This window comes from Pezoporus occidentalis, unplaced genomic scaffold (genome assembly GCF_034315485.1).
Source record: "Pezoporus occidentalis ecotype Australia unplaced genomic scaffold, CSIRO_AGI_Poc_V1 ctg35, whole genome shotgun sequence".
Classification (NCBI taxonomy): Eukaryota; Metazoa; Chordata; class Aves; order Psittaciformes; family Psittacidae; genus Pezoporus; species Pezoporus occidentalis.
In genome coordinates, this window is record NW_026915483.1 from 5329671 (window position 1) to 6436800 (window position 1107130).

Below are 1107130 nucleotides of genomic sequence, written 5' to 3' on the forward strand. Positions count from 1 at the left end.
GCTTCACCTTTCATCCTACTGGGGACCATCAAATGCAAAGCTGGATTGGATTTGGCAGATCACATTATACATGGGGAAGTGAGAAATAATGCTGTATCACAATTGATTCTCCCAAAGGCACCAGCCAACCTCTGATATTTTGATACTGAGGCGATAAATAATTTCCATATTCAGTAAGCTGAGAAGTTTTTCTCAGTATGCAAATGAGGTTTATTTAAAGCACCATTTTATATTGCTTACAATTAGATTGATCTGGATGGCTGCAGGAGGAGTTTCGTCTTGGGAGCAGAGGTAAGTCCTTCATGCAACATAGGCTTGCCTTTGAGCTAAACCAGATTTGCTTGCTGGGCTTGTCATGGCTGGACAAGAGATATGCCAGAGAGGAGCCTATAAGTGATCCGCAGTTTTATGCCTTGGATACCACAATTATTGTACTTGGTTGTAAATATTTGGGCAGACACTGAAATCAACAGGTCATGCCAAAGGTCTGAGCGAGCCTCTAAACCAACCACAACAGATGGAGGGAACTTCCCAAGCACCAACCCCCTGAGCAGATTGCATTTGGACTGGGTATGCAATTTCCTGACTTCTCATTTATTTTGACAACAGAATTGAAAGTCAACCAACACAGTCAGGTCCACCAATCTTGTAGCTGAACATAACAAGAGGATAACAAGAATGCCCAGAAAGTGAGTAATGAATTTGACAAAAGGGAGATCTTGACCCTAATGTCCTTAAAAAAGAAACTGGTCACCATCTTTATCAGGATCTACATTTCCTTCATAATACCAATACTAACTGAATAGACAAAGTTCAAAATGATTGTGCACCAGTCCACATTCACTGCATGCTAGATACAGCTGAATTTCTCCACTGCCTTCTCCTAAACCTCAGGAGAAGGCTTTGGCCAACCCAGCAGGTTCCAGCCCACTCCATGATTTGGTGAAAACCCTCTGAGACATTTCTGATGGGCTGTATCAGAGACAGAGCAAGAAGCAGGGGAGAGACAGAGTTGGAAGGAATGTAAATAGCACAAACAAAATAAGTGGAAGCTTGTGCAGTGGCGCTGTGCCCTGCTCTCCCACCAGCACTTCTCACCCTGGGACCCAGGAGAGCCCTCAGACAGGGACTTTAGGATGTGCTGTACAAGCCTCAGAGGATGAATTAGCAATGAACAGAAGTCTTTCCTCCAAACAGTTCCTTCCTTTCTCACTTGCAGGGATAAAACAGTCTCTGGTAGCACAGCACTGGGAATATACAGCAGACCACCCCCTTTCCTGGCACACAGCCCCCCTCAACCAGCCCCGGCTGCTCTCCAAGAGATGTTCCCTCAGCATTCCTTTTTGCTGGCTCACTGTTCACTTGTGCTCACCCGGGAAGACAAGGTTTATTATTCTGAATCATTCTCACTGCTGCTGCTCTACTGCAGGCCCCGCTGTGAGCAGCACTAACGTGCCCCTTTCCAGTTTGCACACCATGTGAAAGCAGTTTAAAGGAAATTTAGTCCCATGGAGAGAGCCAGCACTAGGTTGATGCATCTTGCAACCTCTAATTCATTGAGTTATACGCAGCCTTTACACACAGAGATGGATTTGGCTCTCTGACTACATTTGCATTCACCACTATTGCAAGCCTTGTGATATCTTTAAGGAAAAGCCTGCCCTTCCCCAGCCAGCTTCACATTGCACTTTCAATGAAGGTGTCTGAGGCATTGGAGAACAGCCCATGGATTCATCACGTTTGCACATGTTTGCTGCACCTGCTGCTGGACATCTCCAGTGGTCCTGCACTGTCATATGGTTGTGCCAGTTTTAAACTTCCTTCTTAAGGCTCCACTTTCAAGCTAGAAGTCTCCTTCTTTATTTAACTTTATTACTTGCTTCTTTCTGTCTCTCTCCAGCTGTGCCTGGTTAAGAATCTCTGCTAACATAAATGGGCACATTGATATATTTTTGGTGCTATTCCTCTCACTTGGATCTGGAGAAAGTTTGATCTCCTGAAGAAAACTCAGTCGAGAAAGTTTTAAATCCCCCTATAGGGAGATTTGCTCTGCTTTTTATAGAGAACTACTGCCTGTCAAGAAGGTATTCCTAGAAGTGGTCTATAAACCAGAGACCCTTGATTCTTTATGCACTAACATAAAAACCCACATTCATTTGTACATCAGCCACTGCATGTGCCTCAGCAAGTACTGGAGGGGTCAGTGATCTGTACCAAATCAGCCATACGGGCTGCTGTGGCATAGCAGAGCCACCAAGAACCAGCCTCCTCTGATCCTCATCCCTCCTTCTTTAGCAAAAGAAAATGGTACCTAAAAGTTCAGTGCCCATCTTTAACACTGTTATAGGAAATTACATTTATGAAGTAAGTACCTTACCAATAGAAGACCCCTTCTCCATATCCCAAGCAAAGCACTCCAAATTCAATGTTGCCATCTACTTGTCCTCTGGAGAAAACGTGGGAGCAACAGAGCAGTCTATAAAATGAAGCCTGTCCTCCACCCAGGGGGCTCAGCCCCTTCCCAGAACTTCAGCTTCAACTGAACATGAAGGAAAAGAGAGCAGAAAATGAGTCACTCACAAGTTTTTCCTCCTTAAGGCTGTTACAGACATGATAAGCCTTTTTTTGTTGCTGTTGTTTGTAAGTGCTGCCTAGAGTTTAATAAATGCTCATATGTATTATTAATCTGGAATACTAACTCCAAATCTTGTAATAAAATGACTCAAGCATTTCAAGCCATCTCAGAGGCTTGCAAAATCCTTACAAGTTACTAATTAAGCTACATTGGAACTGTTCAGGAAATTTTACACTCAGGTTTCATCTTCTCTTTAAAAAGGGCAGACTACAAATTTATGCAACATAAAATGGAAGCTAATGAATTTGAAGCATATTCAGTATGGAGCATGCATCTAATAAGTGGGAATAATAACATTAACAGTGCTTTGAGATAATAGGCTATTTAAATTCGTATTTGTGGAAGCCATAGGCTAATTCTCAGTGATCTACAGTTTAGATGCCGTTTCCTTGAGCGTACAATCCAGAATACCTAGGGATACAAATTTTCAAGTGGAAGAAACCTCATGCCATTATCCCAGGTTGTGACACCCAGCAAAGAGGCCCTCAGATAGCACACTGTGCTGGAGATCTTGAGTGTGGAAACATCATATGGATTTGGAGGCTTGCTTTGTGCTAGAGGAGACATCCACCATTTGGTCTCCTTAGGGCTAGGGCTTGCCCCTAATCTGCTTAACCAGCAAATAAGAGATGCCCCTGTCCAGGTAGAAACACTCCACCCTGGTAAGAGCCAGTGCCCAGACCATGCTTAATGGCTGTCACAATCAAATTCTACAAAGTAAATAAATGAACTTATTAACAACACATCTGGCACTTTGGGGCTTTATGTAATGATTTTTTGCATGTTGGAGTATCTGGAGCTCTCACCAGTGGTTACAGCATTCCCCGTCTGCATGACAGGAATCCAGCCCTATTTATTTCCGCAACTGGAAGATAAGTTTTGTAAGGATAAATACTACAACTTAGCAGGGCTTAAGTTCTGGTGTCCAGCCAATTCATAAACCCTTATAAAGCCTCTTCTTTTCCTCCATACATGGCTGAAACGGTACTGGCATGTGATGAAAACAGTGAATCCCTTCCCTAAGCCAGCCAACACAAATCATTTAATTCCTGGTCTGCCAATGGCTGCATTCTAGCATTGTCTCACCAGACCTGGAGCTGAATGAAATTTGGACAGCCGTTATTATGGCTGTGCAACACCACATCCTGGCTTTTGATCTCCAGCACTGGCGCAAATCAGGTCCTCAGGGACCAGAAGTCCCTTGGGGTAGCTGTAGCCCACATCAAACACTGCTGGGAAGCATAGATCCAGCCTTTAGTATTTATATCATGTTTCCAGTTGTCTGCAGTGTTACAATGCCAATGATTTATTCATTTATTTGTTTCACCCTTTGCATACAGTTTGTGACACAGAGAGCAAGCAAGATGCAATCATGCTGTAGCTACATGTACTAAAGGTTTTTGGGAGCCCTACCATGTGTTTAGCTGGGCAAGTGATGGCCCCCTGGCCTCCAAGAGCACCCAGGAAAGCACTAGCACCACTCCGCAGGTCCACAAGACACAGCAAAAGTTGACATAAGGCAAAGTAAGGAAGGAGTCCCTCTAAAAGCAGCACCCCAGAGGTGGGAAGGGCAAGAGAGATTCAGACAAGCGAAAGTGGAAAGTACCACAATTAGCTCTGTGATGAAATTCAGGAATTCCCTGGGACTTTTTTCAATGGACTGATGGGAATTGTTAAAACATGAAGTCTTTAAGAAGTTAAGACAAGTCAAGTCTTGCAATGCTCCTGCCCCTTGGACTGCAGTCTAACACTGGAAGAGGAGATTAGCTTGATACATGCATCATTTCACCCTATTTACACCAAAAGGACACCAAGCCTTTTTCTCAGAGCAGAAACAGATCCTATGGACAATGTTCTTTTTCAGAAAGCCTCCCATCAAAGCCCTGCCCAAGAAGCTGTGAGTGTGATGTGCACTTGTGCCCCTTCTCCAACCTCTGTCCCTCTCTGGGACCACAGCCTCTGGTCAAGCCTCCGAGCTGCTCGATGCTCCACTATCCCCACTGTGCCTGAGCAGTACGTACACTTGCACAGAGGACCAATGTGGTTACTTGGCCCTGAGTGATGTGTTTGCACTGCGGGAAGCTGGTGAGTCTGAGAGCATGTCTAGAAGTTGTCACGAGTATAGGTTTTAATAAGGGCTGGGGCTCTGTTTGGGTTCAATACTCAATTCATAACAGCTGGCCATACCTCTCACAGCAGGGGAGGGTATAAAACACTGCCAGAGACTTCTGGGTATCTCAGAGCTCCAGTGGCACTTGCTGGGTGTCTGGTCACTACTCGGATACAGGTGTACAGCATGAGTTACTCTGTGGTACCTGACCCACAGGGAGAGCTGCACACTGCTCCAGGCACATGCTTCACAACACACACATCAGTGCAGTAATTCGCTTACATTGATACTCTTCCTGATGCTGTTCATATAACCTCTAATTCTTTGCAGATGATGGAAAGCTTCTCTATATCCAGAAGGATCAAGTGGTGTCAGGCAGCTTAGCAAAGCTCCTCAGCACAACAGAGGAGACTTATGCAGCTCTAACCTCACGCAGCCCCTCTGGAAGAATGCCAGACAGAGTTTTGTTCTTGCAGTAATCCTCACACCGGCTGCTTACACAAACACGGAATGAACCAACCCAGAGCTTCTCAAAGTTACAGTTTTAAATTTAATTCTTTGGACAAGACCTGAATCATCTCAGTGCTCTTTTGTCTTGTCTTAATTTTAATTCTGATCAATGATTTTCATAACTAAGATTTACAGCTCTCATACATTCCATCCTCAGTTTCCAGCAGGTCACTGGCTTTGCTCTGCCATCTTTGTTTGTGTTTAGCATCGACTAAACTTTCTCTGTACCCTTCCTCTGGCTCTCTAACCTGGCAATGAACCTTCCTGGGTCATTTGTGGGCAAAATGGGAATGATCATGGACCGCAGGTTGGATATGGGTTGGGCACAGTATTTAGCCTTGAAGTGAAGCCAGGAGCAAAGGTTATTGCTGTGATAGTAGCAAGTCAGAATAAAAATAGGCCACACTTAATTCTACCAATTTATGTGCTATACTGTGGATAAATGTATAAAGCTTGACCAAGTCAAGGGGCTCTTTATCCAAGGCAGGAACTCTGTTACAATTAAAAGCCCTTACACACTTAATGAAGAATTCACCAACGTAACTTCCACAAGCATCCCCAAGATACTGCTGTGCCTGTGATCAATTAGCATTGTTATTGTCATGGTGCAATAATCTTCTTTATTAGTTTTCTGTTTAAAATTCAAATGAGGAGATGAGGTGTATTAGATAATGCACACACTCAGACAAGGAACAAATACGTTGCTTGTGCGCAAAACATGTATCAGAAAGTACAAGCAGTCTTTGAGCAGATGTGTTAATGGACACAGACCCTGTGCTGTAACCAATTACTTCGTCATTAATAAGGAAAACCGAGTTACACATCCCAGTAATGTAAAAGGGAGAACAGAAAGTTCATTAAAGATAAGCCTGAGATGGAGCAGCAGCACTTTTACCTACTTTTCTGGGTGCCCACCACAGCACAGTATTCTCTTGCAGTACCAAACCTCGCACATCCTCTATCAGCCTTCCCCTGGGAACATCACCCCTCTGATTGAAGCTTTCAAAGACTTCTTTCATGTGGTGACTGGAAGGCTGCGAAAACCTGGTGCTTTTCCTCTCCCTCCAGAAAGTCTGAAAAATAGAAGTAATAAGCTCAGAAAAAGGGTCTTTCCAAGCTACCCAGCATTCTGCTCACACTGGGCACCTGGGGACGACATAAGGGACAAAACTGGTTTCCACAAAATTTGGAGGATGCTGGACAGCATCTTTCTATCACCTGTCCTGCACTGTGCATGACCACAGTGCCGGCAACAGCAGGGAGTTGAATATGATGCAGCAGCCACCTCTGTCTGCTCTGAATTGAGGACAGCTTATGATGAGCAGAACCAAGTTGTCATGAGCAAACAACCTTCAGATTTTGACTGAACAGCACCAGTGCTGGCCCTAGAGCATTTCATTGCTGAAATTTCTGTGCAAAACCCTGATACTGACAACAAGCTGACAGATGAACACCTTGAAGCTTGTCTTAGCTCTGAGGAAAGCAATAAATTAATGATGTAGGAAACCCCCAAGCCCCTGAGTGCTTTAAAAGCGAATAGTGAAATTTAAAATCAATGGAAAGCCTGGCAGAAAGGCAGCACAGGGGCTGGTGTGCAGAAGGGACGTGCAGCTATTGTTCAGCTGGGGTAAGCTGCCAGCATGCTGGATCCTATAAGCCAATTTTACTTAATAATCCTACTAATATGGAATGACACTGGTTGTAATCCTTCAGTGATTACAGCGTGGACCAATGCCTCGGCATCTCTGGGAGGATTTAAGAGAGTACAGCATCTGGAAAGCTATAGCCAGACTTTTCCTGTCAATTGGAAGGGAAGAGAATATCAAGGCACAGAGGAGAAGAAGCTGCTGCATTCTCATCTATATTTCTATCTGGAGATATGAAAGAAGGCAAAGTTGGAGATTCCTCACTGTGCTATCTGCCAAATGCTTCTGCAAAGTAGAGGCCAAAACCAGAGAAGGAGTAAAAGGGGGATATGCACAACAGCATGCAGCAAGCAGAGAGCGTGGCACAGCATGGGAGAAGTATTTGAAGAAAACTAGTCCACAAAAATCAGGGACCACATTTGTGGTTCAATAAATAACAAAGAGAGAAGACAATATCTGCAGTCAGGGTGGTTGTGAGCAGAGCACTTTAACTCTCTCTGCTTTCACAAAGCGTCCCCCAGAGATGAGCCACTGGTGAGCAAAAGGAACCTATTGAAAGGGCTTCCTCATGATCTACCTTGTCTCCCTGGGGATACAGAATCATAGAATGGTTGGGATTGGAAGGATCATCTAGTCCAAGCCGCTTGCAGTGAGTAGTGACTTCTTCAACTTAGACGAGGCTGCTCAGATCCCCATTCAACCTGACCTTGAGCGTTACCAGGGGTAGGGCATTTACCACCTCTCTGGGCAACCTGTTCCAGTGTTCCAACACCCTCATCCTAAAAAAAATTTCTTCCTTATATCTCACTTGAATTTCCCCTTTTTTAGTTTCAAACCATTAACCCTTGTCCTGTTGCAACAGGCCCTGCTAAAATGTTTGTCCCACCTTTCTTACAAGCACACCTTAAGTACTGAAAGACCACAGCGAGGTCTCCCCAGAGCTTTATCTTCTCTAGGCTAAACAATTCCAAGGATCTCTCAAGCACCATTTCAGGATCTCTTGTCCACACTGCAGAGTTTGCCTTACCACCAGATGCCCGACAGCTTTCACTGAAGAAGACTTCAGATAACATCATATCCCAGAGAAATCCACATCCTGCTGTGCAAGGAAACACCAGGCAAAACCCAGCTTATCTGTAAATTGCTACCAAGAGTTTAAATTACTGCTAATTCATTTGAACTGTCACTTGTACAATATTTTCAATGACTGTCGCCAGCCTGGGAAGTGAGAAACTGGAGCACAGTGAGGAGGTTTCACAGGCTAGTGAATCACTGCGGGGGGTGTTAGTAAATTATCAGCTGTATATTCAGAACAGCTGGAACAACTCCAAGAGCCGAGGACAGATGCAAAATTGTTGGAAGGATTGATTCAACATCCTCACCAGCAGCCTCGTGGAAGCAATGCGGGCCAGGAGGCCTGAGGAACAGCTGGCCAGAGTGGACTTGCTGAATTATTATGGCAAAATTAGATAAAAAACACAGAGGAAATGACTGCAGCCCCTTACAGCAAGGCAAGAGGCTTTCCATGCAGGACCAGCTGGAGGACTCAAAGAGATTGCTCTCTCCCGACAGTAATCACTAAATTAGTCAAATTCAGCCGGTGAAAATGTTTCATTATGAACAGATGGAAGTTCAGAGTTTAACTCCCTGCTTTGTGTGAGGGTATTCAAAGCGGCTGGTAATCCCTCTGGCTCAGTGGAGAAGAGGTCCAGACAACAGAGTGCTGGGATGGTGGGGAGCTGGCTACAGCTGGGAGCTGCCCAAAGCTCAAGGCAGCTGCAAGAGGGGCAAAAGTGAGGCAAAAGCTTCACACCACCACCAATAAAAGTGCCTACATTGCTTTTCCCAGGTGAATTGCCTCCAATTCTTCTCTTTAGCAGTATTTTCTCTTCTTGCTCCAGCTGGCCATTCCCACAGGTGACACATGTCCTAGCTGGCTGACACCACTTGCCTAAGCTGCTGGCATGCCAAGGTGGTCTTCTGAAGGCAGAACATCAAAGAAGGGTGGCTGTCTTTTGGACTTTTATCTTTCATGAGACTCAAGACGGGGGGAAATGTCTTCAAAGTAAGTTCAAACAAAAGGCAAAGGGTAGTGCAGAGCCATCTTTGCTGAGGGTGAGTGCACAATGCTGCACTCCTGGAAATGCCAAAATGATCAAGCTGATGGCTCTCCACACCCTGCATCCTAGTTCTAAAGCAACACTTCTTCACAAGGCAGCAGCCTCCTAGATTAGAGTAAACAGTAAAAATCAGAGAAAAATCTTCCTATGCCTCAGATGATTAGAGGATGTTGCATAGCTTGAATCACAAGGGTTTACATTTACATCACAGTCTGTTTGTACGGAGCCTTGTAACTGTTCACTTGTTTTTTGAATATTACGACGCACTTGGCATAAAATGCCTCTTGGGCAGCATCAGGTTTTTTCCAGACATAGTTGTGTTGTACCTCTGAAGGCACCCAAGGCTGCGGAAGCAGCAATGTGCCCTGGAGAGGCACCCAATAGGCTGGTAGGATGCTGCTCGAAGCCTAAAGCAAACCCAGAGATGCCTGTCTGCTGAGAAATGAATATTGCCCCTTATGAAAATCACTTGAAATTTCTTCTCTTTCAGTAAATGAACGTGTTCCTGGCAATATGAAGCATTTCATCTCATATGACCTCTTTCTCCATGTTCTTCACTTTGTGAGCTGTCCCTCATCATTCAGCATTTCTCCTAATATAGACTCTCTCCCCCCATCACCAGTACTCTGGGATGAATCATAAGTCATATTTGCAATTGTGAACCCACATGCCAACCTACATCTGGAGAGATGACTCTTTTCAATAGCCTTAAATCTGCAGCTCACTTTGTCAGGATGAAGTTTTACAGGTTGTTTTCCCTTTCTCTGAACAAAGAAGCTTTGAAAGAACCAGTGTTCAGAAATGCTGCCTTGTTCATTCTTCCTGTGTAGGCAGTTTCCATGAACTTTGCTTATCCTCATATTATATTGATAAGGAGACCAGGAATGACTGAGCAATAGCAACTTTATGAGTTTCTTGCAACAAATTTGAAATTAACTCAAAAACTAAGGAAATTTCTGCAAGGAGAAAGAAGAAAAGTAAACTGTAGCAACCACAGATTGAATCTTTTTGCCCATCTAACCAGAACCATGCATGATAAGAAGTTCAGGAAACATGCTTGTTCTGTCATAGACCTCTGTATTCACAGTTCAAAGACTTCAGCTGAAGGAAAACCCCACTTTCAGCCTAACTGAAGCATTTTCATAGCTTGGACCACAGCAGGGAAAGGGCAGCTCCAGGACCTCCTCCCACCTGCTAGGTATTTGGTAAAATCCCAAGTGAACTTGAACAACACCCAGAGGAGGTGGCAAACGTCGCAGGTATGAGGATGTAATGACCACATTTTGGTTAATGACTGTGTTTCAGTTAACTGGATTGTACTCATCCAGAAGCATAAGTCATCTTGGGGACAGTGTCTATGAGCCATAATGGCTGTGGTATTCTCAGCAGACTGCATAGAGAGGGAAACACACACTAACTAACAGACCACTAATTTCAAACCTTCCTAAAACCACTGGTTAATGTTTGCAAATGGGAGCGCTAATGGCAGTGCGGGAAGGGGCAGCTTCCAGAAACATCCCCAGTGACATCCCCATGTGTGACTCACAGCGTGCTGGTCCCCCTGCTGCTCAAGCAGTTCTAAAAGTGCTGGTGCCTCTCACTGCTTATTTCCCTTTTCCTTGTCTGACTGAGAAAGGGAAATGATTTGCATTGAGAGGTATGTCTTCTGCTCTTCCACTCTGCAACCTTAGACCTGATCCTCTGCCAAATCAGTTTGTATAATTGTATACATAAAAATACAGACCAAATGCAACACTGCTGCAAAAAAAAAAAACCAAGCAAAATCATTCAAAATCATTGAGCAAAATAAGAAACAATGCAGAGCCTGGGCTGAAAAGCAGAAAGCTCTGGAGAACCCTTCACTGTGTGATGCCACTAGGACAACAGGTCCCCCTTAGCCAGAAGGAGCTGCCACATTTTAGCCCTGTAAGATACAAATCTGCTTTTTTTTTTGTCTTGACTGAAACAACTTAAAAGCTCTCAACAGCTTTAAAGCTTTTAAGAGAAAGAAACATGGGAAGCTATTCACTGCAAAGCACAGATGCTCCTGGCCCACTGAACAGTACACAAGGTATTCCTGCCGCAGCCCTCAGTGTCATCCACCTCCAGGGACACATGCCATGGCCCAGTCAAGGATTTCTGGGGATAAGTGTATTGATGACAAATGTATAAATGCAAAGTGCACCTAGAATGCTGTGGAGGAGCTCTGAGGTGGCTGCTCCACCTCCAGGCAGCTGGGTGCTGGGGAACACCTGGGAAAATATGCTCAGGAAAACAGACAATAACTCATTTACTTCATTAATTCATTAGAAAATATTCATTATAATAATGTGCTTCAGAGGCACCGCCCATCCCTGCCCTCCTGCCCCTGCATCCACAAAGGGCAAACCTAGTTTGAGCATGCTTTTATACTCCAAGCAAGCACAAAGAGGAGTCAAAACTAAATCCCCTCACTGGGGATTTCCACCAGACGTGTACATCAGCTGCTTTGGATGAGGGGGATACAGATGTGCAGACATGCACATTCTTGGCGGGGGGGGTTAATCATCCCAAAAGACGGTTTTTGCACACATACTGTATTCTTGGCATTGTTTCTGCCTTTTAAGTATTCCCCTAGAGCGCTTCTAAACAATGAATTTTGCACCTTCCCTCCCCGAAGATGATGTGCTTTTATACCTGAAAACATTTAAGTGGGATTTTTGACTTGGCATCTTTGTTCGCATTGTTAAGCAGATCAAGCTACAGTACTTTGGAGAAAAAAAAGAGAAGAGAAACAACGTTGTTTTGTCTGGTAACATGATTGATAGACAAGTTTCAATTATTGTATCTTTAACTAACTGGGAAGCACTGTCAGAAGACAGGCTGCTGAAAGATGGGTTACTTCCCAGCTCAGCGCAGTTCCCACGGAAAAAGTATACAAGGATGCTCTCTGGTGGCAGTTGTAAGGCAGGGCTCTGCTCTGCCCACAGCACTTTCAGTTCTTTTTATGGACCAAGTGACAGGGTGAAACCTTGTTGTTAAAATACTAAATATCTATATATAAATAAAATAATCACTAATTGGCTTGATTTATTTTGCTTTAAAAAATATTATCTCTGGAGGTGCTTTCATTATCCTCAAGTGCATGGGCAACTGAAGGGTTTGGTTTTACACATTCTAAAGAAACCATGCGCTTTACCTGGGGCCCTGCTGGGGACAGGGATGTCGTGTGCTCCTGGCAGAGGACACTTAGACCCAACAAGGGCACAGCACATGCCTCACCAGGCCCAGAACCTTTTTGCTGGCCAAGTGGTTTGTGTCACTTTGATTCCCGTGCTTAAGGCTCCAAAATGAACCAAATTCATGCCTGGAAACGGAGGTCAGTGATGGAAGTTAAAGTGATGTTTAGAAGGGACAGCAGGTTCCCACAGCTGAGGTTTGCTCTGACAGCAGAGTGCAAAAACACAAGCATGAACCCCAGTTTACTGGCAATGATTAATTTTTGCCTGGGTATGAACACACTTTTGATGCTGTTTCAGTGCTGTCATCAGTATCTTTTCTGTTGATTTTTCTGAATATCTTCCACATCAGCCCATTTGCTTCCCTGTCCTGGTGAGGAGCTCTTCTGCCTATGACAGTCCCTGGGGAGATGCTTCAGAGCAGATCTGCAAGACCCTGCCCTGGAGAGTATCCTCAGGAAATAACCTCCATTAGGCAAAGACTGGCATCTGCTAAACCTCTTCCCCTTCCCTCACCAGCCTTAACCCCTGACTAAGCAGAATTGCAGGATCTCCATGCCCTCACACCTGTCCTTCACATGCAGGCGAGCCTACTACAGGCATGCATTAGAGACCAAAAGCATCTTAATCATCCACCCTGCTGAAAACACATTTGCAGAGCTTTAATTGATTAACAGACAGTCCTTGCCAGCAAATGAGCGTTTGGCTCCAGGGAGCTCTTGCTTCCTTGTTTTTAAACAGTGCAAAGTGGGAAAATGGAAGGAATAAGCAGTGAAAGCTCTAGGGACCAGCAAGATGGGAGGGTTGGTGGGAGGAAGGCAGAGTTCCTTGTGCTGACCTTATTACTGCAAGGGAAATGGAGGCCAAGTGGTAGCAGAGCAAAACACTGCAGGGAACAAGGAGGAATTAAACCATTTGAAACCCCAGATCCTAAGCTCAACTTCAAGCCATGGGGGCCAATGGTAGTAACACTCTGAGGAACTTTAAAGTAGCTAAGGCAGTGCTAAAATTGCCTAAACCCCACTGATGTGTTCATCTCTGGTGACACAGAAGGAACAAGTGATACCCCATGTCAGCCAGGCACAGCTTTGCACACCATTTACCAGCACTGCTTCAACCAGGCTGTATGTGCCTGTGGCCTGGGAGAGAGCAGGGCCACACAACAGCTTCTCATCCCTTCTTCCAACCATCCTTGGTCCAGGAGGGTTGGCCTGATTTTAAAACCCCTTGTAAACCTGAGAAAGGCACAGTTCATGGGGAAAATGGCTACAGCCGAATGGCCAGAACACCAGTGGCAGGTACCACCATCAGTGAATAGAGTCCATTGATGAACTATTGGTCCTCTGATGGACCTGGCTCTGCTGCAGGCCCCTAATCATCAGGATAGCAGCTGCTTGGAGAAAAGCAGGACTGCCGGTCCCCTGATGAAGCTGGTGTGCAGGGAGATGCTCACAGGCCTCACTACACCCCCAAATCCCTGTAATTAAACTAATGCAATTAAAAGCTGGCACAAAACCTGAGTGTCCCTGGCAGTGCAGGCAGCCAGGTGCATGCCCTCACCACGCTCTGCCTGGGGCAGGCTTTGCTGCAGGGTCGTTGTCGCCCCACTGCACCCTGGGTCCCACACTGAGGCTGAGCCATTCCCAAGCAGCTCCAGGAGAGGACAGCCTCTCTGTAACCAGCCTCACCGCCGCCTCCGAGCTTTCACCCACCGCAGCCCAGCACAAAGCACCACGCTTACACGAACCATTAAGCTTGTGCAAACTGTCAATCCCTGTTTCAGCAGGGGAAGGAAAGCAGTTTAACAGGGTGGCTGCAGCTAGACAGCATCCAGCTGCCGGCGCACACAGCACATGGGAATTCATTTTAAGCCGGTATTCACAGCGCTCCTTCCTCTCCCCTCCAGAGCGCACGGCTTCTTCCTCCAAGTGCCTGTGGTGGCTCCCCCCCGGGCTCTGCATACCTGCCTGGGATGGGCTCTTTGCCTATCTAGACTGATACTTTTCAGGTCTCAGGCTCAATCCTAGTGAGCCAGTGTACTCTGTCACATGCAGACCTCTCCGCTCTAGGAGCAGCACCTCAATAAACCTCTTGACAAAAAAAATCCTGCTCCTGGAAACCTCTCCAGTACAAAACCAGTGCTGGCCAAGGCTACTTCTAGAAAGCAGGTTTCATCAGACGGGCAGAATACTTTTGGGACAGAAAAAGGGCTACTAGATACAATCACTGACTGCTTTTATAAATCAGATGGTGCAGGAATACTGTGCTTGCTGTATTTTCTTGCAGTCTTGAAATCCAGATTATAACAGAAAATGAGAGAAGTTGCCCATCTGGGTACAAAATCCATACCATCAGGCTCAGAAGCTCATTTACTCCATGCAGCCCAAAAGGGAGATGCAATATGCTGCAGCATTGGGAATCTGGGGCAGTATCCAATAGTAGGAAGCCTCACATCAGATTCCAAAACACCGTGAACCTCAGCCAAATCAAATTACTCCAGTCGCTGAATATATCATTTTCCACCTTAAGTGGAACAGCCTGCCTGCCCCTTAACGTGCTGCAGCCTCGTACCAACACGGCGCTGAGCGCGCTAATAGAGATGTCTTTCCCAGGGCTGTCATGGCCGCCCACCCGCTGTTTGATGACTTTACACACGTGTGGCAGGTAGTAATGTCACTGACAGCTTCTCCCTGGCACCCAGTTTTTATTCATACCAACACCTTCTCTGTCTTTGCCATTCCAGGGGAAGCGCTGTGCTCACTGCTGAGCCTCAGCCCGCTTCCGCTCTCACATTGTTGCTTATCTTTGCTGAGAAGTTGGACTTAATTTTCTGCTGCTTCATGATGCCAATCTATACCTCAGCTGCAAAGGCTAAAACCCAGATCATGACAGGGCAAGATCATAACAAGCTGGCAGCAGAAGAAATATACACAGTGTCAAATCCCTCGCAAAAGCACCAACAAGTCTCCTGACAGAGGATGTATCAGATATTAAACTAATACTACACTCAGGCTGAGTCAAAAGCCAAAGAGAAGCAATCCCAAAGGGGAAAACAACATCCTGAACCTTTGCCTGCCCGCTTCCGCACTAAGCTGATTTTGACTCAGATTCTTTTTGAGTATTAATGCTGTGAGGACTGGCGTTGTCCCTGTTGTGCTGTCATTTCAGCTTTCTGCAAAACCTCTGCTTCCACTGTGCTGGGGCACAGTGGGACCCCCGCTCACACAGCCCCCTCCTGCTTCTCAGTTAGAGCAATGCCAAGGAGGTGGCGACAAATGCATGTCTGAGAAGGAAAGCCAGCTCAAGCAAAGGCTAGAAGCATGAGGGAGCAGAGTATTCCCTTCCCATTAGAGAGGTTTTCCCTCTAATGCTTTTGCTCATATCCAATATTCAAACTATTGGGGACTCTATCAAAATGGCTGTCTTCTATATTGCTGTTTCTAAAGACTAATAATAGAAGTTATTAGACTATAGAGAGTCTCAAATGATCACTGAGAAGAGTTAGTAGAAGTGGAGAAGCAGTATGAAATAAAGCAGGCAGCAATCCAGCAGCATGAAAAGCTATAGCACTTAACTAAGAATAATTAGCTGTAAAAATACAAGACACAAAATGAGTGCTTAGGCAGCAGCCCTGCAGAAGAAGACTTGGAAATAACAACATGAGGCAGGAATGCCCTGGTTTTGGAAAAGAAGAAATAAAAAAAGCCAGTATCCTAACAGGAGATATTTCCAGGGGTAATACTAATAGGGACTAGTAAGTGCCCAGGGTGGGAATGGGCAGGAGGAGCTGAGATGGAAGGGAGCAAGGATATGGAGCACAGTGCTTGCTCCATGGGGATGTGCATAGGGAATGAGCAGAATTCAGTTTAGGAGAGGAAAAGCCTCAGGGAAGAGATGGTAAAAGTCTCAAGATCCATAAAAGGCTGCTTCAGAAAGGGATGGTGTTCATTTTCTCTACTGCTGAGAAGGAGGTAGGGCTTGAACTGCAGCAGTAGAGATACATTTAAAGACATTTAGGGGGAAAAAATATCTCTCACTGACTTTCAAAGGCTGATTGAACTCTCTCCTTCCTGAGAAGGCAGGGTAATGCACGGGAGAGCTGGAACCAGTAAGCCTTCCCATTCTATGTTAGCTCTGGCTTCCCCCTGCTTTGGGCTAACAGAGAAAGCAAGCTGAGTTCATAGCAGCAAACCCAAGCCCTGGGCCCCAGTTCAGCCAGATAATTAAGCGAGTGTTTAGACGTCTAAGCAGTCCTGCTGGCTACTGCCCCAGCATTTCGGGAAATGAAGTCATTGTTTTGCTTCCACCAATATCCCCCATAACCGTGAGACCCGGGAGATGGCACATGGAGGTGAAACTCTCCCATCACTGGCCCTGTGAGCCCATGGAGGTGGTTTTTCGGGTGAAGCTCAGCTCTCGCTGCTTGCAGACAGAGCCTAGACATAGTGAAATACTACCAACTTCCATTTGTGTTTTAGAAAGCACGATGATGTTAATTAGTGTTCAAATTAAGCAGTAAGATAGAAGTGGGCATATAATGGACCACTAATAAATGCCTGGAGTATGTTGAGAGATGAAGGTCTTAGGGAAGAGTGATTTTAATCACCAGGAGTATATTAATGATGGCCCATAGACTGCCTTATTGCTGTTCCAACATGCTGGAATGCCGAGTATTCCCATTAAAACACCCACTAAAAATCTATTAGTGAAGCCATGTTCTGCTCATCTCTGCTCTCTGTTTGATCTAATTAACGCCACTGAGGGGGCTCAAGCCCCACTCCAAACACCAGCCTTGGTTCAGAAAGCCTGCCCAGCCTGGGTAGAACTGGGTGGTGGCTCTGGGGAGATGGCTGGGGCTCTTTGGGTACCCACCACATCACTGTGAACACCAACATCACAACTGAGAGCCAAAAAAGCCCACGCATCCCTGCCTGCATGGGGAGCATGCAGAGTGCCCGGCGCTAAGCTGGACATGATTGATTACACAATGGCATCGGTTAAAATAATTGTATTTTTCATTTCTATGTAGATGAATTACTTCTCCAAAAAAGCCATTTGTGCTTAATGCCATTTGTCTGCAGTACGGTGCTAATCAACTGCAAAGACGTTTTTGTGCTGAGATTGATTGACTCCATGTAAATAGGTGGAACCTTTAATTAAAACACAAGCGTAGACGCAGTGTCTCCGCACGCTGACAACGTGTGGCACAGACCACTTAAGGGACTGATTCTATTTTAATCTACCTTGGCATAAATCAGGAGAAAGACCCAGTTCAGCAAAGCACTTAGCACATGTTTAAGTCCATCATATTCAGCAAAGTAGTCAAGCATGAGCTGAACTGCAGCAAAGGCAAACGATATCGCAGAAAGATGACAGTGCTTGTTGAAAGGACATGGCTTGTGTGTGACAAGGTGATTCATTTACCAGATTCCTCCTGCATCAAGAAATACAATAAGTTTCTGGCTTTGGAGGAAAACTGCCAGGGTTCACAAAACCCTGTTGGGTGACAGTTAACCCACCAAAGAGGATTGCAATAAAAGCCTTAAGGAGGTTAAGCAACAAGAAATCAGCTGGCTGGCTAAATGGCAGAGCTGGTTTCCACATGATGGGGTTTTCAGGGCACCCTGGCTTTGCACCATGAGATGGGTATTCACCTGCACCCAACTTGGCCACTTCTGGGGATCAGCACCATCTAATGCCTTGCCTGCTCCTGCCTGAAAGCACTTGGCTTGGCCAGCTGCCTATACAGTCTTGCACTGAAGGTAAACAGGTTTTTTGCTCTGTAACATCTAATTTCCAGGACTTTTCCAGGAGCTGCTGCTTTCTGATGAGCTGGGCAAGCAAAAGCGATGGAAACCCTTACACTTTAACTCCAGCACAGGAGAAAAAGGACCTTAAACAACACAGCCACCACTTCTATGGCAAAGGAAGTAGACGGATGCCAAGATCCCTATGGCCAAGGACACACTGCAGCTCCTTCCTGTGATGGGAATAACTCCCCAGCTCAGCTGGGACTCTTATAAAGCCAGTCATACCAAAGGACATTTTAGCCTTTGCATCCCATGCATGGGGAGTTTGTGCTGGTGGGATAAGCTGAAACAAAGGATTAAAACCAGCATGAAAATACTATTTTTCCTTCAGGTTAGCAAAATAACAACATTAAATTCAGTCTACTAGTTCCAGGCTTGGAAAAGAGAACTCCAGGACATGATGACACACGAACAGCAAGAGGAATTTCTTATTCATTTCTGCTTCTATCACTAGAACAAACCCAGCCTCGCATTTGCCAGCTAGCTGATGGCAGCAAACAGGTCTGAAAAATGGACTTCCTTGCCTTCCCTCAAGCTTTGCATCAGGTTGCACCCAGTGCTGGAGGTCGGCACCCCTGGGAGCAGCCACCCCTTCCCATGCCTCAGCAATGCAGCAGCTCACCCTTGCCAGGCTTAGCGATGGATAACATAGATGAAGCAATGGATTGCATCAATGCAATGCCAAGCGTGACCGGGAGAGGTTGTAATGTGAAGTACTAGAGGAGGAACAGCCAAAAAGCAACTTTTGCTGGTCTGACCTGAGCTACTGGGATTGAGACAAGAACTAAAATGGCTTTTGACAACTCAAAACCACTGAATTCCTTTCCAAAATGTATTATTATTGCTTTCAGTTGCTTGAGAATTATTTTCTGTTACTGAATGACACAAACAGTTGCAGTGGTACAGTACAGCAGGTCACCTAATATTGTCAGGACACTTTATTTCCATGTCATATTATGATGATTTCCTTCTGATTACTGTGTTTCTAAAATCCATTATTAGCAGCTGCAGCTCAATACCAGCTAAATATACCATAGTGTTTTCTAGAGTGAAGTACTTCTCCTTTGCATCGTAGTGAAGCAATTTGACACTTTGAATAAAATAAGCATTAATTATAACAATTGATGGAGCAAACCTAGAAAGATGATACCAGCCTGACAAAAGCGTGTTAACTTGGCCTACCCAGATGGAAGTGGTCGCAGAGAAGATATCAGAGAAGATTGTCACTATGGCTGTTGTAGGAATCCTGACTTGTACCTAAGAGGAACAGGAGGAGAGGGCTCTGGTTTACTTTGAAACCACCTTTTCTAGACAGCTAAACATACTGGCTGCCACATGGAAGTAGCCATAGGGAAACTCTTCTGCAGAAGGAGGTGTGAAGGCTTCCTGCCAGTAGGAAGGAAATGGGATGGAAAGGATCTGGGTGAGTTACATTTGAAAACACTGACTCCTGTATTGTTAGCTTTCACAAAATGTTCAGATATTTGTTTTCCAGGATCTCACCAGCTCTATTAGCGACAAGTAACTTATTTACCAGGGAAGTTTATGAATAAATAGCTTATTTTCTCAATGATCCCTTAATGCTTTGTAGCTGACAGTAAGCAGTGCAGCTCTGCTCTCGATTCGCAGCAGGCAGTTTTAGGAAGAGGTGGAAGAAGAAACAGCTAAAAGCACAAATTATTGGAAACTCTTTCTCCTCCTTTCCTGACACAGGGAGAAGTATCTCATATGCTCTAATTACAGCTTTCCCTCTACCACTGCATTATTTTTGTCCGAGACTCAGCTGCACATGGACTGTATGATCTGAGACTGCAGAACCACATATGTACAGTGACTAAAAGGCTGAGATTGCTGCAGGGAGATGGGTCAGTGCCTACAAATGAGACCAACACAAGTGAGTGGTGCAACAGAGCTCACTTTAGCAGCACTTAGCTGCTCCTCGTTGCAGGCTGTGCTGCTGAGAATCCGCACACAAGAACTCCTGGAAAATGCTAATAGTAACTTTTTAAAGGAATCACATGTTTTCTAATTGCAAGTTTCCACTGAGCCTGCTGGCCTTGAGGACTCATGCCACTGCCAGGTTAACTAGCTCATCACTGCCCAGGCACTCACACAGTGAATGGGTGCCAGAGTCCCTGCTGTCACTTCTGAAAAGCCTTCAACTTCTGTACGTTCTGCTGAGCTACAAACTAGCTGCAGAGCTGACCTTGACCGAGACTAATACAAGTGCAGTAAAATACCATCATCATGCATACAGGCTTACTGCCTGTAGTATCATCTTCTTCACCTTTCATGAATGAGGAGCAATTTATTGGGTATGACCTGGAAACTGAAGTACAAACGACACTGCTCAGTGAGGGCTGCGGGTTTCCTCTCGAGTGACTGATGCAAAGCTACAGCGAATCCAGCTCCCAGGAACAGTCTTTTTCCTAAAGAGATTTGACAAGCACAGTTTACCCCCTGTCAGGAAATTAAAAAAGACAGACTTTCCCTGTGAAAGCAGAAAGCCCTACATGCAGACCACATGCAGTGTCCTGTGTTTTTTGGTGAGTGTCCCTTGCCCATGGTTCATTGGTGAAACACCATAGATAGGCACAGTGTTCCCAACAGTCTGATGACTTTGGATGTAAGAAAAGACTACATTTTGCAGGGGAGAAGATAACACTCCTATCTCAACCATACTGATTTAAATCTCACTGCAAGTCACCTATTTAAAGCCTCCATTGAAAGAGCTGGAGATCCTGAGGGTAGCATCCCAGGAAGGGATACCACAACCTTAGCAGATAGATAGCAAGAAATTCTCAGTTCCTGCAAAGGTAACATTGAACAGAGAAACACGTGATGAGCTTATTCCTTGCACCCTTAATTGATACTACCTTCTTTATGAAACAGACCACATGAACATTGAAGTTTAGGGTTCTCATCCTACAAAAGGACTAGAGTAGCAACAGATAAACCCAGCTTTCATGAAGACTGCAGCCCAAAAGTGTCTTTTGTAAATTTGTTTATGTTCAAACCTTGAACAAAATCAAGATGACTTTTGCCTGGGATACTTTTAGGGGTCACTTGCTTCCAAAGGTTGTGTGTAGTTTTGTAAATCTCCAGTGTCTGTCACAGCGATGTGACTCCCACCCTTCTTGTTATTAACAGCAGAAAATTTCCATCTATATATTATGAAAAGCAACATGCATTTAAGGCATCATGCAGCTGTTGGTATGTGCCCTACACCTGGGCTTAGGTGCATTGCAGGCAAGGAACGGGCCCCAAGGAACAGGGATGAGAACCTTGAGCTCGCTCACTCCCTGGTCACAGAATCACGCTCAGATCCAGAACCAAATCCTTTTGTTCTTAGTATCATTACTTCAGGCAGAGCCACAAATCCTTCTTCTCCCTATATTTATCAAGGACCTCTGAACTTGAACCCCCCATATTTGTTCAGCTTTCCCATGTGGAGGGCAGAAGCACAGTGCAGCAGCCGGAGGAGCAATCCTGCTCTCAGCAAAAAGATGCTCTCACCCGATGTCTCGATTCCCTTTCGCATCCAGCTTTACTTGCACTCTCACCCGCCAGCTTTATTATTTTTCACTCCCAGCTTGGAAATGTTCAGATCCACCCCAAGAGGTGGCCGCACTTCATTTGCCAGCCAATTGTGTATGAAGCCCATGTAAACTAATATGCTTTGGTGAGCATTTGGAGGGAAGGGCATAAAACATGATTATGTATATCCTTCCTCAGCGTATCCACCATCTGCCAGAAGCTCCCGGCTAAGAGAGCAGGAAAGGAAGGGATTGACCAGCAACATCCTCTCCCTCAGTCCTTAAGAAGAGCCATAGGAAGGGGCTGGAGAGCTGCGTGTGCCGGCAGCCAGCACCCAGTCACTGCAGGGCACAACTGCCTGTGCTGCATCATTGCTGCTTAAACTGTTAGCAAGAGCCTGCAGCAGCGGAGATTTCCCAGCTGCCAGGTCGGATGGAGCGCAGCCAGAGGCGCTCGCAGGGTGACCAGTACCAGCCAGCACCACCTCCTGGCACGACTCCCTCTCCCTGCTGAGTGTGGCTGCAGTGCCATGCAGGACCACATGTCAGCAGGCTGTATATTTAAATACAGAGAAGACACCCACAGGGCACCAACACCATTCCTGCCCCAGTATTATCTACACCTGCCCTGTTATCCCTCCTGGCACAGTGAGGTCGACGGATGCGCTGTCTGGGAAATGAGCTTCCTGAAACAGTGGGAGTAGTTACCATGGAAATAAAGAAGGGCTTCTCGTCCCAACTCCACCAAAATATTGATTTGCCTCCCAGTGTTTCACAAGCCACTTATTAACAACAGCAATAACAGCAGCAAAGCTGGAGAGATGCTGGGGCACAACTAACAAATTGGGTTTGGAAAGAACTACCAGGGATCACTGTGTCTCTGCTGGAGAAGTCCCCGATGAGCAGGACAAGCCCATGAATTGCCTGAGGATTTCAGCTCACATCCTGCATGCAGACATGCAGGTACAAAAGCATGCTTCCCCATCCAAAGCCTTGAGCAGATTTGTTCAGTGACATCCCAGGTTACATCCCTGAGCAGGCTGCAGTTTGCCCCTGGTCTTTGAGGATCCAGAGCACATCAAGGTAAACTGAATTGCTGCATATTGCCTGGGCTGGTGCTCTGCTTTTGATCCTAAATACATATCCAGCTCTCTCCTAGCTGCTGGCAACCAACACCCTTCCGTCTGGGGCAGCATGTGAAGGAATGTTCACAGCTGAGTCCTGGCCAGCTTATAGCCAAGTGAGGACCTTATCAGATGCTTAAACCACATCCCCTGAGCTAGACAGGGATACAAAAGTTGCTTTCTTATAACCAACCCACTTCTGAAATTAGTAAGAGGGCCAGCAAAACAAAGGAAAACAGAACTAGAAAGACGGTGGAGGCTGTTTTTTTTTCCTGAGGGGGACCTCTAAGAGCATCCTGAACACACCAAGGCTGCACCAAGCTCTTAGCATGGCATCAGCTCCAACCCTTCACAAACTGAGCACCTCGCCTCATCCTGCACTGTGCTCCACCTCTTGTGGTTTGGAACAAGCATCATGCTAAAACACCATTGAAACCCTTTAGGCTTTTCAGAGGGCAGAAAGCATCAGAAACATGGAACAAACAGCTAATGAGAGATGCTTAGACCCAGAAAGCCTGTGAGGCACCTGTGTAGCACTGAGGCCCCTGCCTGTCCTCAGAGATCTGGGCATGACAGCTGATTGGAAGCTGGTTGGAAATGGGTTGAACCTGAGCCCTTTTACTCACATTGCTGTATCATTAAGGATATTGGGCAAATCCTTTCCTGGGGAAGTAAACATCAAAGGTGCTGATCTTCCTTACTTCCTATTCCCTGCCTGCTGCTCTTATGTAAGGCTGAGAGGGAAGGGCCTGGAGCAGCCCTGGCAGTGGGGATGGGCAGATCTCAGCCATCTGCATGCAACGCATTAGGACTGCAGGGATTTATGTTAAGAGAGCCACTCTCGAGTACATTGGTCACCTGGAATTAGTAAAATAGAGTCCTGAATAAAAGATACCAAATGCAGGCTTTCTTTGAAAAGATCATATTGGGGGAAAATGCAATAAAGAGAGTATTTTTTGCATTAGTGTGTCCTGTCCAGATGGGAAGAGCAGCTTAGCTGCCCTGTACCAACAGTGCTTGGGGTGACTTTTTCTACACCCAGGTTACACATGCTGCAGCAATTTGGGCAGTCAGCCTGTCATTAACATGCATATCTAGGAGTGTCGTGTCTCATCAAAACTGCCTAGGACATATTTTAGCACATCAGAGCTTAGAATTGAAGATGCTTACACAGAAATACACAGATGGGTATCGGTGCAAGATGGAAACACTTCAAAATATATGTGGTGCTTGCAGCAAACTTTGCCTTGCTGATCCTTCCCTCCTTGGAAGAGCTTGCAAAAGTCCTTGAGGGAATCCAGACTATATTGTGTTTGTGGGAGGGATATGGGATGCAATTAAAGCATAAAGTCATCTCTTCACTGAGGAACGGGCTTTTTGGTTTTTGCACAACCTTGCCCCAGAAGCACAAGTGCTGCTGGTCACAGGTGGGGTTGCAGCATGCTCTGGAGCTGCTCAGTGTTATTTCTTGGCTATCTGCAAATGCCAGCCTGCCAAGCTGCATTTAAAATACAATTGTCCCTAGAATCACTGTGTGTAAATCACTGTCTGGGTCTGCCCCCTCGTATGGCAGCCAGCTGAAAGGAGTGTCCAGATGAAATAAAAGAGGTGCAAACAAAAGCAGGTAGGAGGAGGAGCTCACAGTCACCCCCTGCCCATCGCAGCCTGTGTGCTAAAAGCAGCCCAGCCTCATCTACAAAAGCCTGGGGGGAAGCGAGCAGCTGAGCTGTAAGTAGAGGTAAATGAATCCTTGAGGGAATCAGTCCAACAACCACTAGCTCCAAGGGGCTGGAAAGCAGCCCAGGAGGGTGGCAGATCCCACGCTCGCTCCAAGAGCACACATGCTCTTATGGCCCCGGAGAAAGTTTAATTTGCTGCAACTGTTTCAACAAACCCAAAGCCTGGTAATGCTGTTACACACTGAAATCGCTTAGCGTGAAAGCCTGCGGAGCAGAAACGCCGTGGGCACGGATGAGCCCCTCAGTGCTCATCAGGCACCCGGCCTCGGCACCTGGGCTTTGTGAGAAGCAAAAGAAGCCTCCAGAAACACCAAACCACCCCAGAGCACTCACAAAATATGTTGTGTCAAAGCAGGCTCTTAATTTAGTAGTGGGGGCTGAAGGGGTAAGAGGAGATGCAGAAACTCCATGTAACATCCTGGAATGTGCTTAAAGGGGTTAGTGAAGGACTGATGCTGAATTTATTTGTAGTCCAAAGAATGAGGTATTCAAGAGGACAAAGAGGCACTTTTTGCCACAGCCAAGTCCTCTGACACTGGGGCCTGAGCACCCTGCATGAAGTTTCTTTACACCCACTCCTCATCACCATCACCTCATCACTACAAACAGACGTATCCACACCACTGAGAAAATAGGTTTTGGCTGACAGGACCCCTAGAGCTTCTCTCTTCCCTTCACCTCCTACAGCCACGGGGCTGCTTTACCCAGCCAAACCACCCAAGCCAGAGCAGGTTTCTCCTGCTGATGTTTTCCATCTGGTTCCTGCCTGACATGTGAAGCTCCCCAGTTTGTATCTTCATGAATAATAACTCTTCTCCCTCCAGTGTCAGGCCCTGCTTGGACACAGGGTTAATTCTTGACACGCTTCTCTGCTGTCTGTTCTGGACATGGCTGCAGTCATCTGGACCAATTTAAATCACACTTGCTGTTCACTCTGACTAGGAAAAGATGCTTGTGCAGGGGTGGAAAAGTGTGAGGACAATACAGGGATCAGGTGCTGTGGGGTTAGTTCTGGAAAGGGTGATTCCTTTATTTTAAGGATCCTCAGAATCAAGAGGAATTGATGTCAAGAAATTTAACACTATCTGCAGCTGCAAGGCCGGATTCTGATCATGAATATATTGGAGATGCTAACATTGACAGTGTGATGGAGAGGGCTTTGCTGAAGCTGTAAGGAAGATATGTCCCTGACTGGAGCTTGAACCAGTTCTAGCTCCAATGGCAAACGCAGGTGATTCCTGCAGGGACCAAAACTCACTGGAGGGAAAGTAATGCAAATCCTTGGGCAGGAAAACAGGACTGGGCTCGTGCTGCTGGGGGAAGCTTGGTCTGCAAGCAGTTCCATGCTCTGGGAAGCTGGCAGGCAGCGGGTCAGGCTGCACAGGAACTGCAGGGAGAATCAAACTGGAGGAAGACAAGCACGGGGCTCCCATCTGGCAAAGGGTAAGAACTGATAGCATGGGAAGAGCAGTCACCTTTGAGGAGGGAACAGAAATACAAAGGAGCAGTTTACCACAGAAACTCACTACCTTTATGTTAGCTTAATATCCAGCTTGCACAGACTGGTGAGAAGGAGAGAGAGCTCCCAGCTTCCAGGCATTGACCATGGCTATTTAATTCCCCATGATCAGCAGCCAAGCAAACTCCTAACAACACAGCACTAAGCCATCAACCCTCAGCTATGACGCAGCCATGTTTTGGCCGTAGCTATGGCAAGACACGACTGCAGTTTGGCAGGACAGCCAGCAATACCCCTACTCATGTCGGCACAGGTTTAATGTTAAACACCACACACTTGTTCTGGCTTACATGGGACTTCTGCACCTTTCCCTGCCCAAGCTGCACCGGCTCCTGCTCTTGTTCTCCACCTCTGAGATGTTACCATAGACCTGCTATTGAAGCTGATTAATCCACACTGGCTCAGTATGCCAGACCTCCAGCAGAAACACTGGGATCCTGTGCCATGGCACGGGGCCCAGCCCAGGGCTGCTGTGGCTGCTCATCCCTCATCACTCCTAGCCCTGGCAGCAGTGAAAATTCCCAGGGCGAACAGGCATGAAGAACAGAAAAGAACTGGGATCTCTTACACCAGCCTTGCTATCAAGATCCTGGTGTATCACAGCTCCAGCTAAAAGGTTTCATTGGAGTAGGACTTCTTGAAGGGGCCAGAGATTCTTCAGCAGCCCCCGCACCATCCCCATCATCCATCTCTTTCCCTTCTCCCTGCGTCACATCCTCACCCAAGCTGATTCAGCCATGGTGAATCACACTGAGAACTGCTTCGAGCTAAAAATAACCCCGGGGGGGGGGGGGCGTTCTTGAGATGTTATTTTAAGATGCACACTTCCCCCACCCAGGTCACCACACAGCCCCCCCAAGCACTCACACCAGCACTGGTGAAAGGACCACCTTCACCTTTACAGCAGCCACTGGGGAGGGCTCATCACAACCTAAAGTGAAGTTCAGCATTCAGAGACCTGCCAGAGCTTCAGCTTGCAGCACTAGTTATCTGAATTTGGTGCAGGCTTTGGTGCACACCTTGCTTACAGGGTGGTGCAGGCAGCATAGTGCAAACCCACAGCATCAGGGACAGCCAGGTAACCGGTCCTCTCAAACCCTAGCACTGTGCCAGGGATGTGTGTCAACACATACTCTGTTTGTTTCTGCACTTTGCTTCTTTTTCAGTTGGCAAAGCTGCTATCTCAATAGAGAGCAGCTTCAGCCAAGAAAAATAAGCATTACCTTACATTCCCAGGCTTGTTCATCATTATCATGATGCTCTGCTCTAACTGGGAGGCCGCATTATGCATCATGCTGCCTACTTTCAAATAATAAGCTACATGTGTAAATAGGCTCTGCTACTTCGAGTTGAATAGCTAACAAATGAGCAAACAGAAACTCCACAGCCCACCACGCTTTTGTTTAACTGACGCAATGGATGCCTTTCTGCATCCCAAAGGTGATACATCCATCACACTCACAGCCTGAGCAGCTTCTGCATCACTGTCAACATCCACACGCACTCGCTCTGGCTGCAGCCAGCACGCACATTGCTGAGGGTCAGGCTGGCACTGCTGGCTTGTCTGCTGGTCTCAGACCTAAAATTGATGTGATACTCACTGCCACTACATCATCATTATCACAGTTGCTGTGGAGGTTGGAGATGGATTCAGCTGTGTGAGGTACACCTCCTCACACTGGGCAGGAAGGGTAGGGTGTCAGGAGGGTGTTTAATCTGAGCAGGGGTCCTATGGGACACCCTTGCTCCAGATTACACCATTGCAGTGTTCACATAATGAGTCCATATGAATTTCTAAGTACTCTCCTGCTGTACAGCTTTCCCACTCTACTAAACCCTCTGCAAATCATGTTTCCTTCATCACAGCTTCACCTCCTTTTGTATTCCTCAATTTTCTTCCATAGTCTGTATTATTATCTATTGCAGGAAGAGTTATTTAAGAACCTTTGGACTATAATGGGCTTGGCATTACAGGAAAATAAAGCAGCTCTCCAGGAAACTTGCGCTGATATCAGCCTTCCCATTTACACTGTGATGCATCACACTGTGCTCTAATGTCTCACTAATCTGCAGCTCAATCTGCTGTTAAACGGGCTCATGATGCAGAAGCTCCTCACTAAGGTTGCTTGATATTCATCTGTTGATTGAATCATTTGCTTCTTGAGATTTGCAAATGCGCCAAAGAGCCAGAAGCTCTTTTTCTTCCAGAAAAGTTAATTGGATCAGCATCCTGCACTGGCAGGAGGTACCCGGCTCCTGCCCAGACATCCGCTGACTCCAGCAACGTGGAGAGGCCAGCCAGCAGGGATGGGGCCTGGGACCGAAGCCTCTGCAAGGTCCAGATTCCCCAAGCAATCATTTTCTGCAGGAACCAGACACCCTGATTTCTTGCAGAAGCCTTAAGTTTCCCATGCAGACGTGTGAATTGCTCTGCTCCAGCAAGGCAGAGCCCTGCCCCAGAGCTTCAGCCTCACCACAGCATGGTGGCAAGGCTTGCCACCATCAAACCTTGCTTCCATCAGACATTCCCTGTAAGAGATTTACCTCTCCATACTTCCACCTTTCGCATTTTTGAGAGCTAATCATTACCAGCAGCCTCTTTCAACACGCCCCACATGTCTATTTGCAGTTACAACTTCTTCATTGTAAATGAAGTCCCTTCTTCAGCAGCATTTGATTTTAGTTATTTTTCAGTGCTCTGACATACGACACACCACTTTCTATCTTCCTCAAAAATTAAGCAGTTAGTGGAATTGTCAAAGAATCAGTTAATGACATTTGTATAAGGTTTCCAACCAACTGAGGTCCCAAGCAAGGACATATCAGGTACCAGGGCTGCATCTCTGTGATTATCTGGCTGTAAATAACACCTCAGAATATATGGTTTATTGTGGTGATAACATACATTTTGTAGGTTACATAAATTGGAGCAATCCTGCTGACAGAGGAAAAATAGTGGTGTGTGATGGTTTCCTCTGGTTGCTAGGAAATAGAGTTAGTGCTCGGATCCTTACATGCCTCGGTGCACACTTGTGACAGATGATAGATTCAGCACATGTGTGGAGCCCAGCCTGTTAGCAAGCCCTGACTGAGGGAAAAGCAGCAACACAGTGACAGCAAGATCCATTTAAAAAAAATATATGCATTTTTCATTAAGAGAACTGCATTTGTTTGCCCAAGGCATCTGAGAAAATGTAAGCAAAGAATAAAGTTAGATCTAAAGAGACAGGTGGTCCATGCAGGCAAACCCAGAGTGGCCACACAGATGCACAAGGCGGTCTGTGTTAAAGATTTTAACACCCGCCCTACTTAATGTGAATGAGCTGTGAGGTTTCAGAATGGTCTTTTATATCACTACAAAGCTCACGCAGCCTAAAGGGCCAAAGCCAGTCTCTGCCCTGTGGTCTCCTCCTCACCAGTGGCTTACTACAGCTGTGAGGCAGGTCCCTTTCTCCTCCCCTTGTGACATGCGGGTATAGTCTCTTGCATCAAGAAGCTCAGCTTGGCTCCTGCTTCTGTAAATATTTGCTAAAGCAAATTGCAGTTTGTTCTATTGGTCTCATGCTCCAACTTGCTCAAAATAACACGGCACTTGGTCAAAGAATATGGAAAGTGGACAGGTAGCGCAACCAGGGAGCACTTTTATATGGGGGGGGTGTATACTTCTTCATCTGCTTTTTAAAAAAAATACATACATATAAATGTATTTATATATGCACACACACACACACAGAGACACTGTTGGGTCAGCTAATCTATCACCCTCCCTCAGGGCAGGCACAGCTCTACCAACCCATCCCTGGGTGCACTTCTAACCTGCTTTTAATTACAGCAAAGCTGAATTATAAAGACAATGTTAAACCACACAGCTTAAAAATAAATAGTTGGCATGATTACAGCTATGCCCTGTCCACAAACAGGATATTTCATACACAGCCAAGGGAGCTGATCTATCTTCTTGTATCGTTATTATTGCTTTTGTTAGTGTTGCCCCATCAGAACCGCACAGTGCCAGCAGCCCGCTCTACAGATGCTGTACTGGCCAGCTTGAACCTACTTTTCAGAGTGATTAAATTCTCCCAAGATTGTTCCTACAGTAAGCTGGTCTCTCTGTGTTGCCCTCTCCAAAGCAAACTGGACATCCTCTGCCAAGTTCAGCACAGCAAGTTCAGAGGAAATAAGAAAGGGGCTGGAGGTCACAGACTGCTTGGTTCCTATAATTAACTATCTGGCACAGATTGATGATCTCTAAGAAAACTGCACTGTGAATGGGACACAGCAGCTAAAGGCTGTGCTTGGGATGGACTCAAAGGACAGTTAAACACTTTCTTCCAAAGTGTTTCTGCAGCTCACCACCACTAGCATGGGTGTAGGATCTCCTGAGCTTGGTGTCTGACGAAGAGAAGAACCTATGGTCTCATCAGGACTCAGTCCTGTGCCAGCCAGGGTTGTCACTCCAGGAGGCAGAACCTCACTTCTATAGCCTGATAAAAAGGGTAATTTGATCCCAGTGGCACAAAACACTCCCCTAAACCTTTGAAAGTCCTGATAATCCTTGATTTACCCTCAAATCTTGACATTCTCCTAAAGAATGAAGGGTACATTGTCTACTGAGTGCCTCTACACTTAATGAGGTCATTAAGACATATTAGGGTGTACAGAAGAACATTCTCTCCTGGCTTTGGCAAGTGAAGATCAGGGCTTTTGTCTCTCTTAATCCAGGTCCTCCTCATCTTCTGCTTTGCCGCTCATGGCCCCAACACTGCAGTGCCTTGAGTTTGTCCCTGCTTGTTCACATAGATGGCCATTGCTTTGCTTCAACATCAGCAGGAAGTTCCTTGCACCGACTTTGACAGAGTGCTTTTGGCATTACACCTTCAGGTGTTTCCAAAGAGCGCACTATACTTTTTCCTTCATGGCTAGAAGGTAAAGTGTTTCATGGATCCATATATTTACCTTGAGGGTCTAACCCAGATGTATATCTTGGGGTCTATCAGCTGATACAGGTATTTAATATTTTAAAAGCAGAAATCTGTTTCCACAGAAAGCACAGTTGGTTTGTGTATCAACCCAGCAGCCTTAAACTCTTGAGTGAAGAAAGGTCACTTCCTTTAACACAGAAGGAAGCAAGGATCTGACTCATGCCCAGCATCAGGACAGGAGGACAATGCAGATCCACGTTTCTGGCCTGTCTTCATCTCCCATCACAATCATATGGGAAAGGGAATATGCTTAAATAGCTGGGGGCTCGAAGCAAGCGCTTGCTTTCAGCAAAAGTGAGACATACCATTTCCCCAGGATGCAATATTAAAGAAGAAAACCTTTGCCAATGTTATGCTTTATAATGCAATGATTTTCATAACAGCCCAACATGGTTCATCAGCATGTGATCTGGCATGAGATCAGCTTTCCCTTAAACCATCCGAATGGGCTGTGGGAGGTGGGGGAGAGAACAGACACAGTATCTGGTTGGGTTTTCATATGCAATCTTTGCAGCAGCCTCAGTGCATCTCAACCCACACAGACTTACACCTTGCTCAGAACAAAACTGGGCTGCAGCATCCTGTTCCTGCCTCAGGCCAGAACTGGGCAATCTCGCTCACCTTAGCACACCACTTGTGAGCTGGAGTGCACCTCCCTAGCAAGTCTGGTACCCCCACATTAATAGGATTTGTTTTGTTTTCAGCTATAAGCTTGTCCCTAGGAGCTTATCTCCATTTACAACCACAGTGGTTAAACAACTACCTACCATCTCCTGAAAATGCAAGTTAGCAGTTATTTGATCACTTAAGAAAGAAGAGAATGGCAGCACCCCGGCACACAGACCCCCCAACATATACAAGCAGCTGCATTGCCAGCTCCCCCTGGTGAAGCCTCTCTAGAGCTGTCACACCAGTGTCTTCTCTTAGGTCACTTAGGATGCTCTTACGCACCAAATAAAGGAAATACTTTATCTACTCTTTCTTTTAAAAAAAAAAAATAAAGAAATTCAGCTCATTTCAGTGATGTGATTAACAGAGCAACCTGCAAACTGTGTCTGTGACATTAATGGATGCTGTGGTAAGGTGTGAAATATGGGTGAGAGAACAGGGAGCAGGTTGTGTCCCCAGTGCAAACCCTTCTGCAGCTCTACCTGGAGCAGTGCCCCTTGCTGTGTCTGGGGGAGCCACCAGCACAACAGCCCCTACTCACACACACAATCTTTCACCACTTCTGCTTTTGCACTGGGACCGTGTTTTGGGAGGTGGGAAAGGAGAACCAGCTGCAGGACTTCCCAGAATTAAACCCTTGCTCCTTGCCATGGTGCAGGATTATTTATAACCCAGATGTGGTCCCTGCCTTGTTTGGAACTTGTACCAGTGAGGAAGGGCAGCACCTGAAGGTATAAGCTCCAGGGAGAATCATACTCAGGAGCAAGGCTAAGGGGGGGCTTGAGTAAAGAACTGACCTTCTAAACCTCATCCTTGACTTTACAAGAGCTGGAGCATGTTATGCAGCACAGTTTGGCATGCAGCCCCATGAAGGCTTGAGCAACTGGGAAACAGCATTCCCCAGGGGAACAAGGAGCTTTAACTTTTGTAGCACAGCAAGAATGCAAACGCAGGATCTTGAGGGAATAAGAAAGATAAGTTATGTCATTTCATCGCTGTTCTTGGAACGAAGACAAAAAAGCAGAAGAAAACAAAACAGAGCACCCCCTGGGATCCATAAAGAGGAAACTAAAAATACAATAACTAGGCTGGATCATTATTTTCTGCAGATGACATATTGCAGCTCATGTTATATAGTTGCATTCTTATTGTCATGAAGGATAAAAATTTTGGCACGAAGTAAATAAAGGCAAAAAACTAAATTTCTGCCATACCACAAACTAATACACACTGGTGAAGAGCCATGTACTAAAAACACAAGCCAGAAATTCCAGTCCTGCAGGACAGGAGAGGAGGAGAGCACCAGCTTTCCTTGCCAACGGCAGGCAAAGGGTTAAGCAAAGGTGTAATTCATCATGTTAGCTTAAACATCAGGAGAAGCCAGGAGAATTACAAGATCACAAAACAACTGCAAAGCGTGTAAAGATAATCATAAAACCCAGGGAAATAATACGTGCTAATAAATGCTCAGGAGATTATGCTAAAACACCTTCTGGTTTTATAATCAAGCAGCAAGAGGAGCTGGGTACCCCTCCTGCAGCATGGGACACCATGGCCTGCATTGTGATTTACACACAGAAAGGGCTCCCAGAGGAATCTGCGGATAAAGCAGAAGAGTGGAAAGACAAGTAATATTAAAAATAAATTCAGGGAAGGCAGAAAGCCGGGATCCTTCATGCAGTTTTAAAGGCGCTACAGCATATCACAACCAGCAGCCAACAGGGATGGAAACCTCTCTTTTAGAGTTGCTTGGCACCAGGCGTGAAGTCTTCCCTCTTGGGGAGGAACATATACATTAGCACGTTGTGACAAGATGTAACTACCCCACTGGCTTTCCCAGAAAACAGGGGTCACAGAGCCAGTCTCTGCTCAGAACTGGGGAATTTTTCCTCATTTTCTTCCTGACTCTGCTAAGTCATCTTGTAGCAAAGCCTCTCCTGGCATAACTGCTGTTCTTTTAACTCTCGAAACCCCACAATGTGACTGGAAAGGTTATGAATTTGGGGGTGTTTTGGTCCATAAGGCTTAAAACCTGTTCCTCCTCCTTCACATCTATACTCCAGGAGGATGTGGGTAGGTTGGGATAGAGCTGGAAGGATGTTCAGGGCAGCTGGCTGGTCCCCTGCCTCATCCTGCTCTGGAGCCAGGTAGCATAGGTTTCACATGGGCTTTTGAGAGACCATCTGAACAGCTCAGAAAATGTAACCTCTTAAAACCTGATCTTTTAGCATCACTGAATGGTAAAACAGACTCAGGAGGTTTAGTTACACTGGCAAAATGCCACACTGAGCAGAGGTTAAAAGCACTGGTTAAAAAGTTTAAAAGGTTAAAAAGGTTAAACCCCTCCTTATTCCTGAACATGAGGGTTTGTAGTACATCCAGAAAATGCCTGTTCAGGTTGGTTTGGTTTTTTTCCTAGTTCAAACAGCTCTGAGCAAATGAGCCCCTACCAAAACCATCACACTGCCAGGTATGACAAGAGCATATTGATGTACAGCTCAAATGTAGCTGCGCACCACACAAAACACAGGGCTGCAGCTGCCCCAGACTCATAGGTCATCTCCAACAGCAACACAGCCATGATGCACAACCTGCATGTGAGCACTGCCCAGGTAATCGAACCACACAGGACATGGCAACCATAGCTCTGCCATGGAACACCTCGGATTTGTGTGTGTGTGTACACAGGCAGCTGGCCCAGTGAGTTTTGGATATACCAGCACCGCAAAAGGCAAGTTCAGCTGCTTACCCAAATGCGAAGGAATAAACCCATAAAATCACCTTTTTCTCTGCATTCTGGTGGTTTTAAACTTTGCTTTGCCTGAAACATGTTCTGTAAACAAGGTGCATGGCTAAATAGACATGAAACCCATTTCTTTGATTTCCCTGAGCACTGTGGGTGCAGTGGTAATAACTTCCATGGGAGATGGGGACTCACAGAACACATTCCCCTGATGGAATTCCAAAGGAAAACCCATCCTCAAATGTTTTTCCCATCTCGGAACATGCGGTTAGACCCCTGTGATGAGGACAGCTCACAGACCCATCAGCAGGCTCCATCCAGCCCACAGCTCCATCCTGGGAACACTGCACAAAACATCCCCTTCTGCGGACTAAGGAAAATAACCCCAAGTTACAAAATGCCTTACAACTACACCTTCATCTTAGCAAGAAATGGAGTACCATCAAATACTGATGGCATATATTCATCTTTATTCAAGGATAACCCTTTAAGCAAAGGTTTTCAGCACAGTTTGGTGGAAAAGAGCAAGGGGAAAGGAAATGATGAAGAAAAGCAGCTGATCAACTGCTTAAAGTAGCTCCTGTTTCTAGCTGCCTTCTCCTGCACATTCGAACCAGCCCTTGTACACCTCTGAATCCTGGGCTTTAGGAAGATACATGTACTACACCTTAGCAGGCTCCAAACAGTCAAGTTTAATCTGGTAAATAATGAATAAAAAAATAAATCCAAAACCCAACAGAGCTGAGTCTTTGCATTGAATCTAATACCTGGATAAATCCCTATGGAGCACCACGGGAAAAAAAAAGCAAAGCAAAATGTGTATAAAGTCATCTAATATAAGCCATTCCCCCTTTATCCCTTCATTTCGTAGCAGAAACACAGTGACTATTCACAATGCAGAGTATCTCAGATGAAGTAAATACTGCTACATCCATCCTTCATTGGAAAAACATGGACCCGCAATTTTCACAGGAGTTCATTTCCAGCACTACAGCCCCATCCTGCCTTGGAAGTCATTTCTTTCCTTAATTATACCGATAAAATAAAGACTTGCTCCTTCCATAATTAAAAAGGACACCATTGATAGATATCTATTTCTGGCCAATGATCTCACTTTGTGTATGCAGGAAAATTTCCAGAGGGTTCCAAAGACAGGAAAAAAAAGGTACCCACCCCCCCCCCCAAATTATTCCCAGACTTCTCCAGCCTGAATGTATTTATTAGCAATAATGATTGCGGCTTTATGCGAGCAGATGGGCAGTCCCTGAGAGGATGATTTGTTTCCCCTCTTTTCTTACTTCATGATGTATTTTATGATTTCAGCAGGTCAGTGGCTGCCATGTGTTTCTTTCTAATCTGCGAGCGCTTTGCGTTTGCCTCATTCTTGGCAGCCATCGTATTTACCAAAGAGATCAGACACGGACAGATGATGGCAGAGATCCAGGCTCCTTGAGAGTTCAGCGCTTGGATGTTGGCAGCAAATAAAGATAAATGGGTTGCTGTTGTTGGTTCAAACTTACAGGGGCTTTTTCCCTTATTGTATTTCAGTTTATGTGTGCATATATATGTACATATATATAGAGATGCGTGTGTGTGCTCACACACGTGTTTTTAAAATCTCTTTGTAATACCCTCGACCAGCTAGAGTACAGATGATCTGTTATACAAAGAACAATAGATGTCAACTAGATTACTACCCCCTCCTTTTATTTTTCTTTTTTTCCTTTCCTTTCTTTTTGTCCCCATCTTGTTTTATAGGCCTGGTTTGTTATAAATCCTCTATGCCCATTAACCTCTGAACCACACTGATGATACCTCTTCTGAGCTAAATTGCCTGTATTTCCAGATGTTTGTTTGTTCACTTAGAGGTCTATTGGCAGCAAGAGGGGGAGGACAGCCTATTGCTGAATAGGTCTCATGGATTATAAATGCAAATTCTTTCTCTCCTTGTAAGACAATGCTCTGAGACCTGTAGCAAATGGACAGCTCTAGTTTATAAGCTCACAGGTGGAACCCAATAGTAGAAAGTTAATCACACCGAAACCAAAAATATCCCAACAGCATAGTGGGAACGCTGGATCCATCCCCATAGCTGTGTCCTAAGCAGCAAAACCTCTGTGCCAACTGAGACAAGGAGGCACAAAAATACAAAATGTAATCAGTTCTAAGTAATGTTAAGTTTGATGGCTTTGTAATGGAAAATAACTGCGGTGCTTGGAGGTAGTTGACATAGTTTCAGGCCCTCAGGGCCTCAATACAAAGGGTGTGAGAAAAGCAGAATAGAAGGACAGGACCTGGGATGGGGAGTATCCCGGACTAGCAGATGTCCAGGATGAGAGCAGTTTAACTGATAAGTAGAAGGCCAGGATGATTGCTATGTCTGTAATGTTAATTAAGCTTGTTGGGAAAAGTAAACGACCCTTAAAGACCACCACATTTTGTATGCATGCCGGAAACCTTTCGGAAAATGATGTAATATGCTCAGTAACCATGTAAGGATGACCTGTATAGCAATCCGGGGACACACGTTAGGAGGAGCTATCCCCCATGTCTCCCGGCGCCGCAATAAAGAATACATGCTTGCCAACCTGAAACTCTGTTGGCAAGTTTGTTCCTGGAGTTTTCTCCGAATCACAATACATGAGGTCACCTGCTGTCACCACACTCTTGCTGCAGCACTAGTGGCGGCTGGCTGAGCATGCTCCCCTGCAGAGCCAGGAATGGGAACACATCCCCCAGGCCAGACAGAAACCGGGACACCCTCCTGATCTAGGGGCACCACCAGAGATGGAGCTGGCCCTATGCAGCAATGGGAAAACTGCAGGTCTGGTCAGTACTGGAACTTTTGCTCAAGGCTATGTCCCGGGAGCAAGCAGCCTGCTCTTTCCTTGGGGATGCAAAGCTACCTGCAAGGATGCAGCATGCAGCACTGCCACCCTCTGCCCCTGCCCAGGACCCCATTGGCTAGGCACAGCCTGCTGCCAGGCTCCTTGGGAATCTCTGCCCTGGCTTTCCCTGCTGCCCACACTTGTGAAGTTATTTTAAATCCTCTGATTTTTCTTCTACCAGAATGAATAATGCCTTGGCACGCATTAGTTGGTTGGCTCTTTTTTAAAAATGAGCAAAATATTTTGTACGGCACAATACAATTGAGATGCAGCATTAGGTGTAAATTTGCTTCCCTATAGCACAGTATGCCTCTGCTTAACCACAGGCTTGGTGCGAGCTACGGGCTTTGTCCTTTGGGTAGCTTTGCACAGAGCTGGGCCACCAAAGGTAAGACTCCTGTAGCTGCCAGTAGCTCCAAACAGCCTCCAAAAGGACCCACCATATAGTTTCTTAGTAAACATGTCCTTAGCACTTCCAGGAGGCATTTCAGCTCATTGGAAACATGCTGAACAGCATTTCCAGTATCCTGACTTTAAAATAAAATTTTGGAAGCAGTAAGCATGCTGGCATTCCCAATGCAGACCTCCTGCCTTCGTTACTGTTATATATATTTAAACTTATCGTTCCAAAATAACATTTTCCTTCCATCCATCATTACACCATTTAAGCACAGCTTCCATCTGATCCATTCTTCAGCCAATTCCTCAGTCTTTCCCTCTTGCTGTGGGTGTGCATCACTGACCACTGCGGGTGGTGCAGGAGCAGCTCCCAGGCTTTGCACTGAGAACATCCTCCACCAGCCACCCGTGGCTTGTGGAGACTATTCCCAGGTTTCTGCCCTGCCTCCTGGTTCTCTCTGTTCCCTAGGAACAGGTCTGAAAAAGCCTTCCAGGTGGGCTACACATGAATAATGCGGGAACTGCTGCCTACAGTTTGTCACACCCTGCTCTGACTCATATCAGGGCTTTCCAGCTGATTTCCATGTCCTGGTTATAGCTCATGGCTCCTCTGGACTGACCAGCTGGCCAAAGCCAAAAGCTGTCATAAAGAGCATGGATTACATGCACCACATACGTGCATACAACTGCATACCTGCTTCTCTATGCAGTTGAAGCAGTAGCACACATGAACATCTTGCCAGCAAGGAATTAAACACTCTGCGATAGGTTTTGCATAGCAGAGGGTAGGAAGCTACAGCAATCCATATTTTTTCAGATCATTCATGTTTTTCCTGCTCTCAGTAACAACTCCCAATTTCCATGGCAACCCTTGCATGCTTCAGTACGTGGTACTTTTTGCTTATGTGGAGCACTGTTCCCACATACTGGGATGACCAAGCTCCCCAAACAGCCAACAGAAAGCTCCCAACACAAACACTTCACCATCTCCATCCTCTGTCCTGGCCATGCATCTGCACGTTTCCCAGTGCCTGGGAGAGAGAGGTATCACCAGGATATACACTACTGTCTGTTCCCCATCCAAGAGCTCATTTTAAACTTGGCCGCAGTTTCTATTTTAATCCCACACAGACATTTTTGGAAACACTTACTAAACCATTAACACATTTATATGAAAGGAAAGATGGTGATTAGCATTTCCCCCCCCATCATTTCTTTTTGTGTCAATTTTTTGGCTCGTGTGCTGCAGCAGAACGTGGTTACAGCCATGCATACAATTCTAGCGGGTGTGAATTCCTTCACAGCATAAATGTAATTTACCTCTGCCTCCCTTTGTTTCTCCTCCATTTCTATACATACTATTTCACCAACACTCCTGTGGCTGTCACAAGCTTGGTCACAAGCTTTACCCAAAATGCACCAAAGCCAAAATGAGAACTTCATCTGTGTTCAGTGTAGGTTTTTAACAGTCCTGTGTTAATGGTTTATTAAGACAGACAGTTGATTTGCCTGGTCTGGCCCTTATGTATCTCCTTTCTACACCTATTGAGATGTTTTCATAAGTAAGAATCATTTCCAATGTAAAGAAGGAGCAATTAGTACATTTGTTTACTTTACTGTAATTCATACCACAGCACCAGCAGTCTCTGATGGCCAAAACACAGAATGAATTATCCTGAACTATCTTTAATTTCTCCCGTATGATGGGTCAGATGAAAATCAAGGCTGCTGTGGGATCTCTGACCACACAAGATCATATGTGCAATGATGCAGCCAGCAAATTTGTGCAAAGGAGAGGGCTGGAGAGTGGTGTTTAAGTGCAGCAGCTCAGAGCTGGAGAGGTAACCCAGCCACAGAGCTCCAACAGAGCCCCAACAGAGCCTGATTCCTGGGTAGAAAGTTATTCTGACTTAATTTCCAGTTGCATTTCTTTCTTGACTGCACTGAAATCTCCTTCAACACTTCCAAATAGAGGAGCTGCATTCATTGTGGAGATGATACCCATGACTAGGGGATTGCAGGCATAGACAAGGTACTACATCTGAGGACCACAGAGGAGGGTACGACATGAGATACTGCCCAAAACAAGAGTGCCAAAACAAGTGAGGAGGCAAGAGTCCTGTAATTGGGAGGTGTTTTTATGGCAGGAGAACAAGAGTCCTATAACTGGTGTTTTTACGGCAGGAGAACAGTGCAGATGACTTGCTCTCTATAGTTAGTCAAGGAAAAAAGCCCAAAGCAAGTGAATTTTTGGAGTAAAGACAACTCTGAACATATCCTAGATCCACACTGGCTGGGCCTCAGAAGCCACATTTATCACTTGTGAATTTAGAAGAATGAAATTATGTAGCTTACAGGTAGGGTTTGGCTTTCTTTTGGTTTTGAAGGCACTTCTAATTTCCCAGCACTGGCCATTAGATTCTGGATTCCTGACAACAGGCTTGCTTCACTTAGCTGCCCTTCATGGCCTCTTTAAAGGTCCCCCATGTCCTGCTGGACATGGGTCTAGAACAGCCTCACACTTCTGCTTCCACAGCAAAAGCTCAGCTTTTCTTAGAATTCCCACTGTAACTCCCAGGCCAGCTAACAAAAAAGAAACAAACATCTAAGAAAAGATCATCTACCCACATCTCTTGACATCACCGCTTGCCTGAGATGTTGTGACACTGGTATTCACTCTTAGCATAGAAAAGAAATACCCTGAATAGCAAATGGCATCATCCACATAAAGCACTGAGCTGGCGAAAGTAAAGGCTGGTTTGACAGAGCTGAATTGAACCAGGTGCACCCAGCAAAACCCCATGCTCAGCCATAGGGCAGATAGCCAGATTTGAGCATGTGAAGGTTCAGGTGGTGGTCTTTCCATCTTGCATTTTTGATTCAATGCATCCAGGCTGCCTACTTTCTCCGCTGGCAGAGTCTTCACAGCCTCCAGACAAGGCATCAACTGCAAACCTGCTCTTCCTGGCTTTAGATTTACCTCTGGACAGAGCCCCTTCAGGACAAAAGCCATGGGTAGCCAAGAATTTTATCTGCCAGTGATTTCCAGGAGAGACACATCACACTCAAGTGCATCACAGATGTTTGTGCAAACAAAACCCTAACCCTGACATGGAAGCGCCATCAGAATAGCTTCTTAAAACCCTGAGACATCTTTTTGGCATCCAATTTCCCCCCTGAATTTGATGCATATCAACAAGATAGTGGGAAAAGCCTATTTCCTCTATTTTTTTCATGAAAGAATCTAATTTAATCATTGCTGAGACAGCAGAGTCATTGGTACAGAGAGCTGAGAAGCACAGCAGGGAGGGAGAGTACCACTCTCCTTACGGGCCTGCACAGGGCAGAGCAGAAAACCAATATATTGATTAAAAACTCCAGGCCTTTCCCTTGACTTGTAGCAACTACAAGAATAAATGAAAGCCAACTCATTTTGTAAAAAGCAGCTCTCAACATCTCTCATTTGCTTCTGGCCCTGGAGGCCCTGGATTCCTACTTGCATCTTTTGAAAAACCATTCCCATGCTTTTATATTGGGCACGACATTACTTCCCACCTTCTTTGAAGGCTGTTCCTTGACACCGGGTGAAATCTTATAAATGCCAGCAATCCTTAGAGCTGCACTGGCAAGGAAGGACCATTCCATAAGCTGAACTTCAAGGAAGAGGTACAAGGCTAAGGACCACACAAGAAATTGGGGAGGCTGGAGGGAGGGTGTTTGGTGTTTGAGAGACAGGCCAGCTAGTGCACTGTAGATCAACTCTTTCTACATGACAGTCAGTAAGGTAGCCAGCAAACATTACTGCAGACATGGCTGACAAAACCATCATAACACGTTTTGTAGAAAGAAAGGAGTCATGGGAGTTTACACTGGCATTCAGACAAAGAAATATGGGGAGATGGGTCTGTATGGCGTCCACACACATGTAAGAGTCCAGATCACAGAGAGAAATCTCATGAGGTTGAGGACAAAGAGAGAGGTTGGACTTCAGAGGTGGAAGTCCTCGGCATGTTACCACCAGCTACAGGTGGTCACCACATGAGCAAGGAAAAACATGCCTGCGAGTGAAGCGATGACAGGACTACAGTCACGAGCAATTTTCCCTAAGATGCATTTAGGCATCTGCTCCAAATTAATATTGTTTTACTTAAAATGAGCATTTTGGAGTTAGACTAGATAAGTAGCTGCACCCAAGCATGAGGAGAGACGTTGGTAAGCAGACATGAGGACAGTTGGCAAGTTGGGTAGTCAGTCCCATCACTGAGATAAGTACCAGAGCACATCCTCAACTGTGTCAGGCGACAATGAAGAGCAGCAATGGCTCAGATGAGCAGTACAGGATACAGTCACTGAAACAAAATGCTGAGTAGTGAGGACTTGCAGTTTAATAACTGTGATAAAGAGGATGAAAATTGTTGGTCTGCTTCAGCTAGAAACTGTGAAAGCTGGGGTTTTATAAAGGCAGGAGTCCTCTGTTTTTATGGCAGAACAGTACAGATGACTTGTTCTCTACAGTTACAAGATTTTTGCCAACTCCACCTGGCTGGGAAGGGGCCATGAACTGGTGTACTCAGCCCTCGTTTAACCTCAATGTTCCACAATATCTGAGTTGATTTTTAAAGCCCTATATAAAAAAGTCCAAATTAATAACCACGCCATTCAGACTCACATAGTACTCAAATACAACCAATAACATGCAGATGAATGAACTAGACTCTACATGAGAGAACAGGTTCAAAGGCTGAGTGGTAAGATATACACAAACACCTAATAAATATGACAAAAAACCCATTACGACCAAGAGCTGACCTTGACCTTGAGGCTGAGGAAGCCAAAGGAAGCCACTCATGAGGCTGAGGCAAAAGGAAAGTAGAAGCAGGCAAAGAGTTTCTGAGGACCAGCAGCGAACAACAACTGAGGCAGTCGAGGCAGGGCAGTGCTACAGCTTGTCCTCAACAACCAAAGCAGGTTTGCACCTCTACAAGCACCAATTCAGAAGTGACTGCCCTTGTCAGCCAGCAGTACTCCATCCCAGTGGGTGAGAGAGGTTAAGCCTAAACCTTTGGTCAAAGACAGAGGTTCAGCCTTATGAAAACCAACACAAAGGGATGGGTTTAGGCACACAGAAACAGTTGCTTCGGCACTAACTCACTCACAGCAGTAACATGCCCTCCAAAATCCAGCTTAACCATCTGCAGTGCCTGACTGTCCCAGTGTCTGGAAATGTCTGGTCATATTGCTCACCACTGTGCACTTAAGGGAGGATGACTCTGGAAATCACACCCTTCAAAACCCAACTCTACAAGCACACATAGAGCCAGTAACTTCCAGCAGCCAATAAACAACAGCTCTTGAGTAGTCCCCTACTGTCAGTTTAATTTCTTCAGCCTGAACCACAGGGCACAGATGACAGTCCCAGCCTGCTCTTTTACAGAGTCCAGAGCACATGCTTTTCACATACATGTTCAAGTTCAGGTTTCCTTTTCTTTTCTTAAAGACACTTAATTCCTTCAGTGCTTGGGTTCCAGGATCTTAATAGCTTTAGCTCTGTTTTTCCCTCTCTTGCTCTGCATCTAATACTTCAGCTCATAAATCTTTGCAAGCACACAGCATAAAAACAGATAAGGAAAGCTGTATAGCCATAAAACATGCTGGAAAGAACCAACATAAACCCCACCCAATATAGGGATTATAACCAACAGAAGAAGAGGCAGAGAAAGTCAGATAAAGTGGTGCTGTCAAAGTTTAAGTAAGTCTCAGAAAAGGTATTGTACGATAACTTAATTAAGCTACAGTAGATCCTAATCAGCAGTTATGATTCTGCTGATAGAAGAGCTCCAGAAGAGATGAATACAACACAGACTAAGTTTGGGATGTTTCTTTGTGAATATGGTGCTGTACTAATGGCTGAGGGTTCCTCCCTCCCCACCCCATCCCACCTCCCACATCCTTGTACACCACCCCTCTACCAGGGACACAGATTTGGAAGGGGTCTTTTGGACCTATCTCCTTTAAGGAGAACCTAAATGCCCAACCCATTAACCAACCTTGCGTGCAGTATGCATACAAAACCACACATGGCATTGCCTTCTGCATCTGTGCAATGATGGCCACAATTAACAACTATTTCACTCCATAGGTTTAGTCCTTTTCCTCTGGGTAATTATGATCTCTCTTCCTCTCCCCAGCACTCATTTCAGATCCTCATGGGCAATGTGCACTCATCTGATTTCACATTTATCTCAGTTCTAGTTGTTTGACACATTTCAAGCAAGCTCTGCTGAAAAAACACCACAAAGCCAAAACCTCCTTCTCGTTAATAACATTCACATCACCCCCTTCTTGGCTTCTTTAACATGCTGCTTTTATTTGGTCTAATTGCAACTCTCAGCATGATTAATCACAACATTTTTGTGGGGAGCTGGGGAATTTGATAGCCCTGTCCTCATATGGATCTGATCACATTCATGCTGAGAGTCCAGGCATGCTTCCTGCGATCTAAATGTAAAAGCTTAGTATCAGATGATCCTTCTTGTCTAGTACAAACTAATTACTAGTGCTGCTATATTCACCTATGTCCCAAACATGGACTGAAGACTGAAGCTAGTTCATGTGGTTCCACCCTGGGAGATAAATTTTGCCTCTTACAAAGGTCTGTATTATGGTACATAGGCGCTCCTTTACCTAATTTCACCTCTGGACCTAGACCATTTACCAGGTAGAATCACAGACTCACACAGATTGGAAAAGACCTTTAAAATCATCAAGTCCAACTGTAAGATCATCGAGTCCAACTGTAAAAGGTTAGCAGGGATGCTGGAAGTTTTAAGAACTAAAATTACACCCAGGATACCCTTAATCCAAGGAGCCAAAACCCTCTGTGTGAAACTGAAGATGGTAAGAAGCACTATGGAAAGCAAGCTCAGAATGAATCTGTGGTAAATTCTCACATGGAGAAAGATAAGTATCAAAGAAACCTCTTCAAACCCAAGCTTGATTACAGCTTAAAAATAAAAAAAAAAAAAATATAATTTTTCAGTGCTACTGCTGAAAAGTTCTTAAATCAGTGATCTTGAATAGCATCTTTTTTCTCATAGAAGGTAGTGCAAACCTCCCATTGATTCTAAAGAAACACAAAGAGCCTCAGTGTACATTTCTGAAGCATCATCTGGAGGTCATACTTTAATATTTAAAGACAACACAACCTCACTTCCCACTGTACTAGTAACAGCAGTGTGACTGCAGTCAGTTAGCTTGTCCAGCACAGGCTGAATCTTTCCCAGTTAACTGGTGATGTTTTACCCACTCTTTACCTGCCAAGACTCCCCTTCCCCCCTCCCAAAACAGCTGGAGAAAGGGCCCAGGCTGTTTCCCAGGGGTGGATGTTCCTCCCCCATTTACTCCCTCCAAGGCAGGCTGTCAGACCAGAATAAAACCACAGGGACAGCACCAAGCATCTCCTACTCACTGCTCTCCCGGGCTGTATATTCTCCACATCATTTGCTTTACAAAGCCCTTTAATTAAACGGTAAAGGCCCACTGATTATCACCTACTCAGAAAACACCATTTGAAATAAGGGCATTAACTACAGGCTCCTACTCCATACACCCGGGAGTTTCATCTTTTTCCTGATGATCTCCTACAAGTGCTATTCCCCTTTTGGTGCTTCACCAGATGTTACCACTTCTACACTGAAAGGCTGAGAAAGCAAAGAGCTAAACACGGGATTCAGCATGGTGTGTGAAGGGGAAAGGGGCCTTTTGGCAGGAGGCAGGAGATCAAATCAGATCAGGTACCCCACATTGCTATGCCAGTGGCTGCGTGTGTGGAGGGGTGACTGGCACAGCATGGGCAGGGAGCTGTGATGTGTGGCACTGTTGTGGCACATGAGGGGCTGCAGCCAGCATGAAATCTGCATTTGACACCAATCCCAGTGCTGAAGAGACAGGAACTGTGCAGAAAGCAGTCCCACATTCCCATGCAAGCATGTATGAAGCTGGCTGGGTACCCACTTACTATACCCACCCTTGCTCCAGTGAGCAGTAGCTGATGGGGTGATACCCGCACAACTGCACCATCAGAAGGTGACAAGTATGCAATAATTGGATGTGATGATCCTAAAATCCTCCACCTAAAATCTCTGGTTGTTTATTGGGAATTTCTCACACAAGCACATCTGCAACTCTTTGTAGCCCTGACAACAGGCTGCATGTGAAATGGTATCTCCAGGTTTAAGATACTCAGTAACAAGCCCCAAAATAAGGTGGAAATACAAGCTCTGTAAAGCCCTGCAGAGCACAGGATAACCCTGCCAAAACCAACACCTCACAATTTCTCACTTATCTCGGCTGGTCTCCACACCAATGCCTTTTCCAGGTGCCCAGCTCCCAGACTCCCCCCACCAATGCTTGAGCAAGGTTGGACTGTAACAACAAACAGCCCTGAAAAAGCTTTGTTTTGTTTGTGGTTTTGAGTTATTTGAGAACAAAAGACTCTCCTCTGCTCTATAGTAAAAAACCAACAACCAAACCACAACTCTCTCATCTCCCCCCAAAAACCCCACCTAACATTCTAAAATACTGTTAAATTGCATTTACACAGGTACATGCTGTCATGATCTTGACCATTACTTGGAGAAAGACAGAACCTGTAGGAAAAGCCTTTGTCACTTCTACTGAAATAAGTTCAAAATAACCACAAATAAGATAACCAACATTATCTCGCTACAAAGAATAAAAGGATCTGTAACTTTACCTCCCTAGCCTGTAATTTATTACCTAACCATACCCTTTCTCCAAGTTCCCCATTTAGATCTGCCAGGTATAAGAGATGGCATGAGCCATCCCGTGTTGATACAAGGCAATCAGGACAGCTTAATGGACATTTTTGTGTTCACATAGAGCAGTTGCAGGTCGATGTCTGCACAAGCTCATCTCAGCCATGCTGTCCCTGTTATTCATGGCACTGAACACACTTGGAGTGAAGGAGGAATAAAATCAGCCAGTTCTGGGGCCTTTTTCCTGCTATGTTATGCTACGCACTGTCAGAAAGTCTATCAAAGTACACATCTGAGCAGCCCATTTTGGCCTTTAGTGTTGCTTAATATAGACTTCTAAGGAGTATCTTCCATTCAGACATGGCTAACTTGAGATCACAGCATGAACATTAAACACAGACAGCTTTGAAACACAGTGGTATGCACAGTGAAGCAGCAGAGCTCAGACCAACATAGGTCCTCATCAAGCTGGAGAGATTTGCCAAGCAGGTCCCTTGTCAGCAGCCTCTCTCTGTCCCCAAAGGACTCCTTTGCCCTGCAAGGGGCAGGAAAATACCTGCAAGTTCACAACACGTCCTTGTTCCTGCTACACACATTACACCCCTTTCTGCTGATTTTTCTCCCCTCTAGTCACTCAGCCAAGCACATTCTCAGGCAAGTTGTGACTGGAAAGGAGCACAGAAGCAGCAGCAGAAGGTACAGCCTTTATAGCACACCAATGGCAAATTCAGTAACGGGAGAAATCACTAGGTATGCACTGCACGCTGCACTTTATACAACCAAAACATCTTCCTTCCATCAGGAACCATTCTTCCCTGGATAAACACTGGGCCAGAACAGATATAGATTACTGAGAGGATATCCTCATGGATGACAGCACACAACCATACACTGAATTTAGCCTTCTTTTCTTCAGCTCAGCGTAACAAGAACCCAGACAAAGCAAAACACCCTACACATCCTTCCTCCCCACCAGCATCCAGCCCACGGGGCTTCTGGCAGAGTTTGGATTAAAAAGCACATGAGCAGCCCCCTTGTTTCTCATTGATAGAGCTGCACACTTTGTGCAAGCTGCATCGGACATGGCTGCCTACAAGCAGCAAGGTTGCTCAGCAAGGGGAGAACTGTGAAGGGAGCAGAGTTCACCTGGCCCTCTTGGCACAATCTGCATGGACGTTTCCATCTCATATCATACCATCTAACCTGGCACACTGCAAGGAATTTTGGGTTGTGCTGCTTACAAATAGAAGAAATTTCCAAGATAAAAGGAGTGCTCACACCAAACTTGTCTGATTTTTATGCACAGAAACATTACTAAGCAGCAAAACCACAGTGAACTCACATCAGTTTGGTTCAGCAATTTAGTTGGAGCCCTACGGGAGCTTGTATTATTTGCTCCATCCTGGCATGTGTTCAGACCATTCATTCACTGCCCACGCTGCCGGGCCCTGACTCACCTCCCCAGTTCTTCTCTTCCTGGTGAGTTCAAAAGATGTTGCATCTTCCCAGGGGATTAGCACATCAAGCAGTCATCTCCATCCAGGATTCTAGTCTTATCAGTAGCCTGTTTCCTGAAAAATGGGAAAGAACAGAAAAAAACCCACCCAAACAGATCAGCAAACTATGATCTGCTTGTTCTCTGTTCTCCTTAAAATATTAAGTAGACATTGACATACCGTAGTACTTGCTGCATGAAACATGCTGCTATAGGGGATAACTGGGACATTACAACGGGCTATGAATCAACTCAATGCTGAGGTTTCAAGTCCTTTTGCTAGGCAAAAGTGAAATATGCTCCCTCACAACCAAGTGACCATTTCAGTATTTTTTCCAGTTATCTCCAGAACATTTATTAGGTTAGGAGGTTTTATTTATGGACTCTGAATCTTTGCTGTTTCCCAGCAAAGAGGTTATTATCTATTTAATGTTCCTTTTGTTCTTCTGGACATTTGCATTTATTTATTCTGATTCATTGCTGCACAGGTATGAGGCTCCAACTACTCATCGTTTTAAATACACTCACAACACATACATCTTTGACATTTAAAACATCTTTCCTCTAATAGCCTCCCTAGAGCCAGAGTATCTCCATCCCAGGTGAAACCCATGCATCCTAGGATCAAACCTGCTTATGACAGCTAACACTAAATTTTCAAAGGACTCATGCAACCCTATGCAAGTGTGCTTCATAGTTTTGGACATTTATGAGAAAATCAGAGCTTGTTACAACTGATTTAGTTGATAAGGATTCATAGATAGGGATCATTTCTCCAGTGCCTTAATACCGGGATGTTATTTACCCTCCAAATTAGCCCATTCAAAGCTGGCCTTGCTAGCAGGGAAATTTCACCTACATGTCTGCCTCTGCCCATTGGCAAGATTAAATGTGTGCCCCCAAGTGATTTGAATTTAGGACCAAAAGCAGAAAATGTTTGCCTGTACCCAAGCCACCAAATTTGTATGCAAGTTTCAGGTTAAATGATCTGTTTAACATTGATGAAACCAAACCCCAAGCTGCAGGCTAGGGATCTGAACCGTGCTGCAGTACCAGGGCCTGAGAAACAGAGAGCCCACTGTGCTTCTGCCAGAAACAAAATGAGCATGAAGCAAGTTTCCAGTGGAAACCAAGCATGAAGAGTGTCTCCACCCCAAAATACTGGATTTCAGCTTTGGCTGGACTCAGACGAATGTGTAATGTTACTCAGAGCATCAGCCACCAATCTTACAGTGCTCAGTAGCAGCTTTCCTTTTAACAGGGGTGATGGCTGCATGTACATGCCTGTGTCTTATGCCCAGGCTTTCTTAGGTGCTGCATGTACTGCATATTTTAAATTGTATGGATATTTTTAATGCCTCTCAATTAGAAAATATCTGGAACCAGATAATACATGAGCAAAGGCATCATATACAACATGGGATTTGCAAGTTTTGGTGGAACTTGGATATAAACTCTGGGGACCTTTGAAATCAAAGTTGGTTGAATCGGTTAATGCAAGTAATGGATTTGGTGTGGCCCTGTAAAACAGTTGGAAAGTCAATGCATCAGGCTGGTTTTGAGGTGGGTTTTTAACCCCAAGCACAACTGCTTGTGGTTCAACAGATGGCCATTTGGCGAAGCATTGGCCCATTTCAGATTGAGCACAGGCACAATCTTCTCACTGGACATTTTAAGTTTGCCGCAGTGGTGGTGTCTGAATAGAAACTGCCGTTGCTTTAATTTCTGTACTAACAGCACAAAGCATCACCACACTGCATGAGGAACTGCCGGTAATGCCACCGGCACCACAGTGACACAGAGCTAACCATGAGCAATTGGGACACTAAAGGAGCAGAGTATTCAGCAGAGGTATATTAAACCTTAGCCATCATCCCATTTCACAGACAAACACATCTCCTGCTTTTCAGGCTTTCTCCAAGAGCTCTTACTATCTCCACCAGCGTACAGGGCATCCACTTTAAACAAAGTAATCTTTAGCTGTGATGATATCAGCTCTGCCTTTGTGAAATCCAAATTCTGCTTTTGAAGACAGCAAGGAAGGGAAACATGAAGATACCATCCTGAATGATACTCTACAACCACTCTTTTTCCCCCACCTTATCTCATTTCACATATATAAAGAGCCACAGACAAGACATCTCTGAAACTAGACACAAGAACATGCTGCATCACCTCAAAATCAGTGGCCAGTTTTTGTTTAGGCAGCGCCAAGTTTTAATTTGTGCAAAACCTGAACCCAGGGGGCTGGAGACCACTTCTTGCACTAAGGACCAGGAGGATCTGCTGAGAAGCTTTAGCTTCTGGTGATGGCTTTGGGATGGGTGCACAGCCCACAAGTCAAATCAGGAAAGCACTGCTGGTCCTGAAGCATCTCCTGAGCAGGGACCTCACAACCATCTTTCTGACAAAACCATACAACAGGCATAAAAACCCTTCACTTGAAAAAGAAGGGGGGAAAAAAACCTCAGTACAAACACAGAGGATCTACTTTTGAACCCATTTAACAGAAAAGTAGCTTTCACAACATAAATAACATGGCTTTAGACAGAGCTGTGTACAGAAGGATGGGACTGAGGTTGCCGGAGATGCAGGTGGTGAGGAGAGTGCCTGCAAATGAATGAGCTGATCTCCATGTTCAACGTTTCTCCAATCATTTTCATATTAGCATATCTCTAAGTGCATATAATTTTCACATCAAAGAGTAATTTTTTAGGTATTTAAAAGGAAAAAAGAAAGAAAAAATCCTCAGATTGAAGTCGAGAATAATTTCTTTGCTGAAGTCTTTCAAGCAGCTCCTCTCTATGGCATGACAGAAAAATTACAGAGGAGACAAGCGTTTAGAAAACTCTTGCCTGGAATTCAGATTATTCTTCAAGCATACAGTAAAAAAGGTTCAGTCAAACTGCAACAGAACGTGTAAAGGAAGCCCTGGTAGCACCATCCACCCAGAATCTTAACTGAGGAGTAACCTGCATCTTCTGCTTCTGGCTTAGGGGCTGAAGTCATCAGCCTTCAGGAGCTTGTGGTGGGAAGAGGAAATTGAAGATGAGCCTGAGCCCTTTTTCTCTCCCACTGGTCCTTCCTGGTTGGGGTGCGAGAGAACAGCTGTGAGCATCTCTCTCTATTTTCCTCTACATTGCTCATCCTCTGCTCTGCTTTCTACAAAGCCCTTTTGTTCCTCTGTGCCTGGACCAGAGCAGCAGGGACAAGTGCCAGGCGCTTCTCTACAGCCCTAACCAGGTCCTTGCAGGGGCCCATTTATTCCCTCCTGCCTCTTGAAGCAGCTCATGAGGCCAGCCTTTGGTGCTCTGTTCCAACAATCTCAGGAACTGGGCTTAGGCAGGAGCTCTCCTTTAATGAGATTTTATTAAAAGACTGTATTACAAATAGCCACTTAAGCAAGTGAACCTTTGGAGCCTTTAGTCCATGATGTCAGTACTGTGGCTAGAGGTTTCTTGAGAGTATTAAACCTGATGCTAATATAGGGCTGTTCTATATGACAGCTATAAAACTGCTTAAGCATACCAGGCAGGAGGCCAGCAGGGCTTTTTGTTGCCTATCAGGGCTTGGCTAAAGGTCTCCTGCAACAAGACAGGAGGAAGGAGGGTGCTAGGTTGGGATTCAGCTCTCCCTCACCTTCCTTGCAAGGGTGGAAAATCCCCCAAGACTGGAAAAATCCACATAGCAAAAGGTACACAGCAAAGACTTGTCTGCACCTATGTCTCCTTTGCTTGGTTAAATTATCCACCTTTGTGCCCAGCATGTGGGGCTCCATCTGGAGCAAGGAGGCCCCCAAAGCAGTACTGCATTACCACCCATAAGTGATACCCCACACCACCTCTCCCTCCACATCCCAACTTGCAGCCATGAGCAGCGGCTATAGCAATACCCAACAACTACCCTAAGCCAAGTGAGTTTGTTCACACATCCGATAGCACCATTTAGACAAGCCTGGCTTTTAGCTCTGCCCTCCCCTGCTCTCAGGGAGCAGGTTTGCCAACCTTCCTTCTTCACACATGCGTCCCCAGGGCTACGCGTGTCCACCAGCAGCTGCCTGCCCGCAGCAAACCCTCTTGTTTGCAAATCACACCCAAGATACACAAGGAATGCGAACAGTGTTTGCCAACAGTAACTGATACTAAAACTAACAGTAGAACTGGTTTGACCCACCTGTCAGCTGGGGAACGATAAGCGGAGGGCATAATAACATGCATTAATCACGTCCTAATCTGCAGTTTTCCACCAATAGGTGGCACCAGCAATTTTTGGATACGCTACAACATGGTACATCTGTTCCCTTGCCACAAGGCATCCAGCCCAGAAGATGGATGGACCATCTATTGCAATAGCAGCATTCAGCCCCTCTCTTTTCTGTTTGAGTTAGGGAAAGGTTAAAACTCCTGTAAACCAGTTTTTCCTTCCTCAAACTTATTTTCAGGAGTGAACCTAACCTGAGTAAGCCTTTCAGGGAACATGGGTCTGGAAGCTATATGCAAATAGATCAAACAATTTATTTAAAATGGAAGCACAGACTGAGCCTCCAAGAAGGCAAACAGCAAGCACACAGTTTAACACAGCAAAAAACAAAGCTTCTTGTAACCAAGCCTGGTCACTCATGTGAAAACATCTATGTTACAGTCTAACACAATTTCAGCACATCATATAAATATATTACCTTGATTAGGGCATCCTACAGGAGAAAACACCAAACCACACACATGCCCAAGATAGACATGCTCAATCCTCATGCACACAATAAAGGAAAAGCAACCCATTCTAGATCAAACTGAGCCTGCAGCCAGCACAGCTCCACACGGAAAACCCCTCAGAACCAAGACGAGGCTAGAAACAGCCCAACAAGCGAACTCCCATCAGCCATCCCAAACCCAGTACAGGTGCATGGCATCTAGCAGCCTCAGCTTACAACTCCACACAGCTGAATTCAGCCTGTATAAATTATTAAAGAGTCTGCAGAACATTACACAGTTCATGTAGTTAATGATTATAGTTCAGTGTCTAGGTCAGATATAATTAGATGTTACATTAAAATAGCTTCACAGAGCCATTTATTCTGATTTAATTACTTAAAATGATAATATAATGAGCACTGCTTTCAAAGAAAAAAGAAATCTTTTAATGAGCTCATTTTAAGTTAATATAAGGCAAATTAATCATTTAACAAAATGTGGTAAAAGACAAGTTCATATTTTAAGATATGTTTTGCCTGTGTCAAGGAGGTTAGTTTATTGTCATGGTGGGAGATACACGAATGGGTGGCTCTTGAAACAACACCACATCCCAAATACCGTATATCTGGAACGTCTTTAAACCATGTTTTCTTCCTTCCCCAGATATACCTGTTACATGAAAGCCCTTTGAAATACAACCTGGGCTGCAGATTTATGACTATCAAACTGCGTCTTTATTCCAATGTGAAACAGAGCAATAGCCATGCAAAGCAGTTACCCGAAGTAGGTGAGCTTGTGATGAAGGGTTAATTGTGGTTTGGTTCATTAATCATTCATTTGCTGGCTCAGAAAATTAGCTTTCACTTGTTTGTTTGCTCAAGAAGTGATAAGCCCATTCCCTCGCTAGCTCATCTATTTTCTTCCCTTTGCATTGTTTTAGAGATTTTAATCCTTTCCAATTTTTGTAATCAGTCATTTCGGTCTTTTAGCAGGAACATTTCCAAGCAAGCAGCAATTATTGGAGTGAAAGCAAGAAACTCTCTGCAGGGAAGGCAGCAGGCTCTGGTTCATAACCCTGCCAGAAACCGCATCCCTCTTCTTGTCGCCCCACATGGCAGCTTATGCAGGAACCAAGCAGAGGTGTCCCCTCTTCAGAGTCAGAGATACCCCATTTCTAAGGCAGACAGGACTCCCTGCACTTGCACAGGCATTTGAATAAACATTTATATTGTGTTGAAAAGCAAGTCAAGACATACTGAGAGGTTTGCAAGTCATCTCTCAGCCACCACTTCTTATCCTTTTCTATCCTAACCTGAAACCTCAGCCTCACTAAGTAAGGAGTGAAAAGCCTAGAGGTATTTGTGGAGGAGGTAAAGGAGGGTCCTACTCCCAAACCTGTATTTTTTCCCTCTGCATAAAGGATAAATCAAAACCAACAACACAAACCTCTCTCGATAAGAGGTTTGCAAACATTTCCATGCAAAACACATGGTCTTTCAGCTCAGGCATCACTTGGATACCCTGGTGAGAGAGTCGAGACTGACTGTCAAACAGCAACTGCACTACTGCCACTAGGAACATAAATAATTTGGGGCTACATGTTTCTTTCTTAATGTATCATCTCTGTTCCCAATTAGGTAAAGCCAATGGCTTTCAGCTGCCATGCTTCCTCAGCAGCAGAGACAGGAGCAGGAGTTTGGTGCTATGACAACACTGTGGGTGCCACCTCTCTCACAGGTGGTACAGGCAGCCTTCGGGTGCACCCACCCATCAACTCTCACCCCATCCCTCCCAATTACTGGGGCTTGGGTAGACCAGGACTGGGATAAGCAGGATGTGAGCAGCCAAATGCAACCTCAAATGCCGCTCGCTGCTTCCTCCCCTTTCCTAGTCCGCAATATGGATTTTGAAGAAAAACACAACATCTCTGAGCCACAAGGCCCCAGCGTGAGTCTCATGTCACACAGCCATTAATAAGGCTTTGCAGACAAATCTGACTGCAGTGATAATAGGCTTAAACAATTAAAAAAATATTAAAAAGTCCTGTGATGGAGCATTTTTCTTCACTATTCATTGTAATGATTTTCTAGATGCAGCTCATTTTATAGCATGCAGGCAGCAGTGTTCCAGAGCTAATCAGGCCACATGTTTTCACTTTTTGAAAAGAAAACTAATTAAAAAGAAATGAAAAATGGAAAAAGAAAGAAGGAAAGAAGGTTTGCAAGGAGGATTGGGAGGTTTGGGTCGGAGAGGAGTGGTGAAGGAATCCTTCAGGAATGTATACATTCACTCTGCTCGGCTCTGCGTTTTGTTTTCAGAATTGTTTCTGGCAGAAACCTAAAGAAAAATACGAACCAGATGTGCAAGGAAATAGTTTGTTCATCAGAAAGAAAAGAATAGCTCTCTGTCTGCCAAGAGATTTTTAGCCTTTACGTTTTACCAAGGTGATGTTAAAAATACTTTTCAGTGATGGCTTCTCCTTCAGCAACGCCAGGGGCAGCCCGGCTATGGGGAGAGCATCTCTGGCCATGGGGATGCACAAGGAGAGCAATTGCTCATGGAGGAGGTCTGCAGACCTCAGGTGCCTTGAGGTCTGGAGCACGCAGTGGCAGGCCCTGTTGTGCAATCAGTGTGTCTGGCTGCAGAGACCCCATGGTCCCAGTGCTGCTGAGCTGGTGCTGACGGGCAGGCAGCCAGCACGTCGGGCAGGTAGCTGGCAGGCAGCTGCAGCAGTTGCATTAGGGTTTTTCCAACCACTCCCAATGATTTAACGTGCCGGGGGCTCAATCCTGAGCCATGGCCTCACGGCGCTACGTGCTGCACAGAGACCAGCTCTCCCTGAAGCTGGTTTAGGGACCGACCAGCTGGGGAGACCCCGAGAGTCCAGCAGGCAGAGGGATCCCCAGCCCAGTGCTGCCCGCAAATGCAGTGATGGGTCAGGCAGCTTGGCATGGAGCTGCAGCAAGTTCTTCATTGCTTGGGGCAGCCTGGAGGGAAGAAAGGGTTGGAAAGTCTCATCTGAGAGCACCCATTGTCAGAAGGGAGGTGGGAAGCACCCAGGAGCACCCTGTATGCTCCTTTGCAGGAGGGGTGAGTGTTTAACTGCTTTCTCTTTCATTGCCCCCTCTCCTTCATTTGCCACAAGAAGCAAATCCCCTCCAGCAAGAGGACACTGCTGCTTTCTGCTCAGGGATGCTGACACTGCCTGTGCTGGCGTCAGGCAGGCTGATGACTGCTCTTTCAGCCCTGCCCTGGCCCTGACTCACCCCACACCATTGGGATGATTCCCCAGTGCCCATGTCCACCTCCCTGGGCATCCACAGCAGGCAGGGTGAAAACACACACAGCATCTCTGCTGACAGAGATCTTCCCCTGCCTGTGCTGGAACACATGGGAAAGGTCCCAGGAGCGGGTCAGCAGCTTAAGCACAGCATCTTCATGGAGGAGTGAGGAGGGAAGGAACTGAAGACCAAACGGTGGGGAGAAGAAATAGAACCAAACTATTCCCTCTGACCCAAAATACTGACTTCTGATGAACTAGCCACAAGCAAGAGAGAAGGTGTTGAAGTGCCTCCATGCCTCATGGGGGCTGGAGCTGTGCCTGAAGTCCAGCTCCCCTCCCGGGCTGTGTGCTCTGTGTCCCTGTGGGAGAAAGGGGTCCCACCACACTGGGTGACCTGTGTGAATACACCCCGTGTTCCCACACTGTCGCCTGTGCATGCTGCAGGGGTGCAGCTGCCTCTCCAGCCTGTCAGGGCCCCTGCAAGCATGCCCAGTGCTTGCAGCGAGGTCAGCAGCTTGGGAAGAGAGTTCAAGTGGAAATTAATGAGGACAGGAAGAGGGCAAGAGCGAGCAGCCAGGGAACTTTAATCTCATTAAATACACCTCAAGGCTTAATTTTGCTAAGAGGAGTCTTTTTCTTCCCTTTAGCCTTGCTCCAGCCTCCCTGCACCAGGAACAGGCTTCAAGGGGGCTTGTCTCTGCTTCAGGCAGGTCAGAAACCTCTCTGATCCCTGGATTTGAAAAGGGAAAATAAAAGATGCTATGAGCTGGTTTTCACCTGATTTACCTGATTTTCAGGGAGCCGCATCAGGCCCAATGAACAGGCTTTCTGACAAGGCTCTCCAGCGGCAGTAGCAGGCAGTGGGTCTTCCCTAGGTGTTTGTTGCCCAGAGTAGATGAATTTCTGTCTCTCAACAGCTTTTAATTCCAAGAAAAAAAGTTTCCCAAGGTTTCACAATTAAAACTAAGGAAACCCAAGGCCTTACTACAGTAGTGTTACAGGATCTTTGTTTTCTGGCCAGCTCCGCTTAAAGACAAACAAATGCTGCAATCTCTGAAGCTGGCTCAGTGAATTGGCTTAGTCCTCATAGGCACTAGCTAGTACAGAAATCAAGAAGTTCAGTTTTCTGCACTGCAAAATGACAGCTTCATCTGTTTGAAAGCCAGCAGCATCAGCTTCCCAGGTCTGTCACAATCCCCCATAAATCTCAAAAGCTCAGTTTTATTTCACAAGTGTCTAAAGCAGCTGAGATTTCACACGGGACACCCAGAAGAGAAGTTTAACAGTGCATGTTTCATGGTGATTGGCAAATTATCAGGTCATTGCTCCAACTTCCACAAACATCATCAGCCAACAGCAATAAAAATACAGGTTTTGGTCTCAGGAGCCTTCAAACTGTTTTCCAGAGTTTGACTTCATGACAAGATGCTCACTACAACACTACAGAAGCACTGAGATGCTTAATTAGAATAACACAGATGCAGTTCAGTTTCTAAGTCAATCAGAACAATAAATATGGAACCACCAGATTTCTGAAAGAATTACTCAAACTTTTTGCTTGCTTTGTGTTTCAAATACAATTTTTCTATTTTATCAATAAGTAACCCTGATGAGTCACATTCCTTCTTAGGCAGAGCAGCATCTCTTCAGCTTACCTGGGATTTGCCTTATTCAACAGTCTCAGCACTAGGAAACTCCAGCATCCACATTTCTTTCAGCTCCCCCACCTGACAGGGGAACCAGCATGTGTACAGGGTGGATATCTCCAACCTCAACATTTCCCTGACAGCGATATCAAGAAAACACTCCAGGGGTTTTGTTAATAGAGAGGAACTTCAAACACCCTTTATTCCTGGATTTAAGCAGGCTGTAATCCTATAGGGCTGATTTTTCTCTCACTGGTGAGAACAGATACCAACGAGTTGTTTCCTGAAACACTCACAACTCCTACTGATGATTTTTTTCTTTCCCTTGCTTGAAAACCTTTAAGTTCCTTAGAATAACCAGCTGCCAGGCTCTCCCTGTCGTTTCTCCCCCAGCTTTAGGGAGGCTGCTGACTGTGCTGGAGGTGATGGGGCACAAGCCTGCCCCATGCCCCCTGATCCTGTGGGAGCTGGGGCTCATTGTGCCACATCATCTGCATCCATCTAGCCAGCAACAAGAGCTGTTTTGCCCCCAAAATCACTGCTTGGTGCAGCCCATCTGCTAGGGGAGCTTCAGATGACGAGCATACTCCTTTCCCTGCTTGGCGGTTTGTTCCAGTCTCTCTGGCCTATGCAATCTGGCCTTAACCAGGGCTTTGCCCTGCCTGCTCCTGCCCTGCTGCCTATGCTGCCTTGGTCTCCTGGGGCTGAGCAGCATCGCCAAGGGGATATAGGGTTGTGATTATGCACTGCAATTCCCTGCTCATGTGGGCTGGCAGAAAATTACTGCTCAGCCAGAGAGGAAAATAACATCTTATTTACTGTCTCTCCTGGGACTTGTCTGAGGTCTGAGCAAGTGCTGGCTCACAGGCTGCGGAGGAGAGGTGCCGAGATGCAAAACCCAGCTGCAAGCATCATCACATGCTCCTCACCTCGGCTTTGCTGGAGCCCCGCACCAGCCCCTGTACTGGCATTGGTACCCATGCCAGCAACAGCACCCCCTGTTCCTCCTAGCTATCCCTGAGGGCAGGCTGGCAGAGGATGGGGACCTCCTGCTTTCAGACACTGCAGGCAGACAAAGGCAGTTTGCTGTGACCAGCGGGTGACTGCCCCTCTGCAGGCAGCAGATGTGGGGCTGGTTTAGCAAACACACTCAGGGAGTTGGGGTGCACTGGCCAGGGGCAGGCAAGGCCCCTCTGCGTGCTTCTGCCCCACAGTGCAGCCACGATAGCCAGGAGTTTTGATAAAGGATGCTGCCTCCCCATTTCACTTTCCTGCTGAAAACATCTGGTCTGCTTGGCACCTATGCTGCAGCAAATATAGCAGAGCATCTTGCTCATGGGCACAGTGCCACCATGACAGATGGGTACGAGCACAGGCAGCCAAGAGACCTTGTATCAGCATCAAGTGTGTTTGCTAAGGGCAGGATTCGCAGCCAGAAATGTCAAAATGGCTGAGTTTCCATGCCTATAGATAACAGGGAGGCGAGACTGTGCTGAACTGGCTCTGGGCAGGATTAACTCTGAAATGAGGGGGGAAAGCTAATTTCTGTGGCTGCGGAGCATAGGTTTCTGGTCGCGTGGAGCTGGATTAGCTTCTGGCTCAGGGATGCTCCTGCTGCCTTGTCCCATTTCCAGGCGAGAAAGCCCACAGATCATCCCGGAGCTGGCGGGACACCATTATGGGCGAGAAACCCATAATCCCACAGCCGGGAGGAACATGGGCAACAAATTCATCTTTGCAAAATGGGTTGAGACCTGCTCTCAATTAACCTCAGGTCAGTGTGACAGGCACGGGGAGGTGCCAGCGTGTCCCTGCTGTGCACACCCTGGCAGCCCCGGGCAGAGCTATGCCTGGCTTCAGCGGGATGACTGCTGCCTTCGTTTTCCATCGGGGAAAGAGCAAAGGACTAATTGCACTAATTAGCGTTGCCCTCATTTTGCAGTGATTTCAGGGGCTAGGCAGAGCGCTGAGCCTCATGGTGGGATGGGAAATGAGGAGGGAGTGAGGAGCAGCAGATGTTCAGCAGCAGAGGTGTGGGATGCGCTCCACAGCCATGCCCATGATCACCCTGGGTGGCTGGGTGAGAGCAGATGCTGGGTGGGTCTGACAGCAGAAGCCATGGGTGCACGACCGAACATCCTTCATCCCTGCAGCCACTGCTGCCTGAGGCTTCCTCTGCACCCCGCCAGCCACCACGACCCTTCCTCCATCGGCATTAGGAGAGAGAATGGAGCAGCGCTGGGCAAAGAAAGACCGAGCTGCCTGTGCCATGCACCCCGCTGTGCACAGCTTGCCCTCCGCCGCCCGGCTCCTTGTCTCCGCTGGCTGTAATGAGCCCTCTCTGACAAGTGATTGACTCGGCCATTATATTCCTGGGTGATCAGAGAAACAAACACACTCCATATAAAAATCTCAGCTTTCTAATCCTGAAGGCACTTCCTGTGGGAAAACTTGGCTGGTTGCTCAGAGCGAGATGGAGCAGCATGGGACAAGCTATTCAGAGAGGTTGGGAGAAATTAGGAGCAGGGCAGCAATGTTTTTTCTCCCTGCATTGTTATAGCCTGCCTCGCTCTTTCTTCAGCTGGTACTTGAAGCAAAAAGTAACACAACACACACCCTGAATGGGAGAGGAAGGAGAGCTGGCAGGAACCAGCATGTCTGCACTTGTTTTACATTTTTATATTTATTATAATGCTCTGGAAGTCTCTTGCATTCCCGCAGCCTTTGGAACAGCACTGAAATGAGTTACACGTTGGGAAACGCTCCATTTCCAGCAGCTCTGGACAAACATGTCTCCTGAAGGGACCAGCAAGGATGGGCACAGGAGTAAGATATCTGTGCTTAACCCCATCTGTGAAATGTCCATATTCTTCAGTCTGAGCCATTCTTACAGAGGCAGGAGTCAGCCTCAAGCTGGCCTCGAGCAGACCATGAGGGTGCTGGAACCAGGGTGTCTGAGCACCTTTGAGCACGTATGAAACACTCCACATGCACAGATGCCCTTTCCTCCTCTCCCACAGGCTGGGCAAGTTGTATCTTCCCCAGTGTGAGCAGCTCTTCCAGACACAAAGTCAAGTGCCTGCCTTGGGACAGGAGAGCTGGGAGAGGCACAGCTCTGCCAGGTAGATGGAGAGGAGGGCACTTGGAACAGGAGGGCTCTGATGGGCCACATCCAGATCCCACTGGAGTCAGTCAGAGCCTTTGCATGTTGGGCCAAAGCCAAAACCCCATAGAAGTTCATGGGTATCTTTCTTTGGGGGTTTATGGGGTCTTCTGGTTAAGCTTTTCGCTGAACCTAAACCAGGCTTGGTATCATTATTGCTGCTATCCATCCACCTTCCGAAAACACTTCAGCTTTTGCTGTCTCGTCATCCTCTGCCTTTATAACCTAGGGTTGGCAGGATAGGAAAGAAAAAACCCCAAAGATATTACTTTAATGCAGGATATTAAACCTCCAGGTTCTGAGCTTACAAGGAGAAGGATTTATGGTTTCTTGCCGTCACCTTTCTGACTCCTAAGAGGCAGCTACATCTGCCAGGGAAACAGCCCTGTTTTAAATACTGGGTACCCAGGACTGCAGGGATCACCCTGTTACTAGACCCCATTTCCAGCGAGGGGCAAGCAGCCAGTTAATAGATATTTGGGGTTTTACCCACAAAGCATCCACTGTCTCCAGTAGCTCTGACAATCTCCAGTACACAGTTGATATTGGAAATATCATAAAGAAAGTACTTAAATACTGAAAAAAACCCAAAAGAGAAGAGCTGGAGACTGCTGGCAGTGCCCTGACCCTCTCAGACCACAGCAAACCCCAGTGAGGAAGGCAAATGCCCAGACAGGCCAGTTTTGGAAGAAAAGTGCCACCAGCTTCCAAACCTTCCTATAAGCCCAAGCAGGACACCAAGGCACAGGATATACCCTTACTAAATCAGGAGTAAACATGCTGCTCAGCACTGGTCTTTAGCTATTGTCAATCCTCAGTGCTTTAGGGAAAAGCAGAAAAAAATCTTTCTAAACTAAAAGATAAGGAAAGAAAAATTACAGCTATCCTTTCTTCAGGTAAGCAGCAAAGGATGCAGATCCCAGAAAGCAAATGCAGTACAAACCACTACCCACTCATCACCTTCAAGCCCTTCTATAGATGCTTCAGATCACCTTTTATCTGAGGACAACTCATGCCACTGTGGGAGATGGTGGCAGGCATTGAGCATCCTCAGCCTTCACCTGTGCTCTCTGAGGATGCAGGGGAGTGCAGCCACATTCAGTGCTGCTGCCAATGGCATAGCCTCAGGTGGGCTTTGCTTGCTGGTTGCAGCAACCCGTGCAAGCAAGTATGGAACTTCCTTAAGGGAGAGGCAAGGGGAACCTCAGGGCTCCTAATTTCATCTCATCCTTTAAAATTTCTCTGTATGCTCACACGCTGGGTCACTGCCTTTGCACTGAATCCATTTCCAGGTAAGAGGGGGGTTTGAGCATGGTTTTAAAGCTCAGCTAACAGCATCTCCAGCCACCAGCAATTGCAAAGAGGCAACAGGATCAAAAACTGTACCTCTTCATGCCCCTCTGTGGTGGATGTGTGGATGGTACATGTCTTGTATGTCCACCACGTACACCAAAGGAAAGCTATGGAAGGGGCACAGATTCCCTAGTTCTTTCCAGAAAATGCATGGACTTCTGTCAGCATCCCTCTGTGGAGGCTGCATTCTGCACTGCAAAGGAGTAGGGAGAGGAGAGCTGCTTGTGTTTTGAATAAAGGAGATCTAGAGAGAGGCTTTGAGATTAAAACAGGCATTTAAAAATGAAAAAGTTTCATTAAAGCCTAAATGCTTTTCTCCTGCCCCGCTTCCCCATCAGAGAAGGGATGGGCTAAAAGTCACCAGGCAGCACGGGGACAAGGACAGAGCTGGTGGCTCCTTCCCTGCAGTGATGTTCAAGGAGCCCATTGTCCCTGCCAAGGCACAGGCTGCTCCTTTCATCCCCTGGGCACTCGCACCGCAGACCTCCAAAATCTGGCGGTGTTTTCTTGTCCAGCTGCTTGGAAACCACCCAGCACTGCAGCCAGAGGCACAGGCTGCTGCCAGCTGGAGCAGGCAGAGCCCAGGCTGGCATCAGTACTGGAGGAGCTGGCTTTGGCCGCTGCCTGCAGCAGGGCTGGCTGGGACATAGAAACATTTTTGTTCAGTTGTGCTGAATGGGACTGGTGCGTAGCAGAGCACGAGTGAGGAAAGCAGCTGGAAACCGAAGCAATGCAATGATGTGAAACCCACTGTGAAAATACCTCTTCCTCCTCCAAAAAAAAAAAAGCTATTTAGGAAGAAATCCAAAGTGAACCCAAGGCAAGGAGTGATGGCACAGGTGAAAAAAAGGAAATAAAAGAGCAGGAACTTGCTTAGGCAGCTGAGAAGGAGAGAATAGGGTGGAGTCTGTGCAAATACTGAATGAGGAAGGAACAGGAACAGGGTAAAATTGCCCATATCCGAGTGATACGGTTGCTCAAAACCCTCTAATTTGCCATAGTCACATTTACAACCCCCCACATCTGCTATTTGGAATGTAAATCCAATGCTGATGCTAACAGTACCTGGCAGCTTTGCAGATACAAGAGCAAACAACAGAGCCTGGCTGCAGGTACAAGGGGAAACTCACCTTTCACCCCTTGTATTGGGGAAAAACTGCAGTCCTGAGGGACCAGACAACTGAATATTCCCTAAATAAAAGCAGCTGGTCTATAAACACCCTGCAGCTCCAGACGGCTGCCAAAACACACTGTGAGTATCATGAAGTCTCATAAAATACATGAAGTATGTATCCGATACCCAAGTTCTACAATGAGGACACAGACATCCTTTATCCCCCTGCAATTACCTTCACATGGCTCTGTCTTATTCATGCACTCTGTAGTCTCCAGACTTTGGAGATTTACCTCTTACATTGACTTTATTCTTTATTCTTTTCAGTTGTGAGTATTACAGCTTCTGAGATAAAAAGAGGTTGGGAAGAAAGAGAACCCCTTATCTGTGAGGAATGAACAAGAGGAATAAGAGAGCACAAAAAAAAAATCACAGAATTTCTCTGCACACCTTCGCATTCTTTATTTTCCACAAGATGAAATGAAAGTGGTAAATCAAAAAACCCTGGTCCAGGACATAATTCCACAAACCATCAGGAAAAGACTAAATCTGTGGTGCTCATGGACCCAGCAAATTAGGAGCATCCAGCAAAGACCTCGAATTTATTGCTGATTACCAAAGTAGACCCAAACATGCTACTGTTAAAAAATTAACGAGAAAGAGACCTGGAAGTGGCTAGAATCCCTCCAGCTCAGTGAAGAAGGAAACTAACTAAAGGCTTCCTTCTGGTGCTAGTAATTAGAAGGACTTTTGAGGCCTGAGGGGGAGATTAGGTTGTTTACAGTTTTGCCTTTATCAAATAAATTAAGGTCTATCTGAAGCCAGCAGAGATTCCCCAGGAAGGCCTTGTCTCCTGCTGCCCAGGTTCTCTGCGCTCTGTGGCAGCACGAGTGACTCTTAGACCGATACAGAAAATGGCATTAAAAGGGTAAAAAGGGAAATAGGCTGAATTACCCCAAGAAAAAAGGCCACTATCAATATAACAGCAGCCAAAGCCTCTACCAATGCCATGCCTTCAAGTGAGAGCAGCATCATTACTGTGTCTTCAATGGGAACCTCACCCTGGATGAAATAATAACACTGCCAACAGCCTGCTAATGGCCTGGAAAGAGGGAGAGGTAGAAACTGCATTGCCTGTTGTAATTTTCCCCTCCAGGTTCTGGAGGTTTGTCCTGTTTTGTCCTAAATGACTCAATATGGGACTTCGGTAAGACAGGCCCTAGGTGAGCTTTTCCCCAATGATGACAATTAATGCCATCTAAAGGGCTGCCCAAAAAGGGTCTTTCTGTAAAAGCTCTTTCTCCAGCTAACCTCTCCTCCAATTTAGTACTTTACATCTGAAATTTTGAAGCCAATTTTCTTTTTACTGAGGCTTTAATGAAAGGAGCAAATTACTTATAATGGCAGTTGTTACTCTGGAAAGAGGCAAGTGAAGCTCTTAGGACTTTTGCCCTGGACCTCATGGCACTGCTCTGCACTGCAACAAAGACATGCTCACAGTTTTCACTCCAGCAGCCCATTTTTTCCACACAAATTAACACAATTACAGAAAGGCTCTTCCCTGCCCATGGCATGGAGACTGCTGGGGCACCCTGGTGAGCAGGAGATGCATGGGAGGGTCTCACACAGCCCCACATGGTCTGCAAACATGAGGTCTGTGGCCAAGCCAAGGGTGGTCCTTGAAAGCAGGCACCCATCAGTTCCAATCATTGGGTTTTGCCTTCTTATTACGAGGTCCTCCTGTAGCAATGCCTCATTCCCTGCGATGGGGCACTTCTGAGTGCCAAGTGCAGTCCTGCTCCATCTTACTGCCCCACTGCTTAACACAGGTGCTAGCACAGTGAGTGTCTTTGCAGCTCTGGACCCCAGGCTGTCCAAGGTGACTCATTTAATCCATTATCAGCTTCTAAAACTAAGGCCTTTGGGGACAGGGGCAGCTGAGAGCAGAACACACATTACTTGACTGTGGGGAGGCAACAAATGCTCCTGGGCTCACTCAGCAGAAGTGCCTGAGCCTCTGGAGGTGTATGGTGACCGCACAAACACTTCAGCTACTGTGAAAAGTTGGATTATTGTTCATAAGTTGCTCTGTCTGAGCACTGCCTGAGTCCTGAGAGGAGTGACCAGATCCTGAGCATCAGTTTTCTCTCTGTCATCAGAAGCAGCAGCACGAGACCCCAGCAAAAAAAACTAGACAGAAAAGGAACCCAAAACTGTAACATTATTAACTTCTGAGTTGCATAACAATCTGTGTATCTTATTAGTTGAGAACTGAGAGTAGGGTGAATATTATTTGGGTTAAATTACATATGTAAGTGAAAAAAACTCCAGTGACTTAGAAGAGGGGTCTGAGAAGTGAGAGGCACAGAGGTAGGAAACGACTTATTGCTTCACAGTAAAGCTTTTAAATAAAAGAGAAAGAGGTGGGGGGAGAAGGAGAGAAAAGAGCAGCAGGAGCCATCTAACAAAGCAGATTCTACCCAAATTGCCAGCGAGGGGCCCACAAGTCATGAGAGGGGAAAAAAACTCCAGCAGCCCCAAAGATGTTGTGAGAGCTGGGGAAAACCCTTTGCAGAGTAGGAACAGCCTTCCCTACCACTGGGGGTTTTGCTTCATTTCCTCTGTTCTGCAAATCACCATCTATTCACAAACACACATGCTTTTCCAAAGGATGGTATTTTGCAAAGGCAGCCCTCACCCAGCGGGTTGGGCTGCTGCTGTCCCCAGCAGCTGGTGTTGTACAGCCTGCATTCCCTTCTGCGCTGAAGTAACTCCAGGGCAGCTGCACTCATCGCCCTCCTCCATGGTTTTTCCCTTCAGACCAGCTTATACCGAACAAATCCTTAGAGCAGAGACAGCATCTTGTCTGAACAGCACATCCGTTTTATGAACAAGGCTTTGACTAAGCCAATGAGCAAATGCTTCTTGAAAAATCCCCCAAGTTGCTCCTCACTCAGCTCAAACCAGCAGGTTGCTTCGAAGCTCACTCCATAACCCGCTGCATCCTCTGTGCTTGCAGACAGCATGCAGCTATTGCTCTAACAGATCTATTACTTTACAAATGTGTTAAATAAATAACTTGTCACTTCATTGAGCACTGCCTCAATTTACCAGCCAGTCAAAGTGGGCAGTAGAATCTGACCTATAAATTCCTCTTCTTTTGCTGGTGACTGAAAATCACTGTGACTCAATGCTGACTGCTTCAGTGCTATCAGAAGCCGCATTACCCACAAAAGAGAGCTCCCAGCCAGAGGACCAGCCTCCACAGGGCAATGCTGCAAGAAGACACTTTAAAGCTGTATCCATTCTTCTCTTTCAAGGAGCGATTTATGGTGGAGCTCAATTCCACAAGATTGATGGACAAAAGGGCTGGATCAGCTACTGCATAGTCAGAGGTGAAAGCCTGGATCCATCAAGGTCAGTGGCAAAACCCATTGACTTCAATGGGGGCAAGAATTCAGCCTGGCTCTGCACTTCGCTGGATGCTCTTTTACATGAAAACCTTGTGTCACAGCTAGACGGATGTTAACTTCAGCTTCTTCAGCACATGCCTACAGTGACCCACTAACCAAGGTGCTTCAAATACTCTAGGCTTGGAGTTCACAGACATGTGCACACAAACGCACACCCCCTTTTCCAAAGGATTTCAAATCTTGCAGGTTTGCAGGAAAACTCAGTATATGAAAATAAAGGAGTGTAAATTATCCCAGCCTCGAGGCAGCATCCCTTCCTGCCAATGAGCGCTGTAGGTTTTATGTGTTAGTTTAGTCCAGTGATTAATAAAACATTTGGTACTTAATGGGTACTTGTGCGCTCTCCTGGATGCAGAGGTTGATGTCTCCTCTCAAATATATGCTTGGTGCCTAAGTGGCACTCAGGACTTTGTGCAAGGAGCTGTACACACATGGCTGAAGGAGGATCACCCTCACATCTTACATCATTGATACAGGACATCAAGAGTGCAGACACTGCTGTGAAGCTAAGCCAGGTGGGGTTTGAACGAGCTGCTGCAGGTTCTAGAAGCAGCCTGGTTACAAGACAGAGACAGCTCAGCCCAGGCTGGCATGGCTGGACAGTGCCTGTCACCCAGCCCTGTGAGCCATTCCCACACCAAGGACCAAGCAGCAAAACCCCAAGTTAATGGGCACTTTGCTGGAGAAGTACCCAATTGCAGTGCTACCCACCTGAACCTTTTTATTGACCCTATGGCTTCCAGCTCTGCTTCCCCTGTGTAAGCATTCATCAGCCCCACACTTATCTGCATCCTGGCCAGTGCTTACTTGGCATTTTTAAGATGTCAGTGGAAGAAACATCACACACATGTGCTTTAGCATCACTGTATGTCAGAAACTCAAGGTCCACAAATACGCTTCCTCCTTCCCCTGCACTTTTTTATGCATTTTACCAAGTAAGCAGTTTTGCACTTAAATTTTCCTTCTCAAACATTCTTTTTTCAGCTAATCTTAATACTCAGGAGCGATGCAAGTCAGGCAGCACAGGAGAGTGAGGTTTTCTCCTTCCAGAGGAGATAGCGTGTTCCACACCAGCAGGCATGCTCGCTAGATGCCCCTGGGATAACTGCCACAGAAAAGCCCCTGGAGATAGCCTGCAGAGCAGTGAGCATTTTTTCCTCTCACTGTCCCACTAAGCCTGTGCTGACGGACAAGGTAACTGCTTCACCATTCCCAGTCTCTCTGAGCCATCCCTGTGTGAGCAGAAGCATCATGTTCAGGTTTTACAGGATGCCCAGGCAAGGGCAGCTCCAGCACACGAAATCAGGTCCAGTTCCCCACCAGCTGAGAGAAGGGCAGCAGGAGGCAAGAAGCCAGTGAAGAAGAAACACGTTGGCTTTTAAAGACCCGCAGGGTTCCCTGGACGCCTCCAGCTGGGCCCTGCAGTGATGCTTTCTGGCCATGCCAAATCAATGGTCTGACCCTGTCTTCTGCAGGGACCTGCTCCTCATTGGCACCCCAAGAACTGGTCAAGCTGTGCCTACTGGTAGCAAAGCCATTTCAGGTGGCTTCAGAGGCTGTTAGTTTGCAGTCACTGAAGTTTTTTAGAGCTTAGGGCTAAAGCAAATGAGGGGGCTGGGGGGCACTCCCAGGCTATGGCTCTTCAGACAGGGCTTCATCTTCCCACTCCTGTAAAAGGGAAAGGTCAGGTGGATAGCCTTGCTAGCTCTGAAATAAAGCACCCTCCATTCAGGTGCGAGTTCAAACTACATTTTCTAATGTACCCCCGGAGATTTTTGCTCTGTTGTTGCTGTGCAAAAGGCTTTGTAATGGAAAGGAGATGTAATCTGTTATTGGTTACTGCATTGTTAAAAAAATAAGAATAAAATTAAGTCAGTCTTTGAAGGCTAGGGTAAGACATTGTAAGAAACTCTTAAGTTTCACAGTAACTCTTTAAAAAGACTTTACTGCTGTTCCCTTTCCCCAGTACAAATCTCACTGCCAAAATTTTACTCTTGTGCTGGTTTATATCTCATTGTTTTATTCTGTACCTGTCCACTGCAGTCCCCATGATTAGACTGTCCCCTGTATCCCAAGCTTTTTTCATCATCTACGTTTTTCCCTCTGTCACCTGCCGGTACTTCCTTCCCCTTGCATCTGTCTGGAGCCACATCTTTTTGCTCCTCAGGTATAAACTAACTTTGGTTACCAGATGGGGTTCTCTTTATCAACTTTCCATCAAAAGAAACCCTGAAACCACAAAACACACATGTGTGGGAAAAGAACTCTGTACTTGGCTTAAAAACTCTAGTTTGCTCTAGTTTGGAGACATTTAAAATTATTTGGGGCAAGGACCTTATGTCCCACACCATGGTGTTACATGACATGGTTTTAGTGCTTTAGAATAGTGAAATGGTGAAGACAAGAGGATGGAATACCAAACCAAGCCAGTTCTGATTCATTTTTGTAGGCAGGAGGAGGGACTGAAAGAAGGAGTCAGAGCAAGATAGCATCTGCCCACAGATACCTGCAGAAGTGATTCTGCATGCTGGAAGGAGGGAGCATCTACAGCAAGTGCCGGGGGCTTCCTAAAATGAGCTGCGGGAGCCGTGCCTCATAGGGCATGGAAAAGGTCAGATCCACCATACGTGGACATGTGGGGCCAGGGATGATCAGCTCAGCACCACAGCCACCAGCCTGGTGCTCTGCCCTTTCCAGGTTGCACATTGCTTGCATTTTATGGACTGCATTTTTACAAGCAACCCAATATTAAACCCAAGGATCTTGGTAAAATGTGTGTATTAGGGTTCACATCATAAAAAGTACATGGGATATGCAATACAATCATGCTAATAGTGTTGGAACCTTACCTTTTGGCATCCTTTATTGTTTTTGCATCCTTTCGTTATTTTAACTGCAAATCTAAGTCTGCTTTAAGATCTAAGTGGTATTTTAACAGAGGTTTTCTCTTGCATCTTGTACAATTAGGCTTCTCAACAGTGTTTTGGGATAAGGGTGCATTGGAGATCAAAGCCCTGCAGCTACATTTTCCCTCATCACCTGGAGGACCACAAAACGAAACTATGCAGATGTAGATTAGTTTACAGAAACCTCATTTAAGGTGAAAAATCCTGTTAGCTGTAATTACTAGATTCTTAACAGATGTTGTGCTGGAGCCAGCAGCTCCACACTATGGCATCTATTGTGGAAGAACAGTATTTAGTCACGAGACATTTCTTTCACAGCACACTAAGATGCTTGAACCCCAAGGAAAAGAAGAAAATAATTTCATTTAATACATTTTAAAACAACCTTGAACCTGGAGCCGTTTGGAACAGGCTTGTCACTGAAGTGTCTGACTATAGAGCTGTCAAACACGTCCCTGCCTTCCTGTGGCTGAGAAACCTGGCTCTGGCTGGGGAAGCCAGAGTGGGAACACTGTGAGTCACAGCCAGAACATCCCCTCCCTCTGCTCAGGCAGCCGCAGGGCTGCCCAGAGGAGCGAGCTGCAGGGCAGGGACAGATTGAAACACAGGCACAGCTCTTGACAAGCTGCGACTCGTGTATCCCAGTGTGCCAGCTGCAACTGAGCACTGGCAGCAGCTTCTGCAAGTGCCAGACGGGAGCAACTGGGATGCTGTGATTTCAGAGAAATACCTGGTCTGAAGATGTTGATTAAAAAATAAATTAATTGGGCCAGTTTCTGACCAGAATAATTAAACCACATCAGAATAATGATTTTTTTTTGTAATGGGGCCATGCTTTCCCAGTCACTCCAGACAACACAGAGATTCTAGAAATGAAGAAATTCCCAAATGCTGCAGATGGAAAAATACTCCTGAGGAGCACAACCTTAGCTCTGAAACACAGAGTGCTGGAGCTGGGCACTTCTGCAAATCCTTCCGTTGTGGATGCACCAGCAGCGGTAATGCCATGTGCCATCTATTAGTGGTTGCACCTTTCTCTACATGGTCCAACCCTTTGGATGTCCAGACCATCTCTGCAGCCAAATTCACAAGCTGCCTTTGCTGCAGAGCCGCGCTCTGTCTTGCTGGCATGGCACCGAGACACAGAGCCCTTCCTACGCTCAATGCCCGACAAGCAGCACTCCCTTTTCAGGTCTCATAAATCACAGTGTCAGGCAGCTTTTACAGTCTAATTGAGCCCGGAGTCCTTCGATAATAAGCTCTTAAGAAGTGGGGGCAAGAAAGTATTTCATAAACCCGAGCTCAGCAGGGTTCTCACCCTTGCCAAGGACTGCTACCCCCAAGGCACTTTTTGTTGAGCACACCCAGCAAAACAACCATCATAGGCCAGCAGTGATTAAGTGTCAGGTAAGTGTGTCAGGTAACTACATGCAGAGAAAACTGTGCTCACTCATAGTGAGAAAATAAGTCATCCAAAGGCCAGAGAGATAAGGCAAATCCTGCTCTGGATGTCTTCTTAACTCTCATGTCTCTGGTTTGTGGAAATGAAACATTACAGCCTGTTAACTCCCCAAAGTCTGGGAAAAGATGGGATCTTACCCCTCAGCAGAAAAGGGACTTTACAAGAGGAAGATTACAAGACTAGAGCTACCTGATCTGAGTTTGAAGTTCTGCCTCGAGGATGGCTGGAGTAGGTGACCTCCTGATCTCCTCCATGTTCCATTCTGGTGTGATTCCACGGGTGGGGGAGAGGAAGGGGAAGAACACATCTTCACCTGTGTCGTGGTGACAGTGTTCGCCTTTAGCCACATACCCATTCCCAGCCAGACTTGAAGGAATGGGTTCAACAGACCGACTACCCAATATATCCCTAGTTAAATCAGCCACAGAAATGACTGATCCAAGGCAAAATGACCTCTTCATTTTCTCTTCCAAGGAGGACCAGCTTCACCTCCCATCCGTCAGAAGTCATCACGTTTACCCAGATTACCTTGCTCTCAGATATGTTCATTAAGCTTTTTACTTAGATAAGAATGATTAGACCCCTCTAGTTTTCACAGACTTCAGATCAGTTCTGGTATTCTGTGCACTTTTAAGCATAAGTAACTTCCAGTTTAAAATCACGGACTCTGAAGCTCAGCCGTTGATAATTGATTGACAAATATGACAAAACAGAATCAATAACCTCTCAGCACCTTCCAAAGAGATCTCAGTAGATGCTCACCTTGGCAAAGAGATGTTGGCACAGAGACCATAATCCTGGGTGATCCTGAGTTGCTTGCACAAATCAGGACGGGCATCATTTTAAGTTTAAGGACCCCTTCTAAGGACCTTCAGGATCTTGTATTTAGGAGAAAAGGTGAGGGAAGAATGAACAGAGCAATTGTTTGCAAGCATGCAAGTGTTGAAGTAAGAAATCAGAGGTGCTAGGTTTAAAATGAACCACACTTTTAAATACTCAACCAGTTAACAATTAACTTTGCTTCAAGCAGTCTATTAATTAGTCCATGAATGGCTTCTTTCATCCTCTGTTTTTAAAAGATTTCTCAATTCCAGCATCTTAATTATTTGCCTTCCTATTGAATCATCTCAGTGTAGACAAAAATCTTTCTCAAGTAGCAATAATTTTTCTCTTCTCTTTTTCTTCTGCAGCATGTATGGTTTTTGTCTTTCACTGTTCCTTACCAAGAGTGAATACTTACTAGGAGTTTTAGACATGAATTTAGGAAATTCAGAATTACTGGGACATTTATATATAAGCATGGGTACGTGAAATAGCAAAATATTTCCTTTATCACGTGTATACATTTTGGAGGTAAATCTCTTTAATATTTGACCATTTGCCTGTGAAAATCAGCAGCACTCCTGCAGATGAAGAGTGCTGCAAAGATGCACTGAAACAACATGGGCATGCCACTATCATGGACAAGTTGGGAAGTGTCACTTGCACCCTGATCATTCTTTCCTTGACATCAGCTCAACACCAGAAGGCAAGAAAAACATTCAGGTTCTGCAATTAAGTCATTCTCCCTCCTCTTGATGGCTTACCAGCTGTAACAGGTACCTCAGGGTGCTGAGGGCTGAGCTAGCCTTGTGCCAGCACCGCAGGATGCTTTACATGGGCTAGACTCCCAAAAATCAGATCCTTCCACTGACTTCAGTGAAGTCAATGTACAAGAGAAGCCTCCGGCCAAACCTCTCCAAACCCACCAAGCATTGGCTGGCAAGGAAAGCTCAAGTCAGCAGATCTGCTCCCATTCCTGAGAGATCAACCTTGTAAGTTCGTGCACATTGAGGAGCGGTAACATCGATGCCACTTCTGAGACAGATTTAAGGTTGGCATTGGGCCCAGGGATTTTGCAATTCTTTTCTGTTCTGTACAAAGTACTGCCTTGAAACATGTTCCCTCAATAGATATTTACATTTTGTTCTTATTCCAACATTAAGTACAACTACTTTGCAAGGAATACATCCCCCACTCTGCTTCCTACCATCTTTCCTCTTCCTGCATGCACAGTCCCCACATTACTCAGAGCTCTGGGTAAAGCTCTTTTCCATGCTAAATATGCATCCAACCACTGTTAATGAGCTTTGGCCAGCTCGCAAGGAGTTTTGACAGGCCTGTTGAAATGGTGCCAAGCAGAGATGAATGTTTGGCTTGGACCAGCACAATGCTCTGTTTGTCTCATTGTTGCATTGGAAGTGTTAGCAAACTAATGTGACAGGATGGAGACGCATACAACTGAAAAATGACTGAAAATGTAATTCCATGTCAGCAGTGACTCCTGAAGGATTACTTGTCTCCAGTGACTTTCAGGGAACTTTTCTTTACAGACTCAATATAAAGACAGGTCTGTGTGCTTGGGGAAAGTGATCAATTAGTTTTAAACCTAGATGTGAGGAGCTGCACTCTGCTCTCACTTCCTAAGATTTACTTTTCAATCAACAAGGAATTCTACCACAATTAGTTTTATTTTTTTCCCTTTCCAAAAACCCATGTATTTGGCTGCTTGCACAGCCCTATAAGGGCTTGAACTCTGCTCCCTGTAGTGTGGATGGACTCCAGCAAACCCTGTAAGTGGGGACCCTCTAAGTCTGCAGGTATAGGAACTGAAGGATGAGGCAAATGATGTTCAACCCCAACCAGTACCAGCATTTCAAAAGCAGAGTGATGGATGATTCACCATGGACTATTATAGAGTTAGGCAGAGTATAAGGAGTGAAGAATAATCCATACCACATACCTTTTCACCTTCTGGCACTCTACTGTGTAGATACCTATAAGGCTGGAGACTAAACCACTATGTTTAGTAGCCCTTTGGGGATCTAGCCCTTTATTTTTTCTTCTGGGGTCTTTTTTTTTGTTTGTTAGCTTTGGATCTGATCTTCATTCTTCTTTCTGCAGCGACATTATCCCCTTCACATCATATGAAGAATTTTATCTTTAAAAAAGCAAAAGCAGAGTTATAATCAGACTCACATTGTTCTTTCCCATTAGAAAGCCAGGGTCACACAGGAATCCATTTAAACTTACCTCATCCTCTTTGTCCTTTGTCCTAAACTTACTTTGTCCTCTCCAGACTGTGGGCTTCCCAAGTCAGCGCTGGGCTTGTATGTTTAGCTGTACGCTGGTCTTTTGGTTATAGAACAGATATAGGAGTCTGTTGACCAACAGCAAACACCTGCGGAGCTGCACGTATCCGGCAGCTTCACCCACTTACAAGATACACTTCGTTTTTGTTACACAATAAAATGATTTTTCTTAAGTGTTTGCATTAAATATATTTGCAGAAATGTGACCTTAATGGCAGGGCCCCAATTCCCCACCTAGAAAACATCTCTCCCATCCTTCAGGCTGTCAAGTTTTGGTTCACATGATAATAGGGCAGGGAGGGTTTGTTGGCTTTTCAACAGACATGTAGACTTCTAGAGATGCAGATATAAACTTAGGGAGACTTAAAAAGGTACCTAACTCCTACTGAAAGTCAAAAGGAGCTAAGAATCTTATTCAGGCTTCTTTGTAAATCCTAAAAAAGAAATTTGTCCACTGCTTTTGAGTCTTATAAACCTCTGTAAACCTGGACCATGGCTGTAGATTATGTTGTTAATGTGTAATAAAGGTGGATACCACCCCCAGAATTACAAATTCTATATGCTGAAGAAATACTCAGCTTCAATGCACATTTTATAGTTTGCTTCTTTTGTTTATATAGCTAGCATTGCACTGATACTATAGCTGTTTAGCTAAAGTCAATGTACTGGAGGCAGAAAAGAGATAAACCGTGAACATTTATAGTATTCATATATGTATATATATAAAGTCTATATTATTGGTGCAATAGTATAAAAACCAAAGCTCATTATGAAAATCATGTAAAATACTCTGTAGCTAAAGCCTGGCTTTGCAAGTTGTTTTATATCTGTGTTTTCACCTGCTTGCATGTCAGAAAGAGACAAGCTGATGCTAAATACATCCAGTTTGTTGAGGTTTCATTTGGCTCTTCATGTCACTGAAAGATTTACCAAAAACTTGAGTCTTATCTTGTCAGGGGTTATTATTTTCTTATTCACATGACAGTTTACTAGGAACAGAAAGTGTAAGTATGTATTTCACTCAGGCAAATGGCTAGGATCCTTGTCCAAAGCTCTCAGAGGGACTGACAGGGTCAGCAGGTTGTCATTTGAAGGATTCCATGTGCAGATGTTATCAGCTGCATCTCTTTGGGTATGATGACTTGATTGCTGCACGTTCTGCTCATGCAGGGACCAGCACAAAGGGGATCCACTATAACCCCACCAGAAAGGACTACAAACTTGGCAAAACATTCTGTGAAAAGTCTTGTTTCCATTTTGCAAACCTCTGGTCCACTTATGTGGAGCTTTTCCATGCTGTCCTAATGAAAACTGGTTCCCAGGAGCCACGTGTTGCTGCTGAAATCTGGGGCTTTGGTAAACATAGGAAGAAATTGATATTGCATGAAAAAGATAGTGATGGAAAATGTTAACAACACTGATTGTTTAGGCTTTCTTCCCCTTTTCAAAATGAAACACTTTTTAAATCAGACTTTTTTCACTGGGATCTTTGTGAGCACGTTTTTTCACCTGGTTCCAATCAGACACTCTTGCAACACAAACAAAGAGCAAGAGCATCCTGCAAGGGAGCAGGCGAGAGCAGGCTCCCAGCGCAGCAAGTCTTGCTTGTCCCAAATTCCCCACCAAATCCTGTGGCTTATCACAAAGGAGCCCAGAATAAACATGACTCAATACACAGCATAAACTTTCCAAGGCACAGAGCAGCTTGGAGGAGTGGTAACAAAAGGCCTCCCCTCCAGAGTGGTGGTTTGGTGGCTGGAAGGCAGCGAAACCTCTTTCTCCCTGCTGATGGTTTACCGGATTTACACCAAACAAGATGGCAATGGAGGTCCAGTCCTGCTGAAGAAATGTCTCCTTCAGAAGAAGCTCAGAAAATACAATTGAAGCATAGCACTGGGAGGTCTGAGCAGGGATGAAGAGCACCAGCAATACCCCTGAACCATCAGGGGATTTGTTGAAACGTGGAGGTGACCCAGCCAGAAGGACTGTAGTACAAGCTGTGGAGAAGAGCAAAGCAACCATCCGTGGAGCAGTGCCACCCATGGGGATGGGCACTGGGCTGCCTCTGCCTGTCCCACTGCAGATCTCCATGCCCCAGCTGCCGAACACCCACCCCTGCTGCACCCCTCTGCAGCTCCTCAAAGGGAGGGGGCATGAAAACAAACCCTGAAAGTCCAATATCCATCAATGGTAAAACCCCCAAACCCCTCCTGGCATAGTCCATGACCAGGGGAAGCCTGAATCCATGGAGGGAAAGAGCAAAGTTTAGGTAAACTTTGTCCCTCCCAGCTGCGTTGAATTCCAGCACTTGGGACCCCAGACACCATTCCTGTGCAGCTCTGCTGTCCTCTCCATCAGCTTATCAAACTCTGTCTTGAAACAGTCTTGGCCTTGAACAGATTTGTTGAACAGCCTCATATGAAGATCAAGGAATAAAGATGAGGAAAGGCAAAATTAGATTAATGGTGTAGATAGTGTTTGAGTATAACTAATGCCAGATAGCCAGAGGGCAACATGTCAACAATTTAATAGGGCACAAGGTAAAATAATGTTTTCAAAACAAGCACTTCATTGGTTGCTTCCCCTTTGAATCAGATAAAGTGTATCACTACAGAGAGATTTGCTTTGATCTGTTCCGCACCAGAAGGTCAAGGGTGTCTATTCAGAGCTTGTGAGTAATAAGAATTAAATGACTTAGATCACTGGATACGTCTCTGAGCTCTCAGCATCCCCCAGATGTGGGGCCAGCTCTGGGGCAGGGAGCTGAGCCTGTGTCCCCATCTGGCAGCTGAACGGGGTGCTGGCTCTGAGCCTGGGCTGCTTGTGCCACCCCCAGAGCTCCCACAGGAGCACCTTTTGCTGCTCATTGAGAGTCACACATGAGTGGCAGCTCAGGAACAGCGCTGTCTGGCAGAGACATCAACCCCAGCTCACCTACACACTCCCATCAGTTTAAGCTAATGAGCAGGAAGGTGTATGAACCTGTCACGACATCCCTCAGGGCTGAGGAGGGATCTGAACCTCAGGTTTTCTGCACCGACGTTTGTGCAGAAAGCATTTCTAATCCTGGGAAGCCAAGGCAGCACCTACCTCCATGAAGGATTTATCCTGCACAAATTCATTCACATTTAGTTCTAGGCATAACCAGGTATTTATGAAACCTCATCACTGTGAGGATGATTTAACCTGAAAGCAGTTTTCCCACTCATTCTGCTGGTAACAAGCCCAAGCTCTGCCATTCCAATGGGTGAGAAAGATGCTTGTGGGGCACAGCACTCCCCTCCCTTGCAAAAGGAAAGACAAGGTGGGAGATGGAGGTAAATCCTAAGAGGAAAGATTAAAACAGAGCATCACATGTGTTTCTCATGGTTGCAGTACACAGCACTGCAGCATGCCATGGTATTTCACTGCCTATCTCTGCTCTTCCAACTGTAACATTTCAGTAGAGGATTAGCCCATCCAGCGCACACCTGGCAAAGGAGATGCCACACAAATCACCTCCAGAAGGTCCACACACAGAAGATGCCATCTCCCAACGCAGGAGACGATGGCATCAGGCTTGTTCTTGGTAGGGGCACTGTGCAGTAGTCTCAGCACTCTCCCAAAGCAAGGGTATGGAACTTAAGAGCAAGATCAGGTTAAGAGCAAGAGTGGGTTAAGAACCCTTGCAAGCACCACCCGCATGAACACGCACAGCTACACAGGAGTGCTGCAAGAACCCTGTGCACCTCATGCACTGTGCTGCTGGGGCTGCAGCAGCTGCCAGAGCATCACAGGGGCCTCAGGGGACTGCCTGGGAATGAAGGCAATAATAGGGCTCGTTTATCTTCGGGCTGTCACCCTGATAGCACACTGCTGGTGTGGCACTCACACCCGCTGTGTAGCTGCTGTGCTCACTGGCTGCTGGTACCCAATGGGAAAGAGCAGCTGGCACAGGGTCCCTCTGCACGGTTCCCTGTGGATCGAATGGCTCTTGAGGAATTGTAACCTTGCCTCACTTCAAAATGTTGGCAGCTTTTTGTCACTTTATGTTTTTTTTATGTTTTTATGCTCCTGAAGAGAGAAACAGGTTCTATGTATTCCTGTTGAGGAGACACCCTTCACCAACTCACAGGCATTTCTTCTCATTCACTACTAATTTACCTCAGACACACAGTTAGCCATCTCTTTGGGCATGCAGGATTGCTCTCCTATCGCACACTCAGCTTTCCCTTCCAAATTGCCTGGCAGTCATCCCAAATGATCTACCTGCTACAGCCAGTGCTCCTGCATCCCTTTGGTGCTCAACAGAGGCTTCTCCCAGGAACCAGCTGTCCCACATCATCTCCCAAAAGTCCAGGGCTTTGTCTGGCATTTGCCTGGGCAAATGGAGCCATGGCTGGGACGAACCTTCACTCACTCATGATGCTCCTCCAGGAGCTTGTCAAAGCGACAGGTTTTGCATCTGTTAATCAGCTCCTCTGTCTCCAACGGGCACTGAGGAGCACTTTGCTCTCGCAGGCTGTCACATCTCAATTAGCTCTGTACCTCTGGTTGGGGAGTATGTGATAAGAGGTCACAGGGTCTCCACAGCCTTGTAGCTTTAGCATGGAAAGGTTAATACCTCTGCAGCGCCCAGAGCCACCCCTTCCCTGCAAGTGACTGGCCCTAGATCAGGGATATGGAGCACAAGGACCCCTAAGAGGAAGGCAGAGGCCTCTCCTCATCATGATCACCCAATCAGAAAGGCAGTTTGAGAGAGGCAACACTCAGCAGAGACCTGCTTGGACCATGTTTAACAACAGCCCTTAACTGCAGCCGTGTTAATGATGCTGAAGACAGGCAGGTCTAAACCTTGCTCCTCCACAGACTTTAGTGTTTTCTGCAGAGCTGCCTGACAAAGAGCCCCTACTCTAGAGACCAGCATTTAAAAGAAAAGCAAATAGCACAAGGACCTATAAATTCTCCACCTCCCACTGCTGGAGCAGCCCCAATTGCTCATCCAGCAGCAGCTTGATTCAGCTCTCTGCTCATCCCTCCTGCAGCCCAGGCAAAGAGAGAGCAATGTGCTACCCTTCCTCACCCCTGCCTTCCTGCCCAGCAAAAATGGGGCTGCATCCTATCCACTCTGCAGCGCTCAACACAGAAGCGTACCTGTGGCATAGGTGTTGTTTGTAGTGTTCTGGGGTATCCTTTAACAGTTCAGCTTTTGATGCACAGTGTTTGGTGCAAGTGGTTTGCAAAGGTGGAAGTTGAGTGGCTCAACAAGCCAAGCAGGCCTACCAGTGGCTACGGGCTTGGCTTGGCTGCACTGGGGAGGAGCCATCACTGTATTGGCAGGAGCCCGTGACGAGGTGCATTGCAGGGTGTGCGAAGCACCAGTATGAGACCACTTTCAGTGAGGCATCTGCCAGAGGTGCCACATTTTACATCGCATGTGCTGGCACAGACCAGACAGGACAGGACTAAGCCAAATGCCCACATCCACCCCATGCCAGCGAGGACAGGACAGGTCCCATCCGCACCCACCTCACCCCAAGGTGCATGGTACAAGGGAGAAGAGCCAGGGCAGCTTTTTTCCTCCCACAAAGCAGCCAAGGAGCAGATGGAGGGGAAAATCCCTCCTCTCAATTCCTGCTAGACTAACATTTTACCTGTGAAATTGAGGTAGGAGGCTTCTAAATGACTTGTAGGTGGATCTGGTTCTAGAAACATTTCTGGTTTGCAACAAGTCTTTGCTGCTTGAAAGAGGTGGATGTAACAGCAAACAAGGAAATGGTTAACTGCAGCCTTGGGTTTGTGCTTGCTTTCCTCAAGCTGGTGAAATGCAGAGATTCAGGGCACACAGTCACAAATTAACCATTAAAGCAAATGCCCCTTTCATGTGTTTCAAGGGTGGGTTTTCTTTAAAGCTTTCATCCTGGCAGAGATGTTTGAGGCGCTAAAAATAGGCAGCAAAGTCACGTGCAAACCTCCGGATGTGAGAAATCACATAAAAGATACGAGCGCGAGTCCCTGTTTCCTTGGAAATAATAGTAGTAGTAGTTCTTGAACATGAGGTTGTACTGGTGAGATCTGAAACTGGCTTGCTGTTCTCTGCAGCCCTCTGTGAGCAGCCAGGGCAGGGTAAAACCCAGGTACCAAGAGAATAAACTGCTCTGGTGCACAGCATTGTGCAAGAAAAACCCTCCCTTGTGGAGGTTTGGAGATTGAGATGATGCCAGAGGTTTCCATATATGCAGGATCAGCCCTGGAGCTACTGCACAGAGAGGATGGGATGCTCGGGCAGAGAGGATGGCACAAAACCCTCCAGACCTCTGGAGAAAGGTGAAATTTTGATGGAAGGTTTCACTTTGGGATGAACCCAAAGGAAATCCCTCAATCCCTGCACCCTGTAACTTCAGGTCTGGACTTAAACTCAGATCTTTGGCTGGCGCTGGATGAAAGGGCTGGATCCAGGCCTGGGGCTTGGACACCTCTGGGGAGATTTCGGATGCAGAGCAAAGCCTGTGGCACGAGCCATCCCTGGTGGGAGTGTGAGCTCAGTGACAGCAGTAAAGGGCACTCACCCATCCGCACGGAAAGTGCTTATAGTTAAAATTTAACATCCCCAGGCTGAGCACTTGAAGTCATTGAACACACTTAACTCCAGCTGATCCCCGGGGGCATGGGCGATGCGGAGCAGCGTTAAGAGGAACACGGGACCTGCAAGGTGAGACAGCTGGTTCCCTGCAGCCACCTCCAGTCATAAGGAGCTGCCTCCCAGGGTACAGCAGTGCCATCGCAGCAAACTACGGCTCCAGATCCTGAACTCATGGTGCCTCCTGCTCCGTATTCCCTTCCTACATTGCCAGTTGAGCCGTACACTACCTCCTATAAATCCTTACTAAATGAGCACAGGCATTTAATTGATTTCAGAAAGACTTACTGCTTTGCCTGTAGAGATTCTGCATGGGAAGCATGGGTCAAGGCCATTATTCAGATCCCAAAGCCAAATGCTCAAATGCTCACCAGTCAGTAAATGCCAGAATTAAGGTTTCATAATCTGTCCTGCTGAGTCAAAACTTTGTGCTACAAGACAGAAGTACTTAAATTATCCACCTAATCAGTTCCCAATGCAAAGCTTGTTATTGGGCATCACTGTTACTCACCTATAGACACAAGAGCATATATGGCTAAAATCCTTTCACTGATGCAATTGCAAAAGAGCCAGTAGACAGCTGCCAAATTTTTCAGCTGGAAATTTTGCTCCCCTGGGCCAGAAAAATGTCAGTCTCTCCCTCACTCCTCCTCTCTTTTCCTGTTGCTGCCATCACAGCCATCATCACATCTCCCATTCCTTTACCAGAAAACAAGGACAAAAGAAAGATGAGCAGGGAAGGGCCCAGCCATGCATCCACTATGGGTTTCACATGAGGATCCATACCTGCAGGACTGTGGATCCATCATACCTGAATTTCAGTTGGCCAGACACCCACCCTTACTAACATCTAAGGTTATTCCTTTGAATGCCCATGCAGGCAGCACCCAGCACTGAGCAGGGATGGCAGACAGGATGCTGTAGAATCCTCTCACCTGAATTCTATAGCTCCTCATAAAGACCTCAAAATCAGCCACGAGCACTGAAATAATCATCAAGCCTGATGCTCCAGCGGCCCACCCCAGCCTGTCTGTCTCTCTGTTTGCCAGATGCCTACGTGAGGTTTTGTTCTGGATGACCAGAAACCAAATTAGGCTGCATCCAAAGAGACAGAGCAACGTTGCTAGGCAATTACGTCTGGCTCAAAGAAGCTGACAGTCACAGTGAGTTACTGATCTGTGCAGGATGTGGCAATAAGGTTATCTAATTCTGCATATGCGACTTGTGCGTGTTTGTGCTAAATACGACTCCAGCCTTTCAGGTCAAGAAGACTTCACTTCAGCTCAACTTTAAAACCGATGGAGGCTGGGGGTGGGATGGGGATGCCGGCAAGGCCATTGAGCAGCGCCCACAAGGAGAAACCAATTGTAAAACAACAAAGGCTCCAAAACCAGATATCAGTCCTGGGTTAAAAAAAGAAAGATAGAAAAAAAGGACCTCCACCTTTGATGTAAGGTGAATTGTTTTTCTGGCAGGGAAAATGGCTTTTCTTCCACCCGGGGCAGTGTTATTTGAACACTTCACTCTGCCTAACAGCAGATACCACCCATGACCTACGATGGGCTGTTGTGGTGCTCCTAACGGCTGGTCATCCTCACCTGGCTGCACTAATGCTGCAGCTCATGGTGGCAGGACAGCCACGTCCCTGTCCCCAGCACTGTGGGCAGGCACTGGGAGATGCTACCGGTTAATTAGCACTTACTCATTAGGGCTAGTGCCAGAGGCATTTGTGGAGAACAGCAAGGAAATGAATGCGACTGCAGGAGCAGTCAGGGCTGGAAGGGAAGAAGGCAGGAGGGGACCCAGCTGGGGGATTTCAGCTGGGATTCAGGGAGCACCCCTTTGAATTCTGCCTTTTGCTAATAAAACAATACTATCCAAACAACTGAACCTTGAGGCTTTGACAAACACACTTGTTTTAGATCAGGCTACACAAAACTTCACCCTTGAATCCAGCTGGTACCAGGCACAGAAGCCAAGCAGAAGGCAGCTGTTAGGGGAGACAACTGAGTAAAGGGCATTAAAATGAACCCTTTGTCAAGCTGTGATGCAGCGAAACCTCGAGCACAAGCTTACCTGCAGGCATGCAAACTGCCTTGGTTTCAGCGGCAGGGCTGGTGTTTTCAATCCCCTGCGGACTATGGAGACATGGATTCCACGGGCTGGGGATGAATCAGGACTTGATTTGCCCTTACCACAACTATTGGTGTGTGATTTCAGAGCTGAGGCTGCTAACAGCCACTTATGGTGATGGGACTGAAGCAAGCAGCCTCAGCTCTGAAATCACACACCAATAGTTGTGGTAAGGGCAAATCAAGTCCTGATTCATCATATCCCACTCTATGGGGCACATGCAACTTCCTCAGAGACCCCAGCTGAAAAGGCAGGAAAATATGCATGTACACATATATATTTTAAACAACACACCTCATTTCATGCACTTTTTGGGTGGAGAAATTTGGACACCAATACCTAGGAGAAAAAGAGGCAAAGCACTGCCTTTGCACCATCTGAAAGGATAAAACATGTTCCTTTGCCAAGACAGCCTAAGACCAAGCTCTCCAGCACCCCACCAGCAAAGCAAGCATGTCCATACAGCACTAAAGCAGTCGTGAGAGCTTTCTGCTCCAAACCTCAGGCTGAACGACAGAGACCTCCAACTGCTGAGGAAGCAGGAATGTGCTGCTCGCTGCCTTGCAGGATCTTGGCTTATAACAGCAATTGGCGCAGAGTCATCCTTATCAGCTAGCACATTAATCTTAATTAACGGATCGACAGCAACAGTTCCTCCCTAAGGCTCCCCTGAGCATTCACAGCCTTTGCTGTGCTGCTGCTCCAGGATTAGCGCTGTTCCCACAGTGGGGAAAGAGGCCAAATCCTGCATAGAACTGGGGCAGCTCCACTGGCTCCAGCCCTCCAACCACCCTCCCAAGAGGCCTGGCTGTACCCAGATGGGAGCCTAGAAGCATGTCCCGTTGTAGCTGGGACCAGAACCAGGACATTCCCTCTATCCCAGTGCCACAGGTCCTGGTTTTGGCTGTGATGCAGGGGATCCACTGTCCACACACTGCCCCACCTCCTGTGCCAGGGACAGATCCCAGGGAGGAAGGGTTTACCCATGTTTGTGTGTTTCTTGAAATGAAGATTTTTTAATTGTTTTCAAAAGAGCAAAACCAAACTAGATGATCTGTGAAGATGCAGTAAGAGCACCCTAAATCAAACTCAAACAGCATGGCTCCTCTTGCCTTCTGCTCTCTGCTGCTTTCAGGGCTGGAAAATCAGTGCTGACTGTCCCGGGATCGATTCACACTTGTGCCTAGAGCTCATCATCTCATCACACATGAATAGCACTAATGGCTGAGAGCTCCAGAGAGGGGGGACCCAGGCTTGCATGGGACCATGGATCCCACATCCCTGCCAGCAGCTGGAGTCAGGGGGTACGTGTGGTCCCCTGAGCTGGGGCCACAGGGCAGCGCAGCTCCATGAAAGCCTAAGTCCAAATGGACAAAGGATCTAACTGGCTGCATACAAGTGAAAAGAAGCAATGAAATGGTTGAGGCTGTGTTGCAGGTGAGAAAAGTTAACAACCCCTAGCTGCTACAGTGTGAGTTTAGGGCACAGTCGCTCTTCCCAAGTAATTAAAAGGCATGGGGACAGCATCTATTATACCTTGTCTGAGGAGTGCGAGGTCAGATGCAAAGCCAGGAGAGCTCAGACCTGTCAGTGCTCAGAAAAGAATGTTATTTTCACTGGGAAAACAAACCCATAGAAGAGAACCATAAAAAACTCCAGTTCCCTTGTCCAGATCAGCAAACCCCATCAGCTCTGCCCAGACTGGCACCATAGCTGAAAGAAGTGGTAAAGCAGCACATTTCCTGAAGCAGCAGGAAAAGTTACCCCCATTTTCCAAAGGCTGGGCCCCAGCTGCCTGGGGTTGGATGCTGGCACACACGGCCACAGCAGTGACCTTGGAGGACCAAAATCATGACTGTAGCCATCAGCAGACTGAGCCTCCTCAATAAACACTGTTAATTTACTAACGAAGGTGTTCCCATTGCCCTCCCTTTGGCTTTCACTTCATTAAACCCTTGTTTGTGGCAGTGGCCTGGACTGGGGACGTGTTGCTTACCAAGGGCACCCAGAGGGTTAATTCTGCCTCCTTGCTTCTGGGCATGGGACTGGTGCCAAGCCTGGGGTGTCCTGAGTATGTCCCATGTAAGCGGCCAGGGTTGCTCACAACACTGGGAGTTAGGCAAGGCTATGGAGACACAGGCAGAGGAGGCAGTTTCATTGGAAGGTAACTCAGACCTTGCCATACTGCTTTCAACTCCTCATTATTCCCCTTTTCTTCTTGGCAGCCCAAGGCAGGGCTGAGAAACCGGAGCCAGAAGCACACTTTATGGCACACTGCTTTGGCTCAACACTCAAAACACAGACAGAAGGTACAACATGGGGGCAGAGACTCCAGACTTGCAGCACGGTTCCTGTGGGTTAGGAGAGGATAAACCAAGAGGGTTAAGTTGTAGGCTTAGACCCAAGATTAAGTTACATCATCAAAATGAGCTGGCATGGACAAGTGGAGTTGCGGAGCCCCCCTCTGCCCAGTGCAAACTGGTGGTGACGGGCAACAATGTGCTCCTGCATCCCCGTGGCAGGCTGGGAGCACAGCCCTGACTGCCTTCTGCACCCAAGTCCTTGAACAAGGAAGCCTTTGTAGTTCACTTACACCCATTGTTATACTAAATAAACACGCATTAACTCTTATGACAATTTCACAGCCAAACAAGGATTTCATTTTCTTAAAGCCACAATGTCACAGCACAGCTGCGATCCTGAACTTCAGCTTCTCTGCTGGCACAGATGCCACCAGAAAACAGCCTGCTTTTCAGAAGTGCCTTTCAAGGGGTGCTCAGTGTTTGCAAAAGTTAGACCATCCCATCAGAGCAATGAGGTTAACTGCAGGCATTGACTTCGGAAAGCACTGACCTAAGAGGTTTTCCAACATAGTGGGGAGAAAGCAACCCAGCTCAGCTGAAACACCAAGGCTTTAAAAATTAGTTGCTGTTCATGTGCAGTAGCTCTTGGTATTGAAAACACTGTAAAAGTTTTACTGTGCTGACTTAGGGTGCATGTAAAGAACCTAGCTTGTCTTGACAGACCATAAAGGAACTTTTATGACCTATTGGGTCAATGATTTGCAAAGACGGATTTATGCCACCGTCCATGCTGGGATGCCCTGCTGGAGGAGGAACACACCAAAATAGGGTAAAGGCCTGAGAGGAGGACCCTCTATGGTCTGGCTGGGTAAACAACGTGTATATCCAGCGTGACTATGTGTATCAGCATACCTGTTTGTTATACAGGCTGTGTTAACTCAGAAGGGCACGGGATTATGTGCTGAGTGGATTTAACTGATTGACCTTTATTATTTTGGGGTCACTAGCAAAGCTTTAGAAGATAAGAAAAAACAACTTACCCATGCATCAGCTCAGTTCTCCCTCAGGGCTATAGCTTTGGAAACCCAGGCTGAATTCCTGGTGTTGCAATTGCTTTATCTCCCATTGCAAGATGTCAGGAAAACATTGGCTTCACTGGTCCAAGGTTCAGTCTCAACACACTCCTGGAGCAATTAAAGGAAGACGAGGCCCTGACTCAGTGAAATAATATCATCTTGGAATGATGCCACAAGGTCTGGTCAGGACAGATGAAATGATGCAAAGGGAAACCCTGCCATGCCAGCAGCCTCATATCAACGTCAGGGCTCATTTACCTTTATAGAGCACCAGCATCCATGGATGCTCACAAAGACAGTACGCGGCAGCTACGAGCAAAGTGATACTGAAATCCAAATACATAGTCAAACTCCAGCCTTAGCGACTGGTGAGGGGCCTGCCAAGGTGACCAAAGCTGCCCTGGAAAAGGGATTAAACACCCAGACTAACCTCCTGGAGCATGGATGGCCACACAGCCACTGCTCTCCCTACCTAGCACAGCTCGTGTCACCCCTGGTCCCCTCTGTGGTTTTCACCTGACCCTCAGTGTCCCACATTCATCACTGGTATTGGAGCCATCCCCAGGGATGGGCAGTAACCAGGGCAGGGACACAGCAACTGACCCCGTCCCTGCCCTGGGCTGTCCTGCACAGAGTGCACTCAGCCCCTGCCAGCGATCCCTCAGGGCAGCCAAGGAGGGAGCAAAACGATGCCCCACAGATGCAGACCCTTGAGGAGCTGCGCTCCAGAGCCTGGTGCCTGCAGGAGGGAGACGGCAGCCTGGGAAGATCAAACACTTCAAACGTTGCTCTCCGGAGCACCGGTGTGGGCTGAAAGGAAATCTGTAAGTGCCGGAGGCTGGAGAGCTCTTCCCGCCAGGCTCTCACAGCCCTCCCTGAGGCAATGTCTGCAGGGTCTCTGAGGATGAGGAGCTCCTTCAGCCTCAGCTCACCGAGGTGCGTGCTGCCGTGGGGATGCTCATGGTCAAACATATAACACTGATCAGGGCCCCTCAAGCATCCCCAAGGAGCAGCACTCCTCCTCCTCCAGCTCCCACCCCCAGCCACACAGGCAGCATCATTGGCACCGGGGTGGCTGCACTCTGCAGACTTTCTTCCCCCCCGAGCCCTTTTCCTTCAGTCCTCAACATCCAGATGGATCAAACCAGCAACCAACTGAAATGGTTTCTTTGGCAACAATAATGAAAGATCAGAAAAAATTTTGCTTTCTGTCTCATGCGACTTCAGCAGCCCAGGTAACACAGACCGGGGAGCGGAGAAACTGCAAGCATCTGCCTTGAATTACTGCCTGTGATAGGAATCAGACATGCACTCCAGCGTGTCTGCTGCACGTTTATTTATTTATTTGGGGGCTGATTGATTTAAAGACTCCCTATTGCCCGAGCAGCAGCATGACACAATAATTCACTTGATCTCTGATTTATATTTCATGTTCAAGCAGGATGCTTCTGCCCAGCACAAAAAGAAGCTGTATATGGCAATACCATGCTCAGCAGCTTCAGGGAACCTGGGCATGTACAGAAGTAAAAAGCAAGGCTGCAGAAGGGAGTAAGCACAAGATAAAAGCCCTGTTAACCCTGCATGGCCAGGTTCACAAACTACAAGAGAGACTCATGGATCCCGGTCCCTATTTCTGCACTCTCACGATGCTCAGTCCCAGGTTGTGTTTTCCAGCCAGGGTCCATCCCACCTCATCTTCTGCCCAAACCACTCCCCTCATCCCGTGGCTCCAGCAGTGATGCAGGGGACAGCTATGTCCAGCCCTGAGCTCTCCAGCATTTTTGGGGTGTTATGCTGGAAGGCTTCAAGCAGGAGAGCACAAAAGAGCTAAGGTATCCCTACAACACCCACACTTCCGGCCCTGGTGCACCATAGGTCTCCAATTTGACTCTATGCTAACTATCCCAGCAGCTGGCTGCAGCCAGTGAGGTCCCTCTGCACTTCTGTCTCCCACAAAGAAAGGGATCAAAGCACTCCCCACCACACTGCAAAGGCGAGCAGGGTCCTGGGAAGGGCAATAGAAGAGGATGCTGGGGGTGAGCATCAACCAGAGATCTTCCATCTCCTCTCTGCCAGCATCACCCTTACCCTGTAGCCCCCCTCTGGGTACCTGTGGCTCCAAGCAGAGAGACAGGAGCCCATCAACCCCACAAGAGAAAGGGCCAGCAGTGACCCCCTACCATGCTGCATCACCCACAGGGTGACAGGGGCTCCAGGGACTGCTAGGTGCTTTGCTACCACACTGGCAGTATCAGAAATAAGTGTAAGCTATTTCGAACATTTTTTCTCTTTTTTGCAGAAATCGCTGCACAGAGCAGAGTTAAGATCTGCTTTTCTCTGCTCTGCTTCCCACTTGGAAATACCTTCTAGAATTTAAGGCGGATAAAAATAGTAGCATTCAATGGGAATAGAAATGAGCTCTTCAGAAAGTACCATAATCACACAGAGCTGGAGCCCAGGCCCTCAGCTGCTGTGAGCAGTGCAGTTGATCTCCTTCAAAGTATTGTTGAATGAGGTCTTAGCCTTATAATTTAAGGGGATGAAGTCCTTCCTAAGGTTGTCAAGATTTGGACTTCCCAGATCTATTATTTTATATTAACTTCTCCTGGACAGCCTAATTAGACCAGGGGGCAAGGGCTGTTCCCTCCTTCCCCCCCATTACCCAGGGCCCTTTCTTCTCCCATAAGAGATTTTATTTGTACTGCACAAAAGATTTACCAACGGCCTTTATAGCTCTCCCTGCACTAAATCACACTCCTAATAGATAGCCTGAGGTAAGAGCACCACTGTTTATTATTTTTCTTAAGTTCATTGAATGGCATGGTTACACGCACACAGAGCTGGCAGCCTGAGCTCTGCCTCCCCCTCCTCCCCACACAGTTTTAAGACTCCTAAGTGGCATTACTTACACTGGCCCAAATCACAAGACACGGCTTGTGAAAGCCTCAGCAGGAGCATCTCAAGGTCCAAACACTCATGACAAGCCAGGGGTGGCTGGAGCAGACAGGCAGCCTCCCCTGCTTATCTTCTGCTTCAGGGGGGGATATTCAGAGTGGTGTCACCAGCTCCAGTCTCCATCCCTGCAGGAACAGATGAGCTCTGTCTCTGCCAGTGACTTGGAAATCATCCAAATACAAAGGTTAAGTACAAAAGTCCCCACCATTTATCCTAGTCCAGGTGTTAAAAGTATTGTTAGCACCCGATAAAGGTGGAGAAAAAACAAAACATAACCAAAATCTCTTCCCAACACCCCTCCCCACCCCCCCACCCCCCAGCAAACAAAACAACACCTCACTTAAATCCAGAGATATCTGAGATCTGCTCCATCATCCCAGCTTTCAGGAAAGCCAACACCCTTGTAACAAACCCAGCTTTCAGGAGAACCTGTTAAGCACCAGAAGAGTCATTAATTCACTACAAACAAGATGGGTTGGGAAAACATCTCCTGTTGTCCAGCAGGGCAAGGTGCAGATCCCTTTCTTGCACAGAGATGTAACTCCTAACCCAGAACATAATACAATAGTCAACACATCAGAAAGAACAACTCCAGTGGCTCATTACATCTCTCCCAAGACTAGGAGTGAGACCAGGGCTCTAAGGGCAGCCTGTTCTGCTCCTTCCAGCTCCTTTTCCTCAGCTGCTGTATGGATCTGGGGAGGAAAGGGGCCACTCACCTGTAGTTCTTCAAATCAGAACCTTCTCTCCACTGGTTACAGCTTTCTGAGTGACAGGCAGAGCACAGTGAACCCATTACACCCAGATCAGGAAAATCACATCACTATAAGAGTGCATATGGGCTCGTCACTGCCTTCTCTCCATCCATGCACGCTCTCCAGCCAGTCCTGAACCCCTGCCTTGCATGGGGCACATCACACATCAGGTACCACAGCCTGCTTGTCCCCCCTCCACTCTATGGGTAAAGAAAAAGCAGAGTCACCTCCAAGTAGTTGTAACTCATCTCCTTTACTCAATCTTTTGAATGATGAAGACTTTGGATACATAAATCTTCAGGATCTGTAATTTTACACAGAAAGAAAATGATGATTGGCATCTCTAATAGGACTTGCAAGAGGACAGATGGGCCCATAGGGGTCTAAAAGCAGAGCTGGTCCTGCTTGGTAAGATAAACTGATGCAGGAAACAAGAGCAAAGGTCGACAAGGCTGTTGGTGAGGGGTGGCCAGCGGGGACATCCACCCCAGCCTGCTCCATGATTGCTGGAGCAACACAGCAGCGTGGAGCCACTGAGCTCAGGCTCCTCTCCCACTGCTTCAGAAGGCAGCTCGCTCATGCGGCAAAGGCCCGGGGAGTGTCAGACCCTCCTGAGAGCGGTGGGAAGCTGGAGGCAGCCAATACAGACAGCAGCAGGGGCTGAGTCAGAGCCACACGCCTGCACACAATTCCCCAAACCTGGCACCCCCCAGCCCCGCCGTGCACCCCGCCTCTCCTGCCTCCCCGCTGGCTTTCTCCCCCTCTCAGTGTCATCACAATTCGGGAGCATTTGCAGTCAGGGGAGTTTCCCATCACTCATTTTTCCCTGTGCCATTGTACTGCAGTGACTCCCAATTAGATCGCTGTCAGAGGCTGTCACAAACCCATCACGCCCTGCGCTGCAGCAACAATTCAACCCCCCAGGAATCACCATATTCCTTTTCCAGGGAGTGTTTCCGCAACTCCAGGCCACATTTTCCTTCCTTAACTTCACACCAACAAAACTTCGGTTGAATAAGGAGAACAATAGAAGCAGCTAAATACATTTCCATCCTCTCTGTCTCCTAGTAGCAAGCACAAATCCTGGGTTTGTAGGGATGCTGCCAGGCTTTTCGCTGGCTCTCTGCTGTCGGGTCTGTTAATGTCTGGATGCAGCCCTCGCCCTTGGCCAAAGGCTCAACCTCTTACAAAGGCTGCTCAGAGAGATTTGGAGATTGCAGAGGTTTCTCTTTGCTGGGAATGACAGGCACATGAGCATGTGGGAAATGCCAAAAGATGCAATTAGTTTCCTCCTGGGCAGAGGCACCCGCTAGGCTTCTCCATCCAGATTCTATGAGCCTCTCCTAACAGCCATTGGGAGGCTCCAGGCTGATGGACGTTTCTTTAAATCTTGGGAAAAATCTGGATGTATAAATTGGACCTCCCAGCAAGTAGCATCAGCCTTGAGCCCTAACCAGGTCCCTCATGCTGCTCCATAGTTTTGTCTCTCTTGGATCAGAAAGAAATGAGTTTAATGGAATGCTACATTTTTGTTGCCCTCTTATTATTTTTATAAACCCCATTGGTAAGTAAAGCATATGAACAGAAGGAGACAGCTTACTTGCTGCTGAAGCCAGTTTGCAAAGTAAAACAGTCATAAGCCACCTAAAAGGGGTGGGAGGGATTGTTGGCCCTATTTATACTTGGCTTATGCAGTGATTCCTTGAAAGTCAACAAGTGACTAAACCCCTATAAGAGAGCTTTTGACCAGTCATGTACTTAACTTCTATCATGTCTTTAGCCTGTCGAATAGTTTATCTCTACAACCTATGCAAAATCTAACATACATTTATTTCAGATTATGTATTATGTGTTATATAGATTTATATATATTTACATACAGATTATATATATTACATAGATCATATATATTAGGTAGGTATTAGTTTCTGGATGAAGATAGAATTAAAAACTCATTGGCTTTCCTGCTTCATTACACTACTCTGAGCTTTAATCCCCCCCTAAAATACACATATAAACATGGAAAACTTCTCTTGCCAATGCCACCCCAAACTTCCCAGGTAACATGAATTACACAGCCCCAACAGCACAGTTTGAGATGGAATAAAAATCAGCTTTATTCATTCCCATTTTCCTTACCTGGGCAACCATGTGTTTCTGCAGCATGCCAGCTCCCTCCTGCTCACGGGGATATATACCCAAAGTCAGCTTTTTCCCAGCACTTGAGAGCAATTTAGAGCAGCTTAAACACTTCAGACCTCCAAACTCCAACTCCAGCCAGCCCCAGTAGCTGCGGCCAATTAATATTTCCTAAAAGCTGTTGATGGGCTGTTATCAAGTGTGTATTACACTGGGAATTTCACGGTATTTGAGTGAACGCTATCAGTGTTACAGGCTTTGAATGCCTCCGTCTCACCTGCTGGCAGGAGGAAAGGAGAATTGTCAAAGCAGGGAGGCAGAGCAACGGGGATTCTCACAGTGTAACTTCTGAGTAGTTACCATGCGCTTACAAGCGGTTCTCAGAATGGTTTTGGAGAAAAGGCGATGCGGGTGCTGGAACAGCCCCTCAGGTATGTTGGAAGAGTCTTGACAGCTCCTAACGCTGAAAAACAAGAAGCTGGAAAAAATTAGTACCATTAGAAAGTCCTGAAATCTTCAGGATCCTGGAAATAGTAAATAACCCCGGTGGAGAGCGATTTCTCTCTCCTCTTTTTTCCTTTCCTATGGAGACAGAGGAGAACAAAGAACTGCTTGTTTCATGATTCCTCATCTAGGAAGCATAACTGGCTCGTGCCTTCTGTGTTTCCTGTGCAGCCAAGGCTGCCAGATCATTCACTGCTCTGTGAGGAGCAATCCCTGTTTGAGGAGCAAGAGGGGACTTGAGGCAAGCACTGTGACATTTGCAGTACAAGACCTGAAGACCTGGCTGCAGTAAAACACTGTTTTCCAGCTTCAATATGAATATGAGGTGGAGACCAGAATTAGGTATGGAGTGCCCTTCACTGTTACAGGCTTCCATACTATGAAGGTTTTCCAAGTGGGATAATTGCACTGGCCTGGTTTGAAATGGTTCAATTAGGAATTTCTGAAGGAGCCTTCTGATGTTATTGGTGATTTCAGCTTTGTCTCTGCTGAGACACCTAAATAAGCAATGAGGAACACTGCAGAAGCTGCTGACATCCTTCCCATTAGACAGGTTCAGCTGGGATCAGCATCGGCCTCAACCCTGTCTGGAAAAGGGCTCTTGTACAAATACCAAGCAATCAGCCATCATAAGGTGGAAACCAGCAAATGACAAGCAAGACTTACACATCTAAATACCCAGAAACAAACAGCCGAGAAGGGCAGAAAGAGCTGACATTTCCCTGTCCTTATTACAACTACAAAAGCCATGAAGGAATCAGGGGTGCAAATCGCAGCTATTCTTCCTCCTTCCAGATCCTGCTGGCTTTCCATGATCAGGACACATTGGCTCCTAGTACTCCCTATGAAAGGTTTCAAGCCGCCCTCAGGCTCTGCGCTGAAGTCTGCACAGGCACGGCATCCATCCCATGAAACCCAGATGGCCAGGGAGCCCTGGGAGAGGATTCAAGAAAACAGCAAATACATTAAATGCAATCTCTATCATGCTTGTGTAGTTCATTTCTGTTTTTGGTAGCACAAAGGGAAAGCCGCAGAGGGAAAAGAGATGAAACTAATTCATGTGGGGAGACCTATATACCAGGGGTTTAGGGGTTTTGTTTGGGATTGTTTTGTTGGGTTTTCAGTTTGTGACGTTCCACAGCTCTGCTCTCTTTAAAACACGTTATCCTCAGGTTTACAGTTAAACAACCAAATGAATGGGGCTGCAGCAGTCCATCCAACACGCAGCAAGGCAAGAAACTTGCCTGAAGCCAAACGTACGTACCCTGGAGGAAGCCACACTCAAACCTGCCCCCACAGCAGCGCTTCGCCTTCACACCTCCCCTTCTGCAGTAAGGGGCACCCAGTTTCCCAGGCAGGTTTTGGGGGTTGTTTGGGGTTTTTGTTCATGTAAACAAGGAAAGACAGGCAACAGCTCTGCAGCCACCAATGCAGTTTCTTCTTCATGTAGCTGCCTCCATGAGGCAGGAAGGAGTTTGCCTATAGTTGGGGCACTTTGCTGACTCAGCACGGCACTCAGCAGTCACATTCCCATGGGAACATCCGACATGTCCTTTGCAGGCGACTTTTTGCTTTGACCCCTGCAAACTCCCATTCGATGCAATAAAACACCGCTGGACATACACAGCTAATCACGAGAGGGCTGCGTGGCTGGCAGGTAAGGAACAGGCACAGCCCTGCCGTGGGTTCCTACAGCTCCTGCCAGACTGAAGGGTGGGAGCGTCTGCTTATTTTAATTGCCCCCAAATTGCTGTGTGAAGGAGGCATGCTCAGATTTAAACAGATGTAGTTTAAAGAATTAGGTGACAGAAGCCTCATGGAGGAGGGGGTTTTCTTCTCTCTCAGGTGAGTGGGTGACGATTTTTATAACATCTCCAACTCTTAAAACATGTGACTGTTTGGGCCAGAAAATAAGTTTACAAAGTCCTAAGGAGCCATGAGCTTGATCTCCCCACCCCCAGCTGCTTCTGTGCTACCTGTAAGTAAACCTAAACCTTTCAGCACAACACCTAAGTCCAATACATACCTTGAAGCGGCCCTGGGTACCCTTATCCCTGCAGTCTCCAACCTCCTTCCACCACAGCAGGGTCAATTCTTCAGGTCCAGAGCTGAGCAAAGCTCTCAGCTCATGTGGCTCCAAGGCAAGTCAATACCAGGAGATCAGCCAACCAAAGTCTCAGGGAAATGGTGACTGGGAAGGCTTGGCAGGTACCAGCACTGCCATGGAATGCCATTTGCTGGCTCCATTCAATGCTCCTCCTTGCAATGGAGGAGGTGGATGCTGATGAAGCCACCTCCTCTGCTTCCCACAGCTCTCACTACTTTGCCCACCTTTTGCAGGTTGAGGACAGGGACTGTACACTCTCCAAGGCAAGGGCTGTTTCTCTACTCTCTTGCCCAGCGTGCCAAGCAAGTGCTTTTCAGTTCTGTAGAACAACCACTACCTTTCCTGTTTCTTCTTATTCTTGGCACAAAGGATTTTGAATCGCTTCCAACTGAGGTTAAAAGCATTTAAGAGTCTGTTTGCACAGTGCCTTTTTTTCAAGTGACCTCTAGTTGTAACACACACTTCCCCCAGCATACACAAAAACACCCGGACGGCTCGTAGCTTAGAACTGTCCTCAGATTCCTAAGAAAAACCTCTAGAGTAAGTTTTTCTCTCCTTTGAATTTTACCTATTGCTTGGTTTTCAAACTTTGTATTTGAAGATATGCCACACATGCCCCGTCCTGGATGGGGGCAGAAACTAAGAACTAGACAGAGCGCAGTAATTCACATCACCTTGTTTCCAAGGCAGAACACCAAAATACTGCTTGCAAAACATATTTTAATGCTATAATATTAGGCTCTCAATTAAACTTTATTAATTTTACCCATGGGAGTTTGTTAGCACAAGCCGAAGGAACTCCCAAGGGCTCTCACTAAAATCCTCTGCACTAAGCCTCGTCGTTTCTGCAGCTACAGAAAAGGGGGAAATGCATACTTCAAAGCACCAGAGCCCAAATTCTGCAGACACACGCGCAGTAAAGTTTCAATTCATTGTTAGTCCCAAGGAACAACACGGATTTACTCACTGGACTGAAGCTTCCTACAGGCACAACCCTGTTTGCAGAAGTGAAGTGCTCGAGCGGCGGCTCACGAACAAGATGTACAGACGGCTCCAAGAATGGGACTCTGCTTTTTCTGGATCCTGGCATCTCCCAAAAAAGAGAGCTTTCAGATTTAATTAAATTTTACTATTTTATTTGTGAAAAAACTACAAGCAGAATTCATAAATAGACGTTTCTATTTAAAGCAGGAAAATGATAAAGTGGCTTCTAATAACAGTCGTGCACATGCCAGTAACAGGAATATATTAACATCTTTTATTTGCTAGACAAAGAGCAGTGTCCAATATAAATTTCCCAAAAACATTTAAGACCTGTGAATTTCTGACCAGTTCACAAAACCACCATTGACACTTTAGCATGAAGATTAAAACAAACCTAACAGGACTGTCAGCTCTAAAGACTTTACAGAGCGGAAAAACTTTCAAGAGCGTTATACAAGCTGTCTTTCTGGGCAAATGAAAAATATAGCTCATATAATACATTAACATAAAAATCCACAAGATAAGATTATGTTTTGACATACTTAAACAAGCATTCTATATTTGTCTCCAACAAACAAAGCTAAGGAAATAATGTAACCATCTTTACACAGTAAATTAAGGTTACAAGTCATACACAAGAACAGAACTGCTTGCGCATTAAAAACTGTTCAGCTCCATTGTCATACTCTAAATGTTGGCTCTTAAAACCATTCGGTTACATACAAGCAAAGGTTATCATATAGTCAGCAATTAATAAATTTTCAATAATTTAAGTGTACGGTAGAGCTTAAAAAAGTAGACTGAGAATGATCTTGGTAAGGCAGGTGAAAACATCTCAGTGGAAATAAAGTCACAGAAGCTGCTGCCGATTGTTTTGATCTGTCCAATTTGAAACAAGCAAAGTGTTCCAATTAAAATAAATAGCCTGGTGGTGTAAAACGCTGTCATTTTCCCTTTGCAGAACTACATCAAACTGAGCAAGTCAGGCAAGCTGTGTTGGTGTCTGTGTGTGTGTGTCTGTGTAAGAGTTGAAACTTTGCAAACGTAACACTGTGCTTTACTTACCTGCTTTCTGTGCCACTGAACACCACGAATCTGTCCTTCCCCTATGCTAGTGTTTTGGTTGGTTTGGTTCTTAAGCACGTTCCCCACCAACAGTGGGATAACGCAGAGGGAATCCCACCCATGGACACATGTCGTTGGGATGCTAACTTCAGAAATTAAGTGTAAAAGCAAACACTATCTGTCAAATCCACAACACAACAGCTACGGATGAGGCTGGGGAGGTTCAATGCTTAGCTAGCAATTTCTACTGAACGCAGAATTACAGGTCACTTGTTCCAAAGAAATTTTCCCACTTATTTATAATAAGCTGCTTTATCAAGGAGGCACACCCAAAGAGATAGATGTTACCGACTTTACCGATAGCCATGAGTAGCTGGTTACGGCCTTAAAGCTTTTTCAACTGATCTACAGGTCCATTTTCACTTGAAAAAGAAGCCATTTCCTGGTACACACAACGCTTTATTTTGTTTTTGCACAAAATCCCAGATTCAGTGAAGAAGGCGAGCACATAGTTTGACTTGAAGCACCAGAATTAGCCCCGCCTGAAGCCAGAGGGACTCACCACTGGCTCACACTCTTCGCTGGATCATGGCCGAGATGCACGCAAGCCTAATTGATAATGGATCATTTATAAAGCAGTGCAAAATATACAAGTTCGGGGGCATCTTCAAAAAATCTCTCTTAAAAAATTATTCCAATACATTTCAGTAAAATAAATAAATATGGCTGACCAGTTTACCCTCCCTGAGACCCTTAAAGGAATAGTAAAAACTGGAAAAGGAATGTCTTTGCAATATCCCACTAATGTTAAATTGTGGATTGAGAAAGTCATAGTATTTAAAACTATGTATAATAAATTGTCTTGATGCTCATAGGAAGCATCTGGTTTCCTTTGGTTCTTTTAATACTTTAAAAATGCTTAAAAAGGTAAAGACAGCCTATACTGTGAATATAAGCAAAATTAAGTTGGGGTGCCCACGTTAAAGTTTCAGAGTAAAACCACTGCTGCAAAGGCACTGCTACTGCACATACCTTGGAGCTGGGGTTGTAACAGATCCCTACTCACACATTTCTGTCGCCAGTGTGAAAGGAACCTATGTCTGCTACTCAAAACCACACAGATTTTAAAAGAAATCTTAAATCAGTTGCCTCCACAAAGAGAAATTACTCTTGCTAAGCAAGTAATTCACAATATAACAAGCTGGCACAAAGTTGTCGAAATGTGGCCCTCTTTCATCATGCCCAAAAGTTATGCATTTGATGTCAAATGAAGCCATAGCCTCTGCACCTGAAATTACTGCAAAGCACCCTGGGGCCACTAAATAAAGACGAAAAGCCAAAAAGGTTTGGGATTTGTTGTTCTGTTTCACCTCTTCAGCCTAGTGTTTTAGCAGGATAATGCATGGAAGGTAAACTGTAAAGCAACATTAACAGGCCAAGAAAAGAAATTACAGTCTGAATAGCTTTAGAGCAAGAACGAAGGAGATGCTGGTAATGAGCATGAGCCACACGTGTCACTCACTTGCCAGCATGAAAGTTTTTCCCTACTTTTGCTCCCATCACAGGAGACTGAGAAGTGTCCAAACGCTGACAAGCCCAGCATCATCACTGGAGGAGATTCTGTTCAGAAACCACTCTTGAAACAGAGATGGATTTCAAGAAGAGCCACCCCAACAGCACAGATGGGACAGACGAGGACTGACCCACATGCCACGGGCTGGAATGAGCACCAGCTTGCTCCCTCAACCTGCAATCACTCCCAGCCCTACGGCTCCCTGCTGCCTTCTAACCCAAAGCAAACCACTCCAGTTCTAAAGTTATCTTGGTCACTGATGCAGATGGACTAAATTTATTAAATCTAAGAACACCAAACATTTGTGGGATTGGCTATGCACAAGAGTGATAGTCATGTTACTAAAACAATGACTCTGTGCCATGCCAGCACCACTCCGGTTGCGAATGCTTATGCTCCAGCTGGACATGAACTTGCACATCACCAATCTGAATTACCCTCAGGGAAATACAAGCTACCTGGAGTAATCGTTTCTCATTTCAGATCCCAAGCTATAAAAATCAAAACCTTGTGTCCAGTACATTTTAGACATTGCTTAGGGAAGAAACGGGGAAGGAACAATAGAGAGAACAGGTCCCATCCAGATTCAAACCTTCAGGAACGCTTTTCACCTAAGACCAGTTCCGTTTCAGTTTCAGTACTTTCACAGAAGGGGACTGTCCCAGATCTTGAACTGTTCAAAAATGATTTTTTTTTTTCACTTCACAGTGTTTCAAGCACCAGCGTTTCCATGTATTGGTTTCAAATAACCCTTTATATATATTTATTTATATATATATTTATATATAATTTATATCAAAACTGATAGTACACAGTATAACTGGAAGAAGAACTGAACTTAAAAAGGATATGTTGAAAGAGGATGGAGTTTGTGAATGCAATAAATAAAGCCCCCTTCCCTCCCCACCCGCTCCCTACCCCAAAACAAAAAGTTGTAATGTTCATGGAAAATTGTGCACAGCAGATATTATAAAAAAGTAGGTTCAGGAGCACATCCAATTATAAATGATTGTTAGGAAAATCATATAAAACAATGGAATACATAAAAGTGTCAAGAGTAATCGTCAGGGTGAGAAATTCCTTGGTGTCCAGATGCCCACGGCAAGCAGAAGTTATCCTGGTTGCATCAGTAAGAGGTCGATGTCCGAGTGTGTGTGTTCAAGCACAGAAGAGGCTCTCCAGGATCTGAACAGCATGGGCAGGTGGAGTGTTTGAATTTCATACCCTGAATTCATAGTTTCCACAACTGCATGTGCAATTTTCAGAAAGATTCATCGTTGACTGCTGACATGTCCCCCTTTGGCGTGGAGGAACGGGACGAGCCCTTGTCTGTGCTCTCAGAGCCCGAGCTGCTCTGATTCTGTTGTTCTGATCCTGCACTGGAGGTCACTGTAGAAGACGACGTGGAAGAAGAGCGAGTCTTTTCTTTAAAGTCTGTGATAATTACTGTGACATTCCCCACTGTGACTGCCAGCTGCTGTGCGGTACTTCTGTCCACATTTTTCAGTCTGGGTCTACAAGAAATGAGAAAACATTTATAAAGCAGATAAAAATAAGCGAGAAGGGAAAACTTTATTAGGAAAAGGATTTGACAACAAACTCCATGTGACTTTCCCTATGGTTGCCCGCACAGATGGCAGTAACTGGGAGAGCCCAAGCAGCAGTGAATGCTGCACAGCAGAAGATGAAGGTTTGACCTGCTTCCCTGTGATAGCCTGGGTTACGAGGGCTGCAGCAGCATGCTCAGCCCCAGAGGAAAGACCTGTCTTGCAAACAGTGTCTGCTGTGGACTTATTCCTAATCCAAGTCTGCCAGAAAGGAGGACACTACAGCAGAGCCAAGCGGACAGGAGCCAGACAGACCAAAGGATCTTCTCCCCAAGGGGCAGATGAAAGCATTCTCTTATCTAAATTCACCATCTCATCATGTGCCCTGATGTTATGAGACAAGGCTGTGACTCTGCAATACAAAACCACATGAAAGCATTTGACCACGGTTCTTTCATTCCCATATTGGAACTCTGCAGCTGCAAACAACACAGGCACTGGGACAACTTGGCTTCTCTTTCAACTGCTTTGAGCTTATACAAATCAGATGCCCAATCAGCCTATGTATAAAATTGCTCTAAATGTTCCCTCTGGAACTGAGGCTATTGTAAATAAAACCCAGAATGTGCAACAGTGTTTCTTGCAGCTAGCGTTTTTGGTTAGGGGAAAGGATGGGGGGATCAAAGCCACCAGAACACACCACACTGGTATTTATTACTCAAGATTATCTCAGTAATTTGCATGCTGTGCTATCATTCAATTAGTAATGCAGTTAATAAGGGCCTAGACTCTAGGAAGCTGACAGTCACGCACATTTCAGAGGCTGGTCCAAAGCTTTAATACAACAGATTTTGGACACTCCTCCAGCTACCAGAGAATTCCAAGTCAGCTGCAGCAACTGCTGCAATTTACAGCTTTTGCTCCTAATTAAAGGTCAGGCTGAAGCAGTGGAATATTCCCAAAAGGGAAATTAAAATGGAGAGTCTTTATACATCACTGAAAAGTAGCTTGCCGAGAACTGCCTTATTTCCCAGGGATGGAGGGAAGGTTAGTTTACTTTGGGATCAAGCTCCAGCTTTTAAACCAATCCGTCTTTCCTCCTGCTTGTCTGCAGCACATTAGGCTAGTGCGATCAAAACAAAAAAAAAGAGGAAATTTGACAAACTTGGTATTCGCCATGCACACTCAATGGTCTGCAGGGGTAAGTTAACAAGGGGAAAGTCCTTAAGTAGTCATTATCCAAGTGGCATTCTAGAACTGGACAGATTAAAGTATTAAGACTGGATGTATGGCTTCAAAAATAGAACAACTGCACCTCTGCAAACTTCCTTACCAAAAATGACGTTATTGCACCACAAACAGTATTTGCATACCTAGCTTAGGAGGCTGGTTCAATTTTTAACAAGTACTAGAGGAAAAGCCTTTTGAATAGATAGAAAATACAATTCAAATTATCACTGCACTGGGGTAACTGTCAGTAAAACCTCCTACTTAAAACAGCCCCTTGGTTCAGTGACCAGCCTTTTCAGACCCACAGCTGAGCTTAGTGAATTCCCGCAGCAGTGAGACACACACACCCACATATATGCGTCGGGCATACGCACTTGCAGGCGCTGGCAAACTCAACACATAACCACAGGCTAGATGAAATGATGTCACCTTGTTTGTGGGTAACAAGAAAGGCCAGATAAATCAGCATGTTTTGGGGTTTCCGTCAGCTTTCAGATAGCATCTCTGCAGATGCAGGCTGCCCCCAAAGCATCGGTAGCAAACACAGCAGCAAGCGTTCCCGGAAGCATAGTACGCATACGTATTTTCCTCCCTAAGCCCCAAGTTCCTCTAGGAAACCCAGTTCTTCCTGTAATTTGCCTGGGTCATTTGTTTTCTCTTGTACTCAGAAACAGTTGAAAAAATGCTGGCCCAGATACCGGAACAGACCTTTCTTCCTCCACCTTTCAACAGGGCTGAACAGGCACATGAACTCCCACTACTGCTTGTCAAAAGCCAGTGCCAACAGTGGTATTCAGGGGACAAAAAAAGGAAGACTAAAATGAGTTCATATGGCCTAAGCTGCATTCTGCCCAGAAAAGCTCCTGCTACCAGCAGCCTTTGAGATAAGCCATGCACCAAGCACCTGAATGAAACTGCCCATGCATCTTTAAAGGCCAAGACAAAGTCACATGAAAGGACTCTGTGGAAGCAGGGCTGAGGTGCAGGATATCTCTACTGCTCACGAACATATTCTCAATGTCAGTTTTAGAACTGAGCTCTCCAACCATTGCTGCAGCCAGTTTTAGGGGTCTCCCCTGTGCAAAGAGCTGATGAAGCACAGATGGAAACCTAGTCTCTCTTCAGCACATGCATACTATTTTTGTTTCCTATAGAAGGCAAAGGGATGGCCCCATTCACATTATTCTGCAATATTAAACACCCTGATGTTTTATGTTTATAGCTAAAAGGATTTATGGCCAAATAAGAAAGGTGTTTCAAAACCACGAATATGAAAGTGTACAAGAAGTCATGGAACAGACCAAGATATTTTGTCAGAAACAATCCAATAAGTTCAAAAAGGACTTCTTAGAAATCCAGGGATCCTTAAAAGCCAATTTACAAAAACAGTTAAGAAATCTGGGCATGAAAAAAATCTGAACATGTAAGTTGTATAAAAACCAGATCCTTTAAAAAGACAGAACTTCTGAAGGCAGTGAACTGCAAGAAAAGTTCCACTAAACTAAATGCTTAAAGACTGTTTAACAACAGAAGGAGATGATGTATCCCTTAAAAACATCCAGCTAGACCTGATATTATTAAGGATTAATTAGGAATGACAGAAGCTTGCTACAAAGCATGGACTAAAAGACTCTGCAGTAGACAGAGTGACTCCTTCAAAGAGTAAAAACAATTATTTGTTGTAATCTATCAATTTAATATTATGTCATCAGTCAAGTGCATCAAGTCTCCTACATCTTAAGTCTGAAAATAAGTACCATTCCAAACAGAATGGGGAAAAATAAATCACTGCAATAAAGCCGTATTTCTCTAATCAAATGAGGAATGGACACTTTGATCTTTGGGGGCTGAGGAAGAGTTAACAGCAGTCCCTGCAAACAGCTCAGTCTTCTAGCAGAGCAAATCTCACATGCCCTCACTACATTCAAGTCAGTTACTGTGTAAAGGATATTTACTCTTATTAAAGATTTTCATGCTATTATTTAGAAACTTTCAAGACAACAGTTTTCTGCAGTCATGTCTTGCCAACCTTGATGCTAATAGCAGCATGAACCAGATTTCCCATGCGCTTTACAACTGTCTGCAGCTAATACTGCTTCAGTTCATGTGGCTTCACTGTAAAATACTTATTACAGCATGTTTTAAAAAGATGCAATTCTTCTATAGCCCACATAGGCAAAGTGCCCTGTTGAATTCTGCCTCTTAGAGCTCTCCAAGTTCAGTAATATAAAAACTGCTCCTTGATGCTGAATTTTTAAGAAATAAAGCACAAGGCGTCACTTAAAGAAAACAAGCAGAGAGTATTGGTACAGGAAAGACTAGGAAGAAACCTTTCTCCACAGACAGCTACTCACTTGAAACCTAGATAAAGGCAAAACCAACCATTCACGCTTTTTGTTGGTACCAAGATTCTAGCAAAGCTGTTCATGAAGGTTTTTAATCCAATATACTTGGAAAATTAATTACAGTGACTGAATTGCAGATAAAGAAGTTAAAAAAGTGACCTTTGTTACTGCTATCAAGTGATGATAAGAATGTTACACACCACTACAAATACTGGTTAATGTTTTTCCACTCGCTGTGTTTTATACCAAAAGCATTACTGCCCAATTGACAATATGATTACTATAGCAGAGAAATGAAAACTGAGTGGACAACAGAGTAAGTATTTCAAATGCCTGAATCTGTCCTCACCAGCAGAGTGTCTGAGTGCTTGTACACTGAGACGGCTCATAGCCACTGATGGTCTTGCCATACTAAACCAATGCCCTGTGGGTTAGATGGTACTCTGTCCATCAAAAAAAAACAAACAAAACCACATTGTTTGCTATTTAACACAGCTGTCAGATACCAAGAGCTTAACTATAAAGTTACCTTGAAGTGTGATTTGAGTCGCTGGTCTTTGTTGTAGTATTCCCAGACTGTATGCTGTTCGCTTCGCTAGGAGGATCTTTCACAATGTCTGACTTTGGTCTGTAAAATTGGAAGGAAGACAGAGAGTATGACATTAGTTGTACTACATGATTAATCAATGCACAATGCTACTGAAACCACATCATGTTTAATAGGGTACCCTTCAAACTTACTTAGTCTTCTTGTTAGCGTTCTTCTTTGTAACACTTGGACTAATTTCCTTCTCTTTGTCAGGTTTTTCTTTGTCTTGTTTTTCCACTTTCTCCTTCTTCTCCTTCTTAGGTGGTGGTGGGGTTGCATATTGCTGGGCAACTTGCTGTGCCACCAACTGAGAGTTTATTCTAGGTTTTCTATAATGACAATAAAAAGATAGATCTACAGTCAGTTTTACACAATAAAAATCACTTCACCAAGAGCAGTACGAAGATTTATTTCAACAACCAAATGGATGCTCTTATTTAATGTGAAATACTACTGCTGCTACCAAACACGATACAAATTTTAAAATTAAGAAACACTCCAAATTGCTGTTTCACATCAGTTTTTGGCCTCATTAAACATTCTTAAGTGTAATGCTCCCTTTCTTCCATCCATGTCATGGAATCACAGTCAACTGTAGGGGACAATATTGAAAAAGTAGCTTTCAAGAAGTTTGCCAGCTGCATGCTGTGGGTACACTTCAAGAGAAGAACACAGAATGATAAAAGTAAGTTTCCCAATAAACAGTCTCCTGCATATTTTCAATTTAATTTTTCAAATGAGCTTCTGGTTACCCAAAGCAGCCAATCTTGCACAAATAACAAAGAGCAAGAGAAGGTAACTGAGAGGACTTTGTCCCAAGGACCACGACCGAAGCTCCCTGACAGGAGGACAGAAGACAAGTGGGCATTCATGGTTCCATGGGGCTACAGCTGTGCCAGGCTCCGACACACCATCTTTACACTATTGTCTGCGGTTCCCAATGGTGTTCGGAAAAAACACATGGGCAAACTGTTTTTCAAAGACTATTTCCATTTCAAATTATGATTTACACAAAAAAGTAGCCTTGCAAGTAACCAATAGCTTGGTTATTGGTCCTCACATGTCTTGTAGAAATTGGTACCTTCGTCCCTCCTGCATTCCTCATCCAAACTGTAATATCCTCTCAGCGTAACAGCTTAAGACCTCTTCCTCCTGGCCTGGCATATCACAAAGCCATTTATACTTTGAACACTCAGACTACCGCGATCGACCCAACCTCTTTAACATGGCAGAAAGATCTATGCTCCCTATGTCCACACAGCTTGCAGGGGCGGGGGGGAAGAACAGGTTATTGACTCCATTAGTTGTCCATTATGAGCCGAATACTAATTGCAATAGTTGTTTAAGCACATCCATAGCCATTATCTTGGTCATAAATACGATTCAAGTATTTCACATCAGCCTACAACAGATTGCCAAGGAAAACAGCACACAAGTATCATTAAGTCACAACTGGCACACAGAAACCCAAGGGTTTCTGCTGTATAGCTCTGTACCTGCATCCGTTTTTTACTAGAAACATCTAGAGAGACTTTAATAAGCTTAGTGAATTCATGTGATAAAGAAAAAAAGTACAAAACACTAATTGCTCATATCTGCATTCAAGGATGATACAGACAATGGAACACTCAGAGAAGTTCTACTCCCTGTCACAGGAAGGTACAAGTAACTAATAAACCTCTTGACACTGGTTTTCTGTATAATGGTAACAAGATGTGCTTACTGAAGCCAGATATACCCAAATATTTAATTTCATTTCAGAACCACAGCTTATTATAAACTATGCAACAGGTTGTAATCAGGCCTGTGACCTGTCTCAATACCACTGGCACTTGGATTTTTCACCCAACACAGAAACTGTAACTAATTTTATGCTACAAGCTGCATTCACTTCTGAGGAAAGATTACCTGATCTTCAGCCTTAAGTAACTATGATGCTGAAACATTTTGCAGATTGTATCAAGCAGTTACCTGTTCCACAGAACAGAGAAGATATTCAGCATCCTTGCATTTGAAGTCCCATATATAGCAATTTCTGTCTGTAAGACTGAGAATAAACACGTCAGAAGAAGCGTTTTGGTTACACGGAAAAGATTTTCAGATTGATGCAACCACACCAAAAGCTGACAACAGTAGCTTGTGTCAAGCAACCTGCTAACCACCTACTCAAGAAAAAAAGGAAAAAGAAGAGATAAAGTATCAAGAAATCTTCAAAGAGAGGGCAGATACCATCTCCCTGTGTGATTATACATGATTAACATCACTGCTTGAAGCTGCCACTTCTGCTCAGACTTAGTTATTTGCTGTTTACACAGCCAGCTAAGCCAGAAACCCAAGCCATTCATGGGAAATCCCACTTCAAGAATTTGAGAGCACCTTCAAAGATTTTCTACTTTGCACAACTGATGTGCCTGCTTGTGATGTTATTCCTAAGGCTTACATCCAATCTCTGCAGTGACAGAGCTGCCGCTCCTGTTGCGGGAGTGCTGCACTGCTTGAGTGAAGGTACAAATTTTAAAATGGTAACTTCAACTAAAATAAACAAATAATAAAAAATAATACATAAATAAATCACACTGCATGTCCCCAGAGAAGGCTGGAATCCAAAAAAGACCAGCCCTGAAGTGCTCCTGCAGAGACACTTCGCCCCATGCTCTTCCGCTCCTTATTTGTGACAGCACAGTACATTTATTAAGTTTTATCACATTCTGGCCAGCCATTCACATAACTAGCATAACTTCTCCAAACACCATTATTTGCATACTCCTGCTTACATGCCAGGATGGCTCCCTGGTAAGGGCAAACCCCAAACTGAAAGGGAAGAGAGCAGGCAGCAGCATGCGCAGACAAGGGACCTGCAGGAAGGGGCATCAGGCCTGCTGATGGGGTTTCTCCTGCCACACCAAGGAAGGAAGCAGGAAGGTGCTGAGACTCCTGTCAACGCCAAGCATGTTTCAACATCTACTAGAACAGTTTTATTTATTTATTTTAAATAACGCAAATAACCCATTCACTTTCCAATTCCTAATTTGGCCATTTCACACACTAGCAGCAAGGCTAGGAAGGTTAAAAAACAGGTAGGTTAAGCAACTGGCATACTAATAGTAATAATAATAGGAGTAATAAAATCCTTCAAATAAGGCACATGCTGCCACTACAGCCAGAATACACTGGTTACAAACCCTTTACAAAAAAGCCAAGCAAAGCAAGTAGAGCAGCACATTTTTAACTAAAGCAAACTATAACCATAGTAACCATAATCAAGTAAAGTAGCTGCAATATCCAAAACTTGCTCCCAGTTTCCATGCTTACCAAAAAAACACTTCAAGGGCAAACACTAATCTAACCCAACACCCCTAGCAAAGACCACAGAATTACAGTATGGTTTGGGTTGGAAGGGACCTTCAGATCACCCAGCTCCAACACCCTGACACAGGCAGAGATACCCTTCCATAGACCAAGTTGCTCCCAGCCCCGTCCAACCTGCCCTTGAACACTGCCAGGGATGGGGCAGCCACAGCTTCTCTGGGCACCCTGTGCCAGTGCCTCAGCACCCTCACAGGGAAGAGCTCCCTAATATCTAACCTAAATATCCCCTCTCTCAGATTAAAGCCATTCCCCGCTTTTTCCTATCACTATGTGCTCTTACAAATGTAAAATCACAGATACTCTGCAGTGGATACTAGTCATTTTCCCCAGCAGAATCTGAACATGGAAGAAGAAAGAAGTATCAGTGGAGAGAAACAAGACTCATTCTCAGTTGGGCTACAATTCAACATGCTCTCCCTTCTACTGCAGAATTCAGAGTCAAAAACTGAACAGAAAGTTAAAAGCATTTCTGTATTTTTATTGTAAGAATAAACAGCTGCAGAAACAAGTATTAACCATGTTTCATCCCCAGATCGGCTTATCAGCTTGCTTTCCGTGACATTAAATGGTTCATACAAACAAAGAATACATCTAAGTGAGAAAAATCAAACCCCAACTCAGCCTCTTCCAAACTTTCTAACCACTATTTGCACTGAAGAAGTATATTGTCATTTAGTAGAAGGTTTAAAGTATCAACATTACACAAAAATCTCAGCTAACAAGTCTCAACTTCCAAAAACATACTTAGTATTACACGTGGTTCTTGTACTCCTAAGCAGACCCCAAATACTTGAGCAAGTATCTGAGATACTTCTACCTGAAGGAACATTAAGATAAAGTTGTGTTTTGATCAATTTTCCCCTAATTTAAGCAACAGTCTGGGTAAAGACTCAACCATTATGACCCAACACTGACATGACAAATATATGAACATTATCTTCTTTTTTTCAACCCCTTTAAAACTAAGAGCGATTAAACTGCTTTAAACTGTGCTTTCAAAGTTAACTTCAGCCAGATAAACTGCTTCACACTAGTTAAACATAGTTTACATCACAGAAGCAGGTATTTGCTCAACAATTCACAATCTTTGCAGCAAGGACATACTAAGGCACAAAGAGATGAAATACATTGTCTATTCTGAGCATAGCTTTGGCACATTGGTATTTACCATCAACTATCATAGATGATGCACACAAATATTCTTTACTACCTTTCAGTAACAGACCTGCACAGAAATACAATGCCTGCAAATACTATACCCTCAGATTGTCATAGGGACATTTGGCTCATAGGAAGTGAAATAAATGCAAGCCTTTTCCCGAAGGGCTCACTGCCTATGTTACTGTGCTCTTGAAATTAAAAAAAAATTAAAAACCAAAACCCCAAAAAGCAACAACAAAAACACAACTGTAGTTTTAAGGTTCTGGCAAGCATCTCACAGTGTTTTACTACTTGCATTTTTTTTCTCTCTATCTCAAAGCTTTCTTTAAAGCCCCTTTCGGGACCAATTCCAGAGCGCTACTGCCCAGGAATTCTGCTGCTCCACTCGTAACCCCTGCAAACGGGCTGAGGAGCAGAGCAGCACAAATCACCGCACAACCAACACACGGTAGTTACTCAGACCTGGATTTCAACAGGGATATAGGAGGATAAGCTGCACCATATTTTTATGTGACCCTAATTTCTGTATATGTTTGGGATTTACCTGGTCCTTCTGCCTTGCGTAAAGGCAAACCACCCACCTCCTGTGGACACAGTGAGGCAGAGACAGCAGCTGGCTTTATACCCACAGCAACACAGAGACACTGAGGAACCCCGGCAATCCCCAGAAATGTGGATCTAATTACAAATGCTGCTGCTTCCTTACAACTATGTTATCAGAAGAATGAAAGTGGCATCGAGTGGGATTTCAGAGTCAAAAGCCTCGTGTAACGTGAAGTACTGAGGATTTGGATAATTTCATGCTGTTCGGGCTTTGATGCAAGAGGCGATACCAGCAGACCTCTGCATGGCTTGCCATTTCTTTGAGAAGTGTTTTATACACTGTGCAGTGTGAAGTGCATGGTTATTTTAATAATCCCAGTCACACACCAATATATCTTTGCTCAAAGAAGAACAAGAAAACAAGACTAAAGGAATTTTCATGCGTTTTTATGAAATAGTGCTACATCAATAATACAATCAGCATACTTTCTGAGTGATATTGTAAAGCAAGGTTAGAAACTAACCCATGAACATTAACATCTCCTTAAAAGAGTTTTACATTCAGAAGAACCAAAGCTTTAGCGTAATTAAACCCCAACCATGACCAGGTGAGCACTCATTCTTGCATGCATATTTTCCAGATCATTTGTGATGGCCACACAGTCCTTTTTAGCAATGAGAATGAATGAACAAACCGTCCTTGGTGTACAACTGCAGAGCAGTATGGAAGCTGTTTGCATTTATCTGAGAAGTTTTCTGCACAGTAGAAGACCACAAAGCAATGCTAAAACAATAAAAGACAACTAGATAGATACAAACAGCAAGAAATAGTGACTGAGCAGTATCTTGTTGAAAGAATTTTCTTTGAATGTGCTAATGCTGTGTTTTTAATTAAAAATACAGATGTTTAAAAATACAGAAATTAACCCAAGGAACATCTACTTCTGAGCTGGCACAGCAATGTGTTTTAAAGGCTCTTGAGTGTTAAGTCTGAACATTTTGGACAAAAAGGTGAAAGTAACAGCTTCACACAAACAAAACTATCACCCACCACAAAATAAACTAAGTACATTTAAGAATGTATGGCCACCTCCAGAAAGCTTCCAACAAACTGTTCAACATCCTCCTTGACCATTCAACCACTCTCTCCTACCTCACCGAAAGAGCCAAGAATAAGCAAAGCAGAGATAAAGAAGCCTCAGCTTTGCGATAACTATTGCTGGCCACAACAACAAACCTTGAGTTGTTCAGACTTCAGAAGAAGAGCTATTTTCAACTCTGTTTGTCCACCAGAAGTTTTTAGACTTCAGGTCATGGCTCAGTTTGAACACCGTCCACAGTACTTAGGTTTTAAACTTTAGAGTTCAGAATTATCTGCAGTACTTAACATTTAGTGGTCTCACAAAGCTGCCAGCTCCCTGCTTTTTAGGGTGAATAACTTTCCCATTCTTAATTTGGTTAAATGAAATGCAAGCTGTCACCTCCATATATACCACACGTTTTGCTGGAAAGTGGCTAGTCACTGCCTCTGTGTCCCTAACAGGGTAGCTGAAGCTTTTTGAATGGTGCCTGTAGAAAGAATACTCAATTTTTACTTGTGACAGCAGCCTCAGCATTGCCTATTTTTAATTATTTGGGCATACTTACAAATCAAAGCCTATAAATCAGGGTTTTATTCCCAGAGTTGCCACTGCACAGATTTTGCAGCTCATGTTTCCATTTTTGGGTTTTTTTTTCCTTAGTGAAAATATGCTAAAAATCACAAAGCCAGTACTAAGAGAGTCTTAGAATTGATCTATGAAACTATTTCAGTACAACTGCTCAATAGCACAATGTAATAGATATTTCAATACTTCCACAGTTCTTTTTTAAAATACATTGTTTCATATAATCCCATTGCAAACAGTGTAAAGTTAGGGCCATAGGATGTTTTTGGAAGCAGTTTGACCAGAATTTTGCCATCCTGAAACTGAGTAGTCACATAATTCCTCAAAACACCCATTCCAATACAGTACAGAACTGGAAACTGCAAATACCATTTGCAGATGCTACCACAAATCCAAAGGTGAAAGCAAATCAGGACCATTCACCTCCTGTCAAATTAAGTACGACACATTTTCCAGAGTACAGGGCTAGTTGGGAATTCGCTGGAAAATTCTCAGTGGAGAAGCACCACTGATTGCAGTTCTGCAAGTACACAGAACTTGCACAAAACTTTGGTTTATTTTGGTTTTTCGGGTTGGGGTTGGTTTGTCTTGTTGTTTAAAGGGAAGTTGACAAATCAGTCTGGGCTTTCTGGTTATGAAGAATCACTGATCGACTACAAACCTGGGCGTTCTCCATCTAGTCTCACGGGCTCTGCTTACCATACTGCCCTAGGTCTTTGTCCTTCCCTACAACACAACCCTATGAAAATAATTAATTCAAAAAGATATGTCCAACAGTGTATGATGCACATTTTGGACTACAGGTTTATTCTGATACATCTCTGTGGTGGGTTCATGATACCAAGGAGTATAAGACTTTGCAGCAAACAAAAGTTCCCGCACACTCTGGAGGAGGAAGAGCCATAGCTACAAGGACTCGTGCAAAACAGCACTTCTCAAGAGCAACAACCCTTCCCTTTTGCAGCTACTTAATTTGAAATCACAAGATGGGAAAAAGAAGAATTAAGCACAAGGCCACCTCTGATAAGACAGTGTGGATGGAAAATAGCAGTGATGGTGAATAACAATGCTGAGTATCAGCTATTGGAAGAGAGCTTGATGTTTACTTAACCACTAATTCCATAAAATTTAACTTACTGTGTCTGCATGAAGCAAAACAGAAGTCATGCCAAAGTTCTGGAGGACATACTGCTCTGTTTCTCCTTTTAGAGCAAGAACCTGCCTGAAAGCTCTCACAGCACTGGCAGTCTTGCTCTTCATCTGTAGCACCTACCTAAGCTGTAACAGGAGATAATTTCATATCTCATCTGCAGAAGCTAACGAGTGCCAATGAAAGCTCAAAGGGTGTCCAGCAGATGCTCACCCTGCAGCTGCTTTCTCTGCCTAGTCTGAATCAGTGGAAGAGGCCTGCTCCAATGATGGCAACTGCTCCCTGACAGTCTCTGCTCCATCCCTGGAGCTGCAGGAGATCACTGTGCCTGTCTGTGCTTGCTGTGTGATGCTGATCTGCACAGCGACCCATCAGCAGGCACTGCAGGAGCCTGTGGGTATGTATATAATATCTAAATAAAGGTAAAATTGTGAAGAACTGGCAAAACACCATATTTACCATATTTTAAGCATATTTTGTCTTGTTTGATGGGGATGCAGGACTGCCCAAATAATCACAATTTCATAAAGTTTACAAACGTAAAACTTCTGATTCATGAGCATGTACAAAATCTAAGACAAAAGTACATAGCAGAATGAGTTTTTCAGCTGCTTTCTTGTTCCAGTATTTCACATGAAAAATAATTTTCTATTAAGTTTTTAAATGGCCCATTTAAAAAATAAACAAATTAAGAAAAAAGGGCACAATACATCTCTCTTGTTCAAAACAAAATTTGTAATATGTAACAGATTAAAATGGCATCAGCTCCCAACTGCAATACCACCCTAAATTCCAGCTGAATTAAAGCAATTTTACAACTCCTCTTCTTGCTCTCAGCCTAAGCATTTGCTTACCACAAGTAGCAGTTAGGCCCACAGCAAAGCATTCAGCAAAAAGCAGTGCTTCCTACCCATTTATTGGGTTTGTTGGGAAGAAGTTCTACAGCAGGAGAAAAACTGTATTAATCTATACAAAATCCACAACCAAGTGCTTATGAAATGGGGATGCAACCATAAATGTAAAAAAAAAAAGATGGCCTTGAGATTACTAAGTAATTTTTCTTAGGTGTGCAATTTTTTCCAGTGTAAATAATTTTAGTCCCATGTTGCAAGTGCTGCACAAGCTTCATGTCTATAGACTTATTGCAACTGCCCTCATCATGCTATTGACCCATTCACTGATCCACTCGGAGCTTCAGTTTAATCCATCACTGAAAATTCAAACCAGTGCTTCAGCAGGTTGTAAACATGCTGTGCAACTGCTTCTGGTGTTCTCATCTACAGACACACCTTACTGCAAAATACCAAATGTTCCATGATTTACAAGGGCTTGCAAAATTGTTATGGAAAATTCACTGATCTCAGTACAAAATTTACTTGCCTACTACCACCAGAATGATGATAAAACTAAGGCCATTTTACTTGCTTGTCAAAAATAAGCTGCTCTCACTAGCAAAAATTCCAAAACAGTTCATAAAGCTGGCAGCAACCAAGATGTGCATAATATAACAGATTTAAAACAAAATCAATTACTTAACTACTTCTTCCTATTTGACTGTTTATTAAGCTATGTATAATCCTGAGGAAAGCAAAGAGGCTCAAAACTTCCTGTTGAGTAAGAAGGTGCAGTTGGCAGCATGAGGGTATAAATGAGTCTGATGGAAATTTAACACGTAGATTCCCCAAAGCAACTGCTCATGGTTATTATAAACTAAAATAACAAACATCTGAAGAAAACTTTTAGCAGCTGTAACTAAAGCTAAAAACTAGGAACACTAGACTTGATGTTAAAGACGTGCTTTATCGCTGCTGCTAATAAGTATCTTTCCATTCTTGAGTAGTAACAGAAATTGTCAAGCTGGACTAAAGGATGATGTATATGTGACATGTGAGCATCTGCCTTCAGGTTTTAGGATACTTAAGCTTCACCCTTTAAAAAACACAGGAGAGACACCAAATTTGGAAAATGAGCAATAAAAAGAAAAGATGCTGAGAAAAGGAGCTCCCTACTGAAAGGGTCAGTTAAATGCTGAAACTGATCACCTCCCCAAAAGATTGTACTAAAACAAAAGTAGAATACATTTCCAAAAGCATCCTTCTTAAAAGGATGTTATTCGATAAGCACGAAGAAAATCTGTACTCTTACAGCAAGATGACTTACAAAAGCATTTGTTAGCATGAACAAGGATCTCCAAATCTGAGTATGTATCAACATATGCCTAATAATGTGGCATGGCATATACAGCACCACTGCTAAATAAGCCTATCAATTACTAGTTTTAAGAGAGAATTTAATATGGCCCAATGTCTGCAAAAAATCCACCAAAAGTCAATTCAGTCTAACACACACCCCACACCCGCCCCCCCCCCCCCCATTGTACAGCTACAGCTGAATGGGATTTTAAGATCTTGAAGTTGCACATCAATATCACTGGTTCAGATCTGTGTTTTGACAACACATTTCCAACATCCATAACTTGCTAGCAAATGGAAGGTTAACTTTAACTTTGAAGCAAGATGAACTTCTATAAACTTGCATGCTTAGGCTCCAATTTTTAAGTCAGCTCTGATGCAGACAGATCAAGAGTCACTGTTCTGCCATCACTGTCATCTTGTCAAATACTGTTCTGAACTCAGAACTTACAGGACTGAAACAGCCTACAAACCTTCAAGCGATGGTCACTAGCAAGAACTACATGACAGGGTTTCCAATCACTACAGCATAATGCTTAAACTTGCACACAACTTACTCTTTGAGAGGGGCAGATAACCTCAACACCTGACATGCATAGAGAGGCGTAACAGCTTTGCTTAAAAAAATAACCTAAAAAGCTTCTACTGCCAAACTCTTGCAGAGTCCCCTGGCAATGCAGGGGTGGGCTGGTTTATCAGAGTAAAATTTCACTGAGCTTGCATGGCACTGGAACACTGTACACTTCTCTATCACGTAACAACCAGGCTACATTCACATAGAAGCAAAATGAGAAACTACCGTTTCTACAACAGATGCTGAATAGACTCAATAGGCTCTAAATCTCTAGGGATGCCATTAATAATAAAAGTAATTAAAAAAATAATAAGGCGGCAAATTGAGCAAGGCAGTAATTTTCATTCAGCTACATCAGACACTGCAGGCTTTACCTAAATGAGACACACTGAGTTTTCTCAGCAAGCAAAACCTCCTTTTTATTAAAAAAAGGGACATCAATGATAGGATTTCCTTTCATATGAAACAACATTTCAAGAGTCCTTGAACAACCAGGAGTGTAGCTTTGCCAGCAAAGCTCCAGCCTGCAGCAGCTATGCAACTTAAGAGGTTCCATCAGGGCTGCTGCAATGTGGAGGGGACACTACTAAAGCAGCAGCACAAGGAACTGGTACCCACTGGTACTGGGAAGAAGTACCCTACCTACTCCTTCACATGCTGTTCCCAGCACAATCTAGTGTGAAATACTCACTGTCAGTGCTTTAAGAGGAAACCCAACCGCTCAGAAACCAGTCTGCTTTTCTAAACACAGCAAGAAATAAGAGACACTCTGAAGGATGATGAGGCAAGGCAGACATGCCTTTTCAAGAGGCCACCATGTGCTCAGAGGAGCAACTTTTCCCCCCATTGTGTCCTCTGAACACAATCTGGTAAAGGAACACAGATGCACAATTCGGGGTGTTCGGCTCCATCTGACACCACACACAGCAACCCAGGCAAACCAGAGTTAAGCACTGGGCTGTTATCAACAGCTGCTGTTCAAGTACTGTGGAAACAAGACAGCCCAACAGCACAGAAACTTTTGCTTTCAACATTATTATTCCTGGGCGTGAGGAACTGACCCAGATGGTTTCAAAATTTGCCAGGAAACAAATATTACAATACCCAATTCGGAAGCTCTTTCTTCCCCTAACTAGAAAGCCTTAAAAGAAACCTATTTAGTAAACTGTTAGTTCCCTACTTGGAGTGCAGTGTGAGTTACCCATGTGTGCCTAGCACACTGTAGGATAGGGAAACTAAACTACCTTTATAAGCAAAACTAGCAGAGCACTATCCTACGTAACAAAGAGCCAGGAATACTTAATTAAAACAACAGAAACATTTCTGAGTCCTCTGCAAATCAAATCCTGATCTGCAGATAACAATGATTACTTGTCCAGACAAAACTATCATTTTTCAGGAAAGTTCATTTTATTGTCTTCTTGAGTGTCCTACCACAGTTACCATCCAGATGACTACTAGTCTGCAGCTTTGCATACTCTCACATGGCACATATTTGTACACATACAGACACACATGAACATATACAACCACTATATCCTGAATTGCCATCATTCTGCTACAAGCGCCAAGGAGGGAAAACAAGCAAATTGAGTTAAAGGTTAATTTTATTTTCCTTATTTCCTCAGAACAGTTCTAGTGCTCCATCCTAAAGGAGTGGTTAGGTCTACTGAAAACTACCGCTTACACTGTGAACCTCTGCCAGCTGCAAATCACCCCAACTGCCCTGGCACCATCATTTACAGTCATTTTCCATTTAAAGAGCCCCACATCAGCGCCAGCATAGCCCTTCATTACCCATCCCACTTAATACCCACAATCTCTCCACAGCTCACTCGCTCGGTCTCCACTGACCAAGCAGCACATGGAGACCGATGTGCGGATTATTGGGATTCCTAATGCCTTTTCTCCCCGCTGGCTGAGCGCTGAGCACTTGGCAGCCTGCCTGACCCGCAACACGTGTGGGTTTGTCAGCCTAATGCACTGTGTCATCTGGAGAATCTCAGGACGAAGCAGGACCCAACAGCGTCCACATAGCAACGGCCGACGGATCCCAAAACTTCCAGCTACTACACTTCACTGGTGGAAAAAGTACAGAAGTGAGTCTGGGTGTTTGCCACTGCTTGTCTCCCAAGAGGCAAATATATGAGGTAAGAGCAAAAACCATTCAGCACGATACTCTGAGCAAAGGCTGGAGAGTCAACATGGGGTTTTTCTGTACAAAACATCCATCCTCACTTGCCCGTAGTCCTGCAATGACTCTAAATCTGCACGTCAAGATTCTGGATTTGAGTGGCTTTTTTTTTAACCCACCTCCTGTTAACTAAATAATGGCAGTGAAGATTTAGAGATACGGGCTCAAAAATGAGTTATCACCAAGACAGTTGTCACTCTTCAGTATAAGAGGTTGCTATTAAATTGTACTTATGCCTGGCATTTAGATACGGCAGAAAGAACTGGGGCTTGGGCATTTTTCTATGTAAAGAGACATTTTCAGGTGTGAGGCAACACATCAGCTCTGTAAATCCCACTGTAAAGTCTTACAGGATGAATATACAAAAGGAAATACCACACAATGCGCAAATAGCAAATAAATGCAAATTTAACAGCATGCCTAACTAAAAAGTGTAATGAAAGTGAAACTTCTTTGTAGATTAATGAAATACAGAAGCCAGCAGAGATATTACTTGGAAATGGAAGAAAAAAAACCACACAAAATACAGCCAAAGTTTCACTTCCTCTATACAACAAAATACAACAGAGCTCAAGCACAGCACATGGCACATCCTCTACAGCCTCCTCAGACAGCACATCAAAGATTTTCTACTTTATATCTGATGTCAGATTACAGATTTTTTGTGAATTATCTGAGAAGATAAAGATTACCAATTATGTAACTCAATACAAAGATTTTTAGACAACATTATTGTAGACCTATTTTTCTGTTAACAAACTTACAACAATTATTTTATAACAGCAAACACAGTTAACGGAACTACTAAAGGAAAGTCTTAAAAACCACTACTAAGCAGTCCTGCTGTGCTGGGTTTGGTTCTGAGAGCGTATCCCCCAGCTCTCAGCATCACAATATCCAGGCACCAGTCCCAGGTGTATTTATCAAGACACCTTAGTTCAGTTTATTTCCATTTAGCTACAAATATACACTGACAAACAGTGAGTTGCTCCAGGATGACTGCAGCATAAGAAAACAAATGAAGTTTTTCTGAGCCTCAGGACTACACCACACTGACAATACCCATCTACCAGATTACAGAAATCACTTGCTTTTGGAGATTTACAAAAATGACTTTGTGACATTACTGTGTTATGTTGCTTCCTCTAATTTCTTCCTGGATTTGTGCAGCTAATTGCTTATCAACAGCATTTCCAAGTTATAGCAAGCTAAAAACAGAACCTTGTTCTTAGACAAGAAAAGAACAGAACTCAAACCCAATTGTGGAAAACAGTGTGGACCAAACTGAGCAACCACTTCCTAAGGAGCTCACACCCTTGCTGTGCACCAAAACCAGGAAGTACAAATAGCAAAAGCCTTCCACATGAGACAGCCCTGTCTGCTCCTACCACTGGCTTTTCAATTCCACCTATTCCCCTCACCAGCTCCCAATTCAGCCACAAAGCCAGCCAGCTTGACACCAGTGCAGTGGCAGCTCCAGTGGTCATGGTGAACAGCAGCAATGAAGGTTGCGAGCACTGATGCCCCAGCACAACTATTTGCAGCCTGACCTGAAACCCCAAAAATCTATTTAACATCTTTAAAGACTGAGTGGTAACTTAGAAAAACACATAGGCTTAAGTTCACTACCTGAAACCGATCACTTTGACTAGAAAACTTAGGTGTACGCAAGGTAGGAAAGACTGAAGCAACCACCTTAATGCTGCAATAACTGCTCCCTTTTCAAATAAGTTTTCTCAGATGAAACTGAAAGCAGTCAAATAACAGAAAAACACAAGAGAGATTACCATCGTGGCATACAAACAACAGCAGAAAAGCTTTTGTGTGCCTTCTTTTAACAAAAGAAAGTCTAACTTTGAAACAGCTGCTTCACTGCCATGAGCCCACGCCCCGAGGCAGGGGCTAGGTTAGGTTTTGTTTCTGTTTATTTCACCATTTCCCTGTTTATTCAGCTTCTTTCCTCTCTCAGTGGCAGTCAGGGCAGCACAGGGCAAGTGGCTTCATCCAAAACCAATAAGCAGTCCTGGACCCCAACAGACGCTCTGTGGTGCTCTTCAAAACTCAGGTACCCATGGTCCTTCTGAACTTGGACAAAGCTTCAAGTCTTTTCTACAGGAAAACACAGCAAATCACCTCAGAGCTTGCTTGAAAAAAATCCTATTTCCCCAAGTGTCACATTAAGGTGAAAGAAGGTAATGAAGGTAAAAAGGGAAAAGCCAATGAAGTTACACAGTCTTAAGCTCCATGTAGCTTAAATGCTACTTACACAACTGTTAACCAGCACGGGTTGGAAAGGAAGTCTGCTCCTTCTGCAAAGGCTGCAGACACTCCCCAGAGATGCTCGTATGGTGACCAAATGCTTGGGAAACATCAAACTTCTCTGGTTACAGACAAACACACTTCAGTGGTGTTTCAGACAATCCACCGTACACTGAAGTTTAACCTCGGTGATACCAGTTCTACCAACTTCAAGTGAACTACTTTTGCCTGAGGCAGGCAAAGGATTTACTGAGGGCTGAAGGAAGAGTAAAACACAAACCTTTTATACACACATTTGTAGCAGGAAATTTGGATCCTGAACATCATTTGCAAACAAAGTATGCTCATTCTGACACCAACAGTAGAGCTCCTCTACAGGGATTTCCAGGGACAGATGGCATTTTGACAGAGCACAAGTCATGCTCTACTTTCTCTGGGAACAGTGTGCTTGCATTAAGGTGTAAAATCAGGTCTATTGTTCTCCTAATCTCAGCTACACCTTGCCAGCAAAAAAAAAGGTACGTGACTGCAGTGTGTGTAAAGCACCACAGAACTTGTGATACTGTAATGTGGCTAACAGTTGAGTGCTGGATATAACATCTGACATCAGGACAGGCCTTCAAAGCCCCAAACTGACCACTGCAGAGACTGTGTTTGTTTCCAATGATGCTAGTCATGGTGGCTGTAGCCAGAGTACAGGTGAGCAGTCACAGTGGCTGGCTGGGTACATCCAACACTCAGCAGGCTGTAGTTCACGGTTGTGTTTTATGCAGCAAAACAACACAGTAATTGTCACATGGGACAAAACAAGCTGCAAGGACCTGATGGTCAGGGATGCAGCATTGACTGAAATAGGAATCACACTGGCAGGAGGGCATATGGATCCTGTGCTCCTCTGCCTTCTGCATCACCAAGAAGAGACTCCCAAAGTATTTGATAAAGAAGTCACTAAGAGAAGGTGTTTCCCAGAAAAGCAGATTTTTAATTCAAACAGATGTTCTCTCCTGAAGACTGCCATTTCAATGACTGACATGTAGTGACATGAAATACCTGATAAGCTTATAAAAAGAAACTTGAATCATCAAGTCTAATGAAGCTGGCCCACTAGCAAGCAGCAGACAAATCATGCCCACACACAGTGCCCACTGCAAAACCCAGCCCCAGGCCTTTCACAAAGTATTTCTTTACTAGTTCAAAACAATACAACCACTACAGCAGCTTCACAGGCACACTCACGGGGCACTTTCGTAAGACAGGCTCCAACAACAAAATCCTCTTTCATAGTTTTGGGATTTTTTTTGTATCAGCAAGAACTTCAGGTCATTTACTCCCCTTTGGTTCATTCACAGGAGAAAATCATTCTCGTAACAGTTTTTGTCAGAATTTTACAGACCAGCAAAGTTCTCTGTGCAGTTAAACTATTTTAATCCTATATGCACACACCCTCCACACCATACACAGGTGCACAAACAACTTGCCTGGGTTACAAGTCCTCAGTGATGAGTAAACCTTTTGATGCTGCAATACCTGTAACTGCATTTCACAGAAAGCAGCAGCAACAATACTACTAGTGTCATGAAGGTCTGCAGTTTTAAGTTCAACAGTTTCTGCTGGAAAACGTAAGCTTAGTCTAAACCAACACAGTAGTTAACAAAACAGACCATCAGACCTGCAAGCCTGCTTTCAGGGCAGCCATGCAAAACTGGACCAAACTGGACCAACTAAACACTTCACAGGTTACTGAAATCACAGCATCTCTGAAATTCCTTCAGCCTGGACAAGACATCTTTACAACACCTGGACTCTTTTTTTACTTACCTGAACCTCTCCACCTTTCACAAGGGTTAGGAGCAGCCCAACCATTACACAGGTCCCAGCAGGTAAGGACTATCCCTGATGCCTGGGGACAGAGGTGATGGCAGAATACTGGTAGGCAAACACTCCTGCTAAAGACAGTGGAAAAAGACTAGCACCTGCCTACCCACTGAAGTACATGAATGATTCCTTTCCTTACTCAGGGAGGTAGAGACAAGAGGTATGGGTCTTCTCATGCCTCAGATGTGAGTTTAAAGCCCTCTTGGTTGGCAGCAACACACAGAGAAAAAGTCACCAGCTGTGACAATTAACAGCTTCATTTTAAGTCTCTTTTGTTCAAGTGAGTAAACTCTTCTACTCGGACATTCAACATGAAACAACCCTATCTGAACTGAACACATATATTCAAGACACACAGCTAAAACCTGAATGCAAAACCTGTAAGGTACCTCATGCTGGGAAGCAGCCACAGTGCATTTTAAGGTGGTGGGGTCTGAGCCTCCCAATCCTGCAAAGGTGCAGAGGGGATGAGGGCTCCAGTGTCCTCCAACCCCAGCAATACTCCACTGAATCAACTCCTGCTTTTTTAAAAACCAGATTCTCAGGGAAAGTCAAAACCAAGATGATGCACTGGCCTGCAGAGGAAAAGGAGAGCTGTCTACAAAATGAGTTAGTTCAGAACATGTACAGACATGTGCACAAAGACCTAGAACCTAGTGTAAGCAGTAAATCCTTAAATAAGACGTTGTAAAGCAAGGTATGCATAGATTTCACCCAAGATGCCGTTTACTAGAAATATTCCAGGAAAAATGTACTTTGATTTAATAGACCTATGTTGATTTTATCCAAAACACAACCTTTCCACTCAATCACCACTTCTCACAATCAGACGCACAGTGGGAACTGAATTTTTGTGTAGAAACAGGTGTGAACATTCCTTGGACCTGTGCTCAGCTCTGCCTTACCTCTGTTACAAACAGAATACAACCTTCATTAAACCTCTCTTCATTAAAACATCTCAGTTGTGGGATTTATTTTGTGCCACTTGCTGCCTGAATTTAAAAAGAAAATTAATTTATTCTATAATGCACTTACACAGAGGCTGAGAGGAGACCGCTTGCATAACAAGTATTATGCAATTTCCCAAATAAATAATACCCTTGTAGGGGGGAGATCACAAAGTCCCAAAGATTTTCAAGGCTGCAGATTTGGCTTCTAAAGCAAAGAGTCTGTAAAAATCACATGCCATCCCAAATCTTCCTGCTAAGTACTGACATTGCATCAACACCTGGAGATCCCATCAGGAACAGTGCCCTACTGTGTATTAAGAAAAGACAACGTGGCAAACGTGCAAAATATCCCTACAGTACTGTCTCTAAAGAAGGTAAAGAGGTTGACACACCAGCTAGAAAAAACAAATACAACACAACACAAACCAGCATGGATGCAGTCACACTTACAAAGCTGTGCTTTGGTTTGGGTAGCATCTAGCCCTAAGATGGTTTTATTAGATCAGTAAATAAACCCCAAACCCCACCAAAAAAACAAATGCATCTTTATGAGCCATCTTCAGCCCGAGGTACTTTGCCAGCCCAAATACAGTCGTGGAACATCTCATGTGGAAAACCTAAGAAATACCATGCAACTAGGTGAACATCACAAAGATGTTTAAAAAACAGCCCCCACACTAAAACAATCACTAAAGTCACAAATGGTCCAAGTAACCCATGGAGAGAAAACCCAGAAGAAATGAAGCCCAGCTGGCGGCACTGGGGAAAACAAAAGGGGATCTGGCAACAGACCCCAGTGCCCACGAGCCCCTACCTTCAAATTCTGACAAATAACTTTGCCAGGCCTGTAAAAAATTTTGCTTCTCCTCAATTTCTTGTTGCATCTGTGATTTGGCCTTTCCCCTCCACTGGTTTCTCTCTTCTCCACTCAGACCCCAGCACATAGTGCTGGTGGCCCCAGTGTGCTCCAGCTCTCATCAGCCAACACTGACACAAACTCTGTTCTCAAAGAGGAAAGTCCACATGCACCAACCCCTGCTCCAGCCAGGAATCTCAAACCCCCACCCACTGCACAACTGCAGCCTTGTATTTGCATAGGAAACAGGCAGAAAGTGAAAAAGTGATTCAGTAAGTAAAAACTATATTAACTTATATTCTTTTTCATTGGCAATGGAAGAGGTCCACTGCAAGTTTCAGTTATCCGAGTCCTGGGATATTTTCACCAACAGCTTCAACTGGGTATCAGGGAGCAAAACTGAGAGATCAAGTTTTGCAAAGGCAGCATCCATTCTGCCAGAAACTAGACATAAAATTACTTTCACAACTGAGCTAATCAGCCACGTTCCAAACATAAGCTGCATTTATCTCCTCAGAACAGCAGACTTTTCTCCTAATTATCTCAGGTCAATGGCAGTGAACACTGAGCAAACTGACACTCCAGGAAGCAATGTAGATACAAAGCTGCAGGGGAGGCAGCCTTACATTTGCTTAGCAGTAGTATCACATTTTAATGTAAAGTTTCTCTTTTTAGGCATGACAATTACTTTCTAATTAATCCCCAATCAATACATTTGATAAGGCAAGAAACTGAAATACCAAGTTCTGGACCAGCATAATTCTCCTGTTTCCAGAGAATTATTTAGGTTGGAAAAGACCCTTAAAGATCATCAAGTCCAATCATAAACCTAACACTGCCAAGTCACCACTATAAGCACCACATCTACACCACCTAGAATTGGTTTTAAATGTTGGAGTGTAAGCATTTAAGACAACTGAAGCATTCAGTCAGCCAAGGGAATAATGGTTACATTAATTTTTTAATCAAACTCACCCAGAATTTTGATCACTGTCTCTGTGTGCTTAAGATATTCACAGAAGTTAATATAAACAACTTGAAAGCACTACACCTCCAGCTCAATACCTACAAGACAGAAGGTCTCAGGTGCACAGCCTCATCTGCTTCTTTGCTGAATGAGTCAGTTTTTCTAGACAGGTTTGAGCTTGTCACAAAACAGAAACTACTTTGGAAATCTCAGTAAGCATTTCAGCTTCCCTAAAAACACAAGTGGTTATGGGCTGACAGAGTTTTACTAGTACTGTGCAACAGAAAGGTCTTGTGCGATTTCCCTGAAACTTCTGTTCAAAAATGCAACAACATGGATTATCCTCATGAGGTGAAGAGTTATTTCATGTAGCATCAATAATTATGATGCAATTGAAGACTTCTGCAATTGCAGAAGCAAAGAATAGCTCCAACAAGCCTAAGGCGAGAAGGTGCTTGGGTCCTGATGAGAAAGACATCAGAGATAAAATAAAGGTGGAAGGGGGAAAGGGGCAAAAAGGTGCTTCCACATCTCTTGATGGAAGCAACACAACATCCATAAACCTGCCCTGACCATAATGATCCCAGGAAGAAAAGCATCATCCTTTAAATACATGGTGGTCCTTAGGTGACACAGGATGGCATAGGGCTGCGCTTCTTTCCAAGTTACATTCTAGTTCCCTAAGCTCGTTGGTGATATTATGTAAGCATTAATCACACCGCTGTTCAGCACACTTCTAACTGCAATGATTCGAACTGCTTCCAGTAGCTCACTAATCCAAAGTACAATCTCCTTGACAGCAACTGACAGATCTGGAGTATTCAGATATAGCTGAAAGGAAAAAAAAAATAAAAAAATCAAACCCCTCGTCTGTCCGCTTTAAAAACAGCCAATATTCCTGCTGACCAGACCCACAGCTCAGTCAAGGGCTGGGACACACTGTCGATGGGATTCCAAGCCTCATGTTAAATGCACTAAGCAGGTTGCTCAGACCCCATGAACAGCTGATAAGGAGCAGCCCAGGCATACAGACTGGTGAAACAGAGTGGGTAAAATACAGTGAAATTAAGTGGCGTGCCAGCAAGGCAGCAAGCTGCTGGGATCAGCACCCCGATGCAGTGCTATCTCAGGGTTCTCCCACCCTTCCAGCAGCACAGCTGGACCCCAGCTGGGTGCTTGCTCCACTACTCAAAAAGGTGACCCCCCAAAGGCTGGCTGTGCTCACACCCCAAAGCCCAACATCTACCCATCTAGGACCAGCTGGGTGGCTCCAAGAAGCCACTGGAATCACACCGTGCTAACACAGCAAAGGAAGATTTCTTCCCAAAAGCCATCTTGAGATTATAAGAACAACAGAAAATTGGATCTCTCTCACATCTTTGTCATCACAGATACCAAAAGGTTTCAGTCATCACATGCCAGACTCAGCAGACCCCTTCCTCAGACAGGGCTCTGCCTTTGCCCTTCCCATCCAACTCTGCTAGCATGGATCTTCCTTGCAAGCTCCAACACAATTCTACATGCATTATTTATCCCTCTTGCTAAGTCATGCAGTGGGTTAATTACTTAACTATTGTAATATTTTGCAATGGCTGTACTCTATTATTCTAATTGATTTTTATGGGATTCCTTTTGGCGCATCTTTTGAGCAGAAGAGCATGTTTTTCTGGAGTATAAAAGCTACGTTTGACATTTGTTTTTAGCTTAAGAGCTGGATGTCAAAAGTGAATTTTTATGAGAATATCAGTGTATTCTTAATTAAAACAATGTTGATACATTACTCAGATATTTGCCGTTTCTGTTAACCACTGAGACATGTTTTTTCACAAATCTAATGAAATATAAAAATAGTTATTAACTATTTGTGTTAATCACAAAGTTTTTTCTTCCCAATTGGATGTTGTTTTCCTTCTAAGACTTCAGTTAGCATGACTACCAAACATTTGAAAGGTGAGAGATCTGCAACATCTTTGCTTAAAAACTAAAAGCTTAAGTCAAAACACATTTGCATGTCTTGCTTACCACCACATCAAATTTTGCTAAGATAAATGCACAGCTTAGAGACTCACAGAATTGCTACAGTAAGATACTAAATAAAATCAGCCCTTTCCATATAATCAACATGATATAAGCTACACACAGAGCAGCCGAATTAAACAATTTTTTATGTCTCCCTATCCCCAGGATATTCTTCAGGCTATGCATGAAGCAAGATGTACTTGCTACATGAAACAGTTTTGTGAAGCGATGAATAGGATTTCAAAAAACACAACAGACCCAGTGGCTCAAAACTGGTAAGAAAACTTTTTCTGCCTGGAGCCAGAAATTCTTCCAGGAGGAACCTTGCTTTAAAAGCTGCTAATAACACTCTGAACTAGAGCAGGGAGGAAAAGCAGCAAGGTGCTGATAATCAACCCCTGTTACCTGCTAGTAATCTGCTGGCTATATAAACAAAGGCATGGACACAGCTTCACAGAGAAGGAATATAATCTTTTTGAGCACATCAGTATATGAGGACTAGCATATTTGTACACTAACATCAAACCCAAGAACTTTATACAGTTGGCAGTACAAAGGCTAAACTTTAGGACAGATGAGACTGAGAACTACAGCCCTAAAAAACAGCCCTAAATAATTTGGCAAATATGTTGGGCTTTCTGGGTGTTTTGTTTGTTTCTGCTTAAATGACATTTAAGGTCACCATCAGTGATCCAACTCTGGATCCAAAGTTTTATCAGCCTCAGCCCCTGTTCAAACCTCAGAGGCTCCAGGACAATCAAGAGCAACAAGCTGTCTGAGGAGTCCTTTGCTTCCACAAACACACACCAAGTTCTTCCCCGGAGTCTCATTTAGGACTTACAATTTATTTCTCAATTCTTTCTTATCTATTAAAAACATCTCACTAGGAAAAAAACAAGTCTTGGAACAACGCAAGATCACAGAAGATGACTTCGTTAAGTTTCATGTCAACTTTTTCCCTTTCTTCTCAATGCATCAGTCTTGGAGGCCTGATCCAGCCCTTTCAGCTGACGACAAAGTGCTGCACTGATTTCTGAGAACTCTGGACACCACTGGGAAAAATCAATGCAAGTAATAAAAAGGTCACGTTCTCCACAAGTATCAGCTATGTGTCAAATCAAGACAGATTTGCAAACGCTAGCACACTCCAAAATAAAGCAACCAACTGTTATTAAACTGATTTCTTAGCACGGCATCTATATTCCCACACCCATGACTAAGTAAACCTGTTCCTTACATTATATGCCTTCATGGGAAGAAAAAAAACACCATCCATGCTTGTGACAGGCTTTTAAAAACAAGTGTGTGTAGTACATAACTGTGCAATTTCATAGCTTTTAATTCAGAGTGCTAGTGGGAAAGTCAGTCTGGCTTACAATGCAAAAACAAAATGGCAAGAGGGGGGAAAAACTCAAGAGCTGTAAATAAAACCCAACTAGTGCCAGGTGTCATCCCTCACTCTTCCTGCACATTTGGAAAACCCTGAGAACTGGCACAGAACTGTAACAGGTACCATATTACAGAGCTTTTTCCATTACTTACACAATGTGCCTGGTTGTTGGAAGAAGTAATGCCTCTCCAGGCACGAGTGGTGAGACTGTCCTCACACTGTTATAAACGCACAGTCTGAACATGAAGGTGTGATCTCCCAAGCACTTACAGAGGAGATATGCACCTTAAAAGGCATGATGTTCCAACCACCCTTTCCATTGTTGATTTTTCTATCAACTGGTTAAATTGTGATTGGAAAAAAATGTCATTATTCTCATATGGCAGGAAAGCTTTTGTTTATGATACATCTTTCACTATCACTTCTTTGCTGGTTGAATAATAGTAACTCTCAAAAGAGCAGTGTAAATTCCAGCACACAACTGTATGTTCCCAGCCAATGCAACCAGGGAGCCTCAACAAACCCTTCATGGGTCTGAACTTCTGAATGCAAATGTGTGATCCCAGTGTGCAGAGGTGATGTGAAACTGTCACTAAGTCATTTAATGAACCTCAGAATTTCACAGTTAGAGCTCTGGTATTACGTACCATCCCTGTGGATAGCCCCATAGTCCTATGGACACTAACAATGCTTGTCTCAGATGCATTACATCTTCTTCACCTCAGAAGTTAAGCAACTTACAACTAACTTGAGTCACTTCCGGTAATAAGTACTTCTAATTAATGACTTTTAATTGCTGCCAGAGTACTGTATTCCCACACCCATGGTTAAACATGTTCCCAACTCTGCTAGCCCACATCAAATTGTGCAACTCTTAGCAATCCCATGCCTTTAGTAGCCATACAGCACACAGCTCTGCATTCCTCTGGTGCTTTAGGAGCGAACACATCGCTGTACATGACAGTGAAATGAAGTGCACAAAGTCTACCCCCCACACTTTTCCAGCAGTTATCATTTGCTTTCTTGCTGCTTTTGCTCTTAAGTGATTTTATATACAGTTCAGAGATAGGAAGATAAACATTGGTTTAAATCTGATTTCACGTGTAGTTTTTGAGAAGACATTTCAGAACTTCAAAGTATTTTCCAATGATTTGTTCCTATAAGCCATATGTAGTAGAGACTACATTTGTTGCTACATTTGCTTTACAGACAGGTAAACCTATGCATGTGAGTAACCTCACCGCACAGAGTCCGTGACTTACAGCAAGTTAAAAGGGTGGAGGGAAGGAAAGTCCCCACACCAAGCAGTGCCCCAGCTCACAGTACTGGTGAGTATATAAGAAATACCCACCAGCCATGCAGAGTAACACTTCTCTGCCAATATTTATAGTTTCATTGTGTGTCACATGGGAATTAAACATCTCTGGACACCAAGATACCGCTTACACAAGGTTTGCAGCCCTGTATCCTGTAACAGGAGTGCTCCTGCCCACCCCTAAGCCCATGCTCATTCCCAGTGGGACCACAGCAACACCACCTCTGCAGAGAGGCAAGAGCCCAGGAAGGAGGAAAGCAGCCATCGAGGAAAAGCCACTTGCAGGTTAACTCATTCTCCCTGAGCAAAGCTGGATGATGACCACCACCTCCTTAGATGAGCACACCAAGCTACCTTTAACTGCTGCCATGTCAGAGCACACCACCCAGCCATCCCTCAGACAAGCCACCCACCATCACTGCCGTGTGCTTTCCCTTTTGCTTTGACAGAAACCCAGTGCCATCAGATGCTATTAAGAGTAACTTCTGCAACCCACTGGCTTCACTTTCCACACTCCTCTGATTAAGACACACCATCCTTCGAATCCCACATGGGCACTGGGCAGCTGCCAGTCTTTCCTACACAAGTCAAGCTACTTATGTGTAAAAACAATAAAACACACAATTCCCCCAAAGTAATTCACCATTTTTATGACAAGCACTTTTATGGGATACAGGTTTACAAACTGGTGTACCAGGGCTATACTGGAAGCATTTCCTAGAGATCGTTAAATATTTTTGTTAAATTGATCCATACCCACAACTGCTACAGATAACAAATGAAAATGGGTTTGTTTCTCCGTAAGACACCTGTAATAACTGAGCAATAGCAGCAAACAGGCACAAACCAGAGCTCCCTCGCCCTATTAGCATTACAGAGGAAAGCCTCCCCTTCTGCTGCTAATGATGTGCTCTACCCTGTATCCCCAGGAGACAAATGACTGCACTGGCTGATTGACTCCATCACAGGGCCATCATCCATCAATGTATTGCCTCTCTTATTGAAATCTCATCTCGGGAAGAGAAAGTGCTCAGTACCACTTCTGAAAAAACAGTAAAGCACTTTCAGAATAAGAGCTCCAACATACATAATTGGAGCCAAATGTTTCAGCAGAAGCACACGTTTCCAACAACTTGAACATACAGGCATGCTTCGTGTAACCAGGACAAGTAAGACCTATGTCCTTCTGCTAATCTAGATGGGTTTTGTAATTTTTTATATTAAACAAGGGAATTAAACACTTGCCATATACATAGATTTATCAAATTAAAACATGGACAGCGAACACAACCACAGAGATTAAAAAATGGAAACTCGAGAATATTTAGCTAGCTGATTTGCGAAAGGGTGAATTCCAGCCTCTTTTACACAGGCTCAAATCATACTAACATCACACTACCCCTACTGACACCTGAAATAGAAGGAAAAGAAAATATAAATCATTCCACGTACTTACTTAGTACATAGATTAAAAAAATAAAAGGCAGTAATCCTATTCAATAAAGAAGTACCCCTTAACATTAAAAAAAAAATGCTGCACATTTGGGACTGGGCACAGGGGGTAACCCACGCTCAATGCTTACCACGTTCTGAGCAACTTCACAACATCGCTGAAGTCACCAAATCCTAGTACTTCTGCATCCTCTGTCCACCTCCCCAGCTCAACCATGTGAAGTTTCACATGAATTAGCTGGACAGAGTTCCATGTGCATAAAAATCATAATCTGAAGTATTTTTCCTGAACTAAATGATCAGTCTCATGTCTGTACTCAACAATACAGATCTGAAGGAGGCAGCTTTATCTCAGGCAAGATATTTTGTCTCACTTAGCACCTCTGCATGTTGCAAGCAATGCATTGTAACTTTGAAATCCTGAAGAAGAATCTGGTTCAGAAAACACGTCTAAAACTTTTATTCCTTGTTTAGCCCTAAACAGAATTCAAAACCAACTTGTTTTGCTTTCATTTTATTTAAAGACAACCAGCAAGGGACGATCCCAAAACTAAAGTTTCTAGAACTCCTGAACATAGAATCACAGGATGTTTTGGGTTGGAAGGGACCTTAAAGCTCATCCAGTTCCAATCCCCTGCCATGGGCAGGGACACCTTCCACTAGAGCAGCTTGCTCCAAGCCCTGTCCAACCTGGCCTTGAACACTGGCAGGGATGGGGCAGCCACAGCTTCTCTGGGCAGCCTGTGTCAGTGACTCACCATCTAAACAGTAAATAATTTCTTCCCCAGTACCTGATCTAAATCAACCCTCTTTCAGTTTAAAGCCATTCCCCCTTGTCCTGTTACTACAGGACCTTGTGAAAAGTCCCTCTCCAGGTTTCTCGAAGGCCCCCCCAGGTACCTTAAGGCTGCTCTAAGATCACCCTGGAGACTCTTCTCCAGGCTGAACAACCCCAGCTTTCTCAGTCTGTCACCTTTGTAGCCTCCTTTGGACTCGCTCTAACAGCTTCACATCCTCCTTATGTTGGGGGCCCAGAGCTGGACACGAGAGTGCAAGTGGGGTCTCAGGAGAGTGAAGCAGAGAGGGACAATCTCCTCCCTCAATCTTCTGGTCATGCTCCTTTTGTTGCAGCCCGACACAGATGGTTTCTGGGCTGCAAGCGTACACTGCTGGGTCACGCCGAGCTTCTCATCAACCAAGTCCTTCTTCCTCAGGGCTGCTCTTAATCCATTCTCTGCTCAGCCTGTATTTGTGCTTCATACTGCCCTGACCCATGTGCAGGACACCTTGCACTTGGCCTTTTTGACCTTCATGAGGTTTGCGCTGGCCTACCTCTCCAGCCTGTCAAGGTCTCTCTGGATCCCATCCCATCCCTCCAGCATGTCAACCACACCGCAAAGCTTGGTGTCTCAACAAACTTGCTGAGGGTACACTCACTCCCGCTATCCATGTTGCCATGCCCATATTCCTATCTAAATTGTAAATATGGAAGCTTGCACCACCATATAGTAACTGATGTAAAACATGTACCATGCTTACCCAACTATGGAACATTTCAGCTCTCAGCAAATTGCCATAAAATGTATGTTTCAAAATGTTTATCAGTCAAAGTTAAAAATCAATTCGACTGTTGATTCTGCAGTGAAGAATATCATTACAAATTTTTAGTACTTTGATCCTTGTATCATAGGGGGTTACTACAGGAGACCAGCATCTCAAATAAGGCCATATACAGCTCAAAATCAAGTCTTCTGGTTTCACAATTCATACTTGAGATCCCTGCAACCCCCTCTTCGCATATATTTCCAGTGCTATTCAACAGAATATTGGCTGTGGGTGTACTTTCAACTGTCAGAAACACAGGCAGCATTTCAATAATAAAATACTATCAAAACAACGCCCAGCTTTAGCCAGTTTGGTTTGGTTTTGTTATTATTTTGTCGGGGTTTTTGATTTTAGAAATGAGTGGAGATTCACCCGACTAAAGATTCAGAGTTATCGAACATCCAAACAAAACTTCATCAAGCCAGCAAAAAGAAGTGATGCTTTGCCCTCTCATTTATATTTGAGCCACTCAGAATTACAATCTTTCCCATGTTAAACAGGCAGTGAATTTGTTGATGTACCAATTAGCATCTGCTACAAAGAACATGTTCCTAATTAATTGCTGGCTTATGGGAAGAGTAGTGTTAAAGATTTGGTTGGACCTCCAGATGTACCAAAAAAGCGAAAGGAGCTCTGGTTGATGTAAAGAAAATCTGTCTGCACAAAAAGCTATGTATTTAGCATGTGTCAGCTCTAAGAGGAACTCCATAAATGTAATGGAGGTATTTCCATATTATTTCTACAGTATAGTGTAATGCTGGACATCTGCTTAGGGTAACATGTACAGGTTACTCAGTATTTGTGGTCTGCTTTTTTTTGCCATGTCCTTAATAAACAGAAGTAGCAATAACAATAATTTGCCCTTACCAGTCTGAAACATGCACACTTAAATAAATACAAACCCTCCTGTAAGACTCCTTCCCTCTGTGAATGTTCAGACTTTTACCTTGTGAAGGAGGTTACTGCAAAAAGAGATACCAAGTACAGCTGCCAGACACAGTCACAGCGAGTTTGTATGAATCTTATTTCAGGTCAGAACTCTGCATTACGAAACTCCAGCACACCTCGCGAGTGACCTACATTACGGGACTGGAACCCACTGACCTACAGAACCACCCAAAATCCCACAAAATAGGTCAGTGGGTTTCCTTGTAAGAAGAATTACATAGACAAGGAGAAAAGCACACAATAAAGGACAATCAGAGCGCAGGAGCAAGCACTCTGCAAGCACACTTGCCCTGCTGTTGTGCTCCTGCACGCCGACAGGACTCCCCAGAAATGCCATGAACTCTGGTGTTTCTCACCAAGGGACTGTGGAAGGACATGTCTGCTCACAGAAGGATGCGTTCAAGCCCAATGGAGCAGGAAGAAAAGGAGCAGCACCACAGCAAGGAACAGCAAGCCTACCAACAAGAAAGCCATTTCATTCACTTCGCCAGTGCAAAGCAGGTCTCACAGCAGCCAGAGTACAAGGAACACCTCATTCATGATCAGTAGCAAACCAGCCTGGAGTTATGGCAGGGGTGGCCAAGCTGCAGCACAAAAGCTGGATGTATCCAGCCAAAACAATCCATCTAGCCCACAGAATATTTCTTGACTCCCCATCCCTCATGAGTCTTTGGTCCCATGCATTTTGGCAGGAGCCATGGGTGGCCCCAGAGAACTACATTTTGCATCCACCACTTCCCTCCTCTCTACTACTCTAAGCAACACTGCATGCTTTATTTTCATTTCATGCAAGGTTCTACTTGCTAGACAAAGCCACATCAGGGTGCAAAGGCAGCAGCCCTTCCACAGCCAGCTGATGGGATCATGAAACAATCAGGGCAATTAAGAAAGGCATTCAGAGAAAAGTCACTCTGCATTCCTCTGCCTACCAGTTCCCCACAAGGACCTGCCGAGAGCAAGGGGTCAGTATCCCAGTGGACACAACGTCTGGTCACGGCAATAATAGAAAGCTGCATGCCCTCTCCTCCTACATGCACATACATACTTTGGTTTAGATTCCTATCTCCCAAAAAAGCAGTCTACGGAGGAAGAGAAATATGAATAATATCCACACTGCATATTACCAGTGATAAACATGCTCCATGTCACAGCTTATCTGTTAGATTTTTATACAGTCTCCAAGAGAAATCAAAGATTAATATTAAACCCTACCACCCACAATTACTTAAATGGGTAATCTACATAAAAATAACAACACACCTTACCCACGCTAAAGATTTTACCATTTATTTTAACAAAAAAAAATCATAGAATCATAGAATCAACTAGGTTGGAAAAGACCTTTAAGATCATCAAGTCCAACCATTACCCAGGATCTTTTTTTACCTAATAAAAAAGCACCCTAACAGGTAGAGGCATTATTCCTTTATAGGACCTTCAGGAACACAATGTGGTAGAAGCAAAGCAAGTGACAGTACCCACCACACTACCTACTGTGTTTGTCACCTACTGCATTTCAAGTACCCGAACCTGACAACCATAGCAAAGCAGTATTGCCTTGGTGCTGCATGCTAATGCTGAGGATCCTCCCTGCTGAGAATGGTTTCCCAGAGGTGCTGAGACCCAAGAGAAATCCTGGGGTGATGGTAATGAGATCATTAATACCAGAGCCAAACACCAGCAAAGAGCAAATCAGGACACAACTCTCTTTCAAACAGCCAGAGTACAAGACACAGATCCTATGCCAAGCTAATGCTTGCATCAGGATGACAGATAACAGCTGATCTGAAGCTGAAGAACTTCATCTCCTCAGATGGAGTCTCACAGACTATGCTAGTTAAAAGGCAAGCATAGCATGAATCTCTACCAGCAGTCAGTTTATATTGATCTAGTCAAAGGATCAATACTCTAAGCCACATGGCCAAGACACCCAGGGTTCCAGCAACACAAGTTATGAAGTCAAATTTAGTATATTGTCAAACCACAGTCACGGAATTCAGGGCTTGCTGCGAGCCATCAGCATTGTCTGCTTGTAAAATGTTAGGTTTGCAAGAGGTTCCTCTTGCCCTGCCAGGTTTGCCCAGCAAAAGTACTCCTCCATCTACAGATTCAGACTGCAACAGGTGATTTACTTTTAGGGAGTGCTGGTATGAGACAAGAGAGGTCTCAAGAACTACTTGTATGTGGGCAAACATTTTGCATATAGGTATCATGTATTCTAGCACTCAGAACTATCTAGGCAGAAATATGCTGCTCCCATCCATCACCCAAGGGAACACATCCTCAGGACGTGGAAGGCTCCATGGAGAACTGGCACAGCTCCAGGCTGGGACAGACAATGTTTTGCTCCACCTGATCCAAGAGCCATTTAACTTCGGCGATCAATGGGAAAAATATGGATGATTTAAACACATATATGAATGGCCAATTAGTAAAACGAATATCCCAGAGTAAAGTCACCAATGTCCCCTCGACAACAGCTTTCTCCAGATGAGTCACATACTCCATTTTTATAGAAAATAACCCACTTAAAGGCCAGCTATGATGCTGAATAACAACCCCCCTGCTTAATGCAGGTGAAAGCTATCCAACTTGAAAGAACTGAATGAAACCACTTTGCTTTCAACCTACACCACAGATACACATTTTCAGAACAGTCCTGCAAATACATGGCAAATCAGCAGCGCATATGTTAGCTGTACAGAGATCAGGAGCCTGATTTGTCATTCTAGGAATAGCAGGACTATCTGGTGTCTATTCTGGTCAGCCCAGCCTGGATGCAGAACAAGAGGATACTTTTCAATGGTGACATGGAGAGTAGATTACATCCTTCAAGGTGCTAGCTTATATCCTTCAAACATGCAAAGGAACTTTCTGGAGAACTGAAGGAGAACAACATCTGAGACAACTATCCCACACAAGAGAAAATATATCTTTTTAATTATGATGAATAGTTTCAGCTCTGCCTGCCCTCAAAAATAAGGGTAGCAAAAGAGTGAAGCACTACTGACATATGCTACATGAGCACTCCACAATGAAACCTATGTTCAAATCACTTGATCCAAACTCCTAACCATGCACTTTAAGCATACAGCTATTAGCAACAAATACAACAGAAATGCTTATTAAGTGCATGCCTTGCAGAGGACATACATGCTACACCTTGTTAATTTTGGGCTGCAGCATCCCACTGTTTTGTTCATTTGCACATGAGACATCCAGTTTCTGCTCTCACACCTTCCACTGACATTTTTTAGTGCATTCCTCTGTAATCAAGGCACATTCATGATAGAGGATGTGAAGTTCAGACAAGGAAAGCACTTATCCTAAAGTTGAGAAAAATTAACATCACAGAAGCTCCACCACACCACACTGCTTGCCATCTATCCAGAAGGAAAGCTTCAGATAATAGAAACTACCTCTGTGAAATCAAGAGTGAGGGGGAAATATTCTTCTTTACAATGATGTCTGAAAGCAACCCCATGCAGAAACACTCTGCATGGCTGTGCCTGGGAGGAGAGAGGAAGCTACAGGGTGTACAGGAACACAACATATGTAAACCATTGGAGAACCAAAGGGAAAGAGAAGCAAGAATACCATTTAAAAAAAAAAAAAAAAAAAACAAAAAACACAACAAATGAAAACAGGGAGCCATCTCCTGCCCTCAGACAGGAATGCACAGCTCCCGGTAACCAGAAATACGAGGCCAAATTCTGCCCTCACATTCCTAGGAAATCCAAAGCAAACTTTCATTCCGTGTTTGAAGACGTAAAGGATACTGGAAGGAACACGCATCTGTGAAGCAAGCTTCCTGGTAGAAGTTTTAATTCAAGCCTTCTCGTGTGTGCAGGAGCTGGTAGGGCCACATAAGAGCAAACCACCTGAAGAGCTGCAGGACTCAAGTGGAAGTGGTGGCCAGCACCAGCTGCCTGCACTGCTACACCAACACAAAAACCTCTGGGAAAGAATAAGAGTATTGTACAGTGTAGCAAGCACATCACCATTGCTCATTCCCAAGCTAGCCAGTTACATCACCTTTCTTGCCCAACTGAATGCTGTGTTGAACACAGCTTATATCTTTGCCATAATCCCCACAAAAGGAAAACCATAGAAAAGCACAACATACTTGCCCTAAAGAGAGTGCGGTAAGTTTAACCATAAAATTACAAGAATAAAGTTGAGGAAAGGGAGTTAAGTGACATATTGTAACAAACACAGTATTCAACAAGTACTACAGGTTTAACATAATCTTTGCACCACAGCTCCCAATTCTCTTGAGATGGAATTGACCTAATTTTTATTTAAAAGCAAACTGAAGTATTTATAAACAGTCCTTTGAAAACGTATTCAGGTGCAATTTAACTGTTTAACATCTATTGTGATTTTGACTTGGCAGGTCAACTCCAAAGCTCACGTGTTTGAAGCTTCTTTATGAGATCCTAGGGAAAAAGGATAGCTGGATCTGACAAAGTAAAACTTCTAACTGCTGCCAGCCAACCCTCCTACACACAAACAGATTATATCGAGTCTGAAAAAATACACACAGTGTGAATTAGCCAACGTCCTAACTAGCTCTCAAATCAGAGAATATTTATCAGCCAAAGTAAACTCTACAGCAAATAAATGGCTTCACAGTGGAGGGGTGAGGGGAGTAGGTCGTATCATATCTTAATAAAAAACTAGGCATACTGTAATTGCACACAGTAATTTGATGAAAACCAGTTGCCCCACCATGTCTATGTCTGTCTTTCACTACTTTGTTAAGCTTTTTAAAGAGGAAGTTTGATAGATTTCTGATAAGTGTTACTGAAGTAAGCCTAAATGAAGCACAGCTTTTAAATGTGGAAAAGTGTCATCAACTTGTCAAATTGCAACTTAAAAGTCAAGCTCAACAAACACCTTATATTTCAAGTAATAAATTATCAATCATAACTCGTTAAGTATCTTTACATCAGTCATTTAGCTAAAAAATTCTGACGAATTTCCCCAGCACCGACTTGTACGTCACATACTGTAAGACTCAGAGCAATAGATACCACAAAGAACTCTGACCTCCCAGGTCTTCTCAACACACGACAGTCCCTCACAATGCTCAATCACTCCTGCTTTCAGTTATATTTATTCATAAATTATACAAATATGCAAGACGACATGATGGTCCATTGAATATTTTAAATACTTTCTCAAATTCTCCAAACAAAGGCAATTTAAAAAGCGGCAAATATGAATAGAAAGCTGATGAATTAAATGAATTAAAATTAGAAGCTATTCATAAGGGTCCATTAAAAGCTAAAGAGAAGTACAATGTTCTAGACCAAAGGATCACATCTGCAAGTAAGGCTCTTAACCTGAAATCATCAACTGCTATCCCTCTTAATGGCCCTTTACAGACAAAACATCCTACTACCTCAACAAACAGTTTGAAAATTACCATTAATAAAAAGTAAAGGCATAGGAGAGAAAGCTGCTCAAAAAGCTCTCAAAATGAACATCAGCATGGTGGCCAAATGAAAATGACTGAATCTGCTACAAGATACAACCCATATGGGCTCCTACATCTCATTAAGGCTCTCCTACAAACACCCATGCACATGCTTGACACCACGCTGTGAGAGCTCGCCGTGACTGCAAGGCTACGCGCTGTAGTAGCACACACAGTTAAAGACCAGGCAACTGCAGGATCAATGTGTTTCACCTGAGCACACAGGGAAGCCAAGGAAACAGAAACCCACAGAAATCAAGCGTGCTGTGAAGGTTTAGTTGCATGACAACAATACTGAACAAAACAAGTGAAGAATCAGCTCTAGATGAGTACAGAACACTACTGTCCCAAAAGCTCGACCTTATTCAATGTTACAACCATGCAATTTAAAATGCTTAAGTTCAAGACCTCTGTTTAATCTGTAAAAAGCAGAGATACTTGTAACCAACACGCATCCTAAAAATACAGAGTAAAGGGCTACAGTGCTCTCTGTTGCTGCAACTCGAGAGTTTCAGCGGACCAAAAGCATGCTCTCCATTAACAATGTAGGCACTTCACATTGTCTAAAGCACAGTGTGAACAATAACCAACCAAACACGCTTTCACCTCCTTTGTCAGTCACATCAAGACAGCTAAGTCATGCAAACAGCCTGCTGATGAGAGCATCTCAATACACCACTGCACTCAAAGGAGGGAAATGATGCCTTTCACAATGGAAAAGACTACTTCCTTGGCAGAGCAATGGAATTCAAATATACAAGGTACAACAGGAGCAAAATCAGAAGTCATCAAAAGTAGAACAAAGCAGAAAAAGAAAGAATAAGCAGAGCACCTCATGCCTGTTTTAGCGCCAACTGGTATTTCCAGGCAAACTTTCTGAACCCACTAACTGCGAGAGTGCGAGTTGGGGGGGGGGTGTATTTAGATTAAATTAATTAAATTACTGTACACCAGCTTCACCATCTCACAAAGACTTCCACAGTTACCCAGTGCAAGGCAATGAGGGAGACCCAACAGCTAAAGCTTTCAGAAATCCGCACCATTCCCACACCGAGCATAAAGCCGATCCCTTTCAGATGACAAAAGACACTGAGAGATCAACATCTCGGGAAGGGAGTTGTTCACATAGCATCAGCCGTTTCCTTTCTCATCCCCTAATTCTCAGTCATTTCTACTCCTGTAGAAAACACAGGTAAATCTCCACCCAGACCACAGAAGACCATGTGCCCCAAACCACGGTCAGAATGTTTTTGGCTGGCTGAGGATCTCCAAAACGTCCTCAGTACATGAGCAACAAAAAACGCACAGAACAACAAAAAGATTCAGGTCGCTGACACATCCACAGAACATGTCTTCCAGTTCCAATTAAATGCTTGAAAGAGAATTTTTAAGATCCACAAGCTTTTGAACGGGGACAGAAGGGGCCGTACCGGGGGAAGGGGGGATGCAACCAGCCGATATCCAGGGAACACGGGGGAAAAAAATCAACAAGTCGGCGCAGCCCAGCATGGAGCAAAAGCCGCGTCGGAAGGTGCGGACGTACCTTGTGGAGGTGCCTTTCCTGACATCGCAGATACTGCACTTGAAGGCTTCGGCGCTGTTCCTGAAGGTGCACACGCTACAATCCCAAAAGCCTTCGTCGGCTGCAGGTTTGGCTTGCCTTTTCGGCCTTGAGGAGGGGGAGGGATAGGGGAAGCGCGTGTGTACGTGTGTGTTTGGGGAGGAGGAGAGAGGCGGCGGAGGGAGGAGGGAGAGGAGGAGGAGAGAAAGAAAACACACACATGAGAAACCATGTTACAGAGCCCCGAAACCCAGCGCCCGCTCTCACCGCCGCTCCCCCCGCCCCGCGCCGGGGAACAGCCGACAAACACCTACCGGGGCCGGCGCCCGGAGAGGTGCGGTGCGGCCCCGCGCTCCGCCCCCGGCCCCGCGCCGCGGGAGGGCCCAGCCGAGCCGGGCCGAACCCAGCCGGGTCGGGCCGGGCGCGTCCCCCTGCGCCCCCTACACCGCGGCGGGGGCCGCCCCCCTCCCCTCGGAAAGAGGGTGGGAGAGTTTGAAGGCTGGGAGGCGCGTTCCCTCCTCCACCTTGTTAAACCTCCCTTTGTCTGGGAGCAGCGAGTGCGCGGAGCGGGAGTGCGAGCGAGCGGAGCCGCCATGGCTGCTCTCGCACCACACCAGCCCTGGTACCGGCGGCAGGCAGGGAAACACCGGCACTGCTCCTCCCGCTGCCCTTCCACGTTCCCTCCATCTTAGGAGCCTCCTTCGCTCCCTCCCCGCCCGAAGCACATCCCCCCCCCCCCCCCTCCGCCCCGACCCCCCGCGTACCTGCCCGGCTGGCGCGGGCTCACCGCCCCCCTCCCAGCGTTCCCTCCATCTTAGGGAGCCCCTCGCCGCCCCCCCCGCGGCGGAGCACACGCACGGAACTGCCAGCCACGGGCCTACCCACCGCCATCCCCTCCCGCTGCGCCAGCGCCGAGCCGGGCCGGGCCCGCCGTCGCCGCTGGGGCAGGGTGCGGAGCGGCCAGGGGCGGCCCCCGCCGCGCTCCCTCCATCTTAGGTGCCTCTCCCCGCGCCCCCCGCGCCCCCGCTCACCTGGTCGGGCTCTTCTTGTCGCCCATGACCATGGATCGGGGCCGCCCCTGCCCTGCGCACAAAGAAAGAGGCGAGGGGGAGGGGGACGGGGCTGCCTCCGTCCAGCAGGCTCCGGCTGCTCCTCACCCCCGCGCCGCCGCTCCTGCCGCTGCCAGGCTCCGCTCCAGACTAGCAGCGCAGCCCGGCGCCCTCCCTCCTCCTCCCTTCTCTCCCTCCCCGCGCCGCGCCGCTCCGGCGGGCGGAGCTCACCGCCGCACCGCGGCCAATGGGGGCGGCCCCGCCGCCAGCCCCGGCGGGGAGGAGAGTGGGGAGCGCCCCCCGCGCCGCGCCGCCCCCGGCCAGGAGCCCCTTCGGGCCGCCTCCCGCCCTCTTTCTCCTCAGCGCCGCAGGCGCTGCCCCCCGCAGGGGTACCCCATCGCAGCGGGAGGGCTGGCTCCTCTCAGCCGGCGGTGGCGGGTGGCCCCTTCCTTTCCCCTCCCTTCCCCCTCGGAGGGCTTGTCGCCTGCCCGTCCCCGGGGCAGCGAGGCCGAAGCCAGGGGTGCCGCCGGGGCCTGCTGTGGGCGGGAGCCCGTCAGGGCAGAGCGCGGCCGTGCGGCCCCGTCCTGCCCGCGTGAGGGGCGGCAGGTACCGGTGGGGGACGCGCGGGCCCGCTCCGTGCGGGGCTGGGCGGCCAAACCCCTGCCTCGCCCCGCTGAGCCGCTGCGGTCGCAGTCACCCGGCAGGGCTGGGCGGGCAGGAGAGAGCTCCTGCTCCGCGCCCTTTCCTCGGGCACGGGCCCGCTGCGCCGCCACGGAAACCTCGGCTGCCACCTTTGTGAATCTCCTTAACGCTCTGGGTCAGGTCACCAACCCGAGCGGAGCCGAGGGCGTTTAGATAGCGCGGCCGAGGTCTTCCAGGTCAATCCCTCCATGATCTTTGAATTCCACCGAAAGCACAAGCCGTGGTTCTGCAAAACTCCCGAGGTGGCAAAAAGTGGTGTGTCCCAGAAAACGACAGTCCTGCCCCAAGTTTCCCCTCTGGCTCTTTAGGTCTGTGGAAACACTGGCATGGTGGGCTGGGTGTCAACGTGCCAAGGACGAGCCCTTACTGTCTTTGCTGAGCCTCTTTCCAAGCAGGGCTGGTTCCTCAGCAGCAGCTGCAGGAGGAGATGGGAGCAATGAACAGCCGAGGAAGGACGGGTAGTGAGTGATGAGTAAAGACAGAAGAAGAGGGTTCCACCACTCCTAGCTGCACGAGCACTAGCCTTGCAGGGCAGACATTTTTGCACCGTGCTTTCCCAGTTTCTCACTGGTAACTAAGCCAAGCTAACAGCTCCCACCAGTGAAGAGCAAACTTCAACACAAGGCAAAAAACAGCACAGGCAGGAGGGATGTCTGTGGGCTGCACAGGGCTGTGCCTGAGAGTGTGGCGAGCAGGGCTGCAGACTGAGGGTGAAGACAGACTGAACCAAGTTAACCAATGGCTGAATATAAGGCAAAAATACCTAAACATCAAACCTATTTTAGTGGCTTATGGCAGGATACAGTCCTAGTGTAGCAGGAGGCAAGCATAACCATGTCTTGCGCTTTATATCTTCAGTGATCTGGACTCACTCACAAGCCACAGAGGTTTTTTCCCTTCTGCCAATGCCCATTATAACAGTAAAATCTTGCTGACAGAGTCACCTCCCAGTACTTGATAGCTGCATGTAATCCACTCACCCTACCCAGCCCTCTCATCCCCATACAGGTAATTTAACCCTTGCTGGCACCTCCGCCAACAACTTTAACTGCGATTTGCACAGATGAAGACTTCCGATAACTTCTTGCTACGCCACACAAGTTCCCGAACAATCCAGCGAGAAACAGACATACTCCAAGGGCAGAGTTAAGGTTGTGCAGTTATCACATGTAGGAAGTGTCATTTTCCCATTGCATCTGCTGTTTTCCAAACATTTTTGCTCTTTTAGATTACAGCAGTAACGTTTGCTTGGGAATCTGTGTGGGAACAGTAGCTCAGCAGTGCTCAAGGGGTCTGGTAAGCACAGAGTCCTGTTGTGCAATCGCTACCAGAACTTCATGGCAATAATGCTTATGGGGACAGCAAGAACACTGATTTTGGGAACAAGGTCAGCAGAGAAACTGAGAAGAAGCACAGAAAGGCAGAAAGTGCTGAAATTTTGGCTTGGGGGGAGATCCAGGCGCAGTCTGACTCCCATTTTCTGCCACAGCTGCTTCTCTCAGCTCCCCATTGCTACATTCAGCAGAACAACAGCCACCACAGGCACAGAGTAAGTTATTGTAGAAACATTAGGGAGCTACAACCCAGTTTAGAAAGCAATTTTTCTGCTCAAAAAAAGTTTCTGAGTTAGTTTTCTTTCCAAAATCTTACTATATCCTTTATTATCAATTCCCCTGGAAACCTTCTTTCCTCAGCAAATAAAGCCTTCAAAGTCACTTGGCAACCTAAGTATGGTGGGACTTCATGTGATCACGTACACGCAATGGAAGGTGATCATTCCCAGTTTGTTAAACACACTTCAGAACTGCAGCTGGGTGTCTTTGCCTTCATGGATGGCTCCTGCGAGGAGCGCAATGGTGGGCTCACACATTGATCCAGGTGGAGCTTTTGGGATGCTGTGTCCTGCATGCAGCACTTCCCTGCTGAGCCCTCCAGACACTGACTCACCAAGACAGGAACCATGGGCAGAAATCAGGGCTGTAAATACAGTCAAACTAAATGGCAAATGCCTTGGTGTGGTATTTCTTTCACACTGCGGTGTTAGCACAGTGAGCTGTTCTGCTGGCCTCAAAATTCACAGAGGTGGCATGGGCAGTATACTCCACTGAGAATTTAGGGATTTTTAATGGAGTTTGGGGTCTCTTGTGCTCACAAGCTAGCCTTGGACAAGTCAGTACCTTTTCTCATTAACTCCAGATGTCTGGATTTGAAAAGTGAAAGAAGCCAATTTCTAGGCTCACACCTGAATCTATGGCACAAATTTTCAAACCAGACTCATTCCAACTAAATATTTTGGACTCCACAATGCTGTTCAGCTGGTGGTAAATCCCCCTGAAGAAATTCCCACCCTTGCCTCCAGAAGATACCACTTTCTCATCGGTGCTAACTGTGTGCAACTCCGTGTTTGAGAGCACTCTCAACTGCAAGAGGATCCTGTTAACACACTTCTCTCCACCTCTCTCCTTCCCCCACCATGTGTATTTTAAATGACAAAAGGCTTATAAAGAGACACTGCAGATGCTTCCAGACTGTGACAAGAGTCATGGCACTGGGACAGGCATGCTCAGAGCAGCTGGGAGAGCAGGGCACAAACCTCTCAGGCCAACCTGGCTGCCACAGCCTATGCTGGGAGCTTATGCACAAACGCCTTTTTTGGCTTTGGCTGTACATGAGTACGTCCTTCATGTCAAGTATGGAGAAATTGGGATGAAACGGATTACCCTTCTGCACCATCTCAGCACCTCATCTTTCTCGCCTAAACCATCCCTTGCCCTAGCAGCCTCATAGCCGCTCCTGCTTCCTTGCTTCATCCCTGAAAACAGGAGACAGTCCAAACTGACATTCCGTACCCTCCACAGAGCTGCTGCCCAAGGGTGCTCAGAGGCACACTCCAAGCTAAGCACCCCTGTTAGTAGCCTCTTCAGCACCGTGAGACCTCTGAAACTTGGCATGCCAAGAGCACAGAGGTAATTCCCTGTGCCCGGACCATCGGTATAAATGAATTGAAAAGCAAACTGGGACACTACACATGCAGCCAAAGTCAGTATTTGTGCATAAAGTTCAATGCCAAATATAAATATTAACTTGAGTTCCTCAGCCCCTTTGGTGACTGTGGTAAATCTGCATTTTTGTAATTCTGCATCAGATGTGCGTAACTTCTCAGAAGTGACTGCTGCCCAGAACAGCCCAGACTGTAACCCCTAGTAAATGACTTTTCTGTGGATTTAGTAAGGAGTTTCTTACATAGGAGTTGGAATAGGGCTCAGGACACAGGTCTCTCTATTAGTTTAGCCAGAGCTAAAAGGATCAGAAGTGATGATGCTGCTCTCTGGGGCAGGGAAGTTGTTTATCACCACACAATTAGCACCTTTTAGTTGAAGTGGGTGGCAAGGGAAATTAGCAATTGAGGGTAGAAATGGTGAACCAGCTACACTAAAGCACCTAAAAGCCAGCATTCATTTCACTGTGTCCTGAAGGGGATTAAATGTGTTTGGCCTTCCCAGGTTTCCAGGAGGAAGAGAATATCAAGGAGTGGAAGAAAAAGGAGCTGTGTGAAAGCCAGTGGACTTCATGCAAAGTAGCATAATGCTTGCCACGCCATAAGAGCATCCTTAGCAAGGGAAGCAGGAGCCTGTGCTCCGAAACCTGGAAGTCTTCACCACAAAACAAAACACCAAACCAGAAAACATGCATTGGCAAGAGACACTGGTGGCCAACTGCAACCTCTCCTGCTCTTAAAGCGCAGCATTAAATGCCATCAACTTCAGGTGCTGCTGCCAGAGAGGAGTCAGGGAGAAACTACTCTTGGAATTCTCACATAACGCTTGATAGCATCTTTGAAAATGCAGCCCTGGCTTTGTTTGCAAGCTTTTGGGGGAAAGCATTGTGCTAGGGATTGTGTAAACACAGAACTGGCTGATGGATGGCCCTGGTGCTCCACAGAGATTTATGCATGTTTCGGCAGAATGTACTGAATTAGCAAGCATCTCAGATTAATACAGGGGCACTGAGAGACTTTACTGATAATCATGGGAGAGCAAGATAAGGAAGAGTTACCACACAGTGTTCCATTTTCCAGACATCAATAAAGACTCAGATGTGCGATATTTTTAGCTGTGCTGGGAGCACAGGCATGGCAAAGTTGGCAAGGGATGAAGCAAGGAGAACCATGAAGCTGGAAGATCATTGGTAGAGCTTCTCAAAAAATAGCCTTGGGGTGAACATTACTTGGTATTTTCCTTAGTGACCACATTAGGAAAAGAAGGGATTGTTCTCATAACCTGAAGATGAGAAGCAGAATGTCACATTGGAAGAAGATAATAACTTTGAAAGAGACCAAAATGGAAATAGGATGAAATACAATTTAGGCAGCTGGGTGCCTGTAATAAAACTTTCTGACTCAGAGCAGAAGCTCATTGGTATGGCACACACAAGGGAGAAGACCTGTCTCAGGTATTTGCGTGCCGGTGGTGTGACTTTGCTCCTGAAAAGGTCAATGTTAAGTAAAGGGTATCAGAAAAAGTACCAACGAATAGAGACAGGGAAGCACATAATAAGATTGAACAGTGTACAGACGAGATCTTGTTGGAGCTATCATTCTCCAGACAATTCTCCAGTTGAAGACAAAAATTGCATTCAAGCTGGGAGAAGCGTGGAGAAGAGATTCTAGATGGTATGGGGAATTTAAAGCCTATTTTATGAGAGAAGTCTCTGCAAACTCAACTTGCTCAGCCTAGGGAAACAAAGGCTGGGACCACTCTGGAAAATACAGTGGGGAAGGAAGCAGCACAGCAATAAAGGAGCTAGTAGACAAGAATGAAGAGCACAACTGATCCATGCTGGACATGTAGGCTGGAAACTAGACATCTGTTTCTAACCTTCAGAGGAGCAAGGAGCAGAAACAGCTTTGCAATGGGAGGAGCAAAGGCACTCAATGTAAAGACAGACCTTGATCACTTATGGATGGAATCACACAGCAGAGTGGCTCACATGGTCCCTCCCAGCCTTATGATCCCTCTGAGCAAAGACCCCGTTGCTGTCATCAGAGTCCTGGCTCTCACTCCTCACCCACACCAGCTAATCTCATCTGACTTGTTTCCAGGTTTTGTGCCTAGAAATGGGTTTCTCAAACACCCAGGGGGTTCTGATTTGCTTCTAAATTTGGTATATGTTTCTTTTTCCTCCCAGAAAAGTTAAAACTCCCTCTATTCAGCAAAATAAGGGTATTTTTTTAAGTTTTCTTTCTTTCTCTCTCTCTTTTTTTTTTTATATTATCTATTTATAGATAGTCTTTCATGGGTTCTTTGGAAAGTAGTTTTAGAACTGAATTAACAAGTGATCAAATGCCGACTATCAGGAACTTCAAACAGCAAGCCAAAAACTTTCTATCAGGAGCAGCCTGCTGAAGAACAACTTAGTAGAAAAAGGATCTGAAAGATGAGGAGCAGTATGCAAGCAACAGCCAGTGCCAAGAATCTCCAGGGTCTGCAAACCCTTAAAATGCCAGACAGACAGAAATAGAAAACAGCCTGAAAAGGTAGAGAGGCATAAAAAACTCTGTGTGCAACAGCCTGAAATATAAAACTCAGAAGAGCAGCAAAGAAAGCCAACAAAAACTAGAGGCTCTAGCTAAGCATCCTGCATGCTGTATTCTACAGATAGCAAAGGCTGTGCAATTTAAATCTGTAATCCCTTCCCAAGCAAAGAGGCTTTTGCAATAGCGCAATCTGGATGTCACCAGCATATGAATAGGCATCTTGGGACTGCTCTGGAGAAGAGAGGTCAAAGTTTAGTGATGTATGTAGTTGTCTCCCTAATGGGTCTTATTGATTATTATCCATAGAAACAAGCAACGTCTCCAAATCTGCCTCCCCTTTTGTGCTAGATGCTGGCAACCAAGAAAAAGCAGGATCTTGATCTTCCAGCTCCAGGCAGATTGTAGAACATTGAAGCAACAAGGAAAGACACAAAGTTGCTGAATAGAGTAATGAAACACAGCAAGTGGAAAACGGTAAACAGATCTGTGTAACATCTGCATAGTGATAATACGTGGGAGTACAGTGTTAAAAAATAGTATCTAATAAAATAAATTAAAAAAAAATAGGATAATATAAGAGGGGGAGAAGACGAAGTCAACATTGCAATTCAACCGCCCAAGTAAATTATGCAGTGTGGAGGGGCTGAAAAGCCTCAGTACAGATAAAGCCACACTTGTCCAACTGCAGGTATTCCAGCAAGGTGTCTTAAATACTGCAGTGAAAATCATTATGTCTGTAATACAAAATGGTGGTAACAGGTTGGTATCTTCACAGCACAAGCACAGTTCTGTTGTGGCAACTTCAACAGGAGAGCAAAAATAGAAAAAGCACGAGAAGGAATGGACCTAAAGTACCAATGCTACTTTTTTCCCATTCTAGTGAGCACTTCTGTGGCAGCCAGCCAGGCCATGAGAGCAGAGCCACCTCAGGTAGGGCACTGGGAACACCCTTTAGTGAAGCCTAAGCTGGTAAATAAGGAAGGGTAAGGATGATTATTAGACCTCTTCAAACTTCCTGAGTTTGCAAGATAGAGTCAGAGGGAGCAGGCTTACTCTCGAGACTTTGGTACTTCCACTTCTGGCTGCTGCTAGAAACTGGATGCAGAAAAAACCCACAACCAACCAAAAAAATACCAAACAATCCTGTTTACAACATTTCAGAATCTCAGAAGTCATCTCATTTGGGTTCAGGGCTAGGAACTGTCTCCTGTCAGGAAACCATTAGGGCTGCCCTACTGATGATGTGCTGCTTGAGATCTGACTTCTCTGTCTACCCTCATCCTCACCCATCTCACAGCTCACAGGCTGAAAAGGGGCAGAGGATGTTGGCAATGCTGCTGGGCTTCCCTGGTCAGCAACAGCCACTTCCCACTGGTGCCAGATGCCAGTTCCTGGGCTGTTCCTCACACACCCACTGTGTTATGCAGAAATACAGGACGTAGAGGAGCATCCCAGCAAGAGCTCTGTGCGCACACTTCTGCTGCCTTGTAGCAAATGCTCCATGCAGGGCAGGGGTGAAGCAAGGCTTGCTGCCTAAAGGGAGGACCACATAGCTGACTCCTGCTCCTGGCTTTGTGGGATGTGCAGTTTGCTGGTACAGGTTATATAAACCTAGTTATCTACCCACACATCCTCACGCTGAAAAAGATGGGTCTGCACACCTGAAAAGGAAGAAAAGCATATCAGTATAAAGCCATGTATAGACCTTGTCATCATTATAGAGGCCATAGCACAAACCAGACTGGCAGTAACTGCATTTACTCCAGTGGAACTGTAACAAGATGATCCCAGTCCCTGCCATTAATGTCACTGTTCAGTACACATCTATGTCATAGAACAGCAACAAGTCTGCCACACACTTGATTTGCTTACAGGTAGAGCAAATCTGGCTTGCTCTGGGCTGTGTGAAGGGACAAGCTCCAAGCAATCAGAGATGCTGTGCTCTGTGCAGCTGGTATTAGGATCACTGGCATCTGGTGGGAGTGCAGCTATTCAGGACTCACCAAAACAACAACAAAAAAGCCTCTTTTCTGCTAGAGTACAGCTGAATTCCCTTCTTCCCATTCCCTTAACAGATGTCAGAAAAAAGCATGAATGGCTGCAGCTCTGTGCTTGACTCGCAGCTTTCACACTTGCTGCCAAGCTGGCCTACTGCTTCTCAACCCAGTTCTGGAAGGTGTTGCTTCTTGAAAAGAAAAATAGAAAGGGAAAAAGTATCCTTAAACACTTAATAGTAAACTTCTTCAAAAGAAAACTTGCTTCAAGCCAAAAAACATTTGCCAAGTTTCAACTAAATGTGAATTTTCATGATGCTGTAATAAACACCTCAATATGGGGTTTCAAAATGAGAATGCTGAGACAACTTTGCTCCAAGCAGTTCACAAACATATATATAATATATAGCTTCTTTTGGTTTTGGGGTTTTTTATAAAGAAAAATCAAACTACCCCAAGGAGTCATTTTATGGTGCTACAGTTATATATACATATATATAAAAAAAACAAACCAATACAGAGAAAGCAAAATGAAAAGCCACATTTTCATCTGTTGCCCATCATTCTCAGTTAAACAGGAATGTGTAAGCAGGAGGAGGACTCTCTCCCCAGAGCCAGAATCATAGGTCAGGATGCTATTGCAGCAGATTAACCTGAGAGCATTATGGGAAGGAAGCATTTCCAGGAGAGAGAAGTGATCTACCACAGAAATGCTCTTCTAGACCCTACCTGGCCATTTTACCTTGTCCAGACTCCAGCCAGGGTTCCCATGGACTCTGTTACATGCAGTGGTGATTTCTGAGCCCAATGCTGCCGTCCCCAGCACCACACCAAGTGGTGCCTGCTCCGGCTGTAGGCATCAGAAGGGCCCTGACAAGGTTCTCCAGCAGCAAATAGCGATGGCATGAGCCATTAAACATTCCTAGGACTGGAAGAGTCTAAATTCTTGACTACTCATATGTTGAATGCCTTTTCCTATGCTTAGGCTGGTGCATAAGCACCAGCTTTCCCGAGAAAGCAGAGCTCTGGGTACAAAGCATGAGCACATCAATCTTTCCTCAGGGCCAGGTCTGGCTGCTTGTTTTGCAGACAGCTGCCAATTTGTTTTGGAATGTACAAAAAAGCCCTTCAATCCAATTTAGGCATTAAGGGGAAAAAACCTGAGTACCGTATGGTAGCTTTGTAGCCCCAGAGGCATTTACAGGTCCTGAGGGGACAGCAGTGCTGCCATCCCTGGTTCAAAACTAGTGTCACGATGCCAGCTACAGCATCCCTGAAGAGACAAGCAGTGGGACTCTGCTGCCAGTGGGACTCTGCTGCCAGCGGGCCTTAGGCTGGTCTTAATTGTAGCCAGCTCCCTCATGCCATCACACACAGGACACACTGTGAAGGCTGCAGCAAGAGAACAACCTGCGTTTCTGCAGGGGAAGAGACCGTGCTTAGGATGGCAGCCACAACTTAGCTAAGCTTGTCCAAATAAGGGGCAGGGGAAAGCTACTTACATTGTTTCCCCAGCCTTGGAGCAATATGCTTCCCTAGGATCAATTGCTGTGTTCAGAGCTAAAATTAATCTTACACAAGGAGAATGAATTAAAAAAGTGAAGAGTTTCCTGCATTCATTCTGCTAAGAGCTTCCTTTTCTACTTCCAACTGGCCACCTTGCTTTCATTCAAGGAAAGCCCGAGTGAGACTGTAAAACCATTTCCAGGTGGTTTTGGTTAAAGCAAACAAAGAGCTATGAATTGTGTCAGAGCCTGGTTTCAGGCATGGCAGAAGGTGGAGGGTTAGCCAGAAAGAGCGAACCACCGCTGCTGACATACAGCCACTGGCCTAATTAGGTGGAATAGCTATTAGCAATTCCACCTAATTAGATAATTAGATTAATTATCTAATTAACTGAGATTGTTGTTAGACAAAGGCAGGTAGAGCTTCAGAGGTGATAAGAAAGATACCAGGGCAAGGTTACTCTGTGATTTATATTGATTTCTTTAACAGTTCAAGAACTCCCAAGGTTCCCACATTTATTTACCCTCTCACTCCCCCAGGGTGGTTTTAAAGTGATTAAAGCAGGGGAGGGGGAGGGCTGTTTCTTTTAAATAGAGTAAAAAAAGAAAATTTCTCTTTAAGTTCCTCCATACCACTGAAAACTCAGGACTTGGCAGAGAGGAGAAACCAGACTGGGCAGGGGGATGCCCTGGGGACAAGGACTGCCTCTGTCCCCCCACTTCTTGTGCTTGGATTTAGCTGTGCATCCTCCCCACAGACCTTTTTGGCTACTCAGCTTGTTTGTCTCTGGGGACAGGGACAACGTGAACTAATGATGCACCAACACCAAACAGTAGCTGTGGTGCGGACAGATTTTTCTACATCGCTTGTTCTTTGCTTGCAGTGCTGGTGGGAACCACAAGCCAATTAAGGAGGCCTCATTGTGGTAGATGTGGCGTAAAAGTAGCATTAGAGCATCCTGCCCCAGAGACCCAGCAGTCCTAAATACCCATGGGCTAGCACAAGGCAGGCTTGCAAGTTTAATAAGCTAAGTCCTCCTCACTCAGGCATGAAGCTAATATTATGCTAGGCAGGCGTTGGTAGAGGAGGCACAGCCGGAGCCTCTGGCTTCCACTATTTCAGCCACCTGCTTTGAATTGCACCACGATAGAGTCAGGCCCACAGATTTCAGGATGGCATGCAACCAGACTGATTCTGCCCTTCCCATCCTACATCTATTGTTAGATCTCTCAAGGAGTTTGACCCACTTTGGGAGTTTCTGGTGTTTTTTCACATTCCATTTGTCCTGTCTGACTAACGCTTCATGCTCATGTGTCACAGCCCTGGCTCTGCTCCCTGTGGTGGATGCTCGGATCACTGGAAAAAGATCCAGCTGCTGTATCCCACTGTGTTTAGAGCTTCTAAGCTCTGAGCGGATCCAAGCTGCTACCCACACTGGGAACTGAGGCATCCTCTCCACGTGCCAGCTCCACTTGGCACCCTCCCTTCTTACCAAGCTTTTCTTCTCCATCCAGCCACTGAATTCAAACCTTAGAGGCTTTGCACACTGGCTCACACCAAATACAGAAGCTTTGCAGAGTACAACACAGTTTTTGGAGAGGCCCATAACAGGTGCAATCTCAGGTGGACTCTTCCCTGAGTTTTGAAGCTTGACTGGTCTCTGGTCACGTTGCAGAGCACAACAGCATTTAGAGGTCTGGTGAGTAGGTGTCCTCAGCATGGGGCCATATGGCAGAAGAAAATGGTTTACACACCTTGTCAAGAGCTGCAAGGTCACTTATGCTTTGTCTTCTCTAGCTCTGGTTGGTCCTACAGCTAAAGCAGCTCCTTCCCACTTCAAATGCCTCACCATCGCTTCCCCTAGCTTCTCCTGTGCACCTCCGAGGTTTATCTTTTGTACGCCCTGATATCGCTCAACTCCTTCATTCAGCCTTAATACCTGTGTATAATAATAGCTTAGTAACTTTATAATAGCTTCAGCCTGTCTTCTGGGAGGTACAGAAATAAACCTGTCTTTCCTAGTTGCAAAGTCTGCTTTAACAGATCCATTATTGGTCAAACCAAAATCATTACAACTCTTAGCACCCATTGCCCCTGCTCTGGTGAGTGTGCCTTGGCATCCCTCTCAACAAGATGCTCCACCCAGGCTTTAGCAGCATCCCATGGAAGAGCTGCAGAGTATGATGCCGGTGCCTTGGGTACCATGTGGGCTGGGCATGATGTACCCTACCAGCTGTGGGGTATCGGACTCCTTCTCTCCAGTCTGCACGCATCCATGTCGCAGAGTGATCTCAGCCAGAACTTGCTCTTTCCTAACACAACATTTATGTCTCCAAGGGAGCTAAAGGGTTGCAAGCACAGACCAAGCACATAGCTGCAAGCAGCCGTCCATCTGTTAAGAGTATTGGAGCAAGTGACTTTCAAAGCCAACATACACTTTTTCACAGAGTTTTTCCACTGTAGAGAACATCACAAAAATTTCTATTTTGTTGTGTCATAATACTTGTAGCTAAGAGAGATTTTTATCATTCCAAACAAACCCTGAAACTCGTCCCAGGCCTTGGGGTGGGAGCTCTCTTCAACCAGGTTCAGGACGTGCTGCCCAGGGAGGAGATGGGTCCCCAACAACCCCAGGAGCCACCTCACCTCTGAAAATACTTCCCCCAACAGTTCTGGCGTCTTTGGAAACCTGTCACCAGCACACTGAAGCTGTCCCACATTAGCCAGCAGGGTGGAGGGAGACCACAGGCCAAGAAGAATGAATTTAAATTATGCCCAGCAGCAGATTTTTAATCCCTATCGCAAAATCTGGTTGTTCTGCTACTGTTTTCATCTGGTTCAACAAGTTTGCAGGAATTGGACTGCAAGAAGTCACGCAACTTAACTTAAAGCTGGAGGCTGATCATCCACAGAATCTGGCAGCGTTAACGTGCTGATCACATTTGGTGCTAAAGGGCCCAGGTGGACAGTTATTTCATTCTGGGGGCTTGGAAATGAAACAGAACATCTCAGAGCAGCCCCAGAGGACAGTAAAGCAGGGAACGGTGCACAGGCAGCGCATTGACGCTCCTCAGTGTAAATATCAATTTTCACACTGTGGTCAGGTTCTGTAAGTGTGGGGAATTGGTGTGGCAACGGGATTTTAAACGAGGTCTGGTTGCGATTAATTCCTTTTTAGGCAGCTCCTTTAAATGTCTTGATTCCTTCAGATCACTCAGTAATTATGAGACTAAAGCAAACTGTAAGGCACCGCAATGAACACGTGCATGAAACTATCCAAGGCTGGAAAACAAAGCTATTGCTGAGAACGATTGAAACAGCACAAAAACATGGAACTTACCCAAAATGGAGAATATATTGGAATGGGTAAGAAATATCATATTGTAATTAATGCTGCACAGGACACTACAGCAGAACGGAGCCTACCTATGAAAGAGCATTGCAATGCCAGAGCAAAACCTATGGCTGAGCCTGGCCACCACGGTGCAGCTTGTGCTGGGCTGCTCCTGGCCACGCTGACTTTCATCAGGGATCACCCATCCCAGGCAAGGGGAGGTAGGAAGCAGCAGTGGCCCCGACAGGGCGAGATAAAGCAGAAGTCTGCAAATAAACTGAAATCAGCCACTCGAGTTCCTGCTCTTACATCATCCATCCTCTTGTTTCTATCCCTGCAGCAGAGAAGATTCCCTGCCCAGAAGGCATCCTGGCCGCTGCCTGAGTGCGCTGGGAAAATGGAGAGTTTGCCTTGCAGGGGAAGCGAACGCCTTCCTCCAGCCGATCTCCATCGCTCCTTATCTGCCCACAGCTGCTCGCAATCTGTCCCCGCAGATAAGGAAGGCAGTGCTCCCCGTCCTTCCAGTTCCTCCAGCCGGTGAGGTCTGGCAGCTCCGTGTTTTCTGGAGCTGGGGACCGCAGCGCCGCGTGGCAGAGGAGCGTGTGGCCAAGTCCCACGGCTCTGGCTGGGAGGTGCCGCGGTGTGGCAGGCAGCCACGGGGATGGCAGGCACGGCAAAGCCGGCACACAGGCTCAGCACACATCTGCTCTGACCCCACAGCCCACCCCATGCTCAGGAGGGTGGCAAGGGCAGGGGCTGGTCTGGATCCCTCCCAGACCCATCCCTCCTTTTCATTCCTCCCCAGCTGTAGCAGTAACTCGGTACCTTCCTTTCTTCCAGCTTAGTACAGCTCTGTCAAGAGAATCCTCATTTAAAAGGTCCAAATTCATCCCAGGTGTCCACACAGAGGCTTAACCAGAGGGACGCTTGGGATGGATTTAGCCCATTACACAGCGTGTTAATCATATTACTGCAGAAACCTGACACAGTTCCCAAAGCACAAGCTGATGAATCCTCCCGGAGCCCGACGGGCCTTGGAGCTTCGTTCCAGCTTGCCAGAGGTTCTTTTATTCATTAATCATATTTGCTTAATAACCCTCTATCTCTCCAGCGAAGGGAACTGCCAGGCTCACATAAGGTAATTGTGGGATGGCTCTTCTGGAGAGCTGGAAGTACCGGCATTTTCAGCTGGTGCATGTGGCACAGCTCCGTGGTAATTTCCTTCCCCGTCCTCAGCCACAAGGGCACGGGGAGGGATGTGAAGCTCTGCGGATGCTACGGACCCTTCTGACAGCGCTTCCTCCTCAATCTGGCAGCAAAGTTTATGACAGTGAATTTATGATGTTCTGGGTCTGAGCAGCCTCCTGATTGACAAGCCCACGCGCAGCAGCAGCATGTTTAGTGCAGGTAATTACTGATTATGTCAAGGAAAAAATGCAGAGAAGATCCTGCACGCAGCCTCTTAATTGTACCTGTTCCCTTCACTAAAAGTTTTGATAGGTGCAATCCATCAAATCTGCTTTATGCAACTTTGCAGTGGTTGACTAAAGACCAGTTTTATTGCCGTAGAAATCAGTGGGAGCAGCACTGTTGGAAGCAGAAGATCCATTGCTGTTTCCCACCTCCTGTATCAGCTCCCAGCATGCAAGAGGAAGGTGCTGACTCCCGAGCCTGCTTCTCTCTGCTGCTCATTCACTCCATGTGGTGTCTACTGTTGCTGTCCCAGGAGTACTTTTTGCTCTTGTAGTCTATTAAAGCCTCTGAGATTAGCACTCGTGTTGTTACAGCATGGGGTCTCACTTTGTAGCTGAGGTTCAGGAACTTCCCTTTGATTAGCCTTGTTGAGAATCAAGCTTTTCAAATACCCTGTGATTGTATCACTGAAAATCTCTAACTGGCACTTTTTCCAAACTCTCTGCTGTTTGTGTGACATTTATCAATCAGCCCAGGATTCTTTATCCCGTTTCATCACCTGGGTGTCAAGAGTAAGGCAGAGTGATACACCAGGACAATCCACAATGTATTTTTATGAGATCAGGGAAAAAGGATTCCCAGCTAGCAAACCCTCTGGCCACAATGTGGAAAAAGTGGTATATTTGATTGCTCATTCCCATTCAGTATTGCTCACCTAACCCACAATTCGCTTGCACCCCAACAGACGACGAGGCACCATTTCTGGAAGGGCTGGGGGCTTGGAGGGGCCGAGCAGCACCCATGGGGATGTGGGAACATCTGGCAGCCGCTGTTTCCTCTCTCTTCCTCCTCCCAGGCAAGGAGCAGTTTCACATCAGCAGCCTCATGGATGCAGTTAAACTGCAGCCTGGGCCAGTTTTAAATCAACCCCAGATGGACCATCTCCTCCTTTCAGGGGGCTGGTAAATCTGTTTCAAGTGCCACCGACCTCAGAGGAGCTGGGTAAGACTGGCAAAATGCAGCTTTTACCTGGCATGCTGCAAGCACTGCAACCTACTTGTTAACCCTCATGAAATGGACAATGAACTGCATTCATTTCCAGTTTAGAGATGGAAAAATGAGAGAGGACAGGCAACTAGGGATACCCAGGGAGCTCCCATGAGGGATGCTACTCACGGCACGGCACAGCACTACTCCGCTCCTCCCCCTTGGCTCATCCCACCGGAGCAGCACACCCTGCTCCGACAGAAAGCAGAAATGATGCTGACGGAGTACGACGGGAATGTCAGTGCTCTTCCCATCAGTGGCACACGGAGACCAGGGAAAGCATATGTGTCTGGAGCTGTGACACTCTTCTCTGTGAAGTGCATTACCTGAGTCCCCATTCTGGAAACAGAAAATCAGGGACCTGCTGACACATCCTTATGGTGGGGAAGAACTTAGGAAATTCAATTGAAAGGCTTTTAAAAAGCAAAGGGAAAGCACACTCCCTCCTAAGACAAGGAGACTAAAAAGTGCCTCAGCTATTGGGAACAGCTATAAATACAGGCAGGCTGGTTCTGGTGGAGTCATGATATCATTTAGTAACATTGCTGGCAGGCTAATTGCATAGTTTAAAAGCAAACTTAATAAGTAGTAACTATGAAAATGCTAGTTCTGAAGTTACAAGACTATAAGAAAGACTAGTCTATGCTGCATGTTAATGGTTGAATCAACATATTAGAGCAATAATCTGCACTTGGTCTAGCTGTATAAACCTGCTCAATATTTCAGCAGTGAGATATTTTTGCCTTGGCTCTCACAGAGTAAAATACACTCATTTATTTCCCTGAAATACCATATTATGATGGATGCAACTGCCAAGCTATAGCTAATGGATGTAACATGATGGAAAACATCATTATTTAGGTGTGGGAAATTGTTCTTTAGGAATCCAGTGTCTGCAGCAAACCTGCACTCCCTGAACCTCAATTCCACAACACATTTCAGATGTGGATTTTAAGTGACTGTTTCTAATTAGTGTATCACAGAGCCCTGTCAAAATACCTTTTGGTGAATGGCAATAATGTGCACACAAGATTCTAAATTGCATCTAGAGAGCGGCTGTGGAACTTGATGCCTGGCTGAGCAGCAAGAAGACAAACGTGGTGACCAGCCCAGTTCTCATGGGTGCTGCTGTCCCTGTGGCACTCATCCCCCTGCTCATCACCCTCTTTCAGTGAAGGTGCCTGGGGAGATGATGCAGCTGACAGCACGGATCATGCTGGTACCACTACAGCTGCCAGAGGCTGCTCCCAAGGGTTCTGCATCTCCCAAGGGCTGTGCTTCTCCTGTCTACTGCAGCACGGGTACCTGAGGGCCACGCTGTGGGAACGAGATGCCTGGCACTGCTCAGCGTTGTTCCCAGCTGCACAGGGAGATTGTAGGCTCCCTGATGACACATGGCACAGGAGGAGGGCTTTTTCTGCTGTTTCCTGCAGGAAAATGAAAAGGGGGGATGAAGTCATGTGAATGCTGGGTACAGCAATGTGCCCAAGCAGCAAATTCATCCTTGGTTTGGGATTTCCCTTGCTATCCAGATGGATGGAATTGGCCTGGTATAATGCCTGGAGAGAGCTGCCCTCTGCCCATCAGGTCTCAGGAATCAGCCTGCTCTGAGCTTCCTTTACCCATTTATTCATAGCCCAGCACTGACTTGCTGTAAGACCCCATCACACCACCCAACCCCAGTAACACAGGCCAGAGCCCAGCAGCCCCAGTCCAAACACACTTACTTGCAGCTTACACAGCACTTCCTTGTCACAGAGGAAACCCCTCTCTGCTCCCTCAGCAAAGGCACGAGTATAAACATTTGCAGCTGTCTCACATCAGCCACAGAGATGTGTACTTCAGGTGTTTGATAAATGTTCCTTGCTTTCTGTTAATGCTTCTGCTGAGTATCAAAAGAGGCATTAAACCTGCCTCTCCAGCCTTAGCAGAGGCACTCCTGAAGGTTTTGGCTGTGCTAAAATAACACACTTTGCTACTTCAGTGCTCATTGTGCTCCTGGAGGTGTATAGTTGAATCCAGTCTGTTGAAGGGATGGGTTTCTGAGCATTTCATGGGTGCCTTAGCCAGTTTTGAGAGGTGCACAGCATCCAAAGGCTGGGTGCTTTGGGATGCTGTCAAATCATCCCTGTGCTCAAGCGGAAGGGAAACTCCAGCTGTAGTTATGTGGACTGAGCCCTTCTGATCGCTCAGGCCTGGCTGCCATCAGAGCGACCACCAGATCTGGCTGTTACCAACACTGTTAGCTTTGAAAGGGCACTAGCAACACTATTTCTCATTAGCTGATTGGGAAATTAATGAAACAACTTGTACAAAACCTCCAGTAGCTGTGTGACTGTCACCATCATGTGTAGAATCCTCTCTTCCTCCTCCAAATAGCCCTGGGAAGCTGGTCTACCCAAAGCCTCAATGACCACAGTGCAAAAGAAATGAAGCAGCAAATAATTGTTGATGTAGAATCCCAATTCTTCGATCACTACCACTATTTCTAGCACTCACTAGATGTTTTTGAGCACTTGGCGTAGTCCTGACTGTTGGAGGAAAATAGACCATGCTGGATCCACCAGCCTGAGAGAGGAGAGGCTGTTGCAGCTCCGTGCCCTCACAAGGCAAACACACACATTACAGGGTGTGTATATATATACATATGGACGTGGCTGGCCACACTAATCACAGACAGGCACTCAGGACACCCACACAGCAGCAATGGCCTCATCCTGCTCCTCTCTGTGGTTGGACAGGGTGGAAGTCCACTAGTTAACAATACATGTGTATGGGGCGGGTCATAGATCTCTTCTCCTGCCCGCAGCACACCCAGTCCCAGCACAAACCTCGCTGGGGAAGCTGTCACACTGGAGCTGGCTGAATACAAGGGCTCAATCAGCTCACAAACCACCGCATACGGCTCCTTGAGTTTTCCTCATTAGATCTGGTACCTGTTGCAGAGCCAGGCTGGAAAGGGAATTGAATTAAGCTGTTTAATGGTGAGAGCAAAGCTGCCAGGAGGAGGAGAGCCCTGCCGCAGCCACCCCCCCCCTGCTAAACAGAGAAAACCACCCTGAAGGCAATGGGAAGCCACGGACACCTCCCATGGGTGCAGCATCCACATGGAGCCAGCCCCTGCAAATGACCGTGGTGATGGGGTCCCTGTGCCGAATGAATGGGGACACTGGCTCCGAGCAGTGGGCAGCACACGGGTCGGGCATTGTTCCTGCCATGCTCTTTGCAAGGAGGGTTTGCCTGCCTGAGCTGCTGAGCAGCTGCTGTGGGTTTTGTTTGGCTTTCTTTTCCTCTCCCTCTTAGCTGGGAGCTCATTGTGCATTTCCAACAGCAACCGTGTGACCCAGGTGATAATTCAGTTGCCACTCGCCCTGGCACCGGCACAATTTGGACACGTTTCAGACACCTGGCATCACACAAAGAAGGGAGGGAGACAAAGGGGATCGATACCCTCTGTCCCAAAGGCAAACAAACCTCATCGATTAACTCCAGCGGGCAGAGATTTGCAGAAAGGATCTGGGCTCCAGCAGGTCTCACAGAGACAAATTCCTCCATCGGTTTCTCTCCTTAGGGAGGTGGTTTGGTATCTCTCTTCTCTCAGGAGAGCTGTGGGGTGAGCCCCCATTTACTCCCTTTCTCAGATGACTGAGGATAAACCCTCCAGGAGCACACACTGGGGCATGAGGACCCAGAAACACACCAGCTCCCCTGGGATCACTCCTCAGAGGAGACGAATACTATGTACCAACCACGTTTCTTTGCTGCAGCCTAAATATGAACAATGCAGTTAAAAGGTTTGGAGACAGGTATGCAGAAGGAGAAGCAATCCGTGCCTGTAACTGCCAATGATTCATTTCAGCTCCAAAGCACCCTCTGTTTGAAGCAGCTGAGCGGCTGCTGGGATGCACACGCAGCTCCCATGGCTGCGGTCCAGGACCACAGGCTGGGTCCTGCTTCTGTGAGAGTGGGCCTTGGTCCCGTGGTCTTTACCCACACATTGTCCTGGGGCTCAGTTCAGTCTCAGACTCCTCCCTTCACCCCCTTTTCCCATGGCCCCTCCCAGCATTTCCTGCAATTCATGACCATGGAGGTCAGGATTTAATGCTTCTCTCTGAACTGACCACTGAATTCCCCTCTATGTGTTGGAGGTGCTGACCTTCCCCTGGCATGGCTCAGTGGGACACCCCGGCCAGGCAATGAGCAACACTCCCCAAACCCTGCCTCAGCACCTACCCATAAACACGTCACACCCCTCTGTGAGGGGGACACTGCTTTGCAGGGCAAGATCCCATCCTCACCAGAACCCATGTGTGCTCTGAGCCTGCATGTGATACAGCCACATAAATGATGAACAGCCCCTATACAGAACCACCATGCAGGGAAGGCACCCCAAAAGGCTTTCTGGGAGCACCCCAAAAGGTACTGGGTGGGAGGGTTTGGGGAATACAGTGGCTGCTAACTGTGGCTCCCAAGAGCCAGTTTTGCACCAGCAGTGCAGCTGGCAGCCTCCTGCTGCTCTTGGGAGGTCCCTGGGAGGCTTCCCTGAAGAGCCTCTGTGCTTCTGCTGCCTTTCCCTCTCCTCTCCCTTCACCCTTACACTGTTCTTCTGGCTGCCCAGCTTGATACTCAGCCAGCGAGGACATAAGGCACTGATAAAAGGAGAGAGGCTTTTATTTATTATTCAGCCATCTCTAGGGTTTCGGTGCCACAATGCATTACCCTACTGTCCATATACATTATTTATTTCCTGGTTCAACACAGGTAAATCTAAAGTGAATGTGAAACATATTTGAAGTCCATACACAAAAGACTAATCCAGCCCAAGATGAAATCCCTCCTCTGCTCAGAACCTGGACTGGAGATGAAATCCTGCTCCTGCTGAACTCAAAAAGAGTCTTCAATAGTGGATTTCAAGGGCTCAAAACCTTAACAGATGTCTGAAGGAGGAATGTTCCTGGGTGCAGACATTCGCTCCCAGGCAGCCCACCTGCACCCTCCTGTTCTGGGGCAGGGCTGCCCTCACCACTCTAACACCAATGACTGTGAGCTCTGAGGCAGCAGTGACACCAGTGCCATGAAACCAGAACACCTTGGGATCTTGCTGCTTCTTTTCTATTATTATTATTTGGCATCAAGTGTTGGAAGGGAAGCAAATTCAGGAACCGGAGATGTTCCCGAGCCCTTGGGTCACAGCCTTACTGCCATCTGCAAAGGAAGCAATTGGATTTCACCTCAACCCCAGTGAATCCCAGGCCAGAGCTGGCGACCATCCCTGCAGAGCTGCCATGCTTTCACCTCCCTAGGCTGGCCAGGACTGACACCAGCTCTGGTCACTAGTTCCTGTGGACACCAGTTCTTTAGAGAACAATGGGATTTCTTTGGATAACAATGGGATTTCTTTGGATAACTTGTTTTTCCAGGAAGGAGGGAGAGGAATTTGATCCTCCACACCTCGGTCCTGAGAGGGGCACTAGAAAAAGATCAGCTGAGATTATTCGGGCTTTTACGTTCTGATGAAAGCTGGCCCTGGTGGGAGTTACCTTGCAGAGGAAACGCTCCTGCTTTTGTGGACCCTCCTGCACAGGACTGACAAACTCAGCCTTCAGCAATGTGCTTTGCCATCCCTAGACATACATACAGGGATGATGAAGGGGAGCTCCTCAGTGCAGCTGGCTTCCCTCCTCACCTTCTCCCACCCTGCTGTCCCACCAGGCCCCACAGGAAGTGCTATTAATGTGTGCCATTTAGAGAACACTTAACCCGCATTCCCCACCCTCCTCCTGAGAGGTCAATGAGCCTCTTACCTGAGCCAGGGGGCTTTTTCCATGCAGGTGGAGCTCCCCAGGCAAAGTCCCTGCCAGGTCCCCTCCAGGGATCCCACCTCTGTGTTTAGCCTTGTCCCTGCCCCTGCCTCCTTGCTCCAGGACTGGGTTTTGAATTCAGGCTTCAGCTTTGCCTAGAGGAGATAGGATGAGAGGAAATGGCCCCACAGATGCTTGCACTGGGCATGAGCATCACCGGACCTCCCTCAGTCCCCTCCTGCTGGGGCCAGCTCAGAGGAGAGATACCCCTCACATGGTGTCTAGCATCAGGCAGGAGTCAGCAGCTAGCCCCCAAACCCCGTGTCCCTCTCCACGCCTCTGAGGCTGTTCAGCCAGGGCTTGCTAAAGAAGCACGGCAGAAGAGAGATTTGCTGGATACCTTGGTCCTCACTCCTCCTTGCTCTGAAGAGCGTGTTCAGGAGAGGACCCTGCCTATGCCTGTGACAGAGCATCACCGTGTCCAAGACCAGTGTCCCTCCCAGCAGCCAGCTCCAGGGGGTGAAACCCTCCTCAGATATGCAAGCTCCCCTAATCATAAGTGTTGATACAATGATTACCGTGTTTGTTATGTTAAATTCCACTACTTAAACAAGCAGTGCCCTTAAGCATGGTGTTTGGGAGCCCATGTCAATATTAGCTTGTGATCAGATAAGATGGAGGGGGTGAAGGCGTCCTCCTCTCCTATGTGCCTTCACCTTAGCTTTCAAACCTTCTTTGATCACTTCCCACAATTGTCTTGCCATCAGAAAAGGAGTGTGGCTCTTTACCAATAACATTTTCTTTGATGTAATATCACTACATTTTCTGCTAATAAAATGGCCTCGATTCAGCCCAGCCCCGAGGAAAGCCCATAAATATTGTTTTTCCCCTCTTAAGAGCATGCTCAAGTCCCTCCAACAGCAAGGGAAGGTGCACACATGCCGCGACGCTTTGCCAGACATGGGGAGGATTCATCATATGCTGCAATTTAACCATGCACTTAAGTGATTTTCTTTTAACTGCCTGTAAATACCATAGCTTCTCATCACTGGACCTATTTTTTAACGACTGGTGCTTAGCTACATTGAAGTTTAAAACCCCATGGAAAAAAAAAATAAAAAATCAAGCTCTACTTCAGCACATGGCTAACACAAAAGAAACATTTCTCGTCCATATGGAGAACATACCGGCTGAACTCAGCTAGGAAGCGACCTTTATCTTTGCTCATGAGATGAGACCAATTAAACCGGCGGTGGCGATGCTGCCGGTGAGTTATCGCTCTCCTTCCTCAGGCAGATAAAGGTCAGGCGTGATGCTCGCGGCTGGCTCTGCTACCTGTTGCCCTGCAGATGCCCACAGGCTGCTGCTCTTTGCATGGACTAATTTTCAGCTAATTGGGAGATTTTGGACACCCCCAACCTCGACGGGGATGTTGGGGAGAGGGTCTTCGGGTGCATATTTATATATATACATATATATACACACACACTGTGGCACCATCCATGGCAGAGCTTCAGACTGAGCAGCCAGCCTGAACTAACCCCTCCTGCAACCCCCGGGGTTTCTCCTCCCCACACCAGCCCCATCCCACCATGGGGCACGGCTGGGGACCACAGGGCATGTGGTGACCTTGGAGCTGTATATCACTGCAGCTGGGTATCACAATAGGGGCACAGGGCAGTCGCCTCCCCCAGGGGATGAATTACAGAGCAATAAACCACGCTCATCTCAGCAGGAGGGTTTTATACCCACCATCAATCAGGAGGCACAAACAGCTCCATTCCCAGCAGGACTGGCAGAAAGCGAGGCAGAAATGGGTGCGCAGGGATCCTGGGGATTTATGGGGCGGTCCTGACCAGGGTGGGGGAGCTGGGCACCTTGGCACCCCCCAGTCCCAGTGCCCATGCCAACGATAGCAACTCTCTTATTACCCATCCAGCCTCTCTGGGAAGGGACCAGGCAGGGATGATGGCTGTGGCCGCGGTGTCCCCACTGCTGGTTGCCATGGGTCTTATCTAAGCCACTCACTTAAGAATAGGTGCCAACAAGCCTGGCAGCTCCCAGGCTGGGGCTCCTGGAGGTTATACCCCTGTGCCCAACACTGCCTGGTTTAAACATGTAAATCACACAGTAAAACCTCAAACCTGCCCTGAGGAGCACAGACATATCAGGAGCTGGGTCTGGAGTCTGGAAGCTGTCAGCAGCATATCCACAGCAGAGGTGTTGCAGGCAGTTTTGCCAGCACCTGGCTCCCTGCTCATCCCTTTGATCTCTAATTGATGAAAGAGCAAACAAACCCCAAAACCATCCTCCTTGCAGAGATTTTGGAGGAAGGGAGTTGAAGATGTGTGTCTGGGGCTTGCAAACCGTACAGCAGTCATTAGATACCTAAGTGCCTTTGCTGAATGTGGCCCTAAACATCTGCTTTCCCATTATTTACAATTAGGAGAAGGAGCAAGATCCAAGCCAGCACATCCAAATGTCGGTATCCTGAGCACAAACACCTGGGCAGAGATAATATCTCTCACCTGATACCTGCTCTCTGGTGAATTTACATTTTCCTCATAAGTTTGTTTCATCAGTGGAGGGGAGCTGCTTTCCAAGCATCCTGAGCAGCCCACTGCCACGTCTCTGGGCAGTCGGCTATGAACCAACCTTCTTGTCAAGACCGTAACCAAGACGAAAAGGCAATAACACTGCAGACCCTGCTTCATTCTTCAAGAGGAAACCTCAGATTCAAGCAGCAGAAAGACCGCAAACCTGTTTTGTTGTGGTGCAAAGGGTAAAATGAGTCACATCCCAACCTTGACCCCTCCTGGGGATGTTCCCCCTGCATTTCTTTGGGCAGAAGAGCTGCCTCTCACCCCCAAGTAAGCAGCAGAGCACCACCTCTCCTCCCAGACCTCAGCCAGAGGCTCAGGCCATCCTTCTGGCCAGAGCCTGCTCCCCCTGCACTGGCAGCAGGAACCCATCTCCTTGGGATCCCAACAGCATTTGTCTTTCTGCAGGAGATACTTCAAGGACATGAATAATAAAGGATAACGACAGAACAAAGTGCTGTTCATGTATTTATGTACGGTCTTTTCCCTGGCTCCAGTGAGCTCCTATAAAGACATCGGTTTTAATGAGCGTTTTGTTGTTACCCTGACGTCGCAGGGTCTTACATCTTTTCCTTGGTAGGCTATGAAAGTTTTCCTTGCTGATGTATAGATGTTTTTACAAGCTAAAAATAGGATTATCTTTTAACCAATCAAATCTGTCTGGGATTATGTATTCAGAGAGTGTGATATAGAGACATGGAATAAAGGTTTAATGAATCACAAAATTGAATTCTTTAGGGGCTGGTAGCATTTTTCTGAGTAAAACAACAACTTAATGTCCTATGTGTTGTACTTTACAAACTGGGACCTAAACTTATCTTGCACAAAGGAAATTATAGAGGCAATCATGGGAGGTCTTTTATTAGTATTTGTTCACTCCCCAGCACAGAGTAGAATATGAATTGATTGTCAAAGATTTTTTAAGTGCCTTTGATTGAAGAGATGATCTCTGATAAGCTGCTGGAGGAAAATAGAAGCCAACAGCTGCTCCATTTAACATCACTTAGCCTCCAGTTCTGGCAGTTTGCTAAATAACTATTTTACATTCATAAACACATCTCTGTGTCGCAGCCACACTTGCACACACCTCCCTGTTCCTGCAGAGCACCGTGTGATGCCAGCTATTCTGTGATGCTGCCAGGGAAGTTAAGTTGCGATGCTGAAAACATGCACAGGTCCTTCCCCCTCTTACCAGCCTGGATGCTGACATGTATAAACACCCAACGCTGACAGGGTTATACCCCTTCTTAAAGAGGGCAAGAGATCATCATTCATGTTTTAGAGCTGTGGAAAGAAAACAAGCCATTTGTTGTTCAGGGCATTGTTTCTAGCAGACAATTAAGACATAAATACTGAATCTTTGCTGTTAATAAATTCTGGTGGGGTTGCTGATCCCTGGATAACTGTGCCATGCTTCCCCCATGCATAATCCCCTTGCAGCGTACGACACCAAGTCACTGCCAGACCCATTCCGTAACGCTGGTAGCTGTTTATTTCCGTAGCTGTTTATTTCCATAACCCACCTTAGCCCACACCACACAAATTGTCTTTATTTTAACACCAGCACTGCCCATCTGCTTCCCAGGCTGCACAATGGCTCAGAGCCCTGAGGTGCCTGGCTCCAGTGGGAGGGGACTGCCACCAGCTCTGTGCCTGGATTTTGCCTCCCCACCCTGCCAAACTGGGACAGATGTGGACGCAAGCTGCCCCAACATGTGTATGGATGCCAGGGAAAGAGGCAGCACAGGTCTTCATTGCTAGTGCTCATGGAGGGCAGGTTGAGGTCTGCTTCCGCCAGGGAGCATCCCCTAGCCAGCCCATTTCCTGCTGCCATCTCCAGGATGCTGCAGCTATAAAATGCATCTAAATGATCTCCAGTTCATCAAACAGTGCCAAATGCATGGGTGCACACCTGCAACACCTACTACCTTTGCATGCAAGAGCAGCCCTGTGTGAGTGAGCACAGCTATAGATAAAAGCCTCTCAGATGGTGCTTTGCAGCGGTAGGTCACAGGCAAACCCCATCCCAGTCCCATGACACACAGTTGCCTCATGCACAAGGTCACTCCACAGATGTGGGAGCAGGACCGGAGCAGTGGTGTAGGGCAGTAAAGCCTGACCCAACAGGAATTAATGTCCCACATCTCCCCTGCAAGCAGTGCCCTGAGCGTCGAACACGAATCCCTCAGTGCAGTTTTATTGCTCAGTTCAAGGTGCAGCTGGGAGATGCTGTCCAACATGGCTGTGCTTTCCTCCTCCTCCCTCCTTCCTAGGAGGAATATCAAGTTGCTGGCTGCTGCTAGCACCTTCCCTGCCTGAGCACTCCCCTGCCAGACTCACAGCCCTTCCACACATGTTGCAGCCTGGTCTATTGGCAGCCTGTGCCTGATGCTATCCTGGAAAAGCTTTGGGAATCTCACAGGCTCTGCACTCAGCACGAGCAAAGCCTTTTCCAAAGGAAATACTAAAAGGGTCACACAAGACAAAGCTAAAAGGGCTTGTAATTATTTCGAGTTGGGCAGGAGCTAAATTAGCCAAGCAGAGTCATTACCTGGCTCAGATCTTCACTGCAAGGCTCCAAGAGGTTGCACATCTCCTCAAGCTAAAGAGACGGTCAATTTGGAGGCTTGATTTAGTTCAGGAAACCTTCAGTCTCCCAAACAAAGCAGCTGCAAACCTTTGGCCCTGCAGAGAGACTACCCCAGGGCTGCTGTAGCAGAGAGGAGCTGATGCTGAGAAGCTAAAACTTACTCCACACCACCCTGACCTGGCCATGTTTTGCAGAGGGTTTTGTGCCCTCTGATCTCTCCTGCAGCCAGATGACCTCTCTGGGGCAGGGGAAGCAGAGCAACTGACAAACTCTGGGGTGCAGCAGCCTTGGAAGGGACCTTGCAGGCTGCCTCACTCCCCCACCCCAGGGCGCTGTGTCTTAGAGAATGAGTGGGAAGAATGGTGGCTTTTGGACATGGCTCCTGATGAAGCACTCGCCAAAGCGGAACTGACTCCTGTGTTCTGCTGCAGGGCTTTCTGCTGGGAAGCATCCCTTGGACCATGCCTGGGATTGCAGGATCAGAGAAGGCCACGCAAAAGATGCCAGCTCAGGTCTGTGGGAGAGCATCATGCTCAGACACTGCTGGGAATGTTGCTGTGAAGGGAGCAGCAGCATGGACAGGGGTCTGACCTGACTGCTGAGGTTCCTGGCCAGGAGCAGCAGTGGCAGGGATAGGTAGGGAGGCAGGAGTGGGACAGAGCTGTTCACTGAGGTCAGGTCTGCTCTTACTGTGTCTTCCTATAAAAGACAGGGAAAGGAGCTGTATTCATACCATGGATAAGTGCGAACTTATTGGACAGATGGAGGGGAGACTGAGGCAGCACTTTCTGCAACGCAAATAGCTCTCAAGGTGCCAGAGGAGAATCACTTCAGTGCTCTGGCCCTGACATACTACCTCTCTCAGCGATGACCCCAGGCAATGAACCTGTGTGTTGCTGGAGGCCAGCCCTGCTGCTCATGGAGGCACCACACCAGGGTCCAGGGGTGCCAGCATGGTGGCTGTGGGACACCCTGCCAGCTCTGCCGCCTGGCAGCCTGACCATCGGAGATCCAGTCTCCTCCTGAGGCCCCAAAACACAGACACAAACCTGGCAGAATTCAGCTGCAAGAGACATTTTCACCCCAGTTGATGCCATAAACATTAACCCAAACAAACCCTCCTGCACCGCGCCACGCAGGGAGCGCTGCCTGCACAACACGCATGTGGAGGTGCAGGCTGGCTCTCGGAGCACTGTAGTTATAGCAACAGGCACTGCCGCTGATCTGCAGCAGTTATGCAACTCCGGGCTGCACCTTGAGAAGTGCAACTCCCTCCATGAAGCCTCCGAGCAGCAACAGTGACCAAAAACCCATGGGCTATGGGCAAGGGGTGCAGCTCTCACGCATGGCATGAGCCCATTGCTGCAACAAGCCTGCTTTGGGCGCTCTCAGAGCTCCCCAGCCACATTTGCACCATCATCCATGGGTACAGACCCATAACGAAGCAAGCTGCTGTGCCTCCTTTGTTTGCACTGCCCCCAAAGTGTTCCATCAACATTATGCAGAACCAACACAGATGCCTACTGCTGCCCGTGGAAGTAAAGATCCCTGGTACCCAGCATGTGTGAAGTCAGCGAGGCACACCAGTGTCTTTAAATGACAGTTTACTGATTTTGTCTTCTTCACAACATGCAGCCAGGCTAAAGAGAAGTTCTCTTGCCTACAGCTCAGACATCCTGCTGGAAAATCAATAGTCATTTGGTGATACTCTGGCATTCAGCTCGCTGCATTGCAATGCCTTGGGAGGGGCAGCTCTGATTTGCCAGTCTCCAGAGTTAAGCGAAAACCAGCAAGGGTCAGGCTGGCCTTGGGCCAGTTTTGGGTGGTTTGAGCAGCACAGCCTGATAAATCCATCTGAAACTTCAGGAGCCTCATTTTGTGCCTGTCCAAGGGATTGTCCCAGCTCATCAGATGGCTGGAAAGGTCCCTTGGGGCTCCCCATGTCCTCCCCCAGCAGTGCAGCGCACACCTCACTGATCCTAAAAGTCCTGAAACTCAGGGTGCACACCTCATAGCAGGCTCATGAGAGCCTTGACAGGTTTATATGTCAGATTCATATGAAACACATCCCAGCCTACACCAGCAACAGGTATCACCAGCTGGCCCCAGTGTGGAGCATGGATACGCTGAGCATCTGCAGCAGGGGAGCAGGCATAGAGCAACCAACCTGGAGCACACTCAGACCTGCTCCCAGCCTGCTTCTGTAAGACGACACAGCATGACAGGTTACTTCAGCTTAGCTCATTTACCTGCAGAAACAGAACAGGAAATACAAAATTCAGTGCTAGAAATGGGATCGCTCCTTCATGGTTCGGAACTCACCCGGGTTTCTGAGTTTGGACCAGACTAAAGCAATGCTTTAGGGAGCAATGAAAGGTGGGGGCATGCCAAGCACCAGCTGCAGTTTAAAACAGTCAGGAGCCTTAAAATAGATATGAGCAACTTTGAACCACGAAACCAAAAGCTGGTGGCATCTTTGTTTAATGAAGAAGAGGAATTGCTCTTTTCTGTGAATTCAGGACTGCACCAGCAGGGCTGGATTTCAGCAGGTTTCAAAGGGCAGCAGACATATTATTTTTAAATGATAAATAAAATGTAATAGCCCGACCCCAGGAACGCAATCGTCTGCTTTCAATGAACTCCTGTTTCTTTCATTCTTCTCCATCAGCGCAGATATATGAACTGCCACAGATCCCTGCCACCTCCCCATCTGCGTGCATTACAGCCTGAAGCACAGGACCTGCTCTGGGTTACAACCTGACCGGGAAGCAAATCTCTCCCGGAGAGCAGGAGGAGAAGGACATGACTCCTTCCCCAGGGCGCTGTCTGTGATAAGAAGAGAATTAAGACCTCCAATCTATTTCTAATGGAGAGGTTACAAGAGAGCATTTTGGAAGCAATTGAAAGGTTGGTAAAGGGGCTTAGCCAGGAAATGTATGGAGTCTCATTACCTTTTATCTTCTGAGCACATAAAGTTTGCAGAATCTCTGTTTAGGTTAGCAGGAAACCTCTGCAAGAATTATATATGCTGCCCGCATGCTTATCGAGGGAGAAAGAGCTGTGCTCTATCAGCCAGCTGTGGGGCTCGGTGGAGATAAAGACATCCCCCTGCCCAGCAGTGACTTGGGATAAATCATCCTGTCCTCATGCTGCCATTATGCCTAACCCCTGCTTGGCCCCTTCCAATCGTCACACAATTTAGCTGCAAGAGCCAGCAGGAAGGACCGTGGCTGGGTCTTTTTCAACTCTCCTAGTGCTCTCCCCACAGTGTGGGAAAGAAAAGGGTGCTTAATTTACAGTTCAGCTTTAAATGCTCTGTTCTACAGAGCTTATGGAGACCACAGCTTAAACACACACCTACCTGGGTACCAGAACAAACAGTGCTTGGATCCGCTTGGTTTTTAGGCTGGATCCCAGGGCTGGAGTCTGAGGGATGCCCAGGGACCTGGCACCAGCTGGGCAATACCCTTTCATTCTGCAGACAACACTCACCAGCTTCATTTGTGTCACCATCTCTTTGTGCCTTCAACCCTGGCTGCCTGTCAGGTCCCATTGGAGGCCAGCATGTGCTGCTGCCCCACCACACCACCAGACACAAACCCCATTGTAACAGTTGCTCTGTGACGTGCATTTCAACCCCAACACCTTTCACAGCCCCAGACCTCTGTGGGTGCAGAAAACTACACACTACACAGGCCACAGCTCACGTCTGCCATACTGTTACTGCAAAAAGGCTTTGCTATGGCCTAGAGCACCTTGGCACTGGCAGCAGGGCTGGGATTGCAGTCTGTGTGGCTGCAGCCCATCGGCAGACTGGCCAGGCTGCTGTCAGAGCAGCCCAGGTTTCATGTGGATGACTTCACCGCCAGCACTTAGGGACCATCACGGCTGTGGAGGCAGCACAGAAATGTCCTCAGGTGCGAGAAGTTGGTGCAAATCTCAGGTTATGCATAAAGAGAGAGACAGCTGCTGCCTGCAGCGCTTACAAGTCCAGAGCATGGGCAGTGGATGGTGCCAAGGGGATGCAGAGCTGCCACGGCTACCCAGGGAAATCTGTCCCTTCCAATTGGTTCAGCGATCATTACAAGGCACGCTATATGCAAGAGACTGAAATGGAGCTGGCTGGCCATAGATATATAGTGTAAAGCCTGTAATATTTGCTGTCAGCCAATGCCACCAAGTCATGAAAAGTAGTGATGCATATAACTAAAATCCCAGAAGACTCATTGTTTCATGTAAGCACCATATTTACACCCAGAAAATAAAACCGTGTGTGTGAAAGAGAACAAATTAAAATTCAATTTCATCTGTACCAAATAGATGCTGGCATCAGTGGGAAGATGTTAGAGACATATTGGTGTGTGCATAACTCCTTGGTGAACTTTTATGGGCCAATTGATAACAAATATTCTCATGAGAGCCATGCACATTATTTCTAGAGCTCCAGTATTTTACTAGCAAGTCAGTGCAGAGATGTGTGATTTACACAATGAAAGCAGAGGACTACCTCAACATGGGCAGCACAAGCACGAGAGCTCCATGGGGAATTCTCCCCTAAAATCAATACACAACATGTCTGTTTGGCCTGCGGAAAGATGACAACCTAAGGTGAGATTTATGTGGATCTCTCCTGTTAGAAAAGTACCAGACACTTTTAACAGCAACGTTCTCAAGCAGGACAGAATCCAGCGTGATGGAGAAAATAAAATTCACGGTAGTCCTTCATCTCTTCCTGCTATTGTCTTCAATGCCTGCAGCAGAGCAATTTCCTCCAACTCTTCACGCGTTCACAAAAGCAGACATGAAATTCCAGATGAAATATATTCACCTGTGTCTTCTTCCCAGATGGGTGGCACTGGGTTGAATTCTTGCAGAGAAGCAAATTGCTCCAGTAAGGTCAGTGCTCTTTGCCCACTGTGATGCCCATCCTCGCACAGCACTAAGCAATGGTTAGCTGGTCCATGCTGCATGCTGACACAGTCACGTTCAAGGCTCCTGACACAGGAGGATCTCAATGCACTTTCTGAATAGCAGTGAAGTGCCAGCTCACTGCCCTGGTCTGACTGTAGCTCTCATGGAAATCAATCGCAAGGGTTCCTCATGGGACACAGGATGCTGCTTGAGGCAGATCATAGGTCTTCGGTCACGATCTGCTGAAGAGATGGAAGTTGTGGTGTTTAAAATGAGAACTGCATGCACTAGTTCTGTCTCTTGGAGTTCAGGGGTAAAACTTGAGCTGAGAAGACTCTGGTTCTGCCTGCTTCAGGCCAGGGTGGCACACAGAGCTCACAAGTAGTGCTTGTGCAGCCGCAGTCACTGCTCTGCAGCACCTCCAGTGCACGTGCTGTGTGCCCAAAGCCCTCCCTTACCTCTGTGCTCTCAAGGGACCACAAACTGAATTAGAAGTGATTTTCTTCTGACATTGGTTTTCTGAGCTCACCCACTGGTGCAGTTTCTGATTTGTTTCAATTCACAAGTCCTGCCTGTGTGGAGGAGAGCTCATTTTGTTTATTAGTGTCGTTTACATAGAAAAGAGTATTCAAAACCAAGCCTGGAGCAGCACAGGAAATTCACCCCGACCCTTGGAAATCAGCTGCTCAAATGATAACAGCATTTTTGCATTTTGCTACACCTGTGCTGCCTGCCCTGCCCCGCTGACTCAGGCAAATCACAGGAGCCCATGACCCCAGGGATGCTTTTCTATGTGATTCACCTCCCCATTCACCATAGGAGCAGTGGAGCTCAAGCTCTTCACCTCAGGCACGAAGAGGTCTGCAAGCACAACCTCTCACCCCTGTGATTACAGAGGAGATAAGTCACAGCTCTTTGTGCGGTGAAGGCTGTGAGGGGGAAGAGTTCTGCTAGGAAATACCGGTGCTCAGAATTCACCTGGGGGGGTTTAATTTACTTATGTACCTTTGCATTAACTCCTGTCACAGCTCGGCCAATTGAATTTTGCACAAATTTATAACAAAACGATCCAAGCTAGTTAAAAACAAAATCCTGAGGGTTTTATTTCTTCCATCCCAGGAACAGGTAAGTATTTTCTTCAGCCAGGAGGAGTTTCATGGGCTGCAGGAGGAGGCAAGTTAAGACTGTCTATCCAAGCCTTGCATTGCAAATGCCCATCACTGTTGTTGTGCTCTCCTCAGAGAGGGATCCTGACTCCTTTGCTCCTGTGGGACAGAGGCACCCAGCCAGAGGTGCCTTGAGAAGAAGCACAGGACGAGTCTCTAAGAAGAATCTGCTGACCATGACGACTTCATTACTTGTAGCCTGCACAGTACTGGTCACTGTAATCAACTTCACTGTGGTTTAGCCTACTCAGCAGCTTTGTCTGTGCTCATCTGTATGTACTAACACACATAACTGGTTTACTAAAGTCTAACCCAGCTACAGAATAAACAAAAATCCAATAGTAATACTGAGGTCTAATTAAAGACAAAAGCCTGTTGCTGTCTTTCTGGATTAAACTGTCTTCATTTTACTTTACGAGTTCGTACTCAGGTAAATCAGCCCACCGATGGTTTTTAGGCATGTAAAGGACTCCAAGGAAGGAATTGGAACCTCAGTGAGACACCTTTGGTTGATACAACCAAAGTGCTGCTCAGGCAGGTTCAGGTAAATGAGCATTTAATTTTGCTGATTGCATCCTTGGTGCATTGATCACATCTTACATCCAAAAGGCATTTCCCATGGCTGCTGAGGACCTTACCATTGCTTCCTACCAGTCAGCAGGGCTTTCGTCATGAGGGTCAATCCAGCAGTGATGTTTTGATTTCTTTAATGTTTTCAACAGCAGTAATAGCTGCTGCATCGCTCAGCCAGAGACACCAAATCTAGCACCTGGGGGGAGACAGTGCTGGTTATAGCTTGCAAGACCTTGGGGACCGCAGCCTTAGCAGACCCTGTTTGCCTGTGTGCGTGACAGAGCTGAACGTCTGCGATCTGATACCATTTGGGTCTACCGGATCTGAGTAGATTTTGCAGGTCCATACGCAAAGGTCGTACCAAGCAGATCAGACATAGAGGATTTCCAGGCTGACGGGTGGGTTTGAAATCAGCTGCCATCACTTTCTCAGCTTCAGCTTGGCTCCACAACATCGTATTCTCTTCTCTGACCTCCCATTCCTTTGTTCAAATGGCAAAAGTAGCTTCTCAGAGTGCCAAACTGGACCCAAACTGCGAGAAGAGGCAAGGATGTGACGAGACTTGCAAAGTGCTGCAGTGAACAGAGCCTCAGCTCTCTGCAGCGCTCTTAGTGGTAACAGCACCGAATGGATTTGCATCAGTTGCTTCCAACACGATGAGCCTACGCTGTCTTGTGGGATTGGGGGTTTTCTCTGGCTTCTCAAACTACAACAAACACACATAAAAACATATCCTAGTCAATAATTCATTATATTGAGATGGCAGCATAATTAAGTTACCAGAGGGCTTTGGGCAAATATCTGGTAGCATAAGGTGCTACGTGCTTTTGGCACGAGCTTTATTTAAACACATTGGATCAATTTGAATCAATCTGACATGTACACACTTCAGGGCATGGCTAGTTTCAGATCAATTAAACCCCTTATGACTTCATGATTAGAAACCTGAGGTTATAAAACATTAATATAAAATCACAGTTTATAAAGTAAAGAGAAACAACAAAAAAAATCCCAGTGTAATGCTTCATGAAGATCACAGGAGCCATTATATAAGCTTCATTAAACAAACAAGGTAAGGGCAATTAGGCTGTAAATTGAGTACAGTAGTTAAAAAGAAGACAAACTACCATTCGGATGTGATGGCCACTTAACCAGAAATAAGGAAGTTTGGATAACCAGTTACCTTCTGCACAATATCAAACAAACCCACAATTGATGTCTTCATGAGACGAGTGTCTGAGCAAAACCTTCACCCATAGAAGCTGATGCAGCAAATGGCTGCAGGACAGGCGACACAAAGAGATTGATTTGCAGTTTGCCTGGAAAGAGAAAACCACACTGAGCAACAAGGTACATACAGGTCCTGCGCAAATAGACACACTGTGCCCTAAGCTAGGACTCCGCAGAGTACGTGGGCAGGTGCTTGGGCACTCTCCTCTGTGGTGAACACATACGCAGGGGCTCACCTGGAAGGTGGACAGGACTGAAATGTGCACTTCAGCTCCTCCCTGATGAGAAATGAGCTAAAGATGAGGGCTTGAGAGCATTTCTTGGGAAGGTCTGCCAGTAGATTTTACCTTCTCATGCATTTAGTGCAGGAATTGCCAAGTTCAAAAGTGCCACCCCCCTGCTGAGCCCATTTTCAGTAACAAAACTCCCAGGCAAACTAAATCCTTCCAATGAGCATTCAATCTGCAAAAGGAGCATGATGATCTTGCTGCGCCTTTGGCTTTTTTATTACCCAGGGAGATCAGAATCACCCTCAGCACCGCTGCATCTGGGGCACTCAGGCCAGCACACCTTTCAAATGCTGTGACTGATCCTATGAGCGATTCTCCTTCAGAAACAGAGAGAACGCTTTTGCATGTGCTTTTATCTGACCTACCCAATAAATACGTGTTAATGCAATGAAGTGTCCAGTACCAGAAAAAACTGCTAGGGATGGGAAAATGTACGGGTCTTTCCACCAGTTCCCTCTCTCACACACAGGGCACTCATCGCTTCCCGTGGTACTCAGACACGTGTGCCGAAGGGCAGGGTCCAAAGTCCATGAAGTTAGCAGAAAAACTTGGCTTCAGCAGGTTTTGCACTGGGCCTGGAGCATGCAGGAAATTGCCTTTGCTCTTTGTTTTAATGCAGCTGAAGCACGGGACAGCCACACACAGCTTTTGTAGCTCAGTCTTTGCTCACAGCCAAATGGATGCTCATTTCAAGATGCAGAGCGCTTTTGAAATAAAAATGTAAAGCATAGAACTGGGTGATCGTAACTGATGCCAGGCACAGAGCTGCCACAGGAAACCCATGTGGAACAGTGTGCCCAGTCCCAGCAGCCACAGGAGTAAGAGACAATCCCCTCACAGCGCAGCCCGGCTGGGAAATACAGGACATTCTCACACACCCCAGCTCCTGCATCCTCCTCTCATCACCTTCCTCCCTGGAGACACCCCACCGCCTGCCCAGGCTCCCACAGCCCGGTGTTGGATGCCTGTCTGTCTGTCCGTCACCAGATGGTTTCACTTCACACGTACAGGCATCCGGTCCCCTCCTTCCTTCTCTTCCAGGGTTGCCGTGGCAGGGGGGAACAGGGACTGTTACATCCACCCAGCCATCAGCTCCTGCATTTGCTGGCCAGAGCATGTCTGCAGCAAACACGACCTGTTTCAAAGCCAAGCAGCCAGCCTGGCCTGGAGAACAAGCCTTCCTAACCTCATAACAACATCCTGATGGCTCAGCAAATAGGTATCAAGATTCATGAGGCTTGAAATAAAACCCAAATCTGCCACTTTGAACTTCTTGGCAACTGGTTCAGAGCCTTTGAAGCTGCATCCTGGTCCCACCTCCCTCCCGGCTCAAACACAGTGCGCCTTCCATCAGATGGCCAGCACATTGGGGGCAGCAGCAGCACCCCGGCAGCATCGCAGTCCAGGCATTGCCTCTGAAGGGAGATTCACGGGGAAGGTTGAGGGGAATTAATAAGCAGAAAGAAAGGATGAGTTGTCAGGCCCCCAGGATCAGACCCTAAAGGTATCTGAGTCAGGCCCCCACAGTGATGACTTTAGTTTAGGGCACGGGGAGGTTTAACTGTCTGGCTGAGGCTCAGATGGTTCCCTGGTGGGTTTGGTTTTGGTTTTCAAGGGTGGGATGAATCGCTCTTCCACATTTTCTCCTCTGCCTGGAAGGGTGAGAAACAGCTAAAACCAGGAGAAACCCCGGAATTTGGTGATGTTTCCCGTGGCTTTACTGCAAATGCCAGAAACCATCTGACCCCTGGGGAAAGGGCTTCGTATGCAGAGGAGAAAAGCCAGTTCTGTCACAAGAGCTGTGAGGACACGGTGGCCGGGTGATGCTCTCCAGCCCTCTCCACCTCCCTGCAGAGCACAAGGCAACAAGTCAGAGTCAGGGGGGTTCCTGGGACCCCTGTACCTGACTGTGCCACCACAGGGGTCCTAAAGAGGGAGCAAGATGGGAAGAGAAGATGGAAAGAGAGTGTTTTATGAGCTGGTATATGGCAACTTGCCATGGACACCTGGATGCTGGGGGGGAGCCAGCACAATGCTCCTGCATTTATTAGGGGACCCGCTGGCTTACCAGGAAATTACACAACAGTTGAATACTTTATACATGGAATGAGTGTATGAAGGAGCTGTTCGAGGTTTTTCCATAGAGGAACCATTCTGAGATGCTGTGAGCAGGAGCTGGCCCCATAATGCAGTGTGGCTGGGTGGGATAGTGCAGGGCTTGGTGGCACAATGCCTCTGTATTGCCAACCATGGGGAGAAAGAGCACAGTGCGCAGACACAAGGAGCCATAAAACAGGAGATCTCTCCCTGAAGCCTTCAAACAAATGTAAAAGAGCAAATCCCAACAGGCACATGAGAGCAGGGCTGCAGCACAGGCTGCAAACCCACATCGGGTTTTAATCTGTGAGTGTGGACACTGCTGGACAGAAAACTAAACAGGGCAAATCCCACAAGGAATAAATGCTTGTCCCAGGTCTGGGCCAGGCTGGGGAACCGACACATCCCAACTGGGGCTCCCTGTGCTGGCTCCCCTGCCCCACTATCCCCTCAGGATATGGGACCAGATGCCAGCGCTGCTTCTCAGGTCACCTTTAATTTTGCCTGGATGCAAATCCAGCTGTGGCTCAGCCTGGCCTCATGCAACAGGCAGGATCTCAAGGCTGCCAGGGTGGTAACTGCCAGCACAGCAACTAATGAGCAATCCCTGCCAGGTAAGGAGTGACTCGGGCACACACCCTGGGCTAACAGGTGCCAAAGCCAACACAGATAAATGACAAAGAACAAACCTTGAGTCCCAAACTAGAAATAAAACAGTGTGCTGAACAGAAAGGTCACAGTAGTGGCTGACCAGAAAAGTCATTGAGGCTATCGCAGATAAACAAAGAAAGGAGGAAAAAGATCCCCACACTTTCTCATGGCAGTGGGAGGCAGACTGGTGTCAGGCACAGCCACAGTCATCTGCAGGGACAGGGAGGAGAGGGTGGCTGTTTCTGATCAGGTAGGAAAACTGAGGAACCCCTACGGCCAGGATGGCTCCTACCTGTGAGCTCTCCAAAGAGCACATTGAAGTTGTCTGCCAACACAAACTGACAAGGTTGCCCACGGCAGGGTGCACACAGCGGTTATCAGGTAACAGCAGCCATAGTGCACATCCCAATGAGAAGCAGCAGAAAATGAGTCTTCCGTGGCAGGCGTAACTGTCAACACAGCATTTGCATTGCATCGATTGCCTCTGCAGAGAATGGGGACAGCCTCTCTGTTGACCTTTACAGGGAAGACACCCAGCGTCTGCAGGCTTTCCGCTGCAGAGCACAAGCGCTCTGCTTGCCTGTTACCATCAAAAAGAGGAGGTGTCTCACTGCCCCTGCCGCGAGGGCACAGGAATCACATCCTGACAGTACCAGTTTGCCCTTGGCTTTGCCCAGAAATCACTGCGCAGCTGCACAAGCACTTCTCTCAGCACCAGAAGGCTGTGCTTCTGCTCCTTTGCCTTTGCCTTTGAAGGCAAGGTTGTGGAAGATACTCAACACTCAACAGCACCCTGCCCTCAGCCACCTCTAATCCTGGACAGCACAGGCACGCACGGTCCAGCGGGCAGTAGATCATGTACAACTGCTGCAGTGTCACCAGTGAGGATGTGGCAAGCAGCAGCTACAGCCACTCACCCATGAAATGTAAATTTAATGCAACTATTTGCAATGTAAAGTGCTTTGAGCTTTGAAAAATACGCTATTATTTGTGCCTTTTATTGGGAGAGGGGGGAGAAATATATTCAGAAACAGTCTCTTGTGCATGTTCACTTCTTTCTGCATCCAGAGTTATGGAGTTTATATTGAAATTTAGCAGCTGTGGGATACGCAGACCAACAGTGCCATCACCACTAAATCATCTCTTATTTAGCTAATGCCCTTCATCGCTTGCACTCTCCTGCAAAAGCTACATATGGAATAGAAAACGACCTGCTGGGCTTACAGCAAACTGGTCAAAAGCATTCCTCCTTCATTCAGCTCCTCCAAAAGACACTGTCCCAGCAACACCAACAATGTGCTTATAAATATTTCAGGACTAGTGGGTTTATTTTCCCAAGGGCCTTTTTCGTTTGTTTTCATTCACCTTTCCAAAATAATCCAACTCAAAACAGTGAAATCAATAGCAAAAGAATACGTGTTAAAGTTAAAGAACATCTAAGCCACTACTATGACGTTACTATTACAGTAATCTATTTAAATTTATTGTAAAGACTTTGTAACTTTCTACTCACACTACCCATTAAGGAGCTGTCTCTTTATAATTGCACATCTGTATTTATTAACAAAGACAAGGGAAAAAAAGGCTCTCAAATACTTCCAAATAACATGGAATGGGTTTTGCCATCTCCTGGCTTTCAAATTCATCTTTTTCCCACTTTAAGTCAACATTGAAAATTATAAATGTCGCAGCCAAGGAATTAGAGCCACTGGTAACTCAGAAATTAATAGACTGGGGAGGAAGCAGTTGAGAAAAAAAAACAGGTTTTGTTAGAAGTAATGCAAAGAAACTTCATTATGAATGTTACATATATAACATCTATGTAATGTGGATACTCTGTATCCACAGACTCAAGAGGAAACCCCTCCAGTAAATCCCTGCAGAGAAAGGTCTAAGCGGAGCTCTCACATGGAATCGTTCAGGCTGGAAAAGACCTTTAAGACCATCGAGTCCAGTCATAAACCTAACGCTGCCACGTCCACCACTAAACCGTGTCCCTAAGCGGCACATCTATTTGCTATGGGCTATTAACGCTCATGCAATCAATTAGAGAGAGCAGGAGAGAAGCGATAACTTCTTTCCTCCTCTAAATCATTCCCAAGCATCTGGCCACCTCCTTGGTCTTCAGTGAAAAGACTCGAGGCTGGCACAGGGCAGTTAACCTGCTCTACATCCATGGCCGGTAACAGAGCTTCTTCCAGAAGAACTGGGCACATCATCCCACCTCTTGCAGGCAATGTGACATCCCTTGTTTGTGCTGAGATTTAACAAGTAACTATTACAAGCTAGTTACATCTTTATAAACCCCCCCAAAGAAGAATATACGTTTGCCAGTGAAGCCAAATCATGAAAGGCATGACCTACAAGACAGCACAACTGCTTGCTGATGCGTTTCCTTTCTTTGGTTCAAAATCAATTCACTGTTTCCATTTTATTGTTTAAACTGCAGGTCAAAGACTTGTTTTGTTCTAGAAAATGTGAGTGACTGCCTGGCCAGGCTAAACCTGGTGACAAGATTTGTCAATGGAGGTGACAAGTGCCTCATCATCCTCAGATACTTGGTAAGGAATGCAGAACTTAATCTTTCACTAAGTCAGGTGTGTTAAATGCTGTAGCAGAGTAGCTGGTGTGCCAGTATGAGAGCAGATGCACTTCATCTCAGGGTGACACCACCTCCCATCAGAAACTGTGGAGGGTGGCTGCAGGGGACATTGATCAAAAAGCCCAGCAGGGACCCCCCATGACCCCCATCCCTCACCCAGGTGAGTTGCAGGGTTTACCTACTGGGATCAACCTGTTACTGCAGGAAGTTGAAGATTGATGATGGTGAGCAAGATTTTCATCACTCAGTGAGATAACAAGAGGCAGAGACAAATACTTCTGTAGGCTGCAAGGCTGGAAGGAGTGGTCTTCCCTCATGGTTCATTAGCTTTACAGAAAGCTTCATCTGCTGTCATTAAGTGCTACACTAATGGGACTGGGTGGTTTTCCAGGGATTTGACTCCAGGAGACACAGCAAAACTTGTATCAAGCAATTCTGTAAGACACAGAAGTGTCTTAGTGATGTATTAGTGATGACTAATATAAAAAAAAATGGGTAAAGAAAGAAATGCTGGCTAATAAAAGCCATAAGGGTGGTTCTGTCATCAATTTGCTATACCACAAAGGACAGACAGCAATAGGAGGGAAGGTGACCTGGAGCAGAGGTGTCCCAAAGCCTTATTGCAAGCTCTGCTTCTAGCAGGGGAAAACAAGCCGCATAGCACCGCGTGCACCAGAGGATTAGCATGGAAGACTTAATCATTTTCTGACTGACATCAGTGTGAATCAGGAGTGCCCATGGAATGCCAGTGGAGTTACTAGGGCAAAGCCTAAAGTAGCAACTAAGCAGCAGAGATACACACCCCAGCAAGTCAGACTGCACTGGGTATGAGGGCATCAGCCACATGTCCCCTCCCTGGGTGCAGACGGGACATATTTGCTTCTGCTGAAGGCTTGGGCAAAGCAGGCTGGGCTCAGGAGAAGCCTGCTCATGGTGTACCCCAGTACTGCTCCCAGTGCCTTCCAGTGGACCCATCATGTGTAGAGACTGGAGGATCCAGACATCCAGCACTCACATAAGAGCTTTCATGTTGTCCCCAAGTAGGACCACAGGCACCAGGCTCAGCCTCAGCTGTGGGGACTCAGGGCTCATTACATCCATCATCGCCTGCACAAGCTTCTGCCACTTTCATGCATGCCTTTCCTTCTCATTTAGCAAACACAGTAGAAAGGGTTAAAACCTAAAGCCATTTATAATAATTATTCTGAAGGTTGTCTAAAGATAATGTAGAAAATAACACTGGATTTGGGGGAAAAAAAATCTCTTTTAGCTTTAATAAAAGCATTTCAAAGCACTGGAGGCTTATTTATAGGGTGTGTAAATGTAACTGGAGGGGAGGCAGAGTAAAAGGAGTTCAAAGGGTGCCTGTGAAAAGAAAAAGCCCACTGTGTTACTGACACCACTTCCTGCTTTCTCACACTCAACAACCTTCTTTAAACAAACTGGAGGAAACAACAGCAACAACAAAACAAAAAAAAAGCTACAGAGAGCTATTTGAGATTAAATAATACTTTTTGACAGCTGGTAGGAAAAGGACTGGTCCTGCATTCATGCTTACAATAGCGTGCTGCTCCATACCCTTACTTGCATTGTAGAAGCATCTGAAAGCCCAGAGGGAGCTGCAAGATGGGGACAACAGAAGGATGGTGCTGTGGGAATTGTTGATCCCTGACCTGCACATCAACAGGCTGAGGTGCTAGCAAGGAGCTCCCATGAGGTTCTCCCTTGTTCTGTAACCCTCCAGCATCACTTACGGCTCATACCTGGGGTATTTGTGTAGGACAAGTGATTCTCACCTCCTCGGTTTCCACCAGTCTCCAGCTTGTGAGGATCCCAGCTATTTAGGTATGCAGCTCTGGTCTCCCCACCACAGGCACTGGACTTTGGTGGGAGACAGCACCAGCTGCTGGGGGCTGCCCACACAGCCTCTGATCAGGATGTGTGGGAGAAGCTTTCCTGGCAGACAGACAGCTCTAGGCAAAAATAAAACCATGTGGTGCCTTCATGTCCTCAGGGCGGCGGAGCATCCGTGGGTTGAACAGGGCAGAGAGGGAGGCTGAGGTCTGCCCTGCAGCTCCCAGCTTCTCCAAGGAGCAGCATCATCTTGCAGCTCATGCTCCTTGGCCATGTCTAGCCCTCAGGAAAGCCACCCTTATACACACCAACAGAAAACCCTCAGCTTTTCCCTTCAGCAGGCTCACCCACTAGTCCATCCATAGCACTATCCTTGCAGGTTGTTTCCACACCCAGCACCTCACACCTTTGTTTGGCCTGTCTGGGGAACAGCCACATTATCCTGCACTGGCTCATGAGGATAGTCTTGCCCAGTCTTGGGTTTCCCATTCAACACTCTTTAGCATCCCACCCCACTGCCCCCTGCACGTACTGGTACCCTGGTCAGAGATGCAGTGACACACATGTTCTGACCTACTCATATACCCATGAAAGAACAAATGAACCCCTTGAGAACAGTAAGAAGCACAGAATTAAGAGCTGCTAAACCAGGTCACACACAGCACCTTACAGAACAAAGCAGAAGTTAAGGACATGCAATTTTGCCGTGTTAACGCTGCGATTTTGTGCATTACAGAAGCCATCAGCAAGCAAGGAGGAGAGACACCAGCTGGCTGGGCATCTCCTGCAGGAGAAACTGCAGCTTCCGCAGGTCTTTGCACATGCAGAGAAGCTGCTCTGCAGGCAGTGCCACAGAATGGGATTATAGCACTTCTGCGTCAGGCCCTCTCCTGTAACTGCAGCTCGTTAGATGTGCACGCAGTGGTCCTGAGCAGTTCAAGCATGTGATGGAAAAGGAAAAGAAAATCCCTGGCAGGTGGCTTGAAAACTATTTGAGAGAACATGCACTAAGAAAAGTCTGCAAATGCATGAGCATATCAGAGGTGTGTATTCAGCTGGCAAGAAGCCTGTGTGTGGTTGTAAGAAGTGTTCTCCATGCTTGCAGTGAGGAAAAAAACATGATGGAGGAGGAAGAGATAGTTAAATTCCATGCAAGAACCAGCGCAGGGAGAGGGGCACACTAGGATAAGGACACAGAATTACATCTCTCCCATTCATCCAGATCCAAGAGGGAAAGAGAGGCAGCGGCCCTTCTGTATTCCGAGGTCCCACCTGGAAACCTGCAGCAGCTCCCCAGAGGTGACCTTCCTGTTTCAAGCAACTTGCACCGAACGTTAATGAATCCAAGAGGATTACAGGACATGAAAGCTTCACAAACACATACCCTTTAAAATGTCTTCTCCTCTTCATGTTTTGCTATTCCTTTAAAAAGGAGAATCAAAACACATTACACATTAGATTACTAAATGAACAGAAAGCCTGGGGGCCTGGGAGCCCATGTTCCAAATGAGGAAATGGCAGCCATCGAGGCCAGCCAGGACCAGTCCCTTAGCCCCAGGCTTTCCTAATGAGCACTAACAACACAGCCAGGGCATACAACAGCACCTCAGTTTTGGGGGCTGGATCTCAGCCCCCATCTTGCATGGTTTGGGGAAGAGGCACCTTTGAGCAGTGGGGGAGGAGAGTTTGCAATGCACTTCACTGAGCTCAGGGATGAGTGATGCTGGGTGAAAACAACAGCTACAAAGGCACTTTCCTGTTCTGAAAAATCAGCATGCTGCAGGAAAGCCATTGGTTCAGCTGGCTGCTTCCCTTCTGTTTCAGGAGAGCCAGCCAGCGTGTCAGATATTCATTCATTTTGGGTTAACTATCTTTTCCATTTCTGAACAGCTCCAATTTCCTTGATGTCTCGGGGAATGGTTTATGAGGAAATAGAGCCTTGAGGGTGGACAGATGGAGAAAAATCTCCCTTCTCACCAAATTGATCACTATAATCTTTCAGCTGCTCAGCGCAGACCCGGGCTGCTGGCATTTGGAGGTGACACAGCTCTACCTGCAGAGCAGCCTGCCTGGTGCCGTTCGCTCCCTGCCCGGACCCAGACCTGGGAGGAGGATGGAGGGCACAAACCCAAACCATTTCACAGGACAGAAGGAAGACAAAAGGAGATGGGGCGGGTTCAGATCTGCTCCAGCACTGAGCAGCCCCAGGGCTTGCCCACAGACAAGGCTCGCACTTATTTAATTGCTGTCCTTGCCCCCTCCCTCTGCTTCCACTATTCTGTGGCATAAAGGAGCTTCACAACACTGCTGCTTGATAACAAGAGGAAGAGAAACCCACCATCCTTGTTATGAAGCGCTTGTACAATATCCATGCCACAGGCTGTAACTGAAACTGCCATGGTGCTGGCAGGGAGACATTGTGAGACCTCCAGCGCTGGCAGAGCTGAAGGGTGGGCTAAATAAACAGCTGCTGGGAATGATTTTGACACAGATCAACCTGCCTGAGGGCTGGAAAATGGACCTTGAAAGGTCTGTTCCCTTCCCATTTTCTCTGATCCGATGACTTAACAGGTACGGTTTTCTCTCCCCAGTCCTGGAAAGTTCCGGGGATGCTGAAAATGCGACCAGCTCAAGCTGGCCACAGATGTTCTGGTGGTAGGAACCATCTTCCCTCGAAGGGCAGCCTTGGTTAGCCAGCATTGAGCAAAATAAGAATGCAAGAAGGAACAACGATGAGGCACAAGATTCAGCCAGGTCTGTAGGGAAGACACCTCAGCCTTACACAGATGTAATTCAAATGCCTGCACTTGGTACCCAGGGAAGAGCCGTGGTGACTCATTTGACCATCACCTTTCTGGTCCTGAGACAGTTTCGCAATCCTCCTCCTCCCCTGGGGCTCACTTTTCAGTTCAGGCTTGAGGAGCAGCCCCAGCACAGCCGGTTACCCCCACTCACTCAGCAGCCAGTGCCCAGGGCAGCAGGACATTAACCTGGCCATGGGGATGTTTCTGGCCAAGGTACCCATCGTCAAAAGGTGGTACAGACCTGGGGTGAAAGTGTTCATAGGAGACCTGCCAGTAAAGCACACCATGCAGCTGACACAAGCCCCTGAGCAAACACCCATCAGAGCCTTCCCCACAGCTCACCTCAACCATGCCCTTCTCTCCTTTGGCTCCAGTCACTCCTGTGACTCTCAATTAACATTTAAGATCCCATTGAATAGCTGCTGATTTATTTCATTTCTTGGGCCAGTAATTTATGGAAATATATTCTTAAAAATCAAACAAAATGCACTTTACTAATAAATGGGCCATTCTCTGACATTTTGCAGTGTAAACGAGCATTTGTGCCCAGTGGCATGTTGTCCCATGACTGAACCCCTATAAAGGGCTTCAGAATTATCTATTAGCCAAGCTCATTAGTTGAAATATCATTAAAATAAATTATATTTCTCTACACATAGGCCCCAAAGTGAATACCACTCTCAGTGATTACAGGTCAAACACTCATTTACTCTAAGGACTCTTTGCACTGAAATTAGAAAGGGCATTAAAATTACTTTACACAACTGCAGTGGTACAGAAGAATCCTGCTACAGGAATTGATCAGCCCTTGCCTCATTGCTTAGTTTAAAATCATTAACATTGAAGATGCAGAATTTATGACAGATTTTCTTTTCCATAAGGACCAACAGTTTTCCTGCTGGTTCTGCAAACATTAAAAAGGTCTTTACCTTAATTGTACTGCTCTTTGGGTTTATTCATGCATCCCTTTAACCTGATTAGAGACCCACTTCAGAGGAGCACTAAGTTGGGTTTATATTGGTGTAGCTCAATTTCTCCTGTCTCTGGTTTGAGGGCGGGGGTGGTTTGATAGTTTTCATTATTCAGATTAAACAAAAGTAGCTCCATCTCCATACAAACTGCACAAACTCAATCAGGCTGATTTAAACCACCCCCTCATTGCCAGGGCTGCTTTACTGCCCTCTGCTAAGCCCTTGTGCCACTGCTGCACAGTAACTCCTCGCATGTCCCGCTGTGCTCTGACACTTGTCTCCAGCAACAGCTCTCACTGTGGTCTTCACTATTGTCCCAGCCCTTTCCCCAAGCCAAGATGTGGCAACGAGCTCACCGGTGGCCCACAAAGTGCCCTCCTCACACAGCAAAGGGCAGAAACAAGGCACGTGTACAGGGATACCTGGAGGTGATACAGCAACAGGCAATATGCTTTCAAACCCGAGCCTGCATAACTGCACCTCCCATCTGAATGCTTACCCCGCAAACCAACTGGTTTTGAAGAGCAGAGATATAGCTATTGATTGATGCTTTCATTGTTGGCTTTGCTGAGCCTACGCTGCCAAAAGGGAGCTTTTCCTCCTATTTCTTGTCATACCTCATCACCAACAAGTCATTTCCAGAACTCTAAATAGTTGCATTTGTTTAGAACATGGAAGTTAATAGAATGCAGTGGCATCACTCACAACATAGCTGGAGTGCATGTAGCTGCAGAGAGGTCACACAGCCCTTGTTGTGCTCTACTCGACCCCTCTGCTATGGGTGGTTGATAGAAGAGAGAACTCCTCTAGGGTGGCTCCAACGTCCCTGACTAAATTTGCAGAACTAATAGTTACTGATGAATAATATCGTCAAGGCAGACTGAACACGGCCACCCACAAAGTCATTTTCACAGCAGGCTCCTAACAGACTGAAGCAATGAGAACCTATGGCCAGGTGCTTCTATGTCTCGAAAGAAAACCCTCCCAAAACACCACAGCAACTGAATTTATACCTTCAAGCAGGTATTCGCACACCAGACCTGCAGCTGCTGTAACTGCAAACACAAATTAGACAGCAGGCAGCTCCAGAGTCTGGATCTCAGTCATCTCTGGAGTGAAAAGTACATGTTATTACAGAAGCAAGTTGTATGTTGCTATTCTCAAAGCATCACATGAGTTGTATTTTCCTTGTTAGCAGCACCTTGAGAACATTACTGCCAATGTAACAGAAATCCAGCATTAAGGTCCCCCTGTTAGGGCTATGACAGATTGCATGGAGAAACAATGCAGTGATTGAGGACCTGGACTAATCACGCCAATTGATATAAATTACCATGTCAGCTATATCGCTGCCACAGCCTGCAGGTTTACACCTCATTAAGCTTCCAAGTGCCAAATGAATCAACAGGGTTCAACAGAACCATTCTTAATTAATTGTTGTAGCAACAGGGAGAAAGTAACGGAAAAAGAGAATCAGAACTCGCAGGGAACACTGAACACGGGCGGGTTTGCCCAAACTGAAACTGCGTCTCTGATTTAGCATTTGAGATTAAAGACACCCACGTACTAATCTCAGCCAACAAATGACTGCCAGGGGCTGCTTTTGGACTAGGGTGGAGTGAAAATACAGGCTGGCAGCTTGGAGAAGTTTTTCATCGGGCTCTTCAGTTTGTTTTGCATAGCTCGCCAGCCCCCAGCGTCTTGCTGCCTGTGAAGTCTCCAGGTTTGGATTTCCCACCCCACCCGCTGCTGGGCACCTCGGCATCTCCCGGCGCTGATGGAATTTGCAGTTCAGCAGCTTAGTTTTAAGCCTGAGCAGAACGTGTCCATTTTTTCCTGTCCACATTCCGCAAAGCAAGATGCAAACTTACCAGTGAGGGAAGGGGCCAGGAAAGCTGTGGTCTCACCTCTGGCAGAGCTCCCAGCCTCTTGCTCTATTGAATCTGCTATGCCAGGTTGCTGTAAGGAATCGAGGCTGAGCTCAGGAGAAAAAACAGCAGCAGCCACAACCAAGTTGGAAAAGGACTCTGCAGCTGAAAGGACGGCCTTGTCCTCACAGGAAGCTCTCCTCCAGGACATGGCAGTGCCAGGTCTCATCAAAGCCTGGTAGACCTGTTAGCTTAGAGCTGGTCATAGAAAACACAAGTGCAGCCCATGGGACTGCAGCATTTCCTGTGGCTGAACATAGAACCAGCCTCACAGACACCGTGCTGTAACACCTTCTCGTTGCATCTTCTGGGTGGATTAAACACAGCCCCCGTGCTCCATCCCAGGCTGCAAACCCACACCGTGCCTGCTTGCAGAGCCCCATGGCTCCAAGCACGAGCAGCCCGGGCTGGCAGAAGGCAACATCCAGCTCACTATAGCAGAGTTACACCATCACACCAGCATGCTCATGGACCAAATCCAGCCAGGACTCCAGCGTGTGTGGCTCGTGCTCTCCAGGGGAGTTTTGTGTATCTTCTTCTGCCTGACCTCACGCATGCATTACACCAGCTTAAAACCTCCCTGGAGTTCACATCTGCTTACCACACAGCTTGTAATTGCTTGTGTAATGCAATGGTCAGTTTAGCACTCAAACCACACTTCCAGTGTTGAATGCCTACAGGTACTTACATTTTCCCTGCCGCTGTCATTCATCCAGCCCACTTTCCCTAATCTATACTTCCAATATTTGTATCACAGTGGGGTTTTGACAGCTACAGCTTGTAGCTGTCAGTTTTTCTCCAGCTTTCAGGCCCAGTTAAACTACAGCATTCAGTTATGTTGTATCATTGATTAACTTGTAATTTAAGTAAGTAAAATACAAGTTTAAGACAAAAATAGAATCTGAACACAGATTTCATCTCTTTCATGCTTATAACTGGGAGCACTGCAGCACAGCAAGGAAGTGTTGCTATGTCCATTTCAAGGGAAGCAGATGCCATCAGGTGCCTGTGGCCACTCTAGAGAATGGCAGCAGAGTAATGAGCCCAAATTACCTGTCTCCTATCCCGCATCCTCTCCTCCTCAGCCCCTTTTTCCTTCTTTTGTACCTGGGCTTGGATCCAGTGGAAATACCGGGGCTGTATTAAAACTCAGGGCTCTATTAAAATAACAGCCAGGAAAACCTGATACTGCAACTCCAGGCCTTTTTGCAGGACCTGGTTAGGGAGAGGCCCCTGGTGAAAGCGGATGTCAATCCCTCAGCAGCAGCAGGCAACACACTCGCAGCTCAGGGCTGCCAGCACAATGCCTGCTGCATTCCCATGCACGCAAGCACGTGCAGCAAGGTCTGTCTCACATTAATAATGCAAATATCTTCCCATGACTTGCCAAAATCCAGCTGATTCTCTTAAAGGACTGGGGCTTCACCTGCTTCCTCAGATTAATTTGACTCTTACCTCCTACCACCCTAATACATCATCATTCTCTTTAGTTTATCTTTTTCCCCATATAAATCTATACTAAATTAATACAGCTAATGACTCGTTAAGCAAAAAACGATCTTAAACTGTATTTCTAAGCCTCATAATTCCTGTTCTAGTAACTATTGGTATTAAAAAAATAACAACTGCAGCTTGGTTTTGATGAAGTTGGGGCCAAAAATAGTTTATGTTATAAATATTTCGTTCTCTTACATTTATTACCGCAATTGGCATGCTAACATTTCCATGTTTGTTTTATTTTAAGGGATTTAAGGTGCATATCAGAGAATTAACAATCCAAACAGAATAGCAGTAATAGGAATAGGCTCCCAAGACCATTTATAAACAGCTAATTGCGAAAGAGCCTCCGCTAATAGCATTCTGCAGCGAGACAGAGGAGCCCAGCTCTGGAAGGCAGGTTCTTGTGTGGAAAGTCACTTCACACCTCAATTACAGCTTCTGCCAGCCACTTCAGATCTGAAGTAGGGATGCTTTCTCTGGTGAGAGGATACCATTAGTGTAAGAAGCAGTTAGCACCAAGGCTGCAAACTGAGCAGCACCTGGGGAAATCACCTCGGAGGGGAACCCCTCTGACTTGATTTTAGCCGCTTTGGAAAGCAAATTGATTAACACATGTGTGCACACACACGCACACACACACAGAGGCTTCCTTTGCTGCCTGCGCTTACACGTTCATTGACACCCGATCAGCTGTGCAGTTAACAACAACAGCACAATTTAGGACTCTTTATTAGGGTCATTAAGAGCACGGATTAAGGCTGCACAAGCTTACTACTTCTGCAACACAGAATAGATTCAGGAAAGACGTATAGTTGTAATTATTCATAACTTAAATCCCTGCGGATTTGAGAGCATAATCACATTAGCATCAGTATCTTCTTGGAATAAAGATTCTTCCCAACGTTTAGAACTGTTGCACTCACTCTCAGAGGCTGTACATATCTTTCACTACCGTGGCCAATGAAGTCTGCTGTCAGACATCTGAAGACAAAAGGCAACTTTCCACCGGCGCCCCACGCCAAATCCTTGCCTAATATTTCAGAGCAGGGATGAATGACCGGAGCACTGCCAGGCACCTCGGTCCGGTTTCATAGCTCTCCTACATGATCCTCACACAACTCCGACTTTCGATACAGCCTGGTGTGTCACTGCCGATGGAGCCGTGGTCATTCCCCACACGGTGCCACAGCAATCCTTCCAGGCACGCTGTTTCTGCTCCTGTGCCTTTGCCTCTGCTGTTCCTCAGATGTTGCTTTGCAGGCCTGAGCAGGGCACAGGTATTGCAGAAGGGAAAGCAAAGCGTTATAACTTACATCAGGTCTTGGGGAGAGGCAGTTTCAGCTCACTCCTTCGTCCCAGCTATAGGGACCAGGCACAGAGCAGTCACTCACGACAGGTATAAAGCAGCGTGGGAAACTAACTGGAAGGATGGACCAAAACTCTCACCTTTCTAATCCTGTCTTAGTTATGTGATCATTCCAGAGAATTCCTAAATTAATGTCAGGATTTGCAGCTCCTGAGTAATGTGCCAGGTACAGCAAAGTTACGATACAGCCCATGGAAACAAACCTGCACAGATGCACACTGTAACTCCTCGCAGCACTGTTCCAACTGTTAAGGCAATTTAAAACCCAGAAGGATACACACCACAACTTCAACTTAATGATAGTCTCCTGCCTTCCAAATGCATTATTTCCAGGACGTTACAGCCCCTGTGCATCAGTCCTTACAATGGCACACAACATGTCCTGGCCATCTTTTATTCCTCGGGTATTTTCCAGTTGGACTAACAAACAAACTGATCTGATGAGTTACCTGCTTCCAGCTGTTAGCAGCCTAGCAGAAATCAGCAGGGGAGTGAGCAACACGTTACCCTATTGATCCATCAGCAATCCTCAGGGTGGGAAAGGGAGGAGCAGCTGGAGAGGCTGCTTGTCCAGGACAGCAAACACTGAGTCGCACTGACAGCTTGTCCTTATGCTCTGCCTGTTACTCCCAGCTCTGTCTCTGACAGTCCTGAGCGACTTCTTCCTAAACCCACAGAACAAAGTATTGCCCTTTCTTTTTGGCATATCATCACTGAAACCCTGATTTGCAGGCTCAGGTGCTTTGACCTTGTCTGCTTTTACACTTCTACATTCAGATCTTTAAATTAATCACCTAATTCCAGGTAACTGCTTTTAAATCCAGCCGAATGGGGCATGAATCTTGCTGAATGAGAAATGCAGGTCTCTGTAGTGAAATAGATTAAGAACTGATACACTCCCCATTTTGTTTCAAGACTCCAGTTGCAATTGCCTGCTCTAATTTGAGATGGGAAGTCTCGCTATAGGGTAATTAAGCACTTGAGGAGCTCAGGAGAGCTGCCTGCCAGCACCTGGCAGTGGGATTCCCCTTCCAGAGGCACCTGCACTAAATGGTAATTCCTCCCCTCCATTTCCCACTTCACTCTCCAACGCTTCTCCCAGCGGCCCGCAGGAACAGATGGAGCAATCACCCTCCTCCTCTCCACAGTATGGACCCCTGCTGCTACCCAGCGCCTTATGCAGTTGTAATACACATAATTAGGCAAATCAATGGACAATGCAGCATATTAGAGGAGTTACATCAAGGCACAACACAAATCCCAATTTATTTACTACAGGAAATGGGATATTTTTACACAGTTGTCAAAAATTGGGGGCACAAGATGAGAAGTAATCACAGCCCTCGCAGGTAGGGTGCTGCAATCAGGTCACTACCTGGACTGTGTAGAGCACAGTTGAGGGGAGTTTGTTCTCATCTTGATGTGCAGTTGATTTATGCCTTAAACGTCTCATTACCATTTATGAGTTGTACTCCCAAATCTCTCACACGTCCATAATTAGAGAGAACGATGTTTACTGCCACTCACCCTACCGCTGCCTCCAGACTGAAAAGCGCAACTGCAGGTTGCAAAACACTTGTTGCATGCAGCATCCCTCCCTGCCCTTCATGGAAAGCCAAAGCTCGCATGGCAGAGGCCGAGCACACACAGCTGCTGTCTCCTGACAAAACTGGCTGCTGAACTTCCTCCTCCTGTTGCTCCACAGGCACAGATTTGTTTAAGGTCAATGCTGGCCCTGTGCTCTCTACACAGCAGCTTCTCTCCTCTGCTCCTTCACCTCCTGCAGCTCCCACCCCGTGAAAGGAGATGGTGCAGACTCACCACATCCAAGAGGCAGAATAGAGGTGTGAGAAGTAAAACAGACTGACATAAAGAGCAAGCGTGCTGCAGACACATGCCCTGTGAACAGGCAAAGCGACAACAGGAGTGATGTACAGAGGTACACTGGGAGCAGCTCAGCACATGAGAAGCGGGGTTCTGTGCTCAGAGTGGGGCTGTGCACAGGGAGAGCAATTCAGTGATGAGAATGAGAGAGGCTATTAAATTTCTGGGCTCTTCAAAGAAGGTGTTCTGCCTGCCAAGAGGAAACCCCAGGGATCTGTTTCCAGTGCTAGAAGCAGTCTTGCACACACACACAGTGGGTTTTATCCTCATTTCTTGACTCGAAGCAAGGCTATGCCTGGGGATAGCCAGACATCAGGGTCTATCCAAAAGACAGCCACTGAAGCATTGCTCAAGTAGCGTGAGGCCTCACAGACCCCGCTGGGCAGAGGGCTAAGGGGTCTGCTTTACAGAGGTATCAATACACAGTGGGACAGGGAGCCAAGCCTTCACACGTGCTTTTGTTGTATTTTGTAAGAGGTTTCTGGCATCCGCTTTTGGCCAGGTTTCTTTAATTTTCAGGGATTTAGAGGAGCAGTGACTCCAGCTGGTGGGGCTGAGAACCACAGCTCCCAAAGCACTGATGGCCTGCAGTCAGACACTCTGCTACTGACACACAGAGAGGTATTGAAGGATACATCACAAACAGTAGATTTGCTCAGCCCAGGTCAATAGCAGTTTCCATTGCCAGATCTGAGCTGATTCCCTTTCAATGTATTTCTGTCTTCCTTTTCCAAAGCCTGGACTTTCCTGAGCTAGGCCCGATACCTTTGTAAAACCAGGGAAAATGATTTGGAAGTCACTCAGAGCATCAACAGTAGAGAGAAGGACCAGCCACTGAGCTCCTGGGGTCACTGGTTAGTAAGGTTACCACCTTGCTCACCTGAAACCTTCTGTCCTTTTCCATGCAAATCACTACCCAGCACTACCCGAGTAAATGAAGCTTCTCCCACAGAGATGTTGGGGCAGAGCTGTCCTCCCCCATGGAGCTCTGCCAACATCTTAGTCCTCACCTAAAGGACACAGCTTTTGTTCTTGTCCTCAAGCATCCTCGAAATGCCGCCAACTGTGCTCAATTGTACTGCGGCTTTTGAATAGGAGAGAACATTTAATGCAATGCAAACCAACATTACCAAACGCATTTCAAGTATGATCTAAGTCAGGTCTCCATCTGCACTGTTTGTGGAAGTGGTACTGTCACCTCTCCAAAACCTAAGGATATAAAATACCCTGATTTATGGGTACCACAATACTACAAATTCGTTGTGTCAGTGCAAAATCATGCCTCACAAAATCATGCCCACATAATCACAGGCTGCAGCCCACTTACCACTAAAAAAAGAGGGAAACAGACCCGTGACAGGCCCAGAAAATACTTTAAAATTAGTGACTTGCTAACACAACTGACACCAATACCGTTTGTTTGTGTGCTATAGAGGTGTAAATATCAGCCATTGCCAAAGCCTTTAAGAAAAGCCTGGGAGCTCCCATTAGCTATTTCCTGGGTGCTGCACCCTGCTCACTGCAAAGACCCCCAGGGTGTGGAAACCAGATTTGCTCCACGTAAAAGCCCAAGTCCAACCACAGCAATTCCACATTCATTTTGCTCTCCCAGCTTATCTTCTCACAGTTTTGGAGTGCATTCTTGCTTATCTCAGAGACAAATGGCCTCCAAGGAGAGCTCTAAACAGCAGAGCTATTTATCTGTTTGACATGTGCTTCCCTGTTTGTTTTCTCCAGCCTTGAGACAGGAGGCTCAGGCTTTGACAATATTCAGCTGTGTCGATGGCAGAGGGCTGCCTGGCTCCTTCGCTCCAGTGCTGTGAATCAATTTCTTTGCCATATTTATCATTTACTGTAGTAAATCAAGGCTAATCGATGCTTTCTTCTTTTGATATAGAGCAAAGCCTCTGCAGACTTTTCAGAAAGCTGTTTGGAATTAGGAAAAGCTGGGGGGCTGTGGGAATATTTAATCAATTCATCACTGTTTTTTTCTTTGTGGAACATCCTGTGGGTCACCCTGTCCCTGTTGAAAAAAGGAGAAGACAATCAAACAGTTGTGTTTAGCTACTTCTGATTGTTTCCAGTTCTTAAAGCACTGTATGAACAAGTGACTCCCAAACACAAGTGCATCCACACTCTTTCTGAGACAACTCCTGGATGCAAGGGCCTCCCTCCCTCTGCACATGCATCATGTATTCCCCTCTGATCTGCCAAGCAGCAGAGTCAAGGTTTGAGGGCACCAGAATCACCTTTGTCCAGGGTTCTGTTACGCTTTGGCAGGTCAAGAGAGCAGGGCTGCTGCCGAGAGCACAAACAGGTCCTGCAGATCCCTCTCTGCCATCCTTGGCAGGAGCAGCACTCCAGGCAGCAGAGGATGGAGAACAGACCCCCCAGAACCTCGGGCATGAAGCCAGCTGCTGCCATTTACTCACCCAGGGTTACTTACCCTCTGTAAGGACAGCTCACAAACATCTCTGCAAGGATGTGGGGCTGGGAAAGAGACCTTACCTTCACCAGGGCCTGGGTAAGAGTGGAGATTGGTGCTGTCCCAGCGACAGCCTACTGCAGTAGAAGAGCGCCAGGACATTAACTGGAGCCATCTTCCCACTGCCACCTTAGCTGGCTTCAGGGGAGCTCCACACCACTGCCACAATGTAAGGTTGGGACAAAATGCTCTATTTAGGCCAAATCTCTAACATAAAGGTAACTGATTAATAACAAGACATTCAACAAACTGTATTTCCAGCTCTGCCTAATCTCTCCCCCAGAGCACTCCGTCCACCTCAGACAACCCACTTTCCCCTCCTCCAGCAAAATGCCGCAGCATTTCCCCCCTCAGGCTTAGCGCACATTCCAATTTATTTTCAGTAGGAATTTTGTCCAGACACTGCAATTCTGTTCCCTTCAAACTATTTACGATGACAAGCAATAAATGCCTTAAAACAAAGCATTGGCTGTGCTGCGAATAAGCTTGGGTGGATAAGGTGGGCAGGGGCACTAGAAACAGAGAACTGTAAAACCAACAGAACAGACGACACAAGTTCCACATGTATGAACCAATTTCCAGCCTGGAAAAACTGCGCAAGAACAAGTCCTATAGATTCATCCAAATAGCTGCTGTACATAAATTTGACTCACTTCTTACAGAACCCACAGGAGCTTAAAGGATTGAAGCATCAGGGGTGGTGGGGTTTGGGTGGGTATTTCCCCCCGCAAGTGGTTCATGGATTCAGCAAGCCTCGGTTTTGCCTAAACAAGGTTACAGAAGTAACCTTTTGGAAGCGTCTCTGTGCGCTCTTTTTGGGGAGGCAAAGCTTCTCTTTCACACAGACACTGCCCATCTGAGCACTCTGGGTGTGCAGGATAACGCAGCCACACATGAAATTCTTGTCACCCAGTATGGAAGAACTTCCCACCCCACCATTAAAACAGTCACATAAAATTGCTGTTGATTGGTGTGTAACTGTTCACATTCATTATCAGCTCCACAACCACTGCGCGTGGAGTTCTGCAAAAAGGCTACGCTGAACATCAACACTGGAGAAAAAGCAGAAGAAAGCTGGGAATGGGAATGGGCCCGAGAGTACAACACCCCACAGCACGCTTCCCCAAGTGCAGATGTGCAGAGGAAGAGCAGGGCAGCAGCAGAAGGAAAGACAGGACACTGCAGATTTGCGGGAAATGAGCAGGCACCAGGATGTTTTCAGAGGCAGAAATAGAGCTCAGTTATGCAGGGTATCAAAGGTGAAGACATCAGTGGCAACAAAGTTAACATCTGTGCGCATGTTCTCATCTGTGTGCATTTACTGTGGCATCACATTGTATGGACACTGAAGATACATACACCCAAACAATATTCACACAGACGGAAAAGGCTCACGAGTGGCATACAGAAAGCATGCTTCTAGGCACACAAATAGCAAAAATACTAACTAAAGATGTCCTCACTCCAGAAGAGGCAGCCAGGCCCTGCAAGTAAGAAAGTCTGTTGGAAAGAGCTCTCCTCAAGAGCCTGCCACAAAATGGGAGAGTGAGGAAAGAAGAAATAAAAAGTGCTCAAGAGCTGGGCTGTTACAAATACCTATCAATTTTCACAACATGTATTCCCTAACTCACACTATATAGTTTCTCCATCCCATGTTCACCTGAAGGAAGTTTCAGAGTTCACACCTGTAATCTGGGGACAGTGGGAGGAGGGTTACTTTTTCTTAAGCACATTTCTCCCCCTCTCTCAGGCATATGCTGCATAATTGCAGCTGCAGTGTAGGTTTTATTGCTACCATTTAGAAGAGTAAGTGCTCACTGACATGCAAGATGGGAAAGGTTCCTCCCCTGGGGAACAGAACACAGAGACTGATTAAGCAACCAGTGGGTATTTAAGAACATAAAAAATATTGGCAGATCAGGGCTGCAGCTCTCACTGAACAGGAGCCGGCGCAGGAACAGAGCGCACCTGCTGCTTTCCAGCAGGGTGTAGCATTGGTGAAGAATAAGTCTTTAAGCTTAGGATTTTTATACACTTTTTAATAGCAAAAAGGTTGAAAAGTAATTACATTTGCTGCTCCAGAGGCATGAATCAGGGGCTCTTGTTCTGTCAGGCAGGTGAAGCAAACCTGGTGGTCTATGTCCCATCCTGTCTCCCTCCCAAATCCTTTTGTAGAGACTGAGTAACAGCATGGAATTTGCAGCAGCCACCTGATTTCAAGAACTTATTTACAGTTAACAGAAATCAGCACAAAATATATTGACTGACTGGATTATTTTAACACTATAAAGACAAAAATGAGTTAGCCAAAGCTACATGAAACACTGGTAACACAGCTAGCTGTAGACAGCACTGGTATGCTTTCAGTCCTATACTCAATTGCTGTACCATGTTGTTTCTTCCATTTTGGCTAACATTACTGCGGTGATACCAAGAGTATACACAGAAAGAAACAAACAATTAGAATTCCTGGTTTTTGAGGAGCAATAGTAGAGTCCACACATGAAAACCTTTCAAAAACAAAACAGCGTAAAAGAATAAACACATGACAAAACTATTGAAATAATTGAAAAACTGCAGAAATATAAGCTATAACCCTTCTTATACTGATAAATTCCTTTATTTTGTACAAAAATTAGAAAATATACACTTAAAAATATTTTAACACTATTTAGACTTTTAAAGTTATAACCATTTTTTAAGAGCTATGAAGCAAAATATCATAAACAACTTCATACAAACATAATGAGGATATTTTTCAAGTAAATGCCAACAGCTAAAGATAACTAAAATGATGCTACAAATCATTTAAATTGTATTTGATTAGGACATCATTCTACTACCAAATAAGCTGAACAGAAACTGTTTCTAGAAGTTTACTGAAATTACACATTCCCACATGTAGAGCTCAAATGTGAGACTGAAAAATCTAACTATGAGGGTATCTATCATACAGTCATGTCAATTCTTTTCAAAGCAGCCTTGCCCTCCGAACTGTCAACACAACAAAGAAGAAAAATATCCGCTTCTTTCTGAAGCTCAAGATTGCCTTGGGAACACCTCATTATAGCAACGAGCTGCATTGCTAGTGGGTCACACTGCGCTCTAACACAGTCCTTTAGTCTTCATCTTCATTTGTGCCACAAAGAAAAAGCAATGGGTTTGTCTTTGAAGACACCTCTAAGTAATTTCCCTTCCCATCAGTATCTTCTGAAAGTCTGTCAGGTTCAGATACATGGCTTTCGTCTTGCTCCTGTAAAATGCAGCCTGGAGTAGCCGATCTTTCAGGCTGTTCTGAAAGTCTAATTGCAGTGTGCATTTGCTTTTCTAATTCCGCTATCAATTGTCCAGGAGGAGTTGTAGATCGCAAAGAAACCTTTGATTTTTCATCACTAACCTCAAATGTCGAAGTGTTTGTGCCCTGCCTTAATCCATTACAGTCAATAAGTGGAGCTGTCCTCTCTTCTTGAAGCGTGTCTTGTACAGAATTTATTTCCCCATCTTCACTGGTTGAGGACTCTGGCTCATCTGAATCAGAGCCTTCTGTCTCAGATGAAGTACTGCTTGATTCTTCAGAGTCACTTGTCTCAGAGGAAGGCAGCTGTTGCCTGGAAACTCTGCCAGCAGCTTTTAACATGCTCTCTTCCTCTTGTACCAGCACTGCTGCTGCTTCTAGCTCTTCTAGTTCAAATCCTATGTGGGACTTAGCGAGTGTGGTTTTCTGCAAGGACTCAGAGAGTGCAGCCAACTTTTTTGACCTTTAACAAAGAAGAAGATACTTTACAAACAGAAGAACTTTCCCATCTGATAATGAGAACACAAATCTTAAACATTCCTACTATTTTCTTGGTTTGCAGACAACTTTAAATTATAATTGTAAAAGTAGATGCTACAGAGGGGGGAGATCAAAAGTATTCATAATTACTATTATTTTGGGTAACCTTTTCCCACAAGGATAGCCAATAACCCACTGAAAGTCTATGGTGACACTTTCAGAAAAGATAGTGCTTCTTTGATGTTTCAGCAGTGCACAGTAAGGGAAAACAGACCTTTTCAGGAATGCTGATCGCAGCAAATCCTGCAGTATTTGGCTTGCTGGATTAAGTTTATATACACCAATAATGATTTTGGGTTATTACCCTTCCAGATATGTCTGTTAAATGCAGATGAACTGATAGAACATAACTGATCAGGTCCATCATGGAGATACATTCCCCTCCTTTCAAAGCCTGCTTGAAGCACCCCATGATAGCAGGAGATGTTTCAGTGCTGTCTGTAGATAATGCTTCACCTTTCATGTATAACTCAGCTTAAATATAATTCAATAGAAATATCAGGAGCATTTAGATAAACACCTCTGATACAGTAGGCACGCCACATCAGCTTCAGATCTTTGGTACAGCCAAACCCATTTCCTCAAGTGTTTTGAGGTCAACACATGCTTTACCAGAAATGCGCATCATGGATTTATAAATAGAGAGAACAAGAAGAGAGTGCCTTGAAATGGGGGGGAGGGACGGAGGGGAAGGGGAGGGGGTAAAGGGAAAAAGGGGTATAAAATAACAAACATACATCCTGTTTCTTGTTGTAGAGTTTTGCCTCAGACTATCAATCAACTTTTCACCACTTCCTGCAACAGCAGGTCTACTATAAATCCTGCAGTAACTGACTGGGTTTCATTTCCTCTGCCAAACCTGCTAACCTGCAAGGCATGACACACTGACACTGCAGCAAGTAGCTGATAATGTAATACATGACTCCTGCGAGGCAAAAGTTAAAGTGCTTGTTCTCTCAGCTGAACGATTTTAAAGATCTTTATATTCTATTTCCCAGGGGGCATAATTACTCAGTATAACATAGACACGTCATTTTTTTTTTCTCCTAAAGGAATTGTATTTAACAGCGGGGGAAGGGAAAGTCAATGCAGATTCTTTTTACAGAGACAGCATAACGTTTAACGCTAAACTTGGAATAAAACATACTAAAACTTCCTTAGTTCAACCCATAGACTTAGAAAACTAAGAAATAAGTAAGTGTTTACCAGAAGTAACTGAAGCAACAAAGAAAAATTTCTGTTTCTAGGATTTTTCAATCTGAAGCTAAAAATCAAATCACAACATCATCCCAGCAGCCTCCACTATAAACACGGATACCAAATCTGAGAAAGCTGCTTACTTCACACTGTTCCAGTTTTTGATGTTTGAGGATACATTTCCATTTTATTTTTGTCAAGAACTTGAAATTTTTCTTCAAAAGTTACAGAGAACTTGAGAAACTGCCAACCTAATTGGGAACACAGAAAGCATTCCCCCTGTTCCATACGTGAAAAGAAGCCAAGTGATAAACAGAAAGGTTCATGAAGCACTGCAGTAGGTGGTAACAAATTAAGAGGATTGCAGGGAAATTTGCTTCTTGAACACATTGGTGAGAAGCTGGTTTATACCCCAAGTCACACGTTAATATCCTTTTCATAAAGCATTTTGTGTTGCTTTTGAAACAGTTTGTTTCCTTCCTTCTAATTATACCTATGCATGCTCACTGGAGGGAAGGGATGTCATCCAGGGGGACACGGACAGGCTGGAGAGGTGGGCCAGTGTGAACTTCATGAAGCTCAACAACACCAAGTGCAATGTCCTGCATATGGGTCATGGCAATCCCAGGCACAAATACAGGATGGGGGGAGAATGGATTGAGAGCAGCCCTGAAGGAGGATTCTGGGGTGTTGGTTGATGAGAAAGAAGCTCAATATGACCTAGCAGTGTGTGTTTGCAGCCCAGAAACCAACCATCTCCTGGGCTGCATCGTAAGCAGCAGATTGAGGAAGGGGATTCTCCTCTACTCTGCTCTTGTGAGACCCCACCTGCAGTCCTGCATCCAGCTCTGGGGCCACAATGTAAGAAGGACATGGACCTGTGGGAGCAAGCCCAGAGGAGGCCATGAAGATGATAAGGGGGCTGAAGCAGCTCTGCTCTGGAGACAGGCTGAGAGTGCTGGGCTTGTTCAGCCTGGAAAAGACAAGGCTCCAGGGAGAACTTAGAGGAGCTCCAGTGCCTAAAGGGGCTGCAAGAAAGCTGGAGAGGGACATTTTTCAAGAGCCTGTAGGGACAGGATAAGGCAGAATGGCTTTAAACTGACAGAGGGGAGACTGAGATTAGATATTATGAAGAAATTCTTTACTATGAGGGTGCTGAGGCACTGGCACAGGTTGCCCAGAGAAGCTGTGGCTGCCCCATCCCTGGCAGTGTTCAAGGCCAGGTTGGATGGGGCTTGGAGCAGCCTGGTCTAGCGGAAGGTGTCCCTGCCAAGGGGAGGGGGTTGGAACCAGATGATTTCTAAAGTCTCTTCTAACCCAAACCATTCTGTGATGTTACGTGTGTGCATATGTCCCCTTCCCCTGTGAGAGTTAATAATATGAAAGTACAACCCTTTTTACTGTCCTACTGCTGGACTGTTCACAAGTACACAATGATCTTTAAAAGCTGAATGTGCCTTGTGACAGAGAACACTCTTTTGTACTCATTTTATATGTAGTTCATTGAGCTACTAACTGTAAGCACAACCATTTCCTCTAGCAATACCTCTCCAGCTCCAGCCACCTCAGTCTCACCTACCTATTTTACTACTGCCATTATAGATAGCAAATAAACTTTGAAAGTGCCGTTTGTCCTCTCGCCTCTCCTGTCATGTCCGTCACTTTGTTTACAAATCCTCTATGTATTTTTTTATTTTTCCCTATTTCTGCTGTTCTGATTTTTCATTAATATTTTTTCCTGCTAGATATTCTCAGTCCTTGAAATCACACCCTTAAAATCCTCTCCTCCTCTTTTACTGTTCTCTTATAATGCACTTAACATGTTAGATATAGAAACATGTCACATAACTGCATCAAGTATTAAGGAGATGTATGGCATCATGTACTTTCTGGCATTAATGAATACTTAACTGCGCTCCATTTTGCTTAATGCCTAGTGTTAAGGAAGAAAATATAGTGATAGACTGATTTGACTCAACACACATTATGTTACTAAATTAGATGTGGTCCTACTGACAGATGAAAGAATGGCCTCTCTAAAGCAGCAAGTGTTTTATCACTCTATACACAAATGGGTTTTTATCAATGAGTTCAAAGAGAAGAAGTGAAAAGGCTGGTGCCTGACAGATACAGACAGACACCAGTCCTACTGGGTAACTGTAAAACTGCAGAAGGAATTCTTAGCCTGAAACCCTTGGATTAATTCCTTTGGTGTGATCAAAATACACATCAAAACAATGACAATAACTGATTTCATAAACCGATTGTGGCTTCAAATTTCACGTTTAGTCCTTTTTCCACAAAGGTTTCGATAGAACTACTGAGAGAGGACATGCTTTTTATCCTTACAAAGGATTACAGGAAATGAAAAAAAAGACACTGATTAAACAGTCTGCTCTTCCCTTCTAACAATCACAGCACAAATGGATACTCTGCTTGGATGACTAAACGCCTGCAAAGGCCAACAATTCCATCTGCCCTCTTAAACTCCATAACTGCCTTACTTCAACTCTCTCACACAGTGGTTCCATGGAGCAGTGTGACTGCCAAAACCATGCACAAGAACACATACAGTCCACGAACTACCAACCAGCATGTTTCAGGACAGGGGAAGAGGGGCAGACTTTCTTTCTCTCTACACTGTCAATGCCCCAAAGAACATGTCAGGCTCAACCACAGTAGGAATCTTCTAATAAACAATTTTTAAAATAGAACATATTTTACTATTTTTCTTAGCTCTTAGCCACGCCAGGTATTTGACTGATACAGCATGAAAGTCTCCTTTTTGGTTACTCAGATTTCTTAGTAGGCTATGTGCTTCTTCCCAGCTTTCACTCTGGCCAGTAAGTCTCTACCAGAGCTCAACATTTCAGTACTAGAAACAAACTCAAAACCTCATGATCTTGAAAAATTTACACATAAAAGCAGAAAACCCCACTTCCCAACTTTAAAATCTATTAAAAGGGAAAAAAGGATTACTTGAAGAACATCTTGCTATCCCCACTTTTCCCATAACTAACAGAATTAGAATTAGCTAGCTGTCCTCCTTGCTTGGAAATACTTTCAACACAAGACTGGGGGTCTCTGAGCTAATGATTTCCTTAGCTGAAAGACAAGCAACAATTCAGGATACAAAAATGAGACACCAAAAATGAGATTTTGTGTATTAGAAAGCTGCAGTAAACAGGTCCTGCTGTTTCCAAAATCTTTTGAGGAGTGGTTTAGAGATTAGACAGCAAATACTTCAATTTTTCAAGTATGATTAATGGAACTGCATGATTATTTTCAGACATGCTCATTCAGTAGGCACATGTGTGGTAATGATATTGCGTTATTATGGTGCTAGTGTTCTTACATAAACATGCATAATAAGCTTTAAAGGTGCTATACATGATAATTATTAGTTATCACGGTATCAGTTGCTTAAGGAAAATGTTTAATTACAGGTTAAACTGAGCAGATGCATGTTTTGTTTAACGTATAACTTTGAGGAACAGATAGCAGCAGCATCTCAGGGCTTGCCCACGTAGTTTGGAATTTAGATTTTCAGACAGAACTCCGTGCCTAGGCACAGGAGAGAGTCCCTCCATGTGCTAGAAGAAGAAAAAAAAAAAATCTTGTTCCAGAAATCTCAGATTACAAAAGAGTAAAACTGGGGTTAAAAGAACAAATAATCACGAGATTTAGCAAATAAAGGGATACGGATAAAACAAGGGGAAAAAGAGGACTATGGCAACAGGAAAGGGAAATCGTTAGTTTTAAAGCAAAGCCCACGTGTGGCAGCATGAAAGGAAGTGATGGCAATAGGGGCTGACTGCAATGCTGAGACATAAGCAGCAGCCAGGGTGGGAGGAGAGCAGGACACAACTTCTCTGGTTCAAGATTAATGATTCTAAGAGCTTTGGTTCTACCTCCTGTTCCAAGGAATAAAGAAGGCACTAGAATTTGATGAATCAAGACAGCTCCAGAACACAGAGCTGTGAGAGAAAGGTCTCACAGAAGACACATTAGGGATTTGATTGTTTCCAAGGAAGATTTAGCATGAGCTGCAAGGGAAGACAAAAAAAATCAACCTAGCCACAGAAAGTAAAAAAATAAATGCAGGACTTGGGGATACATCCAGCCACACAAGCCACTTTCTTTCCAAATGTTAAAATAAGTAATCATGCTTCTGTATGCTATGTCCATCAGTCAACAACAGTACTACCAACCAAAAAGGTTTTAAGAAGGAGTGTTAATGGACTAGGCCTTTCCATCTGCCTTACATCCAATTCTCTTGCTTTAGCAGTTCAGTTATATTGAAAAAAGCAAACAAAACTCAAAGAGTACTTGAAAATATGGCAGTATTCTGTATGATTGGTGGCATTGCATACTCCATCACTGCATGGGAGTTACGTATGTAAAACACTGCATGCAGTATTTGCAAACATGGCAGGAGACAGCCAAATTGGCAGCACAGCCTTTCAAAGCAGGAGTCAGTAATATTTCACCATGGAATGAAAAATGATGTTTCTTGCACAGGCACAAGCTCTAGCTTGCTTTTGTTTTGTAAACAATAGGATTATTTCTACTGCCTCCTAAGTTTTCTGAAATACACAGTTTAAACTAGGCGTAAGACAGCAAAATACAACAGAACGTTCACATTATCTCCCCCTGCTCAATCACAATCAAGTCAGTGTACAGCATGCAAGTGCTGCCATGGCAGATTGAGCTGTTCTTGCCCAAGCACAACACAAAAGCAAGCATGGGAACCTGTATATCTAAATCATTGCTAACAGCTTTGGTTACCAGCCTGGTGTTTGAATGTGACCTAACTGGTCCTGGAACCAAGGTGAAGCCTAAGTAATTTTGGAGTCAACATCAGTCTTGTTATTTTATGCTGTTTGAATGTGGTTAGGGCTATTCACTATGTTATTATAATAATAATAAGGATGCTGGGGAGCGACTCTTCATTAGGGACTGTAGTGACAGGACAAGGGGTAATGGGTTAAAACTTAAATAGGGGAAGTTTAGATTGGATATAAGGAAGAAATTCTTTATTGTGAGGGTGGTGAGGCACTGGAATGGGTTGCCCAAGGAAGGTGCAAATGCTCCATCCCTGGCAGTGTTCAAGGCCAGGCTGGAAGAGGCCTTGGGTGATATGGTTTAGTGTGAGGTGTCCCTGCCCATGGCAGGGGGGTTGGAACTTGATGATCTTAAGGTCCTTTCCAACCCTAACTATTCTATGATTCTACAATGGAAATCAGTCCTCCATGCTAGCAGTGCTCTAACCTGGCTCTACAGGGCTGACAAGCCCTGTTTTAAGTGTAAACCACTTTAATTACCTTTATACCTTACAGGCAAGATAAACAAGTCTCATAGAAACAGTAGATGCTTCAAGTGCAGCCATGCCTTTGCAGTGTCATAGGTTCCACCAAATACGAAAATAGATCCGTCTCATTGTCAAGCAGCCATCTCCTGGTAGGAGTACAATTCCCTGAGATGCATTCAAATAGTGACTAGCCAGATGCTGTGCTAGTCAGGAGGGCTGATAAATATAAAAAGGGCAGCTATTCAACTTAGCTCCACTGAGCAAGAGGTCTTGACACACATAATCCAGCCAATAGTGAAGTTGTTGCATTAAGCAAAAGGCTTTTTGTCTGTGGGATCACAAGGTTTTCTCAACTGCCTTAATTTTATGTATTTACTGAATGAGAAGCTACCAAATTTAAGGAGAAAGCATCAGTCTATAATTAAATTACCTTTCTCAACAAGGCCTGACAAAACTCAGACTTATATGAGGCAGAGTTTCACAGACACCCTCTTCTTAGATAAATAGATAACAAGCAGTACAACCAGACAAGAGTGTAACCACTTTAAATGTGTTCCAAATAACATACCTGGCAGCACTGCTTACAATTTTCCACAACTATTCTTTTAGCCAGAGGTATCATAAGTATTAAGACAATTCCAGAGTTAATATCTGAGACATCACCAGATATTTTCCCTAAGTAGAACCTCAGCAGTTCAGATACAGAGAACATGTAAATTTAGTAGCTGCAAGACATTGAAATGACAGTTAAACTATAAGGGATAATGAAATCTTCTGCCTTGCCACAAGACTTGTTGGGGACAGGCTGCAGTAGGACATGGCTAATATTTCTGCGTGGACTGTCACTGGTGACCAAAAAGGGACCTGCAAAAGGGGCAGACTCTCCAGACCCTTCAGATCACCTTATTTTTCCCCTGCCCAGAGTGGTTCTTGCTGGATTCTATCCATCACTGTCTGGCCAAGCACAAGGGGTATCAAGAGACATTGTTCAGTGTTCAGACCGTTGATAATGCCAACATTAACTTCTCAAAGGAACTCTGTCATGATCTTGACAAAAATCAATAATCCTATGGCAGTAAGTCTACTACTTAAGCTCTCTCAAAGCAAAAGGCACAGCCAACCATGATACCAAAAGATAAAACATAAGCTCATACAAGAATGACATAGGTGACAAAGCATCAACTATTCTTAAATGTACTTGAGAGGACAATAAATTGCTCTTCCATCTAAAACCCTGATGTCCTCTCTAGTTCTGCACAGCTGCTTGAGCAACCAAACTGATGAGCTTTGGGGAAAGACTCCTTAAGTCAGCATTGTTGCCTCTTAGGCAACACTCTAAGTCACTGGAACAGCGTATTCTGACACTCAGACGTGGAGATAATGTGAGGGAAGACACAGATGCTCTCAAACTGCAATAATATAACTTCTGTCCTTTAAACCAACAGTAAGTAGTGTGCTTCCTTCAGAAAGGCACCTAACAAAGGCAAGCATCCCTCCACACTTGACATACAGCTTCAAACAGCTAGAAAGAAGAAAACAATACACTGATTGAATTCTTATGACATAGAATTGAATGGCAATTTGATTTTAATAAAATATTCAAGACTTGAAAAAGTCTAGGTTTGATCAACCCCAACTGGTAAAACACAGAAGCAACAATGGTGATGGCACTGAATGCAAAAGCAGACTTCATTAATGTAGAAACATCTGAAGTCAACATGCACACAAAAAAAAAGCACAAATGACTGAATAATGGAATTAGTTAAAAAAAGAAAAAAAAAAAGTATCTTCCAGTTCAGAAAAGAATCTTCACAAATGGACATTCAGCTGCAATAATGAGAAACCCATCACACTAAACACATCACCCATTTGACAAAAGTACTCTTTAGAAGTCATGGGTTACAAAAGAACATGAGCTTCAGAGTCTGCCTGGAGATAAGAGGCTAAGATTCAATTATACCTTTTAGCATGTGTTTTACAGGAGATGCTATATTTCACTATTTTCATTTCACTTTCAAGGTTACTCTTAAGGAGTGCTTCAAATTATACACTAGTCCATAACCTCTAACCATAGTGAAGTAGTTTTGAAAAAGCAAGCTCAGGATCAATGAACTAAAATGCTCCAAATTAAGTTCTGAAAGAAATGCACAACAGAAAGCCTTGGTGTTAACAGACAGTGACAACCACTTTGCCTATCTGCACACACTGTATTACAGACTACGCCAAGGAATGTAACCTCACACATTTTAGTGCAAAGTACCTCATGCACACCTTTATCCCAATTCCCCACAAGCTTAGGGAAACTTTTATTTCATCTGGCCTCTGGGAACAGTTATTCTCTATGGTGAAACATGGCTAAAACTTAACAAAGCGTAAGACTACTACCATGAAGGTTAAGACATGAGGTGGAAAAGAAAATACACATGGCACCTGAACCATAGGGCAACCCTTTCACTGAAAGAAAGGGCCCTCATTCAGAAGATCACAGATAATACTCTTTTATACCTATACAATGCACAGAAAATGCCAAAGGGTCATAAAGAACAGAAAAGTCTAAAACCTACTTGACATCCCTATTCAAAAAAGGCACCTCTAGCCACAAAGTTCATTATTCCATCAATCAAACAGAAAGATGAACATGCAACATTTACTAAGTCACTTTCCAGCCTTCATTAGCTCGTTAGCTCATCATAACCCTACCTGCCTTATGAGATCTGAAAGAATCACAGAATAGGAAGTACATTAACAGAGAGGAACACAAACAGCACCACTCAACAGTTTCACGTTTAGTTTATTATACATTTTTATAGTAAGTGGCAGAACCACTAACTAACTCTATTAAAATCTCATTAGCTCTGATCAATGAGTATGGAAGATAATATAAGAACAAAGCTGAATTTAATGTGTTAGTGAAGGAGAAACAGAACCATTTTCTTCAGGAGTCAGGTAACAATGGACCTAAACTTTAATTAATCTTCTACATTATCTGCAGCAAAAAAAGAGCCAGATGAGTGTAAACACAACAGAAATAACACAACATTTGTTCACATGATGTAGTACTAGATTAACCACTGTCCTCATAGGAAAGAAACACACACACCACTAATGTCTGCTTCATTTCTATACTTCCTTCTGAAAAGCCAGCTGCTAAAATAGTATGTGCTCAGTCTATTCAAGGCATTTGATGTAAATGCAGGTAAGAACTCATTCTTTCCACTTCTCAAGAGGATGGATTCTGTTTTTTAGCCTGAATAGCTCAGGTATATATAGGTTTATACTGTCGATGTCTATACTGTTAATTATTTCCTTTCTAACAACTCTTGGAAACCAGTCTACTTCAATCAAATTTAAGAGCAGCAAGAGTTTAAGAAAAGATCTTCAAATTCCTACATATTTGATGAAAATAAACAGATGTATAAATAATGACCCTCATAAGAAAAGACAAGCAGAACACAACTATCATGTATTGGCTCGCTAGGAAGCCATGACATACAAGCACTAAACATGATCAGTGCTAAAACCAGCTACTGATTATGACGCCCCTTGCCTGGTAGAGGTGTCAAACGATGTGGTGAAGAGATTAGGGCACAAGGCTTGGGTTTGTAGAAGTACATGCCATCTTTATTTGCTCGCTCCCTTGTAGACATCAGACAAAGTGTTAACACCACAAAAAATCTTTGTCTTAAACACAGGAAAACCACACTATAAAAAAAAAAAAAAAAAGAGTACTGAGTTCAGGAAGAAGTCAGGAAAATACATCTCCCTGTAAGCAAGATGCCACCACTTCAAATTGACAGCATTAGAAGAGCAGAAATCCAGTATAAAGAGACTATTTTTAACAAGAGAAACCCATCACTTATCTTCAGGTGACAAAAAGCAGTTCTGCGCCACAGGCTAATGTGGAAGAACCCAGTGGGTTTAAGGGGAACATAAGATGCTTTCATCTTGAAATTCTGGCTTTTAAAAGGCATTAAATGAATTCTGAAACTAAGAGAATGATATACTTACACTTCAATCCGACTTCCAGCCTTGTAAACATGAACTGCTATCTACATAGCTTAAAGTATTACAGTTTGTTAACCATGAATCAAATATAAAGCACAGCACCATCGTTTCAATTTAAGTGACTTCTTTTATGTTAATAAGTCTGAGTATTTCAAGTGACTTTCCCTCCATATTTATTCTGAAATTCCACATACTTCTTTCATACTGATCTAAATATTGCATGAATTGAACTTCACATTTATAAATATTTAAAAAAAAAGATGAAGCTTTCCAATATAACATCTTACTTTCATTACTTGGTCTTTTTGATAAGTTGAAACCAAACTTTTATAATCACGGATTGTAAAAGAAATCAAGTACAGCTTAGTTATGTAGCTGATCCTATGAAAATATTCATAAGAAAAAACAGACTTGGAATTAATGCTGGACTATAAGAAGAATCTGAATGTTATTTTTATGTTTTAGGAATACTTTAACTGAGCTTAGAAGTAGCTCAGTGTTGCCAAAATAGCTTCAGAAAGTTGCAGCCAGTCCAAACATTCAACAATGGCACTGCTTCCAAAGCCATATATGATAAATACAAATAATGAAAGATGACTAGATAACTCACCACAATAGAGACAGTGAGAAAGGAGCAGATTTTATAACATGATAGAAAGTATTGGCTATGTTACAGAAACTGAACACTGACAATTGTTCTACATTAGCCCTGTCTCCCTCAAATTTCTTAACTGCCATTACTTAGAACTTGGTCTTCGCCATTACTGCTGGTGATCCAGATGCAGCACTCTTAACACTGTAAATTATACAATTTGTATTACAATATGGGAATGAAAGGTACTCGCACAAAGCAGTGCAGAAAATGTGAATTTCAGTGTCAGGATAATGCTAGTAAATTCATATATTACAAAAATAACAACAAGGACAATGGACACATTAAAGGCACAATAACAAACACATTACTCCAACACGATCCTGCCCCTTTACAATGGAATTTAACCACCAAACAACAGAAGTCCTAGTCAGGCTGATGATAGTTTTAACTCCCAACACTGCTCCATTGCTTCTGACTGAGGCCCTTAACACTTAAAGGGAGAACACCACCTGTAGCCTCCTCACTCACAATCCATTTTCAACTCACACAACCCAAACATAACAAGACACTGTACCTGAGCATCCTGCAAACTCCTGGCGGGAAATCAGATTTTTGCAAGGGCATAAACTGAATGGCCTGTTCCCATCCTCTCACTCCACACCCTGCTGTGCCTGTGGGACACCCACTATCAGATACTCTAGTGGATGATCATGCCCCTTATGAATAACAGTAATTAATAGTAATAATAATAGCACCACCCCCCACTGAATTGGCTGCAGATCTGTCTTCCTGACCACAACAGGACAGCTTGCAGGCGATGGCCCAGTTCTTGCAAGGAGATGTTCCCAGGGAATAGTGGAAAGCAGACATTAGGCCACAGGCTAAGTTACCATCTCATTCCACGCTTGTTTCCTCTCTCATTCTACCTCTGTTCTGTCTTGAGATTCATGGGGCAATCACTGCAAGGGGTAGGTGGAAGAGACCAAGCAAGCTACTGACAAGGTTGGAAACAAAACAGGAAGACATTATCAGCCTGCAGATCAGTTTTCCACTTTGATCACAGCTGTACACTCCACTTGCTTAGAGAGGCAACAGCCACACAAGCTCATTCTTCCCCTAGTCAAAACAGAAGAGGAGTCAGCTGAGATGTGCTGACTGAAAAGCCATGACACAGATCACTGACCCTTCCGCAGCCGGAGAGGAACTGCCTCCCAACAACTTTGGAAAATCAAAGCAGTAGCCTGAGGGGGGGGAAAAAAATGGCTTTCTTCTTTGCCTTCTCTAGCCACAGCAAGGTGCACTCAGACACAGCCTGGAGGAATGGGAGCTATAGAAAAGCAACAGAATAAATAGGAAAAAAAAACAACAGAGGAAAGGAGAGGAAAGACATCAAAGGAAGCTGCAGCTAGCAGCTGGGAGGAGAGATTAAATCCCTTGTTAAAAATACATGTTTTACAGGGCTTGCTAAAACATATATAAAGGGGAACTTCTGCTATTACATCCACCTGTCTATCACCTTTTTCAGCCTTCAGGGCTAACAGTGTTTTGCTTTAAGCCTCTTAAGTCAGCGTATTACATTACTTGGGTATTGTTATTTACAAAGTCCTCTACATGCACCTACTGCTTTACAGACAATTGAAGTGACAGCTCAAGCCTTAAATAAGATGCAACATTTAATGAGAGGCATGCCAGCTCAGGATGACAGTAAACAAAAAGAAACTGTATTAAAAACATGCATCAAAACAATGAAACAGGAGACATACAATGTGCTTGCAAATTATTAGTTACTATTTTTAAATCAAAGAATGGAGATCTAAGGATTAAGAGCAGATGATTTGGGATGAAAATAATAAATCTGGGCACCAACAGCCTATGTACTGTTTGATAGACTGGTAAACCCTTATTTAAATTTTAAGGAAAATGACAGCATTTTCTCTTGTAAGACTAGAAAAGCCTGGTTTTAGTAGCATAATAAATGATACAGAATCTCAAATACTTTCTGCACCAGACCCATAGCTAGTGTTGGAACCACAAGGTGTTTTTTAGCAAGGCTATCTTGGTGGAAACAAATAAGACAGTACAGAACTACCCAACATTCAGGGGAGAATGAGCCACTTCGTAATTCCTTTTCACTAGGAAAACATAAAAACTTACTGCTGCCTGAATTTTTCCCGTTTCTGTTCAACTACATGGATCTTATTTGTAGTTCTTTTTGTTATACTAAACAATGGCTAAGAACTGAAATCTATATCCCATCATGTCTGCAGACAAGTCCAAGCCAATCTTTAACTTTCTTATCAATGAACTACTTAGTTCATTGGGTCTCTCGCTGTAACACAGGTCATTCAGACGTGTATATTCATGGAACCTTTCTTGCCCAGATTCTCTCATTTTTTCAACATCTTTTGGAACAGACACTAGAATTAGTCTGTGGTTTAACACAGTCTCAGAAATCACCTATTTTAAGTCATGCCACTTCCTTCTCCTAAATGATACTACTCTGCTTTTTCAGCTGAAGACTGCACTCACCTTCTTACCTCTTCAGAGATGAATAGGTGCTCAGATTCAAACCATTCCCAAGCATGGCTCAGCCTATTTTGCTAGAGCTGCTGCCCTCAACTGTCTTGTACTCTCCAATGTATAACTGTGGTCTACAACCTTTTATTGTGAATATGCCATCTTATACATGGCTGTATTAAAATGTACATTGCTCAGTTGCACATGTTGCCTGTGCAATTCATTTTCTACTCTTAACTAAATAAAATTTAGTATCACATTTTTTTATTTAAAAAGGCATATAACAATCTGTAAGAAAATATAGTAAAGATATTGGACTGTACTCACAGAGACTCTGAAAACAATGGATTATCTTAAGTTTATATAGCAACAAAAGCCTGCCTTTTTACAGGCTTTTTTCACACACCCCCCTTCCAATGTTTCCTAGAAACTGACATATTAGTAACTCCTACAGTGGTGTATGTAAACTCAAATATGCATAAAATGAACCTCAAAGAGAACATTTGAAGTGGCCACTCCCATTATTGGTAAAAGCTCAAAAATCAGCTGGGACATCTGAAAGTTAATACAGCACTGCAGGCTACCGAAGAAGTGAATGAAAAGCAAACCTAATGCAGCTTGATTTCTTAAGGCAGTAAGCAAACATACTGCTGCATGCTGAACTAGCTGCCAGCAGCAGTAATGCCAGTTTGCAAAGCCTGCTAAGAAGGAATTACAGTAATTACAGCAAGTCATCACAGGACAGTAAGGGTGAAGCAAGACAACCAGATAAAACACAGCTTTCTTGCTGTGTTTATGGAAAAAAACGTAATCACAAGTAGCACCATGATTTTCTGGTTTATCCCTTTTACCTGTGTGGCTCTTACAAAGATGAAACAGCAAAGGAAAGTGCCTTCAAATCAAAAATGTCCAGACACCAACAAATTAGTTTGCAGGGGGTGGGGCAGGGAATTAAGTGGCTCCAGTGTATCCACAATGGCAATACTATTGAAGCATAGTCAAAAATAGAATCCTCTAACTACAAGGCAGACTGAAACAAGGGATTTTGTGATGGTGGCAATGGGGTGCTTACACTATCTCGTAAGTAATAAAACTCGCTACATCAGAACATAATGCTGATGGCAAGGCTGCTTTCAAAGCAGTAAGGTGAAAGCAATTCAGCTTTCCTCTGCACTACCTGCTTTGAATACTGGAGTTTTTAATCCAACCTGACATTACCGCAGCCTCCACTAAGCCAAAGTTAACATGGGCAGCAGTGAAGGCAAAGTAAAACCTAGAGAGTTTTAACTGTAATAGAGAGTAGGGCACAGCTGACCATAAAACTAATACACATAAAATATAATACTACAAGAGGTATATTCTGCCTAAGGTCTCAAATGTATGAAGTGCTTTAAACATGCTGTACAATTCAGTTTAAACGCACTGAGCCAAGAAGCAGGGTTTTCATCCAGAACATATTACTGCTTATACCTTTGTTCTTCTGAATCTTGGATGCTGAAAATTAGCATATTCCTTGAGCATCTGACACCACTTTAAAGCACTGATTAATTTTCCTTATCTGTTAATACACTCCCTCCTCCCCCCATTACAGATTGAAAATTTAATAAACATGTTGGCAGTTCATCATTGAAAATCTTTTAGGATCATTTTGTTCATGCATCGTCCTATCTGAAACGAATGCTTTCATAGCAGAGGTGCAGTCGACAAGTTACTGTTCAGCCCTCATTTAGCAATACACTCCTGAGTTTCAAATGTTACATGGCAATGCCACAGAGTGAATAGGACTGCGTGAATATCAACCCTCCAAGCAGCAAAAAGATAAAAGTAAAAAATAAAAATCAACAGCCTGGTTTTGCTCTACTCAAGTATTTTGAGCTTTATAAAACCCTGAACCACTAAAGCCAACAAACATGCCAAGAAACAGCTGCAGAAATGGCACAATGAAAACAGCTTCTACACAGTTTGAAACACTTTGAAAAGTTTCCCAGGTCTTAGCAAATAATAACCATGGCAAATTTCTTCAGTTTGCAGACAGACGATCAGTTTCACAAATAATTTTAACATGCAACTGGAATATACGTTTAAATTCCATTTGCATTAATCTAAAGATTGTAATCTTTAAGCTTCCGTAAGCAAGTATGTTATATGCTACAAAATATTTTCCAAATGTAACAAAAGCTTAAGGTAATTCTTTCAGGAAGGCTATAATGCATAACCTGTTTTCAAATGCTTTTTGCCCTACAAGCAAGGACAGCATAGGATAAGGGCAAGCTGGTCATGTGTAACAAGGTACAAGGAAAATAAATAAGATGCTCTACAGAGTAGAGAACCTAATGCAAATTAGTAATAAACCCATATAGCTATGTAAATACTTACATGAACTGAAGAGAGGCTTTTGAAGATTCAGTGTGGTACAGTGTATTTAAATAGGCACTACCAGAGTCAAACTACCAGCCCTACTCTGCTGATCAAATGTATGCTTTAAGAAGTGTTAGAAGGCTGTCTCAGACATTGAAACATGATCCTTTTTGCAAACAGAAAGAGATGGTAACTTGTAAAATAAATGTTAAAAGTCAGACAAAGCCAAGAAAGAGGTCAGAATGAACATAAAGAAATCTTTCTTCTACCAAACTTTAACCAATGCAACAAACTATGATGCTGAAGGTTGCGTTCCTTACTCCTTTGCGCACTTTACGATCCAATGTGACACAGGCAGTAAAAATCCTAGATCTCAAAGATCTTATTTTCTTATTCTGAAAGACTTGGGCTCCTTAATACCTTTGCAGCATCAGGTCTTAACTCTTCAGGCCCACATTACACTATATTGATTAACACAGTAATTCAGAAAACATGGGGAAAAGGAAAGGGGGGCTGAACAATCACAGTCAACCTCATCACCTCAGTGGCATGCTGTGAATGTAATTAATCCTACATTTAGAGAACTTCACATCCTACACATAAAGCAGCAACTCCCTGCTGGCTTCAGACTAGGTAATTTTGTAACAAGGACTAGGTTTCAATTATAACAAAGAGATGAAAAGGAAAACAGACCTATGAACCTAGCCTATCTTTTAGGGTATGTTTCACCTGCAAATCAAGACAAGCAAACATAACACGCTTAGGAATATCTTCGCTTTAATTTAGTTAGTTCCAATAAAGACAGCAGCTTCTACAGAGACTGTAAATGCCACCAGGAATCCTGATTTTTCTTTAAAGTAAATAGTCCATGCTTGAACTGGCATGTTACACCTACAGTCACCCAAATTAGCAAGATTACATTTGTCTTAGGTTGTGGAGCACGTATACTTACACGTGTACACAGAGCACACATACACTAAACCAGTCTATATACCAATATAACAAATCAAGTTGCAGATACAGTTCCAAAGGGCTTACTGAGGCAGGTCATCTCTCTCGACATACAGATCACCTTTATTGTGCAAGTTGAAGCTACTAGGATACACAACACAAATAACTCTGTAATTTTTTGCAATAGAACAGATGAATAAGAGGTGAGCCGGTAAGTTAAAAAGTAAAAAACCAGTGATAATGAAAAATATAAACAAATTATGTGGGAACGTCTTACTCTCCTGCATTCCTAATACCCATAAATCTTTGAGAAGTATACAACTGTGTACTAACCCATTGGAAACTGCCAGGAACACTAACAGCTTCACCTCAAACCCAGGAACACAGAAGATATATATTAAGTAAAGTTACACATTTTAAACTACACGTTTTTAAATGTCAAGTAAAAATACTTAAAATCAGCACAGGTTTAATTGTTCTCTTATGCAAGGATGCACGACAGCATGCACTGAACTGCTTGCCTGAAGAAGGACACTAGGAAGTCAATCAGCCCTCCACCTAGCCACTCACGTTATGGCCATCAGGCATCAAGCAGCTCAGCTACCAGAAGGCACATATGTACAACAGTGGACAACAAAAAGCAACATGAACAGAGAATAGCACAAAAGGGGGTACAAAAAACTGGAGAAAGGCATCAGACTGCACAAAGGAACCTCAGCACAGCAAGAGTCAGTGGGTAAATGTCCGACTTCCAATAAAGAACACAACTCCTATGGGGTCACAGACATGTCAAGTCCCCTCCAGCAGAAGGGGAAAAGCTCTCCTGCAACAAACCCACACCCAGACTCCCCTGATCTTAGCAGCCCATATTGCAGCTATCAAGACAACCATGGTTTCCCCAAAACTCCTCCTCTCCCTCATCTCCTTCTGCTCAAAGTAAGGTGTGAAAGATGAAGAAAAGCTCAGACTTATAATACAAATTCAGTCAAACTTCTCCTTGGAGAGGCTGCCATATGTATAATAGGGGTTTGTAAAAGCTCTGACCTAAAAGAAAAAAAGGCATGCAAAGCAGACAAATTAAATTTAATTTTATTATGGAAATGAAAGTAATAACAGGAGTGACAGCAGGGTGGATGATAAGCTCACTTAGCAGGGGGATCAAATGAAGTGATGACATGTCATTATGACCTCAGGGGTTAAAGATGCAATTTTCCATCTGGCTGCATCTGGCTTTTCAACACAAATGTTGACACCACCTGCCGAGATTTACTACAAGCTGCCTTTGTCTCGCTTTTGTTACCCAGGTTAACATTTACTTCTCCCTCTTTTCTGGCAAGTTTTGCTGAGCAACATGCTCCCTTTTTTCAAAGCTTAATGAAAGTTGAAAGGATTTACATGCCTCTTTATAAAACAGATCAGATTATTAATAGTAACTTCACAAGCAGCTCCAAGAGAGATTCTAGAAACCTAGAAAGCTGGTGAAGTTAGCTTTACGATTATGAACAGGAAGATGAAATTTCAGCTATACTCAGCTAAAATCCTGCATTGTCTAAGACCTGTAGTACTTTTCACTTAGTAAGAGGTACCTGAATGAAATCATTTTGCTGAGGGGGGAAAAATAAATAGACTTAAAGCACTAGCTTCTACTCATACCCATACCCAAGTGACTATTAGCCACCTGCGTGTGTTTTATTCAGCTTAAGCATTTCCAATTCCAGGTACATTGTGCTTAAAATAAATCATCTTTTGCCAGCCCAGTGACACATTCACTTATTCATCTAACTTAGTCACAGCCAAACTATGATCTCAAACCAAATTTGTAATCAGCTACTGACACACTGTTGGCTACGCGGTTTATGTATTTAAAAGCCAGTACCTACCAGCAGCGTTCCTCTTTTGGACACTTCATCCGGAATAGGACTGTAGCTTTCCACCACTTGATACCTCCATTACCTTTTGCCTTCTTTTCTAAACCTACAGCTCCTAGACTTTGCCAGCGTAGGTGAGCTAAAAAGCTTGCTTCCAGCTGTTTTTAAAGTGATCGTATTCTTCACTAAAAAGGACCTACGGTCTGCTTTAACTGCTTAAGCAAAGAGGCCCCAACCTCCACTAGGACTTGGTTACATAACAGGGAAAGAGAGGAATCAAAAGAAAAACCCTCCAAAGGTTTTGAGAGTGCCCTGGAACTACCGCTAGGAGAGGAGGAAACTGAGACAAAGAAAGTTAATGAAGCTTGCAGGGAGCAAAGAATAGCTGAGACACAAGACAGAGACTGACCAGAGGTGCAAATAATGTCACTGAAAGACTACCACAAAAGTACCTATACACACCTTCACCTCCCAAACCTCTTTCTCCACAAAGGCAATTACCAGAGGGATGTTACAACCTTCTTCCCCTGGAACAAAAGCTGTACCACCCTCCTCTTCAGATGCCTTACTCACCTCGGGGAGCTGGGAACCCTTGTCCTTAATGGACAAGCCACGACCCATTTCTGTATCTCTTAGGGTATTTTCTGAATGACAAGAGAACTTGTTGTTACCTTCAACATAAGGGAAAAACCAAAGTGTTCCTGTTCACTTCACACATGCTTAACTCAAGCACATGCTTCACTGCTAAACAGAACAGGAATGACCTAAGCATATGCTTAAATGCTTTCCTGATTCAGACCCTAAAAATAGGAGAGGTTTCTGCAGTTCCTCTTGTTCTCCTAATGACAGACAACTATTGTGCCATGTCATTATGACAATAAGATTGCTTAATTGCCCTCTTTCCAGAAGCTGTCAGTTCTGCTTAACTGGTACATAATGTATGCGTCTGGGAGTAAATGTGTTAATGTATCAGTCACTTACATCTACCATACGTTTTCCTCTGCTGTATTTAAAGAAAGCCTTGTTTTTTATGACTGACTTGCTAGATACTATACACACTGATATGGGCAGCAGTAATTTACAGTCTTATGTGAAAGATGCACAAAATAACTTTCTCCTTCCCCACGTACTTTCTCAACTCCTGTATTTAAGGTGTGGCCAAGACCTCCTCAAAAATGACCGCGTAAAATGAACTGGCTATTCCTAATTGTTCCTGTAACCGATCAGGATGGACAAATGAAAATGTCTGGAAATGCCTGTTGTTGCTTTAGAATATTTTGTGTATTGGTTTCTGTAAGAACATAGACATCGAAAGCATACAAAGAATAGAAATCAGCAATATGTACAACATGTAATAAGCAGCTACGAACTGAAAGCCTTTAATTCTCTAAGAAGTACTGGTGGAGTCACACCTAAGCATAAAGCTTATGCAAGTTGGCTCAATTCTGTTTCATATCCCTCTTTCTGATCATGATTATTACCAAGTTCCCTCTATATTCCCTCACTGCTTCTTTTGTCTTGTGCACTTAAGTTATTTTTCCTCCTACAGTCTCTCATTAAATTGTGAGCTAGAATACAAAGGCTATATTTAAACGCTGTTTATGAGTCTGTACGTTGCTATATTAACAAATGCACCAATGGCATTTTTTGTTTGTATTAGTAATACCTTCCTTTTGAGAGAAATGTTACTTGCAACTCATACATGTACTTTTGAAAGCCTTCAGAGAAGGCTCCCGAAGACATAAAAAGGAAGAAAAAACTGTATGAAAAATAGAATAAGACTGGCAAGAAAAATATAAAGCTTAGTAAGACTTGAACATGCAGCGTCCTTTGTTCATTTAATCCATTTCTCCCTGCTTTCCTACCAATATTTCTGTTTTTAAATGATTAAAGCATGCCGATATTTCTAACCAGTCTGGCTGCAGGTTCCCAAGACTCTGGAAATAAACGAAGCCATGCTGGCTCCAGTTGATAGAACACAGGTGAGATGCAGAAGTGCTGAATAGGCACTTAGTCTGGAAGTGGCAGAGTCACTGTTTCCTCTCAAGTGAAGTGGAAGCCACAGCATACTGCCAGGGAGAGTGAGCTGGCAGCAAGTACAGGGATAAGAGTACACAGTGAACAGAGATCTGCAACACATTCTGCTGTTAATAATCAATTAGTACAACTGCTACAATCCATAAATCAACTGTTTCATACAGATGTAAATGGTTTGCACGTGTCCGACCGGGAACGGGAAGTTGTCATTTCTACTGGAAATCAAGATTTTAATCCCAAACTAGGAGTTGCTTCCAACCTTTTTCTTAATGCTACATGAGTGCCATACAAACATTTTTCTTCCCCCCCCCCAAAATTAAGATATTAATGAAAATTCACATTTTTATTTAAAATGCAATTCCTCCCTTCCTCCCCCAGTGGTGTCACTACATACAAAAATGCACTGAATTTCTTTGCTTACGTAGTAAGAACAGCTGGACAGCCAAGGTTACTAAATGAAAAGCACTGATCACATTTCCATTTATAGGAGATGGAATTTTACTGATACTTGTTCATAGATGTAGTATGCTAAAAACATTTCCCGCACCAATAGCTACCTAAGAACTTACTTAGCTTTTTGAATCCAGATGCAATAGTCTGTAATGAAGAGATCATTCAGGATATAGGCAGGGTCATTCTCCATAAAAATCTTGTGAATGTCCAGCAGACACTTCAAAACTGCGGCTTTTCCTGGAAACAGATTTTTAGTTTTGTAATTCACCAGAAATCATAGATAATCTTTACCACCTTCTCACCTTTGAGACTTTAATAACCATACTATCTACAAACATCTTGTACCTTTAAGTTGATTCACAGTCTCTGAGTGGTGGTAATAGGACTATACCCTTCAGTATCCACTTCTATGTGGATGTGGAGCCTCTGAATTCAGCAGGAATCTCTCCTCAAGACTAAAGTCTCAAGGCAGAGTCATGCATGTAATTCCCTGCAGCTGAAGCAGCCCCTTCCCCCAGCCTTTCCACTTCTGAGCTGTGCTGGCCTGAACTCCAGCACAGTCATACAGTTTGTGAAGAATGAGAAAACTTATTTTGCTACGTGCCTAACACAAACACCTGCCTTGGAAAGGAGCAAGGCTGGGAACACACAGCCTACAACAGGGTCAAGCACGCAGGAGCCACAGGAATCGTGTAAGTCAACATAAGTGATGCCATCAGCTAACATCTCACCATGGCTTTAAAGTAGCAGAACTCTTCCTGCTTCTGTTAGTTACAGAATAATTTGGCAAACTGAGCCCCCAGAAAGAAAAACTCACTTCAGGCTCAAGGTGGTAAGATTGGCTCTAGTTGTTAAATACAGTAAAAGATTAAAAACTTGCACGTTTTCTCATTCTACAACTGGAAACCTTTCCGTAGTCTGTTTGATTTTCCTCATATGCAAACATAGTTTATGAAGAAAGCAACTGACTGATGTAACTTCCAATTAGCTGGAATCTCCTCCCTTAGTTTTCTGATGAAAGTTGCTAAAGGGTTAAGTGCCGGAACACTAAACAAAAATAAATAATTCTTTTCACTGTTTAATGGGAGGGAAAAAAAACCCAAACCCCATTCAAATGAAAACAGCCGCTACTGCAAATGGAATCTAATAACCCTCTCGCAAGAGGCTGCCTCCTCCTAGGCTATGAAAACTGAGCACAGATGAACTTGGATTTTACAGCCTTTAGAAACAACAGAACTCCCCCTGCTGTTCAAGCATAAAATCTATTTGCTTACTTTCAAGCCTATAGACAGAGAATGAAAGTTAAAGGACGTGGATGGCAATAAGGAGTAAGGATGTGGAGAGTAAAAAGTCACCAACAGAACTGAAAAACCCACTGGTTTGGAAGAGACCAATTGAACAAATGTCAGGAAAAAGAATATAAAATCCCAAATGTAACTGATGAACTTTTGATTGTATCACCAGCACTGCCTGTCGAGCCATGCCTGTCAAACTTCACTGTTTTGAAAGAAAAGTGTGCTCTTTTAAAAATAAATTATATGTGGAATGAAAATTTTGCTAATTTTTTAAGGTTCTAGCTGTCAAGCTGCCAGCCCAACATCCTCTCCTGTTACTCACCTGCCAAGTAACAATGTAAATCAGTGACTAACGCACTAATTCTCAATGAAAAGTAGTCTAACTTCATAAATTAAAGGTTTGGATTACAGCAGCTTAATGGGCCTCTAATCAGAGAGGCTTCAAACCTAGCCAGACTTACTAAGGGAACCTTCTGTTCAAGGCAAACACACGAACTGTGGCAAACTACTACACTTCTGCTTTCAGAACATGCATCTTGTACACGCACCTTATAAACAAGACGTCCTCAGACAAAACTGCATTTAACTCCTTACCACAGGAATAAAAGAATCAGAGCTGAAAACCACTATTTAAGCCTAATGTAGGATATTCTCACACATAGATGATGATTCTTGGCATATTTCTGTGAAATTCCGTACCACAGGTTCTGTCTGGCTACCTACTTCAGTCTTCAGTAGACAGCTGGTCTTAACTTTAAGGCTGTGGCTATGTAGTCAGTAGTATTATTATTTAGATTGGCTTGAGTGCTTTTTCTTGCAGTCCTTTGCCTCCCTCTTTCCCACAGCTCTTTACCATGTGCCACTGCAACTACATGTGAAACCATACAGTGAATTGGGTCAGAAAACTTAAAACACACTAATACGTTTTGTCTTTTGCTGTGAAGATCTGTGTTAGAGGTAAAGGAGGTTAACAACCAACTGGCAATTGGAATATATTGCAAGATGGGATATCAACTCTAAGTATTAACCCATCATTTTTCTGAGACAAAGGTGGTTTTCTTTACCTGCCATTAAAAAAATCGTTGTACTCCTGCTGGAGAGAGGATGAGTTGCAATTTCAGAGGAAAAGAAGCAAAGAGGCTGATCAGACAAGGCAAGAATCATAGAAGTCAGAGCAGATCCGTGCAGATCACAGGATTCTTCTGGAGTTCATTGCTACAATAGCTGGTAAGTAACAACCCGCAACTTTAATTCTACAGTTGCAGAAATCCAGTCCTCTTTCCACAGACTACTTCACAAAAGGCTATAATAATAATTTGACTCCAGCTCTCTCTGCCATTTGATATAAATAACACACTGATTTTACATCATCATGAAATTCTACCAGCTTTCATACTGAATAATGGGAAGCAAAGGAAATTAATAGCTCCATCATTCTATTTTACAGCAAGTTATTTTTCCTGGAGACTTCCCTATGTTCTTCCATGTTTTCAAGAAGGAAGAGCATTTATCTAAAAAGAGAAAAATGAACTTTATTGTCTCAATAAAAAGAGAACAGCAGCATTCTTAAAACCAAGAGGAAAAGCACTCACTGACTTTTAAATGGAAATGTCCTGGTAATAACTTACCCCAGTGAAGCAATAGTACTGTTTTTAATAGGGAAATTGTACAATCTAAAAATCTTTTAGTATTAACTTCTGCATGGAAAGAAGCAAAGCAACTTTTATGTCACAGAAAAAAAGCGCAAATAAGTTCTCTTCATTACTGGCTCATGGACAATCACTTCAAAATCAGTATTACGTAATGGTTACAGTATCAGTAAATACAGACAGAACCAACCCACATCACTTATTACAGCTCTTTATAAAAAGGGTTCCAAGTATTTGCATAAAGACGTACCTGACAAAGCTCTGTTAGTCAGCTGTCAAATGCAGTATGCACACTGTGTTGCAAACAGCATTGTAGCTGGATGTACCACTGCATTTCTTTTCCTTTATTAATCCTATCCAAAGGACAGGTTAAGTACAGTAGATAACTGCTGAATTTTGAACACTATTGCTGAAATATTTTAAGTATTACATATCACTAAAATGGCCTATGAAAATATCTGCTGAAGACCTCAACATTCATCAGCTTAATGCATTCAATTTACAATTAACACTTTGGCAGGAAGTATTTATTCAAAATAAAGTGTTTCAACCACATGTAAGGATCCTTAATAGCTCAAAAATGCAGTATTCTGCACCTTGAAAGCAATCCACCAACACAGCTCTAAGATTTTTAAAGCCAAGTCACATAACTTGAGGCATAACAATTCAGTCCCATCAAAATTCTTTTGTACTTTAAAATAAATTAGTTTACTGTGCATATTATTATTAAAGCACTGTATTACCCTACGTCCCAGCTTCTGCTACCAACATCCTGAAAGAAACCTCAAGTCAAGATACGGCTTGCGTCAACTCAAACCAATTCTCCCTTTAAGGTAAACACCATCCTCCTGCATCTATACAAGGAGGAATAGCTTTGTGTTAGTATTTAATTGATTATCTGGTTTTTGAGTCATTTTTCATGTTCATCAGAAATATATTGCAATACAGTGCCAAACTGGGGAGGCATCATTTCCAGCAAACAAAGAGGGTTTTGTAAAAGAGGGTTTTGCAAAGGATTTTGTAAAAACAGAAATTCCTCAAAAGCATGGCTCAACTTCCGGTGAAGTTTGAAGGAAGAAACATCTAGACTGTTTCCCAATAAACCAGCACAGCACAGACACAGAACAAAGCCAAACCTGCTGCATTTCTTAATTTCATCCACTGCTTCTAAAGCATTTAAACCATCAGCTAAATAAAGCTGAATTTCTTCTAAAGCTTATGGCAGTGATTTTAGTGCAAATCACTGAAGCCAGAAAAAACAAGGCTAGCCTATCTCCTGTCCCACCAAAGAATGAGTGAGCATAAAAAAATACTCCTCCAGAGAAGACGGGGACTTTGCTGTTGGAGCAAGACCATCATGAGTGACACCAGGAGACCATGATGACAATCACTACTGGGCCACTGTGCTTTGGAAGCATAGGGTAAGGAAGCAACATCAGCCACACGTCCAGCGTAGGAGGATGAATGAGGAAACCTGACAGTGTTGTAGACGCCACCTCCCTCACCCAACTGCTGCAAGTATTTTGTTGTATCATTGAATGTTCACTCATCCATTCACTGTTTTCCATCGTAGCATTAAAAGAAATGCAAACAGCTTACCTCTCATGTACTCTCTTCTTCAGAAAAAGATCTAAAAGGCTGACAGCTCTGTATTTCTGTTTTGCTATCAGAATTTCATTTTTTTTCCACTTACGAACAGCAGTATAAGCCAGTGGAGATAAGTGAAGAGGGAGAGGTACATCTTCCCCTTCGAACTTCACTACCTGACTGTTACAATGTAAATGGTACTTTGAATCATCAATAGTTTTTGGCAGTTGTGTTTTGATTGCAGGGTTTTTTTCGTTTGCTTAAGTTTGTCTGGTTCGTTTGTTTTAATCCTGCAACTCAAAAGCATTGAAAACAAACTGAAGAGCTGGTTCTGAGTGATTCTGCTGTCCAAAAAGTAATACACATACCTAGCACTTAATGCTTTTATTTGAAAGTAGTAATAAATAGAAAAGTTGCAAGTCACTTTAACAACCCAAGATAAAACATGGCTGTGTACAACTGCACAACTGAAGCTGGAATAACCATAGATTTGAAAACCTGTTCTGTTACATGAAAGCTGTCTCAGATAAACAGGGAATATATAAATAAATGTCACTGCTGAAAGGATAATTTGCAGTCATTAAGGTGACAGCTCCACTTCTGAATGTGAAACAAAACAAAGCTACATAGTGTGTAGTCAGCTTCTTATTCTTCAGTTTTAAATTAAATTTCCATTATTATTTTTATTTATTTATTTTGCAATAGAATGGTTTTCATGGCATTCACTGCTTGGTTTTTTTTTAATGAAAACTCTACTCAGCTGTTACTTTCCTAGTAACAAGCAGAGAACTAAGATAACATATGCAGGTCAGATTTTGGCCTCTGCTTCTAAAAGAGAAAAATTATATAGGAAGTGCTAAAAGAACAAGTTTTTATGCTGATAAAAATGGATCTCTGCTCTTCCCAAACTACCACTGGACTTGCACAGAGTCATCTCAACCATTTTCCCTTATTCCTACAAGGAGCTATAACATTGAACATGAATTACAAATCCACCTCTTGCTCTTAAATGTGCGATTCTGTATTGCACATGCACAGAAAAGTTTAGGAATTACAAATGCTAATAGCTACCTTGAACAGGAAAAAGGAGAAGAGTTAATGGACTGGCTCAGTTAAACAACAAAAAAACAAAACCCACAAACCAAGAGAAGATCTAATTCTAGAAAAAGAGACCGGCAAAGAGAGCAGGAAGTCCACACGAGGGTAAGCTTTCTTTCTGTCAAAATCTCATCATCACTGACAAGGGTTAAATTAAAACAATATTTCTTCAAACATTAAGTTATGCAGAGAAGCTGCCCAGATTTGCAACTACAAAACCATGATGAGGAGACCTTAAGCAAACAGAACAGCTGGAATAAATGAAGACAATGATGCTTTAACAAACATCCCTTAGGAGACAAATCATGGAATTTATCAGAAATCCTTCCAATCTTTTTCAACACTGTTTCAGTCAGGTAATTAAAGAACACAAAGAACAGAAAACACAGTGATTGCTGCTATACCTGTAAGAGACCCTGCTTTGAAATAAAAACTTAAGACACCTTTAGAATAGGGTCTAAAAAATTTATAGCATCTAACCTACCATAATAAAAGCTTCATTAAAATGTTCTTGTCCAACAGAAAAAAATCTCTTTACAGACAAATACAGTATAGAGGAAAAATACTTTTAAGACCCTTTCACTAAAGCTTTACAAAACACGGTTCAACAATCTTGATTTCCCAAAATACAAGATTGGATCAAAGATTTTTCTAAAGATGATTAATGAAATTTATTTGTATCTTTCATTCATAGTATTTTCTGGCATGAATAATACAGCTGAGTTTACCCCACAAGTGCATGCATTATCTGCTGGCTAATAAATGAGTTACTTCAGGGGCTTTTCCCTGCTAAGGACACTAATTTTGTTCTCTCCCTAGCCCCATTTTCACAAAGCCACAAGATGTCCAGAAATGTCACTATCTATCAAGTGTGGGTGAAACTGGCCAAAGGATTAGAAGAAATCATTAGAAACCCCAGACATAAACCGAATGTGTCTATGCAGCATCACTTCCAATCCCTAAAAAACTTACCTAGTTGCAGTATCATGACTGTATCACTGAAGGCACATGTCACCAATTCAAAATGTCTGTATAGGGGATAGCACAGCACTCTTCTTCCGAAAGATACCAGGACATCATGAATGTTAGTGAATCTCTGTGTATATCAGTGAAAAATCTGAATTAGTCTGTGTGCTTTCCTATACAAAGGTCTTTGTTTGTTTGTTTTCCTTTAAGGAAAAATATCGTAGCAGAATAAGAGCACATTTGACTATGTTATTAATCTAAAAATGTGTATTTCAATAGCTATGGAAACCAACATGTTAAATAGAAACAAGACACTGCACATTTAGTTTGCACGGCAGGTTAACTGAAGTCCTATACATTTTAATGGTTTTGAACTAAAAAAAGAATTTAGAGAATGTTAGAATAAAACATCTAACTCAAGACTTTGCCATCCTTTAGATTAAAGCAATATATTACATCTGTCCCACATTATTACATATATTAAGGGGGAACTATAAAAAGCCTTTTAAGAATAAGGAAAAATTAAAACCACATGATATTAACAAAATACATGTGTACATGTAAGATCTTTAAAAATGATACATGGCTTCGTCTTTCGGGAAATTACAGATATGTGAGACAGGGATAAATATACCTGCTCAGGGAAAGCAGTTCACTGTCCTTCTTCACAAGTGAGGAAGACCTCAAATTTACTCAGGCCAGAGGCATTAACTTAAGAGAGTGATTTCCTTTCCAGCTTTCACTTTTCAAGACAAAATATTCCATTTATGAATGCAAATCAAAACACCTATTTCATCTCAAACTCTCAATTTATTCAAATTAATAAAAATGCTTTGCTGACAGCCAGCACTTTTTTTGCATTATAGAACTACCTCAACCCATTTTTCATTTTAATGGAGCACTGGTAAGCATTTAAATAATTTATGTTTTCTTATTTAATATTTAGACTCTAAGGTGTGTACATGTCACACACAGCAAAATGGCAGTCAGTTCAATCAAACCATAGCTGAGGCAATTTTGTTTACAGATTGATGAAAACACCCGCCTCTACATGGCTTGTAGAACAGATATAGTTATTAACAGCTTGGTGCCAGGAGACTGAATTTTCTGGGTGTGAAATATACTGTTGGCACAGACTGCACTAAGAACTTATATATTATAGGATAAGCACAAGCAAAAAGCTCCTTCACTATGTTCGGACATGGATATGAAAAGAATTCAGGATTCAAGACAGAACTTTCAATGGAAACAAATTAAAACAGATCTAGAAAACCATAGCACTGAATGTAACATTCGCCACTACAAGAAACCTTTGAAGGACTGAACCCAAAAAATCCTGTCAAATTTCACTTTTCATCCTGCAAACTGATACTGGGCTCAGTAATTTTAGGAATGAAGATGGGACAGTCCTTTCTAGCTTACTGCCATTGTAAGAAACAGTGGATTACAGAGCAGGTTAAGTCCCTTCCACTTCCAGGACCATAACAACTTAATGATACAGGCTTGTGTGCTTTCAGTAAACAATGTGAAAGTGCAAAGAACAGAACTTAGTTTGTTTCCTCTAGTCTATGTTGGTTTCAAAGGGCTAACAGCAGCTAAACAAATAGGGATGTGGCAATAATGCTGCAAAGAAGGGGGCAGTTAAAGCAACACACACGACCACCAACTGCAAGAAACCTGACACAAAAGTATTCAGCATTTGAAAGATCACACAATCATTAAACCCTGAGACAAAAGTTCTGCAACCACAGAACTGAAGTTTTCTTGCTACAAGAATATGGGATTTGGAATTCACCTTCTCCATGACAGGTGAGAAGAAAAAGAACCACCAGTCACCTTTTGATTGAGTTGTAAGAGCTTTTCCTATCATTGGTTTTCCATTTATGTCTGGGCTTCCCAGTTCTGCTCTCCCAACATATTCTGAAGCCACACGGCAGAACTGAGGAGAAGCCAGAAGGTGCCTCATTTTCAGGCAAGAAAAAGAGTGAGCTAGAAATGCAGAATAATGAACTAGGAAGGCTGAAGAAGAGTTCAGCAGCTGAAAAACCCAGAAGTGAACAATAAGCTGCTTTATCAGGGCCTGTCATCTTTAAAAGTTATTAAAACATGTATCTGAGGTAAGACTTACAGGACACACAAACACTAAGAAATTACATTCTCTGCTTTTTATGCCCTTTCTATTTTAACATGCTTTTGATGATTAAATAGGAAGGTATCTGTGACTTCTGATCAAGGAGCTAGGTAGCTCCATTTTGTTGCCCTAAGCATGGAGTTGCACATGCGTATGTGAAGATTAATTACAGTTACTTCCTAAATAAAGGTCAGAACTTATGAATCAAGCCCAGGAGCTCAGGACAGTGTGTAGACAAGCAGCTTTTCTGTAGTGCCTATCCTCAGCTTTTCCAGAATGGGCCAGAAGGTGGCCCATTCCCAGACAGATGAGAGATCATATGCCAGCCTGGGGAGGGTGGTAGTAGCTGGAAGCCCAGAAGTCACAATCTATTTCCCATAACATTTATTAAAAAGAGGACATATACTTAATTCATCTTCATACTGAAAGAGTAAGCTTTCCACAGAAGCAACATCCACTACCAAAACCAAATAATACAGCAAGCAGGTAATGCAAAACTGAAGTTTTAACTTACCTCCAGCCAGCACAATGTTGCACTCAGTTTCCTTATGTTCCAAGACGATTCAACCTGATTTTAAGAGGAGACCTTAAAACAAGTGTTATCTAATTCAACATTCAAGACTGCTGGCAAACTATTTAAGGTAACATTCTCGCAGCAATTTAAGAACCTTTGTGAGTATGAAGCAGCAATTATTTTATGTGCATTGAAATGGCCACAGGACAGCATTAAAAATTATATTGCAATGCAGATGTTAAATAACTGAATTGGTTTCCGTATTGGGAATATCTAGCCTATGCAGAAAGCCTTTTAAATACAAGAGCAACCACAGAAAAAACAGTTTTTCAGTGGAATTCTGTCCTTTTTCACCAAGCAACAAACTTGATTCAAGAAAGCTCAAGCTCAAACGCCTTGTTTCGTGAAAACAGCTCAAGACTCTGGCTTTCAAAGAGGCTACTAAAGCCAGCAGTACATGTAAAATGTCATTACAGATTCACAGTATTTGTGTGGTAGCGTGGTCTAGTGGGATGATTATGGCAAAAAGCCAGGAATGCCTGGCTCTAGTAAAGATTTGTATGGCCTGAAGATCTGGGAGCGGTGTGTATAAAAAAATAGAAGAGGAAAAAAGACTACAGTGTGTTTTCCACATATACCATGCAGTTATTGCAAAGGTCACTAAAGGATGGTACAATTGTGTTCCTCGCATATTTGTGGTTCTGTGCAACACTAACACACAATACAACCATCCCAGATTATCCTGTTGAATAAACAGGTCTGGACATTTCTGCCATTCTAAAATCCATGCCTCACATGCAAGACTGATTAAGACTGGTTTGGATTATATGTTCTAATATTTTGATTAAAAGCATTTGAGAAAACACTGTATTGGTTAATATCAGCAGAGGAGATGCCAGACACAAAACTGTATCTGGGAAGTGAGTCCATTTCAAAAAAGCAAGCTGTCCACAGCACAGCATGGAATCCATCCTAAACTTCCGCTCTTTTCTTAATTCTTAATATCCTGTACAAAGCCTGGGATACAGAACATAAAGTAAAGCTGGCTGCTGCTTGTGGAAGAGACAGGCAAACACCAGAATCCTGAAAATGGAAACATGCCTTCCTACCTCCCTGAGTGTTTGAACACCAGAAAAAGAATACTCTGCATTAGCATTTTATTATTTCTTTTATGTGTGTCAATTTTGAAAGTTTTAAATGCCTCACTCTGGTTTCCAGAATGCCCCAGGAAACACCTTTCATGCTCTGTGCATAAGCTTAAAACAAGGTACCCACTAAACAAAGTAACTCTTGGAAAAATCACTTTTTTAAAAGGCATACAATGGTAGGTAGCCTAACGCATAGGTTTAGTCTTACAGACAATGATTTCCCATACTCGTTCAGAATCCAAATCACTAGTGGTATTATTACACATACCTGTTTGTAATAATACCTATTATGTTGTAATTCTCTATTATGGAACTGTCCAAACCCCAGAAGGAAGAACCATCAATGCAGAAGAGTAATTATTTTGTGAATCTAAATTTACATAAATCAAGACATATCACAATATAACACAAATCAGAAACAAACAATTGTCTGGAGTCTCCTGCAACTGCAGTTCTCTTCTACAGCTAAAATGTTGCTCCAGAAGAGCAGAAGTCTTGAAATCATAATAATCCCCACATGCATTCCAATAGCTAGAAATGTAAAATCTTTCATTTTAACTTAATTACATATTTTTAATGCTTGGAAGTAAATTCACTTTAAAAGGTAAGTTTTCTAAATGACAGCAGAGGGTCCAGCAGTAACTTCCTGAAACTTTTGACTTACGTTCTTGTCTCCTTCGTTGACACGGACTTCATAGCAATAGGCCAGAAGGATATCAATTAAACCAAGATACACATGATGACGGCTTCTTTTATCCAGAAGGTAAGATTTATTTGTGAACTTTCTCAGCTGCTCTCTCTCTTCCTCAGAGAAGACAACTATAAAAAGTATAATTGATTATGAATTTAAAGCTGGCACATTCATTTTAATAGGTGGTAATGCTACTTAAACAGTCTCTTTAAAAAGAAGCATGTAACTAATCATGGGTCACTCATCATTCAAGAAGAAGCCTAAATCATTCTTACTTTCATTTTTAACTTTTATTAAACTCTGCCATGCTCCTTTCAAAGTCAAGTTCCAGCTCTGCAATGTGCTGCATGTACCCACCCCAAAAGTGCCAAGGATTTCTGTGGACATCTGGGTATCCTAGCAGAGATAAATGTATAATTCAAATCCAAGTAAACTTAAGTCCACATTGTATGGGATAAAAATAAGAAAACAGGATAAATATTTTCTTATTACAGAAAAGGGTAGGAGCTAAAGAAATAGGGAAAGTGAAAAAAAGAAAGGTACAGTTCTGCATTTCCAAGACTTATCAATTTTGACTCATGACCTAGACACGATTTACGAGCTTTGTTTATGCTGTATGATCACATCATTTCAGTGTCTGAAGAAAAAGAAAGTTCAAAATCCTAATCCCACCAATGTTGGTATGAAAGCTGTATCTCCTTCCAAAGACTTATGGTACACTATGTAAATGACTGCCATATTTTGCTTATCTTCAGTATTTAGAGTGGCTATATTGAGCCTACCCCAAGAATCTTGTCACCCAGTACTTCCTCTTTGAGATGCTTAAGGAAGACAACAGCAACACAGGAGGCATGTTGTGACAATGTATCAATCATAGAATCATAGAATCGTTAGGGTTGGAAAGGACCTTAACATCATCTAGTTCCAACCCCCTGCCATGGGCAGGGACACCCTACATTAAATCATATCACCCAGGGCCTCGTCCAAACTGGCCTTGAACACTGCCAGGGATGGAGCATTCACAACCTCCCTGGGCAACCCATTCCAGTGCCTCACCACCCTTACAGGAAAGAATTTCCTTCTTATATCCAACCTAAACTTCCCCTGTGTAAGTTTTAACCCATTACCCCTTGTCCTGTTACTACAGTCTCTAATGAAGAGTCCCTCTCCAGCATCCTTATAGGCCTCCTTCAGACACTGGAAGGCTGCTATGAGGTCTCCACGCAGCCACCTCTTCTCCAGGCTGAACAGGTCCAACTTTCTCAGCCTGTCTTCATACAGGAGGTGCTCCAGTCCCCTGATCATTCTCGTGGCCCTTCTCTGGACTTGTTCCAACAGTTCCATGTCCTTTTTATGTTGAGGACACCAGAACTGCACACAATTCTCCAGGTGAGGTCTCACAAGAGCAGAGTAGAGGGGCAGGATCACCTCCTTCAACCTGCTGGTCACGCTCCTTTTGATGCAGCCCAGGATACGGTTGGCTTTCTGGCCTGCAAGCACTCACTGAAGCTGGCTCATGTTCATTTTCTCATCAACCAGCACCCCCAAGTCCTTCTCCACAGGGCTGCTCTGAATCTCTTCTCTGTCCAACCTGTAGCTGTGCCTGGGATTGCTCCCACCCAGGTGTAGGACCTTGCACTTGGCATGGTTAAACTTCATGAGGTTGGCATCAGCCCACCTCACAAGCGTGTCAAGGTCCCTCTGGATGGCATTCCTTCTCTCCAGGGTATCAACCGAACCACACAGCTTGGTGTCATCAGAAAACTTGCTGAGGGCGCACTCAATCCCACTGTCCATGTCAGCGACAAAGATGTTGAATAAGACCGGTCCCAACACCGATCCCTGAGGGACACCACTCATTACTGGTCTCCAGCCGGACATGGAGCCATTGACCACAACTCTTTGCGTGCGGCCATCCAGCCAGTTCTTTATCCACTGAGTGGTCCACCCATCAAATTGATGTCTCTCCAATTTAGAGACAAGGATGTCGTGTGGGACAGTGTCAAATGCTTTGCACAAGTCCAGGTAGATGACATCAACTGCTGTACCCCTGTCCATCTGTTCTGTAGCCCCATCACAGAAGGCCACCAAATTGGTCAGGCAGGATTTCCCCTTAGTGAAGCCATGCTGGCTGTCACCAAGCACCTTGCTGTTTTTCACGTGCCTTAGCATGCCTTCCAGGAGAATCTGCTCCAAGATTTTGCCAGGCACAGAGGTGAGACTGACTGCTCTGTAATTCCCTGGGTCACCCATTTTCTCCTTCTTGAAAATGGGGGTTATATTTCCCTTTTTCCAGTCATCAGGAACTTCACCTGACTGCCATGATTTCTCAAATATGATGGCCAGTGGCTTCGCAACTTCATTTGCCAGCTCCTTCAGGACCCGCAGATAGACTTCATCAGGTCCCATGGACTTGTGCACGTTCAGGTTCTTAAGATGGTCTTGAACCAGATCCTCTCCTACAGTGGACGCAAGGTCTTCATTCTCACAGTCCCCGCATCTGCCTTCCAAGACTTGGGTGGTGCAGTCAGAGCCTTTGGCAGTGAAGACCAAAGCAAAGAAGTCATTCAGAACCTCAGCCTTCTCCAAATACTGTGTAGCCAGTTCTCCCAAGAGCTTCCTGAGGGGTCTTACATTCTCCCTAGTCTGTTTTTTATTTGCTATGTACCTGTAGAATCCCTTCCTGTTATCTTTAATACCCCTAGCCAAGTTTAATTCTAACTGGGCCTTAGCTTTCCTAACTTGGTCCCTAGCTTCCCGGACAACATCCCTGTACTCTTCCCATGCCACCTGTCCTTGCTTCCACTTATTATAAGCCTCTTTTTTCAATTGAATTTTCCTCAGGAGCTCCTTATCCATCCAAGGAGGTCTCCTGGCCCTCCTGCTGCACTTCCTTCTGGTTGGGATGCAACACTCCTGAGCTTGCAGCAGGCGATCCTTGAATATCAACCAACAGTCTTAGTCCCCCCTGACCTCTAGGGCTGCATCCCATGGAACCTTCCTAAGCAGGTTCCTGAAGAGGCCAAAGTCTGCTCTTTTGAAGTCCAGGGCAGTGAGCTTGCTGCACGCTCTTCTCACTGTCCTGAGGATCTCAAATTCGACCATCTCATGATTGCTGCATCCAAGGCTGCCCTGGAGAGTCACATTTCCAATGAGCCCTTCCCTGTTGGTGAGCACAAGGTCAAGCACGGCACCTCTCCTTGTCGGCTCCTCTATTACTTGCAGAAGGAAGTTGTCTTCTACACAATCGAGGAACCTCCTGGATTGCTTGTGCTGGGCCATACCGTCCTTCCAACAGGTGTCAGGGTGGTTGAAGTCCCCCATAAGAACAAGGGCCTGTGAGTGTGAGGCTTTTCCTATCTGTATATGGAGTGCTTCATCCACAGGTTCTCCTTGATCAGGCGGTCTGTAACAGATCCCCACAGTAATGTCTCCCATAGGGAGACATAGTATTTCTTTAGAAAGAGTAGCACAGACACAGATAGCTAGGATTGAATATTGCATGGTAACCTTCTGAAGAGTACTTGAAACACTTCAGAAAGGATGGCATAAGTGCCTTGAAATAACAGTAGAGATTAAGCAGATAACTGATGAGAAGCCAGCCCTGTACAAACTCACTTATCAAGAAGCCATTTAGTACAATTAAAACAGCCAGAAGCCAGAGGTAAGAGATTTTCAGCCAGGCTGCATGGAGCGCAGGCATTCCATGTCAGCAGGCTCTGATTCACTGAATAGGACAGATGTAGTGAGCACATTTTTGTCATGCCACAGAAGAAAGTTACAGGCAAAAGGTGACTTGACAGGAGACATGTTACTAGCCTGACAGCTGATGCTTTGCTGCATTGAGGAAGTCACACTCCATGATTTCTTCAAGCACCAGTAACATTAGAACCAGCTTGAGTTTACAATACCATGACTGAAGGAGATTTCTCTAAGGACAGGAACAAGCCTAAGACAGCACTCTTAACAGCAACTTAACTCGCTGAATTTTATTTATTCTAGGGACGAGGGGGCAAAACCAAAACCTTACAATTACTACTGATGTATCTCTTGAATTATACTTTATTACCCCTTGAGTCACTATGTTCTGGCACGCTTACCTGAGAGGCCAGAGAAAAGCTGTTTGCAAGATGTACAAACTTTAACATGTAAACCAATTAATGGTTAATACACTAAGCTGAGGATGTGATACTAAATATTAGTATGTTACTCACCCCAATAAAGCTAGACTGGGTGACAGCTGGGAAGGATCAGCCTTTGTGGTTCTGAGACTGATCCTTGAGTATTGCTGAGCCACCATCTTCCACCAGCTTCATCAGCATTTAAATCTTGACCTGATAACTCAACAATTACTGCCCCAGCCTGATCCCTGCTTTTCCAGTTTAGGCTTTTAAATGTTCCACATTGGTATTTACCTGTGGAATCCTTGAGCTACTAACAATCCTACCTGCAATTTGATTATTCCCGTTTTCCTGCAGACTGTCTCACAGCTCCTTCCCAACAGCATGAGCCAAGGTACACACAGCTGGGCACAACCCAGAATCCAGAGCCCTGGACCCCGGGACACAGCTAAATCCCCACAGGATTGTGGGATGTTACAGCATGGGTTACAGATGAAGAAAGGGTTACAACTCCTAGTAAACCAACATCCTTTTTACAGCCCTTGGTCATTTCTTTATCATAAGGATGATGATTGCATGCATGCTTATAGATATTTCTCCTCAAACATTGATCATCATTGTTTTACACAATCCATGTGCTCATGGATTCTGAGGCAGGGAGTCTGCCTTTAAGACATGCAGCTTCTTTACCCCAGGAGCTTTCTACAAACTTCCTAATTTTATTATGTGCTTTGAAACAAATGTCTGTGAAGCCAAAGGCACGTACATATGCACACACCTCATCTCCAGACAAAGTTATGAATTAGGCAAAACATTGTTGAACGTTTCTTCTTTATGAACTTTTAAAATGTTTCTATCAGCTTCACAAACATGAAATACTTGATTTAAATGTCTATGGAAAGTTCTTGTGAGCTAAACGTTTCTCTGGAGTCAAGCCAGTCTCCATTTATTTATAAGCTCCCACAAAAAGAAATTCCAACTTTTATATCATCTTGAGAAAGCCAATCTCTCCCACTTGCTATGATCTTGTACAAAGTGACAATTTAGCAAGACTACAGCAGTTCTGTTTTCCTGTTAATGCAATGTGGTTCAGTATTATCCCTTGTATCACAAATACAGATGATTAATCTATGTTCTATCAGCAATTTTTTTCCAAGTTCTTAAATCACATCGATTCTTCAATGAGTCACCTCTATCACTCACATTAGAATTACCCATAAAACCATACATGCAACGTTTTAGCACATTTGAAAAACAAAATCAAACCATTCCGTAAGTTGCTACAGTAGGGTGGGTTTAATAAGGTATCACAACAAGGTGTTTACAGTTAGCAGGTCCAACTGGAAATTAAAAAGACATTTCCAATTTCAGCCAGCTTCCAGTAGAAAACCCTCTCCTGGAATACAAGACAAGTTATTATACAAACATATGCAAGTGGCACTTCCACCCTCAAGAAAAGCACAAAAGAGGAGGTGAAACTGAAGCTAAAGATGCGAAAGAAATTCTGAGAGGTGAACAGCCAGAAGTTTGTTAGCAAAGACTACTACAGCAGATCAGAGTCATAACACTTAAAATCACTTCTGATGACTACAGTAATGAAGAAGTTTGTTAGAAAGATGGAAATTTTCAAGTTTTACTAACAAGTATTGGCTAAATTCCCTAAAAACCACACTGTAAAGGAATACATAAATATGATCCATTAATTCCTTATAAACAGAAAGCAAAACAACTGCAAGTGAAGTTTACCAAACATAGGAGATAAAATTTTCTTCCTCTAGAATGCAAACTTTCTGAAGCATCTAACATATACAACTGGACCATAAACACAGAAACTGAAAGTTACTGGAAGGCAACATCAAGATGTAGACTAGACAGCTCCAAAGGTAAATGTTACAAGATGTTCATTAACTCAATGCAAAGTGCTTGGTATTCTAAATAAAATTTCTCTCTCTGGAGAAAACACTTCAATTTTACAAATAGGTATCTATCCATTCCTTAAAGTTTTTAATAGTAAATTATCCAGGCCTGAAACTCATTATTAACATGCCAAAACCACCACCTACTTTGTTTTCCCAATTCAAAAATACAAGTACATACCATAAAACTAACAAGTAAAACTGCATTTTCTGCTATATTAATTAAGCCTGTTCATTTTCGTACACTTGTGTTACCAATGCTTTAACAGTATCTGTACAACAATATCAGTCTAGTGCAAAGCAGCATCTGCTGCTACTTATCAACTACTGAATTTGCAAGTTCTCCTCAAGATTTATTTTTAAATGTTTTGTACATTTGTCAGTGCCAAAATCATGCTCCTTCTAGCCACAGTATAACTGTGTATTAACATATGCATGTCTAAAGGAACCAAATTAATCTCACATCCAGAATTCCTGATAGATGATACAGCAGAGATTAGCCTTACTTTTTAATCATCTCTTCCACTTACTCTAAACTAGCCATTCCTCACGTTAAATGTATTTCAAATTGCCCTTCAGTAACCCAACTGTCAATGAAGTACAGTTTAATCTTTAAAGGGGAAGATGAGGTCTGACAGCCAGAGGGTGTTTTGTTATGGTCTTGCTGATGTTTTACCCTGCTGATAACATCACTTAAATCAAGACAGCATAAGATCCGTATCTCAAGACTACTATGACACTTATGGTTTGAAATGTGTTAGAGGCACTTAGATAAAATGTGCTATCTGGACAGATAGCTGACTTAGTGGTCAGACTCAGAAAATTACAGCAAAGTATAGGTCAGGAAGGAGCCAGGATAATCAGCTGGTCCATCCTTCTGGTGAAAGCAGAGCCTTGGCTTATGGTCCTGTCAAGCCAAGTTGTGAATTCCAGAGCTACCTCAAAGGAAAATAACTGAGCAGAACTACCATCCTCTTACATTAAAAGAAGAAAGGCAGCACTACTCTGATGAGAAAGACACCCACAGGCTTTGTTCAGGATCAGCATTTCCCACAGTGCTGGATACTGCCCTAAAAAAACCCACTTGGTAACAATACTGTGAACTTCAGTAACTGAACTAATGAAGCCAAATCTTCTACTGATTTGTGTCTGGATTTGTTGCTAACTGGTAAGATGTGAAAGGTTGCTGACACTTTCCACAGTGCTGACATGCCAATAACATCTTTCCTGCATGGACAGTATCCAAAAAGATGGCACTGAAGATCCAATAAATGCACTCTTCCCCTTGTACACGGGCCATTTTTTTTAGAACCTGCAGGAAGTGGCCATCTTTAGAATTACCGAATCATAGAATCAACTAGGCTGGAAAAGAACTTTATGATCATCAAGTCCAAACATTAACCCAGGACCTACAAGAACTCTGTCAAGGAGACTGTGATCAGACGAGCCTCAGTTCTTCAGGAAGTGAGCCAAAAGCCCTAACAACATGAGACTGTCCTCCTCTGAACAACCATATTTGCTCTAAACTATGATCAGTCAAATCCGATTTGTTCATCCCTCCCCTTCCTTTACAATCCTTCTGTTCAAAGTTTTGCTTTTTTACCTTTTCTTTCCCTAATTCTCAAATCAACATTTACAGCATATTTCCTCCATACCAATTCTGGTGCTCTTTCTTCAGCCATTCTCCACAAACTCACTGGACTTGAACAGTCTTTCCTGGATCTTGCAAGTTCCCTTATACTAATTTTTGTTATTCTTCCTTAACAAATCTGCAGTGCCTATAAACCGTATCAAAACCATACATCCTTCTTTCTTCCATGTCTTATTGTTCTTGCCTTTTAAAATCTGAGATACTTTACAACAGAGACCGATCATTTGTCCTACCATATGACATATGGTATGTTAAGAATTTTGCAGGAATAAACAGCAATCTTTCCTCACATGAACAATGCTTGCTCTGCAAAGGCCCAGAAGACTGAGTAAAACAAGTAAACAGAACAATTGCAGAAATCTGGTGATTCATCTTAAACTTATGAATCTACAACTAATGGTTTATCTTTGAGCAGAGCTCTCCTGAAAGGCAGATCTTTCAAAAAGAAGTTCCTTCCCTATCTACAAAGAAATCAGAAAGACAGAATGGTCACTGGTAAGTATGACAGGTCGCTGTAAACAAAATAAAATATCCTTGGAACACACAGATGCAACATTAAATACATGTTAGCCTGAGCCTTTGAAGATCCTTGTGCTGCCTAAAAAGGAGTTTTTACAGTTATGCAATTCAAAATAGAATAAAAATTAACTTTTCATTAAGTTGAATGCGACTGTTAGAAAACACAAAACCTTTCATCTGCAATCTGTAGAAGCAAGACTGTAACATAAACTTCAGCAGCAATAGAAAGCAAGGGCTTTCCAACAGTTTTCTTCCCTCATGGGAAGAAAGGCTGTGTAATTAGTTAAGCTAGACATTATAAGCGTGAACAAAATCTGGGCCTTTCAGCTTTAGAAAACATCCACTCCAAAAATGGTATTTTGCTACAAACATGATGGTGAAACCTGCTCTCGTATTTCCTCTGGTTCCTCAGCCACACTGCAATGGCAATACTCTCAGCTGCTGGGTGGCTAGTAAGCCGGGGGACTGGGGGGGATACACAGAAACCCCACAAAGGGCAAGAAGAGATGATACACAGCAAAAGGTAAAAAAGGACAAAAGAAAGAACACATAGGACAATAAAAGAAACTTTAAAAAGACAAAATATACCACACACACACAAGCTGGGAGAAAAGTAAACAGGTTAAATAAAAATAGATTCAAGGCAAAGACAGAAGAGAACGGAAGCCTTTAAATGCTAATGAGAAGAAATGAGCCAAAAAGGAAAAAAATCTGGTAATGAGACATTCAAAAACCTGATGATGAAAAAATAAGAGAGAGAATAATCAGGGCTGAAAGTAAGAACAGTATCAACCAAACAAAACATGCAGTTAATTGTAATGCCATGGGAGAAAAAGCAATCTGTATTTCTAATTGCTCCTTGTAGCCAAAGGCATTATAAAGACAAAAGTAATCAAGTTTTTGATTCCAAGGAGCCAATGAAGATAAAAAACCAAAAGGACATCAATATAAATTAGCCTAAGGAAGAAACAAAACAAAAATACTCTTGGTTCAGGGTTTCTGAATGAGAAAACTTACTTTTAAAGAACCTGGTAATTTGTGTCACTTTTCCACACTAACCTCACATTTCCACATAGTAACTTGAGAAGTCAGCTCCCAGTAACATTCTTAATTCCACAGACACTGTGTAGGTGGGACCTGTCCGAATGGCAGCAGTAACAAAGCACAGAAAACAGGGACTCTAAAGGTACCAAGTGTCAAATTTTAGTCCCAATACCCTAATACTGTGGTAGCCTCAATGATGCTTTAACATTGCCATTCCTAACTTTTTGTCTTACCAGTTATTTAACTTCAGTTAACAACCCTTTAAAAGATACAGCATTTCATGTTGGAGGGCAGCAGGCGTCCCCAGTACGAGATGCTGCACATCTGACAGCTATTTCCATCTTATCTCTCAGTTTTTGTTTTCGTGGACTGGCTTCCGGAAGCACACAACCTTCCTGCACACAGGACAGACAATGTTTCTGCAAGCTGGCTGTATTACACCTATCACAACTTGTACACCTTTTAAACATCCCAATATCTGACATTTCTTTACAGGCTATATGCTTGGAAGTCCTCATCACGAAAGACAATGGAAATGGCCTAATTTCAGATGCTTTCCTGAACAGAAAACATGAATTTGCAACTCAGGAAGAGGAAGAAATCTGGGTACTCTTCATTTTATGCCTTTTTTCCAGAAGAAATAAAATGAAACTGCGTGACGGTTTGAATCCCTCCTTCTTATGCCCTTAAACTGGTTCAGAAGCAAACAGGGATACACATATACACAGGCTCAAAGAATTACCACACACCATGAAACATACTGCAATGCACGTTTCTGCCCCTAGAGCTTCTTTGCTCAAGTACCCTTTGGCTTTTCGTAGTTAAGCACCAGTATTCAAAGGCTTCTTACTACAAGCACACTCTAATGCCAATGACAGCCTCTTTATCCTTCCAGCTGTAGAGCATACCTTCCCTTAATGCAGACTTCTCCCCAGTTCTAGTGGAAATAACATTTCTCAAGTAGTAAAGAAGGCCCTTCACTCAGCATGGTCCTTTTTGCTTTTATGTGCCTTTTTCATGCCACTTCCACTTACTAAGCATGCATACAGGAATACGTGTTAATGCAGATACACAGTCGAACTGCATTCGACTGGTAAGAATTCCTGAATCTGTAACTCAGATTAGCCAGACCATCCCAATGATTGGATAAAGCATAAAAGCAATACAAAACCACAGGTAACTCACCCTATTGATAGTCAGACTCCAGGTCCAAGAACCCAGACCTACCTTTTGCCCTTTTGCATTCCATTCGTAAGAAACTTTCAAGTAGAACCTGTACTCCCTCTCATGGTGGCTGCTTTCACCACAACTCACTCAGGTTTAAGAACCTCCACTGGTTTCAGATTCCCATTCTGCCCTTTGCCATCCCCATCTGCTGTTGCCATTCAAACACCCTTAGCAAAACTGAGGTCTTTTTAAGGAAAAGGGTGTGTTGTTGTCATTAACATAACCCAGATGGCCTCTCATGTTGCTTAAATTTCTTCAAGATACACTTAAACTACATGAGCCACTTCGTTCAGCCATAGGAAGGTCACACTAAATTCTTTTGATCATTCCTATTAAATGCATCTGTTAAAACAACTGTTTTAGAGAAAGATGATCCTTTATGTAGCTCCATTTTCTGCATAACTTTCATTAGCTTGCCAGGCTTTGAGTAGTTTGTCTGTTGCTGTTGTCCCTAAAACCCAGTAACGTTTGTATTTTTTCTTCAGAATTTCAGTTTGGACTAAAAACATCCTTTATCAATAATATCATCCAGCAGCTCTTCCTTTTCATTATAGTCCTCAACACAGGCAAACATTAGCAGTGTTTCATTTACTCAGGAGTAAATAGATGAAAACAAACAGAAGAACCCCTCATTATTCTATTCTCAAGCCTCTTGTACCTTTGTACAAGGCTTTTTAAATCAAATGCTTGTGGTGGATATAATTTACAATTTCTGGCTTTAGATGCTGAAAAGAGACCGGTAATGAAGATAGATTACATTCACGATGAAGTACACAACACTTACACAGATTCCATTGTTCTGGAGGAAATGTGAAGGTACAGGTATTATTAGTGCACTAATATTTGCTAAGAACCTCTGGTGAAGGGATTATCATTATCTACTTCAGTAATGTCAGATTTTCCTACTACACAGGAAATGAACAAAGGACAATAAAAGAATATGCATAATAGTAACTTGTAATGCTCTCTGCAATCACTGTGTACAGACAGGTAACCTGTAATGCTACAAGGTCATCTACTAAACCTGAAACCATTCCTTTTAGTTTCCAAAAGGACATAACGATTTTCCTTTGAAAAAAAGTCTCCAAGACCCATAAAAATTATCAGTAGAGTAATAAATGCCACGAGCATGTGCGCTACTGTGTCAATAAAACAAAACACCCTACAGAAGACATGCTCATCAGAGCTAAAGGGCTGACATTAGTACAATCTTCAACAGCTGACTCTTGCAAAACTTGCTGTAAAGTGTCTGCACCTTATTTGGAATTGGGCACAAAACCCAGTTTTGGCTATTTTTTCCTTTGAAAATACAAGTAAGAACGGGAGAACAGTTACTTGAAAAATCTGAAAAAAGAGGAACTAAGTACCAGCAACAAAGGACCCATTTTCTAGCTGTTACAATCACTAAACAAAGATAGGTTTGATTTGATTTCAATTATTATGACTTACTGACATTTGTATCTCCTTTGAAATTTTAAAGATTGCAGCAAACCCTTGAAAGGGAACTTTTTCTTCATCCATACCTGAAATTCTGAAACAGCCTTTATGAACAATTAACTCCAAAATTTGCTCTGTAGATGAAAGAGATCACACGCTACACTAGGCAACTAACAGATAAAATGCTTAAGATGCAATGACTACTTTATAATATATTGTTAATTACACACACACAAGTGTCTCAAAGATTTCAGTATAAAGCTGTCCCTCAGAGAATCTATTTTTTTACTGGAGGACAGAAGTAACAGAACACTCCTTTATGAAGAATGGTTAAGACCAAAAATTGTAGGGTTAAAAACATATTTTTTCCCTTAAGAACAATAACCTAAAAGATAACATGGCATCACAGCAATTATCATTCAAGCAACAAGTGCGTATATATATATACATATATATATTCTCACCAATTCTATGAGTGTCCTGATCCTGATGACTTTCCCCCTTCAAGGCTGTCATTTTTTTATGAGCATCAACCCACCATGGTTTGTACTTCAGAACATGCTGAACAGCTTCATCTTCAAAAAAATCAGCACTGGGGGGGGGGAAAGAAGAACGAAAACAAACACCAAAACCAGTCATATGCTATTCCAATTTACAGTGTACGTGGGTATATTTTAATGCATACATAGAATACACCTGACTTGGCTGTAGGCTACTTTTCATACATTAGAAATAATTTCTGACACAAAAGCAGAAGATAATCATTATTAAAATAAAAATTAAAACAATATTCTCCTATCTTACAATATCCCTTCCTTACTTTCTCTACCTTTCCTGAGCCACCCAGAAACCTGGGAAATTGATGAGCTGGCAGCATGACATGAAGGTGAACAAACCTGACTTCTTCTGGGTGTTAAAGGAAGACGTTCCAAAGAGAAGAATTCGCAGACAGTGTCACTGGCAGCAAATTGCATTTTATTGGGAAGCACTAAAAACTTTGGGTACTTTTGCATATACTTTGGGAAAGGGTATGCAGCTCAAGGGCAAAGATACAGTAGGGATGGACTTCTAGGGAAACAAGGGCCTGCCTAGTACAGCAAGGTGGAAAAAGAAGAGTTGTACATTAATTCTGGAAGACAGATTTACCTCCACCTCAGCAAAAAGCCACTGTGGTAAAAGTCTCAATATAGTAATTCTGGGAGGACTTATACCAAGTGATTCAAGTTCTAAGCCTCCTCTTATTTTAGCTTTTTCTTCACAACAAGCAATTGTATAAATATTGAGAACTAAAAAAAAAATGCAGGAAAATTCATAATACCTTCCTAATCATCACACAAAACCTGTCCAGTCTACTGAACAGACACAATCTGCTTTACTCTCACACTGACAGGTTTTTGTTGCCTTCCTTCAGTATCTTTATGAAGTAACTTAAAGAGATCAGCAAGCGTGCATTTTACTGAAAGGCAACAAAACATTTGTTTGCCAGTTTCTCCCTGATCTGTCCTCAGGATACACAAGAAAACATTTTTTGTTGAAGAAGGACTGGTATCATCTGAAGCAACCAAAACACAGCCATTAAACTGAATGTTTGCAGCTCATTTACCAAGCCAGAACACAGGATCTAAAATGGAAACTCACAATTACTGTCAGTTGCGTCACATTATAGGTTAGGAACTACTTCAGTTCTAAGTGAAATGTTCTTCCAAGTGATGGCTCAAGAAGGCTTTTCTATGTGCTACAGAAACACACGGGAAAAATACCAAGCTTGCAAAGATAACTTCTGAAGAAACTCAAAGTGCGTTAAGCCTCCCTCTCACCAACAAAACACAAGTACTAATTCTCCCTACCAGGGACTATGCTCTTTTTCCACCAAATCAATCTTGCAGGAGTCACAATATATTAATAGAGCTCACGGCTTCACTTTAGTTTACTTATCTGGAAGTCTCTGAACCCAACTTGACCTGAAATACTCAAACTTGAAAGGCATGAAGAATCACTTCCACCTTCATGTTCACAGGATGAAGCAGAAAGAAACACGAAGTCTTGGTTTGGAACTTTTCCTCATTCTGCTGTAAAGCTATAATTTTTTAATCTTAATCATTTTTGAAAAGAAAAAGTGAATATTTCAATTGAGGTACTTCTACTTGACAAGGTGAAGTAAATCAATACTCACAGGTAATGATCAGGCTCAAACTTGGCAGCCTCAGCTGCCAGACGTTTCCTCCTACGCTCATCTACAGGAGTTTGATCTGGATCCTTAATGTCAATAACGTCACTGAGTTCATCCTGAAAATGCAACAAAAATTATAGGACCAGGCCACATGTATCACATACAAGGTTTATTCAGTAAGATTTTAGGAAGAATGCTTATCAGCATTACTACACTGAAATCCCTAGATGCTCTTCAATCTCCCTTTCACATCTTCCAAATTCATGCTCCTTTGTGCAAATAAAACATCAAAATTCCAAAGAAATTCAATTACTTGAAGCTCCTTAGAATTCAGGATATTATGAAGTCTATTCAGGCTGTTTTATCATAAGGCAGCGGGTTACTCTGCATTATGATCAAATCTGCAATGTTTAACAAAAGCACACAACCACAGACATGGTAAAACTCATAGATACTGTTTTTGTGACTTTTGAGATTACTCTCAGAGTCTGAAGTGGCCATACATTAATTAATGGGCAACTGTAGTAACATTTAGGCATCATTATGTAGTGGCACATTAAAGCTGATAGAAAATGTACTTCTTCACAAATTTCATTGTAATAAACTAGTGTACACATCCTAATAGCATGTAAATACATTCTCCATAAACAGCAATCCTTCTGCTCCAAACTCTGATAATTCTACAATTCATGCAGTAAGTAGAGTTACATAATTAAGCTGCTCTAAGGAATTACAACTTAAATTGCTTAACACATAAGAGTAAAGTAACTGCATTTCAAAGCTCCTATCTTAACAATTAATCTGCAAAAGCAAATTGCAATGCATCAGCATAACCCTCATAAATCCCACAGATATCAGGTGGACAGACAGCCTGAAGAGTGCACACTTCAAAAGTTACTGTCTGGTAAGAAGAGTCTAACATAAAAATGAGAAAATCACCACGAATTTCACAATGATAAAAAATTTTACTGCAACAACCACACAGATTAGCCAGCTTTCATTTGGTTGTTGGTTTGGGTTTTGATTTCTCTTTAAGTTAAAAAATAATTAAAATTCATGGCATCTGAAATACACTGTACATTAATGTTAAGAGTTTGAAGTCAGAACAGAAGACAGTACCAAATATAATGCAAAAGTGTTAAAGCAGACTGTTAACAGCCTGCAGACTGTTTGCAGCTTGTCAGAACTCTTCACCTGGCACGTGGCCTACTTCATAGAGGCCTTTTCCCATGCCTTCACAGGCCAGCTGAGCCATGCTGGTGATGGCAGCACACTTCCAGAGCCTGATTTTACTAAGGGCCCTATTCAGCCCTTCAGTGCTGAAATTACTGCAGAGACAGATCAGCCTCTTGACCCTGCTATACAATTCACTCAATCTTGACCACCCCCTATTTCCACAGGAACAAGGATTTGTCTGTACTACTACATGCAAAAGCAGAGTATTCTCAGTAACAGAATGGGATAATGGAAAGCAGTTACTTAATGATTCCCTTCTGTGCACAGAACAAGCCTGGAAGACTGCCCAATACCCAGTACTTTTATGATAGGAAAAGGCAAAAATGCATCTACCTGCAGCCGCTGGAACACCCCTGACCGCAAGTTCCCAAAGCCGTAACAGTACTGTAGTGGTAGACTGCTTTCTGCACTGTCTTTGTGAGGGGTCTGCTCTATTTCCCAGTCAAATTCTTCTTCCTCCTCCTCAGACAACTCAGCAGAGGCAGCTATATGTATTGCATAGTCAGAGAAGGAAAAATCATTGCACAGAAAATACCTATGTTTTAATAGAAAGTCAAACACTGGTAATACAATAAACCTTCTTCATCTTACTGCACCTCCTAAGAAATCTTATACAACACTGGGTCACACAGACAGATGCTAATATCAATAATCCATAGGTTCTGCTTCAAATTCTCCAACTTACAAAAATGAAAACCAGGAACACTAAAGTTTTTAACTATATGCCTTCAAAGACTGAAATAATTGCTGCCTTGATTTCAGCAAGATCAAAACTTGATGCTGAGACAACACTAACCAGAAGCAAAGCCATGTTATCAACAATTGAAGAAAAGCATAAGAAAATTAACCACAAATAAACATTTTTGTCTTAAATCATAGAATCATAGAATCATTTTTGTCTTAAATACTGATGTTAAAGTCGTCCACTAGAACCTGAATTAGCCTCTACCATTTGAGCTACAGGTCCAGTTGTGCTAGTGTGTAGAAAGCAGAAAACTCAACTGTGTGTGGCGGATACAGCCACTAGAGGGGTACAACGATCTACAGAGGATCAGCATAAACTAAGCACATTTTGGAAAAATGTAAATATAACTAATAAGACACGTGTATCACATGCAATACTTTTGTTTCTATATTTACCCATACTTTCAGATCCATTCACAGCCTTCTTGTACCTTGGACAAGACACTAACAAATACTGTAGTTTTCTACATGTATCGCTATGTAGTTCTATAACTATTTCATTATGTACATGTATAAATAGGATTGTTTCGTCATACCTATTTCTTCTACTAAAGGTTTTGCTGATCTTGATTTCTTTGGTGCTAAAAGAGATGTCAGCATGTCCAGTCCCTCAAAATACTGTCCAGGAATCTCCTTAGGTAATTGAATTGTAAAAGCTCCTTAAAAGAAAGTCAGAATATAGTTACTGCATGAAAATATCCAAAACAAACAAAAATGTGCATTTTCTTTTAATGAAAGACTCACAGAAACCAGGACATACGCATTTTATTATGCATCAATTTCTGTGCATGTTTTTAACCTGAGTTCACAAGTTTCACAAAACCCAAGTATTTTAATGATAGAATATGAGACAGAATATTTAACGAGTTGTGGTCTTTTGACTCACTTTTATATAAACCAAACCAACAAAATACAAGCTTCATTTTATTTTTAATCCTTCCACCATCAATCAAGCAATCAACAGATCACAGGAAACTATATTCAGCAATTCATTGTCCTAGTCAAGCATGTAATAAAGACTTCGCAAGCAGCAAACTATAAGTTTTATTGGTAGGTTTCACCAATTTTCACCTAATTCCAGAAGTTGTGTGTTTTATTCCAAAAATACCTTCCACCTTGAAGTGTGGAGAAAGGCTAATGCCTTCTCTCTCAAAACATAGCCAAGGGACTGCCTCAGGATTACCTCATTTCTACTCAGCATTACCCGACTTCTTTGCAGATTTACTAACAATCTTAGTACAGCAATATGCCTGTCCCCACCAGGGCTTGAAGAGGATGTGTACACAATTATTTCATTATTAAGACAGTTCTGGACACATCCTCTGAGCTTAAGGATGGCCTGAGTACACACAAGAAAGTATGAAAAAAATCTTATTCAAGTTAAGTAACATAGGAAAAACTTTACCTTTATTTACATTGTTGTGTATTTCACTAGAGTACTATGTAATTCCAGTGCAACATATAAATTATTGGAGAGTTAGTAGCATTTTTATTGACATATATAGTAATAACATTAATGAATACCTTTGTCTGTATTATAAGATGCTTTTTCTCTGCCATCTTCTACAATTCTTCCAGGAAGCGTCAACCTACAAGCAAAAATGAGATGCCTCATTGAATGCCTCACTAAATCTACAACTTAATGTCTCAGCCTATAAAAACATAAGGCATATTCCAAAAGTAGCACGAAGGACTTAGCTACATGACTCCTTTCAACAGTAATGGAAGTCACGTAGATAAATCCCCATTTACTTCAAAATCCATTTCCCTAAATATTGGCACAAGAGATCAGCATCTGAGATGAGATTTGTGACTCCTGGCTCCCGGCCTGGGTGAGGTTACAACCACCACAGAGATGACACCCTTTGCATTTATATGCAGCACTTGGAAGATACTACAATTTAAAAACTATAAGCTAACCCACAGTGACAGGATATGAGAACTCTCAAGAGCTCCTGTTTTGCTTATTAAGAATAACTAAGTCACTCATTCTACCAGTCCACTAAAATCGCTTGTGGTCTACTAATGTTTAAAGCGGAAGCATGCCCAAGAATACAGGATACAGAAAATAAGAAAGGTTAATAGCTTGTCATGCCAAAGGTTCTCTTAACACTCTCACACCAAGACTGCCTCTTCTTCCTTTTCTACAGAATATTGGGGACTCTTCTATCTAAAGAGAAGATACAGCTGGAAGCTCACTTCCTACTGCCTCCACTCACATGGCTTTTCTCTTATGTTATTAAGAGTGCATCAAAATCCATTCTTCATCAAATATACCATGTCTCACTCTCAAGAGGCAAAATACACATTTGTTCTACACATCTTGCATCCAGAATTGTCTTCCCATTTGACAATCATAGAATTACAGAACAGTTTGGATTGGAAAGGACCTTAAGATCATCTAGTTCCAACCCCCTGCCATGGGCAGGGATGTCTCACACTAGACTATGTAGCCCAAGGCTTTGTCCAGCCTGGCCTTGAACACTGCCAGGGATGGAGTATTTATCACTTCTTTGGGCAACCTATTCCAGTGCCTCACTGCACTTACAGTAAAGGAACTTCTATTCTTTAATAATCATCATCATCATCATCTATTAATATTTAATCTATTAAAATACTAATCTTTAATAATAATCTATTGTAAAATAAATTTAGAGGAGTATTCCTTTAAACTCCCTTTAACGTAATTTAATGCCTAACAATGAAGTGCCCAGATCCATAAAAACAATCCTTTGCACAAAACGGGCTGTCTGTAGTTGACAGTGTAAAAGCTGCAGATGAGGAATGTTCTGAAGGGGCCAAAATGAAGTTCTTTCTCTACTGAATATATTTACTTAATAAAGTTCAATTTTTGTTTAAATCCTTCCACTACTTACCTAAGGAAGTATGGCTTAGCATAAAATTTAAAATCTTCCCCTTCAAAATACACATCAAACTCTGAAGCTCTGGCATAAGGCACTTTGATTACTATTGTAAGAAAGTCAGGATCCTGGGTCAGTTCAAAAGCTGGAGTTATCATCATGAATCCAGCAGGAAAAGCTGCGTGGCCCTATCAAAACAGAAAAACAAAGAAAGATCACTGTAGTTTCCAACTTACCAGAGCAAACGGTATCTCTTCAAAATTCTCTAAGAGGAACATTTCAGATTCTAACAAAAGTATCTTCCATGTGCTGAAGAAGAAAACACAACAGCAGCAACAAAACAAAAGTTATCAAGAATGTGAAGGTACCACCTCTGTGCTTCTTAAAAAAATAACTGAATGTAAAGGAACGCAAACATTTGGAGCACAGGAAAGCACCTATTATGCTCTGTTTAAAACCCACTAAAGTCAGTCCTGGAACTTGTCAGCTTTTTGTAGCTGTGGTTTATAACTATGTTTAAATCTTTACAGTTCATTAGTGAACTGATCACAAATCTCTATTAGAAAATACTGAAAAATGGTAATACTTCCAAAAAATTAGGCTGTATTTCATAATGCATATACCTATCAACCAGAACACAAGCAAAAGATCGAGTACACCCCAAACAGATTATATGGGCACGCGCACTAATGATACTGCTATATTCAATGCATAATGGGATAGCACACAGTAATTCAAAGATGCTCCTTTGCAGCACATTCATGACACAACAGCTTAAACATGAGCAGCTGACACACTCAGGATGTCCAGCATGAGCATGCTTATATTTTGATCAGTTTGTAGGCGTTCCACAAATCTGAAGAAGCATCCTAAAAAACTCGCATGCCTTCCTGTCCTGGGTTCAGCAGTAGCAGTCATTTTGTCCCCTTCCTAGTAGCTGGTGCAATGCTGTGGGTTTGACTTTCAGCCTGGGAACAGCACTGATAACACCAATGTTTTTAGTTGCTGCTCAGTACCGTTTACTCTGACCAAGGACTTTGTGAGTCTCATGCTCTGCCAGGGAGGAGGGGAAGCTGGAAGGAAGCAGAGACAGGACACCTGACCCAAACTAGCCAAAGAGGTATTCCATACCACAGGACGGCATGCCCAGGATGTAGAACTGGGGGCAGTTACCTGGAAGGGTTAGATCACTGCTTGGGTCAGGCTGGGTATCAGTTGGCAGGTGGTGAGCGGCTGTATTCTCTTCCCTTGTTATTTCCCTTATTATTATTACTGGTGGTAGCAGCAGTGGTTTGTGTTATACCTTAGTTACTGGACTGCTCTTGTCTCAGCCCATGGGAGTTACATTCTTTCGATTCTCCTCCCCATCCCTCTGGGAGTGGGGGGGAGGAAGGGCGAGGACTGAACAAGCGGCTGCGTGGCTGAGTTGCTGACGGGGCTTAAACCATGACATTTCCAAAGATTCAGTGGAAGAAAATATACCACAGTAGCAGTAATGGAATTAAATTCCATAGAGGATACCTGCCACCTCCTTCACCAAGTGTTTTTTTAAGGACAGTTCATGATTAGCATCCATCAGAACCATACTTATGTATGTACATGGGCATGTGTATATATTTAGCATGAGAGAAGGGACTTACACAGTACCACTCACCTGATATACAGCTTGTCTGACCCTTCAATAGTTTCTAAATGCAAGGCAATTCCCCAGGTTTAGCTTAGATTTCAGCTGGGGGGAGAGGAGGGAAGAAGGGGACTTAAACAGAATCACACATCTTTGAAAACTGCAAATTACCTTTTTCAGACAAAAATATTTTCTCCAAAAAATGCAAAATAAAACTTATCTGGGAAAGAGCAAGTTGTCACTGACTTTCACAGTTATCTTTATTAAACATATCCCCATTCGGACAACTTCATGAGAGCTAAATTAACAGATTACACTTTTTTCCCCTACCTCACTTGACAAGGATGAAAAATAAATGAACTCCAGTTTCACCATATCGCTTGATTCCAGGGCACTTGATTCCCACCCTTTCCAGGCTGAGAAGCTGCCATGTGTTTACTGAGTTGTAACTAGATAGGAGACACCTGGCCTGAAAAACACCCAATACACACTTCTGTGTACCTTCTTCTCTATGCAAACACCACGCACTGTCCAATGAGAAAGGATAGATAACAAACCCCCATTTATACCCCTCAAGGATGATGTGCCAGCCCGCATGTTTATATTGCAACAGCCGTTCCCACCTCCCAGCACTGCCACACCTTCGGCATCCCCTAACGACCTCAAACTAATCGGGAAGCTCCCGCACAAATCCCAGATATTTCACAGACCTCATTTTAGGAACCACGCAATACCACAACATTCAATCCCCAGCAGCACTTCCCACAACCGAAAATCAAGGTATCAAAAAACAATGGAGCTTCTCAACCTTTTACTGGAGAAAAGTAAGAGCAAGTAGAACTAAAAAAGTATTTCTGTTGCAGCCAGGAAAAGGGACAAACTGCTTTTCCCTCAGAGCACCACGGTAAGGCACAATGTGGCACCGCTCCCGGTCAAACGCCGGCTCCCCAGCCGCACCGGGGGTACACAAAGGGAACCCCGCCAGCCGTACCCCAAACGACCCCGGGTCGAGCGGAGAAGCCGCTCAAGCCAAGGTGACGCGGTGAGGGAAGGGATGAGCCGGGCTCGCCACCAGCAGACCCGCACCACGGCTGAGGGCCGCGAACCGCCGCCACCCGCCGAGTCCCTGAGAGCGGGGAAAGGCTCCGAGACCACCGCTGCCGGCGGGAACACGGCTCCACTCAAACCACGTCCCCGCCGTTACTCACCACGCCGGCGCCATTCCGCTCCCTTCACCGCGCAGGCGCAAGGAGCACCGGCGGCGCGGGAGCCAGCTCGCTCCGCCCCGAGGGATGCCCCGGCCCGGCCTCCTCCTGTCTCACAAACCGCCCCTCTTGCTGCTGCCCGCCTGCGGGGGAGAGCGAAAACGGAAGGGTGGAACCGGCGAGTGGGCGGTCAATGGCATGGGGGCCGGCTGAGGGAGCACCTCCCACCCCTCGGGGTTGGCCGTACGTCGCGTTCCCTCCCTGTCTGCTGCTGGCCGGGGAGCCGCTGGCCAGGGTGACCCGTTCCTTCCCTTCTCTCCCCGGCTGGCTTTGTGTTTGAACAAAAGTGAGGGTTTGGTGGGCTTGTTCCTGCTTCAAGGGAAATCCAGTGATCTCAAGAGATAAAAGTAGTATTTGATCAGATCCTAATCCTCAACTCCCACCAAAATGCTATTCAGAGGATGGGGTGCTGCAGTCTGAAGATCGCTTCCATAGCCTCTGTGCTTCCCACACACACACACTTTGTGATAGCTGCAGTAGGCATCAGACACGGTCAAATACTGCTTAAACGTAACAGGCTGTGGAAAGTTGATGGTGTTATCTCACAGCTCAAAATATAAGAAATGCTTGTATATGTAAATAAAGGATCCAGTGAGAGCAAATGCGGCTGGAGAGGAGAGAATGAAGTTAGTAACTGAGTAAATACAAGTAGGTTTGGACCTAATATAATTTAAATTGATGTGGTAAGGATAAAATGATTTCAACAACCAAAATACATTGAAGTGGAGGGCTGCAGAAATAGAGGAAACAGAAGAGTGGCCCCAGGAGCACTGCTGGAATAGTAATTCTCGATTATGTAAGTCTCTTCTAAGACAGCAGATAAAAGCGAACAAGATTGACAATGTGAATAGAGGGTGATCCTGATGAATCAAAAGAAAAATGGCATTAAGAACAAGAACCTCAAAAAATGCTAAAAGCAGTAAAGTTGGTTTAAAAGCCATAATTTACTTATCTTTAAATACAGCACCTAATGTAGAATTAATCAGATTTTTTCTGACATTGGACCAAGAAAGTCTGGTTCCAGATAATTCTCTAAATTTTTAAATGCTACTGACTCTCTCCCTGCCCCCTTTGAAATGCATTCAAATGTTTTTCCTGAAGGGGAAAAACCCATAATTATGTAACTTCTGCTAATGAAGTATGCTTGGGGGTTTTGGGTTGGTTTTGGGTTTTCTGAATAGACAATCAATCTTCCAGGGTAATAAAGACTGATTTGTCTTGCTGGAAATCCACTGCAAATGGCATCTTTTCATGAGAAAACATCTTTATTCTTGTACAGAACTGAATCAGGAGTTTAAATACTGCACAAAAAATAAATAAGTGCTACAGAACTGATCCAGATCATTCCCCCCATTGATGTAAAATTGACAGATCATTTAATATTCTGCCTAAACGTTCCAGGGTGCCAGTTTTTTACAAGCAGAAATTGAAGATGCCTGGCTTATGGTTTTATATATATATTAAGAAGTTAAGGACATGTTATTTGAGACACTGGATTGGACTTGGACCAAGGCCTTACCCAAGTCTTCAGAAACTTTTGATGCATTTCCAGACAACTTCAGCACTAACTTTCTTTTTTTCACTTTTGGACCTTACCAATGTAATCTATAGTAAGAATATTGGGCAGGAAGCTGAATTATGAACCAGTAGGCACCATCTTCACTGGGTAAGTTCAAATATGAACGACAAGACTATGAAAAATAAGAAAGAAGTTTTATCGGAGTTTGTGCTTGTCTAACTGACCCTTTCCAAGACTGACTCAGAATTATTTGCTTTAGAGTCTAAGAACCCCCAGGTGTTTTTGTCTGGTAATACTTACCTTGTAAAAGAAATATTTATATGCTGATTTTAATGAAGAAACTGGTGCATCAGCCATTCTGCTCTTCCATCCAAGTAAAGAATTAAAGAGTATCTCTAAAAACTTTGTATTGCTTTCTTCTGGAAAAAGCATACTGAGTTTTTTTTTGGCTCTGATGAAGAAGTTTTATTTAGAAATGTAAAAAAAAACCATGTATTTTGATGCATCTTTCTGATGAAGAAGTGAATTTGGCTGCTGTATGTTTAATGGAGCACTGAAGAACGAATGTGCATTACCTACAATGTTCTGGCCGAGTAAGTAGTAAAACTTGCTGTCCCTTTGAAAAGTAGAAACATGAAGCTTTGCAATCTGCAAGCACAATTGACTCTGCATGGCTAACAATAACAAGTAAATCTGGCATAATCCCATGGATGTGATATATACTGTATTGTAGACATACAATGGACATGTACATAGAAATAGTAATCAGATACAAAATGTGCATTTAATTTAACAAGTAAAAAAATGTTTATTTACCCAGGAAGCAACTGGAAATAGAGTAGGTATATGTATCAATATTAAATGTATTTCTCTGTGAAATACATTACAAAATACGTTACGAAATACATTACTATTTCCATTCTCTGAATTAGCAGTGCTATAATTTTTATAAAGAACTAAAAATAGTTCTGTAATTGTCAGACTTATACTTTGCAAAAATTCAGTAAGTGAACAATGTAAATGGTAAATAAAGACTTTGCCTGAGATGGAACTAGATATTATTGCACACGAGTAGAATTCATATTATTCTTCCCTTTATTTTAAAAACAAGTGGAAAACAGGTATTTGTACATCTTTTATCTAAGTGACCTGAAACATCTCTGAATCTAATGCATTTTCATCTGAGTGTCCTTTCCCCACAGATTCAATTTTCCAGTTTATAACACTTAACAGTTTCACTTACAGATGTGCCATGTTCATAATACCATGATATCATGATAGGTTTCTTTTTGCTCTTTTCTTTTGCAGTTTCCATTATCCAAAATAAGGAAGCTGCTTATTTGATTTTTCCAGAGGAGGGAAGGATCCTGAAACACAAAGTCCTTTTTCAAATAAGCATAACAACGTAGATGTTGCTATGCTTAGGAGGCAGGATGGTGGCCTTGATAAATTCAGGTTGAAACCTGCAATAGTCTTTAGAAAAATACAATTGTAATGGTGAGGGAGTCAAATATACAATGTGTTTCTTGGTGTTACATTTTGTGGTGTTACCTGCTAGAGAAGTGCCTGTCTTGCTTTGAAGTAGGTGTAAGTAAAGTTTGCATCTGAGAGATCAGGTTATAATTTAGTTTCTTAGTGATTGAAGGACATAAACTGTAATACCAGTAACTGGTATTACATAAGAGGCCCTAATGAACTTCTGTGTGAGCCTGATCCACCACTGCTATGCCCCAGCGTTCTTGGGGCCTGTGGAGTAGTGCAGAGGCAGGCAGGCACACCAAGGATGTCGCATTTTTGTGGCAAATGCAGGGATTTGTGCTGAAGCAATTTTGGGGCTTTCAGACAGCTTCCCAGGGATCTGTTGTGGTTGTGGTCTCTTGTGTGTTAAGAGCCCTTGGAGTTGTTCACTCATACTCCAGGAACAGCATATAAATGCCTTTGTTTGATAGTCTAGGGTTTTAGTTCAGTTATATGACAATAAATTTCTTAGATTTATTTCTCCCTAGATGGTATGTGATATAATTTTCTTTACACTGCTTCTCTGTAGAGGGTGTATGTCTGTCACAGCCCCACTCTGGGGAACCTGGCTCTTTTAACTCTGTCATTCACTCTCACATTAAGTTGCTTGAATCCTTGGCTGCTGCATAAAATAGACTCTCTTACACAACCCTAGAAATTGCAATAATAAATTACTAAGAAGGCTTCATTTTTAAGGTTTTATCAATATATATCTCATGTATTAAGGTTGCACATCATGGCCAGGCCATTGCTTCGCTGCCAGAATCAAACACTTTGAAGAGAGCTATGGATTCAGCAGCACGGATTTGAAGCTGTGCAATGTGATTCTGTTTCAGTCCAGCAGTGAAATTGATCTAGCTTGAGCATGCACGCTGGTGGCATGGGAGATTTGGGATTTGCATAACTTCATTTGAAAGAAAATGGTGCAAATGGGCAGGGTGGTGGTATACTGCAGCATGTCACAGAAACAAGGGGAAAAGTCTCTGAAAATCCCTTAGAATCAGATTTCATAATGGTTACCGTGGTATTTTTATGCAGCAACTGCTGACACATCTCCTATCTATGAGAGAGATTTCATTGACAGTATGAAATCACACATTTGTGCAGGTTGAGGCTTTCAGGGGGTTTCTACTGGTACTCATTTTGAAGTATGAAGTCTGGTGGGGTTTCACTGTAGTATGTGCATTCTCAGAAAAGAGCATATGTTTATGCAGTGTGGTTTTTGTGTAGTTTCTCATTTAGTACTGCTATTTTCTCTTAGTGTGAAGTAATCTATATTTTTGCATCTGCTCAGATGCTGAGTTGGATGAAATTCTGGAACAGGAATCATTCATTGCATTTGCGTTGATAATAAGGTAAAGGACATTTTGGGATACCCTGAGTGAAGGCGTGCTATGGCAGCAGTACAGAACGGCTAGGCTGCACTTTCACTGCCAAAGGGGTGCCCTTTAAGTAGGAAAGGACCAACTCTCTGAAGATTTATCCTAAAAGTAAACCTTCTTTGCAAAGTCGGGCTGTGCAGCGGGAGATATAGTTATAGCGTGCTGGGCCCTTACCTCGGCAGGGTCCTGATCTGCAAGTTCAAGGTCTTTGCATAGTTACCTGTCTGAGGTGTAATGCTTCCCTCGGGTAGCTCTGTGGCTTCTGCAGTGGTCTTCACTGCACAGTTGTAGCACTGAGCAGTTATTTGAAACTAAAAGATCAAACGGCACTGCAGAGAGCACAGCTCGATGGAGGTTGTGCATATGATGGGAACTACTCTGGGCATCGCCCCTCAGCCCTTTTCCAGTGCAGTGCAGCAGCGTGTGATGACTGCACCGTGGAGCAGTCCCTGGAGCTGAAAGCACCCAAAGTCGGCTTCATGTACTGTATTAGCACTGTGAGGGACACATAAGGCTCCACGTTCCTGCTCTCCCCATTTCAAGGTTGGTGTCTCCATTCTTTGCACAGCTTATACTCCAAGAATACTGGTATTCTGTAAGTTTAAAGGTCATTAATCAGGTTATGAACCTAAGAAGGATTTATTGTTGTTGAATTCACAGTGTTGCAGTCTCTGCTGATGTTGACAGCAGACCGCCTCAGATCAGTCATACGAGGACAAGTTCAAAGCCACCCAAAAGTAAGTGAATTTTTATATTCCTGCACAGTTTTACATCTATTGCAGTTTATTGTGACACAACCTGCCTTCCTAGAATATAGGGTGGTGATAAACCAGCATGGCATGGCAGAGGGAAACAGAAGTTTGCCTGTTAGTACAGTCAGGTGAAACATGCTTCAGAGACCAACTTTCTCTCTTATCTTCTCCTCCTGCCCAACATCCTGAGCACACCTACGCTCTTCCATCACTGCACACCTGCACAAGCAGAGGTCTCAGAGATGCCTTCGAGCAAGGCAGTGGGGCAGGAGCCGGAGGCCTGAAGCCCTTCCCGGCTGTTCCTCCGCCTCTACCGAGAGTACTACTACGTGCTGCCTGCGTTGTTAAATAACAAGGTTTTTCCACAGAGCCCCCGCCATCCCGTTATCTCCATCCGCGAACCGTGTCCCGGAGGTTCCGTGGCACGGGGCGAGTGCCGGGCCCGTGCGGCTGCAGGCGGAGTGTTTGGGGGCAGCTAGTCCAGAGAGTACGGTAGGGCGCGCCCCGCCCCTCCTGCCGGGCGCCGGGCCGGGGCTCGGCGGCCACGTCCCCGCACCGGTCCGGGCCGCGTCCGTGCCGTTCCGTGCGGCGGGTGATGTGGTCGGCGGGCGGGCGGGCGGCCTGACCTCCCGCCATGCGGCTGTCGTGCAAGGTGGCGGCGGCGCTGCTGTGCCTCGGCAGCCTGCTGCTGCTCTATCTGCTGGCGGGCAGCGCCGCCGAGCCCCCCCGCCCGCCGCCCGCGCCCTCCGCGCCCGCCCGCCCCGCCGTGCCGCCCGCCCGCCGGCAGCCGCGGCTCAGCCGGAGCCCGCCGCGGAGGAGCCCCGCCGGGGGCAGGCTCGTCAGCGCCAGGTAACGGTACCGGCTCCGGGGCGCGGGAGCTAGCCTGGACCACGCGTGACCGGCCGGCGACCCCCGCGCAGCCACCCCTGCCCCTGCCATCGGCGAGGAGCCCTCCAGGCGCGGCCCGCTCCGGCCGCTGGAGCACGGTCGCTGTCCGGCTTGCGTGGCCTCACGCGTGCCCGGGCCCTCTCGCCCCGCGGGTCTCCTCTGCTATGGCTGGTGTCTCTCGGCCGCCCGGTCCTTGGGGCACGCCCCTGTCCCAGGTCGGTTTCCCCTCGCGTCTGCGAGTGACCAGCGATTAGAAACTCTTCTGCAAACTGCTCTGGCTGCCGAAGCACAAACTTTTTCCTGCCAGTTTTCACTCGGAGCGTGGTTGTCAGAGATGCCACGAAAGTACGTGGAGGTCTCGCCTCCGCCTCTGGTCCCTGCATCCAGCGGGGCGATTACCCCCGCTGCGTGCCTGTGCGACGGCGGCCTCTGGAATAGCCGCTTTTTCATGAGTTTTGGCCTTGTTTTGAAGGCTGACGTGGGGGAATGCGGCACTCGCTGCCTGGAGCCCGTGAGGAGCCGCTGTCAGTCTCGGGAGCTACACTTAATACTAATTTGTCGCTAATGCCCCCGGGAGAAGGGAAGGTGGCTATTTATGTCTGGTACCGCTGGGTTCCAAACTGCAAGGCATCTGCGGATTTTAAGCTTTTTATTTTGCATACCTTTAATATGTAAATTAATTTAGCGGGACTTTAAAAATGAGCTTAAAGTCGTGGTGTGTTGCGTTTCCTCTTTCAGCACCTTACAGGCAGAGTATTTGTTAAAAAACTAATTACTTCAGCAAAAGATGTGGGCAGCGTGCTCTCGGTGGGTGGAGGACTGTTTTCGCCTTTGCATTCCAACTATATTATGGTCAGTGTGACCTCATATATCTAATTAACTTGGTATGTCTTTGTGTCTTTGATTCACGATTTCACAGATATGTTCTGAATGAAAGCCTGTTCCTGTTTTTTTGAGCTCTTATTCCTTAACTTATTAAAGCAGTTGGTTTCTTACCAGCATTGTTACCCTGCTGAATGCAAGCGATGTTTACCGTGGCTGAGAATGGGTCATGGGCAGAATTCAAATGTGTGTATTAAAGCAGGATTATTTCCACTAGCAACTGTACCTCCTGAAGTCATTTTTCTTTAAGGCATATCTCAGCGATTATCATGGAAATCAAGAACACTGAAGGAAGGAGCCCAGAAAGTGTGAAACTGCTGGAGAGAATAAACAACTGTTCCATTCCAATGAGCTTTTCAGTGAGCATCTTCATGTTCCAAAGTTTGACATTATCTAACTTTTCTATTATTCATTGACTTTGAAAGTACTTCTTACAAGGTGTGCAGCACAACACAAAAAATACTCAATTTAAACCCTGCCACTTCTTCATTTTTTTTGTTTGGTTATGAGTTTTTTCGGTAAGTTTTGGTGGGCGTTGTTTTCCCCTCACATCTGCTGGCAGCACATGATCCCGAACCACTGGCACCAGCAGGAGCTTGTGCAGAAGAGAAGCACAATTCTGTGGGTCCAGTTCTGCCCCTTGCTGAAAGATTGTGCAATGTGTTAGCTACTATGAAAATAAAATTTATTTAAGTCAGAGTGTCCATAAAAATAATTTTTTTTTTTGTTGTTTTTGCTGGGGGAGTGTGTGTGATAATGTGGTCCAAGGCAAGGAGATGCTTGTGTTCTTGGAAAGGCAGAAATACCCACCACTGTGTGATGAATCACATCCAGACTCACATGGTGAAATCATCAGGTGGTGGGATCTGCTTGGCTTTAGAAAGCCTGATCCTGAGTACACTGAAGGCAGTGAGAGGGGCTTCAATTTGTAGTGGAATAAACGGACAATGATTTAGGTAGTTACTAACTTGAGGGTTGAGTATTCCCCTGGATATAATAGGCTTTGCTCATGCATGTGCTTACAGTAGAGTACATCCAATGTAACATACTGAATTGGGGTTGTTGTTGCCAATTCCTTCCTATAGTATAAATAATTTTATTTTAGTTACTCCTTATGTGCAAAGGAAAGCATTTTTTATTTGCTGTGAGAGACATAATATGGTATGATTCCTTCAGGATAATAAAACATAGATTATGACTGCGTAAGACCTTGTGACCTGATCACATTTTAGGTGTTTCTATGTAGACTGCATGATGGACTCAAATAACCCTAGTGAAGTTTTGTCTACATGAATATAAAAAGTTGTTTTAATTCAGTTTTGCCAGGTTGATCTGTGTAGTTTCATCAGAAGGATGCAGCTTTGGGACTGAACTCAGAAATAATCAAAGATGTTATTTAGGATGCATGTTTGCTGTGTAAGAATCAGTCATGTCGCCAGTGAGGGCAATTGTGTTTTAACTGGGATTTTGTAGTACTGCTTTCTTTAGTGTGCTTCGTGTTGTTATGTGTGATAATAACAGAAAATACTAAGTTTGTAAGAACTGCAGGTTCCTTCTACTGTAAGTAGTCATATGTAATAAAAGCTGAACTCAGTCACACAGCATCAGCTGGCTGGTATGTGGCAAATGCTGGGAAATGTGTTCATATGTCCTGCTTTGGTTACTAGATAATTTTGGCAAATCTAGGTGAGCATTGCATTTAAGTTTCTGGTTAGCTCTGAAAACTGACTTTTGATGCTGGCTTTATTGATCCTTCCTCTTGGAAGTACTAAATCCTCTGCCTTCAGTAAGGTTTTTTTTTTATATGAATAATCGTAAGTATGTGCCAAACCAACGTGTGTAAAGTATCAAAAAGCAAAAGGGTTATTGTACATTTGAAGGGCAGATGTGACCACACTTTCTATTAAGCCAGCATGGAAGTGAACCTTTGCCAGCACATTTAGTTCCCTTGAAATGACTCTTCCAAAGGAGAACATTTCTTATATGGTAACCTGTCAAGATACTTTCTCTTTCTTTGCAGTCTGTGTGCACACATACAGGTTTGGCTCAAGTTTGATAGCCTGTAATGACATACTGAAGGCCCAAATACCTCAGACTTGTCTAACAGGGAGCCTACTTGATAAAAGAAGACAGAAACATCCATTCTGATACAGAGTGGTTTTCTTCCCTTTCTCTGAGCAGTAGGAGGAGGTTGAAACTTCAACAGTTTTTTGATTGTCAGCAGCTACAGTTTTGTGCAACTGCATTAAATTAGGAAAACTATTAAAAAACATTTAGAGCCTTTCTAATTTATGTTTTAAAGTCTGTGAGAGAATGTGTTTCATATAATGAAGCCCCTGTTGGGACATTGACTCACTGGGGCAGTGTTGACTGTCAGGGAGAGAGCCTATTTAGTGAATCACCAGTTTTGATATAATGCCTAAATCTAACCTTGTTTATACTGCAAGTGTAAATGAGATCATAATATGAAGACCTTTTCAAAAACTAGCAACTCTACTGCATTTTGTAAGAATCTGCACGCATTATCTGTCAGGAATGAATTTGGAGGCTTGACTAGATTAACAGGGTCTGTAGCGAGATGGGAATGCATTATTTTGAATGGATCTGGATTGATTTAGACAGGTTTTGGGTTCATTATGTTTGAGACACTTTGGCTGTGACTAATAAGAAAATTGCATGTAATCTAAACTTTAAGGCCTAGAAATGCTCTCTGTTGTGCTGGAGCACTCAGGCCTCTGCTGTCTCAGTAACCATGCCTGTCAGAAAAAAATGTATACCGTAAATAAAATACTGTTGGGCAACTGGATGGGAGTTGGTCTGGCTTGTTGGAAAGAAGCCTTTGGTATAAGCATTTTATTGTGCTATGTCTTAGCAAGCCTGTCTTCAGCTGTTTCAGATGGATGTATTCTGCAAGTATTTGGTGGTGTTTTCTGTAGTGCTTAATCTTAGGCAACAGTGCTTAATTTTAAAGCCATATAATAGTATGAGAACAGCACATAAGGGAGAACAAGAAGCATTTTTATCTGAACAGCTCAAAGAGTTAGGCATGTTATGTAAGTTAGATTTCTAATACATCAACAAGCTACATTTATGTACTGAAATTAGAAGAAGGATATCAAGGCCTGTAACAAAGACCTTGTATATTTAGTTTCTTTATTTGTTCTTGTTAAACACATTAAACTCTAAGGCCCAGGTCATTGTATTGTTTTAAATGCATTTAAACATCTAATTTAGATTGTAAAATCGAATCATAGGCTCTGTCCATAGCCAGTACGTTGGACTATAAATGAATGTGTGTGTGAATGTTAGGAAGAATTAGCTAATAATAATAATTGTAGCACTCTGTGGATCTACTTGCTCTTTTAATGTGCTTGGAAGTCTCTTGAGGTAGGTTACCATTAGTACTATAACAGCTGCTCCTCTTTTATGGGTAGGACAACTAAAGCAGAAAGAATTAATGACTCGCCCAAAGCTTTGCAAGGACTGACTTACTGAAATAGAGCTGAAACCAATGCTCACTCACCCTTCAGCCACTCACTGAGTACTTCTCTGTGTCAAAAGCCCATCAATGTCTTAGTTTGATACTTACCAATATATTATTTCTTGCTTGCCAGCTGTTTTTTATATATCACATTTTATCCCTTGTACAGTTTACCACAGTATTAACATACTGCATCCTTTAAAACAAAGTATGCATGTTTTGTGTTCCATTAGTTATGTTGTCCAGGAACACCTGAGCAGGGAGTGTATCACAAAGCTTTCTGCTTCCCAGCATGTTTGCGTCAGGAGACATCCTCTAATTTCAGGGTATTTAAAAGATGTGTAGATACGGCACTTAGGGATATGATTTAGTGGGGGACATAGTAGTGTTAGGTTTATAGTTGGACTTGAAGGTCTTTTCCAACCTAAACGGTTCTGTGGTTCTACAACTCAGGATTCAGTATGTACCTTATATGAAACCTCAGCTTAAAGCAGCTTTCGTTAAGCAGTAAGTCTGTTTGAATGAGAAGGCTCCTGGTGCCCAGCCCAACTTACCCCGGTAGAAATGAAGTAGCTGCCCTATTGGTATGAGCTAATTTCTAACCTGCAGTTTCTCTCCTTACAACACGTGGTGGAGGCTCTCATACCTTCATGAGGGGATCCAGCTAAGCCAGCACAGCCATTTATTCTGTATGAGGGAGAATAGATGCTGTTGGTCAAACTGGAACTGTTTTGGTTTGACGACATTTGCTGTATCCTGCAGACCTTTAAGGAATATCCTTTGACCCAGATTATATTTCTCCCCACCCTTTGTTCCTCCTTGCACTGTAAGTACATGTGTGTACAGAGGAGGGATGGGGAGTTGTGACGTTCTTTGCTATAACTGGCTCTTTTGCCTTCCTGGCAGTTTGACTTTGCCTTTACACCTGCTTCTTTGCAGACTTCTGGATAATAATAGTAATTTTATGAAGGCTAAGCTAAAATTGCTGTTAAATGCATCTTGCTGTGGCACTTTCTTATCTCCCTTACCAGCTCATCTTTGTTTTCACAGCCCTCTTGTTTTGCTTATGTACTTCTTAACTAGCTGTTGCCCCCGGTGTCCCTACTACTAGGGCAGTTGAAATACAGCCTCGTGCTCCTTTTCTTGGGGATTTTTATGCCTATTTAGGCCATTGCAGGCTCCTGAACCCCTTCAGTCCAGGCCTTCAAGACTCATAATGCTTCATCTCTGAGGCTCTGGTCTCTGGGGCTGAGAGAGTGTCTTTGTTGGCAGGCAGGATGTCTCTTATTCATCTGCAGCTCCCATGGGCTTACAGGGTATTCATCAAGAGTTGCTTCTGCTAGGTCTGTTTGTTGGAAGTGCTTGTCTACATATACTGGCTTTTTCACTAAGAAATAGCTGCATAATGTGGAGTTCACTGTGGCTAAAATTGCAAAGAAAAGCTCAGTGCTTTGGTGTTGGGTTTTGAAATGTTGCAATAAAAGCTTAGAGTTTAGTCCCTCTCCCAGTGAATTCCATTGCCACAAGCTATATCAAAGCAGTTCTCATCTTGCATATGGCTTGATTTAGAGACTCAATTAAGAGGAAACATTAAACAGATAGGGAGAAGGGGGGAAAAGGGGATCTGTGTGAGCAGCTAATTATTCACTTCAATAATTCAGTGGTTTTTACACTAATAGGTTGTAAAGTAAATACCACTTCACAGAGATGTAGTATTCAATTATTTATACACTGATGAAATTGGGGTTTAATTAAGAGTAAAGCCTAAGACTTTAAACCCTTAATGAAACTTGTTGCTGTGTATAGTCAGTAAGTACCACTGTCTGGTATTCCTTAACACAGAGGTGGGTTACACTGCTGTTACACAGAGCAGCATTTTAATGTCTGGAAGAAGATAGTGACAGCTTTATGACTGTCATTTTTCTCTTTATTTAGAACTTTTGTTTCAGATATTAACTTTGCTGATTAATTGCATGTATGTAATTGTTTGTGCTGAGAAGAGGCAGGGATTGATGCTCTCTGTTCAGTGATACGTCAAGAACTGGTAGTGATCTATGATTAGCCTTTTGAACTCTCCCATAATGATTACGATGCCTGTGATTTAGTTGCTTTGTCAGCACACATCCATGTAATGGAGTATAAATGCCATCCATGTTGGAATGTGAATACAATACAGTAGAAACATTCCTGGAGGATATGATTTATACCTCTCCATACTGCTGGGGGGTCACACAAAACCAAAAGGACGTATTTTCACAATGTCTTCTCCCCAAAAGAACCCTGATTTTTCTGGCCAGCAAATGGACTCGGTGCCTTCTCCACACAGATTCCCCTATAGTTTAGCTTAGATTTGAAGCCCACATAGATGGATGCTCAGTGAAAACCCCGTAGTTTGGTCCTTGATTGCTTGTGGAATGTAGTCTGATTCATCTGGGACATGTGAATCTGTTTGTTTTTAAAAATCCCTATTTTAGCAAAATCTCAGGCATTCCGTGGGGAGAAATGGAGAGTGGTCCTTTGGAACTATGCCAGTACCTTCAGGCCAGGATTAAGGCATGCTTTTTTAATAGCAAAATTAATTAACTCTTAGAATAATTTACATATGGATGGAGTGGATTTTTTGAAAGTATGGGTGTCATCTTCCAGCCTAGCCATTATGGGCCTGGTAATGAAGTTACTGGATGTGGCTCTGCAATCTGCATTTTGTTACAAAGTTGGCTGGGTAGTAATCAGTCCATTCTGGCTTCATAACATCTAAGCTGGGGGAAAAGAAAACAACTATCATTTGCACAGAGCGAGTTGTTGTCTGGTTTGAGATGCTGTTGAATTAGTTTCATCTGTGTGTGTAGCACAGTGATTTATGCAAATCCAGAAATGCAGGGATAACTAGAAAACCTCTGAAAATAGTGTATTTCTTTGTGTTGTACTTTTAAAACTATTGATTTGTGCTGTTGACAAAAAATGGCATGTGGCTCGCATGTTCTGCGGGTATGTAATCAGGAACAAACTTACAGAATGAAGGGGAGTAAAAAACCTCCCTGATACCTGTTAATGCAGGATTCTCTTTATGTCTCTCTCAGTATTTCTTCTATGTCTATTTATGAATTTCCAGGAAGCCTGGAGAACAGAAGCATTCAAAAGAGCCTTCATCTTTGCAATGCATGCATCTGGCAGTTGTGGCATGTGGGGACCGGCTGGAAGAGACGCTGATCATGCTGAAATCAGCACTTCTCTTCAGCAACAGAAGGCTCTGTTTTCACATTTTTGCTGAGGATTCCCTTAAGCCTGAATTTGAGAAGAAGGTGAGTTTCTTTGTCATTTGGTAAATAAATAAATGAGTCACAAGTCACAAATCTCTGAGGAAAATTAGTCTGACATCAACAAGTAGCAGCTAAACGCTTTCTGCGCTGTGCGTGGTTTATAAACTCCTTACAGATGCATATATTTTGTTTTTAAAAAGCTATATAAATGTAGTGTCTAATTCCTCCCCCCATGTCTTTCAGCTGAAGGAATGGCCTTCCTCATACACAAAGAAGTTTGAATACAACATTTACCCAATAACCTTCTCAGTAGGAAATGCTCAGGAATGGAAAAAGTTATTCAAACCATGTGCTGCCCAGCGCCTTTTTCTTCCGGTAAGGCACCTGGATTCTGAGTGGGTTGCTTCAGGAAAAGGTTGATTCCACCAAAAGGAAGCTTTGTTAATGTAATATTAAAACCATTTTCAGTCTAAAACATCTGCTTAGAGATATTTTAGTCCTATGCTTTAGCCACTTAAAAGCAAAACAAAACAGGAATCCAGCCTCACTTTTTCTCCTCCTAACAAAGGATGTGTGTTTCTTATTTGTCTCTAGTTCCATTAGGCTCTCAGACTTTTAAGACTCAGTGCAAGAGCTCTTTCAGGGCAGATGCTTTCAGGGTAGATGCTGCATACCTTCCATAAATAACATTATTTTCAGTGTGCAGTCATCATATCCTCTTTACCCACTATCTCCCTTTCCATATGTTAGTCCTTAGACTGATGCTTTTGGCAATCCCTTTTCCTTGAGTTTTATTTCTTTTTCCAAGACAGTCAGATTTGCCCTTAAGGTACTAATTCCAATGTGTTCCAAGTCAGATTTCATGCAAAAGCATTGTGTATCCTGGGATCTTCAGGCTCACTGGAAAGCTGTATTTTTTGCTGTATAATGTGTCATAAACTTGGAAAACATATAATGTTGCTGGAGAGAAGGGAGGTGTTGATAACAATTTTGCATACACAGAATATCAAAATGGAAAGAACTTTTGCATAAAGCGATTTCTGTGGAATTGAGAACATCTGTCAAAAATATCTTGTGCATTGCTGTTGATTGGGGTGACTCCAGTAAATGACAGGCTAATCACATGATCCAGATTTCATTGCTGCCTTACCAGAAATGGGGGAGGATGACAAAGAAATCTTTACTTTCTCAGATGGAAACAATCAGGAGACAGCTGCGGGTCCAGAGACGTAGGCTATGAATGCATATGTGAGAAAATATGTGCTGTCAGCAGTTCTGTTTATCTGCCATTTAGGGGTAGACTATCAAACACACAGAGGCCAGATGGGCTGAAAGTAACTCCAGCTTCAGCAGGAACGCTGTCTACCCTGAGTAAATATTTACATCACCTGGAAAATAATCCCCAAGAGTTAGCTTGTTCAGTACAGATTGTTTGTAGGGATGTACTCAAATGGGACACCTTTCACTGCGCAAACAATTCTCTGTTCTTACTACGGTGATAATTTTTGGCATTTTGGTAAACTCTCATCACAGAAACAATTTCACTTTTATTTGCCACCACCTTTCTGATGACAGAAAAGGGTTATGTATCCATTCTGATTCTTTAGCCTGGGCAGTGCTTTTTTGGTTCCTTTTTTGCCACTCACATGTTGCCAAAGTTCACCAGTAATGTTCTGTAAAGGAGTGTTAGAGCATTGCATATTGTCTTATCAAAGCTAGGAGGCAGCCTGAACTGTAAATGTTTGTTTTTCTTGGGGCAGTTGCAAAATGTTGTGTGTGTTCAGGCTGAGATTTATGGCTTCAAATGGGGGGGGCGGTTGTCCGAGAGTAGTTGCAGCTGACACTTAAGTTGATGTGAATATAGTAAAGAAAACAAGTTGTAGTAATAGCTGTGGTGGCAAGAGTCCAGTTGGACTTTGGTATTGAAGTTCACAGGGTGACAGAACCTTGGGATGTTCCTGGGTAATTTCAGCCACAGTTATTATTTACTTTGGTGCTTGATAAGGAGGTTCTGATATCCCATTTGAATGAGCCAATGCTGTAGAAATGCAGTCGGCACACAGTGGGAGCAGAGGGTTGCTGGTGGTATTGCTTACAGTACTATTTTGCCTTAGATTTTAAATAAATACCAGCAGGATGTCAGCATCCTTTTTTTTTTTTCCCTTAGCCTTCCCTGCAATAAGCATTTTCCCCTGCGGTGGTATAAAAGGTGCCTGGATTTAGGGAAGATCTCAGGAGAGCAGTAGTTATCAGCTGTTTAGCTCTTAGTTGTGCAAATTGTCTTTCTCCTGATAATGCTAAGCCTGAGTGGAATGTGAGTCTTTGATTCACAAGTGGCTCTCCTGCCAAAGCAATCTCTTCTGCAGCACCAGCAGGCATGTGAAAGTGGACAGGAGGGTGTGAGGAATGTGTTAAGAGAAAATTGCTTAAGAATCTTTCAGTGGTTTTACTCACTGACAAAACTAGAGCTCTGGGATGTGATCCTGCAGCTTGTAGTAATGAACTGCTTTGTCCTGGAGAACAGGCTGATGTTGATGAAACCATTCTCAGTTTGTTGAATCTACTGGGCTTGCTAAAGTATTAAGATCATACAGCATCCTGCATTTTACAGAGGTGTTCTGTGACATCTGATCATGTTTGCCTCTTACATGCAGGGAAAGCAGATTGAACCTCCACATAAGCTCAGAAGTCTAAATCTCTTGCAGCAATCTACTGCAATAGAACAATCAATGAGATTTGCAAAGACAGAATAAGGAAGACATGGATCTTAACATGAGCACAAAAGGAAACTTCAAAAATTAACCAGGAGGGTAATGCTCTCAGCAATCATTTGAAACTGTTTTGTATACTGATATGGATGTTAAGACACCGGGTGAAAAACTGTCTTCTGGTCTCACAAATGTCACAAACCACAGAGCTGCCTTGCAGCTGTCTATATTGCTGGTTTGGAGCTACCAAAACAATCAGCTAAAATGAAATGCTTAAGGGATTTTTGGATGATTTTAGCTCTCATAGTAACTAACATTTAGAACCCTTCTCATAACACTTAATCTACTTAGGAGCTTTTAAGGTAGATTAGCAATATCCCTGTATAACAAATGTCCTTTTGAGTACATGAAAGGATCCAACCCAGTGGATCAGTGGCAGCACTGGGAATTAGTGGCAGCACTAGGTAAGTTACCAGGATCTTATCTAGACAAAAGTTTCTGCATCTGACTTAATTTCTTAATACAATTAAGTTTAGCAACTCAGCTTTGTGGTACTGCTCCATTAGCATCAAGATTTGTGATTTGTCCTTAATTCTGGATAAAGCTCTGATTAACTTCCATGCTGGCCATTGCAAACCGTTAGGTAGCACAGCTTCACAGTACACCAATATGTGTGTTATTACTTGCCAACCTTGCTAACACAGGCAGAATCTATGGAGACAGAAGTTGTGAAATCGAATTACAGATAACTAAGTATTTAAGTGAAGTGTTAGGCTAAATATAGGCAGTTCTGTGCAGAGCTTTTTGACAGATTATTAAGAATATTTTATGTAGCTGCAAGAAAATCACACCTCTCTTAAGCTGTTCACGCCAGTAGCATGAGGAGGAAGACAGGTCCAGTCAAGCCATGTTTCTGACCAGTCGTTTCAAAAATCACAGTCTCTCAGGTATGTCTGCATGCTTTGAGCTAGCAAGGGTGAACCTGGGCTACCAGACACAGTCTTGCATGGCTTATGCTCCACGTCAGATGCATGTCATTTTTAAGCTGCAGTCATGTTGCTCTGGTTGCCTGTCGTGGCAGGCTCAGAGCACTCCTAGCCCTAGCTGTGCAGCATCTGGAGCAGGCAGAACAAGCTGGAGCTAAGTCTCTTGCACCATAGGGTTACCTTGTGGTACTCAACTGCTTTTGACATTGAAAAGCAGCAAGGTCAAAATTCATTGTCTTTCTTGTATGCTTTTGAGTAAGTAAATGCAAGTATTCTGAGGGCTGAATAAAGCCTAAAATATTTTTTTTCAAAAACTTCTTCAATTTGGGAACAAAAGCTGTGGGTCACTGGGAATGCTGGAGTTACTGAAATGAAGTGTATCCCCAGTGTAACTCCACTGAAATCCTGGGAGCTACAATAGGAACTCTTAGAGCCACAATTTCTGCAGTTAAGTTCCCCTAAGCAAGGTGAAGTTAAATGCGTAGCCAGAAGGAGATGGGATCAATTCAAACTGACACCACAGGTTTTAAATAAGTCTTAACACTTCACATGTGAAAGAGAAAAGTGTGAAGGGCTTAAAGGAAGTAGCACAGATTTTTTCATTAGACTGTTGGGTGTCACTGCAGGGCAACACCTTGAACACAGGAGAGGGAAGAATCTTCTGAAAGAGCATGTGAATCCCGAGTGGAGGAATACAAGGTGAAAAACTTCAGGTCAGATGCTGCTGGGCACCTGCTTCTCTAAGAGCTGGAATATCTGCTTGGACCTGTCTGTGCGTAGGAAAATTATTACAGTCCACTGACTTACACAGTCTTAAATGAGTGTGTAGATTTAAGGTTGCTGAAAGAACAGTTTTCTGCTGGAAGAAGCAGTGTCCAGGCTTCCCCCTTCACCCTCTGCTGGAAGATACCCAAACTTGTCTCCCTAGCAGGGTACCCTTAGAAGAAACCTTTCATGGTGTACAGTGTGCCATGGATCCCTCAGGCAAAGCCCAGTATTCCTCATGTGTTATCTTCTGTCTTGGACTAAATTTTGGGGTGATTTTTTTTCTTAACATATTTTAATTTTCTAAGACTTCATATAGTAGGTGCCTATGAACAGGACTTGTAGATGCTGCAGAATAGTACACTCTATCTAGGATACCCTTAAGTTGAAAAACCCATTCTTTTCAACCATCTGACTTCTATTGATTTACTCTTAAAGTAGGATTCTTTTTTTACTTGTTTTTTTCTTTAGTACTGGACTCCAGGATACAGAATGTTTGCAAATGTTTGCCTCTGAGCTCCTGGTGTGTTATTGAACTGTGTCACTCGTTTATTTATACCTGCACATGCGGTTTGTATGGTTTTTGTGGAAAAATGGTGTATTGCTATAACCTTCCATCCAGCAAAGGATGGGCATTGTGTTGGATTGTTTTCTTGGAGCTTCTTGTCAGTATAACTTGTGTTTAATATGTAGAGACGCTTACCTTCTCCTTGTTCTGATATGTAGGAAGAAAATGTAGTTACTATGTGAGGAATACAGGTGAGGGATTTGTTAAACTTGGCTAAATGTCAGTCTGAATCCCAAAGTGTGCAGTCAGGTGAAAAATCCCCTTGAAGTCCATACTCAGGGATTTGGCCTGTTGAGCATGATTAAAGGTAATTTTTTTCCCCACACTTGTTCAAAATCTTTGTTGCTCACTCTGTTGCACAGGTAATTGTCAGTCACAGTGCACTTCAATTTATGTAAAATTCAATTGATTTAGTAGCATTTACTGTTACCTGCTTGAATAGAGTTTGTCATTAGTATCATTGCTTCATGGAAGAGTGATTGTCCTGTTCATTGAGTGGTGAAAATCAATAGCCTTTTGGATTTGCTTTTTAAAGACAAAAAGAAAGAGAAATGGGGCTTTGGCTGAGACCAATATGAGAAATTTTCAGTCCTTTGGGAATTTTTGAGTTTTAGCAAATAACAAAGAGCAACAACAGTGCAGTTGGAACTGATGGTCAACTTTAGCTAATAATATTTATTACTTAACAGCCATCCTTAAAGATAGCTGGTGCAAACATGGAGGGAGTTTTCTTGCCCTGTTGAAGCGCTTTATCAGTTGCCCTACTCGAGTTAAGGAATGAGCATGTAAGGATATGGATAGCCACAAGGGGGAACATTGTAAGCAAGACTAGGTGAAATATCCTGCCTCTAATTGACAGTTTATGCCCTTCTGACTTGACTAACTCCACTGTGGTTATTCCTGATAGTCTGATAACAGAAATCAGAATCTGACCTATTGAGTTTTAATGTGACATTTCACTTTAGCAAGCAAATTTTGGTCTTCAGGAGGATGCATGTACCTTTTGGTGATCAATGGGGTTTCTTAATTAATGGGGAACATTTGTATATATTAATACTGCATGTAAGTCTCCCAGGAGCACAGGGTTGTAATAGGAAAAACAGTCACTAGAAAGGCATAAGGAAACATGATACTAAATAGAGATGGAAAGTATTCTGTTCTACCAGCTTACCCTTTCTGTTAGTGGAGCAAGCTGTATGTTTCACCACTTACAGATCTTGAAAAGAAGAAAGCTATGTAAATAAATATCCTATGCATTTTATTTCTGAACTGAGACTAAATGGTCCTTGCAGGTACTTTTGAGAGCTCGGTGGATTATTGTTTCATATGAAGGTTAGAATCCAACTTCTGTGGTCTGGTTGCTGTTTGCTGTGCAGTTCGAAAAAAAACCACTAAACAAACAACAAGCCAATAACCTGGTAACTGCTATTCCTGTGTGTAATTACATTTAGCTGATAAATCAATAACCTCTTTCAAATTATTCTTTTAAAATAACAGTACCTTCTGCCAATAATCTTCCTGTTTGTTGTCTATTTTCTTTTTCATCTATTCCTCTCCTTGCTGTGCAAACCCAAAAGGTCATTTTGAAGGATGTGGATTCTCTCCTTTATGTGGACACTGATGTCCTCTTCCTGAGGCCCATCGATGACATCTGGAACATCCTGACAGAGTTCAACTCCACACAGCTAGCTGCTATGGCCCCAGAGCATGAGATACCAAAGATTGGCTGGTACAGTCGCTTTGCACGTCACCCTTATTATGGGACAACTGGAGTCAATTCCGGAGTGATGCTAATGAATTTAACACGGATACGCAACACTCAGTTCAAGGTGAGAAGAGATACAGCTGTTTCAGGAAGGAATGAGCTCTGTATCTTTCACGGCTTGTAAAGCTTAGTATAAAATTACATAAAGTTTGTAATATAAGGAATCTGAAAAATAGATATATATATATATATATATATATATATATATATAACTGGGAACTAAAATAAATTATAGGGAAAATGATTATTAAAACAAGTAAAGCTTCCTCAAGAGGCCGGAGCACAGAGAACTGCAGATGCAGTCTGTTAGCAGTAGTGAAACTGGCTGCTTAAACATTCCTTTTTCCCTAGAAAGACCCATGAAAGAATAAACTCCAGGATCTCTAGTGCAGTCATTGTGGTGTTGTTGAAATTGGAAAGCCTGATGTAAATACCCAGAGAAAATGGTAATGTTTTGTGTCTGCTGTAAATAGAATTTTGAATCCTGCTGCAGATCAAGTGACTCCATGAATTGATATAAATGAGAGGGGAGAATTTTCACTGACATCTGACATGTCTCCTTTTTTGTGAAAGGCCTGTGGAATCTGTGTCTTTCATTGAGCACGTATTCTCTAGATCTTCTTTTAAACTTTATTTGCCCCAAGTGGTTTTGTTCCTCAGCCAAAGCCGGGGGTTTCCTGTATTGTTACAGGAACAGCTTGAGCTCTTGGTCTTGATAACCATTATATTCAGGGAATATAATTTTTTGAGTGCATTTTCATCACTCAGTTTTCACCTTGTCCCTGCATTTTTGCATTTTTCCACTTTTTCTCCCTCCTGCTGCTCAGAATAGGAAGACTCTGAATAGCAGGAGCTGACATCAGAGAGAGACCCAGGAGACCTTGCTTTCCTGTTTAGATAAACAGCACCATCAGCTCTGCTGTTTCAAACCTATCCAGGTCTAACACTTCCTGGCAGTTCTTCATTTTTTACCTAGGGATGTGAAGGGGTTCAGCAGACTTATAAGTAAGTGGTGCCACAGTCTGATTTATACATCACATAATGTCCCTCTACTAACCTGTTGCTTCTGGTTTCTGCCCTGCAGAACAGCATGATACCGAGTGGTTTGACTTGGGAGGAAATGTTATATCCATTATACCAAAAGTACAAAAACTACATTACATGGGGAGACCAGGATTTACTAAATATAATTTTTTACTTTAACCCAGGTAAGTAATGACTCTTGGGAGTCATCATTAGATTTGTTAAGAACATTTCTCGAACTTGATATTTTTTTCTTAAATGCCATTTGTTATTTATATGTATAATGTACTTGGGCATAAAGTTAATGAGTGAGTACACTGGGATTTACAGCCTGTGAAACTACTTCTGAATGTGGTGCTGCTAGTGGGGCTCAGACTTGGTTCCATTGAATATGTAAATCTGTTTTCTGGAGATTCTGAGAAAATAGGGAAGTGTAACATTAATGATCAGATGCAGCAATGAAGTTCAAGTTTTGTGTGTGCTTAAAAAGCACCACTGGACCAGGGCCTGGCTGAAGAAATATTTTTGTTTCAGATGTTTATCTGAATGTGAAATTGCCAAACATTCTCCAAAGCTGTGCTTTATTTTTCTGCAATACAGCTGAATTCTGATATTTATGCAAAGAGTTACAAAGCAAATACAAATGGACACAGCCACTGGAATATCTCTTCTAAAACTGGTGCCCTGCCTACTCTTGCTCCTTCACAGTTCTTGAGAAAGATGCTTCCAGCCTCTCAGCTGAGTGACCCTGCCTCAGCAGGCACCAGGGTCGTGTCATCTATATTCTGCTCCTTACATTTATGCATTTTCTACTCTTCTGTATTCTGCTTGCTCTGAGACTAAGAGCAGCTCTCTCCAGTCCTTGTTCTCAGAGAACAGATGGCATAACCCACCTATCCTAGTGCGGACCAGCATGACCAACACATACGTACTTGTCAGCCCAGCAAAAATGTGATCTTTGATTCCTGCCTGTCAGTCTTGCACAACCCCTCTGAAAACAGCACATAGCATTTCAGTTTGTCCCTTTTCCCTTGAATTGGGGTTGTATTCCCATGAGTGCATTCCCAGGGAACTGTCAAGTTTGGGCATCTGTGTTTTAGAAGGGTATGACTTTCCACAAGTGCTGAGACAGTTTCTGGGAATTCAGCCCCTTGTGAGTATGCTGCACTGGTTACACAGAAGTGACTTCAAGCACTTCCAAACCCAGGAACATCTGAGAAATGCAAGGATTTCAAAACTGCAACATAGTACATGATTCCCAAAGAAGCTGAGGACCTTATTTCATGCTTCTGAATGGATGCTGAGTATCCATTCTTACTTGCTTTTTCTTGTTTCCCATGTGACCTCATATTCACTCAGGTGATCTTAGGAACAGAATAAGTTTGGATTTATATTTATTTATTCTGTTCCCTTTTTCTCTAAGGAGTCACAGGCTGGGTAACTGGATATACCCAAATCCAGGCAAATAAAAGGAGAAAGCGAAAGCAAAGTGATAAGCTAACATCTGTTTGCTGCAGACAGATGTCAAGCATCAGATGTACACCCTCAATCCTAGGGAAAAAATAAAGTGGAAGAAATCTTCATTATGAAATCATAAATAAATTTCCCAAAAGAAATGAATGTTATGGGAATAGGGCCTACTGGAGGAAGAAGAAGCTGAGGCTGGGTTGGTTGTGAGGTTAAACCGAAGCTGCTAACTTCAGTGTGGTGGAAAAAGAAAAGATTACAGAAGTATTTGAATTTTCTATCAGATCCACATGTTGGGAGTTTCCTGCACCAGTCTCTGGCCTTCCCTTGTAACTGATAAATAATTTTTTATGAATGACGTAACATGAGACTGCACAAGGAAACAAAAGAGCTGGATACAACTAAACCAGAAAACAAGACTTGCCCCAGCTTTTAAGCTGCTGGGTTGTTGAGACCAGTCTGGGAAAGGGTCAGTCAAGATCCTGCAGGCGGCTTTTTGTAGATGCAGTGCATTGGCTTAAAAATGCCCAGCACTGTCTAACCTGGGGCCTGGAGAGACGAGCCCTTCTTCCCATCTCTGAAGGCTGCTGTGGTGATTGATGGGTCTGAAGGCTCCCAGAACAGCTGGAGCCCAAGTCCAGCTGGGACAGCAAAAATGCACAAACGCATCACGGTGAGAAGGTCACAAACGCTCGGATGACATGTGAAAGCTCATGAGCACCTGGTGACATCCTTTCCCCACAGTGACCTCCTGGTGACTGTACTGGGAAACATCTGCTCAGGGTTACCAGAAGGATCCCTGTTACCTGTAGCAGGGTTTGGATCAGACATTACTGCTCTTCCTGCCCTTTCAGCAACACCAGGGAGCAGTTCTGGATGTGTGATGGGTCAGACGGAATGGGCACCATTTACAATCTGCCCTTTCTGGACAAGTCTCCTGCTATATAGAGGGAGATTTCTTCCCCTCAAGGGAAGAAATGTTTCAGAAACTTTATCTCCTACATCTTCAAGAGCCACACAGGACCAGCTGCAGACTTCCTGGGAAGCTAGGAAAGGCCAAGTGAAGAATTCAGTCTTCAGTGTGTCTGGCATGACCTGCCAGCATCATGCAATGATTTATTGTGCTCCATTTCTGCAGCAGAAAGGTCACAGGGACTGGTGTCATTTATTATAAGCAGATTGCAAATCCTGTGGGTGCACAGAGAGTTTAAAAAAGGAAGAAGAATCAGTAGGAGAGAGGAAGTTGCAAGCCCTTTTGAGAAATTCAGCTCATCTTTAAATAACCTAGGCCTGTGAAACTAATGGATGACCATTTTTAGAAGGACTGTGGATAAAATACCTTTTACACTCTGCTGTATCTCAGTATAACAAATTGCCATAGCCTCAGTGAAAGCTTCAGCAGTCAACCCCAGATATACTCTGCAAGTTTTCCCATGCTGTTTCCAGAAGGACTGAGGATTTTGCATAGCCCTGCTGGTTGTGTGTGCCTCCCTAGTCATTTCTGTACCTTCACAAACTTCTTAGGGGCAGAGGGTGCTGGGTGGTGCCACGTGGTGCACACAGTCTGGGTTTGAGTCTGTCATTTCTAGCTTTGGAAAATGCTGCCTTGGTTTATGTTTGCACCCAGTCTTTGTGTTGGCCTCTCTTTCTGTTAGCTCAGGTCTAACAGTGCTGAGGTTTGTATAGTCATCCCCTGAGGCAAGGAAGCTTCCCTGTGTAGCTGCTGTTTGGCATATTTGCAGAAGAGCTAACTGAATTTTTCCTGATATCAGTGGCAGCTTTTCCACAGAACCATGGTTTAATTGGTTGTAACTCTTGTTTGATGTGTCTTTTTCTTTCCTTCACCCCATCTTCCTTCACTGACATGGGCAGAGTGTCTCTATGTGTTTCCCTGTCAGTGGAATTACCGGCCTGATCATTGTATGTATGGAAGCAACTGCAAAGGTGCAGAAGAAGAAGGTGTCTCTATTCTACATGGAAATAGGGGTGTCTACCATGATGACAAACAACCTACGTTCAAGGCACTCTATGAAGTGATACGTGATGTAAGTCTTCTGTCTTGACAGAGGCAGTCCTTTTATTTCAGTGTAATTATAGCTTTAACCAGGTCACTCAGACCGCTCTTCCAGCAGATCAGGCTGAGCAGAGCTGTGCTGTATGTGCACCCATCAGACACAAGACAACAAGGTTGCTTTGGCCTCTCCTGTTTCACTGCATGCATGTGTGGTTTAGATGATCTTCATATTATAGTAAAATTCTAATTAAAAAGGCTGATAAATTACTTTTCTGTAATAACAGAGGTAGGAAAAGGAATTATTTAGATGGAGTTATTCCTGCTAGTTCTGCAGCTCTGGTCCATAAATACCCAAAGCAAGCTTGTCCTCCCTGAGCACCTACAGCCTTGGGGCACACAGAAGGCAAAACCTTGCATATAGACACAGGTCCATATTCCCACTCTGGATGTTGTATGAGTACACCTCCACTCTCTAAAAGCTGTGTCATTACAGTATCCCTGTGTTAGCAAATCTCCTTTCAATGCAGACTCCAGAAATACAGCTTCTGGGCAGTTGGCTGGTTCAGGTAATACACCTTTTCTGAAAGCAGGTGCCCTCAAGCAGAGCAGTGTTTGAAGCTGACAGGCTTTGCTGATGCTGTGGGAATGTGGGGGACAAGTCACTGCCTACCTGCAGCAGGCTCTTTTAAAGAAACTTCTAAAATGCCATTTTGTAACTGGTGAAAACTAATAATTCTTCTTTTCTTGTCTTTAGTTTCCATTTGAAGACAATCTCTTCCAGTCTCTGTACTACCCTCTGCAGTCCAAGTTTCTGGATACAGTGCACACTTTATGTGGGAGAATTCCGCAAGTATTTTTGAAGCAAATTGAGAAAACTATGAAGAAGGTGTATGAAAATCGTGTCATTGTCTACTTGGGTGCCAACCACAGATACTAAATGTAGCTATATATTTTTAAGCAGTTTTTCAGTCTTGCACCCCATCTCATGAAGCATAAAAATGAAGAGTACGATCTCCTTTTCTGAAACTCAGAATTAAAATAGTTCCCTTATCCAATTTCCTAATAACCCCTGAAATTACAAAACCAGAGGAAATCCTAGGACCTAAGCTGTCTTTTGTTCTCTTCCTGTGTTTACTCTTGGTTGTACCAGGGAGAGGTGAAGATTCTCACTTTCATTTGATGAGTTTAGTTTGCTTATTTAAGAACAGCTGTATTCACTGTAGCCTGTACAGATCTTAGGCTTGACAAACTATGGTTTGAACCATGTGACATCAGGAATATAACTCTGAAATGACAGGGCAAATATTCTTGACTCATGAGAGCACTGAATTACAGAGCAGATCACTTGTGTGATAGGATCAGTTAAAATTTACTGTAGTAAAGGGAAAGAATTTGCTTAAAATTGCACTTCTGTCTCAAGGTATATTACCTGCTGTTCTTCACATGTAGGACCTACGATTTCTCTTACTTAAAAGAATTAGAGGAATAGAAGTGCCTCTTTGTACTTTACAGCACTTTTTGTCTGGTGATTCTCATTTTTCCCCTTCTGCTCTTCAGTAGTTTTGTGAGGGCATCTCATGAAGGAATTACAAGGAAAATAATTGCAGCATCAATAGGAAGACTGTACAGGAAATGTGAGGGGAATGCAATGGAAGCTGTGGCACCTGCACAACTAGTGGAGAACAGCAACACAATTCTTTCTTGTGGTGTATGGTCATGGTCTTCCCCTCCAGTGTCTTACAGTTTTAAGAATGTATCTATAACTTGGTAATACTAATTGCATTAGACACAGTCCAAGAATATTGTGAATGAAGAGAACAAAACCAGATACTGTTGATCTGGTTTCCTCTTTAATTAATCCTCTCTAATTGCTGTTTACTGCACAGTAACAGTAGTATGCAACTGACAACCAGGGATGGTGCGACTGCTGCCTCTGACTCACCTTTCCGGTTCACCAGAAACTTGGGGTATAGACATAATTTCTGCCTGGTACTTTTGTCCGTGAAAGTTGAGAGTTTTATGCTAGGATCATAATGAAGATCCTCAAAGTGAAAGAGGATACAGGATGGCTTTAATGCTTATTTCAAATACTTCATGTAGTTTAGGTTTCGCAAGTATGATGATCACCTGATGAGATTCATACACAACAGCTTATTAAAACTAGCAGTAGCTGAAAGGTGCTTGGCACAAGTCACTGGGAAAGTGAGGATGCTCTTAAAGAGTGGTGATACAAGAGCAGACTCCCAGAGGGTGTTTGCTAAGTGTAAGCCCCGAGGGGTGTGTGTAGGTAAGTGCTTCAGGAAGACAGCAGAGAAAATGATCTTATCAGGTCTGTTCAGCAGGTAAAATTAGCCATTGCTTGGAACTACTCACTTTAATAGGCAAAGTAGGAGAGGGGTGAGAAGGGTGAGATACATGGAGCTTTCTTGTACTGAAAGGCAAACTGATAGAGGTTGTATATCCTGTACACGTAATGTGTGTTTATTAGCGATAACCATCCTGGGGGGTGTGAATGAGTGAAAAGGATATGTGTCCTAAGTTAAAACGTACGATTTCTGAAAAATTGCAGTTTTGGGGGTTTCTGTCCTGTCCAGTCAGGGCTGATGCACAATTTCATAAGAAAAGAGACTCCAAGAGAAAGTCCTTTAGGTTTGCATGTACCTCTCTCCCTGTGTGGCAGCTCCTGAGTGGAGGGAAAGGCAGGCCCTGCTGGCATCTCAGCTGCAGTGAACAGCCTGTACACAGGATGAAGCACCGGCAAACACCAGCGTGTGAAAACGCCTGTGACACATCCGTAAGTGCTGGGTGAATGACACAAGGTGGCTAACGGCATCACAGGAAGCATCTGAGTAGAGGAGGTGTTAAGATAGAGGCTTGAAATAAGGGACATACTATCTTGGTCCTAGCAGTCTCACTGCTGCTCTCTGCTAGTCCTCGCAGGCAGGACAGACAGACAGAAACTGTTGTTTGCAGGCTGTGTGCTGCAAATTCTAATCAGTGATTTGTGTGATTCTGACTCTCATCCCTTCTCTTGCAGTTTGCCACTAATGTGTAAATTGACATGCAAAGGAGACTGGCAGCTCTGCATCTATTTTGATTGAAAGCACAGGACCCAGAAAGACATTTAAAGTGTAGATGTTACTGCTTCTCCAACTTAGTATTGTCTGGTTTAACTGAAGTTTTAGTTGCCACTTAAAAAGAACAGAACACTTCTAGTTGCAGAGAGGAGTGTGAATGTGACCCAAACGAACACTGAAGACTTCAGAATTGGAAGGCAATGAAAGGCAAATTCAGCATGCTGTTTTAAAAAGTTTAAGATCATCTAAGCCTAACGTAGGTAGGTAGGTAAACCTTTCAGGATAGCAATACTGAGAGCTTATAAAAAATACTTGCTTATATTAGCTTGCTTTTTGATCTTTGTTTTCAAGTATCAGGGTAAAGCTGACTGTGGGTCAGATGAGGCCAGATGAGGTGCATGCTGGGCACTCTGAATTCCTCATTTCTATGGTAGCTACAAGCCACGGAAAGTTGCATAGCAAAAGTCCTGTTGCCCAGACAGTCGTAACTCTGGTGCTAAGCCTCTGAAGTTTGGGAGGCTGGGATTGTGTAAGCTGTGATTCAGCAGAACCCAGCAGCTATGGGCACATTAAAATGAAGGAATGGAATTCATTACAAAACAAAAGCATTTTTGCATTTAAAATTATTAGAGATGAAACCAGTGCTTTTTATGTTTACAAGAGGTGCTACATTATGTTTAGAAGGAATTGTGTTATATTCTCAACAGCTATTAAAATTTAAGAAGTATATGCTTTAACATGAAGACTTTTTTTAATATAATACCAACTTGCAGGAAGAAAGGGGGAGGCTCCCCCCTGCTGAGCTGCTCCTGAGCTCCCCAAAGTGGCTTAAAACAATTCTGTAACTTCAGTTTTGTTGCTGTTACAGTTATTAATATATGTTTTATTACCGCTTCCAAAACCATGATATATTTTGGTTTTAACAGTAGTTGATTCTAATATTAATCTTATTTAGAAACCAGTTTTAATTCCTTTCCTATTTCATACTTGTGGCTAATTCCTTGTTAATTAGCCTTCATTTATTTTAATAACGGGATATGTAAATACGTATATAGACTTTACATCCTCACTCCCCCTTCCTCTCATGTATTTTAGCTATTTCCAATGACATAGTGTAATGAAACCACCTTTGCTAATGTAATACCCTCAGCAGTGTCAGGCTAACGTAGGGGGTAAACAAAACCAGTTTTCGTTACACTCCAGCACATGGAATGTATGGGTAACAAAGGGAAAGTATCCCCTTGCACACTGAGAAGGAAGCAGCAGGGTACAGCAGAGAACTGTGCCTGCTTCATCTGAACTTAAGCCCCAAACCAGCAAATGTTGGATACTCTGAATTTTGCCTGTGTATTCGGGGGCTTATGTGTAGTGCATAATGCTAAGCATGTAACCAAGTCCTTGCTGTATCAGCGCTAGATATTCAGGGTTTAAAGTTGCTATATTATACTTGAACTTGCTGAAGACAGAAAAATAGGGGCTTTGTAGTAAGTGCTGCTGAGCACCTTCTTTTAGCTCAAAGCCATTTAAAAGGCATCAGGCTACCAGTGCACGTTGTACCACAAAGAGCTGCTGGAGTGGGAAGCATTTGGTCGCATCATTTCTCTAATGTGAGAGTTTCTCCAGGCTATTTGCCTGCATGTTACAAAGCAGGCTTAGATAGCTACACTGTCCTGTCACTTACAGGAGGAAACTGGAAACTGCTCTGTGTGTGTGTGTGTGTGTGTGTGTGTGTGTGTGTGTAATAGGAGCGTGTGTGTAAAGAATTCTGTACCTTTTCTCTGTCATTTAATTGCTCATGTATTTTTGTTTGACAAGTGCACCGATTGTTTATAGCTCCCAAGGAGGCCTAGCAGTGCATTTCTTTGTTAAGATCCTTTGGCTTACAGTACAAATAAATGAAGTTTTAAGCAAGCTCTGTATTTTGATAGTTTCCTTTTAAATACAAGATTTTGTGTCTCTGTGTGTCAGGGGGTGATGGGTCTGATTGGGATGGAGTTTTGTATTGTGGTGATGATACAGTGTGTGTATGCAAAGTATGTCTGCATTGAGCAGAGAACAGTGTTCCTCTTTTACAATTTCACTGTAGCAAGAGACCATTATATTGGATATGTTACTGAAAGAGAGAAATCCATACCTTTAACTTGCCTGAAAGTGCTAATGTGTCATGCTACAACTCCAGGTGCATTACAGTGACCATAGATCAGAACCTGATCTCAAAGGAAACCAGTTTCACCTTTTTAACATTTCTCCATTATTGTTTGCTCCCTGGAGGACTTGGCCATTTAGCACCATTTCCCTTCCCTTCTTCTGGTATTAAATCTTAACTTTTGACACTGTTGTATGGTCACTGCTGCAATCTCCTTGGTTGTGCCATAACATCTCTGTGCGACAGAAGCTCATGTTCAGCCAAGCCAGTTGCCAGCCTGGTGATGAAATTGATTCCTCACTTGCTCATTGTTTGGTATGTTGGGCTCAGCCACGTTTGCTTCGAAGTCAGGAATAAAACTCACAAGAAAAGGTAAGGGCAGCCATAAAACAACAGTTCTCTGTCCAGTGCTGCTCTGTCCGTGCCTGGGAGGTGTGTACTTGGGTGATGTTTTGGTTACATGTTCCGTGATAAGTCTGGTCGGTGATGTCCTGATCCGAGGTTTTTCACTCGCAAGCATGGCTTCAGTCAGTTTTGCTGTGGGCACGAGGCACAGTTTTTGTGAGGTAGGGCTCTGCAGAAGTACCCCGGGCACAACAGCGAACAGGATGGGCGCTTCCTGCTGCTGCTGAGCTGTGATTTTCCCTGTCCCCACTGCTGTACAGCTGGGTTTGTTACATCAGTCTAAGTTGCAGTGGCTGCAGCTCTCCTTCTTGGAACAAACACTTCGGTTCACTGAGGCAATGCCTTGGAGCTCAGTTACCCACAGCTGAGGGACATGGATACTGGAATCATCTTCTTCTGTGCCCTCACTACTGCACACACATTGGTGGCCATGGTTTGGACTCCAGGATACATCATGGAGCACTGACTCTAAACAGAGCTTGGCTGTCATTTTACATTCATCCCATAAGTAGGGTCCTAGTAGAGGTAACTTCTCTCTGTGTTCTGTGACATTCAGAGCTGCGAATAAAGTACAACTAACTGAAGAAAAATGGAAGATGCTTAATACTGGGATAAATCTTGACACGTTACCAGCTTCAGCACAAACTGTGGATCATTTGATTTCAAATAATTTCCTTCCCACTGCTTCAAGAAGAGATTCCTCTCCCAAGAACGTAACCATAAAGGATTCAACTGTCAGAGAATGTTCTGCTCCTCTCCGTTAGATACAAACATGATGCCATTAAAGGGACACCAACTACACCCCCCCAGAGGTCGTATGGCACAAGTACATGGGCTGTCCCCAGCAGAGGCTGGACTGTTCTCCCACTGTGCTTATGAGGCCAGTGCAAATCTGCACTGGGATCCATGCAGAGCACAGGCTTCCACTGGCATGAGATAAGGAATTGCTGTTTGTGCTTCCAAAGAAATAGCAATGTTTAGAAATTTTGCTTTCATCTCTGCTCAGACTAAAAAACCAAACTGTCAACACTTCCTTTGAAATGAAAATGAAAATTGAGACAAAACACCAAGATGAGAATGGCCATTTAAGATTAACAAAGCACTTGGCTGTGTTTTCTTTTGAAGTAAGATGTTTTGTTTTGATTTCTACATTTCTATAAATAAATCATAATTGCTTTTATTTGAAAATACAGTATAGTCCAACAATGTGTAATGGTGTCTTAGAACTAACCCATTTTGGTCATACTGAAATAATGATGCTGAAATGACATGGCCCTTTTTCTAAAGAATAAAGTGGCATCAGTTGACCTCTTCCTGCAGAAGCGTCCTTCCCAAACCTTTCTGGAGGTGGTTAATTCCCCACTGTGGTGGTTAGACCAGTGCAAGGCAGGTGCCCTCGCAGAGTACACACCTTTAAACAAAGGTCTCCCACCTCTTCAGCGCAGAGCTGCTAAAGGGCAGCTTGTTTTGAATATTGGCTTCCTCACACCTGGGGCTCCGGGAGGGAAAACAAATCTGGTTTTAATCTGAATGATCCTGCAGTTTGTCAAGAAGTTGACATGAAGCTTTCTGTCTTGCGGATGCACGGGAGGAAGGTGTGAGAAAACAGCTTGGGAAGGAGACTGCAAACCTGGTTTGCCATGGGCTCAGATTGATGTAAGAAAACTTGTGGGGACTTGACTTGAGCTGGACTTGTGTTGTACATGTGACCTGGACCTGCTCTCTTTGAAAAGTCTCAAAGTGTCTTGCAGAGGCTTGAAAACAAATATAAAATGTAAACCTGAACAAGGCATTGTGTAAGTTCAGTGCAAGAAGAAAAACTCACTCTGGATTGTCAGACAGTTTCTCCTCGTTCTGTAGTTAAATGTTCAAACCCACCACATCTCCTCTCCAAACAAGGTGATTGTTTTCACTGTTGATTCTCAGTAAATACTCTACCAGCAGCATTAGGAACTGACACCAAATGAAATCATACTCTCTGTGCATGTTATTACAAGGTGTGCCAAATACCTTACAAAAAAGTAATTATCATTCCTGTTTCATTAATGAAGAAACACAGGATGACTGCCTAACCCATTTGCTGGGGATCACACATCAATGAAGGTGCCTATGAGTGTTTTTGTATTCTAAGGTTGTATTTAAATGTTTCTCCTTTGAAAGTGGAAGGGAAAGATCATTTGCTGTGAATTGAAACATGATTCAGTTAGTTAAGGGGATATGGGTTTCAAAATATGCAAACCTCCCCTAAGCTGAGCTCCATCCTGAAATGCATGTGAAATAATCCTTGTTACCACAAAAATACACAAGTCATTCATGCGCTTTCTTTGCTTTATTTCCATAGAAATAATTATGGGGTTTATTTTGTTCCTACTCCAGAGGATGTGGTTCTCGTTTCCTCAGAAACAGGTAGATATTATTTGTGTATCTCTAAACATTTTCCCTGAAACAAAAAAACAAACAAAAGACAACAACACACCCAAAGAAACAGTGTTTTCATTAAATCTGCCTCTGCCATTGAATTCCCAGGACCTCTTCATGTTCAATGTTTGTCTTGCCCCCCTCCCCCCCCCCCCCAAAAAAAAAGCAATTTAAAATGTCTTTCCTATAGAAAACAAAAAGCTTTCAGAGGTCTGTTATTTGGTCTTTTTTCCTCTAATAGGAAGAGGAAGAGAGAAAGGGGGCTCGAAAATGGGAGGTACTTTCTCTTACTGCTCCTCCTGTGCTAGGAGGGCAGGAGATCAGAAGATAGGGAATGTGGCTTTAGTGTGTATTTTTTGTAAGTTGACATTTTTAATAATGAGAGATTCCTGTCTCCCTGAAATACTTTTTCAGTGCAAACAGAGAGTGGCTGGTAGATGCATGTGCTCATTCTCTATCAGTGACCAGTATCAAAAAGAAGACTTCAAGAAAGAGAAGGAAATACGAGTTTCTGGTGTGTCAGTGCCCACATGGATGTGAAGGCACATCAAACTAAAACTAATCAGAAGCATTGCTTTCTGCAGTCTGCTACTATATGCAAAACACAGTCATATTATTGTCTTTTGTTTTTAATGATTGGCAGTGTTTTGTCATTTGAATTAAAAGGTATTTGTAACCAGCACATTAACATTTTATCTCTCCCAGAAGTTTTGCCTTTGGCTGGCTAATAGGGAAGCCAGCATGAGCGGACGGCAAGCAAGGCTTGAATTAAGCTTATGGCTGAGTGGTAGATATAACCCAGTTGTTTCTTATGCATCACTCATGTACCTGTGTGAACTATAAAATGCTTTCATTTTTTAGATGTGGAAAAGATTTGCCACCTAGTCTGACTAGATGGGAAGAATTAGAAGAGCTTCTCAGCAGTGAAAAGTCAATGTTAACATACAGTTGGTTCTTTTCTTGTGGATTCTGCCAAAATATGAAACAAAGATCTTCCTTCAGCTCCAACGTAGCGCAGTGATAATTTATTTGATGTATGACAGCTGTGTGATAAATGCTACTCTTCAGAAAATAGAAGTTCACTTTTAATAAGACATAAAAGGGTTGGAATGAAATCAGAGGAATTTCGTACCAGGTAAATCCTGTAGAAACTGGCCTGTTAGCTGCTGGCTCACTTTTAGAGACCAGCCGTGTCCTCCAGTGGCTTTACCCACCCTTGGAGCAGGGTCTGTGTGACTGAGCAGCGCCAGGGAAATGTGGAACTTGCCAATAGCAAAGGTGCAGAAAGTCAGAGGGCTGCAAGCACACACACTGCACTGTGCAGCATTAGCATCAAACCTCATCTGCAACTTGCTGAGTGCAAAGAAATGGCTCTAAAGCACTTAATGAATCAGTTGAGTTTCTTTCATGAGATTACAGACTCTGGCATTAGTTTCCTATTTCTCCATAGAACGTAGCACAAGAATTTAGAGAGAGTGTATTTCTTATTTCTTTCTCCTGCAACTTGCCTTTTTAGTGAAGAAATGCTTTGTTGTCCCAGTTTTCAATTGTGACTCCAGGTATGTTAGAAACAACTGCATTTGTATTTTCTGTTTTAAAGGAACAGGCTAACAATACAACTTTTCAAATTGGTAAGTATGAGCTTTATTTACTTGGTGTTGGTGACACCTGTAAATGGAATGGGATATTGCTAAGGATGATTGAACTTGCTCTCCTAGGGTTTTTAGAGTGGGATTTGTTACTCTACTGGACATGAATATGCATGTTTCTGCCTCCCTACGCTTGTTTTGGCTGGTGGGATTCTTTAAGACCAGTCATGCTGGGAAATGCAGTTTCCTCAGGAGGAGCTGAAAATTGAGAGCATGTAACAAGCTCTGTGAATTATTATAAAGAGCAAGGTGGGCTGGGATATCCTCTTGCTGCCAGGGAAATGTGGTCAGCTGGGCTGTAGAAGTCATAGGAGAGAAGCTCTGCTCTAGGAAAGGTATGGTCTCTGCTCCTCTGTTTTGCTGAGGGTTGCAAAGGTAAGCTAGTATTTTTGTTACTTCAAATGGACTTTGATACCATTTTAAAACAATAAAGTGGACTTCAAGGAAAAGGGTGTAGACAAACCTGTAGTCTGAATTGCACTGCCCTTTTCAATTGCTGGTTTATCTGCATATGGGCCTCAGTGCTTCTGTTTTCAGCCCAGTATACACTGCTTGCTTTGCAACTCTGTCCCATCCTCTTCTAGCTCTTCTCACAACACAGCTTTTTTTCTGTGTTAAAGAGATTTTTCACTTGGTCTCCATGTAGAGTGTTATTGTGTTATTATAAAAGCAGACTAGTGTAGCTTCAGTTAAGAGAAATGTCTATTACTGTAAAGGCACACATGCTGCAGAGGGCTTCAGGCAGGGAGAGTCATGGTATAGCACAGCTGCAAAGGCAAGATGGCCAGTAATGACCACTGTTAATGGTGTCCATGTCTCTATGATGAACAAAGTGGTCAGAAGCAAAACAGCAGCTAAATTCACCAGGGTTTTAATGCCATCTCATTCACAAGAGTTTGCTGGGTTTTGTTTTGTTCCTTCCCTACAGGTTTGGGCAAGTTGTACCTTTGCCTCTCTCCCATAACGTCGGTTTCTTAACTCATGCTGATGCTTTTCCCTCCTCTTGTTGACCTGCAGAGGCAGAGAGGCTGGAGGAGGTTCATTAGCTCCCCTCTGCATGACCACAGCCCTCCCAGAGAACACAGAAACTTCCTTGTAAAATCTGCTTATTGTAACAAGGGTTTTCATAATAGTATGAAACAAACATTTTGTATGGGCATCTGTAGACATGAAACCTTAAATATTCCTAATAGAATCATGTAGGCCTCAAACTGTCAGAGACTTGAAAGGTTCTTTATAAGCCATGCATTTTCTTAAATACAAATTCTTCCCTGTGAGAGTGCTGAGGCGCTGGCACAGGCTGCCCAGAGAAGCTGTGGCTGCCCCATCCCTGGCAGTGTTCAAGACCAGGCTGGATGGGGCTTGGAACAACCTTCTCTAGTGGAAGGTGCCCTGCCCGTGGCAGGGGGTTGGAACTGGTAAGGTCTCTTCCAGCCCAAACTGTTCTATGATTCTGTGGAAAGGCAGTGTTTCTATGTAATGCAGTTGACAGTGAAGCCCATTACTTGCACAACTTCTGGATTATCTCCTGCATGATAAAATCAACACCAGGGGTCAAAGAAAGCAGCTCGCAGCACAAGACTGCTTGCTATGGGTGCCAAGTCGGTCTCTTAGCTATTTGGGATGGTCCACAAACTGTGTCACTGACATTAGGCAGCATTTCTCAGAAACACAGCCATGTTGGAGGTTCTCTGTTGTCAAGGTGGCACTTGGAGAGTGTAGTACAGCTGCTGATAACCACAATCTCTTTGTTCTCTCCCCTGCAGTAGTAGGGCTCAGTTTCTGCTGTGCACAGTTGACCACCCTTGCCTGCCATCAAACCTGTGCTCTGCCAGGCCAGCCCCAGCCCTGAGCGCAGCGGGATGTGCCCGCAGGGGAGCGCGGACACCTCTGGCACAGGGCTGTTCGCAAGCGCAGGCCTCGGGAGGAGACTGGGACACGATCCAGGGCTATATCGGCATTTTACCTAATAGTGAAGCACCGCAGATGTGCCGGCTCACATATGCCTGGAGTAACAGTTGGCACCGATATCTGGCTACGTTATTTACAACTTCTTTTTGTGTGTTAAATCACCGTTTCCCTCTCCTTCCAGGAACAGCCATCGCATGTCCCTCAGCCCTACTGGAACGTGTGGGGTGGACAAGATGTGTGTGTTCGGCTGGCTTCTGCTTACCCGCTTTGTGCCGGGCTCCCCGCATCCTGCCGAGGTGGTGACAAGAGGCTGCTTGGACTTCTCTTCGCCAGGAGGGCACAGGGTGGTAGAAGGGCTCATCCCCTGAACACAGGCACGGAGCGCAGCTGGGGGGCTTGAAGAGCGAGAGGTAGGAAGAGTAAAGAGCGGGAAAAAGCAGCTCACTCTTCACAGTAAAAGGGAGTCGGGCGTTATCTGTGCGCCGGATTTAAGGGTGGGGTAGAGCCGCCGCCTCAGCCTGAGGCGGGAGGAGGAGGGAGCCGCAGGAGCTCCCTGAGGGGCTGCCGCCGCCCGCCCGCTAGGCGGGAGCTCCGCGTTGCCCTCCCTTTCACCCAGGACCCGCGCGGCTGGGCCGGCATGAGCAGGTCGAGAGCCGCCGGCCCGAGGCCGGGAAGGAGGAACGAGGGGCGGAGAGCGGGCGAGCGGCGGAGGGGAGACACCCAGGCGGATCATGGACATCGAGAGGCTGCAGGAGGCTCTGAAAGGTGGTGCCGGGGTTTGCGGGGGGTGGGGGGAGCCGTGTCCCCACGCTGAGGGAGGCAGGGGCTCCTCGCTGCCCCGACCTTCCTGCGGGCAGGGAGCCGCAGCTCCGCTCTGCCGGCGGACGAGGGTCGGGATGCCCGTGCTGTTGGGGAAGGGGCTGCTCGCGTAGGAGGGAAACGGGTCCCGCAGAGCGGCGAGAGGCCTGGGGGGCTCCCGGTGGGGCAGGGGAGCGGTGAACCCCTGGTCCGCGCTGCCCTGGTGCTTCCCCCGGGCTCGCTCTGTTCTGCGTGAGGGGCAGCAGCGCAGGGAGGTTGGTGACCCCAGCGGCTCCCCTCCTCCTGCAGGCCCGGGGCTGCTCTCGGCTGCTGCCCTCTTGGCCCCCGCAAGCCTGCCTGCCTGCCTTCCGTCCCCAGCTCTCGCACCGACCTGCTCTTCTCCTGCCTTCCCAGCCCGCTTCTGTGCTAGCTTGCCGTGTTGGATGCAGCCTGAGGACACCAGCCTCCTTCTCTGTTGTAGCTGCTCAGAAGAAGTTGCAAATCAACTTTTGCTAGTCAGATGCATGTTTCTCCACATGACAATATGAAGTGTTTTACAGGGCTGGGGAGCTGGTGGAGCTCTTGGGAACAACTGAAGTATTGTGAAAGCATGGAAATAATTTTGTGGGAACTGTACTGATCGCTTAGATAACTATTTTTAATTTCTGTTCTATTTTCTTTTACCATTCTTTTGTGTCATTCTCATACCAACAGATTTTGAGAAGAGAGGGAAGAAGGAAGTGTGTCCAGTACTGGATCAGTTTCTTTGTCATGTTGCTAAGACTGGAGAGACGATGTAAGTGTGACTCTTGGCAATCTTCAGTTGTACCTTAGAACACTTCTGCATTCTAAGTCAATGGGATGCCACCTGGGTTCTCTTTTTGCCTGTATATGGCCTCTCTGAACTGAACAAGCTTGCTTTAGTTCCCATTTAATTTTGGATGGAGTAGTTTTGTTTGCTAGTAGCTGTATCTGACAGGGTTTGCATAGCTTTGTTCAGGGGGCTCTTTCAGGTCTTGTCCTACTCAGTACAGGAAGCCTGTTGCTCTTTGTACATTTTATATGACATCTGGGGGTTTTTAAGTGGAAAGTTTAGCTCACTGTGATAGTGTCTGTTGTATACTGTTGCAGTATCTCTTGTATACAGTATCTAACAGCATTATTTACATAAAGATACGAATGGCTTAGATTATTTCTTTCCAGGCTTTGTACACCACGCTGTGTGGTGACTGCATCTAAATGCTTCTGATGAGGAGGGGACCGCCGGTAGGTGCGTTCTGCAGAGGAGATCTGTGGGAACTGCTCTGTGTTTCCATAGTCTTCCGTTTTCCAGCTCGCAGGAGTTTCGCTTTTCCCGGGCTTCCTTTCGCAGCTCACGCTGGCGGCTTCCCGTCCGGAGGTGCGCTGTGGCTGGAAGCAGCCGTGCTCCTTGTCAAGGATGAGCGCTGGTGCTGTGCTGGGTGACTTCCTTGGCGGATCACTATTTGGCAGGAAGGGGAAAGGCTTCCCTGGGTGCGTTGCTATAGAGTTGCTCACTTTCTGGCTCCCAGGCTGTCTCCCTGTTTTTGAGGCCTAGTGCCAGACTACAGGCTTCTGCAGGAGATACATGCTTTTACCAGTGTTTTGTTAGCAACCAGTGACTGCAGGGGCTTTGTTTGGGCTTCTAGAATCCCTCCGACTTGTAAGAGGCTTGTAGCTGTGGTTTTTCTTTTTATTAATCCTTCTGCAGCTTGCTGGTACTGCTTGAATTAATGGTTTTGAAAGAAAAACAAGTTCTGAAATGTACTTTGCCCTTTGAAGAGAAGGCATTGGCTCAGCAGAAACACGTAATGTTTAATATTTTGATGTAGTACTTATTTTAGAATGGGCTCACTACAGTGTATTTTTGCTGTATAATATGTTTAAAGTATTTTTCCTTGTTCTAGAATATTTCTTCAGGCTATTTGTATTGTTCTTGCCACTATTACATGTATTTCAAAGTAATTTAAAAAAGTGATTGTATAAGGGCAGGTTCTTGGGAAGATGTGAAATTTGGAGAATGAACAGACTCCTGACTTTTTTTCCATTTAGGAAATCTAGATTATTGTTATCATTTATTGATTATTACAAACTATTGCTTAAACCTAAACTGGCAGCTCTTACGTGGAACCTCATGCAGATCCTGGTTGCCTACATTGCCATGGTTTTCTTTGACATTTTTTTTTTTTTCCCTCAAGTCTGTGACTTGGAAAGAACGCTCTTCTTCAGCGTTCTTGAACCTTTCTATTACATTACGTAGTTTAAGAACTGTAGTAAACCGATTGCTTTGGAATGAGAAGATGAAATCTAAAATAATACTTTGTAGAGACATTTCTTAGGATTTTTATGAAGTTCAGAGCTCAGTTTCGCAAAAAAAATTATGCTGAAGTCGGGGGTTGTGCAAACACAAATGGTTTGCAGACTTATTTATTGGAAAACAATGGATCATACTCAGTCACAGCCTGTTCCTGAAGTAACAAACAAAAAGTACCCATTTGAGGACCAAGGCAAATAAGGACAAGTGAGATGTGAAGTATTTTTTGCTTTGAGTTGTAGCTGTTTCTAGCAGTTATGTAGTGTTTTTCAGCTTTTGAACTTAGTCAATGACAAATGCTGATTTTTGTTTATTTATTTTAAAGATGATCTACTACAGTTCACGTGTTAAATGTAGATTGTTCTCACGCCCCCTCCCCATTTCTTCTGCACGTAGTTGCAGCAGGTCTTGTAAGCAATTAGTAAACTTAGTTTGAAAGGGTGTAATGGAGTAAATTAAAATGACTTTTAAGGTTCTCATCAAAGCATGACCATGGCATTCTTAGGTTGCTTAACAGATTGAAAGCAGAGGCTCATCTGAGGCTGTTGGGTACCTCCCTGCCCCCAGTTGTTTCAATGTGCTTATTCATCTGAGTGAGTTATGAGCAGGTAGATGCAGGTTTAGGTTAGGCTGTAATTTTACTAGTATTTATTTCTCTTGGCAGCAGTCTTGGCTAATGCAGCTTTTGTGTCACTGTTTCACTGGGGCTTGTTGAACTGTTTACGTAGCTGCTTGGTAACCAAGTGGAGGGAACTGCTCACAGTTGAAACTAACTTTCTTTTTGGCAGTGCTTGTTTTTAACGAGGTTCAGTTCATTGATACAGCTTGTTTTGTCCCTGTAAGCTGGTATGTCAAAGCCCAGCGTAGCTGCAGAGGTGGTATAGGGGAGGAACAAAGGGTTAGAGTTGTATGAGCCAGCCCTGCGACTATGATAAGGCTCTTCAGAGTGTGTCTTTATTGTAATTAGAAGTCTTCTTCATTTACAAGGAAGGTCTGGAATAAAAATGTTGCTAAATTTGGTTATATTATGAGCATAAATGTAATTGTGTTATCAGTACATTGCAGTAAAAGCCTGATCATGCAATCACATGTGTTAACTCGTCTATTTGAAGTTTAAACTATCTTGTAAAAAGTTAACCATTCACTTAATGGTTTGCAAGATTATGGCTGTGTTTGCAAGAGCCAGTCTAAACTTCCCTTATTATCGGTGAACAGAAGCACAAGTTTGATTGCTTGGCTACTTCCAAGTGTTTTTGTTTCTGAACAGTTGCTATGGGAAGAGTTAGCCTTAGGTGAAATACAGAGTTTATGGTTCAACCTCTTTTAATGTTGTGTTGAGTCTTAGGACTTTCACAAGTGATGTACTACTTAAGTGACTTGATGTTTTACTAAGAAGCTAACATGGAATTTCATTAGTGAGACCAGGTGTAGTTAGGGAAAATTGTTATAATCTCCTTTTCTCTAGTTTGTGAAGGATCAGTGTGACTGGGTAAAGTGGAGAGATACAAAAATTGTTAGTCTTAATACTTCACAGTGGTTGAAAGACCTTTTTAAAATAGGGTATGTTTTTGTCTTTTTTTTTGCATAAGAAATCCACTTATCTATTTTTTTCTGAAGTAGAAATGGCTTTAAGAGACAGTACAAAAGTCGTAGCACGGCAGCACTAGAGGTGAAATGCAAAAACAAAATACTTTTTCTTCCAAAGAAGAATTATGGGATATGAGGATCACTTATCAATTGTGATCCTGTATTTAAAATCTGTTTTCTCTTGTCTGTTAGGAAATTCTATTGGATTTAAAATCACTTTGCCCTTTCAATAGCAAAAGTGTTTCTAAACCAATTATTTAGGTAGTGCACCAAGAAAATATAATTTATTGGACTAGAAGGGAAAACTATAATTTTCCTTTGGTTCTAAAGCTGAAAATAAAACTTTGTGTGTGTGTGAAGTAAAAATTTGTCTTTTTTTTCCTGTGTTTCCTCCACTCCTGCCCTGGGGCTGGCTATCTACAAAACACAGTTTTGATGACTTACTGTAGTGGCAAGTGTAATATAGATGCTTACTGACAGTGAAGGAGTCAAGAAATAAGTAGTGGAGTACCAAAATCTGGAGAAATACAATTTATAGGCGGAAGTGATTAGCTGTAAAATAGTTCTAGGTTTAAGTAGGGAACAGTGCCCTGGCCAGGATGTAATGTAGTTCTACCAGTTCTTGCCCTGAATGCAGTATAAACAGCCATTAAAATACATTTTGTTTTTATTTATTTTAGTAGTCAGATTCTTTCCTCATAGTTTACCTGGAAGATCTGAAATACTAATTCGTGCCTCATCTAAGCCTGAAGACAGAAGTTGTCTTTTTGCTGCTTTCCTTGAGGACTAACTTAAATGCTTTTCTGTGTAGTTTCTTGAGTCAAGTTTAATACATGTCATTATAAAGCAAATGTAATACCTATAGCATCATCATGACTCTGAGCAACACTGTCTGTAACTGGTTGCAGTTACAACCACAAAGGCTGCTGTGCTGGACGGATGGTCCACTGAGTCTGCAGCTACCCAGATGCTATGGGAGATGGGGCTGTATGTCTTCCTTCAGTTAAGTGCCCACAGGACTGTCAGATGGATCAGGGACAGTTGTTGGTAAATTATATCGTTGTAAATGTAAGTTACATAATGTAACCAAAGATAATGGCAAGAAGTACTTTTAACCCTTTGATACTGTTTCATGTACCAGTGAACTTTTTTAAACTACATTTTTTTTAGCATTTGTTTGGATTAACTTAGCTTTTATATTATTTTGTTACAGCAATGAAATAGTTTGTCAGCTGGAGGAAGGATGTGAGGGGAGATATCTTAGCAATGAACATGAATGAGAATATGTTCCTGTTCTTGGCTTTAGTGTTTTAATGGTGTATTCTGAACTCCTGTATAGTAGTTTCCTTATGTCACAAATAGGCAGCAGTTTTGTTGCTTGCCATGTGTATGCTAGTATTTTTTGACTAGTTTGAAAACTTTGTTCTGATTTGGAGGCAGATAATTATTTGGAATTGTGCAGAACTATTGGGGGAATGTAATTCCATAGGATTTAAAAAAAAAAAACTCTAAATCCTCAAGTTGCTGCAAGAAGCAGCAGGATAATACTTGCTGAAGCAGTCTGTGCCTTTGTTAGTATAGGCCTCTTTCACTTCCATGTTCTAAGTGAAGCAAGAGATGTGAGTAAACTTCCTTGCATTGTTTCCTGCTATTATTTCTCACTAACTCCACTCTACTAAGCAGCTGGAATTATTCCCCACTAATTCCCATTCCACTGACATTGTGTTTTCTGTCTCATAATCCTCTGATGTCTCCATAGGACAGGAAACATTTGAAAAGCCTGCTGATATGTCTTTGTCAAAGATGGTTTAGCTTCCTTGCTCTTTTTACTGATATTACAAAAAAAATATATAATCAAATGTACAGTTGTAGTACTTGAGTAGAGTTAGTTGTGATACAGGTGAGATCATTTGCTACTTTAGGAAACATGCCCTGTCATAGTGTTTCATTTTAAATGCTGCCACTTCATATCTGTTGGGAGTGGGGTTTACAGTGTAAAGGTTAAGCTTTAACTGCCATCGTAAAATATGCATCATGAACCAGTCCTAACAAACTTTAGTCTCTCTCTAGAATATACATGTAAGGAAAGACAAAAGGCCAGCTTCTCATAGAAATGATTACTTTTCAGTGTCGTTGGACTATTATAACTGCAAATGTAATGTATGCGCATGCAGACTTGCAGTAGTAAGTACATTTCTTCCCTGTTGCTATATAGCATGTACAAGCATGCTCTCTGCTAGTCTTTCTGCAGACAGCTCACTGTTACTTTGCACAGAAAACCACCCTGCCACTTATTTCATGGCAGTTGGTACAGCTGCATGAGCTTCTGATTATGAACTTCGATAGTATTCTATTGGCATCCTAATAGTCTTCAAGCTCAGTTCTCCTGCATTGTTCAATTGGATTTGTTCTCATCCTCAGAATTTCTCTCAGTTCTTACCTTTAGCTCTTAGTAATGTTTCTTCACAGCTGTGGTGGCTGCTTCAGTATTACCTCTATCTTTTCCAGTGGGCCTCAAGCCTCCTGTTCCATGGTGGCCTTGCTTGTGGCTATTTCATTTGAAGTACTTACCCCAACCATTTTGGGGGATATTCCACTCTGTATTACACTTTACAACAGCAAGGATGTTTTTATGTTTTGACCTTGTAATTGATGAGCCTTGGTACTTCTTCCAGATTTTAGAAAGGTTCATGCTCAGTGGTGTATGCTGGGGCGAAGGAACAAGGTACGTGCAGAAGGGAGGATAGAAGCAGTCTGGTTTTCTTGGGGGTGATGGATTATCAGGTTTTTGGACACAGAAAACTTACTCTTCCCCAAAGCTGATGTGTGTCTGACAGGTCTCAGTTCTAGAAATAATACTACCTGAAGACAGTGACAAGCTTTCCATGCTGGCTATACCTAATAAGACTTTGCTCAGCAGTGGTAAGGGAGTGTGATGACGTGGGAACACTTAATGCCTGTGCATTAAGTCACTGAGGTAGGGTACACCTTCTGAGCCCAAGCTTAGTGTCTGTCACCTGAACTGCCTTTCATAGAAGTCAATTGTGTGGTGCTTTTGTCCTGGTTTTGAAGGAGTTAGTAATAGAAGTGCAATTTACCTGATCCTAGTAGTGCTGCTTTCAGACCTGAGTGAAGCCTGGGTTATTGAGAACATGCATGAACTGGCAGGCATAGGAATACAGGGCACAGTAAGTTCAGATTCAGAAGAAGCTGCACAGGGTACATTTTCCTTAATCTGGTTTCTCAGCCTTATTTTTCAATATAGGAAAGATCTGATAGCATTATCTCAGTGTGGTCTGCGGCTCTTCTGTGATAACCTGTGGGTCTGTATGCACTGGTCGCTTACCGGTGAAAGCTACGCTTACTAGCTGAGTGTTAAAGCATTTCTTTTGTTCATTTGGTTATTCTATGCAAACTGGTGATACCTGGAACCACTTCAGTGTCCTGTATGAGTGCATATATGGAATTTCGGATATGGAATAAATTATGTATTTATATAGAAAATTATCCAAACATTAATTTTATGTTACTCAGAGTGAGTTCTCTCTAGGGAGCTCCTTGCTGCAAGTTCAGAAAAACGCAAATATGCTTCACCTGTTACATACTTTTATTGAACTTTGACTTGTGGGCTTCTATACAGGTTTATTGAGAAAGCATTATCTGTTTAATGTTTGTGTATTCTGCCTGCATCGACTCCAGAGTACTAGAGAGTTATATTGTGCCTTTGCCTGGTATTTTTCTGTGCAATATCTATTGAATGGGCTGCACTCTGAATTGTGCTCTGCTGCAGAATCTCTGTTACACAGTGCACAGGATCACTCTTGAAACATGCCTTGGCAAACACTGATCTGTTCAGTCAAATTTGGTCTGAAATAGAAATAAGTAAAAGCTAAGAATAATCCACAAAATTGTTAGAGTTGAAATAAATATTGTTGTCTGAATTTCAGCAAAATGTCCAGTTGTGTTGAAGGCAGATCTGAGCTGTGTGTAAGTGGTTTTGGGGAGGTATTTTGACACAGATAATGCCTATCTGCTACTGCCTGTCTGTTTGGCTGGTGCTCTTCAAATGCAGCTCCAGTTATCTTTGGTAGAGCAGATGAATATAAATGTTCTTAAGGCTCCCGTGCTTGTAACTTGTGAGAGAAGTCGAATAGCTTCCCTCCTCCAAAACTTTTTATGCCATTTGCTCACTGGTTACAATTCTAAGGTTGATGTGAGTGTTCTTTAATGGAAGTTTAAAGACAAAGTTAAATTTCAAGAATATAGTCACTGGAATCAAGCCTCTGAAATAATTATTTCTAGTATAGTTTATTGTAGTAATAATGTTAGAATTTAATGCAGTTAAATACTGCAGAAATGTGTAGTCACCTAGTCCCTGTTCTGAAGACCCATTCCACAGAAATGTGGCAGAACAGCTGCTGTGCGCAAAGTGGTAACTGGGAGTTCTGAACCACTCTGTGTGTTTTGTAATTCAGTTATGCAGGAAATACTGCTTTGAAGATGATCAGTCAGATTAGAAAGTGCATGGAACTCAAATGATTTAAATAATCCAGAACAAGGGGTGTAACTAAATGATTTTCACAAGTAAATGTAATAATTACACAGAACGTGGGTAAAAAAAAAAGATCCAGAACTAGAGAAAGAAAATCTGTTGGGGTAAAGGTCCTATAAAATACGTGACAGCAGGAAGATACCGAGTGCGCATATATTGTTTGGCATAAGTTTGGTGTTCCCTAAACTGGTCAGATAAATTGTAAGTAAGTGTAGTTTATGCTGCTCAGATGGGGGGGATGTGGCTGGTGTTTATTTGATGCTTATTCAAAAGTCTGTGTTTGTAAGACTTGGAGACCTTTGTAGCTGGTGTACAGTTCACTGGAAAGTCACTATCTAAGGTGATCATTGTACTTGTAATAAAACTTGAGATTTGTGAGAAATGTTACTTGAATATGCACGTAAGTGAAATTATATGAAGAAACCAGAGTAAGGTAAGACTTAATTGGTACAGAGTGCAGTAGCATAGTAAGTGTGATAGTCCAGTAAATACACCAGTTCATTCTTATCAGGGAAAGGTAACTTCAAGCAAGTTTTCAAGTGGAAGAGGGGAATTTAATGACAGTACCATCTACTTTTATCTTTGTAGATAAACCACTGGCAGTGGTTTGTGGAAGTTCTGAAGGCTTTCAGTTACTTTGTGTGTATTGCTTTGCCCTCTGCTACAAGGAATTCTTGAATGAAGACTCTGTTTTAAACTTGTACTTTTTTGTTGTTGTTGTTGTTCTGTCATCAGTTTTTGCTTTTAAAATAGAAAGTGAAAGGTACTTGAGCTTGTATTTAGATAACTATGCTGAGAAATGTAGGTTCTAGGAAAATTCTGAGTCCTGGTCAGGTTTTCTCTGTCTTGTGGAACAGCTGTACTCTGTTGGAGTCGGCTGAATATTTATCAGTAGAGATCAGAATTAGTCCCTTGATGATTACAAATACTACTTTAATGTTTTCATCAGCTGTCTGTTTCCATAACTAAGTCTTAGTCTTTGTTGTTCCTGGCAATAGCAGTAGTAAATTGCAAGTAGTAGAGAAGTGAAGGCTCATTCTGCTGAAGTAGATGTAGTTCTAATGTATTACAGTTTCTGTGGTTCTGGAACAGGCTCATCATGCTCACAGGAAGGAGAGCAAAGACTTCATTTAGGCTGACAATCAGCAAGTGAAAATGCAAAACACCTCCCGTGCTGATGGGAAATAACCAGTTTTTCCTCTTTTGAGCTTTTCAATATATTTTTAATTAAAGTGAAAGGTAACATGAGGTCAAATGCTACTGAAGATAAAATGTGAGAGCATTTTACATGAGTTATCAAGTGGAAGTGAACAGGATGCTCCCCCTGGAGGGATGCTTGCCAGTGTGTTTCTGAACAGGAGCATACCCTTTACACCAAAGCACACTGGTTCAGTAAATTCACCCTGCTTTATCACCTCAAGTTTAACATTTATTGCTCTTTCAGAAACACTAAAAAAATCCATCACTTGCTTATGGTTTTAATTTAAGCCTTAGGTTGAAAGGTTTGTCTGCTTGCCAGAAGCATATAAGAAACTAGTCTGCACTGATGTACAGGGGATTTTACTATGTAAATCTGTTGTCAGTGTTTGGAATCCCCTGTGTTAATCTGCACTGTGTGGATGGTGACACAGTGAGCAAGACAAAGACCCTAAAATTAAGGAAGTAGAAAAATAAGTTTTAAATTCAAAGAATATTTGAAGCGAGAGTGGAATTATGTAAGGTGCCTTCTTTTATCTAACACTTGAGAGCAGCTGCTTAAGGGAATGGCTCTGCTCTCTACGAGTCACAGCACCCATCTTATTCTTCCTTATCTGTAGCATTAATTTTGTGGTTAGATTAGTGATGTGCTTCACCTCCCTGTGTGTGGGATCACAGGAATGTGTGGGAGCAGCAGAGCAGGCTTGTCCTTTTTGGTGTAGACCAGATAGAAGGTTAAGTATGTGGCAGAGCAGCACCTCCCTCTGTGCTGTGATGAAATCCCTGCAGTATGGCTCATCTCCTGCTCGTGGGAGTTCAGTGCCGCCACCTTTCTACCCCAGAACTGTTCAGAGGTATCTTCTGAACAAACTGAAAGCCATTTCTCTACCAGCGGGTACTCCTCATTAGGAATAAGTCTTTATTATTTTTATAATAAATGATGGAATAGTAATTCCTGTAAAAAGCTGTTGCATTTCACACTTCAGATTTTATTTTTTTTAAATGAAAGTGCTGGGGTTGTGTTTTACAGAAGCTCTTACCAGGATTTTTAGCTTGTGCGCTCCCCTCTGTCTAACTGCATACTTCCAGGTATCCCTGTTTATACCAAATCAGTGTATCTGAAATTGGGGTGTGCTAGGTAAGGTGAAGATTAAAACAAAACAACAAAATAATGGAGGGAATAGGATCTATCTGCTGCTTTATCCATCCCAAAGAACTGCGATAACGGAGTAAGGAGGTGAGTAAGGAGCATGGCCTTAGTCTCCTTTCCCCCAGAGGACTGCAGTCTACCAGTTCCTCTGCAGTTTTAGCTACTGACTGTCCTGGAGAGTGTTCAGCTTGCTGTACTGCTGCCAGGAAGTGGGACACTGGCTCCCTGGGGCTGCCCTTTCTGCAGCCTGGAGGAAGGCAACCAGCCTGCAGCAAGGTTCTGTGCTCCCTGGTGGCAAAGATTGGGCTTGTTTTGAGAAGCAGTGTGTTTCATCTTGTCCAGAGTATTCCTGATTGCGTACATTTTGCATGGAGGCTGTGGAAGAGCACGCTGGAAAGCTTTGCCATCTTGTACTGGGATTTGAATTGGATATGTGATTGCTGGATATGCTTCACCCTGTGCCTTTGACTTTTCAAAGAGTTTTGGAGATATCATTGATAGACCCGAGTAGAAAAGGAATTAACTTGTTTTGGGTGAATCTTTTAATTTCCTTCTGACAGCCTGGGGAAATGATTGTGTCTTAGAGTATATCTTTATCTTCTAAGAGCTCTAGAGCAAGGCACAAAAGAGAAGAATTGGTTATTAAAGTTATTTCACTTAAAACCACCTGTTTCCTACTTACTACAGGTCTCTGTGGGAGTGTAATCTAAGTCAGCAGTAAATGGGGGTTGGGGGGGAAGCTAATCTAAGTGACTCATCTCTCTTGTTATATGTTAAGTGAATCCCTCAGAGATTACCCTCTGTGTTCTCAGGAGTTTGCCTTAAAATCAGTTTAGTTCAGTATTAAGTGTTTGCCTCCTAAATACACTATTTAGTACTTTAATTTCTGCTTGTCAGAGAGCTAACAATAGAAGGGTGGAGAGGGAAGTGCTGCTTTCTTTTACTAAGTTCTGACGTTTCTTTTATAGCCTGTTCAATGAACAGAATCAATAGTAGATCTGCTTTGTTTTCATTTGATGCTCCTTGTGGTATATCGCATCTCTCCAAAACAGATGGCATCCTCTTTAAAATTTAAACCAAGTAATTTTGTAATGAACTTAAACACTGAAGTCTGAAGGCAGACATCCCACCAGGGCTCCTGGGACTCTTAATGTTTTAAGTACATAGCTAAGTCTCTAGAAGCTTAATATCCCTTCAGTATAATGTTTTTCTTAATTAAACCTGTAATCTGTGAAGCAGTTCCAGAAAGATTTATGAAATAATTGCAGTACCTTCATTTCAGGAGGTTGCCTTATTTCAGGCACTCTGAATTCTTCCTCTTGTTTTTTAGTTAATGTTAGGTTTTGTCCTGTTTGCCTTCCATGGGGCTTATTGAAATTTGAAACTTGAAATCCTTCAAGATCTGTCAAAAGTGTGTGTTAGCCAAGTGTACTTCTTTAGTGTTATGTCTCATATCCGAATAGTCTTTTGCACTTGTGGAGACTTCCAGTGCAATTTACACTTAATGTCCCAACTCATGTAGTAGTGTTGGGGACCACTGTGTTGTAGTAAAGCCTTCCAGTATAGTGAGTGCTACATACACTTGTTTGGTATCAGTAGTTTTCCTTAAATGTAGGGAAAGCACTGTGTGTGTATGAAGGAGGTAGGGATTTGCAGTCCTAACTTCACTTTTTCTTGTTCTAGTTCTCTGAAAGTTCATGTGTTTCTACGATTCTCCAGATTGCAAGACTTTCTCCTCTGTTTCAGGTTCTTAAGGTGCCCTTCGCTGTTATTTCTGTTACTTGGGTTTTAATGTTTGTTAAATGTTTCAGGCTTTTTTGCTCTTTTTGAGATTTCAAGTCTTCCAAAGTGAATATACCAAGTGACAAAAGAATCAAATATAAAACCTTGCACAGTGCTTGGAAGAAAATAAGCAGTTAATTCAATGGCATACAAAAATCATCTTGGTCGTGCAGGCTATTGACAGAGGGTTCTCCTATTTCACAATTATCAGTGCTGTAAGGGAAAAAGCTGCTTTCTCTGTTTCATCAGTGCAAACATTTTGAGTAAGCAGGAGATAAGGGAATGGGGCAAGTCTTTTGTGCTCTGGGAGTGATAGGGTTAGATTATTTCCATGTAAAATGTGATTTTGGTTTTGATATGCATGTTTGGAAAGATTAATTCTGTGCAAATCATGTTAGTAGAGAAGCAATTGTACCTTGCAGGCAACTTGGTGCTAGTAATTCATCTTTTGAATCAAAGCATAGCATCAGGTTACTTGAACTGCTTTCTGTGGAAAGTGACTTTTGTCCCTTGTTGAAGCGTGCTGTTTAGCAAATAGAATTGATGGATTCCAAACTTGGTTGATGTTGCTTGGCCAACTTCAGTTGATCTGTGCTGAAAGGATTAGTTCCAACAGAAAATCATGTAGTTCAAGTACAGGTGTGAAATGATTTGTTTTTATTGGAGAACAGTTAGTTAGGATTGTGTTTTGCCTTGTACCCACCTTGGTAATGCCAGAGAATGTCCCTTGTTTATGTGAGTCGGGGTTTCTTGTTTTTTTTTTTAATCTTCTTATTTTCCTTCCCTGTTCAGTTGCTATTTTTGCTGCCTCATCAACTTCCAGGAATAAGTACGTTAGTGTAATACCATTCTGACTGTGGAGTTCACTTGCACTCCTTTGTGCCTTACTTGGGGCTTAACTTTCCTGTCCTCACTGAGTAATTCTTACCCATCCTGGTGTCTTGTGTAGTTGTAGGGTGGATTTTTTTCTTTACCTTTTATTACTGGGGGTGGTTTTTAGCATTTTTATCATGTTGCTTCTCATTATATGTAAATATTCTCAGAACTTGCTTATGTTTCTCATGTTATTGGCTGTTTGCTCAGCTGCTGCCTGCTTTCCTGTTTAATTTCTATAAAATGGAACTAAGCGTATTCAAACACCAAGAGTCTCTTCTATCCGTGTTTCTGCTACGTTTCTGATTTTTCCATAAACGGCAAGGTCAGGGGCTGCACTCTGGTGCTGTATTATGGTGTTAAACATCTTTTCATACCTTAAAGCACAGTTACTGGCATATGTTAACCCCAGTATCATATGTAAGTAATGTACCAGGCCTGAAGTGCTGGACTCCGATACATCTATGTTTTCATCTGTTGCTTGACTATTGAAAGTACTTTTTAAAGAAAAAGATAAATTGTTGAGTTAAACTACTAGCACTTATGTTGGTCCTGGGAGATTTGAGATGTGTGGCTCTGCTATGGTATGTATCTATCATATATATATATATATTTATACAAGCTCTAGTTGTGAAGTGTGCTTTGGGGACTTCTTTTCAGCCATTCATTACTGCCTGTGGTGACATTTTTCCCTTTTAAGTGCTTTTTAAATAAAATCAGTTTCTTCCTCTTACTCCCTGTATGTCAGTGCAAAACCTTTAGGTTGCTATTAAGGGAAGGATGGTGCAGGAGCTGGCCCTGGGGAAGCAGAGGACTCTTAAGAAAAAATGCCAGCTTATGATGATTTGGAGTATCTGGAACTACAGGCTCCTTAGTCAGGAGAGATGTCCTTGTACAAATATATTTGCACAGGATGACCCAGGTACTGTAGTGAAAGGTGCTTTAGATAGACATAAAATGTAAACAGCTTCAATGCTTTCATTGTCTACAATAGAATGAGAGTCCACTGAACCCAAACACTGATTTTTTTTTTTTTTTTGAAGCATTGTTTGTGAAGATAATATTACAGATCATACAATGTTCACAGGATTTTCATTTTCTAAGTGACTATAAAAGAGCTCTCAAAGTTGCTAACAGCAAAGTTAGCAGGCAGGAAAAGCATGTTTTAGAAGTCATCAGTATGTGTTTAGAAAAGGCTGATAATGTACACTGCTGAGTGGGAAGGCTAAGTATTTCTTAAGAAGCCTGCTCAGAAGAAAGCATGAATAGCATTTTCTTCATGGAATTTCTTCAACTTGGTTTTGTTAGAGTGTTGGTCAGTTATTTTCCAGTGTATGAAACTTAATGAGCTGTACATAAAGCTGTGCAGAACAGTGACCTTCTACTTCCATTTGGCTCTTTATTTAACTGCAGAAGGTATTGACCGAACTTTGCTCATTTTTAGTGTCTCCCATTTGGTAACAAAGCAGCTACAATAGAGGTCTTGCATCCTAATGCTGGAATTGTGCTCGAGGAGCTTGATACATGTGGGGGAATTTTTCTTGACAACTGGTGTTGGCCATTTTGCTGTTTGTTTCTCTCTTCTCACTACGGCTGTCCACCTGTCTAAGCGACCAGGCTTTCAGTGCATACTGATAACTTAATGTGTAGAGGTGTAGCTATGGATTGCTGTGATAATTAGGAGGATATGACATTTTTAATCTTAAATTTTATTCTGTATTGGCTATTAGTTCTACCCATTGTTTATGAATGAATTGTTTTTCTCTGTGGACGAGATGTGAGTTTCAGGTGTTCAGCTGACACCAGCTTCTCCATGGCACTTTTATAGACTGGTAAAACAGGAAAGGTAACTTCCCTCTTTTTAATCACTTCCACTGCAGTAAATGGAAATTAAGCCAGTCTTACTGTCCCTGCAGAAATAAAGGTTTTTGGTCAGAAGTGAGTTAATTTAAAATCATGATTTTTTTTTTTTTTTTTCAGATACAAGCCAGATTCTTTTCAGTTTTGTAGGTTGATTTGAGTGTAATTTTTTATAAACAATTTTAAGTGTTCTGACTTTATCACAAGTGTGGATAAGTTTCTTTAACAAATACGTGTAATTAAGCTTGCTTGAATTAAGATTCTTTTATGTAAATCCATCTTGTGTATTATATTTCTTTTCTGAGTACTTGTTCAGAGTTATCTTAAGATAGAGGCAGAGTACACGGCTGTATAGGAGGTGGACTGTCACTGTCAGATAACATTGTGGTAGATGCTGCTGTTGCAGAGGAAGGGACTGGATTTGAAGGAAAAGGAAGCAGTTGCAGTTCTGGGTGAAAGCAGAAATCAGCTTTCCAGCACTGCTTCCCCTTACTTTTCAAGTATTTTCTTATGTAGGAATAGTGTGTAATTCTGCTTCTTTTCTGGAAGAATGGCAGAGAATGATAAGTAGATGAGGTAAGAAAGAGGGGAAGAGGGACTGCTGCTTACTGGGTTGGCAGGAAGGAGGTAACTGAAGGATGTTGTACACAATTTAGAGATTCTTCATCTTAGGATAATGATAGAGGTGTCAGGCCTAAAAGAGAAAAGTGACCTGCACTGTAGACTCCAGAAACCTTTACTCTTTCTTCCTGCTGTCCAGGAATCCACTGTGTTTCTGATGCAGGACTGAGTTTTGTCTACACGATCGATGAGTCTGGAGCTGACTCAGTCTTAATGGTACAAATACTACTTCCTGTTGAGTGGCTGGAGTTTGTGTAACTTTCTGCTACTGGGATAAAACTGTTCCTTAGAAACTAGTTGCATAGATTGAAAGTCCGTCAAGACCATCCTCTAAATGGGCATGTATTTCAATGTCTAAATTACAACACTGAGCTCAGGAGCTCTAGAAGCATGAGACACCTCTGACTTGCAACTAACTGCATTTTGTACCATAAACAACTGCTTTCATCTATGGTTTGAAATGTGAACTTAACACTTGCTTTTAACCAGTTAGCTTTCACACTGCTAAGTAGTGCAGCCCCAGCAGCAGGGAATTCAGAAGTGGTGAGAAAAACCTGCTTGAGAAAGAGTAGATGCCTAAACAGCAAGCCTGGCCTGAGCTCCTGCTGCTGTTGTTACATTGCTGCTAGCAACAGCTTGTTTAGTTGATCTGAAGTTGGTGCTGCTATGTCTGGGTTAGCTGTAGTCAGACTTGTGACTGCAGGATCAGTTTATCCTTAAACTGCTGTTTTTGTCTGCAAGCTGGACTGTATCACCTGGTTCGCAGTCACTGTATATTTGAAATACAGGATGAAAGAGGCTTTTTATATCAGTAGTGCAGTGTATTGCAGATGTAAGTTCTTAGTCTTCTTGTAATAGAGGAAATACTAAATCAAATTACATGGGTTTAAAACAAGTGATAGTTTTCTAGACTTCAGTCTGTAAAGAGGAGCTGGTGGGTTCTGCTGTCAGGCAGTAGGTTGCCATTTTAGACTTTGGTTTATTTCAGCAACACAACACTGGGTTAATAGTCTGTGAAAAGAAAAGTCTTAATATTTAGCAAGAAAGAAGTAACAATGAAAACAAAGAACAGCTCAAGCTTTAAAGCGTGGAAAAAATATCCAAATGGGGATGTCAAAAAATATTTAGAATAATAGTGGAATCTTCTTTCATGAGGCAAGTAAAGCTCTTGGGATGCTCCGTTGAGAGTAATCCTACTCTGGCATGGGGTTATTTACTGTGTCTTTTCTGTGTGTGTTTTGTGATGTGCTTATGTCTTAAATCTGTGGCTTATTATGCAAGCTTTGGTATCACGGTGGTAGCACTGCAGAGTTGGATAGCTTTCTAGTTTAATGTTTGTAGTAGTAATGCCTGATACTGTACACTGGAAACATAGTATTCAGCTTTGCCTGTATAATGCTGATTGGAGCAATAATCCAGTTGTTTTGCTTAGTGATGCTGTTTAATATATCTATGACATTCTCTTCTGGGACCTTGTTTCTTATTACTTTCCATTTTAATTTCTGGTTCTATTATTCACTACAGCCTGTGCTCTCTGTTGTGAGGTGCTTAATGGTTTCTTGTAAGGAAAATGGAAGTTGCTTTCCTCATCGGATTCCCCCATTCTTGCAAATTTATCATTCTTAATAAAAGGCTGGGGGTTATTTGAATCTCTGTAGGTAAACCTGAGCTAAGCTTTCCCCCTTTTTATCTCATAATTACTTCTTTGAGACCAAGGAGAAAATGAAGGCAAAGATAACATGGCAGTGTGTTTATGGAGAGGGTAGGCAAATGTGATTTCATTGGTGTGGGGGTTTATATTTGGTAGTACCAGTGCTTGGGAATAGTGTGCAGGAAAGAAGCGTCGTCACTTTGCTGGGGAGTCACCACATGTAGCTCACAGCACAGACAGTTGCATCAGCCCAGCAGAAGGTCATATGTTACGAAGGGTTGAAAATAGTCAGGGCTGTTTAAGATAGAACTGCTACCACTGACAGCCTGTAGAAGTACAGCCTGTGGCTGAACAGCATTTCTTTCAGCAAAAGTTCAGATCTTATGCTTGTTTGATCTGAACCTCTTCTTCCAGATTGCATATGCTACAGATAAATGTCAAAGATAGTTTTTATCTTTCTTTACTGTTGATTGGTTATTCTCCGTTTCTTCTTTGCCTCCACCAGCATCCCTGTCCTGCATCAGCATTAAAACAAGAAAATTGATAGTAAGTGAACTAAATCGGTTGCTTTCAAGTTGCTCCCTATGCTGCTAACAAACACAGTAGCTAAAGGAGGCCCAGAACTGCTTCTGGCTGTTGTGTAGGGTGATGGGTGTAGAAGGGCTTTCTCAGCACTTTCCTGCTTTGCCCATTGTATGCAATGTGAGACACATTTGCTTGAAAATCTCAATGTATAGGATTCTGTAAATGATAAGGCTTGTAAGTTGTAAGGCAGAAGGTACTTTGGAAAGACCTTAATTACTTACTGTTGTGGGAAAGTTTTTCAGGAGTCAGTTGTTTTGCTCAAATGTTCATCGGCAAGTTCTAACTGTTACACAAAATATTTGCCTTTCTGAGGAAAACAGGTGCTATTAAATGCTTTTAAGGTGCCTGGATACTGAGCAGTTAGTTACAAAAGGCCTTTCAGTAACATTTTGTAACTGAAGCAGATAATGCTGTGTACAATTGCTGTGTGGTTTCCAGACTGAGAACACTTCTTCCCTTTCCTTTTTTTCTTGTTTTTGGTTTTCCCCCCTTCTCTTGGGTGCTCAGTGAAGGCTTTAGGTGGCATGTAGGCTTACTGGTAAACTGTGTAGAATAAGCACATATTTCACATTGAGGTTTGAATTGTAAGTGGGTATTGGTTCTCAAAGGAAATGGCCTACCCTGTTGTTAATGGCAATTGACTTGCATAATATTGTTCTTCTGTAATTATTTGAATAGTTACCATGCTTAAAATTCAGGAAGAAAAATAATACTGCATTACTTGCCTCATTTATCTTTGAACTGGCATAACCAGCATGAATGTTGTTTTGCAAACATAGTTACACTGGTTTTCTGTGGGTTTAGGGCTGACTTGCATATATTTTGTGTTTTTTGCAGGGTTCAGTGGTCTCAGTTTAAAGGCTATTTCATATTTAAACTGGAGAAAGTAATGGATGATTTCAGAACCTCAGCTCCTGAACCAAGAGGGCCCCCCAATCCAAATGTGGAATATATTCCTTTTGAAGAAATGAAAGAAAGAATCCTGAAAATTGTTGCTGGTTTTAATGGGTATGTATAATTTGTTTTATAAAATCAGGATAACAGAAGTGTTTTTTCCCAGTTTTTAACTTGGTATCTATCTGTGACTGTTCGTTTTGTTTCCTCAAGTAGATGGGCAGAAGCAAAATACATACCTTGGAAATGCATGATAGTAATTTCAGAACTTTTACTTTATTTTTCTGTCTTTGAATGAAAATCAGGACATCCTGTGACCCATCAGTCACTTTGGTGTTTTCAATATGTAGCTCATTTTTAAGTAACACAATTCAGTGAAGCATGGCATCACTCTGTGCATTTAACAGGTAAAATAGACAGTAAAGTTAGATTTCTTTCAGCCTATTTTGAAATACCTAATTGAAAAGTCTTTTGTGTTCAGCTCTCAGCGCCTTTATGGCAGTTCAGTAGCTTTTGAAGAGGTGATTCTGTGATGAACCTGGCGTGGCCAGGAGGCAAACTGTCCCTGGCTTTGAACTCTTAAGTTGTTCCAGAGTCAAAGTTACAGATAGAGCAATACTTGCTAACTGAGAGACTTGGAGTATTTGATCTATTGCTGACAGTGTCTTAAAGTGTGTCCCCTTTGCTGGCTTCGTAATTGTGGAAATTTTGTTTCCTTTGAAATAAAGCTCCTGATTGATTTTGATGTCTCACCTGGTGTGTCTGTTTTTTAATAGGTCGTGTAGTGTTCTTGTTTCTAGCCTAGATGACTTCCCATAAGCTGAGTCATCCTGCTGTGGGTCTCAATGCTTGCAAAAGACTTTTTCAGCATTTTTTTCTCAGCTTGTCAGTAACCCTGATGTTCTAGATTTGCAGGTGGTACTAACATGTCCTTAGTATCCTGTTTTGATGCTAGGTTAATAACTTTCACTGTCATTGTTCCATGCTACTTAATTTATTTGCAGTTTAAGTGTCTCTTGTAAATCAGATCTCCTCTTCCCTCCTGTTCCCTATTGTTGTTGTGTAGGATACTTCTAAGAATGTGAGATTCAGCAAGTTCTCAGCTAGCCAGTATTTATACCAGGCTACTTCACTGAAGGAATTTAAAAACAAACCTATTCTTTATGCCTGTCTCCCACCTCCCCCAGCTCTTTGTTAATGCTTCTCTGCCCACAAAATTTGTAATGTTCTCACAGGGAGAGAGATAATGAATGGGCTGCTGTTATCTTCTCGTGTTCCAAAGTGTACTAAACAAACCTCTGGATAACAAGTCTAAAGCTTACTCTGTGGCCCTGCTATTTTGATCTATTGCTGTAACACTTAAGTGCTTAACTTCCTCATACTTTGAAGTGAACCACCCAGTCTTTGAGGAAGCAAGCTGTTTGCATTAGTTACCTTAAAGAAAATGATGCTTTGGGATGTTTCAGAAGCTAGGATTGTAGACTAGCTAATTTAGTCGATCCTGCAGCTCCTACAGTGGTTGTTGTGAAAGCTGAATCATGTGGTGATGTGTCCAAAAAGCATCAACAGCAGGTTTTGGTTGGTGCAATTGGATATACTCAGGCTTCTTGTTTAGAGTTATTAATGCCATTTCAGGGTGCTATAGTGGAGAAGGGAGCTACTTGGTGTGACTTTATTATTAGGATATTTTTATTGGTGTTTGTATAAGAGTTAGGGAAAGAGTTCAGTAGAAGTACCTAAAAATTTTAAGTTTCTTTTTATAGTCAAGGAAGTGATAAATTAAGAATGACCCCTGGTTTGGGGTCTTTCTAGAGGAAATGTGTTTCAAAGGAAACACAGATTGGCTGGTTTAACCTTACTGTACCTCACTTGACGTTGTGTAATATGCTTGCAGAGCCAAATTCTCATGCTATCTGTACTTTAGAATGCTTTGGAGTAGGAAATTCTTGAAAGACTTTGCCATTTTCTTTATCTTTCTCAGAAAGTTTTGAGGTAAGTTATTGGGGATCTCTGAAAGAGGAGTCTTCACAACATGGATAAAATAGACAACATCATAATCCAGATGTTAATTTATATGTTTTTTTTTTGCTACTATTTAATACAGTTGTTAGGCTGACATTTCCCCACATCCCTCCTGAATCCTGTCCATCTGATGAATCTTTGGTTTGTAATTCATTCTGAACTATAGTGCTGTTTTGTGGTGTTTGTATAGGATTTGAAGTGGTTGTCTTCAGCAGGCACATTAGGACTACTCATGCAGCTGATGCCTGGAACTAATTACATTTCTGAGCATTGAAGATCAATTCCTGTAGTGCTCACAGACTTCTGCATTGGTGTTCATGTATAAACTTATGCCAAGTTCAGTTACTTCTATTTTAAAGAAGTTAAGTTTTACCGCAAAGAATTCATTATGTGAAATTTAACTGCCAACCAGAAACATTGACGAATGTTGAAGGAATGACATGCAGAGATGATAGTGTGACACTTGGTGCCATCTGCTGCTCAGTAAAGGAAGTTCAGTTTGCAGTGGAAAATTTTGGAGGGAAATGAACTGCTTTAAGCTTTTGTTTAAACAAACCTCTTACAACTGAGAGTAAAATAGGAAGGCAACTTCTGGAGTTAGTTGCAGGCTGCACACTTTGAGTATGCTTATTCCCCACGTAGCTAGAATTATTGATCTTCACAGAATGGTTCCTGTATTGTCACTTCAGGTGACTGGCCAGGTACAGCTGGATACATATTAGGCAGTGATTCTCCAGGACCTTTGCTGATTTAGCTGTGTATTTTATTTCTGTGAAATAAATAGATTTTGAACGGACAGTATAATCCATCTAAAAAATTACAGAGTCTCTAATTATGGACTTTTCAACCCAAAGCCAAAGTGGCTATCAGTGAGAAACAGGAGCTACAGTTAGTGATGTACCCATGTTGAGAAGTTAACAGATCAGGTAAATTCTTTGTGACTGAATTAGAGTTAAGAGTTTTGTTACAAGAGGTCATAACACAGAAGCTGAACATCATAACGAATTTGGGTGTCAGAAAGATTACTGATTGACCAAAAGTTGCTCAACAGCAGCATAATTTGATTGATACTGAGGCAGCTTTAGGAAATGAATAATGTCAGAACCATTGTCATGCTTAAAAGCCTTCATGTAATAAACTGAGTTAAAAGGAACACTTCTTTCTGGTTTGTTCTTGTTTGTACTTACCGTATTTTGGGAGTGGGGGAAGAGATATATTTCACCTCCCTATTTTGACCCAGCAGTATCTTGCCTGTGTGCCAAAACACTTGATTTCTGCCATTTTACTTACTTTTAAGCAATAACATAGTAAGACAAATGTTTTGGAAAGCCTGTTGTCTTAGACCATTACTTTCTGCAAGTGTTCATGTATTTAATGCTTCAGCAGCTGTACTTTAACTCTGCACAGCTGATTGATGAAGTTAATTTTTCTAGTCTCAGAAGTCAAGTAAAGCTAAGTTGGTGTGGTGTAATTCAGGGCAAATAGCAAGGGAAGGCATTAACTGGTAGGGTAAATGTGGTGTGTACCTCCTGTGCTGTACTTTCAGATACTGGTGTTGGAAGTAGGGCTAAAGGTGGCCGCATTGTAGCCTACCTGTGTAGAGTTTTCCAGTTGAGGGTTATAATTTCCACAGTAATATGATATACAGACAGTTCTTTAAAAACAGAATTAAATTGTTGACACTGGGGACTGATTACTGCTTACTTTTAGTTACAGTGAAGTGCCATGTAGCATGATTTATCGTGGCTATGCTGGCCTGTTTGCACTGAACTAATGGTAGATCTGTGCATCTTTAAGATGTGGCTTTTTAGCTAATGACCTAAGCTTGAGGCACATACTGTGTTAGCTGGTGAAATAGGCTTAAGAATCTGTACAGAGTTCATCAGAAAATAAAAGTTAAATTTTTATAAAACTTACAATATAGGGATACACACACACGTATGTAAGTCTCTACACATACTGCTTTGGATTTGGTGTATCAGTCATATTCCCAATAAAAACAATGGTTCTTCAGTACTGTATTGTATCATATATTCTTCATAGATTGATTACTGAAATGTTTATGGCTTCAGCTTCAAATAGTGAACTGTAAAAATGTATGATTCTGCATTATTTTATTGAAAAATACTTTAACATTTTACCATTTTGTCAGAAGTTTGTTAAAATGTGGTACTGTGAATGTGCAATGAAAGTGTGTGACATCTCAGGTAACTAGTAAATATATGTAAAGAACTGATTTTCTAAAAGCTCACTTTCTCATGTAAGTAGGGATGAAGTGGAGCACAGAGCTGTCAGGAACTGGAATGTGTGAATGTGGTGCATATGGGTTTATGTATCTTGCTCTGAATTTAGTTACTGTTGCTGAGCTGTTCTGTGATAGATAAGTATACTGCCCAGTTGTGGCCAAGTAGAGTATTTGTAATAGCTAAAGACTTGTTAGTTCTACTGATTCCAATGTTTAATGCTTTTTCTGTAAATGTGTTTTGTAAAACATGAAATAAACTATTGAGTTGAGAGGTTCTTTTAGCTCTAGTGTATGACTCAAATTTGTTTGGCATCACTTACCATTTTTGTTCCATACATTTGAATAATAAATACAGTCTTAAACTATTTTCCTGTTGACAATTTGATTTCCTTTTCATTGTTTTAATGGATCATTTACGTTGTGGGATGATGTATTTAGGATTCTACCAGAGCGTTTTGTTGTGGTGAGCACAAAACATGGTGTGTTGTTACCTTGGTGTATGAGATGGGGGGAAAATAAGGCCTTGAGTTACTGCTCTATATTGCTGTATTGTCAGTACTGTTTTCTTTCTGTTTTCTCAGTAAGAGGGAGGAGGCATTAATATTCCTTCCTCACAGTGGTACTCATTAAAATCATATTTAACTGTTGTAAATCTATTTCCTTGCAGCATCCCCTTCACTATTCAGCGACTCTGTGAGTTGCTGACAGATCCTAGGAGGAATTACACAGGAACAGACAAATTTTTAAGAGGTGTGGAAAAGGTATGTATGTTTCTGAGGGAGAGCACAGCTAAACAGGCACAACTACTGCTTAAATAACTTCTGAATTGCTGCCAAAGGTCTGTTAGTTTCATTATGGCTCGTAGCCATAGTATAGCTAATAGCTACTCTAAGTATATAAGTTTGTTTCATAACTTATTTTAAACTGCTTTTTGATGTTAAAAGTTAAGACATAAATTTCAGGGCTGTAACTGTTGTGTTTCCTCCTCTCTGTGCAGTACTCAAACTGTAGTCTGTAGGGGTGTAATGTCACTTTTTGTCTCAAGTTCTAGCTAAAATGAAATAATCAGCTGAAATAGTTTTGAATTTTTTTGATCAGGCATTTCCTTCCACATTTGGGTTCAGATTAGGTGCAGTAGAAGAAGAAGGGAGGCCTCTTTCCCCAGTGTCTTTTGTTTCAGTATTTAAATCCTCTTTGTAGAGGACTGTGCCTTCATAAAAGCATACAGATGTCTAACAGTATTTTATAGCTTATTTCAGAATGTGGGATCATTCAAAAGTAGATCATGGTGTTTCAGGATGTAGTTCCACATAGGATTTTCCAGATGGCAAAATTGGCTTGAGATTGTTACTTCAACTTCTTGGTCAAAGAAAGTTTAACTTGTAAATGGAGTGATTTTTTTTTTTTCCCCCCCTGTTACAGTGGATGCAATCAGTTGTATTCTTGGAAGATAAGATGGGAAAGAGATGGCCAGGAATAAATGAGATGGGGATTTCACAACGCTGTTTCTTAGCCAGTAACAAGATCTGTGAAACCACATCTCGGGCTTTATGAAGAGCCCTCATCGAAGTTCATCTGGGTTAATTCAGCTGGCCCTGTGATAAAAGCCACCCTGTATAATTGGGCTATGTATTGATTTGAAGAGAGAAACTTGCCTTTTAAGCTGGGTTTCTGGATGTAAAACCTAACATAGTTTGCAGTGTCATGCAGGAGGAGAGGTGGCTGAGCAAAACATACCAAATTAATCTTTATTTCTGCCCTTTTTTTTTATGTGGGGATGAAATAATTTAACATTGGAAATATGGCTGTGCCAAAAATAACTAATAGTGCTTGTGCACTTCTGAAAGCAGGGCTTGTGTATGAATAGAGCCCTGCTCCAGCAATTCAGAATTTGATCAGCATTTTGGAATACTTCATTTTCCAGAGATACTTCAGTTAGAAATTACAAATACTTTGGCCTGAGGTTTAATGTGCTGGCCTCATTGTGAGAGTAGCCCACTGATGAAAATACTGACTTGTAGTGCAGTTGTGGCCTGACCTTGTGAAGGGGGAGCAGGAGTATTTTTTTATGTATCTGTCATCTGCTGGTAGCTTTCAGCCCAATTTTCTGTAGACATATTTTAGCAGATGTGACCAAAATCCTGTAACTTTAGTTTTGGGGTGTTGTTAAAAGCTGAAGGTTCTGTTTCTGAACTTTTACATTGTTTGTGTATTACAGAATGTCATGGTTGTCAGCTGTGTACATCCATCTTCAGAGTAAGTTTAACCTTTTTTCCTTGAAACTTTAAGTTTGTGTTAGAAGGAGGGAGAATGTGTCTGATATATTTCATTGGCAGTAGTTGTATCGAGAAGACATGTGCAGAGTTCAGTTTTCCTTATCAATAGTTAACAGTAGTGGTCTGCAAGCATTACCTGTAGTAATCTAGAAATGAGCAACCAGCTTTGTAATTGGATATGGTACAGTTTGGTACTATCCCTGAATGCTATGCACTTATTTTGTACTATAGCTGGTGGTGGAAAAAATGGATACCTGTCTAACTGTTGCACTGTGAATTCATATCCCAGCCTGTGTCCCTGATATAACGTACAAGTAGAGAACCCTTTGAGGTCTGACAGTGGGGGGACTGTTTGAGTTGGGGGAAACTCTGTGCAAACATATAATTCAAAATTCCTTTATTAATAACTTTGTTGTTTGTTTTTGTTAGAAAAAATAATACCAATAGTTTAAATCGGATGAATGGTGTTATGTTCCCAGGAAACTCACCAGGGTATTCTGACAGGTAAGTTCAGTTTTGGGAGTTAACTTTTTCTGGATGAACGCAAGGTAGTTCTGGAAATAGCGGGTTCAGATCCCTTATTGCCTATTCTGATCAAAAATAGGTAGCCTCAAAAAATGGAGTGTGACCTGGAATACTGGGGGAAGGAGGGTAGAGGAGCTATGAACATACACACTGTTCACTCTGGTCTTTGATCTTTTTGTGGCTTTGTTGTTCAGAATTTTTTTTTATTTAAAGTTCTATCATAGTTTACATGATGTGAGCAAGGAATTCTTTAAAACAAAGTTCTAGCTGCTTTCTGCCTATCATGAACAAATCACTGCTAAAAGGATGGGTTGTTTTTGTATTGTTCTTTTTCAAGGTCTAATGTGAATGGTCCTGGAACTCCCAGACCAGTAAATCGACCGAAGGTTTCTTTGTCAACTCCTATGACAACAAATGGTTTGCCAGACAGCGTGGAACATAAAGACTCAAGCTTGCAGCAAGCAGAAGACAAAAAACACAGGTTGGTGAGGAGGATGTATTGTGAGGTTTTATTATTCTCAGTTTTTTCATTTACATACAAAAAATATTCTGAAAGAGGATGGCCACCTCAGGTATGCATAGTAACATAACTTGACAGACAAGTGTCTGCAGCAGGATTTGATGTGTACTCCTGCTGCTGTTTGGGTGTCCAGATAACAATTAACTCAAGTTCCCACAGTTACATAACACATCTTGTAGGTGTATGTGATGTATGATAAAAATGAAAAGTCAATAACAGAGTTCAGGAAGCCACAATTGTCTGTAATTTGGACCCACCAGAATAGCCTGACCACTCTGTATTTTCATCAGCAATTGGGAGGAGCAATGGCTTTGAGGTGAAGTGAGTTCTACCATTACCTCTTGCAGAGTGTTTAACTTGAGGTAGCTGCTACTTTCTTGTGTGTTATGATGCAGTATGTTTTACTTCAGTAATAACTACAGCTGCTCTTGTTGTTTATAGTGAATCACCAGCATCTGAATCAGAAGGTGCTCAGAGCAGCCCAGTAAAAAATAAACATTCTGAAGATGATCCTGCAGAAGCAGAAGGACGTGAGGTAAAAAGACTTAAATTTGACAAGGAATGGGAAGTTGGAGATGCACCTAACCAAACTGCTTCCAGTGAAGTTTCTGTAGGCATGGGGGAAGAGACAGAGACATCCTCTACATCTCAGGATAAAGAAAAAGATGCTACTTGTGCCAGGCAGCACTGTACAGAGGAAGAGGAAGAAGGTATTTCAGATTTTATTGTCTTTGCTCTGTACATTTTCCAAGGATATGGGATTTTCTTTGCTGGAGGCCAGTGCTGTTGGGATTGCTGAATGTCTCCAGTTGTGCATGAAGATGGACTGCTTGTTCATCCTTCAGTTTTGCATTACCTGGCAATCTGCTTTCTTTCTTTGTTCTACATCTTTGTTACATTTACAGAATGTACTTTAAATCCTCTTGGGCAGTAAGTGACACAAGGGTTGTAACGATGCACAAAGAACTTGAGCATCACTACTTTGGGGTATCATGAGATTTGTTCTTCTCTAGAATGGGGGTGGGTTCTGTCTATGGCTGTTAATAATACAAATTACTGAAATACAGAGTAAAGTTGTGTTCTTTCCATGTCAAAAGTGAATTATGTTCCTTTTCCGTATGAACGAGGAAGCTGAGCAACAATCTCTTCAGATCCTTAGAACAGTAGAAACTACCTCACTGTAAGGCAGGCCCTGTACCTAATTAAAAAAAAAAAAAAATACTTACTTCTTACATATTCTCCAGAGTTTCCTTTTAATAATAATTTTTTGGGGACTCCTGCATTTGGAAAATATTCCTCTAGATGGTGGCGGGTGTACACTAGCAACGCTGATGTCTTCAATGCTCCCGAAAGGCTGCTGCTGAACACAAGTGAAGGAGTGTGGGGAAACAAGTTAAAAATACTCGTTAGGTTGTGTCTTTATGCACTGAAGCTTAATTAAGCAAAACAACCTATTTAATTAAAATAATGGACTTTATGGTATATTAGGATGGTTTGGCTGTCCTGATGATGCTGGCTAGTACTTTACATCTTCTGATAACATCAGAGCTTGTCCCAGGCTATGTTGCAGAAGTATTGCTGGGGACGGAGAGTAGCAGGGTTAAGAAATGGTTAAAATGCCTCAGTAATGCTGTACTTTCACTGTTTCTAGAGTCCTTCATGTCTCCCAGAAATGTTGGTCCAGACAGAAAAGATCAAGAAAAAGACACTGAATCCTCAACTGTGAATGAAGAGACCTCTGAGGAGAACAATCAGATGGAGGAGTCTGATCAGTCTCAAGCAGAGAAGGATTTACACTCGGATGACAGTGCAGCTAGCGGATCTGCCAGTAGTGGAGCTGACTGCAGTGAAGCAGAGGAGTCAGGGTCCTATGCTAGTGAAACTCCAGAGACATCGTCAGAGACCCCGATGGAAAACAGCAATGAAGCCACAGAAGCTGCAGATGAACCTATGGAGCAAGATTAATTTAAATACACTTAGATGCAGTATTTTCCATAAGGCTCCGGTTTTACACTGTATAAATAATTTTATGTAATAAAGTGGACCTTTAGTTTTACAAAAAAAAAAAGAAAAAAAAAGCAGGTTGTAAAATAAACTTCTCCATGGATTGAACCTTGAAAGAGTTGTACATGATAAGAACTGTGACTACCAGCTCCTTCAGGTCCTGCTTACCGCTGAACTTTCGTTTGGTCAAATCAGTGGTTTGTGTATAGTTTTTTTTATTTAGAATAAAAGTTTTTAAACTGGAAGGCAATTATAATTTTGACAACTTTTTTGGAGATTACCACACCTAGTTGTATGTAAGCAAGAAAGCTTTTTTTGTCTTTGTCTTTTTCTGACAGCTCTAGCAGTTACTTCATGTTTTGGTTACAGTTTGAACATTTGACATGTGAACTTACGGGGTTTCATGCTGGTTTCCAGATTTTTATTTGAATACACACTATGAAACCTTATGTTGTGTGTTTCAAATGTGTTACATTTCACACACACATATATATGCACGCATGCACACTTATGTGTACCCTCACTGTTCTAAGGGGGAAATGGTATATTTTTCTGTTTCTATAAAAGATAAACACAGTAAATACTTTTTTCTATAGGGAAAGACTGAGTTCACCTCTCAAGGCACTTTGTTTTGCCTCTGGAAAATGAAACAAAGGAAATCTGGCCCATGTGAAACCCTGGAACTACTAACGTTGAAAACACCAGAGTAAACACATTCCAAGAGAACTGTTCAGATCACAACACTTTTGTATACTTCTGAGGTGCCTGAGTGACAGGATTTCATTTTATTTATGAGAAAATGAGCTTTATGTTGGGAACGTTGTAATCAAAACGTAGCTTCAGCTTTTGTAGGAGAAATGTTTGAAAACATGGTAAGAAAAATACCTTGGAAGAAACAAAACAGGTACTTGCTTTTTTGAATGCTTCTTGGAACATTGTGAACATTGTAGAGAAGTCTCAATTACCTGAAGGTAGGCGGATAGCATCGGTAAACTCACACCACTGTATTGGAAGGATTAATCCATGACCGTAGTTATGTACCTGAGCTGAACGACTGAAAGGTTTAGGGGTGCAGAGAAATCACCATGAATTTGTACAACATTTTGGAAGTGAACTAAATATTTTTGAACATGCTACTTTGACAGCCAGTGTTATGTTTTCTTTTCCAGACCAGCTCAAAGCACAAACTACTGCTTTAAACCCTTGGTATTTTTCAGTTCCCATATTTAAAGACATGCAAGCTGCAACCTCCCAGTCACAATTACTGGCTGCCAAATTTCTACCTGTTTCTTCAACTGTACCTTTTTGATATTTAGAGTTTTTAAATTTCTGTAAAGTAGATTTTTTGTAGATTGTAATGAGTGCTCACTGCCATTGTGGAACGGTATATAATTGTATAATTCCTGTGTGTAAACTGAATGCTTGGGCTTTCAATACAGTATTCATATAAAGCAATAAATATTAATGTTATGAAATATCCGAGTACACTTTTATCAGAATTGTCCCTCTTTTTGGTTTTTAAGTTCAGAGCTGAAGTACAAAAATGACCTCTAAAATGCATGCTGATAGTTTCTTGTGCTACTACATGGTATGCTTGGGATTGGTTGGGGAGAATCTTAGGTTTTGATAAATACCGGAATAATTTGGCTCAGAGGGAGTATTTACAAAGCTATTTCTTGCTGATGTTACCTTTCAAGTTCTAAGCTGACGGGATTCGGGGAGGTGCTTGCCAAAACAATAAACATCTCATTGCTGGAGATCCCCTTACTGAAGGAAAATTGTACTGTGACTCACTAACATTGTGCTGAAGGGTTGGATGTGTGTTACAAAACTAAAGGACTGAACCAAAATGTTGGCATGAGGAAGGTTTAAAATACAGTGACAGCTTCCACTGCTTTGGTCTTGGGTCTTTCTTTTTTTAATATTTTGCCAATGAGACAATTTTAAGGTTTCTAAGTTCAGAGATTTCTGAAGTTTTCTTTAGACTGTTTTATTTGTGAAGATACTGTCAATAAACTTCTTCTTTAAGCACCTCTGACCTTCCGATACGTTTGTTTTAGCAACAAGCAAGCCTTGCAGGAGAACTTTGACATATAAATGAACTTAAATATCTGCTGCTGTTGGTGCCATGTTTAATAAAATGAAATTCATGCTTTAACATCATAGTAAACATCTTAGTGTTAAGTATGGGTCTACATTTAAAGATTGCATTTACTAAATCCGAGAAGATTCCTTCTCTGTAAGTGTGGATTTAAAGCCCCAAATGCATGCGCTGCGTTTTAAGCAGCTGCATTGTGCTTGGATAGCGTTCATGGGCATATTTCCTATTAAAAACCTTATATAGGAGCAGAATGGAGAGGGGGATGACGGTTTACTTTTCTGCATACAAGGTAAAGGACAGCCCTTAAATTCTGCTTTTGATATTCAAAAGAATCCTGCTATTTTGGGTAGTCCTGATACCGGGAAAAAAGGGTTAACATTGTGCCTGCTTGCTTAAGCAGTCGCTGTGCTTGGTGAAGCAGAACCCTAGGAGTCAAAGTTGCTAGAATGGTGAAGCAGAATTGTAAGAGTTACAGCTGCCAGGCAGAATTGTAGTAGGTAAGATTCATAACTTAACATTTAAGACATTCTTGTTTAAACAGTATCTTTAGAAAGAAAAGGAACAAAAGACAGCCAGAGTAACAAAATTTGCAAACTTGACAAGTTTCTGCTTTAAGATACATAAAACCGGCTTGTACCAAACCTGAGGTTTGGACAGGAGCCAAAACCCTACTGAGTCTGTGTGAAAGCAAGAGGCTACTCACAGTGATGAAGAGGAACCACAAGCCTTCATCCTCACGACCCCCTAACGACCACCACCAGGAGGCACTGCGCAGGCGCACCAATGGGACGAATGTCAGAAAACATAATACTAGACGGGAATAGGTTTTGCATATGTATTAGGCGTGAAACAATCTCATGTTTAGGTAATCATGATATGTAATATAAACGAACTGAATGGCGAGGGAAAGGTGCGCATGCTTTTGGAGGAACGATCCCCCATGCGCCTCAGCGCTGAATAAAGCATACCTACTTTACAACTAACGAGCTGTGGAGTCTATCCCTGTATCACTCCATTTCCTTAAAGTACCTGAGCTGCTCTGTCAGCCTTGAGTTTTAGGCCTCAGGCCCGACTTTAATACTTGCAATAGAGGAAGCTTGCCCCTGCAGCATGTGCTGGGGTTATAAAGCCTCGCCCCCCTCCAGAGCGATGTCTCCCACTAACCCAGGCTGCGTCACCGCCTCATTAAGGTAATTAACGAGGTGCGCCGCTGGGCTGGGCTCTGCTCCCCTTACAAGCAGCGGCTGAGGGCAAAGGGGCGGCGCCATGTGGCGGCCCTCGGTCAGGGCTCCATGAGGCGGCGGGAGTGAGACCGAGACCGAGGCCGTGGTCCCGGCGCGGGGCCGAGCAGAGCCGAGCTCTGCGGGGGGGAAACGAGGGTTTTCCCGAGTGAGAGCCCGGGGGAGGCCGTGGGGCCTCTCCCGGGTGGCTCCGGTGACAAATCCCTGCTGACAGACCCCGGCCTCCGCAGGGAGGCGGCCTCCAGGACGCGCTGCAGGTCAGTGAGGATGTCCCCAGATACTTAGGGTAAATCACCTCAGCCGCAAATTAAGCCGTCGTTCCTCGTGTCGTCCTCCGCTTCTCCTCTATGAGGAACACGGCTGGTGACCAAATTGCGTTGGCAACCCCCTTGGTTTATCCACCCACCCTGATTTGTGCTTTGCCAGACTAAACAAACACATCCTCCTGCCCTTCCCTCACCATATGTGCTGTTCTGAGCCTTTGCTCTTCTCCCATGTGTCTCTCTGTGTCCAAACCAGGAACCAGGATGCCAGCTGGAGCCTCCCAAGCGATGCCTCTGGAGTGTCCTGTGTACGTTTCCAGGTGAGAGTCAACTGTATTTGATTTGAGGTCCACCATGACCTCCACGTCATTTTCTGCCCAAGTTGTTTCTGAGCTGCCATGTCATGTGGCATGTATTTTACCTCAAGCATACTGTTCCCCTCCCTCATCTTCTCCCAGCTACATTGTGATGTTTTGCACCCTTTCCAATTTATTTGTTTTATTTTTAATTCTCATCCTGTTCCATGAGGTCTTTAGAAGTGGTTTTCCCTTCACTGTGCTCTCAGGGCTACTTCACCTGCAGTGCCATCTTGTTATTAACACTCTGGAGCAGACACCTGTGGGATTCAAACTGTCCTTAAGCTGTGCTGGAGGCGAGCACAGAGAAAGCAGCGCTCCCAGCCTTTATCTCTGAGACAATGCAGTTCATGTTTGCTTCATTATTCTCTACTTACGCAACAAGCGCAATAGTTGTGCGTTAGGGTCTTCAGTGAGGGCTGGTACTGGTGTGGGACAAGCGGCTCGTCCCTGTGGGTTTCAGGTGAACCGTGGCAGGCAACAGTTCCAGACTTCTCCCACCCCTCGCTGTGCCCCTCAGGCAGCATTGGTACCATTCACCTTTTGGCACTGTCTCTTGCAATAACCCGGGGCTGCTGGTGAAACCTTTGCAATGCCCGGAGGCAGAACTGAAGAAATGACCTGGGAAAGCTGCCTGGCTGCCAACTGCTGCCTGTCTTGCTCTGGGCTCCGAGGTTGTTCCAGCAGTGACCAAAAAGTCTTCCTGGTCCATTTTTAATGCTCAAACCTGCAGAACATCAGTCACAAGGATTGAGAAAGGGCGCTCAAAAGCAGGATGGGGCAGAGGGGTTCCTTGAGCATTTATTTCTTGGTCATTCATCCTAGAGAAGGCTCTGAGGTGACCTTAGAGCAGCTTCCAGTGCCTAAAGGGGCTACAAGAAACCTGGAGAGGGGCTTTGGGCAAGGGCCTGTAGGGCCAGGACAAAGGGAATGGCTTTAACCTGCCAGAGGGGAGATGGAGATGAGCTCTTAGGCAGAAGTTCTTCCCTGTGAGGGTGCTGAGGTGCTGGCACAGGGTGCCCAGAGCAGCAGTGTTCAAGGCCAGGTTGGATGGGGCTTGGAGCAAGCTGCAATAGTGGAAGGTGTCCCTGCCCATGGCAGGGGATTGGAACTGGATGAGCTTTAGGGTTCCTTCAAGCCATACATTCTGTGATTCTATGATTCTGCTTCTGTGCAGTTGAACAATGCAGGGTTGTTTGAAACACCTGATGAAAAGGTTCAAACGAGGCTGTAGAGTGGCCAACAGCCCTTCTTAACGTTGTTTTGTGATCTTGTGGGAAACAAAATGAGGGTGATTGATAGAAAGGCTGGTGAGAAAGTGGAGCCTTCTCTGCCTGCAGCACCGACAGCACGCTGTGGTAACGAGTGTGGAGACAGTGAACTCGGCCAAGCACAGCAGTCTTCACACTCTTCAGCTCGCGAGCGGAAGGACGTGGATTCCCGGCGTAGGTAAGCAGGGGAAGGAAACTTATGTTCAGGTTCCTTCCTGTAATGAGGAACCCGAGAGCGGGGAATGCAGAGCTGCCCCATGGGACATGGGGGCAAGGCATGGGGAATAATCTGAAGCACGGATGGGAGACCTTGGGCCTCTGGCTGCACACTGGAGACCCGCATTCCCTGGATGGCATTCCTGCATTCCCTCTCTTCCTGGAGGTCAGAGGCTCCCTGTGGCACCACTACATTTGCGTGTGCCAAGTGGAGGAGAGGTCTCTGGCACCTGACAATGACAATAAAGCTCTCTCGGCAGTGCTCTTCTTGCCGAGCAACACGGTTACACCCGGGAGAGGAGCTGAGGCACCCACCGACCCTGTGGGCGCTTTGTGAGGAGGGCGCGGCGTCTGAGGGTCCAGAGAGCGGCTGGCCGGGACCGCAGAGCCCCAAACCCTCCTGCCGGCTCACCCCCGCCGGCTCTCCCTGAGGCGGGCAGCGGGGCCATTCACCCCTCCGCGCCGTCTCCCGCCCCTCGGTCCGGCCGTTCGCGCGCCGCAGGAACAGGCTGCGGCCGGCAGAGGGCGCCGCCGCGTCGGGATGGTGCCGCGGCGCCATTTTGCGGTCGGCGGGTGGCGCTGGGTGCCCGCGGCGCTGGGTGTGTGAGGCGCTGCTCGCGATGAGGTGGCGGCAATGGCGGCCGGGCCCTGCAGGTGTGTGCCCCGCCGGCAGCGGTCCCTGTGCGGAGCGGACCGCCGGGGCTGTGCTGAGGTGCGCTGCGCAATGCCGGGGGTGGAAAGGACAAAGGCGTGAAAAGAGGGACGATTTAAATAGGGGGGATAGCAGTCATAACTGCTCTTATGTTTTTACATCGGAAATAGCCTTAAATCTTCAGTGGGATGTGATGAGACATGAAACAGCTGCTGCAGCAACTCTGTCAAACACCTCACCTAAGTGCTGAGAAATTAAATTGACTTCCTCCAGATCAGGAGATGAGCATCCAAATTCAAGGTTTTGGTTTTGTTTGTTTTTAAATCAGAGATAATTCTGTAATTCTAAGTTTTGCCCTTCTAAAGATTCACACCTTCACAGACTTTCCTCTCGCACCCTTACTCCAAAGTGAAAGTCGGGTTGTTTCTGTATTGATTTCATGACTCCAGGAGGTGGAGCTTTTGAACAGATGCTACAACACAGTAGAGCAGGCACTGGAGATGCTGTGGGAGTTATCAGCCTAAGAGGTAAGCCTTGCGAAGGGTTTTTTGCTCCTTCCCTGGCCAAAGTTGGAAAGTGCTGTAACTTTGTTACTGTATCTGTAGATTACAACAGGCTGAAGGTTTAACACCAGTTTGCTTGAGAGGGATTGATCCTGTCAGGGATTCAGTGGCGAGAGTGCTGCTAGCCTGGCTTGTCAGGAAAATCAGGGGAAGGGATACAGTGCAGCATACTTGCATTGTGTCCGAGCCTCTGCTTCCCCTCTACAGTCCCCCAAACCTCACAAACCATTGGAACAAGACCATGGAAAAGGTTTCATCAAATCAGTGGGAGTAACGGGAAGCTTTTATGCACTGTGTGCTGCATCTGTTCTCCTTGCTCATAGTGCTTGGGAAAAGGAGTTATGGATTTAGATGGCCACAGGGAAAGAGGTCGGGTGGTGGTGAGGATAAGTGATGTTCTGGAATAGGTCACCCAGCTTTCATAAAGCCCTGCTTCCCCATGATGGAGCCCAGCCCTATGATTTGAGATGGACTAGATGACTTCTTCAGGCAATTTCTGCCTCTTTTTTTTTACTCCTTGTAATTCAACACTTCTGGAAGGTTTCTGTTTTATTGGGCGATGGGAAAGTATGAAATTGTGCATTACCCTGCCCTTGGAATCAAAATACATCAAATCCAGAACCTCAAGTCTGATCCTCAGATACAGTGTCTGGGAAACTGAGGATGCCTCCTGCAAGGAATTATGGAATCATAGAATAGTTAGGGTTGGAAAGGACCTTAACATCATCTAGTTCCAGTTACATGGCAAATGAGAGATTAATTGGTCTTTTCTTTCTTTCTCCAGCTAGTTTCTTTTTTATCTCTTATTTTCAGTACCTAAAGCCTTTTCCAGTCTAGTTTTAGAAGAGATGTGATAAAGCTCAGTTGCTTGAGGTATTTAAGATAATTCTACTCTCCAGCAGTGTGCTTGCTTTTCAGGAATGGTTGGTTATTTGTTTTTTTTTCCCTTAGATCCTCAGAAACCCTCTTTATTCCATCCTGTTTCCTCAAGATATACTTGAAGGTATGGTAATTCTTCTAACTTACATCTATTACTGAGGGACAAGCCTTTCCCTTTGGAGCCACTCCTCTCATGTGTTTCATATTGACTCATTATCTTTGCTCACAAATGAGTCCCAATGAGTTCAGGTGCTCTTTCCTGAACTCCAAGGCCTGTTGTGCATTTTATTACAACTTGTAAAGATGGTAAGGAGACATGCTGGGTTCTCCATCTAGTAAATGACTGTTTATGTGCGAGTCAGAGAGGGGCTCCTACTTACCACTGGCGTCACTTATCTCCCTGGGAATCTTAGTGAGGAGTGACTGAACCTGTTTACATGGGCCTCCTTGCTTCATGCAGGTACCACACCCAGGACTTTGCCTTTGGATGTTACAGGTGCTGGCACATCCTCCTACAACAGCAGGCCCTGGTCAGGGACTGTCTGCCCTCCAAGTTTATTCGAGGAGCGATTCCTTTAAGTTCCTGAAAAGTGCTGGTAGCAGGATGTTGACACATGCCTTTTCACTGCCAAAGTGACTGCTCTGATCACTGGGCTGTCAGGTGGTGCCCAAACTTGATCTTTTTTTTTTCTGTGGATCCATTCAACTTTGTCTCTTCTTGTGTACAAGGGATAAATTAAAGTCATGTGGACAATAAAAAACTTATTATGAGGCACTTCTTTCTATGTAATAGTGTAATTTAGAACAAAGTCTACTTTAAATGGCAAAAGGAATGCTTGTTTTCTCAGTGATCTAGGAATATCAGAGTACGTCTGTGCTCAGAGTCTTACCAGCTTCTTTCTACTTCTGTTCTTTTGATTATTTATTCCTTTTTGCATTTTCTTTGACTTTCAGCTCAAAAGAGCTGTGTGCCATGCACCAAAGGCCTGCCTCTTCAGATCTCTGACTGTGGGCCTTGGATATCTTGTTTAAATACATGTATTCAAAGGGGCCCGTGTGTGGCAAAGACTAGAACTAGGCACAGAGCCTCTGCTTAGATACTTGGCAGTACCACTGCTGAAATACCCCACAGAAAATAGACCTAACTGTGGGGTCTCAAAGGAGATTGTTCTCTAAACAGCAGTTTTGCATTACCAAGGCATTATTGCAGAACTCTGTTAGTTCACAGAACCCTTAGGCAGGCTTTCTCAGCCAAGTGAATACCCTTGTATTCCCATACGTAGCTATCTTGTATAGCTAGATATGAATATGGAGAGGTAGGAACCTTTAGAGGTAAGTTACTCTGCAGTTGCAAAAGAGCCAGCTCTTAAACGTAAACATTTTCTTTCCATTCATTTGAGATAGTTAACAGTGGTCATTTCACCTTTATATATTTTTTAGTAATTTTTAAATAATAAAATGAACTTCCAATTTAGGAACTTAATGAAAAACATTAACCCAATCTTTGCATCTTCATAAGAGGGTCAATATATAGATGTATTTTTTGTAGTGCCTGGCAATAAACTCTCAGATGTTTGTAAAACAGGCTACTCACAATTTTGTAGAGTAACACACCCCCCCCCAGAAACTGAAAAACAGGTTCTCAATGAAAAATTGAGGACTTTGAGAAGAATCCTTCACGTGAGTATGCAGGAGGGATCTTCACCATTAACATCTACTTTATTTCAGCTTGGAGGATGTCTGTTAACAATGCAAGCTCATCAGCCTAGCAGTAGTGGAGTAGGGTCAAGAGGTTGGGCTTGGTGCAGGTTTGAGGTTGTTGGGTTTTGCTGTTTCTCTACAGGTAAGGATGGACATTTCTTATAACTTCTTTGTGACTTTTCCTCCCCTAATAGAACCTAAGGTACTGTTTTCAATTCAGTTAAATCTGTTTTAACTAGAAGGAAGGCTATGTGATGTCTGGGGTGTGATGTATTAATAATATGGCTGGGACATTGACCTAACACATGAAAGATGTGGTTTTGATGAAGGAGGTGTATTTCCTTCTAAATGGGAAAGGAGGCAAGAAGCCCAGCTCTGATGTTACTTCAGCTGAATTTTAGCCAAGTAATGCTGGGCTGACCAGCCTCTCCTGCCCTGTTTTAAAATGGATGACAAGAGAAGTGCCTGTAGTGCATTACCTGCTTGGACTTAAGCCACTGTCTCCTTTTAGGAAACTGTAGTAGTTTATAAAGTGCAACATCTTCAGGGACCAGTATGGCTTTGATCAGCTTTTGTTAATGAGTGAAGCAACTAATAATGCACTCGCTTTCCAACAGCAGTATCTTTCTCTCATGAGATGCCAGCAAGTACTTTAGTGATTTTTGAGGTTTGACACAGGATGGTTGTGTTACCACCTGGTTGCACAGAGAAAAGAAGTATTAGGTGATTTCCTTGGGGAGATGAAGCAAAAAAAAATAGGTGTGAACTGTGTGGCTACCACAGCATAAAAATCATTTTCTGTTGTGCAGGTGAACTAAAAAGTAAAGGCAGACAGACAAATGAGCCCTTCCAGGCTGATATAGCTGTGCTCTCCAAAGCAGTAGTGCAAGGAATATCTGATCTCACCACAGGTGAACTGGAACAGCAGCATGGCAAAGAGAACTGAGCCTCCCAGCTAATGGTATGATGGAGCAGGCTGCCCTGTGAGCACAAGGTCTTCTCTTGCTCTGTGTGAATTTCTGGCCAGGGCAAGTAATGTATTGGTTCTTACTTTCTGTGGGTTGTCTGGCTGTTAGATCTGCCTTTGATTTTTCTTTTTAGTGCTACTTTTAACTATGACTCTGCTCACTTCCCAGCATGCAGGAATACATGACTGGATTTGCTCTTTCTAGCTGAGCTGTGGAAAAAAGTTCATGTGGGACAGTAGTAGCTTCAGCTTGTGTGTACACCCCAAGACAAACTGGGTTTGATCTGTGAACCATAAAAGGGCTTTAGGTGGGAGTGCTGAATTCTTTTGCATGGGGTTAATTAAGAAGTTTGAGAGAAGTCATCCAGCCTCCCATAGCTAAAATAATTCCCCATATAGCACCTTCTGCAGGGATACATCTCTTGTTTGTAGCTGTATTGTTCTTCTGCAGTCAGCAGCAGGCTGAGTGTGGTGTCCGGCATTGCTCTCCTGTGCGTGCTCTCGGACTGAGAAGGCAGCTGAACCGTGTGATCTGATAATGCAGGGCCTTGTCTGCTTTCATGTGGTAGGTATTCACACTTGGGGATGTCTGATGTTTCTCTGGAAACGTGCACTCTGATTCCAAACACTACTCAGCTGCACTTCTGCTTTAGCAGTCTCTGCCTGGGACTTGCACTGGTACAGATATGTTGGTGAATTTAGCTTCTTCCAGCAGACTGCCTGATCTGGTGTGTACTTTATGTGTGAATTTATGGGCGAATGTGCTGCTGTATGGGCTCTTTCCCCGTTCCCACCCACCCCTGGAATTGTTTAGCACAGACTATATTGAAGAGGGCATGACAGCTAGCACTGGACAGATGGGAAGGGCAACTGATAGTAAACTAGTCCTTTGAGTGATCTATGGGCAAAATCTGAGAGGTCAACCGTAAGATCTTTGATCAGGCACTCACTTAAAGGGCAGACTTGACAGGAATGCAGAATTAAGCCTGACAATAAAAGTAGTTCCTAGAACTACTAGCAAGTTTCACTGATAAGGAGCTCCAAGTCTTGGCATGTCTTAACATTTGTGATTCCTTCCAGAAGTAATACAGAACCAATATTTTCTATAACTGCATTTAAAAGAAGTGTCATTTTATGTTGGAGTCTGCTGCTTTTAGCAATGAAATTATTTGCTGGTGAACCTGTCAGGTTGTGGCTGCACAGTCTCTCTTTGGCTGGTGGTTGTTAGAAGCAGTGCTCCTGTGCCAGTGGTTGCCCTTTAGACCCGAATACATCTGGTACTATTTAAATATGTAGGAAGGCTGGGCAGCTTTTTTAATTTTAAACCAGCATTATTTGAACTAGGTCAATCTTTATAAAAGTGTAATGAGAAAACTGTAATGCAGGAGAGGGATAAGACAAAGGAAGGGGGGAAATGGAGAAGGAAAGCTGTAGGTAGATCAAACAGTTTGTGGCAGAGTGTGAATCTGAACCTCTTACTTCTGAGTAAGGAAGTAAGAACTGAGTTCCCAGAACTCAAAGCATTCAATACTGTGCTAATATTACCCTGTCCTTAGCTGTCACCTGGGCATGAGGCTGTTCAAAGGATCGGAATGTGTCTGTGTGATGTTTGCTGATCTAAATCTACTGCACATTGCTGGAGGAGCTGGTTAACTTCTTGTGTGAAAGGTTAGTCTGCAGCTGAAATTGCTTTAGGTGGCTCAGCTGTATTTTGTCAATAGAATGTGCCATCAGTGGAGGAATTGGCAGTAAAGTAGCTTCTGTGTGCTTGTAAATGGAAATCACATTTGAAGGGCAGCAATAGAGTATTTGCTAGATGCAATCAGCAATTGTATCATTACAAAGTTGGTTTTCTGGGATTCAGAATTTGAATGTGTTTAATTGCAATGGGCTGATATGATTTATAGCTTGGACGTGATACTTTTTCCTCTATTTTGGCTGCTGGATAGTGAACTGTGAGATGTGAGTTGTATGCTAGCGAGTTCAGTGGAGGGAAGAAAGTGATGCATTCCTCATGTATTTATGTGTTGGGAATATACCCTGTAACATCTCTGTAAAAGTCTTGAATGTTTGCAGGGTGGTGGTCTCTTGGCATGGTGATCTTTTTCTTTCTAGGTAGATGAGATGGAAATATCTTGCTGAGTGATGAACATTTCATAACCATGAGCACATTTTAGTGTTGATTTCTGTCCGTAGCTGAAACATGTGGAGCAGGTTGACCTATTTATTTAGACTGTATTGATGGGGGCCTACAAGCTTTTTCTGCATGGTGTGGCTGTCAGAGTAAGGCTTGATCTTCATTGGTGTCTTCAGGTATCACTGTAGAACAACTGATCTTGGACAGCATTTCAACGCATCTTATTTGTCCACACAAAGTAGGTTCCTACTTGTAAAGGACCTTTTAAGAAAGTATTTAAGAGCAGCACATTCTGGTTTGCGTGGAGGGAAACAGCAAAAATTGTCACCTAATCTTGATCAGCTATATCATGTTGTCTGTCTCTGTCCATGAGTGCAATGAGGCACACCTTGCTCATATTTGAAAATTGGCCTTCGAAATTATGCAGTTCCATGAACTCTTCACTATTCTTTATGAAATACTGTCATTAGTTGATAGAACTATGAAATTTTCTATAGCTGGACCATGGTAAAACTTCTAATGAGTCAGTCCAGCCCATATGTGTTTTGTACAAAGCAGTTCAGTGCCACTCTTGGATACCAGTTTAATCCTTCTCCAAGAAGTCTGTGAGTCAATGTCCCAGGGTGTCAGCCTGCAGGAAAATACATGACTCTTTGCTGCTTGGTACCATTTCAAGGCAAATGTGAAAATGAGCTGAGGCTGCTGCCATGCTGAGCTGCCACACAGAACTGAGATGATCTTGCTGGCCCTTTTCTGTGGGAATACAGTTGTGCCTCTCTTTGCTGTGGCTGTGGCTCTGTTGATCACGTCTCTCTGCTGTAATACAGTGGTGATGGGGACTGGCTTTTTTTGATCAAAACATATATTTGGCTGTGAGTAGAGATGCTGTTGCTGCTTCTGGCTTAATCTGTTCTTCCTGCTGATCTCTGCCCTGAGTCGCAGCAGTTTGGGTAATTGGTGACACAAGATTTGTTTGTTTAGGTTTTTTTAGACTTAGTTCTTCAATAAAGAGCCCTGAACAGCAGACATGCTCTGGGTTACGTCACCCAAGCGAGGGGGCTGTCCTCAGTGAGCACTGTCCTGCCTGAGGATAAAAAGATGGGATTATGGAGCAGCTGTATTCCCTCACTGCAGGGAAGGGAGAAGGGGTAGGTTTGTGGAAGCTGATGGTTGGAGAAGGACTCTGTTTAATGCCAAGCAACCTAAAATAAAAAATATATATATTCAGACTAGGGAACTGATTCAAGGAATATGGAAATACTAAAACAAATCCAAATGCACTGTCCCTGGCAGTGTTCAGTGCCAGGTTGGACAGAGCTTTGGGTGACATGGTATAGGGTGAGGCATCCCTGCCCATGGCAGGGAGGTTGGAACTAGATGACCTTAAGGTCCTTTCCAGCCCTAACCATTCTATGAGTCTGTTTTTTTTGCATTAGCCTCAGACCTCGGGAAGTAAACAGGTTTGTTCTTTGCTGTTCACATGGTTTAGTAAAAGTAAGACGCCTCTCTTTTTTTCCTGCAGGCTTTTCATGTTGTTTTTTTTCCTTGTTGCAGTAGAATGTAGGCTTGGTAGCTTAAGGACCAAAAGGATTAATAGATTTGGTTTATACTAATGAAGTACCAAGCAGCCTCAGCCAGAGATCAGGGCTTTTTCATATAAAATATTATGCAGGTTTCTAAGAGAACAGAGAAAAGCCCTTCTGCCATGCTATGCAGTTTATCAGTTTTCTACAGCTTAAGACCCAGACGCTTCTGAGGGCACGTGTTCAATGAAGGTTTAAATCAAATGCGGGTGATATTATGTAGGAATATTAAATGAAAAAGCTAGTTTGATGTCAGCAGTTTTGACCAATGTACAATAATTTTTAGCTTTTGTACAAAAGCAGCAGCTGGTTTAGTACTCTGGTGACTACTTAGAAAGAACATGCTCTGTAAAGGTGAGAGGAAAGCTTTGAGTAAGTGTTTACCAATCACAAAGCAAGATGTTTAAGAAAGATAATGTGAGGCATGGACAGACTCTCCCAAAATCCACAGAATGCCATGAAAGTGCTGATATAATAGGTGAGAGTAGGAGGAATAACTGGCATGTCATATTAACTGTAGATGAAGCACTTCTACATACACTGGAGGAGTGTATCTGTGGATGTGTGAAGAGCCAGGCCTGTCGATTATCCTGTACCTGACCCACATCCAGTCTGGTCAAGAAGCAGAGTTGGGTGGGTACAAGGAGACTCCAAAGTCTCTTCTGGAGTTTGGACTCTGGCTGCTCTTGTATAACGAAGAAAACAAGGAATTTGATCCAGGCCTCTCATGTCCTGTAATAATGTCATTCTTGCTGGTTTTCCTTTGGCCTTGGGGGCCAAAAAATTGTTAGAAAGATGGAATGAGATACCATCATGCTCATGACTAGATTTTTTTCCCCCTCCTTTTTTTACTTTTTTTGCTCCTGTTGCTCACTCAATTATAAAACCTGGATAAATGTGTATTCTGGTCTAAATATTACTAATGTTGGCAGTAATTGAAGGTGAAACTGGCAAATGTATCTCTCAAGCCATTTCACAGAGTAATCATTTATGAACGTAGCTGTATTAATTTGTTTAGTGAGATGCAGAGAAGCAATAAAAGTGATTGACTAAAAACAATTAGAACAGTAAAAGTAAATTGTTGTGTGCATTAAAACCTGCTGAGCCTGTCAGAGGAAAATTGTAGGTTTAAATGTGAAAATTAAAGCTATTGATTTTAGCTGGTGCGTATGTGGCTACCAGAGTCCTAATTTGTTTGAGTTTTCTTAGCTGAAAGTTGCTGAGACAAGAATAAAGATAATCCTAACACTCACTCTCAAAAAGGCATAAGGCTTCAGAAAGACGTATGTGATAAATATTTGGGTTGTCTTGGGAAGATGGGAATGTGTTTTTGAGGACTTACATTAACTGTCATTATCTTGATACTGCAGAACTGCATGTAAATATTTACCAATAATGGTAACTTATTGTACTTCAGAGAAGATGAAGAGTGAGACATTGACATGAGGGAAAATACAGCATTGATACAGACTAGATTACAGGCTTCTCGCTTAATTTATGTATGTGGCGTTATTGTCATTTTATTTTTATGTCTTATAGTAAATCTTGCATTCAGTGAACTATTATTTTTTAGTATTCAATTTATAGCACAAAAAGAGTGCTGTATTTGGGCAAGTATTAAGGGATAGTGGTGGGGAATGAAAATCCAGGCTGTGCATGAATCGAATGAGCCAGGGCTTTAAACAAGTATTATGTGTGTTGACTTGCCAATGTTAAGCAATAGGTCACGGTATTATTTCCTCTTATAGTTTCTTTAGATCTCTTTATAAATCACCCTTTGGACTGTAAAATGTATTATTTGATGCTTAAGTAATTGATCAATAGACAGAGGTTTTTAAATCTTGCTTTGGGGAGTGTAAAGCACATCTTCCAATAGCCTTAGTGTTTGGGTTTTTTTTCCCCATCTTTAGGAAGCAGACTCTAACTTTTATGTCTTACAAACATTGAATCAGTCTGGAATAAAAATCTGTGACCTGCAAGTGATAGGTGCTGGGGAGCTCAGCTGCTACAGCCTTGACAGGGTTGCGGTACAGAGCATTGGGTGGCATGCACGAAGGGGTTCAGAGCAGCAGTGACCTGGTGATAAACCCTGACTCTAGGCCTTATGAGGAGGGAACCTCATACAGAGGAGTGATGAACTCCTGGCTGGAAAGTGGAGTGGCCGATTTGGGTGGGTGGTTCGACATAGCTGCAGGACAGCTGTGAATCCAGAGTTGTGGGATGTTTATGGAGCAGGGTACCCAGGATAAAAGCAGCTGGCAGAAGTCCTGTCTACATGATTGACATCAACATCAACTCCTAAACTGGCCCTTTCTGCCTTCCAGTCTGCTGGGCTGAGAGAGGGAGGGCAGCTTGGAGCAAAGAGCCCCATTATGTGTGCACAGCACAGCGTCACAGGCAAGCGTTTGTCACACCAAACCATTTCCCTTTGTGGAAATAACCTGCTGGAGAGAAGTGACTGCTGTGATGACAGAAGTGAGAGGGGAGAGATGAGGAAGAGTTTGACTCTTTCTACATGCATGAGAAACACAGAGTTCACAGGCAGTGTTTGTCTCAATAGGGGATTTTTGTTAAAATGAAAAATTCAGATGCTAGACCCAGTTGATTTGAACGCTGTGGCACACAGCAAACTATTGGGAGCCTGTTCCACCAGATGAACTTTTTAAGCTTATATTTGCAGTAGATAACACAATAGAGAATACAAGTAACTTGCAGTCACTACACAGCTAGCTGAAGTTTCTCTTTATACTTGTCAAAATAACCAGCTCTGTCAACATGCAGGGGGGTGGAAACATCAATAATGGTGTCACTGAAATGCCATCAAGAAAGAATTATCCACCTTTTAAGGTAGTTGTTCAGTGATTTATTTTTCTTAAACAGTAGCTCTGTAATCCTTGTTTAGCGATAGCAGTTGTGTTGCTTTTCAGCTGTTTTTGCTGGATCAGAAATCCAGGGGAGGAACTGTGTGCATCTGCTGCCGTGTGCCATTTGCTACCAGATCCTGTCCTCCGGTACGATGCAAGTCCCAGAGCACTGCAGGAGTGCGCCAGGCCGTATGTCTGTTCCATCACGTGTAAGTGCCTGAGGGAGGGGAGAGGTCCCTGCAAGAGGGTTAACTTCGAGCAGTTATAAGGAAGCTGTCAAAAGGGGTGTCTCTTCTGGGCTCTGATTCAGCAAAGCTTGTGAGCATCTGCTGAAGTGCTTTGTTGAATCAAGTTCTAGCAGAGAAACTTGTCAAAAGCATTTTACCTCTATCTAAGCAACTGTCATGCTAATCTTAAGCCTTCCAGAAACTTTGTGCAAAGTGTATTTTTCTAATAGTGACTCTCAGTTTGAAGGAAGGTTTTATAATGTATGTCAGTTGTAGACTGCAGGTTAAGCCAGAGTAGCTTTTCTATTTCTACCTTTTCCTAGAAAATCACAAGAAACCACAATCCTTATTAAAACTAGCATTAAGCCCTTGTGTCACATTAATGCAACAGCCTGTGTCATTAGCATATGCTTAATAAAGCACTACTTTGCATCTCTGAAGTAGATTGCCTTGTAGCATCTGTATCACCTCTAGCAGGACTGTTACCCCTGACAAGTTTTCAGTTGAAGTAGAGATGGTGACGAAGAGGTGAGGCATGACTTTCATGGGAGGCCACTCTGTGAAAACTGTGATAAAGCTCTTCTGTAGAGTATGTTTTCTTTGTTCTGAATTCTTGGTAATGGTGCAAGTGATTACTGGGAAGTGTGGTCCTCAAAGTCAAAGGGAAAACTAACAGCATTCCAGTGAACTGAGCATGTCTTCTCACTATGTGTACCATAAGTGACAGCTTAGTTCTCAAGCAGTTGTGTCTCCTTTTCCATTAACTAATGAAATTCACTGCTCAGGCAGTGAGCCTTGTAGATGATTAGGGCAAACATGTCCATGTGCCCACAAATGGACAATAGCTTTCATGAGTATGCTATAGCAACAAAGTGAGATAGTTAAATTTTATGGTCTTACATATGCAGTAGATGTTCTGACTGTACATTTTTATATAAATAATCATTTATTCACACCAATTTTATTTTCATCAGTGTAAAACTCAGTGAAGTTTATGTTTAGCATTATCACAGGAGGAAACTATTCCCTTGAGAGCAGAAACCTAGTGAATTTTCAAATAAGCACCACACCAGCATTTGCTTCCTTGTGGAGACTGTAGCATTCAGCAATTCCAATTCTGCTGGGAGCTATAGCATGGCACCATTATAGCAAATAATTTGAGTGGTTATGCTCCTAAGTACTCTTCCTGGCAATACCATGCTGAGCATTTGAGGCAATGCAGATGTGATTTTTATCTGTGGTTTAAGAATAAGAGCGTTTCTTTTCCTATTTATAAAGATGGGACTTGATCAGGACCCAGGACATAAATATGTTTAGGTGAAGGTTGATGTTAAAAAAATAATCACCTACCTGTTTGTAAAGGGAGATAGGAGCTTCACATGGCAAATTCTATCTCCCTCCCTGCGGGAAGCAGATCCGTGCACCCAGCCCAGCGTGTCACTGAGGTAGGTGGTATGGATGTATACAACTACAAGGTTGTATACTGCTAATACAAATGTGAACTTTTAAGGCTTATGCAAATGGGAATCTCCGCACTGAGAAACGTGAGCAGGGAGAAACAAGACTGATTTTTTTTTTTCCCTTAGTGGCTAGCTGGAGGCTAGCAAAGATACTCACTGCACTACTACTGGGATATTAGAACTGTATTGACTCTTTTAAGTGTGAACCTTGGACTGTTCCTTTGGAATCATGAAGTAATTAAGATTAAATATTCATTTTGATACTTAATGTATCTCAGTCCGGGGTAACATACTGATTGTGATGTGTTCTGCTCACCTGTGGAGATGATTTTTATTTTTTTTTTTTTTTTTGAGGGACCATATCTTAGGATTGTAAAGGGTGCAGAAATTCTTGTCTGGAATTGCAACTCCTAGTATTGAAGCTGAGATGCAGTTAGAGGTGATATTAGTCCTGAGCCACCTTTCTGTCCATAAAATGACTTCAGGTATTGTAGAAACTCAGTTTTTGTTCTTTTCCAATTTTTGTTCTTTTCTACCGTATACATAATTGAAACTATAAAGTCCAACCTTGTTATAGAATCATAGAATAGTTAGGGTTGGAAAGGACCTTAAGATCATCTAGTTCCACCCCCCCACCCCCCCCCCCCCCCCCGCCATGGGGAGGGACACCTCACACTAAGCCTTGTCAACAAGGCTCTGTCCAACCTGGACTTGAACAGTGCCAGGGATGGAGCATTCACAACTTCCCTGGGCAACCCATTCCAATGCCTCACCACCCTTACAGTAAAGAATTTCTTCCTTATATCCAATCTAAACTTCCCCTGTTTAAGTTTTAACCCATTCCCCCTTGTCCTATCATTACAGTCCCTAATGAAGAGTCCCTCCCCAGCATCCCTATAGCCCCCCTTCAGACACTGGAAGGCTGCTATGAGGTCTCCACGCAGCCTTCTCTTCTCCAGGCTGAGCAGCCCCAACTTTCTCAGCCTATCTTAATATGGGAGGTGCTCCAGCCCCTGATCATCCTTGTGGCCCTCCTCTGGACTTGTTCCAACAGTTCCATGTCCTCCTTATGTTGAGGACACCAGAATTGCACACAATACTTCAGGTGAGGTCTCACAAGAGCAGAGTAGAGGGGCAGGATCACCTCCTTCGACCTGCTGGTCACGCTCCTTTTGATGCAGCCCAGGATACGGTTGGCTTTCTGGGCTGCGAGCGCACACTGAAGCCGGCTCATGTTCATTTTCTCATCAACCAACACCCCCAAGTCCTTCTCTGCAGGGCTGCTCTGAATCTCTTCTCTGCCCAACCTGTAGCTGTGCCTGGGATTGTTCCCACACAGGTGTAGGACCTTGCACTTGGCATGGTTAAACTTCATGAGGTTGGCATCAGCCCACCTCACAAGCGTGTCAAGGTCCCTCTGGATGGCATTCCTTCCCTCCAGTGTATCAACCGAACCACACAGCTTGGTGTCATCGGCAAACCTGCTGAGGGTGCACTCAATCCCACTGTCCATGTCAGCGATGAAGATGTTGAACAAGACCGGTCCCAACACCGATCGCTGAGGGACACCACTCGTTACTGCTCTCCAGCCGGACATTGAGCCATTGACCACAACTCTTTGCGTGTGCCCATCCAGCCAGTTCTTTATCCACCGAGTGGTCCATCCATCAAATTGATGTCTCTCCGATTTAGAGACAAGGATGTTGTGTGGGACAGTGTCGAACGCTTTGCACAAGTCCAGGTAGATGACATCAACTGCTCTACCCCTGTCCATCAGTTCTGTAGCCCCATCGTAGAAGGCCACAAAACTGGTTGTGGAACATGAACACATAACTTTTGTTATGTGAAATGAACATGAACACATAACTTCCAGTGCAAACTGGATTTAATATATATGCAAATAACCTTTATCATAGAAATAAAATTTCATATTCATAATTGGTAATTCCTCTTATGCTGTGTAGTATGCAATGACATTGAAGTGCCAAATAGATTTTGATTTTTAAACCCCCCAACCAAGATGGACTCTGACTTTTGGCAGTAGTTATGAAGCAGAGCAATGAGAAACAGTCCTAAACACACAGTCCCATTCGTTCTGAGGAATTTTTTAATGAAGATTGGAGTGGGTCCTAAAAAGTAAGTCATGTATACTGTCACCCCTAAACTTCACTAGCTGGTCGTAAACTCCTTTGGGGTATATGCTGGAAGGCTTTTACATGTGGATAGCTGTATCTTGCATGCTAAAATCAAACATCAGTGTATGATGTGGAATCTGGATTCATCAGGCTGAAGGTGGAGTTAACAGATAAGCTGTTACAAAGCTGCTGAAGGGAAATCTGCACAGAAGATGTTAGTGTCTACCCTGATTTTTCAGTCTGGAGGCTCCAAGGCTGTTTTCATTCCTCAGATGGAAACCATATTCCTTTTCTTTAAGGTTTGATTGACTGAAGGCTTGGGAAATGACTGTAAGTTGCAAGACCACCTCTGTAGCAGGGGTAAACCCCTGCCCAACAGATCTCTTGCTTTAGGTTAGTGTTCCCTTCAGTGTTGTATTGACTTTTTCCAACTGAGCAGCTGGTTTTCTTTGCCCTCAGTTATCGAAGAGGAAAAATAAAATAGGAATATGTTCCCTAGTACCAGAGCACACTCACTGTTTGCTTAAATCTGAAGGATAACGTGTGAGTTGCTCTTAAATTGGAATATTAATCAAGAGAAATGTATGCAAAGCTGTTTTACTGTGTCACTTCTTGACACCTGAGCTGAGTGCTGTGTTATATTTCATTGTCTTTGCATCCTCTTTCTTTGCTCATCTCAATATGCTGGGAGAAGCTTGCTCACACCATCCTTCTTTTGTGGAGTGAATGCATTAGGACCTGTGCTGGAAAAATGATACCACTCCATTGAGTTGAACTGAGGGTTTTGGTGAAAACCTTACTTAATCACAGTTTTAGGCATAGTTTCAAACAAAATAGAAATCAGTCCAGATCTGTTTGCAAACCTACCAGGCAGATTTGGGCTTTAGTTCAAACTTCAGGAAACACAGGCCAAGTTTTACATATTGCACTGAAATCCAAACTTGCAAGGATTTGGTCACTCTCACAGAAACTTCATACAGCTCCGGTGAGATACCTCTTCCAAACATTTAAACTCTGTGCCATGAAGAGATGAATTCTCCCTTTCTACAGCTCTGCAGGAAAAGAAAGTCACTGTGACTGTTGTGTTTGGAATTGTACGTGCACTTACAGGAGGGGTTTGCAGAGGAACAACGTTTGTTTTGCTGCATGGCTGGGGGAAGAAAAAAATTGTACAGTATTACAGTGCTAGTTTCATGTGTGTTATGGTGGATAACTATAGCACTGCCAAGAGAGAAATTATAGCAGGACTTGATGAGAAGCAAGGTGGCATTTCAAGAAATGAAGAGCTGTGTTTCTGCTGGAGGAATGCTGGTTCTCTGGGGGTCCTGCACAGGAATAAAAGTAATGAAATAAAATTGATGTTTGCATGAAATTCTGCAGCTGTGCAGTGCTTCTACAGAGAAACAAGAAGATGTAGAATGAACCCAAAGCTTAACATAAATGTTCCCGTGGACTCTGCTGGCTCTGGGATTTTGCCTGGCCTCTGAGGATTTTGTCATGATGATGTGCTGGAATCCTGTCCTCTGAAGTACAGACAGCTCTGTTGTGGCAGAGGTGTGTGTCCTATTTGTGAGGGTCTGAAGTCCTGACTAGATAGTTAACTTACTCGTCTAGATTGGCTTTAATTAGTCTAACTGGCTGCAGTGCATTTAATTTTGCATGTTTAATGAAATAATAAATGAAATGAAAATAGCAGGTAATAAAACCTGTTCTGTGTGTATTTCACAGCAGGTTTTGGGCTCAGTGTGTTCCTCTACTTTGCTGTTTTTTAAAGAAATTGCTTGACTTGGTCGAGTCATTTGGTGCAAACGTTACGTTCATTCAATGCAATTACTGTTCAGTAAGTCTCTGGCAAGAGCAGTGGCATTTGACAGCACTCCTCCACTATTGATTTAAATCTATCCGAAACAAATGACGTGAAGTCTCTGAAAGGATGTGGAAGATTCCCTTCCCCTGGTAATACATAACCTTGAACTTGCAGTCAAGCAGTTTGCTTAACAATTTCACAAGGTAAGCTCAATACAGACATTGTCAAACACTATCTTTCTAATGTTTTCATAGCTAATTATATTGTTTCTTTCTAACTAATGCTGGGAAAATAATTATTTTATGAACCATGGTTTTATTTTTTCAATTCTAAGAACACTTTAGATTCACTGATACAGGTTTGTTCTTCAAACTGTGCTCCACATTGTAACAGCTTTTAGTTATAAATGTTTTTGCAGCTTTAAGTTTGAGAGTAAAAAAGAAAGCCTTTGTTTGCTTAATGAATGTGGCTTTATGGATCCATATAACATCAGTGCCTTAATTACCACAAATGGCTAATAACCGCTTCCCTGTATATGGGAATGGGCGGTGCAGTGTGACTGTCATTAGGAACAATTGCATTTTCTCTTGGTAAGTTGGTGAAAAATGTAAATCCTACAGACAAGTGCCTGAGGGCATGTTGGATCACCGTGCAGCAGAACTCTTGTTACAGAAATGGCTTCCTCTGCTGGAGTTGAAGCAGAAGAAATGGGATGAACATTTGTGCATAAGCCACAATATTTTTTATGCTCTTTGTGAACATTTTGCAGTAAGATGTCTGGTGTATAGTTTTCTTGGATTACTGGGAAGAGCTGAATATTGGCAGAGGAGTGGTTAGGATGTGTTTTTTCCTAGTAAGATACAAGTCCTTGGCTTTGGGCAGTTAAACCAACCCTGTGTTCCATGGGATACAGTCAAAAAAGTTGTCTTGTTCTTCCTAATTGAAGGAGCTCACAAAAAGTCTCTTGTGATTGACAGAGAAAAAGGAAAGTTGGCCTTTGCCTTTCACAAGCTCCTTAAGAGACAAACCATACCCTGGCTGGCTGGGTGGGAATGTCACAGGCCGGGATGCCAGCTCTTCCAATGAATTAACAAAAGCTGAACATCTCGCTGCTGTTAATTTCAAGGAATGCAAACAATTCTGTATGGGGAGCATCTTAACAAGTTTCATTTACCAAACTTGATGCTCTGATTAGGGAGTTACTTCAAATCAGGAATAAGATTCTCTATTGGGACCTATTGGGTCTAATAGAGTTCCTGACTTTCTAGATCATTGTGGGTGATGTGAAAATCTGCTTTTGATCTTGCATTGCTCTTTTTATGACTTCCAAAGGGGTAACTTCTCCAACATGGCTCAGAGAGGGTCCGCACAGATCTTTGAGAACTTCAGAGCTGTAGAATAAATGGGCAAATCCAATACAGTGCTGCTTGTGGTTTCCCCGTCAAGATATAGGAAACTTCAACCTCACTGGAGTCCTGTTAGCTGAAAGCATGGCACTTTTAGAAATGCATAGGAGGAAGGGAACAAGACAGCAGAGTGCTTGTGGTTTAAAGCTTGGATGTGATTTGGGGTGTGTTTGCTCTGGCACACCAGCAGGTGCTGGTGGGAGTTCTCGGCAACCTGATCCTTGTGTCATGGGGGCAGATGAGGTGCTTTAGTCTTGTGTAGATGTCGGTTTATGGTGGTGAGCTGGCATTGGAATAGCTCTGTGCTTTGTTGCTCTGTGCCATGCTGACGGTATAGTGCCTTTTTCAATTATCAGTATGATGAGCTGATGTTCTGAGGCCTATGGAGAATGCACAGGCTGTTTTGGGAACGGTTTCACTTTGTTCTGTTCTTGCATTGCATTGTGAATCTTCATTTTGCAGAAAGCTGCCATGCCATAAATCGAGACGAAGGCAACACAAGATAAATGAGCTGTACCATCCTTTATGTGGAAGATTTTATGATGTATTCTTCCCTGTACGAGACTCCTATCATACTTACCTCTTAAAACGAAGACTGGTGAATAATGGCTTAGGCAAGCAATAAATACATAATGCAATGCCACCTTTGAACCCTGTAGCTTGTGTGTAGGTCAAAGATTATATGGGTTGTAATCATGATTTATGCGTTCAGTCTCTTGATATTTTTTAGACCATCTTTGCTTGTCTGTTGGTATGACTTTAATTATTCAATTTATTTTTAGGAGACTGCTATGATGCTTCTGTTACTCCTACAAAGTACACTTTCCATTTTTCTGAATATGAAATAACTCAAACTTTGTTCACTGTACAAAAACTTGTGTTCAGTAGATGAGTGTACTCAGAAAATTGTGAGTAAAGATGTCTATGCAAGTGTCTATTCAAGATTAACAACTTGTTAGAGGAAACCTGATTTGTTACTGGTAACAGGTTTAGCAGTTTCTTATAGCAAATGATGCAAACTTACTTCCTAATCATTGCAGAACAACAATTACACACAGACACCTCAACAGCTTCCATATTAATTAATATCTCTCACTGGGTCATTTGAAACTTTAACTGATGAATGATGACTATCTCAGAGCTTCCAAGCTTAATGTTGTTTGGTGTTAAAAGTGCATCAGTCAGTCCTTAAGCATAACTTAAGCACCTGCCACTATCTAATTATTTTGTTATTTCCATGTCTCTGTTTTATGCTGCTTGGTTGCTGTACCTGAGCTATGAGCTTACCTCATAAGCTTACCTGGCGAAGAGCTTTCTGACCTGATGGAAGCAAATACCGTCATTTAGTTCCACTTTCTGCTATTCTTGCTGTTTGGCTTGCAGGGGCTTTGCTGCAAATGAGAGACTTGCACGCAGTACCCCAGAATAGTAGCTTTCACACAAAGCTTTGTTTTTAATCTTGCCCTTTCAGGCTAAACTGCCAGATTTGGTGACAAGTGAGCACATTCTGTCTGCTGTTGCAAAGCAGCTCCACAATTCTGTTCAGACACTGTGGATGGGCTTGCTTCCCTTCTTGGTTCTTTCCTTTACTCTGTAATTTGAAGTTAACTGTTCTGTGGAGCAGTAGGTGCTCTTGCTTTGCTTTGTTGCTTGTAGGACTGCTCAGCATGTAGCTTTCCTGCTTTGCCTTGTGCTGCTATTTGTCAGGCTAGTTCTGTGTTCCTTGTTCTTGAGTCCCAAGGACATCTCAAGTAAATCTCCTCTTGGAAGATACTGGCTTTATGGTTTATATGCTCAAACAGTGATGCAGCAGCCACGTAAGTCAGTGTATTCTTTCTTGACTGGCATGCTCTTGGAGGTCTGTCACTTCAGGGTTGAATGACAGACGTGATCCATTCCCTCCTTTTTTAGTGTGTGCACTACCACAAATGTGCATTCACTGAGCGTGACCGTGATGTGCTACTGACAACATCAGGCTTTATCTTGCTGGGTTTTTCTCTGGTGGTTGATAATTTGTAGGCTGAAGGAAGATGCTTCTGGCTTTGGGAGGGATGGTGTAAGTGCAGCCTGAATGCACTAAGGGGCTGGGTGGCACAGACTCTGATGAAGTACTGCTTACCTGGCACTGCTGTAATGCGCTGTCACTGGCACATTGGATCTTCAGTGTCAAGATTTTAACCCACTGCCTCTAAAGCATGTGACCAAAAGATTTCAAAGCCACATTGTTGTCTTGGGTATCATGGATATTGTCATGTTTTCATGGATATTTTAATCCACTGTTAGCTATATTAATGTAACTTTTATTTTGTGTTTCAGTTGTAATGATCTGTGTAATCCCATTAACCATCTGGGAGCTCAAGCATGGCCCATCAGAAGAAAACCTCAGAACAGCAACAGTCAAATGTAAGTGGTACTGAACATACACAGTTAACAATCAAGTGTAATTGCAAGAAATAGTGTTTGGAATAGATGACTGTACTCCCGCCCCAGGGCATTGTGGCAGATGCAACATAAGGTTTAATAAACTAGGTCCCCATTGCCAGTATTACTCTGTATAAGAGTAATAATAACACTGAGAGTGAAAACATCCATCAAAAGCTGACAAATCTCACACAGTTTATACATATGCACGTGCATATCCTAAAGATGCTACTTAAATCTGATGGAACTGCAAATAAAAATTTTTTAGTGGTCTTAATGAAACATCATTTTGTGCTTATTACTGCTTTCATGTGAGGTTATTTTTGGCAATCATCTGAGTGTTGTTGGAAAAGGTGCCTGTAATTACAAAAGTAAATAGCAATATGTTGCCTGGTAAATCATAGGTACAATAGCTCTATTCAGAGAGAAGCTGAAAGTTAAAACTTTAAACATAGCAAATATTTGCACTTATTTTTAGCACAGAGGCTGTGTCTGTCTTGTTGCGTATTCCACCAAGAAACCCTGCTAGACAAATGACTCTTATTTCAGTTTGTGGGTGGCCTAGTTGCAGATGTATGCTTTTTTTTTTTTTCAAGAACCAGAAAAAGAACATATGTATGATAAAAACTGTATGTGTGTGTGTAGTTTATGTTTTTTTTTTTTTTGTGTGTGGATTTTTTGTGTTTAAAGTCCCAAAACAAATACCAAGGAGGACATCCCCTTGAGCTGACCTGGCTACTGCTGCTGTGAGTCCCATGAGTACCTGATGCAGGGGCCTGACCTCTTTGTTGGAGCTGGCAATATTCCCTACAGGATTCAGCTCTGACTTAAGGCATGATTTCTTTGGCAGTTGCCTGATAGGCCATGTCATCCTCCTTCCTCCTCTAGAATACCTACTGAAATAAAGTGTTCTAAGATATATTGGTGAAAACATGTATGGGCATGAGTGGGAAGGGGGAAGCTGTATACTTAACAATTCTTATGGCAAGATCCAGTGTCAGTGTCCTAGTTGAGTAGGAAGGACAGAAAGCTGCATGTTACGTATGAATTTAAAATGTTGGTGTCGGTTAAAAACCTATGGTTCAACTGTGTGTAAGTAGTTACTTTCAAATGGTATTTGTTCTTCACTTAAAATGAACACACAGCTTCAGAGTTCAGCTTCCAGATCCATCTTTCTGCCTTGAAGTTTGAAACTTCAGTGATACCTGGGATGCTGTGGCACTGGATGCAGGAAGTGAGGGACTCTTAATCCCGCCAGGCAGAATCTCAGGCCCCACTGCAAATCATGTTATCCTTGTTTTGTGGTGTGGGTTAAGGAACTTCTCTCATGTCACCAAGCATGCTGGCCATAGTCTGCATGCTTAGGGACTTCCTCTCATGTGATCCATCAGTTTGGAGCAAAGCAAGCACAGGCTCTTCCAGAGCAATGCTGAACACTTATCCTTCCTGCTGATGGTAGTGGAAGATCCAAGGAAACCAAGTAGCAGTGTGCCTATACCTTATCAAAGCCTGTGGAAGTTGAGATTGGAATAAGCTTAGTTAGGCTTTTATTGGAACCTGTTGCGGAAAAAAAGCACTTAATTTTCAAACAAACATCCTATTTGCACTCAAATGCAAATGCTAACACTTGTTTAAACCTGTTGCAGGTGCTTAAATTATGCATCGACTCCAGCAGAGTTAATAACACAAGTAAAAGGAAACCTAGCCATGGGGCTTGCTTAATGTTACCTTAGAGACTGGGTTTGTTCCTTCGAAAATGTATGCTTACTCATTAGTAAGTTATTCCATAAACTTCCACTTTTCTTCTGCATAAAATGTGTGGCTATTGGAGCATGTAGTCTTTGACCTTCCAAATTAATACCTTGTAGGATACTAATGTTGTACATCCCTTTGGGGAGAGTTAAGCAGGGAGAGAGAGACTCTCTGAAATCAGTCTCTGAATACAACTGTTCAGACTTCCAAGGCTCCTACTCCAGCAGTGTTCAGAAGCCTGGGTGTGTCTGGTTTTGAGCCTTTTCTTGTGCTTACCAAGCATTAGGAGCTATGTAGAAATGCTTATTAGTTGTTATTACTGTCATAAAATTCATGATAGGACCTGAACTGTACAAAGGGGCTTCCCAATTCAGGAAGGTGATATATAGGCCACAGTGGAAATCAGGTTTGTTGAAGTTAATATTCTTTAAATGTGTTCTTTATATATCTTATTAGATATATTTGTAGCCAATGACCAATAAAATAGTGTTGGGTTTGGTAGGTATTTTTTTCCCTTGAATGTGTGATACATTCACAGTTTCTAAAAGGAGGGGTTTGTTGATATTGTATTGCTCTGCTGCAAGAGCTGATATATTAAACATTATCCCAGAGGATATCTCTGGTCTTTAATTAACTTTTTTCCCATGGGCCTATAATATAGCATTATACAATATTTGGTCAGTACCCTGCTCTCCTACTCCTGTGCAGGACTTATTGGCTCTCATTTCCTGGGGGAGCATTATGAGTGCAGACAGGAAGAATGCATCAAATGAAAAGTTAATTGTGTTTAAGCTGTGGGTGAGAGGGAAACAAGATTGAGACTTGCATTCTATTGTCCCTCTATAATAAGAAAAGCTAAATATACAGTTTCTTAGGCTACTAACCCAGGAAAGAAGGGGAGAAAGAATTACCTCAGTCACAGAAAGAATGAAATATAAAATATGCAAGCAGCCACAGGAAACTTCATACTTTAGTTTGAATGCTGGTTACAGGTGATGGAGGTAGGAACATGCCAGTATTCATAGGGATTACTTCCTGAGGAAGGATAAAATCCTGTCTGCTCCCTGAAGGCCATTATGATTTGTCCTGTTACTGAAATTCCATTGTGCAAAAAAGCAACAACGAGGGATGGAATAGAGAAACTTTAGCCCTTCACAGGTTCATTGTAAATAAGTACAATGTATTTGATGTCCTGCTGAGGGCAGCTTCATGCCTGAGTCTTGGCTGGCATGGGTTCTTTTAGGGTGAAGCAAAATGGAGCACATCTGAGAATAGATTGTGAGCCACTTTTAAGTGCTCCAGTCCCAGCTACATGGCTTACTCATGCAAAATCTGTTTTGTACAAGGACATGAGCTCCCAAGGGGGTGATAACGTGAGAAATAGCAGCTGTTTCAGAGCAGGATTTCCAATATCCCCCTCATTTGAGATGTCCCTATTGCTTATAAGACATTTTCATTGGAAGAGCTCCAACTGTCAGCAGCAATTTACCCAGCAAGGCTCTGTTATTTTGTACCCTAATATGGTTAATGGGGCTGTGTGGAAGCAGATCTTTAGATGTCTGTTTGATGTGTGAAAAGATATTTCCCCCCATGGTTTCAGTGAGATGGTTCTAGAGTTTAATTTTTGGGTTTAAGGCTTTATATGAACTAAAACTTGGTGAAAATTGCTGGATCAAAAAGGTGGATGACTTCTGGTTTAGTTCTGTGCCTTCTGTCCAAACCAGTTGAAGTCTTACCTAGCACTGGTATTTCAGGACAGCTTTAATCAAGGTTTATTTAATACTAGATCATCATTAATTCAATAATTTGTGAACCAGAGAAATTTTGTCTTGCATGTGAGGTGTGTAACTTGACTGAAAATGGATTGTGTTTGTCTAGAATTTATCTGACTTTACCTGGTCATATTCCAGGTTTGAATGGTAGAGGCCAGCTTCAGAGGCAGAGCTGGGTTGACTTCTAGTGACTGGAGAATAGAGTGGGGAAGAAGAAGGGGTGCAGAAAACAGACAGAAACGCTGCTGTGTGGTAATTCACTTGAAATGTGATTTGAATATAGCCACAGTCTGTAGAGTACGCAGATCTGTGTGTGTTGAGTCAGAGCAGCTCAAGACCCTTCCAGTAGTGAGTATGTGTGTTCTTGTAAATCAGAATTATTAACTGGTGTGCTGGGACCTAATGCGTCAACTGCACATGGCAAGTGTCTCGCCATTGTGGAGGCTTTGTTACTTGGATGGCTGTAACCTCGAGAGACTTCAGGTTTCATTGCACTGTTCATACACTTAATTAAAAAAGACTCTGTTTAGTCTGCTGTCCAATTCTGCAGATACCTGCATGTTCTTACCTGCATTAATGAGAGTAGTTTTGCTGGAAATTGCTGGAGATTGTCATAAAATAAAATTCTACATAATGATGGACTAAGCAGACTGAGGAGTACTTCTATATCCCACAGTATTGCTGCAAGGCCAATGCTGCTGCTGTTTAAGCAAGGCCGGTTATTAGTAAGCCTGTGTTCAGTTTTTAGCATATGCCACGCCTTGTCACAGCATAATCTGAGAAGCTATGCCCTGTGTTACTGTCACATCGAGGTATACTGATCACTTTGAATTTTGCTATCAATGTGATAGGACAGGATGTGACTGACGCTTGTTAACACAGTGAAAGCAATCGGGAATCTTGACTGGCAATGCAGCTAAAAAAAAGCAGTTTTCTGAAAGTAGCCTGGTGAAAGGGGTCTGGAAGAAGAAAGGAGGGGTGGGCAAAGGAGTATATTTAGCTTTTTAATGTACAGGAATTCCTACATGCATCTTTCTGGTGGTTTGGAGTTTTTTAAGAATGCATAGCTGAAGTGCTTAAATGTGTTAACGCTTTTCTAAGACAACACTTGTATTAAGAATGCAATCGCACAGATACTGCTGAGCCTGGCTTTAAATGTTATGTCCATAATATCAAACCAAGGTGATTGGGTTGAGCATCCAGGCTGTTTGTACAGAACATGTTTAAATTAATTTAGAAATGGTATTTTTCATTGAGATGGACAAAGTCATTTTCTTGGCTATTTGTTACATGATGGGCTTTTCTCTGAAGGTGAACGTTATGCAAAGTGCTATGTTTAACCATTTCTTTGCATATTGTTTTTCTTATATACAAGAATATAAACTTGTTGCTGTGCTGCTAATCTTGGAGACAGCACATTATAAGAACAAAAATATCTCCTGATACCAGACCTCACAAACTGTGATTAAAATAACTGGCAGTGGCTTGATGAGGAGCTATAAAGGGGTGTTTTTAACTACCTTCTCAACCTTTAGTTCTTTTATCAGGACATTGTTAGATCAAATTCAGTATCAATATAATTTAATTATGCAGTTTCGGGTAGGTTTAAATAAAGGTGATCGCAGCTTATATTGGTTCATGGAGACATCATAAGAGCCTTTATTTAATCTTTGTACAGGATTATTTTCTTGTGTAGGTAAAGGAGATGCGTTTGAGGTGAGTATGGTTCTGTGTGGAGGGTGGGAAATGGAATTAATCCTACCCATTGATTTGTGATGATCTGTAATTTATGACACTGATTAGCTGTCTGGTCTTAGATTTTACAAGGAAATTCAGACTGTAGGCATAAGTACGTGGTGTGAAGAGTGGGTATACAAGTTCAGTAGTTAGTAACTTGATGTGTACCTTTCTACCAGCTGGATACCATGAGTGCCACAGAAGCTATCCCTGAAGGAGCTGTAGTTAGGATGCCCTATCACTCAGCACCAGGCTGTGCAGATAACATTTGGCAACCTCAGAGATCAGAGCTAGGTCATCATTTGGTTTAGCTGCATGTGGTAGATGCATCTATGTAATGGTTACATGTATGAAAGAAAGAAAAGTTGTGTGTGTGTGCTGAGAAAGGAGTTAAACAGGTTGTTTCAGTTTCGCTGTGGTGGGGAGGTAAAGGTGCAACTGTGTATTTTTGTGTTACCACTGCAGAACTCATCCAAGCCTGAGGTTTCTTTGTTAAAGAATATGATGCTGAGTTACAGCAGCATCTTTGCTGGAGCTGTCGCTGAGGCAAATCCACATGTCAACAAGGCAGCTCTGTTGCTCAATCTTTAATGCTTTGCAGGGTTTGCTAGTGGCCAATGTAAAAATCCCACTGGAGATTAATTATTAAATATGTTCTTTTCCTTACTGGAGATTTATAGCACTTTGTGTCAGATAACACCTAGGTCTTTGGAGAATGCTATGATGCCAAGTGTCAGTTCTGTTAACATCCATTACAAGATGAAGATTCATGCTGTGGTGCAAATGGTACTTGAAGTCTTCTACTACATATGTGCCTGTCTATAGCTAAATATCCCTCTAGAGACTGGCAGTTCAGTTGCTACTCTCTTGATGCAGCTTGTTCCATCTGTCACTGATGCTTCAGCACCGAAGTGACACTTCTGAAATAATAAGGGCCTGGATCTATTCTGACCAGTTTAGAACTCATCAAAACTCTTCTGCCTTCTAAAGTTAGGTCCTACCTGAAAATAATAGTAGTTTGAGAGAAAGGGTCTGTCCCCTCCTAGGAGGCTTTGAGTCCTAGGCTTAACTTGGTAAAATAGCACTCTGAAGGCAGCAGGGCTGTTGGCAGTACATAAAAGAGTTTATATGTGGGTCTATGTATGGATTTGCCAAGATTTTGAATCTCAAGGAGAATTTAAAGCATCTGAATCTTTCATTATCTCAGCTCTGGTAAAATATGAAGGCTTTTGTGCTGTGGCATGGTGCTATTTTATTATAATTTATTTTTCAGTAGGCCTCAGGAAGCAGAGGAATTGCTTTCAAACAGCCTAATTTATGGTCTAATATTTATATAGGACTGATTCACAAATAATTAGATATCTGTGCTGGTATTGACTTTCCTTTTAAAGGGCAATAACTTAAGTCTAAAGAAATTGGTGTGGAATTTTCCCCATTCCAGAATCTAAAAGTATTTGTTTTTCAGAGTAAACTGTGGATGACACTCACTTCCCTGCATGTAAAGTAGTGAAAAAAACTCCTATGTTGGTTTGGATGCAGAAGAACATAGGCTTGTTTTTTTTTAATGTCTGATAACCACCATGTCCCACTGCAAGATTGATGTTCTCAACACTAACTACATTACTTGGTGCCTCCATGAGAAACTGAATTCTGGGGTTTCTTAAATCTTGCCCTGGGAATTGTTTTCCTTCCAAGTTACAAAATCCACACACCCATCTTGTGACTGCTTTGTGCTTGACAGATGTTCCTTAAAAGTGGCCAAATGAGACCAACTAGGGCTTCTAAAAGAAGCTATTGAAGTGCAAGAGAAGTAGGATGGGTGCAGTGCAACCTGCAAAACCTGAGGCACCACTTATCTCTTGCTTAACTGCTCTTCAAACTCTTGATATGCAAAGTTGTGAATGAGCCATATGGCAGATTTGGCAGTAGGCATTTAACCCATTGCCCAGACCTTCCTTTTCCTAATGCTTCTGGAATGGAAACCAGTTCTGCCCCATAGAAACTGTTTTGACTGTATGTGAGCCTTTGGCAGATGGGCAGATGTCATCCTGATGTTCCCAAATGGCAGAGTAAATAAGGACTTGATGCATCGGGATGGTCTGCCTGAGCTCTCCAGAGACTAAGAATGCCAATCTCATCATGTCATTTCCCAGGGCTCTTTTAATGGGAGGGTTATTTTCTTGGTTACAGTACTTGGTAGGCAATGGATCCTTTTGTTTTATCAGCCTTACCTGACATTAGGGTTAAGGCTAATGTGGACTAAATGCTGTGTTTTGGAAAGGAGGAGTGGAACACTTGCGGGAAGCAGGACAGGGATTTTAAGCTGAAAGTGCAATGGTCCTTTTATAATGAAGTTCAAACTGTTTTTAAAAGCTTCAGAAATGCATTAATTTGGATTCTTCCATGAGGAGATTGTCTTGCATCTTTTTGGTTTTGAAAAGCAGCAAATGAATGGAATTACTTGTATTTGGACAGGACCTTGCACTGTACAGTTATGCTGTCTCTTCCTCTTAATGGCAGAGATAAAGCAGGGAAGACTTGGAAAACTCATTTGGACTTTGTAAAAGTGTAGCAACGTTGGGCCAGTGTTGTGAATGAGATTCCAGGGTATGATGTATGTGTTAAGACAACTTGGATAACAAGCCAACAGCAAGGTCTGCTTTGCGCTTAAATATTTTACCAAATGGCATGAGCTGAAGCTTGTGCACAAGTGTGAACTTGCAAAGAGCATATCAGCATTTCAAAACTGAGTATGGATATTTCTGCTGAGAGCTACCTAATGGTGGAGAATTGTTTGGGGTATGGAATAATTGCTGCTGTTCTTTGGCTAATGTTAATATGTGTCTTTATTTGGATACTTTCACACTGTTAACTTGCGATGGGCCCATTTTTTAAGGCGATATGGAATTATGTAGCCTTGTAATCTGTATCACACTCTTGAATTTAAATTGAGCACAGTCGCTGTCCTGAGAATTCCCTCTCCCCCTGGAGCACTGGTGCTCTTGGGGTGGAACTAGATAAAGTAACAAACTCTCTGCTTTGAAGAATGGTCTGTAGAGGTCACAGATTTGTGGAAACTTCTTATATATAGTAAAAACAAAACAAGAAGCTACCTGCTTGTTGCAAGCTCCAGTGAATTGGGGGGGGGGGGTGTGGTAATGTTTTATTTCTATTTCTTTTCAATTACATAATTGCTACACTTGGGTTGTGGATTACCAGAGCAAGTAATATTCTGCATCCAGTTGGAGCTATAATGGTACAAAGCAAACCACAGAATATCCATTTAAATTACTTTAATGGTTTAGAAACCTGTGGGGTATTTCCCATTCTGTGCAGTGCTGTACCTGGCAAGACTGATTCTAGCAGTGCCTGTGGCTTTGGAGCGTCTGCTGCTCTCTGGGATGTGTGTGCCTTAGGAGGTGCTGCTGAGCCCAGCATCTGAGCTTGTTAGGAGGAAGCTGGAATGTGACATTCCCAGCTATCTGTGGAGCTGTCTTATTAGGAAGCAAAGAGAACTTTGTGCTTTCACTTCTCCTTTAAAGTTGGCAGTGAATAGGAAAATGTTACTTTGCATCTGCAAACATTGAGATTTTAAACCCCACATTGCTATGGCATCATTTCAGGCTTCCAGTGTTGGAATGGAAGAGGGGCATCTAGGTCTTAATAGGCACTTGCTTGGCAATTACAGCACTTACATGATTCAAATCCCTGCTCCTATTTAATATGAGGTTTTAGAAAACAGGGTTTTCTAAGGAGGGAGGGAGAAACTCCAAGTGTCTGCATGCGACATAAGAGAATAATCATCTGGCTGGTACTTAACAACTGAAGTATTCTACATCTGAAGTTAGTCTCCCTGGACTAATGAAAGTATTTCTCACGCATTTTCATGACTCTTGTGTCAGAAGATTTATCTCATTTCTGAGAAGACCTGTACTACCAAAATGATTGGGCTTTCAGTAGAAATGGCCCAGCCAAATTGTACTGAGCCAAAACCCAAAAGCCATTGAGCTGGGAAACTGAGCTGAGTCTAAAGAAAACAGCAGTGGCTACTTAGAAGAAATCTTAAGAACCTGCAACAGGTTGTTTTTTTTTTTTTTTTTTGTTTGGCTATTTAGAGGCTTCCCCAGTTTTAGCTCAATGGTTATTAAAGAGATTTCTACCTACATTTTCCCACCCCCCAACATTTAGGGTGTTTTTTTTTTACTTCTTAAGAGCATTTGTGTTTGATTCTTGTAGAGCTTTTACTTATATAATCATATGAGGGAAGGGTATCCAAGCAGAGTAAGCAGCAGTGTGATACAAAAACATAAATGATGCAATCTGAATTTTCATTCATAATTAAAATATTTACTTTCTAGATTTATCTTACTTAACATTTTCCAGAGCTGCTGACAACGCCTCTCTCCTTTCCGTGCACAAGCCTTTCCAGCACCCTGGGCACTTGCTGTGCTGAAGCCTGCACCTCTGCTAGGTTTGTTACCCTGTGACACACTTGCCACTTACTGTACAGATAATAGGCTCAGAAACCTGAGGTCAGATTTAGTGTGTAACTGGGCTATGGATTTCTGCATCACATTGTATTCCCTGAGCATTTGTTGTCTCTGAACTTGCTCTTTAAATGATGTGCTTTTGTGGGGTATGCACAGTCATTTTGTGCTGCCTTTCATAGTCAGGGTTGTGCTCTGTGGAAACCCTCTGTCAGAACAGAGCTCTTGTGCAGTAAGATAAGACAAAGAATGGTAACTGGGAGAAAACAGATTTGGCTATCTGTGTCAGTTATAACCCTCAAACACTACAGAGAAGCAGTGTAATGGGCTGGGCAAGATGGAGCAAAACTCCAGCACAGCAAAGGTCAGACAGTGTTTCTCACAGCATAGCTTTGCTCTGCTGACCCCTGAATGTGCAGATGTGACAGTACATCTGGACCCAGCAGGCTATACTTGTCCATTCTCTGTTGCTGCCCCTGGCTGCATTTGCTGCCGTGTAGTGCTTCACATTGTTATGATCATCCTGTAAATGGTTCCCCAAGATAAAAAGGTAAGAACAAAACCTGGCGTTTCAACCCTTTGTGGTTAGGAACAAATCCTAACTGAAATGTTAGAATTTTGTGTTAGAAACATGGATCTTAGACACCAAGAGCTTGTTGGGGCCTCTCTTAGGCAGACTGGGGAGGCATGCTGCTAGTGGTGGGTAAAACCGAACAAAAGAACAAAAGGAGGAGAAAATATGTGGAGTTTAGGGGGAGGCACTGTCATATGGCAGTTTTATGGACACTGGTTTATGGAGGCTGGTAATGGTTCATCTACGCTTTGTGTGGCACTTGCAGGCTTGGAGGGTCCGTTTTGTTGCCTGCAGCGCTGATGAATGTGTAATTATACATAAAGGTGTCCTATAGGCATCTGAGATAACAGTTCTTGCAGCTGTTATTTAATGCTGAGAGCTTTACTCTGCAAGAGACTTCTTATTAGCATGTTTTACTTAATTTGCTCTTTGTTATCAATTTACTGTCCTGCAGTTACTCCTGCAAATTATAGCTTGGAATTTGCTAAAAGCATGCATTGCCACTGGTGCTGAAGAATCTTTGCCTCAGTAGAGTCATGTTGTACTTTGTAGGAATGTCACTGATGATGAGGTAAGGTAGAAACAAGTCTGGCTTTTAGTCATGGAGTGATGGTTCTGTGTCTTAATGGTGTTTTTGTACCTTCAGTTGACTTACTCTCCTTTTGGCAGGGTAGGCTGTAGAATGAAGCCGGTGTGATTAAGCCTCTCCAATGTTATATTTCATACGTAATCATCTCACTCTATGGTCAGTGCAGAGCTCTTATAACCTACAAGCTTTATTTCATCGTTGTAGCTTCTTTCTGAAATGAAGAATGTGTTCTCTTCAAAAAAACTGATCAGTATAGCTTAGGCACTCTCACAACTGCAGCAGCTCTTTGTCTATTATTTTGTATGTGATTGCTATAGCAGGATTGCCATGATGATTTTCTTGTTGGCAGTCCCTCAGAAGGCACGAAGGTCCAAAAGGGCTGGACGTGTAACTCTGTCTTCACATCAAGCTCAGCAGTGCTTCTTTGCTTCTGTACAGAAAGAAATGAACTGTACAAGATATTTGGGTGTCCTCATTGGGAATGATAGCATGAACACCATTGTCCAGCTCTCCTTTTCCTACTTTTACTTTTTCTAGCTATAAAGAACAAACAAATACTTATTCTTCTTGTCCCTTTTCTAGGTTTTAGCCATACTCTGTTCTGAGGTTACACATTAAATCAGACACATCACTCAACAAGCCAGGTTTTCATCATTTGACCCCTTCATTACTCTCTACAAGTACACTAAAGAGACAATATAAACTGCTGATCTGTGATCTCAACAGGAAGTTTTGTGTTCCTTACAGAATCATTTTGTCCTGTGACTCAAATTCTGTGGGATCATGGGTCATGCAATACAATTACCCAATTTGTGGCATGCAAGGATGTTCTAGAAAGGTGGAATTGTACCAAGGTTCCCATGGAGACCTGCAGAAGGAAAGCAACTAGAAAAAGTGGACATTACTTTCAGGGTAAACAGAAACTACACCAGACACTTGGGCTCTTGCTAAAGAACAGCTTTTTCTTTGTCATGGTTTCCTATTAGGGGAAGGGAAACATTGAAAGAGCACATGGAGAAGGTCACCATGGCAGTTGGGAGAATGAGATGAATGGTTTTATAGTTCTGTTTTTCTGTTATGGTGATGTTTTTCCCCAGTTCTTTCCCACTTTTTTAGTGGACTACTGCCAAACAGAGCAGAGTTACTAAGACAAGATGGCCAGTACAGCTTTTTGTACAGAGAATGAGCAAAGTGAGATGTGTCTGTCTGCCCAGCAGCAGGTACTTAGGTGCAGTGTGTGCTTCACTGCTTACATGCTTCTCAGGGTCTTGGATGGAAATCAGACTTACTTGAACAGTCAATGTCCTTTGAGACATAATATCACAGTACTTATCCTCCATTAGCTGTGGATTTCACTTTTACTGAGGTATTTGGCTGACCTCTAATTTAATTTTTCTGATAGTTCATTGATTCTTTTTTTTTTTAAGAGGTTGAATAGACCCCTTTTGTTCAGTTCAGAGGTCTGTGAGTATTTACCTGTTTACATCTCTGGTACTGTCTTTGAATGTCTTGATTCTTACCCTTTTGCTCTTTGGCAGCCTTTACAGGACTTTCCTTTTGGCAGAGACAACCACATATGTGTGACTTCTGCTGTTAGTTTCTTCTTCTCAGATTGACATGGGAAAGTTAAAAATAGATCAGCTTTTAACTGCAATATTCTCAGCACAGATTGCATGTGCTGTCCACAGCCTCTCTGCTTCGTGGGCTGTAATGGTGAGGTCTTAATAGTATACCTCAACAAGAGCTTTTATGAAGACCAGAAAGTGCAGTCCATCATTTAGTCTGACTTCCTGTGTCACACAGCCAATGGACCCTCACCCATCAATCTCTATGTCAAGTCGATAGCTTCCCTTTGGGCTCTGACATACCATTTGAGAGAAACAACCAGCCTCAAGTTCAAGACTCCCAAGGAAACAGAGATTACTCCATTCTTGGGTACGTAATTTTCACTATTATAATCTTTAGATTCATGCAGTTCAGGTAGATATATGTTGTCTGATGGCACCTCTGAAAGCACAGTAATCAAAGGGATTCAGGTAGGCCATGAAGTCATGAGTGACATAGAATCATAGAATAGTTAGGGTTGTACATCAAAGTATATGTAGAATTAGGCTGTGACCTTGTCACAGGAGGACTTTGCTGTGAGTGGCACAGCAAAGTGACTGAAATAAAGGGAGGTATGAGCCCTGTTCTTCTTTCATGTGGCCTGTGTTTCTGTTGTAAAAAGTCCATCTCCTGTTTGAAGCACAAGCTGTTATGATTCATAGTAGCACCTTATTTTGCAAATATCAGTTCTGCAGTAAAATGAAGAGCTAATTATGTGTTGATTGCTGGGCTAAGAAGGGCAGTGTCTTGGCAACCCAGAGTACAGAGCTGCGAACATGCGTGGCAACGATTACAGCCTCCCAGAAATATGAAAATACATTTGCAGCTCATCCAAAGGGTGCATTTCTGATGGGGGGAAAAACGTGGTGGCATCTTTTGAGTCTGTACTGGAATGCTTCTGAAATGGCTGATTGTGTAGGGAAAAATATTTGTACTAATACAGACAATTAAACACCCAGCCAGGGGATGGAGTCACTTCAAGGTTTTAGATCAAGACTGAAGTTTTTCCAAATAATATGCTTTAATGAGCTGGGAAACCTTTGGAATGGACTAACACATGGCAACAATGGTCCTATTGAGTTTTGGCTATGTGAATATAGACCTCAATATAGCTATAGAGGTATAAAATAGCTATGTATAATACTCTCTGTTTAAATAAAAGCAATTCACATTTGAATCCAGCATGGATATACTATAGAAGCAGTGATATATTTTTTGTGCCTGGTACATTATCTTTGTGACTCTGCTGTATGAGATTTACATGAATAATGTACCTAAAGACTACAGAAGATACAGCACTTCTTGATGGAGAATTATATAAGAATTTTGCTTTGTCTGTCTTGGATAATATATAACTTAACCATTCATTTGATGGATGAACTTCGTGTGAGCAGGGTTTGTTGAGTAGGTTGAAAATCAAAGAGCAATGATTTCCACACACCCTCCCCCAGTTTCCAGACAATGATCCATGAGTATTAAATCTCTCAGTTTAATTATGCTATAAGTTGCAGGGGAAAAATGCACACAAAGAAATCAGATGAGGTCTGTGAGGCATTATCTTTCCTATAGTAGTCGGTGGAGGAGGCTCTGTTGCATTTGTCAGAGATGCACATAGGCAAGTGTGCTTGCAGATGAGTGTAGATGTTTAGCAGTCTGTCCAAAAGCCAACTTCATGTTTCATATGATGTGTGGAAAACACAGAACAAAAATCTCTGGTAGGCTGTGAGGTACAGAGAAGTTAGACTCATGTAACTCAGCTGTGGAGAGTTCTCAACAGAAGTATCATTACATACACACTGTACATTTTTCATTTTCGTCAATGCCTATCAATGGTAGCTGATGGAGATGGTATTGCTCTCAATGGATTCTTGCCTGACCCACTATAGTCATGCTTATGTGCAACCAATAACCTTTTTTCTCTAAATCAGACTTTTGGAAGGTCCTCACTCAAACACAAGATTAGACCTTAGACAACTTATTAGGGGAAGGCTTACATTCAGAGGTGGCTTCAGAAGTTGGGTTACATGAAACTTAGCATTGCAGCAGACCTCTGTGATGGGCAGCCAACAGAGAATGTTACTGTGATGATTATGAGGCTCATCTCCGTAAGGGTCTGTGCCCAAATCACTCCGGGTAGTAGCTAATGCCAGTTGTGCACAAGACCAGAAAAACAAAAGCTGAGTGCCTCTGGTGTGGTTGACATGCTAAGTAGGATGGCTCTGATTTAAGCAATGAGCCTCGTGTGAAGAGTTAGTACAACTGGATGGCACACTCTGTGTGAATTTGGCTGAAAGACACTGGTTTTTTGGCTGGGTGTTTGGCAAAGATGGAATGGAAGTGCTGTGAGCCGGGTACACAGAGCTGCCCATCTGCAGAACTTCGACTTATGCCAGTTGCCTTACACTGGGTTGTTGGAGGAGTGAGCATCATGGTTAAACCTTTGTTTAACTTCCTCTCATCGCTTTCTCACCTATTCTGAAGCAGGTTCTATGCATGGCTTCAGAGCTTCAGACCTGGCTGCAAGCTGTCTGAAGTTGGTTGTGTTTCAGGTGTTGGTGACCGGTAATCACATATTGGTTCACCAAGTAATTACCTTTTTATATGCTGAAAGGGTGCAAACTTAGAGTAATGCACGTATTTTACTAGCAAGTCCCTCCAGCAGATGTACTTGGTATTTTAACCATAAGCAAGTGTAGAAAAGCATGATGGTAGTGGGAAGGAACACACAAAAAATGGTATTTTAAAGGTTCTGAGTTAAATACAAGTTGAAAACTGGAGCACAGCAGCAACACATGGTGCAGAAGCAAAGAACAGCCATGTTAAATGCTTTCTTATTTCTGCCCTTACTGAAGTTTGTGGAACTGGTCTCTGTGCTTCAAGTTACACATGCAGCATGTATATCTGTGCGACCAGTTGTATGCAATGGGATGAGGCTCATTTGTGAGATAATTATGTGGGGTATTTTTTCTCTGTGAAAAAGCCACTGTAGTGGAATGGTGCAACAGAAGCTGTAGAGAATTTTCAGCTAATTTCTCCCAATTCCCATTGCTATGTTGTGTAATACCTGTTTTGTGGTTATTAGGTCTGGTTCTGATTCTACGATTCTATATTTCTTGAGCTATTAATTAAAACTTAGTGGTCCCCATGTACAAAATGTAGTAAAAGCAAATACAACATCTTTTCAAGCTAGTTTTGTTTAAATGTATTACAGGTAACTTAATATAATTTGGATTATATGGTTGGAAGTGCTTAAGCAGTCAAACATCCTTTTAGTTATGCTGCTTACTCCACAATTGAAATGAGAAGCAAAGCCTGGGCTGTTTCACTTTTGCTTTTCTTACTTTATGTGCACCTTTATGCCTTTAGAAATTGATGAAAATGAATGCTGTACAGAGCAATGTTTAATTCAACAAAATCTGCATCAGTCTCTGGAAGTTGCTTGAAAACATTTCTGATGGGATTAGGTCTTGTTTACTTTTATAGTCCTTTATGTCAAATTGTAATCTTGCTTTCATCTAGTATTTTTAGTTCTGCTCGCTCAAAAATAAACCCTTATAAAATATCTAAGAAGTTATTTTTGTAACTTAAACTATTTCTTGCAGCAAACCAGACTCTTACATGAAAGTTTTCTATTTTGGGGGAAGTGGGGAAGTGATGATACTTAAAAAGCCCAGCTAACATCTTTAAGTAAATAATTTGATTCTGCAAAGTTGTCATGATTCCAAGGAGATGACTTGTGCTGAACACAGAGCAGGCAGTGGCTGATCAGCAGGTTGTAGCAGGGCTGTTAAATGAGGGGTGAAGACAATGTGAGTGCAAAGCCAGAGCAGTTGCTTTTTCACAGCTGATAGGCACTGTTGCAGGTGCATTTTCTTAATGAAGGTTAATTTGTCTCATATTTTAACCTGACAATACTTGGTATTGTTACTATATAGGTTTACTTAAAGAGGCAGAATTGGGGTTTTCTTATGTGAGATTGGGTATTTGATTTCAAGAGTCATCTGTTAGCATTGAATATGAACTGAAGTTATTCAGACCAGTCCCATTACATAGATTTTTTTTATGAAAGAAAAAGCATTTTGGTTATTTTGACAAATTGGAGCAAGGCCAAATTCTCCTGGCTTCTCTGGATATAAATCATGGGAGACTGAGATAAAATTGGAAAGATTGCTGTTGATTAAGACTTGCTGAGGAAGAACCAGAAATGGCAGCTTGAGTACCACAGAGAGTTAATAAAATGGTCTTGTAGTAATGTTCCTCTTCAGCATGTGTTCTTTAATACTAAGCCATGGCATACAGTTCAGGAAAATACCAGTTTGGCACAGTGTCCCACCAGTGTTTCCAGTTGAGCAAGGGGGAAGCTGTCTCTTGTCCAAGTATATTTCCAACGAAGGACCTACAGCCCCTCCCAAAGGAAGAAGCTGTCAGACTGGCTCACACCGTGTTGGATGGGCAGAAGCAAGCTTTACACATTTTCACTTGGGTGCCCCTTAGTTACTACTGCTACTGGCTAGTGAGACACTTGCAAGAAGCAATATGCTGGCCTGCTGTGTAGTCTATTGTCACATTAGAACAAGAGGGGTTTGCAGGAGTGTGAGCTACTGGCCTGGCTTAGGTTTAACAAGATCACCCTATGCAGTTTAATTGTAATTGTAAAAAAAAAAAAAAAGGTAGATCTTCTGCAGTTGCTTATTAAGCATCATGTGTAAATTATCCATTGTTATCCTACTGTACTTCGTAGCATTTTAAATCTCATATGCCCCTTGTATTGACTGTTTTTCATCCAATATGAGCTCTCATGAATGCAGGATGCTGAAGTACTGGGTTAAAATCAATTCCACCCTTCTGAAATATTACCTCTATGCCAGCGACTTCCGCTTCAGGGAATCTAGTTCAATATCCTATCTTACACTCATATAGATGACTTCTTTAGCTTTCTTATTTCTGGAACATGCAAAGGGATATTCCTACTATTGTAAAGTAAATAACACCGAAAAATCAATGGGGAAAAAGGGTCCTTGATCTCTCTGGCAATTGGGAAGGGAATTTAGAGCTTTTTTCCTCACTTGAGTTCTGATCCTGGTGAGTAATAACCAAAACACACCATTGCCATGATATTTATACAATAAGCCAGTGACTTTAGTTTGGTCCATGGTAGATACTCATGGAAGATAAAACAGCATAACTGCTGACATATGAGCTGAGAGTCTCAGTGAGGAGGCCAACAAAATCAATGAAGCTATATTAAGCTCTTTCTCACACTTCAGACAGAGCCCTTCTGGTTCCACAGGTAGGTAGCACAGGGTGGTGTGTGTCTGCTGGCATTTGCAATGTTATTACAATTGCATGGGTACAGGATTGCGATGAGGATTTCCATGTTACAAAAGTTCTTATCTCGTTCACTCACTAAGTTGTCTTTAGAAGTGGGTTTTAGTAAGGAAGTGGCTGTGTAATAAAATAAAGCTAGATTAGAGTAACAGGGGATGCTATTTTGGGATACTTTACTAGATGTTGCTTATGGTGGGGTACAGTGTTATGGTATAATGTGGTGTGGTAAAGAATAAAGTGGGTGGATATTTGACAAGGGTTGTACTTAATTCATATGGTACATTACTTTTTTTCTGATTTACTCAGAACCATTCTTGAAAATGATCCCTCAGTTCTGTTGAGAGACTGGTTTGAGCAGTGCCTTTAGCATCTATGTCTGCATCTACACATACAGATATGTTTTCCATCAACGGGAATCACAGCCTTACTTGAGGAATTGTATAGAGAAGATAATGAATGTGCTGCAGTCTAAATTAACAGCCTAAGTCCTCAGTTATGCAGAAAGAGCTAAGAAGGTTCCTTGATAGAGTCAGAGCCTCTATGAAAACTGAGAATAAAGGGAGTTTTGATCAGTCACAAGGATTAAGGCAGAGGAAACAGTTTAATGAGGTGGGATTTTGAAAATGTGAGGTTTCAGGGCCTCATTTTTTGAAAGGAATTAATGCCTATAGAGTAAAGTCTTCTCTCCATTCTCACAGACTCAGTTTCCACAGGGCTCCTATGGTCTGTGAGGCCACAAGTTCAGGGGACAGTGAGGTATGAAGATACTTGCTTTTAAACCAGAATCATTGATCAATCCAAATTTAACTTAAAGACAGAATAAAACAAAACAGCCACAGAGCAGCAACATTTATAATGAGTTAAGAACAAGGAATGCTTGTGGCTCTACCTCTGATGTGCAAGATACTGATAGGTCAGTGGTGTCGGTACCACGTGCTGGAGTGGGCTGCAGGGATTGTTAGTGAGGATCTAAGAAGACATTGTAGTGTAGGATTGACAGCAGTGCAGCTGCATTTTGTGTGCTTCCTTCCAGCTTCAGCACCTTCTCATGCAGTTGCACTTCTCCTAGTTGCAGAGCTGGGTGACTTGCATATTTCCATAACACACTTTTCTTTGGGATAGACATACCCAGTGCTTATATGAGGAATCAGCAGTTTTCCAGAGCTAGTTTTGCAGACGCCCAAGTACTGAGATAAGTTAATTTTATTTCTGCCTCACCAGGGGAATGATAAACACAAATCTTGCTTCTGACTGAAATCAAATAAAAATCATTGCTCCCCAAAATGCAGTCAAATTGCATTTGGGATGCTGACACTAGTTTCAAGAAGCATATCTATCCAAACAAGAGTGTTACTCTCAAATCAGATTATGATGAGGTCCTGCTCAGAATGGTACTGGACTTCCAAATGTGCTATCCTGCATATTTGGACAAATGCTATCCTGCTGATGTTAAATAATTGGGTGATAACTGGAGGGACTCTTAAGGTACTCTCAGTTTCACCTGATTTTGAGAAAAGAGGTTTTTTTTCGTAGCCTATGAGCAACTTCTTACATTTACTTTGCAGATGGTAAAATTTCACTTTGATGCATCATGTGTGTGTTCTTGAAAGATGTGCTCTTAATGCTTAGTATTTTATGTGCATACATAATACCTGATGCCTCAGGTACTATGCTTAACCTTAATGTTTCATGTAATGCATTTTTAAGCTACATTCTTGCTCTTTATATTGATTAAATTTCTGATAAACTTGCTGGTGAATAGTGATATTTTATTTTTAGTAGTAAGTTCCCAGAGCTTATTTGATGTATGATTAATAGCACCCATGCTAGACTGCCCTACTGCTCATAATCTAGTTTATTTTGATTAAATGTGGAGTTAAGATTTCTCATTAGGCAAAGTTCTGTCTGTCTGAATTACAGCCTACTTAGTTGTCTTCTCTACCCCTGTGTAGGAAGCTCAGATGTGGCTTAGTAAACAATGAGGATCTTATCTGTAATCAGACACCCGTCCATCCCATTAAAACTGTCCTCATGTTTTTCATCCCTGATACACAAAGTGTTGGCACTGCCGTGCAAAAAAACCCTCACAGATGCTCTGATGCCTTCATTAACCCTTTAGGGGAAGGTTTGAGAGGGCTTTGGAGATTTTCATACAGATAAAGAGATAATGCACTTGCACACACAAGTTATCTTTGGAGATTAAGGTTAACATGGTTTGTGCTTTTGTGTTTAATAAAGCTATGGTCGCCATATATGCAAATAGATCATTAGATGTATTTGCCTGTATTTTATTTTAAGTACATACTTAAGAAGATACATTTGTGATTTTACCTCAACCATTTTATTGTTGGTAACAGAGGTTTCTATGTACAAATCGGGGTGTGTGTGTGTGTGTTTCCACAACATTTTATTTCCAGTGCTGTTGTGGACCAAAATACGTGATATACCTGGCAAGTGATACTCCTGTTTGAGTTGAAGGGCTGAGTATAATGATTTTCTTTGATAAAAACAATGCTTAAACTCAAAATAACTGTTTTTTTTTTTCTTACTGAACAATGGCCGTTTTGAATCCTGCCAGCTTGAAGCACAAAGACCATTTTTAATAAGGTGGTTTGTTCCAAATGAGCACCTCAAGGATTCCTCAGATCCATCCTTTTTTTTTTTTTCTTTTTTTTTTTTAATCTAGACATTTTCTCTGGCTGGAATTGGTAAATTTACATGAAACATGAGCTGGAATTTCTGAATCTCTACAAGACTTGCAGATGTCTGCAGGTCACATGCAGTGGGTCTGAAATGCTCTGTGTGTGTACTATATAGGTCATACGTGTAAACCCAAAGAGGAATACGGTGGCTCTGCTGGACAAGGCCTCAGTGGCCAAGCTGATGATCTGTTATGTACAAAACCAGCTTCCGCAAGAGCAGCTGGTAAAGAAGGGGTATCCTCATGGTTAAGGCAGTTGTGTGACACAGGAGACAGGTTCAAGTCTTTGGTGGGAAATTCCTGACCAGTTCTTCTCAGGGTAGTGCTAGGGTCTGTCTGAGCTTTCCTCTTGTAATGTGCCTCTTGTTTGTCTTTTGATGCAATCCTGACCTGTATTCTGGTTGATACTTTTCAGAAGCGTAATGCTCTACAGCTTCGTGCATTGCAAAAGGACAATTATTACACAGCTTTGCCTCATTGAATGCAGTAGGTGCAACTAGGATCGTAAATCTCCTAAATGACAAAACATAAAATGTACATGGAAGATCTAATCTATCCTGTTCTGACTGATAAAAAAGAAGGGTCGCTAGTGGGTAGTAAATTAAGATGCAGTATAAAAGTTGTACCTGTAGGTGTTAAATCATTTAACCATGTTGGGCTCACAGGACTGTCTTTGCTAATAACTACAGTGCAGATTATGTGCCATTGGGCTAGGAAAGAACACAAGGGAAGGTCAGCACCTGCCCAGCCTTTCCTGTATAAATAATGGCTTTTGCAGATCCTCATGGATTACTTTAGCTATTTTTGTGATTATACAGTGTTTCATCAGGATATTATCAAAGCACTGGGCAGTGTGGCAGTGTTGCATACCTTTAAGGCAGTGTAGGAAACGAGTGGGCAAAGACAGACTTCCTTCACTTTGGGGGTCCAGGGTGTGTTTTGCTTAGATTTCTTACACAAAGAAAATCACTGAGCTGCAGAAATGGATGTATCTATATATAAACCCATATATCTGAGCCTTTGTGATAAAGGCTATTCTGGGTGTTCCCCCACTCTGCTAGGTGTCCTTTGAGATATATATATATATATATATATTTAATCTTCTCAGTTTGGTTGCAGAAATACATTGTAGTGTTGGTGTCTAGCAGGCTTGCTCCTCTCCATTATAACCAGTGTCACAAGGCAAGTCTCTGAGCTCCTGCTATGTGTGCAGATGCACAGGTGCATGTGCATGGAACACACTGGTAATGATTGCAAGCCTGACTCAGTAGATTTTGTTTATAATTCTCCCTCTTCACTTTAAAACTGAGTTGTAGCATTTGCCCTTGCAATTGTATTGAAATCTTCACTGCAACAGACTTTCCTGCTGAGCCCAGGCTGCTTGTGTGAAAGTAAAGCAGGTGGTGAGCATGCTGTGAGTTGGAGGATTTAGGCAAAGAATGGATTATGTATTTCATTGAAATTTTAAGCTCTTCCTCCCTTCTCTTGGTTCAGAGGCTGGAAATATCAGATAGATCCTAAAACTAGGGTCTTAAAGTGTATGCCTGAAAACCTCTACTTCAGCTCAGTAATCTGCCTTCCCCCCACGTATTTTACAAAGGACTTTGTTAAAACCAGAAATTCACCTTTAAGATTGCTGATGAGGAAATCTGTTCTTCATGAAACAAGTGTGTACAGGGTATTGTTTGCTACATAAAGACCCAGTGTTTTGGACTGCATTTTCCAAAATCTGATACAGAATGACCCATGCATAATAAAAGAGCTCTTCTGCATGCTCTTACTTTGTGACTAAAAGAAGCTGCACAGGTTAATGGAAGTCAAGACCCTTCTGAGTTTGCCACCACTTGCTGAGTCAATTTAGGCCTCAATTGTCAAGATACCTGACAGCACTGATATAACTGCTCCTGCTGACATCAGAAGGGGTTAAGGTTAGCCTAAAGCTAAGTGCCTTTTGGAAAGCTCAGTGCTGGACTCTTGGTGCCTCTGTCCAAGCTGTGAAAAGGGAAGCATTGTGCTAGGAGAGGCAGGTTACTTGGAAATGTGTGGCTGGATAATGTGTTACAGAACAGCAGTGTTGAGGGGAGATGGCAGGTTCTCTTCAGTCATCAGAGCAGACAAAATATTCCAGTTTTGGTGTACATTGAAGTTTTCAAGGTAAGCTGTTTTAATGCTCTCTGGAAGCAGTGGAGCAAATATGCTGTCAGGCTTTTTGACTAATTTACCTGCTGAAGGAAAGAAGGCCAGAAATTGTGGAAAAGGTGGACTTCATCCCATGTCCTGATTCTTCCAAACTCCCAAATAACGTGAATAACCAATGTCAGTTTAGGAGTATAGAATGAAACCCTGGTCCAGCAGGGGGGGAAACCACTGCAGCAGTGCAGAGCGTTACAGTTTTATGTGAGGTTGTGTGAGTTGTTCATGGCCAGGAATCAGGAAGCCAACTACTTTATGAGCTGCTTTTTGTTGCTGCATATGGGGAGAAAAAGTGATCTGCTTTTCTGCTGAGCAGTGAGGTGAGAGCTGTGGGAACTCTGCCTGGGAGGTGGCAAGGATGGAGCAGAAGGGCTCTCCTCCTGGGGTTGCAGATTTGGCCAGATCCAAACCGGCTGAAGTGAGACATAAACGTAGTTTGTCAAAAGTATGGCCAGGGTTCTTGTGCATGAATCTTACCTTAATTTGGGGTTGACAACAGAGTGTCCCAGCGAGAGGGTTTCACTTGGGATCAATATGAAGGGTTTGGATTGCTCTGGGGGCATTGTGCTGCAAAGGAAGTAGAAGTTGTGTCTGTAACTTCAACAAAGTTGTCAGCTTGAAATATCTTGTGGAAAAAACCCTTATCAAGGTAGATTGCTTTCTATATACAAAGCGGTGTGGTTGGAGTTTCAATTCTTCCAGGCATTTCTACTATCAATGTTTTTAAAAAGAGATGTTATAAAATTTTGAAATGAGTAAGTATTTCCTTGCAAGTGTGCTTGTGTAGAAAGGGAAGGTGAGAAGTATATGGGGGGTGAAATTGCTTCAGCATCCAACATGTTATCAGCCCTCTTTGTTATTCCATTTGTTTTGGGAGGGGAGGTGCATCATGTCGCCTGCTTTTGTGGAATGAAATCAAGCGGTAAGAAATGAACACCTAGAAGATAATCAGAGCCAGGTCAGGATGATCATGTTGCTCCATGTTGCTCTCCTGAAAAACAAAAGCAAAATGAATTTGTCCATGGCAGATTGATTCATATGTGGCATCCGGTTGAATCCTGGCCTCCTACTGATGCTCCTTCCCTAGCAGCAGCAGCAGTGTCTCAGGTCAGGCACAGAATGGCAGTGCCATGTCATGGTGGATATTTTGCTAATGCCTCTGTGGAGGTTTGAAGTGCTGTAAAGGCAGGATGGGCTGCTCTAGGGTTGGCTAATGTTAACACCCAGAGCTCTATTTTGCTTTGTCTTTTGGTTTAAATAGGTTGGTATTAGTGTTACAGTTGTGTTCTGTGCCTTGTGGCACTATTACAATGAAAGATCTGTCAGCATTTTCAGGAAAAGGTGTTAATTTCAGGCACTTCCAACTCAGCAATAAAAATTTGCTTCCAGCAGGAATGTGAAATACAAGTGCTTAGTAGTGGTGTTAATATTTATGCACAATCTTTCATAACAATGGCTTAGCAATTTAAAAGTGATTTCAGCTTCACACACTTCTCTGCCTGCACCTTGGAAGGCTGCTTTTCTCACTGGCCGTATGGGTACCAGGTATATTTTGTGCTAGCGATGACAATTTGTCTACAGGGAACAGTCATTTCTTAGCTGAGAATCCAAAATTATGGATACCAGCAATCATAGCAATAACTACCAGTTCCGTGTTAAACTTCTTACAGCTTTCGTCACCATGGTATCTCCCAATTGTGGCTGAGCGAGGATCCTTTTGGGAAGAAAAGCAAAAAAGACCACCAAGACATGCTGCATGGAATAAATTCCCTTTTCTACTCTAATGAGAAGTTTGTTTGGCTGAGTCTTCCAATGTATTTGCTTTGTTTGGGAGTTTGCCAAAGGTTTTTGTACTTATTCTTTAGTTTGCATCACATTCTCAAAGTTGTAATGCTAGTTTGGTGATTTTTCATGTCAAAACTGTAGTGTTTTTGTACCATTTTTAAAAAAAAAATCTATCTTTTCAAAATCTCTTGCCATTTGAAAAAAATGGCAGCAGTCAATCTTTAGGAGAATCTTACATTGCCAAGGACTATTAATTGCATAGAGATTTGTTGGGCAGAACCTCAGCTGTTCCCCAGTATGGATATCTCAGTTTATCCCACCATGGAAGATAACTTCTGCAGCCAAGAGTGTCATAGAAGCATAAGGAATCTTTCCAACCATGACCATGATTTCATATTATTAATATTAGTACCTGAATTTCAAGTACAGTAAGATTTGGGTGAGATGGTATTTAGTTACTGCTTACAGTAGTGCTATGGTCAAAACTGGGACCTGTGATGCAGGGTAACATAGAAGAGAAAGAACTTGGCTCCTAAGTAGCGTTACTGACCAATTGCAGTCAGTGGATGTTTTGAGATCTTCAAGCTGTGATGTGGCAGTTTATTTCCAATCACCCAGAACCAGGGATGGGTGAGTTTGAGCAATGGTCTCCCTTTGAGCTCCCTGAGCAATAACACTGAATAAGAGCACACAGCTCATGACCTGCTTTGCCTGGACCATCTGATAAACTCCCAGTGATGGCAGCAGCACTGGACAGAACTTGTGGTTCATCCCTTGAGTCTGGAGGGTTAATACAGTTTACTGAGAAGTCAGGTGTCTCTTGGCAGAATTCCCCATCATAGCTTCTAGTTTTGCTGATGTCTATTTGGGAAAACCTCAGAACTGCACAGAAATCAGGTTTTGTGGTCCTGTGTCTCCTGTTAGAGATGCAGCTTCTGAGGAGCCACACACCCCACAGGTACCTGTCCCGGTGTCAATGGGACCTCCTGTGCAAGTAAAGACCTATGGGGTGCTTGGGGTTTTGGAGGTTGCTCTGCAGCCCTATGGCCTCTACCAAATTTGGGGTTGGCAAAATATCCTGCAACCCTGTCTCTTTCAATTTTTTCTCAACTGCTTGGCACGTTCCTTTCTCTTTACCCTTTCCATGTAGTAAATCTTGCTCTTGCTGACAGCCCTGGTAATTGCCTTATGTAGAATGAAAGTCTTCTATTATCTTTCTCCATTTTTATAGTATGCAGGCTTCCACAGCTAAGTTTAAAAGGACAGAAAAATTCATGGTGTTTGCAGTAAGAGCATGTTTTATGCTTGCCTGCTGCTAAAGCAGAGGGAATACTGCCCTGATATGGAGATGTCAGGGGCACAGGCCTGTATCTAAGGCAGTAAATGTTTCTTTTATTTCTTATTCCACTTTATGCTGGCTGCTATTAATTTTAAACTTTTCTTGGCATTTGCAGCAATAAAAAGGATAAAACCCTGAGGCTTTGCTCTGCTTCTGAACCAAGCCTTCAAACTTCAAATGAAACTTAGGAATATCCTGCTTTCAGAGAAAGCTGGGCTCTCTTATAAATATATGTAAGCATTGGGACACCACTGCCTTCAGGCTGAAGGCATTATCTATTTCTGATGAACTCCATACAGAGTATGCCCAATGTGGATGAATAGAGGCAAATGTCTAAAACTTTTTATATAAAAAAAAAATCCATCTTCCAAACTCTGATGATGCTGTCCAACTGTGGTGTTAATGCTGCTTTGTGGTTTTTACCTTAAGCCCTCTGAGGTGCAACAGGTAAAGAGTATGTCTTTGGTTACAGCCCCTGGTGCTTTTATATAACTCAGTGCAGAGGCCATGCCTTCAGTGTGCAGCCTGAGCTGGGAGAGGGCTGTGCATTGTGTCTGGTGATGCACAGCATCCTGAGTCCCCTGCGTACACCAGTGCTGTGGACGCTCCCTGTCGCAGGAGATGTGGTGGCACAAGGTTCAGCTCCAGGCATTCTGCTTTGTGGTGATTCATTTTAAACTTGGCCTCACTTTTACAGAGAAACCTCAGAGTACCCAGGGAAAACAATGACATGCTTGCTGCTCTTGATTTTGTGGATTGATTTGTGTACATCAGGATTCCAAAGCCTCCACAACTTGAGCTCAAATGACAGAATACGTGATGCTTGGCAGTGGTACATAGGGCTGGAAAGAAATCCAATTGTATTTAACTGTGAGACGAATTTCCACAACCTTTGATTTAATCACTGGAGTATTGACAGGAAGGTTTGGCTCAGTACTTCTCCATTTAGCTGTGCTATTTGGTTACTAGACTGGAACAGCATACAGCAGGTATTGTCATGTTAGTGAAAGGCATCCCACAGCAAGTTCTGCTCTGGCACGCAGTCTGAACAACGAAGAAATAACAATTCCTTGCTTGACCAAAGACCGTTCATGAAGTTGGGCTTGCTGGAACATGAAGAACTCTGTAATAATCTCTTGTGAATATGTGATAGACTCTGCTCTTCTGCCTGTGAGAACTGTACTGCTCAGGGCTTGGCACCCTAAGCCCACTCTAATCTGCAGTGTGGGCACAGTTTTAAATGCTGACACTGTCTGGAAGCTGTGAGTGAGACCCAATTTGGTGTTGTTCATCTTCTGTATTGTATTAATTGCAACCCTGAAAATAAATATTTGTTATGTAATTATGTAGCAGTGATGAACATGATTTTACTGTCCAAGTTTTCAAGGGACTTTTAGCCAAGATGCTGCTTTATTTTGTCTTGGGGGGCAGAAGTGAAAGATTCCTTTTTCTGAAGTGCTATTTTCATTCTGCTCTGTACAAATAAGAAAAGAAATGCTCCCCCCAGCTTTTTTGACATGACACCAAAGAGGATCTAATCTTCATAAATCTTTTCAAGGGTGCCTAAATTTACTTATGGTTGGTTTAGTTCAGTTTGCATGCCATAGTGCTGTCTTCTGTTAAACAGTTGATACACCACCCAGCTTTTCACATTAATCACTGCACTCTGTGCTCAGTTCTTCCAGCTGAAGAGCCGTCTATTGAGTTTCAGTAACCACAGCCAAATGATCCGATTTTTCTGTTGGTTGTTTTAGCCAGTGTTTAATAAGCCTATGGCTGGTATTGCACCAGCAAAGGTAAGTTTTGTGATAGCACATTGGTACATCTGTCATTTTCTTCTCTAGTTCTGTAACAGAAATCATAATTAACATGGGAGCTTGTTCATGAATTTAAGATTTGTCAGTAATAGACTACAAAAGCTGCCTTGATTGGAGCAGATATGATTGCCTTTTGTTTTCAGAGTCCACTGGTTCTTGCCTCCCAGCCTGTGTCAGCCCCAACTCTGCCCTGGGTCTCTCACCCTCATTTCCTCCTTAACCTCCCCCATCTTTTCAGCTTCCCCTCCCACTTATGGCCTCAACTCTCCCCTTCCCCTTCTGGACTCAACTCTTCCCTTGGCCTCCCACCCCTTGGTTGGCCTTCTCTCTATCTTGAGCCTCCCACCCCTCACTTGGCATACACCATTTCCTCAGCCTCCCAACCCCTGTTGGCCCTCAACTCTTTCCTGGATTCCCACCCCCTGTTGGCCTCTGTTTTGTTCTTGGCCTCAGTCCCTATTAGTCTTATCATTTTTCCCAGCCTCTCAACCCTGTCAGCCTTCAACACCCCGTCAACCTCTATTTGTTTCCCAGCATCCCAATCCCAGTAAGAATCCCACACCCTGTCGGCCTCACACCCCCATTCAGCCTCCACCTTTCTCCTGGCCACCCACCCCTGTCAGCCTCAACATTTTTCCCACACCCTGCCAGCCTCCTGCTGCCTGTCAATATCCACTTCTTTCCTGGCTTCCCAACCCACTCTCAGTGTCCCAGCCCATGTCAGCCTCCTACCCCCTATTGGCCTCTAATATTTTCTCATCTCCTGCCCGCTCCCTGCCTACACTTCACTCTGGTGTCCAGCTCCCTCTTGGCCTGCAGTTTTTCCCATTCTCCCAGCCCCTATCAGCCATTGAATTCGCCTCTCAGCCTGCTGCCCTCAGTGGGTGTGGGCCCTGTCCTGACTTTGTCTCTCTGTGTAAACACGTCCCTAGTATTGCAGTTCAGGCTGTTTTCCAGACCAGGTGATGACTGTTTTGGGAGAGTGTCCAAAACCTCACAGACATTGCATCCTTTTCTCATTTTGATTAGGAAAAAAAAGAATAACCTTGAAAGAGTCCCAACTTTCGTGGTGCTACTGGCACTGTGGTGTGGAGACAGGCATAGGTGAGCTGAGCTGGCTGGGATGAGCTGCATGGTGTGGACCCAGCTCTGCCACAGCTCCACGCTCTGTGGGACCTCCCAAAGGGAGACAGCAGAGCAGCTCTTTGCACTGGGAGCCTTCACATGGCTCTCTGGAAGCAGGGGTGCCTTCCTCCATGCAGGTGGAGCTCCCTGTGGATGTGTTGAGAAAGGTTTTAATTTCTTTACTTTAGATAAGAGGTGTCAGCACTGCTGACTGTGAATTTCTGGTTAGAGTTGGCCCCAGTCTCTAAATCTGGCCCTGTCTCACCTACACTTCACCACTGAAATTCCCTGCGTCTGTGCAGCTGTGCCTCTGAGTCTGCTTTAATATCTTTAAATACTGTATTCCTTTTCTAATATTTAGATGTGTTCTTACGTCCATCTTTTAAGTGCTATGATATCTAGCATTGCTGTATTATGAACAGTAAATGCTCCATTACTTTGTATATGCACACACAACAATATATGTAAGGCACTATTTTGTGTGTGTATTTATGTGAACTCCTAGAGATGATCAGTAGGGTAAAGACGTGCAAGTGATGGGGGTTTGGAGCTGTACTTCCCTCATATACAGCTGACAGTCTTTTTGAATCTACTTTGATAGTCTCATGGAGGTTTGAGTTACTTGCCTCTGTGAAACCAAACGGTGGGACTTGTAAGGACAGTGCGGTTGTGAAGGGCTTATGCCTGTTCCCACAGAAGGCAGTCCTGGTGCTTCTCTTCACCCATGATGTGCAGTTCAGATTTCATGTAGTAAAGCTCCTGTCATGTTAGCTGCCTGCTCAGCAGCGAAAGGGTTGTCTGGTAATGAGGTGATCTGCAAATACCAAATCACATACAACTATTGAATGAATAGCCCAAATGATTCATTAAAAATACACAAACACAAATGGCTGTAGAGTAAGAAAGTCCCAGCTGTTTGTTCTCCTAGAATTCTTAGGAACACAATTTTCACTAAGGTGCCTGAACCATCTTCTGGAAATGGGAGAGGAAGGACAGGAATCCTCCTGCCTTTAAGAGAAGAGCACAACAGGAGACATTGCTCTGCTGTAGTTCATGTGGGGTGTTGCTCTAATCCATAAAGCGCAGTCACATATTCATATTCCAAAAGCGCATAACTTATTTCATGATAACAGTTCTCCCTGGAGTGGCCTTTCTGGTATTCTGAAAGCATTTCTTGTGGAGAAAATCTCTCTATTTTTGGTGCTGACTGTTTTAAAAATATCGAACAATAGTTTCAACTGAGATAGTGTTTCACAGAGATTAAAGCAGCTCTTCAGCCTTCGCTCTTTCCAAGCTGGGGGGCAGGAGGAGGGGAAAGAAATTCTTTATGTAAAGACTAATAAAATGTAGAACTTCCAGCATCAGTGTTTGTCAGGTCCAAAGAGAAATGTTTCATAGTTTTCTTCTAGGAGGCCAAACTGTGGAGTTTTCTGTGATGAGAATAGCTGCCTCTGTAGTACTCTGTCAGGTTCTTCCAGGTGCTTGAGCCACCTGTGAGGGCAGTGAGCAAGACAGCCAGTGACATTTGCTTCTTGAGGGAGGGGTTGTGCTGAAAACCTGTGTGTTGTGGGTGGTGAGCCTCTTGCTTTCTAAACAGCACACAAAGCATTGCAACATTGGGTTTTGGATTTGAACACATCCTCTGCAGATACATATCCTCAGATGATTACAATACATTACACAAAACTGTTTCAGCTGTTGTTGTGATGCTACAGGAGAGTTTTACTTTGACAGGCTTTTGAAAGCACATTTCAGAGCTCAGAATTTATTATTCTATCACTTTTCAAATGAAAGAATTTATATGCACATTTCCTGAAGTTGTTTTGTATTAATTCTTCTGCTATTGAGTGATCTGCCATTCTCCAGTGCAAACAGTATACATACAGAACTGCATAAGCAAGTGGGATTTCCTTTGGCTGGGTACTTTCTGCATTTCCTGTATCCCAGAGAGATTGGGATGTAAATGAACATGGTGATCTTGGCTGGCCTGAGTTGCTGTGAGGAGTCTGGGGTCCTGTATGCCTTTCACCACTAGATTAAATTGCCCTTCCATTCTGGGGGAGGTGAAATACGGGTGGTGCAGCAGTTGTTTGTGTTTGTTTTTAATAACAAGCTTTCAGGCAATAACAGGCAGGCAGTGTCAGCCTGATGTATTCTGGTTTGATTTCAGGCATTACACAAGGGAGCAGACTATTTTCACATCTCCCCCTAGAGCTCTTTAGCAACAACAGCAGCAATAATAATAACAATCCAGGTTATTAAAAAAAAAAAGAAAAGAAAGAAGAAAACATCACACCAGTTGCCTTAAGGAGTAGCACAAAGCCATGGGAAGGCCCACTGAACCGGGCATCTTTGCTCCCAGTGTAAGACCAGTGCATGTAAATAACAATATACAGTAGCGTGGCACAACGAGCATTTGTGATATTCAGGAGAAATAGGTAAAAATATTGGGCTTTTCACCAAAAATATAATATTCTCAACCCTTTTTATGTAGGAAAATTCATTTTTGCCTGAGCTGATTAGAACAAGTGCTGAGAGAAGGTGTGAAACTGCACTGAGTCAGACTAATGCCCAGGGTGGCTACCTGGAAAAAGGCAGTGAGTGTCTAGGCTGAAGGGATGGGCTCAGGGGTTTGAGGAATGGCAAATGTCAATAGAGGGAAGAGCTGATGCCTTTTTAATGGGAGAAGGGTCAGTGGGTTGGCAGGAGAACTGATGAACTGCCAGGATAATATGCTATGTGTAACACCGGGGCAGTGCCAGGTCTTCTGTTTTAAGAGCGCAGTGTCTGTCTCCGGGAAATGGCACAGACTTACCTTTTTTCTGAGTTTCAGACTTGCCATCTTATATAGCTTTAGTTAGATCTTTTCTTTTCTTTCTGTGTTTCTTTTTTAATCTAAAATGATTAAAAAGAGAGCCTCTAGGCTCTTTTGTGCTGGAAATCTCAAGCGGGCACAATGTTGGATTTCCTGGGTGGTTATCAGGTGTGTTTGTATGGTGCTGGAGAAAGGAGGTTAAAAGAGGAGTTCAGGAAAGGGGGAGCAGTGCTGGAGGGAAGAATTGTGTAAATCTTTTGTGCTCTCTCAGCAAAGTTTGTATGAACATTTCATCAGAGCAGAAGCAGCAGAAATGAAACTTTTATCAGGTTGGAAGAGGGTGGTGGCATTCCAGAAACATTAAGAGTGTGTGACCTTATTTTTTCCATTCAGAACCAGATGTGGAGATAAGGCTTGGACTGGAAAAAACATAATCCTCTAATTGTGTAGCTAGGGAGGGAGGGGGGAAAAATGGTATTGCAGTGGATGGAGCCAGGTGCAGAGCCAGTTGTGTCAGACATGGAAGGTTCTTCTAAGTTTTAAGCTGTCATCTGCGTCCCTGATGCCATCGTAGGCAGAAGATATTCTTTCATCAGCAGTTATCATGAAGAACTGCATTAATTGCAAGGGGTTTGCATTGATTTGTCTGAGCTGACTTTTTCTCCTTCAAGTCTTTGAGGCAATAGCTACCAAAGAGTTAAAAGAACTGCAGTGAATACATGGCGGGTAGCTGCACTGTCAGATGAGAATTATGCTAATGGAAAGGACATAAGAAGCAAACTTGAAGTGTGCACATTAGTGAGCATGGTCGTTGGTTAGTTAGTGTTTTAACATGTGTATAGTGGTATGATTCAAAGGCTGTTGAAGATCTTTCTGTCTCCATTTCCACTGCTGGGCGTTTTGCCGTATATGAAAATGTTCCAGAAATGCAGGTTGCACTTAAAACAGCCAGTGTGATTTTTCAGATTGAGAGAAGCAAAAAACATCTCTTTGTTTCTTTCTTCTTTTAACCTTCCCCTTGTTCTTCAAAACAAGGCATTAATCAATGACAATAGAAACTGCTGCTGTTAGGGCTGTCAATGTTTATAGCTTTGGGTTTAATAGCAAGGACATAAATACATACTTTTCATTACATTTTTGCTGTTATTTGCTCATCATCCACAGTATCTGATATTATCATAACTCTTTGGTTGAAGCTATTAAAGTTATGGTTTGTAGCTCACACTGGCACGAAGCAGACAGAGAGCCATAAAAGCAAAAAAGCCTCATAGATTGAGATTCAACTATTAGGCAGGATGGGTCGTTTTCTCACTATTCACATAACAGCAACTCTAATCTTGGTAGATAGTATTTTTGACCTTTCTTTCTTATCCTGTCCTCTCCCCCCTATAAGATTTCTGATCATCACACTCGGTGCTTGTGAGGCAATGCCTCGAGAACTGTGTCCAGTTCTGGTCTCTGCCGTTCAAAACAGACACACAGACTGGGGAAGGTCTTCACAGGGAGCCACATGGAGAAGGCAAGGGCAATGGGCACAAGTTGCATCAGGAGAGGTTTCATCTTGGTATAAGAAAGACAGTTGTTACAGTGAGAACAATCACCCAATTCTGGACTGTGACAGTAAAGCTTCACTGGATCACTTATTTAGAACAGTGGAAGATCTTTGCGGAGAAATTTCCGTCTCTCTGTATTCAGCTCTGCCTGGGAAATTCCTCCACTGGGGCCCTCCTCATAAGTACTTTACTGGGAGGACTCCTTGCTGTCAATACTTTGGCCTGTTTACAAGTGGGTGGGTAGAAAGACAATGAACTAATAAGACTAGTTTATCAATTAAAGATTGCCAATAAGAAAGCCTCAGTTGAGACTTGTCAGGATAGGAATAATCTGAGATGGTGACTTCATGGGTATAAATCATTCATCTTCTGGCAGAAGATGCCTGGCTTCCTTCAGCTGTGGCTGGAAATTACTAGCCAGGAAGTCTAGATCTAATTCAGATCTAGTTTTAACTGTGCCAGTTCTTGTGGTGTTGGAGGCTCTGATAAGGTATGGCCTAATCTTTCTGCCATAGTAGGAAGGATCTACATTCATAAGGGCCTGATCAAAAATCCACTACCTTTAGTGAGTTTTGAACTAACCTCTGAGGACTCCCAGCCATTTCATACCTTGTCTCAGTTTAAATCTGTTTATTAGAATATAAATTTACAAAGAGTACCAATGCTTTTACATCTGTCCCCGTTCAGAACTAGTCAGTCAGCTGCTGGCAGAGACTTTTGCAAGGTTTTCCCAGCTTTCTGCAAATAATCCAGGCTTATCCTTAAATAGCGTAACTGTGTCAGAGCATTTTAAGATTTATTTTAGTATCTAATATTCTATGTTACTATCAAACAAAATAAAACATCCTTTAAAAAAAGTCTATACAAATCTAATTTTATTCTCTCCAAAGAAATAGCAACTTCTGAACAAGTTTGATTTGTATTTCAAGTAAAATGTTATTCTTTTTAATCTGCTAAATGCTTGTAGTAACTCTGCTTCACAAAAAGAAACCAGAAGTGAATGCACTTCCCATCTCCCTATGTAGCAGTGCACTTACTGCTTTTAATCATCTGAACTGGTACGTTAATTGTATCTCTGACTATGGGGTCCTTAAATCCTTGCTGAGCCAAGTTCTGGCCCCTGTGATGTCTGGGCTTTGTCAGCAAAGCAAATTCCACTGCATCCAGGTTTTCCAGTGTGCCTGTGTGTATGAAACAATCACTGTTCCTAGATTGCACTGAAGGCTGCAGCCACCCTTTGAGGCAGGATGTTGTCGTGGTTTAACCTCAGATGTTCTGTTTGTGGTTGCTTTCCTGCATGGATGCGCAAGTACATGTGCACGTTTTCATTTAGGTACCATGCCCAGCTTCAGTGTAGTGGCTGAGCTTGTCGTTGTCATGTTCTATCCCTTGTCTTAACCTCAGCCCGTTTTTCATCCCATTGAGATGAGAGCCTTACACTGAGCAAGACTGGAGCTGTAAGTGGATTCATCCATTACGAAGGGTCCTCATGACATTGGTGTGATATATATCTACTGGAGAGAGCTTTTCCTGCTGCTGCACTTGGCATCCGGTTCTTCTTTTCCTGTTCTCACCAATGGTGTTGCAGCTGAATTTGTATTTCAGTACCACAGAGAGGACACCGTTTGAATTGGAAGAGACTAGAAATGTCTCAAACAAGAGATGAAAACACTTCATTGTGTGTCCTGGCTCATGTGGTGATACGCATGGAGGTCTGATGTGTCAGCAGTTCTCTTCCCCTCACTCCCATCCTCATTCCTAAGTCAGAGAAAGGGTGAAACCTCTTGAGGCCTTGTGAATAACCTGCTGTAGTGTTTCCATATGCCTGATGATCTATGCAAGTAAGGGCCTTTGTGTCAATGTTTGAACAAGCATACTTTTGTGGCCTATAAGGAGAAGTTTGGTTGTACAGGCAGGAGCAAACAGACAGCGAGCAGAGCACTGTGATTGTTGGCTAAATGAGAAGACTACAGATGCTTTATTCAGTGGCAGTGTTTTTTTAGCTGGTCACCTCCTGTCCTGGCTGAATTCCTCTTGACATCTGACCACCGGCTGATAGTCCTGAAGATTTGCCTTTCTGTAGTGAGATCTCACACAAGACTGCCACTCCTGAGAGAGAACCCACTTCAGACTGGTCCAAGGTGGGGAAGAATCACAAGCTAGCATACAGATCCTGTGACAGGCTTGCAGTTGCTGCCTTTTGTAATGTTCTCTGTTCACTGTGGGTACTCATTTCTAAACCCTTTTAGCCCTCTTGTACGGTGTAGCTTCATCAGGCATTAATTGCTTTGGAGCAGTTCTACCTCTGCAGAGGAGAATAGCGTACCTCTGCCTGGGAATAGATTGTTCTGTTTTGCTTGCCACAACCATTTATGTATTTGATGAGCAGATGAGGTCTACCTGGTGTATCAGTCTTCAGAGAGTATTTGACTTACCTTTCATAGGAAAGTGCTGGCTGCATTTGTGGGCGTCATTGGAGTGAAGATTCTTAGTTTGGTCCAAATGGATTTAAAAGAATTTGTTAGTACTTTTTCAGATGAGTGATGTGCTTGGTCACTGACCTTGTAGGTGTAAGTCGTGTTCCTGTTTGTTTTAAGAAAAGAGTTTTGCTGGCTGAACTGATCAACCAGGAAAGTGACAAGAGAGGTGAGAGATGTTTGAGGGGTTGCTGGCATAGTTAAAGGAAAAAGGAGAATATTATGAAGTACTTTGCTGGGTGCCTTGCTACTGCTTGGGGGTTGGCACATGGGTAACCTGAGTTGGAAGCAGGTTTCCTCCTCCTACAGTGGAGAGGATGAAAGTCTGAACTGCATTTTTAAGGCCACCTTGTTGCCTCAGATGTTGGTGATGACTTGAGGTTTAAAGCTGTGCTGGGAATACACAAACCCTTTGGCAGGCACTTGTTATTTAGCAGAATTACTGCATTTTGGGCTTGTGTACCCTGGCTGATGACACTAATCTCCATGTTAGGAGACAAAGTACCAGCTGTGCCTCGTCCTATTTGTACTACTTTAGCCACATGGATGTTCATCCATTTAATTTGAAATATTTCTCTGCACTCATCAACAGCCACATTTCACAAACTGAAATTGCCATATTTATTCTGACTTAGTTTTGAAAACGACAGATGCTACAGTGCTGTAAAACATGGTGAAAGGGTTTTCGAGCTTTGGTTTTGTTTCTCATTTGAGGGTGTTTGATATATAAGCTATTAATGCTCATGAGTGAAGCTACTTTTCTTCAGCAAGGTCTGCTCCCATAAAGTCAAGTGAAGCTTCCATTGTGGAGAGAGGTGACTGGTGCTGTTTATGCTTAGATAAAGGACTTGGAAACTGTACTGGGACTCAGGAAAGAGAAGAGTTGGTGCACAGTGACTCACGAATACACACAGATGTCTTGTATGATGGTTATTACTTTTTCTTAATAATGTGACTTTTTCCCCAGCCTGAATAATTCAAAAGAACAATACTGCTGTGTGCACACCTGAAGCTGTGTAACCTTCTCTGTCCTCTGGGCGTGTGGTGTATGTGCTGCTTCCAGTGCAGATATTTTAATAGGATAAATACAAAACCATCTGCCAAGTCTTGTGTGTCAAGTGAGAGCCTTGCACACTGCTTCTCCTCATGCCTGACCACATTCAGGGCTGTGGTACAACAGTTCTGCAGCAAGATGCAAAAGCCTGGCTCCCAGTCGTGGACACAGCGACCAGCTGTGGGGTGCCTGGGGTCACCGATGGGGACAGGGATGGTGCCAGCATGCTGCTTACCTGGGTCCAGGGACCCAAAAGACTCTGGTAATACAGGCACTGCCTTGTCCCACAGCTGAAGGGCCATTCACATCACCTTTCTAAAACCTGAGGCTCTGCCATTGTCTGCATTAGGAAAGTTGGTACAAAGAGTGCTTAATGAAAAGCCTGGCATGACTAGGACATGAAGGACACGCTGTAGTGTCCAGCAAAAAATGCTTGTGGAGAAGAGAGCTGGAGGCCTGTGTTGAAACTATTAATTCCCCCTTTAATGCCTGCTTCATTGTGCCTTTGGGCTTTGTCTTAAGGTGTCACAGATTGCAGCTTTCTTTGTTTATCTCAGGTTTAGTAATCCTTGATAGTGTCATGTAGGAGCAGTGGATGGGGCTAGAAGATCTCCAGGCCTTCCAGCCTCAATTATTCTGTAGTACAGATGGGCAGAGATACCTACAAAGACTTCCAGAAAGAATAAATGAAGCAATATAGGAAGGGTCAGTCTTTCCTTATTAGAGATAGTTTTTGATGGCTTTGAAATAGAAATACTAAAAAAAGCTTATCAGTTTGTTATTGAACACTCATGTGGTGCTTGCCTCTGCCTTGAGTTCAGTTTGTGAACAGAAGTCTGGGGTTTCTTTGAATCAGATTTCAAATGCACTAGAGCAGAGGAGTGTTTTCTGGAATAGCTCTGTAAAATTGGCTTTGTTTTTTGTTACATTTGGCATCTGTGCTTACTGGACCTTATGATGTAACCGAGTTGTGCTGCTTGTGGAAATTATTGCTGCTTTTATTTTGGCTGCTGCCTCGAGCCCTGTGGACTGGTAAATGTTGGATGCTTGCATTTAACTGGAGCTAAGCAGAAATTTGTCAAAGCTTGGGTGCTTTCAATTTAGAGCCTTTTGATTTACTTTTATTAAACAATTATAGATGGATTTGCCTTTTGGGGAGTCTTTGTTTATGGCATTCTAAGCTAACAAAGCTCAGCTAAGCTGAAGGATGGATTATCGAAAATCAAAGCTTGCTCTCGTAATAGGGACAATGGAATCCCGCCTGGTCCGAGCCTCGCCATGACACCTGGGAGGCCTCAACTCCAGTATGATAAAGTATTTTCTTTGAGAGAAGGTCAACAAAAGTTCACTTTTACAGAGAAGTTCTTTCTCTCAGTTAATGGGGCTCCCTGTTGCATGGTCCTGCAGTTGCTTAACATAAAAAGGATGGATTGTCAAAGAAATTACCTTTAAAGTTCCTCCCTGGCAAACTTATGTGAAAGGACAGACCACGTGTTCTCTCCTGGCCAGACAGAGCAGTCCATGACCCAGCCAACCAAGCTATCATGCCCCTTTGCACTTTTGCAGTTTAGGATTTGTCAGCATTTGGATTTGAACCCCATGTTTCTGGGCAAGTGCCATTCTTTAGGCTTGTATTTTATAATAGAATCTCCTACCTGGGTTTCAGAGCAAGCCATTTTATATTTTTATGTTGTGGAAATGAAGGCATTTCCAAGCCTTTGGGGATTTTTCTAGTCCCAACACAACAGATTTATAATTTAATGTTAAAATGTTTTGTGGTTATCATATCACGTGTGAGATGGACTAGGTCCTTAAGGACATAGAAGCAGAGCCAGACTTGGCCAGGGTTTGTTTTTGGTGTACGTTAGGTATGTGATATCCTGCATATGTAATTGATCCCGAGTCATAGCTGGGCCCAGACCCAACTGCAAACCTGCAGGGATTGTTCTTTCAGGTCCCTTTCTGACTTCGCTGACTCATTTTTTCCCAGTAAAGGGAGAGATGGGAGTAGGGTGTGAGAAAGCCATTACATAAGGCCAACATCATCTGCTGGGAGAGATAGGCATGGACTGTTTGGGCTTGCTTTGACTTGATTTTTCATAGAGGTGCTAGAAGAAGACTTTTGAGAAATGTAGTTATCTTTTAAAAATCACTTTGATTTTATATAGAAAGAAAAGGTGAGACTGTCAGCCCAGAGTTTCATTCAGGCTTTGACTCTAGTGGAGCTACCCTGATTTTCTAATATTGGCATTATATTTGTGTAAATTAAGCCCCCAATTAGAGCATTGTTACCAAGTCATTATTTTCATTATTAATTGATTTGATAAAATCTCCTCTAAGAAACATTCTGTGCCTCAGAAGAGGGCAGTTTTCCATAGGAAACTAGTAGAACTTTGCTCCCATTTTGGACTTGCTCAGTAAAGAGCATTGCGATTATGCTGTTAGATCCATGATGTTGATTTTGGTAACAGAATTCAGATGAAGCTTTAATTCCCAATTTTCGAAGAGGTAGATTGCATCCAGTAGAGTAGACATTTAGCTTTTAAATTCATTTTGGTTTTGTTTTCTACCTAGTTTTCATAGTGGGCCATTGCATGTTTTTATGCTACAGAAATGAGGCTATTTCTAGTGTTCAGGGCATTTTAGGATTCCAGCAAGAAGGTTTAGGTCACAGCTGAGAGGAGGGCTTGACACAGGAACGCTTGCAAGCAGTGCCTGCTAACTTGTGAGCCTGGTTTATGATCAGTCCTGCAACAGGAATAGTTGCACCATTTATTTTGTAATATGAGCTCTAACACAGATCTCCTGGAGCAGGGCACAGCTTGGGGTGGCACTGTATTAGTAGGATGATTAATATTTTTTAAGTGGCCATTAGCTGGTATGTGGGAGGTGTGGGCAGCAGCAGAAACGCAAGCTGTGCTCTGGGATACGAGGCTGTGATGGCCCTTCTCTTCATACCCTTCACTAATACAGTTTAGGATAATTAACTATGTAAGTTAATAGCCTGTTTTCAAACCCTCTAGATTAGTTGGAGTCTTTCAGATCACATAAGTGGGCTTTGAGTCAGGCCTGTGTATTAAAGCCCTCATGCTCGAGCATGGAATCAGCCCAGCTAAACCTTATGTGTACCCCCCCTTATTTTTTTTTAATGTATAATATACCGCTGCCACGAGTACCATCAGGTTCTCCAGTGGCCAGTCATGTTTCCCATGCCATGAACTGGGAGTGAGATTTGCCTGCAGAATCCCTGAATCCGGTACTACGTTGTGTCATGACAGACAGTGAGAGAAAAGGGACATTAATTCTACATGTTTGCATTTGACCAGTGAGCACATCTTCACAAACCCTGGGCAGCTGAGGAGCTGTACTCACGCAAGACAGCCACCTCCCTTCCAGATTGACTCTGGCTGGAAGCTCTTCTGATGGAGAAATGAAGCTGCTGGGATGAAATCCCAAGCAGAACCTTAGCTATTTTGTCACATTAAAGAATTTACATCTAATAAACGCAGGGGCCTTGGGCTGGATGTACAGTATCTGCTGTGACAGTTTTGGCCTTTCTTTTGTTTTTTTGAGCTTTCCCTCTAATTAGTTTATGTTCCAATAAATCCTTAATACAACTGCTTTAAACCCAATTGAAAATGAAACAAAAAGGAGTTTAAATGGCTCATGGCTTGCTCTGTATGGCTCCCAGGCATCTGAGCAATTCTGCTAACAAGTATCCTGTAACCTATTTGCAAAGGCCACTAGCAGATAATTATATTTGGTTAATTTACATACTTTCAGTTTCTAATCCTAATGAGTTCTCAACCAGCAGTCCCTGGGCAATATGTTGTGTTACCTCATTCTATTTGCCATCCCTACTGTGCAAGTTCTCTTCTTTCAATTTACAAAACAATGCTGTTAGGTTTGGTTCAGGGCTTTCCCATTTCAGCGCACATCTACACTGGGTGATTCCATGCCGACTGAAACCCTATTTGCAAATAAGTATTTTACATTTTTATAGATCTTCCATTTGGGAGCCATTCTGCAGTTTAGGGAACCTGACCTCAGTTTGACACAGAGCCTATTTTCATTGCAAAGAATCAGGCTAAATTCTGCACCGGCCAGTATCCAGGGCATCCTGGTGACATCTCTAGTTTGCTGAAGGGGGGTATGTGTTGGTCAAGGATGGGGACTGGGGTGTTGGTCTGTAATGGTGTCATGCTGCTACCACAGCAAAGGTGGAAGTGGGGTGTGGGGTAGTAGGAATGAATAACGGCTGTGTGAGAGCTGCTGGGAGCTTGTAAGGCTCTGGTAAAACTCAGGGTGCTTGGCAATTGCTTGTTCCCATTTTGTGTATTTAGAATTTAGGATCTATTCCTGTGTACAGACTATTTTGGGATCAGTTATCAGCCAAGTCTGAGATTACACTCAGTCAAGTGGCTGAGGAGGAAGGGAACAGGAGAGGGACGGAAAAGACTTATACTTTCAGGTGAGCAACACTCCATTTTGCTCCTTCCCTTCAAACAACATTTAGAATGGGCCCTCCTCATGGAAGGAGCATATCTGCCAGTACTGATCCCTGCAGGAGCCTGAGTAATTGGGATTGAAGTTGAGTGTCGAGCCAAGGACAATCCAGCATGCTGAGTCAGCATCTTGCAGTCAAGCCCCTGTGTCCATTCTGTGAGGATGGCTCTGTTGCTCTGCAGGGCTGTGCAGCACTTGGTGGAGAGCACTGGGTTTCAGCTAAAGCCTGTTGTAAGACTGGAGATGAAATCTCCACTGCTGAATGGAGATTTCTTGAATGCAATGTCCTGTAGGCAACTAGAATAATTTCAGTTGTTACCTTTTAATCACTGGGGTATGTACTACAATGCAATCTTCAGAAAAGCTGTTGGATGAAATATTTCCTCTCAGGCATCAAAGGCTGCTTTCTGGTCTGATTTATTTCACTGTAATGAGGTCATCTTTGGACTAACGTTATGGTAATTTCCAATGTTCCCTTGCAAGCAAAAGAAAGACCCCAAACCTCCTTTTTACACCACCACATTAAGTACTCTGATGAAAAAGAGTGTGTGATAAGGTACCTGAGAACGGGAAAGGATTTGCAAGGCTTTTGTCCAGATTTCCAGGAAAACTGATAGACTCTATGAACTTCTGCTAGTTAATAAATCATCAGGAGAGGGGTGATTTTTAACTGACCAAAATAACAACAAATGTTTAGTGACGAAAACCTCAAAAGGTCTGAGAATAATTCTTGGCCAATAATTTTATTTCAACATGTTAAAGAATGTGAACTTTGTACTGTTGATGCTTTGGTGTAATTTCTGTACATCACACTTGAGTTCCCAAATACTTTTCTGCTGTTATGCACATGCATGCAAAGCTTGGCACTTAAGAACTGATGCCTAAAGGAAACATTACCTGTGAAGTTATTCCAAAGCAGCCTGTTTTTGTGAGGAGCACCTTGATGATAATTCTCCTTAGAGCATTTAAAATCTTACTTTAGTATTTCCAGGTAGATGAAAGATGGCTTAACTGTCTTTTCATGCCTGATTGTGATTCCACACTAATCATAGCTGTGCCTGTGCATCTGAACTTTAGGAGAGGCAGTATTTGGCAGTGGCTCTCACACCTGCAATTGGGATGAACAGAACATGAACTCAGCGTAAAGCAGATTTAAGCCACAGACAGCAAGTGTCTTAGGTTGAAGAGTCAGAGTGCTGTGAAAATCATGTGTTTTTCCTACTGTATCACTCATGATGATAATGGCTGGTAACATGTCAGGTGAAATCCTGGCTCTAGCAAAGTCAACATAAAATCTTTCATAGACTCTACTAGGATCGGTACTTTATCCCAAAGGAAAATATCATCTGAAGATAAATTTACAGAGGCTTATTGACAGGAGTGCCAGATTTCAAGGGGCACTGGTAATTTATAGGGCTGAAGATACACTTTTGGGTAGTAGTTTTTAGGTGGGTTTTAAATACCACTAAGAAACCACAAACCAAAGCAGAACAGGAGAGAAGTCTTATTTCTTTCTCACAGGTCATCCTAAATGCCTTGTGAGTTGAAGATATGCATTGCTTGATTCTGCTTTTGATATTCCTTGTACTTCTCTCTTGCCTCTTACTTCCATCCCTCCTTCCCTCTAGAAAACCTCATTCCAAATTCCCCACAAAGCCACAAAAATTCCCCACAAAGCAGAGTATTCCATCAGGTTTGTCTCTGGGAGGCTGTCCAGGCATTTCTGCAGCACAGGAGCTACGCTTGAGGAAAGAACACTCTTACGTGGTGAAACCAGAGGGGAGTCAAAAGAATTTAAACTAGTTTGAAATACAAAACAATAATTTATTTGACTTCATTTTACTTGTTAACGTTTATAGCTAATGATGATTTCATGGAACTGCTTTTATAATTCAATACATTCAAATCTATAAAGCAAACAGTTACTACCATGGGCTTTTCAAATTCCACAAACTGTCTTACAGAAACAAATGAGCTGTACATGCACATCTTTTCAATAGGTTGCAACATTTGCAAACATGCTTGAAACTCCTTTAAAGCTGCAGGATAGTGTCCTCTGCGTCAGGCTTTTCAGATGAAACCTATAGACTGTCTTCAGAAACCTTAAAAAGGAAACTGTTTAGATTTTGAGCATAACTCTAAAAACTGCTGTTTGATAAATGTCAAATATTACAAGAGAAATGACTCTAATTCTGAGTTTAAACCATCAGCTAAATATTGATAAACAGCACTCTGTGTAGAAGTGAACAACAGCAAAAGAATAGCACAAAATATGGTTTCACAAAAAATAGGTATGTGCAGTTACCCCTGTGGGTTTTTTGCAAACTTTTAGGTAAAGAAAAGCATGGGTACCTTTTAATATGAATATAGTCTAAGCAAATTACCTGTGTAAGTATGGTTAATACATTTCTGATATTTAAACACTTCATGTAAAAGGTAACAAGTAAAAAAGTACCATCAGTATTCCAAAAAGCACTGCTAATATTGCCATTGATGGACATGGGCAAGCTTCCTCTCCACTTTATAATGGAGATCCTGGCACCCACAGTTGTAGAGTTCAGTATTTGAACTATAAACTCGATGACTGTATCTTATATACAAAACTCTTGCCACATTGAACGAGGCATTGATTTCTACCCCAATGGTAGTGTTTTATGTACATAACTTAGCAATGGTGATTATACAGTAGTCACTGACAGGAAGGAATTGTACACCCGTGTGCCATCTGGTGACTTAGTGCCATGGGTTAGCAGTTCCTGGATTGTCATCCAATTGTCAAATATTTTTTTATTTCTCTTCTTCATCATTTTTTTGTGGCTCAGTTCAATGATATTCATCTCTTTCTTTTCTTCTGCACCTTGCTGTTCCTTTAAGCAATCTAACCTGCTCTGCATCATAAACTCGCGCCTCTTCCTCTGCTCCTTCGCTTTCACTAAATGCTGCTTCCGCTCTTCCTTGCTCCAGTAACGGCCCATCTTCATTTCACTGATGGCATCATCGTCGGTGGTCATACCACTGCGCTCCTCCTTAATCTTTATGGCACGTTCTCTCAGCAGCCTGTCCCTCACTGGCCTCTTTGTAATGTAGCGGGTTCCATCGCTTCTGACCTTGACTTTCCACTCCATCCTTGGTTCACTCTGGCTTGAATTAAAGTCTTTGCACATACTCACCAGACTCATTTGACTCTGTGCATACTCCACTGCAGATTTCTGTTGGATCAGCTGCATGTAGCTCTGATAATGCTGTGCATGGGCAGGAATATGAGCATGCTTATATGGTGAGTGATGGTATGGGGATACATAGGAACCAGAAGGTTTCTGACTGTGAGTAGGGCTTTTGCTTCCATCACTGGCTTTTCTCTCCTTGCTTTCCAGCTGCTTGCCAAGGTCAGGATCTTTCACAGAGGCATGGCATTTACCAGTGCTGGATTCATGACTTTCTGAGCTAGCAAATAAATTCTTTTGGGAGACATTATATGCCACTGCCCCCTCATTACCTTGACAGTTAATGCCTTCTGCAGTTCTGCGCAGCGAATTGTCAGGGGAGATCTCCAGCGTGAGTGGTGTGCTGCGGCAGCTTTCGCCTGTGTTATAGGCACTCGAGCTATCCTTGTCAGACTTCTCAGGGAGCTCCGTAATGTCTGAGAGCTCGTGCCTGCGAACATCGATGCTTGTGTTATAGTTGCGGAACCCGCTGTTATGTAACATCCAGGGCTCTCGGTACTGATCCTTCAGCTGCTGCATTTTATGAGCTCTCACAATATTCAGGCACTCCAGCTCGATATTGCGCAGCTCCTCGTTCAGCATCTCCAGCTCTCTGTCAACGCTTTCTTGGTCGCTTTTGCTCATATCCAGAGTGCTGTTGTGGTAATACAGGCTGTAAGGGTTGGCAGACTTCACCTGGCACTTCAGTTCCAGCAGTTCCCGGAATCGCTCACATTCATCCACAGGGATGCCAAGGAAGTCGACATCTGTGCAGTCGGCCGAGATAAACGACTCGTTGCTGAACTGCATATCGCCACTTCCCAGGGTGTCATGACTGTACATCAGCTTCTTCTGGCTCCCTAAAGTGTTGGAGGAGGTGGTGTGATCATCCGCGTTGTTCTCCTGCTCGGAGCTCTCGTCGTTACGAGTGCTGTCGTCTGTGCGCCCCACACCACTGTCTTTCTCATGCTGGTTAGATAAAATAGTGGCTGTATCTGTGGTACCTCCATCCTCCTCATGCTTCTTCTAACAGCAAAAATGAAAAGACAGAGAAATTATTGCAAGGACATGAAATATTTCAGGGTGTTTATTTTTCAATCATTTTCTTAATCTTTGTTACACTTTCTGCATCTTTGCTTTGACTTGGGTGGTAAGAGTATTATATTCTATTATAGAATCATAGAATAGTTAGGGTTGGAAAGGACCTTAAGATCATCTAGTTCCAACCCCCTTGCAGGGACACCTCACACTAAACCATCTCACCCAAGGCTTTGTCCAACCTGGCCTTGAACACTGCCAGGGATGAAATGGTGACCAAACCCACAGCCTGCTGTGGACGTCCTTTTCAGAAGAACCTGAGGTCTGCTTTTCAGCAGTTATATAGCAACAGTGGTAGAAGTCACATTTCCAAAATGTTTCTTCTCCCACTTAGAAGCCCAAAAGTATCCAGTTTACTGCAGTGCCAAGAGAATATGGCTCTTCAAAACACACAGATGCCACAGAGAATATAGTTTTAGAAAACTCCAGCCAAAACCAGAAAAACTATTAATGAACTTTTATGATTGTATGAATTGTGGCAGAACGATGGGGAATAGAAGCCCATATCTGTGGCCCTGTATATAAACTTTGCTATATAAAACCTTCTTCTTTGCCTTACTCCCCATACCTAGACCTTACTTGAGTCATTTGCTTGAGTCCTCTATTTGGATTTTAAGGTTTCGGGAGGCAGGGTGCTTTCAGTATGTGCATGCATATCAGATAGGGGATTTTATAAGTTAGCCCTCTGACTGCTCTATCTACTGTACACATAGTTTATACTGTCAGTGACCACAGGCAGAACAGTGGATTTCTAACTGTGACCATTGCTGTTAGAGGCAAAAGTAAAAAAAAAAGGTAACATTTTAAAACCTTTTGGTCCCCAAGATGAGGTTTGGGGCAGTCATGTAATATCTTGATTTTATAGAAAGCCCTTTTGCCTTGATCGTTATTTGAGACACTAAGTGTATTCAGTCAAGTTCAGTGCTGGAATATGGAGTGCAATGTGAAATTCTGACACCGCTGCACAACAGAGTGGCAGTACCTGCTGGAGCATGCTGGCAGTAAATTGCATTGCCTGGTGGTGCTGTTCCTCTAACATGTCCATGTGCAAGTCATCCAGAAAATCATTTCTGTCATCATCCATCCATCCTTCATCCAGCTATGTGAAAAGGGAGGGAAAACCAAACCAAATGTTGTCAAAAGAATGAAGACTGACTTAAATTACATTCCTTCTTTGTGGAAAGTCATTGAGAAATCTCAGGGGATTCCTTCCTGTGACAGTGCTGCCATTTCGTGAGAAGGAGCACACATCTCCTGTGCTAAGTGTGGGTACTGACTGTCCTACCTCCCCTCACAGCCACCTTCATCTCAAGCAGCATGATTTTATCTTCAACAGATATAAAACAAACCCAGCCTTTTCATCCATGGAAATAATTCTAAGAGTTGGGGCTGTTCTGGTTTGTGCATGACTTGATTAGAATGTACAGAAATACTCCCGAGCCCAAAGCCTGAGCACACCATGTGCGAGGTGGCATCAAGGGCCAGAGGGAAAAATGCTGGCTAGGGGTCTGTGAGACTTCTTTACTCCTAGCTTCAGTCATCCCCAAGGGGAAGATTAGAAGCATCCAAACTGACAGGATAGCCATGAGCCTGATCCTGTGTCTCCAGGTGTATTGGCAAGGGTTGCTCTCCCAGCAGGAGCAGCAGAGACAGATCAAAGAACAATGCTCATGGCTGTTTGTTCAACATCTTTGTTGTGCTAATTCCTGCTCTACAAAGGGATCTGGTTCAACCTTTTATTACAGCTGAGGATGCCTCTTGACAGTATTTAACTGCATTAAGAGATGGAGTATAAAGGGCTAAAGAATAGGTGTTTTAATGAATGGATAATCAATAGCTATAGGAATTAAGAGTTCAGTATGTTCTTCAAAGCCATGGCTTGAAACCATCCATAATACCTTGCACTGATGTTTGTAATAGCATTGCAGCATATATAAATCACCAAACACCTTATAAATTGAACTTGAAAATATAGACATAAGTGCCATGACTGCTGAATTCCATTATTTTAGATCACCTATATGTCCAGTCAAACTGTGTTAACATGGTTTTGGGTAGATCTGGTAGATTTAAGTAGATTAAAATTCTTTCTACAAAACCGCAGATCTTTTGATAAAGACTAAAGAGAGGGTTTTTTTTTTAAGTTCCTACAGTACCTGAAGTTCTGGTCTTGCAACAAGCAAGGAGATATTCTTGCTCTCTTCACTGGTGAGAAGTGCCACTGCTTCTTCTCGGTTCTGTACCTCTATGCCATTGATCTTTAAAGAAAAGAGCAACACAATGAAATCTTTTCATAAGGATACTTAAATGCTGCTGTGATGGTTCTACAGAGTGGCATGGCTGGGCAGATCCCAGTGCTGTGTGGGCCAGGCACACACACTGTTCACATCTCCAGCATGTAAGTGTTGGGGAAGTGTGTTGGTTTGGACATGAGAAGCTGTTCCACACCTCTGCATGTGATGTGCAGAGCTTTGTTACAAGGAGAGAAACTGGAGAAGCACAGTTAGGCAGGAGCAGAATCAAACAGCAGGTCTGGTGGGTGGGAAGGAACAGGAGCATCCTAGTGTGGGACAGGTGAGGTTGAGGTTGTGTGTGCTGCTGCCAGAGACTGGATGGGATGTGGACCTCTACTCATGTTAGTGTCTATGCAGACTTCTGACAAAGCCCCTGTGGTGTAGGATTGTTGCATCTGGAAGACAACTCATGCCTGCATACAGAACTGGACATTCTGCCTCCTGAGCAAGTACTAATGTCCCTGTTAGTGCTGGCCAGGACTATCAAAGTCTGACTGGGATATGGCAGAGGAAAGGGAAATACCCTCATAAAATTAAAAGGAAGTACATAAATACCAGTCAGAAGGGAATAATTTGTAGAAATTATGCTGAAATAAAGACATTGTAGCAGGTTGCAGTGTGTTAGCAGATTCCAACCATTTACACGTGTACCTGAATAATGCGATCCCCTTCTCGGAGTCGACCGTCTTTTGCAGCAATACTATTGGGATCGATCTACAAAATAAAGAGAGCTGTGAGTGCTTTGGAGGTTTGAGAACTCAGTATTTACTTCCTGTGGTAAACCCAGTATTGCTAACATAACTGATACTGTAAGCTAGTGTGTCTGTTGCTGCTGCTATATCTATAGTGTTATGTCCCGATTAGTGATTATAGGACTTACTCTTGCTTGTGTCAGACAAAAAGTGAAATGCCAGTTAAAATGATGAAGTCAAACCCATTTCTTCCTGATATGTGTCTTCAGAGAATGTAGGTTTATCATGTTTGCATGACACTGAGTTACCTCAAAATTTAACTTTTTGCTTTACAACACAGTGCTCTGATTAGAACCACTTTTTGCATACAGAGCAGGAAGGATTATATCTTAAGTGATGCATTTTAATGGCAGATTTTAGATTCAGTTATGAGTTTCTTTCCCCAAACTGCTGTTACTAATTTGAAATGGATTTGCATGCTAAAAAGATTATGTATAAAATGCTACTTATTGCATGAAAGAGAGCAGAAAGAGACAAAAGGGCCCCAAATCTTTGCAAATAGAAGTGCGGGGTGGTGATTTCGTCTTTATTTTATGTTGTTTCTGGGATAGACAATAAAAATTAAAGGGGGAATATATATGTTTTCAAAATATTTTGAAAACATCATCTGAAACTGAATGCTGAGACTGTGTTAGGGGAAAAATGAACACTAAATGCTAACAGAATGAAGTTTGGCTCAGTGGATGCAGGATTTCACTCCGTTTGGAGGAAAGGAATAATAATTAGATTTCTTCCAGTTACTGCATTCTGACTCCTTTTCACACATGGTACAAACAGAGGATGAATGTCCTAAATGTCCAACACTGCAATTTTAATGACAAATTGTATCTTATGGAAATCAGCTCAATCTTACCTCACTCACATAAATACCCATGTCATCTTCATCATCCGTTCTGTAACATACAGTAAGGCCAAGCTTGTCCTGGCTGTTCACTCGATGTAAATCTACTTCCTGAGGTTTAAAAAAAAAAAAAGGAAAGAAAAAGGGAAAGCAAACCCACTGTCAGTGAGACACTGGTGACTGATGGAAGCAAATTTTCAAATACAATGAATATATTTTGCTTAAGTGATATAGTGGATCTCTTTTCATTTCACTTGTGGACGAGGTTAACTTACTGAGCAAAACGTGATTATATGCAGACAATCAATACCTGGGGCATTTTTGACCCTTCAATCAATATGAAGTCATTTTGAAAACAGACCCTTTATTGATCTTAAAGAAGAAAAATTACCTATATTTCATGTAGTGGTAAGACTTCAAACACTAAAATACTTACAAAGTATGATTTCAATATTTGCCACAGCTGATATATATTTCCTTATAAGCAGGGAAATTTTCTGGCTTTTTAGAGAAATACATAATACTTTATTACTTGAACTTGTCTAATCTTTACAAGATGATGTAATAAATTTCTTAAAAGTGTGACTGAAGATCAATACATTGTCAGCAAAGCAGTTGGTATTGGTAATAGAAATATAATAAGCACTTTAATCTCTTGCAAGGGTTTGGTTTCAGCAGGTCATGGTTTATTATTCTAGTGCTCTTTGGTGGTCTTGTTAAATCTTGGAGACATTTAAGTGATCTTAAAACTATGTGCTTCCTCTGCTTTTTTTGCCATGAGGATTTCATGTGGGTTGTGTTTTCCTATGTTTGCTGCTGCTCTGTGACACTGGGTTGTAAAATCCACGTAGATGCCCACAGGCTGCAGGATGCTCCTGCCTAGTGCACAGTTAGTGTGACCATCCACCTTTCAGCTCTACCTTCTTGCTACTCAGGGACAGCCAGGAGCCTTAAAGACCTTGGGGAGCCTTGTATGCTTAACCAGCTTGTTGCCACTACTGTGTCAGTCCTGAGGATATCAGGGAGAGAAGATGTTTCTTCATAGGTAGAGGTGTAATAGCAACTGTAGTTGTGTTTTTTACTTCCCTTATGTCGTGGTTTAAACTCAGTCAGCCGTGTAGTCTCTCTCTCACTCCCTCCTCTTCCTCCCCCTGGCTCCTGGAGGGATGGGGAGGAGAATCGAAAGAATGTAACTCCCACGGGTTGAGACAAGAGCAGTCCAGTAACTAAGGTATAACGCAAATCACTGCTGCTACCACCAGTAATAATAATAATAAGGGAAATAACAAGGGAAGAGAATACAACCGCTCACCACCTGCTGACTGATACTCAGTACGACCGAGCAGTGATCTAACCCTTCCAGGTAACTGCACCCAGTTCTACATCCTGGGCATGCCGTGCTGTGGTATGGAATACCTCTTTGGCTAGTTTGGGTCAGTGTCCTGTCTCTGCTTCCTCCTGGCTTCCCCTTCTCCCTGGCAGAGCATGAGACTCAGAAAGTCCTTGGTCAAACTAAACAATACTGAGCACCAACTAAAACCATTGGTGTTATCAGTGCTGTTTCCAGGCCGAAAGTCAAAACCACAGCACTGCACCAGCTACTAAGAAGGAGAAAAAATGACTGCTACTGCTGAACCCAGGACACCTTAGAAGAGTGCTTGGCAGTGAACAAGGCTCTGAAAGGTCCCACTCCTGTGCAGCTAACACCAGGCAGGATGGAGGAGGCAACTGTGGGGTTCGAGCCCCATTACTGAGAAGGGAAAGAGTGGAACCAGGCAAAGATCCCTGTGTGGGATCCGAGGGGTGCCCCAGCCCCAGGGCTGACCCTGAATCTCATGTCTGTGCATGGCCCTGTCCCTTCCAGTGGAAAAGTTCTGATAACAGGACTCATTATTTCTGAATGTGTCTCTGTTTTGACCTGCACTGTGCCATTTGTAAGGGGCAAGACAGTAAAACAAGCTGATATGAATAATTTATTGGCATGTCTAGATGACAGCCGCCAAGATCAGGAATCTCATGTTATTTACTTGTCAACATGTGTAATTTCTTTCTTCTTTTTTTCTTCCCCAAAAAGAACTGTGGCTGTAAATGTCAGTGACATTTCAGATGGTATTTAAATGGTTTCAGTCAATAGTATCTGTGGTGAACTGCTGCTCTTTTTCTCCCCCTTTTGTTACTTAAGGGTTTGAATACAGTGCTTTGGTAGTGGTTTTTTTTTTCAGACTTCTAAAGCTTTGGGGGCTTTTTAGAGAGGAGATGGAAATTCTTCAGATGAAAAGATGAGACAAAGTGGATTCGATTGTGATCTCATTTGATCCTTGGGAACGCCACTGCAGCCAATGCGTTCATTCCACATTTAACCAGGGTGTGAAATGGGGATGAGGTGGGAATTCATGAATTAGGCCTAATTCAGGCATAGGATGATTCCCATATTTCAAGCATACTTTAACAAAAAGATTTCGTATCTTCGGGAAAGTCTTTCTAAAGTTTACTGCTTTCACAATATGGCAAGAAACTAGTGCTGTAGCTCATTCTGCTGTTTGTCACACTGGTAGTGAAAATGCGTATGTATATATAATGTTAAAAAAAAACCCACAAAATCAAACAACAAAGCATGGTGACCTTGGTCAGTATGTAAATAGGTCCTATGTAACCATAAACACTTGCCAGCACCTTTTGAAGCAGAAGGAATGGAGGGACTAAGCTATCAGTTTCATTTTTACCTGCCGCATGTTTTAACAATAGGTGTTTTTCCAACGGTGTACAACTATAAAGGGTATTACTGAAATAATTAAAAAGTACGTATGGGTTTATAGGTAAAAAGCACCATCCAAGACATCAACTGTGCTATACTGGAAAGTAATAAATCATCTGGTAAATGAAATAATATGTACTTTAAAAGGAAACCATATATATATATTGTTTAAAAACAACTCACAAATAAAGCAGCAAAAAGCTAAAGCAAACAAAAAAATTTAGAGCAGGTGTTTAGAACCTGAATTTTTATGAGTGAGTAATTGACAGACTTACCCTTGGGTACAATCCCTCTAGTCCTTTGTCGGAACAGAATAAGTGGGTTTGATGCTACCCAAGCATGATAATTTTGGGAACTTCAAGATAGAAACAGCTGCTTTCTGTAGGTCTTTGCGTCAGTGAAGTTTTAATATAATCATAAAGGTTTGAAATGTTTGAGAGATAAAAGTGTGCAATTCCGGTTGGAGTTGAAGAATCAAAACCAGAGTCTTCAAAGCAAAGTTTATTTTCCATATTCAGAGTCAAGTCTGTATAATGTACAGGTACATGAAAGGGGGGAAATAGAAAACTGGCAGCACAAGTACAAGGTGTTACGGCTGGTTGTGTAACTGTACCAGGAATTAACATGGGTCTACAGAACTTTGTAGGTGTAGTTTTGCAGTGCCACAAGACTTGCTGTTTCTTACTCCTGTGTCTTAGTGCTGCACATCTGTGCAGCCCAAGGGCCTGATCCTGCAATGGTCCTGCTGCAGAGAACAGCCGCTGCGTGCACAGAGACCCCTCCAGGCCCTGCTCTTTCAGATCAGGCTGGTGCACTGTACAGTCACCAGCTGAAAGCGTATTTACTGCTCAACTGGGGCTCTTTATAAAACAATATGAAACCTATCAGCCACCTACATTGCAGAAGGGAGACACTGAAGTTATTCAACACCTGGTCTAGATGTGCAGAAATTAATTAGCAGACAACAGTGATGTCCACAAAGTGTGGGTTACCGGGGCTACATTAATACAATAAATGTAAAATTTTCATATAGGATGTAACTTTTAAACACACAAATAATGAAAATCTGCTTCTGTAAAAGGTAAAAAAGTGACATTTTGAAAGATGTTCAAGAGAAATATTTGTATGGTATTACACAATAGAGTCTGCAAAAGAGAACTGGCTGAAAGATTACTGGCTCTTTATCAAATGTTGAGCCAAGGAGGGCTCAAAGAGCTAGCTGCTGAAATCCATATGGCATTTGTAGCAAGACAAGAAGAAATGAACATGCTCTATGACATTATACCTGTAACCGCTCATAATAATGAATTATGAGTAAGTGATAATGGTAAATTAACCTCTCTAAGATCAGAAGATCCTTCATTTGCAAGAGATTATTGAATTATTGTACTGCTGATTTAAATTTATGGCCTGCCTGTTTAAAAAATCTACGTCCTTTCTATAACAAGACAGAAATGAGCAGTGGAACTCTGAAATGAGAGGACAACAATGGGTAAAGTAAGCTCAAACATTCACAAAGCATTATCCAAAGCCTGCATAATAAGTACTCTGTCCTTTTGTCTCTCTCTCTAAGAAGTGCTGTGTGTGTCCTGACACACCTGACCAGCAGAGTGCAATTTTTTGCTATTCCATTAAGAAGTTTCACGCAGAAAAGCATGTCAGGGAAATAACTATCGATAAAGAACTATTTCCTTTTATAATGCATGAGGCCTTCTCACTCATTTTGGCAACTGACCTCGATTCAGCAGAAGGAAAAATCTTGTTCTTCTGTCTTGAAGATAAGGAAAGTGATCTTTACATTTGTCTGTCCCTATAAATGTGGTTTCAATGTAGGTAAAAGCCAAAATCCAACCCCTCCACTTTTCAGAGAAGAAAATTTCATAAAATAGGTTTTCTTTCAAACATCCTTCACACTAGAGAAGAAGTAAAAACCTGCCTGGAGGTTATTGTGCCAGCCCAACGTTGTGATGGTAGTTCTGTGATGGACCACAGAGACTGGTCTTAAGTCATTAGTGGTGCCAGGGAAAGCCGGATAAAACTGTTTCTCACCCGGGTAAAAAGTTTTAGGATGCCTGAGTAAGGTAACTTGAAAGATGCCCAGGCTCTTTGCCAAGCAGATGGCCAGCCGTCCATGATTAAGACCTTTCTCATGCAGTAAAGAGGTGTTAAGGCCAGTTTGAAGTCCTCCAGAGAGCTAGGGGAGAACAACCTTTCAGTATTAGCTTGTCAGCAAGTTGGAATGTTTTACCACTGTTGGATTTGTTCCAAACAAAGAACATACAAATACTTGCCTCAAAAAGCACAGTTACGAAGTTGAAGGAAGGTACTGCTTTTTAATTCTTTACAAATTCAATCACTGCGTTAGCAGCACTGCTAGGGCTGAAGTCCTTTGTATTCAGAGACATTAATGCCTTGAGAAGCTCCTGATCAGTGCAACTCCCTGCAGAGCAGGAGTTTTCATTGTAAAGAAATATATTCACATAAAATATGCTTTCAAACGCTTTACAGCCAAGATGGAATAAAAATTGCAGAGTGTGTGACGGAGCCTACTGATTCCCATGTGTCTTGCAAATAGATGAGAGAAGTAAAAGCAAACTTTCAACCACAGTACTGAAGTACACAGTAAAGGGCAGAGCCTGAAAACCTGGTACTCAGCTTTATTTATGGTTTCCTGAAAGCAGGGAAGTATTAATTTCAAATTTTGAAGCCCAGATTTTCGTGCTCAGTGTGTTTATTTCTCGCTCATCAGATGTTACGGTTTTATGCTTGGAACACTGAGCTGTGTGCTGGGAGGGCAAAGAGCTATTTGCATATATCTGTTGTACTTCACTCTTTTGATGTGAAGGCTTCACTTCTGTCCAAGATCGAGTGAGTATCAGAAGGGAGGTTTCTTAGCAGTTAGCAAACATTTCATGTAGTTTTCAGCCCCGAGATTTACTTAGTCTCAACTCGCCATCCAGCTGAGTACAGTTCTCAGAAAGAAAGCAAGACCTAAGTGCAAGTTGCATATAGGAAAGGGTAAAGACAGAAAGTCAGATGGGAGAGAACAAGCTCCCTTTTTGATGTGGAATGTACTCCCTTGTAATGTGAGAAAGTGAACACAGTGAGAAAGGCCTCACTTGGGCTGTGTGTCTGACAGCTGGACAGACTTGTTTGAATAAACATATTAAGGCATAATGCTGCCGAGGAATCCTGGAGTGACATTATTCTTCCTTTATGAGCCTGAAATGACTTCTGGCTGGGCCTCTGTGAAGAATGAATATACTTTTAATTTCTAATAAAACAGTAGTTGAGGATTTAGTCCCGCTTTCTTTGTGGCATGGAAACTTCAAAGGAGAAGAAATGGTCTGTATTTTTTTTTGTAGTAGGGAATATATGGCAGTTACCTCTGAGTCATCCATTAAAGACAAATATTGAGAGGTAAAAATGAGAACACAATTTTGACATCTTGGCAATACTGCCAACCTAAATTGTTTCCTACGGATATTTACATTAGAAACTTGCTGTGAACTTGGGTATTTCACTGGTTTTGCCTTGTTTACTTGTTACAAATCACTAGCCAGTCAGTTATAGGCCATAAAAGTTTAGACGAGGAGCTTCTGATTGAAATTCAAAGCACGCTTTATGGACACAGGATGCCAGAAGGCTGACTTGATGGCTTTCTTACTTTAGACATTCCTGCTGCAGTCAATGAAACAGTGCCTTTGTGGTCTTTTAAAACGTATCTATCAAAAGGCAAACAAAAAAGCAACTAGCCAGTTGAGTCCCTGTTAGCACTTTGACCTTCCCATTGATCACAGTCTCTACAATTTGAACAAGAATCTTTAGTGGTTTTTAAGAACGCTATTAGGCTACAGAGACTTTTCTAATGTTCATCTCCCTGTGTTACTGAGCTGATCACCTCTTGCCATGAAGTACTATATCAATGTCAAAATTATTAATGTTGTGGTTTAAGGCATATTAACGTCTGGCTACTGAAGTGCATGTGTTTAAACTGTTTCCAGCTCAACTGGTTGACGTTCTAATGGAAGCAATATAATTTCTCCTCAATATTAGATTTCCTAAAAGATAGTTTTTGAAAAGACACTGGCAGAAAATACTGATTTGTTCTACATTTTCCCTTAAGTCTGAAATCTGTATTGTATTTGTTTTTCTTTAAGGAAAAAAAAATGCACTTGTTTGAAAAGTAAGGCCTTGAAGTCTGCTAAACAGCATTTGTTTTACTGGCACTTTGATTTTATCCTGCCTTTGATTCGTGTTTGTATACCGAGATGAATTGCTACCAGATCTGCAGCATTTGAAAACCGCGTGCACATTTTTTATGGGGTTTTAGTCCTTGATCCCACAAACACTTTTCTAGAAGGGAACAACTTCGTGCTTGTAGAACATCTGAACTCTGCTCCCACTGAAGCTGTTGATAAATGTACCGCTGATTTAAACAGAGCTACAGACAGGTCAGCATTGCTTGCTCTGACAAATAGGCATTAGCAGGGCCAGGATCTAAGAAATCAGAAATCAGAAGTGCAAGCAAGCTAAGAGTAAACTATTCACTTACTGATAAACTTGAATGGATTAGCTGGGTCAGACATTGCTGGCAGTATTTGAAGTATTGAGATACTTTACTGCTATTTATTACAAACAATTTAAAACACTTCAGTGGGTCAGTACAGCTTAAGTGTCTTGCAGAACTAAGGCCCACAATTTATATGCTGTGCTCTGAATGGTTGGGAGCAGCTTATTAAAATTAAGTATGGGAAAGCTGAAGATGAACTTCTGATGGGATATACAAGTACTAAAATCCCAAGTGATGTTTAAAGATTTGGCAATGGGAAATGGACTTGCATACCTTCGTGACTGGTTCAACTTTTATTATCTATAATTTTCATTACTTAGAAGTTACATATGTATACATATGAAAAGAGAGGAACAGCTTAGTATAGTGGCAAATCTATTCTGGTCTTGTCTTGTAAACTTACAGTACTTCTAAATTATATGATCAAGAACATCTGTTTCTCAGCTGGGGAATATTTTAAGGGAAACTCACATTTTTATTGTGACTATGTGGAACAGTGCCTGCCACTCACAAACTTGGAAAGTCTAAACCAGCACAGGTATACAGAATTTAATGAATGGAGTCAATGACTTCATTATTTATGTTAATTTGTTAACTGAAGTTCTAGCTCATCAGTCCAGGTGCATAGTTAAATACACTGCTAAAGGTATCAATAAGGTTTCCAACCTGCAAAGTAACTAATAAGCAACTGTGTAAGTATCTGCTTTGAAATGTCTTTTTGCTTTATATACAAATAAAAACCATGACAAGTGCATGTAAGCTGTCAGTAAGTGAAATAGTAAAGACCAAGTACCTCTAATTCCAACTCATCTCGGTCCATTTCTTGATGAATTCCTCCCATGTAGTCGTTTGGGTCATAGTATTCATGCACTGATGGATGGCTGGGAAAAAAAAGGTGTGTTTTAGAACAGCACTAAGGACTCACTATGACAGCACTCAGCACTCAGTACTAGAATTAGCACATTAATCCATTCTGAGCTTAGAGCAAGTCATTGTGAACATGATGGACTAACAACCACACCAAGAAGTTGCCCATCGTTAATGAATGCATTGTACCACTTACACCAATAAAACAAAAATTACACGTATTGTAAGAGAAGTCCAAAGCATTTGGCACCTGTTAATGAATGTGAGACTTGTAAAAAGCTTTAAAATTTACTAATGGATTTTCTCCAAATGTAAAGCTGACTTGGGGAAAAAATGCACAGCAGCCAAGTAGGGTCAGGGGTACGAGGTGATTGCTGAGAGGGCAGGTATTTGTCAGGGTTCAAGATGAGAGGGGATACTAGATTATTTACTTGTGAGCTCAGGTTATTTGCAGACATGAAAGTAAAACCATTCCTGGCTGGCTGCTTGGCATTTCTACTTTGCTTTAAAGACAGAAAACTTTATCCAACTGCTAAGTATTATAAAAATAATTTGCCATCCAACTGTTTGGATCAGCGGCATTCTGTTGATGGGTTTGAATGCAACAGGCTGTGCCTAGTGAGTTAAATACTGTTTAAATATGCATCACTCTTGATATTGCCATTCACTACTGGCATGTTGCTTTTCACAACTTGAGCTCTCCAACTCTTTGCTATCTATACTTTGAAAACTGTAAGCAGTAACACTCTTGTGATCACTCTTTTCTATGCTGGAATTATTTTCTGCAATGAAAGTAAGCTCCCTTTAATTCTCCGTTAACTAGATACATGTTTCTTTGTAAGTGTGAGGCTATTTACGTAACAGCATCTGCTAACTGGCTGAGATACCAATCTTGTTATATGCAGGCTAGATTAATGTGAATGGGATTTGGAGAAGTTACAGAAAGCATTAGGAAAAAACAACTCTGTTTGCCTGCACATGCTGGGTGACAGCACACTCAAACAGCTAATGGACTGCCCTTGTGTGCAGGGAGAGCCGTGAGGCAGGCTGGGTACTTGGGACCAAGATCTACAGCTCAAAGTAAGGCCATTGATGATACCAGCAGTTGCAACAATTAAGGGGGAATATGAAGTTTCTTGATAGGACTTACTTACCAATACCACTGGTATTATACAGGCATGTGGCAACCTAAATGATTCATCACAAATTAATCTTTGCTGTTTTCCTAATGTAATTGGTTTTGCAGTTGAAAAGTTGCAGGCATTGAAAGCCCCTCTTGTTGGGGGTATGCAGGGTAAGTGATCTTAGTATAAGTGTGTCCTCTCCACAGTGTGCTAAGCTCTGCTGCTTGTTGACAACAAACAAGCTCAAAGCTACAGCCTTTTGTCAAACATTTCCACTAAAACATGCAGCTGCACTTGAATTTTCAATGGGCTGGGAATAAGTGGCTGTGCAGTAATATTCGATGGAACCGTCTTTCAAATAACCAACATTACTGAGAGTCGTGAAAGGAACAGACATTGTACATAGAAGCCCAGTTCCTGGCTGAACATGTGAATGTTAACATGCTATGAAAGTAACTTAAGAGCAGTACAGCATCAGTGGCTGTTGGTAGTCAAAGCCTATTTCGTAGGAGTGCCGAGTGGCATGTCTGGAGGGGTGTGCTGGGGTGTGTTTGTGTGCTGATCCAAGTTCAGAGCTTGTGCTGCCTGCAGGCTCCCCTTCCAGAGCGGTGCTGTGCAGCCAGGACACGTGCACACTGCTGCTGCCTCTCACCAATGTACAGGATCATCTCAAAACGAGGTACTGCTGTGGATTGACCAGATCAGGGTCTCTCATACACAGCAACCGAGATGTTCAGAGTCCTTTCTATTCCTTTTTCCCCTGTGGAGATGCGTGGCAAGATGACAGGCAATATGCATGGGTTCCTTGGGGAGCTGTTTTCCTCTTGAACAGCATGTGAGGGCGTGGGGTGTGTGTGCCAGCAGATAATTGTCATTTTTATTTGTAAGCACAAAAGCATCAAACTACCATTAACAATAATTAAAATTTGATTCTAAAACATCCATGACAGCACTGGTAAGTAATTTTAGTCCTAGAAAATAACTTATTTGAGTAACATTGCTGCAGGGTTGTAATAAAGTAATTAATACACTGGAACAGAATGTAGCAGCTCTTAGCATTACACAATTTATGGCAGCCATAAAAAATAAAGTTAAAACATAAGCAACCCAAAGAGGCAGTGAGAGGAATTATAAGAAGCAATAACTTTATCCATCAAATGCCAGCAAAAAATAAGCTTTATGAGGCCATGTTGTGACTTAGTGGCATTACTCATGTGAGTAATGGCTTGCTAATGTGTAGGAAAAATGAAAATGTTTTGAGTTACGGCTCAATGGCGTATGAATTCTGGCTACGCATTCACCAGCAAGTAAAGGTGAGTTGATGAACTACTTCTAAATGTCACATGAAGGAATGCAAGGATTTTCAGGGGCTTCACAAACTGATACTTACTCTTCAGGTAGGAGGTACGGGTCTAGCACAGAGACGGGTGGCGTAGGTGAGCCCATCTTGCTTAGAGCCATGATGTGTTCAAAAGTGATATCTGTCTGTGTGCCCACATCTACGAGCTGACAGTCGTGAGCAGGAGTGAAGCCCTTGGTGCGTGGAGTTCTTCTGAGGACCTGCACCACAATGGGCTCCTTTGCTGTCTTGAATGCTTCCACTGCCTGCTCATGTGTTGCTTTAGATAAATCCTTCCCATTGACCTGCAGGAAGAAAGCAAGCAAAGCAATGAGAGAAACAGTCAGGAAGTAAAGGATATCTTTGTTGGTTTTGGCTGTTAATGCAAAAGTCTCAGCTTTTATCTAAAGGTATATACAGCAAGAACTAGGAGCTATTGTGCTGTTATGCATCTCTCGTTTCCCCCTTTCACTATGTAACTTTACGAATCTTGTGCTCTGCTTTTAATTTTGATAGTTTGATTTTGCTGGATTCACTCTTCCAGCTAAAGTATAAACCAGCATCCTGTTTGTTTCTTGCAGATTAGAAATCCCTCAGCCCTTGTTTAAACAGAACTATTACTGATTCTCTTGTTATTTTTCTAGATTTTGTTTGTTTTTTAATCTTTTAACCTTTTTTTTTGCTGAACATAACTCCTGGGACAAGACCTGAAATTGAAAAACTGTGTATTTGTGTCTGATAAACAGCATTTCAGATGAAGCACCATGATGGTACGCAGTCACTGCAAGAAAAATCTGCATCTTAGGGATGGGCATGGACATCATCTGGGGTACTGAAGGGAAATAATAAGGAAAAAGCAGTCATGGGCTTTTTGGCTTTTAACTAATTTTTTGTCTGTATAGCTTAGTCACTTTCCATCCCCAGATCTCACCACCATTATCTCCTGGCTTAATGAATCCTTATACATTGCAGACCATCTTTGCTAAACATGACTGAGACCCCACTGAGACCTGCCAATACTTGACATGGAAGGTAGGGGTCTGAGAAGAGAATTTGAACATAGATCCCTCCTGTCTCAAAGTAGTGAAGCTTTTGTTCATAGCAGCAAAAGTGAAATGAGGCATTAAATTCTATACAGTTTTCAGTCTTTGGCAAGCAGAGGTGTCCTTCCTGATCCAGAGAGAGGTGTTGAGCACTTCCAGCCCGCTGTGGCTTTGCATTTCACTCATGCTCAGCTTCCTACCGCACATGGTTTCTAATGATCTTTTCCATAAGTACTGAAGTGTACCCAAGGGCTGCAAAGGAGATGAGGTCACATTGGTCAGAGTTCCTATAAAGCTGCAGAACCCCAATTCCCATTTTGAGTTTTGGTTTGTGAAAGGTTTTAATGTTTCTGTGTGTCTCCAACTGTACGGACTGTAATTTTATGGCAGCTAAACACAATGAACAGTTTGGAACGAACTGAAAACAGGTAACTATAGTGAAAAGACTGTGTGCCCACTTCCAGCTGCTTCCAGCTCAACATGGGCATCTCTCTTGAAATCTGGACTGTTTATTGTTAAGATATCTACAAAACCAAACGCTCTATGGGCTCGTATGCAAAAACTGTCACAGAAATAGTGGGAACCACTGGTAACGCCAATAAGTTTTTATACTCTTTTAACATGCAAACTGTTGGCAATTTAATACAGATGAAAAGAAGCTGTCCAGAGCAATTTGTTTGTGAAAGTTGTATAGTGAAGCTACAATCTTAAAGCATCATACTATCACATAATTGTTACCATGTTCTTTGGACTGGGGCAAGCACTGGCTGACATGCAGAGATAAACTGCAATTCCAGATTAAAAGATACTGCTAGCAGTGACAGCAAAGACCCCTGTTGCAGAAGTCCTTCTCATCAAGGAGCATGCTTTATATATAGATTTTCTTTGTGAATGATGTCTTGCATTGTACTCCTTGCAGTCAGAGAGCTACTGACTTGATAAACTGCATTACAGTTATCTATTATCAGAGGTGTGGGATGCACAGTGGAAACTGTTGCTGTCTGCATGGAAGAGTATCTTTTTCCTTCCAAGGCATAAAGATAATGAATCGCCTTGATTGGACATAGATGCAATAGTGTCCAGCCTCAGGTATTAGTGGTGGCTGCTGCTTTGTCATTTCATCAGTTTTATCCATGTCTGAAATATACACTAATGTGGCAATTCTGCCACATCACCTTCTTGAATATGACTGAATCTCTAAAATGTATGCCCAGATTCTGCTGTCTTTACTTGTATCAGGTCACGCTTAGTTCACACTGTGCTATGCCATGTTTAGTTCCATTAAAGTAAGTTGGGCAACTGAACGAGTAACATTACTCAGCCCAGTAACTGAATTTAGCCCATACTTAACTTATTGCCTACAGCAAAATGCTGGGCAATAATGAAGAAGGTTAACTTGAGTGCAGAATAGATTGAAAAGGCTAAATTCCTGCTGAATTACCTTGTGCACATAACACTTTTTACGCTGTCATCTCTGGTTTATCTTTGAGAGGTGATGACACCAGTTTTTTTGTTAAGCCAGACGAGAATGGAAGGTGTTACATTTACATTACAGAAACACTTGCACTGAACACAATTGCTCACAGTAATGCATGTAAAGTTTGGCCTGGTCAAATTAAGTATCATTAACTCGCCCAATTGAGCAGATTACTTTAAAACAATTTGTACAGCTGTAAAATGAAGTTCAGTGTAATGTTTTCTCTGGAAAAAAGAAATGCTGATTATGGTTCGAGTTTTATTATTTGCTGCAAATTAAATGTTGCACATTTTACTGTGTGCATCCTAATGTTTTTTTTTTTTTTTTGTGCCACTAAATCCAGCAAGCAATCAAAATCATAGAATCTAAATTGCATCCAGGGTAGTGTTCTTCAGAACTGTGCTCTTGAATAGAATAACTCTTGAACAGGAAACTTTTCACGTGAGCTGCTTTCTACATCTTTATGCTAAAGCCTGGTAAAATCATGCAAAGGATATAGCTTCCTGGTTTATTCCCCAATATTGTGAGGAACTTGGCTTACAGACACTTTAGTACAGGCTGCATTTTAGTTCAGGTTATTTAGGACACTTTGGTTTTGCAGATCCATAGACTGGCATCCTCTGGGCTTTTGTACGCAACTGCTATATAAACAATTTTAACTCCAAAGTCAGGCTGATATCGTGCAGGGAACAGGCGGCAGTCTGAATGTATCATAAATTGCTAACTACAGGAGTTATTTCTAAGCAGTGTTCTGACTACTTTCTACAAGCTGATAATGCAGTGAAAAAGAGGAGTGCTGCACAGCCAGGCAAAGGACCTGAGACCATATTTTAGGCTTCGGGATGAAAACCAGCTACGTGTTAATCTAATACCTCTCCTCCTGCAAAGGAAACCTTGTGCAGAAAAGGTTTGTGACTTTCTGGCGATACTCAGCATTTTATAGGCCTGCCTACTGCATCACTGAGTGCCCTCTCTGCCAGCAGAACTAATACCTGCAGGTTTCCACAAATGCCCATTCATCAGTGGCTTAACTGTAGGTCCTGGGCAGTGAATTAGACTGTTGAGGAACATGTGCTCATCTCGTTCTGCTTCATTAGCTACAAGGATAGCCCCAGTGGAGGGGCTGGAGAAAACCTGCAGGCAGGGATATTACAAGTGCTGTAAGTAATGGCATCAGGTCTGCTCTGCCAGAGCCTTTCATCTAGTATTGCTGGCTCCAGGTCAGAACTGAGCATTTCAGTGGGTATTTGTATTCAACAATCTCTACATGGGCATTTCAGAATACTAGGACTCTGCAGAGCATGATAGATAAATAACTCTTAAGGGGGGATTTATATTTGATATATATACAATTTTATATCATGGGCTTGATAAGATGGCAATGATTATAGTAAAATGAAAACCTAACTCACTGTACTGTTATTATTATGGGTTTCTTAACCCACTGCTAAAATATGGTTGGGGATTTTGTCTTTAGAAGTTAATAATTCTATGAAACCTTGGGAGTACCCACATCCTATCAGGCAAGCCGTCCTATGGACAGTAGCCATTCACAGGCTCAGTCTGCGCATCTCTTCTAAGAGACCAATTCCTAAACCCAAACTGAGTGAAATCCTTTTAGCTCTTCAGGTTTCTGTTTTTGTCAGCAGTCTTGGTCAGTGTGGTGCACTGCTGACCTAGTAGATGTGTTCAGAACTGCACTAACAAAATAAGAGTTAATGGATTGCACAGAGCTATCACTATTAACCATTTAGATTCTGAATGTGGAATGATGGAACAATTAGTAATGGTGCAAAAATGTGCTCTCAAGTGATTTACGGCAGCGAAATTACACTCTAAACCTGGCACCTGAAAAAATGGACACATTATGACGTAAATACTAAGTAGTGAATAGTTTGTATTTACTGTTTTTTTTTTAGTATTTCCCATCCCAGCACATCAATAATATAATTTTCCATTGAAATGAGGAAGGGAATGCTGAAATATCTGGATAACAAAACCTCATAATTCTCAAGTCAGCTTATGTATAACAGAGCTAAATTGCTTTTTCCAGCTAGAAGAAGTAGCAAGTATTAGTATTTTATTTTTAGTAGCACAGAAATGATGCAGAAGAAAAATATGATGATCCCAATGGCCTTATTTCTGGTGTCCATGTAGAATTAGTACTTGTGGCTAATCCTGAATCCTTTGACACTTTAGCAAATAGATGATATTAAGATGTTTAGTTTCTGTCTGGAAAATTCATCACAATTGACAATTATTCCCAGTGCTTAAAAGCCAATAAATATATCTGTATAGTTTCAATTGTTAAAACAAAATCCCAGTGGCTCTATAATCATAGAATTCATTCCTAATGCTGTTCAATTGTACTCAGCAAAATTCTTCCTTAAAAATAGTTGCATCTGAAATAACACAGGAAAAAATATCCATGCAAATGAATGCTTCAGAAGAGTGCCAAAACCTACAAATATGCATAATTTCTTAGGAACATGCCATGTGACAGAGACAATGGGATCTTTCATGGCACAAAAGATGGATAAATTAACTTGTCTGAAATGTTGAAATGCTTAGTTTTGGATATTCTTTGCATTGGAAATATACTGAATATGGAGAAAGCTGTAGTTCTCTGCAGTGTATGATGTTAAACTGAACTGAATGGACCTTGATGAAATTTGTGGTGGAGCCAGACAGGCTCAGCATCTGCATGAGACACAGAGATAAATACTCTGAATTAAGACCATACAGCAAATAAGGATGGGATGCTTAAGTTTTTTAAAATATAAATTATGTAATGTTTATGAACTAGAATAGCATTTAGAATATTTGAATTTATAGTATATACTGTATATTATGTTCTTTTGCACAAAAGTAGGCTGCAGAGAACACACTACCTTAAAATCTACATTGTAAAGGCAGTAAGAAATCTATACGTAAACACAGCATGGTCCTGTCTGGGAGTTCAGTGTCTCCTGGAAGTTTTCTTTTAATACTTGGAATGAAAATAACACAATCCCTTGAGCTTGATGTCATGGCTCACTAAAGTCATCGGAAGTTTTGCCTTTGCAGTAACTTAGTTCAGGCACTGAGTGAAACAGAGATGAGTCTAATAAAAAAGCAAGATGTTATGAAGCTGAGTGTGCCATCAGTATTCAACTGGCATGGCCAAACTGTGATTATGGAAAAAAAAAAGTCATCATAGCCAAATAAGTCAAAATTTTAAAGTAAACTATATGCTGTATCTGGCCAAAAATGGAAGCAGCAGATGAACTTCACTGTCCAACCTTAAACACCAGGTGAAACTGATGAAGAACAACCCATGACAGTTAGGAGATGTGAAAGCAGTAAGTACAACATGACTGTACCTTAAGACCAAGCATCTAAGAGCCATGAAAAAGGCTAGAAATGTTTTAGTGCTGTCTTGGAGATAAAATGAGTAAAAATGTGCAGCAAGATCTTGCTGGGTGTAGTGTTGGTAAGACCCAAGTGCATTCTTGAGTCTCTGTTCAAATCTCTCTTGCATTGAGAGCTACTTATAAAGGAGGTTGTCAGACACAATATATTCTGAACCTGCATCATCTAATGTGGCATGCATATGTATTATAGAGTATACAATGCTAACACTACACATGGCCACTAGAGAGGGAGAAAGAACGTATCAGTGGTGGGCAAATCAACAAGGAGAAAAGGAAGAAACCCAGGAACTGACGTCTTTTTAGGCTTGTGAAGAATTTGCATTACTGAGCTAGGACATGGCTTTCCAGATAATTTTCCGGTGCTGCAAGAGTGTAAGGCATTGGATATACAACAGCTTCTCTCTCTGTCAGAGCTGTGTGAAATGTTTGGCATCCATCCTGTGGAAATCTATTAATTCTGGCTATATGTCATGGTGAAATTCCTTTTGTGAGCACAGACTTTCTCATGTTGCTTTAAACTGTACGTACGTGCTTTTACTTCTACTTAACAATTTTTGTACTGGGAGGTTTGGGATCCTCCAACAATCCCCAAGCCAACTGCCGCTGTTTAGATGCTAATTTCAGGCCAGATCCTCCTGAGGTCAAATTTGGCACAGGTTCCGGAGGCTGGGAGCCTTCCAGCCTTTGCACAGCGAGGCTGGTCCTGGGCAAGGCAGAGGGAGTATGCAGCCATGGCTGAGATTACAGAACTGCGCTCTGTTCATAGAAAACACACTCTTTTGTCTGAGGCATGAGGAAAGTATTTTGATAGGGTGGTACACAGTTGTGTAGGCTACATACATGTCATTTGATCAGTAGCTGCTGTTTAATTATTTAGCAAAGTAAGCACTTTACATGTTTTACTTTTTGGTGTGGGTAGGGAAGCCTGTTTGCCACTTTCTTGATGGCAGACATAAATTGTGGCCTTTCAGGTGTATCAAAATGTGCCACTTGTTTACACAGACAAAATTTCCTCCTGGTTACCACCAGTTCTTATTTTCTGTTCCTTCTGATACAATGCTTATAGAAAACGTGGTGTCTGTTCTTTCTCTGTTCCTGTGCTAGCAGAATTTACACACCTGGGTTATTTACACAAGAAAGTGTTCCTTGAACTGACCTGGAGAGGTGATAGAAGGGCATCAGGACAGGGCTGTGCTAGAAAAGAGCTTTGCAGAACCTCATGAGGCAGGATTCTCAATGTAGGTGAGAAGTTCTGCATTCAAGCATGTGCAAACATCATTTGCAATAGTCAGATGGAGTGACTCTGGCCACTCGTGGAAGCAGTGAACTGAAAGGCTGAGAAAGCCAGAAAATCTCTGCATGTAGAGTTTATGGTGTGTAGTTGTAATTATTTTGTACTTTATTTTTGCTTAAATAGCGTATATAACATTGTTTGCTGAATGTTGGTAGTACACAACAGATACTAGAAAGGTTTTCAATACAAGAAAATTATTTTTCCATCCATCAAATTAGACTGATTTATATGGGTTTAATGTCATGAATGGTAAACATTTGTATGCATTGTACGGCTTGTTGGTTCTTCTGTGCTTCACAAATGTCACAGAGAAAAAAACTTTTTTGCTTAAGAATGAGTAAGCAGCTTTTCTTTGTAGAAATTCATGCAAATCCTTGGGAAGTGCACTATAAAAATGCTAGTTCTTTTAGACTACAGACGTCTGTGCTCCATTTAAAACGCTCTTTATGGTCTGATTCACTTCTTTAGCAAGTTCTTAAGAAGTCTGCATATTAAGAAAAAGCAGCAGAACTTTAAAGATTTTTATAGAAACTGGAGCAGCAAAAAGCCCATTTTCTAAACCCCCTTTTCCTCAGGAATTGGAGAAAGGAGGTTCAAAATACAGGTTAATTCTTCTTGCAGCTCCATCTAATCCCTCTTTTATTTCCCTCATATGGACGGTCTCTCTCTTTTCCAAAAAACAGAATTATATTGTTTAGTAATAGACTGTTTCCATGTGTGTGCATTTCCCTTCTGCCTTGTGAGCCATCCATGACAAAATAGTTAAGACCAAAGAAAAATTCTTTACTTGAGAGTACAGAATACATTTGTTCTCTAAACCTTTAACTTCCAAACGGAAAATCTTGGGAGAAAGACCCTTGAAATAAAGGAATTTTTATTCTGCTAGTAATTAGCACATTTACGTATTAACAGGGCAACACTAGTACTGTTTATAGCATACTAAGATGTGCCTGCTTTTGGTTGGAGGCTCCGGCTTCACCCCTATGTATCACAACTCAAAACCAGAGGGAATGAAAACAGATTTAGACTAATGCTGGGGATTGTGAGACCTTGTACTTTCCTTATAAGCAAAGTTTATTTGGAACCCTTCTTCTTAAATATGCATTCATCGTGTTAAATGGCTTTCTATCAGGGCAGAAGTACTTCCCTATATTCTTTCAGCATGAAAAAAGTAATCTTTCGTGTATCTGTTCATGGCTTAATAACCCTGGCCCATGTGAAAACCAGAAGTTTACAGGCGCTCCCTTTTTAATGACTCTGCCATTTCAGTAGCATGACCCCGAGGGAGCCAATCAATTATATTTGTGAGTGAGGTACAAATGACAGCCATAGCTAATCATGAATTACTAATGACCAGAGTCAGCAAGTGCAATTACCCCCCTTCTCTCCTTCTTCAGATTTACCCATGTATAGCACTGTGCCTCCAGTCTGGCACCTTGGGCTGCTGCTGCTGGCACATTACATCGAAATGCTCTTGCCCTTCTATGTACTCTTCCCAAGAGGCAAAACCTACGTCTGTGTATTCGCCTAGTAAGCAAATTACAGTATTGTTTTGAAGGAGAACTTATAAAATAGCTGTGGTTTTCTATGTTTATGTTTACTAGAATACACAATGATAGTAAATAGCATAAAAAGATTAATCTGTTCAGTTGAGGGTGTAATGTTACATGGATTTAAGCTACACTGGAGTAACATACGAAACCAGTTATTTCCCTGACTCAGGCCAAAGTCCCTGTAGCCCTTTCTCCAACAGTGGCATGCAGAGGCTGCTTTGAAAATGGGGTAAGATGTATTTAGAGGGAGTTTTCCCCTGTCATGCTTTTCCAGCACCTACAGCTCAAATAGTTGATAGCCTAGAACTGTTTAACACCATACCTCAATTAGAGTAGTTCAAGTTGGTGTATAGACCAGGCCTTGAAGTAATACTAGTATTATTTTAGTGGCATATCAGTCTGTGCAAACAGAGAACAAAGTGTCTCTGGAAAGCCTGCTCCAAGCAAAAAGACACAAAGTGTATTGTACAGATGAGAAAATGAAACACAATCCAAGTTAGTGATCTTCCCAGAGGCCACATGAGAGTGCACCACAACTGAAATCTGGACACTGATCCGCAAGACACTGTGTTTAAGACCATTCCAATTCATGACATTCCCATTTCAGCACTGTTGCTCATCGTTTGTAGCTTTGAAGTCCATCCTCTCACTCCCGCCCTTCTGCCACAAATGTCTCAAGTGACATAAGACACGGAAAAAGCAGTTGTGGGGTAGCTCTGAAGATAATCTGGGTTGAAGAGGGTTATTGAAGTTGGTGCCAAGAAAAGACGGAAAAATCACCCAGTGCTGTTATCTGGCAGCCAGGCAGCAGTGACAGGTCCAAGTGGGTTTGTCAGTAAGAGGGCCTGCTGCTTCAGTAGCTACCTGGTACCTGCAGAGTAGGCTTTGTCATCATGGGCCATCCACTTCCTGAAGAGGAGCTGTGGTTTTGGCTGAAGAAAACTAACCTCAGAAGGTGTTGTGTAGGTAGGAGTCCCACCACCTCCTCACTTTATCCTTCCAGTCCTTCCTGCCTGGTCATGGCATAACGTTCTCATAGTGTCCTATTGATAAAAACACCTTCATTCTCTTTTTTTGGCTGAAATTGCTGGCAGTTAGGCAGATGCTGTCAGGTCAGACACTACTCGCTGTAAATGCACGATCCAGGAAAATGATGCATAAATCAAATATGGTTTTAGTCTGACCATACAATTATCCTTTCTGTGAAGGAGAACACTTATTTCTCAAGGGTTCCCAAGGAGTCTGATGGTAGTGTTTGAGAAATAGAGTGCTACTGAATGCAGCTAAGGGGGTGTCTCAGTGTAAAGCCAGTGGACAATGTGTCCAATCACCTACAACATGTCCATGTTCAGAATTATTGATACGAGTAAGAAAGCACTGCCATAATGTTTAACCATTTTTCTTTTAGATGGTGGCCTCTGCCTTTTTTTCTGGAGATACAATGTGTTAATAGGAAGGCTTCTTTCAATAATCACTGTTTAAAGTACTGAATATTGTAGTCTTGTTTAAAGTTTATGTGTATTTTATATTCTTTATTCTGTCAAATCCCAACCTCATACTGAGCTCGGGAGGGCTGGCTGGACCTGTCTACATTTACCCACTGAGTTTCCAAAAGGAACAATCCCTATGTACGTATAAAGGAAAAGTTGTCCTGTCCTAGTGAAAATGAAACCTAACCTTTTGTTTCATTATTAATGAACACACCAAAACACATTTATTAAATCTGCACTTTTTCATTACTCCATATGTTTCCTTTTTCCCAGGACATGTCTGACATGTGACAGTAAAGCACAGCGTGATTGTCCCTAGTGCCTTCTCCCTTGTGACTTCCTGCCACCTGCTTCATAGCGTTAAACAGATGTGTAAGTGTAAAGCATTACAAAACTCATCTTTTCAATCATTTATCACCTAAAAAAAATCCAAATAAATCTATGCTTTGGTTAAGCATTTTATCTGCTCAATGTAAAGAAGAAAGGCACCACAGATTTTAGGAAGATTATGTAGCAATAAAATATTCCACATGCACAGCAAGTCAGATTATCCAGTTATATCACAGGTGACCATTAGGCATTTTATTTCATATCACATCTTGTTTATTTTCCTTTAGTTGCCAAAATATTCCTCTAACACGCAATAGATTTCTCTGGAAGATACTTTTTTGACAGAGGCATTGCATTATTCATCATCAAGTGAAGAGGAAAATTTCAATTGCCAGTTTCTGGTAAATGTCTAATTAAGAACGGGGACTTCTGAGCCACAGACAGGCGCCACAATCATTAAAGGGCAGTTTTCTGAAGATTATGAGTCTCCAGTCTGTCAAGCAGAGTTTTTCTTCAGCTGAACTAATTCAGCAGCAGAAAACCTTGTCTAGAACAAAGCCCTTGGAATTAACATCTTGTTTAAGCAAACACATGCCTACTTTGAAGTAAGTGTGATAGGTTCACAATTGTTATTGAGGTCAAGTTTAATGGTAGTGAAGTGACAGAATATAACTTCAACACTACTCTTAATTTCAGCTGCAGCACAGATTGTACATACAGAGTATCTGAAACCATACAGTGTATTTCAAGCAGACTAGTTTACTATAATTGGCACAACCAGTCCAGTTTTAACATGGAAAACTACTGATATGTAGACCAACTAATTCTCTGGCTGCCTAATTAAATTTGAGGGTGTGAAAAGCATATGTACAGAGGCAATTATTTTTGTTTCCCAAATCTTACAGTTTTGATTAGAATTTTTCTGAGCTGCATATTTATTTTGTCAAGCTTCATTTTAGCCCTGATTTAGGATCACATCACTGCTCAGTAGGTTTAAGTCTAGTTAGACTACATCCTTACATCAGGCTTACTTAATGACTGATTATTTTAGTCTAATTTTTGCAGATCTAAACATGTAAATGGAATTCTAATGGTGAAGGGACCTAAATCAATGATCATCTCAGTGCAACTGGTTTGTGTGCGAGTTCTGTTGAAGGAATAGTCTTCTTGCAAGTGATGCTGCTGGAAGTTGCCAGTGAAATATAGTGTCAGTTAGTTCTTCATCACTACCATCTTCTCATTAGAACAGCAATTTGTATGCTGACCTTGGTTCTTTATAACCTTGGCTGTGTCGTATCTTAGTCTAGTTTAAAAGACAAATCCAGCTTGCCCACTATTGTTTTTACCCACAGTCATTTGTACTTGTCTCAGAGATGTGCCAGGCCGACAGCATGTGAACAGGGCTTTCAAGTTACTAAAACACTATAAAGGTCACTACAACTGTTTATTTATATATGAACTTTAGTATTTGTGGAAGTTGCCAGCTCAACAACCATGGAGGCAGAAATCTTCTGACCTCGGCCTGTCTGAAGCAAGGGCAATGGCAACGTGAGCTTCTTTCCTACCAGCGTTTCTATCCTTATTCTGGAGGGACGGCCTGGAAGAAGGAGATAGTCTCCATACTCACTGATCGCATGATTTCTCAGCTGGAGGTGCCAGTTTTGATGTGTATTTTTTATGGTATATTCCCACCATGAGAACTGGATGAAGTCCCACCATTCTGACTCCCAGGGAACAGCATTTTGAGTAATATTTGTGCAGTTTTGGTCATCTGTGATTTAAAATTCTGTGTTCTGATCCTTGAAAATACCAAATGTCCATTTAGGAAATGATTTCACACCTCCCAGACTGTGTGTGAACATGTGCTTAGTGGGAAACAGGTACTGAGAAAGTTTCCTAAGCTGAGATCTGAATCTTTTTAAATTTTACACACTCAGAAGTGCTCTCAGATGATTCATTCTTCTATAAGTTTCCTTCAATAAAAATTACTTTTTGGTCCTACAGGAAGTGGCCTTCAAAGGGAAAAGCCCTTATTTCTGTTATTGTTTGTATGGGAGCTGATGACATTGTGAAAAGTGAACTGATCTAAAACACCCTCCCAATTTTCTGGTTTTCTTTCTTCCCCCTTTTCCTTCTATTTTCACAACCTTCTTTCTTTTGAAGAAATTTTCCATTTAAGTAGAACCCCAAAATCTAATAGCATATCATGACTTCATTTCATATGCTGCATGCAACTAGGACGCAAACCTCAGGATACATCTAAGATATTATATGCATCATGTTGCTGCCACAAGCACGCTTATTGTCAGTGACATTGTTCTGCATCAAGATTTCAAGCTGCCTCAGTCCCCTTTGTATCTAATACAAAGCCCTGATATGCACAGCCACAATAGACTTTAATGATGAGGTGTCTTAATTTGGTTTTTATGATGTGATTAAAGGTACAATAAGGTATGTGTTCAACAAGAGGGAAGACCATTGTTCTGCATCATTAGGCTCACAGCAGCCCAAAAAGAAATTGTAGGCAATGTGCCAAAGCCCTTAATGAAGAGGATCTCTTTGAATTATCTATGGATGAGGAAGGGATAAAGCCTGAGCCCTGGTATATTTGATCCTCTTTGTGCTCTCTGTTATGAGGACTTATGGAGCCAGACGTACTGGACCTTCTGGAATTGTAATTTATTGAAGCATTAATTTCCCAGCCACGCTAAAGCTCTTGGCCTAATAGAGAAAGTGCAGTTATGTCCTATTATTAATTCTTGCAAGTGTTTTAGGAATTCCCACATCTCGGAGTCATGAACTTATACAAAATAAGGCTAAGGAGATTTATTTGTAACAATGCTCGGTATTTCCTAAAACCAAGTTATGCAAATTTTGTCTAACTCACACTTTAATAAAAGCTCTTTCTAGCTTTCTCAGAAATGGCAATGTCATCTTATCACCTGATATTAGGGTTACATGGATGATACCAAATAAAACCACTGTAAGAGGTCTTTGTTCTCACTAGCATATATTGCAACTTTTGTCTTTTATATTCTGCTATTTTACATGACAATGATTCTTCATTTCCCTCACCATTAAATTTTAAGTGATGGCTTTTATGTGTAGGTTACATTAGGATGCATTTTTATAGTTCCAGTGACATTTAATTATCTGGATGTAGTCCATAAGGTATAGGATTCCCTCCCTCCTATCTTGTGAAACAGAGAAATCAAAATAGCACCCTGCTAAAATAATTTTATGCAATAATTTATATTCTGGAATAATCGGGGATTATAGTCTTAAATAATTCAGGTTCTACTATGTTAGAAATCCCAGCTTTATAGGATTACATGCACCTCTCACTTCTGTGGAAGCTGGGGGTATTCCAACTATGTTTCCCGAAGGACTTCCCTGCTTAAAGTTAATCACAAGTGCTGTGCCCTGTGCTCCACACGTTGCTGAAACAAGGCTGCAGCACTTTGCAGGTTCATTTCTAAATCCAACCTAGCGTCAGGGGATCTGCACCTGCAGCCAGCACTGGATAGTTCAGTCAGCTCAGATATCAGTGAGACTGTTCCTGTGACTGATTTTTAAGGACGTGTATTTAAAGAATGTTGTCCTGCATCTGTTGAGAGATGTCAGTAACTTGCAAAGGTTCTCTGCCACCTTCATTTCTCAATAACAATTGTGCAAGCTTCCTAAACAACCAAAACATCCATAAGTTGTTGCTGTCTGAGTTTGTTCTGGTTGTTGCGCTCCTGAATGTGATTCACAATCCTTAAACCCAGACTGAATGAAAACTTGGTGACCTTGTGGGATAAGTAACTACTACCACAGCCGCTGCCCGATCTGAACAGAGCATTCACACAAGCGGTACCAGGCACCAGGTCTGCTGCTGTACTGAAACTAGTTGTCAGTACCAAATAAAGTCTGAGAAACCTGATTACCTATCTCCGAAATTCTTCCCACCATCACATGCATAGGAGCCTGGCAAGTGGAAGTGAGCCATTATAAATAGAAATGACAGTAGACATGTCTTCCTATTTGCTCTCACAAGTTTTCTTTTTCTTCCACAAAGCGTGAGTGTCCTTTGGGTGAGCGAGCAAAGATTAGATCAGAACTAAGCCTTTAAAATTTAATCACTTCCCTACCAGCATAACATACAAACCACATATTTTATTCACTTTGTTGTCAGTGACATCAGTATCTGGGATGAGATGCAGGGGGTGATACAGCAAGGACACAGGATTTCTTTCACTCCGCTGAGCAATCCCCTCTGCCGGTGAGCGCTGAACACAGCAGCGCAGGGAAATGCCAACCAGCTCGACACCCCTGTGACTGCCCGTCATTGTCACTTACCCTAAACCACCTCAGGAGTAGCAAGGTGGTAGAGTACAGCTGGAAGGAGCTGGGCAGCTTCTGTGTATCATCTGGAGCGTTCATACAGAGAACCCACTTCACGTATTCAGAGATTACAGTAAGCTATCTATGATTATTTCAAGAGAGAGCTGTAGGAGTGTGATCCTAAACACCTGGCCATTGCTATGCATGATTCCATCACACTGTTTGGTCCAAATCGTACTTCAGATGTGACAGAGTGAGAAATTTCAGAAACAGACAGAAGGAAAAAGCAGAAACAGGAAACAACATTTTTGTAATAGAGGCTAATGTGTTACCACATTTTTAGAACACTTATCAGATGCTCAATATGAGTAAGTTGATATATAAAGATCTGTAGAACTGTTTTACTTTGCTGTCAGATCTAACTTTTTTTTTAGCTGACATGTCTACAAGGTGCAAAAACAACTACTTACAAGAATAGACACTTAAAGACCACACTGAGCACTGAATGAGTGCCTTGCACAGAAATAAGTGTCTGTATGTACTCGTAAACAGATACAATCCATTCCTTGCACATCTTCCCTAACTTCTTCAAAGAGTGTGTGACTAAGCCATGATCCTTGGTAAGAAATTTTCTGTAATGCACACTGGAGAAATTAACAACAGAGTCCTGTTTTGTGATGGAAAGTTTTGTAAAAAATCTGATGTATAATAGCATACATTTAAATACTGCATATTCTGCAAGTGGGAATGGGAAGGTACATCATAAAAACATAATCATTCTCATACACTTATCAATAAGGCAATCCCCCTTTCACTGCCACTTGTGTAAGCACTTTTTGGTATTCTGTTTTCCCTGTCATTAACAGTGGTCACAAGCCCAAAAGAGAATATTTGTTTCTAGAAATGAAATCTAATTCTTTACCTGACAAACTTCATACAGTAACTTGTACTGTTCCTCTTGCTTCTGCAGAGTGCACAGGCTGCATCCCATGTTTAAGTAAGTGGCAGAAATAATCTTCCTTATTCGCCAGAGCAGCCACAGCAATCTCTGTTAGCAAGCATGCATGCAGGTATCCCTGAGACCCCAGGTGAGCGGGCTGGACCGCAGCGCTTCCCGGTGGTCTCACAGGCTGCTGCAGAGCGACTGTGCTCTCGCCTTCCGTGCTCTCCCTCCGTCCTTCCCTGGCAGCACACAGCACTCCCTCTGCCGCTCTGCCGGCTGCCGCACTGTGCTCCAGTGCGCGCACTATATACTGCTACTCATGCATATTAATCAGCTCTCATTGACTATTCATAACAGACAGTGATACAGAAGCTATAATTGCCAGCTATGACAGCTGAAATTTCTCTAATTAACAGGCAAGTGCTTCAGTAGCTGGCATAATAAAAGACACTAACAATTTTGTAAACCATTTTGTAGCAATTACAAATAAACATGACTACGTTTTACTACGGTCCCTCAGGATAATTCTTAACATATTTAAGCAGGCTGCGAGTACAGTTTAAATGTAAGTCACAATGAAATGAATGTAATGGTACAAAACTCAGTGGTGGCTGTGGCAAAGTTGAATATGCTTGGTAGCATTTATTTTCCTCTCCTACTGTGGTGCCATCTGAGAGCCTCAGTTTTACAGCAGGAGATGACTGAACAAGGCATTTAGCAAGCAGAGAAAGGGCATCTCTGTCCCTGAAAGCCTACGTGAAGCCTTAGGACCTGCTACAAAGCAGAAGAGATCTATGTGAATGTATGTGAATTCAGGGAAAAAAAGAAAAGAAGGAGTGCCTTGGATTAATATTTATAATTCTCTTTAATACTTATACAAGTGAAAAGTGGGCATCTATGCTACTGACTCTCATTGTATTTGAAGAGTGTAACTAATAGCTTCACATATAATTTGTTACATTAGAAATGAACTTTACCAGATTATGTGGAATAAAATAAGTACGGCATTTATAAGTATGCAGTATGTGAGTGCCTAGATCCACACTGAACCTGTGCCATAGATGCAAAAGATAAAACATCAGTGAACTGCCCAGTGAACTAGAAAAGTACTCATAAGTCATAATCTTTATGGATATTTTCCAGTCTGTAGGAAACACTACCTTGTGTTATGAGTTTGGATTGACCATGTGTTCTCCAATAGTTCAAGCATTCAGAAGGTATGCATTTTTACAATCCTTATTTCAGTTTGTTCTGCTACAAAGAAGAGCAGATGATAGAACAGCTAGGAATGAGACCAAAGGTACAGTTCTAATGCAGGCGTTGCATGGCAGAGGCCCTGGATCTTGTGCTGTGCTTATCTAACTGATTTCTACCTATTTGCTTAGTGAGTTTCTGTGGATGACAATGGAAATGTTGTGCAAGGATTATCTGCAGCTTTTATGCCCAGACTCTGTACATAGGTATCTTGCTGTAGGTATCTTGTGGGATACCCAGCTATTGCTATGCGTGTACCGACTCACAGTTTGCATTAAAATGATCAGCTCCTGAAACACAGTTCACGCTGGCCATATGTGTTAGTACTACGCCTCAGTAAACAGACACCGTGACAAGAAGAGGTCCCTTAACTCTGAGCCTGTGTTTTGGTAGCAAAATCCACCTACCTACAGGAAAAGAAAGAAATGAGACCTCTTCAAATCCCCGCCAAACATCTGAAAGCAGGTAGAGACTCCATTCCTGTGTATGACTGGGATATTTCCCTGGGGAGATCACCGCTGCAATGGCGGTAGAACTTGCTAAGTTAGAGCAAGTCAGAGGTAGCCTTGACCTTACTCTTGGCCCTGTAAGCTGAAGAATGATCCAGGCTATCCTGGTTAGAATCACAGAATACCAGGTTGGAAGGTCCAATGTTTCTTAGTGAAGCTTATCTCAGTTAGATAGAGCAACAACACACCACGGGCTTCTCCAAAGGTGGTTGAAAGCCAGTGGCTGTGGATCCTGAGCAACTGGAAAGTTCTTGCATGAGGGAACTGGTGTTCCCCAAGAGCAGAAAAGATGATGATGATAACTGAATTAAGAAAAAAAAGAAGACCCTAGTGAAATGGTAGGAAAATCTATGGCTTTGATTAGCTGGTTTCTGATTTTGTAACTTAATTAAGCAACTTCAGAGTAAACTTTCAAAACTTGTCTATGATTTGGAGTCTTTTCATGCAATTCAGTTTCTTCTTAAATACTATTTGCTATTGAAGTGTTATTGTTCAGTTCAGGTGCCTGAGTTCAGTCAGGATTTTCTTTAGCAATAGCACACAGCTGGATGTGATTAGAAATAGAACAGAAACATGCAGGATATTTCACTTCCAGTTTCAACGGAAATGCACCTATTGTTTATTTTCCTATAGTAACATGATAGACTACATGAGGTAACACTTCATCTGATTCAGAAAGATAATCTGTAAATCAGGAGAATAAGCACAGGACTGTTGTTTTGATGTAGGAATGGAGGGATCCCATCCATGTGATGTTTCAGATTCTTCAGCTAATAAAGCCTAAGCACGTTGCTCAGCACCAAACTGTGGCTTATCGATGCAATTGGCTTCATTGCACTGTTGCTGTGGTAAATAAGCTATCCTGACAGTCAGGCCAAGGCTTATCTCAACGGAGATGTTTTCCATTATGGAAATCTAACTTGTATTTCTCTATTCATCTCATAGGCAGAAATGGTAGTATTGCCTCAGGTTAATATAGACTAGTTTGTACAGTGCTTTGCCAAACTTTTAACATTTGGGCTGTAAGCTTGTGTTCTGGGCATTGTCCAATGCTGATTTTTGCTTTTAATGGTACACTTGAGCCAAAGTGTTTCAGTCATTTCCAAGAGTAAGATTACAGAAAAAACCCAACATTGTTTGCCCATGTTAAGAAATTCTGGATATGTTTTCTTTGAGAAAGTTTTACTATCAACATAATTTGAAACAAGAATTTGAAGTTTGGCACAGGGACAGTTTGTATTGTTCCTGTGAAATCTGCTAAATTTGGTCAGCTTTTAAGCTGTTGCGGTTTGCATGTTCTCAGTACAAAGTTGCTCTGAGTTTCTGGTTTAATTCTCATGAGACTTCTGCCACAACAAATGAGTTTGGTGGGTGATGCCAGAAGGTCTGACAAGACCAGTTCCATTTCCTAATTGCTCTTTGTGAGGTTTGAGGATTGATATCAAGAACAAAGAGATCTTCTCAGTGCTCCTCACTGCTGGACGCAGCCAGCCAGAAAGAGCCCCCTGAGCTGTCCGGGATCAGTGGATGTTAACTGTGTGATATTATAACATACGTATGAGTTACAGTAACCCTTGTCCATGCTTGCTGTATGTGGTGAAGGTAAATAGTCTTCCTTTGGTTTGTCCACATAAAGCATCTTGTTACAGGATCTGTCATCTGCGTTAACAATGTGTCATGTGTGGTCTCACCAGTGTGCCACAGATAATGAGCTTAGCAAAATGTATGTGTAGTGGATGGCTTATATCACGTGTAATGTGAATATTATAGTGGTCCCAGCTGAATCTGAGCAATCCAGACTGAATGGGAAGTTGGTGAGCCAGCTGACTAGGAACAATAGTAAATAGCCTTTGAATATACAAGGTGCCAGCAAAAGCTTTCATTAGCATTTATCTAGATTACTTGCTCCCTGACTGATCACATGTGACCAAGTCTGCAGTAAACCCTTTTACCAAGATACCTGGCTCTGACTATCAGACATTTGTTTTTGTGTGCGCAAGCTAATTCCCAGGGAACAGAGGAGTGGAAAGCAGCCAGCCTGCATGGGCCACCATGAAGGGCAGGGTGCTGCTCTCGTCTCTGGGAAGCTGGATGTCCTGGACAGACGGTGGGTGCTGGTGATGAGGGAATCCTGCCACAGACCATAGGCTGGTTTTGCTGTTTGTATTTGTCTTAGTTGCAGCTCACAATCTCTCAGCTTGTAGCTACAAGCCCAGTATATATTTCACTATTTAAATGTTTTATTTATGTTAACCATTAAGCCTGTCAGGTGTTGGCAGGTAAGGGGAATCTACAGGAGACCAATGCACTTGAGGCGTCCTGCCTGTCTGCACGGGATGGTGAACCAGAATAAAGAGGGAAATAAAGCACTCATGAGGGACCTGCACCCTGGAGGGGAACATTATTAGGGAACTCAAAGGCCAAAAAGCGCTCTCTGCCAGCTTTTCAAGGGTAAGGGCTTCGGCTGCCAAGTGTTGGCTCTTAGACAACAGTTCCCACCAGCAAGAATAAACTCATGTCCTTTGTGCGAGGAGCAGATGGCACATAGCTACTTCACAGATCTGGGCAGACACCAAACCCTTGCACTCGGTTCTGGGAGTTCCTAATGTTTGAGTGGCTGAGTGCAATATTAGTAATGGTTTGGCATTGTTTATTTTGTTTTTTTAAATGCAAGTTGGCTTTCCCAGTATGCAGTAACCATTTAATGTTATATTTTTGTACATATACTTAGCAAGTTCTGTTTAAACAAACGATTCCTATTTAAGCCGCACTATTAGGGAAATGTTTGCTTAATGTATCAATACTTTAATTACTTTTCTTGTTTTTGCAAATATTTAAGACGTGAGAAACAAAAGCTAGGGAAGAGAACAGCTGTGACTATAAATAATTCTAACATTGGTGTGCTGTATAAACAGAAGTCAGGAAACTGTACAGATGATGAGTACATAGAGTGGTGCAAAAGAAAGCTGTTTGTGCTACACAACTGTGCTTTAAAGTAAGTTATCTGGAATTTTTCACTGTGTTAGGGTGCTTCTCAATTATAGCCATTGGGCTACCTCTATTAAAGCCTGAGTGCCTCTGTTGAGAATGTGGTTAGATTGGAGTTCTGTTTCCCTGTGTTTATTTGGAGATTTTCAGTACTACAATCCACTGATAGCGCTGAAGTGATGGACTCTTAATAATACATTTAATTAGTGTGGAACTCCTTTAAAAATACCCTTCCGAACAGTCCTTTGTTGAATATGTGAAAGCAAACCAGGGTTTTCTACGGCATTGTGCAGGCACACAGTTAAATACATACGCTAAATATAACAGCAAAAAGATCTCAATTCTGTATTATTTTTTGTATGTGGGCATAGCAATCTGCCTGTGCATTGGAAGCCTCAAGTCTGGAGCCAAAATATTTAAACTAAAACATACCACAAGAGAGGATGTGAAAGCAAATGTAAAACTTTGGCTTTATTCCCATCAGTTAATGTTGAAGTCTTGAGATCCTTATTTGCTCCACTTAGCATCTCTGAAAGGGTTCCAATTCTCAGAAGTAACTTAAATGAAATGATACTTCTTGTTAAACCACTGAAGGAACTCTTCTGTCCTGTAAGCTCTTTAAGGAGTCTGATACCTCTTTAATTTATGCCACTTGAGAAAGACAGTAACATTATAGGAACATTAGAGCAGCATCACTGTAAGTGTTGCAAAGTCAGTAGATACGAGAATGCTATTGTGTTAATTCAGTCTTTCATGAAGCAGAAATGATGAGGTCAGCATAGGGTAAATAACTGTTTAATATGCCACTGAGACCTTACGATGGGGAGAATGAGGATGCTAAGAGCTGACCTGTGGGCTATGAAACTCCTCCTACTGTGGGCTGCCTCTTTGGGTGTCTGTTACAGCAGTGCCAAGAGGCCTTGGTCAAAGATTAAGACCAAAGGGGATCTCTGAACCAGAGAATGTGCATGCTGGATTTACGGTGATGACACTGTGATGGAAGTGGGTGAAACAGGGTTTTAGCTACTGAGGGCAGAGGATGAACTAATCAAAAGGGAGTGCTCTTTCACCTAATCATAAACCAGCTCCAAAATCACCATCTGCTAGCTACGATACTTGAAGCCTAGCAATGCGTAAGCGAGGGACCTGGAGGCAGATGACACCTTAAAGAGCTGTTCTTTATCTCAAATCCCTGATGCACTATCCTTGTCCATTCTCCCATTCATGACCCAATGTAGTCAAGCCACTATGAACCACAAAAAGAAACGTATAGAAGACTTGCACGGGAATGAGAAAATCTGATTACAGGCTGGATTTGTGCTCTAAAAGCTTCTTCCGTGTTAGCTGAAACCTCAGCTTCCTTGCAAAAAAGCAACTTTTATTTCCTGGGTTTGTCACTGGAACAGCCAAGCTCATCTCTCTAATTTGTTACTGGCTATTTAACTAGCTACATTCTGTTTAAGAAGAATGACAAATTTAAGCTTGGACAAATTGTCAGTTTTTTACATGGTAAAAGAGCTGTGATTATCGTTAGCAGTTACAAGAATAGGAAGCAGAGAACTAAGAATATTTAAAAGAAGAAAGTGGATAATGAAAGCATAGGAGTGTGGAGTCAAATGTTAGTTATACACTTGTGTTTACAAGGTTCATGTGCTCTCAAATCTATAATTACTTACAGAGCACATATCTCCCTTTTGATTTTGCTTTTTGCTATGAGATGTCACTTTAGAGGGATAGCATTGGTAAACATAGACTGCTGTAAGTGATGGTTCATTTTAAAAGTGCTAATACACTTTTAATAATCTCAGAGCAAGCAAAATGATTCAGTGTACTTGAATGCCGCATAAAAACTATTGACATAATGCTTAATCTTTAAAACTGATAGACACATAGCCAAAAGCTAATAAAGTTCATTCTAATACAAGCGATCAAGTAAAATAGTATATCATAGTCTGTGTTAGCTTTGGATCCGGATCATATAACTGTAGCCCAGGGACAAAGAAAATTGAAGTGATTTAGAAAGGTACCCAGTAGGATATATCTGATATTAGGCAGTTTGCTGAAGCAAAACAGTAATGTCAGAAAGATACAAAGGTGTAAAATCTATTTGACTGTGTCCAAATGCTTCTACTCTTTGACCTTAATGTCTCCAGATGAACTCCCGTTAGAGTCAGCTGAATAATGCTTAATAATATATGGCCAGAAACTGCCAAGACCTGCTACAGATCACAGCCTCCACTTACTTCTGTATTTTAACTACTGTATTCATATTACAAATTTGAAGCCATTGTATTTGAAAAGATATTAACTTTCATTTCTCAGTTTTTACTGCTCCACACTTAATTTGGAACAGAGCAGAACAGGAATCCCATCTATGGTTCATCAGGTTTTATACTAACCATCTAATGAAAAGCGTATTTGGGAATATTGACTATTAATAGTAAATGGCAGGCAAAATGGAAAGAATTACTTATATGTTTGCCTTTGTGTTCATTTCTAGGTTCAAATGGACAATAAGGAATCTGACTGCAAATTCACTGGCAGAGCTCCTATGCAGAAAAGACCTTGAATGAAGCTGGATGTAAGACTTTCAGGAACAAAGGAAACGTAAGTGTTCATTTCTGTCTTTGAGTTGGGAAAATGCATTTGTGCTGAAGGAGACTGGCATTAGCTCCAGCATTGGTCAGTGTGATTAATTCCACTGTAGGCACACAGAGAGGCCATCAGTGACTGCAGGACTCTGCTGGGTGTGTGATGCAGCAGTCATCTCTGCTTCAGCAAAAGTACAGTCAAAAGAGAATAGATGTATGAAGTAAGAGGAAGGAGCAACAGAGCCAGTTTGCAGTCCCAGAGGCAGGCTGTGCCTTTGCTGCAAACTTCACCTGTGCATTCACAGCACCAACTATGACTTAATCTTGAAACTGTGGAAGAAGACAAAGGATGGCTGAGGTCCTATTGAGTACTCTAGTGTTTAGCATATGAAATACATCAACAACATAGCATCATATTTGGTTTCCATTTATCCTCCTTGCAATATAATCTCATCAGCATACGAAATTGCAGCGAAGCTGGTTCATTTCTTGCTTCTTTATGAAATCAATACTATTGCAGTAACACTGATTTGCTAAAAGACACTCTAAGGCATTAATCTGATCTCTGATACAAGGAGGACACTTTTTATGCCTAACTTGATTCATCTTCAGTGAGGAATTCTAGTTCAATGAGTAAAGTCTGCTGTTGGAGGGCACACAGTTCCCAACTTTGTTCCTTTTATAGGTAACATTACTGAGCTTTATCTTCAATGGCAATGGAAGTGATTTCCTCCTGTTATTAGCACTGTATTTCTGTGAAGTCCTGTGAATCAATGGGAGGTTACATGTTTACCTTAATGAAAAAGATAAATTACTTCCATAAGTTATTGTATTGGCTAACTGCATAGAGTTATTATGTAGATATACTTCCTCTGCAATTTCTTCCCTTAAAATACATATTCCAATAACCACTATTGATTACACAGTATTGAAACGAACACACATATACAAACATTTGATACAAGAAATGGGAAAGTACACAGGCAATCAAACACAGTGATGAATACCAATAATAAGCCAGGAATGCTCATTCCTATTGGAAGACACATTCCCCCACTAATCCTGTCAGTTCCAATGAAGTCCCAGAGCTGCAGGCTTTCCATGATGCACAAACTGCACTCCACTTTTCCTGCACTTTCATCTTACTGAGAAAGTTAAGACACACGTGTGTTTCTCTGCATTTCTCTGCAGAAAGACCAGTGTCCTTAATGAGAATTTTACAGGCAGAATGTAAGTTAGAAGACAAATATTAATTAATGAGATTATCTCGTAATGCACAAAATAAGTGGATGTGGTTCCTCCAAAGTCTTACTGCCTGTCTGGAGTTTCTGTCCTGCTGGTTATCTGCAGTGTGACACTGGGCTGGGAAGCTTGAAAGTTTTTATGATTTATGGTATGACTGTAGCTTTGCAGGTTAGTTTTCTATGTTGTGGTTATTGTTATGGTGGGTTGTGGCTTGTCTAGTTTGGGGTATCAGGTGTAGTTGAGAAATAAGTTAATGTTTTCGTGAAATATCCCCTCTCCACTTTCGTTATCCTTTGTTGCTCCCCCAAATAAGAGGGCTGCTGCACAGCTCCCTGCTTTCTGTTAAGATCATTTTTGTCTGCTCTGAACGTGATGATACAAAACTCATGCTTTTTTTAGGGTAGTGCAATGTAATGAATGTACTGGATTGCATGTACATGTCTAGAGGCACAATCGGTTCATGGCCGGGAGGAAGAGACTAGATTTCCGAGAAATACACCTACGAAAGCATTAAGTAACTCACAAATAAAGCACAGAAAATGGGGGTGCCTACTTAAAATACGAGATTGGTTGCCAATATGACAATCAACACAATTTCCTATGCTACTTACGATCTGTTTCTGTTTATCTGCTGCAGTTAGAAGGTTATAAACTACCAAGCGTGTATTCCTAAGTCTTTGAAATTCAGGTTTCTGTGTGCTTTCTTTGAGTTTCATGTTCTTAGAGAAGGAGAGAAATTACAATAATTACAGCTTAAAATATTCTCATTTCATGGTGTGGCTAACAAGTGAAACTACAAGTAATGATGTAATCTAACATGTCAAAAACAAAAATGAAAAGAGGAGACAGAAGGCAGGATGGAGCCAAGGGATGCGATGTGCCATGTCATCTTCTAATTAACTAACTGATCCTTTAAACTGTCAAAATCAGCAAGGAACTCCATGGCCCAGTGTCTTATTAATATTCATACTAGGCCACTAGAAGCGATGATTCTAGTCCCAGTGGTTATAGTTAAACATTAAAAAAGAGGAAGCCAGGCTAGCCAGGGCTGCAACAGCTTCGCATTCATAAGGAAATGAAGGCAGGCCACCCTGCTTCCTCCAAACCTCTGCTGGGGGATATTCTCTGAGGATGCATATTGATTTCTGGATTATTATGGGGGTTGTATATTGAAAAAAACAATTCTTTTTCTTCTTGCTATGAGCTGCCACATTTTTAATCACATTGAGCTCTATGTTGTCAAGTGGAAGATGCATGTAACGCTTTGTAATATGAGCCCATTCTTAATTTTGCACACACCAAATGAATCCACAGTTAATAAACCCGTTGTTTAGAGGAATGGGTGAACTCATTTTGCCTTGTAGGATGCAGTTCAGGATTGGTTTAGCAGAAATCTGGGGCCTGCAAGAAAAATAATTGTCCATAATCTTCTTAAAATACAATTATTCTCTTACATTTCAGACTGCCAGTCTTTTCCCAGCTCCCAGTTTCCTGAACCTTGAAGTCTAAGCGAGCAGCTGACATTTGGTTTCTCCATTAATTTTCTGTTTAATTCTTCATGGCAGGACAATGCTTTAAAAAGTAAAATCCTCTCTGCTCTTCATTACATGTACTATTTTAGGGCCCAGTACAGGTCTGCCATGGGCAGGGATGTGCCTGTGTGCAGTAGGAGATGGGGATGAGGAGGGAATTCATCACGCTCTGAAGTCAAAGGCAGTTTTGGCATCAGCCTTGTATAAGTCATTTTAACTATGAGGGGGAAGTTAATAGTAATTTTAACTATTTTGAGGGCGGTTAATCCCATTTTACACTTGCCATTTCTATCTGTGCATGACACAGTAAAAAGCAATATATTACGCAGCACTTTATAGCAGTACGATCAGTAAAGGAGTAGCTGAGCCATAAATCAGGTGCTGTATCTCTAAATGAAAAAATAATTAAATAGTTTGAATCTCATTAATTGATATCTTTGATTTAATTGATCTACTAAAGGAAAATGCCTTGGGTTACCACCCTGCTCCTGTTCTCTACTGTGCCCTTTACCAGTTTCCTTTGATCTAACTTTTCCACACTTTCACACAGCTTCTAGAGGACATAAAGCTTTGCATCAACCACCTTTCACAGCCCTCTGCAGATCCTTGTCCCATGGGAGCAGGCAGGGTGAGGAGCAAGTGCTTAATGAGTAGAGGAGCCTGGCTCCTCCTGATGCTGTGGGCATCTGCAGCTCTCTTGCATCCCTCACCAGCCACCAGAACCATGCTAACAGGTTGACTTTGGATTCTCAACACGAAGTCCTCTCAAGTCACAGCAGGCCAGTTTTTGGTAACTTAACTAATGGCCCCTGGGGTTTCTCTATCAGCCACAGGCCATGCCCTGGAGCACTGTCAGCATAGCAAGGTCCTGCACAGGCCCCTGGGACCTCAGAAGTGGTGTGGAGCTCATGTTACTTCCTTGAGAACAGTCTTCCCTGATCATGAATACACTAAGCCTGCACCTAAAATGTGCATAAAAATGGATGGCCTGTGCCTATGGAGATCTGGTATTTGTCTGGGCAGCCTCTCAGTGCTTTCTCACCCAGAAAGGAACCTAATCTCCAAGCAAAGATATCAACCCAAATATTTAACAACACAGATTTTATTCCATTGTTTAAGCTCTGCTATGGATGAAAGGATGGCTCAATAGGAAAAAAAATAGAAATGAAATACTCTAAACTGTGTATCAGCCAGGTTAACATCAGGCATTTAGCTGACACTAAGATTTGTTTGGGATATTAATGTCTATCTGTTTCCCTGCTGGCCTTTATATTAAATCTATTCAAGCAGTTTATAGTCCTTATTGTGAAAGTTGTCTGAATGAAACTATCTATGCACATTGGTAAATCAGCAGGAAACAAGAATCTGGAGTCACAGCAATGCTGTATTCAGAGCTGGACTGTTTTTCTCCAGTAGCTTGTTGGCTTATTTTGCATTTCTGTCAAGCAGTTTAGTAGAACAGTATCTTGTTCGTGTGCAGTTTTATAGCGATTCTTTATCTGAGAGTGTTAATCACCCTCTACTTGAAATCTGCTTTAAAGGAGAGGAAGCCGACTTCACCTTTTTTAGTGTTTTCCAGTATTTTTCCATATAGGATCACATACAAGTACAGTCATAAACACTTCCCTGTATCTAGTATGTGTTCCTTAATTAATGCGTGCTTCAGAAAACCTTCCCCATAACTTGCATAGGAACATTTATGTTTCAAACATTATCCATTTAGTTTCAGTGTTCGCTTGAAAGCATTTCAAACATTTGCTATCTCTGCACTTGTATTTTCTTCCTCATTGTAACATTAATTTTGTTTTGAATTAGAAAAGGGTAAAAAACCAACTTTGGATAACAAGACTTTCCTAAATTCAAGCTTTCCTGAAAATACTTCTTGTGCAGGAGGTAGCAGGGCCAATAGTGTGTGGGGATCCTCTGCTTGTAAACCGGGGGATCTGTACACAGATTACATTCAAATGCATTTGAGTCTGTGGAAAGAATGGGATTCCCAGCACTCCTCTTTTTAGCTTCAAGAAAAGTCTCTGATTAAGCTCTGCTGAAAGGCTCCTGGTTCTGCCTGTCATTCAATAGTATTTTAATATGTCCCCTACATGTTGAAAAGACAGCTGTCTTCTCGTCATAACAATATCCTGTTGATGCACACACTATAGTTGTAAGTTAATGTATAATTTATGAATTAGGTTTTTCAATAGTCCATGAGGGGGTATATTAACTATACATGTTTTGTAAATTTTCCATCTCATTTTGGCACAGGATAAGTTATCAGTAATCTCAGGAGAGAGATCTATGTGTATGAGTGTATGTGCGTATTTTATGTTGGTAATATGTTAATAACATGGTTATCTAGAGAGCATGTCAGAAAATACACACACCTGCAATTTTACCTGATTTTATTGCAAAGTGATAGTAAGGATTTTCTGAAGGAATAAACATTACTGTGTTTGGTTGATTCCTTTAAAAAGCTACTGCACAATTGTATTTGTCCTCGGCTTGTTTTTCTGCATAATTTAAAAGACAGCTGTCATATCTACATGCTATCCTGTCTAAAATCTGACATTTATACAGTGTTAAATAAACCCCATACTGTGCTCAGCACTCTAATGTGAGCCTTCCCCTGGCCAGCAGCCGTGGCTGGGGATGCCCGTGCAGGGTGGTAGGGCACCGAACCATGCAGGCTGGGCTTAAACCAAACCTGGCTATACTTTGGGAGAGGGTCAGAAGTTAAGGGTCAGATAAGATGAGGCTGTACATTGCTGTTTGCTGGCTGAGACGTGGTGCTGTGTCTGCCAGGGAGGAGGTCTGGGTGGTAAATGGCTGTGCCATCGCTGAGCTACTCAGGTAGCACCCCATCACCTAAAGCTCACCCCAGGACTGGGGTATGTGGCTAATCCACAGCCTGAAAATGGTTTAGAGGAACAATACTGAGAGAGCTTGAATGGAACAAAATGCTGGAAGAACAACAGCAAAAACTCATCAAATCACGTTGCACTATGAGAATGAGCGGGAGTTTCTGCAGAAAAAGAGTTCAAGTTAATTGCATGGTAGGGACCATGAGATCAGGATCCTGGGACTCAGGATCTGATTTATGCACTGCAAATATATATATCCTTTGGAGAAAAGGCCATTTCCTGTTTAAAAATTTAAAAATGCTTGATTAGAATCTGTGGATACCAACCCAAACACATTACACTACTTAGTCCATTAAAACTCTGAAAGCCCGTTACTTATCGTACAGTGATGGACTGATTGTATTTAATCTTTCCTCCTGTGAAGTTGTTTTCATTTCCTGCAGCAGTGTGCACTCCCAGCAACAACACCCCAGCACAGAGTGTTCACTGGCCACCGCTGCAGCTGATTATAAAAGTCTATTGTCACTTGTAGCTGTTTTCATATAAATATTGTCCATTTTATGAATCCTTATTATTCTCATTGTAAAGCAACGTGAAAGCTGGAGCTGGATGGTAATAAGGGTACCTGAGCAAGCAACACTGAAAACTTCTTATCTTTACCATTAAATTAAGTCAGTGTCATAAGCTCTAATAACATTCAAATGTTTGCTACACTACATTACTTCATGAACAGCACTTTTTAACTGAAGCTAACCACAGAGTATATGTGTTTCTTAGAGGGGAAAGAAAAAGCCGATCTTGACATTTACTGTATTTGTCCAATAATTGTTATTTACCAAGTAACAAAGGTAAATACTCTTCTTAGATTAACTTTCCCTGCTGAATAAATAACACACAGGCAATGCTGCAGCCAGACCCTTTCTTTCTCACACCTACTCGTGGATGTTTTGTACAGCTGAGGCTTTCTTAGAAGTGGTGTTCAGACCAGTTAAAGGAATCTATGAAGTAGAAACAATCACTAAGTTGGAGCACAGTGCAAAGCCCTGGTATGGAACATTAGTGTCATAGATAATTCATTTCTGTACAGATAAAGCTCAGAAATCTTTTCCTGTGGAGTTTCTCAGTCAGGGCTAATTTCATATTTAGGTCTCTCTTTATCCTTAGATCGGTGAACATACAAGCTTCTTAAAGCTGTTTTCCCGGGTCTGTGCTTCTAAGTGATTTCCTCTCCCTCTACCACTCACACACTTCAAAAGACAGAGCTGTAACAACAACAAAAAAGTACTAAACTGCAGTGTCCTGAGCTCCTCCAATTTTAAAATAACAGAGTAGTTTTTTAAACAGGATGTGTTCTCAAAAAGGTGGAATACATACAGTACGGATCACTTCCACAGTACATTTTAGACTGAGAGGTGGAAGCGTTTGCTTGGTTTTGGTTTTCATTTAAAGAGTTCCCATTAAGCTGCATCCACCCTAATTTTCCTCTTAGTACCTTCTGTATAAATTCCATTGGGAACTTTCTGTAATAAATTTGGGAAAAATGGTGCCAGAGAGTCAATGACTTCACAGTTCATGGAACTGTAAGTCTGGTGCTTTTTCCTTTCTCTTAAGCACAGATCTACCTAAAACTTGGGATTTATGTTAGTGCTTTTTCAATTTAATGTGGTGATTCAGTAGGCAGAAATAAACAAATGGCTTCTGAGTTCTTCTGCAGAATCTGGATTTGTTGGGTTTTAGTTCAGACATCAAGAACAGTAGGAAAGAAGAATGGGAAGACTTATTGTTGTTCCACACATCATCTCTGAATGGCAGGAGGGCAAGAACTGCCGTTATAAAATATAATGTAGCCAGAAACCTCCAAAGGGTGTCATGTTGGGATTTTTAAATGCCTAACATTGATTTAATTCAAAATGATGCCCCAATGGAAACATGATTATTATATCTGTTAACATATCTCCAGGAATCTAAAAAGCATTGACTCATCAGTCAGGTATAGTTACCGTTACATCTTTAAGTTCTTCAGTAAGTCATTTTTAAGATAATTCTATCTGATGGTGTGGTTTTTAATAATCGCCATTTGTTCAAAGAAGTGAATCAGCAGGAAGAAATCATGTGAATCTTTTCCCTGCTACTGCAGATAGAGCCTTTTAGTTGCTCTGGTAGTTACTCCGATCAGTCTACAGGACTTGTGTGATTAGCCTGCAAACTTCGCTCCTACCTGCAAGAGAAAGAATTAATCTTTTCCCCTGTCACAGCACACAGCCGGCATTGTACTCTTGGTCAGGGTGGCAATTTCTTAAGTCTCATGCTTAGAGTTAAAATCTTGCTCTTGAGTTACAATATGAGACTAGGATTTAAGTATCTGTTTTGTGTGATTAAGAGTAATTCTGAGCAATTAAAGAAAACAGTTCATTTGTGGCAGGTGGCAGAAAGCTAAAGAAGATAATTACTCTTTTTAGCCATCTGTGTTAACTGCCATTAGCGGAATTAAACTGAGATTCACCACTTTGAAATTTGAGGCAAAGTTCCTTTCCCTTAACTACATAATAGAACATTGTCTGAAGTCTAATTACCAAACAAAAGTAGGTTCCCCCTGCTTGCCAGGAGGTGCCTATTTGTTATTTTTACTTAAAATGTTGGCACTTTGAGACATGATAAATTGAAGAACTGCTTGTACTGAATGTCTCTGAGTTACATGTTGGCTCTGAAAAACTGTTCAACTTTGAGTGAGTTTATCCCCAAAAGTCCTCATCTACACCGTCAGCTACTGCTGAAATAACCTTCTATTGAAAAGTAGAAACATTTCTGTGCCTTGCATCAAGTGTCACAATTCTGAAATAACCCAGTACCCCTCCCTATGTCTGCTGATGACCCGAGAGCTTCAACTGCTGCTCGTAACGCTGTTAAATGATCAGGAGTCACATCACTGCTGAGGCATCTATGCTGCAGAAGGGTATGAGCAGTTTCGGAAGTATTTGTTGAGATATGGAAGGTACACATCATCAGAGCAAAAAAGCAACCACGGGAATGGGAAATCTTTCCTCATATAAGCAGCAGCGGGAGGAATGTACACAGAGCATAGTTATTCCTGCCTCTGGAAACTACCAGAAGCTGGCTGGGGTGTACAAACCCATTCTGTATTTCTCTAGCTGCATAAAGAGTATGTAGCACCCAGCAGTTACAGACCGATGTAAAAGAAAAATACAACTGTGGCAAAGCAGTCGCATCTGAAATTCTAGTGTTTCTTCTGATGTCTCTAGTTCCTACAAATTGAAAGGAGGCAGCGTTTCATCCATATAGTACCTGGCTCATGTTTAACCTTCTGGTATTTATCAATCCTGTCTCCTCTGTACTTTCACTTTGGGTATTAGCATTCTGATAAAATTCATGTCTCACACTTGTAACCACACAAGAGACAGATGCAGGAGCTGTATTAGCTGGAGAAAAGGTTACTCTGGAACAGTTACTTAAGTTTTCCAAGTACTAATGATACTTTTGAGTACTGAAGTTCTTGGGCTTGGGATTTTTTATGGTAAACATTATGCTTAATCACCAGTAGGAGTTTCATTTTCACAGGATGATCCCAGCTAATTACTGAATCTTTCTCACTGATTAATAGCAACTGCATTTCATTGAAAAATGGGTGGATTATGTTAAGGAAATTACATTTGACTTTAATGACTGTAATGACCATTTTTAAATTTAAGAGAACATTATGATTTCTCTCTTGTGTGAAATAGTTTACAATTGTGTTTTTCAAAACCCAGCTCTGCATTTAATGTCAGCACTTGTGTAATTGTGCTACAATTACTCTTTAGCTAGGAGAGAAAGAGGACACCTAGAAGAATACTGTACAACAGGTCTGGCTGCAGAAGGTACTGTTCTGTAAAGGCAGAACAGAACGGTCACCAGAGATGGTCTTTAAGTAAGGCATATGTTCACAGTCTGGTCTTCTTTACTGGGAGGGTGCTGAGGCACTGGCACAGGGTGCCCAGAGAAGCTGTGGCTGACCCATCCCTGGCAGTGTTCAAGGCCAGGTTGGACGGGGCTTGGAGCAAGCTGCTCTAGTGGGAAGGTGTCCCTACCCATGAGAGGGGGTTGGAACTGGATGAGCTTTAAGGTCCCTTCCAACCCAAACCAGTCTGGGATTTTGCTGACGTAACAGACATACAAGAAATGAAGGACTGAGGATGGAATCCCCAAAATCTTAGCTCTTACAAGTATCTTAGGTATCTCTTAACAGCATTTTTTGTGTGATGGGCTCTCTGATGACATCATGGGCTACTGCTGCTGGAGCAGCAGCTCTGACTTTGCCAGAGGTTTACTCCTTTTCCTTTTTCAGCAGAATCAGTATGAAGACAGTTCTGGGTGATTTGTAAATACATAGTCTGTGTTGGCAAACTGGCATTAACAAAAACTGCTTTCTGTTGCCAAGAAATAGGAAGTTTCTCTTATGATAGTATTTGAAGTGGTTGGCAACATGTGAGCAAAACATACCCAGTTAGTGCAAGACCTCTTACTCTGTATAGGGACTTAGGGCATCTCTTAGATGTACCTCCTGTGGAGAAACAGCGTGCCTTCCCGAGTGCTTTTAGGCTTCAGATTTATGCAGTCTGAGGTGGAGATGCTATGGACTCTAATGGAGAGAGTATTTATCTTCATTTTTGCAATTACTGACAGGGAAGCAAAGGCTTGTACAGTTGGGTCTGCAGAAATAAAGGACATACAGCATAAAATGAGCCATGTTCTCAAGATGGAAATCTGGAGGGTTTATTCCCTTGCCTTCATTTCTGTGCCTTGTGAGTCACTTGTGTAAGGAAATAACACATTCTGTGTTTTCTCCAGAGTAACTTCACTGTTAGTCTGTAAGGGCAGGGTTCACTTACAGAAATGTAGATACAGATACCTGGTGCCACAGGTCATCCACACACTTGGCAGGTAAGATGCAGGACTTAGAAGGACCTGCAGCCCTTTGAAGCAGTATCTGGGGGCCAGTCCTGATACTCGAGTGCCTAAAATGCTGATAAACCTGCCTGTTGAGGCAGCAAGATCCCTGTTCAGGTGTTGTATGAACACTGTTGCCAAGCTGATCAGGCAGCTGGAACAAGCTGAGCTGTAGTCACATCTAGACAAATTAAGTATGTGTTTGCATAGGTTAGATGTGATTCTGTATAAAGTTTCTCCCTGTGTTTATTGTGCTTTGCTCCAGAAGTCATTGCAATGTTCCGTTAGCTAGTGAGATGTCTTTATTTGAAATAAAGGAAATATTTGCTATGGAGGAAATATAAACAAGTTGAATTATAATGAACAGCTTTATGTTAAATACACACGACAGTTATTCAAATCTCCTCTATGAGCCAGAAATGCTGGAAGTGATGTTGCTAAACTTGCTTTGCTGTGCAGCTCTATGTCCTTCCTAGATACTCTTCATTATTCCCTTTCTGAGCTGTGTTCTGGGACTTTAATACAAAAGAAAGAAAGGCGGGGGAGGCAGAATTTGTGGAGGAGAACAAAAGCCCTTCAAATAACTCTTTTAGACACTTTTCACATTCTAATTGAATAAATTGTACAGAAAATCCTATGTCTGTAGTATACAACTCCCCAGGTGCTCTCAGCGACTATATCCACAGCTGTTTATATTCAAACTAGGTAATTTAATACACTTACATCTGTATATATTGTACAGTGTCTTTTAAAATCAAATGCCTTTGAGTTTTGACTTAGAACAAAGCAAACACCCTGTGAAGAGACACTGCGTCTCTCCTTGGACGTTACCATTCATCTCTGAATAGCTAAGCAACATTAAAAATAGAACATTATGCTGAGACATAAGCCCTGTTTTAAACCAGTGCGTAATGTCACTAACATGACATACATGCACAGAAAAATGTATGTATCATGTCAGCTGGCAAATCAGCTACTGCCTGGTGCTCCCCAAGGGGAGGGATTCATGCATGAGGCCGCCAAAAGAAGGGTCATGATTCAGTTTGGCAGGGGCATAGCCTGTCCACATTTTGCTCTAATTGCTACTTGTCATGTGAGATGTGGTCCTGGGTGACACTGTGGCTAGAATAATACAGAAAATAGACACCCACGACCTCATATATGCCAGAATCCCAAAATGCTCTGTTTATTTTGCCAGTGATCATCAACAACTAAAATAATTAGTGTTTCATTTTTCTCCCATTTTTTTTTCCCATCATTTCTTCCTGAGTGATGCAGGAGTCAACATAAAGAAACCACAGTACATTAAACCAGGCTCATTTTTCCTGGCTGATTTCTAATCTTACAGCCAAACTGCTTGTGCCTCACTTTGTAACTTCATCAACCCAGGGAAGAAAGGCTAAAGATACTTAAGTCTCCCTGTGAAGCCTGATGGCTAGGAATGTCCTACAGTTTATTCACAGCAGGAAGCAGTGTAATTGTCAGCTCCCTGTTTCTCCCCTAAAGAGCTGTTCTTTGGTGAAGGCAGGGAAAAAAACTATGAACAAGAGTTTACAAATTTGGCATCTGGTATTGCAACTGCAGAGGCTGAAAATGACTCAGCAGCTACAAACTACGGGACAGAGCAGCACTCTGCATGTAACGACACCTCTCCTTTTGCAACTCTGCTGTCTACAGAACAGGCTGGATTTATTGGAGGTGCAGTTTTTTGAACGGGGTAGACTGGGGAGGAAGAAACTGCATGTACTTTGGTGTGGCTTTGCTGGAGACGAGGAAAATTATAGGAAAGACTGCAGGACAGTGGAGGGATGGAGTTTTTTTATTAATGCATGACTGAGATACATTCACAGGTTGCATAAGGCTTTATGCAATCCTATGGTCTGTATATTATTACCGTGATCATATAGTCCCTTTACTGAGCTCAGATCTCATAAAATGATGTAAACCGACCATGAACGACTGCAGAGTATTCCACTGTCATTATGGTACCTCTGGGTGCAAATGCATCCCAGCCTGTCTTACGTGTCCTACTGAGACAGGAGTGCTGCTTTGCAATAGGACTTCTTGCCTTGCCACAGGTCAGTGGGAGATGTTATGGCCCAGGGCAAAGGTTATGGTGGCAGCAGATGTAGTGGGGTGGCAGAGGATGGCAGGACCCGTTACAGACCAGCAGGGCAGGCAAGCAGAGGGGAAGCTCCAGACATAACATGAGTGGTGACCCTAAAAGCTGCCCAGGACCTGGACACAATGTCCTGAGTCCCGCAGGGAAGCAGTGCACAGAGCCCGGCCACCCTGGTTCTCCAGCTGATCATTTACAGGCACCAAGAGAAAGGCCTTTGTTCCACTTGTCCCCAGTAAGCTCTCTGACTCCTTGTGCAATTATCATTAAGAGTGTGTCCAGTGTTTGAAGGAGTTGGCCATTTAATTGTATAAAAGCAAAGGTTTAACCACAAAAGCTGCCAGGCACTCCCACAATTATCATTTATCAGCCAAACAGAATGTCCTCGGGTTATGTATTCATCAAATGTTTATTGATTTAAGCTCTGGGCATTTTAAAGGATTAGGAATTATTACTTCTGATTTAAATAGTGACATATTAAACACAAAACAGTGTTTTATAAAGGAACAGATTTTAAGAGTTGCACAACAGAAATAACAGTGAACATGAGCCCCTCTCCAGTGCTTTGGAACTAAAAGATGGTCTCTATATACAGCAAGTAGCCAAGGATTAAAGTGGGCCCATTTTTCACTTCAGGAGAGACTTTGCTCATCTCTGTTACTCCGTTCAGAGTAGTAAGGGGTATTATGTCCCCTGAAAATCTTTGCAATTAATAGATATATGGAGGGCAGCTTCTCCTGCTCCTTACCCTGATCTGGTTCTAGCAGAGTAATTATTCATAACACCTGAAAAATTACAAAACTTCCTTGGTTTTAATTCAAAATGCAGACAGCAATCATGGGTTGGGTATTTGAACTCTACTGGGACCAGTATTGGGTCACTCGGGAGAGGTGCTGTCTGCTTAGGAAGGAATCTTCCCACCCATTTCAGGGGAAGCTGATCACCACAGAGGTGCAGCCATCAGCATGCAGTCTGAAACAGAAATGACGCATGGCTTGGGAGAACAAAGCACTTGCAAGCTTTGTCCAGGATGTAGATATATTATCTATTGAACTGTGCCTCTGAAACAGCTTAATCAGATCAAATAATCCCCTGGACATGGAGCCGATCTTTACGGAGGGCTCAGCGGTGAGGAGTCACACAGGCTGAGGATGAGCCACCAAACCAGCCTAGGATGGCCCCTGCCACCAAACACACATCTGCAGAACTAGCTGTACCCTGAGCAGCCTGGGTACACTTTCTGCCTCACCTGGCCCTTATCTTCCCTTAAGGAAGCTCGTTTAAGGATGTGTTTATATATACAAAGGGCATTATCATTTAACATTTTACCTTGGCCTTTATAGGCTTGTCTTACATGTAGTGTGAAATTCATTTATAGCTGAAGCCTGTTTTGAGTGAAGGGCATCTTACACAGCAATTTATCACTGGCTAAAGAGCCTGGGGCTAGGAGTAGACATTTACTTACAGAATCTTTAGACTATTTTAAACAGGCCTTTGGGACCTCCCTACTGACCAGCCTGTAACATGCCCTTCTGTAGCATCTCTCTGTGCTATTTCTTTTAATTGACTAACCTCAACACTGGCTGTTCAAAATCACTTTAACCCAAACATGCCCCCGGTCTGAAGCTCCTAATGACCTTCCCCTGGCCCTAAACACATACAGCTGAGACAATGCAAACATCATTTGGAAGATGAGTAAATTCAATAACTCAATTACCACTGCACCAAAATAACATTTATCAAACACTGGCCACAGTGGTTTGTATCTTCAGCTCTCTCTGTTTCAATGGCACGGCATTTGGGTGAAAGTAACTAATCGATTTAGGAATGATTAAATAGAAATTTGTAACACTTGGCATTATTAAACCTTCAATCTTCATTACAACTGCTTAACAATTACATCATGGGCTGTGTAAAATAAATTAACAGTAGCTGGAAACAATCTTATCATAAATAAAGACAGCAAAGGTATTAGACTAGTGTTCAATAGGAAGTCTAATAAAAATACATATATTGTGGCATTATTGGTAGGTTGTAAATAACAAGGCTTGGAGGAGTTTCCAAACTGGAAGATTTTTAAATCCCAACTTCCCCCCCCCCCAGCTGGAATCTAGCATTGATCTCATTTGTTTTAAAAGGTCTAATTTAGTGGTAGAGCCAGCAGCCTGAGGACTAGAGATGCGTTAACAGGTCACCCCCTGCATCCTCCTCTGAACCAGAAGAAACACTTCCCTTACAGCTGCTCTGAATCCCAGGTTCTCCTCATGGCCTCCACGCTCTCACCCTTTGCCTGAAGTTCAGTGAGTTTCTAGTTCTACCTGCTCCTTCAGACATCCAGGAGTGCCTCTCCTTTTCCTCTTTCAGGACCAAATCATTCAGCATCTTACCCAAGTTAATTTCTGAAACAATTCTGGAAGTCCTGTAAAATTCTTTCACGTGTTTTCCTACATCTTTGTTCAAAGCCCAACTTTTCCGCAAACATCCAAAGTGGGCAAATCACGCTGTATATAAGGCACCTATTTTGAAACCTTCACTTACCACTAAATGATATCACAGCATTTCTTTAAAAATAACCCTGGCTAGCTATTAAATAGATACAGTTGGTCTGGGGATCGCTACAGCTCTCTACTTGTTTATAATATGCTAAAATGGAAAATTATTGGGAGCTAAGCCAGGCAGAAACATGAGCCCAAGAGCACATTCAGGTGATGTGAAAGCAGCTCGTGAGTACTGCCCTGTTTTACGCTGTCAGCAAGACCACTCTGGGATCTGAAAGGACTTTCCAGGTGCTGTAACCCATATTTGCTCATCCCTCTTTGGACCTCTCCCCTGGCATTGGAGAATGGGGACCAGAAAGTTCTGAAAAGAAACCATAATCTTTACCTCCACATGTAGGTTCCAAAAATAAAGTAGCCTTTTCTTTCATTTCCTATTACCACCTCTTCTGGACATTGAAAGAGAAACAATCAATGACCCTGATTCTGAATGACTAATGAAGTAAAAACAAAAACAGAAATAAGAAGATATAGCAAATATTTACCGAACAGTATTCAGCTATTTAGATAGCTGAATGTTATAACGTGTTATACATGTTATACATGTGTTATACAAAGCAGGGAAGTTTTCCAACACATCAACTACTACTATTACAATGAAAAATAGCTTGTATCACTGTTCTCCTGTTAAAACTGGGATGTAAATTTAAGCCACCACGTACCATGACATATAATAAATAATAAATCAGATGTTATTGACAGTGGTAAATATAGTCCCTTGCTTCTTTCTCAGAGATGAATCAAAAGAAAAGATGGCTACATTAAAACAGCTCAGGCCTACAATTTTCTTCTAGTCCCAAGCATATAGCAAATGCAGTTATGTTCAAAGTTGTGTGTTTTAAAAGCTCAGAAACCAGGTCATTAAGCAAAAGCCATCAGCATGGGGTACGACCACTCAAGGCCCTTTATTTATTTATTTAATTTAAAGACTTTTTTCTTAAATGAATGGAAAGGGAAAAGAAAAGCCCCAAAGATGAATGTTCAGGTGTAAAGGCAGCAAGCTGTGAACTGAGCTCTAAGATAAAACAAGGTGGTTCTTAATCCTCTAAAGTTACAGCGCGCATGCCTACGCTCCAGGAGGATAAATGAAGTGTGCGTGTAAGGCTTGAGTTCAAAGTTTAGCATTATTTAACTGAAGACCATAAAGTTAAAATCACAGTTCTGAACTGATTAATTGATTGTACACCACTTGATTAGAGTTCTTGCTTGTTTACTTCTATCAAACCTTGCACATGTATGTGCTCAAATCCATGCAAATATATGCTGGGAGAGTCCTTGCTATCAGGAGGGGGCCTCTTTATGTGAGTAATGCTTTGCTACAAAGGACACCAGTAATTCGTTTTTAAAGTGAAAGCATCCACTTCAAACTTTACTGCTACGGGTTGCTACAAGGTTAGCTTCTGTCCCTTCATCCCATCCCATAAACATCTTTAGTATGAAAATAATATGAAGAATGGGTAGAACAGAAAGCTGAAGAAGGCTTTATTAACCTTTATCCTCAAGGAAGTACTCAGTGTTCCCAGGGAATGCTGCCCACTAACAGCCCTGTCATTACACACACCTCTGGTGTTCCAGAGGAAGCTGTAGCACAACTAACAGCAAGAGGGTGTCCATATAAAACCAGATCTGGAAAGACGGCACTGCTTTGCAGAAAAATATATTTTGTCCTAAAACTTGGATTCTGATACAGCAGACTGCAAAGTGAAATATCTGCCTCACTGAAATCCATTTAATATTTACATTAACTTTTGTGTGTCCTCAATTAGCCCTAAACCAGCTCATTTCATAAACTGACAGATCTATTATTACAATACAATATTTAGATGCTAGAATATTTCCAAAGCATGATTAAAAAAACCCCAAACAACATATTTAGACCATTTAAAGTGAAATTTGGTATAATTTGTTATTAACTGTGTTGCAGTCATTAACATAAAATACATAAACCACTTTTCCCAGACAGAGGAACGTGTGTACCATGTATCATTTACTGCACAAGAGGGCTGTTATTAACTTTCCACAAATATGATTTTGGGAAGTTCTGTTCCTCTTACAAGCAAGTTCTGCTGATCAGCTGTGAAGTCTCACATGTTAAATAGAACAGTATTAAAACCATGGATTGACTGAGGTCTGGCAATTGGAAAAGCCTTGTTTTATCTCAAGGCTAGTGGCTTGATTTATCCCAGGCCAGTGGTTGCTGAACTTTGTTCCAGCTGTCACTGTCAGGGCCTGGGTGGGCTTGGATCAGGATTGGGGGATGTCATTAAAATCTAACATGAATCAGTATCCTGAAAACATACCCAAAATGATAAACCCCAAAGTATTAACCTATTGTTCCAAAGCAACAGGTTTCCAAGTTGTACTGAACTTGGATGAATGGGGGAGGAAGTTTCTGCTGTTTCAGGCTGTTTCATATCGTGCCACGTTTCTCTAAAAACAGAGCTTGTCCTTAAAAGGCCAGGAAAGATGATGACATTGATCCAGAAAGATGAAGCATGTTTCTACACCCACAGCCTTAGAAGCCAAGTCCAAAGCTGTACAAAGTCAACAGAGGAATTTCCATAGACTTCAAATGCCTTCACATCAGGCTCTGGGGAGCACACATGTCCCATGAGAGCCTGAGGAAAGAATCAAAGAGTCTAGAGATTCAGATGCTTCCACTTGGTTTATTTTATGACCACACCACACTATATCAGAGATTATCTCTGTGACTGGTGTAATTGTAATTTGTATAGGGCAGGGCTAACATCATCAGTGCCACAGCCTAAGCAGCCCCCATCCCAGAGCTGACATCTCACTTCATCAAACCCTGCTGAGACAGATTTTGTTTTCATTATTTTTTAAAATAGTAATAACTCAACCAGAAAATGTGAAACATGCCTTAACTTTTGATAGCCTTGTGCTGAGGTGTATTTGCATTAACTCCCCAGGCTAGAATATGAATTCAGGATTCAGTTGGTGGTCTCAACTAATTCCTGCTTCACTGTCTACAGTCCTCAGGTTTTGAATATCGATGATTTCTAGGTTCATTATCTAAGATTGATCCTGTATTCCATTTCTTGGCCATTATAAACCATTTATGCCATACACCCATGCATGCAGGAAGGAAGGATTTTGTATCTGAATTTCTGAATCTTCATTTTGGCTAAAATATTTCCAAGATGTTACAATTCCCACAGTATCATGGCATCTGGTCAGTAATTCAGGCATTGAAAACAACCAGTGAGAAGCAGACAGTTCCTCTTAAATGAAGACTGCAAAGATGCTACAACCAAGACTTAAGAATCAGTAGTTGACCCTAGTCCCAAAGCTTGTAATCATGTGCATTATTTCCTCTCTCTGACTGGAAGGTGCTCTAACACTGAATCGTGTCTACTCGGACTGTTAGTTCAGTCCCAAGATGCCTGAAGCTTGGACAGACAGCTGAGCTTGGTTATCAGTGACAATGTCTGGGCATCTTTTCAAATGTTTAACTTTGTTAAGCTTTGTTTAGCTTTTGCAGACAGTTTTAAGACTTGCTACTGACGTACATCCCACTACGTTTTGCACTAAGCTAACTGCAGAGTAATTGGTAGCAGATGCAGGCCAATACTGCAACAAGCATGGTTGTTGTGTTATCGGTTCACATGACAGCAGATGATCCTTCCTGAGTTGGAAGCAAGAATCACTTTGAAATGATTACTAAACCAGCATGTGTCATGGCCATAGGGTGAGGCACACAATCTTGGGGATACTGGGCATGGTTAGGACTCAAACATAGTAAAGATGTTTGAGTTCAGCTCTCCACGCTTCCCCGTGGTAGTTCTCCTGGTTTTGTTTATTTATGGAGAAATAAAGAGTATAATGTGGAACAGTAAAGCTAATCTAAAACATCTCAGCTAGATGTGTTTTAGTTGGCAGGATAATAATAACTTAGTAATAACCTCACAACAGCACTAGGTGTATCACAGAACGAATACAGCCTGTGCTCATAAATGTCCAAGTGTTTATGGAGCAGGATAAATTTATTCCCAGAGTTCACCAGCTGCTACTGAGCAAGTTATCACTGTTCTGGTTCAGATTTTCTATAGATGTTGCTGGGGAGCTGTGAGCTGTGCCTACTCAGACACTTCAATCATCAGGATGCTGGGAGAAAGGCACTACGTGCTGCTTGCAAAGACCCATCAAGTTGTCAGCCGTTGTACCACCTGACACTGTTTTTATTTTGTGTAGAATGTACACACCTACTCTTGTCAGTCTGGTGTTTGGGAGATGTTAGCACAGATACTCTGATTCTGTTTGAATTCCAAAGGCAATGCAGCTACAACAGGGGATGCGTGTAATCACATCTAGCCTCTGAGAAAGCAGTACTGCACCGTGCCTTCTCTGTACTGTTGTTATTCTCTAACTTACATTGGAAGCAATGTTTGAATGTACAGCTGGTTGTAGATTGAGTAGCACCAAAGAGACATATTGTCATGGGATATCCTGATCAGTTCAACAGTAAAATTAACAAACTGGTTAAAACAGGGGAGGACTAATGACTTTCCTTGAGTTTCAGCTTCTCATGTTTCTTCTTTTTTCTAAACTCTTAAGGTTGGGTCTCAAAAGAGACAAAGGAGAGGAAGACCTCAATTTAGATGACTGTTTAAGTTGGCACATCCATCTCATCAATTTGCTAGAGCCTATGGTTGCTCTTAAAGAACATACAGCTCACATGCACCTGTGACCTCACTCTTTAATGCATGTTTAAAGCCCAGTGTTACCAGGTGAACTTTGTTTAAAAGCAATTTTAGTTTCAGATGTAATTTTTGTATTGACATCTTTGGCATCGCAAACGAACCCAAAATTGTAAATCTTAATTACAAACCCATGAAAAATGCAGTTCCTGTGTAGGTACCAAACAGCCATACTTGTGTTGGTGCAAATGAGGCCATCCTAACACAATAATCAAATGAGTTTCTCATAAACTCTTCTGTAATCCAATAAAGTCACAGCCTTTTTTTTTTTAACCTTTATCAATCTCAATCTGTAATATTTACATACATATCACAGATAGGGGATGAAAGGGAACTGGAATAACTGACAAGCAAACTGAGATAAATGAGAAATAACCAATCATTATGGCAAAGAAGCAAAAGGCAGCATTATGGAGAAACTTTATCGAGTAATTAATGATCTATCTGGGAATAATTACATATGACTCACTGCTTCCATTTTCTTAAATGGATTTTAAAGCTATTAAATATCCCCTTAACAGTAAACAGCATGTGAGATACTGCTTTGGCACTTTTGTCCACAAAATTTTATCTTAATCAGTGAATATGGATAGTCTTGAGGAGGAGCGGATGAGCAGATACAGCTGTCAGGTAGTGAGGGATGGGCATGCTTGCAAGAGAAAGGATGAGATAATGGATAAGAAGATACAGAGCCTTGCATATTAACAGTGTTAAAATCACCTACATTATGCAGATCCAAGTAGCAGACTATGTCTTTTTATGGCCAGCACAGTATGGGTAGGAAAGTCGCAGTGAATGCCTATCACAAACACTCTGTAACTGGCATTTCTGATGTGCAGACACAGAATGACGTTGGAGAAGGAAGTCCCACCATGTGCATGAGTTTGAGTGAGCAAAATAATCTAAGGGGGATTTAACTGCAGAAGATGCTCTACAGAAACCCCTCCAAGAGTTTCAGGCCAACACTCATGGCATTGCACTGCATTTTTTATTGAAAAAAATAAATTCAAATGCTGATGAATGTAAACTAGAGAGAGATCCAAGAGGACCCAAACTAGGGAGAATCTCACCCAGGGAGAGTCTCAAATTCCACAGAACAGCCAGAAAATGCATTTTCATTCCCTTTTCCTATGCAAAACAATAAGGCATTACTCCAGTCTGTGGGTAGTGTGGGTTTGAAGAGAGTACTGCGTGTAGGTTTCTTATTGGTACCCTGAAGAATAAATTATTATGGAAGTATTAGCTGCATTGTTTTAAAAATAAACCAATTCAACTGCTGTTTAAAGCACCCAATGCTTTCAGCAGCGACAGGGATGGAGGGAGCCTACCTGACAGAATAAACTGCTCAGGTTAGGCAACTCTAGCAAGGAACGCTTTGTTGCATGCTCTAATCATCCATAAAGAATGTAGCAATCCAAAAGCAAAGAACATAAGCCCTAACACAAAAGCTATCCTCAAGGAGCAAAACTCTTGCGGCACACAGCTGTTTCACTTAATGGCTACAGCTGTTTTTTTTCTAAAGCTAAAATTTGCTTAAAATTGCACAGAAATTTCACTTGTGAGTCTGTTTGAATGCAATTCACACACAAACTGAACATCCCACCAAAAATAATTCCATCGAAACATCAGCAGCCTTTAAATGCTCTATTTCAAAAATCACAGCCTTTGCCATTAAATTCTTCTTCTTTTTCACCAAAAATAGTGTGTTATGCAGACATGGTAAGTATATGAGATGGGTTAATGTCATTATTGGTGTTCTGTGTGAGCGCTAATGACCTTGCATAAAGCAGACATAAATTATTTTCACATACCATCCCTCGAGTAGCTTTATGAAAATGGATGTAGTGATTGTGTACTTAGCTCTTCAATTAAATGCCAGAGAAAAAGTGACTTTGGTATGGTTTTGCCACTCGATTTCATGGAATGATCATTCCCAAAAGTGACAGTAACCTACTTTTATGCTAAAGGGCAGTGATTTGAAGGACCATATTAACAAATCTTAGCTGTTGTATTTTGCATTTAATTTCAACTCAAAATGCAATTTAATTGGGAAGACGTTTATTTAAATATTGAAATGCAAGCAAAGACAGTTTTTTAATCAGAAAGGATGAAAAATGAATACTTCTGTGTTCATATCATACATGATTGTCCTGGTTTCAACCACAACGTATATGACATATATGAAATATGCAGAAAATACTTGTTAAAAACATGACTGAGTTTGATTTTGACAAACTGAAGGAAATGTAGTGTATAGATCAGTTTTGTAGCTATTGCCAAGCTCATACAATGAGGAAAAGACAGTTTTACACAGTTAGGTGCTTTGCATTCTACAAACTAAACCAGATGTATCAGTAAACACATCAGTTGAGATCAGCTTTAACTGCAACTTTTAGATGCAGATGTGACTTTCTGTTGCTGGGGCATTCACAGCTGCAGTGCAGGCTGTGACCATGTGCTAACCTTTCACTTGAGCTGCCAGCGTTAGAAAGTGGCCTAAAGAATACTCCTGATCTCACTCAGATAAGCTTCCTGGAAGTAACATGCTGTGTTTAAAGGATTCTCAATCAATTAAACAGAAATGCAACACAATGCAGGCACATGTGTGCAATCCTGCTTGTGAAACTTCTGATTCCACAGATGTTAGTGGCCTAAATTCTCCCACTGTCAGCGTTTTTTCTCAAAAACCCCTCAGATTTCTACATTGAGAAACAAATATGCAACAACTTGATATATATTGCTTTAACTGTTTCATATACCAGGATCAACAAGAGCATAAGAAGTGTAAGAAAGCAGCTGAATTAAACATTTTTCATAATAGGCAACGTATTCTGGCATATCCTCACAAAAGTTAGTTTTCATCCTGTGTCTGCTTAGTTTGAAGCAGAGCAACCCTCCTATGGAAATAACACCTGAGATGAAGTTCAAGCAGCTTGTGAGCTTCATTAGCTCAACCTGCTGCTTATAACAACATGCAGTTAAAACCAATGCTACGCATAGACTGGGAATTAGCGTGTGGATAAACCTGAGACAGGGCAACACTTCATTTAAACTTCAGTTAATAGTGAGCAGCTAAGCTCCAGAAGACATGCCATGTGGGCTTAGGAGCAATGCACTGAACGCAGCCCACCTTGGCCAAATCTTCCAGCTTCAACTTGAACGCCCAGCTCTCAGCTGATACAATAGATCACTCTGTTCCCAGTGCCAGCTTTTGCTAGCCAAGAAATGCATGCTGAATTGCGTCATAAGTAAAATAGAACAGGGATTATTTCATTTTATTTCTGTTGCTCCTGAATTCATAGCTGAGCAATTGCACAGTGCAATGTATGAGCACCTAAATGTGTGTGCTTTTCTGTATGTAAGAACTAAAATAACCAGCTTGGAACAGTGTCGCCTTTTCTGCTTCCCAGCATATAGGGAAAGTACGGCTAATTGTTATCTTTGGCCTCAGTATGACTTTATAAAAGCAATGCATAAAAAATGTGTTGACAGAAAGCTGAAGTGCCATGGTCTTTTCTTTTTGATCATCTCAACTTAAAATAGCTTTGACTCTATGTAATTCTTCCTTTCCATTTAATTTGCTGGTTGAAGACGTGAAAACAACTGTTTCCAGAGATAAACCCAAGGAATTAAAATTATAGTGTCCGTTAGTTCCTTACTCCTATGCTGGTAAATTAATTCATAAATGGGAATATTAATACTTCTGATGAAAATACATCCTATAATTGCCTTGCCTAACAGATAAAGGCCCAAGAGAAAGACAAAGGGAAAAAATGTATTAAAGAAAATGAGTGTTTTCATTTTGGCCATGAAGTTTTGAGTTGCAAATGAAGATAAGGAAATGAACCGTATTTCCTGTTTATGTTACCGTGATTCTCATTAGGTGTCTACTCTTTGACCTGTGTTGTTATGAGAAAGAAACTAAGACAAGGAAGCTTATACTAATGAGAGGCAAGAATATCCCTGCATATTCACAATTAGAATAAATGTACTGGGGAGCCAGATGGGATCCTTAAAATCTTCCACAATTATATGCCTGCCCCGGATAATGGCAAAGATTCCGCAATGGCTGTTTAAAAGCAACAGTTAAATGAATAGATTAGCAGACTACTTTTGGTTTTTATTTGTCTTCTCCCCCCTTTGGTTGTGTTTTGATGTTTGGTGAGTTCTGGGGAAGAGAGAAGGGTGGGAGAGAGGTGAGAGGTGATTTACTGCAATGTTGTCATTTAAAATGGTGCATTTCATACAGCCCAACTGGAAACAGTTATTTGCTTGGTAGAAAGACAGCTGAGGAGCTGAATAAATTTAGAAGGAAAAAAAAAGCCTATGGTGGCTTTCATAAGCAGCAACTAATTCTGTCATTTTTATCTAACTAAAACACCAGTGTCCTTGCTTCTACCACAGCCTGTGGTATTGCTTCTCTGCTTATAATCCCCCCTTTCCTCATGCGCCTTTCCTCTGAACCGTATCATTCTTGGGTTTTGGTCTTTCTCTGTATTGAGTGCCTTTTGCACGTGTGAATATGATTTTGTGCGCCTGCTTCTTGCTGATCAAAGAATATGCGTTTTTCTTCAGAATACACGTTTCCTGAATTGGTTATTCATGATGCTTCAAAAAAATCTGCTTGTGCTTAACTCTGTCACTTTTGTTTGGTGACTTCAGAGCAACTTGTACATTAGATATTAGCAATCCCTGAAAATCAGACCCCTTCAAGGTATCTGTAACTGGACATGACCACATAAAGTGAAAAGAGAGGTTAATCCCTACAGAGACTGATCGACCATCTTTTAATTGCGTGGTCTAGTGTAGTTCAAACATGTATTTACAAACCCCAAAGACCCTGCTTGAGCTTCTGTCACAGAGCCTGTGCCAAGAATTGGTGGGTGTGAGTGCGTTCGAATGCCCATGACGAGGAGAACACTCCATGCAAGGCATCTATCTCAGTATGAGTACAACAGAAAGCAGTGAAAAGCTGCTTCAAAATTTGAAAACCAGTTGTGCTTCACTTGATTTAAATCTGAAGATAATGCAGGAAGCAAATAACCAATACCAGTCTTAAATCTCTCTGTGGTATATGGACCATGGGTTTATTTAACTGCACCAAGTGCTGAAAACAGTCATTTAGGAAAACATATTTTGGCACCATAAACAAAGTCCAATTACTTCATTTTACTGTGGCATTCAACAAAATTACCAAATAAATAAAACCTTTGGCAAGGCTTTAAGATCCACAAGAGTATCCAGCAGTGCAACAAACAAAACAGTCTAGTTCTGACTGTTATAAAGTGGGTAATAGACACAGTGGGCCCAATTTTCCAAACCTTACAGTAATTTCAAGAGCCCTGCGGAGTGCTCGCTTTTCACTTGTTTGCCTCACCTCCTTCACTGGGGCTCGTAATGAATTTAAACTGTATAATTCAAGAACAGTCGATTCATTGTACAGTCAACTTTGTAGAGTTTCTAAATTATAGGTACGCTCATTGGAAATAATGATGGAAAACCTGAAATTGCAATTGTATCTGCCTTGGGTCACTTGCATTTGAATTCAGCATTGCTCGGTGAGCTTTACGCCAGCTCCCTTGGACCCAGGGCAGCAGACCGCTGACTGCGACACAAAGCACAGCCTGAGCCCATTAACTGTGAGGCTCAGTAGTGTAAATTAGCCTACAGAGAGCACCTGGTTGGCAAAGCTAGACTGCTGCCTTTTTTGGTGTACCCTCTATATACTATCCAAGGATAGCCTGAGAACATGCTGGCTTTCCATGGAGTAGAGCTAAGAAATGACCTGCCAGTAGGTGCTCCTCCCAGCCCCCTGCACCCCATCCTGCAACACAGCTTGTCACTTGTAAATTGGTGGAGAAATAGGTTTGTTTCCTTCTCATAAGGGGTGCTGTTTGTCTGAACCGCAGTGTTGCCTGTTGGTGGCCCTGCAGGTGAATAAGGGCTGTTTGCACAGAAGTCCACGCTGAGTGCTCAACAAATTTAGGGTTTGTCTAAACTTCAGAAGAATGGGGTACAATTTCAAGGCAATCAACATGAAAAGATTACTGCCAGTCAGCTAGGCTGCTTGCCCTGTGCATGTGTAGGCTGTCAGCCCCCCACAATTACAAGGCAAACCCTGCAACGGTGGTGGAATGGGAGCTTATAGACAAGAAGTTATTGATGGTCAGCTGATGAATGGTAACTCATTAAGCCGTGGTAATATTATTGCTTGCAATGCTCTGTCCATACAGTTAATCAATTTTTCTAAGTGAATGAAACTGAATTAAGGCCGCTTTAATTCCAAATTAGAATGTTGACACAAGCAGTTAGTGAAGTTTGACTAATCCATTTAAAACAAACTTATATTTGTTTCAGTAGCCATATGTAGATAACTCTGGGATAGGTTCAACACAGCTACTTCAGGCTTAGTCCCTCTAAACAGCCCAACTTAATCCAGCCCTCACCCTATAAAGATGGAAATCCCATACCATAAGATAAAGCTATAAAGCTGAATATCTTAGCTCAGTATCTACTTGGCTGTGATATAATATATATTATATATGACAAATATTTAGGTACTTTTTATCAAGTGGATGATGAACAGGGCAAGATGAAACACTGAATGCAGAAAAAGAATATAAGCAATCACTACTTAAATGAGTTTATGCATTTACTCTTCATGTGTCATCAGCATCTTACCTCAAGCGTGCATGGACAAACAAAACCAAGTTGCAAGAACAAAGCAGATTTGGTTAAGAAATAATGCTGATAAAAATACAGGAAACAACACATAGAAAAAACTTACTGCAAGTTTTTTCTGTCACTGAGGTATATTGGCCATTCAGTCTTCATTCATGACCACTCTTAGAAATGTGTGCAGCTTGTCTCATTTTTAACTGCACAGCAGTGGAAGAATAATAGTGATACTCAGAGTGTTAATGCCCTTTTAACTTCCATTATGCTTTGGAGTTAACAAGCCATCGCAAGGAATTCTGCCCTGTCTCATTTCTCTGAAAGCTTATTTCACCTTAACATCTTTTAGATACAGCTTCAAGCATCTACCCTTCAATTTATATGTTGAAGATTTACTTCAAATCCGTTAGGCCTACAGACTTACTTTGCCTTCATGCTAGATGTTTTACTTTTTTTTAGTAAAGAAGGTTTAGGATAGACCAATAGCTGTCATATCAAATAATTCACAGGAAACACTGGAAAAGTAAAAGCATTGGCACAGCGTGCCACACAGAAGAAATATCACACCAAGACTTGAGAAGACACCGTTGCCTCCTTAAAGCTGATGAGAATTTTGCCACGGACTTAGTGGAGACAGGTTTACACCCACAGCATCTTGAAAGTGAATGCTTAGCCGCTGAAGCACATGATGGCAGCCACCCCAGAAAAACACCAGCTTGCTGAATCATGACATATGCTGACTCAATGCAAAACTTGTTCTTAGCTCATGGACTGAGGTTTTGGCATGACTTTGTACCTGCTCTCATTTGATTTGCCACAGGCTTACATAGGGATGGCATAAAGCGAAGTGAAGGAAATCTTCTAACAAACAAAAAATGGAGATGACAGGATCACAGAATAGCCAAGACACTGAACAATGGCAGGACACAAGATGACTGGAAGCAACTGCTAAAGGAAATTAAGATTTATTTCCTGCCCTGAAATATGTGGAACAAAATCAATTTATTAAATTTTATTTCATCCCATGAGAAGATACATCTCTGAAATGCACCTCCTGTGTTCAAAATATTCTGAACACAGACTCAGGTTATTCTTCTCCATTTAGTTCCTTTCTACAGAAGCAGTTGTGTCACTCCCCTCTGTGTTCTGGTACGCAGAAAAGTCTGGTTAGGGATAAATAGTTTTATTGTACTGACTGTTACGGGCTCCTCAAAACATAATGAGACTTGGCCACTATCCTATGTCTCACTAATGCCAAAGTTATCTCCCCAAGTTACACAGTCATTCCGTTGGGTTAATATGGATTTGTGTAACAAAAGTTATCAGATTATTTTAAATACTAACCTGCCTCCAAGGAGTAATTAGTCACAAAAGAATCAAGCACCTGAACACAACTGGGTATCTCTTATCTCTTCTTGTTCATCCCTACGGCCTGAAATAACAGCAAAATAAAGGGGAGCAAAGTCCTTAATTAGTTCTAAGCACTCTGCTGGTCCAACTCATAATGAATCTTTTAAGCCACTCAGAACAGACTTGGTGCACCACAGTGAAAACTTTTTCGTACCTGCCTACCCAGGAATAGTTCAGTGCAAAAAGCCTGGAGTTCTGAAACTATCCTGAAGCCAAGTAAACAGACTTTTGCAACCAAAGAAAGTATTGTCCTGTGTGGACTGAAACAGCTCCAGCCCTGGGCAAAGAGGAAAGGTTTTCCTGAGAGCTATCTATAGCAAATGAGATGTAGTACAGAAATCTAGTAAGTGCCCTTCACACTGTTTTCTCTAAAGCAGTCTCCAATGAATACATTTCAGGCAGCCTTGTCAGTGCTCAATGTGAGATGGGCCAGAAGGTGAAAGACTGGTACTTCTTCAGTCCCCCGGGATTGCCAACCCCTTAACAAAGACTATTCAAATCATCTAATTAACTAACAACCCTACTTCCAAAGATCCTTCCAGGGGCCCATAGAAAGACAGTTTCTGTTAGGTTGGCATCATTTCCATCTAATATTTTTTCCCTTAAAAAGAATTTTGCACAGTTGGCTGAAAGCTTTTCATCTTACCTGGAGATAAGAATCCTGAGTACTATAAATGTGGGGCTCAGCAATGTTCTTTCTACCTGCTGATGTTTGTTTCGACTATTGCTCACACAAGTAAAGATACCTAATTCTAGAAAATAACTGCAGTTTATTTGATACCGTGCATGAAATAAGCTTACATGTAGCCCATTACAGGCATGAGAGGGAGACAGGTATTATGAAAGAACAGGATTTACTTTAAGGTGATGCATTTCTTTTTGGGCTAAGTATTTGGGCTAAACTCCATTCCCTTCTTGTTGGTTTGGATGCTAAGGAGCTATCCATCTCTGCACCTCTATAGCCTGAGTACATCGCTTTCCCAGGAAAGCCAATGTCATTGATTAAGAAGAGAACTGCCTAGTTAGCCACCTATCCATTCTTCGGCAGGGAGAGACTTGACTATGTGTTATATCCTAATCTCTAGCTTTACAAACAGGTCCTGGTTTTCCTAGAATTAATGGTTACAGACGTATCGATCTAGGTGTGAGAAAGGTCACACTCCCAAAAGCCAGACACATAAATGAGAAAAATGGAAATGAAACAGCTTTACTCTTCCCACTGTGTGTTAACAGCTGCTGAGCTGCAAAGCATCTTTCCAAAACTGTTTGTCTGCATACAGGGCTGAGACAGGGAGTTAAAATTTGCCTTAGCTACAATGTCCCAGTTTACTATATCCTAGCTTGTGACATTCCGACTCGTACAAGCCTCACCATCATTACCAATACTGTGTTTTAATCACAGAGAATGTCACCTTCATATTAAAATGATCCACGCAGTTTTCAGCGTATATGATTCAGCAGAGTCCTCTGAGGCTGAAGTATGCCCATGATATTATTCATTGTTTTATACTGAATGAAGAGAGAAACTAATTCAGCGTCCTTTTGTACTGGGAATAGTATAATGCATGTGATTTTCCACTTTGAAAAGATATTTAATAATCCCATTTAATGTTGAGTTAAACATTTCATTGTTTGCCATGACTAATCCAGAGATTTGAAGGGAAAATTCCACTTTAAAGTGTAATGGAGCTTCTCTGTTCCTTCCCTTCTGAATTAGTACTAACACAATTTTGAGAGTAAGTACCAATTTGTGGAGCTATTTTGTAGCGTGTGTCCTAACACACTTATCATGAGCACGGTGAAATAGAGGGTGCTTTGGATAACAAATGCAAATTCGGTCAGACTGGTAAAACCAGTGCAGTCTTCACTTAGAGAAACCTTCTAATGAAACGAATAAACTTATTCTGAAAGATGTTCAATGGAGGATGCAGAATAGGATTATTCTACTCCATCAAGCACCCTTTTGATGTTTAATGAAACTACAACAGCAGGTAAATTATGGGTTTGTGTTCACTGCACACTTTTTAATGAGATTATAAAGAAAAATCCAATATATTACAAGTGGGTCAAATATATTTTTGTGTCTCTGTCTTGAGAGAAAACCTCCAGAATGATCACTTAGAAGTATGCAGCTGACTACTGACAGAACGTTTAAATAAACACAGTTATTAAAACATAAAACCAGTGAATGTTGCTATTTACTGACACTTTCAAGCATCAGAAAAGCATCAGAATGCTTTTGAGTCTGTCATGGCCAGTGAATACGCTCATAAAAGTATGTAAATATTTATGGGTACACAGTAATGCACTTTAATAACAAATTCTACTGTAGTATTTTAAAGAAACACAACTGCCCCAGCCACTGTTGATAGTGCTGTCATTTAAGAAAAAATAACACTGTATGTATGAGTGTGGAGGGGAAACAGACACTGAAGCATGTGCCACACTGCATGGGGTTACAGCCCTGTTAACATTTCCAAGTAAATGAGCCTTATTATTCAAATACCTCAATTACAGGAGCTCTTTGTCAATGTGAAGTAATTGTATATGTCATACCTATATGTATGAAGGTGATACTGGTACAAAAGTGCTTTCTGTTTAACTAACCCTGCTCCTGGTGACAGCAAGCATCAAGCTCCTTTTAACTTCCAGAGGAGCCCAATTAGGCTGAATGAAAAGTGGAGCTCTGAAAGCTCCCACCTGGAATAAACCGTGGCACCAAGCCACTGATGCACTTTTGTGTCTCATTTGCTCACTTAAACCAGCTCCCAGTGCTGTCCAAAGCACTGAGCTGCTTCAATCGCGTTTGCAATGATTGCTTCCTTCTCCTGAGCAAAAGTTACACCGGCCTTTTGTCCAAAATGGGTCAGTGCCCACCTAAGGCCTGAAACAAACATAAAGATTTCATCACCTCTAACTCTGCTGTGAGGAGGAGCCTGCGGCGCTGGATCCTCCAGCCCAGTCGATGCGTGTGGGCTCAGGACCCATTCATCTGGCACTTCTGCAAGGCAGGCATTCTGTTTGCAAAACAAAGTCTTTCAGTCCCGGCCAAATGGCTAAATCACTCTTCTTCCACTTGTCAATGCTTCTGGTTGTAAAAAGACAAGTTGTCTGGGGAAGGCTGGATGCATGTCTCAGCAGTCTGAATTGGACATGAACTAATTGGAAGCTTCACTGGAGATGAACTAATATCACATGCGCTGTCTGCCAGGCAGGCAGCGGCTCTCAGTCGCTTTGCACCAGAAGTCAAAGGAGGGCCAGATTAAAAAGAATGATTTAACAGCACAGAATTCATGTTGCCTTTTCTCGTGTGCTGACCGTGTTTGATGGCTCCAGTGCCACCTTTCAGGACCTGCTGGGAGTTGTGACGGGAGATGGACAAACTGACATTCACAGGCTCAGATTTGTGGAATTTGGGAAAACTTTCCCTTTTGCTTGCCCACTTCACTAAATCCTCCAGAGCTAAAGTCAAGATCAGTGTGACAGCCATGTGGTGTAAACTGAGTAGCACATATATTCAGCATTTACAATTTTGATAGTAGGTTTCTTTTACTCAAGCGACTTACCCATTTTGGCAGTAATACCAGTTCCAATGGTAAAAGCACATATCATACCATGAAACTTGCATCTTCGGGAAAAATTAACACTCCTTTTCACTGAACCAACAGGAAAAACATGATTACTGGGCTTGGCAATAATGGCTTAAAGCATGTTTTCTGTTTTTAGAAAAGAACAAGGTTATGCTTCAGATTCATCTACAGCCCACTCTACTGACTCTTTGCTGTCACTGCACGACAGCCCTCACAGAAAAGGTCTTTACATTTGCCTAATGTGAAGTAGTATTACTGCACCAGGGAATGTGACATACTGCAGTAATGTGAGAAGCCGCAAAATTTACAGTAATTGTTATAATGAAATGGAATGCCTTTACTTTAACTCCTCATTCAGATTTGATTAAAAGTTAGTCAGTGAGGTTTTATAGGCTTTGGCTTAGGTGTTAAGACCCATGAAGTCAATGAGATTGAGAAGGTGCTCAAATGTTTTGTTAACAGGCCTGGATTGAAGCATATACTTTATAGGTCTGCTGGTGCCTTTGGCTCTCATTACCAGGCTCTGTCAGGTTTAGCTGTGGCAGTTGTTCCTACCCCCAGCTGTCTGCTTTGTGTTGATGCCTATCGCTGCTGTTGCAGCAGAGGGTATGCGTCTGTACATCAGTGTAGCTCACACTTGTATTCCACACTCCCCTCATCAGTGCTTTAGGCTGAAATACCAGGCTGTGAACTGGGGCACTTGAAGTGCTGACACATGTCCCATTCTGTCACCCTTCCAAAAGGATGCTGAGGCTGGAAGGCAGTTATTAGGTGAACAGCTGGAGGTGGTCATGTCTTAAGCCACTGCAGCTAAATCTGCCAAATCTCATCTGTCAGAGCACGCAGTTTATATGTTTAGCTTGATGTGTATGGAACCTTTGGATTACCAAATTACTACTTTACATACAATGCATTACCCCAGATGAGATCAACTAAAAGCGAAATGCAAGTAACAACTGGAACATCTGAATGCTTCAATAGAAAACACATTGTTAAGATAACTGAGAGAAAATACAGGATGCCTAAACTTTGGACATAATTTAATAATATTCTTTGGGAGAAAAACAAAAAGATGTTATCTGCTTGCTTGATAAATGCTTCAAACTTACAAAGGTCTGATCTTCATCTGTTTTAAGTCAGAGTGACTACACTTAAGTCATAGGAGCCATGAAAGTCAACAGCAGATGAAGAGCTGGCCCTAGTTTGCTATTCACTAATCTTCAGGGAAATCGGAAGATTATGGACAGAATAGTTTCTTTCTCCAAGATAAGGAAATATAATACTCCTACAGTGCCTCTTATCCACCCTCAAATTCAATCTGGAAAGTTTTTCCTATTTTCTGAGCTTTTTGTAGTATCTCTGTTCTATAAATGTAGCCTTTCCAAGTTTAGAGGCATTTTTAATGTGTTAAAGCTGTTGTTCCATTTCTGGCCACAGCTCCCTCTTCTCCTGATTCCTCTCAAAAAATTGAAACCTGTTCTTTTCCTGCTCCTTTCACTCTTCAGAAAAGTTTCTTCCTCTCTTTTGTGAAAGCAAATGCTTGCTCTAGTTACAATTCCCCTTGAGTCTCTCCATTGTGTCCCAGCTTTTGACCTTCTCAGTGCAGTGTGCATGTGTTTGTGTCCATGCGTGGGACAGGGCAAACCTAACTGAGATCTCAGCATTGTTTGCTTCATGGTAATTCTCATCACCATCACACCTAATATGTTTATAAAAGTAAACTGGGTTATAGATGAACTCAGAGGCAGGAACTGAACTGTATTCTCCCGCTGTTTCTAGTGCTGTAGTGCCATCTAGTGAAGTATCTACAGTAATCATTCTAGCATGTGAATCAAGTCCATTTTTGCATTAATAGCACATTTAAATATAATGCTGAGTACATATACTACTGTTCTCTATGAGTGTGCAAAATTCCATACAAGCAGTGATCAGAAAAAATCAACTTTTAACTCACGTAGCTTCTTAAAAGTACCTCAAAATGTGTTTCCAAGGCACTCAGGTTGCATGTAATCTAACATTCCATTGCACGCATAAAACTTGATTCTGAAGTCTTTGATAAAGCCATTCCAAGTAGAGACAAAGGAGCCAGTTGTACCCAGTTTGTAGACTAAACATCTAACTTGTATAACTGGTCTCAAAAAGCTGCTGACACTATTTGCCACATTTGCAACAGAATGTAAGGGCCTGTTTATTTACCTACAGTATTTCCTTGAAATCTTCAATCCTGCACAGCTGCTTATTTGTATGAGATGCTCAAAACTGCCTAGAAAAGCAGCTCATGAGCCAGTGGCTTCAAATGGGAAATCTCACATGTAACCCTTCCCCATTCCTCCAGGTAGGATCCAGGATTTCTTTCATTAGTGTTTAACCTCCTTTGGGAGAGCAGCACTGTGAGTCAGGGCTTGGCACAGCACAGGCAACTGACTCAGTGCCCAGGACTCTGTCCAGCACACCCCACAGGGGATTCCAAGATGTGCCCCTCTGCCAGCGATGGGCATCAGGGTAAGAGCTCTTGGTGTTACGCTGCAGCCACCAAGCACCCCTTGCAGCTGGCCTGCTTCATGTCCAGCTTCCTTCCAACCTGACCCTTTCCCCCACCATGGTACCACGAGCACTGCAGTCAGTAGATGACAGAACTGGCACACGAGGTACCACTGCCATGGGGGGCCTGGAACAAGGTAACGGGGGCAGCTGCAGGGTCTCTGTGAGGGATGAGCACCCCAGCGAGGATGTTGTGTGAGTCTCAGGAGCAATTTGTCAGCCTGGACAGATCTGTGTGTAGGTGACGCTGCTATCCTTTAATCAATGAAAGAGAGAAATGAATAGTCATTGTCCACCTGGTCCTGTTTGATTATGGATATCATTAGTCTCAAGTACAAATAGTTGATAATATGTCACTGAAATCATACAAACATTGTTTTTAAAACTCCATCATTATGTCATCTTAGTCTACCTTAAAACTCCTGTAGAGAATTATCACATGATCAAAGGTGCTTTCTTTTATCTTATATGTTTCCATCTCACCTCTACTATTACTGCTTCTTATGGTACTGTAAAAGTCACGCTGGGCTTACAAACCATCTACACTGTGTGATGGGCTGTCACAGATGGAGACAGCCTCTGCCCAGAGGACTGCAAATCATGGATCGGACCCAGAATCAGTTAATGAATGTCTTTTCACTGATCTCAGTGAGGTCTGGAGCAGGCCTAACAGCAAAGATGTTGTCCATTAAGTTGAATTTTCTTTCGGATGACATTTTGGAACTGTTAGCATAGTTCACATTTCAGTTTCCATTGTCTGCAACCATATGAACTTAATATTTTACAACAGTTTTACATACAGATTGTAAATCTGATTTCAGTTACTTCTGCTGCTGCTTTATTTCATTTAAGGAAATTGGTATTAAATTGTTGGATATATTTACGTGTCCACATTTGTTACTATTTTAGCCTGTCTGAAGTACCCTGCAACCTACAATGCTTCATTCTCACCATTAATTAAAACCCTTGCAAAGTTAACACACCCAGAAGGACTGGTGAGCGAGCATTGTGTAACACATGAACTCATATAAACTCTAAATGTGACTTAATTAGTTGATAATGGATCATTAATTACAAAGCCAGTGAAATGAAACATATTGTTGTGGGAACGCATAATGGAACTATTGAGAAAGAATAAATTTGGTTTTAGTGAGTACTTGTCTGCTAAGAAAACCACCTGTGCAAATAACTGGCTCAAATCAGATGACAAGCAGATTTTTTATTGCGCAAGAAAGATTTTGGTTTCCATGACAATGCACTTAGGTCAAAGTAGCAAATTCTATCTTTTTCTGCAATAAACATTTCATTTACTCCAACAGGTTTAACTCGCAGGTTTATAATGTGTCTAAAATATATTTATTAGCTAGCAATTATTTAATACAGCAGCTTCTGCCCAGAAATTGCTGTCCAGCAACTAGGGATTCAGCTAGAAGTGTATGGGATCTATCCTAAGCCCTTTGGCATTTTCAACAAATGCTGTAATGCTGTTTGGCTCACAGTAACTTACTGTGAGCTCTGGGGAGAGCTAAGCAAACAGTTTAAATGTTACACAAAAGTTTTTATTCAATTGAATTCAAGCATTTATAAAATTATATGAAATTAGGTCATATTCATAGCTTGTCCAGTATTTAACATTTTCACCAGTAACTGCCTGTACATCTAATTTAAAATTTAATGACATTACTTAAAAAAAAAAAGGTTTTGCTGATCTAAGGGCAAATATGCTTTATTTATAGGCTCTTTCTCAGACTGAGAATGGAAAGTACAAATGTGTTACTCATTAAGCCCCACGTTCTTACGTGGCTGGATGTCTAAATCACTGCTTCCCCAGGGTGCCTACACCAAAAAGTGCTGGAGTCAGCGAAAATAGAAAAATAGGTGTTCTCATTTCCAGTGTTCCCAATCAAAGAAACAATTAGTAACTCTCTGAAATAATGAGGGGTCTATTCAGCAGAGCTGCCTGGAAGCAGCTCTGAACGCCGAGACCTGATGGAATTACATCTCAGCCGGCCAAACAACTGAATGGTGCTTCCATAGCAGGAGCTGATCCGAGCCCAGGATAGTCACCTTTGTGTTGACTTGGCAAGTCACTGAGTGCAGCACCGCTGTTTCCCTGCTTTCTGTACTGGTTTCTTCTGATTCTGGCCAACTCTGTGCAAGTGGTGAGTGTGCAAGGGCTCGCAGCCATGGCTGGGTGCAAAAGCCAAGGACATGCCATGTACTGGAACATATATTTGCATTAGGTGTGACATTTTGCCTTGCTAAGGACTAGTACCTAAAATACTCCCCTTCTCTTGGAAACACTGCTTCCTGCAGGGAGGAGGAGGAGCTTCCACGAAGCTCCTCCAGCTTGTCCAAATGTGCTCTCTCCAGTCTCCTCCCAGTACCTTTGGAAGTTCTTGGCTGGTTTCTGCCGTCCCTGGCAGATGGTGGAAGCACAGAAGACAACCCAGCTGTGGTGAAGGCTGGCGGGGGGCAGGAGCCCGGTGGCTGAGGAGCACATATGCAACTCTGGGCAAGCCCCAGCAAGCTAGAATATTGCTTGGTGGATACGTCAGAGGGAGACAGGGAACGCTGAGGCTTCTGTGACAGAGGGAGACAAAGGATTTAGGAAAATCTTTAGGAAAAGGGGCTTTAAATTATAGAAAAATGGTTTGATTGGCTTTTCTGGCAGCAGGACAACCTTTTGTCTTTAATTTCATCAGCCCAGGCTACATGGTAAATAGAACACACCTAGTTCTATCTCGTGGGCACATAGTGACATTATTGGCATCCATAATTACAGACCACCTTTTGAAAACAGTGTTTCTTTCACAAAGACTTTCTTCCCTTGTTTCAGTCTGAGCCATGTTCAAGAGAGGGGTAAGACAGAGAGAGGTGCTGCCTTTCCAGCCTTAGTCTGGAGCTCTGTATGCACACCAGAGCCAGTTGATTTCTAGTGGCAGTTCTTTGTGTAGAAGGACACACTGGACCTTTTCTGTATTAAACAAGTTGGATCTAGGGATGAGTTAGCACAAAGGGGAATTCATGCAGCAGCAGCAGCGGGCAGGACAGCAGGGACTGGATTACAGCCACAGTTCTGGAGTGGAACAGTCTGAAGATACTTAACAGTATTTAATGGTCATTTTGGAAAATGAAGTGCAATAATCACCTTCGAGTCTGTCATTCAAAGGTAGATTGTTGTGTTGTGCATGAAAAGAGGCAGCTGTATCAAACACCTTTCAATGCGTAGATTTTTTGGAGCAGAATCTCTGAAGACAGCCTGTGTAAACTCTGTTCCTCTTCCCTCAACTTTCAGCTAAAAGATGTTTAGAAAGACTTTTTTTTCCCCCTTTCAGTTAACAGTACATAAATACAAGTCACACCCTACTGAGACTTCTTTAGGACAAAAACTGAGTATAACGTTCTTAATAAAAGGTGGAGTATGTTTTACATAATTCTGCTCCCAATATCCACTATTCCCAAGTGAAGAAAGAATAACAAAGCTTATAAGGTGAGACTGAAAAAGAGCTAGTGAGGCAAGAGCTGGTGGAAGTTAGGAAAACTCCAGCATGCTCAAACATCAGAGATGTTGCTTCCCATCCTCAGAGCACATCTTTTAATCTGAACATCCCCTGCACACAATGAATGGCAGTTCAGTGTGGAAAATGCTCCTTGGATTAGCTATGCCCTACCCCTACCTCTGGTCCCGCCTATTTAAACATTGCACAAGCCAATGCAGACATCTTATTCTGTTTCATCACCTTCTTTGATAAATATCTATAGCCAATGTGTTAATTACTATGCAAAATAGGAGTCAAATTCTGGGAGCAGTGACATGCAAATAATCAGAAGAACCAGAACACATCAATACAGGTTTCCAGAACTGGACACCAACTCTTGTGACAGTTGGCTGGACACGTTAGGTGTCCTTTTGTTTAGTTTTGGGGTTGTTTAGTTGTCAGCCTGGTCTGAGCTGAAGAGGTGACACCAGCTCTCCCCATGCACAGAGCAGGCTGGCACTAGATGGCTCCCGAGCGACAGGCTTGGTTGGGTTTTTTCTTAATAGAGCTTTCTAATAATATCTTCACTTTCTGGCTTAGAACTTTGCCCCAAACTTCTGTTCCCTCCTGTTCATACAGTGTTTTTTGCAATTCAGCTTTACATTCATAAGCACCGTGCAGTTTGCTGCTTCTTGAAGCGGACAGGAGAAAATAGGACTCTGCCGTGCCCTTGGCATGGGGCTTAAGAAGAACTGGCTGGAACTGCCAGAGTTGCCGTCACAAGACATAGCTGTGGAAGCAGGAAGCATGTCCTGACTCCCACCAAAGCTTTCATGAAGACTTGCAGAACTAGCTAGGAGCCAGCTTAATTGGCACTAATTGGCTTCCCTTGGCTGGTCATGTCTCTTTGGAAGTGACTTCATGTTCCTTTTCACAGAGAAGCACGTACACCTGGGTCCTTCTGAGACAGTGACGGTGATCTCCCCATTTCAGGAGGCAAACAGCTACCATCAAGCTTAGGTTTTCAAAAGCAATGGACTTTGTAAGCAACTGAATGCTCTTGAATTCTTCTCCCTGATGTGCTGTGGTGATCACACAGAAGTTCAAGTTTTGACAGCAGCACAGCTCTGAGCTCCCCAGAAAGTCTACAAACTGAGAGATTTAGTAGCTTATCTCCAGTAAACAGAAATAAACAGAAACCTACTTTCCTCTCTGTGAAAACAGATAGAGGAGCATACTTTCTAAACACAGCACGCACTTACAGTCCTAAGGTAAAGCTTTCCATCTGGGGAATGTGTCATGGAAAAGTAGGTCAGTTTGCCTATCCCTGGATATGTATTCAGTGGCTTGGACACATGCACTAGTGATGCAGAAATGTTGGCGCAATACACTCTAGACCTCAAGCTCTCTAATGACAGGTTTCAGATGCAAGTAGAGTTTTATGAAGATTACAAGCACTGAGACCACTGCAGTTTCTAACCCATTTAATGATGGCTGTATGGCACAGTGGTTGGCCTTGGGAGCTGTTCTGCTCTTGGAGTATGACTGCTCCCACTGCTGAACCTCAGACAGCATCAGTGGTACCCAGGTGCCTATTTCTCTACTCCTACTCCCCTGTTTTCTCCTGGAAGGAAAGATGCTTGTGTGGGCAGAAGGGGCCCAGGGGTGGTCTGACATCAGGAATGCAGTGTACCAGCATGACCTATTCTTTTAATCTCTGCTATCAGGAATTGCTCTTTTGCAATTTCACAGTTCTCTGGGTAAGGAGAAGCGTGTCAATGCCACCTCCTACAAGTACAATCATCCTCAAACTTCCTGGATGTGCGGAAAGGGTCTACTTTACAGATCAGGAAGGTTGCCTTAATAGTCTTGCAATCCTGTGCTGAGATGCAACCTACTGAACAGTTCAGTGCCCGCAGCTGCACTGTTCAAGAAAAGAACAAAGCACCAAACTGAGAGCATTACCTGCAAACATTTGTGGCATTGCCATCAACTTGAACATCATGTGGAGGCCCAATGTAGAAAATACCAATTTCTATCAAGTTCTTCACTTTTCCATTCCATATTAATGAACCACTTTATTGATGCTGGAACAAAGAAAAGTGGCACTTCCTTGTGCATATTGGATAGATTTTCTCAAGTCCATCCTCCCCATTAGATTAGGCAATGCCAGCATTTAACGCTTTTAACCATTTGCATTTTGAGGGATGAGGCAGAGTAAAATGTTCTTTTGATGCACACTAAACTTACCAAAGCACTGCTCAGTAAACCTATTGTGAGCTAGCAGCAGACAGGAAACACCTGGCCTTCTGTGGTAAAACATCACTGGGACTGCACTGTACATTTTGGAACAGATCATTTTGAATTGTTAATAAATATTCATCTTATTGCATTAAAACACTGTGTGTCCAGTGTATAAACACTGGTGGAGCTAAATTAAATATGTGCGATGTTAGTCATCTTGACTTCTTCCCCCTACAATGAATACTTGACTTCCCTTCCAAGAACATCCGAAGTTTTAAAACCTTAAAACCCCAGAAGATAGTTCTATCGGATATACAATTTAAATATCTCTGTTTCTGTTATTCTTTGTTAACACATTTCTCCCATCTTTTCTAAATGGCTCATTATAAAGCTAACTAAAATGAAGCCTTTGTTTCCTTTCCTGGGAAAAGCCCTGCACCTTGGCAAACACAGCCCTGTAGGCTCATACAGGAATTCGCTGCTGCTCCCCTAATGGTCTCAATTTGAAAAACAAATCTAGAGATGTCCCTAATTATGTGAAAGCCAAAGGGCAAAATGCAAATGGTATAGAAAATCCTCAGGCCTTTCCTCAAGAAAGACACAAAATGTGCGTATCTATTTCTGCTGCATTGGCATCACTTCTGCTTGTTATAAAGGCCTTCAGAATCACGCCCCAAATTGAGAAGGATTTCCCAGTTTCAGAAATGATTATTTAATTGTTGCGAATCAGCTGTGAACTGAATGAAGACCTGAACCTTCTGCTACAGCGTGTCACCTTGTGAAAATGGGGGTGATGTGGCTGCAGGGGACACAGCTGACAGAAGATCCAATTTGGACTCGGCTCCAAATCATAACATAGATCCATTAAAGGTCACAATAAACAAGTCTTGCATGCATCCAGCTGCAGATGCTTATACATAAGGCTAATCTTTGATAGATAATTTGCTCAGGTTTGGGGGCTGGTTCCGTGTTTCTCTTGCCTAACTATAATTCTTAAAGCATGCTTGCTGATAACTGTGTTTCCATGTCCTAACAGCTCGCATTGTTTAGGTTTAGCATAAGCATTCACCAATTTTCAACTAAAGTATATCGCCCATGGAAAATTAATATCTTTTTCTGTCTTTTCTCAAAGCATTTTAGTACTCAGGAAAACAAGATACCATAAATCTAAGGAAAGAAAAGCTGCTTTCAATTGAACGGGAAGAAAAAAGAAAAGGCAAAGTCTGTTGTGCATGTGTGTCAACAGCTTTCAAAACTGCCATCTGAGCACAAAAAAGCAATCAGAAAAGTCATAGTGCTCATGCAAAAGAAATTTCCCTTGGTGAGAACTCCACAAGCACTGAAGCAGCCTTAAAACTTGGCTTATTGTGTCTGTCTGTAGCTCCGCGAAGATGACTGCTTGTTTCTATTTTCTGAATGTGTTGAAAACTAGAACATGGCAGCTGTAATTCTGCTGTACAGCTCCCCCAAACAAACACCCAAACAACCCTGACCACCTGTTTTGAGCAGACTTCAGCTGTGGAAAATGCCTCTCCAAAGGGAAAGTGTTGGAGAATATTTGTCAGACCCTGAAAGCAAGTGGGTTCTAGCTGAGATTTATCTATATGCATAGCACCGTATTATTTATTAAATACATATTGCTTTGTCCCTTCTGCCCCAGGGAGGTTATTTATTTGTGCTGTCGTCAGTGCTGTAAAGAGGAGTATTTCTTTACAGTGAGGTGCATGATGTAGGTAGGACAGAAATTTCAGCTTCAGTCATTCCTGCTGTCCTATGGGGCACCAGAGCCCAGCACCCATCTGGCTGGATGAGAAGCTCAGTGCAGACCCTGCTGCTGGGTGGGTAGAGCATGCTGTGTTAGAGAGGACAGGAGCCCATTTAACAGTCAGCTCCTCCTGGAGCTGGCCCTTTGGCTGGGCACTTCATGTTTCTTTGCCTGGCCCAAGTAACCAGTGTAGTTTCCTTCATTCATATTTGCCTCTAGAGGGGATGAAGGTCATCTGGAATAGACAGCACTTTGGGGAGACCTAGGCACTGCTCACAGACTCCTCCTCCTTTTAAATACTAGTCACTTGCCCCATGGAGCATACCCTGTATGCTGTGGCAGTCACAAAATCAAGTACTATGGTAAATGAATGGAACCGTACTTAGTACAACATCTGCTCTGCAAATTGTCTCTGAACCATCTTTCTTTTTCGTGACATACACAGCAGTGATGTTTTTTAACTAGACCTTTACAGTGCTATGGTTAAAGAATGCCATAACCCTCCTGCCCGGCTCCATCAGCTGGCGCTGCCTGAGGAAAGCCATGGAGCTGCTCTGCACATAGCTCCTTACCGCTGCTGCTCCAGGCACCCTCCCAGCCATTGCCACTATCAATTTCCTGTTTTCTGTTCACACAAATAATCTTGCAAAATCGACAACATTTGGGAAGGCCATTGTGTTCAACAGGTATTAGTATTTCCATAAGGAATCAGGCAGGCTGGTGTTTAAATGACAGAATACAAACACAGTGAGACACCCAAAGCATTCAAATAAATTCTTATTCAAATGAGTGGTAAAAGAGGTAGAAAAGGTACATGCAAAGCATCCTGTGGAAGTTTGTAAACTTCTGCTTAGCAGCATTGCCTATAAAATAGTAGGGTAGAGTAATAAAACCAGATGCCAAATACTCAGCTTGAAGATGGACAGACAGGGTGGAAGGGCTTCTTAAGTGGATGAGATGCTATTCCCCAAGCCATCTAACCTGAAGCAATTTGCATGCAATAAATAGATCACAGATCCTCTCATAGGAGGATTGTTTTTGCTAAGTGGTAGCTAAGCAAAGCATTCAGTAGCCTGCTTTTCTTTTTTTGTTTTGGCTGATCATGGCCAGTGTGACGGCAATGAAATGGATGTAATTGAAGATTAGCTCATCCACCTTGAACAGATTTAATAATCCTCATTATCTTTTTTATGCCAGCTCCCTCCTCTCCTACAGAAAGAGAAGCTCCTATTACTACCAGGCCATCTGACTCCCAGCCCAGCAGTGCTGACTGTCCTCACTGCCAGGTATCCTCATGTTTTCCATCTACTGCCTAGAGGCTTCCAGGGCACTGAGGTGACTTCACCCCACCACAGACATTCATGTGGAGACTGATCTTTTTCCCTGCTATGTTCAAAACACTAATGGTCTTACTTGGTATCTGGAGACCTTTCATTTTAGAATTTACTCCAGCTGGACTGCAGAGCTGGATTGAGATTTCCTTGGTAGCCTTGCCCCACACTGCAATGCTGAGAAAAAGCTCAGCCTGTTCACAACCTCTCCTGCTCTCATGAATGGCTTGTTTGTATGGGTGGTTTTGCCACCAGGCTTGGTACTATGAACACTCTCACTGTTACTGTTTAACTACAGTAAATCAGTTAAAGATTAACTGTGGTGTTCCGGAGAAATATTTTATTTCATGCAATGAGACTGGCCTACAGTCATGTATCTGACTTCCAGACTGGAAAGACTATAAAGAACAATGATTTTGAACTTCGCTGCATTTTTTCAGTGACTTATATACACACAGAGTAAGGAAGAGAAGGACTTTGTGCTTTAGCAAGCTCAGATGTGAATACATCTTCCTTTTCCAATACCGTACTGGCAGAGAAAATATTCTACTGGGTCTGAAAAAAATTAGCAGATAGGTGTAACTGTGAATGTATTTTTAATGAAAGATTTCACTGTGCCTCTCTCTAGCTAACTAAATACGCACCAAAGAGCTAAAAGCAGATGTTATTATGATAACTCCTAAGTGACCAGTTCAAACATGCCCTGCCTGGCGGATGTTAGGGTAAATGCTTTTCCAATAAACTCTCCAGATTCTAAACTACAGCATTTCATTTTTCCAGAAGCCTCTCAAGTATGACCATGTGGATTTGCAATGGCAGAAACATCCTGCTCACAGCTGATGTTTTGTCAAACTATTTGCTTCCCCAAGCCAAGTCAGGAGAAAAGACATAAATATTCTTACAAGCAGGTCACTTATTTTCCAGCTGACATGAGTTTTGCATGCCGCTATTTTCACTGTATTTTCCCTACACACACAGAGTCCATATTGTTATAGGGAAAGCAGTTTATATGAGAAAATTGACCTGGCACAGTTTAAATTCTTCTGGCAAAACTGGAGTAAAAACCTGTGTGGACACTCTTTGCACTGGAGATTGGATATTTTTAGTTAATGAAAAGCTATTAGGAAAGGATTCAGATGAACTAAATGAGAAGATTTAATTTGAAAGATGGAGTTTGGCACCACTTAACTGTGTTTAAAAACAAACAAACAAACAAATATTCAAACTGTACCACGGTGACTTTTCCATGCAGAAAACCCCTTAAATTCTCTATCATTTTGAGATCCTATGCTTTCTGCAACCAACCTGACCGGCTTTAGGACACAGAGAGGATGGTAAGTCTGTTTTGCATTACTCACCATCTGAATAGGGACTAATCCCACTAAAACATGTAGACATAAACCAGTGAGAGATGAAAATCAATGCAAACTGATAGGCAGCATGTAAGGAAAATCCGACATGCAAAATATTAGAGAAAATGAGTTTTAAATCCCTGTATGAAGAGAATTAACTTGTGACATCTGAAACATGATTTAATACTACACCAGATGCTTGCGTTTTTAGAAAAGCATATGACAATTTTGCATAGAATTTTTGCTTTAATTATTAGTGTGTGAAAACAGCATGAAGGAGGTGATCACAGTAAGTCTGACGCTTTGCTCTGATTAACAAATTAGCCAGTTATAAACAGATCAACAGTTCTAAACAGTCAGAAAAGCTGATGACCCTTGAAAGCGGGCTTAAGCTTTCATTGGGCCACTTATTACAGACCACTTGCTTTGGATGCAAACAATATCAGGTGTGCCCCCTTGGACCAGAAAATCTCTTTTATTAAAAAATGAAAGAGCACTCAGTTTTCACTAGCTGCTTTGAAGTAATGGCAGTTATTCCTAGTAAGAGGGATTTTCAAGACCCAAAGGGTCTGTATTTAAAAAGAGACTGCTTACACTGGCATGCTCCAATTTAATTAACTCAGAAATTTAAATGGAAGATCTATGGTAGTTGTGTTTGTAATAGGAAATACAAAAGTAAAAAGAGTTTGTAATCAAATGAAACATATAGAAAGGGGGTAGTATTTTAGAAGTTAACACATCAGAAAATATGATGTTGAAATGAATTTCTCTTCTGACGCTGTGCTGTCATACACTGTAACATTAAGTCAATCACAGAATGGTTTGGGTTGGAAGGGACCTTGAAGATACTTAGTTCCAACCCCCTAACACCTTCACTAGACCAGGTTGCTCAGTCTTCATAACCGAGTTTGAAAATGCTCTTGTATTTTTCTTTGTCATGAAAGCAGTTTCAGTATTAACATGCAGCTCATCTTTGATACTTTGAGCAAATGTAGGTCCTGACCTTGCGGGTACCTTTGCATGAGTAACTTTATGTATATAAACAAATGTATTGCACATATAGTGCTGGGAATCCAGAATGCCTTTCTCCAAGAAGAGAGGGTGGCTTGTCAGTACATCTCTTAACTACAGAAAGGTGACATCTGACAGAGCTACCATAGCTGAAAACACATCCATTTCTGTAGCCCACTCATTACAGAATGCACCCTATGACAGGCTAGCAACTCAATGGATTGGTGAGTTTATTCAGAGATAATGCTTAGACACACGGGTCCAGAACATACTTTCTCAGTGTCCAGGTTTCAAGCTGCTGGTTTCAGTTCCAAAGGATGACCTCGTCTAGCTTGGGAATTTTCACATGAAGGCTGTTAGTGCATCTGGTTTGATTTGTTTCTAATCAACCAGTGTGGATTTTTAAAATGCATTCCCTTGGGAAGTTGAGCTGATATTTTCAAGGAAAACAATAAAGAAAATTCAGCTTTGACGTGCACATTTTTTCTGCTTATACAACAAAAACTTTTGCTTTCAAGTCTGTGGTGTTCCAGAGACGCTGGGGACCAGAACTATTTTCTTCATGCCAAAGTATGCATTTCTTTTCTAAGTAGATTATTTAAAGAAACCTGTCCTGTTAAATGGGACTTCACAGTGCATCAGTGCTTAAATGCAAATTGTATCAAAATCTGTATTAAACAACAACAATAATATTGCAGATCTATGTATTTTTATCACCTACTGAAATCACCTGTTGGAATGTGAGTTTTCTGTGAGTCAGATCTCTGCCCTGGTAGGGTGGAAGACCTAAGGAGGCACCGAGAGAGCAGATTCCAAACCTGGCTGCAGTGGACACTGCTTACACTTATCCTACATCTGTGGCCCCTGTGGTGAGGCCTGATTCTCTCCTGCTTGCGTTTTCACTTGGCTTCAACATCAGAGTCTGCTGGTTTCCTGTTCTGTGTCATGTCCCAGTTCCCATTTTTGCCTGGATATTTATCATTCTACTAGTTGCCCTCCAGTGTCAGTTGACGACTGTAATTAATGGGTTTGATAGCTGTCTTGCTTCATCCCTACCACTTTCTGGACCACTAAAATTCAGCCCTTTGAAGCATTTACCAATGTCCCTATGCTTTGGTTGATGCCCGCCTGCAGAACATGCAGTGCTAAGTAGCACTTCCACCCTTCCTACCTTTAATATAGAAAAGTTAGGGAGGTTTTCAAACCAACAGTATTTCACAGAACCTAGTAAGATCAATCAGCCATGAGCATAATATCCCCAAGGAAGCTGTGGATTCCCCAACACTGGACACTTAAGATTTGGCTGGACAGGGTGCTGCAACATCTAGCCTAGGTCCTGCTTGCCTAGAAGGGTTGGACCAGATGATCCTTGAGGTCCCTTTCCAGCCCTTCTATGATTTATGTTCTTGTACATTATATATTTTAGTTGAGATTGGTAAAAATACCTGTAATTAGTCATCCCGAGCAGCTTTTCAGCCCATCTTTTCAGTTACTTGCGCTTCACCAGTTTTATGCAGGAGGCTGAAATGATCCATGCTGGATATCTGCTTCACATATAGTTTTGTGGAAAAAATTTCAAGCAAAAAAAAAAAGCTCGGCTGTTTCTGAGAATGAACATAGGGAGAAATGAGCTGTTTTGAACACAGTAAACATCAGGACATCAAACCTCTTACTTCCCAGGCGGGCTGTGGTGGCACACTGCTTTAGCAGGTAAGGTCACCACTAAGGCCGTGCTGGGTATAAGCTGCATCAGTGCTGCTGGTCCAGGACCAGGGAAAAGGAACTGGAAGGACATGTGCTGTATGAGAAACCAGGAAGACAGGGGATGATGATGGGAGAGGTTTTCTGGGAAGCGTTGCTGTACTGGTGTTCTGCAGATCACTCAAAATGAGCTTTCTGCAGGTGGCCACAAGCTGAATGTTCCCCAGGGTGTTAATGCCCAGCAGGAGGCCCCTCATGTGGCTGCTCTGCTGGAGTGCTGTCACCCCACAACCTCCCACTACGGAGGTGTCCCTGCACTAAGCATTCAAAGTGATGCTGCAACTCTAAATACTTGAGAGATCAGGTCTAAGGTTTACAACCTGTCAAATCTGGCCTGTCACCCACCACAGGACGACTTTTTTCCCTGTACTTCAGGTTCCTACCTCTTAATATCATCTCACTTTGCAGTTGGGAAGATTAATTAATGTTTGTGAAAAAGACACGAAAAGGGACAACCGTGGCAAAATCAGCAAGTCTGTTCCTGAAGCAAAGTTCAGGCTGTGTCAGTAAGTCACCCATGTGAAACACCCCCTGAACAATGTGGGTAACACAAAAGTGCTGAAAAGCCGCTCATCCCACCCAGTGCCACTAGCTGTGTGCACTGAAGGGAGGTTTGGGGGACATGATGTGATCATAAGAATAAAGGAAAGAATATACAGCTGCCCTGGCTGTTGAGCCTTTCAATGTACAATTTCACAATCTTTTAATGCAGTCTGAATGTGTAACATGCGACACATGAATTCAAATGTGGAAGCTCTTTGTATGCAGCTCCTCGCTGTTTGCTTTAGAAATTCCTAACTGCCCGACTGATGCAGACCCGCACGCACAATAACCCTCAACAAATTGCTCTCGCTGATAATCGAGGTGGCAAGGGCCAAGGTCAGAGTTCAGCTCTTTCTGATGTCAAGGGCCTTCCACTAAAGCCCAAAGCAGCATGTGATGCAGGAGTGCTCTTTAATGCCTGCTGCCATTAAAGGCTGCGCTCCTTCACGCTTCGCTGGAAGCTGGCTGGGACACTTGCTTACATGAGTGGGTAGTTTAAAGCTCCTGTTGGTTAATCCCCCAAACAGCCCAGTGACTGCTTTCATGAAGTATACTGGGAAGATTAAAACTGCCTGGGTTTTTTCCCCTCCTGAAGTTCACAAGAAGCTGCCAGTTTAATTTGAAAAGCCTAAAAGAGCACCTGAAAATGCATTTGAAACAAAAACAGATGGATGAAGGGTATGGACATTAGAGTTTCATGGTTTCCAGACAAGCTTCAAGTGATTATTTAACACATTTTATACGAAGCATTAGAACAATATAGATTATATCTCTGTTATAGTTGGGGTAATGCTACAAACCTAGAGGGGGAAAGGTTAGTCTGATATTGAAAGCTTTTCTTCTCCTCAGTCAAGCTTTTATGTTCTCTAAGGAAAGCTGGCATGCCTAAACAGATTATAGGGGAATATCTGACACTTTTATTATTGCCTTTTCAGGACAAAGCCAATATTCAATATGAAACAATACTTTTAAAATTTAGAAACGTGAATGTTAACTGTGAAGTTTATCATTCTAACCTCAGCAGCCAAAGTCAGGCTCACATTTATTACAAGGTGAAATCACAAGGAGCTGGAAGGCAGTGTGTCAGTGTTCAGCTCTTCTGAACGTTTAGGTGCTTATCTCTTCTTACTGTATTCAAAAGGGAGTTGGGTGCCTAATGTGGGGACCTGGATTTCATTAGGCAGCAAGGATCTTCAATAGGGGGTGTATATATATATATACATACACACATATATAGGAGCTCAGTTTTGTACCATTTTATGTCTATTTTTGGACCTAAAATGGAATTTAGCCATGGCATGATGATATTCCTTCTTGCCCCAAGGTTTTCTGTACTATGTATGTACTGTGTCTTCTCCTCTTTGGCCACATTCCACAGGAATTGGTTTTTTTCTGCTTTAAACATATGTAATTTTGGATAATCTTTTTTTTTTTCTGTGCAGATATGCATGTTTTTACATATCACTGTTTCTTATGATGACCAAGAACCAACATCCCTTATTCTCACGTTTAAATTCTCTAGATAATCCAAACACTTTCTGTTACTAAACCTGAAGGTAGAAGTATGTCCTGGGTTCAGCAGTAGCAGTCATTTTTCCCTTTCTTGGTAGCTGGTGCAGTGCAATGTTTTGACTTTCAGCTCGGGAACAGAGCTGATAACAAGCGATGTTTTGGTTTGGCCAAGGACTTTGTGAGCCTCATGCTCTGCCAGGGAGGAGGGGAGGCCAGGAGGAAGCAGAGACAGGACACCTGACCTAAACTGACCAAAGAGGTATTCCATACCACAGCACGTCATGCCCAGGATGTAACGGGGAGTTAGCCGGAAGGGCTGGGAGACTGCAGGGTTGGAGGAGGTATCGGTCGGAGCTTGGTCGGGCTGGGGGGGCGAGTTATCGGTTGGCTGGTGGTGAGATGACGTATTCTCTTCCTTTGTTATTTCCTTTATCATTATTATCATTGGTGGTAGCAGTAGTGATTTGTGTTATACCTTAGTTACTAAACTGTTCTTATCTCAACCCGTGGGAGTTGCATTCTTTTTGATTCTCCTCTCTGTCCCTCCAAGAGCAGGGGGAGGGCAAGAAAAGGGGGGGGGAAGTGAGCGAACAAGTTACCTGACTGGGTTTAAACCACGACAAAGTAACTACAGGAAAAACAGATTGTTGAACTTTCCATTCTTTGAAATCCTCTGCTTTCTTATGGCTCCAGTCAGTGGTGCAGCATGCAGAGTAAGTTAAGTTAGTACAAATCAAGATGTGTGATAATCTGCTTAATGAACTTCAAACTAATGGTCTCTACACTTCCCATCTGTGAGCTCTTAGTCCTTGCGCAGTCTGTTTTCTACTGTGGGGGTCTTCAGGCAGATCTGATGCAGAGCATTGGAAAAACGTGTAATTTGAAGTGATACAACCAACTTGCAATTATCCTCCTCAGGACTGCTTGCTATGGTTTTTTTCTGGTGGTTCATGCTTTCATCTTACTGCTTGGGAACAGCATTTGAAGATTCAGCAGTAAAGCGCTACCACTGATCTGAACTGTAACTAACTGCCCAGGCTTGCTCCTCAGGGTTACTGTACTTCCTGTTATTTTGGGCATACACTTTCTTATGGGTTTAACAGCACACGCTGATGTTTCAGTCCCAACGCCCTTTATAAGATGTGAAAGTGCAGCCTCGGAGTGCCGCTGTGCCTGTCTGCGTTGCAATGAATGGCTGGCTCCTTGACATGGAGCAATGGAAACTCCCTCGGAATCTGCGCCCTGTGCTGTTACTGGGTGTTTTGATGTGAGCTTGGAAATTTTACAACTTGCTTATTCATATTTGTAAATGGTCCAAAGCAATGAGCCAACTTCTTACCAACACACTGGCCATTCTTCTGGAAGTGTGAAAAGATGACAGCATTTTCTTCCATCTCAGTAGAAAATGTCCTTCCCAATGTAAATATTGGCTAATGAAATGCACTCCTCATTTCTACACCAGCATCTTTTTTCTTCTTCAGACTGCAACTTGAAGTATTTATAAGTTATGCTGATTATAAATAGCATATTTTATTAGTTCCAAGGGAATTTTTTCACTCCCAGTCAACTGCTTTTATCACTTCGTACTCCATTAATACACTTACTTTGTACTAACTAGGAACGAAGAAGTCTGAAGGTATGCAGAACACATAAATGCAATCAGAAGGTAAAATAATGCTACTTTTTGTACTAAAATCTGTAACTAGTTACTCTAACAAAATCATATGGGAAGGCAATCTGATCCACATCTTGCCTGTTCAGAATTGTTTATGGTATGTGATTAGCCTTCAATAAGTCAAAGATGTGAATTTGTATTTTCTTTTGCACCCAGGCAAGGCAACAAGTAAATATTATATGACTTCAGAGGAATTTAGCATATGATAATAAAGCGGATCAAAAATCAAGCCAATTGCCTAGGCAAATAAACAGTTCCCATAACTCCACAGATCTTTAATTGGAGTTAGAAAGTAAATAGTTGTGGTGGGTTGACCCTGGCTGGATGCCATGTGCCCACCAAAGCTGCTCTGGCACTCCTCAGCTGGACAGGGGAGAGAAAATACAACGCAGGGCTCGTGGGTTGAGACAAGAACAGGGTGAGATCACCCACCAGTTACTGTTATGGCCAAAACAGACTTGTAAATTAGTTTAATTTATTACTGATCAAATCAGGGTAGAATTATAAGAAATGAAAACTGAATCTTAAACTCCCTTCTCCTCACCCCTCCCTTCTTCCCAGGATTAACTTTATTCCTGATTTTCTCTACCTTCTCCCTGCCCGTGGTGCTGGGGGACAGGGAATGGGGGTTGCGGTCAGTGCATCCCACATTGTCTCTGTGGCTCCTTCCTCCTCAGGGGAGGGCTCCTCACACTCTTCTTGTGCTCCACCATGGACCTCCATGGGCTGCGGGGGCACTGCCTGCCTGACCACAGTCTGCTTCATGGGCCACAGGGGAATCTCTGCTCCAGTGGACCACCACTGTCACTGATGGGCTTGGCCTTTGCCAGCAGCAGATCTGCCTTGGAGCCGGCTGGCATTGGCTCTGATGGACATGGGAGATACTTTCAGCAGCCTCTGACAGAAGCCACCCCTGTAGGCCCCCCGCTACCAAAACAGCCACATAAACCCAACACAATAGTCAAGCAGCTTTCAAACAAATTCAACTGAGTAATATGAGACATGAGAAATCTCTTTTAATTTAGTTACAACAAAAAGGAAATGATGAAATGAAAACAGAAGAATAGGACTGATCTTTTGCTGTCAGTGTTCTTTTTTGGTTGAACACAAAAAGCAGTGATTTACATGAACTAAAAACCAAACCCATCATTTTTTAACTGACCATATTATTTTCCAGCAAACTGATGAGATGATGACAGCTTCTCCAGGCTTTCCCATAAATTGCATTCCTCAGAATTTTACTAACACAGCACTGAACTGCTACAGTATTTCATGTGTATGAATTAATCTCTGAATTAATGTTACGGCTGTGCTTTACTCATTTACTATTACTTACATGCACATATATGCCATGATTATTTATAAAGGAATAAAGTTCACATTTTCTACATAAATATATACTCTTTATGTCTCTCATGACTTACTCTCATTAGCTATATACTAAATGATGTTAGACATGAGACTGAGTTAGTATGTTGACTCTGGAATGCAGCAGTTACACGTGGTTGACTGGCCTCATTGCTAAGGTTTATAGTGTAGTTTCATAGTTCATAATACAGCCCATTTTTACAATATAACACCCCTGCTAATAAGTTTGTTACATAAGGCCACTACTAAATAATGAAACCACTATTATGTTTAATTTACCTATTAAATTCTGTGTAGCAGTAAATGCTCTTACGGAGTTTGTTATTAATGTGAGTAACCTCAAGATTGCTGCCAACGCTTCAAACATAACATTTCTGTAAAGATGCTGCAATCAAATGATACAGTGCTTTACAACTTACTCCTTATTACAAAATCAGGGTGGGATTCCCTTTAATTATATGAGATCCCCAGAAAAGTTATGGACTCAATGGAATGGACCAAAGGGCATAAAGTTGTGCCCAACTGCTAGATCCTTTCAGGTGCCACTTCCATAGGATTGCAGCATGCAGAGGAATATGTAACATTGCCATTTGTTTCTGGATTAACTCAGTTAAGTAATTTATGTAATTTATGTTGAGCTTTCAAGTATGCATGAAATGCAAGGAAGTATCACAACTGTGAAGATTTACTTTCAAACTTCCACTTATTTCCATTACGGACAGTAGAGGAGCTCTAGAGAAGATGTCAAAGGGGCTGTAAGTCCTCCTGAACACAAAGATGCAGTGACACCCTGGGGACAGCCCATTCACAGAATATAACCCTCTCTAGCCCCAGCCTGAACAGATGATGGATGACAAACAGCTTTTTATTATAACAAAAAAGTACCTAACTGTAAAAACATAAATATTACTTACCATCATCATTAAGGAACTCTGAAATAAAAGCTTTTCAGAGTAATAAACTCCATAAATAACAGGTTTTGTTTTTCTAAAAGAAGTCAACTTTAACAAAGATCTGCCTTAATAAATCTGCATTGTGACCTCAGGATTCAGTTTTAACAAGTTGGTTTTAATCCTGTTAGTTTAAGATCAAAGAAAAAGATTCATGGGCAGGGTTAAATGGAGAAACATTGAAGGATTTAGAAAAATATGGCCAATGCCCACACCAGTCCTTCTGTCCTAATTAAGTTTATGTTTTTCTAAGTATTGCTGGCAGGGAACTGATACTCAGAGACCTAAGCCAAAGTAGCTCACTTTAACCCGAGGGCATTTTTTCACTTACTTTGACTGTATTTTAGGTTTTCGAGATTGAAGTATTTAGCTTAGTTTCCTAATAGCTATCTTTTGGATTTTCAAGCTACACTTCAGGGCAAGTTAAATACTTGTTACTTCTCCATCTTATTTCTACTTTTGGCTGAGTAAAATCTTCCATTAACTTTCACTGATCTCATTCTATACAGTGGTCTGAACAAATGCTATAGGAATTGCACTTCTGATTGCCTCATGGATCACCTGAAGATGAATGATAGTTTCTGCTCTTAAATGACTTTCCTTGTCTTTTACACATTGTAGTACATGAAATGAGATTGCCCTGAGACAGAATGGAGAGGCCAAAATCTGCTTATCAAAGTTCTGGTGGTAAATTATGCAGTGTTGTCTCTGTGGCCTTCCTGGAAACCAGGCAATGAACAGTTAACTTGGGCCATCCATTTCTGCATCTGTATGTATACATGCAATGTACAGACTTAATTAAAACCAATCTAACTGCTGAAGTGTAACATTACTGAGCATGACATGTATTCTGTCATGACTTCAAAATGCAAATATGCTTTTTGACTTGTTATGGAAGTCCTGCTTGCCACACATTTCTAAATAAAGCCCAAGAGACTGGATTTACATCTTCCCCCTCTTAACCCTTCTCTTAATCACTTCCCTCTAATTCCACTTTTTTTCTATGTGTGTGGCTTGAGCAAAGCCTCTTCTCTGTAATTGTCTTCTAAACTGGCAAAAGGACAGTGCAGGGTGTGACCCTCCTCCAGTTTTCTGTGCACAATTATATCCTCCTGGGCCCCATTCTCCTAGGAGCTCTCCCACGTCCCTGCTAAGTAGCCAAGATTGCACAAAGCAGTCAGATTCCTGTTTCACATCTGTGTCTTCCTACAGCAACTGGGGCCATAAAATGAGTTGTCATCACAGTATCTGATGATACTCTGAGCCAGAGGTATGTTCACATCTGCGAGTGAGTGGGCTCCCTCCTTTTAGGTACAAAGGATGGTACATCCCACTGCACTACACTTAGTGTTAAGTGGTACTCTTAGTGGTGAGAGATGCTGCAGAGAATTTCAGAGGAGCAGAGAAAGGTCCACACAAAAGAGGAGAGCACTGTCACCAGAGAAATACTGGAGTAAAGAGTTCCTCAAAATGCTTCTCTGGCAAAGATTCATTTTGAGCTATTACATTTACTGTGTATTTTGCAGCCACTCATAAGATTTCACTGAGTATAGGTGTCTCTCAGTTTATGTAAGCAGTGACAATGCTTTGTAGCACAGCAGTGCACAGTAGGGCATGTATGAGTACACACCCTAGGCTGTACACTACCCTTGTTTACAAGTTAGTGTTACACAGTGTTACGTATAAGGATGCTACTCCTAGGCAGTCCTAGCGGGTACCCTCAGAAAAGACTGGAGAGAATGTGTGCTTAAACAACAGTCAATATTGTATTCCTGAAGACCTAAAGACCAATTTTATAGAAAAAAACCCATACCTTGTATGTTATTCTAACTTTACTGGTGTTACCTTAATTCTCTTCTGTTTGTTAAACACACATGGTTTTGCCACCCGTTATTCAACAGTGAGCTCGTCTGACAGCTCTTGGCATACAGTGATTTTTAATAACTACCATCCATTGGCAGACACTTACTTCTTTAATAAGTACCATCCACTAAGCACACATACCAGAGATATAAAATAGTTTTATTAAACTAAGCAGAGGCACAAACCATTAAAATTATTTTCTTACAAATAAAAGTCAAATGTTTACATTTATTAGCACTATATTGAGTTCAAACTGTATAAATGAGAGGCTATTTTGCAATGCCTCCCACAACAGTTTTTATGGGGTTTTAGAATAAATCTTAAAAAAGACAGCATTTTCTTACAAAACATAGCATCTTCCAACATTTTGATTGTTCCTAGCTGCATTGTCCTAATGAGGGAGCAGCAGCAGAAGCTGCCCATTCCACCCCCCTTGCTCCAGCATCGTTCTTTCTCTGGGACCAGATGTCAATGTGTCACCTCCATCCCTCACCAGTCTTCTGCTGTGGAGCAGGAGCTGGGCTCACCATGGTGCAAACTCAGCAGCACTGCATGCTCAAGCTGCTCCGTCACCTGGACTACTCCTGATTCCATCTCCTGATAATCCAATTTATCACCTCAGTGACTGAAATTAACCGTCAACAGAAGCAAGCCAGCGTGAGCCATGCCCTGCAGCCAATCCTAGCCATGCGAGACTGGTTCTCTGAGCCACCAAAGAAGCAAAACCTGTTACTTTTCCCCAGACTGATTCAGTTTCTGTGGACAGTCTTTTGTTCCTCTTTTGTGACCATCAGCAGAGAGGCCAGTTTGGTTTAACTGCTTTTAACTGGGTTTTAGTAGAGTAGTTTAGCATACTAGACCAACACAACCATACTGAGAGCTACCTTAATTGTCTGGGCTGTGTAAATCAGTGCAGGTGACCTAAAAGTGAATTTAAATGATAATGAAAAATCTATCTAGTCCCCTGGCTATTTAATTTGCTTTATGACACCACAACTGCAACACGAAAAGCTTCAGGCCTTCAAGACGCATAATGCAACTTAGCTTTATTTCTGTCCTTTAATAGAAGCTTATAGAAAAATGGGAAAACATTCACTATTCACTGCACATTGAAGTAACAACTGTATCTGCTTTACATGGAAATTAGTATCACCAGCTATTGCACACTTTCCAGAAGAATCTCCTCAAAAGAATGAGCCAGGAAAGCATTCTTATTACGTGAACAGTCAATATATTATGCTAAGCTACAGTAACAAGCCATGTGTAAAGTACCACGTAATAGTTAGAAATAATTGTTGTTAAAAGACAGCATTCCCAAATACTTCTGATTCTGACTGGTGTAGTTTGGTATTTAAGAGTCGACATAATGAGCGGGGACTGTTAGAGCCATGCTGACTTGTGCCCTGCTAGTAGGGCACTTTTGAACAGTCTCAAGCAAAAGAAATCTCAGAATCTGCAAATGTCATTATTTTGGAATTGATCTCTGACCAATAATCCTAACCCCTCATATCTAACTCTCTCCCTTCTTCCTCACCCTTCTCCACCTCTTTGTAAGGTTTCTGAAGTACCAGGCAGAAACAGGGGAAGGACATGAGCCAGCAGATCTCCCAGCATCACTGACAAAAACATTTTCAGACTCAAGTATCACTGTAGTAAGAATGTTGTAAAATATACCATGAGTTCTCACTGGCACATCCCAGTTCCTCCATGCTGTGGAACAGCACTGTGCTCTGAACCACAATATATATGGTCATACAAAACACATCAAATATGTAGCACTTAAGTAATGCTGTGGATGCTGCCGCAATGTGGATGATGGTATACAGAAGCATGAAGCACTTTGGTACCTTCTACTGCATTTTTCTTCTGGTGTTCTGTTTGTTTCTTTTGGGTAACATGGAATCAGGTCAGCATCTCTATCATACTACATATCTCTATCGTACTGTATACTTATTAAAGTCATCAAAACATAAGATTTACTTGTAGGTGCTTGTACAACTGCAGCATTGTATCAACTACACAGAGTATCTGGAACTCCTTCTGATTTCTCAGATGTCTTTAATTTTCTGCAGTAATGTAGGTAAGATTCAATGCAAAGCCTGGCAAACAAACCTCTGGCATTGTAATAACTATCCATAGTTATTATATGGACAATAATCCATATTTCCAGAGAGAGATTTTTTCTTATTATATTTATTATAATTTTCTTTATTATTTATTATAATAAGGATATTTTCTTTATTATTATATAAATATATATTTATTATGCTAGAAGAATTTACAAAATGTGGGTTTATTTTCTTCCCAAACTCTTACACGATACTTACTAAGTTTCAGACTTACACCCCTATTTTGTGCAAGATGTTTCTGTACTAGAGAGTCCTATGGCAAGAGTCACCTGGTTCTCTCAAAGGATGCAGCAGTCTCATGGCTGCACACACATGCTTCCAGGGATGTACAAGCAGAGCTCCCAGGCTGTAGTTCCTGGGGAGAAAAAGCCTTGAACGTCCTGCCTTATGCCTCTGCAAAGATACCGCAGCACAGGCTTGTTCTCAGGTGGTATCTCTTGCCGCTGATTTCCTTTTGCCAAAGAGGGAATGGGAAAAGAAGAAATGTGTTATTGTCTTCACTCAGCTAGTGTGAACTCAGGGAAATGCTGGGGTGAATTCCCAGCTGGTGTCAGTCCCACAGCCCTTGATGTCAGCAGATCTGCGTTGAAGAATTGCAAACTTGAGCATATTTGGATCACATGCTGTTTCTTTATGGTTCTATAGATGTGACAGATTTTCTGCTGAGTCCCAGCTGCTCTCACTTTCCTGTTTCATGCACCAGATCCTCAACTAGGGTAAAATCATGGATGACTGGGTCAAACCATGACTATGCCAGGTTACACAGCCTAACAGCTAAACTCCCTGGAAGTTGTTGTGCGAGTGTAAACAGCGCAGTGCCGCTGTGTACAAAACAGACAGCAGATATTCTGGTCTTGGAAATGTCTGGAATGAGTCGCAGCGTGTAGATGGCTGGCTGGAGGAGGCTGCGGAGCCTGCAGAGTGCTTGGGCTGACTGTGATTTATGTTTGCTTCCAGGTGCATGTAAATTTTCCATCCCCCATATAGACTCCAGCACTGTGCTCCACAGTCACAGGAGATTAAAATTCCTGCACATTTTCTATAAGTATCAGCCGTGTTGAGAAAGCAGCATTGGGCAGCACCGTTTGTTTTATGCTCACAAGAATCCTCTGCAGATACATGTATTTTCTTAGCATTTCGTATTAGCATGAATTAAAATATTCCATTTGGGCAAAATGTTGTTTTAGTTAATTTCCTACAGACTTGTTTTCAGCCCGTTTCCAAGTGAATGGTGAATAGGTCTTCAGTTGAACACAGCGCTTTCAGAGCCTGCTGCTTAGAATAGCTCCCCGCTTCTCAAGTATTAATTGTATCTGGTTATGTTTAAATGTCATTAAAATATGCAGCAAGTGATCTATGGGGATTCATATTTCTACCAAAAATCGAGCCTGCACCTTAACTTCCCACTGCAGGAATCTGGGATGGGTTTTTCCCACTGTGCCTGTCGCAAACATCTGCCACTCCTGAACACTGACGAGAACTCGCAATCCAAATTTTCACATTGTAGCTGCATGCTTTTAAGACAGAATATTCCGATTTTATCCATAAACTGTTTCAAGAAAGGAAGGGGGGTAGAGGAGGCAAGGAAGTAAGCCAAAGCGCTTTGACTTGCTTTCTGTTTTCAAGTGTCTCAGTGAGCACAGTGCCAAGAAAAACAAAGTCCAGAGCAGCGAGCAGCGGGGAGATCCTGTTACAGCAGCCGAGCACCTCAGGAGACAGGGCTGCCTCCACCGAGGGGAAGGCAAAGAAGGGGAGAAATGGGGACCTGGCTGCCCATGAGCCCCAGCAGCTGCCTCCTTGGGTGGCGTAAGGACAGGGACCGCATCCTGCAGCCTGCCCTCACAGGATGGGGATCAGTGGGTTGTTCATGTGAGCAGGATAAACGGAATCTGGCCCTGGCTGGAGAAGAGCTTTCAGAAATGGGCAATGGGAGAGGGCTTATTATTATCAGAATAATAGTAAAAATAGGAGAAGTGTAAGCAAACATACATATGGGACTACTAACTGCTATCCAGCCAGTGTGGCCAGCTCTGGCTTTTACAGTTTCACCCATGACCTTACAGTAAGAGAATCAAAAAACAAAACCACTCCCTCCCCAGCATATGTATGTATTTTCTCGGTGTATTTGTTAAGTCTTATTTGAGACAGCCAGTATTTTTGTCTAGTTAAGAGTATCGATGGTAGTGAATTGCTCTAGTAGAGTACTATTGTCCTCTAGTGAAGGGTAAGGCAGCAACTCACTTGTCTTATACATTAGTACAGGGAATTGGGACAAGCCTACAAAGCTCCTATTTATCACCCTTTTAAGAAGAAAGCAGGGCTGGTATTCCTTCCAGACAGGCAAAGAGGGAATGGGAAAAATGCACAGAGCACATAACATATCAGCATACAGATGGAGCCTTTTACTGCCACTGGTAAGTGCCAGACTGTCCCCCACCTTACTCAGGCTACACACGAAGCCTCAGTCTTTCACAGGGAAGATAGAAGAGCAGAAGGAGCTAACTGGCTAAGCAGAACCTGTGAAACTGTTACAGGCAGTTACACTGGACCTGCTGTCACCACACACTGTCACTGAAATGCGGCAGAGCTGCTGCCGCTGAGCACCAGGAGCTGAGCTAAACCTCGCGTGTTTCTAAAGTAGCATTATTTTATGAGGGGCAGCCTGTCAGGGCTGCAGCAGGTGGTGCGTGAACTTTCACGGTGGTGCAGTGACCTGCAACAACCCTGCTATTCTTGTCCTTTGCTTCTCCAAGGGGGAGCTGCCACTCTCCTGGTGACACAGACTCTGCTGGGTTGTGAATGCCAGCAATGGCACAGGCCACTTGCAGAAAGACTGGCGCCTTCAAGGAGTGTGCAAAACGAGGGACATCAAGGGCAGGAAAGCTGTGCTGCTACTTGACAGAAAGAAAAGAGATGTGGCACTGTAAGGGTTCAACTGCAACAAATAACTCCAGATTTAGATTGTGATACACTTGAAAGCAGAATAGGGCCCCAGGGCCCTAAAGTCATCCTATCTGATCAACTAAAGGAGACCTTTACCATACCCTGGGAAGCACAGGGACTGCCTGGGGCACCCAGAGGTCTTGATTGCCCTGAGCAGCCTCACCTGGGTCACCCTGCCCACAGGCCCAGGAGTCCATTTAAGCTCAGCTGTGGTGGGTCAGGCTCTTCCTGTGCTGTGCTGAAGGGACGCCATTTATGCCTGAGGTGTTTGGACTTTCTTGGCTTGACCATGGACCTGCCTCGCTGCCTTGGCTCTGCCTGGTGATCACTGAGCTATAGGTAGGGCATGTTATTATTATTACTGTGCTTTTTCAATAATGTTTTTATTTTCAATGCAGTGTTTTACATTGCTATCAGTGTTGTGTTTAAGTTGTACTTGTTCAAGAACTGCGGCCTGTTACTGGTTTGATCCTTCTGGGTTTTGGCACTTTGCCTGCTATGCTGGTTGCATCCTAGTGAGCTCCTTTGCTAAGGCAAGCAGCAGGCATAAAAATGAACTGGGAAAGGTTGTGTTTCGCTGTGGATAAAAAAGGCTTATTTCTCTGATCCACTTCAAGAGCTATAGTTTAGGCCTTAGAAAAGCCTTTCTGGTAGGTGTTACTTCTTACAATGGAGACCCTCCTGGAGGAGGAGGCTAAACCGGCGCTTCCACGTGCTTTGGCTGGAAAGGCTGTTTGAGCTTCTGACAAAAACTTGGAGTAGCTCAGGTTTGCTCTAATTTGTGCCTTGCTGCCCAAGGTCCCAAGGGGCTGTTCAAGTTGCCAGAGATTACTGCGGAAGAATGAGTGATAATTTGCTTAAGGCATTTCCATGAGGCTTCAGTCTGCCAGCTGCCCCTTTGAAACTGCTCAAATCAACCTCTTCCTCTCTCCTGCTTGAACAAGGGGAACCATTATGTGTCCCTTGCCACTGGTTTACAGATGAACCACTATGTGGATGATACAATTACTGTCAGCGTTGCCAAATACTCCCTGGATCATCTAACTGGCATAACCCAGTCTGAATGCACAAGGCTCTTTATTGTGGTTTCCCTGCCATTACACTGTTAGATGTTGATACTTACTTGTGAACAGACCAAAAATAGTCACTGCAACTTGAATGTGTTTTGTGAAACTGACTTTGTTTACAACTAACCCTTTACATCTATATGGAGACAGAAGAAGCCAGTGTTTGGAGTGTAGAAATAAGATCAAATAAACTGGTTTTCTAATGCTGCCTTCTGTCCCTTCCATCATCCTCCCTACGAATCGATTTCCATCTGTAAAAACATGGCCACCTTTATAAATGGCTGAGATGTTCTGATGAAAAGGGGTTTTAACATATGAAAGACATTAATGCAATTGCATAGAGAGTAAAAGACATCAGCCAAACATCCAGCCTATGCCATGATCCAGGCAGCAATACAGTAAACTATAATTGCTCACTGCTGGCCTTCTCACAAAGTACTTTCCAAGGCAAGGTACAAAACACTGCAAGAAAACAGTCCAGAAACCTAAACCTGAACTCTGATTATCAAGGGAGAACCAGTTATTTTGAATTAACAGAAGTTGATACACTTCAGGATCAGGTAAGTTAAAGATTGTTCTGACAGAAACCTGTAATCCAAAAGAGAAGTTCTTTTTTTTAAAAGGAGCTTTTCACATTCTAAAAACCTTGTATACAGTAGTGTGAGGAAAGCTTATTGTGTATACGTGTGTGTGTGTATATATACTATCCAAATTCTGCTATCAATTACACTGATATGAATCTGGAACAATTCCAGTGCTATTTACATGTGTCTAAATTAGAACAGACTGTGGTTTGTTAATGAGGTATATACTTTCCATTGCTGTATACTGCTCTACGATATCAGAGATTTGTTGAGATCAGCTTTTCATTTTCACTAGCGTTAGAAGTGCTTGAAGGATATCTTCTGCTCTATAGCAATGGGTACAGTTGTAGTAAATCTCTACTTTCTAATATTTAAAATGATCTCCTATGAAAACTCTTTGGTTGCTTGAATATAATATGATGACAAGATTTTGCATGTATAAACCTAATTTGGTGGTAATAGTAAATATTTTTATGAATTTTGTACTGATGCTCCTGTGTTAAGATTATTCATCCTGTTTCTTAGCCAACAAAGCAAGGTGTTGATTGTTTTGCAGAATAAAACATTTCCTCACACTGGGTTTGCCTCTAAACCAGTGTAGTAGATTTTAGCCTATATATTGTTCAGTTAGGCAATTTTGACATTTGAATGATCTACCGCTGGAAAAGACATCACCTGCTAAGTGCCTGAAAATTAATTTATCATCAAAATCCCAGTGCTACTTCTATTTTCATTCCTTACATTCAGCCAGTGCCAGCTGTGCTTTACGACATTCAGATGGTGCTCTTCATACTGCTAAAAAATATAGTTGGTGACCATGCAACAAGTTAGTGTAGTAACACTAAGACTATACAGCCATTTAGGTCAGGAAATGTAAAATAACATCTTATAAATAACTCACAACAATAGTTCTTAGAGGTGGGGAGAAAGGAATTAATAAGGGCTTTAAGAATTACTGATTTATTTCTGCTAAAAAATAGCATTGTTAACTGTTTTCTTGAAAAGATGGAAATACATTATGGGTTAAGCTCTTTCACTGGTATGAAAAAGGAGCACCATTTCAGTCATGTGATGGTGAAACCAATTTAAAACTCTAGTTTTGTGCAACCTTGACTCAGTGTGTACTCTTTAGCACTGTGCATTTTGCCATTTAATACTGTTCTAGCAAATGATCTTGTGAAAGTCCGATGGTTTCAAATGAACTTTACTTTGTTCACTCAAACCCAGAGTTGAAATGCTTCGGGCTCGTTCACGCTGCTCATGACCTTTGCGTGAAGGTAGTCAATGGACTTTCATACAGACCAGGACAAATGTTTACAACAACAGTTATACAAGCCAACAGCTCATAAATCACAGGAATGCACAAAATATAAATCAAACCCCTATTTTTAGAACAAGCTACATTGCAAATACTCTATGTTCATAAGCTTGCCATGCTGGCACAGGACTTGAGAGATCTGGGCTTACTTTACATGTCTACCACAGATTGCTTGGATAACCCTGAACAAGTCTGTGTATCTTGGTTTAAAATCTTTTGAAAGAGGGATAGAGTAACTCCCATTCTCCTGTCATGGACCAATACGAACACAGGAGGAGGTTTGGCTAGAGTATATGTATGGTGTCTAGCATAAGGGAAATGCAAGGAACTAGGGCGTACGTACAAATCTGACTGACATAGTGCAGAAAAACTGCCAACTAGACTATTTGCCTTCAGTCAAATAAGATACAGATTTTGAGTACGAACAATATCTTGCATCAGAAAATGTCTCCCAGTGCCAGTAGTGGAAAAGCCAAGAGTTGAATGGCAAGCTGCATCAAGTTCTACTCATGCAGAGCAGCAGGGTGGTTCAAAGTTTCCCTGCTACTAGTGAGTCTGAGGATAAACTGGATAAAATGGCATTTCTAGGGCTGTGAAGCTGGCCCCATAAGTAAAAAAATGAAAGACAAACTGATACAGGAGATGGGGGACACAATACCAGTGGAAAATGTGCACTTTCACAGCATGCATTTATGCAATCTGTACCCCCGAAATGAGAAGAGGAAGTTGACAAAGCATGTTATGCTTAATAATCACACTTTGCTAATAGGCCTATCTTGTATGGTTTAGATACTGAAAGAAAAATAATTAACATGTCAAGCAAGTGTTAATGGGCTTTGTCAGAACATAGACAACCACACATGCACTATTCAGGACATCACTGTACCATTTAATGGAGCTTTAAAAGTGTAATTTCAGAATATTTTAAGCTTTAAGCTGCAATGGTTTTTAAATAACAAGTTCACTAGAGATAAATGACAGTTGTTTCAAAACTAACAATGCAGATTCGTTCTTCAGTATGCTCAGTTTTCTGGCCTGTTTCTGAAAGGAAACATTATGCTCATTTAAAGACAGCAGCTGGTTTGCATTTAGAAAATTTGCATTATCTTTTCTTGGAACGGGATCATCAGCCTTGGGTTAGAAAATCTGGAAATATTTCAAGGAATATTTCTGAGCTGATTTCCGTCGGCATGTTTCCTCACTCCGACTTCAGGAGGAAGACTGACCATGTGGTCACAATTTATCCTTGATTTCCATTAGCAGAGGTGAATACTGAAACCAGGACTTCATGTGAAAAGTTTCAGGGCATAGTTCTTAAATATTAAACATGGTAGAAGTGTGCAAATTGCCTTAAGTGCCTTGTATCCCTACTAGAAAACACTGTATTGCCGTAGGCTGAAAGGATTAATGTTTTTTTATTCACTTGTGGTTTTGCTGTAGGTTTTTGCCTTGTTTACAATTTTAACTTTACAGATTTCTGTGAGTAAGGTCCCTTTCCCCTCTTAATCTCTATTACGAAGTCATGAATCAAATTATAATTGCCCCATTCATTCTTCCACTGATACAGGTTCCTCATTAGAAATACCAGTTATTACAGAAATACCCTGATCTCATCAGGCTGGAGCTGCAGGCCACATCTCCACCTAGTGTAAATCAGCCACGGGCTTACACTGAAATCAAAGCAGGTCTGTTTAATCAGAAGATAACTAGCCCCAGGAGATATATAACCATCAGGCTTGGCAGAAAGACTTAACAGTTGCAGTGGGTAAAGGTGCTTTTTCTGTACATTTTTTTCGTAGTTTGCCATTAGACCAAAAATGAAACAAAAAGAAACATAAAAACCCTTTGGAAAATGAAATAACCAAAAATTAGGAGATTACTAGTTAAGGCTGAGAATGTACACTTGTATATCACTACTGTATCAATGTAAGCATGGTCCGCTCTGAGCCATGGACTGAGAGGGCTTTTGTATAAGAACAGAACTCCATTCTTGACTCTGACCTTGTGCAAGTCACAGGGGTTAGTCTTCTGTAGGCTTCTGAATGTTGGAAGCAAAAACATTTACAGGGAGACATCAGAAACACAAATCAGGGTCTGTGTACTTCAGATCAGTTTTGTGCAAACACCTAGCATGTTGGTCAACATCAACTCTTAATAGTGACTTCGTCAAGGCCCAAATGTGGTTTAGGACAGTCAAAGGTTATGCTGATGGCCATGCTGAACTTTGTCAATGGTCCCATTAAAACCTGGGGCTACATAAATCAGCAAAAGTGGGATTTTAACAGGCTACCATGATCAATAGATATTGAAAGTAAATACCCTCTCACATGCCAATACCGGTGTTATTTACCTGTGAGATTTAACAAACCCACTCCTCAGACTTCAGCTTTGAAGGCTGTTCTGATAGAGCAAATATGCTGTGATTAAATCCTAAGGTGTATACACTGCAAAAGCCAGACCCCTGCTCCTAAATGACTCTCTATTGGCACAAGTAACTAAGTGGACTTACAAAAAGCATCTCAGATCTTTGCTCAAAGTCCCAAGAGGGACAGTTGCAGTGATTATCCTCAATCTTGAGAAACTTCATAGCTGTTTTCTCAGTTTTAGGCCATATATTTGCTATGCACATGAATAACTTAAAATGAGAGGAAGTCCTGATTTGCATTACGTGACTTAGAGTTTGAGATATTAGAAATGTTAAAGCAATCAGGATTTCTCCAAATGTCACTCTTGAAAACCTGAAATTGTTTGGATGAAATAATAAACACTGTTCATACATGTTTCAAAATAATAAATAATGACACATATAGGGGAGTATGTTGAGCCATCAGGGGGATGGAATACTATATATGTGGTAAGAGCTAGGTTGAAAGCACAGTATGTTGGGCAGTTAATGAGAGGCAAGACTGAAATCTGGCACTCCTTGTTGATCTTGGGTATCTACCTGGTGGAGTAAAACAATTTAATATTATATTTAGCCATATACCATGTGTAAATTGCTATTACAATTGGTAACCCTTTTTCTTTAATGCTAACAAGCAATTGTTGCATGGACCAGGTAGTGTAATGCAGAGCCCAACTTGAACAGATGATAGCCTGGCTATTTACTCTCACAGAACTTGGATAAAAGCCATAAATTTTATTTCTGAAAGCATGCTGGCCGTGTCTTGATTGAGCCAAATGGAATGTTCTTACAGCAACAAACTCCCTTAAATATTTCAGCACAATTGGATTACAATTATTTCAGTGCGCTTAGCCCTGGAGACACTGATGTATCCATAACAAAGTTGAGTGCAATAAGATCCCAGAATAGGAAGGACCTTCTCAAAAATGTGGCATGATTATACATATCTTTTAAAACTCCTAAGGGTAAGATACTTCAAGTCTGCAGATGTATGCAGCTATTTTGGGAAAGTACTAAATCATAAAAACATTGTTCTGAAACTTGTGTTCAAGATGTATATACACACATGTATGTATTGTGTGTGTGTATATATTCAAAAGCTAATGTAATACATCTGGTGGTCAATAGCTGGCTTATCTAGGGACAGTCATTCAAGTATTTGAGGCACTGGAGCTTGACAATAACCAGACTAATCTTTAATAATACAGACCTAAACTTGCCTCATGTTATGGTTTTTCATGAGAAGCCAAGAGCGTAAACATTAGAAAGCTCATTGCTGTGCAGGTGGTATTTCCACAGAGCATTCTGGGTGCACAGTATTTGTGTCTTGGGGGTATTTCTCCAACTGGCCACTTCTAAAGAGTGAAACATCGAATGGCTTTGCTTAAAGGGAATGTTAACAGTTGTTAGCAAGGAAGGGTTTGAATAATTTTGCCATACACCTGTCTGGATTAATTTTGTTTTCTGACGTATTTATTGGCTTAATCATTCAGTATTTTATACTTGTAAAATAGTACCATAATCTGCAGCATGTAACAATAAGATAAACTTGGTGATTTTGTTGTGGTATTCCTTCTGCCTCAAACCCCTGATTGTTAGGTGTCTCTATCAGAGGTGCAGCTGTAAAAAGTATGTGGTTTTTGGTCAGTACAGTTCTAAAATCCTCTACACCCGAGGATCAACAAAACCCACGTTGGACTGTTTCATTTAAAGCATTACTTTGCTGACCCACTGTGTAATTGTTCTGTGTGTGAAGTCTGAGAGCTCAGTACTGCCTGCCTGGTGAATCTCAATGTAGGTGCCTCAGTCAAATGCACATGTCTGCAAATGGCATTTTCACGAATCGGAACACTGTTATGAACCAAACTCTTGGATGGTATTGCTGAGAGCCAAGCAGTTGCTCGCAAAAGACTCCTATTGCTCACAATCTTTCATAATACTATATTGCTTTTTACGTGTCAGCTTTGTTTCTAACACTTTTTGGTAACTTCTGCTTATTTTAATAATAGAAAGGAGACTAATAACTAGAACACACTGAATGTTCTGGGTTATTAATGCAAGTATTCACGGCATTAGTCTAGCATGATAGAAAATATCATAGTGTTATTCACCATGATATACTACAGTCAGCAAATGGATAAAGATAGTGACTGCAGATTGACTTGAATATCAGATTGTGTAGGCACACACAGAGTTTCACTGACTTCAGCTGAAAATGATTTTGGTCCCTGCTTGTTGAGTGTGTGCGTTTTCCAGTTCAGTGAATTTACTGTAAATAAGAAAAAATACTGTTCACACAGGACTCAAGAATTCCTTGCTCTTGAGGACAAGACTTGCTACATGGATTTTCCCGTAGATCTTTCCATCCTTTCCCTTTATTCTCCTGTAACACAGTATATATATTTTTCTTGGGTTCTGTGAACACAAAATTGTGCATATATTTTAATCAAGCTTAAATGTCTCAGTGGAAAGGTGTACAGCATCATTTCTTGCTCCCACACCTTCTTTTTGGTGCCTATATGAAAATCCTGAACTTCATTACAGCCTGTACCCTTTGGCAGATGGCAACCCAAGAGAATGAGCACAACACATGCCTGCTGTGCACTGTGACAGTGGCAGCCTGCCCTGTAATGTTACTGTATCTGTATTAGAGAGGGGCATGGGGTGTACTGCACTTTGCTCACACATTTCTGACCTGTGGGCTGAGCAGGAGACACTGTCGGACAATGGCACAATTCTGCTATTAGAACTAGAGAGCTGCTGTAACATTCTTGGAGGAGAATCAAGGAATAACCAATTATCATCTTTGCCAGAGAAAGTGATGTGGTTTTATGCTTTGGTTCATTACTTTGCTGGATGATGCAGTCAGTTATTGTTCCATTATTTTGAGGAAAAAATCAGTTTCTGAGTCTACTAAGACTTTCTATACTTGCTGAGTGGTTAGGACTTTTCATTGGCTAGGCTACTGCCTAGGACTGTTAACAAATCCTCCATCACCAACTTCAGTAGATACATCTATTTCCAACCTAATAAAAGTCGGTGGGGATAATCAGAGTCAGAAATTGCTCAACATCAGTAAGAGCAGCATGAACTGTGCCCTAGGTACTCATGAACTGTGCTGTCTTTTTACTGAATCATGCCTTAAATGTGAATTTAAAAGCAAGATGTATTTTCTATATTCATTAAAATACTTTTTGTTCTCTAAGGACACACTGTGTATGTACGCATACTTAAGTATAGACATGCATCTTTTGTGCCAGGATGGTTTCTATTCTACCTCAGAGTTCTCAGACACTTCTTTCCATAAAGCACAAATAGAATATTTAATTATAGAGGCTCCAACCAGACATATGCTAATAAAAACCAAAACATAATTCTTCTCCTTTTGCATTGGTTTTATATTGTCATAGATGTCTTGAAGCTTGGCGTTATACTAGCATAAACTTGTGGAATTAATAGAAAATTATCAAATACTTGCAATTGAATAATATCTAGTGTTGTGAACTATTATGCCAATCAGAGTCATGTTCTGTAAAACTTCATGCAGTGATTTACACTAATGTTGCCTAGAAAGGGCTGTGCAGATGCCTCTATGGCTTTTGAGGATAGCAAAGAACAATAAATCAGGCTACTTTGGATTTGATATTACAACTGGAAAAGATTATGCTGATCTTTACAAAAAGGAGAGGCTAGCATTCTGATGCACAGCATTGATGGTTACCACTCATTTTTGTCATGAAAAAAGGAGCAACTTGTGCATATGCTTTTAAATAGTACTGTCAACATACTGTATTTCTAAATCAGCTTAATCCATTTTGCTATAAATGGAAACCATGCTTTCAGAATTTCTGGTGGGAATTAGTTAACTAAGTGCTACAATTTGCCAAACTGCATTTTATATAGAAAAGGAGCTTCATGAATCAAAAGCAGTGTTCAGCTGTATATAAATAGGCTTCCAGAAAAACGTATGCCTTGTAATCACATCTTGATAGTCTAATACCTTGTATAAAATCCAGAAACTATTTTCTGCATCTGACAATGTTTACAACATGGAGCCTGAAGTCTGCCCTCCTATAGTTCTATTTCATAGAACTTTGTGGCAAAACACTGAACTGTCTTCCTATTTACAGCTTGGAGGATATTTATCTGTCAGGTGAGCACGAAGTTCTTAATTCCAGTCACGCTTTCTGTGTGAAACAGGATGCAAGAAAAAATGTAAGCCAAAGTAGAATGTAAATTGTCAAATAGTTATGAACTTGCATCAGGCTTAGCAGGCAGTCCCACAGGGTTTAGACCTTCTCTGCAAGGACAAAGCTATGTTTATTCCAGCGTTGCCTTCTTTTATGGCTGCAGAGGCAGAGACTGCCTGAAACCACATCAGCAATCTCAGCTGCACATCAGCAGACACTGTGTTTTACTGCATTACCTGAAGCGAGAAGGCAAAGTAAATGCCAGGGAGGGTGGTGGAATTAAGTTTTAAGAGACTGGATAAAGTGTTCCCATTTGAGGAGAACTTGAGACATAAGAAGGGATGCTCACGTGATCTGGACTTGGCTGGAGAGAGCACCCTGGTGTTCCAACCTTTAGATTCCCTCTGGTTATTTTGGCCTGATATGCTGCAGGTATATTTATATCCTGCAGGGTTTTCAGTGGATTATCAGGTGCTTGTTTTGCTTTCAGCTAGAGAGGCCCTTCTGGGGGAAGATACCTTTTACTATCTGCTTGACAGCAGTAGATTTGATGGATGTGATTTACAAAGGGGGGGGGGAAATGGAGTAAGTGCTTGGAGATGATTGACAGGCGCAATAAATGTAACCCAGTCTTTGAAGATAAATAATGAATGGTGGTGCAGATGCAGGATTATCCTTTCCCTCTCTATAAAGGCATTTCAGCTTGTGACTAGTGCCCTTACTTTTTCATGTGTTGTTGAAAACCGAACATATGGTTATGCTCAATGAAAACAAGGCAGAATCACTGTCAGATGAACACAGATTAAAACCATAAGAGAAATCTGACCCACTCAGATGCTGTGGCATTAATGCTCTCCCACTCAGCTGTAAGCACCACCATCACTAAATGCCTAGTTCCTTCTTGCAGGCTTTGCTGGAAGCACCCTCGCAGCAGCATAACAGGAGAAAGTCATGTTGTTGATGCATGATTATCAAACACTTTCCAAAAGAAAGACTTTGGTATCTGTGATTATTTGCTGTGAAGAACATGCTATCACTGCATGTAGATACCTAACCTTTGTAAGAAGACATGGGCCTGGCACATACTCGATACTTCAGAAATCAGTAGCCTAAGTTCTGCAGCACTCCTGATAAAGCAGTAAACCCTATGTAATGCAGTTTTAGTCCCCTCTTTCACTGCTTTCTTTCCTAAGACTAACCTTTCCCCTCTGAGTGCTCAGCCAGCCTTCCCTGTAGTTCAGAGCTCCTCCTGCCAAATGCATTAGGTGGGAAAGCTGACTCTTCTTATTCATATTCCAATTCCTCTGCCAGAAATGGAAGTCAGGTGTGTTTTACACGACAAAGTCAAGACTGGCAGCGAACAGCGAGCCTCTGGAAACCTGCAAAATTCTTCCTTGGCAAGGATTATTTTAAACAGGGGAATACAGGGATCCTATGTCTGATATTAGCAGTTGGCCATCCAGTGACTGCAGCTTTTGTCTAGGTGCTAAGCTTTCTAGACACATCTTGAATTTGCTGGGACAGCCACAGCTCCTAAATCCCACAGGAAGGCTGCTTCAGGTTTTCAGAGTAGGTTGAGACCAGCCTCTGACAGGCTGCTGCCCCTGCTTTCCCATGGGACCAACCCAAATGAACCTTATCTGTAATAATAAACATATATGGAGATGACTGCATCACAAGCAGAAAGACTCATGGGTGCAGTGCTTTTGAATTATTACTGTAAAATATTCAGAAAAAAGCTTGCTTTGTACGTGTGCAGTAGATTATGGGTTGTAAAATACTTGATAATTCTGCATTCTGCTATGGCAGATAGCAAGTAGTGGCCAAGATTATTAGTATACCAGTTCAGTGCCTGTATATGGGTTGATATCACCATCTGATGCCTTTCCTGTCTCTGATTTCGATGAGTCTGTGATATGTGATATGCATCATGCTTTACTGTGTTAGATCATATGTTAGAGGTCTGTTGCAACATTTGTCAGCATCTTTGTAGAGGAAAAAGAAACCCTAGGAAATGTACTGATTCATTACTAATGTTTAGCCAAACATGCAAAGTTGGTATATTTAGCAAGCACTGCTCCAAAATCCAGAGGAAAGCAGTGTAGTTGGTAGCAAATCTGCTTCAGTAGCTTGCTTTTAAAGAGAAATATGAATTCCCATTTACAAGAACCAAATCTTAAAACTTTTCTTCTGTTTGTCCAAAGGTTTATTTGTTGGAAGTGTAGTGATAGTTATCTAAAACACCCCAAAACTATCAATGATTTAACAGAGCAAAGAAGGACCATCACTGTTTAAAGAGGAGACTCCCAAGAAGAGCTGAAAAGCATGACTTTTTCTACACAACTTCACTTAAAAGGAGTGAAGCAGTTGAAATCCTTTGAGTAAAAGTATCTAGTGCTGTTCTGCGCAACACTCTTAAAGGTTAAGTTGTTAGCTGTCAGTGTTCAGTTCCACACTGTACTGCTGCTGGGGGAAGGGAGCACTAACTATTTTTCCAGCTCTGCAGCCAGACTCTCTCTAAACAATTTCCTGCACTGGGTTCATGTAAGAGACTATATTGTTTCTAATACAAGGAATGTAGTTAACCACAACTGATAGACAAATACCTTTTCTTATCACTAATGGATTACAACACTTGACTGCAAGAGTAATTTAAACCTTACAAATGGCACACTGAAACCGGTAACAGCAGTTATGCAGGGAGAATTGTTGTTATAACAGCTTTTCATTGTGTCTTTCAATGTTTGTACTGACAAGTGATTATTTTTTTTAAATCGGCAATATAGCTTTGCTTTTATCCAGTGTGTCTCTGAAAATGACAGTTGCATTAGAATATTCCGTTGGTCTTCAAGCTGTGGGCAATATTTCATGCTTAGCAGTCCATAGTGACAAAGAAATGATAGCTCAACAGTTTATATGTTTAGAGCAGGGGAAAAAAGTTCATTGTGTTTATTAAAACATGAGAGACCTCAGCAAGATTAGGGGCCCAACTTCATAAATCTTATGGGTAAGAAACTGCAAATGTGGATATACGTAACTAATCCCCAAACACATGCAAGTTGCACAGACAAACTGTGATTTGCTTGATGTTACTTAGCTCAGGGAACTGGGGCATAGAAAGATGAACAGCAGATTCAGACCACAAAGCTCTCCTCTTTCATGGACTATGCACCTAGAGGTAGGCAGCAGAATTAGTCCTTCCTCCTCCTCTTCTGGGCCTGTCATTCGTATTCCTGTGAAAGTCCTTTGTTTCCAATGGACAGATTTTCCACTTTTTGGATAAAGAAACCCCTAAGTTTCTTCACTGTATTTTTGGAATATCTATACTATGATGACAATGAAGCTATTGATGCTTACTTCTGCCTACTGAACTCCCCAGCATCTGAGCCCATAGGGCATGCTTCATGTACAAAGATGAGATCCACCTGGGTACTGACCTGCCTAATGCGTAAACTCTGTGCATGTCCAGGATTCTCTAACATTACACACCACTTCCTGGAGGTGCCAGTGGGAGCTGATGCTCAGGTAGACCCTCAGAATAACCTTTCTGAATTGCTCTGGAGGCCTTAGGTGCATGAACTCTCCATCTCCCACTCACCAAAGCAGACTCTGAATCTTACTCCGTGAGACTGGCTCAGGCTTATGCATTCACAGCCCCCTTCTAGTTCATGTTTCCCTTTTAAAGCTCACATCCAGGAATCATTGTCTTAAGTGAGAACATAAGTCTTCACACTAAAATTGTTAGCTCTTGGACAGAGGCTTGAAACTGAAATGTAAGTTCAAAGGAAAATTCTCACATTCTTGTTAGAGCATTTCTGATCTCGAGTCAACCTCGTGACTTTCTACCATGCTTCAACAACAGGCTCAAACAAAATGGTTAAGTGATTCTTGCATGCATGTCAAACACTGTCTCAGAAACATTCAGTCACACTGGGAGATATTTTTAGCTTCCCAGTGACTTTGGGAACAGTGTGTGTGAAATGAATGAAGGAATGATCCTGTGATGAGCAGACAGGCCAGGCTGTGTCCACGCCTTGCAGTGGCAGCACCTGCATGTGGTTTTCTTCAGGCACTGTGGATTCCAGTGTGAATCACTGAATATAAGGACATGTGGTAAGCTCTGGGAATTTTCTGGTATTAATTAAGCCCTGTTTTTGTGTTGCTCTATACTCACCCTACTCAAAATCCTAATTACTAACAGGTCAGTTCAGCCACATAATTGCATCAGTTTTACTGTAAATCTCCTATAATTTTTATGTATGCAAATCAATACTTCCTAACATAAAGCACAAACATGTTTTCCATCTATCTTCCTATTATTTGTAATTTATATATTCTCTACAACGTTATACCTGGCATAAGTCAACTCCCTACACTGAAACATGTTATTCAAGCTAGTGGACAGTTGCCCTGTTTTCCCTTTTCATGTACCAGGAGACCAAGTGGCACTGCCTTTGCTAATCCTATGCTTGAAGGACTGAAGATGGGGCTGCTACTACTACCAGGCTATAAAACTCTTCACTGAAAGTTAGTATCTGGAGATATAATTGAAAGCAATTATGTTACTGTAAGTTACTTAACAAATAGCCATATCTCAGCAAAATGATGGCAACTTCCTGTATGTGCACTCTCTACATTCACCATGTGGAAGCACACTGAGCCAAAATCATCCTGGAAATGATGATTTCAGCACAATGGGGAAATACACCCTGAACTTTTAATGTGAATTTGTCATCTCAAATGTCTATTCAATGACTCACTAATAATTTTTGGTGAAATGAATTGGAAAGATCTGAATATAATTATACTACTAGAGTAATTAAATTACTTAAAATATAAAATAATTTTTATCAGAAAATATCTGGGGATTCCAGAACTCAGTTCAGTTTACATTCCTATTTCTGACTGCCTTTATGGCTTGGAGAAATCCGCCCTCAGTTGCCTAGAACCTGACCCTCTGTTTGGTAACATTGTTCCTGGGAATGCTCTTTCTCACAGGTTACTTCTGTGACCCTGCAGCAGCTGTGCCTCTTTCCCCTGAAACAGCCTGCAAGAGTCTGCCTGTTGCAGATGACTTCTGCATCTTTCGATGGCTTTGAGTTTTGTAATGGAGAGTACTGGGTCACCCTCTCTGCCTGCTGCTGTCCTGCAAAGACAGATGGTGTGGCTGCAGGCTGCGACCTGCCCACAGGGCAGGAGAGGGGACCTGCAAGGATTGAGTACATATAGGGTTTTCCCATGGGGTTTTGGCAGGTTGCTATGGAGCCAGCCCTAGGGCTCTCACAGCAGGCCATACAACAGGTAAATCTACCTGGAGGTTGCTCTAAGGCTGCCATTTGTACTAAGGCTGCCATCTGTAACCAGTACAACTGAAAGCATAAATAATACATCACTTTTTAAAAGTCAGAATGCCTTGATTAGGATGGCACTTCCTGGTGTTGTGAAGGAATAAGTCTGAAAGTTTTATCTTGTTGTATATACAGATCTTTACAGCTATTATAACTAGCTCCAGCAGCACTATTAGGAGTAGGCAGACTGCAGTACTGAGTCAGCTCCCCAGCCTTTCTAGTTAAGAGACAAAAGTCAAAACACTGTTTAACAATGTTTTTCCTGTGTTGCAAAACAGCATGAGTGTGAATCATGGGGTTTTGGTGGGAAGATGAGTGCGAAGTGAGCAGAGCATCCAGGGGCAGAAAGTAGGAAATCGACGAACAACTTTTCTCTACACAAAAGCCTAGCAACACTGGGACTCCTTCTCTCCTACCCTGTACCCTGTGCAGTCATAGTTAAATTACAGTGAGTGTGAAACGCTACAAGTGCGAACAACAGTGTCTTACATGCTTTGCATGTTAAATAAAATGACCACACAAGGGAAAGGTAATGGAGAATATGGCCCACTGGAGAACTTATCTCAAGTAACGGTTTCTTCTGAGTTTGAAAATCATTATGTGTATAGCACTGAGATGGTCTGAGAGTTAATGTTTGATTTAGTGACTCCTGGACTTGTTAGGAGTGTGTGGTCTGGATCTTTATTTTCCTGCTTTCCAGAACCTGCATTAGCATCCCAGAATATGGGGCTAGTTATGAGCTTCGGGTCCCAGAGTCATATGCATTTTAGCTATCACTTTATCACTCTTCTGCGAGTCATCTTCTCCAGTATAGATAATACATATTCAGTAACTGTACCACCTTCAGTTAAAACCAGCAGTGTGGCAGTGCTATAGATGGTGTATGAGCAGATCCTTCTTGCGTAATGGTTTAGTGTTTATACCTTTCCAAATATATTTTCTGAAAACATTTTAATGTTATTTTATTTCACACTGTAAAAACTCGGGTTTCTACACAAATGTCAGGAGTAACAACAATGAGATCCTTAAATAAACAGTCATTGGGGGCAGTTCGGTCAGAAGTATGTGCTTCAGAAGTGGGTGCCATTTGTTGAAGCTTGCCCTGAACCGTCAGCATACCTTTTCAATCAAAGCAACAGCTGCCAGACTGATATAGTCCTGCACCAGAATGAGAACCCTTCAGAGTTTACATGCCCTTGTCTTATCTCACAAGTCTGTAGCTGCTGATACCGAATCACTAAAAATGGCAGCAGAAACAGTATTTCAAAGCTAATCTAGTATCATGGGCTGAAGGGAAGCTGCAGTCCACCTCACCCTACATTCCTTGAACACCCAAATATCCCTCTGGGAGTCTTAGGTATACAAAGAATAAATGCTTTATCTGTAAACTGATTCACATTTCATTCCTTTTGAAAAGGAATAGTATTAATTGCTGTTAGAAATAGTTAAATATATCAAGCTGGTGTTGAAGACAGAATTCATGGATAAAATATTTTTTGTTAAAACTGGAATTTTAAGCAGCTATTATCACTTCTATGGATGCTTCCTATACATGAAAGTGCAGGTACAGCTTGTTCATAGGGTATGTAACTGCAGGAGATGTAGCTACAGCTTAAGAAGCATTTTAACAGTTTAAGTATTCATTTTCAGGACTTTTTGTGAAGAGATTTCTATTTTATCTCATACTTCTATTTTAGTTTCAAGGTAACAGAATTGTTTGGAGGATTAGTAAAATCCCACAGAGTGTTTTGGTTATTAATGGAGTGATATTTTGCCTAATTTTGTATCTTGGTAATCTTTCTATCACTTTATGCTGCTGCTTTAGTTCCAGTGACTGCAGCTTTCAGGACTGGTTAGCTAGTTTTTTCCAGCATGACAAACAAAATGTGGTTGTAGGTGTGGTATACACTTTAATATAGGTCCAGTTGGTTACATTAGGAGTGATGCTTCCCGAGTCTTTTTGACTAGCTCAGCATATTTTCATTGTCTTGTCAACTCATCTTTAAAATGTTATATATTAAATTTTGAGTATTTTCTATCTAAGTCTTAGTCTAGACAGAAGCACTGCGATGTTACCACAGATTTCCATCAGCACATGACTATAAAGGTTTAGCACTAAAGCAACCTGGAGCTGAGGACTGCAATTGTCTGGGTTTACTCAGCTCTCCAAGGAAGCAGGCTGCCTTTGTGGTTAAGTAACTTGATGGTCTAAAAGGTCTGGGCTCCATACCCAGCTTAGCCATGGAATTGGGTAAATGAAGCTCCTGTGCCTTGATTCCCTGATGACAGTGATCAGACATTGTCACGAGGGAACTTGACTTTGTCCTTCTGTACATTTTGTACATTTGCATGTTTTTTGAGACAGGCACTACCATCAGTGGGGATTCAATTTCCATCAGGCCCCCCAGGCACTACTAGAGTAGTAATAAGACCCAAAGCTTTGGAGTTCATGTAGCTTTTGTGTTGTGGGTTAGAGGTGAAGTAAGACAGAAGGTGTCTACCCTCTTCAGTATGAGCACAAAAAGCATTAGCCCCATCTGATTATGATGTGTGAAATAAGCCCATGAAGTCCATATGAGCCCCTACCTTAATGGGCAGTCTCACTTTGTATCTGGTATGCTGCTTAAATAAACCTTTGAGTTCTTTCTGTGATAGCTGAACAAGTAAAAAAACCTCTCAGATGCTCAAGTGGCATTAATACAGACTCACAGTTTCTTAGCACATCCTCCAGGCATGAGTAGTTCTAAGGATGTGAGAAAGCCAGAAATGGAAAGAGCAAATGCTCTTTATTCCAATGCAACAGTTGTCAGAAATAACAAGCCAGTTGTAAAACTGTCAAATATTTGATGCTTATGTAAAGCACTATGTAATTTACCTTCTGTTGCTAAAGTCTGTTCTGCCCTATTCATGCCACTCAGCTCATTTCTCCATTTAGTACTGGCAGTAGTAATACTAAATTAACTTTAGTATGTTCTTATTATTACCAGTATTTGATCATTTTCATTAGGCTTTCTACCTCCTACCACTGGAAAAATAGTGTCAGTATGACTCCATACTGACTGCAGCAGGGAACTTGTAGGAGCTGAAAATATTCCATGAAGGCATTGCTATGTGGACTATTACTTAAATAAGTACAACTCATTTTTGATAAGGATTTCAGGCTTGGGCTCTATGGATTTCGGAACTGCCAGTGGACATGGCAAGAGAGCCACGAGACCTTCCCATGGGGCAATTTCTGATGCTATTTGCTCTATTTAAAAATAGAAATGCTTCAGACCATTCTGATACTGCAGAGCTGAGAGGCATCCTTAGGTCAGTTTTTAGGCCACAGTTGTAGTCTTACTGGGGCCCAAATCTAGGCCCATCCAGAGGAACAATAAGGACAACAGGTATGGGAGCAGACCTTAGAAAATCACACAATATCGTACCAGTCCATGAAATAAATTGATACTGGTTTAATGTAAGTATAAGAAAGTTCATGCAAGACCTTGGTAACAGTCTGTGTCTAGCTGTACAATGTGATGGCTCATCCAGCTCTATTATCAGGAATCCTTTAACTGCATAAATACAAGCTGAACATCTTTAAAGTGGAAAGAACTTTTATGCACGGGCTTGAATAGAAGTATAAGCAAGATGTGTTATTGGGCTGCTCCTGAGTATTGCATTAGATATTTGTTTGCTCATTCATTTTTAAGCAGAAAGAACAGAAATAACAGTTGCCCTGACTGCTTATTTTAAAAAGCCTATAAAAACTATGAACACAACTTACTGAAACTCCTATCTAACTCAGTAAGAAATAACTGATGCAGCTAAAATGAAGATCTTGGAAAGACTACAACTTTTATGCACTGCATTTTGACTCTAACCACCTGTTGCAAGGATTCAAAAAATAGTTTCCAGTGTCTTTCCACATGCCAGGGCTCTGTAAAAGAGGTCTCTAAAAGGGGCATCTGAAACAATAACAGTCCCCACCTGGAAAGGAAAGTTAGTGTCAGTCTTTGCAGCAGCCTGGCAGCTGCTGATGTGAAATTCTTCCTTTACTGATGGGGAGGGGAAAATGGCCATTTTTACTTAAACTGAAATCTTACTTAGGTTTAAGCATATGAAGTGAGAAAGCTCTCCCTGGCACCTGTCAAAATGTATCAGGCATCACTTTGCTTCATTGAGCCTATCAGCCTTTGCAGTCTAATAACAGATTATATTGGTAGAAAACAACCCCTACAAGAACATCTGTTTACCACGAAAACTTTCAGTTCTATCTCTAAGAAGAATCAGCTTTGCCTTTCTCCCTCAGACATCCCTTGTGTCCCCTGCAGCTGTTCTCCCCTGAAACAACAGATCGATTCAGACTTGCCCCAGAAGATCATAACCAAAAATTTCATCCCTCTCAGGTTTACCAAAGCAAGGGGACTCTCACTTCTTGCTGCTGCAGCACACAGAACAGGGTTTTACATAAATGGAGATGTAGCTGCTTGGCCTTGTGCACTTGTGCTGTTGGACTCCCAGGTGATTGAGAGTGAGATAGAAGTGTTTGGGAATAAAAGGTTTTAGGCCCCTCTATGTAAATTCCTGTAAAATGTTATCACAGAAGCTGAAAGCCAGACTAATCACAGTGATGTGTTGCCCTTGTCTCTGGACAGTATTCAAAGTAAAGTTAAACTTAAGCTGACAGCTTTTTAATTTCTTTAAATGATAAGTTTTTCACTACACTAAATGCCCTAAACCAATTGTGATAATGCTCTACGTTGAGTTTAGTAATCCATAACAAGCTGCAGCTTTACAATCAGATTCTACTATTTTGAGAAAATCCCCATAGACAACAGCAAAATTAACTCACAGGATGATTTTACAGAGGAATGAATCAGATACGTATGAAATACACTGCACAATACTCCAAAGTAAACCAACTTATTTAAGGATGATTCTAAATAAAGCTGTTACATGATATTATGGTATATTATTATAAATAGATAGAAAGCTGGAAGTTAATTTTAAATACAACTTCATTCTTTTCAGCAGCACAGCAGCTGCTTCACACTAATTTGTCTATAGCAGTTTGTGAAAATGTTCACTTACATCAGGTACTTGACCACTGGCTTATCTGCAGTACTTGTATTTACATGGCCTGGCATATCTCCCTACATGCTTGCGTTGATGCCTTCAGTTGAAAAATCCCAATTCTTACCCCTTTGCATTAATTTGCTCAATTTCTGTTAATCTTTTCATACTTGCTTAACACTATTATAGAACTTCCTATAAGTATTACTGCTTGCTGCATGCCTGAATTGAAGATGTTTTCAAGTTTTAGAAGGAGGACTAGGAATACAGTTTTTAATTGTATGCAATGCAGCGAAAGCTACATCTATTCTTTGCTAACTTCCAGATTTTACCCAAAAGAAATACTTCCTAGCTAAATTGCTTGTTCAGGAAGAACTAAAGAAATCTTGTCCCTTGCTTTCCTTTATAAAAAAGCCTCTTCTGGAGATGTGCATGTTTCTTTTTCTTTCCCTTCTTTATATATTCCCTTATTTTATCCCTATACAATAAAGGAATTATATAAACCAACATCTGAATATACACAGCTTTTATAAAAAGGTGATAAGTGTATAAAATTACATTAGGTCTGTTAGGAAGTCTTTAAATGCCTGTCTAATAGCTTTCCCCTAAGTGGCTCCTTTAGCTTTATGTTTTCTTACATGTGAAGCTGTTCCAAGTACCAAACTACTAACAGAATGGAATCATATTTTATTGTTCCTTTAATTTTCGACTGAGTTTTACCTATTTGTTTGTTGCTGGTCTATAGCTATTTTGTTTCTTTAGAATTTCAATTTGACTCAAGCTCTCAGCCTTCTCCAAGTAGGTGGTCTGTAACATTAAACCATCAAGCAATCAGTTTTATGCTTTCCTTTCTAACTTGAGCCCCAGCTTTCTTTTCACAAACAACAGTAGGAAATCCTCTGTCTGACACAGTACAGCATAAAGCAAAACAAAAATCAGGCTCGTTTGTGGTTCAGAGACACTTAGTGCTCTTAATGCCTAAAATGCCATGTGTTTTGATAGTACACTTTAATCCAAAGGCTATTTAAAGAATAGACAAAGTAATGACTGGGAGAGAACAACAATGACAATAGGAAACTGTAGCTTTAAATTGACCTTGATCTAGAATTTAATTTGTATGTCCATCCAAAGGAAATTTTTAACTGTGGAGTTGAGCTACAAACTACTATAGAGTAAATTTATTTAGATCATAATGCAAGAAAATTATATTCAGAGAAGAAAAGTAATTTTTAATAACATGCATGCTTGATAATAATGCAAAGTATGATGTCTCTAAATTGGAAAGAGTGGTAGAAGTCAATGTGTTTCAGTTGCAAGTCATTCCAGGTTCCAAGCCTGTCTCTACTCTGCAATTAATGGTAGGAATAGAAATCAGCAATAGAAAATGAGTGCAGCGTAACAAAAATAATGGGAATATTCTGAAAAGGTAAAAATAACAAAACCAACATTTTTTCATTGTCAAACAAAGCCAATCCTGAGTTTCAGTTTCTTAGAAACAAAATACATAGTAATCCAATGTAACACATGGTGGTTCACTATCTTGTGTAAAATTTAGTTTGTCAGGAGAATAAAAGCAGGTAGTAACAAGGGTGTTACAGATTGAAGAAAGTAGAAATTGGGCAGTTTACAACTGAGCTGTTATGAAGTTGGACTGAACGGAAAATCTGTTACTGTTTTCCATAAAATTCTTCTCAGGTGCTCAGTTCCACAATTTGGATTGTTCAATGACTGGTTAAGGTTTTACATTCTCAAAGGAAATGTAAAATGAATCGGTGTTTTCCACAGATCAGTGGATATGCCATTTGTGGATTATTTTCACATGCTTATAGACTCTGACACTCACTAGTAGTACCCAAGACCTCAGTTTTTCTTATTCTAATGCATATACTTAAAAAGATGAGTATTCCCTTTGGCTTTAGTAAAACAAATTCCATACTTAAGCACATGTTTTATATTTTCAGGCTTCTTCTCCCCTGTAATAGACATTTTATGGTAACACTACTTTCTTTCAGGACAGCTTTATCCAAAGGGTCTCCTGCTCACCTACAAATCGTACTATAGGCTTGTATGGAACTTAGAATAACAGTTAAAATGAAGAGTTTTAAATTTACTTTTGTAATCATTATATTAGAACAGATTTTACAAATGTGGCCATCAGGTCTCAAAACTCACTGTGAAATCCTCACTGCTGGTTTTTAGCTCAGCAAGATTTCTGCCCTAGCAGATACCAAATTAATCAGACACTGCTCATTACTTCAGGTCAGGATTTGTCTTTCCTTTCTTAGCAGCTTTCAAAATACTGTTCTACTGTCCTAGGCTACTTGCTTCCTCAAAGACAAGTTCCTTTGAGAAAGGGCTTGCATGGTTTGAAATGTCATGGTTCGCAGTTAACAACAGGTCATTGATTAACACATCAAGGACAGATACAAAGACACTTATTCTTGAAGCATGTCTGACACATACTTATTTCCATATCCTTTTTTCCCTTGCAAAATATGATGAACATAATCTGATTGTGTGAGAATATGGATGACTTGGTGTGATTATTAGTCTGGTAGCAAAAAGCAGTCAAGACCTTTCCCAAGACCTCCATTTATAGCCTTCATTTGCATTCTTCTACAAGGAAAAGTAAATTCTCCCATGGTTTATTGCTTCATTGACAACTCACTTTAATTAAGTAACCACGATAATTGCATTTCTTCCTGAGACTGCAGGAAAGCACTTTCTAAGCAGCTAAAAGCTTTTGGGCCTTATTTTTTCCACCCAGAGGTTTTCAAAGGAGTGGAATGAAATGGTTGCAATCAAGACACAAGTAGCAAGGGAGAGACTGCAATCCTTGTTCATACTGAACAGAACCTCAGGCTATGAAATAAACAAATGGAAAGCAAATTATTTTTAGGGTAAGTTATTACTCAGGACAAAAGGGACAGAGTTAGCAACAAGTGTATCATCCTAGTTCAGATTGTGGGCTTTGGTCCCTTTGTTTAGTAAATCTATTCAAATTATAACAGTATTCAAAAGTAAGCATAAAGTCTAAGTAATAGACTAACAGCACATCACTCAAATCTGAAGGACTGACACGACCACTATTTTGCCCTTAGATTATGCATGAAATTAATTTCATCCTTAAAAACTATACAGCATCTTCTTAACCCCCAAACTCCTCCCTATTTCTGCCTGAGACACGTTACTAAAATGCTTCTTGTTAATCTAATGAGTTTGGGTGTCTAACAAAGAACTGCAGCAGAGCATCTGGTGAAGGCAAGCTGGGAAAGTGAGCTAAAATGCACAGTGTCAGCCCAGTGAAAGTAGCCTTCAATAGTCTATAAAGCTTGGAGATTTGCTAGACCTGACAAGAGGCTAATGTATTAGCTATTGTGCTCTTTGACATCTTTGCTAATTCCTGTGTTTATTACTTCTAAAGTAGGCTGCAAGTCTGCAAAAACCTTCTGCAATAAGAAATCTGCAAAGTGGGTAAATAACCTTGCTTTTTGGTAAACTTAGAAGGAGAGAAAGGGAGAGAACATTTTCATTAGCAGCAGGAGGCAAAACTGGCTAAAACTGAAGGAAAAGGTTCTAGTTGCTAGAGAAAGGTTTGTAATAGAAACAGTCAGCAATTCCCCTGCTGCAGAGGAAACTTTGCCTACACAGCTTTTAGGAGGAAAGAGGGAGGCCAAAATGAAGGGAAAACAATGAAAGGTTATATTAAAAAAGAGCATCGGTATGTACTGGCTCCTTCAAGCACAGGAAGGAATCAGAGCAGGCTGTGTGAACTGTTAAATTAAAACAAGAGTTGCTAGCAGGACACTGCATCTGAAGACAGTTCATTGCTTTATGTTTCAAGTTGTTTGATGCTTACCACTGCCAAAGGCAGGCTGTGAGAGGCCTTTCTCTTTAGCCTACAGCATGAAAGGTGCCAAACTTTTACTCCAAAATGAGAGCTGGGGATTCTTGACAAGCTAGCAGGAAAAGGAGAGTAATACTAGCAGAGAGAATGGGAAAATGCTAAAAGTACAAATTACTTAATTGGAAACCTGTGGTTGAGAACTTCCTCAAATAAGGGAAATGAACTTGGTGCAAACCAGTGACAGTGCCCCAATAAGTGTGGCTCTCAGGGCTTTCTCATGTGCCAACATGCTCATTATGTTAGCAGCATTTCTTATTCCATGATGCTATCATTACCTGGCTTTTGTTTGTTTGGATTTGGGATGAATTAAACTTTAAAAAGTTTATTACATATTTTTCCCAAAGAACACTGAATGACTTAAGAATTATTCCTACCTATAGGGTGAGATTTCTTTAAGACTTACAATCTGTGAATATTAGTCTTGATTCTGAATGAGCTACAAGGGAGACATAAATAAACACGCAGCCAGTGGGGTCTCCTCATTAAGCAAAGATTATTTCTTTCTTTGCAAGAAATCTGTCAGGGAAAAGCCCTGTACAGAAAAGAGGTTTATTTATTCTTAGGTTTCAGCAAATGATTGTGAACTTCCACACATAGTACACATTCACTGAGTTCATCAAATGTTTCTTCCAAAAAAAAAAAGAGCTTAAAGAGAACTGCGGTAAAAGGAAGTAACTGTGATAATGTAAGTTAACAGCCATGGGGTCTGCCCCAGCAGTCACTCTGGTCAGGGGACAGGCTGCTCTGTGCAGGATTCCTGGTGGCTCTGGTTTAAAGCCATGCCCTTAGCCATGTTTAATTCAACAGGTTAGACTGCATCTTCATGTAGAACAACATGCCATCTGCTTACAGATCAATCCCACCTTTGTCTTTTACAGTAGGTAGTACTTTTTCTGCATCAGCAACATTGTGTTGCTGCTCAGACTCAGCATTTAGGGGAGAAAAATGAGCCAGAAAGCAATGGTGCATCTCCACATGCCACATGAGAAGGATAATTTCAACTTCCATCTGCTCTGTGTTTGCAGATCAGGTTAGATAATCTGGGATTTCCAGTGAATTAAATGGGACCTGGTCTGAGCCAGCAGTCTGTTCAGTTTAAAGTACTATGGCCATAAGGGTCCTTCCTTTCTCACCATGACCTTCTCTTTATCATAACACAACCTATCTCTATCCAAATGCATACTCTCAGAAATCAGCAACAAACGATTTCTTGGGTTATTTTAACTATCTTTTGGCCATGATGTGGCTTCTTACTGATAAACACTAACAAAGTTTTAAGTAGCAAAAAATAAAACCAATCACCCTCTTCACTTAACTCACAAAAGCTCTACCTAGAGCCTATTGCTATTAATAAGCAGATTTTGGTCTTAAAAAGAGAAGATTGTTAAAAGAAAGCAGAAAACTATTTTTATTTAGAAATTAGGTTAGAGAAAAACACTTTGGAGAATGCTGTGAGGGTGGAGATCAGATGAACTTTTTGTGTGTTTCCTTTGGAGGAAAAAGAAGTTATGCAATTCCAAGCAGTCATGTGGTATGGCAGCTGCTAAAGTTACTGCTAATTTTTATTAGAGCTGGCCAGAGCCAGAAAAAGGTCTGCTTTATAAGCAAGACCTTTCAAGAAATAAACTAAATCTTCCTGAGCTCAGAGGCCAGCAGAACTGAAAGAAGAAAAAATAGCACTGAAGTTTGCTTTCCTTTCCCTGTCTCCCCCAAATGCTTCAGGAAACATTTTCACTCTCCCTTCCTGTTGCTGGCTTCGTTCTTGTATTTGTCCAATCAAACATACATAATATTTACTAGATTTCAGTTCAAATTCCTGCTAAACCCATGGCCCAAAAGGACAATTTACATTCACAATGTGTATGTGTACACCCAAGGCAGAAACGTGATCATGTGCTACAGGCTTTAGTTGACCTTGCTGTGAAGATGGGTGATAGACTGGATGGTCTCCAGAGGTCCTCTCCAACCTGTGCCATTTGGTGATCCTGTGAAGCATTTAATAACTTTATTTGTTATACCTGAAGATGGGATTTTGAAATTGCCAATATCCTTGTGGTATTTTACAGGACTGTGCACCTGTCTTTGAAAATCTGTGCCTAAATAAAATTAAACTGGGTTCTAAACTTGATTACCAAAGCTTGGTGATCTTGATTACTTGCTTCCAGTGTTGCACATCTTTGAGCACTTCAAATGTGGATGATGGTAAAAAAAAAGATGAAGGCAAGTACTTCCAGATAAAATTCCCTACATTACAGATCATTCATTACTCTTCATGTATCATCCAATCTCAGATTAAACAGGATTAATTCTGTACTGCTGTGAAATGGAGCATATAATTAGGCTGTGGATCCTATACGGATGCTATAGATGATAACTATGTCAGTATAAAATGGTATAAAAGAGCCTGCTGTAGGGTGTACTCTTCCTGAGATCCACAGGTCAAGCCCTAAATAAATTAATAATTTTAATTTGAAGATTATTTTAACACCAGGTTTCAGTAAATGATTAAAAAGGGGCTTGCACCAATGAAAGATACTGGTTTCCATATTCAGACCTGCTTCATACAATGAGGTACATTTAAAGGGTAATTTAAGTTACAGATAAGATGCTTGTACTATCTGGGAATTAAATGGCCCAGAGTACAGCCGCATCACCTAGTCTTTCACAAAAGGAATGCCTCTTGTCATGTACAGAGGGATTGGGTGTATGTCTCTCCCATCTGCTGATCTACCCACAGCCCATTTGTACCACTCCTACTTCCACTCAGAACAATTTCTGAACTTTCCTTTTTTTTGAAGTATTATTCCCTCACCTGGTCTTTAAAACCCAAATTCCACTTTCAGAAGTAGATTCTCTTCAGAGATGTAAGACTTCACAGACACAACCTTCTTTAATAATTTTACACTGTTATAAGAAAGCTAACATAATACAAATTTACTTTGGATACTAAAATGCATAATGAAGTCTTAAAAGCAACTTAAAATACTATTCCCATTTAAAAGCCCCAGTACTGAAGCAAAAACTTCTCCATTACTATTACTGGCAGCCCAGTACCATTTGTATTTACAAGTATCTAAAAACTTTACAAGTCCTGTAGTTGCACTTCGTAGTGCAACATGAAATAGTGAAGCTGTATCGGTTTAAAATGTATCCAAACATCATGCATAAAGGAGCAGTCAACAATGCTGGAATTATTTCACAATGTTGATAAGTTGTCACCTCTTAGTGTTTAAGGCACAGAACTGCAGTTAATTGTGAATGGCTTCCAGTTTTTCATAGTGTCAAAAATGATTTAATTGGGCAAAGGAAAAAGCCTTATGTATGAGGAAAGAATGATTCTAACACCTTTATTGCTATACAATTTGATGTAATAAATTGGACCAACTTCTCAGCACTCTCACTTTCCATGTTTTCCTGCCTGTAATGTTTCATGTCCCATCATAAACTTGGCAATTTAGAAACAAAACAAACTCCAGACAACCCCATGCCTGATACTGAAATTATTTTGTTCACTCTCAAGCAGTAAGACCTGATCTGCCTTAAGACCTACAAACACCACTGACCAAAAGTGACTTTGTATTATCCATCTTACTGGAACAGAATCCAGGATTTAATTTCAGCTTCTGTATTTTGCGTGCGGAAAAACAGTGTTGGGAAGAAAGCAGAACTAAGGTGCTTGTGCCAAGCAAGTCTGCATAGCATGCTCTTGTGAAGAAAAATCCCACCACCAGAACAAACCAGGTTTGAGCTGCAGGATCAGGATTCAGGATTGCCAGGAAGATGTGGTCACCCACACATCAGTATTCTTCACATTTGTTGAATAAATTACATTTTTAATTCCAAATGAGAAGTTATGCAAATTTTCCTCAAGTGTATTTTGAATAGCAATGGTCTGAGCTTCCCTTTTTGCCAGTTAATTTGCACTTGCTTTATGCATATCTTTTAGTACAACTGGCATGGTAATGTACTGCATATGTACTAAATTGAGGATGATTGTGCCTGATTGCCCACTTATTATGACACAAACAAAATGTGTGAAAACAGTTGATAGGACATTCTGTGTGTTTTCTCTAAAAAGGCTCAGCACATCCAAAAATCTAAAAATAAAAGCTAACAGTTAATCATAATGGTTTGGCTTTCAAATGTGGAAAACCAAACAGATGACTTTAAAATGCAAGGAATTGTGCCACATGTGAAAAGAAGATTAAATTGTTCTCTTATATGCTCTACATGCATCCTCTTTAAAAGAAGTATGTTAGTCTGGCACATTTCTCTCTGATTAGGTACAGAGAATACGGAACAGCTATTTTTCACTTCTTTGAAGAGCAATAATTCATAAAACCAAACTGTGAGTTTCTCAGGTGGTTTGTGTTTTCTCTTCATCAGGAGTGTCACAGCCATGGGCTGACGTGCAGCATCGTGACTGCTCTTGGAGCCCACAAGGCAACACACCAGGCTTGTCTTCCAGCACAGGACCACCTCCCCACCTCGCTGTTCAAAGGAGGGAACAAACTGATTCCCCCACCACTGCACAGCCTGGCAAAAGGCAGGCTAGGCACTCACCAAAGCCTGCTTTATCAAGATAATTAGCATGGATTGGTTTACCAGAAAATAGTAAACACAGCTGAAGGAGAACAGATGAGAATTCATGAGCTATGTGATCAAGCAATACATGAGTCAACTGAGTGACTCCCTTGCTTAATGTGAGATTTGACAGGCACGGAAATTATCAAAGTGGTTTGCATTTCCTTTCCAAGTCCTGTTCCTTGTAGTACCAAACAAGTTACTAACCACACCAAAGAGAAAAAGCTTTTGGAGACATGACATATGCTACATGTTCAGTGACTTTCACTGGGTTTTAAAGCAATATAAAATGCTGTCCTATCAGCAGAACTTTTCTTCTGCTTTTTCATCCCCATAGTCATGAAAAGTTTGATGCAAGAGAACCTGACCTCGAAAGTATATTCCCCTTAATCATGTATTTTTCTCAAGCACTTTCCTGTTTAACTGTGCAATTCCACACAAACTGGAATGATGCTATTTAACTTCTCTGCAAGCACAGTGGATGCTACGTTTCAGCTGCAGAGCTGCTTGGGCTTACACCCTCTGTAGCCATTTCCCTATAGCAGGGATGTCAAAGGGTTCCCATAGCTAACAGCTGTCTGTAGCACATGAGAAGAAGAGGGATTTGTCCTGTGTTCAAGATTGTAGATTATTCCCAGAGGAAAAAGGAAAATGGGGCTGTCAGGAGAAAATGCCGATGATGTGAAGATGTGCTAGAGGTTGGACGTGACTGAACAACCTGGTCTAGTGGAAGGTGTCCCTGCCTGCGGGGAGCTTTAAGGTCCTTTCCAACCCAAATCACTCTATGACTGTATGATTCCAAAGCACAAGAGCAAAGTCACAGATTAAATATTCAGGAAAGCTGAGCAGCTCTGGAGACTGCCAGCAGGTAGAAGGAAGAGGGAAGTGCAGCATGAAGGGCTATATGCAGGGGGAGAGGGGAGAGACAACATTAATTCCATTAATTTCAGCAGTCTTACACAGATGGGATCTATACCTGAGTTGAGAGAGCTTTTTTTTTTGATGATTCAATTCTCTGTTTTTCATTCAGCATGCCCTTGAGCAATATTCTAAGTTTTCACAGATTCCAAATACCCACATTATATTTAGGGTCAACATGCTGTGGACTTTTGTTAAGAAGAAAGAATAAGACGTGTGGAAATGTGAGGGGAACCCATGCAGAACCTTTTCAAGAGTTGCAGCACGGAATGTGCTTATAACTTGAGCTCTTCAGTTTATTTATCAGTGAAGAAGCAGAGACTGTAGGTCTGTAATACTAAAACTGACACTGCTTTCTTTGTTTGCAACACTTACATTTTGATCCCATCCAACATATTTTCCTTTTTTGTTTGCAGGAAGGACATTAGTACAGTATTTAGTGTAAAAATACTTTTTGTTTTCTGGCTCATCCCCCTGCTTCCCCTCCTCCCTGCCACCGCATAAGCTGTAGTGCTGGTATGAAATCAGGCAAATAAATTTATGAGAGGAAAAAATGCAGCGATAACCGAGTCTGCCTGGTTTCATTTACATTTTCCTCTTAAGGTTGTTATTATTCCCTTTTGACCAAGTTGTGGGATCCGTGTTTTAGCACAGGCACGATGCTGCTTTGTAAGATACCATTAACAGATACGGACAAAAGGCTTGGAAAGTTTTCTAGGAGTATAAACTAAAAAAAGCTGACTCTGCTGTAGCTGTACTCACTGCCCCGTTGGGCTCACTCTCCTCAAATACTCTAATGTGCTTGCGTGTCCTGGCAGGAACTTAAACAGCCAATTCTTAGTTACTGTCTGAAACAGTTTTCTTCTAGAAAATCAGTTCCTAAGTGTATGTAGCTGCACTGTAAATCTTGTTTGCAGAGCTGAACTCTTCCATTCATGACAATGAAAATATTCTGTTTAACCTACGTGCTTGTCAGAGTTCAGCGTCTGCTGTAAGTGCTTGCAGGAAGTTTCCTGCAAGTAGCTATTGGCTTAGGTTTATCCTGCTGAAGTGGGCATACGCTTAAAAAGCGCTCACCAGTGAATGAGGAACTGAAGGCTGTGTTCAGTTAATGATTTTATTTACTGATTATTTGTGGGAGTTTCCTGTGAGCTGTCTGAGTATTGGTGAGTGAACAGGGCACACAGGATAGGGACAACTGCATGCTGACAAGAAAGCCAGAGCAGCAATACACTGAATCCTTTCAGCCCAGAGACTCAGTCTTGTGGAAAAACTAGACCCCATCACGCACCAGCAGACCACATGAAATGTTTCTTCATTTATTCATTCACTCGGTTTTAAAGCCATCCTTCCCTCAGCAGCAGATCTTTCTTAGTACATTATTGACAGGGAAAGGTATGCCAGGTGCCTGCTAGAGCATCCTTTCTTGCCTTTCCTGCATGGCTTACATAGTTTCTCTGTGCCGATTCTACTTTTCAGGGGCTGCGTTGTTAACAGAGCTACCAAATTAATTTTGCTAAAATCTACCTTAGCCACCTCATGTGTGCTGCAGCACACTGACTGCAGAGCGAACAGGGAACCCACAGTGAATTTTGTACATACACAGATTTACTAAAATGTTTCACTGTTCTTATGTGCAACCTGTGAAGAAGCCCACATAACAGAAAAGCAGCCTACAATTTGTAGTATGTAAGTGTGCTTTGGGGAAAATCAATCAAATGCACTAAGACATGTTCTCAGCTCCTAAACTAATGATCCTTCCTGTGAGCAGCATGAAACACTGCGCAAGTCCCAGGTGGCATAAATCCTCAAGGTTTCAGTGGAGCTGCAACAGTTTGTACTACTTCAACAGTACCCTAATTGTTCTTAAAACTTTACGGTGGCAAGCAGTCAGCATTTCAAGGGTCTCCTTCTTTCTAAGCATTCCTGAAGCTAAACAAACAAGTTTTCCAGTTAGTGAGAAGAGAATGCCATATTTAATTTATAATCTTGCAGAGCTGATGTGCTCTGAAAATCTAATTTTGTCTTAAGAAATGCCAAGCAGCTGCGTAGAGGCGGCTTTCATGGCTGGGAGTCGAACCAACTTCTGTTAAGAGAGGAAATTAGGACCATTTTGTTACCCTGACAAAAATGAAATCTATGAGAACAGTAATTCCTTTGCATAAAAATCGATAGGTTCAGCATGTTCTTAACATGGCAATTTGCTAGAGAGCATCTTAACAGTAATTCAGTAAATCACTAGTGTTGCATTAAATCAGCTGCTCGCTTTGAATGTGTAAGTACAGAGCTGCATGAAAAACGTAGTCAAATCAGAGAAAATCTCATTGTACCATTAATTCCTCACTTCTAAAGTAATTGGGAAAGATCTGAGAACAGGTATAGGTTAAGAAGCATTGGTTTACATAGAACAGTTACAAACAGATCCAAGATCCAAGCCTTCAACCCTAAACTGATGGGAATGTCTAGAAGCTATTTCTCTGTATACCTCAGATTACCCATTTGGAAAGTCTGGATATTATCATTGAGCAGTGAGGGGGAATTAATAAGCAGTTAACAGCCATAACATGATCTGCATAGTCCTACAGAAACACTGAATATCATTATTATTTAACAGATTCTGTGAAACAAAGTACAAGGAAAAAAGGCTATTTCTCTGTATTAGTGCTACATGCTGCTTTGAAGACTGAGTAGCACAGAGCATGCAACATTCATCTTAATGTATGTCATTTAGTAGTAGAAACATGTACTTCACCGTGGCATTACTTAAGTCAGTGATATGCAAAGGGCTAAGAAACCACTTTTACAGAAACTTCAAGATAATTCTAAAGACTGATTAACTTTATATATAACCTTCTAAAAATGCAGAACAGGAAATCCAAACCCCATAAGGAAAATATGTTTAAAAATTATCTCTGACATAACTCAGAGTTTATCTCTGTATCCATTTGTCAGGGGATAGAATTTGCAAGTAAATATGAATATAATAATGCATTTGCTAGCAGCTATAAACATTCCTGTGTCTGTCTAATCCCTGCTCAGTAATTAGAGTTGTGACAATTCTGAAAATGAGAAATGATGCTCTTCTTTTCTGTATGTGATCCAAACCACATCCATCAGAAGGTCCACAGCAAAGAAACATTTTCCAAAAGGAAATCAAATAATTCATGTTTTACTTCATTGTAAATTCTCTGTGATGGATGCTGGGATTAATTTTGAAGATGTTACACTCAGCAGCTTATATTGGAATGTATTCTTTGAAAGAGTACTTACAATCATGCTAGTGATACATAAAACCTTAGTATCGAATGAACAAGTCAAAGAAGTTTGAGATAGCAAAATTCAGTTCTAGACAGTTAAGTGACCATCTTTCTTTACCATCTTTCATGCTTCTGAAAGCAAAAGTGACCCGCTACAATGCTCAACTCCTTATGCCAAGTTCCATCTGAATCCTCCAGCTGTGTCCTGCCAGTTACTGCTAAGTCTGTAAATGAGTTTTCGGCCAAACTGCCAAATAAAAACTTTGGTTGTGTAAAGGTTATTAGCAAAATTTGCCTCTAGAAGGCCACTATTACTGGATATTACCTTATTCCCATCTAGATAATCTACAGGGTATTTCAAGTATCTAAGATAACTGGAGATTAGTATCATAAAGCTCATTTAGATGTCTCGATTCAGGAGGTGTCCCCTTTCTTCTTTAACCCAGACTAGGGTTAGCTACAGCACACTAAATATAAATCACACAGAATAGGGAACCAAACAGTTGTTTTCAGGAGCTGATGTCCACACTACACATACTTTGAGGGCTCTGTGTTAGAGCACTCAAGCCTAGTTCTGTGAAGTGGATGCCTGCAGTGGCTGGGTTGCAATAATTGCATTAATATCTGAAAAAAAAACCCAGTGAGCCCACTTGGGGACTGCTCCACAGTGGGAACTGAACTGCATTAGCTGGGCACCATTCAGAGACTTGCTTCAAAAGGACATGCCTAATCAAAAGTTAGATGCTGATGTGGAGGCACCCAAAGTCAGCTCTTGGCAAACTATGTGCCAAATTTTCATCACTATTGTATGTATTTATGTATATATTTAGAGGTGAAAAGAGTGAATATGAAAATGAGTTTGTGGTCAGCCCAGTAAGAGTTGTCAACACATGGGTTGCTGCTACCCTTGGTGTGTTATAAGTACAACTAATTGCTCTAGTGTCTTTATTCTGGGGTTTTCTTTTATGTGAAAACATAATTTGAGCTGTGGAGAAGACTCTGCACAAACATGCAGCATCCAGTATAATGGTATTTAGTTGCTTAGCCTGGCCTGCGCTAACACTGCCAAATGCTAAACTTGTGGAGAAACGGAGCGGGGAGAAAAATAAAAGCAGTAATGAAGAAGGTTGCTGGATACAGAGAGCTGATGCTGCAGAGTCCATGGAAGTTAGCTGCCCCTGTGCCACTAGTGAGGGTGACTTCTATGACTTCTACAGACAAATGCCGTATGACTGCAATTACAGAGCAAGTTACAGTGCTTACACTCAAGGAGACTGAACCGAGTTTGCAGAGAGAGACCAGGACATTTCCTAACTTTGGAGTATTTGGTTTTCCAAAGTTTTGGTTTTCATGAAGTTGTTTGCTTTATGTGACTATGCACTACTTCAGAAACGGATGTCAGCTTTTCAAATATGTCTTGGGGAAATACAGGCTTATGGGAAAATGTTCACTTCAAACAGAACTGCACCGTTCTCACAAAGTTGTCCAGACCTTTTCCCAGTTATGTTACATCATATAAAAAGTTGAAGCAACTCTGGATCATTTCACAGCTCAGCTTCTTATCTTTTTATAGTTCTGCTACTGTGGTTCCATTCTTTCCCATATGAAGAAACTTCATTATTATTTTATATCCTTACTAAATTGTGAATACCATTTACCGTAACAGTACAGAAAATAGCAAATACACACTGTCCCCTGCCAACAGAAAATCCTTAACAGCTGTTTATTGCTCATTTGCAAAACATAAGAGCAATGGAATTCAATTACTTAGAGAAACTGGCTGTTCCATGATACCCTTGGCAACAAACACCGCACTTATCTTTTTGAACAATAGAGTCTTAAAGTTTCTCCAGCTTACAAAAATAAGACAGTGAAAAATACTTTTTCTTAACTGTAAAATGCTAAACAATGGGAACTGACTCACGATCAGCTGCCTTTTGTTTCACTAAAACAAACCTTTTTGTCTCTCTCTTCCCCCCAAAAAAGAAATCTACTCACTGCAAACTGCAAGAAACATTTCAAGCAACCACCTCTTTCACAGGAAGGACTTTTTATTGAGGTCAAGACTTTGGCAGAATGAGCAGAAATTCAGACTGCAATATGAGCAATGTAAGAACTTACAAACAACATCTAGGGAGTTTAGACAGGTTTATAATAAACCATGCAGAAAATGCAGAGCAGCATGTTTTCTAGCTGTTCAAAACTTGGTCTTAAATACCAAGAAAAATAAAGTCATGGTTTACACTACAGATATTTCATATATGCTTTTAACTAAATAAATTAGAAGTTTCCAATAGCTTTAAAAAGAGATATCTACAGCATACCAGATAGATGCTAGCTCCTCAAAGTCAGGACATCCACATGCCATCCATAATCTGGTTTCTATATTTAGGTGAGAACTACACCTAAAACCATGAAGGTCAGCACTGAATCAAGTCAAGCATATTTTAACAGACGTGTCTTCTAGACAGTGTTTACCACGGTACATTTCTTCCAAACCCACGCTAAACATCATGCCACTTGAAGACCAGAGATGGAATCTGCACTATTAAAAGACAGTGTATTCACATACCTCAATAATCCTGTCATGAATCTGTAGCCCTCCTTCCTTAGCTGCAGGCCCCGTGTCAACTATTTTTGATACAAAAATTCCTTCGCTAGATGAACCATCTTGATTATCCTTTAAGGATGAAAAGAAAAATACATTATTGTACCTTGAACTAACTCTAATTTGCCCTCAGCTTAAAGTTGTCCATGTCACAATGGTGCATGTGATTTGATCAATTGATCAATTACTATTGATATTTTAATATGGAATTTGTGCTGATGAGACCACTTGATACTCCTATTTTGAAAGCATAAACAACCTGGAATGGACTTCCATTAGGCACATTAGTTGCATGATAATGGCTCTCCTCTGACTTAGGCCAGCTCAGTAGTACCTGTCATTGAAATTATTCTTAACATAAAATCCAGTGAGATGGCAGCCTGCTTGCACAGCAAACATAAGATAACAGTGCACTTTTCATTTGTGCACAGCTCTTCCTCTGAAGGCTTAAAGATAAAACCATGAAAACCAACATATATGAAAATATCTAACAAGATACTTTCGTACCCATTTCATACAACATTTTGTGTCATCAGCTTCTACCAGTGCAGACGGTGTTTCAATGAAAAACTCTAACTATAAATAAAGAATAACTTTCAAGTGAATTTACTAGGAATAAATCATGATTAATGTCAGATTTCCAAGCGGCCAAGAAGTAGTTCTGAATGCTTTCTAAATTACTAGGACAAGGTATAATCCATTCCTTGATCTAATTAAAGTCATATGCAGCAGCTCCAGCCAACAAGCATCCAGAAAAAATACATTAGTGAGTGTATGGTGCAGGAAACATCTGTTGAAATCACAGAAGTCAGAAGTAGGTTGTTTAAGTTCCATCCCTTCACCTGCACAGAGGGCTGCTTAATCTCTGGTGGAAAGGAGAATAAGTAACGTTTTCTTAATGAACTGTAAGGGACCTAAAGCTGTGGGCCCTGAACTCATGCAACACCTTCAAAGCAGTAATAGTCTGAGAAAGATACCATGGTTTCACCATTCTGGGAGTGATGCTGCACCAGTATTAGTGTTGCTGTAATGATGTGCAAGAATACACACACTGTGAGAGAAAAGACAGTGTAGTTAACAGACATCCAATACAAATCTGAATACAAGATCTGCTCTGAAGGAATCCCAAGAGACCCAAACGCTTGTCAGCAGCATTTTTCCTTTAAGTGTTGACCTACATGCTTTTCCCAACTGGAAAGGGCAAACATATTTTAACAATTAACATACCACGCATGGTCGGCCACCAATAATATTAAATCCAAGAGAGCCAGAGTCACGATGAAGGATGAGTGTCAGTGCTTTAGTTTCTTCACCCTACAAAGAACAGATAAACATATTCAAAACATTTGTGTGCTTTGGTGGGTTCGACAGCTAAAAACACCTATCCAGGTTTGTCGGGCTGATTGTAGTTTAGAGAAGAATGTTCAGAACAGCTTTGCAGGAGCAAAGTCAGCAGCTCCCAGCTACCCCACTGTTCTCCAGAAGTGCTTCTCTGTGAAACCCACCCTGTAAGATTTATGTGCATTTTTTATTGAGATCTACAGTGAGACACTTAACAGCAACAGAAGAGTTTTACATGTAATACTGATTCCTGCGACTACTTGACCTAGTCATACGTGATGTGTTATGTAAAATACTCCACGTTTCCGGTAGTCAAATTCTTGACTTTTCCAGTGCTGGAGGGTGACTGAATCTTAGGACTGCATTTTTATGTTGCTTCTCTCTAGTGCTAACTGCATGGCATTGTTTAAACAGTATCAAACATAGTGTTATACAACAGAAATTCCCTGGTGAGTTTTAGAAAACAGCATTAAACAAAAATGCTATGACTTCTGCAAAAGGCCTAGGGTGCCAATTGCTATTCACAGCGCCTGGCACAAAGAGGTTTTTTCTTTGGAATTTTAATACTAGCAAACAAGAAATCTTCTATCATTGAAAATCCTTACGTTAATTTCTTAAAATACAAAGTTGTGCAGTGAACAGTTCTGACTGTATAAAAAAAATGTACAACAAAGATAGATTGGATGGACCTATAGTATCCAGAAGACTGTGTAAACATGGTGTTTTCTTGTCCTCTTACCTCAGCTTGTTCCTAACTACAAACTAAACCAAAATGTCCTTTATGACACCGTGATGTTACTTAAGTCTGTACTTTCATTAAGACAGAAAGTGTGCGTACTGTTAAAGACAACTAAATCCTCACAATGTACTAACTATAATCTCAATCAAGCAGGTGTTCTTTACAGCACAACATTACAAAACTGTAAAAGACACAACAGCATAACACTACAAAAAGCCATCTGAATAACAGCTATAGGGTTGGTATGTTGTGCAGCTATAGATATATACGAACCTTGCCTCCTGCCAAGATCTTTTTCTTTGTTTTATCCAAAGGGTGAAAAAGTTATGAACACAAAAAATGTTTGAGGAAGTTATCTTACAAGTCTGGTTTTCATAACCAATTAATGACAAAAAAATTACAAGTTACATTGTAATTCGATGCAGATGGTTTTAGTTTGTGCATTTTTCTTCTAACATGTCAATTTGAAGTTGTCAATCACACATTAATGTCTATTAAACTCATAAAAAATGTCAAAGTAATCCTGGATTACTGAATTACTCCTACAGGTTTGGGATGGTAACAAAGCCCAGTTCCCTGCCAGTGTAAACTGGCAGATCTCCACCAACGGCATGCTCAGAGCTCTACCACAGGGGAGCTGCACAACATACTCCACCTGGAAATCTGGTTTACAATCTTAGTGTCAGTTTGTGACCACTATCTTTCCTGTAGGTTGATAATAAATAGACTTGGACCTGATACAGAGAAACCTGAATGAAGTCTGATGTTATCTGAATTTGCCTGTAGTTGGCATCAGTTAAGAATCAGGTACCCAGAAGTGGACTGAAAAATGAAATAAAGGCTATTTCCCTGCAAGCCTTCGGACCCAGACCTCAGACAGGATTTCAAGGAACAAATTTCCAGTCCTGTGAGACCATTTTCAGGGACTGATGATTCAGGATTTGAAAGACAAAGACACACTATTGCCACTGTGTACTTCCCCTATTATGCCTTAAGAAGGCAAATCAAAAAGAACAATGAAGAAACAGTTATGACATTGCTCTCAAAACACTTCCAGTAATTAAAGTTGAATGTTTTCATTAAAGCTACCTTACATGACTATGATATGATGCTTTTTATACCCAGCTGAATAAGTACTAAAGCAGGTGGGTTTGAATGAGTCAGAAGTTGTGTGTGTGTGTGGAAACTAATGCAGTTTTTAGTGGGTAGTCCCTGAAAAACATCCATGAGGGCTTTAAAGAAGCTGCCTAGCCAGTTCAGATGGATTTGTACACTGTCTCCATCTTCTTGGAAGCAGCAATGTTATAGAGCACACGTGCAGCTGCAGAGCACTAATCCCCCCACCTGTGCTAAACTGCCCCAGCACCAGGGAGGCTGCAGTGCGTTGCTTTAACACTTGGTTACTTTTGTAGATTCATATCTTGAGTCTTAACAATTTCTTTAACAATCTTCTTTGCTTCATAAGGAGTCCACAATGCAAATGGTTTTTCCAGGGCTCTGCCTTTTTCTCTCCCTCTAACGTGTCCCACGTTCCAGAGAAACAATCATCAAACAGCGAGGTAACTGCGGAAATGCAGTGGCCAGCATCCAGCCCTGCCCCGTCACCTGGTTCAGCAGCAGACTTGATGGTTGCTGGCATGTTGTATTCCCACAGCTGAACAGAACTCTTACACATAATTCTTGAAATTACTGTACTTCCCAGCTGAGCAATGTGGAGCTAATGGACTGCCTTTCCCTGTAGATATTGCAAGTCTCTAATTTCTTTGGTAGTGCTGTGGCTAAGGTCTGTCATCATTACAGGAGGTACTTCGCCTCCTCATTTACCAGCAAAAGGGCTGCCAGGGCCAGTCCAGTGGATCCTGCCTGGGGACAGCCTGAGAAAAAAGTATCATCTTATTGTAAAGGACTTCATCTGGCTTTAATGGAATTAAAACTTGTTACCACTTCCACAGAGGTATTAAACCAGAGGTCCTGAATACCAGATCATAAACTGGTCCCTGTATGTGTGATACATTTACTGAAAGTTCAGCCCTGCTTTTGGTTGTCAGGGCAGCAGAAGGGCTTCCACTGCTGGCTGCAGCCAACACAGAACTGCTTCCAATTCTCCCTTACTCTTTTCTTCCTAAAGGACTTTGATGGCTGTGTACATAAAGGAAGGACCAGATCAGCTTATCAATAGGTGTGAACAGTGGTATGTTTCAGCAAGGATTAAGCATTGTTTGAATAGCATAAGGTTTTCCTTGACTATTTAGACTTTGATGTTTCAGGGCTGTTTTCAGTGTCTGATCAAAAGAAATACTAATTTCAGGTAAGACACACCACCTTCCCTACCACTCCTTCCTCAAGCTTGTCCACAATAAGCCTCACCTCTTCTCACTGAGGAATGAATAGTCGCACTCTGAATAAACCTTCAGATTTGGCTTTTGATCAGACATCTAGTAAATACACAGTGAAATTAAAGTCAGTAGCAAACAAGACACATGGAGAACACTGGAGTCATGGCACATCTATCTTTTAAGGGACTTACAAAACTGTGAGGTATTTATAGATGACTGTATAAAATACATATTTTATGTATATCTTCTCTCAATACAGTCCTAGCAGTGTTAGAAAACTTACTTCAGAAATGGGGATCAAAGTGCAGGACAACTGTGTGTTCAACAAGTATCACAAGGGAAGTCTATACTAAGGCAAACCCAGACCTGGGTCTCCAAAGCTGCTGAAGAAGTTCGTGTCAGCCAAAAAACCATATTTCTGGGTCTTTCACGAATCGCCTAATGTCACTCAACATTTCACTAAGCATTTACACAGAACTATACGTGTTTCTTCTGTTTTGACCAGAGGATGTCATCTGTTTTATTCTAGATTGGTTCTACATCTGCAGCAACAAGCAGTCATCAGGCAGGGAAGTCACACAATCCTTTTTCTTCATCTGCTGAGGCGCCAGAACATCCTATGGTGAGTTTTGCAATCACATCTAACCTATGAACCCAGTCTGTTACTGCTAGATGCACTTGAGTTTTCACATAGCCTGAACCATCACATCTTATAACAAAATTAATGAGATATGACTAATGATCGTAATTAATGATAGCAAAGGTGCTGCCTGCTTTGAATATACAATTGCTTCTGAAATTGAAATTGACATTAGTTATTCCACATTACCATATGTGTAATCCATGTGCTCAGGGACCTAATCCTTGGGCAAGTATGTATGCCCTGCCGAGTGTTACAAGTCTGTGCTGCACAGTGCAGAGTCCCTGCTAGAAAATAACCCCAGAGTACAAACTTGGAAGCATGCCACAACCCCAAATTGGGAAAGCATCTCCTGCACAGGGGTCTTTTAAAAAAAACCTCTCTAGTGCACAAAGATGCATGTTTCCACATTGTACTTCTCTGGGAGCTGGGCAGAGGAGAGCTGTTGGTATTGGAAAGCTGCCCAAAATGCTGTGAAAGACATGTAATTGATTGACCACTAGACCACAAGTCTGTGGTGACATGACACCTTCCAGCTTTCTTCAGATTCGGCGCTGCTTCAGAAAACTGCATAACAGGCTTTTGTAATAGGACTGAAAATGAGCACAGTTGTCTCAGCCAGCTGTATCCATACATTTGATAAAAAGTATCGCTGGAAACTACACACCGTGCACATTTACAACTATGTGAAGTAGTACCTTTCACGCTAATAGCAGCTCACTACACTGTAGAGAGTTAAATAAAGCAGAAACAGCATTATCAATACCAGCCACAAAGAAACGAAGGAGGGGCAGTGTGAGAATAAATGTGTGCTGTTTAGGAGCAGATCACAGACGAGGAGGTCGAGGTTTAGTGAGATGATTTCCGACGGCAGGACTGTTTGGAAGGGTTTCCTATCAGCAGCAATGCGAGAGGGAGCAGAGGCAGCTGTGGGCTAAGCTGCGAGAGCAGAAGGCTCTGCAGCATGCCATTGTACAGGGGCTGCAGGAAAAGGAAGGTTCACAGCTGACATGAACGTGAACCCCCAATTTCTTTTAATAACTGTACTAAGATTTTAACTACCACCATGTCCAGTATTGCCAGAAGTGGAACCAGTACATTCAGTATTAAAATACTCTTTGTGTTTTGGGTTAGCAGAACATAGTAGGTTGTTTTGCTCTGATTTTTTTTTTAAAGAAAAACGGGAAAAAGAAGAGACTCTAACACAAAGTTTTGTTTCATTTACACAGCTTTTAGAGCCTTAACGTTACTAAAGGTGTGAATATAGGTGTTTGACAGTTTTGAACAGTTTAATACTGCTGTGTCTGTGGTAGCACATTCCAGGTCACAGGGAGGACTCTGAATGTCTTCATTTAAAAGATAATTGGTTTCTAGGGCTTCCCTCGCTGGGGAGCCTCATTCCAATTAAAACTTAGGGATTGTTGTAGCTCTGGCTTTTGATTCTGGTCATTTCACAAATGGTCTCATTCTGAGGGGCTGAAGTCAAGTTAATTTTTTCTTCCTAAACTGAGCTCTTAAAAGGACCCAGTGCTGCTCTGGAAAAAAAACATGCAAGTCTGCAGCTGAGGTCTTGTATTTGGACGTGACAAAGATGATCATGAAACAGCTGCTGGCAAGGTGTCCGAGCTGTGTAATAGTTAATCCTAAACATCGCATTTTGTAGCAAGCCGTATTGTGGGACGCGAGGTGAGCTACGGGTCTGGAAATCATTGGGTCACAACAGCCTTTTCCAACTCACTCTGCTTTGTGTTACTCTTGGGAGTCTATTTCTGGTGGTTTAATACCATTTCCAGCCCTGGAAATTCCATTTTTGCTGTTCAGAGTTTTCTTTGGGGAGAGAACCAAGGCGAAAAAAAAGTAACAATACCGAGACCTCGGTATTTTGATGTGTGAGCTGCCATCTGGGATCCAGATAGTGATGATGGTCACATTAGCAAACATACACATATGGAAACCGGCACATGCCGGCTACTACACCCCACAGCTCAGACGTTCCAAGGGCGCGGGGCCGGACGGCTCCTCGGCACGTCTCCCGCGTACCGACAGCGGGTCCCGGTCACCCCTCTCGGGGCCGAGCGCGCCGCGGGGTCCCTCCTCCACAGGGACACCACGGAGAGGCGTCCCGAGGTGCTCGCCCCGCGAGTGGGGAGCCTTCTCCCGGGAAACCCCCTTACCTTGCCGGGGGAGGCGGCGCGGGCGCGGGCCAGGGCGTCGAGGCGGGCGCTGTACTGCGTAAAGCGCTTCTGGTATCGCAGCGCCGTCACCTGCAACTCCAGCTGCGCTGCCGCCAGTCGCGACAGCAGCGACTGCTCGCGCTTGCCGGCGCGCAGCGCCTCCTTCTTTAGCGCCTTCTCCAGCGCCGCCGCCCGCGCCTGCAGCGCGGCTCCGTGGGCTCGCAGGGCGCGCAGGCAGCCGTGCCCGCCGGCCCGGCGCTCGCCGTGGGTAAGCATCAAGCCGCAGCCCTGGTCGCAGAGACCGGCGGGTCGCGCCTCGCAGCGCTCCCGCATGTGCGCCTCCACGTCGCGGAGGTTGAGCACCTGGCGGCAGCCGCGGTTGCGGCACTTGGCCGGGGAGAAGTCGCAGGTCTCGGCGTGCTCGCCCAAGTGCTGGAGCGGCACCACCGCCTCGCAGCCCCGGGCGTGGTTGTCGCACTTGATGTCCAGTTTGAGGATGAGGCTCTTGAGCGGCAGGACGTGGTTGAGCTCCTTGGTGGAGATGCGCTGGCAGTTGACGGGGCAGCTGCCCTGCTGCACCACCCAGGGCAGCACGCAGCCGGCGCAGAAGACGTGGCCGCAGGGGGTGGTCAGCGGGTCCTCCAAAACTTTGTTGCACAGGTTGCATTTGAAGTCGGGATCCACGTCCCCGCTGAAGCGATCCAGCTCGAACCCCATCCTCCTTCCGCTCCGCCAAAAACAAGCGGAAAAGAGGAAAAAGAAAAAAAAGAATATATATATATATATAAAAGCCCAACCAAAGTAACTGAAGTGCGGACCCGGGACGGGAAAAGGCGAAAACAGCAATAAACAATATCCGCGGGGTACCGAGGGAAGGAGCCCGGCTCTCCGCCCGGCCCCGCCGCCGCCGCGGGCTGCTCTCCCCGCCGCCCCTGCGCACAGCGCCGCCGCCCGCCCCGGCACAGCCCGGCCCCGCCCACCCCGGGGGTCGCCCGTGAGGGACAAGGGGGAGAAGAAGGCGGGGAGCGGGCTGGGCTCCGGCCTGTCAACCCCTGCGGTGGCAGGTAACCGGGAGCCCAGGAACGGGGAGTGGCTCAGGAGATGCGAGTGCCCGGGGCGGGGGGAGAGGAGAGGAGGGGAGGGGGAAGCGGAGGGGAGGGCGGGCGGTGGGTGAGGAGGAGGAGGAGGACGAGGAGGGCCGGGTGTGAGGTGAGGCAGGGAGGAAGGAGGGGCGTAGTCTGCCCGCTGATGTACCGCGCAGCTGGGAACAGCGGGGTGCTCGGGAGGGGTTGGGGCAGCGCGGCCAGAACGGGGACTCTGAAGGGGCAGGAGGAGGAGGCTACTGAGAGACCAGGCTGGGTGTTCTGCCCCTCAGCGGGACATCCTCACCGGGCAAGTGAGGGGCGGTGCGGGCAGGAAGGTCTGCCCGCGCTGCCGCTGTCCTCAGGGAGAAGGGAAACCGTTCTTTGCGTGCATCGCCTGTTAATGCCACGTGGATGTAAGTGAGGGTGACCAGAGAACGTTACCACTTCTGATAGCTGTTCCTGCGGGGAGATGATTTAAAAGCGCTCCAGAATATGCTATAAAAAGCTAGCCAGACCACACCTGAAGTACCAGACATAGCATTAGGCAAAACCAATTTCTCTTACAAGGCAGATATTCGAGCGCTGAAATAAAAAAAAAAAAAAAAGGCAATAAAAGCGAACAGCTTTGTTCATTGTGGATGGTAGAGCAGAACTCACATGCACTGAAGCCACACGCCAGATCAATTGTTCTTTTAATAATGCGTTTTGCTTTGCGGCAAAAAAAAAGCCCAACTAAAAACTTTAGTTTCAAATGACCTTTAGTATGTGCCTATTATATCATGGTAAAATGATTCTCCGAACGTCTGGGATGATTATTTGTTAGTGACCTTTACGAGGCAATGGGCTGGTGCTTACACAACTGTGTTCCCAGTTCAGTCTCGGGCAAGTAGATTTTAGCATTAAGGGTTTTCACTTTTCAATATGAATTCCATCTGTAGTGCTCATTTCATTCTGGTTATTAATGTTCCATAAAGCTTAAGGTTGCTCTTGGCTGTGTAGCATAGACCTATTGAAGAAAGTGTGCAGCACATATTTAGGGCTATATACCTAGCTAAGGAATTTTTTGTGTTTTTCTCTAGGAATTTTCTCAGGATTCCTTTCTTCACCAGTCTCTCTTTTCTCTAACCACCCTAACCTCCAGCCATACAAGCTGCTGATTCTCTATGCTCAGTATGGAATGGCAGTACACTTCACTAGTAGGACACTGTTGTCTCAGTGTGTCACAAAAGCTTGGATAGCTGTTGCTAATCACAGCATCTATTTTTCCATGGGCATTTTGTCTGAGATAAAACTTCAGATTAGTGGCCTGGGGATGCACATGGTACAAATGAGCAATGAGGGATCGTTTTCACTTTCACACCTGCTGTATCAGACTACATCCAATGGGGAAATCCATCAATGCAACTGACCAGGAGTTTATAAAGTGCTTCATGCATTGAGGATGTTTCTAAATAGAAGTAGAAATACATTACTTCCTTCAACCATAGGTATAAGCAGTTTTGGTTTAGTTTCAAAGCATTCAGTTTCAAAGATGTTGCTACAGGATGGTCAGGGCCATTCCTGTTGAAGCCAGAGGCAGAGCTTTTATTGATATCCACGAGGATGATGTCGGTACCAGGTTCCTTGAGCTATTTGAAACTATACAAATATTTGGATGGAAAATATGGGCAAGAACTTGAATAACAGTTTCATTTGGAGTCATGGCTGGGCAGATGGTGTGCTGAGTTCTGCGATATACTTTAATGTGGCATTTATGTACGAACAGATTCTTTATTTATAAATGAAAACTTTTGAAGGCCACTGTAGTCTTGCATTGAGACTACACTTTGGAGTGCTGACAGGGAACTGAAGTTCCTGTCTCCCTGCTGCCGTTATCCACAGGAGAAGGCACGAATGGAGCTTTTCCTACTGGAGACACATTTCAGTTCTCCCTTGAAAAAAAGTGTTTACAAAGCAGCCTCTCAACATGAGCCTTTAATGTTATTTTCAAAGCCTGAGGTTGGAAACTGAAAAGAGGTTTGCTTTCCAGATATTGCCACCAGGGCTGAAATTACATTGCCACAGCTGAGGAAGGTCCTTTTTATTTAGTCAGTTCTCTCCTCATCAGAGATCGTGTACTGGGGTGGGACCATTACTGAGCTGTTTGGGCTTTGTCATTTAACTTTGCTGTTCTGTCATAAGAGGGGTGAGAGCATGTCAGTTTGTGCTTTGGGATGCAGCACAGACAAAGTGCCAAGTTCTTTGTGAGAAACTGTATGGGGTTTTTACATCATTTACTTGCCTTTAAGACAGTAGAAACCATTAGGTAAAGCAGAGAAAAAGTTGTATCCCTCTCCATGGCAATGATCTGTGTCATTCTTCTACCTTACTTGGTTCTAACAAAACCCCTAAGTTTAAGAGGGCACATCCAATGTAACATGGTCTTCCTCATGCACCTAGTTCATGAGTTGGAGCTGCTTGGAAACCAAAGCTCACAATGGTCCTGGGCATATTTAAAATATGTTTAGTGTACTTGGAATAGAATCCGAATCACAGAATGGTTTTAATTGGAAAGGACCTTAAAGATCATCTAGTTCCAACAATATGTGCAGTGTATTTAAAACGTATCTAAAAAGTCAAGCTCTTCTCAGCATTCAGTTCGTTGCCAAGCACTGAAGCAATGTACAGTTATACATTTGAAAGATTCTGTATTCTATGACATTTTATGACCTTTCTTATACTATATAGGTTTTACGTGTTTTTCTTAATCTGTGTAGCTCCCATCATTAAAATTCAAGGGAACTTGCCTCAATCCTTTATTTCTACTGCTGGTAGAAATATAAGTTTGCAGTAATAGAAGATATACAAAAGAGCTGGCACATGTGGACAAAATGAAATGTCAGTCTTGTAATGGTAGAGCATCATCCGTATCAACCGCAGTAGAGATGCTTCATAATGATAATGCTTTATATGACATTTATATTAAGTATTTTGCAAAAGGTTAGACTCTGGCTTGGCAGTTGAGCTAGGGTTTCTGGGGTTTATGTGTATGAGTAGAAGGTCAATGCAATATTAAAGTGGATGCTTAGGAGTAAATTTTATATTAGCAATAGAACAAGCTGCATCAAAAATCCAAATCAAATCCCTCTGTTTCAGAAGAAACACATAAGCAAGAAGTAGATGGCACATGAACATCCTTTCTTGATCCATACATATTTTTGTGTAGTTGCTTAAGAGCTATTCCACTGCCTGAGCAATCTAGCTGTTTTCAGACACATGCTTGAAGGACTGGCATCATTTGAGCCTACTTCATAACTGGCTTCCTTCTCTTCATCTCTTCACACAACTAAAGTCATAGTGAAGTTTATATTTTATTTATGTATAATTGAGACACAAGGTTCCCAAGAATTTTGTTTCCAAATACACTTTTCCTTATTAACATGATTAAAGAAAAATATAGAATAATGCTCTTATTTCTGGGGCTTTTTAGGAAATTTGATCAGTCAGCTGTGTTGAGTGCTCTTTGTCTGAATAGTTGCATTAATTCACTACTACAACATCTGAGAGTTGAAGTTATTTATTATGCATTTTATTATGAACAAACTCTTTGTGGTAAGGGAGAATTAGCCATATTTTAAAGCTGGGCTTAATGAAACTTGGGATAATGGAGGTGCCCATTGTAATTCAGTAAGTCTTTAGCTGAGTGCTAGAAATTGAATTCTGCTTTTCCTGAGCCGTTCTTCAGTTGATGTTGGAACCAGTTTTTGTGAGCAGTTGCTTTTTATGAGTAAAGCTGTGATTTGAGTACACGACTGAGGCCCAAATCTGACCACTGCTTGCCCAAAACTACTCAAGGATTCCAAATTTCAGTGGAGGCTACATCCCAGAAAGCACTCAGTATCCAGTGCTATGACCACAAATGCTGCATCTTGAATTTCTTGAGCAACACAAAACGTGCAGTAGATATTGAATTATGCTGTAGACACCACATTCTGTACTATGTAATTTCTTTGTCTTTTCCTCCCTTATTTAAACAATTTAGAGAGAGAGAACTGACATTATATATGCCTAATTCCCTTTCACACATCTTGCACGTTGTAAGTAATGATAATGTTTAAATCCAGACTGCAGTTAACTCAATGGTAATGGGTGGGACATAAAATGCAAGCCATAATTTAGAGGCATATTCTGTAGGAGCTTGTACGGGGAATTCAATAATAGTGGAGGTCAGTCTGTGTCTCAGGAAAGAGAGTGAGCTTAGTGAACACAAATTGCTGTGGGTCTTTTCCCCATTTTACGTGCATATGGATGTTGCAGACCTTCCAGATAGTATTCACACAGATAGCATGTTGCATGGTTAGGTGTTTGGGATTGTATTTAGCTGACAAATCTGAGAGCCTTTGGATTGCCCTTAATTGACAGTCTGGCCCCATGAAAGAAGAGGTGAAGCTGTATTTATAAGTGACTGTGTGTTCATATATAAGCATTTCCAAAAGTGTTTAAGTCTAACCCTTTTCTCTTAAAATGTGAAAGATATTCCTGTTTTCAAGAACAGGAATGGAAATTTGTTCACTTTTCATACTGTCAGGACGATTGTGAATAATGTGGAATGTTCTGGTTTTTTCCACTCTTTTATCTGAGGATGCTTTTGTACCATTTCCAAATGGAACAGTTCTTAATACTTGCACAAGGTGTATTTGACAAGCAGGCTTTTGTGATCATCCACTATTTCTTAGGAAAACAGTTGTCCTGCTTATATATTTAAAGCACTGTTGAAATTTTTCTAAACTAAGGGAAAATTCCCTATTCAAACATATGTCTTAGTTCAAAACCAGAAGCCTTGTGGAAAGCCCAGTCTGTTAGGTAAAAAAGTCTTAACTTCTGGGTCAGGTGAGCCCCGAGATAGAAGGGTAGGAGAATGCTGCTTTGCCTGATGAGTGCGGCAGCAGGATGTTGTAGAGACCACAGCTGTATGTGGGCTCAGGGAGGGCACAGAACATCTTTGGATGGTAAGTCCAGCTGTTGCTGCTGACCTCTGCCTCTGGAACTATCTAAATTACTGATTGCCAGAAGCTAGGAGGGAATCACTGCAAACAGACGGTGCCATTATCTGTGCAAGATGAGTATCCCCAACTGATTGCTCTTAGAGACAGGATTCTGGGCCTTGTTGACCTTTAATTAGATCCTAATTGAGCTTTTGCCTTTTTTGTTTTTTTGATAGCCAAGGTATTTTGGAAACCTTTTCATTTTGGTGCTCTTGGCTTTTCTGTGGAATTTATTGCTTTAAAACACAAGTTTTTAAAAAGTGAGTTCTAGTACTTAGAAATAGTAAGCTCAGATTTCAAAGAGTTATTTCTTTATTTCTAGTTGCAAAGGGAGTGGGGACAAAACGAAGCTGTGGGTAGAGAGGTGTAGCAGGGATCTGTGAAGTTGAAGCAGGGACATGACAAAATCCTCCTGTTGAAAAGAAGTAAATATGGTGAGTGTGTGAAATGTGCCACTTGAAAAACGTTGTGTGCAGGTTTAGAAAATTAATAATAATTAGTATATTTGATTTTCAATGCTGCAGTAAGTTTAATCCTTTTAAAATAAACTTGTATGATGAGGCTAGGATAAGCATCAAACTGGGTATGCAGGTCAAAAATGGCTTGTTGTGGTCTGGACTTTGATGGGAAACGTTAAGAATGTTTTGCATGTGTGCTCTTCCTTCAATTCCTTTTTGGAGTTAATATACTTTATATACATCAAGTGTTAAAAGATTTCATATAGGAGGATTTTACATCAGCGTTCTGCTTGGTGTGTTGAGATTGTTTATCCCAGCCTACGCGAGATGTGCAATAACATCCCGGTGATGTTTTGGAGAAATTGTGAGCTTGGAAGATCCCAGATTCACTGTGCAACAGAAAGTAAAGATGTCTGTAGGAAATTTCAGCATCAGAAAACCATACAGCTGGAGAGTTCATCCCCAAAAACTTCATGTTTATATTTCAGGGATCCTAACTCAGTGACATTCTTGCCAGGGAAGTGCTATCATCAGGGAACTGTTAAGCCACTGTTAAGTGTGCAAACCTCTTGATGCAAGTTAAAGTTTTCATTAATATTAATGATCAAAGATCTTAGGAATTTAGTCCCCACTGAATTCGACAGTCAGCAGATTAGTAACTCATATGCTAAGAAGCTTACACTAGGTCAGGCCATTGTTTTTCTTATTAATATGCATCAATGTTTACTCTTAATTCAAACTGGTGCAAGGGGTGGGAGTTGTGTGTGTTCTGGAAACCAGGCTTTCAGTTTAGAGAAAGAAAGAAGGTACATCCTAGCTATTCAACAAGCCCAGTTTTGCTATTAAGAGACAAAAGGTGGGTTTTTTAAACATGAGGATGTTTGGTTTTTTTTCTCTTAAAAGGAAGAGAACTCACACTTGTAGTTATGAAGACTCTTTCTCTTTGCATGAGCAGAGTCCTTTGGGAGCTCTAAATCTCTTTAGGAGTCATGGCTGAGTAGGTACAGAGACCCCAAGGCCTCTCTGCTGTGGCTGGTTTGTGTAACTTTCCAGTTGTGCAATGATGTGGAGAGTCAGGAGCTTTAAAATCTGCTTGTGCTCTGAGCTTGAGTGTTGTACTGCACAAGATGCTGCACCAGATCCATTCAGATTACATTGTTAAATATTAATATTCATTGCTATCTTGCTGTAGTGAAAAACATTTTGTGGCGCTCTCAGAACTATTTCAGGTTTAGGCTTATTTTTGTTTCTCAGATGTCTTGATGTGGGCAGCTTCCATCTCCTTTTCCTTTTCTTTCTTTTTTTCTTTCTTTTTTTCCTATTATGGTTTTCTGCTACTAAGTCTGCTTGAAATTTCATTAACATTTTAGGCATTGAATGAAAAAGTACAGGTGGTGTTCATAAGATCTCCTCTGAACTTTGACAAAGGTTTCAAAATGAAGAAAAGTCGCTATCTTTGTATTTTGCTAGTCTCTGCTACATTTGCAGTGACAGAATGTGAGCCACTCGGCAAAACAGGTTTTAAGGTAAATACTAGATCTGACTGAAAAAAATAAAAGTAGAATTTTCTGAAAACTCCTTGAAATGTCAAATTTGTTGTCACTGTCAAAATTCTGAAATAGATCATTATAAGGAAATATTGTCCTCTTTTTTTTCCCCTACAATTTCTAAGTAGAAAATGTAAATTTTCTGTTCCATTTTTTAATTGTATTGAAATAGATGCTTACATTTTTTATTTCTGAAATAAGTAGGTTTGAAAAAGCAAACGTTTTGTTCACCAGGATGCCACATGAAAAATGCCAGGAAAATGAGTTATCTGAAAAATTAGCAAAGTAATGGTGATGATACAGTTAATGCTTGCTCTTAATTTAAAAACAGTTTATTTTCAAATATACCGATATAAAAATGGTCATAACTTTTTCAATCAAGTCTAATAACACAAAGGACAAGTCACCAAGAGCATGAAGGAGTCTGTTTCTTACTTCTTTTTAGGACTTAATAATGAGGCTGAAACTTCAGATTCCAGACAACAGAGGATGGTTTGGAACAGGGAGCAGTGTGGATTTCCATGTAAGTCAAGTTTGAATGAGGATTGTGCTCCATGTTCGGCTTATGGCTGATTTTCCCTCTTTGCGGCATACATCTGTGAGGAGGACTGGCAGCTTTGATCATGTGGGGGATAGAGATAGGGATGGAGATTTCTGTCCTAGGAAATGCTGTCGGTGTCATATAGACAAGAGAAGGAAACAAACGGAGGCCCCAGAGGGAGCGGTTGACATCCTCCAGGAGGTGAGGAGACTCCTATGGAGAACAAAGCTGGTCCCATGTGGGAGCTGTGATGTGTTTGTGTCCTCTGAGATCTGTGTTTGTATCTGGATTAAATGGTTTCAGGGACACCCACAAGGTCACAAACTCCACTATTTAAGGTTGTTCTTTTTCACTTGTTTTTCTTACTTTTACTAATTAGTGTCCTACACAGTTTGTTCCCAAACCTAGTGTATCTGTAAAGGAGTAGAGACACTTGCAGGACCTGAAGATAGGCTAAGAAAACTAACAGACACGTGTCAGAAACTGAGCTGAGGTCCATGATCTAAACATGCCAGTCTCCCAGGCCCACTCTGTGGCTCCTTTTGACCAAGCCAAGGAAATGGCTGGGAGAGGAGCAGGAATCCTTCTAATGTCATATCCCTATTTTTTCCAAAAAGAGGTGTTGCTATGGCTTGCTCCAGAACTCATCAGAATTGCTCCATGAACATTGCAATGGGAATAATATTTTGAAAATGACCTGAATAGCAGTTCCCCAGGTATTGCTTCTCCTCTCTCAATGCAGCTCATGTTTTTCACTGTGTAGCTATAATAGGAGGCTGAAATTGTAGCAATTTATTTAGGATGAAGGCTTTCTCCCAAATTGCAAAGCAGAGAATCCTGCTAAACATCAGGAGAAGATTTGACTAGTAACTAGTACAGGGTGTTAATGTGTTTGGTAACAAGTCCCTTTCTGTAGCTGTTTTCTGCTGCAGGCTATTTTAGGAATATGATTGTTTCGGTATAATGGCTTACACTGTATGTTTGCACATTGCTTTGTAACAATGAGGACGTTATGAGATTGCTCCCATACCTACTCTTTGTGTTCTGCTAATTCGTTTTCCATTAGACAGCATTTATAAAGACTACATATTTTTCCATACTCCAATTAAAATAACTGTTCTTTGTAGAAGGACCTTGTGCCATAAAGTCAGGGAGACCACCTGTGGTACATAAGGGCAACACAAAACATTCCTGCCATTTGCAAACGATGACTATGACTGCTCCCAGCATCCTGCATGTTCAGAAACTTGGTGCAAGGACCTTCTTCTACTTAAAGAGCTGCATTTGGGGATCAGAGGTGCTTTTCTTACCCAGTCTGTTGTTTGATCATTGGAACTGTAACTAAAAGACATGCTGAGGAGAGCAGACTGGTTGTGTCTCCTTGGGACATGTTTATGTAAGACACTGGCTGCTCTGTGCTGTGTCTCTGGCTATATGCAGTCAGAGTGGATATGTGCTACTATAGCCCCAAGTAACTCCAGCTCCAAAGCCTGTCCCCTTAGCCCTGTGTCTGAAGACTGATTTATTTGGTTCTGAAGGCAGGTATCACCTAAAGATGTGGAGTTTATTCTGCAATAGCTTTATGCCTTTCAGTACTTTTTTCATTAGCCACTGTGGAAATTGATTTTTCCCTCTTAATGTAAGAGAAATTCTGTAAGATTTGTAAAGGAAACTGGGCTGAAAAATCATGAAAAAAACATGGTATAAATAGTTGGTTTATAGATTATTGAAGCTTGATGATGTAGGGTCTAGTGACTGATTTAAGTCATTGAATAACAAGATAGAAAGTCATGGAAAAAGCCAAAGGTAACAGCCTTGATGGTAGAGTTAAATGATTTATCTGACCATAGCTATTCTAAAGGCAAAGGTTAGTGTACGGAACTGCTGTTAGGAATTATTCCAGGAGGCATGCAAAGCTCTTTCAAGTTGCTGAAATGTGTTTTAAGTTGTACATTTGCCATTCTCTTAGTATTAGCCTCAGTTATCGTAAGAGTACAGCACTGACCTTTACAGTGTAAAGTTAGCATGTAGGCAGTTATCAGGAATTTATTGAAGACAAACAGATTGAAATAGGACAGCACCAATGGCAACAGTAAAGGTAAAAACTGTATGTAATAATGGTAAGGTCACAGTTTTTTTTTTATTTAATATATATATAGTGAAGTACTATGATTCATACTTTCATATTTTTCCAACATTTGGAGATCATTTTTCTTGTCTGACAGATCCCAACTGCTCAGTTACTTCTGATGGAGGCAAAGTACCACAGCTAGCAGTAATTTGGTCCTAACACCCATTTTTCTTCATTTTGCACTGGCACCTGCCTTTCTTTACTTTCCTGTATAAGCCTGCTTGTCCTAGCTTTTTCAAACTGCCCAAGTCACTTCTCTCCCTGTTGTTGCTTTTTGTCTTTCTTCTTTCATTTCTCCAGTCGTTTCCTTGTATTCTCCTTGTTTTCTCATCTCACACTGTCTACCACTGTGACTTCCATTCCATATCTTTCCAACCCACGGCATCTGGTTTTACTTGGCTGTCCTTGGCAGGCCTTTTATATTGCTCAAGGGGTTGGCTTCTTACTGGAATATACACCCTTCTGGGGCCTTGGCTGGTAAATGTTAATGCTCAAACTGTGCCTGCACGCTGTTGGTGGCATTTTGCAGAGTTCTTGGTCTCTGGAGTCAAGTCTGTCACAAGGAGAAAGACTATGTTCTCAAACACTGAGGTTTGCTGTGTTGCACAGGAGGGCAACATCTAAGTGATATAGAGGAGGCTGCAAGGTATGATCTACATACCTTGAAAAGTAATGAACCTATGGAGACAACTTTAAAATAGTAAAATAGAAAGCGGTGGAGGCAGGTGCTGTGTTGGGGAAGATGCTTCTCTCTTTTGGTTAGAAACATTGTCCCACATGGGGCAGGACAGGGGGAGAGGGTGTATAATCCTACTTAAAATAGCTGTGAAATAAAAATATCCCAAGTAATAACATCTGAAGAGAGAACTACAGCTCTAGTGAATATAAAATGCTTAAACGCTGCTCAGTTCTGCACAACAGAATCCATGCTGTTTCCCTTAAAGCAGTGCATGAATTGTTGAAAATTCACAAAAGGTGAGCAAAGGTAATGAAGGTAATTTCTCCCAAGAGGTAGAAAGATAAGAGAATGGCAGATTTCTTGAAATGTGTGGACACATTGATGCCTCTCATCTGCTGGAATCTAGCAACTTGGTGGGAGTAGTAATGAAGGGAACTGATCATAGAAATAACACGCAACTTAGCCTTGCACTCTCCTAGCAAGAAATTTTGTTGCACACAGGGTATTTCCGCTCTAGCACTGATTTATCTGGGGGATAAATTAGCCTCTTTATTATTTGTTGTTGATTTTTTTCACATGGCTCTACTGCTTGACTGTTATTTTCCCATAACATTTGCCCAGCATGCCTTCAGAAATACCAGATAATGCTCACAAACACTCCAGAAAAGTGCCAACTAAATATTCCAAAAAGTACTTGAAGATCTTGTGCAATGTATCCCCTGCTTTTTCCCAGCTGTTTTTTAGCATTGATTTAATATTTCCCCTGTGAGCAATTAGCATTTTTGTGACATTAAACACAGTGGGGAGGTTGTGTTTCCACATATGAGTAAAGTGACCACTCTGATTTTTCAGAATAAAATAAATGTTCAGTGTTCCTCTTCACCAGAAATTGCTGCTCCAGAGTGCTTCTGAAGGATTTGCTTTCTTACAGTCTGTTGGGGTTGTCTGTGGCTTCTCCAAAGGAAATAAGGTACTTTTAGTATTACAATTCAGACTAGTCAAAATACATAGTTTATGACACTTTGGTTTTCTACTGGCATCAATAGGCTTTGCATCAGGCTGTTAATATTCCATGTAACATCTAAACAGATTACCTGATGTATTTTTCAGTCTACCTGTGTGCTGCTAAAGAGAGATATCTATGCCAGCTGTCTAGAGCGTGAGGAATTTAGGTTATATAGATGCAGAGCTACGCAAATCTTACCTGTCTCATGGAACAGTTTTCATTCACTTCAGCAACAGTTCTTTTCTCTTCCCTAGAAATTGTTCTAAACAACATAACCCAAAGAAAGACTGATGAAACTTAGTAAATACAAGTTTTGTGCTGTTTGTTTACTGCTGATTGTTCCATTATGAATCCAGTCCTGACTTAAAGCAGGACTGCAGCATTGCTTATAACCTGTTTATTTGAAGCCTGTGACTTTGGGAAGCACAAGAATCATTATGCAGAATCAGGCCTCTAGTTAGACTGGTAACATCTCAGTAATGTGGGGTTGCTTTAGCAGGGCAGGCAAAACACAGTGCGATTTGCAAAGCACGTTGTCTTTTGAGGATAAACATTTCTGGAGCGTATTGCAGGCTCTTAAAATCCCATCCTCTGTGAATACAGTTGATAGAAATCAACTTTACCATTCTTTATAGAGATAGTGGATGTCATAACAATGTTCCAGGTAGATCTCAATATGATCTTAATGCAATATTGAAAGGAACTGTCTCTTATCAGATATAATGAGCTCTTCCTTTCTTCTGCTTCACTCAAAAAATGACATTTAGACTTGGACTATACAGATATGAAATAGATAAAGTCTCTATGGACAGGGCATTCAGCACTCTCATGTCTGCTGAATGGCCACTTTTCATGAGACATTTGAACTATGACAGTTAAAGTCACGACAGTATTTCAAGCATTCAATACATTGCCTATTAGGAACATTTTCTGTCACCAGTAAATTCTACATTAGTTATGTTATTAAGCTCTGTGATGGATTTCTAGGCAAATACTTATTAGTCCAACATCACACTGTGCAGGAGAAGCTGCTCTATGCACTCTGCATACTCAACTGAAATTCATGATTCCTGAAGTCTAAAAGATACATCTGTGCTCAGACAACTGTGCTCAATCTATCACCTACCACCAAAGGTAGCAGCTTTCCCTTCAGATAACCAATGAACTATTTTCTAGCTTTATTTTCTACATTTCTGAGGTGGGAGGAACTGGAAATCTAATACATTGATGCTCACTGTGGGTTTTTGATGGAAGTGCAGGTAAATACAGTAATATGTTCTCGATCTTGCTATACGGAAGATGCATTTTAGGTTTAATGAGTTTTTTAAATGATGAAGGAAATTTTGTTGATTCTGTCCAAGATCTGGCAAATGAAAACTCTTGCTACTCTTACTAGTGTTAGTGAAAAGCTGCTGCTGCTCTTCTCCCTCTTTCACTGTACTTCCTCTGCTGTTGCTTTTGCTTGTGACAAGTTACGATGTTTATGGGTATTCTGAGGAGTATTGTGTGAATTTCAGCTTACATTAGGATGGAGGCATATAGGCAGAAATTATATTTATTATCTTCTTATTGCTTATCGGAATGCCTGTGAGCTGTTTCTGAGGAGAAACCCCTATTACCTCTTTATCAGTCAAAGCACCCAGAATATGGGACATTTTGTAAATCCAAATGATGTTTTAGTAAGGATCTTGTCATACTCTAAGACGTGTATTGCAGAAGTGCTTTCATGACCATTTAGAATGTTTCTTTTACCTGGGAGCCCACTGATAACATCAAGCTCCGTGGCAGACTTTATTGTTGCCTTTGGGCTTGTCATGTCACTGGTTCAGGCAGAGCGCTCAGTTTGATGTTATTTAACTTTGCTTCCAGCTCCCAGTATGTTCACTTTATCCGTCCTGAAAATAAGACCCTCTCCACTAGCAGAGTTACACAATTTGTGAAGAACTTTCCCTTGCAAAAGGCAAACAGATAGGTGCTTGGTTTATTCAACAAGGTAGATTCTGCTTAGAAGAGAAGTCAGCTTTAGCCTATGCAACATACATGGTATTGCACTTGTGCTTGGATAAAAAACAAGGCAAATAAGTCAGCCTTTTTTTAAATGTAACTCTTAGTTGCAAGACTTTTCTTAAGTCATTTTTAGGATTAAAAGATATTGTATTGGAAAAGACATCAACAGCCCCAGAACACATCAAGACAAGTCATCGCAGGCATTTCTTTTCAGCTACAGCAGGTCCTTCTACAACTGACAGGCCTATTCAAAATTACAACAAATGGGTGTCTGACATTTTAATCTAAAACTATTAGTTTCATATTTCGTATGAAAAGATTTCATATTTTCTTCTAAGGAAACCAAAATAATGACAAATACAGAAAGGCATCATTATTATTATCCATTTTCAAAATGAGCAGCAGACGCTGCGTGTCAGCTTTCACAGATTTCAACTTCAGTGCCCAGCTTTTAACTAGAAAGCAGCTTTTTGTGCAAGGTGTATGAAATGACTTCTGGAATCGTACAGCAGTTGAGTGGAACAGCTTAGTTAAGTCCCAGGTTGCTCATGTCTAGTCTTGTACTTTTGCCATTTAATCACATTATCCCTAACTTTACCAAGAAAATGTAGACCTAGTAGACAAAAACATTAAAGGCAGAAATGGTAGACAGCACTTTCCTTGATAACTTCTGCAGCCTACATCTAGAAATGCCCAGTTTCAGGAACTAGCACTAAAACCTGACATTACTATTTTCAGCAATAGTATCACATGAGTGAACATGGAGTTTGAGTTAATGACTTATACCTGAGGTGCATACTGTACCTCTAGAACAGGACTGCAGTGGTCATACTGGGTAACAATAATACATAGCAATGTTTCTGTATTAGTAAGAATATATGTATAAAAGTCATAAGAAAATATAATACTAGAAAAAGTACATACATAGAATAAGAACATGTAAGAGAAAGGCAGAGAGAACAGAGTTAATAAATAGGGACTCAAAAATTACAAACTGTTGTAACTGTAATGCCATACTTAAAACAAAATGAGAGGTCAGGGGTCAATCCCTGGCTGTAAGTAGTATCTGCAAACTTGTGCAAAATCTTTATGAAGAATGATTACTGTTGACTTTAAAAATGACTGGTACTGACTCATGCTGCTTTTGAAGTCTCTTTTTTTTTCCTGTGATTTGCTTATTTATTTTCAGTACTGATTAATTGAGAGAAACCATAATAAGGCAGGCTTCAAGGCTCAGCTTTTGAGTTCCTTAATTCAATCTAGAGAGATCATTGCTCCAAATAAAACTAGCTGTACAAATATACCATTGTGTTAATGTTTGAGAGATACTATTGGACTGGAACAATACCCAGACATTATTGCTAAGATTTATTGTCTGGGAATCTGAATAATATTCTGTAGAATCTCTATTATCAGTATCAGGCCATAATCCGTGTTACTTTAATTGGCTGGCAACATACACTGCAGCTTGTTATTCTTGCTATCTACTTAATCCTAGCAAGAGTAAACTAGTTTCTGGAAACAGCAGTCTTATGAAAGAAAATATCAGACTTTATATAAACCAGACTTAGGGTTCATAGAGAGGAGAGCCCTTGTCCTCACTAGACTAAGTAGTTGTTGCATGAATAACCCATGCAGGCATATGGAGCACCTTTGTTTTCTTTGTTCTGTGATGAGTTGAAATGAGATGTCAAAGTTAATTCGTCTCCTGTTGTGCTCAAGCCAAGGAAAGAAGCACCTTTCTGTGCTACTGGCGATAATTGAATGTCCCTGGGCTTTAAGGAGCACACTATGTTCTGCAGCAGTCACTGTGCATTTCTTATTCAAGGTTGATTTAGTCCAGTTTAGTTTGCTGTTTGCATGTTTTGACTTTTTAATTTAGTCATTGCGAACATACAGCTGAGAAAGAGATCCAGCTTGCAGATGACATTGGGATGCCTAAATAAGAAGACAAACTGTTCCGTAATGCTGTAGGGCGATGGCAACTATGTGAGTTCACAGTTGGTTTTCACATTTCACATACATGAGTTTACATTTAGATCCTTCCGCAAGGAACTGTTTGGCATCCTTGTGTAAACAGTGAGGCCTTCCTTGCCAGAACAGGCTTCTATCCCAACCTCAGCAGGCATCTTACAAAATCTGAGGAAGTCTGAACCGTCCATGTGAAAGACCTGCATCCCTGCATAGCTCAGCTTTCCTTGCCTACAGCAGAATGGCTTTACTGTCATTTGTGCTGCTGCCACAACTCCTGAAAGGTTTCAGTGCCAGGACTTGTCCAAAAGCAGTAGAGGAACCCCTGCTGCTCCCAGGCATGCTCCCATCTGGAAACACCTTTAGGGTGGTGAGAGCAGGCTGCAGAACACTGCAGATCCTGCTGTCTTGTTAGCCCCATTCTCTACCACCACTTTCGTAGTGAGCTGTCTGGGGCTACTTGTCCTCGCACAGAGCACATGGCTGTATCTTCTCATTGCGTGTTAACCATGAATACATAGGAAACTAAATGATGACTGGTGATGGGTCAGAGTTCCTCTAACTAGTTAGGCAATTTAGTTACTTAATAATTAACTGGCTAGACTTGCCCTAAGGAAAAAAAACCTTTATGACTAATTTTTTTTAATGGAAAAAGGTATGGTTGCCGGGTAACAATAGCATTAGTTTGATGGGGTTTGACCTAAGCAGATTTATTTTAGGTGGATTTAAAAGGGGGAGGCAGGTAGGAGGATAAGGAAAAGTGAGTTAGTACAGTACACAGTGCACAAATTATGTTATTTCAGAATCAGTGCAGAGGTCTGTAAGTGGTTAGCCTGTGTAATGCTTGTCACCAAAGACTGAAGGAACAGTTCTACATATGTGAAATCCTGGGGCTTTTGGCATAAGGCCTGTTTGGGTCAGGACTCTGCACAGTGTGTCTTGTTCTTAATACTAGTCAAACAAGAGTTTTACATGACAAATGCAGAGTATTTTGATTTGGACTCAGAACCATTTTGTTCATAGGCTGGGTAGCAAGCCACAACAGACGCCTCTGAATTCAGTAGAAACTTCTCATTAAAACTTTTCCAATAAATAATTTTCCACTGGACCTGCTTGTGGTTGCTAATGATTGCACCAACTGAGCTTAGGTGTTCATAATGCAATTCAGGTCCTGCTTCACCAGTGGAAACACGTGCATTGTCATTTATCAAAGGCAACAGTCCGCGTAATTGCTACTTCTGAGTGCACTCACGGAGATGTTCTGAGCTTTGCAAATCACTTAGAAACCACATATGTTCTGAGTATCTTGTCCAGTGGTTATATCCAAGCTCTGTGTAGATACACATGGATTCCTTCCAGAACTGTTTGCAGTGTGGTAGGGTTGAATGTTTGGGTTGAATGTTGTATCATTGTCCAAAAAGCAGTGTGTTTGGAGTGGCAAAATCTTTTCAGACCAAGTAATTTTTTGTCTTTTTAGACAAAGTAATTTTCCATCTGTTATTAGAGCAAATGATTTAGTCAGAAAGAGCACAGAGTCTTCTGGCACTCAAGCCATTTTTAACAGCTTTTGTGGGATTCTTCAATGACACGAAGAGCAAATTATATACTTCAAATTTATGCATTTTTTCGCTGTATCATTTAGTCTACTAAACGTTATTGCATCTTACAGACCTTGCCTCCCTTGTACTCTTGGAAACATTGCGATTTGAACTCAGAAACCTCCACTTGGGAATTACAAAACCTCACATTACGTATCTTACTCATTGCAGAACTTGAAAGGAATCCCTGGAGTCTTACTTGCCACGTTTTCATTATGTTTAAATCTGATTTGTTGTAAAATTCGGCAGAGCTTAATTGAAAGAGTTTTAAATTGGATGGAGAGAAGATCCAGGGATTTATCTTTAAATATATTGTGGAAGTTGCTTTATTAGTTATAAGTAAATTGTGGTTGGACGTGAGCCTGAGCTCTCAAACAGCAGTGCCTTCAGCTGGGTCTTGTAACAAGTTTCTGAGCTGGTGTTTAGTGACCATGGTAATTAGAGATAGTGTGAAAGATCAACTTGATTTTCCATTTTTTTTTTTAATTCCCTGTATGATGCTTAAAAATCTCTCCTGGAAGAGCATTTTTTAATCTTTTCAAGTCTTTTTCAGTAATTGGAAACTTTTTTGGACTCAGAGTTACTCTGGTGTCTGGGTTCATGCTTATGGGTGAAACCCTAATGTGAAACTGGCTTGAAAAACTGATTTATTTCCAGCAGTCATCCCTCTCACCTGTTTGAAAGGGTGTTTCAATCCAAATCAAATTGATACATTTTCATTTGGGGGAAGAAAAAAAGGAAGATTCAGGAACATAATTTTCCAAATAAAATATTGCGGTATTGTAAAATGAATCTGAGAATAAGATTTCTTGTTCTTAAGAGAAGCTATTTTGATAGTTTAGAAAATTCAGGCTTTTAAAAAATAAAAAATCAAACCTGAAACATAACATTTTGTTTTTTTTCTCTGAAAACAGTGAGGTTTTGTTATTTAACTGCATTTGTAAGTAGAAAATAGCCCGGAAATGGAAAAGTCAGTGTCCTGCCCATCTTAGGGTTCCCTGGAGGATTTCTGTTCCTCGTCTGCTAGTGGAAGTCTGACTGCTTCTCTGGAATCATGACACTAGACAGTGATAGCATAAAAATGAATGGTCACATTCTGGTTTTCCTTCAGGGTATCCAAGAAAACAATTTATATCCATTGCTGTGTCAGAAGGGGAGCAGCCACAAGTGTCAAATTCACTTGCAAGGGACTTGGTAATGATGAAATCTGCCTGTGGTTGTGTTCTGGATAGTTAGGAACAGTTAATTGTGTTATTTTCTTTAGTCTCACAATCTACCTTTAGATAAAGCTGTAGCAAGGCTATATGCACTGAGAATACACACAAGTATTGTGCTTTTAAAGCATATTGCTTGCTAGAAGCGCTAATACCAGGATCAACATTGCCTATGATAGTGCACAGATCCATCTCACCATGCAGTTTATCTCAAAGGGATCCAGTTAAATGGTTGAGTAAAAATCAATTTTCTATGAAGTGGAACCAGGTTACATTAGAGTGGACAAAGTCATTATGCTCAGAAATTTTCCTTTACAAAACCCCATGCAACAGGTGAATGCTGAGATGGATCATAGATGTGTAACGAATCATAGAATCATAGAATGCTTTGGGTTGGAAGGGACCTTAAAGATCAGCCAGTTCCAGCCCAAGAACATGAAATGATGTGTGGAAATTTATTGCATTTTATGTTGGCTGTGTGACATTTTACTGCATTAAAATATCCTTGTGGCTTCCCCCCCCCTTGTTTTAATGTGAGACAAATGTGTGTGCCATACTGCTTGGCCACGCAGCTCCCAGAAAAGCTGTCAGCCATCTCCCAAGCTACTAATGCTAGAGGAAAGCTGGAATTACAGGGATATTTAGGGACATTCCTTTTCAAAATAGTAGGACACTGAATGGAATTGATCTGCAGAAGTAACTTAATAAATTCTTAGAGAACTTTCTTCACATCAGAAAAGCGCATGTATGTGGGCACAGAAGTGTGCTACACTGTATATACTGGGAGAGTTTGCACCCTGGTATTTCATTTACTAGTGAGCTGATGATTATATATGTCCTGCTAATTTCCTCTTGAGCTATGTGGAATACCAGAAGCCTAACTGAGATCTGAAAAATGTAGCAGTACTTTAAGAAAGCTTCAATTTTACCCTTCTTTGTTGCTTGGTAACAATAATTGTAGCCCAAATAAAACTTGAGTTTTTTTAGTCTTATTGTTTTTTAATCAGAAAGAAGTTCAGCCTAAAAATAGTCCAAACCTCTTTGCATAACCTCATCAGTTTCCCCCAAATGCTGCAGGGAAAAAAAGCTTTGTCCCTGGCCTGTTCCAGTGGAAAAAGTTTGTGGAGTTTGCATGGGATGTAAATTAAAGCAGGAGAAAGTCGTAGGAAAGCTGACAGCAACTTGGTCTGTTTTAAAGAAAACAAAGTGAAAGTCAGTGGGAGCCTGGCTGCCCTGGAATGCCTGCCCCAGTTGTGAACTGCGGAATCCAGATGGTTTTCCTCCCTGCACGGGGAGCGCTGCCGCAGCCTGGCCAGGCCGCAGCTCACCAGCACTTATACCTGCGTCCCACGCCACATCCTTGGCAGAAGGGTGGGTTTGTTCCATATCCGTACTGCTGGACTGCTGCAGAGAGGCCCTGGCTGTGCGTGGAGTCCCAGGGGGGTTCAGCAGTGTGCAGCAGCCGTGCCTGCTTCTCCTGGTGAGGAGGAGGAGTGTGATGCTGCAGCTGAGCTTTGGCACACAGGGAGAGCACATTTCAGTCAGTGCCCCATACATTGGGCTTTTAAAAGTTGCTACATTGAAATATTCCAGATATTTAATAGATGAAAATGTCCTGTGCTGTTCAGAGACTGTTTCTGTTCAGTAGCAATATAAACTTTCCAGTGCTGCCAGTATGATTAAACTTACTTGGACATTAACATGTAAGAGGAGATGATTCAGATTTCTCCAGTATCAGGAACTGTATTATAGTCATGTTGTTTACTTTGGCCGTGGCTAAGCCGACATAGCTCCAAGTAGAGAATCTCCTAGTTAGAATCACCGAGTTCCAGGGATGGATGGGCAGAAGGACTGGAGTATGCTGCACATAGGGATCTCTGGATCCCTAGTGGCAAACTGCACTTTACTTATAATTGGGAAATAAATATGTCATTGTTTTCAGGCACATGTTAAATCCAAGTATATGCCTCCTTTATGAAAGGGTGTGGGAAAGAAGGAAGTAGCGTCCTAATTTTGGAACCCTCTAAAATATTAATGGTGCCCATATCATAACTACAGATTAAAGAATGTGCCTAGAGCATGCACTGCATTCTGCAATTGCCATGGGCCACGGTACTGCAAGGTCACATCTGATGCTGGGGATTTTCCAGTATTTTTTCAGAGGTATTGATGTTAATCAGCTTTCAAAGGCAGGGTGGCATGTTTAATGATGATGGAAGTGTCTATCACTAGTGCTTTTGCTAGCTATCTCTTGCATGCCTTACTTCCAACACATCCATCAAGATTAACTAGAATTTACTATGTTCATCTTCCTTTCAAGAGGTGTCATTAGAGGTATGTAACCATTTGTAAGATTTATTCTTTCACCTCGAGGATCCTGCACACAGAAAAGGTGTGCAAGCTCAAGGAAAGCACACATAACTTGATTTAGGATGAGGTGAAGGCTTCACCTTATCAGAAAAATTGCTTAATGAAGAATAAATATCAGCCCAGGGTACAGTTCTACCTGACATCAGTTTCCCTCCAAGGCAGGTGCTGTCTGGTCCTGATGTAACTGTTTATGTGGCTGCTTTTAAAGTAAATTTGGTTGCCACCAGGATGCTCAGAATACCCCCAGTGCTGCCAGCAGCATGTCTTTAACTCTTCCATGATGAATCACTTCTCAGTACTTGATGTGCCATCTCCCTGACCTGACTAGCTTGCACACCAGGAGCGATGCAGAATCCCAGAAACATCTCTGGTTCATTTCGGTAGTGAACATATGCCAGAGCTGATGCTTCTGTAAATGTTAGGCTTATGATATACAGTGTGCTACAGAGATGATTTGCACATGCTCGATAAATCCATCAGTATCCGTTTACCCACACATACATCATAGCCTGGCAGTCCCAGAGGCACGGCACTCATTGCAGGTGCATGGTAGAGTTGATCCATATGTGGTCAGGCAGAGCTGCTTGACATCTGGAAGTGCCAGACTAATTTACAGAACCCTCAGTTTTTTTTCCCCAGTGACATTTATGGGTGGGAAGGTGAGATGTTGCCTCATTCATTCATTCATTCATTCACTCATTCATTCGTACCTACGCTTGTAAGTAAGCCTAAGGAGCCAAATGCTAAAATCTGTCTTGCTCTAATGCTATAATTTCTGAAGTATTTCAAAAAGGGAAATTCCTTTGAAGGGAATTAAGGAAATGGAGTATTAGTAGCTGCTTCCTTTGTTTCCAAAATTTTATAGAGGTCTGAATTTAATACAGGATGCTTGAGTAACATAGTGACTTCTTAGCTCTGTTAAGGAACTGCAAGTAAAACGTGGGGAAATCCTGGTGTGCTGAATGTCTGCATGGCTGATTGCTGCATTCTCTCATTACATTCGTGTTCTTCAAACCACATCATGGCGTTGGGCAAATTAACTCAGGCCCTTAGTGATGCTGTTGATATTCCCGAGTCCGAAAATCTGCATACCTGAGTAAAATTTTGGAAAACCTAAATAGTGCCTGCATCAAGGCAACCTCAAGGAGGTTGCTTGGAGCCCATATGTAATTTATTAAATACTACATGTAATGGAACCCAATATTCTTGGAACATGAAGCAGCAGCTAAATGGAAACTTTGGCTATCCCCTTATTGATGTTTTGTACTGAAATATTTTCAAGATCAAAGTTCTGTTATTAAAACAATGGGCATAAAAATAACAAAATTACTTTTTGTAAAACAAACAGATTCTTTGTATCTGAGAGGCTTTTCACAGAAATCTTTATTTTGAAGCTGTAATACGTTACAGATTTCTGGGCTGTGCTACTTTGATTCATTCATTACAATATTTTTAATTCTGGCATGTTGCAAAGGTCTAAATAAAAGCATTTTAGTTACGTAAATACAGACTCTGTGGACTCAACAGTAATATAGTGCGTTTGGAAAACTGTCATTTACTCTGAAAATATACAAAGGCCCAACCCCAGGCAGAATTTTCTGCACATTGTAAACATTCTCACAGTATGGGTATAAATATCCCTTTTTTGATTCATTGCATGCCAGGTCTTCAAGTAAAGAGATAGAAAAAGAAGTTCAAGAAAAGGGATTATAAATTTGCCGAGACACTTAAAGGCAGTGAAAGCCAAACAAGAAAAGAACTTACAAAGTTTTAAGACACTGTGTACAGACAGGACCATAAAATTCTAATAACAATACTAGATAATATAATCTCATACTTATATCACTTCCATCTGCCAAGATCCACACAAGCTGTGGTGTGTTTAAGAAGTTGTGGAGGTTGTATGCAGTGCTCACTGTGTCTGGTGGGTCCTGGGCAGAGCTGGGCCAGTGTTTGATCTCAGGGGGAAGTTTAAAAACTAACGTGGTCAGTGAAAAACTCTCCAGTTCGGTGCAGGGAGCATGTGTGTGTTTGCAGCATGAAATGTTTCAATACCAGCTTACCAATTCTCCTCATTACTTCCACAGCAAAGGTTCCTCCCTCCTCCCTTTCAAAGTCTTTGCTGCATCAATTTCTTTCTTTGGTTTATGAACCATTTTGTTCAATATCCTTCCTCCGACAGTGCAAAGCGTCTCTTGCTTTACAGGGAAGGAAACCCACCAATGGGCAATGATATCGTGTGTTTCTGAAGCAGAAGATTTTCCTAACTTTGGTTGTGTGGCAAGCACCAGGAAGCATGAGCACTTACAACACGACTGAGTTGGGCCTATCTAATGTAGTGGCAGATGGTCTCGCTCTGGACCCATGTCCAGTTGCTGATTTGCAACTGTTAATATCTCTAATTTTGCAATATCTTGCAGCAAAGAAATTGGTGTTCAGTGTCCAGAAGTACTTAATTTTGTTGGTAAGGGTTGATAAGTGCATGTAGATTCCCCCTCCTATAAACCACATCCTTTTTTAAGGAGAAGGTAAAGATATGGGCAGTTCTCCTCCCCCCCCGGGCCACACCAGCAGAAGCTGCCCATTGGCTTCCCCAGCCCTGCCCGGGGAAGAAGAGGAAGGAAGGTCCCGGGGCCATGGGGAGGAGGTGGCTGAGGGCCCTGGCTCCCTGCGGGGCTGCAAGACAGGGGACCTGGATAATGCTTCATTTTGCATGTAAATGTATGTAAATTTTTGTGGCTCTAAAGTAAATTTAGACCTCAGAAACTAATGATTTTGGCACCTTTTTTTTTTTTTCCTTTTAAAAGCATGTTTTAATTGTCTTTTAAACATGCATTTAAAAACACACCATTTCATGCCCAGTAGAGTAAATCCTGAAGCCTTTCTCAAACTGAGCTCCTCTTAGGAGACTTGTTTGCTCGCTTCCTGGCAGAGTTCCCAAAGCCTTGATAGCAGTTTTATGTGAGTGAAGCCCTGCGTATTTGCATGACACTGAAGAGCTAAAATTATCTCTAAATGGAGCAAAAAAATTGCCAGTATGTATTGTTCTGAGAAAGATTGCTCTTTGGTTGGCCCAGAGGGGACATATTGTAAATATGATTTAAACATGTCTCTGCGACTACTGTCTGATCTTATCATCAGATGTTGCTGTGGAATTTGTCTGCGCGGACCCTAGAAAGGAAAACCAGATTGAGAGCATTAGCTTGTGCTGTGAGAAAATATCTTCAGCTTGCTTTGTCTGGCACAAAACCCCCCAGCCAACCAACCCTGCATTAGAAATATGCTATAAAAAAGGAAACAAACATTAAAATGCTGTCTGTCTACTTTGATCGCTCTGAACTTAAAATGTAAGTGCTGCTTATTGATTCTTTGATGTCAGGAAAGTGACATTTTTCTCCAGTCCTGTCTGACTGTTGTGATGAACTTCAGGTTTTCATCTGTCATCCTGACACTAACGGTACAACATGGCTCTGAGCAGAATCACTGCCTGGAATCCAATTACAATAGAGAAGAAGAAAGCACTTTTCAGGGTTCTGTATGTTAAAAATCTTGTATTTGTCCAATAAATCATTAGTCATCTCACAGATTGGTCTGAGAGGCTGACTTCATGTCAGAAGAGGGTTTTCTCGGCACGAGCCAGCAGCGTATGTCTATATGCTTATAAATGTCTGAAATTAAATGCAGTTTAAGAACTTGAGTGTCTTATCAGGCAGAGGTCACAATTAGTTTTGTAGAGCCAAAGCTTTTTATGTTTTATCATTTTCTAACCCCTGAAACATAAGGTAGCCCTGGAAAGTGCTGCGTGTTGAGAATAATGGTTGCATTTTCAAATTGGTTTAGATGTATCTAAGATAGGAAGATGATTAGGCATAAAGGAGTATTTACAGTAATCTGACAAGATTAATAGCGTGTTTTCTATTTAATTCATACCTAGGGTGTCTTTCTAGATACCAAAGATATGATTTCATAGGTAGAGTACCTAGGACAGGTAACATAATTTATATGGGTCACAGCAGCATTGAATGCAGGATGGTGAAAATTTCAGTACAGACATGCTCTGGATCTGTGGGTAAGCTCAGAGAGCCAATACACATGAAAGACCACCCTCATATCTTCATATTACATGGCCTAGCTGTGTGTCAACACTAACATGAGTTTGCCTATACTTGTCTGCAGTCAAACCTTCTGCTGGAGTAGAGCCATCCTATTGGGGAAGCAAACTGAAATCTCCCCTGAAGGCCAGTTACAATAAAGCATCTAATGAAGATAAATGGAGAAAAAAAATGGCCATTTTTCTAGTTCTTTTGGCATTGAAGGGTACATGGTGGTCACTTCCATCCACAGCCTGTGTGTTGAACAGCTGTGCATAGTGCAAAGAATCTCTTGCTGCTTAAAACGTGCCAGCCAGGCAAATACTCTGCTTGGAATAGGGACTAGTGACCCTAAAAGTTAAGTCTGGAACCCAGGTCCTGGATATATTCTCAACTTTGCCACTTGCCAGCTGGGTGGCCACTGGGATTAACTAGCTTGGGTCTACATGTTCTTCAAGCTCATTTTGTGGTTCCGGCATGGATAATGACTGAGAGAGAAGACATAGAAACAAATAACTTGGCTGTGTCTTCCTCATTGGTTATCTGTTTCAAAGATACCAGTTTAGTGCAAAGTGTTGCCTCTCCATACCATCATTCTCATAATTCCCATGGTTGCATAGTCTTACTGAAAGAAACCTCATCAGTCAAGTCAGCAACCAACAATAATATCAGAGCATACAGTACACAGAGAAGAGACTGAACTCACTGCATGAGCTCTGCAGATACACTTCTAAGTGCTTTGCAAGGCAGTCGCGGGGGGGGGGGGGGGCAGCATGTAGGCTTGGGGCAGATGTGGGAAGGAATGAAGACACAGGCTGGAACAGTCTACAGTTTAGACTTCAGACTTCAAACTGCATGACAGGAGAGGTTACAAGGAGCTTCCATGAGCAGATTTGCAGACTTTAGGAAAATGCTTAGCAGAAGTTGGAGTGGCTATTAAAAAAACAAATTTTACCTACAGGAGCTCTGAGTAAGACTATAATCAAAACTAGATCTGAAGGTACACTGTGTGTGGAACAATAAATGAATGAGTAAGCCCTTACAGATTCTATGTAGTCCTTATATTTTTATAGAGAAATATTTATGGTCAAAGGAGTCTCACACTTGTGTAAACAGAAACTTGCATATAGTAAGAATCTTGAAAAGGAGGGAGATTTGTCTATTTGGTATTATCTCTGCTACTTTTTTTTGCTTCTTTAGCTGCTGCTGCTACATTCTGTAACTCATCTTTTTTGTCTGACTTGATTCAGAGGCAAAGATGGGGTGCAGCCAGTGCATTATAAGGAGGAAACTGTTTTTGGAGCGCTTCCTAAAAGTGCCGTTATTTTCAGCAAAACTTGTATGATCAAATATTTGGAAAAAATCTATCACCCTAACACATACCACATTTTGGTAATGCATCTAATCTGCTGCTTCTCACATTTTCACTGTTTTATTTCAGGAAAATGTTAGAAATCGGTGAAGTTGTTATTATTTCCTCCCAGAGAATAATCAAACAGACTAAATGGCAATGGTGAGAAAATTTCATATACAGCAACAATTGATACAATGGCATTAGATTAAAGGGTTGTTTTTTTTTTTTCCTAAATTCTGAAGTTCTTTTATTTCTCTAAAGGAAGAATAAATTTAAGTTTATCCCCACTGGGAGTAGTTTTGAAGTCAGTCATAGTCAGTAGCTGTATATACTTACTCTCTTTTAGTCTGACTATTTTGTGTATTTTGGAATGCAGAGTTTTTGTATAGTGTATTTCAATAAATACCATTAGAAATGTCCTTTCTTTTACCCTGGTGCCTGTTTTGGAGCAGACTGGAGAATACCAGGGGTAGGGATGTGTTATTTTGCCTTTTGTTTTATCTGACTATTTGAATTCCAAATAGAACATGACAAGGGCAAACTAGACTTTTGAACTCTGACCTCTACTTTAAATTGAATGTGAAGTCTAAATATCTTCCTCTTTGACTGTATCCAAAGAGAGGTTTGTCAGAGACATCTTATAACCTTGTGGCTGCAAGGGTATCCTCTATTAATTAAAAGAAGTTTTCTGAAGAAGTTCTGGCTGGGGAGAATAGACAGGGGGCAAATGTGGAGAAGAAAGGCACATTGTTCCAGGAGACAAAGAGAGGGGATCCATTTTCATAAATCTGCATTCCCAAGACAACTGTTCGAATCTGGTAAAAGGTCCATTTCTTTGAACTTACATACCAGAAAGCTTTTATTCCTCTGCTCTGCAGCAGACAAGAGTACAGGTTAACTGTGTCTCATCAGTATTTTGCTTTAGATGATTCAGTGAGGAATTCTTTAGTTTAATGATGGAAGGTACTACCTAGTTCAAGAAAAAAATCAAAAGGAGAAAGAATCAAAGGGTTACCTGTGGTGCCAGACAATGTTTTAGAAGATTCAGTTTCTCTGAGTTTTCAAAGCCCAGCTTTAAGCTTTATGGTTTTCAATTCCTAGATGTTATAATTAAGGATTTAACGTTACTAAAAAGTTGCTTATTTATTCCTGGAATAACGCATACCAAAATTCTGACCATGAATGTCCACCCTAGGCTGAAATCTTTCGGTTTGGAGTTCTCATTGCTATTTCTTCTCCCTTTGAGACTAAATGGTAGTATAAAATGGCCATTATTTAACCACAGCATAAACCAGACACAGAGCCTCAGCTCCTGTTATTTGTACTGTGGTATGAAGCTATCTTTCACTGCTAACACCAAATCCACACCAGTTACGAGTTCTCAGCAGCATTAGATCAGAATTATGTGCTTGGCCACTCATGCAGAATAAGCATATTTCACCAATTATTCCCAGTGCTTCTGAAATAAAAAGATTTACCTCAGTATTTTCTCCAGTAATTTTAAGATGTTTTACGTATTTTTGTCAGAAGAGCCTCTAGTGAAAAGAGGCCCGAGGTACCTGTGTTCACATAAGAAAAGCAGCGCCTACATAATCTGAAAAATGCCAATCTGAAACAAAGTGAACCAAGAGTGGAAGAAAACAGATTATGAAGGTGGAGAAATTACTACTGCTGCAGTAATATGCAGTGAAGTCCTGAAGCCCTTGTGCTTCTGTTCCCTACTAGTTTTCAGTCCTTAATGTTTTCAAGCATTTTGCCACCACCAGGAGGGCTACTATACTTTTGTACTTTCCTAAAAATGGTAAGAGTCCTGGCACAATCCCAGCACTTCCATGACTGGGACTAGAAGACAAGAAAATCCATCAAGATTAGAGCTGTAATTGAGATCTCTAGATACAAGTTTGTCACTGTCAGGACAGAAAAATGCCATAAGCTATGCTAAGGTTCACAGGACAAAGAGGCAAGCAGAGCCTAACTAGAAGTTAGAACACCAAGAACTTAATTTGACACTAAGAAATGAATTTATGCGTTTCCTGGTCTGAGTTTACAGGCTGCAGAAATCCTTGCTTAAAGGGGATGCAACCTGTGAAAGAAAAACCTGCTGAGATTTAAAAATATAAATATTTTCCTTACTTCTCCTGTTCTCTTCCTTAGCTACTTGCCAACCCTATGAGCTTTCTCATCAGCTATTCAGATGATGGTTCAGCCATCTGTAATGATGTTTGTCTTGAGAACCTGGAAGAACCTGATATTGCATCACCTTTGGATCTGCTGATAGGTGTGTGCACCTCAAAATGTCCTTTTCTTGTACAGCTACAGACAGCTACACCAAGTAAAATGTTTCATGGTTTTTAGACCTGTTTAAATGAAGACAAAATCATATCCAGCTTCTTTTGAAATGAATGTAGAGGAGAAACCAGTATGCCAACTCATTTTTAATCACAGTGTCTGTCTGTGGGAATACATAAACATATGTGCACTTATGATTTAAAGACAATTTGATAAATAGAGTAGCTGATCAGAGTCTTTACTGTTTTAAACAGGAGTGGTTTCTTTGAATTAGTGAAGTTTTGACCAGTCACAGAATTAGCTAATTAAATCCTGTGTCCATAAAATGGTCTGCAATCAGTAATAGTTAGACTCTGCGTATTCCCGTATAGCTGTCCCGCATTGTTGGTAATTGCAAATGCTTTTTTTCCGAGGATAAAAGGGCACGTTAGTAGAGTGTAGCTAAAATTACACTTCTCACCACTTTAGCTAGTTGTCCTTTGATCCTTGTATCATCACAGACTTTTGCACAGCACTTTGAGGAGTCATAGTAATTCTCAGAAATTATTCTTGGGCACTTATTCTTCTGCTTTTTCATATACATTTTAAGGTTTCTTTCATCATACCCTATCACTGTCTTACAGCCTCTGCTCGTCTAAAATATCTAAAGAAACATTGAGGGATAAAATCTGTTCTTTGTCATGTAGTCTGCACACTGGTGCACTAATTTTTGCCCTCGCTCCCATTGACTTTGGTGAGGTCTAAGCTATTTGAAGTCTTGCACAGGATACTCAGCAATTATCGCAACCTAAATAGACTGTCAGTTCAGAAGGATCATAGTTTCTTTAGAAAGAAATTTAAGCATTTTAATTTAAGAAATTAAAAAACCTCAGGAAGACGATAGCCCAGGTAATGTCTGGATGATGGAAAGTATTTGGAATATTCCACAGGAAAGAAGAAACTCCAAAGGAGAGGATTTATATTGTCTGACTGAAGTGTATGTGGAATTATTATAAATGTTTTTTATCAATAGGAAGAGTTGAAATATAGGATTAACTCCTAATGAATTGGAGAAGGGTATGCTCTCCCAACTGGGGAATGTAACCTAAGTTACAGTGGCCCTTTAATCTTCAGGTTCATAAAATAAGTAATGTGTTCCTGACTTCACATACTAGGTCATCTGAAAGGCAATGATTATTATGTTTTTCATTAGGAAAGAATGAGGGAGATAAAGACTAAGTGAGATAAAGGAGATTCATAGGCCTTGTAGGCTTTAAACAAACACGTAACTGATTTGTTAAGGGAATATCTTTTTTTTTCTGAACAAAGCAATAAAACTGCAGGTAAGGAAAAGGAAGCACTGGTCTTGGAAAGTATAAGATGTGTGAAATGGGAAGGTTTCCAGTATAAGAAGGTGAAAGATAAGGGTGTGCATGGTTGCCAATTATTTTAATGTGCTATTGGATTTCATTATGTGTTACACTATATATAATAGGTACTGATGGGTTATTAAAGTAGCAGGAGGCTTGCTGGCAGATCTAGGCTATATTTATGGTGTGGGTTTCAGAGAGAAGGACCTAGATAAGGTGCGGTAAATAACAGATAAATTAGATTGTAAGAAAGAAAGGTCATTCGTGTATTGTTGCCCAAGGATTTAGTGTAAATGGATGGCCAGGGCTGGCACTGCTCAGGACACAAAGGGGAGAGCTGGGGAGAAGTTAAAGCAAAGCTCCAGGCTGCTTGGGGAGTGTGGGAAACCCAGAGGTCTGGAACAAAGGCTCTTACGAGTGTCACAGGAACTGTTTGTGTAGTTTGTGCTCACTGTATTTGGTGGGGAGGGTCAGTTCAGGGCTCGCATAGCTGGTTACAGATTTTATCCTTCACCCACACACAGTTTGCTGGGCAGAAGTCCCAGGATCTTTGTGATTTCTCAGTGAAGTGTGAGCCCACTGACTGAAGGCTGTGCCGAGCTCACAGGAGAATGCACTGGTAACTCTGTATGTCCTCATGGGCTGGTGTGAGCTTAGCAGGGTCAGATTTAGTGCACATCTTCCCTTTCCTATTGCCACTCCCTGCTGCTCCCTCTGACATTGCGGTTCTGAATATGGGAACTGCCTGGCAAACAAAGCCTTTTGGGCAAACAGAGACCCACCATTGTCTTCCTGAGGCCAATACATCATGAGTCTGTTGAGAGGGTCAGGGAGTCTGCTTCAAGACAGACACAATTGAAATGTTGAAGGCTTGTTAGGAAACCTCTTGGGTCTCTAGTACAGCCCTCTCTTCTGGGCCAGAAGTGACTATAAATATCTGTGTCTGACACATACAAGTCGTGTTAGAATGGCAGCTGTAAACAGGAACATAAAATTTGATTTCAAGGAGAGTTCTGTTCTGGGAGGTCTGTTGGAATCCCACTGAACCCATGCTCAGCACACACCCTACAGAAGGGTCATTTGAAATTTGAGACACTTTTAATATGAGGGAGAAAAGAACTTGAGGGAGTTGATTTGGTTTTTATCTTTGAAAATGAGAGCCACAGTTTTTGGTGTTGAATATTTGCTTGCAGCTGTTGTTAAGGAAGGGAAACTGAGGCACATTGTGAGTTAAGGGCACAGGTGGCTGTTGTCTCTCAAGCTAAGCATCCATTAGAAGTCTGTGGTGAAGGCATAGCTTTGATTCCTGAATGCTCAACAGCATGATGGATTGGGAAAGCAAAGAAATAACTATGGTAGTAAAGAGATTTGATGGAGAAGGGTTAGTGTATGAGTAAAAGAAAGGAGAAACTGGGTTGATGTAGAAGTGTCTATTTATCTATTGATGTAAGGGCCAATCACACTTTGGTTACGTGTATCAGTTCAGAACTGACTGTCAACTCAATGCAAGTATCTGTCAACAGTGGAGTCCTCTTTGTTCCACCACACTGAACTACAGCTAGGACTGCTATTAGCAGCCTGTGCTGGCTGATGAAAAGGGTCCATTCAGATCTTCATTATCACTTACATTTATGGAATTAACTTATAAGAGATATTTATCACAGACGATTCAGGTTATCATATTCTCATTAAAAATGCTTAATGCTTACCTGAATTATTAACATTTGCAGAGTGAGAGTTATGAAATTCCATGTATTTTTCAAGTGAGGCTTCCTTGGCATGATTTTGAAGCTACACTTTCCATGTTTACAGAGAATTTAAGTTTTAGAAAGTGATTTCATAATTCCCAAGGAGAACAACAACATCACGCTTCCGTCCAAGGGGAAATGGATCAAAGCGGTTTTGTTTAGAGAGCAGTCACATTTCCTCACATCACTTCCAGTTGTTGCAGGGCTGTTGTTGCCACATCATCACTCCTAGATGTGCATCAGGCTTGGAATGTCATTAAACTTTGTGTTGTGGCTTGCAAAAATGTATTTTACTTTCTACTCTGTGTGAAGGGAAGGAGGGAATTTTTCTGGAACCATTAAAAATATGCCCAAAATGATATGAAGGGGTTTTCAAAAGGAAATGTTTATACAGAAGTGAAAAGCTGAGTGGCTTCTTTCTGTCTGTCTTAGGTGTCAAAGCTTCACATTTCCCTGAAATAGGGCAAATCTAACTGCTGTGTGAAATCTACCTAAGTGATGTACAAACGCTTTCTTCTGCAGAGGTGTTAGAGAAACCCTGAAGGAAATGCTAACTGTGTAGCCCTCTTCTTCTGCCCCAGTTCCAGACCATTAGTCACAGGAGTGGTATGCAGCTTGCAGGGGGAGTTGGACTGGCTGCATCTGCATAACCACAGTCTTTGGCCTGCCTGTGGCTTTTCTGTCTCAAGTACATACTGGCAGCTTGTGCCAGCCAATTCTGGAGCCAGCTTGGAGTCCCAGCTGTAAGAACTGGGAGTCTTCTTCAATTGGTGTGAAGCTGTGCTGGACTCGAGTGGTCGGAAGGCTTTGGATCAGGTTTTGCCCTCTGCAATTTGTTCCAGAGACCAAGTGAGCCGAGCAGAAACACTGCCAAGGCTGCAGGCCTGCCTTATGTGCTCGCTCCATAGGAATTTCAGAGCAGCAGCAGCAGTGCTGGCTTTGGCTGCTTTCTTCACAAAACCCCCACGCTTTACAAGGCTGTATCTCCAGTTACGGAGGGATTCTGGGTGGTAGGTGAGCTAGAGACTCGCCTGTCTGTAGAGGGGCTGGAGGCTGCCTGTGCTCCGCTGAGTGCAACTAAACAACCTAAGCAAAACCAATATTTATCCTGTAAAGGCTGTGAATAGATTTAGTAGAAGTTGCAAGGAACATTCAGATTATGTGAAACAGGGTAACCCTTGAGGTCATGCATTGGCCTGAGCTTTGCTGTGAGTGCAGTAAAAGCATGGTTTTTGAAATGAAAAAATGATGATTTCTACATTTATCATCAATGGAAAAATTGTTTTAAAACTGGACAACAGTACGTTTTGTTTGCTGCTTGTTTCACTAAACCTTAGACTATTTTGGGAGGCCAATAAAGATTCACTGACGTCAAAATGGAATATTAAAGGCAGATGTTTCTGGTTAGCTTATTTATCCTGACCAGTTTTCCTGATTTTTCTTTTTTTTTTGGGAGATAAGTCTAGACTCTACAGAGCACATTTCCAAAATGGTTTTGAGCTGATTAGTTGTTTATTCAAGTTTCTGGAATAAGATGATCAATTTTATCTCCTCTACCTAGTGTCATTACTAATTAAATTAGTATGTTGTATTTTGATAAGCCAACAATATTAATGTGCTTGATCCAGAAAAGAAGTCTCTTTCGTAGCAGCAATTATCAGTAACATTATTAGATGCAGATGCAATGTGCCACCAGTATGAAAAATCAAACATCTGGGGAAGATGGATGTTCAGGTAAGTGATACAAACGAGCTTTAAGATTTAGATAAAGCCACAAGATTAATATATATGAAGAACTTTGTCTCTGTGAACTATTTTTGGTTCATTCCCTACCATAACCCCAAATGTATTGTACGCAGATTAGTTTCTCAGAGGAGGCAAACTCAGGGTTGGATGTAACAGCAATGTTGCTTCAGATGAGGGTGGGGAAAGTTGTGGAGCAGCATGACACGACACTGCTCTGCCACAGGATCCAGACTCTGCGGCAGCCAGTGCTGATAGAAGAAGAAATATTGCTCCATTAGCTCTCATGGTAAATATGCTCTGGATCGGGAGAGCAATAAATATAAATACAGACATTGGTTGCTGGAACCAGTCTAGTCCACTTGCAGAAGTAAAAGCACTCAAGGCTGCTTCCAGTTATGCCACCTTTTTTTAGGCAGCTGGTATGGCCCTGTCTACATTTCTTTCCACCAGAATATGGATGTTGCCTCCAGCAGAGGTTACAAGAGATTAAGGCAGCAGACGGAGGGATGACAGGCTGCATACTTCCCCTTGCTTGAGGACATGAAGATCAGCTGTTGCAGTTGTACCACTGCCTCTGCTGTCCTGTTATACAGCCCTTCCCTCTGCTGGGAGACCACTTTAGGGACCCAGGACAGCCATGGTCCCCAGGCAGTGGGAAGAGCTGTTGCTTCATCAGAGGGGGATGGTAGGGGAAGGAACTGGAGGATGGAAAGAAAGAGCAAAAGAGACAGGCATGTCCTCACTATCCTCATGCTCCAGACAGTCTGAAACACATCAGACTCTTCTTTGCCATCCTTTCCTCCTCAGTGCCTTTCCTTAACTACATCCCCAGCCCCTCCACCTACTTCAAATCTCACTGGCCTCTCCCAGACTTTCTTACCCCTTCCACCTTCCTCAGGAAAACCAGTGTCAGCCAGACTTTGGGATCCCTTCCCTCAAGCCCCCTTATACCCACCTCCCACCACAGAAATTGGTATGAATTTTGCCTGTATTGCTCAGCAGCCTCAGCACTGCTCCTCTTCTCTGAAGCCCATTGCTTACACTCAGCCTGACTTCACTCACAACCTTCTAATACTTCCCATTTCTCAGCTGCTCCTGCCCATCTTCATCTCCTTCAGTTCCTGCTGGCTCTTTACTGTCTCTTCTTCTCGCTCCTGCTGTCCACAGACTTGATCTGTGACCAGCACAAGATTAAACTTAGCCAATATTTCTGGGAAGCCTTTAATTAGATCTGGGAATAGAAACAACAGTGTCAACCTCAGACTAGCAAAGCATCCTTCTGCACTTGGCTCTAGCACTGCTCGCCTTGCCAGTGTGCTACAAGAGCACCCCGGATTTGGCTGGGGATATGGCTTGGTTATGGGGCTTTTGACCTTTCTTCCTTCCTAGCTTAATTCTATTTTTAAAACTCAGCCAGGATTTTCTCTCTTGACAGCTGGATTTGGCTCAGTATTTCTGTACGATTCCATAACATCATTTTACAGTCTTATCGTATTACTTATTTTCATTTTTAGCCTAGGGCTTCATTTGAGGGCGCTGAAGGAGTCATTGTAATAACTAACATTCCACCAGATGTGTAGCACAATAGCCAATAGCTTCAGACAAATCTTTTTATGGTTTTTCTATAATAAACAATAAACCTTCAGTTTATGTGAAGACACATTAATGCAACTTTCCACGTGTAATTCAGCTTATGAGAATCCAGAAAATAATGCCTAAGTAGATTAGCATGAGCCTTACTGGACATTTAAGGGAATATATTTATTAAAATCTGCTTTGGTCATAAGAATTTGCTTGACTTTAATCAAGTAATTGAAACTATATCGAACTGGACCCTGCCAGCCTTGCGCTGTTGGACTGTGCCTTATTCTAACTGAAAACAAGAGGTCACTTCTGGAGTCTGTGACCATTTTATCTGAATTTGGGTGCCAGAACTGGGCACATTCTTACTAAGAATTATTTGATTATGTGGAGTGTAAGCAGTTGTGTCTAGACATGACCTATGTAATTCAGGTGATGCTATGTTCTCACAGGATTTACTCATTGCTTTCCTACAGGCTCTTTGTATGGGGGCTCTGCTATCCCATGAGCAAACTGGGAATCAGGCTGTGGCTCTCAATCCCAAGTGTTGTCCAATTTTCCCTACTCCAAGTGTGCATCTGCTGGTTTAGGAGTGGGTAATACACATCACCTTCCCATCCATTGGTGCATTTTACTCCTTAAGTACTGGAAATTCCCCTAGTATCAAAACCTGCTACTTTACAGCCCTAGAGATCCTCTGCTCCTTAGCTGTATTGCTCACTCCATACAGTGCTCAGGTTGGACAGTGCCCATTTGGCATGACCTTCACTGTTGCTGAGATCTTTTTTTCTCTGAAAGTAAGGGGGAGAAAGGGATGAAAACAAGGACCTCAGAGACCACTTTGCCCTGTCTATTTTATATGACAGTAAGAAACCACTGTATCACTGCAGTCTGGTCCCATGGTCCTGCATCATATGGGTGAAAACTGGGGATTTTTGACCTCTAGAACTGAGAGCTGTTGAGAAGGGGTAGCGTTATGAGTTACAGAAACCTGATGGGAATGTCTTTGTAAGGTCAACTGGAGTGCTAATACTAAATAGCAAATATACTTTTTCTAGGGTCCCTGACTGCTCACTATCATCAATCCCATCTAAATAGCCCCACTAAGTGTATATTCCAACTTCAGAAATAAATGCTTTAAAATGCATAATGTGAGAGCAATGTTAAAAGTTTCCCCGTGATCCATGCTTCTCTGTTCTCTGGGGATGTCTGTGGAGTTAGTGTTCATGTGAGAAAATGGCAGGTGGATCTAGGGCTAAATTCCTGCTAAAATACGCTGCATATACGAAGACAGAACCTGAAGGATGAAATCCTATTTATCTCCCTCAATATCTTTTGATAGTCTAAATCTTCTTGAATTAAAGAGATCTTCCTAACCCAGTAGGGTTCATTTGCATGGAGCCAGGCTTTATCTTTAACCAGCAACTGGTCTGAATATGTAACAGCCCATTTTCTTCTTTCCCATTATGCTATTAGCTAACTGTTGAGTTTTTAGCTTCATGATGTAGCAAATGCAAACTGTACATATAGAGTCATGCTAGTCTGAGGTTTATCTTTAACTAGTGTATTATCTGTAGATGAGAAAACATTGCTGATGTTATGCTCTATATAAATGCTTTGATACTTTCTTGGGGTCTTTAATTTCACCTTTTCTATGTCTCAGAACAAAGAGATTACTTACAATTATGCAGCAGGCAGGATTGTGGTTCTGTATGCGGAAGCAGTGCTGGTAGTGTGCATCTGAGTTGTTGTAGTAGTATATACTTCACTCCTGCGCCTGTATCATTTTAACTTCTCTTGATCCCCCAGTCAAAGAGGCTGGCTCTGCTCAAGCAGTACCTTCCTTTTCCTTTTCCTTTTCCTTTTCCTTTTCCTTTTCCTTTTCCTTTTCCTTTTCCTTTTCCTTTTCCTTTTCCTTTTCCTTTTCCTTTCCTGTATTACTTCAATCTTGTAGTTCTTTATCTTCATATTAGGAATGCCAGAATCTGCAAACAGTCTACTGTTAACTGGAACAGCAAAGAAGTTTTGATTGCAGTAAAGCTTGGGCAAAATATATAGCATGAAATTATGGGATGATCCAAATAAGTGGGAATTTTGCCATTGGCTCCAGCAGAGCAAAGATTTCATGCTTGTTTAAGTTTGAAATCTGAAAAGCTGAAGGAAGTGAAAATGCCATGAAAACTACTGGGAGAAAAAAAAAACCCGAAACCAACACAAACCACTTAAAAAGGGCTAATTTTCTTTGAAGCTCATTTCTTAATAGCTAAACTGGGCCTTGGATAAGCATCAGGGTCTCCAAGTAAGTAGAAGTTGGACTTGATGGCAGAAGAGTCTTCCAGCAAACATAAAAGAACTTGGAGAGCCGAACATGGACATTTCTACTCCTTCATCTGTTGATCATTCATGGTTTCAGTGAACCCCATTTTCTTACTTCGAGCTCTTCTAGAAGGACCAAATGTCAAAGGTTAGTGCCTGTGAAAAAAATACTGTAAATGTACAGTTGCTCCACTGAAATCCAATACATTCCTTCACATTTCTGGTGATTTCCTTGAGAGCAGAATTTGGTTTTACTTTCTAATCCATCATGTCAAATTCTTTGGCATTCACACATAAATAATGACTCCCAGGCAGTTGTTGAAGTGGGCACTGCACGAAATACTTGTTTATCCAATACTTCCACAGAGCCTTCTATTCAGCTGTAAATTATTAGGGAAGAAGAATGGATGTGATTAGCTATGATAGCCATTTCTGCTCAGTTGCTGCTGTTACTTCAGATAGTCTTGCTCACTCTTCAAAATCTAAAGGCCCTTCAGCTTCTTGGCTGCTTTGTACAGCTTGTCCTCATGTTTTTTCATCCATCTCTTTTACTGCTGGTAGTTCAGATTAGGAAACTGTATGTTGTTTTTCAGTTATCTGCAGAATGCTTCATCAGCCTTGAAACACCTTAGAAAAGCTCTTCCAGTTTGTATTCAGCCATCTAACGCATAGTCTCCCAGATTCTTTAGTGTGGGAGGTGAGGCTGAATCCAGGGAAGACATGCTGTAATGCTTGAATTCCTTAAATCAGTTATGTTTGGGCTGTGTTCCCAGCCTGGGCCTTTGCTCAGGCTCAGCTTTTCAGGTAGAACTGTTCAACAGGAGCTGCAGACTGGATGATATTGAAGCATGAGGAGACATCTCTTTTGTCTGACAGTCTCATTTCAGGAAGGGACCATGTGTGGATAACCCAGCTTACATTCAGCAGCTACTCTGGTAGCTTTGATTCCTTCTGTGCAAACTGATTTTGGTGTAGGCTGTTTGATACACCTTTGTCAGAAAGTGGTTTACCTGGCTGGATTGAAACTGGGAGAGATTTTACACTTCCCTCTTCCACCCTCAGTTATGCAAAATGAAAGAGAAATTTTGGGGGTCTGTTTTCTGGATAATTTAAAAAAAAAATCTTCCCTATGTGCCTTCCCTTTTCAGTGTGATAAATCTCTCGGGTTTATCATGAAAATTATTTGGTATGTTTGGGTGGGTACTCCTTATCCCCAAATTTGCCTGTTTGATGATTCTTTAAAATCTGCTATATTCTCTCTGCTTTCTCCAATCCCATCAGTTCTGTGTATTCCTATTTCCACTGTAAACTTTATCACCATCCACCCTGTCCCAGCTTTGCTCATTCTGGGATGGCCTTGGTCTACAGTAGCAGGAAGAACTTATGTCTCTTCCCAGGCCAGCAAAGGGATATACAGCTTCTGCCCAATTCCCTTCTTCGTCTTTCAAACCAGGATGGAGAGAAGAGGGAAGCAGGGTGTTGAGGATAGAGGGGGAGTCCATAGGAGCTACTCCCTGTGCTTGAAAGCTGATCCTGTGTATCTGCTGATATTTCCCATCTCTGTTCTTCCTCCTTCTTTCCAGACTGTTACTAAGTTACTGATGGGAGTGAAGAGGCATTGCCTGCTTTGAGGACCATTGCAATTGCTTCAATCCTGGGAAGCAGATATGAGGATAAACAGCTTGTCGAAAGGTTGGCTGAAGTTTCCCTTAACTTGGCTAAAGTTGGAGGTTCTCATATGATGGGGAGAACAGATTCTCCCCCTGGCCAAAACCCACCACTTGCCAAAACTCCATAAGACTTGGCAACCTGGACACAAGTGTTAAAAGCATGAAGGCTGGTACTGTGTTACACATGTGTTGAGTCTATATGGTCCCTTTCTGGCTTTGAAATCCAGGAGTTGCTGGGTAATTGCAAGGACACAGCTGTGTTTGTGAGCATGGCTGATGCTCACTTGTGCTCTCAGGTTAAAGCCAGCAGAGTGTGAGGAGCAAACCTGGGGCAGAAATGTCTCCAGACCCTCAGACCTCTGGGGTTTTAACACTGCCATTGTCTGTAGCTTTAAAATATCTTCCATAATTAACTATCTAGCATTCTCATATAGATACCATATCCATGAATCTACAGTTTTATCAGTATTTCAGACCAGCTGGCCTGTTCTCCACTGTACATTCTGTTCCAGTTGTGAATTTAACTGAAAGCCATGAAGCTGTGCTGGAACAGGGGGTTCCATTTCTCAGGAGTTTACTGTGATTTCCAATTACTTTCTATTCCAAAATGAGGATGTAACACAGTTTTGAATTCTTGTGGCATGAGCTTTTGGGGGAAAAATTATTTTAAGACAACAGAAACTTTTAGGTTTAATATAATTTTAGTCTGAAATGGATTTTTCTGTTTTATATTGTGTAATGTAAGATTAAAAGGATTGAAAAAAGCCATATTTCAAAACAAAGAAGTTCCACTCGAAGGAAGTCTGAATGTTCAGTCTCAACCTAAGCCCCGTTCCAGCATTTTTCAAAACACAATGTCACTGAAACTGACAGATTTCTGCAAACATTTTGCATTCAAGGAAACCAAATTTCCTCCTGGAAGAATATCCTGCTGGTAAACTCACAATCTCCATCTCGCATTACTTGGCAGATTTCACATTAGACACTGCTTGTTTCCCTGGCCTTATTTAATACTTTTCTTGGAAGTATTGCCAGTTTTTCAACCCAAATGTGGAGAACCGTGGCCTGTGATGAAATACACATCAATACTGCTCAATAAAAACCTCCTGAATGCAGTTTGTCTGTGGCAAGTCACAGCTGAGGGGCTGGAGCTCTATATTCAGGCAGTTGAAGGCAGGAGTCTGCTTCATGGTGCACAACACCCCCAAGGTGTGCGTTTGATGGCACAACAGGATGTGCTCCACTGTATTTTGAGTACTGCTCGTTGTGCAAGTAATTCTTCCAAACGTGTTCTTGCGAGGAGGCTTATAGGACATTTAGAATAACATTAAACTCTGGAGAGCCCTTAGAAGATATTGCAGCAATACAGATACTTCAGCTCAGAGAGTTGGTAAACCAGTGACTAGATCTAGTCACCCTGTAATAGCAGCAGCCCCAGTGCTCTTGGGATGTAGTTTGTTGGTTGTTCTCTTCACCTGTGTTTTTTCCCCATCATTAATCTGTTTTTTTTTGTCTTATGTAACAATTCAACTTAAGCCTTCACAGTAAGCCACCCATCATAAACTAAAGTTGATCCCCATCATTGCAGTAAAGATTACACTCTCTGCAAAGATGCCTGTACTTGTGTGAGAAAGCATTCCTCCTCCTTCGTAGCAAGTTGGACATGTGAAATGAGCAGAGCTGAACAGGGAAGTCTTCTTTTCCCTGGTCTAGGGTAAATCCAGCATGCACATGTGGACTTCAGTCTGCAGGAGAAATCATCCTGCTCATGTGATCATCTCAGCACAATGTCTCTTTCTAGATGTGCATTCCCCACAGTCACCTCTGCCCTGGCTCCTGCAGCCACTCTCTCATCACAAGGAGAGGCCTTCTTTGACTGTGGTGGTCTCTGCATATCCCTTCAAAATTCAAATCAGCTGGCACTCCTCAAGCATGCCGTTAACACACACAAGCTATGAAAGATTAAAGGGAACTCACGTTCCTCCTCTCCACATGAAAAGGGTTTGTAAACGCTTTCAGTGCTTTTTTTTTATACTCATGGTAAGGAAATAAAGCTGAGTCAAACAGTTTTCCAAGATCTAAGAAAGAGGGCTCAGGGTTATTTTGTACCCTGCCTCGGGTAACATAGCTAATAACTCTGATCTCACAATACGTGGTGTTAGGAGGGATCCAAAGAGAGCTGTTGTCAGAGAAGTGCAAAGAAATACAGGAGACTTCAAGAGACACCTTGGAGCACAGCTGCGCGCTTCTCAGCTGCTTCTTAGAAGCGCTGGGAGTGAAATTCTGCTGTGAGTGTTAATGTCATCACCTCCACAGACTTTGCATATTGTAAAGTGACACTTCCTGGAGCACTGGGTATAGTTGTCTGCCTCCATTTGTGTTTTTAGATGTTTGCTTTCTGTTTTTTTCTTCAGCTTTGAAGTCTCATTTTTGATAGCTGATATATTTTGGAGGCCTTTGGGTGAGCGGGACCAAGCCAGAACAGACCTTGCAAGGCCTCTCTAAACTGCTAGATATGAAATATAACCTCCAATATGCCTGTGTGAGCACAGGCTGTATCCGAGCTCTGAGACATTTCAGATGGGCATGTCTTGGGGGTAGACATGTAGCATCCACCTCTGTGCCAGTAGTTGAATGCCCATTGGATCCGCAGCCCTGTCCACATTAGCAAGTGCTCCCCTGCAGATCAACATGATGGGATGTGCTGAGCCTTCAGCTGCAAACACAGCATCGGGAGTCATAAAACCAAGAGCAGCTTTGGGGCATGTCAGCAGCTTGTGTACATTCGCTGTGATTTTGCTCATGGGCCATGGTACGCACAAGGATTTGTGGCTGAAGGGCCACTGCTGTAAATCCTCTTCTGCAGGCACAGCCTAGGTGTGAACGTGCTCCTCAGACCTCTCTTTAGATCCAAACTGGAGCTAACATCTGAACTTCAAAGCTAAACACAGGGTGTCTTGTTTAAAGGAAACTTTTCAAGTTGATTGTGAAGCAAAATTAATCCCCTCACTGTGTCTTTTTGTGGGTTGAAACCAAAGGCTCCTGAATCAGAATGGCTGAAGTTTGTGATCCCATCTTAGAAAAGTAACCTTTTTTTTAGACTAAAGAAACAAAAAAAAAAGCAAATGCAAAAGAGGAAATGTAAGATGATTAAACAGGATTCTGCTGTTCCCCCGGTGTTCAACATTTGCTGTTTCTGTTAGGTCATCAGCCACCATGAAACCAACATTTAACTTACAGACTGATTGCAGCAGCTGCCTGAAGCCCTGCTCATAACCTCAGAAACCAAACTAGAAAAAACCGTATCCAGATGAACTTAGTTTAATTTGCTCAGTATATTTGTAATGGAACATGGTATTGCAGATGGGCATTGAAGTTCGAGATTTCATCTGCCTTAGATAAGGGAAGAAAGTGCTACTTTATACAACAGAAACTATTCTGGGTTTAATTCAATAAATTGTAATCATGTGCAGTATACTGTGTTCACAACAAATGTCCCACATATCCTGGAGAGAAAAACATGAAAGGCTCCACGTCTTTAGCTCTGGAGTTGTTAATCTTTTTGAATTCGTTTGGTTTCCCTTAGTGCAGCACTTGCTGTATTTAGAGCATGACAGTTGGTTCAGTGAGCGTGACTGTTGGGTCACAGCAAACAGTGTTTGCCTCGTTTTAACAAAAATCCCATCTATCCCTGGAATACAGGTTCTGCCCAGTGAGGAAGGAAAAAAAGCCCTCTTCTAGCTTGTGTTGGTGCAAGTCTCCTAGATCTTAGTACATATGTCTGTAGATGGATCATTTTGTCATTGTAGTTTCTGAGCACCTCTGTGTTTATTTTAACAAAACTGTACTGAAACACAACTGAAACACTGATTGAAGCAGGCAGTGGTGGGGCACTGAGGTGGAGGGGGGCGTTGCAGGAGGCATGTATGTGACCCACTGAGGGTTTAAATCCTGGCCTGAACTGCTGCTGATGGGCTGCTGGACTGTTTTGTTTCTTCCTGTGGCTCGGCAAAATCAAGTGGTGATCTGTTGTTACTCATCTTGAAAGGGGGGGATGGAGCTGGAGGAGACGGATGGGAACTTTCTCTGTATTATTCCAGGAGAGTAAAAATATACAGGCTCTTTTCCTGTGTGCTGGCTGTTGGACAGGTGCCACCAAAAAGACTTAGCAAGTCCCTAAAATGTGTCCCTGTCTTACTGATGTTTTCCAGGAGACCGATCTAGTGAGATTATCCTTTGCCACACATCCTTGCAACTCATGCAGGAGGGTTATGCAGGGGAAAGACCACACTGTGGACAGAGAAATGCTGGGCTTTAGTAGCTGTGGTCCAGTTTGCAGAGCCAGCAAAGTCCTGGCAGCCTAAGCTCCCCATCCCACAGATCCCAGTGCTTCACCCCTACTGAGGCTGAAGGGGAGCTGATGTGGGTGCAGTGTGGGTGGGGAGGGAGCAAGGATCAGAGTGCATGGGAAGAGATCCCCCGATCTCTGCTACTGAGGCTCAGCATCGAGGATCTGCTGCTGAGACTTGCTGCATGCTGCACACCCAAGAGCTGTCTTGGAAATCTCCTCCGAGGACTCTTCCTGCCCTGGCTCTGTTACAGACTGAGGTCAGTGCTGGGCTCCTGGACTCTCTGTCTCTTTCCATAAAGTGAAGATTTCTGTAATTAGGATGATTCCAAGAATTTCTATTTGCCTCATGTGCTTTTCATTATTTGTTGTTTATTTTCCTGCATGAAATTGTTAAGCTGCTCATGGCAGGGAACATTTGCATGAACAAATATTTTGCTGGTTGTGCTCCGATCAGGAAGTCACCCAGCAGGAACATTGTTTTTAGTTGCTCTCACTCTCCCTTTTTAAAAACTATAGCAGAGCATAGTTACCCGGCATGGGGTACCCATCACTGGCATTTCAGTGTGAAATCTGTGATGATAACTGAGTAGCAGTTGGCTTTCTATTGAAAGTCATTGAAACATCCCACCTGTCACAGCAAATTTACACATTCATATGCTAAAAAGCTCTGAATCAGCTGGTGTTATGTTTCCTTTCTGAGACAGATTGTTTGCCTCTTACTCTCACTGAGCAGCAGATAGGTCCTCCAGTATTTCCACTAGGGTAAATCCAAGCGGGTGAGCGAGCACTTACAAGCTGGTCCTCAGTGATTTGGTCTTTCAAATGTGACATGAAGCAGAAGTTCACCACCTGGACATGGTGTGCTATGGCAGAAGGGAAAATACTAGTGTTTCTCTGCAAACCCTGGATCCAGTGCTGATTTGAGGACTGATTGAGCCAGATGGTGAGGTGTCTGTGCTCATGCAGCTCAGGTTTTCAAGAATTCCTAGGCACTGGTCCACTTGCAGTTGCAAAGCTTAATTGTCTGAGAAACATGCATCTGATTTTCAGAAGGTGTTCCTGAGTCTGGCAGGTTAAGACATTGCACCCTTCACGCCGTGCAAAAGCACCTGCCTCAGCTCCCTGCGCATCCTGAAGCGGTTGGGGTAGCTTGATGGTTGTGGCCATAATAATGCATTTTCCCCCTATGCCATGCTGATTACCTCTGGTGAGGCACCTTTCAGTGCAGCCACAGGCTGTCCAGGCTGGAGCTGGCCTCTGGCTAAGCTGGGGTATTGGCAGAGGACATCCCTGTCTGTCTGCACCCCGCAGAGTAGTCAAAACTTACTTGAGCTGGGTTTGAGCCTCCAGGGCTTTGGGAGGCTGCAATGCTTCTACCGTAACTAAACTGCTTCACAACTTTGAGCCCATCAGCCTTTCTCTTGACATTGCAGGATCAGATGCTGTCTAACACCAGGGACATTACTGCCACTCACATTGTGATGTGACCGAAGGCTGAAGTGGCCCTGTTGGGCACAGGACATTGTTGTCCTGTAATTCCTCTGCTTTACTCTGAAAAACCTCAGCACAGAGAAGCAGAGAAACTGGTGTTGGAGACTGCCCAGGGCCTGTGGGTCCCCATCTCCCCAGTACAGTGTGAGTGATTTAGGCTTTTTTAACAAAACAGCTAATTCAGTATTAAGGGTTTTGGCTGTAGCCACCTGATGGAGGACGGGCGCATGACATGAATGAGGACTAATTAGGCGGCGGATGTGTAATTTGTCATTATTAAAGCTGCATTTGTGCTGGCAGCTGCTGTTTGGAGGCTCGGCTGAGGCTGAAGGCGATGGTGGATCCAACAGTGCCACCTTCTGATAACGCAGCAGAAAGGTACGTGTAGGTTCAACTCCTGGCCGTGACAGACCCTGAAGATCCAAGCTGGGACACACAAGGGGAGCTTAGGGGAGCTGCTCTGCCTGCTCTCATGGGACGGCAGCGTTCCTGCAGTTCCCCAGGTCAGGCATTACCTCTCTTAAGTCCTGTGTCCTGCCGCATGTCAGCCTGCACATACGCTTAGTGCTAGCTTGTGAGGAAAAGTATCAGTTTTAAGCTGTTAGGTGGTAAGAATAGGCATACCTTTCAAATGTTTCTGTTGAAGAACTGTATCAGGAGATACTGCTGATACACAAAACCTAGTTCCACATATAAATCAGTTTATCTTGTATTGGAAAGTCACTGGATAATGCAAAACAATTATGAAGATTTGAAATAGTTTTAAGTGGGAATTTTTCATCAATTTACGTGCACTGTTGAGGTAAATTGGTCTGTTGGTCTAAGGCACACTGAGCAGTGGCTGATATTTCTTTGGGCTGAATTTTAGCATCAGATAAAAAGGACCAACTGAGAAATGTTTGGGCCTCAATAGATAATACAGCCTGGAAAACATTCTTGTTGCATCCTAAGTGATGTAGGTTGGTAAACTGAGGAGAGGTTGAATGTACTGTTAGTGCTGATAGATCCTCAAAGAAGATGTCCTCTGAGGAACTGTGAGAGTTTGGAATAAGGAGCTTCTGATGTGATGCTGGCCTGAGAAATGCTGACATGATAAGTGTTAACCTGCATTGGCTTCCATGTGTGTGAGGCCTCTGAAGAGGTGGTTGTACATACGTGCTTTTGCAAATGGATCTGCTAATCTAAAGATCCCTATGCAACCATTAGCACTTGAGAGTGTGTGTAAATTTATGACATTCCCCAAGGGATTTTGGTTCTATAAAATTAAAATACTGGCAGGCTGGGACAAATATAATCCAGGTTCCATGTGTTTCCTGGTATATAAAAAAGAAAATAAACATATTTTCTCTACACCGGCATATGAAAATTCAAGCCACTAAAACATCTCTTTTCCATTTGAAGAACAGCAATTCATTTGATACCTTAACATCAGGCTTCTGGGATGAGCAGATCTAGCACGGCGTTAGCTGGTCCTTAAGTCTATAAACAAGATGAGAACAGTAGGCAAAATAGGGAAGAGGATGAAGTGGTATCTTTGTGTTGCACAGTTATCTTTCCAGACTTCTTGCAGTGGCTCAAAGGATAACGCTCCCTTTCTTCCTGAGAAAGAGTCCTCTTTCTTTCAGACCTCTCTTCAGTTCCTCCCCTAACCTTCCCACTCTGTGTTAGCTTTAGACCTTGTCTGATTGCACAGTGAATTCCTTCAGTCTCGTATATTGTTTCTGATGAGTAGCAAAGTTCCTTCCATGCTGTCTGCACATAGGGAAGAAGAGAAGAAGTGATAGCAGGACTCTCCCTTTTCAGACAAAATAAGCTATTTATCCATTTATAAGCCTGAAATAAAACAGCACCCTCATCAGTTTTCTTTCATGTTGCATTTTGTTTATTTTTCCCTGACCCTCTGGTACTGCATCACCCTCTGCCTTGTCCTTCTATTAACATCCATTCACCAAGGTCCCTTTCTCTGTCGTATCACCTACAAACATCTTGGCTTTGCTTACACAGTGCTACTGAGACCTGTTGTAGCCTGTCCGGTTGGTCATACCCCTGTGCCAAAAGGCTGACTTGCAAATGCATATGGCCCACGGTGCCCATCTCCATCCCACATTGATTAGATTCACACTTGCATTGCCCTCATGGGAGGAACTTTTCTTGCACATTGACAAAGTGCATATGTTCCTTCAAAACTTCCATAAAACTCCCTGTGGTGGTTTGATACTCATCAAAAATCTGCAGATTACAATGAGGCACAGCTTGGCTGGATGATCACGGTTACCTTGAATGCCCTGCTGGCTCGCCTGTATCCCTGGATTGTCTTTCATCTTGTTTTAATTGCAAATTGCTTCAGGGTGGGTTTTGTCTCCATTATCTTTGTACAGTAGGTCAAAGCACTTGACCAGAGCTCATGGGTCCTGCGGTAGTAGGACTAATAAGAACATTCTGGAGGCCTGACAATATTTAAGAGGGTCTCTTTGGATACAAAACATCACTAAAATTGTTTTCAGATCAGCAGGATTTTGCCTCTCATGTTTGCTTTTATATCATTAAGTTCTTTTGAAATATTTACTGTGTTTTGGTGTGATTAAACAAAAAGATTTTGTTTGAAGCTGTTTTTCTCTTTGAAGCATTGTGTTATTAAAGCTGCTTGTATAAGGCCAGACATTGCTGTTGAGGAAGGCAGTGCAGAGCTCAGTTAGCCAAGCAGAGCCATTACACATTGCATCTCCACCCTGAACTGCTCTAAGGTGAGCGTGAAGCTCAGTCGCTGACTCTTGGGTCTGTGCTTTAAGAGATGGTTCATCCTTGTAGTTTAAAAAGGGCTCAGCTACATTTTTCACCAGTCTGGAAAGGAAGGCTGCAATGCCTTCCCATAACTATAGCCTTCAAAGTTCACGTAATATGAAGCAATATTAGCAAAGCCAATGTGATGTCAACACTATAATCTTGTTGGGGTTTACATTTTCATATTTTCTGGTATTCTGATGCTTGAAAATAGGCACTTAATGACTCTGTGGGAGTATGAGGAAGACTCTGGGGCTGGGAGGGTGAAATGTTTATCCTAAGCTGAATTGCCCAAGCGCAAGGGAGTACTCTGGTCTCTACCCACTAGGCAGTGGTCTCAGAAAGACTGTCTGTCTGCAACTGGAGAGGTCGATTGCTTTTGGCTATTGAGAATCAGTCTCAATACAAGAGAGCTGGTCAGTGAGAGAGCCTTGCTGGTGTGTGTGTCTCTCATGGCATCAGTGCTGTGAAAAGCTCTTAGGAAGTTATATATCTTTGAGTATGTTTATGTGAGTCAGATATACACAATCCTTATAAATACTTATTCCATACTTGTGCAACACGTACATTTTTAGTTGAAGCAAAACATTTGTTCTTTTCACACAGAATTTTCAAGGCCTGCAGTGAAGGTGCAGATTGCTGTAATCTTTTTTGCTAAACAAGACATGTCTGCTACAGAGTAAGATGGGGTTAGAAAGTGAATACACCCTAATGTTTGCTGCACCAGCAGTTATGACCAGCCATCTGCCAAGGGCTGCCCTCCAGCTTCTCCATGGATTTGAAATTCAAATCATTTGGATGGCCTTTACTGCTGTTATTCATCCCAAAACCTCAAAACCCCCAATCTGCATCTATCCATCTTTGAAATGATGAAGGGTGTATTGGTCTGGGAAGGGGAAAGAAATACCCTGAAATAGCCCTGAAGGGAGTTGTTACGTGCAGCGGGTAGAGCCAGGATATTTGCTGCTCACCCTCTGTCCTCAGCTCACCTCCCGTGGAGGGCTCTGAGCATCAGTGACAGGAAAGGGCAGCATGTTTTTGAAATGAGTGGCTTTTGCTGTGTTGACATTCCTGGGCCCAGTTACTGTGGCTCATCAGATGATCTGCTATGGAGGAGCATGGTTCTCCTAAAAAGAAGTTTGTGTAGCTACAGCTGAACACACTTGCTGGCCCAAGCCAAATGCAAAAAGATATTTAAAAGCATGAGACTTATGCACTGAGATTGGGCCTAACTGTTGCTTTGGGTCTTTAAAAATTTGACCTGAGTTTCTAAGGCACTTGGGCATTATTGAAGACATTCCCTTGGAGATGTATGAATTCTATTTCTGGCCAGCTTTGTATTTAATTATCAGATGGTGGTTAGAACATATATTACCATGACCTGGAAAAAGAGAATTGCATTAAGTAGTGATGGGGGCACTGGGGCTATTTTTCTTGCTGTATGCCAGAAGGTGTTTGAATAAATAGACAGCATATTTTCTTATTGTTCTTCATCTTGATTTATTACCATTCTTGAACATTCCCCCTTTGGAGAATCCAGTTACAGTTCTTTTTCCTCCAGAGCTGCACACGGAGAGCCAGCTTTCTATGAGTGGTCTGTAAATATATGTCAGCAGATTGAATCACTTTTTTTCTTCTATTTGTTTGCAACAGATAAGACAAAGAGAGCTTACTCTGAAACACTCAGTTTTGGAAAGAGAAGGGGAACAAATTTAGGACAAAGACCACCCAAAATATTTTCAAGTTCAAGATTCCAGTGAAAACAAATACAACAAAAATTATGTGCTTCTGATTAGTTACATGTATTAGCTGGTATTGTTCCTCTTTCCAGGCCAAATGATTTATTGTCTTCTCTCACACAATGTTAAATGTAAATTGGAGATGTGTAAAATTACATTTGACTGCAGAGCACAGTGTGTATGCAGTGGGTAAGCAAAGTTAGCCCCATATGTTCTATACATTAAGAGTACATAGTTACAGTGTTATGGCAAGAAATGCCAGCTGTTAGGTCATGATATGAATGATTTGCAGATTGAGAGCTATCAGATGTATGAATCTGTGACAACTGCATAATGAACATATTGAAAAGATTGTGACATTAGTAGACCAGCTGTAGAGTGCCCAACTGCTCAGTTTTCCTTTTTGCTGCATAATAAAAGTGAGTTATATTCCTGACTTCAGAAAGAATAGGGTCAGATCTGCAAAATAAAGGAAACTTTGCAGGGGGAGGGATTGGCACCAAAATGCAGAGTGGGACCCCCAAGTCTTCTGCACACCCTCCTGCAAACCTGAACAACCTAGGCTTTTGCAGCTTCTGCTCTTGGCTCAGGGTTGAAAGGGTGATCAATGCCAGTTCTTTTCCTTCCCACGCTGTGTGTGTTGGGAAGGGGAGAGAGGGCAGCTCAGAGAACAGCTTGGCCAAGAAAAGCATTATGTTGCTTGGTTTGTGAATCCAGATTGGCTTTAGGATGTAGGGAAGTTTCCCTGTAGGAGTTAGGATGTAGCCTAGTTCATGAAAGGCTTCAGCCAGTTCCCACTGGAGTGAAAGTGGGGCTCTGCTGTGTGAAACAGACTTTCACACACTACTTGAAGCAATTCAAACAGGAAGAGGGCACACAGAAAAGTGAAATTCATTGCTCAGGATGCAGCTGTCACAGTTTAACTTCATTTTTCTCCCATATTTTAGCGCAAACCACTGTGACTACGACTGAGGCAGTCATCTTGTACCACCTATTCTTCTCTTTGTTTAACACTGAACATCAGGATTTCCTGGTCTAGTGTTACTGTGTGTGTGCATACATACACATACACATGTACATGTGTGTGCACATTTGTCAGTGGTAGCTGAGCAAGTCCTGCTGTTACAGCAGTACTGCACACCTGCATTTATGCAGAACGTTTACTGATTGATGACAGTTTTCAAAACATTTCTCTTTCCCATGTATTGGATTTGTGCTGTATGTATTTATTTATTATATAATTTGTGCCTCTTCCAATTCATTCTGTCTCATGTTTTCCTTACCAGTGTCAGTTGTAGTCAATTACTTGTGTAAAAAGATTGAGAACCTAATTTATGGCATGATGACATACAGTAGATACACTGCTCCCATTAGAACCTGATGAAACCTGTCCATTTGTCTTCTCAGTGTGCCAAGTCAAGTCACAGAGGGTAGACCTTTGACGAAGAAAGCATATTTTCTTACTTAGCTCTGTTCCTAACTAGCTCAACTTCTAGAAATAACATTGGTTGGCCAATGAAAATACTTCTTTGATAGTGGTAGGAATTTAAGATAAAAAGCAGCTGGGTAAGTTTTTTTAGACGAAAGGAAACAACTTTGAACTCTGCAGACAATGTAGTTTAAACCCAAACAGATGTGGTTTAATCTTGGTTTTGATCCTCTTGTAGATTTTCTTTTAAAATGCGTGCATGTGCACAGAAATGATGACTTTCAGATGTCTCAACATAATTTGTTAAGAGTATCACCTTGGTGCGTAAATTTTCTGTGCCAAATACTTCACGTCTTTGAACATCGACTGAAAGGTACCAGAGAGAATTTATGTTGGTCTTTTGGTGCTATCCTGCAGCGGCGTAATACGAACGTAAAGTCTGTAAAATGAGAAACTCAGATGTGTTTTTCTGGTTCCCAATAAATCTTTTTACCGTGAGGGCCTAAAGTAACTCCAAGACGGAAAAGACAATATCAGGCTTATCCAAATTAGCAAACCCCTTTGATCTGAGCCCAGCCCTGTCTTACTTTGATAGCTATTAGTTACATCTGGCATTTTCATATGCTAATTTCCCTCTCCCTTCCCCATATATTAATAGAAGTGGAAGTAAACATATAAACAAACTTCTTTTCAATAGATAATCAACTTTTGATATAAATGTGGTGGTGACACTGTCTTTCAGCATATGTTCCAATCACCATTAAACTTCAAAGCACTGTGCAATCAAGACCTGCTTCTTCCCTACAACCAAATCAGAGGATTGAATGCAGGAGGGCTGGCTAGAGATGTGACTCTGCACAGATGTGAGCATCTCTTTCTCCCCATCCCCTTTCCTTACTCAAATCAGGGATGTGGGATGGAAAAAAATCAGAGCTGCAGGAGGAAAAGAACAGGAAGCAGCCAGCATCAAGAACAACCTCTTTTCTGCTTGGCAGAAGTGAAGAGCACTTGGAAAAAAATAGTGATGCTACCATAAACTGAGGTTTGAAAGCTGAAGCAAGTCCCAGTGGTAGCTGAGGAGAAACTTACAGGTATTTTTGCAAATGGGTATGTAGTTTTAGCAAGTCTTATATTTAGCCTAAGGTCTCAAAAATATTTAGGCCTTTCACACACATTGAAACTAAGGAGAATTAGTCATTCAAATGTGTTTGTAGTATTTGAACCTTGCTGTGTTGTCCTTAAGTCTCTGTTTCTGGGATGAAGATGTTATGTGGCACTCAGCAAGGGAAGATTTTATTTTGCTTATCTTTAGGGTGGTAGGGAATATGTTGAATATGTAATGGAAATGTGTCATAAAAACAGACCAAGAAACAGACCCCCCCACCCAGTTAATTATCTTAAAACATACAAATTTTCTGATTTCTTTTGTGGAGGTTGATTTATGATTTTAGAAGAGAATGCAAATGCTGTGCGTTTCCCATGTCTTCATCATGTTGTAGTAAGTACTTCTACAAATGACCTTTACTGCTGAGCCTGAGAGAGCTCGAGGCTTGCCCTGTGCCTGGGATGTGTTGTGCCACCCTGTTGGCAGAGCTCTGAAATTAGCCAGGCTTTTCCTGCCTTACCTCCTCTAACACACTTGCTCCAAGTGCAGGGACCTGGAGGTAAGTCTTTTCAAAGCTAGAGATAAAGCCATCACATGATTTCTTATAAGATTAAAAACATAGCTTGTAATAGAATAAATACAGCCAGATATCCTGGCTTTTTACCATGACCTAAGCAACTGTTGTTTTAGCAGATAGCAGGAAGCTGTTAGTAACCTGTTCTCAGTGCCTGGTGGAAAAAAGGGTAAAGCTGCTGTAGATCTGACTTTTGAAGCTCATCTGGACTCGTGTTATTATCTATGTTGCCAGAGGAGGCACCTGCTACTGCTCAATTTCTTTATAAATCTTCAGGGTGGCAATGTATTTTGTCAATACTTCCATTTTCTTCTTATTTATTTGTTTCTCTATAAGTAGTAAGAGTTTATGGTACATAAATGGATTTATTTTAAGCGGCCTTTTAAAATGAATCCGCTGGTCCTTTTTTACAAAGGTCTTTGCCTTATTTGCTACACACGGTAGGAGTTACAAAAGGAAATACTCACCATAGAGAGCTGACAGTCCAGGCAACCAAATGGCACCAATTGCCTTCTGTGCATAGACATGAAAACACTTGGTGCATGGGATCTGGTGAAGAAAGCACTCCAGAGTCACTGAACAAGCTGATACTATAGCTGTACTTTGTAAAGCATGGCCCTGTTTTGTGTGTGTGAGGCTGCCAACTACCCTTGAATCAGCAAGAGTTGGGTCTTGAAAAGGATATGGCTCTGTGCCTTGTGTGCATGAAAAGCATTGTGTTTAATAATCCTGTGTAGATCTAGTCATCCTTTTTACTTTCTGTACCTGCAAATATGAGAGCAGATGTGCAAAGTGCTGAAGATGTGTTGGGCTTTCTGACTTCCTGCTTATAGTCTGTTCATCCTGCGCAGCAGCAGTGTGTTGCGTTACGTACTTTTCACAGCGTCTTCCTGAAGTGCCAAAACCCCAGTGAGTATCGTGCATCCCAAGTGGCAGCATCACACACCTGAGAGGCTACAGAGCTGTTGTGTGGGCCCCTCTGCTTGTGCTTTCATTTGAGCTCCATCACTCCACAAGCAGCACAGAACTGAAATGTTATTTTGGCATCCCCATGAAGGGCTGATTGACAGGCAGGTGGAAAAGGAGGCAGTAATGAATGGCAAGAGCAGTCATTTGCACAGATGACTACAGAAAACCCGTAATCAATTAATAATTTGCATGTTCAGAATAAAGATGAGTTGAGGAGTAAATTATTAGCTGCAGTCTAATAGCTCCAGCTAGATGATAGCAGATAATTTGCTATGCTTACATTAGCAAATAACTGAGGTAGTCAGCATACATCAAAATCCAAAACTGTTGCAGTGGAATCTGAAATGTACCTATTCAGCTTGAATAAACCTTCTCTATTGGTGTGCCTTTTAAAGAAAAAGATCTTTTCCATTAAAGAAAGTTTTTTGCCCACTATTTATCTTTTACAAAAGGTTCTTGTATTTGAGAAGAAGGAAAAGCCAGAACCCATCAGACATCCTCCCTCTTCTCTGCTCCCCCAAAAGCCAAAATAAAAACCTATAGTATTTGAATTTTGATAACCGCTCCCTGGAATTTTCCTAATGAGTTCTTTAAACCTCCTGTTATGTGTTTCATACATTGACATATATGGTAAGGTGCCACTACACTTGACAGTTGCATCTGTAAAACATCCTGCCATGCCCGTGAGACCATGCCTAGACCTTTCATTTTATTAGAGGTGGCCAAGTTCTGCAGCAACTGTTACCTAGTAGCACGAATACAACCAGTGGGGGTTTTCTATTAAAAGCTGTGTATAAATTGCAGGAGATGTAATTTTATGGCAAGTGTGAAAAGTCAATGAATATATTTTAGGTGAGTAAGGAACAGGATTTTGAATAATGGATTTTCTTTTCCCATTTTTTTTTACATTTTCAGGGTGATTTCCCTTATTCTCCTGGTTTGGGGTAACTCAGTTTTGTGAGGCACACTGTAAAAGCATAAAAATTGGGATTTATGAAGTAATCTGAAGCATTTAACTATTAAGCAGCTGCTGACTCTATATGGCAACATTAAGTACATGAAGGAAGCCACTTGGTCAGTGTTCTAAAAGACATGCTTATGACTTGTAACTTATGCATCACATCCACTTAAAATTGGTGCTTTAAAGCTTGTCTCCTTGTATGCAGGCAGCACCTACCTTCTGCATTGGGTTCTTCGGTTTTTTAATTGTTACCCAATGTTATGATAGTGATACTCAGAGATGCTGGAATGGTTTGAGCAGCCAGATGGTGAGATTGGTGAATAAAATCCTGGGACTGGGATGCAATCATCCAGTGCTTTTCTGATAACAAGTATTTATCCTGCAATGCTTTGCTTTTAATTCAGCTTTTCCTTGCCAGCTAATCAGAGCCAGCAGTAGACGTCCTCTCTGCTATAATGGGCATCAGGAATTGCATTTCATGGGTGAATGTTTCCCTAGCAGAACTTTCCAGTCTCTGCCATGCCCTCAAGGAGCTTTGCTGCTGCAATATGTGGCCCAGACATCATGTTGTAGTCGCCTTAGGATAATTCTTGGCTGCATTGAGAGCTGAGCTTGCCATTACTCTTCATAACTGGTTAAAAAGTGTGTTTGTGTGTGTATATATACACACACATATATAAGTGTGTATATATATATGCATCCTCATTTTCAGATGTATGATTATGTTACTGAGCCAGAAGTCCAGATTCATCCTTTTCCTACTTTTAATCATTCTGAAAGACATGAGCTTTAGTCCTCCTCATCCATCATTTGCAGACTTCTTTCTCTTAGAAATGCTTTCTAGACAGTATTGGCATGGGTAGACTTGCTGCAACCTTGGAGATGCAAGCCATATCAGGCCTGCTTATTTTTAAAGGTAGGTAGCTGCCCTTTGTGTGTAAATGTTGAGGGAAGTTCTGTAATTTTATGGAATTGTTCTTGATTTGTATCACTGTTGGCTAAACAAGCAAGCTCGCTGTCTCACATCACCTTGTCTTCTTGTTGTGTGCTGGTTCACATTGCCTTGCATGACACATTTGGCCTGGGCATCATTCCTGCTGCTGGCTGGTAGCACAGAGCACCTGGAAAACCGTCTCGCCAGGATCTTTGCAATCTCCACCATCCCTGGGTGACACAATGCTGGCACTGTGGGCTGCAGTCTCCTGCTGGGCTTCCCCAGCTTGAGGTGCTCAATGAATGGGCCCTGCAGGGGCTCAGCTGGGCTGGTGTCTGTTCCTGGAAACCTGGCTTGCTCCAGTGGATAGCTGCAGTGGGGCTGGAGGACTTGTGTGTGTCCAGTGCAGCTGTGCTATTGGTAAAATGGGAGAGGAAGAGCAGTGTTACAGAAACAGTATTTCCTGTGCTTAGGAGTCAGCTTGCAGCTGCAGGGATTTGTAAATTTAAAGGCCTTTGATGATGATGGTGTTGAGTTAGAGAGCAAGTCTGAGATGCCTGCTTGGTAATGGCCATGTGTTTGCGTGCTTCTTTGTGGTGCATTTTACGCTGTGTATGAGATGTTGTTTCTCTCTCATTTCCTACTTGTTGGTAAAAATATTTTTTTGACAGGAAGCTGTAAAAGAGGTTCAGGATGTACAATTGATTTTAGCTCAGGTTTTTCTTATGATTCAGAGAAGTTTGGAAATAAAGTAAGATTTTAATAAGCTTCTAAGTGACTTAGGAGACTAAATGGTGTTCTGATAGTCACTGCATCTTGTTTTAGGGTGCTGCTTGTGCCATGTACTCCCACTGCAATCAGCAGAGCAGTCACTGTGAAACTATCTTCTTCATGAGTGCTGTCACAGTGTATATGTGCAAGATCCATTTCCCTGCTCTCTGATATTTAGTATTTAATGGTTTATTATCTTACCAGATTGACAAGAATGTCATACTCTGGAAAGGTTTGTTCCAGATGTTAAAGCAATGAAGTTTTATTGTTTTACTTTTAGTGATAACATTTGACACGATTTTATGTTGTGCTAAGGAATGCCAAGGAATTACTTGCTGCCATGGTGATAATATTTGTGAAAATGCTAATAATATTATAAATAATCCAATAGGCTTCATGATGTTTCTTTCTCTCTATGGAAACTATGGGATTTTTTTCCTATACTCAAATTTGTTTTTCTAGAAATATGTAGTCAAAATTGTTTGTAGTTACACTGCTATGGGTCCTAGTTGATGTTTTAAATAGCAGACGTTCCAACACACCTCTGGAGGTACAGGTGTAAACCCACTTACCACCTTTGCATGAATGAACACAGTTGTTTCTAGAGCAACAACACAGATCCATTTTGCTGTTGGAAACTTTGAACGCATGACATACTTTGGATATAAATGTGCTTAGTGACAAAGATCTGGAGTCTCTTAGTCCACAACTGTCCCCTAGGGACAATGCTAGTATTCCATTTTGGAGGGACATGAGGAGCAAGTGTAGAGAGGGTGCACTCATTTCTCTGCACTAGGAGGGCCAAACAGCTCAGGACCCAGAGTTAACTCAAAACCAGTAAAAGGTAGGGTTAAATATCCCACTTTTTCTTCAGCTGTGATGAGAGGAGATTTGAGATGCAGCCCTACAGCCCTGGGCTCAGTTTCTGGTCTCCCAGTCTTGTGACATAACCACTGGAAACAGTGCTGCCTGACTGTGGGAAAGTTAATTCAATTGGTTACAGTCAACATGTTTTTTAAAAGCAGCAAAAGGTTAAATCATAAAGTGTTGGGAGATCATCAAAGTGGATTTTAGGGGAAACAGAGGAGTCTAAATGCAATGGGGTGAGAGTCACTGAGGACTCAAAAACAGAGCCAAGGCTTCTCACAGGAGCCCTGCCTCACAGCCAGCTGCTATGTGGCAACAGTCACTTAGCGTGAAGGAACATCAAATCATGTTCATTAGGCTGGAGCATGAACTCAGGCACTCTTCCACTTGCTTGTCCTGTGATTAGTGAGTGTAATTAGAAAGTCTGTGTTCACTGGAAGGAAACCGCTTTGGCCTGCGCTCTGGTATGGATTAAACGGCAAACCAAAACATCATCATGTTTTGACTAATTGCTGTTGAAACTTTTCAGCAAAATGTCAAAACTTGAAGCGAGGCCACGTCTGAAAATGAAAGTACAGTAAGTACATGGCTGGTATTTAAAAAACCATCAAATTGGATGGATAGATCTAAGGGAAAATAAATTGCCTGGGTTCCATCAAATGAAATTCAAGTTCCATATATTTAAAGACATGTGGACTGTATTTGGAAACATCCTATACAAAGGCCTCACAGTAAAAATGGAAAAGATGTGGCTGCAGATAAGCAGTCATGTTGAGAATAGAGCGTAGATCATGGATCAAGCATGAAGAAGGAAAACTAAAGGCAGGATCAAGTGTTTGGTAGACTTTAGTAGGTTTCAGAGAACTCATGGAGTATTTCTTCCCAAACCTGGTGAAGGAATGGCTCCTGTCAGCCTCCATGGACTTTAATTCAGGACTACACTGGAGATTTATGAGAGAGGTGGTTGTAATTCTCAGATTCTGCTAATTCAGAGATTCCAGAGCTGACTGTCAGCAAAAGATACCTGGGCAACATTTTCTGGTTGCAGTAGTGAGTCAGGCAGTTAAAAGTCTTGAGTTTTGGTTGCCAGCTGGAGTGGAGACATGATACTTCCTCTTACTGGTCTGCGTAGATGGTATATGGTGGTACATACCCTAAACCAAAGCTCTGATTTTGGTTGGTCTTCCTGCAGATCAGGCTTTCAAAAGCTAATCAGGACCCTACAAATGAAGGCAGAAACATAGTGGTTTTGAAAATATATACCCTACTTGGGTACCAGGTGGGTACCAGAGTTTATCGTGGGCAGTTGTATTGTACCTTATTAAAGACGAGTGAAACAGCCCTAAGTATAACCAACAGTTTAATGTGAAACAATTGGAGGGAATTGTGATTGACTGTCTGCTGGAGACAGGGAAGGGCATTTCAAATGGTCTTTTCTGCTGAAGGCTGGTCTCTGGGGATGCTCTCTGTTAGCCCTTTGTTCACAGTCCTCTTCTCCAATATCTCCCATGACGGCTGGTATTTTTCATTCCTCTGCTTTACACCTGTTTTGTGTTAACAACCAGCAAAAGCTGAAGCGTGACAAAGAGAATTTGTCATATTATTGTGGCTCTGACACAGCTGGGGTAGGATGCTGATCAATCATGTACGGGTGGCTGGCTCATCAGGTAGCACAGTCCATGCACACAGATCTTGTTGCTGAAAGCGAGTCAAAATCATCATTGATTTGCAGGTGGATTAAGGGATGTAATAGCATTGCCTTGCTGAAAGCTAGAATGTGGTCCATTAGCAAATGTGGTTGGATGGTTTCAGTGGGCTTTTTTCAATGTCTCTGTTCCTTTTGTTTTTGTAACTTGAGGAAGGGAAGAACATTTTGGGTACCACTTGGGACTTTCACTTAGATTTAGGTCAGGAAGTAAGCACTGTTGTAAAACAAGGTTGCACTGGTCACAGTATTTCCAAAGGAGGATATTCCCAAACAAACAGAAACAGTTCCTGCTGCTTGTTTCGTCCTTAAAAAGCATATTTTCTTAAAGACTTCATCCAGTACTACCCATCAGATAAGAGCTGACCCTGCTCATGCTGATATTGTCTGCAAATTACATCATTTTAATAATACTGTATACAGTACTTGTGTTTCTCACAAATGAACTGTTGTCACTGGATGACTGAAAAGCAAATAGGAAATGTAAGGGAAGGACTCAGTGCCAGTTTAGTTTTATTTATAAGTCAGCAGGATTTCCATCTGATGTGAATTACATCCTATGCTTTATATGTCTTTGTTCTAAACTAGCAGCACTAAAAAAGTTTGGTTTTGGCAGATTCTTATTTTTGTCCGCGTGCATTGTAGTCTTCCATTTAATGAAGGAAACCTAGAAGGATTTAAAGAAAAATGTTTAAAAGAGAATAAATAATGTTCATGAGTTTCCTTCTGTCCTGCAGAGGACAGATCCTGCAAATGTCAAGATTCCAGGCCAATTCTGAGAAGTAACTTATGAGCATCACAGCCTGCTTTGTAAATCAGTTCTGCAGCAACTGAAAATGGGAGCAACAAGAATGGGAACTGCTGTAGTAAGGGACAGAACAGGTATTTGGAGGTTTTTGCTTCAGAAGCAGTGGTGTGCATTGGGCTGTGCTGCTGAATTTGAGTCACATCTGAGCATTTGTTGCACTGTTTAAATTACATCAGTGGCACTTACCAAGTTTTAGTGTTTTTACCCATCTACCCGTGCACTTGTACTTTGAAAGTGATAGACTTCTGAAACCTTTTTGTTGCCATCTGTGTTCAAGTCCTACATATTCTTCCTGGTACAAAAATGTTCAGAATACAGTATATCAGCAACTGATTCCGAGCTGGGAAAAAACTTGAAATGTTAATAACTGTCACAGAATACAAGGGTCACAATGCCTTATAGAGAGCTGAAACCCCAGTGCTGTGAGCTCTGTAGCTGCATGCCAAGCTCCTTGGGTACACTGGGTTTCTGTGAGCCGCTCCCCAAAAGGAGAGGTGCTGGGTAGTGGATCCCCAGGTCTGCTTAGCATGGGGATGTGCTCAGCTGGTGGGCACAATGAGATAATTGCCTGCAGGTGCTGAGGCTCACAGCTGCAGGGGATGATTAGGAGCTGACCCAGCCACCACTGGTGCTTTCTGGAGCTGTATGGTTGCAGTGTGAGCTGCTTGGGGGTTTCTTTGTCCTGTTGGAGGGTGCTGTGAAAGTGTAATGCTTATTTCTGCCTCCAGTATGGCAGGGTTATTTTCTTCCTGGATGCTGCCCATGTTCTTGTCCGGGTGGCTAGGTGAGTACAAGGCTTTTGTGTGTGCAGGCTGCTTTGGGGTTTATAGGTGCTAGTGTGAGAGTGACCGTGGCTTTGTTTTAAGATGAAAAAGGCCTCAGATGGCTTCAAGTGTTAATTCTACTGTAAGCCTAGCTTTGACTTCAGTTGTGCAGAATATATTCTTACAGATCTGGGAGAGATAAGCTTACTAATTAATGTTTAAGTACCCACCTCCACGAGTACTCTGAAATTGCTCTTTCAGCACAGGCTGAGTAATTCCAGGATTCAGTATCTGAAGGCCTTCCAGCTCTATTAGTAATAATACTAACAGGGGCTCTTTCCTTTCTTTGACAGGTATTTAAAGGTGAAATTTCTGAGATTAGAGTTGAGAATCTCTTATTAGTGCAGCCTGAAATCTGACTGTTCTTGGTCTTAAACTGGTGCAGGTTTTTTTTTTTTTGGGGGGGGGGGAAATACCTTTTCTATTCAGTGGAAACTACTGTTTTTTTCTGGGGAAAATGGGAATAATTTTCTTTTTGTGCTGAACTGATCTGGAGTGTTTGAGCCCTAAACACAATCAGAAAGCATTTAACATCTAATCTCTATAAAAACATAATTATCAGCTTTAGAGTAGTATTTCATGCTACCCAGGTGGATGGTGATGTAAACGGAAAGGACTGGTCCAGAAGAATGGGGGATTTATTTAAAATGGTTTTAGATTTAGCACTATTAAATATGGCTCTCTGTCCCACTGCAGTGCTCGGGGGTGCTCACAGCTGGCTCGTTTGGAGGCAGTGCGGACAAGAAGGGCTTGTGTTCACTCTTTAATGATTTCTCACCAGAGATGTGGACCCTGGAGAACTGGAGAGGAGCTGTAACTTGCTGTGATTTTTCTGGAAAATCAAATAGTGTGGCTGTAGGGAGGTACTGAATAGTTTGTTTTGGACCAAAAGGTTTTCTCATCCTGTCCCAGCCCATCTCATCCTGTGGTGTCTTATCTCCCAAACAGCCCGTCTCCCTCCAACCCTTCTGGCCCCATGCAACACAATTAGTTGATATCAAATCTGCAGGCTTCTCTTATCTCTTGCTGTGTCCCCTTCTCTCCCTCCATCCTCTTGCCACGCTTTTTCCACACGGCTGCAGAAGACCCTGCCAAGGGAGGGAGCCGTAATCCCTCTGGGTTCTGGGTCTGGAGGCAAAGGACCCCGAGGCTCTTACTTCTTGGGGACAAGTCTTGATCAATGTTATTGCAGTTGGTTAAGGAAACAGGTCAGGTCTCGGTTCATGGGTTTGGAATTGTGTTTGCAAGGAGCAGTATTTGGGTATATTGTCTGTTGCAATTACTGGTGTCATCTGGACAGATGATCTTAGGTGTGACCTTGAATTTTAGCCTGTTGGGAGGGAGCAGAATTCAGTGAAAAATGATGCACTTGGAGGCAGTGCTTGGATTTAAGACCAAAAGGGTTATGGAAGTGCAAGTATTTAACTGGAGTTTCTTCTGTAGAAGAGGGAGGAAGAATGATAGAAGTGTGGACCACAGACTTTGTTATTTTTCTGAAGTGTAAGAGAATACAGGTTGTCATTATCACTTGTCAATCCCGAGTTGATAAGGCTTGGAAAAAATGTTACTAGCTAAAATGCATCTCTTTATCCAACACACTCAGGTGGCTTTCTCGGAATGACATGCAGAACTGAGTAACACTGTATTTCTTATTGAGAGAAATCTAAAGAACCACACCTGGAAATCTGGACGATCCATCAGTGGAGGAAAAATCTATTCTTTGGTTTGCTGGTATTCTTGGATTTAATTGTTACAAAGAGTAATAAGCAGTGCAAAACCTGCTTCTGCTTCTCCACTCTTGGCTGAGAAGCAAGAGCTGTGGCATGCAAAGATTAGAGCTTGCAAATGTATTGAAATCGAAAAGATATTCTGTCCAGACCTGAAGAAACATTTGGCTGCATTTAGCAATTTCTGCATTCTTTAGCATGACCACACAAGCTATCCTGTCACTTAAACACTGAGCATGGAGCTGGGACCCTGCTACTGCTGTACCTGAAACAGAGGGTGCTATAAATAGAAAGGCACTGCTGTTATTCTGGTGGCCAACACCAATGTAAACATGGGAGGTGTAGACAAGAAGATGATAAGGTACCAGGAAGCCTTTTCAAATTGAAATGCCGCGATACTTTTGCCTGCTAGCTATGCTGTGTGTACAGCTAATGAGAATTCAGTCCTGTCTACTTTCAGCCCAATCAGGGAGACAGGGATAGAACAGATGGTTGGAGCTCAGGTGTGCCACAGGCAGAAGGAGCAGGGGACAAGGGATGAAGCCAGGCAGTACTGGTGTTGATGGCACCCAGTTGAGAGCAGCTGGGTGTGGGTACATGTGAGTGTCAGGGCTCTGGAGGAGCATGAAGTTTGGGAGAGGGTTTCTGACCTGTGTTTACAGCTTGCTGTGACATGCTGTTACGGGTGCTCTGCTCTGTGAGAACAGAGCAGTGACAACTGTGTTATTCTGGCTCAAATACTGCTGATCCTAAGAGCGTCTTGGCATCATTGTTGTTATTGCTGTTATTCTGTTATTTCCTCCCTGTGGCTCTGTGACAGCAAACTTCTGTCATGCAGGTTTTCAGTGTGGGAACCATCTTCTCAACTAGAGCAGTAGGGAGGAGCGAACACAGTGCTGCCACAGTGGGGTTCTGCTGCTTGCAGTCTCTCAAAACCATGATATGTAATGCAGTAAGAACTTACAGAAAGCTTGGTGAAGGCGGAGAGGAGCTTTCCTGTTCCCTTGTTGTTGACCTCTGTCAGGAAGCTCACAAGCACTTGAGCTAGGCTGGCTCCCTGGTATCTCCTGCGCAAGCCATGGCTTTTCCTCCAGGCCTCTCCCACCTGAAATGTGCTCTTTTCTGGGTCTGCTGTTTTCCTTGCACTTCAAGGGTAATGGGTGCAAACTGGAACACAAGAGGTTCCACTTAAACTTGAGAAGAAACTTCTTCTCAGTGAGGGTGACGGAACACTGGAACAGGCTGCCCAGGGAGGTTGTGGAGTCTCCTTCCCTGGAGACATTCAAAACTCACCTGGACACATTCCTGTGTAACATTATCTAGGTGTTCCTGCTCCGGCAGGGGGATTGGACTAGATGATCTTTCGAGGTCCCTTCCAATCTCTAGCATACTGTGATACTGTGACTCTTCCCAGTTTGTTTGCTGCTCTTCTCCAGCTTTGGTCCCTTTTTAGTGCAAGAATCCTCCCTGTGTGAGAGGAGTTAACAGCAGCATTGTACAACTGCCACACAGTTTGGTTTCTTGTGTTCTTGTTAAAGAGGAGACATGGGCTTGCAAATATTCATCTCTGAGGTATGATTATGCCTTAGACCACAGTGACTGCAGACATCTTCCTGTAATATATTTTGTCTGGGCTAGGTTGATTAATGAAGCTGGAAGCATGAGAAGGAAAACTCTGGGCAACTCCGATGCTGCACTTAAAATATCCCATGTAAATTAATATTTATGAAGCATGTTGTCTGCTTTCAATTTAGGCCCAGGGGAGAAAATATGCTGATATATATGAGTAGTCCGATTTCCTTCCCAAGCTCAGCAAGACTCTGTGCCAGAAAAGGGCAGCAAGAAGCTTTGAACAAAGAAAATGGAGCCTTAATGTTTCTAGCTGTTGAATGAAAGAACTGGGCCGTGACAGAAATGACGGAAGGACGGACTATCAGCTTCTCAGAAGCCCTTCAGCATTTCCTAATCCTGTCCCTTTAAGAAGTGCTGTGTTATGTAATGAGTTCTTGAGGTAATGACCCTTTAATATATTTAGGGGAAACATGACCACCCTGATGAGCTGTACTTTATTTTCAGAAGCAGTTATGATTACTGACGTGTTGTAATTGCTCGGTTCTGTGGCCAAGGTAGTGCAGGCCTGCTACAACGCCAGTAATTTTAGTGTTAGGCCTCACAATTTCTTTCTCATTTGAGGCAATTTGGTAACTGAACCACGGGTAAACATACTGATGCATATCTTCCTAGTGGAATCAATGACCCAGTAGCTTCAGTGCAAAGACCGTGAGATCCTCTATCTGATACTGGCTATTGGGCTGGGAAAGGGCATGCTGTGAGCACTGAGGAGGCCAAGGCACGCCATTATGTTGGTGCTGGGACTATGGTCGATGGCCCTGCTTCTGCAGTGTCCCATTGTCCATCCCTGTTAGCCGTACTGACTGATGTGTCCCTGCGGCTGTGCAGCCTGAAAACCTGAACTGAAAAAAGCTGCTCTTGTTTGTTAGTGTTGTTTTCCTTTTTCCCCTGGTTGGATCGCTTTGGAGGTCCTGTTTGCCGTGAGAATTTATGTAAGAATTTCAAGTAAGAATTCATGTGGGAAAAATCCCCTCAGAAGCTGTGTAACGTATTTGTGGGGGAACCTATGCAGCAGCCTCAGCCTCAAGGAGAAGTGCAGTGGAGCATGTTCTCTCTTAACTTGCTTGAGTCACTCTGCAGAAACTTTTCAGTGAAGTGTTGTTGAGCTACAAATACCGCTAAACTTCAGTTCTAAAACTGGCCCCTGCATCATTATTTGAAGATGTTTGCTACTTCTGTGATCAATATGAGCTGTATTTCTCATGAGCCTCCATGCTCTCAGTTCTGAGTGTGGTGCTGGGTTGTGTATTTCGTTGTCAGTCTCCTTTAACTCATTTTGTGTTCTCCAGCATTAATCTTTTCTTGTCAGTGTTTACTAAATCTAATCCAGCACAGCTTCTGGAAAATAAAACAATTGTTTAAATTGATGGGTTTGAACAAAACAAATCATAAATGAGTACATAAGCTTTGAAACCCCTTTTCATCTGGGAAGTTGGGTTTATTTATCCCTGGAATGTGATTATGGAGCACAGATTAGACATCTGCAAGAAGACCGTGCCACCTGCAGGTGCTGGTAAGGGGTGCATTTCTGCATTCCCCAGCAGTGTCCAGTGCTGGAAAACCTGCAGAGCTGCTTCTCGCTCTGGTCTGCAGGGGGTCAAAATAAACGTGCTCAGTTTTCTTCCATGCTTCAGTGAGAGGAAGGCATGGAATATAATAGAGATGGTTCTTCTAGAATCCCCATATTAACCAGTCTTGACTGAGTGTAATTAAAATGGCTCAGATGATGTGGGGTCATCAGAGAGTAGCTTTTCCTTCTTGTTGCCTTCACAGAAAACAGCCTGTGCAGCTCTAGGCCTGAGGTCCCCCATGGCCAGAACCCTGATGCTTTGTTGTATTGGCTTATGTATTAACTGATGTTCTTCTATTACTAGGAGGCTGATGTCTTGCAGTTAGTCTGGGAGGTAGAAAGATGAAGCTGTATTTCTGCTAAGGGTGCACTGGTACATAGCTCAGTGAAGCCAGTCAGATTTCTTACTGCTCACTGTCAAATTTTCAGCTATCTGGGACTACACTCAGTCTGAACCCAAATGCGTCAGGTTGCAAAACCAGCACAGTGGTGTTGTTGGAAGCCAAGCTGCCTTTCAAGCTTGAAGCCTCTTATAAATAAATGTTGAAAACACTGGGAAAGAGCATGGATGGGAAATGATATAAGGAGAACAAAACAAAGTAATGGAAGACAGCATGTGTTGCTAATTACCTGCCACTCTGATTTCTGAAGTCATTTTTCATCCATGAGCTACGTGGTCAAATACTGCAGCAAACTAGGAGTGTATGTTCTAGCTTGTGGGCATGTTAAATACTGGAATTGACATTATGTCATTGCTGTTACAGGTCTTCTGTTTAGAATCGTTTTGCTGTAGCTTGGGGAGTGCTGCTGGAGCTGGGTAGTTCATCATAAGCTGTAATTGCATAAAGATGATCTGCAGTAGCTCCCCAGACTCTATTTCCACTTGTAATTGGCAGATGAAAGAAGACTCTGAACAATTATCTGATATTAATTATATCAAAGACTTTTTGGATTCTCCTTGTCTTAAAAGTCTCAATTTTTGACAGGACCAGAGAGCTTTGTGAGGGGCAAGGGGGAGCGAGAGGGTAATTCTTTCAGCAGCTCTAGTCAGAAGCTGACTTGTGCACCAGCCATCATAGAGCATTCTTCAGGAGCTTTAGCTCTGGCAGTCTCGTGATCTCCATATATCCCAGTGGTGTATTAGGTCAGCAATTATCTGGGCCTGAAGGTTGACACTGGACTTTCTGGAGGAGAAAGCACAGGGCTTAGAGCTGAGCTCAGTGTGCCCTGCTAGGCGTTCACAGACTTCAGTGTAGTCCTGCCTGCTTATACCTGTAAGAAAATGTCATCTTTTCATTTAAACATTTTATGCAGAGTGGGCTGAAAACTAATAGCAGGTACTGAAAATTCAACCCCTGAAACAAAGTAGTGGTTCCATACCTACTGCAATGAAAGAGGAACATTCCACAACTAAGACTTTTATTGGATAATATATGCTGTGAGGAGAAGGGAGATGTGGTGTTGGTATGAACAGCTCAAGTATGCCCAAAACTTTGCATCCTAATTTTGCAGAAAAAGTATTTATAAAGTTATAGCTACTTCTGTGGGTAAGACTGGACAGTAATGCAAACCTTGTTTTGGCAGCATGCTTTCATAATGTCTGAGAACGTTAAGGAGGAGAAATTCTAACATAACCATGCCCTGATAGTACACCTCCTCTTGCTCTTGGCCATCCTGTCTGCTGTTAGAGCTGTGTGTGCTGGGAGGCAGTGAAGAGTTCTGTTAATTCCAGAGAAATTCTGGATCAGATAGGTCTCTGTTGGAGGTATGTTATGAGTAAAATGTGCAGTTTATCTGCTGGGCTTGTGTGGGCTGTTCTTGTACTCTGACAGTCCTGATTTCTTTTTTTAACTTGCCCTCTCTGATGTCTAGTTTTGTAGCAGCTGTGTTACAGAATGGCATGGGAAAATGTGAATTAATAGTCCCTATGCTAAGGAACTAATCTGCAGTCTGTGAAGGCCAAAGGATGATTTCTGTCTTGTTCCAGAGGGTATAAAGCCTGCGGGAGGGTATCAGTTGTTTTATGTAAACCTGGAGTAAGCCTGCAGCCAAAAATGGACACTAATGGATGGAAGTTACAAACTGAGTTTTCTTGGATTTTTTTCACCCTATGGTTCAGTCTGTAGCAAATGTAAGGACAGAGCTGGTGCTTCAGCCTCACAGCATGAGGGGCATCAAATTTAGTTGCTTTCATTTCTTGATCCCAATTTTCATGAACGCTATCAGCATGTAGTATATTTGCCACCTCTACTTCTCCTTCAGGTTTACTGGAATCAAGGCGCAGAGGCTTGCGTGCTAGTGGAAGAGGACAGAGAGATGCACAATGTGTTCAAATACAAACCTTGTTTTCACAGGAATCCAGGCAGGGAAAGTAGCAGTCAAATATAAATGCATACGTCACTTGCATTGCTTCTGCTTGATCAAGCATCCCAGTGTCTGTGGGACTTCAGAGGGAAGCTGTCCACTGAGGGTAGCGTGAATAATGGCCCTCGCACCTTTTTCTAGAGGGGTAATAATATGCAATATTTATTGTATGTGCTTGAATGCTCAAAGCTTGTTTTGCCTGACTGCTATACCCGGCCTGGCCCCTGGAGGGCACCAACAGCCAACAGTACATCTTTTTTTCACTTCACAGCTATTACCCGCTGACATAGAGCACTATGAAGATGGCAAATATAATGCCACATATAGATTAAAATGAACTTGCTTTGCCTTGCATAATTTGGAGATGCAAAAGACCAATTTCTTAGTGTGATTAAAACCTGCTACGTTTCAGGCTTATTCATTGAATCGGTATTTCCAGTTAGAATTCAAATTAATCTTTCTACCTTTAAACAAGGTAACAACACTGTAGTTATATTTATTCAGCCTTTAAACAACTGGGTTCAGTGTAGTTGTATATGATTAACTACACGTACACAATTGCAGAAGGTTAGGTCGGGCATGACTCAAGTCGGAAGGGAAATTCATCTCTTAAAGGCTGAAAATCTGAACCGACAGTTCAACACTCAGCCTAATGCTTGAGTCCCTCCAGAAGGGAAAAGTAAAAAGGAAGAGGAGAAAGGCAAAAAGACCGGCTCAGTATTAGAGCCATGTTGGCTTGTGTATGCTTCCCTCTGGATTTATTTAGCCTGTACTCATCCTGCTTTAAAGTTGCATTAAAGCAGCTACTGAATTACTTCCATCACCTGTTAAAAAGAGACATGATATCTGAGTGTGTTTGTGGAGCACATCTGTGTGTCTGGATTCTGTGTGCAGCACTCGGAAACACAAGTTATAGGTTTGTGAATGGAAACATTCAGCTGAAGCACGCAATGCTCTGCATCAGATGCATCTGATGTGGTGGGTACATTGGTAAAGATCCCTAATCCTGTGAAATACCAATAGATGGGTGTTGAGAGCTCACCTCTATAAATAGAAGGCTAAGGGATAATTTGACCGGTATCACCCTAAATTCAGGTACCTGAGACTTTATGTGGACTCAGTTGGTCTTTGGAGGTGATTGGACTGATTCTTCTAGTCATAGATTGTGAAATGAAACGATGATGCTTTGGTAATAGAAGGCTTTCCTGTCTCACTAGTACAAGGCTCAGTGGCCAAATGCCAAAACCTGACAAATCTGCAGAAAATGAAGCAAGGAAGCAGCTGATAGAGGTTTTGGTGAAGTCTGCATGACTGACCATGTCCAAGTGGAGATCAGATACCTTTGTGAAATCTCAGCTCTAATTCCAGGATTAATTCTGGGAATCCCATTCTTCCCTGTGCTATACAGGAGGTCAATATGAAGAATGTGATACATTTTTACTGCATTACTATGAAAGGGAAACTGGCAAGGTTGCATCAGGCAGGCTGCTACAGGGAAGCAGATGACTTGATGGTTCAGCTGGCAATGGCCATTTTGCAGAATGTGAGATGTTTCAGGGGATTTTTGATTCTTATTTCTGGGAATGGCAGGAAGTGAAAAGATTCTCAGTTGGAATGGTTGATGCTCAAACTAGCACAGCTGAACTGTAGCAGGCTTGTGCTCTATGACAGAGTGCCTATAATATGTGTGAGCTGATGCTCTTTCATTGCTGGTGAGCCTAAGTTGTGTTTCCTTGCATTTGCAGTAGTCTAAGCCTGTGCACATAGGCAGCTGGTGCACAGTAACTGCTTAAGCAGGGCTTACTTGATTTGTGTATGAGCGTGAGGTTGCATACACGAGGCACCCTTCAAAATAAATGGTGTTAATTGCTAGTTGTTTTATCATCATGAACAACAGCTGTACAGAGATACCCTGAGGTGGGGTCATAGGTGTGTTTTAAGTTGTGCTGTCACAACTTCTTAGCCGAATCTGGCCTGCCAGCTGGCTGCTGCCAAACAGGCAAAAGGCAGTTTTTTCTAGGCAAAAAGCATTTTTTTTTCTGGGCAAAAGGCTTCTGCTTTGTGCCCTATCAAACAATCTATGGCTTGTGCTTCATTAACTGAAACTTGCATTCTACTTATACTTGTGCAAGAAGTGAATACTCAATTTTACATGTGTTTCTATTTAAGCACCAGTTTAAACACTCTAAAGAAGGTTGAAGTATTTGTTGGCTGCTCTGCTAATTGTCCTCGCTGTCATTCATTTACAGGTCTGGGCTGAATTACTTCTGCATCCGTCAGCAAGCACAAGACAGGATGGCATGCAGATTGTTTTTTTTTGCGCTGAGGGCTGTCTTTGACTCCCTGAATAAGAAAGCATCTTTACTCCCTGCCTCTAATGAGCTGAGAGCTCCTGGTTTCCAGCTCTGCAGTGCATGTGTGAAATTGGCCAGCAGGATCTGAGCTGGGCCTCAAGGTAAGTGTGAGCAAGTCTGTAATGAACTCATTACGTTTATGTAGGTTGTTCTTTGTTCAGCAGCTCAAATTGGACCACAGGCTTGATATTTCAAGTAGTACCATTACTCTGCTGTTGAAATACATGGTGATGTTGGGTGGGACTTGCCAGTCCTGTGTCTTCACTTTGGGCCATGAGTCTGTCTGTGGTTTGGGTATGAGAAAGAGGCAGGGATAGAATTTGCTTGAGCAACCCCACAAGCAGTCCTTGTGCTGCTTAAAACTTGTGGGGACTAAGTAGGCAGTCACCTGTTTCTAACCTGTCCCCTGAATTACTCCACTCTGCCCAGCATAATCTGAAAAGAGATGAGGTTTGTCCTAATATACTTTTCTTGAAAGACTAGCAATTGAGCTTGCTGTGTGAAATCCTCCCCTTTAGTTACTAAGAGACTTTATTCTGGATAGCACCCTGCATATGTTTTTCAGTCACAGCCAGACGTAATTCTGGGGAAGCTGCTTTGCTCTGTTGCCTAATTAATAATACATCACTTAAAAAAAATAAAAATAAAAAAATCAATGCATATTTAACTGATAAGCTAGGGTAGCTTCAAAAGCACTGTTTCAGTCCATGAGCTGCATAATACAGTGCTGCGTGTCTCTCAAAATCCTAACTAGAACAAAACTTTGGATGTGTGAGTTTGCATTATGCTTCTGAAGTAGCTGGATGGTTTAATGTGTTGACTTTTCATGACTTTCCCCCTGCCCTTGGAAAGAAAGGATGGAAAATACAAAGCACAGTAGCTTAGCGAGCTAAGTGAGCTAGCAGAGGTAAAAACCTCCTTCTGAAAGGGATTTGTAACTAAGATGAAACCTGAAGCAGAGAAGTGAAGTCATAAAGCCATTACCCAGCATTACTTCTCCCTCAACCAGCTGTTAGTCAACAAGCTGCTCTGGAAAGCAGATTATGCGACTGTTGCCTTCTGCTGAGGAATGCAGGGAAAAATAAGGTGTAAAACTAGGATTTAGGAAAGGATTTTTATCTACTGCTGTCACTGTACAGCAGTGGCCAGTGCTTTTCACTGTGTACTTTCTCATAATGAGGTAAGAATTCGTCTCTTAGTGTGAACTTTTGCCATGGTCACTGAAGCTGATTGTAGTAAAATCTGCTGATGCCTTTATTTGTAATACTGAGGGAGAAGAAAAAGTCATTATTACAAAGACCAAGTAATTGTATAAAGCCAGGTTGCAAGTTCTTTAATTCGCTCATGGCAGTTATTCCTTACCAACACAGACTTTGAAGAGGAAATGACATGGGTGCAGAGTCCTAATGTGAGCATCCACACTACACAGTTTCCTCTTGTTTGTGGATGTTGTGGGACTTTTTTGTGTATGTGGTTTTGATTTTGGTTTGGTTGGGGTTTTGTGTGGTTGGTTGTTGAGGTTTTTTTTTTGACCAGTCTGCTTCTTGCTCATTATTGTGTCAGGGAAAGGAAAAGTCTTTAGGTTTGTTTTCCTCTGGAATTGTGTTTTCAAAATCAGAAGCTTCCTTGATTTCTAGAAGCCTTTTGCAGAGGTGATGGAAAGGAGCTGCCTGTTTGCCTGCCTCTGCCATGCTCCCTGGCTGCCCAGCCTGGCACCCTGTGTCTGTTTCCCAACCTCTTGTTCCAAAGAGGTATGCCCCCAAACTCCCAGGGCACAGGGGATATCCTGTGTTCTCTGTTTTTCGCATGAATCAAGGAGTAGCAACAAACAGGTGTCTTCTCTGATACTCAAGAGTGTACTTCAGGAGATAGCTGTAAACAGGTGAGCAATACCAGGTACTACTTGTGGCTAAGTGGTGTTGGTGTTAGAGTTTCAAGGCTTGGGCTATGATGAGATCAAAATACAGATCTTGCAACAACAAGGATTGTTTTGATGAAAGCTGATGCTTTAAGTTATTTTGCATGGGATCTAGAGGAGTGGCCTGTGTGATCAAAACATCCTGCATTGTAAGTAGGCTCACAGAGAGACTGAGCAATGCCAAGTGAGAGGAGCTCACAGCCAAGACCTAATCCTAACCCATAGTGGGACTGTGCAGGGCATGATGCTGGCAGTGCAAGCAGTTTTTCATCTTCTGGTCTTCAATCATGAGCTTTGAAAGCCTGTGGACAGTTCAGCTCTGTTATATTTTTGCTTGAGGGCAGAGGTGGTGGGGATGTAACTAAATGCCATTGAAGATATAGAAATCTCATGTGGTGCTGTATAGACCTCTGGAGCAGAAGAACTGCTTTGATGTGGCTGTACATGAAGTGCTCTCATGGGCTGTAACAATGGAAGTCAATTCTAGCCTCAGTTAACAAACAAAACTCGCTCATCCTGAGGATGTCCAAAAGGGAATGTATTACAGACACAGAGGCCATAGATTCAGGAAACTCTAAAACCCATCTCTTCCCAGTGTCTGACAGATTTAAGAGAGTTCAGGTTGCAGATGTTCAGAAGCACCAGTGGTCAGTGCATACGCATGACAAGAATCATTAGGAGGATAGAGTCTTTAAAGTTATTACCAGTGCTTTCTAGAATACTTTTCTTGGGCAAATGACTCCTACAAGCAGAGATAATTTTTATTTAAATGATACTAAATCTTCCTATTGCTGTGAACCTGATCTCAAAAATGCTGAAGATTCTGTTTTTCAGTAATCTGGTTCAAGGGAGCCTTCTGGCTGCATTAAAGGTGTTAATAACTTACTTGGCCAGGAAATTAATTGATCCTTACGGGTCCCTTCCAGCTCAAGATATTCTGTGATTCTATATTAAGCAAGAATGATTTGGGAGCCTTGCCAGTAAATGACTTGGAGGAGATCTTGCATTTAAGTTCTCCGAAATGGTGTTTAAACTCTGTATTTGTTTCGCCGATATCTCCCAAGTTGGGTATCAAGCTGTGTTAGTTAAACCTTTATCACTTCTGTGAAAATTAAGTCTTTCAAGGGGACAGCTTTAAAGATCTCTACATTTCAAGAGTGCTTTTAACAGATATAACTTTGTGAAATACTCCTTAGCACAATTGCAACACAGTTAATCTGCCACTCTTCAGAACTGGCTTCCAAGCTGAGTAATAGAAATTACCTCAACCTCTGTGTATGTTTGCAGCTACCTGAAGATGGTGATTGCAACAGCAGGGAAACCAATAGCTCTGTGCTACCTGAAAATTAGTTTTATCTTGTACCAGCTGTGAGTTCCTAAAGAATCTCTGAAACAGCATTTTCAGTTATTAAATCCAGTTCCTGATTTTGTGAGCAACTGCATAACAGAATCGTGGTGAAATAATCTGGAAGGACATCAGAGAGGTCATGTAACACATCCATCAGCCCCAAGGCAGGATCAACTATATATTAATCCTGACAAATATTTATTCAATGTGTTCTGAAAGATCTCCAATGGTAGCGAGATGCTCAGCTAATCTATTCTGTCTCTTCATCTCTGCCGTTAGAAAGGTTTTATTGAAGTTTACTCTGAATTGTTCTTGTAATTAGGATAACTGAGTAACTTGTCTTGTATGTCCCAGGTATGAGGTAAAGAGTCTGTTCTACTCTGTGTCTGAAGCCTTTGAGGAACCCCCTTGAGTTGTCTTCTTTTTAGGGTACATAACCCTTAATGGTTTTCATCTTCCTTCAGGTTATGCTTTGCAGATCTCTGATTAGCCTCATTGCACTCCTTTTACTCTTTCCCATCTGTACCTCTCTTGATCTAGAATATATTTTTCTAGTGCCTAAAATAGTATCCATCACCTGCTTTTGATTCATTAAAAGTGTTTGAAATATGTTTGGTATCAAGCTTGAAATAAACATGTACTATGACTTAAATATTACCTGGGAGATTGGTCTTCCACAGTGAAAGAAGTCCTGGATAAAATTAGACCTAATACTAAATATTACTTTAGAAATAAATGTGTATTTGGAAATGAATGTGCATTTAGAAATTAAATTGGGGTTCTAATCCAGGCTTTAGCAATATCCAATCTTGGTACTTTGCTACAGTAATCTGGACCCAAACAAACTCCAGTGCCAGTTGAAACTGACATTTCCCTACCCCCACCACTTGTTTGTTCTTCTGTCATGTCATGGTTTAAGCCCATCTGTAAATCAGAACCACGTAGTCTCAACCTCATTCCCCTCTTTCCCCCACCCTGCTCCTGGAGGGATGGGGAGTAGAGACTCAAAAGAATGTAACTCCCAGGTTGAGACAAGAGCAGTCCAGTAACTAAGGTATAACACAAACCACTACTGCTACCACCAATAATAATAACGATAAGGGAAATAACAAGGGAAGAGAATACAACCGCTCACCACCTGCCGACCGATACTCAGTATGACCGAGCAGTGATCTAGCCCTTCCAGGTAACTGCCCCCAGTTCTACATCCTGGGCATGCCGTGCTGTGGTATGGAATACCTCTTTGGCTAGTTTGGGTCAGGTGTCCTGTCTCTGCTTCCTCCCGGCTTCCCCTTCTCCCTGGCAGAGCATGAGACTCAGAAAGTCCTTGGTCAGAGTAAGCATGACTGAACAGCAACTAAAAACATTGGCGTTATCAGCGCTGTTCCAGGTTGAAAGTCAAAAACACAGCACTGCACCAGCTACTAAGAAGGAGAAAAATGACTGCTACTGCTGAACCCAGGACATGTCAATACCCTGTTTCAGTTGTGATGGCTGTTTGTGTGTGTGTGTGTTTCAATTCTTTGAAACAAGTTCCAGATCTTGCAGCCAGTGTGCAAGCACTTTCTTCTTGTGGAAGATACTCATTTGCACACACTCTATGGTATGACAACTTATTTCCTGAGAAATCACATTTGTTGCTGATTTTGCCTCATGAAACTTCTGAAGAGTCTTTTTTTTCCCTCCTCCTGCAATTAAAGCCTGCATCTTAGTTACTGCCTTTTGTTTCCTTTGAACTCATCAGGGAAAGAATATAATCAGATAATATTTGAAATTACAATCTTGGCTAAGAGAAAACATAAAAATATGAGGTAGTCATCACCTTAGATTAGCATTTCAAAGCTGATAAGTAGACAGGCCAAATAATCTGCACTCATTTCTGAGCAACAATTTAGGATCCTGGGGAATCAGATACTGCACTAAGCAGCTTTGAGGAATATAAGACTCAGTTAATCAAGGTGGGAGAATAAAGCTGCAACAGCAGAAGCTGGAGCGATTTACCAGTCACTCACAGCCAAGGAATGCATGTATTCTGCATACTGCTAGAAAATTAGGGGTGTGCAGCGATAGAAATGGCAATGATAACATGGAGGTAAAAATCTGGGACTAAAGGAGACCATTTGATCCCTTAAAACCAGTCCAGAAGGCTTCAAAACCTCTGGCTCTCCCCCAGTAAGCCTCACCACACGCCCAGCTTGGGCACGGTAACAAACTCCAGACCTTCAGTGCCAGTGGAAAAAATTGTGATGTGCCAGAGGGAAGCAAGAAATAGGAAGCTCTTCCTGATCTCTTGAACTACTGAATGAGCAGCAAATTCGTTAGCTAAAAAAAAATCCAGCTGGTGCTAAGAAACGAGTTGCTTTCCCAACTTCAAAGCCTCTACCAGGCTGTACAGGGAGGATAATTCCTTCTATGAGCAGTCCATTTAACTCCTGGGTGTGTGAGTGAGATGGACTAGGGGAGCTCCTGATAGAGGTTCTGGGCTTTTTTTGTCTCCCAAAAAATGTTTAGCAGTTCAGGCTTAAGGTGAGAGAATACCTTTTTGAAAGGTTTTCATGGAAATTGCTTCCGTGACATGGCCAGAGATAAATCTTTCTGTGCTGTGGCTGCAGAAGAAATCAACCGTGTGAGTTATAGCTGAAGGAAATGTACTTTATTACCTAAACCATAGTCATTTTCTCAGAAACTTTGTTCTTCAGGATGCATGATGGACCTTCTAGAAAAGGTTTTCACTTGCAAGCGCAGCTTGATCTTGGCAAATCTCTCCTGTTGTGGGCCTGTTGCCAAGGAGGGACAGTGGAGTTTAATTAAGCAGGTTACAAAGATGTGTGTTGCACTGTAGCGGACAAGGGAGGGCCAGTTCATAGGGTGACTTGGGCTTAGAGTCTTGTGTTTATTATCCCTGCTTTGAGCATGAGAACATGCTCAAAGGTGCTGAAGTCAGTGAAGTTTTGGCTCAGTTTTGTAGCAGTGTAACTTCCAAAATTGCCTCATCTTTAGGCAAGCTGGCTTTCTGAAGCGTTGGCACTCTGTGACATTCTGTGTGCTGTGCTAAATTTGGCAGGGTTTTTTCATGTTGCATTGGAGCTACAGTAGTTTTGGAGGTCTGTGACTTGTTTCAGTTATTTGCTCTGCAAAAAGATTTTTATAAATCCTCCTTTCCCTTTCATATTATTAACTTTCTTGTCAAACTTTTATTTAAACTGCAGAGACAAAGATGGATCTTTTCTTTATAGCTCTGCAAAGTTAGATTTACTTCTTTGACGTGTGATTGAAAGCTAATCTGTCTCCTTTTTATTGGCTTTCGGTAAAGCATGTATTTCTTTGTTTCCCTTTTTCATTCTGTATTGTCTTGTGAAAATATGTAACTGTACTTCAGGCTGTAAAAAATTATCCTCCTACAGGAAAGAAAAAAATGACAGCCCTTTATCCAATCCAGAGAAGGTTTATGTATTTAATTAGCACCTTGGATTGTATTCGTGTGTGATTCAGAGTGAACTAAGAGCAATAATAAAGGTCCTGTGGTTACCTCTGACCTTGTAGAGAAGAATGCTAAAGCCAGAAAGCTTTTTTGGCTCAACATCAGTGACAGCTACTTGAAATTGTCTGTCTTTGGAGCTAACTTTTTGCCATAAAAAGCATGTAGAGTGCTCCCACTGCAGTTAACTTGCTTGGCCAAGGGCATGGTTTGGTTTGTGGGTTGTTAACGCCAAAGACTGACATTTTAAATGGTGTTGGACTCCACTTTATAATTAGTCCTTTCAGTGCTCTAATCCTGCAGTGTATGTTTCCAACCCTTCTGCAAGAGTTATTTCCTATTGTTTTTTTAATGCACTTGAGGGCATAATATGGCTTTTGTGTTATGCCACAGTTTTAAAGATAATATTACTATTTATAGAAGTTGTTAATGTTTTGCCTTACTCAAGCACATGATCTTGTGATCATAGAATCATAGAAAGGTTTGGATTGGAAAGGACCTTAAGATCATCCAGTTCCACCCCCCTTGCCATGGGCAGGGATGCCTCACACCAGAGACCATGTTGTCCAAGGCTCTGTCCATCCTGGCCTTGAACACTACCAGGGATGGAGCATTTACCATTTCTTTGGGCACCTGGTGCCTCACCACCCTCATGGTAAAGAACTTCTTCCCTCTATCTAACCTGAACTTCCCGTGTTTCAGTTTAAACCCATTACACTTTGATCGTCTGTAGTATTATATTAGGCAGAGAAAATTTTTCCCCATATCTATGTCATTCTTCTTGACCCCTAAAGAGCTGAATGAGCATGAGGGTTATATCCAGGAATATTGATCCTGGGACTGATGTTGATAGAGAGTGCTGACTCACAGCAGGCACCCGAAGTTGAGCCATGTTTCCTGATGCAAGGAGCATCTCTGGTCTCTCTAGCAAGTTCCTGACCCTCTACAGCGGGGCTGGCACTTCAAAGACATGTTGCCAGACTTAATGTATTTGCTATTTGCAATGTTTTTGCAGAGTTGCAGGTAGGGAGCACCAATAAAACCACATTTGCTACATGCAGTAGCTAAATTTATGAAGGTGTTTTGCTACGTTTTCTATTCAATGGCTCTCATTACATCAGAGTGTAAATAAATACTGTAGCCACTTTTTGCTTGTCTTCAGGGATGAAATACTGTTTCACTGGCATGAAAGGGGAGGTTCAGGTGCCTGATAGAGCAGGGCAGTGTATAGCTAATGTTCACTGCTGCTCTGCTGCTGAATGTGTGGAATTGCATTAAATACAACAGAATTGCAAACAGAGGAGACCAAATGCTGCTAAAATTAGCAGCTGTTCAACTTGCCAGTTAGTGACAGAAAAATAATCTTCAGAAGACCTGTGCTTCGCAGGGTTTTGAATATGGTCATTGAGTTCTGTACTTCCTATTTTTGGGCTGAAAACATATGAGTGTGTATTTTCACTGATGTTTCTATACATTCTTTAGATGTGTTTTGTTCTGGTGTTACTGAGGTTTAATCATGCAGTCCTGATGTCTATTAAATACATACTTTTTTTTATATGGGCTTTTAAAAATAGTTGCAAATTGCAAAGTAATAATGTTTGTTTAGCACCTTCACCTTATTTATGAGATCATAATGTATTTTAGTACATTTGTTAGTGCTGTCTACCTGCAAAACTGTATTGCAGTCGCCTGTTGTGCGAAAAGCCTACCAACAAATCTCACAGAACCACAGATCTCAATCAAATCTTGACCAAAACCCCCCCAAACCCCTGTTTAAACCAGGCGTATTGATGTAGAAGGCACCAAAGTACTACAGTAACCTCCACCCTGCAATCAAATGGCTAGATAACATAACCTTGAGGAGCTGAAAAATATTTCAGAGCACAGATGCACATTTCCAAATGAGAAGTTGGGTTCAGAAAGCAGTTATGACAAACTTCAGCATCCAAGGTTAATTCATGAATGTTGAGACAATCATGGGGCAAGTGGAAATTTCAACCTTGTGAAATGGAAGGCTAAGGAAATAAAGCAAAGAGGGAAACTGGTTAGAAATGGATGACAGAAGAACATAAATATTAAACAATAAAGAGGAATGTGTGTGGACTAAAGCTACAAAGGGAATTCAGCATTTTATTGGTTTAAAAGCCCAACCAACAGAATTATTTTCTGCACTCCTTATCTAGCTGTGGAATAGCAGTGATCATTCGCATACTTTATTAGGCCAAGTGTTAATTTGTGCTCTGCCTCCACTCAGGCAGTTTACCACCAAAAATGAAAATGCCTATTGGAAAAATTCCCTGATTAAAAACCTGGTCCTTCCTCAGAATGATGGCAAAATTTGCTTGGTGATGCACTGGGAGCATACTGAGAGCATAAATACCTGTATTTGTTGTGAGGTAAGGATGCACATTTGTGTGTTAATGAATATATTATAGGGGTTGCACCCAGAAATTGATGTGGTTAGTACTAATGGGCTTTGGAGAAAGGTTGAAGTGATGTGGGTAGTGATTTGAGGGCATGAGTTCATTCTTGTTTTCCATAAGGCCCCTAATGTGATATGAGCTTTGCTGCTTCTAAGCTGTATACCCACCTCTTTTTCTTATGTCTGTGCCTGTCTTGTTAATGCTTAATGCCTCTGGGTGAAGGAGGACACAGCTAGTAAAGATTTGGGGTTACTTGTCAGAGTTGATCAGGGTTATTTTAATTAATTTATGGGCTGGGACTCAACAATGCCAAGTGCCACATAAAGACACAGCACTAAGAAAAAGCAATAATTGGGTATTGTTTAGGACAGAAAAACTAAAAACCAGTGCAATACTTAGAGTCATGATGAAATTTCGGCATCCTAAACATCACCTTCTCTACACAGAAGAGTTTTGCATGGAAGGAAGTCCAAATAAAGTTGGTACTTTTGTCGCATGAACATGGCTCCTAATTAATGATTCCAAAGACAACCTGATGACTAACTAAAGCATCGCACATTAGGGACTGACTGTCAAAGGCCTTGAAAATTGCCTCTATTGGCAGATGCTGTTTCAGAAGAAGGTTTGCTTCAGCTTAGGGCTGCTTTTAAAAGAGGGGGAACTCTTATCTCAGTGGCACATGTTAATTGAGCAATGTGTGTGTGGGCAAACTAAATCTTTGAATTCAGGAAGGAAAGGCTTTACTGTAATTCTCATGAATTAGGGGGGATAATGCCTAGTGATTACTGAGGCTGAGTGACAGTCAGTTATATTAATAGGTAAAAAACAGTTTTACTGACTAACCTCTGCCTTTCTGTATAGTGTGCATTGCACTGAAGTCAGATCAGTGGCACATTGACTAGTATAACCTGGAATTGCCTTGGCTTTTTTTTCTCTTTTGGTAACAAAAATTAATATATATATATTAAAAAAAAAGGCTGATTCGGAAGAGTAAATAAAGAAAATGAATGCAGCCGGATATAGCAAGTCTTTGATCATAGATTACAAAGATTATTTCAGTGCGTAGAAATGTAAAGCGTAATGATGTCTTTGAAGAGTTTGTAACACAAAAGTCTGTGTGCATCACAAAATACAAAGAATCGTGAAGGGTAACGTATTGAAAAAGGGAAAGATAAGACCTCGTGCATCATTAATGAAAGATGAGTAACAGACAAATGAAAAATCTCACTGCATAGAATGGCGACTTTGATTCTTTTACTGATCTGTTTGCATAACACAGCACAAGGATTTAAGGAGGACAAAAGCACAAAACTACTGTATGTTATTACAAAGCATAAGGAAACGGTGGCAACTGTTTCCAATGTGAAAAGGAGCCTAGAACAACCTATTAAATTGTGATTCATATAAAGTGAACCATGAATTGGAGCTGAAATCAGATTGTGTTACAGGAAAGCGAGTAAAGCAAGTGGCCGTGGTGGGCTCTGCTTTATGGCTGCTTTCCCAAGTGGGAAGGGCAAAGGGGAGGCTTGGCTTAGTGTGTTTGCTGGCATGGTCTGCCTGGGGATTGTGAGATCCACATATCTACCAGGAAGATGCCTGCTGGCAGCAGGTGTGTTGGAGAGGGGGAGCTCGTGTTCCTTGTTTCTGGGAAAATCCTGATCTGCAGCACTGTGGTGCCTCACGGCTGCTGCCAGACCCAGGGCTCACCTGGTAATGCTCCTAGAGCAGCCTTTTCCTTACTCCCACAGTTTTGTGTTCCCTGCCAGAAAGTTTCTAGACGTAGTTATCTCTGCTTATTTTTTGCTTCACTGTCAAAAGTAACACACACTAGAGCAGAAGGCCTGCCACTTGCTTTTATTATTCAGTATATTCCCAACCCACTGTTTCAGTTGTATTACGTTACTACATTGCAGAGATCATGCCCAGATGATTATTTAGCAGCGGCTGTGGGCTCCTATGCCCTATGTGATGTGTTACCTTAGAAATATATTTACTTTTCAGTTATTTCACAGCAAGTATTTTCCTGTCTCTCAGGCAACTTTGTAAAAGATGATTTGATGAATTTTGCTGGCTGTTTATTGCCAGCTCTAATCTCTTCTCTGAGGAGCTTTATTGCTCCTGTTTGAGCTAGGCAATGGGGGAAGGAAGTCTCTTTTTAATCTGTAGACTATGAATCATTGGCAGAATCAATAGAATTTAATCCAAAACTTCTGCTGAAGGTTTTAAGGAGTCTATAAAACACATACAATGTGCAAAAAAAGGCACCAAGACCCCTCTCACTGCCTGAGATATGAAGTGGACTATGTTGCCAGCTCCATCTGAGACAGTGGCTGCTCCAAGCCAGTGCCGAGTAGAGGCTGAGTTGAATTCTGGTCAGCTTCTCCAGCTTGCACAAGACCAGAGAGAGCTCCATCAGGGTCAAGTAACGTGGCGTCTGTGTAAGTAGCTTTGCACCAATTAATCTCTCATTTCCTTATAGCAAAGGAGAAGGTGGGGAAGAGAATGGTTGTTCATGTACAGGGTATTCTGGTCTGGTAGATGCCTGCATGGGCTGAAAGCATCATTGTTGGGGTATTGTTACCTCGCAATGTAGGCTAGGATTAGGCAGCTTACTGCTCTACGTTCTCCTGGGAGATACTGTCTGGTTGTAGCTTTAAGTAATCATCAGAGGGCTCAAATTTTCAGAATATGGAGTTCACAGCATAACAAATGAGTAGCCTTAATAACTACTTTCTGCTTTTAATATCTAGCACCTGGAAGCTTAAGTCCATAGTAACGTGAGATATTCTATATAGCTGTTAGGAGATTTAGGAACACATATGGCTAAGCTGGCTGTAGGCACTGAATTAAAGGAGTTGTGAAATGCCATCTGCCTGTTTGTATTGTGTATTCTAAACTGGCAAGCAGCTTGTGCTTGGCTTTGCTGAGGTCTTTATCTCATTGTTATGGATCTTTTTTCTTCTTCAATAGTTTTATTTTTAAGTCTGTCTTCAAGTTTTGCTCTCAGCATTGGTCTTGGTTGTATCTAAAAGCAAGCATTAAAGGTGTGTGGACAAGACACTGCCTTTTATTTTCTCCATTGTACTTTGAAATTGTTTTTAAATACAATCCATGACAAAAGTTTTGCTGTGAAACATGAATCAAAATTAGTATCTTTTGTACAGAAACTTCTAAGTTGCATAAAAGTCGTACAACTGTGCTGCATTGCTTCAGCACGTATGTTTTGTGAATTGAAAAGTATACTTTCTGTGATGATCTCCCATCTGCTGCTACCTCTGATAAATTGAATGCTGGCTTCTGAATACTGAAACACTGGGATACTTTACTCTGGCATGTGCTTGACAAGTAGTCTCTCAGGCTGACCCTCTTGTGGACGACTGCTGATGAAATATGGAAACGACAGGAGGTTTGGTGAAGTTAAGCAAGGGAAAGGCAACATGGTTTATCTGTAGCTTTAAAAAAAACAAGCCCACAAAACCTCCCACTTTTTCTGTTAGCCTATTAATGTCTCTTCTGTTATTAATTTATTTTAAAGTGAATTTCTCAGCAGCCTGATAGGTAAATGATAAAGTTGCCATTGAATCACTGCAGAGATACCTCATACAAGTGATGAGGGTAATCTGTTCCCCACAGATTTTATGGGTGTCTGGTCCAGCTCCTGGCACTAGGCTAAGGGGAGAGAAGGATGAACTGACAAATCCTGGAGAGGAGACTGGAACCAGTGTGGAACTGTGCTGGAACTAGTCCTACTTCTGGGACACACTTCAATGCTGGTGTATAACCCAGCCCATGGGAGACACCTCAGTGCTGGCAAGAGCTGCTCCAGTATTTCTGTCGCTGGGTTGCAAAGTGTTCTGGGGAGATTGATGCTTCCATTCTGGGCAATGCTTTATCCAAGAACAGCAACTGTCCTAAAAAGTCTCTGATGTATGATGGTGAAGAAAATCCACTGATATTCTTCACTTCTAAAAGCTGAGTGGTTTACTCCTACAAATGTACTTAAGGATTGAAAACTCCAGTTCTCAGGACACGGCTGAATCAAGCCTATCATGTCATTGTATCTCTCTTTCCTTGCTTCTCCATTGTCATGCGCTTTTGCAGTCATTTAATACCTTGTAGGCTGATTGTAAAGTGATTGTAAAATAGAACAAGCAGGTGGTTCACATGGCACTTTGCACTCATTTTAAGCTCTCTTCTTGTAGCTGCAAATGAGCAAAGTACAAAGTGGAGCTGAATTGGGGCCCCAATCATGTATTTTATTAGAAGAGTTTATTTTTAATGTGTATCTAAAGAAAAGTATTTGTGTATTATAGTAGTACTGAAAATCCCTCTAGTGCAATGAACAGCAGAATAACTAATTCAGGAATGTTCAGAGTATTTAAGACACCCCCATTATTGTTCTGTAGCATTTTTTCTCTCTTTAAAATGCTACCCAAAAGTGCCTCCACAGGGTCCACGTTGACCTCCAAATCGGAGCAAACAGGAATGAACTGTAATGCCAGTGAAAAAGAATGTGAGGAGAGCAATTTTCCTCTCAAATATTCCACTTGATGTGCGCAGAAAAGGTGAATTAGAACCTCACGATATGCAGCATATCATCATAAACACATGGATTGTTTTCTTGTTGCCTGGAGATGGCGTTTTGAAAGCTGTAGTTGAAAATAGCTTAGGGCAAACCCATAGGAGTTACTAAGTCCAGTGGGGTTGGTTTTGGGTTTTTTGGGTGTTTTTTTTTTTTTTTTGTTTGGTTTGTTTGCTTGGTTTTTTTTTAAGTAATTATAATTGTCAGGATAAACCAGAGAATAAAAAGGTTCCCTTTAAACTTTCAACTCTTATTATGTGGGAATCATCAAAGTAAAGAAATCCTTATGAACAAGTGTTGTCCTGTCTATGTCAATATCTCCAAATGTGTTATTGTCTATAGCTGTTTGACTAGAAATGTATACAGAAGCAGTGGAGTGCTGGATACACAAAATTACTTTGCCTTCAGCAGCTCTGAGATCAGTAAACAGAAAATAGCCATTTGGGAAGTACAGATAAGGTGAAAATACTGAACAACTGGTAAATCTCTACCAATGGAACTGAAACACTAAAAAAGCTCTACAATACCTTCCTTTCCTGCAATTATGATGATAGCCTGGTTCAAGCATATAGCTTAAGGGAAGTTCATCTAAGATTTTAATCCTGGGCAGCCATCAATAAAACCAGGAGTTTCATGTGCTTTGAAGGAGTAACTTTAAGAAAGATTATCTTCCTAATAGACTTATCTTACCATGTGATAAAGTGTGCAGAGGGGACAAAGGTTGTAACTCAGACAGCTTGGGAGCCCAGATTATTACCTTTCAAAACATTTAGGCTGTCTCTACTGCAGAGTTCCTGTTGATGCAGCTCTCTGATGCAGGTACGATATTTGCTACCAAATGTTATCTGTTTATCTCTTCCTTCATCATTTTATTCATGCAGTTTGAAAAGATAACAAAGAAATTTTCATACAGTTATAACTACATCAGTGGTCTTGTCAGTACAGTCTTAACTGTGCTTATGGGTATCTAGTTTTTCTCCATGAGGCAGTAGGGGGTGCAGCCACCTGGTAGAGCTCGGTAATGAAGATTTAAGCCCTAGGTACCAGGGGCATATGGTATTTGGGTCAGCTATAATAGGCATATCTGTGAGATGGGTGTATGGTTCCATCTATCTTATAGAAGATACCTACGTAATATTTGCAAAGCTAGGCAACTGAGCAGTATCTAAATAAACTCAAAAGCTTGTAACAGGTAGCTGGTCTTTGTACATGAAAATGCCCAGTATGATTTTTGAATGCTCAGAAGTACTGCTGAAGGTGAGGTGTGAGACATGTTTCACTGGGCTTGGGGAGAATTTCAGATAAGACTTAAAAAAGTGAAGAAGTCCTATCAGAAAGAAGGCGATGCTGGGTAACCATATGGATAATCCACCATGACTGCTTCAGTTTGGTGTGAACTGGTGGGAATCTGCAGAGGTGAGTAGAGACTGGAAGCTGGGAAAGGGCAATTATTTTAACTAAAAAGGTTTAGCAATAGTCTTGAGTTGAGGGTACCATTAGTATTACCTTTTGCCATCCAAACAGGTCTTATTTCGCTGATTTCACCGTTCCCTTTTCTTCCAGCCACTATGTAAGTGAACTGTATTTTAGAAAGGCAACTGGGAGAACTGGATGCTAAAATGTTCCAAGCTGGGTTTCAAATGATGGAGCACCTACAACAGGCCTTTTTTTTTTAAAAAAAAAAAAAAAGATTTAAAAAAGAGAAAATCCCTCTGATAATTTTACTGCAAAATGGATACTTCATCTCTATAGAGAATAAAAGTGTCATTGATCTGTATGATAAATTGTATCAACAGACCTTGTTTTTTTCATTATAAGAATGACCTTGCCTCTATTGTAAATCAAAAACGACCAGGGATTTGTAGCTCTTACAAGGTCTACAGGGGGTGGAAAAAATTACTCTGAAGCTACAGCCTATTTTGGAGGTAAGGGCAGAGCTCCTCAGTTACATCAGGCTTACACGGGGATAGATTTCACTCTCTGTTGGATGGATGCTGTGTACTGCCCACTTTCAAAAGTATGAGATGAAAAGACAAGCAACATGGGAGAGTTTGGTCTCTGGCAGGGAGGGGTGGTAGAGACGTGATGATTCTTCCTTAATAAGAATTTCTAGAAACATTCTTTGTTTCTTTTAGGCTTTGAATTAAAACTGAACACTAGTACTTTATTTCTTTTGATAAATGGAAAAGAAACCCACATAAAGTCTTAAGAATTAAATGGCTTTGAGTTGTAGCAAATTTCAGAGCACAAACCCCTTTGCCCAAAACTGATGCTAGAGGGGCTATGGAGATCACACTTTGAACTGGAGCCCTAATTGGAAAACCAGCCTGCATGTGTTAAATAATGTTAACTATTTTACTTGCCAGTTTCCGATCAGTTATCTCTGATTCCAACCAAAAAGTGTTTTGCCTGTCCTCTTTCTTAAATGGAGAAACTAAAGCAAAGAGACTCCATCCTAGAGATGGATGGTGGTTAGAGCTGGGATGAGTTTACAGACCAGTGAGTCCTCCTGCTGCCACAGGACAGTGGTTTAGTGGATACTTTAGGTCTGGCTTGGAAGTGCTTGTGTAAGGAATGGTAAGGACAAAACAATCTTGAAAACAATTTTCATCACTGGGAAGAAGCTTCTGGTCTAAAAAAATACTGTCAGGAGAGTAAAACCTTCACGAGTTTCAACCAGAACAGAAATGCCTACTGAGCGTGAGACTCCCAGCTATGGAGGCAGCAACAGAGACAAAAAAGGCTGAGGTTTTTCCTTTAATCTCCTTCCTGGGAAGCTAGGAATCTTTCATACAACCAGATAAACCCTTTCCCTGGTCTCAGGTAGTATAATGTTGGTTGGTGTATGATGGAGTCCTTCATATTGTGCACCATCCAGACACAGTCTTGTTAGTTGTTTTTTAGAGTTAAGTCCCAGTAGATAATTGAAGTTTAAGTAAGGGAAGAGTTAGCACTGGCCAGTCGTCTATACCTACCCCTGTTCACATCTGGTCCCTTTGAGATGGATAAGGTTTGAGCTAGTGTCAAGCTAGCAGGTAGCAGGTCAGGTAGTAGCTTCCTATTAGTAGGTTAGACATGAATTAGACTGGCTTGAGAGGACACCAGTGCCTGTACATGTTTCCCCTTCATAAAAGGCATTAAAAAAATGTAAATCCCCCAAAAATGCAACTCCCAAAGTTTGAAATGTTTTACTTTGCTCCCTTGATCTCTGTGAAGACAAATTCACTCTGGTGCTGAATTGCCTTATTCATGAGACCAACTTTTTGCTTCCCTTGTGTTCCTCCTCTTGTCATTTGTAAGGATTTCCCATTTCTATGATATAAAATGGTCCTACAGACATCAGTCCTCATCCATCCCATGTGCTGAATAAGGCAGGATCTTAAAATTGAAAATCCTGTTCATGTAATTAAACACATATCATTATGCAGAGGCACAAGGGAGCAAATTAAGGTTGCACAGTCAGTTTTGATTCTGGCATTTCCAACTTCTGTTTGAGAGAATGTGATTTCTGCTACTTTGTCCACTGTATTCTCTTACCCAAGTTAGAGGACAAGTTTGAATTGGCTAATAAACCCTGAGCTGGTAGCATTTTGCAGGGAAGTCGTAAGGTAACTTTGCGACATAATACTCTCAAAATAAACCTTTGCTGCTTTTTTTGAGGGTTCAGTTCCAGCTACCTGCCCCCCCAGAGGCAATGCATGTGCCCTTTCTTTACTACTATTAGCTTGTAAGCTGTCCTGGCTAGTTGTTTGGTTCAGTTATTTAAAATCCTTGCATCAGGAATGCTTACTGCTTGTGCCATTACTGTTTCAGAAGTTATTTATATTTTTCAGTAGTCTTCAAAGCTACCAAAATACTTCTGTGTAGTTTTAGTAAGAGAGGAACAAAGATGCAGTGAACCTCGATTTTGGCAGCTTCCCATCAGGAACCTACAACATGCCTCAGTTAAAGGGGAAAAATACGTCCCAGGCTACACCAGAAAGCATGGAGAGCTTTTCAAACAGTTTAGGTGGTTATGCTGTGCCCACTATTGCTATAATATTACTAATATCGCTTCATAGTCTGGACAAGCACTGTCCCTAGAAAAGAAATGGGGTTTTGCCCACTGCTGCATTGTTGTTAGCAGGAAGGTTGCTGTTGGCATTGCAGGAGGATGTGGCTGGCTCATACCAGCTCCTTGTATGAGATGCCCTCCACTAAGTGCAGGGAGTGGGGGTACTCATGTCTAAATCACTCAGTATCACGCCTGCCTAGAGACAGGCTATTTCTACTGCTACATGCATGTCCAAGGTTTGTTCATGGATTCAAACCTGAAATGCAGAATGTCTAAAGAGAAACAATGGTACTTTATATTCAGCAGGCATTTTTATTTCTTTTTCAATATGCTTCTGAGCTGGAAGGTTGGGTTGTACCAAGAATCTTGGCAAAGACCTCAGAGCAGAAATGGCTCATCATATTACAGAGCGTGACTGCAGCAAAGGTGTTAAAAGTGCTGGGAAAGGCGAATGGCAGTCCAGGGCAAAATGCATTCCAGTCATTAACTCTGTTTATAAAGAAGACTAAATCACTGTTCTTTGAGAGTGGCATCATGTATCACAATAAAAAGAGTAACAGTTGAACAGGAAGCCCTTTCCTTGACAGTTGATGGTATAATCTGGAAAACTAAACCTGTTGCATTGAAAAGACCAGAAGAGTTTTCCTTCAGGAGTTGGAGGAGTCTGTCTGTTATTAAGCTGGTTACTGTTACCAAGACACATATTGTTCATACGCAGATCACAAACTTTATATCTTGAATGAGAGGAAGGCAAGCCGGTGCTTCCCTTGCGAATGATCCAAGTCCTTTCATCCAGCAGTTAGCTCTGTGCAGGGTGAATTCCCTGCTTCCAGTCAAGATGCAGGACTGGCAGTACTGTGTGAATATTTGTTCAGGGTGTTGTTGAGGGGTGAACAAATGGGCAGGAAAGACAAAGCTCTTTGAAGTTTCTCCGTGAGCCCATTCTGACTGTGCTTCCTGGGGACAGAGAGGCTGGTGTGTAACATCCTTGTGCCTGGGATGATTACAGAGATGAGTAACTGGGGCTGGAGCACAAGAGGAATGTCAGGAGGCCAACACCATTAGTTAAACTTGGTAAATCACTTTAAGAAAGTAATTCTAACGCTTTTGCATTTATGATGATGTCATGTAAAAATCTGCTGTGATAGACATTTACATAGCTAATGAATGGCTATTTTACAAGGCTTGTGCTTAACTGTTTTGTATAGGAGGATTTAAGGATATAAGGAGGAAAGTCTTTCCTGTTAGGGTGGTGAGGCACTGGAATAGGTTGCCCAGGGAGGTTGTGGATGCTCCATCCCTGGCAGTGTTCAAGACCAGGTTGGAGGAGGCCTTGGGTGAGATGGTTTAGTGTGAGGTGTCCCTGCCCATGGCAGGGGGGTTGGAACCAGATGATCTTAAGGTCCTTTCCAACCCTAACTGTTCTATGATTCTATGATTTGTGGTTGTTAAATAGCAACATTTCTTTTGGATTGTTCTTGAAATGCTGGTAGTTTGCAAAATGCAGCAAACCGGCACAGTTTATCTTCTTACTGGGAAAAACACTCCAGTGGGTGTTGGGATATTTATCTGTGTAAGCTAATCAGTCACTGCAATTTTAGTTGATAGTTATGGCAGCTTCATAATCATAAACTTTTATTGTTTTCTGTCTGTGGGATCATATGCTTGAGTAGCTGTCTTTGAAATACCTGTCATAGGGAGTAACCATTGCACTTGTGTCAGTTTGTTGTTCAGAGCCTTTTAAGAATATTGGCATAGATTTTTAGAAGCTAATTGAATAGCTGCCTCCAGAGCACAGTGAAATAACTTTATTAGGCAATATAAGTAGTGCCATTGAGTTTGTTTTGTGTCTTTCTTATTAAATCAGTTCAGTTAGCTGTTTGTTTTAAATCCCTATAGTTATTAAGCCTCATTCTAGAGCAGATCCAATTTTGTATTAGCAAGACTATACAAAGTTTCTGAAATCTAAAGCAGAGATGCTCTTGCTTCAGCTAAGGTATAATTAGGATCCTTGTGAGTGAAGGCTGCTGAGCATCAAGCCTGGTTTGTTTGTCCTGGACTGACACAGGGAATTTCTGTTAAAGTTTTGAGGTGCTGGCACAGGGTGCCCACGGAAGCTGTGGCTGCACCATCCCTGGCAGTGTTCAAGGCCAGGTTGGACAGGGCTTGGAGCAACCTGCTCTAGTGTGAGGTGTCCCTGCCCATGGCAGGGGGGCTGGAATTTGATGATCTTAAGGTCCTTTCCAACCCTAACCATTCTATGATTCTTTTAGATTCAAGACTTGCTGCATTTTATCAGGCTTAGAGCCCAGAGTCTCTCTGGTGGGCAGCTGTTCACCTCTGAGGTACCTTCTGAGTGCTCTTAGATGCAATTTGTAATCAAAATTTGCCAGGTCCAGATGTAGTAGTGCAACAGAGAGCTTTGTTTTGGCTGTTGGACCTGCACACCTTTAGCATGGTGTGAGCAGTCTTTTCAGGTTGGTCGTGAGAAGTGTGGAAAAGACATTTGGATCCAGAGGATGTTTGACTTCTGCAGCTTGCATAAATTAGAAGTTCAGGAGCAGCTGTTGCTAACCCCTCTTCTGCATTGCAGGTAATTTCAGGATATTTGTGCAGTGGGTGTGGGAATGCTGAAGGGTTGTTGATGGTTATTGGATATACAGGACATCGTTTTAATGAGGCAATAAGGCTACTTATGAAGTTTGGACTAGTAATTTCTTTCATTTTTTTAGAGTAACTTCAGGACTTCAGATCCCATGTTTTTTATGGAAGTCCTACAGAGCAAGCTGCATTTCCTTTATTGAATGAAATATTTTTTTTCACTTGGAAACTAAATGTAACAAAAATTTAATAATTCATGAATTGAGCTTCAACATCTTTTAAATAATAGATAGACTGTCATGCCAAGTTCAGCTGAAAACTTACCGAGCATACGTTTTTATGTTTGTTTTTTTTCTTTGACATTTCGAAGAATTACAGAGCTACAAACATTTATTTTGTATTTCTGCCCATGCAATATTTTATCCTTTACAGGTTGATTTAAGAAATAAAAGCGACAGTTAAACCAAAAAGGTAACTAGCTTCAGTTTCTGATGGGAAAAGAGAACTGAAGGGAGAGAAGCCCTGGGTACATGTTCATAAATGATTCACTGGACTTTTGGCTGACAGAACAGTTTCATAATAACTTTATTTTTCTTATCAGGGAAATCAAATGTTAAATAGCTCTACTGGAAAGTGCTGTAAGGGTGACTCACAGTTACACCTCTGTCACCTCCGCTCTCTTTGTCCTTTTCAAAATAATCAGCCTGCATTTATTTTATTGGTTATCCCCCCCCCGATAAATAGAAATGGTTTTCATTAGATGGAAGCAAGTCACATTTTGTGGTATTTTTGTCTATGAGGAGGATGGGTAGCCTCTTGCTTAAAGCCAAAGGAGCCCAAAAGTTGTCCCTACTGCTGATCTATGTGACTTTGAGCCCTGTTGTGGTACATGACTGGGCGTGCAGTGCCCCAGGGAGGTGGGGATGGAGCCCATCCTGGTGTGTGGTGGCCCTGTTCCTCTGCCATGTGTTAGAGCTCAGTGCTGTCCACGTGTGTTATTTGTAGGGGCACAGCTGCGGCAGGAAGGCCAGGTTAGCTGCTTGGGGGTTTTAGCACTGTTTCCTAAGGAGAAGGGCAATGTGTGACCAAGGTGCCTGTGTGCAGGTCTGTGCTGAGTGGTGTGCTCTGCGTCTGACCAGCACTGAATCTGCAGGTTGGTTTTGGCCAAATGAAGCAAGAGGTGGAGCTTTCAGACAATTTAAATTCCTAAAATTTTTAGTGAACCTAAATGTCTAGGATTTCTGTGCTCTTTTCCACACGTACTCCTAGTCAGGCAGAAACCTAAAACACAGGCTCAGCCTGTTAGACAGCAGATGACATACGGTTGAAGATGAGGCCATAGATGTTACAGATGTTGCAATCCAGAGGAAAAACCCAAACCAGAACACAAAACTTGTAAGGTCTTAAAGCATCCAATGCAGCATCACAAACCCACAAGGCTTTGCTTGTTCTGTGTTTCATGCACCTACTTTGTAATACCAGTTCAGTGGAGGAGCAGCTGACTCCAAGGTGATGGATTGCCTCATCTGTCTTGGCAAGACCTTCTGAAGTTGTGGAAAGACTTCATGAATAGGTTGCCTCTTCTCTGCTACTTTGGAAAACTTGTCAAATGCCAGAAATGGAAAGAATATTTTCCTTCTTTTATTCCTGTGAATGTGCATCTTTTCAATGGTGAGAACAAAAATATGTAATTTTTAATTAACTGCAGTTAAATGTCTTCTAGGATGTCCTAATGTGAATACTGTTCAGTTAGAGGTTTGAAGCTTTTGTAACAAATGGTGTCAAACTGTTCCGTTGCACCAAATGAAGAGTCAGACAGGAGGGGCTTGAATAGAGGTAACTGCCTTTCTGTAGAGTCATTTATGGCTCTAGTAATAATTAAGTATTATTATTATTTTAGCTTTACTGCTCTGTGTGCAGAACTGAAGCAGCAGAATAAGAAGTACTTAAGAACCCAGTGCAGATTATTTGAAGTGGCAGTACCTATGCCTTTGTCTCATACTATTTACAAACTATGAGCTTGTCTTATTAATCAAATGGGAACAATCAAAATTTTAAGAGAGTCATTACCTTTCAACTAGATATGCCAAGCGTAGAAGGATAACATTGGCAGTTACAGGGTATTAACTGGCAGATACCATTTGAAACTTCACTGTGATAAATGTTCCCACTTGTGAAATTACAGCAAATCTACATTCAATTCCAGCTGTTCAACTCCATGAAAATAGTTTGGTAAGCTGGGTGTTACTCGCAATAACTCATCAAGCTGATAAGACTGTTTCTTGCACCATATGTTACCACTTAAGTCTTGACCTGAAACTTTTACAATTTCATTGGAGGGGAGCTAGGTTAATATTAAAATCAGAAGAGTTTGTCTTCTTTTTCCTTTAGTTTAGAAACTTGAACTTGCCTCTGGGAGCCTGCAGAAATGTAAAAGGAATAGGAAAATTCCAATCAGCTCCTTCTTGTACCAAGTTGGGCTGACGTCACGTGGTTGTTTTTGTAGAGAAAGGACAGAAAAAGTTATTTCCTGATTTGGAGCTAATAAATAAAGCTTTGCTCGTAGTTTGGAGCTCTGAGAGAAGAGCTGGCTAAATTAGGTTCTCAGCTCTATTACAGGTTGGCTTCTTAGCCCATGAAGAACCTCACAGAAGGAAGAAGGCAGAATCTGCCTTGGCATTTTAGAATGGTTTCGCCTGAATATTTAGGTTGTAATCAGTAGTTTTGTAGCATGATTATGCTTAGGAGCATCATTTCTGGTGAAGACTTCTTGTACAAAAAGCTATTAAGAAATCATTATTTAAAAAATAGGCTCCTCCCCAAAGCTTTTCTAGCATAAGAAGTTTAAGATTCCAAGTGCTTGATCTGGCATAACACCGTTTTGTTCTCCTTTGTTACGATGTGTGAAAGCTGGGCCTCTGGGTTCACTTCTGAGCATTTATTTTGGAAAGGTTTTTTACAAAAAGGAGCACCCAAAAGGTTTTCCTCTGTCAGGTTTTTATTGAGCACTTTCCGCACAGGACGTTTCCTTTCCTCATGTGAAGCATTGTGAGCAACTTAATCCCAAGGGGAAAAGAGTGCTAATATTCAGTGGCGGAAGAAAATAGTTTGAATGGTATGGTGCAGTGGTAGGAACATTTTGATTAAAAATGCAGGAATATTCAATCATTCTATCTGGCAAACCATATGTACATGAAAAGCCTATCTTCATTCTTATCATTCTGGGTGCTCATATTCAACGGGATGATTGATTGGTGAGATTCCTATTTCTACACCCTTCATCTATCTTCAGTACTTTCATAAATGTTGAATTAAGCAATATTTATGAAACTTATCATAAACTGGAGTGTTCATTGAAAGTGACTGTGACAAAGTGGATTCCCCTACTCTTGAACTTCAACGGCAATATTGCACAATACATTTATTTCTGCCTGGTTAAAAGCAAAGACTTCTTTTTTTTTTCTTGTATATTTTTCACTCTCAGAAAAATTGCAGAGAGGGGAAGATTGAAGGGCTTTTGAGAACAGGAAAGGAGAATGTCTTGCACTGAAAATTTTGCTCCTTGTTATCAGCTTTGGAAAGCGAGACTGTTGTCTTTATGAAGTCGACTTCTTTCTTTTGTTCATGTCATTTTGGTTTTGCCTATTACTGTCTATCTTAAATTCTTCCATGTCTCTGGAACTAGTACAGTGCTAGGGTTTGTGTAGGTAATTTTTGGGTGAAAGTAAATTAACTCATATTGCAGATATCTCATATTAACACAAAACCATTGGTGAAAAAAATCAAGTTGTTAATTCTTATTTGTTGCCTGTGACTGATGTTGGGCTGTAGAAAGTGAAGATGATCTCTGTGCAGATCTGTGGCTGGACAGAACCAATGACAGCTTGTTGCAGCTGATAGATTTCCTCTTGTGTGAACCTCATGAATCTTCCTGTATTAGAACTGGATAGGGCTCTATTTTGCACTTACCCCACAATGATGTGAATCCACAGGCATGTTCAGATGCTCAGTGTCATCAGGCAGTTGGTTTGCTCTGGAGATGTGGGAGCCACATTACATCACACCTGCTGGTGCTTCTGCTGCTGTGATATTCCATTAAGTATCTTCCAAATTGAGTCTATGCTTTTCCTGGGGAAAAAAAAAGACATATAAATGCTTGATTTATGGGAACATGGAACTTGCAGATGTATCTGTGTCACCGCTTTCCCCAGTAACTGAACTGAATAGCTGGAAAAGGACAATCAAGGTGGCTGTCACATGCCATTGCATGGAAGTTAGTACAACATCTGTTTTGCCTGCTGTTTCAGAAATCACTGGTGCATGTTATAATTGGGAATAGGATCTCTAGTACTTTTTTCTTTTTACTGGTAAAGGCTGTGCATGGGAAATGTTTAAGTTCTGTGTTTTGTAAATTATGGTAGCAGGTTGATATTTCTACCCTGTTCAGCATTTAAGTTACAAGAAGATCAGAAAAAGTGCATTTCTCTTTTTCTGTAGTCACTCTGACTTTTATCTTTTCATTGTTTGCCCAAACACCTTATGCTCTTCAGTGCTTGCTCTTGGGACTGCCCCACGTTCATTGCCTGATTAGTATTTTTGATACATAGAGTTAATTGCAGCTATAATCACTGCAAGCCGTTGGTGTTTTGCTGTTTTAATTTGGTATTTTCTCACAGAGCCATTAGGAGAGGATGCGACATAAACCGCTAGTTAAAAGCAGTATGATGCATGGGCTTTCTGAAGGCACGAGGGAAAACTAGCTATTGGTAGCCGAACTTCCAGTTAGAAGCATTTATGTTGCTTCCCTTAGGGAGTGTGATGGGAGAGTAAAACTTTTATGCTATCAGGCGCTTGTAAGCAATTCTCCATCTGGGATTTTAAATTGGAATAGCTCTATTATTCATTTGTACCTCAGAACTCCTTGGATAATAATCTGCATCTTCTTCTAGCTGTGAGTGGTCATAGTCACATGTGCTGCTGGTGAAAGCACAAATTAAGCGCTGCTTCCTGGGCTTGGAAACCACAAGCTGTATTTCTTGCGCTACCAGATGCTTCCTGTACCATCTTGGGCAGTCTCTTGCTAATAAAATGAATTTTAGATGCAATTAACTCACTGCACACATCAGCAATACTTAAAGTGACTTGTTACAGAGATGATTTCTGTACTAGAGTCTGCAGCCATGATTTGGGACATGACACCAGGTATGTGAGAGAGGTGAAGGGAAGATGCTGAACCTCTGTCATCCCTGCCCTGGAAGAACAGTTCAGAAACTGAATGGTTGTGTAAAAACAAGAGCACAATCTCCATCTCCTTTTTGCATGCTTATGTATGCATTGGTTTACGTATGCAGTTGGTGTATGCATTTTCCAGCGGTCTAGCATGTCCTTCTTTCAGGTAGGCTTATAGCAACAGGAGAGGATGCTCACTGATAGCTCTAGGCCCCAACCATACTCTGTTCAGTTGTCTGCATGAGTAGAGGCTAAGGATAAACTCTTTTTAAACTGTGCCTTTTCATTATGTTGTGTTTCATTGCTTGGATAGTAATGCAGTGAATAAATTGGTCAGTACTGACCATTTTTGATTCAAGGAGCAGGAGAAATCCTCTTATTAGAGACTGCATCTATTTAATACTGCAGCTGGGCACTGGGGGGGGAGGGGTCACTCACTATTTAGATGTTAGTTTTGACCTACTGCAGGCTGTCTTGGTATTTTCTCATTATCCCAAATGGGATTGGGAGATCGACGAGCAGCGACTGAAAAAGAAGCAGAATTCACTGTGCACTGGATTTGGCTGCCCTGATTACTGTGGGGCTGCTGACAGCCAGGAGTGCTGGCATCGTGAGCTTACATTATGAACAAGGTCCCTGAATTGGCAGTTCAGTCAGCTGTAAGGTCAAAGAGCCAAATTCAGTCTTAGTATGGAAGTGCTGTTGACTACAGTAGCCCAATGACTGCTAAAACCATGGTTTTGCAGCAAAAGTAGTTTTAGGAGAATGAGGTTGTGCTCAGCTTATCAGTACCACAATTTCTTGTAGAGTACCGCCAGTGGCTGCATATATTGTCTCTCACAGCAAGTGCCTTTGAATTATTTATACCTGACTCAATTTGCAGTCCTGGAATATGAGTGTTTTCCCACCTAAAATTAAGCTAAGCAGTTTCTCTCAAAGGCCCTTGCTGTTTATTAGAAGTCATTGCTGATCACCACTCTCAATGTGTTATAGTGGTTTGCTACTAGCTTCTCATAAACTCACTCAGAAACAGGACATTTTGCTGCAGCCTCCTAGTCAGGTTCTTAAATTGTGTAAAATTAGTATTTCAACATGTGTGGTGGTTGTGTCTGTGTAGAACCCTTTACCAGAGTTCCTTGCTGTGCTTGTGAGCAGAGTTACTTCCCTGGCAGAGCCAGCCTGGTCCCCAAAACTTGGTTTGGTGACTGGGAATGTCTGTAGTGACCCTGAGGATTTTGAGTCTTTTCTTGAGGACATTGGTGTCATGGTCTGAGTGTCTGTAAATGAGTTACAAATATCCTCAGAAGTACTTAGCCCTGTGTTGGACTGCACTGGGCAGTAACTGTGGCTGGAAAGGGTTCTTGGCTTCACCCAAATAAAAAGGTAATGAGATGCTGAGCGCTGTGTCTCGGCCTCCTGCTTTGGAGATATGAGTGCCTGATGCTCATTGAACGGTTGGTTTCCTTCATGAATACTGACTCAGTTCATGCTTTTTCTTACCTTGTGGGTAAGGATGCATTTGTGAGCCTATTAGCTTATGAGCTGAAATTAATTTGTGAGTTTATCTTTTCCTGCATTTAGCACTGCAACATCAAATCGTTTTTCTCACAATTTAGCTGAACAATGATTCCTCATTTAGTTAAAAATTCTGACTTTTACAGGCTATACAAGAAATTAGGTTCTTAATGGCTGTTTTATTCAATTATTATGGAGGTACTCGTCCCATTGTAGTTAATGTTCCATTTTGAAATTGCCTTGAGAGGGAGTGTAAAACATTACTGTTCTCTCCAAGTCTCCGCTATCCCCACGTGCTATTTTAATGCCATCTTTAACCGTGTTAGATTTTTTTGTACAGTTTTATTTTGTTTGAATTTGAACCAAGAAATTATTAAAATGCAGTTTAAATTTGATACTTCTTTTTGCAAAGATTTTTTTTTCTTAAAGTTTGAAGTACTTTTTCCAAAAATTCATTTTAGCAAAACTTCAGTGCTGCTTGTCTTAGGGAAAAAAAAAAAAAGCAGCCTTCAAATTCTTTGTTATTTCTCAAGCATCACTAACAGCAACATTATTGTTATTGCAGTCCTTTTTGTTGATGGATAGCATTCTTTAACAGTTGATTTACAGGGAGCTGGTAGATAAATCTGACAGGAGATAGAATTCAGCAAAGAATTTACAAGCAGGGGGTGGGAGGAGAAGGATTTTACACTAATTTTTTGCCATTAGTCATCATAACTAAAGGCTCATGGTCAGTCCTTAGATGAAGAGGCAACAACTCCAGACTTCCCAATTTTCTTACACCAGATGACTAACACACTTTCTTGACAAAAGGGGAAGATTTGATCACATAATGAAAGGAGGTATTGCTGAGGAGAGGGGCTTAAGAAAATGGAAACGTATGCTGTGAGATAAAATGGAAATGCATTTCAGAGAACTGCAGTGGCCTCTCTAAGAAGTGACTTCAGTTTAAATAGTGAAACAGCACAATGGGATCTAATTCAAATAACTAGTGAGTATTAAGGTGACAGCTCAAGTACATTATATTTGGTTATAGTGAGCACTGTTAAGAATAGTTTCATTTAAACAGTGTTAAAGTGTGCTATTAAAATAGTAAAGTGTTGTAGCAAAAATTGAAATCTTTGCAATGGAATAAATAAACTGCTCTGCAGAGTGATACATCAGGGAAGACCCTTTCACACCCAAGGTGTCACTCCTGTATTGGCACCTGTAGATGGAGAAACAGGGAAATTATGCATGTAAAGGTGGTAAGAAGGGAAGAGGTGGGTCCAGAGACCACGGTACATAGTGGTGTATTTCGGACAGTTTCCAGGCAGCACTAAAAATACCATGTTGTGTGTTACTTTGGACAAAATGAGTAAGTAATGTCTTGGATATGGCAGTCGTAGGGGTGTAAAAGGGCAGGTAGGAGCCTAGATAGAAGGCTGGGAAGATGATTGCAGCTGAACAGCTCCTTGCATTTGCATTCTTCTTTCTGAATCACCATTAATTGGTGATAAATCACTGAAATACAGCAGTGGTCATCTCCCTGGTGCATTCCAGTCCAGCATACGGGTCAGGTTTATCCCTCCTGTAACTGTACAGGAATTATTTTGTCATTGACTCTCTGTGGCTGTAGGGCTTTTTGTCCTTTTTTGAATGGGGAGGAAGTGTGGGTGTGGGAGCTTTGGGGTGTTTTTGTGTGCATTTTGTTTCTTTCTCCCCCCTTCCTGTGAAACATACTGTGCCATACAGTGCACTCTGGAGTCGTCTCTGTTCTGTGTGCCAAGAGCCTCCTGGTGTGCTGAACCCGTGGAGAGCTGTGTCCTGTGGGTTTGTACCCAGCTGACAGCTTTAGCACAAAGAGGGAGTCTGCAATTAAAAATTCACAGGACTGTCTATGGCAAAAGAGGGTCAGGTGCATGACACAAAATTACAGGCGTCTTCCTACCTGTTCAAGTGCTTTGAAACAGTCATTTGTGTGCTGAATCAAAAGTCATTTGTCCATTGTAATTACAACCCATCAGAGTGATTTCTGCAAAGAGGTACTGGGTATGGAGAAGAGCTTGTGGAACAAGCTGTGAGGGCAACAGGAAAATGGAGCTGCAACCAGAGTGCCTGAGAAATACAGTCCCGCATGTGCAAAGTGATCGCTATACACTGGGTCACTGTAACACTTGTTTGTGTATCTGAGAATAATGTAAAGGTTATCTGAAGGTGGATCCTTCTGACTTTCCCATTTTCCTTCTTGTGCCTAAAAAGTGTATCTGTTGCTAAAGAGAATATCTGTTTATTTCAATGTAATTAGGACAAACCCCAACCTTTTATACTTTTCCCATGTACAAAGGCTCTGTAGGTTGTCCATTCCATCTACTGAATTCTGGCTCCAATTATAGCTGTGCTATTTAATGGAGTGCTTTTGAGAGAGAGAATTACTAAGATAATGTTGTAGTTAATGCCAATTAAGATAAAAACTAAAGACAATTGCAAACATGTATCCTGAGAACTTTTGAGTGAAATCTTAAGAACTTTATGTTCTAGACTGGCCAAATATCTTATGGGAAGTTATATTTTGACATATATGCCTTAATCTGTGGTGCTATCCCACAGTTTTTAAAAGCTCCTTCAATTGCAGGGAGCGATGTTTGTTCATTGTATTCAGATCACATACAGTAAGCAAGGCTTTTTAAATAGCGGGCTTACTGCTGGCCTGTTGATTTAATGCCTTTTTTACTGTGGAGTGTTACCTTGGCCACCATGGTGGCTTTGACTGAGCTTACCTGTGTGGGAGTTGTGAGATATCAAACCCTTTTGTAACAGCTTACATTGCCATTAGTAGTAAAGACTGCATGTAATTGTCCTGTCCTTATTTCAGAAGAAATTAATACGTGTTGTTGAAAGGCATTAGGAATAGGAAGGTAAAAAATGCCTTCCCTCCCTGTCCCCCCTATACCACTTGCAGAGCTTTATGCATGGAGAGCTCTTTTCGCTACCTGTTTTAATTTTAGATGGAAGTTGAATGGTTCTGTTCATCTCTTCATGTATTATTTCTCTGATGTGCATCATATGTATCCCTTTGATGGGAAAGATAATGCAGAAGTTGGCTGCTGCCTAGAAATTCCCAGCAGAAACGCACATACATATTTGATTATGTATTTCTTCCTATCTATACAGGGAAAAATAACATCAGTAAAAGGCAGGGCTACAACAAAGCAATGTTCTCTTATTTAAGAGTAGATGTTGGATAGCTTATCTGAATGAAACATGGTTGCAGGGAAAAGGTGGAGAAGTGGTGGGAATAACTGTGGAACTGAAGAGTGTCTAATGCAAGCAAAATTTGAACATCTGACGGTACTGATATGAACACCATCAGTGGAAAGTTATATCTCTTTTAGTAACAATGGTTCTAGCTGTATTTTATCTTCATTTCCCAAGTTGTACTTACAGAAATAATAATGCTTGCATCTTCTAAATGTTGGGGTTGGTCCATAGACCTATTCCTTTTGAGTTCGATACAGTTTACTTTGAGGGATCAGTCAGAATACTGGAAAGGTTAACTTGTTTGTTTAGGTCAGTGTAGTATCTCTGCTTCTCTGGGTATGTCAGCTTATTGTGAAGTTTCCTCTTGTATACCCAGAGCTCTCAGTTTGGCAGAAGAATTTAAATATGAAGTCTGGAATTAATCTGAGTGCTCTTTTCTGTATCCTGTGAAGAGTAATAATGTGCTTAAATATTTACCACACAAAACATGCACCACAATAATATGTACTGTAGGAATACCAACTCTTCAATTTACTGCATATTATACCAAATAGGATAACAGTCTGCCTTGTCTTATACTTTGCTTTAGTTCAGTAACCTTTAAACCCTGGCTTGTTTGTTCAAACTAAATCCAAATCTCCTTTTTTTTTGTTAGTAACCTGCTTTATTTAACATACACTTCCTATTTCTAGCCTCTTTGCTGGCATTATCTGCTTGCAAATGGATTTATTATCAAGTAATCCTAGTTTTGAACAAAATGTCTTTTGCTATCTCAAAACCCCAGGCTCTTCTGTGTTTGCTCTTCTGCCAATTAAGTGGAGTGAGTCAATGAAAGCCTTTTCAGAGCATCATCCAAGTAGGTTATGCAGAATGAAATCCTGATGTCTACTCTGCGGCTAAAGCAGGTGGTGTGTAATGGCTCATTTGGACATAGGGATTGGGAGAAGCAGGGAGGATGGATATTTTTTGCAGTAGATTCCTTTATTCTTTGCCTCTTTTTCAGCGAGCTATTCCATCCTATACACGTCTTGTACGCTGCAGCAAAATACTTCTACAAATAAGAGGGAAATTTAATAGCCAGTTGAAGCAGACCTAAGATCAACATGATACCAGTGAAGGTAGTAGCCCCTCAGCCTTGCTGCATCCTCTGCAGTAGGGACTGTGACCACACAATGTTACTGTGTACTCATTCAGGAAGAGTTGATGGTTTAAATACAGTAATAAAACAACCATGAAAAAGTGGGTGTGTTTTCTTTTTTGCTGGGTTAGTTTGCTACTAGGTCAAGTATTGTATAAAGTTATGGGGTAAGCATACTCTTGACAAAGGAGAGACGAGAGGGAGTGGGGAGTGTGACAGAACAGCTGTCTTTAGCATCAATGTTATCTTAGTTTAGCTTAATTCAAGGAAATTGCTAGGATGAATTTCCATCTTTGTTAACAACTTTACTATTCCTTCTCTCTCCAGTACACTCGCTCTCTGTTTTATCTGCAAACTCTACCTTGTCTTTCTGTACTGGAAGGTGTGTTAGGTCCCTGTGAAAGAGAGAGGGGGAGAGGATTTGGATCTGGTCCCTAGCCCATTGGAAAGAAATTCTGCTGACTTCACTGGATGATGTATCAAGCAAATAGAAGATTGTGGGTACTTTAATTCGTTCTGCCTTTCATATTTAACTGTGACCTTCTTCAGCCTTGGGATTCATCACTCTTCACAGAGATAAAAAAGTGTCTCACTTCCATAACGTCACCCCTCCCCATATATGGGTTGATGGTGTTTACATGCAGTTATAACAACTGAATAATTGTAAGCAGATAAGAAAACTACCAGCCATTTACTCATAAACTGGCCAAAGGAACTTTATCTTTTATCCTAGGATAAATGTAAGAGTAATCCCAACCTGACAGGTTGGATACTGCAGATTTTTGTCAGAAGGTAGGAGTGAGGGACACAGGATAAACTGAAATATAATCTTAAATTTTAACAGCGAGGAACAAACACCACTCCCAGGAGAATCTCTACTTATTTATAATTTTCAGCAGACCTGGGCTGATATTTCTCTTTCTCTTGCATACACAGGGAGTACTCCATATATTCGCTTTACTTCAGCTAGTATTTTGTGTATGCAAATATTACATGGTTAGGTGCATGAGGCTATTATGAAGTCTCTGAGGGAGGTGGATTGAATTCCTGGCAAATGCCTCGGCATGCAGCTAACTTATTTAGCTGTACTGCCTGACTTGATTTAGCATTCAGAGAGGTAACAAGCATTTAGGACTCTGAAAGATGCAGCAGAAATTGCTCAGTCTTCCTTTTTAATGCTGTCTTGACTAGGGGGTGATAGGAATTTCACCAAATGAAAGCCTACTACAGATGAATTTGAAACCAATGAAAGAAAAAGCATGGTAAGCTAAGGCCAGTAGTTACAAGATCACAACAGGTTAAAGGAAAAGCCAAACAGATGTGAAATAAAGGCATCTGAATTTGGGCCTGTTCATTGGGAATGGAGGCTGATATAACCACTCTATGCTGGGGTGTACCCTGCAATACTTACGTACTGGTGCCTGGGTGCATCTGTTTCCTGACATATACATTTCACGTAGAATGGGAAGCCTTCTGTCATGTAAAGGGGTGCAAGCAAGGCATGGGAAAGGGTAGAGCAAGGCTGGGACATGTTTGGGATCCCCAGTGGCTATTGGCAAACATGTCTGGACTTCTTATGCCTCATGTCAGGGGCTGCTGTGACTTTAACAGGTGTTGAGTCAAGGCTGCAGCCTCCAGGCAGTGCAGTCCCTGCAGATGATTTCAGATTGTGTTTTTATTAGTTGTGGGTGAGACTGGTTTGAGGAGGGTTTTGGGGTTTGGGTTTTTTTTCATGGGATTTTTAGTTCTAGAACTCTGGGATCAACCAAAACCATCAGTGACATGCAGTGCTCAGCAGCAAGGAGTTTTCTGGCTCTGGTCCTTGAAAGCATGCACAATGACAGCTATTTTAGAAAGCAGTTGACAACCTAAATGTGTTATGCTGTTGTACATCTGCATTTTCACAGCTAACAGTCTTCTGTGTCTGTTCACGCCTGTTGCTTCTTGCCTAAGTTGTTTTGTGTGCACCTGCAATGAACAAGATCTTTCCAAGCTTTTGAATAATGTCAGTTCAGCAAATTAAAGGGTGATGGTGCCTCATCAGCTCTGCACAAGTTGTTCACTTCTGCTCTTTGTATTCATGTTAAAAACATAACTGAAATATCCCTCCTCAGCCTCTGTCAGAGCGAACAGGATGCTATCTTATAATAAACCCTTACATGATTGTGTATCACTACAGCATCTTACTTCTGAAAGAACAGTAAAGATATATAGGATGTGCCTTTGTAATTGAGGACAGTCAAAAATCCTAAATGAATCCCAGCCTATATAGATCCTGTCATGAACTGTGCATAAGATATGATGACTTGATTGACATTGTGCTCCCAGGGGAAGTCAGATGAGGGATGGGAAAGAGTAGATGCTTCTGGCACCTTCTCAGAGAAACCAGACCCAATACAGAAGCATTTAAATACTTCTGAAAAATCTCGCTTGCCTGGAGTGCAGGAGAAGTCAGGTGAGGGAATGGCCTGTTTGGAAGTATCTGCCAATAAAGTGGCAGGTGGACCAATAAAGAAGAGGGAATGATGCTCACAGTGTGCTGGTCCTGGGCTTGGAGAATTACCTGATGAGGAGGAGAGAAATTAATATTTTATAGCTATTCATCACCATTATGGCTGCATGAAAAGGCAAAGAAAGAAGTGGAGAGCGGTAGGCTGGGAACACGTAATGTTCGTTTAGTGGTGCTGTGTGTTTGCTCTGATGAATGTCTTGCATCTCACCCAAAGAAAAGAAATTGGCTGATGATGTGCTTTGCAGATATATCAGTGCTGGCACTTAAACAACTCTATATCTGGTACACAGGTGTTTGATTTTGTTTTTGATAACTAGCCAATAGCAGGCAGATTTAGGGAAAATGGACCACGGTTACTGTAGAGACAGTAGAGACAGAGTTTCTTTCAGTGCTTGTAATCTAACTCCACCATATGTTCAGTGTATGAGCCCAAGCTATGACACATCTTCCAGTCAGTGAGCCAAACTCACATCTGGTGAAAGATAAGTGTGGAACTACACCTACCAGTGTTACCCAACCTGATACATCGTTCCGCAGTCCTGTCTTGCTTTGTTGAGTTAGGCAGATGCCTCTGACAATTCTCCCTGATTATTCCTCCTGTCACAAACTCCTGTCCCTCTTGTTGCTGCTTGTATGCTTTCCAGAAAACACTCTTCACAGCAGATGTTTGCTAATGCAGAAAGCATTAGAAAAATAGTTGTGAACTATTTCAGTGTGTTTGGTTTTTTTTTTATACCAGGTGCAGTTATTGAATATGAGGATTAAGCAAAAAAATTGCTCGATTTGGGAAAGTCTTCAGGTCTAATTAAAATGAAATGCTGCTCAGGTATTATCTGCAATATTTCTGTGGGAAGGGATCAATGCAATGTGCGCCAGAAAACCTAACACAGGTGCTAATGCAATGTAATCTTTTGAGGGACAGCAGAGGGGATAACAAATTGAGGCAATGTGTAAGTACTTCACTGGATTAAGAATATATAAACTAAGATTTCTTTGCTGAAACTATTATTGAAATTGGGAGGGGGGGAATATTAGTAAGAACTCGGGTGTCTTTTGAGATCAAGCTGTAAAAAGCAAGCATGGGAAAACCAACTGAAAGCATAACATTAAATGAGTGGTAGGCTGTCTGCTCTTTCCCATATCTGCTGATGCTTGGAGGTAGGCTTTGTTAAAATAATTGTAGGGAGCTAAATAGCACGGAGTTTTTCCAGATGTAATAGCTCCAGGAAGTTCTCAGCAGCATGTTCTCTTTACCAGAACTGTTTTCTTGTAGCAGCTTATTTAGAGCTGGAGAGTAGACAGCAATTCCTGCGCGTTATTCACCGTGTTCTCCTCAGGTCGACTTTTTAAAATAAACCTTTATTTCCTCTCTTTTTTTTTCCTATTTCTTTGCCCTTTTGTAGGAAGGGTTCTTTCTCAGTCAGTGTGGGGAAAAGAAATAATGGAAATACCCTGCATCTGCAGTGTATCTTACGTTGCTGGGGACCAGAAACCATTTCAGTGTCTGTAGTAGTCATTGCTTGCTGCTCTTATCTCCTATCCAAGACTGATTTACAATGCAGCTAATGCCACTCTCCAGCCTGCTGAGCCACTATTAAAGTACACGCAAAAAACTACACATGCAGTTTGAGTCACAGGGGAGTATATTGTAAGAAAATAGTGCATTGATTCTTTTCTTTGGTGTAAACAGAGGGAGGGGAAAATATAGGTTGGTACATTGAAGTCACAGGGTGCTCCAGGGAGAATGGAAAGGGGATGCAGTAACAAGTGCTGGCAAACTCATTTAAGAATGAAAAAAAACACCCATGTTCTAAGAAATTCCTAATTCATCAAGAATTCTCCAATTCCTAATTCATCAAGAACTCTCCAAGAATTTCACTTGCTTTTGCAAGTGTCATTTTGTCTTGACTCATCGTAGCTTCCTGGAAAGGTATTGTAGTGTAGGAGTTAAGGGATGTGCAGTCTGTGTTAAAGTTGTATTTATGATTATATTCTGAACTAATAGCTTAAGTTTTTGTGAGACAAAGTGGCATTTATGAATAATTTATTCATGACATGGAAAGCAGAACTATAGCAATTTCTTCCCAAGAGTTATTTGGAAGAGCTATTGACAATATGAAAATTAATGTTAGCAAGAGGACATCAGTAGAGAGTGGTTGGAGAGCGAAAGGAAGTCTGCATATAGCCTCTTGGGAATAGCTTGGGATTTATAGTTTTTTCTTACTTTCATTAATTTGAATACTGCCCAGAATATGAAATGTACTTTATATTCCTCCAAAACTCCCCACCCCTTAACTCCATTCTAAAGTCTGAATGCAGTACTGTATCCCAGGTGTGCCAGCTTCACAACTGGTTGCCTGTAGCAGCCTCACAAAATGATTGAGTTGCTAAAGTGAGAATTACTTGGAATCTCTGTCTAAATTCAAAATTAGCACTTGGGAGCAAGATTTGGTAATGGAACTAGTTCCCCAGACAATCGATTCAATGGCAGCAACAATCAAACTGTAGAAATTATTTGGACAGAATTAACAACAAAACAGATTTTACTCAGTTGCATAGTAATAGTTTGGTGTTTTTTCTGCATGTTGAATGCTGAGTGAAATGCTGGTCCTTTCTTATGAAATATGGAATTTGAAAGGTTCAGGGAAGGACAGTCAAGATCACTATAGATACAAAATGGCTTTTGTGTAGGGAACTAGTAGGACATGCATTACACATTGCACCGTGGCTGAAGTCACAAGGCTAACTTTGAGGTGCTTTGACTCTGTTTTAATTAAATTCCACTTTCCTTTTGTGTCACTGCATAAGCAGCTGGGTGTTAGTGGATACTGAGACACTGCTTGACTCCTTTTCTTAATAACATGGTGCCAAAGCAAGCTGGAGAGTGCATAAGAGTCAGAGTTCAGTATCGATTTAAATTCACTTTGTTCAAATGTACTTTTCTAAGCCAGTGTTTACAGCTGATTCGTGAGTGGGTTTCAAGTCCAGCTTTTGTCTTCTACGTAACTACGGGTGACCAGAGAGGGAGTCCACCAAGATGCCCCTACATAGACTCCTAAAAGCTTTCTGGAAGTGTTGGGATTAAGTTGGTGGAGGCGCAGCCTGTGCTGAGGCTAACCTGGCATCAGGAGAGGTGCCTGTTGGGATGCTGCTGGTTGGGGGCAGTTCAGTGAGTTTGCAGTGACTGTGAGAGTCTGGCATGATAGAGCTACTTCCACTGGGGAAAGGGCTTTCCCACACCTACCTTGGTGCAGCTTAGTCCCTGCCTCTCACCCCAGTGCAAATTTGCATTCTCTTTAGGAAGCCTGCTGCTGGCTGGCCTGAGCCTATGCTGTGCACTGTCTGGATGCAAATCAGCTTTAAACCAAGAGCATGATGAGCTGGTGGGGGGGAAGCACTGCTGGGAAGCTCTGCATTTCCCTGCGCTACCTGTGCATCTCTGCAGGTCCAGGCAGCTCGGTGCAGGAGTGGAGCAAGCCTCTGTCACTAGACACCCCTGTAAATAAACCCAAACAGGCAGAGCACAGACTGTCACCCTATGTTTACCCAAGTCACAGGTCTAGATGTTGCCTCCCAGCAAGCTCCCATGCACTGCAACATCCCATTTAACCAATGCTAAAGACATTCCAAATCCTGCCATAGTATTTTCCTTATATTTGACAGTTGTTTCGTTTATTATGTGGCCACTCATGAGGGAGCTATTTCATAGGGATTTCAAATGCCTTATTTGTAAAAACTGCAACTCTTCCTATATGCAGGAGAAAGTCTGTTTTATTCCTCTTGTACTGTTTCATTTTTCCTAAACTAAGCACTTTGCTTCAAAAGGGTGTCCTTGTAAATCTTTGTCCTTTTAAATTCAAGGGTCAATGATACTTTCTATATGCAAATTCAGTTGTTAAATGTATTGCGCATTACTACTCCTGGCAGATGGGGAGAAACTGCAAATTTATCATGGTGATGGCTTCAGGAACAAAGTAAGTAATTATAGACACAGTATGACAACTAACCACAGTCTCTTTTATTCTCTAGTGTTCTCAGTAGCCTTTTGTATGAAAGAAGTAGAAGGTTACCTTAGCTGTGTATCTATTTCTAAGCCAGTATTACCAGGGACTACAGTGTATAGCATTTGTTATTACCCATGAGAATGCAATTTAACTTCTGGCCCCCTAATAAAACTCTTCCCAGAGATGCATTCATAAATACAAGTTTATTTTGTGTTAAACTTTGCTTTTGTTTCTTGTACACTATAAGGAATCATAGGCAGTCGGAAGGGGAATACTGTGTTTTGTTTTTTTTTTTGTTTCTAGGCATATTTCATATACTGGATAATCCATGCTAATACTCAGAATGTATTTTATGAACTAGCTGGTCTGTGTTTATGATGATGGTGGTGGCTATGAATTCTGCATGGTCACAGCTCTATTGTTACAGTAAGTGCAGCAGATCACAATCCAAATATGTAGGTTGCTAAAGAGGAAGAGAAATGGAGGTTTGCAACCCTCTTGGAACAGTTGGAGACTTTCATGGAGCTGCTTACCATTTTTGGAGGGAACAGAAAGTGGCAGCAGGGCCAGGTTGCTCCATGAAGCCATGTAGTTTCTGCTTGACGAGGCTCGGCAGCATCACCTAACATCACCCGGCCTTCCTGCTGCTTGGCTGGACTGGTTGCTTCACTTAGAGGCATCAACAGCAGATGCCTGGGGGCAGATTGTGTTCCTGTGTCTCCTGTCTGCACCTTCTCAGTTTAGATTTGAGCTTCAGTTATCCTTACAAACTCAACCATATTTTCTTACCAGCTTGCAGTCAGTTACTATATATTGATCCTTAGTGAATGTAGTGATCTGCACTCCAAATGACTAATTAAATATGCCATAAATCTACAAGGGAATGAGTACTTCATGTGAAAGAATTCCTTTTTTTCATGTAATAAAATATCATGTTCTAACCACAAGTGATTGAAACATACTTGGAAGTGATCTTACCACTGGCAAACTGTATAAACTGCAGTGCAGTGATGTATAAAGAGCCTCGGAGATTGTATGGCAATTCAGAGGTCAAAAGTCCAGTGGATAATATTCATAAACAGCCAAAGGAAAATACGTGATTGTGCTGTCACACTGTGTACCTCGGATGTCACTTTTCTAATGTTTTGGGGAAATCAAAGTAATTCCATTGGTGCTGATGTTACTGGAGAAGACTGTTACTGGTCATGCTTTCCTGCATGTAGTGTAACAGCCCATTTTTGGACACAGGCAGAGAGGTTAAATGCAAAAGAGCCATGCACTGGCAAACCACTTGCCTGGCCAGCTCACTTTGTAATGATAACTGAGTAGAGGTGGCAAAATAGCAGAACATGGCCAGAGGAGCTTGCCAGTGCTGAGCAGAGGAGTAGATGCCTCCTTGGTGTTAGAGACAGCCTAAAGTCAAGCTTATGCTTGGCTTGTTTGAGCTAGTGCCCCTGGAGTCTGTGCAGATCACTGGTTTTACAACATCCAAATCCTCCTGACAAGATATAAAACTGGAGCTTTTCTGGTAGTCCTTATCAGGCCACCTTACTGACTTCAGGGATGTGACTCCTCTTAGAACAGCGAAGATTTTAACCTGGCCTAGACTTTTCTGCCATAAAAGCCTGCGAGTGCTGTCTTGGTTCATGATGACAAGTGCAATCTTCACAGGAAAATACCGATGCGCAGTTGCCCATCCTACCTTTCCTTGCACACTTAATTTGGGTGGGCGGGTATTTTGCTTCCTCGCCTAGAAAGAGGCACTAATAACAGAAGAGTAACCCTGCTCCATTTAAATTATAGCTGGCAAGCAGAATGCCTTGTTCCTCCCTAGGCAGAGAGAAGGATCTTCAGGGGAGTCACCTGTCTGATATTTAATGGTTGCGAGTTGTCAGAACTATACTCTGGGAGGCCAGAGACTCTAATACTGATCTAGTACTGATTTATTACTGAGGTGAGGTATGTGGTCTATGGATCTTGTGCCTGCAATGAGGCTTTTCTTAAATGTCTGAAAACAAAATACTGCTCTCATCCCACAGTGCCAACTTGGGCACTCCTCCTCCTCCTCCTCACCTCCATCAGCAGAACAATGACTTTTGTGACATGCTGGAATAAAAGTCAATTCCTAAACTCAAATAGATGTGTTTGCAGGTCTAAACTCCCTGTATCTTCCATTTGCATACCTGCATGTAAGTATTATACTTGGCGTTATTCTAAAACTCACTGAACAATAATTTAATAACCTTTATACACCTTTATTGAGAAGCACATGAAATAAGAATGATTAGGCTGTTTCTCAGCAAATCCCTGTGACATTATCTGTATAGCACTGGACTTTAACTGTGATTTACTGAAAAATACCTGTGTTCAGTGACCCTCAGACTCACGCTGTCAGCTGTAAGAGAAGAAACTTGTGATCTCTTGGCAGATCCAGCAGGAAAACAGAAGGTGTAGGCACACTGCTGTGCAGACCTGACTAATTCTTTTTGTAAGATGGCATAACCTCAGTAACGAGAGGAATCGGATGCCTCATTCTTAGGAATGTGACTTGTCTGAAGTGTAATCACTGCAGGCGTATGCTGTTAGATAATGTCCTCCAGCACAGTAAGCTCCTTTAGAGTACCTCATCTGAAGAATGCCTTTGTATTGCCATTCTAGATGCTCTCTAATTTTTTCCAGTATTCATCTTAGAGTACTTTTCCACTCAGGTGTGTGGGAAATGACTGCAATCTGTCTTTCACATAGTTTTTCTGCAGTTAATCATTTGTCTTGAGCAACTGGTGCTGCAATATTATGAGACTTAGGATAAAATCCCAAAGGCTAATTTACAGATGGTAAACATCCTATCAAATCTGAATTTGAACATTGGAGAGTTTCAGTAAGTGTCTTGTATCCAAAGGTATGAGTTGCCTTTTTTTAACTGTATGATACAGGTGCTCAAGAACAGAAAATAATAATCCCACCCTTTCAAATTGACGTGATAATAGGTGAAAGCTATTAGCTGTTGGCAGGCTATCTCTGAGCTGCTTATGCTCTGGTTGTATTCTCCATTTTTAGAACCTCTCACAAGGCAGGTTAGGTGCTAACTGAAACATAGAATCATAGAATAGTTAGGGTTGGAAAGGACCTTAAGATCATCTAGTTCCAGCCCCCCTGCCGTGGGCAGGGACACCTTACGCTAAATCATATCACCCAAGGCCTCGTCCAACCTGGTCTTGAACACTGCCAGGGATGGAGCATTCACAACCTCCCCTGCAGGCTTGCTTATGGGGCAAGAAGCTGGATGAGTAAGAGAGCCACCACCTCTCTCCTGACTGCTTGCAGCACCAGGGTGCAGGATTGGGCTTGCTTTGGAGCACCCTATGGGTCTCCAACAGGGACCACAAGCCAGTTCCTCCCACTGTCAGGTCTTTTCTGACATGATCTTATTTCCCAGATCGCTGCTGTACCAAATACAAGTGCACTTAAAGTGGGAATCCATGCTTGACAGGTGGCATCTGAGAGGCAAGTATCTGATGGCTGAGTTCAAAACATGCATGGGATCTTGCATAAAATGTGCTTGAATACACAGTCACCACTTGCAGAATAAGCTCACTCTGACTTCCAGGTTTGCAATGTGTTGTTTAACAGCCAGGTTTATAGAGCAGTACATACAAGAACATGTAAATAATTTTCCAGGACCTGGAATAGCATTAAAATATCTGAGTTATGTAGAAAAATCCCAGAGAGCTCTTAAAATGAAACTGTTTCCCATAGTAATTTGTGTTTAAAATAGTGACATTCTAAACTTCAGAATATGATAATGCCGGCCTGAAAGAACTTGTATGTAGAAAGACTTAAAGTGTCCTTTTCATCATAGGAATGTAATGGGAACTGCTGCAGAATCTTAGTTAATGTCAGTTGTCTTCAGTGTTCAGTGGGTTTTGTTTTGGGCTGTGCATACAATTGAGAAATATCTTTAATCCAACTAAATCAATTATAACAAATATAATAAATGTATTATGCTATGAATTATGCATGAATATGCATTTGTATGTGACAAGCATAGGTTTAACCATATAAATAAGAGATATCTATTCACTACTGGTTTACTTATTTTTGTGAATATTCAAAAAAACCTTCCTGATACTCTAATGATGTCTATTCCATTCACTTCATTAGATTGTGGTGATTTAACCCAGTTTAGGAGGCCATAGACTCAAGACCAAAATATTTCTGCTTTGATATCATTGTTATAATCTATTATCTTTTTGCTCTCATTTGGCTTGGGAGATTTCTGTCTTTTCAGTGACATTTCAGGGCCCATTTTAGTCAATGTGTAAATGTAGAACTCGCAGTGATTGATGCATTTTTGTTACAAAATGTCATGGCTTCAGTGGGAGTTTTAGCTGAGTGTAAATTACAGGATCAAGCTCTCTGAAGCCAAACAGCATTTCCAGAAATACTTACTAAACAATAGAGAATTCCAGAGGGTAGCCAAGCCCTACATGTGGGTGTCAGTGCTCCCCCTTGGCTGAATACAAACTGCTCCTTCGTTTCTGTGTCACCTCCTTTATGTCATATAGTAACATCACATATGGTCAGAATGCCCAACCAACACAATAAGTCTTTGCTGTTTGTGGGGGTTAAAGGTTGAAGAGCTGTTAACAGGTGCTAGCTTTGTCTTTGGAATTTCTTTGGTGAGTGAAATAATGAGGGAAGGAAGTGTCAGATTTCCCAAAGCCGAATTCGGATGCTGCGCAGCAGCGGTGGCTTTGATTTTAATCACAGAGATTCTGAAATGAAAACAGAGCTTTGAAGTTTGGGGAAAATATTAAAATTTGCTCTCCTGTTTGTTCACCAGCATGACTTTGGACGTTCAGACTTAAAAGCTGTTATTGGCACACACAGATCTCCTTTAAAGTGGATGGTGATAACGGTGACTCTGCTCTTATGCTAAGCAGATTGGAATATAGCTTTTAAGAAATGACCGTACATGAAAGGCAGTTCCCCCTCCTTCTTAAAAACCATTTTGAACAAAGTGAATGCTGTTCCATCTCATAAAGACAGATGATTGACATTATATAGTGCATGAAATTTTTCTTTTCAGAATCATGACATTTTATAATAAAAGTAGAGATAATGCTGGGAGCTGGTAATTACACTATATACTCCCCCAACAAAGAAGATCCATCGGGGAAAGAAATGAAACAATATGTCTTTACAAAGAATGCAATTAAGTAAAGCTAGATTAGAGAAACCACTGAGGATAAGCGACATGCATTATTATCTCAAATGTGTAAATTCAATTTTCTTTTTTCCTAATAATTCTTATTTCACCAGCATTTTTTCCTCACTCCGTGGAGATCAACTTGCAACAGCTTCATTTTCCTGTTGATCTGTTTAATATTTTTCCATTGCGTGTAATAAAACACTAAACAGAATTTGCTATCAATGCGCAAACAGCGTTTCTGTCTCAAAAGAGGAAGAGATAATATTGTTGCAAAAACCTTCTCCCTGGGGTGGGTGATGACATTAACATTTTTCTTAGGGGAGGATGAGCTCAAAATCAAATCTTGGAATTACCAGTATTTATCAGAGCCACTCACAGAAGTAGAGGGGAAAGGTGAGATGGCTGAGTAAATATCGTTATCTCTGCATCTCTAAAGGCAATGCTAAAAAGGCATTAAAATAAGGATGGAAAGACTCCCCTTTGGAATATTTATCAGAAATGCTTCATCCTGGTGGCAAATCAAGACAAGACTTGCATGGTAATATCTGTTGATGTGAAGAGTTTCTTAATAACAAGTTAGGTTTTCTAAAAGTGATATTTTATCCCTAGGACAAAGAATATCTGTTTTTGTAAATGAAAGGTTGTGTTGTAGATCAGTTCTGCACAACTGGGCAAGGAAAGGAGAATCACTGCCTCCTAAATAAGCTGTTTTTAGGTTAGAATTCTGTTAATGCCCTTTCATTGGTAAAAAGAAATTTGTATGTTTCTGGAAAAACATACAAAGAGGGAATTATGCTCTAATCAGTAATGTTCACAGCAAATTCAGGTTGTAGAGAGGTTTGAAGATTGTCCCCCAATTGTATTCAAAGACCTACATGTGTATGCAGTAACAATAACAACTTTAATCATGATCTGTGATTCTATGAGTTGCACAAGGTACAGTTCCCTGTTCTTCAGTTTATCTGGGAATTGCTTTGGAGCATGGATTTCTGCTAATTATGAATGCTGCACATTCAGGCATGTCATTGAAAGCATAAGAGAAGACTTCACAAATGAGATTTGTTTAGGCAGCATGTCATCAAATGACCTGATCAGTAGGGACTCATCGGGATAATGATTAGGTTTTATGTACTATTACAAGGATTGATTTACTATGAAAGGCAATGAGAAAAATCCCATATCTACAGAAGAATTTTTCTGGCTGAGCAAATTACCAGACCAGAGATGCAGGTCCAAACCAGACTTTAAGTTATCTGGAAAGGCAAGATTTTGAGTCCTTATCCCACATGACATGTATCTTGTGTTCTGAATGGCTCCACTTATTTTGATCAAGTTAGTTGAAGAGGAAAATAATATTAGTTTCTACAGAAGTATCTGACTACCAGTGGATGTCTTCGTTCAGGGACTTCCTATGCATTGGGAGGTTCTCAGTAGCTACATTTCTGGTCTCTCATTACTTCAGTAATTTATTTTGGAATGTAATTATATACTCATGAAAGTCAAAGGCAATTTTTGTTCTGGTTATAATCATTTATGATGTGGACCTTAATTTACATCTTTAGGAAATTTCCATTTAGGTAAGCAGTTGGTATTATCATAATGCATATATTTTGCAGGTGAAAGTTTATTTGGGTGTAGGTGACCAGTTAATTCATTACTGATCAGCTTTCGCTTTCTTCAACTTCATAACAGAGTGAGCATAAATATCTGTGGTTTGTGTATTCTGGAGTTGTGGGTTATTTGTTGGGTTTTTCTGTGTTCCAGGGCCAGAAAGAAAAATGACATTATTTCCTTTAACTTGGCTTTGGCAAAGTTTTGTTTATTTATTCCTGCGTGTTTGTCCTTCATTTTCCAAAATATATGCAATGTAAAGAAGAGCTGAGTGAGAATTAACTGGTCTCTGCGCTTTGAATTTGCAAAGGTAACAGAGAACAGCCACTGCTTTTGATGCAAACACAATTATAACAGTGTGCCACATCTTTCAGATTACACTCTGTTAAGGGTGCTAACGGCATGCTAGGAAGGCTGCACCTTAGACTTTTTGTGTTCAGAAATCCTGCAAATTCAAAACTGCCAACTTCTGTCTGATTCCAAATCTCTTGGAAGTAATTTGGCTTATATTGTTATAATAGTGTGTGTAACTTGAAGATTATTTCACTTACTTCATGGACTGATCTAATATAACATGAATTAGTGAAGTTCCATTAGCAAACATTGGTTCTGTATTAAAATGACAGTACATACTATGTCTATATGCACTATTGTGATATGCAGAAGTTTTAGAAATCAAAGTTCTCTCATTTTTTTTGCACCCTGATTAACGAGACTTTCCGTGGAAATCATGAATATGAATGTGAATCCCATGGAGAAAAATAGATATCGAAAACCCCACAGATATTCAACTGGTTGCCGCATGACTGTACTCTGTTCCGAAAAGAAGGGGTATTTTATTGAGCCAGCTCCTAAAAGTCCACGGCTTCCTTTTATCATACTTTATTTCTGAATATATGCATACGTGAGCTCTGCAGCTTACAGATTTATGATTGTGCTTGCCAGAATTATACAAGGAATTATTTTGGTAGTGTGTATGTTGTGATCAATCATATTCATGCAAACTTCCTCTTTAAAACAAAAGCCAGATCTGAGGTGGAGCCATGTGTCTTTCAATGCATTAATGTAAATAGGTATTTGAGAAATTAAACCTTACTACTGAATTATTTATATAGGATGGGGGACTTTTATTTCTGCTGCTGCTGCCCTTCTTTTTCTCCCCTCTTTAATTTTCCTGGTTCTCTACCTAAATTTGCCCTGTGCTTGCAGGGTGATTGCCTTCGCATTTCCCACATCATGTTGTTACCTCTGTATTTTGTGTTTATCGCAACCATCTGAGCTGTATGACACATTCTGGGGTACTGAGCAACCAACCCTGGAGGGAGAGGGCTTTCCCATCACACTCGTGCATTTTTAAGCAGTTTTATAAGATTTTCTGACTCGTAAGGCCACAGTATGTGCTAACATCTGAGAGAGCTCCTGTTGCGTGTCCTGTTTCCCTCAGCTATGTGTTGACATTAATGCTAAAGGCAGGAAGGAAATCCTGAGAGATGAAAATAGGATTATTGCAGGATTGTGCTACCTGGGCACTACTGGTTGGAGAGAGCTTCAGCCCACTCTGACTGGGGCTGGAGGGAGAGGTGAGGCAAATGTTCAGGCTTGACAGGCTTGAAAATCAGTGGTTTTCCAAGTTTTTTTTGTTTGGACCCGGTTCAGACTCTTGTGGTAATGAAGACCATCACTATTAACTTGAGTAAGATCTGTATCGCATTAAAAAGCCTTAATTCAATAAATGCTAATTGAAATAGTTGATAATTAAGTTTTTCAAAGGCTCTAGAATATGAGCTTAGTCCCCAGATTGCACTTTGTATTGGATTCAGTATTGCCTTTGCCATCTCATTTGCTTCAGTTCAGTTCTTTTTACTGTGTAGAGTTCTGGAAAATCTGCATTGTGTTATGATAGCATTCTTTTGATTCCTACTTGCAAAAAGCTGAAACAAGCATGATTAATTTGAAAGGATGAGATTTGTCTCAACTTAGCAGATGTATTTGCAACCACTTGTAAAACTGCTGGAGGCCTTGAATGTAAATGGCTGTTGCAAAGATTCTTTGTATTTAAAATATAAGCCTAGACAGATATTAATAATGAAAAAGGCCAATAAATGACCTTTTCTTCACTTTTATAAAGTAAATGCAGCATTGAATTTTTCATCTGTTGTTTTCTTTTGAAATGTGAAAGATCACACAAATGAAAGCAGGTGAATTAGATTGTATTCTCTACAGACACATCCTTGATGCTGTAACAGTGTTTGGATAGATGAGAATTATTTGTTCATTTATTCTATATATATTCTTGATCTTCACACAGTATTACTGCTTCCCATTTTCAGAAGTAATATTTTAATGCCATCTAAATTTATTATTTTTTTACAAGTGTAATAACATTTTTGTTTGTTTTTCTCTAAGATTTCTATGCTGTCGTGCCTGTACTCTGGAGTTCATTTGTCATGTGGTCAATGGGGCATGATTCTCCAAGCATCCTGATATTAACCAAGAGCAACCCTGAGCAGCCTTAGAAAAGAAATGTTTGGGGGTAGCTAAAATGGTTTCTATCATGTTATTGCCTTATAATTACAAAACATAGATCCATGCATTAAGAGTGGTTCCCAGGTTAAATTTCAGCACTGGGGAGATGTGGGGTGGGATCCTGAGCAGGATGAGAGCAAGTGAGCAAAAGGAAAGGGACAAGGATTGGGCTGGTGCAAATCATAGAGTCATAGTACAGTTTGGGTTGGAGTGGACTTTTAAAGGCTATTTAGTCCTACTCTGTGCCGTGAGCAGGGGCATCTTGAACTAGATCAGGTTGCTCAAAGCCTCGTCCAACCTGTCACTTGATATTTCCAGAGACGGGGCATCTGCAATTTCTCTGGGCAACCGGCTCCAGTGTTTCACCACTCTCATCATAAAATCTGTCTTCCTTATATCAAGTGTGAATCTATTCTCTTTTAGAAATCCACCAGGTTCCTTTTGGTCAGACCAGTTTCACACTTCCCTGAATTGTTAGCCTTAGAGATTTATTTCTGAAACGTGTATTATTTGTAATGCTACCAGCAAACTGCTAAGTGATAATGTTGTACAGTCAGGGCACTGCACCCGCCTTAACTCATTCATCTTTTTCTCCTCTCAGTGGGGTGCTGCAGCTAACAAAGAAAAAGTAGCAAAATCCATGGTGCTTTGGCTAATGAAATGATTTACAGTCCTGTGGAATAAGTTGCAGTAAGAAACAGAGGTTGGAGGGAGCTAACCCTTGTCTGGTAATGGGATTTATAGCCCCACACTGTCCAGAGTGCTGTGGGCTGGGGACCAGAGCCCTGTCTGCCATGTGCCCACATCTTGGCTTTACTATGGCATTCATCCTGTTCTGTGCTGCGTGTGACATGGCCCTAGGAGCTGGTGGGATCTGTATCCATCAGGGAAAGAAATGGAGCATTTTAAGTAACTGTTTCCTACAGAAACAGGCTGAGTTGGCCAAGGTCTAAATCAGCTCTGCCTGGTGCAGTGGACTGAGTTGTCTTAAAAATGCCCTGACCCCCACCCTGAAATAACCCACACTGCTGGTGAGGCAGCCTTGAGTTGCTGGCCTGTGACCTGAGCCCATTCAGTTCTGCTTTCCAGCGTTGCGAGGCTCATGTGTGAGAGGTTAATGGATCTTGTGTTTCCCTCAGTATAGGGCAGGGTATTTTGCCCTGCTCTAACTAATTATATAAGAATTTGCTTAGCTTTTAGCTCTTTTATTGCTTTGTTATTTCCAAGACATTAAAATGCTCATTAGCATTGCTTTCCTTTACTGACGCATCTGAGCATGGCAATTCCTGTGGGCATCTCGCCAGCCCCACTGACAGAGACAAAACCCTCTGGGGGAAGGAGCAGGCGGGTGTGAAGCCTCTTTCCATGCTTGTCATGGCTTTTCTGCAGTGCCCGTGTCACGGTTCCTCAGGGCTGTGCATGCAGCATGTGATTTGCTGACAAGTGCTGGTCAATAGGTGAGGAGCTTCTATGCCCTTGCTGAGAGATGTTGCAGAGAAGCGGACATCCAGCGAGTGACTATGCATGAAACCTAGTGCTTGCCAAGGAAAAAAACGTAGAGAAAGGACATGCAGAGTCTGCCTGTGCTACCTGTCTTGAAGGCTGAAGTCTTCTGCAGGGCAAGGTATTAACCATAAGTTGGAAGCCTGCACCCTGAGGTGTGCTGAAAAGCTGTATCAGGAGCTGATGCTAATCTCAGTGCCCACCCTGCAAACCAACAGTACAAATCCCCATGACTTTTATTTATTGTCTTTTTATTTATTTTTATTTTCTTTTAAAGCTTCAGTTTCTGAACTATGGGAGCATCATGGTTCATATTTAGAAATAAACCACAATGCACAATAATTCTTTGCTGGCAGCAGGAGACAGAAGTCAGCCGTGTGAGCTGCACTTGGGCAGAGCATTGAGTAAATGCAGGGAAACTGTTGTCACTGCAGAAGCATGAAACAGCGTGAGGGGCCAATTTCTTCATTTCTTTTAATTTCGATCTTGTGTCATTAATGCTGTCCTACCTGGGGAAGTGGGACAAGGCAGAGAAATTTAACATAACAAGTGCCAGAGAGCTACAACAGAGCCTGCAGGTGTCTTAGTCATCTTAGCATCTCGTAGGACCTGGGCTTGGCAGGTGAGAGGGATGTATTCTGCAATAAAAGGAAAAAACAGTTCCAGGCATTCTCTCTAGTAATGGCTGAGAAAAGCTTTATCAAGGTATACAAACTAAGTAACAAAATGAAAAGTGCTTACTGCACTGCAGTTGAGTATGTGTGTGCAAGAATCCAAACCCAAATGAAGCCAATGATATGACTCCCTGAGCTTCTTGTTTTTCCCACACCCAGCACTACATGGTACCTTCCCAAGTTTCAGTGAATGAATTCCAGTATCTTTGTTTACACCAGCTGATTGGATTCCCTGCTGTAAGCTCCAGTGTCAGTGATAAGTCTGCAGGGACCAGTATTTGCCAATTTATCACCTCTCTATTTACTTGTAGGTAAAATATTCTGTGATGATTCATCCCATCACTATAGAATGCTTTTCCAAATAAATTGCATTTTGCTTCCAAAAATACAATTCCTTATTTCATATTCTTATTGTTTGCTTAGTTTATGTCCTTTATGAAATGGCTTTCTGCAGATTTCTTGTAACCTTCATGTCCTCCATTATAACTCATGCATTCCGTCAGTGCAAGAGAGTGTGCTTTGCATCTCTTGTGCCCTCTCTGCTGGTTGAAGCCAAAGGAAAGGATTCCATCTTCTGTCATACCTGTTATCAGAAAATCAAAACTTGAACTTTATAAGTGCCACTGATAGATAAGCAGAATGGATATAACTTCTTTTGATGTAAATCACACCACCAGCAGAATATTCACTTGTTCAGAATCAGCTGTTTCAGCTTATTTCCAGTGTCTGGAAGATGCTTGAAAACAAGAGGTTTACTTCAGCAGTGAGACAGTTCAGACAAAGTGTTTTTATCTGTATTAGTGTTGTATTTTGAGTTTCAGTCACAGACTTTACATCCTAAGGAGCTTCAGAGATAAAGCAGAGAAGGAGTTCTTGCTTCAGAAAGTTTAAAGTTTTATCAGAGGACAAGAGAGTGTACACATTATAATGCAGAACAGAAACCATAAAGTAACATCAGTCAGAGTGATCTCTGCAGTTTCACAGCTGTGAATTATTTTAAAGAAAGCTTTGTATGGACGCAGACATTCTTTGCTTAGAGATAATGGCTCATGTTTCTTTGAAACTTAAAACAGACTATTTTCCTTGGAAAGGAGGTAGATAAAAAAAGCCACATTAGTTTTTGGGGGTATCTTAAGTTGACATAAAAGCTCATTTGTTATGGTTGTGCTTAAAATTTCTCTAGTTTTCAAAAGATAACTGTCTCTATATTATGCTTTATCAAATATCTATTTTATATGATTACAAATGCTGCTTACAGTTTTGGATATCAGCACATTATTTTTATGATACTTACCTCATCTTGGCGTAACAATCCAAGCTGAAGTGTAACTAAAAGGTGATGAAGGCTACAGTCCTGCAGCTGCGTGCTTGCGTGGCACTTGTCATAACTCCAGAGAGCTTGCTGCATGCTTGGGTGACGTTCTCCTCCCTCTGCCATTAGAAATAAATTGCTAGAATGCCACATAACATTTCTAACACCTTGTTGAAAAACAAAGCTCTATATTCCCAGTTAGTTCTTATTGCTTTGAACTTTAAAGAAGATGTAAGCAGCTACATTCCTGTGATAAATAGCCTCGTACCTAGTTTTATGATGACTGAATTATTGAAGGAGAACAAAAGTGGTGGGAGGATTCCAGCAGACCTTGTCCAAATGACTGCCCTTCAGTGTATGTATAGCTGCTTGGTGTGGGTGGGAACTGGAAAGCCTTTGAGTGGTAATAATGGAAAACTCAGGAAACAATGCGTTTGATTTCTTTCCTTTCCCACACAAACTGTCCAATTAAAAGTTATGCATAGAAATGCTGCTGCTGTTTCAGATTAAGGGAAATGTGTTCTTCATGAAGCCATGTCCTCCTTTTAATTGGAGGGACCGTACGATGTTACATGAAAATCTTCAAGAACTCATTGTGAATGTATTGCCCAGGTCTCACATAAATGTCAATGCAGAGAAAACGCATTAATGCTCCATGCGTTTGTCTTTCTGTGTTAGGATTAGCCCCATTAGCTCTGGTGAGGTAAGTGGGGAAGCATATGGAGAATTGGCTGCTTAGCTGGAATCAATGAATTTATGAATGTTCATAGTCTCAGCAATGGGACTTGACTTTAATTTTTACGGTGGCTTATTTATATTATCCCATCTGTAAAGACAAAAGCAAAGTAAAAAAAGGGAGCCTTTGACTGTATGTACCATGGTACAGCTGCTGTGAGCAATCAGTACTCCCTGGTGCTGTACCCTGGACACTAGCATTAAGTCTGAATTGTCTGTTATGAATGTTTGAGGTGAGTTATAAACATCAGGCTGACCAAAAGAAAAGAAAAAAGGAATCTTTCCTAAGCTCACGGCAGCCAGTTCTGTCATTCTTTCCTCCATTCACTTAATGCTGCAAGATAAAAGTGTGCTCTTAACATCAGCATTAGCATACTCCTACGTGCTCTTTCATCTCGTACATAATCAATCTACTTAGCCACCAATAGCAGCAGTGAAAAAGCAAAAGCTTTAACTTAGCTGAATGATAGCAACACACCAGCACTAGCTATAATCAGATCATTGCAGTGATTTGTGCAAATAATGATATTCTCCACCTTGCCCAGAGCAAACCCCCTTAACTTGGAATCATGTTCTTCGTACTACAGAAGAAGTAATTGAATGTCCAAATGTTTTGTCAGCGGTAGCTGTACAGCTATAAGGAGACCAATTGTAAAGTGTTGTAAATGCTTCCACTTCTGATGAATGCTTCCACCAAGCCTATAACCAAAATGAACCCAATGTAGAGAACAGAAAACTAAATATACATCTCTCCCGTACGTGCTGCAGGCAGTGTCTCTGCAGCTGCTGTTTCACAGGCAGGAAAGGAAACTTGAGTGAAGTTATACTTGTTGGCAATATATCATAACATGGAAGTGATGCTTCTGGGAGGACAGAACTGTTTTGAGACACTAGCCAACATTGTGACATTTCCTTTTATTGAGAGCATCTGCTATCGAGGTGGTACCCAGCCTACATTTGTTGATTTCAGTAGGATTTGTAGTTGCTCAGCAGATTCTTAGGATCAAAGCCAAATTGTTCAAAGTTTAGATCAAATAAGTTAGACTCCAAAGCTAAAATGTTGACATTAATTTCTCCAGCAACACATTTGATGTAATTATGCTCATTGAAGTATGCAATGGCAGTGGAAAAAAAAAAAAAGAGGCTATCTATATATTCATTGTTATTGCAGTTAAACTAAAGAGAGGGGGTCCAAAGTTTCTTTTTCTGTATGAGTTCAAGGAAGAAAAAACTGAAATGAACAAAAAAATGGTAGCTGTAAAAAAAGTTTTGCAGCTTTCCATCTTAGCATTGTCATTTTGGTTCTAAGAAAATTGTGGTGTTATTTATTCACATCATTTATCTTCAAGTATTCATGTTTTTTGATGAGATATCCCAATGGGGAACTAATGCTCTTATGAGGACCAATTTAAAACCCTGTGAATAACTGCAAAGCTGAACCCACAGTACAGAGGCAATGCTATACTTGAAGGAAAATAGGAAATAGCTCCAAAGATCTTTATTATGTATGTAGCTGGAAGCCTGCACTTAGCTGGCTCATTTCCTGGGTAATCAAACATGCCAGTCACAGCACCCAAAGCAGGATGGGCACCCTGCCCACCCTGAATGCAGGTTCTCTGGTCTCAGTAGAGTACAAAAAGTTCTGTATTCTGAAGAGCTTCTGAGGTAATGAAGTCCTTACCTATGCATATTGGTTTGTAGCTCATCTTTCTCTAGGGAAATAGGCCAGAGTACAAGCATAGATGCTCCATGATCTGTTGAGGAGAAAAAGATGCTGAGATGTCTGTGATTCCAGGTGCAGAAGCTCTTTGCAGTATAACAAGTAGCTAGGAAAAGAGGAAAACAGAAGGATGATGATAGCACCCTGCTATTCATTCATTATGTGAATCTTGTGAGACTGTCTCCAAGGAGGATATAAGAACTGCAGGAAGGCCAAAGGACTGATTTGTTGTTGCCCTCCTCACACTGCCATCTGTTGCTTTCTTTTCAGAGGATGAAAGGGAAGAATTCAGAGTTATTTTTCACTCTAAAAGCTGTACTACACCTACCATGAGCATGATAATTCAGGTATCTGAATGTGCTACTCATATGTTGCAGTGTTGGATCCCTGTACAGATAAAGTAGGCAGTTCTCTGATTAAGATGCAAGGTGATAGCGATAGCAGGGTTTGTAATAGAATGAAAATGTAGATAAGAACTAATAGATAGTTACTGAAACTTGTAATTCCTGAAAATTTCTCAAGCTGCAATAATATATTGTGGCGAGAGCCACAGGGCATATAGCATTTTATGTACAGGAAAATTTAGCCTGTGCCTGAAGTATTGCACCTACTGTCATGTGTGCTACATGTCCAGTTGCTTTCTGGCACAGTGGACCATCAAAGTCCCTGTAATGCTCCTATTTACCCTGGCACAGAAGTCATTTGGTGTTGTTGCTATCTCACTTGGACAAGTGTCGTGAGTCATAACAGCAAATGGCCCTCTGTGGCATAAACATTTCTATACTGGCCTCATTTGCGAGTATAGCTTCTAATTGCAGAGAAGTCCTCAGGAGGGATTTGATTTCAGTTATACTTGCCCTGGCCCTTCTTAATTTTTCAAGGCAAATAAAGAACAAAGGCTGATATTTTACATCTATTCTTTACACTTTTGTTTATTTAAATGTCATTAGAAGTGCCTTATCTGATCTTGTTCTCCTTCTGGTAGAAACAGCTAGCATGTGTGCTTTTGGCAGGCAAAACTGCTCCAACTATCAGCACAAACTGCAGGTGCTATCAGAGAATGTTTTTCTACAAGTGATGATGGGTATCAGGATATTTAATGTGGAGAATCCTTCCCTGTGCACCATATGTCTGTGGCTCTGATGAAGAGAATACTGTTGGGGCTAAGAGGCTGAAGGGAGAAGGTCCTGCATTTATTGTACACCCTTCTCCTCATTTCAAAGAGTTAAATGGGGCTAAAGGTGGGGTAAAAGTCTTCAGCGTATTAATTACATTGTGAGCTAGATGCTCTCTTCAGCCTGTGCCTTTCTACTCCATAGCAGCAGTCTTTTCCGTAGCACAGGATCCACTTTTCTCCTTGTGTGCTTTTTGCATTGAGAATGAACAGTATTTCCATGGAACAGCACAACCATGTATAGGATGGAATAACAACACTGGTAAATAACTGCTGAATATATTCAGCTCCTGAATAAAGCCTCACATGTTATCAAAGGGATAGAAAATTGGAAGGGAGCTGTTTGGCTAGAACAGGCACCGATGCTGGGCAGCCACATGCTGTTTCTTTGTCCTTACTAAGCAGAATGCTTTCTTGTACAGTGGGAGCTTTGCCTATGTAGGGACTGCAGTATCCAGACATCTTGGGCACAAGGGGAAATCTGTAAAAGCTGCAGATGCTATTAGTCCCAGCACCCAAAGGCACAATAGTAGCTCGTGCGTGTTTTAATTTTGTTGATTAATAATTGAATAAGCTTTTATGGTAGCTCCAGGACATTGGAGTACTTCAAATCTCCTCATCATATGAAATGCCCAGGTGCCCCAAGCTGGGATTGAAATGGTGGCATGGGGAGAGCACAGCTGTATTTGGAATAGGCTGTCCTAGTAGAGTCCAGTTGCATGCGCTTGGAAAGTCTGTTTTGAGGCTTCTCAGGACTATCCATGGCTCTGAGACAGCTCAACATTTGCAAAACAGGATATGCCGCAGGCAGCCAGCATGTCCATGCTGTTTGTGTATTTGCTCCTGGCAAAGAGAAGGCAAAGCCTGTCTCTGTGAGCAGGGCTTGGGAGGTTGTGAGAGATCCTTGTTCTGGGACCTGCTTGTTCCTGGTGCATTTGGCAGAGGAGGACATTTTCAGTGTGATTTTACACTGCGTTTGTACTGCTGTGTGATGAACAGATATAAGAACAGAGACATGGATATGGCAGGAGGAGGTGCCAGAAAGGGAGTATTTCATATAGACTGACCCATGCTTTGCTGGTGTGAACCAGTGTCTTAAACTGTCATCAATGGAGATTAGGGGACTAAAGCCTCTTATGTTCAACGCTGGTGTGATGACAACTCCTACAGCAGCTCAGCAGACTAGTAATTATCAGCTGATCTACTTATAACATCTTAACAACCCTTATACCCTGGGTTTTGCATCATTTTCTGTAACCAGACGATGAACTGCACTCTGCAGAGTGGATTCTGACCTACCTGAAGGGCTTAGCAGTGTGTGATTTGCTACAGCATTAAACCATAGAAAGAAAAATTAAATTGGTGCTTAATGCAGATTCTGGCTTTATTTGCTTCCTTCCACACTTCAAGAGGCAAGTGTATTGACTAACATAAATCAGGGGTTTGAGACTTTGAAATGTATCTCTTCTCCAACCTCTCCTGTGGGAGGGAAGAGGACAACTTCTTGAAAAATATAGCTAGTAGAAGATGGTGGAAAAAATGTGATCTTCTTAAATCTGTGGGAAAGGTTCACAGCATTAATTATGAGGTCGTTTGGTTGTTCCTCCTGAAGACACCCTGTGCGGTATCCCCTCTCCTCCTTCTCAATCTCCACAGCAGTTGTTAAGTGTTGTGTGTGTTCTCTATCAAAGTATTTTCAGGGGTGGAGCTTTCTGTACCAGTGATGATAACATTAATCTGCCTGATTTGAGGAAAAGTCAAGCAAAAAAACCTTTGTGCAGCAGCCCCAAACGGGTATCATTAATCAGTGATCATTTCAAGGTATTAATTAGAGCACTGGGCTTTTTGCCTAGAAAGTCTATTTCAAGGCGTTTTTTACACCAATAAACTAAGTAGTTTTCATTAAAGGGCAATTAGCAGGGAGACAAAAGCAGGGAAGTGCTCAGTCTGTTTCATCAACCCCATAAACAAGGTGCTGCCACCATTTCTTCAGCCTTAAATGACAAAGGTTTATGAATCCCTCTATTACCTGTATTATCTGTTATGGAAATTCGGAGATGAACCTGTTGAAATTTAGGTGTTTTGGGGGTTTGTCCTGTATGTGCAGTAAAAAAGTCCTTTATGTTGGTTATTCAGAGTTTCTAAGAAACATTTTAATGATGTGAATACAGAGAGGGTTTTAGGGAAAAATGCAGAGCTCAGAGTCAAGCAATCCTACTGAAGCCTCTTACATACTATTACAGAAGGACTGCTGTGTGTTTTAATTGTGTTCACCATACTAGCAAACCTGAATTTCTTTTAAAGTGAGCAGTGCAGCACTTTTTTGTCAGACAAGCCTCCACAGGCCATTAGAGATCCTTTGAGTTCAGTTATATTTTTTTTTTTTGGATTGTGAAGAACTGAAATCTGATAGCTCAGAAGTTGTTTCAAAAAGATTTGTGTGTGTGTGTGTCTTCAGTCCTCCTGGATATAACGTATGTGCTCCAGCTTAAAAAAGGCAGAAAATTGAGATGGGGAAAAGCAGGACTGATGCTGGCATTTCTCTTCTACAGCTGCTCTGAGCAGCATTGCTCCTGCTCTGTTCCCCTGACACTGCTGAGGGTGCATCCTCATCCTCATGGAAGCCTCTGCACAAAGTGAGGCTGTGTCATGCACTTTGCACAGCTCTGGCTTGCAAAAGCGTTTTCTCCAGTCTATTTTATCAGTGTTGCAGGCACTGGGAAGGTATTCATTTGAGCCTAGTGTTTCTCTGCTTCTCAGGTGACTTCACTCTCGAGACTGACTGAATGTGTTATTGGTAGACACTGCAGTTGCACTTGGCAAAAAAAGCTAGAAGGGAAGGGTTAGTGTTTGTTGGTTTTACTTTTGGGAACCTCTGTGCATAAGCTACTTCATGATAACATATATTAAAAAAGCAAATTAGCTTTGCTGCGAAGTGAATGGTATTCTCAGCCTAGGTTTGAACTCAGTAGATTTCCCCCCAGAAGACAGAGGAGGAGGCCAGGTCTGGGGCAGTGAGTGGAAGAGAGACTTCTGTATCAGCAGTGGGATTTATCTAGTAAACTTTGTACACCAGCCCTCTGTGCATAGGAGCAGGCAAATTTCACAGGTGCCCTGCTTTTGATCTTTAAACTCCTGTACTTCTTGAAGACTGGCTTCTTTGCATGTGTTGGAAGTGTTTACATCTAGACAGGGCTGAACTGGTCAGTGTTGAGGACACAGCTCCGTGACATTCTTAATGGGGTCTAAATTAGCATTGCTGTGATTTTGCACTCTGCTCCCTCTCAGTGGTTGCATATTGATTTACTGGGTTTTATTCTGCAGCTCCTAATTCAGACCTTTGCAGTGGGTGAGGAGCCTGGCTGTTGAACTCAACACTGGGAATCGCCACCTGAAACCCAAGCAGGACCATACCCCACTGTGTCCAAGGGGTACTTTTTTGGTGCTGAAGTTTTGATCTAGTCCAAAAGGGACCAGGAATGCACTCTTGATCTTTGAATAGTCCCCGTTTACTGTGCTTTGGCTCACAGGGCACAGCTGTTTCCAAGTGCAAAAACTCCATGTTCCTTTTGAATGAGACCAAAGCCAGAAGAACTTTAGCTTCTAACAGGCATTTATGCCATGGAATTACAATAGAAAGTAAAATCCTTGAAACAGGTACTGAACGGGTGCTGGGATGGCCCATGCCACCAGCTGTGTTGCTCTGTAGATCTACTCCTGTTGTGCTGCACTGCTTGCCAAGATAGATACAGCCCCTGAGACTCTCTGAAGAGCCCTTTGGTTTTGGGAGGGGACATGGGTGTACTGGGTAATTTCTGGGCAAGAAATTGTCTTTTTCCCTTCCATAGGGGTGGCTGGAGAAGAGATATATTTTAAAGTCTCAAACGCCTGATTTATGTTAGTCAATACACTTGCCTCTTGAAGTGTGGAAGGAAGCTAATAAAACCAAAATCTACATTAAGCACCAATTTTTCTTTCCTATGGTTTAATGCTGTAGCAAATCACACACTGCTAAGCCCTTCAGGTAGGTCAGAATCCACTCTGTAGAGCACAATTGGTCTGTGTCCCAGTACATGAGTACTGAGTGTCCTTCAAGGCAGTGGAAACAGAGTAGCTTAGGATATTGTAAGAATGAATTAAATTCTGTCCTATAACATCACCAATCATGAAGAGTGTATATGTGGTAAGTGATATCTGCGAAGTGGACTCAAATCCTTAATTTGGTGGCACATCCATAAGGTATGTATGATAGCAACGCCTTGGCTTCACATCCTGGAGACAGAGCAGTGGTACACAATAACAACACCTTACATCTCTCTGCAGCTCTTCAGTGAGTCGAAACAATAGGAAAGGTTCATGGTGCGTGTTCTTCAGGGATCATTTTTCTTCTAGCAGGAAGATTTACTTCACACAAAATGAATCTGGATATTTCCTGTTATTGGAAAATGAATATAATGTTCAGAATGAGTAATCTTGGCTGTTATCTGGCAGATGCCAATCATTTATTTGTCCTCATTCAAAGTGAAGTAGAAAGGAAACTAATGCAGTGATTACTTTCCTCTAAAAGAGGAAGTATCTGCCTGAACCTTGTTTCACTCAGACTAGGTGATGGCAATCGTCCAAATGAGACCAGTGGGGCGTTTGAGTCCATCCTTCCCAGACATACGCACGTGTACCCCTCAGCTCTCTCAGCTCTCATCCGCTTTGCTGGATTGACATGTTCAAGTCTCAACACCTGACACTGAGAGAGGGAAAGGCAGATTACTGGTATGACAGAACTGCTTTGAACGCTCGTTTGTTTGTATTGTCCCTTGTCCTTCACTGTCATCTTGCCCATCTCTGTATATATTATGTTGTCTATGTATCTGCATGACCTCTTGTAAACCAAAGAAATAGCATTTCATCGTACTCTAGCTGATGAGCAAAATGCCTTCATTTGTCACTATGTCATTTTGACAAAACGTTGGAAGTCACATAAATGGCACTTGTAGAGCTGTGCCTGGCTCTGCAGTGCTCCGAAGTTCTTTGTAACCTCATGACATTTTCCTGTAAATGACTTGCTAAAGCTAAAGCAGAAAGGTTCATTAGCATTTTAGAGGATTTTTCTTACTGTATCGTGGTTACCTTCATTATAGTTGCTCACTATAATTAAGGTTGTGATTATTCACACAGTCCCACTGCAGTTTTCTTCCTCTGAAGAATAAAATTGATGGAGGACTTTCCTGTCTTCAGGGGAAAAAAAGAGTGGTTGGATACAGCATGTCATAGTGATTCCATAATGCATGATTTGTCTCATAATCATTTTTTTTCCTCCTGGTCCCTAGTATGTACTGCAAAGATCTGGTATCATTAAGATTGGTTGTCTGTCATACAAGAGTTATTAAGGGGAAAAAAACCCAGTCATTTCCTGATAATAGCATTAAATTTGAATGGAGAAAACAAAGTTGTGGGTAACAACATAGGATCTTTTTTAAAAAAACACTATTCAGAAATATTTAATAATAAATAATATTATAAATAAATGTATAGGCTATTTCTCATACAGAGAAAATTCACTGACATTGTGCTTGGCAGGAGGGAAGGGGGTTTGCACAGCCAGAAACCCACCCGGACCGGAGTATCTCACAGTGAATCAACTCCTATCCTATATTCCATTATGTTGACATTTATAGAACTGCATTTCAAATATATAGTGAGGTTTTATTCAGCAGTAAGTCTCCAGGAGAGAAAAACCGTAGTTGTGAGTTTTGTAACAGGAGTCAGAGGTTTGACAAACATCAGCTTTATTTATAAATAGTCCTCTAGGACAAAAATGATGGCCCCTACTTAGAAAAGTGTCTTACATTACCACGATGTATAGTGGAGAGCAATGCATAGTGCAGCATTTTCTGCAAGATTGTTCTCTAGATAAAGATGCAGCAGACAATGTATCATCAGACAGGCTGCCCTGCTTCCCTAAAGAGTCAGGGACTTGCTCTCTAATCTCTTCCTGCAGGTCTATTTTCTAGATGCTTTTAATTTACAAAATAGATTAATAAGTCCGCAGTGGAGCTGCCTGTTGTGCATCTGTCCTGTATTCAAAATACATGAATGTAAGGTGTTTTTCGGGGGTTGGAGAGAAAATTGAAGTTAAATCATCCCTGTGTGACCATTAAGATTATTGCTGCATTTTGGGCATCTTAAAAACATGTCTCTTGTTCTTCCCTTTCCATCCCTGCTGGAAGGTTGGTGTTTTTTAGACTAAGATTTTGATATCTGTCTCAGGGCTTTAGAAAGCTGTAGATTACTTGCTGTCTGGATGTGAGGGGTACAAGTACAGAAGGAATTGGTTTTTAGGCTAACACAAATACTGACCCTGTTTTATGTTCTTTGTGATAATTGTGTACAATAGATAGAAGCACGGAGAGGAGCTCTGTGTGTCAGGAAGGCTATGTGCCAAACCGTAAAGGCAGCTGAAATGTAAATCAGTGGAAAGTGGTGGAAGTGAGATGCCATAGCAGACTATGGAAATCACACTGACAGATCAAAAAGAGACTGAACCAGGCATGAGAGTGTAATTTAGCTGAAGAACAAACATACTGATTGATAACAAGGAATTGCTGAGAAACACAAAGAAGAAAACACAGTGAAGAGCACAGACCCTGGATTCAATGGGAGGCTGTTAAATGTTTCCTCTTGCATGAATGAGAGGGGAAGTTGTACAGTGGTTGTGTGGGTGGTGTTAGCAGTGGTGTGAAACAATCCCCTTGTTAGATGGAGCAGAGGTATGAAGTTATTTGTTGCTAGTGGTCTACAGAGCTGGTAGAAATTCTTTTCCCTGAGAGATGCATCTTTGCCGACTGAAAGGTGATCTGTTTAAAGCAGTGTGCTGTGTATTTTGTGGTGTGAATTGAGGGACTGACTTTGCATGAGGTCATGTAAATACAGAATCCAGGTGAAATTCAGGCATCCATCTGTTCAGCTCCGCATAGTGCAATACATCCCTGAAACCAACAAGAATTCAAACACATTCCTAATGTGTATGAGCAAGTCCTTAGCTTGGATAAGAGATGCCTAGTTGCTGTGTTGAGTAAGATGTACCTGCTGCTGAAATTTGGAATTGAAACTTTCTTACCTCTTCCCACTAACTCTTTAAAAAAACTCACAATACAGCAGCCAGGTGTTTGCTGGCATGTGTGTGGGTATGGATACTGGTGAGCAGAGAACCTCGTGTTTGAAAAGCATATTGCAGTTTGCACCTAGTGAGAAGACTTGGGTGGGCAGTTAATATCTTTGATCAGTGGCTTGGAGTTGTGTTTGCCTCTTCTTTTGTTGGATGAGGTAAAGTCTTACCCAGCCTGTCCTGGCAGCTTCTTGTCTGTGAGCTCTTCCAAAGATGCTATAAGGAATACAAAATGAAGTAAATCTGAGGCAAACAGCAGAATAAAGTACCGTGTTGCTGTTACCTGCACCGTGTTGCTGTTACCTGCACCGTGTTGCTGTTACCTGCACCGTGTTGCTGTTACCTGCACCGTGTTGCTGTTACCTGCACCGTGTTGCTGTTACCTGCACCGTGTTGCTGTTACCTGCACCGTGTTGCTGTTACCTGCACCGTGTTGCTGTTCACTGTTACTGCTCAGGAGCCAGAGGAGGTTGGAGAATGATGTGCAAGTAGCTAATTTAAGAAAAAAAATAGTAAGAAAGTCCTGAGGGAGAAAAAGTGAGAATAACTTCTGTCCTTTAAAGAAGGAGGTGAGCTGCATACTCATTCTCTGAATGTAGGTCCCTCTTTATAGTCTTGCTTACTGTGATTTTTTTTTTCTTCTGAAGTGTGTCTTTGGGCTAAAAAGAGACTTTGCTTCAGGCCTATGCCACTTCCTTCTGCGGGTTCTAAAGACTTTTATAGTTTTCTTGAGCTATCAGAAGTTTTTATTAATAGAAATATTACTTGGGAGTATCCAGCAAGCAGAGATCTTTTAAAACAGCTTTTAAAATGGTATCTTTAATATTTCTACATCTGGTAATGAAATTCCAAATGGACTGAACCACTTCAAAGCTTGCAGCAGACCTCACCAGACAGCCTGCCAATTTTGCTTCTGAATGTTTCTGAATCTAAGAGCTTCCACAGTGCTTTTGGTTCCTTGGTGATTAGCTCCAGTAATAGAGAACTTCTACAGAAAATCTCTGAAGTAGTTTGCTTCTGTGCAGGTCTTCAGTGCTTCAGCTTTGCGTATATCAGCCTTTAAATGGCTCAAAGTTCTTGATCATTCTGAAAGGAAAGAATGACCTGCTTTGCTTCTCCGCAGTGCTCATTACTTGTGTAACTCTGTCAGTCCTGCCAGAAATATTTACAAACCAAATCACATCTGCTTTGGCTGCTGTCAATCAATGGATGAAAGAAGGATCTTTGCATCTGTTCACCAAAACCTAAATAGCAGGGCAATTAGAAGTTGTCTTGGCGTTTTCACCTGTGTTTGTGCTTTCGTTTCACAGTTTTGATAATATCCTCTGGCCCTTCTAGTTTTTAACAAGCAGGACACATAAAAGCTCAGGGAAAAGATATGATCAGCCTATGGGACTTTCTGGTACATTTTAATTCTATTTAGCTACATTATATTTGTGTTATCACACTACTCATTTTACTGTAATGGGTGGTGTACAAACCGAAGTTATTGTCCTGTTCCCAAGAAAATGCCATCTAAACAGATAAAAGGGACAATGGATAAAAAGCTAGGACATGATTGTCTCCATCTCAAGGGTGATGTGTAAAGAATACGGATGTATTTAATCCATATAGTGGGGCACTGTGCAGGTTTCTCAGCTAATACTGTGGTCTAAACAAGTCCTGATTTAGATCAACCCATCAGGTCCATGTGTGGACCTCAGCAAATAAATTCAGATCCCTAAAAACAGCTTGAAGCTTTCTCAGTTACAGTTTTCCTTCTCAGTCTTCCAGGTGTTTACTCACTAAAGCTTATGCAAGGCAAAGGAGTTTACGCAGCCGTTGGGTTTTGTGCTTTCGCGTGTTCCAGCTGTGGAGTCTGGTGGATGCCCTGCCTGTTTTAAGGTCATAGTTTCTTTGTCTCATCTGTACATAGCAGATGCTTAACTCTGATCAGATGTAGGGAAGCACATCAGCCTGACCCATTTAAAACTGAGACAAACTCCAATTCCCTGCCGGTGCAAATTGAACTACTGCTTTGAAAATTGCAGAGGGGTGTGCATTTACACCAGAAGAAATTGGCTTCTTGGCCTATCACAGTATGCCTTGGTAGTTTAGATAAGGGGAGAAGTAAACAACTTTGTAGCTGAACTTAACTCTTTGTTGCTGGGTAAATGACTAAAATTGCCCTTTAACATGTTTGATGAATGCATTCATGCAATAAACAGTTACAAGGATTCTGGTTGCTCACTATGGGCTTGACTTATACTGGCGTTGTTTCCATTAGTGTCAGCTGCCTCCAGATCAGCCACAAACTGCCTTTTTCCCAGGTATTTCCAGTATTACAGGCTGACATTCAGGCTGTGTGATTCACCACCTAAATTGCATGCTATTTTTTCCTGTTTCATAATCGGATTACTGTAATATTAACAAATAAAAGCAGGAGCTGAACAACAGTAAAGCTTTAATATAAAATGAGCAGAGAGGGAAGAGAGCAGCAGCAGGCAAGAGATTTAAAAATATAAAAATGCTAAACTGATTTGTTTCTTCCCTCCAGCTGGAGCATTGTGTTAATTCACTTTCACAGATCACAGGTCTCATGGTGGAGCTTCCATTTGGAACAAGAGAGGAAGGCTGAAACTCATAAACCAGGGAAAGTCAGACTTGCTGGATTTCTATTTCAAACTCCATACGCAAAGGTGGAAGCTTTTTTCTTGCCTTTTTTTTTTTTTCCTTTCTTTTCCCTTGATTTATTGACATTTTTGCATGAACAGGTGCTTGATTTATAGAGAAAATATTCTCTTGTAGAAGTTTCACTGATTAATATGCTCTGTGCCTGGCTGAGATGACATGTATTGAGCTTCCATCTCTACATTTGTTCATGCTTCATGAATGTCCCTTAATGTGGACAGAAGTATCCTTGAAAATGAATGAAAGTACCTTATGAAAACAATCAAGTTACGAAATGGGATTTAATATTTGGTTATTCTTCCCTTCTGTGTAATTGGAGTTGGCAAGGAGGCTGGACAGACAGCAAAATGATCACTCTTGGCCCAAAACATTGCAGTCTAGTGTGAACAGACCTAAAACCACTTACTAAAGTATGGATGACAATTTACTGCTCATAAATGGACAGTCTTGGAGCAAAGGTGCTGAGATGGTGTTTTTGGTGGGATTTTTATTGCCTCCCAAGGAATATGCTCTTTCCACCATGGGAATGAATGATGGCGCTGGCAAATTACTCCCATTTTTCATGGGTAAGCAGACACTTCCCTAATCAGCAATTCCTGAATTAACTGCAAGGAGATTTACAGTCTTTAAACCAATAAGCATATACCCAGAAAGAGAAAAACTGTCCATGTCCAGGTTAAGTACTGATCTGTGCATGTGTGCAGGCTGAGGATGCTGTGTACTACCTGTTTTCTAGTGACTGCAGTAATTATGTTTGAAATACAGGATGTTTGTGTAGCTCAGGCAAAGGTGTAGGGAAGGGGGAGCAGTAGGGCTCTGGTCTCCCAGGGCATCAGTGAATGCTGGAGCATTGACTGAGCGGGATGAGGTGTGAAGGAACTCTCCTGGGAGTGAACACCTCTACAGACTTCCTGGCCTTCTGCACTGTCTGAAAAGTGTTTTCTTTGTTTGCCACCTGTGCTGTAAACCCATAGGCATGTTCCTGCAGAAGCTCCAAGTGTTACCAATTTTCCACTTACCCAGTTCTCTGCTGTTGCAAAGGTCAGAGCAGCAGCATCACCTTGCTTGTGGTGGCACATAGCAGTCTTCATAGTATAGGCTGCACTGGAGAATATGTTGTGCCCTGCTATGGGGAATGCAGGGAGAGGTGTTTTGTACACTCTTTTGCATTAAAGTTTTATGATGCTGTTGGTCTGCAGAGAACAGGAACTGGCATTCAGTAAGATGGGCATGAGTTATGTCAGGAGGGCTCAAAGCAAGAAATACAGAATGGACGTTGATGTCTGTTCTCACCAAGGTTTGCAAGAGCTTGCTAGTGAATTATGGATTTGAGTTCCCTCCCATTGGCATGAGTGAAGTTCTTCCATCTTTTTCTTAGGAAGAAGGGTTAATATGCATTGCTGAGTATTGATCATGTTAAAATAACAGTTTGCCAAATGTACCTTATGCCAGAATTTCCCCAGAATTTCTCATGGATTGCACCTATGTTTTTTTTGGTTGGCTTTGTTTGTCTTAATAAACATTCCACAAAAACTGCTTTCATATTCTGCTAAACAGAACTTCAACATAACTGTACAGGGTTGAGAACCAAAGAAGGCTGATGAATTACCAGAGAGATGCAGCAGGAGGAGATGGAAGGAGAAAAGCTAAACTGTTTGACATAGACCTGCCATATAGATCAGTGCGGCTGCAGGAACTGAGGTTTCTGTTAACTTAATGAGCATTGTATTGGTCTGTGTTTGTTATAGATTATTTTTTCCACAGTTCTTAGCTGTAGTTATTGAAATCTCTCTCTACAGCAAGTCTGTTTTATGTTGGTTTGATGCCTGTTTAGTAGAGATTGGTTTCCAGAAGCACAAGAAGGTAACATACCACTTAGACTGGATCTTGCATTATAATCTCTTAAATGAGATAATTTAACAGAATATTGATCCCATGTTGTTCACTTATTGTGGCCTATTGAATATGAAGCACTGAAAAGCTGCAACTTAGTTGGAGAATTATTCAGGCAGACTATAATTCCTTTTCTGTTCTTGCTGGAAAAATGAACTCGATAGAAATGTTTCTAACCTGGAGTATGTAGACTGCTGCCTGATAGGTCATCAGTCCTAGTTTTATCTTAAATTCGTAGATGATTAAGCGTAAGACTTGTAATATCTTCAACTTTACAGCAGTAGTTGCAGTTCTGTTTTCTTACTAAGATCTTCTAATACTTAAATTTGAGGATGTTTCAAACCCTTCAGAAACATTTGAAGGTGGTGTCATGAATGCTGGGCTACTGTTTGTAACTGTACTAAAACCACTGCTTAGTTAGTTTATTTACAATTAATTTTTAGAGTTCATTTTATTAATCTTGCTTTTTAATGTACTGCAATTTTATAGACTAAGATAATCTGTGGCCACTGCTGCAGATTTCTGCTTTTTATCTCCCAGGAATTAATTTAATTTTGATTTAAAACATTTCTCAATTCCCCCTCCTCACCCACGGAAGACCAATTTCTATTTTTGTCACCAGAGCACAGTATCAGCAGGTGGCAGAAATACTAAGAGACTAAGGAATATTTTCACTATCAGTATGTAAACCAGAAGGAATTAGGAGGTAATAAGTTATGAAGCTTGATGTGCTGTGCAGAAAAAGGGGGAATTTATTCCGGGTTTTCTTCTTGATATACAAAATAACTTGATTTTTAATAAGTATTACTATTTGTCCAGAGAAACTGTATCTTTTCCTTCCTTAGAGGACAGATGTTACAGTATTGTGATTACAAATGGATCTTAATCCTAAGCAGATGAGAGAGGAAAAGATATTTCATGCTTTTCTAAATAGCTGATTTGGATAAATACGAATTTGTTCTCTCTGAAAGATTCAGCAATTTATTTTCTATTTATTGAGAGAAGGAAAGAAATTCCTTATAGTAATTTTTCTCTAGTCTTCCAACAAGTCCTGTAGGAAAAGTAGCAAAGATGAAATTTGAAAGTCTTAATGCTGTTCAAAGATTAAAACCATCAAATCATAAATACATTCTGTAATGATATTTTAATACATTACAGAGAAGCAAAGAAGTAAGCTTCATTTTTTGTTTCTCAGTGTTCTTTTATTTCTAGTAGTACCTTGAACATCTAATTAGGATTTTGTCAGTTGTCAGACAAGTTTTTTAGTTATGTAAAATTTAATAAAGCTGTCTACTAACAGCAAAACTTAACTGTAAGTGGATTCAGTCTTGTTTTGAGATGCCCTAAGTCCTATATCATGGTGACTCTTCAACTTTTTTACTTGCCAAGGTTTTATTGTATTTAAGGGGAATCGCTCCTAATTTCAAAAACCCAGCGATGCTCTGACGTTTCAGAGGGCCATGTATCAGCACAATACAATGGTGTGTTGTGGTTGCTAGAAAATGATTATGGGCAAGGAGATGATACGTATTAATGACTTCATTGAAGAAAAGAGTGCAGCAGTCCTAGGCAGGAAGCAGCAAACACTCTGGAGATCTTTAATACCTCTTGGCCTTCTTTAATGAAATCCAGTCATGTTAATAGCAGATAAACGTTTCACACAGAGCAGGGGATAATGCTGAGGAGATGGGTCTTTGAAGCCAGCATGACACTGGAGACAGCTACTCTGCATTTGTGGTATTATTGGTAAATGTTTAAGAAAGTGTATAATCTATGTTAATGTTGTTTCATTTCTCTTACATGGTACTTTCTTGTAAGAAGAGTGCAGTTTCTGTCTTTCTGATGCCCATAGTCTCATGCAACGCTAAAGACGTCTGGCTGTTCAGCTAGGGGAGGGTTGCTAACAGGAGTTTCATCCATCCACCACCACTAATCAAGACATATTACAAGAAGTAAATACCTGAATAATATAGATTTGTAATAATTAGCATGTCCTTATTTTTGACTTGATGTAGGAATAAATGCCGAACTCAAGACTTTCTACAAAGAACACTTAACTGTTTCCCAGTAAATCAGGTGCTTTAGCTGAAGTGTCTTAGTTAATCACAACAGCTCTGTTAGTTCATGGGCAGACAAAAGTAAGAATATAGCCTCCATATAACAAGTACTTTGTAATGAAAATTGAGTTTGTGCATCAAGCTTGCTGGAAGTTAATAGTTACCTTTGTAATTGTTGCTTTGATTTAGTTGTTAATCTTAACAAAAAAAACCAAACAACCCAACACTCTTTCATTTGTGCTGTGAGTATATTCTCAAGCTATTTCTTCTTATGTCTATTCACGATGGACTGGATTGTCCCTGGTGTTAATCCTGTGGAAGCCACCTGCATTACAGAATGACTGAATGGGGCCCAAGTAGTCTAATCTTTCTTATAACTTTTTTGTATCAGGGACAGGAGAATCTGTAAAGATATTGATCCGGCAGAATGGTACATTATTAACTTGCAGTGATGGCCTTTGTGACTGACAAGAAAGTTGTAATAACCAAATACTTATCAGCGATCAGCAGGATGAAGGAAAGAGACATCAGGACCAATGGCATTGCTCTAGCCAGGAAATCGGATTTCAGTCCCTTTTCCCATAAGGTCCATTATGTGACAGGTCACATATTATGTACTGTGAACTCTGTAGCTTGAGCACAGTTAGTTACTTTCTATTCCAGAATACCTCTATACTGTGATAAATGTAGATGGATAGGCCATTATTATCTACAGCTGCTTTACCTTGGTAACTGCTCCTATGCTGCTTATAGGTTCTCCTTTTTTCTAGCTCATGTGGCCTTTTCTAATTCCTGGCTCTCGTCTTGATTTCTATCCCCTAATTTTTTCTGAGAACACAAAAGAGTTGTTACCCCTTGACTCTGAGAACTGATTGCATCCAGTTTCATGTTTCCTCAGGGTGTTCTGTACCTTTGTTCATTGCAAAATGAGGGAAGAAAACACAACAAAAACCTATTTGGAACAGCGTAACAAAAATTGTCCACATGACCCCTGTAAAGATGGCAGTGTTTCAATCTGAAATGTATTGCAGGCTATAAAAATTATGAACAGGTGAACTATGACTGTAGTACTGTGTGCTGTCTGCGCATGCAATAGTAAATACTGACCTCCTTACTCTATAAAAATCAGAATTTCAGCTATATTCACATGTGGTGAAGAATGATGTTCTCAGAACTGTCTCCCTGTAATAGGGAGCACATAGTTCATATTGAGCCGATTGCTGCGGATACCTGTATCTTGGAGCTCTCAGATCCTATCAGAGCACAAGCCACACTATTACACGTGCGGGCTGTGCAGGTGCTACAGAAACAGAAGTCAGACTTTGTGGGAACTAGGAATGAAAGGCAAATAAAGCCAAGATGGTAGTTAAACATCCATTTATTCAACTTGGATGATTCCAGTAGCTGAAGATGAGATCGACAGCTGGTATGATTTAAGAACCCCATTGTCTTTGGAGACTGTTTACACTAACTGTGGAGTTACTTGTGGAAATTTAACTCTTGCCTTTGCTAGCAAGCATAAATCAGGAGCTCAGTTCTGTTGTTGTTTGCTGTCATCTAGCCTTATCTTAAAAAAACCCCATGTTTGTTTTGGTCTAAATGGAGGCTTCTCTGTGAGGAAACTTGGCTAACTGGCACTCGGGGTGTTCGACAAAGCTTCAAAGAGCTGAACAGTCTCCTGAAGGAACAAGTATGTAGCCCTTCTATTAGGAATTCATGTAGATGATGGTAGGTTTAATGGTATCAAAGTATACAGGTCACCAGTAGCAAGGGTCTTGTAAAATGGATGCTGATAGAATATTTGGAGAAAATGAAGATTTGGCAAGAGCTTGCTAAATAAATAAATACTTCTAATTTGCTTTTACCACTGGTTTTCCTTCTCCTGGTTATAAATATGCAGGTCATAATTTTCTGCATCTGAGGATGTGATAATTAGTAGCCTGAAAGCAGCTTTCAGGGCTCAGAATGATGGGACCTGGCTCCCAGGCCAGAACAGCCAACTGCCAGCATGGAAATGATTTGTTTCTGCAAAGTAAATCTGTTTCCTCCGGCTTGCTGAGTTTGCAGAGAGAACGATACAGCGACTGTATCCACCCTCAGTCCACATCCTGCACATGCTATCTCCCTTTTCTCATGTGTGCCCTGTGTGATGGGTCTTCTAAATAGTTCCAAGTTACACTTAGAGGTGAGAATTGTATATGTTTAGCAATAAGATTACATATATACTATTAATCTTGGGTTTTTTTTGGTATATTAGGATACTAAGAGATAATCTTTGAAGCTAACTGAAAAATAGTAAGTTCTAGGCAAGGAGCAAGTGTGGGAGTACTGTAGCTGTCATTTTCTCTGGTCTCTGGCATTTTGTCCATTGCTATATATCATCACCATGGCTACAGTGGTAATGTCTAAGAGAACTCCAATGTAAATCTGACAGCACCTCCTTAGCAGTACTTAAAATCATGTAATTAAGTAAGAAAATGCTGCTGATTGAGGAGGTTAGAGCTGCCTTGCAGAAGATTACAGCACATGTCATGATTAACAATCAGAACATTCTTTTCCAAACCTCTACCTAATTTAGCAGACTCAGGTTTCAGCTGAGAATAAGACTGCTCCTAATGCTGCAAAAAGGAGGGAGAATGGTAATTTCCCACCATTTTCACTGCTTTCCTAGTGTTTACTCCAGTGTCAGTCTGCATTCTAATTTTGCTCTCTGGGTTAACTGACTTAGCAGAAGTACTGAAAAGGCAGAAAGGTCAGTGTTGTTGATCACAGCACTTTAATTCACTTCTGTCTCGTGGCATTTTATAATTAGGATGGAGGAACAGCATAAAAACACATCTCATTTTAGTGACAAAAACTCTGCACTCATCAGTTAATGTGCAAGAATTAATCTTTTTCTCCTTCCCTAAAATTATAGGTTGGTTTCAGAGATAAACTTGTATTTACTTACAGGCAAGTACACTTCTGTGAAACTATATAGTTAAGATGTTGGCAAGGAAGAAAACTAATTAATATATAGCATATAGGAATATTATTTAGATTTTTAAATAGAATATGGTAGTATTGTATATGAATCACTTACGGCTGGTCATAGCAATGAAAGGGGTCCTGTTAGACAATTCCTGTGTTAAATTGTCCATGGGGTGATGGAATTTTCTTGTGAAATTGCTGGGTTTGAGACCGTTCTCAGTGAGAGGATAATGATGCTGGTAAAGCAATTCAGTTTCTCTTCCCCCTCCATACCTGCATAGACATTTACAGATGGGATCATTTGGGAAATCTGTAGTTTGTAGACAAAGCAAGGTCGTCTTGAGGGATGTCTAATGTGACTGCGGCAGGGGTAAGGAAGGTCCTTATCAATTACATAGTTTTGTGTCAGATACTTTTATCTTTCTTCCTGTCAGTTTCTGATATATTATTGTTCATGTTCTGGCTGCATTCGCTAGGCTTTATTATATTGTATTTCATTTCTTTATATGTATATGTACATAAATATATAAGAAAATAAATATATAAATTGCCTGCCTATTTTCTTGGCAGCCTTCAAGAAAAGCTTTGCTATTTCTTGACTCACGTTGCCTTCCATGCTGAGTCCATATCAACATGCAGATTTCTTTGGAGAGTATTTAGCTTTCCCTCCATCACTTGGCAAAGTGCCCATATGCCTGGAGTTACAGAAACAGAAAATACTCCTGTTGCCTAATTCCTTTCTGTAGGCCCTACACCCCCACTAAAAACGTTGTGGGTTTTTTGGCTATACATATTATGTAGAAGTGTGATGAGGATTAGAGAGAAAGTGAATGTGCTGCATGTAAAGTTAAAGAAAAGAAAAAAAAACACAGCCAAAACCCAGAAAATTTTGTCTTTTCTAAAAACAATATTTCACAGAATAAATACCAGCTGCGTACAAGAGCAAAAGCCCTGGAAAAAGGAGAGTTACAATGTACATCCATGGAATTGGGACTTCTTGCTCCCAGACCCTTTGAGTGAACAGGTTACTGATGTTGTGTTACGTTTGTAACGCTCATTTCACTTGCTCCTTCTTTTGGCTGTACCATGCAGAGGTTTTGCAGTATCTTGAAGATTTTTGTTGCTTTCACATGCCAGTTAATAATTGTGAATGGTCATGGAGAAACCCAGGAAGTTTTCCTACCACAGGCTGTGCAGTACGGTACAGACTGACATTTCCATCTCCTTTAAAACATGGGAAATGACCAGTGTTAACATCTTTATTCTCCTATTTCCAAATTCAGCATGCTTGGTCAAGAAAATTACAATTGAAAAATAGATTCCTGAATCCTAGAGGCTTGATTTGAGTGTAAATGTTTGAAAAAGTCCTGTATCTGTGTCTGCATATCCTACTTGTGGAAAAGATGCTGATGAATCGGACTTTTTCTTATAAACTCTTGGGGATGTGCTGGCATAGATATCATTAATAGCATATGTTAAACCACAGCAAAAAAAAAGTCTTTACTAAAGCAGCTACTGCTGGAGGGATCGAATATCTCCATTGCTGCAGGTTAGAATGTGCAAATTAACACAAATATTCAAGTGTTAAATTACTCCCAATGAAAGGCAGGAGGGTTTACAGAAAATGCAGGCTCTGTCAGGTATCTATCCACCAGCCCAGCTAAATGACAAGATAATACACAGTCCAAAGGAATTATTGACTCAAAATATAAGAACATGAAGCAGGCATTTGAAATTCAAGTCTGCAATTAACTTACCTCAAAATGATGTTATGGGATTTATACTACCAGACAGTTGTTGGGATGAAAAGCTGTAATTTTACTACCAAGCAGGCATCATTCAGGTACATAGTTAATCAGAAGAGCAAAACACTTCAGTGTTTGGAATTCAGATGCTTGTAATAAAATAAAGGAAAAGAAGCTGCAAAACACAGTACGTAATACATGGTATCAGAGTCTGTGTGTGTTGAAGGTGAGAAGGACCTTGTGTACTGTCAAGTTAAAGCAAGAAAATTAAAACTTTGCAGAAAGTTCCTTACTGTGAAGAAGCCCATACTTTAAAGACAAAAATAGATAGATACAGATGGGACTCCAAATTATGCAAGTCCCTTTAGTGAAAGGATTTCAGTCATTTTTGGAGCAGAAAAACTTGATGCTTGTATCTGCTCTTTGGATTACTCTATGCAACCATAATTCTGTTCCCTCATATGATACAATTCTTAACTTCAACATATGCTGTTTCATCCTTTTCTTGCTGGTGTATTGGATTTCTTGGCACTGTTTTCTACTTGTCCTTTATCTTACTCGGAGAGCTGAATGTCAGGGAATCTGAAAGTAGCCTCCCTCCTACGAGAGTGGAGTTGAACCCTTGTGCCTCTGCTGCTTCAATCTCTGTCTAGGAGAAGGAAGGGCAACAAATTAGAGCTGGGTTGCATACAGAGGCGAAGCAAATGAGATGTGGGCTTCAGGGTGAAGGAGTTGGTGTTGAGTTCCCTTGGCTTAACAACCCAAATGGGGTGCACAAGGCGTTAAATGAACTCTGCTGTTGAGTGCACCTTTCTCAGTCATGCAGCCATGTACATAGTTTAATGACCTATGGTGGGGCTGGGAGGCTCTCACAGCACCTTTACCGACTCATCTGGGCATTACTTTGCCATTAAGACAAATGCTCGTGTGGTCAGACCTTTCAGCAGAGTGTTCTGCAGGCTGTGCAGGCACAGTCTGGGCTGCTTGTGATTTGATTAGTGCATTTCCAGCAGGGTTTCCTTCAAAGTGGTATTTGTAGCTGTAGTAAAGGCTATATTGGAATGGCTACAATTGGTTTTGTAAAGCAAATTGAGTTTAGGTTCCAGCCAGGAAATCGTTTGAAGGCATGCAAATGGTTTAGTAGTGGATGGTGGTTTTGCATATTAGTTACACTCATGCAAAAAAAATGCTTTGCTTACCCAAGGCTTTAATGTAAGTCAGGTCAGGAAAAGCAATTCTAGCAACATGTTGTGTTCTTGCTCATAGTATCTATTTGTTTGCAGCCCCACCTGTACCTGAGAAGTAATAGATGGAAATTGGACTTCCCAGAATATGGAAAAAGCTATAATATTGCATGGTTTTCTCATACAATGACCCTTTTTGCCTCCTGAAAAACAAATTCTGTTCAAAATCTAGCTCTCTTTCAGGCCACCGAAGATGTACGAACCTGTAACTTTTTTTCCCCAGTGTTGCCTTTTTAGTTTAATAATCTTGATAATGCATTTTCAGAACTGAATGTTGCAGCATTCTGTTTCAGATGTGTTAAAATGTTTCATTACAATACTAGTAAATAGCTCTCTGCAGTTTTTAAACAAGATGCGAATTCTGACATGTTTCTGTGGTACTTCTGTTTTGATTAGCCAGAATTACCCAACAAAAAATACTCTGCCAGGAAGTTTTTGGTCATCCTGTTCGCAGCTCTTTGAGTACGATTTTTCATTCATCTGACTCCTGCAGGGTTTGTGCATCTCATGCAACTCACGCAAGAGTGGCTGACTTTGAAGTATTTCTGTTTCCAGATGGGCTGTCAGCCTGGCTGTACTGCAGTCCCTAGGTCAATTGGTGAGAAATGCAATTTCTGACCTATAGGTGCATCTCTCTGAAGAATAGCCCAGGGACCATGGAGGAAGGGAATGTGATTTTGAGCTATTTTAAGGACTCCAGGGCTATTTCCCCTGAGTGAAAGTTGGACTAACCCTGAATATGATGGCTCTGGTCCCTGGTATGCTTCCTGTTTCCTCTGTTTCTTTCAAGAGGTTCATGAGGGGATGGTCATAGTCATTTCACCAGCTCTATCCCACAGTGGGATATCTTTTATAGCCAAGTGAATCCTGAGAACAAATCAAGCCCTCATTATAGCCAATGTATTGAAATTTTGCTAGAACCATGATCCCCAAATCGCCTTCTTCATTCAAGTGAGTCTAATCTGATCTGATATTTCCAAGGTTTGTATCTTGGTTACATTCTGAATTGTTTCTCTGGGTACTTTCTTACTCCGTATTGCTACAGATAGTTAGTTCTGAAATGTGAATGAAATAACTCTTCTGGAATAGATGTGTAACTTTAAATATGATATGCTCGTTTGAGTCACATTTGAATGTAGAACAGCTTGTGGTATTCTTTTGGGCTTTTTTAATTATCCCAGCCAGTTTCCAATGTGCTTAAAGTGTGCTTTAAAATGTGTGCTTCTGTAAGGAATATATTGAACAGCATGTTCCAGGCAGTGCATGGACTTGGACACATGCACAAACAAAAGCTCTGAAAATTTACAGAACCCCATGTATCTTGAAAGCCAGGGTCAGAACTGAGAATGGGCAACAGCGAGGTTGTGGGACTGAAAGGGATGCTCAGATTTTGTTTATAGCTGAGAATTTTTGACACATACTAAAATTGATATGAAATACATAGCACTTACAGTTAGAAGCTTTGCTGATCTTGGTACAACCTTCACTTCCGTTTGCCGTTCTGCTCCTGTAGTAGTTCTGAGCAGCTGAATAGTCAATAATGAGAAAAAGCAACTTCAACACTTAGTATTATTGTCACGATCAGGTGAGGGTCAGTAACTTCAGCACTCCTTTCTGTTTTCCAGAACCTCAAAGTGACAGGTTTATCTTCCTGTCCTTTTTTCTAATATTATCTATCTCCCATGCAGACAGGCTGAGAGAGCTGGGCTTCTTCAGCCTGGAGAAGGCTCAGGGGAGACCTTATAACAGTCTTCCAATACCTAAAGGGGGACTACATGAAGTCTGGAAAAGGTCTTTTTACAAGGGTATGTAGGAACAAGATAAGGTGTAATGGCTTTAAACTGACGGGAGATTTAGGTTGGACATTGGGAAGAAATTCTTCCCTGTGAGGGTGGTGAGGCATTGGCACAGGTTTCCCAGGGAAGCTGTGGATGCCTCATCCCTGGCAGTGTTTAGTGTCAGGCTGGATGGGGCTTTGAGCAACCTGGTCTAGTGTGAGGTGTCCCTGAATATGGCAGGGGGGTTGGAACTGGATGATCTTCAGGTCCTTTCTAACCCAAGCCATTCTGTGATCTTGGAACAGTGATGTTCTGTAGCTTGTTATTCATCCAGAAATGGCTCAAGTGGCCTTTAGGGGTAGAAATTTTAGTCATCTGCATGCTTATGGACAGTCTCTCCTGCTTTGATGAAAGTTTGGCAGCTGACTTGATTCTACAGCTTCCAAGTAAACATAGTATGTATATTTTTTTCTAGTATAGGAATAGGAAGTCTCCTTTATATATGCTTGCTAGGGAAAAAGAGAAAAATGTCTTTTAGGCCGTGGCTGTGGAGAGTGGACCCATGAGCAGACAAACAAGTTCTTACCCATCAGGTGGCTTGCTGATGCGACTCTGGTCACTCTGTACCACTCCTTTATCCGTTCAGAACTCTGGTACATTACAGTTAAAATGGCACACAGGAAGTAAAGAAGGAAGCTTTGTATTTTGTAGTTCATCTGCTGATCCCACTGATGGAGGTGTAGGGTTGTATGTGCCATCTCCCTGACATAAGGTCCCCTGGAGCCTTCTCTTCTCCAGGCTGGACAGCCCAGATCTCTCAACCTGTCTCCATAGCAGAGGTGCTCCAGCCCTTGGAGCATTTCATGGCCTCTTCTGGACTTGCTTCAACAGCTCCACATCCTGCTGATGTTGAGGGTTCCTGAGCTGGATGCAGAACTGCAGGTGGGGTCTCATAAGAGCGGGGCAGAGGGGCAGAATCACCCCCCTTGACTTGCTGGTCATGCTCCTTTCGATGCAGCCCAGCATATGGGTGGCTTTCTGGGCTGCAAGTGTGCATTGTGGGGCCCTATTAAGCTTCTTGTCAACCAATCTACCATCTTCTTTGGACTCACAAAACTGTGGGCAGACAATGATTTATATCGAGAAAGCAGGAATTTTGTGGCTTCCTGCTTCAGCTGATGTCTTCCTCTGTAGGGGCTCTCCAGAATGATCTTAAAAACATGTAAATGAATTGTTAGTGCATTAAAATTACACTGAGAGGGAACTCAACTGCATGAAGAGATTTTGCACCCCTTCACCTGGCTTCTGCTGACGGGAAAAGTGCTGCAGACTTTTTTGAGGACCAGGTATATACAGAGACTTGAAAAATTTTGGCAATAGTGAAACAGGAAGCCACAGTTTCCTTACAAATGGCCTTTCATTACACTCTCCATGTAGCCTCAGTGTGGCCTTATCCACAATGCTATTTTAGCCAGGTGTTAGCAAGAGAAATCATTGCTTATTTCTAAGTGGCTATTTCCAACCACAGCCATCAAGATGGTGGGTGGGTTTCTTCATGAGTTTTTTGAGAGCTATAAGCCAGTGAAACTGTTCAGGAACAAAACCAACAAAAAAAAACCCAAAATCAAACGTAAAACCCCAGCAGCTATCTGGGTATCTTTTTATTATCCTTTCCTGGTACCTTTTAGTAATAATCAGAAAAAACTTGTTGAGGGGTCAGAAATATTGAGTTAAAGAGGTAATACTGTAGTAGGTTGTTGATTACATTCTAGCACAGAAGTGAAAGGAGTATTGTGTGAAATTATTGTCATGATTTTAATATTGTGTGAAATTATTGTCATGATTTTAATTCTTGTTACCCAAAATGTCTCATTAAAGGCAGGCACATCTTTTCCCTCGAGTCCCAGCCTCTTGTGAATGTGCCTGTGGGGATGTGATTGCAGAGCCATGGCCTAGGGTTGCATCTTGTGGAGGCAGGACTTGGTACTGCTGTGGGAGGGTTAGACAGTAATGGCAAATCATCTGCCTGTGTGAAGGATGCTCTCTACACCATTTGTACCATTGGCACAAGATGAAGATTTAATATTTTTTCAGAGGTGGTTGTTTAGAGGGTTGGTAATAATTTACGTAATTCTTTGAAGGCTTTTAGGAAGATGGAGTCACAAATCTTTTTTTAAGGGTTCTATTTTAGTCCTGCATCTCTGTATGTTAATGTGTCAGGAAACCTCATGTCAAGGTATGGTCTGGAACTAGCTGAAAGCTGCAGCCGCCCGAAGTCCTACAAGGGAGTTTAGTTACATTGCGCATGCTGAAAAGGTTGGGGGCAGCATCAGAAATGCAGGGATTGCTGAGTAAACTGAAACTCCAACAATGTAATACTTGTCACTAGAAAAGTGGTTTCTGCTTGTTCATAGTGATCTTTCATATTGGCTTGATACAATACATAACCCCAAAAGTGTTGCTCATGGGGAAAAAAACACAAACACCAAAACAGCAAACTAAAAAGGAGCGCAAATGTTACACAACAGAGGAATGCTGTTCCCCAAAGAGCCTCGTATCTGTTTCTCCAAGACAGCACGTCTGGTTATCAGTTTGGTACAGCTTCATAGCAATATCTAAGTTCCTAAATTGCTTACATAGTCTTTGCTATGATAGAAGTGTAAAGATGAGAGATGAGTTAATCAGTGAGTTACTAATTTACATTTAATCAATAACATCCTTAATAAGTACACGTTGTCAATAGGAAAACCATAAATCCTTGTGCTATACCCTCTCACTATGCACAGCAATCAACGTTCGCCGTGTTAATAAAATAGATTGAAATTTTATTACCATGTCTTGAAGTAAACTTGTACTCACCTCTTGCTTGAGTTATTTCTGTTGTCTTCAACTAATATAACAATGGGGACGCTTTTCAAGGCCTTTGCATCAAGCTTTTATTTCAGACTGGAAGGTGAATTTAATTGACACTTCCTGGTGCTCAGACCTGCCTCATCCATGTGGCTTACACATGAATTTTGAATTAAATTTCAACCTCAAATGGGAACAGCACAAATACAAATACCTTGCTGAAGCTGCACAAAATGAATTATGTGGATAACAATTCATCAGGCTTGGAACTTGTCTGTGTTTTGTTCAAAGCAGTAAAAATATATAAATGAATTGCTAAGTCACTGTAATATTAATGGCTTCTCATCCTTTAAAAGCAGGATGATAAGGGGACAGATGAGGGGATTGCCTCTCACGTTGGTAGAATTTTTATTTAAGCCTAGAAATAACTACTAAATAATTCTTTTTCAGATTAACTAATTTCAAGTCTTTTCTGTCAAAGATTTTTAAAAATACAAGAGAGCAGCAGGATTTGCAGAACAGCCTCTGCACTTTGGGATCTGTGTCCTCCCTTATTGTAAGACACTTTTGGATTGGGTAGCCAGTGGAGCCAGGTGAGGCTCAGATGTGGCAGCAGAGACTTCTTGAGCTAAACTCACTGCCATTTGCCCATTGGACTAGAACCTGCCAAAAAGCAAACTGGAATCACCAGGCTGTTCCCAACATGGGAGTCGCTACAGCTGCTGGAGCCAGAACATAGACTGGGATAATTGCTTCTTCCAAATGACTTTTGTTTGCTCTGGGCAGGGGTATGACAAGAGTCGGACTTGAGGAGTGGAGCCTCAGCTGGGCTTCTAAAAAGGTACTGGTTTGGCTCTGGTGCCCATGTGGCAAGATGCCGTTGGTTGTCTGGAGCAAGGTCTGTCTTGTGGTGACTAGTTCTGAATTGCAGACAGGCAGGAAGGAAGAGCCGCACAGGAAGAAAAGCAGGAGTTGAGTAAAATGCTCAGCCTTGCTTACCCAGTACTCTCGGCTCTGCAGGCACCCAGGTTTTGGGTGGAAAGCACTCAGTTTTCCATGGCAGGGGGGACAGTTCTTGTGGAAAGGAGGAGCATGAGTCCATTGCCCTTCTTGCTCTGCACACTGCAGTGAGAAGAGCAAAGTGAAGAGCCTATCAAGGCTGAGTTTATGAGTCCTTTGGCAGAGGAGCCTCTGGTGAGACCTAGTTCCTTCTGGCTTTTGGCTCCCTGGATTTTCTATTCTTTGTGAGCTTTATACCCTGTGATTACTCCTGGCTGTGGTGTTCTTTGGGTCATTGTTCAGGGTCTCTTGCAACCTTTGCATTCAGCCAGCAGCTTCTGTCAGCTCTGCCATGATCAGCTGTCCCAGCTGTGACTTTTTCTGTGTTTATTGTCCTTAACTTTCTCCTGCTCCATCCAGCTGGCCCCATTCACTCTCATTAGCGCAACAGTTGTTTCCTACTTCAAGCAGTTTTGAAGGACAAGCTCCAGAAACAAGCCAACTACAAAAGTAAAAAGGAAAAAGAAAAGCAAAACCCACCCCTCCTGATATTTTGAAGCATTTTGGCCTTGTTTTTCATTAACTGCATTTCAGGTTGTTGTAGCAAACTAATCTGAAATACCTGCATGTAGGCTGCAAGACTCGGAAACTCTCTGCTTTAGCTTTCATTTGCTTCTTCCTGTGTTAACAGCAGAGAAATGTTAGCACTGGTTTTTGGGGGAGCAGAGCTGAGTCCAGATTCTGAGCTTTTGAAATCTATAGCATTAAAACCCTCTGTGGGGCATGCACACTAGCTTATAGCAGGCTGCCTTGTTGTAGTCAGCTCAGTCAATTAGCAGCTTGATGTCTATGTTTTGTGAAACGATTAGCATGCTATAATAAATAGGAATAAGATTGGTAATACACTTTCCTTTAAAGGTTTCAAAACCTTGTATCATCAATAATAATCTTTTCCTGCTTTTTCTGATCAGTCCTAAATTCAATCAGGCTTCTACAGGAGCCAGTGTGACCAGTATGTGATTCTATGTCAGGCACACTTCAGTTGTCATCTGCCCATCCCTTTTCCAGATGATTTCCTGAATTGACTGAAATTATATGGGTTGAGGTTCACAGAACACAGCTTCATGTATTTTTTAGATATGCTTATCAATGTTTTCTTGATACCTCCTCAAAGTATTTCATCACTAGATTCCCAGCCTGTGTTTCTAAGGACTGTGTGCAATGAGAGCTGTGATGTAGCAGCAACATACGGTTTTGAATGTATGATGCAGACTCCGGGCTTATAGTGGAAAAAAGTGAAGTTACTCATAAATGTTATATACCAAGTATTTTCAGTTCTCATGTTACAAATTTACATAGGCAGCTAAGTGGATTGCAGTTGTGTAAATGAAGATGTATTCAACCCAGTTTTGTTTCTGTCATCCCACTTATCACACAAACTTAGGGCACAGATGAGGGTATTCAAATGTGATGTAGGGGATGTCATTCTAAATCTGGAATTTACGGTGGGAATCCTGCTGCCACCTGCTGTCAAACAAGAAATTGGCTGTGTCTCTTTGTGGCACAAGCAAAATTGTGGTTCTGACCTATTCTTAGAAAGCATAAACTTTTGGTTTCCAAATGCAAACCATCGTACTTCAAGCTCTTTGCATTTTCTCCCTTAAGAAGACATTCGTTTCCTAACTTGTATTTCTAATTTGTTTTCTTATCATAACAGGTCTGTAGAACATCTGTTTGGCATCTCATTTTTAATATTTCCATAAAATGCAAGTGTGGGTAAATTGCAGGGTGTTATGGTGATGGCTTGCATTTATTGTAGGCGGGATTTGGGGAAGTAGAAACCTCATCAGCAAGTGAATTTGAGTATATGATTTTGCATCCCAAACCATTTAAACATGGACTTTAAACCAGACAGATGTTAATATAGATAGAGCACTTCGAACATGACCAGAAATGTTTCTGTCTGCAGTTATGTTCTGGGCTGGAGCATCAGCAGCGTGAGTGTGGGAACCTCTGGGGTAGAAGTCTGAGCTGTTGCTACAATGAGCAGTGTGTAGTGTCAAGTTTTCAGAAGCACATGGTTGATGTATAGGCCAAAAGGTAACTCTACTACCTTTTATTTAAAGTATGAAGAGGAATCTGTACACAAGTTGCCCAGCTGCAGAGGGTGCTAATGTAACTTTGAGTTCCACTTTCGAACATCATCCTGATGACTTTGCCTGTTTATAGAGGCCTTGCTGGGTGACCTTTCAAAGCACTTATGCTTTGACCAGTTATGCTGCTATAAAGGTTTGTCCAAGAGGTGCAGGTTCTCTGAATAGGCACAAGCTATAATAGGGAGAGCGCTTTTATGTAGTTGGAAGTTCATGCTAGAGGTCTACTATAGCTTCACTTTTATGTGATTACAAGCCACATCTTTCTAATCAAAACTGATAGACGTTAGTGGTTATAAAGCTAGACCAAGTCTAGCTATATCAGAGTTAAGACTCTTGGATCCTGCTTCACTTATTTTTGAAAATAGAAGCTATGTTCCTCAGGCACATAAATAACTTTGAAATTATCTGCAGAAAAGCACAGCCCTGGGCTTCCTTACAGTCCAGCACTACTGGGGCACAGTCTGTTGGAGCTGGTTAGAATTTGTTTCTCTGACTGCTGTTACAGAAAAGTAGTGCTGTCCAAATCCCATGCCAGAGCTGTTGGAGGTCTCATAGATGTGAGTTGCATTTGGTCCCCTGCAAGTTGCCTTCTTGATGTCTGTTTGAAAATATTTCCATCAACCTGTGAGACCCCTTGCTGGAGCTGAGGGGTGCTTCATCCCTCAAGCTGAAGGTTTTCCCTCCCTGGCTGGGGCTGGTGCTCCTGGCTGCCCAGCGGAGAGCTGTGCTGGTGGGTCATCATCCATCAGCAGTGTCCATGAGACTGCTTTTCTTGTTAAGCTTCTTGTCAGCAGCCAGCAGCTGCCTGCTGAGTGGGGAGGGTTTTTCTTTTGTTTAGTTATGATGCATTAGCAGCATTTGGCCAAATTTCTTCTGTCTAATGCTGTTGTTAATCACTGTTTTCAGAATGACATTGCAGCTGCCCTGCCATGCTGCTGTGGGTGCTGTGCTCCTGCTAATGGCCCCGATTGCACTGCTGCCAGCACTGTGTTTGCTAGCAATTACACCAGGGGGCTTTTTCTTACTACAGGAAAGTGGGTCTTCATGGAGAGATACAAATATAGCTGTGAATGCATGCAAACTGTGTCCTTGGAACTCCTGTCTTCAGGGTTTGCACTCTGAAAAATCTTGACCTGCCTGTAGGATTGACTCTGGCTCTTACACAGAGGAGCAAAACTGCTTCTTTGTACCAGTGATCCAGGAAGTAGCAGGAGTCAAGGCTATTAATTTAATGTGTGCAATAGTTATCTTTTATTCAATACAGATGTCTCTTGCCACAGTCCTTGCTGCTTTCGGATTTAGGCTTCCCTGCCCTTTGCTGCAGCCTCACATTGAGTAGCAGTGGGAGTGCAGGTTCTGTACCAGCTCATGCACAGGAACAGCCCATCTTCATGTGCAGCTTAGAAGAAGCTCATTTACCAGGAACGGTACATGCTGCTGTTTGGGTGCCACTGAAGATAGTTCTAGTTACAATTCATCAACATATTTAGCCATGTTTTTCATGTGACAGGGTATCTAAAGGTGGAAACGGCATGTGTAAAATAAGCTAAGACTTAGCTGAGTGTGGTAGCTTGCAGTGGGTATGTAATTGGCGCAGATCCCCACTGGGTAGAGAGGAGAAGTCTGAGTACAAGCAGTATTTAAGTTTAATACAGCATTACTGCTAATGAGCAATTATCACTGTTAAATGTTCAGGAATTGTGCACCTGTAGTTAACTGGCACTGAGTTTGCTTAAGCTGCCTCAGGTTTACCTCTCAGTGAAAGCAGTATACGGTTTCTAGTGTCTTCCGCATTTTGAACAGTAACAGCGGACTCCTGAACCAGAGCCTGGCACTCTTCTAGTGCTAAGTAGGTTGAGTTCATCAGTCTCATGCATATACTGTGTTAAGGTGGTTAATGTATGTTTTAGTATTCTTGTGTCTCTGGTCAGACAGATCTTAAAGCCTGTCATTTAAAGCTTGGCTTGCTTTTGTCTTTTAGCACTAATGCCCAACATTAAGGAGCACTTATTCTATATTTTAAGCAAAGAAGTGGTACCTAAAGCCAGGAGATGAAATGGGCATGTGTTAACAAGTGAGCTTCAGCACTGGCTTTATTCACAAGACTGATGAATGTGTGTATATATGTCCCGCTCTGCTCATAACGTCGGTCACTGTTCTAAGCAGGACATCAGCATATATGTATAGTGGGGATTTTAAGCTAACATGAACTGTGAAGTCCTGCAAATCTGTATTGAATTCATCTTTGAGGCAGTGTAGGCCTGATCTAGAGCTCCTTGAAGCCATTGAAAAGACTGCCTTTTGACTTCAGCAGATACGGATGAGACCCTGAAATCTGGAAGAGTTGAGTTCTTTTGTGTAGTTATCCTAACAAGTAAAGCTGAAACAGAAGAATACTGCTGATGTTATAGATGGAAGGTACTATTTAAACAGAGAAGGGATCTTCTTTCTCTTGGCCTTTTTTGCTCTGATTTCTGATGGTCACTATAGCAACAGGAGCCAAAGAGATGAAGAACTGGAAAACATGCACTTCACTATGACAAGTTCAATTTACAGCCAGCTCAGCAGTGTAACAAATCTATGTCATACTTAATGAGTGTCTGTGCAGCATGTAATGGATCAGTGTAAGATTGGGATGTGCTACAAGGTAGGGAAACCTGAGTTTGACTGTATATATTAATGAGTCCTCCTCATTAAAGAGACATGGGTGAACTGAAACATTGTAATTTAGCCAAACTTTTGTCCAAGCAGCCCCAGTCTGTTATGGATAACATGAATTTTACATTTAATTTCTTTTAACTCAGCTGGTTTTGACATTTTGGGGTGTTTCTGGGTATGACAGCAATGAGGATGCGGGGCACTGGGCTGCAGTGCAGCCTTGAGGACGAGCCTGAACTTGGGCTCAGACAAAGCTCCATGTGACTGGGTCCACAGGTGGGATCCCAGGCATTTCCATTTTCATTTGTACAAACAACTAAACTGCAAAAACATAGCTTATAGGCATCGCTTGCTTTGAGGATGAAGGCAGTTACAATGCACACCCTCATGCTGGGGCAGCTGTGAACTCCTGGTGGTGGGAGCATGGCAGGACTGTCCATCCAGCAGGGTTAAGAGCTTGACCACACTTGGAAAACTTAGCTTAAGTTGTGTTTTTTTGTTGTTTTGGTTTGGTTTGGTTTTTGTTTTTGCATTTGTTACACTTTGATTTATTGTACAAATTTAAATGGAGAGCTCTTCAGTGTAGGAGCTGTCTCACTTCAGTAGATACGCTCTCATTTTGATACTCAGCCTCTAGCAGGCCCGTGGTTCTCAACTAGTCTGTGAGCATTTAGGTGCTTTCTCATGTTAAGATGATATCATGTGACTGCCAGAAGGGCTGTGGTGGTATTAGGGCTCTTGATTTACAGCGGCTACAGGAAGGTTCAAAATGTCATCAGAGTGTAGCTCTAGGAACATGCTGCACCCTCATCCCTTCACTGTCTTGCAGTGACAGTTGCAGGACACACAGGGAGTTCCGAGCATCTCCTGCTCTGGGCTGAGCTGGAGCTCTCCTTCCACAGGACCTGCATGGACATGTCTTTCAACTGTCAGTTGTATGAATATTTCTGTATGCATGTAATGGGAAGGTCAGCCTGAGCAAGTCTATAGAAATACTTGATGGAGGAAGGAAAAAGCCAACCCCAAACCTACTTGTTTTGAGTGAGAACTGCTTGATCTCGTGTTCACATGCATGGGGCTACTGGGAGAGTGCCTGTGTGTGATGATCTTTACAGGTCCACTTAGAAGCGTTATAAAGGTGGACTAATGCTTAAAAATGTCAACAGAATTGTTGGCTTGTGGTAGAGAACAGCACCCTTAGAGACCAAGATTGTCAGAGCTGTTTAGCTGTTTAGCTATATTATATATAAGGTTTAATTTCATACTGGTTTTGTATAAGAAGGGTCTCACCCAATAATCTTTTCTTCTTCTTCTTTTTTTTTCCCTTCCTGCAAACACCCTGATTTACACTCTGCTGATTAGGCCATTCTGTGCATTTTTTTACTGTTCTATCTAACATGTTTCTCCCGTTTGTCCAACCCCCTCTTCCTTTTTCTTTCTTCGTGTACTCCCTGTTGTGCTTGTGAGCACTACAGATCAAGAGGACAATCAGCTGGAGAACAATATGACAGCAGGAGGGTATTATTCTATTCCCTCAGCTGTGACTCAAATATGTGTCAGTCACCAAACAAGAACCTGTTTCTGCTTAGAGGATAAAATAGATTGGTACATGGGTAAATCTGCAACAATAGATTTATTTTCCTCCCTCCTTCACAAATCTGCATTTTTTTTTTCCTCTAATGCTGCTTTTATGCTTCTGACTTCTAGCAGCTGTAACTTCTGTTCCTGGTGAATGTACATAGATTTTGTTCAACCAGATCAAGCACTATTGTTGTGGTAATTACTGTGATGGAGCAGTTCAATACTGTATATTATTATGTATAATATTACGCCTTACTAGTAGGACTGTACTTGTGTGGTGTCTTTCTGGGGTAAAGAGTATAATTAGAAGATAGGAGAAGAGGATTCTGTCAGAATCAGACAAAAAGAGGTTTTAAAACAGTTTACCAGGAAAGCAAGCTTGCCTTCAAAACATCAGGTGTGAGGACCTGGATAAACTGGATCAGCCTAATCCCATCTATAGCCTGTTGTTTGCTGTCTTAACACTGTCATAAAATTAACACATTTAACTGTTTCTGAAGCTGTTCTGGGTCAGAAGATACGCAGTGGTGTCGCTGTGCATTTTGGGCTTGATGCCGGATGAGGGAGGAGGTGATAGCATCCCACTATCCCACTGCAGTGTCCAGAGTGTCCAGGAATTTCTCCTTTATCTGTGCTTTGTAACTTTGTGTTCTTTCTGTTTCCATTTCATGTTTGTCCATGTAAAAGGTACTGTTTTCCAAAACTTCTGTTTTTTCTGCCCATATCTGTGCATCCTGCTCTTCCTTTATGTCTGGATGACAGCGACCCCTTCTCAGAAACACACAGCATGTCAATCTCCCTGTCCTGCTCAGTGGAGCTGCCAAGGGGCTTTTCACTCTGGCTCACCTTGTCACGTCTCTACTTATATTTTCCACGCCAACACACTCAGACTCCTTATTCTTCCTTTTATTTATCTTCAAAACTCTTTCCTATTTGAATCTTAGAATCTATTGCATCTCCTGCCTCTCCTTTCTTCCTCTTCATCAGTGTTGCTGCTTTTTCTTCCCTAGAAGACTTCATGCTTTGCTCGGAAATCCTCCTCTTGCCCATTGAATTAATAGTTTGATTTCCTTACTCCTCTCTAGTCCATCCCCTGGTGAATATTTGTTGATTTTTACCTTATCTAATGAGGTTTGGTGTACTTAAATAATCACTGAAGCATGGATTGGGACCCCATGGCTTCCTTTTCCTGGGTGAATGCTCTGAAGAGGGGCCAGATGATGATGATGATGATAAATTCTCTCTGAATGGCACAACAAATCTTTAGTTATCCTGTACAAAGTGGAATAGCTTCAGCACATCCTACAGGCTGGCAGCTAGGGCTGTCTTTTGGGAAATGAAAGGTATTTGAGTCCAGCAGTGGAGACGAGAAAATGGAACCCAAATTGCTGAGCTATTAGATGAAGGCAGATCTGCCCCTCTCTCTCCTCTGCTGTAACACACCACTGATCCCTCTCCCCATGTTTTAAAGAAACGTGTTTGCTCCATTATACAAGAAGTTGGCTCAGATCTGCATATCCCAAATGAAGCAGTTGGCTCCGTGCGCTCCACAAATGCCTGAATCCTTTTCCCTGCTCAATATTCCCTCCTGGCTAAGCAGGCAGCTCCTGCAGGTCATGTGTTTGATTCTTAGCTGCCCCTGTACATGACCTGTATATCCTCCTAGTGATTAACTGAGGGCTGCAAAGCCCCAGGGAGTACCCAGGTGGCTGAAATGTGTGTTGTGCAATGCCTTGTCCCTCCGAGTGCTGTGCCAAGTTTGTGTTCTGGATTCAGGGGAGGCTTAATAAATACTATGTGAGTCTCATGGGTGCAAATTACAGTGTTTCTTCCATTACACTGATGTTGGTCCAGCCAACTGGCTGGGTGGGTTTTAGCTTCTGGCTCTTAATCCCAAGGAACCAGTGTAGGGCTGGACACCCAAAGGCTTTCTTGTTGTCTGCAGCTGTATCGTCTGCTCAGCACTGGCAATACTACCTCTCCCCACAAACCCAGCCTCACGTCTATAGCTGTGGGATCTTTGCCTAGTGTCCGTTTTCCCTCCTGGGACCAAACCCGGTTACTACTTTACATCTGCAAGGGGATAAGGAAGGTTTCAGCTGTGGGGTTTGGCCACTTAGGCTGGTGCCACACACAGCATTTTGAAAATCCACTTCTGCCATCCTGTGCTTTTCTTTCTGCTTAATGTTTTCCGTTTCCCCGCATTGTTATCCTCCACCTAAAATAACTGTAAAGCAATATAAACTGTCTTATGTGTCTTAGTCCAAGAGCAACAGCTCCTTGTGCCCTTTAATTCTTTGAGGACTTGAGGGGAAATTTTCTCAACAATACTCCATTTTTTGGGTGAGCAGTATAAAGTTTTCTAACTTATCTAAAACTTCTGATTGCTTTCTGTGCTCTCCAAACAAGCGTTTATGCAGCCCTCCAATCATCCACTTCTTTATGGGATATTATCTTTGTGTCTCTTCTATTTTAAGGATCTTTAAAAGCAAGTGCTCCTTCTCTGCTGTACTTTCATCTTGCCAAAAGCTCGCTGCCTCTTCTGTCTGCCTCAGGCTCAGGACTTGGCATGCCTTGGTTTTGTGCAATACCTGTTTTGGATCAAAGTAACTTTGCTTTAAAAATGCAGTAGGTATTGAATTTGTTTTATTTCTATTGAGAGAATTTAGAAATAATAATCCAAGCAATAGTGGAGATGGAACATTGCAGTGAGTTATGCTGAATGTCAAGGTTATGATTTTTTTGTCCCGTTTCAGGAAGACAGAATCCAAAATGTCAAATTCTTATGGAATGAGAAAAGCTTTTGGATATTTATTTCTGAAAAACACTTTACTAATGACATGTATGTTTTACTTTACTTCATCTTTTGTTTCTAGCAACAATATGTCAGCAAAACACATGACTTTTTTGTTTGTTCTTGAACCTTGTCTCCTAGTTGAATTGAGTTTTAGCAAGATACTTGAAATCATACATGGTAATATATATATATATATGTCTTAGGATATTTGGTGCTCCATAGTAACAATTTTGCAGTATTTGCCAAAGTAAATGGCCTCCTTACTAAAAATGAAGCCAACAGTTTTGGATGTTATACCTCAAGGATGGTTTGGTTTGTGGTTTGTTTCTTCATTTGCTCCTGGCTTATACTGCACAGAAATACAAAACTCCAGACTGATAAGGGATGAAGCTGGAGCAGTGGTTACTGTCCCCACCTCTTCTCAGTTTGATGAAAAAAGGGTCTGTCAGAGCCTGCATCTTCAACTCCTAAAAGTGTGTGCACAGTTTGATGTCTTTTGGATTGCTACTTTTTTTCTTCTTTTCTTTTGGCTTTTTATTTAGAGATGGCTAAGCAGGATCTTTGCTCCCTAAAGAACATGTGAAAAAGAGAAGCTTGAAATGAGCCCGGGAGCTGTGAAGTGGAATAGCAAAATGGTGAGGTTTGTTAATCACAAATGAAAGTACTTAGGAGTGCAGGAAAAAGACAACTGTGTAAAATCAATCATTCAATCAACCAAACTACCATGTGCTTTAATGGCATTCATTCAGAGTCACTTAGTAGAACTGTAAAATTAACAACTCAAATAATAAGTAAGTCACCTCGAACAAGTGAGTTTTCAGCAGGAATGTGGATAGCTAAATTAAGCTCAATGCAGCAATGTATTGCAGCTATGAACAACCCAGCCTAAGAGCAGCAGTGCCTCTGACCCTTGAATTGCTGAGAACTGACAATTACCATGATCTGCACAGAGCCTTATGGATAGAAATGGTTTCTGGGCTCAGGAGAGGAAGCAGCTGTGAAAATGGTGTGAGATGTAAGGAAAAGCCCAAGGGAAGGGCTGGAGTCCCTGGACGCATCAAAAGCGCATCCAAGAGGTACAGAGCCACATCTTTGCTTCACATTGCATGGTGTGGTCCCAATCCTGTGTGGAAGTGGGATGAGGAACAAGGATGGGAGAGTACTTGGCATGTTATTGAAAAGCAATAGGCACATAGGATCTGCCACATCAGCAGGCTTCTCTGTGCTACATGTTGTGAAGGCAGTTTAAAACTGGCTCAAAAAGGGGCTGAAATTCAGAAGATTGACAGGTATTTTGGCTACTCTGCTTGGTGTATGCAAGGGGAGTTGAAAAACCTTGAGGTTTGACAGGAAGAGCAAGAGTTTAAAAATAGGAGAGGGAATTAAGGATGGTTTTTGGCAGAGAGTGGGAATTTTTAAGGATGAAACTTTTTTGGCAGAACAGGCTGCCCAGGGAGGTTGTGGAGTCTCCTTCCCTGGAGACATTCAAAGTGGACACATTCCTGTGCTTTTGTTCCTGCTCTGGCAGGGGGATTGGACTAGATGATCTTTTGAGGTCCCTTCCAATCTCCAGCATACTGTGTGATACTGTAATATGCAGATACTGGTGGAAGGGAGCAGAGGGGAGATGGTGATAACCTTTGGTAACTTTCCTTCAGTGCAGGGACCCTGTGAAACAGTTGTGCTGTTAACTTCCATATGTGAGTTTGAAACATACGATACCTTGCCCTTTCTTAACGCCTATGTTCTCTGACTCATGGGATTGGGTGAGGGACTTGGTATTATTTTTAGGCATGTTTCCAACTCTCGTAACTGGCAAAAACCTGAACAGGGTAGTCTAAAGGCAAATTTAAAGAACTAGAAAAGCATTTAACTAAAATCCTCATAATTTGGGGGCTTAATTCTTTATTTGCTTTTTAATACTTGTCTCAAGTATTTAATTTCACCCCTTGGTGATTCTGCAGCCATCCTGCTTTACCCATGCAACATCCATTTGGCTATAATTATAGTCATGTCGTTCAGCTTTCATACACCCCCATGCATTCTTTTGGCAAGGGGGATTTTAAATATAAAGTGAGAGTTAATCAGCAGCCAGATTGAAGTATTGCAGAAAGATACTGAAACTGCTTGATATTCGTAAGAACTCTGATGGCTGCTTTATGTGCGTTTTAAAACATGCTGTGCTTGATGACCTTGTAATGATGGAGTCTGAAGGGAAACAGAGACTGAATCATTACTTCTGAGATTGATGGTTTCAGCAGAGGCTGATGCTCTAAGAACAGTCATGGAAAACCAGCTGTTGTTCAAAGGTCAGTATGTGGATTTGGCACAGGGCCCATATGCCCAAAAACATCTGCAAAGCTGCTGTGATCTTTGCTCATCAGCAGGATGCAGGAAGAGGTGGAGATCTGGAGCCAGATGTGTTCGTTACCAGCAGCTTTGCCCCTGAGTGCCTGTGTTTGAGAGCCCCACTGTTCCCACCTGTGGCTCTGAGCGTGTCCAAGGAGTGACGTTAAGACAAAACCCATGTCATTAGCTGATTGGGTTGAGATTACTGCAGAAATTGAAATAAGAGGCAGTGTATGTGTGTTGTGTTACAGTAGGAAGTCAAGGAACTGAGTCCCAAATCCTTGCTGAGGTTCAGGCACCTAACCCCAAGTGATTTACAGGTAGGTCCCAGCTCCACTGTGAGAGCAAAGCATTACCCTAGATGCTCTGCCTGCAGTTGTGTCATGATCACATGGTGCTTAGCGTTAGCCATGTGTCAGGGTAATGAGACACAAAGGTACCAGATGAAGCTGAACCTCAAGCCAGCCCTTGATTCTGATATCTTTGAGAGCTTTTATGTTGCTGAGTGCCACACTCCCCTGCATCAAGAGAAATGGCTGCTTTATCCTGGACCACAGGCAGCAGCCTCGACCTTTCCTGGCATCTAACATGTTCCTGGCATTTTTCAAATCTCTCCCTTGAGCTGCTAAAATTGCATGATGACATGATGCTGCCTCCAAGCTCTTTGCCAAGCAGATGAGTTGCCAGCCTCCCAGGTGCCTGCCTAAAGGCTGTACTGTGGTGCCAACAACTCCATCCTGTGCCCCTGAAGTCCAAAACCCTTGTTGCTTCATCAAGCCCTGTGCTGGGGAAGCTTGTGCATGCTGAGCACTCGGTATCTGAACCTAGACCAAATATGAGTGGTGGGGCGGGCATTTGGGCAGGAAAAAGAATTGCTGGTGTGGAGGGACAGACCTGGCAGTATCCCAGGGAGAAAGGGAGGACAGGGAATTGGGAGCAGAGCCCTCACTGCTGCCAGCAATGTGGCTGGAGGGAGACCAGCTGCTCTGATAGGCAGTGGCCTGCCAGCATCTCCGGGGAAGGAGTCCAAATCCCAGACAGCCACTGGGAAAGGCAAAGATGCATGATCCCAAAGGCTTGTCTTTAGAGGTGCTGGCTACTTTCTGTTCTTGAACTGAAACAGCCTGGTTTTTCTGTTTTTCGAAAGATAACTGAAATATTTTGGATGCTCACTTGTATAATTAGCTTTTAGCTTCTCTGGTTACTGTGACTTAATTATTCTCGATTCCACTGCTAAATAATTAGAGCTGTCTTGTTTACTAGCAAATTTTCTGTTTCTTGCTCTGGGGTGATTTGTTTTATATTAAATTAAGTACCATGGGGAAGTAGCATCAAAGTGTCCCAAATGCCAGCAAAGAATTGGTTTTGTTTGTTTTGTCTCTGGGCAGTTTTGAATGTTTCCACTATGGACACTGCCTGCCTCTTGGTTTAAAATCCCTCTCTTTCCCCAAACAAGAGCTTTCTTCGTTGTGTTTTGTTTTGTTGTTGTTGTCATTGCTTTTTGTTTGTTTAGTTGGCTTTTGTTTTCTCTTTAATTCTGTGTTGTCTGGACTGTACTTGGAGTTACTTCCAAGCTGATGTTTGACATAAAAACTTCGGCTTCGCCTCTGCACCGCTTGAACAACACGCAATGGGATTTGCTTCCCCCTTGGGACATGTGTTGTTGGCTCTTCTACCAATGCACTGAGTTGGCCGTTTCTTTTGTCTTTTGGAATTACTAGTGCAGTCACAGCTGCTCGAAAACATTTTGAGACTTGTAGGGAAAAGAGGGAGGTAAAAGGAGGTCCAGGGATTCAAATGGCCAAGAAAGTCAATGGCATCCTGGCCTATATCAGCAGTAGTGTGGCCAGCAGGGCCAGGCAAGTGACTGTACCCCTGTACAGGCCAGAACACCATTGACCTTCTTGGCCACCAGGGCATGAGCTGGCTCATGCTCAACTGCTGTCAGCCAACATCTCCAGGTCCTTTTCCACTGGACCAACCACTTTTCCCCAAGCCTGTAGCATTGCATGGGGTTGTTGTGACCCAAGCATAGGACTGAATTCTGAATCCATGTCCTGTTAGGAGAAACGGTTTTGTGGAGCTCTGTATGTGCCTCCTTTTCAGGCTAGGGACACACATGTAACCTTCCCCACCCTGATGGGCACTGGGCTCCTTCAGCCTCTTCCTATCCTTGTGCAGAATCAGAGCAGTCATTAAAATATGTGTAGTTTTTGAGGAACCCAATTTTTTGTCACTCAGCCAATTCTAACTATAGTTCTGTGTTGACAAAAACTGCACGTTTTGTCAAGAACGTCTTTTGGTTTAGATGAAGAGAAAAACAAAGCAAGACAGGGAATTGTCTCTAGAAAGGCTTGTGCCCCTCATTTCTAAAGGTCTGTGCAGAAAATGATGTGAGAATGATGTGACCACCTTTTTCTGCTGAGGTCAGAAGCTAGGCTGTTATACCAACTGCAATAAATGAATCGAAGACGTAATATTGACATAGTGGATGAAGAACAAAAACATTACAATGCCGTGTAAGACCTTCTTTCCCTCATAGTGGCCAGCACCAGCTACTTTTGAGAAAACCGGGGAAATCGGTAGGGCTATTTTTTTTCCCTCCCACATGAACATTTATGTTGCATATTATTTATTTATTTTAAGTCATCTGCAGTATCTATTTAGATGCCTGGGAAGGGGGAGGAATGTGCATCCTACTCTGGTAAGACTTGGCAAGGACTTCAGCATTTCATAAGCAATGTGCTTAATCAGGTTTTTTTAGCACATCGTTACCAGGCTGCTTTGGTTTATTTAATGTATGATATTGACTCCTTCCCTATCCAGCTGTGAAGCTGCTCCCACTGACTGCCATGCAGGCTGGGTTTGAGGGGTTTTGATGGGAAGTAGCTTCCTGCTCTCAGCTGCTGCGAAATGGCAAGAGCATCACTGATCTCTCTTCTGTCCTTCACCACTAGGCACGAGTGGTGTCTTTTCCTTGATCTCCTGGAAGAGTTTTCCCACTCTCAGGCATAGATTTCTGGTTTCTGGACCCTACTGATGTAGTTGTCAGAGCTCCCAAGTAAAGTCCTGGAGAGTTACTGTGGCTCTGCTGAGCCGCAATAACCGATTGCTTGTGTCCTCTGCCTGTGACAAATACGTATCTGCACCCCAGTGCAATAGGTTTATGCTAACGTATTTTTCTTAATTTGCATTGAGCTGAAAGCGTTGGTACAGTCAGCTTAGTGAAATGTAGTTGCTTGTTAATCCATGGCAACTTAATCATGTGTCTGGGTTACCCTGTTACCAGCCAGCTGTGCTGGATGGGTAATTTACTGTGGCAGGTAGTTGTGTTTATGATTTTCAGACAACTGATACTGTTCAGCTGGATGATAAACATTTCAAAACCACACAGTGATTTAGGAGCTGTGGACAAAATGTATGGGAGTTGAGTATCTAAACTCATTTAAAGATCTGGCTGCATATTCCTGTTTCTAAAATGTGGCAGTGGGCCAGTTTTCATCAATATTTGAATACTGACAGATGCACTCAGAATAAAAATCTGACGAGGTGACTATTTGCATCCTTCAACTTCTACTTTCATGTAACTAGCATTTAATGCTTAATTTTCCTGTCCCATTTGCTTGAAATAATTTAACAAGTCCATATTGCTTTTAACAGCTAAAGATCTTGGTTAATACAGGTAATTCTGGAAAAAAGGTTAAGTTTCATAATCATTCAGAAAAGGCCCTGAAATGGAATATATTTGAATGAGCTGTTGGAAAACAGTTCCCCTTTCTGCAGCAGGGAAGTTTTTAACAGTACAGCTTCCTGGACTGATGCTGATAAATAAAGAACTTTTACACCAGCTATGTTGCAGAATGAACAAGGTCTGCTTTTCCCCTGGTCTGCTTGGGCAGAGATGCAGGAGCTTGAGTGCTCTCTTAGGACTCTTCAGTTCCAGTGGATCCATCCCTGGAAAGTTGCCATATGGACAGAACTAGGATGAAGGTGATTCACCCCATGGGACGTTTATGGTGGAGGAGCATCGCTGCACCCTGGCACAGCCCAGAGCTGCTGAAATTGCCAAGGCTTGACCCAGTGTTGCAGAAAGTTTTCTTTACGTTTGGTGCCAAGAGGAGGATTTACCCCAGAGAGCAGGGAAAAAAGATTAAGTTGAAGAAAATGAAGTGTTTTGGGCTGGGTGGTTTTACGTGTTTCTTCTGATCCGTGGGGTTGGGAGAGAGCTCTCTTTAATGGCATGCTATAAACTTCTGCAGAGTTGTGTCTGTGAATTGCAATAGATTGCTCCTAACGCTAAGTAGAGAGAAATGTGGCTTTTTTATTGTTGTTTATTTTTTAATCAACCCTGTGTTAAGCCTGTGCATACATCTGTCATCAGAGATCCTCTTCTTTTTGCACTTAACGGCATTTCTCCTGCCAACCCGAAGATTGACTGTACAGGGCTGGCAATTTTCCAGTGTCAGTTTTTCTTGTTGTCAGCTTTTCTCTTCTGTCTTTTTTTCTCCTCTTTGTTGACAGTATTTCTTTGTTTAGCTTCTTTCCGTGCTAGACTTTTGCACACCGAAAACCCTGTGTAGGGACTTCGGTGTGCATGCTAGGGAGAGATAGCAAAGCATGCTTGAAAGTTGCTTTAAATACTCAAACACATGGGAGACATTAACTAGCAAAGGAAATGTTTTACTGTAAAATAATCTGCAGTCCAATGAATTTATGGAAAGAAATTTAACCGCAAGCTGGGCCTGAAAGGTATGAAATCATGCTGGAAGGAGGGGTTCACCAGAGGAAAACTGTGTAAAATGGCTACTCCAGAGAAGGAAGAGGGTAAGTTAGCAGGGCATGAGGATATGTGGCATGGATTTTGTGGTCTATTTCATTATGCATTTGTACATTGGGTGCTATTCATTCATACATCAGGGTCTGGGCTTCCCCCCACCCTCTCCCCTGCTTTGTGTCAGCTGTAGCAGTATTTGCTGTTGGACTGGTAGCCCAGGCAGTTCAGCTCTTCACAGCTCCTGATGTCTGTACCAGTAGGCTGAAGTATGTTTGCATGTCCTGTGGACCTACTGTCTTCCTGCTGTGTTGTTTATGTGGCAAGCCTGGGACCCGGACACGATGCTGACAGAGGATCTGTCTCCTTTGTAGGTCCTGGATGCAGGAGATTTTTAGGGTCTGTTGATTCCACAGGGCTGGAGCGTGTGTATCTGGCTTTTTTGCAGCCCAAGTCTGTGCTGCCATGTCAAGCCCGGAGCATGAGGTTTTGCAGTCTCCACATCATCAGCTGGAACAGAAACCTGATGTTGTCACCATGTGGAGACCACCTATTGTGAGGACAGCAGCTAGAAATGATAACAAGGCATCTAGAGAAAATGGAAAGCGAGAGCACCTTATAGGTTTTAAAGATGAAAGGTCCGAATAGGGCTTATATCCAAGCTTTACTACTAGCTTCAGACAGGGCAGCAAGCAGGCTGACAGTGTGAGCTCAGAAGGCCCCGTGAGCTGTCAGCATGTTAATTCACTCAGACAAAAAAACTTCCTGGCTTGGATATTTGCCTCAGACCTTTCTGACTTCGCTCTATTCCGCAGGGCAGCCTGTCTGGAGCTGCATGGATCCAGCACCGCCTGTGCTGGTTCAGGCTCAGCATGAGCAGCTGCAGCTCTACTGCCTTGACAGAGTTTAAGCTTTCCTATGATCAGATTTGACCCCATCTCCCCCAGCTCTGTGCTGTATGAAAGCTGCAGGCAGGAGACATGCAGTTTAGATGACACCAAATTGTTTTCTAGGAAAGGTGCTGTAGTAAGTGCTAGCAGCTTTATTGATGAAATTAAATGTGTATCATCCTAAATGATGCCGGTTTGCAGATCTTTACTTTGGCACATGATGGAATTTTTGGGGTGTAAAACAATTTCAGAATCGACAGCGCAGAGATCAGAAAACACTTGTGCATTTGGAAATGCAAAGCAATGTATGTGTCGCACTGGGAGAGGTGCTATTGGCTCCTACCCCAGCTGTGAGGGAAAGCAGAGCTGTAGCAAACAGTGGTAGTCCTGGTGCTCTGTCAGCTCCAAGTGGAGCAGCTTGGTCAATGCCTGTGGATTATCCAGTGAATGATTCAGCTTGGGTGCAAATGCTTAACAGGCCAATACAGTTATGTAAATATCATGAAAACAGAAACTCCAGTAATCAAAGGTAGTAGTAGCAGCTATGATTAAATCATATTTACATCAGTACAACTGATTGCCTGAGCTCTGGATTAGTGAGTTCATACCCGGCTTGGGGGGTTTGCACATCTGATGGGTTACGGTACTAGCAGCTATGGTGGCTGATGGAAGTTGAGTCTGCTCCTAGGTTGTCCTTCTCCGTCAACTTCTCCTTCTTGTGAAGCCAGTGTTGAGGTTAGTGTTCCTCCCTTAGACACACGTGGACCTGTTCTGGAGGCAAATGCTGGAATAGCATGGAGTTCGCAGGCCTTGGAGAGCCTGACTGTGTCCTCCATGCTACTGCTCATTTGGATGATAGGGATGGGGCTGCCCTTAGAGGGGAACTGAGGGATCCTGGGAGCAAGGTGTGCTGGTGGGGCTGAGGCTAGGACACCAACATGCCCTGTGTCAGGGTCAAATCCTGGTTGCCAGGTCTGGTTATAACTCCCATTCTGTCACCTTGTGCTTTTTCAGATTGTTTCCTGTTCCTGTCCTTGTAATTTAGGGGAGAAAAATAATTATAAACTAAGGAAGATGGTTTGAGTTTGGCCTTTGGGGGATGAGGTCTTTGCTGCTGGTGCTCCTGACAGTGGGAATTTCTTTCTCCACTTGTTTTTGTTCAGTTGATAAAGCAATGATTCCCTCTAGTACTGCATGGCCAGTCCTCTCTTAAACAGTGGAGCTTTCCATTTGGCAATAAAATATTTGAAGTCCGGCAATTACTAGAAAAATGGGAGTGTTTAATTCAGACAGCGAGAACTGACAGCAGTATATGGAAATATTTGGCTTGTATTTCCTTGTAGATAAGAACAAAGATAAATTGATTTTCCTTAGTGTCTGTGGCAGAAAAACCTCTTTCCTCTGGAAGACTTGCTTACACGCTCAGAAACCTGGAGATAAAGAAGGCTTGCAGAATAACTTAGTGAAGTTCTTCTTGCACCTCAGACCCCAGCAGATGGGAATGGGTCCTGGTCGGGTGAGGAGGAAGGGTGAAACCAGTGGTGTGTACATGGCAGAATGGAAAAGATGTAAGGAACTACTGATTTGGGAATGTCTGTGGGTTTATGATGTGAACGTTTTGGTATTAGTGGAGATTTCAAAGACGGTGGCAGAAAAAAACTTAAAATAGCCCAAACTGGTAAAATTAGCAACAGTAGAGGAAGCAGCAGAGATTTTAAAAGCAGGCACTTGGGAAACAGGGACGATAAAACTCAGTAAACAAAATGCAAAGCTGTTTGGAAGGTGATTAGGCTCTTGAGAGGTATTTCAACTGTGGAAAGACTCATTCTGCATCTGTTTGCATATCTAAAATGGCCCAGAGCAAGATTCAGAGGAGAATATTAAGTGTTGCAGCTTAGCTGAGTGTAACAGAATTCAAGCCTTTGTAGAAATCACATCCGTATTTTGAGCCTATAACTGCCTGCTGTATGTGGTGGGTGAGTTTTCCTGAGATTTATTAGATTTAATTGTAATTAAAGGAATGAAAATATCTCAAGTTTTCCATCGCTGTGCTATAGGGCACCTCCAGTCTTCCACTCTCAGCAGAAGAGAGTCTGGAAACATGGAAGTACTCCGTTTATTGTTCAGCTTTATCTCCCTTTCAACACAGCACCTGTAGGTGACAGCCAGCCTGGCAGGAGCCTTTCCCGAGTGAAATCTCAGCTCAGAGTTTTCTTTTCTCAGAGTGCTCCATTACTCCAAGGATTTACATTGGAGAAGAAGCTGAAGAACAGCTTCTTCCAACTTCTGGCAGTAAATAGGTTCCCATGTGGAGATTTTTGAACGGGAATAAATTATTCTAGTAAAAAAATCCACAAGAAATCAAGTTGGTGTTAAATGTGGATGAACTGTTGTTTGAGGGGTTTTTTATTAACCCCTGTTTACATAAGGAAGAAGCTACTGCCTGAATGTGAAAATTAAAATGCTTTTCATGTGTATATTTCATGGTGGGCTTTAGTTGCTTTTTTAGATGAATGTTTTCACCTCTCCTTTATCCTAGTATCTGCATTTGTATCTGATTTCTCAGGGTCAGTTGCCCAAGCCATATCCCAGACCTTGCTACCCTCCATCATGCAGAGCAGAGTCTGAATTCCTGAACTGTCCCATCCATTCCACTGAGGCAGTTTGTAAAGGAATTGCTGCACAAAAAGTCTATGTTTTCCCTGTCCATCCAATTGCCTTTGCGGAGAAATTGTTTGTTTTTTTTTTCCCCTAAGCTTTTGGAAATGAATTAGGTAATACTTTGGTTGGGTTTTGATTGTTTTAAAGCTGTCAGCTCTAAGATTTGTAAAGAAACCTAGAGCTTATTCTTTCCCAACAAATTGTTCCAGGGACAAGCCAGCAGTTACAGCCCATAATGAATTATTCTCCAAGTAATTGTGGAAACGGTCTCGCTGCCTGGCTGTATGCAGTAAATACAGTGTTTAATGTCTCAGTTGTTTATTTGCATGGATGCACAACCATATGTATATTGCAGTCACATCAGGAGAGACCTTATGAGGGTTTGCCATGCATTTCTATAGGTGCTTGCAGCATGAGCTGACTGCTCGTGGGTGCTGGGCAAGCAAGATTGATCCTCTTTTTGCCTCATCCACTTTAACATGTTTACGTGTGGTTGGCAACATATTACAGAGCATTAGCTCTAAATCCAGCCTTCCTCTGAATTCCAGCTACTGCCTGGATTCTCTTTCAAGGCTCCTCGAGCCTCACCCTCAACATGTCCAAACAGCAGCATGCTTAAAGAGGACCTCTATGAGTGCACTGCATGAGCCTCTGAGCATGTGGCGAGAATGTTAATTATTGCGTGCTTGCCTTTGGTTCAAGGTGCGTTTCTGTAAGGTCATGGCTGTGCTTATCACTGTGGCCTCCAACCAGCACATCACGTATCTGAGAATTTCCTTAAGAGCATTCTTCACCTACAAGCAGGTACAAAAGTCTTTGCTTTCAAGAGGAAGAGACCTCACTTCACTGAGTGCCTAGCTGGAAGTCGAACGGGTTTTGATCCCTACATTGAAAGCAATTGAAGCAGTCCAGGTTACAGATGAGTCCAGAAAACTTCACAGTGATTCTGCTGTTGTAAATGTTATATTGCCTACACTAAAACCCCCATAGTTGCTCGCATTTACAACTTAATTACTTGTTATGTTAAAAATTAGTTACGTTGCTTGAGAATAATGTACTTAAATTGCATTACAAGCATTGTTTTGGCACTGATTCTGAGGTTTGTTTTTTTTTTTACATAGCCAAGTAGTTTGCTTGAATATAATCAACTGTTTGCTTGAGCTCAAACTTGAGTTTTGCAGAATCAAACCCCATATTTTTGTTGTAGGCTCTGAAACTGTGACATTGCTGTATGTGTTGCATGACAGCTGTCATTTTTATATTAATAGTATAATCTATCGAGAACTTTGGTATAAACACTGTAGTTGACATGTTTATGACAAAGAATTGTATGTAGCATTTAGTGCTGGAGGCTTTAGCACTGTGTCTGAGCAGCAGTTCTCTAACGTGCCCGTTTATTTCTCCCACACTCATGTTTACCTTGTTTTCCCACATCCTGAAATGTCAGGAGCTGCACACTTCAGCTCAGGCCACTGTGCCTAACAAGATGAGATTTAGCTAATACAACAAAAAGCAAATTCCTGGGTGGAAGTGAGGTCTGTGCTGATGCTACTACTTTTCTTTTGAATCGGCTGGTTTTACGACCGATTTATCTGATGGTGTGTCAGAGCGTATTTCAGCATGACTTTGAGTAAGGTGTAGCTGGCTGGTGTCTCAGTGTAGACCCTGGAGTAACAGTGTGGCAGAGCTGTGAAGCTGCAGTGTCCCAGTGAATTGGTGGTGGTTTGGTAGAATGGCAGGAAGCTGAGATCTGGGTAGGACACAACATACTGATCCTCTTTTGAGTGCTGTTGAGAGTGGCTGCATAGAAAGAGTGGGGTCAGGAAGAAAAATGTTGCATTTGCTGCAGTTACTACTCGTGTCTGACCTGGATCTAGGCACAGGCTTGCTCACCAACTCCTCACTTGTCATGTCCATTAAACACAGGCAGGTCTGTAGACCATCTCTCTAGAGCCTCCAGATCCCAGCAGTGGAAGGCAAGCCAGCCTGATGGGCAGCAGGAGCAGAATGGCAACTGTGAGATGCTGCTTCTGATCAGCCTTTAGTAGAGCTGCCACTTTGGGGTTGGGGCAATGGTCTAACTTCTGGAGGGAAGTGATAGCAGCAGCAGCCAGTGGCTTTTGTGGCAGAGCCAAGGAAGGCACTGAGACAAAGTGCTTCTAACAGTTCATCTGAATTCTTCATACACAGTGGCAGTTCAAAAGCAATTAGCATCCCTGCCAGAGCTTGGCTGCAGCACTGTGGAGAGCACTGCTGGGGAGGTGACAGATCTGCTCTCCATCCGTGCTCCACCAAGTGATCACCAGGCTCATGGGGAGGAGCCATGGCACACTGTCCCCAGCTGATCAGAGCCCAATTGTGGAGTGCTGCTGCTGTGCTTGATCCCAGCATTATGACATGGGCAGGTAGCAGGGATGTCCCCCTCTCCCTTGCCAGGAATGGGAAAGTGACCAAGAGGAGCAGAGAAATACAAAGAGATTTGACAGTATGCGACATCCCAACTGCACCGGGCAATGTAACTGTGCTCAGCTCTCCCATCATGTGTATTGTTTCTGGCACTCCCTCCAAAAAACTGTGTTGCAAAACAGGGGCTCACAGTCAATTGTACCATCTGTTGGAAAGGTCATTAGCTCCATTTGCGTGCCCTTGTGCCTAATTTGCAGATGCAGAATAGTGACCCAGTTGCACGCAGGTGAGACTCTACCTTTGACTTTTTCCAAATGAAGCTACAAATGGCCACAAATTTTGATGGTTCTCCAAAAGATGTGCTCTGTTTGTACCATCTCAGTGCTGGGACTGGGAGGGCTCATTGGTTCAAAGGGGGAGTTGCTGCTACAGCCAGCTTGGTGTTACACAGCATCCTGACCCCAAACGTGTGATTCTTATTGACAACGTCAGTCAGAATTGCTAGCTTCTGCAGTACTGTGACACCTGCAGCTCCTTTTGGAAATAATCTACTGACATGCAAGTATAGGTTTCTAATTCAGAAGGGAGCAAAAGAAGGGATGGAAAATTGTCTTTGTGCTGGATTTAATATTTACATCTCAGACTTTGCCAAATAGGTTTGTTATTTATAGCAGTAGCAGCAGTAATATTCATCAGTTGCCATGGACATACTAAGCTTACCAAGTACAACAGTGAACCACAGTCTGCATGGGAATAATTTTAAAATGCTTTCATGCTGAGTGAAATAGTTTGTATTAAATGTAAGAGTTAAATGCTAGGTTTCTCTAGTGCCATTTCTGGGATTTCAGATATAAAAATGGAAATAATTTATTGGAAATGTAATGGGAAGGGCAGTGCTATAGACAAGAACCCTAAAGAACTTACTTAAAGAACTAGGTACCATTTAGGTTCACCATTTACTGTGCTTAAAAAGCAGCATATATAATGAGAACACCTAGAATTCCATTAATAAGGATATATTTTTGATGAGCTGAAGAACTAGGTTGAAAGTAACATTTTGTATGTTACCTCTTAATGGAAGCACATTTAGGGAGCCAGTTACTGCCTTCTGTGTTGCTGGCATCTTTCTTTGAAGCGGTTGGTCGGTGTGTCAGACGTGCATGAAGACCACTGCTATATTCAAATCCTCCTGTTCTGTATTTGGGGAAGCAATCCTCATTTCTGAAATGGCAGACCTCCAAAATATTGCAAGAAATGCAAATTTATCTTTCTTGGGATAATTTGGGGTAAGAAAAGACAGAGCCATTATCCAAGATTTTCTAGACAGAGCCTGTGAAAAGGGTTGAATCTGGGCAGGGAGGTCTCAGCTGATATTTACTGGTTATCCAACTGAACCCGGCCTTCCCCTTTCCCAGCCCAAAGAACAAATCCAGCAGTAAAAGAACAGCTGAAAGCTGTCAGGTTTCATACCTATAGATAAGGTCATTCCTTATGGGAGACCTGCTCAAATGCATAATAACATAACCAGGAATGGTAGAAGGCACTGAGATTACTAGAAGATAAAATAGAGCAGACTGAAGTTCAAACACAGGAAAAACTAAGCTTTATATGGTGAAAGGTAAAAATATTTTGACAGGTAATTGGAGGCTTTTGAGTGAGGAACTGCTTGAAAGACCTGGGAGGCTGGTTAAATCTTTGGGGATGACAGTTTGAAGACTTAGATAATACAGATAATGGAAGAGGCAGGTTGGGAGAAGAGGCTCATTGGAGGTGAAAATCAGCTGCAGGAGCAGGTCTGAAGCCATACCACCCTGCTGCAGTGGTTGGGGGGTCTGAAATGGCAGGAGGGACCAAACTATTGCTTGGCCAAGTGGAGGAGCTGCAGGTAATTGGGGAGCTCTCCAAGAGTAACCCTAAAAAATTAGGTTGAACCCAGGACAGAGCCTTCTGTTAAAGTAGAGATTTGGTCATGGCGTGGCACTGATGGGTGAGACTGTCTCTGGGGCTCTGGGATTTTTTTTCCAATAGTTTGCAATATTTTGCGCTAAAATTGAGAAGGTTTGAACTGGACTGTGGATAAAAGCATCTATTTTGAAGGGATTCCTCTACTGCGTCTTTTTGGATTAACATTACTTATTGTTGCTTTTTGTCTTTAACTTCCCCTTTTTCTTAATGCAGCATCACATTGCAAACCCCCTCAGTGGGACTATATTTTGGTGTGAGCCTGATCTGAAAGCTACCACATCTGAGGCCAGCACATGGTTTGATAACGAGTCAATACATCCATCTCTGTTGGGAAATGAGCCTCATGCTCACCAGGTTTAGTTGGCAGGCTGTAGTTAAACCCCTTCACCATGGTGTGTATTTGAAGCTAGTGCTGGTTTTTCATACCTTCTTAGTGGGTTTATCCTCTCTAGTAGTTCAGATCAGGTCACATTAGTACTCAACCTGAGTTTTGCAAGGCTGTGTTCTTGAATGCATTGAACAGCCTTTTTCATTTAACCTGGTATTTGTGCAAAGACCAAGAAATTACAACCTGTAGTGATGGGAATGGGGCTCACCATCACTGGAGGGATAGGCAGCATTTGCTTGTGGGCAATGGGTAAGAGTGCCAGCAGGTTGTAGTCAGGACATAAGTACTGTTTTGGAGGGAAATCTTATTTCTGAGAGAGCTGAAGGCTGCCAGGACCTCTCAGCACTGGGATCAGGGTGAGTTATGCTTTGGGAATGTACTAAAGGAAGAATGCAAAGGTGAGTGCTGCCAATGAAATGCTTAGTCTAATGTTGTATGGTTCAAGACACAAAAGTGATTATGAGCCGGGCTTAGTGAAAACGAGCTTCTTAAAAGTAATATTGCAAATGCAATAGCAGTGTTACAGCCTGTAAGAAAATTTTTGGTACTGTCTGAGTGGTGCAGTGGCTTTGCAGGTTGCAGATTGCTCATACTCCTATCCAAGCTTTCCTGCAGCCAAAACAGCACGGGAGCCCATCCTTCTGTAATATTTTTCTCTTTTCTTCTTTACATGAATAGAGGCTTGACGTATCTCAAATAGACTTAGATGTACTCCAGGTATTTTATAGTTTTAGCATGCATTCTGCACAATGTGTAATTGTATTTACCCGCTGGCAATAAAGAAGTTGTAGGAATGAAAAAAGCCCACATTACTGCTGTATTCTCTCCCTTTTCATACAATGTGGTGTGGGAGAGATTACTTTCCTGAGATAAAATTGCAACGTATGAAATCCCACACTGAGCACTTCAATGCATTTTTTGTACAAGGAAAACAAATATGAAAAAGAATGGAAACAAAATTCACTATTGCTTTTGTTCAGTTTTGTTTTTTTCTTAGTGTGTTTTTCATGTACAAACTTTTGCCAAGCAGAAGGGATGTGTGAAGTGAAAATGGAGGAAGAACCCTTAAAATCCAGTATGTTAGTCTATCGAATACAGTTCCTCCTCCCTGAAGTGCAGGGCAATGTGGCTAAATAAACTTTCTGGATTATTTATAATCATCAGAGCCATGGTGTTAGCAAAACAAGGAGAAAACACAGTGCAAATGATCCCTCTTTTGCTGTGCTGATTGCTTCTCATGAAAACATCATACTTCATTTCAGGGTGTCTTCATGCAGCTGAGGACTCCAGCAGGACAAGTTTCCCACCTTTGGTTCTGTCTGTAGCTATTCTTTCCAAATACATTTTGTGGAGATAAAGCACACTTCTGACTCCAGTTGGAGAGTTCACCTATTTTTAACTATCCTCTGATATTTAGCAGAGCTTTCTGAATGCAAGGAAACCCCAGCTGTGTGGAATTGGTAAAAATGGGTCCTGTATAAGCAGGGATGCTTGGAACTTAGAAACAAAAAAAGATTTATTGTAAACCTCTCTGGAAGTAGAGGAGTCATCAATGAGGTCCATGTACATGCCATAGCTTAGCGCAATAGCAGTGTTTTGTATTCAGAAAGCTTAGCTCCAGCTGTTGCAGAAAAGTTGGGGAATTATCATTCGTAGATAAATCTTGTGTCTAAATTGTACTTCTTGGTTGGTAATTTTACTAATTAAAATATCTATCATCTACACAGGGCCTCAGACTGATTTAGAATAGGAAGATGACTGTCTTTAATTTAATGAGGAGTTGTACATGAACCGCAGATTCTTATCTGAATGCCTGTGCTGTAATTTATCACTGTGTTATGGGCAGGACATTCCCAGTGCTCGAGAGATGTTAAATGTGTACTGAGTGAATTTGGACAATAGCACACGTACTGACAGCATTACCTCTGGTTTGGTAATTCTGTCACTGAGTCACTGGGTGCCATTCTACTTTGGAGGAACCTGTTTCAATAGGGCCAGGGGTAATGGTTGTTTATTGAAAAAGGGTAGATTCAGACTGGCTATAAGAAAGAGATTTTTATGATAAAGGTGCTGAGGCACTGGCACAGGTTGTCCAGAGAAGCTGTGGCTGCCCCATCCCTGGCAGTGTTCAAGGCCAGGTTGGACAGGGCTTGTAGCAACCTGGTCTAGTAGAAGGTGTCCCTGCCTGTGGCAGGGTTTGGAACTAGATGATCTCTAAGTTCCCTTCCAACTCAAACCAGTCTATGATTCTAATTCATGCATTTGCTTTGGAGCTTCAGACAGTGAGACCATAAAATGTACCAAGAATAAGAAGCCGTTCACCTCGGGAGCAGGACATGGCTGGCACTGTGAGGGTGAGGCCATGCCAGTTCCCAGCGGGGATTTCCACACAGGATGCTCACTTTCGCACTCTTGCTGGCATTAGGCACTGGGAAATCTGTGTTTTCTGTCTCTGCATTGGAATGGGAAACAGTATTCCCTGTTCACTAATGTGCATCATCAGTCTTTCAAAGATGCTTGATTTCTGTTTGATTCTTAATTATTATAATAGTTAAGGCACTTAACATGCTTTAGTGATTTACTTCATTTAATTGGATATAGTGATTAGAATATCTTCTATATTATCCTCACTGAGGTTTTAAGATTATAATCTCATGGCTCTTTTCAGCTCCTCCAGCTTCCATTGAGATACTGCTTTTTCTTTTCTGATTTCATTTTGTTTATTCACTTTTCCTGCTGATTCAGTAAACATGCTGCTAGGATGATTTCTCAGGAAACCTGAGTGTGGTTATAAATTCTTTCATTCAGTGCAGACACTAATGTATTAAAACAAATGAAAATGACGCATGAGGTCATTCTCAGCCTCTGGAGTTGTCTGTTGATTTTTGCAGTCATTTATTAGAATTAAAATAAAAAAGAATTATTTTCTTGATGATGCCTAAAGGGGACATACAAGGAGATGGAAAAGTCTTCACGTGTGTCATGTCCTGCCTTAGTAGATGGGTGATGTACAGGTTAAGATTAGAGCGTTTTGATGCAGTGTGTCATGTTACCCAGTGTAGGAATTGCTCTGGTGAAGGGAACTGAAGTCTAAGGTCCAGTCATTACTGCCCTGTGCTGGAGGGCACCAGCATGGGTATGAGGGAAGAGAATGGAGAGAAGAGGATGCTGGAAGCCAAGCTGAAAAACCTAATTCTCTATAATCTTAGAAACGAGCAAGCACTTCTCCAGGCTGACAGTGGTGGATTTTCTAAATTAGTTTGAAATGTAGAGTAGCATGTTCTTTTTTCATCTTGGTGATGCACAGTCACACAGATAATCCGGCTGGCTTATCACTGTAGAAGTACATAGCATCTGTATTTTGTCTCTGCTATAGTGCTAAATCCTAAGTGTCCTCCATGACTATCAGTACTCCTTTCACGGGGAAAGGGCCAATGTAAAAACAGGCACTCACAGGAACTCAGAGAGTTTAGAGGTCCATTAGGAGAGAAGCAGTTGCTTTGTGAAATTCCTATTTGTGATTAGGGTCAGAAAGCTCAGAGGTCCAAGGTAAAAGGCTTCTCCATGCTTGGAGGTTTGGCCAGCTGAAATATATGGAAGTAGTAAAGCATTTAATCTGCTTTCTCTTCACCAGCACAGATGCTGTTATTGCAGCACCAGGACTTTGCTTGCTTGAATTCTGACAACGAACTGCCATTGCAAAAAGAAAAAAGTCTTTCTCATTAAAACATGCCAGTGGTCCTGAACAAACAGAATAAAGGATGAGGTCCCCAGTGCAGTGCTCCTGATCCTGCCCCAAAGTGGCTACGTGGAGAAGAGAAACAGGGCTCATCACCCGCCATGTCCTTCCAGCCCCTGTGCTGGTGGTGTTCATGGCTGGAGACTAGATCGGACCAAAGGGCCTATTCCTTTTTCTGTCCAACACAACTAATTAGGTGAAAGCCATGGGTGCATGTAGGGCTTCAGAAACAGTCTTTGATGAATTAGTTATTTAGCCTGTGTGCATTTGCGTGCCACTGTGCTGTATCACCTTCCCAGATCATGTGAATGCACCTTCCAAGCCAGATCCTAGTGCCTTTAATCGCAGTGAACTTTATTCTGGGTTGTATCCCAGTGAAATCAATTAGGTTTTGCGCAGAGGAAGGGGATGCTGAGCAGGACTATGAGTACCAGAGCCTGGCTCTGGGTGACTGCTGCATCTGCTCTGACCATACCAGAGCATCACAGGAAAGCAGGAACTGTCGCTACATAAGCATGAATTATTAAAATGGCTCCAGTGTTTGTAGCTGCCAAGTATCAGGCCTATAACACATATCCTAAAGCAGTCGAACTGTTGTGATGAATGCAAAAATACTAACAAATCATTGGTTATTTAAATGGAATCATTTAGGGCTCATCTGGCTAATGAGGAATTAAAAACTGAACGCTTCTTTTCAGTTTTAGAGACTTGCGAGATCAGCTGTTCACTGGAAGCTATCAGTGTACATACCTCGTTAGCTCCCTTGTGTAAAATTCCTTATCTGAGTCTTATTAGTCTTTCATTAATTAAAGCTACAGAATTCTGTAGTTTTTGTTAGCTGTTCTCTCAGCATGAAATTTGGCTAATTCTTCTGCTGGAAACAAAGCTCAAAGATTGAAGTTTATTCTTACTGTGTTCTTTGAGTTATTTATTTCATATTGCTGTCATGCACGGTTGAATTTATATGACGCTCTGACAACCTTTAGAAATTCCTCTGATTAAATGCTGTTCTACTTCATTACGACATTTCTGTACTTGTACTACCAGATTTGATGTGTACAGCTTAATAACACAACCAGATATGAATGCTAATAACTTTACAATTCATTGCATTGCTTTTTTTTAATGTGGATGAATTTTAAAACAAGTTTCTCTTGCTGCAGGCTTATATGAATCATATAAATTAGAAGGTAACAAAAGAACATATTAACATTTGTTAGCCTGGATGCACAGATTTTGTAGTAACCATTTTAATATGTACTACAACTTTTCCAGCCTCAAGTTTAATATGTACTACAACTTTTCACCCTTGATTTTTCAACCAACATCATAATTGAATTGATATCCTTCTTGCCTAAGGATAATGATTTATACTGATGGAATCATTATTAGATTCTAAGGATTATACTGATGTTGTCTGGTTTACATAGAGCTAAAAAAAATCAAAGTTATTCAACTGTAAAATACTTTTACACAAAGGCTACTGTAAGTCTGAGTTAGATGAACTAATTATTACATTTGGAGTTGTTAATATCCAGCATTCGTAACTGGAGCAAACTTCTTGATGTAGTGGACATAGAGTGCTTTTGGAGATACTGCCCCATTGCACGCCCTTGAAGACTGGCAGGTGGTAACTTGCTGTTGCTGTCATGAAGGTGATGCTGTGAAAGCATGTGTTCATCAAGGCAGGAGATAGCTCCCTACAGATGTTCACAGAAATTACTCTGAAACCTCCTAATCTACAGACACATTTTCTGGTAGTGGGACGAGAAGCAGAGAAAAGGTGGAAGAGGGGAAAAAGGAAGGCATTGTGTAGGGGACAAGCGTCTTCACTAACAGGGATCTGGATTTCATTTCAGTTTGTATCTGCAAGATCTGCCCATGTTCCACCACACCTTCCTAGGTGTTAAAACTGATCCAGAGTAGGTGAGAACCAGCTCGCCTGCATCTGCCATTTTCTGTCTGCACATCCAGGCACTGCTTCTTGGATGTGCAGAGGGAAAAGATAGTCCAGGTTAAGCATAACTGGTGAATTCCTGCTATCCTGAAAAACATTTTGTGGGTGATTACACTTCAGACTGCAGAAATAGCTGTTGAATTAATTGATTTTTACAGTTACTTCCTCATGTGCTAAGTGGGTGTTGGTCTGAGTGGATGTGACAAAAGTCTCAGGATGAAAGACATTCACCCATATCTGTTGAGTAATCAACAATTAGAATACAAAATAAATATCTGCAACCTTTAATCAGACAAAAGAGGAAGAAAAACTTTATTCCCCTCAAGTATATTAAACATATTTTCAGTTTTTACTTGTCAAATATAGGAAACATGACTGCTTGCTTATTGTTATGCTTCAGTCAGTTTTACTCACTACAGAAGACAAGAGTAAGGAGCAGCACCGATTGTTAACTTGCACATACTCAACTAATTGCATAAAGTGATCAATATATGAAATCAAATGCCATATCCATGCTTCATGAAGATGTTACCAAACTACTGTTCTTCTTGGCTACTTTAATATGGTTAGAGGTATAACACACCAGTTCTGTGTGGTTCAGTAGTTTCTAAGATGAGATGTAAATGTGTCTTTAAAAAAAGAAAAAAAAAAACAAAAAATAGGTGACCTAACACTAATAGAGCTGTATGGAACTCATCTCAAATACATGTTAAATTTTCTTGACACTATTACCCTTTTCCTTGGGAAACTTCAGTGTTCTTGGCTCATCCGTTTTCAACCTTCTGCTCTTTGTCCTGGGTATTCTCATCAAACACAAAATCCCATTAAGCTTCTTTTCAGTATTGCACAGGGCTTTATACTATTTCCTATGCTCATTTTTTTTTGCCTGTAACAACAAAACAAAATAATTAAGGTGATTCTAGCAAAGTTAAATCAAGACAATAACAGGAGACGAGATCTCTGGATTCCAACCCAGGCTCTGTGAATGATTTATTGAACAACCTATGCTAAATTGTTGAGCGTATTTGCTGCTGATTTCCTGCCTTTAAAGTGAAGACATATTAAGTCTTGCCTATGTGTAGCATCAGTCACAGTACTTGTTGACTTGTATTTGTGGGATGTTTTTAAAACACAGTGCTCTGTAACGTTGCAATGAAGTATGTGGATCTGCTGAGACATGAGAGCACACAGCAGGGAATTGGTCCTGGTGTGGCTTTGCAGATCTTGGTGGCAAATCCCTCTTCTCACCCTATCATGAGAACAAGGGACTTGGGTGCCCCATTGGTGTGTGCCTGCAGTTACATGGTGTGATGTGAGCTGCCGTATCCCTCAGTGAGGCAACAGCCCCAGGTGAGCATCTCCTATCGTCTTGGCTGAAGTTGATGTCCTTGGGTAACCCAAGGGAAAATATCTCCTTGTGAGATGGACAGAAACATCCCTAGCAAATCCTGGGATTATTTCCAGCTGCTTGATGGTGTTGGTATGGACGTGGCTTATGCTCTATGAGGATAGAGTGGTACCGCAGTGCCACGTCTGTGATGAAGCACCAGCAAACTTCAGCAGGATGAGAATTCACCCACTGTTTTTTAGTTCAAGGTCAAAATTCTTGTCTGCATGGTTCCTGGATGCAGAGCAGGCAAGAGGGCATGGTCCCACAGCCCTGATGTCTCTGCTGCTTGTATCATTTTCATGACTGGTGTCAACTTTGGTGGTTTTTTACTCCCCAAAGCTTGAAATCTGAAAATTGACCAGATTTCTGTAGATCTCTAGAGGAAGAGCAAAATCTGTTGCTGTTGCAATAAAACCTCATTATAGACTTGGTGTTACATTTCATAAGGGATCAGTTTGTGAAGCATCTGTTATTGCTCTGTCGGAGAAGGTGGAGAGCAGAACGGCAGAGAAGCTTTAAGTTGAGTTTGGGGGATCAGACGTAATTAGCAAGTTGCTGAAGACTTGCCATGTGCTGTAATTAAAGGGCTGCTGTCAAAGGCTAAGCAGGCATAAAAATGTACCTTCCTCTGCTGCTGTCCCCTCTGGTGAGTTCATCTTAATTTTCAGCATTTGATGGAGAATTGTATTTTGAGATGGAAAAGGGAATATCTTATTTTAGCAATACTTCGGTATCTCTTCGTGCTCTTGTGTGGGTATCCCGTCTGTGCAGGCATGGGAGGAAAGGAGCTGGGTCCTTCCACATTATGTTATGGGCTCTCTAGGGGATGTGCTGACAGCAGGCTGGGTAAGTGACTGTACCCTCGGTAGCTGGACTTTGAACAACCAAATATAAAGTACCACTAAAGGAAACTTGGACCACAAGCTTGGAGATGACCTTGTCCTTGGCACAGGTTATCCCAATGAGGAGATGTACGTCTAATGGATGGAGGTGTTCCTAATGGCACATGTCAACATTTGGCAGATCCAAGCTCTGATGGTGTTGCTGTGATTGTAGTTTAGGTATGGGTTAGCTTTGCAGTAGGTGTCTGGGATCCTGCAGCAGTTCAGCTGCAGCAGGGCTGAGCTCGGTGCACTTGCGAAGTCCATCCGAGAACCTCAGAGGAATGGCAATGTTTTGGCAATTTCTTCATCCTACAGCTCTGTGCTCAGCCAGAGTGTGCTGTCGCTAGCCAAAACTAACCTAAAACTTTGTGGAGCTGACAGAGAGTGCTCTCATGGGAGTGACTACAAGATAGATACATCCTGTAGCTCTCTACCCACCAGGTCAGAACACGCTTTGAATAATTAGGATGCATTCTGGTGGACTCAGTGGTCTCTTTCCAAATAATAGGAGTAGAGGTCAGCAGTGACAGAAAGCTAGCTAGAAGACAAGGTTTATATTTTCTGTTGTTTTCTTTCTAAACAACATCTCATTTGGTGCAAGCATTAATATTGACAAGTGTATTTTATAATTTGCAAAAGCACATTAGGCTGAGATGGTGCATTGGTTTTTAATGTTTAATGCACATAGTTTAGATTGGATGCATTAATCATATTCCTATTGTCTTTGTTATGTTAATGGGAGAAATAAGCTTTCTTTTTTTATATAAAAAAAGAAAATGGGTTAGACTTTTTTTGAAGATGCATTGTGTATCAGCAGCTAATGAAGAGGAAATAATGATGACTCTGCACTGTAATATGTATTAGAACACTAATTAGACTATAGCAAAACTGCTTACGGATGTCTTTTAAATACCTGCTTGGTAGTTTTCAGCCCCATGCGTTACTCCATTTAGCAATGCATGCATGATGAGAAGACAGAGTTAAGACCGAAATATGAAGCACAGTACATATCAACCCTCGTTTCTGAGATGTAAAAGGGAACGTCTTATTTTAGGGATACCTTGGTATTTCTCTTGTGCAGGTATCCAGTCTGCACAGGCATGGGAAGATAGGAACTGGGTCCTTCCAAATTGTCCTACAGCATCTCTGGGGGGGGAGCTTTACGTATGTTTTAAGAAAAAGATAACATGGAAAGTCATTTCATGGTCTGGGCTCTCTGTTGCCCACCGCAGGTATAGGGAAAAGAGTCAAGATACATTGTTTCCTAACTTCTTTGGGACTTGACAAAGGCAGCATGTTTTCAAGACAAGAGTTCTAATTTGGACTGTGGTCTTGCATGTATATTAGTCCAGAATGTTATGTATTGTATCTCCAACATTTGCTCATCATTAGTTTTGAGTGTGTCTTTTCAAAGACTGTTAAAAGCTGTGCATCTAGAAATAATATTGGCCTTCATTTTGGAAGCTATGCTTTGAAGTAGTCTTCTTTTACTGTAATAAGAAACCACAAATATTTCTACTCTATACCCTATTTGCTTTTACATTTTTGCCCATTATGTAAATAATTGAATTATAAACATGAATTATAAATGCAGACCCTCAGCCTAATAGTCTATAATGAGAATAATAAAAAATACCAATTAGAAAAGCAGTTCCCATGTTTCTGTGATGGGCAAAGGCTTCACTTGTGGGCTTTGAACTTGCACTAAAGGAACTAGATATTGTCAGTAACTTGTTCATAAGAATCTAAGGATAGCAAATCAGTAAATGTTTACATGGGACATCTTTATTTGTTTAGGCTGGAGCATGTTGGCTGAGGTTTGCATGATCCCTGCCTTTCAAACAGCAGGACAGCATATATGCAGCTGGTTTCAACCTAAGGCTGAGCCTTTGTTAAAGTCTATGAAATTTTGGTGGCTTTATTCCAAATGATAAATGATGTTTTAAACAGATGATATAAAAATTGCCATAGAAAATCAAGGATGTGCAGATATTTTGGTGGTCTCAGGCTGATGTGTAAAAGCACTGTTTCAATTTGTGATTATATTTATTTTTTTAAGCTTCTGTGACAGATTAATGACTCCTGGTGAAGTTTGGTTTGCTGGTTATCCAGCATTCAGTGCTGCTGCAGTATATCTGGTATTGCTCTACCAACAGATAGAAGCATGTTTGTTCCATGGGCACCAGATCACCAGGGGTAAAGCAACAACACAGGTAGCAAAAAGAGTGCCAGACTGAGAGGAAAAACGGTTTGGTGGCAGTGCCTGTTATCCCCCTGCAGAATGCTAAATCAAACTTTTCCTTTTTTTAAATGAGAGGTGGGGCAGGAACTTAATTACAGGTTTTCCATAGTGAAAACCAGAATTAAACATTTCTGTCAGTTCTCTCTCATCCTCCTGTAACCCAGAAGCACTTTTGCTTCTAAAAAATTCTATTTTAATTAATTTGCATTTTTCTGTTGAAATTGATAAATGGATAAATTCCTGTTTGTGTAGACCCTCTGATGACTTTTCTGCTTCTTTGTGAATGCAAGAGATCATTCAGAATTGCATGCCGCTCATGTGAGAGTACATGGAAAGGGATTAACAGTAAGGTTGAATCTGTAGAGTGTTATTAAAAATAGTATGATCCGCTTTGCAGTAGTCCATGAGGGTAAAGCAGGGTAATACTGGCTGGGAAACATGAAGGAGAAGAGGACTTGCCCTAGATTATATATCCAGCAGACAGCAGGCTTCTTTACTCCATGTCTCCTCAGTTAGGCTGCATCGAAGCAGACCATAAATTGTAAAAAATTCCCTTATATTTTATATGAAGGTGCAAACACTGGCTACATACTTTGCAGCCTTTGTACCTGCTTGTGTTGCCCACCTTAGAGCCTGCCTTAGGCAGTGACTCCTCAGTGTTCCCCAGACACTACTGGGTCTCTGCAGTGATTCAGCTTCTTTTCTCTCAACTCTTCCCAAAGGCGATCTTCCCTGACCGCGCTGTTCACATGTTGAAAGGCATGGAGCTGTTTGTGCCGAGAGCCTGAGCAGACCCCAGATGAGCATGCTGAAGGTGATCAACTCTGATTCAGAGCTTTTTAATTTTTATTTTTTATCTTGACCATGAACATCTTTAAGTGATGCACTAAATCCTGAGATAGTCACACATTTAAATGCAGAATGACCACGTTTCTTATAGGGTAATGTGTTTAAAATTAATAGGCAATATTTCCATTTCATAGGTCTGTCAGAATTCCTTCTCTATTTTGAAATTTTTTAGTACTATCTGCAATTTTATATATCCCTATTTCAGGTGCCCATTGTGAGCTACGAATGTTTCCATCCTGTACATAAGATCAGTTTTGCCTTACAGGGATGCTGCTGTGCTATGTAACTTCTGCTTTGTACACTAAGTGTATCGGTGAAGCTTGGGGTAACTTAATGCAACATGAACAAAGAGGGTATAGTAGAAAAGGAAAAGAGTGATGGGGAAGTTCAGTGGCATGCTGGTATGATTTGAGTCCCAGAAGTGGTAACAGGTTTATAACATACCCAAGGACCAGATGAGGTAGGAGGTGAATGCAAAGGGTGCAAAGTAGCATCAGATGCCATAAGCCAGCATGATTGACCAGGTGTGGATTTGTTGAAGGAAGAGAGTGAAAAGGAAAATCTCTTCAGACACAGCAAACCACCAAGACCTCACAGAGTCTAATATTATCATGAGCAGATGCTCCAGGGACTGCAGTAATGGAAGAAGATGCCTTTGGCTAGGAGGTTTGCAGGCAGAAAGTAGCAGGAAGCATACTCCAAGTGTAAGACAAGGACTTGCCTAGATACAGCAAACAGCTATAAACCCCTGAAAACCCCAAGCAGTTTTGTCATGTACATCATTAGGGTAAGTAGTGGTCTCAGCATAGCAGGTACTTCAGCACCGTCAGTGCTTGTGGAGGCACCAGAGCAAAGCGTAAATGCATTCGTGCAAAGGAACTAGAGGGCCAGAAACTGAGTGTTCCATAGCCCCAGGGGGGTGTTCCGCCTTGCTAAGCAAACTTCCTTGCTTGCTGATGCCAGCTGTACCTACCACCGCCCCTCTAACACTGGTGGTACCCCTGAGAGTAGCTGCTGTCAGCAACTCTCTGAACTCACCCTTCAGTGAAGCGCTGAACAGATATATTGAGGATTTCTGAGTAACACATGCTCATCTTTGCAATTATATTCTTTTGAGGTTAGGTGCTTTTAACCAGTTATGTGAGAAATTGCCTCTCAGTACCATAAAAGGAAGATGTAGGAGGGGAAGCAAGGCATCTTGAAACAGGTCTTTTTAAGTCCTCCTACATGCAGTTGTGCTGGGAAGTCTCGGGGGCGGGTTGGCACAGGTCTCGGGGCTGTGGGTCACTGATGTGACTGTGTGTCGCTGATGTGACGGTCCCCACCTCCCTACCTTTTGGCTTCAGAAGTTGTGCTCCACCTCAGAGGAGATGAGACCAGTGTGTGTGAGAAAAATGATAGTCTAGAAGAACTGGAATAATAACCCTCTGGAGGGTGTCCACTCCTTTCTGGGGTTAAAGCAGTCTCTCCATGGGTCCTTCCCTACTGGCTCCCCAGTGCATTTCAGGTGAATCCAGAGATCTTAGCTTCTAGTGCTATTTAATTGCTCATCTATATGAGCAGTATACTTAGGCATAAACCATATCAATCTAATCACAAACCCAAACAAACCAACAATCAATCAAGTCCTTTATTTGTTAGCAGGCAAAAGCAAGCCCTCACCTATTATCCATTCTGCATACATACAGTTTTTCTGCAACCTTCATCAGCACCAGGAATTCAGTAGCCGAGGACAATTTTTGTATCAATAAATCCAGTATGTATGCCTGCCCCATTCCTGAATATTCAGATATGTGGCTATATCAGTGCTTCTCATTTGGAAGATGATGACAAGGGTCATAATTTTAGCCTTTATGTCCTATTTCACCTGTTCCTGAATGCTGAAGGAAGGGAGGAAACTGTACTGGGGAGATGGGTGGTGTTGATGACAACCTTGCAATACTCAACTGTTTGTTAGGGCATGATGGGAGGATGAGGAGGAGCAAGGAGCTCAGCTGAGCATCCATGCCCTGGTGAGATGGTACCGCTTATGGTGGTGGGAGGGAGATGGGAGGTGTTAGCCCTGCTTGCCCCTCTAGCCACATGGCACAAAGCTGAGGAGCAGAATTGCCACATCAGGTAGGAAACCTACAGCCTAATAAAAAATAAATTTGATTTCTGAAGATGTTAAATGTCTTGAACTGCCATCGGGGCTGTGTTTAGTGAAAAGGACATGGGGTTTCATGCGATTGCTTTCTGCTTGCACTGCATTTACATGCCTTAAAAAGGTTTAGCTGTCATAGCCCTGACAAGTGCTAAAAAGGTCTTGTTAAGGTCACTGATATCAGAGAAGTGTCTCTCATACAACATCCCAGTATCGGGGCCATCGTCAGTGGGAACGGGGGCTGATGTCAGACACTGTTGGCTACGGACGGGATTGTGACCCTGACATCCCAGCATGGCTAAGCTGGCGCTTCCCTCACTGCTCTTCCTATGGAGATCTGTGTAATGTTGCTCCAGCTAAGTGCAGAAAAAGCTCTAAACACTCATAAGCTTTAAATTCAGGCTGAGGCTGAAAGATCTGATGCTAACGAAAATCTGGGGTTGTTTTCATGTGTCTGAGCATTCAGGGAATAGATGTAGCTTAACATGCAAATGCAGGACTTCCTGTGGAACGGCGCTGCTTTTCAGGATCTCTCATTTCACGCTGTTACAGCTGCATGCCCTGCTGTTTCTGTGAAAAGAGGTTCTCTGAGGAAAAGTTTCCCACAGAAATCCAAATGATGTGGTAAAACCCCCATCCCTACAACTTGGAATGTAATTTCTAAAATGTGTGTGTCCATCCGCAACCTGGCAGTCAGCAGCTTCTGTGCTCCTGGTGTTTAGAAAACAGCCCCCTGCTCCCTCAGTTTTCTGTGTCTATACTTTATTTGTCCTCATCTGTTTAAGCGAGTAGATCTTGAAGTCAGGAGCCAGAGCTCCTGTCCTGCCATAGGTGTGCAGACGAAGATTTTCACTCTGTGAACAGTGATGCTTTAGTGACCTTTGACACATAGAATCATAGAATAATTAGAGTTGGAGAGGACCTTAAGATCACCTAGTTCCAACATTCACTTTCGTTCTCTGCATATAAGTTACGGTGCTCACATAACTTAAGTGTTCTGCACACAGAGAGAAATAGATGTCCAACACTTTGTTTTCTTATTGCTAATGCTGGTGAAGCCCATATACAGCAGCCGTCAGGCAGGTCCTCTCCCTAGAGGTTCCAGGTGTGGCACACCACCAGTGGAGTCTGCTTGCTGCTGTAATGCCTATTTGGCACTTCAAATGTATTCCCTGAGCCACCTCGACATCATCATCTTCTGTCTTTAAAGCAGTATTTGATGCACTATTGAGCTGTGAAATACAGCCAATGTTTGACACTTCTCTAATCCCTTACATTTTTATTCTCTTCTGTTTTTGAGTATTTCCCATTCTATGCCGCTACCATATAATTCAACATTTTAAGCGTATTGTTCCTCACTGTGTCTACTTATAGTTTTTTAAGCTTGTGTGGTTATTTTGGCAACAAGAGACATCGTAAATTGTGTAAGCAAGTTCTCCCCTTACAAGCTGGTCCCAGCCCTGTGCTGCCTTGATAAGAGCTGTGAGAGAGAAGCAACTTTAGTAACGGCAGGACTTGTCAGCTGCATTTCAGCTGTGCTGTGAACAGAGACTAGAGAACATGGCATGCTGGAAATGAATTGAAACTACATAGAATAGGGGTTAAAAACAGAGCCAAGCCTGGCTGTGGTGTGAGACTTCTCTGCAATTTGGGAAGTGCAGTTTGTGGCAATTTACTCTTGAAGCTAAGGCTGTGCCCATGCTATGGGCTGTAAGTAACAGAGCCCAGTTAGCACATTATCTGGGTGTAGAGATCATGGTACCTTTATCTCTAAAAGCTGGGCTTTTATCCCAAATGTGCAGCTGGGAGTTGTAGGGTAAGTGTAAGTTGTAGGTAGGTGTAAGGGAGGGCTCTCATCCATGAGGCTGAGATACTGGGTGAAAACCCCTTGGACAGGGGAGGGACCTGAACCTACTGCACACTTTTTAGCACATACTCCAATGAAGTAGGAAAGTGGCCACAAGCAGCAGCATCTCAGTTCTTGAACTCAAGGAAGAGACCTGCTATTTCCCTGAAGGAGAAGGAGATGCTGGGAAGTGATGAGCTGCTCCTTGTCTCAGTACCTCAGGTTTTGTTAGACTCCCCCATGATGTTTCTCTTTGGGGGTCAGCCTCCTGGCCCTGCTGACACTTTTTTCATGTAAGCAATCATTATGGACTAATTGATAATCCTGAGGCCTGGCAGCAGTTATGAAGGACAGATGGCCTCTGCTGGGAAACCTCTGCCTGTGAAAGCTCCAAAACATGACGTAAGTCTCATCTTTTCAAGAAAGTCTTTACCAGATGGGTCCAATTTAAAACACGGCCTTTCTCATTTCTTCCTGGAGGATAGCTAATTAACAGCAGAACAGATAGCTCTGCTCCTCTGCGGGCAGGGGCAGCCAAAAGTGGGTGTTTGATATTGAAACGTTGATGGGTTTGGTTCTTGTGCATCCATGAGATGATGAACTCGTTAGAATAAATATTGGTAAGTGTATTGAACTTCCCATTATTTACTAGAGCTGGCCAAAAAAGAGGACAATTCTTGAGAAATATGTTATAAAAAAAGGTCTCTCATCTCATTTTTATTATTGCTCTGCAATGACTAACCCTAACCCTAAGTCAATTTGTGTTCTCTCTCATCAGTCCTATTAGTAGACTGCTGCCAAAATTTGTGGCCACAGCTGTGGAGCTCAGAGAGCAGCTCAGAAGAGGATATTGAAATGAAGCTCTTGTCTTGCTTTCTGAGGGCTGCCTGCTCAAATCCAATTGTTTCTGGCAGTCATTTCCCAGTTGATAGCTTTATCATTTGATATTTGCACCTTTGGCTTATTTAGCCAGGCTCCTTGTGGTCCTTGGTTTGCTGCTTGTAGAACGTGTCAGCCCCAGCCTGCAGTGAGATGCTTTATTCTCTTTTCCTCTTGAGCATCAAAATGGCTCCAAGAGATTCTTCTCCTTCAGGCAGGAAACCCTGAAAACTCTGTATCTTTTCAGTTAGATGCATTACAAACTATGCTAATTGCTAGCCTTGTCTCTGTTCTCTTAAATGAGCTATAACATACCTCTTTTCCTCCCCTCCCCAACTGCACTAAAAATGCTCTATTTTTATAATCTTTCTACAAGCAAGTCTGTGTGGCAGAAATGAGGAGTTCTAACTTATCTTGTGTTATGTAAATATTTCTGTGCTTCTAGAATGAAATATTTCTTTTCCTTTGATCCAGCTTTCTTGCAGTCAGTTTAACCTTAAGAAAGAGTCAAAAGAGATTTATGGAGATTGCCAGTGGCAGTATTCTTGAGGAAATTGGAGAGAGGAAAGAAAACTCAGAATTACCAATATAGCCCATTTAGAAATGGGTGGCTAACGAAAGGAAAACATCTTGAGGAGACTTTATAAGCAGGTTTTTTTGCTTAAAATAGCTGTGGCCAAATGTAAAAATAGTGTTTTCCACATTTGCATAGTGTTAAATGATGAAAGCGGTGCTTTTCCAGCAGCCTGGGACATGGCTGTGCCCCATCCCTGTGCTGTGGGCAGGATCTCCAGATTCTGTCCCCTGGGCTGTGGTGGTGGTACAGGGTATGGCCAGATGTTGGATGTCTGCAGGGCTGGATCTGCAGCTTTCCCCAGCGTGTGCACACACACACATAGACACACACACTGACCTGTGGGGACCATCACCAGTGTCCTATATGACCCCTTTCAGCTGTAGCTGTCGAACAGTGTCAGCAGAGGAAAGGGACAGTCTGAGTCTGGTTGTAGATGATTTTCTCCACAAGTGTGCGTTCCTGGTGGATAACTTTGCTTCAAATGTTAATTATGCTTCTTCAGAAGTATGCAGTGGAGCAGCTCAGGAGGGGAAGAAGCTGCAAGAGACTTGGGAGAAGTCACAGCCTCCAGTGTGTTTTGCTCATTAAGCTCCGAAGTGGAGGAAGCAGTTTGAAATGCTGCTGGCACATTTTGCCTACAAGCACTGAAATTGGGCTTCCACTTCATATATATCTAAATGCCAATGCTCGTGGGGCAGAGTACCTTACAGAGACATGGTTCGGTGGTGGACTTTAGTGGTGGGCTTGGCTGTGTTAGGTTGACAGATGGACTCGGTAATCTGAAAGGTCTTTTCTAACCTTGATGATTCTGTGGTTCTATGACAGTGTGTATATATGATGGAAAAGCTGTAGGTATGGCTGGAATTAGATGAGTCAGATGCCTAGGGTTAAGAGGTGAAGTCATCTTTGGGTTTCTGGCTGAACTGTGCCCTTTTCTGTGCCAGCTGATGTGAAGGTGAGGCTGGAGCTAGGCCATGCCTCTGGAGACAAGGAGGGGTTGGTGTGGATGAGTGTGCCCATCACAGAGCAGCAGGGAGCTGTGTGCTGATATGGCTTTACTGTGCCCCCCTGCTAGACCTAGAAGGAGCAGTCAGCAGTGCTGGAAGGTCCCACATGCTTGCACTTGCCCAGGCTGTGCTGCGTGCTCCTTCTCTGCCCATTGCACATGCAGCCATTCCACCCAGCTGCAAATAGTGGAGCCTCTGGCTCTGCTGTTTATCCATGTGGGTGCCCATCTTTGAATGGGATTTCAGCCCAATTCAGCATCTATTTGATGAAATACATGTAGTGGTGTCAAGTACTGCTGTGCTAAACCTGGCCCAAATCTGAAAGCAGATAATCAAAGTCCTTTAGCAAAGATGGTCAACCTTGTGAATGTGAATGAGTGGAGAATACTCTAAAATTAGGTTCTCCAATTAGAATTACTCTATTAGAATAAAATTAGAATACTCTAATGCTTGGGTTGGTAGACAAAGATTAGTATTCACTGGAAATGAAAGAGAAGGGACACTTTGCATAATTCATAACTGAGAAGGATTCCTGGTAAAAATTAGGAAGATTTTACTGGAATTACTTTTATCTTTCCTTACCTTTGTGACTGGAGTTTTAGCTGATGGCTGTGGGCTCTGCTGGCAGGGGAGTGAAAAGTCTTTCCAAAAGAAAATTTTAGGATAACTTCAAACTCCCTCAAGAAGAGGTTGATTCTAGTCTTCACCTGTTTTGTAGAGATGGGAGGAAAAGAAGCAAGCAGTGTGTAGTTAAAAAACATTTAAATAACAGTAAAAATGATTATACAGAGGATATAATTGTAGGGACTTTGTTATTTGGCAGTATTTTGGGCAGAAAGAACTATATAGCAGAAGTTCTGCCTTGGTCCTTCTTTTGTTTTGAAGGGCTGACCGATCAAAGCTTGCTGAAGCTGGGGTAAGGGTTTCATTAGCCTTGGATCAGGCCCTCAGCACTGGATACTCTGGTTGCTTGAAAATAGGTAATTAATAGTGCTTTATTTTTCATGTTTCCAAGGCAGCACTGAGACACAGTACATGACCAGAATCTTTTGGCTGCAGCAGAAGAGTTCCCCTCTGTCTCGTATGAAGGTGCTGTAAAGGTACCAAAGCCATATTTTCTGTCGTTATAGTCAATTTACATCCTACATCCAAAAAGTAATGACAGTCAGATGCAGCTGATGAAATGATCTGTTCTCACTGCAGAACAGCTCATTCAATCAGCTGAGAGCTCTGCTGTTCAAACAGATAATTAGTGTTGTGACAAGTGTAACTTTAACTGCCTCAGTTTGGTGGCAATGTTAGGAATTGTGACTACAATTAAATTATGTGCCTGCTTTAACCATGACCCTCCTCGGATTGCTAATGAGAGCAACTCTTGTTAAACACACGTCCCTTTTGATAGGCTCCTTTTACAGGGCTTCAGTTGGGAAAAGTGATATATTATTTGTATCATAGAGGGAATGAAAGAGAGGGATTTCCCTTATTTTCTCTGTTTTCCTTTTATGTCTTTAGCTGATGGAACAGGTCATTGCTTGTGTTCCAGCATAAAACTGAAAGATCCTCTAAAAAGGAAATCCCCTGGGAGACTAATCCCAATGAATGCCTTTCCTTCCTGTCAATATTCCTTCTAAATTAATGGGCATGGGTAATGTATTTATATGCTCAAACCTCAGGAGCACTCACGGTACCTTCCCTGAGGTGACAAAAGAAATCAATCTGCCCTTCTATTTTTGGCCGCAGAGCAGTGAGTTCAGAGTGCCTACAAACAGGTCCCTATGTGTGCTCTGAAGTGCCCTGGTGTACTGTAACTCTGTGTCCAAGGCCGCTCCAGTCTCGGAGCAGGAGGATGCTGCACGCAGTCACTCCGGAGCACAGCTGCCAGTTGCTTTCATTCAAAGGCAGTGTTTTTATGTTTGCATTTTCATTAATGGCCAGCTGGTTTGGTAGCTGGCTTCCAGTCCCACCTCTGACCAAGGGCATGCGAACCCTCCCTGTGTGCACCTGGAGGATTCCCATCCTGCACCTTCAGCTGGTAATGGAGCAGGGGAAGCAATTCAGTGTTCCTTCTCCACTTGCAGCTGGGTCATTCTGAACCTTGAGGAGAATGGAGTATGGGAGGCTGGAAGCTAAGTGGGCAGCCAGGAGCTGGAATGTTTCGGCAGTTACTCTTTCCTGATGGATGGTTCTGGGATGTCTCCCTGCCCTAGGAGATGCTTTGAGTTTAAATTATCATGAACTGGTTTAATGAACATCTTGGAAGTTACATCCTTTCTGTTGGTGCCTAATGGGATGCTTTTGGTTCTTCCTTTTTCAGCATTTGCTGACGCCTTGATGTTCTCCTGCCTAAGGGGAATTAATTGCCAAGATGGAATGAAGAGCACAGCGCGGAGAACAGCACAGTCCAGATCTCACAGGACTTATTATGCTTTTGAAGGGTAAGAACATAATCTTAGGTACATTGGGAAGAAAGTGTCTTAGTAACACTACATAGGGTTACTGGCATGTCTCAGGTATTTGTGCATTAAGAGACTTTCAAAGATACTTCCTAATCTCAAGAAGATCAGCGAGCAGTTTAGAAAAAGAAATTTAATACCAAATGAGTTTATCAAGTTTTCTTGACCCCTAAGGGTGGGAAAAAGACAAAAGAAAAATGCACATGAGGTCTTGTGAAAATCTATTACAAAAACTCATTCACAAACTGGAAAGTCTCAAACCAAAGTGTTCAAAACCAAAGCAAATGAAAAGCGTGGTGTATTACAGCAAGTACCACTGCAGACACTGCAATGTGGCAGTTAAAGCTGGTGTAGAGGACCTATGGAAGGAAAAGTGAGTGTGTGTCTATCAAAATGCCAAACTCTTGAGGAGGGGAGCTTTTTGATGCACCTAACAAGAGGCAGGACAGAGTCAGTAGTCTGGCAACATACAACCACTGTCAGCAATAGGAAAATATGAAAATAGACTCAAAATTGGTGACAGCCTGGGGCTATGTTTTACTGCCAGTCTGCTTTTGTGGCAGGTGTATGCCCAGACAGATACATCTACTCTGAGACTACCTCCTAGAGATACATGTATTCCTCTTGGAAAGATGAGATGCTACCTGCTGATCAGACCTACTGTGAGTGTCAGAAGAAGCGAGCAGCAGAGGCAAGACAGTGGCTGTGTGGGAGGAATGAAAGAGAGGATGCCACCAAGGAAGTGTCGGCTGCAGCTCTTCATCCTGCAGCCAGCTGGTGCAGCAGTGACCAGTCCCACTGGCACTACCATCAAGGTGTCTACATCCTTAGCTGACCTTGGGAAACACTTCCAAGCCAAAGGTGAGACATTACTAGCACCTCTGAGAAACAGCTGCTACGTGCACAGAGTGCAGGCAGGATCTGCTTGCTTTGGCAGTTGAAATAGCTGTTAAATTTGGAAAAAGATAAATACCTGTCCTTTTCTATAGGATTCACATCTTGCTTCCTGGTGAGACCCGGGCTGTGTGCACACCAGGGAGGCAGCTATGAACTCTGAGAAGTCTTTGCAGAAAAACTCTTCTCTGAGAGGGTAAGACTGGTATCTAGAGATACACTGAAGCGGTGTACTCCCCCCCCCCCCCCCCCAATCATGTTGCAGCTTGCATATGTATGCATCAGATTGAAAGCAGTGCCTCTTCTTATAAAACAGGCTTGATAAAACAGAATTAACATAGATTCAGTTATATCTCTGCTAAACATATCCTTTTTTATTGCTTTTCAGGAGTTCAAAGCATTAGCATAAAACAATCGAGGAGGTTGTTTTTCCTAAGAGAGTAAGTGCCTGTTTACAAACTCATTTTGTTTTCACAATTTTCCATTGTTACTTATTTCAGTCAGAAAGCTGTCAGATTAATGCACTCCCTCATAACATATATAACCTGACAGGCACTGCCCATGTCTGCATTCCACCAGTGGAAGGCAAATTAAGTAAAAAATGTAAATCTCCAGTATTTCTTAGGGCTAAAGTAATACTAGTTTTTAACTCATTTTGTATTCATAGAGGATCCTGTGTGTGTTCACAACACATCTGATAGAGTAAACTGTGCAAATAAAAAGTGTGGGTGTTTTAATTCTTATACCAGCTATCTCTGAGGAAGTCAGACTTTGGAAGCACAAGGAGGTGTCATTGAGACCCTGCTTATGAACAGTTGTCAGGTAAGAATGGAAAAATCACATCTGAAGCACAATAAACCCTTTAGAAAACAAATCTTGGGAGGAGTGCAGGGTGAGAAACTTTGAACTTAAAATAACCTCACAAACAGCGCTTGCCCTCCAGACCTCCCAGTCTTAAAGAACTGCACACCTATAGCCTCTGGTACTGGCTTCCCACAGAAGCCGTTCTTGCTTCTAGAGGAGGCACACCCAGTTGCAAACATAGATATTTTTTTAAGCAGTTTCAATTCCTTTTTCTTTGGAGCGTGTATCCAGCTGGTGGCAGGATTCCTGTATCTTTTCTCCTTTCCAAAAGGACAGTTTGATTCATTGTCCAGAAAACATCCAGTGGGTTGCCCAGTGTTGTGTTGCACTGTGGATGCCTCTGTGGTGATGCTGCTGTGGGGGTGCAGCACACACCTCTCACCCTACAGGAGACAGAGAAAGGCTTGGCTCATCTGTCCTGGGGCTTGCCTGTCCCACTCCCCCCAGCTTCTGGCTTCGTGCTTTGGGAGCCTCTGGTGTTACTGTCCAGCATGGAGGAATACAGCTACACTTCTAGGTATTGAAAAGAATGTACTTGACAATAGCGTTTGTTTCCCTAAAAACTGTGACTCAGTCCAACTGTTCTTTCTTACTCGATTTTGCATAATAGCAATTGTAAGTGATAAAATGTTGGCTATTTTTGGTGCAAGTACAAGAAGAATGGCAGAAATACCCTCCCACCATCCGCAGTTCCAGTCACACAAGTGATTGATGTTACTCACATTTTCATTAGTGATTGATTCTTTTTCTTTCTCCTCCCCAGGACTGAATTGCAAACCTTGGTTAGTTACAGAAGCTGCTCTGGAAAAGCTTGCACATGGTATGCTCAGAAACCTCTCCCCTCATCCTTTACCAGCTCTTCACCTTTTCCTCTATCCTTTCCCAGTGACAACTTACTTTGACTTACAGAATCAAGCCTGTGCTATTACCACAACTAAACACTGACCAAATCAACATAAGGTGATGGAACAGAGAGAGGTCAGCTTAATGGAAGACTAATCTAAACACAGGGCAAGGCTGGTGTCCACTAAAACCCTCTTTACTCGAGAAAAATTACTTCGGTCTTGCATATACATTCCTAAACGTGTTGAGATTGCTATTAACTAACTCTTACTGCAGCATTTGGATCAGCTCCTTATTAGGTAGGTAGAAGCAATGCTCTAAAAGCTTGAAATACATAGTTCAGATTTGTCTGTGTTCTCAGTGAGAAGGTTTTAATGCTAGGAAGTCTTGGGCTTTAAAATGGGAAGCTGCAGTATGTAAGGAATAGGCAATTTGCAGGGGAAAACAGGCCATACAATTTAATACCAGAGAGTTGAGGCACTAAATAAATTATTATAAAGGACTAATTCTTCAATATAATTACATACTTTTTTTTTCATTGTAAACAGCCTAATTGGATAGATGGGAAAGAAGCGGCTTTTTCTCCAGTGCTGCAAGCCTGCAGGCAGAGGAAAACCTCGTAAGTTCACACACAGCCTTTGGTCTCTGCCATGTGTCTGCCTCTGGGACAAGACTGGGATGTATTTACATCCTCACTCTTTCCTTCTCCCTCCTGCCCTGCTTTCTGTACAGGTAAGCCTGGGTATATGGGTTGGGATTTTAGTCTCTTTGCAGCAGAACTACCAGAACAGAAGATCCTATGCTGCCAAGAAGAACCAGTTAGCAGAAATATCATGAAGATGCTGTAAGTATCGTTTTTAGATGCAGTAAATCCCATGTGTGGAAACACAGAATCCAAACAAGCAATAATACTTTGAAATATTTTAGTATCCCTCAATGTAATAAATATTTTATTAGAGTAATAGAAAAAAATGCATACAGATAACCATAGGATACACACACAACTGGAAGTTTAAGGATAAATTTCAAACTTTTCAATATGAAACAAGGTACTTGGTACATATCTCATGGAGATATATAACTAGAAATTAACTAATACAATGTAAACTGCGTGAAAATGGCAATACAGGAACTTGGACTAGAATTTTGTGAAACAATAGAAAGAGTCACCCTTTGTTGCATGAAACATAACTATATACTTACTAGTAACACCTGTTTTTCCATCTCCCCCCCCACTCCCCCCCACCCCATTTGCAAGTGTCTGAAAACATCACTGGTTAGCCACATTGAAAAGCAACTAGCCATTTATAACTATGTATGTACAGTATATACAGATCTTGCTTGCTTCAACAGTTAGCACGTATCTCCATCTGGATGTGATACTAATAAGGTAATTTGCTATTTGACTGCATATAAGGTATATTTTTTCTACAGTGCTACTGTAATTTCATTACTCCTGGTTCTCTCCTTTTATAGTTCTGTGTGTTGTAATATAGTACTGTGAGACTTTAAAGAAAGATAAGTCATTAAAAGGATATGGTTTTATGTCATGAACACTTGTGCTCTGCCATGTATGTAGGTAGCTCTCTAAAACGTGTCTCAAAGGCTGATTTGACTAAATTCACAACTATGGAAGTCAAATGGACCAGGTTTAATGTATCATTAATGTATTGCTATGAAAGAAAGCATAGATTTCTCCATAACAGCAAGCCTGAAGTGTCCTTGTGTTATTTTTTATTATAACCTACAGTATTGCCACAAACTTGCTAAACTGTATGACATTAATGGGGTGAATCAGAGTGCCAGACCAGGTGAAATATTGTGAGTTAGTTAAAAAGCATCAGGAAGGGGAGTTATGAATGAGACACTGAATTAAGGATGCATTTACAGTGTGGTGCAATAGACAAAAGAGCAAAATAATTCAGGGCTGCATATATTTGGAAGCACCACGTGACAAAGTAGGGAGGTGGTAGTAATTCCTTTTCGTAAGGCCATGGTGCAACTGCATTTTAAGTAATGCTTACAACTGGGCACTTTTGTTAGTGAAACACACTGACAGGAGTTCAGAAAAGGGCAATAAAAATGATTCTGAAGTTGGGGGAATTTGGTTATGAATAAAGAACCTGGTTAAGAAATACAACGTGGGGATATAAATAACTAACTTCAAAATCTATTGATGGAGAGAAAGGTTAGGTGTTTGAAAAGGTACGTAAATATATGCTGTGATAAAGCAGAGAGCTGTGAAATCATTTCTTAAGAGCAGTAATGGAAGCCCTACCTCTCAGACATTCCAATGTGGACTGTGCAGAACTAACATCCATACTGTGATTTTTCTCTATCTTCCAGCTTTGATTTCTTGCTGTATTTAGAATTACTCATAGAATGGGCAGTAGGAAAACTGATCCAAACCTACTGGATTCTGACACTGGCTTAAGAACAGCTACTTGGTGCATGTGTTTGTTACTATCTATCTGATTGAAGCACTGTCTCCGATTTCATCTTTTGTATGTAGAATGATGTTATCCTAACAATGCAGAACATACCCAAAACACCATCACTGCAGAAATGGAGTTTCTCACTGAGCTAAGCTCTCCCCTGAAACTCTGACCACAGTGCCATTGCTCTCCCTCACATTGTATCTGAAGTATGTAATATGTAAACTGCTTTGGTTCAAGTATTAAGGCATTTTAGAGTCCTCTTTAAAGGATTTGCTAAACTTTACATGGTATTTTTAATTCAACCTACAGTGAAATACAAAGAATTTAAAAATACGTCAGGATAGAAGAAAAACATGCATTAAACACTGCAGGTTTCTTTTAAAAAAAAGCACTTTTCTGTAGTAACCAATTCCTTTTTTTTTTTTTCCCCCAGCAAATGAAAATGTATCATCACAACACTGAATTAAGAGTCAGGGAAAATAGCATTAGAAAGAAGCTGGATACACTGAAGATACTCAAGACGGATGGACCAGAACCTCTTGCATCCATACCTGTGACAAAGGAAAAAGGTATGGGTTAAATGAAAGCATGAGTTTTGTCTATGCCAAATTAGTAGTCTTTCTAGATACTAAGCAAAAATTTTATTGTATATTTTTATTTCTGACAAGCAATGAAAATTTAGAATAGATTTACCAAAACAACAGTAAATATTGTAAAACTATAGAAATGCCTTGCAAAACACTGAAACTGTACAAATGATCCTTACTTTCAAGGTAATACTAAGAAAAAAAAAGGTAAAAAAGTCAAAATCTAATGTTTTTAATACCAATCTACATTATAATTTACCAGGCCAATAGAAGGAAGTTTGTCATGCATAAAGTGCATGAAAAACCGTTAACTGCTTTTCTTCTTATTACCTTATTACCATGCAACATACAAGTATTCTTTTTTTCTCCCCATCAGTAAGTACTGAATTCCTGCAAAGACAAGCTGTGACAGCTGCTGGGTGTCAACTGCACATTTAGTAATGATTCACTACACTAAGGCAGAGATGCATCTGTACTATGGCCAGTATAGAGAGGGTTCTGTCATTGGCTGGGGAGCCTATATAAGCAGCGACAAAATAATAGAGATTCAGTTTTAACCTACTAGCTAGCCTGGGAATCAGGATCTGATCGCTGCTAGTGCCATCTCCACCTTCTGTTGTTGCTTTTACTTCTATAATGTAATCTTCATTAAACTGGAGCACAAGTTCAGCTGTTGTCTTGTCTGTGTTCAGCACGTTCATATTGCTCTGACTGATGGTCCTGTACAGAACCTGCAATACAAGCAAAGAGCTGTAGTGTGACGTATCTTCCCGTAGGACCTGCCCTGCAATTTATATTTATTTCTTAGAACAAGGTTTCAGTCTTTAAAAAGATGGGGTGAGAGAAAAGATCTGATTTTTGATTAACATATATACTACGGCAGAACTGCATTTAAAGAAAGAAGGTAACATCAATCAAGTGCTTTTATTCTAACTTTAATAAAAAATGGCACAATTTATAATGACAACATATTATTTCATTATACATTTTATATAATTTGTTTTGTTATTATAATTATTATTGTTATTATTAAATAATGTAATATAAGAGGTGGTGAGTCACTAGCCCAGGTTGCCCAGAGAAGCAGGGGCTGCCCTATCCTTGATAGTGCTCAAGGCCAGGTTGGATGGGGCTTAGAGCAACCTGGTCTAGAGGAAGGTGTCCCTGCTTATAGCAGAGGAGTTGGAAATGGATGAGCTTTAAGGTCTCTTCAAACCCAAACCATTCTATGATTCTACAGACTACAAATAATATATTCTGTTGAGTACCCTAATGTATTGCTCTATAAATTATCCCACTGTTTGCAGTCTGTCATTATCTAGATCAGCTTCATATCACCACTATGTAGTTTGGGAAGGAGGGAACTAATCAGTGTTACAGGCTACGTTGGACGATGCTCCCCAACTGCTTAATGACTACTCTGTCATGAAACTTCACTGCATTCTATGTCCTATGTAAGTGTACTATGTAAATTCATTCAGTAAAATTAACCAGCTTTATCAAAATTCTGCTTATCCTTATGTACTTAGCAATGTTTGTTACGCATAAGGAACCTGAAATTGTTTTGGGAGGCAGAGTATGCAGTTTGAGACTCTTGGTTGTGTGTTTTTTGGGTCAGCTACCATCTATGAAACTAGATGGCTCATCTGAGCTGTAAACATGTCGTTCTTGCCCATACTACTCAGAATACTGTGTATTCAGATCTTCAGCATAACTTTTTTATGCAGGAATGTATCATGTAGGCTCCAACTGTATGCAGGTCTGGAAGAACATTCTTGCTATTCTCTTATATATGGCATTTAATTACTTGCATGTTTGTGCACCAGTCAGATCTACAATAGATGGAGCAATGTATCAAGACAATGAGAATGTCCCACAGTAGGTAAGAAGAAAAGAGTTTAGAATATCAGTTTGTTAAATGTGGTACTAATAAATATACTTGGCCAGCAATGGGAATTATACCTATCATGTAAATTTTGGATTTACTTGGTTTCTTTCAAAATATTATACACTTGGATACATACATGTTACATATGATAAGTATTGTTATATATGTTGTGACAGTCAAGTGTTATGTATCTGGATAAGTGGAATCTCAAGAACTGGCAACTATACCTGCAGCTCCCAGTTTTGTTTGTGTAAGGAGAAGTTATTAAGTGTACCACTAATGGTAAAAGAGCCGCTGCTTGTGAATTGTTAGAACATGATGTAAAATCTATAAAAAGGAGACACTACTGAAGTGGCTTAGATGTGGTATTGTGCATCCACTGAACTTGCTGCCTTGAAAAGAGACAAGAACTTTCAGATAGTTTCTGAGTCTGTTTTCACTTACCTTATACCCAATCACTTCAGACTCATTCTCCATAGCTCTCACTTCTTCCCAGCTGAGGATTACTCTGGAGTCGGTGACATTCCACACAACGTTTCCTGGCGGTTGACTGGGTGCTTCAAATAAATACAGAATAAAAGCATGACTTTAATTTAATTGGTAGCAGTGATTTATTAGCAAATAATAGTTGAGGTAATTGACTGTTACTGCATGTCAGATGCAAAAGCAACAAAAGCCTTTGTAAACGTCCTGATTCAGAAGACTACATTGAAAAAAAAAAAAACCAGAAGGAAAGAAAACCAGAATGGCACATAGATGTTATTTCTGAAGTTGCATTATCCACTTATGATCCTTCATTAAATACAGCCAGATAAAAGCATGTATCTTAAGACATGGCTGATCAATTAGAACAAACTGTGATGAAACTCAACGATGGTAAAAGACAATTTGTACCTTCAATATATTGCCAAGAATATGCAAATACTTCACAATAAATTGTTAGACAAATGTAGTCTTAGTGAGTATTCAAATCTACACAGGGCTGATTTACTGTAACATGTCTCTAGTGTAAAAAAATATCTGTCAGAGTTTTTTTTGCTCTTTTAACTTGAGGCATGATTTTGAAATGCGGTTTGTACCATTTCTGTACCTGCAGTTTGAACAATAGTGGCTTTGTCCAAGTACATCTATTTGGGTGTTTTTGTTCATTAACGATCTATCTGAGACTGTAATTTTCAAAGGAAGTAGCATGCCTTTGGCTGTACACTTTAAAATACCTTACGTTACCTTTGTCTTTCCTAAGCTTGGCTAATATGAACCTCTTAAGATGCCTCAAATTGGTTTCCCAGAAAACGGGTCATTTCAGTGACACAATCAATGATTAAAATCTTTTCTAAATGCATTAAGGAAAACAATTTACTGTTGCTGTCACCTAGTGGAGGCAACTGCTGCTTAGGTGGACTGTGCTACACTTTGATGCTGAAAGTTCCAGCATTTAACACTGATTGGTTTTAAACACCCTGTGCATGTTCTTATGTTGCTTATTTTCCCTGTCTCTCCCCCCCCCCACTTTAAACTCTTTCCCACAGGTAGTTCCCTGCCTTCTTTCCTCGAGTAGTCAGATCAAAACCCACCTGATTATATTTTATAAGACACAAAACTTTTAAGAGTGAAACTCAAAAGAATTATTTTAAAGTCAAACGACCACTCACGGGTATTATTTTCTTGCAGCATTTGAGTTGTTCTATATACAAAATAGGATTTAACTTGATGCACTAATAGCCACTTTTTGTAAATCTAAGTTGTTTTTTACTTTACACCTGAGCGCTAAGTATTACAGCGTATATGAATAGTTTTCACACTGAGATATTAAAGTTGAATTTCAAAAGAAATGAGTCATTCTTTTAAATCCCCCAAATATTAATATGGTAACTCAGTGCCTGTAACCTGTACAGAATGATAACAAGTATCATTCTGTCACTAAGGACTAAACCAACTCAGGTTAACTTACATTATCTAGAATTTTTATATATATATATATATATATATGTATATATATATATATATACACACACATATATATAAACTCTAGATTTAACTCAGATTAACTTGCATTATCTAGAGTTTATATACATGTATCTATATATATCTAGTTTATATAGATACAGAAATCTAGATATATGTAGAGTTCATATATATATATAAAAAAAAAAAAACCTAGATAATGTAAATTTACCTGAGTTAAATCCAGAGTTTACATATCTATATCTAGAGTTTATAGATATTTATATGTATAAAACTATATATATCTATATTCTAAATAATGTAAATTAATCTGAGTTGGTTTAGTCCTTAGTGACGGAACCATGCTTGTTATCATATATAAGCATATATATGTTATCACATATAAACTCTAGAATGCATATATCTAGAGATCACATATCTACATGTAAACTCTAGATTTAACTCAGATTAATTTACATTATCTAGAGTTTATATATATCTATATATATATTTATATCTAAATAGATACATATCTAGAGTTTATCTGTATATCTCTATGTATATAGATATAAAGATATCTCTATATATCTAGATATCTGGATATATCTAGAGTTCTTATATATATAAATTCTAGATAATGTAAATTAATCTGAGTTAAATCTAGAGTTTATATATAAATATACATGGAGCATATCTATATCTAGATATATAGATATATATATGAGCATATATACATATAAACTCTAGAAAATTTAAAATAATCGGTTATTTTAGTCCTTAGTGACAGAATGATACTTTTTATCATACATAAACGCTGAAGTTTATATATGTATATTTATATTTTTATAAACTCTCTCTATATCTATATATATCTATCAGTATCTATTTATATCTATATCTATATATATAGATTTTTTATATATAAACTCTAGATAATGTAAATTAATCTGAGTTTGTTTAGTCCTTAGAATGATACTTGTTGTCATATAGAAACATATATGTTACCATATGTAAGCTCTAAATATATATATAGAGGGTTTATACATATATAAACTCCCTCTATATATATAAATTCTAGATTTAACTCAGATTTACATGATCGAAAGTTTATATATGCATTTTATATCCATATATAAATTCTCTATACATATGTCTAGATATATCTATATATACCTAAATATCTATATAGCTCTATATATTTTATATATATATATATATATAAAAAAAACCTGTAGATAATTTAAGTTAATCTGAGTTTGTTTAGTCCTTTGTGACAGAATGATACTTGGTTTTGCATATAATAATATCTGATCAAATAGCTTATTTCATAATACTGAGGATGTAACTACTTTGGTAGAAGGATTTTAATGACTATTCCAAGGAATTTGACCTTTCAGACAGATTTAATTGTAGGCTCTTGTGAGCCTGACAGAAATACTTCAAGATTGATGACCCTGATTCTGAGCTGTATTACAATACAACAGCATACTGAAAATATTTCCATTTGTAGAAAAATTAGTGTAGCCTTTGACAATCTGTTCTTTAGCTGAATTTCTCTTTAACAGTAAAGTTTTGATTCTTCAAGAGGACACAGTGGACATAAAGGATTGCATTTCAAAGGCCATGTGCTAGAGAACTTACGAATATGTTACAAAACCCTGAAAAATCCAGGAAGTCTCTTGGTTTTTTTTCCTTCCGTATATACAAGAACAATAAAGGGTCAATGCAGAAATTCTGGATCTTACTTCAGCTTCCAGCTCAAATGGCACTGTTGAGTTTTACTTACTCATCCTGCTTAAGTCACAGAGGGTAGAAAATAGAAGCCCTACACTTGATTCAATTTTGTAACTACCTCCTTTTGTCTGTAGGAAAATTTAGGCCACTTACACATGTTGTGATTCATATTATTTTTCATTTCCCAGCAAGTGCTAACACACCTTTATTTCTCTCTGCACTTGAAATTCAAGATACTTACGTGTCTTTTTTGTGGTAGCATTTACTGTGGCACTGAAGGGACCTGCTCCAGCACTGTTGTAAGCACGGACAGCTGTGTAGTATGCTAAGTTGCTCTTCAAACCTGTTATTCTTACCGATGTCTCATTCCCTGCAGCTTTTACCCTGTTTGAAGAGTCTTCTTTTTCACCATTATTCCAGTACCTAACCTAGTAGATATAAACCAAAACCATGTGAAATCTTGCATCAAATGGACCACTCATCCGCAGCACTGCATTTGACTCCTTTAAGTGCATTTTTTTCTCAGCTGAAAAAGGCAGAAATACATTCAAAGTTCAGAAATGTTTACTGTGTAAAAAAATAAACTTATCCATCTGCTTCTCACACTTGCTGCTCTTTCAGTGTGACAGTAGGAAAAAGGAAACATATATTAGATGCTGCTTGAATTAAACAGTGACAGGAGGAAAACCATTACTTTATCTTAAAAAGTAAACATGTTAAAACTGTTTTGAAACAGAAACCTGTACCTGACAATATAGTTTCTCTGGAAGTAATGCTGAAAGAATGTCAGTTTGAAAATACTGTTAGACAGATGCATGGGTATCGGCACAGAAAGCAAAACACAATTTCATTCTGTGTTCTTTGGTTTCAAAGATACTGTATCTTCATTCTGGGTGTAGGTGGAGCAGCAAGGAAGCATGATATCTGTTAATGTATTGTACATTTGTGCTGCTGTCCTGCAGCCTGCATGACCCTTCTGGCTCCTTTAGAAATGGGAGTGTTTTTTAAATGAGCTTACCTCATAGCCAAGTAACCTTCCACTACTCATCTTCCAAGGAATGGCCATCCAGGAAACCTCAATGACTGAGGATGACAGACTGGTCGCAGATACGCCAGAGGGTGCTATGCTAGGCTCTGTATTCAGAAATCAATAAATGAGAGGTGATCAGCAGCACTGGTGACTGTGGAAATAAACATATCTGTATTCAAACTGATCTCATTTCTATTAACTGTTGCTGGATTCTCTGATGAAACATCTCAGATTAAATATCTGGATGTAACTCAATTAGTCTGGAGATAACTCGAGCCACATACCTTCTTCAGCTGAAAACACAGTGGTCACTGAACTAAATGGCCCTTCTCCTTTATTGTTATAGACACCAACTTTGACTTCATATGGTGAAAAGGGCAGGATGCTTTCATTCCTAAAGACGTATCTTGGTGTGTCAGGAGAGGTGACCACAGTCTGTATCCACGTTGTGGTGCCAAAGGGGCGGAAGGCAACAACATAGCCAAATCCTTCTCCATTTTGTAACTCTTCAGGGATGGGCTGTGAGAAAAGGAGCAGAGGACTTTAAATCTGTGATCCAACATCCAGCACTGAACATGTTTGGCAGAAAGAAAGTGCTGACAGACAAACATACATGATAGTAACCGGATTCTGGTACTGCATTTGGGATCTTGCCCATCAGCAAATTAGCTCTGATACTGCAGAGCAAAATGTATTCCTTTGAACCTAGTTTAAGGTTTGCATTTCAGTAAGAGAACGACTTTCAGATATATTCACAGTATCACAGTATGCTGGAGATTGGAAGGGACCTCAAAAGATCATCTAGTCCAATCCCCCTGCCAGAGCAGGAACACCTAGATAACGTTACACAGGAATGTGTCCAGGCGGGTTTTGAATGTCTCCAGGGAAGGAGACTCCACAACCTCCCTGGGCAGCCTGTTCCAGTGTTCCGTCACCCTCACTGAGAAGAAGTTCCTTCTCAAGTTTAAGTGGAACCTCTTGTGTTCCAGTTTGCACCCATTACCCCTTGTCCTATCATTGTTTTCCACTAAGCAGCCTGGTTTAAGATGCTCTTCAGTAACTACAGTTTGGGTTTTTTTTCAATTTCACAATCCATAGTTCTTAAAAAATGAATAATTAATTACTGAGTCAACTCTTACAGAATCCTTTATATAGTGGCTTATGATTTCCTCTGATGTGATAAAGACTAGATAGATAGCCACACAGAGCAGTCAATGTCAGTAACAATGCTAACATGTTTTTAACTCATTAAGACAGGGATACATAATATAAAGTACTATCTGATTGCACTGGCTAACACATACATGCAGAGTTAATGGTAGGAAAGCAAGAACTGCACATTTGCACTGAAAAGCATAATTCTTTAGCTCAGCCTTTGAGTAATACCCCTTCTTCTTCCCACCCTCCTGCCCCCTTTTAGCATTAATGTTTGAGAACAGAAACAATCTCAAACTAACTGAATTCCCTACTAATTGCCACCTAGCACACTAACACATGACAGAGGGAAGGCAAACGCACATAGCTCACAGTACAGAATGTTACTGAGCACATATACATCCTAGCTGGGATGCTGCTGTAGCCAGGGACATTCATCATTTAAGAGTTCAAATGAAAACAATTATTCTCTGAAGGAACTTGCTTGCCAGAAAACTTACATCCCATGTTATGACCAGTTCAGACCTGCTGCCTCCTCCCCCACTGACTTCCGAGGGGGGAATTTCAGGAACTGTGAAAAGGAAACATACAGCTATCTACAGAGTGGCAGTACAAGACATGACATGATATGATATATCATAAAATGTTAACCCAGTGGTACTCATATTGCTTCTGCAAATGTAGGCAGGGTGGGCAGTCATGGAACACTCCAGCCCTGTCCTGCATTCCCCTTGCTGCTCTCCACCACCAGGCAGGCCAGTGCTTTAATGAGCCCTCAAAGAACCTCACTAGCTCACAGACTATTCCACTAATGCTTATGAACTTCTAGAAACTGTAGGCCTGCTTCATTTTTTATAATAGAGTTAACTTATGCAGAGGTATTGGGCAATGGCCTTATTCCAAGTAAACTCCTGGGGTTTTAATTGATGTGTTCTTCTGAGCCACCTGCTTATTACAGGGAAGGTGTACACTGATCAAACACTAGGAATGAAAAACCCTATCAATCAAAATTAACCTCTTTCCACCTATTTATACCCTCAGACTCTGCAGCTCTGCCTGAACTGACAGGCTTTGGCATACTAAATACAGTTTAAATGTATTTAGATGTTATGCTTCTGTGATGTTCAGTAACGCAACACAAACTGTCCCGCAGCTAAATGGAAAAATCACGAACAAGCTAGTTACAGACTTTTATGTTCAATGTCATTTCCAAGCTTGTCTGCAAAGAGGCAAGGATATGAATGCTTTATTTTGTTAATATTCAAGATTCTTGAATTAAAAGCAAATAAAAGAACCCACTAACCTGCCTCTTCAGTTCTTACTTTTTCTGAGGGTAAACTAGGTTCTCCACCTCCTATTTTGTTACTGGCAACTACACGAAATTCATATTCAACCCAAGGATTTAAATCCACTACTGTGGTTGTGAATGTTTTCCCATCAATCACATCTGGAACTATTAAAAACAAAAAGAAAGAAGAAAAAGGAAACTAAGCATATAGTGTCCTTGGTCAAAAACATTGCAACAGAGCCTGTGACAAGGATTGTGTTTTACCTGTTGTAACTCGCTGCCAGCCAACTGAAAAGGGCGTCCTTGCCTGTATGGTGTAAGTGGTTACTGGACTGTGATTATCTGTGCCTTCTTGCCAGGAGATCTGAGCTGTGGTATCAGTTATTTCATCCACTTTCACGTGTTCAGGGGGCCCAGGTAAACCTAGAATCAGATTGAGAAACACATGGTCTTTTGTAAAGCCAGTACCCTGGAAATCACTAACAGAGCAGTATGGACTGCCATTTTATCAGCGCCGTGGGAGGAAGAAAACAATTCAGCTTGGAATAAGAACACCTGTAATTATTGTTTTACATTTACTAAACTTAACTCTTATAATCTAATTCTGAAATACTCTGAACTGCAGCACAGGCGGCAGAGTTTTGTTTTTCTACAAGAACTTTTGATCCCTCTATGTTCCCTTTAATCTACTAAGACATCTCTGCAGCCTGCCAATTTGTTATCTACGGCTGCTTTACTGTACAATGCACTGGAGCAATTTTTCAGCACAACATCTGATCAGCATCCTGAGCAGCAATTCTGTCAGGCAAGCTTTCTAGTGCCTTCTGGAAAATGCCACTTCTGGGCAGCCTAGCAAAAATGTCTCCAGCAAAGACTGAAATAATTAACAGCACATCAGCAATTAAAAATATCTGGCATACTTTAAAATATACTGAGTGTCAACCATACAATGTGCTTTTTCAAAGACCAGAGCTTTTCTCTTGCAATGCAGCTGTATCATCAGCAAAGAAATTTACAGTTCTGGCTTAAATGTGAGCGTTCCAGCTCTGAATGACAAGGAAAAAGCCTGCATTATAAACGTTAAACTACAGCAGGTCCCTAGGACAAAGCCTCTCTAAGGCTGTGTTAGCCGTTGCCCAATTCCAGGCAGGATTCTGCAGGTTCAGTCTGCAGAGGCAGCAACTCACAACTTCCTCACAGCTGCCAGCACAGAGTTCCCTCCTGTCAGTGAGGAAGGATGTGTAATCAAAATTATATCCTCCAGCTCTTAGTTTCTCTGGGAAAAATTAGGCTTCCAATTAAAACTGAGGTACAATTCTCCCTAACTGCAAGGCAGAATGACATAATTCACAGTCATTCATCAGTAATCCTTGAATTGGGTTTGCAATCTGCATCAGTTGTTTCTGTAATCTACCGTATAAAAAAGTTAGAGAATATGATTCATGGTAACTGAAGCTGAAATTTACCTCGTACGATAAGGTTGGCTGCAGATGCTACGCTATCCACTTCTGTCTTCACCATACAAACATATTTTCCACTATGTTTCAGCTGGATGTTTCTAATCATTAAATCTCCCGACGCACTCTGTTGAAAACCACAGTTCTGATTAACGTAAATGTACTACCTTGTAATCTAATATTAACATCGTGTTTGTAAACAGAAAAGAAATCAACCAAAGATGTGGAAGATAAAGTTGCTCCAAAATTGCACTGGCAGACAGCCTGCAGGATAGCAGGTTATTATCAGCTGCTCCATGGTAGTTGCCTGTAAGCATTTTCCTTATAAACATGACATCGTATTCCTCTTTTAGGCGAGAGGCAAGCTACATCACAGTTGGCTCATACTGGGAATGCACCTCCTGACTGCTATTAGGAACCATGAAGAAAGTTAGTGCCCTGGGACCAGCCGTTTCCCTCAAAACCCTAAGGAAGAGAAAAACCTGGTTTCTGTGACCATTAACCAGTTTTTATTTCTAGACAGAATCTGCATGTCTGGTTATCACAGATTTTTAAGTAGTTCAAATGTGTGAACGGCAAAGCTGAATTTGGTCCATTCCCACAGGCTATGGCAAGCACATCTTCATTTACAGGTTGTACATTTTAGGCTAAATTCCCCATTTTATAAATCTAAAGTTCTATTCTTTGTTCTTCATGAATAGTTAATCTTTGGTCATTTTTTCCCATTGACTTACTTATGTCATGGCATACGGTTGATCTCCTGAATCAAGGGAAACATCCATAAAACTGGAGTGATAACTGTAGCTTCATATCATGTTAAGGCTACTGTGTACTATTTGTTTCCTTTCAGAGGAAAATCTCTCAGGACTGAATGTTAAAATGTGTGGTTGTTTTGGTTTTTTTTTAATTTTCTGGAGAAGCAGCATTTCACCTGAGGACAGAACCCTCTTTTGTGGGTATTTTAAGCTACTCCAGCCACGTGACAGATTCTGGGGTGCAGAGTAGTCTGGGAGAAAGGGGAAGACACAAATCTGGAGTTTATTTTAGTCTTGGAAAAAAAATAACCACCTTTCCAACCATTTGATTATCTTCCTTTGTTTAACACCCATTATTTCAACCGTACAATGCCTCACTATTCAACACAAGCTGAAAACAATTCTCCCTGATCCCCTTCCATGTGTGTATAAACACAATGGCTGGTCTGTGAAAGCAGATGTAAGCATTTGCAGGACAATTGAGCAGTGATTGTGTACAACGCATTAGAAGTTGGGTTGAAGGCAATCTAAAATCCATCTAAGTGGATATTCAGACAATGACCAACAGCAGCAATGCATACTCACAAGCAAATCATGTTCCACACAAACTTACTTTAGGAAACCAAATCTAAAACATCTTGACAAAGGTGACTGTCAAATAGAGTAATTTTACTTGAAATTACCCCCCCCCCAAATATGCTCCCGTGTAGCCACCACCCTCACCTCCCATGGCTCTGCAGACCATCAGTGATATCTGCACTCCTGCCTAGCCAGACTGAATCTCTGTCAGCATGGACAAGTCCAGGTGACAGTAAGATCACCTTCCTTTCTCCACACTACACAGAATACAAATACAGAGAAGCCCACGCAGTATGAACAGCTGCTGAAATTGCTTTTGCTCCTCCCGACTGCGTAACCAGCTCAGCCATTGCTGGGCTCCATGTGCAGGTGATAACCTGAAACAGTTTAGAGGCAGCCTGTTCAAAATTTGGCATCTGCTTGGCTTGCCATACTCTGTGTGTAAATCATGTGTCTGACAAAACAAGAAACAACCCAAAAAAGAGCAGTAAGACAGTGTTACATCCTGTATTTTTCTGACCATCTGGAAGACCAGGTGGTGGTCCCATAACATTCCTGCTATACTACATGCTGGAGACCTCAGGCATGCGTGACAGGGACTTCCAAGACACCACTACATAGAAATCTATCCACTGAAAAACTGCTTTCCTTTAGCCATGTTTACAACCAAGAAATCTGGAGTTACTTTTGCAGAGAGATTCTCATTTAACAAATACACACAGCAACTATTGGAAGAGTTAGAACATATTTATACGTATTTACTTACCATGACCCACATATAACTCCAGATGAAATTATTCCACTGACCCCAGTGTGATACAAAGCCCATAAAATGTTTTTGTGGATCTCTTGGTTACCTATGAAGTTTTCTGCTAATAAGCTTCAATCCCTCTTTACTCAAATATGAGTTTAAAAAAGCACCCTATAATGTCTATATTCCATTTCTGTATGTCCCTTAAGACAAACTTCCAAATAAGAAGTTGTAGATTCAGAGTTCTGAGTCAGGCAATACTCACCCTGGATTTTAATTCAGCACTGACTGAGGATTTTGTGTGTGTATGTGGGGGAAATGTGAAAAAAACCTCACACCTAAACAAGACATAATTTGGAATTATGTCTGTGTTTGGTTTTAGGAAAAAGATGGAACTTGTAGTGAGAAAAAGCACTGCATTTTCCAATCAGCTTCTGAAGCCTCAACTGAGCCAGTAGAACTGTCACAGCCAGGGTTTGGTATGGTTTTAACCTTCCCTATCCAATATTACTATTTGTGTACACAATCAGAGTACAGCGGGGGGAAATATTACTAAATAAATAAAGCCCATGTAGCAATACAGGGAGGTAACGGGCTATGAAATCGGAGCATTCCCATTACAACATGACAGATGGTCAGCTCCTAATTCCCAAAACATTTCTGTGAGAACGTACATGATATATGAGTATCTCATGGCTCCTACAAGGAAATCTCATCATCTCCACATGCACTTATATATAATCAATTGCAAACTGCAGAATGCTCTGTGCTTTTGGTGTCTGCTGATTAAATGCTAAATCTTTCAAGGTTTTACAGGCAAAAAGAGTTAGGTGCTGAAATGTCGGTTTCAATGGCAGTAGTGTCTAACCCACTGCTATTCCTCTATAGCAGGAGAGGTCCGGCAAGAACATGTGAAAGGAAACTTTATGAAGGCTTATAATGGCCAGTTTCGTGCTTGTTTTGTTTTCACTTGGCCATGGCTTTTGCTTTGCAAGATCTTTTGTTGTAATTAATTTCATTCTCTTGATAGGTCCTTCATCTGTCTTAATGGTTTACTTTTCATCTTTTCATGTTTTGATTAGAAGGCTAAATTCTAAAAACTATCAACGTCACCCTACCCGTCACAGCATCTCTGCACTGGAAATATTTAATGAAATACGCAGCTTCTCACCTGAGGAGGCTCAGGCACAATACTGAGGGATATAATAGCAATGCAAGTGCAGGAAAAATAAGGAAAGATGGGATGGTTTTGTTCAAGTTTAGGCTGAAGTTCACGAAGTCTGTGTCAAGCCCCTTAATTTCTCAGTGCTGTGTTTTATGTGATCTTAAGTAAAATCATGTGGGGTCAGATGCAGAAACAGAGGTAGGAACTTAAAATACATCAGGTCTATAATACCAGGTTTCTGAACGATGGGTTATGGGCAGCAAGAGAGCTCAGTGAATGATTTCCCTCCAATACAAAAGAAAATTCTACAGGCCCAGGAGATGAGAAACATCATAGAATCACAGAATAGTTAGTGTTGGAAAGGACCTTAAGATCATCAAGTTCCAACCCCCTGCCATGGGCAGGGGACACCTCACACTAAACCATGTCACCCAAGGTTCTGTCCAACCTGGCCTTGAACACTGCCAGGGATGGAGCATTCACAGCTTCCCTGGGCAACCCATTCCAGCGCCTTACCACCCTCACAATAAAGAGCTTCTTCCTTATATCCAACCTAAACTTCCCCTGTTTAAGTTTTAACCCATTACCCCTTGTCCTATCACTACAGTCCCTAATGAAGAGTCCCTCCCCAGCATCCCTATAGGCCCCCTTCAGATACTGGAAGGCTGCTATGAGGTCTCCATGCAGCCTTCTCTTCTCCAGGCTGAACAGCCCCGGTTTTCTCAGCCTGTCTTCATACAGGAGCTGCTCCAGCCCCCTGATCATCCTCGTGGCCCTTCTCTGGACTTGTTCCAACAGTTCCATGTCCTTTTTATGTTGAGGACACCACAATTGCACACAATACTCCAAGTCCTATTTCTACTGTGTTGACAAAAGAAAAGAATCAAGCCTTGCTATACTGAATACATCCGTAAGGCAAATGAAGAGAAGGTGTTTGCAACTCACCCCTCCAACCTTCTCAAAATGGGAAGCATCCTTCTTAAAATCAGTGAGTGTTCCATTGAAATACCAGGTGAAGCTGATGTCCAGTAGAGGATCATGCTGAACCTGGCAAGGCAAGACGACACTTTCTCCGACAGTGACATCCATGTTGGAAGGTGCCAAAATAATCCTTGTTGGCTCTGTTGAGAGCAGAAGTATCAGTTACTGGATTCCTGTACTGCTGAGCTTTGATTGCTACTAATATCCTACCAAGTACTTCAAATCTGATTAATGACAGGCACTTCAAATTATGCAGCTGGGATATAAATGCTGCTGCCGGACCCCTCTTGTTGGAGCATTGTGTCCTTGCACGTTTATCAGCAGGAGCTCCTTGACATTGAAAAGGCAAATTTTGACCTGCGATGCACAGGCCAATATACTTTAGAAAGCTAAATGCACTGTAACCCACAGCAATGAAACTGCTATTCAAGAGCATGTGTGGTTCTCAGCAGTAACACCCACATTTTGGGGCAGGAAGCTATAGCAGCAGCCACTGGGAAGATTAATAAGTGGGAGCGAGCGAAGGAGTTAATAAAATCTGGAAACTAGAGGAAATCCACATAGGGTACAACACATTAGATATCTGGGTCTATATATTGCATAGAACATAAGTAGAGTCATTAAGAAAAGCTGCTTGTTATTCCAGAATCACATTAATGAAGAAAAATGTCAAGGACTGTAAATAGTGTAAATAAAATTTAATTCTAGAGCTCCTTTGTACATAATTCTATTATTTGTATAAAATGGGACATGAATCATTTAGGAGCACAGTCTGAAAATGTGAAGCTGTTAATTCACTGAACAAAATAACTCTGTTTGGATCTATGTGATAAATAGGATATGTAATGCAGTAGGATATTAGATCATTCCGAGTTTAGAAAATCTTTCAGATACTCCAGTCTTTAAAAAGAAGATAATGAGAAAAAAATTCTTCAGATAAACTTCACAGTCTACTGGTCCTTTCAGTCCAGTATCTCAGACAGCAGCAAGTAATGGATGATTCATAGGAAGGGACAAGAACCCCTTTGAAAATTATGTATACAATTTGCTTTTGAAAGACTTTCTATTTCACTGCCAATGGAGTCCCTGACTGCTCCTTGCAGCTAGAGTTTCTACCACATCTGTTTCCATAAGCAAACAGCATACAGTTCCTTTGGCCTAAACAGATTTTGGACTGGAATACAGAATTACCTCAAATATTTTTTATATTCCCATATTTCTTTTCCCCAGCAAATTAAAAATCCCCCAAAGTTAAAAAGCACAATTGCACTATTTAGTACTTAGATAAGGGAGAGAAGGGAGGAAAAGCCTTCAGAACTCCCTCGCATGCGAGACATACTTCTTTCAAGGAAAACCCCTCAGTCTCCTCTCAACTAATAAAAAGATTTCTAACAAAGATCTTTTAATCTTTTTATATTGTTAAATTCGCAACTTCTCAGTCTTTACTTTCCACCACATATAGTATTATTTTTCCAATAAGGAAACTCAGACTCTACACACACAATTCTGCTGCAGAGTTTGCAGTTCAGTTTACAACTCACAGATGACCCTCTGTTCCAGCTCACCTACCAGTAACTATTAAGTTTGTTGAGCCGCTGGCTGTTCCAAACTGGTTTGTTGCCAGGCACGTGTAGCTTCCAGCATCAACTTTGGTCACGTTGGCTATTCTTAGTCCTCCATCCTTCAATAACTTGATTCTACAAAATTATGAAGAGATTTTAAAAGATTCAGCATTGGTTTGTAGACAAATACTTTATTCCTCACACTGCTACACAGGTATCTACAACTGCATCAATCACCAACCTGATGGCTGGCAATCTAAAATCCATCTGACTAGACTGGACTGCATGCCTTGCCCAGTAACTTTGAAATAACCATTTGCCATTAGTATGATATACAGTAGAACTGTTCACAAACAATCCACATTTTCACTTCTCAGGATTCATAGATAAAGCCCAGCTCTGACTGCACTGGTATCAATAGCTCATCTGCACAACTGACTCTCTAGACTAGGATTCTGCCCAAGCAAGTACAAACTCCATACTTGTTTAGAAAGGAAACCGAGGCTTCACACTGCTGCAGACTTCTGTCTCACTTTACCAGCTATGCTGAGCAGGAGTGACCTGCAGACATCACAGAGGTATGCTTTGTGGAAGGCCTGGAAGGAAAGAGAATTCCCTCCACCCCACATGGACTCTGCCAGTGAGAGTCATGCCTAACAGACAGATAGCATGGAACAAACCAGAGACATGTTTAAATGTGGACAAAATACGACCCACAGTAAAGACACAGGAGAGTATGACATCCCAACAGCAGATGACATCCTAGACAACAGCACTGAAGGAATGCAAAGGTAAGGCTAATGTGAATCCCTCCTTCCCTGTTTCCAGACCTCCCATCTGTCATATCTTAGATGCAGAGCCTTCTACCAAGTCTTCCCTAAGATAACCCGAAGCAGCTATATAACTAACTGTATATAAAAACATCCAGATTAATTAACAAAAAAAAGTAAACTTTTTCCTGATACACCTAAGTCAAAAAAGCCTCAGAGCTTCTCCCTCAGAACCCATCACTCCATTTCAAAGGCACCAAATGAATCCCAGTGAGGCTATTATGTTAGTTCCCTAAGCATCTTAGCTAAAAGGTATGTTGGAAATGCCCCAAACACCCACACACAGAATCAGCAGAACAGCAAACACCATTAACACTCCAGGCAAACCTCTAACCACATCACTTGCAGTCTTACACAGGTGTCAGAGTAACTATCAGCTGAGAAGGCAGCAAATACCACAGACTTAACATTGCTATCGTCCCTTTCTCAGAAAAGTCAGGAAGATTTCACCTTCTCACTTACATATACTTCACTGTTAACCTGCTTCTGTATTCAGAGCAAAATTAATTAAACACACACCCCTGCTGCTTTTTGTAACATACTTGAGGCAGATGAGTATTAATGGAGCTCCATCATTCGTCCCAGTTGAGATTCAGTTCTCTATAGTTAAATATGTACTACAAAAAAGTAGGTAGGGAAGCCTGCTGTGTTAGGTGGGAGCTCGGGTCACTGCCTTTCTTCTCAAGGCTTGTCCCAAGCCTGGGAAAAGCAGAAAGCTCACTTGAAAACAACAGATTCCTTCTGATCTTCATGCACTGTAACTAACAGTCCAGTGTAAGTAATTCTTCATGCGAAGCTCCACATGTGCTGTGGTAGCTGATGAAGGGTAACAGCTCGAAACTGCTGCAGGGCAGGCCTGTGAAGATGTGCAAGTAGCATGGCTAGGACAGCCCTGCTGAATGCGCCATCTTAAAAGCTAATTGCATTCCCAAAATAAAAGTTGGCCCATAAAAGGTATATGCTTCAGTAAGCTGCATTGCCATTAATTATTTATACTGGTAGATTATAAATAATACAGTGTTGCAAGGGTATGTTTTTTTTTTTAATAGCAATACAGCTGAATCTGTATTTCAGAGAATGATTAAGCTGGTAAACAAGGGCAGCAGCACATGACTCAAGTTTGATGGGTTCGGTGATCTTATCTTTCACCCTTAACTTCTCTGATCCTCCAAACCCATGTTCACTAACTGCAGACCCCAGCAGTGGGAGTCTATCATGGCTCTGTAGTTATGGTGCTCCCTGCCCTAACAGCAAATTCACCTAACCCTTACAGCCACGTGGAGAGTGCATTTTACATGGATTCCTTCCACAGCTGCACTACTCTTTACAGTTAAAGATCCTCTAGGTATAACTGCAACTTTTAGTTGCTTTTCTTAACTATTTTGAATTGAATTTTGTATTCTCTTAAAAAAAGGTGTTGCAACACTTCATGCTGTAGCTGAGATCCACTTCCTCTGGGCAAAGATGATGCAATAATGACATTAACAGATGCAAATTAGAAGATATAACAAGTTGCCTATTAGAGCAACAGACAAAAGCATCTTATTTGAGGGAGAAAGAGTTATAAATACATGGTTTAATCATTTGCATTTGAAAGTAACCATCCTTGAGTCTTCCAGAGTGCTGAGGTACCTGAGCCAACATGGTGGTGTTGGAAGCATATTTGTGATCTGCTTCACCAGTCTCAGCACAGCCGACCTCTCACAGGCTCATTAACTTACTTTAGAAAATATGTAATATTTGGCTGCACTTTATATTAGATGGAACATTTTAAATTAATTAAATCTTACCATATGGTTTATGAGTATTTTAAATGTGTTGGAGACATGATTAATACACTGTACAGGTAATTATAATGACATCCATAAAAGGTGTTAAGATATATCAATTACTGTTGCAAGCAAGCTACTGAGTTGTTGGACATTCTAGCTATCTGTATGCTTTGGGAAGCCTTGTATTGCAACATCTACTTTGAAGCAGTTTCCATTAGGAAAAATGCAAAACCAAATAAAACCCCAACAGTGTTGAGAAAGCCTGAGATCAGACAAAGGAAACACCGGCATCAGGGTACAGACCAGAAGATATCTATGTCTATTGTTTAATTAAACCAAATCACATTTAGAGTGCTCTGAGCTATCTGCAAGTGTAGCTTGCCTAAAATAATTAAGCAACAGGCTTATTAAAACCAAAATATAATTAAGATTCAAGTTTTCCCCAAATTAAAACCAACAAAAAAGAACCCAAACAAACAAACCAACCCCCCCCCCCCCGCCAACCCAACCACCAAACCAATCCAAGACAAAAATATTGTCAAAATAAAATCTTTGCTGGTAAATTCCAAAGAGAAATACTTCACTTTTTCAGTTACAAAACAGTAAATGCAGCACACAGCCTATGAAAACACTAAACCCAGAAACAGGCCTACCCCTCCTGCTCAAACATTAGGCAAACCAAAGCTTTTAGTATACTTAAAATTATTAGATATTCACACGCTGTGATAAAACAGATGTCCTGTGGCTGGCCCGCTGCCACGAAGTGATCTACATCTCTTAAAGAAACTAATGCATCCTTCAGTGTTCCCTGTATCTGCAGTCGTTTTTCCAATACATTTTGCTGAAGGCCAGCAACTCTCAAACTGAATTCCATTTCCAAAACCTGCACATTTTTGATGCACTGGCAAATGGCAGAAACTTTCAGCCCTGTAAACCAGAGATAAATGATGGAGTAATGCTTCGGCACATGCCCATTTGCACCACTGGAGACCGATTTAGGACCTGTTCAGTCATCAGATCAAACTATTAACAAAATCATCTCTTCCTAACTCTGGAGCAAAATAATCTTTGAGAAGATTTTCTTTTTCTCCATAGTCAAAGGGATGGCATAAACCCAACCACCCCCCAACTAAAACCTACAAGTGCCAAATGTCTCAACTCATGCCCATGCTCTTTGAGAATGGGAAGAAGGATTAACCAACTTCAGGGTTCCTGACATGAGAGGCCCATGGTGGTGTAATTATCAAAGTCTTCCTTTCCCACCCAAACTGGGAGAACATACTTTGTATTACAGATCTTCCAGACAGCTGAGGGACTTCCATAGGGTTACACTCTCCATTAATTCTGCCCAGTCTGTCAGGTTTTATTCGTGGCACTGTAATTTGTTATTAGTTACCTTAGTCATAACTGACCACGGAGAAATCCAACTGTGAAATGAGTGCATGTACTTCTCATACTGATAAATTTTTACTGTTGTCACAACCTGTCCCAAATTTTCATATTTCCAGCTATCAAAACAACTATTATCTGGTACTAGACAGCAAGTGGTGCTCCAGGATGCCAATCCAAGATTTATCAACTTTAGTATCTGTAATGTACGAGTATTCAAGCTACTCTGCGTTTGCTGTCCCATATCCACTGGTTTACAGAGCAGGAACCTATCTATAGGTTTATATAGTACTACCTTACCAAAATCCTGTTAAATTGAATTGTTAGTGCAGTGTAACCACATACACTGCTAAGGACTGGAATATGTCTCAAGGTCCAAGACCACAAGACTGTCACTTGAAACTTGGTGTCATTAATTAAACTGTTAATGAATGAAAAGGCATTGTCAATGGGAACAAGTTATTACTAAAATAAACAAACTACGTAATCACTGCCTTTTTTATTTGACAGATTATTCAGCAGCAAAGCCAAATATTTTAGATCCTTATTGATATGATAATAAGGACAAACATATTGCTTTCCAGTTCATAGCACTTCTGTACAAAGGAGCAGTGGAAAAGTGGGGCGAAACTGCCTTTTATGTATCAATCAAATTCAAACTAAATTAAACCAGATTAAGTAACAAGAAAGCCAGAGGAGAGAAAAAAAAAAAGCTCCCATTGAAGTCCTAGTAAGTAAATGCATTAATTCCCACAATACAGCATTTTAAACTCCAACACAAAATGAAATGAAAATACTTAATTCAGACTGTAGGGAAGACAAATCCAGTAACTGATACTTCTAAGAATCACTCAGGATTTTATGAATTATTTCTTCCCCCCCCCCCGTTTGACATCATTTCACCCCAAATAAAGATGCTAAAACTTGTGTTTTTTTTTTAAGAGAATTACACTGGAATGCCTTTCAGAAAAGTTAAAGTTTTCAGCATCTTCCTGTCTTTTTCTGGTCTTGGTAAATCTAGAAACTTCTGGGAATAAAGGTGGATTTGTTTACAGCTGAATCACTGCTCCTCCACATGATCTCAAAATCCCTTGTATTAATCTATGTCCAGACAGGTATTAGAGCCAGGAGCACAGAACCCACTACAGCCAACACACAACAACTGTCCAGTATTACAGATCAGTTAACAATCATATACGTATATAAAACACTTAAATAAATCTTTCAGGGGGTTATCTAGGTTGCATCACATTTTGATATGTCTTCTGGTTTTGATGAGTTAAATGAGCATCAAGTGCATTCAACCTTGGTTAATTGTCTAATCCTCCTTTTCTGAAGGATAAGAATAAAACAGAAGTTCATCCATCAAGAGATATACATGACTTAGGCCAGCTTTTCATCACAGAGGAACATACAGGAAGGCAACTATGGTTTGCATCCTTTGTTCTCTCTACCTGGAGACCTGGGGGACTATGGTCTGCTATGAGTAGAAGCTACTCCAGATTAATTTGGAATGAACAAAGCCGAGTTGTGGTGTAATGACTGCAGATAAGAGGTACTTCAGAGAAAGCTTGTAAAGGTTTTATAATACAAGATGCTTGGCAATGAACAGCCTGAGTAAGTACAAGATGCTTCAAGTATACACACTATAACCATAATACGGGGCAATAATTGACCTCTGCCAGGTCAGAGGAGAGAATTCTTGCTAATTCTGCTTATTACATCACCCCAAATTATTTATTTCAGAGGTGCAAAGCTGCATCCTGGTGGGAAGCATTTCTTCTTTCAGTAGGCAATTTAATTCCCATTTTCTGTCTTTCCTTCTGCATGTTCTACAGTGACTCCTATGCTTTCACTTCTCCCTGTATTCCACTGCTCTTCACTGTCTAGTTCTCTTTATTCATGACATTCTAAAAAAACACCCTGAAAATAAAACCTGTCCTATACCTTAAAGAAAGCAATACACATGCACTCTCAGTGCTCAGGTACAATGACAATTAAAAACCAACCAAACAACTCCACCAGCTAGACAGTCTTCAGAAAGACTTTACAACTATTTCAATCTACAGACAACACTAATGCACTAAAAGACAGAAACAAGCTTTTTGTAAGATTAAAACAAATAAACCAATGTAACTTGATACCTTTCGTTTTCGTGTAGCTGCTCACCTCCCTTCTTCCAGGAACTTTTGGCCTTTGGGAAAGCTCTGGGTTTGCATTCAAAATCAACTGTGCTGCCTATTTGAACCTGAATCAGTTTCTTCATTGGATTCTTGGAAAAATCTGGAGCAGAAGCTACAAAGAGAAGGTACAGTAACAGTGAAATAAAGCATCTTTAATAATATTAATGCTACTACTATTCAGAGCTGACATGACACTTCTCAGATTCCAAACATAATTAAAAACTTGAATTCGTCAGTTCAAACAGACCTTTCTATTGGAGAATTATGCATATCTCCTCCTCATACTGGTACTAAATAAAGGTCTCAGTTATGCAAAGTACATCACCTAATGAAGCCTGCACAGGAGATCACAGGAACTTCAGCTGAAGTGAAGCTCAGTGAGCCCAACAAGTATTAACCACGTGCCTAACACTGCGCTTTGCTGAACGTGAGCATACTTGATTGAGTAAGCTCAGGGAGGGCAGTCAACACCAGCAGTCCCATCAAAACTCAGGGTACTGGTTGGCTTCTAGTTTTGTGTGAAAGTGCATGCCAGACCAGGTAGATTTAATGACATAAAATGACAGCGCAGCACATCCTGAGTGTGTATCGTTTTCATTAACTGACAGGAAAAGTCATGTGGCTTCTACCTATATTAACAATGAACTTCTAAAGGAAATTCAGTATTCTAGGGGAACACGACTGAGGGAGCAGTCTGCTGATTGACTGTAACCGCAATGATAGGAAAGAAAGAACTCATGTCCCCAAAACACACTGCTCTTACAGGCCTCTGTTTTGAAATCAGTCTACATTGGAGGTAGAAATTGCATATGCGCATGTAAGGCAGTCCCAAATTCAGTGTTTCCCTCAAATGACTGTCACTCGTTTAGACTGAAGCACGCACTCTTTGAATGACAGAGCAACAACCCCTTGTCCCCTCAACTGAGAAAGGCTGCACACAAGAGCAACCTATTGCTTTTAAAATGATGTAGCTGCCCTGGGAGTGAGCACTGGAACTGCAGTGCAGGAGGTTAGTGCTGCTGACTGATGTGTGGAGTCAGGGCTGCCTCCAGACCATGCAAGCGGTTTTAATCTTCAGGCCCGTGTCCAAGCTCCCATCTCTGCTCTCCCCCTAATGAATAATTTAGCTGTGTTCCGTTTTAAAGCAATGAATGATTGGACTGCAAATCCTCTGGAAGCAGATGAGACAATTCCTGGGCACTGCAGATAAAGATATTAGGTTGACAAAAATGTTTATTTCAGTGATAACAGCTGAGTGAGTTAAATTTGAGATCATGATGTGGTAGAACATGAGGCAGGCGGAGGGGGTGTGGAGTGGGAGAATGAAGCTTGTGTGTTAGTGAAAAAGGAAAATCTTACCTACAACCCTGAGCTCTGCACTTGAATAGATGAGACCATGTTTATTTTCAGCTATGCACTGGTATCTGCCAGAATCTGTCAGATTTAGATTTGATATTGTAAGTGCACCATTTTCAATTTGGATCCTTCCCTGAATATTAAGAAAAATATCTTTATTGATGATATATTCCCTGTGGAAAATTTAAAATAAGTAAGAAATAGGACAGCATAAACACAAAAAAATGGGGTAAATGTAACAGCCTAATCATAACAACAGCTCCAAAGTGAGTGACACGACTGCATCATGGTATGGAAACGGTGATCAAATACGGAGACTTGGCAACACAGTATGAAATCGATTCTTCGAACTTGCTCGGTTTCACAGAGGCTTCGCAATTGCAAATAGCCTTGTATTTCCCCAGAAATACGGATAAAAACTAGACGAGGCTCCTCATGACAGACCAGAGCATCCAAACTATACAGATGGCACTGGCATTTTGTACTATTTAGAGATTTCACACATGCCATTTGCTAATGAGCTCTCTGTAATACTATGCAGAAAAAATTCCAAGTCATTAAACACGTATTTGAGTGCTTTAGAGCCAACAAAGCAACTGAAGAACAGGTGACCTTGTTTATTCTTGGGAAGCTGTATGAATTATGGTAAGAAGTGACTAATCTGAGGATGGAGTGAAAGGAAATGGTTAGAAAAGGAACCAATGACAAAGACAAAACCAAAGGAGCTTCTCCTTTGAGGAAAAACTGAGAAACAATAACTGACAAAACAACAAATTATTTGCTCAAAAAAAAAACATTTTCCCATTATTTCTTTTTTCTGTGGATCTGGACATGGCTTACCAGGCCTAATGCAATGGTACTCACTTTCTGCCTTTTCCTAAGGGCATGTACCTAGAGCTGGCTCCACAGCTGGGTAGACAGAACAACTTAGCTCAGCTCCTTCCCTGACAGGTCCCCTCCCAGTTTAGTGCAAGGTGCTCAGCCAGTTAGACCACATACAAAACAATCCCAAAGAGGAACAAGCCTGAGTCTCCATGTCCTGATCCTCTCTCTAGCATCCCATGCTGCTCCTCTTTTTCTTCCTTAACAAAGATGGAGAAGGGGAGCTAAGCAGAACAACCTCAGCAGATTTTGGTGGTGGAGACCCAGCATGAAGAATTATTGCATTCAAGGAGCTGAAGGAAACTGATCACTGTACACAGAGTACTCCTCTCTGACTTCTCCTCAATGCCAGCTTTCAAAGACTTAGTTCTACAGTTTACAGTCCTTAAATATTTCCAGAGTAAGCCATGCTAATGCCCTGACATCATGCCAAAAAGCTGAACAGCAATACTCAAAAGTGGAAAAATAGGAAGACTGAACAAGAGAAGATATTTTTGTACTTACCAAGGTAAAAAAAGAACATTACCTAAGTGATACCATAACAATGCACTTAACACTCGTCACTGAGATGAGATTTTGTATTTAACCTGTCCACAAAACACTACCATTCCTTTGAGCGAGCATCTAAGTATAACATTCTGACAGGAAATGTTTTTCAGTGCTTAGATCAAATGTCATAACCATCCACTAAATTTACTGGAACAGTCGCTCTTTCTTCTTCACCTCTGAGTGCCAATATTGAGGACAATGCACTGGCCAAAGGCAAAATGCCTTCCTGTGATGGGCTACTGCTCATAGTTTATATTCCTGATAACCTGAACTGGGCAGATTTAAAATCAATATGGGTATCAGATGCTTTTCTGCATTTCTGATTTGGGAGACCAAGTACCTTATCTTCCAAGTACAGCATCTTTTCCTGTCACCAAATGCCTTACTCTCCATTAATTTATTTTAATAATTGTATTAAAAAAAAAATCTGTGTCACACTGAAGTTTAGATTTCATTTTTGCATCAAGTGATTGTGACCTTGTGAATTTTTAGGATATTTGCTTTTTTCATCAGGAAGTTTGAATATGTTTTCTCATTACCTTTAGCAAAACACCAACAGCAAGTATAGTAAAATAATTTAAGTTCTCTATTGATTATTCATGGTTCTTAAGGCATAACTTCAGTTAAACTTCCCTCTCCAATCTTTCCCTACATACTTATTCTGACGCTTCTATCATTGTTTTTGAATCTGCTTTTAGCTGGGATATATTTGTCCATTTGTCTTTGTGCATCTGGTACTGCAATTTTTGATGTTTCAATCTGGATGCTCTTAACAAACATACAGAAACCAGTAATTCAACTAATTACGTGGACCTCTGCAAATTCTCACATAAAGCACTGTTAATTTTACATAGCATCATGTTTTCAAAACACAGTGTTACCTCTATTGACAGTTGTTCTCCATTCTTCAGCCACCTATACGATGGTTTGGGCTTCCCACTTGCTCTGCAGTCCCAGTATAAGGTGTCTTCTACAGCAACTTCAGTATCTTTTATTGTCTGGACCCAGTGAGGTTTTGCTGCAGATGAAATATACATCCTCATCAACAAAGACCCTAAAAAGCTATTGTTCCATATGAAAATCAAAGGTTTAATCTGCATGGCACTCATCAGTTTGCTGTGTAAACTGGTTTATACCAACAGACGTTCTCACTGGTTCTGCTTCAAGTCACCTAAAGAAACAAATTGCTCCCTGTTCCTTTTATACGTTTTTATTACAAGCAATAAACCCAAAGAAAACTGAGATTACAGATCACTAAAGCTGAACTAGTATTGAAACCAGTACTGAAATCAGTCATGATTAAACAACACAACTTTGAAATTGAGGTAAATGTAAGATGGAGAAATGAGTGGTGATACTCGAATTAAAAAATTGATGTAGCTAAATCATCAAATTAATGCTGAAGAGAATCCTTTAAGCCCTAAAAAAAAAATTAATGGCATGTCAGCCTCAGGTCTAAATACCATTTAAATTGTTTTCTAATTCTAGTCGGTACTTAACTGGATGAATACGTGGATATATGAGACTGTTCTAGAAAGCATTAGTTTTATCACAGCATTTCAGTGATGCAAACCAGAATATGACCTTTAAAAAGTCCATTAAAACAGCTAATTTTTATACGAAATCTTGATCTATTAATAGCATACAGCCTTCAGAACTACCTAAAATACAATTACAACTATAAAGATAAAGTTTAAAACATCTGTTACAGCTTTCATAAGGTAGGGGAAAAAAAGTCATTTGGCAAACAGATATCGCTGCATGAAATACAAGAATATTCCTTTAGTGCTATTTCACACAACAGCACAATACTGTTTTACAGCTAATTCGTGTGAATTTCCTTTGAACTTACTCATTTACCAAGAATTACATGTATCATATGGAGATATGTAATACCTATATATGCTATTTCTCCAAGAAAATGGCCGTTGCATATGGAGAAAATAGATAAGTATGATGAAATTTGGTTGAAAATATATAGCTAAGGGGAGAAGAATGTTCCAGAGTTGATCTGATTAAAGATTTTCCTAAACTGGTAATTTAGGAGAATCTCCTAACACTCATATCTATGTATATAACACATATACATCTATATAACATATATATCAATATATACCATCAATATATACACACACACATATGTGTGTGTGCATGTGGGGAATAACTGGTGATACATTAGGAAAAAAATATTATTTTATAGGTGAGTTTTGGAAGCACAGAAGGTCAGATCAATTCCTGTTGAACTTCCTATTACAATGGAGCTATACCAGCAATTATTTCAGACCAGGGAAATTAATGACTTGCCTATAGACACGAGGGATGTCTACAGTACAGTTGAGAGCTGAACCTGTTCCATTGCCATAGGTGCAAAACCAGCAGACCGACAGCTGGATGGGAGTTGGTATTAACTTCATCAAAAAAAGATTCATTCTTTTCTAATATATGAATTTTCTCTCTGTTATATATTCTGCAATGCAGCAATAGGATCTCAACATCATCATGTACAGTATCATGCTTTTATAGTATCAAGGATTAATGCTATTTGTGATTTACGTATACATACTTAGGATTATCTTCTCATAAAAGAACTTACTAAAATGTATTCACTGAGATACCAATTTAGAAGGTTTTGGAACTCAACCAGTATTTGCTGATAGTGAAACCTTCTGTTCTTTTGCTCTATACATCTCTTATACCCCAATGTGGGTTAACACATTTCACTGATCTTTATCTCTTTATCAAGGTCTGGTCTAAAAGACTGGATAACCTGACCCAGACAAATGTAGTATCTTACTGATGTTAATTCTGGTTCAGTCTTGAAAGTTACTGTTAACAACACTGGAGTTCAAGAAAGAGCCATTGCTTTATCTTGTGTCATTTGCCCCGTATGTGTCAAGGTGAGATAAGCTCAGGACTCCACATCGGCATGCTTCCTGCACTTTGCATACCTAAATATTATGCAACAAGCAACAGTGCTTGAATTATTGATGAATCCATACATGTGCAGTATTTCACATCTGCTGCCTGTCTTCACTTGGAAGTAGGTTAACTATAATCTACTTTCAAGTTCCAGATCTTGGATTCAATTCCATTAATAACAAAAACATTGCCTACACCATAAATCTTCATCTTAGAACTCTTCATGTCAGTCTCTATAGGAGGGCTTCTGAAGTCTCCATGGTACATATGATAAATGGAAAGAGTGGGAAAGACAACCGCTCAAAGCAGAAATGAACAGAACAGAGCTATCTAAGCCACACTGTGAGAAATTTACGGTGTTTGTTCACTGGCAAGAGTGTTGATGTAGACTTCAGTGATTTTCTTGAGGAAGGCTCTTTTTCTCTTCAAATTACTGATGAAGGAATTCAGCAGAACGAAAAATACCCTTTTCAATCTGCCACATCTCAAAAGTCTTTAAAAAAGGCTGTGAAAGTATTAGAAACTCTTTGAAAAAGAACAATTCAACTAATCAGTTCAAAACTGAAAAGGCAGCTAAACAGGGGCAATTCCAGCTGGGAATATTGCACTGAATGCTCTGAATCTTGGCCAAAATAAAGATGGTCCACGTGGCAGCAACAGAAGTGCACAGGTCATATATCAGTAGACCTGTCCACCCTGTCAAAGCATAAGCATGACATTCCATGCCCAGCAATGTTCTTTTTCTTGAGTCTGACTGCACCTAAATGATTCTGAATATAAAGCTTTAATCCTCTTGAGGTCTAGTCACCATCAGGCACATTTGCTTAGAACATCTGGTTACACCACCACTGCCACATCTGTGCTCCTGAAGGGAGACTAATGACTTGGTAACAAGACCTCATTCTCTCATGGAGCTACTGTGTTGGCTTGTAAGTTAGATCTTTTTGAGGAGACACCATTCTTCCTCCTTAAGCAAGTAATATGCAAGCAGGTAACATATTTTCATTGAGATGAAAAAAAGATGATATCCTGTAAGTCAAGAGGTTGGAAGTTAATGTTAATGGAGTTTGTAGTGCAGGATCTAAGACTGTGACAGGAATCCATATTGTATGATAATATTAAGAATTCTTAGGAACCTGCTGTACGATCTTCATAAAAGATTCATATAGAGTTCCCTCAGGATGAGACACTTGTAGGTAGCTGATTTTCTAAAGGAGGTTATCTGTCATCCTCATGGTCAGTCACTTGGAAAAGCACCAACCTGTATTGTGCTTCAGCTGCTTTTGCCTAATATATTCCTTGCAATACTTGTGGTCCCACTGGCAAGAAGTGATACAGCTACGTAACTTCGTACAATTTATCCCAGTGAGAAGATTCAGTCATCTTGTTTTTGGTGGCTATGATCACCCTTTTCTTCCAGCTAATTAGACCTGGCAGGTCTTCCTGAAGAAAACAAACGTTGTTCCATTATGCTCTAGGCCATCCCTGTAGGCCATAAGGAAGCACCATTTCTTCATACTTTAAGAAACCCTTTGCAATGACTGTTTGAGGAGGTTGATGTGAACAAAGACCAACTGCAATAAGTGACTACGACGAAGCTCTTGGAAGCAGCTGAAGGAGCTGATGTCAAGATTTAATTTGCAAGTAGCTTGTGGGGTACCACGCACAGTGCACGTCAACACGTGGCTTTATACAGGATTTCCTTCAAAGTAGGAAAGTCCAATTAAAATCTCCTTGTACTTCTGTAAGCCACAGAACAGCATGAAGAAAAGGTAGAGCTTCAGGCCCCTGATTTAGTCTAGGCACCGTGCTCTCCCAGAGAGTACTGAGGTCTGTCACGCCTTTGCTTGGAGGCAGAGGACTAGGGGAAGCCTTTCCAGAACAGTCCCTAATTGGGGCTTGCACATAAGATGCAGTCTGCTTATGCACATACCTTTACTTTGAAATATACAGTATGAAAACTGGACTGGAAATCTCCTTTGAAAATACCTTTGGCCAGCTCAGCAGTTGGGCAATAAATCAGAGTCAAAAGGAACTTTCCATAGTTCAAGAGAAAGCAGCTATGAAGCATACTGGGAAAAAAAAACCAAAACAACCAGAAAATTTAACCTTCCTTTTTCTGTGCAGCATATCTGAAAGTCAGGCTATGACACTCATTCCAATGCCTACCACAGTGATGAAATTTATCTTCAAATGATCTTAAGCATGAATTACACTTTTCTACTAAAACTGTGCCTAGAGAAGCATCTAAAACATCCCTGAAGATGTCTGTTATGTGTATTCAACTCAAAAATAAGAAGGTCTCAAGTTACAGGTAATTGCTACATCACTGAGGAAAGTTTTAGTATGTAAAAAGAGATGTAAGTTTTGTCTCTGTAGCAAGGCAATTAAATTATTAGACAGAATCAACAATTAAAATCTATATTGATCAAACACAGCAATTCCTTAATATTATTTAGTCATTCAACCCTTGCAGTTAATGTTTTGAGGACATCTCCATGAACAACAAAAATTACATATTACTGGGCTGTCTGCCTCTGCTATCACAGACCACAGCAGCAGAACTTTTTTCTCCCCGTTAAACATTTTGCCTTGGCAGTGTCAAGAATGAGTTCCATTAAAACAGCACATACTAATTAAGAATGTCTTCTCTTCAATTATGCTTTAAATTAATTGCCTCATATATCTCTAGGCACACAGCAGCCTTCCAGTATCTGAAGGGGGCCTATAGGGATGCTGGAGAGGGACTCTTCATTAGAGACTGTAGTGATAGGACAAGGGGGAATGGGTTAAAACTTTAGTTTAGATTGGATATAAGGAGGAAGTTCTTTCCTGTAAGGGTGGTGAGGCACTGGAATGGGTTGCCCAGGGAGGTTGTGGATGCTCCATCCCCGGCAGTGTTCAAGACCAGGTTGGACGAGGCCTTGGGTGATATGATTTAGCATAAGGTGTCCCTGCCCACAGCAGGGGGGTTGGAACTTGATGATCTTAAGGTCCTTTCCAACCCTGATTATTCTATGATTCTATGTTTAACTGCATCTCAAAATACAAAAATGTAATTGTTTTATCTCTTCTCATTTTTCCATGCCATGAAACATGGAGTCTTTCTTCCTCTGTTATCTCTTTATGGAAAGGGCTAATAGCAATAATAATGGAATATACTAATAAAGTGAAACCAAATAATTTACATATTCAGGTTTTATATTAAATCAAAGTTAGAAAATTTGTCCAATTTTTAGCACATTCTGAACTCCCTGGAGGGGAAAACTGGCATTAAACAAATGCTGGAACTGTACAAAGGACAAAAACCTGAACATTTGATGCTGGGCTTTTCTTGTTAAAATGCTTCATAAGAAAAAATGAAAGATTAATAGCCTATTAGTTATGGTATGAAAGAACTCAGAATATCTGTTTTAGGGTATCTGTTTTAATGATAGCCTTCAACTAGGGGTTGAGAGTTATATTTAAAACCCACAATAAATTAAAACAAAAACCAACCCCACAACTCATTTTGATGACGAGAGTTACAGATGTGCACAGAACTTCTAAACCAAACATATTTATATGTATTCTTGAGAAAATTGCTATGGTCATGAATAAAGCTGAGCCTACATTCAAGTGATTTGTGGTTTCAAGACCATAATTCATGATTGGAAGAAGCGGCAGGACAGCATGGCAAACATAAGTGGGTTGGTTTTGTGGTTTTTTTTTTAAATCAAAAAAATTTATGGCCTGAAAAACCCAATTTTCAGATTTCAAATTTTACAGGTTCAGCTCATGAAACTAATCAGGAAAATAAGAATGCTTTGCTTCACAGCAAAGCAATGAAATGTTTCAAGCTTTTGTTTAGGATTAGCTTGTATTTCCCTTACAAAGAATCTTTCAAATCTGTAAAGAAAGAAAAACATTCTGGTTTTCAGTCACATGGAAAATTATTGTCTTTTTCCTCTCCCCCTAATTTACTCTCCACATTATTTCACTACGACAACCTGGAAAACGTTAACCCCAATTCTTGACTCTTTTTTTGGGTAAGCCAGAAACATGCTCTGTTCTACTGAGGACAGGAAAATAAAAGATGTCACTGTTGAAATAAAATGGCATTTGTCCATTTGCAATGCTTGTATTTTTCTGTATATGATTAGCAGACATTAGTCTTGCACTTCTACCAATAAAGTGTTTTAACAGCAGCCAACAACCACTAACATTACCACACAGATTTGTGTCATCTTTGCCAGTACTGGTACCCACTTTCTGGCAGATGGATATTTTTTAGTCTGAGTCTTCAGTATATTGCATTAGTTTCCCCAAATCCTCATCTGCTTTTAGAACAACTTCCTTAAACATTGATCTTTTATTGGAAGACTGAGTGGCATATGGTTAAATTTCTTTACCAGACATATTTCTGAGGTTTGATAAGAGGTGCAGTGACAAGCCATCAGAAAATACTAACTTCAGCTATACGTTATTAAGCTATAGACAGAATTAAAATCCTCCAAATCAAAAAGTGTTAGAATGATCCTATCCTGAATACTGACTTATTCGCATTTTATCTGCAACAACAAAGCAAGTAACAAAATAAGAAAGATTACTTAAATCTACTTAATTCTGCAGAATGGGTTTCATTAAGCAGAACAAATGAAACGAAACAGTTGGAGTGCCATTAATGCCATTACAGGTCTCATTATTCTTTTCAGTATAAACATCCATATAAGGGATGAATCTAAGATGGGCAGACATTTATACTGGAATATGAACTCTATTCAAGGGTTCAAATCCCTTTCTGGATTTGTAATGAAAATGTTCACATTGTCACAAAACTGCAACTTGCTGCTTTTAGTGATTTGCAACATCCTTTATTTCAGCTCCTTTATTGAGCAAACAGAACTTGGGAAGCAGACCAAATATATCAAGCTTCTGCACTATCGTAATTATACCCCAAGGACTAATGAACAAACCTACTCAATTTTGCATGTAGTTAACACTGTGTCTTACAACTGCCCTGATTTAAAACTTGGGTAGAAATACTGAGCCAGATATAAACCACAACTTGTTCGAAACTTTCCAGTAGTTAATAAAAGTCATTTTATAGAATCAAATGCATAGTGCCAAGTTTGGAATGACAGATGACGGTGGCAGATGAAGCATCTTCGGTCTATTTGCTCTGTGTTATTAATAGGATTTCTCAAAAAGCAGTAATTGCAATTAGTATATTAAAAATTCAGGCTACTCAAAGTCCCCTGGTCCAACTCCATGATGGAGCATTGATTCAGTCTAAATATTGAGAAGCTGGAAGTCTTATAACCTTATAAACCTTATAAAACCTGCTGTGTCTTGAACTAAAACCTTCATTGATAATATCTACATTGCAGCAGTCTCTGTGTTCTAGGAAACAGCAGCTTCCCATACACAAGTAGTAAACAGAAAGCACATTTGCTCAAAGCTGCAGAGTAGATATGCTCTGTGCTTTTTTACACAACATAAAAACCATCTCCTTCCTCAAATATTCCTACATGAGGGTAACATTACAAAGCACAGTCTGAAACACTCTTAAAATTACCATTTACCTAAAGAAAATTGTATTTGCTGAGATCTGGCTTTAACAAAAATTGTCAATTACCACTTTGCTGCAAATCACTCTAGCTGTAAAACACTACCAGTGTGCTTTGCTGATACTCATTCCACTTTATAGCCTTAAATGCACAAGAGACCCTGTCTTTTTCCAAGTTATTAAATCTCTTATTATTTAATTTTCTATGCTGGATTGTATTATCTCTTTATTTACTAATTTTAAAATAAAATTGGCATTTTGAAAGCAAGGAATTGAGAATATCTATCAGTAACCTTTTCCTAAAGCAAGAAAAATTTGCATTTCCTGTAAATGTAAGGCCTAAATGATCCCTGAAATAAATCCACTACAGTTGTAGTGCAAATAAATGCACTACACTTGGCAACCCTGTTGAGCCTGGGCATTTATTAGAAATGTTATAAAAAACCTGTGCAGAAGTTTTCATTCTTTGCGAGCAGTTAAGATGCCATGGATGGATTTTTAAGCACAAATGCTTGGTAGTATTGCAGAAGCTGTAAATCCCAAAGTACCCTAGGGCAGTTTGCATTTCATGTGCAAAGAAGAGTGGGAGACAGGGAGAAAGAAAGTTTCCTACCATAGTAAGTGAGACGCCCTCTTGCAATATTTTTTCCTCTTGAATTTTCAGTAATACATTCATATAGTCCTGCATCCTCCTGCTGGAAATTAGGGATTTCAATCATGCCATTGGATTTCCTCAGTTTTATTTTACTTGGAAATGGCAGACCATCAGTTCTTCTCCAGTTAATCTGAGGCACAGGGCTAAAGGGAGAATAATGGGATTTTAAACAGCTTTGCATAAAGTATGTGATTGTCAAAATTAGATACTTAACTCAGAAGTGACTAAAAGCTTGTGTTAAAAGTGGTATTCGTACTGTATATGACAGATGGGGAGACACTATGGCAACAGATTTGCATACACCGGTTCTGTTTCATTTGCTGTCATTTGTGATACTGAATTTTCCATGAATATCTGTGTGAGTGTCCGGCAATTTCTTGTAACTCTTCACTGGCTCCCCCTAAGACAGGTGAGATTTACCAGTGACTGCCATGGAAGGAGAATCAAGGCAAGTCTTTTGAAATTCCTATCCTACAACAGTCATTCTCCGATTTTAAAACCTTCGCTCACCTAGCTGAGGACCCAAAGCAATAGCATGGGATCAAGTTATCAATCTGGCACTTACAATTACGAACATCTGACAAAGCTGTCGGCAAATAAACCACAAAGTGGTACGTAAATACATTTACCGTAACATAAATGTGTTCTCAGATCATTTGTGAAGTAGAAAAGATATCAACTGTGTGTGAAATATCATTCAGAAGTGAAATGCATTTTAATCTTTACTTCAGGTATAAAGGAAGAACAATATTATGACAGCATCAAGTACATTTAACAGTAAAACAGAGACTTCTCACAGACTTCACCTCCTTCTACACAGAGAAAGCTGAGTTAGGTCAAAGGAGATATGCAAAACTGCACTGATATTAAATTTCAAAATAATTTGAAATTAAACGTAAATTCCTGCATTGGCAACATACGCATTTTAGTTCTAAACAAAATCAAGAATTACTCCAAAAATCTGCCCTCTTATCCCAAGGCCATCATTATGATGACCAAAATATGATCTTCAGACCACGTATGACTGCGAGAACTCCATATCTCTTGTGTAGGTGAACCCTTATGTTGCTTCAACTTTCAGTATGGATGAAGTTGAAAACTTACTTTCCTAGTGCAAAGCATTCTAGCTTCACAGTTGAGCCTTTAGCTGCAGGAAGTGTCTCAGGAAACTGAACTTCTATTTTGGGTTCATATTCCCCCATCACACCTATAGAAGACAATTGAAAAAGGTATTTTTTAGTTTTAAAAGACCTTTTTCTCACTTTAGTATTGTATCACATTAAAAATCGAGTTTACTTCTCTCACACTCCATTTACAGAGAGAATCATAGGGACCTGCAAGTGAACTCAGTGCCAGGCTTCACAGAGAAAGAGAAGCATGCAACACAAAATACTTTATCTTCTTATAAAGCAATCAGTATTCTGAGAATACATGAAAAGTTACACTGCAAGAGACAAAAACATTCACAGATGACAACTAGATGCATTACTTAGTCACAGTGCAGAAGGGAAGTCATACCGTCAGTGCGCAGCACTAGAGGCGTTGGTGACCCCAGAACTTGGCTGTTGGTCACAGTGCTGGTTACAACACAGGTGTAATTTCCCACATCTGACGGCTCCACTTTGGCTATGTAGAGGTGACCGGTCTCTTGAGATACAAATCGCCGACTGTCCTCTTGCACAAATGATGGATATTCATTGAAGATCCAAGCAAATGACAGTTCTAGTTGGCAACAAAACAAGAAGTAAAGATGTTCGGTAAGGTTTTTCACATTTTTTTTTTCCTTCAAAGATTAGGCTTTTCATTACCATATTTTACAATACTGTACTGTGTAACAAACAGGACCAGACAGCTAATGACTGTAAAATCTGGATCTCCTCTGGCAGAAGAAAAAGGTAAAAGGAATTCAGTGATTTACGCATAGATAATTTTTTTTATCTACTATTTGATATACATGGAAATAAAAGCAGGCAGCAACAATGAGACCACACTTGGCTAAAATGGAAGCATCATTCATTTGAGGGTTGAAACTAGATGATCTTAAGGTCCTTTCCAACTCTAACTATTCTATGATTCAGTAGCTACTTAACAACTTAGCTAGATGCTTAGCAGATAGAACAGTGTAGGTGTATGCAAGTGAAAGGAATATCAAAAGAAGCATAAATTTCCAGTAGGGCTCAACACGCAACAAATCTGTATTTTTAAAACAAAAATCCATTAAAATTACATTTTAGAAATCTCTGTATATCGTGGCAAAGCAGCCCTCACTACCCTTCATTATGGTCATTAGAAAGGAAAAACCACACTTCAAAAAAAATAAACTAACATTTGGCAAAAACTGTGTTAGAACTCTGAGCTCTGTGTGTCCAATTTTAATTGGCAAAAGCGCCTTCCTGTGTGAGGCCATGTGTTTGTCTCATTCCTATCCTACATTATCAAAGGAAATCAATTTTTAATGGTTTCCCAGGCAAGACATAATCTTTCACCCAAGTTTATAAAAAGCTCACAGCTTCTGCAAGTGCTAATTGGAGACCGTTATAGCGTGATCGACTTGCTGTCATGTTAAAATATCCTGTAGCATTTGCACTGCCCCTACAAAATGGAGATCATCCCTTTTTGCACAGGTTTAATTTGAAAGCGCATAAATTTGGGTACGGCCATGAAATGGAGAACAGGCATCTTCCTAACTGTCAGTATTGAGTACGAATGCAACACTCAGGAAAAGTGCTAACAGGGCAACTTAACACAAGGTAGGATTGTGTGGATGAAAAAAACATACAATAAATGAAATTATTAAAATATTTATGGACTGGCTAATGCAAAAAGGGCACTAAATAAAAAGGCTTATCATAATTGGATTTAATGCTATCAATATTTAAACTCCTTCCATTAACATAGTTTCACAGGGGCAGTGTGTATGAACAATTAACAGGGTCAGGACTTTTCTCAAGAGTTTAACTTCTGTCATGTTGGGAAGTATTTACTGTTAAAAACCAGCTATCTACCCTTCCAGACTTGCAGCGTGTCTCCTCAGTTGAAACTATGGCTTTTACTGAAAGTTCCTTCCTACACGACAAGAGAATTATAATTCATTTATGGTAAGGAAGGCTAACAAGGATCTGCCAAGTAAAGAAAGGGTAAGTAGCACAGTGGGCAGTAAAACCCTGGGATTTAGCTTGACTTCAGTCAGACTTTTGACAAGTGCCACAAGAGTCCCGTAACAAGTCAAAGAATATTCATACAGTCATTACCACCAAGAAAAAATGTACATCTGTTCTTCCATCCTACAACACAAACACCAAGATGTAGCTCTCAATGGTTTGCTGTTGAAGGAAGAGGGCATGCTGAGTTAGTGCTGTGCAGTGGGGAGGTGGCATCTGGGCATTGCTCTGGCTGTGGTCTGGCATTATCCTATATCTACTGGCCAGTTCAAATTAATTAAATAATAAATTATACATAATAGTAATAATAATAATAGTAATAGAGTACACATGGCGAGTTTGAAGGGGACTGCGACCTCTTCAACAGCAAAGATCATATGGTCTTGCTAAATGGGAAAGACCAGAAAATAAAGCATAATTCCATTTCTACAGAGCAGCTCGATGAAGAGGGTGAGCACAAGGCTGCAGGAGGCTGTAGACCAAGTTAGGTACCAATTCAAGAACTGTAATTAAAAAACAAATTTACATTTTCAGCTCTACATCAAGCTCAGACATCCACAAGACACAAACGTGTGGGAAGCCAGGCTTTATTGGTTCTGCTATTTATTGACCTACTTGTTTTCCTTAGCACAAACTATTATTTTATTCTTAAAAAAAAACAAAAATAAAACAGAAGACATAATTCAAAGCATTCAAAGGGGACAGACATATCTGGGTACACAGCAGGAAAATAAGCAGCTTAATTCATATTATATTGGGTTAAGTCATGAGTAAACTCACCGAAATCAATCATTATGATTATGAAAGCCATGCAAAGTGTATTCCAGTTTAATTGGATCCTTCAATAGCCTATGAATAAGCACTCCTGGAAACCTAATTTCCCATTCAAAATATATTTTCATCAACTCTCTCAAAAAAGGAGCAGGGTGTTTCCTTACCAGTGCCCCACAGCCACGCTCGCGTTTTATATTTATTGTACTTTACAAAATTGTATTCTTATTTTCAAAAAAAAAAATTTCATATTAAATGACTTGTTCTGTGATTTATTGTGTTTACACCATTTGCCCGTTGCTGATCCTAGCGCACCTCAAGGGACATAAACTCCCTCCCTTTCTGTCAATTACAACTTTTCAGTTGATTTCCTGTTATAAATGGAAGCAATATATCTCTCCTGGGCTTCCTCAAAGATCTAAGCCTTCGCTTTCCAATACATTTTTTCCTTATTTGGTGACCATACGTGGATAAGGTATTGGAAATTACAGTTATTACTCAATTTTTATTTGCTTACTGTATCTTGGTTGGCTTTTCCTCTTTATTTTGCATTATTTGATTATTATTTACTGTGCAGTCTACAAGCCACAACGCAGCAGCTTCACAGTGTTCCAGGCAAGCTGTTCCCCTAAGTGTTCAATTAAAAACTGCTTAGAAAATCACCTGTCATTTTTTAACTTAATTTTTACAGAACTCAACACTTAAATCAGCAAGGCCTTTGAGGTCCACCATGGTCACCGTCTGCCATCTACAAGCCATAAAAAAATAACCCAACACATACCTTCATTTCCTATGCTGTTAAAGCAACATAAGGGGGTAAGCCCCACACATGCAGTTTTTAACTGGGTTCAAGTTAGGCCTTAAGCTCATCTCCATGCTTTTGAAAAGATTGCTTTTAATTATATTACACATTTTCTCTGAAAGGCTGCAACACATCAGGAGGAGACTGCTGATGGAACCAGGGCAATTTCATTACTGTAAAGAGAAGGATGCTGAGGAGGGACTCTTCATTAGGGACTGTAGTGACAGGACAAGGGGTAACGGGTTCAAACTTCAACAGGGGAAGTTTAGATTAGATATAAGGAGGAAGTTCTTTACTGTGAGGGTGGTGAGGCACTGGAATGGGTTGCCCAAGGAAGTTGTGAATGCTCCATCCCTGGTGGTGTTCAAGGCTGGGTTGGACAGAGCCTTGGGTGACATGGTTTAGTGTGAGGTGTCCCTGCCCACAGCAGGGGGTTGGAACTTGATGATCTTAAGGTCCTTTCCAACCCTAACTATTCTGTGATTCTGTGACAATCTAAAACTATAAATGAATTCAGCAAAGCAAAAGTTTGGGTGTGAGGGGAAGGCATACGGACATATGACCAGAAGGAGAAGGATAAAGTTTTATCCACCAAATACACAAATTTTACAGGTCATCTCTTGCTCCTTTTGTTCCAGACCATCACTCCTACGTACCTGCTTAATAGTATCTGCTAGCCCCATAATTCACATCTAAATTAGACTTCTAAAATAACCAAAAGTAAATGCTGCGAACAATGTTCTTCTGAAACAGATGTTTTCATAAACAGTCCTGAAAAGAAATTAAATCACTTGATTTTGAATGCAGCAGACTCACTGAAGTAGAGGTTTTATGTTTTAAAGAAGTTTCCTGTCAGTCACCGATATCCAAATCTATGTTATTTCATACAGTTATTCAGATTTTACTATATTCTGTAATTGAGATATAGGGGCAAGCTGAAATACCCTAGTATTTTCTGTCTTCAACTGGCACTCTGCCTAACTTGCAGGATGTTATATGGCTTCTAAAAAACTGTGTGCAAAAAAGCAATCAGACAAAATTTAGCAATGACAGAAACTGTAATTAAAGACATTGAAATTGGTAACAACCAGCTACTTTGAATTCTGAATTATCTACCTTAGAGTTAAAAGTAATGGAAAAGTAACACTGATTTTGAGGGGATAATGACAGATTTCATAATTAAGGAAGAAACCAATTAGCTCATCATTTGGCCCAGTTTCAGCTCAAACTGTGACGAAATGTCAGAAAATGGAGAAAAGCCTCTTGCTTTGTGGAAGAACATCACCCAGGAAGGCATAAGCTCTCGAGGCACAGACAGGAAGCAATCGTGTGTGGTTCTGTGGGCAGCCACACGCAGTCATCACTGCTGAGGACAGCTCTGCATGCCTGCCTGCAAAGGAACCCCTAAGAAAGTGCCAACAAAGTATTTAAAAGTAGGAAATTAATCTGCATGAGGTGAAAGTGCATCAGACTCCCAGAGGACGCTCTTAACCTTGATGCAAACCAGCCTTAGTGCACTGTAGCCTAACCCTCAATACGATTACACTATGTTCTATCTTACATATACTACCTTCAAACATATCATTAACTACTTTTCCTACTTGGGCAAACTCTAGCTGTTTTATTCCACTTAGTTCTCTGCCTCAAGTAGTCTATCCTTCCTTTGGCAAGCCAGCACAACCAGCTGCAACTGGACTTTAGCCAAGAAAATAGGTAATACTTCATTTCTGCCATAAAATAAATCACATCTTTGGGCTTTTTTGCAAACATTGAAGGATGTTTTCAAATAAAAATCTTACCCACCTCAGGCAAAAGACAAGGTTAAAATAGGTGTAATGTCCTCCCAGCGTGGGGAAAATGATTTGGAGATTTATGCATGCTTCTGAAATTCACCCCCAAACCCTTTAGAACAATTCCCTTCTTTTGGCTGAAGATGTTTTTGTTCATGCAAAATGCAAATTCCATGATGGGAATCCAAGCCCAGCTACAAAAAGTGACGAATATATCCTGAGAAATTCACTGTATTCCAGAGTGTAATGGAAACACTGACTGGAAACTAACATAGGCCATTAACCATTTTGGCATAAATTGAATTATTTTATAGATAAAATAAAACAGATCAATATTCAGCATGCTCTGCAGGTAATCAGGCATTAACTTCTGTGTATGGAATAACCCAAACCAACGAGAGCAGTGCAAGATACCTATGTAATATCCTGCAATTTCAGTCTACACATTTAATGAGAATATTAAAATGTTTTAGCTGAAATCAAAAGGTTCCTACTTCAGGCTAATATCCAATTTTCATTTTTAAATGGAACGTGGTCAGAGTCCACTCATTCTCTCATTTAGAAATGAGCTGGTGTGATGTAAATAAAATATGTGATTCTTTACACATAGTTACAGCATAAAATGTATTTATCTTTACTGCCTCCTACCCATACCACAACCACAGAACAGGCCCAGGAGGAATTGCACACACTGCTCTGTGACCTGTCACTGGCTGCCACTGGTGGCAAAGCTCTGGTGATGTAGAACAGCCCACTGAAGGTCTGCCTTCTCTACACTCAAGTTTTTACTAAGTCTTTCAAAGCAGCATCAAAAGCAAAGCACAGCATTCTAATTAAAATATAAACATTTCTAAGCTCATCCTTGTGAAACACAGATGTGACAGCCTGGCAAGTGTTGTTTTGTTATTAATACCACAAAAACCCTCACAGTAAATAGATTTCCAAACAGCACATCCACTGGAAAAGCAGCTCAGTGACATGGCCCTGCCTGCTGTCTGCCTTTTCACTCCTGCTCTCCTGTCACACAGGGGATTTGACCATTAGTCAGTGCTGCTTCAAACTGAACTTGACCTTCTAACATCAAAGTGCCCCTTAACTGGCAGGTTAAATGTTCCTTAGTGCTCCAAAGGAAATCCAGATGCTAATGGGAAAGTCAAAGAAAATGCTTTTCTACATTTAGTTTTCAGTGCTGAGTAAAAACTCAGTTTGGCTTCCCCTGTGGTTGTGCTGGATGATGATGGATTAGATTCTCTTTATCACACCTCTGAACTGTTTCAGACTAGCTGTGTCACTCAATGTATATAGGCTCCGATCAAATCGCCTCTACTTTGGAAGTATGCAGCAGAGTAAGAAACTGCTTTAGGAAGCAATATTTAAATACATACCCATTAGCCATATCCATTTCAAATGACAAATTGTTCTTTTAATCACCTCCCTATAACTTTATATTTAATTGCTCAGAGCATTTCTAACAACTCTGTTGTGCTTTTTCAGTAGTTGAAAGTATTTTAAAATTGCTTCCTGCCTGTAATAATTTTGAGGCTAAAAAGATCACAGTTTAGTTTATTGCTCGACTGATTTCTTCTGAATGCTAAATATTAAGAAGATAAACTAAAGCAAACTAATGGAAATCCCCCAGTGTAAATTTTCCAAGGAATGCACTAATGTTGGTAGGTGGAAGTGGTAATTAGTGACAATTTTTATTTGGTTGTCTTGCACTGATATAGGAGAAGGTACTTGGTAAACCCTGCAAAAACCAAAAATCACTTTCAGTACTCTTAAGGAGTGTAATGATCAGCTCCAGCTGTGTGCTGGGACCACAGCCATCTCCCTTCTGCCTCTTCCTAATCAATTACTCTGCTTCCAAAGAAAAACTCTAATATTTTAGTAGAGAAAATAAAGAGCCGGGGGGAAACCCCCCTCAGGAACAGTTTAGGATAAAAATAATTTTGGTAGAGGGCCAAACGCAGTTATTTTCTACAAGTTTCTCTTCTTTTCCCCAAGGCATACTTCAGATACCTGGGATGAGCCAAGTGAAAAAGCTTGACCAGAATTTTTTTCTTGCAATTTAGTTCATCCTAATCTACCCGTCCCTCTTTCTTTCCATCCCCAACCCCTTCTTCCAACAAACACCCCAACAGCAAGAGGCACAGCTTCCCATTAAAATGCTCTAATCCCATACCAATGCCTCTTTCAGTTTGTTCAGGAAAGAGGGCTAACGAGAGCCAGCCTCAGCAATAAAGTGCACACCCCAAAGTCTTTTGAGGTCTTCTGGAGTGCCCACGAACATTTCGTTGATAAAAATTGTGCAGTATTATTCCCACAAAAGCCTGCGCTACTCTTTGCTCACTCTGACAGCAGCTACATTATACATGCTGCTACTGTATGCACTTAACTCTTGGCGCATCTTTAGTGGAAACCAAATGCACTCCAGACAGGAAAAGCTGATCCAATCTTATGCGAAACTCCTCCCTGGGCTATCGGTGAAACTGGAGCACAGGTTTATCAAAAGAAAGTGTTTTGGAAAGACTGTATTTGATAAAGTGCAGAACAGACAGAGAATCTCTGTAGGATTGGTTTGTTACCAGTGGTAAAAATAATGCTCTGACAGATAGAAATCACTGTAAAACCCAGCTGTGAATGAGTATTACTGTCCCTCATACGGACAAATGTAAGTGCCTCTTGGGTACCATTTGATTTCAAACTGTCAGCTGAAATTTGTGCAGATGAGGATGACAACACCAGCAGGACTACTGCAAAATATATTTTTAAATAAAAATACCATTTCTCCCTGGCAGATTGAGAACAGCTCGACAACACTATGGAACCAGTTTTATGGCCATTGCTTTTACAATATTCAGCGTACTAGTCTCTTTAGAATCCATTTTTGTGCAAAGACCTCATAATATGCCTACTGGAAGTATAATTTATTGCTCTTGCCCAGATTGGTGTCATCCACAATCTACAACAAAACAAAAAGTATAAGTGGAAAACCAGGGTGTTTTCAACCTTCTGAAACTGGAATTTTTGGAATCCTATCAGTTTGGTTTTGCTTTGCTTTAAGGGTATGAACTGCTTCCAAAGCCAAATTAAGTAAAATTAATTCCATTTACAGGAAAAAAAAAACAAACCCAGTATTTTGATATTCAGGAGTTGCAGAAAAATAATCAAAGCATCAAAATATTTCTGGCACGAGATACTTTCCACACCGTGATATTCATGAATAGCATAGACTTGCTGGAACATGTAGGTCTCCAAATGGTGATACAAGAGACATTAGCAAAAATTTGCAAGTCTAAATACTAATTTGCAAGAGACATGACATTATTCATGGAATGACTTGTCATACCAAACAGTGAGCAATAAATTGGGTCCTAGGTTTTCATGATCTAATATTGCCTGTTAGCATGTCACAACTTTAAAAAGATATGCTATAAGCTAAATTGATCCCTATCCTTCAAATATGGCCTCGTTTATTAATTAGGTCCACATTTATCAGGGCATGGTAGTAAGATGGAGCACACATTTCTGCTTTATACGTAGAAATATCCTGGCCATGTTGCATGAAATAGGAACACTGAGGCTAATCATGACTATAAGTTAAATAGAATTTCCTTGCAACTTTCAAGCAACAGCTTGTCAGCTCCCCACTGTTCTTGCGGGTTATGGTCATATTCCACGTAGTAACAAGGTAACAGGGAGTATATCCACCAACATAAGTCTAATGCCTGTTTTCTCCAAGCAAGCCTTAATTCTTTGAAATAACTGAATAACTATCAAGCAAATCTTCACTTCTACCATTAAAAAAAAACAACCCATCTTTTCCTCTGTGTATAAAGCAGCTCTTGACCCGCCACAGACAACAGAAAAGGACTATGCCTCATTGCTTCCTCCCCTCCTAAAAAGCAGAATATACCTCTTAGTCCAAAATTAATGCCAGAGCAGTAAAACTGACTCTATTAAACAAATACAAATCACAATATATAACAGAAATAACTGAAGACAAGCTACATGATAATCAAGATACACACACAGTAGTAACAGTAGGTAAAACACTAAAGGAACTTGCAGATTTGCTTTACTTTGGGCTTTGCCACTCCTTAGATACCAATTTTGGAACAAAATCAATACCAGAGAAAAATCATTTTTAGCTCTCCATATGCCTAGACTTCTCTGTTCCTGGCAGGATGGAAAAAATTAGCATCGCATGAATGCTTTATAGCTGGCTGCATGTTAAGTGTGCCCAATATTAAGTTTTGTATGTTGAGATGTTTGTTATAGCAACAGTCCTTTAAAACCATCAAGACGTAACAGTAACCCAGTAAAAAGTGAAAATAGCTGTAGAGACTTCAGTCAAATTTAGTGGTTATAACAACTGAAGAAGATGGCAGGAGTTCTACATAAGTCAATTTTAGATGTCAGATTATCTCCAGTATGTGGGTGAGAGGACTCACTGATCTGCGGAGAACACAGGGTGTTTTAACAGGCTCTCTGTAACAGAATTAATATTATATACAGAAGTATGGCCATGCAGAACGCTGACAGATGACCATCTTAATTATCCAAAACTCACTGCTTAATTATAATACAACATACATTATCCAACACAAAACCCAGTTGAATTAGTAAGATATTTAGGGGGAAGTCTAAACACAGAGGCAGTCATTTATTCCATCTCCCATACAGCAAATTTCCAACAAGACTGTTAAAAAAGATGAAATGCACTAACTCTGAAGAAAATATTCTTGTGGTTTGCCACACAGCTCATGTTTAATGGCAGAAATGTAAAACTGATCGGAGCACCCTCAACTGGAAATACTGAGCACCATCTTCCTCCCATCACACACAAACAGCCAACACAGAAACAAAGCTAAAATACAAGCTCAGGATAGGAGTTAATGTGTACAAGCTTAAATAAAGTTTAATTTTGGTTTAAATGATACATGCCCATACCCTGATGGAACTGGAACTGCAACCTCCAAAGGAATGAAGTATGGCTAACCACGTGAATAATTTGCTCCCCACTGAAGGAGGATATTCCTTATCACTTATGTAAATACACGTGGCTAAAATAAGCCAACAACAACAAAAAAATATGCCATATTGCAGAGGGGAAGGAGTTTCCTATTTATCTGTACTATGAACTGGTATTTTTTTGGGGATGAACATTGGTCACTGTTGTAACTGGGATGCTGTATATGGAGGAATAATCCCGATTTAATTCATCTCTTCTTGAAGACTTCTTACTAAGAATATAAAACATAAGTGCAATTAAGCTAGCAAGAACTTAGAAATTACACGAACATGACAGAATATTAAAGAACGATATTTTGGAGGCTAAAGAGGAAGAGAAAAAGTATTTGAGAAGGTTTTTACAATTAGTATTTTCTGAAATTATTCAATAACTCCATTCAACAAATACAGAATCAAAGAAAAAAGGGTCTGGAAAGGGCTGAACAGCCCTCAGGCCAGGTCAGCTGTTCCTAAACCATTCCTGCTATTCATAATAAACTAGCTTTGCTTAATGGATAGATAATTTATCTAAGGCTTACCAACCTGCATTCTACCACACCAGATCTAAAGGCACTCTATGTTTGATGTCACTGCTGTAGGTATATTTTAGTAAAGAAAGAAGAGGAAGGAATTCTTCCACTTGGCCCCATGTTGCCTGAAAACTTTACTGGTTAATCCTCCATCCCTCAGACGAATCCAAGGACCTTAAATAATTCTGGTACCAACCCCCAGTTCCACTTGATAACTCAGGGAGCCCTCAGCTCTCTCCTTTTTTGCACAAATAACACAGCGTGGGGGTGTCAATCATACACCATCTGCTGACTGCAAAATAAATTCTCACCTCTTCCACGTGTTGATTTAAACCACTGTTCTTCGCAATGTGAGCATGTTTTATATCACCTCCTGTTCAACACTTCAAACTTGAACATTGCCAGAGTCAGGCAAAGTTGTAGTCAGTTTGGCAGTCACCTCTGGGTGTATACCCATGCAAGAGATGTGAGTATACGAAAGGCTGGGGTAATATGGTCTTTAGACTGCACAGAGAAGCAAATTTCAATCATTCTAATTCTTATAGATAGCTGGGAGAATAACCCATTTTCTCAGCAACTGAAAAGACAAAGCTGTTGCAAGGCTACAAAGATGATTTAAGAGTACGTATCAGTTTAGAGAAAGAAAAATTCTGCAAGCTCAGACAGTTGTAAAATTGCCACTTTATAGCTGTGTCTGCTCGGACTTCGCCAAATTTAAGAGGCCACAATACCTATATTATTCTAGTCAATGTTTAGCTTATATTACCTTGTCTTTGCAATCAAATCTAATGTTTTAACATCACAGCCCTTCCGTAATGAGACTCCACATCAATTAAAAACAAATAAACCTAGTTCCTTTCAAATATTGCTTGAGGTTCAATAGCAATTAGTCAAAGACTGGAGACGCAGAATGAATGATAAAGTGTACGGGCAATTTCTGGTCCAGCAAGTATCCACACAGGCAGTTCTGTCACACCCCTCAAGACAGCAGTGTTTTAAATTATGCCAGCATCATTACATTACACTAAGAAATGTCTTGATTGCAAGAACATAGGCAGATACTAGCATAATTAAAGAAAACAATCTACTCTTTGCAATTGTCTAGACATAGAAAAAACTAGATTCATCGAGGCTTGGTAACTGTGATTGGGCAGAATTTAATTCCAGAAAAAAACTCAATTAATTACTAGAAATATCATAAAAATCAGACACGTTACGTGCACAAGAATTACTAGGAACTAGAAAGGCATTTCAAGATATAAGTAAATCCTCTTAAGTATTTCCCTCCCCCTCTTCTGGTTTTATTCTTCTTCTCTGTATTTACTTCACAAACCAGATTTCATTCTTGCTCTCTCTGAAAGATCTCCCTTCTGCATTTCCAGGGAGATATTCCACTTTACAGTCAATCCGCTCTGGTTGAAGCACAAAGCCTGGAAGGTCCTTACCTCCCGCCCGGGGGGGTGGTCCGCAGAGCAGCACGACTCCCTGCCCCTCTCGAACTGACACGGCACTTCTCATTTTCGTCCTGGAGTTTTCAAGATCTGTTTTTGAAAGGAAGGTGAAGTGGATATTAGGAAGCAGAAAAGACTTAAACATACAGGAGCTTCAAGTTCTCAAATCCCGGAATCACATCTCTTCGTATACCACTAACTTCAGCAATTTCAGCGGACCGGTTGCAAAAGAAATCACTGATCAACACAAGGAAGGATGCCAGAATTAGGATTGAAGTCAACTAATTTATAAGAACATGACTTAACAGATAGTATGGAGAATTTTATTCTTACACTAGGCTTATGCGACTGTAATTTTGATCATGAAAAAGGAGTCATAAGTGTAACTTAATAATAGGTCCATAAGCCACTGTTTCTTCCAAAATGAAGGCTCTGATGGAAATAGCATCACAAGCCAAATGAGCTCCCATAGCCAACCGTAAAATAACACTAATACCACAGCTATTCAGGAACCGGATATCTGTCTTTTAAAACAGAAAACCCTCGACCATCTCCCTGCAGCCTAATCCCCGTAACATTGCTAAACTCTGTGAAGGCATGGACTTTGCACATCAGTGTACTAAACAGTGATCTGCTCTGTCTGGCTCTACGTCTTCTGTGATCACTTTAAGCTGTATAAGAAGGGAAACAAATGCTACCATGTGTAAATAGGCAAATATTTTATCACAAATCTATACTAACTTTCCCTTTAACTGGTGACTCAAGATCCAAGAAAGTATGGCCCCGTTATAGCCCTGAATTAAGCTAGATGTGACATGCAATACAGAGATCAAGACTCTACACTTTTCCCATGAATAAACCACTTCTTTTCATAATAAAACCAAAGAGGAGAAAATAAAAAAAACTGTCTGTTTATAACCTTTCACAGGACACTAACACACAGCTTTAAAATCAGGCTGTTTTTATAGCCAAGCCTAAGAGAAGTAGTGAATTGACCAACAGTAGCTATTTCCCAAAATACAGTATCTTTTAATATTGAAAAGCAACAGCTGTTACAGTCAGAAAACTGAAGAATTAGAATTTCAATGCTTCATTTAAAAAAAATACATTTAATGCTGCAATAAGATATTGCTGTATTAGTCTTTGTTACTGCACATAAAGCTTATAAGAGGGTTTCTTAAAAAGCCTATTTTCAGCTTTTCAACTAAATTTCTTTGCAGGTAGGTATCAAGGGCCTACCTTTTCATGCACAGAATAAATTGTGAACCTTCTGCTGGACACGTTGTGGAGGTCACATACAACCACAGCCAAACTGATTTCACCAGATCGAAATAGCATGCCCTGCAATTTGTTTCAGGCCCTTAAGCATCTTTTTCTCTGCCCTCCGTAACAATACAGATTGATTACCCACCCCAACACAATTCCCCTGAGTCAGGAAAGGAAGAGCCAAGAGCTGATGGCGTCCCAGAGGACACACGCTGTTCTATATTGGGATGAAAAGAGCTATGCAGTTTGGACTTTAAGATCTACAAAAAGAAAAAAAATCCATTTACATACACAAGGAATTGTGCCCAAATTTTGCCCCCTCACCTCACAAGCACTGTGGGCCATAAATCTTGCATAATACACATAATCTCTGTAATTAAAATGGAATTATTCATATCACTGCTTTCTAACCACATGTGTTCTTTTACTGCAAATACAGACCTTCAGAAACTCTGATATCTTTCTGCTGCCCGACACACTGTACGAGCAGGATGGGATTGGGCTGGGAGCACCTCTGGAAGGGATGTGACCTGGGAACATGCTGAGGCATTCAGAAAGGCATACCCTTATCATCCCGCAGGTACTCAGTGGGACCAACCACAGCTCTGCAGTTAGATCTGTTGCAATGTTGTACTGCAGAAGTTATTAATCACTGATTGCAGATGAAGACTGCTGTCACAGGGGAATAGTTTTTTTGGGAAACAAGCAGCAATGCAAAATCCATCAGAAAATGAAGGATATGAACTATGCTACAATGAAAGAGTAATTTTTCACTAATTATCAGGAAGCTCTCCATCCTACCTTCTAGAGCGGCGCAAGTACCAGACTAATCATGCAGCTGCAGAAATATCATCACTTAATTCATTTATATACTTGTATATTCTCTTGACATATTGCCTGGCACCACTCTGAAAATAACTAACAATCACCATGCAAAATAATATGAGTTAATTCGCTACTAGCACTATACAACAAAGTCCGAACCTCTGACCTTGGAAAGTACTTGCTGCTTACATGCAAGATTCTAGTCTGATTTTCAGGCATCTTTGTAGCATACTCAAGTATTAAAGGTCAAAGCCAGTCGTGTTTGGTAAAACAGCAGCAGAGATTATTTGGTTCCGGGCTTTTTTTCTTGTATTTTTTTTTTTTTTTTTCACTAATAAAGCCAGTGTTCTAACTGCAGTAACACCAGGGAGTAGTGCTGTATCCTCTAACAAAACTTGGTATTGCATGAAATCATTGGGAAGGAACATTAAGTTCTCGGAAAACTGACAGGGTAAATAAAATGTCACAAAAGGTGGGCAAACAATGGAAATGGCTGTTTACATTTCAGAGATGGATTTATATCTCTGAATCAAAAGGCTCTTACTCTGCTGAAATGTCTTAAAATAAAACTGGAAACAAAGAATAGATAAAATAAGAACTGGAAACAAAGGAGCTGCTGGAGAGAGTCCAGCGCAGGGCAACTAAGATGATTAAGGGAGTGGAGCATCTCCCTTATGAGGAAAGACTGAGGGAGCTGGGTCTCTATAGTTTGGAGAAGAGGAGACTCAGGGGTGACCTTACTAGTGTATATAAATATATAAAGGGGGAGTGTCACGAGGATGGAGCCAGGCTCTACTCAGTGGCAAACAATGATAGGACAAGGGGTAATGGGTACAAACTGGAACACAAGAGGTTCCACTTAAACTTGAGAAGAAACTTCTTCTCAAGGGATGGAACAGGCTGCAGGGAATATCTGGACACACTGGTTTGAAAGAAAAGGGCAAAACCATATATATACAAGGGATAGCAATATATGAAAGAAAAGGGCAAAACCATATATATACATGTATATACATATATATACACACACACATATACACATATATACACACACACACAGGTTGTCTAATCAGATGTTTAAAATTCCATCTACTTTCTCAAACTGGTCACCTAAATAAAGCTTTTTCATTAGTTTCTCTTGCCTACATGATTGTCTGTAATCAAAACACTGAAATTATTTTGGTAAAAATGTTACAAATATCTGACTGCACAAGGAGGAAGAGGAAAAGAAAAAAACAAAACATCCAACTTAAAACCAGTCCAGAACTGTGTAAATTAAGTGGGTTTTATTGCCTGGTTATAGTTTGCTATATAGAAGAAAGTTTAAAATTCGCAACTTAGACTTTCCTGACTCCTGAAAAAGCATTTTCTTCTCCCTTCCCCTGCATATTTGCCTCATTTCTTTAGTACCAAGTACATAAAGTTAAATTCACTGAACTACACATGCCATTGCAGTAAAATGGGAGCAAGAAAACGTAACTCAGCTTTATTGAAAAGTCTTTTATTTTGGCCAAGAAGGAGAACAATAAACATGTTCTTGCACACACAAAGAGCAAGGATATGAAAACCACATATTCCAGTAGGTTCTCCCCTTCCACTTCGTAAATTAAGTCTCAAGCACAATACTAAGAAGCATTTCGAAACACACAGTAACAGTAACATAAGCATCATACCCTGTAATACCCATTTTATGTATTTGGAACAGAAGCATTTAAAAGTTCACATGATATTCATGACAATTAAGAGATGCGGGTTTGTGAACTTTGGAGGGGAAAAGAAAACATTACATAGAGCATCTGTACAAGGTAAAACAGATGTTGTTCTTGTCTGACATCAACATGCGAGAAAGAATTAAAACCAACTTCATCTGCACAACACACGCCTGCTGACTGCAATCACTGCAGTTCACTGGAAGTACCTTCTAGAACATTTCTGGCTTCTGTAACCTTGCATAATCAAGGAACGTAAGCAAATGAATCACAGAAGATCAGATCAAATGCTATGCCTATGCTTTGAAAAGGCACAGAATACCCTGTTACAAAAAATCCAGAGAAGTTTTGACTGCAAAGCTGCTCCAGACACATGACTCACAGCTTGTGGCAGCATTGAATTGTATCACATTTCCCAAGTAACCTGTGCGATGCTCGACCCCTAGTTACACATATCTCTACACAGGGTCTCCAAAGGATTAGTAGAAGCTACTAAAAATATACCAACTTCTAATTATTTGGTTGTTGTTTAAGTACTGCACATGACACATTCACTCCCTGGAGAGAAAGGGGACTCGGTAGGTCTCCAACTCCAAGCCCAGCGACATCGAAGTATCTTACTACACTTACATCAATTGATATGTATTGTCAACATAGTTTATTAGCAATCTGACCATGTATTGATAATTGCAGAACAAGGGTTCATGCTCTACAAACATAATCATCCCAAGAGCCACTAAAATATTTATTTCATTACTTCATTAGGCTCATTATTATTAAAAGCAGCCAAACTTGTTAAACATGCTTTATGTATAATTCCGCACTGGTAGCATGTTCAAGTACCTAAATGAGTCAGACAACCCAATTCTTAACTGTTTTCCTGAATAGGCAATTCTGATGTAGGGACTTAGCTTGATGTCAGCACATAATGAAGCACTAATTCGCAACCCGCTCACCCTGGTAGAAGTCACATTATTAAAAAGAAATTAAATACCAGTCTCTCAGCTCTTAAGGAAACATAACAGCCTCAGTGTGCTGTAATAGCTACCTTGGTAATGACACCTTCTGGAGAAAATAGAGTAAGCCAAATTTGTTTCTTCACCACCACCTAAATTGCATATATGCAATATAAGAAATCATCTTCCCCATGGTTCTACCTCCCCAAATTAGCTATACAGAAGCAATTCCATGGCTATTGATTTTTATACTACTTTAGAGAAATACCAGAAACTGAATGCATACTTGGCATAATTATAAGTTTCCTAAAAATACATGTGTCCCCTTAACAGAATAGTTGCAATACGTGGCCTGTTAACCCCAACAGACTGCCTGCAGACATAGAGAACTTGGAGAAAGCACAGAGCTCACATGAAGCAAGTGAGACTTTCTGTTGCTTTCCCTGAGCTTCAGATCAAGCCCAGGGGAATCGTGCTGGGGTGGGAGGGAGGGATAAGACCAAAAATTATCTCTGTAAGCATCAATTGCTGGAGGTAGAGAGGAGAAAAATATTAACAGTGCAAAAGTGAACATTACTTAAAGCACACAAGGAATGAGGGTGACTTGTCACTCAAGAAGAGATTCACTGGCTACTGGGGAACCATCTCCACAGTTTCATTTTTGTCAGGTTGGTGTTGCAGTGAAATCATATCATTTCACAGCAACCTCTACAAAATCTCTTAATGCTGTGACACACTGCTGAACTTCCATTTTATGGTATGACATTTATCTGTATGAAGGCAACAGTACAGCAGGTTACACCACACAGTGCAGTGTATTTTTAAAACCCCACTGTGGAAAGGGGAACATACTTCTGCAGCCCAGCCAGCAGTACTGCCCTGTGCCTGCAGCCAAGGATGTCAGAGGCATTCTAAGCCCCAAAAGCTCCAGGAAAGGACAAGCAGAAACAACCTCCCACCCTGAAGGCATGTTTTATTCACAACCTATTACTTAGACAACTGAGTTTTTAGTTTGAAATACTGCTCCTGTCTCTGCTCACGTGACACTAATCTCATTCAGCAAAGCCCATCCAAGACTGTTCTCACATCCATAGAAATATTGTCAATAAAATGCAATAAACTTCCACATAGAGAATACAGGTGAAGGAAGAGACCCTGCAGGTTGTTTCCGTTGCATGAAAAGCAGAAATCTAACAAGTGAATCACTCTGGGCTTAAGGGTCTGCTGGAGCCCATTCCAGGGAACAGCACCAAGAACTTGCAACACTTTTAAACTCTTCCCCTCCCCTTAAATCACTTGGGGTTCAGCAAGAAAAGAAAACCAGGAAAGAAATAAACAGTCTTATACCAGTTAAACAGGAATCATTTGAAAGTCACACAGCAAAGCCTGTGTTGTATAAAAACAAATAGGAAAAGTTAACAGGAAACTGGCACGGATGTATCAGAGTGCTTTTGTGGGCTGCGTGGAACTGAAGGAAGAGACCAGAGACAGCAGAGGAAAAAAAAAAGCAGTAAAGGAACATGAATCGCATGAAAGTTGAGTCAACATCTGATGAGCAGGGAATTTTTTAAACCTGCTTTGCACTGGCAAAAATGACCTGAACAGGACAAAAATGAGTGCTACACGGGAAATGCGTGTTTTGAAAGAAAAACATTCTCCAGCAGGTATTCCCAAAAATATGCCTTCCATAAATTCATACTACCTGGGAATCACCACTCAACTCCAGGCAAACACAGCATTGAACAAAGCAATTCAAGCAATTTGAGAAATATCTCGGGAGGGAAGGATGTTTGCTCAAGGAAATTATATCACAGCCAAGCTCCCAAATGCAACACAGATTCCTTCCCCTCTAACATTTGCCTAAAACAAACCCTAGAAATACCCTGGCAAGCTACAAAGCACCTCCATTACTAACCACTCCTGACCACAAAGCAGTTTCAGTGCCAAAGAACACCAGGTTATTCACGTTTTAATAGGTAAACTGATGGCTAAATGCTTTGCCAGATTTAGGTCTAATTACCTAAAGGTTTGTTTAGTTATTAAGTAAGTGGCAGTGCTTCCAAGAAGACCTCTCTATAAATAAATAAATCAATGAAATCCATCCTGTAACAGTTCAGTTTTGAAGCACTGGGAACATGCTGACAACAACAGGAGTTTTTTCCTGCTGTTTACTTCACTCCTTTACCTTTCCAAAGACAGCCACCTTCCTTAAAGGAACGGATGGATTCTCCCACAGGTATTACAGAATATCGCTGGGTTGTCACCAGAAAGTATTGCCAGAATATGGGTAACCAAAATCTGTCATTTTCCCCATCTCACTTTGTATGGAGCACCTGGCAAAGTGCCCCACTGCTTTGATTAGGGCCATGTGGACTATAACAGATGTAATGATGACAAATAACAGATACAGCAGATGACTAAGTGTCCTATCAGCAGATGTCTTACCACAGCTGCTACTTCACACCTAAAAAGACACTAGCTTGTTAGTCAGCATAAAACCCCAATATGCACAGACCTTCACAATGTTTGTAATTCCCATCAAAATTATTTATTGTTAAGCAAAGTAATATGAAATGCACAAGTTTATATACAGCTGCAAACATAATGAGTGCCCTTATCTCTAACACAGATAATTAAAAACAATCCCTGGAGGAAACTATACAACCTTTACGGAGCTGCTCCACCTCTCTACAGTGAGCTTCCAGTTTTCACAACCTGGAAGTGGACCACCTCTTTGAGGACCAGCCTCTCCAAAGCTTTCAGCCACCAGGCATGTCCAATACCGGAGTCATTTGCCTAGAGAGCAAACCTTAACCCATGCATGACCTGTCCTACTAAATTCACCGGTGCCATCTTCTTTTCCAGAATCTGCTGGATTTTATTTCGAGCTCCAGCTATTTTTAACTTGGTGAGCTGGAATTCCTGAAAAGCTAACACCAAAGATCTGGGTTTATATTAATAGTTGTCCAGTATATTGTTTCTCACACTAAAATCTGGGGGGTTTCTCAGGTACATCACACCCCTTTAGTTTAATAAAACAAATACAAGGGATCTTAGAGAAGACAACTAGATCTGCATAGGTGATTTCAATAACCTCCTTGAAGTAAGCCATGGAGAGGACAGAGAGCAAGGACAGAAATTAATACTGTATCAAGAATGATATTTACAAAGGAACTCTGAGCAAATTAAAACTTTTAACTTCATTATCCAAGTTCCTGGTAGATGAACAATGCAGAGGCAGAAGTAAAAGTAATACATTTTCATGGGAGCACATCTGCCTGGTTCACATACAGGAAGAACAGTTATTTTACTGTATTAACTGTTCGCATCACAATTTTACAAAAGAGGTAAGTGAATTTTCACATTTGACAAATAAAATAATTTAGCCTTAGTATCCTGAATAGAGCACATAATACTGACATTAATTGCTTCTGTGATGTTCAAATCTAATATTTCTGCACAGGGATATAATACACTCTTCCTTGAGTGCTCCACTACAACTGCAGTAGTATGTAACAAAGACATTGCCACAGCATAAAACAGATCCTGGAAAATTGCTGCAAACATTTATGACTATAAATCTCTTGGGTTACTACCTAGGATTAGACTACATTAACAGGCTCAGGAGGACAGGAGAGATAAGAAAAATGATCTATTTCTTATCCAGGCACCGTACAGCCGCACTAAAGTTGTAGCTTAATGGATGTTCAGGAGCACATCAAAGCAAACCAGAATATATTCTGTTCATTTCCTTTACAGTAGCCAGAAGTGGCTAAAGCAGATGGTCTGAAGTTGCTTTCCTTACAGACTCCAGGGGACAGGGATGCAGTGAAATGCATTTCTTACCACAATGTCATTTACAGCTGAGCAGCAAAACTGGTATTTTCTGCTGCAGATAAGGCAGGAAAAAATTAAACAAATCCCACACCATTGTGATGCTGACAGCAGAGATATTTAAAACAATAAAAATTTGCCAGGTTCAAATAAAAATGCAAAAAAGAAAGATAAAATTCCCTTCAGGAGACAGAACACTGTCCAGTCCAAGAGGCAGAATAATTTGAATGCTGAAGATGAAAGCCAAATGACTAAGTTTTCAGTGAAGCCATATCTCCACTTCATGCACAAACACAAGCTTTTAAAAAACTTAATGAAAAGCCAAAAACCACTGCATAACCTAATTCGGTTGTCTTGTGCAAACATATTGCTCTATAGTCCCTAATAAAGTTAAAAGAACATAGCGAGGTTGCAAACTCAATTATTTACCACTAGAAAATGCCAGAATTAAGGTTGCCTCAGCTCATAAATATCAACCAAAAAACCCCCATCCAAATACCCCCAAGTGGTAAGATTTCAGTGCTGATGGCTAAGATGGGAACATGGGTTGGTCCCTCTTGGCTGGGGACATGCTGCAGCCACCAGGAATGTTTCAACATAGGTCTCCATGAAGCAGCCACCCAGAACCCTAAATCCACCTGGTCCAGGGAGATCCAGTCCTAATGCCATGGGTTCTCACAGGGTCTGGAATGCTTTCACTTGAGATGTGAGGAATGGCAGAAACATATAGGAACCACAACACCTCCATCCTCTCCCCAGTAGCTTCCCTTCAATCCCTGCTCCCCACCAGTTCCAGTCTCCTCAACTCCTACCAAAACTTAGGCTCAGCACATTCCTCAATTTTTCTTAAAATCCTTTTATGCCCAGTCTTGTAAAGCTCACTCCACCCATCCCTCATTTGTGATCATGATATTAATTACAATCAACTAAACTCTTCTATCTACTCCTTTTACTTCTCATCCAGATGGATTTCATAGGTTTTGCTGCTGGGTATCTGAACACAAGACAGACCTTCCGATCTCAGCAGCAATGCCAGATTCCATTAGGTGAATGTTACAGAGAAATAGCAACAACTTGTTGGAAGGGGAGCAATCCAGAGTTTGGACATAACCCCATGATAAGACTTCAAATGGAGAGGAAGATCTATAAAGGGATTTTCTTACCTGTGTATAAGGTATGGAGGGAAAAAGATGCTGCAGTGAAGCTGGGAAGCTTCAGGAAGCTGAATCTGATGAACGTGTTTCTTAAATAGCAAATACTAAAAGTCGATTCAACCAAAATAGCCTAAAGGCCATCTGGTCTCATCTTGGAGCTGCTCAGAACAGGGGGCTGATGATTTGTACTAGAGTTTCCTGCTATTAGAGCAGACAGTTTCTTATCTGGAAACCTCTCCTTTCCTCAAGAGCTTCTGAGTATATTTAATTAGTTTTCAAGTCTGGATATTCAGCGGAAGGTGTCAAACTATTCTGCACGTATGGCAAGCTACAGCAGGCAGAGTGCATGGCAGCTCTTGCTAAGGACTGGCTATGTGCTCCTGGTAGGATGTTTAAAGGAACAATGAGCAGCTGCAACTAGCAGTTGCTCCAACACGCACAGCAAGACTCACTGCAGCACCCCTACTTACAGATGCTGAAATATGACTTCACTGTAAGCAACCTGCTTACACTTGTACCTTCCCATCAACAGACTCGCAGCAGTCAATAAAAGAAATCATTTAAAGTGAAGGCACCCTGGAGGAGTAAACACCACCAAGACCTGCATACCAGTGCTGGCTTTGCAGAGGCCACCAGCAGCACGCTGACTCTTCGCCTACCTACTGCATATTCATAGGAGTTTCTCTTGGTATCATTTCTTAAGTAAGACAAACCCAAAGGCTGGAGCCAGATAAACTCAAGTTAGCATTAAAAATCCAGACAGTTCAAAAGAAGCTGTAAGTTAGTGCATACTGGATAAGGTCTTCATACAAGGGTTATGGAGTAAAACTGTACCGCAATATGCAGGAGGTCAAAACAGATAGTCCAATAGTTTCTTCTGATCTTTCACCTCACAAAGACATGAATACCTATAGCATAGCTTATTTGCTCAAACCTGAAGTACTGTAAGCACTACCTTTTATCCTAGTGAAGAACCACTCTTACCCAGCTACACAAACACACCCTTCAGACTAACCTGAACTACAGACAAAGTCTGCAATTAAGACAAAATTTCATTGGCTCTGTCACACATTTACTTTGGCCCCTCATATCCTCTGTAAAATCAGAATGGCCTTTTCAGTACATATGCCAGGTACAAAACCTCTCTTCCAATATTAATCATTGTTTCGACCCAGATATAATAGAGACACTCATTAAAGGAAAAAAAAAAAGGCAGCAAGCAAAACAAACCAATCAACCCAATGCAGTATAATTCCCATGAAGATAAATAATCCCATGCTTTGGTTTATAAAAGCAAAGAAAACAACTGTTATGCGATTAAGCAGAGGGTGAGTGTATGATAAAATCACATTTGATCTTGCTCAGAATGAACTGTATCTGATACTGTGGTGTCTGAAGGTAGAACTGGAGACCCTTGCAAGCCTGACTGGGAATAAATTAAATTCATTACATAAAGCAATGATTTGTGGTAGGAACTCACTCTAACGATCACTTGGACACCTTGTATAGTGACAAATCAATGCAATTCAGGGTGTGTAGCAGACACGTACCACAGTATGGCTAAGTGTCTGGCTTTCAGCTGAAAACAGTTGGGATGCATAGAAGCCTTTTTCCAGCCTCCTAGACCAACATCATCTTCTCACAGACACTGGGATGAGAGAAATCGATTTTACCCTTGCCATAGTCAGTAAATATTGGAGTCTGGAAGTATGTTTAGGTCCCAGTTTAGACATAAAGCTCAAAATTGGAATCTCTAGACAATTTTTTCAGTAAAAGAGGATTTATTATCAGGCAAACAGGGTTTTAAAAGAAACTAGATAGTAATTCAATCGGAAAAGCTAAGAGAAAGTACAAAATGGATAAGGCAGCAATGGCTTAAACAGAAGCTACAGTTACTTTTAAATGGAAGTGAAAAACAGTTATACAGAAAGGGTAAATAAGAGCATAGCATATATTATTAAGAGCTGAAGTTATGAAATCCTAAGGAGAAAATTGCTAGATTCTGCTAACCAAAAAAACTGAATGTTAAAAAAAAAATTCTTCTGAAAGCAATAGGAAATAAAACAAGAAAGAAATCAGAGGTTCAAAAATAGCTGCACTTAAAGGAGCGTGAGCAATTGACAAGGAAATGCAAAACACAGCGGCTAGTATCAAATAATTAATAATTAAAAGCATCATACCTCTTTGGTACTTGGGGAACCAGTGAAGAAGCCTACTAGCAAATCACAAACCAGAGTTCGGAGAGCTGATGAGAAGCTGTGGCAGTGTAGATCCAGTCTCTAAACCAAGAAACCCAATAAAAATCACCGACCCATTTGATTGTTTAACTTCATTACTGGGTAAAATAGCAGTACATACAGAAGAAGCAATCAATATAAAAGCATGAGGAAAATACAAATCATTTGACGTTACGACCGTAAGTTCATAAAGAGAAACTGCACTCACTGACATGACAGCTGCTGCCTGACATGCCAGGCTTTGAATAGATGTCCCTAGACAGCCCATCATCTACAAGCTCTATCAGCTCTGCAAGATCACAAGGAAACCCACACTGCCTGCAAAGTGCTAATATAATGCAAACATTAATATAAAGCTGAGAGGATATGTGCCTGTGTTTGCTTTTTGAAATGGTACCACCTGTAAATGACAAATGTTTATGGACAAAACACCGATTATACTGAAGTAAGTCTTCAGTTATTCTCATACACCATTAATATTTAAAAGTGGTTTAGCTGGTTTTCAGTAAAGAGATTTTCACTTGCTTATTTCCATGGTAAGTGATATTAGACAGAAATTTGCATAACCTTTTAGTAAAAAGCTACAAAAATAAAAGTGGAAACAAATGGGAGGAGGGAAAAAGAAACAAACAAATGAAAGCATTTGAAATTCAAGTGGTAAAAAGGGCTTCCACTTAACTGTTGAGTGCAACCTTTCAGTTTACTCCATCCCCCTAAAGCTAGCACAGACTACCCAGAATACCTTCACCTTCACTCTTCTTGCAGCAAGAGAGTGAAAAAAAAGAAAATGTAGGGATCATTTGAGCACATTAACCTCCTTGGAAGAGGAGGGAATAGGACAAGTTCTTTAGAGAATTGCTTTCTGTCTGCCTCCACAGTAATGGCATTACACTTGAATGAAAGCAAAATTATGTAGAAGACTGTTAGTTTACTAAAGGGTCAAAGAGATGACAGCTGCGGCAGGCGGCAGTAAACCTTTAATATGTCATGATGTACCAATGTGCACATCCTTCAATGGATGAGTAAATGTGGCTGAACAAGGGATTACACCTGAGCAAGCAACTGCACAGATTAATACACTCAGCATCAGACCACTCAACAACAGAAACTGCAGGAGTGGAGGAAAACAACCGCCCAGAAACACCTATCTGTTCTGCTATGCCGTTTGTAAGAACAAGTATTGACGCACGTACATAAGGAGAAAACCCCCAAAACACAGTGGGACCTCAAATTGTGTTGTTGATAACTAAGCAGAATCATTAAGTGACAGATGCCCTGTGCAGATTGATCTCCAGCCTAAGCCAAGTTGCTCCACATAGGGTGATGTAAACCTCAAAAGTATATCATGAACTACAATTTAATAAGCAGCCATGGGCTGAAAAAATACAGTTTCATTAAAAAAAGAAATAAGACAGAAGATCTCTCACTGCACAGGGCTGAGAGGTAATAACAGGAAAATAAAGAACAGGTACTGCACCTCTTCTTGCAAGCAACAAGAATTTCCTTGGTTATTAAATGAGACTCCTCACAATTCACAGCCTGTGCTCTCTGTCACCGCTTGCTACCACGTTCTACTAGAGCACTTACATAAATATATTATCAATACAAAGATAAAGACAGAAGCAATGCAGTCTAATAGGAGTTCTGCTAGTTCCATTGCTTTGGTATTAAGATACCTGCTTTGCTTAACAAGTAGTTATTTCAACAGTAAACATCAGGAGCAAGGTAGGCAGCTGGGAGCAAACTGGAGCCCTGAAAGAGTATATTTAAAGTAATAAGATACACAGTAAAGACATTTAAATAGCTATTCTCAATCCCTCCTAAGTCTGACATTTATTGTATTGCAGCCATAGATTACTTACACACAAAGTTTGCTATATATTTACATATTCATCGAGTGTTAATGTTATTCATTACATCACAAGACAACTGCGCCTGTTACACGTCTTTTATCAACACTATTCTTTCTATATCAGACCTTGTTGTTATAATATGCATTCAGAATTACTGTTTTAAATATTTATCCAGTTTGAGGAGGCCCCAAATCCAATAGTTTTAACCATGAAGAGTAACACAGATGTGTTTATGTTAACTGAAATGTTTATGTTGGATTTTCTAAGTTGCAAAGCTACAGCTGAAAGATCAAAGCATCAAATTCCTACCGAACATTCCTATCAGTGGCAATGGGCTTCAGATCAGGCCCTCAATGGAGTGTTAAGGTAATATACATGTGTTTAAGCATTATCTTAGCATTACCTGTAGAATGCTAAATGGGCTAATAAGACCCCATTAGGCCAATTATGACAAATAAAATAAGGCCTGAATTAAAAGAAAAGCATTTTTGTTTAGAACTTTACTGGGCACGGGGGCATGCAAGAAATGCCAAAATTATTAGTTACTTACAGAAATTCTAAGCACTTCAAAAGGCTCCCATTAAAAAGATTTCATAATTCAGGCATAAAGTCTAAATATCTAAAACCAGAATGGACCATACTACTTTAATCTTTATGTATACGGGGTGACTGAAAAAAGCTTTTAGATTTTGAAAGTATCTCTCTGAAGAAAATCTAAGTTAGCAGAATTATTAAGTCACAAATAATTATTGCCAAAATGTAGATACTTTTAGAGAAATGAACAAGATGGATTACAAGGATGAAACACTGGCAATAACACAGTTTTGAATGCATACAGGAAGTTTGGTAGCAAAGCGGCTCTCAGCAGGACTCTGGCAGTAATTAATAAAAGGTGATGGACAAGCAAAATCAGGCAAATACCAAGTTGCATTCAAAACTGGAGCTCCAGAAGACCCTTCTTTCTTTGTGCCCTCACTAATGCTGATGCAGCTGGGCATCTCTGGCTCACAGTAAGCTGTCATTGCTAGAACTGAGGTAGCAGAGTTAAAAGTATTTCCATTACAGTTCTAGAAGATGACATTTTGATTCAGATCAATTTACATAACTATCTTCTATTGCACTTCAGTTCAGACACTTACATTAAGCAAGTCCAATCAAGTGAAATATGTAATATGAGAAAGAGATGTACACAGATGAAGCAAAAGCTGCTTTTTTTCAACCTCACTGCCTTACAATGGCAAGTGGATGCAGCTAACAGAGGATGTGAACACTTTTGTACATGCTGGTTTTACACTCTCACCTGGTGTGATAAGGAGGATTCAAAGACCTGTCCCAGGCCATATATTCCCAGCTATGAAGCTTTGGACTGCCAGTTATGGACCAATAGGAAGAAGGGCTGGGCACAAAGCTGGGATCAACACAACACCCACCTCTGCTTGCACCCAAATGTCTTCTATGTTACATGAAGAGCAAAATCACAGCATGTTAAGACTTTTCATCACTGAAAGTGGCAGTTTTCTTTTGTTACAGAAGCCATAAAGCTGCAGGTCATTAAATCTGTATTTTTGGCTGGGCTTGTAGATTGGCCTTTGACTTCCTGAAAGAATTTTGCCCAGACAACCTACTAAAACTGAGTAGGTTTCAGTCTTCATGAAAAACTACATTGAAAAATGATGTAATAAAAATCTCCAAGTTAAAAAGATTTGTGTAGAGAGACATCTCTCTCTCCAAAATATTCTTTCCCTTATTTCCTGTGCCAGAAAGTCTCTGCTCCCTCCTCACCACACACTCCCCTCCTTCACAAGCTATTCATGCACAAGCTTTAAAAGATAGTAAGAGACAAGCAGATTTACATCAAAAATGAAAAAATGAAATAAAAAAATAAAGAGAGAGAGAGAGAGATAAGGTTGCTATGGGAATAAGACAAAAACCGTTACTTAATCCAACATAAAAGGATGAGACCTGGAGCGAACTCTAATGGAACTGAAACCTTCAAGCCAAACGGTGAGGTTATGAAACATCAGGTTGTTCTCCCTCATTTACTCTTTGCTTTTATGTAATTTCATTTTCTCCTCACATACTAATTTACAGAATACCATAATTCAGTTAAGACTCAAGAAACTTTACAAATCAGAAGTACTAGTTTCCAGGATGTTGTCCACTACTGGCACCCACTCAAACTTTAAAAAGCTGAAATATGCCCACCCCGCATCAACGCTATGGATGTAGATCCAGAATTTGGGATTAATCTTTTGATTTTATATGTAAAATATACATTAAAAATAGATTTAAGCCATGTAATTTCCTTTTAGTGTATGGTCTGAAAGAAAATTTTATACGGGCTAGTAAGTAAATTCAGATATTCGCCCCCACAGCTGTAATCAGAGGCAATTCTTATAAATTCTGAGGGCAGAAAGAGCTGTCACATTCTCCTGCATCCCCCTCCCCCCCCCCCCCCCAAAAAAAAAGTCAAGGCACCGTTTATGTCAGTAGTTTATCTCAAAACCCACTGTCTCTTATCAGAGGTTGCTGGATTCACTTCCCAGCTAGCACAGAACATTGCAGGAAGAAATGAATTTGTCTCATTTTTAAGCTGTTGATACAGGATGTTTCTTGGCATTTTGAAAAGCGTAGGGAAAATGTATTTCCTTCCACTGCACATCCCCATAGCTGCCTTCACTCATTAAATAACATATGATCTCCCTACACAGTGAAACTTAAAAATGAGAAATGTGATGAAAACTTCAAAAGACCCAATTTATAAAGTCTCTACCGATGGATGATCTCTGGCAACATAAAGACCAGGAAATAATCTCCAATGAACTAGCTAAAAAAATGTCTCATACAGCAGAGCTTTAAAAGATCAGTTTTCACAGAATCCCAAGGGTTGGAAGGGACCTCAAACTCAGTTGCACTTCAGCTCTTCCAAGCTACGTGAAGGTCTCCTAAAAATGACCAAGGAGCAGATTTAAGATGCCACTGTGAGATTTATGTTGGGGTATATTCCCATCAGTGTGAATCAAATCCTATGTTTGGTACTAAGGCTGATAGCGTCATAATTTGCCTGTTATCTTCAATATAATAAATTTTGTCATTCAGTTGTTTACCAATAGCAACATCTTTGTCTGCCACCTCTGAAATATGGGAGAATCCTTACCTGTACCTAACATTGAACTCCTTGGGGATTTTCTATACAGCTTTCAGAGTTATAAATAGTCGTGTAAGGAACCAGGATAAAATATACACTAATTACCCTGGACTATGCAAATAATTACGCTTTTAATTCATGTTTAAAACATCGTGAAGTTCTCTTTGCACAATCACCACCAAAGGCAAATTGACACCACAATTTCTTTGCAGTCCTTTGCCACTTGCTGCAGAGCACCCCAAGATGCAGTGAATTATTTTACAAAGTGCCCAACGCGTAAGGCAAGATTCACAGTGTGCTGGGGACAAGGAGGCATTTCAAGCCTCTCCAGTCTATAATGGTGGAGGAGTGGCACAGGAGTCATAAAGTGTTCTGCTTTCCTAAAATAAGCTCCTGACATAGCCCACTGCCTCTCCTAAACAAAAGTGATGCTGATCCACCGATTCTTCACACTTTGTACCTCTTAACAAAATGTCACTTTAGAGACAGGAGCAAACCTTGATGCATATTTAGGCCACCACAGTAAGTCTCAGTTTTGTGACTCTTCACATAGACCCTTGTGACTCCACAAAAACTTGTTAAGTGGCAATATGCTTATTCCTGAATCTGAATGGAAACAAGCTACCCGGCACAAGGTCACAGCCATTACTATTGGCACCCAGATCTCCTTAAAACCCACACCCGGTGCATGAAGCTGTTCCAGGTTTCACATTTTACACCACAGGGTAATATCTAGTAGGCTTCAGTATAGTGAGTTCCTTACTTCATGTATCATGCATAAAGTTACCCCACACCTCCCCTACTTCACTAACACTTTCTCTTCCCCTCAGCTGGATTACAACACTACAAATACTTGTAGTGGCTGGTTCAAATAAAGTGGTTTATATGTTCAAATGTTCCTCCACAGGCTTCTCAGTTCCTAAACGCCTGACCCTCGACTATAAAAAAGGAAAGGGTAGTCAAGCACAAACATATTTACCTCGATGTCATCTTCTGCTTTTCTTCCAAGAGAGCCAGCAGCACTTATCTAGAAAAGGATTTACTTTCCAGCCAAAAGACATGAAATGCTTTTGACTTTAAGACTCCTAAAAAGTCAACAAGAAAGTTGTAACTATTTTTTTTTACATCCACAACATAAAAAAAAAAAATATAAATCACGCTACATTAGACAGCTATATTTTAATATTCTGTTTATAGTTATGGAAATTTGGCTCATTTTAGCATCAATAGTTCTGATTGTGCTAATCAGACAAGAATATAAATGAGCTTTTATTTGCTTAGCTTTTTGAATGTGTATACTAACATGGTTGAGCTTCAGGTTTTGCTTTACAACCTTGTGTTTTTTTTACTGAAAACCCAGTGTGAAAATTGTGTTCTAGTCCCTGAGATCTCATCACTGATATGTACACTCTGTACTAGAAATGTTAAAGGCTAATATTATTCCATTTGTTATTGGACAAGAAACTCAAAGGTTAATTACGGCAAAAATAAAGCTTTTGTCCAAGAGACTACCAGCTGCTCATTTAAAATTACCAAAAAATAAAAATCTAAAGCATTCATTTTGAACATTATCATTAAGAACAACAAAATCAGTCCAGTTTCTTCTGGAAGGCTTTTTAAAATACACTGTTTATTCTCAGTTCTGTTGTTTTCCTGAACATCTGCCAAATTATTCATTTAATCAATTAAGATGGCAGATAAGGAAGCCTGGGATACTTCTGTCTAGTTTGTCATCAAAAGGTAGAAGAAGCAATAGGATGCCTACTCAGATAACATGTGAAAGCTCCATCTTCATTTCATTACACAAACCAGCACAAGACAGGCAGTTTGGGGGGAAGCCAGCAAAGACCTCACTTGTTCTGAAGCTCAAGAGTTGCCAATGTTGGACCATGCTAACCCAAACGGCATCTGTAAAGAAGCTCCTGTCCTACCTTCACCACATGTGGTGTGCTACATTGCTAAGGCCTCTGGAACAGTAAACTGAAGCCTTACAAGCAAGTAGCCATACACTAAATACCAGGCAATAATCCAACAAGATATTCAGCAAATATAATTCCTAAGGCACTGGAATTATCACCAGTCTTATTTAATACATATTTAGGGTATACATTTAAGTATTCTGGTAGGGGTTACTACTCAGTGCAACCAAGCTCTATAAGCTTTTCCAAGAAATATATTAGAATTACTTGCTATATCGTATTGCCCTTTAAACTGCACTAGGCAGAAGCACTGTAGAAGTACAGATGTACAGCCTTCATGCTTAGTAATATTTGCAGTAACAAAATTTTATTGCAAGACAAAGCACTTCAAAATTTATTCTCTGTGATTTACATAAAAATCAGAACTGTCACTATCCCAAATGTCTCCATTCAAATGTCATAAAATTTCCATTAAGTTTAATTAATGAAGATAAAGACAGCATTTGTCTGTAGCAATGAAGCATTAGTTGTCTGGAGGTGAGGATTCAGCTTTAAGGTTAAACAGTATCTGCAGCAAGAAGTAGCTGCTTTTCAAGAGAAGGTTTTCTTCGGTTTGGAAGACAAAGGAGAAACTGAGGAGACTCTTCAGAGGTACCTAAGGTGTCTTCTAAAAGAGTTTTAATATCACAGCAAGTTCCACACTTACAGAATTAAATATTTTTACTGATGGGAGCATACCCACCATAAAAATACAGACTCCTGTAAATCCACCAAACTTGGAAAGAGTCCATTACATCAATGACACCATTTTCACTGACTTGGACCGTGCTGGGTTTATGTATAGCTAACAACAGAAAAACCTTCAGATCATGACCACAGGTGGTCTGGTGGAAGTTGTCCCTGCCTGTGGCAGGGAGGGTTGGAAAAAGATGAGCTTTTATGTCCCCCCATCCCAACCCATTTTATGATCCCATGAAGAAGACACATTTATTCCCTCACTTAATTTCAAGTGGACAGATGTCGTGGTTTAAACCCAGTCAGGTAATTCGTTCGCTCACTTCCCCCCCTTTCTTGCCCTCCCCCTGCTCTCGGAGGGACAGAGAGGAGAATCGAAAAGAATGCAACTCCCACGGGTTGAGATAAGAATAGTTTAGTAACTAAGGTATAACACAAATCACTACTGCTACCACCAGTGATAATAATGATAAAGGAAATAACAAGGGAAGAGAATACAACACCTCACCACCAGCCGACCGATAACTTGCCCCCCCTCAGCCCGACCAAGCACTGACCGATACCTCCTCCAACCCTGCAGTCTCCCAGCCCTTCCGGCTCACTCCCAGTTACATCCTGGGCATGCCGTGCTGTGGTATGGAATACCTCTTTGGTCAGTTTGGGTCAGGTGTCCTGTCTCTGCTTCCTCCCAGCTTCCCCTCCTCCCTGGCAGAGCATGAGGCTCACAAAGTCCTTGGCCAAACCAAAACATCGCTATCAGTTCTGTTCCCAGGCCGAAAGTCAAAACACTGCACTGCACCAGCTACCAAGAAGGAGAAACATGACTGCTACTGCTGAACCCAGGACAACAGATTAGCATCGTTCTCCACTACTCACTGCCATGCTGACAAGGAATGAAAACAAGCCCCCCCCTCCCAAAAAAAGAACAACCAACAACCAAACAAAGAAAAAGCCTTTCTCAGAACAAATATGCTCCATTGGTAGGCTGAAAACAGAAAGCTTGCAATGCTAAGGCACACACACAATGTACAAGACTACTACACAAGTGGTAGGAACTACAACTACTACACAAGCTGAAGAAAGGCAGAGGAAAGATTTACACTGGTTCATAACAAAAGGTAGAACTGAGTCGCTCCAGTAAGCTACCACCATTCGTCAGTTTACAGGCAAAGATGCCTGCAGCAGGGCAAACTTCTTGCCTCCCAAAGCCTACATACCAGGCTTTTTGCTATATCTTTTCTTCACCATAATAGAGGAGTAGTTAGGCTTGACAGTATAGAATCAAAGAATGCTGGGTTTAGGTACAAAGGGTTAGCTACAATGGATGCCTTTTCAGATTTACAGCAGCAATTTTGTTACCAGGTCTGTATGAAGCACCCATGATGTTAAACAACTGATAGAAAACCAGGACTCTAGGGTCAGTTCCTCATTTTGTAACTAATTCAATAAGCAAACAGAATTTTCTATCAGTGTAATGAATCTTGTCAGCAATATACAAGCAATTCAAGCTAAACAATTCTGACAGTCACTATTGGCACAGATGCATTTTAACATTATGACTATGCATCTGTAAAGTACAAAAAGCATATTACTATTAATATGCAAAATCATTATGCATTAAGATACAGACTAGCTCTGTCTGAATGCTGTAACTCTTAATGAAAACAGAATTTTAACAAGAGCAGTGTCATAGTGGTAAGTGATGATAGCTATTTATTTTTCCTATAAATGGGATCTCACCCATACAGAAACTCCTCACCAAAAACTAAATCAAAATTACTGCAAGTTTCTAAGACCTATATCTGTTTTGCACAAGGGAAGATGTTGACATTCTGCCAACGTCCAACAAGCCTACACTAGGAATTACGTTTATGACTGCAAATATGACTCCTACATGGGATTATTTTCAATACAAGAATTCACCAGAAATGCAGGAGTTATTTCCTTATCTACATTAAATCAACAAAATGTTGATATTCAGTACACCCCTTGGTTTTAAGAAATAATAAAGCCATAAATAAATAAATAAATAAAAAGCACTCTTGTACCTTCAAAAGATGCTTAGCCACTAGGAAACAGCATCTCACTATGTGAGCGCATACCAAGAGGAAGGTAACGGATGCATTCATGTGTATCAGGCGAAAGACTTTTAAACAGACAGCACACATAAATGCAAGGTAGCACAGAAAAGAGGACCCATATCACACTGTTTTTCTGTAGGACTCCCTTTTTACTCTCCAAATCAATACGGGACAAAAGAAGCAGGGTCAAAACACTAACCTGACCAAAAATCTTTTGCATGTGTTCAAGCAAATCACCCACCACTTTATAAAAGGGTATTCCAGGTGTGGAAAGCCAAGCTTTTCCTCTGAAAAGGATACCTAATGGCATGATTTAATAGCAACAATATATCAGTAAAAACATGGAAGGTTTCTTTTCATTCTCTTTGGAAAATAAAGAGTAAGAATCAAGGCTTTCCCATTTCATAAGTCTCCTAAATTTAATACTAAGACAGAAGAGCTGTGGATCTGAAACATGAGATTGCTGAGCCTGAGGGTTTAACAGAGCTATGTCTGTATTAGGCAGAGAAAACCAACAGAAGAAAAAATGAAAATGAAAACAGTGAAAACACCTGAATTTACATTAAGTAATACATAGAACATGGTCTAGTTCTAAACTCAAATAGACTATTAAATAAGGAAGTAGAAGGAAAACCTCCCTGTTGGCGAATGTTGGAGTAGAGGGCCAGAATAGGAACTAGGCTTCAATGTCCAAAATACTTTCTGTATGCTACAATAGTCTTTTACATGGTGGATTTTTGGGCACATTTCTTTCATTTTGTTTGAGGGCTTTTGTTTTGCCAAGGCTTGTAATGGCTGGGGGAAGAAGTTTGTTTGTTTGGGGTTTTTTGTTCTGTTTGGATAAAAGCGCAGTCAAGACAGAGTTAGGACACAGTGCTTGTGGTGGCAACAAGTTAGAAGTTTACCATAGGAAAAGTCAAAAGGGATTCTACAGATCTCACCCTGGTCACACTGCCTGAGATGTGCCCTTTCATCTCCTGGATAGCAAAATTTTCATGCATTTGCACACATAGTTCTCCTTGTTTCATTTCTTTGAACTTTCTCTTTATTCACAGCTCTCTTTCCCTTCTAACATCCTTCAAAAGTTGTTTTTCCTCTTAATTCTCGGGAGAAACTTAAAAAAAGATACCTTTCCAGGGAGAACAAGAATAGTCAGTTTTAGCAATATAAACCAGCTGAAAACAGGGGAAAATTAGGAAAAAGCAGAAGAAACTACGGCAGGCATGAGGTGCTGCTGTGAAAGGCTGGGTGAGCAAATGCAGAGCCCTCTTGCCAGCCCGGGCTTCTGGAGGCAGCACTCCCCATGGAGCTTCCCGCTTCCCTCAAGCTGAGCAGTGCAATAAGCCGTAACAGAAAAAATTAAGCCAAAATTAGCAAGAGTGATAAGAAAAGCCAGCTGTTGTGCAGACTGCAGAGAAGCAGTTGACACACTTATGCGATAGGCATTCACTGTAATTATCTTCAATGCTCACCGTATTCACCAGTCTCTGCAACAGCAGCACATCCCAGTCTGCAGTACACTTATCCTCCTGCATTCTGGAAATGCAGGCAATGCTACCCAGTTCACCAAAAGAGTAAATGAAATCAGGTCGGGAGGGATGAAAGTCCGTACAAGCACCAGAAGTACCACACCCAGAATCAATTCATGACTTCACCAAAGATCATGGCTTAGTTTTGCACTTCAACTGTTCGTAGTATTCTGCATGTTTTATTCATTTCTACCTTTGAAGTTGGTCAACAGAGTAATTTAAACACAGTATTACTGAAGTATGTGTTTTGAAATTCCTTTCCTAACAAGGTAGACATTTTGAAACTCCATACATACATATATATTTAATGCTAAGTAATCACCTTTTTGCTCCCCAAGGTAAATGGACAAAAAGACTGCAGGATCATTAGTAATACAGATCTAAGCATACATCAATAAACAAAAACCCAAGGGCCTTTTTTTTTCCATTAGGTATTCTCACATCCCAACTTTGATGAACTATGAAGATGCACATTAGATAAACAGAAAACAATTCAATATAGGCTACTGCAATAAGGGAACTAGTTTGAAATATATTATCTGCAAGGACAGAGAATGTCAAGGTTTATAAGCCAAGATCAGCAGCATCTCCATTTCTGTAGCTATGACATTATTTCATAACACTGAACTTCAGAGAGGTCTTGAGAAGAACTTTTTCCTTATAAGCAGAGTATAAGACAAATTGTTTTCTACAGAGAGTGCCATAATACCTGCTGATCTATCTTAATGATAGGCTAAAAGTAAAATGCTCAAAACTCTTTAACCCCTTTTATATTTACAATGTGCTTTTACTAAAATGTCTTGAAATAAATTCAACTACCACATTCCCAAGTGAATTTTAAAGCATACTGTTTCAAAGGTCCACTAATAATATTCAAGCAATTGAAACAAACAGGTAATATTAACATTAACTACCTGCCCAGTCTCCAAATAGCAGAAGATCTGTATGTCAGGATTGAGAGCTTCCATGGAGCTTCAAGTGAGATGTGTTAGGCAGCTGGAAATGCTCAGTTCAGGCTGTCCAGCAAATTACACCTGGCTCAAACTCTTGTCTCTGCAAGTGCTGACTGTAACTCCAAGCAGCATTCTCAGTGAAGTCAATATAACAATATTAAGTCAGGGATATATATCAATTATGGGCACTCAAGGCTTCCAAGCAGTCCTGCTCTGCTCAAGCCATCTGGCTTTTGGCAATGCGAAAAATAACTTCCTTGACTTCTTGGTGGTCCTCCAGTCTAACTCCCCATAGTTACTAAACTGACATTTAGGAAGTACCCACCTGAAGGAAGATGACGTGAAATAGGTGCAAAGAAAGAGCTAGCAGGATGAACATTGAAAGATGCATTTGCACTTCAACATATCAGCAACATCTTCCTTGTTACTGAAGTGGTGATTGGAAATTAAGTGTTCTACTAATAATGAGCTAATCAGCAAACATTTCTGTATTAGCAAATACTATGGCAGTCAAGGTAAACCTTGACTAAGGCAGCTGACTTCGCTACTTTGAGAGATGCCAATTGCTGAATTTGCAGTTAACATCATCCGTTTCATTCCATGTCTCTTTGTACAGTTACATTTCATAAAATAGAATAAATACATTTCATAAAATAGAATAGTTAGGGCTGGAAAGGACCTTAAGGTCACCTAGTTCCAACCCCTGCGCCACGGGCAGGGACACCACACACTAAACCATGTCACCCAAGATTCCGTCCAACCTGACCTTGAACACTGCCAGGAATTTGCAGAGAACCACTTGCTTATGACTAGACTTTTTTTTCAGGAAATCATTTGGTACACTTGGTTTAATACATCTGAACATAAGAAGTCTTCCTGTTCATCCCAGATCCTTAAGAGCTCCCTTCTTCATAGGCAGCAAAAACAAAACTTGCTTTCATCTAAGTTGCTTTTAAATCTGACCCAAAAGAACCGAGATGACATAAAAATCTAAGAGATTAAAGGATAAAAAAAACCCTTCAAGAGATGGGTGAAAATCTTCCATCCTTGTAGGAGGAGGTTATGTACTTCTCCACACAAACTATGGCCCGAGCAATCTGAGCAAAGCTTTGAGGGTGGTTCTGCACATGTTGCAGCTCACACTCCAAATATTTGTTTACAACTCTTCAAACACTGATGTTTACAGACTTCTCCATATTACTCCTCATAACAGATCAGCAGTGCCTGGGGGACGAGGAGGACCCTGTGCTTTAAAGTTAGCCTCCCCTGCTGGGTCTGGATGTAAGTCTCATGTAAATCCCAAAGAATTCTATTCCATTTTGAAAAGAAGCATATTGAAATTCAACACATCAAGCCAGAAGATTTGCATGCTTTGCAATTTAAAAAGATACAACCTCAGTAAAGTGATGTTTTTCAAAAGAACATCTTACTGTACGTTATCTACGAATGGAATATTGGGCCTTTCAGCCTTCCTTCTCATACTACCTGTATCTCAAGATGTACACTAAAATTCAAAGGATAATAACTATTAAATCGTATGAATGTCAATAAAAGCTTCAGCAAGATAAAACTGTTAGTCCTCATCTTCCTTTCCTTTTACTAACCAAAAAACTTAAAAGAAATTTTTAACCAATTAAAAACTGAGCCTTTTTTTAGCATCAACACTCATCTGACACTAACATAACCACACTAACATAACCACAAAACATACGGAAATCATTCACTCTACTACAAATAACATGCATAATGCCCATTACCAATACCACATGAAAATTATTCATAATTTCCATTGCAATACTTAACTAAAATATAACAAAAACCATACCCAGCAGATCAACACCAGCAAGGCTACACTCTGAGGAAAAGCTTTAGGTAGCTAATGATTTTTAATGTTTCAGTCTTACCTGCTGGTTCTTTTTCCCTACAGTATCCTTCATTACATCAAATAAGCACTTGAAAAAAGTTTGGCTTAGTCTAGATTTAAATTAAAAATAATGTATCTCCTTTGAATGACAGCTCTACTGAACAGTCAGCAGAAATCCAGTTACACGAGGGACTCAGAAGCACATACATACATTCTGCAATAACAAATCATTTTGCTGACATTTATAATGTTGAATTTTGCCAATTCAGACGTGGAATGGCTAACTGGCCTTGTAAGTAACTCACCAGTAACAGAGCTATAGTGGTAGACTTTACAGAGACTGGACTTATTTCCTCCAAGACTTCATCTGAAGACTAAAATCACATTTTCAGCTTCAAGTATTTCCAGATACAGCCCAAAAGAGAGGCAGAGCCCTGACTGGGACGTTTGCTTCTACACACATTTGCCGCTACAAGATAAGAGCTGGAAGTACAAGTGGGATCGAGAAGTGCAATATAACACTACCTTTCATCCTCCCATAGGGAAACAGCTCCCCGTCACATTCTCCCTTGCTGTTTTGGAATTTTTGCAGGCTCAAAGGAAGTAACAACTTACTGCGTGGCTTTTGCCACAGCAGCAGGATGGGCCAGACTGACACAGGCAAAGCATGGACCCTGCAGCAAGGCAGGATCTATGCAGAAGTAGTACTAAAAAGGCAGCTTTGCTCCCAGCAGTTTAAAGGGGAGAAAAGCTAAGCCCTTCTATTTCAACCAATAATTCTGTGCAAGTCTGTATGATTGTTTTGGTACCACAAATGGCCAAGACATCTTTCAGAGAGCAATCTATAAAGTAGTCCTGCAGGAAAAATAATTTATATTTTTGAGTCTCTCAGGATTTTCTTTTTCTATAGAAACAGAGACAATTTTAGTGCCTTTCGCTTTACAGATTGGTTTAACGATGTGACTACCCTTTCCTCAAAGTTTTTTACTAAGGCAAAAGCAAATCCTGGCCTTCTGAATCTTCATATAAAGCTAAACCCACATATCAGTCAGAACTGTGTTTCTGAGCATGTCATGCAGGAATTCAATCCTCCTGAGGGCAGCCAGAACACAAGCACTGGTTACAGGAGGAAGGGAAAGAAGAGGCTGGCACAGCATAGGCTGCAGTAGCAGTAATCGCAGCCGGGTGACTTCACAGGCCAACCATCTCTCTATCCATCTCTCTATCCATCTCTATCCACAGGCCAGCATCTCTCTATCCATCCCTGCGTTAAGAGCTGTTGCAAGGAAAACGCATCTATTCACAACAGACTCAAGCTACAAACCATTTGATTTACATGTTTCAATTTAAGTACATGCACATGTACTACCCTCTTTCCCAAAGTAGTGCTGGACCTTCTGAGGAGATGCATGTAGGTAATCTGGGCACTATCAGTTATACTTGCTCTTTGCAACCCTGGTAATGCCAATGCGCACTGAATAACAGAGCCAGCCTTCGAGAGCAGAACAGGGGCCTCTCCTTTCCCCCTCACACACACTTCGGCATTACTAGGGATGCTCAAAAGAGAACACATGCTGAATGAAGGGATCACCAAGGAAAGCGACGGGCTTCTGCTGCTGCTTTAAGCATTGACCTCAATAAGGTAAAGAGAATTACTCAGAAGAGCTAATGCAGCAGGAAAGGGAAGACCTGAAAAGCAGTGCAAGTTCCAAACACAGAATTGCCTGCATAGTAGGACAAGCAAACCTTTGAACTGCTGAAATGGTGCAGCGATGACACAGTGCTCCTCCTTGCGAATAAACCCATTTTTAAGTAAACAAAGTTTTGACAAAAGCTGCAGCAATCCTTCCAAGTTCTAGCGACGTATCACAGCTATTAAATCAGCATACCTACAATGCATGCATTATAAATAACATACTTAATGTATTCAAATATCTTTCACTTGCTTTGAAAGCATATCCCTACGTAGTTACTTTGGAAAAAACCTGTTAATTCATTCAATGTTAACATTTTGTAGTAAGATATCTATTGCACACTTGGTTTCTAAACTCTATGTAACATTTGCATTTCAAAGCCTCCGTGATTTTATTCCTCAAGAGCAGCTCAAATCTGGAATCTGGAGACTTACAGAATCATAGAATAGTTAGGGTTGGAAAGGACCTTAAGATCGTCTAGTTCCAACCCCCCTGCCATGGGCAGGGGACACCTCACACTAAACCATGTCACCCAAGACTCTGTCCAACCTGGCCTTGAACACCACCAGAGATGGAGCATTCACAGCTTCCCTGGGCAACCCATTCCAGTGCCTCACCACCATTACAGGAAAGAACTTCCTCCTTATATCCAATCTAAACTTCCCCTGTTTAAGTTTTAACCCATTGCCCCTTGTCCTGTCACTACAGTCCCTAATGAAGAGTCCCTCCCCAGCATCCCTATAGGCCCCCTTCAGATACTGGAAGGCTGCTATGAGGTCTCCACGCAGCCTTCTCTTCTCCAGGCTGAACAGCCCCAACTTTCTCAGCCTATCTTCAAATGGGAAGTGCTCCAGTCCCCTGATCATCCTCGTGGCCTCCTCTGGCTTTTTCCAACAGTTCCATGTCCTTTTCATGTGGAGGATATATGCATGGCTCTAAACTGAAGTTAGATATTATTATACATTGTTACCTCCAAGACATCCAACAAATGATACCAGGAACAACTGTTTCCACAGCAGCAGCATCTTCAGTGAGCCGAATTCAGTAGTTCTGGTCCAGTCTCAGGTAAACCATATGTGCAGTCTTTCAGGTGGCAAGGTTTAACCTGTTAAAAAACCCAAACATAAAAATGAATCCCTTGATGATCCCCAAGAACTTGCTTGTTAATGACGTTTTCAATAAATACAAAGTTGACAGACAGATCATCTGATGTTCCTCTTTTTTCCTGTGACTTAACCCTCAGCAGAAAGGTAGGTGTATGTATCACCTTTAGGCACATGTATGAGATGGCAGACATTACATTGCCCAGCAGAAGCAGAGCTGATGGATAAGTGGATTTTACAGTTCCTCCCTCCCACCAATCTCCAGCTTTTATTTCTTTGTAAAATACACTAGTTTTAAAGGAAGACGGAGTACATGAAGTGCAATCATACAAAAAGCTTAATAAATTTGTTACAGGAGGAGCTTGCATTGCACTCGCACACGTTCATGTTGCAGCTAGCATAGCGTATCCAAGGCCATAACTTGATTTACTTAAAGCCATGTCTAACCCATTCCTTTTATTTTCAATACTGAATCTGTACTTGATATGCAGAATGGCATTGCATAAATCTGAAGAGGAAGAAAGACTGATGCCACCACCAGTGAACACGTCACACTCTAGTGCATCAGGTATAACAACATGCTATGAACTAATTTACCAGCTTCCATTTCTACCTTTGTTACCGGCTAGATGATAAACTGTTTGCCAAGGTCTACCAGCCTGGGTGGGACATCATTTTACCTTTATTTTTTCCTAAAAAAGCTTTACGGTAAGTTTTCGGAAGTTTTATGACAACTGCAGCCTTTATATTTTGTGTGTGTTGCTCACACAGCATCCTCTTTCTACAGAGAAAGAACAGCCAGGCAAGATGCGAGGTTCTGCAGTACATAAACCAGACCAAGTAGTTCCTTCTGGAATTGGCCTGCAGACAATGCACAGAAATATTACGGTCAAGAAAGCAAATTCTAAGGAACCAAATCTGAGATGCCTGAACTTGATTTTTCCACGTGAACTGTATTTCACATTACAGTTACAAGTGTTCAACAATTCTGTAAATCGAGTGTCTGAATTTCAAGCTAAGTACCCCAGAAAGAGATCACAGAGAGGGTCTCCTCTGATACATTGCCACTCCATGATTCACCAGCAGAATTTAATCTCCCCCAAAAAAACCATTGCAGGGCACTTTGCCACAAGAACCCTACTTTTTCTCATCCCTGGCTCACCTAGGGGCACTATCAGCTTCCACAGCAAGAGACACAGCACCGGCAGCAGCATCCTCTCCCCTGTAATATCAGGGGTGTTGCTTTCTTATTTTCTCATGTGTTTCTACACCAGAAAATAAGCAAAACCAAACCCTCACATTTTTATCAAGTAATAGGTATTGATCACTCAGCAGGTAGCTGATGCCAGCAAAGAGGAAAGCTTACTGTAGGGGTACAGCAATTCCCAAGTACCTAAAAAAGGAGGGAACAGCCCACCCCCAGGCAGCTCTCAGGATCAAACAGTTTGAGCAATCGCACACAGTTCTCAGATTTAATCTCTGCACAAGTTTTACCATATGCAACTAACGTTATTGGTTTCCAAAGGAAGTCATGCAACTACAATCAATTCAGTCAAGTTTGCATGTTAAAAACACCACAGCAGTGCTTTCACAACATTATAATTCATCTTTGCCTTGAGCCAAAACCTCCCTGGAGGTCGGATGCACATGCTGGAAGAGAATACATACAGGGAAGTAGAAACTTGGTTTGTGTCAGAGTTGATTTTCTTTTTTTTTTTTTTTTTTAAGGAAAAAAACCAAATGACCAACAAAGCAATAAACCCCCAAACAAACAGAAAATGAAAAAAAGACTTTTGGCTGAAACTGAAAACTTGGGTTTGGGCATTCCCTGCCTTGCGTTTTCAGGGCAGCCACAGAGCAGCAGCTGGACAACTAAGCACCAGTCCAAGACACAGCCCCAGATACTCCCACAGCCATCCATGCCAGTGCCACGACAGCCTGGTGCAGGGACATCTCAGGATACCCCCAGGTTTAGGCTGCAACATTAAATCCTGCCCAAGCACTGTGATGCTAGCCCATGGAAACCACTGATTTTAGGAGCTGCAATGACTGCCTTGAGCAGTGAGGATAGCCAGAAGGGCTAGGAAGAGGAGAGGGGAAGAAGTAATACTAAAGTAGTAATACTAAACAAAGTAGGTCACTCTCCTATGTCAGCTTTCTTGCAGTCTTACAGGGAATTAACGAAAAAAACCAAAACCATGGAAAAGCTCGAATTAATTTAATTTTGTACTTTTAGTGCTCCAGGCAAAGCAGAAAGTGATAGATCCAATTCAGACTGGGGGAAGGGGGATGGGGGTGGGAAGTGCTTTGGTAGAAGCTAGAAGAATTGAGAAGTTTTATATGTGGGTATAAAAAAATCATAAAAATACATCCCAACCTCCGCCTCCATTATATGTTAAGAAATTTTAGTATCTAAAATAGACCATGCTAGTTACCAGCTAGCAAACATTGTAAGATTTAAGTTACTTAAAATGCTTTATTTTCGCTCCATTCTGAAAGATTTTGCTAATCTAGGATCTATGCCCTAATACAAAAATTTCATTTTTAAACCATGACACTTAGTAATGTTCAGATTTATAGCTTTAAGCCAGATAAACATATCCTTATGTTTAATAACACATCAGTTCTTTACAAAGGAAGATACAAATTCACATGTACAGCCATGTAACACCAACCAGACACCAAAGGATAAAAGTCTTGATGTTTATCCTCAGTTTATTGCTGAGCAACAGCCTTCCCATTGAAGAATGGAAGCCAAAAGGTGATTTTCTCTGCTGACACCATCCCACTGCTGCTGATTTGCTTTGCAGCCCTTCAAGTACCTAAGACCCACCATGGGCTCCCTGCCCTCTCCTTGGCAGCAAGGTCACCTCTGACACAAGCTGGAGGATGGTATTTGGCTCTTTACAGACCCTCAGAGACTGTTTGTAACTGGAGTAAGCTCACTGCTTTGAAAGTACTCCAAAAAAAAAAAATCATGAGTAGCACTGCACCTCAGCTTTACTATACCCACTTCAGAATAAAAATTAAGAAAAGTTACTGTGTTAATTTAAAAATTAGACACCCATCAGAAGTAACAGAGGAAAATCCATTATATTACAAAGGCTGCAGTGAGTTACTGTTCATAATATACGTATTCCAATTTTCCAGCACGTGAAAGTAATCTGCATCAAAGTTATTCACTGCCAAGGCAGGGATTCAAAATCAGATGACAACGTTGAGCATCTCTGCCACCTTCAAAGCTCCTTAGACAACCCTGGTTATATTTCAAGTCATCTACATTCAGAAAGTGGTGAGGAAGAGTACAAAAAAAGAGGTCCCAGCTCCTCTCCTCTTGACTCTTATGTTTCAAATATATCAAATCTTACAAACTGAGATTAATGTAGTATCAATACCAAAGAATAATTTCACCTCCCCCTCATTTTGCAGAACCAAAGGGGTAGATCCACATCATCCCTTTGGTAGTTTGGAAATAACTGGACTTAAAAGTTACCTCCACAAAAATTCAGTACTTTGTATGTAAAGGTGAAAAAGAATAGAAAAGGCAAGCAGCACCTACTGTGGCTGGAAAAGATGGTAAAGAAACAAAGAGAGGAACACCCACAGAATACATAAAAGGAAATATATTTTTAAAATTAGAAAGATTCCTAGTATTAGAAAGTGCTCTGGTTTCAAGAAAAGCCAAAGATATTTCAAAAAAGTAAGAAAGCAAAACTGCAAAGTGGTGAGAACACAGCAGGAAAAAATAACAGATTTAATTAATTATACATTTCTTTGACTTTCAGAGGTAAGTAAATTCTCATGAGTTTCTCTGAGCTGTCTGTTGAAGACAACCACTGCAGGGTAGCGAATAAGAAGAAAAACTCAAAAACCCAAATAAACCATCAGACAAATTACATACAATGAACACACACACATAAAAACCCCATAAAACTAGCTGTCCCAAACCTATGCACTGTCAGATCATACAATATAACAAGTGATGGAGAGGAATGTCTGAAAGAAATAGAAAGATCGGGAAAGGTTCAAGAGTCAATAATTTTATTCAGTGACCTTAATTTGTACTACCCAGAGCCAAGTGTAAAAAGCAGTAGTTCCCTACAGGTGGAACTTTTATCTCTATATACAGTAATGGAACTCGTCAGATCTAGCTGCCAAGTTCAAGTCATAGTATGAGTTTGAGCTAGAGGCATTTGTACATCACCAAGTCTAAATTTATCAGAAATCCCTGGAACTCTGGAGAGCTGCAGAGATGTAGAACTTATTTCTCTGTATTGATCACAAACCACATCACAGAAAAACTGATGTACTGACACTAGAGGTCAGCCTATCTTTGCAAAGGGAATTAATAGAATCTCGATGAATTATGAGATTAACACTCTAGTTAATGTTAAAGTCATCTCCATAGGGCATCGTAAAAATGAGATGTACTGATTACTGTGTAACACCTCTCAGCAACCTCAAGCGTCTCATTTCTGCTTTTTTGGGGGGAATATACATTTCTTGTTTCCCTCAAAAAGAAATTACTGGCTGTGAAAAATTACCCAATATATTTTGTTTCAATGAAGAATACCTACATCGTGGGCTGTTACCTTCCACATTACTGAATCAAGCCTCTGCCTCTCATAGTCCCCACTCTAAGACTAAAATGAACCAAGTGCCATTATGAAAATATTCTAGCTATGTATGGTAACAACACACTTCTCTATGCTTACTTAAAAATAAATAAGTAAAATATGCCACAATTGTAGGCTTTTGAAAATCAAAAAAAAAACTACAGAAGAATTACATCTCCGCAAAATTTATCAAGTTAGTCTTTCTCTAATAGCTAACCTCTAGTCTGTTTTGATACTAAGAGACCCCAGTTCACTTAGACTCATCTCTGCTAAGTACAAGTTAAGAGCGCTAAACATATATGGAAGCATCAAGTCAAGGGCAGATTTATCCAATGCTAGAGCAGACGACAAAATGTATTATTTTTAGTTATTTTTTTATTCAAACCAGTATCTGTTATTTGTTCCATTGATGCAGACATGGTGGCAGCTCAGGAGAAGAGCTCAGAAGAGATTTTTATCACTTGAAAGAAATAGTTAATTCAACTCTGACATCATCCAACAGGCAAATCTAGACGGCAAGTTATCCAAGTAATTTTATGTCAGAGATTGGAAAGGCTTTGGAAAAACAAAATACAAAGGAAATATTGAATATTATGGAGCCAGCACTGCCAGCATATTTCTGAAAGAAATGCAAACACATCTAATTTACCTGAAAGACTGTTAATAAGTAAGAATTGACGTGTTAAAACCTAAAAGCAGAATGACAAACAATAGTTAAAAAAAGAAACTGCTAAGCAATACCATGGCTTGTTCCAAAGAAAAGTTTAAAATGGTGCTCCAAGGAAAACTGTGGTTGCTCTGACTCCTTTGGGGTCTCATTAAATTCTTATTCCATAGCTGCATGGTAGCACCACTCATTAGGAAGCAGCCTTTGCAGGTAGCAGTTGTGAGGCTGCCTGTGGCTCTTCCACAGCCTTCCCATCCCTACAGGGGCATCAAAAATAGACAAATGATTCTGAAGAAGCTGGACTGTAAGTGCAAAAGGAAGAACAAAGTTTTAGAGAAACTCCACCATTACCAAGCACTAAGTAGGATTAAATTCATCTCCAGTGTGTCACTAGCAGAGATTTCATTAAAAGCATTATTTTAAACAAAATTAATTTACAAAAGCCTAAAACAGAAGCAGCGTGAACTGTTCTGCTGAGAGTTGTAATACAGCTTCTCTTGTTTCACTGCATTTATCGACCTTTTCAGCCACAGTCCCCTTCTTCACCTGCCCATAAACCCCGGCACTTTATCTAAATCTCTCCAGTACATGGACCACACTGGTGGTTCTGGTTTACAGAGCATCTTCCCTAGCCCTATATTTATTTTAATCCCTCCTTTGCTCACTTGAACAATGAATGTTCATAGTAACTGAATGCCCACTCTCGCTGTATACTAATCGTTCTACAGGGTCATGAGGCATGTCTGCTTTATACCTCTTTATTTGTTACAACCCTCTCTGAATACACCAGAGTTTACTGAACTCAGTATCTGCAGATCTTCCATTTAAGAGATAGAACCACTGCAGGAAGCTTTAACTCAGCTGAGTCTCTTACCACAGGGAGTTATTTAACATTGACAAAAGCAGCAAAGTTGCAAAAAGAAAATAATTAAGGAATGGCATTTATCTTAAATTCCTCAGGAATCCTCATTTATTTTGAGACCTGCCACGTCTCTGTATCAACAATTTGAGAGGCTCTTTAAATCTAGCCAGAGGTCTTTACTTCCCAACACCTGCAGAGACAGTCCGCCTCAATCAGTGTTGGGACCCCCATGGGAACACTTCACAGAAGAACCAGCTTTGCATTTTCCCTTAAGATTACAGGGGAATGTTTATCGGAATCTCTTAACTTTTTTCAATTAAGCCAATTACGTGATACAACTTAAAATTAGAAAGTCTTTTAAGCAACAGCAACTCCAGGCCCAACATACATGGAGGATCCATTCTAAACGCAGTGAATCAAGTTTGATGACACGTTTAGTTACTGCCATTAAAAACTAAATTACACTTATTTTTGGTGTTGATATAGTGAAGGCATTATGCTGATAGGGTAGATGAATTTTGCAAATTCAAAACATAGCTATTAAAACCCAATTACATTGTTCTGTTCCACATTACTTCATGAAACTTCCACACACTGGTAAATGTGAAAGTTGATGAGACAAAGCAGACTGGCAGAAACAATCACTTTTGAGACCTTAAAATCTTACCGACACTATTTGCTTTGTCTATCCTGACAGTCAGCTTGTGATTAACCAACTTAAAAGACAAAAATATTAGGTATTTTCTACCCATAATACTTTGAGGAGTTTTAGCTACACTAGCTGCCACTGTTAACAAACAAACGAGACCTCTCCTCACAGAAGAAACTGATTAAAGACACCTTTTAGACAAAACACTTTCTATGACATTAACTGCACAGACATCAGTCAAGACGTTTGATTTCAAATGCAAAAACATGGTCCCCATATGGATGCAAGTGCAGATTCTGTCCTATGGCCCAAGATTCTGTCCTATGGCTAGGGTTTGCTACAGTGCTCATCTGCAGACAGACCTGATGTGCCTTAGTTATGATCAAGCTCACTTCTAGTTTCCAAGCAAAATCTTACTTTCAGTGCCAAAACTGTACTTCCAAACCATATAGGAGGAAAGGGTGTTTTACAGTGTACCAAAACATTCAGGCTGCAACTTCTTGATCAAATTCTTTACCTACAGTCATCAGGAATCTTGTCTGTTTAGCACAAAGAAAAGCTGGAAATTCCCTACAAGTGTTATTAAAATCTAAATACATATATTTACATTCAGTCATTGCCAAAAGCTAACTTCTGCTGCTACTTTAAATACCTCCATTTATTACCCTTATATAGACACATTCCTCTATACTTCAGCAGGCTATTAAATACCTTCCCAACCCAGGCTACACAATGTCTGTGCAATAACCTCTTGCATTTCAAAACCCTATGATTAACGTACCACAAGGTTTAAAATTGCAATGCAGCCCTGATGACATGACCCGCGTTCTGCCCATTAATTCTTCCTTTCTTGGAATAACAGTATTTCAATCCAATAACCAACTTCAAAAAGCCTTTTTCTTTTTTCCTCCACAAGAGTGACCTATCACAAATAAAGTATTTCCTCCATTACTTTCAGACACCCATGCCTATAATTTGTATGCCTGAGGCTTTCCCCCTGTAACTCACCAATTTCAGACACCCTTTTGATAATACACTTGGGTCATCACCTTCAAGCAGGCATTCCAAGACAGTTACTTTCAGAGGTCAGAAATTCTTTGAAGCCACATCACAAAATGTCACAAATCACTTCAAAATAATCCAAGGCTCTAGAATTACGATAAATATATCAAAGCTATTGGGGGGGAGGGGGAGAATCAAATATGAAGTGAGATGAACTATGCCTTGTGTACCTGAAGTGGGGGGAAACTAACTACCTGTCATGGTTTAACCGATTTCTACTTCCATTTCCATGTGATTTCTATTTCCATAATTTGGACAACTATGTCTGCATTTGCACTAATGCTGCTCTAAGGTTCCTGGAGTACATGCTGACCTTTACCATGGCAAGCCTTAGGATGGCAGATGTTGCTGATGAGCATCAGTTAGTGTCCTAGAATAACACTGACCTTTGGCAGTCAGGGTTACTTTTATTAGCTGTTGCTCATTCTCACGTAAGGAGCCTTGGCATTAACGTATGCATAGCAGTCTCTGGAAAGGTACAAATAATACAGTATTTCTTTCAAAACACCTTTGGTTCCACCTCCTACAAATCGTAACTTCAAAAGCTTCTTGTACGCTGCATGCTTGCCCACATGTAACTCATCACTTTCCATTGCATGTATAATTTCACTTTGATACTCCTCGGCCAGAGCAAAGTTGATCCTGCTGCAGGGCAACACCTCGCCTAGCTGCAGAGCACCACAAATGCTCACCAGGGCTTGCTGACCTGGCTCCAAGGGTTACCTACAGCAATTTGTCAGCAGTTCCCTCTTCATCAAAAATTTAAAGACTGCTGCATTTCAATAATCCTACTGCCCACAGCAATACCATCTTGTTTCCCCTCACATTTCTCCCACACAAGTGCAGGATCTACATAAAATGAGCATATAGGACAAACAATGCTCATCCTACCCTTGAGGTGGGCTTCAAATCCCAGTAACGGAAATTCAGGTAGTTCCATTTACCTGAACTGAGGCATCTAGGAAGCAAAAAAGTGCCACAGAGTAATAATAGACTGTCTTCAACCAGCTGCAAAAACAAAATCCAATACAGCCCCCAAGCATTTCCTAATCACTGTCCCAACACAAAAGATTACAAAACAAAGCCATAGACAGACCAATAAATGCCACCAGATGAAATAGTAATGTAGTCAATCCATTTATAAAAGGTGTTGACATTATTGTCAGGACGCTGACAGTACAAAAGCTTATAAAATTCAACGCAAATACTCTCAACACCAGACTGCACCAAAAGCACTACCAACAGGACCCAGTGTTTACCTAACTTTTCCCAGGAAGTTACTCTGGTCTACAAAGCTTTCTGCAACAAATACTGCTGCTTTTAGACCCCCAAAATACTCATTAAAATGTGTGCTTTAGCCTTACTGGTCTCCCTCACTACAGGAGACCTTTAGGAAACTCAACATTTCTGTCCTGTTAAAGTTGCCTTTAAACTGAGAATTTCAACAGCAACATGGGAGAAAAACCCTTCTGTGCCCAGTAACTTCAGAGCTGACAAACTCAACACTCAGTGCACACTAGGCTTGAAAAAACTGAAGAGATTTCTAGGTTAAACAGTAAAACCTGTTGCTAGCTGTGTATATGTATACATATATACTTACAGATAACTATATATATATAAAAAATATGTAACGATCTAATAATATACACTAAACAGAACTGTAGAAAAAAATCCTTCCTTCTCACCCTCTTCCCTCCTTCATTAAAATTCAAATAACTGGGAGAAATTTCCTCAACTTTAATGGCATTTTTGATATATGCATAACAATACAGGCAAGAAATCCTCAATGCACAACCACTTCTATAATTACTCAAAAGACTCAATCAACTCTTAAACCCATGACCTGCGCACAGCATTAAGCAGGCATCTCCCAGAAAAACCAATGCAGTTACTTCTGTTTCCATTAGAAAAGGAAACAAAAAATCCTAATTGAGATTTGAGGACAAGAGCCTCTATGTGCCTGGGCACCACCTGTACCTCTCCCATCTGAATATCACCAACCACAGGCCTTGTGGCTTCCCACAAAGGCTTGGACTCAACTTTGCTTATAAATGGAAAAAGTCTCCAAGATTTCCTACTTTAAAGTCTTTAATAATACATTTTAATATAGGCTTTTATGGCCAATTTACTCAGTAAAAAAGAACAGCCTTTCCCACACTACATTTCAGCGGTCGTACAGTAAGGTTTTCTGCAGTGTTTGGGTTGTTTGCTTACTTTTGGGTTTTTTTTTAACCACTAATTCATCTTTTTATGTAACTTGGCAGGGAGACATTAGAGGGTAATGTCAAAAACCCAAACAAACAATTTTATTAGAGGCCTCTAAGGCAGATGATAGTCCCCTACATGATCCTCTGGCACCTTTGAACACTTGTACATAGGTGTGAATTTAACATTTTACTATTTGTATTTACTATATGTTTGTTTCTTCTTGACTAATATGAAGAAGAGAAACTCCCTAGACCAAAACTGACATAAAACTGATGTAAACTTCTTGGTTAGACACGCTGCTCCTTATGAACAGTGATGGAAAAGTTTCTCTTCTTTCCGTACACAACACACACAGGTCTCTTTTTTCTTCCTCTGAGCAGACACAAGCCAAGAGGAAGAGATGACCTATAGGCAAGCTGATCTGAGACAGACCCCACAGGCTTGTACAAGGATGAGGTGTATATACATCACAAAACCAGCAGTAGACCCTCGATTTTAAGGTCAGCAGACATCTCTGACTGTAAGAGTCTACAAGTGCTGGACAGAAAATGGCACTCAGTGTTGAGCATGGAGAGTCTGGGTGGGGAAGCCAACAGCAACAGGATCCTCTGGACAGTCTTCTGCTCCAGACCTCAATGCATTCTTCAAACTACCTCTAGTGATGGAGAAGATAAGCATAACCCTGGGCACAGCACTCTATGTCAAGGCAAATACTCACAGGGAGTAACTCACATCAAGCCTTCTTACATGGCCAAAATCAGCGCTGGGTGATGTACCAATGCACTCCCTCAAGCCGAGACCTCACCCCGCAAGCTGAAGGACCAGCCCCACAACCCACAAGCTCCAACCATAACATTTGTTTACATTCTGGCAACTGACATACAGTGGATAAGGAGATGTACTGTCTCTGCTTACTTGCAAAAGAAAAATCAATTCCAAACAAGGGCAAAACAGCATAAATGCTTCAGGTATACAGATAGACAAAGGTTTAAAAATGGAAAATTTACATTTTATATACAGTTTCATCAACCTTTTCTTATTCTTTTAAAATATCTATAACTTGGAAATGAAGGAGCTAGACAGAATTCACCAATTTTAGCAAGGAACTGAGCTTCTGGAGATACAGCCACAGGTACCCTTAATCTAACCTGTCTGTGACTATCTCACTTGAAGTCACGTGCAAGAAAATAATCCCCTGCAGCATAGAGCACTGATGTGAAAGGAAAGAAAAGCTCAAAGTCACAGCTTAATGGTTACGGCTGAACCCATTTCAGCAGGTTTTTTCCCCTTCTACTTCTTACTTGAGACCAAGGCAGCTTAATCTGCATTGATGTCTATGAAGTTTCACTTTAAAAGTTATTCAGCCTGAGAGACTTTCCTCTTATGATTAGAAATAAAATGCTCAAATATTTTTATGCAAAGCTCTAAAAAATAAAATAAAAACCTATGAGATATTGCCTGAAAACTTAAATATGGCACTTCACCCAAATTTCAAACTAGTAGCAGAGATATTACCCCCACATGAGATTTTAACAGAAATTAACCACTTAAACTGAGCAGCAGGCAGAATAATAGCCACTGGAGAATATGATAAAGCCATTACAGATGTTCAGTTGATTAGCAGGGCTGATCAGCTTGCACACCACAATGCACTGTTTAACAGAACCAAGCCATTTTCTGATTATTGTTAAGACCACAGAATACGATATTTTCAATTATATTTTTTTATTTTAATAGAACACTTCTCCACTTCTTCCCACTCCTCATTTTCTGTTTTGCCCCTCATGCCATGCTCCCCTTCATTTACTGCAAAAGACCCCTCAGTATTAGCTTAGATACACGCTTGCTTTGTTAACTCACCACTAAGAGGACCACTATGATGGAAAGTAAAACAGAAAGGAAAAACACAATGAAAACTAAAGCGACAGGAGGTAATCTCAGTTTTGTATAATTACTTGTGTCTCCAGGCAGAAAACCAAACCTCACCATAAGACCATAAAATGGAAAAAAGCAGAATACTAAAAGTTAAAGAGGAACGTTAGGGTCCATCCCAAGATTAATGCATGCAACCACAGTTTCTCTATGGCCACAAAAAGCAGTAAAGGACCTACTAGACTTGTTAGCCAAACAACTGTGAAACACCTTTTAGCCTTCTCACATAACGTGGCCTCACTTAAAAAAACAAACAAAAAAGCCCTTACAAAAGGCAGTTTAAATTACTTAGCAAGATTTTGTTAAATGTCAGTGCAAGGTTAGATTCAATAAAGGCTACACTGGCTTTGCTGGGTAAGTGTGATAGCTTTGGTTTAAAAAGAGCCCAAAGAAAACTGGAAGGGGCAGAGCGCTACACTGAGATAGCATTCAGGTGATGAACCCAAGAATATCTGAAGTACTGAAAAATCAATTTCTTAAATGAGGGACTAAATTCAAGTAAGGAAATCTCTGTCCAACAGAGGTTTGAAAACCACTAAAGGAAAAGAAGATAGGAGGAGATTAATTGGCTTGTAAAGTATTAAAAGCACCTTGATACATGATGCCCTGGCAGGAAAACAAACCTGCAGAAAAGTCATCCACAGAGAGCATGTGGAGTTCGCATCAGGGAGGGGGATGCAGAAACAACCCCAAATTTAAATTTGAGGTTCAGAAATTTCATTTCACCATCATAATACTACTACTGCACTGACATAATCCATGGCACCAAAGCAAGTTTGAAATACCAGCTTCAGCAAGCCTACACTTGGAGCTTTGCTCACCAAAAAGCTCCACTTCCCAAATGTCACTACCTTTTCTTCAGACAAGAAAAATTCTTTTCTGCTGAGTCTAAGGGGAAAGTAGCAACAAGCCCCAGACCCCAGAAGATGCTGGTTTTCTTTCTGATCCCCAAGGTTCACCTCATATATTAATGCACTTGGAACTGCTCTATTAATCGTGTACTGCAGAGTATGAGATGGCACTTTTCCAGAAATGATCTCAGACTAAATTCATAATTAAGAACCAATAAACCCACTGAACCAGAAAGTTCAGCCCTTCTGCAGTAGGCTACAAGCAGCCAAACTGCTTTAATCCCTACAGCAAGATTCACTACCACCTTTCATTTAAAGCACTGAGTGGAAACTGCCTATATAGTTTAACAACATACCTGTGTTTTGAGCCAGAAAAGGACGGAAGAGGCCACAGGCAACTGAAATGCTTTATGCACAGCTACACTACAAACACGCTACGTAACTTTGATCTGTCACCAGATTCGTATTTTCCTGTGCTACAGCCAAAGAAGCAGAAGCTCCTGGACAGTCCTATCTAATGCTTTTTTCTAATCCTCCAGGACATAGGGAAGCATCCCTTAGCACTTTCCAAACATTCCAACAGATAATCAGTACCTTCAGCATGACATTTTTCTGGAGTTATCCTCATCAAAAGGAAAGCTCCTCTACGAGGAATGGGTATGTGTGTGTCTCAACACATTTGATATATGTATATATATTTATACATATCTACATACAGATATATATATATAAGCAGCTCTCACTATGCCTTGCAGGGAGAAGTGATTCTAAGCTGAATATGAAATCTGAATGGTCAGATCTATGATGTATGGCATGAAATTACTAAAACATTTAGGACATCTCTGCATCCTTCATTTTACAGCAGAGAAAAGGTGAAAATTGGAATTTATGCTGAAACAGAGCCTTAAAGAACATACTATGTCTGGCTTAATTGCTATCATTAAAGCAAGAAAAAGTACACTTATCCGTGAGAAGCCTTGTACAAGAGTACTTGAAGCTGTGCCTACAATGCATATGTTTAAGTCATGAAAAGTAATTTTAACTTTACAAAGGCTTTTGGAGCCTTTTTGACTAATATACCATTAAAATTCACCTGACCACAAACAACGAATTCAGAAAGCAGGATTTTTCAAAGCCTAACATTAAAGGGGGCTTTCAAGACTTCTTTCACATTCCTATAATACTAATTGGATCTACATATATTTGACATAGAAGAGAGGAACACCACCATAATAAAACTTCAACAATTGATGAGAAGCCTTTCTGGGATTTTGTTTCTAGAAGTACCAGCATTTTTTAGACAGACAAGTCTAAGATATGTAAAATATATCCCAGTGAAACAAAGAAATGTATTTTTTAGAAGTCCTCCACACAATGCAGAGAAAATTTGTGGAATTTATCAGAATAATACATCACCCAGGAGGATCCACAAAGGAACTAGGCAAGTAACACAAATCACAAATGCAGGCAACTAAATTCTGCGCTTGCCTGTTAAGTAAACAAGGGCTGGTGCCAGCACCTGGTAGATGCCAGAGGCAGAGGGAAGAACCAGCTATGTAGAGCAGTAGCTGTAGACACAGAGACCCTCATGGGGAATGTTGCACCTTCCTCTAGGTGACTGGGGTTGGCTTTTGGCACAGAACACCCACCCAAATACTGGGTGTGACTTTGCGTAACTCTGACAGCAAGTGGGGGCAAAAGGCAATTCTAAGATGATGAGGAAAAAAAAGTCCCTGCTATTTTTGTTGACAAAGCAAAATTTAACCTGGTTAGGGACAAAATAAAAAATAAACAATATCACTTCTCTACCCCCAGTTCAAGTAACACAGTGCATTTCCATAAGCCCATTATGGGTTATACTTAACAGGTTAAATATAAGGAAGAAGTTCTTTACTGTCAGGGTGGTGAGGCACTGGAATGGGTTGCCCAAAGAAGTGATAAATGATCAATCCCTGGCAGCGTTCAAAGCCACGTTGGACAGAGCCTTGAGTGACATAGTCTAGTGTGAGGTGTCCCTGCCGATGGCAGAGGTGTTGGAACTGGATGATCTGAAGGTCCATCAAAACCATTCTATGTTACGTAAAGTGTAAAAATCTGCTGCATCACAACACTGCTTCTTCTGTGCAAATTACAAAATAAATAAATAGAATCAGCTCTCTGCTGCAATATCTGTTCAAATACCTTTCACATGTGCCATTTAGCTGGTCCAAATGACTAAATAATACTACTACCCAGGAAGTATAGGGATAAATTAATCCATTAGCACCTTAATTAAGCTTATTGGACTGAGTTGCTGAGTCTTTCAGAAATGAAAAATGTGGATCCTTATGAGTTCAGGATGTGAGGAAATCAAATTAGAATTGCAGACAGTGACTTGTCTGTAGTGCTTACTCCCCAGACTTTAAGCTTTCCTGAAAACATGGTGGAAATGCTGGTTCTTCCCTCCCTGCTGCACGGAACCAAGGCCTGGGAGAAGACCGCCTTAGTTACAGTATTGTAAAGGGTCATAAGGATAAGAGGAGATTATTTTCTTCTGCTTATTTTGCCAAGATACCTGCAGAGAAAACAGGATTTTCCCCTTCCAGATGATGTTGCATACATCAACTACAAATTACAAACCTGGTTCTCTCAAAAAATGTCAATGCAGACTGCTATCTGCTGGAAAGAGAGCATCCCTGGACACACAAGGATAAGTATGTCTAAGTTAATAGCGACTTATGCATGTGAGCCTTTTATACAATTCTTTTCACACTATAGCATAAAAAAAAAAGCTTCAGGGAGCAGCTGGAAACTTCTACCACGACAGTATTCGAGGTTCCCAGAAAGGCAGCAGATACCCAATGAGGAGGGGAACAAATGACCCAGACAAGAACTCATGCTTAATATGCATTAAGCAATCAAGAGTCCATCTAAGATTGAAGGCAGACTGGAGAAAACTTCAGGTGGAACCTCACCAAACTTTACTACGGTTTTCCATCAGTTTCACGCATTTTACCAATATACTTGTTTTTTTAAATCACAACTACATGGGAAGTCTGGGAGCTTTTTTCTCTTTCAGGATAACATATAAGCATAAGCAGCTAACTATGCAAGTTAGCAAAATCTGTAACATTAGGATGTTTAGATGCTGGGGAAGAGAACATTGTGTGTTAAAATAGCTCAACAGTAGGAAGCACAAAGTGATGGCGCTTTGCAACTTCCTTAAGCTGCTTAGCTTCAGATAAGGAGCTTATGCAACTTTAACTCTGGAGTACATTCAGCAAGTGATATCAAAATAGTTTTCAAGTTAAGTTACACTTGGAACAGATGCCTCTTGAGCACTGTGTCATTCTGCCCTCTTACCAATGAAAGCAGTCAAAAATATGAACACCTCCCCCCCCCAAAAAAAAACAAGAAATACTCAGTAAAAGCTAGGCAACGTTTATTAGAGGAGGTAAATACCATACTTGTTTTCCTTGTTATTTCCTTTGCCTGACATGGTACTTCTGCACAGGAGCCCAGCTTCTGAGCTTTGGCATATGAGCAAGAGTGTTTCACAGTTTCTAAGTGAACCCTGACTACAAAGAGGCTGCTTTACAGTCATCTGGAAATACTTGTAGAAATGAGTATAAATAGGGCAGTTATTCTAGTCAGAAAGCAGACTTACAATAAGTTGTTAAGAATTCTTCATCTGAAAATAAACCAATCTACCCACAATGGACCTACTCAACAATATTCTTGGGATGGGATAGGGACAAGGTCAAAATATTAATGTCTTACAACGGTCTTGATTAAGTTGCCTCAAAGCTGAGACTTGAATAAATAATGACCATGAAAGAGATGCTACATTGGTCTTGGAAGCTGTTGAAGAAAACATAGAAAAAAGCTGAGTAAAGTCCATGATCCTCTCCTGGAACCCAGCACCTTATGGAAAGGTGCCAAATGCCATCACCACTTCCAGAGGAATCACAACAGCAGTGTCCAGCACCAGGTCAGGGCACACCACAAACCACGGCAGATACACAGGTCCCAGAAAGACTAGGACCACTTGCCTCTCTAACCAGGGGCTGTGTTTTTTAACAAGATCGTGTGTTTCTTGACAAAAATTCCCTTATTTCAGCTGTTTTGTAGGACAGATCTGCAGAATGGCTTTCCAGTCTGCAAGCACACATCATGGAGCTTTCTAGTACCTGGATTTTGGGGTGCCAACCACAGTTACATGGCAGGGAAGAACTTGATACAAAACAAAATGACAAGCAAGACCCACAATCCTTTGTTATTGTCCAAAGGAGAAAAGAGGAGGAAACGCTACTTGTTCTTCATGTAACAGTCACAGAAGAATAGCATGGTTAGATCTAATACACCTCTGTTCACTTTTTGAGCTTATCAAGGAAAAAGGATGCTCAAGTAGACTAAGCTAAACAGCTTTTAAAGCATTCAAAGCACCAGCTCTTCATACACGGCCATACAAATTTTAATTTTCCTTAGCAATACAACAGCAAAGACAGTCAACATAAGAGTCAAAATCCAATAGGTACAACAATTACAGTGAGAAATTGATAAACTGCAAGATCTATAAACAGATTAAGCTAAACATATAAAAGGAAAACTAGCATATATATGCAACTACTTCAGTAATTGTATTTGATTCTACGAACCGTTTACCAGTTCTCTGTAAGTCTTCACAGCTTTTTGTGCCTGCAGTTTGCAGAGTTTTTAGGAAAGGAAAGATGCAAGAGTAGCTACAAGAGGAATAGCGCTATATGAGAGGCAGACCCTCAAAAGCAGAAGAGAAAAGTAACTCCTATTTACATTAATTTAGCGACTTCTGGAACAAAAGCTAACTCTTGCTTAGTCAAGAGCAGAAAATGGACAACAAGCAAACGTTCAAGAATGGAAGAAGTGTTACACATGAGCAGCTGCTGCCCTTTATGTTGTCAAGAAAGAGACATTTCAGTGCACTGCCATTGCATATGGACAACGAAAGCAACAGAGCCCACCAGGGCTGCATGCAGTGGTGCTGAGCTCCAGCAGCTTCTGCAGGCTTCAGCACCACTCCAAGTACAGGTCCAGGTAAACTATTACCCAACCCAATCCTAACACTAGAAAAAGGCTGTCAGCATTAATTTAGACAGCCACCTTCTACCAGTTTTAACAGGGAGATGCTTGGTCAAGTAAATGTATATACATCTTTCTTCTTTTGGTATGAACCATGAGATCAATAGCCTACAGCAACAAGACATACGTTTTTCTCCGGTGCAAAAAGTCTGGTATACAAACAGAGGCTTTTCTAATGACATGCACACAAACCTAATGAGCACCTAAAACATCTCTGTAGAAGCAATAAATCTTTATCTGGAGGAGGTGCACAGTGCTGAAAACATACGGTTAAATGCTCAAACAGATGCTGGGGACTGCACAGTTGAAGATCTCGCAGGAAGTACTACAAACCTTAGGAACTTAGGGACTTCTGGTGTTAATAATGGAAGGAAGACTCAAAAGTGCATGCACATACATGACAGTGTATATGCTAACAGCTCTTGATCACTGTGCCAGGTTTCTTGAGAGCATTTGTTTTTAAAAAGCACGACAAATATTTTACTGTTATTACTTAATTGTCCGCCATGTTCCCACAGCATAACATGGTTAGTGAGAAACCGGTACGGGTGTCAAAGAGTGACCTAGCAGAAATGCAGTCAACCTGTGCTCTGCTTAAAAATTACCCTAATAAAGCATACACAAATATACAGCCATTTTGTTATGTGCAATCTACATCACCACACTTGCCTGAGGTGTTAAATAACCCACGTTCCTGAGGAGAGCTTTCCTCCCACTGGTAACCTCAGCTTCTGACACAGAACCTGCACCAGACTTGTAGCAAAAAGCACCAAGATGTTACCATTTAAATAAAGTCCCCACAGCAAACAGTGACATTTTTGTCATGAGCTTTTGATGTGAAAACTTCACAAGGTCCTGCGCTTGTACGTTCTACCAACACACAGTCCCAACACCCAGGAGTGCTACTGTCTTGCACCTACAAGTTCAGGACCACCCAGGGTTACTACCTGTTTCAGCATCTAATAAGCATCAAGCCCACCCTGATGCTTGCCCCCCCCTCAAGTGAGAGCACCAGCAAGTGTTTGGGATGTAGCAAAGACAGACCCAGTTTTCACGATTTTAGCAACAGACTGTCCTCAACCAGCAGGACACACACACATTCAGGTGACTACGACAAGGCTTAAGAAGCCAGGATGAAATCAAAACATTATTATATTCAGGAAAATTCAATTATGGTTTCTGCATCAACCATGCGAGTCCAATTTCCCAGTTTCTCCATGTAAAATGTCTCCACAGTAATATGCCATTAAAACAGTATTTTTCATCTCGCACGTTTTAAAGAAAACGCTAAGAGACTCCAACTTCCCAAACGGAGTGTCTTTAAATGCAGAGCTGCCTGATTCTCCTGTAAATGAACTATGAAAATCAGTATGCTTGCAAGCGAACCAAAATTCATCATTTACTGACCTGCTCTGGATTGGATTAGACGGGATTGCTTCTTACACAGTCAAGTAGCACAATACACTGAAAATTATTGTTGCCCTGACCACAGCACAGGCAAAAGGCATGCTGGCCACACTTTATATTAAGTCAGATTGTGGAAAACCAGTTGATTTTCCCCACCACTTTACTCCAAAGAGAGGTTTACATCTACAAACAGCTGTAATTTATTAGGTTTTAAATTTCATAAAAGACCTAAACATGTTGAGCAGTAATACTCTTCAGAACAGTCAAGGCCTATTGAACTCAAGCATACTCCTAAATTATGAACATGGCACTATGATTTCAGCAGTGCTAGAGAAATAGCATTTATTTTTTAAAATTAGTACACAAAAAATGGGAACAAGGAGAAGAGCATTAAAAAAAGTAATGCCAGGGTGGGCCATCTACTGCTTGGATGAAGATATAGACGGCAAAGTAATCTGGATTTAACCATAAACCTTCAATGAAGCTCAAACTACGGTTCTAAGGCTACAGCAAAATTCAAGATTTCTCTCTTCATTATAACTGAACGTACAAGTATCTTTCCCCAACTATACATCTCAAACCCAAAGAAACAGCATATAGGAATATACCTACAGCAATAGATACAAAACCTGCCCATGCCTGATGCCTCTGGTGCTTCCTGTGCTGTATCCACCTCACTAAAGCAAAACACATCTCAACTCCACAACTCCTCTGGCGCCACAATATGCAAGTGACTTAACCCGGTAAAAAAGACTTCTGCTGCAAATAAGCTGCAATCAGAGGAGCTGAGACACACCTGCCACAATCAGACACACCTGGGTGGATGTGCAGCACAGGGGGCCTTGCTCCATCCTCAGCTGCAATGCGTTAGAATGTTCTAGCACAAGCCCCAGCATAAGGAGGTTGGTGGCAGCTGCTTGTAAGTCAGGGTTAAGTTGCGCAAAGATTTCATAAGCTCCTTCATGCTCACATTTATTAACCCCTTTTCATTATAATGTGCATTTCCTCCTCAAACAGCAAGTCAGACATTTAAACAATATGCATTGTATTACTGAGACCCTCTTGCCTGCCCTCTGCCCATCACAGCAGCACACAAGAAGCAACAAGCCTTTAAATAAAAACAACTTTTCCACTGTGTCTTCACATTGTTGTTTCAGCCCCTGTATACCTATAGATACACCTAAAGTCATATTAGCATTGCACAGCATGTGATCTGATGTTGGGAGACCTTTTTTTTTGTGGGTGGAGGCATATTTGGGTTTGGTTTGGGGTTGGTTTAGGGGTTTTGTTTGGTTGTGGGTTCTTTTCGGGTTTTTGGGGGGTTGTCATCGTCGTTCCCCCCCCCCCCCCCCCCCATTTAGTTCGCAGATTGGTTTTTGTTTGCTTGTCTTGGGGTTTTGGGGGGATTTGCTTGGTTGTTTTTCCCCAGCATTTGGGTTCAGCTACAAGACTTCCAGACACAAGAAATAAAGCAGGTAACAGCTCAGGGGAATTAAAAAAATAAAAAAGTCAATTCAGTCAACTGTTAAATTTCAATAGCATGCTCTTCATAACCATAAATGTCAGCCTTTAAGTCTGGAATTAGTCTCTCTGACAACAACTTGCTTATTTCCAGTATTTAAAGAAAAAAGGAAAAGTTAACCTATTGCTGTGAAAGTACCAGTCAGAAGAAATACTGGTCTGAGTTTGGTGCAGGGGGTATGAGGTAGCGGTGTAATTCTCAAGGAAAACCCTTGAGGTTTATCCTTGTATTTTCCAGCACCCAATAATTATCCTTGTATTTTCCAGCACCCAGTAACTGACCAATCAATAAGACGCTCCCAGACAAGTCCTGTCACCTCTTGTCTTCTCTTCCTATTATCTGGAGCACTTGCTTAAAAGCCCTTTACAACCCATGCTGCTGGCTGATTTTTTGAGGGCCCACCATATTGATTGCTCTGCAGTACCTGTTTTAAATGCTCCATGATTTACAGTCAAACACAGACAAGGTATCTCCTGTGTGCAAACAGGATTAACACCACACTAAAAGACATATCTAGTTTCAAATACTGTCCGTTCTCAAGAAGTTCCTCCAGGTAAGCGCATGTAGGCTTCAGATGTGACTGTTCAGGGCTGAGCACAGCTTCAATATAACTGCAGTCTGGCTCAGCTGGAAATGCAGCAATTTTGCCAGTTAATTATTGTTTACATTGATCAGCAGATACATTTTTCAAGAGAAAAATACTTAAAAGTTATAGTTTAGGGGAAAAAAAAAATCCCACATCTGCTACAAAAAAATGAAAGTGTCATTGATTTTTTTAAGGAATAATATACTTTATTACACTTTAAAAGTATAAAACTGTTCTTTCAAATAAAGCCAGTGCTATAGACATTGAGTTGTACTTTAAGTGCTCTTTTCTTACACCAGATTTCAATATGCACATTTTAGTTTGACGCAAATTAAACCCCTATTATCTGCATTATTTCACCAGCTGTCCACCACCTTCTCTCTTCATTCAACCAAGTACAAGACTGAGAATCCACTGAGATTTTTGGAACTCTTGCCACTTCCCTTTATTCTGCATTAGCTCCTCTCTTCTTTATATTAAAGAACACACTAAACCCAAACCTGATGTATAGTAAATTTAATTTGACTGCAGTCAAAGAGCTCTCCCACTCCCCCTCCCATTTTTGTTATCCAAACAGTACTCTCCCTGGATACACTTTCATTTAAAAGGCCTTCAACTTTGATCTGGTTTTCATCTGTCTCAATGGACACAAGAACAGTGTAGCCATTTGAGCACTGAATCAGTACCTGTAAGCAAGAAAGTACTTCTCAGTTTGTGCAAACCTGCAGCCTTTACCTAATCCTTTCCTATGCTAAAGCACATTATGATGATTCTTTATTCTTTTTTTCCCTACACCACATATCTACATTGAGACTATTAGCTATGACTCTAAATAGTTTCACCAAATCAAAGGTAGAGATCTTAGCATAAGGGAAGACTGCAGCTCTGTCAACTTCATGTTTCTGCATTTTAGTTGTTTTTAATTGGGATAATCACTGACTGATCTTTCCCTGGTTGGGCTGAAAAAAGCTGCCTCTGAGGGAAACTTAAGCTGTAGAACTGCAAAGCAAAACAAACAAAAAAAGACCTGGGGAAGGACTTACTGTCATTGCAGATGTGTTTTGTTAAGGAGAGTAGCAACAGAGTGACCATTTCAGAGCATGAGCATCAAGGTCAATCTTCTGCTCCACCATTTCCAGAGACAGTTACTGTGGCACATCCCATTTTGAAGAATTAAAACAATAAATTTCTAAACTTCTTTAAACAAAAGTTGATTTTGAAGTACCTTGCTGTTTAATCCATCTTGACATCACTCCTGTACAAACAGGAACTTAAGGAATGCATTCATCACAAAAGCATCTTGAGTAAGTCCTTTCCCATCACTTGTAACTCTAGTAGTGTTCCACTTCAACACATGCACATGACTATAATCTAGTGTTTGCTTGTTTCCAAATACAAGCTAATACAAACTAGAAGGTTACATCTTCAATATCAGAACAAGACAGACCTAGCTGCTAAAGTCAGCACATCAAGGATGAAAACTAAGACACACAAAAAGTAACGACTATACAGATGAACAAACCTCCCATTTTCCTTGTACTTTCCAGTAAATCAAGCCCCATCTGTAATTATTTCTCAAGTCATCCAAAGTCTTCTTTACACTCAGAAGAGATACTCACCACCAGCCATAGTCATTCCTCATAACTAGTAACTTCTTCCCTCTCTCTATAGGCTTGCTGGCTCCTTATACAGCAGCACCACAAAACCATGCCTTTCATAATTTCAAATGCATGAAAATCTTGTCTGCTGATTGCAGTTAATCTGTGTCTTCTGGTATCAAAGTAAGACCTGATAATTACTTATGCTCACATAAAATCACTGCCTTATGCCACTTGTAAGAAGCCGCCTCTTCCAGGAATAAGAGTACAAGATTGAACCTATCTGCAAAAATTCCCCATTAGAATACCACAAGAACAGAGATGCGGCACTACATGAAGAACAGTGAACCTTGCTCAAAAAGTGAAACCCCAAACCAAAAATAACCCCAACCCTCAAACCACCAAACTCATCTCCCCCTGCACAAGGGGTTGGAAACTCTCATTTATGAGGGGAGGAAACGCCAATAAAAAAAATATAGAAAAGTAACATGAAAACGTGGCATCACTACGTAACTGCAGTGACTTGCTCTCCAGGAATTAAGAAACAGGTTTTTTCTGTGCTTCATAACTCACACATTCATGAGTCCGCAAGCACACTGATCTGCAAAGCACACAGCCAACACACCCAGTTCTGTGCAAGACCCCAACTTGCACAGAAGGTCACCAGTATCAGAACTGAACTACTGCCAGGGCTACAGGAGCTATGTGCAGAGCCAGAGCTTACTGCAACAGCTCCAAACCCCACAAGCTCTCTTAAAAAACCCTATTATTTTTACTGCCCTTAACATAAAACGTACCAAGTTGCACGTTAATCAGACAACCCCTACCTGATGTGCTTCCTATTCATTAAGCAACAAGACACAAAACCAACTTTGGAAAAATCCAGCAGCAAACCCCAGTGCCAACTCACAGCTCCTCTGCTCTGACAACACGGACCCGAGTGGCACCTCCTACTGCTTTACACACGCCTTCAGCTCAAAGCCTGTCGTTCATTCCCACAGCAAGGCAACGCCAGGAGTAATTCAGAGAAGTAAATACACTATAAAGCCTGCAGGCGCCCTGGTGAGCAAGAGAAGAGCCTGAATAGCACGACAGAGAGCTCACAGCACAGGGAAGCGCATCAACATGCCTCTAAGCTGCAGACCCGAAATCAAGTCAGCAGCTTTCTTTACTGAGAATTATACACCTGCACTAAACCATTTTCCTCACATGCTTTCATAAATTCATTTGCCACATTAGTATGGAAAGTCTCTCTCATTATAAATAACTCCCTAGAATAATTCTACACGGAGTAGCAATACACTTGCAATGCTTAAAAGTTCAGCATTTCCGTTATAATTTTAATTATTTGTTCATAACTTTCCATATACATTAAAAAACTACATCATTGAACTAACCTGGAATGCAGCTTCAGCTCTAGTTCAAGCTTCTCTCACAAAATACTGCAGTGAATACTTTGTAGAGTTTGCTTGTACTTCATAAGGTCTTGATTTTTATATTTTTGCACTAATAATAAAGATACTGACATTATTTCCCCTTCTGTCAAACCACCACTTTGACACACACACAATCACCAGCATACTGATTTCCTCAATGTCATCAGTAAGGTAATCACGACTAACCAGTTAGCACCCAAGGCCATAGCTGGCTCATTTCACATCCGAAATGGACCGATCTCTCTCTGATGCATGCAACAAAATGGTGTTCGGATTTAGGTTAATCACAGCCAGGCACCACGCTTAACTGGCAACAAGGTCACAAAGTGATACTGGGGACATAAGCAGCTCATACCCAGTAAGGTAAGGCACGAATCAAATAAAACCCCAAAAGTTCCAAACGAGAATGCAAGTCACCAGTTAAAGAACGAGCACACCACAGCAAACGAAACCGGCTGAGAGGCTATTGCAGAAGCAGAGGCTTCAGAAGCAGAGGGAGAGCAGAGCCCTCAGCTGTTCACATCACCTTACCGCCGCCACTATCGAGAGACCCCCCCCGAAACTTCGTGTCTGGCTCCGTCCTTTCCGCGTGTCTGACGGGAAAGTTCTGGTTTAGTCAGAATATAGTCAAAACTGAACGGCCCCGAATGATGCACAGAGAGAGCAACGTTATTATCCACGAGAATAAAGAAAACGCTTTCAAAAGCCTTTACTGGAGTGCTGTGGGGTTGTTTGGGTTTATTAAACCAACATACTAGCACTCCCACCGACTCGCAGAGAGAGGAGAAAAACCTCGTATACTCACGTTCCTGAATTTGAGACAATTACGAGTGCTTAATGAAAAGCAACGCTCGAGAAGCACAGCTTAGAACTTGACTAACTCCAGACCCACTTAAAGCGATGCTCGGGGAAGAACGAGCATGCAGACGAGAGAATGTTCCGCGGTTTCAGGCAGCCGGGTCTTGCGGAGCAGCGGCAGACTCCCGGCCCCGCAGCGATCCGACCCGAACGGCTGGGGAGCCTGGGACGGCTGCACCCGGAGGGGGGAAACACTCAAGGAAGGGAAAGCGACGCAGGCTGGGAGAGCTGCCTCGCTAGTGCGATTAGCGGAAATCAGTCAGGCGGTGCGCTCGCACCGGTGCTGCTGCAGCACCGCGCCTCACCTGGAAGAGCCTCATTTTCTACACCGGACTGTAGATGCGCCCAGCGAGGCAGCGCGCTGACCGTCGCCGTTCCCCCAAGCCAGACGGTGCAAGTAGCGCCCGCCGGCTCTGCACACCGCCGGATGACGCCGGTGGCGATCGCAGCCGGGGCCGCTCTCCCAAAGCCGGCCGCCGGCACTGCCCGGACCGCGGCCCCGCTGCCCCCCCACAGCGACAGCAACTTGGTTGCCCACGAGGCGGCCCCACGCGCGGCGATGGCCGCGGTTCCCTCCCTCCGTCCCCCCGCTTCTCGGGGCGGGAGGGCTGAGGGCAGCCGCGGGGGGCAGCCTCCGCCACACCGCTCCCCTCAGCCGCGACCCCGGGCCGGCCCCGCCGGGCGCGCAGCCCAACTTTGTTCCCCGAAGTTGCCCACCTCGAGGGGAGCCCTTCCCGCGGAGCCACCCGCCGTAATCCTGCGGCTCCCGACGCACTCCCAGCCTAGTCTGGAGCGGCGCCGCGCTTGAGGCGGCGGGGCGGGGCGGGGCAGGCACGGCACGGCCTCCCGCCCACTCGCTCCCCTGCTGGCCCGGGCGTCGCGCAGAGCCCGGCCCGGCTCAGCCTAGCCTGACCCGGCCCAGCCGCTGAGCCGGCAGGCCCCGGGGGGGACCGCGGCGGCTTTCCTGGGAGCCCGGCGAAGCTCCACCACAACGTACCTGGGCCCTGAGGGGAAGAGCGGGTGACACGAGTCCTGCAGCCCGGGTCGGGCTGCCCCTTCCTGCCCGGGCTGAGCGAGTTTGTGGCTGGCGGAGGAAACTGACAGAGGAGAGCTTAAATAAAAACTCCATCTAATTTCTGGGCTGGAAGCCCAGGGAAAGAATTAGGTTCACGTAGGTCTCTGTGCAGAAGCCGGATGGAGGTTTTATTGAATCTGGCTCCAGCGGATCACAGCATTATAGCTGCGGTGCTGTAATTAGGGCTGAGCAGAATTCCTCCAAGTCCCTTTTTATTTTTTTTAGCAGGTTACATAACAAATAGTAATAAGTTTCCCGAAGCCTCTGTTATCTTTCAGGATCCAAAAGCACAGTGGAAGTATTACATTATAATCAAGTGCACATTAGTCTGCTCTGCCTTGGTGGAAGCCGCGAATTATACCCAGGACAGATTTGGCTTTGCTGCCACAGTGAAGCTATTTGATGTAAGAGAAGGGAAGAGCTTGGAGGCTGTGCCCGGCTGCACAGAGGACTCAGGCAGGGGTAGTGTTCTCCGGACATGGGGGGGGGGGGGACGGACGCAAGAGGAAAATAAGTCTCCTGCAACGAGTACAGGTTAAGTTGCTGCCACCTCTGTTTCCCTTTCTGGTTTTGTGGTGAATTATGGAGATGTGCTGGGGATTAGTAGAGATAAACACAGCATGGGTTGACCCAGACTTGGTGTAGTAGCCCTGACCTGAAGAGACATCTTTGCTTTTCTATGCATGTGCAAGTCTATAATTAAGGACTGTCCATCACTGAAATGTAGCCACTTCTGTAATAAACTTAGGCAGCGGTCTGATGAAGGGATGTCAAAGAATAAATTAGCTCAGAAAAAACAAGATACATTTTTAATTACCAGAGTGTGATCACACAGGACTCATAGAGTTGATAGAATAACCATGATTTAGCAAGTTACTGTACATGAGCTGGGTGATGAGATTTGTACTAATTTGGTTCAGCTCAGCTTTGGCACTGAGCAGGAGGGTGCACTCAGCCTGTTACTGTAGCTCAGCTGGTGTATTACAGTGTAGTAACTCCATCACATCTCTAAAACTCCACTTTGGGCTTTTGCCCGGAAGATAATATTAACTTTTTGTTATTATTACACAGAGTCTTATGGTAGGACTAGGGCTGAACCTTAGTTTTACAGCAGACTCAAGCACAGGTAGGAGTACAGTGGCTGTGGACACCTCTGCAGGGCACAGACTGAGCATGAACCCAGGAGCAAAGCCCAAAATGCAGATTTGGCTTCCTCAGAGGACTGCAGTTCACATATTCACTGTACCCGATTCACTTGGCCTTATGAGAGCTGACAAGGTCATGGACCTGTGGCATAGCTCTGCACTTGGAAATACAAGCTTTAGCTGTGCAAGACCGCATGAGAAGGATAGCCTGTATTTTTATGCTTGACCGGCCGCAGGAGCTGTTAAAATTTTGAAAATGCATTTTGCAGTTTGCCCTCCCTGCTGTCCTCTGTCACCTCCAGCCCAGCCCCCATTTTGTCTACTTTGGCCAAGTGATATATTTCTTCAGTTTCAGTTAAGTCAAGGTCTTCAAATTCCTATCATAGGTATCACATTACACCAACTAAAAGATGCTTGTTTGTTTGTTTGTTTTCTTAGTTTGTCAGCAAGGACTTTATGAGATTGTGAGGTCAAACAGATGACTCTAATCTTTGCGATGACAAGTAAAAAGGGACAAAAAGCACTCTTCCCCTCACCTATTTTATAGCAACCCTGGCACATAGAAATAGTGGTTTTGTAAGTGCTCTTCCTGTATTCATTCCAGAAAACACAGCAAACATGCAGTTTCACCATGTACTTACTGAAGATAATCAATTTGTAGACAGTACATTCTCTGAGGCTAGGTGGTATTTTTTTACACAGTGCCTGGTACTGCTGATGCCCTCTGCCTTCTGTGACTGCTGGACCAACTGTAATACACATGTTCAATAATAACAACTTAATTGCAATTCTCATGCTACTTCCAGCTAATGATTTTTTTTCATTTCCACTTGTCATTCAAACATCAGTGTCAACATGCCTCAGAAATTATATGAGAAGAACAGGGATGCTTTGACTCTGATGTTGTCTAATTGATGCTTCCTAAGGATTAAAGTGGGAAAAAACCCACCTTAATTCATGAGCAGGTGTAAGCAGGTAAATAAATATGATATTTAAAGTTCTCAAGAAATAATTTGTTTGGAAGACTCAATTTAACCCTGTCCATTCTGGTGCCAGCTGGTGTAGGCATAAACTATCAACTAAGACTCAGATCCATGATAATTTCCTCCACAAAAATCAATCATCACCTGTTTCCTGAATGCTTTTGCTTTCAAATGCTTTCTCTTACCACCAGCAGAAATACAAACCATCTCACCTCAATCTAAAACTGAACTTGTTTTGCAAAAGACCTCTAGGACGTTGTCAAAAGGGAATGTAGTCAATTGGACTTGATGGACCATTAGTCTAGTCTTACTACTGTAAATCACTGCAATCAGTTTCTTTTGAGTTTGGTAAATCAAATAATTTAATCTGACACAGCCACTAGACAATAGAATATTAAAAATAAAATAAATAGAAAAGAGTTGGAAATTCAGTTTTCTGTCTTACTATGTGTAAGGGTTGTAGTAGCCCTCCTTTTACAATCACACATTCAGGCATTATAATGTCAATGATGAAAATGCATGGACAAAATACATGATGCATTGGATGCAGTTAAATGAGTAGAAAAATGACTTTTCCTAATTACGGGAATTTTATTTGAAGTCTTTAATGTAAATTTCATCTTTCTAATTTTTAATATTTTAAGCTTCTCTCCTTAACCCGTTATTGATATCAACTTATCTGAGGCCTTGATCTGCAGACACATTTAACAGATTATGCATTTCTTTCAAGACCAAGATCAACTGTAGTAACTAGATGATATTTTAATATGTATATCACAAGATAGCATGCCAGTTCTTTAAAGCAGAGGGAGATTCCTTGTTATAGTGGGATCAGGGAATAAGCCTCATTCACTATTATGCCTGGTCCAGCAACCTGATCTAGTGAAGGTGTCCCTGCCCGTGGCAGGGGGTTGGAACTGGATGAGATTTAAGTCCCTTCCAACCCAAACCATTCTGTGATACTAAATATATGCCCATGGCAGGGAGGTTGGAACTAGATGATCTGTAAGGTCCCTTCCAACCCAAACCATTCTATGTTTCTATGATAATCCTGCTTTCTGTAAGCCTACGAGACATTATGTTAAAAAAGGTAGCGGTTTTAGAAGCATCCTGCAGTAGCTAAATTTCAGCAAAGTTCAATGGTAACACTTCTTTTAGCATCAAATAAAATCAGTTAGATTGCCAGCATCTTAAACTCTCCATTTCAGTCTCCATGAGCTCCTGTTCATGCTAACAAATGAGGGTATAACTGGTGTTTGGTGCAGCAGAAGGAAAGAACCAGGAGGGGAAGGCTAATGGGAGGCCCTCTCTGTAATAAGAAATTAATTATGTGACTGAATTAAACTGCTGCACTGAAAGCCTCACTTTGCCCTGACACGGACTATGTGCATTAAAGGTTTACACTGCTGTAATAGCTACAGAGGTGTTGTTATATGGATGCAAATTTCCTTAATGCAGGCAGGACTTAGATCAGACCACAGTGACTAATACAAAACCAATAAAAGAAACTGAATTATATGCAATTGTACTGGAGAGCGTGGTACAGACAGAAAATGGTAATAGGAAGGTTAAGTGCCCAGTGAGTGCAAACTGATATACAATATCTTAAAATCACAGAGAGAGAAAATGAGAATGGTGAAATGATGTCACATATAGGTAGATGGAGGCATAAAAGCAATCTATGAACTATGGGAGGGAGGACAGAGTAAGAACAGGATTTTTTCAGGTGAACAGCTTTTGCCTATTAGACATTAATAAGTGATTGAAGGCTAATTCCAATAAACAAACAATTTTGGTTTTGTTTTCATTTAAGGTTTTTTTTTTTGCTCTGCTTTTATGTGTCATTGAAATATTTGTGTTTTAATAGGTACTCATTTTAATAGCATTACAGTAATCTGAACATCTGCAGCTAGTAGACATTAAAATACAATTACTGACTTCCCTATATTTCAAGTTATTTTTGCAGTACTTCTGCCTGATTTTGTCATAACTATTAAAATGCAATGGATCAGTTCTTATCATTACCTATTAACTGGCAACCTTGAGCTGAAGTGTTAAGCAGAAACAAGCCTGATGCCTGGAGGCCTGGCTAGCAGTTCAGTGAAGGCAAAGACATTTTAAGTCTGTCCTGAAAGTTAAATTGACAGGGTGTGTAACTTTCCTAATCAAATAGAATTAAATACAAAATTATATTCCCACCACCCCTGCCACACTTTGTTCAAACAAATTGCCTGATGTACTGTTGTTCAACAGTTTATAGAACATTTTGTAGATTGGAGGTTTTAATTCTACCAAAAACTCAGCTTAGTTTATTAGAGAAATGAGATACCTTGTTTAGAGTACTGAGGAGCTCTGACACAGCATGAGGGCTCTCTCAGAATGAGAAATGATTCCTCTTCTGGGCTCAAACTGACTTTTGAAGAGGTGGACACCCAGAGGATACGTGTATCCAAACGGCGACTTTGAGTTTGCTGTTAAGAGTTAGAAGACAGAGGCTAAAACACAGGCCAATAAAGATGTGGTTAGAGTTTTTGATCAGCAAAGACATACTCCTTAAAAGTACTCTGAAATGTGATCACTCTCACTATCATGCTAAGGGGGAGTGGAGGAAACAGCATGGTACTCCTCCTTCCCTTCTTCTTAGCATTAGAGTGATTTTTCATTCTAATAAAAAAAACACTAAAGAATGGATATTTTAAAAGTTATTTGTGTAATGGTTCAATATTTGGTTCTAAATGCAATGCTGGATTTTAGTCATCTCCAAAGCTGTGAAATTCATGGTAGTCATGACTGTTTTCATTTTATCGGCCATCACCTAGTGTTTCTTATGCAGCAACCTCCATGCATTCATGGAGTGGTGCTCCAGCAACTTAGTTCAGTATGTAGAACTGTAAAAATCATCTGACATTTAAAATTTTAATATGATGAAGTAGGTTTAATATTATGCAGTTTCATTTTCAAGCTAGCTCAGACATCCCAAACATGTCCAGGAGTAAAAAAAGGTAAGTGCACTTAATCATAAACTTTGTCAGCAGTATCAGATGCAGCCAGATAAAACAATGAGCATAAATAACACTGGCTTATGAAGAAACAAAATGAAAACCAGCATACTCAAAAGATGAACAAGACAAAAAAGTCCCCCAAGAGCTTCAATTTGATGAAGTATTTCAGCCAGTATTTATGTTTGTCTCTGTATAAATATATGCTTTAATTCCTTCCTAGGTTAAGAATACTATCCTAAATCCAGTACTAATAATTCTACAGATCTATAAATACCCTGATGGGAAAACTCTGCATCTGTAATGAATACAAATGACCCCATGCAAAGGCACTTTGAGGAGAAAGAATAAAGAAAACAGTATGTCAGTGGCCTCCCACCAAAACGTTATTGCATCTCAACATGAGGGCAATTGTGGACCTTAACATATTGAAAGCAAATTTAAGACTCTTTAGAGAATTCTAAAATAAAAAGGAAGAGTCCGAGAACATTCAAGTTGCCAATATTGTTGATTACCAATGCTCCTCACACTAAATGGCTGGAAATTCTTAAGGGTGGTATTGCCATCCAACTAACACACCTCCAAATACACATATAAGTCAGACTCTTGAATCAGCACACAGTTATTTTCTTTTTAAAGCTGCCAGTTGCTTTACCTTCAGTGCTTTACAATTCTATTAGTTTCACATGAAACTTTCTATAATGTGAATGTTAACGAATAGTAAAAAAGGCAGTAGTTTGGATGTAGGCCATTATGTTTAAGAAGAAGGTGTTAGCACTCCTGCAGATCACGTAGGAATTTATGGCCTGAATCAAAAAGGATGATTCTTATGAAACTGGATAAGATCCTCTTTGTAAGTAGAGAGCTTCTTTCAGATACAGAAAGACCATTCCCATAGTTCATGACTCTGGATAAAGCTGATCCTGAGGGGCTGGGGGCTCTGACTTCTTAAGCCTGCTTCTTTTGCCAGTTACTATACTGATAAAAAGCATTTCCAGGAGGGAAGAATGCACAGACAGTTGTTTCTTAATTGTTTTCAAGCTAACATTTGGAAAGTCATTATAGCTCTATCTAGTAAGGGCATCTGAAGATCTCTTTCTAGATGTCATCTATGATTCTACAATTCTAAAACTGAGGGAATTTGGAGATCTTGGAACTCATTAAGGATGCTATTGCTAACTCTAACTTACCCTGCTGCTCACTTAGCTACATTGAATATTGTAAGAGCAACTGCATGCACTCAGAGAAATCTGCTCTTCATCTGCAGCACACAAACAAAAATAAGTGATGAGACAAAAGAAATAGTTTTTAAATTGTGAAGAGAAAAGGTTCGCAACTCAAAAATTACTTAGAAAAGTTTGCACAGTCCCTGCTAATGCTAGCTCTTTTCTAGCACATGCATTACTCACTCTCCATCTATATATTATTATTATCCCTACTAAGCTCACCACAGAGCCAAGGGTCTCTGGCTCATTTCCTGGCATCATGCTGGATGATTCAGCCTTCCTTAGGATGTTTTGGTGGGGTCTTGATACTTTTAGCTATGTTGATCTTTCTTGTGACCTTATCACAAACAATAATTCTCTCCACAGCTGGCACTTTCCCACATTCTTCAATAATTTTGTCAAAGTTTTTTTGACAGCAATGTGCTGGCTGAACAGAAGGTAACATCTTTAACTTCAGGGTTAGAATAAATCAAATATTAGGTTTTGTACACACTGAAACCTTGCACATAGCTATCTCCAGAAATTTACAAATATCAGAAAGTGGAAGAAAAGAAGTTACTGTTTTTTCTGTATTTTTTTAAACTGTGTTCTATTGGATACTTTTCCTGTTAATTAATTTTTCTTTTACAAATTCAGGTAAGCTATTATTCTGTTGAATTGAGGATGTTTCAAAGCTTTTCCAGAAATAAGCACTGGAATGAAAGTATCATAAGATATGCATGAAAAGCAGAACTGTTGTTTTGCCATTTTCAAGCCCATGGTTTATACGAAGTTTTCTCTCATTCCCATCACATGGATGTCAGATGGAATAATACAATGAAAAATTACCTAGAGATTTGGTTTCCTATTGCAGAGATGGTTTTCTTTTGTAAAGCTTACCAAGTTTGTATATAAAATTTGAATTAAAAAATCCCAAACCTCCAATCCCTATTATTTAAAAGCAGCTAATCAATGGGGTTTAGGTTTATATCAGTACTGGTTTTATATTAATCACACATGACCATTTCTTTATCTTTTGTTCCCTTGATCCCATTGCCCAAAATACTGCTTTCTGATTGTGAATACTTCAGAAACACTCAAACACTCTTGCAGTTCTGGAATGCAAAATTATTCAAATACCCTTCTCTTTGCTATTAGCAGTTTCTGGATAATGCAGTCAATCTCCACAAGAAAAGTTCATTATTGGAAATAGAGGTATATTGCTTTTTTTTTCCTATGAATTTTTAAATCACTTTTATTATGTCATGCTGTGGAGGGAATAAATGTGATTTAAACAGTTGTGCCCTCTACTGGCATAAAGGAAATAATGAAAAAAAAAAAAAAGAGGAAGAAATACCTTATTTCCAGAAGTATCAAACCACAGTGTCAAAATCAACTTTTTGTGGTTGGGTTTGTGTTTTGTGGGTTTTTTTTGCATTACGCGTTACTCATGTTTGAAGGCTGGATTATTTTGAGTATTAAATTTTAGCACATTAATTATTTTCAACATTAAATCTCAGCACATTCATTGCTCAGAGATTTTATTATTTTTTATATACTTTTTAATAAAAAGAACCATTTACACCATTAAGGCAGTATAAGATGGCCTTGCCATAGATGGACACGGTGGTGTGAATGATCTGTTGACACAGTTAAGAATAGCTTCGTTTTTATGAGACTTTTAAGTCAGCTAGTGAGTATGAGAACAAAGCCATATGACAAAATCCCTTACAAAGTTCAGCAAAACTTTGGAGCTTTCAACTATTTAAAAGAAAGTCTGTAGGAGTTGATGCATAATGTGAAGTAGAATATAGAATTTCATATAATACAGGGGCATTAAGACTTCACCTCTGCTGAAATGCTTCTAGCCAATCCTTCATCTTCCATGAAAAAGAAAGCTTATAATTTTCTGTCCTATGCCCCACTATTGAAGTTGTCAACTGGCATTACCCTTGAATAACAAAGAAACAAAAACGTACCCTTTGGTAAGAAACCTGCATACTGCACCTTCCCAGCGTGGGCAGGATCAGTCACTGACGCTAATTGAAATACTAATTGACATATTTATACCATCATATAAAATCCATTCAACACAGTGCCAAAATGTTCTTATCTAGAACAGCTGTAGCATCCACGTGTAGAACAGTGAGAGACTGAAAGTCAGCTCCACACTTATCTTTTATCCTAATAGGAACATTTCAGGTTCCTCATTTTTCACCTTTTATAAAATGTGGTAGCTGGGGACTACGGATTAAATGGATACCAGACTCCATTGATCAGAGAAGGGAAAAGAAGAAAAATAATTACCTTCCAGAAAACTTGATAATTAACAGATGAAGAGGCCAACATACTCTTAGCCCTTCCTTTGGCTCCAGCATTGTCCTTCTGCAGCGGAAAGGGAGTTTATTTACCACAGGAAGCAAAATCATTAATCACAGAATTAAATTATAACATACCCTATAACTGGCTTTATTCGTAAGTAACTGCATCTGGAAATGAGGTAGGTACAAATAGCATGGGGTCAGCCTTTCAGAAATCTCAATCCACTATTAAGTGCTTCATTGCCAGAGAAAACTACACTACCAAAATGAGCTGTAATCATACATGGAAACAGAGGATAGACTCCTGTTCTTACAACACAATTCTTTCTGCCAGCTTCTCTGCAGCACTGTGGTATAATAAAAGCAAATATTAGTTTCTGAGGCATGACTATTGCTTTGAATTGCTATGTGTTTCCATTGTGTGCTTAAAGCTAAAGATGCAGCAGTATGGGTGGGTAAAACAAAGGATAAAGGCTCAGAGGAGTAAGCAGGAGGGCTAGGCAGAAAGAAACAAAGTCAAAGAGACAGATAAAGGGATTTTAAATGGTAGGGGCACAAAATAAAAACTACACTATGCCACTGGTACCCACAAACACTGCCGCAAAATTAATGTAGGAATGCTGCAGATGCACAATTTTAACACATTTTGTATGAAACTATAGGAAAGGTTTTAATTGAAGTCAAAAAAAAAAAAGCGACGAGGATAAAACTGGAAGAGGAGATACAGAAAACAGCTGTATTTGTGCAGCTAAGAATCCAGGGAGCCCATGTACAGAAAAGGTGGAGAAGAAAGGTGGTAGAAAGGGATGTCTGTTCAAATGGCACAAATAATTGCCAACTGCCAGGTCTAATGTGCTCTGTGCTGCTCATGAAGTGGCAGCCTGGATCACCAGTCACCTCCTGGGCACTCAAGGTGAATACTGCCATGACATATGCATTAAGCACAAGAAAAGAGAATTGGACTCTGAAAACCAGGGTCCATCATTGCTCAGACTGCTGCATAAAATGCTCAGGACTAAGAGCAATGCCAGCCAACCCCAGGCACCAGGAGAGCCCTGCCTGCCCCAGAATGGGTACCTCCTATAGCAAGGAGAGCAGGGGATGGTATCAGCCTGGCTGTGACCTTCTCTGCCCCTAGCCTGGAACCACAAGCACTCCCTGTCTCTAGGCAGCTTTTGCAGACAAGTTCAGTTCTTGCTGTTGAGCTGCATGGGGCAATATGAACTTCACTAGTGGACTCCAACTTATTAATTGGTGACAGTAATTAGCCAGAACACCTAGGTCTTTAGGCATCTTGGTTATGTGCATGAGCTGATTTAAGTCTTATCTATATTCATGACATTTCATCCAGCCAAGAGCTGCTTCCTCAGCCCTCTGTCTGGCTCCTACTTTCTGACACACACCCAGCCCACTGTGAACCATGGGGGAAATAAGTTTCCTTTCCTTTCACTTCCCATTGAAATCAAGCATTTGCTGTGGCTGTAATTCATGCAGTGGAAATGCAGAAAAGCACATCTGAGAGCAAGTGCTAAACTGGCCTAGCCAAACCTTGCTCATGCCCTAAGAGGTAGAGAGAGACCATGCTGGATCCTTCTCTGAAGATACCTGGCTCACTAAATTAACCACCGTGATTTCCTCAGATGGCTTGACGAGCAGAAGCATCTCACTTCCAGTAACAGACTCACTCCACTGGGCCACCTATGAGATGACTTCTCTTAGCTCCTTAATAGTATATTTGTGATTTTTATCTTGCACTGTGATGAAGCTGGAATTGCACCACCTCAAATGTCAGCCACACTCACATGGTCAGCGAGGCCAGTGCTAGGCTGTGACAGAGGCGCTGGGTCAGCCCCTTAGAGCATACACCTCTCAAGGAAGCTCAGATGAACCTAAAACCTAGAAGAAAACCTAGATCCCCATTTTGAGACCACTCAAAAAACAACAGATGAACCTAGAAACCACTGCTGCGATTACCTGAGCAGCCTGTTGCACTGACCTGGTGCCTTAGGTGAGCTTCAAAGTGCCCAATGGCACTTTGGACCCAATGGCAAGAGCCTGCAGTATGCCATAGCAACTTCTAGCTCATTATAATCTATGACTGATAAACCTTGATCTCTCAATAACTTAATTCAAGTACTCAGCTATCTGCAGCTTGCTTTCTTCCTCTTTTGTCTGGTTCTTGTTTTATAATTTTTTCCCTTTCTGTTGCAATGATTTTGGCTGTTATGGGAACTTTGCAGAAGAGAAAAATAAACAGATCAGTGTTTGATGCTGTGCTTTCTGTTTAGAAGTTTGTTTTCCTTTCTTCTTCCATTGCATCAATATTAACATGTTGATTCATAAGTAAAATAAATAAAGCCTATAAATACATTCTCTCTTTTTTTTTGAATCATGAAACATCAAAGTTACAGTTCCCACAGAAACTGTGCAATGTGCACATGCGTTAAATGCAGGGATATTACCACCCAAGGCAGCAATCAAATATGTAAGAGGGACTTACATTACACTTGGAGAACTGTGCAAGTTTGAAATCCCAGAATCATGTCTCCTCAGTTCTGTCCATGTTAGTACATTGGGAGATGTCAGTCCCTGTGAGCACAGTGGAACTGGATCTTGCATATGCTGAAGTGCTTAGGGAATAATAGGGGGGTGGTAGTTTCACTATTGAACCAACTGGCATCGAAGTCACTCTTGAGCTAAAGATGCTCTGGATAAAATCATTACTGTTAATTAGTTGAAATCCACAGCCAGAAGGTGTCATAACAACCAAAGAATTATGAACAGAAATTATTATTCACAGTCCTGATGATCCTTAAATGCTATGAATTAATTTCTTGCAGTTTGATTGAACAGGAATGAAGAGTGCTCTGTACATTGTTGAAGCTCATGCCATCTCTTTGCTGTATCTTTTACAATCCATGAAATTATTTCATTGAATAAAAGGATGCTTAGCTTCCTGGTTTCTGGATCTCCATCAGCTACTGGCTAATCAAAGTTTATTTGTCTAGGTCATGAATTCAGCATCTCAGCACCTAACCATCCCCAGCACTGTCAGCTCAGGTCTAAGTTTGGACTGTTGACTGCTCCCTTATAACTGGTGTTCTCTTCTCTGTGCCTTGTAATTTTAAGCCAAAGTTTTCAAACTGTATGCAGCGCTGCCATTGTACCCTGAGCCAGGAATTCTGGCATCTCCCTTAGCAAGTCTAATGTTGCTTGGTAATCAAATGCATGCTTCCTGCTGGCTAATGAAGAACAGCCCAGAGACCCCAGTTCTCCACGAGGTGCCTTCAGTGAAGAATAGTGAATTCAGATTTAAAAATTTAACAGCACAGAGTATTTTCTTTTCCATGGTCTCTTATGACAAAGAGTAGGAGCTGTGGGCATCAAATTTCAGTGATAAAAAGAGAAGCTTCATGGCATCAAGTGACTAAGTGCCTTGGTACTGTTAATCCCTTACAAGCTAGCAATTAAAACGAACAGGAGGATCCTAGGATTAGCCATTAGCATGTTTAACTATAAGCAGCTGGGTATTTTGTTGCAAAAAGTGGGCAATTGGTTAAATGTCAGATGGGACTTTAAATACTTTTAAGCGTATCTATTCCAGGTGTCTTCTTGAACAGGTACCAGCCTGCTTCAAGAACAATTTCTTTGTAATTTCATTTAAAATTTAGGAAGTGCAAATTAAGATATCATATATACACAGATTTTTAGCCAACTTAATCTTTTCACAGCTTGAATGACTTCTGGATTTGGCTGTTCACTTTGTGCAGTCAACAAATATCAGTCTCTGAATCTGAAAAATTGGGTGTTTTATTTTTATTTTTCAATTTTAAAATGAGGAAATAAATGAATTCACAGTGGACTGAGGATGAAGGACAATTAGTTTGCCTTGTTGCTGTAGCTTCCACTGTGAATAATGTGCTATTTAGACTTTTCCTCTATGTCAGTCTTCAAAATGAAAACCCAGAAGGTTCCATAAAGTCTATGCCTTTAAGACTTGCTGCAAAGTTTGTTGTCTTTAGATGGAATAGAGAAAATGACACTGTGAAAAACAAACAGGTACACAGAAATTGCTAAGACAAATTTGCCATGTACACACACACAAACACATTTTTTCCTCATGGACAGCAAGAGAGAAGAGCGCGTACAGGAAGTCATTATTGCTTGCTACATTTTCATGCTTGATTTTTGGACTTATTAGTGTTCAGGAGCCACGTGTGCATTTGCATACCATCTCAACTGCAGTACCTGTACTCTGGCAGTGTTCCTCCAGAACACGTACTCAAGAGAGAAAGGAGAAAGCTATCTCGAACTGACACCTTGAACTTGCACATAAGAAAGGGGTTTTGCATTATCATCCATATTATTATACTCAACATCAACATGTGCGATGTTTTGTGTGAATACCAGAGCCTATGGTCTGTTCTGTAGAGAACATATCAGATTTGTTTTCTTAGAAATAAGTGCGATTAGCATAAATTGACCTTAACAACAGTAACAAAATTTGAAAGTAATTGCATCCAAGCACCATCATTTTTGTGGAGCAAGTTTTAGCTGCATTGTGAAATATGCCTTTTTAAAAGCCTTTTTTTTTTCTTTCCCCTCTGAAAAGCAGCAGGTATTGCCAGCCAGATAATTTTTCAAAAATGTTCCAGGATTTCTTATGGATATTAATTTCTGTTTAAGTCTCTCCAAACTTTGGCAGAAAGACAAGTTTCATTTTTCTTTAACAAGTCCTTTAGTTGTGCAGATGTTGTAGCCAGATTGGCAATAAATTTTGCTGTAACAGTTAATTCAGCTTAGGGAAAGATGGTGTTATTTAATATTCTGATTCTGTGTCACCTTTTGAACCTTAATTTATAGGTGATGTATTTTATAGTTAGCATTCTGTGGGAATCTGCAAAACCCATTAGATTTTTGTGTTCTCTGCCAATGAAAGTCTTATTGCTCTAAATAAGTATCTTCAAATTACAAACATTGCCCATTGTGTAAAGTGAAAAGTCCATTTTGATTACACCTCTCTAATGTCAATTTTGTTTCTCCTTTATTGGCCTGATTAAAAGCTACTGAAATGAGAGAAAAATGAAAACTCTCATTGACTTAAGCGGCTTTGAAGCAGTTAACTTCACATTGGTTCCTTATTACACTTGAGAAAAGATGTTTTTTTTTTCCTCAGTTTCCATTTTGCCTTGTCACCAGTATTTTGCCTAAAGATCAGGAATCTATCTTTGCACTCTCATAACCTCCACCATCTACACTAACAACAGCCTATGAACTGCAACAGTTCATTTTCAGCTCAGAGAAAGACCTTCCAACTTCATAAAATACGTTTGATATTCCTATGAAATGGAGTGTGGCCTTTACCCTGGGAATTGTACGTGTCTCTAAAGTCAGTTTGGGCTGCGTTGCAAGCAATGCTCAGGATTTGCCTTTTTTCTTTTCCACCCATTCAGCAGATAATCTAGGTCAGTGATTTTCATCATCTGTTCCACTGACTGTTGGAAGTCTTCACATGACTTCTCAAAGCAGTAAAGCAAACCATTTAGTCAACATTCACTATACGGGGCTCTGCATCCTCCACAGGATGTATTTGGGACATCCCCAGATCCCCAAAGCGCTATTCTGACTGTAGTGTTCCTGCCAGACTCTGCGGGAGTGCTTCCTCCAGTCTTGGCATCTGCTGTTGGCTGATGCAGAACTGATGAAGTTATGATATTTAAGCTGCCAGTTTTGGCAGCTGTGTTCTGTAATTCAAAGACTTTGAATTTGGGGGTTCAGATATTTGACCAGCAGTAATATAAAATGACAAGTGATTGGTATAATTGCATAATACTCATGACAACTAACATTTTCAAAGAGCACATCAGAACCTTTACATCTGTAAGACCTGAATCAGAGTTGCAAAGCGTGCTTACTTTTAATAGCTGGTTTTGCTGCAGCAGCCAGACTTACTGTGATCTCAGGGAATTTTGTTTTACTTCAGTGCTTCAGTAACTATAGGATCTGTCCCAAACACAGAAAAATAACATTCTTGCTGCAGACAAAGCAATCCCATTGAAAGGGGATGTTTGCATTCTAAACACAAGCCTTTCTGCTGGAGGAGATCCCTGTGAGATTTTCTGTTGTATGAATGATACTGAATAAGAACCATGATGGAGGCACATAGATCTGGTTGCTTGCAACCAGATGTTACAGTCCCAGGCTGGTGCTTGCTTTCCTGGATAGGAACCTTGCTTTGTCTAGGTGAGTGGCTTCCTCTCCCCTTCCTTCCCCCTACTCAGGCTTGGACCTACAGCAGCTCAGCTTTGTGCTCCCCAGCTCATCTGCAGAGGAGGTCTTTATGATACACTGGCCATTAGATACTAGTGTTTATCTATTCTGTGGCATCTCTTTTTCCTGCACCTCTAATCCTGCCTGCCAGGCTGTCCAGCATCCCAGGTGACTGTATGATCCCAGAGCACAATGGTCAGTTGAATTTTAACCAAATTTTGTCTAAAAGTCAGGTGTATCCAATGTTCAAGACATGAAGACTGTGGGAAGAACATAAGAGCAAACCTAGGAGTCTATATTCTGCTATTGAACCCAGAGTTACCAGCAAAAACTTGCTCAAGAGGAAACAGCACGTACCAGTAAGTATGTAAACAAACTGTCAGCCCATAGAAATTAGGAGAAAAAGAGAGATATAGTGCTGCTGCAGTCCTTAGCCAAGCCTTGCTTTCCTGAAGTTGAGAAAATAGCAGCTTCTTGCCTTAAATACTTGTTTGTTCTCACAGGGAGTTAGGGAAGCTTCCATGCAGATTCTGAATTGGACCTACTATTCATCCTTGCAGATTTTTTACAGTCCTTTTAGAAAGCCAAGCTGAAAGAAAAATAGCTGAAGGTTTCTTACATGGCAGATCGCTTTCTGTTGCACTGCAGTAAAATGGTTGGCACTCAGTGGAGCTAAATTAATAAACTTTTTTAGTATGGCTTGAAGTTATAGCTGCTATATGCTGGAGTAGATGGATAATTGGAGTGGTCAGAGTTGTATCTGCAGTGCTGTGAAATTGATGTAGTAATTCTGGACCAGAAATTATCTAAATTTAGGAGAAAGCTTGAGCATATGCATAATGTACCTTCCTGAATTCTGCTGAGACCTCCAGGGAATTGGCTTGTGAGTTAATAAAGTGTTAATTAAAATTCGCAAGACAAGAAAAAAAATTTCATTAACTACGTCTATTGACAGCTTCCATGATAAGGTAAACAGTCTATAATCATTAACAGATCGTGCAGAAATATGCATGGGTTTGCTTATATGCGTTCTAACAGAGCCATTGAAAGGAATTACAAATACAGGCAAAAAAGGATATAGTTCTCATATGTCACTTTTTATAGAGTTGATTTGTATTTTGATTCCTTTTGCTGTGAAGGTTGCTAAGAGTTATGGCTGTCTGAGGGTCAACAAATTTCAGAAGGAACTAGCCCTCTCCATCGGCCTGAAAAAAATCTCAGACCCTTGAGCTTTGAAATTCATGACACCCATATGGAAAAGTATCATTTGCAGTGATTTATTCTGACAGTTACATTATTGGGTGCATGTTAACCAGGACAAATAGCTGTACAGGAGAGGAGTACAAGGAGCTGCAAATTACACTTTTAGAAACTTTTCTCTGTATGGTATGCTGGTAACAGAGAACAGGCAATGGCTTTTCATGGGGTAAAATTTCATCAGCAAACTTGCATCAATCACTCCTGGCTTTACCAGCTGTAAATAGGTGGACCATACCAAACCCCCACTGCCAAATCTTTACACCAGGCACCCTTTACACCAGGCTGTTTCATTGGGCTCCTAAAAGCTTTAACTACGTAATAAGTTTGAATGCACAGAGAGCAGAAATAGCAAATATTAATGTGGTGTCACTGTAATTTCTTTTATTACTTCCTCCTTCAAGGCTATTGCATAATCTGGCACAATACAATACATTGCTTTATGTTTCCTCTTGTACAAAATGTCCCTTTATGTCAAATTTGGTTTGCAGACTTACAGTCATAGAGAAATTCCTCTCACTCAGAGAAACAGTGAGAGTGTGAGGTTCTTGGCACATCTCCAGTTCCATTGTTAACAATTATGACATGACTGTCAAACCTTATTATCAGCTTTTAGGAATCTCTGTGAGATCCTGTAAGCACAGCTGTTTGGCTTTTCTCTGAAACACTGCTCTTGGAAGGCAAGAGAAAGAGGGAATGTGCTTACCCTTTAGGAGGAATCATTGAATGCTTGCACAAAGCCATAGCAATCAGGGTTTTTTCTGGGGGGGGTCCACCTTGTCTCTGGTTATTTTGGGGTGCCATAGCTTTGTCCCCAGCCTTGCAACAACTTGGCTGCTTTTTAGATCTCTACAAGAGATGTTTTGGCAAGTGGCTCATAGCAAGACAAGAAAGGATGCTGGCTCAAATTGAAATTTCTAAATTGGAAAGGAGGTGGGAGCAGAAGAGGAGGAGAGGGTTGGGAAAGGGCTGTGCCGTGTTACAGTAACCTGCATTCCTTGCTTTGTCCTGACTGCCCCAGTGCTTTCCACCCTGTAAGGCAGAACCTACATCATGTGGTGACAGAAGTGAATCCTACTCTTGGCCCCCATATCACACCTTGTCTCACATTGCAGAGCACTCTCACATTGTATTAATTGGTTCTTCCCAGATGAAAATAAACTGGAAAAATATTCCCGCAGGAGCACACCCAATGCACACCTTCAAGAAAGAGCCATTCAGCCCATGGGATGAGACTAGCTCTGTTTTGCAGTAAAAAGCCCCAGGATGGCACAGAGCAAACGTCAGGTCCCCCCCACCAGCTACTGATTAGCCCAAGCTGCTGATGAAGACCTAGCCCCATGCAACAGAATGTGTAGTGCTTAGCATGACAAGAGACAGACCATCATGGTGAATGAGTAAGAAAACAGCAATCCTCATGTTGAATGGTAGTTTCAGAACATAAACTTATCCATTGCCATATGATTTGCTGCATTACATCCAAAGGGAGATTTGACAAGAGGTTTGGAAGGCTGCAATGAAGAGGTTTGAAAGGATGCAAAGAAGCATTGCATTTACCTACTGTATCACCACCGCTAATCTGCCAGCGGAGAGGTATTCTGTAGTTTTAAGATAAGATATTTAGCAGGCCTCTATCTCGCACCCTGATGGCACAAAAAAATAATAGATATTACATTTCACATGCTGTTTCTGAGTCTGGAATGTCCCTCTCCTGCTGGCCTTATCAAAACTCCTGTTGTAATTGGCAAGTTTTCATTTCAGTGGGAATCCTGGGGGTGGGGGGAAGGTCATTGATTTCTCACAACAGATTCAATCTTTTTACATGCCTGACTGCCCTAAATCACTACAAGTAGGAAACTATTTTCAAAATTTCTCAAGAGCCCTGAATGTATTGATTGAATCTAACTTTGACTTCAGACATTAAACTCTTTCTTTCCTTGCAAAAAACAACCCCTAACCTTCTATAAGGCTACTTGGTTTTAGCTGGCAATCTGTTCTTGCTTCATTTATTTATGCTTTTCTCAATAGCATTCAGTTTAAATCTTTGATAGCTTGTTCAAAATTTCCTTATTATCTTTCTCACACTTGCCAGTGAAAGTTAAGTTTGAATTTTCTCTCTTTGTGTTGGTTAAATTACTAGCCCAAAACAGTTGCTTTATTTTGTGTTAATAGTAGCATATTGCCTGTGTAGTCATGTTTATAATTATTTCTCCTAGATCCCACTATCCCCCATTAAACTGCAAGAACTTTGAAACGCTGAAGTTGGTTAATGGGGAAAAAAGCCCTTCACTGTTGGATAAATCTTATTGGCAATATCCTCCCCTGCCTTTATAAATATATTCTGAGAGTTAATGCAGTTAGCACAAAGATTAATTATAATGTTTTACCTCATTTCCCCTAATCTATTACAGTGAACAGTTCTATTAGAATTGTAGATGTGGTCCATCACCTCAATGGCCTCCAGTCTGGTTTTTAAGCTGTGCAGGTGCTTAGGATGCAGAATATCTGAAGCCTACAGTGTTCCACAACAAGAAGGCTTACAGACTCAGAACTATGTATTTTGAAAACCAGATTAACTGTGTGGAGTTTACCTGGAGTACATGGAATAATTTACAAAATAACAGCAAAATATAGAGGAAAATGAATTCTTTCTTTCATTTAGGCTAGAGAACTCAACCTGTTGTAAAGTCTTTGTCACTCAGAAAGTTGAAAATCGCTCTCCTAGTCAGTAGGTATTTAGGGGCGGGGAGGAATGCCTATTATAAATGGTAAAAGGAACAAACATTGAAGAAAGCCTTCCATATGGAATAGAGAGCCTTAAGTTGGTCACATTAATTATTTTTTTTGTGCCCACTGTTTTGAATGGAGTAAAGCCAAATCTCAATTATCAGCTTTATGTGCAATTTAAAAAAGTAGATGTGTTTAGAAAACATCATTTGATGTTATTTAACAAAAAATAAACAACACTGAATAGTCAAAGGCTTCTTCTTATAATACAGGGAAAAAAATGAAAGATTTGTACAAAATAATTTGAAAATGTGTGGAAATGTGAAGCTGTTTCAACAGATAGCATTAGTAATTTTTATCCCTCTGTGGCTTATTTTTGTTCCATGTACTTGTGTCATGCTTTAACCCTAGTTGGCAACTAAGTACCAGGCAGCTGCTTACTCACTTCCCTCCAAGTGGGATGGGGAGGAGAATCGGGAAAAAAAAGTGACATCCATAGGTTGAGATGAGAACAGTTTAACAACTGAAATTAAGTAAAATATAATAAAAACAACAATAGGGAATAAAAAAGAGAGAAATAAAACCCAAGAGATGCACAACACAATTGCTCACCACTGTTGACCGATGTGTAGCCCATCCCATCCCCGAGCAGCAGGCAGGTCCTTCCAGCTGACTCCTCCTAGTTTCTATATTGGGCATGATGTTCTGTTTTATGGAATATCCCTTTGGCTAGTTTGGGTCAGGTGTCCTGTCTCTGCTTCCTCCTGGCTTCTTGTGCCCCTCCTCACTGGCAGAGCATGAGAGACTGAAAAGTACTTGATTAGGGGAAGCACTACTGAGCTACAAATAAAACATTGATGTGTTATCAGCACTGTTCTCAGACTAAAGCCAAAACATAGCACTGCACCAGCTTCTAGGAGGAAAATTAACACTGTCCCAGCTGAAAACAGGATAAGGTGAATCGGAGGTAAAATGCAACCATAACATTTCTTCTGCCGATAGCTAGTTAAACCTACTCAGAGAAAACACATGCTTTCACCTTGCCAGTACGTGCACCTTGGTGCCGCACTCCATTTCAGCACCAGTCAAGCCTCTGACATCTCTTAGCATTACTGTGACCAGGGACCACCACAGTGGCATTATAAATAGCTGTGATATTTGAGCATGAGGACTATGTCATCTTCTAGATGACAGCTTCTCCATGTTTAGCAGTGGGGATGTCACTCCTCCATCTTGGTACCAAGGCTTTCATGACAGTTAATAATCAGATCTCAAAATGCAATAAAGCTGTCTTGTGAATAATGCTAGAGGGTGGCCAGTTGAAATCCAAGGCATCAATTATTGCTGTAGCAAGCTATACTTTCTACTCCTGGATCTGCAACTGGAAACAAAAGAGATTTCACAGTGTTTTGATCTAGCTTTGACAGGCTGTGAGCACACACAAAAAATTAAAGCTGTCAAAGATGTAATAGCAACTTTTTAATGATGGCTATTTTAAACAACTCTGTGAAACTCAGACACTGAGCAGAAGGAAGGAAGGAAGAATCAGAACAATGATTCAGTTTTCTTCCTTTTCCCTTCATAATCACATTTTATATTTTGTTTTGGATTAAAGGTCACTTGAATAATGTAATTTCTTTACTGCTTTTGTTTTGGTTTCAGAGATATTTTGTTGTTTTGTTTTGCTTTTTTTTGAGATAGGCTTATTAGGCTGGGAGGTTTCATCAGGAAGAAAACCTCAAGGGCTGCAGTATTGTCCAGAGACTGAGAAGACACACACTTTAGTCTCTGTCATGAATGCTGGCAAATCTCTTGAAACTCATATCCATTTGTATCCACTGTAACAGGGAAGAAACAGATCCAAGTGATGAGCAGTCACTGAACTCTTATCTGTAGCTTCAGAAAGTCAAGTATCTTTTGCCACTCAGGCAATTCCTTCCAGCAGTGAATTGCACTATTTGAATTTTGTACATTTCTTCACTTAGTCCTAATATAATGAGGAGGTGGAGAGGACAGAGCATATTTAGTGGCACTGGATGAATAGATTGTGTCTAATCACTTCTGTCTCCTCCATACAAGAGCAGATTTTGGAGAACATCCCTCCTGTATGCACATCTGTGTGTAAGGCTACAGCCATTGTTCAGGTGTAGTTCCAAAGGCTTGCGGGTGCCTTTACATGTAAATAAAAGCTATGAGCACACACTGCAGTTTACAGTGCTCATATTATGGTGAAGCCTGAAACACACAGACATCTTTGCAAAAACTGAGTCCCTGGTGGGAAGCAGTCCTTGTGAGCACTGTGTAGAGTGCCATAACATGACTGTTACGGAGCTACAATCAAAAATGGTTCTGGTAACTTTGATGCAGAAACATGAAGCCTGTAGGAAGCTGAACTTCATAAAAACATGCACTTAGGCACACAAACTGTAATTTCCTCTGAAAGTTAATCTTTTCTATTTCTCTTATTACATTTGTAAATGGAATGCTGCTTTGAATTATGGCCTGGTACAGCACTACTTTTATGCTTCAGTAGTCATTGCTTTGGTATTTCAAGTATTTATTGTAGAATCTTGTCAACTCTCATTCATCATACACCTGCACACCAGTCCTGCACAAGGATAGTTTAGGACCACGGCAAACTTGCTGTTGGTATATTTCAAGTCAGCATTTATTGCTTCTCTGCAATAAATTAATTACTAAAAAATAACCAGCAAGAGTCAGCGGCATTACTTATGTGCTTAAATGTAAGTACTATTTGTGTTTTAAGCTGAATCTTGCCATAGTCATAAAATATATTGTACAAAATTGAATTTTGCCTTACATATATGATAACATTGATACTATTTTTATGATGGATCATCTGCATGAAAATACAGCTTCCTTTTCATGCAGAGTTTTTTATTCTATGGGTACTATGGTGAATCTTTAAAAAGATTCCTGCTAGCTGTCAGTAACTGGTAGCAAATCAATGTAATCTGCATTACAATACTTGCATCATGACTTTGAAAAGGAACTTCTTTGGCTGCATATGCATCCAGAATCACTTTAAAGATACCATTTCTGACATTCAGGGTTATCTTAGGCTTTGTTCTAATTCATTTCATTGTAAACTGAATTCAGGACAGCAAGAGCAGCAAGCCAACAACATCGAGACTGACACCTTCAGTTCATATTACACAAAATGCACAGTAGCACAAAACATGTCCTTGCATTGGGCTTACAATCTAGCTATGTTGCCTTTGTAGGAAGGCAGAAAGGGTTAGACCAAGTCCTTATTGTATCATTTAGGTGCCTACAGGCTTGCTAACCCCACATGAAAAATCCTGCATGATTCAACAGGAAAGCGCTCCAATTTATCATCAGTCATTTTTTAGAGGCTGTTGGAGAACTGTTCACTGTAGCAACAGAAGACAATAGTGTCACATACTACAGATATTAATATCCTCCCCAAGCCCTGGAAAAATGTAGAAATGTACTTTCATGCACATTCTGTAGCTAAGACCATCCAAGCACAAATGAAACAATTTGTGCAATGTTATACTGAAAACAAAGTTAGCTGTGGAACACAATAGCTAGCATACCCCCTTAAAAAATCTCCAGCATACATGAAGGTCCTCCAAAGGCAACCCCTCTACAGAACTTTTCCCTTAAATTGGATTGTTGCATTGCTGCTCACACACCAATCTTTCATCCAATCCCTGTAACATTTACAGGACATTTTATCAGGTAATTTTTCCAGCTTCTGCGATGATCTACATGAGGGGAATTTCTCCCTTGAAGCAGACAGGGTTGAGCATCACATGAATGAAGGTAATGAGACAGCAACAGTCAGAAAGACCCAAATGTATATGAGCCATTCTCTCCCCTGGAAATTCCTCTATTCTAGGAAACCTCATTTGAGAGCTCCAGGCATCCCACAGCAATGCCTAATTGATTCTGTATAAATAGATTATGCTTTTCTTCAATTACTTATTATTCTAATATCTCAGGAGCTTTAAGAGTCAACACTTAAAAACTATTCACCAAATTTAAGATTGGCTTCTATGCTGGAAATTTCAAAGTGCAGGGGAGCATGGTATCAGCCACACTTTTGAAAGTGTGGGTATTTCTGCTAGCAGTTTATACTTAAGACTTCACGTGAATTAATGTAGTAAGGAAATATTTTAGTGGCATAAAACACACTAAGTAAAGCTGTCCCTGCAAAATAAATCATCAGATTTCTTTGGTAAACAAACTAATCTTGGCCTTTCTAGCAGTGGCGATGCTGCTATTGCTTCCATAAAGACAATGGGATAGAATTCTTTTTTCTATACTAAAGTGGATTTACTGAGGCTGAAAACTTTCTATTGTCTGTTCGTGAACAAGTCAAATGTATTAAAATGGTAATTCGTTCCCGTATTTTTAATCCTGTCAATGTGTTTCCTTCACATATACAGTGTGAACCAAAGATAGCAGGATTTAAGAAAACAAATGATCAAGACCACGTTCGACAGAACTTTGAGCAACCAAACCTTTGGTCTAGTAGAAAGTGTCCCTGCCCATGGCAGCGGGGGTTGTAGGTGATCTTTAAGGTCCCTTCCAACCCAAACCATTCTATTATTCTGTGATTTGCAAATTTTATTTTGGCATATTACGTTAACACAAGTTCAAAGTAATGGAATAAATTACAGATCCTTGAAGAAAAGAGAACTTTGTCATTTCTGAAACTCATCTGTTAGAACTGGGCACCAGAATTATGTATAATCCTTTATGAATTAGTAACTACAATAGTTCTACTGAATAGGTCAAAACTATTGCAAAGAAACAGACTTCTTCTTGGCATTGATTTATCACTGCTTTTAATGAAACCACCATGAATAAATCTAGTCCATTATTTATGAAGTTACCTACTTACTCATTCATTTCCTTTAATTACAATTTTCAAATCATTTTGTCCTCTCATGATTTCTTCTACCACTTCTGTGGCAACCTTCTCCAAAACCATTCATATTTCTTGATGTTTAGATTTACCATCCTTGCTAACGTTCCCACTTTACGGGAAACAGCAAACTAGTGCATTTTATCCAACGTGATGAAATTATGGTATGGATGTAGGACAGTACCTGTTCCTAAAGCACACAGAACACTTAAACTTGATACAAAATCTTTGGGAACCCTCTTCCTCTTGAATAATTCATGTTTTGTTTGATTCTATATCAAGCTGTCTGAAAAGATGCCATAAGGATGTTTTTTTTTTGAAAATGTGATCTCAGAACTCTATATGCTAACATAAGGCTGATTGTTATAAAATGTAAAATTTGCTTCTTGAATATAATTTCTATTTGAAATTTACTAATTGAAATGTCCAGCCTTTTTGTAGGGCCTATGTTTTCATGATCTTGCACATTCCTGCTGGGAAAGGCAAGAAACTAAATATTTTTCATTGGATTCTCAAATTAAGGCTAAATTATATACAGATGTCTTTGCCAATGGCAGAATAGCAAGATTTATGGGCATTTGCAGCTTCTAGTAAATTTAAGAACCCAGGGTGCTGGCCTGTATGACTCACAGGGCTCAGACTGCTGAAAGTCCAGATTCTCTGTCTCCCATGGTAGATCCTGAAAACTGCTGCCATCCCATGCTCTAAAGTGTTCTCTGTTACTTGGCACAGTGATACTGCCACTAATGTAAGGAAATGCTCTTTAAGAGTGTTTCCTCCAAAGCTGAATCCCTTCAGCATATTTTCATATGGTAGCCCTACCCTACCTTCTGCACCTCTAAAGATCCAATTGGTGCTTATGAATTTATGAGGATCAAAATGCCCTAAGCTGTTCTTTTCATGTTTTATTCATGTTTTCAATCTCTCATTTTATTTACCTGATACATTGTCTGCCAGGAGTAGTTTTTGGCAGAGAGCAGATAATTCGTTTTGTGGACATCTGCTCAAAATGTTTTGTGAATAATTAGAGAAGTCCGTAGGGTCCATTCAATGGGATTGAGCGCTGACAATATCAAGGGATTTCTGATCCTCCACTCCTCCTCTTAATAAAATAAAGATTTTCTTTAAAAAAGAAAGTTTCTTCAGTATTTAAATTATATTGCTGTAACAGAGCAGAAGAACTTATGAGATCTTGGGCTGCAGTCATCTTTGTGACACATTTCACTGCCTCCACTCTGATGGTGAAAGAGGGAATAATTCAAAGCTATATATGAAAGAACAGCTTTATAAAAAAGGAGTGGGAGGGAAATAGCTGACTGCTGTGTGAAGATGATGCCACATTTTAATAAAAGAAATGCTAACTTTTAAGTAAGGGATGAACACACGCTTTTTCATTACTGTATTTTACTTGCCAAAATAAGCAAATTATAGTGAAGTTTTTCAACGTATTATGTGCTTACTTATCAGTGCAGTTATTCATGCTTATTAGGTGAGGGTTACCCAGAAATATCTGGCGTAGTTTAAATATTTGTACCATTTTTGCTCCAATCCAAATCTACCTGGAAAAATCACTGTTTGCTGCTGGTGGTCTGTTTCCATTTCAGTGGTCTTTGTTTTATGGTAGAGCTCCATTTCAGTGGTCTTTGTTTTGTGGGAGAGCTCAGAATAATTATCTTCCACAGTATTTTAAACTACCTAAAAGCATCCAGTCTCTGAAGAGTTTTTAGATATAGCATATTTAAAACATATGATTTCAATGTCTTGATGCTTTAATTTTGAAGATTTTTTGGCATGCTTTTAGAATACTCAGAAATGAACAAAATTAGCTATTTAATAAGTTATTCGTCTTTTTCCTAGCTCCTTGGCATAATATTTCAGATTGTCCTCTATTTATGTTTCTCTTGAAAAATATTCTCATTAAAAAGTGGTAACAGCCTTTAAATCTTACATAGTTTCATACAATGTGCCAGTGACACCAAATGCTTCCTTTTCTTTATTCCTGAGCTGTACTCAGGCTCCCATCAGCCATAAGACTACTTTTGAAGACAGATCAGTTTTTGTAAATGGTATTTCAATTGCCAACTCAGCAAATAAAAGTTACTGTTTTGGAACTGGAAGGCAATCCCCTTGCAGCCTGGGGTTTATGATGGCTGTATACACTACACAAACATCCTCATCATTGTGGAAATACATATCACAATCACAAGACATTAACTGACCCTATAGATGAAATTATGATATGATTGTCTCCTATATCAGGCTTCTGAATTGCCTTTTGAGGGTTTTGTTCACAGCAAAAGGCACAGAAGAGCCTTCAGACAGTTAGCAATGGCATTGTTAACTACACTTTCACCTTGCTGCAAAGCAATGCTCATATGATAATCAAATCTTTATTTTCTCTTCATCAGTACATTTCTTGGTTTGCCTGGGCTTAAATGAGCTATTCTGTAGCCATTTATTGAGTCTGTCTGTCTTTTTTTCTAATAGATTTAACTACACCAACTGGAAGTTCAGGAACAATTTCATGTATTTCATTTTATTTTCTTCCAGGAAAAAAAGAGTGACATTTTTGTGTTCAGTTCTAGTTTATTCACAACAGGACAGAGCACATTCCAGCACAGGGTAGCTGTTCTATCAAGGCCATTACTTCAAGACATTACAGGCAACTTACAAATATATTTTTAATTGCATAGAAGCATTAGTATGTTGCTTATATCAGGGTAATCCAAGAATCAAAGAAATACAAATAAATACTATATTGATTACTTGAAAAGAGACAATTGACCTTAAGTCCTCACACTGAACTGCTTTGCCATATGTCCTGAGGCATGATGCCTATTTTGAACTCTGCTGGTGAGAGCTCATGTTAAAAACTTCCTTCAGAAACAAACAGGTTGCTAAATCTGTTACCAGCAGTTTTATTTGAGCTGCTTCCCATTTCTTTGTCCCTTTCTGCTTTTAAATTATCTTTCTTTTTCTGCATCTTACTACGTGTATCTTTTATATATATTTACTAGTTTATTTTTACAAGTGCTATAAAAGTGGGAAGCAACTATCTGGCCTGGAAAGGGGAGTTGATAATTTGTTCTGGATGTCACTAGATAGTTCACTTTTCAAGGTATTTGACTGCCTTCAAACCTTAAATATGAACAGTGGGTGTAAATACTGAAGAATCAAGATTTATTGCAACATAAATAGGTATCAGATATAAAAGGAACACTGAAATTTTCATACCTGTTATTATTAAGAGAATCTATGTGGTCTTTTTGGACATTTCTCAATTTCTCATTGAATAGGATGCCTGGTTTTCTCTTTTTGGTTTACACCTGAAAAAAAAAAATAAGGCAGCTTAAAACCTAGTAAATGACATGCACCAAAAGCTTGGAACACTACAGTGCGTGTATTGTTAGACACAGTCTACTAATAGAGAAGATTTGAAGCAAATTTTAAACATAAATGAGGCTTGCATATAATGAATTGTATCCTTATAACTATATTGTTATACAGTTAACTCTCAGCTAGCTTTAATCAAAGATTATGGGCCTGGTTATCTTTGTAGCTAAAGGACAAAGACCTCTATTGAGGGCAACTCATCTAACATAAGGAAAGATGCTGGAGAGGCAGAACAGGGAGAGGACCACACTTTACAGCAGAAATCCCAATGGCTAGGCAGACTGATAGTCACATGTAAACAGGGGAGCAGCATGCTGATATGTAGCTGTATTTACTTTCTTGATAATTATCTTCTGTTTAAAAAGGACTCCAAGTGACAACAGCACAAAGATAAGCTTGCATTTAGTGGCTGGAGCAGATTCTTGCAAGTATTGTTGACTCATGCTAACTATAAAAAGGAAGAGTATACATGAGAGTTTTCATGGGAGGTTTCCTCCCCCATACCTAGTGGGCATTACAAGCATGCAAGTGGAAGAAAGGTGGAATAAAACACTATTACTAAGGATTTACTGTAATGTCAAAAGAACTTTAATTGCAGTTGGCTCCAGGACTCTCTCCCTGTAATTGTGCATTGGAGCTTTTCAGCAGCTGCTCATCAGCAATATATTCAGCAAGAAATTGATATTATCTCACTTTTCTCCTTCACATAGTGAATTATCTGTAGCTAGTGGAAAGCATTTGCTGGACTGCTTTATGGAAAGTTCAGGATAAAAGGGAAAAAATATCTTCCCTCCCCAGTGAGTATTAGTGGATCTTTCTACTGGGCTGTCTGGGACCCTTCAGCTATGCATTGCTTTTGCAGGAAAGTTCACATTGTGTTAGCGTATTCTCTTGGAATATTAAAATACAGAGATGGAGGCAGTCTAAAAGCAAACAAGCTGATTGTCATTTCAGATCTTCTGAGGTCAGATTGCACTGCTAAAACAGTGAGAGTCCAGGACAGCTTTTCAATAGGAGTAATGGGAGCAATACAGCCTACCACAGCTTAGGATGGGACAGTATAATTTTATAAGCTATGGTTGCCAACCTAGCAGGGCACTGAGTTTAGCACAAGGTTCCTTCCAGGCCATGTTTCTAAAGAGACTTGATGCTCCCCCCAGTTAACAGTAATAATAATAATAAAATCTCAGCTATTTCCTGTGCTGGGACTGGCAGATTTCATGTTGGTGCAGAAGCAGAGGTGACCGCTCTGGCTGAGGAAGAGGGGCAGCTGGCAGTACCCAGACAGGGCAGCAGCAGGGGCAGAGCTGGCTGGAGGCAATCTTCATCAGGCAGTTGAGGAGCCACTTTAACCACTGATGACACTGGAGCATCTGGACACCTCTCATCCAGCCCCTGTGTCAGGGACTGGAATGCAACTACCTGGAAGATAAACTGCAGTTACTGTCTAAAACACACAGATGGTTTAGTACAAGAAAATGAAGAAGAGTCCTATCAATATCAAACTGAAAATTGACATGTGAATTTTAAATGGACGATGCAATCACCCAAATAGGAACTTGGCTTAGGCTCCAAGCAATAGAGGGTTTTATATCTGTATTTTGGAAGTTTTATGGGCTTACGCAGCCATGCCATGTAAATAGCAGAAACAAAATAATAGCTGTACTAAGAGAGCTGTTCAGACTGTGCTTTTATGTAGTGATACAGTGAAATCTCCCTACTTTAAAACTGTGCTGCCATAGCACAGAGACTGAAGCATTCAACTTGCTTTTTTGCTGATTTAACAAAGAAACAAAACCAAAACAACAAACCCAACCTAACAATTGTATGCAGACAGTTCCCATCCATCAAGATATGAGGTATCTAACTAAATTGTAAATCTGATATATAACTCTAGACTCCTAGTGTAGTCCCTGTTAAAGCTCAGTGCGCGCATCTGGAGGAACAAGTGCCATTTATAAATCCAAAGCAACCTAACAAGCTATAGTACTGTATCACCACTTCCTGCAGAGACTTGAGTTTCAGCTGCCTTGGGAAACTCCTGGTTTTCTCTGGTGCTGCTTTGAGCAGGGTCACTGGAGAATGCTGACAAGAGAAATACTTGCATGTGACTAAGGCTGCCTTACTTAGTCCTGCATTACTTGGTGTTGAATGTTCACTTTTGGCACAAGGAATGCCTACTGAATCACCCATTTGTTGCTTACAAAAAATTAAGGAAAAATTCCTTAGAGCTCTCCTCATAAAAGAGTAGGACACTGATGTGTTTCAAGCATACTTTATTCTTTTAGTTCAAACAAGAATATAATGCAAGATAGCATATTTAAAGAGGTACATTTTGCCTTAATAGTTTCATTTCTCCCCCTTGCACTGCCTTCATAGCATCCCAGTAGTGCTGTCAGATTTGGCACAGATACAGAATGATTTAGCTGTCTGCATGAGAGGAATTTAGTTAAGAAATGACACAATTCCCAAGCTTATCCAATAGTTGTCTAAATTATTAGCTCCTGTTTCCTGTCTTTATTTACAGAAAAAAGCACAACAAAATAGAAGTAATTTCTATTATGTTCTTCCTAACTACCTTCAGCAGCGTTGTTGCCTCACCCGCCTAAAGTTTTAAGCCACTAAGTGCATAACTGAATTCTCATTATGCAATTTCTTACTCATTTCAAGTAATTAATCATAAAAATTTTAAGTAATCCTGTGGAGAGATCCTCTTCTCATGTAAGAGCTGCCTCGGATGCTAATTCCAGTTCTGACAGAAGCTAAATGCCATAGCTTTTTTCTTCTGCCTTTCCTCCACTGTAGCTTTTTCCTGTGTTCCCACCAGTGTTGCCACATGGGGTTTTTTTTCCATTCTTCCTGAATGGGGTTTAAGTACAGAAGTACTGGACAGGCTGAAATCTCAAGATAATAACCTTTAAAGGTACCCAGAAGAAATCACCAAATTCTGAAGTGAATACTTAGATTTTTTTTTTCTATCCTACTCTATGAATTAAGCCAAGGTTAACATATTTAAGTCCCATTCCCCCACTGTAATTCCAGCTTATATGGGTAATGCTTTTGTTTTCACAGCAAGCCTTCCAAAGTAACATCAGCTAAAACAAGTTAGCACCCTGTCTGTTGGATATATGCATTCATTTTAGGAGATAAATTGCAAAATAAATATTGGTTGTAATCCAGAAGTGACACTTGCTAGTTTATTGCATGATGCTGAGCCGAAGCAACTTGCAATCTGTGTGCTGCTTTAGAGGTACAGTTTAACTGTTCTTGACTTAGAGGTTGGTACTGGGAGCTGTGCCTGGGAAACCATTCATAATTACTAAGCTACTCCAGGGGCCAGGGTTAGTTGAAATTTCAGCAGCTTTCCTGCCTGCAGAATCTATGCAACCCTGTAAGACCAGCATACAGAAGTGGGCCCTGAAGTGTTGTCCTAAAAATAACAGGATGTGCAGAGCATCACACAACCTAGCTCATAAATCAGCGGTTTTGTTATGTTTATATGTCATTTGTAAATTCTGTGAAGAACTCAAAGCAAACTGAATGCCATAAATCTTGGAAGAAGCCAGTAATGCTTATAACTTATGCACCATGAGAGGTATTGAGTAGTGTCACTGAGTTTTAAGAGGCTGAAAAGGGAAACAGCCTGGATCCTAAACCCAGAAGTGGACTCATTAAAGGGGATGATAGATGTTTCTCCATGAGCAGAGGGTGTTCATAGACTGTCACCAGCAGCCCCAGTCAGATGAGATGAGCAATGTAAGAGCAGAGAGCAAGTGAAACAGGCTAAGATGTGCCACCCTGGGCAATGAGGTGCAAGTCACACCAGCGCCTTGAGCAGGAGGGCAGAAGGAGCTACAAGATCAGGCATAGGAAGCAAAGGCAAGTTTTACAGGCTTACGAGTACTAGCTCAAGAGGGTCCCCAATGCATTTTTGCTTTGTGTAACACTGTTCTTTACTACAAATCCATCCATGGTTTTAAGCAAATACAGCAAATCTATCAAATATACACAAGTACTTAATGAAACTGTTTTTCAAAGGTGCATAGTAAATGTGCAAGGAACCTGCCATCTTGTGAGACTCAGATTCACAGAATCACAGAATCCCAAGGGTTGGAAGGGACCTCAAAAGATCATCTAGTCCAACCCCCCTGCAAGAGCAGGGTAACCTAGAGTACATCACACAGGAACTTGTCCAGGCGGGCCTCGAATATCTCCAATGTAGGAGACTCCACAACCCCTCTGGGCAACCTGTTCCAGTGCTCTGTCACTCTCACAGTACTAAAGATAATAGCAATTATAGATGTGTAACAAATTGCTGACTTTGGAGACATCTTTTTTTGACAAGCAGAAAACTTTTGGTGAAGGAGTGTGAGGCTGGATGACTCACAAGGTAACCTAATACACATGCTCACAAGCTAGTCCTCATTCTGACCTGAAACAGAAATACTGAAGATCCCCTAGAAATCCCCAGTAGAGTATGAAGCAGGGGGAAAACCCAAAATCTCACCAATGAAATCTACTCCATGCAAGTCATTACAATCAGGAATAACAACAAAGAGCAAACTGTGCTTCCTGGAGATCATAAGGGTTTTGGCAGGTTTCAGGCTGCATAAGCATAGTCCTAATAACCTATTATTAAGGGCAGTTACTGGAAGATGCTGCAACATTGGGAAAAGTAGGAGGGAGAGGCTTAAATAAATACAATCTGCTCACTTCTGACAGCGTTGCACAGGTCATCAGAAATAAAGGGTATCAATGCATTAGTGCACCCCTGAGAAGTCCAACACTACCTGTGTCTGTATCAGACATAATCAAAAGTAGCTACCTAAATGTAAGATATGATTTACCCCACAGTATTTCAATTTATGAGCATAGGTGTCTGTCAAAGTGAGCAGCAGGAAGAGAACATCTGTGATGAGAGTCCCTCTAGAAAGACTGTAAAGGCAAGGTCTTACTTCTTTCTAAATTAATTTTATAATAAAGCTATTTGAATTCTCAGAAGGTTCATCTGAAAATAACTAAATACAGCAGAGTTCCCTACACTAATTAATACTTTATTAGTAGGAAGGAGATTCACCACTAAATCCTTCCGTCTTGATACTTAAAGATCAAGATTTGTTTGCATACAATGAGACAGTGGATCCTTATTGAGGATTCAGATTTATAAGACAATAGTGTCAAACCTCTGCAAGTCCCAGGACTGAATCAGTCCTTACCAATCATGAGTTGGAAGACAAAACAAAACAAGTGGGGGGGAAAGCAGAGTTGAACATCTGTGGACTGTATAGAGATTCAAAATTTATATCAAAATAGAGGCACTGATGCCTCTTTAAAATATCACAAATCTAAACCTAAGCCTGGTGGGTGTCAGAACACACCATCTGTTAAATTAATACAGTTTAATTAATCAAAGTTAAATGTTCTTACTTTTTTTCACTTCTGTAGCTGAATCCACATTAATTCTACAGAATAGTGTAAATCCGGCGACCGGATCCAGGAAGAATTCAGGATGATTAATGTGTTTACACTGAACATCCAGCCAATGGAAATGTTGAATTCTAAGATATATGGGAAAATTTGCAAAAAAAAGATAAAAAAAAAAAAAGACAAACAGCAGCAAATATTTAATGTACCATGTAAGGTAACGAACAAGAAGGCGGCCTGGGTATGGCTGCTGCTCTGCAAGTGACCGACATGGACATCTACATTCCTTGAACAATCTGCTATGAAAGATTTTTCCATGTGGAGGTATTATCAGGTATTATAACCTGTAACTGTCTTCAGCTCCTCGGTAATGTTTACTGATTTTGGATAAAAAAGAAGTTCTATCAGTGCCTTTGAAATGAGTACAAGGGAGAAGACCTGCACTGAATTAGGTCCCACACAGATCCAGTAATATTGAGTCAACTAGCTTTAAATTCTCAATCTGATAACTGTTATTTGCCTTGAACCAGCACACAGAGTCCCATCCTGAAGGGCCTCATGGTGTGACATATTGTTGTGGTTTAAACCCAGTCAGGTAATTCGTTCACTCACTTCCCCCCCTTTCTTGCCTTCCCCCTGCTCTCGGAGGGACGGAGAGGAGAATCAAAAAGAATGCAACTCCCACGGGTTGAGATAAGAACAGTTTAGTAACTAAGGTATAACACAGATCACTGCTGCTACCACCAATGATAATAACGATAAAGGAAATAACAAGGGAAGAGAATACAACACCTCAGCACCAGCTGACTGATAACTTGCCCCCCAAGCCCGACCAAGCTCCGACCGATACCTCCTCCAACCCTGCAGTCTCCCAGCCCTTCCGGCTCACTCCCAGTTACATCCTGGGCATGACGTGCTGTGGTATGGAATACCTCTTTGGTCAGTTTGGGTCAGGTGTCCTGTCTCTGCTTCCTCCCAGCTTCCCCTCCTCCCTGGCAGAGCATGAGGCTCACAAAGTCCTTGGCCAAACCAAAACATCGCTATCAGTTCTGTTCCCAGGCTGAAAGTCAAAACACTGCACTGCACCAGCTACCAAGAAGGAGAAACATGACTGCTACTGCTGAACCCAGGACACATATATAATACAGACACCTGTCCTCATTGTCCTATCCCACAACAAAGGTTTTCCAGATAACCTCATAAATGGTTAGTAATATTTTCATTTTATATATCACTGCACTTCCTCACATTGCTACTCAACCTATGCTATGGATTATCACAGAACAATTACCTGATGAGTTACTAGTAGTTCATACAAAATAGCATAACTAGAAAAATATACATAGATACAATCTACTTTTGCAAGTGGAAGTTTTTTGCATATCGTGGAAATCAAACAATGCTTTTGAAATGCTAGATTGAAGCAAGGGATTAATCTTGTCAATTAAACCAGATGTTGATGTTTCATAGCAACTCCTTGGACAGTTCAGAGGGCCACTGAGCTGGAGAGCTGGGTTGGACATCCCTGCACTGAAAAATGTGTCATTCCTACAGGAGATTAGGATGTGAGCAAAGCTTTTTGTCTTCTTCATTGCGAACTACACCAAAAGACTACTCAAGGGGACAGAAATAGATTAAATAAAAGGAGGAAACAGCCATAATTATGTTAGCAATAAGCAAAAAATATGAGCTGAAGGCTGAGAGTCACGTTTTAAAAGAAAGCAGGTTAAAACCCCAGAGGATCACAGTAGAGAACTCCTGGATTTATAGTTAGAAACAAACACAGACACCATGAACAGCCCTGAGAAAGGGTTCATCCTGGGGCTTTGCAGCTCCTCACATGAACACACAGTCACCACCCCTGCTGCTGAATTTGGAAATTACTGGAGGAGGCCTTCTGCTCAAGCAAAAGGGAGCTCAGAATTGAACAGAAGGTGAAGAGAGGGAGGAAAAAGAGAAAGGGAATGGCATAGCTCTGCATGCGTAGATGCGTCACGTCCTCAAAGTATTGCAACCCAAAGAACTTGCATGCTTTCTGCTGCCATGCTGCCTGCAATGGCTGTAAGTAGCAGTGTAATAAGTTTTCTTTGTTAAGCCTACATGATACAGATGACAATAGAATTTACTGAGTGGCTGTGCACAACAGAAATAGACTTAAAAAAATATGTATATTAAAAACAAAAGGTAAAAATCAGATAATGCAACTTATTTTTCAGGACATGTTTAGCTCTGTCGCCAGTGGTCCCTTCTAGGGGACACATGGAAAGCATTCCTGCTAGACAGAAACTACACTGATGCTTCTGCTTCCTGTGAGCACTCCTTCCTACCCCACCATGACGTAGCTAAACAGTGCTTATCTGTTTCTTACCGGAGAGCTGGGAAAAATCTATGACCCTAAACAACTGGTTTCTGCTTTGCTGTGTCTATTTACATCTCGTGTTTGTAAGATCATTGTCGCCATAGAGATCTCAGTGTGATTTGACAGAAGTTTACATAGACAGTACCAGTAATATCAAAAGAAACGGTAATTAAATTCCCCTTAGGTCAGCAGAAATCATCTACCCATGCGCTATCACTGCTCAATACCTTTCGTTGTGTTCAAGGCAGGCATAAAAGGGACACAGAGTGAAAGGAAAAAGTGTAATAGCATAAAAAAATGAAACAAAACAAAACAAACCAAACAACAAACAAACAACCCCAAAACCCCAAAAGAAACATACAGAGAATGCTCCACATTCCTGTGGGTGAATAACACCCGACATGGTGCCATAAGCTCCCACCTCCTCTTGCCCCACAGGTGACTCATAGCTGCACAGATGTTTCTTTCTCTGGGTGCTTCCAAACAGCCTACACGCAGCACTGCCCAGCACGCTTCCTTCAGCACACACCAGGCCAAGCTTGCATTTACAACAATCGCATTAGCAGAGATTTAATCTGGTTGCAAATCATTCCCAGGATCAATGGAGCACACAATGCAGTTAGCTGTTGAAACAAGGCCAAAACTGCAAAAAACCCGAGAGCTGGACTGCTGCAGCCAGACTCACAGTTTCAAAAGCAGCTCCATGTTTTGCTAGACACATAAGCTTATGCAGGTGCACTTGTGGCCACTTCCTCAAAGGCAGAACAGGTAGATCAGGCTTTTTATCCCAGTTTCTTTTCCATTGCCATTGACTTACACATCAAGAAGCTGAAGGACTCTCTCTTCATCTACCACATGGTTCAGCAGTGCAATCACTCACCTCAAAACCAGCTGTCTCTAGCCTTCAGTACAATTCTTTATCTAATTGCCATCTTATAATTTCTCAGTTCTTAATCCTAGGACATTTGGGCAAGCCCAAATCAGCTCCTGCTACCTGCAGTCTTAACATACACCCTCTATGTTGAGCCAATGCATTACTTTAAGAGGTAAGGGTAGAGAGTACATGAGCAGGATGAGGAAAATGAGCCATGATTAACATCAGTAAGAAAGCAAAATTGTGAATATTGCCATTGAAGAAGATGGAGTTGGAGCAGTAGCCCACTTAAGTGTTACATATAAATAATAATAATTTAAAAAAAAAAGGCACAAAACCCCACAAAAGCACTCTTTTCAAGATATAAAGCAGTGGCCAGGTAGAGGTGCCTAGCAGGCTAGTTGTCAGGCCACTCTCACTTCATCTTTCAAAGTACAACTGGTTTCCCCACCAAGAGTGAAACACATGGTTCTTATTGCCATCGTTATCTACATTTACCTCATAGTGAAGAGGAGGACCAGAGTGGGGAGCACTTGAGACAGACAGATGATGGTGATTAGGGCGATATTCTCAGAGATGAGATCAGATTTAAATTTCTTCAGAGAGGAAAAGAAATTGAAAATATGTTTCTCTTTATTGTGCATAAACAACTGCTGAACTCTTGCTTAGGTAAAGACACGAGCGGACAGAAGAACAGTTAAGTCTTCCTGGAGCAGGAATGTTATCCCCCCAAAGCATGTCATACAACTGAAGTCTTCACTTTGGTGAAGAAAAAGAAATAAAACTGTTTGACCTGATCATTTTTTCCCCTGTCCTTTGTGTTTTAGCTCACCTTATGAAGCAATTTAGGTAATAAAGTCAAGCAGAAAACAAGTGCTTGACTCCCTCTGTGCTACAGCAAGCAGGAGCGGATTCAGCTGCTCATGCAGCCACTGCTTTCTACCTTGTATAGTCATTTGCACCTGTGAAAACTGTGTTTAATAATACACGTGCCCCAGAAGGGCAGCGTTTTGTATGTACTGAGCACAGGCACAAATGACAACTCACTGCTCAGGGCAGGAAGGTATTTGCTTTTCCATCTGTTTTCCTCTGTGTGTGAAGAGGCTAATTCAGAATACCCTTGACATGGCTGTACAGATCACTTGGCCAACTACATGTCAGAGACAATTAGCAAAAAAGGGAAGAAGGCTTTCCTTTGGGGACTCTGAAGGCAAGTAGAGGACAGGCATTAGCTGAACAGTGTGAGTCAGGGTGAGGTTGTTCTATATCTGAGTTGCAGCTTAGCTTCTTTTAGCCATAAAGTTATCAAAAATACAATGTTGAATTTTGTTTGGGTTAGTGGTTCGTTCCCAAATGCTTCAGTGATTTATGACCCTGAGACTGAAAAAAAAGAATTGCTTTGTCTTCCTGTTAAAACTCTGTCCTGAGTCAGAGGGAAGAATAAGCTATTGGCTAGGATGCAGGTCTGGGACCAGAAAGATCTTGGGTTTTCTCCCTTCCCATCATTAACATCCCATGTGACTTTTGAAATTTGTTTTCACTTGCATCTTCAATGTTATCTAGGTAACTAGTTTAGATTCAGAAGCTAAGTCTAGTTTAGATTCAGAAGTCTTTGTAAAAGGTAGAAAATCACTTCTTTCCTTTGCTGGAGTATGGTGAGAAGGAATACATGGGATTTTGAGTAGCTTAGCTATCAATATAACAGGTGGATCTATAGCTAGACCAGACTCAAGCTATCTGTTGATGAATGGCATGAAGGGATATACCAACAGAGTTTAACAAAAGCTTAATGAAGCTTTTGCACAGCAGGAACTAACAGCTATTATCACCTCGCTGCTTTGTACATTCATCAGTTGATTTTTGAGGTGTGGGGAGGAAGAGGAACAAACAGTTCTTATTTTCTTTTTTTGTCTCAAGCTGATATCCTGATTAAATAACCAATTTAATTGTAATTAAATTGCTGAGATCGTATGCACAGCATTCCCAACTGCTTGTCACAGTACGCTAGATCACATTGCTGAAGGACCAGAGGAGGTCTCCAAAACCAGACTATGGTCCTTGAGAATTATAGGCCATCCTGAGAGGAAAACCTGCTTATTTTATCTGGTTTGAGCAAGCTGAGCTAGGAAGTTCTAGAAGTTACTGGTAGCTGAACTGCCAAGAGAACAAGGCAATTTTACCCTGCTAACTGCTGAGCAGGTTGTTAAAGGGGAAGGTTCCTTGATCCCTGATTACTAGAGATGGTGATGCTCTCATTGCTCAGTTTGTTACTGTTCATTCGCACTGTGCTAGAAAATGGAAGACCATTCAACACAGGCAGACACAGCAATGGATTCAGACAAATTTACCAAGGAAGCGTGAGACAGTAATGGTCAGCATGATAAGTAGCAGAAGGAAATTACCATTTTCACTTTGACTCACTTTAATTGTTCAATAGCTTAAATCATGAAAGTTCACATTAGAAGTTCTGCAGCAAAGCCTACAAGGCATTGCAGCAGCATTGCAGAAGTGGATGCTGCTATCAGGATGTCCAGGGAGCTATGACTATATTTCACACATTCCTGTGCTAAGAGAAGACTGAGCTTCCTGATTTTGGCATCCTTCTATTTCATCAGTAGTGCTCCTTCCCTGGCCTTAAATAACAGGGATAGTTTTTCACTTCCCAAGATACCAATACTGTTTCCCAGATAGCTGTTGAAATGGACATTGATGAAGGTTATACTGAGATGATAATATGGAAACACTAGTGTACATCAACTTGAGCCTCACTCTGCAAGGCCTGTGGTGCCACTTTGATTCAGAAATTGATTCTGTTAATTTTTGCCAGCTTTGTTAATGTCTTTCCCAATGCTGCTGCATGGCTTTGGGTAATTTTTCCCTGGTGCCTCCTTCTCCTGATTTCTCATTTTCTCTGACCAGAGAAATCCAATAAGTAGTACTGAAAGTTGCTAAAATCTATGGGCTTTCACATTTGCAGAGGACTGTGACAACTCTGCAGAACGTCAGGATATATATGTATAAGAAATTATAACTAGATATCCATGGATACATATGGGTCACATGAGCAATGTATGCACACACACATATATGTGAATACACATGGCGTTTCAAAGGAAAGTTTGCTTCAGTTTGCTAATGTGTACACCACTTATATTCTCATAATTTTTCCCTTAACTGTATTTTGTAAGAACCACAGCCCGTTGTCAAGCATAATAGTTTTTATCAGCAAAAATAAATTCACAACTGTAATTTCCTTTCAAATACTGAATCAATTTTTTTCTGGTAGTTTTTATTCCAGATTTCTCTCTTAGTGACTATCATTTAATTTCAGAATAGCTTATTGCTGCTCTGCGTTGACTTTGGAGTAAACTATTTAAAAGAAAATGGATGTCAGGCTTTCTTGTTCATATCAACTTTCTTCCTGAAATTCCTATATAGATAACATTGCCTGCCCTAGGTGTATATAACAGTAACTATTGATAGAACGGAAAGAATTAAATTTACATTTGAGACTATTATTCCTGTTCTTATCAATTTGTGAATGACAGAAACCCCAATGTTCAGAGTAGTACTCAGAGTCCTAATATTTCTTTGTTTTTCACTACTGTAGGTAGTGGTAATGTAGGTAATGTCTTTCATTACAGGCAGTGTTTTCCACTACAGTAATAGCAATTATGAAGAATATGTGCATAGTGAGGAGAAGGGGGAATTATCCAAGCAATAGCCTTTCTACCTGTGCTTTGAAAGTGTAACTTTAATTGAATACACATAGTTCAAAGCAAGAAAGACTTCTATGTTCAGATGAGAATCCCCAAGGCTGGATAATACCAAGTACTGACGGTGTATAGTACAGCCTGTTGCTTCAGGTTTGCTTAGGAAGTGTTCAGGGCTGACCTCACAGCAAAGAGCTGTGTGGTGACATCAGGTATTATCTGCATCCGGCCAGCCTCGGAAAAGCACCATCAACTCAATCCCTTGTACCATGGTTATTTGGTCCATGTGATTCAGCCACATCCTATGGGCAGATTCAGACTCAGCAGCTGCAAACCCCAGGTGTCTGTTCTATTATGTTCCTCATGCTCATCACACCAGCATAGTAAGCCTGTTCCTATAAAACCACTTTTTGGGCACATATAGGTAAAGTTTTCAGAGTGATATTGAACCTCTGTGAATTCCACTGTAATCAGTAGACCCTGGATGCTTAACATGTTTACTGCTTTAGCTGATATTAAATCTGCTTGTACCCTGCACATAAGTGAACAGAGATGTATTAAGGCAAGCCTGCTTTGTAGGCTTTGGAGTAGCTACAGAATCACAGAATCCTAAGGGTTGGAAGGGACCTCAAAAGATCATCTAGTCCAACCCTCCTGCAAGAGCAGGGTAACCTAGAGTACATCACACAGGAACTTGTCCAGGCGGGCCTTGGATATCTCCAACGTAGGAGACTCCACAACCCCCTGAGCAACCTGTTCCAGTGCTCTGTCACTCTCACAGTAAAGAAATTTTTCCTGATGTTCACATGGAACCTCCTGTGCTCCAGTTTACACCCATTGCCCCTTGTCCTATCACTGAAAAACACCTAGCTCCATCATCCTGACGCTCACCCTTTACATATTTGTAAACATTGATGAGGTCACCCCTCGGTCTCCTCTTCTCCAAGCTAGAGTCCCAGCTCCCCCTCAGCCTCTCCTCATAAGAGAGACGTTCCATTCCCATAATCATCTTTGTAGCTCTGCGCTGGACTCTTTCAATCAATTCCCTGTCCTTCTTGAACTGAGGGGCCCAGAACTGGACACAATATTCCAGATGCGGCCTCACCAAGGCAGAGTAGAGGGGGAGGAGAACCTCTCTTGACCTACTAACCACCCCCCTTCTAATACACCCCAGGATGCCATTGGCCTTTTTGGCCACAAGGGCACATTGCTGGCTCATGATCATCCTCCTGTCCACCAGGACCCCCAGGTCCCTTTCCCCTTCACTACTGTCCAGCAGGTCAGCCCCCAACCTGTACTGGTACATGGGGTTGTTCTTCCCCAGATGCAAGACTCTACACTTGCCCTTGTTGAATTTCACCAAGTTCCTCTCCGCCCAACTCTCCAACCTGTCCAGGTCTCGCTGAATGGCAACACAGCTCTCTGGTGTGTCAGCCACTCCTCCCAGTTTAGTATCATCAGCAAACTTGCTGAGGGTACATTCAGTTCCCTCATCCAGGTCGTTGATGAAAATATTAAACAGCACTGGTCCCAGCACCGACCCCTGAGGGACTCCAGTAGTCACAGACCTCCAGCTAGATTCTGCCCCATTGACCACAACTCTCTGCCTTCTTCCTTCCAACCAGTTCTTGATCCACCTCACTACCTGATCATCAAGCCCACACTTCCTTAGCTTATCTATGAGGATGCTGTGGGAGACAGTATCAAATGCCTTACTGAAATCAAGAAAAACCACATCTACCGCTCTACCATCATCCATCCACCTAGTTACTTGCTCATAGAAGGTTATAAGGTTGGGCAAACATGACTTCCCCTGGTAAAGCCATGTTGGCTGCTCTTAATGACCCCCTCATCTTTGATATGTCTAGAGATGGTGACAACAATAAGTTGTTCTATCACCTTTCCAGGGTTGGAGGTAAGGCTGACCGGTCTATAATTACCCCTGTCCTACTCCTTGATTACAAAGTCACCATTAAAATTACATTATAGGATGTGAATGGGGTCAACAATACTAGTAAACAAGAAGTAAGAGCAACCATTAAAAGACATTTGCTGGTGGGTAATCTTTGTAGTCTTAGAGGAGGCCAGGTAGGTCACCTGATGTGAAATTGTAAGATCAAGAAATATAATAAATTATTAATTGTCATAATTTATTATTTATTTCCTCAGTGCTACAGTTTACCCAGAGCCTTATATGCAAACAAAAGATCAGAGTATTTAAATCAAACTTACATTCTGACATTTTAGTTTTGTATTATTTATAGTCAGAGTAGTATCATAAATTTAGGGTGATATTCAAAGGACACTCAAGTCAATGGCAAATCTCTCCTGTAATTAAAATAGTAGCCAATTAAGGTTCTCTAATCAGCTATATTCCTACCATTCCAGCAAATGACTATGTCTACAAACCAGATTAACCTCCTGGCTTCCGAACTGTTTTACACTTCTGTACTCAGCAGTATTTTTGAAGGATATATTCTATAAAGAGGATTTTAAATTATTTTTTACTTTCAAGACATTGTCTGGAAAACTTGTTCCTCATTTCCCATGGGGACAGAGCGGCTGGGTAAGTGCTACCACTGCAATGTCCGTAGTCGTCTGGATTAAGATAGTGGAAAATTAAAAGTAACTCTTGGATAAAAAAATGTCCTATTTGACCCCATCTGTTTAAGCTTATGTTCATATAGATATAGTCCAAATGAACAATTACCGTAGTCTTAAAAAACTCATGTTCACATAAAGAGTTTTAATCATAAAAGCAGTGATGTTCAGATCTACATCTTGTGTTCACTAGATTCAGGCTGATATCTTGGAGATGTGTACACATGCACACACACACGTGCTTTTACCATCCCTTTGTGGCTAAGGGTGAAATGAAAATGAAGGGAATTTTTCCTTTTGATGGAAACAAGCAGTTCATACCTGGTGGAAAAAAAATAATTATAAAAAAATAGGAAAGGGCAATTATTTTGCAAGATTGAAGCCTTGGAAAATGTTGCTCTATATTGCAAGCTGGATTGTAGAGTTGTGTGTTTCAGTGAATTCTGAAGGAAAGGAATTTTGTTAAGCTTTGCCTTCTGTCAAAGACGAGTAACCTATCCTTTTATTAATAGTGAAAACAGCTTATACTGAATGATAAAAAAATTTCCCATTCACTAATGTTGTTCCTTACCCATCCAAGACCAGCAATTCACCTCATGTATTACATCAAACTAAGGACCTTTTAATTTGTTCAGCTGCAGTCTGGACTAATGTAAGTTGGTGGAAGACTATTAAAAGAGAGTAGCTCAGTGGTCTCATGTCAGCAGAGAAAGCACGTTGTTTTTGCACATGAGATGCTGACAGAAAGCTGACAGCCACAACTATGAGAGGTAAAATGCCACAGCAGTAGATGTGTCTGTTATTTATCTGTTTAATTAAAGAGTGAATTAATTCCTGCTTAGAGAGCAGGAAACGTTTGGCATCCCCAGAATCTGTTGCCTGAACTCCTTGTGAAGTAAAACTCATGCAGATACAGAAAACAAAAGCCAAGTGCTAGGCTTTTTCAGAGTATCTTTGAGGATCCAGAAGCTAAAGAAGGTTGCCCTAAAGAGTGTATAGTGCCTAATATTCTATTTCTGTAATCAGAACTAAGGTATTAAGTCATACAAAGTGGATGACTTAGCATTAAAATACTTTGCATGAAAATAAAGAGGAATCCAATAATTTTATTTCTAAACATAAGTGTCAAACAAGAAAAGTCCAATATTCTTTAGTTATTAATGAGACCTTTGCTTGCTTTTATGAGTCCCCCTGTACTTCAGAAAAGTGTGCTGGTGATGGAGCACACGTCGGGTATTTACAAGCTGAGAGAAATGAATAGCCTGTCTGATTCTGACAAATTATCCTTGGAGAGGAAAATAACTCCATAAGAAATATAGTTGGTGTTAAACTTAATAAAAACAGACCCTGATGGACTCCCCTTGGAATCGTGGCGGACCTTTCCCATGCACTCTATCCCTGCTCCTGTCAGAAAGCCTCCATGAACTCATAATAGGTATGAAAAAAATATTCTTTTCAGCCATTAAAACATAATTACTTTTCCCTTCCTCCCAGAAAAAAAAAAAAAGAAAAAAGAGAAACTTGCAGGTAAGGCCCTATCTGATAGTGCAACAGCTGGATGAAGAACTCACAATTCTAGCTAAAATATGAGGACCTTAAACTACCTACTTTTTTTTCGAGAGACTCAGCAAGATATGTTAAGAAGAATTTGCTGCTCTAGTGGGAAATCCATAGAATTTGCTTACCTCAAGGAAAAACCATGCATACTGTCCAGCTCCATGCAAAAGCATTTGAAAGGGTCATGTAGAGCTACTGCACACATTCAACTTTTTGGAAATACGGTTATGTGGCTTACATTGAACGTTAATCTCTGTCCTAAAGAAGATGCATCACCTTTTCATCCTTTTTGGTGAGCACCTGTCAAGATTTTGACTATTTTTGCAAGCAGCTGGTGTGCGCTGGGACTCAGAAAGCCATTACTTGTCCTTAGGAAATGAATTGCCTTTCCAGAGAGACGCCAGGCAGGATGGAAAAATGAAAGTTACTGCAATGCACAGAGAGATGTGGGGCTGGCAGTGAGAGATGAAATCAAGGCGTCCTGGGTTTGAAAGCCACAGGTTGTGTTAAAAATGTGCTTACTGGAAAGACCATCAGGAGGAAGCCAGGTCTTTCATCTGGTCCGTCAGGATATTGCTGTAAATAGGCAGTATGATTCAGACTCGAACTTACATGCAGTTTCTGATTTTGGGGTTCAGGGGTCACTTTGTAACAGCAGATGTGACTCTGTGGTGGTGGTTTGGGGTCTTCTTCCGCATCACTGCCTGCCTGGTGCACAGGAGGGTAAAAGGGTCCCTTTTCTGTGCAGCCAAGGCACAGCAGCGCCCATCTGCTACAAGTGCTGAATTATTTTGTGTTTGTACCCACCATGATCCATAGATTATATTAAGACCTGTTAAAACTGTAAATTTAACAGCAAGTGTGTAGCAATACAAGCCTCTTTTTGCATGGTTTATGGAGGTCTGGAAGGATTTATTTCTTCCACCCAGAAATTTTTTTCACTAACATTCAAAGATTTACAATCCTGTGTAGCAGGAAAAAGTCTACTCCCAGCTTTATTTGAATATCTGTTGATAGATCAACAGATCTTTCTGCTATGAAATCCTCCCTTTGCCACTTTCTTCCTTATCTGAAATGTGGATTGTGTGGACTCAAAAGTACCTAATTCCTATAGGTATTCTCTTGGGGGGGGGGGGGGTAAAAGAAGGAAAAGACAGAAAGTCAGTTGATTTACTTTCTCTATAGGGCATATTGCAAAGGTTGAACATTGGATTATGTCTACAGCAAGGATTCCAGGCTTAAGTCTTCTGATGTTTACAGACTAATGACATGTTATGGAATTGATTTTCCATCAGCCTTTTCAGGGATATCACTCCTTTTTGTTCTTCTAATAGACAACATCACCTTTAGAACCTCTCTTCTCTGCATCTATTAACTGGCATATGTATTCCTTTCCTTTCCCTTCACTATTTCATATGCTATATCTTGATATGAATCTAGTTTTGCAAATGGGTAATATCTTAATAATAGACTGGTGAGATCCAGATATGAGCATTTTTCAAAAAGCAGAAAAATTGCTGGGCTGAGACTGATGCTTTCACACTACAGAAAGAACACTGGGTGTGGTACACTGTAGCCACCAGCCTTGGGTTTGATAGAAAATTATAGTTTAGTATTAAGAATCTGATTTAAGAGAGTGTCTCAATCCAGGCTTTTGAAATTATATCTAAGCTATTAATTCCTATTAGTTTCTCTCAGATACACTGGTATTAAAATATGCATATTAAGTAAGAATATAAATTTTAAAATACATCCTGAAAGATTTCTGTGGCCTTTGGGTTAAGCCCCAATTGATTTATACCAGTAAAATACTTAATATCTTTTAAATCATACAAGAAGAGGACTTTTCCGGGACATCTGAATCCTTGCAAGTAAAGAAGTAGCTAAGAAATGGTGGAAGATTTTGAAACATGTTATTAATATATATTACAGGAAGGGGAGAAACAAGCTCCAAGTTTTTTTTTCTGGGAGATTTTTGGTTACATTTCAATTGCCCCTCCGAACCTCCAAGTGTTGTACTTACCCCTGTAGTAAACATACTCCAATATATGTGGGGACATATTTTATGCTGAAATTAGAAAGTTCTGAGTTGATATCACCTGCTCCGTCTTTGATGTATTCTCCTCTGTTTGCAATCTGTAATACCATCCAGAGTTATGCAAAGCTGACTGAAGGTTGTGCCAAGTTCAAATGAAGTGTCTATTTATCAATTGTAGGTTTCCTGCTGGAGCACAAGATGTTAATATTGAATATGCCTAATAGCATTTTTCAAGCTCAAAGAGTCCTGGCTCATTGCTGAGCATTTTGAAACAGAAATCTCAAATGATATGGGCATTCTGCATTAGAAAACACTTCCCTAGCTTTCTGTAATTATGGATTTTGATAATACATGGCTCTCCCCATAACATTAACCAGAAAAGGGAACTGAGGATTTCAGGTTGCCTGCAAAATGGATATCAGAGTTTAGTTTTGTATGACCCAAAGAATACTTGCTAACTATATAATGGCTGCATACAATACTGGGGGCTGTTAATTATTTAATTGTCTTAGGAGTAAGTTTAAATTCTCACCTGCCTTGGGAGAGAAGTGTAAACCACTGATACTGTAATGGAAATTGTTCTTCATGTGTCCCTTTGTGATCCTAATATACTTCGAAATTGGACAAGGTTTTAAAAATTATAATTTCGTTTGCCTAAAACACCCCAAAACTTATTTGATGTACTTCATCTTGCTATCTTCTCCTCCCTTATATAGCTTTTGAGCTCCATGACTGATTTTAACCAATTTTTAGTGACTGTGTATCCATCTCAAAAATAAGTTATTTCTCCAAGTTCTACAAAAAAAAGATATGAAATGTCTGCATTAGGAACACACACTGCTTTTGTATTGAAAACAGGGGAAAAAAAAAAGAGGAAAATACCTTCATTTGTCTGTCCCTTTCCTCCTATACAGGAAGGAGATGTTATGAATGCCTCCTTTGTGTGAAAAACTTCTGATGGAGTTCACTTTATTAGGCACCAGAGAATCCAACTACGAGAGACAAATCCATACGAAAGCAAGCTTCGTTAGTTTCATTGCTCGTGGAAATGCTTGTTAATACAGACACTCCATTTTTAAAATGTGTTTCTCTGAGCAGGGAAGCTGTCTAGTGGAATTAAAGCTACGTAGAAGATGGGCCCCTTGCCAGTTCAAAGGAACACAAATTAAGGCTCTGATGTTGGTAGCATTTATGCATGTGCTTAATTTTACAAACCAGTGGGAGTAGTCATAGATCTGAACTTGAACACATTTGTAAGTGTTTGCAGACTGGGGACTATGGAAATAAACATAATTTTGTGATATTGTATATTTGTACTATGTAAGCTGAGTATAGCACTTGAAGATGCATATTTGAAGTTAAACTGGAAATAGGCATTTAAAGATTCTGTAATGAAAATATATATTCCATATTTTTGATGAGTTGGTACATTCAGGTTTAGTGGTTGCAAAGTCTAAAATTGCTGTTGTCTTTAATGAAAATTGTTGGTTATTTTAGAGAGTAATTAGTAGATGCCAAGTTAGTTACATTCAACAACAGCAACATTAGACTCGCTATAGTAGGGGGAAAGGAAACAATAATAGAGGGGAAGGAACAAGGTTGTGTACCTGCAAGATCTATGCAAATGCAGACTATTTATTTTCATTTTTTTCCTCCACACTTTTTCCTTCTTTTGCCATCCCATGCTGCATTCAGAAGACTTTAAGACTATGCTCTAGAAAGGAATTTCACAGAGTATGTGGTATTTTGTATGTAAGGAAAAGGATATTTTTCCCATTCTTGGGAAGCAAGTAAAAGTGAGCCATCAATTTAAAAGTAAAAAAAGACACCAAGGAACAAGAGATTTGAGAATGGTGCATGGGAGGGTTGTCATAGCAGACAAGACAGTGGCAGAGGTACAAAAGGAGCAGCTTAGACAACCAGTGAATCAGGGGCAGAAGCACCAAGAGCACAGCTCCCAGCTCCCAGTTCCTGATGTAGAGCACTCTCTGCCAGCCCAGTGGCAATAACACAGTACTGAGGATTCAGTATTGCAGGCTCAGCGTATGAGATGCCACAAGCCATGGATGTCAAACTGCTCTGTGTATTTATGCAGTTAGGGTCTGCAGGCCTGTGACCACAACAGGCTCTTGTTCTTCGTATTTGAAACTCAAATGCCAGGTCTCAAGCTGGCACAAATCCCAATAACTACGTAGGGTCTGACTGTTTTATACCAGATGGAGATTTGGTACTGTACATTCTCTTTGGTTTCAAATTACATTACTGCAAAGCATCAACTCTCTCTTCAGAAGCACCTAAGTGGATGTAAAAATACCCATATAAAGATTAAGGCAAAATTTATTTGAAGTCTTAATCCAACCTTCTGTAAAAACATGTATCCTGGAAGGGGTATGGACTCATCAGAAATTCAGCATAGATGCACTCAGATCATACCTCAATTGAATCAGAAACACCCTGCATGCTCCTCCCCATTTAGGACTACAGGGTCTTATAATTTAAGTCTAAGTATTGCAGCATACATTTGTCTGTGACAATGAAATACTGCATATTGTTTGAAAATAGAAGGGGACTATTTTTCAGACTCTGAGAAGATGAACAGGTAAGTGAGGCTCCCTAGGAATGTTTTATCACACAAGCTCTTCTTCCAAGCATAATTAATGAAAATGTATATAATAGTTGTAGAAACAATATATTGAAAAAAACCTCCACAGACTTTTAGCCTGATACTCTTCCTATTTATATTAATATAGATCAGGAATATCTCCCTCTGAATCAAAAGGCAAATTATCAGCTGATTTCTGTTAGCTCACTGTGATAAAACTAATGGAGCAAGAATTAGAGCCTTTCCATTAGCTGCTATCTGTTCTTTCACATTTGAAGTTATTATATTTTACTGTAAGGGTAACAAAAAATTACAGCCTTTCTGCTGAGTGATTTCACTGACCTTAGTTTTTCTATAAAATAATTGCCATCAACATCACAATATCCATTTTGAGTAATTTTTATATATGTCTTGCCTGTGGATGCCAGAAAACTTATCAGTACTTCCTTACCACTCTCAGAAAATGGATGCTGTATGAAAAGCACAAAAATCCCCATCCCAGACATAGTTCTTTCTCTGAGGCTTCTCAGAATAAATTCAGTGTTATCCATAAAGAAGAAGAAGAGCAAGTGGGGTGGAGGTGGGTGAGGGGAGACACTGTAAATCCAGGTGTCATTTTTGCTTGCTTAAGAATTCCTTTAGGACCAAAGAAGAGAACATTTTGTAAAAGCCCTGCAAAATTAAATCTTAGAGGGTTGAGGAAAAAGCTACTGTCGCTTTCTCCATTTGCTGGGAATAAAGTGGAAAGAAATTTCTCTTGCTATATTTTTCATAGACTGCCATTATTATGTTTATATGCTTCTTTTCCTCCACTGTGTATTTTGGAAAACAACCTCAATCTTTTCAATGGCATCTGCAGAAAGACGCAGAACTCTTCATGCACACATTTTGTATCTGTTAGCCTAGTTTGTAGTCCATAGGATTTTCTTTAAGTTTGTACTATTCATTGTGTTGAAGCACCTGGTTTCTGTTAAAGTCTGATTAGATTTTAATGCTGAACTTTCTTAGGCTTCTTAGAAAATCCTAGCTATCAGGCATAAATAATTTCCAACTAGTTCAAACAGCCATGACTTGCAATTAAACAGAGCTATATAGAGGGTAGGAAAGAACTGTGAAATCCTGATCTAAAATGAAGGTCACCCAAACTTCAAAGAAATTTCAGTGAAAGCTGAAAGTTGCATTAGTTCAACTGTTGACAGCCTGCCCTGGCTACAGACAGTAGAGGACTTTAAATATGCACTACAGACAGTAAAATGCCTAACATCTGCATAACATAGACACACTGAAGTGTACAGATCTTGCAGATATGTGGTTAAAAACAAGTATTTGGGTCTGAAAATGAGTTATAACCTAATACTTCATTCTGTTTGCACTTTGTGCCTGAAAGAATGACCACTGAATAACCAAAAGAAATGGAAAGCGATGTTTCTGTCTGGGAATGTAGAAGAAGTAGAGATGGATCCCAGAAGGGAGATTGGCTGGTCAACCACTATGCCTCCAAGCAACCTTGATTATTACAGAACTGCTTTACCTCCCCCAGGTATTTCCACTAGTTTGTAGAGTAAAAAACAGAAGCTTTAACACCGTGTTAGAGGCTGGCACTTATTCTGACTGGGGGAAACTTAAAATGATTTCTGTCATGTGTTTTGGACCTCAAAATAATCTTCCCTAGAATATGAGAGATGATACAGCAGAAGGAAAAGAAACCCCAGAGCCAGAGCAGTGACATGAGTTGCATGTATAATGCTTCCAGCAAGTCTAAAAAAACCCTCAAAATTCAATGTGCAAGTTAAAGCAGACCGTAAGTTTTAACTTTGGGACTAGAATCAGACAGACAGCAGGTTACTTAGTCCGACAATATATTGCAATGTCTATATGTTTTATACTGGTGGGCTGTTCTTTTCATATGATATCTCTGAGGTATTAGGCACTGGCAGCAACAAGCAAGTGAGAGCTGTCTTTGTTTTTGTGGTTTTTTGTTCATAATCATCATCTTTATGGCAACTTGCATCAAAATCTTGCTTTCTTGTCTCTCCTGTCTCTTGTTATTACAACTTCTTGGGCAGGCAGGACAGTGTTACCTTTCCTGTCTTACAAGTTAAAGGGATCTTGCTGCAGCAATAAATAATATTTATTAACCATTAAAGAAAAAAAAAATATAAACTTTGATCCTGCTTCCAGTGAAATCATTGGTAAAACTGTCATTGATTTCCAGCCAGCAGGAGAGTTTTTCTTCATCCTCTTTACAAAATAAAGGCAGTGGAATTATCCTTCAGCATTAACGGTGAAATGCAAAACTGAATTCAGCAACAAAACATTCAAGACTTTTCAGGCATGAAACGACAGTAAAATTTAAAATCATTAAAGCCAGCAAAGTATTCTCTCATGTTACTGGGCAAGCTATTATCGTTTCTTTTCCTTTTGTATTTTTCTTCCACTCTCCTTCCCAGAAGAAAGCTTCCATCATTTCTCTTACTTAGATCGCCACTTTCTTAACTGTTGTACATATTCTCTCTAGATACTGATAGAATAAAAGCAGTTCTTAGTCTCTCCTTAACGTTTTCAGCATAGGAATAACCAGTTACTGATTAATCAGAACATAACATTTGAACATCTTTAAAACTAATATCTAAACTATAGAATATACCTGAAAATAATACCCCTCCTGATTTTTAGATCAAACCACAGCAATCACTGTCACATTGGATAATGTGGGCTGAACAGCTTTACTCCATAATTTGTTAATCAAGCCCATACTTTTTGGTTGTACTTTAAGTTGACTCCTTTTGGTTCAAGGGTATTACAGAGCAGAAAGTCCCTTTAAATTCAAGAAAAGTTATTTTAATGGCTAGAAATGTTCACTTCAAATTTGAATTAGCCTCACTTCAGCAAAATCTTTTTAATATCTTTTTTTTTTCTGCTAAATCAAAGACTTGTTTACCACCACAATTTCCTCATCCATCACTGAAATAGAGCCTGCTCTTAGACAGGTGTGAGAAATTGAGCCTGTAAGATAGCATAAGAGGCTCCTGCTGACACAGGACCAATATTTATGGTGGAGCTATGATAATATGTCCCAATAGCAAATCTGTCCTGGGATATGGATATTATTTAATGGTTCATTATGCCATTCTTGTGGACATGTGGAAAGAAAGACAAAATATAAAGAATCCATGTTGACTCATCGTCTTTATTAATTACAGCTCATTGGGAGCTCTGCAATTATTCTGATAGAGTCTGCAGCCCTTAGTCATTGTATCTGTTGCAGGGCTGCTATCAGCACCCTGTCTCTCCACATTTAATTCCCCTTGCCATTTAACTCCAGTAGTGTACTTCTTTATGCAGTAAACAAGGGCTATCCAAATGCATGAGAGGTGACAGAAGGTGGTCCTCTTGTCACATCATCCCAAATTCACCTTGCTGTTGAGACCCACTGGCAAAGCTCTTTGGGAAATAGCTCCCATAGGGGGACATATTTAACAGATCCAAAAGCTGCCTTTCATGATTCATATTCTTTCTTCAAGTACCATGAATTTCCATAACAAGTGGCATCTGTCTTATCACGCTGGATGCAAGCAAACAGCTGGGGGAAGCCAATCATGAAACTTTGGGTCAAACATGTAATGTTTTGCTCACAAATCCAGATCCCATTTGCTGTGATTCATTGGTCATAAGGGAAGCTATAGAAAAGTGTTGTGCTATCTTTCCCGGTGACGGTCTCCAAACACTTTACATTGGTCTACCATCTGTCTCAGGATTTATGGTGGCTTTGCTATTGTTCAAGCCTAGGAATCTTTAATACTATATTTCAAATAAAGTGTTAAATTAAAACAAAATGTTCTTGTGTGTGTTTGCAGAGCAGTAATACTAGTGCTGTGGCATAAAGTCTTACTGTGAAGAAGGCATGAAAGGAAGAAATCGAGGTGGTGATGCAGAAGTCTCAGCCAGGGTGAGCAGGGATCAGTGGCCCAACTGACCCTGCTGGCTTGTTCATCCAGCTGGGACATCATTTGTGTTCCAAAGCCAAAGAGGAGGGGAAAAAAGAAATGCTATGAAGAAAAACAACACCTTTTTTTTTTTTTTTTTTTTCTCTAGCAGCACAGATAAAAATCATCTGTGCTTGAAATTTCAGAAGCTGCATTTCAATGCATTTTAGAAAGGAAAGAATACTACTTCTTGTTCTTTTAAATGGGTGAGACTAGTGAAATGAAGGTGGAACTTTAAGTCAAACATGCTGGACAAAGTCAAACTACTGTGCTGGACTGGGGCACCCCAGCCTGTTGGTATTTTGAGGCATGTTCCTATGAAGAATGCATATGCAGTTATTTTCAGGGAAGGGGATTTTGTAGCATCTTTACCATTATCCTCTCTGTCTTGTGGTTGGTTGACAGGCGCACTCGAACCCATGGGAAGGGAATGTGGATAGAACATTTTCGTCTTTTGACACACAAAATATTGTACTGTGCCACTATCTAGTAATAGAAAAAGAAAAGAAGAAAAAAGATTGCTGTGATATATATATGAATAAATCAGCATGCTGCTTCATCTCTTTGCTAAACACTAACTTTGAGTGACATGGAGACACCAATTTTACTTATGTTTTCTTCAGACTGCTATCAGCCTTGCTTAAGCAGAACTCCAAAAATAACGGGTATTAATTTAGACACTTACATATACTCTTTAAAACCAGAGCAAGCAAAGTGACTGTGGATTTCTACTGGAATTTGAGACATCAGCTTTTGAGATAACTTTGAGACATGAAAATTTAAAATAGGACCTTCTCTTTTGTGCCTACACTAATTGCAAAAGCATTTTTTATTTGGAATAATTGCCCCACAGGTTTTTCTTTTCTGCTATACATAAACCTGCAGGGAAAAAAAATAATTGTAGAAGAAACAAGTTTCTAAGAATTACCTAAATGCCAAAATGCAGTTCATAAAGTTCACAGCCAAAAATTAGTTTCCTTCTCTCATTCTTTTCCATGTCACACATTTTTCCTCTTATGCTGCAACAGTGTTTATGTGCTTTACACAGTCTGACTAAACAAGTGACATAGAACCAAAGCCTAATCAAGGAATAAGTTAATTTAGAAAAGTTCTACTTTGGCAAAGCTGTCTTACTATGCCTCAAATGTCATGTCTGATGTAAGTAAGACTTAAGCTTTAACTTTTGCAGTGCAAAATTGTCTTTTAAAAAGAAATTTATGGCAATCCACTGCCTAGAACTCAGGCTTCACAGTGATGTACCTGATTTAATATGTCATGTTTTAATAGGCAAGCCATTTACCTATTTCAATACGAACTCTATCTACCATGTAATGTATTTATTTCAGCATAGTCTAAGGCATCTCTAGCTCAGGATATATGTTTCAATTACATTTCAGTGCAAAACACATCCACTGCAAGAATCTTCATACTCCAGGATCTTGAGTAATGAAACATTTTAAGTGCTGGAGAGCCCAGTACTGGAATCTTTATTCGGGCAATCTCCCACAAAGGCAAACATTTCTCTTAGCAACTTTGATCGATACCCCAATATGCCAGACCAAAAAGCTTTAATAGAAATGTGGATTCCTTCTGTTTCTATCAATAAAATATGTAATTAATTGAAAATTGAAAACTTTATTAATTTGGTTTGTTTTTTTTTTTCATTTGAATTCTATCAATCAGCCATATTTTCAGTTATGCATGGATCTGGCCCTCATCTAGCATGAAGCAGGGAAGCTCTAGTATGTCTTATAAAATCAGATTGAATCTAAGATCCAGAAGGCAGAAATGGCTGGAAAATGAAATAGCTCATGTATACTGGCTGGTGAATTTACTTTATATATACCAACTGCGTCTGTGCAAGTACTAGGTTAGCCTGTTAATTAAATGGAGCCTATAACAACCATCTATTCCAAGTAGAAAAGTGATGGTACCATATAACCATGACTTCCTTGGAAGTTATGAGACAGCATGAGGTCTCCCCACAGCAGGAGCCATCCAAACTGCTTCCAGGTCTGTCCCAGCACTGCTCCCAGAGCCAGAAGGAGCCAAGGAAAAGCAAAAACTGGAGGAGTCCAGACAAAACAGCAGCCTTATTTTCTACCCTCTTGCAGCAATTTTATGCCAGTGTAAATCTGTGGATGGCTCTACAATAGTGAAATCTCTGGGGGAAAAAGCAAGTGTGAAAAAGACAAATTCAAACAACTTACACTGTGTCACATCGTGAGCTGGCTTTAGAGACTCAGATTGAGACAGGATACTGCATTAATGTCAGGAAGAAACCCTTTATCACCATAACCTAGTAGAAAAGCAGGTAAATCTGAAGCCTTACAAAGCTGAGAATAAGCATGTGTGTTATTCTGATATTTTTTTTTTTCATGCAGCTGCAATTAATCTGAAGGGCTATTTAAGTGACTTTAACAAAGTTGTGAATTGTGGTGCTGCAATCTTGGTATGGCCATTGGACATTTTGTTCACAGAAGTTGTTTTCTACTAGAGTTAAATTCTGAAGCAAATGAAAATAATCTAGTAAAGACAGGAAATAGATACAGATAAATGAGATTTATATGCATTCACATTAACAGAGCTTCTCTTATAAATCCCCATTAATCAAGCATTCCATCAATATAAAGTTTTCCATTAAATTCAAAGAAGAACTGTAGCAAGTGTAATCATAGATCTTGTTTAATACAGTGCAATGATGCCAACATTTCCATCTCATCTATCTAGCTGCAAAGCTTTTTCCCTACTGAGCTTTGTCACTGGAGGAGCTGAATAGCTCAGTGACAGAGTAGAAATTTCTCCCAAATATGTACATGGGGAAAAAAAAAAGGGAAAAAATCCTCCACTCTAAATTTTTGAAAGCAAAGACAGCAATAGCAGAATTACAAATTTCAGTACAGAATGTTTAGTTTTTCTGGGCCCACAGCTCATCAGTTTTAACATGCCTCAAACATAGCTGTACAAATTCTTCAGGTGACGTCTGGACACTTCAAAGGATTAGAAGTGAAAAGCTTCAGTACCTGGGTAAGGCACAAATGGGAAAAGTGGTTTTTTGTTTGTTTAGGTTTTTTTTAAGTATTTGTATGTTTTTATGGTTTTTATTGTCCAGAATCAACATAGCAGAGGAGAGGAGAGAAGAGGCTGAAACAAGCAAAAGAGACAAAAGGAAAGGATTGAGCAATTCAGATCTCATAATGAAGTGCTATGGAAGAAACTGACATTTTTTGAAAGGAAACTATATATAATCTTGTTAACATTAAATAGTAGATATTGAGTTGGATTAGGCGTGAGAGAGAAGAAAATGAAATGGAACGGCATAGGGAGGAGGGATGTTTAACTCACCTGGCCTCATTGGCAAGAAGTCAGTGAGAAGGAGAAAGGCTCCTCAGGGATCATTAGGCTCCTGGATGATTCCTGTTCCCTCGATTACAGGGGGTTGTTAAGCAAGATGTGGAAGTGGAATGGGAGCTTTTCTGCCTCACAGGTTGCTATTTCACCCAAAAGAAAAACACTGGGTTTATTTCATTTATTTATCATCTCAAGCCATTTTGTTTGTGTGTCCCTGATGGAGTCTTGTCCTGTTCAATCTTGTTTGCTTGAGGCGAAACATCCAGGACTTGACTCTCCCCTCTGGCATCTTCAGCTTCCCGTGACAAAGGGCATTTCCAAGGAAACAGAATTTGTCTTTCACCTCTGAAAGAAATGAAAGTGAACAGTGAAACATCGCATCTTTGAAAAATGAAACAATAGCTTGTGTTTTAGTTGGTCTTCAGCGAGATTTATAGTGTATTTTCAGTATCACTGAGATTAGAGGACAGTCCAAGAAGGCCCTTTTACATATTCTACTCCCAGTATAACTGGTGACCTAACCCAGTAGACTGCCAGGGTTGCAAATTATGTTACTAGCCATTAACATCTCCCATGTTAGCTCATCACACTTTGGATGATGCTAGCTCCCTTTTTCACTCATGCTTCCCATCCCTGGATCACCAGCTTCCCCCTTAGACTGGTGACTGTGACACAAGCCAGAAGACTTAACACAAAGTGCAGACTTTGCAGGTGAAGTGGAAAACAAAAGCCTCTGGGGATTTACTGGGAATATCTGAGGCAGCAGATGAGTTTGCTTATGGGAGACTTTATTTTTACATGACCCAGAGCTCGAGACCTGTTGCATGGTCCCAGAGAGGTGAGTGTCCCCATTGTTAGGTGAAATAGAAACAGTCAAATAGACAAAGCAGAAAATACAGCAGACACAGTGAAAGGTTCAGAATCAATTTATTTTCCACTGCTGAAGATGATCACACATGCCTGACTCAGTGCCTTGCTCCACCACTCATGAGTTGCATGCTCACCCTTCAGTAGTGAAAGCTATTTGGTCCACATAGAGTATATGCATTCCGCCTGTGTACAAGCCTGGACAGACAAGGTGAGATACTAGAAGACACACAAACCATCGTATGTCCTCTCAGTAATGTTTTAGCATGGCTAATCTTGACTATCTGATCTAATACCACAGTTTTCCCCGTCAGGCATAACCACAGTAATGCAAATGGATTTTGAGAGAAATGAGATCCAGGAGGAGACAGGGTTGAATAGCAAAGGGAGAGTCTAACATTTTCATACAAGTGCAGAATAAAATCTTTACCATTTCTTACATTTATCTCTTCCTCCTGTGCCAGTTCTGTGTCTTTCTGCAGACTGACATGCAGACAATAATGAGGTTTCTTCTCAGGAAAGTATAATATTTCTTCCCCAAAACAACTCATGTGCTTCAAGTTAGATATGTTCTTAAAGGCATCCTTGACTCATGACCCAAGATATCATTTGTCAATGAAAATCTCTCTCCTAGTTCTCTTTTGAAGCTAATAAGGCTGTGCATTTACACAGCAAATTCAATACCTCTCGAAAACCCAGGTCTGCGAGCAGTACATTATTTCCTGTCTTTCAAAGGCTTTTTAGACTAGGATATAATAGATTATCTTTTAACAAGTACTCCCCATAAAGTAAGAAAAGTCAGTATAGTGTAGACTTTGCTATCAACATGTTAAGAAACTGAGCTAAAACCCAATGAGATGTATTTTCAGCAGGGAAAAGGTGTATTCTTAAATCATGAGGCAATGAACAGAAAGTTAAATCACAGTGACAGCAAAATGTAGTTTAATTCAAAGTTAGCAGGTCAAGAAGGGCTATGAAGTATCCTCACATTTACCCCAAGCTATTAATTCAGATAAAAACTACTAGCTGCTTCAGTCCTCAAGGATTTTATTTTCCATGTTTCTGCTTGTTAGCTCACACAAATGAAGAAAGGAATTTTTTTCTCCAAGACGTAAGTTTCAATTGACTTGTCTAACTTAATGGCTTGGACTGTATTACTTAGAAGATGTCCATGTTTGAGGGCCGCAGCAAAAGTCTGGAAAAATGTCCTCAGTTTATGTACATATCTATCTCCCATTCCCTTTTTTTCTCTGTCTATGTCTTTCCATTCCTGCACAAGTAGTGAAAAGAGTTATGCCTGGCTGCAAGTCTGTCCCTTCCACCCTACGGATACTGTAAGCCCTCTGTGACACACTGCCTTCAGCATCCATGAAGATATATAGCAGCTGCCAGCATCTGTCCCTTGAGCTCCCCAGAGAACAATGAAGCAAATAATTTCTTTAATTATTTATCAAGGGCTGCTTCCTCAGTCAATAAATTTGTTTTGCTGTCTCCTGGAGGTCTGGCTTTCTACTTTATGAGCTTCTTTTTTCACATGTATTTGAAACATGTTTTATTATTCATATTAATATCTACTGCAAGCTTGCTTTCTTTTTCTAGTTTTCATCATCTCTTATTTCATTCTGTAAGATTTTTGTTGCCTTTTTTTTGTGTGCCTGATGTTTTACGAGACATGACTTGACCTTTGATTAACCTTTTCACTCTTTTCATTTGCTTCCTTCACCCATCTTTACATGGAAAAAACTTTGCATATGTATTATTTTAATTGACCACTGAGTCATTTAATTCCCTATCTATTGTCAGGATTTCACTTAGGGGAGAACTGGACTGTTCTTTTGAATGCAGCTCCTCCAAATAAGCATGTTTGCAGTTTTGTAATGAACTATTTTAATCAACAGCTGTAAAATGGCCAATAAAACAAATTTGTATTCAGTGTTTATGCAGTGGGAGAGAAGATTCATGAATTAAATATAAACACACACATATATGTGTATATATAATCCTTCTTGCCTTTTATGAAGTGGTGCCTGGGTTTGGCTCAACTCTCCAACTGCCAGTAAGCAGAGTGACCTTCCCTTCCTTCTTCCCTCCCTCCATTTTGGCTGCCATACCGAAAAAGAATCAAGCCAACCCCAAACAAACACCTTGCAAATTGCTTGACTAGTTTAAAAAGTACAGGAGTTGTTAATTATTCTTATTGACAGTTAGGAATAGAATCAAACAGGAGTCAGGAGTGGGAGGAGGAGGGTGTAGGGAGGAGCAGAAAGTGCTTAAGTCGTTGCTGCTTTTTCACCCATCAGCAGCATGGTCCAAAATAATCAGTAATCACTGACTTTATGTTCTTCATATAAAGACCTGCTATTTTCAGGTGCAGTGATATAATCTTGCACATAAGCATATTTAACTGGAAGAGAAGTCTGAAAAGTGTCACACGTATCCCCATCTCTCTATACAACATCACAGTGCTTTCCACATATTTCATCCCAGCAGAGCCTGCTTTTCTAATCAAAGGTATAGAGTGATAATTCAGCAGGAATTATTCTCTGCAAACAGCATGCTTACTTTTTATCACTACTTCCATACGCAGGTTATAGACTTTGTTTGCCTCAAAATTGTGCACTGAAATATGAAAGCAGCCAAATCCAAGAAAAGCAGACACAGGAGAAAAATGAAATTGAGTAAATCTTACAGAGAGAATACAGCCTTCTCTTTTATGCCTATACAAAACAAATAGGGAAATATTAATTGCATCTTGAAAAATAATGCCATCTGGTCTACTAGAGATGATGGCATCAATCATATTGATGTCAGATGTTAATAGAATTTTTACATTTTTCAGTTGGTGAAATTTTGTCTTTCATACCTAATATCCTGCAAGGAATGCCATGTACCTGTGCTAGCATACTCCAGTGATCTTTTAGGACAAAAATAATTCTTTTTATCTACAATTATGTAAAAGTATGCATTAGTACAGGCTAGTTTATGTATTTAAACAGGTTAATACACTAACTTGTCTAACTAGAATATAATCTGAAAATATGATCAACAGAATAGACTACATGGAGTATTTCCTTGCAAAAGTTCAGATCTGTGTGATTATAGTCATGGGTGTGACTATATAATAAATTTTATTATTTAATAAAGTGTGGATTCAGTGCACTACTGAAATAATCACCACTTCCTCTCACTTTCATATATTTCAGAAATAGTTAGCTCGTTCTGAAAGTAGAAAAAAATAGAAACAAGACACATTGATACCAGACACACAGATAACTCCTTTTTCCCCTTAAAAGTAACAAATACATTTCAAATACTGTAATCTTTCTAAAGGCATACTCGATAAGAAAAAAAAACAAACCAAAACCAAACCCTTATTTCTCCATCTGTGTTGTACCTATCTGATCAGTTATAATCAAATTTATGCTAGAAGAAGACAGAGGGAAGATGGGATACACTAAGGAAACTAAAAATTAGTTCATTCAAATACACATAAATCTTGTTTTCCAATGTTAAGGTGAGAAAGCAAATTAACTGGCTGGGATTCTGAATGGTGAAAAAGTATCACTAGAAAAAGAAAATGAGGAAGAGAGTTTGTCATAGGGCAGACAAGTGACTATACTCTGTGGGTGCAAGAAGTAACTTTCACGAATGTAGCAGTCTGGCTATTTCATTTTGTGCTTAATCAAAAACTTTAAATATCTTCAAAGATATAATTAGGACAATTTAAGTTCTCCTTTGGTTTGTTTGACTGTTATGAGAGGTGTAGAAACTCTTTTAGTGTGAATTAGCAAATCACTATTCTAGTTTATTTTAAATTATTTACCATTTTTTACTGGGTAAACCCTGGCTTAGAAGACACTGTCTATGAACAAGCTTTGCTCAGCCACAGTATCTTCCAGAGCACAGCTATCCCTGCTTTTATGGAAAGTAGGCAAGAATCTCTGCAAAATTATTCATTATTTCCATAGATTCACGACTACCAACGTTTAAAGAATTTACGTGTACCGCTACACAAGATTCATAACATATGCTTTAAGGCAGTATATTTGTAATAAGTAGAAAAAATTTGCTTTTACTTAGAATACTTTAAGACATCATTTAATATCCTACCCACAGCTGAGAGTAACCAACAGAGCTGGAAAGAACCACGTCCTGCATTGCTGTGCTTGCTGCCAAGCAAGTCACACATATTCCAAACTTAATACAAACGTTTTATGCAACAGTAAGGGTTCTTTCACATTAATTTGAATCATTACTTCACAATCCTTCCCCCCAAAAGACTCCACTGCTAATTCATAAACAAGGACTAGGGAAATGAGCAGTTGCCAAGGCACTGTGTTTCCCAGCCAACATCACATACCCTCTCCAGGGATCTTTGTCAAGTCTGAAAGGATCTGTGTATAAATACCCACAAAATTGCATTGAATCTTGCAGAAAGTTCACCTTTCACTACACTACCAAACAAACTCAAAAGATTATGCACTTTTGCAACCATTTACTGTAATCACCTCACTGGTAGCTTCTGCTTCCCCATTTATTTTAAAACAGGATACTGATAACAGCTGCTCCTCTACTTAGTACATTGATTGCTTATCTTCTAGTTCAAGTTAAAATTTCCCTAATTAAAGTACAAATTAATATACCTTGGCACATAAAATGTTTTACTTGGTATGAAGGAGCAGTACTAATTATTTTATGGTAATTAAAAAAAAATAAAATTAAGTAACCGATAAATACATAGGATTTTTTTTATTATTGTCAGAAGTTAACATATGTCAGCTTCTCAAAAGATAAAATGGTGCATTGTTTGTTCCCATAATGGGCATGTAATTGAACTTTTTGAATTATAAAGGGTAAAATGGATTTGAAAACAGCATTTGAGCTTTTTTTCTCCCCTAAAAGAAGTCTCAACTTGGCATGAGAACAAATTAGGAAGTCTAACTGTCTGCGTTGTAAATTTGCATCTTGGGTCTTTTCATTCTAGATTGAAAGTTGATACAAACAGAAATCCTTTTACTGAATTAAAATATTTTGGATCAGGTAGTTGGTTAAGAATTAAGATGTTCAAAACACTGATCTCAATATGACTTTACAGCTTCACAGCAAGGATTTTATCATTAGCTGAAACGACAGTAGAGTTCATACTCTCGTTTGCCATTATGTACCAGCTTCAGTTTTTATGATTTTACCCACATTTTGTATGTTGCCTTTAATTATACAGTTTGTGTTCATATTTTCTACCACAAATAATGTTTTTGACATGTTTGCAACTTCATCATAGTAGGAAAGCCAAGTACAAAATACCATAATTGTGGTAGATGCAAGCAAATGGGCTAAAATTTGGGAGATTTAAATAAATTACTTTTTTATTTCTTCTTGTAGAACTTTCTTTGTAATTTTAATAAGTAACAGTTACTTATGTAAGTGAAATACACTTAAATATGGTGTGTTTCAAGGGGATTCACCAAGATTTTTGTGGAAATCTGTTTAAGATCCTTAGTTTAGCTATGCTGCTCATTCAGTGTCTGGTTATTTTATCCCTTTTCATTACTTAATATTAATTACTTAATAACAAGTCTGTTTCCCTAATAAGTCTTTCATTTTTTATAATTTCTTCTAAATAACATCCCTAAGTGTTCTGTCAAATGGAGAACAGATGCTGCTGACATAGGAAGTTAAAAGACACCTTGCCACAGCCTTCACTGAAAGCGGGGGGATCTGCATTTTAACACATATTTTGTGCTCCCACATTAGAGCCTAGCAAGCCATATGCTTAAGAATTGATCACTCGGGCACTATCTAGCCCAAGATTTAAAGACTGGTAACAGTTTAAGGAGCACACAGCTTTTTATGTGTGTTAAGTTGCTCATATTGAAGTACCTTGTGCCCAGGAGACGTTTCCACTAGGTTTGCTTCACATATTCTACTGCAACCTTTTGCCCTAGCTTACACAAGACCTTAACAGAGATATAATTTTTGAGCATCCCTTGTGAAACTGTTCTCCCCTCAGTACTACTTGCTTTATTTTACCATATATTCTGCTTTGCTAAAGATGCTCAAAATAGGCTAAAATAGCTCCAATTATGCAAAGCACAATGTGACATGTCAGTATAGCACAGCAAGGGCAAGCGGAAGACTGGCACATATGAGTAACAGCTCAGAGTTTTACAAGCTAACAAAAGAAAAATGTACAGTTGCTTCAATGTATAAAAGAATAGACAAGTTTTCTTAATTTTTTCACTCTCTCCTGTTGTATTCTTGTAACAGACTCTTATTTCCACTCCCCAGATTTCCTCAGGGACATGTCTTTCCCATCAACTGATCAGCAGAGGTCTGACTGTTATTTTATTTGACTCATTTACTTTATCATCACTATTTTGAGGACTTGATTCCAGTCCTTAGATGTCATAAGATTTGCCTTTATTGCCCTGCTCTATAGTAACTTTCAGTGTGTGTATACTTATTATAGACTGCCAGTATATGAACTGTTTCATAAGGGCCAGATGAAGCTGAGTTTTCCCCCTGTGACTGCTTTTTTATCTAGCATTTCATGTGTGCGGTTTGTTATTTTTTCTTAAGTGGGGCTATGCACAACAGTTGAAGCCTATGTCAAATAGTTTGTGGATGTTTGGTTTAGAAACCACAGTTAACCCACAAGATTGTAAAATATAGTGTGCACTGAAATGTTCATTAGTCATCTCTGGCTTGGAATTTCATGTCTCGGACTTCTGAATAATCCATCAATGACAGTTATATACTTTTGGGAAGTATTAGGTAACTAACTGGAAGCATTAGGTAACTTTCAGAACAAACTGTCTGCATTTCTTGCAAGCAATTGCAACAAGATGCAATTTCATGATAATAAAGCAATTTTGGTTACTCACCATAACATCAGTTAAATGCAAAATGAACATAGTAAGCTTTTCCAGGCTATCTCAGCAAGACAACATGTTGTTGCTACTCTCCATTTACAGCATATTAAAAAAGTGCTGTTGTGCCACCCATTTTCTGTGGAGAAATATCTTCCCTGTCCCTTGCTTTCAACATGGCTTCTTTGATCAAGGAGTTAGCATAGCAAAGGACACAGCAGACTTTCAAACACATAATCTTTTACTCTGTTCAGTGGCTGTTCTTGCTTTTCATAACAAATCATAACAGCTATTAAAATATTCTGGAGAGCAACTTGGATTGAACTAATGACAAAGCAATCATAGTCATCTGCTTACATCTGATTGTAAATCACCGTGAACCATGGTCAGTTGCTCATAATGTTACCATGTATTGAAGGCCAGGGCTTTCTCTTCCTCTCTCTGTATCAAACACAAGCTCTTTTTCCTATTGAGTGTCCTTCTGTAAAACCCTTATGCTTTTCAAATGGGCAAGACTCCTGGATTACATTTTTGACAAGATAGATGAGACCACTTTTCACAGGAGACTGAGGAAAGTAATGAGCTGTAATCTTTGAGCTGGAAGATATCTATCTTTTTTAATTACAGGTAGATTACTTCTTTATTAGCCCCCACGGCAAAAGACAGTGCCATATAGGTTTTGCAAAGCAGTGCTGCACCAAGAGAAAGGGATTATAAGGGTTTGGGACCTTGGCAGTAAAAAGGGATTTTCAAACTTGAATCTGTTTTGAATTTTTTAAGTCCATGCTATTTGTGTTACTCAGCAAGCAGGTATTTTGTAGTGTTCCCCACTACAATTAATAAGATACTGCCATCACATGAGTGAGCTGGTTATTAGATGGTCCCTATGAACATTTCTGCCTTAGTCTGACATGTCTCCCCTGTCCTTGACGAAGCTGTGGCCCTTACATCAGTTAGAACAATTTAAACCCATTTAATCAAAATATCTTTTTACACAACTATTTTTAAATATAGATTTCCTTTACCTTTATGCCTAAAGGAAGGAAATGTCTTACTTTCCGAACTTTAGGCTTTTAAACAACCCTGATTTATTTTTCATGACTTGGCCTGAAAATAATCCCTTCACATGTTATGCTTCCTGGGACAGTTCTATCTTATCTAGGTAGCTTATATGTGAAAAAACAAAGTGGCTTTCTTGATGAGCCTTACCACCTCGCGTGCAGCTCCCCTTTAACCACTTTCACATCTGTGGCTTTCCTAGGGAGAGCTACCACAGTAGATAATGAAACAAGATCAGATAGTTCTCCAGCAAGGATTTTAGAAGCTTATAACAAAAAGACATTATTCACATGGTCTCATTCTGTTTTGCTCTCAGATATTATGATGTTTCCTCAAGACTGTAGATTGAAAGTTATTGAGGAACATCTATATCAAAATATTTATTGTTTGTAACCAAATTATGTCACAGTTCTGTTAATGGCATTTCTCTGGTTTTTTGTTTGTTTTTTTTTTTTTTTTTGGTTTCTTTTAAATGGAAGTTTATGTCTCATGAATGATACTTGTTTTGTTTGTAAAACAATTAGAAAACACAGTTCTTGTGAAGCAGCATTGAGAGTGAATTTCCCATAGCCCTACTCATATTTATGTTCAGGACTGAGTCTGTGCTGAAACACACTGGATCAAAAGAGCATGGCTGCTTGAAAGTGAGGACCCTTCTACATCTTGAGATAATCGGAAAAATAACAACATAGAGAGAAGGGAAGGGGAAGACTTGAAAACAAAAGCAAGAAAAGAAGTTGAAAAGAAACTTAAAAGTTAATTTAGGAAGAAAGTGCAGGATGGAAGACAGCTTTGGCATGCCTCCTCAGTCACTGAATTGAGCACTCTAAAGCTGGAAGTTGGTATTATGTGAGCATTCAAAATTAAAACTGAAAACCAGAAAGATGTAACAAAGTAAACTCATAATAAAGGAAGCCTTTAACAAGTTTTACTTCCCGTGTTGCTCCTTACAGGTTATATAACTTTACATTTAATGGATATTCTCAACTGGAGTCCTATTTGTGAACTGGTGGGAATGCTATTAGTATGGTAATCAGTTCTGCAGAGTAAATTGGTTATAAAAGTGGGGTTCTAGGAAAAGGTACAAGAGGGGAATATTTTTTAATTAGCACACTATGAAGTCTATTCTCCCCTTGGTGCTTGTGCATGTTCCCTATTGACATTAATTTCAGACACACAACTTGTATTGAAATCAAGGGGCATTGCACAACTCTGCTCCAATGCAATCTTAATGCATTCACAGGAAAGGATGATGGCCACTTGTCTCATAGGCAGCTATAGAAGTGTTGTCAAGTTCCAAACACAGCTCTTGCAGTAGAAAGCATGGTTCGTCTCCCATCCAACACCCCCATTCGAAGGTATGTATGTGGATTATCACACAGGAGATTTAGAAAGGTGAGTTGAACCTTAGTTTCAGTCAACTCTCTTTTTATATGGCAAATTCCAGATGGGCTTAGTGCTTATCCTGGACTCAGGCGAAATTCACATTTACTGCAGACGGACTTGTGGAGTTTATCACTGGATTTGAAATACCTGAGAGAATCAGTCCTGCAAAACAATCTTGCTCTCTGATTACTTTTTTTTTATTAAAAATGTTTCTTAGGTTCACAAGCCTCAAATGAACCTTTAGAAGAGTTCATGGAGAAAATAATTAAAGCACCAAGAAAAATAGTGTTTTGGGAATCATAATGTGAATAATAAAAACAGGCAATAATTTGTAGTTTGGTATGTGGATTTTATCACTTGAACTGCTATCTTTAAAATTCTTGTCCTTCAATATCAGCCACTCTCAGGAGAGATACAATGTTTCCAAAGTCATTGTGCCATGCCCAAACTTCCATTTCCTATATAATGTCTCTCTGACCTTATACTAGAGCTTTTCTACTTGATCCTTCAAACTCCTAAATAAACAAAAAGTTGCCTTTTTAGTGTAATACTTCTGCTCTGCTACATTTTAATTGGAATGTTAATATAAAGTACTTTGTAATCAATTCTTTTATCAAGAATCTTTAGGCCCACCTGTTAATGAAGAGTCCTGCTTGAGAGCTAAATGTTATGTAGCCATGAGACATTGTTGAAGGAAATCAGCAGCTGTAGGATTTCTGCAAAAACTAGACATTTAACACCTCTGCAAGCTTCAAGGCTTTTTAAGTGCACCTCATAAATGCTCCCCAGCTAGATGGACAGTAAAATACATCTGAACAGGTTTATGGTAACAAGGGCAGATTTTTGTCCTATATGTTCAATTATTTATATTTTACTAGGGAATAATCCAATACAATCTGAGATTTAAAATCTTGAGAGAAATTTAAGATGCCTCTATGATATTCTTGACAAAAGTTTCAAAATTGTTCCTGCATTACTTTAAATTCCTCTGGAAATTCAGCTTTAATTTCCTCTCTTGCAGGTAAAGGATAAGTGACAGTTCTGCTGTATTAATTTCTGAGTAAATTTATTTCACTGAATTAAAAGGTTTTAACAGTATTAGAACACAATACTGACTAATAAAAAATAAAAGATCATTGGGGGTTTCAAGTACCTCAGCCTTAATCTCATTGCAATAATGACCTCAAACATATGCCTAAGGATTGTTAAAATCCTGAAGAAATGTTGTATTAGAACATATGAACATAAAAGTATTTGTTAATGGATCTACACATCAGGTGTCCTAACAGCCTTTCTTTTCTTTTCTTTTCTTTTCTTTTCTTTTCTTTTCTTTTCTTTCCAATTAATAAAAGCCAATAATTCATTTTTTTTTTGAGGAAATAAGAAGATAGTTAAGATGATCTGGAACTGTTTGCTACTGAACTTAAATCTTGGAGATAAAAGAATTCAAGGCTACAGATGAGAACAGTAAATATAAACATAGCAAATACAATCCCCATATCTTAAAAGTCCTACTGAAGCCAATAAACAAGACACATCACAAATACATCTTCTCTAACTGATATAGATTTTCTTCTGCAACCTGACTTCAGACCCAGATTGAAAGGCTGGAGGGCATTTGCAGTGCTTTGCCTAAAACAAAGCATGAGACTCCTGAATTAATTCTTGAGAGAACTAGAGCAGATCATGGCAAAACTTGCAGTCTCAAGTTTGACAGAGAATAAGCCACATCTTATTTTCCAACAGTTAATCACCTTAACTACAAGCACTGACGATATTTCTAGAGTGATTTAAACTCCTAACCACTACTAAACTAGAAGAATGTACTTCTTATATCTGCATTCCCTGTTCACAGTGAGTGATGGAAACTTTAATGATTTCTTGCATGATGGCCTAATCTTTTCCATTTTAAAGACTACATATTTCTTTTAATGGAGCTTTCGCTGGTCAAATATGAAGTCAAAATGCTCAAAACCTACTCTTCTATAACAGGCGGCATCAACTGGCAGAATAGACAAAGGGATTTACAGCCACAATAAATCATAGACAAGATGGGACTGATGGACATGCTGGATTTCAGCTAACATCTTAACCTCTTCTATTCTGAGATTGTAGGAGATCAATATAATTAATAGAAGTTATCCCAAATGTTTTTAAAATGTCATCCTTGAGGTCCTTTCACTACTCCCATCCTTTCTATCTGTGAACTCAAGAACTACACATGATACTATTAGCTGCTTTAGTGCCCCTTAGGACAGACTATCCCCTAATTCCCATTTCAGTTTTCCTGGTTCATACATTACTAACCTCATAGCACAAATTGTCTCTTCTCCCCAGAATATTATCTCATACCATTTTCCCAGTGGTTGAGCAATCATTACTTCTGATACAAGGGATTTAACAGAACCATGTGAATGGTTCAGAGATGGAGACAGAGCCCCAGGTTAGATCAGAACAAGAGTACTATAAAGTGTAACCCAAGCTGGAGCCTTGTCAGAGGTCTGACATTTATAAGCAAGTGTGGAATGCAATGCTGATGGGGTTTGCTAATATATTAATGTAATTTATGTTAGTAACATTGTGTGACCATCTGTATTATCTTAAAAAAAGAAATGCATAGAGCATAATCTTCCCCATTACTGTGTTAGAAGCTTATGTTCAGCATGGTTAGCTACCATGACCTCTAGGGGTTTTCTTAGAATACCTTTTTTCCAGAGCCAAGCACCACATTAGTGAAGATTCATTGTTCCTAGGTATGATTTTATATTGTTGTTCTAAAATGCCTGCATTTCAATCTGGATGCAAACAGATGGTCCATATAGTTTTGAATCATTGATTTGTCCTTCTCTTTTTAAGCACTCTTCCAGAGTCACCTGCAGACTTGTTTGGTAGCAACTATATTTCCTTTTAAATCATAAATGAAATACCTGAAATAACAAAGAAATAAGAAAATCATGGATTCCATCAGAAAAAGAAATACATGGCTAGTAAATATAACTTCTTAGAGTTACTTTAAGCTCTGTCAGCCAATTTCTAATTCATTTTATATGAACTGTTTATTTTGGATCTACCTATTTTTTAATCAGTGTCACGCAGTACCAAGTCAAATGTTTTATAGAAGGCTATTACACGAACGTTATTATGGTTATCAACAAAATTGGTAATCTCATTCACAAAAAAGTAATTTTGACAGGATCTACTTTCCCTAAGCCCATGTTGATTGGCATTAATTAGGTTTCCACCGTTAATCCTTTATTAATCGAATTCTACATCAGCCATTCCAGAACCAGTATCAATCTGACAAACCTATAATTACCAGGGTCAGCTCATTTTACTCTTTTAAATACTGGAACAACATTTGCTTTTCCCAGCCTCCTAGAACTCCCCCACCATTCCTAAGCTCATTTAGAGATCCACAATAGCAGCTGGAGGCACTCAAGCTCAGCACAACACTCTTATCAACCACTGCAAGAAGTGGCAAATTTGAGGTAGCACCGGGCTCTTCAGGGCATTGCTTTTAGCTGTCTTATTGGCCACAGGCTCACAGCAGTGCTGCAGAAGATGCAGTTTGAGTTATTAAGCCAGGCTCTTGATAAACAGATGGTGAAGAGAAAGAAATAAGAAAGGAGAAAGGAGAAATAAGGCAAAGAAGCGGGATTGACAGCAAACCCCACGTTTCACAGTGCGTGCCCTGCAGAAGGTGTTTGAGATGCCTCTGAAGGTCCCCTTTCCAGCCCAGGTGAGGAACAATATGGCTACGCCAAGGCCTGGGGACAACCCTCTCATTCCTGGTTCCTGTCCTGTCATCCCCAAATCTTGCTGAAGAAGGGTCGAGAGTTTCACCTCAGCTCTTGCCCTGCTTTAATCTTGACAATCACAGAATCATAAAATTGGAAAAGCCTTTAAGATCATCACGCCCAAATGTTCCCCAGCACTGCCAAGCCCACCACTAAACCATGTCACCGATGGCAAAATGATCTCCCCTCAAGATCTCCCTTTATGGCTACCTCCCCCCTCCCCTCCCCTCCCACCTCATGGCCGCACCTCCCCTCCCACCTCATGGCCGCCCCTCCCCTCACACCTCATGGCCGCCCCTCCCCTGACAGCTCATGTCCGCCCCTCCCCTCCCCTCACACCTCATGGCCTCCCCTCCCCTCACACCTCAGGTCCGCCCCTCCCCTCCCCTCACACCTCATGGCCGCCCCTCCCCTCCCCTCACACCTCATGGCCGCCCCTCCCCTCCCCTCACACCTCATGGCTGCCCCTCCCCTCCCCTCACACCTCATGGCCGCCCCTTCCCTCCCCTCCCCTCACACCTCATGGCCGCCCCTCCCCTCCCCTCACACCTCATGGCTGCCCCTCCCCTCCCCTCACACCTCATGGCCGCCCCTTCCCTCCCCTCCCCTCACACCTCATGGCCGCCCCTCCCCTCCCCTCACACCTCATGCCCTCCCCTCCCCTCACACCTCATGGCCGCCCCTCCCCTCCCCTCACACCTCATGGCCGCCCCTCCCCTCCCCTCACACCTCATGGCCGCCCCTCCCCTCCCACCTCATGGCCTCCCCTCCCCTCACACCTCAGGTCCGCCCCTCCCCTCCCCTCACACCTCATGGCTGCCCCTCCCCTGCTCATGGCCTCCCCTCCCCTCACACCTCATGGCCGCCCCTCCCCTCCCCTCCCCTCACACCTCATGGCCGCCCCTCCCCTCCCACCTCATGGCCTCCCCTCCCCTCACACCTCAGGTCCGCCCCTCCCCTCCCCTCACACCTCATGGCCGCCCCTCCCCTCCCCTCCCACCTCATGGCCTCCCCTCCCCTCACACCTCATGGCCTCCCCTCCCCTCACCTCACACCTCATGGCCTCCCCTCCCCTCACACCTCATGGCCTCCCCTCCCCTCACACCTCATGGCCTCCCCTCCCCTCACACCTCATGGCCGCCCCTCCCCTCCCCTCACACGTCATGGCCGCCCCTCCCCTCCCCTCACCCCTCATGGCCGCCCCTCCCCTCCCCTTACACCTCATGCCCACCCCTCCCTTCACACCTCATGCCCTCCCCTCCCCTCACACCTCATGGCCGCCCCTCCCCTCACACCTCATGCCCGCCCCTCCCCTCCCCTCACACCTCATGGCCGCCCCTCCCCTCCCACCTCATGTCCGCCCCTCCCCTCCCCTCACACCTCATGGCCACCCCTCCCCTCCCCTCCCACCTCATGGCCTCCCCTCCCCTCCCCTCACACCTCATGGCCGCCCCTCCCCTCCCCTCACACCTCATGGCCGCCCCTCCCCTCCCCTCACACCTCATGGCTGCCCCTCCCCTCCCCTCACACCTCATGGCCGCCCCTCCCCTCTCCTCCCCTCACACCTCATGGCCGCCCCTCCCCTCCCACCTCATGGCCTCCCCTCCCCTCACACCTCAGGTCCGCCCCTCCCCTCCCCTCACACCTCATGGCCGCCCCTCCCCTCCCCTCACACCTCATGGCCTCCCCTCCCCTCACACCTCAGGTCCGCCCCTCCCCTCCCCTCACACCTCATGGCCACCCCTCCCCTCCCCTCCCACCTCATGGCCTCCCCTCCCCTCACACCTCATGGCCTCCCCTCCCCTCCCCTCACACCTCATGGCCTCCCCTCCCCTCACACCTCATGGCCTCCCCTCCCCTCCCCTCACACCTCATGCCCTCCCCTCCCCTCACACCTCATGGCCGCCCCTCCCTTCCCCTCACACGTCATGGCCGCCCCTCCCCTCCCCTCCCCTTACACCTCATGCCCACCCCTCCCCTCACACCTCATGCCCTCCCCTCCCCTCACACCTCATGTCCGCCCCTCCCCTCCCCTCACACCTCATGGCCGCCCCTCCCCTCCCCTCACACCTCAGGTCCGCCCCTCCCCTCACACCTCATGCCCGCCCCTCCCCTCACACCTCATGCCCTCCCCTCCCCTCCCACCTCATGGCCACCCCTCCCCTCCCCTCACACCTCATGGCCTCCCCTCCCCTCACACCTCAGGTCCGCCCCTCCCCTCACACCTCATGGCCTCCCCTCCCCTCCCCTCACACCTCATGGCCGCCCCTCCCCTCACACCTCATGGCTGCCCCTCCCCTCCCCTCACACCTCATGGCCTCCCCTCCCCTCACACCTCATGCCCTCCCCTCCCCTCACACCTCATGGCCGCCCCTCCCCTCACACCTCATGGCCGCCCCTCCCCTCACACCTCAGTGCCGCCCCTCCCCTCACACCTCAGGGCCGCCCCTCCCCTCCCCTCACACCTCATGGCCGCCCCTCCCCTCACACCTCATGGCTGCCCCTCCCCTCCCCTCACACCTCATGCCCGCTCCTCCCCTCACACCTCATGCCCTCCCCTCCCCTCACACCTCATGGCCGCCCCTCCCCTCCCCTCACACCTCATGGCCGCCCCTCCCCTCACACCTCATGCCCTCCCCTCCCCTCACACCTCATGGCTGCCCCTCCCCTCACACCTCAGGGCCGCCCCTCCCCTCACACCTCAGGGCCGCCCCTCCCCTCACACCTCAGGGCCGCCTCTCCTTTCACCTCAGAGGCTGGAAGCACCTTGTTCTATGCAAATCTTCAGTTGACTTCCTTGAAGCTTTTAAAAATACCTTGAAGATGCTGATGTCTTCAAAATGTAGTTCTGGATGGCTCCTCTTCCATAGTAAAGAGGTGAGATAGGGCAGCAGCAATGGTGGCCTTTTCCCTGTTTGCACATTATCCTCTGGCCAAAGCTCTCTCTCTGATATTGAGCGATTAACACCAGGCTCCTAAACATGAAGCTGCTTTTTGCTAGTTAAAACCAATTAGGACCCAGAGTAAAGGGCCTACAAACTCTGTACGAGCAGAAACAACCCAGACAGGAAACTGGTTTTAAAGTACAGTTCTGCAGCCGGTGTGTCCTCGTGGCCAGCTGTGGCTGCTCAGGGCCCTGCACCTCCCATGAGCTGCAGAAGTCAGCCTCTGGACCCCCTTGCTGTTTGACAGCAAGCCCAGAAGTTAGTGATCTCCAAGTCTCCTCTTAAATGCATCTTTTTTTCTTTCAGTTCACCTTTCTAATACTCAGCCAAAGCCCTACTGCTAAAGAAGCTCCAAGGAAACAATGAGTGGAAACATCAATATTGTCATCTAACGAGTTCTGGTGCCCAACCCACCAATTTTATTCCATCCTTCTCTGACCCTTTTCTCTTTTCTGACTCTTTTCTGATTCTTTTTCGACTCTTTTCCATCAGTTATTCTCTCAATTCAGTCTTAGGGTGGTCTGGATAGCTACATTTCTTTGTGTTAATTCTGTCCATCTCATTTTGTCTTCTAAAAAGCTATGCCATTCCAGAAAGCTGGAAGATTTATTAAATTTTCAACCTTCTTCCAACAAGCAAGGACTTAATCTAGATAATTCTGCTAAACAAGATTTTTTTTCAAGAAATCCTTTTTTTTTAATGGTAGAAATTTATCTTAGAATAAGATTAATGTTAATCTATAGAAAAGAACAAGATAAAGATAGATTTTGCCTATTAAATTTAAGAATGACAATCAGTTATGTGTCTACTAAGTACAGCTAAATTAAAATGAAACACCAAGAGAAGTACATATGGCAGGCTATAGTGTATGAAATGGTTTCATTACCCTCTGATATAATGAATAACAAATGGATTTGGAAATTGATGCAATGTTTTGAAAGAAGTATTCCTGTAGAATTACAATCATATTAGGCTGAATTTATGTTTCCACCATTAGAATTTTCACTGTCATCTCACAATGTTATCTGTGGTTTTCAGTGTCTGTTTATGCGCCTTTCTCGAGTAGAATTTGAAATTAGTTGATCAGTTATCATGTTAAAACTGCTTAAGAATAAATCCATATTAAATTAGAAAAACTAGGTAAGATAAGAGTGGTGTGTTTGTAACATCAGTAAGGAAGAAAGTAAAGAGAGAAATATGTTTAAATTTGAAATGAACTAATTTAATTAGATATTAAAGTAGCCAGTATTCACAGAGATTGTGCTGTTTCTGTATATTCTAAAGAAGTTTTCCTGCAGCACAGTTTTGTTATCATATTAAAGAATTTTTTTAGTGTGTTATACCTGAAAGATCAAAATAGATTAAATTTTGTTCAATAGATTTTACTACTGGACCAAACTATTCAAAATTCTCCATGAAACGTAAAGATGGATTTAAAATTTATGAACAGGAGCATACAATGACATGGGGCAGATAAAAAGAAAAAAAGTTCAATTCAACATAAATTATTATTAACAATAACACTGCAATCAATCATCCTTCTTATCTACTCATATGTCTTAAGAGTATATCTATTCAAAAGCCCTAGTGAAGACAAATCACACAGTGCTGAGCTGAGCACCACAGCTGGGGTTTTCAAAGGACCACGGTGGAATTCATCACTTCAGCGCCCGACTCCCCACTGGAGAGTCACACAAAGTACTCCTTCTGTGTTTAGAAAAAATAAAACTAGCTTTTGTTCAAGAAAGAAGAAATTGAAGATTCCTTCTTTTTTCCTGAAGGAAAACTTCATGACCTCTCTGCTCCCCCGCCCCTGCATTTCAATATAATATGAACGATTAAAAAAACTGTTAAAGCCTGTTAAATCCCTCAAAGAGACAATGTTATTTTGCAGAGGCTTTTTGCCTTCTTCTGATAGATTGTTAGGCAGAAGAGGGTTTTGTTACTCTAGCTATTGTTCTCAGTACTGCCTGCTGAGTAATTCCAAGGTTACAGAAGGAAATACAAATAAAGAAACTGGGGTGTGGGAAAGACATCAAGTGGGAATAATACTGTTCTCCTTTGCAAAGAGCACTAGGGACTGAAAAGGAAAACCAACAGAAAATGTAGTCTCAGTGTCATTCTCTGTTACTTTATTCTCTCCAGCATGTCAACAAGAAAAAATAATGTGTAGAAATTCAGGAAATTAAGAGGTCACAACAAGAACAACTGGTAAAAGAGTTTGCAATCTGAATTATCCAGGGGAAAGACATTTAGAAGTGAGGTGGTGCCAGTGATGTGGAAGAGAAAAGCAGAAGAAAGCAAAAAAAGTCTCATCTTATAATCACAAACATTTACGGTAATTAAGCTGATAACACTCCACAGACAGCATGCAGCCAAGCCCCTGGCTGCCATCAGTTCTCCCACCGCTGCCAGCCCACAAGGTTTCTGCAGCAGAGGTTGGGTATGTCATCAGCTCTTTGACAGGAGGCAGCGTGCTGTCAGGAATGTCTTGTTTGCTGTGAAAAATAGTCAGAGATTTACCTTGAAACTGGGTTTTCCAGCCTGCCTAGTATTGCATTTACATGCCCCAGAAACATCTCTTCCATTGTTTTTTCCCTGGCCAGCTAGGTGTTAATAAGTACCAGGGTAAAGGAGGTAGCCCTATAACACTTGTAATTCATGACAACCTGAGAGAAACTAGAGGCTACTTGCTATTGTTTGAAACTGTCAGAAATGCTCCAAGTAAATTAGACACTTTGAAATTCTCAATTGCTTTACTTTTCCTCTCTTCTCTGCTGTCCTCTTCTGTAAGAGGCAGCAAACCATGCTGGGAGGATAATACATTCCAGGCACATGAATACAGAGACACTAATTCTTGCACAGTCAGTTGATTTCTAAACCTGTGCTAATATTGCATGGAAAAAGCTGCTGGTGTTAAAGGACAGAATGGTTAGCCGCTTTGCTGTCCTATGATCAACCCAAAGCTCCGCATCTGGTAGATAAAGTGAAAATTCTGTAACGTGCACAGATGGGCAAGGTATGCAGAGGTGCAAGGGGTGCACGTGTGCGAGGTATGCAGGCCAAGGTACCTATTGCAGGGTATTTGAGTGGCTTATATGTTGCAAGAGAAGAAACAGTGAAGCTGAGAGTGGTGGGCTCCCCAGCTGTACCCCTGCTAGTGAAGAGGCTTACACAACTGCAGAATATTTTCACTTCCATATTAAAGCAACACCATGGGGGCTATAGTCTTGCTGCATGTCCTCTGCGAGGATTAACTTGCAGGTGGTTTAACTGGAGAGCTGTCAACCAAAGCCACAGGGAGATGTCTTCTCCCACATAAAAGATATTAAATGAATCCATACAGTTGCTTTCTTCTGTCTTTCAGGTTTATCTTTGGAAATGTGCTGCTCTGGCTTGCGTACTTTCCTTTTGATATTTTTGTGGTCTCACCTGATCAGTTAAATGCTCCTTCTGTTAGAATGTGCCTCTATTAGGTTGAGCTACTGGTGAGCAAAAACACCACAGTCCGTGAACAGGGACAAGGGGATCTTAAAGAGCATCTGCAGCATCAAGCCTTGTCTGTGTTAGTGTAAAGATTTCAACACAGCACTGAAAGTACAATAAACATCAAATGAGTGATATAACCTGTTATTTAGGAGAATGGCACAGCAAAAAGATCCAGTCTTACCAGAAATGAATATAAGGCAATATTGTACATTTCTTATCTTGTTCTAAATAAGCTTTCTACTTAGTTCTTCCTTATTATCCTTTAAATTATGCAGCATTTTTAAAAATATCACTAGCAGTCCCTATTCAATTTCCTAACAGTGTTTTGGATGACAGTCACATAGAGGATTAAATCTTGTATGACTTGCATTTAACTTAGACTATGAGTTTGGGTTGTGTATTTTGCAGATTAACTGTTCTGAAGCAAATTTGATTGATGGCAATCACCTAAACAGATACAGGATCAGCAAATCTGTGCAGCGAAGGCAACAGGATAGGATATATTTATAATGTTCCTGTTTATTAGTTTAGAGACCAGGGTTCTTGTATGTCAGCTAATCTAGCAGGAGGTGAGGTGGGAGGTTGGCTGCTCTATTGGCATTAGCAGTCACAGCAGAGCAGGCATCAGGAATTGAGACACAGGAAGGGCCTGAGTGACTTTGGGATTTGAAGCTCTAGGAAGCCACTCCAGGTGATTTTCCACACAGATGTGATATTCTGGCTTACTTTGCTGAGATATTTTGGCCTTCCCATGTTTCGTGTGAAGAGTTTGGATGCAGATGTCTGGGCTATGCCTCCCGCTCAGAGTCAGGAACCCAAATTATAATGATTGCAGGGTCAAGGCTGGAACTGTCCCAGAGGACTCAAGCACCCTAAAAGGTGAAAGAGCAGGGGTGAAAGCTGTTACTCTGAGGGCTACGGAGCACATCACCACTATAAGGCCAGCAAGAGACCTTCCTGATTTCACAGCTCCCTCTCACACTGCAAACTGACAAGAGGTATGCCTCTTTTCTCCCCAGCAGTTTTGGGGGATTTCATCTGTCTTACCCTTCTGTAAGGCATTTTTTGCAATTACAGTCTGTGAAAGTGCACTCTCCGTTTTGTTATTCATTAACTGCCTTCAGCTCTTTAGTATGCCACAGTACCCTCCTGAGAGCCAGGGAGAGAGATGACAGAGCAAAGGGCAGCACAGAAAACATCAAGAAGCCAGAAAAGCAAGGAAAGCATAGAAATATTGTTTCATCCTATTCTTACAGCCACTTATTTCCATGCTGAAAGGCAGCATGTGGGCTGAGATGCTTTACTTTGTGTTTTACACTGAAACTACAGGAACTGTTCTCCACTTATCACTGAAGGGGAACAGCCCAGTGCAGTTCTAGTCTGGTGGTATTAAATCATGGCCATTAAACCAATATACCACTGGAAAGTGTGGAGAAGAGCTGTTTAAATACTCAGCTTTCAAATATAATGTGTCACCTGCTACATCATATTATTTATTTGGGAAAGAAGGGGGTGCCGTTTTTCCCCTATAAGACGAGTTTCTGCTCTTAGTAGGTGCTCATCAAGATCATACTTAAGAGACATAAAATACTTGAGAGGACTTTCTCTTTTTCAATTGCTTCCACTGTTTATTTTCTTGTTCTATAAAGCAGAGCTTTGATGGCCTACTGTTTTGCCACCTTCCCCCAACTTATGTCTTCTGAATTTATTAATATCTGCAAGTGGGTTCCTGATATATCCAGAAAATACCCATGTGCTCAGAACCCTTTTAATATGCAGTAAGATTAGTGAAGAAAGATTGTTAAGGGCCTCAAATACCAAGCTAGAATTCAAGGAGGCCAGAATAGACCCTCCTCAGAAGGTTACCTCAAGACCCTTGGGAATGCCCTGTTCCCATGGATTTCAATCCCTATGCAGCAACTTGGGCCCCTTTATTTCTCTCTCGGCTGCATTGCAGTGATGGTATTCAAGCACTCTAACATATAGAAAATAGCTGTATTAGCTTGTAATAACGCGTTCTTTCTAAAAGTACCAGTTCTCTTCCTGTAAAAGAGGTTTTTCTTTAAAATGAATTAATTGACAATAAGCTACATAGCACCATCCCTGCATCCATTAATACTGGAGGTCATCTCCCTTAAAACTTTCAGAGGGAATTCCTTTTCTGGGTAGCCATATGAAGCAGCATGAGCCATACAGTCACAGCCTGGCACATCCAGCCTCATCAGCACTTCAGCCTCAGTGCAACCCAAGTGCTAAAAGCAGCTGCGTTTACAGTCCAGGAGTTTTCCCAATGAAACTTATCTTGCTCTGTAAGCTATTCCATAAAGCAAGGCGAGAGTGGCAGAGTGGGTCTTGCAGACAAGGACGCAGTACTTAAAAAAGACTAATTGTGATTAATATATTCCATTTCTACTGTGAGAATTATTATTCGTGAAAATGTCTTGCAAACACAATGTGACAGGGCTAAGAAAGCATACAGGCACATTCACCTATTCTTAGCTCAGTGCACAAAAAGTTTCTGTTTGGAGGCAAGGACTCGTTTACATTTGAACATTTTTTAGAATAATTGAGGCAGCTGCTGGTAAAAAACTGCTGTAGCTTGAAAATCACTTGAATGTTCTTACTGTAAGCAAACTGCTATTCCTGGGTACTTTGTGAAGCAGAAAGGAGAAAACACTTCACTTCTTACTTCGGTATAAGTTTCATGAGTATTGGCTGAGAAGTTGCTCAGTATTGCCAAGTTAGGAGACCAGTTTTATGGTTAAGGAACTGGGAGAATATTTAACAGGTTTCAATTCCTGTCTCCCTATGACACTGAAGACAACACCTCAAGTCTTTACATCATTATAGAGTCAAGCATGTTTTGCTTCTACCCCATCATATAATCACTGCTATAAACATTGGTCTCTCCATATTTATGAACACACTTCACTTTACACACAGAACAAAATCACTGGGGTTGAACTGGATGCACATTGTGCAAGGTTAGGCATATTTCTGAATCTTCAACATATCAGTGTCTGTTACTGTGTTGGCAGACTACAAAGCCTATAGGCAGGATGTGCCCTGATAGTGTGTCTACATATTGCTCACAAAATAGGTCTATCTGGTGTTTGTGTGATTTACAGCAGCCAATGGCTTCACTGGCTACATTATAAAGCAAGTGAATCCAAATTGCGAATTCTTCAGAAGTGTGGACATATCAGAGAAACACCTTTCTTAAGATCAAAATGCACAAATAAGAAAGCACAGCTGACCTGCAGCACGTATCTACATTTTCTCTTAGCTTCTGGCAAATGAGGTATTGCAAATTAGCTTAGCCTTTTCTACAGAAAGGTTACATGAACTTGTATTACTTTGCACTGTGTCAGGGCTTACAGCCTGCCCACCAGCACTGCTGGAAAGGTAGATGATACAGCTTCACTTCATTTTGTGCCTAAGCCCTGAGCATGATACTTAAATTAACAGGGAAATCAGAGGATAACAATTCAGAACTGTGATTACAAAAGTTATTCAAAATTTTTGACTAAACTCTGCAACAACATGCATTTAGAGCAAGTTTAATACAGCAGTTTAGAATTAGTTCTGGTACAGAGGAAAAGCATTGTAGGTCCTAGTTAGGTGACATCCATGTCTCTTAACATGTGTGTTATCTCAACCCATAAATACCAAGTTTTGATTGCAGCAGCGCAAAAGAATCTTCCTCTTTGGACAGTTGTCAATCACTGGTTAAATAGACTTTCAAACTGTCTTGTACTCTATCCTACCTTTGCCATGCCTGCAGGTTCAATGCAAGGCAGAACACCGTGCTTATCAGGGCATTTATTTTCCTGAACCAGTAGCACACTTCCATAAATTAGAGCATGTCAGATGGGAGATTCCCATTAGAAATTACATGAGATTGAGACTCTAAACCTGCTCATGATGTGGCAGGATCATGCAAAGTTAATGAACGCTGATCTTACATTTCTGTATTGCACAAATGATTAACAAAGTTTATGCAGATTGGTACTTCTCTGTCAAGCCCCAGTGCTGCCATTTGAAGAGCTTTTTAACAATAAAATTACTAATGAGTAATTGACATTTTCTTTTGCCTGTCAGAATATATACAAGCTCTTTCTAATGCAGCTTAATTTCTCTTGAAATGTGTGCAGGCATGTATTTCCTGCTTCCGAACTGAAAACCAGATTACTGTCTTGAGTACTAGCTGGAGTTCTGATGAATGTTTATTTGGCATCATGTTCATACTGTTATGCACAAGTGCACAGAATTAAAATAATAATTTCTACTTGATTTCATGCTTCTCTGGCTTAATGGTCTCTGATGTTTGTAGCAAATCTATTATACATACTTAAATATAGAAAAGACATACTGCAAGGAAAAAAATAAAGAATAAACCGGTGGCCAAATTTACCCCAAAGTGAAGTTGGAAAGAAAATTGCAAATGTGACTTCTGCTAGGATTTGCCACTGTGTCTTTCCTGGATAATATGACACTGAGGTATTCATAATCAGTGATGTACCCAAACCAATTTTCTGCTTGTCTCCACAGAATCTTGACAACTCCTGTTTTTTCCTTTAAGAGCAGTTGAACATAATTAGCAAATTGCTCAAGTCTTGATTAAATGTCATTTTGTGAATCTGTGGTATCTTCAACTCCTTTTCTAAAGCCACTCATTACCTGCTCAGCTTAACCCCATGCCAGTTGAAGATCTTGTCACCAAATAAAGGGAAATTACTATTTTACTCTGCATCTCGACAGCATTCACTGCTTTCCATCCAACACAGATGGTGAGTACACAAAGTGCCAGGAAGAGATACCAAAAGGCTGCTAAAACTCCCAAGCAGAACCGGGGTTGTCATTTTGGATGCCATTGTCAAAAGTCATGTCTTGGAAAAGCATCCCTTTGGGGAGTGGCACTGCAGTGCCACAGAGTGTTGACAGGCTGAGAGTGCTCAGGCAGTCTTATCTGTGCAGGCACTCAGGAGAGATTTCAAGAGATGGAAGATAATGTAAATACAAGTGATGGTGTGTAACATGTACAAGCAAACATTCCCACTCCCTGAGCCACACCAGCACTGTTTTACTGCTCACAACTCTGTTGCCCTTCAGCTTTCAGTGTCTTTAAATATTTGCTATTTCATTCAGGCTCGGGTTTAAAAGAATGAGGTCAAAGCAGCTTGTTTCATTTAGAATAACTGGGAGCTGAAAAAGTGAAATGCTGCCATTTGCATTGCAACAAATGAACTTTCAGTGGGAAAGCTCAGGTGTCTGTTCTGGGAAGGTTGAAGTGTTAGTGATTTCACCATCACTCTCAGCTTCTTCAACTGTTGTCACCACCTAAAGATTGCTTTCATCTGTGCATTTGGTTTTGTTCTTTTTTTTTTGTTTGAATGCATTGATATTATTTAACATTGCAAGACCTGTTTATGGCTTATAGTCTTAGGATCTCACACCAGGAGAGCTAACACACTCTGGTTATAGCTCTGCAAAAAACAGAACTCAGCTCTTCTCTGATACCGCACATGAGCACACATGTTCACACACTTCAATATGGAAGATATTTCATAGCATCTGCCTTTTCCTTATTGCCCAGCTTCCTAGCCAGGGTTGTTCCTTCTGTGTAGGTTCTTGTCTTCTTCCAAATTTGGCTATTTTGTGCTCGATTCCAGCAGTACTGACATATTAACTGGTAGAAATAAATCATGGAAGGAACTCTTATGTTTATGCAAGGATCTGTTAGTACAGCTTGTCATGTCTAGCATTTTTAATATGTCCCACTTTTTCCCCTGGTAGAAAGAAGTCCAGAACATGAGTATTTATTTGGAATCCTCTACCATTGCTATGCTATAACCAGGGGTATTTTACAATTATGTCTTCATTGTCTCAACACAATTCATGCTTTAAATTATTAAATAAACCTTAGCAAAGACATAGGATTTTATGCAGTGCTGTCTGTGAGTGATTTGCATGCAAATAAAATAGCATTGGACCTGTCCCTGAAAGAATGAATTTTTCAGGAAGCTGTGAATTTTGCATATTTAATTATCACATAAGCGTTTGGTATTGTTCTGGCAAGTCTCGATTTTATTAAGCCTCTGATGATTCATAATAGTAAATGTTTGCTCAGCAACAGCTCATCCAAGATCATTATCTTACCAAACATACTTTATTTATACCACCTCATTTTTAACCCTTGTGTGTTTTGTTTTCTTTCTCTTGACACAATGTTTAGCTGGGATGTAGTCAAGCTCCCCTAGAAAATAATTCATAGCAAATTAAGGCCACATGTTTCTGGAACAGATGCTGGCTAGTACTTGAGCATGCAAGCTACACCACCTGCAGAATCTGTGGCGCGCTCTTGGCGGATGCTGACTGCTCTCATAGTGAGGTACCCTCCAACTTTCCTACACAGTTGTCAGGCACTTAAAAAGGCACACTTATTGCGTTGGCAGCAGGCTGGATGCTACTAACTGATATCAGTGGGAGTCCTGCTCTTGTTATCACCAAGAAAGAGAAAACTACAGACTTTTAATATCGTGTTCCTTTGAAGTTTTTGGTATGCTTTACATCTAACACTACAATGGAGACATATGTCTGCAGTGTAATAGGGAATGAAATAATTCCCATCTCAGGTAACTCAGCTAAGGGATATTGGTTTAGATCCACAAAATGGATGCCAGCTTGACTCTGCTTTTGCAGCTCTGGAACCAGCCTTTTGTTGCTATACTTGGTGGACTAAGGTCCACCATGCCCTTAGTGGATACAGTGATCATGCAGTCCCGAATAAAAGCAAGCCTGCTTACAATGACACCATCTACATCTGCCAGAAGGAAACACTGAAGAATACATTATGGCCTCAGTCTTCCTCTCTGGGGGATGATGTGCTTGTCCCCTGACAGAAGGGGTCCTTATGCCATTCATAACATACAGATCTGAAGGTTTTCCTGACCAGATCAAAGCAGAACCAGAAGGGAGAAGGGAGAAACAAAGCCCTGTGTTCAGGCTCCCAGGATTAATCACAGGAATACTAGAGATTTAGGTTCAAATCCATCTTCCTTATTTGAAGCAGAGAATTGAATTTGGCACCTCTCCTCATCCCAAATCAGAGTACATTAACCATGAGACCAGAGAGTCAATCTCTCAGTTTTCCTCTACCTTCATCTCAAACACAATTAAAGCTGACATTATTTAAACACGGAACTTCAAGGAAATAAAGGAGAGATTGAGGTCATCTCAGTTATCAGTGGCCACAGAAATTTTCTGTAGGAGAAGCAAGAAGGGCATCAGACCTCAATTCAGATGAAGCAAAAAATAGAAGATGCATAATACTGAAACAGATACTGTAACAAAGTGTGGGTCTAACTCAGTGCCTACTGAAATCATGAGCTGTATTTTCACTGACATTGCAGAGCTTGAATCAGCACATGGATATCCAATTTGACATTTTTTAACATTCTTCACAGTTTTTACTGAAAAAAATGCTGACACAGAATTCAAGATAACAGGGGGATTTGTACAGCAACTATTGATCTAAAGGCAAAATAAATATGCCAGCAGAATAAATAACAGGCAAGGCATTTGCTGAAGTTCAGTAAAAGGAACTTCAGTAAAAGTTTGAACTCTCATTTAATTTGTTGGCTATATAATGCTTTTACAAAAATAGTTTAAGACATGTTCATGTGGAGATCCACCTGTTCTGAGAAGGTGCAACTGATTATTCAAAATATTGCAGCCTTATATGACGTTCTATTCCCTATGAGTCTAATATCCACAAGATATTAGAAAATTGTTGAACTTCATTTCTTATGGTCAGAGGTCATCAGACTTACAGAGAGATAGCAGCCATACTTCAAGAGGAAAAAAAATCTGAAACTTAAATCTTAAATAGAAGGAAGAAGGTATATTATTTTCCCCTTGCTGTTATAGTTTTGTTCTTTAAGCCTGGTTTCACTCCATCATCCTTCACCATGTGTGTGTATATCTTATAATGAGAAATCCCATACAACTGGCCTCAAGTGATGCATCTTTTACTATCCCAGCTTTGACCCCTTTGCCATCATTACAAGTGGCAGGTTCCTACTAATACTGAATAGTAACTTTTCTAAGCCATAAGAAATGCTGACTGAGTAATATATACTATTCAAATTTGAAATTGTTAAAGCTAGCTTTATGCCCTATCATTCAGAACCTCTAACTACCTATAAGAAGTCTAACTAGTGGGTCCAGTTACAGCTCATAGTAATTAGGCAAACTTCTTTCTAGAAGCTTCTGTTAACTTTTATTTATCTCAGGCCTATTGATTAATGGAACCCTGCTACAAAATATGATCAATGTATGTATGCAGCTTTCAGCTGCACTTAGTTTTGATTTTTTTTTAATCTTAATAAAGTTATGGAAATACATATGCAAAAGAATACAGGTGAAAACCTTCTCATTTATCCAGACTTTAGTAACTATAGAGTATTTGCACAGTGATCACTGAAGAGAAAGCCTTCTAAGTGCCCTAAATTAGCACAGTCATTTGAAATCTTTATTGCATGTGTTGTAGTAACAGGATATTACAATTAAGTATTGGCTTTAGATATCTCTAATTTTGATATTCACTGATTACTGGAAGGTGAATAACCATGCATTAAAAGTATTTTCTCTTCTCTATATTCATGTGGTTTTCTTATGCGAATGGCACAGACAAGGAATATATTTAGGATGCTGAAATGCTGAAGAGCAACACTGGGACTATGGATTTGTCCCTCCACATGTAAGCTCTAGATTTCAGGGTCCTGGCTCCAAAAAAGGAACAGATAATCTTAAATTCAGCACTTCACCTTTACAGCATGGTGAGAATTGCAAGTTCCCAGATAATATTTCCAAGAGCCAGCATGCTCAGGGAAGAGCTGCCAGCACCAGGGAGCGCCGCAGAGGGACAGACTAATAGCTCTAACTCCTGCATTGCAAAAGCCTTTCTCATGAACATGCACTGCTTGTGCTGCACTAATTCATACTATTTCATACAAAGATAACAAATGCAAACAGTGATTCTTGCCAGGTAAAATATCTACGCATGTATTTTAAGTGAAATTCTCTCTGTTAGTGATCTTAAATAGCACAAGTTTATCAAACCTTGCGCTGTTCCTCAGACATTTAGGAGTTCAAGACTAAGTTCTTAAAAAAAAATAAATCTATTTGCAACAAATATTGAAGCATGTTCAGTTATTTTCCAAGTGACTGGTCAATCTCCTCTCCTTTCTTTCATGTCATTCTGTCACAATTCTCAGCCAGGAGCCCAGGCTATGGCAGCTGAGGCAGCAAGAACCTAAATTGATGGCATCATAGAATCATAGAATCATAGAATAGTTAAGGTTGGAAAGGACCTTAAGATCATCTAGTTCCAACCCCCCTGCCATGGGCAGGGACACCACACACTAAACCATCTCACCCAAAGCTTCGTCCAACCTGGTTCTGAACACTGCCAGGGATGGAGCATTCACAACCTCCCTGGGCAACCCATTCCAGTGCCTCACCACCCTAACAGGAAAGAATTTCCTCCTTATATCCAATCTAAACTTCCCCTGTTTAAGTTTTAACCTGTTAACCCTCATCCTGTCACTACAGCCCCTAATGAAGAGTCCCTCCCCAACATCCCTATCATGTTCCTTTGGCTTTTCTTACCAGGTCTTTTTTTCTTTTTTAATCTCTGCTGGCACTGTATTCTCAATTCTGAATGCTGCCAGCTACAAGGATCCCCACTGAACCGTTTCCCAGTTATATGGTACAGGTTTCTCTAACAACAGAGAAATCCTCCTTCTGAAGTCTCAGTTATTGCTTTCATACTCCAAGCAGTCCCTACATCCAATTTATTATGATACTATTTTGATTCACAACATCTTGATCTGGTGCATTACACAACTGAACTGTTTGGATTAAGACTCCCAGTACGCACAGCATTATTGGCATTGGAAGAGCCCTCATATTTCACTTTAGAAGTACACTGTGACAGTTTCCTCTTAAGATTCTTAGAAGTTAAGTGTAGGGAAGAAAACTAAAAGGGCAGGAGAAACTGAGTCTCCAAATAGATATTGTTTGTGTAGAGCTTCTAAATGCATTCTCTGGGAATTGCTGCTCATTTTTTCCTATAAAAGCTCCAAAGTGACAGATTGATTGTCAGGTTTCCTTTTATTGGGCTGATACAAGAACAGCCAGAAGTAACTTTTTGCATTTTTTTGGTAAGGATAGTAAGCCACACTCTCTTCTCCCTAACACTTTATTTAAATGGAAGCAAAATTTGAAGCTGGTTAATGACACTGATATTGGGTGATTTTATACATTTACAAAACAAGGGGTGGAGCAGAGGGGAAAATAGATACGTTTATGTAGATCTTAACTTTTCTGGGCCTGATAAAGAGCAATAAGCAAAAGAATATACAGCAAAGATATACAGCAAGTATGGTGAGACATCTTTATATCTGCAGCCTCAAATGAGATGACGCTTTGAGAAGCTCCGTGACCCAGAAATAGCTTTCGTATGGCCTGCAGAAAGAATACAGAAAGGCAAGAAAAAAGTATGCATGAGAGATGGGGAGAGATTTAGTTTTGTTTTGTTATGGCTACATGGGCATCTGCAAGGGAAAGGTGTTTCAGGAGTTTTGGTAAGAGAGAAGTGTGTAATATATGCATAGTTTGAGGCAATAGAGAGAAGAGGTAAAGGTGATTTGTAGATCAAGAATTCAAGTGACATGGAAAAAAATTAAATTACTAGTAGGGCTGATTTGGAAAAGAAGTTTAAGATGTTACTGTTTCGGTCAAGTTTATGTTAATTAAGTGATCTAAGAACAGCAGATCAAAAGCTTCAGTTTGAGGTAAATTAACTTGTGCAATATCTTCCACTTTTCTATTTAAAAGTATTTTGCAATCTTCCTTTGAAGATGATCTGAATTTAGAATTTCTATAGAAAGGACCAACTTCTGTAAGTTAGAAGAAACACAGAGAATTATGGCTTGTGAAATGTCAACAGATGTGTAAAGTTAGGATGTGCAAACTTCTCTCTAACACAGAGAAATGTTCCTGTTCCAACATTTCTCTTTCCCAGGGAGTTCAGATTTAAACACTTGGTCTAGCAAAATGCATCTTCAGAAAATCCTGCAGTGTTAGAAGACTGACACATTCATGAGACAATGGCCTCCACATTGTACACAGTGATACTGCATTAAATTTGCTATAATATATTACAATTCACACCTGTAAGTGAAATAGCAGTAAACCATACCTAGCTTTTCAAGTGGTGTAAACTGGAAAATGTTAGTGTCTTACATATTTACAATCATATGCACATAAACAGAGCCTGAGTCATGAATTGATATAGCAGGGCCATATTCAATAATAAGAGACTTGGAACAGTTTCTTGGATGCAAAAGTATTGGCATTTGGCATAGATCTTCTGTGTTCATACAGTTTGCAGGCAGTTAGTCTGATGCAAATAGCACTGAAAGAAATGGAAAAACTTCCCAGACTTAGAGAAAAAATGCTTAAAGCAATTGGAGGCTGATATTTGCAATGCTCTGTGATATCTTTGAGAAGGAAAAACTTTCAGGTTATATGGCTGCATCAATCTGACCTTAGAAGTCACTACTCCATTTTCTCAATATTTGCAAGGGAGCACAGGATCATCCACATGTGAAATAAAGAAAAAGACACAAGGTAAGTTGTTATGTGAAACCTCACAGGAATGTCTCAGCTGAGTTGAGAAATCACCATTTCTCAAATCAAATAGGGGAAGATTGAGAATTTACAGTATTCTGAAGACCACACTGAGAAGTACAAAGTCAGCAGTAGGGAGACTAAGACTGGCTGTCATAAATGCCTGGGTCACAGGAATCAGGAGATATCTGGCTGGGTCCCTCTTTCTGTTCCATGTCTGAAAATTAATGTGAAATAGAGATTACAAGATCTGTGGTAGCTCTTTGAGAAAGTGAGGCATCAGACATACTGCTTGTTGATAGTACAGCATTTCCAAAAGGTTTTTGAAGGAGTAACCTAGTCCTTCTAAGGAGTGTGAGTACATCTGACTAGCTTGTGCAGAGATCTCAGCGCACAGTATTTTGCCTTTAAATAAGGTATAACCTTTACAATTAAAGTGAACACAAGTGTCAAAACATTTCAGAAGAAATTAATCTGAACATTTTGCTAAGTTGCTAAGAGAAGATGTATTTTGGTACAATTTGACTCACATTTTTTTCCCCTTCTGGCAAATCCACATTTTGCTTCTGTCTAACGCTGTCTCTGCTTTTTCAAGAGCATATCAGGTTTTATTTGAAAGTAGAGCAAACAATATATTTTTTTTAAAGCCTTCATGTATATTTTATCCTAAAGCGATGTGTATCATTATTGATTGTTCCTGCAATAAGAAAGTTAATAGGATGAATTGCAAGTAGTTGCCATAGTAACTACCATTGGTCTCTTTCTCTTGAAGAGGAAGCATACAATTAATTTGTCTTTTAACCTACTTTATTGCAGGAAAGCCTCTATAAATGCAGCAGCACAGGTCCAGATTCATTATACACTTCTGTGCCATTGTCCTCTTAAATCATCTTTTCAGATATATTTTTGAAGTGTTTATTGGAAAGAAAGTTTTCATTCAGTGTATTTCCTGATGTCTAATTTGCTTAGGATGAAACAGAGATGTTCTGAGGCCTAGGATTCTTTCTTTTCCTATCATTCATCCAGTACTTCAGAGCCCATGCCCTACCCTCCCTTATCGTCTTCTCTTTTGGAGAGACCACCGCTTTGGTAAAACACATCAGTTCTGAAGCCAACACACCTTTTTAAGCTTGAGGTTTTTTACACTATACTACTGAATGGATTTTATTTTGCATTTTTATACTTATATCATATCCTTCTGGCTTTATTAATGTAGGTTCTGGCAGTTTTGCCTGCGTAAGGACTTTGGGATTTGGCACACGTAAAACCCACTCCATTCCAGGTTAATCAGGGGAAAACATCTGTTACCTTCTGCAGGAGTTCTTTTGGGGGCTGTTTCTTAGAACAAGCATTAAATGACACAAAAACAGTGGAAGAAAATGTTTCTGATTTGGTTTTCATTCCCTTTATACCAGAGAAACTTAATGTCCTTCTTGTAACTTCTACTTTACAACTGTAAAGCAGAACAGGAAACACTTTGAGATTTCTCTTTATTTGACAAAAATCATTTTTTATGGTTTTATGGGTTTTATGGTATTTTTTATGGTTTTATAGGGAAACCCTATTCTATAGGTTTTCCTAGGTTGCACCTAGTTTCTGTATAACTTTGGTTAATAAGGGACATGAAATAGCATGATGCAAAAGAGATGCATAATGGAATGATTGTGTGTACTTTCCATTCTCAAAAAAAAAATCAATTTTAAATACTAAAAACATCCATACATATTAAGCATAAGTCTATGCAAGTCTTAAGCATAAAGGAATTCCCCTGCATTATTGCACCTTCTCTCTTTCCCCTCCATTGGATCATACCTGCATAACTGTAGATGACTGCAGTTCCACTGAAAAAGTGGTCTGGAGAAAACATGGAAAATGCAGTGACTTATAGCACTGGTTTTGCAAAGCAGATCTCTATTACATAGTGAAAGACACACAAACCAGGAGTCACAGGGCCACGCAGATTGGCAAGAGGGTATCTGGACCCTCAGCTTCTACACCAAGACGGGAAAAAACCCACAACATGCCATGCAGCAAAAGATGTCTGCAATGAATGAGGAGTACAGATGTGTCTTCTTGAAGATGCTTCACTCGTAGTCATTTATGAAACACCAAACAACTCCAAGGAGCTTTGGATTGTGTACCAAGGATAAATAAAGCACTCTATGCATACCTTCCCTACCTCCTTACAGAGACTGAGGAAATTATTCACAACTAAAATACCACCATATGCTCAGGTATGAGCTGACAAAGACATATTACAGCTTTACTCCCCAAACTGGGAGGTCAACCCACAGGAAGATTTGCCTGTAGTGTTTGGGGAAATCATCCAGCACATTTGCATATAAAGAGAGAAGAATAGTGGTGAAGAGGAGAATAAAGACCCCACAACCTCTAAGGTGCGTCAGAAAGGAGAGGGGTTGAAAAGCTTGAAGGCACTGAAACAGCAAAAAAGGTGGATAACTAATAATGCAGAGGTCAGGGAGTGGGATCCTCACAGACACAGTTGCAAGAGGGGAATTTTAAGCAAATTCCTTCCACAGGACAGAGCAGAGGTAAATCCTTGTAGACAGGTCATTCATTTTTACCACCTCTTACAACTTCAAACCTCAATTTAAACCTTTATTAGATCAGTCTGTGCCCGAGCACCTGCTGAAACATGCCTTAAAGGGTGGTTTTATTTTTTTAGGGTTTTTTTATATTTTATTTTTAGATCAGCTAATACAATTGTTTGGTATAAGCATCAGAAGTAGGATCATTCTTCTCTTCTTTTCATGAAATTGCTATAGCCAGAACAGGGAACATATAAGAAGAATTCTTCTTAAAATAACAAAACAAAAGACAACAACTTTAATAACTAAGGATTTAAAGACTTTTACATTAAGTGGGACTCACAAATTAAGAAAGTCAGAAGATTAATGCATCAAAGAGAGTTAAGGTAATTCAAGCAGTAATAAAAAAGTAAGACTTTTATTTTAAAAGATGTTTTTTTTCCCTTCCTTTCCTTTCATATGAGCTTGAAGTGAATTTTTGTTTTGCTTTTTAAAAGAAAGCAATGGATGGATCTATTCATGTTTGTTGACAAAAGCACTTTGACAGCTCCAAGGGAGAAGAAAGGTTTGAAGGAAAAGAGGTGTCAGCCACCTCACCATAGTAATGTGTAGTGGTACGTGTGAAGAAGAAAGACGAGAGAGATTCTTAGTGTTAGGACTTGCCTCCTGAGAGGCAATAACACAACCGCCTCAAACCCGTTTCTCCATAGAAGACTGAATTTCTAGCTAATGATTCACCTCATTTTGGTACTTTAAAGTTAACCTCTGCACAGTACCCTGCTACAAGCAGAAGATACAAGTCTACCACAGCAAGGCTTGTCTATCTACAGCCAACAGCAGCAAAGACAGGACATAGAAAAGAAAGGATTTAATGCCTTTGCCCTTCGTTTTCACGTGTTTTGGCTAAACCTAGCTCAGATGTACCTATATGTCAGCTGTTCCACCTTTAATCTCAGGTCTAATTTAAGATTCCTCAACAGCAGTATTAGATGTCTATGCCTCTGCTCCCATCCTCTTGTAAGCACAAGTACCCAGAAAAGATGAAGTGAATTAAGTGCAAACATTCTCAACTTTTTTATGGCTTTGTATTGCCAATGCCCTGGTAGCCTGCAGGCCTCATTCATCTCTCTTTTTTTCACCCACCCAAAGGATGTAGTTGCCTTGCCACAAGACAGCAGTTTTATTTCCCCTTTTTGTACCTAGTTATTTTTCAGAGAACAGAGAAAACAGGGTTGTTTTTTTTTTTCCCCCTTGGGACTCTGATGTATGTAGAGTGAGCAGAGCCTATGTGTTCAATAGAAGAAAAAGGAGCTTTAACTCTGTAAGTAATACATGAGATAGATAACATCCAAGCCCAGTACCCACTTCCTCATATCTATGAAGCATCCCATGGTCTCCCTCAGCATTTTTCAGTTGTGCTTAGCTACAGCAACCTGATAGCTCTTACACTACTTAAATGGGGACACCCAAAACCTAAAGTCAGCAAACTAGTGAAGCCCTGATAAGGTGATCTTGTAGAACAGAAGTAAACCTCCCACTACATCGCATCTTCTACTTACGAATTCTTTCCTTCCATCCTTAAATCCTTTACCATGGTGTGACTTGTGACAGTATGACCCTGTAACAAAAATCCTGCTTTCAGCTGATAACAGCTGTGCCCAGTTTCTGGATGCTTTTGTCCCAAATAGCAACAGTCCTGGCTAATCCCTCAAGCCTATGGGAACATGTACTTCCACAAGAGAAAATAGGGCTGTTTATTATCACCACTATTTCTTCCTCTATTTAGGCAATAAATTTTACAATCAAACATGGAGATTGTTGTTGCATCTTCAGTCTACAGCTGCATTTTAGCTGCTGCAGATCTTTCAATTATGAACTTTTTGTATGTTATCAAAACAGCTCCAGTTAAAAATAAACAAAACCTTTCTCCAGCATTTTTTCAATTATATGGATACTTATTCAGGTTTCCCCTCATGATGCTTTTGTGCTACCCAGGCAGGTTATTTTATGAATACCAGGGGACTGATTCTATTTTTTCTTGCCCCATTATGTTGTGATGTCAGTGGATTTATTCTGAATAACCCTATTATAAAATAGGTCAGAATCAGGTTCTTTTAGTAAATGAGGCTGCTGTTATTACCTGCTATTAAAATTTCCCATTGAGCTTTGTAAACTTTCTAAATGCATCAGCAGAACTTGTGATGAAAGCTCTAAACCCCAAAGGTTTATTCATTATTATTATTGCTATTTATATATCCAGTGGTTTGGTGTTATCTGTTATTCTGTTAGCTCCACCACCCTGGAAGTCTCATTTCAAGGTCTTGTCTGAAAGGTTAGTGGGCAGGTTGATATCATTATACGGTTTGGTTCCTTCGCTGGACTCTCCCGATACCTCCTCCAGTGTAATCCTGCATCACTAACTTCATTATAACAAATAAATCATGTATAGAATAGTAGTGCTGGCTGAGAATAGAACTGGTTGTGTTAGGGACTGTAAAGCTGTGAAAAAGAGCAACATGCCAAGAAGAAGTGGTGGCAGAAAGGTCTAAATATGAACCAGACAGACCATGTCAAGGGTGGGACAGGGAAAGACATACAGAGGGAGCCGTGTGATCCTGCAGACAACCCCTTATTCCTGGTGTTTTGTTTGTCATTTCAGTCCTTTCAGTGGGTAGCAGGGCATTACTCAAGCAGGATTTAACCACTTGCAATGCTAAATGAACAAAGGAGAGGAGAATTGTTGCAAGCAGTCAGCCAGCTTGGGTGAAAAAATATTCAATCTAAAGGCTGCACAGATTTTTAGATAGGTCCAATTTGATAAATAACTCATGCCCCAAGGGCAGCAGCATTGCTTTAAATTGCTTCCTGATACTGCTTGCCCACCCAGCTACACTGACACCCTTCACTGTTTTAGTTTGCCTTCTCCTGATTCAATTTAGCAGTTCCTTTCCTCATCTTTTTAAAGATGTTCCAAATGGTAGGCTGTCGGTGGGCAATAAACATTCAATTTTAGACCCAGACAGCATTTCCTATTCAAATTCCACATGCAGGGCAAGAGTTATGTGCTCAGAAACACCCATTTTGCTGCTTTAGGGCTCCAGAAGAGTCATGGTAACGCTTCGGACAGGCCAGCAGGTCTCCCGTACAGTAAGGAGGAAGGCAGCAGCATGTGCTGGACCACACTGTGCAGCAGACACACCAGATACCAGCAGGGAAGCACAAGTGGCACAGAGGCTTTCTTCTGTCACCCTACACTGTGCTTTGGAGGAGCTGTGGGTCTGACTCAGGGTACATAATTAGCTGGGGAGAAAAGAACATCTGACTTGCTCATCTCCATAGCCAATTTCTGAAAGAAGGACTAATAAGTAACCAGAGAAGATTGTTCCTGTTTAAAACTTGATCTAGAGGGCAATGGAAATTGGTAGATTGTGAACTCAGACCTTGACCTGAAATTATGAGGAGAGATTTGCAGGAGCATGGCAAATATAGCTTTTTTAGGACCTTATACTTCTTGCAGTGGGGATGACAAAGCCTGTGTTCACATTTTGGCAGAAGTGGAATGCTGGAAGACCCTCAATAAAAGTGTAATGCCGCTGCCTGTGTTGACACACGTTTGAAATCATTATTTTGCTAATGTCATTAATGAATCTGTACAGCCTGCTGCAGCAGTTCAGTTCTATCGTTACTCTATTTTCCAAGAAAACGTTAAAAGCATAAGCTGAAGGAAAGAAAAAAAATCAAAGTGTTTTCCCAGTGAGAGAAAACTATTGCATCTAAATTGTACATTAACGGGGCTGTGTTCCACACAAAGGAACATGAACTTCTGCTACACCAGTTTTTTTTCACATTCAAGATAATTATGTATTTGTCCTTGCCTTACCTTCTTCCTTTTTTTGCAGCTCTAGTTACTTTTTTTTTTCCTCTCATTTAAATGCTCAGATTAATAAAAGAACTGGTTAATGTGATGGGCTACATGAACAAAATCATGTGCTAAATCCTCCACTGTTGTTAACTGATACAGCTCCTGGTGATACACAGCGGCTGAGGGCCTGGCCCCACAGCCTTTCTGAATTGAATACAAAGGTATGAAAAAATACCTTTATATCTCAATAGTGTGTCCTTACTAAATGATTTTTAAATATTGGTTATTGAGTCTGAATACAATGAATAGGAAACAGGAGATAGTAAGGAAGTGATGAGGCCCCAAGGGCACTCAGATGCATTGATGGCCTTGACCAGCTTCACCTGAGGCTTCCATTTACCCCATCCATGGGTCTCTATTTAAACTCAGACCTCGGTCCTTACTCTGGTTTGAACTGTGCTGAAAGAGTCTTTGTCTCTAGTTTGGCTGCAGTTCTCATTCATCAGGACCTTGACGTGAGGTTGGCCTTCCTGATTGCAAACTGGACACTCATTGTCACTACATTTATCTTTTTTATTATCTGTGCTCTTGGTTGAAGCTGTAGCTGCTCCTGGACCTGCTCTGCTCATTGTCCTCAGGTATGGTGGGGCTGCATTCTGGGTGCTGGCCACCAGCCTGTACTGGGTTCCCTGGCAGGTGTTCCCACAACCACTGTGTGGGGAAAAAGCCAGAGGTGCATTAGAAAGTCCTCTTAAGGTTTATGGGATTTTGTGAAGGAGCTATGCATCAATAGACTCTGAATGGCCTCTTGCAGGGTGAAGAGACTTGCTCTGAGACAGAAATATCTTTAGTAGGGAAAGCTTGTGTCCCCTCTGTCCATCCCACCCTGTGGACTACTGGAGGCCACACTAGCTGTAGCACAGGCTTGAGTAAAATCCCTGTGAGTACTGAGTGGAGGAAGGGGACATACATAGATCGGCATTCATTGAAAAAGAAAAGGTGAGGTGGAACTTGGGAAAAATGAGATCTTGGCTACTGGCAGATTTGACAGCCCTTCTTTCTTGCTGATGTATATATACATTGCTTTTAGGACTGTAAGGAAAAGGCTCATTGCAAGCTCGAGAAACACCAACTTCAGAGAACGCATTATGTATCCTATGGAGAGAAAAGAAAGCTTGAGAAACACTGCTCTGAGCAATGGAAAGAAATAGGGACCATTTTTTACAGAACAGTGTTTGCAGCCCATGGCCAAGTGCCCAACTCCCTGGGGTACCTACAATTTATTTTATAAGTCTTGTATCTATATCTTAAAAGATAATAACATGGGCACTACTGATTGTTCATACCTTTCTTCACTAGTACATCAGAGCTTTTAGAGACTCTCTAATACCTGAAGGTTGCTCAGATCATGGCTATCTGCCATTTGTCTTCCTCATCATCTCTGAAAGCCTTTTTCTCTTGAGAGACAGCATTTGACATTAGCTTTCCATGGCGTTTTCTTATTTGACCTGTGAACAGCTTTGCTGGGTGACATGGCATCTCCTGTGCTTGTCTCACTAAATCCCTTCTTGGTATGTAACCTCAGTCTATTAGTGCTTTTTTTGTTAGCAGTCAGTGGGGCTTTTGTATCTCCAACAATAGCTAACATGGAACTATGTCAAACACAGTTTTGCATGAAAGTGCACAAAAGACTTGGTGAAAAGCAGATTATCAAGTACAAAACCCATAAAAATCTTAGTTGTGTTCCACAAGGTAAATTTGCTTTAATCTCTGAAGGACAATAGGACTGTCATGGCATATGGGGAAAATCAAAGCAACTCTTAATATTGCATAAACTTCCTTTTTTCTCCTGTTGGCTTGTCTCAAAACTGCTGCAACAAATCCTGTGTCTGAGAAATCACCCAGTATGACTAGACCTTGGATTCCTGCTTGTAGATGAGTCTAGAGGAGAATGTCCAAGATCTTTGAAGCTGAAAATTAAAAAACGAACAGCAGTGAGAAGCTAGATCTCTCAAAGCTCATGTATAGTGTTTCAGAATGCTTCACAAAGCTCATATGTAATTCCAGTTAGCATATAAGCTGCTCATATGGTAATATGTGGCTTCCTTTGCTGTTCCCTTGCAGCTGGTGAAGCAGGGAGAAAAATCAAGTCATAAGCATGTTTTAACCTCTAAATTTCACTATACCTGTAAAACAAGAGGTTGCATTAACCTTTCCAGGAGGGAGTGATAGCTGATAATTTATATGTGCAATTTGAGGAAAGCACAGTTCCATGGGGTGATTACTGCAATAAATAACTGAAGTAGAACACCCTTGTCCTAACATAAACCCAACTTCATTTTTCCCAGTACTGTGCATGAAGAACCTGATCTGGGGCTGGGAGGTTGTGGGGGTGGGAAGGAAGCTAAAAGAGAAGCATATGTAACCTTCCCATAAAAGTCAAAGAGGTCTGAAAGTAAGAATTTAAGATCCAGTAGATGGGATCCCAGTTTATTCTGCAGTAATGTCAGTGATGTTCTCACATTATGACAAGTAAAAATAGGTGGTAGCAAAGGTACATATTCCAGAAAAAAAATTACTGGGGATATGGTGAAGCAGTTGGAAGGCTGCTTCACAGCACAGTGAGGTAGAGGACCTGACTTTTTACCCCTCTTCTCTATTCTCTACCATGTCTGCGTCTGGGTGTGCTCATTCCAAGGTCCTTGTTGTGCCCTCACTTCAACCATGTGCACTCGGGGACTTCACAGCTGAATTTCTCTGGTATTAACTGCTGCAGGGTGGCAGGAGGGATGAAAGCAGATAGTCTCTCTGGCAAGAATGAAGTCTACCACGAAAAGCTTCAAAGGTCAACAACAGTGTGAGTTCCACCCCAAAGTGCAAAGGCAGCCAGATCATCTGGCTGAGCAGCAATGGGACACGCTCAGAACAAAAAGTTCTGCCTACCAGGCAGGTGGCCACTGTCTTGCCTTCCAAATGGCCTCCAAGGGCAGCCTTGAATGCGGCTTGCTGTGTATTCTGAAGTGGCGGTTAGAGAAGGAATTATACCATGTTTCTCATCCAAAACTGCCTGGCCCAGCAAACACGTACAAAAGCCTTCTCTCTGGTTTTGCTGCCAACAGAGCATCCAGAAAATTCCCTGAACTCTGAGCTCAATTTACAAACCCCTGGCTTTGCACCCTCACCAGCAGTGACCCAGCCAGGCTGCCCTCACCCAGACAGACCTCATTATTCTTGTTGCTGTTATGGTAGAGCTTAGGTGGCTATGATCACTGTGAATATATATGAATGTTTTTGTTTAAAACCTAGCAGTAGATATCTAGTGGACTTGTTCCACTGGACTAGTGCCTGTAAACATAATGAACATCTCTGGCACAGAATTACCATGCACTGCAGCTGAGGTAGCCTATAAGCTTAGCCCTCATCATGCTTCTGCATGTATAACCAAAGAGAAGTTGACAGAGAAATTAGAATTGAATGCAGTAACGATTTATTGCTTTTCTGCCCACAGTGAAGACATTTTTTTTGTCAACATGAGCACTTCATTTTCCAGCTTCTAACATCTTTCAAAACTCCGCAGTAAGAGTTCTGGGAATATCACAAACTAAGAAACTCAGGATAAAACTTTCATGTTCTTTTCCATTTTTGTTAAATGAGTGTTAGTCAGACATGACCCACCTGACAAATACTTCAAGGTTTTGTTCCCCCAAACTGTGTTTTTCAGTACTTGAGCTCTTCAGCTAAGAAAACCCCCCCCAAACCACAAAACACTCAAAATCTCACAGCCTTCTCCATGTCTGAAACAGTAGCACCTAACTCTGTGTGAAAAAGAACTAACATTTCTTAGTCTTCAGGGTGGAGATTCATGTACCTTGTACCAGTCAACTAATCAGTCTGAGAGATCCCATTACTGTCTGGCTTTCCCTCCTACTTGTACTGTTCACTGCATTGTCAATTGTTCTGGTCCGTTCACAACACTGCACTTCAAACCTCATTGGTGAAATAAAAAAGGTTAACATCTCTTTTTGTTCCTCGTTTTCCATCTTCCCTCTTACTGTTGTATTTCGCTGTCTATTTATTGAGCATGGTTGAGACTGCAGTTACCTGGTACAGAACTCTATAGTATATCTGCATTCTTTTTGTACCTGAAATTACAGAATTCTATTCTAAAACAAAGAACTGCGCACAGATGTTAACTATCAAAGTCTGCAATCAGCACTTTATCACATTAATTCAAGTGACAAAGGTTAAGTCACTAGGAAAACAGAGTGGTATGAAAAGATGTTACTTACCATCTGGTCTTTTCAAGGATTTTTTTTGTTTTTTTTTTTTTGCTGAAGTTTGGATTCATATGGAGAGCAGCACAGAAACTGGGTGCCCTACATGGTGTAGATGTTCAGGCTCTGAGTATATGTGGGAGCTAGTGGGTGAAATAAACAGTAAAAGTCATTTGTAAGGCAGATGCTAGCTAAACTTCTGCAATCTGCTATTGTGACTGTAGTACATGGCATAGAAGATTTAAATCACTTACAGAATTGGGTCTTCAGGCCCTAAGGATGATCCATGTTCTGTTCTGGTCCCTGGACCAGACAACAGACCAGACCCCTGGTGGAGTGCATGAACCTGTTGCGAGAAAAAAACATAGCTGGTGACAGGTGATTTTAGTTGAGCTGACAGCAGTGTATGGAAAGAAATGTATCGACCCTCTTGGACGTTCCCTCTGTGCCTACTTTCACAAGAGTTAGGGAGCTGCTCTTCCCATGCTCACTGCTTCTGCGCTTCATTTTACAGCACTCCCAAACTGGGGTCTCCAGAAATTCATTTTCTCATGCACCTACCTAGCTACATTTATTCCATCTGGTTGCTGCAGGATGTGGATTGGGCTGGAGAAGAAGCATTGGTGCAGGAGTCAGGGGCTTTAGGTTATGAATGATGACATGTGGGAATACAAACAGCTTCATAAGCTAATTCCAGATCCAGAAATGAGCTCTGGACCAGGAAGCAGTCAATGTAGCCATGGGAGGGTAGTGCAGGGTCCAGGCCAATGACCTTTTCCGAGAAGCAGGTTAATTTCTCTCAATTTTGGGAGAGCTTGCACAGACCTGGGAGTTTTCAGAGGCTTTATGATGTAGCATGCAGTCTAAATGTCAGCCTGGATATCTAGAAGGTTTTCTTCTCGATATTTTTTTTATCTTCCATTAGTCCATAAATGAAGAACAAAGTACTTTGCTTGTTTTGCTGATTTGCTTCTGTAAAACACAAAAGCCTTGATTACCCTCTACTGTGAGTGTTGTGTAATTAACAGCTAGGTAAGCAAAAGTCTTTATTAGGAGTGAAGAAACTTGGATGAGAATAAATTGCCTGGATGCATTTCATATGATAGCAATGCAGCAATTTTTTAACTAAAAAGGTATTTAAAATTCTTTATATTTACATGATACCACCATTTATGTAAATACTCCCCCCACACACTATTCTTGCTAATGAAGACACAAAACCATTAGAATTTATCACCTACATAAGTAATAGGAAGATTGCAGAAGACTTGCAGTACAAGAAGCTGATCCACTGGAGACAAGCAGGTCTGTGTCCTTGCTCACAGCACCTCCAGGTTCCTATCCTGAGTGACAGAAAACAAAGTTGGTTATATTACATTAGATTTGTGGCATAATTATAAGGCTTTTACTTAAAGGAGGAGAATTGTTACATATGGATTTGTGACTTTTTCTTTCAGGAAGCCTTTTCTTGTTGGCTGAATCACTGTATTAAGATGGTTTGACATATGCTGCTCACAAGCCCCTGTCAGGACCTGCTGTCATTTTACTTTCTGCAGGCATACTTCAAGATGATGAAAAGCTTCATCCAAAGCCAATAGGACTTGCATGAAAAACTATGGTAATTAGATCATTTACTACGTAAACTACTTTTACTGCTGTACTTTTCCAAGATCTTGTACGGTCTCTTCAGAATTACTGATTATTATCTTTTCTAATAAGAAAGGCATGTTCAGTACCACAATTATGCTCTGTAGCAGGGGTTCACATTAAAGCATCACCTCTATTTGCTTCTCCTTAGTTTCCCAATAAACAAGAAAACCACCAGGAAATCAAATATTTCCTGGAAAGGTATTTTTTAGCATTTATTTTTCTCTGGAGATGCAAACCAGCCTTGTTTCCAGTTGTGGGATAATTTGTGTAATGTAACAGGATTTCTAGATTTATCATCTTGCGTTTTGTTTAGCTCATGACAAAAACCATTTTGTTGTGAGGAGAAATAAATGTGTAGTGATAGAGACTTGAAAGGGATGCGGGCTGTTTGGGGGCTTTTTCTGCTTGCTAAATTTACATTTTGTGCACAGTTGAAGATTTGCTCTTGAAGGATTGGAAATTGAGGTATTTGAATTGTTGAGAAATGAGGGAGGGGGTAGGAGGGCACATGGAATTTTAACAGTCGGGTTTGCACTGTTGAGAAGTAAAGATTGGCTGTTTTTTTATTACAAAGGTCCAGTTGGCAGGCTGCGTGTGTTCAAATGCTGAATATTTCCTTCTGCTCGCTTGACACAATGCTGACTTTCACAACTGATTTTTTTCCTTTTGCTTTATTCCATAAATACTGCATTTTTTTTTTAATGGAAGTTGTTGCATAAAGCTAAAATTAGTTTAGATAATGTCATGCTTTTGGAAGGAAATCTGAATGCTGCTCAGTAGAAGTGACATTTGGTTATACTGGAGCGAATGAATAGATGATGTTTTAAATGCCCCTCTGGAACATGAATACCGACATTTTGATTAATGTCTTTGTCATGCACAAAGATTATTTAGTTAATGATTTACAGTTTCCTCTGCCTGGCTCTAGGAAAAGCATGCCAAATCCCAGGGTGAAAGGGAGGAACCAAGCAGCTTGAAGTCATTGGTTTATTCATGTGTTTTCAGCATGTGCCCAAAAGCTCTTCTGGATCACGCCTGAAGCTTGCAGGGGAATAAAGCTCATGAAAATTAGGAACAAAAACATCTCTTATTCATATTAGCTGATTTACAGGGCTCAAAAGATTAAAAGCAGCTAGGGTGCATGGCCGTGACACAAGCTGATGCTAGGTTGTGGACGCAGGACTGCTGCTCCTTCCAGGCTGATGGAGCCTCTGCCACTGCTGGATGTCAGCAATCTCTGGAGATTGAAATGCAGTCTCTGTGCTGTGCTTAGTGCTGTGACTTGCACCTCTAAATGAACTTGCAAGTTCTTTTTTTGCAAACCTGTACCAGCCTGAGAGCAAGTGTTTCTGCTCTGTGTGCTGAGAACTGGAGGTGTTGAAGGGCATGATGCTGTGCTGTCCTGGCTGCTGCCTTCTCCAGTGGGGCTGCAGAGTTAATAGCATCAAAGCCAGCAGCTAGGGCAGTGGGATGGAGCAGCAGAGGCCTTGTGATGGGATAAAGAAGTGACAGTGTCTCTGAGTTACCTGGAGCAGCAGTCCCAGTGGAGAGGGGAGAATGTGTTCAAATGGCAGGACAGTGCCATCAGCATACTGCTGGTTTACTGAAAAGGTTCAGAAAGAACAATAAAATGTTTGGGACCATTATTCTAAATGCCTTTATCAGTAGGGATTACTGAGCACTTTCATGGGTAAAACCAGCTGTGATAACTTTGTACATGTGAAAGATCGGCCTTATTGACAGTGCCATTTTTAGCGTCAAAGCTAATTTTGAACAAAGCACTTCAGTGTTTACATGTGAAGTTCTTTGCAGGCAAATTTATTTTTCAAGTCCTGTTGTGTAAAACCTGTCCCCTTCTGTTCTATACCCACATTATATTTTTCCTGTCCTCCGTCTTCAATTCATAGCTTTCACAAAGACTGAAATGGAAGAAGCCATTAAAGGTTTAAACAACTTTTTAAATTATCTTAACATGTTCAGAAACCTTGCCAGATTTACCCTTTGGAAGGTTGTATAATAATTTTGAATAGAATGTGACCAGATAAAATGAATATGATTTTATTATTCATGAATACTTTAACCTGAATGCTTTAGTGCCTACATCTCTCTATTATATTAAATTATGGTGAACATAAAACTGTCACACTGGGGTTTGTAAATTGATATTCCCTATGGATTCCCCTTATGTTTTTCTATAGCTATCCCTGCTGCTGCTAATGGAATCAGTCCTTTGATACCTTTTCCCTTCTACTTACATTCTACCTCTCTATTGGCTCCTTCGAAGCTTCCTGTCTGGTTGCGAGGTTAGCTACCTCTTTTCACAGCAAATGACCCTTATGTATTCCCACCCACACATGTGCTTTTTTATCTGGCTTGCTCTTTCATATTTCTCTTTTTTCCTAGGTTTTCTCTGGGCAATGTTTTTTTTTCCCCAGACATCACGCTTTAGGGTATAGTTTCAGAGTGATGTTCAGATATTTAGGTGAGACTCCCATTAAAGTTAATGAGACATGTGGCTAAATGCCTGTGCACTGCATTAACAATACCCTTTACTGTTTATTGTCTGGCTTAGCGAAAAGGTCACATTGGTTCCTTACTCCTAGTCCTGGATCTTTACCTTTCCTTCATATCTTAGAGGTCACTGAAAGAGAAGAATGTAAGGCACCAGGCCTTGCAGTGCTTATTTTTTCAGGGGGCAACATTGTTCCTTTAGCTCCCCTTTTTATATGGAGCTATAGAAATTACAGACTTAAGAGGAGCTTTTATCCCAAATTGTCAAAAGCACAGTGATGACAAGTTACTGCTGAAGCACCACAAAATTCACTACGGTGCTTTGTGCAGGAAATTCTACTGGAACCAAGAATATCACATCTTCAGAGAGGTGACTTTTATCATCCTATGCCTTTAATGTGTCCAGCACAATAGGATTCTGGCTTTTGGTTGGGGTTAGCTTGTTTATCCCAATGTAGGTAATACACATTAACAGCAAATATTTGCTGAGGGACACTGATGATAACACAGTCCATGCTTTTGCCTGCATTCTTGTCTGAGAATTTTGGTTAGAAAATTCTGATGCTGTAGGAGGGGACGATGATAGTGAATGCAGGTCTGATCTAAGATGGAAGGAGGTAGAAAAAGGGAAAAGTGCAACTTTACAGCCTTGTCCTGTGAAGTGACAGTGCGTAAAATTCCAGTTCCTTCTTCCAGGCTTGGCTTAGAGAAACATCTGTTTGATCAGGAAACTGGTATTTCTAAACAATGTTATTAAATGTTTAAAAAATTAAATGTTATTTAATTTCCTTGTGCCTTAGTCTTCTCCTGGGGGCTTATAATATTTAAATCTTGCTAAACAAGAGCAGAGAGCCTGAGGTGAAACATGCAGTAAATGTAAAGTAAATGTAATCTTTATAATGCGAACAAGAGTCCAGCTTTAGATCCTTTTTCATTCATCTTATTAGCTGAAAAGTAATCTCTGTACTCTATTATAATGAAACTTCTCTGGTATAATGAGGTGTCAGCTATTCAGTACAGTCCTCATCAACATTATATTTTTTTCATGTTTCTGAAGCTCAACAGAAAATGGCTTTAACTGTTGTATTGTGTCAAGGAGCAGAAGTACAGCAATGTTAAACTTGGCTTTTGCACTGAAAAGGAAAATGAGACTTAGATTAAAATTCTGAAGTAAAAAAAGAGTTAGATAAATACATCGTGTGAAATGAAACATTAAAATTAAATGACTAACATGGGTGGGTGAAGTTCAATATAAGTAGAAGTGTTTAAGATGAGAAGGTTTTTATCCAACAGTGAATTGGCTAATGATGTTGCTAATGTGGGGTCCTACAGTTGACAGTTTATTTCTGAAGGCAGATTCTGTCCTAATGCTACTGCTTTGAGAGTTACAATTACATGAAAAGAACGCGCCATTCATCTGTGCATGTCATCAATCATGACAGTCCTTTTTGTACATTTCATCTCTGTTGTGAGCAATCTGTAGGAGTGGAAAGGAGGACTGTATTTATATGGAAGCCAGGCTCAGAGATGCACACAGCTCAATCTGACCAGTGTTTTGCTTTAAGTGTTCCTCTGAAGGGAAAAAAACAGGGAAAAAGTCTAGAAGAGCCAACAGATAAACCCAAGTATCTGATCAAAAGGATTTCCAAACAAAGAGCACCTTGCTGACAAATAAAGCTAAACATTTATCTGTGCTATGAGCAGGGGCAGAAGCAGTATTTTGACTATTTTGCTCTTTATACAGGGGAAGTGCAAGTACCCAACTGCAGAATGCAGGATCTAATTAATTGGTTAATGATGGTGTCATTAATATGTTTATTACTACTTTCCTCTGCAGTATCACACAGGTGTTCCAGTTTTAGACTAAATAGATGCTGTGCTAGGCTTTGAACATGCACTGAACTAAATGGTTTTTAATGCAGGAAAAGTGCTCACTAAATACAAACCCCTCACAAGGCTCTGATCTTTCCTTTCCAGAAGCTTCCACAGAAAGGGCAGTTAGCCTCAGGAAAGGACCATACTGCACATTCTCACAAAGCTGTCGTCTTCACCTTGTTCAACATCTGTGTGAAATACTATGCAAGTTAAACTAGCATGTAGCCCTAGGTCTTTCATATAGAGAAAAGCATGTGTGTTTTGTTTCCAGCCATGATATGCCCCTATGTGAAGACTTGGTTAACTTGTCCTGGAGAGCACAATTCACTGATTTTTGCTTATATGGTAACATATGCAGAGGGCAGTTCTTTCACATATGCCCAGGTGACTTGGGAACTCCAGTCCTGATGGAAAAAGGAATAGAGAAATTACAGCTGGTCAGGTAATGAAACGTGAACAAATTATTTCTTTTTAACACTTGCAAAGTTTCACTGCAACTGTAGTAGTGCTTTATATTTTAGAATGGATAAATCTAATTAAAACCATGTTGAACAGTTTTGACCATTCTGAAATTGAAATCTAGGGCAGAAGAAGTCATTGCAAGTGACCTTACCATGTGAGAAGCTTTGAATTATCTGCAGGAAGCTGGTGATCAATATTTTTAGAGAGGACAGAGATGAAAATGGAGATGCAAGAAAACTTCTAATAAACTGTATTAGGAATGTGAAAGATAAACCTCATTGAAAGTTGATGGAAATTAGGAATTTGGTTATCAATTTATCTCGGTTAGTCTGATTAGAAGCAAAAAAAGGAGGTGAAGCCCTCTGCTCTCAAAATGTATGAATGAAATTCAAAGGGAAGACTGATCTGTCAAGCTTGGGTTTTGATTATTTCATTGACTTTGTGCCTTCACGTACACAGCCCAGTCAGGCCACCTGTGAGACTAGATTGAAGAGACGTAATCTGGAGGGGATTGAGAAATTACTGGAAATGGGTTTACTGGGCAAATTTGTTAATTTCCTTGGTCTGCCTCTTGAGTAGCAAAAAGGAGATTATTTTGCCCTTTCCTCTGCACATTCTTAATGAATGTAAATTTGCTGTATTGGAAACTTTCCTATGTCCTGAAATGCAGAAGGCAGAACACACCTGCTACACAAGTATAAGTAGTATTACAGTAATTGCATGACTAATACAAAAATTGTTGATGAGTCCTCAGTGGAGTTAACAAGTGATGAGGACGCTCAAATGAGCAGCTCTATTTGCTTACAGATCACTGTGCTCCTAATTCTGCATTTTGGCAGTTGTTGGACTGCTGTGTGGGAGATGGGGAAGTATTTTTGCACTCAAAATTGATAGGTAAAATGTCAGGTCTGTCAAAAGATACCCTAGCTCTTCACTTGAAGACTGTTTTGATTTATATAAGACTTCATCACATTAATCTAGATAGGTATTCTGCATGTTGTATATTTTTTCCAATTGTTAGTTTTTCCAATGTGACGGCTGCCCACAGTCAAAGCATTGCCCTGGGTTCCCATGTTAGCACAGAAGTGTACCCTGTAAATTTAATTGTAAAGAACATCTGGCCCTCTACCTTCTGCTTGCTCCACCTGAGGTACTTCACTCAGATGGTGATAGGGAGCAGCCTTAAATTTGATAAAGAAGTTGGCTACAATGCAGTTCTGCAGTTTAAATGCCATGACATTTCCTAGGTATTAACATAAGAACATTAAATTAAAATTATGTTCCATGGGGATTGTAGCTTTGTATGGCTTGGGAGAATTGACTCGCTTATTCAATGAGTTTAAGCTGATTACATTTACAGTTAGCACATTCTTTGCAGAGTACCACTGTGTGACAAAACAAGGAGTCAAATTATGCTCTGACACGGCTCCTCAGAGTTCTTCCTAGCCCTTGCAAACATATCTAACCCTCATTGGCTGTGAGCCAGAGAAATTGCCTGAGAAAGCTTTCTATGGCTGGTTCTTTAAATAGCCAGAGACTCAGACCCATCCTCAGCTGGTGTAAATTTGCATTGGCCTCATTGCCTTTCATGCTGCTATGACAATTTACTTCAGTTTGGATCTGCCCCATTGAGTTCTGAATGGATTGAAAATGAATGCAAATGACAGCTTTGCTGAAGGTGGGTATTTAAACATATACATGCCACTCAATACCCTATGATTAAAACTCATTGCAATTATACATACATATTCCTAGGTTCACGTGCAGTGATTCATGTCCCCAAAACTGGAGAACTGGCTGTTAGTTACTTCTTAACTGAGTTAGTTACTCAGATAATCTAAGAGTTCTTCTTAAAACAGAGAGTTTGTGGGTCAGGGTTAAAGGGAATATAGCTATGGGAGACATTACTGTGGGGATCTGTTACAGACCACCTGATCAAGGAGAACCTGCGGATGAAGCACTCCATAGACAGATAGGAAAAGCCTCACATTCACAGGCCCTTGTTCTCATGGGGGACTTCAACCACCCTGACATCTGTTGGAAGGACAGTATGGGCCGGCACAACCAATCCAGGAGGTTTCTCGATTGTGTGGAAGACAACTTCCTTCTGCAAGTAATAGAGGAGCCAACAAGGAGAGGTGCCATGCTTGACCTTGTGCTCACCAACAGGGAAGGGCTCGTTGGAAATGTGACGCTCCAGGGCAGCCTTGGATGCAGCGATCATGAGATGGTCGAGTTCGAGGTCCTCAGGACAGTGAGAAGAGCGTGCAGCAAGCTCACTGCCCTGGACTTCAAAAGAGCAGACTTTGGCCTCTTCAGGAACCTGCTTCGGAAGGTTCCATGGGATACAGCCCTAGAGGGCAGAGGGGCCCAAGACTGTGGGTTGATATTCAAGGATCACCTGCTACAAGCTCAGGAGTGTTGCATCCCAACCAGAAGGAAGCGCAGCAGGAGGGCCAGGAGACCTCCTTGGATGGATAAGGAGCTCCTGAGGAAAATTCAAATGAAAAAAGAGGCTTATAATAAGTGGAAGCAAGGACAGGTGGCCTGGGAAGAGTACAGGGATGTTGTCCAGGAAGCTAGGTACCAAGTTAGGAAAGCTAAGGCCCAGTTAGAATTAAACTTGGCTAGGGGTATTAAGGATAACAGGAAGGGATTCTACAGGTACATAGCAAATAAAAAACAGATAAGGGAAAATGTAGGACCCCTCGGGAGATCTGGCTACACAGGATTTGGAGAAGGCTGAGGTTCTGAATGACTTCTTTGCCTCGGTCTTCACTGGCAAAGGCTCTGTCCACACCATCCAAGTCCTGGAAGGCAGATGCAGGGACTGTGAGAATGAAGACCTTGCACCCACTGTAGGAGAGGAACTGGTTCAAGACCATGTTAAAAATCTGAACGTGCACAAGTCCATGGGTCCTGATGAGCTCCATCAGTGGGTCCTGAAGGAGCTGGCAAATGAAGTTGCGAAGCCGCTGGCCATCATATTTGAGAAATCGTGGCAGTCAGGTGAAGTTCCCGATGACTGGAAAAAGGGAAATATAACCCCCATTTTCAAGAAGGGGAGAATGGGTGACCCAGGGAATTACAGAGCAGTCAGTCTCACCTCTGTGCCTGGCAAAATCTTGGAGCAGATTCTCCTGGAAGGCATGCTAAGGCACATGAAAAACAACAAGGTGCTTGGTGACAGCCAGCATGGCTTCACTAAGGGGAAATCCTGCCTGACCAATTTGGTGGCCTTCTGTGATGGGGCTACAGAACTGATGGACAGGGGTAGAGCAGTTGATGTCATCTACCTGGACTTGCGCAAAGCGTTCGACACTGTCCCACACGACATCCTTGTCTCTAAATTGGAGAGACATCAATTTGGCGGGTGGACCACTCTGTGGATAAAGAACTGGCTGGATGGCCGCACGCAAACTGTTGTGGTCAATGGCTCCATGTCCGGCTGGGGACCAGTAACGAGTGGTGTCCCTCAGGGATCGGTGTTGGGACCGGTCTGGTTTAACATCTTTGTCGCTGACTTGGACAGTGGGATTGAGTGCGCCTTCAGCAAGTTTGCCGATGACACCAAGCTGTGTGGTTCGGTTGATACCCTGGAGGGAAGGAATGCCATTCAGAGGGACCTTGACACACTTGTGAGGTGGGCTGATGCCAACCTCATGAAGTTTAACCATGCCAAGTGCAAGGTCCTACACCTGGGTGGGAGCAATCCCAGGCACAGCTACAGGTTGGGCAGAGAAGAGATTCAGAGCAGCCCTGTGGAGAAGGACTTGGGGGTGTTGGTTGATAAGAAAATGAACATGAGCCGGCTTCAGTGTGCGCTCGCAGCCCAGAAAGCCAACCATATCCTGAGCTGCATCAAAAGGAGCGTGACCAGCAGGTCGAAGGAGGTGATCCTGCCCCTCTACTCTGCTCTTGTGAGACCTCACCTGGAGTATTGTCTGCAGTTCTGGTGTCCTCAGCATAAAAAGGACATGGAACTGTTGGAACAAGTCCAGAGGAGGCCACAAGGATGATCAGGAGACTGGAGCACCTCCTGTATGAAGACAGGCTGAGGAAGTTGGGGCTGTTCAGCGTGGAGAAGAGAAGGCTGTGTGGAGACCTCATAGCAGCCTTCCAGTATCTGAAAGGGACCTATAGGGATGCTGGAGAGGGACTCTTCATTAGGGACTGTAGTGATAGGACAAAGGGTAAAGGTTTAAAACTTCAGCAGGGGAAGTTTAGATTGGATATAAGGAAGAAGTTCTTTCCTGTAAGGATGGTGAGGCACTGGAATGGGTTGCCCAGGGAGGTTGTGAATGCTCCATCCCTGGCAGTGTTCAAGGCTAGGTTGGATGAGGCCTTGGGTGATATGGTTTAGTGTGAGGTGTCCCTGCCCATGGCAGGGGGGTTGGAGCTAGATGATCTTAAGGTCCTTTCCAACCCTGACTATTCTATGATTCTATATTGTTTTCTATAGTTATTATGAAATAGGATCTGTTGTTTTGCAGTAAATTGGAAACCATAACTTGTGCTTTGATTAATCTTCCTCTGAAATGTAGAGGTCATCTCTAAGTTCCAGATATTTCTATTCTCCATGTATATTAATTTCCAGTAGCCTGGGGTTTAATACACATTTCTCTTTCATTTCCACAATTAATGGTTGTAAGACAACACAGATAAAAATGCAAATGAACAACTTATCTTTATGCTTTTCAACTGGATGTTTACAATTGCAGTAACAGTGAGCTTTTAAAACTGCCCAAACAGCTTTTCCTGCCGATATGAAAATTATAAAGATACCTTCATAAATTATGGATTTTTAAAACTGCTGTCATTTTAAATGGCTTTATTTTTTATGTTTATTGAAACTATTTTGAGTATACATAAAATGGGTTTTGTTATTTTTTTGTAATTTGAGTAACACATGATATTAGCATAAAGAGAAGCCCATATACATATAAATAAGTATATATGTTTTTCTTTTCCTTTGCAAAGATTTTAGAAGACCCAGAAGAATAAGTATTCCTTGCAGTGGTTGTCTCTGAGTTCTCCTGGATACACTGCTGTGACAACATCCTGGAGTCGAATGTGAAAAGAAAGTACAAGAAAACTGTGGATCCTGACAAAAACACGGAGCTGTTACAGCTGCAGCATAATGGGGCACTGGGAAGTTAAAACTTTTCAACTTTCCATGAGCTGCATTTCTACAGCTGGAAGTGAGATCTTAATTTCTGATTATGTGTTAGTTAAAAAAGAGCTAATACAGTTGGGAAGAGTATGTCCAAACAAGCAGGTAGTTTTAATTCTCCTTCTTGCAACTAAAGAATTGAACTAAGGCAAATCTAATAAGGAACCCATGAACACTGTAAAGATGTTGCCTTGAATGGACTATATTCAAAATATTTTTTTCTTATCCCAAAGCTTGTTTTGAGGAAGAGTGGGGTTTCCTTGTCTGTTCTGACAAAGAACCTTCTGCTGCTGAGATGGGTTTTCATTTAAGTAACAGGTTACTTCTTCAATAGATACCTTTTTATGAAAATGGTTTTCATAGGAAATTATTTAATATCAGTCATTCCAGGTGATTAATTATCCTGTTATGTATTCCTGAATTTCTGTTCATCTATCTGTCGTCCAAAGTTCTTGTACTTCCTCAGCTCATCAGTGAGGTGTTTGGAAATAGTAATGTCCAAGGCTAGAGTTTGGACATTATGTCCAACCCAGTGCTAGGCTACTTGTAGCTGCGAGTCTAAATTCAGAGGTGAGATAATATAGTTATTTTGCATCATGGATAATAAGATGGCTATATCCGTAAGTGCGACATGCAGGCATAGGAACATCTCTGACATCCCATAACCTCACAGTCTACTTATACCTCCCTGACTTGACTATATGCTCCTATTGGTGTTTTGACTCCAACAACTTATGTTAAAACTTGAGTTGAGGGTAGAAAGCAATGAAAGCATATGAGGAGCATTTGCCCTAGGCAGTTAAGGGTAAGGAAAACTAATAAAGTGTATGCAGCAGGAAATGTTGACTGGGGCAAACAATCTCATAGCAGCTTTCATCAGTCTGTTTTATGTAAAGAGAAACAAGAGGCAGATGCTCCTGGAGCGCTGCACGTTTGTATATGGAGTGGTGTATCCCGCACCTTAATTGAGCCGTTCAAACACAGTATTGCATCCTTTTTGTTTGTCTTCAAATATTAGGTACAAATGGCATTAGAACTGGCATTGAGGCCGCAGGCAGCCTGCTTTCTGATTGTTTTAGGTCAATATTTCCATGCAGGTTTCCACTGTGTTTATGCTGGCTAGCAAAGTAGCCCGGAGTTCAGCTGGCACCAAGTTAACTCTATTTGCCTATGATTCCACTTTTGTTGCAAGATGTATGTTAGAGCTCTGTATGGTAATAAGCAAAGTTCTGCAGAATTTTTGGTGTAGATTCCTCATCACCTTCTCTGGCAGCTTCAGCTTAGCCCTGAAAGCTGCATTAACCACGTGGCTTACAGCCGCAGTGAAAAGCATCTAAATCTTTTCTCTCTCTTCTGATCATATCTTCATTACTGTAATTATATTTGTGAGCTATGCCCCACTGTCAGCTCCTACCTACCTCCCTAGAAAAAGGTGTGTTACATCTTTTGCCTTCCCTCCTATATGAAATGGCTGAAAGCAGTGTCCTTTGCTCCGTCTTGTATTCAAGACTCGATCCTTGCTGTTTCTTTTCGGTCTCGCTTTCATTTCATCTTTCTTCCCTGTTGTTTGCACAGAGGGAGATACACGTGCTCTGAACTCTTAGCGGTCCTCTTATCTTTACTCTCCAAATAAACAAAATACATTCAAGCCACATTTGCCCATGGAAAACATGGTTACCTTTGTCAATGTGACTTTGAGGGAACACTGGATGGATTGTAGCAAATTTCTCCCTACGCTTAGCAGTAATGCAAGAACCAACACCATTGCCTGCGAGAATATAATGCCATAATAGTAGGGCTCTTCTGCCACCCATCAAAACTAAGAAAGTATAGTCTCTTGGCACGGTTGATATTCAAGGTCTATCATTTTTCTAGTCTTTATCACTCAGGTACCAGGTTTCCTATTTGAGACCTAAACAGGCTCTAGACTGCTCTTTTGCTGAGATTAAACATATTCAAGTTGCTATGACTTAGCTTATATCCTGCTGAAATGCAGGCTTTGTAATATTGTCAACTCATGCTTAAAAATCCCTTTTCTACATGAACACCAAGGGATCCACACTGAAACAGTAACCCTTACTTTTTCTGAGTTAGGCAATATCCTACTCCTGAGGAACTCTGTAATAAAGTTCCTGGTTGTCTGGGGGGGGGTGGGAGGAAGGAGGGGAAAGACTAAGCCCTAAATTTGCAGCAATTCACCTCCATGCATGTAGTTATGCAGTGACTTTTTGCAAGGTGAAAGAGAAAAGAAACTGAATGAATAGGGTATTTTCCAAAGGCTTTATCAATAAAGGTATCTAAATTCTTTTATTTTGGAAAAGTGGTTAGAGATCCTGCAAATGGTACTTTATTGTACTTAATACAGTATTTACTACAATATTTGCTTTCCTTTCTATCTTTGAGTTTAACAGTACCATCTGTCAAAACTATTAGTAATGGAGAAATACACTGGATAAGGCAAAAGTAATTACTTTTCTTTGGTCCAATTTACAACAGCTTAAGTAAAATAAAAGAGCAAATAATGAAGTTCCTAGGCAAAGTCTGAGGGTATTTTGTATCACATTTCTTCTAGTATCTTCTGCAGAATATAATCAAATCTGCCCTTAGTAGGTAAGAAGTAACACTGCCTCTTTCATATCATACACATATGTGTGCATTTTGCTTTTCTGATGTTTTTCAGAGTCTGCAAAAGAGATCACTGTTGCTTGTCTTCCGAGCAACCTTTGGGTTAATGTTAACACCAGAACTCTATCTATAGATAGCTGAACAGCCTTCTCAAGCTGTCACTGCATTCTTCTTGCCATCTGTTCGCCATTCTGAAAGACTGGCAAGGTTCTATAGGCCTTCTGTATGGGAAGATTATGTACTACTTGCTCATCAGCTCTGCAACAAGCTTCCAAGTTTGTTTTTCATTGCTGGGTTTTTCTCTGTAATGCTCTTGAATGTGAGAATGGGAGGTAATTCTATTTGTTCCTCAGTCCTGCTGCATGCTTCCAGGTTTGTCTGGTGCTTTGTACAGTGTTGTTACAAACAGTGTGTTCCTATTCAGTGCAGTGATTGCAAAAGTTTACAACGATACCCAGATTCTGGAAAAAAATGAGTTTGCTGAAAGCAAACAATGAAGCAAAAAAATATATCAGCTTCCCGGTTTGCTTTTGGCTTTGGCTGTGAGTTGCTTGGCAATGAGCTTTTCTGAAGCTAGGAAAGAATATCACTGCAGCACTGCCATTCTCTCTTCAGCCCAGTTAAATGTGCAAACTCAGGGATGCGATTCCCCACCAACACTAGGAAAGGGAGGGAGCTTGTGTTGGTTTAGATTTTCAAATTAAAACTGTGAGGAAGTGCCATCTCCTTGCATTGACTGTTGGAGCGATGAGTTCTGGAATTAAGTCCAGTAGAATTTACTTTTGAATATGGCTTCCAGTTTCTGCTCTTCTGACTGGATGTAAATATTTTGGTTGTATTTTGCACACCAAATTTGATGTACTAGAGCATGACATACTAGAGAATGTAACTACTGAGATATATGCTTTCCTTGTTATTCTACATACACCATCATTTGTATCACTTGCAATAATACTCTGGTTACATAAATATTTAACAGCAAATAGTCTCTATGCATTAAGCAGGAAGATTCAAAGACACTGAACCAATGTGAGGTATTTATATTTAGTGTTTGTTTTCTGTCAGTAGAAAATGGTGATACCATTCTAATGATCTTTCTTTGCAAGTAACCTAATTATCTCAACAAACTGACTTTCTGAACAGAACTACTTTTGTCTGGGGGCGTGGAAGGGAAATCAGAACTATAGGAAAGATAATGCTGGGTTCATTTTAGTGCACATACCTATCTGCAATGTTATTGGTGTCCCCCACCGTTTGTTTGATTTTGTGCAGCACTGGGTCTCTCATGCTCCTCCAATTGCTGTTTGCTTCTGTCCTTTCCTTTTATGATTTTTCTATTTCTAGTAAAGGTTTTTAACTTATAAATTTGTAAAATATCATTACAACTTGGTACAGGAAGCAAGATAATCTCCATTGTTTCTTTCTAAATAGCTTTTAAGCTCAAAAAGAAACACAATTCTGATCTTTCAAGAAGTCTGCTGAGGATGCTGTGGCTGTTACACGTGGTTATCAGAGGCGTAGATCTTCAATCATGTCATATTGTACTCAGGAATGAGTTTAGTTTTCTTCAGTTAAGCTGCATGTGACAGAATGCAGTCTCTTTGTCAATATAAGGGGCAATTTATGGTGATCTACAGTGATCTGACGATGTGAATGCTTCCTGTATGAGCATACTGGGTGGTTTTTTAAATCACAGAGTTAACAGCGATGAAAAAGAAAAATGCCTCATTCAAGGTAGGGCACTGCAGAAGTATTTTCATGCCTGCTTTTTTTAATATTTCTAAATGAAATGACAGTTGAGCAGCTTGTGCATGTTGGAGTATCTGAGAATATTGTCCCTGCTTAGGAAGCCATCGCAGAATGGAAGGGTATAAATTGAGACAGTAATGCAGGTAGACGTCCTTTAGTTTTAAAATAATTGTCATTTAAATGCTTTATTCCCCTTGTAGAAACAAGTAACGCTGGTTTTAAAGGTGATATTTTAGCTATTATATTTCCCAGTGGTCACAGACTCAAAAGAGGAACACATCAGTTATTGATTTCTGTCAGACCTACCTATAAAGGCACCACATGCAGAGATTAGCAGTGTGCTGGAGTAGATGTGGAGTAGTCTGGCTGCAAGGCATGACATCTAAAGCAATCCACTTAAAGACAAGGAGCTGGTAGGCAAAGATATAACTAGCCTTAAACTGTAAGATTAATATCGAGATTCTCAAAGGGGCAGGAGGGGGGAATCTCACAAGAAAACCATCTAATGTACTGTTTCTCAACAAAAAGTCCCCACATAAAAATAGCTACTGCCATTGCTTGAACAAAATGCACCATCTAGGCACAAAGAGATAGCCCCTCTGCTAGGCATAAAGGAATGCATTAAGGCAATGTCCAAAATCAGAATACTTGCAAAAAAGTCATAAGAAGAAGGAAATAAAAATATTCTACAGTAAATTCCTTGCATGGACTTGGTATTGGATCTCAGAAGGAGGTTTATGCCTATTCAGGCACACTTCTTAGAAATCAGATTATGGTTGTAAAATACTGTTTATGGTAGAAATCTCATGAAGTAGTCTATGACTTTAAAACTTTTCATTATCAGTGGTTCATTTAATAGTTAAAAATGTATAATTTGAAAACATTTCTCAACAAATTTAATGCAGAGGCTTAACCCATTTTTCTGTCTGTATTTCAAGTATTGAAGTCCTGCAGAACAGGTCATGTATTATTCTTACAGTGCTTAAAGGTAAGTGGAAACAGTTTCTGAAGTCAGCCGGGTCTGGCTTCACTCCTCTGGTTTCAAAGACTGACACTCATTCTCCACATGTCGTAGGGACACAGGACAGAGTTCTGTTACCTGCTGAATATCTCCTGTGTTGTCAATGACAATAAAATTTTCTCTTTCATGATGAAAATCCCCTTAAAAAAAAAAGACAGCTAAAGAAAACAGAAATGACTCTGTCACGAAAGCAGCAAAAGAGGATCTGCAGCAAGCTGTTCACGAGTGAGTCAAACCAGTCTGAAAAAGTTATCACTTCTTATGCTCACATCTAGATCTTTTTAATTATACTATTACTTCAATCACACCTGCTGTCTGGTATCCCATTATGTGCATTCCAGCATTGCCAGAGAGGGAAGTTTTTGACTTGAAATGAAATCTGACTTCTGAGTGCTCTGGTATCACCTATCATCGCTGTGATACTGAGACTCTCCTGAGCTGTCCCTGTGGAGGAGGGAAAAAAAAAGTATTTTCTCTTATGGGAGCTAGGTATACTTTAAAGTGACAGGTTCAAAATCTTAAGAGACCCTGGAGCCTTTTCTTTAGTAAGCCAACAAGAGATAGATATTCACAATTAAACAACTTGCTGGTTTTGGGCGTAGGGCTTTGTTTGTTTGACTTCAGCTACAGCTATAATCCAGCAAATTCTTTCTAAAGCATACTTAATTTCACCTAAAGCCCCAACATTTCAGATCACTTCAGGCTTTAGAGACTTGATCTGGGGCAAGCTACTTTCTGTGTCTGTCTTCATCATTTGGTAAATGGGAGTAAGAAAAAAAATAAAATCTAGGGTTTCTGTTTTCTTGAAGGGAGGTGGAAACAGCCATGTCCTGTATCACTATCATATCCTGCCTGCTTTACAAATAATTATCAGCTATGGGAGGGATGCTGTAAGTTAAATTGAGGCATTCTCACAGCAATCTGCTGAAAACAAGTATCTTTTGGCCTTCTATGATGGGGCTACAGAACTGATGGACAGGGGTAGAGCAGTTGATGTCATCTACCTGGAATTGTGCAAAGCGTTTGACACTGTCCCACACGACATCCTTGTCTCAAAATTGGAGAGACATCAATTTGATGGATGGACCACTTGGTGGATAAAGAACTGGCTGGATGGCCGCACACAAAGAGTTGTGGTCAATGGCTCAATGTCCAGCTGGAGAGCAGTAACGAGTGGTGTCCCCCAGGGATCGGTGTTGGGGCCGGTCTTGTTCAACATCTTTGTTGCTGACATGGACAGTGGGATTGAGTGCAAGTTTGCCGATGACACCAAGCTGTGTGGTTCGGTTGATAATGCTGGAGGGAAGGAATGCCATCCAGAGGGGCCTCGACACACCTGTGAGGTGGGCCAATGCCAACCTCATGAAGTTTAACCATGCCAAGTGCAAGGTCCTACACCTGGGTGGGAGCAATCCCAGGCACAGCTACAGGTTGGGCAGAGAAGAGATTCAGAGCAGCCCTGAGGAGAAGGACTTGGGGGTGTTGGTTGATGAGAAAATGAACATGAGCCGGCTTCAGTGTGCGCTCACAGCCCAGAAAGCCAACCGTATCCTGAGCTGCATCAAAAGGAGCGTGACCAGCAGGTCCAAGGAGGTGATCCTGCCCCTCTACTCTGCTCTTGTGAGACCTCACTTGGAGTATTGTGTGCAGTTCTGGTGTCCTCAACATAAAAAGGACATGGAACTGTTGGAACAAGTCCAGAGAAGGGCCACGAGGATGATCAGGAGACTGGAGCACCTCCTGTATGAAGACAGGCTGAGGAAGTTGGGGCTGTTCAGCGTGGAGAAGAGAAGGCTGTGTGGAGACCTCATAGCAGCCTTCCAGTATCTGAAGGGGGCCTATAGGGATGCTGGGGAGGGACTCTTCATTAGGGACTGTAGTGATAGGACGAAGGGTAACAGGTTAAAACTTCAACAGGGGAAGTTTAGATTGGATATAAGGAGGAAAGTCTTTCCTGTAAGGGTGGTGAGGCACTGGAATAGGTTGCCCAGGGAGGTTGTGAATGCTCCATCCCTGGCAGTGTTCAAGGCTGGGTTGGATGAGGCCTTGGGTGATATGGTTTAGTGTGAGGTGTCCCTGCCCATGGCAGGGGGGTTGGAACTAGATGATCTTAAGGTCCTTTCCAACCCTCAGTATTCTATGATTCTGTGTATACATTAAGAGCTGAGTACCAATGACGGAGCTTAGGATGGGGGAGAAACAAACTTTATTGCTACAGCTCCACAAAAGAATCTGCATTACAAAAACTTCAATGATTATTTCTTCTAAGTCTCAGCAAGGCTGTCAGACTTCTGCAACTCCTGTACTTTGCTTTTTCAGTGTAAACTCTAAAGTCTTAGAACAGCCTGTAGCCACTGCTTTTGTGCAGACCACCTGGTGCAGCTGGGGTTTCAAAGGGCTGCTAGCCACCACAGATCTAAAATGATGAATTTCTATGCACCTAAGCTGGTGAATCTTAAAGAGTTTTCTGTTGCCTATGGTTCAGAAGAGGTTGTGTTATACATATTTACTAGTGACTTCCCTAGTATATCCGTAAGTTTTTAAGGTTTAGATAATGATCTCATGGGTTTTGTGAGAGTACAGGTAACTTCTCACAGGTATAACCCCAGTGGAAAGGTTCTATTCCACTTTTGTATTTTACCCAAATAATTATTCAAATTATCCTTGTCAAATGTCTGACATTTCTTTATACTTAGACTGATGTTGTCACTCATGGACAACTCAGCTTCATTTTAACTGATTATTTTTTAATTTGGGACTGTGGATATATTTCTGTAGAAGCTTCTGGTGCTTTTGAAGCTCTATGACTGCAGCAATGACAAGAGGATTAAAATGCAAATATTTGTGTAGTGCAAACCTAACAGTTACCTTAGCAGTCTGGAATATACTCACCACAAGGCCAGGCAGAAGGATATGTTAACTCCTAAATGTGGGCTAGAGTCAGAATAACATTGTGATTTGAAAAGAGGGAGGGGGAAGCTCAGCTGGAACCAGGTTGGCTTTTATTTCAATTTTTTTTTCCAATGTTCTGATATGACATTCCGTATTCCTTAAAGCCAATATTTCTGATCCAAATACAAATGATATTGCACCAAATGTGAATGAAAAGTGAAAATCTCCATATAAAGCCAGCCTATCTAATGAGGGTAGATTGTTAGTGAAGGGTTGGAGGAAACAGAGTAAATAATTGGGGTGATGGATTCAGAGTCTCAGTTGCAGTCATTTGGTTTAAATTCCATGAATGTCAAAAAGTTATTTTCTTCTTTTTTTTAAACAGTAAACGATCTATTTTGACTTATTTTTCACTGCAGGCTCTTGTTATGATGAGGGTGGTCAGGAAAAGACTGTCTTTTGTTGCAAACAATGAAAGATAATACCACCCTTTAAACATGTTAGGGAGAGAGAGATGAATGAATGCAATACACATGGTCTGAAACTGTGAATCAAGTGATTTCTGTGTTACTTGAATATGTGTACATATTTTACGTTGCTGTAAGGAAAGTTTCAAAGCAGATGATAGTGCCTTAGTTAATGTTCATAGGTCTTAACTCCACTTTGTTCAACAGCCTCAATAATTTCAGACATGTCTGAATGTTTAAAATGGGACAGCTTTACACACCAGGAATATATAGAAGATTAAATGCTACAAAGAACTTGAAATGTTCCAGAATTCTTCCTGGTGCATGCAATAACAACTGAAAATCTATAACTGGAATGTTTCAATGCAGTGATACCCCTGTGGGATACTTCTGAACGTGTTTATTTCAAATATTCTGGAAACAACTTTGGAGGTGCTTTCAGAAAGCAATGCAAAATCACTTTTTCTCTGCTCTTTTGAAATCATACCTGATACACCAATAAATTTTGGGTTTTAATGATAAGACTTCCGCTCTAGGCTGAGCTCTTGGAATAGAATGCAAAGGAAGATAAAACAATTTGGAGCTTTGTACCCCTATTCCTTCCATGCTGATAACATCAGTGTTTCACACGATCTCATTAGTTCCAAAGAGCCTCCATTTCTCCACATGTTCCAGTTTACAATGTCTACATTCTGCTCAAGGCTCAACACTGCTCTGCCTTTGCCCACGAGCAAGAATGAACCCATGCTGATATTCACTGCAGTGAGTGAGACAACACAAAGGAAGCAAAAGCTCCTTGTATTTCCTGGACATGCCACCTAACTCCCTGCATGCTTGGTAGTCTGTATTTGTGATGCATGGGGGGGCAGTTCCACAGAGGTGCCTGAGCTACATCACCAGGGAGTCCCAAAGTCTTTAGTCCCACCATATTTGCATATTTAATAATTCCAGGAAATTAGCATAGAGTTTAAAAGGGAGGAAAGGGAATTAAAAATTACCTCCAAAAATTATGGAGCAAATTAGCTGATCCTCTGAATATCCGGGCATAATTAGAAACCAATAAGAGCTAGAAAACAAATGTCAGCCTCAGCTGGAGGTGTCAGGAGGAAGTCATCAGTGAGCACTTTTTTTCTTCCCCCAGTATAAACAGCAGATGAGGTTATCCCTAAAATAAACATAGCCCATCTGCTGTCCTCAAATTTAGCAAGGAGGGAAGGTGAAAACCGGCACAGATCAGTGTTGGGTGGTATGGAAGACACTCAAACTCAGGAAGCTATTAGGAAGAGGTAGAATCAATAAGCTCCTAGGGACCTTGTGCCTTGCATAGCTCTGCTCTTTCCTGCCATTCCTGATGATGAAATTCAGGTGAAAGCACCATTGCAGCCCCTGTCCTCCAGGCAAGCTCCCCACCTGTAAGGAAAAGTCACAGAAGAAGAAGACCTTCTGCAGATACTGCAAGGCCCCCTTGGACCTCAAGGGACTCTTGTCATTTGGGATCTGAAGCCTTTCTGTGTCTTTAGGGAGGAGGCTGAAAGGGGAAACTCAGCTGATACTGTGAAACATCCAAGGGCTAAACTGATGCTGAGGAATGTGACTGTTGGTGAACAGCTGAACAGCTCACACACTAAGCAAAGAGGTAGATTGAAAGCAAATATAAATCTGATGCAGAACTGAAAGGTGGTTTTTTTTTAGTATGGTTCGAATATTTAATTGCAGAGATATAGTTTTCAATTAAAAAAATAGTTGGAGATAACTCTTATTTTAAAATTAAATTTCAAATTCTAATTTTGCATTACAAAGAAACAAAAAACCTTCCAAGCCCACCAAAAAGTCAAAAGCAGAGCTGGAGGAAAGGTCGGTTACCAAGTTTCAGGAAGCTGACTTAATATTGTCAATTTGTGAGATATTCATAGAGCTCTAATGTCTTGGAAAGCTCTACGTGATAATCTGTCATTTGTGAATACATGCACAAAAAGTGCATACAGTTGTAGTTCAGTTTTGTATTACAGCAGCATCAGCAGCCTTAATCAAAACCACAGTCCCCCTGTCATGGGTACTGCACAACTATAAGGAACTGTACATGTCAAGAATCTCAGTGGGATTATTTATAACTCTGGAGTTTCTTGTGTAGTTTGGCAGATGCTGACTTCACAGGAATCGGACGCAGTCCTAACCAGAGGGTGAAAATATATGGGCCCAAATCTCTGGCAGTCTTCTCCACTGATGATTTTAAGTCTGGTGTAAATGTTATTCTGAAAAAAAAATCCATCTTTCATCTAAGCCATTAAAATGTTACAATTACTTACTAGTTTTCAAATTGATGCAGACATTTCTGTAGAGAGAATGTAAACCTACAGACAATAGATGTGTTTTTCTCAATTGCCTGTCACAAACTTCTTAGATTACTGCTCCCACTTTCACTCACCTGGTTTCCTTTCAAGAGTTGTTGGTCCCCAGCAAAAGGTAATTTTGGGGAAATTATGCAGGACTCGGGAATTATGCAAAGGGAAACCATCAGCAGCTCTGTCATGTTTGGCGTCTGCAGAGATTTTGGCTGATATTAGACGAAAAAGAGAATTATTGCTCACCTGGGAAACTCTTGACCCAGTCTGTGAGTTTCTGAAAGGAACAGAATATCCTCTAATTTAGAGTACATAACATGGATCATCCTGAATGGTTTATGATAATATAGGAAACAAAACTTTTAAAAGGTTGCAATGCAAACTAATTTGATCAGGTAGCATTGGTAAAATAGTGCATCAGTATTTAATCTTACAAAAATCCTTTAGATAAAATGTTATGAAAGTTTTGGGCTGAAAGATATTCTCATTCTTGACTCCTGAATAAAGGCTTTTTATTTATTATGCTCAGTGCTCTTGTCCATTCTTCTAGGCTTTCATTTGAACTGTGCTGCACACTTTTCATTCTACCACTAACAATTTGAAAGGATTAGAGCAGGAATTCTTCCTTTTCTAAATTTGTATCTCATCTCTCAATGCCCAGCTCAGACACTGCTGACAATGTGATTCAATAGGCTCTCCTAACAAGAAGGAAAACTAGGCAAACTTCTCTTCAAGACAACACATACTTCAAAAAGTGCTTCCCCTTTTCCTATGATTTCAACAAGACTCAGGGTAAAAAAAAAAAAAAGCACTTGCTCTTTCCTCATGAAAGCAGATATTATTCTTCCTTTCAAATTTAAGAAACATATCAGACAGCCTCGGCATACTTTGTGATACTTGAAAGCTTTCTGAGCCTTTGAGCAGATATGTGCAGAGACACATTTACAAAAAGAGTTACATCCTACGCTATCTTCTTTTCTTAATTGTTGGAATGAAACTGAGTCTCCTTCAGTAATGTCACAGGTCAGATCATGTGAAATAGTTATCACTGAAACAAACTGAAACATACTGAAGTGCATTCTGTATATTTTTAACTTGCATTTGTTAGAATGTTCATCTTCATTGGTTAACTTTTCCAGCAGTGGAGTTGTATTCTGCACTCACTGATACAAGCAGCAAAAATTTAAATTACTTCATTAGGAGCATAATTTATTATTCATGAGAAATCCCATGAAGTTTTTGAACTTAATCTGGAAAATTTGGCAAATATCTTCAAATTTCTTTTGCTTCACTGTTAGTTAAAAGTCTGTAGAGATCTTTGATTTATTTAAAATTTGGATTAAGCTTGTAGAGCTTTACTTCTACGCTATTATTAGTATTTTGCGATTCAATAACAAAGAACTGAAAACTGTTCAAGTAGTCCTTTTCTGAGGATGAGATGAATGAATGAATCATAAAAATATCCAGAGCTGGGCTTAGATTTAATTTTTCCAGGCCATTCCTACAATTTCTACTATTTTTACAGAGCTCAAAATCTACAGTAAATGTTTCAAATTGAGGCACATAATGGTATAATGTGTTTAAATCTGATTTCTCATTAAAATCTTATCAATTCTGAAAGATCTGCTTCATGTAACTTGTTTGTAATTTTTGCAGGTGGGCAATTACAAAACTTTTTACACAATCTTATATCTGAAAAAAATCCCTTTAATTTCTTGAATGCTTATTTATATTTATAGTATTTTATTTTTCAAGCAAAAAAGATAATGTATTTTAAGATCTTGAAGTAAATATTTTTCCTCTCTTTACATAAGTGTATAGCTCTGTATTTTTTTCCCCCAAAGTTGTATGCTTTTCATTGAGGCATAGTAAGGACAAATCAATGAGACAAGTGCATACAGTGAATCATCAGGGGTTTAATGCTGCCTAAAGACATATTAACTCATACTGAGTTATTTATTAAGATATCCATTCCTCTAAATATACACTAACATGAATGCTGATAATGGAAAATTACCAATTCTGTAATCCTTATTCCATATAATGGTATTGGGGCCAAATTTATGATGACCAGTTGGATTTAAATGCAATCCTTTGTGCCAAAACTGCTTAGAACTTTAGAAAAATATCTACTGTTAAAACCCCTTGTCTTTGCGTTCTGGAAACCAAAAAGACAGCTATCAATCACATAACTTCACTGCAGCAGTCTAATACTACACGAGCCCTGATTCCCATATTAATCTCAATATAGCTTCATAGGCACCCATTCATACATGCAGGTAAATCTACTGAGTTATGTTTATTTAATCCATTTTTAGTATACATTTCCTTCTATTTTTAGACTACTATGGGTTTTGCACACCAGTTTTAATTTGTCTGCAAATTAAGAATTTCATGCCTTTCCTTCCCTTTCAGAAATCTTTTTTGCACCTGTCTTCCCCTTCTTTGTGCTGAAGATGATATAATGTTTTTTCTCTAATATGCTCAGGTTTTTTTTACTTCCAGTGAGCTGCAAGAGTAAGCACTATAATTCTTCATTATCATCAGAATTCAAAACCAAATGCATATCCGACAGCTAGTCAGTGAGCAGTTCTGGTGTGCTATTGTAAAGGGAGGCCCCACACATTTCATTTAAGTTAAAGAGCTCAGATTTGACTGCAATATTTTTTTTTTGTCCTTGAGGGGAAAGACAGCACCATATGCTCTGTCTGCAGAACTCCTAGTTTAGAACTCTCAGAGTTCTGAAAATAAGGGTAAAAAAGATTAAGTATGCACCTAAGGTTAAATTCAAGCCTATGTAAAGAAGTGCAAGAAATATCCCCTGTCTTCAATCCATTTAAAGTCCTCTGAATGTAGGTATAGTGGGACTTGACACATAAAGCTTATACAGCTCCTAAAGAAAAGTAAATTTCACCAGCTGTGGGAACCTACGTTTCTCAACTATAACTATCAGTGTGGAGAAGGATTTAGTATAAACCCTGAATAGCAATGCTGCCTGAGAAAAACGGTGAGATGAATGAATGATCGGTTCACCATCAGCCAAGAAAAATGTCCTGGTTTTGGGGACACCACAACAAAAAGAAGGAAAGGTACCTAGAGGGTGGGTGGTTTTAACCCAGCCACAACACAAGGACACAGCCGAGCCTTGTGGTGGGGCTATCCTCTAAAGACAGCCACCACCAACAGCTGGAGCAATATTAATGTTTGCAGTGTTTAAAAAACAGCTTATTGCTGTGTAGTGTCTAGGTGCTGTAGGTGTATGTGATTTGCCCTGGTGGATTAGGAGCCAGGAGAGAGCTGTGGAGACCCTCATTCCAGGCCTGTGGAATCCCACACTGCCAGGTAGGCTGCAGTGTGGGGGAAAAGCTTCCCAAAGCTGAACACAGGGTAGGCAGGAGGTCAGCCTGAGGGAGAGGGAGGAAATGCAGAATTGACAGAAAAGAGAGGGTGAAACGCTACTGGCATTTGACGGCGATCCTCGTGCTTTGCAGGTCTCAAGAATGTGGCAGCTGATGGAAAGAGGGCATAGGTGGTCCTGGTTCTCCTTGATTGAGCTCATACTCCACTGACAACCCTCTCTGGAGCATAACAGGTAAATGCATAAGTTACTCTAATTGCAGTGCACGTATATTGCAAATGTTAACTAACATTTTGAACATTGTACAGCTCATGCCTTGAAGCTTCAAATAAGGACGGAGGCTGATATTAATTGTATGTAACAACAAAATTCAACATAGAGTGCATAGTGACAGCAGAGCAAATCTTAATATTTTCTTAAAAAGCAGTAAATTTCCCATATATTTGCTGACTAAAGTTGGATAAACCCCCAGATCTTTGTCAAGATGCTCATTATGGTTGCATATATTGAATTCCAATTTCAAGGAAATTATGGTGGATGTAAGTCAAACCCAAACAAACCCTAAAAGAAATCTGTCATAGAGTGCAAAAGAACAATCGAAGCAATTCTTAAATCAGCTTTTGTGTTCGTAACATGATAAAAGAACCTGTTGGTGGCAAAAGCATTTTTAAAACTAGTCAGATTTTAAACTAATACTTTAGAAGCCAGAAGGAAGACCCCATGCGAATGCTGATTCCAGCTCTTTGAAAGCCAAACATTACTTATGAGAGAAAGCAGATAATTTATAATTCTAGAGCAGAAGGGATTTTACATTAAAATGATGTGTTTGTAGCTGGACTTTGGCATTAGTATGTTAAATTATCAAAATCCTTAAAATATTGTCAGTTTTTAAAAAAATATTAGTCTCTGCACTTTCATTTTTCATATACATCAGTCACACTCATATGATTTTTGCCTTTTGTGCGCATAACTCTGAGTAGCCTTAAGAATTTGTGATTAATACAGGGAGTACCTGTCACTTTTTTTATCCCCAGTGTAAGAGATATATGTTAAAAGTATGTTTTCAGAATGTGTTCTATGTTTTACCCTGCTTTTGCTCAAAGTATCTTTTCTCTGCAATTGCTCAGTGGTTTATTTAAAGTCATCTACTAAAGAGCATGGAGTCAAGATTCTTGCACTGTAGGGATATTAGACTTTAAACAAATGCCTTTATCACCATTTTGTGGTCACTGTTCAGCTAAATGAATGGATATTTGATCCAATGTTAAATTAAAAAAATATTTGTAAGAGTCTTTGTAATGAATTCCCTTTCTTTTCCCAATTGCAATGGAAAATAATTCAGATTTCAAGAGAGCTTATCCTATCAGGAATAAGAGTATGGAAAATATTATGCAAATACATGCATAAATATGAATCTTTTTTAGTGCTTGCAGTTCTGATGCTTGTGATTTTAGCCATTGAGGAAAGAAATACAGCCTGCCTGTAATCCTGGTGTCTTCTTCATTTTAAATCCCACTATGATAAAGTGATCCAACAGTAGAACCTACCTCTTCTTCTTACTTTTTGCATCTGAATTACAAATAATTATTATCATTTTGTATGATTCAGTTTGGCCTTAAAATAAGGGCAGTTGTCAATGCAGAAATGCAGACATTCCTGTTAGATTGCTACTTCTGCTATGGAAGGCAGAGGCCTTTGCTCAGGGGACTAGATGCAGGCAGTGGTGCCTGGAATACTCTGAATGCTGTTGAGGTACACAATCTCCTTTTCCAAAATCCTAAACCTTCATAGTGATGGAGCCAGGGGACACTTATTGGGCTACCAGGAAGGGAGCTCAGGACAGGCTGTGAGAAATGACAGCATTATTATGTCAGTGTTATGAAATCAGCAGGGTCTAGAGGTGGCTTTCAGGTCAACCTGTTAATGTCAGCAGCAGCATTTAGTTGGCTTGTCTTCTGCCACATAAGGATTCTGAATGTTCAGCAGCCTCAGCTGCTTTATCCTACTGAATAGCATAAGGGCTGTGTGAAATAGTCATATCTGAGCTCTTGCAGAAGACACGTGCTCATGGGCTTCAAATCCATAGGTTTCCAAGAGGTTATCCCAAAGAGCCAAATGGTGGCAGGATTTGTTTTTGTGCTTCTTATGTAAACCTTACACTTCTGCGGGGGTTGCATCTTTTCCATGCCACTGACAGATAAAGTCCAATGGACTTCGATGTTAAAAGCTCTGTGATACAAACTTTTCTGTTCATCATTTTCCTCCTCCTTGTCACAGATTAAAGTGCTTTCTCAGTCATCAGGAGGAGGTGATCCCACTGGGAGCAGCTTCTTGTGAAAGTGTTAATCTGCTGAATGTGACTGTGAATGTGACTTCTGTGAGATGTTATTAAGCATCCACATGTCATTTACCTCATTCTTCTCAAAGCCAAAAAACAGTGTCTGACACGTGCTGCAATTCTCTGGTGATTGTTGTTATTACCAAAATCATATTTCTGATTATTGTTGAAGAAAGAAGTATTTTATAAATCTTTCTGTGTGTATATTCTTGCATTAAATGATGATCTGAAACATTGCAGATAATGTCATCTGGATTTCCTTCTTTCCAGAGTTACATTGGCTGAGAACAGCCTGTGAGCTGCCTAAAAGATCTAGACATTTTAATGTGTATAAACCCCACAGATACTGGTGTTGTGTTAACCTGGTTTATATATTTCTATATACCCCTTTATTGGGGTATAATGTGTGATTCTTAACTCTCTTGTGAGCTTTCTGTCAATGCTCTTGTGAAAGTAGTTCCCACTGCCTTCCAAAAGTAGTGAACCAGGAATATGCATTTAAAACTCTGACGTGCCTACCTCACCTTCTCATGATTGCTCTCTTTTCAAAATTCAGCACCTGGAAACACTGCCATGAAAATGTCCTTTTTCTACTAGAAGCCCTTGTCTTCTTTTAGCAAAGGATGTTCCATCATTTGCTTGTGCTTTTAGTAAAAAGAGTCCTTAGATCATTTTCAATTTGTTGTCTCAAGTAAGTCACTATAAAACAGGTAGAATATGCTGTTGTAGTAAGTTCCACGGTGATCTTTGCAAGATGTGGTATGGATACTTTACATGAATCCTGCTTAACTTGTACCAGTCCGTGCAGAGAAATGGCAGTCCATTGCAGGCTTAGACCTGCTTCTAAAATGCAGTTGGTAAGTCTTCACACATCCTCAGCAGAAGCTCTGGCCTTATTTCCCATAAGTAAGAATCATGGTTCAGATTATATCTGTGGACTAGAGCAATTCTTCATTACCTTTTCTTCAGTTGCCATGTTGCTTTCTGAGTTACTTGATACTCTGCTATCAATAGGCATTATAAAGAATGTCTCATAATCTCTTCTGACTCTTATTTCAGTGGCCTTGAAAATCAGATCTTGCCCCCCAGAATATTGAAGTTTTTAGACTGCGCTTCAAACCAAAAAAAGCTTAGCTATAACATCATCTCTGAAATACGTAATTCAACTTGAGATGAAATAGAGGGAAAGTCTGTGACAACATAGAATTGAAAGGAGAAATTTACACCGATTTCCCTTGAAGGCCAGATTCACACCGTGGTAGCAGTCTTAAATTAGTCACTAAAAAGTAGTATGAGGCATGATACATTACAAGAAACACTTCCAGGACTTTACATATTAAATTAGCCTTACTTTCTGTATTACATGCTCCATCAGAAATACTGTGGTACCACAGCATCAATATATCAGGAGGGAGGAGAGGTGTTATGAAAAACTTTGATATAACTTCAACATGCAGAGTAATAGTTATTTTATTTTACTTTTATGTAAAAATGGTTTACTAGCAAATATTCAACAAAAAACGCTTGCCTTTAGTGAACACACTCATCTGTGCTTGCAAACATAATGCTATTTGCCTCATAAGCTCACAATGGAAAGAGAACCTGTTACAAATTCAGTCAATGATCCAACAGGAAATTAAACCTTTTAAAAATGGATGAACCAATGGACCAAGAGTAATGGAAGAAAATGCATGAAATGAGAAGAATGAGTCATTAGCTTGATTTAAATCTGATTTTTTTCTCTTTTGGAGTAAGGCACGAAGGTCTGATATGATTTCCTTTTTTCAAAACTGCAGCAAGATGAGCAGAATCAGAACTAAACCTTGAAAAGATATATATATATATATATATATATATTTAATTAGAAAAATTCTCAATGCCCTACTGGTCAGAAGAAAAACATCAGAAAACATAGGTCTGGGAATCTTAGTTTAACATAAATTCACTCTTTTTTATGACTTTTGAGGAGAAAGGACTTGCTCTTGTTCTATAATATTTAGTTATAGGAAAATATAGGAAAGACAGAAGAAAGGTCATTTACTCTGAATCTGAAGAATTCAGAGCTAGCCAAAAAGAAATAATACTGCATGGTTCCCTCTCACAGACCACCCCACAGACATCTCCAATTTACAGAACTACCATCTTGATTTAAGGACAGTGGTGGTCTTAGGAAAAATATGATCACATTGTTGAAAGAGAAAAAAAAAAGAAGTAATTGGTGTTTGCAGACAAGACGTCAGGTCCTTCACATTAGCTCACACAGATCTCCAGGACTCTACTTTGTAGGTGTATGAACACTTTTATGCAGATATATCCAAGATTATTTGAAGGAAACAGGTAAAGTGACAGTCTTGATTCTTAGGGTATATTCCTCTGTGCAACACTACTTCCATTGCTGCTATAGCAAAGTGAGTTTAGCCAAGCTGACAAGCGAGTAAAGATTATATTAGAAAACATTAAAAATCTCTTCTTGTTTTCCTTACTTTTCCATTCCTAACTGGTTCAAAAATTAATCAATAGCAAAAATAAAAGAGCTTCCAGGTACCTAATCCCTTATTATTTCTAGGACACTTGTTTCATGGTAGAGTACTACTTAACCTCATCCAGAACATTGATATTTCCTTCCAGTTCAGCATCTATAAGAACTGCTGATGGGGATGAATATGGTAAAAAAAAGAACTTACTGAGGTGTCGTGGTCAATGGAAATGCAGATAGTGGGAGAAAAGGGCAGTTTATGTATGTTCTTTCTATATGTATGTTTTGAGGTGTTTTCTTTGTCATTTGGTTAGATGATCTACTGTGGAAAATATTTGTATTACTGTAGCATTTAACATAGTTTCACACATACCCAAACAAGTAAGAACATGATTAGAATAATAATAGTAGAAAACTATCCTCTAGAGGGGGCTTTTTAGCCATCTCTTTGCCACTAATACTAATAAATCCACTGTTAAAAAGCAATAAGAGTAGGGTGATCAGAGTGAAAAGAGAGTCAGAGAATCTGCTAATTGCTTGGAACTTTAATCCCGAGGTCATATCCCGCTCAGGAGCTTTTACATCATGGTGCCATAAATGGAGCCATACATATGACTAGGTCTGTTTGGAGTCAATGGTGTTGCCAATAGGATTACTCTGTAAATGAGCCACAGTGATGCATTTTCAAAGCAACAAACAGAGGGATGCAGACAAATCCTATTAATAAATAACTGGATTTGTGCTTGCACTGTACCTCCTACTCACCACCTTGAAAATTTACCCCATGCTGTCTGAACCGTTGTTCTGCATAAAATCAAGTATATTATAATCCATTTAAAAATAAACTAAAACCCCCATTGGATTCCACTGAAGTGTGAATAATGATTCAACAGTCATCAGCTGTGGTTGCCATAAGAAACAAGATTTCATAAATCTATAAAGTGTAGAAGAGACAGAAATGCCACAAGCAACATTAATTTAGTAAAACGATAACCAAAATCGGATCTCATTTTCAGTGTTGGGTCTCATTTTTTTTCAGCTCCTATGGTTTCTCAACAGATCAACAAAAGCAGCTGTCTGCATTCCAACTGTAAAACTAAACAATTCTAAAAAGCCTGAAGGCTCAAATATGGTTGACTGTATTATCCACCCTTTGTTAATAGACATAAATGATCTGTTTCTTTTGGAGAAAACCAAGAAGAAATACAAATAGAGGAATCATATCTGAGTCATAAGTCACTTTCTATCAAATCCTGCTGTTACACAGTCAAAAATACCATACATAAAACAAAATATACTCCGAATATTTGTAGCATCTAATATTTAAAAGTCCTGCCATATAATTTTGGGGAGATGTGTGTAAAATACTGTGAACCCAGTAAATGTTTATTTTATTTATAAAAAGAAATAAAAAGTAGAGCAAGTAAGTAGAGTAGCATTGATCCTAAGAACTGACTTGCTGAATTTAAAGCAGAAACCCCTATTTTCTACATATTTATTATTATTTGTATGACAGTTATCAATTACCACAGCACAAGCAGGTCACTGGGTGATCTATGCATGAAGACAAAATACTGTATGACGTGTCAAGAATAAAAGAAGGTTGACAAACTTTGTGAGTCATAAACTTTGAATTGAGATATAAATTGTCAGAGAGGAAGCAAAAGTAAGGGTGTTTCTCTGCAGTCTTTGACAGCTATAGGTTTCAGGAAAACACTGTGTTAGATCTGCATAACAGCAGAGTAGAGTGTAACTAGTAAGGGGATGTGATAAACTGCTTGGAAGATTTCTTTAGAAGTGTTTGGATAGGGAGAAAAATTGTTCTGTAGTAAAGGATAACCCACTGAGCTCTCTCTTCTACGTTTAATAAACATCTTTTTAGAGGAAGTATATGTTTGAATTTGTATTTTTATGTTTGAATACCAATGTGTTTCTTGATGTTTTCTATCCTCCTAATGACATTGGACATATGGTTGATGTAAGCTTCCAAGAACGCTTGGAATAAAATATAACTATCCAAGTTTTCCATTCCCTTTTATAGTTAAAAAAGGGTGGCAATTAAGATTCATCTTCTCTGCATGTACACGTATAGCACTATAATAAATTTGAGGCACTGAATGTCTCAAACCCATGTTATTAGGGCTTTAGGTAAATAAATGCAGAGACACTTTATCAAATGCAATAACAAACTGAAAGTGAAGAGATTAGGAATACAATTTTATCTCATTTGGTTTATTTAATTTCCATAATTTCCATTACTTTCACACCTGATATTTTTTCTTGCATAGTTACATATTTATATACACAAACCTGAGTCTGGGTATGGCACATAGGCTTAAAGTCACTGTGTAAAATGTGACTTCACGCTGCATATTTAGCATAAAATGGTGTATTTAGAGGTCAAGCATGACACTGCATGACTTCCCACTTTATAGTGTGCTTGGACTTTATTATTGCCTAAATATTGCTTAAGTCTGAAAAGCAATTTGTTAATGTTATATGTATTGATGTAAAAGTGTTTCTCAGTATCACTGTTTCTGATTCATATCCTGTGTAAGGCCTTTTCTTGTTGAAAGCATACAATACTTCCAAATAATATCTAGCTGTCTTAGCTACTAAAATGTCAGCAAAAGACTGTGTTCTGATGAAACCTGCACATTAGTGCACATTTGGTGAGTAAGAGCCTGCTCACAGACTTACCAAAATCAGAAATCTATCCTTGATTTCCAGAGTTGACGTGTCTTCAAATTTGTTTCATTTAGTGAGCTTATTACTTCCTCCTTCTGTTTCCCTATATGCTCTTTGGCTTCTCCACCTACCCCTCTTAATTATTCAGCTCCCTGCCTCTTGAACCTAGTGTGAAATTAGAATAAAAAATATTTAGGGATGAGAGGTGCCCTCATCTGTCTGTAAATTCCATAGAGTGTGCTTGATAGAGCAAGATAAATAAGCATAAGTAAATGTAAGAACACATTATACAGGCTTGATTTTTGATGGTATGCTGTTACAGACACCTGATGCCTACACCTGTCCTGGTTGTTTTGCAAGAGAAATTATACAACAGTTACCTAGGAACCAATTTTTATATGAAATGTGAACTTAGGAAGTTTGGGTATGCTGACAGTATTGAAAAACTCCTAAACTTTCAGTTGCTAATATCTCTTTTGAGTATCTTCTGTTCTAGAGTGTCCAGTTGTAATAGTGTGAATCCTTCTACAGTAGTTTTCTGTGTCTACTTCACCACAAATCATGATCCTACTCAGTAACTTGGGGAAACTAATTTATGTACGTTCATTAGATGTTTGTCAAAAAACATAAACATTATTCATGAAGCTTAGCTTTTGTCCATGGTTAGTTTAGATGAACAAACTTTCATTACGTTATAAGAAATAAATCCTGTAAAAGAGTTAAAGCAATCTGCTTTTCAGATCCAAAATTATTAATTCTCCTACTTAAGGGAATAGAGCTTTCGTTATGCTAGTATGAATGCCATAGATAAATTATTAACATTGCCTTTTGCATAATTTCATGGCCAAGTGAAATGTTTATATATATATTTCATTTATATAAAATGTGCATGAATCTATATATTGCATTTTAAAGGAAAAAACAAATGAGAGCTGCAACGGACTTGCACAGAATGAATTCTGCTTTGCATTTTGGAAGAGCTGTAAATCATTGGAGCTATGTAGTCAAGAGTTTATGATTTCCATCAAAGAGCACAAGGGACATATTTCACTGCTGTCTATCCATTATTCTACACATACTTGAAGAGAGAAACTCAAACAAAGCTCTCATTAGGAAACATTGACATAAGACTAGCAGAGAATTCATTTACTTGTACATGGTGATACAGCAAAGAAGTCAGTGAGAGCCGTATATTACACTGCCACAGCAGGTGGAAGCATTGAAAAGGAGATGTGCATCTAGACATGTATTTTTTGTACAGCTCCTCCAAGGTTTGTGTTTGTTCTTATTTCTTGTAGCTTGAAAGCAAATGAAAATTTATAGCTGAAGCATGAGGGAGCAGGGAGGGCTGGCTGCTCCTGAGGCAGCAGGAGCTGCACGCTGAGATCTGTGGTACCATGGCTCAGCCCCATGGCACTCATGCAGGGCAGCAGTACAAGGCAATCAAAAGACTGACGGTTAAGCAGGTCCATAGCTATGGGGCAGATCAGAAGGGATTCAAATAAGGGCCAGACACAGTCCAGTGATCACCTAGCAGGTCTATAATAACAAAAGGATGTTCAGGTTGGGATATCAGGGCCCTGCATTGAAGTCTAGACCAACAAGGTCCATGGCCAGTCACAGGTGGGTGCTCCTGTGGTATAACTCAAGCCAAGACTAAGGACCCAGACCTGAGATGAAACGCGATGATGGAGGTCCCAGGTGAATCTGGTCAGGGTAATTAAGCCCTATTAGTGCCCAGAAGGCCCCAGCATAAAGCAGATCAAAATCTGATGTCAGACTCTTGGTTGTACAGCAGGAGCTTTTCTAGCAGTAGAAGTGATGAGTATTTTCAAGAGTGCATTACACAAGGAGGTATGTGTGTTTACAAGCATTGTCTTGACATATCTGCATCTATTTCATGGCTTCTCTGCGTAGAAAGGGTTAAGGTTAGGGATAGTATTGTGGTTGACTCCTTTGGGAGTAGCCATGAAGGAGTCACTTAAAACTATTTAATGGACTGACCAGAATAAATAGGAGACCAGATAGAGAAATAGTGTCTTAGTTGTACTTATTCTGGTTTGGGTGGGGGTATGGTTTTGGTTTTTATTTTGAAGGCTTGTGGGAGAAGCATGGTGCCTCAGAAAACCTTCTGTATATGGAAATAAATGCAGAACTTTGAGACAGACTTCCCAAAGCAGCATTGACTGACACAATCTGCTTCATGTTAGCGTGAAATAAGTTAATTCTTCCTTGTATTTGGATTATGAGTGGACTGGGGAAAAAGTTAGGGTAGAAAAAGATAGACTGATGCCAAATACGTCACATGTTGTTATTCAGTCTGTAAATGATGAATTTATTGTAATTCAGTTTTGATTGCTGTCATGATTCCAGGTCTGCTTTAGAAATGGGTCTGAAAGCTTTTCCATGAAAGTACATGTTGAAGTTAAAAGCTGTACTGCGCACGTATAAAGGACTCTGAAGGATTTTGTCTGGATCAGCTGCAGCTGTTTTGTTTTAGATCTATTTTATATGAGATTTGTCTTCTGAGCATTGTTCTGCTCCCAGCCAAGCTGTGGCTTCATCTGTAGGTGAAATGATTAGTTCTGTGTCAGAGGCTACAAACAGCAAGATGTCTCCACAGCATCAGTGTACTGCTAGTTGGCATATGGAAAGTGACCTGGGAACATTGGCTTTAATTGTGTTCTATGCAAGTAAGTGTGCTACTTCTTTTAAGTAGATAGTCAGGATGTTTCGTATTGTCTGAACTAGAGCAAATTTCAGGAACTGGAAGTGTTTGTCTGGAATAAGCACCATGAGATCCTCGAGCCAAAAGCTCCAGGTTAGTGATACATGTGGCTTAGTGTAAGATTTTTCTGATAAAATTTGGTTTGATGTAGGATTAGACACTGGCTTTGCTGCCAAGTCTGTATGTGCATGTTATTGTCAAGATTTATGCCATGGAAAACTGAACCACAAAACTATCTAGATGGATGAAGGAAAGGAGTCAGAGGTGCACTGGATCCATTGTGTGTCTGCCTGGTCTAGGCAGAGGACCTGGATTTGAAATGTGATATGGATCTGGGGGCTAGAGTCTCAAAAATACTAGTCTGCTTAATGTGAAATGAATCCAAATGTTATATAACTGATGTAACTGTTTTGGTGATAGAGAAAGGCACAGTTCCTTGTCTTGTTCCTGTTCCCCTTTATGTATAAACATAGAGGTGAAGAATCATCGTTCTTTTAAACATATGCAATAGAATCAGGAAACAAGTTTATTACATACTTTGAGAACACGCTCGTGTTCAGATTGTCAATTATTAAATAAGAAATTAGCAGTTATACTAAATATGAAGCTTGATCTGCATGTCTAACATCCTCCATTATTGGGAGAAGCTATTTTGACTAACAAAAGTCAGCTATGAAAACTTTTATGGGCCAATACATGAATGAGCACAAAGTGCCACTTGGTACACTGCTGGCTGGTTGCCGCTTTCTGACTGACAGGGGAGGTAGGAGTGAGGTTGGAAGGGAAGAATAAGTTATGGTAAAGGTAATTTATGAATTTCAAATAACTGATGTTCCAAACCAGTGTTCAGTTCTTCATCAGTGAGAAGCATAACTTGTTTGCTACATTCTTAAATGGATGAAAGGAAATATATGCATATTAAAGTAAAAAAAGCTTTATAAATGGCTGAGTGAGAACTTTTCAAATAAACCTTAATGAGGATAGATAATAACATAGATATTTTCCAGCTAAACTGAAACTGATTTTCAGTCCCACCAGAAAGGGGCACATGGTCTTGCATATGCTTTTTCTGATGAGGGGCAGTTATACCAAAGAGTAATCTCAAAATCTGTTTGAATTTTAGAGTTCAAGAATTGCCAAATGAGGCAAAAAATTTAGGTCTGTATTTTCTACCAGTGATGGCAGTTCTCAGACTGACATGGACCTAGGCTTACATGGAAGGAGATTTCCAGAAATAAATAGAGGAGCTAAGCTGGGTGGAAATGACGTGGTTTTTTATTGTTGGTTCACAGAGAAGAAAACGTGGGTCTGGAGGGAGAAGGTCAGAGCAGATAAGCTGCATGCTCACCATAAGAGAATGGGGAGAAGAAGGGGCAGGGTCTGAATGCCAGGTTTCTGCCTAACGGATATTAAAGTTGGGGTCTGAAACACTCAGAGTATGTAATATGCAAGCATCAAATGCAGCTGTCATGCTGGAATAACATTATTACAATTTCAACTAACCAAAGTTAATAAAATAATATCTTCTAGAAAGAAAAAACATTCTAAGTGCTGAATACATGCTCAGCACTGGCATCATAAGGAGATGCTGCATTACAGAGGACACTATCCATCACGCTTTAGATCTGAGGCAATATCCTCTTTCTAAATTAACGTCATCACATTGTAACAGCTGTGACCACTAGCTCACTTATAGCTGATGAGAATGTCACTGTTTCCAATACAAATTCTATCTTTAATAGATTTATTTGCAAGTTAGATCTACTTAGCTACAAAAATCTGCTCTGGCTTGGAACATGGCACATAGGGCTCTCCCTAGATGATTTTCTTCACAGTAATTGAAAACTTTTTGCCAAAGCTAGTCACCATAATAAACTTCTATAGTTCTGGTGTCCTCAACATAAAAAAGACTGGAGGGAAGGAATGCCATCCAGAGGGACCTTGACATGCTTGTGAGGTGGGCTGATGCCAACCTCATGAAGTTTAACCATGCCAAGTGCAAGGTCCTACACCTGGGTCGGAGCAATCCCAGGCACAGCTACAGGTTGGGCAGAGAAGAGATTCAGAGCAGCCCTGTGGACAAGGACTTGGGGGTGTTGGTCGATGAGAAAATGAACATGAGCTGGCTTCAGTGTGTGCTTGCAGCCCAGAAAGCCAACCGTATCCTGGGCTGCATCAAAAGGAGGGTGACCAGCAGGTCAAAGCAGGTGATCCTGCCCCTCTACTCTGCTCTTGTGAGACCTCACCTGGAGTATTGTGTGCAGTTCTGGTGTCCTCAACATAAAAAGGACATGGAACTGTTGGAACAAGTCCAGAGGAGGGCCACGAGGATGATCAGGGGCTGGAGCACCTCCTGTATGAAGACAGGCTGAGGAAGTTGGGGCTGTTCAGCCTGGAGAAGAGAAGGCTGCATGGAGACCTCATAGCAGCTTTCCGGTATCTGAAGGGGGCCTATAGGGATGCTGGGGAGGGACTCTTCATTAGAGACTGTAGTGATAGGACGAGGGGTAAAGGGTTACAACTTCAACAGGGGAAGTTTAGGTTGGATATAAGGAGGAAATTCTTTCCTGTTAGGGTGGTGCGGCACTGGAATGGGTTGCCCAGGGAGGTTGTGAATGCTCCATCCCTGGCAGTGTTCAAGGCTAGGTTGGATGAGGCCTTGGGTGATATGGTTTAGTGTGAAGTGTCCCCCCCATGGCAGGGGGGTAGGAACTTGGTCCTTTCCAACCCTAACTATTCTATGGTTCTATGATTCTGGATCTTGATGGCTATGTGGCTTTTTTTAGCCAAATGGTTCCTTCTGTAGGGAGCCAGGATAATCTGTTTATTGATGATGTGTTGTTCTGTATCAAAGGGTGGTTGAATATTATCCTGCTCTAAATGGTTCTTTGGGTAATTTTGGCCTCCTTTCTCTCTCCAAAATGCTTATCAGCTCTGTTTCTTCTCCTGAGAATATCAGAAAATTGAACAAGAATATTTCATACTGCATTAAACAAAAATGTAGTTCTATGTGTTTATTTTTGGTTTAGAATATAAAATCTTAGACGTTAATAACACTTCAGAAAGAAGCTAACATGATTCACTGTATCCAAAGTAAAGAAACTATTTGTCCCTATTTTTCCCTGTTTCTTGGGTGAAACTATACGTAGGAAAATCAACTCATAAATATGCAGTTTTATTTAGTTGGAAACACATTTTTTGCTGAAATAGTATTTCACTGGGGAAAAAAAATGCTGTTTTTAGTCTAGAGATGATACTTTTTTCACCTGTTTACAGAAAAAACTGTTCAACAGTGGTAAAAAAAAAAATAGCATCCAGTAACAGCCACTCACTCAACATGCATTTATCAGCAAAAATTTAAATGCAAACATCTGATGAGCAGATGTCTCCATTTGTACTGCAAGGTAAGATATTTCAGCTATCTTTGTATTTGGGAAGCAGGGATTTTGTCCATTGTTTTTGCCACATGTAACTGTACGGAGGGTTGGGTTTTTCTTGCTTACATGCAGACCTTTGACCATAGAATCATAGAATAGTTAGGGTTGGAAAGGACCTTAAGATCATCTGGTTCCAACCCCCCTGCCATGGGCAGGGACACCTCGCACTAAACCATGTCACCCAAGGCTCTGTCCAACCTGGCCTTGAACACTGCCAGGGATGAAGCATCCACAGCTTCCTTGGGCAACCCATTCCAGTGCCTCACCACCCTCAGTAAAAAACTTCCTCCTTATATCCAATCTAAACTTCCCCTGTTTAAGGCGCCACGTTTTACAGCCCCTATAGGAAAAAAGTGTGAAGTACGTAGTAGGTGATGTCAATGTAAAGCCCAGCAGAATCATACATAGGCGCTTACTTGAACAGTGCAGTTCCTTGTGAGATCTTTGAGGCGGTTGCTGGCTCAGCAGGCTCACAAAAGCTGTAATTGTGCCCACCGCTGCTTCCTGTGGTGCTGGGGAAAGAGCCGTGTCTTCCAGAGGACACAGGACATAAACCAGCTTGCTGCAAGTATTGCCTCGGGCCCCTCACCTCCGGTAACAGGTCATCATTTGGGGATGTTTCGGGGTCAGAGCTCAATGCTTAATGGCCAAAGTTCAGTGGTCAAAGGTTTTAAGGATGTTTGTGTTTTAACCTTTTCGCTCTGTACTTTGACCTTTGAACTCTGGCCCAAGACCTTTGCACGTTGACCTCTGGATTTTGATCTATGACCGTTTGGCCTGGAACTTTGATCTTTGACTGTTAGGCTCTGATCTATGATCTTTCACCCCTGACCTTTGCCATTTGTCCCATGACGTTTGACCATAAACTGCTGAACTTTTGCCCTTGAACTTTGACCTTTGGAGATCAAACTTTGATCTCTGAACTTTTAAATTTGCCTGTTAGCGTTTTGCCTATGGCCTTTGACCCCCATACGTCAATATATGAGCTGCCACCTTTGACCCCCCGAATCCAACTGTTTCCTTTTTGCTTTGACCTTTTACTCCAAACGTTGACTTTCGAGCCATGAGCCCAAACTTTTACCTATGTCCTTTACCATTAAATTTTGACCTTTGAACTCTGACCTTTACGTTTCGATCTTTGGCCGGTGGACTTTTAACCTATGACTTTTGATCCTTGACTCCTGAACTTTGATCTGTGACCCGAATGTGGAGCTGCAGCGACTGCTCACCCGGAGGCAGAAGCCACCACGCGTCGCTGGCCGCTTCGGCGACAGCAGCAGGGGCAAAGGGGACGCCTGGCTGCAGCTCCAGACTCTGGAGAGAGGACGGCAGCAGCAGCAAACCTGAAGGGGCTGGGTTGTTCCCTTTATAGGTAGAAACACAAATTGCTCTTATGATAAAATAATTAGAGGGGGTGGGATGTACCCCCCTTTAGCACAGAGGATTGTGGAATGTATCCGACCGTCATGGAGGATCAACTGACAGACTGTCCTGTCGGTGCACACAAAGCGGAGGTTGTACTTCCTTTTGCTCTTCCATATGCAAGAGACCTGTACTCCTCTTCCTGTCTCTGACCAAATATTAAGGCAGCTTTCCTATGTGGAAAGTTCAGCTGCATTAATTCCTACAAATATTAACTGCTTAAATTATATATTATCAATGTTTTATGAAATGAAAAATATTTTGATATTTTATAACCTAAATATTTTATGTTAAAGCTTTTTATCATTGTCATTGAGGAAAAATTTTGTCCTGAAGCTGGGACAGTTTCTTTCTAGGGTGCACAAGTGTTAGCACTGATGCTGACAGCTAGCTGTGCTTACTGCAGAGCACTTATCTTGCCTGTGTTTGAGTGTGCTGTGCAGTCACAGGATGATCAAGAGATCTTTCTGTAGTGTTTATTGCCATGTTGGAAGGTCCAGTGGATGCCAACCAAAGCATGGTCTATGCATGGTGCAAGTTCTTCACATCTTCCTGATTTCCATTTCTACTCTGCGTGTTATTCTGTATCAGAAGAGTGATCAAGTTTTCAATGGAAACAGGAAAAACTGCCAAGGCAACTTTCAGCTTAGCAGCTCCCTTGCATATATCTGTCTATTGCAATGTGTAATTAGCTGCAGTTCAGTGAAATGCTCCTGGCACAAATATTTTCACATCGGTGTGCTGTTCCACTTTAAATTCCACTTCATTAAAATGTCATAAAAAGCAGTACCTTGACATGCTTCCCATGTGACCGTGATTGAAGGTGATATTTATTCATTCACCAAAATCTCTTTTGCACATACACCTGTGTGTTAGTGGTGTGGAGGGAGGAATGTTACTGCAGCCTTTGGGCTGACTCTCTGAGATCCCTCTGATACAAGTTCTGAGTTTTGTAACAGCTCAAAGCCGGCCTCCCTTTTGCTCCTTAGAATTGGCTTTGATGTCTTCAAAATATGTCAGCAAGGCGAAGAGGCACGATGAATGAAGAAGGAGGCATAATTCAAATAGTCTTGGAATACTAGGGGAAAAATGGTGCACTTTTTACAGTGCAGTAATACCATAGAAACTTTCTCGAAGGCTGGTAAACTTATCAGAAACAGTCTTACTAATAGTCCATAATACTCTGTTGTAGAAGAACTAATGGGTGATTTCTGAATTTAACTGGCAATTTAGAAATGAGTCATTGCTCGCACCAATTTTTTTGTTGTTTTCATATAGTCAGTATTTGTGCCATGCGATACAGTAGCGGTATGTAACCATCCCATGGTCACAATTATGATTCAAGTTTCAAACAATGAGGCATGTCTATGACCTATTGCTACACATATTCTTTCCTAATGTATTTTGATAGTTCAGGGCGACTTATTTTGAATAAGATTTGAAAGAAAGGCTATTGTGAGGCATAAGCTATTTAGGGCTGACACTAAGAAATTGTTAGAAGTTCCTTACCAAAACATGGTCTTTAAAGATTTCTATTAAGAACATAGACTTTCGGACTAAGGAAGCATGTATTTTCAGTAAAGTGGTAAGTGTGCACCCATGTGTAACACAGGCATGTTAGGGACATCATAGAATATATTTGTAACTACAGATAATTAGTATTCTAATGTATTATCATAAAATGGTTTGGGATGAAAAGGACCTTAATGACCATCTAGATTCAAGCCCCCTGCCATGTGCAGGGAACCTTCCAGTAGACAGGTTACTCAAAGCCCCATCCAGCCTGGCCTTGAACTCTACGAGGGATGAGGCAGCCACAGCTTCTCTGGGGACCATGTGCCAGTGCCTCAGCACCCTCATAATGAATTTTTTCTTTAGATCTAATCTAAATCAATTCTCTTTCATCTTAAAGCCATTCCTTCTTGTCCGATCCCCACATACCCTTCTACAAAGCCCCTATCCAGCTTTCTTGTCAGCCCCTTTAGGCACTGGAGGCTACTCTAAGATCTCCCCAGAACCCTTTCCAGGCTGAACAGCCCAGCTGTCTCAACCTCTCCCATAGGAGAGGTGCTCCTCCAAGTTTGGAGTGGCATTCAAAGCCAAAGCAGTGACATTTCACCCACCACCTCAGCCTTATCATTTCAAATCTCTGGAAAGCTTCAGCTAGCTCTAATCTATAATTTTTCAAGGCTTACAGTATTTCACTATCAAATACAAAGTTTGAAATTATGCAGCCACAAACTCTGAGCACTGACAGTGTTGTGATTGTGAATTATATTCCAGGTCTAACATTTCAGGAGTTATGTGGCTAGAAGGGAGAAATAAAAAGCATGAAGGAACCCTCTGGGTCATGAGTCTGTAAGAGACAGTCACAAACACCACGGATTATTCTGCACCAAAATGACTCTGCTAGCAGTGCTGTAGGAACAAGAACAAGGATAGGAATTGTACTATAGGGTTTTAAAAAAACATTTTCCTGATCAGTAGAATAGGTTAAACTCAGGGCATAGAAACATTTTCTTGTGAAGGCTTGAAAGTGGTTTCATAAGGATTTCATGCTCTCCACCAACATTTCTCTTAAGAAAATACAGACTGTGTCAATGTTTGCAGACCTGAGAGTTGACCAGATATCAGAGATGGTCTGTAAAATGATTGCAATCTAAAATGAAACTCCCAGACCTAAAACTGTAATGATAAAGGAAAATGTTCCTGCAGATACATGCCAGGAAATGGGTAAAATAGAATAAATGAACATTCATAAATTTATCGCTATTTTAATTTGATTCTAAATAAAAGTGATTATGGAACTAGATAATTGTTGCAAAACATAATCATTGGGTTTAAAATAAACTTTCATGTGGATCTATACTTAAAAAGGTATCATGAGTCTACTTAAAGAAAAAGAAGTTGGTATTTATGCTTGCTTAGGAACAGAGAAAGTACAGATGACATCTTAAATTCCACTTTGAATCATAGTACTCCTTTTGTTCTACCTTTTGCGACTGTAGAAATGCATCTATCTTCTCAGTACAATAAATAACATCTTTCTTTATTTTCCATAATTGTTTTCCACTCTAACACTGAATTGCAGACTGTAAGAAATTTTAGAGGATTAAATGATTACTTATTGGTGGTTTAGGATCATTAACACTTGGAGAGGGAGCTGAAAACCAGACCTGAAACCTGAAACTCGAGGTAATTCCCATATCTAATTCTAGTTTCTTTACTACTTACTGTAAGTTTTCAGAAGGCTTGTCCTTTCTGTGTATAAAGGAATTATCTTATATTAATATACCCATTAAGCTGTATTGAGTTGTCCTTGGTGGTGATAGCTCTTAATTTTTTAAAACCATTTCTGAAATAGCTTTTCAGTTAAATATATGGCATATATATGATAGTGTGCAGTGCATAAAGATTTTTAATTAGTTTTTAGTTTGGATCATCTGGGTTACTTACTCTTTAAGGCATCATTATCTAACAGAGCTGTGTTCCTCTATTCTTCTGTGTCCTCTCTGTTAAAGACAGGGTAGCACATCACTCCTGCATTCACTGAAAGAAGATAGGTTTGGCTGTTGTAAGGGAAGCAGTAATTAACCCCTACCCAATATTCCCCACGCAGCTGTCTGCTTCTTCATATCTCCTGCTTCCACCTTCCAATGTTTGGTCTTCAGTCATGTGAAATACATGAACATGAATGCATGTTCAAAGGGTCTGACTTTGAATCCACTGTGAATCCTACATAAATAAAGTGCTTTAAAGGCTGTCAGGGACCAACCCCAAAGGGTAAAGCCAGAAGCTTAGAAAAGGAAAATATTCTATTGAAACCAGTATGTTTATACCACCATAAAAAGGCTTGGAATGATGAGTGGCAGACTGCATTGTGGTCACATCCTAACTTGCAATGCATTTCAGATAAATACATGTTTTATATAGAAAGAAATGTTCCCATAAATTGGTAGGGAACTTCATAGTCACAGCTTCAGAATTGAAAGGGCAATTTTTTTATCTGATTTTCCTTTTTTTTTTTTTTAATTCTGAAATCTAATTTCCTGATATAAGGAAGGGGGAACTTTTCAGCCTTTGGTTTATTTTTTTAAATTATTTATTTTGGAATTAGTTTTTAAATTTAATAGTTTTTCCAGAGCACCCTCAGCCGTGGCAGTGTGCTCGTGGAACAATATGAACTCCCTCTGGCGGCCAGACAATCCTTTTTGAGTCCTTCATATCTTAAACCAACAGCATGGCATTTTTTCAAGTTATGTACCTAGCTGTGAATTTCACAGTATCTTTATTCCTGTAATAAATGTGGCATTTAGGAATTTAATATGATACAGACAAAATAACTTTATCCGATTCACTGGGAACAGAAATCAATTGCCCTCCAACATTTTTATTAGTATTCATAACCCCACCCTGCTATAGAGAAATCCCTTTTAGGGGAAGGGGCAACCTCTGTAAGTTTGTCTAGTTTTCGCATCCATTTCTATAAACAATAAGAAATGCTTTGTCATTAACCATTGCAAAGGTATGGTCCCATAAACCACCTGCCTTCCCTGTGCGCTCTCCCTTTGAATGATTACTGTTGCTTAAAGCAAATTATTAAAAGCACAACTGTTTCCTGAACTAGTTGTTTAAAGGTGGGCACATTTCCTTCATCTGCTCTTGCTTTATCTGCTGGGGTGGCACTACCCAGGTGTGTTTTCTTGTACTATGCCCAGTTGCAATGAAGGATGTCCCTGGTTTAGTCCCACGCTCCTTGTCTTTTGCTGCCACAACCAGTTAATATTAGTTCACTTCCCTTCTGTCTCCACTCTCTTCTGCTTTCTGAGAACATGCTGCTAATGGACCACGTGTGCACAAGCCCAAATCCCTGAAGGAGGTCTACAGTAGACAAAAGGGACATACTTAATTGCAGGTGTTCAGCAGGAGGAATCCATAAGGGATAATTAAGACCAGTGAATCGGATGACATCTGTGATCATTTCTTACACTTCAGACAAAGAGTCCAAAGACAGTTGCTTTCCACTGTGAAGGTATTGATCCAAACTATAACTAGTGTTTGTCCACAATACATGCACAATCTTTACTTGTTTTACAACATATTTCTGAAATGGGGGAAGGAAGAAACACCACAATTTAGGTGACAGTTTTCATATGAAGAGTTTAAAAAATGCTAACAGTGAAAATGTCTGGTAAGTGTTGTGGGTATCGATGATAAGATATGACAGCAATCGTGTTAGAAAGATCTGGCAAATGAAATGAATTAGTTTTGCCTGGAATATGAAATTTAGGAGAAAAGGAGGGAAAACTATTTCAGGTACAATCCTGTGCAGTGGTACCAGCAGTTCCATACCTGCTTAGTGTTTACTGTAACTGCATCTCACCACTCTGCAGCATGTAAAATTACCTCTCAAATAACCCTTGCCTGATGATGAGCCATAATGAAAACACTTCACAGATGCTACAGATACTGATGAATCACTAAAGTGGCAACAACCAGATTTTCTCACACTGCATATCAAAACCTGTCTGAAGTGCAACAAATAACTGTTTTAAGATTTGTTGCTGCTTAGTGAATGCTAAGAAGAATATTATCTTCTCAAAGTATGTGTTTTAAATATGCCTTAAAGTTTAGAAAGCACTTTTATTTTACTCAAGGATTTGCACAAATTACATTCATCATTATCTGTGCTGAACAGGACTCAATAGCTTAAACCAGTCATAAAATAAAACTATATTTTGACCTATTTGAACATGGCTTTACCAAGAATCATTACAAATAAGGTGTCTGACTCAATGAATGTCAGTCCTACATTTAATAGAACTACAGGATCATTAAGTGTTTCATTGCATATCCGTAACATCACAGACTGTGTTAACAGCTAAAAAGGTTTCTGAGAATATCTTTATTGTCGTTGATATATTCAAGCCATTCTTAGTCAATGGCTCCCTCTTCAGTCCTGCTGCAGAGATCAACATTAATTTGTCTTGGTAAATAAAGTCAGTTGGTTTGTATTAATAATGGCAAACACATTCATTTTTGCAAAGAATTTTACTTCAGAAAAGCTAGACAAAATAATGTGACAAAAAAATAGATAAGTGCAAGCTTCATGACAAAAGCAGCTCTTGGAGTCTGCTTCTCCGTCTTGGTTATTTTGTTTTGGATAATTTGTCTAAGACGGAATATAATGCCTCTGATCTCTGGACTGGAAAATAATTATGTGATGTTAGCAAAATTAAAATGGAGGAAAACACGAGTGATATTATAAACTAATATATTGAACAATATAGTACCTGTTAAACTCATAATGACAAAGCAAGTATGATATACACTCCTGCTGTAGGTAAATGTAAAAATATCTGCATACAGAAACATCAGAGCAATGAAGAATAAAGCTAATTCAAAGTTAAGGATGGTAATTTAACCCATTTTATGAGATCATCCTTTTGTTGTTTGACTAATGTCAGCAGTTTTCTCCCATCAGTACAACATGATTTTTAATTCTAATGGCCACTTAAGTCATGAAAACAATATAATTAGAGTAATAAATACAACTTCATGTTTTCATAATTAGAGTCATAAATACAATATTGTGTTTCTATAACTTATCTGATTGTTATCTGCATCTTATTTTTTATAACCTAACACTTGAGGGTTTAGGAAGGAAGTAGTGAAAATAGACCAGAATATAGTCACTACCCTCAAAATTATCTTGATTCTGGGGGGAAGTTAAAAAAAGACAAGTGGGAACGGGCTAAACATGTCTCTGAAGATCATGGTACCTATTCTACATCAGATGCTGCAGTAACAACAGAACCAGTGAAATAGTAACAGTTGAGATAATAGTGACAATTTAGGAAAATTGTGAACTTTGGGAAATGTAATCTACCAATATTTATACCCTCTTTTTATTGTCTTGCAGCTTCTAATCCTGTTTTTCATCCTGTGTAGACCTAGAGAATCCTTTGGCATTTCATTTTACGTAGTTAAAGTTCCTGTATTTCTACGAGGAATTCAGTATTAACATATCCCTTCAAATTCCCAGTGTACCCTCATGGAAAATTATAGCAGCTGAAGTCTTTGTATCAATTGCAGCCACCATGGGTAATGCTTTCCTTTCAAAGTCCATGGGGCTGAAAAGAGAAAGGAGCACTGGAACACTGAACTCCCATTGATACTGGGAGGACAGTCCTTCAATGAAGTCACTGTTAGTTAAGGATTGGGTAGTTGTGGGTTGATGTTTATTTTTCTATAACACATGTAAGGAAAGACAGGTCTGTATGTGATGTCACACAGTAGATGCAGAGCAGTTGGAAGGGAAAAACAGACAAATGAAAGCACCGAGTTCAAAGATCTACTGCTTCTTCCGTCTATCAGTGTCGGTGGTATTAATCTGACTTTAAAAGAAAGATATCCAGGGGACACTGTCAGTCTCCAGATTCTAAGGCTGGTTTAACTTACCTAATTTTATTTATTGATAAGAATGGCATAAAGAACTGATGTTGGCTTAAGAGTGAATATAAAATTCACTTTGTGTTATTCTAAATGGGTATTCCTTTCCCATGTGTTTTTTGTTTGTTTGGCTTGGTTTGGTTTTGTAATTCACCTTTAAACACCGTACTACTGTACTTGACTCTCATTGACGCATGTTAGGTGCATCCTAATAATCACACTAACATGCTCTGGGTATAAAAGTATAACTTCCAGAGTAAATTCTAAATGCTCCAGATGTGCCAACACTGTCCAGACTAATTCGGATAATTTATGAACTGGGAGTCTGCCAGTGTTTATCTGCATCAGTGTTATGTAGCAATGCTTTGCACCTGCTCCAGACCTGCTGGGAAGTAACAACAAATTTATTAGGAAGTCCTGTAACTTTTTCTGTTCCCTTTTGTGTTGAATAAATTGTTTCCTGTATATCCATAGACACAGCATGTCTGTATTAAGCAGCTGGCTACAGAGTTCTATAGATATTACATTTTTGTACTTAAAAGTGACAAGAAAAATCCAAGTCTCCCACTCACCCATTCCTTGTCTGCCTTTGCCTTTATAGTCGGGAAATGGTTCAGCAGTGCTGCTGCTGAAGCCAGCACTTTGTTCAGGGAGTGACACATCAGAAGGCTTTTTGAGGATGGGAAGTTTTGTTTGGTTTTTTTTGCTGTGTTTGGTTGGGTGGTTTTTTTGTGTATGTGTTTTGTGTTTGGTTTTCTTTTTTTTCCTCTGCATTAACAGTATAGTTGGGGTTTTTGCAATGTCAGGGCAAACCAGTCAATAATCTGTTTAAAGGAGATGATGAAATCACAGGCCTCCAAGGCAGATAATTATCTATATTAGTTATGTAAAGGTGGTGTCATTTCCCCAGTGAGTCTCCCTGAAATGCCTGAAGAGGTCATCTTCAGGCACAGGCCATGGAGGACCTTAATTCAAAACAGAGCAAGACAATTCATGCAAACAGTTATTCGTAGTGAAACTATTAATAGCCGCTGAAAAAATGTAAATAATTCACTTAATGTGTACTATTTGAAAATCTAAGCAGCAGCCAAGTAGCATGAAACCATTATTGTCAAAAAATTTATGAGATCACTGGTAGGAAAGAAATTATTCATATAAAACCTATATGACTCATTTCAACAGTTCTAATTTGAGTATTTTTAAGCTTTTAAAATGGTTACGCTAATTCATTAATCTTTGATAACCTCTTATCTCAGGCCAGGAAATGTGTGGATCCTTTGTGGTGGGACACTGTTGTACTTAACATTTATGGTTCATTGGCCTTGTTTTCTGTTAGCTTCATGGGCACTGAATTGCTGAAATTAAAGCACAAAAGCTCCTTAGGTCTGATATTTTCTTAGATTTTAATTCTTAGAAGATGGAGAATCCCATGAAAAATCTACAGATGTCAGCTCTGCTTCAGGCAAAAGCTAAAATCAAACAAGAGAAGGTCAATAAAATGGGTGTCACAAAAGATGAAGATAGCACATTACTCAAGACTTGACATGGTGTTAGTGCTGGGATTAGTTTTAACAGAACCTGATCTCATATCCTGTAACTGGGAGCTGGGACAACTGAGACATCTAAACTTGTGCAACTGCAATTAGGATCTACCTTCCATTTACACTTTCTCAATTGCTCTGCTGAGACTGATTGGGTTTTTTTTTATTGTTTTAATGGAATTATTTTTTAAGGGGTGTGTCAAACTGTGTTAGATGACCAATATCTTTGCAGCATCAAGAAATGCATCAAGTCAGTACTTCTCATTCCTACAGGTTAAGTCCAGATAGTATATTAACATAGAATCATAGAATCGCAGAATAGTTAGGGTTGGAAAGGACCTTAAGATCATCTAGTTCCAACCCCCGTGCCATGGCCAGGGACAAACATACACTATTTAGTCTTTATTTGTGTTCCCTCTACAACAATGTCTCCCTACTGCATTTACCTTTTTGGCCAAAATCTCTCATGTGACTGATTTTCACATGATTTAAGTCTTGTGGGTAAGGCTCATCTCTTAGGGAAGAAGACATCTCCTGCACAGCTGTCTTCTGCGTAGTGGTCACTGGGGTTATGGTTGAGAAGGGGGAGCCCCCAAACCCCATTTGAAGACCACTACAGTGGACCCTGCTGCCCCACTTAGAGAGGAGTGATGGTCTGCTGGGTGGTGGTCATTCTCACTTTGTAGATTCCTCCTGATATTCAGGCCTTCAGCTTTTAAATAAAAGGATCCTGCCCCAGGCAGGGGGGATAGCAGCTCCCAAAACTGCCGCTGTAGTAAATGGAAGCAGTAGTCCATGCAACATGACTTGTACAAAACATGAAAACTTGGTTATACTCTAGATGTCAATGTGTGAAGTGCTTCACTTTGAGCATTTTCTTTTTGTTTATTCACTTAGGAATGGGCTCGGGCTTTACACAGACATTTTCTTTAATCTTTGAGACCAATAATGAAGACTCTGTGGACAATAACCCCTCAGCTTATTTCTGTGGCAAACTCTTATTTTAAACATAGGCTTACATATAGCCCAGAAATAAAAATCATGTACTTCAGTGCATGTAAAATATTGGTAACATTTTAAATAGATGTCTTTGGTATTTAATTTGCATTTAAAAATCATTTATTGCTAGTTAATGAATCAATTGATTGCTCAAGGAGCACTTAATGAGATGTATTGCCTTATAAAAGAGAAAGTAGCTAAATAACAGAAAATGTAATTGTCACTACAAGTGTCATTATGTTTGTACTAACTCAGAAATGGCTTATAGAAAGGGCAGATGTTGTGGTGCTGGTTACAGATGAATGTTAGTAGGAGCCTCTTTGAATAAAGCAGCTGAGATGCAAGAAAACTACATAACTAAAATAATGGCTTACACAGATGTCTGATTGAAGTAGTGATCTGATGGTCCACAGAGAAAAAAAAAAAAAGAGATCCTGTTTCACAATAGATTTAGATTCAGTTAGGTCCTAAAGAAATTCAGTTAGGTCCTAAAGAAATAAATAGAAGAGTACTTTGTTCTAGTCTTGGGAAAAAGAAACCCAACAAGGACTACAAAAGACTTAAGTTGTGCAACAGGTAAGAATATGTCCTATAATTTCTTTACTAAGATATAGGTAAGATCTTTGATCTTATCTATATCCTATAGAGTTTATAGAGAGCTTCACTCAGTATTCCATTTCCTACAATTCATATGATGGTGTTGTCTCTTCAAAGTCATCTTTTCCTAACCATGTTAAAAAATAAACATGGATTCTTTTCAAGGTCCTATTAACCATTCTGCCTCTTGGGTTTTAAACTTATTCATACTTTATAGTTCCAGAATTCTCTTTGAATATTACTGAGACTAGAAGAGGAGCTCAGCTGTGCCTCTCCTCTACTGCAGTTGCTGCTGCCTGAAAATCTTTTTAGGGAAAACGACTCCTGAGTTCCTTTCTTTGTTTTCCTTCAGGAAATATAAGACTGTTTGTCTGACTCTTCTTTAGTATAATTCAGCTGAAATGACATAATAAATTAGTATTTTGGTTCTGTCTAAAACGCAAGGGCTTGCCTTACCTGCATCTTTGCATTTGTGTGTTCACTTGCTCTACCATCTGTTTTTAACAATACAAAGATTATAATTTTCAATTTTCTTTTAAATAAAATGCCTCAGGTGTTAATTCATGCTTCATCGGTATTGTCCTCTAGTTTATCAGTGCTAAATATGGATCATTTCTGACTCTGCATCCTTTTTCATTAGACAGTTTATTATTCTGGCATGGTTTGATCCACCTTATTGGACTGGAAATGATGACCACAGTCTGATTTATGTCTAAACCTAGACTACAGGGAAAACTGCTTGAGCTTATGCATCCTAATTTGGATCCTAGAAATATTGCTTTAACCATGTCTAGCATTTCCAAATTGTGAACTTAATTTCCATTTGGAACAATTCATTTTCAGTGGAATAGAAATACCATTTCTACTCATTACTTCTATCTCACATTTTGCAACTGAAATTCCAAGTTCTGCGGTGGAATAATATACACATTTTATTCCATTTCTTACGTTGCAGCTCTAACTCCTTTTATTGAGTGATTGCCACGGTTTGCCCCTGGTGGTATTCTCCTTGAATGTTATATGCTTTGATGCACCTCAAGTTATATTGTACACTGTGCTGCAATTATTTTGCACCTTGTGTTGCTGCAATACGTGTTCTGGGTAAGCAAGCATGCATAGGTCCTGCTGAGGTACAATACTTTCATTCATTTAAGAGAAGTAATAGAAACTTGATGACATAATAATCAAGACCTTTTATAAATATCACACTTTTTGAAAATGAAGTCTGAAAGCAAAACAAAACTGTGTTTAGGAAACCATCTGTTTGCCTAGGAACACAAATCAAGTGTTTCTCACAGCTCTGTACTAAGATTATCTAGTTTCTTATTCCAGTTTAATCTCGGATAATGGAAGTGCTCAAACAGAAACAGTGATTTTATTCAGTGATAAGTTCAGAAGCTGAGAATTACCTGGAACAAATTTTCAAACACTGGTATTCTTATCTTTTAGTCCTTAGCAATTAAGTGCCTCAGACAAGAACCCACATATCAGCTTTGGCCCCTTACTAGATTATAAAATTTTTATTATAAAAATAGTTCTTGTTAGATAAAAATAAAATATCTTCTTAGATCTTTTATTACTAAAATAGTTCTTGTTAGATAGATGACCGACACTTCCTCAGGTGTCAAGGGAAATTGCCCTCAAAAATACCCACCAAGCTGTATGTCTCAGGGTACAAATATGTGTGTATATGTGTATACACACACACACTCATGTGCATGTATACATATATTACAGAGGTACCGGAGCTGTATGGTTGGGAATTCAGTCAAAAATAGATTTTACTGCATTACTGTGCCTTTACAGTTTTGGAGTGGTTCAAGAATAATACAGCTTTTGGACTACTTTAGTAGCCAAGGGACTGTTTTACCTGCCCTTGTACAGAGCCAAAGGATTTCTTAGGTTTTTGCACGTTATTTTATACATTTTACAGTCATCAAGTCCATCTCTTCTGGCATCTGACATACTTCTCTGACTGTAGGCGTGTAATGCAGCTCAGGAGCGATGTGCTCTCCATCTGGAAAAGTATTACAACCACATGTACACAGCTGGGTTAAGGGAATTGTAACTAGCTTTTACTAAAACAATGTTTCCCAGTTACTTCAAATGAGACTGGTTTTCTTCCCCTGTGTTGTCTACATACGAAAAGAGATAAAGTAGGGGAGTTTCTGACTGTGTCAGTGACTTCTGCTGGAGCCTTGTGCTGAAGCTTTACGTGAGGGTTAACTTCTTCTGCCTGTTTCTTATTCCCAGTGTTCATCTGTGCAGGATGGCTCTGAAATAAAGACATACAAAGCTGTCCATCCTTGGGAAGCAAATATGCCATCAGGTAGAAAAGAAACCTTCTCACAGCTCTGGCTTCATGTTAGTGCTTTCTATTATAACGTACATTTCACAGCAGCTGCTGCCCAGTGGTGGTGTAGCAGAGTTGCCTGTTATTGTACTTGAAGTAAGATGATGGGAAGGGAGATAAGGGAAATGACAGCCTTTGAAAGTGGCTGTTACAGTAGACTTTTACAGGGAGTTGCGTTGTTTTGACTCTTCCTCCCTCTGAAGTAACAATTTATTTGTTCCATACATCTTCAGAATATACTTTTACAGAAACCATGGAAATCTTTTGTGATGTTACCTAACAATTCAGTCCTGAGGTATGCACTTTCGTAGTGGCATATACGTGGAGGTCTTAGGAGAAAAGACAGATATGTCTGCCTTAAACAAAGAATGCATTACTGAATTGGGTATTTTTTTTTTTTTTTTTCCAACTTGTTTTTGTTTGGTTTTTTAATGTTTTTTTTTTTGTTTTGTTGTGTTCTTGGGTGAGATTTTTTGTGGCGTTGGTCTGTGCCTTCCAGCTGAGAAATGTAAGTCCCAGTTTGAATTGTCAACCAGTTGCTCCTCCACTCAGTCACTATATGAAAACGGGTTTAATCTCTCTGACAGCATTTTAGTAGTCATCTTGTCTTCTCTCTGTATTGCACACATATAGATGCACCCACTCTGTAAACAAGGATGTCTTTTTCAATAAGAACCTGAAGAAAAGCAGTAGATTTTTGTTCAAAAATTAGGTTGATCTGTCTTTCATTGGGTGAAAAACGCTTTCAGTTCTTTCCTTGCCCTGGCTACTGGACCGTTGCTTGCCTGGAGTAAAGCAAAATGCTGACTTCAGCATCTTTGAAAACCTAAATTGAAAAGTTTTTCTGACAAGTTAACCTTTTAAAAGGCTAATGCAAAATATTTGCAATGGGAAATCTGGTTTTTAACTATTTAAACTTTTCAGTAGAGGCACCTGGGTTGTTCTATATGTAAAGTAAAATATTTCCAGCATATTTTTCTTCACCATCTTATTTAATTATTTTTTTCCATTTATTTTCCTTTAAACCACCTTTATCTGCTGGAAAATATAAACACAACATACTTTTACCTGAATGTTCTTTCAAACATAAGGATCTCTATTAATACTTACTGAATACATAAGATACAGTCAAAAGGGTGTGGGCATCAAGGTTTTCACCTCAATATATAGCTAATGTAGAAGAATATATCAGTTTTAGAAAATAACAGACAGAATTTCAGTAGGGGCATTCATGGTTACAAGTTTTTTCAACATATTCTTCATACTTGAGGACCTGTAGGAATCTGGCTATCTTCCAAGATATAGGACAACATGTAAAGGTTTACTTCTCTGAAAATGCTCAAGTTTTCCCACAACTCTGCCATCTTCCATCTCATATCTCTGACTGAAAGCATGGTGATATCTCTGTCCTGGAAGACATAGGTGACACTTTTGGGAAAGGAATATAGAGTCTGAGGTAGCATTTCCAGAAGTGACTATGGGGAATTCATGGCAGTAATCCCTGCAGAGATGTAAAGGAGAATACTTGGCAGCCCTTATGGTGGATAGGGAGACCCCAGAGTTCATGTTTCTATTTTAGAGAAAGTATTGCATTATTTTTGCATGATCAGTATTTGGTATTCAGGGGTTGTTGTTGACAGGTATCTGTATAACACCATTGCTCTTATTGGTGGATAGTAGTAATCATGTTGAAATATAAATCCAGAACAAGCTGCACTGCAGGATGTACTGAACATCTACCATAACAAACCTGTTCCTTCCTTTTTATATTTTAAAGCAGCTGTGAATCTGCAGTATTTTAGTTCCCAGCTGTAATAAGCTTACATAGATTTTGCTTACTGGGCACAGTGTCAGTCAACAAATTTGAGACCACTGGGAAAGTGTCGTCCTTCCAGGTGCTTTGATGTACTGTGGCTGATATGTTTTTTCTCTCTTAATTTCTTTGGAGAAGTAATAGCTTTTGAGAATCAGCTGAAAGAGGTGTCTTTGTGTATAGCTGCAGCTGACAATAATTTAGAAGCAAATGGGTCACATATCAACTGCTCTATCAGTCAAATCCTGATTATAACCACAACTCAGTGTCACTATGAATTGCCATTAGTCCTCTTAACACAGAAGTGCAATCTTCTCTGCATTTTGCTTTAAGTTTGTTCTGCATTTTTTGCTTTATCTTTTATGCTTTGTGTTCCTTGTCTCTTTAGGTAATGCCAAGCAATCCATTGTTTGTACAGACATCACAAATAGAGTCCACAAAAGAAAGAATGAATGCATTCTTGACTTATAGCATAGCTAAGACTTTGTCAAGGTAAAGTGTAAAAAGGGAATAGAATGGATTTGATGATGTGATTGCATGGTGCGGTCATTACTCATCTTAGAGGAGTGACCTGAGATCTGCCTAAATGGTTCAGGTAACTGAGCTATGACATGCTTCTCCAGAGATGACAACTAGAAAATATGTCTGTGCGTAAAAGAGCAGATAAACCTTTCCTAGAAATCCAAATTCCTGAACTATAGGTAAAATCATTATCAGATTTAACTGAAATCTCTTCTCTATCCCTGAACAGTAATTATGTTCTGTATCGTTATCTTAGAAATGTGATATGTACCCGCAGATCCCATTGATTCTTTCAGACTGCTAAGTCCTGTATCTTTTCCTTGTGACTGCTATTCTAAGAGCCAAATTGCTTTAAAGAGCAAACTTCTGAAGTTTTGAAACTGCTTCTTTTTCACTTGCAATAGGGTATTTGAAACTTTCGTGGGTTTAGAAGCAACCACAGGGAATTGCCTGAGACTTTCATTAGTTTTCTAAATTTTGTTAAATACCCATATTGCTCCTGCTTGCAGCAGCTCTGTCTTCAGTTGCCTGACCTAAGTAAATGCAAGTTAGAAAGCAAGGCTACAAAAACTTCTTGGCTAGCCATGCTGCTGTGTAATATGCAAGATGTCTAATGCACCCTGGATGGAATTCTTGAATATGAGACTTGATCCTCATTTTCCAAATTTACCACAGTTGTTTCCTCTACTCCATGCCTGCAGCATGCCTGAGTACAAGCTGGAGGAATAAACTGCTTCAGATACAGGTGGAACCCTGGCCTTGACCAACACACTGTCAACTGCAACAATAAAAGCCCTTGTGTTAAAGCCTATGTTAAATATCAGGTTTTAGAGTGGCTTTGAAGGTCAAATCCTCTGCATCTCAGGTGCACAAGGAGACCTAAAATACAGCCTCATTTGTAAATTCTTTTTCTCTCTTACTGTACAATTCTGGATTTCAAGACAGAGCTGCAGAATCTGAACTCTGGTGGCATAAGGAGCTCTAAAGGGGTGGATCTCAGCTTCAGGAGAGAACTTGGGTCTTACAGTGGATTTTCATACAACTGCACATGTTTTTATGATATTGGATGGAATGCTGTGCCAGACAATACTGTCAATGACTGTAGAGATTGTTGTAACTTTTTTTACTGAGGGAATACACTGCTCTAAAGTTGGACAAACAGTGCCTTCCAGAAACGATTTTAATAGTCAAGGTAAAGAGCCAGCTAGTTAATAAAAAACCCTGGAAAACTGTTGAACATGAATGTCAAAATTTTTAATGGATTGTTTTTTTTATTGTGTTCTGCATGTTTTTGTCAGGGGAATATGATAATTATAAACTAGTAACAATAATGAGGTTTTGAATATTCATAGGCAATTAAAACATGTCTCTGTGCATTTTAGCAGTACCCAGTGGGAAACGTTGCTCATTTTTTTAGAAATAACTGGTTTACAATCTTTGGTGAAAATTACAGGACAGAAATCAAAACACCAAGTGGGGCACAGCACTGGGAAGTTCAATTGATTGTAAGGAAAAACAAATGGTACATCACTGATTAAAAACATATAGATTTGTCATTCTGCCTTATTGTCAGTGAATTCTGATGTGAAATAAGAATACCGTAATTTATGTTTTATAAGGTGTAGGGACACATCCCATAAACTTTTCTAGGAATATTAGATATCTATTTAGAACTGGGGTATGCAAGCAAAAAACCCCACAAACAAACAAACAAACATAATAAGGGGATAACCCAGGAGCAGGTGAGAAAATGATGGGCAAGTTTTAAATTTTAACTAAATAACTGGTGGATGCATGTACTAAAAAGTCTTTTGAAGCAGTATTGTTCTCACAGATTTATTTTAGTTCAGCTAAAAGTTATTGGATTTGTCATATAGCTAAATGAATGGTCTGGCTTTTGTTGTGTAGCTTGTCAGGTTATTAGCAGATGATAAGGATCCTTTTGTTGTTGAAGATTGATGAGCCCATGTTTTTCCTAGCTACATTTTTGTCAGTGGCTTTCTATAATATTGTACTTGGTTTTGAAACTTAAATGGGGAATACTTTAGAGTCACTTCCTCTTGTCTTTGGAAATGTATTTCTCATGAGATCCTTTTTTCTGATTCAGTGTACTGGAAATATTTATGGCGTGTTCATCTGCTGTGACATTGAGTTGTCATGAGACCAATTTTGTTGTCATGCATATCAATGCATAATGACAACCTTTAGCAACTTCATTAGCAACTCTTAGCAACTTTTCAAGAAGGATCTTGAAGAAAGAAGGCAGCATCAGCATGTACATTTTGGCAGAAATCTGCCTGGCTCCTGGGCTGACAGCCCCTGTTGAAATAACAGCAAACATTGCCTGTGTTGCAAAATAAATGAAAAGGAAAGGTTAAGCATGATATTACTCTTGTCTCAGATCTGATTGATGAGCTTGCAGAATATATTGTCGAAGAGTTTTCCGTAGCAGTTGCTATGATCAAGTTTTGAGTGCTATATTTCCACTAAGGTGTGTTTAAAAACTATGCCCTTGCCAATAGAAAGAGGTGACTGCAATGAAAATTTGAGCATCCAGAAGAATAAAAGGTTGTTGTGAAAGCTAATAATAAGGAAAAGTGGTAATAAGAAAAACTTGAGTTTCTAAAGATAATTTACTCTTTTGGAGTAACAGTGTTTTTTCTAATTTGCCTTTACAGCTCAGCAGGGTAGGGCAGTACTTGCACTTAGTGCTTCCAAGCTGATCTTAATTAGTCTCTTCTGATTACAGGCAGTTCATGGCAATATGAGGCAAGAGATGAAGTGAAAATGACAGAATAAAACAAATGCTACATTTTCATCTGTGAATACTTCTGCTGTAGGCTCAAACCCCGTTTGAAGCCCAAGTGTCTCTAAATGGGGTATCTTTGTAAGACTTGGGCATCTGTCCCTGTTACAGCCACAGTTGCAACACCTCTAGTCCAGTATCTGGACTGCAAGGTATTACTCTTGTGTAGGGTCTCTGATGATACAAATGGGAGAGACTCAAGTGTTTGGGCAGCTTTTTGTCTTAATATTTTAAGTATATTTTCCCTTAGATAAATTCAGTTTTAAAAATGAGATGTGCAGAGGTGAAATCACTTGTTGCTCATACCAGAGCAGTTTAAGCATGTTCCTTAAAGATCTGTAGTTTATGTCTTTCCCACTGTTCAGACTGTGGCCTGATACAGTTCTAGACTGAGTTGTAACTGTGCCCTCCTTAATCCAGGATGGATAGTCACCTAACATTTTTCCTGTTTTCTTTCACCTATTTTTAACCAAACCCATAATTTTTTTTGAACTTTCATTTGTGATGCTGCAATGTGAGGGAAGCAAAACATGGTTTTTTTTCAGTCTATCCAGCTTTTCAGTCAGATAGCCTAAGCTTTTGTTTGACTTTTCTTTATGGTTAGGTTCATTTACTGACTCTAGTGAGATTATTGCAGTAAGTCGCATGTAAGTATGTATGACCATGACAAATCTCTGAACAGTGTATAGAGGTAATATGTTCCAGCAAGCATTACTCTGATATTTTGTTCATACATTACTGTGAATTTAAAGTATGGATCCAAATAACTGTTAAGTTTGTCTCCATGAAGTATGGAGCTATTTCATCTTCCTCCTTTTTTTTCTTTTTTGTACATTTTACCTTGGCATGTAATAGGGAAAAAAAAAATTGAATTTTATAAATAGTGAATTGAAACTCAAGCAGGGAAACACGCAATCTATGTGTGTATCTTTGGTCCAAAATGAAGCGTTGGCATGAAGTATGAAAGCTTTTTATTCCCTGTGCCAGCTTATTTAATTAAACATAGTAGGTATCCTTACAAATCCAGAGGCATTTTAATTAGTTCAGGCATTACATCTAGAAAATAGTAAACCTGAATATTTCAATATTTTTGACACTTTCAGGGTTTCTAAAGCAACAGATTTGTTAAAATCAGTGCACATATGTGAGATATTTTGGCATTGCCAAACTTACATTTCTTGATTTGGAAATAACCAATAGAAAAATACTCTAAGCTATGAAGCCAATAGAGTTGCATTACCATATATTTTTGTTCATCTAGTCAGTTGTATTTCTGTATGTAAATAAGTATTTAAATGTACTGCTTGTATTTATATTTAGGATACCCTGCAGTCCCTTTAGCTTGAAGTCAAGAATCAAAAGATACTTATCTAGGAAGCTTTGACCTGAGAACTGTAGGAGGAAAAAGAACAAAACACAAGCAATATGGATACAAAAATTTAATCAACCCAAGCACTTTAGATATATCTTTAGGGTTTGGCAGATTGTAATTTTTAATAGAGATGCCAGAACAAAGAGGGAAATGTATTAAGCGTAGAGTCTTTGTACTGTCTCCAGCCATCCTGCTTATTATACGAAATATATAAGCAAATTATTAGAAAAAATATAAGCCAAGTCCAAATACTGATAAACTGTTTTAATTTTGTTCTCTGTAATGGTTTCCATCATATATAAATAATAAGCCTAAAAGCTACAGCCATTTGCTTCACAACTTCTGGGAAGTAATTTTCTAGCTCACCTTTCTTTGCCTACCACAAGTCTGAAATCATCCGCAAAGTCAAGCTTTTGCATTTTACTTTAAACTTCATCTGTGATGCTTTGTCAAGGCAGCTCTGAAGAAACTCTCATTTTGTCAGCAAAAATGATTACGCTCTCTTAGGAAAGAAGCAGATACTTAGAAACTCACCAGGGACTAATTTTTTTAATATATTAGAATGCATTTTTACATGCCATGATATTACATTGTTCTTTGATGTCCCAGCATGTTGCTAATGATTATAGTTTCATTGTGGCTGTTTGCAAGATTGTGAGTGATAAGGTAAGCTGTACACTTTCTACTTTTTTTTGCTTCTGCTTCATAGTCCTTATAAACAATTCATGGAGCAAAATTACTACCCCAGAAAAATACAGTCTGTTTTATCAGCCCTTTCACACTTTATTGATCAGCACATATAATTTTTTAATGTGCAACATCACTGGAGTTTTGAATACTAGTGAGTTTCTTTCTCTGTTTCACAGAGCTCTCCAGCAAAGACTTCAAGAAAACTAGGACATTTCCATACAAATATTATTTTAAGCCAAAGAAGAATATATCCAGCAGTATGAATTCTCCTGTTTAGTATCCATTTGAAGTTTCCTGTTCACCAGATAATAGAAGAACATATGAAAAAAATCACATGAAATGGAAAGAGAATGATAGAGAAGTAAATTGAGCTATTTTGAAGAGTAAGCACTAGCTGGTGTAAATCACCATATTGTCCTCATGTTCTATAGCATGATACTGTTTTTACTAGTTGTAAATTAGCCCCAGTGATATGTAAAAGAATTGTGATCTGTGATGAAAACAGAGAAAATGTAGAAAACCTTTTAGTGTCATGCAGGTTAGCAAGACTGAAAAGACATTTTAATATGCTCTTCTTAAAAGCTTTAAGGCAAAAGCCCTATAAGCCACTAGCTTCTGAAACTTGCTCCTAAACTTGTCCCTTCAAGCCATGCTGGGTCTTTTTCAACCATTTTGTTCAGCTTATTTGAGGCACTGTTTACCTAAAGAGGCAGGTTAATAGGCAGCTTTTAAACAAGTCTCCTTACAGCAGCACCAGACAGCCCCTGTAATTGTGTTTATCTTCAGAATATATTAATTTTTCTCACTTACCAGGTAGAGGTGTATTTCAGTTATTCAGGTAGACCAAATTCTTCTATGTTTCATTTGTGCTGTGGCCCCTTGCCCACAAATCATCCGTTAGTAGTGGCATAAAATGCTGTTAATTGTTATTAAAGGAAGCGTTCCGGCTCCTTTGGGCTCCCAGTGATTGATCATTGTGCAAGTATGGGAATAAAAAAAGTAACCTACTTTCAAATTGTTGCACTGTGTAAGAAATGGTAGAAAATGTCCTCCTAGGTATTAGACTTCCAGCATTCTTTTTGATGTGGTAGTTAGAAACCTATTAGAAAAGAAGTTTCAAGTTCTTGAGTGTGGTAGTTAGGAGATGAGGTGTAAACCTGCTTAGAGATGTTTCCACAAAGTGTTTCATCGAGAAAGTAATGGAATTTTTGAAAGGAAACATCCATTTTGACAAATCTATCATGCAAGACTTAGGAATATTATTAAAGTGTTACAATAGGTGTTTCTACTATTTTCAAAATGAAAACAATCCATATCTGTTCTGGAACTGGTTTTATTTAAAATTCAAACCCATAATAATATACTATATACTAAAGAAAAGCTTGTAACAGCTAGAATATTTTTCTCAGACCCACACACTGGTTTTTATCCTCTCTTGCAGCATGCTTTAGAACTTTAATTTTTGTAGAAATATGATAATTTAAAACTTTTTTTTTACTGGTTACAAGAAATATTTCTGTAAACATGCTTAAATTTATGAAGCTAGTGAAGTGTTTACATTTTGATTTATGAACATGCAAATTACGGATTATGGCTTTTTTTTTCCTAAAGTAAATACACTGATAGAAAAAATAAAAACTGCAATCTTTTACTGTTCAAAACAGTATGTTAAGCCTGAATTGCTCAGTTACTGTAATGATGTCTTTGCAGCTGTGCTAATATCTTTATTAGGGAATCACTGCTGTACATCTTTACATCAGCATGTAGTAAATGGGAAAAAGATGAAATTTTTATGATGTCTGATCTTAAAGATGTATTATAGGAGCAATAATAGAATGGGTTTGGAAGTTGCTTTTAATGAAGAAAGGGAAGGTACTCCTCTCATTAATACGTTTGTTTGAAGTGAGAAAAGATGATATTAAAGACCACAGTCCTGAGAGCAGTGCTGAGCAGCTAATAGTTGCCCTTTAACTGCAACCTATTTTTTTTTTGTAAATTTCTAGTCCGATAATTTCTTGAAACAGCTAGAAATAATAATAATAATTATTATTATTGGCTAAGTGAGACAGATAATGCATATTGCCACTCTATCTTTAGTGTGGGATACTAGCAAGTGAGTTAATTCCCTCTACAAGGAGCCCTTTTCCCATGTGCACCATAAGAATGGGATGTTGAATTCCCTTTTTCCACTATGTCTTTTCCACTACGAGCTAAGAAGAAGCTGCTGCTTCCCTCCCTTAAAAACTGAGATGGTCAAAGAGTTTAGGGATAGAGATTAATAAAACTACTCAATTTTTACTGTTTCTGTGGACCACGTGGACATAGTCTCCGAGTAATGAGGGTGCATTTACTTTCTGGCAAGCATAGTTTGATCAAAAGCAAAACGCCCTCTTGTATCTAGAGCAAGAAAAATTCAATAATAATCTGTGCAAAGCTTTTTAGGAGTTGGAGGAATTCAGCTGATGGCTAGTTCTGACCTGGTTCACTTTGCTTTGATTGGGAATGCATGTAAACTCATAATCTGCCCCTTAGAATTTTATTAGATGGAGATGCTATTGTAGGATATACTGCAATATCCAGGTTTAGCAACATAGAAACTCACATAATCCATAACAGCTGGTTCTGTAGTGATTTTGATAGTTTTTCCTGATGAAAAACTCCTTAAAAAAGGAAAAAAGACCCAAAAATTTCTGATACTATGTTGATTTTTTCACACTGCAAAAACATCAGAGGAAAAAATTGATGCCAGTTTGTATGGTAGATACATTATGGTAGGTAATTTCTTGCATAACTAGTAACCTATTTGCAGTTTATTTCACAAATGGCAGTATTGCAATGGTGACAGATTTACATTCAATCAAAACCAACCAAACAAAAAACCCCAATAACAAAATCCAAACAAAAATCACCCAAAGAAAAATCTAAAGCAAACAAACCCAAACAAAAAACTTCAAACATGAGTGAATTCTTTTAGGCCTGTTAAATTTATTCTGAGAATCTCCAATATGTTTTTATTATGAGAACGATTTGCAGTTTTTCTAGTTTTATATCAGTATGAAAATTTATACCCATTAGAATTTGATAGCAGGCTCAATGATAAAATGTAGTTATGTTTGAGTAGTAAATTGGGCTATTAATTTAGTATTTATCATTGGATAATAAAATATTTCAATTTCTCTTTATTCCCTTTGAAAAATCTAATACTAACAAACAAATGTGGGTCACTGTTATTAGCCACACTGATACATTCTCATCTAAACTTCTTGCATTTAAAATATACTTCATCAGTCCAACAAAAGCTGAATGAGTTAACTCTGAGAAATCCACAGTTATAGTCTACAACATCTCAGTAAAATTGATCTCAAATTAATGAAATTAGTCTTTATATATCTGTAGTAGACAAGATCAGTACAGATAAATGTCTGCAATGTTTTTGGTAGTGTATATATAATAAACATCAAGAAGACCATGTTAATTTCATTTTAAATACACAAAGCCAAGAAATTTGAAGCTGTGCCTACCACAGCAATGCTAAATTAGCAATAATCTTTTTTTATCACCATAAAAAAAAAGGAATAAAAATTGTTCTGTGCATAGCATTGTCTGTATTTCTAAGCAGATGATGAACAAATTTGTAGCTTATTTTAGATGCATCTAGGCAAGATTCTGTTTGTCTAAGACTTAGGTACTTATTTAGAAAAAAAGAACTTTCATTTACAAAGACTTCAGGATGTATTCTACCTTATCAGAAGAAATTAATGTAATTTTGAAAGCTAGAGAAAATAACTGTAATTGTACTATGCATGAAATAGGATTCTTATGAGAAAGCATCTATCAGGTAGTACTATAACCCTGTCCCATAAGGCATTTTCTGAAATTAATATTGTGCTGCTCTAGTTTTGCTTGATTCACCAATTACAACCCAGTTCTAACACTTGCAAGAATAAGGAAGAGCAGTTCTCCATATACCTTAACTGGTGCCTTCACAATTCTGTGATTCATTTTCTTACCCCTTTTGATTTTGTGATCACATTCTATCCTGCATCCACCTGTAAAATTTGTTCTGCTGAATGTTTAGAGAGATGCTAGATTGCTTGTTTAGTTATGGCAAGCTATAATATCTACTTAGGTCTTCATTTATTATTTCAGTGATGTGCGGGGTCTTTAGTTTATGCCTCTGGAGTTTCCCTTAGTAATTAATTTCTGCACTGCAAATTTATTTTTAATCATGTCAGAACAAGAAGCAAATTAATGGTGTTCGCTGGTAGACATCTGTATTCCATGGTACGGTGGGCTGTCAGCACCTACCCTTAGCAGCACCTGCACGTTATTGTTTGGTATAAAGTGCTGCTGTTATATTCCATCCTGTTTAAGTAACTCAAATTTATAAACAATTTTGAAACGTCGTGGTGATTGATTACCTTGCAATAACTGGAAGTGCTACAGAATTTTATCAGGTCTTTGAAGAGCAGTAATTGGATGCTATGCACCACTTGTTTATTTTTTATTTAACTCTGATGAGGCTGTAAAAGTATAATAAAATTAAATATAAATAAATTCCATTAAAGTAAGAAGTATTTGACATTGTGAAGCTCATATTTGAAACATTTGAAAAGTCTCACAACTTTCCCTTAATGGGAAGGATAAGCAGAATGTGTGCTTTCTAATTAGAACACAGTAGAAAGGACAGCTCTGCAATATGTGAATGCTGCTGTAATACCCTGCTTTGAATTAAGCCAGAGCTTCAACAATTTATTTCAAGGATAATCTCAGCTTGAAGATGAATCTTTAGTGTAGTACATAATATTTGATCCAAATTACAAATTTATATTCTTCCACTGACCATAACATTCAGCCAGCCCTACCTGCTACTGTAACAAGCTGTTATACTTTTAAGCAAAGGTTTCTCATGTTTGTGGTTCTTTTTGTTATTTCATTAGCAACCTCAAAAATCAGCCTTTTTCTACTGAGGGATTTAACTTTGTTCATTTCGTTCTGAAATCGGAAATGTCTCCCTGTATAAAAAAATTTATTGCAAGTGAGACATTTCTGATTTCAATAATGCTACTTCAATTCAGAGCTGAATCATTGAAACAATGATTTTTTATTTTTACTTTATTTTTTTAATAACAGTAATACATACCAATAGGGTTTTCAGTTCAAAGATATTTTTCCATTTAAGTTTTGGATTTCTTTTTTGTTTAGCAAATATTCCTTGAATTTTTTCAAGAAAATTAAAAAATGGAAAGTAATTTAAAGGTAGGAAGAGAAATAAAAGTGCTATGGAACTGGGTTTGTGTGTTGCTTGCATCTTCTGTTATTAGCAAATCAAAAGACTATTTGAAATTATATACATCTGCTGAACATAGGCTCATTGAAAAACAAGTCTTGCATTCTGTCAGACCTGATCAAATAATTGAACATGACCTGAAGCTGGCCAGACAGAAAATTCTCTCATCATAATGAATGTTATTCTCAAGGGAAACTTTTTGTAGTTCAAGAAAATATAAGAGGAATTATAACATAATAACTAATGTATGGTTTATGAAAGGAAATTTTCCTGAACATCTTTGTTAGAGGCTAAAGCAGCCTTCTAGGCCTGTGATAAAAATCATAAGGAGAAGTCTCATTTGCTGAGGTTATGGACCCTGATATTCTTAGTCACTAGTGACATCCTAACTCAAAAAAGCCTACTAATCTTGGTAAAAAAAATTGCTGGCAAGATTACTAACAAGTAGTTATGACAATGTTGTTTACTTTCAGGTATTTTTTTGCTCCTGGTCATTCAAGGAGTAGACTCTAGTTATAGTATGGGTCCATATAGTATAGTCCCATGGAGATCCATTGACACCTATTATATTCTTTGTTCTCTTCAGAAGATCTGCTAACCACTTGTCCAACCATAACTGGGAGGCCATTGAATGACTGCAAAAGATAGTTTAAAGTCTTTATAAATAAGTGGATTCAGAAGGCAATTTTGGGTGTGTAGCTGGATTTTTTTGTAAGGTTGAGGGTTTTTTTTAGGTTTGGTTTGTTGTTTGTTCCTTTTCTGTTTTTAATCAACAATGTTTGACAGGATGAATTCTTATTTTGCAATTATGTATATGCTAAATTCATTTTCCACTGATCAAAATTCTTCTGGGAAATCAGCTGTGTCAGAAAGCACTCTCTGGTTAACAGATATAACTAGATCTCATTTTGAAAAGTGTGAAATGTTTCAGCCCAAAACAAAATTAAGTGTATGGTGATCACATATTCAAGTAACATACTTAGTATCACCTTTCATAAAGCATGCTGTTTTAAAATCTACCACCAGTTTCAAAAGGAGATCTAAAAGAATTAGAAAATGCATTTTTGGCAGCACACAATTAAATTTAAATAACCAAATATATCTTAAATATATGAAGATTACAGTTTAAAATCTGTCATCTATGTAACTGAGGAACATGTTTGGCTTCTGGAAAGCAATGGAGTAGTACTATTACGTTTACATCTTTTAACGATCTGCTTTTCAGAATGGCAACGCAGAAGTTTTTTCTGGCCTTAATTTTAATTTCAATGTAATTTAGTCCCGTCCTTTTCTCACCAGAGGCCTTGTAGAAAGTCTATGACTTTGTCATCCTTCACCTCAGTTGATATAGCTTTCTGGACTTTCCTCTTTTCTTCCAAAAATCACTTACGCTCATCTTTCTCTGCTGGATCCTTGACCCAAAATGTAATCCTTAAGATGCTATTGAGGAGGTTTTATTTTTTATACTGATTTATGTATTGATGCTTTTCCATAGATTTTTTTTTTTTAATCTGGCAAAATTTTTGAATTTATGTAATCCTTTTGCATCTGTATCGCTAATTTAATTTTCTCCTTCTACCCTACTCATTCTTGATGTTCTTCAGACCTCCTAAAGCCAGCAAACATTATTTTTTTTTCATGGAGTGGTAACATTTCTAGAGAGAAGATTGATGTCTGTAGTCTTGGATAAACATCTTTCCTACATTTGTGACTCATGTAAGCATCATGAGATCTGCAGCCTGCTGGACAGGTCCGGGTGAAAGACAGGCTCACCTAGCCTTGCTGCTCTGAGCCATTCCCAGGTCTGTGCCATCTCTGTTGCTCTGCACAACACAAACTTGCTTCAATGATGAAAATTTTCAGAGGTCTCTTGTTCTGAGTTTGATGTAGTTTGGCAGAGTGTTTTATATTGGATTTAAAGCACTATGTAGTGATAATGACCTACTCAGCTGTCACTGAGCTTCTATTTCACATGGTTTTAAGATGACTGTGACTTATCATTCATAACATATAAAATAACATTGGATATTGGCGCTAGATATGCAGGTTATGTATTGGCTCAGTGTTACTAGGTAGGATGACTAAGACACTCATGCTTGTTAAACATGAGTTTGGCATGGTTACACGCCAAATGATGTGACTCTTATCTATCATCTTTAATTTTCTGCTGCTAATGTGAAATGTTGGTGTTTTTCATGTGGTAGCACGAAGTTTGTAGTTAAATCAGCAACACAAAACCTCCACTGTTTTCTTACTTTTAAAGTAATGAGAAAGGGAAATCAGTTTGAACTGGGACAGCAGATAGAAAACAAACATTTTCACAATGTTTGGATAACAAATTTCTTTGTGTTTTATAGTATATCATTGAAATCCTTATGGCTGGGGGTGTGCTCAGTCAATGTGGGGTGAAAAAATTCCTGTTTGGTAGTTGAGGATAGATACAGGTAAGCAGAATGTATGTATTTCTAGCATAGGTAATGTAAAGATTACCTGGCTTGAAATACCAAACTTTTGGTTTAAACAAGTTTAATTTCTGAAGGGACGAAGTGGCTTATATATTTTTAGATCTACAGTTTCTTCATTGTGTGATCAGGAAGAAGACTGTCAATGTCTAGACCTCATCTTCTACAAAATCACGTCTCTCTTGATTAATGACTAAAATCTGTAGATGAAATGTTTGAATTTTGTCCTTGAAAACTGGAAATGCAAGGTTGCCAGCAGAAAACAGTATTTCTTTCTTTTAGACATGTTACTTTAAAGAGCTGATCTTCTGTAGTTACTGAAACAATATTTCTTTTGATTTTATTGCCCATTTATGCTTTTTCCTTGAATAAATGTGTCCAGCTCACATTTTTCAAGGAGATGGAATAAATAGGTTTAGTACTTTGAGTAACAGCTACCTAAAGATGTACCAGTCTCATCACCGGACCTTTCATGCGATCACCTCAGCCAGGCAGAGTAATCAAACTAGCTATCAAATCTCATTATTAGAACTCAGGACATAATCTTTCAAAAAACTTAGGATTTATTGAAGAATAAAATCCCTGAAGCTTCAAGCATATTAGAAACTGGTTCTGCAGAGGTATGAAATGGGTAAAGATCTGTTGCCATTGCTATCCCATAAATTAGTCTAAGGAATAGTTGCTTCCTTCCAAGTCTCATTTAATCAGTTTTTTTACTGTTTCTTTCTCAATACACTAAGCTTTTGCAGCATAAGTAAAAATTGTTCTTCCAGCACAAACAGATTTCAGTTAAATGTCATGTTCAGCTGAATTATAATGATCAGTGGAAAAATACACAACAGAAAAACTTCTGGAGAGGAAAGTTCACATAATAATTCATACTAAGCTTGTGTTATTAAATTAGAACATGAAGTAGGAAATATGAAAGTTAACCTGCTCTTAATTAAGGAAAAAACAGTATCAGAGAGGGAACCACAATAACGGTAAATATAAATGACTGAATCTCTACCCATTTACATACAAAGAAGGTATGTCTGCAGAATTCTACTGCCACTGTGGTTAAGTAATGCTTTAGGGATGACTTGATTTATCTTTTTCCTCAGAAAAAAAAAACAATTATAGGATTCTTTCTTGTGGTAAAATTATCAGGCACAGATCAGTAGTTTTTAAGGTCTAAGGCATTCTTGATTTTTGCAATTGTGCAGCCTAAAAATCTTTTTGGATAATGATACTTCAAAATACAAGCAGAAGTGCTCACCAGTTTTGACAAAGATGTTAATTTGTAGCTCTCTACCTATACTCTGATCTTTTATCACTGAAATATCAAGTTAAGAGACTTGTAATACACTGTGCTGAATACATGTAGCAGAAGTTAAAAATGCCAGAGTTGATGGTTTCTATATTCACCTGTGCCCCTGAGAATGGTTCCTGAAAACACTCCTGTGAGTAAAATCATTGAAACACAAATGTAGTATCAACTTTTGCTGACTTCAGCTAAGAAGTAGTCATAGATATTTTTCCAGATAATTTGTTTTGTGTAACCTCATTACTAATAAATATGGATAGAATATTATTTGCTTGTTGCTTCTAGTGTGAAATCATTGCCCCACATTTCAGACATGAATATGTTAAATGTGATACTACAGGTTTAATACATATATGGGAAAGAAAGGTCCAGGTAGATTAACACAGATGCTTGTACAGATGCTTTGGTGGCAAATACGACTTAGTCTTAGGCTCAGTACAAGCAACAATTTTTAACCATTGCTCTACTCTAATTTATCATTTCTTTATAATTCCCAACTAACAAACAGTAATAAAGCTCTCGGATAGAAGATTAATGAGCATAATTCATGCACTACTGGGCTGAGAATGTGAAGCAAATCTGGCAGTTTGGTGTTGCAATTATAGGAAGGAGAAATTAAAGACGTTCTTATAAATGTTTTCATCTGATTTACAAACTTTTACTGAAGATGTAGCTCTTTCAAAAAACATTTCAAAATATCTTAACATTTATTCTCATAGGTGATGTAGATTGTAATATTATTTTCCTAATTATACACAGGGGTTATGTGTATGAGTAAATGTGGAGAGTTGTGTCTGTCAATTCATTCCCTCTTGTAGAGATATCCATGATCCTGAGTCACTGCTGTGTGAGAGTCTGGTTTTGTACACACTGGCACACTGTGGCTGGTTTGCTGCATCCCTGCTCTTCTCCCTTTAGGTAGTCCTTTCAGAGCCTTTCAGAAATGAAACCTATGTTACTTGATCCATCCTACAGATAGCTCAAGAGGTTAAACTGAACAGCAGTGAATCCAGATGACTGATCTCTATCATTCCCAGTGCCACTTCTGTGTCTGTAGCTGTTTCCAAAGCCTCCTTTCTTCTCTTCACTGTCATCATTAAGAACTAATTATCCTCTTGGATACCACTCATCTCTTAAAAATATTCAAGTGTATATTTGAGCATGTTCAGAACTTTTTAAATCTTTTTTTTTTTTTTTTTTTTAAGCATAAGAGGAAGGAGAGAGAATAACAACCTCTTTGATTTGGCCTTAAGAAAATGTAACCCTTATTCCCAAGGTCTATTTGGATGCCTCTTGTGTGCAGGAACTGCAGGGAGCCTGTACACAACCTGAGAGTCTCAGGCAGGAATTTACAGGTTAATTCCCACAGCAAAGCTAGGACTAGCAGGCTGCTAAGCTAAATCTTGTATGCCCACCACTTCCAGGAAGGCACCCAGGCAATCCTTGCTGACCAGGTGAAGGTGAGCCAAGTGGGGTGGGACACATCTCTTGGAGCAGGTTCAGTCTCAGTGGTGGTGACCAGCTCTTTTCTGGTCCCTGCTTTTTCCTTAGGGCCTTGTATCTTTTCACAGTATCACAGTATGCTAGAGATTGGAAGGGACCTCGAAAGATCATCTAGTCCAATCCCCCTGCCGGAGCAGGAACACCTAGATAATGTTACACAGGAATGTGTCCAGGCGGGTTTTGAATGTCTCCAGGGAAGGAGACTCCACAACCTCCCTGGGCAGCCTGTTCCAGTGTTCCGTCACCCTCACTGAGAAGAAGTTTCTTCTCAAGTTTAAGTGGAACCTCTTGTGTTCCAGTTTGTACCCATTACCCCTTGTCCTATCATTGTTTGCCACTGAGTAGAGCCTGGCTCCATCCTCGTGACACTCCCCCTTTATATATTTATATACACTTATAAGGTCACCCCTCAGTCTCCTCTTCTCCAAACTATAGAGACCCAGTTCCCTCAGTCTTTCCTCATAAGGGAGATGCTCCACTCCCTTAATCATCTTCGTTGCCCTGTGCTGGACTCTCTCCAGCAGCTCCCTGTCCTTCTTGAACTGAGGGGCCCAGAACTGGACACAATATTCCAGATGGGGTCTCACCAGGGCAGAGTAGAGGGGAAGGAGGACCTCTCTCGACCTACTAACCACCACCCTTCTAATACACCCCAGGATGCCATTGGCCTTCTTAGCCACAAGGGCACAGTGTTGGCTCATGGTCATCCTGTCGTCCACTAGGACCCCCAGGTCCCTCTCCCCTACACTGCTCTCTAACAGGTCGTTCCCCAACCTATACTGGAACCTGGGGTTGTTCCTGCCCAGATGCAGGACTCTACACTTTCCCTTGTTATATTTCATCAAGTTATTATTTCATCTCAGTGTTTTTCCCTTTGAGTCCTTGGGCTGGTGACTATTTCCATCTCAGTGATGTTTCCTCTGCCTGCAGTGTTTGCTCTCCCATCTTCATGGCTCTCCTCTGTGCTTTTCCATGTCTCTTTCTCACAAGACAATAATTTCCTTGGAAACCTGAGCCAGGGTTGTGTAGCAGTGCTCTATGAAAACCCTTCCTCTGATCACTGGCAGCTAAACCTGGGAGGGAGGATGTGGGGTCAGAAACATTCGTCCTTTATTACATCACTTCTGTGGATATTATTCTGCATTGTGACAGCCTATTTTCTTTTGATTCTTATTTATAAGTAATCTGTCAAATATCTTTTGAAATCTTACCAAGGTTCAGTGGGTTCCATAATCCCATTATACAAGAATCATTACTTAGTAATAAGCAGACAAGCAATAAAGAAATCAATAGCTATTCCAAAAGCACATGCTAAGAAAATATGCTTTTCCCTCTCATGACACTAATAAGAATGGTGGGACGCCTTTTGGTAGCTTTGTTCTACATATCTATTACAACCTTTCTGTGAAAGGAAAACCTACCATGAAGCTGGTCAGAGTGGAAAAATGAGAAAAGGTGAGTTGTGCTCATGTAAAATCCTCCCTGTTTATTTTCTGCAAATATTTGAACCAGCAGGTGTATTATTTTTGTGCACAAATGGTCCTAAAGGTCTGCAGTACTACAGTCACTCACTGAGAGACTACATATTGCTTTTAGCTGGGCTCAATAAGCATTAAGTGAAATGTAAACAGAGTAATCAGCATTTCATGCATCTTCTCAAAGATGCTGAGATATCCATCTGTTAAGTGTGTCTCTTTAAATGGCTGCACAGTTTTCTGTAATGCCAAGGAAGGAAGTGAATGGGAAACACCATGACAGCACCTTGTGTTTCAGCCATGGGCAAGCTACTTGCCTGAGAGAGAAAGCACTGAGCAAGAGCCTCCACTGACATGGGAGGTATCTAAGCTCTCACCTTCTGCCTGCATGTCTTGTCTTCCACGCACTGAAGAGCAGCCGCTGCCTTACATTATGACCTATGTCTCACCAAGGAAGTTAAATTACTTTCATATTATTTTCACATCTATTTTTTTGGACCCAAGTCATGAATATATAGATGCATAGAAATGAATGTGATGTCTGACATAAAGTATTCTTTAAAATATACCTGTTGGAAATGAGTATATTAATATTTTAATGAATACATAATTTTAACTGCTTTGTAATAGAATAAAAATGTTATAACTATTTTGCTAAATTGTTTTTTTGTGTGTGTGTTCTTAATCAAAATGATGTGTAGCTTGAAACATTTCTATGTTAATTTGTGTTTAGTACTGATAGGGAGGAAGTTTTTTCCCCTTGTCAAAATCTAATCTGTTTTAAATAATAATCAGATTGTCACTTTTTCTATTTTCCCTTTGCTCCCTCTTTTGTTTCTAGTTTTGCTTCTCCAGAATTAATGTTTTCTGATATTATTATTAAATACAAAACTGAGCACACAGGAAAAAAAATCAATCTCGTGAATCATATGACAGCTTTGTCCTGAATACATAAACATGTATATCTTGTTTTTCTTTCTGCAGTTTACACAGGTTATTTGTATTCATCTACATGTGGTGGGAAGCATAATAGAAGTGACACTGACCTCATATATAAAAGAGCTCAGATAAAGAAGTGGTGAAGTAACCGTGTAATGACAAAACTGATCATCAACCTCTCTGCTCAAAACTGGCAAGATATCGATAGGTATTGTCTTTAGCCTTGTTACAGCATTCGAATGGATCATTTAGAGAACAGCTATCTTGATACTTCTGAAAAATTACCTTCAGCAAAAAATAGTCTTTTTTTTTTTTTTTTCTTGTGTGGTTTTATTTTTTGCAATGATTCTGACCTTTGCTTTAAAAACACAGCACTTTAAAGTTGTAATAAATACTCTTGTTAAATTAGTGGCAGTGCTTATTTGAATAGTTGCATTAGAGGTCCAAGCCCATTCTCCTAGGTGCCACAGTCATCAGGAAAGGAACCAACATTGCAAATATAACACAAAATTAATATCTATATTTCTCTATCTTACGTCCACACAGTAGTCAGACTGGGGAGTTAATGGCTGAATCTTGAGATCTGCTACTTATGAAGCTGAGGATTTTCTCAAGGATGATCTTTCAGATTTTCTTATTTTAAGGAGTATGTTGTGGCACATGAGAACACGAAGCTGGTATTATCCCTTTACAGGGCTCCAGGAAAATCAGCTCTGGAGCTGATGAAAAACACAGCAGCTCTGCTTAGCTGATTAATCACCATCTCCCAATTAATTTACCAACTCTAAATGTATTAACATGCGCGGTGTTTGAGTTCATAGTCAGAGGAAACTCTTCTTCTGTGCTGCTTGGATCTATACCACAGATCCTCTTCTGATTGAAATCCCAAGTTAAAAATTTAATTTCTCTCTTTTTTGTTTGGTTGTTTGGTTTTTTTTTTAATATTCAAGGCATTCTGAAGCAAAAACTTGTGTTTGTTCCCCCCCCTAGTTTAGACGCCATTATATTGGGTTTTGTACTTTGTCAAGGATCTATTCTTTCCTCTTTTGCTGTTTCTTAATATTTATTATACATCTCATGTGCAATTTAAATTAATACATTTTTAATGCTCCTTTATTTTATTATATGTTACCCAGATATATCAAAGTTAAAACCCAGTAGGTGGATATATTTTTATTCAGCAGTAGTATGACTGTGACATAAATGTTATAGATCCCATCCTGTAGCATCCATCACCTCCAGGAACCAAATTCTATGGAAAAACTCTGAAAATTGTTCTGTAGAGCCTTTTGAAAAATAAGTCTGGACACTACCTTGTGTGCTCCCTTTAAACACTTACGAGGAAAACAGATTAAAAATCATACCTCTTCCTTGCAAAGATGAGATTGTACGTAATAATAGTACTACTTACAATGATCACACATGTCCTTTCTTAAAAATGATTTATTTTGATTTGGCTATCTTCAACTTCTTTAATCTCATGATTTACCTAACAGTGGGCAAGGTTAATGCTTAATAAAGTAGCGTGCTCTTTTTATAATCACTTCATTAAAAGTGAGCAGCAAGAGGTACATTAAAGTGTTTGTGATATGGGATCAATTTTGTGGAATCCCAGAGGTCTCTGTGTGCCTCATAAAGTGCTCTCTACTTTGCCCATACCTGTAAGTGACCCACTGAGAATTTCTGATCTCTTTAATTTGAGAAATTAAAATGGCTTTTATTACCTGTAGTGGTGTTAAGTACTGAATGAGAAATAAATTGTCATGGAAAAGAATTAGACTGGAGGTCTACAGCTTTATTAATTCATATCCTCACAGCATTTATAAAATAAACTACATGTTACTGGGAATAAAACTAGTAATGGTAAACTTCAGGGGATAAAAGTTTCTTTTCACCTCTTACAAGTGGCTAGGTTTTACAGGGAGACTGTAGAGGTATGAACAATCATATTTTGAATTATCCATGAATTGAGAAGAAATATAGAAGCCCTGATTCTTTGGCCCACTCTGAATCTTTACACCTTACTCTTTGGGCCCAAGTTCTAAGAGCTTTCATGTGGCTTGCTGTTTGAGCAGGCAAGTTAGTTCCCTCCAGGTGTTACAGTAGCTTTTCTACTTCTTAAGAGAAATAAAACCAAAACCAAAACCACATTATGTGTCTGTGGTGATGTTGTGTTTCATTTTTTTTAAATAAAAAGGAAAAATAATCCAGATATTGATGCATACATAGAATAGAATCAGTGTCTTTCTTCATAGCCCTGTTAAAAAAAAAAAGAAAAACGATTTTTACTTATAGTTGGATCCCTTTTGCTATATGGAGCATTAAAAGAAAAGTACAAAAGCATATCTCTTACTTATGGCTGTGTGAACTATGGAGTTTCTCAGTCAGGACTTGACATTTATGTGTGTTGAGTTTATAGATATGGAGCAAGAGTTGTGAAACTAAGTAGAAAACAGCAGCCTGTAGTTACTGTACAGATTCTCTCTCAGCCGTTCAAGTGCAACAGACCATTTCAGCCTCTGCTACTTCTGTGATAAACATTCATCTCATACTTTGCTGAAATTAGTGGTGTTATGCATATGGACACCATAGTATACTTTCCATGCACAAAAATAGAGGAATGTTTCTCTTCTGCTCTTGCAATATCACTGTATCACAGTTCATCCTTATTTCTGTAATTAAAAGTACTTTAGATGCTGCCTATTTTTGCCTGGATATTTCATCTTGGAAGACTCATAGCTAGACCTTGCTTTGGCCTTTTATATTTTCCACTTACTCATTTTAGTTATGACCGCAAGATGTAATTTATCAAACGCACAATGAGAGGTTATCACACTCTTGTTTCAATAAAAGAAAGAGGAACATTACCCTCAAGAGATAAATCTTTCATTAAATTTTACAAAGACCTTAAGCAGTTTCTTCGTTATATATCTTTTCCAGGCTTTTTTAGTTCCACACTCCAGCTGCCAGTGTTTAGAAAGCAGTGCAAGGCAGACAGTCAAAATGAGAGCTGATTTCCTAGCCAAATGTATAAATTTCTTCTTCCATAACTAACTTTTGATTTCACCTTAGCAAAATATTTTAAAAGTTGCCTAAGTTTCAGATTTATTTTTTATGTCATGATGAACTAAATTATTGGTCCTCTGCAGGCCCTTACTTTTAGGACACAGAGAATTTTAAAGTAGTTTTTCATTAGAACACTAAAGATGGATTTGATGAGGAGTAAAGTCAACTGATTTATTTTTTAATTTGTTTTGTAGTACTTGCTTGTTGATGCTTTAGGAACTTTTGCCATTTGGTAGGGGAGATATTGTCTAAGGCATTATATCGATTGGATTATGTCAAAGAGGATTTACAGAGACAGACTAAGTAAGTATGGAAAATAAGTACCTTGTACTCAGCTTCTGCGAAAAGTTGTCTCCTTTTTGATTATCAATGCTTTTTGAATTGCAATGCTTTTTGAATTGCAATGCTTTTTGAATTGCAATGCTTTTTTCCTTCCTCACTTTTTAAAAGGTGTTGAACAAGAAGGAAAAGTATAAATAAACCAAAGAAAAACAAGGAAGGCGGAGGAAGGAAAATCATAGAGTTGTGAGTTATCCCAGACATGGCTGTGATTAAATATGAATTTGATTCTTCTTCATAGAAAAAAGACAAAATATTTGGCAAGTCCTGACACAGACAACGCTAAAAAACAAATTTCTTTCAGGCCCAGAAAGTTTCATCTCATCCCATGCTTTTGGTGGAGGTTTATATGACATCTTTTTACTTGGGGGGTTTCAGAGTCTCTTTGCTGTGCTTTACACATTGACAAATTTTCAAGCTATGTGAGAATATACATGAATTTTTACATATATACACACAAGCACACATTTTTTTATGCTGACTTGTTTACTTATTGCAGTTTCACAAACACTTTGTTACACTGGCTATAATCAAAAAATAAAATGTGTATTAATATCACTAAATAGTGACTGTTGCTCTTGCTCTGTTTCACTTTAGACTTGGTCTCCTATCAGCATTCCAAAAGTGGTGTAATTCTTTTTCGTGTGTACAAGCATTCAAGATATTTTCAGAAGGGATATGAGCACAATATACACTATTTTGGAGACAGATATGGGATGAGATTGACTCTTCTCACTGGACAATGAGCATTCCCAACAGATTTCCCAACAGAAAGAAGTCCTTCTCTGCAGTTCTCATTCTCCTTTGTATGTAACTCAAGGTGATTATGTTTGTGCATAACGGAGATTGGAATGAATTGCAGAGAGCCTTCTACCCCACTGCACTGTTGCAATGTCTAATTGGATACTTGATATGGACAATTCCCAAGATAATGATCTTTGCAAAATTTATTTTCCATATCCTCACATAATGATGAAGCATTTCATGGATTTGTATCTTCTTCCTCCTATGTAGGCTCTATAACAAGTGTCTGAAATTATAGTTTGTTGATTAATTCATTCTGTCATGAAGTTGTTTGGAACTACATTTCTTTTCAAAGTCTCCTCTTTTTCTGTGTTCAATAATGATTTATTTAATGGCTGTAATGTATTCTGGCAAAACCCATCTAGTGTTGTAATATTTATATTGAAATTCTTTAATTTATTCATAAAAAAGAAGGGACTCTCCTCTTTTCAAGAATTTCAATCAGAAGACAAATGAAGCTTGACCTTTGCTTCTGCACTGAGCCTTTCCAAAATTTATAATAAATTTTAATATTTAAATTCAGAAATGTTTAGTTTTAATTTAAGAGAACATTAACTTACCTAGTTGTGGTTAAAAAAGAGTAAATCATATTAAATAATTTTCAGCACTGTAATGCCCAAGCCACACCGATGCTATACTCACACCCAAAATACCATACTCATTTCAACAGGAGAAATTAGGGGATTCACAAGCATCAATTCCTGAAAAGTTACTCTCAGGAACCTTTTAAATTGAATGCTGTTCAATGTGGTTTCTCTCATGGTATATATTTTACCAAAATTATAGTTAAATTATTTTACCAGTATTGTGAAATTACATACTTACTGCAACAGGAGATTTCTGAATTTGAATGGCACCAAGCATAAAGGCATTCTGCTGTGTGGCTGGGGTACCACAGAGGTGACAAGGCTGAAGAAGCAGCAAGCTCACTGTGTAAACAGGATATGATTCACCCCTCCTTACTCTGGAGAATATTTTGTCACTGACTTTGCTTGGGAGTTAAGGGAGTTAAGTCAGAGCTGAAAACTGGGTTCTGAGTTGAACGGTTTTAGTGTAGTGTCCTCAGTGGGATTCCTTGTATGCTTTACTTTAGGTGTGTACTTGTTGATCCAAAACAATAGGGGTGATAAAATAATTCTGAGTTTGTTTACAGGCATGAAAGGTTGAGATGAAGCTTCTCTAGGTTTTGGGTTTTTTTGGGGGGTGGCTTGAATGCATTTTTAAAGTGTCCCTACATTAAACATCCAAACTGATGTTTGTACTCTGACTCCCTGCTCTCACTGCACTTACCGGAATATATTTCTGAGCTATATTTTGTGCCATTTACATTAAAGTACGTTGATTCCTCCACCTTCCCATCTAGCTTACCACTTTTACTGGACAATGCTTGTCTTCTGAATGGCATTATAAAATCTTTTCTGTGTCATTTGTTACTGGGAATGAAACTTCCATGACAAAGCACCGGTTCTTCAGGCAGGAATGGAAGTAGATCTGTGGCACATCTGTTTGTGTGAGCTCCCAGTGACACCCCTGACTTCAACAGAAGTCACAGACCAGTGCTATGTTTTTGAAGATTTTCCCATAAGAGCCCAAGGTAGGTGTAATTCACCAAAGATAACTTTGTAGTTGGTCTTTGTGAATAGCTTCCGTACATTTTCAAGCGTGAACTAGGTAGCAAGTAATACCGTTTTGTCTGAGTCATTTTCTTTAGACACAATTCCTTTTCTTAATGACACATACGAGTTAATTCAACATCCAATCACATTAACAAAAATATTATAATAAGCTTTAGACTGCTCCAAACCTTGTTTTACTTTACAAATTGGTACTTGGAAATATTTTTCTGTGGAGATTTATGTATAAAAGCTCAATTTAATGTGGTCTGAACTTCTCAAAATGAAGCTGACAAACTTTGTGTATCTCATTTTTTTTTTTCCTTAAAAACTGAGGTAATTTTTCAACTTGAGTCCTTTATGTCTTGATGCTGTTACTATGTAGAGTTCCCAAATAAGTTGAAAACAGCCTTATTAATATCTGATTAGACAGCTAGCTCTTTAGTTTTTACTGAAAAGACTTAACAAGTGCAGGAAGCTAACAAAAACTTCAGCTGAGCTCAGAGAATAACTTGAATACTATACATAATGAGCTTAAAGAGTACCAGAGATTCTGCCATTGTCAAATTAGTCCTTTTCACATGCCTTATTTCGATTGCAGGGTATGTAAAATATTGACGGTTTCAGATACTGAGTGCTTTTCCTATTCTTTGTCTTAAAAAATGGAAGGTGGGTCTATCTAAAATAGGTTTGCGTTTATAATTGCTTACAAAGTAACTTGCACAAATCCACACAACTAGAAACACAAATCCATTAAATATTACTTTCAAAAGTAAACAGTGACATAAATGTTCCAGAACTGCATTGGTTTGGTGCATCCTAATGGTTTTAGTTTTGCACTGTTGATGGCATTTTTTGTGAGTCCTGTTCATTATTAATTTAACAGTAAAGACTGAGAAATGTTACCATCAGTTTTAATATATAGCTGACGTTGTTGGAAGCAAATGCCTATATATACCTTCTTTAGTGCTTAAAATAGAATGGGTGAAATTTGAATATTAGAAACCGTATGTCAGTTTTAGTAATATTATGGAATAGCTCCAAAACTCATGGAAATAAAACTCTAATTTTAAGCCCTGTGTGCTAGGAGATTTTGTGTGCATGTATGCAATTATTTCTTAATTCAGCATGTCAGTGCATCTCATTTCCAACTCAGAATACAATAATACAAAATACAGTAGCTCATATGGTTATTTATGAAAACTGATGTCTAAGTTCATGCTCCAAGACAGGGGGAAACTCACAATGAAGCTGGGGAACAGTCAGGCTGGTAAAAGCTTCTACTGTATTTCTTGACATTTTAGTGAGGCCTTAATTAGTGATCCCAAAACCACACAAAATTACACATAAGCCATTTTTCGGTGCTTGTGAGTTGCTGGCCTGGATTGTAACTCCTCCCAATGATAAATTGAATGCGGTTCAGTTGTCTGCAAGTTGTAATCTTGGACTCTATGTCAGCAAAATAATCAAGGTTTCAGAATATCAGGATGAGAAGGGACATTTGATTACTAACAGGGCAGATCCTTTGGTTCTTAGAATATTGAAGCTCCTACTTTTTTTTTGTTGATGTTTTGTTTTTTCTTTTTCTCCAATAAAGCACTGAAAAAAAGAAATAAACTCCTACATTTTTGTCCTTAAGAGTAAGGTACCCTAAAGACTGTATTAACACTGTGATTTTTCACTTTAAACAGTCTGGAAACATTTCTTGTGAAACCCAAGAAGAGAGTTGAGGACAGAAGATCCAATGGAGTCATCTGCAAACAGTCAACAGCCTGATGATTCAGAGTGGGAGACCATGCAGGAGGTGAAGCTGGCGGCTATTCTGTACACATTAAAATGTAGCTAATAGCAGTATATAAAATACATAAAAATAAAAATACATGACATAATTGAAGACAGGTGCAAAAGCTAAGTGTGAAACTTCCAAGCACACTTTCTCTACACAAACAGTATTATGGAAATTTTGATGGATATCTGTCCAAATGATTTGAATTTATAACAGTTGAGTTGAATCAAGTTATAGTATTCAAATGCTAAATATAGATTTATTTCTCTTTAGTTACTTTCCTGTGATACTTAGAACTAGTACTTGTGCACCTGTGTTTCTTGAAAGTTGATAATCAGGAGGTTAATTTTTATGTACTTCAGCTGAATTACATACTTTGAGATTCAACTTCAGCAAAATGCAAATGAAGTTTCAACAGGACCAGTTAGTGAGGACTTTGTAATTCTGCAGTGCTAATTCAGGTTAGTGTTGCTCCCAGTGGTAAAATAATACTGTATAGCACAAAACTGTATCTAAGAAAGAGTATCTTAGAAAAAAAAGAGGGAAGTCAAAATAGGTTTCTTATGGATTCTACCTCTGCAAAAATTCACGACCAGAAAATTTGAGCTGTGTGTTCTATAATGTATAGAGATAGAAGCAAAATACAAATGTTTGAACTGGCTTAAAGTGAGGATCATTATTTCTGTCAATATTTTCACATGTTTTCTGAGAGACCAGTATGAATTTCAAGTGTGTATTTATTAGCTGCTTCTGAAAGAGTCATGACTGATGCAAGTAATCATAGGTATATTAAGGAAAAAAAATCAATCACACTAATTTTGAAAGAAAAGGAATACATTTTGCTGTACATGTTTTTCACTTGTTAACTCAAGGGCATTTGAACAACTTCTTGTTGGGTTTGCATTGTTTAGGTGTATGCAAAAAAAACCCAGATTTCTCTTGCCAGAGGCTTTAGTCTAAAGCCTTCAACTTACAAACCTTATACTCATTCTAAATGTGAATATTTGAATGCATGCAAATACTGATTGATTCATGCTGTAACAAGTTATGGTGTTTAAGAACTTTTGATTCAGCTTTCTATTTTGGATTCTTGGTCTAGAAAGGTATATTACTTATCATGGCTGAGAATTTACTCAACGTTTATTATCAGCAATTGGCATAGATAATATAGACAGAGTTACAGATTCTGATTGCTGGGGAAAAGTACAGAGAGACAAAGAGGCAGATGCATGCATCTTAAGATAGTTGGGTGACTGTTCAAGAATAAATGGTACAGTAGGCCAGTATCCTACTGGAATGTGGGCTACATTTTTCACTAAAAGGTTTTTAAATCTTGACTTGTACTGCTGCAGAGTGAAAAACTGACACTACTACATTTGTGGAGCTGTTGTTTTCTGGTCATCAGTCTTCCTAGTGTGTGTGTGCGTGTGTATGTTATGGCATCATAAAGAGAGAGTACTGAACATGTGTATAACACCCACAGTAAAGCCCACAACTCATTCAAAATGGGGCTATGTGGAAGGGTAGAATACACAAGTCTTCAGCCTGAGAGGAAATTTGTCCATAAATCAAATTGCAGAGAAGCAGAAATTCCTACAGTGCATATTTAACTTTAGTTCTGTGCGTGTTTCTTGCATTATTGCATAGTCTGCTCCTTAGAGCTGCAGGGTAAAATAGGCTCACATTTTTTGCTGCTACAAGGTGCCAATTTTATTTGTCCTATTTTATTATGTCATAAATAATTTTTACAAGCAATTTTAAAAAGTATAAACCTTGCATAATCTGCTTAACATCTATTACTGCCAATGAAAATGTTACTGATTTGCATTATGGGAATTATGCAAATTAATATATAATCAATCAATATCAAACTTCTGTTATGCCCTTCATGCAATGCATCCCAAAGCACTTTAGAGGATAATAAAATTAGCAGCTTGGCTAAGTAGGAGTAAGCTAGGTCAAACAAAAATGTCTTTAGCTTACACTTAAACAGTGAAATATAGTGGTCATTAAATAGCTTAGGATATTCTATTATAGTATAGTATATTTATTTTATGTCATAATTAAAGCTCTCATTATAAAATTCTTTCATGGTCAGAGACCAAACACACCAGAAACAGAGAGATCTAGCAATATTATTGCAGTGGCAGAACTCTCTTGAATTGAAACCATATTAAAATAATGGCGGCGCAGCTGACAGTATCTTCTGGTTTTGCAGGTAATTTTTCATTTCAATTCACTTCTGATTCTTAAAATGGTATCATTTTTAAAAGGTAGTAATGCATGTAGTTATAAAATATTATTAGAATAAACTAATGGACTTAGGAATAGTAGAGCGCTTGTAAGTCCGGTTGTATTAACTAGACACATTATCATTGGGCGTAACTTCCAGTGGGTACATTAGTGTCATTAATCTTATTCTATTCAAATTGTCTTTATCTAAATATGTTTCTCTTTCGGAAGGATTGAGTTGAGTTGCTTTTTCATGACTACACGAAAATGTATTGCATATGAAGGTAAACACTACAGTAGATAAAACACTACAGTTAGTAGGATTGTGCCTTTGAGGGGTTCTGCTTGTGCAGTTTTAGTTCAAATTAGAACATAGCAATTTAAAATTTCATTTATATTAAGTAAACCTTCCTGACCTTTAAAGACATGGCTATTCAACGAATTTATACCTGATTGAGTCATATTCTGGACATGTCTTTTATTAAATAACAACATGTATTGTCATTTAAGATCCATTTGTGGACTATAATTTGTATTTTTTCTATTTTAGCTGGTTAAGGAACTTCTGAATAAAATCTTGGTTTTAGAGGTTTATGTTTGCTTTAAGTGAGAGAAGGATAGGAATCAGTCACTCTTATTTTCAAAATCAGATAAGGAGTGGAGGTAAAAAACCAAAATTCCTCTACTTACTTGACTCTGATCATCTTGATTTAAACAGTCTCAACCTTGTTCTTCATACTGGGCTCACGGATTACATCAACCTAGTATAGATATGTTATACTACATACGTTGCAAATGTGTGGCTTGTTCTCCCTCTTGTGTTCGTTTGCAATCTGTTATTCTAGTTACCTCAAGTAAGCTATTTTTTTTTGAAGCTGAAGTGTTATTCCCACTGTAATTAATTTCAAAATTCCTATTGACATGGGTGAGAAAAATAGGGTCAAATTCTTGGTAAGTTATTTACATTAAATAAGGTTCCCACAACTGGATGAAGAAAACTTATAGTAGTTTTCTGTCTTAAATTATCCCTCTGCTGAGGGAAAGTAATGTAAAGAAGAAAGCAGATGAAGGGAAACCTTTCTCATATTAAAAACCTATTCTTATATGGACTTTCTGTCCATCCTTGTGTTTTTCACTTTGTTTCTGCACAAGTAATGGTTTCACAGTATCACAGTATGCTAGAGATTCGAAGGGACCTCAAAAGATCATCTAGTCCAATCCCCCTGCCGGAGCAGGAACACCTAGTTTAGAGAAGTGAGAATGTGCATAGACACTGCACAAGGTAAAGAATTTGGTTTTGTTCATTCTCTGAAAGAATGTAGCTAAGAAAATATTTCCTTTTGTTCCCATGTCATTTATGTGCCTTTTAGCTGTCTTGTTTTGAAATACATTTCCTTTCTCTTCTTTCTCACTGCTTCCAGTCTCCATGTGGCCATCCTAGGAAGCATCCTGTGTAATGAATGTGGTGTGGTCCATTGAGCAATGCATTGGATGTCAAGCATTCTTGGCAGGCACAATTTTTCCAGATAGAATAATTTGTATTATTTCAAGTTTTCGATAATAATTTGGGATCTATGAGATTATCACTTTAACCTCATGTTTTTATTTCACAAAATCTGGCACTGTCCTGAATCATTATGGAAATGCAGCCTGATAAAAAATGGAGAGGGGGGAAAAAAAAACATTTTTAGTGTTCAGAACATTTTCTCGAGAGAAATAATGTCTACCTAATATGTTGTCTATTCCTTAATTGGAAAAGTTAAATCGGTACATTTTAAAAATTACAAAAAATTGAAATCAGCCCAATTGATCAAATGAACAAAACACGGACAAATTATCTCTACATTAACTGGTTGTTGGCAGGATCAAGTGAGATTCTATAAGTAATACAGTCATGAGTAAGAAACATTCAAATGAAAATTTTACTGTTACCCGTAATAGCAGGTAAATGAGCTTTCCAGGTGTAAACCCTGGGAAAATTTGTTATTTGTTTAAAAAAAAAATGTCGTTGGTGACAAAGCTATTAAGCTGAAGTTATATGTTACAAACAACCAAGAGGGATTCAGTACATGTCATAAAATCCTGTATCTGGGACCTATGACAAGGCAAATAATGCCAAAGAAATGATAGGCAATAAAACTATGCTTTAATTTATGATTTGCAAAACATCTGCTCAGATGAGAAGCATAAACCACAGGATACATGAATGAGAAAGTGTGTGCTGTGCAGAGGCTGTAATGAAAAAGCTAAAATCTGGTGTCTTGGATCAGTGACATAAAATATCGAATGACTTCCAATAATTCTGTCATATGGCTGCTCGGTGCAGCCTGCTTAAGCTTGTAACTATTAGTGCTAAGTGGGGTTTAGGTTTGTTTCATTTTTAGGCTTGCTAAGTTCTGTGTTTCTAATATTTCCCTAGCATGACTGATAAATCTGGATGTTTACTGTCATTATGTGTGTTAATGCGATCACTCAGGCAAAGGACATTTTATCTCAAAAAGAAGTATAAAGAAGAGGCTTATGGGTTAGCATATAAAGATTCTCCCTTCCCCCCCAAAAAAAATCAAGCACAAGACATAAATCTTTTTCATGGTTTGTACAACAAAACTGGCATTCACAGCAATGGTGTTATTCCCTGGCTGTTATTTTATGCCATTGTAAGTAGGATATTCCCTACAGAAAGGACCATGATAGGATTCATCCTCTTTCAGATACATGACATTTTATTACTAAGCCATGCATTTGGATGGGATTTCAGGAAAATTTCTTAGCTGGACACATTGTGTCCTACATGAAGCATCACAAGCCCAGAGCAAATGCACTTGCAGAGTTTCTGCTTCTGTATAACTGTTTTAGACCTTAGCCTATATATGTTTGCATACAACTCATGAGATCAGTGTTACTTTCTGAGCTGCCCTGAAAGTCTGAAACATAAATGGGATTTAAGAGCAGAATCCATTTCAAGTTGTTACCTGCTTTCCATAGCTGTATTTTACACTGCATTCATGGACAGGATGTATTCTTCCAGAGTTATGCAAATATCACTGCAACAGAATATGTATTGGAAAGTAAAAAAAAAAGGGAGAAAAAACCTGGTTTTCACTGAAACACATGAAAATGTTTGTTTTTTTTTTGTGTTAAGTGGCAATGTAGAGAGAACAAAAAAATTTTGGGTGAAAAATGGTTTTATTCCCCAGGTGTTAGCTGATGGGACTAAATCCTGAGCTTAGAAAAAATATTTCTCAAAGCTTACTGTGAAACGAGGTTTCTAAGATCATTGATTTTCTTCTCCAGTTGTGGGGGCATCATGTGTTAGAGAGATGTTTCTTATTTTGTGTTTTCCCCATCCTTTTATTCATTTCTATATGTTAGTCTGGTGAATGCAGTTAAGGGAGAGAAACATCAATAATTATGAAGGTCACCTTTGGAGAAAATTAGTATGACAGCAACTGCTCAATTTGTGTCTGGAGCAAGAATGTTTTGAGATAAAGTATTTTCATTTTAGGCATTTTTCCTCATTCCCTGCTTGCCAGAGCCTCTGAAGTTACAATTTCAGAAGATGTGCTCCAGGATCCATCCCCCAGCTGTGGGGGAAACATTCCAGAAATGAAAATGAAATAAAACCTGTACTTATCTTCCCTTCAGAAATGCAGCTAAACTTTGGAGGTAAAAATTAAGTCATTGTATTCATCTCATTCAGCTCCACATGTGAGGATGGCAATTGCTGGGCTATGGAGATAGTTCATCCAGTCTAACCTGTCTGACTAGGATCACAAAAGGTTTTGGACAGATGCAGCCTGTGGCACAAAGAACTTGATCACTCCAATGGTTTATTCTAGTGACAGATCTACCATGTTTTTAAAGTTGTGTGTCTAATTCCTACTTTGATTTTCTCTGGCTTTTAACTTCCAGCTCTTATTTATTTTCTGTAGCAAATGGACTCCCCACAGCTCTGCCATTTTCACCTTATAACGGTATTTAGGAGTCATGGCCAAATCAAGTTCCTTTTGTGATAAATGAGTAGACTGAACGTCCTTAGATTTTCCCTGAGATATTTTTCATATTCTTGAATAAGACAGATATTAATATTGAAGGTGGTACTTGCTGGATGGATGAATGACAATTTGAAATTCAGATAAGCAGGAGGGCACCTCAGAAGCTGATGGAAAATGACTCACCTGTCTCAGAACTGCAGTGGCATACGCAATACAATTATTAATACTGCAGGTTCTGTTAAGCTGTTTTTTTGTTGCTGCATAGAATCATCAATAAAGAATGAAAACCAGATACTGAACATGTAGCTCTCCTGCGAGCCAACCCATTGAGCTGAAATCACTGGTTTCCCAGGTTTTCTGGCTCACTGAGTGCAGTCAGCGCATTGCACTGTGTGTGTTGCCCCAGGCCTTTAACCAAGCGTGTCAGGTGCAGCCTCTGTGCTTGGCCCCTAGTGAAATGTCTGTTAGGAAGCTAGCACCAGCTTCTCCAAATGCCCCTAGCACCTAGGGCATGAAATCACTGTTACTGCATTTTGAATACATGATCACATAGCACTGAGGGTTTTTCAGTTTGTTGCTACCTTCTCTGGAGTTCATACGACGGTTTAGACAAATAGCATTACTACTTTTGAAATGTTGTTTAAAATGTTAATACTTAAATCTGTGATTTTAAATGTCTTTTAAAAATGTTATTAGGACTTGCACTCTGAATATAAAAACATAGGGAGTCAGTAAAATCATCCTTCAGATCCCATTGTAAGCAAATATATAAATGAATTGTAGATTTCAAAGACTTTCATTGCATTACTTAATAATTTTTATATTTATTTTACTTATTTTGGTTTAAAATACTAGCTATTGTAGAGATTAAAGATTATGATGACGTTTAAGTCCAGTTTACATTTAAAATGTGTCAATTATTTTAAGAAGTAATTTTGGATTAGTACTACCTAATTAATAGAAGTGTTGTATTTCCCTTATGTTCTTAAAGTTCTTTCTTTAGTAACTGGAATCTAGATAACTGAAGTTGATGCTAAAATGTCTAAAATAACACTAGCCATCTGTGTTCCTGCACCTGAATCACACATTTCTTAAAGCTTTGTCTTGTTAAGATGATGTTGATTTTTATAAGATACCATGAAAATGTCTCTGACAGTAGAGGGGTATCACTGAGCAACAGATACCAGAGGATGCCAATTCCCCTGCATCCTCATAGTTCTAGATTTTTTTTCTTCTGCCCAGAACAAATATTGCCATAAGGATTCTGGCTAGCTCACAATGAAATGGAATGGTCTTTTCTTTCCCCGTTTCTCTGTTTATTTTGCCACTTTCAGTTATTCAGATTCCAAACTAAAATGAGATATCACAGAATTTCAAAAGCTTTTAATTTGAATAGTGTCAACATTTGAAAGTAAATTGTGTATAACAAAAACTGTATTAAAAAGATACCTTGTTCTGAGCAGATACTCTGCTCATCATCCAAATCTCAGAGGAGACGGAATTTTGAAAATTGAGTCCATAGTAAATTGTATTGAAAGAATCACAGAATCCAGCAGTGAAAGTCATAGAAGGGCAGAGAGGAATATTCATAAAAACAGCCAATTCATCAAATTTTTATTAATTAAATTTTTCAAGAAAGATTTGACATCCTGAAATAGAGGTATTTGATAAGCATAGCACAGTCTGCATTTATGAGGTTATTCTTACTCTTGCACATTGCATAGGTGGATAATTAATGACTACGCATTCTTACTGGTTTCCTTCATCAGGCGGTAGGTGCTTAGGACTAGTCTCACCCATCCTGCCTGCTTTGATAGAGAGCTGGAGAAGATGATGAATCACTACTATAGCTTGAGGAACTTGCACTATTTCACATAGAATCATAGAATAGTTCGGGTTGAAAAGGACCTTAGGGTCATCTAGTTCCAGCCCCCCTGCCATGGGCAAGGACACTTCCCCTTAGACCATGTCACCCAAAGCTCTGTCCAACCTGACCTTGAACATCTGCAGGTATAGCACAAACATTTTCCTAGTCACTGATCTTATACCAGAATGAGGGAGGATGGAGACACCAAAACTACACTGAATAGTATAATCGTTCACGTCAATGGGAATTTTAATTTTAGTGGGGAAAGATCCATCCCTAAGAGCTGCATGCAAAGTGCATTGAAGTCACTGTTAATATCTTGGATCTGTATATTTGTACACAACCCTCAGGCCTAAGCAAATAAATTACATTTAAATATTCTTATTATGTAATTTTGCTCCTTTTCTTGTCATCTCTTCTTCCACCCTCTCATATTAGTTTTCTTTTTTACCTTGTGCCTTCTATTCAAAAGAAAACATCATCAAGGAGACCAGCAGTTTTTTGTAAGGTTATATTTACAGTAGACTGCAAAGAAAGAGGTCCCCATTATTGCTGAAAACAATTCCATACTGGTTTTGAAGATCACAAGGATATTATTCTTAGATGACACATTCCTAGTCAGTTCTGCACTTTATGTATCTCTTAAGTTAAGAAAAACCACTTGGTTTAAAAGAATATGAGATGTTAGCATTGCTGCTGACAAGGAGTGGGTCAGAATTATCCTGATCTGTTCACACACACCCCCTCTCCCAGCTGGGTATGTCCATGTCAGTACATAATTATACAAAAATGGAATGACTGCAGGGTAATTGGTGGCCATACACACATGTGTGTACATGTGCTTGTATTTAGATGCACATACATACAGCTGTGAGATCAGCACCTGATAGGCAGGTCTGCAGTTTCTTTTCAGAAGCAGCTATAATGACAATTTCTTGAAGAGCTGGCAGAGAAGGGTTGGCACCCTGGGGAGGGCAGAGGTTGGAGCTCTAAATGTCAAACCAGCCTTTATTTTTATGTGGGTACAGGTAAATTATCTCCTGCTTTTCTATGCTCTCTTCCCCCAAGACTGCCAGAAGTTGCTGTCAGACCATGTGTGTCATGGATGTCAATGAAAAAGGCAGTTTCTATATTTCTCTTTATTCCAGCTGTTGTGGTCAGGGATACACACCTCCTCTTTGCTGCCAGGATATTAAAAAAGAAGCCACAGGGGGGCATTTTTAAATTCCACTGATCCTGACAGTTATGTTGGCTCATTGCGTGGCCTAAGAGGTGCAGTTTAGTGCAACTTTCAAGCAGCACTGTGCTGTGTGGGATCACCAAAACATGCAAACCTATGAAAAAGGGGAAATTATTTTTGTGATTTTTTCCCCAAATTAAAGCCCACATCAGAAGAAAGCCTGTTACATTTCGTGGGTTTTTCTAAGCTGATGAACTATTTCCTTTGCTTTAATTGAAAAAATTATAATTTTGAAGCACTTAATTTTCCTGATTAGCTCAAATAGTGAAGGGAAATGTTGCTTTGAAATGGGAAATCTTATTTTAATCTTGCAAATGTCAAAATAAGATATTCTGATAATTTTGCCACCTTAATTAAAATTCAGAGTTGTAGAACTTGTTGAAGCGGCTGTTTCTTTGCAGGCAGCTTTGGTTTTGAGGGATTAGTAACTTTTAATGCAAAAAAAGGGCTTTTTTAAAACTAATCTCCAGACCTGCAACTTCTGCTTTCCTGCTGAAGTGACAATATGAGGTTTTAGTGGAGGATCTCTAATATTGCCTTTAAGGCAAGTGGACTTAAGGGAAGTGGTCTTGTTCAACATCTTTGTCGCTGACATGGACTGTGGGATTGGGTGCACCTTCAGCAAGTTTGCCGATGACACCAAGCTGTGTGGTTCGGTTGATACCCTGGAGGGAAGGAATGCCATCCAGAGGGACCTTGACACGCTTGTGAGGTGGGCTGATGCCAACCTCATGAAGTTTAACCATGTCAAGTGCAAGGTCCTACACCTGGGTGGGAGCAATCCCAGGCACAGCTACAGGTTGGGCAGAGAAGAGATTCAGAGCAGCCCTGTGGAGAAGGACTTGGGGGTGTTGGTTGATGGGAAAATGAACATGAGCCGGCTTCAGTGTGCGCTCGCAGCCCAGAAAGCCAACCGTATCCTGGGCTGCATCAAAAGGAGCGTGACCAGCAGGTTGAAGGAGGTGATCCTGCCCCTCTACTCTGCTCTTGTGAGACCTCACCTGGAGCATTGTGTGCAGTTCTGGTGTCCTCAACATAAAAAGGACATGGAACTGTTGGAACAAGTCCAGAGGAGGCCACAAGGATGATCAGGGGCTGGAGCACCTCCTGTATGAAGACAGGCTGAGAAAGTTGGGGCTGTTCAGCCTGGAGAAGAGAAGGCTGCATGGAGACCACATAGCAGCCTTCCAGTATCTGAAGGGAGCCTATAGGGATGCTGGGGAGGGACTCTTCATTAGGGACTGTAGTGATAGGACAAAGGGTAAAGGTTTAAAACTTCAGCAGGGGAAGTTTAGATTGGATATAAGGAAGAAGTTCTTTCCTGTAAGGATGGTGAGGCACCTGAATGGGTTATGCAGGGAGGTTGTGAATGCTCCATCCCTGGCAGTGTTCAAGGCCAGTTTGGACGAAGCCTTGGGTGATATGGTTTAGTGTGAGGTGTCCCTGCCCATGGCAGGGGGGTTAGAACTAGATGATCTTAAGGTCCTTTCCAACCCTAACGATTCTATGATTCTATGACTCTATGACTTCAGAGTTTTAGCAGCTTCAAAACAAGGCAGTCTCTTTACAATTTTTCTACAATTTCCATACATTTACATGTTTTAATTTGTTCTCAAACATTCAGTTATGTTTCAGAATTCTAGCAGCTCTTGTCAGATTGCTTTGCTGAAAGTACTGAGGGACATACAGATTTATTTTTGAAAGACTTTCTCTAATTGGTGCTGCTACAAAAAGACCCAAGTTTATCAGCATATGAGCGCATTTTGAAAGTCTGAAGTGCCCTATTAATTGGGAACAGATTTGACGAAGAGGAGGGAAGACACATTATTTAAACTCAGAAGCCCAGTTTAAAGCAGAGAAATAAATCTACTCAAAGCAAAGTACTGATGTTTAAATTTAGTAGGAATTATACTGATAACAATCTCAGAATACTTCAAAGCAAAGGTATTGCTGAGAAGCACCAGCTGCATTGTATAAAGACTTTATATCGCAGTTTCATATCTGTTTAGAAGAAATAGTGTGTTTCCCAGAATATATAGGCTTCATAAGTTTTCTTTTTAAAAGTAAAATGTACTTGGCCACCATTGCTATCAAAAATCTACTGCTTTGGCTGCTTAGCAAGCACAGTATGGATCTGTCCTTACACTGCTGAAATCATCAAAGCTGTTGTTACTGGCTCCCCTGGAAGTATGCCAGTAGCCCTCTCCACGTCCAATGGTACACAGTGCACGGGGTCCCTATGGAGTATATCCTATGGAATCAGTCACAGCTAGAGAAAAATGCTTCTACTCATCTGCTGGTATAAATCAATTGTGAACCTGTTGAAATCAATAGGGTAATACTAATGGAAAAATGGCGAAACATGATTTAAAATTAAAATGTATGGCCAAGATAAATGTGCCTCAAAAGCTTGGGCTTTGCCAGTTGTTGTCTGAAGGAAACTGTACAGTTATCCTATCTGTCCAGAAAGATGAAATACCTGAATATTTTCCCTATAGAGCAATACATCCCTCAATGTTGTCCATAGCAATTAATCATCATCTTAAAACAGTGTAAACCATCTTCCCCACGGTGTTTTATGGAAAGTTCTCCTTCCATTTCTGAGCTATAATAGCTGAAAAGATATAATATATCCTCTCATCTATACATTTTTGTGTGAACGTGTGTGTCTATAAAAGCCTGAAGGAAAATTCAGTGATTGAAGTCTTTGGGTTTGTAATTCATCACGTTGGAAAATGTAGCACAAAAAACCTCAGTATTTCCTTTTAATGTACAAGTTACTTTGCCTTGGTCGTATTACTGTTTTAAATGTTTGTTTTCCAGGCAAGTTCAAGAAACCAGATATTACTGACAAAAAAGTTGAGAAGCAAATTTCGGACTAGTCCATTGTACTATGGGTGAACCATAGAGAAATATTCATTATTTTTCAGACAAATACAGTCTGAGGTTGTATTTGAATTCAGTGGCTTGTGTCAGGTATGGGACTGGAGTAGATAGCTACACTCTTCCCTTGTGTTTTTAAAAGTCCTCGTATTTTGGGTACATGCACATATGCACAGATTCTCCCACAAGGCTTCCTGAGCACTGACCCCTGGCCATTCAGATTAACTGTTCTCCCAGCATGTATTTATATATGTGAAGCTGATTGATGAACTGAGGGCTAAAATCTGCTGAGCCTGCGTCAGGTGTTAAGTCAGTTCTGGCTGTCCTGTTTCATCCAAGGAGCATGCTCTGCTCTTCGGTAACAAAGTTTTTTACTTAAAACCAAGTCAGCCTTGAACATTTTGATAATATGGAATTTATATGGTTGTTGTTGTCATTAAATTTAATTTAATTTTATTTTATTTTGCTCCTAGCAAGATTCAGGGGATGCAGACTCTTAGGAACAGAAACTGAAAGAAGCTTCTTTCTCCCTGCCTGTCTGTGAGCTGCTGCTGAATGTTGGGCCTCACTGCAAGCACTCTGCATCCTAGAGGGTTCTTCCTGCAGATCATCGCACAAAGAGAGAAGACCTTATGAGGAACAAGATGCTATAATCTTCTTTCAGCAAATTCTCTGCTTCCACAGGACACCGAGTATCATTTCAGTTATGTTTGTCTAGGCACTTTTTTGATATTAATAAGTTATAGTTAATATTTTTAAGAATTCTTTGGAATACTTTTTCTTTCTTTAGCTGTTTTCTAAAACTATCTGAAAACTAGAAAATGAAGGGCTAATTTTTTGTTGTTCTTTCTCTGTCCTGGAAATCAGAGCAAGGAGAAGAACAGAAGATTTTTAATACACATTTTCTGATGTTGTCAAGTCTACAATATTGTTTCCACCATGTATGCTCTGACCTGTGAAGCACGAGTAGCTGTTTGTTCCACTCTTGGAGAGTAGAGATTGTTTGTATCAGCCAGAGATGTCCTTTATGCAAGATGAAGTTTAAAAGGAACTTTCCACTAAAGCTGCAGCAGTGACATAAGGTGTCCTTATCGTAACTAGGAACCAATATATTTAATCCGGGATTTTGATTCTACACTCAGATAAGAAGGGGTTCAAGTGTGAAACTTTGATTCCAGTACACTTCCCCTTGAGAAGTTCCCCTTGTTATCTTTTGGTCAGGATTTCATCCAAAATATTTTTCTAAAGCGAGAAGTTTATTTTTTACCAAAGCCTTCAGATCTACCCCCATTCCTAAGAAAAAAGTGCTTCCATCTGCTCAGGAGGATGAGTTAGCTGCCATTTCTAGCCCTGATCCAGGTTTTGTGGGACGAGTTTTTAATTTTGGTACATTTAAGTGATTTAATTAAAAAAGTTAACTTGAAAACTGATTCTGATTCATCTTCTCTGTCCAAAAGCAGTCTCTAAAATTATCTAAAAGTAAAGATAATTGCCTTCTGCTTTTTCCAGTTCCTGATTCATTAAAAGTACTGATTGACTTTGAGTGGCTGCAAAGCTGACAGCATATAGTCTGTTAATGGATTGTCTCTCAAAAGGTCCTGTCCTCTGTTAAGTAACCACTGCTGCCACTTAGAGGGACCTGTGGCTATGTCACTACGAGCAAAAAGAGACGCTGGCAGAACAAATCATGTGAGTTCAGCATTGTGATCTGCAAATTCAGTTACTCCTTATGCCGCGTCACCATGCCAAAATCTGCCTCTTCTAATCCTTTTACTGCATTTGTGGCACTAGTGCTTCTGCTAAATGGGTGTTTGGGTATCATTTCACATGCTTATGCTATTGTATTTTTTCTGTGATATCTTAACCTGGTAAAGAATAAGAAAACAAAATGATGTGGAAATGCACTCCCCAGGTGGATTCACAGACAATGGGAAGGGTCAGCTGCCTTGGTCACCTTGGAAGAGCTCATCCTGGTATTTATAGAGGTTGTAGAGTTGATCTACAAGGCAAGATGCCATACAGGTGTTTTTACCAATATACCCATTACAAGATCTGAAAAAAGGACCAAAAAGAGTGTCGCATGTCTCCTTTTGCCTCTAAAGAAAATGATTGCTGCTCACTGTGATTTTGGAAGCCCAGTCCTTGAAAATATCCTTAAATAATATTGCGTCAGTGCTTTTTCAAGTGCCATTAATGCAGAATAGCATGATTAAAAAGAGCTGCAAGGAGTCAGCATAACATTTCCTCTTTGCTTTGCCTTTTTTTCTATTTTTTTTTGTTTTGAAGAAAAGAAAGGTTAAAAATATTCCAGGTGCTGCAAACTTTAGGAAGTATGCAGACAGATATAGAATGCTTTGAACTTGTGTAAAAGAAAGCTGTTAAAGTCAGTGTCTGCTATAAATTTATTCTACAGTGGTGGCTGTGAATGTCCAAAGCTAGGCTCTCACTAGATTTATGCATAGTCATACATTATGTATCAGCTATGAAAAAAGAGAAAAGGCTTTACGATACAGCACTAAATTTTTAGAAAATAAAAATTCTGCTGAAAAAGGAGCTATGCACCATTAAAAATGCTAGGCTTGTGATCAACACCTACTCCTCCTCTCAGCTGTTGTTTTATGCATTTCTATTTGGACTAACACTAGTATAGTGTGTTAAATATACATTTCATGATGGAGTCAAAAGTCAACTCCAAAAGCTGCGGAGTCAACATTTAATTATGAAACAGCTAGAAAAATCAAGAGAAGTAGGATTTCAGCCTTAATAAGTTGTAGACTAGAATCAGTTATTTGCAAAAGGTTGATTGACTGGACTCCATTGGAAAGACATTCATCACTCAGAATTTTCCATTCCACAAACATCCTTGATACTTGGGTGTTGCTCCTGACAAAGATGTTTAATTCAAAATAAATGTTTAATAACATTTTCATTTCCAAATTACTTATTGAAAATGTCATTAAAATATTTTCCTAAACATTTGAAGATGATCCATACTTGGATCGGATATTTTTTTAAGTACACATAAAAGCAAGACTAGTAATTTTGAACTTTATGGCAGAACTCTGCTATGAGGTTTAATGGCAGAAAGCTGTAATGAGGTTTTGCAAGGGAAATGTGGTTCTCTGTTAGATGTTTAGCTTTGGCTTGCAGTACCTGGAAATAAATCAGTGCTATAGGTCAGGTTTGACAGCACTAAAATTTAATTAAATTGTTCAATTTTCTTTTAAAATTACAGAAAGCCCCATAAATTGGTAATTGTACAATGTTTCCACCATGGTGATTAGAAACCTAAATACTCAAAGGAATTTGTATTAAGATGAAAGCGGAAAACTAGAGAATGGCAGCAGGATAGAAAATGTGCAACATTTACAGTTAAGGAGTAAGATGTATGAGACCGAGCATGTGGCAGTACGCCAGCTTGCAGTGTGGCTATTGTGTACTGTCATAATCGTTTCAGCAGTAGCTTGAATCTCCTTGGCAAAACTGGGCGATAAGTCATCCTATTGTAAATACTGGAACTTGATGTGAAAGCTTGAAAGAGATTTCAGTTTTATTCTACAAATAGGCACCATGGTTTGGTTTGGTTTCTCACTTGGTAAGCAAAGTGTAAGCTTATTTGTATCACAGAGAGATTACACAGCATTGGGGTCTTCAGTCTGACATTGTTTACTCCCCTGGCTGATGCTTAGAGACAGTGACTGCAACCGTCCTGTTGGTCCCACCTTCCTGGATTTCAAATTTCACACATAATTGGAACACTGTGGCTAGAAGTTTTCTTTGAAAACACTGTAAATCAACCTGTCAGTGGCTTTCACCAGCTCCTAGGACAGCCCCTGAAGTTACAGAGAGAACCATTTGCTGCAGGGTCACAGCCATGGAAGTCACAGAAAGTGCACAGTGGTTGTTAGCCCCTGCTTCTCCTCTCTCTGGGTCATTCTGCATATTTAAGACTGCAGGGCTTGCTGGTGTGTTGGAGAACAGCAATCTGCTTTTATGAAAAAGTGGTGCTACACTGTTAGAAAGTGAGTGTAAGTTTATTATGGCTATTTGTCTAATAAATTTCTTTGGTCACATGAGTACTGCTTTGGCTGTCAGACTGGATAACTTAGGCTCTTTCAAGCATTGAACTGAGGAACAACAGTACACAGCTCTTAATAATAATCAATGTGTTTGAAAGTGAATTTCTGTTTCTACATTAATGTAAGTCTTTGCAATGAAGGGCTGTTTCTCAAGTGTTCATGGGAATTACAACCACTCACATAAAGTCTTGGGAGTGTTAATGGCAGTAGTGAGCATTGACAATGTAAATGCTTAGAATTTGAATGCATGTGAGTTATTTTCCCAGCACTATAGCCCCAAATAATACCTGAATGGTAAGCCAGGATTTTTCTTAGTCGTAAAATCACTTAGAAACTTTAACCAATACAGCAACCCTACAGTATTATTGATTTCATTTATACAGGGAAAAAGGAGACTTAAATTACCTTGCTCAAGGTGACATTTCCATAAAGACATGGCTGTCTTTTTTATCTCAGTGTCTTCATCACTAGTTTGCTCATTCAGAAATATATAGAGACACGATTGCCGCCTTGGTGGCAGTGGCTCATCTAAGCATTTCCTAACTATTTCTAGCTATGAGAAAACATTAAAGAATGGAGGGGGAGAAAAATGTCATTTTGAACTTATTGTTTCCCCCAGGGAAAACTTTTGTTTAAAAAATATGAAACTAACTTGAAAGCTGGAATGAAAAATCGGTCTGAGAAAAAAATCAAAATGTTCCCATTGACACTTTACAGTGAGTGTTTCTTTTTGGAAAACTCTTCAGTGATCAAAATATTTCAGTTCTAACTCTAGGTTTCACTTTGTCACCACAAACATGTCAACTGCCAGCACTGAAGTTCTCTGGGCATCATTGCATGTCCTTAAAGAATATCAGCCACAGTCCTGTGGACTATTGCTTTACAGTCATTTCTGAACATATGCTCCAGTGGATGACCAAGAAATACATGTTTGAGCTGGGTCAGGAATGAGAGTGCAAAGTATTCCTTTCAGGTTAGCACAAGACACAGTACAGCCTTTACAACTATATGACAGTATGAAAATGAGCTGGCTGCAGTTTGACTATGAATGGTGGATCCAGTTTAAATCCTACTAAAAAGCTGGGATTTTTTTTGGAACAGGATTGAACACTAAGATCAGCATTTTATATCATCTTGTTTTGATGATTTAGATTCAGTATGAAAGCCTAAATCTGATTTTATGGACACATCAACCTTAGCCTGAGTATCTGGTAACATCCAGATACTCATCTTACTTCTTATCTTAAACTGAGAACTGCCAGATTTATTTCACCCTTACTTAATTTTCAGATGTAGGAAGACCTGTGCCCACAGGAAAGGGTGAAAAGCTTTCTGGAAGAAATTTTGGTGTTACTCATCTCTTCTGCATTACACTGTAATTATACTGTGCATGAGACCTGGGCTTTTTCAGGTGGTAGGAAATAGTTCAAAGGCTGTGAAGAACATCTGCACTTCAGGCTACTTAGCTGAAGTTAATCTTTCTTCCTAGCACTCTTTACAGGTTTTAGCACTCCTACATGAAAAGGTCATGATCTTGTCATATTCTTCTTGCATACTTAATGTCTATACTGTTTTTTGATCAGTTGCCAAAAAAAAAAGTAATAAATGTAGTATTTCTAATGATGTATTTTACTGCTGAGGACTGTTCAAGCTGTTTACTATGGAAATATTGTGAAAAAAAAAAAAAGAAAGAAGAATATAACCCTGTAGAGTTATACTTGGAAGCAGCTTTTCATTGAAAAGGTCTAGGAATTTTCTACCCTCTTGGTTTTACAAAAAGGGAAGTTATGTCAGATTTGTGACTGTCTAGAAATTTAAACTAATGAAAATAAAATTGTACGAAATTGTATTTCTGATATGTACTTATTGGAATCCTTTACTTCTTTCTTGTATTTGTTGGAAAATTATTCCGGTGAGCAATTACTGTATTGTTTAGTGCTTGGACCTAATTATGTTTTAAAAAATACAACTTTCTCAGCCTTTACATTGGCATGACAAATTTGCATTGCCTTTTTTGTACCCTGTGTATTGCAACTCACACAATTACTGCTCCTCCTGTGGAGCAATTAGTTGGAAGGAGCCCCAGAATTAAACTAACTAGAACTCTACAGATGCCCGTGAATCCTGCCATGTTTCTGCAATTGATATTAGTGGTTCCTTTCATGAGACAGCAAATCCCTACACGTCCTAAATGTCAAAACTGTGGCCTTAAGTTTTAGAGTTACATTAATGTATTTATATAAACTAATGAACCATTAGAACTTTGCACATACTGTAGCAGCAGTATACATATTTTCACTGCACATAGAGCATGCATCATGTTTGTGCCTTGTGTATGTATATGATGTGGCTTCATATTGTCATGCTTGCAGCATTTTTCCATAATCATGTAGAGGTCTGAGTGCTTGCCAAGGGTAAGAGCGATGTTCTCTGCTGTCTGTGAGGAATCAGACTCCAGGCTGCTCTCTGTAGGTTAGATTGCTGTTCAATATAGTGCAAGAATGTGATAAGCCAGAAGTATTCAAGAACTGTGCCAGATAGCTCAGTCTCAGTCTCCCACTCTGCCTGCCTGATGCCCTCTAGACAAGGAGACCTAGCATTCTGCTGCCAGGGTAAGACGCGGATGGACAAAACCATTTCAGCAAGTCTGTCAAAATGGATTTGCTGTGCACGTGTGGAGGGTTTTCTGTGGTAATTTGGGGCTACCGCCCTGAATTTTGCATTTTGTGCAAACAACTTCAAACAGATTTCATGTGATTCAGCCTGCCACACAGGCCTGGGCAGAGTGGCAGCCACCCAGCTTGCCAAAATGACCCTGTTGTGGGCAAATCTAAAGCTTCTGGATAACCCACTGAAATTAAGTATGTGATTTTTCTTTTCTTACTGTCATATTTGAATTGAAGATACAACCAAGAAGGTAAAGATTGCAAATTTTTTTTATTGCCAGAGGTACTCTCTTGCTCTTCCCTTTATTCTTTTGGTCAATAATAATAATAAAATCTTGATTTGTTTTTAGCATTTCAGGTTGTTGGGTTTTTTCCCTAACCTGATTCACTAACAAGCAATGTACTGTCTGTGAAGAAAATTTTGTAATAAGCCTGGAGTTATAGCAATGAATATACAGAGGAAAAAACCCCCACACAAGGCTGAATATATAAATGTATAGATTTGGTAAGCTTTCTACTAATTAATCTAACCTCTACTTAATATAATAGGCTGTTCAATTTGTTACTTACCAGCATTCCCTTAACAACGCTGGAGACTGGACTCATATTTTTTATATGTCCATAGGTTTTATATGAGTATCTTGAATGTTTTTTTGCATCCTGTACCACACAAACATAAATACACTTATTATACAGATAAAAATGGATACAGAAATTCATCTTAATGTATCTCCCTTTGAAAGCTTGTATAGTCTTCCCACGTTTACCTTTTTATCTTTATGGTTCTTTTTTTCAGCATTTACTGCCTGATACTTCACTAAGCATTTAGTGGAAGGAACTTTATGGATGCATAAAAGTAAAGCTAGACTATTTCTTTTGAACTAGTTATCTAAATAGGAGCTGGTATCTACTAGAAAATTTCAAGAAATTTGTATTTAAAAACACATCTGTGAATATCTTTGTCAAATTTATTCTTGTCTTGTATGCCATCAGTTTCATGAAGTGTGGAGAAATGCAGGCTTTCTTTTGTTTTATTATGTGGTTCAATTTTCTACCTGAAAGCCTGATGCCCATTTGTGATACTGACTTTCCATGATGATACCCCAGATGAGGAATAACTTTAAAGTGAGAGGTACATTTTGAAAGGAATATGTAATTCCATAGTCAGAACTTGATTTTTCAGTCCTTTCAGTGTAAAAAGACATATTAAAACCCTAGAATATTTGAAGGTAGTAGCTACAGCTGCCAAATCCATGGTTGTTTCACTTTTCCTGGCTTCCTATAAGGAATTCTGCCTCTCTATCCTATGAGTCAACCCATCCTGGGTATAAATTTAAAGTATACTTTAGTCTTTGTTAAAGCCAAGCTGTTGTTTTAAAATTAAAGTTGTTGAAGGATTCTTAAACATGTGAGTATTACTAATGCCACATTTATTTCAGTGCAAACCCATGTATTAAACTAAATTTAGAAGGTTTCATTTTTCAGTTATAGTATCCTGACATTGGATTTTGCTTTTCTGCATGCTGAGGTTCAGGAATATCCATCTGCAAGGGGAAGTGGCTGTTAGAGAAATTTGGCATAAGGGCCCTTGGAACATGATGATCAAAAGCTGTTGTAGATGTTTATTGTTTTTTCTCTGCTTGCTTTAACTCTAACTCTGGAGCTAGCAGCCTCGCTGCCTCAGGGAGACACACACCTATCTTCCTGCCTCAGAAGGGCTTTTCTTTTGTAGAGCTGGGTCGTCTACCTGTTACATTAAAAATTAATCATTCTGGTTCAGAGTGCTCATTAAAGATCACGCAAAAGCCACAGAAACCACACACAACTTTCTCAAGCAGTGATTAGAAGAAATCTGCATGTTTTCATTTAATCCCCTTTGAAGACCTCTGATGCTGGGGAAAATTGGATTTATCCATTTCACAGTGAAAAATGGGGGAACACACAATGCAATAGTCAGTGTCAGCAGCATGGAGTGATTGTCAAAAAAAACCCCACCCCCCAAAAGAGAAGCCAAGCCAAATATTCTTCTTGCTATAGAAAAAGGAATGAAGAAGCAGAGACACTTGGGTGAGGCGATACAAAACCTGGGGTCAACTTACCTGGTCCCCTGAGCTGTGTAATGTGCAACAGCAGGAAACCGCAGGTAGTCTGGGCAGTGTGTGCTGTTTGTCAAACAGAGCCCTGAATGATCTGAAGACAGCTCCTTTGAAATTGCCTTATTATAATAGGAAATTGGCTTGTTATTTCGCTAATTTTCTCTGACAAACTACTTTGTCTAATGAAAACTATATGCTTTCTCACAGAGAAAGTATTAATAACAGTAATTGCCATTTATTAGCAATTTTACAAGATGCTGAGCACATAAGTATGCTTTTGAAGTTTTAACAGTCTATAAAAAGAACAGCATTAAAGATAATATGATCACTACTAATCATTTTCTACCTGGAAAACAAGACTCCTTCAGAAATATTTGAACATTTCACATACAATTGTACTGTGCTATGGGATGAGATCAATGGCGTTAGTGTTTTCAGGACAGAAAGAGAGTGAGAGGAGTCAACTGAGATAACTAAAAATTCTCCTATTTAATTATTCTGCATCCTCACCCAACTCAAAGTTGGTATTGGAATGTTGCTCCACCACATTGCCTGGATGCTCTCTCAGCCTCTGCCATGGGAATATAGAATCATAGGATCGTTAGGGTTGGAAAAGACCTTAAGATCATCTAGTTCCACCCCACCTCACACTAAACCAAGGCTCTGTCTAACCTGGCCTTGAACACCTCCGGGGTGGAGCATTCACAACCTCCCTGGGCAACCCATTCCAGTGCCTCACCACACTCACAATAAAGAACTTCTTTCTTAAATCCAATCTAAACTTCCCCTGTTTAAGTTTGAACCCGTTACCCCTTGTCTTACCACTACAGTCCCTAAAGAATATAAACATATTCTTGTTGACAGAAGCAGTTGTACAGACATAAATTGCATGTAGATGAGGGATTATCTTTTTAAAAGCAGTTTAGCACATGTTTTTGCATGAGCATTTCTGCAGGCTAACTTCTTCAATAGTGTTTTTTTGTTATTGGGGATACTCTTGTTTCATTTTGCGCTGCCAGGTTCCAGTTTCTCAATGACAATTCTGTAATATGGCTTTGTACAGGAAACTTAACATCTTTTTAAAAGTGTTTTATGGTTTGGATAAGACTGTCCTTTTTAAAGTCCAAATGTCTGGTTTCTAATAAAGCAATATGCTTTTGTATTGGAAAAAGGGAATATGATAATAGGGGTGTGCATATATATACACACTGTACATATCTATCTCCTAATGCCAAGCTCTACAGAACAATATCTTCAATGGATGAATAGATTCTGATATAGATCTTTCATAAATGGATTTGCCTTTGCAGTAACACTAGGCGTGGAAAATTTCTCTGGAAAGCTATGATCATGAAAAATAAAGTGTTGTAATAGACACTAAACTGTGCCTCATGCACATCTACTGCCAGTAAAAGCCGTATATCTCCTCTTATGATCTATGATGGTTCAGACCCCTCCATTTATCCCTTATGGCCCATCAAACACGGTATTTCTGTACACAAAGTTTTGTGGTCCTTTTAAACTGATGTGTCCTTGGATCTGATACTGCACTTTGTTACCTCTTAGAGCCGTGTTGGAAGAATTGTTTCATTCAGAGCATTTTGAATGGAGTACATAACTACAATCCTTTATGGTCCTTGAGAACTGATAATGTGGAAAAGGATACTTTATGTCAAAATGTTATGGCTGTATTATCGTTATAGGAAAATACATTTTCCAACATCCATTCAAGTTGAAGAACATTTCAGAAAATGTACTTACTCAATCAGATGAATAATTTATTTTGTACTGGCAGTGCTGCATTAACATGGGGCGTAAAGGAGGTAGGCAAGCAGTCAGTGAGAGCTGAGTGACTAATGAATTTAGCCATTCAAATGTCCAAAAATATATAAATGGATTACTTATGAAAATCAGTGGTGCAAGTTGTACAGATTGGTAATAAATTATGTTTCATTACAGTGACAGGTATTTTAAGATTTAAAACTAAGACTGATTAAATCAACTAAAATATGCATGTAAATTGTCATTATGTGGATGGATACACCTTACTATATTAAATTTGGATTTTATATTTGCTCCACACTTTATTTTGCAGTTCATTTTTTATGACAGTTCATTCCTTCCATACCACAGATTATAAATCCAGCTGTATTCTAGTTCATAGTACACTTCGGATATAAAGGGGGGGTAAACTTTGTTTCTCTTTTTTTCCCATTTTCCTGTGTCAGTATTTTATACAAGGTCAATAACAAGCTTCAGTGTGTTTACAATTACCAAGAGGATGGGATTTGTTATTGTGCACAGCCAAATGTGCTGATGCTTCCATTATTTATGGATAGGAGATAAAAATCATGCAATGTACAGGGACGAAAGTAAGGTGTATGTTTTATATCTGTGTTTCTAATGAGTTCTCTTAATAGGCAATGCATGGCTCCATGACTGTGAAATGTAAATTTTTCTTTGTAGTAAAGCTGTCAAAGCTTTGTGGGGTTTTTGTGACTCACATTTATGCAACTTGGAAATAAACATCTTACTTCCTATAGCATTTAAACCCAGGACTGATTGTTTTGAACTAGCTGCAGTTCAAAGGTTTATGTAAAAATAGGACAAACATATCCATATAAGACTGAAGACATTTTAAGGAAAATTTTGCTATGAGAATGGGATTGTTATCAAAAAAGGGGCACAGTTTTTTTTTAAAAGAAATATCCATGAAATGTCCTTAAAATCCATATTACTGTGATCCTTGGTTCAGGGTTTGGGAAGCACTCACCAAGACCCCAGCTGTGCCTGGGGAAGGTGTGCCAGGGGAGGGGCAGCATCCAGAATTGTCCACAGCTTCAGGGCATCCACCCCGGAAATTGACGTGATACAGCTGTGCCTTGGGTCCTAACCACCTCCTTTCGCTGCTGTGATCAAGTGGGATCAGCATCTTCTGCACCGTATTCCTGTTGTTTGGGCTTTCAGAAGTCTGCATAATATCAATGCTTGTCTGTTATGTGATCTCAGTGTCCAGGGATGAAACAGAAAAAGCATAATTTCTGCTGTTTAGAAATAGGCCTAATTCTAATGAGAATGGAGCCTCGGGTATCTATGCAACAGCCCTTTTGTTTGCCTTTATCCATCCCATATGGTGTTAACAGGTCATGCTTTGCTACTTAATCTTTCAATCCCCATTATTTCCAGCTGGCTGTTAAACTGGTTTGACGGTTCTGTCTCTACTAATCTGTTACACCCAGAAATGCCAGTGCAACAGGCTGAAATAAATGGGGAGTATTGTTACCTCTTATTTGTAGGTTGGTCTTACAGTCATATCTAAAGCTCATAAAGAGTCATTATAGAAAATAAGCCTTCATAATTGTTAGAATGAGAGGGATTTTTTTGGGGAGAAGATCGGAGCACCTGTCTTAGATTTGCATTTTTAATTGCTCCTGGGGGGGTCTCTCTTCCTCTTTCTGTAAACTCAGGGGAAATAGAGTGCCTGGTCTCCTGTACATCCCTGTGGCCAGAATTTGGGAGGTATGAATCCCTTTTTGTGTGTCTGTGTGATGAACAATTGTCCTTTGGTCTGCAGCTTGTAAAGAAGCTCAGAGCAGAAGGTTTATTATGTTGTGATTGCGCAGTTGGGTGCTGTTACTTGAATATAGATCTTTCCCAGGACCAAAGAGTTGTGGCTTTACCTTTCTTTAGCTCTTATCATATGTTGCTGATTAGATCTAAACAATGCTATTCTTTTTGTCTTTATCACGATATGGAAAAGTCAAATCCAAATTGTTTCACATTTTCCTTTAGAATTTATTTTGTACTCTGTATAAACAACCTGGGTTAGATGAAAAACTTCTGAAAGTGTAATTTTACTGAGTTTTGCTTTGTGCTACATTCACAGGCACTTACTTTGCTCATTCTGTAGCTAACATGAATAGTGGAAACTAGACTGACTTCCAGAACTGCATAAAATCTTTACTAGACTGTAACCCATTCTTGGATGTTATCTCTCATTGTGGAAGTTGTTTTGTTTTGGGTTGTTTTGGTTTTTTTTTAATTCCCAGTTTATTAATGCTCAGATGAAGTTGTGCAGCTGTTATGTAGACAAGCTCTTAACCAGTCAGCTAAAATGTTCATGTATTTCGTGATGTTGTTCTTGAGGTGTAGAGTAGAACATTGATATGCATTTTTAATCTAATTTATGTACAATTAAGTGTCAGCCTTTAGCTTCTACGGTAAGTTTAAATCTCTTTGTTTGATGCAGTTTCCTTGGAGGAAGATTAATTTTGTTCACTTGAGTTTGAAGTACTGAATACTTAATTTTTAAAAGCTCAATAGGGAAGTGATATCTGGCATGTTCGTTCAGCTTTTGCTGTCTGGACTCAATAGATGAGGTATATGAAGAGCTGAGCTATTCTCTTAGAGTTCCACTATATCTAGATCTCCATTGTCTTTGAGGTTTGTTAATAATTGGCTGAGCTAAAGGTAACAACTGTAGAAAACACATTCCAATAAAGTATTAAGCAATGACATATAAAGACATTATTCATCTTAAAATTAGGGGTTCATTCTATTCTGCTAAAACTTATAGTATGGGAGTGAAATGCTTCAAATGGAATAAAATCAGGTTTGATTATCACTTCTTAATAATATATTTAGTGCATTATTCATAAGTTTAAATTTCTGACTACCATATAGCCATTATATTTTTCTAATTATATATGAGTGTAGTCAACTCAGTGAAATGAATGCACTCAGTAATCATTTCAAAACTGTCTTTGGCTAAAAAGTAAGGAAAGTAATAATGATGGGAAGAACAACAGTATAAATGAAGTTTTACAATTTATTACTCTCTTGTTATTTTTGCCTTTACAAGTAGCAGTCCTGTAATGGTACAGGGTAATTTCTCTCCAGTTCTCTGTAATCACAGTAATTGGAAAGGCTGTACCATCATCTCAAAGGCAGGCACTTGCTGCCACTTGAATGTGCAATTTTCTCCTTGAATTTCTGTGGTATGGAGGAATAGGAATTTATTTGGTCTCTTCAAACTTCTCCAGCCCACTTTTCCCACATTTCTGTCCAAACAATAATGTTCCCAGTCCTGTGCAGCCTTTGTGAGTGTATAGGAGCAAATCTGTTTTCAGAGCATGCTGTGTTTAGGGTCTTCTTGATCAGAATGGTTGTCAAAATGTCAACTGAGTTAAGGAAACATAATAAAAGGCCAAGCACAGTAACATTTCCTTTTTAGACATCAGTACGATGGCACTGCATTTTCAATGTGCTTTGGGCTTTCTGGACGGAAAGCAGAAACTGGAGGAAAGCAGCAAGGGGAAGGGGAAAGAACCAGAGACTTTATTAACTGGGTGAGGTGGCCTAAAGACAAAAAAAATAATAATTAAGTGAACATTAAGCATTTTTCATTGTTTTAGTATCTAAAAGAGGTCTTGGATAGAATATGTTGCCACTGAAGATGAATCAGTTTGAACTTGGAGGCTTATCACCTGAAGTTGATCTGTTTCTCTTCATGGCCCCATGCTGGCTCACTGGGACCACGTCGGCCGTGCAGTGGCTGCCAAAAACAGACAAAACCACTCCTATAAATTTTACATATCACTGCGTGCATATTAATTTACAGGTATGGAAATGTCACTAGAGAATAAACTAAGAAACCTGGGTCTAATAGAGGCTTGTATTAGTAAAGGTTTTTATTTCTTTTTCTCACTTCATTACTTTTCTCACTTCATAAACCTATTTATAGCATTGGATAAGTGTTTGAACATTTTCACATGCCACTGTCTTTTGGATATGTATTTTAAATGTTACTTTAAAAATACACTTCCCTAGGATAAGTTTATCTGTTAACGCGCACGTTTCAGGTGTGTGCTTCTGTAAAATTCCAACTGAATATGCTACATACAGCAGCTTCTTTTTCTTTTTTTTTTTTATTTTTCCCCATTTATAGACTGAAGAGAGATGTTGAAGAAATCCACAGTTTTTCTTGTGTATGCATGTCATTTTAAAACCTAAATCCAGAGTTTGTTTTAAATACTGAGGGTATTTCTTTAATGGTTTTAAAATGAGACACCTGCCAACAAAACTCTTGTCTGTAGCCCATGTCTGGCTGTTGCTTCTTAAAGACCAATTCTGATGCTGCCTGCTCTCTATCTAGAAAAACAATTAATGTTAGAAAACCCATCCAGTATTTTCAGTTATTGAGATAGCTTTGATTAGGGAAGTAGCCCTCATAATCCTACAGTCACACATTATGATGGAATACCTGAGAAAATCATGCAAAATATAGGTAATTTGAAGTGCTGCAGTTCTCAAAAATCATTTTACCAGACTTCATTTCTTTTATTATGTTTGTGGTGATTTTTTTTTTTCAGATTGAATTTCCAATCAGCCCTCGCATCTAGTGAATTATTTAGCTGCACCTTATATTTGGCAGGGTGATTACTGTGTAAAGTTTAGCAAGCCAGTATAGCATTCCCTTGGAGCTTCACCTACCTGAAGATCCCTAAAATAGGCAGCACCTCTGCAGAAAATTAAAATGATGCTTTTTCATAAGTTTTTCACAGTAACTTTTCTCATTCTTCATTAGCTTTCTCCTTAATGGTGTAATTATTTCTTGTGGTCAGAGTTCTGTTATTAGTAATTGGAAAAGCTTTGGCCAGCACTAGAGGGAGGAGAGCAGTAGGATAATCATGAAACGGATATTTTAAGTCTTTCTTGGTTTTCCATTTATTTCCATAATACCCTTCAACCAAATATTCACTGTAAAAGTGAATTAAGAGTCAAGGTGAATTAAGCAATAATTAATGATAGTGCAGAAAAGGTACAATGTATACCTGCAATTAACCTAAGTAAGTAGTCATGATAATAAATGAGAGACCCTTTTGACTTATTAACAGCTCTGCTTCATGTCTAAAGAAACCAAACCAACAAAACCATCTGCAGAAAATCTGTAAATTACTCTTCAATATCCAAGTTGATATCCAAATTCTAATTTTGCTGAGCAGAAATGAAAGGGCTTTGAAGCAAAGACTGACACAATTTTTATGTCTTTCACTCTAGGAAATACTATTCATTATTAAAACACATTTTTTGGTCAACATTGCAGCAAAAGAAAAATAAAGTTCTTTGGAAAGCAAATATACATCATAATAAACATCTCTACAACTATCTCATACATAGAGGGGTTAGTGAACAATGTTCAAGAGGTTATAAATGTATGCTTATAAATTTTTTATAAAATCTAGTCATTCAAGCATTTCCTTGCCATAAAAGCAAATTCCTTAAGTCTACAAAAGCAATTCCTCTAGTCAAATGATGTTTTGGACCTGCCATCAGCTTTTGCTTGCTGTTTTTCAGGCTGTCACTTTGTGCTGACTCAGGTGTGTGCAGTGCACTTGTTGCTACTGCAAAAGACAGTTAACAGTTTCTGTAGCTGGGATGGCAGTCTGGTGTCTTCTCATGTACGTATACTAATATTGCCATTAGAGCAACTTAAAAAAAAAATGGGTGCCATGGAAATAACTCTGCTATGTGGGTGTGTAACCAGAAAATGTCTGTCCTGCAGTGCTGGATTCACAAATGTTACAGCATGGTGATCAATCAAATTAAGCCATACAGATACATGACTGACTCATCCATAAATAAACCTAGTAATTATAGTCTTGAAGTCAGTGGTATTGGAATCAGTCTCATGCAGCAGCCATAATTACAGAATATGATGCTCACATGATGCTCCATCATCAGCAGAAAGTGTCCTCTCCTCTACCTCCCTGAAATAACAGGAAAGTTAACAGAATGAACTAATCTTTATCAACCCCTTATGAATCTTCTTGCATCATGCTCTCGAAGCCAGCCTATCTCTCTCACAAACAGTGTATTTTATAATGCCAAAACAAATGGGGTGGAACTTCATAGGGAAAAAAATGAGTTCTGAAGCAGTGCAAGACATCTGAATTATTCATACCTCAAGATGTGTTCTGTGAATTGTTTGGTTTTTTTTAATGCAGTTCACAGATTCATAGACTGTCTAAAATCCAGAGATTTCTTGGTGTGTCAAAAGTAGACTCCAGCTTGGCCAAGAGCCTGCATTACTGGGCCTGATAAAAAGCCTGGATAAGATCATGAACACTTTGCACAGGAAACCTGCAGGAATCAGAATAAATGGAAGAGAACAATAACTTTCTTTTAAACCTTTGTGAGCCAGCATTATGCTTTTACAGCATATATGTGATAATTTATGATTGTAATTTATCCTGATTCTAGATGATAGGTAATGATGTAGCTTTTGGGTCAATCCTACCATGTTTCAAAGACTGTGGACTGAAAGAGAGAGACATAGAAAAGAGAAATGTATTGATATATTGTAGAGCAGAGTGTTTGAGGAAAATACAGGTCTACAATTGGACCAGAATGAAAAAAGTTTTGGCTTTTTTAGTAATATGTCTACTTTGTTGCTGTTGAAATAGATTGGAATTGAGAAATACCTTCAAATGCTTTAGTTGAGGAAGGCTGTTGATGGAGAGGCTCCCAGGCAACAGACATGCATCATTCCTCATCAGTCTCCGGTCTCCTGGGACTCTGTGGTGGGAAGTCCCTGCTCCTCCCCTGCTGCTGTTTGTACTTGGCAGGCTTTCCCACAAGAAAGCACCCCCTCCCTGCAGACATGGGAGCCCTTCCCTCCTGTTTCCCTCTTTGCCTTTAAGCCTGACCATCCCATAATAGGAATAAACTAATAGCCAGAAAGGAGGAATCTCCTGAGAGTACATGGACAGACCTGTTAGTAGTCCTCTGAAACCCATGCAACAGACAGGACTATTCAACAGGAGTCTTCTGGTGGTTCCCTGTTCTTCTCTGGATCATGCAGACCTTAGGAGTCTCTGTAACCTTTCCTCAGGCCTTAGTCTTGAGTCTAACCTAACTTGGATTGTATTACAACAGTGGAAGAAAAAGGCTGGTAGTTGGGAATGTGCTCATGACTGTCCCAACTCAGCTCCTGGAAGCTGGAAAATTCCAAGCACTGTAATGCTTCTCTTCCAACTGCAACTTGCCCGTATGTCTGTGGGCAACAGGACCTGAACTTCCCATCCCTCTGGGAACACATTTGTAACCAGAAAGACAGAGCAATTCCTCCAAAGCTACTAATTTCAGATTTGTGGCTCTTCCCTAGAACATGTAAAATGCTGCCATTGATCTGCATCTGCAGTCTCTAACAAAACCCAGTGCCAGCTTTACCTTGAAACCTGGGCTAATATAAAAATACATAGCTGCCAAAAATAGAACACAAACTTAGGGTGCCGATAGTCCAGCCCAGGAGTCCCCACTCCTGTATTGACAATATCTAGTACTTCTCATTTCATAAAACATATTATATTTCAGGACTTCCTGTTTGTATTTTTTAAAATTTACCTGCTTTCCTTCTAGTTTAAACGAACAAAGGTGTGTTGGGTGTTTCCTCTATTTTTTTCACTATGTCGCACAATGGGAGATCTAAATGTTGCTGTGGTGTATATAGAGAATAGGAAATAGTCATAGGAAATACTTCCTATCTGTTTGTCTATCTCTGGAAAGACAGGGCTGGTAAAACAATGGAGGAAAAAGGAAAAATATAATGTAACATTAGATTTACCAAGTCTAACGAAGATACTAGAAAGCTGTATTTTCCTCTCCATCTGTGCTGCTCTAGCTACCTTGTTCTAAATGTTATAAATTAAAATTCTTGACAAATACACGCAGAAGATCACATTATGAGAAACCGGGGGTCTTTACATCAGAAAAGTGTGGTTGTCGGCTCTTCAGTGCCTTGCCGGGAATGCAAATGGAGATATTCCCCCCTGGCGTCACTAGAGGGCACTCGGCAATTGCAGTTTGCTGCTTCGCCATCCATTTCAGATGCGCTGCATGTTTTTCTTCTTTAAAATAAAAGACAACGCACGCATTAAATACCAGGGTTTCTCAGGCATCACGAAAGGATTTATTGCTGATAAATGATTCTCAGTAGAAATGTAAAATAAATGTTGTGTGTAAATAGTGCTGTAATACAGCACTTTGGGGAGTGAAGGAAGTTTTAATTCCAAATAACAGGTATTTATTTATGTCTGATGAAAGATGGGACGCTCTCAAGTCATCCTTGCATGATGATTCCTTCCAAGCGTGCTTACATGAGCAGGGCAGGAAGCAGCTCCGAGCAGAATATTCTCCAAGCAGAAAACTGCTGGTAAAAAGCAGTTTCTCATCTGCTTTCAGCATCAGGAATGTGTTGAGAAAAGATAAGGTGAGAGAAGCAGCCAGTAGGAGGGTGGCATGGCTGCAGTGCTGCCTGCAGGGAGGACAGCTCCCAGACAGCAGCTCATGCATTAGCCCTTACCTTCTAATACAAACCAGTTATATACAAATCATGCTGGATAACAACTGCAAAATTAACTTGCTGATTCTGCTGTAAGCCCAAGGAAGATGGGACCAAAGCTGTCAGGACAGAAGCTTGGTTTTCATTGTGTGGCTGGAGCTGTGTGTGACTTTCTGTGGAGTTGGGAGTTCTGCTGTGGGACAACTCAAGGTCTGGCAGCATCACTTAATAAGGGGCAGGACAGAAGCACCTGTAGAACAGTGTGGCATCATGCTGCTGTAACCTCAGAGCAAGTCCACTTTCAGGTTCTTCATAGGTCCACTTCTATTTTCTGGTTAAGAAATTGAGACTGAGCTGTTTGGAGCTTCTCTTATCTCTGTTTCCAAGTGCCCTAAGCCTAGTGGTGAGCTTCATTGTTTAAATTAAGCCCCAGAGGCTTTCCTGGTGTAAGACAACTGTCCTGGCATCGTCTGCCATCCCCGTCAGAAGTGAAGTCCTGAGCAATTTAGTGTGATCCGAGTGGTCCTTCCTTCTCTGCTGTCAGCAGGAAATACAATATGATTAGCAGGCACAGGGTTGTGAAATTTTCCCTGTTATTCAAGCCTGTGGCAAATACTAAACACCAGATACAGTGAACCTCTACGTCTGCCTCTGACCTTGGCTTAGAATGCTTACAGTGAAGGCAGGTTGAGCCACGGTGTTTTAAAGCAAAGCTGGAGGTGTGAACCCAACATTTTCTGTACTTATGGGGACATTCTCTTCTTTTGTTAAAAGGTCATCATTTGACCATTGCCAAAATGGACTCTTTTGTTTTTTTCCCACAGGAAACTTTTTCAAGAGAACTACATTCTTCAGATGAGTGCATTATAAAAAGATATTTTGTGTAATCTTCAGAAGGTACTGAAAAAATGTGCCTTGACCCCAGAAATTAGCATTATTGTTTTCTTTGCTATTCTGTTGCTTTGGCTTTCAAACTAACTATAGTTAAAAGAAGTGGTTTAGTTTTTCAAGAAAGAAAGGGGAGACAAGCTCATTTATATTGAATCATGTTGGTGACATAGAACACTTTGTCCTTAAATGCTATGAAGTATTCTAAGTCTGAATTAGTAAAGGGCTGCAGCATTGTTCAAGGTCTCAAACTTCTATTAAAAATGCTGTTGCTTCATCTTGTGCCATTCTAACCCCACAAAACCTTGATGTTCTGTACAGCTGCAACATCATAGATAGATTAATATACAAAAGATGTTGGAAGTGTAAGTTCACGAACCAAAAAACCTGCCCAACCAGAGTGCCTATAACAGCGGTTCCTCTACAGATCAAAAATCACTGTAGCTACAGCTAGGAATTGCCAGTGCTGTCATGAGTTTGCTCAAATGAGGTCACTTTATACTAATGGAGGATATGTGGTGTTATTCTAAAAGACAGCAAAAAGCCAGGCAAATACTGCGGGGGGGGGGGGAAGAGAAGGAAATTCAAAGTGCTTAGTCACATCGTATTATTTCTGAAAGCAAAGGCATTCTTTCCTGGTTTTGTAGGTATTGTATAGCAAAACATCAAACACATGCACCAAAGGACAGATCTGATGGAAACACAAAGGTAAAGCAGCCAGGTGGTGAGCTAACTTCATCCTTTTAAAGCCACATTTCTATGACCAAGTTTTGCTATGATTTTTAACTGAACATAATGAGAAATAAAAGCCAAACATTTGAATTGGCCAATGGAGCAGAGCATAAGAGGCTTGAATGAGGGCCTGTCGTAGTTTAAGAGATTTCTTTTTGTAACAGTGAGAAGCTCTGGAGAAACCTAAATTGATGGGTGGGGGAGATTAATTCAGACAATTGTGGGTTTCCTGCGAAATGGTTCAATAAGAGGTTAAAGGTGGGAAAATAAGGAGAAAGAAAAAAAATAATTTGAGCATTCGTCCCCAGCTTGCAGCCCTTGGCTTCTCTCAGTATCAGAGAGGTTGTATGTGTTGGGCATGCAAAGTCCTTAAAATCTGGATTGTTCAATTTCACCCATGCTGTGTAAATCTCCAGAAGGAGATTTCCCTTTCTGTGGCATGCAGTAATACATCAGGCTCTCAACTACCTCCAGTTATACCTTGCTAAAAGCTGTTTTCCCAGCCTGCTACAGCTAACAATCAATAAAGGAAGACAGACACTTTGACTTGGGAAAATCCCTCATGGAAAAATCTTATTTAGAGATCTTCTTTCTGTCTCTTCTATGTGGGCTGCAGCTGCTAAAAATAACAATGTAGAAAACTAATGCCATCGTATGTTAATTAGCTTTTCTTTAGCTTTCCTAGGTATCTCACCCAGGGAGCAATGTATTTTCACATTTGACTTCCATTGACATAGTTACAGGTTGAGGTCTCTTAACAGCTTTGGTCACATCACTTGTTACATTAGGTATTTTCTGAGTGCCTGATAACACAATTTGACAGCTTTTGGACACAGGCATGGAGACAGTTCCTGCTAGCCTGCCTCTGCCAGTGCAAGGTAGAAACCCAAAAGCTAGACATTCCTGCTCCAAATATTGACAGATAGAGCGTGAGATTGATTTAGTAAGTGCTGCTGAGAATTCAGCCATCTTGCTGCTTTAAGTACAGTCTGTAAGTGGTTAATGCCTTCAGTACTCGGATAAGTTTTTACTGTGGAACCTTTAGGTGTTCAGGCTTCAAGACTTTGGCACTTTCAGATGAGTATTGATGGATAATTTAAAAGAATGTTTGCAATCGCTATAATACTCTTATTATATTGTGTTTTGCATTGCCACAGCAACAAATTCCAGTGTGTCTGCAGTGATAACAGCAAGGAACTAGCTCAGAGTAACATCTCCTAATAGAGATCAGAGAAATGAAGGAGACAATTCTCTTATTTTTTTTTCTGTATCCTGACAAGAAATGAAAATTCATTGTAATTTCCCTGCATAGAAACCAAGTCTAATCAATAAATTTGAATTGCAGTCCCAGCATCTACAAAAGATGGTTTCAGGATTAATTTTTTTAGCTCTGAGATTTAAACATTTAATTGTGTTACATATTTCAGCATGCAAAGTGCTGTATTTAAATAAGAAGTGGATTATTTCATCATTCAAGTTAATTAAAATGGGTAATTAAATAGTACAACTAATGTATTATATATTATACATTTTATTTCCATTAAAAGTGATTTTTTTTAAGTACAGCATAAATGGATTATTTGAGATCCCAAATTAGCTTTTCTAACTCTCTTTCTGTATTGTCCTACTCCCCCTTCCTCACCCCAGTATTTCCCGCTTGGAAACAGGAATCAGAACAAGCATTTGCAGAAACCAATGTGAGTTCACAAATTTCCAGCTACTTATTTCAGGGCTTTTTCTGCCTTATTCTATCATCTCTGAGGCCAGGAAAGTAAAAACTGGAAGACAAGATGTGCTTTCAAAGTGTCATTTTTTTATGCCACAGCAATAAAATAGATAGGCCTTGTAATGCTGTGATGTGATGGTGATAGATTTGTCAATAATGAGCTGGAGCTGTCTTTCAGAGTGCGAGTCCATGGTTAGTCCATGGTGATGATGACCATATGTTTCTGTGCCTGTCTCCCATCATGTTGTCATTTTGAAGCAATGTTAGAGTGAGATAGTGTAAAATCCCAACGGCAACTTGATGGTTGGTTGCATGCCATTGTGTGCCCTTGTGAACAGTGCGCAGCTCTGGGTTCATCTGTTTCTTCATGTCTTTTCCTTCCTCAGCTGTCTGAGCAAGGAGCTCGGTGCGAAGGGCAACATTCTCCAGGCTTCTTCATCAGGCTCCCCTTTGGCAACAACTGAAATTTAGTAACTTCCAGCCAGACCCGAAGGTCTCTATGGCTACCAACCACTCACGTATTCTAGAAACAATGCAAAATTGGAGCTACAAAGTATTGCATAGGTTCTTGTGTTATGTTTTGTATGCAGGACAGTGAAATCGCTTCACTAAGAAAAGCAAGAAATCCTTAAATTTCTAAAAACCCCTCTGAGAGCAAAGTTAGGCTGGTATGTTAAACTGGATGAGGAGTACTCCCTGGATCCAGTGTAGTAGAAACGTGTCTCCTGAAGTTTTATCCTAGGATTTTCCTGCTCTGTCACAAAACTCTTCCGTTCCATACTGGCCATTATACAACTGCCCAGAAACTGGACTTTGGCACATGGCATTTATAATGTATTTCAGGAAGAACATAGGAAGCTGGATGCTTTAATAGGAAAAACCTTTGTAGATGTTGTAAGACAGGTTTCAATGTACTTCACTGCACAGTGTATCACAGCAAACACCCTCTCCTTTTCCACCAACAAAGCTGTTTGCTTTGCATTGTACAGCTATCACCCCCTCAGCTGACAGGAGCCGTTGTGACAGGACGGGGCCTATTCAAGTTTTAAGGCTGGAAAGTAAGGCTGATCTCTTTTGCATGAATTGAGTTTCTGTTTGAATTTTGGCCCACTGCAAAGTTGGCTGCTCATTTTACTAAAGCAAACCCAGAATACTAAACAGGTAATTAATTTAAGCACTTTGCTGGAGTCAAAAGGCAGTGTTCACTGGACATTGAAGACCAGCAATGATTTTCATTCAAAAAAATATATAAGTAATATATTGCTAGAATTTGTATGCAAATGATAGGTAAATACTACTATGATATTCACATTTTAATTTATTAGTGCCTATGTTTTTCTATTTGCTTACTTCAGATGTTCTTTGTGGACGCAGTTGCATTTGTTAATGGGCTACAAAGGACTCAAATGAGATTGGTATGTCTGGTTTGCTTTTACTAGAGCAGTTTCTTGCAAGTGGAAGAGAGTCAAGAAGCATGAGTAGAAGACAGTGCCTTCAGAGATAAAACACACAGGTGATTCATTGTATTATTAGCAATAACAGGGGGGAAGATGAATAAAGTCATTCCAGTTTGCCCAAAAAAAATTCTCAATCTAATCTTCACTGCGTGGTATTGTCTGTATTTTTGTGTTGCAAATCTGTGGAAGGACAACAGAGAGAAAAGGGTCTTTGGCTAGGCAGCTGTTTGGAGAACTGGTTCTGTTTACTGTGGGGCTGATTAGGAAGAAAAGAGGTGAAGTGCTGCCAGTCAAAAAGAAGAACATCTTCAGAAGATCCAGGCAAGCTGGCCAGTGAAGCCCTTGGGAGTAGACAAGGCTTGTTTGAATTATGTGATGAGGGGAAATCTCAGGCCAACTCAGCTGAAATCATTTGCTATTTCAAGCAAAAGAGTGAACTGGACACTTGAAGAGGTGCTAATAAAGATAAATGACCTTGTTACATGGCCAGAGTTTGTAAATTAAGGGTGCTAGTTGTCTGAAATAGAAAATTAAAGACTCCAGGGTGAGAGAGGACTTCTTGTCCAAGACACAACATTAAAAAAATAACTAGGTGATTTCGTGGAAAAGAACTTGGATTGATTCCTGCCTGAACAGTTTTCTTCTAATCAAGTACCCCAAACATCTGCTGGCTTCTCACTGAGCTCTTGTAAGACCAAGACATATGGGATTTAAAAGGATAAAAGAGAATTGAAAGTCCTAGATCAGTGATGTGCCCAACTTTCTCAGTTCCTCTCTCTCAGTTAAGGCAGTATATGCCTTAGCTGAGAGAGAGGAACAGACAAGACAAAACCCCTTGGAAGCACAAGAGGGTCTGTGCAACTAGGCAGAATGACAGAAAAATTCAAAACTAACAGAACTCGTACTTATTTTGCTTCTTAATTTAGATCACAGGCTGCTGTTTCTTGAGGATGTGTTTCCTTGTGCTTAACACTCAGATGGATTTTTGACATTCTGCAAGTGTGTGTATTTTTAGCACCATATTTTTATCAAAAATTCTTTGGCTGTAGTAGTCATCTGCATCCCCTGCCACGGACTCCAGTCAAAAAGGAAGGTGAAGGAGATGCTACAAAGCAGCAAAGAGGTAGCAATCCAACGTAATGTGTTCAGGAAGCACCTTTGTTATAGCACAGAAGACATTAAGAGAGAAACTGAGTTTGTCTTAATGTTTTAAAGCACTAAGTGTTGAGAGAACTTGGCAGCTGAGTACAAAGTGTATTCTATTTCACTTTGATCATTCTCTAAACTATATGAGCACCAAAGTATTAATTTGCCTTAATAAAAAGAAAATTGTCTTAAACTCTCACTAAATATCTGATGGACTATAGAAACTGAATTATGCCTGGTATTGATGTAACCTTGTGAATATATCTTGGTTTCCAGTCATTTAAAACACATATCATTGGCTAGACAAGTGCCAAGCACATTTCTGGAAGGCAGATTAATGATCTGATGAAGTGATCAAGCACTTAGTGGCTGTTGGCTGATAAATCATTTCAGCTTTTTCATATATATGACATTTAATTATGGTCATTTAGACCACTGTTTATTGTTGTGGCATTCTATAAAGCAATCAAAACATTAACTAAAATGTGTAGCAGAAAGTTATTGTATCCACAGCCTTATCACTCTTGTAGGAGCAATTTTGCCAGTTAAATCAGGGCAAATTTGGCTTTTTGGAGGATGGAAGTTTCAGGGCTTATACAGGTCTCATCGTTCTGTTTGACTGTTAGTTTCAGGGGGATCATAAACTTTCAACCTTTCCCCTGCACATAGGGAAGTCTTCCTGTTTCAAGATTATGTAAAAATGCCCAAATGAGGAACTGAATAAATGCATCCTGCACCACTGGAGAGGCTGCAAGGAGTGGCTTCCCTACAGGATTGCGATGCCTGCAGCTGTGCTGCTGTCCCACAGCAGGTCTTCTGCTAGTGCAACTAAACCAGTTGCTGTCTGGCCACTTGGGTATGAATTTGGAAATATTCCTTTAATATTCTTATTCTTCTGTAGACTGAAAACCAGTAGAATAATCAATTTTAGCCCAGAAATACTAATTCCTGCTCAAAGCTCCCTAACAAATAGATTAATTTTTGTTTTTCCCACTGGAAATCACTTTAATCTTCTGAGCAGTGTAGAGCTGGCAGCAGGTTCATCTCTTCCCCAGGGAGAACCTGTCTGTGCTGGAGATAGAAAATCCTCCTTCCTCCCCAGGACTCATGTTTGGTAAAATTGCCTACCTATTTGATTTCCCTACTTTCTTTCTGCTAATCTCCGCCTTGCAAGAACTTGCAGAGAAGTTCAGAGGAATGATGGAGTGTAAACCAAACAGCCTCTCTTTTCTTTTTTTTTGTATTGTCTAAATAGTAAATGAGATTTAATATGGCTGATGGCTGCACTAGCAGCTCGGGTGGCGAGAAGCCAGAGGCAGCTCGGGATGCTCCACTTGTTGCAGAAGACAACCTCATTACAAGAACCCTTAATCATCCTCTCTGTGTTTTGTTAACCCTGCTTGACCAACCTTCATCCCACCACCCCATGAATTGGGCATTCAGTTATTCTGTCCCCTTTGTTTTCAGAAGGAAAATCAGAATAATTGCTGAGGCAATGTGAGACTATTCCACCCCAAAACTGCGCTGGCGCTGCTGAAATCCACTTTGAAATGAGTGAGTGTTACATAATTCTCTGGCGTTTTGGTTTTTTTTTGTTTGTTTTTAATCCAGATGCCAGTACACCAGCGGGAGGCTTTGCACTGACTTCATTCAGAGTTGGAGCAGGCCTAGGACACTCTTGCTCCTTAGTCAAGGACTTCCTGATGGCTCCTGATATCTCTATACAACCCTTGCCAGTCTCCTTTAGCATCCCAAGCTATCTTTTGTTTTTGTGCGATGGACTTGGGTGAACCTCAGTGGTGTTGCTGTGCTGTCCCTCGTGTTACATGCAGGCAGGAGATGGGCTTCTCCTCCACCTTCCTTCTGTCAACTGGCAGGGTATCTGCTTGTTGAAATCCTCTCTGCAGGCAACTGAGGGAAAGCAAACACCAAACTTCTGCAGTAAGTCTTCAAACTATCTACTAATCGTGCAACATTTTATTTCCTATTTTCATATTCTTTTCTATGTGGATAAATATGAATATATATACAAATAAGCAAAACAGGCAATGCCACCAAGAAGTCTTTAGACTTACTGAGTCTCCTTCCATCTGCGCCTATGTGAGATTTAGAAGGCAGCGATGAGATCACAGCAGCAGGGGAGGAGAGGTGCTGGGAGAGGGGGTCAGGCAGAGAGGCTTTGAGCTGGGTTTAGCTGGTGATATCTTACACATTAAACCCTGGGCTGCTTTGCATAACCTTTTGCTGAATATGGTATTAGACCACTTACAGAAGAAATCTGCATTTAGCATTTTGGTCCTGGCTAACACAAGCATTATCTCTGGCTGTTCCTAGGTCGACACAGAAATGCCTGTATGTACATGCTGAACCGTGCTCAAGTGGATGTGCTGAACTGAAGGATTACAAATTATAATTGAATATCTGATGGGGGGGGAATCTCAAATAACAGGGTGGACTGGACTGAAGAAATACAGATAGGAATGAGAGACTGTTTATGTCCTTTTCTCCTGCTTAGTGCCAGTCTTTCAGAGCTTCTTTTAAATGGACTCCAGCTATTAATTTCTGCTGTAAGCAGGAGGAGGAGCTGTAAAGAGTATGGCTTTTGCTAAAATGTCATTGCAAGCTGTTACTATTAAGCAGTCCTGGAAGAGGAATGAGAGGAAACAAGGCAGTGGTGTGCAAGGCACTGCAATGCTTTTGTTCTGTGCCAGTGCAGATTTCAGAGCTGAAGCAGAATTTTAGCCATGTTGCAGTGACATTTGTAAAAGAGAACATGGCAAACCCCTTAGTTTGGCCAGAATAAAATGCTCTTTATAAGGGGGGGGTGGTGTGTAAAAAGAGCCTGTCTTAATGAGAAAAAGGAATTGGTGGGGAAGGGGGAAATAAAAAGGTTTAAGAAACAAAGCAGAATTTGGAAAGAGCACATGCCAAAAAGCAAGAGCAATCAACACAGGGGAAAGGGTCTGGCAGAAACAGAATGTGTAGTGCTGGGGCGGAAGGGACAGCTTGACTGGAAAGGCTTCTAGAATGGCACAGAGGCTTAGAAAGCTAGAATGAAAACAAAAGGTCAAGGGGGAACATTCAAATGGATATAAGGAAGAATGAATGGCTGTAAGGCATCTCAAGAATGCATGTTACAGTCCCTGAACTGAGGATCTTTTAAATTTGTTTGTTATGAATTTGTTTGTTATGAATTATATCCTACATTTGATATGAGACTGCTATGTGGAAAATACAACCCCCATTTCAGGGAACTGACATGATTCTTTTGAATTCCATGGGTCTGTAACACCGCTGAACATTTCATTTCACCGAGATGACAGATTTATGGTGGGCATCTTTGACCCCCTGTTTGTGCACAAGGTCTCTGTGCTATAACAAGGGCAAATTGTAACATGTATAAGCAAATTTTTACAAAGGCAGGCATTCATTTCAAGACCAAGAGCATCTCCCCTGTCCCAATACAAACCCAGAGTAGCAGCTGCTCCCATCTCACTGATACAGGACTGGGAGCAGAGGTGGGCTTATTGCCTTTGTTTTTACCTTTCCAACTCTTGCTGCCTCTGCCTAATGAGGCACCAGCTATCTGTGAGCACTGAATTACTCAGGCAGAGCTTGAAGTCTGCTGCAGAACTGACTCTTGTAATGATTGTTGGTAAGGTGCGGAAAAGGCAATAGAAGAATGCCTGTGCATCCGTCCTGGAAGCTAGGGTAAAACTAACCCATTAGAAATAACCCTAAACTTTACCAGATTCCACATCAGGGGAGGGAACACCTGAGGCTTCATTTATCTTTCCTCTCAAAGGGGTTTTCAATGCCTGTTCCTCTCAGTGGTGCTCTGCCAGATGAGGCGCTTGCCCTGCAGGCATGGCAGAGAGGAACCATTTAACCATCCATGAAATGATGGAATGAGCCCCTGTGAGATTTGCTGCTCCAGTCATTCACTGCTAACCCTAACTCCTTGGTCCTGACATCCTGGTGGGCCACGGCACACAACTTTAGGGCACCCTGCATGACCCCCATCACTTCTCCATCCTCCCAGGCAGGTTGTCCTGTGGTGGAGGCTGGAAATTTGGGTAGACATGGAGTCTTGGGAATTTTTTTCTGTCTTAATAGAAAACATTTCCTTTAACACTAAACTTTAAAAGCAAAGGCTTTGACTGTCAATATAATTATAGCATTAATTATTTACTAAGTTACTGCATTTTTGTGGGATTGTGCTGAACATGCCACTTGTCTGTGCTGGCTGGGGTCTTTGTAACCAATTCTTGCAGTTTCATTTCAAAGATTTACACACTCACCCAACAATACAGTGATTTCATTACATACAGGGTTTAAGTAAACCTCCAAACCGAAATTCATCTGCTCTGATATGAGATCCGTGCAAAAATGGGACACAATGAAAACAGTACATGAGATTGGGCTATTAAGAATAATTAATACTAAATTTAATTGACAATTACTTAGCAAGAGTGATATTTAGCTTTAAAAGGCCATCTATATTTATGATGCTACATAGTACAATAAAAAATAGCAATCTGTTTTACTGAGATGAACATAAAGCCATAACAAATGCAAATGTTGGGCTCCTTTTTATCTGCAGGCAGTGCTTTCTCACGGAGCAGTGCAGGTAGACGATGTTTGGGACACAGGCGTTCATCAAAAATTCGGAAGGCATCTTCTAATTGTTTCTGCATCAGTATATACTGGATTTTAATCCTTTTGGGAAACGAGGCAATAGCTTTTAGACTTGGTGTTATTTACATATAAAAGATTCATCTGTTCTTGTTAACAGGGTGTGTAGTGTGGTTGCTTACCCATAGGCAGGTGACTCGCACAGGCTGTGTGTATGTATATGTGCATATTCTTTCCTTGTTATTTTGTGATGGCTTTGAATATTTTCTATGTTGCTTCCCGTGTACAGGTTAAACATTGATCCCATACAAACTCCTTTGTTCCTGTGTTCACAATATTACTCTTGATACACTACACCCTCCAGCACATCACTTTCTAACCCACTAGCTATTTTCTCCACTCTTTGAAGCCTTTAGATACAGGTATAAAGGAAAGGAGATAAAGAACAAAATAACTAAAGAATATGTAATGGAATGAATTAAAAAAAAAAATCCCAGCATCATAAGGGATCAGTAACTGATGAGTAGGAAGTACCATACAGTATGTCATTCATTTAGCCCTCTCTGTAGAGGGTAGTGCCAGATGGTGCCCCAAGGGACTTGGATGTTCCCATCTATGCTCTAACACTACTAAAGAGGTGAGATGAGAAAAGGAGATGAGATAGATAACACCAATCTGCCCAGCAGAAAAATGATTATGATTACATAACTAATGACCCAGGGAATTAGACAATATCAAAAATAGGAAGAATGCCAATTTGTGCTGTGACATGTCTGAGCAACAAAAGCAGTATGAGGACAGTATAAGAAGAGTTTATTTGAATGTTTAGTGGCTAAAAAACCCGAGGGCTCCTTAGAAAGCATTCAAAAATGTTCTGTTTGTTTGACAGCAATGCCTCTAGATCTTAGCTGATAAAACTCTACTATTGTGTGTTATTGCAATAATAGGAATGAGAATGTGAATTTGCATGTTTTATTTTTTCAGTATTTATCTAAGCTGGGAACTTGTTAGAATATGGTTTTACTGTTGAATACAATAGCAAAAGGATAGAGACCTCGGCACAGTGACTGAGGAAAAGCACCTTGCCCCCTTGTCTGTGCAAGAACTATCAAACTGGGTTTTGCTCTGCTTTGTGGCACACAGTTTAGTGCTGAATCTCCTGTTCCTACAGGCTTAAAGGTGCTAGAGAATAGGTGGAGGCCTGTGTGCCACGGAAGTGTGTCTGGTGTAGGAACAGGCGCAGGTCTTGTTTGTAGATGTTAGGAAAGGGTGAGGTTGTGGCACAACAGGAAACTGAAATATTCCATGTTGGAATATTCTGGTGAAATGAATATTGGATGAAATTTTAAATTACTCAGAAAAGACTTTGTTTACCAGTTGTCCTAATTAGTGAGCTTAGTTTAGTTTAGCTTGCTTTATTTTAATTTTGGTGGGGTTTTTTTTTAGTTTTTAATTTAAATTTATTGAATTTTTATATTTTATTTTTGTTTATTGTTATATTAATTTATCTATAATACATAATTTATTATTTCTTTTTGATTTTCTTTTCTGGGGAAAGATTGCAAGCTCTTTCTATTTCAGCTGCAACATCCTGATTCTAGTATCAGGATGTTTTGATTTCTAAATATTTTGATTTCTAAAGCTAACTTTGGTGTGCAGTCCTACAGCACAGGTAGCTTAGAGGTCTAGCTATAAAATGTGGAGCAGTGCAAAATGATTATAAAAGGCGGTTTTTTACCATCTGCTGGAAAATGTTAATGAGCTGGTGATCTCATTCTGTGTTTTAGGCAGGTGTCCACATCCCCAAAAATGTGACTAGGAATGACATCTTTGTTGACAGTCTCATCAGATTAATTGGACTTCAGGACTGAGCTAATTCTCACATCAAGGGGCTTGAGAACATACTGTCGGAGCTGTGTGAAGAACCTTGAACTCCTGTTTCTTGTGCTGTCGCCAGATCATAACAGCTTTGATGGACTGGATTAGGAAATCAATATACACACATTGACATGCTAATCCCTTTAGGGACACTCATTAAATAACGTTCAGATAAAAGGGCCATAACAGTAGGTGTAGAATCAATGGCTGCAGCACACTGCTAGATTTTGTTTGGTTTGGTTCCTTCAAACAAAATCATATAAAATATTAAAAAGATATATTAAACTCTTAGCGTCACAGAAAAAATGGCATTAAAATGGACCTAAAGCATTAAGAACATGAAAAACTGCCAGATTTTGATTGTACATGTGCATTAATGTGAAGAAAGTCCTAGGAGTGAAAGGGATCTGCTGGGTCACAAGTTCAGTCCTCTGCTGTAGGACCGTGTAATAACTTCCATAAAGTGATCAAGCACTGCTTTAGACCTAATTAGAATTTTTCTTCTCCTGAGACGTCACTCACTAACCTTTCTCCAATAATGGGTAGAGACCTTCATCTCATTTCAAGCTAAATTTATTCCTGGGTAATTTATGTTAATTTTTTTCCTCTCCCTTTGGTTTACTAATCCTTTTCCTCCTTGTTGTTCACATGGTGTATTTACAGACAGGGGTACCTTTTCTCTGGTTTTGCTCTCTAAAGGCTGAATTGGCAAAACTTGGTGAAGGACGTCTCATTAAAACATTCTTGTTCCTTGTTCATTGCAGCAGTCCCTTTTTACACCCGTTCCTGTAAGAGTTCACTCTTTTTGAACATCAGTGACATCACTTTCTCTCTGCTCCACATGACATGTCACCATCACACCTCACCATCTTCAATCGCTTGCCTTGTACAAACCTTCCATCTTGCTGCAGTTTAGCAGATGTTTCTTCAAAGAGCCTGCTGGGGAGGTGGCTGAAATCCTGCTGATACAAGTGTTTTGGCAGGGCTGCATTTGCCCAAGGCATTCTGATTGCAATGAACCAATGCTTACCTGTGGGGGGGGGAAGTATCAAAAAACCACTGAAATATTCTGGGTAAACTCTGATTTATGTTGTACTCTTTGGACTTGATTTCCAATGTCAGGAGATGCTGACCCTGTATTTAAATAAATAGAACTACTTTAGTCTTTTACCGTTCTAGAATTTACAGCGGAGATTCAAATCATTGCTAATATTGGAATATTTTTTGAAGAAGAAATATGCAGTGTCATATTTTCTGATGGGATATTTTAACTCCTCAAAACACACTTTTTTCCCAGCCCTTTTATATGAAAATGATTGTGTGTATGATAGCAAGTTTTACTCTGTAAGTTACTTATTATTTTTTTAAGTATATCTATGGAAAAAGACCCAGTGGGCTGCTATTAGGTCTGTTTATTATTCTTGTTTGGTGAATTACTTACTCTTGGGTAATGACTACTGCAAAGCTGAGCAAAATGGAAAAACAGGATTGTAAGATGTTTTGGGAATCAAGCATAAAAGAGAAGGACAATAAAAAGGATTTGGATGTCTTCATTCTGGTTCTTTACCCAGTCTCATGCTCATGGTTATTACCTAAGGTATTTGGACCGCCAACAAGACTGCTGTGCTGTAGTGTTCCATACTTCTGTGTATGGTGATTAAAATGTTTTAATGACTAATTGTTCTAACTATTTACTATTTAAGAAAAAGAAATAAATTCTCTCACCTAATTATAAAAAAAGCAGGGTGTCCCAACACACAAAACCCCTAGATGTAATGTGAAATGGAGTTATAACAATTATTTCTAGGTTTAATGTGCAAGGAAGCTGCACTGTTCTTTGTAGCTGGCTCCCATGATCTAGACAAAATAAGGTCTTCCTAAGAGTACAAGATGATACAATAAAAAAGGGGCACTTATTCTTTTCTTTCTCAATTTTTTCTATTTATATACTCAAATGGAGTTGTGTCTATGTCAAGGGATGGATAAATTGAAGGACAAAAATGTGTCCTTCCAAAAGAATTCAAAATACAAGCAATTTAATTACAGTAAAGATAGAACATATAAAATAGTGTTTCACATTTTGAGGAGAGTTCATGAAAAAAATGTTTGTCTTGAACTAAAGCTTCTCAGAATAAAAAGAGACAGGCTCTTCATAACCAAATATTTATAGTTTTAATTATAATAAGTTACCAGGCATTATGATGTTAAAACCAGATTGTGGTTTTAACAAATACATTTAAGTCAGCTCTCTACCTAGGGCAGAGTTACCTATTCTATGGTTTTTGTTACGCTCATTCACAGAGTTGCTCCAAGTGTTTCATATTTGTAATTTCAGCAGTGTTCTTTGTGAACATGATTTTATGGGAAAAGGGTTTTTGACTATGAGAAATGCCCCAAAATAAGTGAAACTTTGCTTTTCTGAAACTGCGTGAACTGGAGATGAAGACATGCACATAACATAGGCAGCAGGACCTCCTAGCTGTTATGTGTGGGGAAGAAGGAGGATTCTGTTCCTACCTTTAGTTGTCCTCACTGAAGTCCAGAACATTACTTTTTTCTCATTAGTCCCATTTAAACTTCTGCTAGTCTAATTCATCCACACTGTGGACAATGAAATATCTTTGCACCATGTCTAGTAAATGGACTTGGTGTACAATAGTAATGTGTAATGGGGGAGGAGGGAGAGGTGAGGGAGATGTAAGGGAGAGAGAGCGTCAAGAGTCTAGAAAGAGTTAAAAAGAGCTGATTGCATTTTGGCAGTTAGCTCCAGCTCTCCCAATTAACAGAACCATGGTGTGTACAGTGAAGTATTTGGCACTCTCTGTTCACATAGGCGTTGGGCAATGAGTTCCTGCTCTTACAGAAACCGCGGTGACTGAGAGATGCATCCAGCCCTGCACCCTGAGTGAGGCACGGGAAGGCTTTTCTCAAGTAGAAGAGGATCATTCTCATCCCTTCAGGGTGCTGGTTGTTCTTCTTTCATGGGATTACATTATCAAGTTTTGGCTTCAAATAAACATCTTACAGAATTTTCCCAGCTGTAAATTATAATTATTTTCTTCATTTGATCTCTCCACTCCTTCTTGATCCTCAAAGTAGGCATCATATGACTCCATTTAATTGATCATTTTGCTGTTATCTGTTTCATCTAGCTTTATTAGCAAGTGCCTTCTTATCTCATTTTGGAAGGTTTGTTAACAGAGAGATCAGCTGGATCAATATTCACATAATTGAGATGCTAATTGCTTTGTCTACAGCTATGTTAACTTTTAATCCTCCTTGCCAATCTCGCATGCCACTGTAGCGTGAATTTTTGATAGACTCTCAAAATATGCTGCATATATAAACTCCATTTGTTGCTGTATATTACACATGTAAGATTTAGCTCAAACTGAGACAATCCCTAGACTTTTGGATAAAATCTGAAGTTTCTGATATAAATAACAAACTTGGTCTGCTGCTGTCTTGCATCCTGTGGTATTAAAGCACTGGCAGAATGTTGTATTAAAAAAATAGGTAATCCATCTTGTTCTCTGTAGTTCTGCCCCCTCCATTTACACAGGTTTCACAAAATTGTTTTTGTAGGGCCAATGTAGTTAAATCATCTTTGATAGCTATGTAAATCAACTTACTCTTGGTTTTGAAGTGACTTCTTTTCATAAATAAATAGAAACTTGCACTTGGTTTCAACCTGATTTAAACTGAAATATTAGATCCTTCCTGCATGAATTATGTTTGAGTTAGGTCATTTTTTTTTTTAAAGTATGTCTTAAAATTCAGTTCAGGTAAGGTGGGGGAGGAAAATTGTTCATAAAGTTTCTAGGAAGCTGCCATGTAAATAATAAAAGTTCATTGTTATCAGTGGTGAGGAGCATTAATTTATGAAAGATTATTTTTATTTATTTATAAGGAGAGATTCGTATGTTGCATAGAATATTTGTTAGAGAAAAATAGCAGATTTTTTTAGGTAGAGGTGACAGGATGACAGATGATATAGAGAAAGTAGTGTAAATATTAATGTAGATGTGAGGAAAAGAATAGAAAAAGTTGAACAGAGAGTCTTGAGGAAAAAGAATAGATATATGGAGTGGGTCAAGAGCACGGCGGCTTTTGCATATAGTGTCAGAAAGATTTTTAATGTGTTGAATAGTTAGTCACTGCTGAAATCAAAGAGGAGATAGAACTATAGGAGAAAAATGTGACTAGCTCATGGTTTTTAATTAATTCTCTTCTTTTTATCTAAATCTCTCCCCTTTCACTAGTTGCAACCTCCTTAGCAAAATTTAAGTCAGAAGTATTTTGCTATATTGAAAAGGATAGATCAACTTACAATACAGATCTTTTAGAAAATAACAGAAATCTGTATTTTACCTTGAAATATTATAATATCATCTCAATATCTTTGGAATGGTAGCTTTTGCTGTGAAATGTCTATAGTTTGATCTTCTCTTCTCATAACAAGCCTGGAATATGAATACAGGGAACATGGTCTTTGTCTTTTTTGGTTTGTGTTGTGTTTAAACAACTTTGTCTTGATACAGAGCAACAGCTACCTTTTAAAGAGGACAAAGCCACAGCATTAGATTTCTTCCCTTTCCCCATTTTCTTAAGCCTTGGGTTTGAATAGAAATGTGTCAATAATTGGTCAGTGAAAGGGAGAAAACACTTACTGACAGTCATGCGTAAGCAGTCTGTCAAGGTCAGATCTGGAGAACAGCCAAAGAAATGTTTGTTATCTATCTGTTCCAACATTCTTCTCTTTGCCCATTTTTTACTGCTGTAGGACCTAATTTTATATATCTACATACATATGCGTGTGTGTGTGTTTGTGTAGCATAGAGTTTATGTACAATGGAGACAGCAATAAAGACAATGACCGATTTGATAGACTATCACAAAACCTGCATAAAACACTCCTTCTTCTTGTAAATTATAATTGTTTCCCTTTTTTATCTCTCCTGAATAAATTGCAAAAAGTGTCATTAAATGCTCCTCTTTTACAACTTACCACTTTAACATGTCCAAATTCCCATATTAACAGTTTATTCCTTTGTGAACTGAGCTTTTATTCATTAGATTCCTTTTTGGTCTAATAGTTATTACTATGCTGCTCATCCTTTAGCTTCAGAGCTAATTATAGTCTTTGGCTATCTCCTGCTGGAATATAGATACTGATATATATTAATAACACATACCTTGCTCTCCAACCAGCACTTACTTCACAAGGATGCCGTGATTTTGTCCTCTTACACTGACTAAAATGTCCCAATTCTTTTTGCATTATCATTTTGCCATACTGAAAAGCATTATCTACTAGAAATCGCTGCAAAGAGAGACCACAGCCCCTCTCTCCCCCCGTCTTTGGAAATCCCTTAATATAGCCATGTACTGTCAACTTGCACATAATGAAAATGTCAATAGTCCTCTGATTGGAGCAGTTAAGGTGCTGAAACAGATGTAGCCCAACACAAAATAAATGTATTGAGCAGATGAAGAGGGAGACGGTTTGATCACGCAGTCATTAAAAAAAAAAAAATAAACACCCCTCAAACCTAAATTAACCACAAAAACCTTTGCAAACAATGTGAACACTGTGGCGCAGAGGAGTTGTGTTTATGTGATGCCACAGCTTGGACCCTGAAGGATCAAATGAATGAGATCTTAGTGCCTACTCCCTGCTGATGGGATGGCAAACCTCATAATTCCCATTTAATTTCTCAGCTTTCCTGACCATAATATAGGAAAGAATTATAATTTTTTACAACCTTCACCTTTCTAAGGCAGGGTATAAATTAAGAGAGAGAACTTCTGGTAGAAGTGCTGCAGCCTCAGTTCTACTGGAGCAGCTATGAAATATTCAGATAAAATTGTTGAAACTGTGGGTACCGCTTCTCTCAGTGTGTATCCCTGAATGGTGAACAGGAAAACCTAAGCTTGTCCTTCCATGTGGCACATATGCTTTTGAATTAGCTTCTTCACATTAAGTTGGTTCTCAACTGAGAGACAAGGTCAACATCTGAATCTGCTTGGAAAATTTAATGTCCTTTAAACAATGTTTTGAACTTTAATTTTTTTCATATCAGGTCTTTGTAGATCAATGTAATACACAATTGGTTAATGCCTGCAAAATAGTCACAAAATTACCTGAAATCTACTGTTTAATAATCAGTGGAAAAATAGCCCCCATTAAAGTGAGTGACGGAAAGGTCACACACATTCCAGGATTTATGAACGGAACGGTATTCACACAATTTTTGCAATTTAGAAATTTCAGGGAGTACAGAGAATACTCAGAATGGTAAAGTAGTTAGAAAATTTGTCTGTTGGTGGGAGACTGCAGGCGCAAAGTAAATATTAACAATTCACCAAATAGTCTCTGTTTTCCCTATAAAACCCCATATCTGGATAATCAGCTACTTTCAAAAGTTACTACAAGATGCTTTTCAGGAGAAAACAGGAATGGAATTAACCATTTCAACAATGGAATATTTGTTTTGTGGATTTTCTCTCAACAGTAATATTTATAAAGAAAATTATTTCACCTCCTGCAACATCTGCTTTAGTTCAAGCAAGGATTCATTCAAAAGGCTTCCAGGGTCAGTATTAACCCATCAGATAAAATTAATGACTACTGTAGATATCATCAAAGTTTCTAAACTACCTGTAGTGCTATAGAATTTAACAGCACTCATGAATATATTTCAGGTCCTTCTGGAAAGACATGCTTTAAATTCAATAGTATCTGAATAACATTGTGTTAAGAGGTAAATTCATACATGTGTTCACATCACATGTGTTTTTCAATTGACAGAATATAGCAGTGATCAGTAAGGATGTTCTTAAACAAATGTTTCTCAGTCTCATGTCTTTGCATGTTTTTGGAAAGGAAATGCTAATCCCATTTTTCCATACATTCATCATTTCCTAGCTTGTCTTACCTGCACACATGCACTGGGATCACCATCCTTCCCAACATTTCCTCTCTGAAATGACTGAAATCTATATACTGTTTGTATTTACCTTCTCAATAGCTATTTTAGTCTACATTGTATAACAAATTTCTCTTTGAAATTGCTTTTAATTAAAAATCCTATTAATTCTATAAACATGGCCACTGCATTGCTTTCCTATGAGCTTTGAGGCACTGATATCCTGCAAAGGCATCTAGGAAATACACAGGCGATATCTCTGTTAATGTGAGATAATCTTATTAATGAGTGAAAACTAAATATGTTGTTCAAGAGGTAACAATTAAAAGAAAAATAATGCCCTAAAGAAGTATAACAGCACTGAGGAGGTTTTCTGGCTCTCTAGAAATTCTCTTCTTCTTGAAGAGTATTTACAGGACTTCTGGATAGCAGAAAGATGAAGTGCCTATACCATCAAATATTTCAGTTCTGTGGATGGTATATGTTACTCATGAGTGACATTCTTGTAAATTAGTCTTTGCCAGATGCTTTGTCTTGTGGCCTAAATTGCTGTAAAACCCATTAAGATTTATTATGCACATAAAAGGGACAGAGTAGTTGCAGAATCATTGCTATAAGGGATTATGTTTTACTTGATTGTTATCCATTAAACAAAAAGAATTTCATCATCCCACTTGAATCTTACTTTAGATGCTTGTATTTGAATCCTTAATGAATATTAAAGGCTGTAGTTGCAATCTGCCAGTGTAATTTCTCCTGACTTACATTATTGTTCATTAAATACTGGTTATTCCTTTGTGTTTGTGTTCTGTGAAAAGGTACCATGAAAGCCCTGTAGTGTCTGCACAGATACTTTAAATCACATGTACCTGAGCAAACGGGCAGCTGTTACTGACAGGGGTCCTTGACCGTGCCTCAGACCCCGTCCTTACCCCTGCCTTCACCCGTGTGCCTGCACCATTGTCACCCCAATGAAGCACACTCCAAACTAAGCAGGACAGAGCTTCCTTATTAGCAGATCAAAATGATGTCGTGTTTGCCTTGAGATTCAAGGCTCCAGTTTGGCATACATTATATGGGTCTTACTGTTTTGCAAGCACTTGATTGCAGGCTGGTGTGGGCTGGCATGATTTTGAAATGACTGGGATTTAGATATTCTCTCAAGAGCTGAGTCAGACAAAACCACTGCTAACCCGGGGATTGTGTAGTATTAAAGTGTAACCCAGCAACAATATGACCTTAGCACATGAACCCAGCCTTTTTTTCTAGTGATGGCTTTTCTTGATTACATTGTTCATTTGTCTATTTGGTATAGATTGGTATAACACAAATAAAATACTGAGTAGCTTCGACAAATATTTCCCAGTGTAATTTCTGTGGATATCAGCATTCTTCCCTGGGAATCCATGCTAATTATGTCCTGTCATGTTATGTTTTGAGTCCTTGATTCAGAATTAAAAACCTCAATGAGCCTAGGAAAAAATGTGTGAGTTAATCTGTCATCTATTTGCCTCAGTTTTTCTTCAATTGGTTTGTTTCCACTTCAAGATCTGCAGTTTCTTTCCTTAAAATCTTGGCACTGACTGTTTAGCTCTAAAGAATGTCTTGGGGAATTGACAGCATTTGCTTTTGTGGGTATTTCAAAATATCTTTTATTTTTTCTTTCATGCTAGTGGTTGCTGAACATCTCCCCAGATATTTCTGCATTGCCACCACAGTGTCTGAGCTCCCACAACGGGTGATGTGCCTGAGGAGACCCTTTCAGGCTATTTTTGCTACAATGCAGGACACTGCTTTCAGTAAAAAAAGAGCTTCCAAAAGCTGACAGGCTCTGATTTAACTTGTTCGTCAGACTCCCTGTTTCTCATTTACTTCTGTGATGATGGAGAGCTGCATTTCCTTGTCTCTGGAGGATGGTTAAACTCTCCTAAAATCAGTGGGGGCATCCACGGCTCCAGCATTTGGGACTGGGCTGCTTGGGTTCCTAGATAATTCAAATGAGAAGGATTCATCTTGACTAAAAGTCACATGGTTGCTTTTTAGTCCTTTTTTTTTTCTCCTGAAACTACTGCTCTGCTTAGTCTGAAATGCTGATACTGTGTTTAGCCTCCTGGCTCTGCATGCTGTTGTGGGGAGTCTTGACGAAGGATGAAATCTTCCTTAGACTTTCTCTGTGGTTCATTTTTCCATGACTAAATATTATTCTTCTTTACATTTTTAATAGAAAAATGGTAACTATACACTCACTAGGGTACCTGTAGAGTCGGGATTGTAGGTCAGTGCCAGCATCATATGTATGTCCTTGGTAATGCAGTCTCATCAGTGTGTGAATACTAGATGTGATGGTCTTGTGTCTCTGTGAATGCTAAGAAAATGCTATGAAGAGAATGTAGATTGAACCTCTTTCCTGTCCTTTCAGGCAGAAAAAGGAATAATACCTCAGGGCTTTATTGTTATTCTGTTTTTCTAAAAACTAGGAAATGCCTGTATTTGCTGTAACTCACCTGCTTTCAAGTTCAGTCTCAGACCTCTGTTTCTTTGGGGAGACAATGAGGGTGTGGGAATTGGTTTTAATATTAATCTACAATCCCAATGTGCTTTCTTTTCATAAGGAAAACTGCTCCTTATGCTGAATGATGCTGAGGTGCATGCAGGAACAGGCTGGTATCCGGTTTAAGCTTGGAAACTGGAAAAAATTGAGATGATGACTGCATAGATTTGCTGATTCCTTTTGTCATGTAAGTCGCTTATAAGATGAGATGCTGGAGTGATTTCATGCTGTGTAATATCATGTCTTTCGCAGGGTTTCTTTGGTAATAGAATTCAGATTTCACAAAGTACAGCGGCTGCTAAATCAGACTGCATGAAAAGCCAGGTTTTAGGTCTTGTAATTTTGACAATTCAGTGAGAAGCTTAAAAACTGATGTTCAAGGTAGTGCTGCTGCCTAGAAGTGTCTCTCAGGCTACAAAGAGTAGGACAGAAATACCAGTGGAGGAAAAATACCTTAGAAATAAAATGTGATTACTTAGTATTTAAACCAACTACATCTATAAGCAGCAGTGTAACATCTTTCAATTCTATGTGAATAATCAGAAGAAAAAAATGGTGACTACTCTTTCTTTCAATTTGACTGCCTGTTATAAGTTAAGAGTTGTGGAACATTGCTGGACATTATCCATGGTGTTGTTGAGCCACTTGCATGTCTGATAAGTCACTCTGGCAGAAATGCTACTTGATGTGCTTGCTGTTTATGTACTTGAAGCTTCTAGACTTTGCACATCTACACTGTATGATTTTGGATTTAGGTTTGGGTGTTCTTTAGATAAATACCTGTTATGGATCCCAAGGCCTCAGCTTTCTATTTTATGCAAACACAAACTCACTCTCATTAACTACTGAGGAGGGCTGAATTAGCATTGCTGTGCTGATTCTGTTCAGCTCCAGGTCACCCGATTCATCTTGCTTCCTCATAGCCCAGGCTGTTCAATGCTCCTGCTCCCTCATAGGGCTTTGAGCTCAGCAGCACTACTCACGGCCAGGGCCCTACAAAAGCATTTGTATTGCCAGCAATACCTGTTTGCATCTTTCTGCTTTGAATTTGAAGCACTAAGGCTCACAGACGAGGTGTAGAAGAATTGCTGTATCTAGGAACACCAACACTGTTTTATTTTCATGTGATGTTGCTTAGGTTAAAGGAAAAAGTCCTGTGACTCTTTCATGTGGTGAATGATTTTTCCCTGAAGGTAGTTTTCTTTTTAATTTTTTATCATACCCTTCAGATGGTTATATGGGCTTTCAGCAGGATGGGATGGCTGTTTCCTTACCTTCATGCAGAGCACATGCACTAAGCCAGTTATTGCCCTACGCAACAAAAGTGAGTGTACTTATTTTTACACTCTACAAATAAAACCATTCAAAAAAAAATAAAACCAGACTATTGGGTCTGGTTGTTTAAGTTGAAATCATTCATGAATACTTGCAAGGCCGACACTTAGATATTTATTGAGTGGGCTGAAACAGAGGTTTGCTAGCATATAAAATAGCACTTATGGAATGATGGCACACAATCTCTGCCTCCACTTGAGCAGACAAATTGAAGAGGTAAGCAAAAGCCTGAGAGACAGAATAATCCTGGCTTTGTAAAAATTATACCGACCTTGGCAATGGTTGTATAGTGTCATCATCTCACACAGGACCCTTTGCTGGCTGGGGCAGGGGATGAATGGGAACAGGACAGAGCCTGGGTAGTTTTCTCTTCAGAAGGTCTGTGAACAAGTGCAGAGCTATGGCAGGTCTGGGTGATAAATAGAAAACTACCAAAATATTTGTGTTTTCTTTTTCCTCCAAGACTGACCTTGCCTTTCCATAATAATTTCTGAAGGACTCTGTTGGCTTAGTAGATGAACTTCTGTTCTCTCTTAAAGCCTTTCCAGCCCTTTGCTGGGAAGAGGGGATGAGAACTGAGAGGAGGCTGTGGTTCATTTGAGGTGCCCTCAATGGGCACTTACAATTAACAACTGAATGCATCAGTTGCTTTAAATAGCCTGACTACAGTCATTCATAAGAATAACAAAAGGCGGCAGACTGATTACCATTTGGTGGAGTTTGAATGTTGAACTTTTTCAGATTTATGGGGGTGAGTTAGGAAGTCTTTCTCTCTCCCACACACACATCTGTTTACACGTTGGGGATGGCTATTTAGGAAGAATGACAAGAGGTTTGGCCTGGACTGCTCAGTCCAGTAAGCTTTTGACTGTTTTAACTGCTGTTATTTGTAACTGAATTATCAAAGTGAAAGGAGCAGAAAGCAGCAGTGGTCTGGGTTTGGGCACTCGCTGTTGTCCCTTTCTAGGGTAAAATCAGTTTGAAGGAGCTGGCCCATATTTACAGCTGCTGAGCTGTGGGGAACATCACTGAAAAGAGTACAGTGAACAGAAATCTCAATTTTAAATAACTTCATACAAGACAGAAATGCTTAATTCAGTGGGAGAATGTGGATAACAAACTTGTCCTATTCACTTGCATTGCAGCTGGTGGATTAGATGGACTTCATGTGTCAATATTCACGTATGAGTGGTGATGGTCTGAAATCTGAATCCTGCCCAAAATGTATACTATCTCTAAGGACTGTCTACAAATCTGAATTAAGTAGGAAATGCAGATATGTACTTGGGGCATGTACTTGTTTACAAATCAACCTCAACACAAATAAATGAATAAATGTTAAAAATTAGGTTCTGATGCAAGAGCTCCTTTTAACAAGGTCTGTGAACAATTTGGGGGACTAAGTTGCTATGTTTCTTGCAATGAAAATGTCCATGAACTGAGGCATTTATTTTTTGAGCATGACCGTTTATTTCAAATGAATGGATTAAAAAAGGTTTAGGGAAGCAGAAGGTGTGGATTTAAATGCAGAATATAGGAATTGCTACTGTGAAATCTATAATTCAATCTTGGTTTATCATCCTAAGCAAAAGATGGATTTCTGGTAATGGATTGTCAGTTTTAAACTACACTGTATCTTTTTGTAATAAGCACAAGTAGATTCTTGTCAACTCAGCATGCAATGTTTTTCTACATAAATGTTTTTCCTTATCATATTCTGTGCTTGTACCTGTAAATTTTAACAAGAGACCACATTTTGTGAGAATATTTGCTCACCTCGCCCATTATGAGTGGAGAAACACTGGAAGTAAAATGCTTTTGCAATTAAAATTGTCCAGTTTCAGTTGAAATATTCCTTATTTATGCAGGGCAAAAGCTTATCATAATTTATGCAGTGATTTCTTCTTCTGTACCTGAAAACAGGCTTTGCAAGTCAGAGGTTATAACCCTGGAAAAAGAAGCCAGTAATTACACCTGCCAGCATTTCCCTCTGGCCACTGGTACAATTGCCTATCAAGGATAATTGACAACTAGCTAATAGGATAAGCTTTTGATTGTTTGGGTTGTTTTTGTGTGTTTTCCCCCGCTTAGCAAGGGGAAGTCTATTTAAACTGGTGGTGCTCTATCAGGCTCCATCAACACATCTTTATGTGCTCATAGGCACATAAAGACAGTACTTTAAGCAAGCTGAAAGGGACAAGCCTTTGTAAGGAGCCAGGAGAGAGGGAGAAACAAATGCCTTTCATCTTGTCTTGACACTAAAATTCCCAAACCTCTCTCTGCTCTAGTGAAAGCTGCCCTCAAAGGAACAGGCAGCCATATGTCCTCCACCTGAGCCGGATGGTGAGCAACAGGTCTTCTCAGGGGCCAGCAGCTCAACAAGCCACAGCTATGGGGTTTTCCTTCCAGGTGGCAACAGCAGCAGTTCTATTCTGTACAATGACGCAGTGGTGAGACAAGGTGAGGGCTCCTAACTACTGCCTTGCTCTGAGAAGCATAGACTGTACCCTGAGAGCTCAGGGATGAAGGGCAGTATCCATCATCTTCTTTTCCATGGCAGTAGTCTGTTCACAGCTTGTTCAGAGCAAGCAGCACTCACCACTTGCAGCTGTCACAGCAGAGGCTGCAGGTCCTGAGACCAGAAAAAGGGAGAAAATCAGAGAGAGGATAACTCGGAGCTCAGTGCACTTACTGGCATGTGGGTTTCAGGATAGCCAGCTCCAGCATCACTAACCAGGTTTACAGTTTTCATCCCATTGCTGGCTGGTGATACACTCTGATGTCTTAGGTCCTCATCAGACAGAGAGGAAAGAGAACATGGAGCTTGCATTTTCTAGGGGTGAGCAAACTGTAAAATACATCAGATGGATGCCAATTTCTCTGCATTTCAGTCAGCATCTGAAGATGAAATTGGACCCAAAATTGCAAATGAAAGGGAGTGTTTCTAAGAGAACAGCATGAGTTCAGCCTGTGGTTAGTGTTTGCTGATGGCTGAGTCTAAACCCACCCATCTAAACCCACTTGATCAACCTCTGGAATTTTTGTCCCTGTATTTTGCAAATGCTTGATTACCTTCATGCACTCCTAGAGTTTACCTCTGGCAGCGGGCACTGCAGTGCAGGTCCCTACATCCTTCATCTACTCCCAGCTGCATTTATTTGAGTGGAGCAATGGTCTCAGGGTCTACTTCAGGGCACTCCTAAGTGGTACATTTCTCCTGTGCCTATTCCCTGGTGATTACAGTTTTGTTCCATTGTAAATCTTTCCTACACAGCTAGATGTCTGTATCTGAAGGTACGTTTAAATATCTGAAGGGATATTATTAACTCATATTATTTGTATTTAAATACACAAACCCATTAACCCAAATTACCTGCTGGTTTCCTGCTGAATTTAGTTTTCAGATCAAATCCCACTACCTTCGAAAGAGCACAAAAATAGGGCTCTAAATAGCTTCTGTTAAAAAGATTGAATAAGGATGTTTTAAACTCTTTAAACCAACTGCACGCTGCCAGCTTACCTATTGTGTCTTTAATTTAAAAGGAATGCTAAAATGAGTGCAAACATGAAAATTATGGCTCTGCTTGGAATACTAATCCACAATATTTGCATGTTTCTGACATTTTAAAATTCCCCAGACTCTCATGCCTCCAAGTTCCTTTTATGGCACTTGTGAGGATATTCCTTAGTTACAAGTAAGAAACGAAAGCTAGGAGGATCTCACCTGGGCTGCTCTGTGTGACTTTGAGAGCCTCATGTAATTTTGGGATTCATCAGATTAAAATCAGTACTTCCTCCCTTAATATTAAGGGAAGCTGTATGAGTCATTATTCCATCAGGAATGACATAGTATTTTCTTTAATCATTCTCCTTCTATGTCCTGATTTGTATCACCAGTAAAGGGGACATTTCTTCTGCATCCAGTTCCTAAAACTGGAAAGACAAACATGGTTCTTTCAGATTTGGATATCATCACCCATTGTTGATACTTTACCACTGAGATTTAATTCCCAGCCCTAACAATGACACACAAACAAGGAAAAAGTGCATTCCTCTCTTCTTAAAAGGGCACTGGGGAGCTGAGGAGTCAACGTGAGCACACCCTCATGCCATTCATTAGGTGACTGATGTGGTTTGGAGTTGTGAAGATGAAGACAAGCCAGGATTTGGCTGCAGCTATGTTCAGCTCTTCATAAAATGCCTGAATAATATTGTCTGCAGACTATAAGGTAAGAATTTTCGGAATAATCTGGGACTTGTGTTTAAGGCTAGATTCTCCAGTTTCTTCTGACTTAGGTGATTGTTGGCTACTGTGCTGTTCCCTATTTAACACAGCATATATTTTGACGGAGTTTAGTGTAGACAGAGCCTGTCTAAAAATTAGTGCCTCCAAAACTACCTCTTGAAATATCTTAGGCACCTGCAAAAAAATAATCCTTTTGGATTGTTAATATCCACTTCCCACATCCCACATCTGGTGTGTAGGTAGGCAAGGACCTTGGCTCTCTGTAGATTGCTAAGCCTCACTGTAAGGTAGAGGTCATAAATCTGCACAACTGGTTTTCTTAGTTTACCCATTTCCACGTTTGTGCTATTTCCACAGCAGAACAGCCAAGGACTAGAATGTCTGCTGTCTGAAAAGACATTTTACTGCACCTTACCTTCATCCTCTTCTCCACTACTAGAAGCACGTGACTATAAGCAATTAACATTTTGATGCACTTCACCACACATTTGCTAGCCTTTATTTTCTTGCCATTAAAATCGTTGGCTCCATTTACAGATGGCTTGGTTTTTTTTTTAATCTGGTCCTTCCTATTTATATTGTAATGGGATCCATTCAATTAACACTGTGTTAGGTGGAAGGGAATATCAGTTATTAAGTAACCTATTTATCATGGCTGAACACAGAGGGGTGGTGTTCTTTGCTCTCTCAGAGACAGAAATTTTGGAATGTGATGTTGTTAGGACTTAATTTTGTGAACAATCCAGGTAATTGCTGAGCCTCACTTAGCTGTTGGTGTGGGTAGTCTCTGTGGTGGGATACTTGAGTCCAAAAGAGACCGCTTGGCTTTGTTTTTTTTGGGGTGTGGGGGGGTGGTGAGAGGTTTTGTGTTGTTTCGGGGTTGTTTTTGCTGGTGGGTTTTTTTGTTTGTTTTCTTTCTAATTTTTTTTTTTGTTTTGGGTTTTTGTTTAATTATTTTTTCCCTTTCATTGAATCAACCTTGTTTTGTATAACAGAAGAAGCATAGAGAATATGTGTTTGAATTCTGCAGGACTTCATTGTGAGTAAATGAATAGCATGAAAGAATAGAGCAGAAACCAGTGAACCTGAGGTAGACTTGAACTTTCTGGACTTCTTTTGTTGTGGATTTCTTTTCATTACCATGGAAGGAATCTCACTGTTAGTGTATGACCCTGCAGCCATAATACACACCCTGAATAGGCTCCCTCACAGCATTTGAGTGGAATCAGACCTTTGTTAACACTGTAATCAAAACATTCATAGAATTTGACAAGGAGAAGGAATCTTCCTTCCCAAGAGTGAAGGAAATGCAGGAGAGGAGTGTCAGCCCTCGAGATGCCTAGTGCTGGGGCACAATTATTCAGGGAGTTAGCAAGACTCCTTCACCATTGTCACCCAATAGGTCTTCTTCTGCTGTCCCTGAACTGTTCTTTCCTTTCCAGTCAGTTAAAAAAGGGTGAGAATCATGGCAAATGGCCTATTTTCACCTTTCCGTAGTTCTCCATTGCAGAGCAAGCAAACCTGGGGGCTCAGATTTTGAAGTAATGCAATAGATAGGAACAAATTTTCCCTGACTGAAATCTTGTTTCAAAACATGATATGGTTTGTGTAGAAATTATTATATTTTCCCTGAGAAAAAAAAGAAATCAACACACAGAAGGAAACTGCTTGTATAACATATAGTGCAAAATATCTGGTTTTCAAAAGTCCTGTTTAAGGCAATCTTGAGGCATAATTTGGAAAACTGTCCCATTCAGACCAATTACTCAACTGGTGTGCATTTCAAGAGGAAAACACATAAAAATGGTTCTTCTTTGTTAATCGTGATAAAACCTGAAGAGGTCATTAGCTGATTTTCAGTTTTGCCATAAAATAGGAGAGCCACAGTCACATGGTCTTGAATTTTTGGTTGGAATATTTTATTGCCAGAGCAGGGCGGGGGGAGCTAAACAGCCTGTTCAATTAAAATCGATGGAAATTTTCCCAGTAACTTCAATGAAACCTAACATGGGCACGAGATCTGTGAAGATGACTGGAAGTGGTCCATGGAGAATTTTAAGGCAGGCAGCTTTGAACTGAGTATGGAATCAACAGGAAAGCAGTTTAAGTGTCTGCCAGTGTGGCTGCGATAAACAAACATGCAAACACTTCCTCTGATAGCACTGGATTTAGCTACAATTAAGTATGATTTTGATGAGGAACACATTGGATTTCCATTTCATCACAGCAAGAAGCATTTGTATAAAATGACAGCTGCAGCTAACTGTTTATGAGTCTCTGCAGGCTCTTCCTGAAGTTGGGGAGCTAGTTCACTTGTGTGTACAAAACCAGTGGAAAAGCCAAGCTTCCAAGAACAGGAAGAAACTGGGGCACACTAGAGCAAAGCCCAGTAGAACACAGTGCTGTCTTGAAGTTCAGAGCATGCTTTTCTGCCCTAGTTCGCATGAGGGAGCCCTGAGGTTATACAGATGTCTCCACCCCACCAGCCCTGTATGGCCCATCTGCAATACTTGTTTTCATAAAACTTGCTGAAGGCTTTAGAAAACTAGAACACCCTAAACAGAGGCATTTGATTTTATCAGCTCTGCTTTTCCATGTATCCTTTCCCCCCTCTATTACTATGAAAGTAGAAGAAGGCAGGTCAGGAGAGCAGTTCCTTAGCTACAGGCTGGGAATTTTTTGCCAAAAATGAGATTAATGAGAACAATGAGCATCTGAAAAATAAGGGAGTGTCAAAACCTCTGTGAGAAACAGGAGGAAGAAATGTGGAGGGTTGCAGACTGAAGCATGGCAATGTCCCAAGCCATTACCTGTCTTGGGTGGATCCTGTTTGTAGGGCAATCCCTGACCCCACTGATGTCTGTTTTACTGTTATTTTCAGAATTATGATCTGATTCATTTAATGGACAAATCAAAGATATGACTAAAACAGGTCGGTAGTAGATGCTGGAGCATTTCTGTGCACTATAAAGGTGCATGATAAATATGGTACTAAAAGAACAAGATTTGCATATTTCTTTTCTCTGTGGCTTTGTTTCTTTTCTTTTCTCTCTTTTCTCTATTATTTTGGTATAGGTGGGATGCTGGTTTGCCTCACCGATTTAAAAACTGCTCTGTTTGCATGTTTCTGCCTATGCAGTGCTTAACTTAGGGGATAGTATGGATCCCTTAAGGAATTCCCTAAAAAGCAACCTTAATTAATGTTACCAGCTGTATGGAAATGCGTCTGCCCCTGGCAATGTAGGGGAATGATGCTGAATGGTGACAACATTGTCCTCCTCTTGAGCATAACTCTTGATCTTCCCTATTTCAGCACATGGAGGTGCTGAGCCTGTGTCATAATGTAGCTAAATTGCAATGCATTTTCTCACCCACATAAATTATATCTGTACAAACCATTTTCTCAGTAATTGTATTTTAGGAAAAGGCAAAGAAGTACATGCACTTAATAATGGTTCTAGACAAAAAGTACAGCGAACATCAAAGGTGTCCTGATTTTTAGGAAGTCTTACAGAAAGTGACAGAGACATGGCATTTGCAGTTAGAAGTTAAGATAAATGAAGGCAGTTTAAATATATAGTTATGAATATGTCCAGGACTAGCTATATATTGTTAGTGGCAGGATGGTTTATCAGCATAGGTGAGTAATAGCAAAGGAGGCTTGCCTAGCTGCTCTAACTGATTTCTGCCCTCAAGGTGCTTGTCAGAAAATACTGTCAGCTGGGGGACTTTGCAATGACAGGATTTGTCTTCATTTCCCCAAATAATGTGCCTGGCGGGGGGGCTCATGTGTGTGTGTGTTAAAACAGGATAGAGAGTATTCTATTTTGTCTCACAAATGGTAGTTTGGTTTGTTGCTTTGTGGTGGTGTTTGTTTGTTGGCTTTGTGGGGAAGAAGATTGCAACAAAATTGATGTTTTCTATGTCCAGACCAAGCCTCTAGATATCTAGCCTCAACTTTAGGTTGAGCTATGACCATGCAGCAGTCGAGTTTAGGTTTGAATGAACCTGCTGATGCCAGGTGATCTCTTGATATCCTGTGGCTATTCACTCTGCTACTGAGACAAACTTGTGCACACGTGGTGATGCTTTTATTCACAGGCAGCTTCTTGTTGAGAATATTTGCTGTTTCTACCTCCTTTCCCTTCTTTTTAGTTTTGTTTTTTTTTTTGCCTTTCCTACCCAAGGTAGTGTCTTTGCCTTTGCTTCTGTTGTGTTGTGGAGGTGGACTTTGCTGACACTGTTAATTAAACAAGGATTGATGCAGACTTCCCTCACCATTAGGCTGTATGCTTTTGTGTGTGGGCAATTTGTGTTTTTATTTTAGCATTCTGTCTTGTAGGAGTTTACATGAACTATAATTCTGTGTACCACACAATTAAAAGTCCCAAGGAAGTCAGAGATTGGGTATGTCATACATACATGTGGACGCATGTCAGCCTGTATATTCTACTGGCAAATGTTTTCATATGGACAAAGTTATTCTTTAGTAGAACTAACTTAATTTGGGCAGCTAAAGCTACCTAAACTGAAGTTTTTTGCTGTGATGAGCTATGTCTGTGCTAGGAAGGTGTTTTAGGATGGTTTTGCAGTTTAGACAGCTTTTACATAGACATGATGAGTTAATACAATCACCAGAATTTTATGCATTCATGCACATGATTTAATCTACAATTTATGGTCTGCTCCCACTTCTGTCACAGCTACAGAGCGTGAGAAACCTTTTGTTTCTACCTTTGGCGAGTGTAGGACTTGCTCAATGCCTCCCTTTTGTAACTCACCAGTGTGAAAACCACTGGAGAAAGTTTCATCTGTAAATAGGTGGAAAGCAATGTGGTCAGTGCACAGTAGACTCTCAGCGGTGGCTTTTAGTTCACCTCTGCAGGAAGGAAGAAAACCAAATCCCCATGCTCTGTACAGCTTGTCTGCAGAGCTACAGTGTTTTCATGAGTTATTACAAAGCTCTTATAATGCAAGAGAGTCGTGGAGGCTCCTCAGTGGAGATATTCAGGAGCATTATAACAAAATGTCTTTCAAGGATATGTAATTAGCAGCTTGATCCCACTGCTTGGATTCAGTGAGACTATGCAAGTGAGTAAGAGCTTCAAGATTTAACTTTCTTGCTTTTCAGTGACAATTGCATGTGTGTTTTGGCAGGAGATCCATGGGGTGACATTCAAAACAGGAACATTTTTCCTAGACTGAAAGTATCTTGGCAATACTAATAAAAAATAATGAAAAAAACCAGAAAAGTAATAAATGCTGACATCCTCAAATAAAAAATCCCAGGTATTTTTGACAAATCTCTTCACCTAGGCCATGCAAGGTAGCTCTTTCTTGAGAGGTGCTCATCATGAGCCCCTTGTCAGGAAACTGATTTTTCTCAGGAAATGTTGATTGCCTTTTGAAAACAGTCTTTTCGAAGTGCCTGACATGAGGTCACCCATTCAAATTGGCAAGCTGGCACCTTAATTTCAATGTATGCCATGCATGTCTTACTTCACAGAGATGTATCATTCCTGCTTCCTCAGTATTCTTATTTTTGGCAGTGAAAAGGCAACCCCAAGCAGGCGACAAGGGTCATACCTGCCTCGCAGCAACATGGAGATAATGTGGGCTATGCTGCTGGTACTGTCTTGCACACTGCTCTTCTGAAGCAGGATAAATTACACGTCTAGCTAATAGGCTTGCATCTGCCCAACAACAGAGAAAAGGTACAACGGCCACTTTCTCAAGAAGATGAATGTTAAATGTTTCTGCCATTCCTTTTGCACTGATGATATTGTATAGGAAATTGTGTTCAGAGCCAGTGTTCCTCGTAATGAAGTTTAGAGACAAAGATCTGGGTCTCTTGTGGACAATATTATCAGCCTTTCTCAGAGGGACAGCACGCTGCATGTCTTTCTTACGGCAGTGTTTCCACGGCTGCTGCTCAGTATCACTTCCCATGAAAGATCCTGGGATTGTTCAAGGTTGCTAAGAAGTTTATGGCAAAAAACCCCAAACCATAGCATCTGATTGTCTAGGGGTGAGAACAAGTTGAGTGTAAAACAGGTTTGCTGTGTAAAACTACAGCACTACACAAAGTCAGATTTTACTAGCACAATACTTTTTGATTGGATTAGCATGAGATTAATATAAAAATACTTTTAGAGGGGGAAGATCAGCTGGTTCACAAAGCCCAAGCATTTGGCATTACAAAAAATTTTTATTGGTAGCTTCAGGCTAACCATATTTTTTCTTGACAATTTATATACTACTCCACCCGAAGTATGGGATATAACCTGCTTGTAGATTCATGGGCAGAACGAAAAGTTCCCTTCAACTGTATCTCAGAGCTTCACAGAAGGATTTTTGCTGTGGTTGGTACAATATTTTACTTTTATTAACAGATTTGAGGTGTAAACCTCTTGGTTATAAAAGGCATTGCTTAAATTCCATTCTCAGTGTTATTTATTGTTTTTTTTTTAATGCTCTTATTTGATGCATAATATTATTCTTACTTTAGGCAGTCAGTAATCCTAAATACTACTGTCACATCTGAACATGAAAATTGCGTGTATCTGGCACTGAATATATATGTTTAAACAAAAGTCTTTGATACTTGTGATCATCGTTACTCAGGGCAAAGGCAGTGTGTGTGCCAATCCTGGATTCTCTGTGTATTTCCTTTTGTCAAAGAATTGATTTTCGTGTATTGTTTTTAAGTCTGCCATACAATAGGCAATTCATCATCACTGTGAGACATAAACTCAAGCAGTCTCCAAAAATAATTGAATTTTGCAGAAATTCTCTAAGGGGGTGAAAAATCCATAAACAGCCATTAAATTCTGCTCTTTGTAGAAAGAATCTGAAATATTACAATTACGATCAAGTAGAAAAAAAAACCCTATTTAATTTTAGTTGCTGAATCTAGCAGGGATACTTTGTTTTTTTTTTATGATGTTCTACTGTTCCAATGTAATTTGTATGGAAAAATGGGATAAAACAACCTCAAAATATGTGTTTTACAATGGGAGAGGAAAAGCTCTTTAGGAATTCCAGTTTGACCAGTGCAAGGGATTTAGTTTTGATATGGAGCTCTGCTTAGATCTGCACCTGAACTGGAAAACAGCTTGTTGCTAGATGAATTAGGAAGTGTTTGGTGCCTGTCCTATTATTGCATTTTTGTGGGATCTATCATTTTTAGATCATCTCCAGATCTTAAAATCACAGCCTGATTGTCCATCTGTGATTCCCAGGATCAACCCCTTCGCTACACAACTTCAAACCATGTGAAAGAGTAATTTTTATTCTGGAAAGTACAAGTAGGATCCAGGTTTGAGCTTTTTATCAAGTAGTTATTTCAAGGGTAGAACAAGCATTATAGAAGAAACTTTCCAAAACAGAAGAGGGAATTAAGGCTGCTTAGATTATGTTCCTTTCATGGTAGCTGTAGGATTTGACTTGCTCATCATATTTGAAGATGGATCAAAGTTCTTATTAGTGCTAGTGTAAATCAGCAAGACTTCAGGTCTGGTGGTCATGTACTGAACATTTGCCATCCAGGAAAGATATCACAAGATCCCATGGGTCATGCTTATGAAAAGCTCACAAAGATTAGGAAATGGACCTGAGTTTTTGTAAATGGACTTACAATGGCATGGGTTAAATGTGAAAGTAAATACACACTGCAAAATAAATAGAGGCTGTGATAATTTATTACAAGCTAGAGGTTTTTTTCTATATGCATACTAGCATGCTGTTAAGTGATAGATCATATCAGATGAAGCCATAACATGACAAGATGGATCATTGAATATATTAAATGATTCTGCTCTGCATACTGTTGTTATCCAAAGTATATTAAAAAAAGTATCAGACTATATTTTTTCCAATCACCCTCGTATGCATAGATCTGGCTTAGTTGCTTAGATCTATTGCATCATTAACTTCTGCCTGAATTCAGCTTTTAGAATACTTTACAGTTCTGAAATCATTTAGCTGTAAATTGTAATTTTACTGATGTTTGTTAGTGAAATAATCATGTGGGAACAAAGGAAAGAAGTGACCACGCTCTTTAATAGGAAACAGGATAACTGTGTCTTTTCAGTTTATGTACAAAATTCGTGTTGGTTATCAGGACACTTCCCCTGACTGCTATGAGGGTTTTCCTTCTGTCACTCTTCAGAAAAAGGAGAAAACCAAACTTGTGTCTGAGGCAAGTGTGGCACGAGGTAGCAGCACTGCAGTGGGGTCTCTGCCCAGTGGGAGGATGAGCAGTCCCTTCTGTCATCCTTTGATCTTGCTCCATACTTATCTGTCAATGTAAATACACTTAGAAAGCAATGAAGACATGGGTGCAATGCTCTGCTTACACAAAGAAGCTTGGGATGGCCTAATACAGCTCCATCCGTAACCTTGCTGCTCAGGATAGTAGATGTGAGCTGTCCCAGGCTCATGACAATAAATGGTATTATTTGTGTGTTTCTGATCATGCACCCTACAGCAGCTTCCTGGAGATTAATGTGATCTGCCTTGCAATGTGTTCTCTTTGCACGTGGCCCCATGGCAGTAAAAGACAACTTTAAGTCTTTGTAACGTAGGAAGGTATTTATCCATATTTTTAATTTCCTGGGCTGAAATAAATCAGGTGGGTTGCTCCAGGCCTTTAGAAAGCACACAAAATGGAGTTCTTAATTTTCTTCCTCTGCACAGCTCAAGCCAGGATCAGAGCCAATGAAGTGGTTATATTAAACTTCAAGGACACCTTGTTTTTTTTTTGTTTTTATAAAAGTGGAGAAAAATCTAGGACCTGACTGAAGAGGGAATATTACTGCACTGCTTGGGGGGATTTCTGGATGCTGACAGAGCCCCTGAGAGATCAGAAAAAGATTTGCTGGGTCAGTGAGTACTGTTGCTCACTTGCAGCTGAATCAGTGAATCCATGATGCCTCCTGACAAGCACATGTGCGCACTGAGAGACAGTGATTCTAGTTGTGACCTATACCTTTTGATATGTGTGGAGATGAGTCAGACCCTTCTCACTGGGCTGAGTGATGACTGCGCACATTTGCCAGGTGGGAAGAAGGCAAAAGGAGAGGAAGAGGAGGCAAGCTGTATGCTTGGGAGTGTCTTTTGTGGCAGCTGCAGTCCAGGGAATTGAAAAGAAATAAAGAGCTTTTTTCTGAGAAGAAATAAAAAGTAGGAGGTTTGAGAATTTTATTAAAATTCTAAGAAAAAAAAAATAATTTTCCAGAAAAGTCTGAACTAAGCAAAATGTTGGAAGTCATGAATTCAGGTGTAATGATAACTCCTTTTGTACATACGGTACACAGCCTTCTCCCACTACTTCACTTCCTTGCTCTTGGTTACCTTTTACTATTGTTTGTCTCTACAGACATGTATACCTCACACCTATGCCCATTTTAAGCTTAGCACTATTGTCAGTGCTATGTCTGTTACCATCTTAACAATTGCAAGGGAGTTGAAATATAATTACTTCAAAGAAGATAGTAAGGGAAAAATATGTTATAGAAATGTCTTTATGGGCCTGAGTCAATGTTCATTAGAAAGCAGAATGTATCCTGTAATAGTCCCAGATCAACCCCTTCTTCCTTTTCTCCTCATTCTGTTCTCTGCTGGTTCATATAGAAACAAATTGATGGGTTTTGTAAAGGCTTGTGTTAATTCCTTGAAGGGTTCAGATCTCAGCTCTTGCCTTCTCTTGGTTTGCACATCCCCCCTGCAGGTGGACACCTAGGAAAGTATTAAGTTGGTGAAGCAGCAGTTTCTGCTCTTGCTGTAATTTGTCTTTTTCTGGAAAGATGCTTGGAAAGGAGCTATCAGTGCCCTGAGAGAGATGGCACAAGGGAAACCTGCTCAGGACAGAAAAAGGATAGGTAGATTTTAGAAATTAAGGATAAAAAGAGTTTTCTGATGGGTAACATTGGTTTGGGTTGTTCATCCTGTCTGACTTTGCAAGAGTTTTCTGTGTAGCAAATCTCTGATTCTGGGTGCGGTTTTAACTGATGGGCTGATTTAAGGCCAGGTCGCAGTAACACCTGCCTGTCATCGTAATCACCTTTGGTAATATTTAGCTGAGACATGTTGATACTAATGTGCACTTGGACGTCACTGATAAACGAAGCCAGGGCTTCTGAGCAGGGTATTGCTGTCGCCAGCATAAAGATGGTGCCACAGTAGATGGTTATGTCTATTCTGTTTTAAAGAGTAGAGGTTTCTAGTGAGAAAACAAGACAGCAGAATCGTTTGTTTTGGTTTGGGTATTTTCTTTTCATAACCCACTGGCAACTGCAAATATTAACTGTCAGAATATGCCACAATATTTAATTTAATTTAAACCCAGACTTATTTATGCAGTAGCTAAGACAGTATTTGCTGAGTTTGACATTAGCTTCCTAACTTTTCCCTAATACTGACTCTCAGTGCTGTTTTGGGGGGACTGTCACAAAGGGAGTTTCAATGAGTTGTCATCCCTGCTGCCCCCAGTAGGAGAAGTGGAAGAGTGAGTGCTAGTAATGCCATTGATTTTATGGAGTGGAAACATCTTTATTCACAAAGTGAACTGTGATCATAAATTTTAGGCAGCGTTGATGGGGTAGATGAGCTGAGTTAGTGACCCGAGGGTAGAAAGCACAGCATACTTCTAGCTATCTAATACCCAACTGAGCTTGATTTTAAGACAATGAATATTTTATTGTTATTAAAGCTATGAGCTCTTACGGCTTTTAAAAATATTTTCAGTGACTGTCTTATGTTTTATTTTCCTGCTTCTCCTGTGTTACAGTATTTTGTATTTCTGAGATCCATTATGAGGGGCAGGATTGTCTTCCATTGAAGAATTATCTACTAGCCAATGTTGAAAGAAGGATATAGGATTTCATGGACCAGTGAACTAATATGATGTGAAATCCTATTTTCCTATCTTCTAAGTGTCTACAGAATTCCAAGTTAATGTACTTTATATTATATGGTTGCCACCTGTTTATATTATCAGTAGTTTGAATATTTAAATATTAGACACTCCATTTCTCACTCCAATTTGTCTGTATTTCAAGAATGGTTTCTCCTAGTGTTTCCATATTTAATTTTGCTCTTTTTTCTCTCCAAAATAACTATTGTGGCCTAGCATGATTACATTTAAATTTTCATTAAAAAATTATATAGTTCACAGCACAGATTTAATTGATCACACTCTTACCTGGTGTAAATCAACACAACAACATTAATTCTAACAAGATTTTTCACCAGCTGAGGATCTGCTTCCATGTATTTTTATGTTATTCTCAAAGCCCAGAAGAGCACATCTTCAGAAACTATCTGTAAAGCTGGTTCACTTTTAACAGTTCAAAATCTCATTTCATTATCATATGTATGTTTGAGAAACATCATAAATCTCATATAAACAACCTATAGTTTTAGTGCATATATTTAAATATATGATGATGCAAAGGTCTGTTGCATGCTGGTGCACAGACGTGTGGGTGGGTGTAAACACATCAACTTATGAGGGGTCGCTGGATCATTTATGCATCTGGACTAATAAATGGCAACTGCAGTTAATGGAGAACAATGAATCTTGGAACAAAGGGAAAAAATAGCGCATCTGCTAAAAGGAAAGATGTGTCGAATACTGATTAGGAAGGAGATCTGGGAGTTGCTGTAGAAAATCTCTAAAGCATTCAGCTTAATGTGCAACTGCAGTGAAAAGGGCAAGCAGAATGCTGGCTTGTATTGCTAGAGGAAGGCAATATAAATCAAAGCAGCTGGCTTTGTTACTATCAGGCATTGTTTTTGACATCACCCAAGAACTGATCTTTAGTTGCTATTGGCCGCTACGGCTTCAGAAGAATGTGTTTTTTACTGGAGGGGGTTTTCTGTATACTGAACTAAATTACCATCTTCTGCATTTTAAGATAACACAGAGGAAGAAACAGAAAAAAACCAGCTCATTAAGAAGTAAAGCATATACTCTGATTGGTGCAGTCTTTTATTGTCAGCAAAGAGCAGTCGGCAACTTGACCTGAGTTTCAGTTTCAGAAAAAAGGATGTAGCGATATTACTTAAAACATGGTGAATTCAGATTAAAATGTATGTTTTGTTGAAAATCTCATTTCATGACGGCTCTAAACTGATGTGAGTTATCACTACAAAGACAACAAATGATAGAGAAAAATGTAACTGCTGGTGAATGAAAAGCACAGGCATAATGAGCTCAGTGCTCTTATCTGCTTACAAATATTTGAATTCTGTTATGTTTTAATTTTACAAGATTCCCTCAAAGACTGAAGGAGCTGTTATACAAAACTTATAGCAGAACCCATTGCAGCTTTTATGGGCTGCTCTCTGTCAGCATTGCCATCACAGTTCCTTGTATACAGGAGTTGATGATTCAGCCATCAGTAAGCTCTGCTAGTTGGAAATGTGCTATGCAAAATTCTACAGTCACAGAGTCTATAAAAAGTCACGTGAAGGAGGTGTTTTAAACAACAATGGAAATTTGCCACTTCTATTACATTCAATGGGAATATCTGAATCTATCAAAACATTTTCATTGGATTTGAAAAAAGATCTAGAACATTTACATACTTTTCCTCTTTATACGCTTGGATCTTGAAGTCCCTCTCACTGAGTGTTAAAAACGACTACTATAACCTCCTGATTCAGTGGGGAAAGTTTTCTATTGTGCAGGAGTGGACAGTATAAAATACCAGCTGGTTCAACTGGGACAAAGTCCACCATTGTTGTCCCCAGGGCCATAAGCAGAAGCTCATTCAGTTCCCAAACTTCATTCCATTCTGATCTGAAATTAATTCAGAAGTAGTATTTTCAGACTCTGAATACCTGTAAGATTAAGCCAGGTGAGTACAATTAAGAAAGATGCTTTGTTATCTTTCCTATTACCTGTGCTGTGCTCAGGAGGGGTGATGTTCACCTTCTCTGTTGTGCCTGTGAGAACATGATACAAACTGATAATTAAGCTCTAATTTTGGGATATAGTTTCAGTTCACTTCAGCCTGATACGGTGGTATCTCAAGTAGTCCAACGCCAGCTGAAATCCAGTGACTCCAGTGTAGTCTTCCTGACTCATCCCTTTGCTTTTTTTGCTGGCCTTCCTATCATGTGTCTTACTTTATTGAAACTGCTTTTTTGAGCTTGTGTTTCTGCATCGCTGATAGGCTTCCAGAGTGTTTCAGGTGCTGCTGCTTATAAAGGTAGTCCTCTTCGCACCATGATTTGCTATGAACAGGAATAGATTCAACAGCAATATAGATGGCAATATGTATGCTTCTTCAGAAGGTTTCACAGAATGATGGCTTCTGTAAAGCATAGGAGGTGCTTCCTGAAGTAATTTTAGCACTTACATAGTTATATGTATATTTTCTCTATCAGATCAGTGTATTTTCCCAAGGATGCAACCAACTTTCCAGGCAATGCCATTCCGGCAGATGGCTGAGAGGGCAAGTAGCAAAGGAAAAGTTCATATCAAGACTACTTACTGAAGGTGTATTTCCCACTGGGAATTTCTCAGCATGTGCCACCCTCAGTCCAAGGGGGTATGGCACTACTAATGCAAGTCTGAAGCAGATCTACTATCTAGAGGCAAAATCAACATTTCATGGTCTCATGGCCCTGATGACAGCCTGGGAACCTAGACCATATCTGTGCAATACACTCAGCCTTGTCAATAGGACCCCCCCCCCCCCACCTTTCTGACTATCTACCCCATGTCTCAATTTCTAGACCAGATGTATAATTTTGCAGTTATATTCCGATTGAAGTTAAACAACAAGAATAAATTAGAAGTGTGGTGAGCTGAAGAGTTTTCACTTTAACAGTATTTTAATAATCAGGAAAGTCACCCATGTATAGTAATGATAAATTGCTTTGCTACAGGGTAATATAAACTTTAACAAGTATAATAAATATTTCTGCTTGGCCAAGAAAACAGAAATACTGGAAACTGTTTAAATATGTGCATCAGAATGAATGAAGATAAAAAACTGGTGAATATTTTAAAAGTGGCATATATTCGTGTAAATCAAATCTCAGCCCGTCTTTATAAAAATGGGAATTTGGGACAGTGATGTGTTTAGCTGAAATCAGTGAGATTTTGGTGTCACATAGCTACAAAACTCAGATTTATTTCTTTTCATATTGCTGTTCAGTAAAATGGGATTTGTCCTGGGCTTAAGCCACGACAGGATTAAAACTCTGCAGGTTATAAGAAAGGTGTCCATCTTAGATTTTTAAGCTAAAGATTTGTTTGTGGCAGACTATGTTGTTCAGTAAATAAAACTACCTTTTTTTTCCATAGAAAATTTCCTTTTCTGAAAGTAACAGGTGCGATCTATACCAAAGGCAGTATATATCAGTGATGCTGAGACCGAACGAGATTTTTATAACAGCCCTGAAAAGTTAGTTTACCCATTTCCCATCAACAGCTAAGGGCTGAGGTAACTTAATATCAGGGGATTGTAAGCCTGGAGTAGCTTGTCTGTATGAAGATACAGGTAATAAAAATAGCAAAAGGTAATAATTTAGGCCCTTTCATCCCATTTGTGATAACTGGAAAGTTAACAGCGACCAGAGGGAGAGCTTTGGACCGCTTGAAAACTGGGGTTTCAAGCTTGTTTCAAGCTCTGCTTTCAGTGCTTGTGACACCAGCCTTTCACTCATTCTGTAGAGAGCACTTTCTAACTTTATTCAGGTTTTTTTCCAAAGTTATTATTTTTCTCTCCCGCTAAGAAATGTCTAACTTCAGTCAGAGCATCCAGCTGCAATAGCCTGCTTTTCATCTGTCTTTTTTCCCCATTGATATTGCCAGTTCAACCTGAGCAGTCCTTTATATCAGGAGTGTTTTATCCAGGGCTTCCCAATATTTCAGAGAGAGATAGTTTTTAATATGACTTTAGTATAAATGCCTGGGCAGTCCTGCATCTCTCTGTGTATGTTTCCAACATGTTTTTCTCTTTACTGAGTAGTTCCTGTGTCCCTTTTCTGTTTTCCTTTGTTGGCAGGAGTGCTAGGGCAGGGGGAAGTTAGGCTGCTTTCCACTTTCTGCTTCTATTTTTATTTCTTCATTATCTTTTTCCTTCTCATTTCTCTTTGCTTCCCAGCTATGTCTCAACAGGAGTGACAAGGCATCACTGAGGGTAGATGTCACCAGTATTTACACTTCCTCTGTGAGGGACAAATGTCATGGAAACAGGTGCAGAATAATCTTCTGACAACACCATAATCCCTATTGTGGCAGATTATTGCAAGGTCAAATTATAACAAAGAATGTATCTAACTTCCAGATCTAGCCCTGGAGAAGAGCTGTATAATTCACCCAATCATTGCTATAAGAAAAGCTGGAAACTTGAAGTTGACCTTTTGATCTTCAGGCTATAAGTTTAAAATAAAATCCCACTGATTGTCTCCTCCAATTTTATTTTATATTCTTTTCTGTGTTCTCTGATGTGTGGATATAACCTCTGGAGGTGCAGTTCATGCCAGGAAGAAGCGTTCTGTCTTTGCATCAAATAAAGAGAGGATGTTGTGCTTCACAAAGGTATGGGATATTGCTCTGTTTTGCTCACTGCACTGTCTTGTCCTGACTTTTCAACTCTGGTGAATAATTTCATTCTGATTTGTGTAAACACTGTGGACAAAAATTATTTTCTGAGGCACAGCAGTTTTCTAATTCCTCTGTGGCTGCTGTGTGGTTTTATAGCAGACATTTCAAAAGACAGGCACTCAGATCGTGGTGGATAGAAATAAAAGGTTTATATGCTGAGGTGAGCAACCAGAATGAAATGGCACCGCAGCCATGAGCACAGGCTGTCTGCACTGACTCCCTTTTTATAACTGTTTTGGGTAGACAGTGCTCAATATCTTGTGTAACTCAAATTGACTTATGTGTATGAAAGAGCCTATTCAGGAGTCTAATATAACAATAAAGATGATTAAATGAAATACTGCAACCCATTCACTCCTTCATGTTGTAATAGTACACATAGACATGAAGCTTGATTATCAGGGATGTTCAAGAGGTACTTAGAGCAGCTGTAAAATTATCTGTGCATGCCACTGATGTTACTGGGACCAAACCAGCTCCCGCTTCATCTCCAGGCAGTCTGAAGGTGGCTGCAGAGTGAGCCAGGAGGTCCTGCCAGGTGTGGCTCAGTTTTAGTGTCTGCTTCTGTCCCTGTTCTCTCCAACAGCAGAGATTACTCACCTCTCTCCTGCTGCATGCCTGGGGAGCAGTGGTACCTAAAGTCAGTGTCCACCTATAGGTGAATTTGGGTTTAAGACAAGTTCATGAATCTATACCAGAATAAAGGAGATTTCCTAAGAATGCTAAATGTAGCTTTTTCTGTTGAGAGGAGAAAATTATTTTTTGAAGTTCTCACATGGCATAGAACATAAGGATCTCTTGTATTTTTTCTTAGACAACCTATTGAATTCATTGCTCAGAACATCCTGCTGGAAGTGAGGCAGGTCAGAAGCTGTTCTGTCTAGAAAGGGTGTGTGATGAGTTTTATAACTGTTTTTCTGCTTGAAGTGGCCATTTTGTTAACATTGCTGACATAAATACTGCTGGTATTCTTGCATGGCATAGCACAAGCATTTCCTAACAGGGCAGTAACAGATACTGACAAAAAGGAATTTGCAACGACCACCACCCGTGTTGGGAGTTTCATGTCCCTTCTCCTTGATTTGCACAGGAGAATCATGCAGTCAGTGGGGAGTAATTAGGATTGATTTCTGCTGTCTCAGTCGCACACATGGATTCTTCTATAATTGAGAGAGATTTCACTGATAGAATTGAGCTGATTAGCCTGAACAAAGTAATGTTGCATCCACATGCATCCTGCCTCCATGTAATTATAATTGTTAGTCTTCCAAGAACAACTGAGAGCAGAACACTGTGAACTAAAGAACTGTATAGATATGTAGTAGGAGATACTTCCATCTCCAATGTACTTCCAGTCTAAATGGAAAATTAAAACGTAAGAAGGAAGTAGTTTGCTTGAGATTATGTGGCAGGATAGTGACAATGCTCAGTAGAATAGAAATGTCCAGGGTCTCTGATCCTGCACTTTATCCACTGGATCAAATCCAGTGTCTTTTCAAGCTACTGTAGTACAGGCACCTTTATATTTGTTTAATAGGCTCTGTGACTTTAAAAGCAAAAATAAATCTTCTGGTATGTAAAGGGAGACTGAAAGGATATAAAACACTGCTGCAGGCGCATCCATCCCTCCATGATATCACCACTGTTTTAAAATCAGCAAATTGTCGATGGATACATAATGGAAACCTTCTCACACAAGCACATGCACACACAGAATTGATATTTGTTTACAATTTACTGCTTAGGAAGATGCTAGCAAAGCTCCTTCTTTTTCCTGAACAGTGCTGCCCCTCCTCAGTCCTGGACAGGTAAAATCCCATTGCAAATCTCCTTAAAAGAAAGATTTATTTTTTCTTCTTCACGATTTATTGAGGTATTTGACAGGTTTCCTGTGAAAGGAGCTCTGCCATCCCCCATTTACATAAGCTCCTTATGTCAGACAATACCTTTGTTTGTTTCTGAATACACCATGTATTTGTCTTCCATGTTTAAATTTGGATTCACATTTAAGGATGACAAAAGCGATTGAAATTAAGCGGTTTCTGAGTTAACTGCAGCACCTTCTTTCAATTAGGTATTCATACATTATAATAATCCTTATTTTGAAGATTATTCCACTATGTAAATGAAAGATTATAAGCAAGAATGCCCAAGAACAGCACCTCTCCCCTACCCAATTACTGATTTACCCTCTATTTTCACGCAACACCTTTTGACCTACTTGGATCTAGTTCCGCCTTTACCTCACTAAGTCTCCCAAATGCTGCACAGTGATAAAATCAGTGTCAAGACATTTTTCAAAACAGGGCTTTTTTTTGCTTTTTTTTTTTTTTTTTTTTGACAAAATGTTTTGTTCATCAGCACCAGGGATACAAAATTCAGTATCATGAACTGCTAGAGCAAGTTATATAATGAGCAGCTGAAGGGATGGTATATGGTTCCCTGAGGACATTTTATTTTATCAGTATTTTCTGGAAAATGGTCTCACTGAATTTACTCTCAATAGAAAAAGGGGTTTACATGCAACACTAGTCTGTGTATCCATTTTAGTTTAAGTCTGATTAATCAAGGCAAAAGTATATATTTGTTAGAAGACACTACCTAGTACTCATGGCCTCGTAGAGCCCTGTGGAAGGGAATAATGCCCTGCATTGTCTTGTCTTTCTCCTTTGCCAATTTCTTTCTTTTCTGCATTCAAATAGCTTTTGTTGGTGCAGCTGTAAACTCGAGACTGCCTTTTCATCTATTGATCGATGCATATGAGGCTCTATGTGTTGGATAGCAATGTACTGCCCTGAAGTAGAAAAAAAATAGTAAATACATGGTACATGTTCAAGTTGAAGATACTTCCTCATGGCAGCTGAGGGGTGAGTTTGTGTGAGGAAGACTTCAGGAGGCACATAAGACTGGTCTCTTCTAAGTGTCTTGCTGACCTGCTGAGTGGTTGAGTGTCCCTGGGATCTGCTGCAGGTTGGTGGTGAGATACTTCTTCTATGTCCTACAGACATGCTGTCAGAAAGACTCAGGTCACTTTGCATAATCAGTGAAATGAAGGGCTATGGAATTAGGAAACATCGCACATTGATAAAATACTGCCTCATCTTGTGCACAGCTTTGCTTTCCCAGTCTTTGGCACTTTTTCTCAATACCTGTTTGTCAGCTTCATCTGTTTTAATTCATTCCATTACTCTAAAACTGCAGCAGCTGAAACACCGATTTCTCCAATTAGTGCAATCTTGATCCTGCATGATGGTCTTTTCTCCAAGATGCTGCCTGCTCTGAGAAGTGCACTTTCAAGAGAACCGGTCCTTCAGTTTAGTTCAGGCTAACTGAAGGCAATGTAACTTTCATGAGCAAATACTGATGGAAAAATACTACATGATTTCCTTTTCAGACAGAGGAAATAAGGTAGGGTCGGACTGTAGAATACCAGATTTCACCTTTTCTGTACTGAAATTTGAGATCTCATATGCTATTAGCCAATAAAAACCTGTCTATTCATCACAGGGTTTTTTCTGTTGCTTGTACCATAATGTTTTTCTTGTGCATTTGGTAGTCATAGTAATGATCTTTGCTCATTACACCAAATCTTTGTATCTTCTCAGGAATGTATCTTCTCAGGAATGAGATCACTGCTGGGGGAAAGATCTTGTGTATCTTGTAGGTAAGGACAGAAAAAGCTGGCAGCATCTAATCTTTGTGAAGGAAAGGACATCTTTATGTCTTGTTTTGTGCCCACAAGAGTTTTCTGTCACTGATATCTACACTAAAGGTATAACATGTGTGGGTTGGTTTATTTAGGAAGCCCCTCAAATGACAGTAATCCAGACTGCAAGCCTGTGTCTCCTGTTTGTAAGACTCCTTACACGAGCAGTCCCTTCCACTAGAGTAAGAAGGGGGTTTGGTTTTATCTACACCAGACAGCTCACTGCAGCACAAAGCTAGCCTTGAAACCAGCTTCAGATCAAAAGAGCAGTGTTCGATAAAATCCTGGGATCATTTCATGGACCCGAACACATGGCTGTGGTACTTCCAAAAGCAATTTATACGCCTGTGTGTCACTGCAGTACCGTTCATTTGACTGGACAGCCTTGGCATGGTCACACATCTTCCAGGTTTGGTCAAGCCCCCTCTTTCCCAGGGCATGAAGCTTGCTGATTTGAATTCGGAGATTATCACAGGCAACAGTAAATAAATACCAGTTTGTGGTCAGTCTACCACTAGTAGACCGCTCTGGTTGTTCCACTGCTATGGGGGAGATTGTGGTGCTATGGCACCAGGGGAGGGCACCAGAAGATCTGACTCCACCCCAGTGCACCTCAGGATAGGAAGTGTAGGGGAAGAAGTTTCCTACAATGCAACTGTTTCTTTCCTGGACGTATTCCTTTGTCCCCAGGTTCAGAGATACCTCATGGTCTAACTTGGAAAGACTGAGGTTTTACCTATGACAGCTTGCAGCACCCTGTGTGAGTTTAATTCTTCTACTGGCAGTACTGAATGGGCAAATATTCATATACAGAATGACATTCAGAGCTGGCATTATGTGGTGCATTGATTAGCAGCTTCAGCAAGGAGCTGAAAATATACTTGGAAGAAAAAGAGAACTGCAGACAATCTCGCTTTTACTACAAAGGTGTGAGGTTCATTAGTGAAACAGTGTTGGAGAATTTTTCTTTCCTCTTTCTTCCTGTGGAGACTCTGTGAATTGGCTTGTGATGGTTTTGTTCCATGCTTAAATATTGCTGCCTAATTTACAGACTTTGCATAGTCTTAGGCAGACTGCGCAGCTGAATAAATAGAGAGGGAGCAGTGAGTGAATCTAGCCTGCTTGGGGGAGAAAGAGAAAGGAGCTTTCTTCCATTGATGGCCTGCAGAGAAGGTGGGGTAGAAAGCCCATGGAGGGACTAGTCATCTCTTTTGACCTTTTTGCTATCAGACACATTTCCCTGGCATGTTCATATGAGTGCCTACATCTAGCAGCTGCCTCTTGCAAGCTCATTCTTGGAGAAAGTAATTGAGTCTCTCAAAGAAAACTGTCTTGGCTTATAGGATGAGAGCATCAGAATGACTATACAAAGAACTGAAGGTCCAAAAAAACAGTCTGGTTTGCCAAGGAAGGAATTAGAAGCAGCGGCTTGGACGATGCATGTTATCATGTATGAAATAGCACTCTTGGAATGATTATCTCCAGCCTTCAAGCATCAAGAGTTGCTGAATTATCTCAGGTGTCAGACAGCCTTCTTTCTCCAAATCATCACTGTTATCCTGGCAGGTTTTTATCTTCAGGTCTTTGCTCCTGGAACTTCAGGTTTGAAATACAGCTTTGAAATTAACTGGAGAAACATAGGCACTCTCTTAATGAAATCTGCACGACATACAATTGTATCTGGGTATAATCAGGTGTTTCCTTAGGCAAGGATGCATAACAACATGGTGTTCATAAGAAAACTTTTGGCATTCTGCATGGTGATGCTGTACATGCCTACAGGTGGTTAAAGAAATTCATACCAACAGGCTTTCTTATGAACATCACCATCCTAGAAATGCCTCCATGTTAGGGCTTTGACTATCTGTGTTTATTTAATATATATGTAAAATAATATCTGCATCTTTATTCAGCTTGAAAACTGCAGAGTGATCCCCTGCCTACCTGCCCTCATTGCACATCCAGGAATTAGAACCTCAGCAGCCCTTCAGCAGGCTGTTTCCATAACAACAGAAGAGAAAAAAGCCTGAGAAGCAGTCCATAGCTGCATGCAAGGCTGGTTGGTGTGGCCTCCGGACTTCCATCACACCTTCTGAACCCCTCAGCTTACCCCAGGCTTGGGTGCAACCCCACAGACTTCCTGTCTTCCCCAGACTGAAATGTCTTCTGAAGGGAAAAACCAGCCCCCACCCCAGCTTCCATGAAGGAAACCTAAATTCTGTCATTGTCTGAACTGAAATGAGAAACTCAGCTCTTCATTTTTTTCACTTCCAAGGAGCTCTTCCCCTCCAGCAGAGAAAAGAGCCCCAAACAGCCATTATGTTACATTATGAAAGGACAAAGCAACTTCATGTTATTAAAAAAAACCTGCAAAACCAGCATTAGTCTATAAAGCACACAGCCCCATTGCCAAAATTCCCCATTACATTGTCATTGTTTGTGCCATTCTTTGCCTGATTTCTATCTTTATGAATGCTACCTCAGGAGTGTGCACACAGCCTAATATAACACTGAGTCAAAATGTGCTTGTCTTTTACCTTGTCTTTTTTTATTTATTCCAGCTTGTCTTTGCCCTTTTTAGGATCTGTAACTCCAGCAGGCACAAATGAGAGCACTTACTCAGCACAGGTGAAAAGGCATCTGCCAATTAAAGCTCCATTATTCATTGTCATTCCTACACCAGATAAAAACAACACCATTAGAGCAATCCATCTTATCCACTCTTTGGGTCACACTCCAAGCCACTAACCTACTAACCTCATCAGCGTTAACACCCATAAGCCTCCCTTATCCTCTTCATCACAGTTTAAGCCATATTTTGCTTTCTCTCCTCTTTTGGTGGTTTGCATTCTTATCGCATTGACTTTCCAGCTAAGAAATACTTTTGTCTTCCTGCAGAGCTAGTGGAAATCTGCGGCTTCTCACTTGTCCATTTATTAACCTTGTCTTCCTTGGTGGACACTTGGTGGTATTTCCTGGAAAACACAAAAGCAAAGTTTCCCTTGTCACAAATGGTAACTAATGCTTAGGATAAACATTAACTGTATATCATCAAGTATAAATACTCATCATAAACCGAGTCTGTAAGGAAGACGTTATTTCACCTATACTATTGGCTGCTACCAGTACTCTATTAAGATCATTTGTAATGAGCTAATACGCACCACATTTTAAAGAGACAGTGTTTCATATTTAAGACTATTCATTTTTTTTTACTACGTGAGTGAATTAATAGGGTAGTGGCCATAACAGGTGCCCACAGGGGTTATCTGTTATACCTGATTTTATTACAGAGGCATTTAAAATCAGCTTGAGTGGCCTGATTGGCTGTGGTTTAAAAGAGGCTTTGTCAGCACAGGGCTCCTTGCAGTATTCAGAACTGTCTCTGGAGATCCACAGACATAAATATGCTGCAGCTTGCTCAGTAATTTAAGTTCAAATAGCGCCTTTTGATGAGAAAATGTGAGTCAAAACACACAGTAATACAAATAGTTCTCACTGTTGTTTTTTTTTCCTAGTGAAGCACAAAGCTGTACGAATCAGTGACAGCATTCACACCTTCAGCCATTGCTGTGAAGATTTCAGAGAGTTTTTTATTTGAAGACGTGATTATTTTTTTATTTATTTTAACATCTCTCAGCTGCTCTTGACAAACACAACTTGCTAGCCCATTTTACATGTCAACGTCTAACACTGAAAGTACTCAACTGTTTCTGGTAAGTCAATACTGTCTTCTCTTTGAACATACAATGTGATGTAAAGTGTGACTAGCTTTTTAACTGTTTAGAGATTTTTAACCAGCACTACTGATATTTAAATTAACAGTCAAATAATATTAAACAGCAAATCATTCTCCTATGTACCTCCTGGGCTGTATGCGATATGTACAATTAACACATCACCTTTGGACACATTATGATACCCACTGCAGGCCATTCTTTATTGCCACATAAGGGTGGCACAGCAATGTGTTCCATCTATCCTCTTAGCAGGTGAATTTACATCTTCAGCCCAGGCACTATAAGAAGCTGACAGGTAAACTCCAAATCCTGCTGACTCATTGGTCTTTCAGTTCCTTTTTTGAGGGCATGGGCTAGGAAATCTGCCAGAGTGCATTGGCAACAGGATAAATCAAATTCCACAGCCTCTTTTCACCCATCTGGAAACGGCAATTCTGGCTGTTTCCCATTGACCTCACAAGATTAATTGGCAGTTGATAGTCTTTATATTCTAATTTTCCACCTAAGGGCCCCATTGTGTTTCGACCGCTGCGCCTGAAGAAATGCATCTTAATGTGGAATTAAAACTTCTATGAGTGCAAAAACTCAGATCAGAGGAAGTCATGCTTATTTTGAAGTCTTCTTTTGTCTTTTCATCCCTGCTAACTTCCACTTTGGATAGACAGGTTATCTTATATGGATTTCCTTTTTTAATGGTTTGTGTTAGTTTTTTAATGGTTTGCTACAATTGCATTATTTAATATCCCTTCCTTTATTTTCAATTAATCCAATCTCTTGGCAGAAAGGGTGGTGAACAAAATTATCTGTTTTCAACAAATACGTAAGATTATATCAACTGACTATTGCAAAAAAAAAAGAAAATACAGTCCCTTCTGCAAATGAAGGAATAAATTATCTAATGAATCCAGAAGATAACTGTATCTTCTGGATTGCAATGAGATGTAGCCATGTAGAAAGAAGTAAAATTTGAAAGATTTTTTTATTTATTTATAATTTGAGACAAAATGTTAACCTCTTCTCCCTTCCTGCTCCCTCTTTTAATATATTTCAGTGTATCATGGATGGCACTATGGAAGGATACTCATTCTAGCAAAGGTAAGAGAAATATAAACAGTTTGGGTATTCACAACTTGAACAGAGGATTGAATATAGCTTTCTAGAATCAATTCCTTTTAGAAAAGATCTTTTTGTACATTGGTGATTACTGTCATCATGGTAAAATGATGTCTGACTTGCATTCCTGTCCAGAGCTTCAATGTTGGCATGGGGATTTCTTTCTTCAGTGATTGTATAAGAGATGCATGCGACTCTTCAAGTGTGGAATATATGCTAGGCTGTGTTCACAGACCTTGTAAAAGCTTGGTTTTGTCAGCAGTCTGTGAATACTTTGCAGAGAAATTTATACACGCATGTAGATGTATTGGTTTCTGATAAATATTTTATCATTATGCACTTGTGATATAAGTGCATTTAACTCCTAAATGAGGCAAGACACTTTAAGATATCCTTTCCGTTGTGCTTTTCACTGCTTTAGCATGTTCTGTGGAGTCACTGCCAGAGAAACACATGTGAGCCCAGCAAAAAACAGATGGCAAAAGGACCGAGAAAGCAGTTTCAACAAAGTTGAAATTTGGGAGCTGTTAAAAGATGATAGAGTTAGAAAAGTATATAGGATAAATTTTCAGCTGCTGGAAAGTGTCACTGCTATACAATATTCAAGGAGCTGGAAGTCAGCTCAGCTTGAACTTCATGATAATTCTGTATCATTAAATCAGTATGTAACAGAGCACACCCACGTGATACAGATACAGGTAAATATGACAGCAGTTTTTCTCTGGTATTGTTTCCCCTCCATGCTGGATTTAACATCTAGCCAAACTAACACGCATGCTTAAGATGCCATATACCTGGCTTTGCTCTTGATTTCTGAGGGAGCATATTACCTCTCTGAAAAACTTTTTCAAGGCCTCAAGCAAGATGTAATAACAGAGGATTTCTTCTGCTCCACTCCAGAGCTGGTCTATGCAAATTGGAAAAGAAGGGTGCCAGAGGAGAATAAGCCTGTGTAGTCTGCTACAGCTGCAGCCGCTTCACAGTTAGGTCTCAAAACCAGTTTCTTTTAGCTGTCAGGAGGACTTGGATTGAGTGGTTTCTCTTGAGGTCTAGACCTGGTGCTTAGCTGTGATTTTTTCATTGCTGGGCATCAGCAAGGGCTGCAGTACACCCTTTGTGACCAACTAACATGGATTTCTCATATTATATGTTCCAGTTTCAATCTTTTTTCTTGAGCCAAAAAGTATTTTTTAGAAAATATGTAGTCTTGGTGTTATAATGGCCCATCGTGACTAATTTACCACAAACACAAAAATCTTGCTGAGGGGTTAATGAAACTTGCTGTATAGAAAAAAAAAATTAATAAACAATTTTCTCATCTGCCAGTCATTAGATGTTGTTACAATCTGTCTGCTGGATAAAGGAGCCCTCCATTACAAAATACCTATTCCTTCTGGCACCACAGACTGGGATCTAATCACCTCTTAACATGCTACTTGATGAATTCTCTTTGCTGATGGTAAGATGCACTTTCCAATGCTGTAGTTGTTTGCCTGACTCCTTTCTGAATCCTAACAAGTAGATTGCTATCCATCCTGAGCTACAGAAGGCAGAACTAGACACTTGAATTCCAAAATACATACCAGCACAAAATACAGAAGCAATAGAGACTTTTTATACTTACTTAATGTCCCCTGCTTATACAGCTATGGATTTTGTGGCCTTCCAAATAGGTATGGTTCAACCTATGGTTCTTAAATCCCCCTCAGACTTAAGTCTCACTCAGAGTGCAGGTTCTCCAGAGGGGTCCTAACACTATCACTTGCATTCCTTATTCCTTGCTCCATCACATTGCATCCACTGGCTGTTCTGAAAAACAGTACTTCTTGCTTACAGCCAGCTACAAAATGGTTAAGGTCACTCTGTACCACGGACCTCCATTTACTGTTAGCTTTGATTTGGAAATTTTGGATGTGTTTATTCTGTTAATATATATAAGGTTGAAGGGTAAGACAGACGTATGCTTGCTTTTACGGAGTGTTTTCCCAATTATTGTATCTGATATTCCCAGTACTACTTTTTTTTTTTTCTGCTTGAATGTCTTGTCTGCAGGACAATGAAGAGGGATAAATCATTGATGTACTCTGTTACATGAGAATTGCCAATATTTTTAAAAGAAGTCTTCTGTTGTTGATCAAGCTATTACTTCACTGCTTGTATCAATAAATTTGTATAACTGCTGGTAGCTTGAATGTAAGGAAAAAAAGATCTAATATACAGTTATTTGTATGCTATTGTTTCCTAAACCTTCTCTTCTTCATATAACTTTGTCTGGTTTAAAAGCAGTATGAAATGTAATTGGAAAATGTATTATACCGTGTAGTGTTTAGAAGCAAATTGTTTGGACTGAAATTGCTGATGCAGGTGACCTATTGAACACCCTGCAGCTCACCAGTCAGATTAAATTGGTAAAGGAACACAGGGAGCACCAAATGGTTCAGCAACAAACCATCTAGTGTTTTGGTTTTGATTTGGACTTTAATGTAGGTTATTTTAATAAAATCAATTCACTACATGCCTGAAAAAAATGAAAGAATGCAAATGATAGCATTAGCTTAGACCACTGCTTGTCCCTTCTTTTGTCATTTCTTCTTTTCATATGAAAACCAAATGAACCCCCCAGTAACCATCTTGTTCATGTGTCTGCAGAACTCGGGAGTGAGGACCCTCATAATTCTGAATTAGGTGTTTATATTCATAACCGTGACTGCTTGCTTTCAAAGGTAGCTACAGTAATTCTGTACATATTAGTCATTACTATAATCCAAACAGGTTTGACTCTTCATGGAAAAATGGGTACAAAACATTTCTTTAAGACACTTGATTTTCTCTTTTATAGGGGAGTATGGATAATCAGGTTGTGGTATACCAATATAGAGTTTTGGCAGTAGATATTTAGTGCAAATTATGCCAGCTGACCTTAACAGAAAGCAAAAAGAAAGCATCTTATTCAGTAGTTGGTGACTGATAGGTCTCATCTCCATCACTGAAAAAGTTATGTCTGTGTTCATGGGTTATCCAGGCAAATGTTTTTTTCTACATATTCCACCTCCACATTAGGCAAGAATAAGCTCATAGTGGGGACTTTGTTGCTGATGTTTTGTCCAGTGACTAACAGTTATTGTTCAGGAAATACAAAATCTTTATTCCTAGGCCTCTTTAATCGCTTCTACAATTGAATGAGATCAATGCCATTGTCCTGACGTGAGTCATGATTTCATTTCTCTATATATTGTGGCTTGCTCTTTCTGGGCTACATGCCAGTTTTGCACAGAGACCAAAGATACGTTCTCAGATAGTATTTTTTGTGAGTATGAGACTTGCTTTTCTTTATAAATGACCTTGTTCCATTGTGTGGTGGATTACTGGGCATGTGTTGGTCTGCCACTCAGGCACAGCTTTTCTTACAGTTTTGTAGCTTCATCCCAGAAGCTGGTACACGCCAACTAGATAACTGGGCATGTGACCAAAGGAGAAGGTGTCTTTGGTGGAGTGCCAATTAGACTGATATGGCAGATCTCTACTTTCAGTACAAGTATGTACTTGAAAACTGTGCTATGGAGTTCTGCTTTGAAGTGCTGTATCTGAGATTGTCACTACTATCCCAAGCACAAAAAAAGCCCCAAAAAAATGAAAAAACCAAAACCCAAACCAAATCAACCCATACCTAAAATCTGGTATGTTAAAGGTCTTTCTTAAGAAGTCATGACATCAAATATGACAAATTACAAAGTCATTCTTATATACTATATTATATATTCATTCAGAAAGAAGCTTTCTGCACAGGTTCTAGGATCTCTAGTGAATACTTGAAGGAAAAAGCATGAATAGGCTGTTGTGACGCACTGGAGCTTAAGCTTTCTTTCCATAAATGCCATAACAAAGGTTAGGCTCAGTTTTGCTCCAGCTTGGGTCCAGTGAATCTTCAATTATTTTCTGCTTCATGAAACATGCTATACAGAGTTCAATCTGTCTGTCCTGGAGCAGAGTGCAAACCTGTCTGGAGCTTTCTGGTACAGCTTGAAATTAAACCTAAATCCTCATCTCCAGGCTGAACTCTCATCTCTTGCTGCGCCTGTTTTCCAAAGGAAAGACCACAACCTTGCTTTTGATGGAAACATACAGCTGTCTTCAAAAGCAAGTTTTTATAAGCTGGCCATAGGAAATGCATGGGTCAGCCTGCATGGTGCCTTGATATTCCATGAATTGTTTTCATCCTGATCTTTGGATCTGAACCTAGCTATGGAGCACTTGCCTAACTTGGGCATTTAAGATGCATTGTGAGATTCTTGCTCCTAAGTTTTGTGGGGCTGTTTGGGATTTTGTTTTGTGCTTGTGTGTTTGTTTGCTTGTTTGTAAATTTATCTAAACCTCACTGCTTTTTCTCAGAAGAACTGTAGGAAACTAACTGGAAAATAAGGACCAAATATTAAACTGAATTTGATCCTAAGTATATTAGTCTTTTAAAGCAAATAGGCAGCTCACTGTATTTTGGGTTCTCATTTGTTATTACATATTAGGTCAATTGTCTAGCTGCAGTAGCCAGCGTTCCCCTTGTGATACACTTAGTCAGTTGTGAAATCATGTACTCAGTAGTGGGAAAAAAAGAAAAGCCACTATAGCCCCTTCAAGCAATCAATTTATGCCCTGAAGCATGAGATTTGATTACCATTGTTATTATCCTAGCTGCATAGTTACAAATGTTATTAGTAGTCATAAAATTATCCAGCCTTAAAAAAATTATATTAAGAGAAAAAATCAAACATTTCACTTCAGGTTCTTCAAAATTTAAATTCCTGGGATTGATTTGAACTGTGAAAAGTGGTAGTTTCTTTAATTAATTTTAGATTTGCTGGACTTTCATTGCTTGGATTTTTCCTGTATCTTCATTATGATGAGCATTTCTAGCATGTTTGTACCTTCTCTTCTCTGGTCAAGACTCATCTAACTTTCAACATTTCAATGCTAAGCATTGATGATGTATACTCAGATACATGCTTAATAAACCATTAGTGGGATGTGACTCTCTCTCATCTCTGTTTTCCCCTTTTCAGTTAAAATCTTTCCCTATGAGCTCCATATTTCTAATGCAGCTTTGTGCTTATCAGTATATATCTCAGCTGGTATAATTTGAATATTCTAAAAATTCCAAAGTTAATGGAAATATTGTGAAATGTTGAAGCAGGGCAGAATTTCCAAAACAAATTTTGACATGGAAAAAAATTCTGGTTGGCATAATGTCAATGATTTCAGCCATTTCATTTGTTCAGGACTAAAATAATAAAAAAAAAATACAAAATCTATATATAAAATTGTAGGTCTTGATAATCAAGAATATTCAAATTTTTGCATATCTACCTATTAAAAAGAATTATATCACCTTTATTACCAAGCTGTGGTGGTGGGATACAGTGTGCTGGCAATTATAAGAAAAATGGATTTTCTCTAAAAAAAATCTGGCCAATCTGTTCTTTTGTCCTGAGTATTTCATGTATCTCAAGTGGGAGTTGGAGTAAGATTGGAAATCTTTTAAACCTCCCATCAGAATCTGGAAGTGATTTTAAAATGGTCTATGTTTCTTGAGAGAGTACGTTCAGTGAATCAGGTAACACATTACAGTTGCTATAGGCACAAACACACCCTCTACTCTTTTATTTTAGACAATTCCTGATTTAAATATTCTGACATTTTTTTCTCACACTTGATTTGAGGCAATATGATGTGTTTAACTTGTATTTGAAGCATGTGATAGGTACTAGCCTTTAATGTAGTGACTTCTTCCAATGTTTCTAGCAGTGTTGCTCCCTCATTCTCACATCAAGTCGCGGGTTTGATGAAAAGGCTCCTTGATTTTCAGCAGGAAATCCCGAAATAAAGGGCAGTTCTGTGGAGACACAGGAAGGACCAAACTGCGCTACTCTGCCTTTATTTCTGTTCTATGCAGACTAAAGTGCTATGACATTTGCCCTGTTTCATTACCCAGTGAAATCTGAAGAACAATGGATTATGTCTGTTTACACTTTACTTAAGGCAAACCCTAGCCTCTGAAATAGATGTAATTAGTGTCATGTCTTGTAATGAACATGAATGCATTTTATTTTGGAAGTGTGGGGGAGCTTTTGGTAACCTGATGTACTTTGGCTTTTCCATCAGCTAGCTTCCTAGTGGAAGGAAAACTTTCTGCATGATCCTGTGCCAAAAAATTATAACCATAATACGGACTGAAACCTGAAAATGTGAGAAGACCCTGTGGAAATCATATTGCCACAGAGGATTTAAAAGTTGGGACAGCTAGCCAGGGGAATGAAAGCATAAGTTGTTGCTGTATTTTGGAAGCTCAGCTTCCTTCTGTCACACAGCATATCTGGGTAGTGGATGTGACAACACAGGTATGGGCAGCCTAGGAAGCTGGCTTTGGCATCAGTCCTGCCTCGAGCAGTCTCTGGTGGTAATTAAATTGCTGTCTCTTTTCTTTATGTCAAAGCCCTGCAGAAATCAACCTGGAAACTTCTGGTACTGCTGAGGCATTCCGGGAGGAGGGCAGTATTGGCCAGAAATGTGTAAAAGCCACTGCCCCCATTTTTCATCCTCTTGGCAATAACAGGAGGGGCAATGCCAGCTCTCCACAGCCAGCTCTGCTATCTCTGCTCCCAGACAAACAGGACACAGCTTCCCACCCTTGGCGTCTTCAGCTTTTGCCAATGCTTCAGTAAATCTCCAGTCATCTCTGGGTTTTCACTCGATCTCCTATGGCCATGTTTATATTGGGTCAAATGGCTTTTCAGTGCGTCGGCAGCCCTGACATGTTTGGGACATTCCTCTACAGCTGTCTCCTTTTCCGTTTATTTTCAGAGTTTTCCGCTGCACAGGGGCACAGGCCTGTTGCTTAGCTGTTGGTTGCTTTGGAAAGCAATGTGCTGTAAATATAGCATCTTAATGTCTTTGGTAGGAACAGTAAGTCAATTCAGGATTTGGCTATAAGAGAGGGATTCAAAGGGAGAATTCCCATTCCCTTATGTGTGCTCTAGGCTGGGCCTCCACTGCACAGAGATCCGACTACCCAACGTTGGAGCTTTTTAAGCAACCACAGCACACTTTCCTTTCATAATAGAAGCTTTTCTCCACACATTTGGTGAGAAGTCTGGCATTTATATCACACAAGTTGACTTAAATGTAGTCTAATATGAAAATTATATCTATGAATTGCCTGACTTTGCACAACTAAAATAGCAAGCATAACATCGCTTTAACAGAGTTTTGCATTTGTTTTCTTAACACAGGACAAGTATATTAAATTGTTCTACCCCTTTCCCTACTAGTTTTCAGATCTTTTACTACCATCTTTCGTTTACAATACCTTTCCTTAAATGTAATTATTTACTTCCCATCCAAAAAGTAAGCTCACCTGCCTAAATCACTGGAGATGAACAACACAAGTTAGCCAGCACATCAACAAATTCTGACTGCTACTGTCTGAAAAAATCTTTAACCCAAATGATAATAATCCCCGTGAGTGCAAACTGTGATTCAGTAGGGTGGTTTTATGGTTTAATGTCCGTGAATGTTACTTTATGATTATTGTTCATTGCATTACACAAGGCTCAGAGAAAAAAGAAACACTCAAAGGTCAGCAACGAGACAGAAAATTGTCTGAGAAGTCTGAGCCCTCATGAAAATGATTATGTCTGACCTTCACCACCTCCACACAGCATCTCTGGATGGAGCGCTTGAGGAAATGACTTGCACATTTGTGACGACCATCTTTACCAATCCCTAAAAAAATCAGCCCATTCCACAGAGGGATCATGGAAGTGAACCATCCAGGCAGAAAGTCCAAGTGTTCAAGCACACACACAAACCTGACCTGTTTTAGTAGTCGTGTGCACTGCACAGCACACGCAGT

The 1107130-nt window shown here is 41.1% G+C and overlaps 6 protein-coding genes and 3 long non-coding RNA genes across 21 annotated transcripts; 4 read left to right on the plus strand and 5 right to left on the minus strand.

The window, feature by feature from the left end:
• Window positions 1-226: 226 nt before the first annotated feature.
• On the minus strand, window positions 227-54210 carry LOC134169612 (uncharacterized). 2 transcript variants are annotated; one of them, XR_009966948.1, is made up of 3 exons: window positions 54058-54210; window positions 47883-47996; window positions 227-972 (listed from the first exon to the last, which is right to left on the minus strand). It is a non-coding gene; the product is annotated as an uncharacterized LOC134169612 (long non-coding RNA). The 2 variants fall into 2 exon arrangements; XR_009966947.1 differs by lacking the exon at window positions 54058-54210 and adding an exon at window positions 52599-52826.
• A 41637-nt stretch (window positions 54211-95847) lies between these two features.
• Window positions 95848-140825, minus strand: RYBP (RING1 and YY1 binding protein). The gene is made up of 5 exons (XM_062630353.1): window positions 140627-140825; window positions 139578-139703; window positions 104219-104395; window positions 104007-104105; window positions 95848-99869 (listed from the first exon to the last, which is right to left on the minus strand). The coding sequence occupies exons 1-5, from the start codon at window positions 140656-140658 to the stop codon at window positions 99617-99619; spliced, it is 687 nt and encodes a 228-aa protein (XP_062486337.1). The 5' UTR covers window positions 140659-140825; the 3' UTR covers window positions 95848-99616.
• LOC134169621 (uncharacterized) lies at window positions 122318-762619 on the plus strand. 7 transcript variants are annotated; one of them, XR_009966953.1, is made up of 7 exons: window positions 122318-122329; window positions 583757-584271; window positions 584729-584893; window positions 587655-587754; window positions 592652-592707; window positions 599261-599441; window positions 602290-602667. It is a non-coding gene; the product is annotated as an uncharacterized LOC134169621 (long non-coding RNA). The 7 variants fall into 7 exon arrangements; XR_009966955.1 differs by lacking the exon at window positions 122318-122329 and adding an exon at window positions 762608-762619 and having other exon boundaries at window positions 583598-584271; window positions 602290-602608; XR_009966957.1 differs by lacking the exon at window positions 122318-122329 and adding an exon at window positions 702683-705633 and having other exon boundaries at window positions 583600-584271; window positions 602290-602495.
• SHQ1 (SHQ1, H/ACA ribonucleoprotein assembly factor) lies at window positions 197691-252368 on the minus strand. 2 transcript variants are annotated; one of them, XM_062630344.1, is made up of 12 exons: window positions 252266-252367; window positions 250627-250799; window positions 249275-249339; window positions 248287-248409; window positions 247340-247491; window positions 245774-245886; window positions 244065-244192; window positions 231659-231813; window positions 229847-229900; window positions 227208-227331; window positions 220723-220843; window positions 197691-199237 (listed from the first exon to the last, which is right to left on the minus strand). In XM_062630344.1, exons 2-12 carry the CDS (start codon window positions 250770-250772, stop codon window positions 198598-198600), a joined length of 1821 nt encoding a protein of 606 aa, XP_062486328.1. In that variant the 5' UTR covers window positions 250773-250799; window positions 252266-252367; the 3' UTR covers window positions 197691-198597. The 2 variants fall into 2 exon arrangements, 1 of the variants encoding a protein (XP_062486328.1); XR_009966949.1 differs by lacking the exon at window positions 227208-227331 and having other exon boundaries at window positions 199098-199237; window positions 252266-252368.
• On the plus strand, window positions 254649-321589 carry PPP4R2 (protein phosphatase 4 regulatory subunit 2). Its single transcript, XM_062630346.1, has 10 exons — window positions 254649-254652; window positions 290800-290849; window positions 291597-291678; window positions 309910-310080; window positions 314901-314994; window positions 316452-316489; window positions 316939-317013; window positions 317372-317515; window positions 317996-318264; window positions 319206-321589. The coding sequence occupies exons 2-10, from the start codon at window positions 290816-290818 to the stop codon at window positions 319517-319519; spliced, it is 1221 nt and encodes a 406-aa protein (XP_062486330.1). The 5' UTR covers window positions 254649-254652; window positions 290800-290815; the 3' UTR covers window positions 319520-321589.
• Window positions 259251-283466, plus strand: GXYLT2 (glucoside xylosyltransferase 2). Its single transcript, XM_062630345.1, has 7 exons — window positions 259251-259520; window positions 267035-267224; window positions 267426-267557; window positions 273787-274038; window positions 275059-275182; window positions 278337-278509; window positions 279233-283466. The coding sequence occupies exons 1-7, from the start codon at window positions 259306-259308 to the stop codon at window positions 279413-279415; spliced, it is 1269 nt and encodes a 422-aa protein (XP_062486329.1). The 5' UTR covers window positions 259251-259305; the 3' UTR covers window positions 279416-283466.
• On the minus strand, window positions 388821-532642 carry PDZRN3 (PDZ domain containing ring finger 3). Of its 2 annotated transcripts, XM_062630347.1 has the most exons (10): window positions 531664-532642; window positions 525661-525747; window positions 524398-524505; window positions 405915-406168; window positions 403327-403414; window positions 395218-395316; window positions 394264-394326; window positions 393475-393576; window positions 392301-392417; window positions 388821-391246 (listed from the first exon to the last, which is right to left on the minus strand). In XM_062630347.1, exons 1-10 carry the CDS (start codon window positions 532378-532380, stop codon window positions 389696-389698), a joined length of 3186 nt encoding a protein of 1061 aa, XP_062486331.1. In that variant the 5' UTR covers window positions 532381-532642; the 3' UTR covers window positions 388821-389695. The 2 variants fall into 2 exon arrangements, with proteins under 2 accessions (XP_062486331.1, XP_062486332.1); XM_062630348.1 differs by lacking the exons at window positions 524398-524505; window positions 525661-525747; window positions 531664-532642 and adding an exon at window positions 421712-422016.
• Window positions 732281-835437, minus strand: LOC134169618 (contactin-3-like). Of its 4 annotated transcripts, XM_062630351.1 has the most exons (22): window positions 835304-835356; window positions 817983-818049; window positions 809103-809237; window positions 780370-780465; window positions 768376-768579; window positions 767962-768064; window positions 766816-767000; window positions 758617-758753; window positions 756308-756437; window positions 754910-755060; window positions 748782-748909; window positions 747177-747352; window positions 742991-743108; window positions 741789-741947; window positions 741540-741689; window positions 740737-740807; window positions 739366-739600; window positions 739070-739185; window positions 738293-738479; window positions 734818-734930; window positions 733048-733216; window positions 732281-732449 (listed from the first exon to the last, which is right to left on the minus strand). In XM_062630351.1, the coding sequence occupies exons 3-22, from the start codon at window positions 809155-809157 to the stop codon at window positions 732349-732351; spliced, it is 2784 nt and encodes a 927-aa protein (XP_062486335.1). In that variant the 5' UTR covers window positions 809158-809237; window positions 817983-818049; window positions 835304-835356; the 3' UTR covers window positions 732281-732348. The 4 variants fall into 4 exon arrangements, with proteins under 4 accessions (XP_062486335.1, XP_062486333.1, XP_062486336.1 ...); XM_062630349.1 differs by lacking the exon at window positions 817983-818049 and having other exon boundaries at window positions 835304-835437; XM_062630352.1 differs by lacking the exons at window positions 817983-818049; window positions 835304-835356 and adding an exon at window positions 834892-834910.
• A 239349-nt stretch (window positions 835438-1074786) lies between these two features.
• On the plus strand, window positions 1074787-1090443 carry LOC134169657 (uncharacterized). Its single transcript, XR_009966979.1, has 3 exons — window positions 1074787-1075026; window positions 1090166-1090257; window positions 1090349-1090443. It is a non-coding gene; the product is annotated as an uncharacterized LOC134169657 (long non-coding RNA).
• Window positions 1090444-1107130: the final 16687 nt, after the last annotated feature.

Coding starts and splice junctions, on each gene's coding strand:
- RYBP (XM_062630353.1), bottom strand. CDS start 140,658: ATGGTCATGGGCGACAAGAAGAGCCCGACCAG. Junction 139,704..140,626: donor GACAAGAAGAGCCCGACCAG/GTGAGCGGGGGC, acceptor CCCCTCCTCAAG/GCCGAAAAGGCAAGCCAAAC. Junction 99,870..104,006: donor GACTCAAATCACACTTCAAG/GTAACTTTATAG, acceptor CATTTCTTGTAG/ACCCAGACTGAAAAATGTGG.
- SHQ1 (XM_062630344.1), bottom strand. CDS start 250,772: ATGATGATAACTCCAGCTTTTGAACTGACCCAGGATCCTGACTTTCTT. Junction 227,332..229,846: donor CAACATTGTGCTGGCTGGAG/GTAAGTTAAAAC, acceptor TGATATACACAG/AGATTCACTAACATTCATGA. Junction 199,238..220,722: donor ATCTGGATTCAAAAAGCTAA/GTAAGTTCTTAG, acceptor TCTTTGTTAAAG/GTCAAAAAAGTTGGCTGCAC.
- GXYLT2 (XM_062630345.1), top strand. CDS start 259,306: ATGCGGCTGTCGTGCAAGGTGGCGGCGGCGCTGCTGTGCCTCGGCAGC. Junction 274,039..275,058: donor TACGCAACACTCAGTTCAAG/GTGAGAAGAGAT, acceptor TCTGCCCTGCAG/AACAGCATGATACCGAGTGG. Junction 278,510..279,232: donor TCTATGAAGTGATACGTGAT/GTAAGTCTTCTG, acceptor TCTTGTCTTTAG/TTTCCATTTGAAGACAATCT.
- PPP4R2 (XM_062630346.1), top strand. CDS start 290,816: ATGGACATCGAGAGGCTGCAGGAGGCTCTGAAAG. Junction 290,850..291,596: donor GCTGCAGGAGGCTCTGAAAG/GTGGTGCCGGGG, acceptor TCATACCAACAG/ATTTTGAGAAGAGAGGGAAG. Junction 316,490..316,938: donor TGTGTACATCCATCTTCAGA/GTAAGTTTAACC, acceptor TGTTTTTGTTAG/AAAAAATAATACCAATAGTT.
- PDZRN3 (XM_062630347.1), bottom strand. CDS start 532,380: ATGGGGTTCGAGCTGGATCGCTTCAGCGGGGACGTGGATCCCGACTTC. Junction 524,506..525,660: donor TTGGTGGCCGACCATGCGTG/GTATGTTAATTG, acceptor TCATCCTTAAAG/GATAATCAAGATGGTTCATC. Junction 394,327..395,217: donor TGGGTATTTATGTGAGTGAG/GTAAGATTGAGC, acceptor TTTATTTTGTAG/ATCGATCCCAATAGTATTGC.
- LOC134169618 (XM_062630349.1), bottom strand. CDS start 809,157: ATGCTGCTGCTGTGGAAACAGTTGTTCCTGGTATCATTTGTTGGATGT. Junction 743,109..747,176: donor ATTTTGAGAAGGTTGGAGGG/GTGAGTTGCAAA, acceptor GGTTTTCAACAG/AGTGCGTCGGGAGATTTAAT. Junction 741,690..741,788: donor CTGGCAGCGAGTTACAACAG/GTAAAACACAAT, acceptor TGTTTTTAATAG/TTCCAGATGTGATTGATGGG.